The 842,425-nt window shown below is 38.9% G+C and overlaps 2 protein-coding genes and 2195 non-coding genes across 2197 annotated transcripts; 2195 read left to right on the plus strand and 2 right to left on the minus strand.

Annotated features, from left to right (window-relative positions):
* The first annotated feature begins 37,497 nt into the window (after nucleotides 1–37,497).
* On the plus strand, nucleotides 37,498–37,570 carry TRNAK-UUU (transfer RNA lysine (anticodon UUU)). Its single transcript has one exon. It is a non-coding gene; the product is annotated as a tRNA-Lys (tRNA).
* A 107-nt stretch (nucleotides 37,571–37,677) lies between these two features.
* Nucleotides 37,678–37,750, plus strand: TRNAK-UUU (transfer RNA lysine (anticodon UUU)). Its single transcript has one exon. It is a non-coding gene; the product is annotated as a tRNA-Lys (tRNA).
* Nucleotides 37,751–37,856: 106 nt separating this feature from the next.
* TRNAK-UUU (transfer RNA lysine (anticodon UUU)) lies at nucleotides 37,857–37,929 on the plus strand. The gene has a single exon. It is a non-coding gene; the product is annotated as a tRNA-Lys (tRNA).
* A 286-nt stretch (nucleotides 37,930–38,215) lies between these two features.
* Nucleotides 38,216–38,288, plus strand: TRNAE-UUC (transfer RNA glutamic acid (anticodon UUC)). Its single transcript has one exon. It is a non-coding gene; the product is annotated as a tRNA-Glu (tRNA).
* A 286-nt stretch (nucleotides 38,289–38,574) lies between these two features.
* Nucleotides 38,575–38,647, plus strand: TRNAK-UUU (transfer RNA lysine (anticodon UUU)). The gene has a single exon. It is a non-coding gene; the product is annotated as a tRNA-Lys (tRNA).
* Nucleotides 38,648–39,114: 467 nt separating this feature from the next.
* On the plus strand, nucleotides 39,115–39,187 carry TRNAE-UUC (transfer RNA glutamic acid (anticodon UUC)). The gene has a single exon. It is a non-coding gene; the product is annotated as a tRNA-Glu (tRNA).
* A 107-nt stretch (nucleotides 39,188–39,294) lies between these two features.
* TRNAK-UUU (transfer RNA lysine (anticodon UUU)) lies at nucleotides 39,295–39,367 on the plus strand. The gene has a single exon. It is a non-coding gene; the product is annotated as a tRNA-Lys (tRNA).
* A 106-nt stretch (nucleotides 39,368–39,473) lies between these two features.
* Nucleotides 39,474–39,546, plus strand: TRNAK-UUU (transfer RNA lysine (anticodon UUU)). The gene has a single exon. It is a non-coding gene; the product is annotated as a tRNA-Lys (tRNA).
* A 467-nt stretch (nucleotides 39,547–40,013) lies between these two features.
* Nucleotides 40,014–40,086, plus strand: TRNAK-UUU (transfer RNA lysine (anticodon UUU)). Its single transcript has one exon. It is a non-coding gene; the product is annotated as a tRNA-Lys (tRNA).
* Nucleotides 40,087–40,552: 466 nt separating this feature from the next.
* Nucleotides 40,553–40,625, plus strand: TRNAK-UUU (transfer RNA lysine (anticodon UUU)). The gene has a single exon. It is a non-coding gene; the product is annotated as a tRNA-Lys (tRNA).
* A 107-nt stretch (nucleotides 40,626–40,732) lies between these two features.
* TRNAE-UUC (transfer RNA glutamic acid (anticodon UUC)) lies at nucleotides 40,733–40,805 on the plus strand. Its single transcript has one exon. It is a non-coding gene; the product is annotated as a tRNA-Glu (tRNA).
* Nucleotides 40,806–40,912: 107 nt separating this feature from the next.
* Nucleotides 40,913–40,985, plus strand: TRNAE-UUC (transfer RNA glutamic acid (anticodon UUC)). The gene has a single exon. It is a non-coding gene; the product is annotated as a tRNA-Glu (tRNA).
* Nucleotides 40,986–41,092: 107 nt separating this feature from the next.
* TRNAK-UUU (transfer RNA lysine (anticodon UUU)) lies at nucleotides 41,093–41,165 on the plus strand. Its single transcript has one exon. It is a non-coding gene; the product is annotated as a tRNA-Lys (tRNA).
* Nucleotides 41,166–41,271: 106 nt separating this feature from the next.
* TRNAK-UUU (transfer RNA lysine (anticodon UUU)) lies at nucleotides 41,272–41,344 on the plus strand. Its single transcript has one exon. It is a non-coding gene; the product is annotated as a tRNA-Lys (tRNA).
* A 286-nt stretch (nucleotides 41,345–41,630) lies between these two features.
* TRNAK-UUU (transfer RNA lysine (anticodon UUU)) lies at nucleotides 41,631–41,703 on the plus strand. Its single transcript has one exon. It is a non-coding gene; the product is annotated as a tRNA-Lys (tRNA).
* Nucleotides 41,704–41,816: 113 nt separating this feature from the next.
* TRNAK-UUU (transfer RNA lysine (anticodon UUU)) lies at nucleotides 41,817–41,889 on the plus strand. Its single transcript has one exon. It is a non-coding gene; the product is annotated as a tRNA-Lys (tRNA).
* Nucleotides 41,890–41,996: 107 nt separating this feature from the next.
* On the plus strand, nucleotides 41,997–42,069 carry TRNAE-UUC (transfer RNA glutamic acid (anticodon UUC)). Its single transcript has one exon. It is a non-coding gene; the product is annotated as a tRNA-Glu (tRNA).
* A 107-nt stretch (nucleotides 42,070–42,176) lies between these two features.
* Nucleotides 42,177–42,249, plus strand: TRNAE-UUC (transfer RNA glutamic acid (anticodon UUC)). The gene has a single exon. It is a non-coding gene; the product is annotated as a tRNA-Glu (tRNA).
* A 107-nt stretch (nucleotides 42,250–42,356) lies between these two features.
* On the plus strand, nucleotides 42,357–42,429 carry TRNAK-UUU (transfer RNA lysine (anticodon UUU)). The gene has a single exon. It is a non-coding gene; the product is annotated as a tRNA-Lys (tRNA).
* A 107-nt stretch (nucleotides 42,430–42,536) lies between these two features.
* TRNAK-UUU (transfer RNA lysine (anticodon UUU)) lies at nucleotides 42,537–42,609 on the plus strand. Its single transcript has one exon. It is a non-coding gene; the product is annotated as a tRNA-Lys (tRNA).
* A 286-nt stretch (nucleotides 42,610–42,895) lies between these two features.
* TRNAK-UUU (transfer RNA lysine (anticodon UUU)) lies at nucleotides 42,896–42,968 on the plus strand. Its single transcript has one exon. It is a non-coding gene; the product is annotated as a tRNA-Lys (tRNA).
* Nucleotides 42,969–43,075: 107 nt separating this feature from the next.
* TRNAK-UUU (transfer RNA lysine (anticodon UUU)) lies at nucleotides 43,076–43,148 on the plus strand. The gene has a single exon. It is a non-coding gene; the product is annotated as a tRNA-Lys (tRNA).
* A 107-nt stretch (nucleotides 43,149–43,255) lies between these two features.
* On the plus strand, nucleotides 43,256–43,328 carry TRNAE-UUC (transfer RNA glutamic acid (anticodon UUC)). Its single transcript has one exon. It is a non-coding gene; the product is annotated as a tRNA-Glu (tRNA).
* A 107-nt stretch (nucleotides 43,329–43,435) lies between these two features.
* TRNAE-UUC (transfer RNA glutamic acid (anticodon UUC)) lies at nucleotides 43,436–43,508 on the plus strand. The gene has a single exon. It is a non-coding gene; the product is annotated as a tRNA-Glu (tRNA).
* A 107-nt stretch (nucleotides 43,509–43,615) lies between these two features.
* Nucleotides 43,616–43,688, plus strand: TRNAK-UUU (transfer RNA lysine (anticodon UUU)). Its single transcript has one exon. It is a non-coding gene; the product is annotated as a tRNA-Lys (tRNA).
* A 107-nt stretch (nucleotides 43,689–43,795) lies between these two features.
* On the plus strand, nucleotides 43,796–43,868 carry TRNAK-UUU (transfer RNA lysine (anticodon UUU)). The gene has a single exon. It is a non-coding gene; the product is annotated as a tRNA-Lys (tRNA).
* A 286-nt stretch (nucleotides 43,869–44,154) lies between these two features.
* TRNAK-UUU (transfer RNA lysine (anticodon UUU)) lies at nucleotides 44,155–44,227 on the plus strand. Its single transcript has one exon. It is a non-coding gene; the product is annotated as a tRNA-Lys (tRNA).
* A 107-nt stretch (nucleotides 44,228–44,334) lies between these two features.
* On the plus strand, nucleotides 44,335–44,407 carry TRNAK-UUU (transfer RNA lysine (anticodon UUU)). The gene has a single exon. It is a non-coding gene; the product is annotated as a tRNA-Lys (tRNA).
* A 107-nt stretch (nucleotides 44,408–44,514) lies between these two features.
* On the plus strand, nucleotides 44,515–44,587 carry TRNAE-UUC (transfer RNA glutamic acid (anticodon UUC)). Its single transcript has one exon. It is a non-coding gene; the product is annotated as a tRNA-Glu (tRNA).
* Nucleotides 44,588–44,694: 107 nt separating this feature from the next.
* TRNAE-UUC (transfer RNA glutamic acid (anticodon UUC)) lies at nucleotides 44,695–44,767 on the plus strand. Its single transcript has one exon. It is a non-coding gene; the product is annotated as a tRNA-Glu (tRNA).
* Nucleotides 44,768–44,874: 107 nt separating this feature from the next.
* Nucleotides 44,875–44,947, plus strand: TRNAK-UUU (transfer RNA lysine (anticodon UUU)). The gene has a single exon. It is a non-coding gene; the product is annotated as a tRNA-Lys (tRNA).
* A 107-nt stretch (nucleotides 44,948–45,054) lies between these two features.
* On the plus strand, nucleotides 45,055–45,127 carry TRNAK-UUU (transfer RNA lysine (anticodon UUU)). Its single transcript has one exon. It is a non-coding gene; the product is annotated as a tRNA-Lys (tRNA).
* Nucleotides 45,128–45,413: 286 nt separating this feature from the next.
* Nucleotides 45,414–45,486, plus strand: TRNAK-UUU (transfer RNA lysine (anticodon UUU)). Its single transcript has one exon. It is a non-coding gene; the product is annotated as a tRNA-Lys (tRNA).
* Nucleotides 45,487–45,593: 107 nt separating this feature from the next.
* On the plus strand, nucleotides 45,594–45,666 carry TRNAK-UUU (transfer RNA lysine (anticodon UUU)). Its single transcript has one exon. It is a non-coding gene; the product is annotated as a tRNA-Lys (tRNA).
* A 107-nt stretch (nucleotides 45,667–45,773) lies between these two features.
* TRNAE-UUC (transfer RNA glutamic acid (anticodon UUC)) lies at nucleotides 45,774–45,846 on the plus strand. Its single transcript has one exon. It is a non-coding gene; the product is annotated as a tRNA-Glu (tRNA).
* Nucleotides 45,847–45,953: 107 nt separating this feature from the next.
* TRNAE-UUC (transfer RNA glutamic acid (anticodon UUC)) lies at nucleotides 45,954–46,026 on the plus strand. Its single transcript has one exon. It is a non-coding gene; the product is annotated as a tRNA-Glu (tRNA).
* A 107-nt stretch (nucleotides 46,027–46,133) lies between these two features.
* On the plus strand, nucleotides 46,134–46,206 carry TRNAK-UUU (transfer RNA lysine (anticodon UUU)). The gene has a single exon. It is a non-coding gene; the product is annotated as a tRNA-Lys (tRNA).
* Nucleotides 46,207–46,313: 107 nt separating this feature from the next.
* TRNAK-UUU (transfer RNA lysine (anticodon UUU)) lies at nucleotides 46,314–46,386 on the plus strand. The gene has a single exon. It is a non-coding gene; the product is annotated as a tRNA-Lys (tRNA).
* A 286-nt stretch (nucleotides 46,387–46,672) lies between these two features.
* TRNAK-UUU (transfer RNA lysine (anticodon UUU)) lies at nucleotides 46,673–46,745 on the plus strand. The gene has a single exon. It is a non-coding gene; the product is annotated as a tRNA-Lys (tRNA).
* Nucleotides 46,746–46,852: 107 nt separating this feature from the next.
* Nucleotides 46,853–46,925, plus strand: TRNAK-UUU (transfer RNA lysine (anticodon UUU)). Its single transcript has one exon. It is a non-coding gene; the product is annotated as a tRNA-Lys (tRNA).
* Nucleotides 46,926–47,032: 107 nt separating this feature from the next.
* Nucleotides 47,033–47,105, plus strand: TRNAE-UUC (transfer RNA glutamic acid (anticodon UUC)). The gene has a single exon. It is a non-coding gene; the product is annotated as a tRNA-Glu (tRNA).
* A 107-nt stretch (nucleotides 47,106–47,212) lies between these two features.
* Nucleotides 47,213–47,285, plus strand: TRNAE-UUC (transfer RNA glutamic acid (anticodon UUC)). Its single transcript has one exon. It is a non-coding gene; the product is annotated as a tRNA-Glu (tRNA).
* Nucleotides 47,286–47,392: 107 nt separating this feature from the next.
* On the plus strand, nucleotides 47,393–47,465 carry TRNAK-UUU (transfer RNA lysine (anticodon UUU)). Its single transcript has one exon. It is a non-coding gene; the product is annotated as a tRNA-Lys (tRNA).
* A 107-nt stretch (nucleotides 47,466–47,572) lies between these two features.
* On the plus strand, nucleotides 47,573–47,645 carry TRNAK-UUU (transfer RNA lysine (anticodon UUU)). Its single transcript has one exon. It is a non-coding gene; the product is annotated as a tRNA-Lys (tRNA).
* Nucleotides 47,646–47,931: 286 nt separating this feature from the next.
* TRNAK-UUU (transfer RNA lysine (anticodon UUU)) lies at nucleotides 47,932–48,004 on the plus strand. Its single transcript has one exon. It is a non-coding gene; the product is annotated as a tRNA-Lys (tRNA).
* A 107-nt stretch (nucleotides 48,005–48,111) lies between these two features.
* Nucleotides 48,112–48,184, plus strand: TRNAK-UUU (transfer RNA lysine (anticodon UUU)). The gene has a single exon. It is a non-coding gene; the product is annotated as a tRNA-Lys (tRNA).
* Nucleotides 48,185–48,291: 107 nt separating this feature from the next.
* On the plus strand, nucleotides 48,292–48,364 carry TRNAE-UUC (transfer RNA glutamic acid (anticodon UUC)). Its single transcript has one exon. It is a non-coding gene; the product is annotated as a tRNA-Glu (tRNA).
* Nucleotides 48,365–48,471: 107 nt separating this feature from the next.
* TRNAE-UUC (transfer RNA glutamic acid (anticodon UUC)) lies at nucleotides 48,472–48,544 on the plus strand. The gene has a single exon. It is a non-coding gene; the product is annotated as a tRNA-Glu (tRNA).
* A 107-nt stretch (nucleotides 48,545–48,651) lies between these two features.
* On the plus strand, nucleotides 48,652–48,724 carry TRNAK-UUU (transfer RNA lysine (anticodon UUU)). Its single transcript has one exon. It is a non-coding gene; the product is annotated as a tRNA-Lys (tRNA).
* Nucleotides 48,725–48,831: 107 nt separating this feature from the next.
* Nucleotides 48,832–48,904, plus strand: TRNAK-UUU (transfer RNA lysine (anticodon UUU)). The gene has a single exon. It is a non-coding gene; the product is annotated as a tRNA-Lys (tRNA).
* A 286-nt stretch (nucleotides 48,905–49,190) lies between these two features.
* On the plus strand, nucleotides 49,191–49,263 carry TRNAK-UUU (transfer RNA lysine (anticodon UUU)). The gene has a single exon. It is a non-coding gene; the product is annotated as a tRNA-Lys (tRNA).
* A 107-nt stretch (nucleotides 49,264–49,370) lies between these two features.
* Nucleotides 49,371–49,443, plus strand: TRNAK-UUU (transfer RNA lysine (anticodon UUU)). Its single transcript has one exon. It is a non-coding gene; the product is annotated as a tRNA-Lys (tRNA).
* Nucleotides 49,444–49,550: 107 nt separating this feature from the next.
* On the plus strand, nucleotides 49,551–49,623 carry TRNAE-UUC (transfer RNA glutamic acid (anticodon UUC)). The gene has a single exon. It is a non-coding gene; the product is annotated as a tRNA-Glu (tRNA).
* Nucleotides 49,624–49,730: 107 nt separating this feature from the next.
* TRNAE-UUC (transfer RNA glutamic acid (anticodon UUC)) lies at nucleotides 49,731–49,803 on the plus strand. Its single transcript has one exon. It is a non-coding gene; the product is annotated as a tRNA-Glu (tRNA).
* Nucleotides 49,804–49,910: 107 nt separating this feature from the next.
* TRNAK-UUU (transfer RNA lysine (anticodon UUU)) lies at nucleotides 49,911–49,983 on the plus strand. Its single transcript has one exon. It is a non-coding gene; the product is annotated as a tRNA-Lys (tRNA).
* A 106-nt stretch (nucleotides 49,984–50,089) lies between these two features.
* Nucleotides 50,090–50,162, plus strand: TRNAK-UUU (transfer RNA lysine (anticodon UUU)). The gene has a single exon. It is a non-coding gene; the product is annotated as a tRNA-Lys (tRNA).
* Nucleotides 50,163–50,448: 286 nt separating this feature from the next.
* Nucleotides 50,449–50,521, plus strand: TRNAK-UUU (transfer RNA lysine (anticodon UUU)). The gene has a single exon. It is a non-coding gene; the product is annotated as a tRNA-Lys (tRNA).
* A 287-nt stretch (nucleotides 50,522–50,808) lies between these two features.
* TRNAE-UUC (transfer RNA glutamic acid (anticodon UUC)) lies at nucleotides 50,809–50,881 on the plus strand. Its single transcript has one exon. It is a non-coding gene; the product is annotated as a tRNA-Glu (tRNA).
* A 452-nt stretch (nucleotides 50,882–51,333) lies between these two features.
* On the plus strand, nucleotides 51,334–51,406 carry TRNAK-UUU (transfer RNA lysine (anticodon UUU)). The gene has a single exon. It is a non-coding gene; the product is annotated as a tRNA-Lys (tRNA).
* Nucleotides 51,407–51,692: 286 nt separating this feature from the next.
* TRNAE-UUC (transfer RNA glutamic acid (anticodon UUC)) lies at nucleotides 51,693–51,765 on the plus strand. Its single transcript has one exon. It is a non-coding gene; the product is annotated as a tRNA-Glu (tRNA).
* A 107-nt stretch (nucleotides 51,766–51,872) lies between these two features.
* TRNAK-UUU (transfer RNA lysine (anticodon UUU)) lies at nucleotides 51,873–51,945 on the plus strand. Its single transcript has one exon. It is a non-coding gene; the product is annotated as a tRNA-Lys (tRNA).
* A 287-nt stretch (nucleotides 51,946–52,232) lies between these two features.
* Nucleotides 52,233–52,305, plus strand: TRNAE-UUC (transfer RNA glutamic acid (anticodon UUC)). Its single transcript has one exon. It is a non-coding gene; the product is annotated as a tRNA-Glu (tRNA).
* A 107-nt stretch (nucleotides 52,306–52,412) lies between these two features.
* On the plus strand, nucleotides 52,413–52,485 carry TRNAK-UUU (transfer RNA lysine (anticodon UUU)). Its single transcript has one exon. It is a non-coding gene; the product is annotated as a tRNA-Lys (tRNA).
* A 466-nt stretch (nucleotides 52,486–52,951) lies between these two features.
* TRNAK-UUU (transfer RNA lysine (anticodon UUU)) lies at nucleotides 52,952–53,024 on the plus strand. Its single transcript has one exon. It is a non-coding gene; the product is annotated as a tRNA-Lys (tRNA).
* A 466-nt stretch (nucleotides 53,025–53,490) lies between these two features.
* TRNAE-UUC (transfer RNA glutamic acid (anticodon UUC)) lies at nucleotides 53,491–53,563 on the plus strand. The gene has a single exon. It is a non-coding gene; the product is annotated as a tRNA-Glu (tRNA).
* Nucleotides 53,564–53,670: 107 nt separating this feature from the next.
* On the plus strand, nucleotides 53,671–53,743 carry TRNAK-UUU (transfer RNA lysine (anticodon UUU)). The gene has a single exon. It is a non-coding gene; the product is annotated as a tRNA-Lys (tRNA).
* A 287-nt stretch (nucleotides 53,744–54,030) lies between these two features.
* On the plus strand, nucleotides 54,031–54,103 carry TRNAE-UUC (transfer RNA glutamic acid (anticodon UUC)). Its single transcript has one exon. It is a non-coding gene; the product is annotated as a tRNA-Glu (tRNA).
* Nucleotides 54,104–54,210: 107 nt separating this feature from the next.
* TRNAK-UUU (transfer RNA lysine (anticodon UUU)) lies at nucleotides 54,211–54,283 on the plus strand. The gene has a single exon. It is a non-coding gene; the product is annotated as a tRNA-Lys (tRNA).
* Nucleotides 54,284–54,749: 466 nt separating this feature from the next.
* On the plus strand, nucleotides 54,750–54,822 carry TRNAK-UUU (transfer RNA lysine (anticodon UUU)). Its single transcript has one exon. It is a non-coding gene; the product is annotated as a tRNA-Lys (tRNA).
* An 826-nt stretch (nucleotides 54,823–55,648) lies between these two features.
* On the plus strand, nucleotides 55,649–55,721 carry TRNAK-UUU (transfer RNA lysine (anticodon UUU)). Its single transcript has one exon. It is a non-coding gene; the product is annotated as a tRNA-Lys (tRNA).
* Nucleotides 55,722–56,187: 466 nt separating this feature from the next.
* TRNAK-UUU (transfer RNA lysine (anticodon UUU)) lies at nucleotides 56,188–56,260 on the plus strand. The gene has a single exon. It is a non-coding gene; the product is annotated as a tRNA-Lys (tRNA).
* A 106-nt stretch (nucleotides 56,261–56,366) lies between these two features.
* TRNAK-UUU (transfer RNA lysine (anticodon UUU)) lies at nucleotides 56,367–56,439 on the plus strand. The gene has a single exon. It is a non-coding gene; the product is annotated as a tRNA-Lys (tRNA).
* A 107-nt stretch (nucleotides 56,440–56,546) lies between these two features.
* Nucleotides 56,547–56,619, plus strand: TRNAK-UUU (transfer RNA lysine (anticodon UUU)). The gene has a single exon. It is a non-coding gene; the product is annotated as a tRNA-Lys (tRNA).
* Nucleotides 56,620–56,725: 106 nt separating this feature from the next.
* Nucleotides 56,726–56,798, plus strand: TRNAK-UUU (transfer RNA lysine (anticodon UUU)). Its single transcript has one exon. It is a non-coding gene; the product is annotated as a tRNA-Lys (tRNA).
* Nucleotides 56,799–57,084: 286 nt separating this feature from the next.
* TRNAK-UUU (transfer RNA lysine (anticodon UUU)) lies at nucleotides 57,085–57,157 on the plus strand. Its single transcript has one exon. It is a non-coding gene; the product is annotated as a tRNA-Lys (tRNA).
* A 466-nt stretch (nucleotides 57,158–57,623) lies between these two features.
* Nucleotides 57,624–57,696, plus strand: TRNAK-UUU (transfer RNA lysine (anticodon UUU)). Its single transcript has one exon. It is a non-coding gene; the product is annotated as a tRNA-Lys (tRNA).
* Nucleotides 57,697–57,982: 286 nt separating this feature from the next.
* Nucleotides 57,983–58,055, plus strand: TRNAK-UUU (transfer RNA lysine (anticodon UUU)). Its single transcript has one exon. It is a non-coding gene; the product is annotated as a tRNA-Lys (tRNA).
* A 107-nt stretch (nucleotides 58,056–58,162) lies between these two features.
* Nucleotides 58,163–58,235, plus strand: TRNAK-UUU (transfer RNA lysine (anticodon UUU)). The gene has a single exon. It is a non-coding gene; the product is annotated as a tRNA-Lys (tRNA).
* A 287-nt stretch (nucleotides 58,236–58,522) lies between these two features.
* On the plus strand, nucleotides 58,523–58,595 carry TRNAE-UUC (transfer RNA glutamic acid (anticodon UUC)). The gene has a single exon. It is a non-coding gene; the product is annotated as a tRNA-Glu (tRNA).
* A 287-nt stretch (nucleotides 58,596–58,882) lies between these two features.
* Nucleotides 58,883–58,955, plus strand: TRNAE-UUC (transfer RNA glutamic acid (anticodon UUC)). The gene has a single exon. It is a non-coding gene; the product is annotated as a tRNA-Glu (tRNA).
* Nucleotides 58,956–59,062: 107 nt separating this feature from the next.
* On the plus strand, nucleotides 59,063–59,135 carry TRNAK-UUU (transfer RNA lysine (anticodon UUU)). Its single transcript has one exon. It is a non-coding gene; the product is annotated as a tRNA-Lys (tRNA).
* A 106-nt stretch (nucleotides 59,136–59,241) lies between these two features.
* On the plus strand, nucleotides 59,242–59,314 carry TRNAK-UUU (transfer RNA lysine (anticodon UUU)). The gene has a single exon. It is a non-coding gene; the product is annotated as a tRNA-Lys (tRNA).
* Nucleotides 59,315–59,421: 107 nt separating this feature from the next.
* Nucleotides 59,422–59,494, plus strand: TRNAK-UUU (transfer RNA lysine (anticodon UUU)). Its single transcript has one exon. It is a non-coding gene; the product is annotated as a tRNA-Lys (tRNA).
* Nucleotides 59,495–59,780: 286 nt separating this feature from the next.
* TRNAK-UUU (transfer RNA lysine (anticodon UUU)) lies at nucleotides 59,781–59,853 on the plus strand. The gene has a single exon. It is a non-coding gene; the product is annotated as a tRNA-Lys (tRNA).
* A 287-nt stretch (nucleotides 59,854–60,140) lies between these two features.
* TRNAE-UUC (transfer RNA glutamic acid (anticodon UUC)) lies at nucleotides 60,141–60,213 on the plus strand. The gene has a single exon. It is a non-coding gene; the product is annotated as a tRNA-Glu (tRNA).
* Nucleotides 60,214–60,319: 106 nt separating this feature from the next.
* Nucleotides 60,320–60,392, plus strand: TRNAK-UUU (transfer RNA lysine (anticodon UUU)). Its single transcript has one exon. It is a non-coding gene; the product is annotated as a tRNA-Lys (tRNA).
* An 824-nt stretch (nucleotides 60,393–61,216) lies between these two features.
* Nucleotides 61,217–61,289, plus strand: TRNAK-UUU (transfer RNA lysine (anticodon UUU)). Its single transcript has one exon. It is a non-coding gene; the product is annotated as a tRNA-Lys (tRNA).
* A 107-nt stretch (nucleotides 61,290–61,396) lies between these two features.
* Nucleotides 61,397–61,469, plus strand: TRNAK-UUU (transfer RNA lysine (anticodon UUU)). The gene has a single exon. It is a non-coding gene; the product is annotated as a tRNA-Lys (tRNA).
* A 287-nt stretch (nucleotides 61,470–61,756) lies between these two features.
* TRNAE-UUC (transfer RNA glutamic acid (anticodon UUC)) lies at nucleotides 61,757–61,829 on the plus strand. Its single transcript has one exon. It is a non-coding gene; the product is annotated as a tRNA-Glu (tRNA).
* A 646-nt stretch (nucleotides 61,830–62,475) lies between these two features.
* Nucleotides 62,476–62,548, plus strand: TRNAE-UUC (transfer RNA glutamic acid (anticodon UUC)). Its single transcript has one exon. It is a non-coding gene; the product is annotated as a tRNA-Glu (tRNA).
* A 287-nt stretch (nucleotides 62,549–62,835) lies between these two features.
* TRNAK-UUU (transfer RNA lysine (anticodon UUU)) lies at nucleotides 62,836–62,908 on the plus strand. The gene has a single exon. It is a non-coding gene; the product is annotated as a tRNA-Lys (tRNA).
* Nucleotides 62,909–63,195: 287 nt separating this feature from the next.
* TRNAE-UUC (transfer RNA glutamic acid (anticodon UUC)) lies at nucleotides 63,196–63,268 on the plus strand. Its single transcript has one exon. It is a non-coding gene; the product is annotated as a tRNA-Glu (tRNA).
* A 466-nt stretch (nucleotides 63,269–63,734) lies between these two features.
* On the plus strand, nucleotides 63,735–63,807 carry TRNAK-UUU (transfer RNA lysine (anticodon UUU)). Its single transcript has one exon. It is a non-coding gene; the product is annotated as a tRNA-Lys (tRNA).
* Nucleotides 63,808–64,094: 287 nt separating this feature from the next.
* On the plus strand, nucleotides 64,095–64,167 carry TRNAE-UUC (transfer RNA glutamic acid (anticodon UUC)). Its single transcript has one exon. It is a non-coding gene; the product is annotated as a tRNA-Glu (tRNA).
* Nucleotides 64,168–64,454: 287 nt separating this feature from the next.
* On the plus strand, nucleotides 64,455–64,527 carry TRNAK-UUU (transfer RNA lysine (anticodon UUU)). The gene has a single exon. It is a non-coding gene; the product is annotated as a tRNA-Lys (tRNA).
* Nucleotides 64,528–64,814: 287 nt separating this feature from the next.
* TRNAE-UUC (transfer RNA glutamic acid (anticodon UUC)) lies at nucleotides 64,815–64,887 on the plus strand. Its single transcript has one exon. It is a non-coding gene; the product is annotated as a tRNA-Glu (tRNA).
* A 466-nt stretch (nucleotides 64,888–65,353) lies between these two features.
* Nucleotides 65,354–65,426, plus strand: TRNAK-UUU (transfer RNA lysine (anticodon UUU)). Its single transcript has one exon. It is a non-coding gene; the product is annotated as a tRNA-Lys (tRNA).
* Nucleotides 65,427–65,713: 287 nt separating this feature from the next.
* Nucleotides 65,714–65,786, plus strand: TRNAE-UUC (transfer RNA glutamic acid (anticodon UUC)). Its single transcript has one exon. It is a non-coding gene; the product is annotated as a tRNA-Glu (tRNA).
* An 826-nt stretch (nucleotides 65,787–66,612) lies between these two features.
* Nucleotides 66,613–66,685, plus strand: TRNAK-UUU (transfer RNA lysine (anticodon UUU)). The gene has a single exon. It is a non-coding gene; the product is annotated as a tRNA-Lys (tRNA).
* A 286-nt stretch (nucleotides 66,686–66,971) lies between these two features.
* Nucleotides 66,972–67,044, plus strand: TRNAK-UUU (transfer RNA lysine (anticodon UUU)). The gene has a single exon. It is a non-coding gene; the product is annotated as a tRNA-Lys (tRNA).
* An 823-nt stretch (nucleotides 67,045–67,867) lies between these two features.
* Nucleotides 67,868–67,940, plus strand: TRNAT-UGU (transfer RNA threonine (anticodon UGU)). The gene has a single exon. It is a non-coding gene; the product is annotated as a tRNA-Thr (tRNA).
* Nucleotides 67,941–68,045: 105 nt separating this feature from the next.
* Nucleotides 68,046–68,118, plus strand: TRNAK-UUU (transfer RNA lysine (anticodon UUU)). Its single transcript has one exon. It is a non-coding gene; the product is annotated as a tRNA-Lys (tRNA).
* Nucleotides 68,119–68,405: 287 nt separating this feature from the next.
* Nucleotides 68,406–68,478, plus strand: TRNAE-UUC (transfer RNA glutamic acid (anticodon UUC)). The gene has a single exon. It is a non-coding gene; the product is annotated as a tRNA-Glu (tRNA).
* A 1,006-nt stretch (nucleotides 68,479–69,484) lies between these two features.
* On the plus strand, nucleotides 69,485–69,557 carry TRNAT-UGU (transfer RNA threonine (anticodon UGU)). Its single transcript has one exon. It is a non-coding gene; the product is annotated as a tRNA-Thr (tRNA).
* A 107-nt stretch (nucleotides 69,558–69,664) lies between these two features.
* On the plus strand, nucleotides 69,665–69,737 carry TRNAK-UUU (transfer RNA lysine (anticodon UUU)). The gene has a single exon. It is a non-coding gene; the product is annotated as a tRNA-Lys (tRNA).
* Nucleotides 69,738–70,024: 287 nt separating this feature from the next.
* On the plus strand, nucleotides 70,025–70,097 carry TRNAE-UUC (transfer RNA glutamic acid (anticodon UUC)). Its single transcript has one exon. It is a non-coding gene; the product is annotated as a tRNA-Glu (tRNA).
* Nucleotides 70,098–70,204: 107 nt separating this feature from the next.
* Nucleotides 70,205–70,277, plus strand: TRNAK-UUU (transfer RNA lysine (anticodon UUU)). Its single transcript has one exon. It is a non-coding gene; the product is annotated as a tRNA-Lys (tRNA).
* Nucleotides 70,278–70,564: 287 nt separating this feature from the next.
* Nucleotides 70,565–70,637, plus strand: TRNAT-UGU (transfer RNA threonine (anticodon UGU)). Its single transcript has one exon. It is a non-coding gene; the product is annotated as a tRNA-Thr (tRNA).
* A 107-nt stretch (nucleotides 70,638–70,744) lies between these two features.
* TRNAK-UUU (transfer RNA lysine (anticodon UUU)) lies at nucleotides 70,745–70,817 on the plus strand. Its single transcript has one exon. It is a non-coding gene; the product is annotated as a tRNA-Lys (tRNA).
* A 287-nt stretch (nucleotides 70,818–71,104) lies between these two features.
* On the plus strand, nucleotides 71,105–71,177 carry TRNAE-UUC (transfer RNA glutamic acid (anticodon UUC)). Its single transcript has one exon. It is a non-coding gene; the product is annotated as a tRNA-Glu (tRNA).
* A 107-nt stretch (nucleotides 71,178–71,284) lies between these two features.
* TRNAK-UUU (transfer RNA lysine (anticodon UUU)) lies at nucleotides 71,285–71,357 on the plus strand. The gene has a single exon. It is a non-coding gene; the product is annotated as a tRNA-Lys (tRNA).
* Nucleotides 71,358–71,644: 287 nt separating this feature from the next.
* On the plus strand, nucleotides 71,645–71,717 carry TRNAT-UGU (transfer RNA threonine (anticodon UGU)). The gene has a single exon. It is a non-coding gene; the product is annotated as a tRNA-Thr (tRNA).
* A 107-nt stretch (nucleotides 71,718–71,824) lies between these two features.
* Nucleotides 71,825–71,897, plus strand: TRNAK-UUU (transfer RNA lysine (anticodon UUU)). Its single transcript has one exon. It is a non-coding gene; the product is annotated as a tRNA-Lys (tRNA).
* Nucleotides 71,898–72,184: 287 nt separating this feature from the next.
* Nucleotides 72,185–72,257, plus strand: TRNAE-UUC (transfer RNA glutamic acid (anticodon UUC)). The gene has a single exon. It is a non-coding gene; the product is annotated as a tRNA-Glu (tRNA).
* Nucleotides 72,258–73,083: 826 nt separating this feature from the next.
* On the plus strand, nucleotides 73,084–73,156 carry TRNAE-UUC (transfer RNA glutamic acid (anticodon UUC)). Its single transcript has one exon. It is a non-coding gene; the product is annotated as a tRNA-Glu (tRNA).
* Nucleotides 73,157–73,623: 467 nt separating this feature from the next.
* TRNAK-UUU (transfer RNA lysine (anticodon UUU)) lies at nucleotides 73,624–73,696 on the plus strand. The gene has a single exon. It is a non-coding gene; the product is annotated as a tRNA-Lys (tRNA).
* A 287-nt stretch (nucleotides 73,697–73,983) lies between these two features.
* On the plus strand, nucleotides 73,984–74,056 carry TRNAE-UUC (transfer RNA glutamic acid (anticodon UUC)). The gene has a single exon. It is a non-coding gene; the product is annotated as a tRNA-Glu (tRNA).
* A 286-nt stretch (nucleotides 74,057–74,342) lies between these two features.
* On the plus strand, nucleotides 74,343–74,415 carry TRNAK-UUU (transfer RNA lysine (anticodon UUU)). Its single transcript has one exon. It is a non-coding gene; the product is annotated as a tRNA-Lys (tRNA).
* A 1,006-nt stretch (nucleotides 74,416–75,421) lies between these two features.
* On the plus strand, nucleotides 75,422–75,494 carry TRNAE-UUC (transfer RNA glutamic acid (anticodon UUC)). The gene has a single exon. It is a non-coding gene; the product is annotated as a tRNA-Glu (tRNA).
* A 467-nt stretch (nucleotides 75,495–75,961) lies between these two features.
* TRNAK-UUU (transfer RNA lysine (anticodon UUU)) lies at nucleotides 75,962–76,034 on the plus strand. Its single transcript has one exon. It is a non-coding gene; the product is annotated as a tRNA-Lys (tRNA).
* Nucleotides 76,035–76,321: 287 nt separating this feature from the next.
* On the plus strand, nucleotides 76,322–76,394 carry TRNAE-UUC (transfer RNA glutamic acid (anticodon UUC)). The gene has a single exon. It is a non-coding gene; the product is annotated as a tRNA-Glu (tRNA).
* A 286-nt stretch (nucleotides 76,395–76,680) lies between these two features.
* TRNAK-UUU (transfer RNA lysine (anticodon UUU)) lies at nucleotides 76,681–76,753 on the plus strand. The gene has a single exon. It is a non-coding gene; the product is annotated as a tRNA-Lys (tRNA).
* Nucleotides 76,754–77,400: 647 nt separating this feature from the next.
* Nucleotides 77,401–77,473, plus strand: TRNAE-UUC (transfer RNA glutamic acid (anticodon UUC)). Its single transcript has one exon. It is a non-coding gene; the product is annotated as a tRNA-Glu (tRNA).
* Nucleotides 77,474–78,299: 826 nt separating this feature from the next.
* TRNAE-UUC (transfer RNA glutamic acid (anticodon UUC)) lies at nucleotides 78,300–78,372 on the plus strand. Its single transcript has one exon. It is a non-coding gene; the product is annotated as a tRNA-Glu (tRNA).
* A 467-nt stretch (nucleotides 78,373–78,839) lies between these two features.
* On the plus strand, nucleotides 78,840–78,912 carry TRNAK-UUU (transfer RNA lysine (anticodon UUU)). The gene has a single exon. It is a non-coding gene; the product is annotated as a tRNA-Lys (tRNA).
* A 287-nt stretch (nucleotides 78,913–79,199) lies between these two features.
* Nucleotides 79,200–79,272, plus strand: TRNAE-UUC (transfer RNA glutamic acid (anticodon UUC)). Its single transcript has one exon. It is a non-coding gene; the product is annotated as a tRNA-Glu (tRNA).
* A 286-nt stretch (nucleotides 79,273–79,558) lies between these two features.
* On the plus strand, nucleotides 79,559–79,631 carry TRNAK-UUU (transfer RNA lysine (anticodon UUU)). Its single transcript has one exon. It is a non-coding gene; the product is annotated as a tRNA-Lys (tRNA).
* A 287-nt stretch (nucleotides 79,632–79,918) lies between these two features.
* Nucleotides 79,919–79,991, plus strand: TRNAK-UUU (transfer RNA lysine (anticodon UUU)). The gene has a single exon. It is a non-coding gene; the product is annotated as a tRNA-Lys (tRNA).
* A 287-nt stretch (nucleotides 79,992–80,278) lies between these two features.
* Nucleotides 80,279–80,351, plus strand: TRNAE-UUC (transfer RNA glutamic acid (anticodon UUC)). The gene has a single exon. It is a non-coding gene; the product is annotated as a tRNA-Glu (tRNA).
* An 826-nt stretch (nucleotides 80,352–81,177) lies between these two features.
* TRNAE-UUC (transfer RNA glutamic acid (anticodon UUC)) lies at nucleotides 81,178–81,250 on the plus strand. Its single transcript has one exon. It is a non-coding gene; the product is annotated as a tRNA-Glu (tRNA).
* Nucleotides 81,251–81,717: 467 nt separating this feature from the next.
* TRNAK-UUU (transfer RNA lysine (anticodon UUU)) lies at nucleotides 81,718–81,790 on the plus strand. The gene has a single exon. It is a non-coding gene; the product is annotated as a tRNA-Lys (tRNA).
* A 287-nt stretch (nucleotides 81,791–82,077) lies between these two features.
* TRNAE-UUC (transfer RNA glutamic acid (anticodon UUC)) lies at nucleotides 82,078–82,150 on the plus strand. The gene has a single exon. It is a non-coding gene; the product is annotated as a tRNA-Glu (tRNA).
* A 467-nt stretch (nucleotides 82,151–82,617) lies between these two features.
* On the plus strand, nucleotides 82,618–82,690 carry TRNAK-UUU (transfer RNA lysine (anticodon UUU)). Its single transcript has one exon. It is a non-coding gene; the product is annotated as a tRNA-Lys (tRNA).
* Nucleotides 82,691–82,977: 287 nt separating this feature from the next.
* Nucleotides 82,978–83,050, plus strand: TRNAE-UUC (transfer RNA glutamic acid (anticodon UUC)). Its single transcript has one exon. It is a non-coding gene; the product is annotated as a tRNA-Glu (tRNA).
* Nucleotides 83,051–84,236: 1,186 nt separating this feature from the next.
* Nucleotides 84,237–84,309, plus strand: TRNAT-UGU (transfer RNA threonine (anticodon UGU)). Its single transcript has one exon. It is a non-coding gene; the product is annotated as a tRNA-Thr (tRNA).
* A 466-nt stretch (nucleotides 84,310–84,775) lies between these two features.
* TRNAK-UUU (transfer RNA lysine (anticodon UUU)) lies at nucleotides 84,776–84,848 on the plus strand. Its single transcript has one exon. It is a non-coding gene; the product is annotated as a tRNA-Lys (tRNA).
* Nucleotides 84,849–84,955: 107 nt separating this feature from the next.
* Nucleotides 84,956–85,028, plus strand: TRNAK-UUU (transfer RNA lysine (anticodon UUU)). The gene has a single exon. It is a non-coding gene; the product is annotated as a tRNA-Lys (tRNA).
* A 288-nt stretch (nucleotides 85,029–85,316) lies between these two features.
* On the plus strand, nucleotides 85,317–85,389 carry TRNAE-UUC (transfer RNA glutamic acid (anticodon UUC)). Its single transcript has one exon. It is a non-coding gene; the product is annotated as a tRNA-Glu (tRNA).
* Nucleotides 85,390–85,675: 286 nt separating this feature from the next.
* Nucleotides 85,676–85,748, plus strand: TRNAT-UGU (transfer RNA threonine (anticodon UGU)). Its single transcript has one exon. It is a non-coding gene; the product is annotated as a tRNA-Thr (tRNA).
* Nucleotides 85,749–85,854: 106 nt separating this feature from the next.
* On the plus strand, nucleotides 85,855–85,927 carry TRNAK-UUU (transfer RNA lysine (anticodon UUU)). The gene has a single exon. It is a non-coding gene; the product is annotated as a tRNA-Lys (tRNA).
* Nucleotides 85,928–86,214: 287 nt separating this feature from the next.
* TRNAE-UUC (transfer RNA glutamic acid (anticodon UUC)) lies at nucleotides 86,215–86,287 on the plus strand. Its single transcript has one exon. It is a non-coding gene; the product is annotated as a tRNA-Glu (tRNA).
* Nucleotides 86,288–86,573: 286 nt separating this feature from the next.
* TRNAK-UUU (transfer RNA lysine (anticodon UUU)) lies at nucleotides 86,574–86,646 on the plus strand. The gene has a single exon. It is a non-coding gene; the product is annotated as a tRNA-Lys (tRNA).
* A 287-nt stretch (nucleotides 86,647–86,933) lies between these two features.
* On the plus strand, nucleotides 86,934–87,006 carry TRNAE-UUC (transfer RNA glutamic acid (anticodon UUC)). Its single transcript has one exon. It is a non-coding gene; the product is annotated as a tRNA-Glu (tRNA).
* Nucleotides 87,007–87,472: 466 nt separating this feature from the next.
* TRNAK-UUU (transfer RNA lysine (anticodon UUU)) lies at nucleotides 87,473–87,545 on the plus strand. Its single transcript has one exon. It is a non-coding gene; the product is annotated as a tRNA-Lys (tRNA).
* Nucleotides 87,546–88,011: 466 nt separating this feature from the next.
* Nucleotides 88,012–88,084, plus strand: TRNAT-UGU (transfer RNA threonine (anticodon UGU)). The gene has a single exon. It is a non-coding gene; the product is annotated as a tRNA-Thr (tRNA).
* A 466-nt stretch (nucleotides 88,085–88,550) lies between these two features.
* Nucleotides 88,551–88,623, plus strand: TRNAK-UUU (transfer RNA lysine (anticodon UUU)). Its single transcript has one exon. It is a non-coding gene; the product is annotated as a tRNA-Lys (tRNA).
* A 1,005-nt stretch (nucleotides 88,624–89,628) lies between these two features.
* On the plus strand, nucleotides 89,629–89,701 carry TRNAE-UUC (transfer RNA glutamic acid (anticodon UUC)). The gene has a single exon. It is a non-coding gene; the product is annotated as a tRNA-Glu (tRNA).
* A 287-nt stretch (nucleotides 89,702–89,988) lies between these two features.
* Nucleotides 89,989–90,061, plus strand: TRNAK-UUU (transfer RNA lysine (anticodon UUU)). The gene has a single exon. It is a non-coding gene; the product is annotated as a tRNA-Lys (tRNA).
* Nucleotides 90,062–90,528: 467 nt separating this feature from the next.
* Nucleotides 90,529–90,601, plus strand: TRNAK-UUU (transfer RNA lysine (anticodon UUU)). The gene has a single exon. It is a non-coding gene; the product is annotated as a tRNA-Lys (tRNA).
* Nucleotides 90,602–90,708: 107 nt separating this feature from the next.
* TRNAK-UUU (transfer RNA lysine (anticodon UUU)) lies at nucleotides 90,709–90,781 on the plus strand. Its single transcript has one exon. It is a non-coding gene; the product is annotated as a tRNA-Lys (tRNA).
* Nucleotides 90,782–91,247: 466 nt separating this feature from the next.
* On the plus strand, nucleotides 91,248–91,320 carry TRNAK-UUU (transfer RNA lysine (anticodon UUU)). Its single transcript has one exon. It is a non-coding gene; the product is annotated as a tRNA-Lys (tRNA).
* Nucleotides 91,321–91,607: 287 nt separating this feature from the next.
* Nucleotides 91,608–91,680, plus strand: TRNAK-UUU (transfer RNA lysine (anticodon UUU)). Its single transcript has one exon. It is a non-coding gene; the product is annotated as a tRNA-Lys (tRNA).
* A 106-nt stretch (nucleotides 91,681–91,786) lies between these two features.
* On the plus strand, nucleotides 91,787–91,859 carry TRNAK-UUU (transfer RNA lysine (anticodon UUU)). Its single transcript has one exon. It is a non-coding gene; the product is annotated as a tRNA-Lys (tRNA).
* A 287-nt stretch (nucleotides 91,860–92,146) lies between these two features.
* TRNAE-UUC (transfer RNA glutamic acid (anticodon UUC)) lies at nucleotides 92,147–92,219 on the plus strand. Its single transcript has one exon. It is a non-coding gene; the product is annotated as a tRNA-Glu (tRNA).
* A 287-nt stretch (nucleotides 92,220–92,506) lies between these two features.
* Nucleotides 92,507–92,579, plus strand: TRNAK-UUU (transfer RNA lysine (anticodon UUU)). The gene has a single exon. It is a non-coding gene; the product is annotated as a tRNA-Lys (tRNA).
* Nucleotides 92,580–93,045: 466 nt separating this feature from the next.
* Nucleotides 93,046–93,118, plus strand: TRNAK-UUU (transfer RNA lysine (anticodon UUU)). Its single transcript has one exon. It is a non-coding gene; the product is annotated as a tRNA-Lys (tRNA).
* A 287-nt stretch (nucleotides 93,119–93,405) lies between these two features.
* TRNAK-UUU (transfer RNA lysine (anticodon UUU)) lies at nucleotides 93,406–93,478 on the plus strand. Its single transcript has one exon. It is a non-coding gene; the product is annotated as a tRNA-Lys (tRNA).
* Nucleotides 93,479–93,584: 106 nt separating this feature from the next.
* On the plus strand, nucleotides 93,585–93,657 carry TRNAK-UUU (transfer RNA lysine (anticodon UUU)). Its single transcript has one exon. It is a non-coding gene; the product is annotated as a tRNA-Lys (tRNA).
* Nucleotides 93,658–93,944: 287 nt separating this feature from the next.
* On the plus strand, nucleotides 93,945–94,017 carry TRNAA-UGC (transfer RNA alanine (anticodon UGC)). Its single transcript has one exon. It is a non-coding gene; the product is annotated as a tRNA-Ala (tRNA).
* Nucleotides 94,018–94,304: 287 nt separating this feature from the next.
* TRNAE-UUC (transfer RNA glutamic acid (anticodon UUC)) lies at nucleotides 94,305–94,377 on the plus strand. Its single transcript has one exon. It is a non-coding gene; the product is annotated as a tRNA-Glu (tRNA).
* A 287-nt stretch (nucleotides 94,378–94,664) lies between these two features.
* Nucleotides 94,665–94,737, plus strand: TRNAK-UUU (transfer RNA lysine (anticodon UUU)). The gene has a single exon. It is a non-coding gene; the product is annotated as a tRNA-Lys (tRNA).
* Nucleotides 94,738–94,843: 106 nt separating this feature from the next.
* On the plus strand, nucleotides 94,844–94,916 carry TRNAK-UUU (transfer RNA lysine (anticodon UUU)). The gene has a single exon. It is a non-coding gene; the product is annotated as a tRNA-Lys (tRNA).
* Nucleotides 94,917–95,203: 287 nt separating this feature from the next.
* On the plus strand, nucleotides 95,204–95,276 carry TRNAE-UUC (transfer RNA glutamic acid (anticodon UUC)). Its single transcript has one exon. It is a non-coding gene; the product is annotated as a tRNA-Glu (tRNA).
* Nucleotides 95,277–95,563: 287 nt separating this feature from the next.
* TRNAK-UUU (transfer RNA lysine (anticodon UUU)) lies at nucleotides 95,564–95,636 on the plus strand. Its single transcript has one exon. It is a non-coding gene; the product is annotated as a tRNA-Lys (tRNA).
* Nucleotides 95,637–96,102: 466 nt separating this feature from the next.
* Nucleotides 96,103–96,175, plus strand: TRNAK-UUU (transfer RNA lysine (anticodon UUU)). The gene has a single exon. It is a non-coding gene; the product is annotated as a tRNA-Lys (tRNA).
* A 287-nt stretch (nucleotides 96,176–96,462) lies between these two features.
* On the plus strand, nucleotides 96,463–96,535 carry TRNAK-UUU (transfer RNA lysine (anticodon UUU)). The gene has a single exon. It is a non-coding gene; the product is annotated as a tRNA-Lys (tRNA).
* Nucleotides 96,536–96,641: 106 nt separating this feature from the next.
* On the plus strand, nucleotides 96,642–96,714 carry TRNAK-UUU (transfer RNA lysine (anticodon UUU)). The gene has a single exon. It is a non-coding gene; the product is annotated as a tRNA-Lys (tRNA).
* A 287-nt stretch (nucleotides 96,715–97,001) lies between these two features.
* Nucleotides 97,002–97,074, plus strand: TRNAA-UGC (transfer RNA alanine (anticodon UGC)). The gene has a single exon. It is a non-coding gene; the product is annotated as a tRNA-Ala (tRNA).
* A 287-nt stretch (nucleotides 97,075–97,361) lies between these two features.
* On the plus strand, nucleotides 97,362–97,434 carry TRNAE-UUC (transfer RNA glutamic acid (anticodon UUC)). The gene has a single exon. It is a non-coding gene; the product is annotated as a tRNA-Glu (tRNA).
* A 1,186-nt stretch (nucleotides 97,435–98,620) lies between these two features.
* TRNAK-UUU (transfer RNA lysine (anticodon UUU)) lies at nucleotides 98,621–98,693 on the plus strand. Its single transcript has one exon. It is a non-coding gene; the product is annotated as a tRNA-Lys (tRNA).
* Nucleotides 98,694–98,980: 287 nt separating this feature from the next.
* Nucleotides 98,981–99,053, plus strand: TRNAE-UUC (transfer RNA glutamic acid (anticodon UUC)). Its single transcript has one exon. It is a non-coding gene; the product is annotated as a tRNA-Glu (tRNA).
* A 646-nt stretch (nucleotides 99,054–99,699) lies between these two features.
* TRNAK-UUU (transfer RNA lysine (anticodon UUU)) lies at nucleotides 99,700–99,772 on the plus strand. The gene has a single exon. It is a non-coding gene; the product is annotated as a tRNA-Lys (tRNA).
* A 287-nt stretch (nucleotides 99,773–100,059) lies between these two features.
* On the plus strand, nucleotides 100,060–100,132 carry TRNAE-UUC (transfer RNA glutamic acid (anticodon UUC)). Its single transcript has one exon. It is a non-coding gene; the product is annotated as a tRNA-Glu (tRNA).
* A 1,185-nt stretch (nucleotides 100,133–101,317) lies between these two features.
* On the plus strand, nucleotides 101,318–101,390 carry TRNAK-UUU (transfer RNA lysine (anticodon UUU)). Its single transcript has one exon. It is a non-coding gene; the product is annotated as a tRNA-Lys (tRNA).
* A 287-nt stretch (nucleotides 101,391–101,677) lies between these two features.
* On the plus strand, nucleotides 101,678–101,750 carry TRNAE-UUC (transfer RNA glutamic acid (anticodon UUC)). The gene has a single exon. It is a non-coding gene; the product is annotated as a tRNA-Glu (tRNA).
* Nucleotides 101,751–102,037: 287 nt separating this feature from the next.
* On the plus strand, nucleotides 102,038–102,110 carry TRNAK-UUU (transfer RNA lysine (anticodon UUU)). Its single transcript has one exon. It is a non-coding gene; the product is annotated as a tRNA-Lys (tRNA).
* A 466-nt stretch (nucleotides 102,111–102,576) lies between these two features.
* Nucleotides 102,577–102,649, plus strand: TRNAK-UUU (transfer RNA lysine (anticodon UUU)). Its single transcript has one exon. It is a non-coding gene; the product is annotated as a tRNA-Lys (tRNA).
* A 1,005-nt stretch (nucleotides 102,650–103,654) lies between these two features.
* On the plus strand, nucleotides 103,655–103,727 carry TRNAK-UUU (transfer RNA lysine (anticodon UUU)). Its single transcript has one exon. It is a non-coding gene; the product is annotated as a tRNA-Lys (tRNA).
* An 824-nt stretch (nucleotides 103,728–104,551) lies between these two features.
* TRNAK-UUU (transfer RNA lysine (anticodon UUU)) lies at nucleotides 104,552–104,624 on the plus strand. The gene has a single exon. It is a non-coding gene; the product is annotated as a tRNA-Lys (tRNA).
* A 643-nt stretch (nucleotides 104,625–105,267) lies between these two features.
* On the plus strand, nucleotides 105,268–105,340 carry TRNAK-UUU (transfer RNA lysine (anticodon UUU)). Its single transcript has one exon. It is a non-coding gene; the product is annotated as a tRNA-Lys (tRNA).
* A 107-nt stretch (nucleotides 105,341–105,447) lies between these two features.
* On the plus strand, nucleotides 105,448–105,520 carry TRNAK-UUU (transfer RNA lysine (anticodon UUU)). Its single transcript has one exon. It is a non-coding gene; the product is annotated as a tRNA-Lys (tRNA).
* Nucleotides 105,521–105,627: 107 nt separating this feature from the next.
* Nucleotides 105,628–105,700, plus strand: TRNAI-UAU (transfer RNA isoleucine (anticodon UAU)). The gene has a single exon. It is a non-coding gene; the product is annotated as a tRNA-Ile (tRNA).
* Nucleotides 105,701–105,806: 106 nt separating this feature from the next.
* TRNAK-UUU (transfer RNA lysine (anticodon UUU)) lies at nucleotides 105,807–105,879 on the plus strand. The gene has a single exon. It is a non-coding gene; the product is annotated as a tRNA-Lys (tRNA).
* Nucleotides 105,880–105,986: 107 nt separating this feature from the next.
* On the plus strand, nucleotides 105,987–106,059 carry TRNAK-UUU (transfer RNA lysine (anticodon UUU)). The gene has a single exon. It is a non-coding gene; the product is annotated as a tRNA-Lys (tRNA).
* Nucleotides 106,060–106,344: 285 nt separating this feature from the next.
* On the plus strand, nucleotides 106,345–106,417 carry TRNAK-UUU (transfer RNA lysine (anticodon UUU)). The gene has a single exon. It is a non-coding gene; the product is annotated as a tRNA-Lys (tRNA).
* A 643-nt stretch (nucleotides 106,418–107,060) lies between these two features.
* TRNAK-UUU (transfer RNA lysine (anticodon UUU)) lies at nucleotides 107,061–107,133 on the plus strand. Its single transcript has one exon. It is a non-coding gene; the product is annotated as a tRNA-Lys (tRNA).
* Nucleotides 107,134–107,240: 107 nt separating this feature from the next.
* Nucleotides 107,241–107,313, plus strand: TRNAK-UUU (transfer RNA lysine (anticodon UUU)). Its single transcript has one exon. It is a non-coding gene; the product is annotated as a tRNA-Lys (tRNA).
* A 286-nt stretch (nucleotides 107,314–107,599) lies between these two features.
* On the plus strand, nucleotides 107,600–107,672 carry TRNAK-UUU (transfer RNA lysine (anticodon UUU)). The gene has a single exon. It is a non-coding gene; the product is annotated as a tRNA-Lys (tRNA).
* Nucleotides 107,673–107,779: 107 nt separating this feature from the next.
* On the plus strand, nucleotides 107,780–107,852 carry TRNAK-UUU (transfer RNA lysine (anticodon UUU)). The gene has a single exon. It is a non-coding gene; the product is annotated as a tRNA-Lys (tRNA).
* Nucleotides 107,853–108,137: 285 nt separating this feature from the next.
* Nucleotides 108,138–108,210, plus strand: TRNAK-UUU (transfer RNA lysine (anticodon UUU)). The gene has a single exon. It is a non-coding gene; the product is annotated as a tRNA-Lys (tRNA).
* Nucleotides 108,211–108,853: 643 nt separating this feature from the next.
* TRNAK-UUU (transfer RNA lysine (anticodon UUU)) lies at nucleotides 108,854–108,926 on the plus strand. The gene has a single exon. It is a non-coding gene; the product is annotated as a tRNA-Lys (tRNA).
* Nucleotides 108,927–109,033: 107 nt separating this feature from the next.
* Nucleotides 109,034–109,106, plus strand: TRNAK-UUU (transfer RNA lysine (anticodon UUU)). Its single transcript has one exon. It is a non-coding gene; the product is annotated as a tRNA-Lys (tRNA).
* A 286-nt stretch (nucleotides 109,107–109,392) lies between these two features.
* On the plus strand, nucleotides 109,393–109,465 carry TRNAK-UUU (transfer RNA lysine (anticodon UUU)). The gene has a single exon. It is a non-coding gene; the product is annotated as a tRNA-Lys (tRNA).
* Nucleotides 109,466–109,931: 466 nt separating this feature from the next.
* Nucleotides 109,932–110,004, plus strand: TRNAK-UUU (transfer RNA lysine (anticodon UUU)). Its single transcript has one exon. It is a non-coding gene; the product is annotated as a tRNA-Lys (tRNA).
* A 286-nt stretch (nucleotides 110,005–110,290) lies between these two features.
* TRNAK-UUU (transfer RNA lysine (anticodon UUU)) lies at nucleotides 110,291–110,363 on the plus strand. Its single transcript has one exon. It is a non-coding gene; the product is annotated as a tRNA-Lys (tRNA).
* A 1,005-nt stretch (nucleotides 110,364–111,368) lies between these two features.
* On the plus strand, nucleotides 111,369–111,441 carry TRNAK-UUU (transfer RNA lysine (anticodon UUU)). The gene has a single exon. It is a non-coding gene; the product is annotated as a tRNA-Lys (tRNA).
* Nucleotides 111,442–111,728: 287 nt separating this feature from the next.
* On the plus strand, nucleotides 111,729–111,801 carry TRNAE-UUC (transfer RNA glutamic acid (anticodon UUC)). Its single transcript has one exon. It is a non-coding gene; the product is annotated as a tRNA-Glu (tRNA).
* Nucleotides 111,802–112,088: 287 nt separating this feature from the next.
* On the plus strand, nucleotides 112,089–112,161 carry TRNAK-UUU (transfer RNA lysine (anticodon UUU)). Its single transcript has one exon. It is a non-coding gene; the product is annotated as a tRNA-Lys (tRNA).
* Nucleotides 112,162–112,627: 466 nt separating this feature from the next.
* On the plus strand, nucleotides 112,628–112,700 carry TRNAK-UUU (transfer RNA lysine (anticodon UUU)). The gene has a single exon. It is a non-coding gene; the product is annotated as a tRNA-Lys (tRNA).
* A 1,005-nt stretch (nucleotides 112,701–113,705) lies between these two features.
* TRNAK-UUU (transfer RNA lysine (anticodon UUU)) lies at nucleotides 113,706–113,778 on the plus strand. Its single transcript has one exon. It is a non-coding gene; the product is annotated as a tRNA-Lys (tRNA).
* An 824-nt stretch (nucleotides 113,779–114,602) lies between these two features.
* On the plus strand, nucleotides 114,603–114,675 carry TRNAK-UUU (transfer RNA lysine (anticodon UUU)). The gene has a single exon. It is a non-coding gene; the product is annotated as a tRNA-Lys (tRNA).
* Nucleotides 114,676–115,318: 643 nt separating this feature from the next.
* TRNAK-UUU (transfer RNA lysine (anticodon UUU)) lies at nucleotides 115,319–115,391 on the plus strand. The gene has a single exon. It is a non-coding gene; the product is annotated as a tRNA-Lys (tRNA).
* A 107-nt stretch (nucleotides 115,392–115,498) lies between these two features.
* Nucleotides 115,499–115,571, plus strand: TRNAK-UUU (transfer RNA lysine (anticodon UUU)). The gene has a single exon. It is a non-coding gene; the product is annotated as a tRNA-Lys (tRNA).
* Nucleotides 115,572–115,678: 107 nt separating this feature from the next.
* On the plus strand, nucleotides 115,679–115,751 carry TRNAI-UAU (transfer RNA isoleucine (anticodon UAU)). The gene has a single exon. It is a non-coding gene; the product is annotated as a tRNA-Ile (tRNA).
* A 106-nt stretch (nucleotides 115,752–115,857) lies between these two features.
* TRNAK-UUU (transfer RNA lysine (anticodon UUU)) lies at nucleotides 115,858–115,930 on the plus strand. Its single transcript has one exon. It is a non-coding gene; the product is annotated as a tRNA-Lys (tRNA).
* A 107-nt stretch (nucleotides 115,931–116,037) lies between these two features.
* TRNAK-UUU (transfer RNA lysine (anticodon UUU)) lies at nucleotides 116,038–116,110 on the plus strand. The gene has a single exon. It is a non-coding gene; the product is annotated as a tRNA-Lys (tRNA).
* Nucleotides 116,111–116,395: 285 nt separating this feature from the next.
* Nucleotides 116,396–116,468, plus strand: TRNAK-UUU (transfer RNA lysine (anticodon UUU)). The gene has a single exon. It is a non-coding gene; the product is annotated as a tRNA-Lys (tRNA).
* A 643-nt stretch (nucleotides 116,469–117,111) lies between these two features.
* TRNAK-UUU (transfer RNA lysine (anticodon UUU)) lies at nucleotides 117,112–117,184 on the plus strand. Its single transcript has one exon. It is a non-coding gene; the product is annotated as a tRNA-Lys (tRNA).
* A 107-nt stretch (nucleotides 117,185–117,291) lies between these two features.
* TRNAK-UUU (transfer RNA lysine (anticodon UUU)) lies at nucleotides 117,292–117,364 on the plus strand. Its single transcript has one exon. It is a non-coding gene; the product is annotated as a tRNA-Lys (tRNA).
* A 286-nt stretch (nucleotides 117,365–117,650) lies between these two features.
* Nucleotides 117,651–117,723, plus strand: TRNAK-UUU (transfer RNA lysine (anticodon UUU)). The gene has a single exon. It is a non-coding gene; the product is annotated as a tRNA-Lys (tRNA).
* Nucleotides 117,724–118,009: 286 nt separating this feature from the next.
* TRNAK-UUU (transfer RNA lysine (anticodon UUU)) lies at nucleotides 118,010–118,082 on the plus strand. Its single transcript has one exon. It is a non-coding gene; the product is annotated as a tRNA-Lys (tRNA).
* A 107-nt stretch (nucleotides 118,083–118,189) lies between these two features.
* On the plus strand, nucleotides 118,190–118,262 carry TRNAK-UUU (transfer RNA lysine (anticodon UUU)). Its single transcript has one exon. It is a non-coding gene; the product is annotated as a tRNA-Lys (tRNA).
* Nucleotides 118,263–118,548: 286 nt separating this feature from the next.
* TRNAK-UUU (transfer RNA lysine (anticodon UUU)) lies at nucleotides 118,549–118,621 on the plus strand. Its single transcript has one exon. It is a non-coding gene; the product is annotated as a tRNA-Lys (tRNA).
* A 1,006-nt stretch (nucleotides 118,622–119,627) lies between these two features.
* On the plus strand, nucleotides 119,628–119,700 carry TRNAK-UUU (transfer RNA lysine (anticodon UUU)). The gene has a single exon. It is a non-coding gene; the product is annotated as a tRNA-Lys (tRNA).
* A 287-nt stretch (nucleotides 119,701–119,987) lies between these two features.
* On the plus strand, nucleotides 119,988–120,060 carry TRNAE-UUC (transfer RNA glutamic acid (anticodon UUC)). Its single transcript has one exon. It is a non-coding gene; the product is annotated as a tRNA-Glu (tRNA).
* Nucleotides 120,061–120,886: 826 nt separating this feature from the next.
* Nucleotides 120,887–120,959, plus strand: TRNAK-UUU (transfer RNA lysine (anticodon UUU)). The gene has a single exon. It is a non-coding gene; the product is annotated as a tRNA-Lys (tRNA).
* A 1,005-nt stretch (nucleotides 120,960–121,964) lies between these two features.
* Nucleotides 121,965–122,037, plus strand: TRNAK-UUU (transfer RNA lysine (anticodon UUU)). The gene has a single exon. It is a non-coding gene; the product is annotated as a tRNA-Lys (tRNA).
* Nucleotides 122,038–122,861: 824 nt separating this feature from the next.
* TRNAK-UUU (transfer RNA lysine (anticodon UUU)) lies at nucleotides 122,862–122,934 on the plus strand. The gene has a single exon. It is a non-coding gene; the product is annotated as a tRNA-Lys (tRNA).
* Nucleotides 122,935–123,577: 643 nt separating this feature from the next.
* On the plus strand, nucleotides 123,578–123,650 carry TRNAK-UUU (transfer RNA lysine (anticodon UUU)). The gene has a single exon. It is a non-coding gene; the product is annotated as a tRNA-Lys (tRNA).
* Nucleotides 123,651–123,757: 107 nt separating this feature from the next.
* TRNAK-UUU (transfer RNA lysine (anticodon UUU)) lies at nucleotides 123,758–123,830 on the plus strand. The gene has a single exon. It is a non-coding gene; the product is annotated as a tRNA-Lys (tRNA).
* Nucleotides 123,831–123,937: 107 nt separating this feature from the next.
* On the plus strand, nucleotides 123,938–124,010 carry TRNAI-UAU (transfer RNA isoleucine (anticodon UAU)). Its single transcript has one exon. It is a non-coding gene; the product is annotated as a tRNA-Ile (tRNA).
* A 106-nt stretch (nucleotides 124,011–124,116) lies between these two features.
* TRNAK-UUU (transfer RNA lysine (anticodon UUU)) lies at nucleotides 124,117–124,189 on the plus strand. The gene has a single exon. It is a non-coding gene; the product is annotated as a tRNA-Lys (tRNA).
* Nucleotides 124,190–124,654: 465 nt separating this feature from the next.
* Nucleotides 124,655–124,727, plus strand: TRNAK-UUU (transfer RNA lysine (anticodon UUU)). The gene has a single exon. It is a non-coding gene; the product is annotated as a tRNA-Lys (tRNA).
* Nucleotides 124,728–125,370: 643 nt separating this feature from the next.
* Nucleotides 125,371–125,443, plus strand: TRNAK-UUU (transfer RNA lysine (anticodon UUU)). Its single transcript has one exon. It is a non-coding gene; the product is annotated as a tRNA-Lys (tRNA).
* A 107-nt stretch (nucleotides 125,444–125,550) lies between these two features.
* On the plus strand, nucleotides 125,551–125,623 carry TRNAK-UUU (transfer RNA lysine (anticodon UUU)). Its single transcript has one exon. It is a non-coding gene; the product is annotated as a tRNA-Lys (tRNA).
* A 286-nt stretch (nucleotides 125,624–125,909) lies between these two features.
* TRNAK-UUU (transfer RNA lysine (anticodon UUU)) lies at nucleotides 125,910–125,982 on the plus strand. The gene has a single exon. It is a non-coding gene; the product is annotated as a tRNA-Lys (tRNA).
* Nucleotides 125,983–126,089: 107 nt separating this feature from the next.
* TRNAK-UUU (transfer RNA lysine (anticodon UUU)) lies at nucleotides 126,090–126,162 on the plus strand. Its single transcript has one exon. It is a non-coding gene; the product is annotated as a tRNA-Lys (tRNA).
* Nucleotides 126,163–126,447: 285 nt separating this feature from the next.
* Nucleotides 126,448–126,520, plus strand: TRNAK-UUU (transfer RNA lysine (anticodon UUU)). Its single transcript has one exon. It is a non-coding gene; the product is annotated as a tRNA-Lys (tRNA).
* Nucleotides 126,521–127,162: 642 nt separating this feature from the next.
* TRNAK-UUU (transfer RNA lysine (anticodon UUU)) lies at nucleotides 127,163–127,235 on the plus strand. Its single transcript has one exon. It is a non-coding gene; the product is annotated as a tRNA-Lys (tRNA).
* A 643-nt stretch (nucleotides 127,236–127,878) lies between these two features.
* On the plus strand, nucleotides 127,879–127,951 carry TRNAK-UUU (transfer RNA lysine (anticodon UUU)). Its single transcript has one exon. It is a non-coding gene; the product is annotated as a tRNA-Lys (tRNA).
* A 107-nt stretch (nucleotides 127,952–128,058) lies between these two features.
* Nucleotides 128,059–128,131, plus strand: TRNAK-UUU (transfer RNA lysine (anticodon UUU)). Its single transcript has one exon. It is a non-coding gene; the product is annotated as a tRNA-Lys (tRNA).
* A 286-nt stretch (nucleotides 128,132–128,417) lies between these two features.
* TRNAK-UUU (transfer RNA lysine (anticodon UUU)) lies at nucleotides 128,418–128,490 on the plus strand. Its single transcript has one exon. It is a non-coding gene; the product is annotated as a tRNA-Lys (tRNA).
* A 286-nt stretch (nucleotides 128,491–128,776) lies between these two features.
* On the plus strand, nucleotides 128,777–128,849 carry TRNAK-UUU (transfer RNA lysine (anticodon UUU)). The gene has a single exon. It is a non-coding gene; the product is annotated as a tRNA-Lys (tRNA).
* Nucleotides 128,850–128,956: 107 nt separating this feature from the next.
* On the plus strand, nucleotides 128,957–129,029 carry TRNAK-UUU (transfer RNA lysine (anticodon UUU)). Its single transcript has one exon. It is a non-coding gene; the product is annotated as a tRNA-Lys (tRNA).
* A 107-nt stretch (nucleotides 129,030–129,136) lies between these two features.
* TRNAK-UUU (transfer RNA lysine (anticodon UUU)) lies at nucleotides 129,137–129,209 on the plus strand. The gene has a single exon. It is a non-coding gene; the product is annotated as a tRNA-Lys (tRNA).
* Nucleotides 129,210–130,035: 826 nt separating this feature from the next.
* TRNAK-UUU (transfer RNA lysine (anticodon UUU)) lies at nucleotides 130,036–130,108 on the plus strand. The gene has a single exon. It is a non-coding gene; the product is annotated as a tRNA-Lys (tRNA).
* An 815-nt stretch (nucleotides 130,109–130,923) lies between these two features.
* TRNAK-UUU (transfer RNA lysine (anticodon UUU)) lies at nucleotides 130,924–130,996 on the plus strand. Its single transcript has one exon. It is a non-coding gene; the product is annotated as a tRNA-Lys (tRNA).
* A 107-nt stretch (nucleotides 130,997–131,103) lies between these two features.
* On the plus strand, nucleotides 131,104–131,176 carry TRNAE-UUC (transfer RNA glutamic acid (anticodon UUC)). The gene has a single exon. It is a non-coding gene; the product is annotated as a tRNA-Glu (tRNA).
* Nucleotides 131,177–131,284: 108 nt separating this feature from the next.
* Nucleotides 131,285–131,357, plus strand: TRNAE-UUC (transfer RNA glutamic acid (anticodon UUC)). The gene has a single exon. It is a non-coding gene; the product is annotated as a tRNA-Glu (tRNA).
* Nucleotides 131,358–131,643: 286 nt separating this feature from the next.
* Nucleotides 131,644–131,716, plus strand: TRNAT-UGU (transfer RNA threonine (anticodon UGU)). Its single transcript has one exon. It is a non-coding gene; the product is annotated as a tRNA-Thr (tRNA).
* A 106-nt stretch (nucleotides 131,717–131,822) lies between these two features.
* Nucleotides 131,823–131,895, plus strand: TRNAK-UUU (transfer RNA lysine (anticodon UUU)). The gene has a single exon. It is a non-coding gene; the product is annotated as a tRNA-Lys (tRNA).
* Nucleotides 131,896–132,182: 287 nt separating this feature from the next.
* TRNAE-UUC (transfer RNA glutamic acid (anticodon UUC)) lies at nucleotides 132,183–132,255 on the plus strand. Its single transcript has one exon. It is a non-coding gene; the product is annotated as a tRNA-Glu (tRNA).
* A 286-nt stretch (nucleotides 132,256–132,541) lies between these two features.
* Nucleotides 132,542–132,614, plus strand: TRNAK-UUU (transfer RNA lysine (anticodon UUU)). Its single transcript has one exon. It is a non-coding gene; the product is annotated as a tRNA-Lys (tRNA).
* A 287-nt stretch (nucleotides 132,615–132,901) lies between these two features.
* On the plus strand, nucleotides 132,902–132,974 carry TRNAE-UUC (transfer RNA glutamic acid (anticodon UUC)). Its single transcript has one exon. It is a non-coding gene; the product is annotated as a tRNA-Glu (tRNA).
* Nucleotides 132,975–133,261: 287 nt separating this feature from the next.
* TRNAK-UUU (transfer RNA lysine (anticodon UUU)) lies at nucleotides 133,262–133,334 on the plus strand. The gene has a single exon. It is a non-coding gene; the product is annotated as a tRNA-Lys (tRNA).
* A 466-nt stretch (nucleotides 133,335–133,800) lies between these two features.
* Nucleotides 133,801–133,873, plus strand: TRNAE-UUC (transfer RNA glutamic acid (anticodon UUC)). The gene has a single exon. It is a non-coding gene; the product is annotated as a tRNA-Glu (tRNA).
* Nucleotides 133,874–134,159: 286 nt separating this feature from the next.
* TRNAK-UUU (transfer RNA lysine (anticodon UUU)) lies at nucleotides 134,160–134,232 on the plus strand. The gene has a single exon. It is a non-coding gene; the product is annotated as a tRNA-Lys (tRNA).
* A 287-nt stretch (nucleotides 134,233–134,519) lies between these two features.
* TRNAE-UUC (transfer RNA glutamic acid (anticodon UUC)) lies at nucleotides 134,520–134,592 on the plus strand. Its single transcript has one exon. It is a non-coding gene; the product is annotated as a tRNA-Glu (tRNA).
* Nucleotides 134,593–134,879: 287 nt separating this feature from the next.
* TRNAK-UUU (transfer RNA lysine (anticodon UUU)) lies at nucleotides 134,880–134,952 on the plus strand. Its single transcript has one exon. It is a non-coding gene; the product is annotated as a tRNA-Lys (tRNA).
* A 466-nt stretch (nucleotides 134,953–135,418) lies between these two features.
* On the plus strand, nucleotides 135,419–135,491 carry TRNAE-UUC (transfer RNA glutamic acid (anticodon UUC)). The gene has a single exon. It is a non-coding gene; the product is annotated as a tRNA-Glu (tRNA).
* A 286-nt stretch (nucleotides 135,492–135,777) lies between these two features.
* TRNAK-UUU (transfer RNA lysine (anticodon UUU)) lies at nucleotides 135,778–135,850 on the plus strand. The gene has a single exon. It is a non-coding gene; the product is annotated as a tRNA-Lys (tRNA).
* Nucleotides 135,851–136,137: 287 nt separating this feature from the next.
* Nucleotides 136,138–136,210, plus strand: TRNAE-UUC (transfer RNA glutamic acid (anticodon UUC)). The gene has a single exon. It is a non-coding gene; the product is annotated as a tRNA-Glu (tRNA).
* Nucleotides 136,211–136,497: 287 nt separating this feature from the next.
* TRNAK-UUU (transfer RNA lysine (anticodon UUU)) lies at nucleotides 136,498–136,570 on the plus strand. Its single transcript has one exon. It is a non-coding gene; the product is annotated as a tRNA-Lys (tRNA).
* A 466-nt stretch (nucleotides 136,571–137,036) lies between these two features.
* Nucleotides 137,037–137,109, plus strand: TRNAE-UUC (transfer RNA glutamic acid (anticodon UUC)). The gene has a single exon. It is a non-coding gene; the product is annotated as a tRNA-Glu (tRNA).
* Nucleotides 137,110–137,216: 107 nt separating this feature from the next.
* On the plus strand, nucleotides 137,217–137,289 carry TRNAK-UUU (transfer RNA lysine (anticodon UUU)). Its single transcript has one exon. It is a non-coding gene; the product is annotated as a tRNA-Lys (tRNA).
* Nucleotides 137,290–137,756: 467 nt separating this feature from the next.
* On the plus strand, nucleotides 137,757–137,829 carry TRNAK-UUU (transfer RNA lysine (anticodon UUU)). Its single transcript has one exon. It is a non-coding gene; the product is annotated as a tRNA-Lys (tRNA).
* An 826-nt stretch (nucleotides 137,830–138,655) lies between these two features.
* TRNAE-UUC (transfer RNA glutamic acid (anticodon UUC)) lies at nucleotides 138,656–138,728 on the plus strand. Its single transcript has one exon. It is a non-coding gene; the product is annotated as a tRNA-Glu (tRNA).
* Nucleotides 138,729–139,015: 287 nt separating this feature from the next.
* TRNAK-UUU (transfer RNA lysine (anticodon UUU)) lies at nucleotides 139,016–139,088 on the plus strand. The gene has a single exon. It is a non-coding gene; the product is annotated as a tRNA-Lys (tRNA).
* A 1,725-nt stretch (nucleotides 139,089–140,813) lies between these two features.
* TRNAE-UUC (transfer RNA glutamic acid (anticodon UUC)) lies at nucleotides 140,814–140,886 on the plus strand. Its single transcript has one exon. It is a non-coding gene; the product is annotated as a tRNA-Glu (tRNA).
* Nucleotides 140,887–142,252: 1,366 nt separating this feature from the next.
* TRNAK-UUU (transfer RNA lysine (anticodon UUU)) lies at nucleotides 142,253–142,325 on the plus strand. The gene has a single exon. It is a non-coding gene; the product is annotated as a tRNA-Lys (tRNA).
* Nucleotides 142,326–142,791: 466 nt separating this feature from the next.
* On the plus strand, nucleotides 142,792–142,864 carry TRNAK-UUU (transfer RNA lysine (anticodon UUU)). The gene has a single exon. It is a non-coding gene; the product is annotated as a tRNA-Lys (tRNA).
* A 287-nt stretch (nucleotides 142,865–143,151) lies between these two features.
* On the plus strand, nucleotides 143,152–143,224 carry TRNAK-UUU (transfer RNA lysine (anticodon UUU)). Its single transcript has one exon. It is a non-coding gene; the product is annotated as a tRNA-Lys (tRNA).
* Nucleotides 143,225–143,330: 106 nt separating this feature from the next.
* On the plus strand, nucleotides 143,331–143,403 carry TRNAK-UUU (transfer RNA lysine (anticodon UUU)). Its single transcript has one exon. It is a non-coding gene; the product is annotated as a tRNA-Lys (tRNA).
* A 287-nt stretch (nucleotides 143,404–143,690) lies between these two features.
* TRNAE-UUC (transfer RNA glutamic acid (anticodon UUC)) lies at nucleotides 143,691–143,763 on the plus strand. The gene has a single exon. It is a non-coding gene; the product is annotated as a tRNA-Glu (tRNA).
* Nucleotides 143,764–144,050: 287 nt separating this feature from the next.
* Nucleotides 144,051–144,123, plus strand: TRNAE-UUC (transfer RNA glutamic acid (anticodon UUC)). The gene has a single exon. It is a non-coding gene; the product is annotated as a tRNA-Glu (tRNA).
* Nucleotides 144,124–145,129: 1,006 nt separating this feature from the next.
* Nucleotides 145,130–145,202, plus strand: TRNAK-UUU (transfer RNA lysine (anticodon UUU)). Its single transcript has one exon. It is a non-coding gene; the product is annotated as a tRNA-Lys (tRNA).
* A 466-nt stretch (nucleotides 145,203–145,668) lies between these two features.
* TRNAK-UUU (transfer RNA lysine (anticodon UUU)) lies at nucleotides 145,669–145,741 on the plus strand. Its single transcript has one exon. It is a non-coding gene; the product is annotated as a tRNA-Lys (tRNA).
* Nucleotides 145,742–146,387: 646 nt separating this feature from the next.
* On the plus strand, nucleotides 146,388–146,460 carry TRNAK-UUU (transfer RNA lysine (anticodon UUU)). The gene has a single exon. It is a non-coding gene; the product is annotated as a tRNA-Lys (tRNA).
* A 287-nt stretch (nucleotides 146,461–146,747) lies between these two features.
* Nucleotides 146,748–146,820, plus strand: TRNAK-UUU (transfer RNA lysine (anticodon UUU)). Its single transcript has one exon. It is a non-coding gene; the product is annotated as a tRNA-Lys (tRNA).
* A 1,003-nt stretch (nucleotides 146,821–147,823) lies between these two features.
* Nucleotides 147,824–147,896, plus strand: TRNAK-UUU (transfer RNA lysine (anticodon UUU)). Its single transcript has one exon. It is a non-coding gene; the product is annotated as a tRNA-Lys (tRNA).
* Nucleotides 147,897–148,539: 643 nt separating this feature from the next.
* Nucleotides 148,540–148,612, plus strand: TRNAK-UUU (transfer RNA lysine (anticodon UUU)). Its single transcript has one exon. It is a non-coding gene; the product is annotated as a tRNA-Lys (tRNA).
* Nucleotides 148,613–148,719: 107 nt separating this feature from the next.
* Nucleotides 148,720–148,792, plus strand: TRNAK-UUU (transfer RNA lysine (anticodon UUU)). The gene has a single exon. It is a non-coding gene; the product is annotated as a tRNA-Lys (tRNA).
* Nucleotides 148,793–149,078: 286 nt separating this feature from the next.
* TRNAK-UUU (transfer RNA lysine (anticodon UUU)) lies at nucleotides 149,079–149,151 on the plus strand. The gene has a single exon. It is a non-coding gene; the product is annotated as a tRNA-Lys (tRNA).
* Nucleotides 149,152–149,258: 107 nt separating this feature from the next.
* Nucleotides 149,259–149,331, plus strand: TRNAK-UUU (transfer RNA lysine (anticodon UUU)). The gene has a single exon. It is a non-coding gene; the product is annotated as a tRNA-Lys (tRNA).
* A 286-nt stretch (nucleotides 149,332–149,617) lies between these two features.
* On the plus strand, nucleotides 149,618–149,690 carry TRNAK-UUU (transfer RNA lysine (anticodon UUU)). The gene has a single exon. It is a non-coding gene; the product is annotated as a tRNA-Lys (tRNA).
* A 286-nt stretch (nucleotides 149,691–149,976) lies between these two features.
* On the plus strand, nucleotides 149,977–150,049 carry TRNAK-UUU (transfer RNA lysine (anticodon UUU)). The gene has a single exon. It is a non-coding gene; the product is annotated as a tRNA-Lys (tRNA).
* A 107-nt stretch (nucleotides 150,050–150,156) lies between these two features.
* Nucleotides 150,157–150,229, plus strand: TRNAK-UUU (transfer RNA lysine (anticodon UUU)). The gene has a single exon. It is a non-coding gene; the product is annotated as a tRNA-Lys (tRNA).
* Nucleotides 150,230–150,515: 286 nt separating this feature from the next.
* Nucleotides 150,516–150,588, plus strand: TRNAK-UUU (transfer RNA lysine (anticodon UUU)). Its single transcript has one exon. It is a non-coding gene; the product is annotated as a tRNA-Lys (tRNA).
* A 107-nt stretch (nucleotides 150,589–150,695) lies between these two features.
* Nucleotides 150,696–150,768, plus strand: TRNAK-UUU (transfer RNA lysine (anticodon UUU)). The gene has a single exon. It is a non-coding gene; the product is annotated as a tRNA-Lys (tRNA).
* A 286-nt stretch (nucleotides 150,769–151,054) lies between these two features.
* Nucleotides 151,055–151,127, plus strand: TRNAK-UUU (transfer RNA lysine (anticodon UUU)). Its single transcript has one exon. It is a non-coding gene; the product is annotated as a tRNA-Lys (tRNA).
* Nucleotides 151,128–151,413: 286 nt separating this feature from the next.
* On the plus strand, nucleotides 151,414–151,486 carry TRNAK-UUU (transfer RNA lysine (anticodon UUU)). The gene has a single exon. It is a non-coding gene; the product is annotated as a tRNA-Lys (tRNA).
* A 107-nt stretch (nucleotides 151,487–151,593) lies between these two features.
* Nucleotides 151,594–151,666, plus strand: TRNAK-UUU (transfer RNA lysine (anticodon UUU)). The gene has a single exon. It is a non-coding gene; the product is annotated as a tRNA-Lys (tRNA).
* Nucleotides 151,667–151,952: 286 nt separating this feature from the next.
* On the plus strand, nucleotides 151,953–152,025 carry TRNAK-UUU (transfer RNA lysine (anticodon UUU)). Its single transcript has one exon. It is a non-coding gene; the product is annotated as a tRNA-Lys (tRNA).
* Nucleotides 152,026–152,132: 107 nt separating this feature from the next.
* Nucleotides 152,133–152,205, plus strand: TRNAK-UUU (transfer RNA lysine (anticodon UUU)). Its single transcript has one exon. It is a non-coding gene; the product is annotated as a tRNA-Lys (tRNA).
* A 286-nt stretch (nucleotides 152,206–152,491) lies between these two features.
* On the plus strand, nucleotides 152,492–152,564 carry TRNAK-UUU (transfer RNA lysine (anticodon UUU)). The gene has a single exon. It is a non-coding gene; the product is annotated as a tRNA-Lys (tRNA).
* Nucleotides 152,565–152,850: 286 nt separating this feature from the next.
* TRNAK-UUU (transfer RNA lysine (anticodon UUU)) lies at nucleotides 152,851–152,923 on the plus strand. Its single transcript has one exon. It is a non-coding gene; the product is annotated as a tRNA-Lys (tRNA).
* A 107-nt stretch (nucleotides 152,924–153,030) lies between these two features.
* On the plus strand, nucleotides 153,031–153,103 carry TRNAK-UUU (transfer RNA lysine (anticodon UUU)). The gene has a single exon. It is a non-coding gene; the product is annotated as a tRNA-Lys (tRNA).
* Nucleotides 153,104–153,389: 286 nt separating this feature from the next.
* TRNAK-UUU (transfer RNA lysine (anticodon UUU)) lies at nucleotides 153,390–153,462 on the plus strand. Its single transcript has one exon. It is a non-coding gene; the product is annotated as a tRNA-Lys (tRNA).
* Nucleotides 153,463–153,569: 107 nt separating this feature from the next.
* Nucleotides 153,570–153,642, plus strand: TRNAK-UUU (transfer RNA lysine (anticodon UUU)). The gene has a single exon. It is a non-coding gene; the product is annotated as a tRNA-Lys (tRNA).
* Nucleotides 153,643–153,928: 286 nt separating this feature from the next.
* On the plus strand, nucleotides 153,929–154,001 carry TRNAK-UUU (transfer RNA lysine (anticodon UUU)). The gene has a single exon. It is a non-coding gene; the product is annotated as a tRNA-Lys (tRNA).
* Nucleotides 154,002–154,287: 286 nt separating this feature from the next.
* On the plus strand, nucleotides 154,288–154,360 carry TRNAK-UUU (transfer RNA lysine (anticodon UUU)). Its single transcript has one exon. It is a non-coding gene; the product is annotated as a tRNA-Lys (tRNA).
* Nucleotides 154,361–154,467: 107 nt separating this feature from the next.
* TRNAK-UUU (transfer RNA lysine (anticodon UUU)) lies at nucleotides 154,468–154,540 on the plus strand. The gene has a single exon. It is a non-coding gene; the product is annotated as a tRNA-Lys (tRNA).
* A 286-nt stretch (nucleotides 154,541–154,826) lies between these two features.
* On the plus strand, nucleotides 154,827–154,899 carry TRNAK-UUU (transfer RNA lysine (anticodon UUU)). The gene has a single exon. It is a non-coding gene; the product is annotated as a tRNA-Lys (tRNA).
* Nucleotides 154,900–155,006: 107 nt separating this feature from the next.
* Nucleotides 155,007–155,079, plus strand: TRNAK-UUU (transfer RNA lysine (anticodon UUU)). Its single transcript has one exon. It is a non-coding gene; the product is annotated as a tRNA-Lys (tRNA).
* Nucleotides 155,080–155,365: 286 nt separating this feature from the next.
* Nucleotides 155,366–155,438, plus strand: TRNAK-UUU (transfer RNA lysine (anticodon UUU)). The gene has a single exon. It is a non-coding gene; the product is annotated as a tRNA-Lys (tRNA).
* A 286-nt stretch (nucleotides 155,439–155,724) lies between these two features.
* Nucleotides 155,725–155,797, plus strand: TRNAK-UUU (transfer RNA lysine (anticodon UUU)). The gene has a single exon. It is a non-coding gene; the product is annotated as a tRNA-Lys (tRNA).
* A 107-nt stretch (nucleotides 155,798–155,904) lies between these two features.
* On the plus strand, nucleotides 155,905–155,977 carry TRNAK-UUU (transfer RNA lysine (anticodon UUU)). Its single transcript has one exon. It is a non-coding gene; the product is annotated as a tRNA-Lys (tRNA).
* A 466-nt stretch (nucleotides 155,978–156,443) lies between these two features.
* TRNAK-UUU (transfer RNA lysine (anticodon UUU)) lies at nucleotides 156,444–156,516 on the plus strand. The gene has a single exon. It is a non-coding gene; the product is annotated as a tRNA-Lys (tRNA).
* Nucleotides 156,517–157,162: 646 nt separating this feature from the next.
* Nucleotides 157,163–157,235, plus strand: TRNAK-UUU (transfer RNA lysine (anticodon UUU)). Its single transcript has one exon. It is a non-coding gene; the product is annotated as a tRNA-Lys (tRNA).
* Nucleotides 157,236–157,520: 285 nt separating this feature from the next.
* Nucleotides 157,521–157,593, plus strand: TRNAK-UUU (transfer RNA lysine (anticodon UUU)). Its single transcript has one exon. It is a non-coding gene; the product is annotated as a tRNA-Lys (tRNA).
* A 643-nt stretch (nucleotides 157,594–158,236) lies between these two features.
* TRNAK-UUU (transfer RNA lysine (anticodon UUU)) lies at nucleotides 158,237–158,309 on the plus strand. Its single transcript has one exon. It is a non-coding gene; the product is annotated as a tRNA-Lys (tRNA).
* Nucleotides 158,310–158,416: 107 nt separating this feature from the next.
* TRNAK-UUU (transfer RNA lysine (anticodon UUU)) lies at nucleotides 158,417–158,489 on the plus strand. Its single transcript has one exon. It is a non-coding gene; the product is annotated as a tRNA-Lys (tRNA).
* A 286-nt stretch (nucleotides 158,490–158,775) lies between these two features.
* Nucleotides 158,776–158,848, plus strand: TRNAK-UUU (transfer RNA lysine (anticodon UUU)). Its single transcript has one exon. It is a non-coding gene; the product is annotated as a tRNA-Lys (tRNA).
* Nucleotides 158,849–159,134: 286 nt separating this feature from the next.
* Nucleotides 159,135–159,207, plus strand: TRNAK-UUU (transfer RNA lysine (anticodon UUU)). The gene has a single exon. It is a non-coding gene; the product is annotated as a tRNA-Lys (tRNA).
* Nucleotides 159,208–159,314: 107 nt separating this feature from the next.
* Nucleotides 159,315–159,387, plus strand: TRNAK-UUU (transfer RNA lysine (anticodon UUU)). The gene has a single exon. It is a non-coding gene; the product is annotated as a tRNA-Lys (tRNA).
* Nucleotides 159,388–159,673: 286 nt separating this feature from the next.
* TRNAK-UUU (transfer RNA lysine (anticodon UUU)) lies at nucleotides 159,674–159,746 on the plus strand. The gene has a single exon. It is a non-coding gene; the product is annotated as a tRNA-Lys (tRNA).
* A 286-nt stretch (nucleotides 159,747–160,032) lies between these two features.
* Nucleotides 160,033–160,105, plus strand: TRNAK-UUU (transfer RNA lysine (anticodon UUU)). The gene has a single exon. It is a non-coding gene; the product is annotated as a tRNA-Lys (tRNA).
* A 107-nt stretch (nucleotides 160,106–160,212) lies between these two features.
* TRNAK-UUU (transfer RNA lysine (anticodon UUU)) lies at nucleotides 160,213–160,285 on the plus strand. Its single transcript has one exon. It is a non-coding gene; the product is annotated as a tRNA-Lys (tRNA).
* A 286-nt stretch (nucleotides 160,286–160,571) lies between these two features.
* Nucleotides 160,572–160,644, plus strand: TRNAK-UUU (transfer RNA lysine (anticodon UUU)). Its single transcript has one exon. It is a non-coding gene; the product is annotated as a tRNA-Lys (tRNA).
* Nucleotides 160,645–160,930: 286 nt separating this feature from the next.
* On the plus strand, nucleotides 160,931–161,003 carry TRNAK-UUU (transfer RNA lysine (anticodon UUU)). The gene has a single exon. It is a non-coding gene; the product is annotated as a tRNA-Lys (tRNA).
* Nucleotides 161,004–161,110: 107 nt separating this feature from the next.
* Nucleotides 161,111–161,183, plus strand: TRNAK-UUU (transfer RNA lysine (anticodon UUU)). Its single transcript has one exon. It is a non-coding gene; the product is annotated as a tRNA-Lys (tRNA).
* Nucleotides 161,184–161,468: 285 nt separating this feature from the next.
* On the plus strand, nucleotides 161,469–161,541 carry TRNAK-UUU (transfer RNA lysine (anticodon UUU)). Its single transcript has one exon. It is a non-coding gene; the product is annotated as a tRNA-Lys (tRNA).
* Nucleotides 161,542–162,184: 643 nt separating this feature from the next.
* Nucleotides 162,185–162,257, plus strand: TRNAK-UUU (transfer RNA lysine (anticodon UUU)). Its single transcript has one exon. It is a non-coding gene; the product is annotated as a tRNA-Lys (tRNA).
* Nucleotides 162,258–163,492: 1,235 nt separating this feature from the next.
* TRNAK-UUU (transfer RNA lysine (anticodon UUU)) lies at nucleotides 163,493–163,565 on the plus strand. The gene has a single exon. It is a non-coding gene; the product is annotated as a tRNA-Lys (tRNA).
* Nucleotides 163,566–163,851: 286 nt separating this feature from the next.
* On the plus strand, nucleotides 163,852–163,924 carry TRNAK-UUU (transfer RNA lysine (anticodon UUU)). The gene has a single exon. It is a non-coding gene; the product is annotated as a tRNA-Lys (tRNA).
* Nucleotides 163,925–164,390: 466 nt separating this feature from the next.
* TRNAK-UUU (transfer RNA lysine (anticodon UUU)) lies at nucleotides 164,391–164,463 on the plus strand. The gene has a single exon. It is a non-coding gene; the product is annotated as a tRNA-Lys (tRNA).
* Nucleotides 164,464–164,570: 107 nt separating this feature from the next.
* TRNAK-UUU (transfer RNA lysine (anticodon UUU)) lies at nucleotides 164,571–164,643 on the plus strand. Its single transcript has one exon. It is a non-coding gene; the product is annotated as a tRNA-Lys (tRNA).
* A 285-nt stretch (nucleotides 164,644–164,928) lies between these two features.
* On the plus strand, nucleotides 164,929–165,001 carry TRNAK-UUU (transfer RNA lysine (anticodon UUU)). The gene has a single exon. It is a non-coding gene; the product is annotated as a tRNA-Lys (tRNA).
* Nucleotides 165,002–165,644: 643 nt separating this feature from the next.
* Nucleotides 165,645–165,717, plus strand: TRNAK-UUU (transfer RNA lysine (anticodon UUU)). The gene has a single exon. It is a non-coding gene; the product is annotated as a tRNA-Lys (tRNA).
* A 107-nt stretch (nucleotides 165,718–165,824) lies between these two features.
* On the plus strand, nucleotides 165,825–165,897 carry TRNAK-UUU (transfer RNA lysine (anticodon UUU)). The gene has a single exon. It is a non-coding gene; the product is annotated as a tRNA-Lys (tRNA).
* Nucleotides 165,898–166,183: 286 nt separating this feature from the next.
* On the plus strand, nucleotides 166,184–166,256 carry TRNAK-UUU (transfer RNA lysine (anticodon UUU)). The gene has a single exon. It is a non-coding gene; the product is annotated as a tRNA-Lys (tRNA).
* Nucleotides 166,257–166,542: 286 nt separating this feature from the next.
* TRNAK-UUU (transfer RNA lysine (anticodon UUU)) lies at nucleotides 166,543–166,615 on the plus strand. The gene has a single exon. It is a non-coding gene; the product is annotated as a tRNA-Lys (tRNA).
* A 466-nt stretch (nucleotides 166,616–167,081) lies between these two features.
* On the plus strand, nucleotides 167,082–167,154 carry TRNAK-UUU (transfer RNA lysine (anticodon UUU)). Its single transcript has one exon. It is a non-coding gene; the product is annotated as a tRNA-Lys (tRNA).
* Nucleotides 167,155–167,440: 286 nt separating this feature from the next.
* On the plus strand, nucleotides 167,441–167,513 carry TRNAK-UUU (transfer RNA lysine (anticodon UUU)). Its single transcript has one exon. It is a non-coding gene; the product is annotated as a tRNA-Lys (tRNA).
* Nucleotides 167,514–167,799: 286 nt separating this feature from the next.
* Nucleotides 167,800–167,872, plus strand: TRNAK-UUU (transfer RNA lysine (anticodon UUU)). Its single transcript has one exon. It is a non-coding gene; the product is annotated as a tRNA-Lys (tRNA).
* A 466-nt stretch (nucleotides 167,873–168,338) lies between these two features.
* On the plus strand, nucleotides 168,339–168,411 carry TRNAK-UUU (transfer RNA lysine (anticodon UUU)). The gene has a single exon. It is a non-coding gene; the product is annotated as a tRNA-Lys (tRNA).
* Nucleotides 168,412–168,518: 107 nt separating this feature from the next.
* TRNAK-UUU (transfer RNA lysine (anticodon UUU)) lies at nucleotides 168,519–168,591 on the plus strand. The gene has a single exon. It is a non-coding gene; the product is annotated as a tRNA-Lys (tRNA).
* Nucleotides 168,592–168,877: 286 nt separating this feature from the next.
* TRNAK-UUU (transfer RNA lysine (anticodon UUU)) lies at nucleotides 168,878–168,950 on the plus strand. The gene has a single exon. It is a non-coding gene; the product is annotated as a tRNA-Lys (tRNA).
* Nucleotides 168,951–169,415: 465 nt separating this feature from the next.
* TRNAK-UUU (transfer RNA lysine (anticodon UUU)) lies at nucleotides 169,416–169,488 on the plus strand. Its single transcript has one exon. It is a non-coding gene; the product is annotated as a tRNA-Lys (tRNA).
* A 286-nt stretch (nucleotides 169,489–169,774) lies between these two features.
* Nucleotides 169,775–169,847, plus strand: TRNAK-UUU (transfer RNA lysine (anticodon UUU)). The gene has a single exon. It is a non-coding gene; the product is annotated as a tRNA-Lys (tRNA).
* Nucleotides 169,848–169,954: 107 nt separating this feature from the next.
* On the plus strand, nucleotides 169,955–170,027 carry TRNAK-UUU (transfer RNA lysine (anticodon UUU)). The gene has a single exon. It is a non-coding gene; the product is annotated as a tRNA-Lys (tRNA).
* A 466-nt stretch (nucleotides 170,028–170,493) lies between these two features.
* On the plus strand, nucleotides 170,494–170,566 carry TRNAK-UUU (transfer RNA lysine (anticodon UUU)). Its single transcript has one exon. It is a non-coding gene; the product is annotated as a tRNA-Lys (tRNA).
* Nucleotides 170,567–171,212: 646 nt separating this feature from the next.
* On the plus strand, nucleotides 171,213–171,285 carry TRNAK-UUU (transfer RNA lysine (anticodon UUU)). The gene has a single exon. It is a non-coding gene; the product is annotated as a tRNA-Lys (tRNA).
* A 285-nt stretch (nucleotides 171,286–171,570) lies between these two features.
* TRNAK-UUU (transfer RNA lysine (anticodon UUU)) lies at nucleotides 171,571–171,643 on the plus strand. Its single transcript has one exon. It is a non-coding gene; the product is annotated as a tRNA-Lys (tRNA).
* An 823-nt stretch (nucleotides 171,644–172,466) lies between these two features.
* TRNAK-UUU (transfer RNA lysine (anticodon UUU)) lies at nucleotides 172,467–172,539 on the plus strand. The gene has a single exon. It is a non-coding gene; the product is annotated as a tRNA-Lys (tRNA).
* A 286-nt stretch (nucleotides 172,540–172,825) lies between these two features.
* On the plus strand, nucleotides 172,826–172,898 carry TRNAK-UUU (transfer RNA lysine (anticodon UUU)). The gene has a single exon. It is a non-coding gene; the product is annotated as a tRNA-Lys (tRNA).
* Nucleotides 172,899–173,005: 107 nt separating this feature from the next.
* TRNAK-UUU (transfer RNA lysine (anticodon UUU)) lies at nucleotides 173,006–173,078 on the plus strand. Its single transcript has one exon. It is a non-coding gene; the product is annotated as a tRNA-Lys (tRNA).
* A 286-nt stretch (nucleotides 173,079–173,364) lies between these two features.
* Nucleotides 173,365–173,437, plus strand: TRNAK-UUU (transfer RNA lysine (anticodon UUU)). Its single transcript has one exon. It is a non-coding gene; the product is annotated as a tRNA-Lys (tRNA).
* Nucleotides 173,438–173,904: 467 nt separating this feature from the next.
* TRNAE-UUC (transfer RNA glutamic acid (anticodon UUC)) lies at nucleotides 173,905–173,977 on the plus strand. The gene has a single exon. It is a non-coding gene; the product is annotated as a tRNA-Glu (tRNA).
* Nucleotides 173,978–174,443: 466 nt separating this feature from the next.
* On the plus strand, nucleotides 174,444–174,516 carry TRNAK-UUU (transfer RNA lysine (anticodon UUU)). The gene has a single exon. It is a non-coding gene; the product is annotated as a tRNA-Lys (tRNA).
* A 4,997-nt stretch (nucleotides 174,517–179,513) lies between these two features.
* On the plus strand, nucleotides 179,514–179,586 carry TRNAE-UUC (transfer RNA glutamic acid (anticodon UUC)). Its single transcript has one exon. It is a non-coding gene; the product is annotated as a tRNA-Glu (tRNA).
* Nucleotides 179,587–179,693: 107 nt separating this feature from the next.
* On the plus strand, nucleotides 179,694–179,766 carry TRNAT-UGU (transfer RNA threonine (anticodon UGU)). The gene has a single exon. It is a non-coding gene; the product is annotated as a tRNA-Thr (tRNA).
* Nucleotides 179,767–180,231: 465 nt separating this feature from the next.
* On the plus strand, nucleotides 180,232–180,304 carry TRNAK-UUU (transfer RNA lysine (anticodon UUU)). The gene has a single exon. It is a non-coding gene; the product is annotated as a tRNA-Lys (tRNA).
* Nucleotides 180,305–180,591: 287 nt separating this feature from the next.
* TRNAE-UUC (transfer RNA glutamic acid (anticodon UUC)) lies at nucleotides 180,592–180,664 on the plus strand. Its single transcript has one exon. It is a non-coding gene; the product is annotated as a tRNA-Glu (tRNA).
* Nucleotides 180,665–181,130: 466 nt separating this feature from the next.
* Nucleotides 181,131–181,203, plus strand: TRNAK-UUU (transfer RNA lysine (anticodon UUU)). Its single transcript has one exon. It is a non-coding gene; the product is annotated as a tRNA-Lys (tRNA).
* Nucleotides 181,204–181,490: 287 nt separating this feature from the next.
* Nucleotides 181,491–181,563, plus strand: TRNAE-UUC (transfer RNA glutamic acid (anticodon UUC)). Its single transcript has one exon. It is a non-coding gene; the product is annotated as a tRNA-Glu (tRNA).
* A 107-nt stretch (nucleotides 181,564–181,670) lies between these two features.
* On the plus strand, nucleotides 181,671–181,743 carry TRNAT-UGU (transfer RNA threonine (anticodon UGU)). The gene has a single exon. It is a non-coding gene; the product is annotated as a tRNA-Thr (tRNA).
* Nucleotides 181,744–182,208: 465 nt separating this feature from the next.
* On the plus strand, nucleotides 182,209–182,281 carry TRNAK-UUU (transfer RNA lysine (anticodon UUU)). The gene has a single exon. It is a non-coding gene; the product is annotated as a tRNA-Lys (tRNA).
* A 466-nt stretch (nucleotides 182,282–182,747) lies between these two features.
* Nucleotides 182,748–182,820, plus strand: TRNAK-UUU (transfer RNA lysine (anticodon UUU)). The gene has a single exon. It is a non-coding gene; the product is annotated as a tRNA-Lys (tRNA).
* Nucleotides 182,821–183,825: 1,005 nt separating this feature from the next.
* On the plus strand, nucleotides 183,826–183,898 carry TRNAK-UUU (transfer RNA lysine (anticodon UUU)). Its single transcript has one exon. It is a non-coding gene; the product is annotated as a tRNA-Lys (tRNA).
* A 286-nt stretch (nucleotides 183,899–184,184) lies between these two features.
* TRNAK-UUU (transfer RNA lysine (anticodon UUU)) lies at nucleotides 184,185–184,257 on the plus strand. The gene has a single exon. It is a non-coding gene; the product is annotated as a tRNA-Lys (tRNA).
* Nucleotides 184,258–184,724: 467 nt separating this feature from the next.
* Nucleotides 184,725–184,797, plus strand: TRNAE-UUC (transfer RNA glutamic acid (anticodon UUC)). Its single transcript has one exon. It is a non-coding gene; the product is annotated as a tRNA-Glu (tRNA).
* A 466-nt stretch (nucleotides 184,798–185,263) lies between these two features.
* TRNAK-UUU (transfer RNA lysine (anticodon UUU)) lies at nucleotides 185,264–185,336 on the plus strand. The gene has a single exon. It is a non-coding gene; the product is annotated as a tRNA-Lys (tRNA).
* Nucleotides 185,337–185,803: 467 nt separating this feature from the next.
* TRNAT-UGU (transfer RNA threonine (anticodon UGU)) lies at nucleotides 185,804–185,876 on the plus strand. The gene has a single exon. It is a non-coding gene; the product is annotated as a tRNA-Thr (tRNA).
* A 1,004-nt stretch (nucleotides 185,877–186,880) lies between these two features.
* Nucleotides 186,881–186,953, plus strand: TRNAK-UUU (transfer RNA lysine (anticodon UUU)). The gene has a single exon. It is a non-coding gene; the product is annotated as a tRNA-Lys (tRNA).
* A 287-nt stretch (nucleotides 186,954–187,240) lies between these two features.
* On the plus strand, nucleotides 187,241–187,313 carry TRNAE-UUC (transfer RNA glutamic acid (anticodon UUC)). The gene has a single exon. It is a non-coding gene; the product is annotated as a tRNA-Glu (tRNA).
* Nucleotides 187,314–187,420: 107 nt separating this feature from the next.
* On the plus strand, nucleotides 187,421–187,493 carry TRNAT-UGU (transfer RNA threonine (anticodon UGU)). Its single transcript has one exon. It is a non-coding gene; the product is annotated as a tRNA-Thr (tRNA).
* Nucleotides 187,494–187,599: 106 nt separating this feature from the next.
* Nucleotides 187,600–187,672, plus strand: TRNAK-UUU (transfer RNA lysine (anticodon UUU)). Its single transcript has one exon. It is a non-coding gene; the product is annotated as a tRNA-Lys (tRNA).
* Nucleotides 187,673–187,959: 287 nt separating this feature from the next.
* Nucleotides 187,960–188,032, plus strand: TRNAT-UGU (transfer RNA threonine (anticodon UGU)). Its single transcript has one exon. It is a non-coding gene; the product is annotated as a tRNA-Thr (tRNA).
* A 645-nt stretch (nucleotides 188,033–188,677) lies between these two features.
* On the plus strand, nucleotides 188,678–188,750 carry TRNAK-UUU (transfer RNA lysine (anticodon UUU)). Its single transcript has one exon. It is a non-coding gene; the product is annotated as a tRNA-Lys (tRNA).
* An 825-nt stretch (nucleotides 188,751–189,575) lies between these two features.
* Nucleotides 189,576–189,648, plus strand: TRNAK-UUU (transfer RNA lysine (anticodon UUU)). Its single transcript has one exon. It is a non-coding gene; the product is annotated as a tRNA-Lys (tRNA).
* A 287-nt stretch (nucleotides 189,649–189,935) lies between these two features.
* On the plus strand, nucleotides 189,936–190,008 carry TRNAT-UGU (transfer RNA threonine (anticodon UGU)). Its single transcript has one exon. It is a non-coding gene; the product is annotated as a tRNA-Thr (tRNA).
* A 465-nt stretch (nucleotides 190,009–190,473) lies between these two features.
* On the plus strand, nucleotides 190,474–190,546 carry TRNAK-UUU (transfer RNA lysine (anticodon UUU)). Its single transcript has one exon. It is a non-coding gene; the product is annotated as a tRNA-Lys (tRNA).
* Nucleotides 190,547–190,654: 108 nt separating this feature from the next.
* On the plus strand, nucleotides 190,655–190,727 carry TRNAK-UUU (transfer RNA lysine (anticodon UUU)). Its single transcript has one exon. It is a non-coding gene; the product is annotated as a tRNA-Lys (tRNA).
* A 1,005-nt stretch (nucleotides 190,728–191,732) lies between these two features.
* Nucleotides 191,733–191,805, plus strand: TRNAK-UUU (transfer RNA lysine (anticodon UUU)). Its single transcript has one exon. It is a non-coding gene; the product is annotated as a tRNA-Lys (tRNA).
* A 286-nt stretch (nucleotides 191,806–192,091) lies between these two features.
* Nucleotides 192,092–192,164, plus strand: TRNAK-UUU (transfer RNA lysine (anticodon UUU)). Its single transcript has one exon. It is a non-coding gene; the product is annotated as a tRNA-Lys (tRNA).
* Nucleotides 192,165–192,631: 467 nt separating this feature from the next.
* On the plus strand, nucleotides 192,632–192,704 carry TRNAE-UUC (transfer RNA glutamic acid (anticodon UUC)). The gene has a single exon. It is a non-coding gene; the product is annotated as a tRNA-Glu (tRNA).
* Nucleotides 192,705–193,170: 466 nt separating this feature from the next.
* Nucleotides 193,171–193,243, plus strand: TRNAK-UUU (transfer RNA lysine (anticodon UUU)). Its single transcript has one exon. It is a non-coding gene; the product is annotated as a tRNA-Lys (tRNA).
* A 287-nt stretch (nucleotides 193,244–193,530) lies between these two features.
* TRNAE-UUC (transfer RNA glutamic acid (anticodon UUC)) lies at nucleotides 193,531–193,603 on the plus strand. Its single transcript has one exon. It is a non-coding gene; the product is annotated as a tRNA-Glu (tRNA).
* A 107-nt stretch (nucleotides 193,604–193,710) lies between these two features.
* On the plus strand, nucleotides 193,711–193,783 carry TRNAT-UGU (transfer RNA threonine (anticodon UGU)). Its single transcript has one exon. It is a non-coding gene; the product is annotated as a tRNA-Thr (tRNA).
* A 465-nt stretch (nucleotides 193,784–194,248) lies between these two features.
* Nucleotides 194,249–194,321, plus strand: TRNAK-UUU (transfer RNA lysine (anticodon UUU)). Its single transcript has one exon. It is a non-coding gene; the product is annotated as a tRNA-Lys (tRNA).
* Nucleotides 194,322–194,787: 466 nt separating this feature from the next.
* Nucleotides 194,788–194,860, plus strand: TRNAK-UUU (transfer RNA lysine (anticodon UUU)). The gene has a single exon. It is a non-coding gene; the product is annotated as a tRNA-Lys (tRNA).
* Nucleotides 194,861–195,146: 286 nt separating this feature from the next.
* TRNAK-UUU (transfer RNA lysine (anticodon UUU)) lies at nucleotides 195,147–195,219 on the plus strand. Its single transcript has one exon. It is a non-coding gene; the product is annotated as a tRNA-Lys (tRNA).
* A 466-nt stretch (nucleotides 195,220–195,685) lies between these two features.
* On the plus strand, nucleotides 195,686–195,758 carry TRNAK-UUU (transfer RNA lysine (anticodon UUU)). The gene has a single exon. It is a non-coding gene; the product is annotated as a tRNA-Lys (tRNA).
* Nucleotides 195,759–196,045: 287 nt separating this feature from the next.
* TRNAE-UUC (transfer RNA glutamic acid (anticodon UUC)) lies at nucleotides 196,046–196,118 on the plus strand. Its single transcript has one exon. It is a non-coding gene; the product is annotated as a tRNA-Glu (tRNA).
* A 107-nt stretch (nucleotides 196,119–196,225) lies between these two features.
* TRNAT-UGU (transfer RNA threonine (anticodon UGU)) lies at nucleotides 196,226–196,298 on the plus strand. Its single transcript has one exon. It is a non-coding gene; the product is annotated as a tRNA-Thr (tRNA).
* A 646-nt stretch (nucleotides 196,299–196,944) lies between these two features.
* Nucleotides 196,945–197,017, plus strand: TRNAK-UUU (transfer RNA lysine (anticodon UUU)). The gene has a single exon. It is a non-coding gene; the product is annotated as a tRNA-Lys (tRNA).
* A 107-nt stretch (nucleotides 197,018–197,124) lies between these two features.
* TRNAE-UUC (transfer RNA glutamic acid (anticodon UUC)) lies at nucleotides 197,125–197,197 on the plus strand. The gene has a single exon. It is a non-coding gene; the product is annotated as a tRNA-Glu (tRNA).
* Nucleotides 197,198–197,844: 647 nt separating this feature from the next.
* Nucleotides 197,845–197,917, plus strand: TRNAE-UUC (transfer RNA glutamic acid (anticodon UUC)). Its single transcript has one exon. It is a non-coding gene; the product is annotated as a tRNA-Glu (tRNA).
* A 107-nt stretch (nucleotides 197,918–198,024) lies between these two features.
* TRNAT-UGU (transfer RNA threonine (anticodon UGU)) lies at nucleotides 198,025–198,097 on the plus strand. The gene has a single exon. It is a non-coding gene; the product is annotated as a tRNA-Thr (tRNA).
* A 646-nt stretch (nucleotides 198,098–198,743) lies between these two features.
* Nucleotides 198,744–198,816, plus strand: TRNAK-UUU (transfer RNA lysine (anticodon UUU)). The gene has a single exon. It is a non-coding gene; the product is annotated as a tRNA-Lys (tRNA).
* A 287-nt stretch (nucleotides 198,817–199,103) lies between these two features.
* TRNAE-UUC (transfer RNA glutamic acid (anticodon UUC)) lies at nucleotides 199,104–199,176 on the plus strand. The gene has a single exon. It is a non-coding gene; the product is annotated as a tRNA-Glu (tRNA).
* A 286-nt stretch (nucleotides 199,177–199,462) lies between these two features.
* Nucleotides 199,463–199,535, plus strand: TRNAK-UUU (transfer RNA lysine (anticodon UUU)). The gene has a single exon. It is a non-coding gene; the product is annotated as a tRNA-Lys (tRNA).
* A 107-nt stretch (nucleotides 199,536–199,642) lies between these two features.
* On the plus strand, nucleotides 199,643–199,715 carry TRNAK-UUU (transfer RNA lysine (anticodon UUU)). The gene has a single exon. It is a non-coding gene; the product is annotated as a tRNA-Lys (tRNA).
* Nucleotides 199,716–199,822: 107 nt separating this feature from the next.
* Nucleotides 199,823–199,895, plus strand: TRNAE-UUC (transfer RNA glutamic acid (anticodon UUC)). The gene has a single exon. It is a non-coding gene; the product is annotated as a tRNA-Glu (tRNA).
* An 825-nt stretch (nucleotides 199,896–200,720) lies between these two features.
* TRNAK-UUU (transfer RNA lysine (anticodon UUU)) lies at nucleotides 200,721–200,793 on the plus strand. Its single transcript has one exon. It is a non-coding gene; the product is annotated as a tRNA-Lys (tRNA).
* A 107-nt stretch (nucleotides 200,794–200,900) lies between these two features.
* TRNAE-UUC (transfer RNA glutamic acid (anticodon UUC)) lies at nucleotides 200,901–200,973 on the plus strand. Its single transcript has one exon. It is a non-coding gene; the product is annotated as a tRNA-Glu (tRNA).
* A 286-nt stretch (nucleotides 200,974–201,259) lies between these two features.
* TRNAK-UUU (transfer RNA lysine (anticodon UUU)) lies at nucleotides 201,260–201,332 on the plus strand. The gene has a single exon. It is a non-coding gene; the product is annotated as a tRNA-Lys (tRNA).
* A 124-nt stretch (nucleotides 201,333–201,456) lies between these two features.
* Nucleotides 201,457–207,195, minus strand: LOC149585117 (uncharacterized). The gene is made up of 3 exons (XM_089863502.1): nucleotides 205,447–207,195; nucleotides 203,109–203,489; nucleotides 201,457–203,043 (listed from the first exon to the last, which is right to left on the minus strand). The coding sequence occupies exons 1-3, from the start codon at nucleotides 207,193–207,195 to the stop codon at nucleotides 201,457–201,459; spliced, it is 3,717 nt and encodes a 1,238-aa protein (XP_089719628.1).
* Nucleotides 207,196–208,953: 1,758 nt separating this feature from the next.
* Nucleotides 208,954–209,026, plus strand: TRNAE-UUC (transfer RNA glutamic acid (anticodon UUC)). Its single transcript has one exon. It is a non-coding gene; the product is annotated as a tRNA-Glu (tRNA).
* A 1,807-nt stretch (nucleotides 209,027–210,833) lies between these two features.
* TRNAK-UUU (transfer RNA lysine (anticodon UUU)) lies at nucleotides 210,834–210,906 on the plus strand. Its single transcript has one exon. It is a non-coding gene; the product is annotated as a tRNA-Lys (tRNA).
* A 105-nt stretch (nucleotides 210,907–211,011) lies between these two features.
* Nucleotides 211,012–211,084, plus strand: TRNAK-UUU (transfer RNA lysine (anticodon UUU)). Its single transcript has one exon. It is a non-coding gene; the product is annotated as a tRNA-Lys (tRNA).
* Nucleotides 211,085–211,191: 107 nt separating this feature from the next.
* Nucleotides 211,192–211,264, plus strand: TRNAK-UUU (transfer RNA lysine (anticodon UUU)). Its single transcript has one exon. It is a non-coding gene; the product is annotated as a tRNA-Lys (tRNA).
* Nucleotides 211,265–211,475: 211 nt separating this feature from the next.
* On the plus strand, nucleotides 211,476–211,548 carry TRNAR-UCU (transfer RNA arginine (anticodon UCU)). Its single transcript has one exon. It is a non-coding gene; the product is annotated as a tRNA-Arg (tRNA).
* A 101-nt stretch (nucleotides 211,549–211,649) lies between these two features.
* On the plus strand, nucleotides 211,650–211,728 carry TRNAN-AUU (transfer RNA asparagine (anticodon AUU)). Its single transcript has one exon. It is a non-coding gene; the product is annotated as a tRNA-Asn (tRNA).
* A 107-nt stretch (nucleotides 211,729–211,835) lies between these two features.
* Nucleotides 211,836–211,908, plus strand: TRNAK-UUU (transfer RNA lysine (anticodon UUU)). The gene has a single exon. It is a non-coding gene; the product is annotated as a tRNA-Lys (tRNA).
* Nucleotides 211,909–212,187: 279 nt separating this feature from the next.
* TRNAK-UUU (transfer RNA lysine (anticodon UUU)) lies at nucleotides 212,188–212,260 on the plus strand. Its single transcript has one exon. It is a non-coding gene; the product is annotated as a tRNA-Lys (tRNA).
* A 287-nt stretch (nucleotides 212,261–212,547) lies between these two features.
* On the plus strand, nucleotides 212,548–212,620 carry TRNAK-UUU (transfer RNA lysine (anticodon UUU)). Its single transcript has one exon. It is a non-coding gene; the product is annotated as a tRNA-Lys (tRNA).
* Nucleotides 212,621–212,727: 107 nt separating this feature from the next.
* TRNAK-UUU (transfer RNA lysine (anticodon UUU)) lies at nucleotides 212,728–212,800 on the plus strand. Its single transcript has one exon. It is a non-coding gene; the product is annotated as a tRNA-Lys (tRNA).
* A 211-nt stretch (nucleotides 212,801–213,011) lies between these two features.
* On the plus strand, nucleotides 213,012–213,084 carry TRNAR-UCU (transfer RNA arginine (anticodon UCU)). Its single transcript has one exon. It is a non-coding gene; the product is annotated as a tRNA-Arg (tRNA).
* A 101-nt stretch (nucleotides 213,085–213,185) lies between these two features.
* TRNAN-AUU (transfer RNA asparagine (anticodon AUU)) lies at nucleotides 213,186–213,264 on the plus strand. Its single transcript has one exon. It is a non-coding gene; the product is annotated as a tRNA-Asn (tRNA).
* Nucleotides 213,265–213,371: 107 nt separating this feature from the next.
* On the plus strand, nucleotides 213,372–213,444 carry TRNAK-UUU (transfer RNA lysine (anticodon UUU)). Its single transcript has one exon. It is a non-coding gene; the product is annotated as a tRNA-Lys (tRNA).
* A 279-nt stretch (nucleotides 213,445–213,723) lies between these two features.
* On the plus strand, nucleotides 213,724–213,796 carry TRNAK-UUU (transfer RNA lysine (anticodon UUU)). The gene has a single exon. It is a non-coding gene; the product is annotated as a tRNA-Lys (tRNA).
* A 287-nt stretch (nucleotides 213,797–214,083) lies between these two features.
* On the plus strand, nucleotides 214,084–214,156 carry TRNAK-UUU (transfer RNA lysine (anticodon UUU)). Its single transcript has one exon. It is a non-coding gene; the product is annotated as a tRNA-Lys (tRNA).
* A 107-nt stretch (nucleotides 214,157–214,263) lies between these two features.
* Nucleotides 214,264–214,336, plus strand: TRNAK-UUU (transfer RNA lysine (anticodon UUU)). The gene has a single exon. It is a non-coding gene; the product is annotated as a tRNA-Lys (tRNA).
* A 211-nt stretch (nucleotides 214,337–214,547) lies between these two features.
* On the plus strand, nucleotides 214,548–214,620 carry TRNAR-UCU (transfer RNA arginine (anticodon UCU)). The gene has a single exon. It is a non-coding gene; the product is annotated as a tRNA-Arg (tRNA).
* A 107-nt stretch (nucleotides 214,621–214,727) lies between these two features.
* On the plus strand, nucleotides 214,728–214,800 carry TRNAN-AUU (transfer RNA asparagine (anticodon AUU)). The gene has a single exon. It is a non-coding gene; the product is annotated as a tRNA-Asn (tRNA).
* Nucleotides 214,801–214,907: 107 nt separating this feature from the next.
* TRNAK-UUU (transfer RNA lysine (anticodon UUU)) lies at nucleotides 214,908–214,980 on the plus strand. The gene has a single exon. It is a non-coding gene; the product is annotated as a tRNA-Lys (tRNA).
* Nucleotides 214,981–215,265: 285 nt separating this feature from the next.
* TRNAK-UUU (transfer RNA lysine (anticodon UUU)) lies at nucleotides 215,266–215,338 on the plus strand. Its single transcript has one exon. It is a non-coding gene; the product is annotated as a tRNA-Lys (tRNA).
* A 285-nt stretch (nucleotides 215,339–215,623) lies between these two features.
* On the plus strand, nucleotides 215,624–215,696 carry TRNAK-UUU (transfer RNA lysine (anticodon UUU)). Its single transcript has one exon. It is a non-coding gene; the product is annotated as a tRNA-Lys (tRNA).
* A 107-nt stretch (nucleotides 215,697–215,803) lies between these two features.
* TRNAK-UUU (transfer RNA lysine (anticodon UUU)) lies at nucleotides 215,804–215,876 on the plus strand. The gene has a single exon. It is a non-coding gene; the product is annotated as a tRNA-Lys (tRNA).
* A 107-nt stretch (nucleotides 215,877–215,983) lies between these two features.
* TRNAK-UUU (transfer RNA lysine (anticodon UUU)) lies at nucleotides 215,984–216,056 on the plus strand. The gene has a single exon. It is a non-coding gene; the product is annotated as a tRNA-Lys (tRNA).
* A 107-nt stretch (nucleotides 216,057–216,163) lies between these two features.
* Nucleotides 216,164–216,236, plus strand: TRNAK-UUU (transfer RNA lysine (anticodon UUU)). Its single transcript has one exon. It is a non-coding gene; the product is annotated as a tRNA-Lys (tRNA).
* A 286-nt stretch (nucleotides 216,237–216,522) lies between these two features.
* Nucleotides 216,523–216,595, plus strand: TRNAK-UUU (transfer RNA lysine (anticodon UUU)). The gene has a single exon. It is a non-coding gene; the product is annotated as a tRNA-Lys (tRNA).
* Nucleotides 216,596–216,882: 287 nt separating this feature from the next.
* Nucleotides 216,883–216,955, plus strand: TRNAK-UUU (transfer RNA lysine (anticodon UUU)). Its single transcript has one exon. It is a non-coding gene; the product is annotated as a tRNA-Lys (tRNA).
* A 107-nt stretch (nucleotides 216,956–217,062) lies between these two features.
* On the plus strand, nucleotides 217,063–217,135 carry TRNAK-UUU (transfer RNA lysine (anticodon UUU)). The gene has a single exon. It is a non-coding gene; the product is annotated as a tRNA-Lys (tRNA).
* Nucleotides 217,136–217,591: 456 nt separating this feature from the next.
* Nucleotides 217,592–217,664, plus strand: TRNAK-UUU (transfer RNA lysine (anticodon UUU)). The gene has a single exon. It is a non-coding gene; the product is annotated as a tRNA-Lys (tRNA).
* A 107-nt stretch (nucleotides 217,665–217,771) lies between these two features.
* TRNAK-UUU (transfer RNA lysine (anticodon UUU)) lies at nucleotides 217,772–217,844 on the plus strand. The gene has a single exon. It is a non-coding gene; the product is annotated as a tRNA-Lys (tRNA).
* A 107-nt stretch (nucleotides 217,845–217,951) lies between these two features.
* TRNAK-UUU (transfer RNA lysine (anticodon UUU)) lies at nucleotides 217,952–218,024 on the plus strand. Its single transcript has one exon. It is a non-coding gene; the product is annotated as a tRNA-Lys (tRNA).
* A 276-nt stretch (nucleotides 218,025–218,300) lies between these two features.
* Nucleotides 218,301–218,373, plus strand: TRNAK-UUU (transfer RNA lysine (anticodon UUU)). Its single transcript has one exon. It is a non-coding gene; the product is annotated as a tRNA-Lys (tRNA).
* Nucleotides 218,374–218,658: 285 nt separating this feature from the next.
* TRNAK-UUU (transfer RNA lysine (anticodon UUU)) lies at nucleotides 218,659–218,731 on the plus strand. The gene has a single exon. It is a non-coding gene; the product is annotated as a tRNA-Lys (tRNA).
* A 287-nt stretch (nucleotides 218,732–219,018) lies between these two features.
* TRNAN-AUU (transfer RNA asparagine (anticodon AUU)) lies at nucleotides 219,019–219,091 on the plus strand. The gene has a single exon. It is a non-coding gene; the product is annotated as a tRNA-Asn (tRNA).
* A 287-nt stretch (nucleotides 219,092–219,378) lies between these two features.
* TRNAK-UUU (transfer RNA lysine (anticodon UUU)) lies at nucleotides 219,379–219,451 on the plus strand. Its single transcript has one exon. It is a non-coding gene; the product is annotated as a tRNA-Lys (tRNA).
* A 391-nt stretch (nucleotides 219,452–219,842) lies between these two features.
* On the plus strand, nucleotides 219,843–219,915 carry TRNAK-UUU (transfer RNA lysine (anticodon UUU)). The gene has a single exon. It is a non-coding gene; the product is annotated as a tRNA-Lys (tRNA).
* A 287-nt stretch (nucleotides 219,916–220,202) lies between these two features.
* Nucleotides 220,203–220,275, plus strand: TRNAN-AUU (transfer RNA asparagine (anticodon AUU)). The gene has a single exon. It is a non-coding gene; the product is annotated as a tRNA-Asn (tRNA).
* A 107-nt stretch (nucleotides 220,276–220,382) lies between these two features.
* On the plus strand, nucleotides 220,383–220,456 carry TRNAK-UUU (transfer RNA lysine (anticodon UUU)). The gene has a single exon. It is a non-coding gene; the product is annotated as a tRNA-Lys (tRNA).
* Nucleotides 220,457–220,562: 106 nt separating this feature from the next.
* Nucleotides 220,563–220,635, plus strand: TRNAN-AUU (transfer RNA asparagine (anticodon AUU)). The gene has a single exon. It is a non-coding gene; the product is annotated as a tRNA-Asn (tRNA).
* A 107-nt stretch (nucleotides 220,636–220,742) lies between these two features.
* On the plus strand, nucleotides 220,743–220,816 carry TRNAK-UUU (transfer RNA lysine (anticodon UUU)). Its single transcript has one exon. It is a non-coding gene; the product is annotated as a tRNA-Lys (tRNA).
* A 284-nt stretch (nucleotides 220,817–221,100) lies between these two features.
* On the plus strand, nucleotides 221,101–221,173 carry TRNAK-UUU (transfer RNA lysine (anticodon UUU)). Its single transcript has one exon. It is a non-coding gene; the product is annotated as a tRNA-Lys (tRNA).
* A 285-nt stretch (nucleotides 221,174–221,458) lies between these two features.
* TRNAK-UUU (transfer RNA lysine (anticodon UUU)) lies at nucleotides 221,459–221,531 on the plus strand. The gene has a single exon. It is a non-coding gene; the product is annotated as a tRNA-Lys (tRNA).
* Nucleotides 221,532–221,638: 107 nt separating this feature from the next.
* Nucleotides 221,639–221,711, plus strand: TRNAK-UUU (transfer RNA lysine (anticodon UUU)). Its single transcript has one exon. It is a non-coding gene; the product is annotated as a tRNA-Lys (tRNA).
* A 107-nt stretch (nucleotides 221,712–221,818) lies between these two features.
* On the plus strand, nucleotides 221,819–221,891 carry TRNAK-UUU (transfer RNA lysine (anticodon UUU)). The gene has a single exon. It is a non-coding gene; the product is annotated as a tRNA-Lys (tRNA).
* A 107-nt stretch (nucleotides 221,892–221,998) lies between these two features.
* On the plus strand, nucleotides 221,999–222,071 carry TRNAK-UUU (transfer RNA lysine (anticodon UUU)). The gene has a single exon. It is a non-coding gene; the product is annotated as a tRNA-Lys (tRNA).
* A 286-nt stretch (nucleotides 222,072–222,357) lies between these two features.
* Nucleotides 222,358–222,430, plus strand: TRNAK-UUU (transfer RNA lysine (anticodon UUU)). The gene has a single exon. It is a non-coding gene; the product is annotated as a tRNA-Lys (tRNA).
* A 287-nt stretch (nucleotides 222,431–222,717) lies between these two features.
* TRNAK-UUU (transfer RNA lysine (anticodon UUU)) lies at nucleotides 222,718–222,790 on the plus strand. Its single transcript has one exon. It is a non-coding gene; the product is annotated as a tRNA-Lys (tRNA).
* A 107-nt stretch (nucleotides 222,791–222,897) lies between these two features.
* On the plus strand, nucleotides 222,898–222,970 carry TRNAK-UUU (transfer RNA lysine (anticodon UUU)). The gene has a single exon. It is a non-coding gene; the product is annotated as a tRNA-Lys (tRNA).
* A 276-nt stretch (nucleotides 222,971–223,246) lies between these two features.
* On the plus strand, nucleotides 223,247–223,319 carry TRNAK-UUU (transfer RNA lysine (anticodon UUU)). Its single transcript has one exon. It is a non-coding gene; the product is annotated as a tRNA-Lys (tRNA).
* Nucleotides 223,320–223,426: 107 nt separating this feature from the next.
* TRNAK-UUU (transfer RNA lysine (anticodon UUU)) lies at nucleotides 223,427–223,499 on the plus strand. Its single transcript has one exon. It is a non-coding gene; the product is annotated as a tRNA-Lys (tRNA).
* A 107-nt stretch (nucleotides 223,500–223,606) lies between these two features.
* Nucleotides 223,607–223,679, plus strand: TRNAK-UUU (transfer RNA lysine (anticodon UUU)). Its single transcript has one exon. It is a non-coding gene; the product is annotated as a tRNA-Lys (tRNA).
* Nucleotides 223,680–223,955: 276 nt separating this feature from the next.
* On the plus strand, nucleotides 223,956–224,028 carry TRNAK-UUU (transfer RNA lysine (anticodon UUU)). The gene has a single exon. It is a non-coding gene; the product is annotated as a tRNA-Lys (tRNA).
* A 285-nt stretch (nucleotides 224,029–224,313) lies between these two features.
* TRNAK-UUU (transfer RNA lysine (anticodon UUU)) lies at nucleotides 224,314–224,386 on the plus strand. Its single transcript has one exon. It is a non-coding gene; the product is annotated as a tRNA-Lys (tRNA).
* An 824-nt stretch (nucleotides 224,387–225,210) lies between these two features.
* On the plus strand, nucleotides 225,211–225,283 carry TRNAK-UUU (transfer RNA lysine (anticodon UUU)). The gene has a single exon. It is a non-coding gene; the product is annotated as a tRNA-Lys (tRNA).
* Nucleotides 225,284–225,390: 107 nt separating this feature from the next.
* TRNAK-UUU (transfer RNA lysine (anticodon UUU)) lies at nucleotides 225,391–225,463 on the plus strand. The gene has a single exon. It is a non-coding gene; the product is annotated as a tRNA-Lys (tRNA).
* Nucleotides 225,464–225,739: 276 nt separating this feature from the next.
* TRNAK-UUU (transfer RNA lysine (anticodon UUU)) lies at nucleotides 225,740–225,812 on the plus strand. The gene has a single exon. It is a non-coding gene; the product is annotated as a tRNA-Lys (tRNA).
* Nucleotides 225,813–226,097: 285 nt separating this feature from the next.
* On the plus strand, nucleotides 226,098–226,170 carry TRNAK-UUU (transfer RNA lysine (anticodon UUU)). Its single transcript has one exon. It is a non-coding gene; the product is annotated as a tRNA-Lys (tRNA).
* Nucleotides 226,171–226,637: 467 nt separating this feature from the next.
* Nucleotides 226,638–226,710, plus strand: TRNAK-UUU (transfer RNA lysine (anticodon UUU)). The gene has a single exon. It is a non-coding gene; the product is annotated as a tRNA-Lys (tRNA).
* Nucleotides 226,711–227,177: 467 nt separating this feature from the next.
* Nucleotides 227,178–227,250, plus strand: TRNAK-UUU (transfer RNA lysine (anticodon UUU)). Its single transcript has one exon. It is a non-coding gene; the product is annotated as a tRNA-Lys (tRNA).
* A 285-nt stretch (nucleotides 227,251–227,535) lies between these two features.
* On the plus strand, nucleotides 227,536–227,608 carry TRNAK-UUU (transfer RNA lysine (anticodon UUU)). Its single transcript has one exon. It is a non-coding gene; the product is annotated as a tRNA-Lys (tRNA).
* Nucleotides 227,609–227,715: 107 nt separating this feature from the next.
* TRNAK-UUU (transfer RNA lysine (anticodon UUU)) lies at nucleotides 227,716–227,788 on the plus strand. Its single transcript has one exon. It is a non-coding gene; the product is annotated as a tRNA-Lys (tRNA).
* A 107-nt stretch (nucleotides 227,789–227,895) lies between these two features.
* On the plus strand, nucleotides 227,896–227,968 carry TRNAK-UUU (transfer RNA lysine (anticodon UUU)). The gene has a single exon. It is a non-coding gene; the product is annotated as a tRNA-Lys (tRNA).
* A 211-nt stretch (nucleotides 227,969–228,179) lies between these two features.
* Nucleotides 228,180–228,252, plus strand: TRNAR-UCU (transfer RNA arginine (anticodon UCU)). Its single transcript has one exon. It is a non-coding gene; the product is annotated as a tRNA-Arg (tRNA).
* A 107-nt stretch (nucleotides 228,253–228,359) lies between these two features.
* On the plus strand, nucleotides 228,360–228,432 carry TRNAN-AUU (transfer RNA asparagine (anticodon AUU)). Its single transcript has one exon. It is a non-coding gene; the product is annotated as a tRNA-Asn (tRNA).
* Nucleotides 228,433–228,539: 107 nt separating this feature from the next.
* TRNAK-UUU (transfer RNA lysine (anticodon UUU)) lies at nucleotides 228,540–228,612 on the plus strand. Its single transcript has one exon. It is a non-coding gene; the product is annotated as a tRNA-Lys (tRNA).
* Nucleotides 228,613–228,897: 285 nt separating this feature from the next.
* TRNAK-UUU (transfer RNA lysine (anticodon UUU)) lies at nucleotides 228,898–228,970 on the plus strand. The gene has a single exon. It is a non-coding gene; the product is annotated as a tRNA-Lys (tRNA).
* A 285-nt stretch (nucleotides 228,971–229,255) lies between these two features.
* Nucleotides 229,256–229,328, plus strand: TRNAK-UUU (transfer RNA lysine (anticodon UUU)). Its single transcript has one exon. It is a non-coding gene; the product is annotated as a tRNA-Lys (tRNA).
* Nucleotides 229,329–229,435: 107 nt separating this feature from the next.
* On the plus strand, nucleotides 229,436–229,508 carry TRNAK-UUU (transfer RNA lysine (anticodon UUU)). Its single transcript has one exon. It is a non-coding gene; the product is annotated as a tRNA-Lys (tRNA).
* A 107-nt stretch (nucleotides 229,509–229,615) lies between these two features.
* On the plus strand, nucleotides 229,616–229,688 carry TRNAK-UUU (transfer RNA lysine (anticodon UUU)). The gene has a single exon. It is a non-coding gene; the product is annotated as a tRNA-Lys (tRNA).
* A 107-nt stretch (nucleotides 229,689–229,795) lies between these two features.
* On the plus strand, nucleotides 229,796–229,868 carry TRNAK-UUU (transfer RNA lysine (anticodon UUU)). Its single transcript has one exon. It is a non-coding gene; the product is annotated as a tRNA-Lys (tRNA).
* Nucleotides 229,869–230,154: 286 nt separating this feature from the next.
* TRNAK-UUU (transfer RNA lysine (anticodon UUU)) lies at nucleotides 230,155–230,227 on the plus strand. Its single transcript has one exon. It is a non-coding gene; the product is annotated as a tRNA-Lys (tRNA).
* A 287-nt stretch (nucleotides 230,228–230,514) lies between these two features.
* On the plus strand, nucleotides 230,515–230,587 carry TRNAK-UUU (transfer RNA lysine (anticodon UUU)). Its single transcript has one exon. It is a non-coding gene; the product is annotated as a tRNA-Lys (tRNA).
* A 107-nt stretch (nucleotides 230,588–230,694) lies between these two features.
* TRNAK-UUU (transfer RNA lysine (anticodon UUU)) lies at nucleotides 230,695–230,767 on the plus strand. Its single transcript has one exon. It is a non-coding gene; the product is annotated as a tRNA-Lys (tRNA).
* A 456-nt stretch (nucleotides 230,768–231,223) lies between these two features.
* On the plus strand, nucleotides 231,224–231,296 carry TRNAK-UUU (transfer RNA lysine (anticodon UUU)). Its single transcript has one exon. It is a non-coding gene; the product is annotated as a tRNA-Lys (tRNA).
* A 107-nt stretch (nucleotides 231,297–231,403) lies between these two features.
* Nucleotides 231,404–231,476, plus strand: TRNAK-UUU (transfer RNA lysine (anticodon UUU)). Its single transcript has one exon. It is a non-coding gene; the product is annotated as a tRNA-Lys (tRNA).
* A 107-nt stretch (nucleotides 231,477–231,583) lies between these two features.
* Nucleotides 231,584–231,656, plus strand: TRNAK-UUU (transfer RNA lysine (anticodon UUU)). The gene has a single exon. It is a non-coding gene; the product is annotated as a tRNA-Lys (tRNA).
* Nucleotides 231,657–231,932: 276 nt separating this feature from the next.
* TRNAK-UUU (transfer RNA lysine (anticodon UUU)) lies at nucleotides 231,933–232,005 on the plus strand. Its single transcript has one exon. It is a non-coding gene; the product is annotated as a tRNA-Lys (tRNA).
* A 285-nt stretch (nucleotides 232,006–232,290) lies between these two features.
* TRNAK-UUU (transfer RNA lysine (anticodon UUU)) lies at nucleotides 232,291–232,363 on the plus strand. Its single transcript has one exon. It is a non-coding gene; the product is annotated as a tRNA-Lys (tRNA).
* A 571-nt stretch (nucleotides 232,364–232,934) lies between these two features.
* On the plus strand, nucleotides 232,935–233,007 carry TRNAK-UUU (transfer RNA lysine (anticodon UUU)). The gene has a single exon. It is a non-coding gene; the product is annotated as a tRNA-Lys (tRNA).
* Nucleotides 233,008–233,294: 287 nt separating this feature from the next.
* TRNAN-AUU (transfer RNA asparagine (anticodon AUU)) lies at nucleotides 233,295–233,367 on the plus strand. Its single transcript has one exon. It is a non-coding gene; the product is annotated as a tRNA-Asn (tRNA).
* A 107-nt stretch (nucleotides 233,368–233,474) lies between these two features.
* On the plus strand, nucleotides 233,475–233,548 carry TRNAK-UUU (transfer RNA lysine (anticodon UUU)). The gene has a single exon. It is a non-coding gene; the product is annotated as a tRNA-Lys (tRNA).
* A 106-nt stretch (nucleotides 233,549–233,654) lies between these two features.
* On the plus strand, nucleotides 233,655–233,727 carry TRNAK-UUU (transfer RNA lysine (anticodon UUU)). The gene has a single exon. It is a non-coding gene; the product is annotated as a tRNA-Lys (tRNA).
* Nucleotides 233,728–233,834: 107 nt separating this feature from the next.
* TRNAK-UUU (transfer RNA lysine (anticodon UUU)) lies at nucleotides 233,835–233,907 on the plus strand. The gene has a single exon. It is a non-coding gene; the product is annotated as a tRNA-Lys (tRNA).
* Nucleotides 233,908–234,014: 107 nt separating this feature from the next.
* TRNAK-UUU (transfer RNA lysine (anticodon UUU)) lies at nucleotides 234,015–234,087 on the plus strand. The gene has a single exon. It is a non-coding gene; the product is annotated as a tRNA-Lys (tRNA).
* A 107-nt stretch (nucleotides 234,088–234,194) lies between these two features.
* TRNAK-UUU (transfer RNA lysine (anticodon UUU)) lies at nucleotides 234,195–234,267 on the plus strand. Its single transcript has one exon. It is a non-coding gene; the product is annotated as a tRNA-Lys (tRNA).
* Nucleotides 234,268–234,374: 107 nt separating this feature from the next.
* On the plus strand, nucleotides 234,375–234,447 carry TRNAK-UUU (transfer RNA lysine (anticodon UUU)). The gene has a single exon. It is a non-coding gene; the product is annotated as a tRNA-Lys (tRNA).
* Nucleotides 234,448–234,554: 107 nt separating this feature from the next.
* On the plus strand, nucleotides 234,555–234,627 carry TRNAK-UUU (transfer RNA lysine (anticodon UUU)). The gene has a single exon. It is a non-coding gene; the product is annotated as a tRNA-Lys (tRNA).
* A 107-nt stretch (nucleotides 234,628–234,734) lies between these two features.
* On the plus strand, nucleotides 234,735–234,807 carry TRNAK-UUU (transfer RNA lysine (anticodon UUU)). The gene has a single exon. It is a non-coding gene; the product is annotated as a tRNA-Lys (tRNA).
* A 286-nt stretch (nucleotides 234,808–235,093) lies between these two features.
* TRNAK-UUU (transfer RNA lysine (anticodon UUU)) lies at nucleotides 235,094–235,166 on the plus strand. Its single transcript has one exon. It is a non-coding gene; the product is annotated as a tRNA-Lys (tRNA).
* A 276-nt stretch (nucleotides 235,167–235,442) lies between these two features.
* Nucleotides 235,443–235,515, plus strand: TRNAK-UUU (transfer RNA lysine (anticodon UUU)). Its single transcript has one exon. It is a non-coding gene; the product is annotated as a tRNA-Lys (tRNA).
* A 107-nt stretch (nucleotides 235,516–235,622) lies between these two features.
* Nucleotides 235,623–235,695, plus strand: TRNAK-UUU (transfer RNA lysine (anticodon UUU)). Its single transcript has one exon. It is a non-coding gene; the product is annotated as a tRNA-Lys (tRNA).
* A 107-nt stretch (nucleotides 235,696–235,802) lies between these two features.
* TRNAK-UUU (transfer RNA lysine (anticodon UUU)) lies at nucleotides 235,803–235,875 on the plus strand. Its single transcript has one exon. It is a non-coding gene; the product is annotated as a tRNA-Lys (tRNA).
* A 107-nt stretch (nucleotides 235,876–235,982) lies between these two features.
* TRNAK-UUU (transfer RNA lysine (anticodon UUU)) lies at nucleotides 235,983–236,055 on the plus strand. The gene has a single exon. It is a non-coding gene; the product is annotated as a tRNA-Lys (tRNA).
* Nucleotides 236,056–236,340: 285 nt separating this feature from the next.
* Nucleotides 236,341–236,413, plus strand: TRNAK-UUU (transfer RNA lysine (anticodon UUU)). Its single transcript has one exon. It is a non-coding gene; the product is annotated as a tRNA-Lys (tRNA).
* Nucleotides 236,414–237,237: 824 nt separating this feature from the next.
* On the plus strand, nucleotides 237,238–237,310 carry TRNAK-UUU (transfer RNA lysine (anticodon UUU)). Its single transcript has one exon. It is a non-coding gene; the product is annotated as a tRNA-Lys (tRNA).
* Nucleotides 237,311–237,417: 107 nt separating this feature from the next.
* Nucleotides 237,418–237,490, plus strand: TRNAK-UUU (transfer RNA lysine (anticodon UUU)). The gene has a single exon. It is a non-coding gene; the product is annotated as a tRNA-Lys (tRNA).
* A 276-nt stretch (nucleotides 237,491–237,766) lies between these two features.
* On the plus strand, nucleotides 237,767–237,839 carry TRNAK-UUU (transfer RNA lysine (anticodon UUU)). The gene has a single exon. It is a non-coding gene; the product is annotated as a tRNA-Lys (tRNA).
* Nucleotides 237,840–238,124: 285 nt separating this feature from the next.
* Nucleotides 238,125–238,197, plus strand: TRNAK-UUU (transfer RNA lysine (anticodon UUU)). Its single transcript has one exon. It is a non-coding gene; the product is annotated as a tRNA-Lys (tRNA).
* An 824-nt stretch (nucleotides 238,198–239,021) lies between these two features.
* TRNAK-UUU (transfer RNA lysine (anticodon UUU)) lies at nucleotides 239,022–239,094 on the plus strand. The gene has a single exon. It is a non-coding gene; the product is annotated as a tRNA-Lys (tRNA).
* A 107-nt stretch (nucleotides 239,095–239,201) lies between these two features.
* On the plus strand, nucleotides 239,202–239,274 carry TRNAK-UUU (transfer RNA lysine (anticodon UUU)). The gene has a single exon. It is a non-coding gene; the product is annotated as a tRNA-Lys (tRNA).
* A 276-nt stretch (nucleotides 239,275–239,550) lies between these two features.
* Nucleotides 239,551–239,623, plus strand: TRNAK-UUU (transfer RNA lysine (anticodon UUU)). The gene has a single exon. It is a non-coding gene; the product is annotated as a tRNA-Lys (tRNA).
* A 285-nt stretch (nucleotides 239,624–239,908) lies between these two features.
* TRNAK-UUU (transfer RNA lysine (anticodon UUU)) lies at nucleotides 239,909–239,981 on the plus strand. Its single transcript has one exon. It is a non-coding gene; the product is annotated as a tRNA-Lys (tRNA).
* Nucleotides 239,982–240,448: 467 nt separating this feature from the next.
* Nucleotides 240,449–240,521, plus strand: TRNAK-UUU (transfer RNA lysine (anticodon UUU)). The gene has a single exon. It is a non-coding gene; the product is annotated as a tRNA-Lys (tRNA).
* Nucleotides 240,522–240,628: 107 nt separating this feature from the next.
* Nucleotides 240,629–240,701, plus strand: TRNAK-UUU (transfer RNA lysine (anticodon UUU)). Its single transcript has one exon. It is a non-coding gene; the product is annotated as a tRNA-Lys (tRNA).
* Nucleotides 240,702–240,988: 287 nt separating this feature from the next.
* On the plus strand, nucleotides 240,989–241,061 carry TRNAK-UUU (transfer RNA lysine (anticodon UUU)). The gene has a single exon. It is a non-coding gene; the product is annotated as a tRNA-Lys (tRNA).
* Nucleotides 241,062–241,347: 286 nt separating this feature from the next.
* Nucleotides 241,348–241,420, plus strand: TRNAK-UUU (transfer RNA lysine (anticodon UUU)). The gene has a single exon. It is a non-coding gene; the product is annotated as a tRNA-Lys (tRNA).
* Nucleotides 241,421–241,707: 287 nt separating this feature from the next.
* TRNAK-UUU (transfer RNA lysine (anticodon UUU)) lies at nucleotides 241,708–241,780 on the plus strand. The gene has a single exon. It is a non-coding gene; the product is annotated as a tRNA-Lys (tRNA).
* A 107-nt stretch (nucleotides 241,781–241,887) lies between these two features.
* Nucleotides 241,888–241,960, plus strand: TRNAK-UUU (transfer RNA lysine (anticodon UUU)). Its single transcript has one exon. It is a non-coding gene; the product is annotated as a tRNA-Lys (tRNA).
* Nucleotides 241,961–242,236: 276 nt separating this feature from the next.
* On the plus strand, nucleotides 242,237–242,309 carry TRNAK-UUU (transfer RNA lysine (anticodon UUU)). The gene has a single exon. It is a non-coding gene; the product is annotated as a tRNA-Lys (tRNA).
* Nucleotides 242,310–242,416: 107 nt separating this feature from the next.
* Nucleotides 242,417–242,489, plus strand: TRNAK-UUU (transfer RNA lysine (anticodon UUU)). The gene has a single exon. It is a non-coding gene; the product is annotated as a tRNA-Lys (tRNA).
* Nucleotides 242,490–242,776: 287 nt separating this feature from the next.
* Nucleotides 242,777–242,849, plus strand: TRNAK-UUU (transfer RNA lysine (anticodon UUU)). The gene has a single exon. It is a non-coding gene; the product is annotated as a tRNA-Lys (tRNA).
* A 276-nt stretch (nucleotides 242,850–243,125) lies between these two features.
* Nucleotides 243,126–243,198, plus strand: TRNAK-UUU (transfer RNA lysine (anticodon UUU)). The gene has a single exon. It is a non-coding gene; the product is annotated as a tRNA-Lys (tRNA).
* Nucleotides 243,199–244,380: 1,182 nt separating this feature from the next.
* Nucleotides 244,381–244,453, plus strand: TRNAK-UUU (transfer RNA lysine (anticodon UUU)). The gene has a single exon. It is a non-coding gene; the product is annotated as a tRNA-Lys (tRNA).
* A 107-nt stretch (nucleotides 244,454–244,560) lies between these two features.
* On the plus strand, nucleotides 244,561–244,633 carry TRNAK-UUU (transfer RNA lysine (anticodon UUU)). Its single transcript has one exon. It is a non-coding gene; the product is annotated as a tRNA-Lys (tRNA).
* A 276-nt stretch (nucleotides 244,634–244,909) lies between these two features.
* On the plus strand, nucleotides 244,910–244,982 carry TRNAK-UUU (transfer RNA lysine (anticodon UUU)). The gene has a single exon. It is a non-coding gene; the product is annotated as a tRNA-Lys (tRNA).
* A 1,361-nt stretch (nucleotides 244,983–246,343) lies between these two features.
* Nucleotides 246,344–246,416, plus strand: TRNAK-UUU (transfer RNA lysine (anticodon UUU)). The gene has a single exon. It is a non-coding gene; the product is annotated as a tRNA-Lys (tRNA).
* A 465-nt stretch (nucleotides 246,417–246,881) lies between these two features.
* Nucleotides 246,882–246,954, plus strand: TRNAK-UUU (transfer RNA lysine (anticodon UUU)). Its single transcript has one exon. It is a non-coding gene; the product is annotated as a tRNA-Lys (tRNA).
* A 467-nt stretch (nucleotides 246,955–247,421) lies between these two features.
* On the plus strand, nucleotides 247,422–247,494 carry TRNAK-UUU (transfer RNA lysine (anticodon UUU)). Its single transcript has one exon. It is a non-coding gene; the product is annotated as a tRNA-Lys (tRNA).
* Nucleotides 247,495–247,601: 107 nt separating this feature from the next.
* On the plus strand, nucleotides 247,602–247,674 carry TRNAK-UUU (transfer RNA lysine (anticodon UUU)). Its single transcript has one exon. It is a non-coding gene; the product is annotated as a tRNA-Lys (tRNA).
* A 287-nt stretch (nucleotides 247,675–247,961) lies between these two features.
* TRNAK-UUU (transfer RNA lysine (anticodon UUU)) lies at nucleotides 247,962–248,034 on the plus strand. The gene has a single exon. It is a non-coding gene; the product is annotated as a tRNA-Lys (tRNA).
* Nucleotides 248,035–248,319: 285 nt separating this feature from the next.
* Nucleotides 248,320–248,392, plus strand: TRNAK-UUU (transfer RNA lysine (anticodon UUU)). Its single transcript has one exon. It is a non-coding gene; the product is annotated as a tRNA-Lys (tRNA).
* Nucleotides 248,393–248,499: 107 nt separating this feature from the next.
* On the plus strand, nucleotides 248,500–248,572 carry TRNAK-UUU (transfer RNA lysine (anticodon UUU)). Its single transcript has one exon. It is a non-coding gene; the product is annotated as a tRNA-Lys (tRNA).
* Nucleotides 248,573–248,859: 287 nt separating this feature from the next.
* TRNAK-UUU (transfer RNA lysine (anticodon UUU)) lies at nucleotides 248,860–248,932 on the plus strand. Its single transcript has one exon. It is a non-coding gene; the product is annotated as a tRNA-Lys (tRNA).
* A 285-nt stretch (nucleotides 248,933–249,217) lies between these two features.
* On the plus strand, nucleotides 249,218–249,290 carry TRNAK-UUU (transfer RNA lysine (anticodon UUU)). The gene has a single exon. It is a non-coding gene; the product is annotated as a tRNA-Lys (tRNA).
* Nucleotides 249,291–249,397: 107 nt separating this feature from the next.
* TRNAK-UUU (transfer RNA lysine (anticodon UUU)) lies at nucleotides 249,398–249,470 on the plus strand. The gene has a single exon. It is a non-coding gene; the product is annotated as a tRNA-Lys (tRNA).
* Nucleotides 249,471–249,757: 287 nt separating this feature from the next.
* Nucleotides 249,758–249,830, plus strand: TRNAK-UUU (transfer RNA lysine (anticodon UUU)). Its single transcript has one exon. It is a non-coding gene; the product is annotated as a tRNA-Lys (tRNA).
* Nucleotides 249,831–250,115: 285 nt separating this feature from the next.
* TRNAK-UUU (transfer RNA lysine (anticodon UUU)) lies at nucleotides 250,116–250,188 on the plus strand. Its single transcript has one exon. It is a non-coding gene; the product is annotated as a tRNA-Lys (tRNA).
* A 107-nt stretch (nucleotides 250,189–250,295) lies between these two features.
* TRNAK-UUU (transfer RNA lysine (anticodon UUU)) lies at nucleotides 250,296–250,368 on the plus strand. Its single transcript has one exon. It is a non-coding gene; the product is annotated as a tRNA-Lys (tRNA).
* A 287-nt stretch (nucleotides 250,369–250,655) lies between these two features.
* Nucleotides 250,656–250,728, plus strand: TRNAK-UUU (transfer RNA lysine (anticodon UUU)). Its single transcript has one exon. It is a non-coding gene; the product is annotated as a tRNA-Lys (tRNA).
* A 285-nt stretch (nucleotides 250,729–251,013) lies between these two features.
* Nucleotides 251,014–251,086, plus strand: TRNAK-UUU (transfer RNA lysine (anticodon UUU)). Its single transcript has one exon. It is a non-coding gene; the product is annotated as a tRNA-Lys (tRNA).
* A 107-nt stretch (nucleotides 251,087–251,193) lies between these two features.
* On the plus strand, nucleotides 251,194–251,266 carry TRNAK-UUU (transfer RNA lysine (anticodon UUU)). Its single transcript has one exon. It is a non-coding gene; the product is annotated as a tRNA-Lys (tRNA).
* Nucleotides 251,267–251,553: 287 nt separating this feature from the next.
* On the plus strand, nucleotides 251,554–251,626 carry TRNAK-UUU (transfer RNA lysine (anticodon UUU)). The gene has a single exon. It is a non-coding gene; the product is annotated as a tRNA-Lys (tRNA).
* A 285-nt stretch (nucleotides 251,627–251,911) lies between these two features.
* Nucleotides 251,912–251,984, plus strand: TRNAK-UUU (transfer RNA lysine (anticodon UUU)). Its single transcript has one exon. It is a non-coding gene; the product is annotated as a tRNA-Lys (tRNA).
* A 107-nt stretch (nucleotides 251,985–252,091) lies between these two features.
* TRNAK-UUU (transfer RNA lysine (anticodon UUU)) lies at nucleotides 252,092–252,164 on the plus strand. The gene has a single exon. It is a non-coding gene; the product is annotated as a tRNA-Lys (tRNA).
* A 287-nt stretch (nucleotides 252,165–252,451) lies between these two features.
* On the plus strand, nucleotides 252,452–252,524 carry TRNAK-UUU (transfer RNA lysine (anticodon UUU)). Its single transcript has one exon. It is a non-coding gene; the product is annotated as a tRNA-Lys (tRNA).
* A 285-nt stretch (nucleotides 252,525–252,809) lies between these two features.
* On the plus strand, nucleotides 252,810–252,882 carry TRNAK-UUU (transfer RNA lysine (anticodon UUU)). Its single transcript has one exon. It is a non-coding gene; the product is annotated as a tRNA-Lys (tRNA).
* Nucleotides 252,883–252,989: 107 nt separating this feature from the next.
* Nucleotides 252,990–253,062, plus strand: TRNAK-UUU (transfer RNA lysine (anticodon UUU)). Its single transcript has one exon. It is a non-coding gene; the product is annotated as a tRNA-Lys (tRNA).
* Nucleotides 253,063–253,349: 287 nt separating this feature from the next.
* TRNAK-UUU (transfer RNA lysine (anticodon UUU)) lies at nucleotides 253,350–253,422 on the plus strand. Its single transcript has one exon. It is a non-coding gene; the product is annotated as a tRNA-Lys (tRNA).
* Nucleotides 253,423–253,707: 285 nt separating this feature from the next.
* TRNAK-UUU (transfer RNA lysine (anticodon UUU)) lies at nucleotides 253,708–253,780 on the plus strand. Its single transcript has one exon. It is a non-coding gene; the product is annotated as a tRNA-Lys (tRNA).
* A 107-nt stretch (nucleotides 253,781–253,887) lies between these two features.
* Nucleotides 253,888–253,960, plus strand: TRNAK-UUU (transfer RNA lysine (anticodon UUU)). Its single transcript has one exon. It is a non-coding gene; the product is annotated as a tRNA-Lys (tRNA).
* A 107-nt stretch (nucleotides 253,961–254,067) lies between these two features.
* Nucleotides 254,068–254,140, plus strand: TRNAK-UUU (transfer RNA lysine (anticodon UUU)). The gene has a single exon. It is a non-coding gene; the product is annotated as a tRNA-Lys (tRNA).
* A 456-nt stretch (nucleotides 254,141–254,596) lies between these two features.
* Nucleotides 254,597–254,669, plus strand: TRNAK-UUU (transfer RNA lysine (anticodon UUU)). Its single transcript has one exon. It is a non-coding gene; the product is annotated as a tRNA-Lys (tRNA).
* A 285-nt stretch (nucleotides 254,670–254,954) lies between these two features.
* TRNAK-UUU (transfer RNA lysine (anticodon UUU)) lies at nucleotides 254,955–255,027 on the plus strand. Its single transcript has one exon. It is a non-coding gene; the product is annotated as a tRNA-Lys (tRNA).
* A 467-nt stretch (nucleotides 255,028–255,494) lies between these two features.
* On the plus strand, nucleotides 255,495–255,567 carry TRNAK-UUU (transfer RNA lysine (anticodon UUU)). The gene has a single exon. It is a non-coding gene; the product is annotated as a tRNA-Lys (tRNA).
* Nucleotides 255,568–255,674: 107 nt separating this feature from the next.
* Nucleotides 255,675–255,747, plus strand: TRNAK-UUU (transfer RNA lysine (anticodon UUU)). The gene has a single exon. It is a non-coding gene; the product is annotated as a tRNA-Lys (tRNA).
* Nucleotides 255,748–256,214: 467 nt separating this feature from the next.
* TRNAK-UUU (transfer RNA lysine (anticodon UUU)) lies at nucleotides 256,215–256,287 on the plus strand. The gene has a single exon. It is a non-coding gene; the product is annotated as a tRNA-Lys (tRNA).
* Nucleotides 256,288–256,394: 107 nt separating this feature from the next.
* TRNAK-UUU (transfer RNA lysine (anticodon UUU)) lies at nucleotides 256,395–256,467 on the plus strand. The gene has a single exon. It is a non-coding gene; the product is annotated as a tRNA-Lys (tRNA).
* A 107-nt stretch (nucleotides 256,468–256,574) lies between these two features.
* TRNAK-UUU (transfer RNA lysine (anticodon UUU)) lies at nucleotides 256,575–256,647 on the plus strand. Its single transcript has one exon. It is a non-coding gene; the product is annotated as a tRNA-Lys (tRNA).
* A 285-nt stretch (nucleotides 256,648–256,932) lies between these two features.
* Nucleotides 256,933–257,005, plus strand: TRNAK-UUU (transfer RNA lysine (anticodon UUU)). Its single transcript has one exon. It is a non-coding gene; the product is annotated as a tRNA-Lys (tRNA).
* Nucleotides 257,006–257,290: 285 nt separating this feature from the next.
* On the plus strand, nucleotides 257,291–257,363 carry TRNAK-UUU (transfer RNA lysine (anticodon UUU)). The gene has a single exon. It is a non-coding gene; the product is annotated as a tRNA-Lys (tRNA).
* Nucleotides 257,364–257,470: 107 nt separating this feature from the next.
* TRNAK-UUU (transfer RNA lysine (anticodon UUU)) lies at nucleotides 257,471–257,543 on the plus strand. The gene has a single exon. It is a non-coding gene; the product is annotated as a tRNA-Lys (tRNA).
* A 276-nt stretch (nucleotides 257,544–257,819) lies between these two features.
* Nucleotides 257,820–257,892, plus strand: TRNAK-UUU (transfer RNA lysine (anticodon UUU)). The gene has a single exon. It is a non-coding gene; the product is annotated as a tRNA-Lys (tRNA).
* A 284-nt stretch (nucleotides 257,893–258,176) lies between these two features.
* TRNAK-UUU (transfer RNA lysine (anticodon UUU)) lies at nucleotides 258,177–258,249 on the plus strand. Its single transcript has one exon. It is a non-coding gene; the product is annotated as a tRNA-Lys (tRNA).
* A 467-nt stretch (nucleotides 258,250–258,716) lies between these two features.
* TRNAK-UUU (transfer RNA lysine (anticodon UUU)) lies at nucleotides 258,717–258,789 on the plus strand. The gene has a single exon. It is a non-coding gene; the product is annotated as a tRNA-Lys (tRNA).
* Nucleotides 258,790–258,896: 107 nt separating this feature from the next.
* TRNAK-UUU (transfer RNA lysine (anticodon UUU)) lies at nucleotides 258,897–258,969 on the plus strand. Its single transcript has one exon. It is a non-coding gene; the product is annotated as a tRNA-Lys (tRNA).
* A 467-nt stretch (nucleotides 258,970–259,436) lies between these two features.
* TRNAK-UUU (transfer RNA lysine (anticodon UUU)) lies at nucleotides 259,437–259,509 on the plus strand. The gene has a single exon. It is a non-coding gene; the product is annotated as a tRNA-Lys (tRNA).
* Nucleotides 259,510–259,616: 107 nt separating this feature from the next.
* TRNAK-UUU (transfer RNA lysine (anticodon UUU)) lies at nucleotides 259,617–259,689 on the plus strand. Its single transcript has one exon. It is a non-coding gene; the product is annotated as a tRNA-Lys (tRNA).
* A 285-nt stretch (nucleotides 259,690–259,974) lies between these two features.
* Nucleotides 259,975–260,047, plus strand: TRNAK-UUU (transfer RNA lysine (anticodon UUU)). The gene has a single exon. It is a non-coding gene; the product is annotated as a tRNA-Lys (tRNA).
* A 107-nt stretch (nucleotides 260,048–260,154) lies between these two features.
* TRNAK-UUU (transfer RNA lysine (anticodon UUU)) lies at nucleotides 260,155–260,227 on the plus strand. The gene has a single exon. It is a non-coding gene; the product is annotated as a tRNA-Lys (tRNA).
* Nucleotides 260,228–260,323: 96 nt separating this feature from the next.
* On the plus strand, nucleotides 260,324–260,396 carry TRNAK-UUU (transfer RNA lysine (anticodon UUU)). Its single transcript has one exon. It is a non-coding gene; the product is annotated as a tRNA-Lys (tRNA).
* Nucleotides 260,397–260,681: 285 nt separating this feature from the next.
* Nucleotides 260,682–260,754, plus strand: TRNAK-UUU (transfer RNA lysine (anticodon UUU)). Its single transcript has one exon. It is a non-coding gene; the product is annotated as a tRNA-Lys (tRNA).
* A 467-nt stretch (nucleotides 260,755–261,221) lies between these two features.
* TRNAK-UUU (transfer RNA lysine (anticodon UUU)) lies at nucleotides 261,222–261,294 on the plus strand. The gene has a single exon. It is a non-coding gene; the product is annotated as a tRNA-Lys (tRNA).
* A 107-nt stretch (nucleotides 261,295–261,401) lies between these two features.
* TRNAK-UUU (transfer RNA lysine (anticodon UUU)) lies at nucleotides 261,402–261,474 on the plus strand. The gene has a single exon. It is a non-coding gene; the product is annotated as a tRNA-Lys (tRNA).
* A 645-nt stretch (nucleotides 261,475–262,119) lies between these two features.
* TRNAK-UUU (transfer RNA lysine (anticodon UUU)) lies at nucleotides 262,120–262,192 on the plus strand. Its single transcript has one exon. It is a non-coding gene; the product is annotated as a tRNA-Lys (tRNA).
* A 107-nt stretch (nucleotides 262,193–262,299) lies between these two features.
* On the plus strand, nucleotides 262,300–262,372 carry TRNAK-UUU (transfer RNA lysine (anticodon UUU)). The gene has a single exon. It is a non-coding gene; the product is annotated as a tRNA-Lys (tRNA).
* A 284-nt stretch (nucleotides 262,373–262,656) lies between these two features.
* On the plus strand, nucleotides 262,657–262,729 carry TRNAK-UUU (transfer RNA lysine (anticodon UUU)). Its single transcript has one exon. It is a non-coding gene; the product is annotated as a tRNA-Lys (tRNA).
* A 107-nt stretch (nucleotides 262,730–262,836) lies between these two features.
* TRNAK-UUU (transfer RNA lysine (anticodon UUU)) lies at nucleotides 262,837–262,909 on the plus strand. The gene has a single exon. It is a non-coding gene; the product is annotated as a tRNA-Lys (tRNA).
* A 285-nt stretch (nucleotides 262,910–263,194) lies between these two features.
* TRNAK-UUU (transfer RNA lysine (anticodon UUU)) lies at nucleotides 263,195–263,267 on the plus strand. The gene has a single exon. It is a non-coding gene; the product is annotated as a tRNA-Lys (tRNA).
* Nucleotides 263,268–263,374: 107 nt separating this feature from the next.
* Nucleotides 263,375–263,447, plus strand: TRNAK-UUU (transfer RNA lysine (anticodon UUU)). The gene has a single exon. It is a non-coding gene; the product is annotated as a tRNA-Lys (tRNA).
* Nucleotides 263,448–263,554: 107 nt separating this feature from the next.
* On the plus strand, nucleotides 263,555–263,627 carry TRNAK-UUU (transfer RNA lysine (anticodon UUU)). The gene has a single exon. It is a non-coding gene; the product is annotated as a tRNA-Lys (tRNA).
* Nucleotides 263,628–263,914: 287 nt separating this feature from the next.
* Nucleotides 263,915–263,987, plus strand: TRNAK-UUU (transfer RNA lysine (anticodon UUU)). Its single transcript has one exon. It is a non-coding gene; the product is annotated as a tRNA-Lys (tRNA).
* Nucleotides 263,988–264,094: 107 nt separating this feature from the next.
* TRNAK-UUU (transfer RNA lysine (anticodon UUU)) lies at nucleotides 264,095–264,167 on the plus strand. Its single transcript has one exon. It is a non-coding gene; the product is annotated as a tRNA-Lys (tRNA).
* Nucleotides 264,168–264,274: 107 nt separating this feature from the next.
* Nucleotides 264,275–264,347, plus strand: TRNAK-UUU (transfer RNA lysine (anticodon UUU)). The gene has a single exon. It is a non-coding gene; the product is annotated as a tRNA-Lys (tRNA).
* A 287-nt stretch (nucleotides 264,348–264,634) lies between these two features.
* On the plus strand, nucleotides 264,635–264,707 carry TRNAK-UUU (transfer RNA lysine (anticodon UUU)). Its single transcript has one exon. It is a non-coding gene; the product is annotated as a tRNA-Lys (tRNA).
* A 107-nt stretch (nucleotides 264,708–264,814) lies between these two features.
* On the plus strand, nucleotides 264,815–264,887 carry TRNAK-UUU (transfer RNA lysine (anticodon UUU)). The gene has a single exon. It is a non-coding gene; the product is annotated as a tRNA-Lys (tRNA).
* A 107-nt stretch (nucleotides 264,888–264,994) lies between these two features.
* Nucleotides 264,995–265,067, plus strand: TRNAK-UUU (transfer RNA lysine (anticodon UUU)). Its single transcript has one exon. It is a non-coding gene; the product is annotated as a tRNA-Lys (tRNA).
* A 107-nt stretch (nucleotides 265,068–265,174) lies between these two features.
* On the plus strand, nucleotides 265,175–265,247 carry TRNAK-UUU (transfer RNA lysine (anticodon UUU)). Its single transcript has one exon. It is a non-coding gene; the product is annotated as a tRNA-Lys (tRNA).
* Nucleotides 265,248–265,354: 107 nt separating this feature from the next.
* On the plus strand, nucleotides 265,355–265,427 carry TRNAK-UUU (transfer RNA lysine (anticodon UUU)). The gene has a single exon. It is a non-coding gene; the product is annotated as a tRNA-Lys (tRNA).
* A 285-nt stretch (nucleotides 265,428–265,712) lies between these two features.
* TRNAK-UUU (transfer RNA lysine (anticodon UUU)) lies at nucleotides 265,713–265,785 on the plus strand. The gene has a single exon. It is a non-coding gene; the product is annotated as a tRNA-Lys (tRNA).
* Nucleotides 265,786–265,892: 107 nt separating this feature from the next.
* On the plus strand, nucleotides 265,893–265,965 carry TRNAK-UUU (transfer RNA lysine (anticodon UUU)). Its single transcript has one exon. It is a non-coding gene; the product is annotated as a tRNA-Lys (tRNA).
* Nucleotides 265,966–266,072: 107 nt separating this feature from the next.
* TRNAK-UUU (transfer RNA lysine (anticodon UUU)) lies at nucleotides 266,073–266,145 on the plus strand. The gene has a single exon. It is a non-coding gene; the product is annotated as a tRNA-Lys (tRNA).
* Nucleotides 266,146–266,430: 285 nt separating this feature from the next.
* TRNAK-UUU (transfer RNA lysine (anticodon UUU)) lies at nucleotides 266,431–266,503 on the plus strand. The gene has a single exon. It is a non-coding gene; the product is annotated as a tRNA-Lys (tRNA).
* A 104-nt stretch (nucleotides 266,504–266,607) lies between these two features.
* TRNAK-UUU (transfer RNA lysine (anticodon UUU)) lies at nucleotides 266,608–266,680 on the plus strand. The gene has a single exon. It is a non-coding gene; the product is annotated as a tRNA-Lys (tRNA).
* A 107-nt stretch (nucleotides 266,681–266,787) lies between these two features.
* On the plus strand, nucleotides 266,788–266,860 carry TRNAK-UUU (transfer RNA lysine (anticodon UUU)). The gene has a single exon. It is a non-coding gene; the product is annotated as a tRNA-Lys (tRNA).
* Nucleotides 266,861–267,145: 285 nt separating this feature from the next.
* Nucleotides 267,146–267,218, plus strand: TRNAK-UUU (transfer RNA lysine (anticodon UUU)). Its single transcript has one exon. It is a non-coding gene; the product is annotated as a tRNA-Lys (tRNA).
* Nucleotides 267,219–267,325: 107 nt separating this feature from the next.
* Nucleotides 267,326–267,398, plus strand: TRNAK-UUU (transfer RNA lysine (anticodon UUU)). The gene has a single exon. It is a non-coding gene; the product is annotated as a tRNA-Lys (tRNA).
* A 285-nt stretch (nucleotides 267,399–267,683) lies between these two features.
* Nucleotides 267,684–267,756, plus strand: TRNAK-UUU (transfer RNA lysine (anticodon UUU)). The gene has a single exon. It is a non-coding gene; the product is annotated as a tRNA-Lys (tRNA).
* A 107-nt stretch (nucleotides 267,757–267,863) lies between these two features.
* On the plus strand, nucleotides 267,864–267,936 carry TRNAK-UUU (transfer RNA lysine (anticodon UUU)). The gene has a single exon. It is a non-coding gene; the product is annotated as a tRNA-Lys (tRNA).
* Nucleotides 267,937–268,043: 107 nt separating this feature from the next.
* Nucleotides 268,044–268,116, plus strand: TRNAK-UUU (transfer RNA lysine (anticodon UUU)). The gene has a single exon. It is a non-coding gene; the product is annotated as a tRNA-Lys (tRNA).
* A 285-nt stretch (nucleotides 268,117–268,401) lies between these two features.
* On the plus strand, nucleotides 268,402–268,474 carry TRNAK-UUU (transfer RNA lysine (anticodon UUU)). The gene has a single exon. It is a non-coding gene; the product is annotated as a tRNA-Lys (tRNA).
* Nucleotides 268,475–268,581: 107 nt separating this feature from the next.
* On the plus strand, nucleotides 268,582–268,654 carry TRNAK-UUU (transfer RNA lysine (anticodon UUU)). The gene has a single exon. It is a non-coding gene; the product is annotated as a tRNA-Lys (tRNA).
* Nucleotides 268,655–268,761: 107 nt separating this feature from the next.
* On the plus strand, nucleotides 268,762–268,834 carry TRNAK-UUU (transfer RNA lysine (anticodon UUU)). Its single transcript has one exon. It is a non-coding gene; the product is annotated as a tRNA-Lys (tRNA).
* Nucleotides 268,835–269,119: 285 nt separating this feature from the next.
* TRNAK-UUU (transfer RNA lysine (anticodon UUU)) lies at nucleotides 269,120–269,192 on the plus strand. The gene has a single exon. It is a non-coding gene; the product is annotated as a tRNA-Lys (tRNA).
* A 107-nt stretch (nucleotides 269,193–269,299) lies between these two features.
* On the plus strand, nucleotides 269,300–269,372 carry TRNAK-UUU (transfer RNA lysine (anticodon UUU)). Its single transcript has one exon. It is a non-coding gene; the product is annotated as a tRNA-Lys (tRNA).
* Nucleotides 269,373–269,657: 285 nt separating this feature from the next.
* Nucleotides 269,658–269,730, plus strand: TRNAK-UUU (transfer RNA lysine (anticodon UUU)). Its single transcript has one exon. It is a non-coding gene; the product is annotated as a tRNA-Lys (tRNA).
* A 107-nt stretch (nucleotides 269,731–269,837) lies between these two features.
* On the plus strand, nucleotides 269,838–269,910 carry TRNAK-UUU (transfer RNA lysine (anticodon UUU)). The gene has a single exon. It is a non-coding gene; the product is annotated as a tRNA-Lys (tRNA).
* A 107-nt stretch (nucleotides 269,911–270,017) lies between these two features.
* TRNAK-UUU (transfer RNA lysine (anticodon UUU)) lies at nucleotides 270,018–270,090 on the plus strand. The gene has a single exon. It is a non-coding gene; the product is annotated as a tRNA-Lys (tRNA).
* A 285-nt stretch (nucleotides 270,091–270,375) lies between these two features.
* TRNAK-UUU (transfer RNA lysine (anticodon UUU)) lies at nucleotides 270,376–270,448 on the plus strand. The gene has a single exon. It is a non-coding gene; the product is annotated as a tRNA-Lys (tRNA).
* A 107-nt stretch (nucleotides 270,449–270,555) lies between these two features.
* On the plus strand, nucleotides 270,556–270,628 carry TRNAK-UUU (transfer RNA lysine (anticodon UUU)). The gene has a single exon. It is a non-coding gene; the product is annotated as a tRNA-Lys (tRNA).
* A 107-nt stretch (nucleotides 270,629–270,735) lies between these two features.
* Nucleotides 270,736–270,808, plus strand: TRNAK-UUU (transfer RNA lysine (anticodon UUU)). Its single transcript has one exon. It is a non-coding gene; the product is annotated as a tRNA-Lys (tRNA).
* A 285-nt stretch (nucleotides 270,809–271,093) lies between these two features.
* On the plus strand, nucleotides 271,094–271,166 carry TRNAK-UUU (transfer RNA lysine (anticodon UUU)). The gene has a single exon. It is a non-coding gene; the product is annotated as a tRNA-Lys (tRNA).
* A 646-nt stretch (nucleotides 271,167–271,812) lies between these two features.
* On the plus strand, nucleotides 271,813–271,885 carry TRNAK-UUU (transfer RNA lysine (anticodon UUU)). Its single transcript has one exon. It is a non-coding gene; the product is annotated as a tRNA-Lys (tRNA).
* A 107-nt stretch (nucleotides 271,886–271,992) lies between these two features.
* Nucleotides 271,993–272,065, plus strand: TRNAK-UUU (transfer RNA lysine (anticodon UUU)). Its single transcript has one exon. It is a non-coding gene; the product is annotated as a tRNA-Lys (tRNA).
* Nucleotides 272,066–272,350: 285 nt separating this feature from the next.
* TRNAK-UUU (transfer RNA lysine (anticodon UUU)) lies at nucleotides 272,351–272,423 on the plus strand. Its single transcript has one exon. It is a non-coding gene; the product is annotated as a tRNA-Lys (tRNA).
* Nucleotides 272,424–272,530: 107 nt separating this feature from the next.
* TRNAR-UCU (transfer RNA arginine (anticodon UCU)) lies at nucleotides 272,531–272,603 on the plus strand. The gene has a single exon. It is a non-coding gene; the product is annotated as a tRNA-Arg (tRNA).
* A 285-nt stretch (nucleotides 272,604–272,888) lies between these two features.
* TRNAK-UUU (transfer RNA lysine (anticodon UUU)) lies at nucleotides 272,889–272,961 on the plus strand. Its single transcript has one exon. It is a non-coding gene; the product is annotated as a tRNA-Lys (tRNA).
* Nucleotides 272,962–273,068: 107 nt separating this feature from the next.
* Nucleotides 273,069–273,141, plus strand: TRNAK-UUU (transfer RNA lysine (anticodon UUU)). The gene has a single exon. It is a non-coding gene; the product is annotated as a tRNA-Lys (tRNA).
* Nucleotides 273,142–273,248: 107 nt separating this feature from the next.
* TRNAK-UUU (transfer RNA lysine (anticodon UUU)) lies at nucleotides 273,249–273,321 on the plus strand. Its single transcript has one exon. It is a non-coding gene; the product is annotated as a tRNA-Lys (tRNA).
* Nucleotides 273,322–273,606: 285 nt separating this feature from the next.
* Nucleotides 273,607–273,679, plus strand: TRNAK-UUU (transfer RNA lysine (anticodon UUU)). Its single transcript has one exon. It is a non-coding gene; the product is annotated as a tRNA-Lys (tRNA).
* Nucleotides 273,680–274,324: 645 nt separating this feature from the next.
* On the plus strand, nucleotides 274,325–274,397 carry TRNAK-UUU (transfer RNA lysine (anticodon UUU)). Its single transcript has one exon. It is a non-coding gene; the product is annotated as a tRNA-Lys (tRNA).
* A 107-nt stretch (nucleotides 274,398–274,504) lies between these two features.
* Nucleotides 274,505–274,577, plus strand: TRNAK-UUU (transfer RNA lysine (anticodon UUU)). Its single transcript has one exon. It is a non-coding gene; the product is annotated as a tRNA-Lys (tRNA).
* A 285-nt stretch (nucleotides 274,578–274,862) lies between these two features.
* On the plus strand, nucleotides 274,863–274,935 carry TRNAK-UUU (transfer RNA lysine (anticodon UUU)). The gene has a single exon. It is a non-coding gene; the product is annotated as a tRNA-Lys (tRNA).
* Nucleotides 274,936–275,042: 107 nt separating this feature from the next.
* Nucleotides 275,043–275,115, plus strand: TRNAR-UCU (transfer RNA arginine (anticodon UCU)). Its single transcript has one exon. It is a non-coding gene; the product is annotated as a tRNA-Arg (tRNA).
* Nucleotides 275,116–275,222: 107 nt separating this feature from the next.
* Nucleotides 275,223–275,295, plus strand: TRNAK-UUU (transfer RNA lysine (anticodon UUU)). Its single transcript has one exon. It is a non-coding gene; the product is annotated as a tRNA-Lys (tRNA).
* A 645-nt stretch (nucleotides 275,296–275,940) lies between these two features.
* TRNAK-UUU (transfer RNA lysine (anticodon UUU)) lies at nucleotides 275,941–276,013 on the plus strand. Its single transcript has one exon. It is a non-coding gene; the product is annotated as a tRNA-Lys (tRNA).
* A 107-nt stretch (nucleotides 276,014–276,120) lies between these two features.
* TRNAK-UUU (transfer RNA lysine (anticodon UUU)) lies at nucleotides 276,121–276,193 on the plus strand. Its single transcript has one exon. It is a non-coding gene; the product is annotated as a tRNA-Lys (tRNA).
* A 287-nt stretch (nucleotides 276,194–276,480) lies between these two features.
* On the plus strand, nucleotides 276,481–276,553 carry TRNAK-UUU (transfer RNA lysine (anticodon UUU)). The gene has a single exon. It is a non-coding gene; the product is annotated as a tRNA-Lys (tRNA).
* A 285-nt stretch (nucleotides 276,554–276,838) lies between these two features.
* Nucleotides 276,839–276,911, plus strand: TRNAK-UUU (transfer RNA lysine (anticodon UUU)). The gene has a single exon. It is a non-coding gene; the product is annotated as a tRNA-Lys (tRNA).
* A 107-nt stretch (nucleotides 276,912–277,018) lies between these two features.
* TRNAK-UUU (transfer RNA lysine (anticodon UUU)) lies at nucleotides 277,019–277,091 on the plus strand. The gene has a single exon. It is a non-coding gene; the product is annotated as a tRNA-Lys (tRNA).
* An 827-nt stretch (nucleotides 277,092–277,918) lies between these two features.
* Nucleotides 277,919–277,991, plus strand: TRNAK-UUU (transfer RNA lysine (anticodon UUU)). The gene has a single exon. It is a non-coding gene; the product is annotated as a tRNA-Lys (tRNA).
* A 285-nt stretch (nucleotides 277,992–278,276) lies between these two features.
* TRNAK-UUU (transfer RNA lysine (anticodon UUU)) lies at nucleotides 278,277–278,349 on the plus strand. The gene has a single exon. It is a non-coding gene; the product is annotated as a tRNA-Lys (tRNA).
* A 107-nt stretch (nucleotides 278,350–278,456) lies between these two features.
* On the plus strand, nucleotides 278,457–278,529 carry TRNAK-UUU (transfer RNA lysine (anticodon UUU)). Its single transcript has one exon. It is a non-coding gene; the product is annotated as a tRNA-Lys (tRNA).
* Nucleotides 278,530–279,176: 647 nt separating this feature from the next.
* Nucleotides 279,177–279,249, plus strand: TRNAK-UUU (transfer RNA lysine (anticodon UUU)). The gene has a single exon. It is a non-coding gene; the product is annotated as a tRNA-Lys (tRNA).
* Nucleotides 279,250–279,356: 107 nt separating this feature from the next.
* TRNAK-UUU (transfer RNA lysine (anticodon UUU)) lies at nucleotides 279,357–279,429 on the plus strand. The gene has a single exon. It is a non-coding gene; the product is annotated as a tRNA-Lys (tRNA).
* Nucleotides 279,430–279,715: 286 nt separating this feature from the next.
* On the plus strand, nucleotides 279,716–279,788 carry TRNAK-UUU (transfer RNA lysine (anticodon UUU)). The gene has a single exon. It is a non-coding gene; the product is annotated as a tRNA-Lys (tRNA).
* A 107-nt stretch (nucleotides 279,789–279,895) lies between these two features.
* On the plus strand, nucleotides 279,896–279,968 carry TRNAK-UUU (transfer RNA lysine (anticodon UUU)). The gene has a single exon. It is a non-coding gene; the product is annotated as a tRNA-Lys (tRNA).
* A 107-nt stretch (nucleotides 279,969–280,075) lies between these two features.
* Nucleotides 280,076–280,148, plus strand: TRNAK-UUU (transfer RNA lysine (anticodon UUU)). Its single transcript has one exon. It is a non-coding gene; the product is annotated as a tRNA-Lys (tRNA).
* A 287-nt stretch (nucleotides 280,149–280,435) lies between these two features.
* Nucleotides 280,436–280,508, plus strand: TRNAK-UUU (transfer RNA lysine (anticodon UUU)). The gene has a single exon. It is a non-coding gene; the product is annotated as a tRNA-Lys (tRNA).
* A 285-nt stretch (nucleotides 280,509–280,793) lies between these two features.
* On the plus strand, nucleotides 280,794–280,866 carry TRNAK-UUU (transfer RNA lysine (anticodon UUU)). Its single transcript has one exon. It is a non-coding gene; the product is annotated as a tRNA-Lys (tRNA).
* Nucleotides 280,867–280,973: 107 nt separating this feature from the next.
* On the plus strand, nucleotides 280,974–281,046 carry TRNAK-UUU (transfer RNA lysine (anticodon UUU)). The gene has a single exon. It is a non-coding gene; the product is annotated as a tRNA-Lys (tRNA).
* Nucleotides 281,047–281,691: 645 nt separating this feature from the next.
* TRNAK-UUU (transfer RNA lysine (anticodon UUU)) lies at nucleotides 281,692–281,764 on the plus strand. Its single transcript has one exon. It is a non-coding gene; the product is annotated as a tRNA-Lys (tRNA).
* Nucleotides 281,765–282,898: 1,134 nt separating this feature from the next.
* Nucleotides 282,899–282,971, plus strand: TRNAK-UUU (transfer RNA lysine (anticodon UUU)). The gene has a single exon. It is a non-coding gene; the product is annotated as a tRNA-Lys (tRNA).
* A 107-nt stretch (nucleotides 282,972–283,078) lies between these two features.
* TRNAE-UUC (transfer RNA glutamic acid (anticodon UUC)) lies at nucleotides 283,079–283,151 on the plus strand. Its single transcript has one exon. It is a non-coding gene; the product is annotated as a tRNA-Glu (tRNA).
* A 107-nt stretch (nucleotides 283,152–283,258) lies between these two features.
* On the plus strand, nucleotides 283,259–283,331 carry TRNAK-UUU (transfer RNA lysine (anticodon UUU)). The gene has a single exon. It is a non-coding gene; the product is annotated as a tRNA-Lys (tRNA).
* A 285-nt stretch (nucleotides 283,332–283,616) lies between these two features.
* TRNAK-UUU (transfer RNA lysine (anticodon UUU)) lies at nucleotides 283,617–283,689 on the plus strand. Its single transcript has one exon. It is a non-coding gene; the product is annotated as a tRNA-Lys (tRNA).
* Nucleotides 283,690–284,823: 1,134 nt separating this feature from the next.
* Nucleotides 284,824–284,896, plus strand: TRNAK-UUU (transfer RNA lysine (anticodon UUU)). The gene has a single exon. It is a non-coding gene; the product is annotated as a tRNA-Lys (tRNA).
* A 107-nt stretch (nucleotides 284,897–285,003) lies between these two features.
* On the plus strand, nucleotides 285,004–285,076 carry TRNAE-UUC (transfer RNA glutamic acid (anticodon UUC)). Its single transcript has one exon. It is a non-coding gene; the product is annotated as a tRNA-Glu (tRNA).
* A 107-nt stretch (nucleotides 285,077–285,183) lies between these two features.
* Nucleotides 285,184–285,256, plus strand: TRNAK-UUU (transfer RNA lysine (anticodon UUU)). Its single transcript has one exon. It is a non-coding gene; the product is annotated as a tRNA-Lys (tRNA).
* Nucleotides 285,257–285,541: 285 nt separating this feature from the next.
* Nucleotides 285,542–285,614, plus strand: TRNAK-UUU (transfer RNA lysine (anticodon UUU)). Its single transcript has one exon. It is a non-coding gene; the product is annotated as a tRNA-Lys (tRNA).
* A 107-nt stretch (nucleotides 285,615–285,721) lies between these two features.
* Nucleotides 285,722–285,794, plus strand: TRNAK-UUU (transfer RNA lysine (anticodon UUU)). Its single transcript has one exon. It is a non-coding gene; the product is annotated as a tRNA-Lys (tRNA).
* Nucleotides 285,795–285,901: 107 nt separating this feature from the next.
* On the plus strand, nucleotides 285,902–285,974 carry TRNAK-UUU (transfer RNA lysine (anticodon UUU)). Its single transcript has one exon. It is a non-coding gene; the product is annotated as a tRNA-Lys (tRNA).
* Nucleotides 285,975–286,259: 285 nt separating this feature from the next.
* On the plus strand, nucleotides 286,260–286,332 carry TRNAK-UUU (transfer RNA lysine (anticodon UUU)). Its single transcript has one exon. It is a non-coding gene; the product is annotated as a tRNA-Lys (tRNA).
* Nucleotides 286,333–286,619: 287 nt separating this feature from the next.
* On the plus strand, nucleotides 286,620–286,692 carry TRNAK-UUU (transfer RNA lysine (anticodon UUU)). The gene has a single exon. It is a non-coding gene; the product is annotated as a tRNA-Lys (tRNA).
* Nucleotides 286,693–286,977: 285 nt separating this feature from the next.
* On the plus strand, nucleotides 286,978–287,050 carry TRNAK-UUU (transfer RNA lysine (anticodon UUU)). Its single transcript has one exon. It is a non-coding gene; the product is annotated as a tRNA-Lys (tRNA).
* Nucleotides 287,051–287,695: 645 nt separating this feature from the next.
* TRNAK-UUU (transfer RNA lysine (anticodon UUU)) lies at nucleotides 287,696–287,768 on the plus strand. Its single transcript has one exon. It is a non-coding gene; the product is annotated as a tRNA-Lys (tRNA).
* Nucleotides 287,769–287,875: 107 nt separating this feature from the next.
* Nucleotides 287,876–287,948, plus strand: TRNAK-UUU (transfer RNA lysine (anticodon UUU)). The gene has a single exon. It is a non-coding gene; the product is annotated as a tRNA-Lys (tRNA).
* A 107-nt stretch (nucleotides 287,949–288,055) lies between these two features.
* Nucleotides 288,056–288,128, plus strand: TRNAE-UUC (transfer RNA glutamic acid (anticodon UUC)). The gene has a single exon. It is a non-coding gene; the product is annotated as a tRNA-Glu (tRNA).
* A 107-nt stretch (nucleotides 288,129–288,235) lies between these two features.
* On the plus strand, nucleotides 288,236–288,308 carry TRNAK-UUU (transfer RNA lysine (anticodon UUU)). The gene has a single exon. It is a non-coding gene; the product is annotated as a tRNA-Lys (tRNA).
* Nucleotides 288,309–288,415: 107 nt separating this feature from the next.
* On the plus strand, nucleotides 288,416–288,488 carry TRNAK-UUU (transfer RNA lysine (anticodon UUU)). Its single transcript has one exon. It is a non-coding gene; the product is annotated as a tRNA-Lys (tRNA).
* Nucleotides 288,489–288,954: 466 nt separating this feature from the next.
* On the plus strand, nucleotides 288,955–289,027 carry TRNAK-UUU (transfer RNA lysine (anticodon UUU)). The gene has a single exon. It is a non-coding gene; the product is annotated as a tRNA-Lys (tRNA).
* Nucleotides 289,028–289,134: 107 nt separating this feature from the next.
* TRNAK-UUU (transfer RNA lysine (anticodon UUU)) lies at nucleotides 289,135–289,207 on the plus strand. The gene has a single exon. It is a non-coding gene; the product is annotated as a tRNA-Lys (tRNA).
* A 285-nt stretch (nucleotides 289,208–289,492) lies between these two features.
* Nucleotides 289,493–289,565, plus strand: TRNAK-UUU (transfer RNA lysine (anticodon UUU)). The gene has a single exon. It is a non-coding gene; the product is annotated as a tRNA-Lys (tRNA).
* A 287-nt stretch (nucleotides 289,566–289,852) lies between these two features.
* TRNAK-UUU (transfer RNA lysine (anticodon UUU)) lies at nucleotides 289,853–289,925 on the plus strand. Its single transcript has one exon. It is a non-coding gene; the product is annotated as a tRNA-Lys (tRNA).
* A 1,310-nt stretch (nucleotides 289,926–291,235) lies between these two features.
* Nucleotides 291,236–291,308, plus strand: TRNAE-UUC (transfer RNA glutamic acid (anticodon UUC)). The gene has a single exon. It is a non-coding gene; the product is annotated as a tRNA-Glu (tRNA).
* Nucleotides 291,309–291,415: 107 nt separating this feature from the next.
* TRNAK-UUU (transfer RNA lysine (anticodon UUU)) lies at nucleotides 291,416–291,488 on the plus strand. The gene has a single exon. It is a non-coding gene; the product is annotated as a tRNA-Lys (tRNA).
* Nucleotides 291,489–291,773: 285 nt separating this feature from the next.
* Nucleotides 291,774–291,846, plus strand: TRNAK-UUU (transfer RNA lysine (anticodon UUU)). Its single transcript has one exon. It is a non-coding gene; the product is annotated as a tRNA-Lys (tRNA).
* Nucleotides 291,847–291,953: 107 nt separating this feature from the next.
* TRNAK-UUU (transfer RNA lysine (anticodon UUU)) lies at nucleotides 291,954–292,026 on the plus strand. Its single transcript has one exon. It is a non-coding gene; the product is annotated as a tRNA-Lys (tRNA).
* Nucleotides 292,027–292,133: 107 nt separating this feature from the next.
* TRNAK-UUU (transfer RNA lysine (anticodon UUU)) lies at nucleotides 292,134–292,206 on the plus strand. Its single transcript has one exon. It is a non-coding gene; the product is annotated as a tRNA-Lys (tRNA).
* Nucleotides 292,207–292,493: 287 nt separating this feature from the next.
* Nucleotides 292,494–292,566, plus strand: TRNAK-UUU (transfer RNA lysine (anticodon UUU)). The gene has a single exon. It is a non-coding gene; the product is annotated as a tRNA-Lys (tRNA).
* A 285-nt stretch (nucleotides 292,567–292,851) lies between these two features.
* Nucleotides 292,852–292,924, plus strand: TRNAK-UUU (transfer RNA lysine (anticodon UUU)). The gene has a single exon. It is a non-coding gene; the product is annotated as a tRNA-Lys (tRNA).
* A 467-nt stretch (nucleotides 292,925–293,391) lies between these two features.
* Nucleotides 293,392–293,464, plus strand: TRNAK-UUU (transfer RNA lysine (anticodon UUU)). The gene has a single exon. It is a non-coding gene; the product is annotated as a tRNA-Lys (tRNA).
* A 287-nt stretch (nucleotides 293,465–293,751) lies between these two features.
* Nucleotides 293,752–293,824, plus strand: TRNAK-UUU (transfer RNA lysine (anticodon UUU)). The gene has a single exon. It is a non-coding gene; the product is annotated as a tRNA-Lys (tRNA).
* Nucleotides 293,825–294,109: 285 nt separating this feature from the next.
* TRNAK-UUU (transfer RNA lysine (anticodon UUU)) lies at nucleotides 294,110–294,182 on the plus strand. Its single transcript has one exon. It is a non-coding gene; the product is annotated as a tRNA-Lys (tRNA).
* A 107-nt stretch (nucleotides 294,183–294,289) lies between these two features.
* Nucleotides 294,290–294,362, plus strand: TRNAE-UUC (transfer RNA glutamic acid (anticodon UUC)). Its single transcript has one exon. It is a non-coding gene; the product is annotated as a tRNA-Glu (tRNA).
* Nucleotides 294,363–294,469: 107 nt separating this feature from the next.
* On the plus strand, nucleotides 294,470–294,542 carry TRNAK-UUU (transfer RNA lysine (anticodon UUU)). Its single transcript has one exon. It is a non-coding gene; the product is annotated as a tRNA-Lys (tRNA).
* A 285-nt stretch (nucleotides 294,543–294,827) lies between these two features.
* Nucleotides 294,828–294,900, plus strand: TRNAK-UUU (transfer RNA lysine (anticodon UUU)). Its single transcript has one exon. It is a non-coding gene; the product is annotated as a tRNA-Lys (tRNA).
* A 107-nt stretch (nucleotides 294,901–295,007) lies between these two features.
* Nucleotides 295,008–295,080, plus strand: TRNAK-UUU (transfer RNA lysine (anticodon UUU)). Its single transcript has one exon. It is a non-coding gene; the product is annotated as a tRNA-Lys (tRNA).
* Nucleotides 295,081–295,187: 107 nt separating this feature from the next.
* Nucleotides 295,188–295,260, plus strand: TRNAK-UUU (transfer RNA lysine (anticodon UUU)). The gene has a single exon. It is a non-coding gene; the product is annotated as a tRNA-Lys (tRNA).
* Nucleotides 295,261–295,547: 287 nt separating this feature from the next.
* On the plus strand, nucleotides 295,548–295,620 carry TRNAK-UUU (transfer RNA lysine (anticodon UUU)). The gene has a single exon. It is a non-coding gene; the product is annotated as a tRNA-Lys (tRNA).
* A 285-nt stretch (nucleotides 295,621–295,905) lies between these two features.
* Nucleotides 295,906–295,978, plus strand: TRNAK-UUU (transfer RNA lysine (anticodon UUU)). The gene has a single exon. It is a non-coding gene; the product is annotated as a tRNA-Lys (tRNA).
* A 467-nt stretch (nucleotides 295,979–296,445) lies between these two features.
* Nucleotides 296,446–296,518, plus strand: TRNAK-UUU (transfer RNA lysine (anticodon UUU)). Its single transcript has one exon. It is a non-coding gene; the product is annotated as a tRNA-Lys (tRNA).
* Nucleotides 296,519–296,805: 287 nt separating this feature from the next.
* On the plus strand, nucleotides 296,806–296,878 carry TRNAK-UUU (transfer RNA lysine (anticodon UUU)). The gene has a single exon. It is a non-coding gene; the product is annotated as a tRNA-Lys (tRNA).
* Nucleotides 296,879–297,163: 285 nt separating this feature from the next.
* On the plus strand, nucleotides 297,164–297,236 carry TRNAK-UUU (transfer RNA lysine (anticodon UUU)). The gene has a single exon. It is a non-coding gene; the product is annotated as a tRNA-Lys (tRNA).
* Nucleotides 297,237–297,883: 647 nt separating this feature from the next.
* TRNAK-UUU (transfer RNA lysine (anticodon UUU)) lies at nucleotides 297,884–297,956 on the plus strand. Its single transcript has one exon. It is a non-coding gene; the product is annotated as a tRNA-Lys (tRNA).
* A 107-nt stretch (nucleotides 297,957–298,063) lies between these two features.
* TRNAK-UUU (transfer RNA lysine (anticodon UUU)) lies at nucleotides 298,064–298,136 on the plus strand. The gene has a single exon. It is a non-coding gene; the product is annotated as a tRNA-Lys (tRNA).
* Nucleotides 298,137–298,243: 107 nt separating this feature from the next.
* Nucleotides 298,244–298,316, plus strand: TRNAK-UUU (transfer RNA lysine (anticodon UUU)). Its single transcript has one exon. It is a non-coding gene; the product is annotated as a tRNA-Lys (tRNA).
* Nucleotides 298,317–298,779: 463 nt separating this feature from the next.
* On the plus strand, nucleotides 298,780–298,852 carry TRNAK-UUU (transfer RNA lysine (anticodon UUU)). The gene has a single exon. It is a non-coding gene; the product is annotated as a tRNA-Lys (tRNA).
* A 287-nt stretch (nucleotides 298,853–299,139) lies between these two features.
* TRNAE-UUC (transfer RNA glutamic acid (anticodon UUC)) lies at nucleotides 299,140–299,212 on the plus strand. The gene has a single exon. It is a non-coding gene; the product is annotated as a tRNA-Glu (tRNA).
* Nucleotides 299,213–299,497: 285 nt separating this feature from the next.
* Nucleotides 299,498–299,570, plus strand: TRNAK-UUU (transfer RNA lysine (anticodon UUU)). Its single transcript has one exon. It is a non-coding gene; the product is annotated as a tRNA-Lys (tRNA).
* Nucleotides 299,571–299,677: 107 nt separating this feature from the next.
* On the plus strand, nucleotides 299,678–299,750 carry TRNAK-UUU (transfer RNA lysine (anticodon UUU)). Its single transcript has one exon. It is a non-coding gene; the product is annotated as a tRNA-Lys (tRNA).
* Nucleotides 299,751–300,037: 287 nt separating this feature from the next.
* Nucleotides 300,038–300,110, plus strand: TRNAK-UUU (transfer RNA lysine (anticodon UUU)). Its single transcript has one exon. It is a non-coding gene; the product is annotated as a tRNA-Lys (tRNA).
* Nucleotides 300,111–300,217: 107 nt separating this feature from the next.
* Nucleotides 300,218–300,290, plus strand: TRNAK-UUU (transfer RNA lysine (anticodon UUU)). Its single transcript has one exon. It is a non-coding gene; the product is annotated as a tRNA-Lys (tRNA).
* A 107-nt stretch (nucleotides 300,291–300,397) lies between these two features.
* On the plus strand, nucleotides 300,398–300,470 carry TRNAK-UUU (transfer RNA lysine (anticodon UUU)). The gene has a single exon. It is a non-coding gene; the product is annotated as a tRNA-Lys (tRNA).
* Nucleotides 300,471–300,577: 107 nt separating this feature from the next.
* TRNAK-UUU (transfer RNA lysine (anticodon UUU)) lies at nucleotides 300,578–300,650 on the plus strand. Its single transcript has one exon. It is a non-coding gene; the product is annotated as a tRNA-Lys (tRNA).
* Nucleotides 300,651–300,757: 107 nt separating this feature from the next.
* TRNAK-UUU (transfer RNA lysine (anticodon UUU)) lies at nucleotides 300,758–300,830 on the plus strand. The gene has a single exon. It is a non-coding gene; the product is annotated as a tRNA-Lys (tRNA).
* A 646-nt stretch (nucleotides 300,831–301,476) lies between these two features.
* On the plus strand, nucleotides 301,477–301,549 carry TRNAK-UUU (transfer RNA lysine (anticodon UUU)). The gene has a single exon. It is a non-coding gene; the product is annotated as a tRNA-Lys (tRNA).
* A 286-nt stretch (nucleotides 301,550–301,835) lies between these two features.
* TRNAK-UUU (transfer RNA lysine (anticodon UUU)) lies at nucleotides 301,836–301,908 on the plus strand. The gene has a single exon. It is a non-coding gene; the product is annotated as a tRNA-Lys (tRNA).
* A 107-nt stretch (nucleotides 301,909–302,015) lies between these two features.
* On the plus strand, nucleotides 302,016–302,088 carry TRNAK-UUU (transfer RNA lysine (anticodon UUU)). Its single transcript has one exon. It is a non-coding gene; the product is annotated as a tRNA-Lys (tRNA).
* A 287-nt stretch (nucleotides 302,089–302,375) lies between these two features.
* Nucleotides 302,376–302,448, plus strand: TRNAK-UUU (transfer RNA lysine (anticodon UUU)). Its single transcript has one exon. It is a non-coding gene; the product is annotated as a tRNA-Lys (tRNA).
* Nucleotides 302,449–302,913: 465 nt separating this feature from the next.
* On the plus strand, nucleotides 302,914–302,986 carry TRNAK-UUU (transfer RNA lysine (anticodon UUU)). The gene has a single exon. It is a non-coding gene; the product is annotated as a tRNA-Lys (tRNA).
* A 285-nt stretch (nucleotides 302,987–303,271) lies between these two features.
* Nucleotides 303,272–303,344, plus strand: TRNAK-UUU (transfer RNA lysine (anticodon UUU)). Its single transcript has one exon. It is a non-coding gene; the product is annotated as a tRNA-Lys (tRNA).
* A 107-nt stretch (nucleotides 303,345–303,451) lies between these two features.
* On the plus strand, nucleotides 303,452–303,524 carry TRNAK-UUU (transfer RNA lysine (anticodon UUU)). The gene has a single exon. It is a non-coding gene; the product is annotated as a tRNA-Lys (tRNA).
* A 107-nt stretch (nucleotides 303,525–303,631) lies between these two features.
* TRNAK-UUU (transfer RNA lysine (anticodon UUU)) lies at nucleotides 303,632–303,704 on the plus strand. The gene has a single exon. It is a non-coding gene; the product is annotated as a tRNA-Lys (tRNA).
* Nucleotides 303,705–303,989: 285 nt separating this feature from the next.
* On the plus strand, nucleotides 303,990–304,062 carry TRNAK-UUU (transfer RNA lysine (anticodon UUU)). The gene has a single exon. It is a non-coding gene; the product is annotated as a tRNA-Lys (tRNA).
* A 467-nt stretch (nucleotides 304,063–304,529) lies between these two features.
* TRNAK-UUU (transfer RNA lysine (anticodon UUU)) lies at nucleotides 304,530–304,602 on the plus strand. The gene has a single exon. It is a non-coding gene; the product is annotated as a tRNA-Lys (tRNA).
* A 107-nt stretch (nucleotides 304,603–304,709) lies between these two features.
* TRNAK-UUU (transfer RNA lysine (anticodon UUU)) lies at nucleotides 304,710–304,782 on the plus strand. Its single transcript has one exon. It is a non-coding gene; the product is annotated as a tRNA-Lys (tRNA).
* Nucleotides 304,783–305,249: 467 nt separating this feature from the next.
* Nucleotides 305,250–305,322, plus strand: TRNAK-UUU (transfer RNA lysine (anticodon UUU)). Its single transcript has one exon. It is a non-coding gene; the product is annotated as a tRNA-Lys (tRNA).
* A 107-nt stretch (nucleotides 305,323–305,429) lies between these two features.
* TRNAK-UUU (transfer RNA lysine (anticodon UUU)) lies at nucleotides 305,430–305,502 on the plus strand. Its single transcript has one exon. It is a non-coding gene; the product is annotated as a tRNA-Lys (tRNA).
* A 107-nt stretch (nucleotides 305,503–305,609) lies between these two features.
* On the plus strand, nucleotides 305,610–305,682 carry TRNAK-UUU (transfer RNA lysine (anticodon UUU)). The gene has a single exon. It is a non-coding gene; the product is annotated as a tRNA-Lys (tRNA).
* Nucleotides 305,683–305,789: 107 nt separating this feature from the next.
* Nucleotides 305,790–305,862, plus strand: TRNAK-UUU (transfer RNA lysine (anticodon UUU)). Its single transcript has one exon. It is a non-coding gene; the product is annotated as a tRNA-Lys (tRNA).
* A 285-nt stretch (nucleotides 305,863–306,147) lies between these two features.
* TRNAK-UUU (transfer RNA lysine (anticodon UUU)) lies at nucleotides 306,148–306,220 on the plus strand. Its single transcript has one exon. It is a non-coding gene; the product is annotated as a tRNA-Lys (tRNA).
* A 107-nt stretch (nucleotides 306,221–306,327) lies between these two features.
* On the plus strand, nucleotides 306,328–306,400 carry TRNAK-UUU (transfer RNA lysine (anticodon UUU)). Its single transcript has one exon. It is a non-coding gene; the product is annotated as a tRNA-Lys (tRNA).
* Nucleotides 306,401–306,507: 107 nt separating this feature from the next.
* TRNAK-UUU (transfer RNA lysine (anticodon UUU)) lies at nucleotides 306,508–306,580 on the plus strand. The gene has a single exon. It is a non-coding gene; the product is annotated as a tRNA-Lys (tRNA).
* A 107-nt stretch (nucleotides 306,581–306,687) lies between these two features.
* Nucleotides 306,688–306,760, plus strand: TRNAK-UUU (transfer RNA lysine (anticodon UUU)). The gene has a single exon. It is a non-coding gene; the product is annotated as a tRNA-Lys (tRNA).
* Nucleotides 306,761–306,867: 107 nt separating this feature from the next.
* Nucleotides 306,868–306,940, plus strand: TRNAK-UUU (transfer RNA lysine (anticodon UUU)). Its single transcript has one exon. It is a non-coding gene; the product is annotated as a tRNA-Lys (tRNA).
* Nucleotides 306,941–307,225: 285 nt separating this feature from the next.
* On the plus strand, nucleotides 307,226–307,298 carry TRNAK-UUU (transfer RNA lysine (anticodon UUU)). Its single transcript has one exon. It is a non-coding gene; the product is annotated as a tRNA-Lys (tRNA).
* A 285-nt stretch (nucleotides 307,299–307,583) lies between these two features.
* Nucleotides 307,584–307,656, plus strand: TRNAK-UUU (transfer RNA lysine (anticodon UUU)). Its single transcript has one exon. It is a non-coding gene; the product is annotated as a tRNA-Lys (tRNA).
* A 107-nt stretch (nucleotides 307,657–307,763) lies between these two features.
* On the plus strand, nucleotides 307,764–307,836 carry TRNAK-UUU (transfer RNA lysine (anticodon UUU)). The gene has a single exon. It is a non-coding gene; the product is annotated as a tRNA-Lys (tRNA).
* Nucleotides 307,837–307,943: 107 nt separating this feature from the next.
* On the plus strand, nucleotides 307,944–308,016 carry TRNAK-UUU (transfer RNA lysine (anticodon UUU)). The gene has a single exon. It is a non-coding gene; the product is annotated as a tRNA-Lys (tRNA).
* A 285-nt stretch (nucleotides 308,017–308,301) lies between these two features.
* On the plus strand, nucleotides 308,302–308,374 carry TRNAK-UUU (transfer RNA lysine (anticodon UUU)). Its single transcript has one exon. It is a non-coding gene; the product is annotated as a tRNA-Lys (tRNA).
* A 107-nt stretch (nucleotides 308,375–308,481) lies between these two features.
* TRNAK-UUU (transfer RNA lysine (anticodon UUU)) lies at nucleotides 308,482–308,554 on the plus strand. Its single transcript has one exon. It is a non-coding gene; the product is annotated as a tRNA-Lys (tRNA).
* A 107-nt stretch (nucleotides 308,555–308,661) lies between these two features.
* On the plus strand, nucleotides 308,662–308,734 carry TRNAK-UUU (transfer RNA lysine (anticodon UUU)). Its single transcript has one exon. It is a non-coding gene; the product is annotated as a tRNA-Lys (tRNA).
* A 107-nt stretch (nucleotides 308,735–308,841) lies between these two features.
* Nucleotides 308,842–308,914, plus strand: TRNAK-UUU (transfer RNA lysine (anticodon UUU)). Its single transcript has one exon. It is a non-coding gene; the product is annotated as a tRNA-Lys (tRNA).
* A 287-nt stretch (nucleotides 308,915–309,201) lies between these two features.
* On the plus strand, nucleotides 309,202–309,274 carry TRNAK-UUU (transfer RNA lysine (anticodon UUU)). Its single transcript has one exon. It is a non-coding gene; the product is annotated as a tRNA-Lys (tRNA).
* Nucleotides 309,275–309,381: 107 nt separating this feature from the next.
* TRNAK-UUU (transfer RNA lysine (anticodon UUU)) lies at nucleotides 309,382–309,454 on the plus strand. The gene has a single exon. It is a non-coding gene; the product is annotated as a tRNA-Lys (tRNA).
* A 107-nt stretch (nucleotides 309,455–309,561) lies between these two features.
* On the plus strand, nucleotides 309,562–309,634 carry TRNAK-UUU (transfer RNA lysine (anticodon UUU)). Its single transcript has one exon. It is a non-coding gene; the product is annotated as a tRNA-Lys (tRNA).
* Nucleotides 309,635–309,921: 287 nt separating this feature from the next.
* TRNAK-UUU (transfer RNA lysine (anticodon UUU)) lies at nucleotides 309,922–309,994 on the plus strand. Its single transcript has one exon. It is a non-coding gene; the product is annotated as a tRNA-Lys (tRNA).
* Nucleotides 309,995–310,278: 284 nt separating this feature from the next.
* On the plus strand, nucleotides 310,279–310,351 carry TRNAK-UUU (transfer RNA lysine (anticodon UUU)). Its single transcript has one exon. It is a non-coding gene; the product is annotated as a tRNA-Lys (tRNA).
* Nucleotides 310,352–310,458: 107 nt separating this feature from the next.
* Nucleotides 310,459–310,531, plus strand: TRNAK-UUU (transfer RNA lysine (anticodon UUU)). The gene has a single exon. It is a non-coding gene; the product is annotated as a tRNA-Lys (tRNA).
* Nucleotides 310,532–310,638: 107 nt separating this feature from the next.
* On the plus strand, nucleotides 310,639–310,711 carry TRNAK-UUU (transfer RNA lysine (anticodon UUU)). The gene has a single exon. It is a non-coding gene; the product is annotated as a tRNA-Lys (tRNA).
* A 287-nt stretch (nucleotides 310,712–310,998) lies between these two features.
* TRNAK-UUU (transfer RNA lysine (anticodon UUU)) lies at nucleotides 310,999–311,071 on the plus strand. The gene has a single exon. It is a non-coding gene; the product is annotated as a tRNA-Lys (tRNA).
* A 285-nt stretch (nucleotides 311,072–311,356) lies between these two features.
* TRNAK-UUU (transfer RNA lysine (anticodon UUU)) lies at nucleotides 311,357–311,429 on the plus strand. The gene has a single exon. It is a non-coding gene; the product is annotated as a tRNA-Lys (tRNA).
* Nucleotides 311,430–311,536: 107 nt separating this feature from the next.
* On the plus strand, nucleotides 311,537–311,609 carry TRNAK-UUU (transfer RNA lysine (anticodon UUU)). The gene has a single exon. It is a non-coding gene; the product is annotated as a tRNA-Lys (tRNA).
* A 467-nt stretch (nucleotides 311,610–312,076) lies between these two features.
* TRNAK-UUU (transfer RNA lysine (anticodon UUU)) lies at nucleotides 312,077–312,149 on the plus strand. Its single transcript has one exon. It is a non-coding gene; the product is annotated as a tRNA-Lys (tRNA).
* Nucleotides 312,150–312,435: 286 nt separating this feature from the next.
* Nucleotides 312,436–312,508, plus strand: TRNAK-UUU (transfer RNA lysine (anticodon UUU)). The gene has a single exon. It is a non-coding gene; the product is annotated as a tRNA-Lys (tRNA).
* A 107-nt stretch (nucleotides 312,509–312,615) lies between these two features.
* TRNAK-UUU (transfer RNA lysine (anticodon UUU)) lies at nucleotides 312,616–312,688 on the plus strand. The gene has a single exon. It is a non-coding gene; the product is annotated as a tRNA-Lys (tRNA).
* Nucleotides 312,689–312,795: 107 nt separating this feature from the next.
* Nucleotides 312,796–312,868, plus strand: TRNAK-UUU (transfer RNA lysine (anticodon UUU)). Its single transcript has one exon. It is a non-coding gene; the product is annotated as a tRNA-Lys (tRNA).
* Nucleotides 312,869–313,333: 465 nt separating this feature from the next.
* Nucleotides 313,334–313,406, plus strand: TRNAK-UUU (transfer RNA lysine (anticodon UUU)). The gene has a single exon. It is a non-coding gene; the product is annotated as a tRNA-Lys (tRNA).
* Nucleotides 313,407–313,691: 285 nt separating this feature from the next.
* TRNAK-UUU (transfer RNA lysine (anticodon UUU)) lies at nucleotides 313,692–313,764 on the plus strand. The gene has a single exon. It is a non-coding gene; the product is annotated as a tRNA-Lys (tRNA).
* A 107-nt stretch (nucleotides 313,765–313,871) lies between these two features.
* On the plus strand, nucleotides 313,872–313,944 carry TRNAK-UUU (transfer RNA lysine (anticodon UUU)). The gene has a single exon. It is a non-coding gene; the product is annotated as a tRNA-Lys (tRNA).
* A 107-nt stretch (nucleotides 313,945–314,051) lies between these two features.
* Nucleotides 314,052–314,124, plus strand: TRNAK-UUU (transfer RNA lysine (anticodon UUU)). The gene has a single exon. It is a non-coding gene; the product is annotated as a tRNA-Lys (tRNA).
* Nucleotides 314,125–314,409: 285 nt separating this feature from the next.
* Nucleotides 314,410–314,482, plus strand: TRNAK-UUU (transfer RNA lysine (anticodon UUU)). The gene has a single exon. It is a non-coding gene; the product is annotated as a tRNA-Lys (tRNA).
* Nucleotides 314,483–314,589: 107 nt separating this feature from the next.
* TRNAK-UUU (transfer RNA lysine (anticodon UUU)) lies at nucleotides 314,590–314,662 on the plus strand. Its single transcript has one exon. It is a non-coding gene; the product is annotated as a tRNA-Lys (tRNA).
* A 107-nt stretch (nucleotides 314,663–314,769) lies between these two features.
* TRNAK-UUU (transfer RNA lysine (anticodon UUU)) lies at nucleotides 314,770–314,842 on the plus strand. Its single transcript has one exon. It is a non-coding gene; the product is annotated as a tRNA-Lys (tRNA).
* A 285-nt stretch (nucleotides 314,843–315,127) lies between these two features.
* Nucleotides 315,128–315,200, plus strand: TRNAK-UUU (transfer RNA lysine (anticodon UUU)). The gene has a single exon. It is a non-coding gene; the product is annotated as a tRNA-Lys (tRNA).
* Nucleotides 315,201–315,663: 463 nt separating this feature from the next.
* Nucleotides 315,664–315,736, plus strand: TRNAK-UUU (transfer RNA lysine (anticodon UUU)). The gene has a single exon. It is a non-coding gene; the product is annotated as a tRNA-Lys (tRNA).
* A 285-nt stretch (nucleotides 315,737–316,021) lies between these two features.
* TRNAK-UUU (transfer RNA lysine (anticodon UUU)) lies at nucleotides 316,022–316,094 on the plus strand. The gene has a single exon. It is a non-coding gene; the product is annotated as a tRNA-Lys (tRNA).
* Nucleotides 316,095–316,201: 107 nt separating this feature from the next.
* On the plus strand, nucleotides 316,202–316,274 carry TRNAK-UUU (transfer RNA lysine (anticodon UUU)). Its single transcript has one exon. It is a non-coding gene; the product is annotated as a tRNA-Lys (tRNA).
* A 285-nt stretch (nucleotides 316,275–316,559) lies between these two features.
* Nucleotides 316,560–316,632, plus strand: TRNAK-UUU (transfer RNA lysine (anticodon UUU)). Its single transcript has one exon. It is a non-coding gene; the product is annotated as a tRNA-Lys (tRNA).
* A 107-nt stretch (nucleotides 316,633–316,739) lies between these two features.
* Nucleotides 316,740–316,812, plus strand: TRNAK-UUU (transfer RNA lysine (anticodon UUU)). Its single transcript has one exon. It is a non-coding gene; the product is annotated as a tRNA-Lys (tRNA).
* A 107-nt stretch (nucleotides 316,813–316,919) lies between these two features.
* Nucleotides 316,920–316,992, plus strand: TRNAK-UUU (transfer RNA lysine (anticodon UUU)). The gene has a single exon. It is a non-coding gene; the product is annotated as a tRNA-Lys (tRNA).
* Nucleotides 316,993–317,099: 107 nt separating this feature from the next.
* On the plus strand, nucleotides 317,100–317,172 carry TRNAK-UUU (transfer RNA lysine (anticodon UUU)). The gene has a single exon. It is a non-coding gene; the product is annotated as a tRNA-Lys (tRNA).
* A 107-nt stretch (nucleotides 317,173–317,279) lies between these two features.
* TRNAK-UUU (transfer RNA lysine (anticodon UUU)) lies at nucleotides 317,280–317,352 on the plus strand. The gene has a single exon. It is a non-coding gene; the product is annotated as a tRNA-Lys (tRNA).
* Nucleotides 317,353–317,997: 645 nt separating this feature from the next.
* Nucleotides 317,998–318,070, plus strand: TRNAK-UUU (transfer RNA lysine (anticodon UUU)). The gene has a single exon. It is a non-coding gene; the product is annotated as a tRNA-Lys (tRNA).
* A 107-nt stretch (nucleotides 318,071–318,177) lies between these two features.
* TRNAK-UUU (transfer RNA lysine (anticodon UUU)) lies at nucleotides 318,178–318,250 on the plus strand. The gene has a single exon. It is a non-coding gene; the product is annotated as a tRNA-Lys (tRNA).
* A 107-nt stretch (nucleotides 318,251–318,357) lies between these two features.
* Nucleotides 318,358–318,430, plus strand: TRNAK-UUU (transfer RNA lysine (anticodon UUU)). Its single transcript has one exon. It is a non-coding gene; the product is annotated as a tRNA-Lys (tRNA).
* Nucleotides 318,431–318,714: 284 nt separating this feature from the next.
* On the plus strand, nucleotides 318,715–318,787 carry TRNAK-UUU (transfer RNA lysine (anticodon UUU)). Its single transcript has one exon. It is a non-coding gene; the product is annotated as a tRNA-Lys (tRNA).
* A 285-nt stretch (nucleotides 318,788–319,072) lies between these two features.
* Nucleotides 319,073–319,145, plus strand: TRNAK-UUU (transfer RNA lysine (anticodon UUU)). Its single transcript has one exon. It is a non-coding gene; the product is annotated as a tRNA-Lys (tRNA).
* A 107-nt stretch (nucleotides 319,146–319,252) lies between these two features.
* TRNAK-UUU (transfer RNA lysine (anticodon UUU)) lies at nucleotides 319,253–319,325 on the plus strand. The gene has a single exon. It is a non-coding gene; the product is annotated as a tRNA-Lys (tRNA).
* A 284-nt stretch (nucleotides 319,326–319,609) lies between these two features.
* Nucleotides 319,610–319,682, plus strand: TRNAK-UUU (transfer RNA lysine (anticodon UUU)). Its single transcript has one exon. It is a non-coding gene; the product is annotated as a tRNA-Lys (tRNA).
* A 285-nt stretch (nucleotides 319,683–319,967) lies between these two features.
* On the plus strand, nucleotides 319,968–320,040 carry TRNAK-UUU (transfer RNA lysine (anticodon UUU)). Its single transcript has one exon. It is a non-coding gene; the product is annotated as a tRNA-Lys (tRNA).
* A 645-nt stretch (nucleotides 320,041–320,685) lies between these two features.
* TRNAK-UUU (transfer RNA lysine (anticodon UUU)) lies at nucleotides 320,686–320,758 on the plus strand. Its single transcript has one exon. It is a non-coding gene; the product is annotated as a tRNA-Lys (tRNA).
* Nucleotides 320,759–321,045: 287 nt separating this feature from the next.
* On the plus strand, nucleotides 321,046–321,118 carry TRNAK-UUU (transfer RNA lysine (anticodon UUU)). The gene has a single exon. It is a non-coding gene; the product is annotated as a tRNA-Lys (tRNA).
* Nucleotides 321,119–321,403: 285 nt separating this feature from the next.
* Nucleotides 321,404–321,476, plus strand: TRNAK-UUU (transfer RNA lysine (anticodon UUU)). Its single transcript has one exon. It is a non-coding gene; the product is annotated as a tRNA-Lys (tRNA).
* Nucleotides 321,477–321,761: 285 nt separating this feature from the next.
* TRNAK-UUU (transfer RNA lysine (anticodon UUU)) lies at nucleotides 321,762–321,834 on the plus strand. The gene has a single exon. It is a non-coding gene; the product is annotated as a tRNA-Lys (tRNA).
* Nucleotides 321,835–322,121: 287 nt separating this feature from the next.
* On the plus strand, nucleotides 322,122–322,194 carry TRNAK-UUU (transfer RNA lysine (anticodon UUU)). The gene has a single exon. It is a non-coding gene; the product is annotated as a tRNA-Lys (tRNA).
* A 285-nt stretch (nucleotides 322,195–322,479) lies between these two features.
* On the plus strand, nucleotides 322,480–322,552 carry TRNAK-UUU (transfer RNA lysine (anticodon UUU)). Its single transcript has one exon. It is a non-coding gene; the product is annotated as a tRNA-Lys (tRNA).
* A 647-nt stretch (nucleotides 322,553–323,199) lies between these two features.
* TRNAK-UUU (transfer RNA lysine (anticodon UUU)) lies at nucleotides 323,200–323,272 on the plus strand. The gene has a single exon. It is a non-coding gene; the product is annotated as a tRNA-Lys (tRNA).
* A 285-nt stretch (nucleotides 323,273–323,557) lies between these two features.
* TRNAK-UUU (transfer RNA lysine (anticodon UUU)) lies at nucleotides 323,558–323,630 on the plus strand. Its single transcript has one exon. It is a non-coding gene; the product is annotated as a tRNA-Lys (tRNA).
* Nucleotides 323,631–323,915: 285 nt separating this feature from the next.
* TRNAK-UUU (transfer RNA lysine (anticodon UUU)) lies at nucleotides 323,916–323,988 on the plus strand. The gene has a single exon. It is a non-coding gene; the product is annotated as a tRNA-Lys (tRNA).
* A 107-nt stretch (nucleotides 323,989–324,095) lies between these two features.
* On the plus strand, nucleotides 324,096–324,168 carry TRNAK-UUU (transfer RNA lysine (anticodon UUU)). The gene has a single exon. It is a non-coding gene; the product is annotated as a tRNA-Lys (tRNA).
* Nucleotides 324,169–324,275: 107 nt separating this feature from the next.
* TRNAK-UUU (transfer RNA lysine (anticodon UUU)) lies at nucleotides 324,276–324,348 on the plus strand. The gene has a single exon. It is a non-coding gene; the product is annotated as a tRNA-Lys (tRNA).
* A 107-nt stretch (nucleotides 324,349–324,455) lies between these two features.
* On the plus strand, nucleotides 324,456–324,528 carry TRNAK-UUU (transfer RNA lysine (anticodon UUU)). Its single transcript has one exon. It is a non-coding gene; the product is annotated as a tRNA-Lys (tRNA).
* A 287-nt stretch (nucleotides 324,529–324,815) lies between these two features.
* On the plus strand, nucleotides 324,816–324,888 carry TRNAK-UUU (transfer RNA lysine (anticodon UUU)). Its single transcript has one exon. It is a non-coding gene; the product is annotated as a tRNA-Lys (tRNA).
* A 285-nt stretch (nucleotides 324,889–325,173) lies between these two features.
* On the plus strand, nucleotides 325,174–325,246 carry TRNAK-UUU (transfer RNA lysine (anticodon UUU)). Its single transcript has one exon. It is a non-coding gene; the product is annotated as a tRNA-Lys (tRNA).
* A 285-nt stretch (nucleotides 325,247–325,531) lies between these two features.
* Nucleotides 325,532–325,604, plus strand: TRNAK-UUU (transfer RNA lysine (anticodon UUU)). Its single transcript has one exon. It is a non-coding gene; the product is annotated as a tRNA-Lys (tRNA).
* A 287-nt stretch (nucleotides 325,605–325,891) lies between these two features.
* On the plus strand, nucleotides 325,892–325,964 carry TRNAK-UUU (transfer RNA lysine (anticodon UUU)). The gene has a single exon. It is a non-coding gene; the product is annotated as a tRNA-Lys (tRNA).
* Nucleotides 325,965–326,249: 285 nt separating this feature from the next.
* Nucleotides 326,250–326,322, plus strand: TRNAK-UUU (transfer RNA lysine (anticodon UUU)). The gene has a single exon. It is a non-coding gene; the product is annotated as a tRNA-Lys (tRNA).
* A 285-nt stretch (nucleotides 326,323–326,607) lies between these two features.
* On the plus strand, nucleotides 326,608–326,680 carry TRNAK-UUU (transfer RNA lysine (anticodon UUU)). Its single transcript has one exon. It is a non-coding gene; the product is annotated as a tRNA-Lys (tRNA).
* A 107-nt stretch (nucleotides 326,681–326,787) lies between these two features.
* Nucleotides 326,788–326,860, plus strand: TRNAK-UUU (transfer RNA lysine (anticodon UUU)). Its single transcript has one exon. It is a non-coding gene; the product is annotated as a tRNA-Lys (tRNA).
* Nucleotides 326,861–326,967: 107 nt separating this feature from the next.
* TRNAK-UUU (transfer RNA lysine (anticodon UUU)) lies at nucleotides 326,968–327,040 on the plus strand. The gene has a single exon. It is a non-coding gene; the product is annotated as a tRNA-Lys (tRNA).
* A 107-nt stretch (nucleotides 327,041–327,147) lies between these two features.
* On the plus strand, nucleotides 327,148–327,220 carry TRNAK-UUU (transfer RNA lysine (anticodon UUU)). Its single transcript has one exon. It is a non-coding gene; the product is annotated as a tRNA-Lys (tRNA).
* A 107-nt stretch (nucleotides 327,221–327,327) lies between these two features.
* On the plus strand, nucleotides 327,328–327,400 carry TRNAK-UUU (transfer RNA lysine (anticodon UUU)). Its single transcript has one exon. It is a non-coding gene; the product is annotated as a tRNA-Lys (tRNA).
* A 107-nt stretch (nucleotides 327,401–327,507) lies between these two features.
* Nucleotides 327,508–327,580, plus strand: TRNAK-UUU (transfer RNA lysine (anticodon UUU)). Its single transcript has one exon. It is a non-coding gene; the product is annotated as a tRNA-Lys (tRNA).
* A 107-nt stretch (nucleotides 327,581–327,687) lies between these two features.
* TRNAK-UUU (transfer RNA lysine (anticodon UUU)) lies at nucleotides 327,688–327,760 on the plus strand. The gene has a single exon. It is a non-coding gene; the product is annotated as a tRNA-Lys (tRNA).
* A 107-nt stretch (nucleotides 327,761–327,867) lies between these two features.
* On the plus strand, nucleotides 327,868–327,940 carry TRNAK-UUU (transfer RNA lysine (anticodon UUU)). Its single transcript has one exon. It is a non-coding gene; the product is annotated as a tRNA-Lys (tRNA).
* Nucleotides 327,941–328,225: 285 nt separating this feature from the next.
* TRNAK-UUU (transfer RNA lysine (anticodon UUU)) lies at nucleotides 328,226–328,298 on the plus strand. Its single transcript has one exon. It is a non-coding gene; the product is annotated as a tRNA-Lys (tRNA).
* Nucleotides 328,299–328,405: 107 nt separating this feature from the next.
* Nucleotides 328,406–328,478, plus strand: TRNAK-UUU (transfer RNA lysine (anticodon UUU)). The gene has a single exon. It is a non-coding gene; the product is annotated as a tRNA-Lys (tRNA).
* Nucleotides 328,479–328,585: 107 nt separating this feature from the next.
* TRNAK-UUU (transfer RNA lysine (anticodon UUU)) lies at nucleotides 328,586–328,658 on the plus strand. The gene has a single exon. It is a non-coding gene; the product is annotated as a tRNA-Lys (tRNA).
* A 107-nt stretch (nucleotides 328,659–328,765) lies between these two features.
* Nucleotides 328,766–328,838, plus strand: TRNAK-UUU (transfer RNA lysine (anticodon UUU)). Its single transcript has one exon. It is a non-coding gene; the product is annotated as a tRNA-Lys (tRNA).
* Nucleotides 328,839–328,945: 107 nt separating this feature from the next.
* On the plus strand, nucleotides 328,946–329,018 carry TRNAK-UUU (transfer RNA lysine (anticodon UUU)). The gene has a single exon. It is a non-coding gene; the product is annotated as a tRNA-Lys (tRNA).
* Nucleotides 329,019–329,125: 107 nt separating this feature from the next.
* On the plus strand, nucleotides 329,126–329,198 carry TRNAK-UUU (transfer RNA lysine (anticodon UUU)). The gene has a single exon. It is a non-coding gene; the product is annotated as a tRNA-Lys (tRNA).
* Nucleotides 329,199–329,483: 285 nt separating this feature from the next.
* TRNAK-UUU (transfer RNA lysine (anticodon UUU)) lies at nucleotides 329,484–329,556 on the plus strand. Its single transcript has one exon. It is a non-coding gene; the product is annotated as a tRNA-Lys (tRNA).
* Nucleotides 329,557–329,663: 107 nt separating this feature from the next.
* On the plus strand, nucleotides 329,664–329,736 carry TRNAK-UUU (transfer RNA lysine (anticodon UUU)). The gene has a single exon. It is a non-coding gene; the product is annotated as a tRNA-Lys (tRNA).
* A 107-nt stretch (nucleotides 329,737–329,843) lies between these two features.
* On the plus strand, nucleotides 329,844–329,916 carry TRNAK-UUU (transfer RNA lysine (anticodon UUU)). The gene has a single exon. It is a non-coding gene; the product is annotated as a tRNA-Lys (tRNA).
* A 107-nt stretch (nucleotides 329,917–330,023) lies between these two features.
* Nucleotides 330,024–330,096, plus strand: TRNAK-UUU (transfer RNA lysine (anticodon UUU)). Its single transcript has one exon. It is a non-coding gene; the product is annotated as a tRNA-Lys (tRNA).
* A 107-nt stretch (nucleotides 330,097–330,203) lies between these two features.
* TRNAK-UUU (transfer RNA lysine (anticodon UUU)) lies at nucleotides 330,204–330,276 on the plus strand. The gene has a single exon. It is a non-coding gene; the product is annotated as a tRNA-Lys (tRNA).
* Nucleotides 330,277–330,561: 285 nt separating this feature from the next.
* On the plus strand, nucleotides 330,562–330,634 carry TRNAK-UUU (transfer RNA lysine (anticodon UUU)). The gene has a single exon. It is a non-coding gene; the product is annotated as a tRNA-Lys (tRNA).
* A 285-nt stretch (nucleotides 330,635–330,919) lies between these two features.
* TRNAK-UUU (transfer RNA lysine (anticodon UUU)) lies at nucleotides 330,920–330,992 on the plus strand. The gene has a single exon. It is a non-coding gene; the product is annotated as a tRNA-Lys (tRNA).
* Nucleotides 330,993–331,099: 107 nt separating this feature from the next.
* TRNAK-UUU (transfer RNA lysine (anticodon UUU)) lies at nucleotides 331,100–331,172 on the plus strand. Its single transcript has one exon. It is a non-coding gene; the product is annotated as a tRNA-Lys (tRNA).
* Nucleotides 331,173–331,459: 287 nt separating this feature from the next.
* TRNAK-UUU (transfer RNA lysine (anticodon UUU)) lies at nucleotides 331,460–331,532 on the plus strand. The gene has a single exon. It is a non-coding gene; the product is annotated as a tRNA-Lys (tRNA).
* Nucleotides 331,533–331,639: 107 nt separating this feature from the next.
* TRNAK-UUU (transfer RNA lysine (anticodon UUU)) lies at nucleotides 331,640–331,712 on the plus strand. Its single transcript has one exon. It is a non-coding gene; the product is annotated as a tRNA-Lys (tRNA).
* A 107-nt stretch (nucleotides 331,713–331,819) lies between these two features.
* On the plus strand, nucleotides 331,820–331,892 carry TRNAK-UUU (transfer RNA lysine (anticodon UUU)). The gene has a single exon. It is a non-coding gene; the product is annotated as a tRNA-Lys (tRNA).
* Nucleotides 331,893–332,177: 285 nt separating this feature from the next.
* Nucleotides 332,178–332,250, plus strand: TRNAK-UUU (transfer RNA lysine (anticodon UUU)). Its single transcript has one exon. It is a non-coding gene; the product is annotated as a tRNA-Lys (tRNA).
* A 285-nt stretch (nucleotides 332,251–332,535) lies between these two features.
* TRNAK-UUU (transfer RNA lysine (anticodon UUU)) lies at nucleotides 332,536–332,608 on the plus strand. Its single transcript has one exon. It is a non-coding gene; the product is annotated as a tRNA-Lys (tRNA).
* A 107-nt stretch (nucleotides 332,609–332,715) lies between these two features.
* On the plus strand, nucleotides 332,716–332,788 carry TRNAK-UUU (transfer RNA lysine (anticodon UUU)). Its single transcript has one exon. It is a non-coding gene; the product is annotated as a tRNA-Lys (tRNA).
* Nucleotides 332,789–333,075: 287 nt separating this feature from the next.
* TRNAK-UUU (transfer RNA lysine (anticodon UUU)) lies at nucleotides 333,076–333,148 on the plus strand. The gene has a single exon. It is a non-coding gene; the product is annotated as a tRNA-Lys (tRNA).
* Nucleotides 333,149–333,255: 107 nt separating this feature from the next.
* Nucleotides 333,256–333,328, plus strand: TRNAK-UUU (transfer RNA lysine (anticodon UUU)). Its single transcript has one exon. It is a non-coding gene; the product is annotated as a tRNA-Lys (tRNA).
* A 107-nt stretch (nucleotides 333,329–333,435) lies between these two features.
* Nucleotides 333,436–333,508, plus strand: TRNAK-UUU (transfer RNA lysine (anticodon UUU)). Its single transcript has one exon. It is a non-coding gene; the product is annotated as a tRNA-Lys (tRNA).
* A 285-nt stretch (nucleotides 333,509–333,793) lies between these two features.
* Nucleotides 333,794–333,866, plus strand: TRNAK-UUU (transfer RNA lysine (anticodon UUU)). The gene has a single exon. It is a non-coding gene; the product is annotated as a tRNA-Lys (tRNA).
* Nucleotides 333,867–334,151: 285 nt separating this feature from the next.
* Nucleotides 334,152–334,224, plus strand: TRNAK-UUU (transfer RNA lysine (anticodon UUU)). Its single transcript has one exon. It is a non-coding gene; the product is annotated as a tRNA-Lys (tRNA).
* A 107-nt stretch (nucleotides 334,225–334,331) lies between these two features.
* On the plus strand, nucleotides 334,332–334,404 carry TRNAK-UUU (transfer RNA lysine (anticodon UUU)). The gene has a single exon. It is a non-coding gene; the product is annotated as a tRNA-Lys (tRNA).
* Nucleotides 334,405–334,869: 465 nt separating this feature from the next.
* Nucleotides 334,870–334,942, plus strand: TRNAK-UUU (transfer RNA lysine (anticodon UUU)). The gene has a single exon. It is a non-coding gene; the product is annotated as a tRNA-Lys (tRNA).
* A 107-nt stretch (nucleotides 334,943–335,049) lies between these two features.
* On the plus strand, nucleotides 335,050–335,122 carry TRNAK-UUU (transfer RNA lysine (anticodon UUU)). The gene has a single exon. It is a non-coding gene; the product is annotated as a tRNA-Lys (tRNA).
* Nucleotides 335,123–335,409: 287 nt separating this feature from the next.
* TRNAK-UUU (transfer RNA lysine (anticodon UUU)) lies at nucleotides 335,410–335,482 on the plus strand. The gene has a single exon. It is a non-coding gene; the product is annotated as a tRNA-Lys (tRNA).
* A 107-nt stretch (nucleotides 335,483–335,589) lies between these two features.
* On the plus strand, nucleotides 335,590–335,662 carry TRNAK-UUU (transfer RNA lysine (anticodon UUU)). Its single transcript has one exon. It is a non-coding gene; the product is annotated as a tRNA-Lys (tRNA).
* Nucleotides 335,663–335,769: 107 nt separating this feature from the next.
* TRNAK-UUU (transfer RNA lysine (anticodon UUU)) lies at nucleotides 335,770–335,842 on the plus strand. The gene has a single exon. It is a non-coding gene; the product is annotated as a tRNA-Lys (tRNA).
* A 467-nt stretch (nucleotides 335,843–336,309) lies between these two features.
* TRNAK-UUU (transfer RNA lysine (anticodon UUU)) lies at nucleotides 336,310–336,382 on the plus strand. The gene has a single exon. It is a non-coding gene; the product is annotated as a tRNA-Lys (tRNA).
* Nucleotides 336,383–336,667: 285 nt separating this feature from the next.
* TRNAR-UCU (transfer RNA arginine (anticodon UCU)) lies at nucleotides 336,668–336,740 on the plus strand. Its single transcript has one exon. It is a non-coding gene; the product is annotated as a tRNA-Arg (tRNA).
* Nucleotides 336,741–336,847: 107 nt separating this feature from the next.
* TRNAK-UUU (transfer RNA lysine (anticodon UUU)) lies at nucleotides 336,848–336,920 on the plus strand. The gene has a single exon. It is a non-coding gene; the product is annotated as a tRNA-Lys (tRNA).
* A 287-nt stretch (nucleotides 336,921–337,207) lies between these two features.
* TRNAK-UUU (transfer RNA lysine (anticodon UUU)) lies at nucleotides 337,208–337,280 on the plus strand. Its single transcript has one exon. It is a non-coding gene; the product is annotated as a tRNA-Lys (tRNA).
* A 107-nt stretch (nucleotides 337,281–337,387) lies between these two features.
* Nucleotides 337,388–337,460, plus strand: TRNAK-UUU (transfer RNA lysine (anticodon UUU)). Its single transcript has one exon. It is a non-coding gene; the product is annotated as a tRNA-Lys (tRNA).
* Nucleotides 337,461–337,747: 287 nt separating this feature from the next.
* TRNAK-UUU (transfer RNA lysine (anticodon UUU)) lies at nucleotides 337,748–337,820 on the plus strand. Its single transcript has one exon. It is a non-coding gene; the product is annotated as a tRNA-Lys (tRNA).
* Nucleotides 337,821–338,105: 285 nt separating this feature from the next.
* TRNAK-UUU (transfer RNA lysine (anticodon UUU)) lies at nucleotides 338,106–338,178 on the plus strand. Its single transcript has one exon. It is a non-coding gene; the product is annotated as a tRNA-Lys (tRNA).
* A 107-nt stretch (nucleotides 338,179–338,285) lies between these two features.
* On the plus strand, nucleotides 338,286–338,358 carry TRNAK-UUU (transfer RNA lysine (anticodon UUU)). Its single transcript has one exon. It is a non-coding gene; the product is annotated as a tRNA-Lys (tRNA).
* A 107-nt stretch (nucleotides 338,359–338,465) lies between these two features.
* TRNAK-UUU (transfer RNA lysine (anticodon UUU)) lies at nucleotides 338,466–338,538 on the plus strand. Its single transcript has one exon. It is a non-coding gene; the product is annotated as a tRNA-Lys (tRNA).
* A 107-nt stretch (nucleotides 338,539–338,645) lies between these two features.
* TRNAK-UUU (transfer RNA lysine (anticodon UUU)) lies at nucleotides 338,646–338,718 on the plus strand. Its single transcript has one exon. It is a non-coding gene; the product is annotated as a tRNA-Lys (tRNA).
* A 107-nt stretch (nucleotides 338,719–338,825) lies between these two features.
* TRNAK-UUU (transfer RNA lysine (anticodon UUU)) lies at nucleotides 338,826–338,898 on the plus strand. The gene has a single exon. It is a non-coding gene; the product is annotated as a tRNA-Lys (tRNA).
* A 107-nt stretch (nucleotides 338,899–339,005) lies between these two features.
* Nucleotides 339,006–339,078, plus strand: TRNAK-UUU (transfer RNA lysine (anticodon UUU)). Its single transcript has one exon. It is a non-coding gene; the product is annotated as a tRNA-Lys (tRNA).
* A 285-nt stretch (nucleotides 339,079–339,363) lies between these two features.
* On the plus strand, nucleotides 339,364–339,436 carry TRNAK-UUU (transfer RNA lysine (anticodon UUU)). Its single transcript has one exon. It is a non-coding gene; the product is annotated as a tRNA-Lys (tRNA).
* Nucleotides 339,437–339,721: 285 nt separating this feature from the next.
* On the plus strand, nucleotides 339,722–339,794 carry TRNAK-UUU (transfer RNA lysine (anticodon UUU)). Its single transcript has one exon. It is a non-coding gene; the product is annotated as a tRNA-Lys (tRNA).
* Nucleotides 339,795–339,901: 107 nt separating this feature from the next.
* On the plus strand, nucleotides 339,902–339,974 carry TRNAK-UUU (transfer RNA lysine (anticodon UUU)). The gene has a single exon. It is a non-coding gene; the product is annotated as a tRNA-Lys (tRNA).
* A 464-nt stretch (nucleotides 339,975–340,438) lies between these two features.
* On the plus strand, nucleotides 340,439–340,511 carry TRNAK-UUU (transfer RNA lysine (anticodon UUU)). Its single transcript has one exon. It is a non-coding gene; the product is annotated as a tRNA-Lys (tRNA).
* A 107-nt stretch (nucleotides 340,512–340,618) lies between these two features.
* On the plus strand, nucleotides 340,619–340,691 carry TRNAK-UUU (transfer RNA lysine (anticodon UUU)). Its single transcript has one exon. It is a non-coding gene; the product is annotated as a tRNA-Lys (tRNA).
* A 287-nt stretch (nucleotides 340,692–340,978) lies between these two features.
* TRNAK-UUU (transfer RNA lysine (anticodon UUU)) lies at nucleotides 340,979–341,051 on the plus strand. The gene has a single exon. It is a non-coding gene; the product is annotated as a tRNA-Lys (tRNA).
* A 107-nt stretch (nucleotides 341,052–341,158) lies between these two features.
* TRNAK-UUU (transfer RNA lysine (anticodon UUU)) lies at nucleotides 341,159–341,231 on the plus strand. Its single transcript has one exon. It is a non-coding gene; the product is annotated as a tRNA-Lys (tRNA).
* Nucleotides 341,232–341,338: 107 nt separating this feature from the next.
* TRNAK-UUU (transfer RNA lysine (anticodon UUU)) lies at nucleotides 341,339–341,411 on the plus strand. The gene has a single exon. It is a non-coding gene; the product is annotated as a tRNA-Lys (tRNA).
* A 287-nt stretch (nucleotides 341,412–341,698) lies between these two features.
* On the plus strand, nucleotides 341,699–341,771 carry TRNAK-UUU (transfer RNA lysine (anticodon UUU)). Its single transcript has one exon. It is a non-coding gene; the product is annotated as a tRNA-Lys (tRNA).
* A 107-nt stretch (nucleotides 341,772–341,878) lies between these two features.
* TRNAK-UUU (transfer RNA lysine (anticodon UUU)) lies at nucleotides 341,879–341,951 on the plus strand. The gene has a single exon. It is a non-coding gene; the product is annotated as a tRNA-Lys (tRNA).
* Nucleotides 341,952–342,058: 107 nt separating this feature from the next.
* TRNAK-UUU (transfer RNA lysine (anticodon UUU)) lies at nucleotides 342,059–342,131 on the plus strand. The gene has a single exon. It is a non-coding gene; the product is annotated as a tRNA-Lys (tRNA).
* Nucleotides 342,132–342,238: 107 nt separating this feature from the next.
* Nucleotides 342,239–342,311, plus strand: TRNAK-UUU (transfer RNA lysine (anticodon UUU)). Its single transcript has one exon. It is a non-coding gene; the product is annotated as a tRNA-Lys (tRNA).
* Nucleotides 342,312–342,596: 285 nt separating this feature from the next.
* TRNAK-UUU (transfer RNA lysine (anticodon UUU)) lies at nucleotides 342,597–342,669 on the plus strand. Its single transcript has one exon. It is a non-coding gene; the product is annotated as a tRNA-Lys (tRNA).
* A 107-nt stretch (nucleotides 342,670–342,776) lies between these two features.
* Nucleotides 342,777–342,849, plus strand: TRNAK-UUU (transfer RNA lysine (anticodon UUU)). The gene has a single exon. It is a non-coding gene; the product is annotated as a tRNA-Lys (tRNA).
* A 467-nt stretch (nucleotides 342,850–343,316) lies between these two features.
* On the plus strand, nucleotides 343,317–343,389 carry TRNAK-UUU (transfer RNA lysine (anticodon UUU)). The gene has a single exon. It is a non-coding gene; the product is annotated as a tRNA-Lys (tRNA).
* A 107-nt stretch (nucleotides 343,390–343,496) lies between these two features.
* On the plus strand, nucleotides 343,497–343,569 carry TRNAK-UUU (transfer RNA lysine (anticodon UUU)). The gene has a single exon. It is a non-coding gene; the product is annotated as a tRNA-Lys (tRNA).
* A 467-nt stretch (nucleotides 343,570–344,036) lies between these two features.
* On the plus strand, nucleotides 344,037–344,109 carry TRNAK-UUU (transfer RNA lysine (anticodon UUU)). The gene has a single exon. It is a non-coding gene; the product is annotated as a tRNA-Lys (tRNA).
* A 285-nt stretch (nucleotides 344,110–344,394) lies between these two features.
* TRNAR-UCU (transfer RNA arginine (anticodon UCU)) lies at nucleotides 344,395–344,467 on the plus strand. Its single transcript has one exon. It is a non-coding gene; the product is annotated as a tRNA-Arg (tRNA).
* Nucleotides 344,468–344,574: 107 nt separating this feature from the next.
* On the plus strand, nucleotides 344,575–344,647 carry TRNAK-UUU (transfer RNA lysine (anticodon UUU)). Its single transcript has one exon. It is a non-coding gene; the product is annotated as a tRNA-Lys (tRNA).
* A 287-nt stretch (nucleotides 344,648–344,934) lies between these two features.
* On the plus strand, nucleotides 344,935–345,007 carry TRNAK-UUU (transfer RNA lysine (anticodon UUU)). Its single transcript has one exon. It is a non-coding gene; the product is annotated as a tRNA-Lys (tRNA).
* Nucleotides 345,008–345,114: 107 nt separating this feature from the next.
* On the plus strand, nucleotides 345,115–345,187 carry TRNAK-UUU (transfer RNA lysine (anticodon UUU)). Its single transcript has one exon. It is a non-coding gene; the product is annotated as a tRNA-Lys (tRNA).
* A 287-nt stretch (nucleotides 345,188–345,474) lies between these two features.
* On the plus strand, nucleotides 345,475–345,547 carry TRNAK-UUU (transfer RNA lysine (anticodon UUU)). The gene has a single exon. It is a non-coding gene; the product is annotated as a tRNA-Lys (tRNA).
* A 107-nt stretch (nucleotides 345,548–345,654) lies between these two features.
* Nucleotides 345,655–345,727, plus strand: TRNAK-UUU (transfer RNA lysine (anticodon UUU)). The gene has a single exon. It is a non-coding gene; the product is annotated as a tRNA-Lys (tRNA).
* A 285-nt stretch (nucleotides 345,728–346,012) lies between these two features.
* TRNAK-UUU (transfer RNA lysine (anticodon UUU)) lies at nucleotides 346,013–346,085 on the plus strand. Its single transcript has one exon. It is a non-coding gene; the product is annotated as a tRNA-Lys (tRNA).
* A 107-nt stretch (nucleotides 346,086–346,192) lies between these two features.
* Nucleotides 346,193–346,265, plus strand: TRNAK-UUU (transfer RNA lysine (anticodon UUU)). The gene has a single exon. It is a non-coding gene; the product is annotated as a tRNA-Lys (tRNA).
* A 287-nt stretch (nucleotides 346,266–346,552) lies between these two features.
* Nucleotides 346,553–346,625, plus strand: TRNAK-UUU (transfer RNA lysine (anticodon UUU)). The gene has a single exon. It is a non-coding gene; the product is annotated as a tRNA-Lys (tRNA).
* Nucleotides 346,626–346,732: 107 nt separating this feature from the next.
* On the plus strand, nucleotides 346,733–346,805 carry TRNAK-UUU (transfer RNA lysine (anticodon UUU)). Its single transcript has one exon. It is a non-coding gene; the product is annotated as a tRNA-Lys (tRNA).
* Nucleotides 346,806–347,090: 285 nt separating this feature from the next.
* On the plus strand, nucleotides 347,091–347,163 carry TRNAK-UUU (transfer RNA lysine (anticodon UUU)). Its single transcript has one exon. It is a non-coding gene; the product is annotated as a tRNA-Lys (tRNA).
* Nucleotides 347,164–347,270: 107 nt separating this feature from the next.
* Nucleotides 347,271–347,343, plus strand: TRNAK-UUU (transfer RNA lysine (anticodon UUU)). Its single transcript has one exon. It is a non-coding gene; the product is annotated as a tRNA-Lys (tRNA).
* Nucleotides 347,344–347,630: 287 nt separating this feature from the next.
* Nucleotides 347,631–347,703, plus strand: TRNAK-UUU (transfer RNA lysine (anticodon UUU)). The gene has a single exon. It is a non-coding gene; the product is annotated as a tRNA-Lys (tRNA).
* Nucleotides 347,704–347,810: 107 nt separating this feature from the next.
* On the plus strand, nucleotides 347,811–347,883 carry TRNAK-UUU (transfer RNA lysine (anticodon UUU)). The gene has a single exon. It is a non-coding gene; the product is annotated as a tRNA-Lys (tRNA).
* Nucleotides 347,884–347,990: 107 nt separating this feature from the next.
* TRNAK-UUU (transfer RNA lysine (anticodon UUU)) lies at nucleotides 347,991–348,063 on the plus strand. Its single transcript has one exon. It is a non-coding gene; the product is annotated as a tRNA-Lys (tRNA).
* Nucleotides 348,064–348,170: 107 nt separating this feature from the next.
* Nucleotides 348,171–348,243, plus strand: TRNAK-UUU (transfer RNA lysine (anticodon UUU)). Its single transcript has one exon. It is a non-coding gene; the product is annotated as a tRNA-Lys (tRNA).
* A 285-nt stretch (nucleotides 348,244–348,528) lies between these two features.
* TRNAK-UUU (transfer RNA lysine (anticodon UUU)) lies at nucleotides 348,529–348,601 on the plus strand. Its single transcript has one exon. It is a non-coding gene; the product is annotated as a tRNA-Lys (tRNA).
* Nucleotides 348,602–348,708: 107 nt separating this feature from the next.
* On the plus strand, nucleotides 348,709–348,781 carry TRNAK-UUU (transfer RNA lysine (anticodon UUU)). The gene has a single exon. It is a non-coding gene; the product is annotated as a tRNA-Lys (tRNA).
* A 285-nt stretch (nucleotides 348,782–349,066) lies between these two features.
* TRNAK-UUU (transfer RNA lysine (anticodon UUU)) lies at nucleotides 349,067–349,139 on the plus strand. The gene has a single exon. It is a non-coding gene; the product is annotated as a tRNA-Lys (tRNA).
* Nucleotides 349,140–349,246: 107 nt separating this feature from the next.
* Nucleotides 349,247–349,319, plus strand: TRNAK-UUU (transfer RNA lysine (anticodon UUU)). The gene has a single exon. It is a non-coding gene; the product is annotated as a tRNA-Lys (tRNA).
* A 287-nt stretch (nucleotides 349,320–349,606) lies between these two features.
* On the plus strand, nucleotides 349,607–349,679 carry TRNAK-UUU (transfer RNA lysine (anticodon UUU)). Its single transcript has one exon. It is a non-coding gene; the product is annotated as a tRNA-Lys (tRNA).
* A 106-nt stretch (nucleotides 349,680–349,785) lies between these two features.
* TRNAK-UUU (transfer RNA lysine (anticodon UUU)) lies at nucleotides 349,786–349,858 on the plus strand. Its single transcript has one exon. It is a non-coding gene; the product is annotated as a tRNA-Lys (tRNA).
* Nucleotides 349,859–350,143: 285 nt separating this feature from the next.
* TRNAK-UUU (transfer RNA lysine (anticodon UUU)) lies at nucleotides 350,144–350,216 on the plus strand. The gene has a single exon. It is a non-coding gene; the product is annotated as a tRNA-Lys (tRNA).
* Nucleotides 350,217–350,323: 107 nt separating this feature from the next.
* Nucleotides 350,324–350,396, plus strand: TRNAK-UUU (transfer RNA lysine (anticodon UUU)). The gene has a single exon. It is a non-coding gene; the product is annotated as a tRNA-Lys (tRNA).
* Nucleotides 350,397–350,683: 287 nt separating this feature from the next.
* On the plus strand, nucleotides 350,684–350,755 carry TRNAK-UUU (transfer RNA lysine (anticodon UUU)). The gene has a single exon. It is a non-coding gene; the product is annotated as a tRNA-Lys (tRNA).
* Nucleotides 350,756–350,862: 107 nt separating this feature from the next.
* On the plus strand, nucleotides 350,863–350,935 carry TRNAK-UUU (transfer RNA lysine (anticodon UUU)). The gene has a single exon. It is a non-coding gene; the product is annotated as a tRNA-Lys (tRNA).
* A 107-nt stretch (nucleotides 350,936–351,042) lies between these two features.
* On the plus strand, nucleotides 351,043–351,115 carry TRNAK-UUU (transfer RNA lysine (anticodon UUU)). Its single transcript has one exon. It is a non-coding gene; the product is annotated as a tRNA-Lys (tRNA).
* A 287-nt stretch (nucleotides 351,116–351,402) lies between these two features.
* On the plus strand, nucleotides 351,403–351,474 carry TRNAK-UUU (transfer RNA lysine (anticodon UUU)). The gene has a single exon. It is a non-coding gene; the product is annotated as a tRNA-Lys (tRNA).
* Nucleotides 351,475–351,581: 107 nt separating this feature from the next.
* Nucleotides 351,582–351,654, plus strand: TRNAK-UUU (transfer RNA lysine (anticodon UUU)). Its single transcript has one exon. It is a non-coding gene; the product is annotated as a tRNA-Lys (tRNA).
* A 107-nt stretch (nucleotides 351,655–351,761) lies between these two features.
* Nucleotides 351,762–351,834, plus strand: TRNAK-UUU (transfer RNA lysine (anticodon UUU)). The gene has a single exon. It is a non-coding gene; the product is annotated as a tRNA-Lys (tRNA).
* Nucleotides 351,835–351,941: 107 nt separating this feature from the next.
* On the plus strand, nucleotides 351,942–352,013 carry TRNAK-UUU (transfer RNA lysine (anticodon UUU)). Its single transcript has one exon. It is a non-coding gene; the product is annotated as a tRNA-Lys (tRNA).
* A 285-nt stretch (nucleotides 352,014–352,298) lies between these two features.
* Nucleotides 352,299–352,371, plus strand: TRNAK-UUU (transfer RNA lysine (anticodon UUU)). Its single transcript has one exon. It is a non-coding gene; the product is annotated as a tRNA-Lys (tRNA).
* Nucleotides 352,372–352,838: 467 nt separating this feature from the next.
* On the plus strand, nucleotides 352,839–352,911 carry TRNAK-UUU (transfer RNA lysine (anticodon UUU)). Its single transcript has one exon. It is a non-coding gene; the product is annotated as a tRNA-Lys (tRNA).
* An 828-nt stretch (nucleotides 352,912–353,739) lies between these two features.
* TRNAK-UUU (transfer RNA lysine (anticodon UUU)) lies at nucleotides 353,740–353,812 on the plus strand. Its single transcript has one exon. It is a non-coding gene; the product is annotated as a tRNA-Lys (tRNA).
* Nucleotides 353,813–353,919: 107 nt separating this feature from the next.
* TRNAK-UUU (transfer RNA lysine (anticodon UUU)) lies at nucleotides 353,920–353,992 on the plus strand. Its single transcript has one exon. It is a non-coding gene; the product is annotated as a tRNA-Lys (tRNA).
* A 287-nt stretch (nucleotides 353,993–354,279) lies between these two features.
* On the plus strand, nucleotides 354,280–354,352 carry TRNAK-UUU (transfer RNA lysine (anticodon UUU)). The gene has a single exon. It is a non-coding gene; the product is annotated as a tRNA-Lys (tRNA).
* Nucleotides 354,353–354,637: 285 nt separating this feature from the next.
* TRNAK-UUU (transfer RNA lysine (anticodon UUU)) lies at nucleotides 354,638–354,710 on the plus strand. The gene has a single exon. It is a non-coding gene; the product is annotated as a tRNA-Lys (tRNA).
* Nucleotides 354,711–355,177: 467 nt separating this feature from the next.
* Nucleotides 355,178–355,250, plus strand: TRNAK-UUU (transfer RNA lysine (anticodon UUU)). Its single transcript has one exon. It is a non-coding gene; the product is annotated as a tRNA-Lys (tRNA).
* A 285-nt stretch (nucleotides 355,251–355,535) lies between these two features.
* Nucleotides 355,536–355,608, plus strand: TRNAK-UUU (transfer RNA lysine (anticodon UUU)). The gene has a single exon. It is a non-coding gene; the product is annotated as a tRNA-Lys (tRNA).
* Nucleotides 355,609–356,078: 470 nt separating this feature from the next.
* On the plus strand, nucleotides 356,079–356,151 carry TRNAK-UUU (transfer RNA lysine (anticodon UUU)). The gene has a single exon. It is a non-coding gene; the product is annotated as a tRNA-Lys (tRNA).
* Nucleotides 356,152–356,258: 107 nt separating this feature from the next.
* On the plus strand, nucleotides 356,259–356,331 carry TRNAK-UUU (transfer RNA lysine (anticodon UUU)). The gene has a single exon. It is a non-coding gene; the product is annotated as a tRNA-Lys (tRNA).
* Nucleotides 356,332–356,618: 287 nt separating this feature from the next.
* On the plus strand, nucleotides 356,619–356,691 carry TRNAK-UUU (transfer RNA lysine (anticodon UUU)). The gene has a single exon. It is a non-coding gene; the product is annotated as a tRNA-Lys (tRNA).
* A 285-nt stretch (nucleotides 356,692–356,976) lies between these two features.
* On the plus strand, nucleotides 356,977–357,049 carry TRNAK-UUU (transfer RNA lysine (anticodon UUU)). The gene has a single exon. It is a non-coding gene; the product is annotated as a tRNA-Lys (tRNA).
* Nucleotides 357,050–357,156: 107 nt separating this feature from the next.
* On the plus strand, nucleotides 357,157–357,229 carry TRNAK-UUU (transfer RNA lysine (anticodon UUU)). Its single transcript has one exon. It is a non-coding gene; the product is annotated as a tRNA-Lys (tRNA).
* A 107-nt stretch (nucleotides 357,230–357,336) lies between these two features.
* TRNAK-UUU (transfer RNA lysine (anticodon UUU)) lies at nucleotides 357,337–357,409 on the plus strand. Its single transcript has one exon. It is a non-coding gene; the product is annotated as a tRNA-Lys (tRNA).
* A 107-nt stretch (nucleotides 357,410–357,516) lies between these two features.
* TRNAK-UUU (transfer RNA lysine (anticodon UUU)) lies at nucleotides 357,517–357,589 on the plus strand. The gene has a single exon. It is a non-coding gene; the product is annotated as a tRNA-Lys (tRNA).
* A 467-nt stretch (nucleotides 357,590–358,056) lies between these two features.
* On the plus strand, nucleotides 358,057–358,129 carry TRNAK-UUU (transfer RNA lysine (anticodon UUU)). Its single transcript has one exon. It is a non-coding gene; the product is annotated as a tRNA-Lys (tRNA).
* A 107-nt stretch (nucleotides 358,130–358,236) lies between these two features.
* Nucleotides 358,237–358,309, plus strand: TRNAK-UUU (transfer RNA lysine (anticodon UUU)). The gene has a single exon. It is a non-coding gene; the product is annotated as a tRNA-Lys (tRNA).
* A 287-nt stretch (nucleotides 358,310–358,596) lies between these two features.
* On the plus strand, nucleotides 358,597–358,669 carry TRNAK-UUU (transfer RNA lysine (anticodon UUU)). Its single transcript has one exon. It is a non-coding gene; the product is annotated as a tRNA-Lys (tRNA).
* Nucleotides 358,670–358,954: 285 nt separating this feature from the next.
* Nucleotides 358,955–359,027, plus strand: TRNAK-UUU (transfer RNA lysine (anticodon UUU)). The gene has a single exon. It is a non-coding gene; the product is annotated as a tRNA-Lys (tRNA).
* Nucleotides 359,028–359,134: 107 nt separating this feature from the next.
* On the plus strand, nucleotides 359,135–359,207 carry TRNAK-UUU (transfer RNA lysine (anticodon UUU)). Its single transcript has one exon. It is a non-coding gene; the product is annotated as a tRNA-Lys (tRNA).
* Nucleotides 359,208–359,314: 107 nt separating this feature from the next.
* Nucleotides 359,315–359,387, plus strand: TRNAK-UUU (transfer RNA lysine (anticodon UUU)). The gene has a single exon. It is a non-coding gene; the product is annotated as a tRNA-Lys (tRNA).
* A 107-nt stretch (nucleotides 359,388–359,494) lies between these two features.
* Nucleotides 359,495–359,567, plus strand: TRNAK-UUU (transfer RNA lysine (anticodon UUU)). Its single transcript has one exon. It is a non-coding gene; the product is annotated as a tRNA-Lys (tRNA).
* A 467-nt stretch (nucleotides 359,568–360,034) lies between these two features.
* On the plus strand, nucleotides 360,035–360,107 carry TRNAK-UUU (transfer RNA lysine (anticodon UUU)). Its single transcript has one exon. It is a non-coding gene; the product is annotated as a tRNA-Lys (tRNA).
* A 463-nt stretch (nucleotides 360,108–360,570) lies between these two features.
* Nucleotides 360,571–360,643, plus strand: TRNAK-UUU (transfer RNA lysine (anticodon UUU)). Its single transcript has one exon. It is a non-coding gene; the product is annotated as a tRNA-Lys (tRNA).
* Nucleotides 360,644–360,750: 107 nt separating this feature from the next.
* TRNAK-UUU (transfer RNA lysine (anticodon UUU)) lies at nucleotides 360,751–360,823 on the plus strand. Its single transcript has one exon. It is a non-coding gene; the product is annotated as a tRNA-Lys (tRNA).
* Nucleotides 360,824–361,110: 287 nt separating this feature from the next.
* TRNAK-UUU (transfer RNA lysine (anticodon UUU)) lies at nucleotides 361,111–361,183 on the plus strand. Its single transcript has one exon. It is a non-coding gene; the product is annotated as a tRNA-Lys (tRNA).
* A 107-nt stretch (nucleotides 361,184–361,290) lies between these two features.
* TRNAK-UUU (transfer RNA lysine (anticodon UUU)) lies at nucleotides 361,291–361,363 on the plus strand. Its single transcript has one exon. It is a non-coding gene; the product is annotated as a tRNA-Lys (tRNA).
* Nucleotides 361,364–361,470: 107 nt separating this feature from the next.
* Nucleotides 361,471–361,543, plus strand: TRNAK-UUU (transfer RNA lysine (anticodon UUU)). Its single transcript has one exon. It is a non-coding gene; the product is annotated as a tRNA-Lys (tRNA).
* Nucleotides 361,544–362,008: 465 nt separating this feature from the next.
* TRNAK-UUU (transfer RNA lysine (anticodon UUU)) lies at nucleotides 362,009–362,081 on the plus strand. Its single transcript has one exon. It is a non-coding gene; the product is annotated as a tRNA-Lys (tRNA).
* Nucleotides 362,082–362,548: 467 nt separating this feature from the next.
* Nucleotides 362,549–362,621, plus strand: TRNAK-UUU (transfer RNA lysine (anticodon UUU)). The gene has a single exon. It is a non-coding gene; the product is annotated as a tRNA-Lys (tRNA).
* Nucleotides 362,622–363,084: 463 nt separating this feature from the next.
* TRNAK-UUU (transfer RNA lysine (anticodon UUU)) lies at nucleotides 363,085–363,157 on the plus strand. Its single transcript has one exon. It is a non-coding gene; the product is annotated as a tRNA-Lys (tRNA).
* A 107-nt stretch (nucleotides 363,158–363,264) lies between these two features.
* TRNAK-UUU (transfer RNA lysine (anticodon UUU)) lies at nucleotides 363,265–363,337 on the plus strand. Its single transcript has one exon. It is a non-coding gene; the product is annotated as a tRNA-Lys (tRNA).
* Nucleotides 363,338–363,624: 287 nt separating this feature from the next.
* TRNAK-UUU (transfer RNA lysine (anticodon UUU)) lies at nucleotides 363,625–363,697 on the plus strand. Its single transcript has one exon. It is a non-coding gene; the product is annotated as a tRNA-Lys (tRNA).
* Nucleotides 363,698–363,804: 107 nt separating this feature from the next.
* Nucleotides 363,805–363,877, plus strand: TRNAK-UUU (transfer RNA lysine (anticodon UUU)). The gene has a single exon. It is a non-coding gene; the product is annotated as a tRNA-Lys (tRNA).
* A 107-nt stretch (nucleotides 363,878–363,984) lies between these two features.
* Nucleotides 363,985–364,057, plus strand: TRNAK-UUU (transfer RNA lysine (anticodon UUU)). Its single transcript has one exon. It is a non-coding gene; the product is annotated as a tRNA-Lys (tRNA).
* A 465-nt stretch (nucleotides 364,058–364,522) lies between these two features.
* TRNAK-UUU (transfer RNA lysine (anticodon UUU)) lies at nucleotides 364,523–364,595 on the plus strand. The gene has a single exon. It is a non-coding gene; the product is annotated as a tRNA-Lys (tRNA).
* A 285-nt stretch (nucleotides 364,596–364,880) lies between these two features.
* On the plus strand, nucleotides 364,881–364,953 carry TRNAK-UUU (transfer RNA lysine (anticodon UUU)). Its single transcript has one exon. It is a non-coding gene; the product is annotated as a tRNA-Lys (tRNA).
* A 285-nt stretch (nucleotides 364,954–365,238) lies between these two features.
* TRNAK-UUU (transfer RNA lysine (anticodon UUU)) lies at nucleotides 365,239–365,311 on the plus strand. Its single transcript has one exon. It is a non-coding gene; the product is annotated as a tRNA-Lys (tRNA).
* A 285-nt stretch (nucleotides 365,312–365,596) lies between these two features.
* Nucleotides 365,597–365,669, plus strand: TRNAK-UUU (transfer RNA lysine (anticodon UUU)). Its single transcript has one exon. It is a non-coding gene; the product is annotated as a tRNA-Lys (tRNA).
* Nucleotides 365,670–365,776: 107 nt separating this feature from the next.
* On the plus strand, nucleotides 365,777–365,849 carry TRNAK-UUU (transfer RNA lysine (anticodon UUU)). The gene has a single exon. It is a non-coding gene; the product is annotated as a tRNA-Lys (tRNA).
* Nucleotides 365,850–365,956: 107 nt separating this feature from the next.
* Nucleotides 365,957–366,029, plus strand: TRNAK-UUU (transfer RNA lysine (anticodon UUU)). The gene has a single exon. It is a non-coding gene; the product is annotated as a tRNA-Lys (tRNA).
* Nucleotides 366,030–366,136: 107 nt separating this feature from the next.
* Nucleotides 366,137–366,209, plus strand: TRNAK-UUU (transfer RNA lysine (anticodon UUU)). Its single transcript has one exon. It is a non-coding gene; the product is annotated as a tRNA-Lys (tRNA).
* A 465-nt stretch (nucleotides 366,210–366,674) lies between these two features.
* Nucleotides 366,675–366,747, plus strand: TRNAK-UUU (transfer RNA lysine (anticodon UUU)). Its single transcript has one exon. It is a non-coding gene; the product is annotated as a tRNA-Lys (tRNA).
* A 285-nt stretch (nucleotides 366,748–367,032) lies between these two features.
* TRNAK-UUU (transfer RNA lysine (anticodon UUU)) lies at nucleotides 367,033–367,105 on the plus strand. The gene has a single exon. It is a non-coding gene; the product is annotated as a tRNA-Lys (tRNA).
* Nucleotides 367,106–367,390: 285 nt separating this feature from the next.
* TRNAK-UUU (transfer RNA lysine (anticodon UUU)) lies at nucleotides 367,391–367,463 on the plus strand. Its single transcript has one exon. It is a non-coding gene; the product is annotated as a tRNA-Lys (tRNA).
* Nucleotides 367,464–367,748: 285 nt separating this feature from the next.
* TRNAK-UUU (transfer RNA lysine (anticodon UUU)) lies at nucleotides 367,749–367,821 on the plus strand. Its single transcript has one exon. It is a non-coding gene; the product is annotated as a tRNA-Lys (tRNA).
* A 107-nt stretch (nucleotides 367,822–367,928) lies between these two features.
* On the plus strand, nucleotides 367,929–368,001 carry TRNAK-UUU (transfer RNA lysine (anticodon UUU)). Its single transcript has one exon. It is a non-coding gene; the product is annotated as a tRNA-Lys (tRNA).
* A 107-nt stretch (nucleotides 368,002–368,108) lies between these two features.
* On the plus strand, nucleotides 368,109–368,181 carry TRNAK-UUU (transfer RNA lysine (anticodon UUU)). Its single transcript has one exon. It is a non-coding gene; the product is annotated as a tRNA-Lys (tRNA).
* A 285-nt stretch (nucleotides 368,182–368,466) lies between these two features.
* On the plus strand, nucleotides 368,467–368,539 carry TRNAK-UUU (transfer RNA lysine (anticodon UUU)). Its single transcript has one exon. It is a non-coding gene; the product is annotated as a tRNA-Lys (tRNA).
* A 285-nt stretch (nucleotides 368,540–368,824) lies between these two features.
* On the plus strand, nucleotides 368,825–368,897 carry TRNAK-UUU (transfer RNA lysine (anticodon UUU)). Its single transcript has one exon. It is a non-coding gene; the product is annotated as a tRNA-Lys (tRNA).
* A 107-nt stretch (nucleotides 368,898–369,004) lies between these two features.
* On the plus strand, nucleotides 369,005–369,077 carry TRNAK-UUU (transfer RNA lysine (anticodon UUU)). The gene has a single exon. It is a non-coding gene; the product is annotated as a tRNA-Lys (tRNA).
* Nucleotides 369,078–369,184: 107 nt separating this feature from the next.
* On the plus strand, nucleotides 369,185–369,257 carry TRNAK-UUU (transfer RNA lysine (anticodon UUU)). The gene has a single exon. It is a non-coding gene; the product is annotated as a tRNA-Lys (tRNA).
* A 285-nt stretch (nucleotides 369,258–369,542) lies between these two features.
* Nucleotides 369,543–369,615, plus strand: TRNAK-UUU (transfer RNA lysine (anticodon UUU)). The gene has a single exon. It is a non-coding gene; the product is annotated as a tRNA-Lys (tRNA).
* A 285-nt stretch (nucleotides 369,616–369,900) lies between these two features.
* TRNAK-UUU (transfer RNA lysine (anticodon UUU)) lies at nucleotides 369,901–369,973 on the plus strand. Its single transcript has one exon. It is a non-coding gene; the product is annotated as a tRNA-Lys (tRNA).
* Nucleotides 369,974–370,080: 107 nt separating this feature from the next.
* Nucleotides 370,081–370,153, plus strand: TRNAK-UUU (transfer RNA lysine (anticodon UUU)). Its single transcript has one exon. It is a non-coding gene; the product is annotated as a tRNA-Lys (tRNA).
* A 107-nt stretch (nucleotides 370,154–370,260) lies between these two features.
* On the plus strand, nucleotides 370,261–370,333 carry TRNAK-UUU (transfer RNA lysine (anticodon UUU)). Its single transcript has one exon. It is a non-coding gene; the product is annotated as a tRNA-Lys (tRNA).
* A 107-nt stretch (nucleotides 370,334–370,440) lies between these two features.
* Nucleotides 370,441–370,513, plus strand: TRNAK-UUU (transfer RNA lysine (anticodon UUU)). Its single transcript has one exon. It is a non-coding gene; the product is annotated as a tRNA-Lys (tRNA).
* A 107-nt stretch (nucleotides 370,514–370,620) lies between these two features.
* On the plus strand, nucleotides 370,621–370,693 carry TRNAK-UUU (transfer RNA lysine (anticodon UUU)). Its single transcript has one exon. It is a non-coding gene; the product is annotated as a tRNA-Lys (tRNA).
* Nucleotides 370,694–370,800: 107 nt separating this feature from the next.
* Nucleotides 370,801–370,873, plus strand: TRNAK-UUU (transfer RNA lysine (anticodon UUU)). Its single transcript has one exon. It is a non-coding gene; the product is annotated as a tRNA-Lys (tRNA).
* Nucleotides 370,874–371,158: 285 nt separating this feature from the next.
* TRNAK-UUU (transfer RNA lysine (anticodon UUU)) lies at nucleotides 371,159–371,231 on the plus strand. The gene has a single exon. It is a non-coding gene; the product is annotated as a tRNA-Lys (tRNA).
* A 107-nt stretch (nucleotides 371,232–371,338) lies between these two features.
* TRNAK-UUU (transfer RNA lysine (anticodon UUU)) lies at nucleotides 371,339–371,411 on the plus strand. The gene has a single exon. It is a non-coding gene; the product is annotated as a tRNA-Lys (tRNA).
* Nucleotides 371,412–371,518: 107 nt separating this feature from the next.
* TRNAK-UUU (transfer RNA lysine (anticodon UUU)) lies at nucleotides 371,519–371,591 on the plus strand. Its single transcript has one exon. It is a non-coding gene; the product is annotated as a tRNA-Lys (tRNA).
* Nucleotides 371,592–371,878: 287 nt separating this feature from the next.
* TRNAK-UUU (transfer RNA lysine (anticodon UUU)) lies at nucleotides 371,879–371,951 on the plus strand. The gene has a single exon. It is a non-coding gene; the product is annotated as a tRNA-Lys (tRNA).
* A 107-nt stretch (nucleotides 371,952–372,058) lies between these two features.
* Nucleotides 372,059–372,131, plus strand: TRNAK-UUU (transfer RNA lysine (anticodon UUU)). Its single transcript has one exon. It is a non-coding gene; the product is annotated as a tRNA-Lys (tRNA).
* Nucleotides 372,132–373,993: 1,862 nt separating this feature from the next.
* On the plus strand, nucleotides 373,994–374,066 carry TRNAK-UUU (transfer RNA lysine (anticodon UUU)). The gene has a single exon. It is a non-coding gene; the product is annotated as a tRNA-Lys (tRNA).
* Nucleotides 374,067–374,173: 107 nt separating this feature from the next.
* On the plus strand, nucleotides 374,174–374,246 carry TRNAK-UUU (transfer RNA lysine (anticodon UUU)). The gene has a single exon. It is a non-coding gene; the product is annotated as a tRNA-Lys (tRNA).
* Nucleotides 374,247–374,353: 107 nt separating this feature from the next.
* On the plus strand, nucleotides 374,354–374,426 carry TRNAK-UUU (transfer RNA lysine (anticodon UUU)). The gene has a single exon. It is a non-coding gene; the product is annotated as a tRNA-Lys (tRNA).
* Nucleotides 374,427–375,071: 645 nt separating this feature from the next.
* Nucleotides 375,072–375,144, plus strand: TRNAK-UUU (transfer RNA lysine (anticodon UUU)). Its single transcript has one exon. It is a non-coding gene; the product is annotated as a tRNA-Lys (tRNA).
* A 285-nt stretch (nucleotides 375,145–375,429) lies between these two features.
* Nucleotides 375,430–375,502, plus strand: TRNAK-UUU (transfer RNA lysine (anticodon UUU)). The gene has a single exon. It is a non-coding gene; the product is annotated as a tRNA-Lys (tRNA).
* A 467-nt stretch (nucleotides 375,503–375,969) lies between these two features.
* TRNAK-UUU (transfer RNA lysine (anticodon UUU)) lies at nucleotides 375,970–376,042 on the plus strand. The gene has a single exon. It is a non-coding gene; the product is annotated as a tRNA-Lys (tRNA).
* A 285-nt stretch (nucleotides 376,043–376,327) lies between these two features.
* Nucleotides 376,328–376,400, plus strand: TRNAK-UUU (transfer RNA lysine (anticodon UUU)). Its single transcript has one exon. It is a non-coding gene; the product is annotated as a tRNA-Lys (tRNA).
* Nucleotides 376,401–376,866: 466 nt separating this feature from the next.
* TRNAK-UUU (transfer RNA lysine (anticodon UUU)) lies at nucleotides 376,867–376,939 on the plus strand. Its single transcript has one exon. It is a non-coding gene; the product is annotated as a tRNA-Lys (tRNA).
* Nucleotides 376,940–377,046: 107 nt separating this feature from the next.
* On the plus strand, nucleotides 377,047–377,119 carry TRNAK-UUU (transfer RNA lysine (anticodon UUU)). The gene has a single exon. It is a non-coding gene; the product is annotated as a tRNA-Lys (tRNA).
* Nucleotides 377,120–377,406: 287 nt separating this feature from the next.
* Nucleotides 377,407–377,479, plus strand: TRNAK-UUU (transfer RNA lysine (anticodon UUU)). Its single transcript has one exon. It is a non-coding gene; the product is annotated as a tRNA-Lys (tRNA).
* Nucleotides 377,480–377,945: 466 nt separating this feature from the next.
* TRNAK-UUU (transfer RNA lysine (anticodon UUU)) lies at nucleotides 377,946–378,018 on the plus strand. Its single transcript has one exon. It is a non-coding gene; the product is annotated as a tRNA-Lys (tRNA).
* Nucleotides 378,019–378,125: 107 nt separating this feature from the next.
* TRNAK-UUU (transfer RNA lysine (anticodon UUU)) lies at nucleotides 378,126–378,198 on the plus strand. The gene has a single exon. It is a non-coding gene; the product is annotated as a tRNA-Lys (tRNA).
* An 825-nt stretch (nucleotides 378,199–379,023) lies between these two features.
* TRNAK-UUU (transfer RNA lysine (anticodon UUU)) lies at nucleotides 379,024–379,096 on the plus strand. The gene has a single exon. It is a non-coding gene; the product is annotated as a tRNA-Lys (tRNA).
* Nucleotides 379,097–379,203: 107 nt separating this feature from the next.
* On the plus strand, nucleotides 379,204–379,276 carry TRNAK-UUU (transfer RNA lysine (anticodon UUU)). The gene has a single exon. It is a non-coding gene; the product is annotated as a tRNA-Lys (tRNA).
* Nucleotides 379,277–379,383: 107 nt separating this feature from the next.
* TRNAK-UUU (transfer RNA lysine (anticodon UUU)) lies at nucleotides 379,384–379,456 on the plus strand. Its single transcript has one exon. It is a non-coding gene; the product is annotated as a tRNA-Lys (tRNA).
* Nucleotides 379,457–379,563: 107 nt separating this feature from the next.
* On the plus strand, nucleotides 379,564–379,636 carry TRNAK-UUU (transfer RNA lysine (anticodon UUU)). Its single transcript has one exon. It is a non-coding gene; the product is annotated as a tRNA-Lys (tRNA).
* A 467-nt stretch (nucleotides 379,637–380,103) lies between these two features.
* Nucleotides 380,104–380,176, plus strand: TRNAK-UUU (transfer RNA lysine (anticodon UUU)). Its single transcript has one exon. It is a non-coding gene; the product is annotated as a tRNA-Lys (tRNA).
* Nucleotides 380,177–380,461: 285 nt separating this feature from the next.
* TRNAK-UUU (transfer RNA lysine (anticodon UUU)) lies at nucleotides 380,462–380,534 on the plus strand. Its single transcript has one exon. It is a non-coding gene; the product is annotated as a tRNA-Lys (tRNA).
* Nucleotides 380,535–381,001: 467 nt separating this feature from the next.
* TRNAK-UUU (transfer RNA lysine (anticodon UUU)) lies at nucleotides 381,002–381,074 on the plus strand. The gene has a single exon. It is a non-coding gene; the product is annotated as a tRNA-Lys (tRNA).
* A 107-nt stretch (nucleotides 381,075–381,181) lies between these two features.
* TRNAK-UUU (transfer RNA lysine (anticodon UUU)) lies at nucleotides 381,182–381,254 on the plus strand. The gene has a single exon. It is a non-coding gene; the product is annotated as a tRNA-Lys (tRNA).
* A 467-nt stretch (nucleotides 381,255–381,721) lies between these two features.
* On the plus strand, nucleotides 381,722–381,794 carry TRNAK-UUU (transfer RNA lysine (anticodon UUU)). Its single transcript has one exon. It is a non-coding gene; the product is annotated as a tRNA-Lys (tRNA).
* A 285-nt stretch (nucleotides 381,795–382,079) lies between these two features.
* TRNAK-UUU (transfer RNA lysine (anticodon UUU)) lies at nucleotides 382,080–382,152 on the plus strand. The gene has a single exon. It is a non-coding gene; the product is annotated as a tRNA-Lys (tRNA).
* A 467-nt stretch (nucleotides 382,153–382,619) lies between these two features.
* Nucleotides 382,620–382,692, plus strand: TRNAK-UUU (transfer RNA lysine (anticodon UUU)). The gene has a single exon. It is a non-coding gene; the product is annotated as a tRNA-Lys (tRNA).
* Nucleotides 382,693–382,799: 107 nt separating this feature from the next.
* On the plus strand, nucleotides 382,800–382,872 carry TRNAK-UUU (transfer RNA lysine (anticodon UUU)). Its single transcript has one exon. It is a non-coding gene; the product is annotated as a tRNA-Lys (tRNA).
* A 285-nt stretch (nucleotides 382,873–383,157) lies between these two features.
* Nucleotides 383,158–383,230, plus strand: TRNAK-UUU (transfer RNA lysine (anticodon UUU)). Its single transcript has one exon. It is a non-coding gene; the product is annotated as a tRNA-Lys (tRNA).
* A 467-nt stretch (nucleotides 383,231–383,697) lies between these two features.
* TRNAK-UUU (transfer RNA lysine (anticodon UUU)) lies at nucleotides 383,698–383,770 on the plus strand. The gene has a single exon. It is a non-coding gene; the product is annotated as a tRNA-Lys (tRNA).
* A 285-nt stretch (nucleotides 383,771–384,055) lies between these two features.
* TRNAK-UUU (transfer RNA lysine (anticodon UUU)) lies at nucleotides 384,056–384,128 on the plus strand. Its single transcript has one exon. It is a non-coding gene; the product is annotated as a tRNA-Lys (tRNA).
* Nucleotides 384,129–384,595: 467 nt separating this feature from the next.
* TRNAK-UUU (transfer RNA lysine (anticodon UUU)) lies at nucleotides 384,596–384,668 on the plus strand. Its single transcript has one exon. It is a non-coding gene; the product is annotated as a tRNA-Lys (tRNA).
* A 467-nt stretch (nucleotides 384,669–385,135) lies between these two features.
* Nucleotides 385,136–385,208, plus strand: TRNAK-UUU (transfer RNA lysine (anticodon UUU)). Its single transcript has one exon. It is a non-coding gene; the product is annotated as a tRNA-Lys (tRNA).
* Nucleotides 385,209–385,495: 287 nt separating this feature from the next.
* Nucleotides 385,496–385,568, plus strand: TRNAK-UUU (transfer RNA lysine (anticodon UUU)). The gene has a single exon. It is a non-coding gene; the product is annotated as a tRNA-Lys (tRNA).
* Nucleotides 385,569–385,853: 285 nt separating this feature from the next.
* Nucleotides 385,854–385,926, plus strand: TRNAK-UUU (transfer RNA lysine (anticodon UUU)). Its single transcript has one exon. It is a non-coding gene; the product is annotated as a tRNA-Lys (tRNA).
* A 467-nt stretch (nucleotides 385,927–386,393) lies between these two features.
* On the plus strand, nucleotides 386,394–386,466 carry TRNAK-UUU (transfer RNA lysine (anticodon UUU)). Its single transcript has one exon. It is a non-coding gene; the product is annotated as a tRNA-Lys (tRNA).
* A 647-nt stretch (nucleotides 386,467–387,113) lies between these two features.
* On the plus strand, nucleotides 387,114–387,186 carry TRNAK-UUU (transfer RNA lysine (anticodon UUU)). The gene has a single exon. It is a non-coding gene; the product is annotated as a tRNA-Lys (tRNA).
* Nucleotides 387,187–387,293: 107 nt separating this feature from the next.
* TRNAK-UUU (transfer RNA lysine (anticodon UUU)) lies at nucleotides 387,294–387,366 on the plus strand. The gene has a single exon. It is a non-coding gene; the product is annotated as a tRNA-Lys (tRNA).
* Nucleotides 387,367–387,473: 107 nt separating this feature from the next.
* Nucleotides 387,474–387,546, plus strand: TRNAK-UUU (transfer RNA lysine (anticodon UUU)). Its single transcript has one exon. It is a non-coding gene; the product is annotated as a tRNA-Lys (tRNA).
* Nucleotides 387,547–387,831: 285 nt separating this feature from the next.
* TRNAK-UUU (transfer RNA lysine (anticodon UUU)) lies at nucleotides 387,832–387,904 on the plus strand. Its single transcript has one exon. It is a non-coding gene; the product is annotated as a tRNA-Lys (tRNA).
* A 107-nt stretch (nucleotides 387,905–388,011) lies between these two features.
* TRNAK-UUU (transfer RNA lysine (anticodon UUU)) lies at nucleotides 388,012–388,084 on the plus strand. The gene has a single exon. It is a non-coding gene; the product is annotated as a tRNA-Lys (tRNA).
* Nucleotides 388,085–388,191: 107 nt separating this feature from the next.
* Nucleotides 388,192–388,264, plus strand: TRNAK-UUU (transfer RNA lysine (anticodon UUU)). The gene has a single exon. It is a non-coding gene; the product is annotated as a tRNA-Lys (tRNA).
* A 107-nt stretch (nucleotides 388,265–388,371) lies between these two features.
* Nucleotides 388,372–388,444, plus strand: TRNAK-UUU (transfer RNA lysine (anticodon UUU)). The gene has a single exon. It is a non-coding gene; the product is annotated as a tRNA-Lys (tRNA).
* Nucleotides 388,445–388,729: 285 nt separating this feature from the next.
* Nucleotides 388,730–388,802, plus strand: TRNAK-UUU (transfer RNA lysine (anticodon UUU)). Its single transcript has one exon. It is a non-coding gene; the product is annotated as a tRNA-Lys (tRNA).
* A 107-nt stretch (nucleotides 388,803–388,909) lies between these two features.
* On the plus strand, nucleotides 388,910–388,982 carry TRNAK-UUU (transfer RNA lysine (anticodon UUU)). Its single transcript has one exon. It is a non-coding gene; the product is annotated as a tRNA-Lys (tRNA).
* A 107-nt stretch (nucleotides 388,983–389,089) lies between these two features.
* Nucleotides 389,090–389,162, plus strand: TRNAK-UUU (transfer RNA lysine (anticodon UUU)). The gene has a single exon. It is a non-coding gene; the product is annotated as a tRNA-Lys (tRNA).
* A 107-nt stretch (nucleotides 389,163–389,269) lies between these two features.
* Nucleotides 389,270–389,342, plus strand: TRNAK-UUU (transfer RNA lysine (anticodon UUU)). The gene has a single exon. It is a non-coding gene; the product is annotated as a tRNA-Lys (tRNA).
* Nucleotides 389,343–389,449: 107 nt separating this feature from the next.
* On the plus strand, nucleotides 389,450–389,522 carry TRNAK-UUU (transfer RNA lysine (anticodon UUU)). The gene has a single exon. It is a non-coding gene; the product is annotated as a tRNA-Lys (tRNA).
* A 107-nt stretch (nucleotides 389,523–389,629) lies between these two features.
* TRNAK-UUU (transfer RNA lysine (anticodon UUU)) lies at nucleotides 389,630–389,702 on the plus strand. The gene has a single exon. It is a non-coding gene; the product is annotated as a tRNA-Lys (tRNA).
* Nucleotides 389,703–389,809: 107 nt separating this feature from the next.
* On the plus strand, nucleotides 389,810–389,882 carry TRNAK-UUU (transfer RNA lysine (anticodon UUU)). The gene has a single exon. It is a non-coding gene; the product is annotated as a tRNA-Lys (tRNA).
* A 287-nt stretch (nucleotides 389,883–390,169) lies between these two features.
* On the plus strand, nucleotides 390,170–390,242 carry TRNAK-UUU (transfer RNA lysine (anticodon UUU)). The gene has a single exon. It is a non-coding gene; the product is annotated as a tRNA-Lys (tRNA).
* Nucleotides 390,243–390,349: 107 nt separating this feature from the next.
* Nucleotides 390,350–390,422, plus strand: TRNAK-UUU (transfer RNA lysine (anticodon UUU)). The gene has a single exon. It is a non-coding gene; the product is annotated as a tRNA-Lys (tRNA).
* A 107-nt stretch (nucleotides 390,423–390,529) lies between these two features.
* Nucleotides 390,530–390,602, plus strand: TRNAK-UUU (transfer RNA lysine (anticodon UUU)). The gene has a single exon. It is a non-coding gene; the product is annotated as a tRNA-Lys (tRNA).
* Nucleotides 390,603–390,709: 107 nt separating this feature from the next.
* TRNAK-UUU (transfer RNA lysine (anticodon UUU)) lies at nucleotides 390,710–390,782 on the plus strand. The gene has a single exon. It is a non-coding gene; the product is annotated as a tRNA-Lys (tRNA).
* Nucleotides 390,783–391,067: 285 nt separating this feature from the next.
* On the plus strand, nucleotides 391,068–391,140 carry TRNAK-UUU (transfer RNA lysine (anticodon UUU)). Its single transcript has one exon. It is a non-coding gene; the product is annotated as a tRNA-Lys (tRNA).
* Nucleotides 391,141–391,247: 107 nt separating this feature from the next.
* Nucleotides 391,248–391,320, plus strand: TRNAK-UUU (transfer RNA lysine (anticodon UUU)). Its single transcript has one exon. It is a non-coding gene; the product is annotated as a tRNA-Lys (tRNA).
* Nucleotides 391,321–391,607: 287 nt separating this feature from the next.
* On the plus strand, nucleotides 391,608–391,680 carry TRNAK-UUU (transfer RNA lysine (anticodon UUU)). Its single transcript has one exon. It is a non-coding gene; the product is annotated as a tRNA-Lys (tRNA).
* Nucleotides 391,681–391,787: 107 nt separating this feature from the next.
* On the plus strand, nucleotides 391,788–391,860 carry TRNAK-UUU (transfer RNA lysine (anticodon UUU)). The gene has a single exon. It is a non-coding gene; the product is annotated as a tRNA-Lys (tRNA).
* A 107-nt stretch (nucleotides 391,861–391,967) lies between these two features.
* On the plus strand, nucleotides 391,968–392,040 carry TRNAK-UUU (transfer RNA lysine (anticodon UUU)). The gene has a single exon. It is a non-coding gene; the product is annotated as a tRNA-Lys (tRNA).
* Nucleotides 392,041–392,325: 285 nt separating this feature from the next.
* On the plus strand, nucleotides 392,326–392,398 carry TRNAK-UUU (transfer RNA lysine (anticodon UUU)). The gene has a single exon. It is a non-coding gene; the product is annotated as a tRNA-Lys (tRNA).
* Nucleotides 392,399–392,505: 107 nt separating this feature from the next.
* TRNAK-UUU (transfer RNA lysine (anticodon UUU)) lies at nucleotides 392,506–392,578 on the plus strand. Its single transcript has one exon. It is a non-coding gene; the product is annotated as a tRNA-Lys (tRNA).
* A 287-nt stretch (nucleotides 392,579–392,865) lies between these two features.
* On the plus strand, nucleotides 392,866–392,938 carry TRNAK-UUU (transfer RNA lysine (anticodon UUU)). Its single transcript has one exon. It is a non-coding gene; the product is annotated as a tRNA-Lys (tRNA).
* A 285-nt stretch (nucleotides 392,939–393,223) lies between these two features.
* TRNAK-UUU (transfer RNA lysine (anticodon UUU)) lies at nucleotides 393,224–393,296 on the plus strand. Its single transcript has one exon. It is a non-coding gene; the product is annotated as a tRNA-Lys (tRNA).
* A 107-nt stretch (nucleotides 393,297–393,403) lies between these two features.
* On the plus strand, nucleotides 393,404–393,476 carry TRNAK-UUU (transfer RNA lysine (anticodon UUU)). Its single transcript has one exon. It is a non-coding gene; the product is annotated as a tRNA-Lys (tRNA).
* A 287-nt stretch (nucleotides 393,477–393,763) lies between these two features.
* On the plus strand, nucleotides 393,764–393,836 carry TRNAK-UUU (transfer RNA lysine (anticodon UUU)). The gene has a single exon. It is a non-coding gene; the product is annotated as a tRNA-Lys (tRNA).
* Nucleotides 393,837–394,124: 288 nt separating this feature from the next.
* Nucleotides 394,125–394,197, plus strand: TRNAK-UUU (transfer RNA lysine (anticodon UUU)). The gene has a single exon. It is a non-coding gene; the product is annotated as a tRNA-Lys (tRNA).
* Nucleotides 394,198–394,304: 107 nt separating this feature from the next.
* TRNAK-UUU (transfer RNA lysine (anticodon UUU)) lies at nucleotides 394,305–394,377 on the plus strand. Its single transcript has one exon. It is a non-coding gene; the product is annotated as a tRNA-Lys (tRNA).
* A 107-nt stretch (nucleotides 394,378–394,484) lies between these two features.
* TRNAK-UUU (transfer RNA lysine (anticodon UUU)) lies at nucleotides 394,485–394,557 on the plus strand. Its single transcript has one exon. It is a non-coding gene; the product is annotated as a tRNA-Lys (tRNA).
* Nucleotides 394,558–394,664: 107 nt separating this feature from the next.
* TRNAK-UUU (transfer RNA lysine (anticodon UUU)) lies at nucleotides 394,665–394,737 on the plus strand. Its single transcript has one exon. It is a non-coding gene; the product is annotated as a tRNA-Lys (tRNA).
* A 467-nt stretch (nucleotides 394,738–395,204) lies between these two features.
* On the plus strand, nucleotides 395,205–395,277 carry TRNAK-UUU (transfer RNA lysine (anticodon UUU)). Its single transcript has one exon. It is a non-coding gene; the product is annotated as a tRNA-Lys (tRNA).
* Nucleotides 395,278–395,744: 467 nt separating this feature from the next.
* Nucleotides 395,745–395,817, plus strand: TRNAK-UUU (transfer RNA lysine (anticodon UUU)). The gene has a single exon. It is a non-coding gene; the product is annotated as a tRNA-Lys (tRNA).
* Nucleotides 395,818–396,284: 467 nt separating this feature from the next.
* Nucleotides 396,285–396,357, plus strand: TRNAK-UUU (transfer RNA lysine (anticodon UUU)). Its single transcript has one exon. It is a non-coding gene; the product is annotated as a tRNA-Lys (tRNA).
* A 107-nt stretch (nucleotides 396,358–396,464) lies between these two features.
* TRNAK-UUU (transfer RNA lysine (anticodon UUU)) lies at nucleotides 396,465–396,537 on the plus strand. The gene has a single exon. It is a non-coding gene; the product is annotated as a tRNA-Lys (tRNA).
* Nucleotides 396,538–397,004: 467 nt separating this feature from the next.
* On the plus strand, nucleotides 397,005–397,077 carry TRNAK-UUU (transfer RNA lysine (anticodon UUU)). The gene has a single exon. It is a non-coding gene; the product is annotated as a tRNA-Lys (tRNA).
* A 107-nt stretch (nucleotides 397,078–397,184) lies between these two features.
* On the plus strand, nucleotides 397,185–397,257 carry TRNAK-UUU (transfer RNA lysine (anticodon UUU)). The gene has a single exon. It is a non-coding gene; the product is annotated as a tRNA-Lys (tRNA).
* Nucleotides 397,258–397,364: 107 nt separating this feature from the next.
* Nucleotides 397,365–397,437, plus strand: TRNAK-UUU (transfer RNA lysine (anticodon UUU)). Its single transcript has one exon. It is a non-coding gene; the product is annotated as a tRNA-Lys (tRNA).
* A 107-nt stretch (nucleotides 397,438–397,544) lies between these two features.
* Nucleotides 397,545–397,617, plus strand: TRNAK-UUU (transfer RNA lysine (anticodon UUU)). Its single transcript has one exon. It is a non-coding gene; the product is annotated as a tRNA-Lys (tRNA).
* Nucleotides 397,618–398,082: 465 nt separating this feature from the next.
* On the plus strand, nucleotides 398,083–398,155 carry TRNAK-UUU (transfer RNA lysine (anticodon UUU)). Its single transcript has one exon. It is a non-coding gene; the product is annotated as a tRNA-Lys (tRNA).
* Nucleotides 398,156–398,262: 107 nt separating this feature from the next.
* TRNAK-UUU (transfer RNA lysine (anticodon UUU)) lies at nucleotides 398,263–398,335 on the plus strand. The gene has a single exon. It is a non-coding gene; the product is annotated as a tRNA-Lys (tRNA).
* Nucleotides 398,336–398,442: 107 nt separating this feature from the next.
* On the plus strand, nucleotides 398,443–398,515 carry TRNAK-UUU (transfer RNA lysine (anticodon UUU)). The gene has a single exon. It is a non-coding gene; the product is annotated as a tRNA-Lys (tRNA).
* Nucleotides 398,516–398,622: 107 nt separating this feature from the next.
* Nucleotides 398,623–398,695, plus strand: TRNAK-UUU (transfer RNA lysine (anticodon UUU)). The gene has a single exon. It is a non-coding gene; the product is annotated as a tRNA-Lys (tRNA).
* Nucleotides 398,696–399,520: 825 nt separating this feature from the next.
* TRNAK-UUU (transfer RNA lysine (anticodon UUU)) lies at nucleotides 399,521–399,593 on the plus strand. Its single transcript has one exon. It is a non-coding gene; the product is annotated as a tRNA-Lys (tRNA).
* Nucleotides 399,594–400,862: 1,269 nt separating this feature from the next.
* On the plus strand, nucleotides 400,863–400,935 carry TRNAK-UUU (transfer RNA lysine (anticodon UUU)). The gene has a single exon. It is a non-coding gene; the product is annotated as a tRNA-Lys (tRNA).
* A 107-nt stretch (nucleotides 400,936–401,042) lies between these two features.
* TRNAK-UUU (transfer RNA lysine (anticodon UUU)) lies at nucleotides 401,043–401,115 on the plus strand. The gene has a single exon. It is a non-coding gene; the product is annotated as a tRNA-Lys (tRNA).
* A 107-nt stretch (nucleotides 401,116–401,222) lies between these two features.
* Nucleotides 401,223–401,295, plus strand: TRNAK-UUU (transfer RNA lysine (anticodon UUU)). The gene has a single exon. It is a non-coding gene; the product is annotated as a tRNA-Lys (tRNA).
* A 285-nt stretch (nucleotides 401,296–401,580) lies between these two features.
* On the plus strand, nucleotides 401,581–401,653 carry TRNAK-UUU (transfer RNA lysine (anticodon UUU)). Its single transcript has one exon. It is a non-coding gene; the product is annotated as a tRNA-Lys (tRNA).
* A 287-nt stretch (nucleotides 401,654–401,940) lies between these two features.
* TRNAK-UUU (transfer RNA lysine (anticodon UUU)) lies at nucleotides 401,941–402,013 on the plus strand. The gene has a single exon. It is a non-coding gene; the product is annotated as a tRNA-Lys (tRNA).
* A 1,269-nt stretch (nucleotides 402,014–403,282) lies between these two features.
* On the plus strand, nucleotides 403,283–403,355 carry TRNAK-UUU (transfer RNA lysine (anticodon UUU)). The gene has a single exon. It is a non-coding gene; the product is annotated as a tRNA-Lys (tRNA).
* Nucleotides 403,356–403,462: 107 nt separating this feature from the next.
* On the plus strand, nucleotides 403,463–403,535 carry TRNAK-UUU (transfer RNA lysine (anticodon UUU)). The gene has a single exon. It is a non-coding gene; the product is annotated as a tRNA-Lys (tRNA).
* A 107-nt stretch (nucleotides 403,536–403,642) lies between these two features.
* TRNAK-UUU (transfer RNA lysine (anticodon UUU)) lies at nucleotides 403,643–403,715 on the plus strand. The gene has a single exon. It is a non-coding gene; the product is annotated as a tRNA-Lys (tRNA).
* An 825-nt stretch (nucleotides 403,716–404,540) lies between these two features.
* Nucleotides 404,541–404,613, plus strand: TRNAK-UUU (transfer RNA lysine (anticodon UUU)). The gene has a single exon. It is a non-coding gene; the product is annotated as a tRNA-Lys (tRNA).
* A 463-nt stretch (nucleotides 404,614–405,076) lies between these two features.
* TRNAK-UUU (transfer RNA lysine (anticodon UUU)) lies at nucleotides 405,077–405,149 on the plus strand. Its single transcript has one exon. It is a non-coding gene; the product is annotated as a tRNA-Lys (tRNA).
* Nucleotides 405,150–405,256: 107 nt separating this feature from the next.
* Nucleotides 405,257–405,329, plus strand: TRNAK-UUU (transfer RNA lysine (anticodon UUU)). Its single transcript has one exon. It is a non-coding gene; the product is annotated as a tRNA-Lys (tRNA).
* A 107-nt stretch (nucleotides 405,330–405,436) lies between these two features.
* Nucleotides 405,437–405,509, plus strand: TRNAK-UUU (transfer RNA lysine (anticodon UUU)). The gene has a single exon. It is a non-coding gene; the product is annotated as a tRNA-Lys (tRNA).
* Nucleotides 405,510–405,616: 107 nt separating this feature from the next.
* On the plus strand, nucleotides 405,617–405,689 carry TRNAK-UUU (transfer RNA lysine (anticodon UUU)). Its single transcript has one exon. It is a non-coding gene; the product is annotated as a tRNA-Lys (tRNA).
* A 107-nt stretch (nucleotides 405,690–405,796) lies between these two features.
* Nucleotides 405,797–405,869, plus strand: TRNAK-UUU (transfer RNA lysine (anticodon UUU)). Its single transcript has one exon. It is a non-coding gene; the product is annotated as a tRNA-Lys (tRNA).
* A 287-nt stretch (nucleotides 405,870–406,156) lies between these two features.
* On the plus strand, nucleotides 406,157–406,229 carry TRNAK-UUU (transfer RNA lysine (anticodon UUU)). Its single transcript has one exon. It is a non-coding gene; the product is annotated as a tRNA-Lys (tRNA).
* Nucleotides 406,230–406,514: 285 nt separating this feature from the next.
* Nucleotides 406,515–406,587, plus strand: TRNAK-CUU (transfer RNA lysine (anticodon CUU)). The gene has a single exon. It is a non-coding gene; the product is annotated as a tRNA-Lys (tRNA).
* A 107-nt stretch (nucleotides 406,588–406,694) lies between these two features.
* Nucleotides 406,695–406,767, plus strand: TRNAK-UUU (transfer RNA lysine (anticodon UUU)). Its single transcript has one exon. It is a non-coding gene; the product is annotated as a tRNA-Lys (tRNA).
* A 287-nt stretch (nucleotides 406,768–407,054) lies between these two features.
* Nucleotides 407,055–407,127, plus strand: TRNAK-UUU (transfer RNA lysine (anticodon UUU)). The gene has a single exon. It is a non-coding gene; the product is annotated as a tRNA-Lys (tRNA).
* Nucleotides 407,128–407,234: 107 nt separating this feature from the next.
* TRNAK-UUU (transfer RNA lysine (anticodon UUU)) lies at nucleotides 407,235–407,307 on the plus strand. The gene has a single exon. It is a non-coding gene; the product is annotated as a tRNA-Lys (tRNA).
* A 107-nt stretch (nucleotides 407,308–407,414) lies between these two features.
* TRNAK-UUU (transfer RNA lysine (anticodon UUU)) lies at nucleotides 407,415–407,487 on the plus strand. Its single transcript has one exon. It is a non-coding gene; the product is annotated as a tRNA-Lys (tRNA).
* A 287-nt stretch (nucleotides 407,488–407,774) lies between these two features.
* TRNAK-UUU (transfer RNA lysine (anticodon UUU)) lies at nucleotides 407,775–407,847 on the plus strand. The gene has a single exon. It is a non-coding gene; the product is annotated as a tRNA-Lys (tRNA).
* A 285-nt stretch (nucleotides 407,848–408,132) lies between these two features.
* TRNAK-UUU (transfer RNA lysine (anticodon UUU)) lies at nucleotides 408,133–408,205 on the plus strand. The gene has a single exon. It is a non-coding gene; the product is annotated as a tRNA-Lys (tRNA).
* A 466-nt stretch (nucleotides 408,206–408,671) lies between these two features.
* TRNAK-UUU (transfer RNA lysine (anticodon UUU)) lies at nucleotides 408,672–408,744 on the plus strand. Its single transcript has one exon. It is a non-coding gene; the product is annotated as a tRNA-Lys (tRNA).
* Nucleotides 408,745–409,029: 285 nt separating this feature from the next.
* TRNAK-UUU (transfer RNA lysine (anticodon UUU)) lies at nucleotides 409,030–409,102 on the plus strand. Its single transcript has one exon. It is a non-coding gene; the product is annotated as a tRNA-Lys (tRNA).
* A 466-nt stretch (nucleotides 409,103–409,568) lies between these two features.
* Nucleotides 409,569–409,641, plus strand: TRNAK-UUU (transfer RNA lysine (anticodon UUU)). Its single transcript has one exon. It is a non-coding gene; the product is annotated as a tRNA-Lys (tRNA).
* Nucleotides 409,642–409,748: 107 nt separating this feature from the next.
* TRNAK-UUU (transfer RNA lysine (anticodon UUU)) lies at nucleotides 409,749–409,821 on the plus strand. Its single transcript has one exon. It is a non-coding gene; the product is annotated as a tRNA-Lys (tRNA).
* Nucleotides 409,822–410,288: 467 nt separating this feature from the next.
* Nucleotides 410,289–410,361, plus strand: TRNAK-UUU (transfer RNA lysine (anticodon UUU)). The gene has a single exon. It is a non-coding gene; the product is annotated as a tRNA-Lys (tRNA).
* A 107-nt stretch (nucleotides 410,362–410,468) lies between these two features.
* On the plus strand, nucleotides 410,469–410,541 carry TRNAK-UUU (transfer RNA lysine (anticodon UUU)). Its single transcript has one exon. It is a non-coding gene; the product is annotated as a tRNA-Lys (tRNA).
* A 645-nt stretch (nucleotides 410,542–411,186) lies between these two features.
* TRNAK-UUU (transfer RNA lysine (anticodon UUU)) lies at nucleotides 411,187–411,259 on the plus strand. The gene has a single exon. It is a non-coding gene; the product is annotated as a tRNA-Lys (tRNA).
* A 107-nt stretch (nucleotides 411,260–411,366) lies between these two features.
* On the plus strand, nucleotides 411,367–411,439 carry TRNAK-UUU (transfer RNA lysine (anticodon UUU)). The gene has a single exon. It is a non-coding gene; the product is annotated as a tRNA-Lys (tRNA).
* A 107-nt stretch (nucleotides 411,440–411,546) lies between these two features.
* TRNAK-UUU (transfer RNA lysine (anticodon UUU)) lies at nucleotides 411,547–411,619 on the plus strand. Its single transcript has one exon. It is a non-coding gene; the product is annotated as a tRNA-Lys (tRNA).
* Nucleotides 411,620–411,904: 285 nt separating this feature from the next.
* On the plus strand, nucleotides 411,905–411,977 carry TRNAK-UUU (transfer RNA lysine (anticodon UUU)). The gene has a single exon. It is a non-coding gene; the product is annotated as a tRNA-Lys (tRNA).
* A 647-nt stretch (nucleotides 411,978–412,624) lies between these two features.
* On the plus strand, nucleotides 412,625–412,697 carry TRNAK-UUU (transfer RNA lysine (anticodon UUU)). Its single transcript has one exon. It is a non-coding gene; the product is annotated as a tRNA-Lys (tRNA).
* A 287-nt stretch (nucleotides 412,698–412,984) lies between these two features.
* Nucleotides 412,985–413,057, plus strand: TRNAK-UUU (transfer RNA lysine (anticodon UUU)). The gene has a single exon. It is a non-coding gene; the product is annotated as a tRNA-Lys (tRNA).
* Nucleotides 413,058–413,344: 287 nt separating this feature from the next.
* TRNAK-UUU (transfer RNA lysine (anticodon UUU)) lies at nucleotides 413,345–413,417 on the plus strand. Its single transcript has one exon. It is a non-coding gene; the product is annotated as a tRNA-Lys (tRNA).
* A 107-nt stretch (nucleotides 413,418–413,524) lies between these two features.
* TRNAK-UUU (transfer RNA lysine (anticodon UUU)) lies at nucleotides 413,525–413,597 on the plus strand. Its single transcript has one exon. It is a non-coding gene; the product is annotated as a tRNA-Lys (tRNA).
* Nucleotides 413,598–413,704: 107 nt separating this feature from the next.
* Nucleotides 413,705–413,777, plus strand: TRNAK-UUU (transfer RNA lysine (anticodon UUU)). Its single transcript has one exon. It is a non-coding gene; the product is annotated as a tRNA-Lys (tRNA).
* A 287-nt stretch (nucleotides 413,778–414,064) lies between these two features.
* On the plus strand, nucleotides 414,065–414,137 carry TRNAK-UUU (transfer RNA lysine (anticodon UUU)). Its single transcript has one exon. It is a non-coding gene; the product is annotated as a tRNA-Lys (tRNA).
* Nucleotides 414,138–414,244: 107 nt separating this feature from the next.
* Nucleotides 414,245–414,317, plus strand: TRNAK-UUU (transfer RNA lysine (anticodon UUU)). Its single transcript has one exon. It is a non-coding gene; the product is annotated as a tRNA-Lys (tRNA).
* A 107-nt stretch (nucleotides 414,318–414,424) lies between these two features.
* Nucleotides 414,425–414,497, plus strand: TRNAK-UUU (transfer RNA lysine (anticodon UUU)). The gene has a single exon. It is a non-coding gene; the product is annotated as a tRNA-Lys (tRNA).
* A 287-nt stretch (nucleotides 414,498–414,784) lies between these two features.
* Nucleotides 414,785–414,857, plus strand: TRNAK-UUU (transfer RNA lysine (anticodon UUU)). The gene has a single exon. It is a non-coding gene; the product is annotated as a tRNA-Lys (tRNA).
* A 107-nt stretch (nucleotides 414,858–414,964) lies between these two features.
* TRNAK-UUU (transfer RNA lysine (anticodon UUU)) lies at nucleotides 414,965–415,037 on the plus strand. The gene has a single exon. It is a non-coding gene; the product is annotated as a tRNA-Lys (tRNA).
* A 107-nt stretch (nucleotides 415,038–415,144) lies between these two features.
* On the plus strand, nucleotides 415,145–415,217 carry TRNAK-UUU (transfer RNA lysine (anticodon UUU)). Its single transcript has one exon. It is a non-coding gene; the product is annotated as a tRNA-Lys (tRNA).
* Nucleotides 415,218–415,324: 107 nt separating this feature from the next.
* TRNAK-UUU (transfer RNA lysine (anticodon UUU)) lies at nucleotides 415,325–415,397 on the plus strand. Its single transcript has one exon. It is a non-coding gene; the product is annotated as a tRNA-Lys (tRNA).
* Nucleotides 415,398–415,504: 107 nt separating this feature from the next.
* On the plus strand, nucleotides 415,505–415,577 carry TRNAK-UUU (transfer RNA lysine (anticodon UUU)). Its single transcript has one exon. It is a non-coding gene; the product is annotated as a tRNA-Lys (tRNA).
* A 467-nt stretch (nucleotides 415,578–416,044) lies between these two features.
* On the plus strand, nucleotides 416,045–416,117 carry TRNAK-UUU (transfer RNA lysine (anticodon UUU)). Its single transcript has one exon. It is a non-coding gene; the product is annotated as a tRNA-Lys (tRNA).
* A 107-nt stretch (nucleotides 416,118–416,224) lies between these two features.
* On the plus strand, nucleotides 416,225–416,297 carry TRNAK-UUU (transfer RNA lysine (anticodon UUU)). Its single transcript has one exon. It is a non-coding gene; the product is annotated as a tRNA-Lys (tRNA).
* Nucleotides 416,298–416,764: 467 nt separating this feature from the next.
* TRNAK-UUU (transfer RNA lysine (anticodon UUU)) lies at nucleotides 416,765–416,837 on the plus strand. Its single transcript has one exon. It is a non-coding gene; the product is annotated as a tRNA-Lys (tRNA).
* Nucleotides 416,838–416,944: 107 nt separating this feature from the next.
* Nucleotides 416,945–417,017, plus strand: TRNAK-UUU (transfer RNA lysine (anticodon UUU)). Its single transcript has one exon. It is a non-coding gene; the product is annotated as a tRNA-Lys (tRNA).
* A 287-nt stretch (nucleotides 417,018–417,304) lies between these two features.
* TRNAK-UUU (transfer RNA lysine (anticodon UUU)) lies at nucleotides 417,305–417,377 on the plus strand. Its single transcript has one exon. It is a non-coding gene; the product is annotated as a tRNA-Lys (tRNA).
* A 107-nt stretch (nucleotides 417,378–417,484) lies between these two features.
* TRNAK-UUU (transfer RNA lysine (anticodon UUU)) lies at nucleotides 417,485–417,557 on the plus strand. The gene has a single exon. It is a non-coding gene; the product is annotated as a tRNA-Lys (tRNA).
* A 467-nt stretch (nucleotides 417,558–418,024) lies between these two features.
* TRNAK-UUU (transfer RNA lysine (anticodon UUU)) lies at nucleotides 418,025–418,097 on the plus strand. Its single transcript has one exon. It is a non-coding gene; the product is annotated as a tRNA-Lys (tRNA).
* A 107-nt stretch (nucleotides 418,098–418,204) lies between these two features.
* Nucleotides 418,205–418,277, plus strand: TRNAK-UUU (transfer RNA lysine (anticodon UUU)). Its single transcript has one exon. It is a non-coding gene; the product is annotated as a tRNA-Lys (tRNA).
* Nucleotides 418,278–418,744: 467 nt separating this feature from the next.
* Nucleotides 418,745–418,817, plus strand: TRNAK-UUU (transfer RNA lysine (anticodon UUU)). Its single transcript has one exon. It is a non-coding gene; the product is annotated as a tRNA-Lys (tRNA).
* Nucleotides 418,818–419,282: 465 nt separating this feature from the next.
* TRNAK-UUU (transfer RNA lysine (anticodon UUU)) lies at nucleotides 419,283–419,355 on the plus strand. Its single transcript has one exon. It is a non-coding gene; the product is annotated as a tRNA-Lys (tRNA).
* A 107-nt stretch (nucleotides 419,356–419,462) lies between these two features.
* TRNAK-UUU (transfer RNA lysine (anticodon UUU)) lies at nucleotides 419,463–419,535 on the plus strand. Its single transcript has one exon. It is a non-coding gene; the product is annotated as a tRNA-Lys (tRNA).
* Nucleotides 419,536–420,002: 467 nt separating this feature from the next.
* Nucleotides 420,003–420,075, plus strand: TRNAK-UUU (transfer RNA lysine (anticodon UUU)). Its single transcript has one exon. It is a non-coding gene; the product is annotated as a tRNA-Lys (tRNA).
* A 467-nt stretch (nucleotides 420,076–420,542) lies between these two features.
* On the plus strand, nucleotides 420,543–420,615 carry TRNAK-UUU (transfer RNA lysine (anticodon UUU)). Its single transcript has one exon. It is a non-coding gene; the product is annotated as a tRNA-Lys (tRNA).
* Nucleotides 420,616–420,722: 107 nt separating this feature from the next.
* TRNAK-UUU (transfer RNA lysine (anticodon UUU)) lies at nucleotides 420,723–420,795 on the plus strand. The gene has a single exon. It is a non-coding gene; the product is annotated as a tRNA-Lys (tRNA).
* A 285-nt stretch (nucleotides 420,796–421,080) lies between these two features.
* Nucleotides 421,081–421,153, plus strand: TRNAK-UUU (transfer RNA lysine (anticodon UUU)). Its single transcript has one exon. It is a non-coding gene; the product is annotated as a tRNA-Lys (tRNA).
* Nucleotides 421,154–421,260: 107 nt separating this feature from the next.
* On the plus strand, nucleotides 421,261–421,333 carry TRNAK-UUU (transfer RNA lysine (anticodon UUU)). Its single transcript has one exon. It is a non-coding gene; the product is annotated as a tRNA-Lys (tRNA).
* Nucleotides 421,334–421,440: 107 nt separating this feature from the next.
* TRNAK-UUU (transfer RNA lysine (anticodon UUU)) lies at nucleotides 421,441–421,513 on the plus strand. The gene has a single exon. It is a non-coding gene; the product is annotated as a tRNA-Lys (tRNA).
* Nucleotides 421,514–421,620: 107 nt separating this feature from the next.
* TRNAK-UUU (transfer RNA lysine (anticodon UUU)) lies at nucleotides 421,621–421,693 on the plus strand. The gene has a single exon. It is a non-coding gene; the product is annotated as a tRNA-Lys (tRNA).
* Nucleotides 421,694–422,518: 825 nt separating this feature from the next.
* TRNAK-UUU (transfer RNA lysine (anticodon UUU)) lies at nucleotides 422,519–422,591 on the plus strand. Its single transcript has one exon. It is a non-coding gene; the product is annotated as a tRNA-Lys (tRNA).
* A 107-nt stretch (nucleotides 422,592–422,698) lies between these two features.
* On the plus strand, nucleotides 422,699–422,771 carry TRNAK-UUU (transfer RNA lysine (anticodon UUU)). Its single transcript has one exon. It is a non-coding gene; the product is annotated as a tRNA-Lys (tRNA).
* Nucleotides 422,772–423,238: 467 nt separating this feature from the next.
* TRNAK-UUU (transfer RNA lysine (anticodon UUU)) lies at nucleotides 423,239–423,311 on the plus strand. The gene has a single exon. It is a non-coding gene; the product is annotated as a tRNA-Lys (tRNA).
* A 107-nt stretch (nucleotides 423,312–423,418) lies between these two features.
* On the plus strand, nucleotides 423,419–423,491 carry TRNAK-UUU (transfer RNA lysine (anticodon UUU)). The gene has a single exon. It is a non-coding gene; the product is annotated as a tRNA-Lys (tRNA).
* Nucleotides 423,492–423,598: 107 nt separating this feature from the next.
* TRNAK-UUU (transfer RNA lysine (anticodon UUU)) lies at nucleotides 423,599–423,671 on the plus strand. Its single transcript has one exon. It is a non-coding gene; the product is annotated as a tRNA-Lys (tRNA).
* A 467-nt stretch (nucleotides 423,672–424,138) lies between these two features.
* TRNAK-UUU (transfer RNA lysine (anticodon UUU)) lies at nucleotides 424,139–424,211 on the plus strand. Its single transcript has one exon. It is a non-coding gene; the product is annotated as a tRNA-Lys (tRNA).
* A 285-nt stretch (nucleotides 424,212–424,496) lies between these two features.
* On the plus strand, nucleotides 424,497–424,569 carry TRNAK-UUU (transfer RNA lysine (anticodon UUU)). Its single transcript has one exon. It is a non-coding gene; the product is annotated as a tRNA-Lys (tRNA).
* A 107-nt stretch (nucleotides 424,570–424,676) lies between these two features.
* TRNAK-UUU (transfer RNA lysine (anticodon UUU)) lies at nucleotides 424,677–424,749 on the plus strand. Its single transcript has one exon. It is a non-coding gene; the product is annotated as a tRNA-Lys (tRNA).
* Nucleotides 424,750–425,216: 467 nt separating this feature from the next.
* On the plus strand, nucleotides 425,217–425,289 carry TRNAK-UUU (transfer RNA lysine (anticodon UUU)). Its single transcript has one exon. It is a non-coding gene; the product is annotated as a tRNA-Lys (tRNA).
* A 465-nt stretch (nucleotides 425,290–425,754) lies between these two features.
* Nucleotides 425,755–425,827, plus strand: TRNAK-UUU (transfer RNA lysine (anticodon UUU)). The gene has a single exon. It is a non-coding gene; the product is annotated as a tRNA-Lys (tRNA).
* A 287-nt stretch (nucleotides 425,828–426,114) lies between these two features.
* Nucleotides 426,115–426,187, plus strand: TRNAK-UUU (transfer RNA lysine (anticodon UUU)). Its single transcript has one exon. It is a non-coding gene; the product is annotated as a tRNA-Lys (tRNA).
* Nucleotides 426,188–426,294: 107 nt separating this feature from the next.
* TRNAK-UUU (transfer RNA lysine (anticodon UUU)) lies at nucleotides 426,295–426,367 on the plus strand. The gene has a single exon. It is a non-coding gene; the product is annotated as a tRNA-Lys (tRNA).
* Nucleotides 426,368–426,474: 107 nt separating this feature from the next.
* Nucleotides 426,475–426,547, plus strand: TRNAK-UUU (transfer RNA lysine (anticodon UUU)). The gene has a single exon. It is a non-coding gene; the product is annotated as a tRNA-Lys (tRNA).
* A 5,843-nt stretch (nucleotides 426,548–432,390) lies between these two features.
* On the plus strand, nucleotides 432,391–432,463 carry TRNAK-UUU (transfer RNA lysine (anticodon UUU)). Its single transcript has one exon. It is a non-coding gene; the product is annotated as a tRNA-Lys (tRNA).
* A 285-nt stretch (nucleotides 432,464–432,748) lies between these two features.
* Nucleotides 432,749–432,821, plus strand: TRNAK-UUU (transfer RNA lysine (anticodon UUU)). The gene has a single exon. It is a non-coding gene; the product is annotated as a tRNA-Lys (tRNA).
* Nucleotides 432,822–432,928: 107 nt separating this feature from the next.
* TRNAK-UUU (transfer RNA lysine (anticodon UUU)) lies at nucleotides 432,929–433,001 on the plus strand. Its single transcript has one exon. It is a non-coding gene; the product is annotated as a tRNA-Lys (tRNA).
* Nucleotides 433,002–433,108: 107 nt separating this feature from the next.
* TRNAK-UUU (transfer RNA lysine (anticodon UUU)) lies at nucleotides 433,109–433,181 on the plus strand. Its single transcript has one exon. It is a non-coding gene; the product is annotated as a tRNA-Lys (tRNA).
* Nucleotides 433,182–434,544: 1,363 nt separating this feature from the next.
* TRNAK-UUU (transfer RNA lysine (anticodon UUU)) lies at nucleotides 434,545–434,617 on the plus strand. Its single transcript has one exon. It is a non-coding gene; the product is annotated as a tRNA-Lys (tRNA).
* Nucleotides 434,618–434,904: 287 nt separating this feature from the next.
* Nucleotides 434,905–434,977, plus strand: TRNAK-UUU (transfer RNA lysine (anticodon UUU)). Its single transcript has one exon. It is a non-coding gene; the product is annotated as a tRNA-Lys (tRNA).
* A 107-nt stretch (nucleotides 434,978–435,084) lies between these two features.
* On the plus strand, nucleotides 435,085–435,157 carry TRNAK-UUU (transfer RNA lysine (anticodon UUU)). The gene has a single exon. It is a non-coding gene; the product is annotated as a tRNA-Lys (tRNA).
* A 287-nt stretch (nucleotides 435,158–435,444) lies between these two features.
* On the plus strand, nucleotides 435,445–435,517 carry TRNAK-UUU (transfer RNA lysine (anticodon UUU)). The gene has a single exon. It is a non-coding gene; the product is annotated as a tRNA-Lys (tRNA).
* Nucleotides 435,518–435,802: 285 nt separating this feature from the next.
* TRNAK-UUU (transfer RNA lysine (anticodon UUU)) lies at nucleotides 435,803–435,875 on the plus strand. Its single transcript has one exon. It is a non-coding gene; the product is annotated as a tRNA-Lys (tRNA).
* Nucleotides 435,876–435,982: 107 nt separating this feature from the next.
* TRNAK-UUU (transfer RNA lysine (anticodon UUU)) lies at nucleotides 435,983–436,055 on the plus strand. Its single transcript has one exon. It is a non-coding gene; the product is annotated as a tRNA-Lys (tRNA).
* Nucleotides 436,056–436,340: 285 nt separating this feature from the next.
* TRNAK-UUU (transfer RNA lysine (anticodon UUU)) lies at nucleotides 436,341–436,413 on the plus strand. Its single transcript has one exon. It is a non-coding gene; the product is annotated as a tRNA-Lys (tRNA).
* Nucleotides 436,414–436,520: 107 nt separating this feature from the next.
* TRNAK-UUU (transfer RNA lysine (anticodon UUU)) lies at nucleotides 436,521–436,593 on the plus strand. Its single transcript has one exon. It is a non-coding gene; the product is annotated as a tRNA-Lys (tRNA).
* A 107-nt stretch (nucleotides 436,594–436,700) lies between these two features.
* On the plus strand, nucleotides 436,701–436,773 carry TRNAK-UUU (transfer RNA lysine (anticodon UUU)). Its single transcript has one exon. It is a non-coding gene; the product is annotated as a tRNA-Lys (tRNA).
* An 824-nt stretch (nucleotides 436,774–437,597) lies between these two features.
* On the plus strand, nucleotides 437,598–437,670 carry TRNAK-UUU (transfer RNA lysine (anticodon UUU)). The gene has a single exon. It is a non-coding gene; the product is annotated as a tRNA-Lys (tRNA).
* A 287-nt stretch (nucleotides 437,671–437,957) lies between these two features.
* Nucleotides 437,958–438,030, plus strand: TRNAK-UUU (transfer RNA lysine (anticodon UUU)). The gene has a single exon. It is a non-coding gene; the product is annotated as a tRNA-Lys (tRNA).
* A 107-nt stretch (nucleotides 438,031–438,137) lies between these two features.
* On the plus strand, nucleotides 438,138–438,210 carry TRNAK-UUU (transfer RNA lysine (anticodon UUU)). Its single transcript has one exon. It is a non-coding gene; the product is annotated as a tRNA-Lys (tRNA).
* Nucleotides 438,211–438,675: 465 nt separating this feature from the next.
* TRNAK-UUU (transfer RNA lysine (anticodon UUU)) lies at nucleotides 438,676–438,748 on the plus strand. The gene has a single exon. It is a non-coding gene; the product is annotated as a tRNA-Lys (tRNA).
* Nucleotides 438,749–439,035: 287 nt separating this feature from the next.
* On the plus strand, nucleotides 439,036–439,108 carry TRNAK-UUU (transfer RNA lysine (anticodon UUU)). The gene has a single exon. It is a non-coding gene; the product is annotated as a tRNA-Lys (tRNA).
* Nucleotides 439,109–439,215: 107 nt separating this feature from the next.
* TRNAK-UUU (transfer RNA lysine (anticodon UUU)) lies at nucleotides 439,216–439,288 on the plus strand. The gene has a single exon. It is a non-coding gene; the product is annotated as a tRNA-Lys (tRNA).
* A 107-nt stretch (nucleotides 439,289–439,395) lies between these two features.
* On the plus strand, nucleotides 439,396–439,468 carry TRNAK-UUU (transfer RNA lysine (anticodon UUU)). Its single transcript has one exon. It is a non-coding gene; the product is annotated as a tRNA-Lys (tRNA).
* A 287-nt stretch (nucleotides 439,469–439,755) lies between these two features.
* TRNAK-UUU (transfer RNA lysine (anticodon UUU)) lies at nucleotides 439,756–439,828 on the plus strand. Its single transcript has one exon. It is a non-coding gene; the product is annotated as a tRNA-Lys (tRNA).
* Nucleotides 439,829–439,935: 107 nt separating this feature from the next.
* Nucleotides 439,936–440,008, plus strand: TRNAK-UUU (transfer RNA lysine (anticodon UUU)). Its single transcript has one exon. It is a non-coding gene; the product is annotated as a tRNA-Lys (tRNA).
* Nucleotides 440,009–440,475: 467 nt separating this feature from the next.
* On the plus strand, nucleotides 440,476–440,548 carry TRNAK-UUU (transfer RNA lysine (anticodon UUU)). Its single transcript has one exon. It is a non-coding gene; the product is annotated as a tRNA-Lys (tRNA).
* A 107-nt stretch (nucleotides 440,549–440,655) lies between these two features.
* TRNAK-UUU (transfer RNA lysine (anticodon UUU)) lies at nucleotides 440,656–440,728 on the plus strand. Its single transcript has one exon. It is a non-coding gene; the product is annotated as a tRNA-Lys (tRNA).
* Nucleotides 440,729–441,195: 467 nt separating this feature from the next.
* Nucleotides 441,196–441,268, plus strand: TRNAK-UUU (transfer RNA lysine (anticodon UUU)). The gene has a single exon. It is a non-coding gene; the product is annotated as a tRNA-Lys (tRNA).
* Nucleotides 441,269–441,731: 463 nt separating this feature from the next.
* On the plus strand, nucleotides 441,732–441,804 carry TRNAK-UUU (transfer RNA lysine (anticodon UUU)). The gene has a single exon. It is a non-coding gene; the product is annotated as a tRNA-Lys (tRNA).
* A 467-nt stretch (nucleotides 441,805–442,271) lies between these two features.
* TRNAK-UUU (transfer RNA lysine (anticodon UUU)) lies at nucleotides 442,272–442,344 on the plus strand. Its single transcript has one exon. It is a non-coding gene; the product is annotated as a tRNA-Lys (tRNA).
* Nucleotides 442,345–442,451: 107 nt separating this feature from the next.
* TRNAK-UUU (transfer RNA lysine (anticodon UUU)) lies at nucleotides 442,452–442,524 on the plus strand. Its single transcript has one exon. It is a non-coding gene; the product is annotated as a tRNA-Lys (tRNA).
* Nucleotides 442,525–442,631: 107 nt separating this feature from the next.
* TRNAK-UUU (transfer RNA lysine (anticodon UUU)) lies at nucleotides 442,632–442,704 on the plus strand. Its single transcript has one exon. It is a non-coding gene; the product is annotated as a tRNA-Lys (tRNA).
* Nucleotides 442,705–442,811: 107 nt separating this feature from the next.
* On the plus strand, nucleotides 442,812–442,884 carry TRNAK-UUU (transfer RNA lysine (anticodon UUU)). Its single transcript has one exon. It is a non-coding gene; the product is annotated as a tRNA-Lys (tRNA).
* An 825-nt stretch (nucleotides 442,885–443,709) lies between these two features.
* On the plus strand, nucleotides 443,710–443,782 carry TRNAK-UUU (transfer RNA lysine (anticodon UUU)). The gene has a single exon. It is a non-coding gene; the product is annotated as a tRNA-Lys (tRNA).
* A 107-nt stretch (nucleotides 443,783–443,889) lies between these two features.
* TRNAK-UUU (transfer RNA lysine (anticodon UUU)) lies at nucleotides 443,890–443,962 on the plus strand. Its single transcript has one exon. It is a non-coding gene; the product is annotated as a tRNA-Lys (tRNA).
* A 467-nt stretch (nucleotides 443,963–444,429) lies between these two features.
* TRNAK-UUU (transfer RNA lysine (anticodon UUU)) lies at nucleotides 444,430–444,502 on the plus strand. The gene has a single exon. It is a non-coding gene; the product is annotated as a tRNA-Lys (tRNA).
* A 107-nt stretch (nucleotides 444,503–444,609) lies between these two features.
* On the plus strand, nucleotides 444,610–444,682 carry TRNAK-UUU (transfer RNA lysine (anticodon UUU)). The gene has a single exon. It is a non-coding gene; the product is annotated as a tRNA-Lys (tRNA).
* Nucleotides 444,683–445,149: 467 nt separating this feature from the next.
* On the plus strand, nucleotides 445,150–445,222 carry TRNAK-UUU (transfer RNA lysine (anticodon UUU)). The gene has a single exon. It is a non-coding gene; the product is annotated as a tRNA-Lys (tRNA).
* A 285-nt stretch (nucleotides 445,223–445,507) lies between these two features.
* TRNAK-UUU (transfer RNA lysine (anticodon UUU)) lies at nucleotides 445,508–445,580 on the plus strand. Its single transcript has one exon. It is a non-coding gene; the product is annotated as a tRNA-Lys (tRNA).
* Nucleotides 445,581–445,687: 107 nt separating this feature from the next.
* TRNAK-UUU (transfer RNA lysine (anticodon UUU)) lies at nucleotides 445,688–445,760 on the plus strand. Its single transcript has one exon. It is a non-coding gene; the product is annotated as a tRNA-Lys (tRNA).
* A 107-nt stretch (nucleotides 445,761–445,867) lies between these two features.
* TRNAK-UUU (transfer RNA lysine (anticodon UUU)) lies at nucleotides 445,868–445,940 on the plus strand. Its single transcript has one exon. It is a non-coding gene; the product is annotated as a tRNA-Lys (tRNA).
* A 1,003-nt stretch (nucleotides 445,941–446,943) lies between these two features.
* TRNAK-UUU (transfer RNA lysine (anticodon UUU)) lies at nucleotides 446,944–447,016 on the plus strand. The gene has a single exon. It is a non-coding gene; the product is annotated as a tRNA-Lys (tRNA).
* A 287-nt stretch (nucleotides 447,017–447,303) lies between these two features.
* On the plus strand, nucleotides 447,304–447,376 carry TRNAK-UUU (transfer RNA lysine (anticodon UUU)). The gene has a single exon. It is a non-coding gene; the product is annotated as a tRNA-Lys (tRNA).
* A 107-nt stretch (nucleotides 447,377–447,483) lies between these two features.
* Nucleotides 447,484–447,556, plus strand: TRNAK-UUU (transfer RNA lysine (anticodon UUU)). Its single transcript has one exon. It is a non-coding gene; the product is annotated as a tRNA-Lys (tRNA).
* A 287-nt stretch (nucleotides 447,557–447,843) lies between these two features.
* On the plus strand, nucleotides 447,844–447,916 carry TRNAK-UUU (transfer RNA lysine (anticodon UUU)). Its single transcript has one exon. It is a non-coding gene; the product is annotated as a tRNA-Lys (tRNA).
* Nucleotides 447,917–448,201: 285 nt separating this feature from the next.
* On the plus strand, nucleotides 448,202–448,274 carry TRNAK-UUU (transfer RNA lysine (anticodon UUU)). The gene has a single exon. It is a non-coding gene; the product is annotated as a tRNA-Lys (tRNA).
* A 107-nt stretch (nucleotides 448,275–448,381) lies between these two features.
* TRNAK-UUU (transfer RNA lysine (anticodon UUU)) lies at nucleotides 448,382–448,454 on the plus strand. Its single transcript has one exon. It is a non-coding gene; the product is annotated as a tRNA-Lys (tRNA).
* Nucleotides 448,455–448,739: 285 nt separating this feature from the next.
* On the plus strand, nucleotides 448,740–448,812 carry TRNAK-UUU (transfer RNA lysine (anticodon UUU)). The gene has a single exon. It is a non-coding gene; the product is annotated as a tRNA-Lys (tRNA).
* Nucleotides 448,813–448,919: 107 nt separating this feature from the next.
* TRNAK-UUU (transfer RNA lysine (anticodon UUU)) lies at nucleotides 448,920–448,992 on the plus strand. The gene has a single exon. It is a non-coding gene; the product is annotated as a tRNA-Lys (tRNA).
* A 107-nt stretch (nucleotides 448,993–449,099) lies between these two features.
* Nucleotides 449,100–449,172, plus strand: TRNAK-UUU (transfer RNA lysine (anticodon UUU)). The gene has a single exon. It is a non-coding gene; the product is annotated as a tRNA-Lys (tRNA).
* An 824-nt stretch (nucleotides 449,173–449,996) lies between these two features.
* On the plus strand, nucleotides 449,997–450,069 carry TRNAK-UUU (transfer RNA lysine (anticodon UUU)). Its single transcript has one exon. It is a non-coding gene; the product is annotated as a tRNA-Lys (tRNA).
* Nucleotides 450,070–450,356: 287 nt separating this feature from the next.
* TRNAK-UUU (transfer RNA lysine (anticodon UUU)) lies at nucleotides 450,357–450,429 on the plus strand. The gene has a single exon. It is a non-coding gene; the product is annotated as a tRNA-Lys (tRNA).
* Nucleotides 450,430–450,536: 107 nt separating this feature from the next.
* TRNAK-UUU (transfer RNA lysine (anticodon UUU)) lies at nucleotides 450,537–450,609 on the plus strand. The gene has a single exon. It is a non-coding gene; the product is annotated as a tRNA-Lys (tRNA).
* Nucleotides 450,610–450,896: 287 nt separating this feature from the next.
* TRNAK-UUU (transfer RNA lysine (anticodon UUU)) lies at nucleotides 450,897–450,969 on the plus strand. The gene has a single exon. It is a non-coding gene; the product is annotated as a tRNA-Lys (tRNA).
* A 285-nt stretch (nucleotides 450,970–451,254) lies between these two features.
* Nucleotides 451,255–451,327, plus strand: TRNAK-UUU (transfer RNA lysine (anticodon UUU)). The gene has a single exon. It is a non-coding gene; the product is annotated as a tRNA-Lys (tRNA).
* Nucleotides 451,328–451,792: 465 nt separating this feature from the next.
* Nucleotides 451,793–451,865, plus strand: TRNAK-UUU (transfer RNA lysine (anticodon UUU)). Its single transcript has one exon. It is a non-coding gene; the product is annotated as a tRNA-Lys (tRNA).
* Nucleotides 451,866–451,972: 107 nt separating this feature from the next.
* Nucleotides 451,973–452,045, plus strand: TRNAK-UUU (transfer RNA lysine (anticodon UUU)). Its single transcript has one exon. It is a non-coding gene; the product is annotated as a tRNA-Lys (tRNA).
* Nucleotides 452,046–452,330: 285 nt separating this feature from the next.
* TRNAK-UUU (transfer RNA lysine (anticodon UUU)) lies at nucleotides 452,331–452,403 on the plus strand. The gene has a single exon. It is a non-coding gene; the product is annotated as a tRNA-Lys (tRNA).
* A 286-nt stretch (nucleotides 452,404–452,689) lies between these two features.
* On the plus strand, nucleotides 452,690–452,762 carry TRNAK-UUU (transfer RNA lysine (anticodon UUU)). Its single transcript has one exon. It is a non-coding gene; the product is annotated as a tRNA-Lys (tRNA).
* A 285-nt stretch (nucleotides 452,763–453,047) lies between these two features.
* TRNAK-UUU (transfer RNA lysine (anticodon UUU)) lies at nucleotides 453,048–453,120 on the plus strand. Its single transcript has one exon. It is a non-coding gene; the product is annotated as a tRNA-Lys (tRNA).
* Nucleotides 453,121–453,587: 467 nt separating this feature from the next.
* Nucleotides 453,588–453,660, plus strand: TRNAK-UUU (transfer RNA lysine (anticodon UUU)). The gene has a single exon. It is a non-coding gene; the product is annotated as a tRNA-Lys (tRNA).
* Nucleotides 453,661–453,945: 285 nt separating this feature from the next.
* TRNAK-UUU (transfer RNA lysine (anticodon UUU)) lies at nucleotides 453,946–454,018 on the plus strand. The gene has a single exon. It is a non-coding gene; the product is annotated as a tRNA-Lys (tRNA).
* A 1,365-nt stretch (nucleotides 454,019–455,383) lies between these two features.
* TRNAK-UUU (transfer RNA lysine (anticodon UUU)) lies at nucleotides 455,384–455,456 on the plus strand. The gene has a single exon. It is a non-coding gene; the product is annotated as a tRNA-Lys (tRNA).
* Nucleotides 455,457–456,281: 825 nt separating this feature from the next.
* Nucleotides 456,282–456,354, plus strand: TRNAK-UUU (transfer RNA lysine (anticodon UUU)). Its single transcript has one exon. It is a non-coding gene; the product is annotated as a tRNA-Lys (tRNA).
* Nucleotides 456,355–456,639: 285 nt separating this feature from the next.
* On the plus strand, nucleotides 456,640–456,712 carry TRNAE-UUC (transfer RNA glutamic acid (anticodon UUC)). Its single transcript has one exon. It is a non-coding gene; the product is annotated as a tRNA-Glu (tRNA).
* Nucleotides 456,713–458,077: 1,365 nt separating this feature from the next.
* Nucleotides 458,078–458,150, plus strand: TRNAK-UUU (transfer RNA lysine (anticodon UUU)). Its single transcript has one exon. It is a non-coding gene; the product is annotated as a tRNA-Lys (tRNA).
* Nucleotides 458,151–458,257: 107 nt separating this feature from the next.
* TRNAK-UUU (transfer RNA lysine (anticodon UUU)) lies at nucleotides 458,258–458,330 on the plus strand. Its single transcript has one exon. It is a non-coding gene; the product is annotated as a tRNA-Lys (tRNA).
* Nucleotides 458,331–459,515: 1,185 nt separating this feature from the next.
* TRNAK-UUU (transfer RNA lysine (anticodon UUU)) lies at nucleotides 459,516–459,588 on the plus strand. Its single transcript has one exon. It is a non-coding gene; the product is annotated as a tRNA-Lys (tRNA).
* A 285-nt stretch (nucleotides 459,589–459,873) lies between these two features.
* Nucleotides 459,874–459,946, plus strand: TRNAE-UUC (transfer RNA glutamic acid (anticodon UUC)). The gene has a single exon. It is a non-coding gene; the product is annotated as a tRNA-Glu (tRNA).
* Nucleotides 459,947–460,413: 467 nt separating this feature from the next.
* On the plus strand, nucleotides 460,414–460,486 carry TRNAK-UUU (transfer RNA lysine (anticodon UUU)). The gene has a single exon. It is a non-coding gene; the product is annotated as a tRNA-Lys (tRNA).
* Nucleotides 460,487–461,313: 827 nt separating this feature from the next.
* Nucleotides 461,314–461,386, plus strand: TRNAK-UUU (transfer RNA lysine (anticodon UUU)). Its single transcript has one exon. It is a non-coding gene; the product is annotated as a tRNA-Lys (tRNA).
* Nucleotides 461,387–461,853: 467 nt separating this feature from the next.
* On the plus strand, nucleotides 461,854–461,926 carry TRNAK-UUU (transfer RNA lysine (anticodon UUU)). Its single transcript has one exon. It is a non-coding gene; the product is annotated as a tRNA-Lys (tRNA).
* Nucleotides 461,927–462,211: 285 nt separating this feature from the next.
* TRNAK-UUU (transfer RNA lysine (anticodon UUU)) lies at nucleotides 462,212–462,284 on the plus strand. Its single transcript has one exon. It is a non-coding gene; the product is annotated as a tRNA-Lys (tRNA).
* A 467-nt stretch (nucleotides 462,285–462,751) lies between these two features.
* Nucleotides 462,752–462,824, plus strand: TRNAK-UUU (transfer RNA lysine (anticodon UUU)). The gene has a single exon. It is a non-coding gene; the product is annotated as a tRNA-Lys (tRNA).
* Nucleotides 462,825–462,931: 107 nt separating this feature from the next.
* TRNAK-UUU (transfer RNA lysine (anticodon UUU)) lies at nucleotides 462,932–463,004 on the plus strand. The gene has a single exon. It is a non-coding gene; the product is annotated as a tRNA-Lys (tRNA).
* Nucleotides 463,005–463,649: 645 nt separating this feature from the next.
* TRNAK-UUU (transfer RNA lysine (anticodon UUU)) lies at nucleotides 463,650–463,722 on the plus strand. Its single transcript has one exon. It is a non-coding gene; the product is annotated as a tRNA-Lys (tRNA).
* Nucleotides 463,723–464,009: 287 nt separating this feature from the next.
* TRNAK-UUU (transfer RNA lysine (anticodon UUU)) lies at nucleotides 464,010–464,082 on the plus strand. Its single transcript has one exon. It is a non-coding gene; the product is annotated as a tRNA-Lys (tRNA).
* Nucleotides 464,083–464,189: 107 nt separating this feature from the next.
* Nucleotides 464,190–464,262, plus strand: TRNAK-UUU (transfer RNA lysine (anticodon UUU)). The gene has a single exon. It is a non-coding gene; the product is annotated as a tRNA-Lys (tRNA).
* A 287-nt stretch (nucleotides 464,263–464,549) lies between these two features.
* On the plus strand, nucleotides 464,550–464,627 carry TRNAQ-UUG (transfer RNA glutamine (anticodon UUG)). The gene has a single exon. It is a non-coding gene; the product is annotated as a tRNA-Gln (tRNA).
* A 102-nt stretch (nucleotides 464,628–464,729) lies between these two features.
* TRNAK-UUU (transfer RNA lysine (anticodon UUU)) lies at nucleotides 464,730–464,802 on the plus strand. Its single transcript has one exon. It is a non-coding gene; the product is annotated as a tRNA-Lys (tRNA).
* A 107-nt stretch (nucleotides 464,803–464,909) lies between these two features.
* TRNAK-UUU (transfer RNA lysine (anticodon UUU)) lies at nucleotides 464,910–464,982 on the plus strand. Its single transcript has one exon. It is a non-coding gene; the product is annotated as a tRNA-Lys (tRNA).
* Nucleotides 464,983–465,449: 467 nt separating this feature from the next.
* On the plus strand, nucleotides 465,450–465,522 carry TRNAK-UUU (transfer RNA lysine (anticodon UUU)). The gene has a single exon. It is a non-coding gene; the product is annotated as a tRNA-Lys (tRNA).
* A 107-nt stretch (nucleotides 465,523–465,629) lies between these two features.
* On the plus strand, nucleotides 465,630–465,702 carry TRNAK-UUU (transfer RNA lysine (anticodon UUU)). The gene has a single exon. It is a non-coding gene; the product is annotated as a tRNA-Lys (tRNA).
* A 465-nt stretch (nucleotides 465,703–466,167) lies between these two features.
* On the plus strand, nucleotides 466,168–466,240 carry TRNAK-UUU (transfer RNA lysine (anticodon UUU)). Its single transcript has one exon. It is a non-coding gene; the product is annotated as a tRNA-Lys (tRNA).
* Nucleotides 466,241–466,347: 107 nt separating this feature from the next.
* Nucleotides 466,348–466,420, plus strand: TRNAK-UUU (transfer RNA lysine (anticodon UUU)). The gene has a single exon. It is a non-coding gene; the product is annotated as a tRNA-Lys (tRNA).
* Nucleotides 466,421–466,527: 107 nt separating this feature from the next.
* On the plus strand, nucleotides 466,528–466,600 carry TRNAK-UUU (transfer RNA lysine (anticodon UUU)). Its single transcript has one exon. It is a non-coding gene; the product is annotated as a tRNA-Lys (tRNA).
* Nucleotides 466,601–466,707: 107 nt separating this feature from the next.
* Nucleotides 466,708–466,780, plus strand: TRNAK-UUU (transfer RNA lysine (anticodon UUU)). Its single transcript has one exon. It is a non-coding gene; the product is annotated as a tRNA-Lys (tRNA).
* Nucleotides 466,781–467,067: 287 nt separating this feature from the next.
* TRNAQ-UUG (transfer RNA glutamine (anticodon UUG)) lies at nucleotides 467,068–467,145 on the plus strand. The gene has a single exon. It is a non-coding gene; the product is annotated as a tRNA-Gln (tRNA).
* Nucleotides 467,146–467,247: 102 nt separating this feature from the next.
* On the plus strand, nucleotides 467,248–467,320 carry TRNAK-UUU (transfer RNA lysine (anticodon UUU)). Its single transcript has one exon. It is a non-coding gene; the product is annotated as a tRNA-Lys (tRNA).
* A 463-nt stretch (nucleotides 467,321–467,783) lies between these two features.
* Nucleotides 467,784–467,856, plus strand: TRNAK-UUU (transfer RNA lysine (anticodon UUU)). The gene has a single exon. It is a non-coding gene; the product is annotated as a tRNA-Lys (tRNA).
* A 467-nt stretch (nucleotides 467,857–468,323) lies between these two features.
* TRNAK-UUU (transfer RNA lysine (anticodon UUU)) lies at nucleotides 468,324–468,396 on the plus strand. Its single transcript has one exon. It is a non-coding gene; the product is annotated as a tRNA-Lys (tRNA).
* A 107-nt stretch (nucleotides 468,397–468,503) lies between these two features.
* TRNAK-UUU (transfer RNA lysine (anticodon UUU)) lies at nucleotides 468,504–468,576 on the plus strand. The gene has a single exon. It is a non-coding gene; the product is annotated as a tRNA-Lys (tRNA).
* A 647-nt stretch (nucleotides 468,577–469,223) lies between these two features.
* Nucleotides 469,224–469,296, plus strand: TRNAK-UUU (transfer RNA lysine (anticodon UUU)). The gene has a single exon. It is a non-coding gene; the product is annotated as a tRNA-Lys (tRNA).
* A 287-nt stretch (nucleotides 469,297–469,583) lies between these two features.
* TRNAK-UUU (transfer RNA lysine (anticodon UUU)) lies at nucleotides 469,584–469,656 on the plus strand. Its single transcript has one exon. It is a non-coding gene; the product is annotated as a tRNA-Lys (tRNA).
* Nucleotides 469,657–470,123: 467 nt separating this feature from the next.
* Nucleotides 470,124–470,196, plus strand: TRNAK-UUU (transfer RNA lysine (anticodon UUU)). The gene has a single exon. It is a non-coding gene; the product is annotated as a tRNA-Lys (tRNA).
* A 107-nt stretch (nucleotides 470,197–470,303) lies between these two features.
* TRNAK-UUU (transfer RNA lysine (anticodon UUU)) lies at nucleotides 470,304–470,376 on the plus strand. Its single transcript has one exon. It is a non-coding gene; the product is annotated as a tRNA-Lys (tRNA).
* Nucleotides 470,377–471,023: 647 nt separating this feature from the next.
* On the plus strand, nucleotides 471,024–471,096 carry TRNAK-UUU (transfer RNA lysine (anticodon UUU)). Its single transcript has one exon. It is a non-coding gene; the product is annotated as a tRNA-Lys (tRNA).
* Nucleotides 471,097–471,383: 287 nt separating this feature from the next.
* On the plus strand, nucleotides 471,384–471,456 carry TRNAK-UUU (transfer RNA lysine (anticodon UUU)). Its single transcript has one exon. It is a non-coding gene; the product is annotated as a tRNA-Lys (tRNA).
* Nucleotides 471,457–471,923: 467 nt separating this feature from the next.
* Nucleotides 471,924–471,996, plus strand: TRNAK-UUU (transfer RNA lysine (anticodon UUU)). The gene has a single exon. It is a non-coding gene; the product is annotated as a tRNA-Lys (tRNA).
* Nucleotides 471,997–472,823: 827 nt separating this feature from the next.
* TRNAK-UUU (transfer RNA lysine (anticodon UUU)) lies at nucleotides 472,824–472,896 on the plus strand. Its single transcript has one exon. It is a non-coding gene; the product is annotated as a tRNA-Lys (tRNA).
* A 107-nt stretch (nucleotides 472,897–473,003) lies between these two features.
* On the plus strand, nucleotides 473,004–473,076 carry TRNAK-UUU (transfer RNA lysine (anticodon UUU)). Its single transcript has one exon. It is a non-coding gene; the product is annotated as a tRNA-Lys (tRNA).
* A 107-nt stretch (nucleotides 473,077–473,183) lies between these two features.
* On the plus strand, nucleotides 473,184–473,256 carry TRNAK-UUU (transfer RNA lysine (anticodon UUU)). Its single transcript has one exon. It is a non-coding gene; the product is annotated as a tRNA-Lys (tRNA).
* A 647-nt stretch (nucleotides 473,257–473,903) lies between these two features.
* TRNAK-UUU (transfer RNA lysine (anticodon UUU)) lies at nucleotides 473,904–473,976 on the plus strand. Its single transcript has one exon. It is a non-coding gene; the product is annotated as a tRNA-Lys (tRNA).
* Nucleotides 473,977–474,261: 285 nt separating this feature from the next.
* Nucleotides 474,262–474,334, plus strand: TRNAK-UUU (transfer RNA lysine (anticodon UUU)). The gene has a single exon. It is a non-coding gene; the product is annotated as a tRNA-Lys (tRNA).
* A 107-nt stretch (nucleotides 474,335–474,441) lies between these two features.
* Nucleotides 474,442–474,514, plus strand: TRNAK-UUU (transfer RNA lysine (anticodon UUU)). The gene has a single exon. It is a non-coding gene; the product is annotated as a tRNA-Lys (tRNA).
* Nucleotides 474,515–474,621: 107 nt separating this feature from the next.
* TRNAK-UUU (transfer RNA lysine (anticodon UUU)) lies at nucleotides 474,622–474,694 on the plus strand. Its single transcript has one exon. It is a non-coding gene; the product is annotated as a tRNA-Lys (tRNA).
* A 287-nt stretch (nucleotides 474,695–474,981) lies between these two features.
* TRNAK-UUU (transfer RNA lysine (anticodon UUU)) lies at nucleotides 474,982–475,054 on the plus strand. Its single transcript has one exon. It is a non-coding gene; the product is annotated as a tRNA-Lys (tRNA).
* Nucleotides 475,055–475,339: 285 nt separating this feature from the next.
* TRNAK-UUU (transfer RNA lysine (anticodon UUU)) lies at nucleotides 475,340–475,412 on the plus strand. The gene has a single exon. It is a non-coding gene; the product is annotated as a tRNA-Lys (tRNA).
* Nucleotides 475,413–475,519: 107 nt separating this feature from the next.
* On the plus strand, nucleotides 475,520–475,592 carry TRNAK-UUU (transfer RNA lysine (anticodon UUU)). The gene has a single exon. It is a non-coding gene; the product is annotated as a tRNA-Lys (tRNA).
* A 107-nt stretch (nucleotides 475,593–475,699) lies between these two features.
* TRNAK-UUU (transfer RNA lysine (anticodon UUU)) lies at nucleotides 475,700–475,772 on the plus strand. Its single transcript has one exon. It is a non-coding gene; the product is annotated as a tRNA-Lys (tRNA).
* A 287-nt stretch (nucleotides 475,773–476,059) lies between these two features.
* Nucleotides 476,060–476,132, plus strand: TRNAK-UUU (transfer RNA lysine (anticodon UUU)). The gene has a single exon. It is a non-coding gene; the product is annotated as a tRNA-Lys (tRNA).
* A 285-nt stretch (nucleotides 476,133–476,417) lies between these two features.
* TRNAK-UUU (transfer RNA lysine (anticodon UUU)) lies at nucleotides 476,418–476,490 on the plus strand. The gene has a single exon. It is a non-coding gene; the product is annotated as a tRNA-Lys (tRNA).
* A 107-nt stretch (nucleotides 476,491–476,597) lies between these two features.
* TRNAK-UUU (transfer RNA lysine (anticodon UUU)) lies at nucleotides 476,598–476,670 on the plus strand. Its single transcript has one exon. It is a non-coding gene; the product is annotated as a tRNA-Lys (tRNA).
* Nucleotides 476,671–476,777: 107 nt separating this feature from the next.
* On the plus strand, nucleotides 476,778–476,850 carry TRNAK-UUU (transfer RNA lysine (anticodon UUU)). The gene has a single exon. It is a non-coding gene; the product is annotated as a tRNA-Lys (tRNA).
* A 287-nt stretch (nucleotides 476,851–477,137) lies between these two features.
* Nucleotides 477,138–477,210, plus strand: TRNAK-UUU (transfer RNA lysine (anticodon UUU)). The gene has a single exon. It is a non-coding gene; the product is annotated as a tRNA-Lys (tRNA).
* Nucleotides 477,211–477,495: 285 nt separating this feature from the next.
* On the plus strand, nucleotides 477,496–477,568 carry TRNAK-UUU (transfer RNA lysine (anticodon UUU)). The gene has a single exon. It is a non-coding gene; the product is annotated as a tRNA-Lys (tRNA).
* Nucleotides 477,569–477,675: 107 nt separating this feature from the next.
* Nucleotides 477,676–477,748, plus strand: TRNAK-UUU (transfer RNA lysine (anticodon UUU)). Its single transcript has one exon. It is a non-coding gene; the product is annotated as a tRNA-Lys (tRNA).
* A 107-nt stretch (nucleotides 477,749–477,855) lies between these two features.
* Nucleotides 477,856–477,928, plus strand: TRNAK-UUU (transfer RNA lysine (anticodon UUU)). Its single transcript has one exon. It is a non-coding gene; the product is annotated as a tRNA-Lys (tRNA).
* Nucleotides 477,929–478,393: 465 nt separating this feature from the next.
* On the plus strand, nucleotides 478,394–478,466 carry TRNAK-UUU (transfer RNA lysine (anticodon UUU)). Its single transcript has one exon. It is a non-coding gene; the product is annotated as a tRNA-Lys (tRNA).
* Nucleotides 478,467–478,573: 107 nt separating this feature from the next.
* TRNAK-UUU (transfer RNA lysine (anticodon UUU)) lies at nucleotides 478,574–478,646 on the plus strand. Its single transcript has one exon. It is a non-coding gene; the product is annotated as a tRNA-Lys (tRNA).
* Nucleotides 478,647–479,113: 467 nt separating this feature from the next.
* TRNAK-UUU (transfer RNA lysine (anticodon UUU)) lies at nucleotides 479,114–479,186 on the plus strand. Its single transcript has one exon. It is a non-coding gene; the product is annotated as a tRNA-Lys (tRNA).
* A 645-nt stretch (nucleotides 479,187–479,831) lies between these two features.
* Nucleotides 479,832–479,904, plus strand: TRNAK-UUU (transfer RNA lysine (anticodon UUU)). The gene has a single exon. It is a non-coding gene; the product is annotated as a tRNA-Lys (tRNA).
* Nucleotides 479,905–480,011: 107 nt separating this feature from the next.
* Nucleotides 480,012–480,084, plus strand: TRNAK-UUU (transfer RNA lysine (anticodon UUU)). Its single transcript has one exon. It is a non-coding gene; the product is annotated as a tRNA-Lys (tRNA).
* A 285-nt stretch (nucleotides 480,085–480,369) lies between these two features.
* TRNAK-UUU (transfer RNA lysine (anticodon UUU)) lies at nucleotides 480,370–480,442 on the plus strand. Its single transcript has one exon. It is a non-coding gene; the product is annotated as a tRNA-Lys (tRNA).
* A 465-nt stretch (nucleotides 480,443–480,907) lies between these two features.
* Nucleotides 480,908–480,980, plus strand: TRNAK-UUU (transfer RNA lysine (anticodon UUU)). The gene has a single exon. It is a non-coding gene; the product is annotated as a tRNA-Lys (tRNA).
* A 463-nt stretch (nucleotides 480,981–481,443) lies between these two features.
* TRNAK-UUU (transfer RNA lysine (anticodon UUU)) lies at nucleotides 481,444–481,516 on the plus strand. Its single transcript has one exon. It is a non-coding gene; the product is annotated as a tRNA-Lys (tRNA).
* A 107-nt stretch (nucleotides 481,517–481,623) lies between these two features.
* TRNAK-UUU (transfer RNA lysine (anticodon UUU)) lies at nucleotides 481,624–481,696 on the plus strand. The gene has a single exon. It is a non-coding gene; the product is annotated as a tRNA-Lys (tRNA).
* A 285-nt stretch (nucleotides 481,697–481,981) lies between these two features.
* On the plus strand, nucleotides 481,982–482,054 carry TRNAK-UUU (transfer RNA lysine (anticodon UUU)). The gene has a single exon. It is a non-coding gene; the product is annotated as a tRNA-Lys (tRNA).
* A 107-nt stretch (nucleotides 482,055–482,161) lies between these two features.
* On the plus strand, nucleotides 482,162–482,234 carry TRNAK-UUU (transfer RNA lysine (anticodon UUU)). The gene has a single exon. It is a non-coding gene; the product is annotated as a tRNA-Lys (tRNA).
* Nucleotides 482,235–482,519: 285 nt separating this feature from the next.
* TRNAK-UUU (transfer RNA lysine (anticodon UUU)) lies at nucleotides 482,520–482,592 on the plus strand. Its single transcript has one exon. It is a non-coding gene; the product is annotated as a tRNA-Lys (tRNA).
* Nucleotides 482,593–482,877: 285 nt separating this feature from the next.
* Nucleotides 482,878–482,950, plus strand: TRNAK-UUU (transfer RNA lysine (anticodon UUU)). Its single transcript has one exon. It is a non-coding gene; the product is annotated as a tRNA-Lys (tRNA).
* A 107-nt stretch (nucleotides 482,951–483,057) lies between these two features.
* TRNAK-UUU (transfer RNA lysine (anticodon UUU)) lies at nucleotides 483,058–483,130 on the plus strand. The gene has a single exon. It is a non-coding gene; the product is annotated as a tRNA-Lys (tRNA).
* A 107-nt stretch (nucleotides 483,131–483,237) lies between these two features.
* Nucleotides 483,238–483,310, plus strand: TRNAK-UUU (transfer RNA lysine (anticodon UUU)). Its single transcript has one exon. It is a non-coding gene; the product is annotated as a tRNA-Lys (tRNA).
* A 107-nt stretch (nucleotides 483,311–483,417) lies between these two features.
* On the plus strand, nucleotides 483,418–483,490 carry TRNAK-UUU (transfer RNA lysine (anticodon UUU)). The gene has a single exon. It is a non-coding gene; the product is annotated as a tRNA-Lys (tRNA).
* A 285-nt stretch (nucleotides 483,491–483,775) lies between these two features.
* Nucleotides 483,776–483,848, plus strand: TRNAK-UUU (transfer RNA lysine (anticodon UUU)). The gene has a single exon. It is a non-coding gene; the product is annotated as a tRNA-Lys (tRNA).
* A 107-nt stretch (nucleotides 483,849–483,955) lies between these two features.
* On the plus strand, nucleotides 483,956–484,028 carry TRNAK-UUU (transfer RNA lysine (anticodon UUU)). The gene has a single exon. It is a non-coding gene; the product is annotated as a tRNA-Lys (tRNA).
* Nucleotides 484,029–484,313: 285 nt separating this feature from the next.
* TRNAK-UUU (transfer RNA lysine (anticodon UUU)) lies at nucleotides 484,314–484,386 on the plus strand. The gene has a single exon. It is a non-coding gene; the product is annotated as a tRNA-Lys (tRNA).
* A 285-nt stretch (nucleotides 484,387–484,671) lies between these two features.
* Nucleotides 484,672–484,744, plus strand: TRNAK-UUU (transfer RNA lysine (anticodon UUU)). Its single transcript has one exon. It is a non-coding gene; the product is annotated as a tRNA-Lys (tRNA).
* A 107-nt stretch (nucleotides 484,745–484,851) lies between these two features.
* Nucleotides 484,852–484,924, plus strand: TRNAK-UUU (transfer RNA lysine (anticodon UUU)). The gene has a single exon. It is a non-coding gene; the product is annotated as a tRNA-Lys (tRNA).
* A 107-nt stretch (nucleotides 484,925–485,031) lies between these two features.
* TRNAK-UUU (transfer RNA lysine (anticodon UUU)) lies at nucleotides 485,032–485,104 on the plus strand. The gene has a single exon. It is a non-coding gene; the product is annotated as a tRNA-Lys (tRNA).
* Nucleotides 485,105–485,211: 107 nt separating this feature from the next.
* Nucleotides 485,212–485,284, plus strand: TRNAK-UUU (transfer RNA lysine (anticodon UUU)). Its single transcript has one exon. It is a non-coding gene; the product is annotated as a tRNA-Lys (tRNA).
* A 107-nt stretch (nucleotides 485,285–485,391) lies between these two features.
* On the plus strand, nucleotides 485,392–485,464 carry TRNAK-UUU (transfer RNA lysine (anticodon UUU)). The gene has a single exon. It is a non-coding gene; the product is annotated as a tRNA-Lys (tRNA).
* Nucleotides 485,465–485,571: 107 nt separating this feature from the next.
* On the plus strand, nucleotides 485,572–485,644 carry TRNAK-UUU (transfer RNA lysine (anticodon UUU)). The gene has a single exon. It is a non-coding gene; the product is annotated as a tRNA-Lys (tRNA).
* Nucleotides 485,645–485,929: 285 nt separating this feature from the next.
* On the plus strand, nucleotides 485,930–486,002 carry TRNAK-UUU (transfer RNA lysine (anticodon UUU)). The gene has a single exon. It is a non-coding gene; the product is annotated as a tRNA-Lys (tRNA).
* Nucleotides 486,003–486,109: 107 nt separating this feature from the next.
* Nucleotides 486,110–486,182, plus strand: TRNAK-UUU (transfer RNA lysine (anticodon UUU)). The gene has a single exon. It is a non-coding gene; the product is annotated as a tRNA-Lys (tRNA).
* A 107-nt stretch (nucleotides 486,183–486,289) lies between these two features.
* TRNAK-UUU (transfer RNA lysine (anticodon UUU)) lies at nucleotides 486,290–486,362 on the plus strand. Its single transcript has one exon. It is a non-coding gene; the product is annotated as a tRNA-Lys (tRNA).
* A 107-nt stretch (nucleotides 486,363–486,469) lies between these two features.
* On the plus strand, nucleotides 486,470–486,542 carry TRNAK-UUU (transfer RNA lysine (anticodon UUU)). Its single transcript has one exon. It is a non-coding gene; the product is annotated as a tRNA-Lys (tRNA).
* A 107-nt stretch (nucleotides 486,543–486,649) lies between these two features.
* Nucleotides 486,650–486,722, plus strand: TRNAK-UUU (transfer RNA lysine (anticodon UUU)). The gene has a single exon. It is a non-coding gene; the product is annotated as a tRNA-Lys (tRNA).
* Nucleotides 486,723–486,829: 107 nt separating this feature from the next.
* TRNAK-UUU (transfer RNA lysine (anticodon UUU)) lies at nucleotides 486,830–486,902 on the plus strand. The gene has a single exon. It is a non-coding gene; the product is annotated as a tRNA-Lys (tRNA).
* Nucleotides 486,903–487,009: 107 nt separating this feature from the next.
* On the plus strand, nucleotides 487,010–487,082 carry TRNAK-UUU (transfer RNA lysine (anticodon UUU)). The gene has a single exon. It is a non-coding gene; the product is annotated as a tRNA-Lys (tRNA).
* Nucleotides 487,083–487,189: 107 nt separating this feature from the next.
* TRNAK-UUU (transfer RNA lysine (anticodon UUU)) lies at nucleotides 487,190–487,262 on the plus strand. Its single transcript has one exon. It is a non-coding gene; the product is annotated as a tRNA-Lys (tRNA).
* Nucleotides 487,263–487,369: 107 nt separating this feature from the next.
* TRNAK-UUU (transfer RNA lysine (anticodon UUU)) lies at nucleotides 487,370–487,442 on the plus strand. The gene has a single exon. It is a non-coding gene; the product is annotated as a tRNA-Lys (tRNA).
* Nucleotides 487,443–487,549: 107 nt separating this feature from the next.
* Nucleotides 487,550–487,622, plus strand: TRNAK-UUU (transfer RNA lysine (anticodon UUU)). The gene has a single exon. It is a non-coding gene; the product is annotated as a tRNA-Lys (tRNA).
* Nucleotides 487,623–487,907: 285 nt separating this feature from the next.
* Nucleotides 487,908–487,980, plus strand: TRNAK-UUU (transfer RNA lysine (anticodon UUU)). The gene has a single exon. It is a non-coding gene; the product is annotated as a tRNA-Lys (tRNA).
* Nucleotides 487,981–488,265: 285 nt separating this feature from the next.
* Nucleotides 488,266–488,338, plus strand: TRNAK-UUU (transfer RNA lysine (anticodon UUU)). Its single transcript has one exon. It is a non-coding gene; the product is annotated as a tRNA-Lys (tRNA).
* Nucleotides 488,339–488,445: 107 nt separating this feature from the next.
* TRNAK-UUU (transfer RNA lysine (anticodon UUU)) lies at nucleotides 488,446–488,518 on the plus strand. Its single transcript has one exon. It is a non-coding gene; the product is annotated as a tRNA-Lys (tRNA).
* Nucleotides 488,519–488,625: 107 nt separating this feature from the next.
* Nucleotides 488,626–488,698, plus strand: TRNAK-UUU (transfer RNA lysine (anticodon UUU)). Its single transcript has one exon. It is a non-coding gene; the product is annotated as a tRNA-Lys (tRNA).
* A 107-nt stretch (nucleotides 488,699–488,805) lies between these two features.
* TRNAK-UUU (transfer RNA lysine (anticodon UUU)) lies at nucleotides 488,806–488,878 on the plus strand. Its single transcript has one exon. It is a non-coding gene; the product is annotated as a tRNA-Lys (tRNA).
* A 285-nt stretch (nucleotides 488,879–489,163) lies between these two features.
* TRNAK-UUU (transfer RNA lysine (anticodon UUU)) lies at nucleotides 489,164–489,236 on the plus strand. The gene has a single exon. It is a non-coding gene; the product is annotated as a tRNA-Lys (tRNA).
* Nucleotides 489,237–489,343: 107 nt separating this feature from the next.
* TRNAK-UUU (transfer RNA lysine (anticodon UUU)) lies at nucleotides 489,344–489,416 on the plus strand. The gene has a single exon. It is a non-coding gene; the product is annotated as a tRNA-Lys (tRNA).
* A 107-nt stretch (nucleotides 489,417–489,523) lies between these two features.
* Nucleotides 489,524–489,596, plus strand: TRNAK-UUU (transfer RNA lysine (anticodon UUU)). Its single transcript has one exon. It is a non-coding gene; the product is annotated as a tRNA-Lys (tRNA).
* Nucleotides 489,597–489,703: 107 nt separating this feature from the next.
* TRNAK-UUU (transfer RNA lysine (anticodon UUU)) lies at nucleotides 489,704–489,776 on the plus strand. Its single transcript has one exon. It is a non-coding gene; the product is annotated as a tRNA-Lys (tRNA).
* A 107-nt stretch (nucleotides 489,777–489,883) lies between these two features.
* Nucleotides 489,884–489,956, plus strand: TRNAK-UUU (transfer RNA lysine (anticodon UUU)). Its single transcript has one exon. It is a non-coding gene; the product is annotated as a tRNA-Lys (tRNA).
* Nucleotides 489,957–490,063: 107 nt separating this feature from the next.
* Nucleotides 490,064–490,136, plus strand: TRNAK-UUU (transfer RNA lysine (anticodon UUU)). Its single transcript has one exon. It is a non-coding gene; the product is annotated as a tRNA-Lys (tRNA).
* Nucleotides 490,137–490,243: 107 nt separating this feature from the next.
* TRNAK-UUU (transfer RNA lysine (anticodon UUU)) lies at nucleotides 490,244–490,316 on the plus strand. Its single transcript has one exon. It is a non-coding gene; the product is annotated as a tRNA-Lys (tRNA).
* Nucleotides 490,317–490,423: 107 nt separating this feature from the next.
* On the plus strand, nucleotides 490,424–490,496 carry TRNAK-UUU (transfer RNA lysine (anticodon UUU)). Its single transcript has one exon. It is a non-coding gene; the product is annotated as a tRNA-Lys (tRNA).
* Nucleotides 490,497–490,603: 107 nt separating this feature from the next.
* On the plus strand, nucleotides 490,604–490,676 carry TRNAK-UUU (transfer RNA lysine (anticodon UUU)). The gene has a single exon. It is a non-coding gene; the product is annotated as a tRNA-Lys (tRNA).
* A 285-nt stretch (nucleotides 490,677–490,961) lies between these two features.
* On the plus strand, nucleotides 490,962–491,034 carry TRNAK-UUU (transfer RNA lysine (anticodon UUU)). Its single transcript has one exon. It is a non-coding gene; the product is annotated as a tRNA-Lys (tRNA).
* Nucleotides 491,035–491,141: 107 nt separating this feature from the next.
* Nucleotides 491,142–491,214, plus strand: TRNAK-UUU (transfer RNA lysine (anticodon UUU)). The gene has a single exon. It is a non-coding gene; the product is annotated as a tRNA-Lys (tRNA).
* A 107-nt stretch (nucleotides 491,215–491,321) lies between these two features.
* Nucleotides 491,322–491,394, plus strand: TRNAK-UUU (transfer RNA lysine (anticodon UUU)). The gene has a single exon. It is a non-coding gene; the product is annotated as a tRNA-Lys (tRNA).
* Nucleotides 491,395–491,501: 107 nt separating this feature from the next.
* TRNAK-UUU (transfer RNA lysine (anticodon UUU)) lies at nucleotides 491,502–491,574 on the plus strand. Its single transcript has one exon. It is a non-coding gene; the product is annotated as a tRNA-Lys (tRNA).
* A 107-nt stretch (nucleotides 491,575–491,681) lies between these two features.
* On the plus strand, nucleotides 491,682–491,754 carry TRNAK-UUU (transfer RNA lysine (anticodon UUU)). The gene has a single exon. It is a non-coding gene; the product is annotated as a tRNA-Lys (tRNA).
* Nucleotides 491,755–491,861: 107 nt separating this feature from the next.
* Nucleotides 491,862–491,934, plus strand: TRNAK-UUU (transfer RNA lysine (anticodon UUU)). Its single transcript has one exon. It is a non-coding gene; the product is annotated as a tRNA-Lys (tRNA).
* A 463-nt stretch (nucleotides 491,935–492,397) lies between these two features.
* TRNAK-UUU (transfer RNA lysine (anticodon UUU)) lies at nucleotides 492,398–492,470 on the plus strand. Its single transcript has one exon. It is a non-coding gene; the product is annotated as a tRNA-Lys (tRNA).
* A 287-nt stretch (nucleotides 492,471–492,757) lies between these two features.
* On the plus strand, nucleotides 492,758–492,830 carry TRNAK-UUU (transfer RNA lysine (anticodon UUU)). The gene has a single exon. It is a non-coding gene; the product is annotated as a tRNA-Lys (tRNA).
* A 107-nt stretch (nucleotides 492,831–492,937) lies between these two features.
* On the plus strand, nucleotides 492,938–493,010 carry TRNAK-UUU (transfer RNA lysine (anticodon UUU)). The gene has a single exon. It is a non-coding gene; the product is annotated as a tRNA-Lys (tRNA).
* A 465-nt stretch (nucleotides 493,011–493,475) lies between these two features.
* Nucleotides 493,476–493,548, plus strand: TRNAK-UUU (transfer RNA lysine (anticodon UUU)). Its single transcript has one exon. It is a non-coding gene; the product is annotated as a tRNA-Lys (tRNA).
* A 107-nt stretch (nucleotides 493,549–493,655) lies between these two features.
* On the plus strand, nucleotides 493,656–493,728 carry TRNAK-UUU (transfer RNA lysine (anticodon UUU)). Its single transcript has one exon. It is a non-coding gene; the product is annotated as a tRNA-Lys (tRNA).
* A 287-nt stretch (nucleotides 493,729–494,015) lies between these two features.
* Nucleotides 494,016–494,088, plus strand: TRNAK-UUU (transfer RNA lysine (anticodon UUU)). Its single transcript has one exon. It is a non-coding gene; the product is annotated as a tRNA-Lys (tRNA).
* Nucleotides 494,089–494,373: 285 nt separating this feature from the next.
* On the plus strand, nucleotides 494,374–494,446 carry TRNAK-UUU (transfer RNA lysine (anticodon UUU)). The gene has a single exon. It is a non-coding gene; the product is annotated as a tRNA-Lys (tRNA).
* Nucleotides 494,447–494,731: 285 nt separating this feature from the next.
* TRNAK-UUU (transfer RNA lysine (anticodon UUU)) lies at nucleotides 494,732–494,804 on the plus strand. The gene has a single exon. It is a non-coding gene; the product is annotated as a tRNA-Lys (tRNA).
* A 287-nt stretch (nucleotides 494,805–495,091) lies between these two features.
* TRNAK-UUU (transfer RNA lysine (anticodon UUU)) lies at nucleotides 495,092–495,164 on the plus strand. The gene has a single exon. It is a non-coding gene; the product is annotated as a tRNA-Lys (tRNA).
* Nucleotides 495,165–495,449: 285 nt separating this feature from the next.
* Nucleotides 495,450–495,522, plus strand: TRNAK-CUU (transfer RNA lysine (anticodon CUU)). The gene has a single exon. It is a non-coding gene; the product is annotated as a tRNA-Lys (tRNA).
* A 643-nt stretch (nucleotides 495,523–496,165) lies between these two features.
* TRNAK-CUU (transfer RNA lysine (anticodon CUU)) lies at nucleotides 496,166–496,238 on the plus strand. Its single transcript has one exon. It is a non-coding gene; the product is annotated as a tRNA-Lys (tRNA).
* A 643-nt stretch (nucleotides 496,239–496,881) lies between these two features.
* TRNAK-UUU (transfer RNA lysine (anticodon UUU)) lies at nucleotides 496,882–496,954 on the plus strand. Its single transcript has one exon. It is a non-coding gene; the product is annotated as a tRNA-Lys (tRNA).
* A 107-nt stretch (nucleotides 496,955–497,061) lies between these two features.
* On the plus strand, nucleotides 497,062–497,134 carry TRNAK-UUU (transfer RNA lysine (anticodon UUU)). The gene has a single exon. It is a non-coding gene; the product is annotated as a tRNA-Lys (tRNA).
* Nucleotides 497,135–497,241: 107 nt separating this feature from the next.
* On the plus strand, nucleotides 497,242–497,314 carry TRNAK-UUU (transfer RNA lysine (anticodon UUU)). The gene has a single exon. It is a non-coding gene; the product is annotated as a tRNA-Lys (tRNA).
* Nucleotides 497,315–497,599: 285 nt separating this feature from the next.
* Nucleotides 497,600–497,672, plus strand: TRNAK-CUU (transfer RNA lysine (anticodon CUU)). Its single transcript has one exon. It is a non-coding gene; the product is annotated as a tRNA-Lys (tRNA).
* Nucleotides 497,673–498,315: 643 nt separating this feature from the next.
* Nucleotides 498,316–498,388, plus strand: TRNAK-UUU (transfer RNA lysine (anticodon UUU)). The gene has a single exon. It is a non-coding gene; the product is annotated as a tRNA-Lys (tRNA).
* A 643-nt stretch (nucleotides 498,389–499,031) lies between these two features.
* TRNAK-UUU (transfer RNA lysine (anticodon UUU)) lies at nucleotides 499,032–499,104 on the plus strand. The gene has a single exon. It is a non-coding gene; the product is annotated as a tRNA-Lys (tRNA).
* A 107-nt stretch (nucleotides 499,105–499,211) lies between these two features.
* On the plus strand, nucleotides 499,212–499,284 carry TRNAK-UUU (transfer RNA lysine (anticodon UUU)). Its single transcript has one exon. It is a non-coding gene; the product is annotated as a tRNA-Lys (tRNA).
* A 107-nt stretch (nucleotides 499,285–499,391) lies between these two features.
* Nucleotides 499,392–499,464, plus strand: TRNAK-UUU (transfer RNA lysine (anticodon UUU)). Its single transcript has one exon. It is a non-coding gene; the product is annotated as a tRNA-Lys (tRNA).
* A 285-nt stretch (nucleotides 499,465–499,749) lies between these two features.
* TRNAK-CUU (transfer RNA lysine (anticodon CUU)) lies at nucleotides 499,750–499,822 on the plus strand. The gene has a single exon. It is a non-coding gene; the product is annotated as a tRNA-Lys (tRNA).
* A 643-nt stretch (nucleotides 499,823–500,465) lies between these two features.
* TRNAK-UUU (transfer RNA lysine (anticodon UUU)) lies at nucleotides 500,466–500,538 on the plus strand. Its single transcript has one exon. It is a non-coding gene; the product is annotated as a tRNA-Lys (tRNA).
* Nucleotides 500,539–501,179: 641 nt separating this feature from the next.
* On the plus strand, nucleotides 501,180–501,252 carry TRNAK-UUU (transfer RNA lysine (anticodon UUU)). Its single transcript has one exon. It is a non-coding gene; the product is annotated as a tRNA-Lys (tRNA).
* A 287-nt stretch (nucleotides 501,253–501,539) lies between these two features.
* On the plus strand, nucleotides 501,540–501,612 carry TRNAK-UUU (transfer RNA lysine (anticodon UUU)). Its single transcript has one exon. It is a non-coding gene; the product is annotated as a tRNA-Lys (tRNA).
* Nucleotides 501,613–501,719: 107 nt separating this feature from the next.
* On the plus strand, nucleotides 501,720–501,792 carry TRNAK-UUU (transfer RNA lysine (anticodon UUU)). Its single transcript has one exon. It is a non-coding gene; the product is annotated as a tRNA-Lys (tRNA).
* A 107-nt stretch (nucleotides 501,793–501,899) lies between these two features.
* TRNAK-CUU (transfer RNA lysine (anticodon CUU)) lies at nucleotides 501,900–501,972 on the plus strand. Its single transcript has one exon. It is a non-coding gene; the product is annotated as a tRNA-Lys (tRNA).
* A 643-nt stretch (nucleotides 501,973–502,615) lies between these two features.
* TRNAK-UUU (transfer RNA lysine (anticodon UUU)) lies at nucleotides 502,616–502,688 on the plus strand. The gene has a single exon. It is a non-coding gene; the product is annotated as a tRNA-Lys (tRNA).
* Nucleotides 502,689–502,795: 107 nt separating this feature from the next.
* TRNAK-UUU (transfer RNA lysine (anticodon UUU)) lies at nucleotides 502,796–502,868 on the plus strand. Its single transcript has one exon. It is a non-coding gene; the product is annotated as a tRNA-Lys (tRNA).
* A 107-nt stretch (nucleotides 502,869–502,975) lies between these two features.
* Nucleotides 502,976–503,048, plus strand: TRNAK-UUU (transfer RNA lysine (anticodon UUU)). Its single transcript has one exon. It is a non-coding gene; the product is annotated as a tRNA-Lys (tRNA).
* A 285-nt stretch (nucleotides 503,049–503,333) lies between these two features.
* TRNAK-CUU (transfer RNA lysine (anticodon CUU)) lies at nucleotides 503,334–503,406 on the plus strand. The gene has a single exon. It is a non-coding gene; the product is annotated as a tRNA-Lys (tRNA).
* A 643-nt stretch (nucleotides 503,407–504,049) lies between these two features.
* On the plus strand, nucleotides 504,050–504,122 carry TRNAK-UUU (transfer RNA lysine (anticodon UUU)). The gene has a single exon. It is a non-coding gene; the product is annotated as a tRNA-Lys (tRNA).
* Nucleotides 504,123–504,765: 643 nt separating this feature from the next.
* TRNAK-UUU (transfer RNA lysine (anticodon UUU)) lies at nucleotides 504,766–504,838 on the plus strand. Its single transcript has one exon. It is a non-coding gene; the product is annotated as a tRNA-Lys (tRNA).
* A 287-nt stretch (nucleotides 504,839–505,125) lies between these two features.
* Nucleotides 505,126–505,198, plus strand: TRNAK-UUU (transfer RNA lysine (anticodon UUU)). The gene has a single exon. It is a non-coding gene; the product is annotated as a tRNA-Lys (tRNA).
* Nucleotides 505,199–505,305: 107 nt separating this feature from the next.
* TRNAK-UUU (transfer RNA lysine (anticodon UUU)) lies at nucleotides 505,306–505,378 on the plus strand. Its single transcript has one exon. It is a non-coding gene; the product is annotated as a tRNA-Lys (tRNA).
* Nucleotides 505,379–506,203: 825 nt separating this feature from the next.
* On the plus strand, nucleotides 506,204–506,276 carry TRNAK-UUU (transfer RNA lysine (anticodon UUU)). The gene has a single exon. It is a non-coding gene; the product is annotated as a tRNA-Lys (tRNA).
* Nucleotides 506,277–506,383: 107 nt separating this feature from the next.
* TRNAK-UUU (transfer RNA lysine (anticodon UUU)) lies at nucleotides 506,384–506,456 on the plus strand. Its single transcript has one exon. It is a non-coding gene; the product is annotated as a tRNA-Lys (tRNA).
* Nucleotides 506,457–506,741: 285 nt separating this feature from the next.
* Nucleotides 506,742–506,814, plus strand: TRNAK-UUU (transfer RNA lysine (anticodon UUU)). The gene has a single exon. It is a non-coding gene; the product is annotated as a tRNA-Lys (tRNA).
* A 287-nt stretch (nucleotides 506,815–507,101) lies between these two features.
* Nucleotides 507,102–507,174, plus strand: TRNAK-UUU (transfer RNA lysine (anticodon UUU)). The gene has a single exon. It is a non-coding gene; the product is annotated as a tRNA-Lys (tRNA).
* A 285-nt stretch (nucleotides 507,175–507,459) lies between these two features.
* TRNAK-UUU (transfer RNA lysine (anticodon UUU)) lies at nucleotides 507,460–507,532 on the plus strand. Its single transcript has one exon. It is a non-coding gene; the product is annotated as a tRNA-Lys (tRNA).
* Nucleotides 507,533–507,639: 107 nt separating this feature from the next.
* TRNAK-UUU (transfer RNA lysine (anticodon UUU)) lies at nucleotides 507,640–507,712 on the plus strand. The gene has a single exon. It is a non-coding gene; the product is annotated as a tRNA-Lys (tRNA).
* Nucleotides 507,713–507,819: 107 nt separating this feature from the next.
* TRNAK-UUU (transfer RNA lysine (anticodon UUU)) lies at nucleotides 507,820–507,892 on the plus strand. Its single transcript has one exon. It is a non-coding gene; the product is annotated as a tRNA-Lys (tRNA).
* A 285-nt stretch (nucleotides 507,893–508,177) lies between these two features.
* On the plus strand, nucleotides 508,178–508,250 carry TRNAK-UUU (transfer RNA lysine (anticodon UUU)). The gene has a single exon. It is a non-coding gene; the product is annotated as a tRNA-Lys (tRNA).
* Nucleotides 508,251–508,537: 287 nt separating this feature from the next.
* Nucleotides 508,538–508,610, plus strand: TRNAK-UUU (transfer RNA lysine (anticodon UUU)). The gene has a single exon. It is a non-coding gene; the product is annotated as a tRNA-Lys (tRNA).
* A 107-nt stretch (nucleotides 508,611–508,717) lies between these two features.
* TRNAK-UUU (transfer RNA lysine (anticodon UUU)) lies at nucleotides 508,718–508,790 on the plus strand. The gene has a single exon. It is a non-coding gene; the product is annotated as a tRNA-Lys (tRNA).
* A 107-nt stretch (nucleotides 508,791–508,897) lies between these two features.
* Nucleotides 508,898–508,970, plus strand: TRNAK-UUU (transfer RNA lysine (anticodon UUU)). Its single transcript has one exon. It is a non-coding gene; the product is annotated as a tRNA-Lys (tRNA).
* A 107-nt stretch (nucleotides 508,971–509,077) lies between these two features.
* Nucleotides 509,078–509,150, plus strand: TRNAK-UUU (transfer RNA lysine (anticodon UUU)). The gene has a single exon. It is a non-coding gene; the product is annotated as a tRNA-Lys (tRNA).
* Nucleotides 509,151–509,433: 283 nt separating this feature from the next.
* Nucleotides 509,434–509,506, plus strand: TRNAK-UUU (transfer RNA lysine (anticodon UUU)). Its single transcript has one exon. It is a non-coding gene; the product is annotated as a tRNA-Lys (tRNA).
* A 107-nt stretch (nucleotides 509,507–509,613) lies between these two features.
* TRNAK-UUU (transfer RNA lysine (anticodon UUU)) lies at nucleotides 509,614–509,686 on the plus strand. The gene has a single exon. It is a non-coding gene; the product is annotated as a tRNA-Lys (tRNA).
* Nucleotides 509,687–509,973: 287 nt separating this feature from the next.
* Nucleotides 509,974–510,046, plus strand: TRNAN-AUU (transfer RNA asparagine (anticodon AUU)). The gene has a single exon. It is a non-coding gene; the product is annotated as a tRNA-Asn (tRNA).
* Nucleotides 510,047–510,333: 287 nt separating this feature from the next.
* On the plus strand, nucleotides 510,334–510,406 carry TRNAK-UUU (transfer RNA lysine (anticodon UUU)). The gene has a single exon. It is a non-coding gene; the product is annotated as a tRNA-Lys (tRNA).
* Nucleotides 510,407–511,053: 647 nt separating this feature from the next.
* Nucleotides 511,054–511,126, plus strand: TRNAK-UUU (transfer RNA lysine (anticodon UUU)). The gene has a single exon. It is a non-coding gene; the product is annotated as a tRNA-Lys (tRNA).
* A 647-nt stretch (nucleotides 511,127–511,773) lies between these two features.
* On the plus strand, nucleotides 511,774–511,846 carry TRNAK-UUU (transfer RNA lysine (anticodon UUU)). Its single transcript has one exon. It is a non-coding gene; the product is annotated as a tRNA-Lys (tRNA).
* Nucleotides 511,847–512,493: 647 nt separating this feature from the next.
* On the plus strand, nucleotides 512,494–512,566 carry TRNAK-UUU (transfer RNA lysine (anticodon UUU)). The gene has a single exon. It is a non-coding gene; the product is annotated as a tRNA-Lys (tRNA).
* Nucleotides 512,567–513,213: 647 nt separating this feature from the next.
* Nucleotides 513,214–513,286, plus strand: TRNAK-UUU (transfer RNA lysine (anticodon UUU)). Its single transcript has one exon. It is a non-coding gene; the product is annotated as a tRNA-Lys (tRNA).
* Nucleotides 513,287–513,933: 647 nt separating this feature from the next.
* Nucleotides 513,934–514,006, plus strand: TRNAK-UUU (transfer RNA lysine (anticodon UUU)). Its single transcript has one exon. It is a non-coding gene; the product is annotated as a tRNA-Lys (tRNA).
* Nucleotides 514,007–514,653: 647 nt separating this feature from the next.
* TRNAK-UUU (transfer RNA lysine (anticodon UUU)) lies at nucleotides 514,654–514,726 on the plus strand. The gene has a single exon. It is a non-coding gene; the product is annotated as a tRNA-Lys (tRNA).
* Nucleotides 514,727–515,373: 647 nt separating this feature from the next.
* Nucleotides 515,374–515,446, plus strand: TRNAK-UUU (transfer RNA lysine (anticodon UUU)). The gene has a single exon. It is a non-coding gene; the product is annotated as a tRNA-Lys (tRNA).
* Nucleotides 515,447–516,093: 647 nt separating this feature from the next.
* Nucleotides 516,094–516,166, plus strand: TRNAK-UUU (transfer RNA lysine (anticodon UUU)). Its single transcript has one exon. It is a non-coding gene; the product is annotated as a tRNA-Lys (tRNA).
* Nucleotides 516,167–516,273: 107 nt separating this feature from the next.
* Nucleotides 516,274–516,346, plus strand: TRNAK-UUU (transfer RNA lysine (anticodon UUU)). The gene has a single exon. It is a non-coding gene; the product is annotated as a tRNA-Lys (tRNA).
* Nucleotides 516,347–516,633: 287 nt separating this feature from the next.
* On the plus strand, nucleotides 516,634–516,706 carry TRNAK-UUU (transfer RNA lysine (anticodon UUU)). The gene has a single exon. It is a non-coding gene; the product is annotated as a tRNA-Lys (tRNA).
* Nucleotides 516,707–517,353: 647 nt separating this feature from the next.
* Nucleotides 517,354–517,426, plus strand: TRNAK-UUU (transfer RNA lysine (anticodon UUU)). The gene has a single exon. It is a non-coding gene; the product is annotated as a tRNA-Lys (tRNA).
* A 467-nt stretch (nucleotides 517,427–517,893) lies between these two features.
* TRNAK-UUU (transfer RNA lysine (anticodon UUU)) lies at nucleotides 517,894–517,966 on the plus strand. Its single transcript has one exon. It is a non-coding gene; the product is annotated as a tRNA-Lys (tRNA).
* A 467-nt stretch (nucleotides 517,967–518,433) lies between these two features.
* TRNAK-UUU (transfer RNA lysine (anticodon UUU)) lies at nucleotides 518,434–518,506 on the plus strand. Its single transcript has one exon. It is a non-coding gene; the product is annotated as a tRNA-Lys (tRNA).
* A 107-nt stretch (nucleotides 518,507–518,613) lies between these two features.
* On the plus strand, nucleotides 518,614–518,686 carry TRNAK-UUU (transfer RNA lysine (anticodon UUU)). The gene has a single exon. It is a non-coding gene; the product is annotated as a tRNA-Lys (tRNA).
* A 107-nt stretch (nucleotides 518,687–518,793) lies between these two features.
* On the plus strand, nucleotides 518,794–518,866 carry TRNAK-UUU (transfer RNA lysine (anticodon UUU)). Its single transcript has one exon. It is a non-coding gene; the product is annotated as a tRNA-Lys (tRNA).
* Nucleotides 518,867–519,153: 287 nt separating this feature from the next.
* Nucleotides 519,154–519,226, plus strand: TRNAK-UUU (transfer RNA lysine (anticodon UUU)). The gene has a single exon. It is a non-coding gene; the product is annotated as a tRNA-Lys (tRNA).
* A 647-nt stretch (nucleotides 519,227–519,873) lies between these two features.
* On the plus strand, nucleotides 519,874–519,946 carry TRNAK-UUU (transfer RNA lysine (anticodon UUU)). The gene has a single exon. It is a non-coding gene; the product is annotated as a tRNA-Lys (tRNA).
* Nucleotides 519,947–520,593: 647 nt separating this feature from the next.
* On the plus strand, nucleotides 520,594–520,666 carry TRNAK-UUU (transfer RNA lysine (anticodon UUU)). The gene has a single exon. It is a non-coding gene; the product is annotated as a tRNA-Lys (tRNA).
* Nucleotides 520,667–521,313: 647 nt separating this feature from the next.
* Nucleotides 521,314–521,386, plus strand: TRNAK-UUU (transfer RNA lysine (anticodon UUU)). The gene has a single exon. It is a non-coding gene; the product is annotated as a tRNA-Lys (tRNA).
* A 107-nt stretch (nucleotides 521,387–521,493) lies between these two features.
* On the plus strand, nucleotides 521,494–521,566 carry TRNAK-UUU (transfer RNA lysine (anticodon UUU)). Its single transcript has one exon. It is a non-coding gene; the product is annotated as a tRNA-Lys (tRNA).
* A 107-nt stretch (nucleotides 521,567–521,673) lies between these two features.
* On the plus strand, nucleotides 521,674–521,746 carry TRNAK-UUU (transfer RNA lysine (anticodon UUU)). The gene has a single exon. It is a non-coding gene; the product is annotated as a tRNA-Lys (tRNA).
* A 287-nt stretch (nucleotides 521,747–522,033) lies between these two features.
* Nucleotides 522,034–522,106, plus strand: TRNAK-UUU (transfer RNA lysine (anticodon UUU)). The gene has a single exon. It is a non-coding gene; the product is annotated as a tRNA-Lys (tRNA).
* An 827-nt stretch (nucleotides 522,107–522,933) lies between these two features.
* Nucleotides 522,934–523,006, plus strand: TRNAK-UUU (transfer RNA lysine (anticodon UUU)). The gene has a single exon. It is a non-coding gene; the product is annotated as a tRNA-Lys (tRNA).
* A 467-nt stretch (nucleotides 523,007–523,473) lies between these two features.
* Nucleotides 523,474–523,546, plus strand: TRNAK-UUU (transfer RNA lysine (anticodon UUU)). Its single transcript has one exon. It is a non-coding gene; the product is annotated as a tRNA-Lys (tRNA).
* Nucleotides 523,547–523,831: 285 nt separating this feature from the next.
* On the plus strand, nucleotides 523,832–523,904 carry TRNAK-UUU (transfer RNA lysine (anticodon UUU)). Its single transcript has one exon. It is a non-coding gene; the product is annotated as a tRNA-Lys (tRNA).
* A 107-nt stretch (nucleotides 523,905–524,011) lies between these two features.
* On the plus strand, nucleotides 524,012–524,084 carry TRNAK-UUU (transfer RNA lysine (anticodon UUU)). The gene has a single exon. It is a non-coding gene; the product is annotated as a tRNA-Lys (tRNA).
* A 106-nt stretch (nucleotides 524,085–524,190) lies between these two features.
* Nucleotides 524,191–524,263, plus strand: TRNAK-UUU (transfer RNA lysine (anticodon UUU)). Its single transcript has one exon. It is a non-coding gene; the product is annotated as a tRNA-Lys (tRNA).
* Nucleotides 524,264–524,549: 286 nt separating this feature from the next.
* TRNAK-UUU (transfer RNA lysine (anticodon UUU)) lies at nucleotides 524,550–524,622 on the plus strand. The gene has a single exon. It is a non-coding gene; the product is annotated as a tRNA-Lys (tRNA).
* Nucleotides 524,623–525,081: 459 nt separating this feature from the next.
* TRNAK-UUU (transfer RNA lysine (anticodon UUU)) lies at nucleotides 525,082–525,160 on the plus strand. The gene has a single exon. It is a non-coding gene; the product is annotated as a tRNA-Lys (tRNA).
* A 463-nt stretch (nucleotides 525,161–525,623) lies between these two features.
* Nucleotides 525,624–525,696, plus strand: TRNAK-UUU (transfer RNA lysine (anticodon UUU)). Its single transcript has one exon. It is a non-coding gene; the product is annotated as a tRNA-Lys (tRNA).
* Nucleotides 525,697–525,803: 107 nt separating this feature from the next.
* On the plus strand, nucleotides 525,804–525,876 carry TRNAK-UUU (transfer RNA lysine (anticodon UUU)). Its single transcript has one exon. It is a non-coding gene; the product is annotated as a tRNA-Lys (tRNA).
* A 285-nt stretch (nucleotides 525,877–526,161) lies between these two features.
* TRNAK-UUU (transfer RNA lysine (anticodon UUU)) lies at nucleotides 526,162–526,234 on the plus strand. Its single transcript has one exon. It is a non-coding gene; the product is annotated as a tRNA-Lys (tRNA).
* Nucleotides 526,235–526,341: 107 nt separating this feature from the next.
* TRNAK-UUU (transfer RNA lysine (anticodon UUU)) lies at nucleotides 526,342–526,414 on the plus strand. Its single transcript has one exon. It is a non-coding gene; the product is annotated as a tRNA-Lys (tRNA).
* Nucleotides 526,415–527,057: 643 nt separating this feature from the next.
* Nucleotides 527,058–527,130, plus strand: TRNAK-UUU (transfer RNA lysine (anticodon UUU)). The gene has a single exon. It is a non-coding gene; the product is annotated as a tRNA-Lys (tRNA).
* A 107-nt stretch (nucleotides 527,131–527,237) lies between these two features.
* On the plus strand, nucleotides 527,238–527,310 carry TRNAK-UUU (transfer RNA lysine (anticodon UUU)). Its single transcript has one exon. It is a non-coding gene; the product is annotated as a tRNA-Lys (tRNA).
* Nucleotides 527,311–527,417: 107 nt separating this feature from the next.
* On the plus strand, nucleotides 527,418–527,490 carry TRNAK-UUU (transfer RNA lysine (anticodon UUU)). Its single transcript has one exon. It is a non-coding gene; the product is annotated as a tRNA-Lys (tRNA).
* Nucleotides 527,491–527,597: 107 nt separating this feature from the next.
* On the plus strand, nucleotides 527,598–527,670 carry TRNAK-UUU (transfer RNA lysine (anticodon UUU)). The gene has a single exon. It is a non-coding gene; the product is annotated as a tRNA-Lys (tRNA).
* Nucleotides 527,671–527,777: 107 nt separating this feature from the next.
* TRNAK-UUU (transfer RNA lysine (anticodon UUU)) lies at nucleotides 527,778–527,850 on the plus strand. Its single transcript has one exon. It is a non-coding gene; the product is annotated as a tRNA-Lys (tRNA).
* Nucleotides 527,851–528,135: 285 nt separating this feature from the next.
* TRNAK-UUU (transfer RNA lysine (anticodon UUU)) lies at nucleotides 528,136–528,208 on the plus strand. The gene has a single exon. It is a non-coding gene; the product is annotated as a tRNA-Lys (tRNA).
* Nucleotides 528,209–528,315: 107 nt separating this feature from the next.
* Nucleotides 528,316–528,388, plus strand: TRNAK-UUU (transfer RNA lysine (anticodon UUU)). The gene has a single exon. It is a non-coding gene; the product is annotated as a tRNA-Lys (tRNA).
* Nucleotides 528,389–528,495: 107 nt separating this feature from the next.
* TRNAK-UUU (transfer RNA lysine (anticodon UUU)) lies at nucleotides 528,496–528,568 on the plus strand. The gene has a single exon. It is a non-coding gene; the product is annotated as a tRNA-Lys (tRNA).
* Nucleotides 528,569–528,675: 107 nt separating this feature from the next.
* On the plus strand, nucleotides 528,676–528,748 carry TRNAK-UUU (transfer RNA lysine (anticodon UUU)). Its single transcript has one exon. It is a non-coding gene; the product is annotated as a tRNA-Lys (tRNA).
* A 107-nt stretch (nucleotides 528,749–528,855) lies between these two features.
* TRNAK-UUU (transfer RNA lysine (anticodon UUU)) lies at nucleotides 528,856–528,928 on the plus strand. Its single transcript has one exon. It is a non-coding gene; the product is annotated as a tRNA-Lys (tRNA).
* A 107-nt stretch (nucleotides 528,929–529,035) lies between these two features.
* Nucleotides 529,036–529,108, plus strand: TRNAK-UUU (transfer RNA lysine (anticodon UUU)). The gene has a single exon. It is a non-coding gene; the product is annotated as a tRNA-Lys (tRNA).
* A 107-nt stretch (nucleotides 529,109–529,215) lies between these two features.
* On the plus strand, nucleotides 529,216–529,288 carry TRNAK-UUU (transfer RNA lysine (anticodon UUU)). The gene has a single exon. It is a non-coding gene; the product is annotated as a tRNA-Lys (tRNA).
* Nucleotides 529,289–529,751: 463 nt separating this feature from the next.
* Nucleotides 529,752–529,824, plus strand: TRNAK-UUU (transfer RNA lysine (anticodon UUU)). Its single transcript has one exon. It is a non-coding gene; the product is annotated as a tRNA-Lys (tRNA).
* Nucleotides 529,825–529,931: 107 nt separating this feature from the next.
* Nucleotides 529,932–530,004, plus strand: TRNAK-UUU (transfer RNA lysine (anticodon UUU)). The gene has a single exon. It is a non-coding gene; the product is annotated as a tRNA-Lys (tRNA).
* Nucleotides 530,005–530,111: 107 nt separating this feature from the next.
* TRNAK-UUU (transfer RNA lysine (anticodon UUU)) lies at nucleotides 530,112–530,184 on the plus strand. The gene has a single exon. It is a non-coding gene; the product is annotated as a tRNA-Lys (tRNA).
* Nucleotides 530,185–530,291: 107 nt separating this feature from the next.
* TRNAK-UUU (transfer RNA lysine (anticodon UUU)) lies at nucleotides 530,292–530,364 on the plus strand. The gene has a single exon. It is a non-coding gene; the product is annotated as a tRNA-Lys (tRNA).
* Nucleotides 530,365–530,649: 285 nt separating this feature from the next.
* Nucleotides 530,650–530,722, plus strand: TRNAK-UUU (transfer RNA lysine (anticodon UUU)). Its single transcript has one exon. It is a non-coding gene; the product is annotated as a tRNA-Lys (tRNA).
* Nucleotides 530,723–530,829: 107 nt separating this feature from the next.
* Nucleotides 530,830–530,902, plus strand: TRNAK-UUU (transfer RNA lysine (anticodon UUU)). The gene has a single exon. It is a non-coding gene; the product is annotated as a tRNA-Lys (tRNA).
* A 107-nt stretch (nucleotides 530,903–531,009) lies between these two features.
* Nucleotides 531,010–531,082, plus strand: TRNAK-UUU (transfer RNA lysine (anticodon UUU)). The gene has a single exon. It is a non-coding gene; the product is annotated as a tRNA-Lys (tRNA).
* Nucleotides 531,083–531,189: 107 nt separating this feature from the next.
* TRNAK-UUU (transfer RNA lysine (anticodon UUU)) lies at nucleotides 531,190–531,262 on the plus strand. The gene has a single exon. It is a non-coding gene; the product is annotated as a tRNA-Lys (tRNA).
* A 107-nt stretch (nucleotides 531,263–531,369) lies between these two features.
* Nucleotides 531,370–531,442, plus strand: TRNAK-UUU (transfer RNA lysine (anticodon UUU)). Its single transcript has one exon. It is a non-coding gene; the product is annotated as a tRNA-Lys (tRNA).
* A 107-nt stretch (nucleotides 531,443–531,549) lies between these two features.
* On the plus strand, nucleotides 531,550–531,622 carry TRNAK-UUU (transfer RNA lysine (anticodon UUU)). The gene has a single exon. It is a non-coding gene; the product is annotated as a tRNA-Lys (tRNA).
* Nucleotides 531,623–531,729: 107 nt separating this feature from the next.
* On the plus strand, nucleotides 531,730–531,802 carry TRNAK-UUU (transfer RNA lysine (anticodon UUU)). Its single transcript has one exon. It is a non-coding gene; the product is annotated as a tRNA-Lys (tRNA).
* A 463-nt stretch (nucleotides 531,803–532,265) lies between these two features.
* On the plus strand, nucleotides 532,266–532,338 carry TRNAK-UUU (transfer RNA lysine (anticodon UUU)). Its single transcript has one exon. It is a non-coding gene; the product is annotated as a tRNA-Lys (tRNA).
* Nucleotides 532,339–532,623: 285 nt separating this feature from the next.
* On the plus strand, nucleotides 532,624–532,696 carry TRNAK-UUU (transfer RNA lysine (anticodon UUU)). The gene has a single exon. It is a non-coding gene; the product is annotated as a tRNA-Lys (tRNA).
* Nucleotides 532,697–533,161: 465 nt separating this feature from the next.
* TRNAK-UUU (transfer RNA lysine (anticodon UUU)) lies at nucleotides 533,162–533,234 on the plus strand. The gene has a single exon. It is a non-coding gene; the product is annotated as a tRNA-Lys (tRNA).
* A 643-nt stretch (nucleotides 533,235–533,877) lies between these two features.
* Nucleotides 533,878–533,950, plus strand: TRNAK-UUU (transfer RNA lysine (anticodon UUU)). The gene has a single exon. It is a non-coding gene; the product is annotated as a tRNA-Lys (tRNA).
* A 287-nt stretch (nucleotides 533,951–534,237) lies between these two features.
* TRNAK-UUU (transfer RNA lysine (anticodon UUU)) lies at nucleotides 534,238–534,310 on the plus strand. Its single transcript has one exon. It is a non-coding gene; the product is annotated as a tRNA-Lys (tRNA).
* A 285-nt stretch (nucleotides 534,311–534,595) lies between these two features.
* On the plus strand, nucleotides 534,596–534,668 carry TRNAK-UUU (transfer RNA lysine (anticodon UUU)). The gene has a single exon. It is a non-coding gene; the product is annotated as a tRNA-Lys (tRNA).
* Nucleotides 534,669–534,953: 285 nt separating this feature from the next.
* Nucleotides 534,954–535,026, plus strand: TRNAK-UUU (transfer RNA lysine (anticodon UUU)). The gene has a single exon. It is a non-coding gene; the product is annotated as a tRNA-Lys (tRNA).
* Nucleotides 535,027–535,133: 107 nt separating this feature from the next.
* On the plus strand, nucleotides 535,134–535,206 carry TRNAK-UUU (transfer RNA lysine (anticodon UUU)). The gene has a single exon. It is a non-coding gene; the product is annotated as a tRNA-Lys (tRNA).
* Nucleotides 535,207–535,312: 106 nt separating this feature from the next.
* TRNAK-UUU (transfer RNA lysine (anticodon UUU)) lies at nucleotides 535,313–535,385 on the plus strand. Its single transcript has one exon. It is a non-coding gene; the product is annotated as a tRNA-Lys (tRNA).
* A 641-nt stretch (nucleotides 535,386–536,026) lies between these two features.
* Nucleotides 536,027–536,099, plus strand: TRNAK-UUU (transfer RNA lysine (anticodon UUU)). Its single transcript has one exon. It is a non-coding gene; the product is annotated as a tRNA-Lys (tRNA).
* A 463-nt stretch (nucleotides 536,100–536,562) lies between these two features.
* Nucleotides 536,563–536,635, plus strand: TRNAK-UUU (transfer RNA lysine (anticodon UUU)). The gene has a single exon. It is a non-coding gene; the product is annotated as a tRNA-Lys (tRNA).
* Nucleotides 536,636–536,742: 107 nt separating this feature from the next.
* TRNAK-UUU (transfer RNA lysine (anticodon UUU)) lies at nucleotides 536,743–536,815 on the plus strand. Its single transcript has one exon. It is a non-coding gene; the product is annotated as a tRNA-Lys (tRNA).
* A 285-nt stretch (nucleotides 536,816–537,100) lies between these two features.
* TRNAK-CUU (transfer RNA lysine (anticodon CUU)) lies at nucleotides 537,101–537,173 on the plus strand. Its single transcript has one exon. It is a non-coding gene; the product is annotated as a tRNA-Lys (tRNA).
* Nucleotides 537,174–538,532: 1,359 nt separating this feature from the next.
* On the plus strand, nucleotides 538,533–538,605 carry TRNAK-UUU (transfer RNA lysine (anticodon UUU)). Its single transcript has one exon. It is a non-coding gene; the product is annotated as a tRNA-Lys (tRNA).
* A 285-nt stretch (nucleotides 538,606–538,890) lies between these two features.
* On the plus strand, nucleotides 538,891–538,963 carry TRNAK-UUU (transfer RNA lysine (anticodon UUU)). Its single transcript has one exon. It is a non-coding gene; the product is annotated as a tRNA-Lys (tRNA).
* Nucleotides 538,964–539,428: 465 nt separating this feature from the next.
* TRNAK-UUU (transfer RNA lysine (anticodon UUU)) lies at nucleotides 539,429–539,501 on the plus strand. Its single transcript has one exon. It is a non-coding gene; the product is annotated as a tRNA-Lys (tRNA).
* Nucleotides 539,502–540,144: 643 nt separating this feature from the next.
* On the plus strand, nucleotides 540,145–540,217 carry TRNAK-UUU (transfer RNA lysine (anticodon UUU)). Its single transcript has one exon. It is a non-coding gene; the product is annotated as a tRNA-Lys (tRNA).
* Nucleotides 540,218–540,504: 287 nt separating this feature from the next.
* Nucleotides 540,505–540,577, plus strand: TRNAK-UUU (transfer RNA lysine (anticodon UUU)). Its single transcript has one exon. It is a non-coding gene; the product is annotated as a tRNA-Lys (tRNA).
* A 285-nt stretch (nucleotides 540,578–540,862) lies between these two features.
* Nucleotides 540,863–540,935, plus strand: TRNAK-UUU (transfer RNA lysine (anticodon UUU)). The gene has a single exon. It is a non-coding gene; the product is annotated as a tRNA-Lys (tRNA).
* Nucleotides 540,936–541,042: 107 nt separating this feature from the next.
* TRNAK-UUU (transfer RNA lysine (anticodon UUU)) lies at nucleotides 541,043–541,115 on the plus strand. Its single transcript has one exon. It is a non-coding gene; the product is annotated as a tRNA-Lys (tRNA).
* A 645-nt stretch (nucleotides 541,116–541,760) lies between these two features.
* TRNAK-UUU (transfer RNA lysine (anticodon UUU)) lies at nucleotides 541,761–541,833 on the plus strand. Its single transcript has one exon. It is a non-coding gene; the product is annotated as a tRNA-Lys (tRNA).
* A 285-nt stretch (nucleotides 541,834–542,118) lies between these two features.
* TRNAK-UUU (transfer RNA lysine (anticodon UUU)) lies at nucleotides 542,119–542,191 on the plus strand. The gene has a single exon. It is a non-coding gene; the product is annotated as a tRNA-Lys (tRNA).
* Nucleotides 542,192–542,298: 107 nt separating this feature from the next.
* On the plus strand, nucleotides 542,299–542,371 carry TRNAK-UUU (transfer RNA lysine (anticodon UUU)). The gene has a single exon. It is a non-coding gene; the product is annotated as a tRNA-Lys (tRNA).
* A 106-nt stretch (nucleotides 542,372–542,477) lies between these two features.
* Nucleotides 542,478–542,550, plus strand: TRNAK-UUU (transfer RNA lysine (anticodon UUU)). Its single transcript has one exon. It is a non-coding gene; the product is annotated as a tRNA-Lys (tRNA).
* A 641-nt stretch (nucleotides 542,551–543,191) lies between these two features.
* On the plus strand, nucleotides 543,192–543,264 carry TRNAK-UUU (transfer RNA lysine (anticodon UUU)). Its single transcript has one exon. It is a non-coding gene; the product is annotated as a tRNA-Lys (tRNA).
* Nucleotides 543,265–543,371: 107 nt separating this feature from the next.
* TRNAK-UUU (transfer RNA lysine (anticodon UUU)) lies at nucleotides 543,372–543,444 on the plus strand. The gene has a single exon. It is a non-coding gene; the product is annotated as a tRNA-Lys (tRNA).
* A 463-nt stretch (nucleotides 543,445–543,907) lies between these two features.
* TRNAK-UUU (transfer RNA lysine (anticodon UUU)) lies at nucleotides 543,908–543,980 on the plus strand. The gene has a single exon. It is a non-coding gene; the product is annotated as a tRNA-Lys (tRNA).
* Nucleotides 543,981–544,087: 107 nt separating this feature from the next.
* TRNAK-UUU (transfer RNA lysine (anticodon UUU)) lies at nucleotides 544,088–544,160 on the plus strand. Its single transcript has one exon. It is a non-coding gene; the product is annotated as a tRNA-Lys (tRNA).
* A 285-nt stretch (nucleotides 544,161–544,445) lies between these two features.
* TRNAK-UUU (transfer RNA lysine (anticodon UUU)) lies at nucleotides 544,446–544,518 on the plus strand. The gene has a single exon. It is a non-coding gene; the product is annotated as a tRNA-Lys (tRNA).
* A 107-nt stretch (nucleotides 544,519–544,625) lies between these two features.
* Nucleotides 544,626–544,698, plus strand: TRNAK-UUU (transfer RNA lysine (anticodon UUU)). Its single transcript has one exon. It is a non-coding gene; the product is annotated as a tRNA-Lys (tRNA).
* A 106-nt stretch (nucleotides 544,699–544,804) lies between these two features.
* TRNAK-UUU (transfer RNA lysine (anticodon UUU)) lies at nucleotides 544,805–544,877 on the plus strand. The gene has a single exon. It is a non-coding gene; the product is annotated as a tRNA-Lys (tRNA).
* Nucleotides 544,878–545,518: 641 nt separating this feature from the next.
* On the plus strand, nucleotides 545,519–545,591 carry TRNAK-UUU (transfer RNA lysine (anticodon UUU)). Its single transcript has one exon. It is a non-coding gene; the product is annotated as a tRNA-Lys (tRNA).
* A 107-nt stretch (nucleotides 545,592–545,698) lies between these two features.
* Nucleotides 545,699–545,771, plus strand: TRNAK-UUU (transfer RNA lysine (anticodon UUU)). The gene has a single exon. It is a non-coding gene; the product is annotated as a tRNA-Lys (tRNA).
* A 463-nt stretch (nucleotides 545,772–546,234) lies between these two features.
* TRNAK-UUU (transfer RNA lysine (anticodon UUU)) lies at nucleotides 546,235–546,307 on the plus strand. The gene has a single exon. It is a non-coding gene; the product is annotated as a tRNA-Lys (tRNA).
* A 107-nt stretch (nucleotides 546,308–546,414) lies between these two features.
* On the plus strand, nucleotides 546,415–546,487 carry TRNAK-UUU (transfer RNA lysine (anticodon UUU)). Its single transcript has one exon. It is a non-coding gene; the product is annotated as a tRNA-Lys (tRNA).
* Nucleotides 546,488–546,772: 285 nt separating this feature from the next.
* On the plus strand, nucleotides 546,773–546,845 carry TRNAK-CUU (transfer RNA lysine (anticodon CUU)). The gene has a single exon. It is a non-coding gene; the product is annotated as a tRNA-Lys (tRNA).
* A 1,359-nt stretch (nucleotides 546,846–548,204) lies between these two features.
* On the plus strand, nucleotides 548,205–548,277 carry TRNAK-UUU (transfer RNA lysine (anticodon UUU)). Its single transcript has one exon. It is a non-coding gene; the product is annotated as a tRNA-Lys (tRNA).
* Nucleotides 548,278–548,564: 287 nt separating this feature from the next.
* On the plus strand, nucleotides 548,565–548,637 carry TRNAK-UUU (transfer RNA lysine (anticodon UUU)). Its single transcript has one exon. It is a non-coding gene; the product is annotated as a tRNA-Lys (tRNA).
* A 107-nt stretch (nucleotides 548,638–548,744) lies between these two features.
* On the plus strand, nucleotides 548,745–548,817 carry TRNAK-UUU (transfer RNA lysine (anticodon UUU)). Its single transcript has one exon. It is a non-coding gene; the product is annotated as a tRNA-Lys (tRNA).
* A 284-nt stretch (nucleotides 548,818–549,101) lies between these two features.
* On the plus strand, nucleotides 549,102–549,174 carry TRNAK-UUU (transfer RNA lysine (anticodon UUU)). Its single transcript has one exon. It is a non-coding gene; the product is annotated as a tRNA-Lys (tRNA).
* Nucleotides 549,175–549,459: 285 nt separating this feature from the next.
* Nucleotides 549,460–549,532, plus strand: TRNAK-UUU (transfer RNA lysine (anticodon UUU)). The gene has a single exon. It is a non-coding gene; the product is annotated as a tRNA-Lys (tRNA).
* Nucleotides 549,533–549,639: 107 nt separating this feature from the next.
* TRNAK-UUU (transfer RNA lysine (anticodon UUU)) lies at nucleotides 549,640–549,712 on the plus strand. The gene has a single exon. It is a non-coding gene; the product is annotated as a tRNA-Lys (tRNA).
* Nucleotides 549,713–550,891: 1,179 nt separating this feature from the next.
* On the plus strand, nucleotides 550,892–550,964 carry TRNAK-UUU (transfer RNA lysine (anticodon UUU)). Its single transcript has one exon. It is a non-coding gene; the product is annotated as a tRNA-Lys (tRNA).
* Nucleotides 550,965–551,251: 287 nt separating this feature from the next.
* On the plus strand, nucleotides 551,252–551,324 carry TRNAK-UUU (transfer RNA lysine (anticodon UUU)). Its single transcript has one exon. It is a non-coding gene; the product is annotated as a tRNA-Lys (tRNA).
* A 107-nt stretch (nucleotides 551,325–551,431) lies between these two features.
* On the plus strand, nucleotides 551,432–551,504 carry TRNAK-UUU (transfer RNA lysine (anticodon UUU)). Its single transcript has one exon. It is a non-coding gene; the product is annotated as a tRNA-Lys (tRNA).
* A 1,188-nt stretch (nucleotides 551,505–552,692) lies between these two features.
* Nucleotides 552,693–552,765, plus strand: TRNAK-UUU (transfer RNA lysine (anticodon UUU)). Its single transcript has one exon. It is a non-coding gene; the product is annotated as a tRNA-Lys (tRNA).
* Nucleotides 552,766–553,052: 287 nt separating this feature from the next.
* On the plus strand, nucleotides 553,053–553,125 carry TRNAK-UUU (transfer RNA lysine (anticodon UUU)). The gene has a single exon. It is a non-coding gene; the product is annotated as a tRNA-Lys (tRNA).
* Nucleotides 553,126–553,232: 107 nt separating this feature from the next.
* On the plus strand, nucleotides 553,233–553,305 carry TRNAK-UUU (transfer RNA lysine (anticodon UUU)). The gene has a single exon. It is a non-coding gene; the product is annotated as a tRNA-Lys (tRNA).
* A 652-nt stretch (nucleotides 553,306–553,957) lies between these two features.
* On the plus strand, nucleotides 553,958–554,030 carry TRNAK-UUU (transfer RNA lysine (anticodon UUU)). The gene has a single exon. It is a non-coding gene; the product is annotated as a tRNA-Lys (tRNA).
* A 287-nt stretch (nucleotides 554,031–554,317) lies between these two features.
* Nucleotides 554,318–554,390, plus strand: TRNAK-UUU (transfer RNA lysine (anticodon UUU)). The gene has a single exon. It is a non-coding gene; the product is annotated as a tRNA-Lys (tRNA).
* A 107-nt stretch (nucleotides 554,391–554,497) lies between these two features.
* Nucleotides 554,498–554,570, plus strand: TRNAK-UUU (transfer RNA lysine (anticodon UUU)). Its single transcript has one exon. It is a non-coding gene; the product is annotated as a tRNA-Lys (tRNA).
* Nucleotides 554,571–555,758: 1,188 nt separating this feature from the next.
* On the plus strand, nucleotides 555,759–555,831 carry TRNAK-UUU (transfer RNA lysine (anticodon UUU)). The gene has a single exon. It is a non-coding gene; the product is annotated as a tRNA-Lys (tRNA).
* A 287-nt stretch (nucleotides 555,832–556,118) lies between these two features.
* Nucleotides 556,119–556,191, plus strand: TRNAK-UUU (transfer RNA lysine (anticodon UUU)). Its single transcript has one exon. It is a non-coding gene; the product is annotated as a tRNA-Lys (tRNA).
* A 107-nt stretch (nucleotides 556,192–556,298) lies between these two features.
* On the plus strand, nucleotides 556,299–556,371 carry TRNAK-UUU (transfer RNA lysine (anticodon UUU)). The gene has a single exon. It is a non-coding gene; the product is annotated as a tRNA-Lys (tRNA).
* A 284-nt stretch (nucleotides 556,372–556,655) lies between these two features.
* TRNAK-UUU (transfer RNA lysine (anticodon UUU)) lies at nucleotides 556,656–556,728 on the plus strand. The gene has a single exon. It is a non-coding gene; the product is annotated as a tRNA-Lys (tRNA).
* A 1,726-nt stretch (nucleotides 556,729–558,454) lies between these two features.
* Nucleotides 558,455–558,527, plus strand: TRNAK-UUU (transfer RNA lysine (anticodon UUU)). The gene has a single exon. It is a non-coding gene; the product is annotated as a tRNA-Lys (tRNA).
* A 287-nt stretch (nucleotides 558,528–558,814) lies between these two features.
* TRNAK-UUU (transfer RNA lysine (anticodon UUU)) lies at nucleotides 558,815–558,887 on the plus strand. The gene has a single exon. It is a non-coding gene; the product is annotated as a tRNA-Lys (tRNA).
* Nucleotides 558,888–558,994: 107 nt separating this feature from the next.
* Nucleotides 558,995–559,067, plus strand: TRNAK-UUU (transfer RNA lysine (anticodon UUU)). The gene has a single exon. It is a non-coding gene; the product is annotated as a tRNA-Lys (tRNA).
* A 284-nt stretch (nucleotides 559,068–559,351) lies between these two features.
* On the plus strand, nucleotides 559,352–559,424 carry TRNAK-UUU (transfer RNA lysine (anticodon UUU)). Its single transcript has one exon. It is a non-coding gene; the product is annotated as a tRNA-Lys (tRNA).
* Nucleotides 559,425–559,709: 285 nt separating this feature from the next.
* TRNAK-UUU (transfer RNA lysine (anticodon UUU)) lies at nucleotides 559,710–559,782 on the plus strand. The gene has a single exon. It is a non-coding gene; the product is annotated as a tRNA-Lys (tRNA).
* Nucleotides 559,783–559,889: 107 nt separating this feature from the next.
* On the plus strand, nucleotides 559,890–559,962 carry TRNAK-UUU (transfer RNA lysine (anticodon UUU)). Its single transcript has one exon. It is a non-coding gene; the product is annotated as a tRNA-Lys (tRNA).
* A 107-nt stretch (nucleotides 559,963–560,069) lies between these two features.
* Nucleotides 560,070–560,142, plus strand: TRNAK-UUU (transfer RNA lysine (anticodon UUU)). Its single transcript has one exon. It is a non-coding gene; the product is annotated as a tRNA-Lys (tRNA).
* A 107-nt stretch (nucleotides 560,143–560,249) lies between these two features.
* Nucleotides 560,250–560,322, plus strand: TRNAK-UUU (transfer RNA lysine (anticodon UUU)). Its single transcript has one exon. It is a non-coding gene; the product is annotated as a tRNA-Lys (tRNA).
* Nucleotides 560,323–561,321: 999 nt separating this feature from the next.
* On the plus strand, nucleotides 561,322–561,394 carry TRNAK-UUU (transfer RNA lysine (anticodon UUU)). The gene has a single exon. It is a non-coding gene; the product is annotated as a tRNA-Lys (tRNA).
* Nucleotides 561,395–561,681: 287 nt separating this feature from the next.
* TRNAK-UUU (transfer RNA lysine (anticodon UUU)) lies at nucleotides 561,682–561,754 on the plus strand. The gene has a single exon. It is a non-coding gene; the product is annotated as a tRNA-Lys (tRNA).
* Nucleotides 561,755–561,861: 107 nt separating this feature from the next.
* On the plus strand, nucleotides 561,862–561,934 carry TRNAK-UUU (transfer RNA lysine (anticodon UUU)). The gene has a single exon. It is a non-coding gene; the product is annotated as a tRNA-Lys (tRNA).
* A 1,188-nt stretch (nucleotides 561,935–563,122) lies between these two features.
* TRNAK-UUU (transfer RNA lysine (anticodon UUU)) lies at nucleotides 563,123–563,195 on the plus strand. The gene has a single exon. It is a non-coding gene; the product is annotated as a tRNA-Lys (tRNA).
* Nucleotides 563,196–563,482: 287 nt separating this feature from the next.
* On the plus strand, nucleotides 563,483–563,555 carry TRNAK-UUU (transfer RNA lysine (anticodon UUU)). The gene has a single exon. It is a non-coding gene; the product is annotated as a tRNA-Lys (tRNA).
* Nucleotides 563,556–563,662: 107 nt separating this feature from the next.
* TRNAK-UUU (transfer RNA lysine (anticodon UUU)) lies at nucleotides 563,663–563,735 on the plus strand. Its single transcript has one exon. It is a non-coding gene; the product is annotated as a tRNA-Lys (tRNA).
* A 284-nt stretch (nucleotides 563,736–564,019) lies between these two features.
* TRNAK-UUU (transfer RNA lysine (anticodon UUU)) lies at nucleotides 564,020–564,092 on the plus strand. The gene has a single exon. It is a non-coding gene; the product is annotated as a tRNA-Lys (tRNA).
* Nucleotides 564,093–565,645: 1,553 nt separating this feature from the next.
* TRNAK-UUU (transfer RNA lysine (anticodon UUU)) lies at nucleotides 565,646–565,718 on the plus strand. Its single transcript has one exon. It is a non-coding gene; the product is annotated as a tRNA-Lys (tRNA).
* Nucleotides 565,719–566,005: 287 nt separating this feature from the next.
* Nucleotides 566,006–566,078, plus strand: TRNAK-UUU (transfer RNA lysine (anticodon UUU)). The gene has a single exon. It is a non-coding gene; the product is annotated as a tRNA-Lys (tRNA).
* Nucleotides 566,079–566,185: 107 nt separating this feature from the next.
* Nucleotides 566,186–566,258, plus strand: TRNAK-UUU (transfer RNA lysine (anticodon UUU)). The gene has a single exon. It is a non-coding gene; the product is annotated as a tRNA-Lys (tRNA).
* Nucleotides 566,259–566,542: 284 nt separating this feature from the next.
* Nucleotides 566,543–566,615, plus strand: TRNAK-UUU (transfer RNA lysine (anticodon UUU)). The gene has a single exon. It is a non-coding gene; the product is annotated as a tRNA-Lys (tRNA).
* Nucleotides 566,616–568,341: 1,726 nt separating this feature from the next.
* Nucleotides 568,342–568,414, plus strand: TRNAK-UUU (transfer RNA lysine (anticodon UUU)). The gene has a single exon. It is a non-coding gene; the product is annotated as a tRNA-Lys (tRNA).
* Nucleotides 568,415–568,701: 287 nt separating this feature from the next.
* Nucleotides 568,702–568,774, plus strand: TRNAK-UUU (transfer RNA lysine (anticodon UUU)). Its single transcript has one exon. It is a non-coding gene; the product is annotated as a tRNA-Lys (tRNA).
* Nucleotides 568,775–568,881: 107 nt separating this feature from the next.
* Nucleotides 568,882–568,954, plus strand: TRNAK-UUU (transfer RNA lysine (anticodon UUU)). Its single transcript has one exon. It is a non-coding gene; the product is annotated as a tRNA-Lys (tRNA).
* Nucleotides 568,955–569,238: 284 nt separating this feature from the next.
* TRNAK-UUU (transfer RNA lysine (anticodon UUU)) lies at nucleotides 569,239–569,311 on the plus strand. Its single transcript has one exon. It is a non-coding gene; the product is annotated as a tRNA-Lys (tRNA).
* Nucleotides 569,312–569,596: 285 nt separating this feature from the next.
* Nucleotides 569,597–569,669, plus strand: TRNAK-UUU (transfer RNA lysine (anticodon UUU)). Its single transcript has one exon. It is a non-coding gene; the product is annotated as a tRNA-Lys (tRNA).
* Nucleotides 569,670–570,850: 1,181 nt separating this feature from the next.
* On the plus strand, nucleotides 570,851–570,923 carry TRNAK-UUU (transfer RNA lysine (anticodon UUU)). The gene has a single exon. It is a non-coding gene; the product is annotated as a tRNA-Lys (tRNA).
* A 287-nt stretch (nucleotides 570,924–571,210) lies between these two features.
* On the plus strand, nucleotides 571,211–571,283 carry TRNAK-UUU (transfer RNA lysine (anticodon UUU)). The gene has a single exon. It is a non-coding gene; the product is annotated as a tRNA-Lys (tRNA).
* Nucleotides 571,284–571,390: 107 nt separating this feature from the next.
* TRNAK-UUU (transfer RNA lysine (anticodon UUU)) lies at nucleotides 571,391–571,463 on the plus strand. Its single transcript has one exon. It is a non-coding gene; the product is annotated as a tRNA-Lys (tRNA).
* Nucleotides 571,464–571,747: 284 nt separating this feature from the next.
* Nucleotides 571,748–571,820, plus strand: TRNAK-UUU (transfer RNA lysine (anticodon UUU)). Its single transcript has one exon. It is a non-coding gene; the product is annotated as a tRNA-Lys (tRNA).
* Nucleotides 571,821–572,105: 285 nt separating this feature from the next.
* TRNAK-UUU (transfer RNA lysine (anticodon UUU)) lies at nucleotides 572,106–572,178 on the plus strand. Its single transcript has one exon. It is a non-coding gene; the product is annotated as a tRNA-Lys (tRNA).
* Nucleotides 572,179–572,285: 107 nt separating this feature from the next.
* On the plus strand, nucleotides 572,286–572,358 carry TRNAK-UUU (transfer RNA lysine (anticodon UUU)). Its single transcript has one exon. It is a non-coding gene; the product is annotated as a tRNA-Lys (tRNA).
* A 107-nt stretch (nucleotides 572,359–572,465) lies between these two features.
* Nucleotides 572,466–572,538, plus strand: TRNAK-UUU (transfer RNA lysine (anticodon UUU)). The gene has a single exon. It is a non-coding gene; the product is annotated as a tRNA-Lys (tRNA).
* A 107-nt stretch (nucleotides 572,539–572,645) lies between these two features.
* On the plus strand, nucleotides 572,646–572,718 carry TRNAK-UUU (transfer RNA lysine (anticodon UUU)). The gene has a single exon. It is a non-coding gene; the product is annotated as a tRNA-Lys (tRNA).
* A 463-nt stretch (nucleotides 572,719–573,181) lies between these two features.
* On the plus strand, nucleotides 573,182–573,254 carry TRNAK-UUU (transfer RNA lysine (anticodon UUU)). The gene has a single exon. It is a non-coding gene; the product is annotated as a tRNA-Lys (tRNA).
* Nucleotides 573,255–573,361: 107 nt separating this feature from the next.
* Nucleotides 573,362–573,434, plus strand: TRNAK-UUU (transfer RNA lysine (anticodon UUU)). The gene has a single exon. It is a non-coding gene; the product is annotated as a tRNA-Lys (tRNA).
* Nucleotides 573,435–573,541: 107 nt separating this feature from the next.
* On the plus strand, nucleotides 573,542–573,614 carry TRNAK-UUU (transfer RNA lysine (anticodon UUU)). The gene has a single exon. It is a non-coding gene; the product is annotated as a tRNA-Lys (tRNA).
* Nucleotides 573,615–573,721: 107 nt separating this feature from the next.
* TRNAK-UUU (transfer RNA lysine (anticodon UUU)) lies at nucleotides 573,722–573,794 on the plus strand. The gene has a single exon. It is a non-coding gene; the product is annotated as a tRNA-Lys (tRNA).
* A 107-nt stretch (nucleotides 573,795–573,901) lies between these two features.
* TRNAK-UUU (transfer RNA lysine (anticodon UUU)) lies at nucleotides 573,902–573,974 on the plus strand. Its single transcript has one exon. It is a non-coding gene; the product is annotated as a tRNA-Lys (tRNA).
* Nucleotides 573,975–574,081: 107 nt separating this feature from the next.
* Nucleotides 574,082–574,154, plus strand: TRNAK-UUU (transfer RNA lysine (anticodon UUU)). Its single transcript has one exon. It is a non-coding gene; the product is annotated as a tRNA-Lys (tRNA).
* A 107-nt stretch (nucleotides 574,155–574,261) lies between these two features.
* TRNAK-UUU (transfer RNA lysine (anticodon UUU)) lies at nucleotides 574,262–574,334 on the plus strand. Its single transcript has one exon. It is a non-coding gene; the product is annotated as a tRNA-Lys (tRNA).
* A 107-nt stretch (nucleotides 574,335–574,441) lies between these two features.
* Nucleotides 574,442–574,514, plus strand: TRNAK-UUU (transfer RNA lysine (anticodon UUU)). Its single transcript has one exon. It is a non-coding gene; the product is annotated as a tRNA-Lys (tRNA).
* A 107-nt stretch (nucleotides 574,515–574,621) lies between these two features.
* On the plus strand, nucleotides 574,622–574,694 carry TRNAK-UUU (transfer RNA lysine (anticodon UUU)). The gene has a single exon. It is a non-coding gene; the product is annotated as a tRNA-Lys (tRNA).
* Nucleotides 574,695–574,801: 107 nt separating this feature from the next.
* On the plus strand, nucleotides 574,802–574,874 carry TRNAK-UUU (transfer RNA lysine (anticodon UUU)). The gene has a single exon. It is a non-coding gene; the product is annotated as a tRNA-Lys (tRNA).
* Nucleotides 574,875–574,981: 107 nt separating this feature from the next.
* Nucleotides 574,982–575,054, plus strand: TRNAK-UUU (transfer RNA lysine (anticodon UUU)). Its single transcript has one exon. It is a non-coding gene; the product is annotated as a tRNA-Lys (tRNA).
* A 107-nt stretch (nucleotides 575,055–575,161) lies between these two features.
* TRNAK-UUU (transfer RNA lysine (anticodon UUU)) lies at nucleotides 575,162–575,234 on the plus strand. The gene has a single exon. It is a non-coding gene; the product is annotated as a tRNA-Lys (tRNA).
* A 107-nt stretch (nucleotides 575,235–575,341) lies between these two features.
* TRNAK-UUU (transfer RNA lysine (anticodon UUU)) lies at nucleotides 575,342–575,414 on the plus strand. The gene has a single exon. It is a non-coding gene; the product is annotated as a tRNA-Lys (tRNA).
* A 107-nt stretch (nucleotides 575,415–575,521) lies between these two features.
* TRNAK-UUU (transfer RNA lysine (anticodon UUU)) lies at nucleotides 575,522–575,594 on the plus strand. Its single transcript has one exon. It is a non-coding gene; the product is annotated as a tRNA-Lys (tRNA).
* Nucleotides 575,595–575,701: 107 nt separating this feature from the next.
* TRNAK-UUU (transfer RNA lysine (anticodon UUU)) lies at nucleotides 575,702–575,774 on the plus strand. Its single transcript has one exon. It is a non-coding gene; the product is annotated as a tRNA-Lys (tRNA).
* Nucleotides 575,775–575,881: 107 nt separating this feature from the next.
* TRNAK-UUU (transfer RNA lysine (anticodon UUU)) lies at nucleotides 575,882–575,954 on the plus strand. Its single transcript has one exon. It is a non-coding gene; the product is annotated as a tRNA-Lys (tRNA).
* Nucleotides 575,955–576,061: 107 nt separating this feature from the next.
* Nucleotides 576,062–576,134, plus strand: TRNAK-UUU (transfer RNA lysine (anticodon UUU)). Its single transcript has one exon. It is a non-coding gene; the product is annotated as a tRNA-Lys (tRNA).
* Nucleotides 576,135–576,241: 107 nt separating this feature from the next.
* On the plus strand, nucleotides 576,242–576,314 carry TRNAK-UUU (transfer RNA lysine (anticodon UUU)). The gene has a single exon. It is a non-coding gene; the product is annotated as a tRNA-Lys (tRNA).
* A 107-nt stretch (nucleotides 576,315–576,421) lies between these two features.
* Nucleotides 576,422–576,494, plus strand: TRNAK-UUU (transfer RNA lysine (anticodon UUU)). Its single transcript has one exon. It is a non-coding gene; the product is annotated as a tRNA-Lys (tRNA).
* A 107-nt stretch (nucleotides 576,495–576,601) lies between these two features.
* TRNAK-UUU (transfer RNA lysine (anticodon UUU)) lies at nucleotides 576,602–576,674 on the plus strand. Its single transcript has one exon. It is a non-coding gene; the product is annotated as a tRNA-Lys (tRNA).
* Nucleotides 576,675–576,781: 107 nt separating this feature from the next.
* TRNAK-UUU (transfer RNA lysine (anticodon UUU)) lies at nucleotides 576,782–576,854 on the plus strand. Its single transcript has one exon. It is a non-coding gene; the product is annotated as a tRNA-Lys (tRNA).
* Nucleotides 576,855–576,961: 107 nt separating this feature from the next.
* On the plus strand, nucleotides 576,962–577,034 carry TRNAK-UUU (transfer RNA lysine (anticodon UUU)). The gene has a single exon. It is a non-coding gene; the product is annotated as a tRNA-Lys (tRNA).
* A 285-nt stretch (nucleotides 577,035–577,319) lies between these two features.
* Nucleotides 577,320–577,392, plus strand: TRNAK-UUU (transfer RNA lysine (anticodon UUU)). Its single transcript has one exon. It is a non-coding gene; the product is annotated as a tRNA-Lys (tRNA).
* A 107-nt stretch (nucleotides 577,393–577,499) lies between these two features.
* On the plus strand, nucleotides 577,500–577,572 carry TRNAK-UUU (transfer RNA lysine (anticodon UUU)). The gene has a single exon. It is a non-coding gene; the product is annotated as a tRNA-Lys (tRNA).
* Nucleotides 577,573–577,679: 107 nt separating this feature from the next.
* TRNAK-UUU (transfer RNA lysine (anticodon UUU)) lies at nucleotides 577,680–577,752 on the plus strand. The gene has a single exon. It is a non-coding gene; the product is annotated as a tRNA-Lys (tRNA).
* Nucleotides 577,753–577,859: 107 nt separating this feature from the next.
* Nucleotides 577,860–577,932, plus strand: TRNAK-UUU (transfer RNA lysine (anticodon UUU)). Its single transcript has one exon. It is a non-coding gene; the product is annotated as a tRNA-Lys (tRNA).
* Nucleotides 577,933–578,039: 107 nt separating this feature from the next.
* On the plus strand, nucleotides 578,040–578,112 carry TRNAK-UUU (transfer RNA lysine (anticodon UUU)). The gene has a single exon. It is a non-coding gene; the product is annotated as a tRNA-Lys (tRNA).
* Nucleotides 578,113–578,219: 107 nt separating this feature from the next.
* On the plus strand, nucleotides 578,220–578,292 carry TRNAK-UUU (transfer RNA lysine (anticodon UUU)). Its single transcript has one exon. It is a non-coding gene; the product is annotated as a tRNA-Lys (tRNA).
* A 107-nt stretch (nucleotides 578,293–578,399) lies between these two features.
* Nucleotides 578,400–578,472, plus strand: TRNAK-UUU (transfer RNA lysine (anticodon UUU)). The gene has a single exon. It is a non-coding gene; the product is annotated as a tRNA-Lys (tRNA).
* A 287-nt stretch (nucleotides 578,473–578,759) lies between these two features.
* On the plus strand, nucleotides 578,760–578,832 carry TRNAK-UUU (transfer RNA lysine (anticodon UUU)). Its single transcript has one exon. It is a non-coding gene; the product is annotated as a tRNA-Lys (tRNA).
* Nucleotides 578,833–578,939: 107 nt separating this feature from the next.
* Nucleotides 578,940–579,012, plus strand: TRNAK-UUU (transfer RNA lysine (anticodon UUU)). The gene has a single exon. It is a non-coding gene; the product is annotated as a tRNA-Lys (tRNA).
* A 107-nt stretch (nucleotides 579,013–579,119) lies between these two features.
* On the plus strand, nucleotides 579,120–579,192 carry TRNAK-UUU (transfer RNA lysine (anticodon UUU)). Its single transcript has one exon. It is a non-coding gene; the product is annotated as a tRNA-Lys (tRNA).
* A 287-nt stretch (nucleotides 579,193–579,479) lies between these two features.
* TRNAK-UUU (transfer RNA lysine (anticodon UUU)) lies at nucleotides 579,480–579,552 on the plus strand. The gene has a single exon. It is a non-coding gene; the product is annotated as a tRNA-Lys (tRNA).
* A 107-nt stretch (nucleotides 579,553–579,659) lies between these two features.
* Nucleotides 579,660–579,732, plus strand: TRNAK-UUU (transfer RNA lysine (anticodon UUU)). The gene has a single exon. It is a non-coding gene; the product is annotated as a tRNA-Lys (tRNA).
* Nucleotides 579,733–579,839: 107 nt separating this feature from the next.
* On the plus strand, nucleotides 579,840–579,912 carry TRNAK-UUU (transfer RNA lysine (anticodon UUU)). Its single transcript has one exon. It is a non-coding gene; the product is annotated as a tRNA-Lys (tRNA).
* Nucleotides 579,913–580,019: 107 nt separating this feature from the next.
* TRNAK-UUU (transfer RNA lysine (anticodon UUU)) lies at nucleotides 580,020–580,092 on the plus strand. Its single transcript has one exon. It is a non-coding gene; the product is annotated as a tRNA-Lys (tRNA).
* Nucleotides 580,093–580,379: 287 nt separating this feature from the next.
* TRNAK-UUU (transfer RNA lysine (anticodon UUU)) lies at nucleotides 580,380–580,452 on the plus strand. The gene has a single exon. It is a non-coding gene; the product is annotated as a tRNA-Lys (tRNA).
* A 107-nt stretch (nucleotides 580,453–580,559) lies between these two features.
* Nucleotides 580,560–580,632, plus strand: TRNAK-UUU (transfer RNA lysine (anticodon UUU)). Its single transcript has one exon. It is a non-coding gene; the product is annotated as a tRNA-Lys (tRNA).
* Nucleotides 580,633–580,739: 107 nt separating this feature from the next.
* TRNAK-UUU (transfer RNA lysine (anticodon UUU)) lies at nucleotides 580,740–580,812 on the plus strand. Its single transcript has one exon. It is a non-coding gene; the product is annotated as a tRNA-Lys (tRNA).
* A 287-nt stretch (nucleotides 580,813–581,099) lies between these two features.
* Nucleotides 581,100–581,172, plus strand: TRNAK-UUU (transfer RNA lysine (anticodon UUU)). Its single transcript has one exon. It is a non-coding gene; the product is annotated as a tRNA-Lys (tRNA).
* A 107-nt stretch (nucleotides 581,173–581,279) lies between these two features.
* TRNAK-UUU (transfer RNA lysine (anticodon UUU)) lies at nucleotides 581,280–581,352 on the plus strand. Its single transcript has one exon. It is a non-coding gene; the product is annotated as a tRNA-Lys (tRNA).
* A 107-nt stretch (nucleotides 581,353–581,459) lies between these two features.
* TRNAK-UUU (transfer RNA lysine (anticodon UUU)) lies at nucleotides 581,460–581,532 on the plus strand. The gene has a single exon. It is a non-coding gene; the product is annotated as a tRNA-Lys (tRNA).
* Nucleotides 581,533–581,819: 287 nt separating this feature from the next.
* TRNAK-UUU (transfer RNA lysine (anticodon UUU)) lies at nucleotides 581,820–581,892 on the plus strand. Its single transcript has one exon. It is a non-coding gene; the product is annotated as a tRNA-Lys (tRNA).
* Nucleotides 581,893–581,999: 107 nt separating this feature from the next.
* Nucleotides 582,000–582,072, plus strand: TRNAK-UUU (transfer RNA lysine (anticodon UUU)). Its single transcript has one exon. It is a non-coding gene; the product is annotated as a tRNA-Lys (tRNA).
* A 107-nt stretch (nucleotides 582,073–582,179) lies between these two features.
* On the plus strand, nucleotides 582,180–582,252 carry TRNAK-UUU (transfer RNA lysine (anticodon UUU)). Its single transcript has one exon. It is a non-coding gene; the product is annotated as a tRNA-Lys (tRNA).
* Nucleotides 582,253–582,359: 107 nt separating this feature from the next.
* TRNAK-UUU (transfer RNA lysine (anticodon UUU)) lies at nucleotides 582,360–582,432 on the plus strand. Its single transcript has one exon. It is a non-coding gene; the product is annotated as a tRNA-Lys (tRNA).
* Nucleotides 582,433–582,539: 107 nt separating this feature from the next.
* On the plus strand, nucleotides 582,540–582,612 carry TRNAK-UUU (transfer RNA lysine (anticodon UUU)). Its single transcript has one exon. It is a non-coding gene; the product is annotated as a tRNA-Lys (tRNA).
* A 287-nt stretch (nucleotides 582,613–582,899) lies between these two features.
* On the plus strand, nucleotides 582,900–582,972 carry TRNAK-UUU (transfer RNA lysine (anticodon UUU)). Its single transcript has one exon. It is a non-coding gene; the product is annotated as a tRNA-Lys (tRNA).
* An 827-nt stretch (nucleotides 582,973–583,799) lies between these two features.
* Nucleotides 583,800–583,872, plus strand: TRNAK-UUU (transfer RNA lysine (anticodon UUU)). Its single transcript has one exon. It is a non-coding gene; the product is annotated as a tRNA-Lys (tRNA).
* Nucleotides 583,873–584,339: 467 nt separating this feature from the next.
* TRNAK-UUU (transfer RNA lysine (anticodon UUU)) lies at nucleotides 584,340–584,412 on the plus strand. The gene has a single exon. It is a non-coding gene; the product is annotated as a tRNA-Lys (tRNA).
* Nucleotides 584,413–584,697: 285 nt separating this feature from the next.
* On the plus strand, nucleotides 584,698–584,770 carry TRNAK-UUU (transfer RNA lysine (anticodon UUU)). The gene has a single exon. It is a non-coding gene; the product is annotated as a tRNA-Lys (tRNA).
* A 107-nt stretch (nucleotides 584,771–584,877) lies between these two features.
* On the plus strand, nucleotides 584,878–584,950 carry TRNAK-UUU (transfer RNA lysine (anticodon UUU)). The gene has a single exon. It is a non-coding gene; the product is annotated as a tRNA-Lys (tRNA).
* A 106-nt stretch (nucleotides 584,951–585,056) lies between these two features.
* Nucleotides 585,057–585,129, plus strand: TRNAK-UUU (transfer RNA lysine (anticodon UUU)). Its single transcript has one exon. It is a non-coding gene; the product is annotated as a tRNA-Lys (tRNA).
* A 286-nt stretch (nucleotides 585,130–585,415) lies between these two features.
* TRNAK-UUU (transfer RNA lysine (anticodon UUU)) lies at nucleotides 585,416–585,488 on the plus strand. The gene has a single exon. It is a non-coding gene; the product is annotated as a tRNA-Lys (tRNA).
* A 459-nt stretch (nucleotides 585,489–585,947) lies between these two features.
* On the plus strand, nucleotides 585,948–586,026 carry TRNAK-UUU (transfer RNA lysine (anticodon UUU)). Its single transcript has one exon. It is a non-coding gene; the product is annotated as a tRNA-Lys (tRNA).
* A 463-nt stretch (nucleotides 586,027–586,489) lies between these two features.
* TRNAK-UUU (transfer RNA lysine (anticodon UUU)) lies at nucleotides 586,490–586,562 on the plus strand. Its single transcript has one exon. It is a non-coding gene; the product is annotated as a tRNA-Lys (tRNA).
* A 107-nt stretch (nucleotides 586,563–586,669) lies between these two features.
* Nucleotides 586,670–586,742, plus strand: TRNAK-UUU (transfer RNA lysine (anticodon UUU)). The gene has a single exon. It is a non-coding gene; the product is annotated as a tRNA-Lys (tRNA).
* A 285-nt stretch (nucleotides 586,743–587,027) lies between these two features.
* On the plus strand, nucleotides 587,028–587,100 carry TRNAK-UUU (transfer RNA lysine (anticodon UUU)). The gene has a single exon. It is a non-coding gene; the product is annotated as a tRNA-Lys (tRNA).
* Nucleotides 587,101–587,207: 107 nt separating this feature from the next.
* TRNAK-UUU (transfer RNA lysine (anticodon UUU)) lies at nucleotides 587,208–587,280 on the plus strand. The gene has a single exon. It is a non-coding gene; the product is annotated as a tRNA-Lys (tRNA).
* Nucleotides 587,281–587,923: 643 nt separating this feature from the next.
* On the plus strand, nucleotides 587,924–587,996 carry TRNAK-UUU (transfer RNA lysine (anticodon UUU)). Its single transcript has one exon. It is a non-coding gene; the product is annotated as a tRNA-Lys (tRNA).
* A 107-nt stretch (nucleotides 587,997–588,103) lies between these two features.
* Nucleotides 588,104–588,176, plus strand: TRNAK-UUU (transfer RNA lysine (anticodon UUU)). The gene has a single exon. It is a non-coding gene; the product is annotated as a tRNA-Lys (tRNA).
* A 107-nt stretch (nucleotides 588,177–588,283) lies between these two features.
* TRNAK-UUU (transfer RNA lysine (anticodon UUU)) lies at nucleotides 588,284–588,356 on the plus strand. The gene has a single exon. It is a non-coding gene; the product is annotated as a tRNA-Lys (tRNA).
* Nucleotides 588,357–588,463: 107 nt separating this feature from the next.
* TRNAK-UUU (transfer RNA lysine (anticodon UUU)) lies at nucleotides 588,464–588,536 on the plus strand. Its single transcript has one exon. It is a non-coding gene; the product is annotated as a tRNA-Lys (tRNA).
* A 107-nt stretch (nucleotides 588,537–588,643) lies between these two features.
* TRNAK-UUU (transfer RNA lysine (anticodon UUU)) lies at nucleotides 588,644–588,716 on the plus strand. Its single transcript has one exon. It is a non-coding gene; the product is annotated as a tRNA-Lys (tRNA).
* Nucleotides 588,717–588,823: 107 nt separating this feature from the next.
* On the plus strand, nucleotides 588,824–588,896 carry TRNAK-UUU (transfer RNA lysine (anticodon UUU)). Its single transcript has one exon. It is a non-coding gene; the product is annotated as a tRNA-Lys (tRNA).
* Nucleotides 588,897–589,181: 285 nt separating this feature from the next.
* On the plus strand, nucleotides 589,182–589,254 carry TRNAK-UUU (transfer RNA lysine (anticodon UUU)). Its single transcript has one exon. It is a non-coding gene; the product is annotated as a tRNA-Lys (tRNA).
* Nucleotides 589,255–589,361: 107 nt separating this feature from the next.
* Nucleotides 589,362–589,434, plus strand: TRNAK-UUU (transfer RNA lysine (anticodon UUU)). The gene has a single exon. It is a non-coding gene; the product is annotated as a tRNA-Lys (tRNA).
* A 107-nt stretch (nucleotides 589,435–589,541) lies between these two features.
* Nucleotides 589,542–589,614, plus strand: TRNAK-UUU (transfer RNA lysine (anticodon UUU)). Its single transcript has one exon. It is a non-coding gene; the product is annotated as a tRNA-Lys (tRNA).
* Nucleotides 589,615–589,721: 107 nt separating this feature from the next.
* TRNAK-UUU (transfer RNA lysine (anticodon UUU)) lies at nucleotides 589,722–589,794 on the plus strand. Its single transcript has one exon. It is a non-coding gene; the product is annotated as a tRNA-Lys (tRNA).
* A 107-nt stretch (nucleotides 589,795–589,901) lies between these two features.
* TRNAK-UUU (transfer RNA lysine (anticodon UUU)) lies at nucleotides 589,902–589,974 on the plus strand. The gene has a single exon. It is a non-coding gene; the product is annotated as a tRNA-Lys (tRNA).
* A 107-nt stretch (nucleotides 589,975–590,081) lies between these two features.
* Nucleotides 590,082–590,154, plus strand: TRNAK-UUU (transfer RNA lysine (anticodon UUU)). Its single transcript has one exon. It is a non-coding gene; the product is annotated as a tRNA-Lys (tRNA).
* Nucleotides 590,155–590,261: 107 nt separating this feature from the next.
* Nucleotides 590,262–590,334, plus strand: TRNAK-UUU (transfer RNA lysine (anticodon UUU)). Its single transcript has one exon. It is a non-coding gene; the product is annotated as a tRNA-Lys (tRNA).
* Nucleotides 590,335–590,797: 463 nt separating this feature from the next.
* Nucleotides 590,798–590,870, plus strand: TRNAK-UUU (transfer RNA lysine (anticodon UUU)). Its single transcript has one exon. It is a non-coding gene; the product is annotated as a tRNA-Lys (tRNA).
* A 285-nt stretch (nucleotides 590,871–591,155) lies between these two features.
* On the plus strand, nucleotides 591,156–591,228 carry TRNAK-UUU (transfer RNA lysine (anticodon UUU)). The gene has a single exon. It is a non-coding gene; the product is annotated as a tRNA-Lys (tRNA).
* A 465-nt stretch (nucleotides 591,229–591,693) lies between these two features.
* TRNAK-UUU (transfer RNA lysine (anticodon UUU)) lies at nucleotides 591,694–591,766 on the plus strand. The gene has a single exon. It is a non-coding gene; the product is annotated as a tRNA-Lys (tRNA).
* Nucleotides 591,767–592,409: 643 nt separating this feature from the next.
* On the plus strand, nucleotides 592,410–592,482 carry TRNAK-UUU (transfer RNA lysine (anticodon UUU)). The gene has a single exon. It is a non-coding gene; the product is annotated as a tRNA-Lys (tRNA).
* Nucleotides 592,483–592,769: 287 nt separating this feature from the next.
* On the plus strand, nucleotides 592,770–592,842 carry TRNAK-UUU (transfer RNA lysine (anticodon UUU)). The gene has a single exon. It is a non-coding gene; the product is annotated as a tRNA-Lys (tRNA).
* A 643-nt stretch (nucleotides 592,843–593,485) lies between these two features.
* On the plus strand, nucleotides 593,486–593,558 carry TRNAK-UUU (transfer RNA lysine (anticodon UUU)). The gene has a single exon. It is a non-coding gene; the product is annotated as a tRNA-Lys (tRNA).
* A 107-nt stretch (nucleotides 593,559–593,665) lies between these two features.
* On the plus strand, nucleotides 593,666–593,738 carry TRNAK-UUU (transfer RNA lysine (anticodon UUU)). The gene has a single exon. It is a non-coding gene; the product is annotated as a tRNA-Lys (tRNA).
* Nucleotides 593,739–593,844: 106 nt separating this feature from the next.
* TRNAK-UUU (transfer RNA lysine (anticodon UUU)) lies at nucleotides 593,845–593,917 on the plus strand. Its single transcript has one exon. It is a non-coding gene; the product is annotated as a tRNA-Lys (tRNA).
* A 641-nt stretch (nucleotides 593,918–594,558) lies between these two features.
* On the plus strand, nucleotides 594,559–594,631 carry TRNAK-UUU (transfer RNA lysine (anticodon UUU)). The gene has a single exon. It is a non-coding gene; the product is annotated as a tRNA-Lys (tRNA).
* Nucleotides 594,632–595,094: 463 nt separating this feature from the next.
* TRNAK-UUU (transfer RNA lysine (anticodon UUU)) lies at nucleotides 595,095–595,167 on the plus strand. Its single transcript has one exon. It is a non-coding gene; the product is annotated as a tRNA-Lys (tRNA).
* A 108-nt stretch (nucleotides 595,168–595,275) lies between these two features.
* Nucleotides 595,276–595,348, plus strand: TRNAK-UUU (transfer RNA lysine (anticodon UUU)). Its single transcript has one exon. It is a non-coding gene; the product is annotated as a tRNA-Lys (tRNA).
* Nucleotides 595,349–595,633: 285 nt separating this feature from the next.
* Nucleotides 595,634–595,706, plus strand: TRNAK-CUU (transfer RNA lysine (anticodon CUU)). The gene has a single exon. It is a non-coding gene; the product is annotated as a tRNA-Lys (tRNA).
* Nucleotides 595,707–597,065: 1,359 nt separating this feature from the next.
* Nucleotides 597,066–597,138, plus strand: TRNAK-UUU (transfer RNA lysine (anticodon UUU)). The gene has a single exon. It is a non-coding gene; the product is annotated as a tRNA-Lys (tRNA).
* A 285-nt stretch (nucleotides 597,139–597,423) lies between these two features.
* On the plus strand, nucleotides 597,424–597,496 carry TRNAK-UUU (transfer RNA lysine (anticodon UUU)). Its single transcript has one exon. It is a non-coding gene; the product is annotated as a tRNA-Lys (tRNA).
* Nucleotides 597,497–597,961: 465 nt separating this feature from the next.
* On the plus strand, nucleotides 597,962–598,034 carry TRNAK-UUU (transfer RNA lysine (anticodon UUU)). Its single transcript has one exon. It is a non-coding gene; the product is annotated as a tRNA-Lys (tRNA).
* Nucleotides 598,035–598,677: 643 nt separating this feature from the next.
* Nucleotides 598,678–598,750, plus strand: TRNAK-UUU (transfer RNA lysine (anticodon UUU)). Its single transcript has one exon. It is a non-coding gene; the product is annotated as a tRNA-Lys (tRNA).
* A 287-nt stretch (nucleotides 598,751–599,037) lies between these two features.
* On the plus strand, nucleotides 599,038–599,110 carry TRNAK-UUU (transfer RNA lysine (anticodon UUU)). The gene has a single exon. It is a non-coding gene; the product is annotated as a tRNA-Lys (tRNA).
* A 285-nt stretch (nucleotides 599,111–599,395) lies between these two features.
* Nucleotides 599,396–599,468, plus strand: TRNAK-UUU (transfer RNA lysine (anticodon UUU)). The gene has a single exon. It is a non-coding gene; the product is annotated as a tRNA-Lys (tRNA).
* Nucleotides 599,469–599,575: 107 nt separating this feature from the next.
* Nucleotides 599,576–599,648, plus strand: TRNAK-UUU (transfer RNA lysine (anticodon UUU)). The gene has a single exon. It is a non-coding gene; the product is annotated as a tRNA-Lys (tRNA).
* Nucleotides 599,649–600,293: 645 nt separating this feature from the next.
* On the plus strand, nucleotides 600,294–600,366 carry TRNAK-UUU (transfer RNA lysine (anticodon UUU)). The gene has a single exon. It is a non-coding gene; the product is annotated as a tRNA-Lys (tRNA).
* Nucleotides 600,367–600,651: 285 nt separating this feature from the next.
* TRNAK-UUU (transfer RNA lysine (anticodon UUU)) lies at nucleotides 600,652–600,724 on the plus strand. The gene has a single exon. It is a non-coding gene; the product is annotated as a tRNA-Lys (tRNA).
* A 107-nt stretch (nucleotides 600,725–600,831) lies between these two features.
* TRNAK-UUU (transfer RNA lysine (anticodon UUU)) lies at nucleotides 600,832–600,904 on the plus strand. Its single transcript has one exon. It is a non-coding gene; the product is annotated as a tRNA-Lys (tRNA).
* A 106-nt stretch (nucleotides 600,905–601,010) lies between these two features.
* On the plus strand, nucleotides 601,011–601,083 carry TRNAK-UUU (transfer RNA lysine (anticodon UUU)). The gene has a single exon. It is a non-coding gene; the product is annotated as a tRNA-Lys (tRNA).
* A 641-nt stretch (nucleotides 601,084–601,724) lies between these two features.
* On the plus strand, nucleotides 601,725–601,797 carry TRNAK-UUU (transfer RNA lysine (anticodon UUU)). The gene has a single exon. It is a non-coding gene; the product is annotated as a tRNA-Lys (tRNA).
* A 107-nt stretch (nucleotides 601,798–601,904) lies between these two features.
* Nucleotides 601,905–601,977, plus strand: TRNAK-UUU (transfer RNA lysine (anticodon UUU)). The gene has a single exon. It is a non-coding gene; the product is annotated as a tRNA-Lys (tRNA).
* Nucleotides 601,978–602,440: 463 nt separating this feature from the next.
* Nucleotides 602,441–602,513, plus strand: TRNAK-UUU (transfer RNA lysine (anticodon UUU)). The gene has a single exon. It is a non-coding gene; the product is annotated as a tRNA-Lys (tRNA).
* A 107-nt stretch (nucleotides 602,514–602,620) lies between these two features.
* TRNAK-UUU (transfer RNA lysine (anticodon UUU)) lies at nucleotides 602,621–602,693 on the plus strand. Its single transcript has one exon. It is a non-coding gene; the product is annotated as a tRNA-Lys (tRNA).
* A 285-nt stretch (nucleotides 602,694–602,978) lies between these two features.
* TRNAK-UUU (transfer RNA lysine (anticodon UUU)) lies at nucleotides 602,979–603,051 on the plus strand. Its single transcript has one exon. It is a non-coding gene; the product is annotated as a tRNA-Lys (tRNA).
* A 107-nt stretch (nucleotides 603,052–603,158) lies between these two features.
* Nucleotides 603,159–603,231, plus strand: TRNAK-UUU (transfer RNA lysine (anticodon UUU)). The gene has a single exon. It is a non-coding gene; the product is annotated as a tRNA-Lys (tRNA).
* Nucleotides 603,232–603,337: 106 nt separating this feature from the next.
* On the plus strand, nucleotides 603,338–603,410 carry TRNAK-UUU (transfer RNA lysine (anticodon UUU)). Its single transcript has one exon. It is a non-coding gene; the product is annotated as a tRNA-Lys (tRNA).
* Nucleotides 603,411–604,051: 641 nt separating this feature from the next.
* On the plus strand, nucleotides 604,052–604,124 carry TRNAK-UUU (transfer RNA lysine (anticodon UUU)). Its single transcript has one exon. It is a non-coding gene; the product is annotated as a tRNA-Lys (tRNA).
* Nucleotides 604,125–604,231: 107 nt separating this feature from the next.
* TRNAK-UUU (transfer RNA lysine (anticodon UUU)) lies at nucleotides 604,232–604,304 on the plus strand. The gene has a single exon. It is a non-coding gene; the product is annotated as a tRNA-Lys (tRNA).
* Nucleotides 604,305–604,767: 463 nt separating this feature from the next.
* TRNAK-UUU (transfer RNA lysine (anticodon UUU)) lies at nucleotides 604,768–604,840 on the plus strand. The gene has a single exon. It is a non-coding gene; the product is annotated as a tRNA-Lys (tRNA).
* Nucleotides 604,841–604,947: 107 nt separating this feature from the next.
* TRNAK-UUU (transfer RNA lysine (anticodon UUU)) lies at nucleotides 604,948–605,020 on the plus strand. Its single transcript has one exon. It is a non-coding gene; the product is annotated as a tRNA-Lys (tRNA).
* Nucleotides 605,021–605,305: 285 nt separating this feature from the next.
* On the plus strand, nucleotides 605,306–605,378 carry TRNAK-CUU (transfer RNA lysine (anticodon CUU)). Its single transcript has one exon. It is a non-coding gene; the product is annotated as a tRNA-Lys (tRNA).
* Nucleotides 605,379–606,737: 1,359 nt separating this feature from the next.
* On the plus strand, nucleotides 606,738–606,810 carry TRNAK-UUU (transfer RNA lysine (anticodon UUU)). The gene has a single exon. It is a non-coding gene; the product is annotated as a tRNA-Lys (tRNA).
* A 287-nt stretch (nucleotides 606,811–607,097) lies between these two features.
* Nucleotides 607,098–607,170, plus strand: TRNAK-UUU (transfer RNA lysine (anticodon UUU)). The gene has a single exon. It is a non-coding gene; the product is annotated as a tRNA-Lys (tRNA).
* A 107-nt stretch (nucleotides 607,171–607,277) lies between these two features.
* Nucleotides 607,278–607,350, plus strand: TRNAK-UUU (transfer RNA lysine (anticodon UUU)). Its single transcript has one exon. It is a non-coding gene; the product is annotated as a tRNA-Lys (tRNA).
* A 284-nt stretch (nucleotides 607,351–607,634) lies between these two features.
* Nucleotides 607,635–607,707, plus strand: TRNAK-UUU (transfer RNA lysine (anticodon UUU)). Its single transcript has one exon. It is a non-coding gene; the product is annotated as a tRNA-Lys (tRNA).
* A 285-nt stretch (nucleotides 607,708–607,992) lies between these two features.
* Nucleotides 607,993–608,065, plus strand: TRNAK-UUU (transfer RNA lysine (anticodon UUU)). Its single transcript has one exon. It is a non-coding gene; the product is annotated as a tRNA-Lys (tRNA).
* Nucleotides 608,066–608,172: 107 nt separating this feature from the next.
* TRNAK-UUU (transfer RNA lysine (anticodon UUU)) lies at nucleotides 608,173–608,245 on the plus strand. Its single transcript has one exon. It is a non-coding gene; the product is annotated as a tRNA-Lys (tRNA).
* A 1,179-nt stretch (nucleotides 608,246–609,424) lies between these two features.
* On the plus strand, nucleotides 609,425–609,497 carry TRNAK-UUU (transfer RNA lysine (anticodon UUU)). Its single transcript has one exon. It is a non-coding gene; the product is annotated as a tRNA-Lys (tRNA).
* A 287-nt stretch (nucleotides 609,498–609,784) lies between these two features.
* Nucleotides 609,785–609,857, plus strand: TRNAK-UUU (transfer RNA lysine (anticodon UUU)). The gene has a single exon. It is a non-coding gene; the product is annotated as a tRNA-Lys (tRNA).
* Nucleotides 609,858–609,964: 107 nt separating this feature from the next.
* On the plus strand, nucleotides 609,965–610,037 carry TRNAK-UUU (transfer RNA lysine (anticodon UUU)). The gene has a single exon. It is a non-coding gene; the product is annotated as a tRNA-Lys (tRNA).
* A 1,188-nt stretch (nucleotides 610,038–611,225) lies between these two features.
* On the plus strand, nucleotides 611,226–611,298 carry TRNAK-UUU (transfer RNA lysine (anticodon UUU)). The gene has a single exon. It is a non-coding gene; the product is annotated as a tRNA-Lys (tRNA).
* A 287-nt stretch (nucleotides 611,299–611,585) lies between these two features.
* Nucleotides 611,586–611,658, plus strand: TRNAK-UUU (transfer RNA lysine (anticodon UUU)). The gene has a single exon. It is a non-coding gene; the product is annotated as a tRNA-Lys (tRNA).
* A 107-nt stretch (nucleotides 611,659–611,765) lies between these two features.
* On the plus strand, nucleotides 611,766–611,838 carry TRNAK-UUU (transfer RNA lysine (anticodon UUU)). The gene has a single exon. It is a non-coding gene; the product is annotated as a tRNA-Lys (tRNA).
* Nucleotides 611,839–612,490: 652 nt separating this feature from the next.
* On the plus strand, nucleotides 612,491–612,563 carry TRNAK-UUU (transfer RNA lysine (anticodon UUU)). Its single transcript has one exon. It is a non-coding gene; the product is annotated as a tRNA-Lys (tRNA).
* A 287-nt stretch (nucleotides 612,564–612,850) lies between these two features.
* On the plus strand, nucleotides 612,851–612,923 carry TRNAK-UUU (transfer RNA lysine (anticodon UUU)). Its single transcript has one exon. It is a non-coding gene; the product is annotated as a tRNA-Lys (tRNA).
* Nucleotides 612,924–613,030: 107 nt separating this feature from the next.
* On the plus strand, nucleotides 613,031–613,103 carry TRNAK-UUU (transfer RNA lysine (anticodon UUU)). Its single transcript has one exon. It is a non-coding gene; the product is annotated as a tRNA-Lys (tRNA).
* A 1,188-nt stretch (nucleotides 613,104–614,291) lies between these two features.
* TRNAK-UUU (transfer RNA lysine (anticodon UUU)) lies at nucleotides 614,292–614,364 on the plus strand. Its single transcript has one exon. It is a non-coding gene; the product is annotated as a tRNA-Lys (tRNA).
* A 287-nt stretch (nucleotides 614,365–614,651) lies between these two features.
* On the plus strand, nucleotides 614,652–614,724 carry TRNAK-UUU (transfer RNA lysine (anticodon UUU)). Its single transcript has one exon. It is a non-coding gene; the product is annotated as a tRNA-Lys (tRNA).
* Nucleotides 614,725–614,831: 107 nt separating this feature from the next.
* TRNAK-UUU (transfer RNA lysine (anticodon UUU)) lies at nucleotides 614,832–614,904 on the plus strand. The gene has a single exon. It is a non-coding gene; the product is annotated as a tRNA-Lys (tRNA).
* Nucleotides 614,905–615,188: 284 nt separating this feature from the next.
* Nucleotides 615,189–615,261, plus strand: TRNAK-UUU (transfer RNA lysine (anticodon UUU)). Its single transcript has one exon. It is a non-coding gene; the product is annotated as a tRNA-Lys (tRNA).
* A 1,726-nt stretch (nucleotides 615,262–616,987) lies between these two features.
* TRNAK-UUU (transfer RNA lysine (anticodon UUU)) lies at nucleotides 616,988–617,060 on the plus strand. The gene has a single exon. It is a non-coding gene; the product is annotated as a tRNA-Lys (tRNA).
* Nucleotides 617,061–617,347: 287 nt separating this feature from the next.
* Nucleotides 617,348–617,420, plus strand: TRNAK-UUU (transfer RNA lysine (anticodon UUU)). Its single transcript has one exon. It is a non-coding gene; the product is annotated as a tRNA-Lys (tRNA).
* Nucleotides 617,421–617,527: 107 nt separating this feature from the next.
* On the plus strand, nucleotides 617,528–617,600 carry TRNAK-UUU (transfer RNA lysine (anticodon UUU)). The gene has a single exon. It is a non-coding gene; the product is annotated as a tRNA-Lys (tRNA).
* Nucleotides 617,601–617,884: 284 nt separating this feature from the next.
* On the plus strand, nucleotides 617,885–617,957 carry TRNAK-UUU (transfer RNA lysine (anticodon UUU)). Its single transcript has one exon. It is a non-coding gene; the product is annotated as a tRNA-Lys (tRNA).
* A 285-nt stretch (nucleotides 617,958–618,242) lies between these two features.
* Nucleotides 618,243–618,315, plus strand: TRNAK-UUU (transfer RNA lysine (anticodon UUU)). The gene has a single exon. It is a non-coding gene; the product is annotated as a tRNA-Lys (tRNA).
* Nucleotides 618,316–618,422: 107 nt separating this feature from the next.
* On the plus strand, nucleotides 618,423–618,495 carry TRNAK-UUU (transfer RNA lysine (anticodon UUU)). Its single transcript has one exon. It is a non-coding gene; the product is annotated as a tRNA-Lys (tRNA).
* A 107-nt stretch (nucleotides 618,496–618,602) lies between these two features.
* On the plus strand, nucleotides 618,603–618,675 carry TRNAK-UUU (transfer RNA lysine (anticodon UUU)). The gene has a single exon. It is a non-coding gene; the product is annotated as a tRNA-Lys (tRNA).
* A 107-nt stretch (nucleotides 618,676–618,782) lies between these two features.
* Nucleotides 618,783–618,855, plus strand: TRNAK-UUU (transfer RNA lysine (anticodon UUU)). Its single transcript has one exon. It is a non-coding gene; the product is annotated as a tRNA-Lys (tRNA).
* A 999-nt stretch (nucleotides 618,856–619,854) lies between these two features.
* Nucleotides 619,855–619,927, plus strand: TRNAK-UUU (transfer RNA lysine (anticodon UUU)). Its single transcript has one exon. It is a non-coding gene; the product is annotated as a tRNA-Lys (tRNA).
* Nucleotides 619,928–620,214: 287 nt separating this feature from the next.
* Nucleotides 620,215–620,287, plus strand: TRNAK-UUU (transfer RNA lysine (anticodon UUU)). The gene has a single exon. It is a non-coding gene; the product is annotated as a tRNA-Lys (tRNA).
* Nucleotides 620,288–620,394: 107 nt separating this feature from the next.
* Nucleotides 620,395–620,467, plus strand: TRNAK-UUU (transfer RNA lysine (anticodon UUU)). Its single transcript has one exon. It is a non-coding gene; the product is annotated as a tRNA-Lys (tRNA).
* Nucleotides 620,468–621,655: 1,188 nt separating this feature from the next.
* TRNAK-UUU (transfer RNA lysine (anticodon UUU)) lies at nucleotides 621,656–621,728 on the plus strand. Its single transcript has one exon. It is a non-coding gene; the product is annotated as a tRNA-Lys (tRNA).
* A 287-nt stretch (nucleotides 621,729–622,015) lies between these two features.
* TRNAK-UUU (transfer RNA lysine (anticodon UUU)) lies at nucleotides 622,016–622,088 on the plus strand. The gene has a single exon. It is a non-coding gene; the product is annotated as a tRNA-Lys (tRNA).
* A 107-nt stretch (nucleotides 622,089–622,195) lies between these two features.
* TRNAK-UUU (transfer RNA lysine (anticodon UUU)) lies at nucleotides 622,196–622,268 on the plus strand. The gene has a single exon. It is a non-coding gene; the product is annotated as a tRNA-Lys (tRNA).
* Nucleotides 622,269–622,552: 284 nt separating this feature from the next.
* TRNAK-UUU (transfer RNA lysine (anticodon UUU)) lies at nucleotides 622,553–622,625 on the plus strand. Its single transcript has one exon. It is a non-coding gene; the product is annotated as a tRNA-Lys (tRNA).
* Nucleotides 622,626–624,351: 1,726 nt separating this feature from the next.
* On the plus strand, nucleotides 624,352–624,424 carry TRNAK-UUU (transfer RNA lysine (anticodon UUU)). Its single transcript has one exon. It is a non-coding gene; the product is annotated as a tRNA-Lys (tRNA).
* A 287-nt stretch (nucleotides 624,425–624,711) lies between these two features.
* TRNAK-UUU (transfer RNA lysine (anticodon UUU)) lies at nucleotides 624,712–624,784 on the plus strand. Its single transcript has one exon. It is a non-coding gene; the product is annotated as a tRNA-Lys (tRNA).
* A 107-nt stretch (nucleotides 624,785–624,891) lies between these two features.
* On the plus strand, nucleotides 624,892–624,964 carry TRNAK-UUU (transfer RNA lysine (anticodon UUU)). The gene has a single exon. It is a non-coding gene; the product is annotated as a tRNA-Lys (tRNA).
* A 284-nt stretch (nucleotides 624,965–625,248) lies between these two features.
* TRNAK-UUU (transfer RNA lysine (anticodon UUU)) lies at nucleotides 625,249–625,321 on the plus strand. The gene has a single exon. It is a non-coding gene; the product is annotated as a tRNA-Lys (tRNA).
* Nucleotides 625,322–625,606: 285 nt separating this feature from the next.
* On the plus strand, nucleotides 625,607–625,679 carry TRNAK-UUU (transfer RNA lysine (anticodon UUU)). The gene has a single exon. It is a non-coding gene; the product is annotated as a tRNA-Lys (tRNA).
* A 107-nt stretch (nucleotides 625,680–625,786) lies between these two features.
* On the plus strand, nucleotides 625,787–625,859 carry TRNAK-UUU (transfer RNA lysine (anticodon UUU)). The gene has a single exon. It is a non-coding gene; the product is annotated as a tRNA-Lys (tRNA).
* A 107-nt stretch (nucleotides 625,860–625,966) lies between these two features.
* TRNAK-UUU (transfer RNA lysine (anticodon UUU)) lies at nucleotides 625,967–626,039 on the plus strand. The gene has a single exon. It is a non-coding gene; the product is annotated as a tRNA-Lys (tRNA).
* A 107-nt stretch (nucleotides 626,040–626,146) lies between these two features.
* Nucleotides 626,147–626,219, plus strand: TRNAK-UUU (transfer RNA lysine (anticodon UUU)). The gene has a single exon. It is a non-coding gene; the product is annotated as a tRNA-Lys (tRNA).
* An 819-nt stretch (nucleotides 626,220–627,038) lies between these two features.
* On the plus strand, nucleotides 627,039–627,111 carry TRNAK-UUU (transfer RNA lysine (anticodon UUU)). Its single transcript has one exon. It is a non-coding gene; the product is annotated as a tRNA-Lys (tRNA).
* A 107-nt stretch (nucleotides 627,112–627,218) lies between these two features.
* On the plus strand, nucleotides 627,219–627,291 carry TRNAK-UUU (transfer RNA lysine (anticodon UUU)). Its single transcript has one exon. It is a non-coding gene; the product is annotated as a tRNA-Lys (tRNA).
* A 107-nt stretch (nucleotides 627,292–627,398) lies between these two features.
* On the plus strand, nucleotides 627,399–627,471 carry TRNAK-UUU (transfer RNA lysine (anticodon UUU)). Its single transcript has one exon. It is a non-coding gene; the product is annotated as a tRNA-Lys (tRNA).
* A 107-nt stretch (nucleotides 627,472–627,578) lies between these two features.
* TRNAK-UUU (transfer RNA lysine (anticodon UUU)) lies at nucleotides 627,579–627,651 on the plus strand. Its single transcript has one exon. It is a non-coding gene; the product is annotated as a tRNA-Lys (tRNA).
* Nucleotides 627,652–628,650: 999 nt separating this feature from the next.
* Nucleotides 628,651–628,723, plus strand: TRNAK-UUU (transfer RNA lysine (anticodon UUU)). The gene has a single exon. It is a non-coding gene; the product is annotated as a tRNA-Lys (tRNA).
* Nucleotides 628,724–629,010: 287 nt separating this feature from the next.
* On the plus strand, nucleotides 629,011–629,083 carry TRNAK-UUU (transfer RNA lysine (anticodon UUU)). Its single transcript has one exon. It is a non-coding gene; the product is annotated as a tRNA-Lys (tRNA).
* Nucleotides 629,084–629,190: 107 nt separating this feature from the next.
* TRNAK-UUU (transfer RNA lysine (anticodon UUU)) lies at nucleotides 629,191–629,263 on the plus strand. The gene has a single exon. It is a non-coding gene; the product is annotated as a tRNA-Lys (tRNA).
* Nucleotides 629,264–630,451: 1,188 nt separating this feature from the next.
* Nucleotides 630,452–630,524, plus strand: TRNAK-UUU (transfer RNA lysine (anticodon UUU)). Its single transcript has one exon. It is a non-coding gene; the product is annotated as a tRNA-Lys (tRNA).
* Nucleotides 630,525–630,811: 287 nt separating this feature from the next.
* TRNAK-UUU (transfer RNA lysine (anticodon UUU)) lies at nucleotides 630,812–630,884 on the plus strand. The gene has a single exon. It is a non-coding gene; the product is annotated as a tRNA-Lys (tRNA).
* A 107-nt stretch (nucleotides 630,885–630,991) lies between these two features.
* Nucleotides 630,992–631,064, plus strand: TRNAK-UUU (transfer RNA lysine (anticodon UUU)). The gene has a single exon. It is a non-coding gene; the product is annotated as a tRNA-Lys (tRNA).
* A 284-nt stretch (nucleotides 631,065–631,348) lies between these two features.
* Nucleotides 631,349–631,421, plus strand: TRNAK-UUU (transfer RNA lysine (anticodon UUU)). Its single transcript has one exon. It is a non-coding gene; the product is annotated as a tRNA-Lys (tRNA).
* A 1,726-nt stretch (nucleotides 631,422–633,147) lies between these two features.
* On the plus strand, nucleotides 633,148–633,220 carry TRNAK-UUU (transfer RNA lysine (anticodon UUU)). The gene has a single exon. It is a non-coding gene; the product is annotated as a tRNA-Lys (tRNA).
* Nucleotides 633,221–633,507: 287 nt separating this feature from the next.
* On the plus strand, nucleotides 633,508–633,580 carry TRNAK-UUU (transfer RNA lysine (anticodon UUU)). Its single transcript has one exon. It is a non-coding gene; the product is annotated as a tRNA-Lys (tRNA).
* A 107-nt stretch (nucleotides 633,581–633,687) lies between these two features.
* On the plus strand, nucleotides 633,688–633,760 carry TRNAK-UUU (transfer RNA lysine (anticodon UUU)). The gene has a single exon. It is a non-coding gene; the product is annotated as a tRNA-Lys (tRNA).
* A 284-nt stretch (nucleotides 633,761–634,044) lies between these two features.
* TRNAK-UUU (transfer RNA lysine (anticodon UUU)) lies at nucleotides 634,045–634,117 on the plus strand. The gene has a single exon. It is a non-coding gene; the product is annotated as a tRNA-Lys (tRNA).
* Nucleotides 634,118–634,402: 285 nt separating this feature from the next.
* Nucleotides 634,403–634,475, plus strand: TRNAK-UUU (transfer RNA lysine (anticodon UUU)). Its single transcript has one exon. It is a non-coding gene; the product is annotated as a tRNA-Lys (tRNA).
* A 1,181-nt stretch (nucleotides 634,476–635,656) lies between these two features.
* Nucleotides 635,657–635,729, plus strand: TRNAK-UUU (transfer RNA lysine (anticodon UUU)). Its single transcript has one exon. It is a non-coding gene; the product is annotated as a tRNA-Lys (tRNA).
* Nucleotides 635,730–636,016: 287 nt separating this feature from the next.
* On the plus strand, nucleotides 636,017–636,089 carry TRNAK-UUU (transfer RNA lysine (anticodon UUU)). Its single transcript has one exon. It is a non-coding gene; the product is annotated as a tRNA-Lys (tRNA).
* A 107-nt stretch (nucleotides 636,090–636,196) lies between these two features.
* TRNAK-UUU (transfer RNA lysine (anticodon UUU)) lies at nucleotides 636,197–636,269 on the plus strand. The gene has a single exon. It is a non-coding gene; the product is annotated as a tRNA-Lys (tRNA).
* Nucleotides 636,270–636,553: 284 nt separating this feature from the next.
* On the plus strand, nucleotides 636,554–636,626 carry TRNAK-UUU (transfer RNA lysine (anticodon UUU)). The gene has a single exon. It is a non-coding gene; the product is annotated as a tRNA-Lys (tRNA).
* A 285-nt stretch (nucleotides 636,627–636,911) lies between these two features.
* TRNAK-UUU (transfer RNA lysine (anticodon UUU)) lies at nucleotides 636,912–636,984 on the plus strand. Its single transcript has one exon. It is a non-coding gene; the product is annotated as a tRNA-Lys (tRNA).
* A 287-nt stretch (nucleotides 636,985–637,271) lies between these two features.
* TRNAK-UUU (transfer RNA lysine (anticodon UUU)) lies at nucleotides 637,272–637,344 on the plus strand. Its single transcript has one exon. It is a non-coding gene; the product is annotated as a tRNA-Lys (tRNA).
* Nucleotides 637,345–637,451: 107 nt separating this feature from the next.
* On the plus strand, nucleotides 637,452–637,524 carry TRNAK-UUU (transfer RNA lysine (anticodon UUU)). Its single transcript has one exon. It is a non-coding gene; the product is annotated as a tRNA-Lys (tRNA).
* Nucleotides 637,525–637,987: 463 nt separating this feature from the next.
* Nucleotides 637,988–638,060, plus strand: TRNAK-UUU (transfer RNA lysine (anticodon UUU)). Its single transcript has one exon. It is a non-coding gene; the product is annotated as a tRNA-Lys (tRNA).
* Nucleotides 638,061–638,167: 107 nt separating this feature from the next.
* TRNAK-UUU (transfer RNA lysine (anticodon UUU)) lies at nucleotides 638,168–638,240 on the plus strand. Its single transcript has one exon. It is a non-coding gene; the product is annotated as a tRNA-Lys (tRNA).
* A 107-nt stretch (nucleotides 638,241–638,347) lies between these two features.
* On the plus strand, nucleotides 638,348–638,420 carry TRNAK-UUU (transfer RNA lysine (anticodon UUU)). Its single transcript has one exon. It is a non-coding gene; the product is annotated as a tRNA-Lys (tRNA).
* A 107-nt stretch (nucleotides 638,421–638,527) lies between these two features.
* Nucleotides 638,528–638,600, plus strand: TRNAK-UUU (transfer RNA lysine (anticodon UUU)). Its single transcript has one exon. It is a non-coding gene; the product is annotated as a tRNA-Lys (tRNA).
* Nucleotides 638,601–638,707: 107 nt separating this feature from the next.
* On the plus strand, nucleotides 638,708–638,780 carry TRNAK-UUU (transfer RNA lysine (anticodon UUU)). Its single transcript has one exon. It is a non-coding gene; the product is annotated as a tRNA-Lys (tRNA).
* Nucleotides 638,781–638,887: 107 nt separating this feature from the next.
* TRNAK-UUU (transfer RNA lysine (anticodon UUU)) lies at nucleotides 638,888–638,960 on the plus strand. The gene has a single exon. It is a non-coding gene; the product is annotated as a tRNA-Lys (tRNA).
* Nucleotides 638,961–639,067: 107 nt separating this feature from the next.
* On the plus strand, nucleotides 639,068–639,140 carry TRNAK-UUU (transfer RNA lysine (anticodon UUU)). The gene has a single exon. It is a non-coding gene; the product is annotated as a tRNA-Lys (tRNA).
* A 107-nt stretch (nucleotides 639,141–639,247) lies between these two features.
* On the plus strand, nucleotides 639,248–639,320 carry TRNAK-UUU (transfer RNA lysine (anticodon UUU)). The gene has a single exon. It is a non-coding gene; the product is annotated as a tRNA-Lys (tRNA).
* A 107-nt stretch (nucleotides 639,321–639,427) lies between these two features.
* On the plus strand, nucleotides 639,428–639,500 carry TRNAK-UUU (transfer RNA lysine (anticodon UUU)). The gene has a single exon. It is a non-coding gene; the product is annotated as a tRNA-Lys (tRNA).
* A 107-nt stretch (nucleotides 639,501–639,607) lies between these two features.
* TRNAK-UUU (transfer RNA lysine (anticodon UUU)) lies at nucleotides 639,608–639,680 on the plus strand. Its single transcript has one exon. It is a non-coding gene; the product is annotated as a tRNA-Lys (tRNA).
* A 285-nt stretch (nucleotides 639,681–639,965) lies between these two features.
* TRNAK-UUU (transfer RNA lysine (anticodon UUU)) lies at nucleotides 639,966–640,038 on the plus strand. The gene has a single exon. It is a non-coding gene; the product is annotated as a tRNA-Lys (tRNA).
* A 107-nt stretch (nucleotides 640,039–640,145) lies between these two features.
* Nucleotides 640,146–640,218, plus strand: TRNAK-UUU (transfer RNA lysine (anticodon UUU)). The gene has a single exon. It is a non-coding gene; the product is annotated as a tRNA-Lys (tRNA).
* A 107-nt stretch (nucleotides 640,219–640,325) lies between these two features.
* On the plus strand, nucleotides 640,326–640,398 carry TRNAK-UUU (transfer RNA lysine (anticodon UUU)). The gene has a single exon. It is a non-coding gene; the product is annotated as a tRNA-Lys (tRNA).
* A 107-nt stretch (nucleotides 640,399–640,505) lies between these two features.
* On the plus strand, nucleotides 640,506–640,578 carry TRNAK-UUU (transfer RNA lysine (anticodon UUU)). The gene has a single exon. It is a non-coding gene; the product is annotated as a tRNA-Lys (tRNA).
* Nucleotides 640,579–640,685: 107 nt separating this feature from the next.
* Nucleotides 640,686–640,758, plus strand: TRNAK-UUU (transfer RNA lysine (anticodon UUU)). The gene has a single exon. It is a non-coding gene; the product is annotated as a tRNA-Lys (tRNA).
* A 107-nt stretch (nucleotides 640,759–640,865) lies between these two features.
* TRNAK-UUU (transfer RNA lysine (anticodon UUU)) lies at nucleotides 640,866–640,938 on the plus strand. Its single transcript has one exon. It is a non-coding gene; the product is annotated as a tRNA-Lys (tRNA).
* Nucleotides 640,939–641,045: 107 nt separating this feature from the next.
* On the plus strand, nucleotides 641,046–641,118 carry TRNAK-UUU (transfer RNA lysine (anticodon UUU)). Its single transcript has one exon. It is a non-coding gene; the product is annotated as a tRNA-Lys (tRNA).
* A 287-nt stretch (nucleotides 641,119–641,405) lies between these two features.
* TRNAK-UUU (transfer RNA lysine (anticodon UUU)) lies at nucleotides 641,406–641,478 on the plus strand. Its single transcript has one exon. It is a non-coding gene; the product is annotated as a tRNA-Lys (tRNA).
* Nucleotides 641,479–641,585: 107 nt separating this feature from the next.
* Nucleotides 641,586–641,658, plus strand: TRNAK-UUU (transfer RNA lysine (anticodon UUU)). The gene has a single exon. It is a non-coding gene; the product is annotated as a tRNA-Lys (tRNA).
* A 107-nt stretch (nucleotides 641,659–641,765) lies between these two features.
* Nucleotides 641,766–641,838, plus strand: TRNAK-UUU (transfer RNA lysine (anticodon UUU)). Its single transcript has one exon. It is a non-coding gene; the product is annotated as a tRNA-Lys (tRNA).
* Nucleotides 641,839–642,125: 287 nt separating this feature from the next.
* TRNAK-UUU (transfer RNA lysine (anticodon UUU)) lies at nucleotides 642,126–642,198 on the plus strand. The gene has a single exon. It is a non-coding gene; the product is annotated as a tRNA-Lys (tRNA).
* A 107-nt stretch (nucleotides 642,199–642,305) lies between these two features.
* On the plus strand, nucleotides 642,306–642,378 carry TRNAK-UUU (transfer RNA lysine (anticodon UUU)). Its single transcript has one exon. It is a non-coding gene; the product is annotated as a tRNA-Lys (tRNA).
* A 107-nt stretch (nucleotides 642,379–642,485) lies between these two features.
* Nucleotides 642,486–642,558, plus strand: TRNAK-UUU (transfer RNA lysine (anticodon UUU)). The gene has a single exon. It is a non-coding gene; the product is annotated as a tRNA-Lys (tRNA).
* A 107-nt stretch (nucleotides 642,559–642,665) lies between these two features.
* On the plus strand, nucleotides 642,666–642,738 carry TRNAK-UUU (transfer RNA lysine (anticodon UUU)). Its single transcript has one exon. It is a non-coding gene; the product is annotated as a tRNA-Lys (tRNA).
* Nucleotides 642,739–642,845: 107 nt separating this feature from the next.
* TRNAK-UUU (transfer RNA lysine (anticodon UUU)) lies at nucleotides 642,846–642,918 on the plus strand. Its single transcript has one exon. It is a non-coding gene; the product is annotated as a tRNA-Lys (tRNA).
* A 107-nt stretch (nucleotides 642,919–643,025) lies between these two features.
* TRNAK-UUU (transfer RNA lysine (anticodon UUU)) lies at nucleotides 643,026–643,098 on the plus strand. The gene has a single exon. It is a non-coding gene; the product is annotated as a tRNA-Lys (tRNA).
* Nucleotides 643,099–643,205: 107 nt separating this feature from the next.
* Nucleotides 643,206–643,278, plus strand: TRNAK-UUU (transfer RNA lysine (anticodon UUU)). Its single transcript has one exon. It is a non-coding gene; the product is annotated as a tRNA-Lys (tRNA).
* Nucleotides 643,279–643,385: 107 nt separating this feature from the next.
* Nucleotides 643,386–643,458, plus strand: TRNAK-UUU (transfer RNA lysine (anticodon UUU)). The gene has a single exon. It is a non-coding gene; the product is annotated as a tRNA-Lys (tRNA).
* Nucleotides 643,459–643,565: 107 nt separating this feature from the next.
* TRNAK-UUU (transfer RNA lysine (anticodon UUU)) lies at nucleotides 643,566–643,638 on the plus strand. The gene has a single exon. It is a non-coding gene; the product is annotated as a tRNA-Lys (tRNA).
* Nucleotides 643,639–643,745: 107 nt separating this feature from the next.
* TRNAK-UUU (transfer RNA lysine (anticodon UUU)) lies at nucleotides 643,746–643,818 on the plus strand. The gene has a single exon. It is a non-coding gene; the product is annotated as a tRNA-Lys (tRNA).
* Nucleotides 643,819–643,925: 107 nt separating this feature from the next.
* TRNAK-UUU (transfer RNA lysine (anticodon UUU)) lies at nucleotides 643,926–643,998 on the plus strand. Its single transcript has one exon. It is a non-coding gene; the product is annotated as a tRNA-Lys (tRNA).
* A 107-nt stretch (nucleotides 643,999–644,105) lies between these two features.
* TRNAK-UUU (transfer RNA lysine (anticodon UUU)) lies at nucleotides 644,106–644,178 on the plus strand. Its single transcript has one exon. It is a non-coding gene; the product is annotated as a tRNA-Lys (tRNA).
* Nucleotides 644,179–644,285: 107 nt separating this feature from the next.
* On the plus strand, nucleotides 644,286–644,358 carry TRNAK-UUU (transfer RNA lysine (anticodon UUU)). Its single transcript has one exon. It is a non-coding gene; the product is annotated as a tRNA-Lys (tRNA).
* A 107-nt stretch (nucleotides 644,359–644,465) lies between these two features.
* TRNAK-UUU (transfer RNA lysine (anticodon UUU)) lies at nucleotides 644,466–644,538 on the plus strand. Its single transcript has one exon. It is a non-coding gene; the product is annotated as a tRNA-Lys (tRNA).
* Nucleotides 644,539–644,645: 107 nt separating this feature from the next.
* TRNAK-UUU (transfer RNA lysine (anticodon UUU)) lies at nucleotides 644,646–644,718 on the plus strand. Its single transcript has one exon. It is a non-coding gene; the product is annotated as a tRNA-Lys (tRNA).
* A 107-nt stretch (nucleotides 644,719–644,825) lies between these two features.
* Nucleotides 644,826–644,898, plus strand: TRNAK-UUU (transfer RNA lysine (anticodon UUU)). Its single transcript has one exon. It is a non-coding gene; the product is annotated as a tRNA-Lys (tRNA).
* Nucleotides 644,899–645,005: 107 nt separating this feature from the next.
* TRNAK-UUU (transfer RNA lysine (anticodon UUU)) lies at nucleotides 645,006–645,078 on the plus strand. The gene has a single exon. It is a non-coding gene; the product is annotated as a tRNA-Lys (tRNA).
* A 107-nt stretch (nucleotides 645,079–645,185) lies between these two features.
* On the plus strand, nucleotides 645,186–645,258 carry TRNAK-UUU (transfer RNA lysine (anticodon UUU)). The gene has a single exon. It is a non-coding gene; the product is annotated as a tRNA-Lys (tRNA).
* Nucleotides 645,259–645,365: 107 nt separating this feature from the next.
* On the plus strand, nucleotides 645,366–645,438 carry TRNAK-UUU (transfer RNA lysine (anticodon UUU)). Its single transcript has one exon. It is a non-coding gene; the product is annotated as a tRNA-Lys (tRNA).
* Nucleotides 645,439–646,649: 1,211 nt separating this feature from the next.
* On the plus strand, nucleotides 646,650–646,722 carry TRNAK-UUU (transfer RNA lysine (anticodon UUU)). Its single transcript has one exon. It is a non-coding gene; the product is annotated as a tRNA-Lys (tRNA).
* A 107-nt stretch (nucleotides 646,723–646,829) lies between these two features.
* TRNAK-UUU (transfer RNA lysine (anticodon UUU)) lies at nucleotides 646,830–646,902 on the plus strand. The gene has a single exon. It is a non-coding gene; the product is annotated as a tRNA-Lys (tRNA).
* A 107-nt stretch (nucleotides 646,903–647,009) lies between these two features.
* On the plus strand, nucleotides 647,010–647,082 carry TRNAK-UUU (transfer RNA lysine (anticodon UUU)). The gene has a single exon. It is a non-coding gene; the product is annotated as a tRNA-Lys (tRNA).
* Nucleotides 647,083–647,189: 107 nt separating this feature from the next.
* On the plus strand, nucleotides 647,190–647,262 carry TRNAK-UUU (transfer RNA lysine (anticodon UUU)). The gene has a single exon. It is a non-coding gene; the product is annotated as a tRNA-Lys (tRNA).
* A 107-nt stretch (nucleotides 647,263–647,369) lies between these two features.
* Nucleotides 647,370–647,442, plus strand: TRNAK-UUU (transfer RNA lysine (anticodon UUU)). The gene has a single exon. It is a non-coding gene; the product is annotated as a tRNA-Lys (tRNA).
* A 285-nt stretch (nucleotides 647,443–647,727) lies between these two features.
* Nucleotides 647,728–647,800, plus strand: TRNAK-UUU (transfer RNA lysine (anticodon UUU)). Its single transcript has one exon. It is a non-coding gene; the product is annotated as a tRNA-Lys (tRNA).
* A 107-nt stretch (nucleotides 647,801–647,907) lies between these two features.
* Nucleotides 647,908–647,980, plus strand: TRNAK-UUU (transfer RNA lysine (anticodon UUU)). Its single transcript has one exon. It is a non-coding gene; the product is annotated as a tRNA-Lys (tRNA).
* Nucleotides 647,981–648,087: 107 nt separating this feature from the next.
* Nucleotides 648,088–648,160, plus strand: TRNAK-UUU (transfer RNA lysine (anticodon UUU)). The gene has a single exon. It is a non-coding gene; the product is annotated as a tRNA-Lys (tRNA).
* A 107-nt stretch (nucleotides 648,161–648,267) lies between these two features.
* TRNAK-UUU (transfer RNA lysine (anticodon UUU)) lies at nucleotides 648,268–648,340 on the plus strand. Its single transcript has one exon. It is a non-coding gene; the product is annotated as a tRNA-Lys (tRNA).
* Nucleotides 648,341–648,447: 107 nt separating this feature from the next.
* Nucleotides 648,448–648,520, plus strand: TRNAK-UUU (transfer RNA lysine (anticodon UUU)). The gene has a single exon. It is a non-coding gene; the product is annotated as a tRNA-Lys (tRNA).
* Nucleotides 648,521–648,627: 107 nt separating this feature from the next.
* On the plus strand, nucleotides 648,628–648,700 carry TRNAK-UUU (transfer RNA lysine (anticodon UUU)). Its single transcript has one exon. It is a non-coding gene; the product is annotated as a tRNA-Lys (tRNA).
* Nucleotides 648,701–648,807: 107 nt separating this feature from the next.
* On the plus strand, nucleotides 648,808–648,880 carry TRNAK-UUU (transfer RNA lysine (anticodon UUU)). Its single transcript has one exon. It is a non-coding gene; the product is annotated as a tRNA-Lys (tRNA).
* A 107-nt stretch (nucleotides 648,881–648,987) lies between these two features.
* On the plus strand, nucleotides 648,988–649,060 carry TRNAK-UUU (transfer RNA lysine (anticodon UUU)). The gene has a single exon. It is a non-coding gene; the product is annotated as a tRNA-Lys (tRNA).
* Nucleotides 649,061–649,346: 286 nt separating this feature from the next.
* TRNAK-UUU (transfer RNA lysine (anticodon UUU)) lies at nucleotides 649,347–649,419 on the plus strand. Its single transcript has one exon. It is a non-coding gene; the product is annotated as a tRNA-Lys (tRNA).
* Nucleotides 649,420–649,526: 107 nt separating this feature from the next.
* On the plus strand, nucleotides 649,527–649,599 carry TRNAK-UUU (transfer RNA lysine (anticodon UUU)). The gene has a single exon. It is a non-coding gene; the product is annotated as a tRNA-Lys (tRNA).
* Nucleotides 649,600–649,886: 287 nt separating this feature from the next.
* On the plus strand, nucleotides 649,887–649,959 carry TRNAK-UUU (transfer RNA lysine (anticodon UUU)). Its single transcript has one exon. It is a non-coding gene; the product is annotated as a tRNA-Lys (tRNA).
* A 107-nt stretch (nucleotides 649,960–650,066) lies between these two features.
* TRNAK-UUU (transfer RNA lysine (anticodon UUU)) lies at nucleotides 650,067–650,139 on the plus strand. Its single transcript has one exon. It is a non-coding gene; the product is annotated as a tRNA-Lys (tRNA).
* Nucleotides 650,140–650,246: 107 nt separating this feature from the next.
* On the plus strand, nucleotides 650,247–650,319 carry TRNAK-UUU (transfer RNA lysine (anticodon UUU)). Its single transcript has one exon. It is a non-coding gene; the product is annotated as a tRNA-Lys (tRNA).
* A 107-nt stretch (nucleotides 650,320–650,426) lies between these two features.
* TRNAK-UUU (transfer RNA lysine (anticodon UUU)) lies at nucleotides 650,427–650,499 on the plus strand. The gene has a single exon. It is a non-coding gene; the product is annotated as a tRNA-Lys (tRNA).
* Nucleotides 650,500–650,606: 107 nt separating this feature from the next.
* On the plus strand, nucleotides 650,607–650,679 carry TRNAK-UUU (transfer RNA lysine (anticodon UUU)). The gene has a single exon. It is a non-coding gene; the product is annotated as a tRNA-Lys (tRNA).
* A 107-nt stretch (nucleotides 650,680–650,786) lies between these two features.
* On the plus strand, nucleotides 650,787–650,859 carry TRNAK-UUU (transfer RNA lysine (anticodon UUU)). Its single transcript has one exon. It is a non-coding gene; the product is annotated as a tRNA-Lys (tRNA).
* Nucleotides 650,860–650,966: 107 nt separating this feature from the next.
* Nucleotides 650,967–651,039, plus strand: TRNAK-UUU (transfer RNA lysine (anticodon UUU)). The gene has a single exon. It is a non-coding gene; the product is annotated as a tRNA-Lys (tRNA).
* A 107-nt stretch (nucleotides 651,040–651,146) lies between these two features.
* Nucleotides 651,147–651,219, plus strand: TRNAK-UUU (transfer RNA lysine (anticodon UUU)). Its single transcript has one exon. It is a non-coding gene; the product is annotated as a tRNA-Lys (tRNA).
* A 285-nt stretch (nucleotides 651,220–651,504) lies between these two features.
* TRNAK-UUU (transfer RNA lysine (anticodon UUU)) lies at nucleotides 651,505–651,577 on the plus strand. Its single transcript has one exon. It is a non-coding gene; the product is annotated as a tRNA-Lys (tRNA).
* Nucleotides 651,578–651,684: 107 nt separating this feature from the next.
* On the plus strand, nucleotides 651,685–651,757 carry TRNAK-UUU (transfer RNA lysine (anticodon UUU)). Its single transcript has one exon. It is a non-coding gene; the product is annotated as a tRNA-Lys (tRNA).
* A 107-nt stretch (nucleotides 651,758–651,864) lies between these two features.
* On the plus strand, nucleotides 651,865–651,937 carry TRNAK-UUU (transfer RNA lysine (anticodon UUU)). The gene has a single exon. It is a non-coding gene; the product is annotated as a tRNA-Lys (tRNA).
* Nucleotides 651,938–652,044: 107 nt separating this feature from the next.
* On the plus strand, nucleotides 652,045–652,117 carry TRNAK-UUU (transfer RNA lysine (anticodon UUU)). Its single transcript has one exon. It is a non-coding gene; the product is annotated as a tRNA-Lys (tRNA).
* A 107-nt stretch (nucleotides 652,118–652,224) lies between these two features.
* On the plus strand, nucleotides 652,225–652,297 carry TRNAK-UUU (transfer RNA lysine (anticodon UUU)). The gene has a single exon. It is a non-coding gene; the product is annotated as a tRNA-Lys (tRNA).
* A 107-nt stretch (nucleotides 652,298–652,404) lies between these two features.
* On the plus strand, nucleotides 652,405–652,477 carry TRNAK-UUU (transfer RNA lysine (anticodon UUU)). The gene has a single exon. It is a non-coding gene; the product is annotated as a tRNA-Lys (tRNA).
* A 107-nt stretch (nucleotides 652,478–652,584) lies between these two features.
* On the plus strand, nucleotides 652,585–652,657 carry TRNAK-UUU (transfer RNA lysine (anticodon UUU)). Its single transcript has one exon. It is a non-coding gene; the product is annotated as a tRNA-Lys (tRNA).
* Nucleotides 652,658–652,764: 107 nt separating this feature from the next.
* Nucleotides 652,765–652,837, plus strand: TRNAK-UUU (transfer RNA lysine (anticodon UUU)). Its single transcript has one exon. It is a non-coding gene; the product is annotated as a tRNA-Lys (tRNA).
* Nucleotides 652,838–653,123: 286 nt separating this feature from the next.
* TRNAK-UUU (transfer RNA lysine (anticodon UUU)) lies at nucleotides 653,124–653,196 on the plus strand. The gene has a single exon. It is a non-coding gene; the product is annotated as a tRNA-Lys (tRNA).
* A 107-nt stretch (nucleotides 653,197–653,303) lies between these two features.
* Nucleotides 653,304–653,376, plus strand: TRNAK-UUU (transfer RNA lysine (anticodon UUU)). The gene has a single exon. It is a non-coding gene; the product is annotated as a tRNA-Lys (tRNA).
* Nucleotides 653,377–653,663: 287 nt separating this feature from the next.
* Nucleotides 653,664–653,736, plus strand: TRNAK-UUU (transfer RNA lysine (anticodon UUU)). The gene has a single exon. It is a non-coding gene; the product is annotated as a tRNA-Lys (tRNA).
* A 107-nt stretch (nucleotides 653,737–653,843) lies between these two features.
* Nucleotides 653,844–653,916, plus strand: TRNAK-UUU (transfer RNA lysine (anticodon UUU)). The gene has a single exon. It is a non-coding gene; the product is annotated as a tRNA-Lys (tRNA).
* Nucleotides 653,917–654,023: 107 nt separating this feature from the next.
* TRNAK-UUU (transfer RNA lysine (anticodon UUU)) lies at nucleotides 654,024–654,096 on the plus strand. The gene has a single exon. It is a non-coding gene; the product is annotated as a tRNA-Lys (tRNA).
* Nucleotides 654,097–654,203: 107 nt separating this feature from the next.
* Nucleotides 654,204–654,276, plus strand: TRNAK-UUU (transfer RNA lysine (anticodon UUU)). The gene has a single exon. It is a non-coding gene; the product is annotated as a tRNA-Lys (tRNA).
* Nucleotides 654,277–654,383: 107 nt separating this feature from the next.
* TRNAK-UUU (transfer RNA lysine (anticodon UUU)) lies at nucleotides 654,384–654,456 on the plus strand. The gene has a single exon. It is a non-coding gene; the product is annotated as a tRNA-Lys (tRNA).
* A 107-nt stretch (nucleotides 654,457–654,563) lies between these two features.
* Nucleotides 654,564–654,636, plus strand: TRNAK-UUU (transfer RNA lysine (anticodon UUU)). Its single transcript has one exon. It is a non-coding gene; the product is annotated as a tRNA-Lys (tRNA).
* A 107-nt stretch (nucleotides 654,637–654,743) lies between these two features.
* TRNAK-UUU (transfer RNA lysine (anticodon UUU)) lies at nucleotides 654,744–654,816 on the plus strand. The gene has a single exon. It is a non-coding gene; the product is annotated as a tRNA-Lys (tRNA).
* Nucleotides 654,817–655,101: 285 nt separating this feature from the next.
* Nucleotides 655,102–655,174, plus strand: TRNAK-UUU (transfer RNA lysine (anticodon UUU)). The gene has a single exon. It is a non-coding gene; the product is annotated as a tRNA-Lys (tRNA).
* A 107-nt stretch (nucleotides 655,175–655,281) lies between these two features.
* On the plus strand, nucleotides 655,282–655,354 carry TRNAK-UUU (transfer RNA lysine (anticodon UUU)). The gene has a single exon. It is a non-coding gene; the product is annotated as a tRNA-Lys (tRNA).
* A 107-nt stretch (nucleotides 655,355–655,461) lies between these two features.
* On the plus strand, nucleotides 655,462–655,534 carry TRNAK-UUU (transfer RNA lysine (anticodon UUU)). Its single transcript has one exon. It is a non-coding gene; the product is annotated as a tRNA-Lys (tRNA).
* Nucleotides 655,535–655,641: 107 nt separating this feature from the next.
* Nucleotides 655,642–655,714, plus strand: TRNAK-UUU (transfer RNA lysine (anticodon UUU)). The gene has a single exon. It is a non-coding gene; the product is annotated as a tRNA-Lys (tRNA).
* A 107-nt stretch (nucleotides 655,715–655,821) lies between these two features.
* On the plus strand, nucleotides 655,822–655,894 carry TRNAK-UUU (transfer RNA lysine (anticodon UUU)). The gene has a single exon. It is a non-coding gene; the product is annotated as a tRNA-Lys (tRNA).
* A 107-nt stretch (nucleotides 655,895–656,001) lies between these two features.
* On the plus strand, nucleotides 656,002–656,074 carry TRNAK-UUU (transfer RNA lysine (anticodon UUU)). Its single transcript has one exon. It is a non-coding gene; the product is annotated as a tRNA-Lys (tRNA).
* A 107-nt stretch (nucleotides 656,075–656,181) lies between these two features.
* TRNAK-UUU (transfer RNA lysine (anticodon UUU)) lies at nucleotides 656,182–656,254 on the plus strand. The gene has a single exon. It is a non-coding gene; the product is annotated as a tRNA-Lys (tRNA).
* A 107-nt stretch (nucleotides 656,255–656,361) lies between these two features.
* TRNAK-UUU (transfer RNA lysine (anticodon UUU)) lies at nucleotides 656,362–656,434 on the plus strand. Its single transcript has one exon. It is a non-coding gene; the product is annotated as a tRNA-Lys (tRNA).
* Nucleotides 656,435–656,541: 107 nt separating this feature from the next.
* On the plus strand, nucleotides 656,542–656,614 carry TRNAK-UUU (transfer RNA lysine (anticodon UUU)). Its single transcript has one exon. It is a non-coding gene; the product is annotated as a tRNA-Lys (tRNA).
* A 285-nt stretch (nucleotides 656,615–656,899) lies between these two features.
* On the plus strand, nucleotides 656,900–656,972 carry TRNAK-UUU (transfer RNA lysine (anticodon UUU)). The gene has a single exon. It is a non-coding gene; the product is annotated as a tRNA-Lys (tRNA).
* A 107-nt stretch (nucleotides 656,973–657,079) lies between these two features.
* Nucleotides 657,080–657,152, plus strand: TRNAK-UUU (transfer RNA lysine (anticodon UUU)). Its single transcript has one exon. It is a non-coding gene; the product is annotated as a tRNA-Lys (tRNA).
* Nucleotides 657,153–657,259: 107 nt separating this feature from the next.
* TRNAK-UUU (transfer RNA lysine (anticodon UUU)) lies at nucleotides 657,260–657,332 on the plus strand. The gene has a single exon. It is a non-coding gene; the product is annotated as a tRNA-Lys (tRNA).
* A 107-nt stretch (nucleotides 657,333–657,439) lies between these two features.
* TRNAK-UUU (transfer RNA lysine (anticodon UUU)) lies at nucleotides 657,440–657,512 on the plus strand. The gene has a single exon. It is a non-coding gene; the product is annotated as a tRNA-Lys (tRNA).
* Nucleotides 657,513–657,619: 107 nt separating this feature from the next.
* On the plus strand, nucleotides 657,620–657,692 carry TRNAK-UUU (transfer RNA lysine (anticodon UUU)). Its single transcript has one exon. It is a non-coding gene; the product is annotated as a tRNA-Lys (tRNA).
* A 107-nt stretch (nucleotides 657,693–657,799) lies between these two features.
* Nucleotides 657,800–657,872, plus strand: TRNAK-UUU (transfer RNA lysine (anticodon UUU)). Its single transcript has one exon. It is a non-coding gene; the product is annotated as a tRNA-Lys (tRNA).
* Nucleotides 657,873–657,979: 107 nt separating this feature from the next.
* Nucleotides 657,980–658,052, plus strand: TRNAK-UUU (transfer RNA lysine (anticodon UUU)). Its single transcript has one exon. It is a non-coding gene; the product is annotated as a tRNA-Lys (tRNA).
* A 107-nt stretch (nucleotides 658,053–658,159) lies between these two features.
* Nucleotides 658,160–658,232, plus strand: TRNAK-UUU (transfer RNA lysine (anticodon UUU)). The gene has a single exon. It is a non-coding gene; the product is annotated as a tRNA-Lys (tRNA).
* Nucleotides 658,233–658,339: 107 nt separating this feature from the next.
* On the plus strand, nucleotides 658,340–658,412 carry TRNAK-UUU (transfer RNA lysine (anticodon UUU)). Its single transcript has one exon. It is a non-coding gene; the product is annotated as a tRNA-Lys (tRNA).
* A 285-nt stretch (nucleotides 658,413–658,697) lies between these two features.
* Nucleotides 658,698–658,770, plus strand: TRNAK-UUU (transfer RNA lysine (anticodon UUU)). The gene has a single exon. It is a non-coding gene; the product is annotated as a tRNA-Lys (tRNA).
* A 107-nt stretch (nucleotides 658,771–658,877) lies between these two features.
* Nucleotides 658,878–658,950, plus strand: TRNAK-UUU (transfer RNA lysine (anticodon UUU)). The gene has a single exon. It is a non-coding gene; the product is annotated as a tRNA-Lys (tRNA).
* A 107-nt stretch (nucleotides 658,951–659,057) lies between these two features.
* On the plus strand, nucleotides 659,058–659,130 carry TRNAK-UUU (transfer RNA lysine (anticodon UUU)). The gene has a single exon. It is a non-coding gene; the product is annotated as a tRNA-Lys (tRNA).
* A 107-nt stretch (nucleotides 659,131–659,237) lies between these two features.
* TRNAK-UUU (transfer RNA lysine (anticodon UUU)) lies at nucleotides 659,238–659,310 on the plus strand. The gene has a single exon. It is a non-coding gene; the product is annotated as a tRNA-Lys (tRNA).
* A 107-nt stretch (nucleotides 659,311–659,417) lies between these two features.
* TRNAK-UUU (transfer RNA lysine (anticodon UUU)) lies at nucleotides 659,418–659,490 on the plus strand. Its single transcript has one exon. It is a non-coding gene; the product is annotated as a tRNA-Lys (tRNA).
* A 107-nt stretch (nucleotides 659,491–659,597) lies between these two features.
* Nucleotides 659,598–659,670, plus strand: TRNAK-UUU (transfer RNA lysine (anticodon UUU)). The gene has a single exon. It is a non-coding gene; the product is annotated as a tRNA-Lys (tRNA).
* A 107-nt stretch (nucleotides 659,671–659,777) lies between these two features.
* On the plus strand, nucleotides 659,778–659,850 carry TRNAK-UUU (transfer RNA lysine (anticodon UUU)). Its single transcript has one exon. It is a non-coding gene; the product is annotated as a tRNA-Lys (tRNA).
* Nucleotides 659,851–660,137: 287 nt separating this feature from the next.
* On the plus strand, nucleotides 660,138–660,210 carry TRNAK-UUU (transfer RNA lysine (anticodon UUU)). Its single transcript has one exon. It is a non-coding gene; the product is annotated as a tRNA-Lys (tRNA).
* Nucleotides 660,211–660,317: 107 nt separating this feature from the next.
* TRNAK-UUU (transfer RNA lysine (anticodon UUU)) lies at nucleotides 660,318–660,390 on the plus strand. The gene has a single exon. It is a non-coding gene; the product is annotated as a tRNA-Lys (tRNA).
* Nucleotides 660,391–661,037: 647 nt separating this feature from the next.
* Nucleotides 661,038–661,110, plus strand: TRNAK-UUU (transfer RNA lysine (anticodon UUU)). The gene has a single exon. It is a non-coding gene; the product is annotated as a tRNA-Lys (tRNA).
* A 107-nt stretch (nucleotides 661,111–661,217) lies between these two features.
* On the plus strand, nucleotides 661,218–661,290 carry TRNAK-UUU (transfer RNA lysine (anticodon UUU)). The gene has a single exon. It is a non-coding gene; the product is annotated as a tRNA-Lys (tRNA).
* Nucleotides 661,291–661,577: 287 nt separating this feature from the next.
* Nucleotides 661,578–661,650, plus strand: TRNAK-UUU (transfer RNA lysine (anticodon UUU)). Its single transcript has one exon. It is a non-coding gene; the product is annotated as a tRNA-Lys (tRNA).
* A 287-nt stretch (nucleotides 661,651–661,937) lies between these two features.
* Nucleotides 661,938–662,010, plus strand: TRNAK-UUU (transfer RNA lysine (anticodon UUU)). The gene has a single exon. It is a non-coding gene; the product is annotated as a tRNA-Lys (tRNA).
* Nucleotides 662,011–662,117: 107 nt separating this feature from the next.
* TRNAK-UUU (transfer RNA lysine (anticodon UUU)) lies at nucleotides 662,118–662,190 on the plus strand. Its single transcript has one exon. It is a non-coding gene; the product is annotated as a tRNA-Lys (tRNA).
* A 287-nt stretch (nucleotides 662,191–662,477) lies between these two features.
* TRNAK-UUU (transfer RNA lysine (anticodon UUU)) lies at nucleotides 662,478–662,550 on the plus strand. Its single transcript has one exon. It is a non-coding gene; the product is annotated as a tRNA-Lys (tRNA).
* A 287-nt stretch (nucleotides 662,551–662,837) lies between these two features.
* Nucleotides 662,838–662,910, plus strand: TRNAK-UUU (transfer RNA lysine (anticodon UUU)). Its single transcript has one exon. It is a non-coding gene; the product is annotated as a tRNA-Lys (tRNA).
* Nucleotides 662,911–663,017: 107 nt separating this feature from the next.
* Nucleotides 663,018–663,090, plus strand: TRNAK-UUU (transfer RNA lysine (anticodon UUU)). Its single transcript has one exon. It is a non-coding gene; the product is annotated as a tRNA-Lys (tRNA).
* A 107-nt stretch (nucleotides 663,091–663,197) lies between these two features.
* On the plus strand, nucleotides 663,198–663,270 carry TRNAK-UUU (transfer RNA lysine (anticodon UUU)). Its single transcript has one exon. It is a non-coding gene; the product is annotated as a tRNA-Lys (tRNA).
* Nucleotides 663,271–663,377: 107 nt separating this feature from the next.
* Nucleotides 663,378–663,450, plus strand: TRNAK-UUU (transfer RNA lysine (anticodon UUU)). Its single transcript has one exon. It is a non-coding gene; the product is annotated as a tRNA-Lys (tRNA).
* A 107-nt stretch (nucleotides 663,451–663,557) lies between these two features.
* On the plus strand, nucleotides 663,558–663,630 carry TRNAK-UUU (transfer RNA lysine (anticodon UUU)). Its single transcript has one exon. It is a non-coding gene; the product is annotated as a tRNA-Lys (tRNA).
* Nucleotides 663,631–663,737: 107 nt separating this feature from the next.
* TRNAK-UUU (transfer RNA lysine (anticodon UUU)) lies at nucleotides 663,738–663,810 on the plus strand. The gene has a single exon. It is a non-coding gene; the product is annotated as a tRNA-Lys (tRNA).
* A 287-nt stretch (nucleotides 663,811–664,097) lies between these two features.
* On the plus strand, nucleotides 664,098–664,170 carry TRNAK-UUU (transfer RNA lysine (anticodon UUU)). Its single transcript has one exon. It is a non-coding gene; the product is annotated as a tRNA-Lys (tRNA).
* Nucleotides 664,171–664,277: 107 nt separating this feature from the next.
* On the plus strand, nucleotides 664,278–664,350 carry TRNAK-UUU (transfer RNA lysine (anticodon UUU)). Its single transcript has one exon. It is a non-coding gene; the product is annotated as a tRNA-Lys (tRNA).
* Nucleotides 664,351–664,997: 647 nt separating this feature from the next.
* On the plus strand, nucleotides 664,998–665,070 carry TRNAK-UUU (transfer RNA lysine (anticodon UUU)). Its single transcript has one exon. It is a non-coding gene; the product is annotated as a tRNA-Lys (tRNA).
* A 107-nt stretch (nucleotides 665,071–665,177) lies between these two features.
* TRNAK-UUU (transfer RNA lysine (anticodon UUU)) lies at nucleotides 665,178–665,250 on the plus strand. Its single transcript has one exon. It is a non-coding gene; the product is annotated as a tRNA-Lys (tRNA).
* A 287-nt stretch (nucleotides 665,251–665,537) lies between these two features.
* Nucleotides 665,538–665,610, plus strand: TRNAK-UUU (transfer RNA lysine (anticodon UUU)). The gene has a single exon. It is a non-coding gene; the product is annotated as a tRNA-Lys (tRNA).
* A 287-nt stretch (nucleotides 665,611–665,897) lies between these two features.
* On the plus strand, nucleotides 665,898–665,970 carry TRNAK-UUU (transfer RNA lysine (anticodon UUU)). Its single transcript has one exon. It is a non-coding gene; the product is annotated as a tRNA-Lys (tRNA).
* Nucleotides 665,971–666,077: 107 nt separating this feature from the next.
* On the plus strand, nucleotides 666,078–666,150 carry TRNAK-UUU (transfer RNA lysine (anticodon UUU)). The gene has a single exon. It is a non-coding gene; the product is annotated as a tRNA-Lys (tRNA).
* Nucleotides 666,151–666,437: 287 nt separating this feature from the next.
* Nucleotides 666,438–666,510, plus strand: TRNAK-UUU (transfer RNA lysine (anticodon UUU)). Its single transcript has one exon. It is a non-coding gene; the product is annotated as a tRNA-Lys (tRNA).
* Nucleotides 666,511–666,797: 287 nt separating this feature from the next.
* TRNAK-UUU (transfer RNA lysine (anticodon UUU)) lies at nucleotides 666,798–666,870 on the plus strand. The gene has a single exon. It is a non-coding gene; the product is annotated as a tRNA-Lys (tRNA).
* Nucleotides 666,871–666,977: 107 nt separating this feature from the next.
* TRNAK-UUU (transfer RNA lysine (anticodon UUU)) lies at nucleotides 666,978–667,050 on the plus strand. The gene has a single exon. It is a non-coding gene; the product is annotated as a tRNA-Lys (tRNA).
* A 107-nt stretch (nucleotides 667,051–667,157) lies between these two features.
* On the plus strand, nucleotides 667,158–667,230 carry TRNAK-UUU (transfer RNA lysine (anticodon UUU)). The gene has a single exon. It is a non-coding gene; the product is annotated as a tRNA-Lys (tRNA).
* Nucleotides 667,231–667,337: 107 nt separating this feature from the next.
* Nucleotides 667,338–667,410, plus strand: TRNAK-UUU (transfer RNA lysine (anticodon UUU)). Its single transcript has one exon. It is a non-coding gene; the product is annotated as a tRNA-Lys (tRNA).
* Nucleotides 667,411–667,517: 107 nt separating this feature from the next.
* TRNAK-UUU (transfer RNA lysine (anticodon UUU)) lies at nucleotides 667,518–667,590 on the plus strand. Its single transcript has one exon. It is a non-coding gene; the product is annotated as a tRNA-Lys (tRNA).
* Nucleotides 667,591–667,697: 107 nt separating this feature from the next.
* On the plus strand, nucleotides 667,698–667,770 carry TRNAK-UUU (transfer RNA lysine (anticodon UUU)). Its single transcript has one exon. It is a non-coding gene; the product is annotated as a tRNA-Lys (tRNA).
* Nucleotides 667,771–667,877: 107 nt separating this feature from the next.
* On the plus strand, nucleotides 667,878–667,950 carry TRNAK-UUU (transfer RNA lysine (anticodon UUU)). Its single transcript has one exon. It is a non-coding gene; the product is annotated as a tRNA-Lys (tRNA).
* Nucleotides 667,951–668,057: 107 nt separating this feature from the next.
* On the plus strand, nucleotides 668,058–668,130 carry TRNAK-UUU (transfer RNA lysine (anticodon UUU)). The gene has a single exon. It is a non-coding gene; the product is annotated as a tRNA-Lys (tRNA).
* A 107-nt stretch (nucleotides 668,131–668,237) lies between these two features.
* TRNAK-UUU (transfer RNA lysine (anticodon UUU)) lies at nucleotides 668,238–668,310 on the plus strand. Its single transcript has one exon. It is a non-coding gene; the product is annotated as a tRNA-Lys (tRNA).
* Nucleotides 668,311–668,417: 107 nt separating this feature from the next.
* On the plus strand, nucleotides 668,418–668,490 carry TRNAK-UUU (transfer RNA lysine (anticodon UUU)). Its single transcript has one exon. It is a non-coding gene; the product is annotated as a tRNA-Lys (tRNA).
* A 107-nt stretch (nucleotides 668,491–668,597) lies between these two features.
* On the plus strand, nucleotides 668,598–668,670 carry TRNAK-UUU (transfer RNA lysine (anticodon UUU)). The gene has a single exon. It is a non-coding gene; the product is annotated as a tRNA-Lys (tRNA).
* A 287-nt stretch (nucleotides 668,671–668,957) lies between these two features.
* TRNAK-UUU (transfer RNA lysine (anticodon UUU)) lies at nucleotides 668,958–669,030 on the plus strand. Its single transcript has one exon. It is a non-coding gene; the product is annotated as a tRNA-Lys (tRNA).
* A 107-nt stretch (nucleotides 669,031–669,137) lies between these two features.
* Nucleotides 669,138–669,210, plus strand: TRNAK-UUU (transfer RNA lysine (anticodon UUU)). The gene has a single exon. It is a non-coding gene; the product is annotated as a tRNA-Lys (tRNA).
* A 287-nt stretch (nucleotides 669,211–669,497) lies between these two features.
* On the plus strand, nucleotides 669,498–669,570 carry TRNAK-UUU (transfer RNA lysine (anticodon UUU)). The gene has a single exon. It is a non-coding gene; the product is annotated as a tRNA-Lys (tRNA).
* A 107-nt stretch (nucleotides 669,571–669,677) lies between these two features.
* TRNAK-UUU (transfer RNA lysine (anticodon UUU)) lies at nucleotides 669,678–669,750 on the plus strand. Its single transcript has one exon. It is a non-coding gene; the product is annotated as a tRNA-Lys (tRNA).
* A 107-nt stretch (nucleotides 669,751–669,857) lies between these two features.
* TRNAK-UUU (transfer RNA lysine (anticodon UUU)) lies at nucleotides 669,858–669,930 on the plus strand. Its single transcript has one exon. It is a non-coding gene; the product is annotated as a tRNA-Lys (tRNA).
* A 107-nt stretch (nucleotides 669,931–670,037) lies between these two features.
* Nucleotides 670,038–670,110, plus strand: TRNAK-UUU (transfer RNA lysine (anticodon UUU)). Its single transcript has one exon. It is a non-coding gene; the product is annotated as a tRNA-Lys (tRNA).
* A 107-nt stretch (nucleotides 670,111–670,217) lies between these two features.
* On the plus strand, nucleotides 670,218–670,290 carry TRNAK-UUU (transfer RNA lysine (anticodon UUU)). Its single transcript has one exon. It is a non-coding gene; the product is annotated as a tRNA-Lys (tRNA).
* A 107-nt stretch (nucleotides 670,291–670,397) lies between these two features.
* Nucleotides 670,398–670,470, plus strand: TRNAK-UUU (transfer RNA lysine (anticodon UUU)). Its single transcript has one exon. It is a non-coding gene; the product is annotated as a tRNA-Lys (tRNA).
* Nucleotides 670,471–670,577: 107 nt separating this feature from the next.
* On the plus strand, nucleotides 670,578–670,650 carry TRNAK-UUU (transfer RNA lysine (anticodon UUU)). Its single transcript has one exon. It is a non-coding gene; the product is annotated as a tRNA-Lys (tRNA).
* A 107-nt stretch (nucleotides 670,651–670,757) lies between these two features.
* Nucleotides 670,758–670,830, plus strand: TRNAK-UUU (transfer RNA lysine (anticodon UUU)). The gene has a single exon. It is a non-coding gene; the product is annotated as a tRNA-Lys (tRNA).
* A 285-nt stretch (nucleotides 670,831–671,115) lies between these two features.
* Nucleotides 671,116–671,188, plus strand: TRNAK-UUU (transfer RNA lysine (anticodon UUU)). The gene has a single exon. It is a non-coding gene; the product is annotated as a tRNA-Lys (tRNA).
* Nucleotides 671,189–671,295: 107 nt separating this feature from the next.
* On the plus strand, nucleotides 671,296–671,368 carry TRNAK-UUU (transfer RNA lysine (anticodon UUU)). Its single transcript has one exon. It is a non-coding gene; the product is annotated as a tRNA-Lys (tRNA).
* A 107-nt stretch (nucleotides 671,369–671,475) lies between these two features.
* On the plus strand, nucleotides 671,476–671,548 carry TRNAK-UUU (transfer RNA lysine (anticodon UUU)). The gene has a single exon. It is a non-coding gene; the product is annotated as a tRNA-Lys (tRNA).
* A 107-nt stretch (nucleotides 671,549–671,655) lies between these two features.
* Nucleotides 671,656–671,728, plus strand: TRNAK-UUU (transfer RNA lysine (anticodon UUU)). The gene has a single exon. It is a non-coding gene; the product is annotated as a tRNA-Lys (tRNA).
* A 107-nt stretch (nucleotides 671,729–671,835) lies between these two features.
* Nucleotides 671,836–671,908, plus strand: TRNAK-UUU (transfer RNA lysine (anticodon UUU)). Its single transcript has one exon. It is a non-coding gene; the product is annotated as a tRNA-Lys (tRNA).
* Nucleotides 671,909–672,015: 107 nt separating this feature from the next.
* On the plus strand, nucleotides 672,016–672,088 carry TRNAK-UUU (transfer RNA lysine (anticodon UUU)). Its single transcript has one exon. It is a non-coding gene; the product is annotated as a tRNA-Lys (tRNA).
* Nucleotides 672,089–672,195: 107 nt separating this feature from the next.
* On the plus strand, nucleotides 672,196–672,268 carry TRNAK-UUU (transfer RNA lysine (anticodon UUU)). The gene has a single exon. It is a non-coding gene; the product is annotated as a tRNA-Lys (tRNA).
* Nucleotides 672,269–672,553: 285 nt separating this feature from the next.
* TRNAK-UUU (transfer RNA lysine (anticodon UUU)) lies at nucleotides 672,554–672,626 on the plus strand. The gene has a single exon. It is a non-coding gene; the product is annotated as a tRNA-Lys (tRNA).
* Nucleotides 672,627–672,913: 287 nt separating this feature from the next.
* TRNAK-UUU (transfer RNA lysine (anticodon UUU)) lies at nucleotides 672,914–672,986 on the plus strand. The gene has a single exon. It is a non-coding gene; the product is annotated as a tRNA-Lys (tRNA).
* A 287-nt stretch (nucleotides 672,987–673,273) lies between these two features.
* On the plus strand, nucleotides 673,274–673,346 carry TRNAK-UUU (transfer RNA lysine (anticodon UUU)). Its single transcript has one exon. It is a non-coding gene; the product is annotated as a tRNA-Lys (tRNA).
* A 107-nt stretch (nucleotides 673,347–673,453) lies between these two features.
* Nucleotides 673,454–673,526, plus strand: TRNAK-UUU (transfer RNA lysine (anticodon UUU)). The gene has a single exon. It is a non-coding gene; the product is annotated as a tRNA-Lys (tRNA).
* A 107-nt stretch (nucleotides 673,527–673,633) lies between these two features.
* TRNAK-UUU (transfer RNA lysine (anticodon UUU)) lies at nucleotides 673,634–673,706 on the plus strand. The gene has a single exon. It is a non-coding gene; the product is annotated as a tRNA-Lys (tRNA).
* Nucleotides 673,707–674,170: 464 nt separating this feature from the next.
* Nucleotides 674,171–674,243, plus strand: TRNAK-UUU (transfer RNA lysine (anticodon UUU)). Its single transcript has one exon. It is a non-coding gene; the product is annotated as a tRNA-Lys (tRNA).
* A 107-nt stretch (nucleotides 674,244–674,350) lies between these two features.
* TRNAK-UUU (transfer RNA lysine (anticodon UUU)) lies at nucleotides 674,351–674,423 on the plus strand. Its single transcript has one exon. It is a non-coding gene; the product is annotated as a tRNA-Lys (tRNA).
* Nucleotides 674,424–674,530: 107 nt separating this feature from the next.
* Nucleotides 674,531–674,603, plus strand: TRNAK-UUU (transfer RNA lysine (anticodon UUU)). The gene has a single exon. It is a non-coding gene; the product is annotated as a tRNA-Lys (tRNA).
* A 107-nt stretch (nucleotides 674,604–674,710) lies between these two features.
* TRNAK-UUU (transfer RNA lysine (anticodon UUU)) lies at nucleotides 674,711–674,783 on the plus strand. The gene has a single exon. It is a non-coding gene; the product is annotated as a tRNA-Lys (tRNA).
* A 107-nt stretch (nucleotides 674,784–674,890) lies between these two features.
* TRNAK-UUU (transfer RNA lysine (anticodon UUU)) lies at nucleotides 674,891–674,963 on the plus strand. Its single transcript has one exon. It is a non-coding gene; the product is annotated as a tRNA-Lys (tRNA).
* Nucleotides 674,964–675,070: 107 nt separating this feature from the next.
* Nucleotides 675,071–675,143, plus strand: TRNAK-UUU (transfer RNA lysine (anticodon UUU)). The gene has a single exon. It is a non-coding gene; the product is annotated as a tRNA-Lys (tRNA).
* Nucleotides 675,144–675,250: 107 nt separating this feature from the next.
* On the plus strand, nucleotides 675,251–675,323 carry TRNAK-UUU (transfer RNA lysine (anticodon UUU)). Its single transcript has one exon. It is a non-coding gene; the product is annotated as a tRNA-Lys (tRNA).
* Nucleotides 675,324–675,788: 465 nt separating this feature from the next.
* Nucleotides 675,789–675,861, plus strand: TRNAK-UUU (transfer RNA lysine (anticodon UUU)). Its single transcript has one exon. It is a non-coding gene; the product is annotated as a tRNA-Lys (tRNA).
* A 107-nt stretch (nucleotides 675,862–675,968) lies between these two features.
* Nucleotides 675,969–676,041, plus strand: TRNAK-UUU (transfer RNA lysine (anticodon UUU)). The gene has a single exon. It is a non-coding gene; the product is annotated as a tRNA-Lys (tRNA).
* A 107-nt stretch (nucleotides 676,042–676,148) lies between these two features.
* On the plus strand, nucleotides 676,149–676,221 carry TRNAK-UUU (transfer RNA lysine (anticodon UUU)). Its single transcript has one exon. It is a non-coding gene; the product is annotated as a tRNA-Lys (tRNA).
* Nucleotides 676,222–676,866: 645 nt separating this feature from the next.
* TRNAK-UUU (transfer RNA lysine (anticodon UUU)) lies at nucleotides 676,867–676,939 on the plus strand. Its single transcript has one exon. It is a non-coding gene; the product is annotated as a tRNA-Lys (tRNA).
* A 287-nt stretch (nucleotides 676,940–677,226) lies between these two features.
* On the plus strand, nucleotides 677,227–677,299 carry TRNAK-UUU (transfer RNA lysine (anticodon UUU)). The gene has a single exon. It is a non-coding gene; the product is annotated as a tRNA-Lys (tRNA).
* A 287-nt stretch (nucleotides 677,300–677,586) lies between these two features.
* On the plus strand, nucleotides 677,587–677,659 carry TRNAK-UUU (transfer RNA lysine (anticodon UUU)). The gene has a single exon. It is a non-coding gene; the product is annotated as a tRNA-Lys (tRNA).
* Nucleotides 677,660–677,944: 285 nt separating this feature from the next.
* On the plus strand, nucleotides 677,945–678,017 carry TRNAK-UUU (transfer RNA lysine (anticodon UUU)). The gene has a single exon. It is a non-coding gene; the product is annotated as a tRNA-Lys (tRNA).
* Nucleotides 678,018–678,302: 285 nt separating this feature from the next.
* TRNAK-UUU (transfer RNA lysine (anticodon UUU)) lies at nucleotides 678,303–678,375 on the plus strand. The gene has a single exon. It is a non-coding gene; the product is annotated as a tRNA-Lys (tRNA).
* A 107-nt stretch (nucleotides 678,376–678,482) lies between these two features.
* Nucleotides 678,483–678,555, plus strand: TRNAK-UUU (transfer RNA lysine (anticodon UUU)). The gene has a single exon. It is a non-coding gene; the product is annotated as a tRNA-Lys (tRNA).
* Nucleotides 678,556–678,842: 287 nt separating this feature from the next.
* On the plus strand, nucleotides 678,843–678,915 carry TRNAK-UUU (transfer RNA lysine (anticodon UUU)). The gene has a single exon. It is a non-coding gene; the product is annotated as a tRNA-Lys (tRNA).
* A 287-nt stretch (nucleotides 678,916–679,202) lies between these two features.
* TRNAK-UUU (transfer RNA lysine (anticodon UUU)) lies at nucleotides 679,203–679,275 on the plus strand. The gene has a single exon. It is a non-coding gene; the product is annotated as a tRNA-Lys (tRNA).
* Nucleotides 679,276–679,560: 285 nt separating this feature from the next.
* TRNAK-UUU (transfer RNA lysine (anticodon UUU)) lies at nucleotides 679,561–679,633 on the plus strand. The gene has a single exon. It is a non-coding gene; the product is annotated as a tRNA-Lys (tRNA).
* A 107-nt stretch (nucleotides 679,634–679,740) lies between these two features.
* TRNAK-UUU (transfer RNA lysine (anticodon UUU)) lies at nucleotides 679,741–679,813 on the plus strand. Its single transcript has one exon. It is a non-coding gene; the product is annotated as a tRNA-Lys (tRNA).
* A 107-nt stretch (nucleotides 679,814–679,920) lies between these two features.
* On the plus strand, nucleotides 679,921–679,993 carry TRNAK-UUU (transfer RNA lysine (anticodon UUU)). Its single transcript has one exon. It is a non-coding gene; the product is annotated as a tRNA-Lys (tRNA).
* Nucleotides 679,994–680,100: 107 nt separating this feature from the next.
* Nucleotides 680,101–680,173, plus strand: TRNAK-UUU (transfer RNA lysine (anticodon UUU)). Its single transcript has one exon. It is a non-coding gene; the product is annotated as a tRNA-Lys (tRNA).
* Nucleotides 680,174–680,460: 287 nt separating this feature from the next.
* On the plus strand, nucleotides 680,461–680,533 carry TRNAK-UUU (transfer RNA lysine (anticodon UUU)). Its single transcript has one exon. It is a non-coding gene; the product is annotated as a tRNA-Lys (tRNA).
* Nucleotides 680,534–680,640: 107 nt separating this feature from the next.
* On the plus strand, nucleotides 680,641–680,713 carry TRNAK-UUU (transfer RNA lysine (anticodon UUU)). Its single transcript has one exon. It is a non-coding gene; the product is annotated as a tRNA-Lys (tRNA).
* Nucleotides 680,714–680,998: 285 nt separating this feature from the next.
* Nucleotides 680,999–681,071, plus strand: TRNAK-UUU (transfer RNA lysine (anticodon UUU)). Its single transcript has one exon. It is a non-coding gene; the product is annotated as a tRNA-Lys (tRNA).
* A 106-nt stretch (nucleotides 681,072–681,177) lies between these two features.
* On the plus strand, nucleotides 681,178–681,250 carry TRNAK-UUU (transfer RNA lysine (anticodon UUU)). The gene has a single exon. It is a non-coding gene; the product is annotated as a tRNA-Lys (tRNA).
* Nucleotides 681,251–681,357: 107 nt separating this feature from the next.
* TRNAK-UUU (transfer RNA lysine (anticodon UUU)) lies at nucleotides 681,358–681,430 on the plus strand. Its single transcript has one exon. It is a non-coding gene; the product is annotated as a tRNA-Lys (tRNA).
* Nucleotides 681,431–681,715: 285 nt separating this feature from the next.
* On the plus strand, nucleotides 681,716–681,788 carry TRNAK-UUU (transfer RNA lysine (anticodon UUU)). The gene has a single exon. It is a non-coding gene; the product is annotated as a tRNA-Lys (tRNA).
* Nucleotides 681,789–682,075: 287 nt separating this feature from the next.
* On the plus strand, nucleotides 682,076–682,148 carry TRNAK-UUU (transfer RNA lysine (anticodon UUU)). The gene has a single exon. It is a non-coding gene; the product is annotated as a tRNA-Lys (tRNA).
* A 285-nt stretch (nucleotides 682,149–682,433) lies between these two features.
* TRNAK-UUU (transfer RNA lysine (anticodon UUU)) lies at nucleotides 682,434–682,506 on the plus strand. Its single transcript has one exon. It is a non-coding gene; the product is annotated as a tRNA-Lys (tRNA).
* Nucleotides 682,507–682,613: 107 nt separating this feature from the next.
* TRNAK-UUU (transfer RNA lysine (anticodon UUU)) lies at nucleotides 682,614–682,686 on the plus strand. Its single transcript has one exon. It is a non-coding gene; the product is annotated as a tRNA-Lys (tRNA).
* A 107-nt stretch (nucleotides 682,687–682,793) lies between these two features.
* TRNAK-UUU (transfer RNA lysine (anticodon UUU)) lies at nucleotides 682,794–682,866 on the plus strand. Its single transcript has one exon. It is a non-coding gene; the product is annotated as a tRNA-Lys (tRNA).
* Nucleotides 682,867–682,973: 107 nt separating this feature from the next.
* On the plus strand, nucleotides 682,974–683,046 carry TRNAK-UUU (transfer RNA lysine (anticodon UUU)). The gene has a single exon. It is a non-coding gene; the product is annotated as a tRNA-Lys (tRNA).
* Nucleotides 683,047–683,333: 287 nt separating this feature from the next.
* On the plus strand, nucleotides 683,334–683,406 carry TRNAK-UUU (transfer RNA lysine (anticodon UUU)). The gene has a single exon. It is a non-coding gene; the product is annotated as a tRNA-Lys (tRNA).
* Nucleotides 683,407–683,513: 107 nt separating this feature from the next.
* On the plus strand, nucleotides 683,514–683,586 carry TRNAK-UUU (transfer RNA lysine (anticodon UUU)). The gene has a single exon. It is a non-coding gene; the product is annotated as a tRNA-Lys (tRNA).
* Nucleotides 683,587–683,871: 285 nt separating this feature from the next.
* TRNAK-UUU (transfer RNA lysine (anticodon UUU)) lies at nucleotides 683,872–683,944 on the plus strand. The gene has a single exon. It is a non-coding gene; the product is annotated as a tRNA-Lys (tRNA).
* Nucleotides 683,945–684,050: 106 nt separating this feature from the next.
* On the plus strand, nucleotides 684,051–684,123 carry TRNAK-UUU (transfer RNA lysine (anticodon UUU)). The gene has a single exon. It is a non-coding gene; the product is annotated as a tRNA-Lys (tRNA).
* Nucleotides 684,124–684,770: 647 nt separating this feature from the next.
* On the plus strand, nucleotides 684,771–684,843 carry TRNAK-UUU (transfer RNA lysine (anticodon UUU)). Its single transcript has one exon. It is a non-coding gene; the product is annotated as a tRNA-Lys (tRNA).
* A 628-nt stretch (nucleotides 684,844–685,471) lies between these two features.
* TRNAK-UUU (transfer RNA lysine (anticodon UUU)) lies at nucleotides 685,472–685,544 on the plus strand. The gene has a single exon. It is a non-coding gene; the product is annotated as a tRNA-Lys (tRNA).
* Nucleotides 685,545–686,011: 467 nt separating this feature from the next.
* TRNAK-UUU (transfer RNA lysine (anticodon UUU)) lies at nucleotides 686,012–686,084 on the plus strand. The gene has a single exon. It is a non-coding gene; the product is annotated as a tRNA-Lys (tRNA).
* A 272-nt stretch (nucleotides 686,085–686,356) lies between these two features.
* TRNAK-UUU (transfer RNA lysine (anticodon UUU)) lies at nucleotides 686,357–686,429 on the plus strand. The gene has a single exon. It is a non-coding gene; the product is annotated as a tRNA-Lys (tRNA).
* Nucleotides 686,430–686,896: 467 nt separating this feature from the next.
* TRNAK-UUU (transfer RNA lysine (anticodon UUU)) lies at nucleotides 686,897–686,969 on the plus strand. The gene has a single exon. It is a non-coding gene; the product is annotated as a tRNA-Lys (tRNA).
* A 107-nt stretch (nucleotides 686,970–687,076) lies between these two features.
* TRNAK-UUU (transfer RNA lysine (anticodon UUU)) lies at nucleotides 687,077–687,149 on the plus strand. Its single transcript has one exon. It is a non-coding gene; the product is annotated as a tRNA-Lys (tRNA).
* A 465-nt stretch (nucleotides 687,150–687,614) lies between these two features.
* TRNAK-UUU (transfer RNA lysine (anticodon UUU)) lies at nucleotides 687,615–687,687 on the plus strand. The gene has a single exon. It is a non-coding gene; the product is annotated as a tRNA-Lys (tRNA).
* A 287-nt stretch (nucleotides 687,688–687,974) lies between these two features.
* On the plus strand, nucleotides 687,975–688,047 carry TRNAK-UUU (transfer RNA lysine (anticodon UUU)). The gene has a single exon. It is a non-coding gene; the product is annotated as a tRNA-Lys (tRNA).
* A 107-nt stretch (nucleotides 688,048–688,154) lies between these two features.
* On the plus strand, nucleotides 688,155–688,227 carry TRNAK-UUU (transfer RNA lysine (anticodon UUU)). Its single transcript has one exon. It is a non-coding gene; the product is annotated as a tRNA-Lys (tRNA).
* Nucleotides 688,228–688,692: 465 nt separating this feature from the next.
* Nucleotides 688,693–688,765, plus strand: TRNAK-UUU (transfer RNA lysine (anticodon UUU)). Its single transcript has one exon. It is a non-coding gene; the product is annotated as a tRNA-Lys (tRNA).
* Nucleotides 688,766–688,872: 107 nt separating this feature from the next.
* On the plus strand, nucleotides 688,873–688,945 carry TRNAK-UUU (transfer RNA lysine (anticodon UUU)). Its single transcript has one exon. It is a non-coding gene; the product is annotated as a tRNA-Lys (tRNA).
* Nucleotides 688,946–689,052: 107 nt separating this feature from the next.
* On the plus strand, nucleotides 689,053–689,125 carry TRNAK-UUU (transfer RNA lysine (anticodon UUU)). Its single transcript has one exon. It is a non-coding gene; the product is annotated as a tRNA-Lys (tRNA).
* A 285-nt stretch (nucleotides 689,126–689,410) lies between these two features.
* TRNAK-UUU (transfer RNA lysine (anticodon UUU)) lies at nucleotides 689,411–689,483 on the plus strand. Its single transcript has one exon. It is a non-coding gene; the product is annotated as a tRNA-Lys (tRNA).
* Nucleotides 689,484–689,768: 285 nt separating this feature from the next.
* TRNAK-UUU (transfer RNA lysine (anticodon UUU)) lies at nucleotides 689,769–689,841 on the plus strand. The gene has a single exon. It is a non-coding gene; the product is annotated as a tRNA-Lys (tRNA).
* Nucleotides 689,842–689,948: 107 nt separating this feature from the next.
* On the plus strand, nucleotides 689,949–690,021 carry TRNAK-UUU (transfer RNA lysine (anticodon UUU)). Its single transcript has one exon. It is a non-coding gene; the product is annotated as a tRNA-Lys (tRNA).
* A 107-nt stretch (nucleotides 690,022–690,128) lies between these two features.
* On the plus strand, nucleotides 690,129–690,201 carry TRNAK-UUU (transfer RNA lysine (anticodon UUU)). The gene has a single exon. It is a non-coding gene; the product is annotated as a tRNA-Lys (tRNA).
* Nucleotides 690,202–690,666: 465 nt separating this feature from the next.
* Nucleotides 690,667–690,739, plus strand: TRNAK-UUU (transfer RNA lysine (anticodon UUU)). Its single transcript has one exon. It is a non-coding gene; the product is annotated as a tRNA-Lys (tRNA).
* A 285-nt stretch (nucleotides 690,740–691,024) lies between these two features.
* TRNAK-UUU (transfer RNA lysine (anticodon UUU)) lies at nucleotides 691,025–691,097 on the plus strand. The gene has a single exon. It is a non-coding gene; the product is annotated as a tRNA-Lys (tRNA).
* Nucleotides 691,098–691,384: 287 nt separating this feature from the next.
* On the plus strand, nucleotides 691,385–691,457 carry TRNAK-UUU (transfer RNA lysine (anticodon UUU)). The gene has a single exon. It is a non-coding gene; the product is annotated as a tRNA-Lys (tRNA).
* Nucleotides 691,458–691,922: 465 nt separating this feature from the next.
* On the plus strand, nucleotides 691,923–691,995 carry TRNAK-UUU (transfer RNA lysine (anticodon UUU)). The gene has a single exon. It is a non-coding gene; the product is annotated as a tRNA-Lys (tRNA).
* Nucleotides 691,996–692,462: 467 nt separating this feature from the next.
* TRNAK-UUU (transfer RNA lysine (anticodon UUU)) lies at nucleotides 692,463–692,535 on the plus strand. Its single transcript has one exon. It is a non-coding gene; the product is annotated as a tRNA-Lys (tRNA).
* A 107-nt stretch (nucleotides 692,536–692,642) lies between these two features.
* On the plus strand, nucleotides 692,643–692,715 carry TRNAK-UUU (transfer RNA lysine (anticodon UUU)). The gene has a single exon. It is a non-coding gene; the product is annotated as a tRNA-Lys (tRNA).
* Nucleotides 692,716–693,000: 285 nt separating this feature from the next.
* On the plus strand, nucleotides 693,001–693,073 carry TRNAK-UUU (transfer RNA lysine (anticodon UUU)). The gene has a single exon. It is a non-coding gene; the product is annotated as a tRNA-Lys (tRNA).
* Nucleotides 693,074–693,180: 107 nt separating this feature from the next.
* On the plus strand, nucleotides 693,181–693,253 carry TRNAK-UUU (transfer RNA lysine (anticodon UUU)). The gene has a single exon. It is a non-coding gene; the product is annotated as a tRNA-Lys (tRNA).
* A 107-nt stretch (nucleotides 693,254–693,360) lies between these two features.
* TRNAK-UUU (transfer RNA lysine (anticodon UUU)) lies at nucleotides 693,361–693,433 on the plus strand. The gene has a single exon. It is a non-coding gene; the product is annotated as a tRNA-Lys (tRNA).
* Nucleotides 693,434–693,540: 107 nt separating this feature from the next.
* On the plus strand, nucleotides 693,541–693,613 carry TRNAK-UUU (transfer RNA lysine (anticodon UUU)). The gene has a single exon. It is a non-coding gene; the product is annotated as a tRNA-Lys (tRNA).
* A 647-nt stretch (nucleotides 693,614–694,260) lies between these two features.
* Nucleotides 694,261–694,333, plus strand: TRNAK-UUU (transfer RNA lysine (anticodon UUU)). The gene has a single exon. It is a non-coding gene; the product is annotated as a tRNA-Lys (tRNA).
* A 285-nt stretch (nucleotides 694,334–694,618) lies between these two features.
* Nucleotides 694,619–694,691, plus strand: TRNAK-UUU (transfer RNA lysine (anticodon UUU)). Its single transcript has one exon. It is a non-coding gene; the product is annotated as a tRNA-Lys (tRNA).
* A 107-nt stretch (nucleotides 694,692–694,798) lies between these two features.
* Nucleotides 694,799–694,871, plus strand: TRNAK-UUU (transfer RNA lysine (anticodon UUU)). Its single transcript has one exon. It is a non-coding gene; the product is annotated as a tRNA-Lys (tRNA).
* A 647-nt stretch (nucleotides 694,872–695,518) lies between these two features.
* Nucleotides 695,519–695,591, plus strand: TRNAK-UUU (transfer RNA lysine (anticodon UUU)). Its single transcript has one exon. It is a non-coding gene; the product is annotated as a tRNA-Lys (tRNA).
* A 107-nt stretch (nucleotides 695,592–695,698) lies between these two features.
* TRNAK-UUU (transfer RNA lysine (anticodon UUU)) lies at nucleotides 695,699–695,771 on the plus strand. Its single transcript has one exon. It is a non-coding gene; the product is annotated as a tRNA-Lys (tRNA).
* Nucleotides 695,772–696,056: 285 nt separating this feature from the next.
* On the plus strand, nucleotides 696,057–696,129 carry TRNAK-UUU (transfer RNA lysine (anticodon UUU)). The gene has a single exon. It is a non-coding gene; the product is annotated as a tRNA-Lys (tRNA).
* A 285-nt stretch (nucleotides 696,130–696,414) lies between these two features.
* TRNAK-UUU (transfer RNA lysine (anticodon UUU)) lies at nucleotides 696,415–696,487 on the plus strand. Its single transcript has one exon. It is a non-coding gene; the product is annotated as a tRNA-Lys (tRNA).
* A 285-nt stretch (nucleotides 696,488–696,772) lies between these two features.
* Nucleotides 696,773–696,845, plus strand: TRNAK-UUU (transfer RNA lysine (anticodon UUU)). Its single transcript has one exon. It is a non-coding gene; the product is annotated as a tRNA-Lys (tRNA).
* A 285-nt stretch (nucleotides 696,846–697,130) lies between these two features.
* Nucleotides 697,131–697,203, plus strand: TRNAK-UUU (transfer RNA lysine (anticodon UUU)). Its single transcript has one exon. It is a non-coding gene; the product is annotated as a tRNA-Lys (tRNA).
* Nucleotides 697,204–697,488: 285 nt separating this feature from the next.
* TRNAK-UUU (transfer RNA lysine (anticodon UUU)) lies at nucleotides 697,489–697,561 on the plus strand. Its single transcript has one exon. It is a non-coding gene; the product is annotated as a tRNA-Lys (tRNA).
* A 107-nt stretch (nucleotides 697,562–697,668) lies between these two features.
* Nucleotides 697,669–697,741, plus strand: TRNAK-UUU (transfer RNA lysine (anticodon UUU)). The gene has a single exon. It is a non-coding gene; the product is annotated as a tRNA-Lys (tRNA).
* Nucleotides 697,742–698,028: 287 nt separating this feature from the next.
* Nucleotides 698,029–698,101, plus strand: TRNAK-UUU (transfer RNA lysine (anticodon UUU)). The gene has a single exon. It is a non-coding gene; the product is annotated as a tRNA-Lys (tRNA).
* Nucleotides 698,102–698,208: 107 nt separating this feature from the next.
* Nucleotides 698,209–698,281, plus strand: TRNAK-UUU (transfer RNA lysine (anticodon UUU)). Its single transcript has one exon. It is a non-coding gene; the product is annotated as a tRNA-Lys (tRNA).
* A 465-nt stretch (nucleotides 698,282–698,746) lies between these two features.
* TRNAK-UUU (transfer RNA lysine (anticodon UUU)) lies at nucleotides 698,747–698,819 on the plus strand. Its single transcript has one exon. It is a non-coding gene; the product is annotated as a tRNA-Lys (tRNA).
* Nucleotides 698,820–699,104: 285 nt separating this feature from the next.
* TRNAK-UUU (transfer RNA lysine (anticodon UUU)) lies at nucleotides 699,105–699,177 on the plus strand. Its single transcript has one exon. It is a non-coding gene; the product is annotated as a tRNA-Lys (tRNA).
* Nucleotides 699,178–699,284: 107 nt separating this feature from the next.
* TRNAK-UUU (transfer RNA lysine (anticodon UUU)) lies at nucleotides 699,285–699,357 on the plus strand. The gene has a single exon. It is a non-coding gene; the product is annotated as a tRNA-Lys (tRNA).
* A 287-nt stretch (nucleotides 699,358–699,644) lies between these two features.
* Nucleotides 699,645–699,717, plus strand: TRNAK-UUU (transfer RNA lysine (anticodon UUU)). Its single transcript has one exon. It is a non-coding gene; the product is annotated as a tRNA-Lys (tRNA).
* A 285-nt stretch (nucleotides 699,718–700,002) lies between these two features.
* Nucleotides 700,003–700,075, plus strand: TRNAK-UUU (transfer RNA lysine (anticodon UUU)). Its single transcript has one exon. It is a non-coding gene; the product is annotated as a tRNA-Lys (tRNA).
* Nucleotides 700,076–700,360: 285 nt separating this feature from the next.
* TRNAK-UUU (transfer RNA lysine (anticodon UUU)) lies at nucleotides 700,361–700,433 on the plus strand. Its single transcript has one exon. It is a non-coding gene; the product is annotated as a tRNA-Lys (tRNA).
* Nucleotides 700,434–700,718: 285 nt separating this feature from the next.
* Nucleotides 700,719–700,791, plus strand: TRNAK-UUU (transfer RNA lysine (anticodon UUU)). The gene has a single exon. It is a non-coding gene; the product is annotated as a tRNA-Lys (tRNA).
* A 107-nt stretch (nucleotides 700,792–700,898) lies between these two features.
* TRNAK-UUU (transfer RNA lysine (anticodon UUU)) lies at nucleotides 700,899–700,971 on the plus strand. Its single transcript has one exon. It is a non-coding gene; the product is annotated as a tRNA-Lys (tRNA).
* Nucleotides 700,972–701,258: 287 nt separating this feature from the next.
* Nucleotides 701,259–701,331, plus strand: TRNAK-UUU (transfer RNA lysine (anticodon UUU)). The gene has a single exon. It is a non-coding gene; the product is annotated as a tRNA-Lys (tRNA).
* Nucleotides 701,332–701,616: 285 nt separating this feature from the next.
* Nucleotides 701,617–701,689, plus strand: TRNAK-UUU (transfer RNA lysine (anticodon UUU)). Its single transcript has one exon. It is a non-coding gene; the product is annotated as a tRNA-Lys (tRNA).
* Nucleotides 701,690–701,974: 285 nt separating this feature from the next.
* On the plus strand, nucleotides 701,975–702,047 carry TRNAK-UUU (transfer RNA lysine (anticodon UUU)). Its single transcript has one exon. It is a non-coding gene; the product is annotated as a tRNA-Lys (tRNA).
* A 285-nt stretch (nucleotides 702,048–702,332) lies between these two features.
* On the plus strand, nucleotides 702,333–702,405 carry TRNAK-UUU (transfer RNA lysine (anticodon UUU)). Its single transcript has one exon. It is a non-coding gene; the product is annotated as a tRNA-Lys (tRNA).
* Nucleotides 702,406–702,512: 107 nt separating this feature from the next.
* Nucleotides 702,513–702,585, plus strand: TRNAK-UUU (transfer RNA lysine (anticodon UUU)). Its single transcript has one exon. It is a non-coding gene; the product is annotated as a tRNA-Lys (tRNA).
* Nucleotides 702,586–702,872: 287 nt separating this feature from the next.
* Nucleotides 702,873–702,945, plus strand: TRNAK-UUU (transfer RNA lysine (anticodon UUU)). Its single transcript has one exon. It is a non-coding gene; the product is annotated as a tRNA-Lys (tRNA).
* Nucleotides 702,946–703,277: 332 nt separating this feature from the next.
* LOC149586585 (uncharacterized) lies at nucleotides 703,278–707,312 on the minus strand. The gene is made up of 2 exons (XM_089863750.1): nucleotides 705,934–707,312; nucleotides 703,278–705,636 (listed from the first exon to the last, which is right to left on the minus strand). Exons 1-2 carry the CDS (start codon nucleotides 706,871–706,873, stop codon nucleotides 703,736–703,738), a joined length of 2,841 nt encoding a protein of 946 aa, XP_089719876.1. The 5' UTR covers nucleotides 706,874–707,312; the 3' UTR covers nucleotides 703,278–703,735.
* A 43-nt stretch (nucleotides 707,313–707,355) lies between these two features.
* TRNAK-UUU (transfer RNA lysine (anticodon UUU)) lies at nucleotides 707,356–707,428 on the plus strand. The gene has a single exon. It is a non-coding gene; the product is annotated as a tRNA-Lys (tRNA).
* A 285-nt stretch (nucleotides 707,429–707,713) lies between these two features.
* On the plus strand, nucleotides 707,714–707,786 carry TRNAK-UUU (transfer RNA lysine (anticodon UUU)). The gene has a single exon. It is a non-coding gene; the product is annotated as a tRNA-Lys (tRNA).
* A 107-nt stretch (nucleotides 707,787–707,893) lies between these two features.
* On the plus strand, nucleotides 707,894–707,966 carry TRNAK-UUU (transfer RNA lysine (anticodon UUU)). Its single transcript has one exon. It is a non-coding gene; the product is annotated as a tRNA-Lys (tRNA).
* A 287-nt stretch (nucleotides 707,967–708,253) lies between these two features.
* On the plus strand, nucleotides 708,254–708,326 carry TRNAK-UUU (transfer RNA lysine (anticodon UUU)). The gene has a single exon. It is a non-coding gene; the product is annotated as a tRNA-Lys (tRNA).
* Nucleotides 708,327–708,613: 287 nt separating this feature from the next.
* Nucleotides 708,614–708,686, plus strand: TRNAK-UUU (transfer RNA lysine (anticodon UUU)). Its single transcript has one exon. It is a non-coding gene; the product is annotated as a tRNA-Lys (tRNA).
* A 107-nt stretch (nucleotides 708,687–708,793) lies between these two features.
* TRNAK-UUU (transfer RNA lysine (anticodon UUU)) lies at nucleotides 708,794–708,866 on the plus strand. The gene has a single exon. It is a non-coding gene; the product is annotated as a tRNA-Lys (tRNA).
* Nucleotides 708,867–709,151: 285 nt separating this feature from the next.
* Nucleotides 709,152–709,224, plus strand: TRNAK-UUU (transfer RNA lysine (anticodon UUU)). The gene has a single exon. It is a non-coding gene; the product is annotated as a tRNA-Lys (tRNA).
* A 107-nt stretch (nucleotides 709,225–709,331) lies between these two features.
* TRNAK-UUU (transfer RNA lysine (anticodon UUU)) lies at nucleotides 709,332–709,404 on the plus strand. The gene has a single exon. It is a non-coding gene; the product is annotated as a tRNA-Lys (tRNA).
* Nucleotides 709,405–709,691: 287 nt separating this feature from the next.
* On the plus strand, nucleotides 709,692–709,764 carry TRNAK-UUU (transfer RNA lysine (anticodon UUU)). The gene has a single exon. It is a non-coding gene; the product is annotated as a tRNA-Lys (tRNA).
* A 287-nt stretch (nucleotides 709,765–710,051) lies between these two features.
* Nucleotides 710,052–710,124, plus strand: TRNAK-UUU (transfer RNA lysine (anticodon UUU)). Its single transcript has one exon. It is a non-coding gene; the product is annotated as a tRNA-Lys (tRNA).
* Nucleotides 710,125–710,231: 107 nt separating this feature from the next.
* TRNAK-UUU (transfer RNA lysine (anticodon UUU)) lies at nucleotides 710,232–710,304 on the plus strand. The gene has a single exon. It is a non-coding gene; the product is annotated as a tRNA-Lys (tRNA).
* A 287-nt stretch (nucleotides 710,305–710,591) lies between these two features.
* On the plus strand, nucleotides 710,592–710,664 carry TRNAK-UUU (transfer RNA lysine (anticodon UUU)). The gene has a single exon. It is a non-coding gene; the product is annotated as a tRNA-Lys (tRNA).
* Nucleotides 710,665–710,771: 107 nt separating this feature from the next.
* On the plus strand, nucleotides 710,772–710,844 carry TRNAK-UUU (transfer RNA lysine (anticodon UUU)). The gene has a single exon. It is a non-coding gene; the product is annotated as a tRNA-Lys (tRNA).
* Nucleotides 710,845–711,129: 285 nt separating this feature from the next.
* On the plus strand, nucleotides 711,130–711,202 carry TRNAK-UUU (transfer RNA lysine (anticodon UUU)). Its single transcript has one exon. It is a non-coding gene; the product is annotated as a tRNA-Lys (tRNA).
* Nucleotides 711,203–711,309: 107 nt separating this feature from the next.
* On the plus strand, nucleotides 711,310–711,382 carry TRNAK-UUU (transfer RNA lysine (anticodon UUU)). Its single transcript has one exon. It is a non-coding gene; the product is annotated as a tRNA-Lys (tRNA).
* Nucleotides 711,383–711,669: 287 nt separating this feature from the next.
* On the plus strand, nucleotides 711,670–711,742 carry TRNAK-UUU (transfer RNA lysine (anticodon UUU)). Its single transcript has one exon. It is a non-coding gene; the product is annotated as a tRNA-Lys (tRNA).
* Nucleotides 711,743–712,029: 287 nt separating this feature from the next.
* TRNAK-UUU (transfer RNA lysine (anticodon UUU)) lies at nucleotides 712,030–712,102 on the plus strand. The gene has a single exon. It is a non-coding gene; the product is annotated as a tRNA-Lys (tRNA).
* A 107-nt stretch (nucleotides 712,103–712,209) lies between these two features.
* Nucleotides 712,210–712,282, plus strand: TRNAK-UUU (transfer RNA lysine (anticodon UUU)). The gene has a single exon. It is a non-coding gene; the product is annotated as a tRNA-Lys (tRNA).
* Nucleotides 712,283–712,569: 287 nt separating this feature from the next.
* TRNAK-UUU (transfer RNA lysine (anticodon UUU)) lies at nucleotides 712,570–712,642 on the plus strand. The gene has a single exon. It is a non-coding gene; the product is annotated as a tRNA-Lys (tRNA).
* A 107-nt stretch (nucleotides 712,643–712,749) lies between these two features.
* TRNAK-UUU (transfer RNA lysine (anticodon UUU)) lies at nucleotides 712,750–712,822 on the plus strand. Its single transcript has one exon. It is a non-coding gene; the product is annotated as a tRNA-Lys (tRNA).
* A 285-nt stretch (nucleotides 712,823–713,107) lies between these two features.
* Nucleotides 713,108–713,180, plus strand: TRNAK-UUU (transfer RNA lysine (anticodon UUU)). Its single transcript has one exon. It is a non-coding gene; the product is annotated as a tRNA-Lys (tRNA).
* Nucleotides 713,181–715,611: 2,431 nt separating this feature from the next.
* TRNAK-UUU (transfer RNA lysine (anticodon UUU)) lies at nucleotides 715,612–715,684 on the plus strand. Its single transcript has one exon. It is a non-coding gene; the product is annotated as a tRNA-Lys (tRNA).
* A 285-nt stretch (nucleotides 715,685–715,969) lies between these two features.
* Nucleotides 715,970–716,042, plus strand: TRNAK-UUU (transfer RNA lysine (anticodon UUU)). The gene has a single exon. It is a non-coding gene; the product is annotated as a tRNA-Lys (tRNA).
* Nucleotides 716,043–716,149: 107 nt separating this feature from the next.
* Nucleotides 716,150–716,222, plus strand: TRNAK-UUU (transfer RNA lysine (anticodon UUU)). Its single transcript has one exon. It is a non-coding gene; the product is annotated as a tRNA-Lys (tRNA).
* Nucleotides 716,223–716,509: 287 nt separating this feature from the next.
* Nucleotides 716,510–716,582, plus strand: TRNAK-UUU (transfer RNA lysine (anticodon UUU)). Its single transcript has one exon. It is a non-coding gene; the product is annotated as a tRNA-Lys (tRNA).
* A 287-nt stretch (nucleotides 716,583–716,869) lies between these two features.
* TRNAK-UUU (transfer RNA lysine (anticodon UUU)) lies at nucleotides 716,870–716,942 on the plus strand. Its single transcript has one exon. It is a non-coding gene; the product is annotated as a tRNA-Lys (tRNA).
* A 107-nt stretch (nucleotides 716,943–717,049) lies between these two features.
* On the plus strand, nucleotides 717,050–717,122 carry TRNAK-UUU (transfer RNA lysine (anticodon UUU)). The gene has a single exon. It is a non-coding gene; the product is annotated as a tRNA-Lys (tRNA).
* A 285-nt stretch (nucleotides 717,123–717,407) lies between these two features.
* Nucleotides 717,408–717,480, plus strand: TRNAK-UUU (transfer RNA lysine (anticodon UUU)). Its single transcript has one exon. It is a non-coding gene; the product is annotated as a tRNA-Lys (tRNA).
* Nucleotides 717,481–717,765: 285 nt separating this feature from the next.
* Nucleotides 717,766–717,838, plus strand: TRNAK-UUU (transfer RNA lysine (anticodon UUU)). The gene has a single exon. It is a non-coding gene; the product is annotated as a tRNA-Lys (tRNA).
* A 287-nt stretch (nucleotides 717,839–718,125) lies between these two features.
* On the plus strand, nucleotides 718,126–718,198 carry TRNAK-UUU (transfer RNA lysine (anticodon UUU)). The gene has a single exon. It is a non-coding gene; the product is annotated as a tRNA-Lys (tRNA).
* Nucleotides 718,199–718,305: 107 nt separating this feature from the next.
* Nucleotides 718,306–718,378, plus strand: TRNAK-UUU (transfer RNA lysine (anticodon UUU)). Its single transcript has one exon. It is a non-coding gene; the product is annotated as a tRNA-Lys (tRNA).
* Nucleotides 718,379–719,021: 643 nt separating this feature from the next.
* On the plus strand, nucleotides 719,022–719,094 carry TRNAK-UUU (transfer RNA lysine (anticodon UUU)). Its single transcript has one exon. It is a non-coding gene; the product is annotated as a tRNA-Lys (tRNA).
* A 107-nt stretch (nucleotides 719,095–719,201) lies between these two features.
* TRNAK-UUU (transfer RNA lysine (anticodon UUU)) lies at nucleotides 719,202–719,274 on the plus strand. The gene has a single exon. It is a non-coding gene; the product is annotated as a tRNA-Lys (tRNA).
* Nucleotides 719,275–719,921: 647 nt separating this feature from the next.
* Nucleotides 719,922–719,994, plus strand: TRNAK-UUU (transfer RNA lysine (anticodon UUU)). The gene has a single exon. It is a non-coding gene; the product is annotated as a tRNA-Lys (tRNA).
* A 107-nt stretch (nucleotides 719,995–720,101) lies between these two features.
* TRNAK-UUU (transfer RNA lysine (anticodon UUU)) lies at nucleotides 720,102–720,174 on the plus strand. Its single transcript has one exon. It is a non-coding gene; the product is annotated as a tRNA-Lys (tRNA).
* Nucleotides 720,175–720,459: 285 nt separating this feature from the next.
* Nucleotides 720,460–720,532, plus strand: TRNAK-UUU (transfer RNA lysine (anticodon UUU)). Its single transcript has one exon. It is a non-coding gene; the product is annotated as a tRNA-Lys (tRNA).
* A 285-nt stretch (nucleotides 720,533–720,817) lies between these two features.
* TRNAK-UUU (transfer RNA lysine (anticodon UUU)) lies at nucleotides 720,818–720,890 on the plus strand. Its single transcript has one exon. It is a non-coding gene; the product is annotated as a tRNA-Lys (tRNA).
* Nucleotides 720,891–721,177: 287 nt separating this feature from the next.
* On the plus strand, nucleotides 721,178–721,250 carry TRNAK-UUU (transfer RNA lysine (anticodon UUU)). The gene has a single exon. It is a non-coding gene; the product is annotated as a tRNA-Lys (tRNA).
* Nucleotides 721,251–721,357: 107 nt separating this feature from the next.
* Nucleotides 721,358–721,430, plus strand: TRNAK-UUU (transfer RNA lysine (anticodon UUU)). The gene has a single exon. It is a non-coding gene; the product is annotated as a tRNA-Lys (tRNA).
* Nucleotides 721,431–722,073: 643 nt separating this feature from the next.
* Nucleotides 722,074–722,146, plus strand: TRNAK-UUU (transfer RNA lysine (anticodon UUU)). The gene has a single exon. It is a non-coding gene; the product is annotated as a tRNA-Lys (tRNA).
* A 285-nt stretch (nucleotides 722,147–722,431) lies between these two features.
* Nucleotides 722,432–722,504, plus strand: TRNAK-UUU (transfer RNA lysine (anticodon UUU)). The gene has a single exon. It is a non-coding gene; the product is annotated as a tRNA-Lys (tRNA).
* Nucleotides 722,505–724,193: 1,689 nt separating this feature from the next.
* Nucleotides 724,194–724,266, plus strand: TRNAK-UUU (transfer RNA lysine (anticodon UUU)). The gene has a single exon. It is a non-coding gene; the product is annotated as a tRNA-Lys (tRNA).
* A 285-nt stretch (nucleotides 724,267–724,551) lies between these two features.
* TRNAK-UUU (transfer RNA lysine (anticodon UUU)) lies at nucleotides 724,552–724,624 on the plus strand. The gene has a single exon. It is a non-coding gene; the product is annotated as a tRNA-Lys (tRNA).
* A 107-nt stretch (nucleotides 724,625–724,731) lies between these two features.
* On the plus strand, nucleotides 724,732–724,804 carry TRNAK-UUU (transfer RNA lysine (anticodon UUU)). Its single transcript has one exon. It is a non-coding gene; the product is annotated as a tRNA-Lys (tRNA).
* A 107-nt stretch (nucleotides 724,805–724,911) lies between these two features.
* On the plus strand, nucleotides 724,912–724,984 carry TRNAK-UUU (transfer RNA lysine (anticodon UUU)). Its single transcript has one exon. It is a non-coding gene; the product is annotated as a tRNA-Lys (tRNA).
* A 285-nt stretch (nucleotides 724,985–725,269) lies between these two features.
* Nucleotides 725,270–725,342, plus strand: TRNAK-UUU (transfer RNA lysine (anticodon UUU)). The gene has a single exon. It is a non-coding gene; the product is annotated as a tRNA-Lys (tRNA).
* Nucleotides 725,343–725,625: 283 nt separating this feature from the next.
* Nucleotides 725,626–725,698, plus strand: TRNAK-UUU (transfer RNA lysine (anticodon UUU)). Its single transcript has one exon. It is a non-coding gene; the product is annotated as a tRNA-Lys (tRNA).
* Nucleotides 725,699–725,985: 287 nt separating this feature from the next.
* Nucleotides 725,986–726,058, plus strand: TRNAK-UUU (transfer RNA lysine (anticodon UUU)). The gene has a single exon. It is a non-coding gene; the product is annotated as a tRNA-Lys (tRNA).
* A 107-nt stretch (nucleotides 726,059–726,165) lies between these two features.
* Nucleotides 726,166–726,238, plus strand: TRNAK-CUU (transfer RNA lysine (anticodon CUU)). Its single transcript has one exon. It is a non-coding gene; the product is annotated as a tRNA-Lys (tRNA).
* Nucleotides 726,239–726,523: 285 nt separating this feature from the next.
* TRNAK-UUU (transfer RNA lysine (anticodon UUU)) lies at nucleotides 726,524–726,596 on the plus strand. The gene has a single exon. It is a non-coding gene; the product is annotated as a tRNA-Lys (tRNA).
* A 467-nt stretch (nucleotides 726,597–727,063) lies between these two features.
* On the plus strand, nucleotides 727,064–727,136 carry TRNAK-UUU (transfer RNA lysine (anticodon UUU)). Its single transcript has one exon. It is a non-coding gene; the product is annotated as a tRNA-Lys (tRNA).
* A 285-nt stretch (nucleotides 727,137–727,421) lies between these two features.
* Nucleotides 727,422–727,494, plus strand: TRNAK-UUU (transfer RNA lysine (anticodon UUU)). Its single transcript has one exon. It is a non-coding gene; the product is annotated as a tRNA-Lys (tRNA).
* Nucleotides 727,495–728,139: 645 nt separating this feature from the next.
* On the plus strand, nucleotides 728,140–728,212 carry TRNAK-UUU (transfer RNA lysine (anticodon UUU)). The gene has a single exon. It is a non-coding gene; the product is annotated as a tRNA-Lys (tRNA).
* A 1,185-nt stretch (nucleotides 728,213–729,397) lies between these two features.
* TRNAK-UUU (transfer RNA lysine (anticodon UUU)) lies at nucleotides 729,398–729,470 on the plus strand. Its single transcript has one exon. It is a non-coding gene; the product is annotated as a tRNA-Lys (tRNA).
* A 285-nt stretch (nucleotides 729,471–729,755) lies between these two features.
* On the plus strand, nucleotides 729,756–729,828 carry TRNAK-UUU (transfer RNA lysine (anticodon UUU)). Its single transcript has one exon. It is a non-coding gene; the product is annotated as a tRNA-Lys (tRNA).
* A 283-nt stretch (nucleotides 729,829–730,111) lies between these two features.
* Nucleotides 730,112–730,184, plus strand: TRNAK-UUU (transfer RNA lysine (anticodon UUU)). The gene has a single exon. It is a non-coding gene; the product is annotated as a tRNA-Lys (tRNA).
* A 107-nt stretch (nucleotides 730,185–730,291) lies between these two features.
* On the plus strand, nucleotides 730,292–730,364 carry TRNAK-CUU (transfer RNA lysine (anticodon CUU)). The gene has a single exon. It is a non-coding gene; the product is annotated as a tRNA-Lys (tRNA).
* Nucleotides 730,365–730,649: 285 nt separating this feature from the next.
* On the plus strand, nucleotides 730,650–730,722 carry TRNAK-UUU (transfer RNA lysine (anticodon UUU)). The gene has a single exon. It is a non-coding gene; the product is annotated as a tRNA-Lys (tRNA).
* Nucleotides 730,723–730,829: 107 nt separating this feature from the next.
* Nucleotides 730,830–730,902, plus strand: TRNAK-UUU (transfer RNA lysine (anticodon UUU)). Its single transcript has one exon. It is a non-coding gene; the product is annotated as a tRNA-Lys (tRNA).
* Nucleotides 730,903–731,369: 467 nt separating this feature from the next.
* On the plus strand, nucleotides 731,370–731,442 carry TRNAK-UUU (transfer RNA lysine (anticodon UUU)). The gene has a single exon. It is a non-coding gene; the product is annotated as a tRNA-Lys (tRNA).
* Nucleotides 731,443–731,727: 285 nt separating this feature from the next.
* On the plus strand, nucleotides 731,728–731,800 carry TRNAK-UUU (transfer RNA lysine (anticodon UUU)). Its single transcript has one exon. It is a non-coding gene; the product is annotated as a tRNA-Lys (tRNA).
* Nucleotides 731,801–732,085: 285 nt separating this feature from the next.
* On the plus strand, nucleotides 732,086–732,158 carry TRNAK-UUU (transfer RNA lysine (anticodon UUU)). Its single transcript has one exon. It is a non-coding gene; the product is annotated as a tRNA-Lys (tRNA).
* Nucleotides 732,159–732,445: 287 nt separating this feature from the next.
* Nucleotides 732,446–732,518, plus strand: TRNAN-AUU (transfer RNA asparagine (anticodon AUU)). Its single transcript has one exon. It is a non-coding gene; the product is annotated as a tRNA-Asn (tRNA).
* A 285-nt stretch (nucleotides 732,519–732,803) lies between these two features.
* TRNAK-UUU (transfer RNA lysine (anticodon UUU)) lies at nucleotides 732,804–732,876 on the plus strand. Its single transcript has one exon. It is a non-coding gene; the product is annotated as a tRNA-Lys (tRNA).
* Nucleotides 732,877–732,983: 107 nt separating this feature from the next.
* Nucleotides 732,984–733,056, plus strand: TRNAK-UUU (transfer RNA lysine (anticodon UUU)). Its single transcript has one exon. It is a non-coding gene; the product is annotated as a tRNA-Lys (tRNA).
* A 107-nt stretch (nucleotides 733,057–733,163) lies between these two features.
* TRNAN-AUU (transfer RNA asparagine (anticodon AUU)) lies at nucleotides 733,164–733,236 on the plus strand. Its single transcript has one exon. It is a non-coding gene; the product is annotated as a tRNA-Asn (tRNA).
* Nucleotides 733,237–733,521: 285 nt separating this feature from the next.
* Nucleotides 733,522–733,594, plus strand: TRNAK-UUU (transfer RNA lysine (anticodon UUU)). Its single transcript has one exon. It is a non-coding gene; the product is annotated as a tRNA-Lys (tRNA).
* A 285-nt stretch (nucleotides 733,595–733,879) lies between these two features.
* On the plus strand, nucleotides 733,880–733,952 carry TRNAK-UUU (transfer RNA lysine (anticodon UUU)). The gene has a single exon. It is a non-coding gene; the product is annotated as a tRNA-Lys (tRNA).
* A 628-nt stretch (nucleotides 733,953–734,580) lies between these two features.
* Nucleotides 734,581–734,653, plus strand: TRNAK-UUU (transfer RNA lysine (anticodon UUU)). Its single transcript has one exon. It is a non-coding gene; the product is annotated as a tRNA-Lys (tRNA).
* A 464-nt stretch (nucleotides 734,654–735,117) lies between these two features.
* Nucleotides 735,118–735,190, plus strand: TRNAK-UUU (transfer RNA lysine (anticodon UUU)). Its single transcript has one exon. It is a non-coding gene; the product is annotated as a tRNA-Lys (tRNA).
* A 986-nt stretch (nucleotides 735,191–736,176) lies between these two features.
* On the plus strand, nucleotides 736,177–736,249 carry TRNAK-UUU (transfer RNA lysine (anticodon UUU)). Its single transcript has one exon. It is a non-coding gene; the product is annotated as a tRNA-Lys (tRNA).
* Nucleotides 736,250–736,713: 464 nt separating this feature from the next.
* Nucleotides 736,714–736,786, plus strand: TRNAK-UUU (transfer RNA lysine (anticodon UUU)). The gene has a single exon. It is a non-coding gene; the product is annotated as a tRNA-Lys (tRNA).
* A 465-nt stretch (nucleotides 736,787–737,251) lies between these two features.
* Nucleotides 737,252–737,324, plus strand: TRNAK-UUU (transfer RNA lysine (anticodon UUU)). The gene has a single exon. It is a non-coding gene; the product is annotated as a tRNA-Lys (tRNA).
* A 281-nt stretch (nucleotides 737,325–737,605) lies between these two features.
* TRNAN-AUU (transfer RNA asparagine (anticodon AUU)) lies at nucleotides 737,606–737,684 on the plus strand. The gene has a single exon. It is a non-coding gene; the product is annotated as a tRNA-Asn (tRNA).
* Nucleotides 737,685–738,148: 464 nt separating this feature from the next.
* Nucleotides 738,149–738,221, plus strand: TRNAK-UUU (transfer RNA lysine (anticodon UUU)). The gene has a single exon. It is a non-coding gene; the product is annotated as a tRNA-Lys (tRNA).
* A 107-nt stretch (nucleotides 738,222–738,328) lies between these two features.
* TRNAK-UUU (transfer RNA lysine (anticodon UUU)) lies at nucleotides 738,329–738,401 on the plus strand. The gene has a single exon. It is a non-coding gene; the product is annotated as a tRNA-Lys (tRNA).
* Nucleotides 738,402–738,686: 285 nt separating this feature from the next.
* Nucleotides 738,687–738,759, plus strand: TRNAK-UUU (transfer RNA lysine (anticodon UUU)). The gene has a single exon. It is a non-coding gene; the product is annotated as a tRNA-Lys (tRNA).
* Nucleotides 738,760–739,387: 628 nt separating this feature from the next.
* Nucleotides 739,388–739,460, plus strand: TRNAK-UUU (transfer RNA lysine (anticodon UUU)). The gene has a single exon. It is a non-coding gene; the product is annotated as a tRNA-Lys (tRNA).
* A 467-nt stretch (nucleotides 739,461–739,927) lies between these two features.
* TRNAK-UUU (transfer RNA lysine (anticodon UUU)) lies at nucleotides 739,928–740,000 on the plus strand. Its single transcript has one exon. It is a non-coding gene; the product is annotated as a tRNA-Lys (tRNA).
* Nucleotides 740,001–740,285: 285 nt separating this feature from the next.
* Nucleotides 740,286–740,358, plus strand: TRNAK-UUU (transfer RNA lysine (anticodon UUU)). The gene has a single exon. It is a non-coding gene; the product is annotated as a tRNA-Lys (tRNA).
* Nucleotides 740,359–740,645: 287 nt separating this feature from the next.
* On the plus strand, nucleotides 740,646–740,718 carry TRNAN-AUU (transfer RNA asparagine (anticodon AUU)). Its single transcript has one exon. It is a non-coding gene; the product is annotated as a tRNA-Asn (tRNA).
* A 285-nt stretch (nucleotides 740,719–741,003) lies between these two features.
* On the plus strand, nucleotides 741,004–741,076 carry TRNAK-UUU (transfer RNA lysine (anticodon UUU)). The gene has a single exon. It is a non-coding gene; the product is annotated as a tRNA-Lys (tRNA).
* A 467-nt stretch (nucleotides 741,077–741,543) lies between these two features.
* On the plus strand, nucleotides 741,544–741,616 carry TRNAK-UUU (transfer RNA lysine (anticodon UUU)). Its single transcript has one exon. It is a non-coding gene; the product is annotated as a tRNA-Lys (tRNA).
* Nucleotides 741,617–741,903: 287 nt separating this feature from the next.
* Nucleotides 741,904–741,976, plus strand: TRNAN-AUU (transfer RNA asparagine (anticodon AUU)). The gene has a single exon. It is a non-coding gene; the product is annotated as a tRNA-Asn (tRNA).
* A 285-nt stretch (nucleotides 741,977–742,261) lies between these two features.
* TRNAK-UUU (transfer RNA lysine (anticodon UUU)) lies at nucleotides 742,262–742,334 on the plus strand. The gene has a single exon. It is a non-coding gene; the product is annotated as a tRNA-Lys (tRNA).
* Nucleotides 742,335–742,621: 287 nt separating this feature from the next.
* On the plus strand, nucleotides 742,622–742,694 carry TRNAN-AUU (transfer RNA asparagine (anticodon AUU)). Its single transcript has one exon. It is a non-coding gene; the product is annotated as a tRNA-Asn (tRNA).
* Nucleotides 742,695–743,339: 645 nt separating this feature from the next.
* On the plus strand, nucleotides 743,340–743,412 carry TRNAK-UUU (transfer RNA lysine (anticodon UUU)). The gene has a single exon. It is a non-coding gene; the product is annotated as a tRNA-Lys (tRNA).
* A 107-nt stretch (nucleotides 743,413–743,519) lies between these two features.
* Nucleotides 743,520–743,592, plus strand: TRNAN-AUU (transfer RNA asparagine (anticodon AUU)). The gene has a single exon. It is a non-coding gene; the product is annotated as a tRNA-Asn (tRNA).
* Nucleotides 743,593–744,220: 628 nt separating this feature from the next.
* TRNAK-CUU (transfer RNA lysine (anticodon CUU)) lies at nucleotides 744,221–744,293 on the plus strand. Its single transcript has one exon. It is a non-coding gene; the product is annotated as a tRNA-Lys (tRNA).
* A 647-nt stretch (nucleotides 744,294–744,940) lies between these two features.
* TRNAK-UUU (transfer RNA lysine (anticodon UUU)) lies at nucleotides 744,941–745,013 on the plus strand. Its single transcript has one exon. It is a non-coding gene; the product is annotated as a tRNA-Lys (tRNA).
* Nucleotides 745,014–745,120: 107 nt separating this feature from the next.
* TRNAN-AUU (transfer RNA asparagine (anticodon AUU)) lies at nucleotides 745,121–745,193 on the plus strand. Its single transcript has one exon. It is a non-coding gene; the product is annotated as a tRNA-Asn (tRNA).
* A 285-nt stretch (nucleotides 745,194–745,478) lies between these two features.
* On the plus strand, nucleotides 745,479–745,551 carry TRNAK-UUU (transfer RNA lysine (anticodon UUU)). Its single transcript has one exon. It is a non-coding gene; the product is annotated as a tRNA-Lys (tRNA).
* Nucleotides 745,552–745,838: 287 nt separating this feature from the next.
* On the plus strand, nucleotides 745,839–745,911 carry TRNAN-AUU (transfer RNA asparagine (anticodon AUU)). The gene has a single exon. It is a non-coding gene; the product is annotated as a tRNA-Asn (tRNA).
* Nucleotides 745,912–746,556: 645 nt separating this feature from the next.
* On the plus strand, nucleotides 746,557–746,629 carry TRNAK-UUU (transfer RNA lysine (anticodon UUU)). The gene has a single exon. It is a non-coding gene; the product is annotated as a tRNA-Lys (tRNA).
* A 107-nt stretch (nucleotides 746,630–746,736) lies between these two features.
* Nucleotides 746,737–746,809, plus strand: TRNAN-AUU (transfer RNA asparagine (anticodon AUU)). Its single transcript has one exon. It is a non-coding gene; the product is annotated as a tRNA-Asn (tRNA).
* A 628-nt stretch (nucleotides 746,810–747,437) lies between these two features.
* TRNAK-CUU (transfer RNA lysine (anticodon CUU)) lies at nucleotides 747,438–747,510 on the plus strand. The gene has a single exon. It is a non-coding gene; the product is annotated as a tRNA-Lys (tRNA).
* Nucleotides 747,511–747,977: 467 nt separating this feature from the next.
* TRNAK-UUU (transfer RNA lysine (anticodon UUU)) lies at nucleotides 747,978–748,050 on the plus strand. Its single transcript has one exon. It is a non-coding gene; the product is annotated as a tRNA-Lys (tRNA).
* A 287-nt stretch (nucleotides 748,051–748,337) lies between these two features.
* On the plus strand, nucleotides 748,338–748,410 carry TRNAK-UUU (transfer RNA lysine (anticodon UUU)). The gene has a single exon. It is a non-coding gene; the product is annotated as a tRNA-Lys (tRNA).
* Nucleotides 748,411–748,517: 107 nt separating this feature from the next.
* On the plus strand, nucleotides 748,518–748,590 carry TRNAN-AUU (transfer RNA asparagine (anticodon AUU)). Its single transcript has one exon. It is a non-coding gene; the product is annotated as a tRNA-Asn (tRNA).
* Nucleotides 748,591–748,875: 285 nt separating this feature from the next.
* On the plus strand, nucleotides 748,876–748,948 carry TRNAK-UUU (transfer RNA lysine (anticodon UUU)). The gene has a single exon. It is a non-coding gene; the product is annotated as a tRNA-Lys (tRNA).
* Nucleotides 748,949–749,589: 641 nt separating this feature from the next.
* Nucleotides 749,590–749,662, plus strand: TRNAK-UUU (transfer RNA lysine (anticodon UUU)). The gene has a single exon. It is a non-coding gene; the product is annotated as a tRNA-Lys (tRNA).
* A 627-nt stretch (nucleotides 749,663–750,289) lies between these two features.
* TRNAK-UUU (transfer RNA lysine (anticodon UUU)) lies at nucleotides 750,290–750,362 on the plus strand. The gene has a single exon. It is a non-coding gene; the product is annotated as a tRNA-Lys (tRNA).
* A 467-nt stretch (nucleotides 750,363–750,829) lies between these two features.
* Nucleotides 750,830–750,902, plus strand: TRNAK-UUU (transfer RNA lysine (anticodon UUU)). Its single transcript has one exon. It is a non-coding gene; the product is annotated as a tRNA-Lys (tRNA).
* A 272-nt stretch (nucleotides 750,903–751,174) lies between these two features.
* On the plus strand, nucleotides 751,175–751,247 carry TRNAK-UUU (transfer RNA lysine (anticodon UUU)). The gene has a single exon. It is a non-coding gene; the product is annotated as a tRNA-Lys (tRNA).
* A 467-nt stretch (nucleotides 751,248–751,714) lies between these two features.
* TRNAK-UUU (transfer RNA lysine (anticodon UUU)) lies at nucleotides 751,715–751,787 on the plus strand. Its single transcript has one exon. It is a non-coding gene; the product is annotated as a tRNA-Lys (tRNA).
* A 272-nt stretch (nucleotides 751,788–752,059) lies between these two features.
* Nucleotides 752,060–752,132, plus strand: TRNAK-UUU (transfer RNA lysine (anticodon UUU)). The gene has a single exon. It is a non-coding gene; the product is annotated as a tRNA-Lys (tRNA).
* A 467-nt stretch (nucleotides 752,133–752,599) lies between these two features.
* TRNAK-UUU (transfer RNA lysine (anticodon UUU)) lies at nucleotides 752,600–752,672 on the plus strand. The gene has a single exon. It is a non-coding gene; the product is annotated as a tRNA-Lys (tRNA).
* Nucleotides 752,673–752,957: 285 nt separating this feature from the next.
* Nucleotides 752,958–753,030, plus strand: TRNAK-UUU (transfer RNA lysine (anticodon UUU)). The gene has a single exon. It is a non-coding gene; the product is annotated as a tRNA-Lys (tRNA).
* A 107-nt stretch (nucleotides 753,031–753,137) lies between these two features.
* TRNAK-UUU (transfer RNA lysine (anticodon UUU)) lies at nucleotides 753,138–753,210 on the plus strand. The gene has a single exon. It is a non-coding gene; the product is annotated as a tRNA-Lys (tRNA).
* A 467-nt stretch (nucleotides 753,211–753,677) lies between these two features.
* TRNAK-UUU (transfer RNA lysine (anticodon UUU)) lies at nucleotides 753,678–753,750 on the plus strand. Its single transcript has one exon. It is a non-coding gene; the product is annotated as a tRNA-Lys (tRNA).
* A 272-nt stretch (nucleotides 753,751–754,022) lies between these two features.
* TRNAK-UUU (transfer RNA lysine (anticodon UUU)) lies at nucleotides 754,023–754,095 on the plus strand. The gene has a single exon. It is a non-coding gene; the product is annotated as a tRNA-Lys (tRNA).
* A 467-nt stretch (nucleotides 754,096–754,562) lies between these two features.
* TRNAK-UUU (transfer RNA lysine (anticodon UUU)) lies at nucleotides 754,563–754,635 on the plus strand. The gene has a single exon. It is a non-coding gene; the product is annotated as a tRNA-Lys (tRNA).
* A 285-nt stretch (nucleotides 754,636–754,920) lies between these two features.
* Nucleotides 754,921–754,993, plus strand: TRNAK-UUU (transfer RNA lysine (anticodon UUU)). The gene has a single exon. It is a non-coding gene; the product is annotated as a tRNA-Lys (tRNA).
* Nucleotides 754,994–755,100: 107 nt separating this feature from the next.
* On the plus strand, nucleotides 755,101–755,173 carry TRNAK-UUU (transfer RNA lysine (anticodon UUU)). Its single transcript has one exon. It is a non-coding gene; the product is annotated as a tRNA-Lys (tRNA).
* Nucleotides 755,174–755,280: 107 nt separating this feature from the next.
* TRNAK-UUU (transfer RNA lysine (anticodon UUU)) lies at nucleotides 755,281–755,353 on the plus strand. The gene has a single exon. It is a non-coding gene; the product is annotated as a tRNA-Lys (tRNA).
* Nucleotides 755,354–755,818: 465 nt separating this feature from the next.
* Nucleotides 755,819–755,891, plus strand: TRNAK-UUU (transfer RNA lysine (anticodon UUU)). The gene has a single exon. It is a non-coding gene; the product is annotated as a tRNA-Lys (tRNA).
* Nucleotides 755,892–756,538: 647 nt separating this feature from the next.
* Nucleotides 756,539–756,611, plus strand: TRNAK-UUU (transfer RNA lysine (anticodon UUU)). Its single transcript has one exon. It is a non-coding gene; the product is annotated as a tRNA-Lys (tRNA).
* Nucleotides 756,612–756,896: 285 nt separating this feature from the next.
* Nucleotides 756,897–756,969, plus strand: TRNAK-UUU (transfer RNA lysine (anticodon UUU)). Its single transcript has one exon. It is a non-coding gene; the product is annotated as a tRNA-Lys (tRNA).
* Nucleotides 756,970–757,076: 107 nt separating this feature from the next.
* On the plus strand, nucleotides 757,077–757,149 carry TRNAK-UUU (transfer RNA lysine (anticodon UUU)). The gene has a single exon. It is a non-coding gene; the product is annotated as a tRNA-Lys (tRNA).
* Nucleotides 757,150–757,256: 107 nt separating this feature from the next.
* On the plus strand, nucleotides 757,257–757,329 carry TRNAK-UUU (transfer RNA lysine (anticodon UUU)). The gene has a single exon. It is a non-coding gene; the product is annotated as a tRNA-Lys (tRNA).
* Nucleotides 757,330–757,794: 465 nt separating this feature from the next.
* Nucleotides 757,795–757,867, plus strand: TRNAK-UUU (transfer RNA lysine (anticodon UUU)). The gene has a single exon. It is a non-coding gene; the product is annotated as a tRNA-Lys (tRNA).
* An 825-nt stretch (nucleotides 757,868–758,692) lies between these two features.
* Nucleotides 758,693–758,765, plus strand: TRNAK-UUU (transfer RNA lysine (anticodon UUU)). The gene has a single exon. It is a non-coding gene; the product is annotated as a tRNA-Lys (tRNA).
* A 467-nt stretch (nucleotides 758,766–759,232) lies between these two features.
* On the plus strand, nucleotides 759,233–759,305 carry TRNAK-UUU (transfer RNA lysine (anticodon UUU)). Its single transcript has one exon. It is a non-coding gene; the product is annotated as a tRNA-Lys (tRNA).
* A 2,581-nt stretch (nucleotides 759,306–761,886) lies between these two features.
* Nucleotides 761,887–761,959, plus strand: TRNAK-UUU (transfer RNA lysine (anticodon UUU)). The gene has a single exon. It is a non-coding gene; the product is annotated as a tRNA-Lys (tRNA).
* Nucleotides 761,960–762,421: 462 nt separating this feature from the next.
* TRNAK-UUU (transfer RNA lysine (anticodon UUU)) lies at nucleotides 762,422–762,494 on the plus strand. The gene has a single exon. It is a non-coding gene; the product is annotated as a tRNA-Lys (tRNA).
* Nucleotides 762,495–762,781: 287 nt separating this feature from the next.
* TRNAK-UUU (transfer RNA lysine (anticodon UUU)) lies at nucleotides 762,782–762,854 on the plus strand. The gene has a single exon. It is a non-coding gene; the product is annotated as a tRNA-Lys (tRNA).
* A 1,543-nt stretch (nucleotides 762,855–764,397) lies between these two features.
* On the plus strand, nucleotides 764,398–764,470 carry TRNAK-UUU (transfer RNA lysine (anticodon UUU)). Its single transcript has one exon. It is a non-coding gene; the product is annotated as a tRNA-Lys (tRNA).
* Nucleotides 764,471–766,373: 1,903 nt separating this feature from the next.
* TRNAK-UUU (transfer RNA lysine (anticodon UUU)) lies at nucleotides 766,374–766,446 on the plus strand. The gene has a single exon. It is a non-coding gene; the product is annotated as a tRNA-Lys (tRNA).
* A 285-nt stretch (nucleotides 766,447–766,731) lies between these two features.
* TRNAK-UUU (transfer RNA lysine (anticodon UUU)) lies at nucleotides 766,732–766,804 on the plus strand. Its single transcript has one exon. It is a non-coding gene; the product is annotated as a tRNA-Lys (tRNA).
* A 285-nt stretch (nucleotides 766,805–767,089) lies between these two features.
* Nucleotides 767,090–767,162, plus strand: TRNAK-UUU (transfer RNA lysine (anticodon UUU)). Its single transcript has one exon. It is a non-coding gene; the product is annotated as a tRNA-Lys (tRNA).
* A 107-nt stretch (nucleotides 767,163–767,269) lies between these two features.
* TRNAK-UUU (transfer RNA lysine (anticodon UUU)) lies at nucleotides 767,270–767,342 on the plus strand. The gene has a single exon. It is a non-coding gene; the product is annotated as a tRNA-Lys (tRNA).
* A 107-nt stretch (nucleotides 767,343–767,449) lies between these two features.
* Nucleotides 767,450–767,522, plus strand: TRNAN-AUU (transfer RNA asparagine (anticodon AUU)). Its single transcript has one exon. It is a non-coding gene; the product is annotated as a tRNA-Asn (tRNA).
* Nucleotides 767,523–767,987: 465 nt separating this feature from the next.
* Nucleotides 767,988–768,060, plus strand: TRNAK-UUU (transfer RNA lysine (anticodon UUU)). The gene has a single exon. It is a non-coding gene; the product is annotated as a tRNA-Lys (tRNA).
* Nucleotides 768,061–768,525: 465 nt separating this feature from the next.
* TRNAK-UUU (transfer RNA lysine (anticodon UUU)) lies at nucleotides 768,526–768,598 on the plus strand. The gene has a single exon. It is a non-coding gene; the product is annotated as a tRNA-Lys (tRNA).
* Nucleotides 768,599–769,061: 463 nt separating this feature from the next.
* Nucleotides 769,062–769,134, plus strand: TRNAK-UUU (transfer RNA lysine (anticodon UUU)). The gene has a single exon. It is a non-coding gene; the product is annotated as a tRNA-Lys (tRNA).
* Nucleotides 769,135–769,241: 107 nt separating this feature from the next.
* On the plus strand, nucleotides 769,242–769,314 carry TRNAK-UUU (transfer RNA lysine (anticodon UUU)). Its single transcript has one exon. It is a non-coding gene; the product is annotated as a tRNA-Lys (tRNA).
* A 107-nt stretch (nucleotides 769,315–769,421) lies between these two features.
* Nucleotides 769,422–769,494, plus strand: TRNAN-AUU (transfer RNA asparagine (anticodon AUU)). Its single transcript has one exon. It is a non-coding gene; the product is annotated as a tRNA-Asn (tRNA).
* Nucleotides 769,495–769,959: 465 nt separating this feature from the next.
* TRNAK-UUU (transfer RNA lysine (anticodon UUU)) lies at nucleotides 769,960–770,032 on the plus strand. Its single transcript has one exon. It is a non-coding gene; the product is annotated as a tRNA-Lys (tRNA).
* A 107-nt stretch (nucleotides 770,033–770,139) lies between these two features.
* On the plus strand, nucleotides 770,140–770,212 carry TRNAK-UUU (transfer RNA lysine (anticodon UUU)). The gene has a single exon. It is a non-coding gene; the product is annotated as a tRNA-Lys (tRNA).
* A 628-nt stretch (nucleotides 770,213–770,840) lies between these two features.
* On the plus strand, nucleotides 770,841–770,913 carry TRNAK-UUU (transfer RNA lysine (anticodon UUU)). Its single transcript has one exon. It is a non-coding gene; the product is annotated as a tRNA-Lys (tRNA).
* A 467-nt stretch (nucleotides 770,914–771,380) lies between these two features.
* TRNAK-UUU (transfer RNA lysine (anticodon UUU)) lies at nucleotides 771,381–771,453 on the plus strand. Its single transcript has one exon. It is a non-coding gene; the product is annotated as a tRNA-Lys (tRNA).
* A 285-nt stretch (nucleotides 771,454–771,738) lies between these two features.
* Nucleotides 771,739–771,811, plus strand: TRNAK-UUU (transfer RNA lysine (anticodon UUU)). The gene has a single exon. It is a non-coding gene; the product is annotated as a tRNA-Lys (tRNA).
* Nucleotides 771,812–772,096: 285 nt separating this feature from the next.
* TRNAK-UUU (transfer RNA lysine (anticodon UUU)) lies at nucleotides 772,097–772,169 on the plus strand. Its single transcript has one exon. It is a non-coding gene; the product is annotated as a tRNA-Lys (tRNA).
* A 107-nt stretch (nucleotides 772,170–772,276) lies between these two features.
* On the plus strand, nucleotides 772,277–772,349 carry TRNAK-UUU (transfer RNA lysine (anticodon UUU)). The gene has a single exon. It is a non-coding gene; the product is annotated as a tRNA-Lys (tRNA).
* A 107-nt stretch (nucleotides 772,350–772,456) lies between these two features.
* Nucleotides 772,457–772,529, plus strand: TRNAK-UUU (transfer RNA lysine (anticodon UUU)). Its single transcript has one exon. It is a non-coding gene; the product is annotated as a tRNA-Lys (tRNA).
* A 287-nt stretch (nucleotides 772,530–772,816) lies between these two features.
* Nucleotides 772,817–772,889, plus strand: TRNAK-UUU (transfer RNA lysine (anticodon UUU)). Its single transcript has one exon. It is a non-coding gene; the product is annotated as a tRNA-Lys (tRNA).
* Nucleotides 772,890–772,996: 107 nt separating this feature from the next.
* Nucleotides 772,997–773,069, plus strand: TRNAK-UUU (transfer RNA lysine (anticodon UUU)). The gene has a single exon. It is a non-coding gene; the product is annotated as a tRNA-Lys (tRNA).
* Nucleotides 773,070–773,176: 107 nt separating this feature from the next.
* Nucleotides 773,177–773,249, plus strand: TRNAK-UUU (transfer RNA lysine (anticodon UUU)). The gene has a single exon. It is a non-coding gene; the product is annotated as a tRNA-Lys (tRNA).
* A 465-nt stretch (nucleotides 773,250–773,714) lies between these two features.
* Nucleotides 773,715–773,787, plus strand: TRNAK-UUU (transfer RNA lysine (anticodon UUU)). Its single transcript has one exon. It is a non-coding gene; the product is annotated as a tRNA-Lys (tRNA).
* A 107-nt stretch (nucleotides 773,788–773,894) lies between these two features.
* On the plus strand, nucleotides 773,895–773,967 carry TRNAK-UUU (transfer RNA lysine (anticodon UUU)). The gene has a single exon. It is a non-coding gene; the product is annotated as a tRNA-Lys (tRNA).
* Nucleotides 773,968–774,074: 107 nt separating this feature from the next.
* TRNAK-UUU (transfer RNA lysine (anticodon UUU)) lies at nucleotides 774,075–774,147 on the plus strand. Its single transcript has one exon. It is a non-coding gene; the product is annotated as a tRNA-Lys (tRNA).
* Nucleotides 774,148–774,612: 465 nt separating this feature from the next.
* On the plus strand, nucleotides 774,613–774,685 carry TRNAK-UUU (transfer RNA lysine (anticodon UUU)). Its single transcript has one exon. It is a non-coding gene; the product is annotated as a tRNA-Lys (tRNA).
* Nucleotides 774,686–774,792: 107 nt separating this feature from the next.
* TRNAI-UAU (transfer RNA isoleucine (anticodon UAU)) lies at nucleotides 774,793–774,865 on the plus strand. Its single transcript has one exon. It is a non-coding gene; the product is annotated as a tRNA-Ile (tRNA).
* A 107-nt stretch (nucleotides 774,866–774,972) lies between these two features.
* Nucleotides 774,973–775,045, plus strand: TRNAK-UUU (transfer RNA lysine (anticodon UUU)). The gene has a single exon. It is a non-coding gene; the product is annotated as a tRNA-Lys (tRNA).
* Nucleotides 775,046–775,152: 107 nt separating this feature from the next.
* Nucleotides 775,153–775,225, plus strand: TRNAK-UUU (transfer RNA lysine (anticodon UUU)). Its single transcript has one exon. It is a non-coding gene; the product is annotated as a tRNA-Lys (tRNA).
* A 465-nt stretch (nucleotides 775,226–775,690) lies between these two features.
* On the plus strand, nucleotides 775,691–775,763 carry TRNAK-UUU (transfer RNA lysine (anticodon UUU)). The gene has a single exon. It is a non-coding gene; the product is annotated as a tRNA-Lys (tRNA).
* A 107-nt stretch (nucleotides 775,764–775,870) lies between these two features.
* Nucleotides 775,871–775,943, plus strand: TRNAK-UUU (transfer RNA lysine (anticodon UUU)). Its single transcript has one exon. It is a non-coding gene; the product is annotated as a tRNA-Lys (tRNA).
* A 107-nt stretch (nucleotides 775,944–776,050) lies between these two features.
* TRNAK-UUU (transfer RNA lysine (anticodon UUU)) lies at nucleotides 776,051–776,123 on the plus strand. The gene has a single exon. It is a non-coding gene; the product is annotated as a tRNA-Lys (tRNA).
* A 465-nt stretch (nucleotides 776,124–776,588) lies between these two features.
* Nucleotides 776,589–776,661, plus strand: TRNAK-UUU (transfer RNA lysine (anticodon UUU)). The gene has a single exon. It is a non-coding gene; the product is annotated as a tRNA-Lys (tRNA).
* A 107-nt stretch (nucleotides 776,662–776,768) lies between these two features.
* On the plus strand, nucleotides 776,769–776,841 carry TRNAI-UAU (transfer RNA isoleucine (anticodon UAU)). Its single transcript has one exon. It is a non-coding gene; the product is annotated as a tRNA-Ile (tRNA).
* A 287-nt stretch (nucleotides 776,842–777,128) lies between these two features.
* TRNAK-UUU (transfer RNA lysine (anticodon UUU)) lies at nucleotides 777,129–777,201 on the plus strand. The gene has a single exon. It is a non-coding gene; the product is annotated as a tRNA-Lys (tRNA).
* Nucleotides 777,202–777,308: 107 nt separating this feature from the next.
* Nucleotides 777,309–777,381, plus strand: TRNAK-UUU (transfer RNA lysine (anticodon UUU)). The gene has a single exon. It is a non-coding gene; the product is annotated as a tRNA-Lys (tRNA).
* Nucleotides 777,382–777,848: 467 nt separating this feature from the next.
* Nucleotides 777,849–777,921, plus strand: TRNAK-UUU (transfer RNA lysine (anticodon UUU)). The gene has a single exon. It is a non-coding gene; the product is annotated as a tRNA-Lys (tRNA).
* Nucleotides 777,922–778,028: 107 nt separating this feature from the next.
* On the plus strand, nucleotides 778,029–778,101 carry TRNAK-UUU (transfer RNA lysine (anticodon UUU)). Its single transcript has one exon. It is a non-coding gene; the product is annotated as a tRNA-Lys (tRNA).
* Nucleotides 778,102–778,746: 645 nt separating this feature from the next.
* Nucleotides 778,747–778,819, plus strand: TRNAK-UUU (transfer RNA lysine (anticodon UUU)). Its single transcript has one exon. It is a non-coding gene; the product is annotated as a tRNA-Lys (tRNA).
* A 107-nt stretch (nucleotides 778,820–778,926) lies between these two features.
* On the plus strand, nucleotides 778,927–778,999 carry TRNAK-UUU (transfer RNA lysine (anticodon UUU)). The gene has a single exon. It is a non-coding gene; the product is annotated as a tRNA-Lys (tRNA).
* A 645-nt stretch (nucleotides 779,000–779,644) lies between these two features.
* On the plus strand, nucleotides 779,645–779,717 carry TRNAK-UUU (transfer RNA lysine (anticodon UUU)). Its single transcript has one exon. It is a non-coding gene; the product is annotated as a tRNA-Lys (tRNA).
* A 107-nt stretch (nucleotides 779,718–779,824) lies between these two features.
* On the plus strand, nucleotides 779,825–779,897 carry TRNAI-UAU (transfer RNA isoleucine (anticodon UAU)). Its single transcript has one exon. It is a non-coding gene; the product is annotated as a tRNA-Ile (tRNA).
* A 645-nt stretch (nucleotides 779,898–780,542) lies between these two features.
* TRNAK-UUU (transfer RNA lysine (anticodon UUU)) lies at nucleotides 780,543–780,615 on the plus strand. Its single transcript has one exon. It is a non-coding gene; the product is annotated as a tRNA-Lys (tRNA).
* Nucleotides 780,616–781,261: 646 nt separating this feature from the next.
* Nucleotides 781,262–781,334, plus strand: TRNAK-UUU (transfer RNA lysine (anticodon UUU)). Its single transcript has one exon. It is a non-coding gene; the product is annotated as a tRNA-Lys (tRNA).
* Nucleotides 781,335–781,441: 107 nt separating this feature from the next.
* On the plus strand, nucleotides 781,442–781,514 carry TRNAK-UUU (transfer RNA lysine (anticodon UUU)). The gene has a single exon. It is a non-coding gene; the product is annotated as a tRNA-Lys (tRNA).
* Nucleotides 781,515–782,159: 645 nt separating this feature from the next.
* TRNAK-UUU (transfer RNA lysine (anticodon UUU)) lies at nucleotides 782,160–782,232 on the plus strand. Its single transcript has one exon. It is a non-coding gene; the product is annotated as a tRNA-Lys (tRNA).
* A 107-nt stretch (nucleotides 782,233–782,339) lies between these two features.
* TRNAK-UUU (transfer RNA lysine (anticodon UUU)) lies at nucleotides 782,340–782,412 on the plus strand. Its single transcript has one exon. It is a non-coding gene; the product is annotated as a tRNA-Lys (tRNA).
* Nucleotides 782,413–782,519: 107 nt separating this feature from the next.
* Nucleotides 782,520–782,592, plus strand: TRNAK-UUU (transfer RNA lysine (anticodon UUU)). Its single transcript has one exon. It is a non-coding gene; the product is annotated as a tRNA-Lys (tRNA).
* A 465-nt stretch (nucleotides 782,593–783,057) lies between these two features.
* TRNAI-UAU (transfer RNA isoleucine (anticodon UAU)) lies at nucleotides 783,058–783,130 on the plus strand. The gene has a single exon. It is a non-coding gene; the product is annotated as a tRNA-Ile (tRNA).
* Nucleotides 783,131–783,775: 645 nt separating this feature from the next.
* Nucleotides 783,776–783,848, plus strand: TRNAK-UUU (transfer RNA lysine (anticodon UUU)). The gene has a single exon. It is a non-coding gene; the product is annotated as a tRNA-Lys (tRNA).
* Nucleotides 783,849–784,315: 467 nt separating this feature from the next.
* Nucleotides 784,316–784,388, plus strand: TRNAK-UUU (transfer RNA lysine (anticodon UUU)). The gene has a single exon. It is a non-coding gene; the product is annotated as a tRNA-Lys (tRNA).
* A 107-nt stretch (nucleotides 784,389–784,495) lies between these two features.
* Nucleotides 784,496–784,568, plus strand: TRNAK-UUU (transfer RNA lysine (anticodon UUU)). The gene has a single exon. It is a non-coding gene; the product is annotated as a tRNA-Lys (tRNA).
* A 107-nt stretch (nucleotides 784,569–784,675) lies between these two features.
* Nucleotides 784,676–784,748, plus strand: TRNAK-UUU (transfer RNA lysine (anticodon UUU)). The gene has a single exon. It is a non-coding gene; the product is annotated as a tRNA-Lys (tRNA).
* A 285-nt stretch (nucleotides 784,749–785,033) lies between these two features.
* Nucleotides 785,034–785,106, plus strand: TRNAK-UUU (transfer RNA lysine (anticodon UUU)). The gene has a single exon. It is a non-coding gene; the product is annotated as a tRNA-Lys (tRNA).
* Nucleotides 785,107–785,213: 107 nt separating this feature from the next.
* Nucleotides 785,214–785,286, plus strand: TRNAI-UAU (transfer RNA isoleucine (anticodon UAU)). Its single transcript has one exon. It is a non-coding gene; the product is annotated as a tRNA-Ile (tRNA).
* Nucleotides 785,287–785,393: 107 nt separating this feature from the next.
* TRNAK-UUU (transfer RNA lysine (anticodon UUU)) lies at nucleotides 785,394–785,466 on the plus strand. The gene has a single exon. It is a non-coding gene; the product is annotated as a tRNA-Lys (tRNA).
* Nucleotides 785,467–785,573: 107 nt separating this feature from the next.
* TRNAK-UUU (transfer RNA lysine (anticodon UUU)) lies at nucleotides 785,574–785,646 on the plus strand. Its single transcript has one exon. It is a non-coding gene; the product is annotated as a tRNA-Lys (tRNA).
* Nucleotides 785,647–786,471: 825 nt separating this feature from the next.
* TRNAK-UUU (transfer RNA lysine (anticodon UUU)) lies at nucleotides 786,472–786,544 on the plus strand. Its single transcript has one exon. It is a non-coding gene; the product is annotated as a tRNA-Lys (tRNA).
* Nucleotides 786,545–786,651: 107 nt separating this feature from the next.
* On the plus strand, nucleotides 786,652–786,724 carry TRNAN-AUU (transfer RNA asparagine (anticodon AUU)). The gene has a single exon. It is a non-coding gene; the product is annotated as a tRNA-Asn (tRNA).
* A 107-nt stretch (nucleotides 786,725–786,831) lies between these two features.
* TRNAK-UUU (transfer RNA lysine (anticodon UUU)) lies at nucleotides 786,832–786,904 on the plus strand. The gene has a single exon. It is a non-coding gene; the product is annotated as a tRNA-Lys (tRNA).
* A 285-nt stretch (nucleotides 786,905–787,189) lies between these two features.
* On the plus strand, nucleotides 787,190–787,262 carry TRNAK-UUU (transfer RNA lysine (anticodon UUU)). The gene has a single exon. It is a non-coding gene; the product is annotated as a tRNA-Lys (tRNA).
* A 107-nt stretch (nucleotides 787,263–787,369) lies between these two features.
* TRNAK-UUU (transfer RNA lysine (anticodon UUU)) lies at nucleotides 787,370–787,442 on the plus strand. The gene has a single exon. It is a non-coding gene; the product is annotated as a tRNA-Lys (tRNA).
* A 107-nt stretch (nucleotides 787,443–787,549) lies between these two features.
* Nucleotides 787,550–787,622, plus strand: TRNAN-AUU (transfer RNA asparagine (anticodon AUU)). Its single transcript has one exon. It is a non-coding gene; the product is annotated as a tRNA-Asn (tRNA).
* Nucleotides 787,623–788,077: 455 nt separating this feature from the next.
* TRNAK-UUU (transfer RNA lysine (anticodon UUU)) lies at nucleotides 788,078–788,150 on the plus strand. Its single transcript has one exon. It is a non-coding gene; the product is annotated as a tRNA-Lys (tRNA).
* A 107-nt stretch (nucleotides 788,151–788,257) lies between these two features.
* Nucleotides 788,258–788,330, plus strand: TRNAK-UUU (transfer RNA lysine (anticodon UUU)). The gene has a single exon. It is a non-coding gene; the product is annotated as a tRNA-Lys (tRNA).
* A 465-nt stretch (nucleotides 788,331–788,795) lies between these two features.
* TRNAK-UUU (transfer RNA lysine (anticodon UUU)) lies at nucleotides 788,796–788,868 on the plus strand. The gene has a single exon. It is a non-coding gene; the product is annotated as a tRNA-Lys (tRNA).
* Nucleotides 788,869–789,153: 285 nt separating this feature from the next.
* Nucleotides 789,154–789,226, plus strand: TRNAK-UUU (transfer RNA lysine (anticodon UUU)). Its single transcript has one exon. It is a non-coding gene; the product is annotated as a tRNA-Lys (tRNA).
* Nucleotides 789,227–789,333: 107 nt separating this feature from the next.
* Nucleotides 789,334–789,406, plus strand: TRNAK-UUU (transfer RNA lysine (anticodon UUU)). Its single transcript has one exon. It is a non-coding gene; the product is annotated as a tRNA-Lys (tRNA).
* A 284-nt stretch (nucleotides 789,407–789,690) lies between these two features.
* Nucleotides 789,691–789,763, plus strand: TRNAK-UUU (transfer RNA lysine (anticodon UUU)). The gene has a single exon. It is a non-coding gene; the product is annotated as a tRNA-Lys (tRNA).
* A 285-nt stretch (nucleotides 789,764–790,048) lies between these two features.
* On the plus strand, nucleotides 790,049–790,121 carry TRNAK-UUU (transfer RNA lysine (anticodon UUU)). The gene has a single exon. It is a non-coding gene; the product is annotated as a tRNA-Lys (tRNA).
* Nucleotides 790,122–790,584: 463 nt separating this feature from the next.
* TRNAK-UUU (transfer RNA lysine (anticodon UUU)) lies at nucleotides 790,585–790,657 on the plus strand. The gene has a single exon. It is a non-coding gene; the product is annotated as a tRNA-Lys (tRNA).
* A 464-nt stretch (nucleotides 790,658–791,121) lies between these two features.
* TRNAK-UUU (transfer RNA lysine (anticodon UUU)) lies at nucleotides 791,122–791,194 on the plus strand. The gene has a single exon. It is a non-coding gene; the product is annotated as a tRNA-Lys (tRNA).
* Nucleotides 791,195–791,479: 285 nt separating this feature from the next.
* TRNAK-UUU (transfer RNA lysine (anticodon UUU)) lies at nucleotides 791,480–791,552 on the plus strand. Its single transcript has one exon. It is a non-coding gene; the product is annotated as a tRNA-Lys (tRNA).
* A 467-nt stretch (nucleotides 791,553–792,019) lies between these two features.
* TRNAK-UUU (transfer RNA lysine (anticodon UUU)) lies at nucleotides 792,020–792,092 on the plus strand. The gene has a single exon. It is a non-coding gene; the product is annotated as a tRNA-Lys (tRNA).
* A 285-nt stretch (nucleotides 792,093–792,377) lies between these two features.
* TRNAN-AUU (transfer RNA asparagine (anticodon AUU)) lies at nucleotides 792,378–792,450 on the plus strand. The gene has a single exon. It is a non-coding gene; the product is annotated as a tRNA-Asn (tRNA).
* A 107-nt stretch (nucleotides 792,451–792,557) lies between these two features.
* TRNAK-UUU (transfer RNA lysine (anticodon UUU)) lies at nucleotides 792,558–792,630 on the plus strand. The gene has a single exon. It is a non-coding gene; the product is annotated as a tRNA-Lys (tRNA).
* Nucleotides 792,631–792,915: 285 nt separating this feature from the next.
* TRNAK-UUU (transfer RNA lysine (anticodon UUU)) lies at nucleotides 792,916–792,988 on the plus strand. The gene has a single exon. It is a non-coding gene; the product is annotated as a tRNA-Lys (tRNA).
* Nucleotides 792,989–793,275: 287 nt separating this feature from the next.
* Nucleotides 793,276–793,348, plus strand: TRNAK-UUU (transfer RNA lysine (anticodon UUU)). Its single transcript has one exon. It is a non-coding gene; the product is annotated as a tRNA-Lys (tRNA).
* Nucleotides 793,349–793,634: 286 nt separating this feature from the next.
* Nucleotides 793,635–793,707, plus strand: TRNAK-UUU (transfer RNA lysine (anticodon UUU)). The gene has a single exon. It is a non-coding gene; the product is annotated as a tRNA-Lys (tRNA).
* A 107-nt stretch (nucleotides 793,708–793,814) lies between these two features.
* TRNAK-UUU (transfer RNA lysine (anticodon UUU)) lies at nucleotides 793,815–793,887 on the plus strand. The gene has a single exon. It is a non-coding gene; the product is annotated as a tRNA-Lys (tRNA).
* Nucleotides 793,888–794,532: 645 nt separating this feature from the next.
* Nucleotides 794,533–794,605, plus strand: TRNAK-UUU (transfer RNA lysine (anticodon UUU)). The gene has a single exon. It is a non-coding gene; the product is annotated as a tRNA-Lys (tRNA).
* Nucleotides 794,606–794,712: 107 nt separating this feature from the next.
* On the plus strand, nucleotides 794,713–794,785 carry TRNAK-UUU (transfer RNA lysine (anticodon UUU)). Its single transcript has one exon. It is a non-coding gene; the product is annotated as a tRNA-Lys (tRNA).
* Nucleotides 794,786–795,072: 287 nt separating this feature from the next.
* On the plus strand, nucleotides 795,073–795,145 carry TRNAK-UUU (transfer RNA lysine (anticodon UUU)). Its single transcript has one exon. It is a non-coding gene; the product is annotated as a tRNA-Lys (tRNA).
* Nucleotides 795,146–795,430: 285 nt separating this feature from the next.
* Nucleotides 795,431–795,503, plus strand: TRNAK-UUU (transfer RNA lysine (anticodon UUU)). Its single transcript has one exon. It is a non-coding gene; the product is annotated as a tRNA-Lys (tRNA).
* Nucleotides 795,504–795,787: 284 nt separating this feature from the next.
* On the plus strand, nucleotides 795,788–795,860 carry TRNAK-UUU (transfer RNA lysine (anticodon UUU)). The gene has a single exon. It is a non-coding gene; the product is annotated as a tRNA-Lys (tRNA).
* A 285-nt stretch (nucleotides 795,861–796,145) lies between these two features.
* Nucleotides 796,146–796,218, plus strand: TRNAI-UAU (transfer RNA isoleucine (anticodon UAU)). The gene has a single exon. It is a non-coding gene; the product is annotated as a tRNA-Ile (tRNA).
* A 287-nt stretch (nucleotides 796,219–796,505) lies between these two features.
* TRNAK-UUU (transfer RNA lysine (anticodon UUU)) lies at nucleotides 796,506–796,578 on the plus strand. Its single transcript has one exon. It is a non-coding gene; the product is annotated as a tRNA-Lys (tRNA).
* A 645-nt stretch (nucleotides 796,579–797,223) lies between these two features.
* TRNAK-UUU (transfer RNA lysine (anticodon UUU)) lies at nucleotides 797,224–797,296 on the plus strand. Its single transcript has one exon. It is a non-coding gene; the product is annotated as a tRNA-Lys (tRNA).
* A 107-nt stretch (nucleotides 797,297–797,403) lies between these two features.
* On the plus strand, nucleotides 797,404–797,476 carry TRNAK-UUU (transfer RNA lysine (anticodon UUU)). Its single transcript has one exon. It is a non-coding gene; the product is annotated as a tRNA-Lys (tRNA).
* Nucleotides 797,477–797,761: 285 nt separating this feature from the next.
* On the plus strand, nucleotides 797,762–797,834 carry TRNAK-UUU (transfer RNA lysine (anticodon UUU)). The gene has a single exon. It is a non-coding gene; the product is annotated as a tRNA-Lys (tRNA).
* Nucleotides 797,835–798,119: 285 nt separating this feature from the next.
* Nucleotides 798,120–798,192, plus strand: TRNAK-UUU (transfer RNA lysine (anticodon UUU)). Its single transcript has one exon. It is a non-coding gene; the product is annotated as a tRNA-Lys (tRNA).
* Nucleotides 798,193–798,299: 107 nt separating this feature from the next.
* TRNAK-UUU (transfer RNA lysine (anticodon UUU)) lies at nucleotides 798,300–798,372 on the plus strand. Its single transcript has one exon. It is a non-coding gene; the product is annotated as a tRNA-Lys (tRNA).
* A 467-nt stretch (nucleotides 798,373–798,839) lies between these two features.
* Nucleotides 798,840–798,912, plus strand: TRNAK-UUU (transfer RNA lysine (anticodon UUU)). The gene has a single exon. It is a non-coding gene; the product is annotated as a tRNA-Lys (tRNA).
* A 285-nt stretch (nucleotides 798,913–799,197) lies between these two features.
* TRNAK-UUU (transfer RNA lysine (anticodon UUU)) lies at nucleotides 799,198–799,270 on the plus strand. The gene has a single exon. It is a non-coding gene; the product is annotated as a tRNA-Lys (tRNA).
* Nucleotides 799,271–799,557: 287 nt separating this feature from the next.
* On the plus strand, nucleotides 799,558–799,630 carry TRNAN-AUU (transfer RNA asparagine (anticodon AUU)). The gene has a single exon. It is a non-coding gene; the product is annotated as a tRNA-Asn (tRNA).
* Nucleotides 799,631–799,737: 107 nt separating this feature from the next.
* Nucleotides 799,738–799,810, plus strand: TRNAK-UUU (transfer RNA lysine (anticodon UUU)). Its single transcript has one exon. It is a non-coding gene; the product is annotated as a tRNA-Lys (tRNA).
* A 284-nt stretch (nucleotides 799,811–800,094) lies between these two features.
* On the plus strand, nucleotides 800,095–800,167 carry TRNAK-UUU (transfer RNA lysine (anticodon UUU)). The gene has a single exon. It is a non-coding gene; the product is annotated as a tRNA-Lys (tRNA).
* Nucleotides 800,168–800,454: 287 nt separating this feature from the next.
* On the plus strand, nucleotides 800,455–800,527 carry TRNAK-UUU (transfer RNA lysine (anticodon UUU)). Its single transcript has one exon. It is a non-coding gene; the product is annotated as a tRNA-Lys (tRNA).
* Nucleotides 800,528–800,994: 467 nt separating this feature from the next.
* On the plus strand, nucleotides 800,995–801,067 carry TRNAK-UUU (transfer RNA lysine (anticodon UUU)). The gene has a single exon. It is a non-coding gene; the product is annotated as a tRNA-Lys (tRNA).
* Nucleotides 801,068–801,532: 465 nt separating this feature from the next.
* Nucleotides 801,533–801,605, plus strand: TRNAK-UUU (transfer RNA lysine (anticodon UUU)). Its single transcript has one exon. It is a non-coding gene; the product is annotated as a tRNA-Lys (tRNA).
* A 107-nt stretch (nucleotides 801,606–801,712) lies between these two features.
* TRNAK-UUU (transfer RNA lysine (anticodon UUU)) lies at nucleotides 801,713–801,785 on the plus strand. Its single transcript has one exon. It is a non-coding gene; the product is annotated as a tRNA-Lys (tRNA).
* Nucleotides 801,786–802,248: 463 nt separating this feature from the next.
* Nucleotides 802,249–802,321, plus strand: TRNAK-UUU (transfer RNA lysine (anticodon UUU)). The gene has a single exon. It is a non-coding gene; the product is annotated as a tRNA-Lys (tRNA).
* Nucleotides 802,322–802,606: 285 nt separating this feature from the next.
* On the plus strand, nucleotides 802,607–802,679 carry TRNAK-UUU (transfer RNA lysine (anticodon UUU)). Its single transcript has one exon. It is a non-coding gene; the product is annotated as a tRNA-Lys (tRNA).
* Nucleotides 802,680–802,786: 107 nt separating this feature from the next.
* Nucleotides 802,787–802,859, plus strand: TRNAK-UUU (transfer RNA lysine (anticodon UUU)). Its single transcript has one exon. It is a non-coding gene; the product is annotated as a tRNA-Lys (tRNA).
* A 287-nt stretch (nucleotides 802,860–803,146) lies between these two features.
* On the plus strand, nucleotides 803,147–803,219 carry TRNAK-UUU (transfer RNA lysine (anticodon UUU)). Its single transcript has one exon. It is a non-coding gene; the product is annotated as a tRNA-Lys (tRNA).
* A 107-nt stretch (nucleotides 803,220–803,326) lies between these two features.
* On the plus strand, nucleotides 803,327–803,399 carry TRNAK-UUU (transfer RNA lysine (anticodon UUU)). The gene has a single exon. It is a non-coding gene; the product is annotated as a tRNA-Lys (tRNA).
* Nucleotides 803,400–803,684: 285 nt separating this feature from the next.
* On the plus strand, nucleotides 803,685–803,757 carry TRNAK-UUU (transfer RNA lysine (anticodon UUU)). Its single transcript has one exon. It is a non-coding gene; the product is annotated as a tRNA-Lys (tRNA).
* Nucleotides 803,758–803,864: 107 nt separating this feature from the next.
* Nucleotides 803,865–803,937, plus strand: TRNAK-UUU (transfer RNA lysine (anticodon UUU)). The gene has a single exon. It is a non-coding gene; the product is annotated as a tRNA-Lys (tRNA).
* Nucleotides 803,938–804,404: 467 nt separating this feature from the next.
* Nucleotides 804,405–804,477, plus strand: TRNAK-UUU (transfer RNA lysine (anticodon UUU)). Its single transcript has one exon. It is a non-coding gene; the product is annotated as a tRNA-Lys (tRNA).
* A 285-nt stretch (nucleotides 804,478–804,762) lies between these two features.
* Nucleotides 804,763–804,835, plus strand: TRNAK-UUU (transfer RNA lysine (anticodon UUU)). The gene has a single exon. It is a non-coding gene; the product is annotated as a tRNA-Lys (tRNA).
* A 285-nt stretch (nucleotides 804,836–805,120) lies between these two features.
* TRNAK-UUU (transfer RNA lysine (anticodon UUU)) lies at nucleotides 805,121–805,193 on the plus strand. The gene has a single exon. It is a non-coding gene; the product is annotated as a tRNA-Lys (tRNA).
* Nucleotides 805,194–805,480: 287 nt separating this feature from the next.
* On the plus strand, nucleotides 805,481–805,553 carry TRNAK-UUU (transfer RNA lysine (anticodon UUU)). The gene has a single exon. It is a non-coding gene; the product is annotated as a tRNA-Lys (tRNA).
* Nucleotides 805,554–805,838: 285 nt separating this feature from the next.
* On the plus strand, nucleotides 805,839–805,911 carry TRNAK-UUU (transfer RNA lysine (anticodon UUU)). The gene has a single exon. It is a non-coding gene; the product is annotated as a tRNA-Lys (tRNA).
* Nucleotides 805,912–806,198: 287 nt separating this feature from the next.
* On the plus strand, nucleotides 806,199–806,271 carry TRNAK-UUU (transfer RNA lysine (anticodon UUU)). Its single transcript has one exon. It is a non-coding gene; the product is annotated as a tRNA-Lys (tRNA).
* Nucleotides 806,272–806,556: 285 nt separating this feature from the next.
* On the plus strand, nucleotides 806,557–806,629 carry TRNAK-UUU (transfer RNA lysine (anticodon UUU)). The gene has a single exon. It is a non-coding gene; the product is annotated as a tRNA-Lys (tRNA).
* Nucleotides 806,630–806,736: 107 nt separating this feature from the next.
* Nucleotides 806,737–806,809, plus strand: TRNAK-UUU (transfer RNA lysine (anticodon UUU)). Its single transcript has one exon. It is a non-coding gene; the product is annotated as a tRNA-Lys (tRNA).
* A 645-nt stretch (nucleotides 806,810–807,454) lies between these two features.
* TRNAK-UUU (transfer RNA lysine (anticodon UUU)) lies at nucleotides 807,455–807,527 on the plus strand. Its single transcript has one exon. It is a non-coding gene; the product is annotated as a tRNA-Lys (tRNA).
* Nucleotides 807,528–807,812: 285 nt separating this feature from the next.
* TRNAK-UUU (transfer RNA lysine (anticodon UUU)) lies at nucleotides 807,813–807,885 on the plus strand. The gene has a single exon. It is a non-coding gene; the product is annotated as a tRNA-Lys (tRNA).
* Nucleotides 807,886–808,708: 823 nt separating this feature from the next.
* Nucleotides 808,709–808,781, plus strand: TRNAK-UUU (transfer RNA lysine (anticodon UUU)). Its single transcript has one exon. It is a non-coding gene; the product is annotated as a tRNA-Lys (tRNA).
* Nucleotides 808,782–809,068: 287 nt separating this feature from the next.
* Nucleotides 809,069–809,141, plus strand: TRNAK-UUU (transfer RNA lysine (anticodon UUU)). Its single transcript has one exon. It is a non-coding gene; the product is annotated as a tRNA-Lys (tRNA).
* A 285-nt stretch (nucleotides 809,142–809,426) lies between these two features.
* Nucleotides 809,427–809,499, plus strand: TRNAK-UUU (transfer RNA lysine (anticodon UUU)). The gene has a single exon. It is a non-coding gene; the product is annotated as a tRNA-Lys (tRNA).
* Nucleotides 809,500–809,786: 287 nt separating this feature from the next.
* Nucleotides 809,787–809,859, plus strand: TRNAK-UUU (transfer RNA lysine (anticodon UUU)). Its single transcript has one exon. It is a non-coding gene; the product is annotated as a tRNA-Lys (tRNA).
* A 285-nt stretch (nucleotides 809,860–810,144) lies between these two features.
* On the plus strand, nucleotides 810,145–810,217 carry TRNAK-UUU (transfer RNA lysine (anticodon UUU)). The gene has a single exon. It is a non-coding gene; the product is annotated as a tRNA-Lys (tRNA).
* A 107-nt stretch (nucleotides 810,218–810,324) lies between these two features.
* TRNAK-UUU (transfer RNA lysine (anticodon UUU)) lies at nucleotides 810,325–810,397 on the plus strand. Its single transcript has one exon. It is a non-coding gene; the product is annotated as a tRNA-Lys (tRNA).
* A 465-nt stretch (nucleotides 810,398–810,862) lies between these two features.
* On the plus strand, nucleotides 810,863–810,935 carry TRNAK-UUU (transfer RNA lysine (anticodon UUU)). Its single transcript has one exon. It is a non-coding gene; the product is annotated as a tRNA-Lys (tRNA).
* A 287-nt stretch (nucleotides 810,936–811,222) lies between these two features.
* Nucleotides 811,223–811,295, plus strand: TRNAK-UUU (transfer RNA lysine (anticodon UUU)). Its single transcript has one exon. It is a non-coding gene; the product is annotated as a tRNA-Lys (tRNA).
* Nucleotides 811,296–811,582: 287 nt separating this feature from the next.
* On the plus strand, nucleotides 811,583–811,655 carry TRNAK-UUU (transfer RNA lysine (anticodon UUU)). The gene has a single exon. It is a non-coding gene; the product is annotated as a tRNA-Lys (tRNA).
* A 643-nt stretch (nucleotides 811,656–812,298) lies between these two features.
* TRNAC-ACA (transfer RNA cysteine (anticodon ACA)) lies at nucleotides 812,299–812,369 on the plus strand. The gene has a single exon. It is a non-coding gene; the product is annotated as a tRNA-Cys (tRNA).
* Nucleotides 812,370–812,476: 107 nt separating this feature from the next.
* TRNAK-UUU (transfer RNA lysine (anticodon UUU)) lies at nucleotides 812,477–812,549 on the plus strand. The gene has a single exon. It is a non-coding gene; the product is annotated as a tRNA-Lys (tRNA).
* Nucleotides 812,550–812,834: 285 nt separating this feature from the next.
* On the plus strand, nucleotides 812,835–812,907 carry TRNAK-UUU (transfer RNA lysine (anticodon UUU)). Its single transcript has one exon. It is a non-coding gene; the product is annotated as a tRNA-Lys (tRNA).
* A 285-nt stretch (nucleotides 812,908–813,192) lies between these two features.
* On the plus strand, nucleotides 813,193–813,265 carry TRNAK-UUU (transfer RNA lysine (anticodon UUU)). The gene has a single exon. It is a non-coding gene; the product is annotated as a tRNA-Lys (tRNA).
* Nucleotides 813,266–813,552: 287 nt separating this feature from the next.
* On the plus strand, nucleotides 813,553–813,625 carry TRNAN-AUU (transfer RNA asparagine (anticodon AUU)). Its single transcript has one exon. It is a non-coding gene; the product is annotated as a tRNA-Asn (tRNA).
* A 285-nt stretch (nucleotides 813,626–813,910) lies between these two features.
* TRNAK-UUU (transfer RNA lysine (anticodon UUU)) lies at nucleotides 813,911–813,983 on the plus strand. Its single transcript has one exon. It is a non-coding gene; the product is annotated as a tRNA-Lys (tRNA).
* A 285-nt stretch (nucleotides 813,984–814,268) lies between these two features.
* TRNAK-UUU (transfer RNA lysine (anticodon UUU)) lies at nucleotides 814,269–814,341 on the plus strand. The gene has a single exon. It is a non-coding gene; the product is annotated as a tRNA-Lys (tRNA).
* A 107-nt stretch (nucleotides 814,342–814,448) lies between these two features.
* On the plus strand, nucleotides 814,449–814,521 carry TRNAK-UUU (transfer RNA lysine (anticodon UUU)). The gene has a single exon. It is a non-coding gene; the product is annotated as a tRNA-Lys (tRNA).
* A 467-nt stretch (nucleotides 814,522–814,988) lies between these two features.
* TRNAK-UUU (transfer RNA lysine (anticodon UUU)) lies at nucleotides 814,989–815,061 on the plus strand. Its single transcript has one exon. It is a non-coding gene; the product is annotated as a tRNA-Lys (tRNA).
* Nucleotides 815,062–815,346: 285 nt separating this feature from the next.
* TRNAK-UUU (transfer RNA lysine (anticodon UUU)) lies at nucleotides 815,347–815,419 on the plus strand. The gene has a single exon. It is a non-coding gene; the product is annotated as a tRNA-Lys (tRNA).
* A 107-nt stretch (nucleotides 815,420–815,526) lies between these two features.
* Nucleotides 815,527–815,599, plus strand: TRNAK-UUU (transfer RNA lysine (anticodon UUU)). The gene has a single exon. It is a non-coding gene; the product is annotated as a tRNA-Lys (tRNA).
* Nucleotides 815,600–816,065: 466 nt separating this feature from the next.
* Nucleotides 816,066–816,138, plus strand: TRNAK-UUU (transfer RNA lysine (anticodon UUU)). The gene has a single exon. It is a non-coding gene; the product is annotated as a tRNA-Lys (tRNA).
* Nucleotides 816,139–816,245: 107 nt separating this feature from the next.
* Nucleotides 816,246–816,318, plus strand: TRNAK-UUU (transfer RNA lysine (anticodon UUU)). Its single transcript has one exon. It is a non-coding gene; the product is annotated as a tRNA-Lys (tRNA).
* A 287-nt stretch (nucleotides 816,319–816,605) lies between these two features.
* Nucleotides 816,606–816,678, plus strand: TRNAK-UUU (transfer RNA lysine (anticodon UUU)). The gene has a single exon. It is a non-coding gene; the product is annotated as a tRNA-Lys (tRNA).
* Nucleotides 816,679–816,965: 287 nt separating this feature from the next.
* On the plus strand, nucleotides 816,966–817,038 carry TRNAK-UUU (transfer RNA lysine (anticodon UUU)). The gene has a single exon. It is a non-coding gene; the product is annotated as a tRNA-Lys (tRNA).
* A 465-nt stretch (nucleotides 817,039–817,503) lies between these two features.
* TRNAK-UUU (transfer RNA lysine (anticodon UUU)) lies at nucleotides 817,504–817,576 on the plus strand. The gene has a single exon. It is a non-coding gene; the product is annotated as a tRNA-Lys (tRNA).
* A 285-nt stretch (nucleotides 817,577–817,861) lies between these two features.
* Nucleotides 817,862–817,934, plus strand: TRNAK-UUU (transfer RNA lysine (anticodon UUU)). The gene has a single exon. It is a non-coding gene; the product is annotated as a tRNA-Lys (tRNA).
* Nucleotides 817,935–818,219: 285 nt separating this feature from the next.
* TRNAK-UUU (transfer RNA lysine (anticodon UUU)) lies at nucleotides 818,220–818,292 on the plus strand. The gene has a single exon. It is a non-coding gene; the product is annotated as a tRNA-Lys (tRNA).
* Nucleotides 818,293–818,579: 287 nt separating this feature from the next.
* TRNAN-AUU (transfer RNA asparagine (anticodon AUU)) lies at nucleotides 818,580–818,652 on the plus strand. Its single transcript has one exon. It is a non-coding gene; the product is annotated as a tRNA-Asn (tRNA).
* Nucleotides 818,653–818,759: 107 nt separating this feature from the next.
* On the plus strand, nucleotides 818,760–818,832 carry TRNAK-UUU (transfer RNA lysine (anticodon UUU)). Its single transcript has one exon. It is a non-coding gene; the product is annotated as a tRNA-Lys (tRNA).
* A 285-nt stretch (nucleotides 818,833–819,117) lies between these two features.
* TRNAK-UUU (transfer RNA lysine (anticodon UUU)) lies at nucleotides 819,118–819,190 on the plus strand. The gene has a single exon. It is a non-coding gene; the product is annotated as a tRNA-Lys (tRNA).
* Nucleotides 819,191–819,475: 285 nt separating this feature from the next.
* On the plus strand, nucleotides 819,476–819,548 carry TRNAK-UUU (transfer RNA lysine (anticodon UUU)). The gene has a single exon. It is a non-coding gene; the product is annotated as a tRNA-Lys (tRNA).
* Nucleotides 819,549–819,835: 287 nt separating this feature from the next.
* TRNAN-AUU (transfer RNA asparagine (anticodon AUU)) lies at nucleotides 819,836–819,908 on the plus strand. Its single transcript has one exon. It is a non-coding gene; the product is annotated as a tRNA-Asn (tRNA).
* A 107-nt stretch (nucleotides 819,909–820,015) lies between these two features.
* On the plus strand, nucleotides 820,016–820,088 carry TRNAK-UUU (transfer RNA lysine (anticodon UUU)). The gene has a single exon. It is a non-coding gene; the product is annotated as a tRNA-Lys (tRNA).
* Nucleotides 820,089–820,731: 643 nt separating this feature from the next.
* Nucleotides 820,732–820,804, plus strand: TRNAK-UUU (transfer RNA lysine (anticodon UUU)). The gene has a single exon. It is a non-coding gene; the product is annotated as a tRNA-Lys (tRNA).
* Nucleotides 820,805–820,911: 107 nt separating this feature from the next.
* TRNAK-UUU (transfer RNA lysine (anticodon UUU)) lies at nucleotides 820,912–820,984 on the plus strand. The gene has a single exon. It is a non-coding gene; the product is annotated as a tRNA-Lys (tRNA).
* Nucleotides 820,985–821,091: 107 nt separating this feature from the next.
* On the plus strand, nucleotides 821,092–821,164 carry TRNAK-UUU (transfer RNA lysine (anticodon UUU)). Its single transcript has one exon. It is a non-coding gene; the product is annotated as a tRNA-Lys (tRNA).
* A 107-nt stretch (nucleotides 821,165–821,271) lies between these two features.
* TRNAK-UUU (transfer RNA lysine (anticodon UUU)) lies at nucleotides 821,272–821,344 on the plus strand. Its single transcript has one exon. It is a non-coding gene; the product is annotated as a tRNA-Lys (tRNA).
* A 107-nt stretch (nucleotides 821,345–821,451) lies between these two features.
* TRNAN-AUU (transfer RNA asparagine (anticodon AUU)) lies at nucleotides 821,452–821,524 on the plus strand. The gene has a single exon. It is a non-coding gene; the product is annotated as a tRNA-Asn (tRNA).
* A 107-nt stretch (nucleotides 821,525–821,631) lies between these two features.
* On the plus strand, nucleotides 821,632–821,704 carry TRNAK-UUU (transfer RNA lysine (anticodon UUU)). Its single transcript has one exon. It is a non-coding gene; the product is annotated as a tRNA-Lys (tRNA).
* Nucleotides 821,705–822,171: 467 nt separating this feature from the next.
* TRNAK-UUU (transfer RNA lysine (anticodon UUU)) lies at nucleotides 822,172–822,244 on the plus strand. The gene has a single exon. It is a non-coding gene; the product is annotated as a tRNA-Lys (tRNA).
* An 825-nt stretch (nucleotides 822,245–823,069) lies between these two features.
* Nucleotides 823,070–823,142, plus strand: TRNAK-UUU (transfer RNA lysine (anticodon UUU)). The gene has a single exon. It is a non-coding gene; the product is annotated as a tRNA-Lys (tRNA).
* Nucleotides 823,143–823,249: 107 nt separating this feature from the next.
* TRNAK-UUU (transfer RNA lysine (anticodon UUU)) lies at nucleotides 823,250–823,322 on the plus strand. Its single transcript has one exon. It is a non-coding gene; the product is annotated as a tRNA-Lys (tRNA).
* A 107-nt stretch (nucleotides 823,323–823,429) lies between these two features.
* On the plus strand, nucleotides 823,430–823,502 carry TRNAN-AUU (transfer RNA asparagine (anticodon AUU)). Its single transcript has one exon. It is a non-coding gene; the product is annotated as a tRNA-Asn (tRNA).
* Nucleotides 823,503–823,609: 107 nt separating this feature from the next.
* Nucleotides 823,610–823,682, plus strand: TRNAK-UUU (transfer RNA lysine (anticodon UUU)). The gene has a single exon. It is a non-coding gene; the product is annotated as a tRNA-Lys (tRNA).
* Nucleotides 823,683–824,149: 467 nt separating this feature from the next.
* Nucleotides 824,150–824,222, plus strand: TRNAK-UUU (transfer RNA lysine (anticodon UUU)). Its single transcript has one exon. It is a non-coding gene; the product is annotated as a tRNA-Lys (tRNA).
* A 107-nt stretch (nucleotides 824,223–824,329) lies between these two features.
* Nucleotides 824,330–824,402, plus strand: TRNAK-UUU (transfer RNA lysine (anticodon UUU)). Its single transcript has one exon. It is a non-coding gene; the product is annotated as a tRNA-Lys (tRNA).
* Nucleotides 824,403–824,509: 107 nt separating this feature from the next.
* Nucleotides 824,510–824,582, plus strand: TRNAK-UUU (transfer RNA lysine (anticodon UUU)). Its single transcript has one exon. It is a non-coding gene; the product is annotated as a tRNA-Lys (tRNA).
* Nucleotides 824,583–824,689: 107 nt separating this feature from the next.
* TRNAN-AUU (transfer RNA asparagine (anticodon AUU)) lies at nucleotides 824,690–824,762 on the plus strand. Its single transcript has one exon. It is a non-coding gene; the product is annotated as a tRNA-Asn (tRNA).
* Nucleotides 824,763–824,869: 107 nt separating this feature from the next.
* On the plus strand, nucleotides 824,870–824,942 carry TRNAK-UUU (transfer RNA lysine (anticodon UUU)). Its single transcript has one exon. It is a non-coding gene; the product is annotated as a tRNA-Lys (tRNA).
* A 467-nt stretch (nucleotides 824,943–825,409) lies between these two features.
* On the plus strand, nucleotides 825,410–825,482 carry TRNAK-UUU (transfer RNA lysine (anticodon UUU)). The gene has a single exon. It is a non-coding gene; the product is annotated as a tRNA-Lys (tRNA).
* Nucleotides 825,483–825,589: 107 nt separating this feature from the next.
* Nucleotides 825,590–825,662, plus strand: TRNAK-UUU (transfer RNA lysine (anticodon UUU)). Its single transcript has one exon. It is a non-coding gene; the product is annotated as a tRNA-Lys (tRNA).
* A 107-nt stretch (nucleotides 825,663–825,769) lies between these two features.
* On the plus strand, nucleotides 825,770–825,842 carry TRNAN-AUU (transfer RNA asparagine (anticodon AUU)). Its single transcript has one exon. It is a non-coding gene; the product is annotated as a tRNA-Asn (tRNA).
* Nucleotides 825,843–826,120: 278 nt separating this feature from the next.
* On the plus strand, nucleotides 826,121–826,193 carry TRNAK-UUU (transfer RNA lysine (anticodon UUU)). Its single transcript has one exon. It is a non-coding gene; the product is annotated as a tRNA-Lys (tRNA).
* Nucleotides 826,194–826,660: 467 nt separating this feature from the next.
* TRNAK-UUU (transfer RNA lysine (anticodon UUU)) lies at nucleotides 826,661–826,733 on the plus strand. Its single transcript has one exon. It is a non-coding gene; the product is annotated as a tRNA-Lys (tRNA).
* A 107-nt stretch (nucleotides 826,734–826,840) lies between these two features.
* On the plus strand, nucleotides 826,841–826,913 carry TRNAK-UUU (transfer RNA lysine (anticodon UUU)). Its single transcript has one exon. It is a non-coding gene; the product is annotated as a tRNA-Lys (tRNA).
* Nucleotides 826,914–827,200: 287 nt separating this feature from the next.
* TRNAK-UUU (transfer RNA lysine (anticodon UUU)) lies at nucleotides 827,201–827,273 on the plus strand. The gene has a single exon. It is a non-coding gene; the product is annotated as a tRNA-Lys (tRNA).
* A 287-nt stretch (nucleotides 827,274–827,560) lies between these two features.
* Nucleotides 827,561–827,633, plus strand: TRNAK-UUU (transfer RNA lysine (anticodon UUU)). Its single transcript has one exon. It is a non-coding gene; the product is annotated as a tRNA-Lys (tRNA).
* A 107-nt stretch (nucleotides 827,634–827,740) lies between these two features.
* Nucleotides 827,741–827,813, plus strand: TRNAK-UUU (transfer RNA lysine (anticodon UUU)). The gene has a single exon. It is a non-coding gene; the product is annotated as a tRNA-Lys (tRNA).
* Nucleotides 827,814–827,920: 107 nt separating this feature from the next.
* On the plus strand, nucleotides 827,921–827,993 carry TRNAK-UUU (transfer RNA lysine (anticodon UUU)). Its single transcript has one exon. It is a non-coding gene; the product is annotated as a tRNA-Lys (tRNA).
* Nucleotides 827,994–828,099: 106 nt separating this feature from the next.
* Nucleotides 828,100–828,172, plus strand: TRNAK-UUU (transfer RNA lysine (anticodon UUU)). The gene has a single exon. It is a non-coding gene; the product is annotated as a tRNA-Lys (tRNA).
* Nucleotides 828,173–828,628: 456 nt separating this feature from the next.
* Nucleotides 828,629–828,701, plus strand: TRNAK-UUU (transfer RNA lysine (anticodon UUU)). The gene has a single exon. It is a non-coding gene; the product is annotated as a tRNA-Lys (tRNA).
* A 287-nt stretch (nucleotides 828,702–828,988) lies between these two features.
* Nucleotides 828,989–829,061, plus strand: TRNAK-UUU (transfer RNA lysine (anticodon UUU)). Its single transcript has one exon. It is a non-coding gene; the product is annotated as a tRNA-Lys (tRNA).
* A 107-nt stretch (nucleotides 829,062–829,168) lies between these two features.
* Nucleotides 829,169–829,241, plus strand: TRNAK-UUU (transfer RNA lysine (anticodon UUU)). Its single transcript has one exon. It is a non-coding gene; the product is annotated as a tRNA-Lys (tRNA).
* Nucleotides 829,242–829,886: 645 nt separating this feature from the next.
* On the plus strand, nucleotides 829,887–829,959 carry TRNAK-UUU (transfer RNA lysine (anticodon UUU)). Its single transcript has one exon. It is a non-coding gene; the product is annotated as a tRNA-Lys (tRNA).
* A 287-nt stretch (nucleotides 829,960–830,246) lies between these two features.
* On the plus strand, nucleotides 830,247–830,319 carry TRNAK-UUU (transfer RNA lysine (anticodon UUU)). Its single transcript has one exon. It is a non-coding gene; the product is annotated as a tRNA-Lys (tRNA).
* Nucleotides 830,320–830,426: 107 nt separating this feature from the next.
* TRNAK-UUU (transfer RNA lysine (anticodon UUU)) lies at nucleotides 830,427–830,499 on the plus strand. The gene has a single exon. It is a non-coding gene; the product is annotated as a tRNA-Lys (tRNA).
* A 107-nt stretch (nucleotides 830,500–830,606) lies between these two features.
* TRNAK-UUU (transfer RNA lysine (anticodon UUU)) lies at nucleotides 830,607–830,679 on the plus strand. The gene has a single exon. It is a non-coding gene; the product is annotated as a tRNA-Lys (tRNA).
* A 107-nt stretch (nucleotides 830,680–830,786) lies between these two features.
* TRNAK-UUU (transfer RNA lysine (anticodon UUU)) lies at nucleotides 830,787–830,859 on the plus strand. The gene has a single exon. It is a non-coding gene; the product is annotated as a tRNA-Lys (tRNA).
* Nucleotides 830,860–831,315: 456 nt separating this feature from the next.
* Nucleotides 831,316–831,388, plus strand: TRNAK-UUU (transfer RNA lysine (anticodon UUU)). Its single transcript has one exon. It is a non-coding gene; the product is annotated as a tRNA-Lys (tRNA).
* A 287-nt stretch (nucleotides 831,389–831,675) lies between these two features.
* TRNAK-UUU (transfer RNA lysine (anticodon UUU)) lies at nucleotides 831,676–831,748 on the plus strand. Its single transcript has one exon. It is a non-coding gene; the product is annotated as a tRNA-Lys (tRNA).
* Nucleotides 831,749–831,855: 107 nt separating this feature from the next.
* Nucleotides 831,856–831,928, plus strand: TRNAK-UUU (transfer RNA lysine (anticodon UUU)). The gene has a single exon. It is a non-coding gene; the product is annotated as a tRNA-Lys (tRNA).
* Nucleotides 831,929–832,213: 285 nt separating this feature from the next.
* Nucleotides 832,214–832,286, plus strand: TRNAK-UUU (transfer RNA lysine (anticodon UUU)). Its single transcript has one exon. It is a non-coding gene; the product is annotated as a tRNA-Lys (tRNA).
* Nucleotides 832,287–832,573: 287 nt separating this feature from the next.
* Nucleotides 832,574–832,646, plus strand: TRNAK-UUU (transfer RNA lysine (anticodon UUU)). The gene has a single exon. It is a non-coding gene; the product is annotated as a tRNA-Lys (tRNA).
* Nucleotides 832,647–832,753: 107 nt separating this feature from the next.
* On the plus strand, nucleotides 832,754–832,826 carry TRNAK-UUU (transfer RNA lysine (anticodon UUU)). Its single transcript has one exon. It is a non-coding gene; the product is annotated as a tRNA-Lys (tRNA).
* A 645-nt stretch (nucleotides 832,827–833,471) lies between these two features.
* Nucleotides 833,472–833,544, plus strand: TRNAK-UUU (transfer RNA lysine (anticodon UUU)). The gene has a single exon. It is a non-coding gene; the product is annotated as a tRNA-Lys (tRNA).
* Nucleotides 833,545–834,720: 1,176 nt separating this feature from the next.
* TRNAK-UUU (transfer RNA lysine (anticodon UUU)) lies at nucleotides 834,721–834,793 on the plus strand. The gene has a single exon. It is a non-coding gene; the product is annotated as a tRNA-Lys (tRNA).
* Nucleotides 834,794–834,900: 107 nt separating this feature from the next.
* On the plus strand, nucleotides 834,901–834,973 carry TRNAK-UUU (transfer RNA lysine (anticodon UUU)). The gene has a single exon. It is a non-coding gene; the product is annotated as a tRNA-Lys (tRNA).
* Nucleotides 834,974–835,618: 645 nt separating this feature from the next.
* Nucleotides 835,619–835,691, plus strand: TRNAK-UUU (transfer RNA lysine (anticodon UUU)). Its single transcript has one exon. It is a non-coding gene; the product is annotated as a tRNA-Lys (tRNA).
* A 287-nt stretch (nucleotides 835,692–835,978) lies between these two features.
* TRNAK-UUU (transfer RNA lysine (anticodon UUU)) lies at nucleotides 835,979–836,051 on the plus strand. The gene has a single exon. It is a non-coding gene; the product is annotated as a tRNA-Lys (tRNA).
* Nucleotides 836,052–836,338: 287 nt separating this feature from the next.
* TRNAK-UUU (transfer RNA lysine (anticodon UUU)) lies at nucleotides 836,339–836,411 on the plus strand. Its single transcript has one exon. It is a non-coding gene; the product is annotated as a tRNA-Lys (tRNA).
* Nucleotides 836,412–837,047: 636 nt separating this feature from the next.
* Nucleotides 837,048–837,120, plus strand: TRNAK-UUU (transfer RNA lysine (anticodon UUU)). The gene has a single exon. It is a non-coding gene; the product is annotated as a tRNA-Lys (tRNA).
* Nucleotides 837,121–838,125: 1,005 nt separating this feature from the next.
* Nucleotides 838,126–838,198, plus strand: TRNAK-UUU (transfer RNA lysine (anticodon UUU)). The gene has a single exon. It is a non-coding gene; the product is annotated as a tRNA-Lys (tRNA).
* A 465-nt stretch (nucleotides 838,199–838,663) lies between these two features.
* TRNAK-UUU (transfer RNA lysine (anticodon UUU)) lies at nucleotides 838,664–838,736 on the plus strand. Its single transcript has one exon. It is a non-coding gene; the product is annotated as a tRNA-Lys (tRNA).
* A 107-nt stretch (nucleotides 838,737–838,843) lies between these two features.
* Nucleotides 838,844–838,916, plus strand: TRNAN-AUU (transfer RNA asparagine (anticodon AUU)). Its single transcript has one exon. It is a non-coding gene; the product is annotated as a tRNA-Asn (tRNA).
* Nucleotides 838,917–839,023: 107 nt separating this feature from the next.
* Nucleotides 839,024–839,096, plus strand: TRNAK-UUU (transfer RNA lysine (anticodon UUU)). Its single transcript has one exon. It is a non-coding gene; the product is annotated as a tRNA-Lys (tRNA).
* A 467-nt stretch (nucleotides 839,097–839,563) lies between these two features.
* Nucleotides 839,564–839,636, plus strand: TRNAK-UUU (transfer RNA lysine (anticodon UUU)). Its single transcript has one exon. It is a non-coding gene; the product is annotated as a tRNA-Lys (tRNA).
* Nucleotides 839,637–839,914: 278 nt separating this feature from the next.
* TRNAK-UUU (transfer RNA lysine (anticodon UUU)) lies at nucleotides 839,915–839,987 on the plus strand. Its single transcript has one exon. It is a non-coding gene; the product is annotated as a tRNA-Lys (tRNA).
* Nucleotides 839,988–840,094: 107 nt separating this feature from the next.
* Nucleotides 840,095–840,167, plus strand: TRNAK-UUU (transfer RNA lysine (anticodon UUU)). Its single transcript has one exon. It is a non-coding gene; the product is annotated as a tRNA-Lys (tRNA).
* Nucleotides 840,168–840,454: 287 nt separating this feature from the next.
* On the plus strand, nucleotides 840,455–840,527 carry TRNAK-UUU (transfer RNA lysine (anticodon UUU)). Its single transcript has one exon. It is a non-coding gene; the product is annotated as a tRNA-Lys (tRNA).
* A 107-nt stretch (nucleotides 840,528–840,634) lies between these two features.
* TRNAK-UUU (transfer RNA lysine (anticodon UUU)) lies at nucleotides 840,635–840,707 on the plus strand. Its single transcript has one exon. It is a non-coding gene; the product is annotated as a tRNA-Lys (tRNA).
* Nucleotides 840,708–840,994: 287 nt separating this feature from the next.
* On the plus strand, nucleotides 840,995–841,067 carry TRNAK-UUU (transfer RNA lysine (anticodon UUU)). The gene has a single exon. It is a non-coding gene; the product is annotated as a tRNA-Lys (tRNA).
* Nucleotides 841,068–841,354: 287 nt separating this feature from the next.
* On the plus strand, nucleotides 841,355–841,427 carry TRNAK-UUU (transfer RNA lysine (anticodon UUU)). Its single transcript has one exon. It is a non-coding gene; the product is annotated as a tRNA-Lys (tRNA).
* A 107-nt stretch (nucleotides 841,428–841,534) lies between these two features.
* TRNAK-UUU (transfer RNA lysine (anticodon UUU)) lies at nucleotides 841,535–841,607 on the plus strand. The gene has a single exon. It is a non-coding gene; the product is annotated as a tRNA-Lys (tRNA).
* A 107-nt stretch (nucleotides 841,608–841,714) lies between these two features.
* On the plus strand, nucleotides 841,715–841,787 carry TRNAK-UUU (transfer RNA lysine (anticodon UUU)). Its single transcript has one exon. It is a non-coding gene; the product is annotated as a tRNA-Lys (tRNA).
* A 285-nt stretch (nucleotides 841,788–842,072) lies between these two features.
* On the plus strand, nucleotides 842,073–842,145 carry TRNAK-UUU (transfer RNA lysine (anticodon UUU)). The gene has a single exon. It is a non-coding gene; the product is annotated as a tRNA-Lys (tRNA).
* A 107-nt stretch (nucleotides 842,146–842,252) lies between these two features.
* Nucleotides 842,253–842,325, plus strand: TRNAN-AUU (transfer RNA asparagine (anticodon AUU)). The gene has a single exon. It is a non-coding gene; the product is annotated as a tRNA-Asn (tRNA).
* Nucleotides 842,326–842,425: the final 100 nt, after the last annotated feature.

The raw sequence follows: 842,425 nt of genomic DNA on the forward strand, positions 1-842,425 counted from the left end.
CTTTTGAAGAATAATTATCTTGAGTAAAGGTTCTTGTACAATGTCATTATGTAATATGTGAAGAGTAATTATATTTTTAGCCTTTGGCGGACTATGTATCAACGAGAAGTATCTTCTAAGCATCCGAGAGAAATCAATTACTAATCCGCAGGCTTTTTTCTCTCTGTTTTGCAAGCTGCATTTTCAAGAACACTATTGGCGTGAAAACGTCGAAGAGAATAATTGCACAAGAACTTTTATTACATATTTTCACGCCAACGATAATTTCGAGTCAAATGCGAGAATGAGCCATCGATTTTGATGTTAGCATCGCTGGTGTCTACTTTATTTTGACTTGTTTTTCTCGATTCTTTAATTTTATATTTATTCCTCTACGTCATGCTATGCTTGAAATTTTTACATCAAATACCCACAAGAAAATATTTCGCCGCAATGAGCTTATGTTTCTAAACGGTATTTAAAAGCTGTTGAAAAAAAATGACTTCAAAGTAGGCCTACTAACCCAAAGCACCAGGTATAAAACCAGTCGAATAAAACACTGAAGCAACATCTGCGGGTTAAAGTTCGCAACGTTGTCATATTTCATCTTATCGTGCCTATTTGTATACACGTGATCATAAAAACTTGCTCTTCTCAATCAAATTGCTTCGAATTTCGCTTTCATGGTAACGGCGCTTCATGATAGAGCGTGAGATAAATTTCGCGCGGTTGATTATGAAAACCTTCCTGAGGGTACAGTGAATTCATAATGGGAAAAATTTCACTTTCGGTTGCCTTACTTATGATATTATGCGAAAAGATTTCTCTGATGTAATAATTCTCGAGTTTAAAAGTTTTGTTTTTTACTTCCCCGAGTGACGACGGCGTCACGGAGAGGTATTACACTGGACGTTTCTGTGTGTCTGTCACCGCGTTCGCAGTTGGAAAATCGGAGCAAACGTGTTTGCAATTTCCGAACCGCGTTCGCAGTACCCAGATAATCGTAACATTTTTCTTCTTTGCTTTATCTATCTTACTTAACACCAATCATTAGCTAGCCGTTACACTTTCATCTGCTTACTAACCGCCAATTCTTTTACCCAATACCAATCGGTACTTATAGGCTTCTATCAACAACACCATGCACTAGTCTCTTTCAAGTATTCCACATACACACCAATCTGTACTTATTTTCTTCTAACACCTCCATCTACTAGTAATTCTAGGAGAGCGGTCGCTCTCTTAGATAAGACTTGATACTGCCTCTAATGCTAAAGGAGGGTTCTTTGATTGGCCGTAACTTTTTTCGTGTTGTGTTTGCAGCTTTGAAATTTTGCCAGTGAACTAAAATTTGGGCCCTAATTATGTGGATAAAATTTCATAGAGATCCAACTAATAGTTAATTCTATATAAAGAAAAAAGTTGTTAAGGGTGGTTTTAGAATCCATAAAATTAATCCGACATTTGGTGCAAGATACAATATTCTTCCATAGAGATAACATGGGATTTTTTTGAAATATGACCTTAATTGGGATCGTGTATAAAGAAAACTATTCATTCGTTACGTTTGGGAACCATCTTAAATGAAAGATAAAAATACATAGATGTGCCTTTTCTTAGTTTCATTAAGATCAATTAAATTTAAGTATTGATTTTTATCATTATTAACACATACTTTGACTTACGTTGTTTTGGGTATTGGAATTACGGCGTTTTACCACTGTTAGAGACACGCATTTTAGCCTTAATTTTATATTGGACTTACGGCGTTTTTGTCGTGATTCACGCCGTTAGAGGGATATTAAGCAAGAAAAACATGGCGTTTGAGCTCTTGTAGGTGCTTTGCCTGGGTGCTTGTAGGTGCTTTGCCAGGGTTCTTGTGGGTACTTGTGGGTGCTTGTAGGTACTTGTGGGTGCTTGTAGGTACTTGTGGGTGCTTGTAGGTACTTGTGGGTGCTTGTGGGTACTTGTGGGTGCTTGTGGGTGCTTGTGGGTACTTGTGGGTGCTAGTGGGTTCTTGTGGGTTCTTGTGGGTACTTGTGGGTACTTGTAGGTACTTGTGGGTACTTGTAGGTACTTGTGGGTTCTTGTGGGTGCTTGTAGGTACTTGTGGGTGCTTGTAGGTACTTGTGCGTTCTTGTGGGTACTCGTGGGTTCTTGTGGGTACTTGTAGGTACTTGTGGGTACTTTTAGGTACTTGTGGGTTCTTGTGGGTACTTGTGGGTTCTTGTGGGTACTTGTAGGTGCTTGTGGGTACTTTTAGGTACTTGTGGGTTCTTGTGGGAACTTGTGGGTTCTTGTGGGTACTTGTGGGTTCTTGTGGGTACTTGTGGGAGCTTGTAGGTACTTGTGGGTTCTTGTGGGTACTTGTGGGTGCTTGTAGGTGCTTGTGGATACTTGTAGGTGCTTGTGGGTGCCTGTGGGTGCTTGTAGGTATTTGTGGGTGCTTGTGGGTGCTTGTAGGTACTTGTGGGTGCTTGTAGGTACTTGTGGGTGCTTGTAGGTACTTGTGGGTGCTTATAGGTATTTGTGGGTGCTTGTAGGTACTTGTGGGTGCTTGTAGGTACTTGTGGGTGCTTGTAGGTACTTGTGGGTGCTTGTGGGTACTTGTGGGTGCTAGTGGGTTCTTGTGGGTGCTTGTAGGTATTTGTGCGTTCTTGTGGGAACTTGTGGGTACTTGTAGGTACTTGTGGGTACTTTTAGGTACTTGTGGGTTCTTGTGGGTACTTGTAGGTACTTGTGGGTTCTTGTGGGTACTTGTAGGTACTTGTGGGTACTTTTAGGTAATTGTGGGTTCTTGTGGGTACTTGTGGGTTCTTGTGGGTACTTGTGGGTTCTTGTGGGTACTTGTGGGTTCTTGTGGGTACTTGTGGGAGCTTGTAGGTACTTGTGGGTTCTTGTGGGTACTTGTGGGTGCTTGTGGATACTTGTAGGTGCTTGTGGGTGCTTGTAGGTATTTGTGGGTGCTTGTGGGTGCTTGTAGGTACTTGTGGGTACTTGTGGGTGTTAGTGGGTTCTTGTGGGTTCTTGTGGGTACTTGTGGGTACTTGTAGGTACTTGTGGGTACTGGTAGGTACTTGTGGGTTCTTGTGGGTACTTGTGGGTGCTTGTAGGTACTTGTGGGTGCTTGTGGGTACTTGTGGGTGCTTGTGGGTGCTTGTGGGTACTTGTGGGTGCTAGTGGGTTCTTGTGGGTTCTTGTGGGTACTTGTGGGTACTTGTAGGTACTTGTGGGTACTTGTAGGTACTTGTGGGTTCTTGTGGGTACTTGTGGGTGCTTGTAGGTACTTGTGGGTGCTTGTAGGTACTTGTGCGTTCTTGTGGGTACTTGTGGGTTCTTGTGGGTACTTGTAGGTACTTGTGGGTACTTTTAGGTACTTGTGGGTTCTTGTGGGTTCTTGTGGGTACTTGTGGGTTCTTGTGGGTACTTGTAGGTGCTTGTGGGTACTTTTAGGTACTTGTGGGTTCTTGTGGGAACTTGTGGGTTCTTGTGGGTACTTGTGGGTTCTTGTGGGTACTTGAGGGAGCTTGTAGGTACTTGTGGGTTCTTGTGGGTACTTGTGGGTGCTTGTAGGTGCTTGTGGATACTTGTAGGTGCTTGTGGGTGCTTGTAGGTATTTGTGGGTGCTTGTGGGTGCTTGTAGGTACTTGTGGGTGCTTGTAGGTACTTGTGGGTGCTTATAGGTACTTGTGGGTGCTTGTAGGTACTTGTGGGTGCTTGTAGGTACTTTTGGGTGCTTGTAGGTACTTGTGGGTGCTTGTGGGTACTTGTGGGTGCTTGTGGGTACTGGTAGGTACTTGTGGGTTCTTGTGGGTACTTGTGGGTGCTTGTAGGTACTTGTGGGTGCTTGTAGGTATTTGTGCGTTCTTGTGGGAACTTGTAGGTACTTGTGGGTACTTTTAGGTACTTGTGGGTTCTTGTGGGTACTTGTGGGTTCTTGTGGGTACTTGTAGGTACTTGTGGGTTCTTGTGGGTACTTGTAGGTACTTGTGGGTACTTTTAGGTACTTGTGGGTTCTTGTGGGTACTTGTGGGTACTTGTGGGTTCTTGTGGGTACTTGTGGGTTCTTGTGGGTACTTGTGGGTTCTTGTGGGTACTTGTGGGAGCTTGTAGGTACTTGTGGGTTCTTGTGGGTACTTGTGGGTGCTTGTGGGTGCTTGTGGATACTTGTAGGTGCTTGTGGGTGCTTGTAGGTATTTGTGGGTGCTTGTGGGTGCTTGTGGGTGCTTGTAGGTACTTGTGGGTGCTTGTGGGTGCTAGTGGGTTCTTGTGGGTTCTTGTGGGTACTTGTGGGTACTTGTAGGTACTTGTGGGTACTGGTAGGTACTTGTGGGTTCTTGTGGGTACTTGTGGGTGCTTGTAGGTACTTGTGGGTGCTTGTGGGAACTTGTGGGTACTTGTAGGTACTTGTGGGTACTTTTAGGTACTTGTGGGTTCTTGTGGGTACTTGTGGGTTCTTGTGGGTACTTGTAGGTACTTGTGGGTACTTTTAGGTACTTGTGGGTTCTTGTGGGTACTTGTGGGTTCTTGTGGGTTCTTGTGGGTACTTGTGGGTACTTGTAGGTACTTGTGGGTACTGGTAGGTACTTGTGGGTTCTTGTGGGTACTTGTGGGTGCTTGTGGGAACTTGTGGGTACTTGTAGGTACTTGTGGGTACTTTTAGGTACTTGTGGGTTCTTGTGGGTACTTGTGGGTTCTTGTGGGTACTTGTAGGTACTTGTGGGTACTTTTAGGTACTTGTGGGTTCTTGTGGGTTCTTGCGGGTTCTTGTGGGTACTTGTGGGTGCTTGTAGGTACTTGTGGGTGCTTGTAGGTACTTGTGCGTTCTTGTGGGAACTTGTGGGTACTTGTAGGTACTTGTGGGTACTTTTAGGTACTTGTGGGTTCTTGTGGGTACTTGTGGGTTCTTGTGGGTACTTGTGGGTTCTTGTGGGTACTTGTAGGTACTTGTGGGTACTTTTAGGTACTTGTGGGTTCTTGTGGGTACTTGTGGGTTCTTGTGGGTACTTGTGGGTTCTTGTGGGTACTTGTGGGAGCTTGTAGGTACTTGTGGGTTCTTGTGGGTACTTGTGGGTGCTTGTGGGTGCTTGTAGGTATTTGTGGGTGCTTGTGGGTGCTTGTAGGTATTTGTGGGTGCTTGTGGGTGCTTGTAGGTACTTGTAGGTACTTGTGGGTGCTTGTAGGTACTTGTGGGTTCTTGTGGGTACTTGTGGGTTCTTGTGGGTGCTTGTGGGTACTTGTGGGTTCTTGTGGGTGCTTGAAGGTGCTTGTGGGTGCTTGTAGGTGCTTGTAGGTGCTTGTGGGTGCTTGTAGGTGCTTGTAGGTACTTTTAGGTACTTGTGGGTACTTGTAGGTACTTGTGGGTGCTTGTAGGTACTTATGGGTACTTTTAGGTACTTGTGGGTGCTTATGGGTGCTTGTAGGTATTTGTAGGTACTTGTGGGTGCTTGTAGGTACTTGTGGGTGCTTGTAGGTATTTGTAGGTACTTGTGGGTGCTTGTAGGTACTTGTGGGTGCTTGTAGGTGCTTGTAGGTACTTGTGCGTTCTTGTGGGAACTTGTGGGTTCTTGTGGGTACTTGTAGGTACTTGTGGGTACTTTTAGGTACTTGTGGGTTCTTGTGGGTTCTTGTGGGTACTTGTGGGTTCTTGTGGGTACTTGTAGGTACTTGTGGGTACTTTTAGGTACTTGTGGGTTCTTGTGGGCTCTTGTGGGTTCTTGTGGGTACTTGTGGGTTCTTGTAGGTTCTTGTGGGTACTTGTGGGAGCTTGTAGGTACTTGTGGGTTCTTGTGGGTGCTTGTAAGTGCTTGTGGATACTTGTAGGTGCTTGTGGGTGCTTGTAGGTACTTGTGGGTGCTTGTTGGTGCTTGTAGGTACTTGTGGGTGCTTGTAGGTACTTGTGGGTGCTTGTAGGTGCTTGTAGGTACTTTTAGGTACTTAAGGGTACTTGTGGGTACTTGTAGGTACTTGTGGGTACTTGTAGGTACTTGTGGGGGCTTGTAGGTACTTATGGGTACTTTTAGGTACTTGTGGGTGCTTATGGGTGCTTGTAGGTACTTGTAAGTTCTTGTGGGTGCTTATGGGTGCTTGTAGGTACTTGTAGGTACTTGTGGGTGCTTGTAGGTTCTTGTGGGTACTTGTGGGTTCTTGTAGGTTCTTGTGGGTACTTGTGGGAGCTTGTAGGTACTTGTGGGTTCTTGTGGGTGCTTGTAGGTGCTTGTGGATACTTGTAGGTGCTTGTGGGTGCTTGTAGGTACTTGTGGGTGCTTGTAGGTACTTGTGGGTGCTTGTAGGTACTTGTGGGTGCTTGTAGGTGCTTGTAGGTGCTTGTAGGTACTTTTAGGTACTTAAGGGTACTTGTGGGTACTTGTGGGTTCTTGTGGGTACTTGTAGGTACTTGTGGGTACTTTTAGGTACTTGTGGGTTCTTGTGGGTTCTTGTGGGTACTTGTGGGTTCTTGTGGGTACTTGTAGGTACTTGTGGGTACTTTTAGGTACTTGTGGGTTCTTGTGGGCTCTTGTGGGTTCTTGTGGGTACTTGTGGGTTCTTGTAGGTTCTTGTGGGTACTTGTGGGAGCTTGTAGGTACTTGTGGGTTCTTGTGGGTGCTTGTAAGTGCTTGTGGATACTTGTAGGTGCTTGTGGGTGCTTGTAGGTACTTGTGGGTGCTTGTTGGTGCTTGTAGGTACTTGTGGGTGCTTGTAGGTACTTGTGGGTGCTTGTAGGTGCTTGTAGGTACTTTTAGGTACTTAAGGGTACTTGTGGGTACTTGTAGGTACTTGTGGGTACTTGTAGGTACTTGTGGGGGCTTGTAGGTACTTATGGGTACTTTTAGGTACTTGTGGGTGCTTATGGGTGCTTGTAGGTACTTGTAAGTTCTTGTGGGTGCTTATGGGTGCTTGTAGGTACTTGTAGGTACTTGTGGGTGCTTGTAGGTTCTTGTGGGTACTTGTGGGTTCTTGTAGGTTCTTGTGGGTACTTGTGGGAGCTTGTAGGTACTTGTGGGTTCTTGTGGGTGCTTGTAGGTGCTTGTGGATACTTGTAGGTGCTTGTGGGTGCTTGTAGGTACTTGTGGGTGCTTTTTGGTGCTTGTAGGTACTTGTGGGTGCTTGTAGGTACTTGTGGGTGCTTGTAGGTGCTTGTAGGTGCTTGTAGGTACTTTTAGGTACTTAAGGGTACTTGTGGGTACTTGTAGGTACTTGTGGGTACTTGTAGGTACTTGTGGGTGCTTGTAGGTACTTATGGGTACTTTTAGGTACTTGTGGGTGCTTATGGGTGCTTGTAGGTACTTGTAGGTACTTGTGGGTGCTTATGGGTGCTTGTAGGTACTTGTAGGTACTTGTGGGTGCTTGTAGGTACTTGTAGGTACTTGTGGGTGCTTGTAGGTACTTATGGGTACTTGTAGGTACTTGTGGGTGCTTGTAGGTACTTGTGGGTACTTTTAGGTACTTGTGGGTACTTGTGGGTACTTGTAGGTACTTGTGGGTGCTTTTAGGTACTTGTGGGTACTTTTAGGTACTTGTGGGTACTTTTAGATACTTGTGGGGGCTTGTAGGTACTTGTGAGTACTTTAAGGTACTTGTGGGTGCTTGTAGGTACTTGTGGGTGCTTGTAGGTACTTGTGGGTACTTTAAGGTACTTGTGGGTGCTTTTAGGTACTTGTCGGTGCTTGTCGGTACTTGTGGGTACTTGTAGGTACTTGTGGGTACTTGTAGGTACTTGTGGGTACTTGTGGGTGCTTGTGGGTGCTTGTGGGTACTTGTGGGTACTTGTAGGTACTTGTGGGTGCTTGTAGGTACTTGTGGGTGCTTGTAGGTACTTGTGGGTAATTTTAGGTACTTGTGGGTGCTTGTAGGTACTTGTGGGTGCTTGTAGGTACTTATGGGTACTTGTAGGTACTTGTGGGTACTTGTAGGTACTTGTTGGTGCTTGTAGGTACTTGTGGGTACTTTTAGGTACTTGTGGATGCTTGTAGGTACTTGTGGGTGCTTTTAGGTACTTGTGGGTGCTCTTAGGTACTTGTGGGTACTTTTAGGTACTTGTGGGTAATTTTAGGTACTTGTGGGTGCTTGTAGGTACTTGTGGGTGCTTGTAGGTACTTGTGGATGCTTGTAGGTACTTGTGGGTACTTTTAGGTACTTGTGGGTACTTTTAGGTGCTTGTAGGTACTTGTGGGTACTTTTAGGTACTTGTGCGTACTTTTAGGTACTTCCCCAGTAACACGAGTGTTCCGCGTTCGAGTCGGTTCGAGGTAGATTCGTCGGTTTATGGTCTAGTCGGTAGTTACGACTAAATTCCGACTCTTACCCAACTTCAGTTGCCAACTCCGCTTTGCAGTCGGCCGTGAGAACAATAAAAAGTGTTGGCTGATAGTTGTATCAAAGAGGAGGGAAATAGGGAGAGATAATCGCTAGGGCAGCCGTGATCCATCTAGAGGGGAAAATTTGTGATACGCGGCGGCTCTTAACGCGCAACTTATTCGCGCACAGTTGATGTTATTGGTTCTCCTCTCTCTGGCTACTACGTCACCAAAATTGCTCGGAAAGGTTTAAAGGTTGTTAAAACGTACGCTTTAAAAATAAAAAGCCGAGGCTTAAGTGAAATGTTCAGTCAAGTTTATTTATCAGAGGTAATTTAAAATGGTTTACCACAAAAAATGCTGCTACTTGAATTGTAGTAGCAATACGCGATATTCAAGTAATCCAAAAATGAACGGGATAACTTTTAAACCATTTCCAAAACCTATAACCAAACCAACAATGTGTGAAATGGATAAATAACTGTGGCAGGTCAGACCTTACTCCGGATTTAATTAAAAAACATCATTTCGTATGCTCAAGCCATTTTTCTAATGGTGATAATGATCCATTAGCAGGATTTGGTGTTATATGTTTACAAGTAAGATATTTTGAATATTTTCCTAAAACATTACACGGCTCTAATCTTATACTATCTATCGTTAGGATTATACTGAAAAATTAAAAGTGAAAACTCCTCTGATAAATAAATAACTCTTTGCTTAAAAAAGCCCACTTGGCTCTAAGTTGGCTGATCATTTCACTTAAGCCTCGGCTTTTTATTTTTAAAGCGTACGTTTTAACAACCTTTAAACCTTTCCGAGCAATTTTGGTGACGTAGTAGCCAGAGAGAGGAGAACCAATAATATCAACTGTGCGCGAATAAGTTGCGCGTTAAGAGCCGCCGCGTATCACAAATTTTCCCCTCTCCTCAATACGGATGGATCACGGCTGCCCTAACGATTATCTCTCCCTATTTCCCTCCTCTTTGGTTGTATTTTAAGTCGGTTAATGTCATGAAGGATTAGGTCGGCTGCTCGACTCCTTACCAACTAACATGCGTTTCTATCAAATAAAAGATAACAATAAGGGTCTAAAGGTCGACATATCCGACGGCCTACTGATCACACTGAACATTTCAGATTTCGTTGTAATGAAGCTTCTTCCGCGTTTGAGTCGGTTCGAGGTAGATTCTTCGCTTTATGGCCTAGTCAGCACTTACGACTAAAGTCCGACTCTTATCCAACTTCAGATACCAGCTCCGCTTTGAAGTCGGACGTGAGAACAAACAAATAGAGTTGGCTGATAGTTACATTTTATGTCGGTTGGTGTAAGAAAGGATTAGGTCGGCTGCTCAACTCCTTACCAACTAACATTGGTTTTTATCAAAATAACAACAAGGGACGAGAGGTCGGCATATCCGACTACCTACCGATCATACTAAAGATTTCAGATTTAGTTATAATGAAGCTTCTTCCGCGTTTGAGTCGGTTCGAGGTAGATTCGTCGGTTTGTGGTCTAATCGGCACTTACAACTAAAGTCCGACTCTTAACCAATTTCAGTTACTAGCTCCGCTTTGAAATCGGACTTGAAAACAAACAAATAGAGTTGGCTGATAGTTACATTTTAAGTCGGTTGGTGTATGGAAGGATTAGGTCGGCTGCTCAACGCCTTACCAACTAATATGGGTTTTTATCAAATTTACAACAAGGGTCGAGAGGTCGACATATCCGACTACCTACCGATCAATACTAAAAATTTCAAATTTCGTTATTTTAAGCATAAGAAAATAATATATAGCTCCCTATAAGTATGAAACTCTCCATTTAAGCCACGTAAACAGCATTTTCTTCCATTGCAATTTGTAAAAAGTTTCTAATGCCACCTATTAAGAGCTTTTGGCTTTAAAAATTTGAAATATTTGTTTAGAAAATTTTCAAATTTTATATCGTAATTAAAAAGTTAAAAGTCTTGAAATTATGATTATGATAATTATAACTGATTAAGTACATTGCAAAATTATCATAATAAATTAATAGATGGCGCGAGATTTTGACGAGCGAGGCTAGCGCCTACACTGGTACGAGGTAAGGAGTATCTTGTGTCTCTACTTGCGCGGCGATATTTCCCCGGCCCATCGTGCCTTTCGCGGGCACTTTAGGTGCCGGCGATGGTTTCGCCCCCCTTTTACTCGTAGTACCGAAACTTCTCCCACGGGGCGTAAAAGCGTAAGCGCGCCAAATTTGGGAGCAAATGCTGTAGTATGAAAATGTACTACGTTTCAAACTTATAGGGAGCTATATATTATTTTCTTATGTTTTAAGACAAATCAAAGATACTTGGATTTGTATTACAAACAAAACATAAAATATAATTTTAGAATCAACAATATAGTGTAATATGTTTATTCACCTTGATATAAATACAAATCCCTCGTTTTAAGTATCATTTTAAAGTAACATTAAAGAAAATTTTACGGTTTACGGCCTATTTTAGTTTTCCCTTAAATTTACATAAGCCTTTAAAACCGTTTCCACGGTTAACTCATTGCTACTTCGTTGTTATCGGAGATAACTGCAGTGTACACTAACGTTAAATGCAGTCATTCATGGCTATCTCCACTTTTCGTAAACCGCCCAAGGTGCGGAATTCGGTCCAATGGGACCTACCTTCTTTGGTTACGGTAGAATGGGATTTCGGTCCAATGGGAGGGAATCATCAGAGACACTTCGCATTACCTACAGTAAAAGATCTCTAAACCGACCTTTAAAAAATTCTACAGCCGACCATTAACAATCCATCAAGCCGACCATAAACAATCCATAAAGCCGACCATAAACAATCCATAAAGCCGACCATAAACAAGTCGTAAAGCCGACCATAAACAAGCCATAAAGCCGACAAATAACAGTCGATAAAGCCGACCGCAATTAGATTAATAATCCGACCATAACCAGATAACAAAACCGACTTCTTGTTTGATCATGTAAGAGCTGGCCACGCTTACTTTTTAGAGTTGGTTAAAGTGCTGGCAAAATTTCTATCCCGACCTCATTTTGGAAATCCCGAGAATTTTCCGTGCACGTTTGAAAAGGTTGGAAAACCGCCGGACCGACCCATTTTCGGGTAGGACATTTCGACTGTCAAAAGGAAAGTCTACCGACCATTTTGCGGCAGTATAGGGCAGTGTCGGTTGAATCTCGAGCCGACTCCGTTGGCCCAACGTCGATTTTGCTACTGGGGCTTGTGGGTGCTTTTTCTAGTTTATTAGGGAGAAGGTATAAGATGCCTAAGTATTCGCGCGCCATAGTCCCAGTCCTACTTTCAAAATACAAGGGGGGACGTAAAAGGAGGCCGGGTTATTTCGCCTCTGCTCAGTCGGAAGATACGTAGTTTTCGTCATTCGCGTCGCGTTTACGTGAGTTTTCTGGTCCGTGACCAAATAAGCATTTTTCAAACTGGACATTAGGCCAGCGAATTTCCTGACTTGGAATAAATAAACTGGCCCGTGACCACTGACCAGAGCACGTCGTCTGCTAAACTAAAGAAGTGGATAATTAAAATATTAGAATTTTAATGTGTGGAGTCTGATTCCCTTGAACTTTCTTAGTATTCTCGTGGACCACTGAACCCCCCCCCCTCCGATTTAATTTTTGAACTGGACCAGGCAATTATTAAACTGGTCATTTGCCCTGTGTCACCGCCTTATTTCATACGCTGGCGCGAGTTGCTTTGCGTTGTCGAGTGCGTGATGGAGTTGGCTATGCCTGGAGTCCCAACCTTGAAGGAGAGAGGAATGGAGTGGAAACCCCCATATCTATAGCGTTGCCTGTGTACCCCCACCTACGGCAACCTAGTCCTCCCAGCATTCTTCAAAATAGAAGCTAGTTCTCACACATATAAAATGGCGGTACGCGGCAGCACTTAGCAATCGCCTACCGAAGGGTAGGGGCGTGCGCGAGGTAAATTGGAAGAGATACGGTGCCGCAGGTCGCCCATCATCATTTCCAATCCATTTCAACTCCCTTATCCCTGTCCCAAACCCCGCGACTTCCAACCACTAGCATAGCCCACTCGATCGCGCTCTCTTTTCCCCGGCTACATATTTTGAAGATGGCACTTTTTTGGGCGTATTAACAATCTTGGATCATCATTGTGAACTTTTAGGGTAGCCCTGACCATTTTTTGTTTAAGGTTTTAAGCTTAATATCAAACAGACGTTAGTTTATGCTACAAAAAGTTGAAATTGACAATTTCGGATCGTCTTTGTGAAGTTTTAAGGATATCCGAAATTGAATTAGGTTAATTACAATAAGAATACAAACTTTTATTGATTTACGTTTTTTTTGAAGTATCATTATAAATAAACGTCTGTTTGAGCTAAAGTTATGGTCCCCTTTATATATATTTCTGCTTAGCGCAGATTTTGAAAATGTAAAACAGTTTCTTAACATTCTCAATTAAAATGAAGACTGAAGGAACAGATATTAATCAAAAATGTCTTGATTAGAATCAAGACCTAAAAAGTATCGATAAGACTGAGGTTATCACTTGTCTGAAGGATCAGATATTGTTTTTTCTTTTTAATTGAAACTTAAATGCATGCTTAAGAAAAAACAACGTTCTATTACCGTTTTCCGTTGAAATAAATTATTTTACTGGTAATCAATTTCAAAAATTTACTTATCTCGGCTTTTCGACCACAATTCCATTCCCCGAAAACATTTTATCATTACATTCATTACTTTTGGGAGATAACGTGTCAAAATAACCCATAAAACAATAAAACTCTAATAGCGGTCTGTTTAGCACTGACAACAACCTTTTAAAAGTTACAAGGACTATATAACCCTTTCGAGACTAACAGGACCTGAGCAAACTATAGCTTAACCAGCTACTAGTACGACCAGGGAGAATTGATGTAAACTGTAGTTGAAATTTCATCATGTGCGACCTGCGGCCCAGAAACTCTGCCATAGTCCCAGTGTGTGTAGAACATAATTTTTTCGCTGTTATCTGCCAAAATCAATCTTTCTAGGTATTGCCGCCTCCTCACTTGAATTTTTCATGATATATTAAGGTTTGAACGAACAAAATTCTAGATTACTTTTTTCACTACCATGTCCCTCTGCTACCTTGAAGCAAACTTTCCTCTCCTTTTGCTGCTCATTACCGGTGCCATTCCCTTGACTTTCTGTTCGTTATAACTACTATCATGAGTTTATTTATTTGAAACCAAAATATAAAAAAATGGATTCTTTTTACTTTTGTGCTACTTAGAATTTACAAATGTATATAACGTTGTGCCGTGCCCTATCAAATAGGCTCTAACCATTGTTAGAAACTAGATAGAGAAATTGGTCAGTAACACTGATCATGCCCTGAACTATGAGAAAGAACAATACGACGGTTCACTAAAGTACACTTGATATTACATCATTTTGCAAAACCGCGAGTAAAAATGTTACTGTCCCTTTTGAATTTGGCGCCATTGATTTTAGGATAATTAAAATGTTCCACTGCGAAGCGTGCCGGTCACGAATGGGGATGAAACGTCTTTAGGAACCTTTTAAAACGAAAACCATACACGTACTCTCCCAAAAGTAATTAATGTAATGATAAAATGTTTTCGGGGAATGGAATTGTGGTCGAAAAGCCGAGATAAGTAAATTTTTGAAATTGATTACCAGTAAAATAATTTATTTCAACGGAAAACGGTAATAGAACGTTGTTTTTTCTTAAGCATGCATTTAAGTTTCAATTTAAAAAAAAAATAATATCTGGTCCTTCAGACAAGTGATAACCTCAGTCTTATCGATACTTTTTAGGTCTTGATTCAAATCAAGACATTTTTGATTAATTTTGGTTTGAAATAAATAAACTCATGATAGTAGTTATACCGAACAGAAAGTCAAGGGAATGGCACCGGTAATGAGCAGCAAAAAGAGAGGAAAGTTTCCTTCAAGTTAGAAGAGGGACATGGTAATGAAAATAGTAATCTAGAATTTTGTTCGTTCAAACCTTAATATATCATGAAAAATTCAAATTAGGAGGCGACACTACCTAGAAAGATTGATTTTGACAGATAACAGTGAAAAAATTATGTTCTACACACACTGGCACTATGGGAGAGTTTCAGGGCCGCAGGTCGCACATGATGAAATTTCAACTCCAGTTTACATCAATTCTCCCTGGTCGTACTAGTAGCAGGTTAAGCTATAGTTTGCTCAGGTCCTGTTAGTTTCGAAAGGGTTATATAGTGCTTGTAACTTTTAAAAGGTTGTTGTCATGGCTAAACAGACCGCTATTACAGTTTTTTATGTTTTATAGGTTTTTTTGACTCGTTATCTCCCAAAAGTAATTAATGTAATGATAAAATGTTTTCGGGGAATGGAATTGAGGTCGAAAAGCCGAGATAAGTAAATTTTTGAAATTGATTACCAGTAAAATAATTTATTTCAACGGAAAACGGTGATGGAATGTTGTTTTTTCTTAAGCATGCAATTAAGTTTCAATTAAGAAGAAAAATTAATATCTGATCCTTCAGACATGTGATAACCTCAGTCTTATCGATACTTTTTAGGTCTTGATTCTAATCAAGTCATTTTTGATTAATATCACATAGACACCAATCTGCAACATTGGCTCTTAACACCACTATCTACTGCTTTCTCGTCTATACCGCATAGACACCAATCTGCAACATTGGCTTCTACTCCATCATCGTCGTTAGGTTTAAAGGGATAGAATCGATGTTTTCCGACTAGTACAAGATGAGGGCAGTTTTAGGTAAAAAAATGTGCCTAAAATTATGTGTGCCAAAAAAAAATCGAATTAAAACGTTTAAAATTAAGAAAAGTACGTTAGATATTTTGAAATTCAAACTAACCGCGAAATACCGCCCAACTTGTTTTTCACACTATGACGTTGCAAATGCCTCTTGATTCATTGGTTGTTTGAAAATAGGAGAATGAATGGAGCTCTAGACCACTGTGTATAGTAGCTTTTCACCGTCACTATCACTGGGGAAGCAGCACATATTTGAGAAGACCTTTGTAAACATAATTCTGATTTTTCATGTTTATTATCCTTTGTTCTCTTAACTCTCGGTTACGTTGTATAGTAAGGATGATAGAGATTTGTCAAAATTGTTACAGGTAATGTCCAAAACACCACATTTTTGCGCTATTTTGGCAAAGGCTTAGCTTCCATGTATAATAATGGTATGGTCATATTTTAGCCTAATGGCCCTAATCTAAGCTTTAACATATTTTTAATTGTAATTAAACATAGTAAAACTATTACTATTTTTAATTGTAATTAAACATAGTAAAACTATTACTATTTTTAATTGTAATTAAACATAGTAAAACTATTACTATTTTTAATTGTAATTAAACATAGTAAAACTATTACTATTTTTAATTGTAATTAAACATAGTAAAACTATTACTTTGAACACCAAAATTACAGTGAAACTATTTACCTTCCTTTATAACTTTCAAAGCATCCCCGTATCGAAATGAGTTTTATTAATTTGGCGAAAATCCAGAATAGTATGAAAACTGCTTTTAGGAGTAAATCTACTGTACCTCCCAGCGAGAGGAAAGTCGCGGGAGTAATTTAGTTTTATCGCTCGTGTTTTTGTAAACGCCTGTAGAGGGGGCAGTGATCGGAGCGGCCCCGAAAACTAATACTTTTTAAAATTAATTAGAAATAGTTAAGTTATTAAAACTATCAATATCTATATATTTTTGAAAACGTAATTTTAGGTTCTATCTGATTAAAAAAAATTAAAGCTTTTCATTAGTAGTCAAAAGAATGATTCTATCCCTTTAAGATGTACGCGGCGAGCGGCTAGGGTTACGAGAAACGTCTAGCTTGTAGCTTCCACCAAAGTTTCACGCATATGCGCATTTTCTTATCCCTTACTGTGAATCGATCGCCTTATATACCCTAAATTTACAAAAAGTTGTGAAATAGGTGTTCGCTAGTAGTCAAAACTTAACAATAGCTATTATTGAAATTATTTTAGGAATGAAGTTTCTTAAATAGACTTAACTATAATTAATGTAAAATACTGACGATTAAAACAACTAATATCAATTATATTAATTTAATTATTTAAGATAAACTTCTTTCTTTGGAATGACACAAGTGAGAGTTTATATAGAACGAGTAATGAAGATTTCATCTGAATCGAAACACTAAGCATATCAAAGTTAATATAGAACGAGTAAAGAAGATTGCATCTGAATTTAAACACTATATACCCATATCAAACTTATTATAAAGCGAGGAGGATGAAAATATCTCTTACAAAACGATAACATTTTCATTTTTCAGAATATTAAATGAAGCTATTTTAAATATGTTTCGGCATTACGATTCTTCTAGTAGTTGTGCAACTATAAATCTCTGTTTCATCTATTATAATCACATTATATTGAAAAGACTAGAAAAATTTAGGGTTTAAAGAAGAGATTTAAAAATATATACAGTACTTACGTTAAACCAAAATCGTAGAATAGACGTTTAGCTCAAAAACGCTTTAAATCAAACGCTTTTCAGACGCTTCTTCGTTTATACTGTACGCGTCTCAATTCTTCTGGCACTAAATTTTTAAAGCAGGGATATCAAGGACTGGTTCTTAGAGCCGCGAGGCTTATCGAAAGACCTAGAGAAAAGAATTAAAAGAAAAAACAAGACGGTCCAAGGGCTGGGCCTTAATAATAGCCCCATCGTTATCTATTTAATTATCACAAAAGTAAAAAGAAAATAAACTGAAAGACCCCAAAGATACAAATTCAGAAGAATCAGACCCTACTGATAAAAATTCGAATGTATCCGACCCTACAGATAGAGAGCTTTTTAAGCTAAAATCTGACGATAACGAAGCGAAAACTCCGGCCACTACTACTACGGCTCGGGTTAAACTAACAGCCTCATCGTATACTACGATGTGGAAATAAAACCAAGATCGTTCGTTTAGCTCTAGTTAAAAGTATATTTTACTACTAAACTATTCATTCGATATATGTACAACCTACTTGTAAAGAAAAATCTTAACCTAACTACCAAATTCAAACTAACTATGCCCAAGGACTTCTATTAGACTCATAGCGTAGACTCCTACCCGGACAATATATGTAATATATTTTATTATTTTAACACAGATTGAACCCATTCACAATGAATTGAACTTATTATCACAATATAATTAAAAACAGTTAAAACTCAACTCCTGTACACGTCCAAATCATCCAATTCATAAAGCTGAGACTTACTATCATAATCCTAGTCACAATTTTAAAACATAATTCTTGCAGATGTTCAAATCACCCAATTCAAAATTCTTAATATCACAATGCAGTTCACATTACCAAAACTACCTCAATTTTGCCTTACTACCGCAATCTAACTCATCCAACTTACAATGCTAAATATTATTACCACAATGCTCTCCCTTTTCTAACTCCATTTAAAAAAACAAATATTGTTTTATTGCTGCATGGAACTCGCCAATCCCGTTTTGAACTATACATATATTAATAACATTTCAGCATTACGATGATTGTAATTTTCAAATATGATATTTGTAATTATAAAATTCCAAGAAACTCGAAAGAGTTAAAGATTGTTTTTGCTGGCTTCGCATCTTATAGCTGTCACTAAAATATTAATAAGTGGATTGGTTCGTGGTTTGAAAAGAGTAAAGAAGGTTTAGGCGTGGCCAAAGGAGGAAAATGTGTCCTGAAATTTCGCCTTTACATTACTCTGGTTTTAAAATGGTAGAGAATGATTTATAAAGTATTGAAGAAAAGGGTTTCAGCGTGCAAAATTGACATATTATAGAATTGTTTACGTTTTATCGCGCACAAATTAACTCGGACTTAGATACAAAATAAATATTAGGCTATATATTCCGCTTAAAGTAAATGGTAGCCTGCTTCGCTTTAGCATTGGTGAAACTTCTCCTATATCCCCCATACCTTTGAAATGAAAAACCAGCATTCTAAAATAAAAGAAGATTAGCTACCCGGTGTTGCACAGGTGTTTTAAAGGATTGGAAAACGAAAAGAGATTTCAGCCTATGTAGACAATAAAAACACTGACTATTCCTTGAACGTACCCGTTTAAAATACTTACATGAAGTTTTCATGAAAGTAACTTTTATTTACGACTTTCATTTTCAAAATTAAAATTCTTCTTTACAATGCTACAATGTAATAGTATTTTCTTAAAAAGATTTAATGGCTGGAGGTTCGCGTATCGAGCCATGAGAATGGCAACTAATCCACATCTAAATTCTAAACCTTACTCTATTATTACAGATATCAACGAAACAGTTTGGTCAAATTCGATAACAAACTGAGATAGTGCATACCAAACAAACAATAACAATACGACCCAACGGGGCTCGTAATAGTAGCCACATAGTACCGTTATTAACATGCGTACAGAAAAAAAATTGAGTGAATAGCCCCTCGATGCGCTACCTTTTTTTTTTTTTGGTCCGTTTATTTGTTGTCGAGCTAGGGCCATGAAAGGCCATTCAGCTCCAAAAAAATAAATAAATGTACAAGTAAATGAGATACAAAAATTACATTATGGACATTAAAAACTATGAATAAATGACTAGGGGAGATATTTTTGTGTTCCTTAAGGGATTAAAGGCGAAGATGGGATTTTAATTTAAATTTAAATTGACTAACTGAGGGGGCTGATACTATCTAGGATGAGAATTCCACAGAGGGACAGTGCGTCGGAAAAAGGAGTCGCGCAATAAGTTAGTGCGAGAAGGACGGGGGAAAAGCATTCGACTCTACTATGAGTGTGAAAAGTAAAATAGGGTTGGGTGGGCAGGCTTAAAATTTTGAAAAGGCTAATCAGATCTAAGTAAGAACGACGAAGGGAAAGGGGGGACCAACCTAATGCTGACAGTCTTAGTTCCCGTTCGCAAAGAATGGGGAATACGGGAAGCCCTTCCCAGGACCTTATCGAGCGCAGATACATCCCGATTAGCATGATGATTCCAAATCTGGCTGCCAAATTCAACGACAGGACGGACATAACATTGAAATAGTCGTGTTAACGTGGCAGGGGAAATACCAGGGAAGTTTGCCTTTATAACAGATAAAAGACCATTTGCGTGCCCACAGGTTCTCAAAATATGAGAGCGAAAGGAAAGATTATGGGAAATGATTAGATCTAGATCTCGACATTCATGGACTCTTGTAATGTTGATACCGTTAAGGTAATAAGGTGAGGGAGAATTAGTGTCAACGGGGTGACGCTGCAGAACTAGGACCCGAGATTTATCGCTATTGAAATTAAGCCCGTTAAGAGCTGACCAAACTTCAAGAGACCGAAGGTCTTGTTTGACAGTTTGAAGAAGGGCCACATCATCGTACGAGTTAATCACTCGGTCATGTTTAAGATCATCCGCATAAAGCCAAGGGGAGGAGGACAAGGAATTAGGTAAGTCATTGATATATAGAACAAAAAGTAAAGGGCCTAAAACACTGCCTTGCGGAACCCCACTAAGGACCGGGAGATAGTCGCTCAAGGTCTGGCCAACCCTAACAACCTGAGTCCTACCAAGTAGATAACTTTCTACCCAACTGATAATATTATGATGGAGGCCATAGGACTTAAGTTTGGATAGGAGACGGGAGTGTGGGACGGAGTCGAATGCTTTCGTAATGTCCAAGTAAACAATGTCAACCCGTTTTCCAGCGTCAAGGGCGTGTAGCCACGCGTGCATAGCTGATAAGAGATTTGTTTCAACTGATCTATTATTAAGAAAGCCGTGTTGTTAGTCGCTAAGATAGGGGTTGACGTGGCGCAATATAGCCAGTCTAATACACTTCTCGAGTACTTTACAAATCGAGGAGGTTAAACTAATTGGACGATAACTAACTGGATCAGATTTATCGCCTTTGCACTTATAAATTAGGGGTGACATGAGCGACACGCCATTCAGCAGGAACAGAGTTCCCCGTGAGTGACAGTTAAAGGAGTTTTAATAAAGGGAGAGTTAATGCCGAACTACAGTTCTTAAGGAGTCTGTTAGGTATACCGTCTGGGCCAGAGGCACTTTTGACATCTAAGAGTTTGAGGGTTTGACGGAGTTCAAGAAAAGTGTGTAAGTACTCCTCCATCACTGGGGCCTGGGGAAGACTTGACGGGCATGGAGACCGACTTGGACGGAGTTAAAGTTCTTCACTAGGGAGTTATTTAAGCATTGCGCCATTTCAAAGTCTGAATCAATTTTTGAACCGTTAGGGAGCCGGATTCCGAGTCGAGAGGGAAGAGACCTAATTCGAGTGCGCACGAATCGGTAGAGTGCACGAGGATTATGTTTAATGTTAGAGAGTTGCCGGTGCTGCATCCGTAACCGAAAATATGAAATGGAGCTACGAACTCGTCTAACTTGCGCTTTGTATTGATCCTTGAGCAGGGAGTACTTGGGCATATCGCCGATACGCAAGTCTTTCTTGAGTTTTCTCCAGAGCCGCTCCTTGTTTCGAAGGGCCCTTTTGGTCGCTTGTGAAACCCAAGGCCGGGATTTGTGAGGCTGCGTAGTGTAGAGAGGAACACTGAGGGCAATGCAACGAAAAAGCTGTGCTTTGAAATATTGCCAAGCTTGCTCAATGGGTATCCAGAGGTGCCCAATTAATTGCCATTAGCTGGCTGGTTAAGGCTCGGAAGTCGGCACGGGAATAATCAAAATCATGACGAAAGAGACGAGCGACGTTAGTGCGAGGTAGGGGATACGAGACGGAGAGAATTAAGTGGTCACTACCTCCAAGCGGTGGAAGGTCAGTAATTTGTGGAATAACAGTGGCATGTGTAAGCACGAGATCAAGAATGTTTGAGCTTGTAACGTGTAATTTCAGGATTATTCAAAACTTAAACTATTCACATCCATTTATTAACTTCTACCAAGCAATACCTAAAAATTCCTCGTTACACTAAATTTTAAATTCTTAAACCTCACCCTTGACCTCCTTTGTGGAGACACGAAAACATTCACTCTATAGTATTGTCCGTAGGACCTAAAGTACATAGAGCTGTGCAGGTGTTGACCGTGGGTACCGCTAAGCTTACATTGTTAACCAGTTTAAAAATGAAAAGTAACCGTCCATTCCCCTCACGAACTTTAACAACCCTATCGGGGGAAAACCAAAAAGGCGAGGATTTGAACGTTGCCATGTTTTTGAAAAATAAGTCTTTTGTTATATGTTTTTGTAAATATCCATGAACTTTTATAAACCTTGTAAACTAAAAAGCTATATACGAGTGCAACGCGTCAATATGATTGGTGCGCGAGATGAGATTTGGGTGATTTTGATTGGCAGTGACCAATTGTGGTTTCAAGTACCTTAAAATCTATAAATAGGACCGAACAGGTCCTAGAAAGACAGAGACGTGTCAGATTCGAAGAACGGGACAACTCTTTTTCCGAGAAATAGCGCGAGAAGGTGAATTACGGACGAGAAACGAGAAGGCGAATTATGGACAAAGGATGCCCGTCTTCCCTTAACCAGCAGCCGCGCTAATTGGGAACACGTCTATGGACAAATCGGCCACGTTTACGAGGCCCAAGTCGCCTATCCAACGTACGAGCTTGTCTTTCCGGACCTAGAAGGGTCCCGCGTACGCGTTAACGCTTCACGATATAAAAGTTACTTATCACGAATTCGCGTGTACGCCATAAACAAAGGTCCGCAAGCGGATCCGGAACGATTCCCTCCGCCGTACGCATCTCGATGTTCCCGCCCACAGCAGAGTGAACCGTACCCCATTGTGCCGCGTCACCGGAACGAACTTATACACAGTGCTCTAACAACGGACCTCGATGAAACCCAACCACTTAAGTACCATTCAAAACTCTATTTTAATAACGACGGCCTAAAATGGTCCATTGTTCTGTTTACCTTATTACCACATCTGTTAGTCATAAGTTTAATTGTTAGTTGATTAGTTTTTAGTATTTCCGTACGTACGTAGTGTTAGCTAGTGTTTATCAATATTTACTTGCTTAATTGATAGAATAAATATGTTAAATTCTGATATGGCAATATTCAATTTCCCACCCTTTATCGTTAATTATACTTAAATCTAAATAAGCCCCTAGACAACGATCTCTATATTTACCGCAAGCCCAAATAGTGCCAGCTTAGCGGACGCCCGGACCACCATTATACTCTAAATGAATCATTTGTAGCGTAGCAGGAAAATAGCGTTACAAACTAGCAAGACGCGATTGGCTAAATCGTGTGGGAAACCGAACATGTTAGGTCAGTGCCGAATTCGTTAGACATTGTAAAAATTTATTATGTTCAGTGGATGATTTTTGATGGATGGTAAGGGTACACTGTAAAACATTACTGTTGAAATTACGGCAATTTTACTGGCAGAAAATTACCAGGAAAGTTACCGTTAAATTACAGGTTTTTTTTACCGTTAACATCAACATTAATTTTATCGTGAAACTTGCAATTAAAAACCTGATATATGTTCAATTATAGTTTAGTTAGTTTAACAGAAACGTTACTGTGGTGTTAACAGTAAATTGTACCGGATTTCTACTTTTATTTTAAAATAAAATGACGGTAAAAAAACACAACGCTATTTTTCACGTAAATCTTGCAATTAAGAACTTGCTCCATGCAGAAGTGAAGTAAGGTTAGTTTTACTGGAACGTTACTGGTGTGCCAACGTGAAATTCTGCCTCCCTTCCTACTATTTTTTAACAGGAAATAAAAAGCACAAATCTGGCGAGATCTTGCCTAGTTCATTTGTAAAGGTTAAAGTGGCTAATCCTTTACTATATATCCTCATTATTTCTATTAAAGGCCTAATATATATCATTTAAATGTGTATTTAACTTTCAGCTCACTCTGAACCGTAAAGACCTCCTCAAGGAGAAGATGAATCAAGGCTAATTTTGCTTTAGCCCAAGGAATTCTTAATTCATGGATCCACTTCGAACAACAGTTACTACAATAATAAGCGCTAACATCCATTGAAACTATGAAAATTAAATTTTACGTTTACCCTATATATAAATGCATTAAAGCTGAATTAAAAAGTAAACACAAAATTTGAAATATTAATATCAAGAGATGTTCTTGGAATATTGAAATGAAACAGAGCTTTATAGCTTCACAACTACTAAAAGAATCTAAATGTCGAAACATATTTAATAGAGTTTCATTTAATATTCTGCAAAAAGAAAATGTTTATGGTTTTGTAAGAGATCTTTTCATCCTACTCGCTTTATATTAACTTTGATACAAGTATAGTGTTTCGATTCAGATGCAATCGCCATTACTCGTTCTATATAAACAATCGTGTCGTTCCCAAGAAAGAAGTTTATCTTAAATAATTTAATAAATATATCTTATTTTAATTATTTTAATGGTCTGTATTTTAGTTTAATTATAGTTAAGTCGATGCAAGAAACATCATTCCTAAAACTATTTTAAACATAGCTATTGTTTACGTTTGACTTCTAGGGAACACCTTTTTCAGAATTTTCGTGAATTTAGGGTATATAAGGTGATCGATTCACAATGAGGTATAAGAAAATGAGCATATGCGTGAACCTATAGTGGAAGCACTGCCATTGGGAGGCTAGACTTTTCTCGTAACCCTAGCCGCTCGCCGCGTACATCTTAAACCTAAGGACGTAGAAGCTAATGTTGCAGATTGGTGTCTATGTGGTATAGACGAAAGACTAGAGCATGGTGTTGTTGTTAGAATCCAATGAATATTTATTGGTATTGGGTGAAAGAGTTCGCCAGCAGTTGAAGTTATAACGGCTAGTTAACGATTGACGTTAAGTAAGATAAATATAGCGATGAAGTAAAGTTTTCCGAATTTCTGTGTACTGCGAATGCGGTCCGGAAATTGGGAACACGTTTGCTCCGATTTGCCAACTGCTAACGCGGTGACAGACTGACGGACGCAGAGACACGTCCAGTATAATACCTCTCCGTGACGTCATCGTCACTCGGAGAGGTAAAAATAAATTTCTAGAAAAAGTTTTAGGAAAATGAAATTCTTGTTGAAAAATCTGAGATAAGTAATTTTTTATTTCAATGAATTTATAGGAAATAAATCCAATACCAGTAAAATAAATTTCCCTAGATATGGGAAATTTCCCTCAATCTGGCATCACTGAATTACGCGGAAGAATGCTGGTTAATCGGATTTGTTACGCTTAGTTGTTGTCCAATGTCGTAAATTGTAATAATAAATAAATAATAGTAAATAATATCCTAACAGAGAAAAAAGGTGAACTTATTTGAATTTATTTCATTTGGGGTAGTACGAAACCCAATGCAAAGAATACCGTTGTCGATATACTATTATTCCTAACCTAACAGCATCCTCACAGTTGATCACTGATAATTTTTTGTTGATGTTACGATATTTCTAAACGACAATGTTTCTACTATTACTTAGTGTTGATTATACAGTATTTTTAATCGACAGAATTTTTACTATTACTTTATTGTTGATGGTGCGGTATATTAAGATAACAGTAACTTTCTTGTTATTTATTGAACATTTACTGCTAAATGTACAGTTACTAAAATTATTACATTTTTACTGATGCTTATAGTAAATATCCTGTTAATCCAACGGTAATATCTGGTATTGGATGTTACTTGTTGAAATTTTACGGTAATTCAACAGGAAGAAACGGTTATTTTTAACAGTGTATCCCAGTTAATGAGCGGAAGGTTGAAGTCACTCGTGTTAATTAATTCTGGTTTGGTTAAGGAGATTTCTTGAATATTGATAAATAATTTAGCGGTCTGTTCCCGAGGGGTATTTGGTGCGCGGTAGATACAGCCCAGTGTAATCCATTGTTTGCTTGTAGGTGGTTTAATTTCAAGCCAAAAAGATTCAGCAAACTGATCAGGTAGTGTTAGTCTATGAACTGTAAATTATTTTTTGATATATATTATCAGGGGTAAATAACGAAAGGAGTTAGAGACGCTAGCTTCCGTAGTGTAGAATACAGTGGGACCTTGAAACGTCATAGAATTTGTAACTAACGTAGTGCCCTCTTTGGAACTGTATTGTAAATAAGACCAGAATCTTAAAAGTTTTGCCTTAAAATCTCGCGCCGCAAGGTATTCTGGGTAAAGTAAAATGGCGGGTGTCGATGTTGTGAAGTCGTCTCATAAATCAACCCAATATAATTATTATATTCAATCGCGAGTAAACAGCGATTTAAAAAAGAAAGATAAGTCAACAATTTGCAATTTGAAGCCGGGGAAATCCTCAAAATGTGTTCAAACTTGTTCTGCCGTAAGTGCGCGGTTACAGAGTCAGCCCAGTGAGCCAAGGCTTAGTGATTTTTCTGAGTCAGTGCCAGTGGGAACTGTGGGATCAGGATCATCGACTGTATCTGTGACTAAAGAAATTAAAACAACTAAAACTGTATTGAAGGATGCAAAAACGACATTTAATTCCATTTCAATATCGAATAAGGAATTTACCAACTTTAAAGTTGCATGTTTCTAATTCAAGTGCACCTTAATGAATAAACTTTACTCTAAGCCTAATTGTCACTTAGTCGTAAGCAGACGAACACTAGCAGACGAAAACTAGCAGACAGGAGAAAATCGATATCCCAGCAAGACTTTCGAAACTTTGCTACCACGCTATTGGTTGGAAAATATCATACTTATTTTGAATTAAAGACGGCGCGACCGAGGCGTTTTCTCTTTTCTGTGTCTACGTTTGAAAGTCCCACTGTATTCTACACTACGGAAGCTAGCGTCTCTAACTCCTTTCGTTATTTACCCCTGATATTATAATACCACCTCCTTGGCTGAGGTCCAGGTTTCACAAATACAAAGGCAGTGCGCATCACAGGCGGAGGCAATGGTTAAGAGTTCATCACGTTTCCCATAAAGTCTTTGGGCATTGGGCGAGAGGCCCTTTCTCAACACAAACCGGGCATAGAAACAAACAATTACTGCAATCACAAGTGGTGTGAAAAGTAAAGAGCTCGTCAGAAACATTGACGCAGGCAATGTGACACCACGCGAGACACAAGGTACATTGAAAAGCCTTATGAGATGCATCGACGTTAAGTTGACAGGAGGGACAGGGACTCTTTGATAACTTTTTGGCACAGTTGTGGTGGTTTTGCGAATGCGGGTTTTTAATTTAGTTCGAAGTCCAGTGCGCTTGGAGCGGGGTCTTGAAGCTTTAGTTTTGCATGGATTGTCAGGAGCTCCATCAATACCGAGCGTTGATGAAGACAGGTTTAAGGATTGGCAGTTAATCTGAGTTTGGCGTACAGTGTCTGACTTGAGTATAGAAAATGAAGGCAGCCGTTTCAATCATTTAGTCGTACCAGGAGAAGAATACGGCTCAGAAGCGACCCCGTCAGAGTTTAACAGTTGTATATGAGTGGGGGAATGAGTTGCCTCATCAATTAAGTTTGAAGGTAAATCATTAATGTGAACTAAAGATGAAGTTGAGAACGTGCCTGGTGAACGCGTGACAACCAACTACTAAAAGGCGCTTAAGAAAGTTCACAACACAACATATTTACGAACCATACGCGAAAAAAAACCATAAGATCGCGAAAAGGCCCCAACAGGCTTATTATTTAGTCACATAATGCAAGCGAACTAGAAAAATAGCCATTGAAATTAAATTAAAAAGAATCAGGAACTATCGCAACTGTTGTAACATTATTACTTTAATTTTTTTACTTCTGTTATAATTATAATAGTGTGACACGAACGGAAAACGTGAGTGATGCGTATCCTTTAACATTGGTAAAACGATGTACCCGAAAACACCCATTAAAATAAGTACTGAAGATCAGAGTGAATGGCCCCTTGATGTCCTAACAGAAAATTATAACCCTTAATCCTTACTTCAATAAATTTACTTACGTTATAATTGAAATAACTAGTAGGCCCAAGCTAGTACTTTCTTTTAAAACTCTTCTCGATTTATGGAGAAATAGACGAAACTTCTAATTCTAAACACCACCCTAAAACCATTCTAAATATAACGTCGGTATATACACTCTAAGAAAAAAAGATTCTACTTTGCCGAGAAAAGGGTTCTTAACGCTTGTCCCCTATTTTAAACCCTTTTTTGATCAACATAGAACCCTTTGAGATGAGTTCTCTATAAATCCCTAAGGAGTTCATCTACGATCCGAGCTGGGATTTTTCTTTGAACCAAGCTAGTTTCTTTTGGAACCGTATTAGGCTCCTCCCTGAATCATGTGGCGTGTGCTTCAAAACCTTGTTCAGTTGTAATCGGAACCATGTGTAGTTTGACGGAGAACCGTGTTGAGTTTGACGGAGAACCGTGTTGAGTTCGACTCTGAACCTGGTTTAGTTCGACTCTGAACCCCACTTCGTACGGCTAAGAACCGTATTGCGTTAAACCCAGAACCCTGTTTAGTTATAATCCGAACGCTGTGTAGTTTGACTCTGAACCCTGTGGAGTTAGCCTAAGAACCCTGTTTCGTACGGCTAAGAACCGTATTGAGTTAGACCCAGAACTCCATGTAGTTTGACTCTGAACCGTGTTGAGATCGCCTAAGAACCGTGTTGCAATCAACCCAGAACCCGTGTTGCAATCAACCCAGAACCCGTGTTGCAATCAACCCAGAACCCGTGTAGCTCGACTCTGAACCCGGTTTAGTTCAAATCGAGCCTGATTTATTTTGACTCAGAGCCCTCGTTTGTTTCAACTCCGTTGGAATTATATTATATCATATCATATGACCTCCTTATAGAGGTTCTTATTTTAACAGTGTTAGGTCGCAATCATAACAATGATATTAAATTTTTCTCTCTTGGTGACGTTTTTAAAACACTTCACCATGAAGTATAAGTTTACACTATATAAATGTAGTAAAGCTGAATTAAAGAGTAAACACCAAATTTGAAATTTTAATATAAAAACCATTTCTTGGAATATTGAAATGAAACAGAGCTTTGCAGCTACAAAACTTAAAAGGAATCGTAATGCCGAAACATATTTAACATATTTTCATTTAATATTCAGCAATAAAAAATGTTATGATTTTGTAAGAGATCATTTCATCCTACTCGCTTTATATTAACTATGTGTTTCTATTCATATGCAAACTTCATTACTCGTTCTATACAAACTTGCACTTGTGTCGTTCCGTAGAAACGAAGACTATCTTGAATAATTAAACAAATATAACTAATATTATTTTTTTTATCGTCAGTATTTTTCCTTAATTCTAGTTAAGCCGTTTTAAGAAATTATTCTTAAAATGAATTTAAACATAGCTATTTTTGACGTTTGACTTCTAGCCTACACCGTTTTCACAATTTTTGAAAATTTAGGGTATATAAGGCGATTCATTCACAAATGATAAGAATAAGCGCAGTTGCGTGAGCATTTGGTGGAACCCCTGTCATTGGGAGGCTAAACGTTTCTCGTAACCATAGCCGATCGCGCGTGCATCTTAACCCCAACGATGATAATAGGGTAGAAGCCAATGTTGCAGATTGGCGTGTATGTGGTATATAACATATGAAATACAAGTGTGGAGATAGCGTAATGAAGTAGAATTTTCCTAATTTCTGTTAACTGCGAACGCGGTCCGGGAATTGTGAACACGGTTGCTCCGATTTGCCAACTGCGAACGTGGTGACAAACAGACACACACACAGACACGTCCAGTGTTATAGCTCTTCGTGACGTCATCGTCACTCGGAGAATTAAGGGAAAATTCAAGTGATTTTTATGAATTCCCCTAATTCCAAGACATTCCAGCATATTGAACTCTCCGATTATTATTTCCCAATGATTGAAAAATCAAAATAAGTATGAATCCCCGTAGAATTATAAATTGTTTTTTGATTTTTAAAAGCTTGGGATTTTTTTAGGATATGTTTCACTATGCAGGGAGAATTAGTAGATGATTTCTCTCTTCACCCTTCACGCTCTAGCTCATATCAAAAAAACCTTTAACTTAAAAATACACCATATGAGGTAAAAAAGTGTTAAGTAAAGCCCAAAGGTGTTTATCCGCACCATTCAAACAGTTTTATATTAAACAACAATGCGATTCGCAATTGGTTCGATTATAAACGGTTGTGTTTACACGTGGTTTCAAATCATTTCCAATGCGTTTGGCAACGGTTCGTGCAAGCTCGTGCAAACGCGGCTTGTATTTCCGTTCAAAAACATTTCAATAAGGGTCAATTAACAACCAGCCGTTTTCCTAACCACCCATTGATAGAACACCTTCAACTGAAACAAAAACACCCTTTAGATTAAAGCACACCTGGAAGAGTTGATAAAACCTAAAGGTGTTTCTACGTACCAGTGAATCACCATTTCCTTTAAAAATACCTAAAAAGAGTCAACTAGCACCTTTTACGAAAAAAACACCATTTCTGTTACAAAACACTCTAAAAAGAAAATATAAACACCTCAAGGTATTTCCAAACACCCACAAAACATCTTTTTTTCCAACAGTGTTCTTTCACGAACCTTTAAGGATCTTTCAAGAACCCGTATTTTTTTCATGAAGCCTCAAGGATCTATCGAGAACTTGAATGTTCTTTCACGAACCGTGAAGGCTCTCGCAAGAACCCAAATGTTCTTTCAAGAACGTTCAAAGATCTTTCAAAAACCCGAATGTTTTTTCAAGAACCTTCAAGGATCTATTAAAACCCCACACGTTGTTACAAGAACCCTTTAATTAGATACGATCTGCTAAGAACCTTCCTGTTCTACTGTGAACCTTCATCCACATCTGGGAATCTTTAGCGTTCCAACAAGAACGTAAGAGTTCTATTGAAAACCCTCGAAGAACCCTTTTTTTACCGTGTACTTCCTTTTGCTTTTTAAATATTCCCCTCGATTTCTTTGAATTTTGAATTAGGGGAGCGGGATAAAAGCGTGCTACCCATATTGCCGACGCGTGACAGGAATTTTAAAGGGAGTATTAAACCTCCAATTTAATTTAAGGCAATACCACAATACCTTCTCTCGCTTTAAATATATCGAGCAAACGTAAAACACAATTTACAATGCTTAACTTTACTAGTACAATTAAATCATAAGTGAATTAAATGCAATGCTTAACTTTTTCCTTTTAAAATACACAAACGAAAAATATCACCTCAACACAATTTTCTGCCATTCACTCTCTCCTTTCAATGACGAGCGAAAAATTTTGTATTTCCTAATGCGGTTCTCTTTCACGACGCCATCACCACCACAACCACCACCACAACCACCATCATAACCACCACCACCAACAACAGGCCAGGTCAAACTAAGACCTACATTGTAGATGTTCATCATACGATGTGGCTAAAAAAGGTTAAAAAATAGTAGATATGATCTCTAAGTCATTCTTCGTCTAAGAGATTTGATATTTAAGATAAGAATGAAGTTCAAAATTATCCAGCATTTCTGCCTCCTAACCCTTTAATCTCGTATTAGACCAAAACATCAAATGCTATTACGGATACATCACAAACTGGATAAGGATTAACCGCTCTCGCCAAATAATGCTCCGCATGTACAGTATAATACCGTATTTGTATATAGGTTACCCTTGGAAATGTGAAGCCCACTTCCAATAAATGAAAAAGTTTGACAAAATAAGCTTGTATGATTTATTAACTCAGGCACGACAAGTAAGTAAACTTTAATTGCATATCTATCATATGACAGCCGCTGTAATGCGAAACCTGCCAACGATTAAAACTTGTCCTTGAAGATCGTCCAGCCTTTTTAGCCCGCAGGGAAAGTCGAAACTGTTAAAATTTTGTAACATATATAGTTCTAGTATTTTATTGCTATATGGCTGAATGAAAACGTAAGCCTATTAGCTAAAAGTAAAGCATTTTCAGTATCTAGCATACAATAAACCCCAAATCCCCAATGTTGGTTTAATCATCGGTTTAATCGTAAATTTGGAAGTGATCTCATACGCTCGTGATTTTTTAAATAGGTTGAGGCAAGATGAAGACTACCTACCAACTTAATTGCTCGAAAACGCTACTGTTGCTATTTAATGATAAACAAGTAGAGGCTTCAATCTTTTAAGTAATGAATTGTTCTATTGACAACTCGACTGGTCAAAAATATTCTTAGCTATCCTACATGATTTTCAACACAAAATATAAATTATCTCAAGCCGCACAAAAAGAGAAAATACACCAAAGAATGGAAGCTATTGCCCGATCAGACCTATAACCACCGCGATCTAATTGCGGTCATGACTATTGGTTCTATCAAAGGACCTAATATTATTAATTTCAAGGCCATTTCAGGTAACATAACATATACCTTCAAAGAAGGCGTTTTTCTAAATATGAAACAAAAGATAATAAAAAAAATTATCTCTTATTAGAAAATAATCAGCATTTAATTTGTCTTTAAAACAAAGAATACTGTGCCGCCAATGGTTTAGTAGCGTCTGCTAAACCAAACCTCTTACCCTTATCTCCCTCAGTCTGTGAGAAATTGAGAAACCAATCCCTTAGGGTTAAGAGGCTCGGTTTAGTAGACGCCACTAAACCAATGGCGGCAATGTAGTCCTCGATTTTAAGACCAGTTAAGTGCTAATTATTTCGTTAAAAGAAATAATAATTTTTTTTAATACATTTCCATTTATATTTAGAAAAATGCCTTTATTTTAAGGTATAATCATTTACAAGGCCCTTCGCCTAGCGCGTTTGAAGTGGAAGAGTCTTTAAAGCTTAGGAATCGCAATCCTAAAACCGTAGAGAGAATATGTCTACGGTTTTAGGGTTGCCATCTGTCGAGAAAAATCAGAAGTACTTTTTACGTCATGATTCTTATGGGCAATTATGTTTTAACTCAAATGCTTTTGGGCGTATACTTTACAAGACTAGGCCCCGTTTCTCAAACTTTTTTGGTCGCAAATTCACGTGAAATGATGTTAGTTTTTTAATTCCGCCAAAAGTGCGGCTAATACACTCTAAGAAAGGGAAGTATTAAAAACGTTTACAACGTAAAAACACCCAAAAGAGAGTTTTATTACCTTGAGTTTTTCCGGCCAATTTAAGGTGTAGATTCTGTGTAAAATAACACTTTTAAAACACCGTTTGAAATTAAACATGGAAAATCATAATACTTCGGGTTTCTTAAATAAGGTCTTTCATTTTCATTAATGTTTTAATATTAAAGTCAATCCAAACAGTTAAAAAATATTGAAAAACGTAATTGTTAAACATTTTTTATAGATGATATTCATGAAAGAAAATATTTTTTTCCTTTAAATAAAATTAACAAAGAAATTGGTATTCAGGCAGTATTGTACCTTCATAAAACACTGCTAAACGTGTTATGCGACACTCTAGCCTTGTTCACACTTACATGAGAAATCGATTCGAAGCGATTCATGGAGAACTAAACCCCTTAAAGCGTGGGTAGCTCTCGCATGCTATTTGAAACTGCATATAAAGTTGACCACTTGATCGACGTGTTAGGCGACACTCTTAAAAGTGTAATGCGACACTCTTAAAAAACGAGAATATGTTAACTAATGGCATCTCAGTAGGGCGACTATAGAAGCCTGCATGAGAGTCCAACATGTGGGTCACTTGCTTTTGTGACATGTTTTATCATTATTTTGAGAAAAATTAGAGTACAGAATGCTTTTTTTTGTAAGCATTGTAGAGTAAATTAGGTTTAAAGCGCTTCTGATGCTCGAAAAACTCTTAGTGAATAGATACTATTAAATTTAACAAGAACGTTAATATCTTCTGCTTGAATATTATGAATGTAGGACATAATCCCCCCTGGACATAAACCCCCGGACATAATCCCCCATTAGAGAAGAAAAGGACATAATCCCCTCAGGTAGGAGACAAAATCCGCCGGACAATTTCCCCCCCGAATGGATGCCGAAGACAAAATACAGCCTGCCCTAGGACAAATTCCCCCCCCCCCCAATAAATGTAAAAAATAATATTTTGGAAAAGGCGTACCTTTGTTGGTCGCTATAATTTCCATGGTTTAGTTAGCAAATGCTAAAATATGCATTGTCTTTTATAGAAATCTTAAAAATATTAAGCCTATAACTATAACTATAAGCGCTATAGGCCAGTCTCTAAAGGGAAGGAAATCTCAATATTTTAAAAAGTAATGTTGCTTCGGAAGAAAATAAATGTAAAAAATAATATTTTGGAAAAGGCGTACCATTGTTACAATATTTCCAAAATATTACTAACCGAACCCAATCCTACCTAACCGAACCTAACCCAACCCAACCCAACCAAACCTAACCTAACCTAACCTAACCCAACCCAACCTAACCCCACTGAACCCGAATAAAATCAAAAGGCGTACCTTTGTTGGTCGCTATAATTTCCATGGTTTAGTTAGCAAATGCTAAAATATGCATTGTCTTTTATAGAAATCTTAAAAATATTAAGCCTATAACTATAACTATAAGCGCTATAGGCCAGTCTCTAAAGGGAAGGAAATCTCAATATTTTAAAAAGTAATGTTGCTTCGGAAGAAAATAAATGTAAAAAATAATATTTTGGAAAAGGCGTACCATTGTTACAATATTTCCAAAATATTACTAACCGAACCCAATCCTACCTAACCGAACCTAACCCAACCCAACCCAACCAAACCTAACCTAACCTAACCTAACCCAACCCAACCTAACACCACTGAACCCGAATAAAATCAAAAGGCGTACCTTTGTTGGTCGCTATAATTTCCATGGTTTAGTTAGCAAATGCTAAAATATGCATTGTCTTTTATAGAAATCTTAAAAATATTAAGCCTATAACTATAACTATAAGCGCTATAGGCCAGTCTCTAAAGGGAAGGAAATCTCAATATTTTAAAAAGTAATGTTGCTTCGGAAGAAAATAAATGTAAAAAATAATATTTTGGAAAAGGCGTACCATTGTTACAATATTTCCAAAATATTTCTAACCGAACCCAACCCTACCTAACCGAACCTAACCCAACCCAACCCAACCAAACCTAACCTAACCTAACCTAACCCAACCCAACCTAACCCAACTGAACCCGAATAAAATCAAAAAATTTTCAAACTGAATGTCAATATTGAATGTCAGTGACACAACCAATTAACAATTCGAAAGCAAAAATTGTTTCGTATTTCCAATTTTTCTCCATTATTCACGCTAATAACTAATTAATAATACGTAAACCTATTTCTACCCTAGAAAAGAATGAAACTGAACGAAATAATTAGAAATAATTAAAATTATATCTTGATAATACTCACGTACCTTCGAGGAATCGAACCCACCATTCTTCTCTCCGCTGGTCAACGCCTTATCTACTATGCCACCAGATCGCTGAGGCTTCCAGTGTTTTAGATAATATTGATATTGTATTTTTTATTGTCGGGGAATTTTGTCTAGAGCGTGGGGGGATTTTGTCTAGAGGGTGGGGGGATTTTGACTACAGAGTGGGGAGATTTTGTACTCTTAACTAGGATGGGGGAAAATGACCGGGGGATTTTGTCTTGAGAGAAGGGGGATTTTGTACATTTTTAAAAATGGGGGATTATCACCGGGGGTCTGTTGTCTTGGGGGTATTTAGTCCGTATACCGAATAGAATGGCCTCAAAAGCAATTTAATATCCCATGCATTTGTAGAAATTGAAAATTTTCTGCCTTTTCTGAAGATTTTAAGTCGATCAAGTGGTCAACTTTATATGCAGTTTCAAATAGCATGCGAGAGCTACCCACGCTTTAAGGGGTTTAGTTCTCCATGAATCGCTTCGAATCGATTTCTCATGTAAGTGTGAACAAGGCTAGAGTGTCGCATAACACGTTTAGCAGTGCTTTATGAAGGTACAATACCGCCTGATTACCAATTTCTTTGTTATTTTTATTTAAAGGAAAAAAATGTTATCTTTCATGAATATCATCTAAAAAAAATGTTTAACAATTAAGCTTTTCAATAATTTTTTACTGTTTGGATTGACTTAAAACATTAATGAAAATGAAAGACCATATTTAAGATACCCGAAGTATTATAATTTTCCATGTTTCATTTCAAAAGGTGTTTTTACCTCTCCGTGTGACGTAGTCCAGGAGAGGTTCTGTAACGGCCGTGTCTGTGTGTGTGTGTGCCTGTCTGTGTGTCTGTATGTCTGTCTGTCCGTTGTTACACCCACGTGACCGCGTTCGCAGTTTGCGTATCGGAGCAAACGTGTTCCCAATTTCCGGACCGCATTGACAGTTCACAGAAATTTGGAAAAATGGCGAGCCAAAGCGGACAAAATTCGAAATTCGCTCTCCCTCCTTAGATATTTCGTGCTCTCCCTCTTTTTAATACCCTCGCTCCCTCTCTTTAAACCTCGCTCCCTCTCTTCAAAACCTTCCCTCTCTTTCAAAACCTCGCTCTCCCTCCTTATAATACCCTCGCTCCCTCTTTTAAACCTCTCTCTCTCCCTGCAAAACCTTCCCTCTCTTTCTAAACCTCGCTCTCCCTCCTTATAATACCCTCGCTCCCTCTCTTTAAACCTCTCTCCCTCTCTTTAAACCTCGCTCCCTCTCTTTAAACCTCGCTCCCTCTCCTTATAAAAACCTCGCTCCCTCTCCTTATAAAAACCTCGCTCTCCTTCCTTATAATACCCTCGCTCCCTCTTCATATAAAAGCCTCGCTCCCTCTCCTTATAAAAGCCTCGCTCTCCCTCCTTACAATACCCTTGCTCTCTCCCCTCAGGAAAAGGTCGCTCTCTCCCCTCAAGATAGCGTCCGGGCTTGCTTGTTTTTTATCGTTGCCTTCCACAGTACATTTTTGTTGGATGCGCTATTTTGCAAAGCCATACAGTTGCGGTGAAGATATTCAAACAGCTCGTGCTACTTTGCAGACCGTAGTTCAGGAGACTCATACTGCAGACTCTGTATAGGTTGGAATTATATACAAATTATTACGGATAATTACAGATAATTATAAAATAAAGTGCAAAATAAACTAAAATCTTATTATCCATATTTTTTTCATGTAATACCATGCCAATTTTCTGGGTAATTTTAAAATAAAGTGACGTAGCTTATGGTTAAAAAGACAAAGCTCTGGTGCTTAACTATGCAAACGTTAGCTCACACGATTGTCAGATATTGAAGAGGTAATTTCGGAATTTACTCGGGTACAAGCATGCTTGTTGTAGTGTTTTTCGACAGTCATTTAGGCGGTCCAAAACAGTCCGAAAATTAGTGAGTGCACTTTTCGGCAAATTGCAAAATGAATTTATTAATCTTCATTAACAAATTAATTCTAATATCAATTTTGTCTGTAAGTTGTACTCAAGCATTTATTGTGCAACTTTAGAAATAATTGCTTTTGTGTTATGAATTTAATTCACTTTAAGGTATGTTTCCATTTCTCCCCATCTCAGATTGGTGGTTGCCCATTTCCGCACAGTTTTATTTTTCACACCTTAAAAACCCATAGCCCGTTTCCGCACAGTTTTTCATAACCTATTTCCGCACAGTTTAATAAAAAAAAATAAAACCATTTTTACTTTCTTTTAGAAACCTTAAGCTTGGGCTGCTGACTCATTGGAACGAAAATAGGAAAAATATGAGGTTTTATGATTATAAAATTTTCGATACTATTTAACGATAGATTTAATTTTGATACAGATTTTACAAACGGGATTTAAAAAATGCTCCTTTTACTTCTATTTTTTTAACAAAAACACACTTAATTTAATGCTAACGTCTATCAATACACTTTTCTTTATAGATATTGATATTGCAAGGTCAAATCACTTTCAATAAATTTATGTAAATTCTAATTCCAATTTTTACGGGAGTTCACCTCGCTTGAGCCCGGAAAGCTCAGTCGGTAGAGCGTTAGGCTTTTAACCTAACGGTTAAGGGTTCGAGTCCTTGTTTGGGCGACTCTGTTTTTAAAGAATCATCAATAATTTAAAATTCAGATCATTTAATTTCCAGTAAAATTATTGAAATTCTAATCCCAATTATTACGGGAGTTCACCTCGCTTGAGCCCGGATCGCTCAGTCGGTAGAGCGTTAGGGCTTTAACCTAACGGTCCAGAGTTCGAGTCCCTGTTCGGGCCATTCACTTTTTGAACATTCATAAAAATTTAAACTTCATATCATTTCTCTTGGAGTAAAATTATGAAAATTCTAACCCCAATTATTACGGGAGTTCACCTCGATTGAGCCCGGATAGCTCAGTCGGTAGAGCGTTAGGCTTTTAACCTAACGGCCCAGGGTTCGAGTCCCTGTTCGGACGATTATGTTTTTAAAGAATCATCACTAATTTGAACTTCAGATCACTTAATTTCCAGTAAAATTATTTAAATTCTAATCCCAATTATTACGGGAGTTCACCTCGCTTGAGCCCGGATAGCTCAGTCGGTAGAGCGTTAGGCTTTTAACCTAACGGTCCAGGGTTCGAGTCCCTGTTCGGGCGATTCGTTTTTTGAACATTCATAAACATTTGAACTTCAGATCATTTCACTTTCAATAAATTTATGTAAATTCTAATTCCAATTTTTACGGGAGTTCACCTCGCTTGAGCCCGGATAGCTCAGTCGGTAGAGCGTTAGGCTTTTAACCTAACGGTTGAGGGTTCGAGTCCCTGTTTGGGCGACTCTGTTTTTAAAGAATCATCAATAATTTAAAATTCAGATCATTTAATTTCCAGTAAAATTATTGAAATTCTAATCCCAATTAATACGGGAGTTCACCTCGCTTGAGCCCGGATAGCTCAGTCGGTAGAGCGTTAGGCTTTAAACCTAACGGTCCAGGGTTCGAGTCCCTGTTCGGGCTACTCTGTTTTGAAGAATCATCAGTAATTTAAACTTCACATCATTTTACTTTCAATAAATTTATGTAAATTCTAATTCCAATTATTACGGGAGTTCACCTCGCTTGAGCCCGGATAGCTCAGTCGGTAGAGCGTTAGGCTTTCAACCTAACGGTCCAGGGTTCGAGTCCCTGTTCGGGCGACTTTGTTTTTAAAGAATCATCAATAATTTAAAATTCAGATCATTTAATTTGCAGTAAAATTATTGAAATTCTAATCCCAATTATTACGGTAGTTCATTTCGTTTCAGGCCGGATAGCTCAGTCGGTAGAGTGTTAGGCTTTTAACCTAACGGTTCAGGGTTCGAGTACCTGTTCGGGCGATTCAATTTTTGAACATTCATAAAAATTTGAACTTCATATCATTTCTCTTAGAGTAAAATTATGAAAATTCTAATCCCAATTATTAAGGGAGTTCACCTCGCTTGAGCCCGGATAGCTCAGTTGGTAGAGCGTTAGGCTTTTAACCTAACGGCCCAGGGTTCGAGTCCCTGATCGGACGATTCTGTTTTTAAAGAATCATCAATAATTTAAACTTCAGATCGTTTCACTTTCAATAAATTTATGTAAATTCTAATTCCAATTTTTACAGGAGTTCACCTCGCTTGAGCCCGGATAGCTCAGTCGGTAGAGCGTTAGGCTTTTAACCTAACGGTTAAGGGTTCGAGTCCCTGTATGGGCGACTCTGTTTTTAAAGAATCATCAATAATTTAAACTTCAGATCACTTAATTTCCAGTAAAATTATTTAAATTCTAATCCCAATTATTACGGGAGTTCATGTCGTTTCAGCCCGGATCGCTCAGTCGGTAGAGCGTTAAGCCTTCAACCTAACGGTCCAGGGTTCGCGTCCCTGTTCGGGCGACTCTGTTTTTGAAGAATCATCAATAATTTAAACTTCAGATCATTTAATTTCCAGTAAAATAATTTAAATTCTAATCCTAATTATTACGGGAGTTCATTTCGTTTCAGCCCGGATAGCTCAGTCGGTAGAGCGTTAAGCCTTCAACCTAACGGTCCAGGGTTCGAGTCCCTGTTCTGGCGACTCTGTTTTTGAAGAATCATCAATAATTTAAACTTCAGATCATTTCACTTTCAATAAATTTATGTAAATTCTAATTCCAATTATTACGGGAGTTCACCTCGCTTGAGCCCGGATAGCTCAGTCGGTAGAGCGTTAGGCTTTTAACCTAACGGTCCAGGGTTCGAGTCCCTGTTCGGGCGATTCGTTTTTTGAACATTCATAAACATTTGAACTTCAGATCATTTCACTTTCAATAAATTTATGTAAATTCTAATTCCAATTTTTACGGGAGTTCACCTCGCTTGAGCCCGGATAGCTCAGTCGGTAGAGCGTTAGGCTTTTAACCTAACGGTTAAGGGTTCGAGTCCCTGTTTGGGCGACTCTGTTTTTAAAGAATCATCAATAATTTAAAATTCAGATCATATAATTTCCAGTAAAATTATTGAAATTCTAATCCCAATTAATACGGGAGTTCACCTCGCTTGAGCCCGGATCGCTCAGTCGGTAGAGCGTTAGGCTTTTAACCTAACGGTTAAGGGTTCGAGTCCCTGTATGGGCGACTCTGTTTTTAAAGAATCATCAATAATTTAAACTTCAGATCACTTAATTTCCAGTAAAATTATTTAAATTCTAATCCCAATTATTACGGGAGTTCATGTCGTTTCAGCCCGGATCGCTCAGTCGGTAGAGCGTTAAGCCTTCAACCTAACGGTCCAGGGTTCGCGTCCCTGTTCGGGCGACTCTGTTTTTAAAGAATCATCAATAATTTAAAATTCAGATCATTTAATTTCCAGTAAAATTATTGAAATTCTAATCCCAATTAATACGGGAGTTCACCTCCCTTGAGCCCGGATAGCTCAGTCGGTAGAGCGTTAGGCTTTTAACCTAACGGTCCAGGGTTCGAGTCCCTGTTCGGGCGACTTTGTTTTTAAAGAATCATCAATAATTTAAAATTCAGATCATTTAATTTGCAATAAAATTATTGAAATTCTAATCCCAATTATTACGGTAGTTCATTTCGTTTCAGGCCGGATAGCTCAGTCGGTAGAGTGTTAGGCTTTTAACCTAACGGTCCAGGGTTCGAGTACCTGTTCGGGCGATTCAATTTTTGAACATTCATAAAAATTTGAACTTCATATCATTTCTCTTAGAGTAAAATTATGAAAATTCTAATCCCAATTATTAAGGGAGTTCACCTCGCTTGAGCACGGATAGCTCAGTCGGTAGAGCGTTAGGCTTTTAACCTAACGGCCCAGGGTTCGAGTCCCTGATCGGACGATTCTGTTTTTAAAGAATCATCAATAATTTAAACTTCAGATCGTTTCACTTTCAATAAATTTATGTAAATTCTAATTCCAATTTTTACGGTAGTTCACCTGGCTTGAGCCCGGATAGCTCAGTCGGTAGAGTGTTAGGCTTTTAACCTAACGGTTAAGGGTTCGAGTCCCTGTTTGGGCGACTCTGTTTTTAAAGAATCATCAATAATTTAAACTTCAGATCATTTAATTTCCAGTAAAATAATTTAAATTCTAATCCTAATTATTACGGGAGTTCATTTCGTTTCAGCCCGGATAGCTCAGTCGGTAGAGCGTTAAGCCTTCAACCTAACGGTCCAGGGTTCGCGTCCCTGTTCGGGCGACTCTGTTTTTGAAGAATCATCAATAATTTAAACTTCAGATCATTTAATTTCCAGTAAAATAATTTAAATTCTAATCCTAATTATTACGGGAGTTCATTTCGTTTCAGCCCGGATAGCTCAGTCGGTAGAGCGTTAAGCCTTCAACCTAACGGTCCAGGGTTCGAGTCCCTGTTCTGGCGACTCTGTTTTTGAAGAATCATCAATAATTTAAACTTCAGATCATTTCACTTTCAATAAATTTATGTAAATTCTAATTCCAATTATTACGGGAGTTCACCTCGCTTGAGCCCGGATAGCTCAGTCGGTAGAGCGTTAGGCTTTTAACCTAACGGTCCAGGGTTCGAGTCCCTGTTCGGGCGACTCTGTTTTGAAGAATCATCAGTAATTTAAACTTCAGATCATTTCACTTTCAATAAATTTATGTAAATTCTAATTCCAATTATTACGGGAGTTCACCTCGCTTGAGCCCGGATAGCTCAGTCGGTAGAGCGTTAGGCTTTTAACCTAACGGTCCAGGGTTCGAGTCCCTGTTCGGGCGACTTTGTTTTTAAAGAATCATCAATAATTTAAAATTCAGATCATTTAATTTGCAGTAAAATTATTGAAATTCTAATCCCAATTATTACCGTAGTTCATTTCGTTTCAGGCCGGATAGCTCAGTCGGTAGAGTGTTAGGCTTTTAACCTAACGGTCCAGGGTTCGAGTACCTGTTCGGGCGATTCAATTTTTGAACATTCATAAAAATTTGAACTTCATATCATTTCTCTTAGAGTAAAATTATGAAAATTCTACTCCCAATTATTAAGGGAGTTCACCTCGCTTGAGCCCGGATAGCTCAGTCGGTAGAGCGTTAGGCTTTTAACCTAACGGCCCAGGGTTCGAGTCCCTGATCGGACGAGTCTGTTTTTAAAGAATCACTCGAATCAATAATTTAAACTTCAGATCGTTTCACTTTCAATAAATTTATGTAAATTCTAATTCCAATTTTTACGGGAGTTCACCTGGCTTGAGCCCGGATAGCTCAGTCGGTAGAGTGTTAGGCTTTTAACCTAACGGTTAAGGGTTCGAGTCCCTGTTTGGGCGACTCTGTTTTTAAAGAATCATCAATAATTTAAACTTCAGATCATTTAATTTCCAGTAAAATAATTTAAATTCTAATCCTAATTATTACGGGAGTTCATTTCGTTTCAGCCCGGATAGCTCAGTCGGTAGAGCGTTAAGCCTTCAACCTAACGGTCCAGGGTTCGCGTCCCTGTTCGGGCGACTCTGTTTTTGAAGAATCATCAATAATTTAAACTTCAGATCATTTAATTTCCAGTAAAATAATTTAAATTCTAATCCTAATTATTACGGGAGTTCATTTCGTTTCAGCCCGGATAGCTCAGTCGGTAGAGCGTTAAGCCTTCAACCTAACGGTCCAGGGTTCGAGTCCCTGTTCTGGCGACTCTGTTTTTGAAGAATCATCAATAATTTAAACTTCAGATCATTTCACTTTCAATAAATTTATGTAAATTCTAATTCCTATTATTACGGGAGTTCACCTCGCTTGAGCCCGGATAGCTCAGTCGGTAGAGCGTTAGGCTTTTAACCTAACGGTCCAGGGTTCGAGTCCCTGTTCGGGCGACTTTGTTTTTAAAGAATCATCAATAATTTAAAATTCAGATCATTTAATTTGCAGTAAAATTATTGAAATTCTAATCCCAATTATTACGGTAGTTCATTTCGTTTCAGGCCGGATAGCTCAGTCGGTAGAGTGTTAGGCTTTTAACCTAACGGTCCAGGGTTCGAGTCCCTGTTCGGGCGACTTTGTTTTTAAAGAATCATCAATAATTTAAAATTCAGATCATTTAATTTGCAGTAAAATTATTGAAATTCTAATCCCAATTATTACGGTAGTTCATTTCGTTTCAGGCCGGATAGCTCAGTCGGTAGAGTGTTAGGCTTTTAACCTAACGGTCCAGGGTTCGAGTACCTGTTCGGGCGATTCAACTTTTGAACATTCATAAAAATTTGAACTTCATATCATTTCTCTTAGAGTAAAATTATGAAAATTCTAATCCCAATTATTAAGGGAGTTCACCTCGCTTGAGCCCGGATAGCTCAGTCGGTAGAGCGTTAGGCTTTTAACCTAACGGCCCAGGGTTCGAGTCCCTGATCGGACGAGTCTGTTTTTAAAGAATCATCAATAATTTAAACTTCAGATTGTTTCACTTTCAATAAATTTATGTAAATTCTAATTCCAATTTTTACGGGAGTTCACCTGGCTTGAGCCCGGATAGCTCAGTCGGTAGAGTGTTAGGCTTTTAACCTAACGGTTAAGGGTTCGAGTCCCTGTTTGGGCGACTCTGTTTTTAAAGAATCATCAATAATTTAAACTTCAGATCATTTAATTTCCAGTAAAATAATTTAAATTCTAATCCTAATTATTACGGGAGTTCATTTCGTTTCAGCCCGGATAGCTCAGTCGGTAGAGCGTTAAGCCTTCAACCTAACGGTCCAGGGTTCGCGTCCCTGTTCGGGCGACTCTGTTTTTGAAGAATCATCAATAATTTAAACTTCAGATCATTTAATTTCCAGTAAAATAATTTAAATTCTAATCCTAATTATTACGGGAGTTCATTTCGTTTCAGCCCGGATAGCTCAGTCGGTAGAGCGTTAAGCCTTCAACCTAACGGTCCAGGGTTCGAGTCCCTGTTCTGGCGACTCTGTTTTTGAAGAATCATCAATAATTTAAACTTCAGATCATTTCACTTTCAATAAATTTATGTAAATTCTAATTCCTATTATTACGGGAGTTCACCTCGCTTGAGCCCGGATAGCTCAGTCGGTAGAGCGTTAGGCTTTTAATCTAACGGTCCAGGGTTCGAGTCCCTGTTCGGGCGACTTTGTTTTTAAAGAATCATCAATAATTTAAAATTCAGATCATTTAATTTGCAGTAAAATTATTGAAATTCTAATCCCAATTATTACGGTAGTTCATTTCGTTTCAGGCCGGATAGCTCAGTCGGTAGAGTGTTAGGCTTTTAACCTAACGGTCCAGGGTTCGAGTCCCTGTTCGGGCGACTTTGTTTTTAAAGAATCATCAATAATTTAAAATTCAGATCATTTAATTTGCAGTAAAATTATTGAAATTCTAATCCCAATTATTACGGTAGTTCATTTCGTTTCAGGCCGGATAGCTCAGTCGGTAGAGTGTTAGGCTTTTAACCTAACGGTCCAGGGTTCGAGTACCTGTTCGGGCGATTCAACTTTTGAACATTCATAAAAATTTGAACTTCATATCATTTCTCTTAGAGTAAAATTATGAAAATTCTAATCCCAATTATTAAGGGAGTTCACCTCGCTTGAGCCCGGATAGCTCAGTCGGTAGAGCGTTAGGCTTTTAACCTAACGGCCCAGGGTTCGAGTCCCTGATCGGACGAGTCTGTTTTTAAAGAATCATCAATAATTTAAACTTCAGATCGTTTCACTTTCAATAAATTTATGTAAATTCTAATTCCAATTTTTACGGGAGTTCACCTGGCTTGAGCCCGGATAGCTCAGTCGGTAGAGTGTTAGGCTTTTAACCTAACGGTTAAGGGTTCGAGTCCCTGTTTGGGCGACTCTGTTTTTAAAGAATCATCAATAATTTAAACTTCAGATCATTTAATTTCCAGTAAAATAATTTAAATTCTAATCCTAATTATTACGGGAGTTCATTTCGTTTCAGCCCGGATAGCTCAGTCGGTAGAGCGTTAAGCCTTCAACCTAACGGTCCAGGGTTCGCGTCCCTGTTCGGGCGACTCTGTTTTTGAAGAATCATCAATAATTTAAACTTCAGATCATTTAATTTCCAGTAAAATAATTTAAATTCTAATCCTAATTATTACGGGAGTTCATTTCGTTTCAGCCCGGATAGCTCAGTCGGTAGAGCGTTAAGCCTTCAACCTAACGGTCCAGGGTTCGAGTCCCTGTTCTGGCGACTCTGTTTTTGAAGAATCATCAATAATTTAAACTTCAGATCATTTCACTTTCAATAAATTTATGTAAATTCTAATTCCAATTATTACGGGAGTTCACCTCGCTTGAGCCCGGATAGCTCAGTCGGTAGAGCGTTAGGCTTTTAACCTAACGGTCCAGGGTTCGAGTCCCTGTTCGGGCGACTTTGTTTTTAAAGAATCATCAATAATTTAAAATTCAGATCATTTAATTTGCAGTAAAATTATTGAAATTCTAATCCCAATTATTACGGTAGTTCATTTCGTTTCAGGCCGGATAGCTCAGTCGGTAGAGTGTTAGGCTTTTAACCTAACGGTCCAGGGTTCGAGTCCCTGTTCGGGCGACTTTGTTTTTAAAGAATCATCAATAATTTAAAATTCAGATCATTTAATTTGCAGTAAAATTATTGAAATTCTAATCCCAATTATTACGGTAGTTCATTTCGTTTCAGGCCGGATAGCTCAGTCGGTAGAGTGTTAGGCTTTTAACCTAACGGTCCAGGGTTCGAGTACCTGTTCGGGCGATTCAACTTTTGAACATTCATAAAAATTTGAACTTCATATCATTTCTCTTAGAGTAAAATTATGAAAATTCTAATCCCAATTATTAAGGGAGTTCACCTCGCTTGAGCCCGGATAGCTCAGTCGGTAGAGCGTTAGGCTTTTAACCTAACGGCCCAGGGTTCGAGTCCCTGATCGGACGAGTCTGTTTTTAAAGAATCATCAATAATTTAAACTTCAGATCGTTTCACTTTCAATAAATTTATGTAAATTCTAATTCCAATTTTTACGGGAGTTCACCTGGCTTGAGCCCGGATAGCTCAGTCGGTAGAGTGTTAGGCTTTTAACCTAACGGTTAAGGGTTCGAGTCCCTGTTTGGGCGACTCTGTTTTTAAAGAATCATCAATAATTTAAACTTCAGATCATTTAATTTCCAGTAAAATAATTTAAATTCTAATCCTAATTATTACGGGAGTTCATTTCGTTTCAGCCCGGATAGCTCAGTCGGTAGAGCGTTAAGCCTTCAACCTAACGGTCCAGGGTTCGCGTCCCTGTTCGGGCGACTCTGTTTTTGAAGAATCATCAATAATTTAAACTTCAGATCATTTAATTTCCAGTAAAATAATTTAAATTCTAATCCTAATTATTACGGGAGTTCATTTCGTTTCAGCCCGGATAGCTCAGTCGGTAGAGCGTTAAGCCTTCAACCTAACGGTCCAGGGTTCGAGTCCCTGTTCTGGCGACTCTGTTTTTGAAGAATCATCAATAATTTAAACTTCAGATCATTTCACTTTCAATAAATTTATGTAAATTCTAATTCCAATTATTACGGGAGTTCACCTCGCTTGAGCCCGGATAGCTCAGTCGGTAGAGCGTTAGGCTTTTAACCTAACGGTCCAGGGTTCGAGTCCCTGTTCGGGCGACTTTGTTTTTAAAGAATCATCAATAATTTAAAATTCAGATCATTTAATTTGCAGTAAAATTATTGAAATTCTAATCCCAATTATTACGGTAGTTCATTTCGTTTCAGGCCGGATAGCTCAGTCGGTAGAGTGTTAGGCTTTTAACCTAACGGTCCAGGGTTCGAGTCCCTGTTCGGGCGACTTTGTTTTTAAAGAATCATCAATAATTTAAAATTCAGATCATTTAATTTGCAGTAAAATTATTGAAATTCTAATCCCAATTATTACGGTAGTTCATTTCGTTTCAGGCCGGATAGCTCAGTCGGTAGAGTGTTAGGCTTTTAACCTAACGGTCCAGGGTTCGAGTACCTGTTCGGGCGATTCAACTTTTGAACATTCATAAAAATTTGAACTTCATATCATTTCTCTTAGAGTAAAATTATGAAAATTCTAATCCCAATTATTAAGGGAGTTCACCTCGCTTGAGCCCGGATAGCTCAGTCGGTAGAGCGTTAGGCTTTTAACCTAACGGCCCAGGGTTCGAGTCCCTGATCGGACGAGTCTGTTTTTAAAGAATCATCAATAATTTAAACTTCAGATCGTTTCACTTTCAATAAATTTATGTAAATTCTAATTCCAATTTTTACGGGAGTTCACCTGGCTTGAGCCCGGATAGCTCAGTCGGTAGAGTGTTAGGCTTTTAACCTAACGGTTAAGGGTTCGAGTCCCTGTTTGGGCGACTCTGTTTTTAAAGAATCATCAATAATTTAAACTTCAGATCATTTAATTTCCAGTAAAATAATTTAAATTCTAATCCTAATTATTACGGGAGTTCATTTCGTTTCAGCCCGGATAGCTCAGTCGGTAGAGCGTTAAGCCTTCAACCTAACGGTCCAGGGTTCGCGTCCCTGTTCGGGCGACTCTGTTTTTGAAGAATCATCAATAATTTAAACTTCAGATCATTTAATTTCCAGTAAAATAATTTAAATTCTAATCCTAATTATTACGGGAGTTCATTTCGTTTCAGCCCGGATAGCTCAGTCGGTAGAGCGTTAAGCCTTCAACCTAACGGTCCAGGGTTCGAGTCCCTGTTCTGGCGACTCTGTTTTTGAAGAATCATCAATAATTTAAACTTCAGATCATTTCACTTTCAATAAATTTATGTAAATTCTAATTCCTATTATTACGGGAGTTCACCTCGCTTGAGCCCGGATAGCTCAGTCGGTAGAGCGTTAGGCTTTTAACCTAACGGTCCAGGGTTCGAGTCCCTGTTCGGGCGACTTTGTTTTTAAAGAATCATCAATAATTTAAAATTCAGATCATTTAATTTGCAGTAAAATTATTGAAATTCAAATCCCAATTATTACGGTAGTTCATTTCGTTTCAGGCCGGATAGCTCAGTCGGTAGAGTGTTAGGCTTTTAACCTAACGGTCCAGGGTTCGAGTCCCTGTTCGGGCGACTTTGTTTTTAAAGAATCATCAATAATTTAAAATTCAGATCATTTAATTTGCAGTAAAATTATTGAAATTCTAATCCCAATTATTACGGTAGTTCATTTCGTTTCAGGCCGGATAGCTCAGTCGGTAGAGTGTTAGGCTTTTAACCTAACGGTCCAGGGTTCGAGTACCTGTTCGGGCGATTCAACTTTTGAACATTCATAAAAATTTGAACTTCATATCATTTCTCTTAGAGTAAAATTATGAAAATTCTAATCCCAATTATTAAGGGAGTTCACCTCGCTTGAGCCCGGATAGCTCAGTCGGTAGAGCGTTAGGCTTTTAACCTAACGGCCCAGGGTTCGAGTCCCTGATCGGACGAGTCTGTTTTTAAAGAATCATCAATAATTTAAACTTCAGATCGTTTCACTTTCAATAAATTTATGTAAATTCTAATTCCAATTTTTACGGGAGTTCACCTGGCTTGAGCCCGGATAGCTCAGTCGGTAGAGTGTTAGGCTTTTAACCTAACGGTTAAGGGTTCGAGTCCCTGTTTGGGCGACTCTGTTTTTAAAGAATCATCAATAATTTAAACTTCAGATCATTTAATTTCCAGTAAAATAATTTAAATTCTAATCCTAATTATTACGGGAGTTCATTTCGTTTCAGCCCGGATAGCTCAGTCGGTAGAGCGTTAAGCCTTCAACCTAACGGTCCAGGGTTCGCGTCCCTGTTCGGGCGACTCTGTTTTTGAAGAATCATCAATAATTTAAACTTCAGATCATTTAATTTCCAGTAAAATAATTTAAATTCTAATCCTAATTATTACGGGAGTTCATTTCGTTTCAGCCCGGATAGCTCAGTCGGTAGAGCGTTAAGCCTTCAACCTAACGGTCCAGGGTTCGAGTCCCTGTTCTGGCGACTCTGTTTTTGAAGAATCATCAATAATTTAAACTTCAGATCATTTCACTTTCAATAAATTTATGTAAATTCTAATTCCTATTATTACGGGAGTTCACCTCGCTAGAGCCCGGATAGCTCAGTCGGTAGAGCGTTAGGCTTTTAACCTAACGGTCCAGGGTTCGAGTCCCTGTTCGGGCGACTTTGTTTTTAAAGAATCATCAATAATTTAAAATTCAGATCATTTAATTTGCAGTAAAATTATTGAAATTCTAATCCCAATTATTACGGTAGTTCATTTCGTTTCAGGCCGGATAGCTCAGTCGGTAGAGTGTTAGGCTTTTAACCTAACGGTCCAGGGTTCGAGTCCCTGTTCGGGCGACTTTGTTTTTAAAGAATCATCAATAATTTAAAATTCAGATCATTTAATTTGCAGTAAAATTATTGAAATTCTAATCCCAATTATTACGGTAGTTCATTTCGTTTCAGGCCGGATAGCTCAGTCGGTAGAGTGTTAGGCTTTTAACCTAACGGTCCAGGGTTCGAGTACCTGTTCGGGCGATTCAACTTTTGAACATTCATAAAAATTTGAACTTCATATCATTTCTCTTAGAGTAAAATTATGAAAATTCTAATCCCAATTATTAAGGGAGTTCTCCTCGCTTGAGCCCGGATAGCTCAGTCGGTAGAGCGTTAGGCTTTTAACCTAACGGCCCAGGGTTCGAGTCCCTGATCGGACGAGTCTGTTTTTAAAGAATCATCAATAATTTAAACTTCAGATCGTTTCACTTTCAATAAATTTATGTAAATTCTAATTCCAATTTTTACGGGAGTTCACCTGGCTTGAGCCCGGATAGCTCAGTCGGTAGAGTGTTAGGCTTTTAACCTAACGGTTAAGGGTTCGAGTCCCTGTTTGGGCGACTCTGTTTTTAAAGAATCATCAATAATTTAAACTTCAGATCATTTAATTTCCAGTAAAATAATTTAAATTCTAATCCTAATTATTACGGGAGTTCATTTCGTTTCAGCCCGGATAGCTCAGTCGGTAGAGCGTTAAGCCTTCAACCTAACGGTCCAGGGTTCGCGTCCCTGTTCGGGCGACTCTGTTTTTGAAGAATCATCAATAATTTAAACTTCAGATCATTTAATTTCCAGTAAAATAATTTAAATTCTAATCCTAATTATTACGGGAGTTCATTTCGTTTCAGCCCGGATAGCTCAGTCGGTAGAGCGTTAAGCCTTCAACCTAACGGTCCAGGGTTCGAGTCCCTGTTCTGGCGACTCTGTTTTTGAAGAATCATCAATAATTTAAACTTCAGATCATTTCACTTTCAATAAATTTATGTAAATTCTAATTCCAATTATTACGGGAGTTCACCTCGCTTGAGCCCGGATAGCTCAGTCGGTAGAGCGTTAGGCTTTTAACCTAACGGTCCAGGGTTCGAGTCCCTGTTCGGGCGACTCTGTTTTGAAGAATCATCAGTAATTTAAACTTCAGATCATTTCACTTTCAATAAATTTATGTAAATTCTAATTCCAATTATTACGGGAGTTCACCGCGCTTGAGCCCGGATAGCTCAGTCGGTAGAGCGTTAGGCTTTTAACCTAACGGTCCAGGGTTCGGGTCCCTGTTCGGGCGACTTTGTTTTTAAAGAATCATCAATAATTTAAAATTCAGATCATTTAATTTGCAGTAAAATTATTGAAATTCTAATCCCAATTATTACGGTAGTTCATTTCGTTTCAGGCCGGATAGCTCAGTCGGTAGAGTGTTAGGCTTTTAACCTAACGGTCCAGGGTTCGAGTACCTGTTCGGGCGATTCAACTTTTGAACATTCATAAAAATTTGAACTTCATATCATTTCTCTTAGAGTAAAATTATGAAAATTCTAATCCCAATTATTAAGGGAGTTCACCTCGCTTGAGCCCGGATAGCTCAGTCGGTAGAGCGTTAGGCTTTTAACCTAAAGGCCCAGGGTTCGAGTCCCTGATCGGACGATTCTGTTTTTAAAGAATCATCAATAATTTAAACTTCAGATCGTTTCACTTTCAATAAATTTATGTAAATTCTAATTCCAATTTTTACGGGAGTTCACCTCGCTTGAGCCCGGATAGCTCAGTCGGTAGAGTGTTAGGCTTTTAACCTAACGGTTGAGGGTTCAGGTCACTGTTTGGGCGACTCTGTTTTTAAAGAATCATCAATAATTTAAACTTCAGATCATTTCATTTCCAGTAAAATAATTTAAATTCTAATCCTAATTATTACGGGAGTTCATTTCGTTTCAGCCCGGATAGCTCAGTCGGTAGAGCGTTAAGCCTTCAACCTAACGGTCCAGGGTTCGCGTCCCTGTTCGGGCGACTCTGTTTTTGAAGAATCATCAATAATTTAAACTTCAGATCATTTAATTTCCAGTAAAATAATTTAAATTCTAATCCTAATTATTACGGGAGTTCATTTCGTTTCAGCCTGGTTAGCTCAGTCGGTAGAGCGTTAAGCCTTCAACCTAACGGTCCAGGGTTCGAGTCCCTGTTCTGGCGACTCTGTTTTTGAAGAATCATCAATAATTTAAACTTCAGATCATTTCACTTTCAATAAATTTATGTAAATTCTAATTCCAATTATTACGGGAGTTCACCTCGCTTGAGCCCGGATAGCGTTAGGCTTTTAACCTAACGGTCTTGGGTTCGAGTCCCTGTTCGGGCGACTCTGTTTTGAAGAATCATCAGTAATTTAAACTTCAGATCATTTCACTTTCAATAAATTTATGTAAATTCTAATTCCAATTATTACGGGAGTTCACCTCGCTTGAGCCCGGATAGCTCAGTCGGTAAAGCGTTAGGCTTTTAACCTAACGGTCCAGGGTTCGAGTCCCTGTTCGGGCGACTTTGTTTTTAAAGCATCATCAATAATTTAAAATTCAGATCATTTAATTTGCAGTAAAATTATTGAAATTCTAATCCCAATTATTACGGTAGTTCATTTCGTTTCAGGCCGGATAGCTCAGTCGGTAGAGTGTTAGGCTTTTAACCTAACGGTCCAGGGTTCGAGTACCTGTTCGGGCGATTCAATTTTTGAACATTCATAAAAATTTGAACTTCATATCATTTCTCTTAGAGTAAAATTATGAAAATTCTAATCCCAATTATTAAGGGAGCTCACCTCGCTTGAGCCCGGATAGCTCAGTCGGTAGAGCGTTAGGCTTTCAACCTAACGGCCCAGGGTTCGAGTCCCTGATCGGACGATTCTGTTTTTAAAGAATCATCAATAATTTAAACTTCAGATCGTTTCACTTTCAATAAATTTATGTAAATTCTAATTCCAATTTTTACGGGAGTTCACCTCGCTTGAGCCCGGATAGCTCAGTCGGTAGAGTGTTAGGCTTTTAACCTAACGGTTAAGGGTTCGAGTCCCTGTTTGGGCGACTCTGTTTTTAAAGAATCATCAATAATTTAAACTTCAGATCACTTAATTTCCAGTAAAATTATTTAAATTCTAATCCCAATTATTACGGGAGTTCATGTCGTTTCAGCCCGGATCGCTCAGTCGGTAGAGCGTTAAGCCTTCAACCTAACGGTCCAGGGTTCGCGTCCCTGTTCGGGCGACTCTGTTTTTGAAGAATCATCAATAATTTAAACTTCAGATCATTTAATTTCCAGTAAAATAATTTAAATTCTAATCCTAATTATTACGGGAGTTAATTTCGTTTCAGCCCGGATAGCTCAGTAGGTAGAGCGTTAAGCCTTCAACCTAACGGTCCAGGGTTCGAGTCCCTGTTCTGGCGACTCTGTTTTTGAAGAATCATCAATAATTTAAACTTCAGATCATTTCACTTTCAATAAATTTATGTAAATTCTAATTCCAATTATTACGGGAGTTCACCTCGCTTGAGCCCGGATAGCTCAGTCGGTAGAGCGTTAGGCTTTTAACCTAACGGTCCAGGGTTCGAGTCCCTGTTCGGGCGACTTTGTTTTTAAAGAATCATCAATAATTTAAAATTCAGATCATTTAATTTGCAGTAAAATTATTGAAATTCTAATCCCAATTATTACGGTAGTTCATTTCGTTTCAGGCCGGATAGCTCAGTCGGTAGAGTGTTAGGCTTTTAACCTAACGGTCCAGGGTTCGAGTACCTGTTCGGGCGATTCAATTTTTGAAAATTCATAAAAATTTGAACTTCATATCATTTCTCTTAGAGTAAAATTATGAAAATTCTAATCCCAATTATTAAGGGAGTTCACCTCGCTTGAGCCCGGATAGCTCAGTCGGTAGAGCGTTAGGCTTTAAACCTAACGGCCCAGGGTTCGAGTCCCTGATCGGACGATTCTGTTTTTAAAGAATCATCAATAATTTAAACTTCAGATCGTTTCACTTTCAATAAATTTATGTAAATTCTAAATCCAATTTTTACGGGAGTTCACCTCGCTTGAGCCCGGATAGCTCAGTCGGTAGAGCGTTAGGCTTTTAACCTAAAGGTTAAGGGTTCGAGTCCCTGTTTGGGCGACTCTGTTTTTAAAGAATCATCAATAATTTAAAATTCAGATCATTTAATTTCCAGTAAAATTATTGAAATTCTAATCCCAATTAATACGGGAGTTCACGTCGCTTGAGCCCGGATAGCTCAGTCGGTAGAGCGTTAGGCTTTAAACCTAACGGTCCAGGGTTCGAGTCCCTGTTCGGGCGACTCTGTTTTGAAGAATCATCAGTAATTTAAACTTCAGATCATTTCACTTTCAATAAATTTATGTAAATTCTAATTCCAATTATTACGGGAGTTCACCTCGCTTGAGCCCTGATAGCTCAGTCGGTAGAGCGTTAGGCTTTTAACCTAACGGTCCAGGGTTCGAGTTCCTGTTCGGGCGACTTTGTTTTTAAAGAATCATCAATAATTTAAACTTCAGATCATTTAATTTCCAGTAAAATAATTTAAATTCTAATCCTAATTATTACGGGAGTTCATTTCGTTTCAGCCCGGATAGCTCAGTCGGTAGAGCGTTAAGCCTTCAACCTAACGGTCCAGGGTTCGAGTCCCTGTTCTGGCGACTCTGTTTTTGAAGAATCATCAATAATTTGAACTTCAGATCATTTCACTTTCAATAAATTTATGTAAATTCTAATTCCAATTATTACGGGAGTTCACCTCGCTTGAGCCCGGATAGCTCAGTCGGTAGAGTGTTAGGCTTTTAACCTAACGGTTAAGGGTTCGAGTCCCTGTTTGGGCGACTCTGTTTTTAAAGAATCATCAATAATTTAAACTTCAGATCACTTAATTTCCAGTAAAATTATTTAAATTCTAATCCCAATTATTACGGGAGTTCATGTCGTTTCAGCCCGGATCGCTCAGTCGGTAGAGCGTTAAGCCTTCAACCTAACGGTCCAGGGTTCGCGTCCCTGTTCGGGCGACTCTGTTTTTGAAGAATCATCAATAATTTAAACTTCAGATCATTTAATTTCCAGTAAAATAATTTAAATTCTAATCCTAATTATTACGGGAGTTAATTTCGTTTCAGCCCGGATAGCTCAGTAGGTAGAGCGTTAAGCCTTCAACCTAACGGTCCAGGGTTCGAGTCCCTGTTCTGGCGACTCTGTTTTTGAAGAATCATCAATAATTTAAACTTCAGATCATTTCACTTTCAATAAATTTATGTAAATTCTAATTCCAATTATTACGGGAGTTCACCTCGCTTGAGCCCGGATAGCTCAGTCGGTAGAGCGTTAGGCTTTTAACCTAACGGTCCAGGGTTCGAGTCCCTGTTCGGGCGACTTTGTTTTTAAAGAATCATCAATAATTTAAAATTCAGATCATTTAATTTGCAGTAAAATTATTGAAATTCTAATCCCAATTATTACGGTAGTTCATTTCGTTTCAGGCCGGATAGCTAAGTCGGTAGAGTGTTAGGCTTTTAACCTAACGGTCCAGGGTTCGAGTACCTGTTCGGGCGATTCAATTTTTGAAAATTCATAAAAATTTGAACTTCATATCATTTCTCTTAGAGTAAAATTATGAAAATTCTAATCCCAATTATTAAGGGAGTTCACCTCGCTTGAGCCCGGATAGCTCAGTCGGTAGAGCGTTAGGCTTTAAACCTAACGGCCCAGGGTTCGAGTCCCTGATCGGACGATTCTGTTTTTAAAGAATCATCAATAATTTAAACTTCAGATCGTTTCACTTTCAATAAATTTATGTAAATTCTAAATCCAATTTTTACGGGAGTTCACCTCGCTTGAGCCCGGATAGCTCAGTCGGTAGAGCGTTAGGCTTTTAACCTAAAGGTTAAGGGTTCGAGTCCCTGTTTGGGCGACTCTGTTTTTAAAGAATCATCAATAATTTAAAATTCAGATCATTTAATTTCCAGTAAAATTATTGAAATTCTAATCCCAATTAATACGGGAGTTCACGTCGCTTGAGCCCGGATAGCTCAGTCGGTAGAGCGTTAGGCTTTAAACCTAACGGTCCAGGGTTCGAGTCCCTGTTCGGGCGACTCTGTTTTGAAGAATCATCAGTAATTTAAACTTCAGATCATTTCACTTTCAATAAATTTATGTAAATTCTAATTCCAATTATTACGGGAGTTCACCTCGCTTGAGCCCTGATAGCTCAGTCGGTAGAGCGTTAGGCTTTTAACCTAACGGTCCAGGGTTCGAGTTCCTGTTCGGGCGACTTTGTTTTTAAAGAATCATCAATAATTTAAAATTCAGATCATTTAATTTGCAGTAAAATTATTGAAATTCTAATCCCAATTATTACGGTAGTTCATTTCGTTTCAGGCCGGATAGCTCAGTCGGTAGAGTGTTAAGCCTTCAACCTAACGGTCCAGGGTTCGCGTCCCTGTTCGGGCGACTCTGTTTTTGAAGAATCATCAATAATTTAAACTTCAGATCATTTAATTTCCAGTAAAATAATTTAAATTCTAATCCTAATTATTACGGGAGTTCATTGCGTTTCAGCCCGGATAGCTCAGTCGGTAGAGCGTTAAGCCTTCAACCTAACGGTCCAGTGTTCAAGTCCCTGTTCTGGCGACTCTGTTTTTGAAGAATCATCAATAATTTAAACTTCAGATCACTTAATTTCCAGTAAAATTATTTAAATTCTATTCCCAATTATTACGGGAGTTCATATCGTTTCAGCCCGGATAGCTCAGTCGGTAGAGCGTTAGGCTTTTAAGCTAACGGTCCAGGGTTCGAGTCCCTGTTCGGGCGATTCGTTTTTTGAACATTCATAAACATTTGAACTTCAGATCATTTCACTTTCAATAAATTTATGTAAATTCTAATTCCAATTTTTACGGGAGTTCACCGCGCTTGAGCCCGGAAAGCTCAGTCGGTAGAGCGTTAGGCTTTTAACCTAACGGTTAAGGGTTCGAGTCCCTGTTTGGGCGACTCTGTTTTTAAAGAATCATCAATAATTTAAAATTCAGATCATTTAATTTCCAGTAAAATTATTGAAATTCTAATCCCAATTATTACGGGAGTTCACCTCGCTTGAGCCCGGATAGCTCAGTCGGTAGAGCGTTAGGGCTTTAACCTAACGGTCCAGGGTTCGAGTCCCTGTTCGGACGATTCTGTTTTTAAAGAATCATCACTAATTTGAACTTCAGATCACTTAATTTCCAGTAAAATTATTTAAATTCTAATCCCAATTATTACGGGAGTTCACCTCGCTTGAGCCCGGATAGCTCAGTCGGTAGAGCGTTAGGCTTTTAACCTAACGGTCCAGGGTTTGAGTCCCTGTTCGGGCGATTCGTTTTTTGAACATTCATAAACATTTGAACTTCAGATCATTTCACTTTCAATAAATTTATGTAAATTTTAATTCCTATTTTTACGGGAGTTCACCTCGCTTGGGCCCGGATAGCTCAGTCGGTAGAGCGTTAGGCTTTTAACCTAACGGCCCAGGGTTCGAGTCCCTGTTCGGACGATTCTGTTTTTAAAGAATCATCACTAATTTGAACTTCAGATCACTTAATTTCCAGTAAAATTATTTAAATTCTAATCCCAATTATTACGGGAGTTCACCTCGCTTGAGCCCGGATAGCTCAGTCGGTAGAGCGTTAGGCTTTTAACCTAACGGTCCAGGGTTTGAGTCCCTGTTCGGGCGATTCGTTTTTTGAACATTCATAAACATTTGAACTTCAGATCATTTCACTTTCAATAAATTTATGTAAATTTTAATTCCAATTTTTACGGGAGTTCACCTCGCTTGGGCCCGAATAGCTCAGTCGGTAGAGTGTTAGGCTTTTAACCTAACGGTTAAGGGTTCGAGTCCCTGTTTGGGCGACTCTGTTTTTAAAGAATCATCAATAATTTAAAATTCAGATCATTTAATTTCCAGTAAAATTATTGAAATTCTAATCCCAATTAATACGGGAGTTCACCTCGCTTGAGCCCGGATAGCTCAGTCGGTAGAGCGTTAGGCTTTAAACCTAACGGTCCAGGGTTCGAGTCCCTGTTCGGGCGACTCTGTTTTGAAGAATCATCAGTAATTTAAACTTCAGATCATTTCACTTTCAATAAATTTATGTAAATTCTAATTCCAATTATTACGGGAGTTCACCTCGCTTGAGCCCGGATAGCTCAGTCGGTAGAGCGTTAGGCTTTTAAGCTAACGGTCCAGGGTTCGAGTCCCTGTTTGGGCGACTTTGTTTTTAAAGAATCATCAATAATTTAAAATTCAGATCATTTAATTTGCAGTAAAATTATTGAAATTCTAATCCCAATTATTACGGTAGTTCATTTCGTTTCAGGCCGGATAGCTCAGTCGGTAGAGTGTTAGGCTTTTAACCTAACGGTCCAGGGTTCGAGTACCTGTTCGGGCGATTCAATTTTTGAACATTCATAAAAATTTGAACTTCATATCATTTCTCTTAGAGTAAAATTATGAAAATTCTAATCCCAATTATTAAGGGAGTTCACCTCGTTTGAGCCCGGATAGCTCAGTCGGTAGAGCGTTAGGCTTTTAACCTAACGGCCCAGGGTTTGAGTCCCTGATCGGACGATTCTGTTTTTAAAGAATCATCAATAATTTAAACTTCAGATCGTTTCACTTTCAATAAATTTATGTAAATTCTAATTCCAATTTTTACGGGAGTTCACCTCGCTTGAGCCCGGATAGCTCAGTCGGTAGAGCGTTAGGCTTTTAACCTAACGGTTAAGGGTTCGAGTCCCTGTTTGGGCGACTCTGTTTTTAAAGAATCATCAATAATTTAAACTTCAGATCACTTAATTTCCAGTAAAATTATTTAAATTCTAATCCCAATTATTACGGGAGTTCATTTCGTTTCAGGCCGGATAGCTCAGTCGGTAGAGTGTTAGGCTTTTAACCTAACGGTCCAGGGTTCGAGTACCTGTTCGGGGGATTCACTTTTTGAACATTCATAAAAATTTGAACTTCATATCATTTCTCTTGGAGTAAAATTATGAAAATTCTAATCCCAATTATTACGGGAGTTCACCTCGCTTGAGCCCGGATAGCTCAGTCGGTAGAGCGTTAGGCTTTTAACCTAATGGCCCAGGGTTCGAGTCCCTGATCGGACGATTCTGTTTTTAAAGAATCATCAATAATTTAAACTTCAGATCGTTTCACTTTCAATAAATTTATGTAAATTCTAATTCCAATTTTTACAGGAGTTCACCTCGCTTGAGCCCGGATAGCTCAGTCGGTAGAGCGTTAGGCTTTTAACCTAACGGTTAAGGGTTCGAGTCCCTGTTTGGGCGACTCTGTTTTTAAAGAATCATCAATAATTTAAACTTCAGATCACTTAATTTCCAGTAAAATTATTTAAATTCTAATCCCAATTATAACGGGAGTTCATGTCGTTTCAGCCCGGATCGCTCAGTCGGTAGAGCGTTAAGCCTTCAACCTAACGGTCCAGGGTTCGCGTCCCTGTTCGGGCGACTCTGTTTTTGAAGAATCATCAATAATTTAAACTTCAGATCATTTAATTTCCAGTAATATAATTTAAATTCTAATCCTAATTATTACGGGAGTTCATTTCGTTTCAGCCCGGATAGCTCAGTCGGTAGAGCGTTAAGCCTTCAACCTAACGGTCCAGGGTTCGAGTCCCTATTCGGGCGACTCTGTTTTTGAAGAATCATCAATAATTTAAACTTCAGATCACTTAATTTCCAGTAAAATTATTTAAATTCTAATCCCAATTATTACGGGAGTTCATGTCGTTTCAGCCCGGATCGCTAAGTCGGTAGAGCGTTAAGCCTTCAACCTAACGGTCCAGGGTTCGCGTCCCTGTTCGGGCGACTCTGTTTTTGAAGAATCATCAATAATTTAAACTTCAGATCATTTAATTTCCAGTAAAATAATTTAAATTCTAATCCTAATTATTACGGGAGTTCATTTCGTTTCAGCCCGGATAGCTCAGTCGGTAGAGCGTTAAGCCTTCAACCTAACGGTCCAGGGTTCGAGTCCTTGTTCGGGCGACTCTGTTTTTGAAGAATCATCAATAATTTAAACTTCAGATCACTTAATTTCCAGTAAAATGATTTAAATTCTAATCCCAATTATTACGGGAGTTCATATCGTTTCAGCCCGGATAGCTCAGTCGGTAGAGCGTTAGGCTTTTAAGCTAACGGTCCAGGGTTCGAGTCCCTGTTTGGGCGATTCGTTTTTTGAACATTCATAAACATTTGAACTTCAGATCATTTCACTTTCAATAAATTTATGTAAATTCTAATTCCAATTATTACGGGAGTTCACATCGCTTGAGCCCGGATAGCTCAGTCGGTAGAGCGTTAGGCTTTTAACCTAACGGTCCAGGGTTCGAGTCCCTGTTCGGGCGACTTTGTTTTTAAAGAATCATCAATAATTTAAAATTCAGATCATTTAATTTGCAGTAAAATTATTGAAATTCTAATCCCAATTATTACGGGAGTTCACCTCGCTTGAGCCCGGATAGCTCAGTCGGTAGAGCGTTAGGCTTTTAACCTAACGGTTAAGGGTTCGAGTCCCTGTTTGGGCGACTCTGTTTTTAAAGAATCATCAATAATTTAAACTTCAGATCACTTAATTTCCAGTAAAATTATTTAAATTCTAATCCCAATTATTACGGGAGTTCATTTCGTTTAAGGCCGGATAGCTCAGTCGGTAGAGTGTTAGGCTTTTAACCTAACGGTCCAGGGTTCGAGTACCTGTTCGGGCGATTCACTTTTTGAACATTCATAAAAATTTGAACTTCATATCATTTCTCTTGGAGTAAAATTATGAAAATTCTAATCCCAATTATTACGGGAGTTCACCTCGCTTGAGCCCGGATAGCTCAGTCGGTAGAGCGTTAGGCTTTTAACCTAACGGTTAAGGGTTCGAGTCCCTGTTTGGGCGACTCTGTTTTTAAAGAATCATCAATAATTTAAACTTCAGATCACTTAATTTCCAGTAAAATTATTTAAATTCTAATCCCAATTATTACGGGAGTTCATGTCGTTTCAGCCCGGATCGCTCAGTCGGTAGAGCGTTAAGCCTTCAACCTAACGGTCCAGGGTTCGCGCCCCTGTTCGAGCGACTCTGTTTTTGAAGAATCATCAATAATTTAAACTTCAGATCATTTAATTTCTAGTAAAATAATTTAAATTCTAATCCTAATTATTACGGGAGTTCATTTCGTTTCAGCCCGGATAGCTCAGTCGGTAGAGCGTTAAGCCTTCAACCTAACGGTCCAGGGTTCGAGTCCCTGTTCGGGCGACTCTGTTTTTGAAGAATCATCAATAATTTAAACTTCAGATCACTTAATTTCCAGTAAAATTATTTAAATTTAATCCCAATTATTACGGGAGTTCATATCGTTTCAGCCCGGATAGCTCAGTCGGTAGAGCGTTAGGCTTTTAAGCTAACGGTCCAGGGTTCGAGTCCCTGTTCGGGCGATTCGTTTTTTGAACATTCATAAACATTTGAACTTCAGATCATTTCACTTTCAATAAATTTATGTAAATTCTAATTCCAATTTTTACGGGAGTTCACCTCGCTTGAGCCCGGATAGCCCAGTCGGTAGAGCGTTAGGCTTTTAACCTAACGGTTAAGGGTTCGAGTCCCTGTTTGGGCGACTCGGTTTTTAAAGAATCATCAATAATTTAAACTTCAGATCACTTAATTTCCAGTAAAATTATTTAAATTCTAATCCCAATTATTACGGGAGTTCATTTCGTTTAAGGCCGGATAGCTCAGTCGGTAGAGTGTTAGGCTTTTAACCTAACGGTCCAGGGTTCGAGTACCTGTTCGGGCGATTCACTTTTTGAACATTCATAAAAATTTGAACTTCATATCATTTCTCTTGGAGTAAAATTATGAAAATTCTAATCCCAATTATTACGGGAGTTCACCTCGCTTGAGCCCGGATAGCTCAGTCGGTGGAGCGTTAGGCTTTTAACCTAACGGTTAAGGGTTCGAGTCCCTGTTTGGGCGACTCTGTTTTTAAAGAATCATCAATAATTTAAACTTCAGATCACTTAATTTCCAGTAAAATTATTTAAATTCTAATCCCAATTATTACGGGAGTTCATTTCGTTTAAGGCCGGATAGCTCAGTCCGTAGAGTGTTAGGCTTTTAACCTAACGGTCCAGGGTTCGAGTACCTGTTCGGGCGATTCACTTTTTGAACATTCATAAAAATTTGAACTTCATATCATTTCTCTTGGAGTAAAATTATGAAAATTCTAATCCCAATTATTACGGGAGTTCACCTCGCTTGAGCCCGGATAGCTCAGTCGGTAGAGCGTTAGGCTTTTAACCTAACGGCCCAGGGTTCGAGTCCCTGATCGGACGATTCTGTTTTTAAAGAATCATCAATAATTTAAACTTCAGATCGTTTACCTTTCAATAAATTTATGTAAATTCTAATTCCAATTTTTACGGGAGTTCACCTCGCTTGAGCCCGGATAGCTCAGTCGGTAGAGCGTTAGGCTTTTAACCTAACGGTTAAGGGTTCGAGTCCCTGTTTGGGCAACTCTGTTTTTAAAGAATCATCAATAATTTAAACTTCAGATCACTTAATTTCCAGTAAAATTATTTAAATTCTAAACCCAATTATTACGGGAGTTCATGTCGTTTCAGCCCGGATCGCTCAGTCGGTAGAGCGTTAAGCCTTCAACCTAACGGTCCAGGGTTCGCGCCCCTGTTCGAGCGACTCTGTTTTTGAAGAATCATCAATAATTTAAACTTCAGATCATTTAATTTCCAGTAAAATAATTTAAATTCTAATCCTAATTATTACGGGAGTTCATTTCGTTTCAGCCCGGATAGCTCAGTCGGTAGAGCGTTAAGCCTTCAACCTAACGGTCCAGGGTTCGAGTCCCTGTTCGGGCGACTCTGTTTTTGAAGAATCATCAATAATTTAAACTTCAGATCACTTAATTTCCAGTAAAATTATTTAAATTCTAATCCCAATTATTACGGGAGTTCATATCGTTTCAGCCCGGATAGCTCAGTCGGTAGAGCGTTAGGCTTTTAAGTAAACGGTCCAGGGTTCGAGTCCCTGTTCGGGCGATTCGTTTTTTGAACATTCATAAACATTTGAACTTCAGATCATTTCACTTTCAATAAATTTATGTAAATTCTAATTATAATTTTTACGGGAGTTCACCTCGCTTGAGCCCGGATAGCTCAGTCGGTAGAGCGTTAGGCTTTTAAATTAACGGTTAAGGGTTCGAGTCCCTGTTTGGGCGACTCTATTTTTAAAGAATCATCAATAATTTAAACTTCAGATCACTTAATTTCCAGTAAAATTATTTAAATTCTAATCCCAATTATTACGGGAGTTCATGTCGTTTCAGCCCGGATCGCTCAGTCGGTAGAGCGTTAAGCCTTCAACCTAACGGTCCAGGGTTCGCGGCCCTGTTCGGGCGACTCTGTTTTTGAAGAATCATCAATAATTTAAACTTCAGATCATTTAATTTCCAGTAAAATAATTTAAATTCTAATCCTAATTATTGAGGGAGTTCATTTCGTTTCAGCCCGGATAGCTCAGTCGGTAGAGCGTTAAGCCTTCAACCTAACGGTCCAGGGTTCGAGTCCTTGTTCGGGCGACTCTGTTTTTGAAGAATCATCAATAATTTAAACTTCAGATCACTTAATTTCCAGTAAAATTATTTAAATTCTAATCCCAATTATTACGGGAGTTCATGTCGTTTCAGCCCGGATCGCTCAGTCGGTAGAGCGTTAGGCTTTTAACCTAACGGTTAAGGGTTCGAGTCCCTGTTTGGGCGACTCTCTTTTTAAAGAATTATCAATAATTTAAACTTCAGATCACTTAATTTCCAGTAAAATTATTTAAATTCTAATCCCAATTATTACGGGAGTTCACCTCGCTTGAGCCCGGATAGCTCAGTCGGTAGAGCGTTAGGCTTTTAACCTAACGGTTAAGGGTTCGAGTCCCTGTTTGGGCGACTCTGTTTTTAAAGAATCATCAGTAATTTAAACTTCAGATCACTTAATTTCCAGTAAAATTATTTAAATTCTAATCCCAATTATTACGGGAGTTCATGTCGTTTCAGCCCGGATCGCTCAGTCGGTAGAGCGTTAAGCCTTCAACCTAACGGTCCAGGGTTCGCGTCCCTTTTCGGGCGACTCTGTTTTCTAAGAATCATCAATAATTTAAACCTCAGATCATTTAATTTCCAGTAAAATAATTTAAATTCTAATCCTAATTATTACGGGAGTTCATTTCGTTTCAGCCCGGATAGCGCAGTCGGTAGAGCGTTAAGCCTTCAACCTAACGGTCCAGGGTTCGAGTCCCTGTTCGGGCGACTCTGTTTTTGAAGAATCATCAATAATTTAAACTTCAGATCGTTTCACTTTCAATAAATTTATGTAAATTCTAATTCCAATTATTACGGGAGTTCACCTCGCTTGAGCGCGGATAGCTCACTCGGTAGAGCGTTAGGCTTTTAACCTAACGGTTAAGGGTTCGAGTCGCTGTTTGGGCGACTCTGTTTTTAAAGAATCATCAATATTTTAAACTTTAGATCACTTAATTTCCAGTAAAATTATTTAAATTCTAATCCCAATTATTACGGGAGTTCATATCGTTTCAGCCCGGTTGGCTCAATCGGTAGAGCGTTAGGCTTTTAAGCTAACGGTCCAGGGTTCGAGTCCCTGTTCGGGCGATTCGTTTTTTGAACATTCATAAACATTTGAACTTCAGATCATTTCACTTTCAATAAATTTATGTAAATTCTAATTCCAATTTTTACGGGAGTTCACCTCGCTTGAGCCCGGATAGCTCAGTCGGTAGAGCGTTAGGCTTTTAACCTAACGGTTAAGGGTTCGAGTCCCTGTTTGGGCGACTCTGTTTTTAAAGAATCATCAGTAATTTAAACTTCAGATCACTTAATTTCCAGTAAAATTATTTAAATTCTAATCCCAATTATTACGGGAGTTCATGTCGTTTCAGCCCGGATCGCTCAGTCGGTAGAGCGTTAAGCCTTCAACCTAACGGTCCAGGGTTCGCGTCCCTGTTCGGGCGACTCTGTTTTTGAAGAATCATCAATAATTTAAACTTCAGATCATTTAATTTCCAGTAAAATAATTTAAATTCTAATCCTAATTATTACGGGAGTTCATTTCGTTTCAGCCCGGATAGCTCAGTCGGTAGAGCGTTAAGCCTTCAACCTAACGGTCCAGGGTTCGAGTCCCTGTTCGGGCGACTCTGTTTTTGAAGAATCATCAATAATTTAAACTTCAGATCACTTAATTTCCAGTAAAATTATTTAAATTCTAATCCCAATTATTACGGGAGTTCATGTCGTTTCAGCCCGGATCGCTCAGTCGGTAGAGCGTTAGGCTTTTAACCTAACGGTTAAGGGTTCGAGTCCCTGTTTGGGCGACTCTCTTTTTAAAGAATTATCAATAATTTAAACTTCAGATCACTTAATTTCCAGTAAAATTATTTAAATTCTAATCCCAATTATTACGGGAGTTCACCTCGCTTGAGCCCGGATAGCTCAGTCGGTAGAGCGTTAGGCTTTTAACCTAACGGTTAAGGGTTCGAGTCCCTGTTTGGGCGACTCTGTTTTTAAAGAATCATCAGTAATTTAAACTTCAGATCACTTAATTTCCAGTAAAATTATTTAAATTCTAATCCCAATTATTACGGGAGTTCATGTCGTTTCAGCCCGGATCGCTCAGTCGGTAGAGCGTTAAGCCTTCAACCTAACGGTCCAGGGTTCGCGTCCCTTTTCGGGCGACTCTGTTTTCTAAGAATCATCAATAATTTAAACCTCAGATCATTTAATTTCCAGTAAAATAATTTAAATTCTAATCCTAATTATTACGGGAGTTCATTTCGTTTCAGCCCGGATAGCGCAGTCGGTAGAGCGTTAAGCCTTCAACCTAACGGTCCAGGGTTCGAGTCCCTGTTCGGGCGACTCTGTTTTTGAAGAATCATCAATAATTTAAACTTCAGATCGTTTCACTTTCAATAAATTTATGTAAATTCTAATTCCAATTATTACGGGAGTTCACCTCGCTTGAGCGCGGATAGCTCACTCGGTAGAGCGTTAGGCTTTTAACCTAACGGTTAAGGGTTCGAGTCGCTGTTTGGGCGACTCTGTTTTTAAAGAATCATCAATATTTTAAACTTTAGATCACTTAATTTCCAGTAAAATTATTTAAATTCTAATCCCAATTATTACGGGAGTTCATATCGTTTCAGCCCGGTTGGCTCAATTGGTAGAGCGTTAGGCTTTTAAGCTAACGGTCCAGGGTTCGAGTCCCTGTTAGGGCGATTCGTTTTTTGAACATTCATAAACATTTGAACTTCAGATCATTTCACTTTCAATAAATTTATGTAAATTCTAATTCCAATTTTTACGGGAGTTCACCTCGCTTGAGCCCGGATAGCTCAGTCGGTAGAGCGTTAGGCTTTTAACCTAACGGTTAAGGGTTCGAGTCCCTGTTTGGGCGACTCTGTTTTTAAAGAATCATCAGTAATTTAAACTTCAGATCACTTAATTTCCAGTAAAATTATTTAAATTCTAATCCCAATTATTACGGGTGTTCATGTCGTTTCAGCCCGGATCGCTCAGTCGATAGAGCGTTAAGCCTTCAACCTAACGGTCCAGGGTTCGCGTCCCTGTTCGGGCGACTCTGTTTTTGAAGAATCATCAATAATTTAAACTTCAGATCATTTAATTTCCAGTAAAATAATTTAAATTCTAATCCTAATTATTACGGGAGTTCATTTCGTTTCAGCCCGGATAGCTCAGTCGGTAGAGCGTTAAGCCTTCAACCTAACGGTCCAGGGTTCGAGTCCCTGTTCGGGCGACTCTGTTTTTGAAGAATCATCAATAATTTAAACTTCAGATCACTTAATTTCCAGTAAAATTATTTAAATTCTAATCCCAATTATTACGGGAGTTCATGTCGTTTCAGCCCGGATCGCTCAGTCGGTAGAGCGTTAAGCCTTCAACCTAACGGTCCAGGGTTCGCGCCCCTGTTCGGGCGACTCTGTTTTTGAAGAATCATCAATAATTTAAACTTCAGATCATTTAATTTCCAGTAAAATAATTTAAATTCTAATCCTAATTATTACGGGAGTTCATTTCGTTTCAGCCCCGATAGCTCAGTCGGTAGAGCGTTAAGCCTTCAACCTAACGGTCCAGGGTTCCAGTCCCTGTTCGGGCGACTCTGTTTTTGAGGAATCGTCAATAATTTAAACTTCAGATCACTTAATTTCCAGTAAAATTATTTAAATTCTAATCCTAATTATTACGGGAGTTCATTTTGTTTCAGGCCGGATAGCTCAGTCGGTAGAGTGTTAGGCTTTTAACCTAACGGTCCAGGGTTCGAGTACCTGTTCGGGCGATTCACTTTTTGAACATTCATAAAAATTTGAACTTCATATCATTTCTCTTGGAGTAAAATTATGTAAATTCTAATTCCAATTATTACGGGAGTTCACCTCGCTTGAGCCCGGATAGCTCAGTCGGTAGAGCGTTAGGCTTGTAACCTAACGGTCCAGGCCTCGAGTCCCTGATCGGACGATTCTGTTTTTAAAGAATCATCAATAATTTAAACTTCAGATCGTTTACCTTTCAATAAATTTATGTAAATTCTAATTCCAATTTTTACGGGAGTTCACCTCGCTTGAGCCCGGATAGCTCAGTCGGTAGAGCGTTAGGCTTTTAACCTAACGGTTAAGGGTTCGAGTCCCTGTTTGGGCGACTCTGTTTTTAAAGAATCATCAATAATTTAAACTTCAGATCACTTAATTTCCAGTAAAATTATTTAAATTCTAATCCCAATTATTACGGGAGTTCATTTCGTTTCAGGCCGGATAGCTCAGTCGGTAGATTGTTAGGCTTTTAACCTAACGGTCCAGGGTTCGAGTACCTGTTCGGGCGATTCACTTTTTGAACATTCATAAAAATTTGAACTTCATATCATTTCTCTTGGAGTAAAATTATGAAAATTCTAATCCCAATTATTACGGGAGTTCACCTCGCTTGAGCCCGGATAGCTCAGTCGGTAGAGCGTTAGGCTTTTAACCTAACGGCCCAGGGTTCGAGTCCCTGATCGGACGATTCTGTTTTTAAAGAATCATCAATAATTTAAACTTCAGATCGTTTACCTTTCAATAAATTTATGTAAATTCTAATTCCAATTTTTACGGGAGTTCACCTCGCTTGAGCCCGGATAGCTCAGTCGGTAGAGCGTTAGGCTTTTAACCTACCGGTTAAGGGTTCGAGTCCCTGTTTGGGCGACTGTTTTTAAAGAATCATCAATAATTTAAACTTCAGATCACTTAATTTCCAGTAAAATTATTTAAATTCTAATCCCAATTATTACGGGAGTTCATGTCGTTTCAGCCCGGATCGCTCAGTCGGTAGAGCGTTAAGCCTTCAACCTAACGGTCCAGGGTTCGCGCCCCTGTTCGGGCGACTCTGTTTTTGAAGAATCATCAATAATTTAAACTTCAGATCATTTAATTTCCAGTAAAATAATTTAAATTCTAATCCTAATTATTACGGGAGTTCATTTCGTTTCAGCCCGATAGCTCAGTCGGTAGAGCGTTAAGCCTTCAACCTAACGGTCCAGGGTTCCAGTCCCTGTTCGGGCGACTCTGTTTTTGAAGAATCGTCAATAATTTAAACTTCAGATCACTTAATTTCCAGTAAAATTATTTAAATTCTAATCCCAATTATTACGGGAGTTCATTTCGTTTCAGGCCGGATAGCTCAGTCGGTAGAGTGTTAGGCTTTTAACCTAACGGTCCAGGGTTCGAGTACCTGTTCGGGCGATTCACTTTTTGAACATTCATAAAAATTTGAACTTCATATCATTTCTCTTGGAGTAAAATTATGTAAATTCTAATTCCAATTATTACGGGAGTTCACCTCGCTTGAGCCCGGATAGCTCAGTCGGTAGAGCGTTAGGCTTGTAACCTAACGGTCCAGAGTTCTAGTCCCTTTTCGGGCGATCGTTTTTTGAACATTCATAAACATTTGAACTTCAGATCATTTCACTTTCAATAAATTTATGTAAATTCTAATTCCAATTTTTACGGGAGTTCACCTCGCTTGAGCCCGGATAGCTCAGTCGGTAGAGCGTTAGGCTTTTAACCTAACGGTTAAGGGTTCGAGTCCCTGTTTGGGCGACTCTGTTTTTAAAGAATCATCAATAATTTAAACTTCAGATCACTTAATTTCCAGTAAAATTATTTAAATTCTAATCCCAATTATTACGGGAGTTCATGTCGTTTCAGCCCGGATCGCTCAGTCGGTAGAGCGTTAAGCCTTCAACCTAACGGTCCAGGGTTCGCGTCCCTGTTCGGGCGACTCTGTTTTTGAAGAATCATCAATAATTTAAACCTCACATCATTTAATTTCCAGTAAAATAATTTAAATTCTAATCCTAATTATTACGGGAGTTCATTTCGTTTCAGCCCAGATCGCTCAGTCGGTAGAGCGTTAAGCCTTCAACCTAACGGTCCAGGGTTCGAGTCCCTGTTCGGGCGACTCTGTTTTTGAAGAATCATCAATAATTTAAACTTCAGATCGTTTCACTTTCAATAAATTTATGTAAATTCTAATTCCAATTATTACGGGAGTTCACCTCGCTTGAGCGCGGATAGCTCAGTCGGTAGAGCGTTAGGCTTTTAACCTAACGGTTAAGGGTTCGAGTCCCTGTTTGGGCGACTCTGTTTTTAAAGAATCATCAATATTTTAAACTTTAGATCACTTAATTTCCAGTAAAATTATTTAAATTCTAATCCCAATTATTACGGGAGTTCATATCGTTTCAGACCGAATAGCTCAGTCGGTAGAGCGTTAGGCTTTTAAGCTAACGGTCCAGGGTTCGAGTCCCTGTTCGGGCGATTCGTTTTTTGAACATTCATAAACATTTGAACTTCAGATCATTTCACTTTCAATAAATTTATGTAAATTCTAATTCCAATTTTTACGGGAGTTCACCTCGCTTGAGCCCGGATAGCTCAGTCTGTAGAGCGTTAGGCTTTTAACCTAACGGTTAAGGGTTCGAGTCCCTGTTTGGGCGACTCTGTTTTTAAAGAATCATCAGTAATTTAAACTTCAGATCACTTAATTTCCAGTAAAATTATTTAAATTCTAATCCCAATTATTACGGGAGTTCATGTCGTTTCAGCCCGGATCGCTCAGTCGGTAGAGCGTTAGGCTTTTAACCTAACGGTTAAAGGTTCGAGTCCCTGTTTGGGCGACTCTGTTTTTAAAGAATCATCAATAATTTAAACTTCAGATCACTTAATTTCCAGTAAAATTATTTAAATTCTAATCCCAATTATTACGGGAGTTCATGTCGTTTCAGCCCGGATCGCTCAGTCGGTAGAGCGTTAAGCCTTCAACCTAACGGTCCAGGGTTCGCGCCCCTGTTCGGGCGACTCTGTTTTTAAAGAATCATCAATAATTTAAACTTCAGATCGTTTACCTTTCAATAAATTTATGTAAATTCTAATTCCAATTTTTACGGGAGTTCACCTCGCTTGAGCCCGGATAGCTCAGTCGGTAGAGCGTTAGGCTTGTAACCTAACGGTCCAGGGTTCGAGTCCCTGATCGGACGATTCTGTTTTTAAAGAATCATCAATAATTTAAACTTCAGATCGTTTACCTTTCAATAAATTTATGTAAATTCTAATTCCAATTTTTACGGGAGTTCACCTCGCTTGAGCCCGGATAGCTCAGTCGGTAGAGCGTTAGGCTTTTAACCTAACGGTTAAGGGTTCGAGTCCCTGTTTGGGCGACTCTGTTTTTAAAGAATTATCAATAATTTAAACTTCAGATCACTTAATTTCCAGTAAAATTATTTAAATTCTAATCCCAATTATTACGGGAGTTCATGTCGTTTCAGCCCGGATCGCTCAGTCGGTAGAGCGTTAAGCCTTCAACCTAACTGTCCAGGGTTCGCGTCCCTGTTCGGGCGACTCTGTTTTTGAAGAATCATCAATAATTTAAACCTCAGATCATTTAATTTCCAGTAAAATAATTTAAATTCTAATCCTAATTATTACGGGAGTTCATTTCGTTTCAGCCCGGATAGCGCAGTCGGTAGAGCGTTAAGCCTTCAACCTAACGGTCCAGGGTTCGAGTCCCTGTTCGGGCGACTCTGTTTTTGAAGAATCATCAATAATTTAAACTTCAGATCGTTTCACTTTCAAAAAATTTATGTAAATTCTAATTCCAATTTTTACGGGAGTTCACCTCGCTTGAGCCCGGATAGCTCAGTCGGTAGAGCGTTAGGCTTTTAACCTAACGGTTAAGGGTTCGAGTCCCTGTTTGGGCGACTCTGTTTTTAAAGAATCATCAATAATTTAAACTTCAGATCACTTAATTTCCAGTAAAATTATTTAAATTCTAATCCCAATTATTACGGGAGTTCATGTCGTTTCAGCCCGGATCGCTCAGTCGGTAGAGCGTTAAGCCTTCAACCTAACGGTCCAGGGTTCGCGCCCCTGTTCGGGCGACTCTGTTTTTAAAGAATCATCAATAATTTAAACTTCAGATCGTTTACCTTTCAATAAATTTATGTAAATTCTAATTCCAATTTTTACGGGAGTTCACCTCGCTTGAGCCCGGATAGCTCAGTCGGTAGAGCGTTAGGCTTGTAACCTAACGGTCCAGGGTTCGAGTCCCTGATCGGACGATTCTGTTTTTAAAGAATCATCAATAATTTAAACTTCAGATCGTTTACCTTTCAATAAATTTATGTAAATTCTAATTCCAATTTTTACGGGAGTTCACCTCGTTTGAGCCCGGATAGCTCAGTCGGTAGAGCGTTAGGCTTTTAACCTAACGGTTAAGGGTTCGAGTCCCTGTTTGGGCGACTCTGTTTTTAAAGAATTATCAATAATTTAAACTTCAGATCACTTAATTTCCAGTAAAATTATTTAAATTCTAATCCCAATTATTACGGGAGTTCATGTCGTTTCAGCCCGGATCGCTCAGTCGGTAGAGCGTTAAGCCTTCAACCTAACTGTCCAGGGTTCGCGTCCCTGTTCGGGCGACTCTGTTTTTGAAGAATCATCAATAATTTAAACCTCAGATCATTTAATTTCCAGTAAAATAATTTAAATTCTAATCCTAATTATTTCGGGAGTTCATTTCGTTTCAGCCCGGATAGCGCAGTCGGTAGAGCGTTAAGCCTTCAACCTAACGGTCCAGGGTTCGAGTCCCTGTTCGGGCGACTCTGTTTTTGAAGAATCATCAATAATTTAAACTTCAGATCGTTTCACTTTCAAAAAATTTATGTAAATTCTAATTCTAATTTTTACGGGAGTTCACCTCGCTTGAGCCCGGATAGCTCAGTCGGTAGAGCGTTAGGCTTTTAACCTAACGGTTAAGGGTTCGAGTCCCTGTTTGGGCGACTCTGTTTTTAAAGAATCATCAATAATTTAAACTTCAGATCACTTAATTTCCAGTAAAATTATTTAAATTCTAATCCCAATTATTACGGGAGTTCATGTCGTTTCAGCCCGGATCGCTCAGTCGGTAGAGCGTTAAGCCTTCAACCTAACGGTCCAGGGTTCGCGCCCCTGTTCGGGCGACTCTGTTTTTAAAGAATCATCAATAATTTAAACTTCAGATCGTTTACCTTTCAATAAATTTATGTAAATTCTAATTCCAATTTTTACGGGAGTTCACCTCGCTTGAGCCCGGATAGCTCAGTCGGTAGAGCGTTAGGCTTGTAACCTAACGGTCCAGGGTTCGAGTCCCTGATCGGACGATTCTGTTTTTAAAGAATCATCAATAATTTAAACTTCAGATCGTTTACCTTTCAATAAATTTATGTAAATTCTAATTCCAATTTTTACGTTAGTTCACCTCGCTTGAGCCCGGATAGCTCAGTCGGTAGAGCGTTAGGCTTTTAACCTAACGGTTAAGGGTTCGAGTCCCTGTTTGGGCGACTCTGTTTTTAAAGAATTATCAATAATTTAAACTTCAGATCACTTAATTTCCAGAAAAATTATTTAAATTCTAATCCCAATTATTACGGGAGTTCATGTCGTTTCAGCCCGGATCGCTCAGTCGGTAGAGCGTTAAGCCTTCAACCTAACGGTCCAGGGTTCGCGTCCCTGTTCGGGCGACTCTGTTTTTGAAGAATCATCAATAATTTAAACCTCAGATCATTTAATTTCCAGTAAAATAATTTAAATTCTAATCCTAATTATTACGGGAGTTCATTTCGTTTCAGCCCGGATAGCGCAGTCGGTAGAGCGTTAAGCCTTCAACCTAACGGTCCAGGGTTCGAGTCCCTGTTCGGGCGACTCTGTTTTTGAAGAATCATCAATAATTTAAACTTCAGATCGTTTCACTTTCAATAAATTTATGTAAATTCTCATTCCAATTATTACGGGAGTTCACCTCGCTTGAGCGCGGATAGTTCAGTCGGTAGAGCGTTAGGCTTTTAACCTAACGGTTAAGGGTTCAAGTCCCTGTTTGGGCGACTCTGTTTTTAAAGAATCATCAATATTTTAAACTTTAGATCACTTAATTTCCAGTAAAATTATTTAAATTCTAATCCCAATTATTACGGGAGTTCATATCGTTTCAGACCGGATAGCTCAGTCGGTAGAGCGTTAGGCTTTTAAGCTAGGGGTCCAGGGTTCGAGTCCCTGTTCGGGCGATTCGTTTTTTGAACATTCATAAACATTTGAACTTCAGATCATTTCACTTTCAATAAATTTATGTAAATTCTATTTCCAATTTTTACGGGAGTTCACCTCGCTTGAGCCCGGATAGCTCAGTCTGTAGAGCGTTAGGCTTTTAACCTAACGGTTAAGGGTTCGAGTCCCTGTTTGGGCGACTCTGTTTTTAAAGAATCATCAGTAATTTAAACTTCAGATCACTTAATTTCCAGTAAAATTATTTAAATTCTAATCCCAATTATTACGGGAGTTCATGTCGTTTCAGCCCGGATCGCTCAGTCGGTAGAGCGTTAGGCTTTTAACCTAACGGTTAAAGGTTCGAGTCCCTGTTTGGGCGACTCTGTTTTTAAAGAATCATCAATAATTTAAACTTCAGATCACTTAATTTCCAGTAAAATTATTTAAATTCTAATCCCAATTATTACGGGAGTTCATGTCGTTTCAGCCCGGATCGCTCAGTCGGTAGAGCGTTAAGCCTTCAACCTAACGGTCCAGGGTTCGAGTCCCTGTTCGGGCGACTCTGTTTTTGAAGAATCATCAATAATTTAAACTTCAGATCGTTTCACTTTCAAAAAATTTATGTAAATTCTAATTCCAATTTTTACGGGAGTTCACCTCGCTTGAGCCCGGATAGCTCAGTCGGTTGAGCGTTAGGCTTTTAACCTATCGGTTAAGGGTTCGAGTCCCTGTTTGGGCGACTCTCTTTTTAAAGAATTATCAATAATTTAAACTTCAGATCACTTAATTTCCAGTAAAATTATTTAAATTCTAATCCCAATTATTACGGGAGTTCATGTCGTTTCAGCCCGGATCGCTCTGTCGGTAGAGCGTTAAGCCTTCAACCTAACGGTCCAGGGTTCGCGTCCCTGTTCGGGCGACTCTGTTTTTGAAGAATCATCAATAATTTAAACCTCAGATCATTTAATTTCCAGTAAAATAATTTAAATTCTAATCCTAAATATTACGGGAGTTCACCTCGCTTGAGCCCGGATAGCTCAGTCGGTAGAGCGTTAGGCTTTTAACCTAACGGTTAAGGGTTCGAGTCCCTGTTTGGGCGACTCTGCTTTTAAAGAATCATCAATAACTTAAACTTCAGATCACTTAATTTCCAGTAAAATTATTTAAATTCTAATCCCAATTATTACGGGAGTTCATGTCGTTTCAGCCCAGATCGCTCAGTCGGTAGAGCGTTAAGCCTTCAACGTAACGGTCCAGGGTTAGCTTCCCTGTTCGGGCGACTCTGTTTTTGAAGAATCATCAATAATTTAAACTTCAGATCATTTAATTTCCAGTAAAATAATTTAAATTCTAATCCTAATTATTACGGGAGTTCATTTCGTTTCAGCCCGGATAGCTCAGTCGGTAGAGCGTTAAGCCTTCAACCTAACGGTCCAGGATTCGAGTCCCTGTTCGGGCGACTCTGTTTTTGAAGAATCATCAATAATTTAAACTTCAGATCACTTAATTTCCAGTAAAATTATTTAAATTCTAATCCCAATTATTACGGGAGTTCATATCGTTTCATCCCGGATAGCTCAGTCGGTAGAGCGTTAGGCTTTTAAGTAAACGGTCCAGGGTTCGAGTCCCTGTTCGGGCGATTCGTTTTTTGAACATTCATAAACATTTGAACTTCAGATAATTTCACTTTCAATAAATTTATGTAAATTCTAATTCCAATTTTTACGGGAGTTCACCTCGCTTGAGCCCGGATAGCTCAGTCGGTAGAGCGTTAGGCTTTTAACCTAACGGTTAAGGGTTCGAGTCCCTGTTTGGGCGACTCTCTTTTTAAAGAATTATCAATAATTTAAACTTCAGATCACTTAATTTCCAGTAAAATTATTTAAATTCTAATCCCAATTATTACGGGAGTTCATGTCGTTTCAGCCCGGATCGCTCTGTCGGTAGAGCGTTAAGCCTTCAACCTAACGGTCCAGGGTTCGCGTCCCTGTTCGGGCGACTCTGTTTTTGAAGAATCATCAATAATTTAAACTTCAGATCGTTTCACTTTCAATAAATTTATGTAAATTCTCATTCCAATTATTACGGGAGTTCACCTCGCTTGAGCGCGGATAGTTCAGTCGGTAGAGCGTTAGGCTTTTAACCTAACGGTTAAGGGTTCGAGTCCCTGTTTGGGCGACTCTGTTTTTAAAGAATCATCAATATTTTAAACTTTAGATCACTTAATTTCCAGTAAAATTATTTAAATTCTAATCCCAATTATTACGGGAGTTCATATCGTTTCAGACCGGATAGCTCAGTCGGTAGAGCGTTAGGCTTTTAAGCTAGGGGTCCAGGGTTCGAGTCCCTGTTCGGGCGATTCGTTTTTTGAACATTCATAAACATTTGAACTTCAGATCATTTCACTTTCAATAAATTTATGTAAATTCTATTTCCAATTTTTACGGGAGTTCACCTCGCTTGAGCCCGGATAGCTCAGTCTGTAGAGCGTTAGGCTTTTAACCAAACGGTTAAGGGTTCGAGTCCCTGTGTGGGCGACTCTGTTTTTAAAGAATCATCAGTAATTTAAACTTCAGATCACTTAATTTCCAGTAAAATTATTTAAATTCTAATCCCAATTATTACGGGAGTTCATGTCGTTTCAGCCCGGATCGCTCAGTCGGTAGAGCGTTAGGCTTTTAACCTAACGGTTAAAGGTTCGAGTCCCTGTTTGGGCGACTCTGTTTTTAAAGAATCATCAATAATTTAAACTTCAGATCACTTAATTTCCAGTAAAATTATTTAAATTCTAATCCCAATTATTACGGGAGTTCATGTCGTTTCAGCCCGGATCGCTCAGTCGGTAGAGCGTTAAGCCTTCAACCTAACGGTCCAGGGTTCGAGTCCCTGTTCGGGCGACTCTGTTTTTGAAGAATCATCAATAATTTAAACTTCAGATCGTTTCACTTTCAAAAAATTTATGTAAATTCTAATTCCAATTTTTACGGGAGTTCACCTCGCTTGAGCCCGGATAGCTCAGTCGGTTGAGCGTTAGGCTTTTAACCTATCGGTTAAGGGTTCGAGTCCCTGTTTGGGCGACTCTCTTTTTAAAGAATTATCAATAATTTAAACTTCAGATCACTTAATTTCCAGTAAAATTATTTAAATTCTAATCCCAATTATTACGGGAGTTCATGTCGTTTCAGCCCGGATCGCTCTGTCGGTAGAGCGTTAAGCCTTCAACCTAACGGTCCAGGGTTCGCGTCCCTGTTCGGGCGACTCTGTTTTTGAAGAATCATCAATAATTTAAACCTCAGATCATTTAATTTCCAGTAAAATAATTTAAATTCTAATCCTAATTATTACGGGAGTTCACCTCGCTTGAGCCCGGATAGCTCAGTCGGTAGAGCGTTAGGCTTTTAACCTAACGGTTAAGGGTTCGAGTCCCTGTTTGGGCGACTCTGCTTTTAAAGAATCATCAATAACTTAAACTTCAGATCACTTAATTTCCAGTAAAATTATTTAAATTCTAATCCCAATTATTACGGGAGTTCATGTCGTTTCAGCCCAGATCGCTCAGTCGGTAGAGCGTTAAGCCTTCAACGTAACGGTCCAGGGTTAGCTTCCCTGTTCGGGCGACTCTGTTTTTGAAGAATCATCAATAATTTAAACTTCAGATCATTTAATTTCCAGTAAAATAATTTAAATTCTAATCCTAATTATTACGGGAGTTCATTTCGTTTCAGCCCGGATAGCTCAGTCGGTAGAGCGTTAAGCCTTCAACCTAACGGTCCAGGATTCGAGTCCCTGTTCGGGCGACTCTGTTTTTGAAGAATCATCAATAATTTAAACTTCAGATCACTTAATTTCCAGTAAAATTATTTAAATTCTAATCCCAATTATTACGGGAGTTCATATCGTTTCATCCCGGATAGCTCAGTCGGTAGAGCGTTAGGCTTTTAAGTAAACGGTCCAGGGTTCGAGTCCCTGTTCGGGCGATTCGTTTTTTGAACATTCATAAACATTTGAACTTCAGATAATTTCACTTTCAATAAATTTATGTATATTCTAATTCCAATTTTTACGGGAGTTCACCTCGCTTGAGCCCGGATAGCTCAGTCGGTAGAGCGTTAGGCTTTTAACCTAACGGTTAAGGGTTCGAGTCCCTGTTTGGGCGACTCTCTTTTTAAAGAATTATCAATAATTTAAACTTCAGATCACTTAATTTCCAGTAAAATTATTTAAATTCTAATCCCAATTATTACGGGAGTTCATGTCGTTTCAGCCCGGATCGCTCTGTCGGTAGAGCGTTAAGCCTTCAACCTAACGGTCCAGGGTTCGCGTCCCTGTTCGGGCGACTCTGTTTTTGAAGAATCATCAATAATTTAAACCTCAGATCATTTAATTTCCAGTAAAATAATTTAAATTCTAATCCTAATTATTACGGGAGTTCACCTAGCTTGAGAACGGATAGCTCAGTCGGTAGAGCGTTAGGCTTTTAACCTAACGGTTAAGGGTTCGAGTCCCTGTTTGGGCGACTCTGTTTTTAAAGAATTATCAATAATTTAAACTTCAGATCACTTAATTTCCAGTAAAATTATTTAAATTCTAATCCCAATTATTACGGGAGTTCATGTCGTTTCAGCCCGGATCGCTCAGTCGGTAGAGCGTTAAGCCTTCAACCTAACGGTCCAGGGTTCGCGTCCCTGTTCGGGCGACTCTGTTTTTGAAGAATCATCAATAATTTAAACCTCAGATCATTTAATTTCCAGTAAAATTATTTAAATTCTAATCCTAATTATTACGGGAGTTCATTTCGTTTCAGCCCGGATAGCGCAGTCGGTAGAGCGTTAAGCCTTCAACCTAACGGTCCAGGGTTCGAGTCCCTGTTCGGGCGACTCTGTTTTTGAAGAATCATCAATAATTTAAACTTCAGATCGTTTCACTTTCAATAAATTTATGTAAATTCTCATTCCAATTATTACGGGAGTTCACCTCGCTTGAGCGCGGATAGTTCAGTCGGTAGAGCGTTAGGCTTTTAACCTAACGGTTAAGGGTTCGAGTCCCTGTTTGGGCGACTCTGTTTTTAAAGAATCAACAATATTTTAAACTTTAGATCACTTAATTTCCAGTAAAATTATTTAAATTCTAATCCCAATTATTACGGGAGTTCATATCGTTTCAGACCGGATAGCTCAGTCGGTAGAGCGTTAGGCTTTTAAGCTAGGGGTCCAGGGTTCGAGTCCCTGTTCGGGCGATTCGTTTTTTGAACATTCATAAACATTTGAACTTCAGATCATTTCACTTTCAATAAATTTATGTAAATTCTATTTCCAATTTTTACGGGAGTTCACCTCGCTTGAGCCCGGATAGCTCAGTCTGTAGAGCGTTAGGCTTTTAACCTAACGGTTAAGGGTTCGAGTCCCTGTTTGGGCGACTCTGTTTTTAAAGAATCATCAGTAATTTAAACTTCAGATCACTTAATTTCCAGTAAAATTATTTAAATTCTAATCCCAATTATTACGGGAGTTCATGTCGTTTCAGCCCGGATCGCTCAGTCGGTAGAGCGTTAGGCTTTTAACCTAACGGTTAAAGGTTCGAGTCCCTGTTTGGGCTACTCTGTTTTTAAAGAATCATCAATAATTTAAACTTCAGATCACTTAATTTCCAGTAAAATTATTTAAATTCTAATCCCAATTATTACGGGAATTCATGTCGTTTCAGCCCGGATCGCTCAGTCGGTAGAGCGTTAAGCCTTCAACCTAACGGTCCAGGGTTCGAGTCCCTGTTCGGGCGACTCTGTTTTTGAAGAATCATCAATAATTTAAACTTCAGATCGTTTCACTTTCAAAAAATTTATGTAAATTCTAATTCCAATTTTTACGGGAGTTCACCTCGCTTGAGCCCGGATAGCTCAGTCGGTTGAGCGTTAGGCTTTTAACCTATCGGTTAAGGGTTCGAGTCCCTGTTTGGGCGACTCTCTTTTTAAAGAATTATCAATAATTTAAACTTCAGATCACTTAATTTCCAGTAAAATTATTTAAATTCTAATCCCAATTATTACGGGAGTTCGTGTCGTTTCAGCCCGGATCGCTCTGTCGGTAGAGCGTTAAGCCTTCAACCTAACGGTCCAGGGTTCGCGTCCCTGTTCGGGCGACTCTGTTTTTGAAGAATCATCAATAATTTAAACCTCAGATCATTTAATTTCCAGTAAAATAATTTAAATTCTAATCCTAATTATTACGGGAGTTCACCTCGCTTGAGCCCGGATAGCTCAGTCGGTAGAGCGTTAGGCTTTTAACCTAACGGTTAAGGGTTCGAGTCCCTGTTTGGGCGACTCTGCTTTTAAAGAATCATCAATAACTTAAACTTCAGATCACTTAATTTCCAGTAAAATTATTTAAATTCTAATCCCAATTATTACGGGAGTTCATGTCGTTTCAGCCCAGATCGCTCAGTCGGTAGAGCGTTAAGCCTTCAACGTAACGGTCCAGGGTTAGCTTCCCTGTTCGGGCGACTCTGTTTTTGAAGAATCATCAATAATTTAAACTTCAGATCATTTAATTTCCAGTAAAATAATTTAAATTCTAATCCTAATTATTACGGGAGTTCATTTCGTTTCAGCCTGGATAGCTCAGTCGGTAGAGCGTTAAGCCTTCAACCTAACGGTCCAGGATTCGAGTCCCTGTTCGGGCGACTCTGTTTTTGAAGAATCATCAATAATTTAAACTTCAGATCACTTAATTTCCAGTAAAATTATTTAAATTCTAATCCCAATTATTACGGGAGTTCATATCGTTTCATCCCGGATAGCTCAGTCGGTAGAGCGTTAGGCTTTTAAGTAAACGGTCCAGGGTTCGAGTCCCTGTTCGGGCGATTCGTTTTTTGAACATTCATAAACATTTGAACTTCAGATAATTTCACTTTCAATAAATTTATGTAAATTCTAATTCCAATTTTTACGGGAGTTCACCTCGCTTGAGCCCGGATAGCTCAGTCGGTAGAGCGTTAGGCTTTTAACCTAACGGTTAAGGGTTCGAGTCCCTGTTTGGGCGACTCTCTTTTTAAAGAATTATCAATAATTTAAACTTCAGATCACTTAATTTCCAGTAAAATTATTTAAATTCTAATCCCAATTATTACGGGAGTTCATGTCGTTTCAGCCCGGATCGCTCTGTCGGTAGAGCGTTAAGCCTTCAACCTAACGGTCCAGGGTTCGCGTCAATGTTCGGGCGACTCTGTTTTTGAAGAATCATCAATAATTTAAACCTCAGATCATTTAATTTCCAGTAAAATAATTTAAATTCTAATCCTAATTATTACGGGAGTTCACCTAGCTTGAGCCCGGATAGCTCAGTCGGTAGAGCGTTAGGCTTTTAACCTAACGGTTAAGGGTTCGAGTCCCTGTTTGGGCGACTCTGTTTTTAAAGAATTATCAATAATTTAAACTTCAGATCACTTAATTTCCAGTAAAATTATTTAAATTCTAATCCCAATTATTACGGGAGTTCATGTCGTTTCAGCCCGGATCGCTCAGTCGGTAGAGCGTTAAGCCTTCAACCTAACGGTCCAGGGTTCGCGTCCCTGTTCGGGCGACTCTGTTTTTGAAGAATCATCAATAATTTAAACCTCAGATCATTTAATTTCCAGTAAAATAATTTAAATTCTAATCCTAATTATTACGGGAGTTCATTTCGTTTCAGCCCGGATAGCGCAGTCGGTAGAGCGTTAAGCCTTCAACCTAACGGTCCAGGGTTCGAGTCCCTGTTCGGGCGACTCTGTTTTTGAAGAATCATCAATAATTTAAACTTCAGATCGTTTCACTTTCAATAAATTTATGTAAATTCTCATTCCAATTATTACGGGAGTTCACCTCGCTTGAGCGCGGATAGTTCAGTCGGTAGAGCGTTAGGCTTTTAACCTAACGGTTAAGGGTTCGAGTCCCTGTTTGGGCGACTCTGTTTTTAAAGAATCATCAATATTTTAAACTTTAGATCACTTAATTTCCAGTAAAATTATTTAAATTCTAATCCCAATTATTACGGGAGTTCATATCGTTTCAGACCGGATAGCTCAGTCGGTAGAGCGTTAGGCTTTTAAGCTAGGGGTCCAGGGTTCGAGTCCCTGTTCGGGCGATTCGTTTTTTGAACATTCATAAACATTTGAACTTCAGATCATTTCACTTTCAATAAATTTATGTAAATTCTATTTCCAATTTTTACGGGAGTTCACCTCGCTTGAGCCCGGATAGCTCAGTCTGTAGAGCGTTAGGCTTTTAACCTAACGGTTAAGGGTTCGAGTCCCTGTTTGGGCGACTCTGTTTTTAAAGAATCATCAGTAATTTAAACTTCAGATCACTTAATTTCCAGTAAAATTATTTAAATTCTAATCCCAATTATTACGGGAGTTCATGTCGTTTCAGCCCGGATCGCTCAGTCGGTAGAGCGTTAGGCTTTTAACCTAACGGTTAAAGGTTCGAGTCCCTGTTTGGGCTACTCTGTTTTTAAAGAATCATCAATAATTTAAACTTCAGATCACTTAATTTCCAGTAAAATTATTTAAATTCTAATCCCAATTATTACGGGAGTTCATGTCGTTTCAGCCCGGATCGCTCAGTCGGTAGAGCGTTAAGCCTTCAACCTAACGGTCCAGGGTTCGAGTCCCTGTTCGGGCGACTCTGTTTTTGAAGAATCATCAATAATTTAAACTTCAGATCGTTTCACTTTCAAAAAATTTATGTAAATTCTAATTCCAATTTTTACGGGAGTTCACCTCGCTTGAGCCCGGATAGCTCAGTCGGTAGAGCGTTAGGCTTTTAACCTATCGGTTAAGGGTTCGAGTCCCTGTTTGGGCGACTCTCTTTTTAAAGAATTATCAATAATTTAAACTTCAGATCACTTAATTTCCAGTAAAATTATTTAAATTCTAATCCCAATTATTACGGGAGTTCATGTCGTTTCAGCCCGGATCGCTCTGTCGGTAGAGCGTTAAGCCTTCAACCTAACGGTCCAGGGTTCGCGTCCCTGTTCGGGCGACTCTGTTTTTGAAGAATCATCAATAATTTAAACCTCAGATCATTTAATTTCCAGTAAAATAATTTAAATTCTAATCCTAATTATTACGGGAGTTCACCTAGCTTGAGCCCGGATAGCTCAGTCGGTAGAGCGTTAGGCTTTTAACCTAACGGTTAAGGGTTCGAGTCCCTGTTTGGGCGACTCTGTTTTTAAAGAATTATCAATAATTTAAACTTCAGATCACTTAATTTCCAGTAAAATTATTTAAATTCTAATCCCAATTATTACGGGAGTTCATGTCGTTTCAGCCCGGATCGCTCAGTCGGTAGAGCGTTAAGCCTTCAACCTAACGGTCCAGGGTTCGCGTCCCTGTTCGGGCGACTCTGTTTTTGAAGAATCATCAATAATTTAAACCTCAGATCATTTAATTTCCAGTAAAATAATTTAAATTCTAATCCTAATTATTACGGGAGTTCATTTCGTTTCAGCCCGGATAGCGCAGTCGGTAGAGCGTTAAGCCTTCAACCTAACGGTCCAGGGTTCGAGTCCCTGTTCGGGCGACTCTGTTTTTGAAGAATCATCAATAATTTAAACTTCAGATCGTTTCACTTTCAATAAATTTATGTAAATTCTCATTCCAATTATTACGGGAGTTCACCTCGCTTGAGCGCGGATAGTTCAGTCGGTAGAGCGTTAGGCTTTTAACCTAACGGTTAAGGGTTCGAGTCCCTGTTTGGGCGACTCTGTTTTTAAAGAATCATCAATATTTTAAACTTTAGATCACTTAATTTCCAGTAAAATTATTTAAATTCTAATCCCAATTATTACGGGAGTTCATGTCGTTTCAGCCCAGATCGCTCAGTCGGTAGAGCGTTAAGCCTTCAACGTAACGGTCCAGGGTTAGCTTCCCTGTTCGGGCGACTCTGTTTTTGAAGAATCATCAATAATTTAAACCTCAGATCATTTAATTTCCAGTAAAATAATTTAAATTCTAATCCTAATTATTACGGGAGTTCACCTAGCTTGAGCCCGGATAGCTCAGTCGGTAGAGCGTTAGGCTTTTAACCTAACGGTTAAGGGTTCGAGTCCCTGTTTGGGCGACTCTGTTTTTAAAGAATTATCAATAATTTAAACTTCAGATCACTTAATTTCCAGTAAAATTATTTAAATTCTAATCCCAATTATTACGGGAGTTCATGTCGTTTCAGCCCAGATCGCTCAGTCGGTAGAGCGTTAAGCCTTCAACGTAACGGTCCAGGGTTAGCTTCCCTGTTCGGGCGACTCTGTTTTTGAAGAATCATCAATAATTTAAACTTCAGATCATTTAATTTCCAGTAAAATAATTTAAATTCTAATCCTAATTATTACGGGAGTTCATTTCGTTTCAGCCCGGATAGCTCAGTCGGTAGAGCGTTAAGCCTTCAACCTAACGGTCCAGGATTCGAGTCCCTGTTCGGGCGACTCTGTTTTTGAAGAATCATCAATAATTTAAACTTCAGATCACTTAATTTCCAGTAAAATTATTTAAATTCTAATCCCAATTATTACGGGAGTTCATATCGTTTCATCGCGGATAGCTCAGTCGGTAGAGCGTTAGGCTTTTAAGTAAACGGTCCAGGGTTCGAGTCCCTGTTCGGGCGATTCGTTTTTTGAACATTCATAAACATTTGAACTTCAGATAATTTCACTTTCAATAAATTTATGTAAATTCTAATTCCAATTTTTACGGGAGTTCACCTCGCTTGAGCCCGGATAGCTCAGTCGGTAGAGCGTTATTCTTTTAACCTAACGGTTAAGGGTTCGAGTCCCTGTTTGGGCGACTCTCTTTTTAAAGAATTATCAATAATTTAAACTTCAGATCACTTAATTTCCAGTAAAATTATTTAAATTCTAATCCCAATTATTACGGGAGTTCATGTCGTTTCAGCCCGGATCGCTCTGTCGGTAGAGCGTTAAGCCTTCAACCTAACGGTCCAGGGTTCGCGTCCCTGTTCGGGCGACTCTGTTTTTGAAGAATCATCAATAATTTAAACCTCAGATCATTTAATTTCCAGTAAAATAATTTAAATTCTAATCCTAATTATTACGGGAGTTCACCTAGCTTGAGCCCGGATAGCTCAGTCGGTAGAGCGTTAGGCTTTTAACCTAACGGTTAAGGGTTCGAGTCCCAGTTTGGGCGACTCTCTTTTTAAAGAATTATCAATAATTTAAACTTCAGATCACTTAATTTCCAGTAAAATTATTTAAATTCTAATCCCAATTATTACGGGAGTTCATGTCGTTTCAGCCCGGATCGCTCAGTCGGTAGAGCGTTAAGCCTTCAACCTAACGGTCCAGGGTTCGCGTCCCTGTTCGTGCGACTCTGTTTTTGAAGAATCATCAATAATTTAAACCTCAGATCATTTAATTTCCAGTAAAATAATTTAAATTCTAATCCTAATTATTACGGGAGTTCATTTCGTTTCAGCCCGGATAGCGCAGTCGGTAGAGTGTTAAGCCTTCAACCTAACGGTCCAGGGTTCGAGTCCCTGTTCGGGCGACTCTGTTTTTGAAGAATCATCAATAATTTAAACTTCAGATCGTTTCACTTTCAATAAATTTATGAAAATTCTAATCCCAATAATTACGGGAGTTCACCTCGCTTGAGCCCGGATAGGTCAGTCGGTAGAGCGTTAGGCTTGTAACCTAACGGTCCAGGGTTCGAGTCCCTGATCGGACAATTCTGTTTTTAAAGAATCATCAATAATTTAAACTTCAGATCGTTTACCTTTCAATAAATTTATGAAAATTCTAATTCCAATTTTTACGGGAGTTCACCTCGCTTGAGCCCGGATAGCTCAGTCGGTAGAGCGTTAGGCTTTTAACGTAACGGTTAAGGGTTCGAATCCCTGTTTGGGCGACTCTGTTTTTAAAGAATCATCAATAATTTAAACTTCAGATCACTTAATTTGCAGTAAAATTATTTAAATTCTAATCCCAATTATTACGGGAGTTCATTTCGTTTAAGGCCGGATAGCTCAGTCGGTAGAGTGTTAGGCTTTTAACCTAACGGTCCAGGGTTCGAGTACCTGTTCGGGCGATTCACTTTTTGAACATTCATAAAAATTTGAACTTCATATCATTTCTCTTGGAGTAAAATTATGTAAATTCTAATTCCAATTATTACGGGAGTTCACCTCGCTTTAGCCCGGATAGCTCAGTCGGTAGAGCGTTAGGCTTTTAACCTAACGGCCCAGGGTTCGAGTCCCTGATCGGACGATTCTGTTTTTAAAGAATCATCAATAATTTAAACTTCAGATCGTTTACCTTTCAATAAATTTATGTAAATTCTAATTCCAATTTTTACGGGAGTTCACCTCGCTTGAGCCCGGATAGCTCAGTCGGTAGAGCGTTAGGCTTTTAACCTAACGGTTAAGGGTTCGAGTCCCTGTTTGGGCGACTCTGTTTTTAAAGAATCATCAATAATTTAAACTTCAGATCACTTAATTTCCAGTTAAATTATTTAAATTCTAATCCCAATTATTACGGGAGTTCATGTCGTTTCAGCCCGGATCGCTCAGTCGGTAGAGCGTTAAGCCTTCAACCTAACGGTCCAGGGTTCGCGCCCCTGTTCGGGCGACTCTGTTTTTGAAGAATCATCAATAATTTAAACTTCAGATCATTTAATTTCCAGTAAAAATAATTAAAATTCTAATCCTAATTATTACGGGAGTTCATTTCGTTTCAGCCCGGATAGCTCAGTCGGTAGAGCGTTAAGCCTTCAACCTAACGGTCCAGGGTTCCAGTCCCTGTTCGGGCGACTCTGTTTTTGAAGAATCGTCAATAATTTAAACTTCAGATCACTTAATTTCCAGTAAAATTATTTAAATTCTAATCCCAATTATTACGGGAGTTCATTTCGTTTCAGGCCGGATAGCTCAGTCGGTAGAGTGTTAGGCTTTTAACCTAACGGTCCAGGGTTCGAGTACCTGTTCGGGCGATTCACTTTTTGAACATTCATAAAAATTTGAACTTCATATCATTTCTCTTGGAGTAAAATTATGTAAATTCTAATTCCAATTATTACGGGAGTTCACCTCGCTTGAGCCCGGATAGCTCAGTCGGTAGAGCGTTAGGCTTGTAACCTAACGGTCCAGAGTTCTAGTCCCTGTTCGGGCGATTCGTTTTTTGAACATTCATAAACATTTAAACTTCAGATCATTTCACTTTCAATAAATTTATGTAAATTCTAATTCCAATTTTTACGGGAGTTCACCTCGCTTGAGCCCGGATAGCTCAGTCGGTAGAGCGTTAGGCTTTTAACCTAACGGTTAAGGGTTCGAGTCCCTGTTTGGGCGACTCTGTTTTTAAAGAATCATCAATAACTTAAACTTCAGATCACTTAATTTCCAGTAAAACTATTTAAATTCTAATCCCAATTATTACGGGAGTTCATGTCGTTTCAGCCCAGATCGCTCAGTCGGTAGAGCGTTAAGCCTTCAACGTAACGGTCCAGGGTTCGCTTCCCTGTTCGGGCGACTCTGTTTTTGAAGAATCATCAATAATTTAAACTTCAGATCATTTAATTTCCAGTAAAATAATTTAAATTCTAATCCTAATTATTACGGGAGTTCATTTCGTTTCAGCCCGGATAGCTCAGTCGGTAGAGCGTTAAGCCTTCAACCTAACGGTCCAGGGTTCGAGTCCCTGTTCGGGCGACTCTGTTTTTGAAGAATCATCAATAATTTAAACTTCAGATCACTTAATTTCCAGTAAAATTATTTAAATTCTAATCCCAATTATTACGGGAGTTCATATCGTTTCAGCCCGGATAGCTCAGTCGGTAGAGCGTTAGGCTTTTAAGTAAACGGTCCAGGGTTCGAGTCCCTGTTCGGGCGATTCGTTTTTTGAACATTCATAAACATTTGAACTTCAGATCATTTCACTTTCAATAAATTTATGTAAATTCTAATTCCAATTTTTACGGGAGTTCAACTCGCTTGAGCCCGGATAGCTCAGTCGGTAGAGCGTTAGGCTTTTAACCTAACGGTTAAGGGTTCGAGTCCCTGTTTGGGCGACTCTCTCTTTAAAGAATTATCAATAATTTAAACTTCAGATCACTTAATTTCCAGTAAATTTATTTTAATTCTAATCCCAATTATTACGGGAGTTCATGTCGTTTCAGCCCGGATCGCTCAGTCGGTAGAGCGTTAAGCCTTCAACGTAACGGTCCAGGGTTCGCGTCCCTGTTCGGGCGACTCTGTTTTTGAAGAATCATCAATAATTTAAACCTCAGATCATTTAATTTCCAGTAAAATAATTTAAATTCTAATCCTAATTATTACGGGAGTTCATTTCGTTCCAGCCCGGATAGCGCAGTCGGTAGAGCGTTAAGCCTTCAACCTAACGGTCCAGGGTTCGAGTCCCTGTTCGGGCGACTCTGTTTTTGAAGAATCATCAATAATTTAAACTTCAGATCGTTTCACTTTCAATAAATTTATGTAAATTCTAATTCCAATTATTACGGGAGTTCACCTCGCTTGAGCGCGGATAGCTCAGTCGGTAGAGCGTTAGGCTTTTAACCTAAGGGTTAAGGGTTCGAGTCCCTGTTTGGGCGACTCTGTTTTTAAAGAATCATCAATAATTTAAACTTCAGATCACTTAATTTGCAGTAAAATTATTTAAATTCTAATCCCAATTATTACGGGAGTTCATTTCGTTTAAGGCCGGATAGCTCAGTCGGTAGAGTGTTAGGCTTTTAACCTAACGGTCCAGGGTTCGAGTACCTGTTCGGGCGATTCACTTTTTGAACATTCATAAAAATTTGAACTTCATATCATTTCTCTTGGAGTAAAATTATGTAAATTCTAATTCCAATTATTACGGGAGTTCACCTCGCTTTAGCCCGGATAGCTCAGTCGGTAGAGCGTTAGGCTTTTAACCTAACGGCCCAGGGTTCGAGTCCCTGATCGGACGATTCTGTTTTTAAAGAATCATCAATAATTTAAACTTCAGATCGTTTCACTTTCAATAAATTTATGTAAATTTAATTCCAATTATTACGGGAGTTCACCTCGCTTGAGCGCGGATAGCTCAGTCGGTAGAGCGTTAGGCTTTTAACCTAACGGTTAAGGGTTCGCGTCCCTGTTCGTGCGACTCTGTTTTTGAAGAATCATCAATAATTTAAACCTCAGATCATTTAATTTCCAGTAAAATAATTTAAATTCTAATCCTAATTATTACGGGAGTTCATTTCGTTTCAGCCCGGATAGCGCAGTCGGTAGAGTGTTAAGCCTTCAACCTAACGGTCCAGGGTTCGAGTCCCTGTTCGGGCGACTCTGTTTTTGAAGAATCATCAATAATTTAAACTTCAGATCGTTTCACTTTCAATAAATTTATGAAAATTCTAATCCCAATAATTACGGGAGTTCACCTCGCTTGAGCCCGGATAGGTCAGTCGGTAGAGCGTTAGGCTTGTAACCTAACGGTCCAGGGTTCGAGTCCCTGATCGGACAATTCTGTTTTTAAAGAATCATCAATAATTTAAACTTCAGATCGTTTACCTTTCAATAAATTTATGAAAATTCTAATTCCAATTTTTACGGGAGTTCACCTCGCTTGAGCCCGGATAGCTCAGTCGGTAGAGCGTTAGGCTTTTAACGTAACGGTTAAGGGTTCGAATCCCTGTTTGGGCGACTCTGTTTTTAAAGAATCATCAATAATTTAAACTTCAGATCACTTAATTTGCAGTAAAATTATTTAAATTCTAATCCCAATTATTACGGGAGTTCATTTCGTTTAAGGCCGGATAGCTCAGTCGGTAGAGTGTTAGGCTTTTAACCTAACGGTCCAGGGTTCGAGTACCTGTTCGGGCGATTCACTTTTTGAACATTCATAAAAATTTGAACTTCATATCATTTCTCTTGGAGTAAAATTATGTAAATTCTAATTCCAATTATTACGGGAGTTCACCTCGCTTTAGCCCGGATAGCTCAGTCGGTAGAGCGTTAGGCTTTTAACCTAACGGCCCAGGGTTCGAGTCCCTGATCGGACGATTCTGTTTTTAAAGAATCATCAATAATTTAAACTTCAGATCGTTTCACTTTCAATAAATTTATGTAAATTTAATTCCAATTATTACGGGAGTTCACCTCGCTTGAGCGCGGATAGCTCAGTCGGTAGAGCGTTAGGCTTTTAACCTAACGGTTAAGGGTTCGAGTCCCTGTTCGGGCGACTCTGTTTTTGAAGAATCGTCAATAATTTAAACTTCAGATCGTTTCACTTTCAATAAATTTATGTAAATTCTAATTCCAATTATTACGGGAGTTCACCTCGCTTGAGCGCGGATAGCTCAGTCGGTAGAGCGTTAGGCTTTTAACCTAACGGTTAAGAGTTCGAGTCCCTGTTTGGGCGACTCTGTTTTTAAAGAATCATCAATATTTTAAACTTTAGATCACTTAATTTCCAGTAAAATTATTTAAATTCTAATCCCAATTATTACGGGAGTTCATATCGTTTCAGCCCGGATATCTCAGTCGGTAGAGCGTTAGGCTTTTAAGCTAACGGTCCAGGGTTCGAGTCCCTGTTCGGGCGATTCGTTTTTTGAACATTCATAAACATTTGAACTTCAGATCATTTCACTTTCAATAAATTTATGTAAATTCTAATTCCAATTTTTACGGGAATTCACCTCGCTTGAGCCCGGATAGCTCAGTCGGTAGAGCGTTAGGCTTTTAACCTAACGGTTAAGGGTTCCAGTCCCTGTTTGGGCGACTCTGTTTTTAAAGAATCATCAGTAATTTAAACTTCAGATCACTTAATTTCCAGTAAAATTATTTAAATTCTAATCCCAATTATTACGGGAGTTCATATCGTTTCAGCCCGGATCGCTCAGTCGGTAGAGCGTTAAGCCTTCAACCTAACGGTCCAGGGTTCGCGTCCCTGTTCGGGCGACTCTGTTTTTGAAGAATCATCAATAATTTAAACTTCAGATCATTTAATTTCCAGTAAAATAATTTAAATTCTAATCCTAATTATTACGGGAGTTCATTTCGTTTCAGCCCGGATAGCTCAGTCGGTAGAGCGTTAAGCCTTCAACCTAACGGTCCAGGGTTCGAGTCCCTGTTCGGGCGACTCTGTTTTTGAAGAATCGTCAATAATTTAAACTTCAGATCGTTTCACTTTCAATAAATTTATGTAAATTCTAATTCCAATTATTACGGGAGTTCACATCGCTTGAGCGCGGATAGCTCAGTCGGTAGAGCGTTAGGCTTTTAACCTAACGGTTAAGGGTTCGAGTCCCTGTTTGGGCGACTCTGTTTTTAAAGAATCATCAATATTTTAAACTTTAGATCACTTAATTTCCACTAAAATTATTTAAATTCTAATCCCAATTATTACGGGAGTTCACCACGCTTGAGCCCGGATAGCTCAGTCGGTAGAGCGTTAGGCTTTTAACCTAACGGTTAAGGGTTCGAGTCCCTGTTTGGGCGACTCTGTTTTTAAAGAATCATCAATAATTTAAACTTCAGATCACTTAATTTCCAGTAAAATTATTTAAATTCTAATCCCAATTATTACGGGAGTTCATGTCGTTTCAGCCCGGATCGCTCAGTCGGTAGAGCGTTAAGCCTTCAACCTAACGGTCCAGGGTTCGAGTCCCTGATCGGGCGACTCTGTTTTTGAAGAATCATCAATAATTTAAACTTCAGATCGTTTCACTTTCAATAAATTTATGTAAATTCTAATTCCAATTATTACGGGAGTTCACCTCGCTTGAGCGCGGATAGCTCAGTCGGTAGAGAGTTAGGCTTTTAACCTAACGGTTAAGGGTTCGAGTCCCTGTTTGGGCGACTCTGTTTTTAAAGAATCATCAATATTTTAAACTTTAGATCACTTAATTTCCACTAAAATTATTTAAATTCTAATCCCAATTATTACGGGAGTTCACCTCGCTTGAGCCCGGATAGCTCAGTCGGTAGAGCGTTAGGCTTTTAACCTAACGGTTAAGGGTTCGAGTCCCTGTTTGGGCGACTCTGTTTTTAAATAATCATCAATATTTTAAACTTTAGATCACTTAATTTCCAGGAAAATTATTTAAATTCTAATCCCAATTATTACGGGAGTTCACCTCGCTTGAGCCCGGATAGCTCAGTCGGTAGAGCGTTAGGCTTTTAACCTAACGGTTAAGGGTTCGAGTCCCTGTTTGGGCGACTCTGTTTTTAAAGAATCATCAATAATTTAAACTTCAGATCACTTTATTTCCAGTAAAATTATTTAAATTCTAATCCCAATTATTACGGGAGTTCATGTCGTTCCAGCCCGGATCGCTCAGTCGGTAGAGCGTTAGGCTTTTAACCTAACGGCCCAATGTTCGAGTCCCTGTTCGGGCGACTCTGTTTTTGAAGAATCGTCAATAATTTAAACTTCAGATCGTTTCACTTTCAATAAATTTATGTAAATTCTAATTCCAATTATTACGGGAGTTCACCTCGCTTGAGCGCGGATAGCTCAGTCGGTAGAGCGTTAGGCTTTTAAGTAAACGGTCCAGGGTTCGAGTCCCTGTTCGGGCGATTCGTTTTTTGAACATTCATAAACATTTGAACTTCAGATCATTTCACTTTCAATAAATTTATGTAAATTCTAATTCCAATTTTTACGGGAGTTCACCTCGCTTGAGCCCGGATAGCTCAGTCGGTAGAGCGTTAGGCTTTTAACCTAACGGTTAAGGGTTCGAGTCCCTGTTCGGGCGACTCTGTTTTTGAAGAATCATCAATAATTTAAACTTCAGATCGTTTCACTTTCAATAAATTTATGTAAATTCTAATTCCAATTATTACGGGAGTTCACCTCGCTTGAGCGCGGATAGCTCAGTCGGTAGAGCGTTAGGCTTTTAACCTAAGGGTTAAGGGTTCGAGTCCCTGTTTGGGCGACTCTGTTTTTAAAGAATCATCAATATTTTAAACTTTAGATCACTTAATTTCCAGTAAAATTATTTAAATTCTAATCCCAATTATTACGGGAGTTCATATCGTTTCAGCCCGGATAGCTCAGTCGGTAGAGCGTTAGGCTTTTAAGCTAACGGTCCAGGGTTCGAGTCCCTGTTCGGGCGATTCGTTTTTTGAACATTCTTAAACATTTGAACTTCAGATCATTTCACTTTCAATAAATTTATGTAAATTCTAATTCCAATTTTTACGGGAATTCACCTCGCTTGAGCCCGGATAGCTCAGTCGGTAGAGCGTTAGGCTTTTAACCTAACGGTTAAGGGTTCGAGTCCCTGTTTGGGCGACTCTGTTTTTAAAGAATCATCAGTAATTTAAACTTCAGATCACTTAATTTCCAGTAAAATTATTTAAATTCTAATCCCAATTATTACGGGAGTTCATGCCGTTTCAGCCCGGATCGCTCAGTAGGTAGAGCGTTAAGCCTTCAACCTAACGGTCCAGGGTTCGCGTCCCTGTTCGGGCGACTCTGTTTTTGAAGAATCATCAATAATTTAAACTTCAGATCATTTAATTTCCAGTAAAATAATTTAAATTCTAATCCTAATTATTACGGGAGTTCATTTCGTTTCAGCCCGGATAGCTCAGTCGGTAGAGCGTTAAGCCTTCAACCTAACGGTCCAGGGTTCGAGTCCCTGTTCGGGCGACTCTGTTTTTGAAGAATCGTCAATAATTTAAACTTCAGATCGTTTCACTTTCAATAAATTTATGTAAATTCTAATTCCAATTATTACGGGAGTTCACCTCGCTTGAGCGCGGATAGCTCAGTCGGTAGAGCGTTAGGCTTTTAACCTAACGGTTAAGGGTTCGAGTCCCTGTTTGGGCGACTCTGTTTTTAAAGAATCATCAATATTTTAAACTTTAGATCACTTAATTTCCACTAAAATTATTTAAATTCTAATCCCAATTATTACGGGAGTTCACCACGCTTGAGCCCGGATAGCTCAGTCGGTAGAGCGTTAGGCTTTTAACCTAACGGTTAAGGGTTCGAGTCCCTGTTTGGGCGACTCTGTTTTTAAAGAATCATCAATAATTTAAACTTCAGATCACTTAATTTCCAGTAAAATTATTTAAATTCTAATCCCAATTATTACGGGAGTTCATGTCGTTTCAGCCCGGATCGCTCAGTCGGTAGAGCGTTAGGCTTTTAACCTAACGGCCCAATGTTCGAGTCCCTGTTCGGGCGACTCTGTTTTTGAAGAATCGTCAATAATTTAAACTTCAGATCGTTTCACTTTCAATAAATTTATGTAAATTCTAATTCCAATTATTACGGGAGTTCACCTCGCTTGAGCGCGGATAGCTCAGTCGGTAGAGCGTTAGGCTTTTAAGTAAACGGTCCAGGGTTCGAGTCCCTGTTCGGGCGATTCGTTTTTTGAACATTCATAAACATTTGAACTTCAGATCATTTCACTTTCAATAAATTTATGTAAATTCTAATTCCAATTTTTACGGGAGTTCACCTCGCTTGAGCCCGGATAGCTCAGTCGGTAGAGCGTTAGGCTTTTAACCTAACGGTTAAGGGTTCGAGTCCCTGTTCGGGCGACTCTGTTTTTGAAGAATCATCAATAATTTAAACTTCAGATCGTTTCACTTTCAATAAATTTATGTAAATTCTAATTCCAATTATTACGGGAGTTCACCTCGCTTGAGCGCGGATAGCTCAGTCGGTAGAGCGTTAGGCTTTTAACCTAAGGGTTAAGGGTTCGAGTCCCTGTTTGGGCGACTCTGTTTTTAAAGAATCATCAATATTTTAAACTTTAGATCACTTAATTTCCAGTAAAATTATTTAAATTCTAATCCCAATTATTACGGGAGTTCATATCGTTTCAGCCCGGATAGCTCAGTCGGTAGAGCGTTAGGCTTTTAAGCTAACGGTCCAGGGTTCGAGTCCCTGTTCGGGCGATTCGTTTTTTGAACATTCATAAACATTTGAACTTCAGATCATTTCACTTTCAATAAATTTATGTAAATTCTAATTCCAATTTTTACGGGAATTCACCTCGCTTGAGCCCGGATAGCTCAGTCGGTAGAGCGTTAGGCTTTTAACCTAACGGTTAAGGGTTCGAGTCCCTGTTTGGGCGACTCTGTTTTTAAAGAATCATCAGTAATTTAAACTTCAGATCACTTAATTTCCAGTAAAATTATTTAAATTCTAATCCCAATTATTACGGGAGTTCATGCCGTTTCAGCCCGGATCGCTCAGTAGGTAGAGCGTTAAGCCTTCAACCTAACGGTCCAGGGTTCGCGTCCCTGTTCGGGCGACTCTGTTTTTGAAGAATCATCAATAATTTAAACTTCAGATCATTTAATTTCCAGTAAAATAATTTAAATTCTAATCCTAATTATTACGGGAGTTCATTTCGTTTCAGCCCGGATAGCTCAGTCGGTAGAGCGTTAAGCCTGCAACCTAACGGTCCAGGGTTCGAGTCCCTGTTCGGGCGACTCTGTTTTTGAAGAATCGTCAATAATTTAAACTTCAGATCGTTTCACTTTCAATAAATTTATGTAAATTCTAATTCCAATTATTACGGGAGTTCACCTCGCTTGAGCCCGGATAGCTCAGTCGGTAGAGCGTTAGGCTTTTAACCTAACGGTTAAGGATTCGAGTCCCTGTTTGGGCGACTCTGTTTTTAAAGAATCATCAATAATTTAAACTTCAGATCACTTAATTTCCAGTAAAATTATTTAAATTCTAATCCCAATTATTACGGGAGTTCATGTCGTTTCAGCCCGGATCGCTCAGTCGGTAGAGCGTTAAGCCTTCAACCTAACGGTCCAGGGTTCGAGTCCCTGTTCGGGCGACTCTGTTTTTGAAGAATCATCAATAATTTAAACTTCAGATCGTTTCACTTTCAATAAATTTATGTAAATTCTAATTCCAATTATTACGGGAGTTCACCTCGCTTTAGCGCGGATAGCTCAGTCGGTAGAGCGTTAGGCTTTTAACCTAACGGTTAAGGGTTCGAGTCCCTGTTTGGGCGACTCTGTTTTTAAAGAATCATCAATATTTTAAACTTTAGATCACTTAATTTCCAGTAAAATTATTTAAATTCTAATCCCAATTATTACGGGAGTTCATATCGTTTCAGCCCGGATAGCTCAGTCGGTAGAGCGTTAGGCTTTTAAGCTAACGGTCCAGGGTTCGAGTCCCTGTTCGGGCGATTCGTTTTTTGAACATTCTTAAACATTTGAACTTCAGATCATTTCACTTTCAATAAATTTATGTAAATTCTAATTCCAATTTTTACGGGAATTCACCTCGCTTGAGCCCGGATAGCTCAGTCGGTAGAGCGTTAGGCTTTTAACCTAACGGTTAAGGGTTCGAGTCCCTGTTTGGGCGACTCTGTTTTTAAAGAATCATCAGTAATTTAAACTTCAGATCACTTAATTTCCAGTAAAATTATTTAAATTCTAATCCCAATTATTACGGGAGTTCATGCCGTTTCAGCCCGGATCGCTCAGTAGGTAGAGCGTTAAGCCTTCAACCTAACGGTCCAGGGTTCGCGTCCCTGTTCGGGCGACTCTGTTTTTGAAGAATCATCAATAATTTAAACTTCAGATCATTTAATTTCCAGTAAAATAATTTAAATTCTAATCCTAATTATTACGGGAGTTCATTTCGTTTCAGCCCGGATAGCTCAGTCGGTAGAGCGTTAAGCCTTCAACCTAACGGTCCAGGGTTCGAGTCCCTGTTCGGGCGACTCTGTTTTTGAAGAATCGTCAATAATTTAAACTTCAGATCGTTTCACTTTCAATAAATTTATGTAAATTCTAATTCCAATTATTACGGGAGTTCACCTCGCTTGAGCGCGGATAGCTCAGTCGGTAGAGCGTTAGGCTTTTAACCTAACGGTTAAGGGTTCGAGTCCCTGTTTGGGCGACTCTGTTTTTAAAGAATCATCAATATTTTAAACTTTAGATCACTTAATTTCCACTAAAATTATTTAAATTCTAATCCCAATTATTACGGGAGTTCACCACGCTTGAGCCCGGATAGCTCAGTCGGTAGAGCGTTAGGCTTTTAACCTAACGGTTAAGGGTTCGAGTCCCTGTTTGGGCGACTCTGTTTTTAAAGAATCATCAATAATTTAAACTTCAGATCACTTAATTTCCAGTAAAATTATTTAAATTCTAATCCCAATTATTACGGGAGTTCATGTCGTTTCAGCCCGGATCGCTCAGTCGGTAGAGCGTTAGGCTTTTAACCTAACGGCCCAATGTTCGAGTCCCTGTTCGGGCGACTCTGTTTTTGAAGAATCGTCAATAATTTAAACTTCAGATCGTTTCACTTTCAATAAATTTATGTAAATTCTAATTCCAATTATTACGGGAGTTCACCTCGCTTGAGCGCGGATAGCTCAGTCGGTAGAGCGTTAGGCTTTTAAGTAAACGGTCCAGGGTTCGAGTCCCTGTTCGGGCGATTCGTTTTTTGAACATTCATAAACATTTGAACTTCAGATCATTTCACTTTCAATAAATTTATGTAAATTCTAATTCCAATTTTTACGGGAGTTCACCTCGCTTGAGCCCGGATAGCTCAGTCGGTAGAGCGTTAGGCTTTTAACCTAACGGTTAAGGGTTCGAGTCCCTGTTCGGGCGACTCTGTTTTTGAAGAATCATCAATAATTTAAACTTCAGATCGTTTCACTTTCAATAAATTTATGTAAATTCTAATTCCAATTATTACGGGAGTTCACCTCGCTTGAGCGCGGATAGCTCAGTCGGTAGAGCGTTAGGCTTTTAACCTAAGGGTTAAGGGTTCGAGTCCCTGTTTGGGCGACTCTGTTTTTAAAGAATCATCAATATTTTAAACTTTAGATCACTTAATTTCCAGTAAAATTATTTAAATTCTAATCCCAATTATTACGGGAGTTCATATCGTTTCAGCCCGGATAGCTCAGTCGGTAGAGCGTTAGGCTTTTAAGCTAACGGTCCAGGGTTCGAGTCCCTGTTCGGGCGATTCGTTTTTTGAACATTCATAAACATTTGAACTTCAGATCATTTCACTTTCAATAAATTTATGTAAATTCTAATTCCAATTTTTACGGGAATTCACCTCGCTTGAGCCCGGATAGCTCAGTCGGTAGAGCGTTAGGCTTTTAACCTAACGGTTAAGGGTTCGAGTCCCTGTTTGGGCGACTCTGTTTTTAAAGAATCATCAGTAATTTAAACTTCAGATCACTTAATTTCCAGTAAAATTATTTAAATTCTAATCCCAATTATTACGGGAGTTCATGCCGTTTCAGCCCGGATCGCTCAGTAGGTAGAGCGTTAAGCCTTCAACCTAACGGTCCAGGGTTCGCGTCCCTGTTCGGGCGACTCTGTTTTTGAAGAATCATCAATAATTTAAACTTCAGATCATTTAATTTCCAGTAAAATAATTTAAATTCTAATCCTAATTATTACGGGAGTTCATTTCGTTTCAGCCCGGATAGCTCAGTCGGTAGAGCGTTAAGCCTGCAACCTAACGGTCCAGGGTTCGAGTCCCTGTTCGGGCGACTCTGTTTTTGAAGAATCGTCAATAATTTAAACTTCAGATCGTTTCACTTTCAATAAATTTATGTAAATTCTAATTCCAATTATTACGGGAGTTCACCTCGCTTGAGCCCGGATAGCTCAGTCGGTAGAGCGTTAGGCTTTTAACCTAACGGTTAAGGATTCGAGTCCTTGTTTGGGCGACTCTGTTTTTAAAGAATCATCAATAATTTAAACTTCAGATCACTTAATTTCCAGTAAAATTATTTAAATTCTAATCCCAATTATTACGGGAGTTCATGTCGTTTCAGCCCGGATCGCTCAGTCGGTAGAGCGTTAAGCCTTCAACCTAACGGTCCAGGGTTCGAGTCCCTGTTCGGGCGACTCTGTTTTTGAAGAATCATCAATAATTTAAACTTCAGATCGTTTCACTTTCAATAAATTTATGTAAATTCTAATTCCAATTATTACGGGAGTTCACCTCGCTTTAGCGCGGATAGCTCAGTCGGTAGAGCGTTAGGCTTTTAACCTAACGGTTAAGGGTTCGAGTCCCTGTTTGGGCGACTCTGTTTTTAAATAATCGTCAATATTTTAAACTTTAGATCACTTAATTTCCAGGAAAATTATTTAAATTCTAATCCCAATTATTACGGGAGTTCACCTCGCTTGAGCCCGGATAGCTCAGTCGGTAGAGCGTTAGGCTTTTAACCTAACGGTTAAGGGTTCGAGTCACTGTTTGGGCGACTCTGTTTTTAAAGAATCATCAATAATTTAAACTTCAGATCACTTTATTTCCAGTAAAATTATTTAAATTCTAATCCCAATTATTACGGGAGTTCATGTCGTTTCAGCCCGGATCGCTCAGTCGGTAGAGCGTTAAGCCTTCAACGTAACGGTCCAGGGTTCGCGTCCCTGTTCGGGCGACTCTGTTTTTGAAGAATCATCAATAATTTAAACTTCAGATCATTTAATTTCCAGTAAAATAATTTAAATTCTAATCCTAATTATTACGGGAGTTCATTTCGTTTCAGCCCGGATAGCTCAGTCGGTAGAGCGTAAAGCCTTCAACCTAACGGTCCAGGGTTCGAGTCCTTGTTCGGGCGACTCTCGTTTTGAAGAATCATCAATAATTTAAACTTCAGATCACTTAATTTCCAGTAAAATTATTTAAATTCTAATCCCAATTATTACGGGAGTTCATATCGTTTCAGCCCGGATAGCTCAGTCGGTAGAGCGTTAGGCTTTTAAGTAAACGGTCCAGGGTTCGAGTCCCTGTTCGGGCGATTCGTTTTTTGAACATTCATAAACATTTGAACTTCAGATCATTTCACTTTCAATAAATTTATGTAAATTCTAATTCCAATTTTTACGGGAGTTCACCTCGCTTGAGCCCGGATAGCGCAGTCGGTAGAGCGTTAGGCTTTTAACCTAACGGTTAAGGGTTCGAGTCCCTGTTTGGGCGACTCTGTTTTTAAATAATCATCAATATTTTAAACTTTAGATCACTTAATTTCCAGGAAAATTATTTAAATTCTAATCCCAATTATTACGGGAGTTCACCTCGCTTGAGCCCGGATAGCTCAGTCGGTAGAGCGTTAGGCTTTTAACCTAACGGTTAAGGGTTCGAGTCCCTGTTTGGGCGACTCTGTTTTTAAAGAATCATCAGTAATTTAAACTTCAGATCACTTAATTTCCAGTAAAATTATTTAAATTCTAATCCCAATTATTACGGGAGTTCATGCCGTTTCAGCCCGGATCGCTCAGTCGGTAGAGCGTTAAGCCTTCAACCTAACGGTCCAGGGTTCGCGTCCCTGTTCGGGCGACTCTGTTTTTGAAGAATCATCAATAATTTAAACTTCAGATCATTTAATTTCCAGTAAAATAATTTAAATTCTAATCCTAATTATTACGGGAGTTCATTTCGTTTCAGCCCGGATAGCTCAGTCGGTAGAGCGTTAAGCCTTCAACCTAACGGTCCAGGGTTCGAGTCCCTGTTCGGGCGACTCTGTTTTTGAAGAATCATCAATAATTTAAACTTCAGATCATTTAATTTCCAGTAAAATAATTTAAATTCTAATCCTAATTATTACGGGAGTTCATTTCGTTTCAGCCCGGATAGCTCAGTCGGTAGAGCGTAAAGCCTTCAACCTAACGGTCCAGGGTTCGAGTCCTTGTTCGGGCGACTCTCGTTTTGAAGAATCATCAATAATTTAAACTTCAGATCACTTAATTTCCAGTAAAATTATTTAAATTCTAATCCCAATTATTACGGGAGTTCATATCGTTTCAGCCCGGATAGCTCAGTCGGTAGAGCGTTAGGCTTTTAAGTAAACGGTCCAGGGTTCGAGTCCCTGTTCGGGCGATTCGTTTTTTGAACATTCATAAACATTTGAACTTCAGATCATTTCACTTTCAATAAATTTATGTAAATTCTAATTCCAATTTTTACGGGAGTTCACCTCGCTTGAGCCCGGATAGCGCAGTCGGTAGAGCGTTAGGCTTTTAACCTAACGGTTAAGGGTTCGAGTCCCTGTTTGGGCGACTCTGTTTTTAAATAATCATCAATATTTTAAACTTTAGATCACTTAATTTCCAGGAAAATTATTTAAATTCTAATCCCAATTATTACGGGAGTTCACCTCGCTTGAGCCCGGATAGCTCAGTCGGTAGAGCGTTAGGCTTTTAACCTAACGGTTAAGGGTTCGAGTCCCTGTTTGGGCGACTCTGTTTTTAAAGAATCATCAGTAATTTAAACTTCAGATCACTTAATTTCCAGTAAAATTATTTAAATTCTAATCCCAATTATTACGGGAGTTCATGCCGTTTCAGCCCGGATCGCTCAGTCGGTAGAGCGTTAAGCCTTCAACCTAACGGTCCAGGGTTCGCGTCCCTGTTCGGGCGACTCTGTTTTTGAAGAATCATCAATAATTTAAACTTCAGATCATTTAATTTCCAGTAAAATAATTTAAATTCTAATCCTAATTATTACGGGAGTTCATTTCGTTTCAGCCCGGATAGCTCAGTCGGTAGAGCGTTAAGCCTTCAACCTAACGGTCCAGGGTTCGAGTCCCTGTTCGGGCGACTCTGTTTTTGAAGAATAATCAATAATTTAAACTTCAGATCGTTTCACTTTCAATAAATTTATGTAAATTCTAATTCCAATTATTACGGGAGTTCACCTCGCTTTAGCGCGGATAGCTCAGTCGGTAGAGCGTTAGGCTTTTAACCTAACGATAAGGGTTCGAGTCCCTGTTTGGGCGACTCTGTTTTTAAATAATCATCAATATTTTAAACTTTAGATCACTTAATTTCCAGGAAAATTATTTAAATTCTAATCCCAATTATTACGGGAGTTCACCTCGCTTGAGCCCGGATAGCTCAGTCGGTAGAGCGTTAGGCTTTTAACCTAACGGTTAAGGGTTCGAGTCACTGTTTGGGCGACTCTGTTTTTAAAGAATCATCAATAATTTAAACTTCAGATCACTTTATTTCCAGTAAAATTATTTAAATTCTAATCCCAATTATTACGGGAGTTCATGTCGTTTCAGCCCGGATCGCTCAGTCGGTAGAGCGTTAAGCCTTCAACGTAACGGTCCAGGGTTCGCGTCCCTGTTCGGGCGACTCTGTTTTTGAAGAATCATCAATAATTTAAACTTCAGATCATTTAATTTCCAGTAAAATAATTTAAATTCTAATCCTAATTATTACGGGAGTTCATTTCGTTTCAGCCCGGATAGCTCAGTCGGTAGAGCGTAAAGCCTTCAACCTAACGGTCCAGGGTTCGAGTCCTTGTTCGGGCGACTCTCGTTTTGAAGAATCATCAATAATTTAAACTTCAGATCACTTAATTTCCAGTAAAATTATTTAAATTCTAATCCCAATTATTACGGGAGTTCATATCGTTTCAGCCCGGATAGCTCAGTCGGTAGAGCGTTAGGCTTTTAAGTAAACGGTCCAGGGTTCGAGTCCCTGTTCGGGCGATTCGTTTTTTGAACATTCATAAACATTTGAACTTCAGATCATTTCACTTTCAATAAATTTATGTAAATTCTAATTCCAATTTTTACGGGAGTTCACCTCGCTTGAGCCCGGATAGCGCAGTCGGTAGAGCGTTAGGCTTTTAACCTAACGGTTAAGGGTTCGAGTCCCTGTTTGGGCGACTCTGTTTTTAAATAATCATCAATATTTTAAACTTTAGATCACTTAATTTCCAGGAAAATTATTTAAATTCTAATCCCAATTATTACGGGAGTTCACCTCGCTTGAGCCCGGATAGCTCAGTCGGTAGAGCGTTAGGCTTTTAACCTAACGGTTAAGGGTTCGAGTCCCTGTTTGGGCGACTCTGTTTTTAAAGAATCATCAGTAATTTAAACTTCAGATCACTTAATTTCCAGTAAAATTATTTAAATTCTAATCCCAATTATTACGGGAGTTCATGCCGTTTCAGCCCGGATCGCTCAGTCGGTAGAGCGTTAAGCCTTCAACCTAACGGTCCAGGGTTCGCGTCCCTGTTCGGGCGACTCTGTTTTTGAAGAATCATCAATAATTTAAACTTCAGATCATTTAATTTCCAGTAAAATAATTTAAATTCTAATCCTAATTATTACGGGAGTTCATTTCGTTTCAGCCCGGATAGCTCAGTCGGTAGAGCGTTAAGCCTTCAACCTAACGGTCCAGGGTTCGAGTCCCTGTTCGGGCGACTCTGTTTTTGAAGAATCGTCAATAATTTAAACTTCAGATCGTTTCACTTTCAATAAATTTATGTAAATTCTAATTCCAATTATTACGGGAGTTCACCTCGCTTGAGCGCGGATAGCTCAGTCGGTAGAGCGTTAGGCTTTTAACCTAACGGTTAAGGGTTCGAGTCCCTGTTTGGGCGACTCTGTTTTTAAAGAATCATCAATATTTTAAACTTTAGATCACTTAATTTCCACTAAAATTATTTAAATTCTAATCCCAATTATTACGGGAGTTCACCTCGCTTGAGCCCGGATAGCTCAGTCGGTAGAGCGTTAGGCTTTTAACCTAACGGTTAAGGGTTCGAGTCCCTGTTTGGGCGACTCTGTTTTTAAAGAATCATCAATAATTTAAACTTCAGATCACTTAATTTCCAGTAAAATTATTTAAATTCTAATCCCAATTATTACGGGAGTTCATGTCGTTTCAGCCCGGATCGCTCAGTCGGTAGAGCGTTAAGCCTTCAACGTAACGGTCCAGGGTTCGCGTCCCTGTTCGGGCGACTCTGTTTTTGAAGAATCATCAATAATTTAAACTTCAGATCACTTAATTTCCAGTAAAATTATTTAAATTCTAATCCCAATTATTACGGGAGTTCATATCGTTTCAGCCCGGATAGCTCAGTCGGTAGAGCGTTAGGCTTTTAAGTAAACGGTCCAGGGTTCGAGTCCCTGTTCGGGCGATTCGTTTTTTGAACATTCATAAACATTTGAACTTCAGATCATTTCACTTTCAATAAATTTATGTAAATTCTAATTCCAATTTTTACGGGAGTTCACCTCGCTTGAGCCCGGATAGCTCAGTCGGTAGAGCGTTAGGCTTTTAACCTAACGGTTAAGGGTTCGAGTCCCTGTTTGGGCGACTCTGTTTTTAAAGGGTCATCAATAATTTAAACTTCAGATCACTTAATTTCCAGTAAAATTATTTAAATTCTAATCCCAATTATTACGGGAGTTCATATCGTTTCAGCCCGGATAGCTCAGTCGGTAGAGCGTTAGGCTTTTAAGCTAACGGTCCAGGGTTCGAGTACCTGTTCGGGCGATTCACTTTTTGAACATTCATAAAAATTTGAACTTCATATCATTTCTCTTGGAGTAAAATTATGAAAATTCTAATCCCAATTATTACGGGAGTTCACCTCGCTTGAGCCCGGATAGCTTAGTCGGTAGAGCGTTAGGCTTTTAACCTAACGGCCCAATGTTCGAGTCCCTGATCGGACGATTCTGTTTTTAAAGAATCATCAATAATTTAAACTTCAGATCGTTTACCTTTCAATAAATTTATGTAAATTCTAATTCCAATTATTACGGGAGTTCATGTCGTTTCAGCTCGGATCGCTCAGTCGGTAGAGCGTTAAGCCTTCAACCTAACGGTCCAGGGTTCGCGCCCCTGTTCGGGCGACTCTGTTTTTGAAGAATAATCAATAATTTAAACTTCAGATCATTTAATTTCCAAAAAAATAATTTAAATTCTAATCCTAATTATTACGGGAGTTCATTTCGTTTAAGCCCGGATAGCTCAGTCTGTAGAGCGTTAAGCCTTCAACCTAACGGTCCAGGGTTCCAGTCCCTGTTCGGGCGACTCTGTTTTTGAAGAATCGTCAATAATTTAAACTTCAGATCGTTTCACTTTCAATAAATTTATGTAAATTCTAATTCCAATTATTACGGGAGTTCACCTCGCTTGAGCGCGGATAGCTCAGTCGGTAGAGCGTTAGGCTTTTAAGTAAACGGTCCAGGGTTCGAGTCCCTGTTCGGGCGATTCGTTTTTTGAACATTCATAAACATTTGAACTTCAGATCATTTCACTTTCAATAAATTTATGTAAATTCTAATTCCAATTTTTACGGGAGTTCACCTCGCTTGAGCCCGGATAGCTCAGTCGGTAGAGCGTTAGGCTTTTAACCTAACGGTTAAGGGTTCGAGTCCCTGTTTGGGCGACTCTGTTTTTAAAGAATCATCAGTAATTTAAACTTCAGATCACTTAATTTCCAGTAAAATTATTTAAATTCTAATCCCAATTATTACGGGAGTTCATGCCGTTTCAGCCCGGATCGCTCAGTCGGTAGAGCGTTAAGCCTTCAACCTAACGGTCCAGGGTTCGCGTCCCTGTTCGGGCGACTCTGTTTTTGAAGAATCATCAATAATTTAAACTTCAGATCATTTAATTTCCAGTAAAATAATTTAAATTCTAATCCTAATTATTACGGGAGTTCATTTCGTTTCAGCCCGGATAGCTCAGTCGGTAGAGCGTAAAGCCTTCAACCTAACGGTCCAGGGTTCGAGTCCTTGTTCGGGCGACTCTGTTTTTGAAGAATCATCAATAATTTAAACTTCAGATCACTTAATTTCCAGTAAAATTATTTAAATTCTAATCCCAATTAATACGGGAGTTCATATCGTTTCAGCCCGGATAGCTCAGTCGGTAGAGCGTTAGGCTTTTAAGTAAACGGTCCAGGGTTCGAGTCCCTGTTCGGGCGATTCGTTTTTTGAACATTCATAAACATTTGAACTTCAGATCATTTCACTTTCAATAAATTTATGTAAATTCTAATCCCAATTATTACGGGAGTTCATTTCGTTTCAGGCCGGATAGCTCAGTCGGTAGAGTGTTAGGCTTTTAACCTAACGGTCCAGGGTTCGAGTACCTGTTCGGGCGATTCACTTTTTGAACATTCATAAAAATTTGAACTTCATATCATTTCTCTTGGAGTAAAATTATGAAAATTCTAATCCCAATTATTACTGGGTTCACCTCGCTTGAGCCCGGATAGCTCAGTCGGTAGAGTGTTAGGCTTTTAACCTAACGGTCCAGGGTTCGAGTACCTGTTCGGGCGATTCACTTTTTGAACATTCATAAAAATATGAACTTCATATCATTTCTCTTGGAGTAAAATTATGAAAATTCTAATCCCAATTATTACGGGAGTTCACCTCGCTTGAACCCGGATAGCTCAGTCGGAAGAGCGTTAGGCTTAAACCTAACGGTCCAGGGTTCGAGTCCCTGTTCGGGCGACTCTGTTTTGAAGAATCATCAATAATTTAAACTTCAGATCATTTCACTTTCAATAAATTTATGTAAATTCTAATTCCAATTATTACGGGAGTTCACCTCGATAGAGCCCGGATAGCTCAGTCGGTAGAGCGTTAGACTTTTAACCTAACGGTCCAAGGTTCGAGTCCCTGTTCGGTCCACTTTGTTTTTAAAGAATCATCAATAATTTAAAATTCAGATCATTTAATTTGCAGTAAAATTATTGAAATTCTAATCCCAATTATTACGGTAGTTCATTTCGTTTCAGGCCGGATATCTCAGTCGGTAGAGTGTTAGGCTTTTAACCTAACGGTCCAGGGTTCGAGTACCTGTTCGGGCGATTCAATTTTTGAACATTCATAAAAATTTGAACTGCATATCATTTCTCTTAGAGTAAAATTATGAAAATTCTAATCCCAATTATTAAGGGAGTTCACCTCGCTTGAGCCCGGATAGCTCAGTCGGTAGAGCGTTAGGCTTTTAACCTAACGGCCCAGGGTTCGAGTCCCTGATCGGACTATTCTGTTTTTAAAGAATCATCAATAATTTAAACTTCAGATCGTTTCACTTTCAATAAATTTATGTTAATTCTAATTCCAATTTTTACGGGAGTTCACCTCGCTTGAGCCCGGATAGCTCAGTCGGTAGAGCGTTAGGTTTTTAACCTAACGGTTAAGGGTTCGAGTCCCTGTTTGGGCGACTCTGTTTTTAAAGAATCATCAATAATTTAAACTTCAGATCACTTAATTTCCAGTAAAATTATTTAAATTCTAATCCCAATTATTACGGGAGTTCATTTCGTTTCAGGCCGGATAGCTCAGTCGGTAGAGTGTTAGGCTTATAACCTAACGGTCCAGGGTTCGAGTACCTGTTCGGGCGATTCACTTTTTGAACATTCATAATAATTTGAACTGCATATCATTTCTCTTAGAGTAAAATTATGAAAATTCTAATCCCAATTATTAAGGGAGTTCACCTCGCTTGAGCCCGGATAGCTCAGTCGGTAGAGCGTTAGGCTTTTAACCTAACGGCCCAGGGTTCGAGTCCCTGATCGGACGATTCTGTTTTTAAAGAATCATCAATAATTTAAACTTCAGATCGTTTCACTTTCAATAAATTTATGTTAATTCTAATTCCAATTTTTACGGGAGTTCACCTCGCTTGAGCCCGGATAGCTCAGTCGGTAGAGCGTTAGGTTTTTAACCTAACGGTTAAGGGTTCGAGTCCCTGTTTGGGCGACTCTGTTTTTAAACAGTCATCAATAATTTAAACTTCAGATCACTTAATTTCCAGTAAAATTATTTAAATTCTAATCCCAATTATTACGGGAGTTCATTTTGTTTCAGGCCGGATAGCTCAGTCGGTAGAGTGTTAGGCTTTTAACCTAACGGTCCAGGGTTCGAGTACCTGTTCGGGCGATTCACTTTTTGAACATTCATAAAAATTTGAACTTCATATCATTTCTCTTGGAGTAAAATTATGAAAATTCTAATCCCAATTATTACTGGGTTCACCTCGCTTGAGCCCGGATAGCTCAGTCGGTAGAGTGTTAGGCTTTTAACCTAACGGTCCAGGGTTCGAGTACCTGTTCGGGCGATTCACTTTTTGAACATTCATAAAAATTTGAACTTCATATCATTTCTCTTGGAGTAAAATTATGAAAATTCTAATCCCAATTATTACAGGAGTTCACCTCGCTTGAACCCGGATAGCTCAGTCGGAAGAGCGTTAGGCTTAAACCTAACGGTCCAGGGTTCGAGTCCCTGTTCGGGCGACTCTGTTTTGAAGAATCATCAATAATTTAAACTTCAGATCATTTAACTTTCAATAAATTTATGTAAATTCTAATTCCAATTATTACGGGAGTTCACCTCGATTGAGCCCGGATAGCTCAGTCGGTAGAGCGTTAGACTTTTAACCTAACATTCCAAGGTTCGAGTCCCTGTTCGGTCGACTTTGTTTTTAAAGAATCATCAATAATTTAAAATTCAGATCATTTAATTTGCAGTAAAATTATTGAAATTCTAATCCCAATTATTACGGTAGTTCATTTCGTTTCAGGCCGGATATCTCAGTCGGTAGAGTGTTAGGCTTTTAACCTAACGGTCCAGGGTTCGAGTACCTGTTCGGGCGATTCAATTTTTGAACATTCATAAAAATTTGAACTGCATATCATTTCTCTTAGAGTAAAATTATGAAAATTCTAATCCCAATTATTAAGGGAGTTCACCTCGCTTGAGCCCGGATAGCTCAGTCGGTAGAGCGTTAGGCTTTTAACCTAACGGCCCAGGGTTCGAGTCCCTGATCGGACTATTCTGTTTTTAAAGAATCATCAATAATTTAAACTTCAGATCGTTTCACTTTCAATAAATTTATGTTAATTCTAATTCCAATTTTTACGGGAGTTCACCTCGCTTGAGCCCGGATAGCTCAGTCGGTAGAGCGTTAGGTTTTTAACCTAACGGTTAAGGGTTCGAGTCCCTGTTTGGGCGACTCTGTTTTTAAAGAATCATCAATAATTTAAACTTCAGATCACTTAATTTCCAGTAAAATTATTTAAATTCTAATCCCAATTATTACGGGAGTTCATTTCGTTTCAGGCCGGATAGCTCAGTCGGTAGAGTGTTAGGCTTTTAACCTAACGGTCCAGGGTTCGGGTACCTGTTTGGGCGATTCACTTTTTGAACATTCATAAAAATTTGAACTGCATATCATTTCTCTTAGAGTAAAATTATGAAAATTCTAATCCCAATTATTAAGGGAGTTCACCTCGCTTGAGCCCGGATAGCTCAGTCGGTAGAGCGTTAGGCTTTTAACCTAACGGCCCAGGGTTCGAGTCCCTGATCGGACGATTCTGTTTTTAAAGAATCATCAATAATTTAAACTTCAGATCGTTTCACTTTCAATAAATTTATGTTAATTCTAATTCCAATTTTTACGGGAGTTCACCTCGCTTGAGCCCGGATAGCTCAGTCGGTAGAGCGTTAGGTTTTTAACCTAACGGTTAAGGGTTCGAGTCCCTGTTTGGGCGACTCTGTTTTTAAACAGTCATCAATAATTTAAACTTCAGATCACTTAATTTCCAGTAAAATTATTTAAATTCTAATCCCAATTATTACGGGAGTTCATTTCGTTTCAGGCCGGATAGCTCAGTCGGTAGAGTGTTAGGCTTTTAACCTAACGGTCCAGGGTTCGAGTACCTGTTCGGGCGATTCACTTTTTGAACATTCATAAAAATTTGAACTTCATATCATTTCTCTTGGAGTAAAATTATGAAAATTCTAATCCCAATTATTACTGGGTTCACCTCGCTTGAGCCCGGATAGCTCAGTCGGTAGAGTGTTAGGCTTTTAACCTAACGGTCCAGGGTTCGAGTACCTGTTCGGGCGATTCACTTTTTGAACATTCATAAAAATTTGAACTTCATATCATTTCTCTTGGAGTAAAATTATGAAAATTCTAATCCCAATTATTACAGGAGTTCACCTCGCTTGAACCCGGATAGCTCAGTCGGAAGAGCGTTAGGCTTAAACCTAACGGTCCAGGGTTCGAGTCCCTGTTCGGGCGACTCTGTTTTGAAGAATCATCAATAATTTAAACTTCAGATCATTTAACTTTCAATAAATTTATGTAAATTCTAATTCCAATTATTACGGGAGTTCACCTCGATTGAGCCCGGATAGCTCAGTCGGTAGAGCGTTAGACTTTTAACCTAACATTCCAAGGTTCGAGTCCCTGTTCGGTCGACTTTGTTTTTAAAGAATCATCAATAATTTAAAATTCAGATCATTTAATTTGCAGTAAAATTATTGAAATTCTAATCCCAATTATTACGGGAGTTCATTTCGTTTCAGGCCGGATATCTCAGTCGGTAGAGTGTTAGGCTTTTAACCTAACGGTCCAGGGTTCGAGTACCTGTTCGGGCGATTCACTTTTTGAACATTCATAAAAATTTGAACTGCATATCATTTCTCTTAGAGTAAAATTATGAAAATTCTAATCCCAATTATTAAGGGAGTTCACCTCGCTTGAGCCCGGATAGCTCAGTCGGTAGAGCGTTAGGCTTTTAACCTAACGGCCCAGGGTTCGAGTCCCTGATCGGACGATTCTGTTTTTAAAGAATCATCAATAATTTAAACTTCAGATCGTTTCACTTTCAATAAATTTATGTTAATTCTAATTCCAATTTTTACGGGAGTTCACCTCGCTTGAGCCCGGATAGCTCAGTCGGTAGAGCGTTAGGTTTTTAACCTAACGGTTAAGGGTTCGAGTCCCTGTTTGGGCGACTCTGTTTTTAAAGAATCATCAATAATTTAAACTTCAGATCACTTAATTTCCATTAAAATTATTTAAATTCTAATCCCAATTATTACGGGAGTTCATTTCGTTTCAGGCCGGATAGCTCAGTCGGTAGAGTGTTAGGCTTTTAACCTAACGGTCCAGGGTTCGAGTACCTGTTCGGGCGATTCACTTTTTGAACATTCATAAAAATTTGAACTTCATATCATTTCTCTTGGAGTAAAATTATGAAAATTCTAATCCCAATAATTACGGGAGTTCACTTCGCTTGAGCCCGGATAGCTCAGTCGGTAGAGCGTTAGGCTTTTAACCTAATGGCCCAGGGTTCGAGTCCCTGATCGGACGATTCCGTTTTTAAAGAATCATCAATAATTTAAACTTCAGATCATTTAATTTGCAGTAAAATTATTGAAATTCTAATCCCAATTATTACGGTAGTTCATTTCGTTTCAGGCCGGATATCTCAGTCGGTAGAGTGTTAGGCTTTTAACCTAACGGTCCAGGGTTCGAGTACCTGTTCGGGCGATTCAATTTTTGAACATTCATAAAAATTTGAACTGCATATCATTTCTCTTAGAGTAAAATTATGAAAATTCTAATCCCAATTATTAAGGGAGTTCACCTCGCTTGAGCCCGGATAGCTCAGTCGGTAGAGCGTTAGGCTTTTAACCTAACGGCCCAGCGTTCGAGTCCCTGATCGGACGATTCTGTTTTTAAAGAATCATCAATAATTTAAACTTCAGATCGTTTCACTTTCAATAAATTTATGTTAATTCTAATTCCAATTTTTACGGGAGTTCACCTCGCTTGAGCCCGGATAGCTCAGTCGGTAGAGCGTTAGGTTTTTAACCTAACGGTTAAGGGTTCGAGTCCCTGTTTGGGCGACTCTGTTTTTAAAGAATCATCAATAATTTAAACTTCAGATCACTTAATTTCCAGTAAAATTATTTAAATTCTAATCCCAATTATTACGGGAGTTCATTTCGTTTCAGGCCGGATAGCTCAGTCGGTAGAGTGTTAGGCTTTTAACCTAACGGTCCAGGGTTCGAGTACCTGTTCGGGCGATTCACTTTTTGAACATTCATAAAAATTTGAACTTCATATCATTTCTCTTCGAGTAAAATTATGAAAATTCTAATCCCAATAATTACGGGAGTTCACTTCGCTTGAGCCCGGATAGCTCAGTCGGTAGAGCGTTAGGCTTTTAACCTAATGGCCCAGGGTTCGAGTCCCTGATCGGACGATTCTGTTTTTAAAGAATCATCAATAATTTAAACTTCAGATCGTTTCACTTTCAATAAATGTATGTAAATTCTAATTCCAATTTTTACGGGAGTTCACCTCGCTTGAGCCCGGATAGCTCAGTCGGTAGAGCGTTAGGCTTTTAACCTAACGGTTAAGGGTTCGAGTCCCTGTTTGGGGGACTCTGTTTTTAAAGAATCATCAGTAATTTAAACTTCAGATCACTTAATTTCCAGTAAAATTATTTAAATTCTAATCCCAATTATTACGGGAGTTCATGCCGTTTCAGCCCGGATCGCTCAGTCGGTAGAGCGTTAAGCCTTCAACCTAACGGTCCAGGGTTCGCGTCCCTGTTCGGGCGACTCTGTTTTTGAAGAATCATCAATAATTTAAACTTCAGATCATTTAATTTCCAGTAAAATAATTTAAATTCTAATCCTAATTATTACGGGAGTTCATTTCGTTTCAGCCCGGATAGCTCAGTCGGTAGAGCGTAAAGCCTTCAACCTAACGGTCCAGGGTTCGAGTCCTTGTTCGGGCGACTCTCGTTTTGAAGAATCATCAATAATTTAAACTTCAGATCACTTAATTTCCAGTAAAATTATATAATTCTAATCCCAATTATTACGGGAGTTCATATCGTTTCAGCCCGGATAGCTCAGTCGGTAGAGCGTTAGGCTTTTAAGTAAACGGTCCAGGGTTCGAGTCCCTGTTCGGGCCATTCGTTTTTTGAACATTCATAAACATTTGAACTTCAGATCATTTCACTTTCAATAAATTTATGTAAATTCTAATTCCAATTTTTACGGGAGTTCACCTCGCTTGAGCCCGGATAGCGCAGTCGGTAGAGCGTTAGGCTTTTAACCTAACGGTTAAGGGTTCGAGTCCCTGTTTGGGCGACTCTGTTTTTAAATAATCATCAATATTTTAAACTTTAGATCACTTAATTTCCAGGAAAATTATTTAAATTCTAATCCCAATTATTACGGGAGTTCACCTCGCTTGAGCCCGGATAGCTCAGTCGGTAGAGCGTTAGGCTTTTAACCTAACGGTTAAGGGTTCGAGTCCCTGTTTGGGCGACTCTGTTTTTAAAGAATCATCAGTAATTTAAACTTCAGATCACTTAATTTCCAGTAAAATTATTTAAATTCTAATCCCAATTATTACGGGAGTTCATGCCGTTTCAGCCCGGATCGCTCAGTCGGTAGAGCGTTAAGCCTTCAACCTAACGGTCCAGGGTTCGCGTCCCTGTTCGGGCGACTCTGTTTTTGAAGAATCATCAATAATTTAAACTTCAGATCATTTAATTTCCAGTAAAATAATTTAAATTCTAATCCTAATTATTACGGGAGTTCATTTCGTTTCAGCCCGGATAGCTCAGTCGGTAGAGCGTTAAGCCTTCAACCTAACGGTCCAGGGTTCGAGTCCCTGTTCGGGCGACTCTGTTTTTGAAGAATCGTCAATAATTTAAACTTCAGATCGTTTCACTTTCAATAAATTTATGTAAATTCTAATTCCAATTATTACGGGAGTTCACCTCGCTTGAGCGCGGATAGCTCAGTCGGTAGAGCGTTAGGCTTTTAACCTAACGGTTAAGGGTTCGAGTCCCTGTTTGGGCGACTCTGTTTTTAAAGAATCATCAATATTTTAAACTTTAGATCACTTAATTTCCACTAAAATTATTTAAATTCTAATCCCAATTATTACGGGAGTTCACCTCGCTTGAGCCCGGATAGCTCAGTCGGTAGAGCGTTAGGCTTTTAACCTAACGGTTAAGGGTTCGAGTCCCTGTTTGGGCGACTCTGTTTTTAAAGGGTCATCAATAATTTAAACTTCAGATCACTTAATTTCCAGTAAAATTATTTAAATTCTAATCCCAATTATTACGGGAGTTCATATCGTTTCAGCCCGGATAGCTCAGTCGGTAGAGCGTTAAGCCTTCAACGTAACGGTCCAGGGTTCGCGTCCCTGTTCGGGCGACTCTGTTTTTGAAGAATCATCAATAATTTAAACTTCAGATCACTTAATTTCCAGTAAAATTATTTAAATTCTAATCCCAATTATTACGGGAGTTCATATCGTTTCAGCCCGGATAGCTCAGTCGGTAGAGCGTTAGGCTTTTAAGTAAACGGTCCAGGGTTCGAGTCCCTGTTCGGGCGATTCGTTTTTTGAACATTCATAAACATTTGAACTTCAGATCATTTCACTTTCAATAAATTTATGTAAATTCTAATTCCAATTTTTACGGGAGTTCACCTCGCTTGAGCCCGGATAGCTCAGTCGGTAGAGCGTTAGGCTTTTAACCTAACGGTTAAGGGTTCGAGTCCCTGTTTGGGCGACTCTGTTTTTAAAGGGTCATCAATAATTTAAACTTCAGATCACTTAATTTCCAGTAAAATTATTTAAATTCTAATCCCAATTATTACGGGAGTTCATATCGTTTCAGCCCGGATAGCTCAGTCGGTAGAGCGTTAGGCTTTTAAGCTAACGGTCCAGGGTTCGAGTACCTGTTCGGGCGATTCACTTTTTGAACATTCATAAAAATTTGAACTTCATATCATTTCTCTTGGAGTAAAATTATGAAAATTCTAATCCCAATTATTACGGGAGTTCACCTCGCTTGAGCCCGGATAGCTTAGTCGGTAGAGCGTTAGGCTTTTAACCTAACGGCCCAATGTTCGAGTCCCTGATCGGACGATTCTGTTTTTAAAGAATCATCAATAATTTAAACTTCAGATCGTTTACCTTTCAATAAATTTATGTAAATTCTAATTCCAATTATTACGGGAGTTCATGTCGTTTCAGCTCGGATCGCTCAGTCGGTAGAGCGTTAAGCCTTCAACCTAACGGTCCAGGGTTCGCGCCCCTGTTCGGGCGACTCTGTTTTTGAAGAATAATCAATAATTTAAACTTCAGATCATTTAATTTCCAAAAAAATAATTTAAATTCTAATCCTAATTATTACGGGAGTTCATTTCGTTTAAGCCCGGATAGCTCAGTCTGTAGAGCGTTAAGCCTTCAACCTAACGGTCCAGGGTTCCAGTCCCTGTTCGGGCGACTCTGTTTTTGAAGAATCGTCAATAATTTAAACTTCAGATCGTTTCACTTTCAATAAATTTATGTAAATTCTAATTCCAATTATTACGGGAGTTCACCTCGCTTGAGCGCGGATAGCTCAGTCGGTAGAGCGTTAGGCTTTTAAGTAAACGGTCCAGGGTTCGAGTCCCTGTTCGGGCGATTCGTTTTTTGAACATTCATAAACATTTGAACTTCAGATCATTTCACTTTCAATAAATTTATGTAAATTCTAATTCCAATTTTTACGGGAGTTCACCTCGCTTGAGCCCGGATAGCTCAGTCGGTAGAGCGTTAGGCTTTTAACCTAACGGTTAAGGGTTCGAGTCCCTGTTTGGGCGACTCTGTTTTTAAAGAATCATCAGTAATTTAAACTTCAGATCACTTAATTTCCAGTAAAATTATTTAAATTCTAATCCCAATTATTACGGGAGTTCATGCCGTTTCAGCCCGGATCGCTCAGTCGGTAGAGCGTTAAGCCTTCAACCTAACGGTCCAGGGTTCGCGTCCCTGTTCGGGCGACTCTGTTTTTGAAGAATCATCAATAATTTAAACTTCAGATCATTTAATTTCCAGTAAAATAATTTAAATTCTAATCCTAATTATTACGGGAGTTCATTTCGTTTCAGCCCGGATAGCTCAGTCGGTAGAGCGTAAAGCCTTCAACCTAACGGTCCAGGGTTCGAGTCCTTGTTCGGGCGACTCTGTTTTTGAAGAATCATCAATAATTTAAACTTCAGATCACTTAATTTCCAGTAAAATTATTTAAATTCTAATCCCAATTAATACGGGAGTTCATATCGTTTCAGCCCGGATAGCTCAGTCGGTAGAGCGTTAGGCTTTTAAGTAAACGGTCCAGGGTTCGAGTCCCTGTTCGGGCGATTCGTTTTTTGAACATTCATAAACATTTGAACTTCAGATCATTTCACTTTCAATAAATTTATGTAAATTCTAATCCCAATTATTACGGGAGTTCATTTCGTTTCAGGCCGGATAGCTCAGTCGGTAGAGTGTTAGGCTTTTAACCTAACGGTCCAGGGTTCGAGTACCTGTTCGGGCGATTCACTTTTTGAACATTCATAAAAATTTGAACTTCATATCATTTCTCTTGGAGTAAAATTATGAAAATTCTAATCCCAATTATTACTGGGTTCACCTCGCTTGAGCCCGGATAGCTCAGTCGGTAGAGTGTTAGGCTTTTAACCTAACGGTCCAGGGTTCGAGTACCTGTTCGGGCGATTCACTTTTTGAACATTCATAAAAATATGAACTTCATATCATTTCTCTTGGAGTAAAATTATGAAAATTCTAATCCCAATTATTACGGGAGTTCACCTCGCTTGAACCCGGATAGCTCAGTCGGAAGAGCGTTAGGCTTAAACCTAACGGTCCAGGGTTCGAGTCCCTGTTCGGGCGACTCTGTTTTGAAGAATCATCAATAATTTAAACTTCAGATCATTTCACTTTCAATAAATTTATGTAAATTCTAATTCCAATTATTACGGGAGTTCACCTCGATAGAGCCCGGATAGCTCAGTCGGTAGAGCGTTAGACTTTTAACCTAACGGTCCAAGGTTCGAGTCCCTGTTCGGTCCACTTTGTTTTTAAAGAATCATCAATAATTTAAAATTCAGATCATTTAATTTGCAGTAAAATTATTGAAATTCTAATCCCAATTATTACGGTAGTTCATTTCGTTTCAGGCCGGATATCTCAGTCGGTAGAGTGTTAGGCTTTTAACCTAACGGTCCAGGGTTCGAGTACCTGTTCGGGCGATTCAATTTTTGAACATTCATAAAAATTTGAACTGCATATCATTTCTCTTAGAGTAAAATTATGAAAATTCTAATCCCAATTATTAAGGGAGTTCACCTCGCTTGAGCCCGGATAGCTCAGTCGGTAGAGCGTTAGGCTTTTAACCTAACGGCCCAGGGTTCGAGTCCCTGATCGGACTATTCTGTTTTTAAAGAATCATCAATAATTTAAACTTCAGATCGTTTCACTTTCAATAAATTTATGTTAATTCTAATTCCAATTTTTACGGGAGTTCACCTCGCTTGAGCCCGGATAGCTCAGTCGGTAGAGCGTTAGGTTTTTAACCTAACGGTTAAGGGTTCGAGTCCCTGTTTGGGCGACTCTGTTTTTAAAGAATCATCAATAATTTAAACTTCAGATCACTTAATTTCCAGTAAAATTATTTAAATTCTAATCCCAATTATTACGGGAGTTCATTTCGTTTCAGGCCGGATAGCTCAGTCGGTAGAGTGTTAGGCTTATAACCTAACGGTCCAGGGTTCGAGTACCTGTTCGGGCGATTCACTTTTTGAACATTCATAAAAATTTGAACTGCATATCATTTCTCTTAGAGTAAAATTATGAAAATTCTAATCCCAATTATTAAGGGAGTTCACCTCGCTTGAGCCCGGATAGCTCAGTCGGTAGAGCGTTAGGCTTTTAACCTAACGGCCCAGGGTTCGAGTCCCTGATCGGACGATTCTGTTTTTAAAGAATCATCAATAATTTAAACTTCAGATCGTTTCACTTTCAATAAATTTATGTTAATTCTAATTCCAATTTTTACGGGAGTTCACCTCGCTTGAGCCCGGATAGCTCAGTCGGTAGAGCGTTAGGTTTTTAACCTAACGGTTAAGGGTTCGAGTCCCTGTTTGGGCGACTCTGTTTTTAAACAGTCATCAATAATTTAAACTTCAGATCACTTAATTTCCAGTAAAATTATTTAAATTCTAATCCCAATTATTACGGGAGTTCATTTCGTTTCAGGCCGGATAGCTCAGTCGGTAGAGTGTTAGGCTTTTAACCTAACGGTCCAGGGTTCGAGTACCTGTTCGGGCGATTCACTTTTTGAACATTCATAAAAATTTGAACTTCATATCATTTCTCTTGGAGTAAAATTATGAAAATTCTAATCCCAATTATTACTGGGTTCACCTCGCTTGAGCCCGGATAGCTCAGTCGGTAGAGTGTTAGGCTTTTAACCTAACGGTCCAGGGTTCGAGTACCTGTTCGGGCGATTCACTTTTTGAACATTCATAAAAATTTGAACTTCATATCATTTCTCTTGGAGTAAAATTATGAAAATTCTAATCCCAATTATTACAGGAGTTCACCTCGCTTGAACCCGGATAGCTCAGTCGGAAGAGCGTTAGGCTTAAACCTAACGGTCCAGGGTTCGAGTCCCTGTTCGGGCGACTCTGTTTTGAAGAATCATCAATAATTTAAACTTCAGATCATTTAACTTTCAATAAATTTATGTAAATTCTAATTCCAATTATTACGGGAGTTCACCTCGATTGAGCCCGGATAGCTCAGTCGGTAGAGCGTTAGACTTTTAACCTAACATTCCAAGGTTCGAGTCCCTGTTCGGTCGACTTTGTTTTTAAAGAATCATCAATAATTTAAAATTCAGATCATTTAATTTGCAGTAAAATTATTGAAATTCTAATCCCAATTATTACGGTAGTTCATTTCGTTTCAGGCCGGATATCTCAGTCGGTAGAGTGTTAGGCTTTTAACCTAACGGTCCAGGGTTCGAGTACCTGTTCGGGCGATTCACTTTTTGAACATTCATAAAAATTTGAACTGCATATCATTTCTCTTAGAGTAAAATTATGAAAATTCTATTCCCAATTATTAAGGGAGTTCACCTCGCTTGAGCCCGGATAGCTCAGTCGGTAGAGCGTTAGGCTTTTAACCTAACGGCCCAGGGTTCGAGTCCCTGATCGGACGATTCTGTTTTTAAAGAATCATCAATAATTTAAACTTCAGATCGTTTCACTTTCAATAAATTTATGTTAATTCTAATTCCAATTTTTACGGGAGTTCACCTCGCTTGAGCCCGGATAGCTCAGTCGGTAGAGCGTTAGGTTTTTAACCTAACGGTTAAGGGTTCGAGTCCCTGTTTGGGCGACTCTGTTTTTAAAGAATCATCAATAATTTAAACTTCAGATCACTTAATTTCCATTAAAATTATTTAAATTCTAATCCCAATTATTACGGGAGTTCATTTCGTTTCAGGCCGGATAGCTCAGTCGGTAGAGTGTTAGGCTTTTAACCTAACGGTCCAGGGTTCGAGTACCTGTTCGGGCGATTCACTTTTTGAACATTCATAAAAATTTGAACTTCATATCATTTCTCTTGGAGTAAAATTATGAAAATTCTAATCCCAATAATTACGGGAGTTCACTTCGCTTGAGCCCGGATAGCTCAGTCGGTAGAGCGTTAGGCTTTTAACCTAATGGCCCAGGGTTCGAGTCCCTGATCGGACGATTCCGTTTTTAAAGAATCATCAATAATTTAAACTTCAGATCATTTAATTTGCAGTAAAATTATTGAAATTCTAATCCCAATTATTACGGTAGTTCATTTCGTTTCAGGCCGGATATCTCAGTCGGTAGAGTGTTAGGCTTTTAACCTAACGGTCCAGGGTTCGAGTACCTGTTCGGGCGATTCAATTTTTGAACATTCATAAAAATTTGAACTGCATATCATTTCTCTTAGAGTAAAATTATGAAAATTCTAATCCCAATTATTAAGGGAGTTCACCTCGCTTGAGCCCGGATAGCTCAGTCGGTAGAGCGTTAGGCTTTTAACCTAACGGCCCAGGGTTCGAGTCCCTGATCGGACGATTCTGTTTTTAAAGAATCATCAATAATTTAAACTTCAGATCGTTTCACTTTCAATAAATTTATGTTAATTCTAATTCCAATTTTTACGGGAGTTCACCTCGCTTGAGCCCGGATAGCTCAGTCGGTAGAGCGTTAGGTTTTTAACCTAACGGTTAAGGGTTCGAGTCCCTGTTTGGGCGACTCTGTTTTTAAAGAATCATCAATAATTTAAACTTCAGATCACTTAATTTCCAGTAAAATTATTTAAATTCTAATCCCAATTATTACGGGAGTTCATTTCGTTTCAGGCCGGATAGCTCAGTCGGTAGAGTGTTAGGCTTTTAACCTAACGGTCCAGGGTTCGAGTACCTGTTCGGGCGATTCACTTTTTGAACATTCATAAAAATTTGAACTTCATATCATTTCTCTTCGAGTAAAATTATGAAAATTCTAATCCCAATAATTACGGGAGTTCACTTCGCTTGAGCCCGGATAGCTCAGTCGGTAGAGCGTTAGGCTTTTAACCTAATGGCCCAGGGTTCGAGTCCCTGATCGGACGATTCTGTTTTTAAAGAATCATCAATAATTTAAACTTCAGATCGTTTCACTTTCAATAAATGTATGTAAATTCTAATTCCAATTTTTACGGGAGTTCACCTCGCTTGAGCCCGGATAGCTCAGTCGGTAGAGCGTTAGGCTTTTAACCTAACGGTTAAGGGTTCGAGTCCCTGTTTGGGGGACTCTGTTTTTAAAGAATCATCAGTAATTTAAACTTCAGATCACTTAATTTCCAGTAAAATTATTTAAATTCTAATCCCAATTATTACGGGAGTTCATGCCGTTTCAGCCCGGATCGCTCAGTCGGTAGAGCGTTAAGCCTTCAACCTAACGGTCCAGGGTTCGCGTCCCTGTTCGGGCGACTCTGTTTTTGAAGAATCATCAATAATTTAAACTTCAGATCATTTAATTTCCAGTAAAATAATTTAAATTCTAATCCTAATTATTACGGGAGTTCATTTCGTTTCAGCCCGGATAGCTCAGTCGGTAGAGCGTAAAGCCTTCAACCTAACGGTCCAGGGTTCGAGTCCTTGTTCGGGCGACTCTCGTTTTGAAGAATCATCAATAATTTAAACTTCAGATCACTTAATTTCCAGTAAAATTATTTAAATTCTAATCCCAATTATTACGGGAGTTCATATCGTTTCAGCCCGGATAGCTCAGTCGGTAGAGCGTTAGGCTTTTAAGTAAACGGTCCAGGGTTCGAGTCCCTGTTCGGGCCATTCGTTTTTTGAACATTCATAAACATTTGAACTTCAGATCATTTCACTTTCAATAAATTTATGTAAATTCTTATTCCAATTTTTACGGGAGTTCACCTCGCTTGAGCCCGGATAGCGCAGTCGGTAGAGCGTTAGGCTTTTAACCTAACGGTTAAGGGTTCGAGTCCCTGTTTGGGCGACTCTGTTTTTAAATAATCATCAATATTTTAAACTTTAGATCACTTAATTTCCAGGAAAATTATTTAAATTCTAATCCCAATTATTACGGGAGTTCACCTCGCTTGAGCCCGGATAGCTCAGTCGGTAGAGCGTTAGGCTTTTAACCTAACGGTTAAGGGTTCGAGTCCCTGTTTGGGCGACTCTGTTTTTAAAGAATCATCAGTAATTTAAACTTCAGATCACTTAATTTCCAGTAAAATTATTTAAATTCTAATCCCAATTATTACGGGAGTTCATGCCGTTTCAGCCCGGATCGCTCAGTCGGTAGAGCGTTAAGCCTTCAACCTAACGGTCCAGGGTTCGCGTCCCTGTTCGGGCGACTCTGTTTTTGAAGAATCATCAATAATTTAAACTTCAGATCATTTAATTTCCAGTAAAATAATTTAAATTCTAATCCTAATTATTACGGGAGTTCATTTCGTTTCAGCCCGGATAGCTCAGTCGGTAGAGCGTTAAGCCTTCAACCTAACGGTCCAGGGTTCGAGTCCCTGTTCGGGCGACTCTGTTTTTGAAGAATCGTCAATAATTTAAACTTCAGATCGTTTCACTTTCAATAAATTTATGTAAATTCTAATTCCAATTATTACGGGAGTTCACCTCGCTTGAGCGCGGATAGCTCAGTCGGTAGAGCGTTAGGCTTTTAACCTAACGGTTAAGGGTTCGAGTCCCTGTTTGGGCGACTCTGTTTTTAAAGAATCATCAATATTTTAAACTTTAGATCACTTAATTTCCACTAAAATTATTTAAATTCTAATCCCAATTATTACGGGAGTTCACCTCGCTTGAACCCGGATAGCTCAGTCGGTAGAGCGTTAGGCTTTTAACCTAACGGTTAAGGGTTCGAGTCCCTGTTTGGGCGACTCTGTTTTTAAAGAATCATCAATAATTTAAACTTCAGATCACTTAATTTCCAGTAAAATTATTTAAATTCTAATCCCAATTATTACGGGAGTTCATGTCGTTTCAGCCCGGATCGCTCAGTCGGTAGAGCGTTAAGCCTTCAACGTAACGGTCCAGGGTTCGCGTCCCTGTTCGGGCGACTCTGTTTTTGAAGAATCATCAATAATTTAAACTTCAGATCACTTAATTTCCAGTAAAATTATTTAAATTCTAATCCCAATTATTACGGGAGTTCATATCGTTTCAGCCCGGATAGCTCAGTCGGTAGAGCGTTAGGCTTTTAAGTAAACGGTCCAGGGTTCGAGTCCCTGTTCGGGCGATTCGTTTTTTGAACATTCATAAACATTTGAACTTCAGATCATTTCACTTTCAATAAATTTATGTAAATTCTAATTCCAATTTTTACGGGAGTTCACCTCGCTTGAGCCCGGATAGCTCAGTCGGTAGAGCGTTAGGCTTTTAACCTAACGGTTAAGGGTTCGAGTCCCTGTTTGGGCGACTCTGTTTTTAAAGGGTCATCAATAATTTAAACTTCAGATCACTTAATTTCCAGTAAAATTATTTAAATTCTAATCCCAATTATTACGGGAGTTCATATCGTTTCAGCCCGGATAGCTCAGTCGGTAGAGCGTTAGGCTTTTAAGCTAACGGTCCAGGGTTCGAGTACCTGTTCGGGCGATTCACTTTTTGAACATTCATAAAAATTTGAACTTCATATCATTTCTCTTGGAGTAAAATTATGAAAATTCTAATCCCAATTATTACGGGAGTTCACCTCGCTTGAGCCCGGATAGCTTAGTCGGTAGAGCGTTAGGCTTTTAACCTAACGGCCCAATGTTCGAGTCCCTGATCGGACGATTCTGTTTTTAAAGAATCATCAATAATTTAAACTTCAGATCGTTTACCTTTCAATAAATTTATGTAAATTCTAATTCCAATTATTACGGGAGTTCATGTCGTTTCAGCTCGGATCGCTCAGTCGGTAGAGCGTTAAGCCTTCAACCTAACGGTCCAGGGTTCGCGCCCCTGTTCGGGCGACTCTGTTTTTGAAGAATAATCAATAATTTAAACTTCAGATCATTTAATTTCCAAAAAAATAATTTAAATTCTAATCCTAATTATTACGGGAGTTCATTTCGTTTAAGCCCGGATAGCTCAGTCTGTAGAGCGTTAAGCCTTCAACCTAACGGTCCAGGGTTCCAGTCCCTGTTCGGGCGACTCTGTTTTTGAAGAATCGTCAATAATTTAAACTTCAGATCGTTTCACTTTCAATAAATTTATGTAAATTCTAATTCCAATTATTACGGGAGTTCACCTCGCTTGAGCGCGGATAGCTCAGTCGGTAGAGCGTTAGGCTTTTAAGTAAACGGTCCAGGGTTCGAGTCCCTGTTCGGGCGATTCGTTTTTTGAACATTCATAAACATTTGAACTTCAGATCATTTCACTTTCAATAAATTTATGTAAATTCTAATTCCAATTTTTACGGGAGTTCACCTCGCTTGAGCCCGGATAGCTCAGTCGGTAGAGCGTTAGGCTTTTAACCTAACGGTTAAGGGTTCGAGTCCCTGTTTGGGCGACTCTGTTTTTAAAGAATCATCAGTAATTTAAACTTCAGATCACTTAATTTCCAGTAAAATTATTTAAATTCTAATCCCAATTATTACGGGAGTTCATGCCGTTTCAGCCCGGATCGCTCAGTCGGTAGAGCGTTAAGCCTTCAACCTAACGGTCCAGGGTTCGCGTCCCTGTTCGGGCGACTCTGTTTTTGAAGAATCATCAATAATTTAAACTTCAGATCATTTAATTTCCAGTAAAATAATTTAAATTCTAATCCTAATTATTACGGGAGTTCATTTCGTTTCAGCCCGGATAGCTCAGTCGGTAGAGCGTAAAGCCTTCAACCTAACGGTCCAGGGTTCGAGTCCTTGTTCGGGCGACTCTGTTTTTGAAGAATCATCAATAATTTAAACTTCAGATCACTTAATTTCCAGTAAAATTATTTAAATTCTAATCCCAATTAATACGGGAGTTCATATCGTTTCAGCCCGGATAGCTCAGTCGGTAGAGCGTTAGGCTTTTAAGTAAACGGTCCAGGGTTCGAGTCCCTGTTCGGGCGATTCGTTTTTTGAACATTCATAAACATTTGAACTTCAGATCATTTCACTTTCAATAAATTTATGTAAATTCTAATCCCAATTATTACGGGAGTTCATTTCGTTTCATTCCGGATAGCTCAGTCGGTAGAGTGTTAGGCTTTTAACCTAACGGTCCAGGGTTCGAGTACCTGTTCGGGCGATTCACTTTTTGAACATTCATAAAAATTTGAACTTCATATCATTTCTCTTGGAGTAAAATTATGAAAATTCTAATCCCAATTATTACTGGGTTCACCTCGCTTGAGCCCGGATAGCTCAGTCGGTAGAGTGTTAGGCTTTTAACCTAACGGTCCAGGGTTCGAGTACCTGTTCGGGCGATTCACTTTTTGAACATTCATAAAAATATGAACTTCATATCATTTCTCTTGGAGTAAAATTATGAAAATTCTAATCCCAATTATTACGGGAGTTCACCTCGCTTGAACCCGGATAGCTCAGTCGGAAGAGCGTTAGGCTTAAACCTAACGGTCCAGGGTTCGAGTCCCTGTTCGGGCGACTCTGTTTTGAAGAATCATCAATAATTTAAACTTCAGATCATTTCACTTTCAATAAATTTATGTAAATTCTAATTCCAATTATTACGGGAGTTCACCTCGATAGAGCCCGGATAGCTCAGTCGGTAGAGCGTTAGACTTTTAACCTAACGGTCCAAGGTTCGAGTCCCTGTTCGGTCCACTTTGTTTTTAAAGAATCATCAATAATTTAAAATTCAGATCATTTAATTTGCAGTAAAATTATTGAAATTCTAATCCCAATTATTACGGTAGTTCATTTCGTTTCAGGCCGGATATCTCAGTCGGTAGAGTGTTAGGCTTTTAACCTAACGGTCCAGGGTTCGAGTACCTGTTCGGGCGATTCAATTTTTGAACATTCATAAAAATTTGAACTGCATATCATTTCTCTTAGAGTAAAATTATGAAAATTCTAATCCCAATTATTAAGGGAGTTCACCTCGCTTGAGCCCGGATAGCTCAGTCGGTAGAGCGTTAGGCTTTTAACCTAACGGCCCAGGGTTCGAGTCCCTGATCGGACTATTCTGTTTTTAAAGAATCATCAATAATTTAAACTTCAGATCGTTTCACTTTCAATAAATTTATGTTAATTCTAATTCCAATTTTTACGGGAGTTCACCTCGCTTGAGCCCGGATAGCTCAGTCGGTAGAGCGTTAGGTTTTTAACCTAACGGTTAAGGGTTCGAGTCCCTGTTTGGGCGACTCTGTTTTTAAAGAATCATCAATAATTTAAACTTCAGATCACTTAATTTCCAGTAAAATTATTTAAATTCTAATCCCAATTATTACGGGAGTTCATTTCGTTTCAGGCCGGATAGCTCAGTCGGTAGAGTGTTAGGCTTATAACCTAACGGTCCAGGGTTCGAGTACCTGTTCGGGCGATTCACTTTTTGAACATTCATAAAAATTTGAACTGCATATCATTTCTCTTAGAGTAAAATTATGAAAATTCTAATCCCAATTATTAAGGGAGTTCACCTCGCTTGAGCCCGGATAGCTCAGTCGGTAGAGCGTTAGGCTTTTAACCTAACGGCCCAGGGTTCGAGTCCCTGATCGGACGATTCTGTTTTTAAAGAATCATCAATAATTTAAACTTCAGATCGTTTCACTTTCAATAAATTTATGTTAATTCTAATTCCAATTTTTACGGGAGTTCACCTCGCTTGAGCCCGGATAGCTCAGGCGGTAGAGCGTTAGGTTTTTAACCTAACGGTTAAGGGTTCGAGTCCCTGTTTGGGCGACTCTGTTTTTAAACAGTCATCAATAATTTAAACTTCAGATCACTTAATTTCCAGTAAAATTATTTAAATTCTAATCCCAATTATTACGGGAGTTCATTTCGTTTCAGGCCGGATAGCTCAGTCGGTAGAGTGTTAGGCTTTTAACCTAACGGTCCAGGGTTCGAGTACCTGTTCGGGCGATTCACTTTTTGAACATTCATAAAAATTTGAACTTCATATCATTTCTCTTGGAGTAAAATTATGAAAATTCTAATCCCAATTATTACTGGGTTCACCTCGCTTGAGCCCGGATAGCTCAGTCGGTAGAGTGTTAGGCTTTTAACCTAACGGTCCAGGGTTCGAGTACCTGTTCGGGCGATTCACTTTTTGAACATTCATAAAAATTTGAACTTCATATCATTTCTCTTGGAGTAAAATTATGAAAATTCTAATCCCAATTATTACAGGAGTTCACCTCGCTTGAACCCGGATAGCTCAGTCGGAAGAGCGTTAGGCTTAAACCTAACGGTCCAGGGTTCGAGTCCCTGTTCGGGCGACTCTGTTTTGAAGAATCATCAATAATTTAAACTTCAGATCATTTAACTTTCAATAAATTTATGTAAATTCTAATTCCAATTATTACGGGAGTTCACCTCGATTGAGCCCGGATAGCTCAGTCGGTAGAGCGTTAGACTTTTAACCTAACATTCCAAGGTTCGAGTCCCTGTTCGGTCGACTTTGTTTTTAAAGAATCATCAATAATTTAAAATTCAGATCATTTAATTTGCAGTAAAATTATTGAAATTCTAATCCCAATTATTACGGTAGTTCATTTCGTTTCAGGCCGGATATCTCAGTCGGTAGAGTGTTAGGCTTTTAACCTAACGGTCCAGGGTTCGAGTACCTGTTCGGGCGATTCAATTTTTGAACATTCATAAAAATTTGAACTGCATATCATTTCTCTTAGAGTAAAATTATGAAAATTCTAATCCCAATTATTAAGGGAGTTCACCTCGCTTGAGCCCGGATAGCTCAGTCGGTAGAGCGTTAGGCTTTTAACCTAACGGCCCAGGGTTCGAGTCCCTGATCGGACTATTCTGTTTTTAAAGAATCATCAATAATTTAAACTTCAGATCGTTTCACTTTCAATAAATTTATGTTAATTCTAATTCCAATTTTTACGGGAGTTCACCTCGCTTGAGCCCGGATAGCTCAGTCGGTAGAGCGTTAGGTTTTTAACCTAACGGTTAAGGGTTCGAGTCCCTGTTTGGGCGACTCTGTTTTTAAAGAATCATCAATAATTTAAACTTCAGATCACTTAATTTCCAGTAAAATTATTTAAATTCTAATCCCAATTATTACGGGAGTTCATTTCGTTTCAGGCCGGATAGCTCAGTCGGTAGAGTGTTAGGCTTTTAACCTAACGGTCCAGGGTTCGAGTACCTGTTCGGGCGATTCACTTTTTGAACATTCATAAAAATTTGAACTGCATATCATTTCTCTTAGAGTAAAATTATGAAAATTCTAATCCCAATTATTAAGGGAGTTCACCTCGCTTGAGCCCGGATAGCTCAGTCGGTAGAGCGTTAGGCTTTTAACCTAACGGCCCAGGGTTCGAGTCCCTGATCGGACGATTCTGTTTTTAAAGAATCATCAATAATTTAAACTTCAGATCGTTTCACTTTCAATAAATTTATGTTAATTCTAATTCCAATTTTTACGGGAGTTCACCTCGCTTGAGCCCGGATAGCTCAGTCGGTAGAGCGTTAGGTTTTTAACCTAACGGTTAAGGGTTCGAGTCCCTGTTTGGGCGACTCTGTTTTTAAACAGTCATCAATAATTTAAACTTCAGATCACTTAATTTCCAGTAAAATTATTTAAATTCTAATCCCAATTATTACGGGAGTTCATTTCGTTTCAGGCCGGATAGCTCAGTCGGTAGAGTGTTAGGCTTTTAACCTAACGGTCCAGGGTTCGAGTACCTGTTCGGGCGATTCACTTTTTGAACATTCATAAAAATTTGAACTTCATATCATTTCTCTTGGAGTAAAATTATGAAAATTCTAATCCCAATTATTACTGGGTTCACCTCGCTTGAGCCCGGATAGCTCAGTCGGTAGAGTGTTAGGCTTTTAACCTAACGGTCCAGGGTTCGAGTACCTGTTCGGGCGATTCACTTTTTGAACATTCATAAAAATTTGAACTTCATATCATTTCTCTTGGAGTAAAATTATGAAAATTCTAATCCCAATTATTACAGGAGTTCACCTCGCTTGAACCCGGATAGCTCAGTCGGAAGAGCGTTAGGCTTAAACCTAACGGTCCAGGGTTCGAGTCCCTGTTCGGGCGACTCTGTTTTGAAGAATCATCAATAATTTAAACTTCAGATCATTTAACTTTCAATAAATTTATGTAAATTCTAATTCCAATTATTACGGGAGTTCACCTCGATTGAGCCCGGATAGCTCAGTCGGTAGAGCGTTAGACTTTTAACCTAACATTCCAAGGTTCGAGTCCCTGTTCGGTCGACTTTGTTTTTAAAGAATCATCAATAATTTAAACTTCAGATCACTTAATTTCCAGTAAAATTATTTAAATTCTAATCCCAATTATTACGGGAGTTCATTTCGTTTCAGGCCGGATAGCTCAGTCGGTAGAGTGTTAGGCTTTTAACCTAACGGTCCAGGGTTCGAGTACCTGTTCGGGCGATTCACTTTTTGAACATTCATAAAAATTTGAACTTCATATCATTTCTCTTGGAGTAAAATTATGAAAATTCTAATCCCAATTATTACTGGGTTCACCTCGCTTGAGCCCGGATAGCTCAGTCGGTAGAGTGTTAGGCTTTTAACCTAACGGTCCAGGGTTCGAGTACCTGTTCGGGCGATTCACTTTTTGAACATTCATAAAAATTTGAACTTCATATCATTTCTCTTGGAGTAAAATTATGAAAATTCTAATCCCAATTATTACAGGAGTTCACCTCGCTTGAACCCGGATAGCTCAGTCGGAAGAGCGTTAGGCTTAAACCTAACGGTCCAGGGTTCGAGTCCCTGTTCGGGCGACTCTGTTTTGAAGAATCATCAATAATTTAAACTTCAGATCATTTAACTTTCAATAAATTTATGTAAATTCTAATTCCAATTATTACGGGAGTTCACCTCGATTGAGCCCGGATAGCTCAGTCGGTAGAGCGTTAGACTTTTAACCTAACATTCCAAGGTTCGAGTCCCTGTTCGGTCGACTTTGTTTTTAAAGAATCATCAATAATTTAAAATTCAGATCATTTAATTTGCAGTAAAATTATTGAAATTCTAATCCCAATTATTACGGTAGTTCATTTCGTTTCAGGCCGGATATCTCAGTCGGTAGAGTGTTAGGCTTTTAACCTAACGGTCCAGGGTTCGAGTACCTGTTCGGGCGATTCACTTTTTGAACATTCATAAAAATTTGAACTGCATATCATTTCTCTTAGAGTAAAATTATGAAAATTCTAATCCCAATTATTAAGGGAGTTCACCTCGCTTGAGCCCGGATAGCTCAGTCGGTAGAGCGTTAGGCTTTTAACCTAACGGCCCAGGGTTCGAGTCCCTGATCGGACGATTCTGTTTTTAAAGAATCATCAATAATTTAAACTTCAGATCGTTTCACTTTCAATAAATTTATGTTAATTCTAATTCCAATTTTTACGGGAGTTCACCTCGCTTGAGCCCGGATAGCTCAGTCGGTAGAGCGTTAGGTTTTTAACCTAACGGTTAAGGGTTCGAGTCCCTGTTTGGGCGACTCTGTTTTTAAAGAATCATCAATAATTTAAACTTCAGATCACTTAATTTCCATTAAAATTATTTAAATTCTAATCCCAATTATTACGGGAGTTCATTTCGTTTCAGGCCGGATAGCTCAGTCGGTAGAGTGTTAGGCTTTTAACCTAACGGTCCAGGGTTCGAGTACCTGTTCGGGCGATTCACTTTTTGAACATTCATAAAAATTTGAACTTCATATCATTTCTCTTGGAGTAAAATTATGAAAATTCTAATCCCAATAATTACGGGAGTTCACTTCGCTTGAGCCCGGATAGCTCAGTCGGTAGAGCGTTAGGCTTTTAACCTAATGGCCCAGGGTTCGAGTCCCTGATCGGACGATTCCGTTTTTAAAGAATCATCAATAATTTAAACTTCAGATCATTTAATTTGCAGTAAAATTATTGAAATTCTAATCCCAATTATTACGGTAGTTCATTTCGTTTCAGGCCGGATATCTCAGTCGGTAGAGTGTTAGGCTTTTAACCTAACGGTCCAGGGTTCGAGTACCTGTTCGGGCGATTCAATTTTTGAACATTCATAAAAATTTGAACTGCATATCATTTCTCTTAGAGTAAAATTATGAAAATTCTAATCCCAATTATTAAGGGAGTTCACCTCGCTTGAGCCCGGATAGCTCAGTCGGTAGAGCGTTAGGCTTTTAACCTAACGGCCCAGGGTTCGAGTCCCTGATCGGACGATTCTGTTTTTAAAGAATCATCAATAATTTAAACTTCAGATCGTTTCACTTTCAATAAATTTATGTTAATTCTAATTCCAATTTTTACGGGAGTTCACCTCGCTTGAGCCCGGATAGCTCAGTCGGTAGAGCGTTAGGTTTTTAACCTAACGGTTAAGGGTTCGAGTCCCTGTTTGGGCGACTCTGTTTTTAAAGAATCATCAATAATTTAAACTTCAGATCACTTAATTTCCAGTAAAATTATTTAAATTCTAATCCCAATTATTACGGGAGTTCATTTCGTTTCAGGCCGGATAGCTCAGTCGGTAGAGCGTTAGGCTTTTAACCTAATGGCCCAGGGTTCGAGTCCCTGATCGGACGATTCTGTTTTTAAAGAATCATCAATAATTTAAACTTCAGATCGTTTCACTTTCAATAAATGTATGTAAATTCTAATTCCAATTTTTACGGGAGTTCACCTCGCTTGAGCCCGGATAGCTCAGTCGGTAGAGCGTTAGGCTTTTAACCTAACGGTTAAGGGTTCGAGTCCCTGTTTGGGGGACTCTGTTTTTAAAGAATCATCAGTAATTTAAACTTCAGATCACTTAATTTCCAGTAAAATTATTTAAATTCTAATCCCAATTATTACGGGAGTTCATGCCGTTTCAGCCCGGATCGCTCAGTCGGTAGAGCGTTAAGCCTTCAACCTAACGGTCCAGGGTTCGCGTCCCTGTTCGGGCGACTCTGTTTTTGAAGAATCATCAATAATTTAAACTTCAGATCATTTAATTTCCAGTAAAATAATTTAAATTCTAATCCTAATTATTACGGGAGTTCATTTCGTTTCAGCCCGGATAGCTCAGTCGGTAGAGCGTAAAGCCTTCAACCTAACGGTCCAGGGTTCGAGTCCTTGTTCGGGCGACTCTGTTTTTGAAGAATCATCAATAATTTAAACTTCAGATCACTTAATTTCCAGTAAAATTATTTAAATTCTAATCCCAATTATTACGGGAGTTCATATCGTTTCAGCCCGGATAGCTCAGTCGGTAGAGCGTTAGGCTTTTAAGTAAACGGTCCAGGGTTCGAGTCCCTGTTCGGGCGATTCGTTTTTTGAACATTCATAAACATTTGAACTTCAGATCATTTCACTTTCAATAAATTTATGTAAATTCTAATTCCAATTTTTACGGGAGTTCACCTCGCTTGAGCCCGGATAGCTCAGTCGGTAGAGCGTTAGGCTTTTAACCTAACGGTTAAGGGTTCGAGTCCCTGTTTGGGCGACTCTGTTTTTAAAGAGTCATCAATAATTTAAACTTCAGATCACTTAATTTCCAGTAAAATTATTTAAATTCTAATCCCAATTATTACGGGAGTTCATTTCGTTTCAGGCCGGATAGCTCAGTCCGTAGAGTGTTAGGCTTTTAACCTAACGGTCCAGGGTTCGAGTACCTGTTCGGGCGATTCACTTTCTGAACATTCATAAAAATTTGAACTTCATATCATTTCTCTTGGAGTAAAATTATGAAAATTCTAATCCCAATTATTACGGGAGTTCACCTCGCTTGAACCCGGATAGCTCAGTCGGAAGAGCGTTAGGCTTAAACCTAACGGTCCAGGGTTCGAGTCCCTGTTCGGGCGACTCTGTTTTGAAGAATCATCAATAATTTAAACTTCAGATCATTTCACTTTCAATAAATTTATGTAAATTCTAATTCCAATTATTACGGGAGTTCACCTCGATTGAGCCCGGATAGCTCAGTCGGTAGAGCGTTAGACTTTTAACCTAACGGTCCAAGGTTCGAGTCCCTGTTCGGTCGACTTTGTTTTTAAAGAATCATCAATAATTTAAAATTCAGATCATTTAATTTGCAGTAAAATTATTGAAATTCTAATCCCAATTATTACGGTAGTTCATTTCGTTTCAGGCCGGATATCTCAGTCGGTAGAGTGTTAGGCTTTTAACCTAGGGTTCGAGTACCTGTTCGGGCGATTCAATTTTTGAACATTCATAAAAATTTGAACTGCATATCATTTCTCTTAGAGTAAAATTATGAAAATTCTAATCCCAATTATTAAGGGAGTTCACCTCGCTTGAGCCCGGATAGCTCAGTCGGTAGAGCGTTAGGCTTTTAACCTAACGGCCCAGGGTTCGAGTCCCTGATCGGACGATTCTGTTTTTAAAGAATCATCAATAATTTAAACTTCAGATCGTTTCACTTTCAATAAATTTATGTTAGTTCTAATTCCAATTTTTACGGGAGTTCACCTCGCTTGAGCCCGGATAGCTCAGTTGGTAGAGCGTTAAGCCTTCAACCTAACGGTCCAGGGTTCGCGCCCCTGTTCGGGCGACTCTGTTTTTGAAGAATCATCAATAATTTAAACTTCAGATCATTTAATTTCCAGTAAAAATAATTTAAATTCTAATCCTAATTATTACGGGAGTTCATTTCGTTTCAGCCCGGATAGCTCAGTCGGTAGAGCGTTAAGCCTTCAACCTAACGGTCCAGGGTTCCAGTCCCTGTTCGGGCGACTCTGTTTTTGAAGAATCGTCAATAATTTAAACTTCAGATCACTTAATTTCCAGTAAAATTATTTAAATTCTAATCCCAATTATTACGGGAGTTCATTTCGTTTCAGGCCGGATAGCTCAGTCGGTAGAGTGTTAGGCTTTTAACCTAACGGTCCAGGGTTCGAGTACCTGTTCGGGCGATTCACTTTTTGAACATTCATAAAAATTTGAACTTCATATCATTTCTCTTGGAGTAAAATTATGTAAATTCTAATTCCAATTATTACGGGAGTTCACCTCGCTTGAGCCCGGATAGCTCAGTCGGTAGAGCGTTAGGCTTGTAACCTAACGGTCCAGAGTTCTAGTCCCTGTTCGGGCGATTCGTTTTTTGAACATTCATAAACATTTAAACTTCAGATCATTTCACTTTCAATAAATTTATGTAAATTCTAATTCCAATTTTTACGGGAGTTCACTTCGCTTGAGCCCGGATAGCTCAGTCGGTAGAGCGTTAGGCTTTTAACCTAACGGTTAAGGGTTCGAGTCCCTGTTTGGGCGACTCTGTTTTTAAAGAATCATCAATAACTTAAACTTCAGATCACTTAATTTCCAGTAAAACTGTTTTAATTCTCATCCCAATTATTACGGGAGTTCATGTCGTTTCAGCCCAGATCGCTCAGTCGGTAGAGCGTTAAGCCTTCAACGTAACGGTCCAGGGTTCGCTTCCCTGTTCGGGCGACTCTGTTTTTGAAGAATCATCAATAATTTAAACTTCAGATCATTTAATTTCCAGTAAAATAATTTAAATTCTAATCCTAATTATTACGGGAGTTCATTTCGTTTCAGCCCGGATAGCTCAGTCGGTAGAGCGTTAAGCCTTCAACCTAACGGTCCAGGGTTCGAGTCCCTGTTCGGGCGACTCTGTTTTTGAAGAATCATCAATAATTTAAACTTCAGATCACTTAATTTCCAGTAAAATTATTTAAATTCTAATCCCAATTATTACGGGAGTTCATATAGTTTCAGCCCGGATAGCTCAGTCGGTAGAGCGTTAGGCTTTTAAGTAAACGGTCCAGGGTTCTAGTCCCTGTTCGGGCGATTCGTTTTTTGAACATTCATAAACATTTGAACTTCAGATCATTTCACTTTCAATAAATTTATGTAAATTCTAATTCCAATTTTTACGGGAGTTCAACTCGCTTGAGCCCGGATAGCTCAGTCGGTAGAGCGTTAGGCTTTTAACCTAACGGTTAAGGGTTCGAGTCCCTGTTTGGGCGACTCTCTTTTTAAAGAATTATCAATAATTTAAACTTCAGATCACTTAATTTCCAGTAAATTTATTTAAATTCTAATCCCAATTATTACGGGAGTTCATGTCGTTTCAGCCCGGATCGCTCAGTCGGTAGAGCGTTAAGCCTTCAACGTAACGGTCCAGGGTTCGCGTCCCTGTTCGGGCGACTCTGTTTTTGAAGAATCATCAATAATTTAAACCTCAGATCATTTAATTTCCAGTAAAATAATTTAAATTCTAATCCTAATTATTACGGGAGTTCATTTCGTTTCAGCCCGGATAGCGCAGTCGGTAGAGCGTTAAGCCTTCAACCTAACGGTCCAGGGTTCGAGTCCCTGTTCGGGCGACTCTGTTTTTGAAGAATCATCAATAATTTAAACTTCAGATCGTTTCACTTTCAATAAATTTATGTAAATTCTAATTCCAATTATTACGGGAGTTCACCTCGCTTGAGCGCGGATAGCTCAGTCGGTAGAGCGTTAGGCTTTTAACCTAAGGGTTAAGGGTTCGAGTCCCTGTTTGGGCGACTCTGTTTTTAAAGAATCATCAATATTTTAAACTTTAGATCACTTAATTTCCAGTAAAATTATTTAAATTCTAATCCCAATTATTACGGGAGTTCATATCGTTTCAGCCCGGATAGCTCAGTCGGTAGAGCGTTAGGCTTTTAAGCTAACGGTCCAGGGTTCGAGTCCCTGTTCGGGCGATTCGTTTTTTGAACATTCATAAACATTTGAACTTCAGATCATTTCACTTTCAATAAATTTATGTAAATTCTAATTCCAATTTTTACGGGAATTCACCTCGCTTGAGCCCGGATAGCTCAGTAAGTAGAGCGTTAGGCTTTTAACCTAACGGTTAAGGGTTCCAGTCCCTGTTTGGGCGACTCTGTTTTTAAAGAATCATCAGTAATTTAAACTTCAGATCACTTAATTTCCAGTAAAATTATTTAAATTCTAATCCCAATTATTACGGGAGTTCATGTCGTTTCAGCCCGGATCGCTCAGTCGGTAGAGCGTTAAGCCTTCAACCTAACGGTCCAGGGTTCGCGTCCCTGTTCGGGCGACTCTGTTTTTGAAGAATCATCAATAATTTAAACTTCAGATCATTTAATTTCCAGTAAAATAATTTAAATTCTAATCCTAATTATTACGGGAGTTCATTTCGTTTCAGCCCGGATAGCTCAGTCGGTAGAGCGTTAAGCCTTCAACCTAACGGTCCAGGGTTCGAGTCCCTGTTCGGGCGACTCTGTTTTTGAAGAATCATCAATAATTTAAACTTCAGATCACTTAATTTCCAGTAAAATTATTTAAATTCTAATCCCAATTATTACGGGAGTTCATATCGTTTCAGCCCGGATAGCTCAGTCGGTAGAGCGTTAGGCTTTTAAGTAAACGGTCCAGGGTTCTAGTCCCTGTTCGGGCGATTCGTTTTTTGAACATTCATAAACATTTGAACTTCAGATCATTTCACTTTCAATAAATTTATGTAAATTCTAATTCCAATTTTTACGGGAGTTCAACTCGCTTGAGCCCGGATAGCTCAGTCGGTAGAGCGTTAGGCTTTTAACCTAACGGTTAAGGGTTCGAGTCCCTGTTTGGGCGACTCTCTTTTTAAAGAATTATCAATAATTTAAACTTCAGATCACTTAATTTCCAGTAAATTTATTTAAATTCTAATCCCAATTATTACGGGAGTTCTTGTCGTTTCAGCCCGGATCGCTCAGTCGGTAGAGCGTTAAGCCTTCAACGTAACGGTCCAGGGTTCGCGTCCCTGTTCGGGCGACTCTGTTTTTGAAGAATCATCAATAATTTAAACCTCAGATCATTTAATTTCCAGTAAAATAATTTAAATTCTAATCCTAATTATTACGGGAGTTCATTTCGTTTCAGCCCGGATAGCGCAGTCGGTAGAGCGTTAAGCCTTCAACCTAACGGTCCAGGGTTCGAGTCCCTGTTCGGGCGACTCTGTTTTTGAAGAATCATCAATAATTTAAACTTCAGATCGTTTCACTTTCAATAAATTTATGTAAATTCTAATTCCAATTATTACGGGAGTTCACCTCGCTTGAGCGCGGATAGCTCAGTCGGTAGAGCGTTAGGCTTTTAACCTAAGGGTTAAGGGTTCGAGTCCCTGTTTGGGCGACTCTGTTTTTAAAGAATCATCAATATTTTAAACTTTAGATCACTTAATTTCCAGTAAAATTATTTAAATTCTAATCCCAATTATTACGGGAGTTCATATCGTTTCAGCCCGGATAGCTCAGTCGGTAGAGCGTTAGGCTTTTAAGCTAACGGTCCAGGGTTCGAGTCCCTGTTCGGGCGATTCGTTTTTTGAACATTCATAAACATTTGAACTTCAGATCATTTCACTTTCAATAAATTTATGTAAATTCTAATTAAAATTTTTACGGGAATTCACCTCGCTTGAGCCCGGATAGCTCAGTCGGTAGAGCGTTAGGCTTTTAACCTAACGGTTAAGGGTTCCAGTCCCTGTTTGGGCGACTCTGTTTTTAAAGAATCATCAGTAATTTAAACTTCAGATCACTTAATTTCCAGTAAAATTATTTAAATTCTAATCCCAATTATTACGGGAGTTCATGTCGTTTCAGCCCGGATCGCTCAGTCGGTAGAGCGTTAAGCCTTCAACCTAACGGTCCAGGGTTCGCGTCCCTGTTCGGGCGACTCTGTTTTTGAAGAATCATCAATAATTTAAACTTCAGATCATTTAATTTCCAGTAAAATAATTTAAATTCTAATCCTAATTATTACGGGAGTTCATTTCGTTTCAGCCCGGATAGCTCAGTCGGTAGAGCGTTAAGCCTTCAACCTAACGGTCCAGGGTTCGAGTCCCTGTTCGGGCGACTCTGTTTTTGAAGAATCATCAATAATTTAAACTTCAGATCACTTAATTTCCAGTAAAATTATTTAAATTCTAATCCCAATTATTACGGGAGTTCATATCGTTTCAGCCCGGATAGCTCAGTCGGTAGAGCGTTAGGCTTTTAAGTAAACGGTCCAGGGTTCTAGTCCCTGTTCGGGCGATTCGTTTTTTGAACATTCATAAACATTTGAACTTCAGATCATTTCACTTTCAATAAATTTATGTAAATTCTAATTCCAATTTTTACGGGAGTTCAACTCGCTTGAGCCCGGATAGCTCAGTCGGTAGAGCGTTAGGCTTTTAACCTAACGGTTAAGGGTTCGAGTCCCTGTTTGGGCGACTCTCTTTTTAAAGAATTATCAATAATTTAAACTTCAGATCACTTAATTTCCAGTAAATTTATTTAAATTCTAATCCCAATTATTACGGGAGTTCTTGTCGTTTCAGCCCGGATCGCTCAGTCGGTAGAGCGTTAAGCCTTCAACGTAACGGTCCAGGGTTCGCGTCCCTGTTCGGGCGACTCTGTTTTTGAAGAATCATCAATAATTTAAACCTCAGATCATTTAATTTCCAGTAAAATAATTTAAATTCTAATCCTAATTATTACGGGAGTTCATTTCGTTTCAGCCCGGATAGCGCAGTCGGTAGAGCGTTAAGCCTTCAACCTAACGGTCCAGGGTTCGAGTCCCTGTTCGGGCGACTCTGTTTTTGAAGAATCATCAATAATTTAAACTTCAGATCGTTTCACTTTCAATAAATTTATGTAAATTCTAATTCCAATTATTACGGGAGTTCACCTCGCTTGAGCGCGGATAGCTCAGTCGGTAGAGCGTTAGGCTTTTAACCTAAGGGTTAAGGGTTCGAGTCCCTGTTTGGGCGACTCTGTTTTTAAAGAATCATCAATATTTTAAACTTTAGATCACTTAATTTCCAGTAAAATTATTTAAATTCTAATCCCAATTATTACGGGAGTTCATATCGTTTCAGCCCGGATAGCTCAGTCGGTAGAGCGTTAGGCTTTTAAGCTAACGGTCCAGGGTTCGAGTCCCTGTTCGGGCGATTCGTTTTTTGAACATTCATAAACATTTGAACTTCAGATCATTTCACTTTCAATAAATTTATGTAAATTCTAATTCCAATTTTTACGGGAATTCACCTCGCTTGAGCCCGGATAGCTCAGTCGGTAGAGCGTTAGGCTTTTAACCTAACGGTTAAGGGTTCCAGTCCCTGTTTGGGCGACTCTGTTTTTAAAGAATCATCAGTAATTTAAACTTCAGATCACTTAATTTCCAGTAAAATTATTTAAATTCTAATCCCAATTATTACGGGAGTTCATGTCGTTTCAGCCCGGATCGCTCAGTCGGTAGAGCGTTAAGCCTTCAACCTAACGGTCCAGGGTTCGCGTCCCTGTTCGGGCGACTCTGTTTTTGAAGAATCATCAATAATTTAAACTTCAGATCATTTAATTTCCAGTAAAATAATTTAAATTCTAATCCTAATTATTACGGGAGTTCATTTCGTTTCAGCCCGGATAGCTCAGTCGGTAGAGCGTTAAGCCTTCAACCTAACGGTCCAGGGTTCGAGTCCCTGTTCGGGCGACTCTGTTTTTGAAGAATCGTCAATAATTTAAACTTCAGATCACTTAATTTCCACTAAAATTATTTAAATTCTAATCCCAATTATTACGGGAGTTCACCACGCTTGAGCCCGGATAGCTCAGTCGGTAGAGCGTTAGGCTTTTAACCTAACGGTTAAGGGTTCGAGTCCCTGTTTGGGCGACTCTGTTTTTAAAGAATCATCAATATTTTAAACTTTAGATCACTTAATTTCCAGTAAAATTATTTAAATTCTAATCCCAATTATTACGGGAGTTCATGTCGTTTCAGCCCGGATCGCTCAGTTGGTAGAGCGTTAAGCCTTCAACCTAACGGTCCAGGGTTCGAGTCCCTGATCGGGCGACTCTGTTTTTGAAGAATCATCAATAATTTAAACTTCAGATCGTTTCACTTTCAAGAAATTTATGTAAATTCTAATTCCAATTATTACGGGAGTTCACCTCGCTTGAGCGCGGATAGCTCAGTCGGTAGAGCGTTAGGCTTTTAACCTAACGGTTAAGGGTTCGAGTCCCTGTTTGGGCGACTCTGTTTTTAAATAATCATCAATATTTTAAACTTTAGATCACTTAATTTCCAGGAAAATTATTTAAATTCTAATCCCAATTATTACGGGAGTTCACCTCGCTTGAGCCCGGATAGCTCAGTCGGTAGAGCGTTAGGCTTTTAACCTAACGGTTAAGGGTTCGAGTCCCTGTTTGGGCGACTCTGTTTTTAAAGAATCATCAATAATTTAAACTTCAGATCACTTTATTTCCAGTAAAATTATTTAAATTCTAATCCCAATTATTACGGGAGTTCATGTCGTTTCAGCCCGGATCGCTCAGTCGGTAGAGCGTTAGGCTTTTAACCTAACGGCCCAATGTTCGAGTCCCTGTTCGGGCGACTCTGTTTTTGAAGAATCGTCAATAATTTAAACTTCAGATCGTTTCACTTTCAATAAATTTATGTAAATTCTAATTCCAATTATTACGGGAGTTCACCTCGCTTGAGCGCGGATAGCTCAGTCGGTAGAGCGTTAGGCTTTTAAGTAAACGGTCCAGGGTTCGAGTCCCTGTTCGGGCGATTCGTTTTTTGAACATTCATAAACATTTGAACTTCAGATCATTTCACTTTCAATAAATTTATGTAAATTCTAATTCCAATTTTTACGGGAATTCACCTCGCTTGAGCCCGGATAGCTCAGTCGGTAGAGCGTTAGGCTTTTAACCTAACAGTTAAGGGTTCCAGTCCCTGTTTGGGCGACTCTGTTTTTAAAGAATCATCAGTAATTTAAACTTCAGATCACTTAATTTCCAGTAAAATTATTTAAATTCTAATCCCAATTATTACGGGAGTTCATGTCGTTTCAGCCCGGATCGCTCAGTCGGTAGAGCGTTAAGCCTTCAACCTAACGGTCCAGGGTTCGCGTCCCTGTTCGGGCGACTCTGTTTTTGAAGAATCATCAATAATTTAAACTTCAGATCATTTAATTTCCAGTAAAATAATTTAAATTCTAATCCTAATTATTACGGGAGTTCATTTCGTTTCAGCCCGGATAGCTCAGTCGGTAGAGCGTTAAGCCTTCAACCTAACGGTCCAGGGTTCGAGTCCCTGTTCGGGCGACTCTGTTTTTGAAGAATCGTCAATAATTTAAACTTCAGATCGTTTCACTTTCAATAAATTTATGTAAATTCTAATTCCAATTATTACGGGAGTTCACCTCGCTTGAGCGCGGATAGCTCAGTCGGTAGAGCGTTAGGCTTTTAACCTAACGGTTAAGGGTTCGAGTCCCTGTTTGGGCGACTCTGTTTTTAAAGAATCATCAATATTTTAAACTTTAGATCACTTAATTTCCACTAAAATTATTTAAATTCTAATCCCAATTATTACGGGAGTTCACCACGCTTGAGCCCGGATAGCTCAGTCGGTAGAGCGTTAGGCTTTTAACCTAACGGTTAAGGGTTCGAGTCCCTGTTTGGGCGACTCTGTTTTTAAAGAATCATCAATAATTTAAACTTCAGATCACTTAATTTCCAGTAAAATTATTTAAATTCTAATCCCAATTATTACGGGAGTTCATGTCGTTTCAGCCCGGATCGCTCAGTCGGTAGAGCGTTAAGCCTTCAACCTAACGGTCCAGGGTTCGAGTCTTTGATCGGGCGACTCTGTTTTTGAAGAATCATCAATAATTTAAACTTCAGATCGTTTCACTTTCAATAAATTTATGTAAATTCTAATTCCAATTATTACGGGAGTTCACCTCGCTTGAGCGCGGATAGCTCAGTCGGTAGAGCGTTAGGCTTTTAACCTAACGGTTAAGGGTTCGAGTCCCTGTTCGGGCGACTCTGTTTTTGAAGAATCGTCAATAATTTAAACTTCAGATCGTTTCACTTTCAATAAATTTATGTAAATTCTAATTCCAATTATTACGGGAGTTCACCTCGCTTGAGCGCGGATAGCTCAGTCGGTAGAGCGTTAGGCTTTTAACCTAACGGTTAAGAGTTCGAGTCCCTGTTTGGGCGACTCTGTTTTTAAAGAATCATCAATATTTTAAACTTTAGATCACTTAATTTCCAGTAAAATTATTTAAATTCTAATCCCAATTATTACGGGAGTTCATATCGTTTCAGCCCGGATATCTCAGTCGGTAGAGCGTTAGGCTTTTAAGCTAACGGTCCAGGGTTCGAGTCCCTGTTCGGGCGATTCGTTTTTTGAACATTCATAAACATTTGAACTTCAGATCATTTCACTTTCAATAAATTTATGTAAATTCTAATTCCAATTTTTACGGGAATTCACCTCGCTTGCGCCCGGATAGCTCAGTCGGTAGAGCGTTAGGCTTTTAACCTAACGGTTAAGGGTTCCAGTCCCTGTTTGGGCGACTCTGTTTTTAAAGAATCATCAGTAATTTAAACTTCAGATCACTTAATTTCCAGTAAAATTATTTAAATTCTAATCCCAATTATTACGGGAGTTCATGTCGTTTCAGCCCGGATCGCTCAGTCGGTAGAGCGTTAGGCTTTTAACCTAACGGCCCAATGTTCGAGTCCCTGTTCGGGCGACTCTGTTTTTGAAGAATCGTCAATAATTTAAACTTCAGATCGTTTCACTTTCAATAAATTTATGTAAATTCTAATTCCAATTATTACGGGAGTTCACCTCGCTTGAGCGCGGATAGCTCAGTCGGTAGAGCGTTAGGCTTTTAAGTAAACGGTCCAGGGTTCGAGTCCCTGTTCGGGCGATTCGTTTTTTGAACATTCATAAACATTTGAACTTCAGATCATTTCACTTTCAATAAATTTATGTAAATTCTAATTCCAATTTTTACGGGAATTCACCTCGCTTGAGCCCGGATAGCTCAGTCGGTAGAGCGTTAGGCTTTTAACCTAACGGTTAAGGGTTCCAGTCCCTGTTTGGGCGACTCTGTTTTTAAAGAATCATCAGTAATTTAAACTTCAGATCACTTAATTTCCAGTAAAATTATTTAAATTCTAATCCCAATTATTACGGGAGTTCATGTCGTTTCAGCCCGGATCGCTCAGTCGGTAGAGCGTTAAGCCTTCAACCTAACGGTCCAGGGTTCGCGTCCCTGTTCGGGCGACTCTGTTTTTGAAGAATCATCAATAATTTAAACTTCAGATCATTTAATTTCCAGTAAAATAATTTAAATTCTAATCCTAATTATTACGGGAGTTCATTTCGTTTCAGCCCGGATAGCTCAGTCGGTAGAGCGTTAAGCCTTCAACCTAACGGTCCAGGGTTCGAGTCCCTGTTCGGGCGACTCTGTTTTTGAAGAATCGTCAATAATTTAAACTTCAGATCGTTTCACTTTCAATAAATTTATGTAAATTCTAATTCCAATTATTACGGGAGTTCACCTCGCTTGAGCGCGGATAGCTCAGTCGGTAGAGCGTTAGGCTTTTAACCTAACGGTTAAGGGTTCGAGTCCCTGTTCGGGCGACTCTGTTTTTGAAGAATCGTCAATAATTTAAACTTCAGATCGTTTCACTTTCAATAAATTTATGTAAATTCTAATTCCAATTATTACGGGAGTTCACCTCGCTTGAGCGCGGATAGCTCAGTCGGTAGAGCGTTAGGCTTTTAACCTAACGGTTCAGAGTTCGAGTCCCTGTTTGGGCGACTCTGTTTTTAAAGAATCATCAATATTTTAAACTTTAGATCACTTAATTTCCAGTAAAATTATTTAAATTCTAATCCCAATTATTACGGGAGTTCATATCGTTTCAGCCCGGATATCTCAGTCGGTAGAGCGTTAGGCTTTTAAGCTAACGGTCCAGGGTTCGAGTCCCTGTTCGGGCGATTCGTTTTTTGAACATTCATAAACATTTGAACTTCAGATCATTTCACTTTCAATAAATTTATGTAAATTCTAATTCCAATTTTTACGGGAATTCACCTCGCTTGAGCCCGGATAGCTCAGTCGGTAGAGCGTTAGGCTTTTAACCTAACGGTTAAGGGTTCCAGTCCATGTTTGGGCGACTCTGTTTTTAAAGAATCATCAGTAATTTAAACTTCAGATCACTTAATTTCCAGTAAAATTATTTAAATTCTAATCCCAATTATTACGGGAGTTCATATCGTTTCAGCCCGGATCGCTCAGTCGGTAGAGCGTTAAGCCTTCAACCTAACGGTCCAGGGTTCGCGTCCCTGTTCGGGCGACTCTGTTTTTGAAGAATCATCAATAATTTAAACTTCAGATCATTTAATTTCCAGTAAAATAATTTAAATTCTAATCCTAATTATTACGGGAGTTCATTTCGTTTCAGCCCGGATAGCTCAGTCGGTAGAGCGTTAAGCCTTCAACCTAACGGTCCAGGGTTCGAGTCCCTGTTCTTGCGACTCTGTTTTTGAAGAATCGTCAATAATTTAAACTTCAGATCGTTTCACTTTCAATAAATTTATGTAAATTCTAATTCCAATTATTACGGGAGTTCACCTCGCTTGAGCGCGGATAGCTCAGTCGGTAGAGCGTTAGGCTTTTAACCTAACGGTTAAGGGTTCGAGTCCCTGTTTGGGCGACTCTGTTTTTAAATAATCATCAATATTTTAAACTTTAGATCACTTAATTTCCAGGAAAATTATTTAAATTCTAATCCCAATTATTACGGGAGTTCACCTCGCTTGAGCCCGGATAGCTCAGTCGGTAGAGCGTTAGGCTTTTAACCTAACGGTTAAGGGTTCGAGTCCCTGTTTGGGCGACTCTGTTTTTAAAGAATCATCAATAATTTAAACTTCAGATCACTTTATTTCCAGTAAAATTATTTAAATTCTAATCCCAATTATTACGGGAGTTCATGTCGTTTCAGCCCGGATCGCTCAGTCGGTAGAGCGTTAGGCTTTTAACCTAACGGCCCAATGTTCGAGTCCCTGTTCGGGCGACTCTGTTTTTGAAGAATCGTCAATAATTTAAACTTCAGATCGTTTCACTTTCAATAAATTTATGTAAATTCTAATTCCAATTATTACGGGAGTTCACCTCGCTTGAGCGCGGATAGCTCAGTCGGTAGAGCGTTAGGCTTTTAAGTAAACGGTCCAGGGTTCGAGTCCCTGTTCGGGCGATTCGTTTTTTGAACATTCATAAACATTTGAACTTCAGATCATTTCACTTTCAATAAATTTATGTAAATTCTAATTCCAATTTTTACGGGAGTTCACCTCGCTTGAGCCCGGATAGCTCAGTCGGTAGAGCGTTAGGCTTTTAACCTAACGGTTAAGGGTTCGAGTCCCTGTTCGGGCGACTCTGTTTTTGAAGAATCATCAATAATTTAAACTTCAGATCGTTTCACTTTCAATAAATTTATGTAAATTCTAATTCCAATTATTACGGGAGTTCACCTCGCTTGAGCGCGGATAGCTCAGTCGGTAGAGCGTTAGGCTTTTAACCTAAGGGTTAAGGGTTCGAGTCCCTGTTTGGGCGACTCTGTTTTTAAAGAATCATCAATATTTTAAACTTTAGATCACTTAATTTCCAGTAAAATTATTTAAATTCTAATCCCAATTATTACGAGAGTTCATATCGTTTCAGCCCGGATAGCTCAGTCGGTAGAGCGTTAGGCTTTTAAGCTAACGGTCCAGGGTTCGAGTCCCTGTTCGGGCGATTCGTTTTTTGAACATTCATAAACATTTGAACTTCAGATCATTTCACTTTCAATAAATTTATGTAAATTCTAATTCCAATTTTTACGGGAATTCACCTCGCTTGAGCCCGGATAGCTCAGTCGGTAGAGCGTTAGGCTTTTAACCTAACGGTTAAGGGTTCGAGTCCCTGTTTGGGCGACTCTGTTTTTAAAGAATCATCAGTAATTTAAACTTCAGATCACTTAATTTCCAGTAAAATTATTTAAATTCTAATCCCAATTATTACGGGAGTTCATGCCGTTTCAGCCCGGATCGCTCAGTAGGTAGAGCGTTAAGCCTTCAACCTAACGGTCCAGGGTTCGCGTCCCTGTTCGGGCGACTCTGTTTTTGAAGAATCATCAATAATTTAAACTTCAGATCATTTAATTTCCAGTAAAATAATTTAAATTCTAATCCTAATTATTACGGGAGTTCATTTCGTTTCAGCCCGGATAGCTCAGTCGGTAGAGCGTTAAGCCTTCAACCTAACGGTCCAGGGTTCGAGTCCCTGTTCGGGCGACTCTGTTTTTGAAGAATCGTCAATAATTTAAACTTCAGATCGTTTCACTTTCAATAAATTTATGTAAATTCTAATTCCAATTATTACGGGAGTTCACCTCGCTTGAGCCCGGATAGCTCAGTCGGTAGAGCGTTAGGCTTTTAACCTAACGGTTAAGGATTCGAGTCCCTGTTTGGGCGACTCTGTTTTTAAAGAATCATCAATAATTTAAACTTCAGATCACTTAATTTCCAGTAAAATTATTTAAATTCTAATCCCAATTATTACGGGAGTTCATGTCGTTTCAGCCCGGATCGCTCAGTCGGTAGAGCGTTAAGCCTTCAACCTAACGGTCCAGGGTTCGAGTCCCTGTTCGGGCGACTCTGTTTTTGAAGAATCATCAATAATTTAAACTTCAGATCGTTTCACTTTCAATAAATTTATGTAAATTCTAATTCCAATTATTACGGGAGTTCACCTCGCTTTAGCGCGGATAGCTCAGTCGGTAGAGCGTTAGGCTTTTAACCTAACGGTTAAGGGTTCGAGTCCCTGTTTGGGCGACTCTGTTTTTAAATAATCATCAATATTTTAAACTTTAGATCACTTAATTTCCAGGAAAATTATTTAAATTCTAATCCCAATTATTACGGGAGTTCACCTCGCTTGAGCCCGGATAGCTCAGTCGGTAGAGCGTTAGGCTTTTAACCTAACGGTTAAGGGTTCGAGTCACTGTTTGGGCGACTCTGTTTTTAAAGAATCATCAATAATTTAAACTTCAGATCACTTTATTTCCAGTAAAATTATTTAAATTCTAATCCCAATTATTACGGGAGTTCATGTCGTTTCAGCCCGGATCGCTCAGTCGGTAGAGCGTTAAGCCTTCAACGTAACGGTCCAGGGTTCGCGTCCCTGTTCGGGCGACTCTGTTTTTGAAGAATCATCAATAATTTAAACTTCAGATCATTTAATTTCCAGTAAAATAATTTAAATTCTAATCCTAATTATTACGGGAGTTCATTTCGTTTCAGCCCGGATAGCTCAGTCGGTAGAGCGTAAAGCCTTCAACCTAACGGTCCAGGGTTCGAGTCCTTGTTCGGGCGACTCTCTTTTTGAAGAATCATCAATAATTTAAACTTCAGATCACTTAATTTCCAGTAAAATTATTTAAATTCAAATCCCAATTATTACGGGAGTTCATATCGTTTCAGCCCGGATAGCTCAGTCGGTAGAGCGTTAGGCTTTTAAGTAAACGGTCCAGGGTTCGAGTCCCTGTTCGGGCGATTCGTTTTTTGAACATTCATAAACATTTGAACTTCAGATCATTTCACTTTCAATAAATTTATGTAAATTCTAATTCCAATTTTTACGGGAGTTCACCTTGCTTGAGCCCGGATAGCTCAGTCGGTAGAGCGTTAGGCTTTTAACCTAACGGTTAAGGGTTCGAGTCCCTGTTTGGGCGACTCTGTTTTTAAAGGGTCATCAATAATTTAAACTTCAGATCACTTAATTTCCAGTAAAATTATTTAAATTCTAATCCCAATTATTACGGGAGTTCATATCGTTTCAGCCCGGATAGCTCAGTCGGTAGAGCGTTAGGCTTTTAAGCTAACGGTCCAGGGTTCGAGTACCTGTTCGGGCGATTCACTTTTTGAACATTCATAAAAATTTGAACTTCATATCATTTCTCTTGGAGTAAAATTATGAAAATTCTAATCCCAATTATTACGGGAGTTCACCTCGCTTGAGCCCGGATAGCTTAGTCGGTAGAGCGTTAGGCTTTTAACCTAACGGCCCAATGTTCGAGTCCCTGATCGGACGATTCTGTTTTTAAAGAATCATCAATAATTTAAACTTCAGATCGTTTACCTTTCAATAAATTTATGTAAATTCTAATTCCAATTTTTACGGGAGTTCACCTCGCTTGAGCCCGGATAGCTCAGTCGGTAGAGCGTTAGGCTTTTAACCTAACGGTTAAGGGTTCGAGTCCCTGTTTGGGCGACTCTGTTTTTAAAGAATCATCAATAATTTAAACTTCAGATCACTTAATTTCCAGTAAAATTATTTAAATTCTAATCCCAATTATTACGGGAGTTCATGTCGTTTCAGCTCGGATCACTCAGTCGGTAGAGCGTTAAGCCTTCAACCTAACGGTCCAGGGTTCGCGCCCCTGTTCGGGCGACTCTGTTTTTGAAGAATCATCAATAATTTAAACTTCAGATCATTTAATTTCCAAAAAAATAATTTAAATTCTAATCCTAATTATTACGGGAGTTCATTTCGTTTAAGCCCGAATAGCTCAGTCTGTAGAGCGTTAAGCCTTCAACCTAACGGTCCAGGGTTCCAGTCCCTGTTCGGGCGACTCTGTTTTTGAAGAATAGTCAATAATTTAAACTTCAGATCGTTTCACTTTCAATAAATTTATGTAAATTCTAATTCCAATTATTACGGGAGTTCACCTCGCTTGAGCGCGGATAGCTCAGTCGGTAGAGCGTTAGGCTTTTAAGTAAACGGTCCAGGGTTCGAGTCGCTGTTCGGGCGATTCGTTTTTTGAACATTCATAAACATTTGAACTTCAGATCATTTCATTTTCAATAAATTTATGTAAATTCTAATTCCAATTTTTACGGGAGTTCACCTCGCTTGAGCCCGGATAGCTCAGTCGGTAGAGCGTTAGGCTTTTAACCTAACGGTTAAGGGTTCGAGTCCCTGTTCGGGCGACTCTGTTTTTGAAGAATCATCAATAATTTAAACTTCAGATCGTTTCACTTTCAATAAATTTATGTAAATTCTAATTCCAATTATTACGGGAGTTCACCTCGCTTGAGCGCGGATAGCTCAGTCGGTAGAGCGTTAGGCTTTTAACCTAAGGGTTAAGGGTTCGAGTCCCTGTTTGGGCGACTCTGTTTTTAAAGAATCATCAATATTTTAAACTTTAGATCACTTAATTTCCAGTAAAATTATTTAAATTCTAATCCCAATTATTACGGGAGTTCATATCGTTTCAGCCCGGATAGCTCAGTCGGTAGAGCGTTAGGCTTTTAAGCTAACGGTCCAGGGTTCGAGTCCCTGTTCGGGCGATTCGTTTTTTGAACATTCATAAACATTTGAACTTCAGATCATTTCACTTTCAATAAATTTATGTAAATTCTAATTCCAATTTTTACGGGAATTCACCTCGCTTGAGCACGGATAGCTCAGTCGGTAGAGCGTTAGGCTTTTAACCTAACGGTTAAGGGTTCGAGTCCCTGTTTGGGCGACTCTTTTTTTAAAGAATCATCAGTAATTTAAACTTCAGATCACTTAATTTCCAGTAAAATTATTTAAATTCTAATCCCAATTATTACGGGAGTTCATGCCGTTTCAGCCCGGATCGCTCAGTCGGTAGAGCGTTAAGCCTTCAACCTAACGGTCCAGGGTTCGCGTCCCTGTTCGGGCGACTCTGTTTTTGAAGAATCATCAATAATTTAAACTTCAGATCATTTAATTTCCAGTAAAATAATTTAAATTCTAATCCTAATTATTACGGGAGTTCATTTCGTTTCAGCCCGGATAGCTCAGTCGGTAGAGCGTAAAGCCTTCAACCTAACGGTCCAGGGTTCGAGTTCTTGTTCGGGCGACTCTGTTTTTGAAGAATCATCAATAATTTAAACTTCAGATAACTTAATTTCCAGTAAAATTATTTAAATTCTAATCCCAATTAATACGGGAGTTCATATCGTTTCAGCCCGGATAGCTCAGTCGGTAGAGCGTTAGGCTTTTAAGTAAACGGTCCAGGGTTCGAGTCCCTGTTCGGGCGATTCGTTTTTTGAACATTCATAAACATTTGAACTTCAGATCATTTCACTTTCAATAAATTTATGTAAATTCTAATCCCAATTATTACGGGAGTTCATTTCGTTTCAGGCCGGATAGCTCAGTCGGTAGAGTGTTAGGCTTTTAACCTAACGGTCCAGGGTTCGAGTACCTGTTCGGGCGATTCACTTTTTGAACATTCATAAAAATTTGAACTTCATATCATTTCTCTTGGAGTAAAATTATGAAAATTCTAATCCCAATTATTACTGGGTTCAACTCGCTTGAGCCCGGATAGCTCAGTCGGTAGAGTGTTAGGCTTTTAACCTAACGGTCCAGGGTTCGAGTACCTGTTCGGGCGATTCACTTTTTGAACATTCATAAAAATATGAACTTCATATCATTTCTCTTGGAGTAAAATTATGAAAATTCTAATCCCAATTATTACGGGAGTTCACCTCGCTTGAACCCGGATAGCTCAGTCGGAAGAGCGTTAGGCTTAAACCTAACGGTCCAGGGTTCGAGTCCCTGTTCGGGCGACTCTGTTTTGAAGAATCATCAATAATTTAAACTTCAGATCATTTCACTTTCAATAAATTTATGTAAATTCTAATTCCAATTATTACGGGAGTTCACCTCGATTGAGCCCGGATAGCTCAGTCGGTAGAGCGTTAGACTTTTAACCTAACGGTCCAAGGTTCGAGTCCCTGTTCGGTCCACTTTGTTTTTAAAGAATCATCAATAATTTAAAATTCAGATCATTTAATTTGCAGTAAAATTATTGAAATTCTAATCCCAATTATTACGGTAGTTCATTTCGTTTCAGGCCGGATATCTCAGTCGGTAGAGTGTTAGGCTTTTAACCTAACGGTCCAGGGTTCGAGTACCTGTTCGGGCGATTCAATTTTTGAACATTCATAAAAATTTGAACTGCATATCATTTCTCTTAGAGTAAAATTATGAAAATTCTAATCCCAATTATTAAGGGAGTTCACCTCGCTTGAGCCCGGATAGCTCAGTCGGTAGAGCGTTAGGCTTTTAACCTAACGGCCCAGGGTTCGAGTCCCTGATCGGACTATTCTGTTTTTAAAGAATCATCAATAATTTAAACTTCAGATCGTTTCACTTTCAATAAATTTATGTTAATTCTAATTCCAATTTTTACGGGAGTTCACCTCGCTTGAGCCCGGATAGCTCAGTCGGTAGAGCGTTAGGTTTTTAACCTAACGGTTAAGGGTTCGAGTCCCTGTTTGGGCGACTCTGTTTTTAAAGAATCATCAATAATTTAAACTTCAGATCACTTAATTTCCAGTAAAATTATTTAAATTCTAATCCCAATTATTACGGGAGTTCATTTCGTTTCAGGCCGGATAGCTCAGTCGGTAGAGTGTTAGGCTTTTAACCTAACGGTCCAGGGTTCGAGTACCTGTTCGGGCGATTCACTTTTTGAACATTCATAAAAATTTGAACTGCATATCATTTCTCTTAGAGTAAAATTATGAAAATTCTAATCCCAATTATTAAGGGAGTTCACCTCGCTTGAGCCCGGATAGCTCAGTCGGTAGAGCGTTAGGCTTTTAACCTAACGGCCCAGGGTTCGAGTCCCTGATCGGACGATTCTGTTTTTAAAGAATCATCAATAATTTAAACTTCAGATCGTTTCACTTTCAATAAATTTATGTTAATTCTAATTCCAATTTTTACGGGAGTTCACCTCGCTTGAGCCCGGATAGCTCAGTCGGTAGAGCGTTAGGTTTTTAACCTAACGGTTAAGGGTTCGAGTCCCTGTTTGGGCGACTCTGTTTTTAAAGAGTCATCAATAATTTAAACTTCAGATCACTTAATTTCCAGTAAAATTATTTAAATTCTAATCCCAATTATTACGGGAGTTCATTTCGTTTCAGGCCGGATAGCTCAGTCGGTAGAGTGTTAGGCTTTTAACCTAACGGTCCAGGGTTCGAGTACCTGTTCGGGCGATTCACTTTTTGAACATTCATAAAAATTTGAACTTCATATCATTTCTCTTGGAGTAAAATTATGAAAATTCTAATCCCAATAATTACGGGAGTTCACTTCGCTTGAGCCCGGATAGCTCAGTCGGTAGAGCGTTAGGCTTTTAACCTAATGGCCCAGGGTTCGAGTCCCTGATCGGACGATTCCGTTTTTAAAGAATCATCAATAATTTAAACTTCAGATCATTTAATTTGCAGTAAAATTATTGAAATTCTAATCCCAATTATTACGGTAGTTCATTTCGTTTCAGGCCGGATATCTCAGTCGGTAGAGTGTTAGGCTTTTAACCTAACGGTCCAGGGTTCGAGTACCTGTTCGGGCGATTCAATTTTTGAACATTCATAAAAATTTGAACTGCATATCATTTCTCTTAGAGTAAAATTATGAAAATTCTAATCCCAATTATTAAGGGAGTTCACCTCGCTTGAGCCCGGATAGCTCAGTCGGTAGAGCGTTAGGCTTTTAACCTAACGGCCCAGGGTTCGAGTCCCTGATCGGACGATTCTGTTTTTAAAGAATCATCAATAATTTAAACTTCAGATCGTTTCACTTTCAATAAATTTATGTTAATTCTAATTCCAATTTTTACGGGAGTTCACCTCGCTTGAGCCCGGATAGCTCAGTCGGTAGAGCGTTAGGTTTTTAACCTAACGGTTAAGGGTTCGAGTCCCTGTTTGGGCGACTCTGTTTTTAAAGAATCATCAATAATTTAAACTTCAGATCACTTAATTTCCAGTAAAAGTATTTAAATTCTAATCCCAATTATTACGGGAGTTCATTTCGTTTCAGGCCGGATAGCTCAGTCGGTAGAGTGTTAGGCTTTTAACCTAACGGTCCAGGGTTCGAGTACCTGTTCGGGCGATTCACTTTTTGAACATTCATAAAAATTTGAACTGCATATCATTTCTCTTAGAGTAAAATTATGAAAATTCTAATCCCAATTATTAAGGGAGTTCACCTCGCTTGAGCCCGGATAGCTCAGTCGGTAGAGCGTTAGGCTTTTAACCTAACGGCCCAGGGTTCGAGTCCCTGATCGGACGATTCTGTTTTTAAAGAATCATCAATAATTTAAACTTCAGATCGTTTCACTTTCAATAAATTTATGTTAATTCTAATTCCAATTTTTACGGGAGTTCACCTCGCTTGAGCCCGGATAGCTCAGTCGGTAGAGCGTTAGGTTTTTAACCTAACGGTTAAGGGTTCGAGTCCCTGTTTGGGCGACTCTGTTTTTAAAGAATCATCAATAATTTAAACTTCAGATCACTTAATTTCCATTAAAATTATTTAAATTCTAATCCCAATTATTACGGGAGTTCATTTCGTTTCAGGCCGGATAGCTCAGTCGGTAGAGTGTTAGGCTTTTAACCTAACGGTCCAGGGTTCGAGTACCTGTTCGGGCGATTCACTTTTTGAACATTCATAAAAATTTGAACTTCATATCATTTCTCTTGGAGTAAAATTATGAAAATTCTAATCCCAATAATTACGGGAGTTCACTTCGCTTGAGCCCGGATAGCTCAGTCGGTAGAGCGTTAGGCTTTTAACCTAATGGCCCAGGGTTCGAGTCCCTGATCGGACGATTCCGTTTTTAAAGAATCATCAATAATTTAAACTTCAGATCATTTAATTTGCAGTAAAATTATTGAAATTCTAATCCCAATTATTACGGTAGTTCATTTCGTTTCAGGCCGGATATCTCAGTCGGTAGAGTGTTAGGCTTTTAACCTAACGGTCCAGGGTTCGAGTACCTGTTCGGGCGATTCAATTTTTGAACATTCATAAAAATTTGAACTGCATATCATTTCTCTTAGAGTAAAATTATGAAAATTCTAATCCCAATTATTAAGGGAGTTCACCTCGCTTGAGCCCGGATAGCTCAGTCGGTAGAGCGTTAGGCTTTTAACCTAACGGCCCAGGGTTCGAGTCCCTGATCGGACGATTCTGTTTTTAAAGAATCATCAATAATTTAAACTTCAGATCGTTTCACTTTCAATAAATTTATGTTAATTCTAATTCCAATTTTTACGGGAGTTCACCTCGCTTGAGCCCGGATAGCTCAGTCGGTAGAGCGTTAGGTTTTTAACCTAACGGTTAAGGGTTCGAGTCCCTGTTTGGGCGACTCTGTTTTTAAAGAATCATCAATAATTTAAACTTCAGATCACTTAATTTCCAGTAAAAGTATTTAAATTCTAATCCCAATTATTACGGGAGTTCATTTCGTTTCAGGCCGGATAGCTCAGTCGGTAGAGTGTTAGGCTTTTAACCTAACGGTCCAGGGTTCGAGTACCTGTTCGGGCGATTCACTTTTTGAACATTCATAAAAATTTGAACTGCATATCATTTCTCTTAGAGTAAAATTATGAAAATTCTAATCCCAATTATTAAGGGAGTTCACCTCGCTTGAGCCCGGATAGCTCAGTCGGTAGAGCGTTAGGCTTTTAACCTAACGGCCCAGGGTTCGAGTCCCTGATCGGACGATTCTGTTTTTAAAGAATCATCAATAATTTAAACTTCAGATCGTTTCACTTTCAATAAATTTATGTTAATTCTAATTCCAATTTTTACGGGAGTTCACCTCGCTTGAGCCCGGATAGCTCAGTCGGTAGAGCGTTAGGTTTTTAACCTAACGGTTAAGGGTTCGAGTCCCTGTTTGGGCGACTCTGTTTTTAAAGAATCATCAATAATTTAAACTTCAGATCACTTAATTTCCATTAAAATTATTTAAATTCTAATCCCAATTATTACGGGAGTTCATTTCGTTTCAGGCCGGATAGCTCAGTCGGTAGAGTGTTAGGCTTTTAACCTAACGGTCCAGGGTTCGAGTACCTGTTCGGGCGATTCACTTTTTGAACATTCATAAAAATTTGAACTTCATATCATTTCTCTTGGAGTAAAATTATGAAAATTCTAATCCCAATAATTACGGGAGTTCACTTCGCTTGAGCCCGGATAGCTCAGTCGGTAGAGCGTTAGGCTTTTAACCTAATGGCCCAGGGTTCGAGTCCCTGATCGGACGATTCCGTTTTTAAAGAATCATCAATAATTTAAACTTCAGATCATTTAATTTGCAGTAAAATTATTGAAATTCTAATCCCAATTATTACGGTAGTTCATTTCGTTTCAGGCCGGATATCTCAGTCGGTAGAGTGTTAGGCTTTTAACCTAACGGTCCAGGGTTCGAGTACCTGTTCGGGCGATTCAATTTTTGAACATTCATAAAAATTTGAACTGCATATCATTTCTCTTAGAGTAAAATTATGAAAATTCTAATCCCAATTATTAAGGGAGTTCACCTCGCTTGAGCCCGGATAGCTCAGTCGGTAGAGCGTTAGGCTTTTAACCTAACGGCCCAGGGTTCGAGTCCCTGATCGGACGATTCTGTTTTTAAAGAATCATCAATAATTTAAACTTCAGATCGTTTCACTTTCAATAAATTTATGTTAATTCTAATTCCAATTTTTACGGGAGTTCACCTCGCTTGAGCCCGGATAGCTCAGTCGGTAGAGCGTTAGGTTTTTAACCTAACGGTTAAGGGTTCGAGTCCCTGTTTGGGCGACTCTGTTTTTAAAGAATCATCAATAATTTAAACTTCAGATCACTTAATTTCCAGTAAAAGTATTTAAATTCTAATCCCAATTATTACGGGAGTTCATTTCGTTTCAGGCCGGATAGCTCAGTCGGTAGAGTGTTAGGCTTTTAACCTAACGGTCCAGGGTTCGAGTACCTGTTCGGGCGATTCACTTTTTGAACATTCATAAAAATTTGAACTGCATATCATTTCTCTTAGAGTAAAATTATGAAAATTCTAATCCCAATTATTAAGGGAGTTCACCTCGCTTGAGCCCGGATAGCTCAGTCGGTAGAGCGTTAGGCTTTTAACCTAACGGCCCAGGGTTCGAGTCCCTGATCGGACGATTCTGTTTTTAAAGAATCATCAATAATTTAAACTTCAGATCGTTTCACTTTCAATAAATTTATGTTAATTCTAATTCCAATTTTTACGGGAGTTCACCTCGCTTGAGCCCGGATAGCTCAGTCGGTAGAGCGTTAGGTTTTTAACCTAACGGTTAAGGGTTCGAGTCCCTGTTTGGGCGACTCTGTTTTTAAAGAATCATCAATAATTTAAACTTCAGATCACTTAATTTCCATTAAAATTATTTAAATTCTAATCCCAATTATTACGGGAGTTCATTTCGTTTCAGGCCGGATAGCTCAGTCGGTAGAGTGTTAGGCTTTTAACCTAACGGTCCAGGGTTCGAGTACCTGTTCGGGCGATTCACTTTTTGAACATTCATAAAAATTTGAACTTCATATCATTTCTCTTGGAGTAAAATTATGAAAATTCTAATCCCAATAATTACGGGAGTTCACTTCGCTTGAGCCCGGATAGCTCAGTCGGTAGAGCGTTAGGCTTTTAACCTAATGGCCCAGGGTTCGAGTCCCTGATCGGACGATTCCGTTTTTAAAGAATCATCAATAATTTAAACTTCAGATCATTTAATTTGCAGTAAAATTATTGAAATTCTAATCCCAATTATTACGGTAGTTCATTTCGTTTCAGGCCGGATATCTCAGTCGGTAGAGTGTTAGGCTTTTAACCTAACGGTCCAGGGTTCGAGTACCTGTTCGGGCGATTCAATTTTTGAACATTCATAAAAATTTGAACTGCATATCATTTCTCTTAGAGTAAAATTATGAAAATTCTAATCCCAATTATTAAGGGAGTTCACCTCGCTTGAGCCCGGATAGCTCAGTCGGTAGAGCGTTAGGCTTTTAACCTAACGGCCCAGGGTTCGAGTCCCTGATCGGACGATTCTGTTTTTAAAGAATCATCAATAATTTAAACTTCAGATCGTTTCACTTTCAATAAATTTATGTTAATTCTAATTCCAATTTTTACGGGAGTTCACCTCGCTTGAGCCCGGATAGCTCAGTCGGTAGAGCGTTAGGTTTTTAACCTAACGGTTAAGGGTTCGAGTCCCTGTTTGGGCGACTCTGTTTTTAAAGAATCATCAATAATTTAAACTTCAGATCACTTAATTTCCAGTAAAAGTATTTAAATTCTAATCCCAATTATTACGGGAGTTCATTTCGTTTCAGGCCGGATAGCTCAGTCGGTAGAGTGTTAGGCTTTTAACCTAACGGTCCAGGGTTCGAGTACCTGTTCGGGCGATTCACTTTTTGAACATTCATAAAAATTTGAACTGCATATCATTTCTCTTAGAGTAAAATTATGAAAATTCTAATCCCAATTATTAAGGGAGTTCACCTCGCTTGAGCCCGGATAGCTCAGTCGGTAGAGCGTTAGGCTTTTAACCTAACGGCCCAGGGTTCGAGTCCCTGATCGGACGATTCTGTTTTTAAAGAATCATCAATAATTTAAACTTCAGATCGTTTCACTTTCAATAAATTTATGTTAATTCTAATTCCAATTTTTACGGGAGTTCACCTCGCTTGAGCCCGGATAGCTCAGTCGGTAGAGCGTTAGGTTTTTAACCTAACGGTTAAGGGTTCGATTCCCTGTTTGGGCGACTCTGTTTTTAAAGAATCATCAATAATTTAAACTTCAGATCACTTAATTTCCATTAAAATTATTTAAATTCTAATCCCAATTATTACGGGAGTTCATTTCGTTTCAGGCCGGATAGCTCAGTCGGTAGAGTGTTAGGCTTTTAACCTAACGGTCCAGGGTTCGAGTACCTGTTCGGGCGATTCACTTTTTGAACATTCATAAAAATTTGAACTTCATATCATTTCTCTTGGAGTAAAATTATGAAAATTCTAATCCCAATAATTACGGGAGTTCACTTCGCTTGAGCCCGGATAGCTCAGTCGGTAGAGCGTTAGGCTTTTAACCTAATGGCCCAGGGTTCGAGTCCCTGATCGGACGATTCCGTTTTTAAAGAATCATCAATAATTTAAACTTCAGATCATTTAATTTGCAGTAAAATTATTGAAATTCTAATCCCAATTATTACGGTAGTTCATTTCGTTTCAGGCCGGATATCTCAGTCGGTAGAGTGTTAGGCTTTTAACCTAACGGTCCAGGGTTCGAGTACCTGTTCGGGCGATTCAATTTTTGAACATTCATAAAAATTTGAACTGCATATCATTTCTCTTAGAGTAAAATTATGAAAATTCTATTCCCAATTATTAAGGGAGTTCACCTCGCTTGAGCCCGGATAGCTCAGTCGGTAGAGCGTTAGGCTTTTAACCTAACGGCCCAGGGTTCGAGTCCCTGATCGGACGATTCTGTTTTTAAAGAATCATCAATAATTTAAACTTCAGATCGTTTCACTTTCAATAAATTTATGTTAATTCTAATTCCAATTTTTACGGGAGTTCACCTCGCTTGAGCCCGGATAGCTCAGTCGGTAGAGCGTTAGGTTTTTAACCTAACGGTTAAGGGTTCGAGTCCCTGTTTGGGCGACTCTGTTTTTAAAGAATCATCAATAATTTAAACTTCAGATCACTTAATTTCCAGTAAAATTATTTAAATTCTAATCCCAATTATTACGGGAGTTCATTTCGTTTCAGGCCGGATAGCTCAGTCGGTAGAGTGTTAGGCTTTTAACCTAACGGTCCAGGGTTCGAGTACCTGTTCGGGCGATTCACTTTTTGAACATTCATAAAAATTTGAACTTCATATCATTTCTCTTGGAGTAAAATTATGAAAATTCTAATCCCAATAATTACGGGAGTTCACTTCGCTTGAGCCCGGATAGCTCAGTCGGTAGAGCGTTAGGCTTTTAACCTAATGGCCCAGGTTTCGAGTCCCTGATCGGACGATTCTGTTTTTAAAGAATCATCAATAATTTAAACTTCAGATCGTTTCACTTTCAATAAATTTATGTAAATTCTAATTCCAATTTTTACGGGAGTTCACCTCGCTTGAGCCCGGATAGCTCAGTCGGTAGAGCGTTAGGCTTTTAACCTAACGGTTAAGGGTTCGAGTCCCTGTTTGGGCGACTCTGTTTTTAAAGAATCATCAGTAATTTAAACTTCAGATCACTTAATTTCCAGTAAAATTATTTAAATTCTAATCCCAATTATTACGGGAGTTCATGCCGTTTCAGCCCGGATCGCTCAGTCGGTAGAGCGTTAAGCATTCAACCTAACGGTCCAGGGTTCGCGTCCCTGTTCGGGCGACTCTGTTTTTGAAGAATCATCAATAATTTAAACTTCAGATCATTTAATTTCCAGTAAAATAATTTAAATTCTAATCCTAATTATTACGGGAGTTCATTTCGTTTCAGCCCGGATAGCTCAGTCGGTAGAGCGTAAAGCCTTCAACCTAACGGTCCAGGGTTCGAGTCCTTGTTCGGGCGACTCTGTTTTTGAAGAATCATCAATAATTTAAACTTCAGATCACTTAATTTCCAGTAAAATTATTTAAATTCTAATCCCAATTATTACGGGAGTTCATATCGTTTCAGCCCGGATAGCTCAGTCGGTAGAGCGTTAGGCTTTTAAGTAAACGGTCCAGGGTTCGAGTCCCTGTTCGGGCGATTCGTTTTTTGAACATTCATAAACATTTGAACTTCAAATCATTTCACTTTCAATAAATTTATGTAAATTCTAATTCCAATTTTTACGGGAGTTCACCTCGCTTGAGCCCGGATAGCTCAGTCGGTAGAGCGTTAGGCTTTTAACCTAACGGTTAAGGGTTCGAGTCCCTGTTTGGGCGACTCTGTTTTTAAAGAGTCATCAATAATTTAAACTTCAGATCACTTAATTTCCAGTAAAATTATTTAAATTCTAATCCCAATTATTACGGGAGTTCATTTCGTTTCAGGCCGGATAGCTCAGTCGGTAGAGTGTTAGGCTTTTAACCTAACGGTCCAGGGTTCGAGTACCTGTTCGGGCGATTCACTTTTTGAACATTCATAAAAATTTGAACTTCATATCATTTCTCTTGGAGTAAAATTATGAAAATTCTAATCCCAATTATTACTGGGTTCACCTCGCTTGAGCCCGGATAGCTCAGTCGGTAGAGTGTTAGGCTTTTAACCTAACGGTCCAGGGTTCGAGTACCTGTTCGGGCGATTCACTTTTTGAACATTCATAAAAATTTGAACTTCATATCATTTCTCTTGGAGTAAAATTATGAAAATTCTAATCCCAATTATTACGGGAGTTCACCTCGCTTGAACCCGGATAGCTCAGTCGGAAGAGCGTTAGGCTTAAACCTAACGGTCCAGGGTTCGAGTCCCTGTTCGGGCGACTCTGTTTTGAAGAATCATCAATAATTTAAACTTCAGATCATTTCACTTTCAATAAATTTATGTAAATTCTAATTCCAATTATTACGGGAGTTCACCTCGATTGAGCCCGGATAGCTCAGTCGGTAGAGCGTTAGACTTTTAACCTAACGGTCCAAGGTTCGAGTCCCTGTTCCGTCGACTTTGTTTTTAAAGAATCATCAATAATTTAAAATTCAGATCATTTAATTTGCAGTAAAATTATTGAAATTCTAATCCCAATTATTACGGTAGTTCATTTCGTTTCAGGCCGGATAGCTCAGTCGGTAGAGTGTTAGGCTTTTAACCTAACGGTCCAGGGTTCGAGTACCTGTTCGGGCGATTCACTTTTTGAACATTCATAAAAATTTGAACTGCATATCATTTCTCTTAGAGTAAAATTATGAAAATTCTAATCCCAATTATTAAGGGAGTTCACCTCGCTTGAGCCCGGATAGCTCAGTCGGTAGAGCGTTAGGCTTTTAACCTAACGGCCCAGGGTTCGAGTCCCTGATCGGACGATTCTGTTTTTAAAGAATCATCAATAATTTAAACTTCAGATCGTTTCACTTTCAATAAATTTATGTTAATTCTAATTCCAATTTTTACGGGAGTTCACCTCGCTTGAGCCCGGATAGCTCAGTCGGTAGAGCGTTAGGTTTTTAACCTAACGGTTAAGGGTTCGAGTCCCTGTTTGGGCGACTCTGTTTTTAAAGAATCATCAATAATTTAAACTTCAGATCACTTAATTTCCATTAAAATTATTTAAATTCTAATCCCAATTATTACGGGAGTTCATTTCGTTTCAGGCCGGATAGCTCAGTCGGTAGAGTGTTAGGCTTTTAACCTAACGGTCCAGGGTTCGAGTACCTGTTCGGGCGATTCACTTTTTGAACATTCATAAAAATTTGAACTTCATATCATTTCTCTTGGAGTAAAATTATGAAAATTCTAATCCCAATAATTACGGGAGTTCACTTCGCTTGAGCCCGGATAGCTCAGTCGGTAGAGCGTTAGGCTTTTAACCTAATGGCCCAGGGTTCGAGTCCCTGATCGGACGATTCCGTTTTTAAAGAATCATCAATAATTTAAACTTCAGATCATTTAATTTGCAGTAAAATTATTGAAATTCTAATCCCAATTATTACGGGAGTTCATTTCGTTTCAGGCCGGATAGCTCAGTCGGTAGAGTGTTAGGCTTTTAACCTAACGGTCCAGGGTTCGAGTACCTGTTCGGGCGATTCAATTTTTGAACATTCATAAAAATTTGAACTGCATATCATTTCTCTTAGAGTAAAATTATGAAAATTCTAATCCCAATTATTAAGGGAGTTCACCTCGCTTGAGCCCGGATAGCTCAGTCGGTAGAGCGTTAGGCTTTTAACCTAACGGCCCAGGGTTCGAGTCCCTGATCGGACGATTCTGTTTTTAAAGAATCATCAATAATTTAAACTTCAGATCGTTTCACTTTCAATAAATTTATGTTAATTCTAATTCCAATTTTTACGGGAGTTCACCTCGCTTGAGCCCGGATAGCTCAGTCGGTAGAGCGTTAGGTTTTTAACCTAACGGTTAAGGGTTCGAGTCCCTGTTTGGGCGACTCTGTTTTTAAAGAATCATCAATAATTTAAACTTCAGATCACTTAATTTCCATTAAAATTATTTAAATTCTAATCCCAATTATTACGGGAGTTCATTTCGTTTCAGGCCGGATAGCTCAGTCGGTAGAGTGTTAGGCTTTTAACCTAACGGTCCAGGGTTCGAGTACCTGTTCGGGCGATTCACTTTTTGAACATTCATAAAAATTTGAACTTCATATCATTTCTCTTGGAGTAAAATTATGAAAATTCTAATCCCAATAATTACGGGAGTTCACTTCGCTTGAGCCCGGATAGCTCAGTCGGTAGAGCGTTAGGCTTTTAACCTAATGGCCCAGGGTTCGAGTCCCTGATCGGACGATTCCGTTTTTAAAGAATCATCAATAATTTAAACTTCAGATCATTTAATTTGCAGTAAAATTATTGAAATTCTAATCCCAATTATTACGGGAGTTCATTTCGTTTCAGGCCGGATAGCTCAGTCGGTAGAGTGTTAGGCTTTTAACCTAACGGTCCAGGGTTCGAGTACCTGTTCGGGCGATTCAATTTTTGAACATTCATAAAAATTTGAACTGCATATCATTTCTCTTAGAGTAAAATTATGAAAATTCTAATCCCAATTATTAAGGGAGTTCACCTCGCTTGAGCCCGGATAGCTCAGTCGGTAGAGCGTTAGGCTTTTAACCTAACGGCCCAGGGTTCGAGTCCCTGATCGGACGATTCTGTTTTTAAAGAATCATCAATAATTTAAACTTCAGATCGTTTCACTTTCAATAAATTTATGTTAATTCTAATTCCAATTTTTACGGGAGTTCACCTCGCTTGAGCCCGGATAGCTCAGTCGGTAGAGCGTTAGGTTTTTAACCTAACGGTTAAGGGTTCGAGTCCCTGTTTGGGCGACTCTGTTTTTAAAGAATCATCAATAATTTAAACTTCAGATCACTTAATTTCCATTAAAATTATTTAAATTCTAATCCCAATTATTACGGGAGTTCATTTCGTTTCAGGCCGGATAGCTCAGTCGGTAGAGTGTTAGGCTTTTAACCTAACGGTCCAGGGTTCGAGTACCTGTTCGGGCGATTCACTTTTTGAACATTCATAAAAATTTGAACTTCATATCATTTCTCTTGGAGTAAAATTATGAAAATTCTAATCCCAATAATTACGGGAGTTCACTTCGCTTGAGCCCGGATAGCTCAGTCGGTAGAGCGTTAGGCTTTTAACCTAATGGCCCAGGGTTCGAGTCCCTGATCGGACGATTCCGTTTTTAAAGAATCATCAATAATTTAAACTTCAGATCATTTAATTTGCAGTAAAATTATTGAAATTCTAATCCCAATTATTACGGTAGTTCATTTCGTTTCAGGCCGGATATCTCAGTCGGTAGAGTGTTAGGCTTTTAACCTAACGGTCCAGGGTTCGAGTACCTGTTCGGGCGATTCAATTTTTGAACATTCATAAAAATTTGAACTGCATATCATTTCTCTTAGAGTAAAATTATGAAAATTCTAATCCCAATTATTAAGGGAGTTCACCTCGCTTGAGCCCGGATAGCTCAGTCGGTAGAGCGTTAGGCTTTTAACCTAACGGCCCAGGGTTCGAGTCCCTGATCGGACGATTCTGTTTTTAAAGAATCATCAATAATTTAAACTTCAGATCGTTTCACTTTCAATAAATTTATGTTAATTCTAATTCCAATTTTTACGGGAGTTCACCTCGCTTGAGCCCGGATAGCTCAGTCGGTAGAGCTTTAGGTTTTTAACCTAACGGTTAAGGGTTCGAGTCCCTGTTTGGGCGACTCTGTTTTTAAAGAGTCATCAATAATTTAAACTTCAGATCACTTAATTTCCAGTAAAATTATTTAAATTCTAATCCCAATTATTACGGGAGTTCATTTCGTTTCAGGCCGGATAGCTCAGTCGGTAGAGTGTTAGGCTTTTAACCTAACGGTCCAGGGTTCGAGTACCTGTTCGGGCGATTCACTTTTTGAACATTCATAAAAATTTGAACTTCATATCATTTCTCTTGGAGTAAAATTATGAAAATTCTAATCCCAATTATTACTGGGTTCACCTCGCTTGAGCCCGGATAGCTCAGTCGGTAGAGTGTTAGGCTTTTAACCTAACGGTCCAGGGTTCGAGTACCTGTTCGGGCGATTCACTTTTTGAACATTCATAAAAATTTGAACTTCATATCATTTCTCTTGGAGTAAAATTATGAAAATTCTAATCCCAATTATTACGGGAGTTCACCTCGCTTGAACCCGGATAGCTCAGTCGGAAGAGCGTTAGGCTTAAACCTAACGGTCCAGGGTTCGAGTCCCTGTTCGGGCGACTCTGTTTTGAAGAATCATCAATAATTTAAACTTCAGATCATTTCACTTTCAATAAATTTATGTAAATTCTAATTCCAATTATTACGGGAGTTCACCTCGATTGAGCCCGGATAGCTCAGTCGGTAGAGCGTTAGACTTTTAACCTAACGGTCCAAGGTTCGAGTCCCTGTTCGGTCGACTTTGTTTTTAAAGAATCATCAATAATTTAAAATTCAGATCATTTAATTTGCAGTAAAATTATTGAAATTCTAATCCCAATTATTACGGTAGTTCATTTCGTTTCAGGCCGGATAGCTCAGTCGGTAGAGTGTTAGGCTTTTAACCTAACGGTCCAGGGTTCGAGTACCTGTTCGGGCGATTCACTTTTTGAACATTCATAAAAATTTGAACTGCATATCATTTCTCTTAGAGTAAAATTATGAAAATTCTAATCCCAATTATTAAGGGAGTTCACCTCGCTTGAGCCCGGATAGCTCAGTCGGTAGAGCGTTAGGCTTTTAACCTAACGGCCCAGGGTTCGAGTCCCTGATCGGACGATTCTGTTTTTAAAGAATCATCAATAATTTAAACTTCAGATCGTTTCACTTTCAATAAATTTATGTTAATTCTAATTCCAATTTTTACGGGAGTTCACCTCGCTTGAGCCCGGATAGCTCAGTCGGTAGAGCGTTAAGGCGCGTTTATAAGCGAGCGAGAAAAGGTGCTTTCGCTTGTGTATGATGCCGAAACTTCATCGTCGTGATCGGAAAAAGCTTGCGACGTCAGCGTACTCTAGGTAGTTCATGTTTATAAAGGCGCTGGCACCCGCGACTCGAGAACTGATATTTTTAGAACGAGAGAGTAATTAAAATGGCGACGATGATTGAGCAACGCATAATCGTTTTAACAGCAATGAAAGGTATATTACTAACCAAAAAGAAAGTATTGCTGTTAAAAAAGAAAAAACAGTTGGAAAAGAAAAAGGAACGAAAAGCACGTAGGTGGGGAACTCATCCCATTTTGTTGAAGAGGAGGGATATTTTCATACGTTCATTGATTAACATTTCTTTAACTTCATGGTCTTTTTTCCTTTCTATTTCTTTTCTCGCTTTATTGCTTAAGCGACATTTAAAAAAAAAAAACACAACCACCTCGATCGCAGCAATCTCGCAATGTCTGAAACTGTAGCAGAATACCAGACGACATATCTATTTGGCGTTTTAGTGGATAAAATTAAACACGTGACCCCAACCGAGAGCTGAAACCTAAAATACACGGGCGAGAAGATCAAAGTTTCTTTGAAGCGCTCAGCTTGCGCCATAAGTTAGCGCCGTTTGCGTCTGCTTATGGAAAATCAGCTCTGGCATGTTTATAAACGGTCGCGCGGAAGCCGACGCCGAGTAAAAATTTGAAGCTTCAACTATCAGCTTCAGGTTTTTGCTCGCTTATAAACGCGCCTTTAGGTTTTTAACCTAACGGTTAAGGGTTCGAGTCCCTGTTTGGGCGACTCTGTTTTTAAAGAATCATCAATAATTTAAACTTCAGATCACTTAATTTCCATTAAAATTATTTAAATTCTAATCCCAATTATTACGGGAGTTCATTTCGTTTCAGGCCGGATAGCTCAGTCGGTAGAGTGTTAGGCTTTTAACCTAACGGTCCAGGGTTCGAGTACCTGTTCGGGCGATTCACTTTTTGAACATTCATAAAAATTTGAACTTCATATCATTTCTCTTGGAGTAAAATTATGAAAATTCTAATCCCAATAATTACGGGAGTTCACTTCGCTTGAGCCCGGATAGCTCAGTCGGTAGAGCGTTAGGCTTTTAACCTAATGGCCCAGGGTTCGAGTCCCTGATCGGACGATTCCGTTTTTAAAGAATCATCAATAATTTAAACTTCAGATCATTTAATTTGCAGTAAAATTATTGAAATTCTAATCCCAATTATTACGGTAGTTCATTTCGTTTCAGGCCGGATATCTCAGTCGGTAGAGTGTTAGGCTTTTAACCTAACGGTCCAGGGTTCGAGTACCTGTTCGGGCGATTCAATTTTTGAACATTCATAAAAATTTGAACTGCATATCATTTCTCTTAGAGTAAAATTATGAAAATTCTAATCCCAATTATTAAGGGAGTTCACCTCGCTTGAGCCCGGATAGCTCAGTCGGTAGAGCGTTAGGCTTTTAACCTAACGGCCCAGGGTTCGAGTCCCTGATCGGACGATTCTGTTTTTAAAGAATCATCAATAATTTAAACTTCAGATCGTTTCACTTTCAATAAATTTATGTTAATTCTAATTCCAATTTTTACGGGAGTTCACCTCGCTTGAGCCCGGATAGCTCAGTCGGTAGAGCGTTAGGTTTTTAACCTAACGGTTAAGGGTACGAGTCCCTGTTTGGGCGACTCTGTTTTTAAAGAATCATCAATAATTTAAACTTCAGATCACTTAATTTCCAGTAAAAGTATTTAAATTCTAATCCCAATTATTACGGGAGTTCATTTCGTTTCAGGCCGGATAGCTCAGTCGGTAGAGTGTTAGGCTTTTAACCTAACGGTCCAGGGTTCGAGTACCTGTTCGGGCGATTCACTTTTTGAACATTCATAAAAATTTGAACTGCATATCATTTCTCTTAGAGTAAAATTATGAAAATTCTAATCCCAATTATTAAGGGAGTTCACCTCGCTTGAGCCCGGATAGCTCAGTCGGTAGAGCGTTAGGCTTTTAACCTAACGGCCCAGGGTTCGAGTCCCTGATCGGACGATTCTGTTTTTAAAGAATCATCAATAATTTAAACTTCAGATCGTTTCACTTTCAATAAATTTATGTTAATTCTAATTCCAATTTTTACGGGAGTTCACCTCGCTTGAGCCCGGATAGCTCAGTCGGTAGAGCGTTAGGTTTTTAACCTAACGGTTAAGGGTTCGAGTCCCTGTTTGGGCGACTCTGTTTTTAAAGAATCATCAATAATTTAAACTTCAGATCACTTAATTTCCATTAAAATTATTTAAATTCTAATCCCAATTATTACGGGAGTTCATTTCGTTTCAGGCCGGATAGCTCAGTCGGTAGAGTGTTAGGCTTTTAACCTAACGGTCCAGGGTTCGAGTACCTGTTCGGGCGATTCACTTTTTGAACATTCATAAAAATTTGAACTTCATATCATTTCTCTTGGAGTAAAATTATGAAAATTCTAATCCCAATTATTACTGGGTTCACCTCGCTTGAGCCCGGATAGCTCAGTCGGTAGAGTGTTAGGCTTTTAACCTAACGGTCCAGGGTTCGAGTACCTGTTCGGGCGATTCACTTTTTGAACATTCATAAAAATTTGAACTTCATATCATTTCTCTTGGAGTAAAATTATGAAAATTCTAATCCCAATTATTACGGGAGTTCACCTCGCTTGAACCCGGATAGCTCAGTCGGAAGAGCGTTAGGCTTAAACCTAACGGTCCAGGGTTCGAGTCCCTGTTCGGGCGACTCTGTTTTGAAGAATCATCAATAATTTAAACTTCAGATCATTTCACTTTCAATAAATTTATGTAAATTCTAATTCCAATTATTACGGGAGTTCACCTCGATTGAGCCCGGATAGCTCAGTCGGTAGAGCGTTAGACTTTTAACCTAACGGTCCAAGGTTCGAGTCCCTGTTCGGTCGACTTTGTTTTTAAAGAATCATCAATAATTTAAAATTCAGATCATTTAATTTGCAGTAAAATTATTGAAATTCTAATCCCAATTATTACGGTAGTTCATTTCGTTTCAGGCCGGATAGCTCAGTCGGTAGAGTGTTAGGCTTTTAACCTAACGGTCCAGGGTTCGAGTACCTGTTCGGGCGATTCACTTTTTGAACATTCATAAAAATTTGAACTGCATATCATTTCTCTTAGAGTAAAATTATGAAAATTCTAATCCCAATTATTAAGGGAGTTCACCTCGCTTGAGCCCGGATAGCTCAGTCGGTAGAGCGTTAGGCTTTTAACCTAACGGCCCAGGGTTCGAGTCCCTGATCGGACGATTCTGTTTTTAAAGAATCATCAATAATTTAAACTTCAGATCGTTTCACTTTCAATAAATTTATGTTAATTCTAATTCCAATTTTTACGGGAGTTCACCTCGCTTGAGCCCGGATAGCTCAGTCGGTAGAGCGTTAGGTTTTTAACCTAACGGTTAAGGGTTCGAGTCCCTGTTTGGGCGACTCTGTTTTTAAAGAATCATCAATAATTTAAACTTCAGATCACTTAATTTCCATTAAAATTATTTAAATTCTAATCCCAATTATTACGGGAGTTCATTTCGTTTCAGGCCGGATAGCTCAGTCGGTAGAGTGTTAGGCTTTTAACCTAACGGTCCAGGGTTCGAGTACCTGTTCGGGCGATTCACTTTTTGAACATTCATAAAAATTTGAACTTCATATCATTTCTCTTGGAGTAAAATTATGAAAATTCTAATCCCAATAATTACGGGAGTTCACTTCGCTTGAGCCCGGATAGCTCAGTCGGTAGAGCGTTAGGCTTTTAACCTAATGGCCCAGGGTTCGAGTCCCTGATCGGACGATTCCGTTTTTAAAGAATCATCAATAATTTAAACTTCAGATCATTTAATTTGCAGTAAAATTATTGAAATTCTAATCCCAATTATTACGGTAGTTCATTTCGTTTCAGGCCGGATATCTCAGTCGGTAGAGTGTTAGGCTTTTAACCTAACGGTCCAGGGTTCGAGTACCTGTTCGGGCGATTCAATTTTTGAACATTCATAAAAATTTGAACTGCATATCATTTCTCTTAGAGTAAAATTATGAAAATTCTAATCCCAATTATTAAGGGAGTTCACCTCGCTTGAGCCCGGATAGCTCAGTCGGTAGAGCGTTAGGCTTTTAACCTAACGGCCCAGGGTTCGAGTCCCTGATCGGACGATTCTGTTTTTAAAGAATCATCAATAATTTAAACTTCAGATCGTTTCACTTTCAATAAATTTATGTTAATTCTAATTCCAATTTTTACGGGAGTTCACCTCGCTTGAGCCCGGATAGCTCAGTCGGTAGAGCGTTAGGTTTTTAACCTAACGGTTAAGGGTACGAGTCCCTGTTTGGGCGACTCTGTTTTTAAAGAATCATCAATAATTTAAACTTCAGATCACTTAATTTCCAGTAAAAGTATTTAAATTCTAATCCCAATTATTACGGGAGTTCATTTCGTTTCAGGCCGGATAGCTCAGTCGGTAGAGTGTTAGGCTTTTAACCTAACGGTCCAGGGTTCGAGTACCTGTTCGGGCGATTCACTTTTTGAACATTCATAAAAATTTGAACTGCATATCATTTCTCTTAGAGTAAAATTATGAAAATTCTAATCCCAATTATTAAGGGAGTTCACCTCGCTTGAGCCCGGATAGCTCAGTCGGTAGAGCGTTAGGCTTTTAACCTAACGGCCCAGGGTTCGAGTCCCTGATCGGACGATTCTGTTTTTAAAGAATCATCAATAATTTAAACTTCAGATCACTTAATTTCCATTAAAATTATTTAAATTCTAATCCCAATTATTACGGGAGTTCATTTCGTTTCAGGCCGGATAGCTCAGTCGGTAGAGTGTTAGGCTTTTAACCTAACGGTCCAGGGTTCGAGTACCTGTTCGGGCGATTCACTTTTTGAACATTCATAAAAATTTGAACTTCATATCATTTCTCTTGGAGTAAAATTATGAAAATTCTAATCCCAATAATTACGGGAGTTCACTTCGCTTGAGCCCGGATAGCTCAGTCGGTAGAGCGTTAGGCTTTTAACCTAATGGCCCAGGGTTCGAGTCCCTGATCGGACGATTCCGTTTTTAAAGAATCATCAATAATTTAAACTTCAGATCATTTAATTTGCAGTAAAATTATTGAAATTCTAATCCCAATTATTACGGTAGTTCATTTCGTTTCAGGCCGGATATCTCAGTCGGTAGAGTGTTAGGCTTTTAACCTAACGGTCCAGGGTTCGAGTACCTGTTCGGGCGATTCAATTTTTGAACATTCATAAAAATTTGAACTGCATATCATTTCTCTTAGAGTAAAATTATGAAAATTCTAATCCCAATTATTAAGGGAGTTCACCTCGCTTGAGCCCGGATAGCTCAGTCGGTAGAGCGTTAGGCTTTTAACCTAACGGCCCAGGGTTCGAGTCCCTGATCGGACGATTCTGTTTTTAAAGAATCATCAATAATTTAAACTTCAGATCGTTTCACTTTCAATAAATTTATGTTAATTCTAATTCCAATTTTTACGGGAGTTCACCTCGCTTGAGCCCGGATAGCTCAGTCGGTAGAGCGTTAGGTTTTTAACCTAACGGTTAAGGGTACGAGTCCCTGTTTGGGCGACTCTGTTTTTAAAGAATCATCAATAATTTAAACTTCAGATCACTTAATTTCCAGTAAAAGTATTTAAATTCTAATCCCAATTATTACGGGAGTTCATTTCGTTTCAGGCCGGATAGCTCAGTCGGTAGAGTGTTAGGCTTTTAACCTAACGGTCCAGGGTTCGAGTACCTGTTCGGGCGATTCACTTTTTGAACATTCATAAAAATTTGAACTGCATATCATTTCTCTTAGAGTAAAATTATGAAAATTCTAATCCCAATTATTAAGGGAGTTCACCTCGCTTGAGCCCGGATAGCTCAGTCGGTAGAGCGTTAGGCTTTTAACCTAACGGCCCAGGGTTCGAGTCCCTGATCGGACGATTCTGTTTTTAAAGAATCATCAATAATTTAAACTTCAGATCGTTTCACTTTCAATAAATTTATGTTAATTCTAATTCCAATTTTTACGGGAGTTCACCTCGCTTGAGCCCGGATAGCTCAGTCGGTAGAGCGTTAGGTTTTTAACCTAACGGTTAAGGGTTCGAGTCCCTGTTTGGGCGACTCTGTTTTTAAAGAATCATCAATAATTTAAACTTCAGATCACTTAATTTCCATTAAAATTATTTAAATTCTAATCCCAATTATTACGGGAGTTCATTTCGTTTCAGGCCGGATAGCTCAGTCGGTAGAGTGTTAGGCTTTTAACCTAACGGTCCAGGGTTCGAGTACCTGTTCGGGCGATTCACTTTTTGAACATTCATAAAAATTTGAACTTCATATCATTTCTCTTGGAGTAAAATTATGAAAATTCTAATCCCAATAATTACGGGAGTTCACTTCGCTTGAGCCCGGATAGCTCAGTCGGTAGAGCGTTAGGCTTTTAACCTAATGGCCCAGGGTTCGAGTCCCTGATCGGACGATTCCGTTTTTAAAGAATCATCAATAATTTAAACTTCAGATCATTTAATTTGCAGTAAAATTATTGAAATTCTAATCCCAATTATTACGGTAGTTCATTTCGTTTCAGGCCGGATATCTCAGTCGGTAGAGTGTTAGGCTTTTAACCTAACGGTCCAGGGTTCGAGTACCTGTTCGGGCGATTCAATTTTTGAACATTCATAAAAATTTGAACTGCATATCATTTCTCTTAGAGTAAAATTATGAAAATTCTAATCCCAATTATTACGGGAGTTCATTTCGTTTCAGGCCGGATAGCTCAGTCGGTAGAGTGTTAGGCTTTTAACCTAACGGTCCAGGGTTCGAGTACCTGTTCGGGCGATTCACTTTTTGAACATTCATAAAAATTTGAACTTCATATCATTTCTCTTGGAGTAAAATTATGAAAATTCTAATCCCAATAATTACGGGAGTTCACTTCGCTTGAGCCCGGATAGCTCAGTCGGTAGAGCGTTAGGCTTTTAACCTAATGGCCCAGGGTTCGAGTCCCTGATCGGACGATTCCGTTTTTAAAGAATCATCAATAATTTAAACTTCAGATCATTTAATTTGCAGTAAAATTATTGAAATTCTAATCCCAATTATTACGGTAGTTCATTTCGTTTCAGGCCGGATATCTCAGTCGGTAGAGTGTTAGGCTTTTAACCTAACGGTCCAGGGTTCGAGTACCTGTTCGGGCGATTCAATTTTTGAACATTCATAAAAATTTGAACTGCATATCATTTCTCTTAGAGTAAAATTATGAAAATTCTAATCCCAATTATTAAGGGAGTTCACCTCGCTTGAGCCCGGATAGCTCAGTCGGTAGAGCGTTAGGCTTTTAACCTAACGGCCCAGGGTTCGAGTCCCTGATCGGACGATTCTGTTTTTAAAGAATCATCAATAATTTAAACTTCAGATCGTTTCACTTTCAATAAATTTATGTTAATTCTAATTCCAATTTTTACGGGAGTTCACCTCGCTTGAGCCCGGATAGCTCAGTCGGTAGAGCGTTAGGTTTTTAACCTAACGGTTAAGGGTTCGAGTCCCTGTTTGGGCGACTCTGTTTTTAAAGAATCATCAATAATTTAAACTTCAGATCACTTAATTTCCAGTAAAATTATTTAAATTCTAATCCCAATTATTACGGGAGTTCATTTCGTTTCAGGCCGGATAGCTCAGTCGGTAGAGTGTTAGGCTTTTAACCTAACGGTCCAGGGTTCGAGTACCTGTTCGGGCGATTCACTTTTTGAACATTCATAAAAATTTGAACTTCATATCATTTCTCTTGGAGTAAAATTATGAAAATTCTAATCCCAATAATTACGGGAGTTCACTTCGCTTGAGCCCGGATAGCTCAGTCGGTAGAGCGTTAGGCTTTTAACCTAATGGCCCAGGTTTCGAGTCCCTGATCGGACGATTCTGTTTTTAAAGAATCATCAATAATTTAAACTTCAGATCGTTTCACTTTCAATAAATTTATGTAAATTCTAATTCCAATTTTTACGGGAGTTCACCTCGCTTGAGCCCGGATAGCTCAGTCGGTAGAGCGTTAGGCTTTTAACCTAACGGTTAAGGGTTCGAGTCCCTGTTTGGGCGACTCTGTTTTTAAAGAATCATCAGTAATTTAAACTTCAGATCACTTAATTTCCAGTAAAATTATTTAAATTCTAATCCCAATTATTACGGGAGTTCATGCCGTTTCAGCCCGGATCGCTCAGTCGGTAGAGCGTTAAGCATTCAACCTAACGGTCCAGGGTTCGCGTCCCTGTTCGGGCGACTCTGTTTTTGAAGAATCATCAATAATTTAAACTTCAGATCATTTAATTTCCAGTAAAATAATTTAAATTCTAATCCTAATTATTACGGGAGTTCATTTCGTTTCAGCCCGGATAGCTCAGTCGGTAGAGCGTAAAGCCTTCAACCTAACGGTCCAGGGTTCGAGTCCTTGTTCGGGCGACTCTGTTTTTGAAGAATCATCAATAATTTAAACTTCAGATCACTTAATTTCCAGTAAAATTATTTAAATTCTAATCCCAATTATTACGGGAGTTCATATCGTTTCAGCCCGGATAGCTCAGTCGGTAGAGCGTTAGGCTTTTAAGTAAACGGTCCAGGGTTCGAGTCCCTGTTCGGGCGATTCGTTTTTTGAACATTCATAAACATTTGAACTTCAAATCATTTCACTTTCAATAAATTTATGTAAATTCTAATTCCAATTTTTACGGGAGTTCACCTCGCTTGAGCCCGGATAGCTCAGTCGGTAGAGCGTTAGGCTTTTAACCTAACGGTTAAGGGTTCGAGTCCCTGTTTGGGCGACTCTGTTTTTAAAGAGTCATCAATAATTTAAACTTCAGATCACTTAATTTCCAGTAAAATTATTTAAATTCTAATCCCAATTATTACGGGAGTTCATTTCGTTTCAGGCCGGATAGCTCAGTCGGTAGAGTGTTAGGCTTTTAACCTAACGGTCCAGGGTTCGAGTACCTGTTCGGGCGATTCACTTTTTGAACATTCATAAAAATTTGAACTTCATATCATTTCTCTTGGAGTAAAATTATGAAAATTCTAATCCCAATTATTACTGGGTTCACCTCGCTTGAGCCCGGATAGCTCAGTCGGTAGAGTGTTAGGCTTTTAACCTAACGGTCCAGGGTTCGAGTACCTGTTCGGGCGATTCACTTTTTGAACATTCATAAAAATTTGAACTTCATATCATTTCTCTTGGAGTAAAATTATGAAAATTCTAATCCCAATTATTACGGGAGTTCACCTCGCTTGAACCCGGATAGCTCAGTCGGAAGAGCGTTAGGCTTAAACCTAACGGTCCAGGGTTCGAGTCCCTGTTCGGGCGACTCTGTTTTGAAGAATCATCAATAATTTAAACTTCAGATCATTTCACTTTCAATAAATTTATGTAAATTCTAATTCCAATTATTACGGGAGTTCACCTCGATTGAGCCCGGATAGCTCAGTCGGTAGAGCGTTAGACTTTTAACCTAACGGTCCAAGGTTCGAGTCCCTGTTCGGTCGACTTTGTTTTTAAAGAATCATCAATAATTTAAAATTCAGATCATTTAATTTGCAGTAAAATTATTGAAATTCTAATCCCAATTATTACGGTAGTTCATTTCGTTTCAGGCCGGATATCTCAGTCGGTAGAGTGTTAGGCTTTTAACCTAACGGTCCAGGGTTCGAGTACCTGTTCGGGCGATTCAATTTTTGAACATTCATAAAAATTTGAACTGCATATCATTTCTCTTAGAGTAAAATTATGAAAATTCTAATCCCAATTATTAAGGGAGTTCACCTCGCTTGAGCCCGGATAGCTCAGTCGGTGGAGCGTTAGGCTTTTAACCTAACGGCCCAGGGTTCGAGTCCCTGATCGGACGATTCTGTTTTTAAAGAATCATCAATAATTTAAACTTCAGATCGTTTCACTTTCAATAAATTTATGTTAGTTCTAATTCCAATTTTTACGGGAGTTCACCTCGCTTGAGCCCGGATAGCTCAGTTGGTAGAGCGTTAGGTTTTTAACCTAACGGTTAAGGGTTCGAGTCCCTGTTTGGGCGACTCTGTTTTTAAAGAATCATCAATAATTTAAACTTCAGATCACTTAATTTCCAGTAAAATTATTTAAATTCTAATCCCAATTATTACGGGAGTTCATTTCGTTTCAGGCCGGATAGCTCAGTCGGTAGAGTGTTAGGCTTTTAACCTAACGGTCCAGGGTTCGAGTACCTGTTCGGGCGATTCACTTTTTGAACATTCATAAAAATTTGAACTGCATATCATTTCTCTTAGAGTAAAATTATGAAAATTCTAATCCCAATTATTAAGGGAGTTCACCTCGCTTGAGCCCGGATAGCTCAGTCGGTAGAGCGTTAGGCTTTTAACCTAACGGCCCAGGGTTCAAGTCCCTGATCGGACGATTATGTTTTTAAAGAATCATCAATAATTTAAACTTCAGATCGTTTCACTTTCAATAAATTTATGTTAATTCTAATTCCAATTTTTACGGGAGTTCACCTCGCTTGAGCCCGGATAGCTCAGTCGGTAGAGCGTTAGGTTTTTAACCTAACGGTTAAGGGTTCGAGTCCCTGTTTGGGCGACTCTGTTTTTAAAGAATCATCAATAATTTAAACTTCAGATCACTTAATTTCCAGTAAAATTATTTAAATTCTAATCCCAATTATTACGGGAGTTCATTTCGTTTCAGGCCGGATAGCTCAGTCGGTAGAGTGTTAGGCTTTTGACCTAACGGTCCAGGGTTCGAGTACCTGTTCGGGCGATTCACTTTTTGAACATTAATAAAAATTTGAACTTCATATCATTTCTCTTGGAGTAAAATTATGAAAATTCTAATCCCAATAATTACGGGAGTTCACTTCGCTTGAGCCCGGATAGCTCAGTCGGTAGAGCGTTAGGCTTTTAACCTAATGGCCCAGGGTTCGAGTCCCTGATCGGACGATTCTGTTTTTAAAGAATCATCAATAATTTAAACTTCAGATCGTTTCACTTTCAATAAATTTATGTAAATTCTAATTCCAATTTTTACGGGAGTTCACCTCGCTTGAGCCCGGATAGCTCAGTCGGTAGAGCGTTAGGCTTTTAACCTAACGGTTAAGGGGTCGAGTCCCTGTTTGGGCGACTCTGTTTTTAAAGAATCATCAATAATTTAAACTTCAGATCACTTAATTTCCAGTAAAATTATTTAAATTCTAATCCCAATTATTACGGGAGTTCATGTCGTTTCAGCCCCGATCGCTCAGTCGGTAGAGCGTTAAGCCTTCAACCTAACGGTCCAGGGTTCGCGTCCCTGTTCGGGCGACTCTGTTTTTGAAGAATCATCAATAATTTAAACTTCAGATCATTTAATTTCCAGTAAAATAATTTAAATTCTAATCCTAATTATTACGGGAGTTCATTTCGTTTCAGCCCGGATAGCTCAGTCGGTAGAGCGATAAGCCTTCAACCTAACGGTCCAGGGTTCGAGTCCCTGTTCGGGCGACTCTGTTTTTGAAGAATCATCAATAATTTAAACTTCAGATCACTTAATTTCCAGTAAAATTATTTAAATTCTAATCCCAATTATTACGGGAGTTCATATCGTTTCAGCCCGGATAGCTCAGTCGGTAGAGCGTTAGGCTTTTAAGCTAACGGTCCAGGGTTCGAGTACCTGTTCGGGCGATTCACTTTTTGAACATTCATAAAAATTTGAACTTCATATCATTTCTCTTGGAGTAAAATTATGAAAATTCTAATCCCAATTATTACGGGAGTTCACCTCGCTTGAGCCCGGATAGCTCAGTCGGTAGAGCGTTAGGCTTTTAACCTAACGGCCCAATGTTCGAGTCCCTGATCGAACGATTCTGTTTTTAAAGAATCATCAATAATTTAAACTTCAGATCGTTTACCTTTCAATAAATTTATGTAAATTCTAATTCCAATTTTTACGGGAGTTCACCTCGCTTGAGCCCGGATAGCTCAGTCGGTAGAGCGTTAGGCTTTTAACCTAACGGTTAAGGGTTCGAGTCCCTGTTTGGGCGACTCTGTTTTTAAAGAATCATCAATAATTTAAACTTCAGATTGTTAGAAAAGACAGACATATATAGAAAACACAGAATGCCGAATAGATTGAAGTTATTAACTTTATTAAATATAGTATAGATGGCACCTATGTCGCGTACTTTATAACTTTCAACTGTATGTATGCGTCATAAATAAAAGCCAGTTCTCTTTTTGTTCTTATATGAAAGACTGCGTAGTTTTTTGCCTCCCGTTAATAAACAACAGGTTATGGGCCCAGAACACGCAAATTTCACAGTTTGGAGGCTGAAGTAAATCCAACGACGCGCAAAAACGTGCTATCCTTTGAAGCGAAGAAAATTAACTAAATAAAGACGTACGTAGTTAATTTGAAGACAAAGGACCGCAACGGTTTAGCAACATGGCAGTAGCCTCGGACGAATTCAGAATCCCGAAACTTTCGGACGCTAATTATCACGCGTGGTCCATCAGAGCGAAGTCAGCACTCATTCAAAAGAATGTTTGGGATGCAGTAGATCCTGGTTATGGACCAGCTATGAGCGACGCGGAGAGAAGAAGTAATGATAAAGCTATAAGTTTAATATTTCTGATCGTCGAAGACAGCTACCTAGACGACATCGGTGAGTGTATAAGAGCTTCAACAGCATGGGTAACATTACGTGACCTACATACTAAGCATGGCCTGTTGCACATACTACATATCATGCGAGAATTTCTAAACGTGAGACTGAAGAATGGGGAACTCATGAAAGACTACTTAGGACGTATCATGGACTTTCATAGAAAATTAGAAGCATGTGGCTATGGTTTTAACGATAAAGAGTTGGCGATGATAATGCTCTTGGGCTTACCTGAGTCGTACGAAGCCTTAATTCAAAGTATCGAGCATGATCCAGCTGCTCTAACAACGACGCTGTTAAAATCCAAGCTATTAGTCGAAGAGAAGCGAAAGAACCACCAAGCTAAATGCAAAGACGAAGAATCGACAAGAGAAAATCAACAAGCCTTATTTATCAAAAATCAGAAGATGACGTCAAAATCAAAACAATATCAGCATACTCAAGCAGATCACAGAAGATCGGGATATACCCATAGACGACCACAACGAGACGTAATTTGCTATTCATGCGGCAAATTGGGACACATCGCTAAAGAATGTGAAACTGTTGAAGAACTGAAGAGAGAAGAGAAAAATCGAAAAGAAAGCGAAAGTCGATCCAAAGCTAAAGTTGCTCAAGAAAGTCAACCAGTAACAGTAAATCGAGCTCTATTAGCCAAGAAAAATGATAAAGAAGAATCTATAACATGGATTCTAGACAGTGGGGCGACAGATCATATGACTCCATATAAAGAAAAATTGCGAGATTTAACGACTATTTCATCATTAGTAGAAACGGCAAATAAGGCGCAGATGAAGGCTATCGGAAAGGGGAAAGTAGAGTTCAAAGTCCGCCAAGAAAACAAAGAAACGAATATCACCCTAGGGCAAGTTTTACTAGTACCCGAGCTAGACTGTAATCTGTTGTCAGTAAGCCGAATGCTAGAGAAGGGCCTTATCGTCACCTTTGATGAGGACGAGGCGAAAGTGTTCGACAAAAACGCCTCCCACCCGTTTTTAAAAGCTAAACGACGAGACGGACTTTTTATGATAGAGGAGGGTCAATTTATTAACAACGGAACCGATTCAAACCCGAAGGCTATGAAAACGAAACAAGACGAAACATCACTATGGCACAAAAGACTAGGTCACCTTCATTTAACAGCTGTAAAAGATTTAACAAATGAGAAGAAACTTTTTGTGAAGTCCGAAGAAGATAAAAATGAAATAGCAATCGAAGAAGCATGCTCCACCTGTATACGTGGCAAAATGAAACGTAAACCTTTTCCAACTATAAGCTTTAAGAAAACGGAAAAAGCTCTTGAATTAATTCATTCTGACGTAGTGGGTCCCATAAATCCTATGTCAAAAGGAGGGTCAAGGTATTTCGTGACATTTGTGGACGATTGGTCGAGATATATTCGAATCTATCCTATGAGACGCAAAAGCGAAACCTTCGAAAAATTCAGAGAATATAAGGAAGAAGTAGAGCGATTTCACGAAGGAAAAATAAAAACATTAAGAAGCGACAATGGCGGAGAATATTGCAGCACCGAGTTTGACCAATATTTAGTGGAAAACGGAATTAAACATCAGCTAACCGTACCAAGAACCCCGCAACAAAACGGTATAGCTGAGCGATTCAATCAAACATTGCTCGATATGACAAGGTGTCTATTAATAGAGTCAGGAATTCCGAATACCTTATGGGCTGACGCGGCTGCAACTGCGGCATACTTACGAAACAAATGTCCATCAAAGGGAGCTAATGGGTCAATTCCGGAAGAACTGTGGACCGGGCAACCTCTTAACGTTGAACACTTAAGAATTTTTGGTTGCCGAGCTTGGGCTAGAGTAAACGACGCCTTAAGAACAAAACTAGAGCCCAAAGCTATCGAATGCATCTTTATTGGCTATCCTCCTGGCGTAAAGGGGTACAAACTTTGGAATAAAGAGGAAAATAAATTCTTCGTAAGTCGAGATGTTGAATTTGAAGAGACTGCATTCCCTTTCAAGAAGAAAGCGAAAAACGACGAGAGCAAACAGTCACCTGATGATTCCAAAGATGTTCCCTTTATTACAACTGAAGATGAAGATCAAATCGATAATCAGTCGATAATTGATGAAGAAATAGAAGAAGGTGAACAGCATGATGAACCTGAAGAAATTATGAACATAGAATTGTTTGACGAAGATAATACACGATATGACGAAGATCGTACATTAATTTCACTCCCGGAACTAGCGCAAAATGAAACTTCCAGAAGATCCGAGAGACAAGCCAAGAAGCGAGAATATAGATTACCTAATTGTAAAGTCGCTTATTCTCACGGTGACGCTGAACCGCAAACCGTAACTGAAGCTCTCTCTATGCCTGACGCCAACCTATGGAAGAGCGCGATGATAGAAGAAATCGACAATCTCAAACGCAACGACACGTGGGATCTCGTCAAAAAACCAGTTGATACGAATATTGTTGGAAATAGATGGATCTTTAAAAGAAAGTTTGATGAAAATGGGGATTTAAAAAGATACCGCGCTCGCCTAGTTGCACGGGGCTATACGCAAACACCAGGAATAGATTATGAAGATACTTTCAGCCCTGTACTCAAGGTCAAATCTGTACGAATCCTTCTTGCACTGAAAGTAATTCTAGGATGGAAGGACAGACACTACGATCTAGTAGCCGCTTACTTGAATGGATCCCTACAACACGATGTATATATGGATCAACCTTATCCCTTTATAGAAGAAAACAAAGCTGAGTACGTGTGCAAACTGAAGAAGGGCCTATATGGCTTACACCAATCAGGCCGAGAATGGAATTTTACTTTGGATAAGTTCTTGAAAGAAATAGGATTTAAACGCTCGACAGCCGATCCGTGCATTTATTTCAACAGCGTAAAGAACATCATTGTCGGAGTGTACGTGGATGATTTACCAGTAGTTGCAAAATCGGATGCAGTGCTAAACGAATTTGGAGATCAATTGAAAGCACATTTCGACGTTCGTGAGTTGGGAAAGATCGTTCATATTCTCTCACTCGGAGTATCGCATCACGAAGATGGGTCAATTAGTCTTAATCAGCACAATTACATTACAACCATTCTTAAAACTTACAACATGAGCGAAGCGAAGTCAAACGTAACAGTTTTGGACATTGGTATGAAATATAAGAAAACCTCGGACGAAGAATGGCAAAATAGCGAAAATAGGACTAATTTCCCATACAGACAAGCGATTGGTCATCTTCTATATTTGGCAGGAGGAACGAGACCAGACCTTTCATTCGCCACTTCATTCATGAGCCAATTCAATGAAAGACCAACTAACGAACATGTAAATGGCATAAAGCACATATTGAAGTATCTGATAGGTACCAGAGAATACAAATTAATCTACAAACAAACGGAAGAGCAAAGCGTGCTTGGGTTCGCAGATTCTGACTGGGGCTCGGATTCTACAGACAGAAAATCTTTCAACGGATACATCTTCACTCTGGGTCAATCAGCCATCAGTTGGAGTACAAAGAAGCAAAGCATGGTAGCCTTATCAACCGTCGAGGCTGAATACATTTCGATGTGTTACGCCTCAAAAGAAGCCATTTGGATGAAGAACTTTATGACGGAAATCGGACAAGAACAATTTGTCGAAGACCCTATTAAAATTTCCGTGGATAACCAAGGAGCGATTTGCATCGCCAAAAATCACATCACGTCGGAAAGGAATAAACATATAGACTTGAAGAAATTCTTTTTGCGGGATCTAGTCGAAGCAGGGAGAGTTAAGTTTCAATATTTGGAAACAGCGAAAAATCCAGCCGATTTGTTGACGAAAACATTGAATGGAAGGAAGACTAAACAGCACTGTGCTTCGATTGGAATCGAGTGAACTATTTTCAATTTGGTTACGAAGTGTATTAATCTATTCGACAAGGGAGAGTGTTAGAAAAGACAGACATATATAGAAAACACAGAATGCCGAATAGATTGAAGTTATTAACTTTATTAAATATAGTATAGATGGCACCTATGTCGCGTACTTTATAACTTTCAACTGTATGTATGCGTCATAAATAAAAGCCAGTTCTCTTTTTGTTCTTATATGAAAGACTGCGTAGTTTTTTGCCTCCCGTTAATAAACAACACAGATCACTTAATTTCCAGTAAAATTATTTAAATTCTAATCCCAATTATTACGGGAGTTCATGTCGTTTCAGCTCGGATCGCTCAGTCGGTAGAGCGTTAAGCCTTCAACCTAACGGTCCAGGGTTCGCGCCCCTGTTCGGGCGACTCTGTTTTTGAAGAATCATCAATAATTTAAACTTCAGATCATTTAATTTCCAAAAAAATAATTTAAATTCTAATCCTAATTATTACGGGAGTTCATTTCGTTTAAGCCCGGATAGCTCAGTCGGTAGAGCGTTAAGCCTTCAACCTAACGGTCCAGGGTTCCAGTCCCTGTTCGGGCGACTCTGTTTTTGAAGAATCGTCAATAATTTAAACTTCAGATCGTTTCACTTTCAATAAATTTATGTAAATTCTAATTCCAATTATTACGGGAGTTCACCTCGCTTGAGCCCGGATAGCTCAGTCGGTAGAGCGTTAGGCTTGTAACCTAACGGTCCAGGGTTCTAGTCCCTGTTCGGGCGATTCGTTTTTTGAACATTCATAAATATTTAAACTTCAGATCATTTCACTTTCAATAAATTTATGTAAATTCTAATTCCAATTTTTACGGGAGTTCACCTCGCTTGAGCCCGGATAGCTCAGTCGGTAGAGCGTTAGGCTTTTAACCTAACGGTTAAGGGTTCGAGTCCCCGTTTTGGCGACTCTGTTTTTAAAGAATCATCAATAATTTAAACTTCAGATCACTTAATTTCCAGTAAAATTATTTAAATTCTAATCCCAATTATTACGGGAGTTCATTTCGTTTAAGGCCGGATAGCTCAGTCGGTAGAGTGTTAGGTTTTTAACCTAACGGTCCAGGGTTCGAGTACCTGTTCGGGCGATTCACTTTTTGAACATTCATAAAAATTTGAACTTCATATCATTTCTCTTGGAGTAAAATTATGAAAATTCTAATCCCAATTATTACGGGAGTTCACTTCGCTTGAGCCCGGATAGCTCAGTCGGTAGAGCGTTAGGCTTTTAACCTAATGGCCCAGGGTTCGAGTCCCTGATCGGACGATTCTGTTTTTAAAGAATCATCAATAATTGAAACTTCAGATCACTTAATTTCCAGTAAAATTATTTAAATTCTAATCCCAATTATTACGGGAGTTCATGTCGTTTCAGCCCCGATCGCTCAGTCGGTAGAGCGTTAAGCCTTCAACCTAACGGTCCAGGGTTCGCGTCCCTGTTCGGGCGACTCTGTTTTTGAAGAATCATCAATAATTTAAACTTCAGATCATTTAATTTCCAGTAAAATAATTTAAATTCTAATCCTAATTATTACGGGAGTTCATTTCGTTTCAGCCCGGATAGCTCAGTCGGTAGAGCGATAAGCCTTCAACCTAACGGTCCAGGGTTCGAGTCCCTGTTCGGGCGACTCTGTTTTTGAAGAATCATCAATAATTTAAACTTCAGATCACTTAATTTCCAGTAAAATTATTTAAATTCTAATCCCAATTATTACGGGAGTTCATATCGTTTCAGCCCGGATAGCTCAGTCGGTAGAGCGTTAGGCTTTTAAGCTAACGGTCCAGGGTTCGAGTACCTGTTCGGGCGATTCACTTTTTGAACATTCATAAAAATTTGAACTTCATATCATTTCTCTTGGAGTAAAATTATGAAAATTCTAATCCCAATTATTACGGGAGTTCACCTCGCTTGAGCCCGGATAGCTCAGTCGGTAGAGCGTTAGGCTTTTAACCTAACGGCCCAATGTTCGAGTCCCTGATCGAACGATTCTGTTTTTAAAGAATCATCAATAATTTAAACTTCAGATCGTTTACCTTTCAATAAATTTATGTAAATTCTAATTCCAATTTTTACGGGAGTTCACCTCGCTTGAGCCCGGATAGCTCAGTCGGTAGAGCGTTAGGCTTTTAACCTAACGGTTAAGGGTTCGAGTCCCTGTTTGGGCGACTCTGTTTTTAAAGAATCATCAATAATTTAAACTTCAGATCACTTAATTTCCAGTAAAATTATTTAAATTCTAATCCCAATTATTACGGGAGTTCATGTCGTTTCAGCTCGGATCGCTCAGTCGGTAGAGCGTTAAGCCTTCAACCTAACGGTCCAGGGTTCGCGCCCCTGTTCGGGCGACTCTGTTTTTGAAGAATCATCAATAATTTAAACTTCAGATCATTTAATTTCCAAAAAAATAATTTAAATTCTAATCCTAATTATTACGGGAGTTCATTTCGTTTAAGCCCGGATAGCTCAGTCGGTAGAGCGTTAAGCCTTCAACCTAACGGTCCAGGGTTCCAGTCCCTGTTCGGGCGACTCTGTTTTTGAAGAATCGTCAATAATTTAAACTTCAGATCGTTTCACTTTCAATAAATTTATGTAAATTCTAATTCCAATTATTACGGGAGTTCACCTCGCTTGAGCCCGGATAGCTCAGTCGGTAGAGCGTTAGGCTTGTAACCTAACGGTCCAGGGTTCTAGTCCCTGTTCGGGCGATTCGTTTTTTGAACATTCATAAATATTTAAACTTCAGATCATTTCACTTTCAATAAATTTATGTAAATTCTAATTCCAATTTTTACGGGAGTTCACCTCGCTTGAGCCCGGATAGCTCAGTCGGTAGAGCGTTAGGCTTTTAACCTAACGGTTAAGGGTTCGAGTCCCCGTTTTGGCGACTCTGTTTTTAAAGAATCATCAATAATTTAAACTTCAGATCACTTAATTTCCAGTAAAATTATTTAAATTCTAATCCCAATTATTACGGGAGTTCATTTCGTTTAAGGCCGGATAGCTCAGTCGGTAGAGTGTTAGGTTTTTAACCTAACGGTCCAGGGTTCGAGTACCTGTTCGGGCGATTCACTTTTTGAACATTCATAAAAATTTGAACTTCATATCATTTCTCTTGGAGTAAAATTATGAAAATTCTAATCCCAATTATTACGGGAGTTCACTTCGCTTGAGCCCGGATAGCTCAGTCGGTAGAGCGTTAGGCTTTTAACCTAATGGCCCAGGGTTCGAGTCCCTGATCGGACGATTCTGTTTTTAAAGAATCATCAATAATTTAAACTTCAGATCACTTAATTTCCAGTAAAATTATTTAAATTCTAATCCCAATTATTACGGGAGTTCATATCGTCTCAGCCCGGATAGCTCAGTCGGTAGAGCGTTAGGCTTTTAAGCTAACGGTCCAGGGTTCGAGTACCTGTTCGGGCGATTCACTTTTTGAACATTCATAAAAATTTGAACTTCATATCATTTCTCTTGGAGTAAAATTATGAAAATTCTAATCCCAATTATTACGGGAGTTCACCTCGCTTGAGCCCGGATAGCTCAGTCGGTAGAGCGTTAGGCTTTTAACCTAACGGCCCAATGTTCGAGTCCCTGATCGGACGATTCTGTTTTTAAAAAATCATCAATAATTTAAACTTCAGATCGTTTACCTTTCAATAAATTTATGTAAATTCTAATTCCAATTTTTACGGGAGTTCACCTCGCTTGAGCCCGGATAGCTCAGTCGGTAGAGCGTTAGGCTTTTAACCTAACGGTTAAGGGTTCGAGTCCCTGTTTGGGCGACTCTGTTTTTAAAGAATCATCAATAATTTAAACTTCAGATCACTTAATTTCCAGTAAAATTATTTAAATTCTAATCCCAATTATTACGGGAGTTCATGTCGTTTCAGCTCGGATCGCTCAGTCGGTAGAGCGTTAAGCCTTCAACCTAACGGTCCAGGGTTCGCGCCCCTGTTCGGGCGACTCTGTTTTTGAAGAATCATCAATAATTTAAACTTCAGATCATTTAATTTCCAAAAAAATAATTTAAATTCTAATCCTAATTATTACGGGAGTTCATTTCGTTTAAGCCCGGATAGCTCAGTCGCTAGAGCGTTAAGCCTTCAACCTAACGGTCCAGGGTTCCAGTCCCTGTTTGGGCGACTCTGTTTTTAAAGAATCATCAATAATTTAAACTTCAGATCACTTTATTTCCAGTAAAATTATTTAAATTCTAATCCCAATTATTACGGGAGTTCATGTCGTTTCAGCTCGGATCGCTCAGTCGGTAGAGCGTTAAGCCTTCAACGTAACGGTCCAGGGTTCGCGTCCCTGTTCGGGCGACTCTGTTTTTGAAGAATCATCAATAATTTAAACTTCAGATCATTTAATTTCCAGTAAAATAATTTAAATTCTAATCCTACTTATTACGGGAGTTCATTTCGTTTCAGCCCGGATAGCTCAGTCGGTAGAGCGTAAAGCCTTCAACCTAACGGTCCAGGGTTCGAGTCCTTGTTCGGGCGACTCTGTTTTTGAAGAATCATCAATAATTTAAACTTCAGATCACTTAATTTCCAGTAAAATTATTTAAATTCTAATCCCAATTTTTACGGGAGTTCATATCGTTTCAGCCCGGATAGCTCAGTCGGTAGAGCGTTAGGCTTTTAAGTAAACGGTCCAGGGTTCGAGTCCCTGTTCGGGCGATTCGTTTTTTAACATTCATAAACATTTGAACTTCAGATCATTTCACTTTCAATAAATTTATGTAAATTCTAATTCCAATTTTTACGGGAGTTCACCTCGCTTGAGCCCGGATAGCTCAGTCGGTAGAGCGTTAGGCTTTTAACCTAACGGTTAAGGGTTCGAGTCCCTGTTTGGGCGACTCTGTTTTTAAAGAGTCATCAATAATTTAAACTTCAGATCACTTAATTTCCAGTAAAATTATTTAAATTCTAATACCAATTATTACGGGAGTTCATTTCGTTTCAGGCCGGATAGCTCAGTCGGTAGAGTGTTAGGCTTTTAACCTAACGGTCCAGGGTTCGAGTACCTGTTCGGGCGATTCACTTTTTGAACATTCATAAAAATTTGAACTTCATATCATTTCTCTTGGAGTAAAATTATGAAAATTCTAATCCCAATAATTACGGGAGTTCACTTCGCTTGAGCCCGGATAGCTCAGTCGGTAGAGCGTTAGGCTTTTAACCTAATGGCCCAGGGTTCGAGTCCCTGATCGGACGATTCTGTTTTTAAAGAATCATCAATAATTTAAACTTCAGATCGTTTCACTTTCAATAAATTTATGTAAATTCTAATTCCAATTTTTACGGGAGTTCACCTCGCTTGAGCCCGGATAGCTCCGTCGGTAGAGCGTTAGGCTTTTAACCTAACGGTTAAGGGGTCGAGTCCCTGTTTGGGCGACTCTGTTTTTAAAGAATCATCAATAATTTAAACTTCAGATCACTTAATTTCCAGTAAAATTATTTAAATTCTAATCCCAATTATTACGGGAGTTCATGTCGTTTCAGCCCCGATCGCTCAGTCGGTAGAGCGTTAAGCCTTCAACCTAACGGTCCAGGGTTCGCGTCCCTGTTCGGGCGACTCTGTTTTTGAAGAATCATCAATAATTTAAACTTCAGATCATTTAATTTCCAGTAAAATAATTTAAATTCTAATCCTAATTATTACGGGAGTTCATTTCGTTTCAGCCCGGATAGCTCAGTCGGTAGAGCGATAAGCCTTCAACCTAACGGTCCAGGGTTCGAGTCCCTGTTCGGGCGACTCTGTTTTTGAAGAATCATCAATAATTTAAACTTCAGATCACTTAATTTCCAGTAAAATTATTTAAATTCTAATCCCAATTATTACGGGAGTTCATATCGTTTCAGCCCGGATAGCTCAGTCGGTAGAGCGTTAGGCTTTTAAGCTAACGGTCCAGGGTTCGAGTACCTGTTCGGGCGATTCACTTTTTGAACATTCATAAAAATTTGAACTTCATATCATTTCTCTTGGAGTAAAATTATGAAAATTCTAATCCCAATTATTACGGGAGTTCACCTCGCTTGAGCCCGGATAGCTCAGTCGGTAGAGCGTTAGGCTTTTAACCTAACGGCCCAATGTTCGAGTCCCTGATCGAACGATTCTGTTTTTAAAGAATCATCAATAATTTAAACTTCAGATCGTTTACCTTTCAATAAATTTATGTAAATTCTAATTCCAATTTTTACGGGAGTTCACCTCGCTTGAGCCCGGATAGCTCAGTCGGTAGAGCGTTAGGCTTTTAACCTAACGGTTAAGGGTTCGAGTCCCTGTTTGGGCGACTCTGTTTTTAAAGAATCATCAATAATTTAAACTTCAGATCACTTAATTTCCAGTAAAATTATTTAAATTCTAATCCCAATTATTACGGGAGTTCATGTCGTTTCAGCTCGGATCGCTCAGTCGGTAGAGCGTTAAGCCTTCAACCTAACGGTCCAGGGTTCGCGCCCCTGTTCGGGCGACTCTGTTTTTGAAGAATCATCAATAATTTAAACTTCAGATCATTTAATTTCCAAAAAAATAATTTAAATTCTAATCCTAATTATTACGGGAGTTCATTTCGTTTAAGCCCGGATAGCTCAGTCGGTAGAGCGTTAAGCCTTCAACCTAACGGTCCAGGGTTCCAGTCCCTCTTCGGGCGACTCTGTTTTTGAAGAATCGTCAATAATTTAAACTTCAGATCGTTTCACTTTCAATAAATTTATGTAAATTCTAATTCCAATTATTACGGGAGTTCACCTCGCTTGAGCCCGGATAGCTCAGTCGGTAGAGCGTTAGGCTTGTAACCTAACGGTCCAGGGTTCTAGTCCCTGTTCGGGCGATTCGTTTTTTGAACATTCATAAATATTTAAACTTCAGATCATTTCACTTTCAATAAATTTATGTAAATTCTAATTCCAATTTTTACGGGAGTTCACCTCGCTTGAGCCCGGATAGCTCAGTCGGTAGAGCGTTAGGCTTTTAACCTAACGGTTAAGGGTTCGAGTCCCTGTTTTGGCGACTCTGTTTTTAAAGAATCATCAATAATTTAAACTTCAGATCACTTAATTTCCAGTAAAATTATTTAAATTCTAATCCCAATTATTACGGGAGTTCATTTCGTTTAAGGCCGGATAGCTCAGTCGGTAGAGTGTTAGGTTTTTAACCTAACGGTCCAGGGTTCGAGTACCTGTTCGGGCGATTCACTTTTTGAACATTCATAAAAATTTGAACTTCATATCATTTCTCTTGGAGTAAAATTATGAAAATTCTAATCCCAATTATTACGGGAGTTCACTTCGCTTGAACCCGGATAGCTCAGTCGGTAGAGCGTTAGGCTTTTAACCTAATGGCCCAGGGTTCGAGTCCCTGATCGGACGATTCTGTTTTTAAAGAATCATCAATAATTTAAACTTCAGATCACTTAATTTCCAGTAAAATTATTTAAATTCTAATCCCAATTATTACGGGAGTTCATATCGTCTCAGCCCGGATAGCTCAGTCGGTAGAGCGTTAGGCTTTTAAGCTAACGGTCCAGGGTTCGAGTACCTGTTCGGGCGATTCACTTTTTGAACATTCATAAAAATTTGAACTTCATATCATTTCTCTTGGAGTAAAATTATGAAAATTCTAATCCCAATTTTTACGGGAGTTCACCTCGCTTGAGCCCGGATAGCTCAGTCGGTAGAGCGTTAGGCTTTTAACCTAACGGCCCAATGTTCGAGTCCCTGATCGGACGATTCTGTTTTTAAAGAATCATCAATAATTTAAACTTCAGATCGTTTACCTTTCAATAAATTTATGTAAATTCTAATTCCAATTTTTACGGGAGTTCACCTCGCTTGAGCCCGGATAGCTCAGTCGGTAGAGCGTTAGGCTTTTAACCTAACGGTTAAGGGTTCGAGTCCCTTTTTGGGCGACTCTGTTTTTAAAGAATCATCAATAATTTAAACTTCAGATCACTTAATTTCCAGTAAAATTATTTAAATTCTAATCCCAATTATTACGGGAGTTCATGTCGTTTCAGCTCGGATCGCTCAGTCGGTAGAGCGTTAAGCCTTCAACCTAACGGTCCAGGGTTCGCGCCCCTGTTCGGGCGACTCTGTTTTTGAAGAATCATCAATAATTTAAACTTCAGATCATTTAATTTCCAAAAAAATAATTTAAATTCTAATCCTAATTATTACGGGAGTTCATTTCGTTTAAGCCCGGATAGCTCAGTCGGTAGAGCGTTAAGCCTTCAACCTAACGGTCCAGGGTTCCAGTCCCTGTTCGGGCGACTCTGTTTTTGAAGAATCGTCAATAATTTAAACTTCAGATCGTTTCACTTTCAATAAATTTATGTAAATTCTAATTCCAATTATTACGGGAGTTCACCTCGCTTGAGCCCGGATAGCTCAGTCGGTAGAGCGTTAGGCTTGTAACCTAACGGTCCAGGGTTCTAGTCCCTGTTCGGGCGATTCGTTTTTTGAACATTCATAAACATTTAAACTTCAGATCATTTCACTTTCAATAAATTTATGTAAATTCTAATTCCAATTTTTACGGGAGTTCACCTCGCTTGAGCCCGGATAGCTCAGTCGGTAGAGCGTTAGGCTTTTAACCTAACGGTTAAGGGTTCGAGTCCCTGTTTGGGCGACTCTGTTTTTAAAGAATCATCAATAATTTAAACTTCAGATCACTTAATTTCCAGTAAAATTATTTAAATTCTAATCCCAATTATTACGGGAGTTCATGTCGTTTCAGCTCGGATCGCTCAGTCGGTAGAGCGTTAAGCCTTCAACCTAACGGTCCAGGGTTCGCGCCCCTGTTCGGGCGACTCTGTTTTTGAAGAATCATCAATAATTTAAACTTCAGATCATTTAATTTCCAAAAAAATAATTTAAATTCTAATCCTAATTATTACGGGAGTTCACCTCGCTTGAGCCCGGATAGCTCAGTCGGTAGAGCGTTAGGCTTGTAACCTAACGGTCCAGGGTTCTAGTCCCTGTTCGGGCGATTCGTTTTTTGAACATTCATAAATATTTAAACTTCAGATCATTTCACTTTCAATAAATTTATGTAAATTCTAATTCCAATTTTTACGGGAGTTCACCTCGCTTGAGCCCGGATAGCTCAGTCGGTAGAGCGTTAGGCTTTTAACCTAACGGTTAAGGGTTCGAGTCCCTGTTTTGGCGACTCTGTTTTTAAAGAATCATCAATAATTTAAACTTCAGATCACTTAATTTCCAGTAAAATTATTTAAATTCTAATCCCAATTATTACGGGAGTTCATTTCGTTTAAGGCCGGATAGCTCAGTCGGTAGAGTGTTAGGTTTTTAACCTAACGGTCCAGGGTTCGAGTACCTGTTCGGGCGATTCACTTTTTGAACATTCATAAAAATTTGAACTTCATATCATTTCTCTTGGAGTAAAATTATGAAAATTCTAATCCCAATTTTTACGGGAGTTCACCTCGCTTGAGCCCGGATAGCTCAGTCGGTAGAGCGTTAGGCTTTTAACCTAACGGCCCAATGTTCGAGTCCCTGATCGGACGATTCTGTTTTTAAAGAATCATCAATAATTTAAACTTCAGATCGTTTACCTTTCAATAAATTTATGTAAATTCTAATTCCAATTTTTACGGGAGTTCACCTCGCTTGAGCCCGGATAGCTCAGTCGGTAGAGCGTTAGGCTTTTAACCTAACGGTTAAGGGTTCGAGTCCCTTTTTGGGCGACTCTGTTTTTAAAGAATCATCAATAATTTAAACTTCAGATCACTTAATTTCCAGTAAAATTATTTAAATTCTAATCCCAATTATTACGGGAGTTCATTTCGTTTAAGGCCGGATAGCTCAGTCGGTAGAGTGTTAGGTTTTTAACCTAACGGTCCAGGGTTCGAGTACCTGTTCGGGCGATTCACTTTTTGAACATTCATAAAAATTTGAACTTCATATCATTTCTCTTGGAGTAAAATTATGAAAATTCTAATCCCAATTATTACGGGAGTTCACTTCGCTTGAACCCGGATAGCTCAGTCGGTAGAGCGTTAGGCTTTTAACCTAATGGCCCAGGGTTCGAGTCCCTGATCGGACGATTCTGTTTTTAAAGAATCATCAATAATTTAAACTTCAGATCACTTAATTTCCAGTAAAATTATTTAAATTCTAATCCCAATTATTACGGGAGTTCATATCGTCTCAGCCCGGATAGCTCAGTCGGTAGAGCGTTAGGCTTTTAAGCTAACGGTCCAGGGTTCGAGTACCTGTTCGGGCGATTCACTTTTTGAACATTCATAAAAATTTGAACTTCATATCATTTCTCTTGGAGTAAAATTATGAAAATTCTAATCCCAATTTTTACGGGAGTTCACCTCGCTTGAGCCCGGATAGCTCAGTCGGTAGAGCGTTAGGCTTTTAACCTAACGGCCCAATGTTCGAGTCCCTGATCGGACGATTCTGTTTTTAAAGAATCATCAATAATTTAAACTTCAGATCGTTTACCTTTCAATAAATTTATGTAAATTCTAATTCCAATTTTTACGGGAGTTCACCTCGCTTGAGCCCGGATAGCTCAGTCGGTAGAGCGTTAGGCTTTTAACCTAACGGTTAAGGGTTCGAGTCCCTTTTTGGGCGACTCTGTTTTTAAAGAATCATCAATAATTTAAACTTCAGATCACTTAATTTCCAGTAAAATTATTTAAATTCTAATCCCAATTATTACGGGAGTTCATGTCGTTTCAGCTCGGATCGCTCAGTCGGTAGAGCGTTAAGCCTTCAACCTAACGGTCCAGGGTTCCAGTCCCTGTTCGGGCGACTCTGTTTTTGAAGAATCGTCAATAATTTAAACTTCAGATCGTTTCACTTTCAATAAATTTATGTAAATTCTAATTCCAATTATTACGGGAGTTCACCTCGCTTGAGCCCGGATAGCTCAGTCGGTAGAGCGTTAGGCTTGTAACCTAACGGTCCAGGGTTCTAGTCCCTGTTCGGGCGATTCGTTTTTTGAACATTCATAAACATTTAAACTTCAGATCATTTCACTTTCAATAAATTTATGTAAATTCTAATTCCAATTTTTACGGGAGTTCACCTCGCTTGAGCCCGGATAGCTCAGTCGGTAGAGCGTTAGGCTTTTAACCTAACGGTTAAGGGTTCGAGTCCCTGTTTTGGCGACTCTGTTTTTAAAGAATCATCAATAATTTAAACTTCAGATCACTTAATTTCCAGTAAAATTATTTAAATTCTAATCCCAATTATTACGGGAGTTCATTTCGTTTAAGGCCGGATAGCTCAGTCGGTAGAGTGTTAGGCTTTTAACCTAACGGTCCAGGGTTCGAGTACCTGTTCGGGCGATTTACTTTTTGAACATTCATAAAAATTTGAACTTCATATCATTTCTCTTGGAGTAAAATTATGAAAATTCTAATCCCAATTATTACGGGAGTTCACCTCGCTTGAGCCCGGATAGCTCAGTCGGTAGAGCGTTAGGCTTTTAACCTAACGGCCCAGGGTTCGAGTCCCTGATCGGACGATTCTGTTTTTAAAGAATCATCAATAATTTAAACTTCAGATCGTTTACCTTTCAATAAATTTATGTAAATTCTAATTCCAATTTTTTACGGGAGTTCACCTCGCTTGAGCCCGGATAGCTCAGTCGGTAGAGCGTTAGGCTTTTAACCTAACGGTTAAGGGTTCGAGTCCCTGTTTGGGCGACTCTGTTTTTAAAGAATCATCAATAATTTAAACTTCAGATCACTTAATTTCCAGTAAAATTATTTAAATTCTAATCCCAATTATTACGGGAGTTCATGTCGTTTCAGCTCGGATCGCTCAGTCGGTAGAGCGTTAAGCCTTCAACCTAACGGTCCAGGGTTCGCGCCCCTGTTCGGGCGACTCTGTTTTTGAAGAATCATCAATAATTTAAACTTCAGATCATTTAATTTCCAAAAAAATAATTTAAATTCTAATCCTAATTATTACGGGAGTTCATTTCGTTTAAGCCCGGATAGCTCAGTCGCTAGAGCGTTAAGCCTTCAACCTAACGGTCCAGGGTTCCAGTCCCTGTTTGGGCGACTCTGTTTTTAAAGAATCATCAATAATTTAAACTTCAGATCACTTTATTTCCAGTAAAATTATTTAAATTCTAATCCCAATTATTACGGGAGTTCATGTCGTTTCAGCTCGGATCGCTCAGTCGGTAGAGCGTTAAGCCTTCAACGTAACGGTCCAGGGTTCGCGTCCCTGTTCGGGCGACTCTGTTTTTGAAGAATCATCAATAATTTAAACTTCAGATCATTTAATTTCCAGTAAAATAATTTAAATTCTAATCCTAATTATTACGGGAGTTCATTTCGTTTCAGCCCGGATAGCTCAGTCGGTAGAGCGTAAAGTCTTCAACCTAACGGTCCAGGGTTCGAGTCCTTGTTCGGGCGACTCTGTTTTTGAAGAATCATCAATAATTTAAACTTCAGATCACTTAATTTCCAGTAAAATTATTTAAATTCTAATCCCAATTATTACGGGAGTTCATATCGTTTCAGCCCGGATAGCTCAGTCGGTAGAGCGTTAGGCTTTTAAGTAAACGGTCCAGGGTTCGAGTCCCTGTTCGGGCGATTCGTTTTTTAACATTCATAAACATTTGAACTTCAGATCATTTCACTTTCAATAAATTTATGTAAATTCTAATTCCAATTTTTACGGGAGTTCACCTCGCTTGAGCCCGGATAGCTCAGTCGGTAGAGCGTTAGGCTTTTAACCTAACGGTTAAGGGTTCGAGTCCCTGTTTGGGCGACTCTGTTTTTAAAGAGTCATCAATAATTTAAACTTCAGATCACTTAATTTCCAGTAAAATTATTTAAATTCTAATACCAATTATTACGGGAGTTCATTTCGTTTCAGGCCGGATAGCTCAGTCGGTAGAGTGTTAGGCTTTTAACCTAACGGTCCAGGGTTCGAGTACCTGTTCGGGCGATTCACTTTTTGAACATTCATAAAAATTTGAACTTCATATCATTTCTCTTGGAGTAAAATTATGAAAATTCTAATCCCAATAATTACGGGAGTTCACTTCGCTTGAGCCCGGATAGCTCAGTCGGTAGAGCGTTAGGCTTTTAACCTAATGGCCCAGGGTTCGAGTCCCTGATCGGACGATTCTGTTTTTAAAGAATCATCAATAATTTAAACTTCAGATCGTTTCACTTTCAATAAATTTATGTAAATTCTAATTCCAATTTTTACGGGAGTTCACCTCGCTTGAGCCCGGATAGCTCAGTCGGTAGAGCGTTAGGCTTTTAACCTAACGGTTAAGGGGTCGAGTCCCTGTTTGGGCGACTCTGTTTTTAAAGAATCATCAATAATTTAAACTTCAGATCACTTAATTTCCAGTAAAATTATTTAAATTCTAATCCCAATTATTACGGGAGTTCATGTCGTTTCAGCCCCGATCGCTCAGTCGGTAGAGCGTTAAGCCTTCAACCTAACGGTCCAGGGTTCGCGTCCCTGTTCGGGCGACTCTGTTTTTGAAGAATCATCAATAATTTAAACTTCAGATCATTTAATTTCCAGTAAAATAATTTAAATTCTAATCCTAATTATTACGGGAGTTCATTTCGTTTCAGCCCGGATAGCTCAGTCGGTAGAGCGATAAGCCTTCAACCTAACGGTCCAGGGTTCGAGTCCCTGTTCGGGCGACTCTGTTTTTGAAGAATCATCAATAATTTAAACTTCAGATCACTTAATTTCCAGTAAAATTATTTAAATTCTAATCCCAATTATTACGGGAGTTCATATCGTTTCAGCCCGGATAGCTCAGTCGGTAGAGCGTTAGGCTTTTAAGCTAACGGTCCAGGGTTCGAGTACCTGTTCGGGCGATTCACTTTTTGAACATTCATAAAAATTTGAACTTCATATCATTTCTCTTGGAGTAAAATTATGAAAATTCTAATCCCAATTATTACGGGAGTTCACCTCGCTTGAGCCCGGATAGCTCAGTCGGTAGAGCGTTAGGCTTTTAACCTAACGGCCCAATGTTCGAGTCCCTGATCGAACGATTCTGTTTTTAAAGAATCATCAATAATTTAAACTTCAGATCGTTTACCTTTCAATAAATTTATGTAAATTCTAATTCCAATTTTTACGGGAGTTCACCTCGCTTGAGCCCGGATAGCTCAGTCGGTAGAGCGTTAGGCTTTTAACCTAACGGTTAAGGGTTCGAGTCCCTGTTTGGGCGACTCTGTTTTTAAAGAATCATCAATAATTTAAACTTCAGATCACTTAATTTCCAGTAAAATTATTTAAATTCTAATCCCAATTATTACGGGAGTTCATGTCGTTTCAGCTCGGATCGCTCAGTCGGTAGAGCGTTAAGCCTTCAACCTAACGGTCCAGGGTTCGCGCCCCTGTTCGGGCGACTCTGTTTTTGAAGAATCATCAATAATTTAAACTTCAGATCATTTAATTTCCAAAAAAATAATTTAAATTCTAATCCTAATTATTACGGGAGTTCATTTCGTTTAAGCCCGGATAGCTCAGTCGGTAGAGCGTTAAGCCTTCAACCTAACGGTCCAGGGTTCCAGTCCCTGTTCGGGCGACTCTGTTTTTGAAGAATCGTCAATAATTTAAACTTCAGATCGTTTCACTTTCAATAAATTTATGTAAATTCTAATTCCAATTATTACGGGAGTTCACCTCGCTTGAGCCCGGATAGCTCAGTCGGTAGAGCGTTAGGCTTGTAACCTAACGGTCCAGGGTTCTAGTCCCTGTTCGGGCGATTCGTTTTTTGAACATTCATAAATATTTAAACTTCAGATCATTTCACTTTCAATAAATTTATGTAAATTCTAATTCCAATTTTTACGGGAGTTCACCTCGCTTGAGCCCGGATAGCTCAGTCGGTAGAGCGTTAGGCTTTTAACCTAACGGTTAAGGGTTCGAGTCCCTGTTTTGGCGACTCTGTTTTTAAAGAATCATCAATAATTTAAACTTCAGATCACTTAATTTCCAGTAAAATTATTTAAATTCTAATCCCAATTATTACGGGAGTTAATTTCGTTTAAGGCCGGATAGCTCAGTCGGTAGAGTGTTAGGTTTTTAACCTAACGGTCCAGGGTTCGAGTACCTGTTCGGGCGATTCACTTTTTGAACATTCATAAAAATTTGAACTTCATATCATTTCTCTTGGAGTAAAATTATGAAAATTCTAATCCCAATTATTACGGGAGTTCACTTCGCTTGAGCCCGGATAGCTCAGTCGGTAGAGCGTTAGGCTTTTAACCTAATGGCCCAGGGTTCGAGTCCCTGATCGGACGATTCTGTTTTTAAAGAATCATCAATAATTTAAACTTCAGATCACTTAATTTCCAGTAAAATTATTTAAATTCTAATCCCAATTATTACGGGAGTTCATATCGTCTCAGCCCGGATAGCTCAGTCGGTAGAGCGTTAGGCTTTTAAGCTAACGGTCCAGGGTTCGAGTACCTGTTCGGGCGATTCACTTTTTGAACATTCATAAAAATTTGAACTTCATATCATTTCTCTTGGAGTAAAATTATGAAAATTCTAATCCCAATTTTTACGGGAGTTCACCTCGCTTGAGCCCGGATAGCTCAGTCGGTAGAGCGTTAGGCTTTTAACCTAACGGCCCAATGTTCGAGTCCCTGATCGGACGATTCTGTTTTTAAAGAATCATCAATAATTTAAACTTCAGATCGTTTACCTTTCAATAAATTTATGTAAATTCTAATTCCAATTTTTACGGGAGTTCACCTCGCTTGAGCCCGGATAGCTCAGTCGGTAGAGCGTTAGGCTTTTAACCTAACGGTTAAGGGTTCGAGTCCCTTTTTGGGCGACTCTGTTTTTAAAGAATCATCAATAATTTAAACTTCAGATCACTTAATTTCCAGTAAAATTATTTAAATTCTAATCCCAATTATTACGGGAGTTCATTTCGTTTAAGGCCGGATAGCTCAGTCGGTAGAGTGTTAGGTTTTTAACCTAACGGTCCAGGGTTCAAGTACCTGTTCGGGCGATTCACTTTTTGAACATTCATAAAAATTTGAACTTCATATCATTTCTCTTGGAGTAAAATTATGAAAATTCTAATCCCAATTATTACGGGAGTTCACTTCGCTTGAGCCCGGATAGCTCAGTCGGTAGAGCGTTAGGCTTTTAACCTAATGGCCCAGGGTTCGAGTCCCTGATCGGACGATTCTGTTTTTAAAGAATCATCAATAATTTAAACTTCAGATCACTTAATTTCCAGTAAAATTATTTAAATTCTAATCCCAATTATTACGGGAGTTCATATCGTCTCAGCCCGGATAGCTCAGTCGGTAGAGCGTTAGGCTTTTAAGCTAACGGTCCAGGGTTCGAGTACCTGTTCGGGCGATTCACTTTTTGAACATTGATAAAAATTTGAACTTCATATCATTTCTCTTGGAGTAAAATTATGAAAATTCTAATCCCAATTTTTACGGGAGTTCACCTCGCTTGAGCCCGGATAGCTCAGTCGGTAGAGCGTTAGGCTTTTAACCTAACGGCCCAATGTTCGAGTCCCTGATCGGACGATTCTGTTTTTAAAGAATCATCAATAATTTAAACTTCAGATCGTTTACCTTTCAATAAATTTATGTAAATTCTAATTCCAATTTTTACGGGAGTTCACCTCGCTTGAGCCCGGATAGCTCAGTCGGTAGAGCGTTAGGCTTTTAACCTAACGGTTAAGGGTTCGAGTCCCTGTTTGGGCGACTCTGTTTTTAAAGAATCATCAATAATTTAAACTTCAGATCACTTAATTTCCAGTAAAATTATTTAAATTCTAATCCCAATTATTACGGGAGTTCATGTCGTTTCAGCTCGGATCGCTCAGTCGGTAGAGCGTTAAGCCTTCAACCTAACGGTCCAGGGTTCGCGCCCCTGTTCGGGCGACTCTGTTTTTGAAGAATCATCAATAATTTAAACTTCAGATCATTTAATTTCCAAAAAAATAATTTAAATTCTAATCCTAATTATTACGGGAGTTCATTTCGTTTAAGCCCGGATAGCTCAGTCGGTAGAGCGTTAAGCCTTCAACCTAACGGTCCAGGGTTCCAGTCCCTGTTCGGGCGACTCTGTTTTTGAAGAATCGTCAATAATTTAAACTTCAGATCGTTTCACTTTCAATAAATTTATGTAAATTCTAATTCCAATTATTACGGGAGTTCACCTCGCTTGAGCCCGGATAGCTCAGTCGGTAGAGCGTTAGGCTTGTAACCTAACGGTCCAGGGTTCTAGTCCCTGTTCGGGCGATTCGTTTTTTGAACATTCATAAACATTTAAACTTCAGATCATTTCACTTTCAATAAATTTATGTAAATTCTAATTCCAATTTTTACGGGAGTTCACCTCGCTTGAGCCCGGATAGCTCAGTCGGTAGAGCGTTAGGCTTTTAACCTAACGGTTAAGGGTTCGAGTCCCTGTTTTGGCGACTCTGTTTTTAAAGAATCATCAATAATTTAAACTTCAGATCACTTAATTTCCAGTAAAATTATTTAAATTCTAATCCCAATTATTACGGGAGTTCATTTCGTTTAAGGCCGGATAGCTCAGTCAGTAGAGTGTTAGGCTTTTAACCTAACGGTCCAGGGTTCGAGTACCTGTTCGGGCGATTTACTTTTTGAACATTCATAAAAATTTGAACTTCATATCATTTCTCTTGGAGTAAAATTATGAAAATTCTAATCCCAATTATTACGGGAGTTCACCTCGCTTGAGCCCGGATAGCTCAGTCTTTAGAGCGTTAGGCTTTTAACCTAACGGCCCAGGGTTCGTGTCCCTGATCGGACGATTCTGTTTTTAAAGAATCATCAATAATTTAAACTTCAGATCGTTTACCTTTCAATAAATTTATGTAAATTCTAATTCCAATTTTTTACGGGAGTTCACCTCGCTTGAGCCCGGATAGCTCAGTCGGTAGAGCGTTAGGCTTTTAACCTAACGGTTAAGGGTTCGAGTCCCTGTTTGGGCGACTCTGTTTTTAAAGAATCATCAATAATTTAAACTTCAGATCACTTAATTTCCTGTAAAATTATTTAAATTCTAATCCCAATTATTACGGGAGTTCATGTCGTTTCAGCCCGGATCGCTCAGTCGGTAGAGCGTTAAGCCTTCAACGTAACGGTCCAGGGTTCGAGTCCCTGTTCGGGCGACTCTGTTTTTGAAGAATCATCAATAATTTAAACTTCAGATCACTTAATTTCCAGTAAAATTATTTAAATTCTAATCCCAATTATTACGGGAGTTCATATCGTTTCAGCCCGGATAGCTCAGTCGGTAGAGCGTTAGGCTTTTAAGTAAACGGTCCAGGGTTCGAGTCCCTGTTCGGGCGATTCGTTTTTTGAACATTCATAAACATTTGAACTTCAGATCATTTCACTTTCAATAAATTTATGTAAATTCTAATTCCAATTTTTTACGGGAGTTCACCTCGCTTGAGCCCGGATAGCTCAGTCGGTAGAGCGTTAGGCTGTTAACCTAACGGTTAAGGGTTCGAGTCCCTGTTTGGGCGACTCTCTTTTTAAAGAATCATCAATAATTTAAACTTCAGATCACTTAATTTCCAGTAAAATTATTTAAATTCTAATCCCAATTATTACGGGAGTTCATGTCGTTTCAGCCCGGATCGCTCAGTCGGTAGAGCGTTAAGCCTTCAACCTAACGGTCCAGGGTTCGCGCCCCTGTTCGGGCGACTCTGTTTTTGAAGAATCATCAATAATTTAAACTTCAGATCATTTAATTTCCAGTAAAATAATTTAAATTCTAATCCTAATTATTACGGGAGTTCATTTCGTTTCAGCCCGGATAGCTCAGTCGGTAGAGCGTTAAGCCTTCAACCTAACGGTCCAGGGTTCCAGTCCCTGTTCGGGCGACTCTGTCTTTGAAGAATCGTCAATAATTTAAACTTCAGATCGTTTCACTTTCAATAAATTTATGTAAATTCTAATTCCAATTATTACGGGAGTTCACCTCGCTTGAGCCCGGATAGCTCAGTCGGTAGAGCGTTAGGCTTGTAACCTAACGGTCCAGGGTTCGAATCCCTGTTCGGGCGATTCGTTTTTTGAACATTCATAAACATTTAAACTTCAGATCATTTCACTTTCAATAAATTTATGTAAATTCTAATTCCAATTTTTACGGGAGTTCACCTCGCTTGAGCCCGGATAGCTCAGTCGGTAGAGCGTTAGGCTTTTAACCTAACGGTTAAGGGTTCGAGTCCCTGTTTGAACGACTCTGTTTTTAAAGAATCATCAGTAATTTAAACTTCAGATCACTTAATTTCCAGTAAAATTATTTAAATTCTAATCCCAATTATTACGGGAGTTCATGTCGTTTCAGCCCGGATCGCTCAGTCGGTAGAGCGTTAAGCCTTCAACCTAACGGTCCAGGGTTCGCGTCCCTGTTCGGGCGACTCTGTTTTTGAAGAATCGTCAATAATTTAAACTTCAGATCGTTTCACTTTCAATAAATTTATGTAAATTCTAATTCCAATTATTACGGGAGTTCACCTCGCTTGAGCGCGGATAGCTCAGTCGGAAGAGCGTTAGGCTTTTAACCTAACGGTTAAGGGTTCGAGTCCCTGTTTGGGCGACTCTGTTTTTAAAGAATCATCAATATTTTAAACTTTAGATCACTTAATTTCCAGTAAAATTATTTAAATTCTAATCCCAATTATTACGGGAGTTCACCTCGCTTGAGCCCGGATAGCTCAGTCGGTAGAGCGTTAGGCTTTTAACCTAACGGTTAAGGGTTCGAGTCCCTGTTTGGGCGACTCTGTTTTTAAAGAATCATCAATAATTTAAACTTCAGATCACTTTATTTCCAGTAAAATTATTTAAATTCTAATCCCAATTAATACGGGAGTTCATGTCGTTTCAGCCCGGATCGCTCAGTCGGTAGAGCGTTAAGCCTTCAACGTAACGGTCCAGGGTTCGCGCCCCTGTTCGGGCGACTCTGTTTTTGAAGAATCATCAATAATTTAAACTTCAGATCATTTAATTTCCAGTAAAATAATTTAAATTCTAATCCTAATTATTACGGGAGTTCATTTCGTTTCAGCCCGGATAGCTCAGTCGGTAGAGCGTTAAGCCTTCAACCTAACGGTCCAGGGTTCCAGTCCCTGTTCGGGCGACTCTGTTTTTAAAGAATCATCAATATTTTAAACTTTAGATCACTTAATTTCCAGTAAAATTATTTAAATTCTAATCCCAATTATTACGGGAGTTCACCTCGCTTGAGCCCGGATAGCTCAGTCGGTAGAGTGTTAGGCTTTTAACCTAACGGTCCAGCGTTCGAGTACCTGTTCGGGCGATTTACTTTTTGAACATTCATAAAAATTTGAACTTCATATAATTTCTCTTGGAGTAAAATTATGAAAATTCTAATCCCAATTATTACGGGAGTTCACCTCGCTTGAGCCCGGATAGCTCAGTCGGTAGAGCGTTAGGCTTTTAACCTAACGGCCCAGGGTTCGAGTCCCTGATCGGACGATTCTGTTTTTAAAGAATCATCAATAATTTAAACTTCAGATCGTTTACCTTTCAATAAATTTATGTAAATTCTAATTCCAATTTTTACGGGAGTTCACCTCGCTTGAGCCCGAATAGCTCAGTCGGTAGAGCGTTAGGCTTTTAACCTAACGGTTAAGGGTTCGAGTCCCTGTTTGGGCGACTCTGTTTTTGAAGAATCATCAATAATTTAAACTTCAGATCATTTAATTTCCAGTAAAATAATTTAAATTCTAATCCTAATTATTACGGGAGTTCATTTCGTTTCAGCCCGGATAGCTCAGTCGGTAGAGCGTTAAGCCTTCAACCTAACGGTCCAGGGTTCGAGTCCCTGTTCGGGCGACTCTGTTTTTGAAGAATCATCAATAATTTAAACTTCAGATCACTTAATTTCCAGTAAATTTATTTAAATTCTAATCCCAATTATTACGGGAGTTCATATCGTTTCAGCCCGGATAGCTCAGTCGGTAGAGCGTTAGGCTTTTAAGTAAACGGTCCAGGGTTCGAGTCCCTGTTCGGGCGATTCGTTTTTTCAACATTCATAAACATTTGAACTTCAGATCATTTCACTTTCAATAAATTTATGTAAATTATAATTCCAATTTTTACGGGAGTTCACCTCGCTTGAGCCCGGATAGCTCAGTCGGTAGAGCGTTAGGCTTTTAACCTAACGGTTAAGGGTTCGAGTCCCTGTTTTGGCGACTCTGTTTTTAAAGAATCATCAATAATTTAAACTTCAGATCACTTAATTTCCAGTAAAATTATTTAAATTCTAATCCCAATTATTACGGGAGTTCATTTCGTTTAAGGCCGGATAGCTCAGTCGGTAGAGTGTTAGGCTTTTAACCTAACGGTTCAGGGTTCGAGTACCTGTTCGGGCGATTTACTTTTTGAACATTCATAAAAATTTGAACTTCATATCATTTCTCTTGGAGTAAAATTATGAAAATTCTAATCCCAATTATTACTGGAGTTCACCTCGCTTGAGCCCGGATAGCTCATTCGGTAGAGCGTTAGGCTTTTAACCTAACGGCCCAGGGTTCGAGTCCCTGATCGGACGATTCTGTTTTTAAAGAATCATCAATAATTTAAACTTCAGATCGTTTACCTTTCAATAAATTTATGTAAATTCTAATTCCAATTTTTACGGGAGTTCACCTCGCTTGAGCCCGAATAGCTCAGTCGGTAGAGCGTTAGGCTTTTAACCTAACGGTTAAGGGTTCGAGTCCCTGTTTGGGCGACTCAGTTTTTGAAGAATCATCAATAATTTAAACTTCAGATCATTTAATTTCCAGTAAAATAATTTAAATTCTAATCCTAATTATTACGGGAGTTCATTTCGTTTCAGCCCGGATAGCTCAGTCGGTAGAGCGTTAAGCCTTCAACCTAACGGTCCAGGGTTCGAGTCCCTGTTCGGGCGACTCTGTTTTTGAAGAATCATCAATAATTTAAACTTCAGATCACTTAATTTCCAGTAAAATTATTTAAATTCTAATCCCAATTATTACGGGAGTTCATATCGTTTCAGCCCGGATAGCTCAGTCGGTAGAGCGTTAGGCTTTTAAGTAAACGGTCCAGGGTTCGAGTCCCTGTTCGGGCGATTCGTTTTTTCAACATTCATAAACATTTGAACTTCAGATCATTTCACTTTCAATAAATTTATGTAAATTATAATTCCAATTTTTACGGGAGTTCACCTCGCTTGAGCCCGGATAGCTCAGTCGGTAGAGCGTTAGGCTTTTAACCTAACGGTTAAGGGTTCGAGTCCCTGTTTGGGCGACTCTGTTTTTAAAGAATCATCAATAATTTAAACTTCAGATCACTTAATTTCCTGTAAAATTATTTAAATTCTAATCCCAATTATTACGGGAGTTGTCATAGACATGACTTAAGTTTATTAAAGCTACTTATAAGTTTTCTTTAATTGTTTTCTTTCGTTGGCTGTTCTTAATTGTAGAAGATACTCATTTCTCCAACGGTTCCATATTTGATCAAGTAAAGACTGACGATACTTTAATCTCTTATTAAGCTCTTGGTTTGTTGCGGATGTGGGTTCTGTTGTTTCAAATTTTCGAGAGGGTAGTGAAGTTGTTCTTGTTCCCAATAGGAAATTGTTCGGAGTTAATGGGGAGGGTTCATCAGCGTCATTGTAAACAAAGGTTATCGGTCTTGAGTTTAAAATAGACTCCGTTTCAATGAGTAGCGTTTCTAATTCTTCATATTTCAATGAAGCTCGACCCAGTACTTTTTTGAGCGCTAACTTGGTTGACTGTATGAGACGCTCGTAAAAGCCACCATGCCATGGTGCCTTTTCTACTATTGGTTTCCACGTAACTCCGCGATTACCGAAATAATCTAAGACTTCTGGGTGTTTTAAATTTTTGTAAATTTCTTTTAAATCTGATTCTGCTCTTTTGAACGTTTTAGCGTTATCGGAGTAGATTACACGTGGCATGCCACGACGCGCTATGAAACGCCTAAACGCCAATAAAAATTTCTCTGTAGTTAAATCACTAACTAGTTCTAAATGTACTGACCGAGTAACCGCGCACGTTAGAAGCGCGATATAGCACTTTATTGTAGTTCTTTTGCCCGTTTGTAGGTAAAGTGGTCCTCCAAAATCTACTCCTGTTATTTCGAAACTTTGTGCTTGGGTTATTCGGTCTTCTGGCAAAGGTGCTACAGTCATCTGTGCTGGTTTTGATGAAAACCGCTTACAAGTTCCGCAACGCTGAATTATTCTTTTGGCCATTTGACGACCTCGCGTTATCCAATACTTTTCGCGTATGGACGTTAATATGTCGCTTACGCCAGCATGCATCTTTGACTTATGGTGGTACCACGCTATTAGTTCAGAGAGACGACTTTTTTCGGGTAAGATCCAAGGGTGTTTTTGGCGATACGCAAATTGACTTTTGTCAAGACGACCTCTCAATTGCAAAAGTCCGTCCTTGTCTAATTGAGGTCCTAAGTTCAGAATTTTTGAATTATTTGCCAACGGTTGATTACTTGTCAATCTGCTAATTTCATCAGCGAAGTATTCACTCTGTTCTTGTTTAATAAGCGTTTTCTCGCCTTTTGCAATTTCCTCCGCATTCAGTGGACCTTTTATTTTGTCTTTTGGTTTTCGACAATTTTCAATAAATCTCCAAATCCAAGCAACCGTCCTAAGAACCCTAAGAAAGTTACTAAATCTTGATAAATCAATTAACAAGTCCTTTGGTTTGCAGATTAGAGGAGCTTGAAAACTTGACAACATTTCTTCTTTGACGTCTTCTGAACTTGGTTCTTCAAAGCTTGACATAGGCCATTGTTCTTCTTCTAATTTTAGCCAGTTAGGTCCTTCGAACCACAATTGGTTTTCTATTAATTCCATAGCCCTTTTTCCTCTGGTAGGCATGTCCGCAGGGTTCTCTGATCCTTTTACGTGATTCCATTGGCTAATTTCTGTCAAACTGTGAATCTCTGCCACTCTTTTTGCACGAAAGGCCTATAAATTCTAGAAGAGCCCCTGATCCAATATAAGGCGATTGACGAGTCCAACCAAAAGCATACTTTATCTATCTTCATATTTAGATTTGTTTGCAAATAATTCGCCAGCCGAGCTCCTATTAAAGCTCCCATTAGTTCAAGTCTTGGAATTTTCATCTCCTTTATTGGGGCAACGTATGATTTGGAAGATATAAATGCTATATTTATTTCTTCGTTTGTTGTTACGAATCGCAGATAAGCCGCTGCCGCGTATGCCCTTTCACTCGCATCGCAAAACACGTGAAGCGATATTTCTTTAATTAAGCATTCTTCAGTTCCATTAAAATAATGCCTGCCAATTGATATCGAGGATATATCTAGTAGCTCTCGGCACCACTTGTCAAACGTGTGTGCAAATCTTGGATTCAGTTCTTCGTCCCATTTTTTATCTTCCTTCCACAAGTCCTGAATAAGCAACTTTAGCCTTATTACATAAGGAGACAAAAATCCAATTGGATCAAAAATCCTGGCTACACTGTTAAAAAATGTTGTCCAAAATTGGATGTAAATGGATCCAAACGGCTGACTCTGAGACAGCACAGTTTTTCGTCTATTTTTGGATAACATAATTTGTGTCCAAAAAGGGACGATCAAATGATAAGCCAGATTTGGAGTCTCATCCAAAATTGGATCCAGAATCATCTATTAAGGGATCAATTATTACCCAGAAATGGTCAGGATGTTATCCAATTTTTACGCAAGTGGGCAAAAATGTACTAGTATCCTCCCAATATTGGACTAACATCAAGCCAATATTGGACTAATATCAAGCCGATATTGGACTATTATCTAGCCAATATTGGACTAATATCAAGCCAATATTGGACTAATATCAAGCCAATATTGGACTAATATCGAGCTCATATTGGACTAATATCGAGCCCATATTGGACTAATATCGAGCCCATATTGGACTAGTATCGAGCCCATATTTGACTAATATCGAGCCCATATTGGACTAATATCGAGCCCATATTGGACTAATATCGAGCCCATATTGGACTAATATCGAGCCCATGTTGGACTAATATCGAGCCCATGTTGGACTAATATCGAGCCCATGTTGGACTAATATCGAGCCCATATTGGTGTAATACCTAACCAACATTGGACAAATGTCGAAAAATATTGGGCTCATATGAAGCCAATATGGATGCTAGATTCTTTACTTCACCGAGTGATGTATGCTATGGAGAGGTTCAGTTCTCGACGTATCCATCTGTCTTTGTGTGTGTCTGTCTGTTGTTACACCCCAAGAGATAGCTTTCGCAGATTCCTAATCTGAACAAAAGTGTTCTCAATTTCACTGTTCAAGTGATCAAAATTCACAGTTAACGGAATTGTAGAATATTGGAAAACTGTACAACCGCAGGTATGTACATTGACCACTATTCTCTTTTCTGTTAACCCCAATCTAACTACACCATTTTATGGTGATTTAGACACTCGCGAAAGAGGCATATTCTAGGAGTCAAACGTCAATAATAGCTAGGTTCAAATGATAATAGGGAAAACCTCTCTTAAAACGTTACAACTAAAAGTATGATAAGTAACTCTCGAATAAAATAAATAATATCAAATAATTTTAATAAAATATTTGAGAAAAACCTATCTTAACCAAAAAATCTGTAGTCAAAGTTTATACAGGACGAGTAATGAAGATTAGGTCACTAAATACATTTCATAGTTTATATAAAGCGAGTAATTAAGACATGAAGCTCTTTCCAAAGTTAATGTATGACGAGTATTGATATCGTTAGTTAATAAAAACGGAATAAAGAAGTCTTTGAGGTAAATGACCAAAAGATTTTTCAAGCGTGACTCTCTGAAATATTGTAGGGGAATGGATTTTTACCTCTCTGGGGAAAGGCTTTCGTGTCTGTGTTTTGATTTAACTTCTGCAATTGCTTATCAATAAAGAGAAATGATTGATGAGAAATAGGTAAATATTTATGTAGGCGATCCTCAAATATCATTTCGCTCCCCTTTTTACATCAACCCTTTTATATACCTTAACCCCTCTTTGTTCGAGTTTTGGGTGTATATGTTGAGATATGGATCCGTTTCGCACCAAGAATCGAAGGCATGCATTTTTGGATTAAAGCTACCATTTTTGGACCTTTACACCACTTCCCATCCAAATTTGGACTATTCGTGCAAATTTGGATAGTTTTAGCACCAAGAATCGAAAGCATCCATTTTTGGATTAAAGCTTCCATTTTTGGACCCTTAGATCACTTGCCATCCAAATTTGGATTACTTTGTGCAAAATTGGACAGTCATTGGACTCACTTTTCTAACAGTGTACGGTTTGCAATACACCTCGCTTGGTTCTGGGTACATTGCTTATAAATTCCTTTACCGACGAAAGATCAAAAATAAATTCATCGTTTCTCGAGTCCCATTTGAGTCCCAAAACCTTCTGTACTTTTTCCGTTGACTGATTAAAATCGATGGTTGAATTTTCCACGTAGTCCTGTCCTTCTTCACGCCATTTATCTTCTAATTCCTTTGAATTTGTGGTCCATTTTCTAATATTCATTCTTGCTTCTCTTAAGATTAGCTTCACCTCTCTTGCAATTATTGCAGCTTGTTCCACATCTGCAGCGCCAGAGACCAAATCATCCACATAAAGTCCATCTTTTAATTTCTTGCATATCTCTGGTTTACTTTCTTCATACTTTGCAATGTGATGTCGGAGAGTTGCCGCAAGAAGAAACGGACTCGATTTTGCTCCAAAGGGAACGCGTGCTATTCTCATCGTTTGAAATTCAATTGATTGCAGGTCATTCATCCAAAGAAAAAGTACAGCATTACGATCTTTCGGGTTCAGCGAGATTTGGAGAAAAGCTTTCTCAATGTCTGCTGTAAAGGCTATCTTGTTTTCGCGAAACTGTAACAATACCTTCAATAAATCTGGGTTGAGATTTGGGCCTGAAGAGAGGCAGTCGTTTAAACTGGGCGCTCCCTGTGCGCATGACGATCCATCGTGTACGATACGTAACTTTGTGGTATCATGATCGGGCCTTATTACGGGTTGGTGAGGTAAGTAAAACCTAGGTCCATCTAGATTTGTTTCTTCATTAACTACCTCTATAATTCCTTGATTCAATTGTTCCTGAATTACTGCCCGGTAATTTTCATATAATCCAGGGTCCGATCGAAAGCGTTTACGTAATTTTTCTGTGCGCCGTACCGCAATGTCGTAGTTGTCCTTTAAATACTCCAAATTTTCGTTCCATGGCAAACATACTTCGTAGCGTCCTTCGTCATCTTGTTTAATGGTATTGTTGAAATTGTGCAATACTTCGTCATCCAAAATTTTCTTAGGCTCAATTTCTCGTATGCCTAACGAGTCCAGCTCCCAAAAGGCTTTAATTTGACAGGATGCCTTTTGTGCTTCCGTTATGATTAAGGCCGTTGTTACAACGTTTTCTGCGATACAAAGAGAGGGTGCGGGACCCCTCCCTTGAATTGTCCACCCAAAAATAGTTTCAACCGCTGCTAATCCCTTTTGCAATGACTGAACGTTTCCAGTGTTTATTTCCCAAAGAAAATCCGACGCGAGAAGTAAATCTAACTCTCCTGGTTCCTTTCCTACATCCTTGGGTTCTTCAGCTAGCTGATATCCTAGTTCTGTTAACTTGTTAACTTGTCCCTCATCTGGTAACGTAATTACACCACTACAAATGTAGGGTATTTCGCAAGCTTGTACTGTTATTTGTAAGGATGGGTCTTTTGTATTTTGAAGGTTCACTTCTACTATACGCGTTACTTTTGTAGTCGGGTTAGGATCTCCAAATCGATAAGAAGTCAAATTTTCTTCACCCACCTTTTTCAAATTCAATCGTTTAGAAACGTCTTCTTTAATGAAGGTTCTCTGAGCCCCGCCATCAATTAGAATTCTAGCTCTTAAAGAAGGGCCTCTTGTTCCATTGCTAAGGTTCACTTGCGCTGTTTGTAAATATATTTTTCTTCCGGAAATACTTGGGACTAAGTTAGTCAGTGCAGCTGACTTTTCAGATGTAGCGTGCGTTTTTAATTCAGTTGAAGACGCGGTACTTTCTCGTTCGATTTCTCTGTTAGACGCATGAACCTCTTTCTCCCTCATTTCTTCCCTTTTTTCACAAAGAGTAAAATGATGCCTGCGACCGCAGTATTTACAAGTTCTACGCCAATTTTTGCATCTTCTTGAAAAGTGATTATTTCCGAGACAAATAAAACACCGTTTCTTTTAATATATTTTACTCGCTCGTTCTTTCGGGGTGAGTTCTTCGCAGGTATTTTCCCCGTGTTCTTTACTCTCACAGTATAGACAGGCGCGTTTTTCTGTTATCACGTTCAAATTTGCCGCGGTTGGAATTTTATTTTTGATGCCGCTAAACACTTTTGCCTTTACTCCCGTCGTTTTCATCCCAGTTTGATCGTGGCTGCCCGCCGTTTCTAGTGACTTTCCTAGTGCATAAGCCATTTCTCTGCTCTCTACTTCTCGTTCTATAAATTTTAGCAGTTCCTCGCCGTCCATTGTTAGCTTTGCTGCCTTTCTTTGACGGGTGTAATCTAAAGCTATATCGCTAGGAATCCGTTCTAATAAGATATTCCATAAAAATCCGCTGAACTATTTTATATCTTCTCCTAGTGCTTTAAGGCTTCTTACTTCAATCTCGCATATATCATACAATTTTCTTAATGCCACGACATCCGATGAGCGTTTTACCGATGGTAAATTAAGAAGATTGCGCCTATGGTTCTGGATTATAGTATCTGTTTGACCAAAGCGATTTTTCAAAGTGATAATGGCTTCATCGTAATTAGCGTCCGTTAAATCATACCCCTTATAGCGTTTAAAGGTGGTCCCTCGAGATAAGATTTTAAATACGTCAATTTAATTGACTTAGCAATATCTGTCCTATCATGCACTGCAGTACTATACTGATTCCAAAACTTTGGCCAAAGGGATATGTCCCCATTAAATTTCGTCATATATATTTTTGGTAACTTAACTGTGGTATTGCTGCTGACTTGCTGTTGCGCACTACCGCTGGCTCCAGGGTTTGAAGGAGCCTTGCTACACAGTTCTAGTGCGTGTTTCACTTCCGTAGCTATGTCCGCTATTTTTTCACTATACTTGTAAGCCGTTTCTAGTTCCGATTCAGCTTCTTCAGCGTCCGTTATTTGGTCGTAAATTGCATTGTCCAAATCAGATATCATCTCTTCTTTTTTCTTTACCACACTAAACTGAGATTCAACAAACTTTAAGTCCGCGTTTTCACCGCTATCAAGTTCTTCCTTGATATGATTTATTGTACGAGTGACTAATGCTTTAATCGTCCCGCGCTTTCTTCGCAACGATTCTAAAGTAGCCATATTAATTCAGTTCCGATTAAGTCCACTTAAGTTGCAGAGCAATTTCACGTATCTAAAGTCCACTAATTGTCCCGGGTTTCGGCACCATAAATTGTCATAGATATGACTTAAGTTTATTAAAGCTACTTATAATAATTGAAGATCCAACTTAGAAAAAATCAACAAGTTTTATTTCAAGAAAAAAACGTTCATCCTTATCCATGTAAAGCAAGAAGTCAACTGCTCCTTTAAAATATTTCTTACTTTTTCAATACACAAGTACAATAAAAAAAAGGGGGGAGGGAAACCCCCAGCTAGGGGGTTCCAAAATGTTTCCATCTTCTATTCATACGGCCCGGTGTTTGCCGATATACCCTTGCACCTGAGCAGTCCAACAATACAAAAACTCTTGAAAGCGAAGAAACATTTCTCCCGAAATAGATTAAGCAAAAGTTATTTTTCCAATTTCCCAAAAGCATATTAACTGCTACGCTAAGTTGCGACAGGAGTTCATTTCGTTTCAGCCCGGATAGCTCAGTCGGTAGAGCGTTAAGCCTTCAACCTAACGGTCCAGGGTTCGAGTCCCTGTTCGGGCGACTCTGTTTTTGAAGAATCATCAATAATTTAAACTTCAGATCACTTAATTTCCAGTAAAATTATTTAAATTCTAATCCCAATTATTACGGGAGTTCATATCGTTTCAGCCCGGATAGCTCAGTCGGTAGAGCGTTAGGCTTTTAAGTAAACGGTCCAGGGTTCGAGTCCCTGTTCGGGCGACTCTGTTTTTGAAGAATCATCAATAATTTAAACTTCAGATCATTTAATTTCCAGTAAAATAATTTAAATTCTAATCCTAATTATTACAGGAGTTCACCTCGCTTGAGCCCGGATAGCTCAGTCGGTAGAGCGTAAAGGCTCGTTTACATGTGCGCGAGAAATGGAAAAAGTCGAAGCGTAAAGCTGAGAGATGAAACGTATTGGGGTTTGAGTTCCCTAGGCGTACCGTTTACAAACATGCGAGAACTTTTCAAGTCGCGCTTGTTGCTCATAGATGAAGCGGGTGTTCCGAATAAGCTCCGATCTGCCGCAGTAGAATCTTCAGCTCGTGTTTGCTTCTCGCAAAGAGTCACGTGATTTTCCAAGCCAATAATATCCAAGGACCGAATATCGTTTGATATTTTTGCGTTTGTTTATCTCGCGAAATAGGCCTAGGCACCACCATTGAGAATGTCTTTAAAAGAACAAGAAAACTTTTTTGAAATACGTGTAAATCAAAATTATTCTCAAGCTCAAGTAGAGAAAATATACGCACCTTGACAAATTATATCAAGTAACGTTCCAAAAGGCGAAAATAGCCATCTTTGTTTCAATTTCTCCATATAGGATGTACCCAACAACGACGTTCCGTTCTAATTTTCTGTTGTTTATTTGTTATAAATGTCGAATGTTTTTCAAAAGCAATAGTTTCTTTTTAAGCAGAAGTAAACTAACGACAGTCGACGCCATTTTAGTTGTTTACTTTCGACTGAAAGACAACTCTGCAATCTAGGCTCATGCAACCGCCCAGCTCGTATGTAAACGAAGGAGCGGGTGGAGCAGCGGGAACAAACGCTTTTGGCAGACGCGAATGTTTTTAGGCGCGAGAAAAAGATTCGACTTTCAACTTCTACTCTCCGCTTTAAGCTTTTTCTCGCTCACATGTAAACGAGCCTTTAGGCTTGTAACCTAACGGTCCAGGGTTCGAGTCCCTGTTCGGGCGATTCGTTTTTTGAACATTCATAAACATTTAAACTTCAGATCATTTCACTTTCAATAAATTTATGTAAATTCTAATTCCAATTTTTACGGGAGTTCACCTCGCTTGAGCCCGGATAGCTCAGTCGGTAGAGCGTTAGGCTTTTAACCTAACGGTTAAGGGTTCGAGTCCCTGTTTGAACGACTCTGTTTTTAAAGAATCATCAGTAATTTAAACTTCAGATCACTTAATTTCCAGTAAAATTATTTAAATTCTAATCCCAATTATTACGGGAGTTCATGTCGTTTCAGCCCGGATCGCTCAGTCGGTAGAGCGTTAAGCCTTCAACCTAACCGTCCAGGGTTCGCGTCCCTGTTCGGGCGACTCTGTTTTTGAAGAATCGTCAATAATTTAAACTTCAGATCGTTTCACTTTCAATAAATTTATGTAAATTCTAATTCCAATTATTACGGGAGTTCACCTCGCTTGAGCGCGGATAGCTCAGTCGGTAGAGCGTTAGGCTTCAAACCACGGTCCAGGGTTCGACTCCTTGTTCGGGCGACTGTGTTTTTGAAGAATCATCAATAATTTAAACTTCAGATCATTTAATTTCCAGTAAAATTATTGAAATTCTTATTCCAATAATTACGGGAGTTCACCTCGCTTGAGCCCGGATAGCTCAGTCGGTAGAGCGTTAGGCTTTTAACCTAACGGTCCAGGGTTCGAGTCCCTGTTCGGGCGACTGTTTTTGAAGAATCATCAATAATTTAAACTTCAAATCATTTAATTTCCAGTAAAATTATTGAAATTCTAATCCCAATTATTACGGGAGTTCATTTCGTTTCAGCCCGGATAGCTCAGTCGGTAGAGCGTTAGGCTTTTAACCTAACGGTCCAGGGTTCGAGTCCCTGTTCGGGCGACTCTGTTTTTAAAGAATCGTCAATAATTTAAACTTCAGATCATTTCACTTTCAATAAATTTATGTAAATTCTAATTCCAATTATTACGTGAGTTCACCTCGCTTGAGCCCGGATAGCTCAGTCGGTAGAGCGTTAGGCTTTTAACCTAACGGTCCAGGGTTCGAGTCCCTGTTCGGGCGACTCTGTTTTTGAAGAATCATCAATAATTTAAACTTCAGATCATTTCACTTTCAATAAATTTATGTAAATTCTAATTCCAATTATTACGGGATTTAACTTCGTTTGAGACAGGATAGCTCAGTCGGTAGAGCGTTAGGCTTTTAACCTAACGGTCCAGGGTTCGAGTCCCTGTTCGGGCGACTGTGTTTTTAGGGAGTTCACCTCGCTCGAGCCCGGATAGCTCAGTTGGTATAGCGTTAGGCTTCTAACCTAACGGTCCAGGGTTCGAGTACCTGTTCGGGCCATTCTGTTTTTGAAGAATCATCAATAATTTAAACTTCAGATCATTTAATTTCCAGTAAAATTATTGAAATTCTTATTCCAATTATTACGGGAGTTCACATCGCTTGAGCCATTATAGCTCAGTCGGTAGAGCGTTAGGCTATTAACCTAACGGTCCAGGGTTCGAGTCCCTGTTCGGGCGACTGTGTTTTTGAAGAATCATCAATAATTTAAACTTCAGATCATTTCACTTTCAATAAATTTATGTAAATTCTAATTCCAATTATTACGTGAGTTCACCTCGCTTGAGCCCGGATAGCTCAGTCGGTAGAGCGTTAGGCTTTTAACCTAACGGTCCAGGGTTCGAGTACCTGTTCGGGCCATTCTGTTTTTGAAGAATCATCAATAATTTAAACTTCAGATCATTTAATTTCCAGTAAAATTATTGAAATTCCAATTATTACGGGAGTTCATTTCGTTTCAGCTCGGATAGCTCAGTCGGTAGAGCGTTAGGCTTCAAACCACGGTCCAGGGTTCGACTCCTTGTTCGGGCGACTGTGTTTTTGAAGAATCATCAATAATTTAAACTTCAGATCATTTAATTTCCAGTAAAATTATTGAAATTCTTATTCCAATAATTACGGGAGTTCACCTCGCTTGAGCCCGGATAGCTCAGTCGGTAGAGCGTTAGGCTTTTAACCTAACGGTCCAGGGTTCGAGTCCCTGTTCGGGCGACTGTGTTTTTGAAGAATCATCAATAATTTAAACTTCAAATCATTTAATTTCCAGTAAAATTATTGAAATTCTAATCCCAATTATTACGGGAGTTCATTTCGTTTCAGCCCGGATAGCTCAGTCGGTAGAGCGTTAGGCTTTAAACCTAACGGTCCAGGGTTCGAGTCCCTGTTCGGGCGACTCTGTTTTTAAAGAATCGTCAATAATTTAAACTTCAGATCATTTCACTTTCAATAAATTTATGTAAATTCTAATTCCAATTATTACGTGAGTTCATCTCGCTTGAGCCCGGATAGCTCAGTCGGTAGAGCGTTAGGCTTTTAACCTAACGGTCCAGGGTTCGAGTCCCTGTTCGGGCGACTGTGTTTTTGAAGAATCATCAATAATTTAAACTTCAGATCATTTAATTTCCAGTAAAATTATTGAAATTCTAATCCCAATTATTACGGGAGTTCATTTCGTTTCAGCCCGGATAGCTCAGTCGGTAGAGCGTTAGGCTTTTAACCTAACGGTCCAGGGTTCGAGTCCCTGTTCGGGCGACTCTGTTTTTGAAGAATCATCAATAATTTAAACTTCAGATCATTTCACTTTCAATAAATTTATGTAAATTCTAATTCCAATTATTACGGGATTTAACTTCGTTTGAGACAGGATAGCTCAGTCGGTAGAGCGTTAGGCTTTTAACCTAACGGTCCAGGGTTCGAGTCCCTGTTCGGGCGACTGTGTTTTTAGGGAGTTCACCTCGCTTGAGCCCGGATAGCTCAGTTGGTATAGCGTTAGGCTTCTAACCTAACGGTCCAGGGTTCGAGTACCTGTTCGGGCCATTCTGTTTTTGAAGAATCATCAATAATTTAAACTTCAGATCATTTAATTTCCAGTAAAATTATTGAAATTCTTATTCCAATTATTACGGGAGTTCACATCGCTTGAGCCATTATAGCTCAGTCGGTAGAGCGTTAGGCTATTAACCTAACGGTCCAGGGTTCGAGTCCCTGTTCGGGCGACTGTGTTTTTGAAGAATCATCAATAATTTAAACTTCAGATCATTTCACTTTCAATAAATTTATGTAAATTCTAATTCCAATTATTACGTGAGTTCACCTCGCTTGAGCCCGGATAGCTCAGTCGGTAGAGCGTTAGGCTTTTAACCTAACGGTCCAGGGTTCGAGTACCTGTTCGGGCCATTCTGTTTTTGAAGAATCATCAATAATTTAAACTTCAGATCATTTAATTTCCAGTAAAATTATTGAAATTCCAATTATTACGGGAGTTCATTTCGTTTCAGCTCGGATAGCTCAGTCGGTAGAGCGTTAGGCTTCAAACCACGGTCCAGGGTTCGACTCCTTGTTCGGGCGACTGTGTTTTTGAAGAATCATCAATAATTTAAACTTCAGATCATTTAATTTCCAGTAAAATTATTGAAATTCTTATTCCAATAATTACGGGAGTTCACCTCGCTTGAGCCCGGATAGCTCAGTCGGTAGAGCGTTAGGCTTTTAACCTAACGGTCCAGGGTTCGAGTCCCTGTTCGGGCGACTGTGTTTTTGAAGAATCATCAATAATTTAAACTTCAAATCATTTAATTTCCAGTAAAATTATTGAAATTCTAATCCCAATTATTACGGGAGTTCATTTCGTTTCAGCCCGGATAGCTCAGTCGGTAGAGCGTTAGGCTTTAAACCTAACGGTCCAGGGTTCGAGTCCCTGTTCGGGCGACTCTGTTTTTAAAGAATCGTCAATAATTTAAACTTCAGATCATTTCACTTTCAATAAATTTATGTAAATTCTAATTCCAATTATTACGTGAGTTCATCTCGCTTGAGCCCGGATAGCTCAGTCGGTAGAGCGTTAGGCTTTTAACCTAACGGTCCAGGGTTCGAGTCCCTGTTCGGGCGACTGTGTTTTTGAAGAATCATCAATAATTTAAACTTCAGATCATTTAATTTCCAGTAAAATTATTGAAATTCTAATCCCAATTATTACGGGAGTTCATTTCGTTTCAGCCCGGATAGCTCAGTCGGTAGAGCGTTAGGCTTTTAACCTAACGGTCCAGGGTTCGAGTCCCTGTTCGGGCGACTCTGTTTTTGAAGAATCATCAATAATTTAAACTTCAGATCATTTCACTTTCAATAAATTTATGTAAATTCTAATTCCAATTATTACGGGATTTAACTTCGTTTGAGACAGGATAGCTCAGTCGGTAGAGCGTTAGGCTTTTAACCTAACGGTCCAGGGTTCGAGTCCCTGTTCGGGCGACTGTGTTTTTAGGGAGTTCACCTCGCTTGAGCCCGGATAGCTCAGTTGGTATAGCGTTAGGCTTCTAACCTAACGGTCCAGGGTTCGAGTACCTGTTCGGGCCATTCTGTTTTTGAAGAATCATCAATAATTTAAACTTCAGATCATTTAATTTCCAGTAAAATGATTGAAATTCTTATTCCAATTATTACGGGAGTTCACATCGCTTGAGCCCGGATAGCTCAGTCGGTAGAGCGTTAGGCTATTAACCTAACGGTCCAGGGTTCGAGTCCCTGTTCGGGCGACTGTGTTTTTGAAGAATCATCAATAATTTAAACTTCAGATCATTTCACTTTCAATAAATTTATGTAAATTTTAATTCCAATTATTACGTGAGTTCACCTCGCTTGAGCCCGGATAGCTCAGTCGGTAGAGCGTTAGGCTTTTAACCTAACGGTCCAGGGTTCGAGTACCTGTTCGGGCCATTCTGTTTTTGAAGAATCATCAATAATTTAAACTTCAGATCATTTAATTTCCAGTAAAATTATTGAAATTCTAATTCCAATTATTACGGGAGTTCATTTCGTTTCAGCTCGGATAGCTCAGTCGGTAGAGCGTTAGGCTTCAAACCACGGTCCAGGGTTCGACTCCTTGTTCGGGCGACTGTGTTTTTGAAGAATCATCAATAATTTAAACTTCAGATCATTTAATTTCCAGTAAAATTATTGAAATTCTAATCCCAATTATTACGGGAGTTCATTTCGTTTCAGCCCTCATAGCTCAGTCGGTAGAGCGTTAGGCTTTTAACCTAACGGTCCAGGGTTCGAGTCCCTGTTCGGGCGACTCTGTTTTTAAAGAATCGTCAATAATTTAAACTTCAGATCATTTAATTTCCAGTAAAATTATTGAAATTCTAATCCCAAGAATTACTGGAGTTCATTTCGTTTCAGCTCGGATAGCTCAGTCGGTAGAGCGTTAGGCTTCAAACCACGGTCCAGGGTTCGACTCATTGTTCGGGCGACTCTTTTTTTAAAGAATCATCAATAATTTAAACTTCAGGTCATTTAATTTCCAGTAAAATTATTGAAATTCTTATCCCAATTATTACGGGAGTTCACTTCGCTTGAGCCCGGATAGCTCAGTCGGTAGAGCGTTAGGCTTTTAACCTAACGGTCCAGGGTTCGAGTCCCTGTTCGGGCGACTGTGTTTTTGAAGAATCATCAATAATTTAAACTTCAAATCATTTAATTTCCAGTAAAATTATTGAAATTCTAATCCCAATTATTACGGGAGTTCATTTCGTTTCAGCCCGGATAGCTCAGTCGGTAGAGCGTTAGGCTTTTAACCTAACGGTCCAGGGTTCGAGTCCCTGTTCGGGCGACTCTGTTTTTAAAGAATCGTCAATAATTTAAACTTCAGATCATTTCACTTTCAATAAATTTATGTAAATTCTAATTCCAATTATTACGTGAGTTCACCTCGCTTGAGCCCGGATAGCTCAGTCGGTAGAGCGTTAGGCTTTTAACCTAACGGTCCAGGGTTCGAGTCCCTGTTTGGGCGACTGTGTTTTTGAAGAATCATCAATAATTTAAACTTCAGATCATTCAATTTCCAGTAAAATTATTGAAATTCTAATCCCAATTATTACGGGAGTTCATTTTGTTTCAGCCCGGATAGCTCAGTCGGTAGAGCGTTAGGCTTTTAACCTAACGGTCCAGGGTTCGAGTACCTGTTCGGGCCATTCTGTTTTGAAGAATCATCAATAATTTAAACTTCAGATCATTTCACTTTCAATAAATTTATGTAAATTCTAATTCCAATTATTGCGGGATTTAACTTCGTTTGAGACAGGATAGCTCAATCTGTAGAGCGTTAGGCTTTTAACCTAATGGTCCTGGATTCGAGTCCCTGTTCGGGAGACTCTGTTTTTGAAGAATCATCAATAATTTAAACTTCAGATCATAACACTTTCAATAAATTTATGTAAATTCTAATCCCAATTATTACGGGAGTTCATTTCGTTTCAGCCCAGATAGCTCAGTCGGTAGAGCGCTAGGCTTTTAACCTAACGGTCCAGGGTTCGAGTCCCTGTTCGGGCGACTCTGTTTTTAAAGAATCATCAATAATTTAAACTTCAGATCATTTCACTTTCAATAAATTTATGTAAATTGTAATTCCAATTATTACGGGATTTAACTTCGTTTGAGACAGGATAGCTCAGTCGGTAGAGCGTTAGGCTTTTAACCTAACGGTCCAGGGTTCGAGTCCCTGTTCGGGCGACTGTGTTTTTGAAGAATCATCAATAATTTAAACTTCAGATCATTTAATTTCCAGTAAAATTATTGAAATTCTAATCCCAATTATTACGGGAGTTCATTTCGTTTCAGCCCGGATAGCTCAGTCGGTAGAGCGTTAGGCTTTTAACCTAACGGTCCAGGGTTCGAGTTCCTGTTCGGGCGACTCTGTTTTTAAAGAATCGTCAATAATTTAAACTTCAGATCATTTAATTTCCAGTAAAATTATTGAAATTCTAATCCCAATTATTACGGGAGTTCATTTCGTTTCAGCCCGGATAGCTCAGTCGGTAGAGCGTTAAGCTTTTAACCTAACGGTCCAGGGTTCGAGTCCCTGTTCGGGCGACTCTGTTTTTAAAGAATCGTCAATAATTTAAACTTCAGATCATTTCACTTTCAATAAATTTATGTAAATTCTAATTCCAATTATTACGTGAGTTCACCTCGCTTGAGCCCGGATAGCTTAGTCGGTAGAGCGTTAGGCTTTTAACCTAACGGTCAAGGGTTTGAGTACCTGTTCGGGCCATTCTGTTTTTGAAGAATCATCAATAATTTAAACTTCAGAACATTAAATTTACGTAAATTCTAATTCCAATTATTACGTGAGTTCACCTCGCTTGAGCCCGGATAGCTCACTCGGTAGAGCGTTATGCTTTTAACCTAACGGTCCAGGGTTCGAGTCCCCGTTCGGGCGACTGTGTTTTTGAAGAATCATCAATAATTTAAACTTCAGATCATTTAATTTCCAGTAAAATTATTGAAATTCTAATCCCAATTATTACGGGAGTTCATTTCGTTTCAGCCCGGATAGCTCAGTCGGTAGAGCGTTAGGCTTTTAACCTAACGGTCCAGGGTTCGAGTCCCTGTTCGGGCGACTCTGTTTTTAAAGAATCGTCAATAATTTAAACTTCAGATCATTTAATTTCCAGTAAAATTATTGAAATTCTAATCCCAATTATTACGGGAGTTCATTTCGTTTCAGCCCGGATAGCTCAGTCGGTAGAGCGTTAAGCTTTTAACCTAACGGTCCAGGGTTCGAGTCCCTGTTCGGGCGACTCTGTTTTTAAAGAATCGTCAATAATTTAAACTTCAGATCATTTAATTTCCAGTAAAATTATTGAAATTCTAATCCCAATTATTACGGGAGTTCATTTCGTTTCAGCCCGGATAGCTCAGTCGGTAGAGCGTTAAGCTTTTAACCTAACGGTCCAGGGTTCGAGTCCCTGTTCGGGCGACTCTGTTTTTAAAGAATCGTCAATAATTTAAACTTCAGATCATTTCACTTTCAATAAATTTATGTAAATTCTAATTCCAATTATTACGTGAGTTCACCTCGCTTGAGCCCGGATAGCTCAGTCGGTAGAGCGTTAGGCTTTTAACCTAACGGTCAAGGGTTTGAGTACCTGTTCGGGCCATTCTGTTTTTGAAGAATCATCAATAATTTAAACTTCAGATCATTAAATTTACGTAAATTCTAATTCCAATTATTACGTGAGTTCACCTCGCTTGAGCCCGGATAGCTCAGTCGGTAGAGCGTTAGGCTTTTAACCTAACGGTCCAGGGTTCGAGTCCCTGTTCGGGCGACTGTGTTTTTGAAGAATCATCAATAATTTAAACTTCAGATCATTTAATTTCCAGTAAAATTTTTGAAATTCTAATCCCAATTATTACGGGAGTTCATTTCGTTTCGGCTCGGATAGCGCAGTCGGTTGAGCGTTAGGCTTCAAACCACGGTCCAGGGTTCGACTCCTTGTTCGGGCGACTGTGTTTTTGAAGAATCATCAATAATTTAAACTTCAGATCATTTAATTTCCAGTAAAATTATTGAAATTCTAATCCCAATTATTACTTGAGTTCACCTCGCTTGAGCCCGGATAGCTCAGTCGGTAGAGCGTTAGGCTTTTAACCTAACGGTCCAGGGTTCGAGTCCCTGTTTGGGGAATTCTGTTTTTGAAGAATCATCAATAATTAAAACTTCAGATCATTTCACTTTCAATAAATTTATGTAAATTCTAATTCCAATTATTACGGGATTTAACTTCGTTTGAGACAGGATAGCTCAGTCGGTAGAGCGTTAGGCTTTTAACCTAACGGTCCAGGGTTCGAGTCTCTGTTCGGGCGACTCTGTTTTTGAAGAATCATCAATAATTTAAACTTCAGATCATTACACTTTCAATAAATTTATGTAAATTCTAATTCCAATTATTACGGGATTTAACTTCGTTTGAGACAGGATAGCTCAGTCGGTAGAGCGTTAGGCTATTAACCTAACGGTCCAGGGTTCGAGTCCCTGTTCGGGCGAGTGTGTTTTTGAAGAATCATCAATAATTTAAACTTCAGATCATTTCACTTTCAATAAATTTATGTAAATTCTAATTCCAATTATTACGTGAGTTCACCTCGCTTGAGTACGGATAGCTCAGTCGGTAGAGCGTTAGGCTTTTAACCTAACGGTCCAGGGTTCGAGTACCTGTTCGGGGCATTCTGTTTTTGAAGAATCATCAATAATTTAAACTTCAGATCATTTAATTTCCAGTAAAATTATTGAAATTCTAATTCCAATTATTACGGGAGTTCATTTCGTTTCAGCTCGGATAGCTCAGTCGGTAGAGCGTTAGGCTTTTAACCTAACGGTCCAGGGTTCGAGTCCCTGTTCAGGCGACTCTGTTTTTAAAGAATCGTCAATAATTTAAACTTCAGATCATTCAATTTCCAGTAAAATTATTGAAATTCTAATCCCAATTATTACGGGAGTTCATTTTGTTTCAGCCCGGATAGCTCACTCGGTAGAGCGTTAGGCTTCAAACCTAACGGTCCAGGGTTCGACTCCTTGTTCGGGCGACTCTGTTTTTAGGGAGTTCAAATCGCTTGAGCCCGGATAGCTCAGTCGGTAGAGCGTTATGCTTTTAACCTAACGGTCCAGGGTTCGAGTCCCTCTTCGGGCGACTGTGTTTTTGAAGAATCATCAATAATTTAAACTTCAGATCATTTAATTTCCAGTAAAATTATTGAAATTCTAATCCCAATTATTACGGGAGTTCATTTCGTTTCAGCCCGGATAGCTCAGTCGGTAGAGCGTTAGGCTTTTAACCTAACGGTCCAGGGTTCGAGTCCCTGTTCGGGAGACTCTGTTTTTGAAGAATCATCAATAATTTAAACTTCAGATCATTTCACTTTCAATAAATTTATGTAAATTCTAATTCCAATTATTACGGGATTTAACTTCGTTTGAGACAGGATAGCTCAGTCGGTAGAGCGTTAGGATTTTAACCTAACGGTCCAGGGTTCGAGTCCCTGTTCGGGCCATTCTGTTTTTGAAGAATCATCAATAATTTAAACTTCAGATCATTTAATTTCCAGTAAAATTATTGAAATTCTTATTCCAATTATTACGGGAGTTCACATCGCTTGAGCCCGGATAGCTCAGTCGGTAGAGCGTTAGGCTATTAACCTAACGGTCCAGGGTTCGAGTCCCTGTTCGGGCGACTGTGTTTTTGAAGAATCATCAATAATTTAAACTTCAGATCATTTCACTTTCAATAAATTTATGTAAATTCTAATTCCAATTATTACGTGAGTTCACCTCGCTTGAGCCCGGATAGCTCAGTCGGTAGAGCGTTAGGCTTTTAACCTAACGGTCCAGGGTTCGAGTACCTGTTCGGGGCATTCTGTTTTTGAAGAATCATCAATAATTTAAACTTCAGATCATTTAATTTCCAGTAAAATTATTGAAATTCTAATTCCAATTATTACGGGAGTTCATTTCGTTTCAGCTCGGATAGCTCAGTCGGTAGAGCGTTAGGCTATTAACCTAACGGTCCAGGGTTCGAGTCCCTGTTCGGGCGACTGTGTTTTTGAAGAATCATCAATAATTTAAACTTCAGATCATTTCACTTTCAATAAATTTATGTAAATTCTAATTCCAATTATTACGTGAGTTCACCTCGCTTGAGCCCGGATAGCTCAGTCGGTAGAGCGTTAGGCTTTTAACCTAACGGTCCAGGGTTCGAGTACCTGTTCGGGGCATTCTGTTTTTGAAGAATCATCAATAATTTAAACTTCAGATCATTTAATTTCCAGTAAAATTATTGAAATTCTAATTCCAATTATTACGGGAGTTCATTTCGTTTCAGCTCGGATAGCTCAGTCGGTAGAGCGTTAGGCTTCAAACCACGGTCCAGGGTTCGACTCCTTGTTCGGGCGACTGTGTTTTTGAAGAATCATCAATAATTTAAACTTCAGATCATTTAATTTCCAGTAAAATTATTGAAATTCTAATCCCAATTATTACGGGAGTTCATTTCGTTTCAGCCCGGATAGCTCAGTCGGTAGAGCGTTAGGCTTTTAACCTAACGGTCCAGGGTTCGAGTCCCTGTTCGGGCGACTCTGTTTTTAAAGAATCGTCAATAATTTAAACTTCAGATCATTTAATTTCCAGTAAAATTATTGAAATTCTAATCCCAAGAATTACGGGAGTTCATTTCGTTTCAGCTCGGATAGCTCAGTCGGTAGAGCGTTAGGCTTCAAACCACGGTCCAGGGTTCGACTCCTTGTTCGGGCGACTCTTTTTTTAAAGAATCATCAATAATTTAAACTTCAGGTCATTTAATTTCCAGTAAAATTATTGAAATTCTTATCCCAAATATTACGGGAGTTCACCTCGCTTGAGCCCGGATAGCTCAGTCGGTAGAGCGTTAGGCTTTTAACCTAACGGTCCAGGGTTCGAGTCCCTGTTCGGGCGACTGTGTTTTTGAAGAATCATCAATAATTTAAACTTCAAATCATTTAATTTCCAGTAAAATTATTGAAATTCTAATCCCAATTATTACGGGAGTTCATTTCGTTTCAGCCCGGATAGCTCAGTCGGTAGAGCGTTAGGCTTTTAACCTAACGGTCCAGGGTTCGAGTCCCTGTTCGGGCGACTCTGTTTTTAAAGAATCGTCAATAATTTAAACTTCAGATCATTTCACTTTCAATAAATTTATGTAAATTCTAATTCCAATTATTACGTGAGTTCACCTCGCTTGAGCCCGGATAGCTCAGTCGGTAGAGCGTTAGGCTTTTAACCTAACGGTCCAGGGTTCGAGTCCCTGTTTGGGCGACTGTGTTTTTGAAGAATCATCAATAATTTAAACTTCAGATCATTCAATTTCCAGTAAAATTATTGAAATTCTAATCCCAATTATTACGGGAGTTCATTTTGTTTCAGCCCGGATAGCTCAGTCGGTAGAGCGTTAGGCTTTTAACCTAACGGTCCAGGGTTCGAGTACCTGTTCGGGCCATTCTGTTTTGAAGAATCATCAATAAATTAAACTTCAGATCATTTCACTTTCAATAAATTTATGTAAATTCTAATTCCAATTATTGCGGGATTTAACTTCGTTTGAGACAGGATAGCTCAATCTGTAGAGCGTTAGGCTTTTAACCTAATGGTCCTGGATTCGAGTCCCTGTTCGGGAGACTCTGTTTTTGAAGAATCATCAATAATTTAAACTTCAGATCATAACACTTTCAATAAATTTATGTAAATTCTAATCCCAATTATTACGGGAGTTCATTTCGTTTCAGCCCAGATAGCTCAGTCGGTAGAGCGCTAGGCTTTTAACCTAACGGTCCAGGGTTCGAGTCCCTGTTCGGGCGACTCTGTTTTTAAAGAATCATCAACAATTTAAACTTCAGATCATTTCACTTTCAATAAATTTATGTAAATTCTAATTCCAATTATTACGGGATTTAACTTCGTTTGAGACAGGATAGCTCAGTCGGTAGAGCGTTAGGCTTTTAACCTAACGGTCCAGGGTTCGAGTCCCTGTTCGGGCGACTGTGTTTTTGAAGAATCATCAATAATTTAAACTTCAGATCATTTAATTTCCAGTAAAATTATTGAAATTCTAATCCCAATTATTACGGGAGTTCATTTCGTTTCAGCCCGGATAGCTCAGTCGGTAGAGCGTTAGGCTTTTAACCTAACGGTCCAGGGTTCGAGTTCCTGTTCGGGCGACTCTGTTTTTAAAGAATCGTCAATAATTTAAACTTCAGATCATTTAATTTCCAGTAAAATTATTGAAATTCTAATCCCAATTATTACGGGAGTTCATTTCGTTTCAGCCCGGATAGCTCAGTCGGTAGAGCGTTAAGCTTTTAACCTAACGGTCCAGGGTTCGAGTCCCTGTTCGGGCGACTCTGTTTTTAAAGAATCGTCAATAATTTAAACTTCAGATCATTTCACTTTCAATAAATTTATGTAAATTCTAATTCCAATTATTACGTGAGTTCACCTCGCTTGAGCCCGGATAGCTCAGTCGGTAGAGCGTTAGGCTTTTAACCTAACGGTCAAGGGTTTGAGTACCTGTTCGGGCCATTCTGTTTTTGAAGAATCATCAATAATTTAAACTTCAGAACATTAAATTTACGTAAATTCTAATTCCAATTATTACGTGAGTTCACCTCGCTTGAGCCCGGATAGCTCAGTCGGTAGAGCGTTATGCTTTTAACCTAACGGTCCAGGGTTCGAGTCCCTGTTCGGGCGACTGTGTTTTTGAAGAATCATCAATAATTTAAACTTCAGATCATTTAATTTCCAGTAAAATTATTGAAATTCTAATCCCAATTATTACGGGAGTTCATTTCGTTTCAGCCCGGATAGCTCAGTCGGTAGAGCGTTAGGCTTTTAACCTAACGGTCCAGGGTTCGAGTCCCTGTTCGGGCGACTCTGTTTTTAAAGAATCGTCAATAATTTAAACTTCAGATCATTTAATTTCCAGTAAAATTATTGAAATTCTAATCCCAATTATTACGGGAGTTCATTTCGTTTCAGCCCGGATAGCTCAGTCGGTAGAGCGTTAAGCTTTTAACCTAACGGTCCAGGGTTCGAGTCCCTGTTCGGGCGACTCTGTTTTTAAAGAATCGTCAATAATTTAAACTTCAGATCATTTCACTTTCAATAAATTTATGTAAATTCTAATTCCAATTATTACGTGAGTTCACCTCGCTTGAGCCCGGATAGCTCAGTCGGTAGAGCGTTAGGCTTTTAACCTAACGGTCAAGGGTTTGAGTACCTGTTCGGGCCATTCTGTTTTTGAAGAATCATCAATAATTTAAACTTCAGATCATTAAATTTACGTAAATTCTAATTCCAATTATTACGTGAGTTCACCTCGCTTGAGCCCGGATAGCTCAGTCGGTAGAGCGTTAGGGTTTTAACCTAACGGTCCAGGGTTCGAGTCCCTGTTCGGGCGACTGTGTTTTTGAAGAATCATCAATAATTTAAACTTCAGATCATTTAATTTCCAGTAAAATTTGTGAAATTCTAATCCCTATTATTACGGGAGTTCATTTCGTTTCGGCTCGGATAGCGCAGTCGGTTGAGCGTTAGGCTTCAAACCACGGTCCAGGGTTCGACTCCTTGTTCGGGCGACTGTGTTTTTGAAGAATCATCAATAATTTAAACTTCAGATCATTTAATTTCCAGTAAAATTATTGAAATTCTAATCCCAATTATTACTTGAGTTCACCTCGCTTGAGCCCGGATAGCTCAGTCGGTAGAGCATTAGGCTTTTAACCTAACGGTCCAGGGTTCGAGTCCCTGTTTGGGGAATTCTGTTTTTGAAGAATCATCAATAATTAAAACTTCAGATCATTTCACTTTCAATAAATTTATGTAAATTCTAATTCCAATTATTACGGGATTTAACTTCGTTTGAGACAGGATAGCTCAGTCGGTAGAGCGTTAGGCTTTTAACCTAACGGTCCAGGGTTCGAGTCTCTGTTCGGGCGACTCTGTTTTTGAAGAATCATCAATAATTTAAACTTCAGATCATTACACTTTCAATAAATTTATGTAAATTCTAATTCCAATTATTACGGGATTTAACTTCGTTTGAGACAGGATAGCTCAGTCGGTAGAGCGTTAGGCTTTTAACCTAACGGTCCAGGGTTCGAGTCTCTGTTCGGGCGACTCTGTTTTTGAAGAATCATCAATAATTTAAACTTCAGATCATTTAATTTCCAGTAAAATTATTGAAATTCTTATTCCAATTATTACGGGAGTTCACCTCGCTTGAGCCCAGACAGCTCAGTCGGTAGAGCGTTAGGCTTTTAACCTAACGGTCCAGGGTCGAGTCCCTGTTCAGGCGACTGTGTTTTTGAAGAATCATCAATAATTTAAACTTCAGATCATTTAATTTCCAGTAAAATTATTGAAATTCTAATCCCAATTATTACGGGAGTTCATTTCGTTTCAGCTCGGATAGCTCAGTCGGTAGAGCGTTAGGCTTCAAAACACGGTCCATGGTTCGACTCCTTGTTCGGGCCATTCTGTTTTTGAAGAATCATCAATAGTTTAAACTTCAGATCATTTAATTTCCAGTAAAATTATTGAAATTCTTATCCCAATTATTACGGGAGTTTACCTCGCTTGAGCCCGGATAGCTCAGTCGGTAGAGCGTTAGGCTTTTAACCTAACGGTCCAGGGTTCGAGTCCCTGTTCGGGCGACTCTGTTTTTAAAGAATCGTCAATAATTTAAACTTCAGATCATTTAATTTCCAGTAAAATTATTGAAATTCTAATCCCAATTATTACGGGAGTTCATTTCGTTCCAGCCCGGATAGCTCAGTCGGTAGAGCGTTAAACTTTTAACCTAACGGTCCAGGGTTCGAGTCCCTGTTCGGGCGACTCTGTTTTTAAAGAATCGTCAATAATTTAAACTTCAGATCATTTCACTTTCAATAAATTTATGTAAATTCTAATTCCAATTATTACGTGAGTTCACCTCGCTTGAGCCCGGATAGCTCAGTCGGTAGAGCGTTAGGCTTTTAACCTAACGGTCAAGGGTTTGAGTACCTGTTCGGGCCATTCTGTTTTTGAAGAATCATCAATAATTTAAACTTCAGATCATTAAATTTACGTAAATTCTAATTCCAATTATTACGTGAGTTCACCTCGCTTGAGCCCGGATAGCTCAGTCGGTAGAGCGTTAGGCTTTTAACCTAACGGTCCAGGGTTCGAGTCCCTGTTCGGGCGACTGTGTTTTTGAAGAATCATCAATAATTTAAACTTCAGATCATTTAATTTCCAGTAAAATTTTTGAAATTCTAATCCCAATTATTACGGGAGTTCATTTCGTTTCGGCTCGGATAGCGCAGTCGGTTGAGCGTTAGGCTTCAAACCACGGTCCAGGGTTCGACTCCTTGTTCGGGCGACTGTGTTTTTGAAGAATCATCAATAATTTAAACTTCAGATCATTTAATTTCCAGTAAAATTATTGAAATTCTAATCCCAATTATTACTTGAGTTCACCTCGCTTGAGCCCGGATAGCTCAGTCGGTAGAGCGTTAGGCTTTTAACCTAACGGTCCAGGGTTCGAGTCCCTGTTAGGGGAATTCTGTTTTTGAAGAATCATCAATAATTAAAACTTCAGATCATTTCACTTTCAATAAATTTATGTAAATTCTAATTCCAATTATTACGGGATTTAACTTCGTTCGAGACAGGATAGCTCAGTCGGTAAAGCGTTAGGCTTTTAACCTAACGGTCCTGGATTCGAGTCCCTGTTCGGGTGACTCTGTTTTTGAAGAATCATCAATAAATTAAACTTCAGATCATTACACTTTCAATAAATTTATGTAAATTCTAATTCCAATTATTACGGGATTTAACTTCGTTTGAGACAGGATAGCTCAGTCGGTAGAGCGTTAGGCTTTTAACCTAACGGTCCAGGGTTCGAGTCTCTGTTCGGGCGACTCTGTTTTTGAAGAATCATCAATAATTTAAACTTCAGATCATTTAATTTCCAGAAAAATTATTGAAATTCTTATCCCAATTATTACGGGAGTTCATTTCGTTTCAGCCCGGATAGCTCAGTCGGTAGAGCGTTAGGCTTTTAACCTAACGGTCCAGGGTTCGAGTCCCTGTTCGGGCGACTCTGTTTTTAAAGAATCGTCAATAATTTAAACTTCAGATCATTTCACTTTCAATAAATTTATGTAAATTCTAATTCCAATTATTACGGGATTTAACTTCGTTCGAGACAGGATAGCTCAGTCGGTAAAGCGTTAGGCTTTTAACCTAACGGTCCTGGATTCGAGTCCCTGTTCGGGTGACTCTGTTTTTGAAGAATCATCAATAAATTAAACTTCAGATCATTACACTTTCAATAAATTTATGTAAATTCTAATTCCAATTATTACGGGATTTAACTTCGTTTGAGACAGGATAGCTCAGTCGGTAGAGCGTTAGGCTTTTAACCTAACGGTCCAGGGTTCGAGTCTCTGTTCGGGCGACTCTGTTTTTGAAGAATCATCAATAATTTAAACTTCAGATCATTTAATTTCCAGAAAAATTATTGAAATTCTTATCCCAATTATTACGGGAGTTCATTTCGTTTCAGCCCGGATAGCTCAGTCGGTAGAGCGTTAGGCTTTTAACCTAACGGTCCAGGGTTCGAGTCCCTGTTCGGGCGACTCTGTTTTTAAAGAATCGTCAATAATTTAAACTTCAGATCATTTCACTTTCAATAAATTTATGTAAATTCTAATTCCAATTATTACGTGAGTTCATCTCGCTTGAGCCCGGATAGCTCAGTCGGTAGAGCGTTAGGCTTCAAACCACGGTCCAGGGTTCGACTCCTTGTTCGGGCGACTGTGTTTTTGAAGAATCATCAATAATTTAAACTTCAGATCATTTAATTTCCAGTAAAATTATTGAAATTCTAATCCCAATTATTACGGGAGTTCATTTCGTTTCAGCCCGGATAGCTCAGTCGGTAGAGCGTTAGGCTTTTAACCTAACGGTCCAGGGTTCGAGTCCCTGTTCGGGCGACTCTGTTTTTAAAGAATCGTCAATAATTTAAACTTCAGATCATTTCACTTTCAATAAATTTATGTAAATTCTAATTCCAATTATTACGTGAGTTCATCTCGCTTGAGCCCGGATAGCTCAGTCGGTAGAGCGTTAGGCTTTTAACCTAACGGTCCAGGGTTCGAGTCCCTGTTCGGGCGACTGTGTTTTTGAAGAATCATCAATAATTTAAACTTCAGATCATTTAATTTCCAGTAAAATTATTGAAATTCTAATCCCAATTATTACGGGAGTTCATTTCGTTTCAGCCCGGATAGCTCAGTCGGTAGAGCGTTAGGCTTTTAACCTAACGGTCCAGGGTTCGAGTCCCTGTTCGGGCGACTCTGTTTTTGAAGAATCATCAATAATTTAAACTTCAGATCATTTCACTTTCAATAAATTTATGTAAATTCTAATTCCAATTATTACGGGATTTAACTTCGTTTGAGACAGGATAGCTCAGTCGGTAGAGCGTTAGGCTTTTAACCTAACGGTCCAGGGTTCGAGTCCCTGTTCGGGCGACTGTGTTTTTAGGGAGTTCACCTCGCTTGAGCCCGGATAGCTCAGTTGGTATAGCGTTAGGCTTCTAACCTAACGGTCCAGGGTTCGAGTACCTGTTCGGGCCATTCTGTTTTTGAAGAATCATCAATAATTTAAACTTCAGATCATTTAATTTCCAGTAAAATGATTGAAATTCTTATTCCAATTATTACGGGAGTTCACATCGCTTGAGCCCGGATAGCTCAGTCGGTAGAGCGTTAGGCTATTAACCTAACGGTCCAGGGTTCGAGTCCCTGTTCGGGCGACTGTGTTTTTGAAGAATCATCAATAATTTAAACTTCAGATCATTTCACTTTCAATAAATTTATGTAAATTCTAATTCCAATTATTACGTGAGTTCACCTCGCTTGAGCCCGGATAGCTCAGTCGGTAGAGCGTTAGGCTTTTAACCTAACGGTCCAGGGTTCGAGTACCTGTTCGGGCCATTCTGTTTTTGAAGAATCATCAATAATTTAAACTTCAGATCATTTAATTTCCAGTAAAATTATTGAAATTCTAATTCCAATTATTACGGGAGTTCATTTCGTTTCAGCTCGGATAGCTCAGTCGGTAGAGCGTTAGGCTTCAAACCACGGTCCAGGGTTCGACTCCTTGTTCGGGCGACTGTGTTTTTGAAGAATCATCAATAATTTAAACTTCAGATCATTTAATTTCCAGTAAAATTATTGAAATTCTAATCCCAATTATTACGGGAGTTCATTTCGTTTCAGCCCTCATAGCTCAGTCGGTAGAGCGTTAGGCTTTTAACCTAACGGTCCAGGGTTCGAGTCCCTGTTCGGGCGACTCTGTTTTTAAAGAATCGTCAATAATTTAAACTTCAGATCATTTAATTTCCAGTAAAATTATTGAAATTCTAATCCCAAGAATTACGGGAGTTCATTTCGTTTCAGCTCGGATAGCTCAGTCGGTAGAGCGTTAGGCTTCAAACCACGGTCCAGGGTTCGACTCCTTGTTCGGGCGACTCTTTTTTTAAAGAATCATCAATAATTTAAACTTCAGGTCATTTAATTTCCAGTAAAATTATTGAAATTCTTATCCCAATTATTACGGGAGTTCACTTCGCTTGAGCCCGGATAGCTCAGTCGGTAGAGCGTTAGGCTTTTAACCTAACGGTCCAGGGTTCGAGTCCCTGTTCGGGCGACTGTGTTTTTGAAGAATCATCAATAATTTAAACTTCAAATCATTTAATTTCCAGTAAAATTATTGAAATTCTAATCCCAATTATTACGGGAGTTCATTTCGTTTCAGCCCGGATAGCTCAGTCGGTAGAGCGTTAGGCTTTTAACCTAACGGTCCAGGGTTCGAGTCCCTGTTCGGGCGACTCTGTTTTTAAAGAATCGTCAATAATTTAAACTTCAGATCATTTCACTTTCAATAAATTTATGTAAATTCTAATTCCAATTATTACGTGAGTTCACCTCGCTTGAGCCCGGATAGCTCAGTCGGTAGAGCGTTAGGCTTTTAACCTAACGGTCCAGGGTTCGAGTCCCTGTTTGGGCGACTGTGTTTTTGAAGAATCATCAATAATTTAAACTTCAGATCATTCAATTTCCAGTAAAATTATTGAAATTCTAATCCCAATTATTACGAGAGTTCATTTTGTTTCAGCCCGGATAGCTCAGTCGGTAGAGCGTTAGGCTTTTAACCTAACGGTCCAGGGTTCGAGTACCTGTTCGGGCCATTCTGTTTTGAAGAATCATCAATAATTTAAACTTCAGATCATTTCACTTTCAATAAATTTATGTAAATTCTAATTCCAATTATTGCGGGATTTAACTTCGTTTGAGACAGGATAGCTCAATCTGTAGAGCGTTAGGCTTTTAACCTAATGGTCCTGGATTCGAGTCCCTGTTCGGGAGACTCTGTTTTTGAAGAATCATCAATAATTTAAACTTCAGATCATAACACTTTCAATAAATTTATGTAAATTCTAATCCCAATTATTACGGGAGTTCATTTCGTTTCAGCCCAGATAGCTCAGTCGGTAGAGCGCTAGGCTTTTAACCTAACGGTCCAGGGTTCGAGTCCCTGTTCGGGCGACTCTGTTTTTAAAGAATCATCAATAATTTAAACTTCAGATCATTTCACTTTCAATAAATTTATGTAAATTGTAATTCCAATTATTACGGGATTTAACTTCGTTTGAGACAGGATAGCTCAGTCGGTAGAGCGTTAGGCTTTTAACCTAACGGTCCAGGGTTCGAGTCCCTGTTCGGGCGACTGTGTTTTTGAAGAATCATCAATAATTTAAACTTCAGATCATTTAATTTCCAGTAAAATTATTGAAATTCTAATCCCAATTATTACGGGAGTTCATTTCGTTTCAGCCCGGATAGCTCAGTCGGTAGAGCGTTAGGCTTTTAACCTAACGGTCCAGGGTTCGAGTTCCTGTTCGGGCGACTCTGTTTTTAAAGAATCGTCAATAATTTAAACTTCAGATCATTTAATTTCCAGTAAAATTATTGAAATTCTAATCCCAATTATTACGGGAGTTCATTTCGTTTCAGCCCGGATAGCTCAGTCGGTAGAGCGTTAAGCTTTTAACCTAACGGTCCAGGGTTCGAGTCCCTGTTCGGGCGACTCTGTTTTTAAAGAATCGTCAATAATTTAAACTTCAGATCATTTCACTTTCAATAAATTTATGTAAATTCTAATTCCAATTATTACGTGAGTTCACCTCGCTTGAGCCCGGATAGCTTAGTCGGTAGAGCGTTAGGCTTTTAACCTAACGGTCAAGGGTTTGAGTACCTGTTCGGGCCATTCTGTTTTTGAAGAATCATCAATAATTTAAACTTCAGAACATTAAATTTACGTAAATTCTAATTCCAATTATTACGTGAGTTCACCTCGCTTGAGCCCGGATAGCTCACTCGGTAGAGCGTTATGCTTTTAACCTAACGGTCCAGGGTTCGAGTCCCCGTTCGGGCGACTGTGTTTTTGAAAAATCATCAATAATTTAAACTTCAGATCATTTAATTTCCAGTAAAATTATTGAAATTCTAATCCCAATTATTACGGGAGTTCATTTCGTTTCAGCCCGGATAGCTCAGTCGGTAGAGCGTTAGGCTTTTAACCTAACGGTCCAGGGTTCGAGTCCCTGTTCGGGCGACTCTGTTTTTAAAGAATCGTCAATAATTTAAACTTCAGATCATTTAATTTCCAGTAAAATTATTGAAATTCTAATCCCAATTATTACGGGAGTTCATTTCGTTTCAGCCCGGATAGCTCAGTCGGTAGAGCGTTAAGCTTTTAACCTAACGGTCCAGGGTTCGAGTCCCTGTTCGGGCGACTCTGTTTTTAAAGAATCGTCAATAATTTAAACTTCAGATCATTTAATTTCCAGTAAAATTATTGAAATTCTAATCCCAATTATTACGGGAGTTCATTTCGTTTCAGCCCGGATAGCTCAGTCGGTAGAGCGTTAAGCTTTTAACCTAACGGTCCAGGGTTCGAGTCCCTGTTCGGGCGACTCTGTTTTTAAAGAATCGTCAATAATTTAAACTTCAGATCATTTCACTTTCAATAAATTTATGTAAATTCTAATTCCAATTATTACGTGAGTTCACCTCGCTTGAGCCCGGATAGCTCAGTCGGTAGAGCGTTAGGCTTTTAACCTAACGGTCAAGGGTTTGAGTACCTGTTCGGGCCATTCTGTTTTTGAAGAATCATCAATAATTTAAACTTCAGATCATTAAATTTACGTAAATTCTAATTCCAATTATTACGTGAGTTCACCTCGCTTGAGCCCGGATAGCTCAGTCGGTAGAGCGTTAGGCTTTTAACCTTACGGTCCAGGGTTCGAGTCCCTGTTCGGGCGACTGTGTTTTTGAAGAATCATCAATAATTTAAACTTCAGATCATTTAATTTCCAGTAAAATTTTTGAAATTCTAATCCCAATTATTACGGGAGTTCATTTCGTTTCGGCTCGGATAGCGCAGTCGGTTGAGCGTTAGGCTTCAAACCACGGTCCAGGGTTCGACTCCTTGTTCGGGCGACTGTGTTTTTGAAGAATCATCAATAATTTAAACTTCAGATCATTTAATTTCCAGTAAAATTATTGAAATTCTAATCCCAATTATTACTTGAGTTCACCTCGCTTGAGCCCGGATAGCTCAGTCGGTAGAGCGTTAGGCTTTTAACCTAACGGTCCAGGGTTCGAGTCCCTGTTTGGGGAATTCTGTTTTTGAAGAATCATCAATAATTAAAACTTCAGATCATTTCACTTTCAATAAATTTATGTAAATTCTAATTCCAATTATTACGGGATTTAACTTCGTTTGAGACAGGATAGCTCAGTCGGTAGAGCGTTAGGCTTTTAACCTAACGGTCCAGGGTTCGAGTCTCTGTTCGGGCGACTCTGTTTTTGAAGAATCATCAATAATTTAAACTTCAGATCATTACACTTTCAATAAATTTATGTAAATTCTAATTCCAATTATTACGGGATTTAACTTCGTTTGAGACAGGATAGCTCACTCGGTAGAGCGTTAGGCTTCAAACCTAACGGTCCAGGGTTCGACTCCTTGTTCGGGCGACTCTGTTTTTAGGGAGTTCACCTCGCTTGAGCCCGGATAGCTCAGTCGGTAGAGCGTTATGCTTTTAACCTAACGGTCCAGGGTTCGAGTCCCTCTTCGGGCGACTGTGTTTTTGAAGAATCATCAATAATTTAAACTTCAGATCATTTAATTTCCAGTAAAATTATTGAAATTCTAATCCCAATTATTACGGGAGTTCATTTCGTTTCAGCCCGGATAGCTCAGTCGGTAGAGCGTTAGGCTTTTAACCTAACGGTCCAGGGTTCGAGTCCCTGTTCGGGAGACTCTGTTTTTGAAGAATCATCAATAATTTAAACTTCAGATCATTTCACTTTCAATAAATTTATGTAAATTCTAATTCCAATTATTACGGGATTTAACTTCGTTTGAGACAGGATAGCTCAGTCGGTAGAGCGTTAGGATTTTAACCTAACGGTCCAGGGTTCGAGTCCCTGTTCGGGCCATTCTGTTTTTGAAGAATCATCAATAATTTAAACTTCAGATCATTTAATTTCCAGTAAAATTATTGAAATTCTTATTCCAATTATTACGGGAGTTCACATCGCTTGAGCCCGGATAGCTCAGTCGGTAGAGCGTTAGGCTATTAACCTAACGGTCCAGGGTTCGAGTCCCTGTTCGGGCGACTGTGTTTTTGAAGAATCATCAATAATTTAAACTTCAGATCATTTCACTTTCAATAAATTTATGTAAATTCTAATTCCAATTATTACGTGAGTTCACCTCGCTTGAGCCCGGATAGCTCAGTCGGTAGAGCGTTAGGCTTTTAACCTAACGGTCCAGGGTTCGAGTACCTGTTCGGGGCATTCTGTTTTTGAAGAATCATCAATAATTTAAACTTCAGATCATTTAATTTCCAGTAAACTTATTGAAATTCTAATCATAATTATTACGGGAGTTCATTTCGTTTCAGCCCGGATAGCTCAGTCGGTAGAGCGTTAGGCTTTTAACCTAACGGTCCAGGGTTCGAGTCCCTGTTCGGGCGACTCTTTTTTTAAAGAATCATCAATAATTTAAACTTCAGGTCATTTAATTTCCAGTAAAATTATTGAAATTCTTATCCCAAATATTACGGGAGTTCACCTCGCTTGAGCCCGGATAGCTCAGTCGGTAGAGCGTTAGGCTTTTAACCTAACGGTCCAGGGTTCGAGTCCCTGTTCGGGCGACTGTGTTTTTGAAGAATCATCAATAATTTAAACTTCAAATCATTTAATTTCCAGTAAAATTATTGAAATTCTAATCCCAATTATTACGGGAGTTCATTTCGTTTCAGCCCGGATAGCTCAGTCGGTAGAGCGTTAGGCTTTTAACCTAACGGTCCAGGGTTCGAGTCCCTGTTCGGGCGACTCTTTTTTTAAAGAATCATCAATAATTTAAACTTCAGGTCATTTAATTTCCAGTAAAATTATTGAAATTCTTATCCCAAATATTACGGGAGTTCACCTCGCTTGAGCCCGGATAGCTCAGTCGGTAGAGCGTTAGGCTTTTAACCTAACGGTCCAGGGTTCGAGTCCCTGTTCGGGCGACTGTGTTTTTGAAGAATCATCAATAATTTAAACTTCAAATCATTTAATTTCCAGTAAAATTATTGAAATTCTAATCCCAATTATTACGGGAGTTCATTTCGTTTCAGCCCGGATAGCTCAGTCGGTAGAGCGTTAGGCTTTTAACCTAACGGTCCAGGGTTCGAGTCCCTGTTCGGGCGACTCTGTTTTTAAAGAATCGTCAATAATTTAAACTTCAGATCATTTCACTTTCAATAAATTTATGTAAATTCTAATTCCAATTATTACGTGAGTTCACCTCGCTTGAGCCCGGATAGCTCAGTCGGTAGAGCGTTAGGCTTTTAACCTAACGGTCCAGGGTTCGAGTCCCTGTTTGGGTGACTGTGTTTTTGAAGAATCATCAATAATTTAAACTTCAGATCATTCAATTTCCAGTAAAATTATTGAAATTCTAATCCCAATTATTACGGGAGTTCATTTTGTTTCAGCCCGGATAGCTCAGTCGGTAGAGCGTTAGGCTTTTAACCTAACGGTCCAGGGTTCGAGTACCTGTTCGGGCCATTCTGTTTTGAAGAATCATCAATAAATTAAACTTCAGATCATTTCACTTTCAATAAATTTATGTAAATTCTAATTCCAATTATTACGGGATTTAACTTCGTTTGAGACAGGATAGCTCAATCTGTAGAGCGTTAGGCTTTTAACCTAATGGTCCTGGATTCGAGTCCCTGTTCGGGAGACTCTGTTTTTGAAGAATCATCAATAATTTAAACTTCAGATCATAACACTTTCAATAAATTTATGTAAATTCTAATCCCAATTATTACGGGAGTTCATTTCGTTTCAGCCCAGATAGCTCAGTCGGTAGAGCGCTAGGCTTTTAACCTAACGGTCCAGGGTTCGAGTCCCTGTTCGGGCGACTCTGTTTTTAAAGAATCATCAACAATTTAAACTTCAGATCATTTCACTTTCAATAAATTTATGTAAATTCTAATTCCAATTATTACGGGATTTAACTTCGTTTGAGACAGGATAGCTCAGTCGGTAGAGCGTTAGGCTTTTAACCTAACGGTCCAGGGTTCGAGTCCCTGTTCGGGCGACTGTGTTTTTGAAGAATCATCAATAATTTAAACTTCAGATCATTTAATTTACGTAAATTCTAATTCCAATTATTACGTGAGTTCACCTCGCTTGAGCCCGGATAGCTCAGTCGGTAGAGCGTTATGCTTTTAACCTAACGGTCCAGGGTTCGAGTCCCTGTTCGGGCGACTGTGTTTTTGAAGAATCATCAATAATTTAAACTTCAGATCATTTAATTTCCAGTAAAATTATTGAAATTCTAATCCCAATTATTACGGGAGTTCATTTCGTTTCAGCCCGGATAGCTCAGTCGGTAGAGCGTTAGGCTTTTAACCTAACGGTCCAGGGTTCGAGTCCCTGTTCGGGCGACTCTGTTTTTAAAGAATCGTCAATAATTTAAACTTCAGATCATTTAATTTCCAGTAAAATTATTGAAATTCTAATCCCAATTATTACGGGAGTTCATTTCGTTTCAGCCCGGATAGCTCAGTCGGTAGAGCGTTAAGCTTTTAACCTAACGGTCCAGGGTTCGAGTCCCTGTTCGGGCGACTCTGTTTTTAAAGAATCGTCAATAATTTAAACTTCAGATCATTTCACTTTCAATAAATTTATGTAAATTCTAATTCCAATTATTACGTGAGTTCACCTCGCTTGAGCCCGGATAGCTCAGTCGGTAGAGCGTTAGGCTTTTAACCTAACGGTCCAGGGTTCGAGTCCCTGTTCGGGCGACTGTGTTTTTGAAGAATCATCAATAATTTAAACTTCAGATCATTTAATTTCCAGTAAAATTTTTGAAATTCTAATCCCAATTATTACGGGAGTTCATTTCGTTTCGGCTCGGATAGCGCAGTCGGTTGAGCGTTAGGCTTCAAACCACGGTCCAGGGTTCGACTCCTTGTTCGGGCGACTGTGTTTTTGAAGAATCATCAATAATTTAAACTTCAGATCATTTAATTTCCAGTAAAATTATTGAAATTCTAATCCCAATTATTACTTGAGTTCACCTCGCTTGAGCCCGGATAGCTCAGTCGGTAGAGCGTTAGGCTTTTAACCTAACGGTCCAGGGTTCGAGTCCCTGTTTGGGGAATTCTGTTTTTGAAGAATCATCAATAATTAAAACTTCAGATCATTTCACTTTCAATAAATTTATGTAAATTCTAATTCCAATTATTACGGGATTTAACTTCGTTTGAGACAGGATAGCTCAGTCGGTAGAGCGTTAGGCTTTTAACCTAACGGTCCAGGGTTCGAGTCTCTGTTCGGGCGACTCTGTTTTTGAAGAATCATCAATAATTTAAACTTCAGATCATTACACTTTCAATAAATTTATGTAAATTCTAATTCCAATTATTACGGGATTTAACTTCGTTTGAGACAGGATAGCTCAGTCGGTAGAGCGTTAGGCTTTTAACCTAACGGTCCAGGGTTCGAGTCTCTGTTCGGGCGACTCTGTTTTTGAAGAATCATCAATAATTTAAACTTCAGATCATTTAATTTCCAGTAAAATTATTGAAATTCTTATTCCAATTATTACGGGAGTTCACCTCGCTTGAGCCCAGATAGCTCAGTCGGTAGAGCGTTAGGCTTTTAACCTAACGGTCCAGGGTCGAGTCCCTGTTCGGGCGACTGTGTTTTTGAAGAATCATCAATAATTTAAACTTCAGATCATTTAATTTCCAGTAAAATTATTGAAATTCTAATCCCAATTATTACGGGAGTTCATTTCGTTTCAGCTCGGATAGCTCAGTCGGTAGAGCGTTAGGCTTCAAAACACGGTCCAGGGTTCGACTCCTTGTTCGGGCCATTCTGTTTTTGAAGAATCATCAATAGTTTAAACTTCAGATCATTTAATTTCCAGTAAAATTATTGAAATTCTTATCCCAATTATTACGGGAGTTTACCTCGCTTGAGCCCGGATAGCTCAGTCGGTAGAGCGTTAGGCTTTTAACCTAACGGTCCAGGGTTCGAGTCCCTGTTCGGGCGACTCTGTTTTTAAAGAATCGTCAATAATTTAAACTTCAGATCATTTAATTTCCAGTAAAATTATTGAAATTCTAATCCCAATTATTACGGGAGTTCATTTCGTTCCAGCCCGGATAGCTCAGTCGGTAGAGCGTTAAACTTTTAACCTAACGGTCCAGGGTTCGAGTCCCTGTTCGGGCGACTCTGTTTTTAAAGAATCGTCAATAATTTAAACTTCAGATCATTTCACTTTCAATAAATTTATGTAAATTCTAATTCCAATTATTACGTGAGTTCACCTCGCTTGAGCCCGGATAGCTCAGTCGGTAGAGCGTTAGGCTTTTAACCTAACGGTCAAGGGTTTGAGTACCTGTTCGGGCCATTCTGTTTTTGAAGAATCATCAATAATTTAAACTTCAGATCATTAAATTTACGTAAATTCTAATTCCAATTATTACGTGAGTTCACCTCGCTTGAGCCCGGATAGCTCAGTCGGTAGAGCGTTAGGCTTTTAACCTAACGGTCCAGGGTTCGAGTCCCTGTTCGGGCGACTGTGTTTTTGAAGAATCATCAATAATTTAAACTTCAGATCATTTAATTTCCAGTAAAATTTTTGAAATTCTAATCCCAATTATTACGGGAGTTCATTTCGTTTCGGCTCGGATAGCGCAGTCGGTTGAGCGTTAGGCTTCAAACCACGGTCCAGGGTTCGACTCCTTGTTCGGGCGACTGTGTTTTTGAAGAATCATCAATAATTTAAACTTCAGATCATTTAATTTCCAGTAAAATTATTGAAATTCTAATCCCAATTATTACTTGAGTTCACCTCGCTTGAGCCCGGATAGCTCAGTCGGTAGAGCGTTAGGCTTTTAACCTAACGGTCCAGGGTTCGAGTCCCTGTTTGGGGAATTCTGTTTTTGAAGAATCATCAATAATTAAAACTTCAGATCATTTCACTTTCAATAAATTTATGTAAATTCTAATTCCAATTATTACGGGATTTAACTTCGTTTGAGACAGGATAGCTCAGTCGGTAGAGCGTTAGGCTTTTAACCTAACGGTCCAGGGTTCGAGTCTCTGTTCGGGCGACTCTGTTTTTGAAGAATCATCAATAATTTAAACTTCAGATCATTACACTTTCAATAAATTTATGTAAATTCTAATTCCAATTATTACGGGATTTAACTTCGTTTGAGACAGGATAGCTCAGTCGGTAGAGCGTTAGGCTTTTAACCTAACGGTCCAGGGTTCGAGTCTCTGTTCGGGCGACTCTGTTTTTGAAGAATCATCAATAATTTAAACTTCAGATCATTTAATTTCCAGTAAAATTATTGAAATTCTTATTCCAATTATTACGGGAGTTCACCTCGCTTGAGCCCAGATAGCTCAGTCGGTAGAGCGTTAGGCTTTTAACCTAACGGTCCAGGGTCGAGTCCCTGTTCGGGCGACTGTGTTTTTGAAGAATCATCAATAATTTAAACTTCAGATCATTTAATTTCCAGTAAAATTATTGAAATTCTAATCCCAATTATTACGGGAGTTCATTTCGTTTCAGCTCGGATAGCTCAGTCGGTAGAGCGTTAGGCTTCAAAACACGGTCCAGGGTTCGACTCCTTGTTCGGGCCATTCTGTTTTTGAAGAATCATCAATAGTTTAAACTTCAGATCATTTAATTTCCAGTAAAATTATTGAAATTCTTATCCCAATTATTACGGGAGTTTACCTCGCTTGAGCCCGGATAGCTCAGTCGGTAGAGCGTTAGGCTTTTAACCTAACGGTCCAGGGTTCGAGTCCCTGTTCGGGCGACTCTGTTTTTAAAGAATCGTCAATAATTTAAACTTCAGATCATTTAATTTCCAGTAAAATTATTGAAATTCTAATCCCAATTATTACGGGAGTTCATTTCGTTCCAGCCCGGATAGCTCAGTCGGTAGAGCGTTAAACTTTTAACCTAACGGTCCAGGGTTCGAGTCCCTGTTCGGGCGACTCTGTTTTTAAAGAATCGTCAATAATTTAAACTTCAGATCATTTCACTTTCAATAAATTTATGTAAATTCTAATTCCAATTATTACGTGAGTTCACCTCGCTTGAGCCCGGATAGCTCAGTCGGTAGAGCGTTAGGCTTTTAACCTAACGGTCAAGGGTTTGAGTACCTGTTCGGGCCATTCTGTTTTTGAAGAATCATCAATAATTTAAACTTCAGATCATTAAATTTACGTAAATTCTAATTCCAATTATTACGTGAGTTCACCTCGCTTGAGCCCGGATAGCTCAGTCGGTAGAGCGTTAGGCTTTTAACCTAACGGTCCAGGGTTCGAGTCCCTGTTCGGGCGACTGTGTTTTTGAAGAATCATCAATAATTTAAACATCAGATCATTTAATTTCCAGTAAAATTTTTGAAATTCTAATCCCAATTATTACGGGAGTTCATTTCGTTTCGGCTCGGATAGCGCAGTCGGTTGAGCGTTAGGCTTCAAACCACGGTCCAGGGTTCGACTCCTTGTTCGGGCGACTGTGTTTTTGAAGAATCATCAATAATTTAAACTTCAGATCATTTAATTTCCAGTAAAATTATTGAAATTCTAATCCCAATTATTACTTGAGTTCACCTCGCTTGAGCCCGGATAGCTCAGTCGGTAGAGCGTTAGGCTTTTAACCTAACGGTCCAGGGTTCGAGTCCCTGTTTGGGGAATTCTGTTTTTGAAGAATCATCAATAATTAAAACTTCAGATCATTTCACTTTCAATAAATTTATGTAAATTCTAATTCCAATTATTACGGGATTTAACTTCGTTCGAGACAGGATAGCTCAGTCGGTAAAGCGTTAGGCTTTTAACCTAACGGTCCTGGATTCGAGTCCCTGTTCGGGTGACTCTGTTTTTGAAGAATCATCAATAATTTAAACTTCAGATCATTACACTTTCAATAAATTTATGTAAATTCTAATTCCAATTATTACGGGATTTAACTTCGTTTGAGACAGGATAGCTCAGTCGGTAGAGCGTTAGGCTTTTAACCTAACGGTCCAGGGTTCGAGTCTCTGTTCGGGCGACTCTGTTTTTGAAGAATCATCAATAATTTAAACTTCAGATCATTTAATTTCCAGAAAAATTATTGAAATTCTTATCCCAATTATTACGGGAGTTCACCTCGCTTGATCCCGGATAGCTCAGTCGGTAGAGCGTTAGGCTTTTAACCTAACGGTCCAGGGTTCGAGTCCCTGTTCGGGCGACTGTGTTTTTGAAGAATCATCAATAATTTAAACTTCAGATCATTTAATTTCCAGTAAAAGTATTGAAATTCTAATCCCAATTATTACGGGACTTCATTTCGTTTCAGCCCGGATAGCTCAGTCGGTAGAGCGTTAGGCTTTTAACCTAACGGTCCAGGGTTCGAGTCCCTGTTCGCGCGACTCTGTTTTTAAAGAATCGTCAATAATTTAAACTTCAGATCATTTCACTTTCAATAAATTTATGTAAATTCTAATTCCAATTATTACGGGATTTAACTTCGTTTGAGACAGGATAGCTCAGTCGGTAGAGCGTTAGGCTTTTAACCTAACGGTCCAGGGTACGAGTCCCTGTTCGGGCGACTCTGTTTTTGAAGAATCATCAATAATTTAAACTTCAGATCATTCAATTTCCAGTAAAATTATGGAAATTCTAATCCCAATTATTACGGGAGTTCATTTTGTTTCAGCCCGGATAGCTCAGTCGGTAGAGCGTTAGGCTTTTAACCTAACGGTCCAGGGTTCGAGTACCTGTTCGGGCCATTCTGTTTTGAAGAATCATCAATAAATTAAACTTCAGATCATTTCACTTTCAATAAATTTATGTAAATTCTAATTCCAATTATTGCGGGATTTAACTTCGTTTGAGACAGGATAGCTCAATCTGTAGAGCGTTAGGCTTTTAACCTAATGGTCCTGGATTCGAGTCCCTGTTCGGGAGACTCTGTTTTTGAAGAATCATCAATAATTTAAACTTCAGATCATAACACTTTCAATAAATTTATGTAAATTCTAATCCCAATTATTACGGGAGTTCATTTCGTTTCAGCCCAGATAGCTCAGTCGGTAGAGCGCTAGGCTTTTAACCTAACGGTCCAGGGTTCGAGTCCCTGTTCGGGCGACTCTGTTTTTAAAGAATCATCAATAATTTAAACTTCAGATCATTTCACTTTCAATAAATTTATGTAAATTCTAATTCCAATTATTACGGGATTTAACTTCGTTTGAGACAGGATAGCTCAGTCGGTAGAGCGTTAGGCTTTTAACCTAACGGTCCAGGGTTCGAGTCCCTGTTCGGGCGACTGTGTTTTTGAAGAATCATCAATAATTTAAACTTCAGATCATTTAATTTCCAGTAAAATTTTTGAAATTCTAATCCCAATTATTACGGGAGTTCATTTCGTTTCAGCCCGGATAGCTCAGTCGGTAGAGCGTTAGGCTTTTAACCTAACGGTCCAGGGTTCGAGTTCCTGTTCGGGCGACTCTGTTTTTAAAGAATCGTCAATAATTTAAACTTCAGATCATTTTATTTCCAGTAAAATTATTGAAATTCTAATCCCAATTATTACGGGAGTTCATTTCGTTTCAGCCCGGATAGCTCAGTCGGTAGAGCGTTAAGCTTTTAACCTAACGGTCCAGGGTTCGAGTCCCTGTTCGGGCGACTCTGTTTTTAAAGAATCGTCAATAATTTAAACTTCAGATCATTTCACTTTCAATAAATTTATGTAAATTCTAATTCCAATTATTACGTGAGTTCACCTCGCTTGAGCCCGGATAGCTCAGTCGGTAGAGCGTTAGGCTTTTAACCTAACGGTCAAGGGTTTGAGTACCTGTTCGGGCCATTCTGTTTTTGAAGAATCATCAATAATTTAAACTTCAGAACATTAAATTTACGTAAATTCTAATTCCAATTATTACGTGAGTTCACCTCGCTTGAGCCCGGATAGCTCAGTCGGTAGAGCGTTATGCTTTTAACCTAACGGTCCAGGGTTCGAGTCCCTGTTCGGGCGACTGTGTTTTTGAAGAATCATCAATAATTTAAACTTCAGATCATTTAATTTCCAGTAAAATTATTGAAATTCTAATCCCAATTATTACGGGAGTTCATTTCGTTTCAGCCCGGATAGCTCAGTCGGTAGAGCGTTAGGCTTTTAACCTAACGGTCCAGGGTTCGAGTCCCTGTTCGGGCGACTCTGTTTTTAAAGAATCGTCAATAATTTAAACTTCAGATCATTTAATTTCCAGTAAAATTATTGAAATTCTAATCCCAATTATTACGGGAGTTCATTTCGTTTCAGCCCGGATAGCTCAGTCGGTAGAGCGTTAAGCTTTTAACCTAACGGTAAAGGGTTCGAGTCCCTGTTCGGGCGACTCTGTTTTTAAAGAATCGTCAATAATTTAAACTTCAGATCATTTAATTTCCAGTAAAATTATTGAAATTCTAATCCCAATTATTACGGGAGTTCATTTCGTTTCAGCCCGGATAGCTCAGTCGGTAGAGCGTTAAGCTTTTAACCTAACGGTCCAGGGTTCGAGTCCCTGTTCGGGCGACTCTGTTTTTAAAGAATCGTCAATAATTTAAACTTCAGATCATTTCACTTTCAATAAATTTATGTAAATTCTAATTCCAATTATTACGTGAGTTCACCTCGCTTGAGCCCGGATAGCTCAGTCGGTAGAGCGTTAGGCTTTTAACCTAACGGTCAAGGGTTTGAGTACCTGTTCGGGCCATTCTGTTTTTGAAGAATCATCAATAATTTAAACTTCAGATCATTAAATTTACGTAAATTCTAATTCCAATTATTACGTGAGTTCACCTCGCTTGAGCCCGGATAGCTCAGTCGGTAGAGCGTTAGGCTTTTAACCTAACGGTCCAGGGTTCGAGTCCCTGTTCGGGCGACTGTGTTTTTGAAGAATCATCAATAATTTAAACTTCAGATCATTTAATTTCCAGTAAAATTTTTGAAATTCTAATCCCAATTATTACGGGAGTTCATTTCGTTTCGGCTCGGATAGCGCAGTCGGTTGAGCGTTAGGCTTCAAACCACGGTCCAGGGTTCGACTCCTTGTTCGGGCGACTGTGTTTTTGAAGAATCATCAATAATTTAAACTTCAGATCATTTAATTTCCAGTAAAATTATTGAAATTCTAATCCCAATTATTACTTGAGTTCACCTCGCTTGAGCCCGGATAGCTCAGTCGGTAGAGCGTTAGGCTTTTAACCTAACGGTCCAGGGTTCGAGTCCCTGTTTGTGGAATTCTGTTTTTGAAGAATCATCAATAATTAAAACTTCAGATCATTTCACTTTCAATAAATTTATGTAAATTCTAATTCCAATTATTACGGGATTTAACTTCGTTTGAGACAGGATAGCTCAGTCGGTAGAGCGTTAGGCTTTTAACCTAACGGTCCAGGGTTCGAGTCTCTGTTCGGGCGACTCTGTTTTTGAAGAATCATCAATAATTTAAACTTCAGATCATTACACTTTCAATAAATTTATGTAAATTCTAATTCCAATTATTACGGGATTTAACTTCGTTTGAGACAGGATAGCTCAGTCGGTAGAGCGTTAGGCTTTTAACCTAACGGTCCAGGGTTCGAGTCTCTGTTCGGGCGACTCTGTTTTTGAAGAATCATCAATAATTTAAACTTCAGATCATTTAATTTCCAGTAAAATTATTGAAATTCTTATTCCAATTATTACGGGAGTTCACCTCGCTTGAGCCCAGATAGCTCAGTCGGTACAGCGTTAGGCTTTTAACCTAACGGTCCAGGGTCGAGTCCCTGTTCGGGCGACTGTGTTTTTGAAGAATCATCAATAATTTAAACTTCAGATCATTTAATTTCCAGTAAAATTATTGAAATTCTAATCCCAATTATTACGGGAGTTCATTTCGTTTCAGCTCGGATAGCTCAGTCGGTAGAGCGTTAGGCTTCAAAACACGGTCCAGGATTCGACTCCTTGTTCGGGCCATTCTGTTTTTGAAGAATCATCAATAGTTTAAACTTCAGATCATTTAATTTCCAGTAAAATTATTGAAATTCTTATCCCAATTATTACGGGAGTTCACCTCGCTTGAGCCCGGATAGCTCAGTCGGTAGAGCGTTAAGCTTTTAACCTAACGGTCCAGGGTTCGAGTCCCTGTTCGGGCGACTCTGTTTTTAAAGAATCGTCAATAATTTAAACTTCAGATCATTTAATTTCCAGTAAATTTATTGAAATTCTAATCCCAATTATTACGGGAGTTCATTTCGTTCCAGCCCGGATAGCTCAGTCGGTAGAGCGTTAAACTTTTAACCTAACGGTCCAGGGTTCGAGTCCCTGTTCGGGCGACTCTGTTTTTAAAGAATCGTCAATAATTTAAACTTCAGATCATTTCACTTTCAATAAATTTATGTAAATTCTAATTCCAATTATTACGTGAGTTCACCTCGCTTGAGCCCGGATAGCTCAGTCGGTAGAGCGTTAGGCTTTTAACCTAACGGTCAAGGGTTTGAGTACCTGTTCGGGCCATTCTGTTTTTGAAGAATCATCAATAATTTAAACTTCAGATCATTAAATTTACGTAAATTCTAATTCCAATTATTACGTGAGTTCACCTCGCTTGAGCCCGGATAGCTCAGTCGGTAGAGCGTTAGGCTTTTAACCTAACGGTCCAGGGTTCGAGTCCCTGTTCGGGCGACTGTGTTTTTGAAGAATCATCAATAATTTAAACTTCAGATCATTTAATTTCCAGTAAAATTTTTGAAATTCTAATCCCAATTATTACGGGAGTTCATTTCGTTTCGGCTCGGATAGCGCAGTCGGTTGAGCGTTAGGCTTCAAACCACGGTCCAGGGTTCGACTCCTTGTTCGGGCGACTGTGTTTTTGAAGAATCATCAATAATTTAAACTTCAGATCATTACACTTTCAATAAATTTATGTAAATTCTAATTCCAATTATTACGGGATTTAACTTCGTTTGAGACAGGATAGCTCAGTCGGTAGAGCGTTAGGCTTTTAACCTAACGGTCCAGGGTTCGAGTCTCTGTTCGGGCGACTCTGTTTTTGAAGAATCATCAATAATTTAAACTTCAGATCATTTAATTTCCAGTAAAATTATTGAAATTCTTATTCCAATTATTACGGGAGTTCACCTCGCTTGAGCCCAGATAGCTCAGTCGGTAGAGCGTTAGGCTTTTAACCTAACGGTCCAGGGTCGAGTCCCTGTTCGGGCGACTGTGTTTTTGAAGAATCATCAATAATTTAAACTTCAGATCATTTCACTTTCAATAAATTTATGTAAATTCTAATTCCAATTATTACGGGATTTAACTTCGTTCGAGACAGGATAGCTCAGTCGGTAAAGCGTTAGGCTTTTAACCTAACGGTCCTGGATTCGAGTCCCTGTTCGGGTGACTCTGTTTTTGAAGAATCATCAATAATTTAAACTTCAGATCATTACACTTTCAATAAATTTATGTAAATTCTAATTCCAATTATTACGGGATTTAACTTCGTTTGAGACAGGATAGCTCAGTCGGTAGAGCGTTAGGCTTTTAACCTAACGGTCCAGGGTTCGAGTCTCTGTTCGGGCGACTCTGTTTTTGAAGAATCATCAATAATTTAAACTTCAGATCATTTAATTTCCAGTAAAATTATTGAAATTCTTATTCCAATTATTACGGGAGTTCACCTCGCTTGAGCCCAGATAGCTCAGTCGGTAGAGCGTTAGGCTTTTAACCTAACGGTCCAGGGTCGAGTCCCTGTTCGGGCGACTGTGTTTTTGAAGAATCATCAATAATTTAAACTTCAGATCATTTAATTTCCAGTAAAATTATTGAAATTCTAATCCCAATTATTACGGGAGTTCATTTCGTTTCAGCTCGGATAGCTCAGTCGGTAGAGCGTAAGGCTTCAAAACACGGTCCAGGATTCGACTCCTTGTTCGGGCCATTCTGTTTTTGAAGAATCATCAATAGTTTAAACTTCAGATCATTTAATTTCCAGTAAAATTATTGAAATTCTTATCCCAATTATTACGGGAGTTCACCTCGCTTGAGCCCGGATAGCTCAGTCGGTAGAGCGTTAGGCTTTTAACCTAACGGTCCAGGGTTCGAGTCCCTGTTCGGGCGACTCTGTTTTTAAAGAATCGTCAATAATTTAAACTTCAGATCATTTCACTTTCAATAAATTTATGTAAATTCTAATTCCAATTATTACGTGAGTTCACCTCGCTTGAGCCCGGATAGCTCAGTCGGTAGAGCGTTAGGCTTTTAACCTAACGGTCAAGGGTTTGAGTACCTGTTCGGGCGACTGTGTTTTTGAAGAATCATCAATAATTTAAACTTCAGATCATTTAATTTCCAGTAAAATTTTTGAAATTCTAATCCCAATTATTACGGGAGTTCATTTCGTTTCGGCTCGGATAGCGCAGTCGGTTGAGCGTTAGGCTTCAAACCACGGTCCAGGGTTCGACTCCTTGTTCGGGCGACTGTGTTTTTGAAGAATCATCAATAATTTAAACTTCAGATCATTTAATTTCCAGTAAAATTATTGAAATTCTAATCCCAATTATTACTTGAGTTCACCTCGCTTGAGCCCGGATAGCTCAGTCGGTAGAGCGTTAGGCTTTTAACCTAACGGTCCAGGGTTCGAGTCCCTGTTTGGGGAATTCTGTTTTTGAAGAATCATCAATAATTAAAACTTCAGATCATTTCACTTTCAATAAATTTATGTAAATTCTAATTCCAATTATTACGGGATTTAACTTCGTTCGAGACAGGATAGCTCAGTCGGTAAAGCGTTAGGCTTTTAACCTAACGGTCCTGGATTCGAGTCCCTGTTCGGGTGACTCTGTTTTTGAAGAATCATCAATAATTTAAACTTCAGATCATTACACTTTCAATAAATTTATGTAAATTCTAATTCCAATTATTACGGGATTTAACTTCGTTTGAGACAGGATAGCTCAGTCGGTAGAGCGTTAGGCTTTTAACCTAACGGTCCAGGGTTCGAGTCTCTGTTCGGGCGACTCTGTTTTTGAAGAATCATCAATAATTTAAACTTCAGATCATTTAATTTCCAGAAAAATTATTGAAATTCTTATCCCAATTATTACGGGAGTTCACCTCGCTTGATCCCGGATAGCTCAGTCGGTAGAGCGTTAGGCTTTTAACCTAACGGTCCAGGGTTCGAGTCCCTGTTCGGGCGACTGTGTTTTTGAAGAATCATCAATAATTTAAACTTCAGATCATTTAATTTCCAGTAAAAGTATTGAAATTCCAATCCCAATTATTACGGGACTTCATTTCGTTTCAGCCCGGATAGCTCAGTCGGTAGAGCGTTAGGCTTTTAACCTAACGGTCCAGGGTTCGAGTCCCTGTTCGCGCGACTCTGTTTTTAAAGAATCGTCAATAATTTAAACTTCAGATCATTTCACTTTCAATAAATTTATGTAAATTCTAATTCCAATTATTACGGGATTTAACTTCGTTTGAGACAGGATAGCTCAGTCGGTAGAGCGTTAGGCTTTTAACCTAACGGTCCAGGGTACGAGTCCCTGTTCGGGCGACTCTGTTTTTGAAGAATCATCAATAATTTAAACTTCAGATCATTTAATTTCCAGTAAAATTATTGAAATTCTTATTCCAATTATTACGGGAGTTCACCTCGCTTGAGCCCGGATAGCTCAGTCGGTAGAGCGTTAGGCTTTTAACCTAACGGTCCAGGGTTCGAGTCCCTGTTCGGGCGACTGTGTTTTTGAAGAATCATCAATAATTTAAACTTCAGATCATTTAATTTCCAGTAAAATTATTGAAATTCTAATCCCAATTATTACGGGAGTTCATTTCGCTTCAGCTCGGATAGCTCAGTCGGTAGAGCGTTAGGCTTCAAGACACGGTCCAGGGTTCGACTCATTGTTCGGGCGACTCTTTTTTTAAAGAATCATCAATAATTTAAACTTCAGATCATTTAATTTCCAGTAAAATTATTAAAATTCTTATCCCAATTATTACGGGAATTCATCTCGCTTGAGCCCGGATAGCTCAGTCGGTAGAGCGTTAGGCTTTTAACCTAACGGTCCAGGGTTAGAGTCCCTGTTCGGGCGACTGTGTTTTTGAAGAATCATCAATAATTTAAACTTCAGATCATTTAATTTCCAGTAAAATTATTGAAATTCTAATCCCAATTATTACGGGACTTCATTTCGTTTCAGCCCGGATAGCTCAGTCGGTAGAGCGTTAGGCTTTTAACCTAACGGTCCAGGGTTCGAGTCCCTGTTCGGGCGACTCTGTTTTTAAAGAATCGTCAATAATTTAAACTTCAGATCATTTCACTTTCAATAACTTTATGTAAATTCTAATTCCAATTATTACGGGATTTAACTTCGTTTGAGACAGGATAGCTCAGTCGGTAGAGCGTTAGGCTTTTAACCTAACGGTCCAGGGTACGAGTCCCTGTTCGGGCGACTCTGTTTTTGAAGAATCATCAATAATTTAAACTTCAGATCATTTAATTTCCAGTAAAATTATTGAAATTCTTATTCCAATTATTACGGGAGTTCACCTCGCTTGAGCCCGGATAGCTCAGTCGGTAGAGCGTTAGGCTTTTAACCTAACGGTCCAGGGTTCGAGTCCCTGTTCGGGCGACTGTGTTTTTGAAGAATCATCAATAATTTAAACTTCAGATCATTTAATTTCCAGTAAAATTATTGAAATTCTAATCCCAATTATTACGGGAGTTCATTTCGCTTCAGCTCGGATAGCTCAGTCGGTAGAGCGTTAGGCTTCAAGACACGGTCCAGGGTTCGACTCATTGTTCGGGCGACTCTTTTTTTAAAGAATCATCAATAATTTAAACTTCAGATCATTTAATTTCCAGTAAAATTATTGAAATTCTTATCCCAATTATTACGGGAATTCATCTCGCTTGAGCCCGGATAGCTCAGTCGGTAGAGCGTTAGGCTTTTAACCTAACGGTCCAGGGTTAGAGTCCCTGTTCGGGCGACTGTGTTTTTGAAGAATCATCAATAATTTAAACTTCAGATCATTTAATTTCCAGTAAAATTATTGAAATTCTAATCCCAATTATTACGGGAGTTCATTTCGTTTCAGCCCGGATAGCTCAGTCGGTAGAGCGTTAGGCTTTTAACCTAACGGTCCAGGGTTCGAGTCCCTGTTCGGGCGACTCTGTTTTTAAAGAATCTTCAATAATTTAAACTTCAGATCATTTCACTTTCAATAACTTTATGTAAATTCTAATTCCAATTATTACGGGATTTAACTTCGTTTGAGACAGGATAGCTCAGTCGGTAGAGCGTTAGGCTTTTGACCTAACGGTCCAGGGTTCGAGTCCCTGTTCGGGCGACTCTGTTTTTGAAGAATCATCAATAATTTAAACTTCAGATCATTTAATTTCCAGTAAAATTATTGAAATTCTTATTCCAATTATTACGGGAGTTCACCTCGCTGGAGCCCGGATAGCTCAGTCGGTAGAGCGTTAGGCTTTTAACCTAACGGTCCAGGGTTCGAGTCCCTGTTCGGGCGACTGTGTTTTTGAAGAATCATCAATAATTTAAACTTCAGATCATTTTATTTCCAGTAAAATTATTGAAATTCTAATCCCAATTATTACGGGAGTTCATTTCGCTTCAGCTCGGATAGCTCAGTCGGTAGAGCGTTAGGCTTCAAACCACGGTCCAGGGTTCGACTCCTTGTTCGGGCGACTCTTTTTTTAAAGAATGATCAATAATTTAAACTTCAGATCATTTAATTTCCAGTAAAATTATTGAAATTCTTATCCCAATTATTACGGGAGTTCACCTCGCTTGAGCCCGGATAGCTCAGTCGGTAGAGCGTTAGGCTTTTAACCTAACGGTCCAGGGTTCGAGTCCCTGTTCGGGCGACTGTGTTTTTGAAGAATCATCAATAATTTAAACTTCAGATCATTTAATTTCCAGTAAAAGTATTGAAATTCTAATCCCAATTATTACGGGACTTCATTTCGTTTCAGCCCGTATAGCTCAGTCGGTAGAGCGTTAGGCTTTTAACCTAACGGTCCAGGGTTCGAGTCCCTGTTCGCGCGACTCTGTTTTTAAAGAATCGTCAATAATTTAAACTTCAGATCATTTCACTTTCAATAAATTTATGTAAATTCTAATTCCAATTATTACGGGATTTAACTTCGTTTGAGACAGGATAGCTCAGTCGGTAGAGCGTTAGGCTTTTAACCTAACGGTCCAGGGTACGAGTCCCTGTTCGGGCGACTCTGTTTTTGAAGAATCATCAATAATTTAAACTTCAGATCATTTAATTTCCAGTAAAATTATTGAAATTCTTATTCCAATTATTACGGGAGTTCACCTCGCTTGAGCCCGGATAGCTCAGTCGGTAGAGCGTTAGGCTTTTAACCTAACGGTCCAGGGTTCGAGTCCCTGTTCGGGCGACTGTGTTTTTGAAGAATCATCAATAATTTAAACTTCAGATCATTTAATTTCCAGTAAAATTATTGAAATTCTAATCCCAATTATTACGGGAGTTCATTTCGCTTCAGCTCGGATAGCTCAGTCGGTAGAGCGTTAGGCTTCAAGACACGGTCCAGGGTTCGACTCATTGTTCGGGCGACTCTTTTTTTAAAGAATCATCAATAATTTAAACTTCAGATCATTTAATTTCCAGTAAAATTATTGAAATTCTTATCCCAATTATTACGGGAATTCATCTCGCTTGAGCCCGGATAGCTCAGTCGGTAGAGCGTTAGGCTTTTAACCTAACGGTCCAGGGTTAGAGTCCCTGTTCGGGCGACTGTGTTTTTGAAGAATCATCAATAATTTAAACTTCAGATCATTTAATTTCCAGTAAAATTATTGAAATTCTAATCCCAATTATTACGGGAGTTCATTTCGTTTCAGCCCGGATAGCTCAGTCGGTAGAGCGTTAGGCTTTTAACCTAACGGTCCAGGGTTCGAGTCCCTGTTCGGGCGACTCTGTTTTTAAAGAATCTTCAATAATTTAAACTTCAGATCATTTCACTTTCAATAACTTTATGTAAATTCTAATTCCAATTATTACGGGATTTAACTTCGTTTGAGACAGGATAGCTCAGTCGGTAGAGCGTTAGGCTTTTGACCTAACGGTCCAGGGTTCGAGTCCCTGTTCGGGCGACTCTGTTTTTGAAGAATCATCAATAATTTAAACTTCAGATCATTTAATTTCCAGTAAAATTATTGAAATTCTTATTCCAATTATTACGGGAGTTCACCTCGCTGGAGCCCGGATAGCTCAGTCGGTAGAGCGTTAGGCTTTTAACCTAACGGTCCAGGGTTCGAGTCCCTGTTCGGGCGACTGTGTTTTTGAAGAATCATCAATAATTTAAACTTCAGATCATTTTATTTCCAGTAAAATTATTGAAATTCTAATCCCAATTATTACGGGAGTTCATTTCGCTTCAGCTCGGATAGCTCAGTCGGTAGAGCGTTAGGCTTCAAACCACGGTCCAGGGTTCGACTCCTTGTTCGGGCGACTCTTTTTTTAAAGAATGATCAATAATTTAAACTTCAGATCATTTAATTTCCAGTAAAATTATTGAAATTCTTATCCCAATTATTACGGGAGTTCACCTCGCTTGAGCCCGGATAGCTCAGTCGGTAGAGCGTTAGGCTTTTAACCTAACGGTCCAGGGTTCGAGTCCCTGTTCGGGCGACTGTGTTTTTGAAGAATCATCAATAATTTAAACTTCAGATCATTTAATTTCCAGTAAAAGTATTGAAATTCTAATCCCAATTATTACGGGACTTCATTTCGTTTCAGCCCGTATAGCTCAGTCGGTAGAGCGTTAGGCTTTTAACCTAACGGTCCAGGGTTCGAGTCCCTGTTCGCGCGACTCTGTTTTTAAAGAATCGTCAATAATTTAAACTTCAGATCATTTCACTTTCAATAAATTTATGTAAATTCTAATTCCAATTATTACGGGATTTAACTTCGTTTGAGACAGGATAGCTCAGTCGGTAGAGCGTTAGGCTTTTAACCTAACGGTCCAGGGTACGAGTCCCTGTTCGGGCGACTCTGTTTTTGAAGAATCATCAATAATTTAAACTTCAGATCATTTAATTTCCAGTAAAATTATTGAAATTCTTATTCCAATTATTACGGGAGTTCACCTCGCTTGAGCCCGGATAGCTCAGTCGGTAGAGCGTTAGGCTTTTAACCTAACGGTCCAGGGTTCGAGTCCCTGTTCGGGCGACTGTGTTTTTGAAGAATCATCAATAATTTAAACTTCAGATCATTTAATTTCCAGTAAAATTATTGAAATTCTAATCCCAATTATTACGGGAGTTCATTTCGCTTCAGCTCGGATAGCTCAGTCGGTAGAGCGTTAGGCTTCAAGACACGGTCCAGGGTTCGACTCATTGTTCGGGCGACTCTTTTTTTAAAGAATCATCAATAATTTAAACTTCAGATCATTTAATTTCCAGTAAAATTATTGAAATTCTTATCCCAATTATTACGGGAATTCATCTCGCTTGAGCCCGGATAGCTCAGTCGGTAGAGCGTTAGGCTTTTAACCTAACGGTCCAGGGTTAGAGTCCCTGTTCGGGCGACTGTGTTTTTGAAGAATCATCAATAATTTAAACTTCAGATCATTTAATTTCCAGTAAAATTATTGAAATTCTAATCCCAATTATTACGGGAGTTCATTTCGTTTCAGCCCGGATAGCTCAGTCGGTAGAGCGTTAGGCTTTTAACCTAACGGTCCAGGGTTCGAGTCCCTGTTCGGGCGACTCTGTTTTTAAAGAATCGTCAATAATTTAAACTTCAGATCATTTCACTTTCAATAACTTTATGTAAATTCTAATTCCAATTATTACGGGATTTAACTTCGTTTGAGACAGGATAGCTCAGTCGGTAGAGCGTTAGGCTTTTGACCTAACGGTCCAGGGTTCGAGTCCCTGTTCGGGCGACTCTGTTTTTGAAGAATCATCAATAATTTAAACTTCAGATCATTTAATTTCCAGTAAAATTATTGAAATTCTTATTCCAATTATTACGGGAGTTCACCTCGCTTGAGCCCGGATAGCTCAGTCGGTAGAGCGTTAGGCTTTTAACCTAACGGTCCAGGGTTCGAGTCCCTGTTCGGGCGACTGTGTTTTTGAAGAATCATCAATAATTTAAACTTCAGATCATTTTATTTCCAGTAAAATTATTGAAATTCTAATCCCAATTATTACGGGAGTTCATTTCGCTTCAGCTCGGATAGCTCAGTCGGTAGAGCGTTAGGCTTCAAACCACGGTCCAGGGTTCGACTCCTTGTTCGGGCGACTCTTTTTTTAAAGAATGATCAATAATTTAAACTTCAGATCATTTAATTTCCAGTAAAATTATTGAAATTCTTATCCCAATTATTACGGGAGTTCACCTCGCTTGAGCCCGGATAGCTCAGTCGGTAGAGCGTTAGGCTTTTAACCTAACGGTCCAGGGTTCGAGTCCCTGTTCGGGCGACTGTGTTTTTGAAGAATCATCAATAATTTAAACTTCAGATCATTTTATTTCCAGTAAAATTATTGAAATTCTAATCCCAATTATTACGGGAGTTCATTTCGTTTCAGCCCGGATAGCTCAGTCGGTAGAGCGTTAAGCTTTTAACCTAACGGTCCAGGGTTCGAGTCCCTGTTCGGGCGACTCTGTTTTCAAAGAATCGTCAATAATTTAAACTTCAGATCATTTCACTTTCAATAAATTTATGTAAATTCTAATTCCAATTATTACGTGAGTTCACCTCGCTTGAGCCCGGATAGCTCAGTCGGTAGAGCGTTAGGCTTTTAACCTAACGGTCCAGGGTTCGAGTCCCTGTTTGGGGAATTCTGTTTTTGAAGAATCATCAATAATTAAAACTTCAGATCATTTCACTTTCAATAAATTTATGTAAATTCTAATTCCAATTATTACGGGATTTAACTTCGTTCGAGACAGGATAGCTCAGTCGGTAGAGCGTTAGGCTTTTAACCTAACGGTCCTAGATTCGAGTCCCTGTTCGGGTGACTCTGTTTTTGAAGAATCATCAATAATTTAAACTTCAGATCATTACACTTTCAATAAATTTATGTAAATTCTAATTCCAATTATTACGGGATTTAACTTCGTTTGAGACAGGATAGCTCAGTCGGTAGAGCGTTAGGCTTTTAACCTAACGGTCAAGGGTTTGAGTACCTGTTCGGGCCATTCTGTTTTTGAAGAATCATCAATAATTTAAACTTCAGATCATTAAATTTACGTAAATTCTAATTCCAATTATTACGTGAGTTCACCTCGCTTGAGCCCGGATAGCTCAGTCGGTAGAGCGTTAGGCTTTTAACCTAACGGTCCAGGGTTCGAGTCCCTGTTCGGGCGACTGTGTTTTTGAAGAATCATCAATAATTTAAACTTCAGATTATTTAATTTCCAGTAAAATTTTTGAAATTCTAATCCCAATTATTACGGGAGTTCATTTCGTTTCGGCTCGGATAGCGCAGTCGATTGAGCGTTAGGCTTCAAACCACGGTCCAGGGTTCGACTCCTTGTTCGGGCGACTGTGTTTTTGAAGAATCATCAATAATTTAAACTTCAGATCATTTAATTTCCAGTAAAATTATTGAAATTCTAATCCCAATTATTACTTGAGTTCACCTCGCTTGAGCCCGGATAGCTCAGTCGGTAGAGCGTTAGGCTTTTAACCTAACGGTCCAGGGTTCGAGTCCCTGTTTGGGGAATTCTGTTTTTGAAGAATCATCAATAATTAAAACTTCAGATCATTTCACTTTCAATAAATTTATGTAAATTCTAATTCCAATTATTACGGGATTTAACTTCGTTCGAGACAGGATAGCTCAGTCGGTAGAGCGTTAGGCTTTTAACCTAACGGTCCTGGATTCGAGTCCCTGTTCGGGTGACTCTGTTTTTGAAGAATCATCAATAATTTAAACTTCAGATCATTACACTTTCAATAAATTTATGTAAATTGTAATTCCAATTATTACGGGATTTAACTTCGTTTGAGACAGGATAGCTCAGTCGGTAGAGCGTTAGGCTTTTAACCTAACGGTCCAGGGTTCGATTCTCTGTTCGGGCGACTCTGTTTTTGAAGAATCATCAATAATTTAAACTTCAGATCATTTAATTTCCAGTAAAATTATTGAAATTCTTAATCCAATTATTACGGGAGTTCTCCTCGCTTGAGCCCAGATAGCTCAGTCGGTAGAGCGTTAGGCTTTTAACCTAACGGTCCAGGGTTCGAGTCCCTGTTCGGGCGACTCTGTTTTCAAAGAATCGTCAATAATTTAAACTTCAGATCATTTCACTTTCAATAAATTTATGTAAATTCTAATTCCAATTATTACGTGAGTTCACCTCGCTTGAGCCCGGATAGCTCAGTCGGTAGAGCGTTAGGCTTTTAACCTAACGGTCCAGGGTTCAAGTCCCTGTTTGGGGAATTCTGTTTTTGAAGAATCATCAATAATTAAAACTTCAGATCATTTCACTTTCAATAAATTTATGTAAATTCTAATTCCAATTATTACGGGATTTAACTTCGTTCGAGACAGGATAGCTCAGTCGGTAGAGCGTTAGGCTTTTAACCTAACGGTCCTGGATTCGAGTCCCTGTTCGGGTGACTCTGTTTTTGAAGAATCATCAATAATTTAAACTTCAGATCATTACACTTTCAATAAATTTATGTAAATTCTAATTCCAATTATTACGGGATTTAACTTCGTTTGAGACAGGATAGCTCAGTCGGTAGAGCGTTAGGCTTTTAACCTAACGGTCCAGGGTTCGAGTCTCTGTTCGGGCGACTCTGTTTTTGAAGAATCATCAATAATTTAAACTTCAGATCATTTAATTTCCAGTAAAATTATTGAAATTCTTAATCCAATTATTACGGGAGTTCTCCTCGCTTGAGCCCAGATAGCTCAGTCGGTAGAGCGTTAGGCTTTTAACCTAACGGTCCAGGGTTCGAGTCCCTGTTCGGGCGACTCTGTTTTCAAAGAATCGTCAATAATTTAAACTTCAGATCATTTCACTTTCAATAAATTTATGTAAATTCTAATTCCAATTATTACGTGAGTTCACCTCGCTTGAGCCCGGATAGCTCAGTCGGTAGAGCGTTAGGCTTTTAACCTAACGGTCCAGGGTTCGAGTACCTGTTCGGGCCATTCTGTTTTTGAAGAATCATCAATAATTTAAACTTCAGATCATTTAATTTCCAGTAAAATTATTGAAATTCTTATTCCAATTATTACGGGAGTTCACCTCTCTTGAGCCCGAATAGCTCAGTCGGTATAGCGTTAGGCTTTTAACCTAACGGTCCAGGGTTCGAGTCCCTGTTCAGGCGACTGTGTTTTTGAAGAATCATCAATAATTTAAACTTCAGATCATTTAATTTCCAGTAAAATTATTGAAATTCTAATCCCAATTATTACGGGAGTTTCTTTCGTTTCAGCTCGGATAGCTCAGTCGGTAGAGCGTTAGGCTTCAAACCACGGTCCAGGGTTCGACTCCTTGTTCGGGCGACTGTGTTTTTAAAGAATCGTCAATAATTTAAACTTCAGATCATTTCACTTTCAATAAATTTATGTAAATACTAATTCCAATTATTACGCGAGTTCACCTCGCTTGAGCCCGGATAGCTCAGTCGGTAGAGCGTTAGGCTTTTAACCTAACAGTCCAGGGTTCGAGTCCCTGTTCGGGCGACTGTGTTTTTGAAGAATCATCAATAATTTAAACTTCAGATCATTTTATTTCCAGTAAAATTATTGAAATTCTAATCCCAATTATTACGGGAGTTCATTTCGCTTCAGCTCGGATAGCTCAGTCGGTAGAGCGTTAGGCTTCAAACCACGGTCCAGGGTTCGACTCCTTGTTCGGGCGACTCTTTTTTTAAAGAATGATCAATAATTTAAACTTCAGATCATTTAATTTCCAGTAAAATTATTGAAATTCTTATCCCAATTATTACGGGAGTTCACCTCGCTTGAGCCCGGATAGCTCAGTCGGTAGAGCGTTAGGCTTTTAACCTAACGGTCCAGGGTTCGAGTACCTGTTCGGGCGACTGTGTTTTTGAAGAATCATCAATAATTTAAACTTCAGATCATTTAATTTCCAGTAAAATTATTGAAATTCTAATCCCAATTATTACGGGAGTTCATTTCGTTTCAGCCCGGATAGCTCAGTCGGTAGAGCGTTAAGCTTTTAACCTAACGGTCCAGGGTTCGAGTCCCTGTTCGGGTGACTCTGTTTTTGAAGAATCATCAATAATTTAAACTTCAGATCATTACACTTTCAATAAATTTATGTAAATTCTAATTCCAATTATTACGGGATTTAACTTCGTTTGAGACAGGATAGCTCAGTCGGTAGAGCGTTAGGCTTTTAACCTAACGGTCAAGGGTTTGAGTACCTGTTCGGGAAATTCTGTTTTTGAAGAATCATCAATAATTTAAACTTCAGATCATTAAATTTACGTAAATTCTAATTCCAATTATTACGTGAGTTCACCTCGCTTGAGCCCGGATAGCTCAGTCGGTAGAGCGTTAGGCTTTTAACCTAACGGTCCAGGGTTCGAGTCCCTGTTCGGGCGACTGTGTTTTTGAAGAATCATCAATAATTTAAACTTCAGATCATTTAATTTCCAGTAAAATTTTTGAAATTCTAATCCCAATTATTACGGGAGTTCATTTCGTTTCGGCTCGGATAGCGCAGTCGATTGAGCGTTAGGCTTCAAAAACGGTCCAGGGTTCGACTCCTTGTTCGGGCGACTGTGTTTTTGAAGAATCATCAATAATTTAAACTTCAGATCATTTAATTTCCAGTAAAATTATTGAAATTCTAATCCCAATTATTACTTGAGTTCACCTCGCTTGAGCCCGGATAGCTCAGTCGGTAGAGCGTTAGGCTTTTAACCTAACGGTCCAGGGTTCGAGTCCCTGTTTGGGGAATTCTGTTTTTGAAGAATCATCAATAATTAAAACTTCAGATCATTTCACTTTCAATAAACTTATGTAAATTCTAATTCCAATTATTACGGGATTTAACTTCGTTCGAGACAGGATAGCTCAGTCGGTAGAGCGTTAGGCTTTTAACCTAACGGTCCTGGATTCGAGTCCCTGTTCGGGTGACTCTGTTTTTGAAGAATCATCAATAATTTAAACTTCAGATCATTACACTTTCAATAAATTTATGTAAATTGTAATTCCAATTATTACGGGATTTAACTTCGTTTGAGACAGGATAGCTCAGTCGGTAGAGCGTTAGGCTTTTAACCTAACGGTCCAGGGTTCGAGTCTCTGTTCGGGCGACTCTGTTTTTGAAGAATCATCAATAATTTAAACTTCAGATCATTTAATTTCCAGTAAAATTATTGAAATTCTTAATCCAATTATTACGGGAGTTCTCCTCGCTTGAGCCCAGATAGCTCAGTCGGTAGAGCGTTAGGCTTTTAACATAACGGTCCAGGGTTCGAGTCCCTGTTCGGGCGACTCTGTTTTCAAAGAATCGTCAATAATTTAAACTTCAGATCATTTCACTTTCAATAAATTTATGTAAATTCTAATTCCAATTATTACGTGAGTTCACCTCGCTTGAGCCCGGATAGCTCAGTCGGTAGAGCGTTAGGCTTTTAACCTAACGGTCCAGGGTTCGAGTCCCTGTTTGGGGAATTCTGTTTTTGAAGAATCATCAATAATTAAAACTTCAGATCATTTCACTTTCAATAAATTTATGTAAATTCTAATTCCAATTATTACGGGATTTAACTTCGTTCGAGACAGGATAGCTCAGTCGGTAGAGCGTTAGGCTTTTAACCTAACGGTCCTGGATTCGAGTCCCTGTTCGGGTGACTCTGTTTTTGAAGAATCATCAATAATTTAAACTTCAGATCATTACACTTTCAATAAATTTATGTAAATTCTAATTCCAATTATTACGGGATTTAACTTCGTTTGAGACAGGATAGCTCAGTCGGTAGAGCGTTAGGCTTTTAACCTAACGGTCCAGGGTTCGAGTCTCTGTTCGGGCGACTCTGTTTTTGAAGAATCATCAATAATTTAAACTTCAGATCATTTAATTTCCAGTAAAATTATTTAAATTCTTAATCCAATTATTACGGGAGTTCTCCTCGCTTGAGCCCAGATAGCTCAGTCGGTAGAGCGTTAGGCTTTTAACCTAACGGTCCAGGGTTCGAGTCCCTGTTCGGGCGACTCTGTTTTCAAAGAATCGTCAATAATTTAAACTTCAGATCATTTCACTTTCAATAAATTTATGTAAATTCTAATTCCAATTATTACGTGAGTTCACCTCGCTTGAGCCCGGATAGCTCAGTCGGTAGAGCGTTAGGCTTTTAACCTAACGGTCCAGGGTTCGAGTACCTGTTCGGGCGACTGTGTTTTTGAAGAATCATCAATAATTTAAACTTCAGATCATTTAATTTCCAGTAAAATTATTGAAATTCTAATCCCAATTATTACGGGAGTTTCTTTCGTTTCAGCTCGGATAGCTCAGTCGGTAGAGCGTTAGGCTTCAAACCACGGTCCAGGGTTCGACTCCTTGTTCGGGCGACTGTGTTTTTGAAGAATCATCAATAATTTAAACGTCAGATCATTTAATTTCCAGTAAAATTATTGAAATTCTAATCCCAATTATTACGGGAGTTCATTTCGTTTCAGCCCGGATAGCTCAGTCGGTAGAGCGTTAAGCTTTTAACCTAACGGTCCAGGGTTCGAGTCCCTGTTCGGGCGACTCTGTTTTTAAAGAATCGTCAATAATTTAAACTTCAGATCATTTCACTTTCAATAAATTTATGTAAATACTAATTCCAATTATTACGCGAGTTCACCTCGCTTGAGCCCGGATAGCTCAGTCGGTAGAGCGTTAGGCTTTTAACCTAACGGTCCAGGGTTCGAGTACCTGTTCGGGCCATTCTGTTTTTGAAGAATCATCAATAATTTAAACTTCAGATCATTAAATTTACGTAAATTCTAATTCCAATTATTACGTGAGTTCACCTCGCTTGAGCCCGGATAGCTCAGTCGGTAGAGCGTTAGGCTTTTAACCTAACGGTCCAGGGTTCGAGTCCCTGTTCGGGCGACTGTGTTTTTGAAGAATCATCAATAATTTAAACTTCAGATCATTTAATTTCCAGTAAAATTTTTGAAATTCTAATCCCAATTATTACGGGAGTTCATTTCGTTTCGGCTCGGATAGCGCAGTCGATTGAGCGTTAGGCTTCAAACCACGGTCCAGGGTTCGACTCCTTGTTCGGGCGACTGTGTTTTTGAAGAATCATCAATAATTTAAACTTCAGATCATTTAATTTCCAGTAAAATTATTGAAATTCTAATCCCAATTATTACTTGAGTTCACCTCGCTTGAGCCCGGATAGCTCAGTCGGTAGAGCGTTAGGCTTTTAACCTAACGGTCCAGGGTTCAAGTCCCTGTTTGGGGAATTCTGTTTTTGAAGAATCATCAATAATTAAAACTTCAGATCATTTCACTTTCAATAAATTTATGTAAATTCTAATTCCAATTATTACGGGATTTAACTTCGTTCGAGACAGGATAGCTCAGTCGGTAGAGCGTTAGGCTTTTAACCTAACGGTCCTGGATTCGAGTCCCTGTTCGGGTGACTCTGTTTTTGAAGAATCATCAATAATTTAAACTTCAGATCATTACACTTTCAATAAATTTATGTAAATTGTAATTCCAATTATTACGGGATTTAACTTCGTTTGAGACAGGATAGCTCAGTCGGTAGAGCGTTAGGCTTTTAACCTAACGGTCCAGGGTTCGAGTCTCTGTTCGGGCGACTCTGTTTTTGAAGAATCATCAATAATTTAAACTTCAGATCATTTAATTTCCAGTAAAATTATTGAAATTCTTAATCCAATTATTACGGGAGTTCTCCTCGCTTGAGCCCAGATAGCTCAGTCGGTAGAGCGTTAGGCTTTTAACCTAACGGTCCAGGGTTCGAGTCCCTGTTCGGGCGACTCTGTTTTCAAAGAATCGTCAATAATTTAAACTTCAGATCATTTCACTTTCAATAAATTTATGTAAATTCTAATTCCAATTATTACGTGAGTTCACCTCGCTTGAGCCCGGATAGCTCAGTCGGTAGAGCGTTAGGCTTTTAACCTAACGGTCCAGGGTTCGAGTCCCTGTTTGGGGAATTCTGTTTTTGAAGAATCATCAATAATTAAAACTTCAGATCATTTCACTTTCAATAAATTTATGTAAATTCTAATTCCAATTATTACGGGATTTAACTTCGTTCGAGACAGGATAGCTCAGTCGGTAGAGCGTTAGGCTTTTAACCTAACGGTCCTGGATTCGAGTCCCTGTTCGGGTGACTCTGTTTTTGAAGAATCATCAATAATTTAAACTTCAGATCATTACACTTTCAATAAATTTATGTAAATTCTAATTCCAATTATTACGGGATTTAACTTCGTTTGAGACAGGATAGCTCAGTCGGTAGAGCGTTAGGCTTTTAACCTAACGGTCCAGGGTTCGAGTCTCTGTTCGGGCGACTCTGTTTTTGAAGAATCATCAATAATTTAAACTTCAGATCATTTAATTTCCAGTAAAATTATTGAAATTCTAATCCCAATTATTACGGGAGTTTATTTCGTTTCAGCTCGGATAGCTCAGTCGGTAAAGCGTTAGGCTTCAAACCACGGTCCAGGGTTCGACTCCTTGTTCGGGCAACTGTGTTTTTGAAGAATCATCAATAATTTAAACTTCAGATCATTTAATTTCCAGTAAATTTATTGAAATTCTAATCCCAATTATTACGGGAGTTCATTTCGTTTCAGCCCGGATAGCTCAGTCGGTAGAGCGTTAAGCTTTTAACCTAACGGTCCAGGGTTCGAGTCCCTGTTCGGGCCATTCTGTTTTTGAAGAATCATCAATAATTTAAACTTCAGATCATTTCACTTTCAATAAATTTATGTAAATTCTAATTCCAGTTATTGCGTGAGTTCACCTCGCTTGAGCCCGGATAGCTCAGTCGGTAGAGCGTTAGGCTTTTAACCTAACGGTCCAGGGTTCGAGTCCCTGTTCGGGCGACTGTGTTTTTGAAGAATCATCAATAATTTAAAGTTCAGATCATTTAATTTCCAGTAAAATTATTGAAATTCTAATCCCAACTATTACGGGAGTTCATTTCGTTTCAGCTTGGATAGCTCAGTCGGTAGAGCGTTAGGCTTCAAACCACGGTCCAGGGTTCGACTCCTTGTTTGGGCGACTGTGTTTTTGAAGAATCATCAATAATTTAAACTTCAGATCATTTAATTTCCAGAAAATTATTGAAATTCTAATCCCAATTATTACGGGAGTTCATTTCGTTTCAGCCCGGATAGCTCAGTCGGTAGAGCGTTAGGCTTTTAACCTAACGGTCCAGGGTTCGAGTGCCTGTTCGGGCGACTCTGTTTTTAAAGAATCGTCAATAATTTAAACTTCAGATCATTTCACTTTCAATAAATTTATGTAAATTCTAATTCCAATTATTACGTGAGTTCACCTCGCTTGAGCCCGGATAGCTCAGTCGGTAGAGCGTTAGGCTTTTAACCTAACGGTCCAGGGTTCGAGTACCTGTTCGGGCCATTCTTTTTTGAAGAATCATCAATAATTTAAACTTCAGATCATTTCACTTTCAATAAATTTATGTAAATTCTAATTCCAATTATTACGGGATTTAACTTCGTTTGAGACAGGATAGCTCAGTCGGTAGAGCGTTAGGCTTTAACCTAACGGTCCAGGGTTCGAGTCCCTGTTCGGGCGACTCTGTTTTCAAAGAATCGTCAATAATTTAAACTTCAGATCATTTCAATTTCAATAAATTTATGTAAATTCTAATTCCAATTATTACGTGAGTTCACCTCGCTTGAGCCCGGATAGCTCAGTCGGTAGAGCGTTAGGCTTTTAACCTAACGGTCCAGGGTTCGAGTCCCTGTTCGGGCGACTGTGTTTTTGAAGAATCATCAATAATTTAAACTTCAGATCATTTAATTTCCAGTAAAATTATTGAAATTCTAATCCCAATTATTACGGGAGTTCATTTCGTTTCAGCCCGGATAGCTCAGTCGGTAGAGCGTTAAGCTTTTAACCTAACGGTCCAGGGTTCGAGTCCCTGTTCGGGCGACTCTGTTTTTAAAGAATCGTCAATAATTTAAACTTCAGATCATTTCACTTTCAATAAATTTATGTAAATTCTAATTCCAATTATTACGTGAGTTCACCTCGCTTGAGCCCGGATAGCTCAATCGGTAGAGCGTTAGGCTTTTAACCTAACGGTCCAGGGTTCGAGTACCTGTTCGGGCCATTCTTTTTTTGAAGAATCATCAATAATTTAAACTTCAGATCATTTCACTTTCAATAAATTTATGTAAATTCTAATTCCAATTATTACGGGATTTAACTTCGTTTGAGACAGGATAGCTCAGTCGGTAGAGCGTTAGGCTTTTAACCTAACGGTCCAGGGTTCGAGTCCCTGTTCGGGCGACTCTGTTTTTGAAGAATCATCAAAAATTTAAACTTTAGATCATTTAATTTCCAGTAAAATTATTGAAATTCTTATTCCAATTATTACGGGAGTTCACCTCGCTTGAGCCCGGATAGCTCAGTCGGTAGAGCGTTAGGCTTTTAACCTAACGGTCCAGGGTTCGAGTCCCTGTTCGGGCGACTGTGTTTTTGAAGAATCATCAATAATTTAAACTTCAGATCATTTAATTTCCAGTAACATTATTGAAATTCTAATCCCAATTATTACGGGAGTTCATTTCGCTTCAGCCCGGATAGCTCAGTCGGTAGAGCGTTAAGCTTTTAACCTAACGGTCCAGGGTTCGAGTCCCTGTTCGGGCGACTCTGTTTTTAAAGAATCGTCAATAATTTAAACTTCAGATCATTTCACTTTCAATAAATTTATGTAAATTCTAATTCCAATTATTACGTGAGTTCACCTCGCTTGAGCCCGGATAGCTCAATCGGTAGAGCGTTAGGCTTTTAACCTAACGGTCCAGGGTTCGAGTACCTGTTCGGGCCATTCTTTTTTTGAAGAATCTTCAATAATTTAAACTTCAGATCATTTCACTTTCAATAAATTTATGTAAATTCTAATTCCAATTATTACGGGATTTAACTTCGTTTGAGACAGGATAGCTCAGTCGGTAGAGCGTTAGGCTTTTAACCTAACGGTCCAGGGTTCGAGTCCCTGTTCGGGCGACTCTGTTTTTGAAGAATCATCAAAAATTTAAACTTTAGATCATTTAATTTCCAGTAAAATTATTGAAATTCTTATTCCAATTATTACGGGAGTTCACCTCGCTTGAGCCCGGATAGCTCAGTCGGTAGAGCGTTAGGCTTTTAACCTAACGGTCCAGGGTTCGAGTCCCTGTTCGGGCGACTGTGTTTTTGAAGAATCATCAATAATTTAAACTTCAGATCATTTAATTTCCAGTAAAATTATTGAAATTCTAATCCCAATTATTACGGGAGTTCACCTCGCTTGAGCCCGGATAGCTCAGTCGGTAGAGCGTTAGGCTTTTAACCTAACGGTCCAGGGTTCGAGTCCCTGTTCGGGCGACTGTGTTTTTGAAGAATCATCAATAATTTAAACTTCAGATCATTTAATTTCCAGTAAAATTATTGAAATTCTAATCCCAATTATTACGGGAGTTCTTTTCGTTTCAGCCCGGATAGCTCAGTCGGTAGAGCGTTAAGCTTTTAACCTAACGGTCCAGGGTTCGAGTCCCTGTTCGGGCGACTCTGTTTTCAAAGAATCGTCAATAATTTAAACTTCAGATCATTTCACTTTCAATAAATTTATGTAAATTCTAATTCCAATTATTACGTGAGTTCACCTCGCTTAAGCCCGGATAGCTCAGTCGGTAGAGCGTTAGGCTTTTAACCTAACGGTCCAGGGTTCGAGTACCTGTTCGGGCCATTCTGTTTTTGAAGAATCATCAATAATTTAAACTTCAGATCATTTAATTTCCAGTAAAATTATTGAAATTCTTATTCCAATTATTACGGGAGTTCACCTCTCTTGAGCCCGAATAGCTCAGTCGGTAGAGCGTTAGGCTTTTAACCTAACGGTCCAGGGTTCGAGTCCCTGTTCGGGCGACTGTGTTTTTGAAGAATCATCAATAATTTAAACTTCAGATCATTTAATTTCCAGTAAAATTATTGAAATCCTAATCCCAATTATTACGGGAGTTTCTTTCGTTTCAGCTCGGATAGCCCAGTCGGTAGAGCGTTAGGCTTCAAACCACGGTCCAGGGTTCGACTCCTTGTTCGGGCGACTGTGTTTTTGAAGAATCATCAATAATTTAAACTTCAGATCATTTAATTTCCAGTAAAATTATTGAAATTCTAATCCCAATTATTACGGGAGTTCATTTCGTTTCAGCCCGGATAGCTCAGTCGGTAGAGCGTTAAGCTTTTAACCTAACGGTCCAGGGTTCGAGTCCCTGTTCGGGCGACTCTGTTTTTAAAGAATCGTCAATAATTTAAACTTCAGATCATTTCACTTTCAATAAATTTATGTAAATACTAATTCCAATTATTACGCGAGTTCACCTCGCTTGAGCCCGGATAGCTCAGTCGGTAGAGCGTTAGGCTTTTAACCTAACGGTCCAGGGTTCGAGTACCTGTTCGGGCCATTCTGTTTTTGAAGAATCATCAATAATTTAAACTTCAGATCATTTAATTTCCAGTAAAATTATTGAAATTCTTATTCCAATTATTACGGGAGTTCACCTCTCTTGAGCCCGAATAGCTCAGTCGGTAGAGCGTTAGGCTTTTAACCTAACGGTCCAGGGTTCGAGTCCCTGTTCGGGCGACTGTGTTTTTGAAGAATCATCAATAATTTAAACTTCAGATCATTTAATTTCCAGTAAAATTATTGAAATCCTAATCCCAATTATTACGGGAGTTTCTTTCGTTTCAGCTCGGATAGCTCAGTCGGTAGAGCGTTAGGCTTCAAACCACGGTCCAGGGTTCGACTCCTTGTTCGGGCGACTGTGTTTTTGAAGAATCATCAATAATTTAAACTTCAGATCATTTAATTTCCAGTAAAATTATTGAAATTCTAATCCCAATTATTACGGGAGTTCATTTCGTTTCAGCCCGGATAGCTCAGTCGGTAGAGCGTTAAGCTTTTAACCTAACGGTCCAGGGTTCGAGTCCCTGTTCGGGCGACTCTGTTTTTAAAGAATCGTCAATTTAAACTTCAGATCATTTCACTTTCAATAAATTTATGTAAATACTAATTCCAATTATTACGCGAGTTCACCTCGCTTGAGCCCGGATAGCTCAGTCGGTAGAGCGTTAGGCTTTTAACCTAACGGTCCAGGGTTCGAGTACCTGTTCGGGCCATTCTGTTTTTGAAGAATCATCAATAATTTAAACTTCAGATCATTTAATTTCCAGTAAAATTATTGAAATTCTTATTCCAATTATTACGGGAGTTCACCTCTCTTGAGCCCGAATAGCTCAGTCGGTAGAGCGTTAGGCTTTTAACCTAACGGTCCAGGGTTCGAGTCCCTGTTCGGGCGATTGTGTTTTTGAAGAATCATCAATAATTTAAACTTCAGATCATTTAATTTCCAGTAAAATTATTGAAATTCTAATCCCAATTATTACGGGAGTTTATTTCGTTTAAGCTCGGATAGCTCAGTCGGTAAAGCGTTAGGCTTCAAACCAAGGTCCAGGGTTCGACTCCTCTTTCGGGCGACTGTGTTTTTGAAGAATCATCAATAATTTAAATTTCAGATCATTTCACTTTCAATAAATTTATGTAAATACTAATTCCAATTATTACGCGAGTTCACCTCGCTTGAGCCCGGATAGCTCAGTCGGTAGAGCGTTAGGCTTTTAACCTAACGGTCCAGGGTTCGAGTACCTGTTCGGGCCATTCTGTTTTTGAAGAATCATCAATAATTTAAACTTCAGATCATTTAATTTCCAGTAAAATTATTGAAATTCTTATTCCAATTATTACGGGAGTTTACCTCTCTTGAGCCCGAATAGCTCAGTCGGTAGAGCGTTAGGCTTTTAACCTAACGGTCCAGGGTTCGAGTCCCTGTTCGGGCGACTGTGTTTTTGAAGAATCATCAATAATTTAAACTTCAGATCATTTAATTTCCAGTAAAATTATTGAAATCCTAATCCCAATTATTACGGGAGTTTCTTTCGTTTCAGCTCGGATAGCCCAGTCGGTAGAGCGTTAGGCTTCAAACCACGGTCCAGGGTTCGACTCCTTGTTCGGGCGACTGTGTTTTTGAAGAATCATCAATAATTTAAACTTCAGATCATTTGATTTCCAGTAAAATTATTGAAATTCTAATCCCAATTATTACGGGAGTTCATTTCGTTTCAGCCCGGATAGCTCAGTCGGTAGAGCGTTAAGCTTTTAACCTAACGGTCCAGGGTTCGAGTCCCTGTTCGGGCGACTCTGTTTTCAAAGAATCGTCAATAATTTAAACTTCAGATCATTTCACTTTCAATAAATTTATGTAAATTCTAATTCCAATTATTACGTGAGTTCACCTCGCTTGAGCCCGGATAGCTCAGTCGGTAGAGCGTTAGGCTTTTAACCTAACGGTCCAGGGTTCGAGTACCTGTTCGGGCCATTCTGTTTTTGAAGAATCATCAATAATTTAAACTTCAGATCATTTAATTTCCAGTAAAATTATTGAAATTCTTATTCCAATTATTACGGGAGTTCACCTCTCTTGAGCCCGAATAGCTCAGTCGGTAGAGCGTTAGGCTTTTAACCTAACGGTCCAGGGTTCGAGTCCCTGTTCGGGCGACTGTGTTTTTGAAGAATCATCAATAATTTAAACTTCAGATCATTTAATTTCCAGTAAAATTATTGAAATCCTAATCCCAATTATTACGGGAGTTTCTTTCGTTTCAGCTCGGATAGCCCAGTCGGTAGAGCGTTAGGCTTCAAACCACGGTCCAGGGTTCGACTCCTTGTTCGGGCGACTGTGTTTTTGAAGAATCATCAATAATTTAAACTTCAGATCATTTAATTTCCAGTAAAATTATTGAAATTCTAATCCCAATTATTACGGGAGTTCATTTCGTTTCAGCCCGGATAGCTCAGTCGGTAGAGCGTTAAGCTTTTAACCTAACGGTCCAGGGTTCGAGTCCCTGTTCGGGCGACTCTGTTTTTAAAGAATCGTCAATAATTTAAACTTCAGATCATTTCACTTTCAATAAATTTATGTAAATACTAATTCCAATTATTACGCGAGTTCACCTCGCTTGAGCCCGGATAGCTCAGTCGGTAGAGCGTTAGGCTTTTAACCTAACGGTCCAGGGTTCGAGTACCTGTTCGGGCCATTCTGTTTTTGAAGAATCATCAATAATTTAAACTTCAGATCATTTAATTTCCAGTAAAATTATTGAAATTCTTATTCCAATTATTACGGGAGTTCACCTCTCTTGAGCCCGAATAGCTCAGTCGGTAGAGCGTTAGGCTTTTAACCTAACGGTCCAGGGTTCGAGTCCCTGTTCGGGCGATTGTGTTTTTGAAGAATCATCAATAATTTAAACTTCAGATCATTTAATTTCCAGTAAAATTATTGAAATTCTAATCCCAATTATTACGGGAGTTTATTTCGTTTAAGCTCGGATAGCTCAGTCGGTAAAGCGTTAGGCTTCAAACCAAGGTCCAGGGTTCGACTCCTCTTTCGGGCGACTGTGTTTTTGAAGAATCATCAATAATTTAAATTTCAGATCATTTCACTTTCAATAAATTTATGTAAATACTAATTCCAATTATTACGCGAGTTCACCTCGCTTGAGCCCGGATAGCTCAGTCGGTAGAGCGTTAGGCTTTTAACCTAACGGTCCAGGGTTCGAGTACCTGTTCGGGCCATTCTGTTTTTGAAGAATCATCAATAATTTAAACTTCAGATCATTTAATTTCCAGTAAAATTATTGAAATTCTTATTCCAATTATTACGGGAGTTTACCTCTCTTGAGCCCGAATAGCTCAGTCGGTAGAGCGTTAGGCTTTTAACCTAACGGTCCAGGGTTCGAGTCCCTGTTCGGGCGACTGTGTTTTTGAAGAATCATCAATAATTTAAACTTCAGATCATTTAATTTCCAGTAAAATTATTGAAATCCTAATCCCAATTATTACGGGAGTTTCTTTCGTTTCAGCTCGGATAGCCCAGTCGGTAGAGCGTTAGGCTTCAAACCACGGTCCAGGGTTCGACTCCTTGTTCGGGCGACTGTGTTTTTGAAGAATCATCAATAATTTAAACTTCAGATCATTTGATTTCCAGTAAAATTATTGAAATTCTAATCCCAATTATTACGGGAGTTCATTTCGTTTCAGCCCGGATAGCTCAGTCGGTAGAGCGTTAAGCTTTTAACCTAACGGTCCAGGGTTCGAGCCCCTGTTCGGGCGACTCTGTTTTCAAAGAATCGTCAATAATTTAAACTTCAGATCATTTCACTTTCAATAAATTTATGTAAATTCTAATTCCAATTATTACGTGAGTTCACCTCGCTTGAGCCCGGATAGCTCAGTCGGTAGAGCGTTAGGCTTTTAACCTAACGGTCCAGGGTTCGAGTACCTGTTCGGGCCATTCTGTTTTTGAAGAATCATCAATAATTTAAACTTCAGATCATTTAATTTCCAGTAAAATTATTGAAATTCTTATTCCAATTATTACGGGAGTTCACCTCTCTTGAGCCCGAATAGCTCAGTCGGTAGAGCGTTAGGCTTTTAACCTAACGGTCCAGGGTTCGAGTCCTTGTTCGGGCGACTGTGTTTTTGAAGAATCATCAATAATTTAAACTTCAGATCATTTAATTTCCAGTAAAATTATTGAAATCCTAATCCCAATTATTACGGGAGTTTCTTTCGTTTCAGCTCGGATAGCTCAGTCGGTAGAGCGTTAGGCTTCAAACCACGGTCCAGGGTTCGACTCCTTGTTCGGGCGACTGTGTTTTTGAAGAATCATCAATAATTTAAACTTCAGATCATTTAATTTCCAGTAAAATTATTGAAATTCTAATCCCAATTATTACGGGAGTTCATTTCGTTTCAGCCCGGATAGCTCAGTCGGTAGAGCGTTAAGCTTTTAACCTAACGGTCCAGGGTTCGAGTCCCTGTTCGGGCGACTCTGTTTTTAAAGAATCGTCAATAATTTAAACTTCAGATCATTTCACTTTCAATAAATTTATGTAAATACTAATTCCAATTATTACGCGAGTTCACCTCGCTTGAGCCCGGATAGCTCAGTCGGTAGAGCGTTAGGCTTTTAACCTAACGGTCCAGGGTTCGAGTACCTGTTCGGGCCATTCTGTTTTTGAAGAATCATCAATAATTTAAACTTCAGATCATTTAATTTCCAGTAAAATTATTGAAATTCTTATTCCAATTATTACGGGAGTTCACCTCTCTTGAGCCCGAATAGCTCAGTCGGTAGAGCGTTAGGCTTTTAACCTAACGGTCCAGGGTTCGAGTCCCTGTTCGGGCGACTGTGTTTTTGAAGAATCATCAATAATTTAAACTTCAGATCATTTAATTTCCAGTAAAATTATTGAAATTCTAATCCCAATTATTACGGGAGTTTATTTCGTTTAAGCTCGGATAGCTCAGTCGGTAAAGCGTTAGGCTTCAAACCACGGTCCAGGGTTCGACTCCTCTTTCGGGCGACTGTGTTTTTGAAGAATCATCAATAATTTAAATTTCAGATCATTTCACTTTCAATAAATTTATGTAAATACTAATTCCAATTATTACGCGAGTTCACCTCGCTTGAGCCCGGATAGCTCAGTCGGTAGAGCGTTAGGCTTTTAACCTAACGGTCCAGGGTTCGAGTACCTGTTCGGGCCATTCTGTTTTTGAAGAATCATCAATAATTTAAACTTCAGATCAATTCACTTTCAATAAATTTATGTAAATTCTAATTCCAATTATTACGGGATTTAACTTCGTTTGAGACAGGATAGCTCAGTCGGTAGAGCGTTAGGCTTTAACCTAACGATCCAGGGTTCGAGTCCCTGTTCGGGCGACTCTGTTTTTAAAGAATCGTCAATAATTTAAACTTCAGATCATTTCACTTTCAATAAATTTATGTAAATTCTAATTCCAATTATTACGTGAGTTCACCTCGCTTGAGCCCTGATAGCTCAGTCGGTAGAGCGTTAGGCTTTTAACCTAACGGTCCAGGGTTCGAGTACCTGTTCGGGAAATTCTGTTTTTGAAGAATCATCAATAATTTAAACTTCAGATCATTTCACTTTCAATAAATTTATGTAAATTCTAATTCCAATTATTACGGGATTTAACTTCGTTTGAGACAGGATAGCTCATTCGGTAGAACGTTAGGCTTTAACCTAACGGTCCAGGGTTCGAGTCCCTGTTCGGGCGACTCTGTTTTTCAAAGAATCGTCAATAATTTAAACTTCAGATCATTTCACTTTCAATAAATTTATGTAAATTCTAATTCCAATTATTACGTGAGTTCACCTCGCTTTAGCCTGGATAGCTCAGTCGGTAGAGCGTTAGGCTTTTAACCTAACGGTCCAGGGTTCGAGTACCTGTTCGGGCCATTCTGTTTTTGAAGAATCATCAATAATTTAAACTTCAGATCATTTAATTTCCAGTAAAATTATTGAAATTCTTATTCCAATTATTACGGGAGTTCACCTCGCTTGAGCCCGGATAGCTCAGTCGGTAGAGCGTTAGGCTTTTAACCTAACGGTCCAGGGTTCGAGTCCCTGTTCGGGCGACTGTGTTTTTGAAGAATCATCAATAATTTACACTTCAGATCATTTAATTTCCAGTAATATTATTGAAATTCTAATCCCAATTATTACGGGAGTTCATTTCGTTTCAGCTCGGATAGCTCAGTCGGTAGAGCGTTAGGCTTCAAACCACGGTCCAGGGTTCGAACTCTTGTTCGGGCGACTGTGTTTTTGAAGAATCATCAATAATTTAAACTTCAGATCATTTAATTTCCAGTAAAATTATTGAAATTCTAATCCCAATTATTACGGGAGTTCATTTCGTTTCAGCCCGGATAGCTCAGTCGGTAGAGCGTTAAGCTTTTAACGTAACGGTCCAGGGTTCGAGTCCCTGTTCGGGCGACTCTGTTTTTAAAGAATCGTCAATAATTTAAACTTCAGATCATTTCACTTTCAATAAATTTATGTAAATTCTAATTCCAATTATTACGGGATTTAACTTCGTTTGAGACAGGATAGCTCAGTCGGTAGAGCGTTAGGCTTCTAACCTAACGGTCCAGGGTTCGAGTCCCTGTTCGGGCGACTCTGTTTTTGAAGAATCATCAAAAATTTAAACTTTAGATCATTTAATTTCCAGTAAAATTATTGAAATTCTTATTCCAATTATTACGGGAGTTTCTTTCGTTTCAGCTCGGATAGCTCAGTCGGTAGAGCGTTAGGCTTCAAACCACGGTCCAGGGTTCGACTCCTTGTTCGGGCGACTGTGTTTTTGAAGAATCATCAATAATTTAAACTTCAGATCATTTAATTTCCAGTAAAATTATTGAAATTCTAATCCCAATTATTACGGGAGTTCATTTCGTTTCAGCCCGGATAGCTCAGTCGGTAGAGCGTTAAGCTTTTAACCTAACGGTCCAGGGTTCGAGTCCCTGTTCGGGCGACTCTGTTTTTAAAGAATCGTCAATAATTTAAACTTCAGATCATTTCACTTTCAATAAATTTATGTAAATACTAATTCCAATTATTACGCGAGTTCACCTCGCTTGAGCCCGGATAGCTCAGTCGGTAGAGCGTTAGGCTTTTAACCTAACGGTCCAGGGTTCGAGTACCTGTTCGGGCCATTCTGTTTTTGAAGAATCATCAATAATTTAAACTTCAGATCATTTAATTTCCAGTAAAATTATTGAAATTCTTATTCCAATTATTACGGGAGTTCACCTCTCTTGAGCCCGAATAGCTCAGTCGGTAGAGCGTTAGGCTTTTAACCTAACGGTCCAGGGTTCGAGTCCTTGTTCGGGCGACTGTGTTTTTGAAGAATCATCAATAATTTAAACTTCAGATCATTTAATTTCCAGTAAAATTATTGAAATTCTAATCCCAATTATTACGGGAGTTTATTTCGTTTAAGCTCGGATAGCTCAGTCGGTAAAGCGTTAGGCTTCAAACCACGGTCCAGGGTTCGACTCCTCTTTCGGGCGACTGTGTTTTTGAAGAATCATCAATAATTTAAATTTCAGATCATTTCACTTTCAATAAATTTATGTAAATACTAATTCCAATTATTACGCGAGTTCACCTCGCTTGAGCCCGGATAGCTCAGTCGGTAGAGCGTTAGGCTTTTAACCTAACGGTCCAGGGTTCGAGTACCTGTTCGGGCCATTCTGTTTTTGAAGAATCATCAATAATTTAAACTTCAGATCATTTCACTTTCAATAAATTTATGTAAATTCTAATTCCAATTATTACGGGATTTAACTTCGTTTGAGACAGGATAGCTCAGTCGGTAGAGCGTTAGGCTTTAACCTAACGATCCAGGGTTCGAGTCCCTGTTCGGGCGACTCTGTTTTTAAAGAATCGTCAATAATTTAAACTTCAGATCATTTCACTTTCAATAAATTTATGTAAATTCTAATTCCAATTATTACGTGAGTTCACCTCGCTTGAGCCCGGATAGCTCAGTCGGTAGAGCGTTAGGCTTTTAACCTAACGGTCCAGGGTTCGAGTACCTGTTCGGGAAATTCTGTTTTTGAAGAATCATCAATAATTTAAACTTCAGATCATTTCACTTTCAATAAATTTATGTAAATTCTAATTCCAATTATTACGGGATTTAACTTCGTTTGAGACAGGATAGCTCATTCGGTAGAACGTTAGGCTTTAACCTAACGGTCCAGGGTTCGAGTCCCTGTTCGGGCGACTCTGTTTTCAAAGAATCGTCAATAATTTAAACTTCAGATCATTTCACTTTCAATAAATTTATGTAAATTCTAATTCCAATTATTACGTGAGTTCACCTCGCTTTAGCCCGGATAGCTCAGTCGGTAGAGCGTTAGGCTTTTAACCTAACGGTCCAGGGTTCGAGTACCTGTTCGGGCCATTCTGTTTTTGAAGAATCATCAATAATTTAAACTTCAGATCATTTAATTTCCAGTAAAATTATTGAAATTCTTATTCCAATTATTACGGGAGTTCACCTCGCTTGAGCCCGGATAGCTCAGTCGGTAGAGCGTTAGGCTTTTAACCTAACGGTCCAGGGTTCGAGTCCCTGTTCGGGCGACTGTGTTTTTGAAGAATCATCAATAATTTAAACTTCAGATCATTTAATTTCCAGTAATATTATTGAAATTCTAATCCCAATTATTACGGGAGTTCATTTCGTTTCAGCTCGGATAGCTCAGTCGGTAGAGCGTTAGGCTTCAAACCACGGTCCAGGGTTCGAACTCTTGTTCGGGCGACTGTGTTTTTGAAGAATCATCAATAATTTAAACTTCAGATCATTTAATTTCCAGTAAAATTATTGAAATTCTAATCCCAATTATTACGGGAGTTCATTTCGTTTCAGCCCGGATAGCTCAGTCGGTAGAGCGTTAAGCTTTTAACGTAACGGTCCAGGGTTCGAGTCCCTGTTCGGGCGACTCTGTTTTTAAAGAATCGTCAATAATTTAAACTTCAGATCATTTCACTTTCAATAAATTTATGTAAATTCTAATTCCAATTATTACGGGATTTAACTTCGTTTGAGACAGGATAGCTCAGTCGGTAGAGCGTTAGGCTTCTAACCTAACGGTCCAGGGTTCGAGTCCCTGTTCGGGCGACTCTGTTTTTGAAGAATCATCAAAAATTTAAACTTTAGATCATTTAATTTCCAGTAAAATTATTGAAATTCTTATTCCAATTATTACGGGAGTTCACCTCGCTTGAGCCCGGATAGCTCAGTCGGTAGAGCGTTAGGCTTTTAACCTAACGGTCCAGGGTTCGAGTCCCTGTTCGGGCGACTGTGTTTTTGAAGAATCATCAATAATTTAAACTTCAGATCATTTAATTTCCAGTAAAATTATTGAAATTCTAATCCCAATTATTACGGGAGTTCATTTCGCTTCAGCTCGGATAGCTCAGTCGGTAGAGCGTTAGGCTTCAAACCACGGTCCAGGGTTCGACTCCTTGTTCGGGCGACTGTGTTTTTGAAGAATCATCAATAATTTAAACTTCAGATCATTTAATTTCCAGTAAAATTATTGAAATTCTAATCCCAATTATTACGGGAGTTCATTTCGTTTCATCCCGGATAGCTCAGTCGGTAGAGCGTTAGGCTTTTAACCTAACGGTCCAGGGTTCGAGTACCTGTTCGGGCCATTCTGTTTTTGAAGAATCATCAATAATTTAAACTTCAGATCATTTCACTTTCAATAAATTTATGTAAATTCTAATTCCAATTATTACGGGATTTAACTTCGTTTGAGACAGGATAGCTCAGTCGGTAGAGCGTTAGGCTTTTAACCTAAGGGTCCAGGGTTCGAGTCCCTGTTCGGGCGACTCTGTTTTTGAAGAATCATCAAAAATTTAAACTTTAGATCATTTAATTTCCAGTAAAATTATTGAAATTCTTATTCCAATTATTACGGGAGTTCACCTCGCTTGATCCCGGATAGCTCAGTCGGTAGAGCGTTAGGCTTTTAACCTAAAGGTCCAGGGTTCGAGTCCCTGTTCGGGCGACTGTGTTTTTGAAGAATCATCAATAATTTAAACTTCAAATCATTTAATTTCCAGTAAAATTATTGAAATTCTTATCCCAATTATTACGGGAGTTCACCTGGCTTGAGCCCGGATAGCTCAGTCGGTAGAGCGTTAGGCTTTTAACCTAACGGTCCAGGGTTCTAGTCCCTGTTCGGGCGACTGTGTTTTTGAAGAATCATCAATAATTTAAACTTCAGATCATTTCACTTTCAATAAATTTATGTAAATTCTAATTCCAATTATTACGGGATTTAACTTCGTTTGAGACAGGATAGCTCAGTCGGTAGAGCGTTAGGCTTTTAACCTAACGGTCCAGGGTTCGAGTCCCTGTTCGGGCGACTCTGTTTTTGAAGAATCATCAAAAATTTAAACTTTAGATCATTTAATTTCCAGTAAAATTATTGAAATTCTTATTCCAATTATTACGGGAGTTCACCTCGCTTGAGCCCGGATAGCTCAGTCGGTAGAGCGTTAGGCTTTTAACCTAACGGTCCAGGGTTCGAGTCCCTGTTCGGGCGACTGTGTTTTTGAAGAATCATCAATAATTTAAACTTCAGATCATTTAATTTCCAGTAAAATTATTGAAATTCTAATTACAATTATTACGGGAGTTCATTTCGCTTCAGCTCTGATTGCTCAGTCGGTAGAGCGTTAGGCTTCAAACCACGGTCCAGGGTTCGACTCCTTGTTCGGGCGACTGTGTTTTTGAAGAATCATCAATAATTTAAACTTCAGATCATTTAATTTCCAGTAAAATTATTGAAATTCTAATCCCAATTATTACGGGAGTTCATTTCGTTTCAGCCCGGATAGCTCAGTCGGTAGAGCGTTAGGCTTTTAACATAACGGTCCAGGGTTCGAGTCCCTGTTCGGGCGACTCTGTTTTTAAAGAATCGTCAATAATTTAAACTTCAGATCATTTCACTTTCAATAAATTTATGTAAATTCTAATTCCAATTATTACGTGAGTTCACCTCGCTTGAGCCCGGATAGCTCAGTCGGTAGAGCGTTAGGCTTTTAACCTAACGGTCCAGGGTTCGAGTACCTGTTCGGGCCATTCTGTTTTTGAAGAATCATCAATAATTTAAACTTCAGATCATTTCACTTTCAATAAATGTATGTAAATTCTAATTCCAATTATTACGGGATTTAACTTCGTTTGAGACAGGATAGCTCAGTCGGTAGAGCGTTAGGCTTTTAACCTAACGGTCCAGGGTTCGAGTACCTGTTCGGGACATTCTGTTTTTGAAGAATCATCAATAATTTAAACTTCAGATCATTTCACTTTCAATAAATTTATGTAAATTCTAATTCCAATTATTACGGGATTTAACTTCGTTTGAGACAGGATAGCTCAGTCGGTAGAGCGTTAGGCTTTTAACCTAAGGGTCCAGGGTTCGAGTCCCTGTTCGGGCGACTCTGTTTTTGAAGAATCATCAAAAATTTAAACTTCAGATCATTTAATTTCCAGTAAAATTATAGAAATTCTTATTCCAATTATTACGGGAGTTCACCTCGCTTGATCCCGGATAGCTCAGTCGGTAGAGCGTTAGGCTTTTAACCTAACGGTCCAGGGTTCTAGTCCCTGTTCGGGCGACTGTGTTTTTGAAGAATCATCAATAATTTAAACTTCAGATCATTTCACTTTCAATAAATTTATGTAAATTCTAATTCCAATTATTACGGGATTTAACTTCGTTTGAGACAGGATAGCTCAGTCGGTAGAGCGTTAGGCTTTTAACCTAACGGTCCAGGGTTCGAGTCCCTGTTCGGGCGACTCTGTTTTTGAAGAATCATCAAAAATTTAAACTTTAGATCATTTAATTTCCAGTAAAATTATTGAAATTCTTATTCCAATTATTACGGGAGTTCACCTCGCTTGAGCCCGGATAGCTCAGTCGGTAGAGCGTTAGGCTTTTAACCTAACGGTCCAGGGTTCGAGTCCCTGTTCGGGCGACTGTGTTTTTGAAGAATCATCAATAATTTAAACTTAAGATCATTTAATTTCCAGTAAAATTATTGAAATTCTAATCCCAATTATTACGGGAGTTCATTTCGCTTCAGCTCGGATAGCTCAGTCGGTAGAGCGTTAGGCTTCAAACCACGGTCCAGGGTTCGACTCCTTGTTCGGGCGACTGTGTTTTTGAAGAATCATCAATAATTTAAACTTCAGATCATTTAATTTCCAGTAAAATTATTGAAATTCTAATCCCAATTATTACGGGAGTTCATTTCGTTTCAGCCCGGATAGCTCAGTCGGTAGAGCGTTAGGCTTTTAACATAACGGTCCAGGGTTCGAGTCCCTGTTCGGGCGACTCTGTTTTTAAAGAATCGTCAATAATTTAAACTTCAGATCATTTCACTTTCAATAAATTTATGTAAATTCTAATTCCAATTATTACGTGAGTTCACCTCGCTTGAGCCCGGATAGCTCAGTCGGTAGAGCGTTAGGCTTTTAACCTAACGGTCCAGGGTTCGAGTACCTGTTCGGGCCATTCTGTTTTTGAAGAATCATCAATAATTTAAACTTCAGATCATTTCACTTTCAATAAATGTATGTAAATTCTAATTCCAATTATTACGGGATTTAACTTCGTTTGAGACAGGATAGCTCAGTCGGTAGAGCGTTAGGCTTTTAACCTAACGGTCCAGGGTTCGAGTACCTGTTCGGGACATTCTGTTTTTGAAGAATCATCAATAATTTAAACTTCAGATCATTTCACTTTCAATAAATTTATGTAAATTCTAATTCCAATTATTACGGGATTTAACTTCGTTTGAGACAGGATAGCTCAGTCGGTAGAGCGTTAGGCTTTTAACCTAAGGGTCCAGGGTTCGAGTCCCTGTTCGGGCGACTCTGTTTTCGAAGAATCATCAAAAATTTAAACTTCAGATCATTTCACTTTCAATAAATTTATGTAAATTCTAATTCCAATTATTACGGGATTTAACTTCGTTTGAGACAGGATAGCTCAGTCGGTAGAGCGTTAGGCTTTTAACCTAAGGGTCCAGGGTTCGAGTCCCTGTTCGGGCGACTCTGTTTTTGAAGAATCATCAAAAATTTAAACTTCAGATCATTTAATTTCCAGTAAAATTATAGAAATTCTTATTCCAATTATTACGGGAGTTCACCTCGCTTGATCCCGGATAGCTCAGTCGGTAGAGCGTTAGGCTTTTAACCTAACGGTCCAGGGTTCGAGTCCCTGTTCGGGCGACTGTGTTTTTGAAGAATCATCAATAATTTAAACTTCAAATCATTTAATTTCCAGTAAAATTATTGAAATTCTTATCCCAATTATTACGGGAGTTCACCTGGCTTGAGCCCGGATAGCTCAGTCGGTAGAGCGTTAGGCTTTTAACCTAACGGTCCAGGGTTCTAGTCCCTGTTCGGGCGACTGTGTTTTTGAAGAATCATCAATAATTTAAACTTCAGATCATTTCACTTTCAATAAATTTATGTAAATTCTAATTCCAATTATTACGGGATTTAACTTCGTTTGAGACAGGATAGCTCAGTCGGTAGAGCGTTAGGCTTTTAACCTAACGGTCCAGGGTTCGAGTCCCTGTTCGGGCGACTCTGTTTTTGAAGAATCATCAAAATTTAAACTTTAGATCATTTAATTTCCAGTAAAATTATTGAAATTCTTATTCCAGTAATTACGGGAGTTCACCTCGCTTGAGCCCGGATAGCTCAGTCGGTAGAGCGTTAGGCTTTTAACCTAACGGTCCAGGGTTCGAGTCCCTGTTCGGGCGACTGTGTTTTTGTAGAATCATCAATAATTTAAACTTCAGATCATTTAATTTCCAGTAAAATTATTGAAATTCTAATCCCAATTATTACGGGAGTTCATTTCGTTTCAGCCCGGATAGCTCAGTCGGTAGAGCGTTAGGCTTTTAACATAACGGTCCAGGGTTCGAGTCCCTGTTCGGGCGACTCTGTTTTTAAAGAATCGTCAATAATTTAAACTTCAGATCATTTCACTTTCAATAAATTTATGTAAATTCTAATTCCAATTATTACGTGAGTTCACCTCGCTTGAGCCCGGATAGCTCAGTCGGTAGAGCGTTAGGCTTTTAACCTAACGGTCCAGGGTTCGAGTACCTGTTCGGGCCATTCTGTTTTTGAAGAATCATCAATAATTTAAACTTCAGATCATTTCACTTTCAATAAATGTATGTAAATTCTAATTCCAATTATTACGGGATTTAACTTCGTTTGAGACAGGATAGCTCAGTCGGTAGAGCGTTAGGCTTTTAACCTAAGGGTCCAGGGTTCGAGTCCCTGTTCGGGCGACTCTGTTTTTGAAGAATCATCAAAAATTTAAACTTCAGATCATTTAATTTCCAGTAAAATTATAGAAATTCTTATTCCAATTATTACGGGAGTTCACCTCGCTTGATCCCGGATAGCTCAGTCGGTAGAGCGTTAGGCTTTTAACCTAACGGTCCAGGGTTCGAGTCCCTGTTCGGGCGACTGTGTTTTTGAAGAATCATCAATAATTTACACTTCAGATCATTTAATTTCCAGTAAAATTATTGAAATTCTAATCCCAATTATTACGGGAGTTCATTTCGTTTCAGCTCGGATAGCTCAGTCGGTAGAGCGTTAGGCTTCAAACCACGGTCCAGGGTTCGACTCCTTGTTCGGGCGACTCTGTTTTTAAAGAATCATCAATAATTTAAACTTCAAATCATTTAATTTCCAGTAAAATTATTGAAATTCTTATACCAATTATTAAGGGAGTTCACCTGGCTTGAGCCCGGATAGCTCAGTCGGTAGAGCGTTAGGCTTTTAACCTAACGGTGCAGGGTTCTAGTCCCTGTTCGGGCGACTGTGTTTTTGAAGAATCATCAATAATTTAAACTTCAGATCATTTAATTTCCAGTAAAATTATTGAAATTCTAATCCCAATTATTACGGGAGTTCATATCGTTTCAGCCCGGATAGCTCAGTCGGTAGAGCGTTAGGCTTTTAACCTAACGGTCCAGGGTTCGAGTCCCTGTTCGGGCGACTCGGTTTTTAAAGAATCGTCAATAATTTAAACTTCAGATCATTTCACTTTCAATAAATTTATGTAAATTCTAATTCCAATTATTACGTGAGTTCACCTCGCTTGAGCCCGGATAGCTCAGGCGGTAGAGCGTTAGGCTTTTAACCTAACGGTCCAGGGTTCGAGTACCTGTTCGGGCCATTCTGTTTTTGAAGAATCATCAATAATTTAAACTTCAGATCATTTCACTTTCAATAAATTTATGTAAATTCTAATTCCAATTATTACGGGATTTAACTTCGTTTGAGACAGGATAGCTCAGTCGGTAGAGCGTTCGGCTTTTAACCTAACGGTCCAGGGTTCGAGTACCTGGTCGGGCCATTCTGTTTTTGAAGAATCATCAATAATTTAAACTTCAGATCATTTAATTTCCAGTAAAATTATTGAAATTCTTATTCCAATTATTACGGGAGTTCACCTCGCTTGAGCCCGGATAGCTACGTCGGTAGAGCGTTAGGCTTCAAACCACGTTCCAGGGTTCGACTCCTTGTTCGGGCGACTCTGTTTTTAAAGAATCGTCAATAATTTAAACTTCAGATCATTTCACTTTCAATAAATTTATGTAAATTCTAATTCCAATTATTACGTGAGTTCACCTCGCTTGAGCCCGGATAGCTCAGTCGGTAGAGCGTTAGGCTTTTAACCTAACGGTCCAGGGTTCGAGTACCTGTTCGGGCCATTCTGTTTTTGAAGAATCATCAATAATTTAAACTTCAGATCATTTAATTTCCAGTAAAATTATTGAAATTCTTATTCCAATTATTACGGGAGTTCACCTCGCTTGAGCCCGGAAATCTCAGTCGGTAGAGCGTTGGGCTTTTAACCTAACGGTCCAGGGTTCGAGTCCCTGTTCGGGCGACTGTGTTTTTTTAGAATCATCAATAATTTAAACTTCAGATCATTTAATTTCCAGTAAAATCAGGAGCAGATGACAAAGGAGTCTCGGACGCTAGCTTCAACAATATAGAGGGCAATGGGACCCGCGTACGTCAAAGCTGTAGCGGTATCGTTTTCCATAGAGGCGCTATCAGACATTATAGCAGACGATGCTTTTGGTGGATTATATCTGGCACCAAAGTCTGCTGGGAATTTTCTTTGTAATAACGGACTAACGCGTACGGTGGCTACTGAGGTTCGTCTTACCCGATCGCGACATAAATATACACAATATAATTACTTTATTCAAACAGCTGTAAACGTTGGTATTAAGATAAAAGATAAGACTACATTTTGTGACCTTAAAGGTAGGAATTAATTGACTGCTACAAGCGGTTGGAAACGAAATCACTGTCTCTTACTTTTTGGGTTTTAAAAGATCGTGAGGGATTTCTTTTCCCAACCTCTTGTAGCTATCATTTAATTCAAGATGAAATTTAGAAAAATTTGGCACTGAAACACATTTTAGTTTTTTAATAGTGTACATACGTTACTCGCTGAGCTTTTCATTATCAATTTTAGTCTAAAAAAAAGATTAATAAGCCGTTGAAATCCATTTTTTTAACTCGTTACGCCTAGGCTAATTATAAGCAGACGACACGTTATAAGCAGACGATTTTTAAAGAGAGGCTCCAGACGCGATTTCCCAGATCTCCTTTCGAGACTTTGCAGCCACGCTATTGGTTGGAAAATAAAGCTCAAATTTCCTAGGAGAGGTGGCACTGGCGTAATGATTTTGGTTAATAACCGTGACGTTCGCGGATCCCATTGCCCTCTACGTTATGGAAGCTAGCGTCCGAGACTCCTTTGTCATCTGCTCCTGGTAAAATTATTGAAATTCTAATCCCAATTATTACGGGAGTTCATTTCGTTTCAGCCCGGATAGCTCAGTCGGTAGAGCGTTAGGCTTTTAACCTAACGGTCCAGGGTTCGAGTCCCTGTTCGGGCGACTCTGTTTTTAAAGAATCGTCAATAATTTAAACTTCAGATCATTTCACTTTCAATAACTTTATGTAAATTCTAATTCCAATTATTACGGGATTTAACTTCGTTTGAGACAGGATAGCTCAGTCGGTAGAGCGTTAGGCTTTCGACCTAACGGTCCAGGGTTCGAGTCCCTGTTCGGGCGACTCTGTTTTTGAAGAATCATCAATAATTTAAACTTCAGATCATTTAATTTCCAGTAAAATTATTGAAATTCTTATTCCAATTATTACGGGAGTTCACCTCGCTTGAGCCCGGATAGCTCAGTCGGTAGAGCGTTAGGCTTTTAACCTAACGGTCCAGGGTTCGAGTCCCTGTTCGGGCGACTGTGTTTTTGAAGAATCATCAATAATTTAAACTTCAGATCATTTAATTTCCAGTAAAATTATTGAAATTCTAATCCCAATTATTACGGGAGTTCATTTCGCTTCAGCTCGGATAGCTCAGTCGGTAGAGCGTTAGGCTTCAAACCACGGTCCAGGGTTCGACTCCTTGTTCGGGCGACTCTGTTTTTAAAGAATCGTCAATAATTTAAACTTCAGATCATTTCACTTTCAATAAATTTATGTAAATTCTAATTCCAATTATTACGTGAGTTCACCTCGTTTGAGCCCGGATAGCTCAGTCGGTAGAGCGTTAGGCTTTTAACCTAACGGTCCAGGGTTCGAGTACCTGTTCGGGCCATTCTGTTTTTGAAGAATCATCAATAATTTAAACTTCAGATCATTTAATTTCCAGTAAAATTATTGAAATTCTTATTCCAATTATTACGGGAGTTCACCTCGCTTGAGCCCGGAAATCTCAGTCGGTAGAGCGTTGGGCTTTTAACCTAACGGTCCAGGGTTCGAGTCCCTGTTCGGGCGACTGTGTTTTTTTAGAATCATCAATAATTTAAACTTCAGATCATTTAATTTCCAGTAAAATCAGGAGCAGATGACAAAGGAGTCTCGGACGCTAGCTTCAACAATATAGAGGGCAATGGGACCCGCGTACGTCAAAGCTGTAGCGGTATCGTTTTCCATAGAGGCGCTATCAGACATTATAGCAGACGATGCTTTTGGTGGATTATATCTGGCACCAAAGTCTGCTGGGAATTTTCTTTGTAATAACGGACTAACGCGTACGGTGGCTACTGAGGTTCGTCTTACCCGATCGCGACATAAATATACACAATATAATTACTTTATTCAAACAGCTGTAAACGTTGGTATTAAGATAAAAGATAAGACTACATTTTGTGACCTTAAAGGTAGGAATTAATTGACTGCTACAAGCGGTTGGAAACGAAATCACTGTCTCTTACTTTTTGGGTTTTAAAAGATCGTGAGGGATTTCTTTTCCCAACCTCTTGTAGCTATCATTTAATTCAAGATGAAATTTAGAAAAATTTGGCACTGAAACACATTTTAGTTTTTTAATAGTGTACATACGTTACTCGCTGAGCTTTTCATTATCAATTTTAGTCTAAAAAAAAGATTAATAAGCCGTTGAAATCCATTTTTTTAACTCGTTACGCCTAGGCTAATTATAAGCAGACGACACGTTATAAGCAGACGATTTTTAAAGAGAGGCTCCAGACGCGATTTCCCAGATCTCCTTTCGAGACTTTGCAGCCACGCTATTGGTTGGAAAATAAAGCTCAAATTTCCTAGGAGAGGTGGCACTGGCGTAATGATTTTGGTTAATAACCGTGACGTTCGCGGATCCCATTGCCCTCTACGTTATGGAAGCTAGCGTCCGAGACTCCTTTGTCATCTGCTCCTGGTAAAATTATTGAAATTCTAATCCCAATTATTACGGGAGTTCATTTCGTTTCAGCCCGGATAGCTCAGTCGGTAGAGCGTTAGGCTTTTAACCTAACGGTCCAGGGTTCGAGTCCCTGTTCGGGCGACTCTGTTTTTAAAGAATCGTCAATAATTTAAACTTCAGATCATTTCACTTTCAATAACTTTATGTAAATTCTAATTCCAATTATTACGGGATTTAACTTCGTTTGAGACAGGATAGCTCAGTCGGTAGAGCGTTAGGCTTTCGACCTAACGGTCCAGGGTTCGAGTCCCTGTTCGGGCGACTCTGTTTTTGAAGAATCATCAATAATTTAAACTTCAGATCATTTAATTTCCAGTAAAATTATTGAAATTCTTATTCCAATTATTACGGGAGTTCACCTCGCTTGAGCCCGGATAGCTCAGTCGGTAGAGCGTTAGGCTTTTAACCTAACGGTCCAGGGTTCGAGTCCCTGTTCGGGCGACTGTGTTTTTGAAGAATCATCAATAATTTAAACTTCAGATCATTTAATTTCCAGTAAAATTATTGAAATTCTAATCCCAATTATTACGGGAGTTCATTTCGCTTCAGCTCGGATAGCTCAGTCGGTAGAGCGTTAGGCTTCAAACCACGGTCCAGGGTTCGACTCCTTGTTCGGGCGACTCTTTTTTTAAAGAATCATCAATAATTTAAACTTCAGATCATTTAATTTCCAGTAAAATTATTGAAATTCTTATCCCAATTATTACGGGAGTTCACCTCGCTTGAGCCCGGATAGCTCAGTCGGTAGAGCGTTAGGCTTTTAACCTAACGGTCCAGGGTTCGAGTCCCTGTTCGGGCGACTGTGTTTTTGAAGAATCATCAATAATTTAAACTTCAGATCATTTAATTTCCAGTAAAATTATTGAAATTCTAATCCCAATTATTACGGGAGTTCTTTTCGTTTCAGCCCGGATAGCTCAGTCGGTAGAGCGTTAAGCTTTTAACCTAACGGTCCAGGGTTCGAGTCCCTGTTCGGGCGACTCTGTTTTCAAAGAATCGTCAATAATTTAAACTTCAGATCATTTCACTTTCAATAAATTTATGTTAATTCTAATTCCAATTATTACGTGAGTTCACCTCGCTTGAGCCCGGATAGCTCAGTCGGTAGAGCGTTAGGCTTTTAACCTAACGGTCCAGGGTTCGAGTACCTGTTCGGGCCATTCTGTTTTTGAAGAATCATCAATAATTTAAACTTCAGATCATTTAATTTCCAGTAAAATTATTGAAATCCTAATCCCAATTATTACGGGAGTTTCTTTCGTTTCAGCTCGGATAGCTCAGTCGGTAGAGCGTTAGGCTTCAAACCACGGTCCAGGGTTCGACTCCTTGTTCGGGCGACTGTGTTTTTGAAGAATCATCAATAATTTAAACTTCAGATCATTTAATTTCCAGTAAAATTATTGAAATTCTAATCCCAATTATTACGGGAGTTCATTTCGTTTCAGCCCGGATAGCTCAGTCGGTAGAGCGTTAAGCTTTTAACCTAACGGTCCAGGGTTCGAGTCCCTGTTCGGGCGACTCTGTTTTTAAAGAATCGTCAATAATTTAAACTTCAGATCATTTCACTTTCAATAAATTTATGTAAATACTAATTCCAATTATTACGCGAGTTCACCTCGCTTGAGCTCGGATAGCTCAGTCGGTAGAGCGTTAGGCTTTTAACCTAACGGTCCAGGGTTCGAGTACCTGTTCGGGCCATTCTGTTTTTGAAGAATCATCAATAATTTAAACTTCAGATCATTTAATTTCCAGTAAAATTATTGAAATTCTTATTCCAATTATTACGGGAGTTCACCTCTCTTGAGCCCGAATAGCTCAGTCGGTAGAGCGTTAGGCTTTTAACCTAACGGTCCAGGGTTCGAGTCCCTGTTCGGGCGACTGTGTTTTTGAAGAATCATCAATAATTTAAACTTCAGATCATTTAATATCCAGTAAAATTATTGAAATTCTAATCCCAATTATTACGGGAGTTTATTTCGTTTCAGCTCGGATAGCTCAGTCGGTAAAGCGTTAGGCTTCAAACCACGGTCCAGGGTTCGACTCCTTGTTCGGGCGACTGTGTTTTTGAAGAATCATCAATAATTTAAATTTCAGATCATTTCACTTTCAATAAATTTATGTAAATACTAATTCCAATTATTACGCGAGTTCACCTCGCTTGAGCCCGGATAGCTCAGTCGGTAGAGCGTTAGGCTTTTAACCTAACGGTCCAGGGTTCGAGTACCTGTTCGGGCCATTCTGTTTTTGAAGAATCATCAATAATTTAAACTTCAGATCATTTCACTTTCAATAAATTTATGTAAATTCTAATTCCAATTATTACGGGATTTAACTTCGTTTGAGACAGGATAGCTCAGTCGGTAGAGTGTTAGGCTTTAACCTAACGATCCAGGGTTCGAGTCCCTGTTCGGGCGACTCTGTTTTTAAAGAATCGTCAATAATTTAAACTTCAGATCATTTCACTTTCAATAAATTTATGTAAATTCTAATTCCAATTATTACGTGAGTTCACCTCGCTTGAGCCCGGATAGCTCAGTCGGTAGAGCGTTAGGCTTTTAACCTAACGGTCCAGGGTTCGAGTACCTGTTCGGGAAATTCTGTTTTTGAAGAATCATCAATAATTTAAACTTCAGATCATTTCACTTTCAATAAATTTATGTAAATTCTAATTCCAATTATTACGGGATTTAACTTCGTTTGAGACAGGATAGCTCATTCGGTAGAGCGTTAGGCTTTAACCTAACGGTCCAGGGTTCGAGTCCCTGTTCGGGCGACTCTGTTTTCAAAGAATCGTCAATAATTTAAACTTCAGATCATTTCACTTTCAATAAATTTATGTAAATTCTAATTCCAATTATTACGTGAGTTCACCTCGCTTTAGCCCGGATAGCTCAGTCGGTAGAGCGTTAGGCTTTTAACCTAACGGTCCAGGGTTCGAGTACCTGTTCGGGCCATTCTGTTTTTGAAGAATCATCAATAATTTAAACTTCAGATCATTTAATTTCCAGTAAAATTATTGAAATTCTAATCCCAATTATTACGGGAGTTCATTTCGTTTCAGCCCGGATAGCTCAGTCGGTAGAGCGTTAGGCTTTTAACCTAACGGTCCAGGGTTCGAGTCCCTGTTCGGGCGACTCTGTTTTTAAAGAATCGTCAATAATTTAAACTTCAGATCATTTCACTTTCAATAACTTTATGTAAATTCTAATTCCAATTATTACGGGATTTAACTTCGTTTGAGACAGGATAGCTCAGTCGGTAGAGCGTTAGGCTTTCGACCTAACGGTCCAGGGTTCGAGTCCCTGTTCGGGCGACTCTGTTTTTGAAGAATCATCAATAATTTAAACTTCAGATCATTTAATTTCCAGTAAAATTATTGAAATTCTAATCCCAATTATTACGGGAGTTCATTTCGTTTCAGCCCGGATAGCTCAGTCGGTAGAGCGTTAAGCTTTTAACGTAACGGTCCAGGGTTCGAGTCCCTGTTCGGGCGACTCTGTTTTTAAAGAATCGTCAATAATTTAAACTTCAGATCATTTCACTTTCAATAAATTTATGTAAATTCTAATTCCAATTATTACGTGAGTTCACCTCGCTTGAGCCCGGATAGCTCAGTCGGTAGAGCGTTAGGCTTTTAACCTAACGGTCCAGGGTTCGAGTACCTGTTCGGGCCATTCTTTTTTTGAAGAATCATCAATAATTTAAACTTCAGATCATTTCACTTTCAATAAATTTATGTAAATTCTAATTCCAATTATTACGTGAGTTCACCTCGCTTGAGCCCGGATAGCTCAGTCGGTAGAGCGTTAGGCTTTTAACCTAACGGTCCAGGGTTCGAGTACCTGTTCGGGAAATTCTGTTTTTGAAGAATCATCAATAATTTAAACTTCAGATCATTTCACTTTCAATAAATTTATGTAAATTCTAATTCCAATTATTACGGGATTTAACTTCGTTTGAGACAGGATAGCTCATTCGGTAGAGCGTTAGGCTTTAACCTAACGGTCCAGGGTTCGAGTCCCTGTTCGGGCTACTCTGTTTTCAAAGAATCGTCAATAATTTAAACTTCAGATCATTTCACTTTCAATAAATTTATGTAAATTCTAATTCCAATTATTACGTGAGTTCATTTCGCTTTAGCCCGGATAGCTCAGTCGGTAGAGCGTTAGGCTTTTAACCTAACGGTCCAGGGTTCGAGTACCTGTTCGGGCCATTCTGTTTTTGAAGAATCATCAATAATCTAAACTTCAGATCATTTAATTTCCAGTAAAATTATTGAAATTCTTATTCCAATTATTACGGGATTTCACCTCGCTTGAGCCCGGATAGCTCAGTCGGTAGAGCGTTAGGCTTTTAACCTAACGGTCCAGGGTTCGAATCCCTTTTCGGGCGACTGTGTTTTTGAAGAATCATCAATAATTTACACTTCATATCATTTAATTTCCAGTAAAATTATTGAAATTCTAATCCCAATTATTACGGGAGTTCATTTCGTTTCAGCTCGGATAGCTCAGTCGGTAGAGCGTTAGGCTTCAAACCACGGTCCAGGGTTCGAACTCTTGTTCGGGCGACTGTGTTTTTGAAGAATCATCAATAATTTAAACTTCAGATCATTTAATTTCCAGTAAAATTATTGAAATTCTAATCCCAATTATTACGGGAGTTCATTTCGTTTCAGCCCGGATAGCTCAGTCGGTAGAGCGTTAAGCTTTTAACCTAACGGTCCAGGGTTCGAGTCCCTGTTCGGGCGACTCTGTTTTTAAAGAATCGTCAATAATTTAAACTTCAGATCATTTCACTTTCAATAAATTTATGTAAATTCTAATTCCAATTATTACGGGATTTAACTTCGTTTGAGACAGGATAGCTCAGTCGGTAGAGCGTTAGGCTTTTAACCTAACGGTCCAGGGTTCGAGTCCCTGTTCGGGCGACTCTGTTTTTGAAGAATCATCAATAATTTAAACTTCAGATCATTTAATTTCCAGTAAAATTATTGAAATTCTTATTCCAATTATTACGGGAGTTCACCTCGCTTGAGCCCGGAAAGCTCAGTCGGTAGAGCGTTAGGCTTTTAACCTAACGGTCCAGGGTTCGAGTCCCTGTTCGGGCGACTGTGTTTTTTTAGAATCATCAATAATTTAAACTTCAGATCATTTAATTTCCAGTAAAATCAGGAGCAGATGACAAAGGAGTCTCGGACGCTAGCTTCAACAATATAGAGGGCAATGGGACCCGCGTACGTCAAAGCTGTAGCGGTATCGTTTTCCATAGAGGCGCTATCAGACATTATAGCAGACGATGCTTTTGGTGGATTATATCTGGCACCAAAGTCTGCTGGGAATTTTCTTTGTAATAACGGACTAACGCGTACGGTGGCTACTGAGGTTCGTCTTACCCGATCGCGACATAAATATACACAATATAATTACTTTATTCAAACAGCTGTAAACGTTGGTATTAAGATAAAAGATAAGACTACATTTTGTGACCTTAAAGGTAGGAATTAATTGACTGCTACAAGCGGTTGGAAACGAAATCACTGTCTCTTACTTTTTGGGTTTTAAAAGATCGTGAGGGATTTCTTTTCCCAACCTCTTGTAGCTATCATTTAATTCAAGATGAAATTTAGAAAAATTTGGCACTGAAACACATTTTAGTTTTTTAATAGTGTACATACGTTACTCGCTGAGCTTTTCATTATCAATTTTAGTCTAAAAAAAAGATTAATAAGCCGTTGAAATCCATTTTTTTAACTCGTTACGCCTAGGCTAATTATAAGCAGACGACACGTTATAAGCAGACGATTTTTAAAGAGAGGCTCCAGACGCGATTTCCCAGATCTCCTTTCGAGACTTTGCAGCCACGCTATTGGTTGGAAAATAAAGCTCAAATTTCCTAGGAGAGGTGGCACTGGCGTAATGATTTTGGTTAATAACCGTGACGTTCGCGGATCCCATTGCCCTCTACGTTATGGAAGCTAGCGTCCGAGACTCCTTTGTCATCTGCTCCTGGTAAAATTATTGAAATTCTAATCCCAATTATTACGGGAGTTCATTTCGTTTCAGCTCGGATAGCTCAGTCGGTAGAGCGTTAGGCTTCAAACCACGGTCCAGGGTTCGACTCCTTGTTCGGGCGACTGTGTTTTTGAAGAATCATCAATAATTTAAACTTCAGATCATTTAATTTCCAGTAAAATTATTGAAATTCTAATCCCAATTATTACGGGAGTTCATTTCGTTTCAGCTCGGATAGCTCAGTCGGTAGAGCGTTAGGCTTCAAACCACGGTCCAGGGTTCGAGTCCCTGTTCGGGCGACTCTGTTTTTTAAGAATCGTCAATAATTTAAACTTCAGATCATTTCACTTTCAATAACTTTATGTAAATTCTAATTCCAATTATTACGGGATTTAACTTCGTTTGAGACAGGATAGCTCAGTCGGTAGAGCGTTAGGCTTTCGACCTAACGGTCCAGGGTTCGAGTCCCTGTTCGGGCGACTCTGTTTTTGAAGAATCATCAATAATTTAAACTTCAGATCATTTAATTTCCAGTAAAATTATTGAAATTCTTATTCCAATTATTACGGGAGTTCACCTCGCTTGAGCCCGGATAGCTCAGTCGGTAGAGCGTTAGGCTTTTAACCTAACGGTCCAGGGTTCGAATCCCTTTTCGGGCGACTGTGTTTTTGAAGAATCATCAATAATTTACACTTCATATCATTTAATTTCCAGTAAAATTATTGAAATTCTAATCCCAATTATTACGGGAGTTCATTTCGCTTCAGCTCGGATAGCTCAGTCGGTAGAGCGTTAGGCTTCAAACCACGGTCCAGGGTTCGACTCCTTGTTCGGGCGACTCTTTTTTTAAAGAATCATCAATAATTTAAACTTCAGATCATTTAATTTCCAGTAAAATTATTGAAATTCTTATCCCAATTATTACGGGAGTTTACCTCGCTTGAGCCCGGATAGCTCAGTCGGTAGAGCGTTAGGCTTTTAACCTAACGGTCCAGGGTTCGAGTCCCTGTTCGGGCGACTGTGTTTTTGAAGAATCATCAATAATTTAAACTTCAGATCATTTAATTTCCAGTAAAATTATTGAAATTCTAATCCCAATTATTACGGGAGTTCTTTTCGTTTCAGCCCGGATAGCTCAGTCGGTAGAGCGTTAAGCTTTTAACCTAACGGTCCAGGGTTCGAGTCCCTGTTCGGGCGACTCTGTTTTTAAAGAATCGTCAATAATTTAAACTTCAGATCATTTCACTTTCAATAAATTTATGTAAATTCTAATTCCAATTATTACGTGAGTTCACCTCGCTTGAGCCCGGATAGCTCAGTCGGTAGAGCGTTAGGCTTTTAACCTAACGGTCCAGGGTTCGAGTACCTGTTCGGGCCATTCTGTTTTTGAAGAATCATCAATAATTTAAACTTCAGATCATTTCACTTTCAATAAATTTATGTAAATTCTAATTCGAATTATTACGGGATTTAACTTCGTTTGAGACAGGATAGCTCAGTCGGTAGAGCGTTAGGCTTTTAACCTAAGGGTCCAGGGTTCGAGTCCCTGTTCGGGCGACTCTGTTTTTGAAGAATCATCAAAAATTTAAACTTCAGATCATTTAATTTCCAGTAAAATTATAGAAATTCTTATTCCAATTATTACGGGAGTTCACCTCGCTTGATCCCGGATAGCTCAGTCGGTAGAGCGTTAGGCTTTTAACCTAACGGTCCAGGGTTCGAGTCCCTGTTCGGGCGACTGTGTTTTTGAAGAATCATCAATAATTTACACTTCAGATCATTTAATTTCCAGTAAAATTATTGAAATTCTAATCCCAATTATTACGGGAGTTTATTTCGTTTCAGCTCGGATAGCTCAGTCGGTAGAGCGTTAGGCTTCAAACCACGGTCCAGGGTTCGAACTCTTGTTCGGGCGACTGTGTTTTTGAAGAATCATCAATAATTTAAACTTCAGATCATTTAATTTCCAGTAAAATTATTGAAATTCTAATCCCAATTATTACGGGAGTTCATTTCGTTTCAGCCCGGATAGCTCAGTCGGTAGAGCGTTAAGCTTTTAACGTAACGGTCCAGGGTTCGAGTCCCTGTTCGGGCGACTCTGTTTTTAAAGAATCGTCAATAATTTAAACTTCAGATCATTTCACTTTCAATAAATTTATGTAAATTCTAATTCCAATTATTACGTGAGTTCACCTCGCTTGAGCCCGGAGAGCTCAGTCGGTAGAGCGTTAGGCTTTTAACCTAACGGTCCAGGGTTCGAGTACCTGTTCGGGCCATTCTTTTTTTGAAGAATCATCAATAATTTAAACTTCAGATCATTTCACTTTCAATAAATTTATGTAAATTCTAATTCCAATTATTACGGGATTTAACTTCGTTTGAGACAGGATAGCTCAGTCGGTAGAGCGTTAGGCTTTTAACCTAACGGTCCAGGGTTCGAGTCCCTGTTCGGGCGACTCTGTTTTTGAAGAATCATCAAAAATTTAAACTTTAGATCATTTAATTTCCAGTAAAATTATTGAAATTCTTATTCCAATTATTACGGGAGTTCACCTCGCTTGAGCCCGGATAGCTCAGTCGGTAGAGCGTTAGGCTTTTAACCTAACGGTCCAGGGTTCGAGTCCCTGTTCGGGCGACTGTGTTTTTGAAGAATCATCAATAATTTAAACTTCAGATCATTTCACTTTCAATAAATTTATGTAAATTCTAATTCCAATTATTACGGGATTTAACTTCGTTTGAGACAGGATAGCTCAGTCGGTAGAGCGTTAGGCTTTTAACCTAAGGGTCCAGGGTTCGAGTCCCTGTTCGGGCGACTCTGTTTTTGAAGAATCATCAAAAATTTAAACTTCAGATCATTTAATTTCCAGTAAAATTATAGAAATTCTTATTCCAATTATTACGGGAGTTCACCTCGCTTGATCCCGGATAGCTCAGTCGGTAGAGCGTTAGGCTTTTAACCTAACGGTCCAGGGTTCGAGTCCCTGTTCGGGCGACTGTGTTTTTGAAGAATCATCAATAATTTACACTTCAGATCATTTAATTTCCAGTAAAATTATTGAAATTCTAATCCCAATTATTACGAGAGTTAATTTCGTTTCAGCTCGGATAGCTCAGTCGGTAGAGCGTTAGGCTTCAAACCACGGTCCAGGGTTCGACTCCTTGTTCGGGCGACTCTGTTTTTAAAGAATCATCAATAATTTAAACTTCAAATCATTTAATTTCCAGTAAAATTATTGAAATTCTTATCCCAATTATTAAGGGAGTTCACCTGGCTTGAGCCCGGATAGCTCAGTCGGTAGAGCGATAGGCTTTTAACCTAACGGTCCAGGGTTCGAGTCCCTGTTCGGGCGACTCTGTTTTTAAAGAATCGTCAATAATTTAAACTTCAGATCATTTCACTTTCAATAACTTTATGTAAATTCTAATTCCAATTATTACGGGATTTAACTTCGTTTGAGACAGGATAGCTCAGTCGGTAGAGCGTTAGGCTTTCGACCTAACGGTCCAGGGTTCGAGTCCCTGTTCGGGCGACTCTGTTTTTGAAGAATCATCAATAATTTAAACTTCAGATCATTTAATTTCCAGTAAAATTATTGAAATTCTTATTCCAATTATTACGGGAGTTCACCTCGCTTGAGCCCGGATAGCTCAGTCGGTAGAGCGTTAGGCTTTTAACCTAACGGTCCAGGGTTCGAATCCCTTTTCGGGCGACTGTGTTTTTGAAGAATCATCAATAATTTACACTTCATATCATTTAATTTCCAGTAAAATTATTGAAATTCTAATCCCAATTATTACGGGAGTTCATTTCGCTTCAGCTCGGATAGCTCAGTCGGTAGAGCGTTAGGCTTCAAACCACGGTCCAGGGTTCGACTCCTTGTTCGGGCGACTCTTTTTTTAAAGAATCATCAATAATTTAAACTTCAGATCATTTAATTTCCAGTAAAATTATTGAAATTCTTATCCCAATTATTACGGGAGTTTACCTCGCTTGAGCCCGGATAGCTCAGTCGGTAGAGCGTTAGGCTTTTAACCTAACGGTCCAGGGTTCGAGTCCCTGTTCGGGCGACTGTGTTTTTGAAGAATCATCAATAATTTAAACTTCAGATCATTTAATTTCCAGTAAAATTATTGAAATTCTAATCCCAATTATTACGGGAGTTCTTTTCGTTTCAGCCCGGATAGCTCAGTCGGTAGAGCGTTAAGCTTTTAACCTAACGGTCCAGGGTTCGAGTCCCTGTTCGGGCGACTCTGTTTTTAAAGAATCGTCAATAATTTAAACTTCAGATCATTTCACTTTCAATAAATTTATGTAAATTCTAATTCCAATTATTACGTGAGTTCACCTCGCTTGAGCCCGGATAGCTCAGTCGGTAGAGCGTTAGGCTTTTAACCTAACGGTCCAGGGTTCGAGTACCTGTTCGGGCCATTCTGTTTTTGAAGAATCATCAATAATTTAAACTTCAGATCATTTCACTTTCAATAAATTTATGTAAATTCTAATTCGAATTATTACGGGATTTAACTTCGTTTGAGACAGGATAGCTCAGTCGGTAGAGCGTTAGGCTTTTAACCTAAGGGTCCAGGGTTCGAGTCCCTGTTCGGGCGACTCTGTTTTTGAAGAATCATCAAAAATTTAAACTTCAGATCATTTAATTTCCAGTAAAATTATAGAAATTCTTATTCCAATTATTACGGGAGTTCACCTCGCTTGATCCCGGATAGCTCAGTCGGTAGAGCGTTAGGCTTTTAACCTAACGGTCCAGGGTTCGAGTCCCTGTTCGGGCGACTGTGTTTTTGAAGAATCATCAATAATTTACACTTCAGATCATTTAATTTCCAGTAAAATTATTGAAATTCTAATCCCAATTATTACGGGAGTTTATTTCGTTTCAGCTCGGATAGCTCAGTCGGTAGAGCGTTAGGCTTCAAACCACGGTCCAGGGTTCGAACTCTTGTTCGGGCGACTGTGTTTTTGAAGAATCATCAATAATTTAAACTTCAGATCATTTAATTTCCAGTAAAATTATTGAAATTCTAATCCCAATTATTACGGGAGTTCATTTCGTTTCAGCCCGGATAGCTCAGTCGGTAGAGCGTTAAGCTTTTAACGTAACGGTCCAGGGTTCGAGTCCCTGTTCGGGCGACTCTGTTTTTAAAGAATCGTCAATAATTTAAACTTCAGATCATTTCACTTTCAATAAATTTATGTAAATTCTAATTCCAATTATTACGTGAGTTCACCTCGCTTGAGCCCGGAGAGCTCAGTCGGTAGAGCGTTAGGCTTTTAACCTAACGGTCCAGGGTTCGAGTACCTGTTCGGGCCATTCTTTTTTTGAAGAATCATCAATAATTTAAACTTCAGATCATTTCACTTTCAATAAATTTATGTAAATTCTAATTCCAATTATTACGGGATTTAACTTCGTTTGAGACAGGATAGCTCAGTCGGTAGAGCGTTAGGCTTTTAACCTAACGGTCCAGGGTTCGAGTCCCTGTTCGGGCGACTCTGTTTTTGAAGAATCATCAAAAATTTAAACTTTAGATCATTTAATTTCCAGTAAAATTATTGAAATTCTTATTCCAATTATTACGGGAGTTCACCTCGCTTGAGCCCGGATAGCTCAGTCGGTAGAGCGTTAGGCTTTTAACCTAACGGTCCAGGGTTCGAGTCCCTGTTCGGGCGACTGTGTTTTTGAAGAATCATCAATAATTTAAACTTCAGATCATTTCACTTTCAATAAATTTATGTAAATTCTAATTCCAATTATTACGGGATTTAACTTCGTTTGAGACAGGATAGCTCAGTCGGTAGAGCGTTAGGCTTTTAACCTAACGGTCCAGGGTTCGAGTCCCTGTTCGGGCGACTCTGTTTTTGAAGAATCATCAAAAATTTAAACTTCAGATCATTTAATTTCCAGTAAAATTATAGAAATTCTTATTCCAATTATTACGGGAGTTCACCTCGCTTGATCCCGGATAGCTCAGTCGGTAGAGCGTTAGGCTTTTAACCTAACGGTCCAGGGTTCGAGTCCCTGTTCGGGCGACTGTGTTTTTGAAGAATCATCAATAATTTACACTTCAGATCATTTAATTTCCAGTAAAATTATTGAAATTCTAATCCCAATTATTACGAGAGTTAATTTCGTTTCAGCTCGGATAGCTCAGTCGGTAGAGCGTTAGGCTTCAAACCACGGTCCAGGGTTCGACTCCTTGTTCGGGCGACTCTGTTTTTAAAGAATCATCAATAATTTAAACTTCAAATCATTTAATTTCCAGTAAAATTATTGAAATTCTTATCCCAATTATTAAGGGAGTTCACCTGGCTTGAGCCCGGATAGCTCAGTCGGTAGAGCGATAGGCTTTTAACCTAACGGTCCAGGGTTCGAGTCCCTGTTCGGGCGACTCTGTTTTTAAAGAATCGTCAATAATTTAAACTTCAGATCATTTCACTTTCAATAAATTTATGTAAATTCTAATTCCAATTATTACGTGAGTTCACCTCGCTTGAGCCCGGATAGCTCAGGCGGTAGAGCGTTAGGCTTTTAACCTAACGGTCCAGGGTTCGAGTACCTGTTCGGGCCATTCTGTTTTTGAAGAATCATCAATAATTTAAACTTCAGATCATTTCACTTTCAATAAATTTATGTAAATTCTAATTCCAATTATTACGGGATTTAACTTCGTTTGAGACAGGATAGCTCAGTCGGTAGAGCGTTAGGCTTTTAACCTAACGGTCCAGGGTTCGTGTCCCTGTTCGGGCGACTCTGTTTTTGAAGAATCATCAATAATTTAAACTTCAGATCATTTAATTTCCAGTAAAATTATTGAAATTCTTATCCCAATTATTACGGGAGTTCACCTCGCTTGAGCCCGGATAGCTCAGTCGGTAGAGCGTTAGGCTTTTAACCTAACGGTCCAGGGTTCGAGTCCCTGTTCGATCGACTGTGTTTTTGAAGAATCATCAATAATTTAAACTTCAGATCATTTAATTTCCAGTAAAATTATTGAAATTCTAATCCCAATTATTACGGGAGTTCTTTTCGTTTCAGCCCGGATAGCTCAGTCGGTAGAGCGTTAAGCTTTTAACCTAACGGTCCAGGGTTCGAGTCCCTGTTCGGGCGACTCTGTTTTCAAAGAATCGTCAATAATTTAAACTTCAGATCATTTCACTTTCAATAAATTTATGTAAATTCTAATTCCAATTATTACGTGAGTTCACCTCGCTTGAGCCCGGATAGCTCAGTCGGTAGAGCGTTAGGCTTTTAACCTAACGGTCCAGGGTTCGAGTACCTGTTCGGGCCATTCTGTTTTTGAAGAATCATCAATAATTTAAACTTCAGATCATTTAATTTCCAGTAAAATTATTGAAATTCTTATTCCAATTATTACGGGAGTTCACCTCGCTTGAGCCCGGATAGCTCAGTCGGTAGAGCGTTAGGCTTTTAACCTAACGGTCCAGGGTTTGAGTCCCTGTTCGGGCGACTGTGTTTTTGAAGAATCATCAATAATTTAAACTTCAGATCATTTAATTTCCAGTAAAATTATTGAAATTCTAATCCCAATTATTACGGGAGTTCATTTCGTTTCAGCCCGGATAGCTCAGTCGGTAGAGCGTTAGGCTTCAAACCACGGTCCAGGGTTCGACTCCTTGTTCGGGCGACTGTGTTTTTGAAGAATCATCAATAATTTAAACTTCAGATCATTTAATTTCCAGTAAAATTATTGAAATTCTAATCCCAATTATTACGGGAGTTCATTTCGTTTCAGCCCGGATAGCTCAGTCGGTAGAGCGTTAGGCTTCAAACCACGGTCCAGGGTTCGACTCCTTGTTCGGGCGACTGTGTTTTTGAAGAATCATCAATAATTTAAACTTCAGATCATTTAATTTCCAGTAAAATTATTGAAATTCTAATCCCAATTATTACGTGAGTTAACCTCGCTTGAGCCCGGATAGCTCAGTCGGTAGAGCGTTAGGCTTTTAACCTAACGGTCCAGGGTTCGAACACCTGTTCGGGCCATTCTGTTTTTGAAGAATCATCAATAATTTAAACTTCAGATCATTTCACTTTCAATAAATTTATGTAAATTCTAATTCCAATTATTACGGGATTTAACTTCGTTTGAGACAGGATAGCTCAGTCGGTAGAGCGTTAGGCTTTTAACCTAAGGGTCCAGGGTTCGAGTCCCTGTTCGGGCGACTCTGTTTTTGAAGAATCATCAAAAATTTAAACTTCAGATCATTTACTTTCCAGTAAAATTATAGAAATTCTTATTCCAATTATTACGGGAGTTCACCTCGCTTGATCCCGGATAGCTCAGTCGGTAGAGCGTTAGGCTTTCAACCTAACGGTCCAGGGTTCGAGTCCCTGTTCGGGCGACTGTGTTTTTGAAGAATCATCAATAATTTACACTTCAGATCATTTAATTTCCAGTAAAATTATTGAAATTCTAATCCCAATTATTACGGGAGTTCATTTCGTTTCAGCTCGGATAGCTCAGTCGGTAGAGCGTTAGGCTTCAAACCACGGTCCAGGGTTCTAGGCCCTGTTCGGGCGACTGTGTTTTTGAAGAATCATCAATAATTTAAACTTCAGATCATTTAATTTCCAGTAAAATTATTGAAATTCTAATCACAATTATTACGGGAGTTCATATCGTTTCAGCCCGGATAGCTCAGTCGGTAGAGCGTTAGGCTTTTAACCTAACGGTCCAGGGTTCGAGTCCCTGTTCGGGCGACTCTGTTTTTAAAGAATCGTCAATAATTTAAACTTCAGATCATTTCACTTTTAATAAATTTATGTAAATTCTAATTCCAATTATTACGTGAGTTCACCTCGCTTGAGCCCGGATAGCTCAGGCGGTAGAGCGTTAGGCTTTTAACCTAACGGTCCAGGGTTCGAGTACCTGTTCGGGCGACTCTGTTTTTGAAGAATCATCAATAATTTAAACTTCAGATCATTTAATTTCCAGTAAAATTATTGAAATTCTTATCCCAATTATTACGGGAGTTCACCTCGCTTGAGCCCGGATAGCTCAGTCGGTAGAGCGTTAGGCTTTTAACCTAACGGTCCAGGGTTCGAGTCCCTGTTCGATCGACTGTGTTTTTGAAGAATCATCAATAATTTCAACTTCAGATCATTTAATTTCCAGTAAAATTATTGAAATTCTAATCCCAATTATTACGGGAGTTCTTTTCGTTTCAGCCCGGATAGCTCAGTCGGTAGAGCGTTAAGCTTTTAACCTAACGGTCCAGGGTTCGAGTCCCTGTTCGGGCGACTCTGTCTTCAAAGAATCGTCAATAATTTAAACTTCAGATCATTTCACTTTCAATAAATTTATGTAAATTCTAATTCCAATTATTACGTGAGTTCACCTCGCTAGAGCCCGGATAGCTCAGTCGGTAGAGCGTTAGGCTTTTAACCTAACGGTCCAGGGTTCGAGTACCTGTTCGGGCCATTCTGTTTTTGAAGAATCATCAATAATTTAAACTTCAGATCATTTAATTTCCAGTAAAATTTTTGAAATTCTTATTCCAATTATTACGGGAGTTCACCTCTCTTGAGCCCAAATAGCTCAGTCGGTAGAGCGTTAGGCTTTTAACCTAACGGTCCAGGGTTCGAGTCCCTGTTCGGGCGACTGTGTTTTTGAAGAATCATCAATAATTTAAACTTCAGATCATTTAATTTCCAGTAAAATTATTGAAATTCTAATCCCAATTATTACGGGAGTTCATTTCGTTTCAGCCCGGATAGCTCAGTCGGTAGAGCGTTAAGCTTTTAACCTAACGGTCCAGGGTTCGAGTCCCTGTTCGGGCGACTCTGTTTTCAAAGAATCGTCAATAATTTAAACTTCAGATCATTTCACTTTCAATAAATTTATGTAAATTCTAATTCCAATTATTACGTGAGTTCACCTCGCTTGAGCCCGGATAGCTCAGTCGGTAGAGCGTTAGGCTTTTAACCTAACGGTCCAGGGTTCGAGTACCTGTTCGGGCCATAATGTTTTTGAAGAATCATCAATAATTTAAACTTCAGATCATTTAATTTCCAGTATAATTATAGAAATTCTTATTCCAATTATTACGGGAGTTCACCTCGATTGATCCCGGATAGCTCAGTCGGTAGAGCGTTAGGCTTTTAACCTAACGGTCCAGGGTTCGAGTCCCTGTTCGAACGACTGTGTTTTTTAAAGAATCATCAATAATTTACACTTCAGATCATTTAATTTCCAGTAAAATTATTGAAATTCTAATCCCAATTATTACGGGAGTTCATTTCGTTTCAGCTCGGATAGCTCAGTCGGTAGAGCGTTAGGCTTCAAACCACGGTCCAGGGTTCGACTCCTTGTTCGGGCGACTCTGTTTTTAAAGAATCATCAATAATTTAAACTTCAAATCATTTAATTTCCAGTAAAATTATTGAAATTCTTATCCCAATTATTATGGGAGTTCACCTGGCTTGAGCCCGGATAGCTCAGTCGGTAAGGCGTTAGGCTTTTAACCTAACGGTCCAGGGTTCGAGTACCTGTTCGGGCCATAATGTTTTTGAAGAATCATCAATAATTTAAACTTCAGATCATTTAATTTCCAGTATAATTATAGAAATTCTTATTCCAATTATTACGGGAGTTCACCTCGATTGATCCCGGATAGCTCAGTCGGTAGAGCGTTAGGCTTTTAACCTAACGGTCCAGGGTTCGAGTCCCTGTTCGGGCGACTGTGTTTTTTAAAGAATCATCAATAATTTACACTTCAGATCATTTAATTTCCAGTAAAATTATTGAAATTCTAATCCCAATTATTACGGGAGTTCATTTCGTTTCAGCTCGGATAGCTCAGTCGGTAGAGCGTTAGGCTTCAAACCACGGTCCAGGGTTCGACTCCTTGTTCGGGCGACTCTGTTTTTAAAGAATCATCAATAATTTAAACTTCAAATCATTTAATTTCCAGTAAAATTATTGAAATTCTTATCCCAATTATTATGGGAGTTCACCTGGCTTGAGCCCGGATAGCTCAGTCGGTAGAGCGTTAGGCTTTTAACCTAACGGTCCAGGGTTCTAGTCCCTGTTCGGGCGACTGTGTTTTTGAAGAATCATCAATAATTTAAACCTCAGATCATTTAATTTCCAGTAAAATTATTGAAATTCTAATCCCAATTATTACGGGAGTTCATATCGTTTCAGCCCGGATAGCTCAGTCGGTAGAGCGTTAGGCTTTTAACCTAACGGTCCAGGGTTCGAGTCCCTGTTCGGGCGACTCTGTTTTTAAAGAATCTTCAATAATTTAAACTTCAGATCATTTCACTTTCAATAAATTTATGTAAATTCTAATTCCAATTATTACGTGAGTTCACCTCGCTTGAGCCCGGATAGCTCAGGCGGTAGAGCGTTAGGCTTTTAACCTAACGGTCCAGGGTTCGAGTACCTGTTCGGGCCATTCTGTTTTTGAAGAATCATCAATAATTTAAACTTCAGATCATTTAATTTCCAGTAAAATTATTGAAATTCTTATTACAATTATTACGGGAGTTCACCTCTCTTGAGCCCGAATAGCTCAGTCGGTAGAGCGTTAGGCTTTTAACCTAACGGTCCAGGGTTCGAGTCCCTGTTCGGGCGACTGTGTTTTTGAAGAATCATCAATAATTTAAACTTCAGATCATTTAATTTCCAGTAAAATTATTGAAATTCTAATCCCAATTATTACGGGAGTTTCTTTCGTTTCAGCTCGGATAGCTCAGTCGGTAGAGCGTTAGGCTTCAAACCACGGTCCAGGGTTCGACTCCTTGTTTGGGCGACTGTGTTTTTGAAGAATCATCAATAATTTAAACTTCAGATCATTTAATTTCCAGTAAAATTATTGAAATTCTAATCCCAATTATTACGGGAGTTCATTTCGTTTCAGCCCGGATAGCTCAGTCGGTAGAGCGTTAAGCTTTTAACCTAACGGTCCAGGGTTCGAGTACCTGTTCGGGCCATTCTGTTTTTGAAGAATCATCAATAATTTAAACTTCAGATCATTTAATTTCCAGTAAAATTATTGAAATTCTTATTCTAATTATTACGGGAGTTCACCTCTCTTGAGCCCGAATAGCTCAGTCGGTAGAGCGTTAGGCTTTTAACCTAATGGTCCAGGGTTCGAGTCCCTGTTCGGGTGACTGTGTTTTTGAAGAATCATCAATAATTTAAACTTCAGATCATTTAATTTCCAGTAAAATTATTGAAATTCTAATCCCAATTATTACGGGAGTTTCTTTCGTTTCAGCTCGGATAGCTCAGTCGGTAGAGCGTTAGGCTTCAAACCACGGTCCAGGGTTCGACTCCTTGTTCGGGCGACTGTGTTTTTGAAGAATCATCAATAATTTAATCTTCAGATCATTTAATTTCCAGTAAAATTATTGAAATTCTAATCCCAATTATTACGGGAGTTCATTTCGTTTCAGCCCGGATAGCTCAGTCGGTAGAGCGTTAAGCTTTTAACCTAACGGTCCAGGGTTCTAGTCCCTGTTCGGGCGACTCTGTTTTTAAAGAATCGTCAATAATTTAAACTTCAGATCATTTCACTTTCAATAAATTTATGTAAATACTAATTCCAATTATTACGCGAGTTCACCTCGCTTGAGCCCGGATAGCTCAGTCGGTAGAGCGTTAGGCTTTTAACCTAACGGTCCAGGGTTCGAGTACCTGTTCGGGCCATTATGTTTTTGAAGAATCATCAATAATTTAAACTTCAGATCATTTAATTTCCAGTAAAATTATTGAAATTCTTATTCCAATTATTACGGGAGTTCACCTCTCTTGAGCCCGAATAGCTCAGTCGGTAGAGCGTTAGGCTTTTAACCTAACGGTCCAGGGTTCGAGTCCCTGTTCGGGCGACTGTGTTTTTGAAGAATCATCAATAATTTAAACTTCAGATCATTTAATTTCCAGTAAAATATTTGAAATTCTAATCCCAATTATTACGGGAGTTTTTTTCGTTTCAGCTCGGATAGCTCAGTCGGTAAAGCGTTAGGCTTCAAACCACGGTCCAGGGTTCGACTCCTTGTTCGGGCGACTGTGTTTTTGAAGAATCATCAATAATTTAAACTTCAGATCATTTAATTTCCAGTAAAATTATTGAAATTCTAATTCCAATTATTACGTGAGTTCACCTCGCTTTAGCCCGGATAGCTCAGTCGGTAGAGCGTTAGGCTTTTAACCTAACGGTCCAGGGTTCGAGTACCTGTTCGGGCCATTCTGTTTTTGAAGAATCATCAATAATTTAAACTTCAGATCATTTAATTTCCAGTAAAATTATTGAAATTCTTATTCCAATTATTACGAGAGTTCACTTCGCTTGAGAACGGATAGCTCAGTCGGTAGAGCGTTAGGCTTTTAACCTAACGGTCCAGGGTTCGAGTACCTGTTCGGGCCATTCTGTTTTTGAAGAATCATCAATAATTTAAACTTCAGATCGTTTCACTTTCAATAAATTTATGTAAATTCTAATTCCAATTATTACGGGATTTAACTTCGTTTGAGACAGGATAGCTCAGTCGGTAGAGCGTTAGGCTTTTAACCTAAGGGTCCAGGGTTCGAGTCCCTGTTCGGGCGACTCTGTTTTTAAAGAATCGTCAATAATTTAAACTTCAGATCATTTCACTTTCAATAAATTTATGTAAATTCTAATTCCAATTATTACGTGAGTTCCCCTCGCTTGAGCCCGGATAGCTCAGTCGGTAGAGCGTTAGGCTTTTAACATAACGGTCCAGGGTTCGAGTCCCTGTTCGGGCGACTCTGTTTTTAAAGAATCGTCAATAATTTAAACTTCAGATCATTTCACTTTCAATAAATTTATGTAAATTCTAATTCCAATTATTACGTGAGTTCACCTCGCTTGAGCCCGGATAGCTCAGTCGGTAGAGCGTTAGGCTTTTAACCTAACGGTCCAGGGTTCGAGTACCTGTTCGGGCCATTCTGTTTTTGAAGAATCATCAATAATTTAAACTTCAGATCATTTCACTTTCAATAAATTTATGTAAATTCTAATTCCAATTATTACGGGATTTAACTTCGTTTGAGACAGGATAGCTCAGTCGGTAGAGCGTTAGGCTTTTAACCTAAGGGTCCAGGGTTCGAGTCCCTGTTCGGGCGACTCTGTTTTTGAAGAATCATCAAAAATTTAAACTTCAGATCATTTCACTTTCAATAAATTTATGTAAATTCTAATTCCAATTATTACGGGATTTAACTTCGTTTGAGACAGGATAGCTCAGTCGGTAGAGCGTTAGGCTTTTAACCTAACGGTCCAGGGTTCGTGTCCCTGTTCGGGCGACTCTGTTTTTGAAGAGTCATCAATAATTTAAACTTCAGATCATTTAATTTCCAGTAAAATTATTGAAATTCTAATCCCAATTATTACGGGAGTTCATTTCGTTTCAGCTCGGATAGCTCAGTCGGTAGAGCGTTAGGCTTTTAACCTAACGGTCCAGGGTTCGAGTCCCTGTTCGGGCGACTCTGTTTTTAAAGAATCGTCAATAATTTAAACTTCAGATCATTTCACTTTCAATAAATTTATGTAAATTCTAATTCCAATTATTACGTGAGTTCACCTCGCTTGAGCCCGGATAGCTCAGTCGGTAGAGCGTTAGGCTTTTAACCTAACGGTCCAGGGTTCGAGTACCTGTTCGGGCCATTCTGTTTTTGAAGAATCATCAATAATTTAAACTTCAGATCATTTCACTTTCAATAAATTTATGTAAATTCTAATTCCAATTATTACGGGAGTTCATTTCGTTTCAGCCCGGATAGCTCAGTCGGTAGAGCGTTAGGCTTTTAACCTAACGGTCCAGGGTTCGAGTCCCTGTTCGGGCGACTCTGTTTTTAAAGAATCGTCAATAATTTAAACTTCAGATCATTTCACTTTCAATAAATTTATGTAAATTCTAATTCCAATTATTACGTGAGTTCACCTCGCTTGAGCCCGGATAGCTCAGTCGGTAGAGCGTTAGGCTTTTAACCTAACGGTCCAGGGTTCGAGTACCTGTTCGGGCCATTCTGTTTTTGAAGAATCATCAATAATTTAAACTTCAGATCATTTAATTTCCAGTAAAATTATTGAAATTCTAATCCCAATTATTACGGGAGTTCATTTCGTTTCAGCTCGGATAGCTCAGTCGGTAGAGCGTTAGGTTTCAAACCGCGGTCCAGGGTTCGACTCCTTGTTTGGGCCATTCTGTTTTTGAAGAATCATCAATAATTTAAACTTCAGATCATTTAATTTCCAGTAAAATTATTGAAATTCTTATTCCAATTATTACGGGAGTTCACCTCGCTTGAGCCCGGATAGCTCAGTCGGTAGAGCGTTAGGCTTTTAACCTAACGGTCCAGGGTTCGAGTCCCTGTTCGGGCGACTGTGTTTTTGAAGAATCATCAATAATTTAAACTTCAGATCATTTAATTTCCAGTAAAATTATTGAAATTCTAATCCCAATTATTACGGGAGTTCATTTCGTTTCAGCCCGGATAGCTCAGTCAGTAGAGCGTTAGGCTTTTAACCTAACGGTCCAGGGTTCGAGTCCCTGTTCGGGCGACTCTGTTTTTAAAGAATCGTCAATAATTTAAACTTCAGATCATTTCACTTTCAATAAATTTATGTAAATTCTAATTCCAATTATTACGTGAGTTCACCTCGCTTGAGCCCGGATAGCTCAGTCGGTAGAGCGTTAGGCTTTTAACCTAACGGTCCAGGGTTCGAGTACCTGTTCGGGCCATTCTGTTTTTGAAGAATCATCAATAATTTAAACTTCAGATCATTTCACTTTCAATAAATTTATGTAAATTCTAATTCCAATTATTACGGGAGTTCATTTCGTTTCAGCCCGGATAGCTCAGTCGGTAGAGCGTTAGGCTTTTAACCTAACGGTCCAGGGTTCGAGTCCCTGTTCGGGCGACTCTGTTTTTAAAGAATCGTCAATAATTTAAACTTCAGATCATTTCACTTTCAATAAATTTATGTAAATTCTAATTCCAATTATTACGTGAGTTCACCTCGCTTGAGCCCGGATAGCTCAGTCGGTAGAGCGTTAGGCTTTTAACCTAACGGTCCAGGGTTCGAGTACCTGTTCGGGCCATTCTGTTTTTGAAGAATCATCAATAATTTAAACTTCAGATCATTTAATTTCCAGTAAAATTATTGAAATTCTAATCCCAATTATTACGGGAGTTCATTTCGTTTCAGCTCGGATAGCTCAGTCGGTAGAGCGTTAGGTTTCAAACCGCGGTCCAGGGTTCGACTCCTTGTTTGGGCCATTCTGTTTTTGAAGAATCATCAATAATTTAAACTTCAGATCATTTAATTTCCAGTAAAATTATTGAAATTCTTATTCCAATTATTACGGGAGTTCACCTCGCTTGAGCCCGGATAGCTCAGTCGGTAGAGCGTTAGGCTTTTAACCTAACGGTCCAGGGTTCGAGTCCCTGTTCGGGCGACTGTGTTTTTGAAGAATCATCAATAATTTAAACTTCAGATCATTTAATTTCCAGTAAAATTATTGAAATTCTAATCCCAATTATTACGGGAGTTCATTTCTTTTCAGGTCGGATAGCTCAGTCGGTAGAGCGTTAGGCTTCAAACCACTGTCCAGGGTTCGACTCCTTGTTCGGGCGACTGTGTTTTTGAAGAATCATCAATAATTTAAACTTCAGATCATTTAATTTCCAGTAAAATTATTGAAATTCTAATCCCAATTATTACGGGAGTTCATTTCGTTTCAGCCCGGATAGCTCAGTCGGTAAAGCGTTAGGCTTTTAACCTAACGGTCCAGGGTTCGAGTCCCTGTTCGGGCGACTCTGTTTTTAAAGAATCGTCAATAATTTAAACTTCAGATCATTTCACTTTCAATAAATTTATGTAAATTCTAATTCCAATTATTACGTGAGTTCACCTCGCTTGAGCCCGGATAGCTCAGTCGGTAGAGCGTTAGGCTTTTAACCTAACGGTCCAGGGTTCGAGTCCCTGTTCGGGCGACTCTGTTCTTGAAGAATCATCAATAATTTAAACTTCAGATCATTTAATTTCCAGTAAAATTATTGAAATTCTTATTCCAATTATTACGGGAGTTCACCTCGCTTGAGCCCGGATAGCTCAGTCGGTAGAGCGTTAGGCTTTTAACCTAACAGTCCAGGGTTCGAGTCCCTGTTCGGGCGACTGTGTTTTTGAAGAATCATCAATAATTTAAACTTCAGATCATTTATTTTCCAGTAAAATTATTGAAATTCTAATCCCAATTATTACGGGAGTTCATTTCGTTTCAGCTCGGATAGCTCAGTCGGTAGAGCGGTAGGCTGCAAACCACGGTCCAGGGTTCGACTCCTTGTTCGGGCGACTCTTTTTTTAAAAAAACATCAATAATTTAAACTTCAGATCATTTAATTTCCAGTAAAATTATTGAAATTCTTATCCCAATTATTACGGGAGTTCACCTCGCTTGAGCCCGGATAGCTCAGTCGGTAGAGCGTTAGGCTTTTAACCTAACGGTCCAGGGTTCGAGTCCCTGTTCGGGCGACTGTGTTTTTGAAGAATCATCAATAATTTAAACTTCAGATCATTTAATTTCCAGTAAAATTATTGAAATTCTAATCCCAATTATTACGGGAGTTCATTTCGTTTCAGCCCGGATAGCTCAGTCGGTAGAGCGTTAGGCTTTTAACCTAACGGTCCAGGGTTCGAGTCCCTGTTCGGGCGACTCTGTTTTTAAAGAATCGTCAATAATTTAAACTTCAGATCATTTCACTTTCAATAAATTTATGTAAATTCTAATTCCAATTATTACGTGAGTTCACCTCGCTTGAGCCCGGATAGCTCAGTCGGTAGAGCGTTAGGCTTTTAACCTAACGGTCCAGGGTTCGAGTACCTGTTTGGGCCATTCTGTTTTTGAAGAATCATCAATAATTTAAACTTCAGATCATTTAATTTCCAGTAAAATTATTGAAATTCTTATCCCAATTATTACGGGAGTTCACCTCGCTTGAGCCCGGATAGCTCAGTCGGTAGAGCGTTAGGCTTTTAACCTAACGGTCCAGGGTTCGAGTACCTGTTCGGGCCATTCTGTTTTTGAAGAATCATCAATAATTTAAACTTCAGATCATTTCACTTTCAATAAATTTATGTAAATTCTAATTCCAATTATTACGGGATTTAACTTCGTTTGAGACGGGATAGCTCAGTCGGTAGAGCGTTAGGCGTTTAACCTAACGGTCCAGGGTTCGAGTCCCTGTTCGGGCGACTCTGTTCTTGAAGAATCATCAATAATTTAAACTTCAGATCATTTAATTTCCAGTAAAATTATTGAAATTCTAATCCCAATTATTACGGGAGTTCATTTCGTTTCAGCCCGGATAGCTCAGTCGGTAGAGCGTTAGGCTTTTAACCTAACGGTCCAGGGTTCGAGTCCCTGTTCGGGCGACTCTGTTTTTAAAGAATCGTCAATAATTTAAACTTCAGATCATTTCACTTTCAATAAATTTATGTACATTCTAATTCCAATTATTACGTGAGTTCACCTCGCTTGAGCCCGGATAGCTCAGTCGGTAGAGCGTTAGGCTTTTAACCTAACGGTCCAGGGTTCGAGTACCTGTTTGGGCCATTCTGTTTTTGAAGAATCATCAATAATTTAAACTTCAGATCATTTAATTTCCAGTAAAATTATTGAAATTCTTATCCCAATTATTACGGGAGTTCACCTCGCTTGAGCCCGGATAGCTCAGTCGGTAGAGCGTTAGGCTTTTAACCTAACGGTCCAGGGTTCGAGTACCTGTTCGGGCCATTCTGTTTTTGAAGAATCATCAATAATTTAAACTTCAGATCATTTCACTTTCAATAAATTTATGTAAATTCTAATTCCAATTATTACGGGATTTAACTTCGTTTGAGACAGGATAGCTCAGTCGGTAGAGCGTTAGGCGTTTAACCTAACGGTCCAGGGTTCGAGTCCCTGTTCGGGCGACTCTGTTTTTGAAGAATCATCAATAATTTAAACTTCAGATCATTTAATTTCCAGTAAAATTATTGAAATTCTTATTCCAATTATTACGGGAGTTCACCTCGCTTGAGCCCGGATAGCTCAGTCGGTAGAGCGTTAGGCTTTTAACCTAACGGTCCAGGGTTCGAGTCCCTGTTCGGGCGAATGTGTTTTTGAAGAATCATCAATAATTTAAACTTCAGATCATTTAATTTCCAGTAAAATTATTGAAATTCTAATCCCAATTATTACGGGAGTTCATTTCGTTTCAGCTCGGAAAGCTCAGTCGGTAGAGCGTTAGGCTTCAAACCACGGTCCAGGGTTCGACTCCTTGTTCGGGCGACTCTTTTTTAAAGAATCATCAATAATTTAAACTTCAGATCATTTAATTTCCAGTAAAATTATTGAAATTCTTATCCCAATTATTACGGGAGTTCACCTCGCTTGAGCCCGGATAGCTCAGTCGGTAGAGCGTTAGGCTTTTAACCTAACGGTCCAGGGTTCGAGTCCCTGTTCGGGCGACTGTGTTTTTGAAGAATCATCAATAATTTAAACTTCAGATTATTTAATTTCCAGTAAAATTATTGAAATTCTAATCCCAATTATTACGGGAGTTCATTTCGTTTCAGCCCGGATAGCTCAGTCGGTAGAGCGTTAGGCTTTTAACCTAACAGTCCAGGGTTCGAGTCCATGTTCGGGCGACTCTGTTTTTAAAGAATCGTCAATAATTTAAACTTCAGATCATTTCACTTTCAATAAATTTATGTAAATTCTAATTCCAATTATTACGTGAGTTCACCTCGCTTGAGCCCGGATAGCTCAGTCGGTAGAGCGTTAGGCTTTTAACCTAACGGTCCAGGGTTCGAGTACCTGTTCGGGCCATTCTGTTTTTGAAGAATCAACAATAATTTAAACTTCAGATCATTTCACTTTCAATAAATTTATGTAAATTCTAATTCCAATTATTACGGGATTTAACTTCGTTTGAGACAGGATAGCTCAGTCGGTAGAGCGTTAGGCTTTTAACCTAACGGTCCAGGGTTCGAGTCCCTGTTCGGGCGACTCTGTTTTTGAAGAATCATCAATAATTTAAACTTCAGATCATTTAATTTCCAGTAAAATTATTGAAATTCTTATTCCAATTATTACGGGAGTTCACCTCGCTTGAGCCCGGATAGCTCAGTCGGTAGAGCGTTAGGCTTTTAACCTAACGGTCCAGGGTTCGAGTCCCTGTTCGGGCGACTGTGTTTTTGAAGAATCATCAATAATTTAAACTTCAGATCATTTAATTTCCAGTAAAATTATTGAAATTCTAATCCCAATTATTACGGGAGTTTATTTCGTTTCAGCTCGGATAGCTCAGTCGGTAGAGCGTTAGGCTTCAAACCACGGTCCAGGGTTCGACTCCTTGTTCGGGCGACTCTTTTTTTAAAGAATCATCAATAATTTAAACTTCAGATCATTTAATTTCCAGTAAAATTATTGAAATTCTTATCCCAATTATTACGGGAGTTCACCTCGCTTGAGCCCGGATAGCTCAGTCGGTAGAGCGTTAGGCTTTTAACCTAACGGTCCAGGGTTCGAGTCCCTGTTCGGGCGACTGTGTTTTTGAAGAATCATCAATAATTTAAACTTCAGATTATTTAATTTCCAGTAAAATTATTGAAATTCTAATCCCAATTATTACGGGAGTTCATTTCGTTTCAGCCCGGATAGCTCAGTCGGTAGAGCGTTAGGCTTTTAACCTAACAGTCCAGGGTTCGAGTCCCTGTTCGGGCGACTCTGTTTTTAAAGAATCGTCAATAATTTAAACTTCAGATCATTTCACTTTCAATAAATTTATGTAAATTCTAATTCCAATTATTACGTGAGTTCACCTCGCTTGAGCCCGGATAGCTCAGTCGGTAGAGCGTTAGGCTTTTAACCTAACGGTCCAGGGTTCGAGTACCTGTTCGGACCATTCTGTTTTTGAAGAATCAACAATAATTTAAACTTCAGATCATTTCACTTTCAATAAATTTATGTAAATTCTAATTCCAATTTTTACGGGATTTAACTTCGTTTGAGACAGGATAGCTCAGTCGGTAGAGCGTTAGGCTTTTAACCTAACGGTCCAGGGTTCGAGTCCCTGTTCGGGCGACTCTGTTTTTGAAGAATCATCAATAATTTAAACTTCAGATCATTTAATTTCCAGTAAAATTATTGAAATTCTTATTCCAATTATTACGGGAGTTCACCTCGCTTGAGCCCGGATAGCTCAGTCGGTAGAGCGTTAGGCTTTTAACCTAACGGTTCAGGGTTCGAGTCCCTGTTCGGGCGACTGTGTTTTTGAAGAATCATCAATAATTTAAACTTCAGATCATTTAATTTCCAGTAAAATTATTGAAATTCTAATCCCAATTATTACGGGAGTTCATTTCGTTTCAGCTCGGATAGCTCAGTCGGTAGAGCGTTAGGCTTCAAACCACGGTCCAGGGTTCGACTCCTTGTTCGGGCGACTCTTTTTTTTAAAGAATCATCAATAATTTAAACTTCAGATCATTTAATTTCCAGTAAAATTATTGAAATTCTTATCCCAATTATTACGGGAGTTCACCTCGCTTGAGCCCGGATAGCTCAGTCGGTAGAGCGTTAGGCTTTTAACCTAACGGTCCAGGGTTCGAGTCCCTGTTCGGGCGACTGTGTTTTTGAAGAATCATCAATAATTTAAACTTCAGATTATTTAATTTCCAGTAAAATTATTGAAATTCTAATCCCAATTATTACGGGAGTTCATTTCGTTTCAACCCGGATAGCTCAGTCGGTAGAGCGTTAGGCTTTTAACCTAACAGTCCAGGGTTCGAGTCCCTGTTCGGGCGACTCTGTTTTTAAAGAATCGTCAATAATTCAAACTTCAGATCATTTCACTTTCAATAAATTTATGTAAATTCTAATTCCAATTATTACGTGAGTTCACCTCGCTTGAGCCCGGATAGCTCAGTCGGTAGAGCGTTAGGCTTTTAACCTAACGGTCCAGGGTTCGAGTACCTGTTCGGGCCATTCTGTTTTTGAAGAATCATCAATAATTTAAACTTCAGATCATTTCACTTTCAATAAATTTATGTAAATTCTAATTCCAATTATTACGGGATTTAACTTCGTTTGAGACAGGATAGCTCAGTCGGTAGAGCGTTAGGCTTTTAACCTAACGGTCCAGGGTTCGAGTACCTGTTCGGGCCATTCTGTTTTTGAAGAATCATCAATAATTTAAACTTCAGATCATTTAATTTCCAGTAAAATTATTGAAATTCTAATCCCAATTATTACGGGAGTTCATTTCGTTTCAGCTCGGATAGCTCAGTTGGTAGAGCGTTAGGCTTCAAACCACGGTCCAGGGTTCGACTCCTTGTTCGGGCCATTCTGTTTTTGAAGAATCATCAATAATTTAAACTTCAGATTATTTAATTTCCAGTAAAATTATTGAAATTCTTATTCCAATTATTACGGGAGTTCACCTAGCTTGAGCCCGGATAGCTCAGTCGGTAGAGCGTTAGGCTTTTAACCTAACGGTCAAGGGTTCGAGTCCCTGTTCGGGCGACTGTGTTTTTGAAGAATCATCAATAATTTAAACTTCAGATCATTTAATTTCCAGTAAAATTATTGAAATTCTAATCCCAATTATTACGGGAGTTCATTTCTTTTCAGCTCGGATAGCTCAGTCGGTAGAGCGTTAGGCTTCAAACCACGGTCCAGGGTTCGACTCCTTGTTCGGGCGACTGTGTTTTTGAAGAATCATCAATAATTTAAACTTCAGATCATTTAATTTCCAGTAAAATTATTGAAATTCTAATCCCAATTATTACGGGAGTTCATTTCGTTTCAGCCCGGATAGCTCAGTCGGTAGAGCGTTAGGCTTTTAACCTAACAGTCCAGGGTTCGAGTCCCTGTTCGGGCGACTCTGTTTTTAAAGAATCGTCAATAATTTAAACTTCAGATCATTTCACTTTCAATAAATTTATGTAAATTCTAATTCCAATTATTACGTGAGTTCACCTCGCTTGAGCCCGGATAGCTCAGTCGGTAGAGCGTTAGGCTTTTAACCTAACGGTCCAGGGTTCGAGTACCTGTTCGGGCCATTCCGTTTTTGAAGAATCATCAATAATTTAAACTTCAGATCATTTCACTTTCAATAAATTTATGTAAATTCTAATTCCAATTATTACGTGAGTTCACCTCGCTTGAGCCCGGATAGCTCAGTCGGTAGAGCGTTAGGCTTTTAACCTAACGGTCCAGGGTTCGAGTACCTGTTCGGGCCATTCTGTTTTTGAAGAATCATCAATAATTTAAACTTCAGATCATTTAATTTCCAGTAAAATTATTGAAATTCTAATCCCAATTATTACGGGAGTTCATTTCTTTTCAGCTCGGATAGCTCAGTCGGTAGAGCGTTAGGCTTCAAACCACGGTCCAGGGTTCGACTCCTTGTTCGGGCGACTGTGTTTTTGAAGAATCATCAATAATTTAAACTTCAGATCATTTAATTTCCAGTAAAATTATTGAAATTCTAATCCCAATTATTACGGGAGTTCATTTCGTTTCAGCCCGGATAGCTCAGTCGGTAGAGCGTTAGGCTTTTAACCTAACAGTCCAGGGTTCGAGTCCCTGTTCGGGCGACTATGTTTTTAAAGAATCGTCAATAATTTAAACTTCAGATCATTTCACTTTCAATAAATTTATGTAAATTCTAATTCCAATTATTACGTGAGTTCACCTCGCTTGAGCCCGGATAGCTCAGTCGGTAGAGCGTTAGGCTTTTAACCTAACGGTCCAGGGTTCGAGTACCTGTTCGGGCCATTCCGTTTTTGAAGAATCATCAATAATTTAAACTTCAGATCATTTCACTTTCAATAAATTTATGTAAATTCTAATTCCAATTATTACGTGAGTTCACCTCGCTTGAGCCCGGATAGCTCAGTCGGTAGAGCGTTAGGCTTTTAACCTAACGGTCCAGGGTTCGAGTACCTGTTCGGGCCATTCTGTTTTTGAAGAATCATCAATAATTTAAACTTCAGATCATTTAATTTCCAGTAAAATTATTGAAATTCTAATCCCAATTATTACGGGAGTTCATTTCGTTTCAGCTCGGATAGCTCAGTCGGTAGAGCGTTAGGCTTCAAACCACGGTCCAGGGTTCGACTCCTTGTTCGGGCCATTCTGTTTTTGAAGAATCATCAATAATTTAAACTTCAGATTATTTAATTTCCAGTAAAATTATTGAAATTCTTATTCCAATTATTACGGGAGTTCACCTAGCTTGAGCCCGGATAGCTCAGTCGGTAGAGCGTTAGGCTTTTAACCTAACGGTCCAGGGTTCGAGTCCCTGTTCGGGCGACTGTGTTTTTGAAGAATCATCAATAATTTAAACTTCAGATCATTTAATTTCCAGTAAAATTATTGAAATTCTAATCCCAATTATTACGGGAGTTCATTTCTTTTCAGCTCGGATAGCTCAGTCGGTAGAGCGTTAGGCTTCAAACCACGGTCCAGGGTTCGACTCCTTGTTCGGGCGACTGTGTTTTTGAAGAATCATCAATAATTTAAACTTCAGATCATTTAATTTCCAGTAAAATTATTGAAATTCTAATCCCAATTATTACGGGAGTTCATTTCGTTTCAGCTCGGATAGCTCAGTCGGTAGAGCGTTAGGCTTCAAACCACGGTCCAGGGTTCGACTCCTTGTTCGGGCGACTCTTTTTTTGAAGAATCATCAATAATTTAAACTTCAGATCATTTAATTTCCAGTAAAATTATTGAAATTCTTATTCCAATTATTACGGGAGTTCACCTCGCTTGAGCCCGGATAGCTCAGTCGGTAGAGCGTTAGGCTTTTAACCTAACGGTCCAGGGTTCGAGTCCCTGTTCGGGCGACTGTGTTTTTGAAGAATCATCAATAATTTAAACTTCAGATCATTTAATTTCCAGTAAAATTATTGAAATTCTAATCCCAATTATTACGGGAGTTCTTTTCGTTTCAGCTCGGATAGCTCAGTCGGTAGAGCGTTAGGCTTCAAACCACGGTCCAGGGTTCGACTCCTTGTTCGGGCGACTCTTTTTTTAAAGAATCATCAATAATTTAAACTTCAGATCATTTAATTTCCAGTAAAATTATTGAAATTCTTATCCCAATTATTACGGGAGTTCACCTCGCTTGAGCCCGGATAGCTCAGTCGGTAGAGCGTTAGGCTTTTAATCTAACGGTCCAGGGTTCGAGTCCCTGTTCGGGCGACTGTGTTTTTGAAGAATCATCAATAATTTAAACTTCAGATCATTTAATTTCCAGTAAAATTATTGAAATTCTTATTCCAATTATTACGGGAGTTCACCTAGCTAGAGCCCGGATAGCTTAGTCGGTAGAGCGTTAGGCTTTTAACCTAACGGTCCAGGGTTCGAGTCCCTGTTCGGGCGACTGTGTTTTTGAAGAATCATCAATAATTTAAACTTCAGATCATTTAATTTCCAGTAAAATTATTGAAATTCTAATCCCAATTATTACGGGAGTTCATTTCTTTTCAGCTCGGATAGCTCAGTCGGTAGAGCGTTAGGCTTCAAACCACGGTCCAGGGTTCGACTCTTTGTTCGGGCGACTGTGTTTTTGAAGAATCATCAATAATTTAAACTTCAGATCATTTAATTTCCAGTAAAATTATTGAAATTCTAATCCCAATTATTACGGGAGTTCATTTCGTTTCAGCCCGGATAGCTCAGCCGGTAGAGCGTTAGGCTTTTAACCTAACGGTCCAGGGTTCGAGTCCCTGTTCGGGCGACTCTGTTTTTGAAGAATCATCAATAATTTAAACTTCAGATCATTTAATTTCCAGTAAAATTATTGAAATTCTTATTCCAATTATTACGGGAGTTCACCTCGCTTGAGCCCGGATAGCTCAGTCGGTAGAGCGTTAGGCTTTTAACCTAACAGTCCAGGGTTCGAGTCCCTGTTCGGGCGACTGTGTTTTTGAAGAATCATCAATAATTTAAACTTCAGATCATTTAATTTCCAGTAAAATTATTGAAATTCTAATCCCAATTATTACGGGAGTTCATTTCGTTTCAGCCCGGATAGCTCAGTCGGTAGAGCGTTAGGCTTTTAACCTAACGGTCCAAGGTTCGAGTCCCTGTTCGGGCGACTCTGTTTTTAAAGAATCGTCAATAATTTAAACTTCAGATCATTTCACTTTCAATAAATTTATGTAAATTCTAATTCCAATTATTACGTGAGTTCACCTCGCTTGAGCCCGGATAGCTCAGTCGGTAGAGCGTTAGGCTTTTAACCTAACGGTCCAGGGTTCGAGTACCTGTTCGGGCCATTCTGTTTTTGAAGAATCATCAATAATTTAAACTTCAGATCATTTAATTTCCAGTAAAATTATTGAAATTCTTATCCCAATTATTACGGGAGTTCACCTCGCTTGAGCCCGGATAGCTCAGTCGGTAGAGCGTTAGGCTTTTAACCTAACGGTCCAGGGTTCGAGTCCCTGTTCGGGCGACTCTGTTTTTAAAGAATCGTCAATAATTTAAACTTCAGATCATTTCAGTTTCAATAAATTTATGTAAATTCTAATTCCAATTATTACGTGAGTTCACCTCGCTTGAGCCCGGATAGCTCAGTCGGTAGAGCCTTAGGCTTTTAACCTAACGGTCCAGGGTTCGAGTACCTGTTCGGGTCATTCTGTTTTTGAAGAATCATCAATAATTTAAACTTCAGATCATTTCACTTTCAATAAATTTATGTAAATTCTAATTCCAAGTATTACGGGATTTAACTTCGTTTGAGACAGGATAGCTCAGTCGGTAGAGCGTTGGGCTTTTAACCTAACGGTCCAGGGTTCGAGTCCCTGTTCGGGCGACTCTGTTTTTGAAGAATCATCAATAATTTAAACTTCAGATCATTTAATTTCCAGTAAAATTATTGAAATTCTAATCCCAATTATTACGGGAGTTCATTTCGATTCAGCTCGGATAGCTCAGTCGGTAGAGCGTTAGGCTTCAAACCACGGTCCAGGGTTCGATTCCTTGTTCGGGCTACTCTTCTTTTAAAGAATCATCAATAATTTAAACTTCAGATCATTTAATTTCCAGTAAAATTATTGAAATTCTTATCCCAATTATTACGGGAGTTCACCTCGCTTGAGCCCGGATAGCTCAGTCGGTAGAGCGTAAGGCTTTTAACCTAACGGTCCAGGGTTCGAGTCCCTGTTCGGGCGACTGTGTTTTTGAAGAATCATCAATAATTTAAACTTCAGATCATTTAATTTCCAGTAAAATTATTGAAATTCTAATCCCAATTATTACGGGAGTTCATTTCGTTTCAGCCCGGATAGCTCAGTCGGTAGAGCGTTAGGCTTTTAACCTAACGGTCCAGGGTTCGAGTCTCTGTTCGGGCGACTCTGTTTTTAAAGAATCGTCAATAATTTAAACTTCAGATCATTTCACTTTCAATAAATTTATGTAAATTCTAATTCCAATTATTACGTGAGTTCACCTCGCTTGAGCCCGGATAGCTCAGTCGGTAGAGCGTTAGGCTTTTAACCTAACGGTCCAGGGTTCGAGTACCTGTTCGGGCCATTCTGTTTTTGAAGAATCATCAATAATTTAAACTTCAGATCATTTAATTTCCAGTAAAATGATTGAAATTCTAATCCCAATTATTACGGGAGTTCATTTCGTTTCAGCTCGGATAGCTCAGTCGGTAGAGCGTTAGGCTTCAAACCACGGTCCAGGGTTCGACTCCTTGTTCGGGCTACTCTTTTTTAAAGAATCATCAATAATTTAAACTTCAGATCATTTAATTTCCAGTAAAATTATTGAAATTCTTATCCCAATTATTACGGGAGTTCACCTCGCTTGAGCCCGGATAGCTCAGTCGGTAGAGCGTTAGGCTTTTAACCTAACGGTCCAGGGTTCGAGTACCTGTTCGGGCCATTCTGTTTTTGAAGAATCATCAATAATTTAAACTTCAGATCATTTAATTTCCAGTAAAATTATTGAAATTCTAATCCCAATTATTACGGGAGTTCATTTCGTTTCAGCTCGGATAGCTCAGTCGGTAGAGCGTTAGGCTTCAAACCACGGTCCAGGGTTCGACTCCTTGTTCGGGCGACTGTGTTTTTGAAGAATCATCAATAATTTAAACTTCAGATCATTTAATTTCCAGTAAAATTATTGGAATTCTTATTCCAATTATTACGGGAGTTCATTTCGTTTCAGCCCGGATAGCTCAGTCGGTAGAGCGTTAGGCTTTTAACCTAACGGTCCAGGGTTCGAGTCCCTGTTCGGGCGACTCTGTTTTTAAAGAATCGTCAATAATTTAAACTTCAGATCATTTCACTTTCAATAAATTTATGTAAATTCTAATTCCAATTATTACGTGAGTTCACCTCGCTTGAGCCCGGATAGCTCAGTCGGTAGAGCGTTAGGCTTTTAACCTAACGGTCCAGGGTTCGAGTACCTGTTCGGGCCATTCTGTTTTTGAAGAATCATCAATAATTTAAACTTCAGATCATTTAATTTCCAGTAAAATGATTGAAATTCTAATCCCAATTATTACGGGAGTTCATTTCGTTTCAGCTCGGATAGCTCAGTCGGTAGAGCGTTAGGCTTCAAACCACGGTCCAGGGTTCGACTCCTTGTTCGGGCTACTCTTTTTTAAAGAATCATCAATAATTTAAACTTCAGATCATTTAATTTCCAGTAAAATTATTGAAATTCTTATCCCAATTATTACGGGAGTTCACCTCGCTTGAGCCCGGATAGCTCAGTCGGTAGAGCGTTAGGCTTTTAACCTAACGGTCCAGGGTTCGAGTACCTGTTCGGGCCATTCTGTTTTTGAAGAATCATCAATAATTTAAACTTCAGATCATTTAATTTCCAGTAAAATTATTGAAATTCTAATCCCAATTATTACGGGAGTTCATTTCGTTTCAGCTCGGATAGCTCAGTCGGTAGAGCGTTAGGCTTCAAACCACGGTCCAGGGTTCGACTCCTTGTTCGGGCGACTGTGTTTTTGAAGAATCATCAATAATTTAAACTTCAGATCATTTAATTTCCAGTAAAATTATTGGAATTCTTATTCCAATTATTACGGGAGTTCATTTCGTTTCAGCCCGGATAGCTCAGTCGGTAGAGCGTTAGGCTTTTAACCTAACGGTCCAGGGTTCGAGTCCCTGTTCGGGCGACTCTGTTTTTAAAGAATCGTCAATAATTTAAACTTCAGATCATTTCACTTTCAATAAATTTATGTAAATTCTAATTCCAATTATTACGTGAGTTCACCTCGCTTGAGCCCGGATAGCTCAGTCGGTAGAGCGTTAGGCTTTTAACCTAACGGTCCAGGGTTAGAGTACCTGTTCGGGCCATTCTGTTTTTGAAGAATCATCAATAATTTAAACTTCAGATCATTTCACTTTCAATAAATTTATGTAAATTCTAATTCCAATTATTACGGGATTTAACTTCGTTTGAGACAGGATAGCTCAGTCGGTAGAGCGTTAGGCTTTTAACCTAACGGTCCAGGGTTCGAGTCCCTGTTCGGGCGACTGTGTTTTTGAAGAATCATCAATAATTTAAACTTCAGATCATTTAATTTCCAGTAAAATTATTGAAATTCTAATCCCAATTATTACGGGAGTTCATTTCGTTTCAGCTCGGATAGCTCAGTCGGTAGAGCGTTAGGCTTCAAACCACGGTCCAGGGTTCGACTCCTTGTTCGGGCGACTCTTTTTTTAAAGAATCATCAATAATTTAAACTTCAGATCATTTAATTTCCAGTAAAATTATTGAAATTCTTATCCCAATTATTACGGGAGTTCACCACGCTTGAGCCCGGATAGCTCAGTCGGTAGAGCGTTAGGCTTTTAACCTAACGGTCCAGGGTTCGAGTCCCTGTTCGGGCGACTGTGTTTTTGAAGAATCATCAATAATTTAAACTTCAGATTATTTAATTTCCAGTAAAATTATTGAAATTCTAATCCCAATTATTACGGTAGTTCATTTCGTTTCAGCCCGGATAGCTCAGTCGGTAGATTGTTAGGCTTTTAACCTAACAGTCCAGGGTTCGAGTCCCTGTTCGGGCGACTCTGTTTTTAAAGAATCGTCAATAATTTAAACTTCAGATCATTTCACTTTCAATAAATTTATGTAAATTCTAATTCCAATTATTACGTGAGTTCACCTCGCTTGAGCCCGGATAGCTCAGTCGGTAGAGCGTTAGGCTTTTAACCTAACGGTCCAGGGTTCGAGTACCTGTTCGGGCCATTCTGTTTTTGAAGAATCATCAATAATTTAAACTTCAGATCATTTAATTTCCAGTAAAATTATTGAAATTCTAATCCCAATTATTACGGGTGTTCATTTCGTTTCAGCTCGGATAGCTCAGTCGGTAGAGCGTTAGGCTTCAAACCACGTTCCAGGGTTCGACTCCTTGTTCGGGCCATTCTGTTTTTGAAGAATCATCAATAATTTAAACTTCAGATCATTTAATTTCCAGTAAAATTATTGAAATTCTTATTCCAATTATTACGGGAGTTCACCTCGCTTGAGCCCGGATAGCTCAGTCGGTAGAGCGTTAGGCTTTTAACCTAACGGTTCAGGGTTCGAGTCCCTGTTCGGGCGACTGTGTTTTTGAAGAATCATCAATAATTTAAACTTCAGATCATTTAATTTCCAGTAAAATTATTGAAATTCTAATCCCAATTATTACGGGAGTTCATTTCTTTTCAGCTCGGATAGCTCAGTCGGTAGAGCGTTAGGCTTCAAACCACGGTCCAGGGTTCGACTCCTTGTTCGGGCCATTCTGTTTTTGAAGAATCATCAATAATTTAAACTTCAGATCATTTAATTTCCAGTAAAATTATTGAAATTCTTATTCCAATTATTACGGGAGTTCACCTCGCTTGAGCCCGGATAGCTCAGTCGGTAGAGCGTTACGCTTTTAACCTAACGGTCCAGGGTTCGAGTCCCTGTTCGGGCGACTGTGTTTTTGAAGAATCATCAATAATTTAAACTTCAGATTATTTAATTTCCAGTAAAATTATTGAAATTCTAATCCCAATTATTACGGTAGTTCATTTCGTTTCAGCCCGGATAGCTCAGTCGGTAGATTGTTAGGCTTTTAACCTAACAGTCCAGGGTTCGAGTCCCTGTTTGGGCGACTCTGTTTTTAAAGAATCGTCAATAATTTAAACTTCAGATCATTTCACTTTCAATAAATTTATGTAAATTCTAATTCCAATTATTACGTGAGTTCACCTCGCTTGAGCCCGGATAGCTCAGTCGGTAGAGCGTTAGGCTTTTAACCTAACGGTCCAGGGTTCGAGTACCTGTTCGGGCCATTCTGTTTTTGAAGAATCATCAATAATTTAAACTTCAGATCATTTAATTTCCAGTAAAATTATTGAAATTCTAATCCCAATTATTACGGGTGTTCATTTCGTTTCAGCTCGGATAGCTCAGTCGGTAGAGCGCTAGGCTTCAAACCACGGTCCAGGGTTCGACTCCTTGTTCGGGCCATTCTGTTTTTGAAGAATCATCAATAATTTAAACTTCAGATCATTTAATTTCCAGTAAAATTATTGAAATTCTTATTCCAATTATTACGGGAGTTCACCTCGCTTGAGCCCGGATAGCTCAGTCGGTAGAGCGTTAGGCTTTTAACCTAACGGTCCAGGGTTCGAGTCCCTGTTCGGGCGACTGTGTTTTTGAAGAATCATCAATAATTTAAACTTCAGATCATTTAATTTCCAGTAAAATTATTGAAATTCTAATCCCAAATATTACGGGAGTTCATTTCGTTTCAGCCCGGATAGCTCAGCCGGTAGAGCGTTAGGCTTTTAACCTAACGGTCCCGGGTTCGACTCCTTGTTCGGGCGACTGTGTTTTTGAAGAATCATCAATAATTTAAACTTCAGATCATTTAATTTCCAGTAAAATTATTGAAATTCTAATCCCAATTATTACGGGAGTTCATTTCGTTTCAGCCCGGATAGCTCAGCCGGTAGAGCGTTAGGCTTTTAACCTAACGGTCCCGGGTTCGACTCCTTGTTCGGGCGACTGTGTTTTTGAAGAATCATCAATAATTTAAACTTCAGATCATTTAATTTCCAGTAAAATTATTGAAATTCTAATCCCAATTATTACGGGAGTTCATTTCGTTTCAGCCCGGATAGCTCAGCCGGTAGAGCGTTAGGCTTTTAACCTAACGGTCCCGGGTTCGAGTACCTGTTCGGGCGACTCTGTTTTTGAACAATCATCAATAATTTAAACTTCAGATCATTTAATTTCCAGTAAAATTTTTGAAATTCTTATTCCAATTATTACGGGAGTTCACCTCGCTTGAGCCCGGATAGCTCAGTCGGTAGAGCGTTAGGCTTTTAACCTAACGGTCCAGGGTTCGAGTACCTGTTCGGGCCATTCTGTTTTTGAAGAATCATCAATAATTTAAACTTCAGATCATTTAATTTCCAGTAAAATTATTGAAATTCTAATCCCAATTATTACGGGTGTTCATTTCGTTTCAGCTCGGATAGCTCAGTCGGTAGAGCGCTAGGCTTCAAACCACGGTCCAGGGTTCGACTCCTTGTTCGGGCCATTCTGTTTTTGAAGAATCATCAATAATTTAAACTTCAGATCATTTAATTTCCAGTAAAATTATTGAAATTCTTATTCCAATTATTACGGGAGTTCACCTCGCTTGAGCCCGGATAGCTCAGTCGGTAGAGCGTTAGGCTTTTAACCTAACGGTCCAGGGTTCGAGTCCCTGTTCGGGCGACTGTGTTTTTGAAGAATCATCAATAATTTAAACTTCAGATCATTTAATTTCCAGTAAAATTATTGAAATTCTAATCCCAAATATTACGGGAGTTCATTTCTTTTCAGCTCGGATAGCTCAGTCGGTAGAGCGTTAGGCATCAAACCACGGTCCAGGGTTCGACTCCTTGTTCGGGCGACTGTGTTTTTGAAGAATCATCAATAATTTAAACTTCAGATCATTTAATTTCCAGTAAAATTATTGAAATTCTAATCCCAATTATTACGGGAGTTCATTTCGTTTCAGCCCGGATAGCTCAGCCGGTAGAGCGTTAGGCTTTTAACCTAACGGTCCCGGGTTCGAGTCCCTGTTCGGGCGACTCTGTTTTTGAACAATCATCAATAATTTAAACTTCAGATCATTTAATTTCCAGTAAAATTTTTGAAATTCTTATTCCAATTATTACGGGAGTTCACCTCGCTTGAGCCCGGATAGCTCAGTCGGTAGAGCGTTAGGCTTTTAACCTAACGGTCCAGGGTTCGAGTCCCTGTTCGGGCGACTGTGTTTTTGAAGAATCATCAATAATTTAAACTTCAGATCATTTAATTTCCAGTAAAATTATTGAAATTCTAATCCCAATTATTACGGGAGTTCATTTCGTTTCAGCCCGGATAGCTCAGCCGGTAGAGCGTTAGGCTTTTAACCTAACGGTCCAGGGTTCGACTCCTTGTTCGGGCGACTCTTTTTTTAAAGAATCATCAATAATTTAAACTTCAGATCATTTAATTTCCAGTAAAATTATTGAAATTCTTATCCCAATTATTACGGGAGTTCACCTCGCTTGAGCCCGGATAGCTCAGTCGGTAGAGCGTTAGGCTTTTAACCTAACGGTCCAGGGTTCGAGTCCCTGTTCGGGCGACTGTGTTTTTGAAGAATCATCAATAATTTAAACTTCAGATTATTTAATTTCCAGTAAAATTATTGAAATTCTAATCCCAATTATTACGGTAGTTCATTTCGTTTCAGCCCGGATAGCTCAGTCGGTAGATTGTTAGGCTTTTAACCTAACAGTCCAGGGTTCGAGTCCCTGTTCGGGCGACTTTGTTTTTAAAGAATCGTCAATAATTTAAACTTCAGATCATTTCACTTTCAATAAATTTATGTAAATTCTAATTCCAATTATTACGTGAGTTCACCTCGCTTGAGCCCGGATAGCTCAGTCGGTAGAGCGTTAGGCTTTTAACCTAACGGTCCAGGGTTCGAGTACCTGTTCGGGCCATTCTGTTTTTGAAGAATCATCAATAATTTAAACTTCAGATCATTTAATTTCCAGTAAAATTATTGAAATTCTAATCCCAATTATTACGGGTGTTCATTTCGTTTCAGCTCGGATAGCTCAGTCGGTAGAGCGTTAGGCTTCAAACCACGTTCCAGGGTTCGACTCCTTGTTCGGGCCATTCTGTTTTTGAAGAATCATCAATAATTTAAACTTCAGATCATTTAATTTCCAGTAAAATTATTGAAATTCTTATTCCAATTATTACGGGAGTTCACCTCGCTTGAGCCCGGATAGCTCAGTCGGTAGAGCGTTAGGCTTTTAACCTAACGGTTCAGGGTTCGAGTCCCTGTTCGGGCGACTGTGTTTTTGAAGAATCATCAATAATTTAAACTTCAGATCATTTAATTTCCAGTAAAATTATTGAAATTCTAATCCCAATTATTACGGGAGTTCATTTCTTTTCAGCTCGGATAGCTCAGTCGGTAGAGCGTTAGGCTTCAAACCACGGTCCAGGGTTCGACTCCTTGTTCGGGCCATTCAGTTTTTGAAGAATCATCAATAATTTAAACTTCAGATCATTTAATTTCCAGTAAAATTATTGAAATTCTTATTCCAATTATTACGGGAGTTCACCTCGCTTGAGCCCGGATAGCTCAGTCGGTAGAGCGTTACGCTTTTAACCTAACGGTCCAGGGTTCGAGTCCCTGTTCGGGCGACTGTGTTTTTGAAGAATCATCAATAATTTAAACTTCAGATTATTTAATTTCCAGTAAAATTATTGAAATTCTAATCCCAATTATTACGGTAGTTCATTTCGTTTCAGCCCGGATAGCTCAGTCGGTAGATTGTTAGGCTTTTAACCTAACAGTCCAGGGTTCGAGTCCCTGTTTGGGCGACTCTGTTTTTAAAGAATCGTCAATAATTTAAACTTCAGATCATTTCACTTTCAATAAATTTATGTAAATTCTAATTCCAATTATTACGTGAGTTCACCTCGCTTGAGCCCGGATAGCTCAGTCGGTAGAGCGTTAGGCTTTTAACCTAACGGTCCAGGGTTCGAGTACCTGTTCGGGCCATTCTGTTTTTGAAGAATCATCAATAATTTAAACTTCAGATCATTTAATTTCCAGTAAAATTATTGAAATTCTAATCCCAATTATTACGGGTGTTCATTTCGTTTCAGCTCGGATAGCTCAGTCGGTAGAGCGCTAGGCTTCAAACCACGGTCCAGGGTTCGACTCCTTGTTCGGGCCATTCTGTTTTTGAAGAATCATCAATAATTTAAACTTCAGATCATTTAATTTCCAGTAAAATTATTGAAATTCTTATTCCAATTATTACGGGAGTTCACCTCGCTTGAGCCCGGATAGCTCAGTCGGTAGAGCGTTAGGCTTTTAACCTAACGGTCCAGGGTTCGAGTCCCTGTTCGGGCGACTGTGTTTTTGAAGAATCATCAATAATTTAAACTTCAGATCATTTAATTTCCAGTAAAATTATTGAAATTCTAATCCCAAATATTACGGGAGTTCATTTCTTTTCAGCTCGGATAGCTCAGTCGGTAGAGCGTTAGGCATCAAACCACGGTCCAGGGTTCGACTCCTTGTTCGGGCGACTGTGTTTTTGAAGAATCATCAATAATTTAAACTTCAGATCATTTAATTTCCAGTAAAATTATTGAAATTCTAATCCCAATTATTACGGGAGTTCATTTCGTTTCAGCCCGGATAGCTCAGCCGGTAGAGCGTTAGGCTTTTAACCTAACGGTCCCGGGTTCGAGTCCCTGTTCGGGCGACTCTGTTTTTGAACAATCATCAATAATTTAAACTTCAGATCTTTTAATTTCCAGTAAAATTATTGAAATTCTTATTCCAATTATTACGGGAGTTCACCTCGCTTGAGCCCGGATAGCTCAGTCGGTAGAGCGTTAGGCTTTTAACCTAACGGTCCAGGGTTCGAGTCCCTGTTCGGGCGACTGTGTTTTTGAAGAATCATCAATAATTTAAACTTCAGATCATTTAATTTCCAGTAAAATTATTGAAATTCTAATCCCAATTATTACGGGAGTTCATTTCGTTTCAGCCCGGATAGCTCAGCCGGTAGAGCGTTAGGCTTTTAACCTAACGGTCCAGGGTTCGACTCCTTGTTCGGGCGACTCTTTTTTTAAAGAATCATCAATAATTTAAACTTCAGATCATTTAATTTCCAGTAAAATTATTGAAATTCTTATCCCAATTATTACGGGAGTTCACCTCGCTTGAGCCCGGATAGCTCAGTCGGTAGAGCGTTAGGCTTTTAACCTAACGGTCCAGGGTTCGAGTCCCTGTTCGGGCGACTGTGTTTTTGAAGAATCATCAATAATTTAAACTTCAGATTATTTAATTTCCAGTAAAATTATTGAAATTCTAATCCCAATTATTACGGGAGTTCATTTCGTTTCAGCCCGGATAGCTCAGTCGGTAGAGCGTTAGGCATTTAACCTAACAGTCCAGGGTTCGAGTCCCTGTTCGGGCGACTCTGTTTTTAAAGAATCGTCAATAATTTAAACTTCAGATCATTTCACTTTCAATAAATTTATGTAAATTCTAATTCCAATTATTACGTGAGTTCACCTCGCTTGAGCCCGGATAGCTCAGTCGGTAGAGCGTTAGGCTTTTAACCTAACGGTCCAGGGTTCGAGTACCTGTTCGGGCCATTCTGTTTTTGAAGAATCATCAATAATTTAAACTTCAGATCATTTAATTTCCAGTAAAATTATTGAAATTCTAATCCCAATTATTACGGGAGTTCATTTCGTTTCAGCCCGGATAGCTCAGCCGGTAGAGCGTTAGGCTTTTAACCTAACGGTCCAGGGTTCGACTCCTTGTTCGGGCGACTCTTTTTTTAAAGAATCATCAATAATTTAAACTTCAGATCATTTAATTTCCAGTAAAATTATTGAAATTCTTATCCCAATTATTACGGGAGTTCACCTCGCTTGAGCCCGGATAGCTCAGTCGGTAGAGCGTTAGGCTTTTAACCTAACGGTCCAGGGTTCGAGTCCCTGTTCGGGCGACTGTGTTTTTGAAGAATCATCAATAATTTAAACTTCAGATCATTTAATTTCCAGTAAAATTATTGAAATTCTAATCCCAAATATTACGGGAGTTCATTTCTTTTCAGCTCGGATAGCTCAGTCGGTAGAGCGTTAGGCATCAAACCACGGTCCAGGGTTCGACTCCTTGTTCGGGCGACTGTGTTTTTGAAGAATCATCAATAATTTAAACTTCAGATCATTTAATTTCCAGTAAAATTATTGAAATTCTAATCCCAATTATTACGGGAGTTCATTTCGTTTCAGCCCGGATAGCTCAGCCGGTAGAGCGTTAGGCTTTTAACCTAACGGTCCCGGGTTCGAGTCCCTGTTCGGGCGACTCTGTTTTTGAACAATCATCAATAATTTAAACTTCAGATCTTTTAATTTCCAGTAAAATTATTGAAATTCTTATTCCAATTATTACGGGAGTTCACCTCGCTTGAGCCCGGATAGCTCAGTCGGTAGAGCGTTAGGCTTTTAACCTAACGGTCCAGGGTTCGAGTCCCTGTTCGGGCGACTGTGTTTTTGAAGAATCATCAATAATTTAAACTTCAGATCATTTAATTTCCAGTAAAATTATTGAAATTCTAATCCCAATTATTACGGGAGTTCATTTCGTTTCAGCCCGGATAGCTCAGCCGGTAGAGCGTTAGGCTTTTAACCTAACGGTCCAGGGTTCGACTCCTTGTTCGGGCGACTCTTTTTTTAAAGAATCATCAATAATTTAAACTTCAGATCATTTAATTTCCAGTAAAATTATTGAAATTCTTATCCCAATTATTACGGGAGTTCACCTCGCTTGAGCCCGGATAGCTCAGTCGGTAGAGCGTTAGGCTTTTAACCTAACGGTCCAGGGTTCGAGTCCCTGTTCGGGCGACTGTGTTTTTGAAGAATCATCAATAATTTAAACTTCAGATTATTTAATTTCCAGTAAAATTATTGAAATTCTAATCCAAATTATTACGGGAGTTCATTTCGTTTCAGCCCGGATAGCTCAGTCGGTAGAGCGTTAGGCATTTAACCTAACAGTCCAGGGTTCGAGTCCCTGTTCGGGCGACTCTGTTTTTAAAGAATCGTCAATAATTTAAACTTCAGATCATTTCACTTTCAATAAATTTATGTAAATTCTAATTCCAATTATTACGTGAGTTCACCTCGCTTGAGCCCGGATAGCTCAGTCGGTAGAGCGTTAGGCTTTTAACCTAACGGTCCAGGGTTCGAGTACCTGTTCGGGCCATTCTGTTTTTGAAGAATCATCAATAATTTAAACTTCAGATCATTTAATTTCCAGTAAAATTATTGAAATTCTAATCCCAATTATTACGGGTGTTCATTTCGTTTCAGCTCGGATAGCTCAGTCGGTAGAGCGTTAGGCTTCAAACCACGGTCCAGGGTTCGACTCCTTATTCGGGCCATTCTGTTTATGAAGAATCATCAATAATTTAAACTTCAGATCATTTACTTTCCAGTAAAATTATTGAAATTCTTATTCCAATTATTACGGGAGTTCACCTCGCTTGAGCCCGGATAGCTCAGTCGGTAGAGCGTTAGGCTTTTAACCTAACGGTCCAGGGTTCGAGTCCCTGTTCGGGCGACTGTGTTTTTGAAGAATCATCAATAATTTAAACTTCAGATCATTTAATTTCCAGTAAAATTATTGAAATTCTAATCCCAATTATTACGGGAGTTCATTTCGTTTCAGCCCGGATAGCTCAGCCGGTAGAGCGTTAGGCTTTTAACCTAACGGTCCAGGGTTCGACTCCTTGTTCGGGCGACTCTTTTTTTAAAGAATCATCAATAATTTAAACTTCAGATCATTTAATTTCCAGTAAAATTATTGAAATTCTTATCCCAATTATTACGGGAGTTCACCTCGCTTGAGCCCGGATAGCTCAGTCGGTAGAGCGTTAGGCTTTTAACCTAACGGTCCAGGGTTCGAGTCCCTGTTCGGGCGACTGTGTTTTTGAAGAATCATCAATAATTTAAACTTCAGATTATTTAATTTCCAGTAAAATTATTGAAATTCTAATCCCAATTATTACGGGAGTTCATTTCGTTTCAGCCCGGATAGCTCAGTCGGTAGAGCGTTAGGCATTTAACCTAACAGTCCAGGGTTCGAGTCCCTGTTCGGGCGACTCTGTTTTTAAAGAATCGTCAATAATTTAAACTTCAGATCATTTCACTTTCAATAAATTTATGTAAATTCTAATTCCAATTATTACGTGAGTTCACCTCGCTTGAGCCCGGATAGCTCAGTCGGTAGAGCGTTAGGCTTTTAACCTAACGGTCCAGGGTTCGAGTACCTGTTCGGGCCATTCTGTTTTTGAAGAATCATCAATAATTTAAACTTCAGATCATTTAATTTCCAGTAAAATTTTTGAAATTCTAATCCCAATTATTACGGGTGTTCATTTCGTTTCAGCTCGGATAGCTCAGTCGGTAGAGCGTTAGGCTTCAAACCACGGTCCAGGGTTCGACTCCTTATTCGGGCCATTCTGTTTATGAAGAATCATCAATAATTTAAACTTCAGATCATTTACTTTCCAGTAAAGTTATTGAAATTCTTATTCCAATTATTACGGGAGTTCACCTCGCTTGAGCCCGGATAGCTCAGTCGGTAGAGCGTTAGGCTTTTAACCTAACGGTCCAGGGTTCGAGTCCCTGTTCGGGCGACTGTGTTTTTGAAGAATCATCAATAATTTAAACTTCAGATCATTTAATTTCCAGTAAAATTATTGAAATTCTAATCCCAATTATTACGGGAGTTCATTTCTTTTCAGCTCGGATAGCTCAGTCGGTAGAGCGTTAGGCTTCAAACCACGGTCCAGGGTTCGACTCCTTGTTCGGGCGACTCTTTTTTTAAAGAATCATCAATAATTTAAACTTCAGATCATTTAATTTCCAGTAAAATTATTGAAATTCTTATCCCAATTATTACGGGAGTTCACCTCGCTTGAGCCCGGATAGCTCAGTCGGTAGAGCGTTAGGCTTTTAACCTAACGGTCCAGGGTTCGAGTCCCTGTTCGGGCGACTGTGTTTTTGAAGAATCATCAATAATTTAAAGTTCAGATCATTTAATTTCCAGTAAAATTATTGAAATTCTAATCCAAATTATTACGGGAGTTCATTTCGTTTCAGCCCGGATAGCTCAGTCGGTAGAGCGTTAGGCTTTTAACCTAACAGTCCAGGGTTCGAGTCCCTGTTCGGGCGACTCTGTTTTTAAAGAATCGTCAATAATTTAAACTTCAGATCATTCCACTTTCAATAAATTTATGTAAATTCTAATTCCAATTATTACGTGAGTTCTCCTCGCTTGAGCCCGGATAGCTCAGTCGGTAGAGAGTTAGGCTTTTAACCTAACGGGCCATGGTTCGAGTACCTGTTCGGGCCATTCTGTTTTTGAAGAATCATCAATAATTTAAACTTCAGATCATTTAATTTCCAGTAAAATTATTGAAATTCTTATCCCAATTATTACGGGAGTTCACCTCGCTTGAGCCCGGATAGCTCAGTCGGTAGAGCGTTAGGCTTTTAACCTAACGGTCCAGGGTTCGAGTCCCTGTTCGGGCGACTGTGTTTTTGAAGAATCATCAATAATTTAAACTTCAGATTATTTAATTTCCAGTAAAATTATTGAAATTCTAATCCCAATTATTACGGGAGTTCATTTCGTTTCAGCCCGGATAGCTCAGTCGGTAGAGCGTTAGGCTTTTAACCTAACAGTCCAGGGTTCGAGTCCCTGTTCGGGCGACTCTGTTTTTAAAGAATCGTCAATAATTTAAACTTCAGATCATTTCACTTTCAATAAATTTATGTAAATTCTAATTCCAATTATTACGTGAGTTCACCTCGCTTGAGCCCGGATAGCTCAGTCGGTAGAGCGTTAGGCTTTTAACCTAACGGTCCAGGGTTCGAGTACCTGTTCGGGCCATTCTGTTTTTGAAGAATCATCAATAATTTAAACTTCAGATCATTTAATTTCCAGTAAAATTATTGAAATTCTAATCCCAATTATTACGGGTGTTCATTTCGTTTCAGCTCGGATAGCTCAGTCGGTAGAGCGTTAGGCTTCAAACCACGGTCCAGGGTTCGACTCCTTATTCGGGCCATTCTGTTTATGAAGAATCATCAATAATTTAAACTTCAGATCATTTACTTTCCAGTAAAATTATTGAAATTCTTATTCCAATTATTACGGGAGTTCACCTCGCTTGAGCCCGGATAGCTCAGTCGGTAGAGCGTTAGGCTTTTAACCTAACGGTCCAGGGTTCGAGTCCCTGTTCGGGCGACTGTGTTTTTGAAGAATCATCAATAATTTAAACTTCAGATCATTTAATTTCCAGTAAAATTATTGAAATTCTAATCCCAATTATTACGGGAGTTCATTTCTTTTCAGCTCGGATAGCTCAGTCGGTAGAGCGTTAGGCTTCAAACCACGGTCCAGGGTTCGACTCCTTGTTCGGGCGACTCTTTTTTTAAAGAATCATCAATAATTTAAACTTCAGATCATTTAATTTCCAGTAAAATTATTGAAATTCTTATCCCAATTATTACGGGAGTTCACCTCGCTTGAGCCCGGATAGCTCAGTCGGTAGAGCGTTAGGCTTTTAACCTAACGGTCCAGGGTTCGAGTCCCTGTTCGGGCGACTGTTTTTTTGAAGAATCATCAATAATTTAAAGTTCAGATCATTTAATTTCCAGTAAAATTATTGAAATTCTAATCCAAATTATTACGGGAGTTCATTTCGTTTCAGCCCGGATAGCTCAGTCGGTAGAGCGTTAGGCTTTTAACCTAACAGTCCAGGGTTCGAGTCCCTGTTCGGGCGACTCTGTTTTTAAAGAATCGTCAATAATTTAAACTTCAGATCATTCCACTTTCAATAAATTTATGTAAATTCTAATTCCAATTATTACGTGAGTTCTCCTCGCTTGAGCCCGGATAGCTCAGTCGGTAGAGCGTTAGGCTTTTAACCTAACGGGCCATGGTTCGAGTACCTGTTCGGGCCATTCTGTTTTTGAAGAATCATCAATAATTTAAACTTCAGATCATTTAATTTCCAGTAAAATTATTGAAATTCTTATCCCAATTATTACGGGAGTTCACCTCGCTTGAGCCCGGATAGCTCAGTCGGTAGAGCGTTAGGCTTTTAACCTAACGGTCCAGGGTTCGAGTCCCTGTTCGGGCGACTGTGTTTTTGAAGAATCATCAATAATTTAAAGTTCAGATCATTTAATTTCCAGTAAAATTATTGAAATTCTAATCCAAATTATTACGGGAGTTCATTTCGTTTCAGCCCGGATAGCTCAGTCGGTAGAGCGTTAGGCTTTTAACCTAACAGTCCAGGGTTCGAGTCCCTGTTCGGGCGACTCTGTTTTTAAAGAATCGTCAATAATTTAAACTTCAGATCATTTCACTTTCAATAAATTTATGTAAATTCTAATTCCAATTATTACGTGAGTTCACCTCGCTTGAGCCCGGATAGCTCAGTCGGTAGAGCGTTAGGCTTTTAACCTAACGGTCCAGGGTTCGAGTACCTGTTCGGGCCATTCTGTTTTTGAAGAATCATCAATAATTTAAACTTCAGATCATTTAATTTCCAGTAAAATTATTGAAATTCTAATCCCAATTATTACGGGTGTTCATTTCGTTTCAGCTCGGATAGCTCAGTCGGTAGAGCGTTAGGCTTCAAACCACGATCCAGGGTTCGACTCCTTATTCGGGCCATTCTGTTTATGAAGAATCATCAATAATTTAAACTTCAGATCATTTACTTTCCAGTAAAATTATTGAAATTCTTATTCCAATTATTACGGGAGTTCACCTCGCTTGAGCCCGGATAGCTCAGTCGGTAGAGCGTTAGGCTTTTAACCTAACGGTCCAGGGTTCGAGTCCCTGTTCGGGCGACTGTGTTTTTGAAGAATCATCAATAATTTAAACTTCAGATCATTTAATTTCCAGTAAAATTATTGAAATTCTAATCCCAATTATTACGGGAGTTCATTTCTTTTCAGCTCGGATAGCTCAGTCGGTAGAGCGTTAGGCTTCAAACCACGGTCCAGGGTTCGACTCCTTGTTCGGGCGACTCTTTTTTTAAAGAATCATCAATAATTTAAACTTCAGATCATTTAATTTCCAGTAAAATTATTGAAATTCTTATCCCAATTATTACGGGAGTTCACCTCGCTTGAGCCCGGATAGCTCAGTCGGTAGAGCGTTAGGCTTTTAACCTAACGGTCCAGGGTTCGAGTCCCTGTTCGGGCGACTGTGTTTTTGAAGAATCATCAATAATTTAAAGTTCAGATCATTTAATTTCCAGTAAAATTATTGAAATTCTAATCCAAATTATTACGGGAGTTCATTTCGTTTCAGCCCGGATAGCTCAGTCGGTAGAGCGTTAGGCTTTTAACCTAACAGTCCAGGGTTCGAGTCCCTGTTCGGGCGACTCTGTTTTTAAAGAATCGTCAATAATTTAAACTTCAGATCATTCCACTTTCAATAAATTTATGTAAATTCTAATTCCAATTATTACGTGAGTTCTCCTCGCTTGAGCCCGGATAGCTCAGTCGGTAGAGCGTTAGGCTTTTAACCTAACGGGCCATGGTTCGAGTACCTGTTCGGGCCATTCTGTTTTTGAAGAATCATCAATAATTTAAACTTCAGATCATTTAATTTCCAGTAAAATTATTGAAATTCTTATCCCAATTATTACGGGAGTTCACCTCGCTTGAGCCCGGATAGCTCAGTCGGTAGAGCGTTAGGCTTCAAACCACGGTCCAGGGTTCGACTCCTTGTTCGGGCGACTCTTTTTTTAAAGAATCATCAATAATTTAAACTTCAGATCATTTAATTTCCAGTAAAATTATTGAAATTCTTATCCCAATTATTACGGGAGTTCACCTCGCTTGAGCCCGGATAGCTCAGTCGGTAGAGCGTTAGGCTTTTAACCTAACGGTCCAGGGTTCGAGTCCCTGTTCGGGCGACTGTGTTTTTGAAGAATCATCAATAATTTAAAGTTCAGATCATTTAATTTCCAGTAAAATTATTGAAATTCTAATCCAAATTATTACGGGAGTTCATTTCGTTTCAGCCCGGATAGCTCAGTCGGTAGAGCGTTAGGCTTTTAACCTAACAGTCCAGGGTTCGAGTCCCTGTTCGGGCGACTCTGCTTTTAAAGAATCGTCAATAATTTAAACTTCAGATCATTCCACTTTCAATAAATTTATGTAAATTCTAATTCCAATTATTACGTGAGTTCTCCTCGCTTGAGCCCGGATAGCTCAGTCGGTAGAGCGTTAGGCTTTTAACCTAACGGTCCATGGTTCGAGTACCTGTTCGGGCCATTCTGTTTTTGAAGAATCATCAATAATTTAAACTTCAGATCATTTAATTTCCAGTAAAATTATTGAAATTCTTATCCCAATTATTACGGGAGTTCACCTCGCTTGAGCCCGGATAGCTCAGTCGGTAGAGCGTTAGGCTTTTAACCTAACGGTCCAGGGTTCGAGTCCCTGTTCGGGCGACTGTGTTTTTGAAGAATCATCAATAATTTAAACTTCAGATCATTTAATTTCCAGTAAAATTATTGAAATTCTTATCCCAATTATTACGGGAGTTCACCTCGCTTGAGCCCGGATAGCTCAGTCGGTAGAGCGTTAGGCTTTTAACCTAACGGTCCAGGGTTCGAGTCCCTGTTCGGGCGACTGTGTTTTTGAAGAATCATCAATAATTTAAAGTTCAGATCATTTAATTTCCAGTAAAATTATTGAAATTCTAATCCAAATTATTACGGGAGTTCATTTCGTTTCAGCCCGGATAGCTCAGTCGGTAGAGCGTTAGGCTTTTAACCTAACAGTCCAGGGTTCGAGTCCCTGTTCGGGCGACTCTGTTTTTAAAGAATTGTCAATAATTTAAACTTCAGATCATTCCACTTTCAATAAATTTATGTAAATTCTAATTCCAATTATTACGTGAGTTCTCCTCGCTTGAGCCCGGATAGCTCAGTCGGTAGAGCGTTAGGCTTTTAACCTAACGGTCCATGGTTCGAGTACCTGTTCGGGCCGTTCTGTTTTTGAAGAATCATCAATAATTTAAACTTCAGATCATTTAATTTCCAGTAAAATTATTGAAATTCTTATCCCAATTATTACGGGAGTTCACCTCGCTTGAGCCCGGATAGCTCAGTCGGTAGAGCGTTAGGCTTTTAACTTAACGGTCCATGGTTCGAGTACCTGTTCGGGCCATTCTGTTTTTGAAGAATCATCAATAATTTAAACTTCAGATCATTTAATTTCCAGTAAAATTATTGAAATTCTTATCCCAATTATTACGGGAGTTCACCTCGCTTGAGCCCGGATAGCTCAGTCGGTAAAGCGTTAGGCTTTTAACCTAACGGTCCAGGGTTCGAGTCCCTGTTCGGGCGACTGTGTTTTTGAAGAATCATCAATAATTTAAACTTCAGATCATTTAATTTCCAGTAAAATTATTGAAATTCTAATCCCAATTATTACGGGAGTTCATTTCTTTTCAGCTCGGATAGCTCAGTCGGTAGAGCGTTAGGCTTCAAACCACGGTCCAGGGTTCGACTCCTTGTTCGGGCGACTCTTTTTTTAAAGAATCATCAATAATTTAAACTTCAGATCATTTAATTTCCAGTAAAATTATTGAAATTCTTATCCCAATTATTACGGGAGTTCACCTCGCTTGAGCCCGGATAGCTCAGTCGGTAGAGCGTTAGGCTTCTAACCTAACGGTCCAGGGTTCGAGTCCCTGTTCGAGCGACTGTGTTTTTGAAGAATCATCAATAATTTAAAGTTCAGATCATTTAATTTCCAGTAAAATTATTGAAATTCTAATCCAAATTATTACGGGAGTTCATTTCGTTTTAGCCCGGATAGCTCAGCCGGTAGAGCGTTAGGCTTTTAACCTAACGGTCCAGGGTTCGAGTCCCTGTTCGGGCGACTCTGTTTTTAAAGAATCATCAATAACTTAAACTTCAGATCATTTAATTTCCAGTAAAATTATTGAAATTCTAATTCCAATTATTACGTGAGTTCACCTCGCTTTAGCCCGGATAGCTCAGTCGGTAGAGCGTTAGGCTTTTAACCTAACGGTCCAGGGTTCGAGTACCTGTGCGGGCCATTCTGTTTTTGAAGAATCATCAATAATTTAAACTTCAGATCATTTAATTTCCAGTAAAATTATTGAAATTCTTATTCTAATTATTACGGGAGTTCATTTCGTTTTAGCCCGGATAGCTCAGTCGGTGGAGCGTTAGGCTTTTAACCTAACGGTCCAGGGTTCGAGTCCCTGTTCGGGCGACTCTGTTTTTAAAGAATCGTCAATAATTTAAACTTCAGATCATTTCACTTTCAATAAATTTATGTAAATTCTAATTCCAATTATTACGTGAGTTCACCTCACTTGAGCCCGGATAGCTCAGTCGGTAGAGCGTTAGGCTTTTAACCTAACAGTCCAGGGTTCGAGTCCCTGTTCGGGCGACTCTGTTTTTAAAGAATCGTCAATAATTTAAACTTCAGATCATTCCACTTTCAATAAATTTATGTAAATTCTAATTCCAATTATTACGTGAGTTCTCCTCGCTTGAGCCCGGATAGCTCAGTCGGTAGAGCGTTAGGCTTTTAACCTAACGGTCCATGGTTCGAGTACCTGTTCGGGCCATTCTGTTTTTGAAGAATCATCAATAATTTAAACTTCAGATCATTTAATTTCCAGTAAAATTATTGAAATTCTTATCCCAATTATTACGGGAGTTCACCTCGCTTGAGCCCGGATAGCTCAGTCGGTAGAGCGTTAGGCTTTTAACCTAACGGTCCAGGGTTCGAGTCCCTGTTCGGGCGACTGTGTTTTTGAAGAATCATCAATAATTTAAACTTCAGATCATTTAATTTCCAGTAAAATTATTGAAATTCTAATCCCAAATATTACGGGAGTTCATTTCTTTTCAGCTCGGATAGCTCAGTCGGTAGAGCGTTAGGCTTCAAACCACGGTCCAGGGTTCGACTCCTTGTTCGGGCGACTGTGTTTTTGAAGAATCATCAATAATTTAAACTTCAGATCATTTAATTTCCAGTAAAATTATTGAAATTCTAATCCCAATTATTACGGGAGTTCATTTCGTTTCAGCCCGGATAGCTCAGCCGGTAGAGCGTTAGGCTTTTAACCTAACGGTCCCGGGTTCGAGTCCCTGTTCGGGCGACTCTGTTTTTGAACAATCATCAATAATTTAAACTTCAGATCATTTAATTTCCAGTAAAATTATTGAAATTCTTATTCCAATTATTACGGGAGTTCACCTCGCTTGAGCCCGGATAGCTCAGTCGGTAGAGCGTTAGGCTTTTAACCTAACGGTCCAGGGTTCGAGTCCCTGTTCGGGCGACTGTGTTTTTGAAGAATCATCAATAATTTAAACTTCAGATCATTTAATTTCCAGTAAAATTATTGAAATTCTAATCCCAATTATTACGGGAGTTCATTTCGTTTCAGCCCGGATAGCTCAGCCGGTAGAGCGTTAGGCTTTTAACCTAACGGTCCAGGGTTCGACTCCTTGTTCGGGCGACTCTTTTTTTAAAGAATCATCAATAATTTAAACTTCAGATCATTTAATTTCCAGTAAAATTATTGAAATTCTTATCCCAATTATTACGGGAGTTCACCTCGCTTGAGCCCGGATAGCTCAGTCGGTAGAGCGTTAGGCTTTTAACCTAACGGTCCAGGGTTCGAGTCCCTGTTCGGGCGACTGTGTTTTTGAAGAATCATCAATAATTTAAACTTCAGATTATTTAATTTCCAGTAAAATTATTGAAATTCTAATCCCAATTATTACGGGAGTTCATTTCGTTTCAGCCCGGATAGCTCAGTCGGTAGAGCGTTAGGCTTTTAACCTAACAGTCCAGGGTTCGAGTCCCTGTTCGGGCGACTCTGTTTTTAAAGAATCGTCAATAATTTAAACTTCAGATCATTTCACTTTCAATAAATTTATGTAAATTCTAATTCCAATTATTACGTGAGTTCACCTCGCTTGAGCCCGGATAGCTCAGTCGGTAGAGCGTTAGGCTTTTAACCTAACGGTCCAGGGTTCGAGTACCTGTTCGGGCCATTCTGTTTTTGAAGAATCATCAATAATTTAAACTTCAGATCATTTAATTTCCAGTAAAATTATTGAAATTCTAATCCCAATTATTACGGGTGTTCATTTCGTTTCAGCTCGGATAGCTCAGTCGGTAGAGCGTTAGGCTTCAAACCACGGTCCAGGGTTCGACTCCTTATTCGGGCCATTCTGTTTATGAAGAATCATCAATAATTTAAACTTCAGATCATTTACTTTCCAGTAAAATTATTGAAATTCTTATTCCAATTATTACGGGAGTTCACCTCGCTTGAGCCCGGATAGCTCAGTCGGTAGAGCGTTAGGCTTTTAACCTAACGGTCCAGGGTTCGAGTCCCTGTTCGGGCGACTGTGTTTTTGAAGAATCATCAATAATTTAAACTTCAGATCATTTAATTTCCAGTAAAATTATTGAAATTCTAATCCCAATTATTACGGGAGTTCATTTCTTTTCAGCTCGGATAGCTCAGTCGGTAGAGCGTTAGGCTTCAAACCACGGTCCAGGGTTCGACTCCTTGTTCGGGCGACTCTTTTTTTAAAGAATCATCAATAATTTAAACTTCAGATCATTTAATTTCCAGTAAAATTATTGAAATTCTTATCCCAATTATTACGGGAGTTCACCTCGCTTGAGCCCGGATAGCTCAGTCGGTAGAGCGTTAGGCTTTTAACCTAACGGTCCAGGGTTCGAGTCCCTGTTCGGGCGACTGTGTTTTTGAAGAATCATCAATAATTTAAAGTTCAGATCATTTAATTTCCAGTAAAATTATTGAAATTCTAATCCAAATTATTACGGGAGTTCATTTCGTTTCAGCCCGGATAGCTCAGTCGGTAGAGCGTTAGGCTTTTAACCTAACAGTCCAGGGTTCGAGTCCCTGTTCGGGCGACTCTGTTTTTAAAGAATCGTCAATAATTTAAACTTCAGATCATCCACTTTCAATAAATTTATGTAAATTCTAATTCCAATTATTACGTGAGTTCTCCTCGCTTGAGCCCGGATAGCTCAGTCGGTAGAGCGTTAGGCTTTTAACCTAACGGGCCATGGTTCGAGTACCTGTTCGGGCCATTCTGTTTTTGAAGAATCATCAATAATTTAAACTTCAGATCATTTAATTTCCAGTAAAATTATTGAAATTCTAATCCCAATTATTACGGGAGTTCATTTCTTTTCAGCTCGGATAGCTCAGTCGGTAGAGCGTTAGGCTTCAAACCACGGTCCAGGGTTCGACTCCTTGTTCGGGCGACTCTTTTTTTAAAGAATCATCAATAATTTAAACTTCAGATCATTTAATTTCCAGTAAAATTATTGAAATTCTTATCCCAATTATTACGGGAGTTCACCTCGCTTGAGCCCGGATAGCTCAGTCGGTAGAGCGTTAGGCTTTTAACCTAACGGTACAGGGTTCGAGTCCCTGTTCGGGCGACTGTGTTTTTGAAGAATCATCAATAATTTAAAGTTCAGATCATTTAATTTCCAGTAAAATTATTGAAATTCTAATCCAAATTATTACGGGAGTTCATTTCGTTTCAGCCCGGATAGCTCAGTCGGTAGAGCGTTAGGCTTTTAACCTAACAGTCCAGGGTTCGAGTCCCTGTTCGGGCAACTCTGTTTTTAAAGAATCGTCAATAATTTAAACTTCAGATCATTCCACTTTCAATAAATTTATGTAAATTCTAATTCCAATTATTACGTGAGTTCTCCTCGCTTGAGCCCGGATAGCTCAGTCGGTAGAGCGTTAGGCTTTTAACCTAACGGTCCATGGTTCGAGTACCTGTTCGGGCCATTCTGTTTTTGAAGAATCATCAATAATTTAAACTTCAGATCATTTAATTTCCAGTAAAATTATTGAAATTCTTATCCCAATTATTACGGGAGTTCACCTCGCTTGAGCCCGGATAGCTCAGTCGGTAGAGCGTTAGGCTTTTAACCTAACGGTCCAGGGTTCGAGTCCCTGTTCGGGCGACTGTGTTTTTGAAGAATCATCAATAATTTAAACTTCAGATCATTTAATTTCCAGTAAAATTATTGAAATTCTTATCCCAATTATTACGGGAGTTCACCTCGCTTGAGCCCGGATAGCTCAGTCGGTAGAGCGTTAGGCTTTTAACCTAACGGTCCAGGGTTCGAGTCCCTGTTCGGGCGACTGTGTTTTTGAAGAATCATCAATAATTTAAAGTTCAGATCATTTAATTTCCAGTAATATTATTGAAATTCTAATCCAAATTATTACGGGAGTTCATTTCGTTTCAGCCCGGATAGCTCAGTCGGTAGAGCGTTAGGCTTTTAACCTAACAGTCCAGGGTTCGAGTCCCTGTTCGGGCAACTCTGTTTTTAAAGAATCGTCAATAATTTAAACTTCAGATCATTCCACTTTCAATAAATTTATGTAAATTCTAATTCCAATTATTACGTGAGTTCTCCTCGCTTGAGCCCGGATAGCTCAGTCGGTAGAGCGTTAGGCTTTTAACCTAACGGTCCATGGTTCGAGTACCTGTTCGGGCCATTCTGTTTTTGAAGAATCATCAATAATTTAAACTTCAGATCATTTAATTTCCAGTAAAATTATTGAAATTCTTATCCCAATTATTACGGGAGTTCACCTCGCTTGAGCCCGGATAGCTCAGTCGGTAGAGCGTTAGGCTTTTAACCTAACGGTCCAGGGTTCGAGTCCCTGTTCGGGCGACTGTGTTTTTGAAGAATCATCAATAATTTAAAGTTCAGATCATTTAATTTCCAGTAAAATTATTGAAATTCTAATCCAAATTATTACGGGAGTTCATTTCGTTTCAGCCCGGATAGCTCAGTCGGTAGAGCGTTAGGCTTTTAACCTAACAGTCCAGGGTTCGAGTCCCTGTTCGGGCGACTCTGTTTTTAAAGAATTGTCAATAATTTAAACTTCAGATCATTCCACTTTCAATAAATTTATGTAAATTCTAATTCCAATTATTACGGGAGTTCACCTCGCTTGAGCCCGGATAGCTCAGTCGGTAGAGCGTTAGGCTTTTAACCTAACGGTCCAGGGTTCGAGTCCCTGTTCGGGCGACTGTGTTTTTGAAGAATCATCAATAATTTAAACTTCAGATCATTTAATTTCCAGTAAAATTATTGAAATTCTTATCCCAATTATTACGGGAGTTCACCTCGCTTGAGCCCGGATAGCTCAGTCGGTAGAGCGTTAGGCTTTTAACCTAACGGTCCAGGGTTCGAGTCCCTGTTCGGGCGACTGTGTTTTTGAAGAATCATCAATAATTTAAACTTCAGATCATTTAATTTCCAGTAAAATTATTGAAATTCTAATCCCAATTATTACGGGAGTTCATTTCTTTTCAGCTCGGATAGCTCAGTCGGTAGAGCGTTAGGCTTCAAACCACGGTCCAGGGTTCGACTCCTTGTTCGGGCGACTCTTTTTTTAAAGAATCATCAATAATTTAAACTTCAGATCATTTAATTTCCAGTAAAATTATTGAAATTCTTATCCCAATTATTACGGGAGTTCACCTCGCTTGAGCCCGGATAGCTCAGTCGGTAGAGCGTTAGGCTTTTAACCTAACGGTCCAGGGTTCGAGTCCCTGTTCGGGCGACTGTGTTTTTGAAGAATCATCAATAATTTAAAGTTCAGATCATTTAATTTCCAGTAAAATTATTGAAATTCTAATCCAAATTATTACGGGAGTTCATTTCGTTTCAGCCCGGATAGCTCAGTCGGTAGAGCGTTAGGCTTTTAACCTAACAGTCCAGGGTTCGAGTCCCTGTTCGGGCAACTCTGTTTTTAAAGAATCGTCAATAATTTAAACTTCAGATCATTCCACTTTCAATAAATTTATGTAAATTCTAATTCCAATTATTACGTGAGTTCTCCTCGCTTGAGCCCGGATAGCTCAGTCGGTAGAGCGTTAGGCTTTTAACCTAACGGTCCATGGTTCGAGTACCTGTTCGGGCCATTCTGTTTTTGAAGAATCATCAATAATTTAAACTTCAGATCATTTAATTTCCAGTAAAATTATTGAAATTCTTATCCCAATTATTACGGGAGTTCACCTCGCTTGAGCCCGGATAGCTCAGTCGGTAGAGCGTTAGGCTTTTAACCTAACGGTCCAGGGTTCGAGTCAATGTTCGGGCGACTGTGTTTTTGAAGAATCATCAATAATTTAAACTTCAGATCATTTAATTTCCAGTAAAATTATTGAAATTCTTATCCCAATTATTACGGGAGTTCACCTCGCTTGAGCCCGGATAGCTCAGTCGGTAGAGCGTTAGGCTTTTAACCTAACGGTCCAGGGTTCGAGTCCCTGTTCGGGCGACTGTGTTTTTGAAGAATCATCAATAATTTAAAGTTCAGATCATTTAATTTCCAGTAAAATTATTGAAATTCTAATCCAAATTATTACGGGAGTTCATTTCGTTTCAGCACGGATAGCTCAGTCGGTAGAGCGTTAGGCTTTTAACCTAACAGTCCAGGGTTCGAGTCCCTGTTCGGGCGACTCTGTTTTTAAAGAATTGTCAATAATTTAAACTTCAGATCATTCCACTTTCAATAAATTTATGTAAATTCTAATTCCAATTATTACGTGAGTTCTCCTCGCTTGAGCCCGGATAGCTCAGTCGGTAGAGCGTTAGGCTTTTAACCTAACGGTCCATGGTTCGAGTACCTGTTCGGGCCATTCTGTTTTTGAAGAATCATCAATAATTTAAACTTCAGATCATTTAATTTCCAGTAAAATTATTGAAATTCTTATCCCAATTATTACGGGAGTTCACCTCGCTTGAGCCCGGATAGCTCAGTCGGTAGAGCGTTAGGCTTTTAACCTAACGGTCCATGGTTCGAGTACCTGTTCGGGCCATTCTGTTTTTGAAGAATCATCAATAATTTAAACTTCAGATCATTTAATTTCCAGTAAAATTATTGAAATTCTTATCCCAATTATTACGGGAGTTCACCTCGCTTGAGCCCGGATAGCTCAGTCGGTAGAGCGTTAGGCTTTTAACCTAACGGTCCAGGGTTCGAGTCCCTGTTCGGGCGACTGTGTTTTTGAAGAATCATCAATAATTTAAACTTCAGATCATTTAATTTCCAGTAAAATTATTGAAATTCTAATCCCAATTATTACGGGAGTTCATTTCTTTTCAGCTCGGATAGCTCAGTCGGTAGAGCGTTAGGCTTCAAACCACGGTCCAGGGTTCGACTCCTTGTTCGGGCGACTCTTTTTTTAAAGAATCATCAATAATTTAAACTTCAGATCATTTAATTTCCAGTAAAATTATTGAAATTCTTATCCTAATTATTACGGGAGTTCACCTCGCTTGAGCCCGGATAGCTCAGTCGGTAGAGCGTTAGGCTTCTAACCTAACGGTCCAGGGTTCGAGTCCCTGTTCGGGCGACTGTGTTTTTGAAGAATCATCAATAATTTAAAGTTCAGATCATTTAATTTCCAGTAAAATTATTGAAATTCTAATCCAAATTATTACGGGAGTTCATTTCGTTTTAGCCCGGATAGCTCAGTCGGTAGAGCGTTAGGCTTTTAACCTAACGGTCCAGGGTTCGAGTCCCTGTTCGGGCGACTCTGTTTTTAAAGAATCATCAATAATTTAAACTTCAGATCATTTAATTTCCAGTAAAATTATTGAAATTCTAATTCCAATTATTACGTGAGTTCACCTCGCTTTAGCCCGGATAGCTCAGTCGGTAGAGCGTTAGGCTTTTAACCTAACGGTCCAGGGTTCGAGTACCTGTGCGGGCCATTCTGTTTTTGAAGAATCATCAATAATTTAAACTTCAGATCATTTAATTTCCAGTAAAATTATTGAAATTCTTATTCTAATTATTACGGGAGTTCATTTCGTTTTAGCCCGGATAGCTCAGTCGGTGGAGCGTTAGGCTTTTAACCTAACGGTCCAGGGTTCGAGTCCCTGTTCGGGCGACTCTGTTTTTAAAGAATCGTCAATAATTTAAACTTCAGATCATTTCACTTTCAATAAATTTATGTAAATTCTAATTCCAATTATTACGTGAGTTCACCTCACTTGAGCCCGGATAGCTCAGTCGGTAGAGCGTTAGGCTTTTAACCTAACAGTCCAGGGTTCGAGTCCCTGTTCGGGCGACTCTGTTTTTAAAGAATCGTCAATAATTTAAACTTCAGATCATTCCACTTTCAATAAATTTATGTAAATTCTAATTCCAATTATTACGTGAGTTCTCCTCGCTTGAGCCCGGATAGCTCAGTCGGTAGAGCGTTAGGCTTTTAACCTAACGGTCCATGGTTCGAGTACCTGTTCGGGCCATTCTGTTTTTGAAGAATCATCAATAATTTAAACTTCAGATCATTTAATTTCCAGTAAAATTATTGAAATTCTTATCCCAATTATTACGGGAGTTCACCTCGCTTGAGCCCGGATAGCTCAGTCGGTAGAGCGTTAGGCTTTTAACCTAACGGTCCAGGGTTCGAGTCCCTGTTCGGGCGACTGTGTTTTTGAAGAATCATCAATAATTTAAACTTCAGATAATTTAATTTCCAGTAAAATTATTGAAATTCTTATCCCAATTATTACGGGAGTTCACCTCGCTTGAGCCCGGATAGCTCAGTCGGTAGAGCGTTAGGCTTTTAACCTAACGGTCCAGGGTTCGAGTCCCTGTTCGGGCGACTGTGTTTTTGAAGAATCATCAATAATTTAAACTTCAGATCATTTAATTTCCAGTAAAATTATTGAAATTCTAATCCCAATTATTACGGGAGTTCATTTCTTTTCAGCTCGGATAGCTCAGTCGGTAGAGCGTTAGGCTTCAAACCACGGTCCAGGGTTCGACTCCTTGTTCGGGCGACTCTTTTTTTAAAGAATCATCAATAATTTAAACTTCAGATCATTTAATTTCCAGTAAAATTATTGAAATTCTTATCCCAATTATTACGGGAGTTCACCTCGCTTGAGCCCGGATAGCTCAGTCGGTAGAGCGTTAGGCTTTTAACCTAACGGTCCAGGGTTCGAGTCCCTGTTCGGGCGACTGTGTTTTTGAAGAATCATCAATAATTTAAAGTTCAGATCATTTAATTTCCAGTAAAATTATTGAAATTCTAATCCAAATTATTAAGGGAGTTCATTTCGTTTCAGCCCGGATAGCTCAGTCGGTAGAGCGTTAGGCTTTTAACCTAACAGTCCAGGGTTCGAGTCCCTGTTCGGGCGACTCTGTTTTTAAAGAATCGTCAATAATTTAAACTTCAGATCATTCCACTTTCAATAAATTTATGTAAATTCTAATTCCAATTATTACGTGAGTTCTCCTCGCTTGAGCCCGGATAGCTCAGTCGGTAGAGCGTTAGGCTTTTAACCTAACGGTCCATGGTTCGAGTACCTGTTCGGGCCATTCTGTTTTTGAAGAATCATCAATAATTTAAACTTCAGATCATTTAATTTCCAGTAAAATTATTGAAATTCTTATCCCAATTATTACGGGAGTTCACCTCGCTTGAGCCCGGATAGCTCAGTCGGTAGAGCGTTAGGCTTTTAACCTAACGGTCCAGGGTTCGAGTCCCTGTTCGGGCGACTGTGTTTTTGAAGAATCATCAATAATTTAAACTTCAGATCATTTAATTTCCAGTAAAATTATTGAAATTCTTATCCCAATTATTACGGGAGTTCACCTCGCTTGAGCCCGGATAGCTCAGTCGGTAGAGCGTTAGGCTTTTAACCTAACGGTCCAGGGTTCGAGTCCCTGTTCGGGCGACTGTGTTTTTGAAGAATCATCAATAATTTAAACTTCAGATCATTTAATTTCCAGTAAAATTATTGAAATTCTAATCCCAATTATTACGGGAGTTCATTTCTTTTCAGCTCGGATAGCTCAGTCGGTAGAGCGTTAGGCTTCAAACCACGGTCCAGGGTTCGACTCCTTGTTCGGGCGACTCTTTTTTTAAAGAATCATCAATAATTTAAACTTCAGATCATTTAATTTCCAGTAAAATTATTGAAATTCTTATCCCAATTATTACGGGAGTTCACCTCGCTTGAGCCCGGATAGCTCAGTCGGTAGAGCGTTAGGCTTTTAACCTAACGGTCCAGGGTTCGAGTCCCTGTTCGGGCGACTGTGTTTTTGAAGAATCATCAATAATTTAAAGTTCAGATCATTTAATTTCCAGTAAAATTATTGAAATTCTAATCCAAATTATTACGGGAGTTCATTTCGTTTCAGCCCGGATAGCTCAGTCGGTAGAGCGTTAGGCTTTTAACCTAACAGTCCAGGGTTCGAGTCCCTGTTCGGGCGACTCTGTTTTTAAAGAATCGTCAATAATTTAAACTTCAGATCATTCCACTTTCAATAAATTTATGTAAATTCTAATTCCAATTATTACGTGAGTTCTCCTCGCTTGAGCCCGGATAGCTCAGTCGGTAGAGCGTTAGGCTTTTAACCTAACGGTCCATGGTTCGAGTACCTGTTCGGGCCATTCTGTTTTTGAAGAATCATCAATAATTTAAACTTCAGATCATTTAATTTCCAGTAAAATTATTGAAATTCTTATCCCAATTATTACGGGAGTTCACCTCGCTTGAGCCCGGATAGCTCAGTCGGTAGAGCGTTAGGCTTTTAACCTAACGGTCCAGGGTTCGAGTCCCTGTTCGGGCGACTGTGTTTTTGAAGAATCATCAATAATTTAAACTTCAGATCATTTAATTTCCAGTAAAATTATTGAAATTCTTATCCCAATTATTACGGGAGTTCACCTCGCTTGAGCCCGGATAGCTCAGTCGGTAGAGCGTTAGGCTTTTAACCTAACGGTCCAGGGTTCGAGTCCCTGTTCGGGCGACTGTGTTTTTGAAGAATCATCAATAATTTAATGTTCAGATCATTTAATTTCCAGTAAAATTATTGAAATTCTAATCCAAATTATTACGGGAGTTCATTTCGTTTCAGCCCCGATAGCTCAGTCGGTAGAGCGTTAGGCTTTTAACCTAACAGTCCAGGGTTCGAGTCCCTGTTCGGGCGACTCTGTTTTTAAAGAATCGTCAATAATTTAAACTTCAGATCATTCCACTTTCAATAAATTTATGTAAATTCTAATTCCAATTATTACGTGAGTTCTCCTCGCTTGAGCCCGGGTAGCTCAGTCGGTAGAGCGTTAGGCTTTTAACCTAACGGTCCAGGGTTCGAGTCCCTGTTCGGGCGACTGTGTTTTTGAAGAATCATCAATAATTTAAACTTCAGATCATTTAATTTCCAGTAAAATTATTGAAATTCTAATCCCAATTATTACGGGAGTTCATTTCGTTTCAGCTCGGATAGCTCAGTCGGTAGAGCGTTAGGCTTCAAACCACGGTCTAGGGTTCGACTCCTTGTTCGGGCGACTGTGTTTTTAAAGAATCATCAATAATTTAAACTTCAGATCATTTAATTTCCAGTAAAATTATTGAAATTCTAGTCCCAATTATTACGGGAGTTCATTTCGTTTTAGCCCGGATAGCTCAGTCGGTAGAGCGTTAGGCTTTTAACCTAACGGTCCAGGGTTCGAGTCCCTGTTCGGGCGACTGTGTTTTTGAAGAATCATCAATAATTTAAACTTCAGATCATTTAATTTCCAGTAAAATTATTGAAATTCTTATCCCAATTATTACGGGAGTTCACCTCGCTTGAGCCCGGATAGCTCAGTCGGTAGAGCGTTAGGCTTTTAACCTAACGGTCCAGGGTTCGAGTCCCTGTTCGGGCGACTGTGTTTTTGAAGAATCATCAATAATTTAAACTTCAGATCATTTAATTTCCAGTAAAATTATTGAAATTCTAATCCCAATTATTACGGGAGTTCATTTCTTTTCAGCTCGGATAGCTCAGTCGGTAGAGCGTTAGGCTTCAAACCACGGTCCAGGGTTCGACTCCTTGTTCGGGCGACTCTTTTTTTAAAGAATCATCAATAATTTAAACTTCAGATCATTTAATTTCCAGTAAAATTATTGAAATTCTTATCCCAATTATTACGGGAGTTCACCTCGCTTGAGCCCGGATAGCTCAGTCGGTAGAGCGTTAGGCTTTTAACCTAACGGTCCAGGGTTCGAGTCCCTGTTCGGGCGACTGTGTTTTTGAAGAATCATCAATAATTTAAAGTTCAGATCATTTAATTTCCAGTAAAATTATTGAAATTCTAATCCAAATTATTAAGGGAGTTCATTTCGTTTCAGCCCGGATAGCTCAGTCGGTAGAGCGTTAGGCTTTTAACCTAACAGTCCAGGGTTCGAGTCCCTGTTCGGGCGACTCTGTTTTTAAAGAATCGTCAATAATTTAAACTTCAGATCATTCCACTTTCAATAAATTTATGTAAATTCTAATTCCAATTATTACGTGAGTTCTCCTCGCTTGAGCCCGGATAGCTCAGTCGGTAGAGCGTTAGGCTTTTAACCTAACGGTCCATGGTTCGAGTACCTGTTCGGGCCATTCTGTTTTTGAAGAATCATCAATAATTTAAACTTCAGATCATTTAATTTCCAGTAAAATTATTGAAATTCTTATCCCAATTATTACGGGAGTTCACCTCGCTTGAGCCCGGATAGCTCAGTCGGTAGAGCGTTAGGCTTTTAACCTAACGGTCCAGGGTTCGAGTCCCTGTTCGGGGACTGTGTTTTTGAAGAATCATCAATAATTTAAACTTCAGATCATTTAATTTCCAGTAAAATTATTGAAATTCTTATCCCAATTATTACGGGAGTTCACCTCGCTTGAGCCCGGATAGCTCAGTCGGTAGAGCGTTAGGCTTTTAACCTAACGGTCCAGGGTTCGAGTCCCTGTTCGGGCGACTGTGTTTTTGAAGAATCATCAATAATTTAAACTTCAGATCATTTAATTTCCAGTAAAATTATTGAAATTCTAATCCCAATTATTACGGGAGTTCATTTCTTTTCAGCTCGGATAGCTCAGTCGGTAGAGCGTTAGGCTTCAAACCACGGTCCAGGGTTCGACTCCTTGTTCGGGCGACTCTTTTTTTAAAGAATCATCAATAATTTAAACTTCAGATCATTTAATTTCCAGTAAAATTATTGAAATTCTTATCCCAATTATTACGGGAGTTCACCTCGCTTGAGCCCGGATAGCTCAGTCGGTAGAGCGTTAGGCTTTTAACCTAACGGTCCAGGGTTCGAGTCCCTGTTCGGGCGACTGTGTTTTTGAAGAATCATCAATAATTTAAAGTTCAGATCATTTAATTTCCAGTAAAATTATTGAAATTCTAATCCAAATTATTACGGGAGTTCATTTCGTTTCAGCCCGGATAGCTCAGTCGGTAGAGCGTTAGGCTTTTAACCTAACAGTCCAGGGTTCGAGTCCCTGTTCGGGCGACTCTGTTTTTAAAGAATCGTCAATAATTTAAACTTCAGATCATTCCACTTTCAATAAATTTATGTAAATTCTAATTCCAATTATTACGTGAGTTCTCCTCGCTTGAGCCCGGATAGCTCAGTCGGTAGAGCGTTAGGCTTTTAACCTAACGGTCCATGGTTCGAGTACCTGTTCGGGCCATTCTGTTTTTGAAGAATCATCAATAATTTAAACTTCAGATCATTTAATTTCCAGTAAAATTATTGAAATTCTTATCCCAATTATTACGGGAGTTCACCTCGCTTGAGCCCGGATAGCTCAGTCGGTAGAGCGTTAGGCTTTTAACCTAACGGTCCAGGGTTCAATCCCTGTTCGGGCGACTGTGTTTTTGAAGAATCATCAATAATTTAAACTTCAGATCATTTAATTTCCAGTAAAATTATTGAAATTCTTATCCCAATTATTACGGGAGTTCACCTCGCTTGAGCCCGGATAGCTCAGTCGGTAGAGCGTTAGGCTTTTAACCTAACGGTCCAGGGTTCGAGTCCCTGTTCGGGCGACTGTGTTTTTGAAGAATCATCAATAATTTAAAGTTCAGATCATTTAATTTCCAGTAAAATTATTGAAATTCTAATCCAAATTATTACGGGAGTTCATTTCGTTTCAGCCCGGATAGCTCAGTCGGTAGAGCGTTAGGCTTTTAACCTAACAGTCCAGGGTTCGAGTCCCTGTTCGGGCGACTCTGTTTTTAAAGAATCGTCAATAATTTAAACTTCAGATCATTCCACTTTCAATAAATTTATGTAAATTCTAATTCCAATTATTACGTGAGTTCTCCTCGCTTGAGCCCGGATAGCTCAGTCGGTAGAGCGTTAGGCTTTTAACCTAACGGTCCATGGTTCGAGTACCTGTTCGGGCCATTCTGTTTTTGAAGAATCATCAATAATTTAAACTTCAGATCATTTAATTTCCAGTAAAATTATTGAAATTCTTATCCCAATTATTACGGGAGTTCACCTCGCTTGAGCCCGGATAGCTCAGTCGGTAGAGCGTTAGGCTTTTAACCTAACGGTCCAGGGTTCAATCCCTGTTCGGGCGACTGTGTTTTTGAAGAATCATCAATAATTTAAACTTCAGATCATTTAATTTCCAGTAAAATTATTGAAATTCTTATCCCAATTATTACGGGAGTTCACCTCGCTTGAGCCCGGATAGCTCAGTCGGTAGAGCGTTAGGCTTTTAACCTAACGGTCCAGGGTTCGAGTCCCTGTTCGGGCGACTGTGTTTTTGAAGAATCATCAATAATTTAAAGTTCAGATCATTTAATTTCCAGTAAAATTATTGAAATTCTAATCCAAATTATTACGGGAGTTCATTTCGTTTCAGCCCCGATAGCTCAGTCGGTAGAGCGTTAGGCTTTTAACCTAACAGTCCAGGGTTCGAGTCCCTGTTCGGGCGACTCTGTTTTTAAAGAATCGTCAATAATTTAAACTTCAGATCATTCCACTTTCAATAAATTTATGTAAATTCTAATTCCAATTATTACGTGAGTTCTCCTCGCTTGAGCCCGGGTAGCTCAGTCGTAGAGCGTTAGGCTTTTAACCTAACGGTCCAGGGTTCGAGTCCCTGTTCGGGCGACTGTGTTTTTGAAGAATCATCAATAATTTAAACTTCAGATCATTTAATTTCCAGTAAAATTATTGAAATTCTAATCCCAATTATTACGGGAGTTCATTTCGTTTCAGCTCGGATAGCTCAGTCGGTAGAGCGTTAGGCTTCAAACCACGGTCTAGGGTTCGACTCTTTGTTCGGGCGACTGGGTTTTTAAAGAATCATCAATAATTTAAACTTCAGATCATTTAATTTCCAGTAAAATTATTGAAATTCTAGTCCCAATTATTACGGGAGTTCATTTCGTTTTAGCCCGGATAGCTCAGTCGGTAGAGCGTTAGGCTTTTAACCTAACGGTCCAGGGTTCGAGTCCCTGTTCGGGCGACTCTGTTTTTAAAGAATCGTCAATAATTTAAACTTCAGATCATTTCACTTTCAATAAATTTATGTAAATTCTAATTCCAATTATTACGTGAGTTCACCTCGCTTGAGCCCGGATAGCTCAGTCGGTAGAGCGTTAGGCTTTTAACTTAACGGTCCAGGGTTAGAGTACCTGTTCGGGCCATAATGTTTTTGAAGAATCATCAATAATTTAAACTTCAGATCATTTCACTTTCAATAAATTTATGTAAATTCTAATTCCAATTATTACGGGATTTAACTTCGTTTGAGACAGGATAGCTCAGTCGGTAGAGCGTTGGGCTTTTAACCTAACGGTCCAGGGTTCGAGTCCCTGTTCGGGCGACTCTGTTTTTGAAGAATCATCAAAAATTTAAACATGGGATCATTTAATTTCCAGTAAAATTATTGAAATTCTTATTCCAATTATTACGGGAGTTCACCTCGCTTGAGCCCGGATAGCTCAGTCGGTAGAGCGTTAGGCTTTTAACCTAACGGTCCAGGGTTCGAGTCCCTGTTCGGGCGACTGTGTTTTTGAAGAATCATCACTAATTTAAACTTCAGATCATTTAATTTCCAGTAAAATTATTGAAATTCTAATCCCAATTATTACGGGAGTTCATTTCGTTTCAGCTCGGATAGCTTAGTCGGTAGAGCGTTAGGCTTCAAACCACGGTCCAGGGTTCGACTCCTTGTTCAGGCGACTGTGTTTTTGAAGAATCATCAATAATTTAAACTTCAGATCATTTAATTTCCAGTAAAATTATTGAAATTCTAATCCCAATTATTACGGGAGTTCATTTCGTTTCAACCCGGATAGCTCAGTCGGTAGAGCGTTAGGCTTTAAACCTAACGGCCCAGGGTTCGAGTCCCTGTTCGGGCGACTCTGTTTTTAAAGAATTGTCAATAATTTAAACTTCAGATCATTTCACTTTCAATAAATTATGTAAATTCTAATTCCAATTATTACGTGAGTTCACCTCGCTTGAGCCCGGATAGCTCAGTCGGTAGGTAGAGCGTTAGGCTTTTAACCTAACGGTCCAGGGTTCGAGTACCTGTTCGGGCCATTCTGTTTTTGAAGAATCATCAATAATTTAAACTTCAGATCATTTCACTTTCAATAAATTTATGTAAACTCTAATTCCAATTATTACGGGATTTAACTTCGTTTGAGACAGGATAGCTCAGTCGGTAGAGCGTTAGGCTTTTAACCTAACGGTCCAGGGTTCGAGTACCTGTTCGGGCCATTCTGTTTTTGAAGAATCATCAATAATTTAAACTTCAGATCATTTAATTTCCAGTAAAATTATTGAAATTCTTATTCCAATTATTACGGGAGTTCACTTCGCTTGAGCCCGGGTAGCTCAGTCGGTAAAGCGTTAGGCTTTTAACCTAACGGTCCAGGGTTCGAGTCCCTGTTCGGGCGACTGTGTTTTTAAAGAATCATCAATAATTTAAACTTCAGATCATTTAATTTCCAGTAAAATTATTGAAATTCTAGTCCCAATTATTACGGGAGTTCATTTCGTTTTAGCCCGGATAGCTCAGTCGGTAGAGCGTTAGGCTTTTAACCTAACGGTCCAGGGTTCGAGTCCCTGTTCGGGCGACTCTGTTTTTAAAGAATCGTCAATAATTTAAACTTCAGATCATTTCACTTTCAATAAATTTATGTAAATTCTATTTCCAATTTTTACGGGATTTAACTTCGTTTGAGACAGGATAGCTCAGTCGGTAGAGCGTTAGGCTTTTAACCTAACGGTCCAGGGTTCGAGTCCCTATTCGGGCGACTCTGTTTTTGAATAATCATCAAAAATTTAAACTTAAGATCATTTAATTTCCAGTAAAATTATTGAAATTCTTATCCCAATTATTACGGGAGTTCACCTGGCTTGAGCCCGGATAGCTCAGTCGGTAGAGCGTTAGGCTTTTACCTTAACGGTCCAGGGTTCGAGTCCCAGTTCGGGCGACTGTGTTTTTGAAGAGTCATCAATAATTTAAACTTCAGATCATTTAATTTCCAGTAAAATTATTGAAATTCTAATCCCAATTATTACGGGAGTTCATTTCGTTTCAGCTCGGATAGCTCAGTCGGTAGAGCGTTAGGCTTCAAACCACGGTCTAGGGTTCGACTCCTTGTTCGGGCGACTGTGTTTTTAAAGAATCATCAATAATTTAAACTTCAGATCATTTAATTTCCAGTAAAATTATTGAAATTCTAGTCCCAATTATTACGGGAGTTCATTTCGTTTTAGCCCGGATAGCTCAGTCGGTAGAGCGTTAGGCTTTTAACCTAACGGTCCAGGGTTCGAGTCCCTGTTCGGGCGACTCTGTTTTTAAAGAATCGTCAATAATTTAAACTTCAGATCATTTCACTTTCAATAAATTTATGTAAATTCTAATTCCAATTATTTCGTGAGTTCACCTCGCTTGAGCCCGGATAGCTCAGTCGGTAGAGCGTTAGGCTTTTAACTTAACGGTCCAGGGTTAGAGTACCTGTTCGGGCCATAATGTTTTTGAAGAATCATCAATAATTTAAACTTCAGATCATTTCACTTTCAATAAATTTATGTAAATTCTAATTCCAATTATTACGGGATTTAACTTCGTTTGAGACAGGATAGCTCAGTCGGTAGAGCGTTGGGCTTTTAACCTAACGGTCCAGGGTTCGAGTCCCTGTTCGGGCGACTCTGTTTTTGAAGAATCATCAAAAATTTAAACTTGGGATCATTTAATTTCCAGTAAAATTATTGAAATTCTTATTCCAATTATTACGGGAGTTCACCTCGCTTGAGCCCGGATAGCTCAGTCGGTAGAGCGTTAGGCTTTTAACCTAACGGTCCAGGGTTCGAGTCCCTGTTCGGGCGACTGTGTTTTTGAAGAATCATCAATAATTTAAACTTCAGATCATTTAATTTCCAGTAAAATTATTGAAATTCTAATCCCAATTATTACGGGAGTTCATTTCGTTTCAGCTCGGATAGCTTAGTCGGTAGAGCGTTAGGCTTCAAACCACGGTCCAGGGTTCGACTCCTTGTTCAGGCGACTGTGTTTTTGAAGAATCATCAATAATTTAAACTTCAGATCATTTAATTTCCAGTAAAATTATTGAAATTCTAATCCCAATTATTACGGGAGTTCATTTCGTTTCAACCCGGATAGCTCAGTCGGTAGAGCGTTAGGCTTTTAACCTAACGGCCCAGGGTTCGAGTCCCTGTTCGGGCGACTCTGTTTTTAAAGAATTGTCAATAATTTAAACTTCAGATCATTTCACTTTCAATAAATTATGTAAATTCTAATTCCAATTATTACGTGAGTTCACCTCGCTTGAGCCCGGATAGCTCAGTCGGTAGGTAGAGCGTTAGGCTTTTAACCTAACGGTCCAGGGTTCGAGTACCTGTTCGGGCCATTCTGTTTTTGAAGAATCATCAATAATTTAAACTTCAGATCATTTCACTTTCAATAAATTTATGTAAACTCTAATTCCAATTATTACGGGATTTAACTTCGTTTGAGACAGGATAGCTCAGTCGGTAGAGCGTTAGGCTTTTAACCTAACGGTCCAGGGTTCGAGTACCTGTTCGGGCCATTCTGTTTTTGAAGAATCATCAATAATTTAAACTTCAGATCATTTAATTTCCAGTAAAATTATTGAAATTCTTATTCCAATTATTACGGGAGTTCACTTCGATTGAGCCCGGGTAGCTCAGTCGGTAAAGCGTTAGGCTTTTAACCTAACGGTCCAGGGTTCGAGTCCCTGTTCGGGCGACTGTGTTTTTAAAGAATCATCAATAATTTAAACTTCAGATCATTTAATTTCCAGTAAAATTATTGAAATTCTAGTCCCAATTATTACGGGAGTTCATTTCGTTTTAGCCCGGATAGCTCAGTCGGTAGAGCGTTAGGCTTTTAACCTAACGGTCCAGGGTTCGAGTCCCTGTTCGGGCGACTCTGTTTTTAAAGAATCGTCAATAATTTAAACTTCAGATCATTTCACTTTCAATAAATTTATGTAAATTCTATTTCCAATTTTTACGGGATTTAACTTCGTTTGAGACAGGATAGCTCAGTCGGTAGAGCGTTAGGCTTTTAACCTAACGGTCCAGGGTTCGAGTCCCTATTCGGGCGACTCTGTTTTTGAAAAATCATCAAAAATTTAAACTTAAGATCATTTAATTTCCAGTAAAATTATTGAAATTCTTATCCCAATTATTACGGGAGTTCACCTGGCTTGAGCCCGGATAGCTCAGTCGGTAGAGCGTTAGGCTTTTACCTTAACGGTCCAGGGTTCGAGTCCCTGTTCGGGCGACTGTGTTTTTGAAGAGTCATCAATAATTTAAACTTCAGATCATTTAATTTCCAGTAAAATTATTGAAATTCTAATCCCAATTATTACGGGAGTTCATTTCGTTTCAGCTCGGATAGCTCAGTCGGTAGAGCGTTAGGCTTCAAACCACGGTCCAGGGTTCGACTCCTTCTTCGGGCGACTGTGTTTTTAAAGAATCATCAATAATTTAAACTTCAGATCATTTAATTTCCAGTAAAATTATTGAAATTCTAGTTCCAATTATTACGGGAGTTCATTTCGTTTTAGCCCGGATAGCTCAATCGGTAGAGCGTTAGGCTTTTAACCTAACGGTCCAGGGTTCGAGTCCCTGTTCGGGCGACTCTGTTTTTAAAGAATCGTCAATAATTTAAACTTCAGATCATTTCACTTTCAATAAATTTATGTAAATTCTAATTCCAATTATTACGTGAGTTCACCTCGCTTGAGCCCGGATAGCTCAGTCGGTAGAGCGTTAGGCTTTTAACGTAACGGTCCAGGGTTCGAGTCCCTGTTCGGGCGACTGTGTTTTTGAAGAATCATCAATAATTTAAACTTCAGATCATTTAATTTCCAGTAAAATTATTGAAATTCTTATTCCAATTATTACGGGAGTTCACCTCGCTTGAGCCCGGGTAGCTCAGTCAGTAAAGCGTTAGGCTTTTAACCTAACGGTCCAGGGTTCGAGTCCCTGTTCGGGCGACTGTGTTTTTAAAGAATCATCAATAATTTAAACTTCAGATCATTTAATTTCCAGTAAAATTATTGAAATTCTAGTCCCAATTATTACGGGAGTTCATTTCGTTTTAGCCCGGATAGCTCAGTCGGTAGAGCGTTAGGCTTTTAACCTAACGGTCCAGGGTTCGAGTCCCTGTTCGGGCGACTCTGTTTTTAAAGAATCGTCAATAATTTAAACTTCAGATCATTTCACTTTCAATAAATTTATGTAAATTCTAATTCCAATTATTACGTGAGTTCACCTCGCTTGAGCCCGGATAACTCAGTCGGTAGAGCGTTAGGCTTTTAACTTAACGGTCCAGGGTTAGAGTACCTGTTCGGGCCATAATGTTTTTGAAGAAGCATCAATAATTTAAACTTCAGATCATTTCACTTTCAATAAATTTATGTAAATTCTAATTCCAATTTTTACGGGATTTAACATCGTTTGAGACAGGATAGCTCAGTCGGTAGAGCGTTAGGCTTTTAACCTAACGGTCCAGGGTTCGAGTACCTGTTCGGGCCATTCTGTTTTTGAAGAATCATCAATAATTTAAACTTCAGATCATTTAATTTCCAGTAAAATTATTGAAATTCTTATTCCAATTATTACGGGAGTTCACTTCGATTGAGCCCGGGTAGCTCAGTCGGTAAAGCGTTAGGCTTTTAACCTAACGGTCCAGGGTTCGAGTCCCTGTTCGGGCGACTGTGTTTTTAAAGAATCATCAATAATTTAAACTTCAGATCATTTAATTTCCAGTAAAATTATTGAAATTCTAGTCCCAATTATTACGGGAGTTCATTTCGTTTTAGCCCGGATAGCTCAGTCGGTAGAGCGTTAGGCTTTTAACCTAACGGTCCAGGGTTCGAGTCCCTGTTCGGGCGACTCTGTTTTTAAAGAATCGTCAATAATTTAAACTTCAGATCATTTCACTTTCAATAAATTTATGTAAATTCTATTTCCAATTTTTACGGGATTTAACTTCGTTTGAGACAGGATAGCTCAGTCGGTAGAGCGTTAGGCTTTTAACCTAACGGTCCAGGGTTCGAGTCCCTATTCGGGCGACTCTGTTTTTGAAAAATCATCAAAAATTTAAACTTAAGATCATTTAATTTCCAGTAAAATTATTGAAATTCTTATCCCAATTATTACGGGAGTTCACCTGGCTTGAGCCCGGATAGCTCAGTCGGTAGAGCGTTAGGCTTTTACCTTAACGGTCCAGGGTTCGAGTCCCTGTTCGGGCGACTGTGTTTTTGAAGAGTCATCAATAATTTAAACTTCAGATCATTTAATTTCCAGTAAAATTATTGAAATTCTAATCCCAATTATTACGGGAGTTCATTTCGTTTCAGCTCGGATAGCTCAGTCGGTAGAGCGTTAGGCTTCAAACCACGGTCCAGGGTTCGACTCCTTCTTCGGGCGACTGTGTTTTTAAAGAATCATCAATAATTTAAACTTCAGATCATTTAATTTCCAGTAAAATTATTGAAATTCTAGTTCCAATTATTACGGGAGTTCATTTCGTTTTAGCCCGGATAGCTCAATCGGTAGAGCGTTAGGCTTTTAACCTAACGGTCCAGGGTTCGAGTCCCTGTTCGGGCGACTCTGTTTTTAAAGAATCGTCAATAATTTAAACTTCAGATCATTTCACTTTCAATAAATTTATGTAAATTCTAATTCCAATTATTACGTGAGTTCACCTCGCTTGAGCCCGGATAGCTCAGTCGGTAGAGCGTTAGGCTTTTAACGTAACGGTCCAGGGTTCGAGTCCCTGTTCGGGCGACTGTGTTTTTGAAGAATCATCAATAATTTAAATTTCAGATCATTTAATTTCCAGTAAAATTATTGAAATTCTTATTCCAATTATTACGGGAGTTCACCTCGCTTGAGCCCGGGTAGCTCAGTCAGTAAAGCGTTAGGCTTTTAACCTAACGGTCCAGGGTTCGAGTCCCTGTTCGGGCGACTGTGTTTTTAAAGAATCATCAATAATTTAAACTTCAGATCATTTAATTTCCAGTAAAATTATTGAAATTCTAGTCCCAATTATTACGGGAGTTCATTTCGTTTTAGCCCGGATAGCTCAGTCGGTAGAGCGTTAGGCTTTTAACCTAACGGTCCAGGGTTCGAGTCCCTGTTCGGGCGACTCTGTTTTTAAAGAATCGTCAATAATTTAAACTTCAGATCATTTCACTTTCAATAAATTTATGTAAATTCTAATTCCAATTATTACGTGAGTTCACCTCGCTTGAGCCCGGATAACTCAGTCGGTAGAGCGTTAGGCTTTTAACTTAACGGTCCAGGGTTAGAGTACCTGTTCGGGCCATAATGTTTTTGAAGAAGCATCAATAATTTAAACTTCAGATCATTTCACTTTCAATAAATTTATGTAAATTCTAATTCCAATTTTTACGGGATTTAACATCGTTTGAGACAGGATAGCTCAGTCGGTAGAGCGTTAGGCTTTTAACCTAACGGTCCAGGGTTCGAGTCCCTGTTCGGGCGACTCTGTTTTTGAAGAATCATCAAAAATTTAAACTTAAGATCATTTAATTTCCAGTAAAATTATTGAAATTCTTATCCCAATTATTACGGGAGTTCACCTGGCTTGAGCCCGGATAGCTCAGTCGGTAGAGCGTTAGGCTTTTAACCTAACGGTCCAGGGTTCGAGTCCCTGTTCGGGCGACTGTGTTTTTGAAGTGTCATCAATAATTTAAACTTCAGATCATTTAATTTCCAGTAAAATTATTGAAATTCTAATCCCAATTATTAAGGGAGTTCATTTCGTTTCAGCTCGGATAGCTCAGTCGGTAGAGCGTTAGGCTTCAAACCACGGTCCAGGGTTCGACTCCTTGTTCGGGCGACTGTGTTTTTGAAGAATCATCAATAATTTAAACTTCAGATCATTTAATTTCCAGTAAAATTATTGAAATTCTAATCCCAATTTTTACGGGAGTTCATTTCTTTTCAGCTCGGATAGCTCAGTCGGTAGAGCGTTAGGCTTCAAACCACGGTCCAGGGTTCGACTCCTTGTTCGGGCGACTCTTTTTTTAAAGAATCATCAATAATTTAAACTTCAGATCATTTAATTTCCAGTAAAATTATTGAAATTCTTATCCCAATTATTACGGGAGTTCACCTCGCTTGAGCCCGGATAGCTCAGTCGGTAGAGCGTTAGGCTTTTAACCTAACGGTCCAGGGTCCGAGTCCCTGTTCGGGCGACTGTGTTTTTGAAGAATCATCAATAATTTAAAGTTCAGATCATTTAATTTCCAGTAAAATTATTGAAATTCTAATCCAAATTATTACGGGAGTTCATTTCGTTTCAGCCCGGATAGCTCAGTCGGTAGAGCGTTAGGCTTTTAACCTAACAGTCCAGGGTTCGAGTCTCTGTTCGGGCGACTCTGTTTTTAAAGAATCGTCAATAATTTAAACTTCAGATCATTCCACTTTCAATAAATTTATGTAAATTCTAATTCCAATTATTACGTGAGTTCTCCTCGCTTGAGCCCGGATAGCTCAGTCGGTAGAGCGTTAGGCTTTTAACCTAACGGTCCATGGTTCGAGTACCTGTTCGGGCCATTCTGTTTTTGAAGAATCATCAATAATTGAAACTTCAGATCATTTAATTTCCAGTAAAATTATTGAAATTCTTATCCCAATTATTACGGGAGTTCACCTCGCTTGAGCCCGGATAGCTCAGTCGGTAGAGCGTTAGGCTTTTAACCTAACGGTCCAGTGTTCGAGTCCCTGTTCGGGCGACTGTGTTTTTGAAGAATCATCAATAATTTAAACTTCAGATCATTTAATTTCCAGTAAAATTATTGAAATTCTTATCCCAATTATTACGGTAGTTCACCTCGCTTGAGCCCGGATAGCTCAGTCGGTAGAGCGTTAGGCTTTTAACCTAACGGTCCAGGGTTCGAGTCCCTGTTCGGGCGACTGTGTTTTTGAAGAATCATCAATAATTTAAAGTTCAGATCATTTAATTTCCAGTAAAATTATTGAAATTCTAATCCAAATTATTACGGGAGTTCATTTCGTTTCAGCCCGGATAGCTCAGTCGGTAGAGCGTTAGGCTTTTAACCTAACAGTCCAGGGTTCGAGTCCCTGTTCGGGCGACTCTGTTTTTAAAGAATCGTCAATAATTTAAACTTCAGATCATTCCACTTTCAATAAATTTATGTAAATTCTAATTCCAATTATTACGTGAGTTCTCCTCGCTTGAGCCCGGATAGCTCAGTCGGTAGAGCGTTAGGCTTTTAACCTAACGGTCCATGGTTCGAGTACCTGTTCGGGCCACTCTGTTTTTGAAGAATCATCAATAATTTAAACTTCAGATCATTTAATTTCCAGTAAAATTATTGAAATTCTAATCCCAATTATTACGGGAGTTCATTTCGTTTCAGCTCGGATAGCTCATTCGATAGAGCGTTAGGCTTCAAACCACGGTCCAGGGTTCGACTCCTTGTTCGGGCCATTCTGTTTTTGAAAAATCATCAATAATTTAAACTTCAGATCATTTAATTTCCAGTAAAATTATTGAAATTCTTATCCCAATTATTACGGGAGTTCACCTCGCTTGCGCCCGGATAGCTCAGTCGGTAGAGCGTTAGGCTTTTAACCTAACGGTCCAGGGTTCGAGTCCCTGTTCGGGCGACTGTGTTTTTGAAGAATCATCAATAATTTAAACTTCAGATCATTTAATTTCCAGTAAAATTATTGAAATTCTAATTCCAATTATTACGTGAGTTCACCTCGCTTGAGCCCGGATAACTCAGTCGGTAGAGCGTTAGGCTTTTAACTTAACGGTCCAGGGTTAGAGTACCTGTTCGGGCCATAATGTTTTTGAAGAAGCATCAATAATTTAAACTTCAGATCATTTCACTTTCAATAAATTTATGTAAATTCTAATTCCAATTTTTACGGGATTTAACATCGTTTGAGACAGGATAGCTCAGTCGGTAGAGCGTTAGGCTTTTAACCTAACGGTCCAGGGTTCGAGTCCCTGTTCGGGCGACTCTGTTTTTGAAGAATCATCAAAAATTTAAACTTAAGATCATTTAATTTCCAGTAAAATTATTGAAATTCTTATCCCAATTATTACGGGAGTTCACCTGGCTTGAGCCCGGATAGCTCAGTCGGTAGAGCGTTAGGCTTTTAACCTAACGGTCCAGGGTTCGAGTCCCTGTTCGGGCGACTGTGTTTTTGAAGTGTCATCAATAATTTAAACTTCAGATCATTTAATTTCCAGTAAAATTATTGAAATTCTAATCCCAATTATTAAGGGAGTTCATTTCGTTTCAGCTCGGATAGCTCAGTCGGTAGAGCGTTAGGCTTCAAACCACGGTCCAGGGTTCGACTCCTTGTTCGGGCGACTGTGTTTTTGAAGAATCATCAATAATTTAAACTTCAGATCATTTAATTTCCAGTAAAATTATTGAAATTCTAATCCCAATTTTTACGGGAGTTCATTTCTTTTCAGCTCGGATAGCTCAGTCGGTAGAGCGTTAGGCTTCAAACCACGGTCCAGGGTTCGACTCCTTGTTCGGGCGACTCTTTTTTTAAAGAATCATCAATAATTTAAACTTCAGATCATTTAATTTCCAGTAAAATTATTGAAATTCTTATCCCAATTATTACGGGAGTTCACCTCGCTTGAGCCCGGATAGCTCAGTCGGTAGAGCGTTAGGCTTTTAACCTAACGGTCCAGGGTCCGAGTCCCTGTTCGGGCGACTGTGTTTTTGAAGAATCATCAATAATTTAAAGTTCAGATCATTTAATTTCCAGTAAAATTATTGAAATTCTAATCCAAATTATTACGGGAGTTCATTTCGTTTCAGCCCGGATAGCTCAGTCGGTAGAGCGTTAGGCTTTTAACCTAACAGTCCAGGGTTCGAGTCTCTGTTCGGGCGACTCTGTTTTTAAAGAATCGTCAATAATTTAAACTTCAGATCATTCCACTTTCAATAAATTTATGTAAATTCTAATTCCAATTATTACGTGAGTTCTCCTCGCTTGAGCCCGGATAGCTCAGTCGGTAGAGCGTTAGGCTTTTAACCTAACGGTCCATGGTTCGAGTACCTGTTCGGGCCATTCTGTTTTTGAAGAATCATCAATAATTGAAACTTCAGATCATTTAATTTCCAGTAAAATTATTGAAATTCTTATCCCAATTATTACGGGAGTTCACCTCGCTTGAGCCCGGATAGCTCAGTCGGTAGAGCGTTAGGCTTTTAACCTAACGGTCCAGTGTTCGAGTCCCTGTTCGGGCGACTGTGTTTTTGAAGAATCATCAATAATTTAAACTTCAGATCATTTAATTTCCAGTAAAATTATTGAAATTCTTATCCCAATTATTACGGTAGTTCACCTCGCTTGAGCCCGGATAGCTCAGTCGGTAGAGCGTTAGGCTTTTAACCTAACGGTCCAGGGTTCGAGTCCCTGTTCGGGCGACTGTGTTTTTGAAGAATCATCAATAATTTAAAGTTCAGATCATTTAATTTCCAGTAAAATTATTGAAATTCTAATCCAAATTATTACGGGAGTTCATTTCGTTTCAGCCCGGATAGCTCAGTCGGTAGAGCGTTAGGCTTTTAACCTAACAGTCCAGGGTTCGAGTCCCTGTTCGGGCGACTCTGTTTTTAAAGAATCGTCAATAATTTAAACTTCAGATCATTCCACTTTCAATAAATTTATGTAAATTCTAATTCCAATTATTACGTGAGTTCTCCTCGCTTGAGCCCGGATAGCTCAGTCGGTAGAGCGTTAGGCTTTTAACCTAACGGTCCATGGTTCGAGTACCTGTTCGGGCCACTCTGTTTTTGAAGAATCATCAATAATTTAAACTTCAGATCATTTAATTTCCAGTAAAATTATTGAAATTCTAATCCCAATTATTACGGGAGTTCATTTCGTTTCAGCTCGGATAGCTCATTCGATAGAGCGTTAGGCTTCAAACCACGGTCCAGGGTTCGACTCCTTGTTCGGGCCATTCTGTTTTTGAAAAATCATCAATAATTTAAACTTCAGATCATTTAATTTCCAGTAAAATTATTGAAATTCTTATCCCAATTATTACGGGAGTTCACCTCGCTTGCGCCCGGATAGCTCAGTCGGTAGAGCGTTAGGCTTTTAACCTAACGGTCCAGGGTTCGAGTCCCTGTTCGGGCGACTGTGTTTTTGAAGAATCATCAATAATTTAAACTTCAGATCATTTAATTTCCAGTAAAATTATTGAAATTCTAATCCCAATTATTACGGGAGTTCATTTCGTTTCAGCTCGGATAGCTCAGTCGGTAGAGCGTTAGGCTTCAAACCACGGTCCAGGGTTCGACTCCTTGTTCGGGCGACTCTGTTTTTAAAGAATCGTCAATAATTTAAACTTCAGATCATTTCACTTTCAATAAATTTATGTAAATTCTAATTCCAATTATTACGTGAATTCTCCTCGCTTGAGCCCGGATAGCTCAGTCGGTAGAGCGTTAGGCTTTTAACCTAACGGTCCAGGGTTCGAGTACCTGTTCGGGCCATTCTGTTTTTGAAGAATCATCAATAATTTAAACTTCAGATCATTTAATTTCCAGTAAAATTATTGAAATTCTAATCCCAATTATTACGGGAGTTCATTTCGTTTCAGCTCGGACAGCTCAGTCGGTAGAGCGTTAGGCTTCAAACCACGGTCCAGGGTTCGACTTCTCTTTCGGGCCATTCTGTTTTTGAAAAATCATCAATAATTTAAGCTTCAGATCATTTAATTTCCAGTAAAATTATTGAAATTCTTATTCCAATTATTACGGGAGTTCACCTCGCTTGAGCCCGGATAGCTCAGTCAGTAGAGCGTTAGGCTTTTAACCTAACGGTCCAGGGTTCGAGTTCCTGTTCGGGCGACTGTGTTTTTGAAGAATCATCAATAATTTAAACTTCAGATCATTTAATTTCCAGTAAAATTATTGAAATTCTAATCCCAATTATTACGGGAGTTCATTTCGTTTCAGCTCGGATAGCTCAGTCGGTAGAGCGTTAGGCTTCAAACCACGGTCCAGGGTTCGACTCCTTGTTCGGGCTATTTTGTTTTTGAAGAATCATCAATAATTTAAACTTCAGATCATTTAATTTCCAGTAAAATTATTGAAATTCTTATCCCAATTATTACGGGAGTTCACCTCGCTTGAGCCCGGATAGCTCAGTCGGTAGAGCGTTAGGCTTTTAACCTAACGGTCCAGGGTTCGAGTCCCTGTTCGGGCGACTGTGTTTTTGAAGAATCATCAATAATTTAAACTTCAGATCATTTAATTTCCAGTAAAATTATTGAAATTCTAATCCCAATTATTACGGGAGTTCATTTCGTTTCAGCCCGGATAGCTCAGTCGGTAGAGCGTTAGGCTTTTAACCTAACGGTCCAGGGTTCGAGTCCCTGTTCGGGCGACTCTGTTTTTAAAGAATCGTCAATAATTTAAACTTCAGATCATTTCACTTTCAATAAATTTATGGAAATTCTAATTCCAATTATTACGTGAGTTCACCTCGCTTGAGCCCGGATAGCTCAGTCGGTAGAGCGTTAGGCTTTTAACCTAACGGTCCAGGGTTCGAGTCCCTGTTCGGGCGACTGTGTTTTTGAAGAATCATCAATAATTTAAAGTTCAGATCATTTAATTTCCAGTAAAATTATTGAAATTCTAATCCAAATTATTACGGGAGTTCATTTCGTTTCAGCCCGGATAGCTCAGTCGGTAGAGCGTTAGGCTTTTAACCTAACAGTCCAGGGTTCGAGTCCCTGTTCGGGCGACTCTGTTTTTAAAGAATCGTCAATAATTTAAACTTCAGATCATTCCACTTTCAATAAATTTATGTAAATTCTAATTCCAATTATTACGTGAGTTCTCCTCGCTTGAGCCCGGATAGCTCAGTCGGTAGAGCGTTAGGCTTTTAACCTAACGGTCCATGGTTCGAGTACCTGTTCGGGCCACTCTGTTTTTGAAGAATCATCAATAATTTAAACTTCAGATCATTTAATTTCCAGTAAAATTATTGAAATTCTAATCCCAATTATTACGGGAGTTCATTTCGTTTCAGCTCGGATAGCTCATTCGGTAGAGCGTTAGGCTTCAAACCACGGTCCAGGGTTCGACTCCTTGTTCGGGCCATTCTGTTTTTGAAAAATCATCAATAATTTAAACTTCAGATCATTTAATTTCCAGTAAAATTATTGAAATTCTTATCCCAATTATTACGGGAGTTCACCTCGCTTGCGCCCGGATAGCTCATTCGGTAGAGCGTTAGGCTTTTAACCTAACGGTCCAGGGTTCGAGTCCCTGTTCGGGCGACTGTGTTTTTGAAGAATCATCAATAATTTAAACTTCAGATCATTTAATTTCCAGTAAAATTATTGAAATTCTAATCCCAATTATTACGGGAGTTCATTTCGTTTCAGCTCGGATAGCTCAGTCGGTAGAGCGTTAGGCTTCAAACCACGGTCCAGGGTTCGACTCCTTGTTCGGGCGACTCTGTTTTTAAAGAATCGTCAATAATTTAAACTTCAGATCATTTCACTTTCAATAAATTTATGTAAATTCTAATTCCAATTATTACGTGAATTCTCCTCGCTTGAGCCCGGATAGCTCAGTCGGTAGAGCGTTAGGCTTTTAACCTAACGGTCCAGGGTTCGAGTACCTGTTCGGGCCATTCTGTTTTTGAAGAATCATCAATAATTTAAACTTCAGATCATTTAATTTCCAGTAAAATTATTGAAATTCTAATCCCAATTATTACGGGAGTTCATTTCGTTTCAGCTCGGATAGCTCAGTCGGTAGAGCGTTAGGCTTCAAACCACGGTCCAGGGTTCGACTTCTCTTTCGGGCCATTCTGTTTTTGAAAAATCATCAATAATTTAAGCTTCAGATCATTTAATTTCCAGTAAAATTATTGAAATTCTTATTCCAATTATTACGGGAGTTCACCTCGCTTGAGCCCGGATAGCTCAGTCAGTAGAGCGTTAGGCTTTTAACCTAACGGTCCAGGGTTCGAGTTCCTGTTCGGGCGACTGTGTTTTTGAAGAATCATCAATAATTTAAACTTCAGATCATTTAATTTCCAGTAAAATTATTGAAATTCTAATCCCAATTATTACGGGAGTTCATTTCGTTTCAGCTCGGATAGCTCAGTCGGTAGAGCGTTAGGCTTCAAACCACGGTCCAGGGTTCGACTCCTTGTTCGGGCTATTCTGTTTTTGAAGAATCATCAATAATTTAAACTTCAGATCATTTAATTTCCAGTAAAATTATTGAAATTCTTATCCCAATTATTACGGGAGTTCACCTCGCTTGAGCCCGGATAGCTCAGTCGGTAGAGCGTTAGGCTTTTAACCTAACGGTCCAGGGTTCGAGTCCCTGTTCGGGCGACTGTGTTTTTGAAGAATCATCAATAATTTAAACTTCAGATCATTTAATTTCCAGTAAAATTATTGAAATTCTAATCCCAATTATTACGGGAGTTCATTTCGTTTCAGCCCGGATAGCTCAGTCGGTAGAGCGTTAGGCTTTTAACCTAACGGTCCAGGGTTCGAGTCCCTGTTCGGGCGACTCTGTTTTTAAAGAATCGTCAATAATTTAAACTTCAGATCATTTCACTTTCAATAAATTTATGGAAATTCTAATTCCAATTATTACGTGAGTTCACCTCGCTTGAGCCCGGATAGCTCAGTCGGTAGAGCGTTAGGCTTTTAACCTAACGGTCCAGGGTTCGAGTGCCTGTTCGGGCGAATGTGTTTTTGAAGAATCATCAATAATCTAAACTTCAGATCATTTAATTTCCAGTAAAATTATTGAAATTCTAATCCCAATTATTACGGGAGTTCATTTCGTTTCAGCCCGGATAGCTCAGTCGGTAGAGCGTTAGGCTTCAAACCACGGTCCAGGGTTCGACTTCTCTTTCGGGCCATTCTGTTTTTGAAAAATCATCAATAATTTAAGCTTCAGATCATTTAATTTCCAGTAAAATTATTGAAATTCTTATTCCAATTATTACGGGAGTTCACCTCGCTTGAGCCCGGATAGCTCAGTCAGTAGAGCGTTAGGCTTTTAACCTAACGGTCCAGGGTTCGAGTTCCTGTTCGGGCGACTGTGTTTTTGAAGAATCATCAATAATTTAAACTTCAGATCATTTAATTTCCAGTAAAATTATTGAAATTCTAATCCCAATTATTACGGGAGTTCATTTCGTTTCAGCTCGGATAGCTCAGTCGGTAGAGCGTTAGGCTTCAAACCACGGTCCAGGGTTCGACTCCTTGTTCGGGCTATTCTGTTTTTGAAGAATCATCAATAATTTAAACTTCAGATCATTTAATTTCCAGTAAAATTATTGAAATTCTTATCCCAATTATTACGGGAGTTCACCTCGCTTGAGCCCGGATAGCTCAGTCGGTAGAGCGTTAGGCTTTTAACCTAACGGTCCAGGGTTCGAGTCCCTGTTCGGGCGACTGTGTTTTTGAAGAATCATCAATAATTTAAACTTCAGATCATTTAATTTCCAGTAAAATTATTGAAATTCTAATCCCAATTATTACGGGAGTTCATTTCGTTTCAGCCCGGATAGCTCAGTCGGTAGAGCGTTAGGCTTTTAACCTAACGGTCCAGGGTTCGAGTCCCTGTTCGGGCGACTCTGTTTTTAAAGAATCGTCAATAATTTAAACTTCAGATCATTTCACTTTCAATAAATTTATGTAAATTCTAATTCCAATTATTACGTGAATTCTCCTCGCTTGAGCCCGGATAGCTCAGTCGGTAGAGCGTTAGGCTTTTAACCTAACGGTCCAGGGTTCGAGTACCTGTTCGGGCCATTCTGTTTTTGAAGAATCATCAATAATTTAAACTTCAGATCATTTAATTTCCAGTAAAATTATTGAAATTCTAATCCCAATTATTACGGGAGTTCATTTCGTTTCAGCTCGGATAGCTCAGTCGGTAGAGCGTTAGGCTTCAAACCACGGTCCAGGGTTCGACTTCTCTTTCGGGCCATTCTGTTTTTGAAAAATCATCAATAATTTAAGCTTCAGATCATTTAATTTCCAGTAAAATTATTGAAATTCTTATTCCAATTATTACGGGAGTTCACCTCGCTTGAGCCCGGATAGCTCAGTCAGTAGAGCGTTAGGCTTTTAACCTAACGGTCCAGGGTTCGAGTTCCTGTTCGGGCGACTGTGTTTTTGAAGAATCATCAATAATTTAAACTTCAGATCATTTAATTTCCAGTAAAATTATTGAAATTCTAATCCCAATTATTACGGGAGTTCATTTCGTTTCAGCTCGGATAGCTCAGTCGGTAGAGCGTTAGGCTTCAAACCACGGTCCAGGGTTCGACTCCTTGTTCGGGCTATTCTGTTTTTGAAGAATCATCAATAATTTAAACTTCAGATCATTTAATTTCCAGTAAAATTATTGAAATTCTTATCCCAATTATTACGGGAGTTCACCTCGCTTGAGCCCGGATAGCTCAGTCGGTAGAGCGTTAGGCTTTTAACCTAACGGTCCAGGGTTCGAGTCCCTGTTCGGGCGACTGTGTTTTTGAAGAATCATCAATAATTTAAACTTCAGATCATTTAATTTCCAGTAAAATTATTGAAATTCTAATCCCAATTATTACGGGAGTTCATTTCGTTTCAGCCCGGATAGCTCAGTCGGTAGAGCGTTAGGCTTTTAACCTAACGGTCCAGGGTTCGAGTCCCTGTTCGGGCGACTCTGTTTTTAAAGAATCGTCAATAATTTAAACTTCAGATCATTTCACTTTCAATAAATTTATGGAAATTCTAATTCCAATTATTACGTGAGTTCACCTCGCTTGAGCCCGGATAGCTCAGTCGGTAGAGCGTTAGGCTTTTAACCTAACGGTCCAGGGTTCGAGTCCCTGTTCGGGCGAATGTGTTTTTGAAGAATCATCAATAATCTAAACTTCAGATCATTTAATTTCCAGTAAAATTATTGAAATTCTAATCCCAATTATTACGGGAGTTCATTTCGTTTCAGCCCGGATAGCTCAGTCGGTAGAGCGTTAGGCTTTTAACCTAACGGTCCAGGGTTCGAGTCCCTGTTCGGGCGACTGTGTTATTGAAGAATCATCAATAATTTAAACTTCAGATCATTTAATTTCCAGTAAAATTATTGAAATTCTAATCCCAATTATTACGGGAGTTCATTTCGTTTCAGCCCGGATAGCTCAGTCGGTAGAGCGTTAGGCTTTTAACCTAACGGTCCAGGGTTCGAGTCCCTGTTCGGGCGACTCTGTTTTTAAAGAATCGTCAATAATTTAAACTTCAGATCATTTCACTTTCAATAAATTTATGTAAATTCTAATTCCAATTATTACGTGAGTTCACCTCGCTTGAGCCCGGATAGCTCAGTCGGTAGAGCGTTAGGCTTTTAACCTAACGGTCCAGGGTTCGAGTACCTGTTCGGGCCATTCTGTTTTTGAAGAATCATCAATAATTTAAACTTCAGATCATTTAATTTCCAGTAAAATTATTGAAATTCTAATCCCAATTATTACGGGAGTTCATTTCGTTTCAGCTCGGATAGCTCAGTCGGTAGAGCGTTAGGCTTCAAACCACGGTCCAGGGTTCGACTCCTTGTTCGGGCTATTCTGTTTTTGAAGAATCATCAATAATTTAAACTTCAGATCATTTAATTTCCAGTAAAATTATTGAAATTCTTATCCCAATTATTACGGGAGTTCACCTCGCTTGAGCCCGGATAGCTCAGTCGGTAGAGCGTTAGGCTTTTAACCTAACGGTCCAGGGTTCGAGTCCCTGTTCGGGCGACTGTGTTTTTGAAGAATCATCAATAATTGAAATTTCAGATCATTTAATTTCCAGTAAAATTATTGAAATTCTAATCCCAATTATTACGGGAGTTCATTTCGTTTCAGCCCGGATAGCTCAGTCGGTAGAGCGTTAGGCTTTTAACCTAACGGTCCAGGGTTCGAGTCCCTGTTCGGGCGACTCTGTTTTTAAAGAATCGTCAATAATTTAAACTTCAGATCATTTCACTTTCAATAAATTTATGGAAATTCTAATTCCAATTATTACGTGAGTTCACCTCGCTTGAGCCCGGATAGCTCAGTCGGTAGAGCGTTAGGCTTTTAACCTAAGGGTCCAGGGTTCGAGTCCCTGTTCGGGCGACTCTGTTTTTGAAGAATCATCAAAAATTTAAACTTCAGATCATTTCACTTTCAATAAATTTATGTAAATTCTAATTCCAATTATTACGGGATTTAACTTCGTTTGAGACAGGATAGCTCAGTCGGTAGAGCGTTAGGCTTTTAACCTAACGGTCCAGGGTTCTTGTCCCTGTTCGGGCGACTCTGTTTTTGAAGAGTCATCAATAATTTAAACTTCAGATCATTTAATTTCAAGTAAAATTATTGAAATTCTTATCCCAATTATTACCGGAGTTCACCTCGCTTGAGCCCGGATAGCTCAGTCGGTAGAGCGTTAGGCTTTTAACCTAACGGTCCAGGGTTCGAGTCCCTGTTCGGGCGACTGTGTTTTTGAAGAATCATCAATAATTGAAACTTCAGATCATTTAATTTCCAGTAAAATTATTGAAATTCTAATCCCAATTATTACGGGAGTTCATTTCGTTTCAGCTTGGATAGCTCAGTCGGTAGAGCGTTAGGCTTTTAACCTAACGGTCCAGGGTTCGAGTCCCTGTTCGGGCGACTCTGTTTTTAAAGAATCGTCAATAATTTAAACTTCAATAAATTTATGTAAATTCTAATTCCAATTATATAAAAAAGGACTTGGTTTGCCCAAGCCTAAAAATCAAAACGATAAGAGTTTTTTCCAGTTGACTGAAGCGCGGATATTTTATTTTTCTATATAATTTTAAAGACAATCTCTATTTTACTACTCTTTAATTCAATCTCCTGATTTTACTGGTAATGGATTTATTTCCTATAAATTAATTGAAATAAAAAATCTTATCTCAGATTTTTCAACAACAATTTCCATTTTCGTAAAAATTTTATCATGAAAAATCTGAAATAAGTAATATTTTATTTCAATTAATTTATAGGAAATAAATCCATTACCAGTAAAATCAGGAGATTGAATTAAAGAGTAGTAAAATACAGATTGTCTTTAAAATTATATAGAAAAATAAAATATCCGCGCTTCAGTCAACTGGAAAAAACTCTTATCGTTTTGATTTTTAGGCTTGGGCAAACCAAGTCCTTTTTTATATAATATCTGTTCCTTCAGTCTGCATTTGTATTAATCTATTATAAAACCATTTTTTGCCTGAAATGCGAAATTTTTCGCTTCTAGGACGAGGTTAAAAATGGTTCTACACTTCTACTAATTCTTAAAAGATACGGCTCACAATTCGTTTTAGAACCCGAGCTTTATAGTCAACTTCAAAACCAACATCCTGCCACGATTTTTAAACTATCAAATCCGTATCTTTTACAGTCCACTCTACGATTACAATTATCCATGACATTGCGTTCACTGCCCTTGTACGTTTACAGTGAGTGGCAACGTGGCCAGTTATTTTAATTAAAATACCTAGGCCACAGGTCCAGTTTAAAAAAATCCTTATTTCCAACACTGATCCATCTATCCTTCCAGCTTTTACAATCACCCATTGCATAGACTCACTCAATAGTCTGCCTAAGCATGGATTTATAATAGAAGCTTACGCTTCCTGGATATTTCACTCACCTTAAAACGCGCGCAACATTTATTCCTCGTCTGAAATAGTACCAGCCTGGCACGCGCGTTTGTGACGTAGAATTTGAGGCAAATTCAGAGGGGGGTTGAAGTTTTTCACGTGATCGAGTTCTAATTTTGAATAGCGCGCGCGCACGCGCGCCAAAAGTAAAAAGTTTGCCTCAATTTCTACGTCATCAGCCCCCCAGTCCCCACCCGCGCGAATTTTTGTGCCATAAATGTGTTTAAAATCAAAATGCCTTACTGAAGGCTACAGGGAAATATCCATGATGCGTAAGCTTCTATTATAAATCCATGGCCCAAGTAAGGCAACTTAAGCCTTGGTCGAAACTAACATCTAAAATATAAATTAAAAAGGTATCTTAAGTATAGAATTTCAACCGAGACACATAATTAAATGAAAATTAGACCCGCCAGAGAAGTTTTTAATAAATATAGTGTTATATTTATTGAAAAATATTAAGTTAAAGTTTCAAGGCGGTGAAATGGCAAATAAGCGTCGTCTACTGTAGAGTAACGAACAATTAGCGTCGTCTGCTGTAGAATAATCTTTTGAGGTACTTACATTTTTAAATTAAATTAACATACTTAGACTTAATTAAATTTGATGAAACTTGAAAAAGGCACACCTTGAATAGTTACTTGTTAATTTAAAAGTATTCCGAAAGCTAACGGCTATGTAGTTTTTAAATGATTCGATGTACAGGAGCACCAAAAACCCCATGTCATTCCTATGGGAAAATCGGCGAAAATCTGTGAATTTTCATTTAACATAACGGGAGGGTGTGGAATCTTATCTAGAAGGGCCTACCGGCCCTCTAGAATTATTACGTGAGTTCACCTCGTTTGAGCCCGGATAGCTCAGTCGGTAGAGCGTTAGGCTTTTAACCTAACGGTCCAGGGTTCGAGTCCCTGTTCGGGCGACTGTGTTTTTGAAGAATCATCAATAATTGAAACTTCAGATCATTTAATTTCCAGTAAAATTATTGAAATTCTAATCCCAATTATTACGGGAGTTCATTTCGTTTCAGCTTGGATAGCTCAGTCGGTAGAGCGTTAGGCTTTTAACCTAACGGTCCAGGGTTCGAGTCCCTGTTCGGGCGACTCTGTTTTTAAAGAATCGTCAATAATTTAAACTTCAGATCATTTCACTTTCAATAAATTTATGTAAATTCTAATTCCAATTATTACGTGAGTTCACCTCGTTTGAGCCCGGATAGCTCAGTCGGTAGAGCGTTAGGCTTTTAACCTAACGGTCCAGGGTTCGAGTACCTGTTCGGGCCATAATGTTTTTGAAGAATCATCAATAATTTAAACTTCAGATCATTTAATTTCCAGTAAAATTATTGAAATTCTAATCCCAATTATTACGGGAGTTCATTTCGTTTCAGCTCGGATAGCTCAGTCGGTAGAGCGTTAGGCTTCAAACCACGGTCCAGGGTTCGACTCCTTGTTCGGGCCATTCTGTTTTTGAAGAATCATCAATAATTTAAACTTCAGATCATTTAATTTCCAGTAAAATTATTGAAATTCTTATTCCAATTATTACGGGAGTTCACCTCGCTTGAGCCCGGGAAGCTCAGTCGGTAGAGCGTTAGGCTTTTAACCTAACGGTCCAGGGTTCGAGTACCTGTTCGGGCCATTCTGTTTTTGAAGAATCATCAATAATTTAAACTTCAGATCATTTCACTTTCAATAAATTTATGTAAACTCTAATTCCAATTATTACGGGATTTAACTTCGTTTGAGACAGTATAGCTCAGTCGGTAGAGCGTTAGGCTTTTAACCTAACGGTCCAGGGTTCGAGTACCTGTTCGGGCCATTCTGTTTTTGAAGAATCATCAATAATTTAAACTTCAGATCATTTAATTTCCAGTAAAATTATTGAAATTCTTATTCCAATTATTACGGGAGTTCACCTCGCTTGAGCCCGGGTAGCTCAGTCGGTAGAGCGTTAGGCTTTTAACCTAACGGTCCAGGGTTCGAGTCCCTGTTCGGGCGACTATGTTTTTGAAGAATCATCAATAATTTAAACTTCAGATCATTTAATTTCCAGTAAAATTATTGAAATTCTAATCCCAATTATTACGGGAGTTCATTTCGTTTCAGCTCGGATAGCTCAGTCGGTAGAGCGTTAGGCTTCAAACCACGGTCTAGGGTTCGACTCCTTGTTCGGGCGACTGTGTTTTTAAAGAATCATCAATAATTTAAACTTCAGATCATTTAATTTCCAGTAAAATTATTGAAATTCTAGTCCCAATTATTACGGGAGTTCATTTCGTTTTAGCCCGGATAGCTCAGTCGGTAGAGCGTTAGGCTTTTAACCTAACGGTCCAGGGTTCGAGTCCCTGTTCGGGCGACTCTGTTTTTAAAGAATCGTCAATAATTTAAACTTCAGATCATTTCATTTTCAATAAATTTATGTAAATTCTAATTCCAATTATTACGTGAGTTCACCTCGCTTGAGCCCGGATAGCTCAGTCGGTAGAGCGTTAGGCTTTTAACTTAACGGTCCAGGGTTAGAGTACCTGTTCGGGCCATAATGTTTTTGAAGAATCATCAATAATTTAAACTTCAGATCATTTCACTTTCAATAAATTTATGTAAATTCTAATTCCAATTATTACGGGATTTAACTTCGTTTGAGACAGGATAGCTCAGTCGGTAGAGCGTTAGGCTTTTAACCTAACGGTCCAGGGTTCGAGTCCCTTTTCGGGCGACTCTGTTTTTGAAGAATCATCAAAAATTTAAACTTGAGATCATTTAATTTCCAGTAAAATTATTGAAAATCTTATTCCAATTATTACGGGAGTTCACCTCGCTTGAGCCCGGATAGCTCAGTCGGTAGAGCGTTAGGCTTTTAACCTAACGGTCCAGGGTTCGAGTCCCTGTTCGGGCGACTGTGTTTTTGAAGAATCATCAATAATTTAAACTTCAGATCATTTAATTTCCAGTAAAATTATTGAAATTCTAATCCCAATTATTACGGGAGTTCATTTCGTTTCAGCTCGGATAGCTTAGTCGGTAGAGCGTTAGGCTTCAAACCACGGTCCAGGGTTCGACTCCTTGTTCAGGCGACTGTGTTTTTGAAGAATCATCAATAATTTAAACTTCAGATCATTTAATTTCCAGTAAAATTATTGAAATTCTAATCCCAATTATTACGGGAGTTCATTTCGTTTCAGCCCGGATAGCTCAGTCGGTAGAGCGTTAGGCTTTTAACCTAACGGCCCAGGGTTCGAGTCCCTGTTCGGGCGACTCTGTTTTTAAAGAATTGTCAATAATTTAAACTTCAGATCATTTCACTTTCAATAAATTATGTAAATTCTAATTCCAATTATTACGTGAGTTCACCTCGCTTGAGCCCGGATAGCTCATTCGGTAGAGCGTTAGTCTTTTAACCTAACGGTCCAGGGTTCGAGTACCTGTTCGGGCCATTCTGTTTTTGAAGAATCATCAATAATTTAAACTTCAGATCATTTCACTTTCAATAAATTTATGTAAACTCTAATTCCAATTATTACGGGATTTAACTTCGTTTGAGACAGGATAGCTCAGTCGGTAGAGCGTTAGGCTTTTAACCTAACGGTCCAGGGTTCGAGTACCTGTTCGGGCCATTCTGTTTTTGAAGAATCATCAATAATTTAAACTTCAGATCATTTAATTTCCAGTTAAATTATTGAAATTCTTATTCCAATTATTACGGGAGTTCACCTCGCTTGAGCCCGGGTAGCTCAGTCGGTAAAGCGTTAGGCTTTTAACCTAACGGTCCAGGGTTCGAGTCCCTGTTCGGGCGACTGTGTTTTTAAAGAATCATCAATAATTTAAACTTCAGATCATTTAATTTCCAGTAAAATTATTGAAATTCTAGTCCCAATTATTACGGGAGTTCATTTCTTTTTAGCCCGGATAGCTCAGTCGGTAGAGCGTTAGGCTTTTAACCTAACGGTCCAGGGTTCGAGTCCCTGTTCGGGCGACTCTGTTTTTAAAGAATCGTCAATAATTTAAACTTCAGATCATTTCACTTTCAATAAATTTATGTAAATTCTAATTCCAATTATTACGTGAGTTCACCTCGCTTGAGCCCGGATAGCTCAGTCGGTAGAGCGTTAGGCTTTTAACTTAACGGTCCAGGGTTAGAGTACCTGTTCGGGCCATAATGTTTTTGAAGAATCATCAATAATTTAAACTTCAGATCATTTAATTTCCAGTAAAATTATTGAAATTCTAATCCCAATTATTACGGGAGTTCATTTCGTTTCAGCCCGGATAGCTCAGTCGGTAGAGCGTTAGGCTTTTAACCTAACGGCCCAGGGTTCGAGTCCCTGTTCGGGCGACTCTGTTTTTAAAGAATTGTCAATAATTTAAACTTCAGATCATTTCACTTTCAATAAATTATGTAAATTCTAATTCCAATTATTACGTGAGTTCACCTCGCTTGAGCCCGGATAGCTCAGTCGGTAGAGCGTTAGTCTTTTAACCTAACGGTCCAGGGTTCGAGTACCTGTTCGGGCCATTCTGTTTTTGAAGAATCATCAATAATTTAAACTTCAGATCATTTCACTTTCAATAAATTTATGTAAACTCTAATTCCAATTATTACGGGATTTAACTTCGTTTGAGACAGGATAGCTCAGTCGGTAGAGCGTTAGGCTTTTAACCTAACGGTCCAGGGTTCGAGTACCTGTTCGGGCCATTCTGTTTTTGAAGAATCATCAATAATTTAAACTTCAGATCATTTAATTTCCAGTTAAATTATTGAAATTCTTATTCCAATTATTACGGGAGTTCACCTCGCTTGAGCCCGGGTAGCTCAGTCGGTAAAGCGTTAGGCTTTTAACCTAACGGTCCAGGGTTCGAGTCCCTGTTCGGGCGACTGTGTTTTTAAAGAATCATCAATAATTTAAACTTCAGATCATTTAATTTCCAGTAAAATTATTGAAATTCTAGTCCCAATTATTACGGGAGTTCATTTCTTTTTAGCCCGGATAGCTCAGTCGGTAGAGCGTTAGGCTTTTAACCTAACGGTCCAGGGTTCGAGTCCCTGTTCGGGCGACTCTGTTTTTAAAGAATCGTCAATAATTTAAACTTCAGATCATTTCACTTTCAATAAATTTATGTAAATTCTAATTCCAATTATTACGTGAGTTCACCTCGCTTGAGCCCGGATAGCTCAGTCGGTAGAGCGTTAGGCTTTTAACTTAACGGTCCAGGGTTAGAGTACCTGTTCGGGCCATAATGTTTTTGAAGAATCATCAATAATTTAAACTTCAGATCATTTCACTTTCAATAAATTTATGTAAATTCTATTTCCAATTTTTACGGGATTTAACTTCGTTTGAGACAGGATAGCTCAGTCGGTAGAGCGTTAGGCTTTTAACCTAACGGTCCAGGGTTCGAGTCCCTATTCGGGCGACTCTGTTTTTGAAGAATCATCAAAAATTTAAACTTAAGATCATTTAATTTCCAGTAAAATTATTGAAATTCTTATCCCAATTATTACGGGAGTTCACCTGGCTTGAGCCCGGATAGCTCAGTCGGTAGAGCGTTAGGCTTTTACCCTAACGGTCCAGGAATCGAGTCCCTGTTCGGGCGACTGTGTTTCTGAAGAGTCATCAATAATTTAAACTTCAGATCATTTAATTTCCAGTAAAATTATTGAAATTCTAATCCCAATTATTACGGGAGTTCATTTCGTTTCAGCTCGGATAGCTCAGTCGGTAGAGCGTTAGGCTTCAAACCACGGTCCAGGGTTCGACTCCTTCTTCGGGCGACTGTGTTTTTAAAGAATCATCAATAATTTAAACTTCAGATCATTTAATTTCCAGTAAAATTATTGAAATTCTAGTTCCAATTATTACGGGAGTTCATTTCGTTTTAGCCCGGATAGCTCAGTCGGTAGAGCGTTAGGCTTTTAACCTAACGGTCCAGGGTTCGAGTCCCTGTTCGGGCGACTCTGTTTTTAAAGAATCGTCAATAATTTAAACTTCTGATCATTTCACTTTCAATAAATTTATGTAAATTCTAATTCCAATTATTACGTGAGTTCACCTCGCTTGAGCCCGGATAGCTCAGTCGGTAGAGCGTTAGGCTTTTAACGTAACGGTCCAGGGTTCGAGTCCCTGTTCGGGCGACTGTGTTTTTGAAGAATCATCAATAATTTAAACTTCAGATCATTTAATTTCCAGTAAAATTATTGAAATTCTTATTCCAATTATTACGGGAGTTCACCTCGCTTGAGCCCGGGTAGCTCAGTCAGTAAAGCGTTAGGCTTTTAACCTAACGGTCCAGGGTTCGAGTCCCTGTTCGGGCGACTGTGTTTTTAAAGAATCATCAATAATTTAAACTTCAGATCATTTAATTTCCAGTAAAATTATTGAAATTCTAGTCCCAATTATTACGGGAGTTCATTTCGTTTTAGCCCGGATAGCTCAGTCGGTAGAGCGTTAGGCTTTTAACCTAACGGTCCAGGGTTCGAGTCCCTGTTCGGGCGACTCTGTTTTTAAAGAATCGTCAATAATTTAAACTTCAGATCATTTCACTTTCAATAAATTTATGTAAATTCTAATTCCAATTATTACGTGAGTTCACCTCGCTTGAGCCCGGATAACTCAGTCGGTAGAGCGTTAGGCTTTTAACTTAACGGTCCAGGGTTAGAGTACCTGTTCGGGCCATAATGTTTTTGAAGAATCATCAATAATTTAAACTTCAGATCATTTCACTTTCAATAAATTTATGTAAATTCTAATTCCAATTTTTACGGGATTTAACTTCGTTTGAGACAGGATAGCTCAGTCGGTAGAGCGTTAGGCTTTTAACCTAACGGTCCAGGGTTCGAGTCCCTGTTCGGGCGACTCTGTTTTTGAAGAATCATCAAAAATTTAAACTTAAGATCATTTAATTTCCAGTAAAATTATTGAAATTCTTATCCCAATTATTACGGGAGTTCACCTGGCTTGAGCCCGGATAGCTCAGTCGGTAGAGCGTTAGGCTTTTAACCTAACGGTCCAGGGTTCGAGTCCCTGTTCGGGCGACTGTGTTTTTGAAGTGTCATCAATAATTTAAACTTCAGATCATTTAATTTCCAGTAAAATTATTGAAATTCTAATCCCAATTATTAAGGGAGTTCATTTCGTTTCAGCTCGGATAGCTCAGTCGGTAGAGCGTTAGGCTTCAAACCACGGTCCAGGGTTCGGCTCCTTGTTCGGGCGACTGTGTTTTTGAAGAATCATCAATAATTTAAACTTCAGATCATTTAATTTCCAGTAAAATTTTTGAAATTCTAATCCCAATTATTACGGGAGTTCATTTCGTTTTAGCCCGGATAGCTCAGTCGGTAGAGCGTTAGGCTTTTAACCTAACGGTCCAGGGTTCGAGTCCCTGTTCGGGCGACTCTGTTTTTAAAGAATCGTCAATAATTTAAACTTCAGATCATTTCACTTTCAATAAATTTATGTAAATTCTAATTCCAATTATTACGTGAGTTCACCTCGCTTGAGCCCGGATAACTCAGTCGGTAGAGCGTTAGGCTTTTAACTTAACGGTCCAGGGTTAGAGTACCTGTTCGGGCCATAATGTTTTTGAAGAATCATCAATAATTTAAACTTCAGATCATTTCACTTTCAATAAATTTATGTAAATTCTAATTCCAATTATTACGGGATTTAACTTCGTTTCGGACAGGATAGCTCAGTCGGTAGAGCGTTAGGCTTTTAACCTAACGGTCCAGGGTTGGAGTACCTGTTCGGACCATTCTGTTTTTGAAGAATCATTAATAATTTAAACTTCAGATCATTTAATTTCCAGTAAAATTATTGAAATTCTTATTCCAATTATTACGGGAGTTCACCTCGCTTGAGCCCGGGTAGCTCAGTCGGTAAAGCGTTAGGCTTTTAACCTAACGGTCCAGGGTTCGAGTCCCTGTTCGGGCGACTGTGTTTTTAAAGATTTATCAATAATTTAAACTTCAGATCATTTAATTTCCAGTAAAATTATTGAAATTCTAGTCCCAATTATTACGGGAGTTCATTTCGTTTTAGCCCGGATAGCTCAGTCGGTAGAGCGTTAGGCTTTTAACCTAACGGTCCAGGGTTCGAGTCCCTGTTCGGGCGACTCTGTTTTTAAAGAATCGTCAATAATTTAAACTTCAGATCATTTCACTTTCAATAAATTTATGTAAATTCTAATTCCAATTATTACGTGAGTTCACCTCGCTTGAGCCCGGATAGCTCAGTCGGTAGAGCGTTAGGCTTTTAACTTAATGGTCCAGGGTTAGAGTACCTGTTCGGGCCATAATGTTTTTGAAGAATCATCAATAATTTAAACTTCAGATCATTTCACTTTCAATAAATTTATGTAAATTCTAATTCCAATTTTTACGGGATTTAACTTCGTTTGAGACAGGATAGCTCAGTCGGTAGAGCGTTAGGCTTTTAACCTAACGGTCCAGGGTTCGAGTCCCTGTTCGGGCGACTCTGTTTTTGAAGAATCATCAAAAATTTAAACTTAAGATCATTTAATTTCCAGTAAAATTATTGAAATTCTTATCCCAATTTTTGCGGGAGTTCACCTGGCTTGGGCCCGGATAGCTCAGTCGGTAGAGCGTTAGGCTTTTAACCTAACGGTCCAGGGTTCGAGTCCCTGTTCGGGCGACTGTGTTTTTGAAGAGTCATCAATAAATTAAACTTCAGATCATTTAATTTCCAGTAAAATTATTGAAATTCTAATCCCAATTATTAAGGGAGTTCATTTCGTTTCAGCTCGGATAGCTCAGTCGGTAGAGCGTTAGGCTTCAAACCACGGTTCAGGGTTCGACTCCTTGTTCGGGCGACTCTGTTTTTGAAGAATCATCAATAATTTAAACTTCAGATCATTTAATTTCCAGTAAAATTATTGAAATTCTAATCCCAATTATTACGGGAGTTCATTTCGTTTTAGCCCGGATAGCTCAGTCGGTAGAGCGTTAGGCTTTTAACCAAACGGTCCAGGGTTCGAGTCCCTGTTCGGGCGACTCTGTTTTTAAAGAATCGTCAATAATTTAAACTTCAGATCATTTCACTTTCAATAAATTTATGTAAATTCTAATTCCAATTATTACGTGAGTTCACCTCGCTTGAGCCCGGATAACTCAGTCGGTAGAGCGTTAGGCTTTTAACTTAACGGTCCAGGGTTAGAGTACCTGTTCGGGCCATAATGTTTTTGAAGAATCATCAATAATTTAAACTTCAGATCATTTCACTTTCAATAAATTTATGTAAATTCTAATTCCAATTATTACGGGATTTAGCTTCGTTTGAGACAGGATAGCTCAGTCGGTAGAGCGTTAGGCTTTTAACCTAACGGTCCAGGGTTCGAGTCCCTGTTCGGGCGACTCTGTTTTTGAAGAATCATCAAAAATTTAAACTTAAGATCATTTAATTTCCAGTAAAATTATTGAAATTCTTATCCCAATTATTGCGGGAGTTCACCTGGCTTGAGCCCGGATAGCTCAGTCGGTAGAGCGTTAGGCTTTTAACCTAACGGTCCAGGGTTCGAGTCCCTGTTCGGGCGACTCTGTTTTTGAAGAATCATCAAAAATTTAAACTTAAGATCATTTAATTTCCAGTAAAATTATTGAAATTCTTATCCCAATTATTGCGGGAGTTCACCTGGCTTGAGCCCGGATAGCTCAGTCGGTAGAGCGTTATGCTTTTAACCTAACGGTCCAGGGTTCGAGTCCCTGTTCGGGCGACTGTGTTTTTGAAGAGTCATCAATAATTTATACTTCAGATCATTTAATTTCCAGTAAAATTATTGAAATTCTAATCCCAATTATTAAGGGAGTTCATTTCGTTTCAGCTCGGATAGCTCAGTCGGTAGAGAGTTAGGCTTCAAACCACGGTCCAGGGTTCGACTCCTTGTTCGGGCGACTGTGTTTTTGAAGAATCATCAATAATTTAAACTTCAGATCATTTAATTTCCAGTAAAATTATTGAAATTCTAATCCCAATTATTACGGGAGTTCATTTCGTTTTAGCCCGGATAGCTCAGTCGGTAGAGCGTTAGGCTTTTAACCAAACGGTCCAGGGTTCGAGTCCCTGTTCGGGCGACTCTGTTTTTAAAGAATCGTCAATAATTTAAACTTCAGATCATTTCACTTTCAATAAATTTATGTAAATTCTAATTCCAATTATTACGTGAGTTCACCTCGCTTGAGCCCGGATAACTCAGTCGGTAGAGCGTTAGGCTTTTAACTTAACGGTCCAGGGTTAGAGTACCTGTTCGGGCCATAATGTTTTTGAAGAATCATCAATAATTTAAACTTCAGATCATTTCACTTTCAATAAATTTATGTAAATTCTAATTCCAATTATTACGGGATTTAACTTCGTTTGAGACAGGATAGCTCAGTCGGTAGAGCGTTAGGCTTTTAACCTAACGGTCCAGGGTTCGAGTCCCTGTTCGGGCGGCTCTGTTTTTGAAGAATCATCAAAAATTTAAACTTAAGATCATTTAATTTCCAGTAAAATTATTGAAATTCTTATCCCAATTATTACGGGAGTTCACCTGGCTTGAGCCCGGATAGCTCAGTCGGTAGAGCGTTAGGCTTTTAACATAACGGTCCAGGGTTCGAGTCCCTGTTCGGGCGACTGTGTTTTTGAAGAGTCATCAATAATTTAAACTTCAGATCATTTAATTTCCAGTAAAATTATTGAAATTCTAATCCCAATTATTAAGGGAGTTCATTTCGTTTCAGCTCGGATAGCTCAGTCGGTAGAGCGTTAGGCTTCAAACCACGGTCCAGGGTTCGACTCCTTGTTCGGGCGACTGTGTTTTTGAAGAATCATCAATAATTTAAACTTCAGATCATTTAATTTCCAGTAAAATTATTGAAATTCTAATCCCAATTATTACGGGAGTTCATTTCGTTTCAGCCCGGATAGCTCAGTCGGTAGAGCGTTAGGCTTTTAACCTAACGGCCCAGGGTTCGAGTCCCTGTTCGGGCGACTCTGTTTTTAAAGAATCGTCAATAATTTAAACTTCAGATCATTTCACTTTCAATAAATTTATGTAAACTCTAATTCCAATTATTACGGGATTTAACTTCGTTTGAGACAGGATAGCTCAGTCGGTAGAGCGTTAGGCTTTTAACCTAACGGTCCAGGGTTGGAGTACCTGTTCGGGCCATTCTGTTTTTGAAGAATCATCAATAATTTAAACTTCAGATCATTTAATTTCCAGTAAAATTATTGAAATTCTTATTCCAATTATTACGGGAGTTCACCTCGCTTGAGCCCGGGTAGCTCAGTCGGTAAAGCGTTACGCTTTTAACCTAACGGTCCAGGGTTCGAGTCCCTGTTCGGGCGACTGTGTTTTTAAAGAATCATCAATAATTTAAACTTCAGATCATTTAATTTCCAGTAAAATTATTGAAATTCTAATCCCAATTATTACGGGAGTTCATTTCGTTTAAGCCCGGATAGCTCAGTCGGTAGAGCGTTAGGCTTTTAACCTAACGGTCCAGGGTTCGAGTCCCTGTTCGGGCGACTCTGTTTTTAAAGAATCGTCAATAATTTAAACTTCAGATCATTTCACTTTCAATAAATTTATGTAAATTCTAATTCCAATTATTACGTGAGTTCACCTCGCTTGAGCCCGGATAGCTCAGTCGGTAGAGAGTTAGGCTTTTAACCTAACGGTCCAGGGTTCGAGTACCTGTTCGGGCCATTCTGTTTTTGAAGAATCATCAATAATTTAAACTTCAGATCATTTCACTTTCAATAAATTTATGTAAATTCTAATTCCAATTATTACGGGATTTAACTTCGTTTGAGACAGGATAGCTCAGTCGGTAGAGCGTTAGGCTTTTAACCTAACGGTCCAGGGTTGGAGTACCTGTTCGGGCCATTCTGTTTTTGAAGAATCATCAATAATTTAAACTTCAGATCATTTAATTTCCAGTAAAATTATTGAAATTCTTATCCCAATTATTACGGGAGTTCACCTGGCTTGAGCCCGGATAGCTCAGTCGGTAGAGCGTTAGGCTTTTAACATAACGGTCCAGGGTTCGAGTCCCTGTTCGGGCGACTGTGTTTTTGAAGAGTCATCAATAATTTAAACTTCAGATCATTTAATTTCCAGTAAAATTATTGAAATTCTAATCCCAATTATTACGGGAGTTCATTTCGTTTCAACCCGGATAGCTCAGTCGGTAGAGCGTTAAGCTTTTAACCTAACGGTCCAGGGTTCGAGTCCCTGTTCGGGCCATTCTGTTTTTGAAGAATCATCAATAATTTAAACATCAGATCATTTAATTTCCAGTAAAATTATTGAAATTCTTATTCCAATTATTACGGGAGTTCACCTCGCTTGAGCCCGGATAGCTCAGTCGGTAGAGCGTTAGGCTTTTAACCTAACGGGCCAGGGTTCGAGTCCCTGTTCGGGCGAATGTGTTTTTGAAGAATCATCAATAATTTAAACTTCAGATCATTTAATTTCCAGTAAAATTATTGAAATTCTAATCCCAATTATTAAGGGAGTTCATTTCGTTTCAGCCCGGATAGCTCAGTCGGTAGAGCGTTAGGCTTCAAACCACGGTCCAGGGTTCGACTCCTTGTTCGGGCGACTGTGTTTTTGAAGAATCATAAATAATTTAAACTTCAGATCATTTAATTTCCAGTAAAATTATTGAAATTCTAATCCCAATTATTACGGGAGTTCATTTCGTTTCAACCCGGATAGCTCAGTCGGTAGAGCGTTAAGCTTTTAACCTAACGGTCCAGGGTTCGAGTCCCTGTTCGGGCGACTCTGTTTTTAAAGAATCGTCAATAATTTAAACTTCAGATCATTTCACTTTCAATAAATTTATGTAAATTCTAATTCCAATTATTACGTGAGTTCACCTCGCTTGAGCCCGGATAACTCAGTCGGTAGAGCGTTAGGCTTTTAACTTAACGGTCCAGGGTTAGAGTACCTGTTCGGGCCATAATGTTTTTGAAGAATCATCAATAATTTAAACTTCAGATCATTTCACTTTCAATAAATTTATGTAAATTCTAATTCCAATTTTTACGGGATTTAACTTCGTTTGAGACAGGATAGCTCAGTCGGTAGAGCGTTAGGCTTTTAACCTAACGGTCCAGGGTTCGGGTCCCTGTTCGGGCGACTCTGTTTTTGAAGAATCATCAAAAATTTAAACTTAAGATCATTTAATTTCCAGTAAAATTATTGAAATTCTTATCCCAATTATTACGGGAGTTCACCTGGCTTGAGCCCGGATAGCTCAGTTGGTAGAGCGTTAGGCTTTTAACATAACGGTCCAGGGTTCGAGTCCCTGTTCGGGCGACTGTGTTTTTGAAGAGTCATCAATAATTTAAACTTCAGATCATTTAATTTCCAGTAAAATTATTGAAATTCTAATCCCAATTATTACGGGAGTTCATTTCGTTTCAACCCGGATAGCTCAGTCGGTAGAGCGTTAAGCTTTTAACCTAACGGTCCAGGGGTCGAGTCCCTGTTCGGGCGACTCTGTTTTTAAAGAATCGTCAATAATTTAAACTTCAGATCATTTCACTTTCAATAAATTTATGTAAATTCTAATTCCAATTATTACGTGAGTTCACCTCGCTTGAGCCCGGATAGCTCAGTCGGTAGAGAGTTAGGCTTTTAACCTAACGGTCCAGGGTTCGAGTACCTGTTCGGGCCATTCTGTTTTTGAAGAATCATCAATAATTTAAACTTCAGATCATTTCACTTTCAATAAATTTATGTAAATTCTAATTCCAATTATTACGGGATTTAACTTCGTTTGAGACAGGATAGCTCAGTCGGTAGAGCGTTAGGCTTTTAACCTAACGGTCCAGGGTTGGAGTACCTGTTCGGGCCATTCTGTTTTTGAAGAATCATCAATAATTTAAACTTCAGATCATTTAATTTCCAGTAAAATTATTGAAATTCTTATCCCAATTATTACGGGAGTTCACCTGGCTTGAGCCCGGATAGCTCAGTCGGTAGAGCGTTAGGCTTTTAACATAACGGTCCAGGGTTCGAGTCCCTGTTCGGGCGACTGTGTTTTTGAAGAGTCATCAATAATTTAAACTTCAGATCATTTAATTTCCAGTAAAATTATTGAAATTCTAATCCCAATTATTACGGGAGTTCATTTCGTTTCAACCCGGATAGCTCAGTCGGTAGAGCGTTAAGCTTTTAACCTAACGGTCCAGGGTTCGAGTCCCTGTTCGGGCCATTCTGTTTTTGAAGAATCATCAATAATTTAAACATCAGATCATTTAATTTCCAGTAAAATTATTGAAATTCTTATTCCAATTATTACGGGAGTTCACCTCGCTTGAGCCCGGATAGCTCAGTCGGTAGAGCGTTAGGCTTTTAACCTAACGGGCCAGGGTTCGAGTCCCTGTTCGGGCGAATGTGTTTTTGAAGAATCATCAATAATTTAAACTTCAGATCATTTAATTTCCAGTAAAATTATTGAAATTCTAATCCCAATTATTAAGGGAGTTCATTTCGTTTCAGCCCGGATAGCTCAGTCGGTAGAGCGTTAGGCTTCAAACCACGGTCCAGGGTTCGACTCCTTGTTCGGGCGACTGTGTTTTTGAAGAATCATAAATAATTTAAACTTCAGATCATTTAATTTCCAGTAAAATTATTGAAATTCTAATCCCAATTATTACGGGAGTTCATTTCGTTTCAACCCGGATAGCTCAGTCGGTAGAGCGTTAAGCTTTTAACCTAACGGTCCAGGGTTCGAGTCCCTGTTCGGGCGACTCTGTTTTTAAAGAATCGTCAATAATTTAAACTTCAGATCATTTCACTTTCAATAAATTTATGTAAATTCTAATTCCAATTATTACGTGAGTTCACCTCGCTTGAGCCCGGATAGCTCAGTCGGTAGAGCGTTAGGCTTTTAACCTAACGGTCCAGGGTTCGAGTCCCTGTTCGGGCGACTCTGTTTTTGAAAAATCATCAAAAATTTAAACTTAAGATCATTTAATTTCCAGTAAAATTATTGAAATTCTTATCCCAATTATTACGGGAGTTCACCTGGCTTGAGCCCGGATAGCTCAGTCGGTAGAGCGTTAGGCTTTTAACCTAACGGTCCAGGGTTCGAGTCCCTGTTCGGGCGACTGTGTTTTTGAAGAGTCATCAATAATTTAAACTTCAGATCATTTAATTTCCAGTAAAATTATTGAAATTCTAATCCCAAATATTAATCGAGTTCATTTCGTTTCAGCTCGGATAGCTCAGTCGGTAGAGCGTTAGGCTTTTAACCTAACGGTCCAAGGTTCGAGTCCCTGTTCGGGCGACTGTGTTTTTGAAGAATCATCAATAATTTAAACTTCAGATCATTTAATTTCCAGTAAAATTATTGAAATTCTAATCCCAATTATTAAGGGAGTTCATTTCGTTTCAGCTCGGATAGCTCAGTCGGTAGAGCGTTAGGCTTCAAACCACGGTCCAGGGTTCGACTCCTTGTTCGGGCGACTGTGTTTTTGAAGAATCATCAATAATTTAAACTTCAGATCATTTAATTTCCAGTAAAATTATTGAAATTCTAATCCCAATTATTACGGGAGTTCATTTCGTTTCGACCCGGATAGCTCAGTCGGTAGAGCGTTAAGCTTTTAACCTAACGGTCCAGGGTTCGAGTCCCTGTTCGGGCGACTCTGTTTTTAAAGAATCGTCAATAATTTAAACTTCAGATCATTACACTTTCAATAAATTTATGTAAATTCTAATTCCAATTATTACGTGAGTTCACCTCGCTTGAGCCCGGATAGCTCAGTCGGTAGAGCGTTAGGCTTTTAACCTAACGGTCCAGGGTTCGAGTACCTGTTCGGGCCATTCTGTTTTTGAAGAATCATCAATAATTTAAACTTCAGATCATTTAATTTCCAGTAAAATTATTGAAATTCTTATCCCAATTATTACGGGAGTTCACCTGGCTTGAGCCCGGATAGCTCAGTCGGTAGAGCGTTAGGCTTTTAACATAACGGTCCAGGGTTCGAGTCCCTGTTCGGGCGACTGTGTTTTTGAAGAGTCATCAATAATTTAAACTTCAGATCATTTAATATCCAGTAAAATTATTGAAATTCTAATCCCAATTATTACGGGAGTTCATTTCGTTTCAACCCGGATAGCTCAGTCGGTAGAGCGTTAAGCTTTTAACCTAACGGTCCAGGGTTCGAGTCCCTGTTCGGGCGACTCTGTTTTTAAAGAATCGTCAATAATTTAAACTTCAGATCATTTCACTTTCAATAAATTTATGTAAATTCTAATTCCAATTATTACGTGAGTTCACCTCGCTTGAGCCCGGATAGCTCAGTCGGTAGAGCGTTAGGCTTTTAACCTAACGGTCCAGGGTTCGAGTACCTGTTCGGGCCATTCTGTTTTTGAAGAATCATCAATAATTTAAACTTCAGATCATTTAATTTCCAGTAAAATTATTGAAATTCTTATCCCAATTATTACGGGAGTTCACCTGGCTTGAGCCCGGATAGCTCAGTCGGTAGAGCGTTAGGCTTTTAACATAACGGTCCAGGGTTCGAGTCCCTGTTCGGGCGACTGTGTTTTTGAAGAGTCATCAATAATTTAAACTTCAGATCATTTAATTTAAAGTAAAATTATTGAAATTCTAATCCCAATTATTACGGGAGTTCATTTCGTTTCAACCCGGATAGCTCAGTCGGTAGAGCGTTAAGCTTTTAACCTAACGGTCCAGGGTTCGAGTCCCTGTTCGGGCGACTCTGTTTTTAAAGAATGGTCAATAATTTAAACTTCAGATCATTTCACTTTCAATAAATTTATGTAAATTCTAATTCCAATTATTACGTGAGTTCACCTCGCTTGAGCCCGGATAGCTCAGTCGGTAGAGCGTTAGGCTTTTAACCTAACGGTCCAGGGTTCGAGTACCTGTTCGGGTCATTCTGTTTTTGAAGAATCATCAATAATTTAAACTTCAGATCATTTAATTTCCAGTAAAATTATTGAAATTCTTATCCCAATTATTACGGGAGTTCACCTGGCTTGAGCCCGGATAGCTCAGTCGGTAGAGCGTTAGGCTTTTAACATAACGGTCCAGGGTTCGAGTCCCTGTTCGGGCGACTGTGTTTTTGAAGAGTCATCAATAATTTAAACTTCAGATCATTTAATTTCCAGTAAAATTATTGAAATTCTAATCCCAATTATTACGGGAGTTCATTTCGTTTCAACCCGGATAGCTCAGTCGGTAGAGCGTTAAGCTTTTAACCTAACGGTCCAGGGTTCGAGTCCCTGTTCGGGCGACTCTGTTTTTAAAGAATGGTCAATAATTTAAACTTCAGATCATTTCACTTTCAATAAATTTATGTAAATTCTAATTCCAATTATTACGTGAGTTCACCTCGCTTGAGCCCGGATAGCTCAGTCGGTAGAGCGTTAGGCTTTTAACCTAACGGTCCAGGGTTCGAGTACCTGTTCGGGCCATTCTGTTTTTGAAGAATCATCAATAATTTAAACTTCAGATCATTTAATTTCCAGTAAAATTATTGAAATTCTTATTCCAATTATTACGGGAGTTCACCTCGCTTGAGCCCGGATAGCTCAGTCGGTAGAGCGTTAGGCTTTTAACCTAACGGTCCAGGGTTCGAGTCCCTGTTCGGGCGAATGTGTTTTTGAAGAATCATCAATAATTTAAACTTCAGATCATTTAATTTCCAGTAAAATTATTGAAATTCTAATCCCAATTATTAAGGGAGTTCATTTCGTTTCAGCCCGGATAGCTCAGTCGGTAGAGCGTTAGGCTTCAAACCACGGTCCAGGGTTCGACTCCTTGTTCGGGCGACTGTGTTTTTGAAGAATCATAAATAATTTAAACTTCAGATCATTTAATTTCCAGTAAAATTATTGAAATTCTAATCCCAATTATTACGGGAGTTCATTTCGTTTCAACCCGGATAGCTCAGTCGGTAGAGCGTTAAGCTTTTAACCTAACGGTCCAGGGTTCGAGTCCCTGTTCGGGCGACTCTGTTTTTAAAGAATCGTCAATAATTTAAACTTCAGATCATTACACTTTCAATAAATTTATGTAAATTCTAATTCCAATTATTACGTGAGTTCACCTCGCTTGAGCCCGGATAGCTCAGTCGGTAGAGCGTTAGGCTTTTAACCTAACGGTCCAGGGTTCGAGTACCTGTTCGGGCCATTCTGTTTTTGAAGAATCATCAATAATTTAAACTTCAGATCATTTAATTTCCAGTAAAATTATTGAAATTCTTATTCCAATTATTACGGGATTTAACTTCGTTTGAGACAGGATAGCTCAGTCGGTAGAGCGTTAGGCTTTTAACCTAACGGTCCAGGGTTCGAGTCCCTGTTCGGGCGACTCTGTTTTTGAAAAATCATCAAAAATTTAAACTTAAGATCATTTAATTTCCAGTAAAATTATTGAAATTCTTATCCCAATTATTACGGGAGTTCACCTTGCTTGAGGCCGGATAGCTCAGTCGGTAGAGCGTTAGGCTTTTAACCTAACGGTCCAGGGTTCGAGTCCCTGTTCGGGCGACTGTGTTTTTGAAGAGTCATCAATAATTTAAACTTCAGATCATTTAATTTCCAGTAAAATTATTGAAATTCTAATCCCAATTATTAAGGGAGTTCATTTCGTTTCAGCTCGGATAGCTCAGTCGGTAGAGCGTTAGGCTTTTAACCTAACGGTCCAAGGTTCGAGTCCCTGTTCGGGCGACTATGTTTTTGAAGAATCATCAATAATTTAAACTTCAGATCATTTAATTTCCAGTAAAATTATTGAAATTCTAATCCCAATTATTACGGGAGTTCATTTCGTTTTAGCCCGGATAGCTCAGTCGGTAGAGCGTTAGGCTTTTAACCTAACGGTCCAGGGTTCGAGTCCCTGTTCGGGCGAATGTGTTTTTGAAGAATCATCAATAATTTAAACTTCAGATCATTTAATTTCCAGTAAAATTATTGAAATTCTAATCCCAATTATTAAGGGAGTTCATTTCGTTTCAGCCCGGATAGCTCAGTCGGTAGAGCGTTAGGCTTCAAACCACGGTCCAGGGTTCGACTCCTTGTTCGGGCGACTGTGTTTTTGAAGAATCATCAATAATTTAAACATCAGATCATTTAATTTCCAGTAAAATTATTGAAATTCTAATCCCAATTATTACGGGAGTTCATTTCGTTTCAACCCGGATAGCTCAGTCGGTAGAGCGTTAAGCTTTTAACCTAACGGTCCAGGGTTCGAGTCCCTGTTCGGGCGACTCTGTTTTTAAAGAATCGTCAATAATTTAAAATTCAGATCATTACACTTTCAATAAATTTATGTAAATTCTAATTCCAATTATTACGTGAGTTCACCTCGCTTGAGCCCGGATAGCTCAGTCGGTAGAGCGTTAGGCTTTTAACCTAACGGTCCAGGGTTCGAGTACCTGTTCGGGCCATTCTGTTTTTGAAGAATCATCAATAATTTAAACTTCAGATCATTTAATTTCCAGTAAAATTATTGAAATTCTTATTCCAATTATTACGGGATTTAACTTCGTTTGAGACAGGATAGCTCAGTCGGTAGAGCGTTAGGCTTTTAACCTAACGGTCCAGGGTTCGAGTCCCTGTTCGGGCGACTATGTTTTTGAAGAATCATCAATAATTTAAACTTCAGATCATTTAATTTCCAGTAAAATTATTGAAATTCTAATCCCAATTATTACGGGAGTTCATTTCGTTTTAGCCCGGATAGCTCAGTCGGTAGAGCGTTAGGCTTTTAACCTAACGGTCCAGGGTTCGAGTCCCTGTTCGGGCGAATGTGTTTTTGAAGAATCATCAATAATTTAAACTTCAGATCATTTAATTTCCAGTAAAATTATTGAAATTCTAATCCCAATTATTAAGGGAGTTCATTTCGTTTCAGCCCGGATAGCTCAGTCGGTAGAGCGTTAGGCTTCAAACCACGGTCCAGGGTTCGACTCCTTGTTCGGGCGACTGTGTTTTTGAAGAATCATCAATAATTTAAACTTCAGATCATTTAATTTCCAGTAAAATTATTGAAATTCTAATCCCAATTATTACGGGAGTTCATTTCGTTTCAACCCGGATAGCTCAGTCGGTAGAGCGTTAAGCTTTTAACCTAACGGTCCAGGGTTCGAGTCCCTGTTCGGGCGACTCTGTTTTTAAAGAATCGTCAATAATTTAAAATTCAGATCATTACACTTTCAATAAATTTATGTAAATTCTAATTCCAATTATTACGTGAGTTCACCTCGCTTGAGCCCGGATAGCTCAGTCGGTAGAGCGTTAGGCTTTTAACCTAACGGTCCAGGGTTCGAGTACCTGTTCGGGCCATTCTGTTTTTGAAGAATCATCAATAATTTAAACTTCAGATCATTTAATTTCCAGTAAAATTATTGAAATTCTTATTCCAATTATTACGGGATTTAACTTCGTTTGAGACAGGATAGCTCAGTCGGTAGAGCGTTAGGCTTTTAACCTAACGGTCCAGGGTTCAAGTCCCTGTTCGGGCGACTCTGTTTTTGAAAAATCATCAAAAATTTAAACTTAAGATCATTTAATTTCCAGTAAAATTATTGAAATTCTTATCCCAATTATTACGGGAGTTCACCTGGCTTGAGGCCGGATAGCTCAGTCGGTAGAGCGTTAGGCTTTTAACCTAACGGTCCAGGGTTCGAGTCCCTGTTCGGGCGACTGTGTTTTTGAAGAGTCAACAATAATTTAAACTTCAGATCATTTAATTTCCAGTAAAATTATTGAAATTCTAATCCCAATTATTAAGGGAGTTCATTTCGTTTCAGCTCGGATAGCTCAGTCGGTAGAGCGTACAGGCTTTTAACCTAACGGTCCAAGGTTCGAGTCCCTGTTCGGGCGACTATGTTTTTGAAGAATCATCAATAATTTAAACTTCAGATCATTTAATTTCCAGTAAAATTATTGAAATTCTAATCCCAATTATTACGGGAGTTCATTTCGTTTTAGCCCGGATAGCTCAGTCGGTAGAGCGTTAGGCTTTTAACCTAACGGTCCAGGGTTCGAGTCCCTGTTCGGGCGACTCTGTTTTTAAAGAATCGTCAATAATTTAAACTTCAGATCATTACACTTTCAATAAATTTATGTAAATTCTAATTCCAATTATTACGTGAGTTCACCTCGCTTGAGCCCGGATAGCTCAGTCGGTAGAGCGTTAGGCTTTTAACCTAACGGTCCAGGGTTCGAGTCCCTGTTCGGGCGACTCTGTTTTTGAAGAATCATCAAAAATTTTAACTTAAGATCATTTAATTTCCAGTAAAATTATTGAAATTCTTATCCCATTTATTACGGGAGTTCACCTGGCTTGAGCCCGGATAGCTCAGTCGGTAGAGCGTTAGGCTTTTAACCTAACGGTCCAGGGTTCGAGTCCCTGTTCGGGCGACTGTGTTTTTGAAGAGTCATCAATAATTTAAACTTCAGATCATTTAATTTCCAGTAAAATTATTGAAATTCTAATCCCAATTATTACGGGAGTTCATTTCGTTTTAGCCCGGATAGCTCAGTCGGTAGAGCGTTAGGCTTTTAACCTAACGGTCCAGGTTTCGAGTCCCTGTTCGGGCGACTCTGTTTTTAAAGAATCGTCAATAATTTAAACTTCAGATCATTTCACTTTGAATAAATTTATGTAAATTCTAATTCCAATTATTACGTGAGTTCACCTCGCTTGAGCCCGGATAACTCAGTCGGTAGAGCGTTAGGCTTTTAACTTAACGGTCCAGGGTTAGAGTACCTGTTCGGGCCATAATGTTTTTGAAGAATCATCAATAATTTAAACTTCAGATCATTTCACTTTCAATAAATTTATGTAAATTCTAATTCCAATTATTACGGGATTTAACTTCGTTTGAGACAGGATAGCTCAGTCGGTAGAGCGTTAGGCTTTTAACCTAACGGTCCAGGGTTCGACTCCTTGTTCGGGCGACTGTGTTTTTGAAGAATCATCAATAATTTAAACTTCAGATCATTCAATTTCCAGTAAAATTATTGAAATTCTAATCCCAATTATTACGGGAGTTCATTTCGTTTTAGCCCGGATAGCTCAGTCGGTAGAGCGTTAGGCTTTTAACCTAACGGTCCAGGGTTCGAGTCCCTGTTCGGGCGACTCTGTTTTTAAAGAATCGTCAATAATTTAAACTTCAGATCATTTCACTTTGAATAAATTTATGTAAATTCTAATTCCAATTATTACGTGAGTTCACCTCGCTTGAGCCCGGATAACTCAGTCGGTAGAGCGTTAGGCTTTTAACTTAACGGTCCAGGGTTAGAGTACCTGTTCGGGCCATAATGTTTTTGAAGAATCATCAATAATTTAAACTTCAGATCATTTCACTTTCAATAAATTTATGTAAATTCTAATTCCAATTATTACGGGGTTTAACTTCGTTTGAGACAGGATAGCTCAGTCGGTAGAGCGTTAGGCTTTTAAACTAACGGTCCAGGGTTCGAGTCCCTGTTCGGGCGACTCTGTTTTTGAAGAATCATCAAAAATTTAAACTTAAGATCATTTAATTTCCAGTAAAATTATTGAAATTCTTATCCCAATTATTACGGGAGTTCAACTGGCTTGAGCCCGGATAGCTCAGTCGGTAGAGCGTTAGGCTTTTAACATAACGGTCCAGGGTTCGAGTCCCTGTTCGGGCGACTGTGTTTTTGAAGAGTCATCAATAATTTAAACTTCAGATCATTTAATTTCCAGTAAAATTATTGAAATTCTAATCCCAATTATTAAGGGAGTTCATTTCGTTTCAGCTCGGATAGCTCAGTCGGTAGAGCGTTAGGCATTTAACCAAACGGTCCAGGGTTCGAGTCCCTGTTCGGGAGACTCTGTTTTTAAAGAATCGTCAATAATTTAAACTTCAGATCATTTCACTTTCAATAAATTTATGTAAATTCTAATTCCAATTATTACGTGAGTTCACCTCGCTTGAGCCCGGATAGCTCAGTCGGTAGAGCGTTAGGCTTTTAACCTAACGGTCTAGGGTTCGAGTACCTGTTCGGGCCATTCTGTTTTTGAAGAATCATCAATAATTTAAACTTCAGATCATTTAATTTCCAGTAAAATTATTGAAATTCTTATTCCAATTATTACGGGAGTTCACCTCGCTTGAGCCCGGATAGCTCAGTCGGTAGAGCGTTAGGCTTTTAACCTAACGGTCCAGGGTTCGAGTCCCTGTTCGGGCGAATGTGTTTTTGAAGAATCATCAATAATTTAAACTTCAGATCATTTAATTTCCAGTAAAATTATTGAAATTCTAATCCCAATTATTACGGGAGTTCATTTCGTTTTAGCCCGGATAGCTCAGTCGGTAGAGCGTTAGGCTTTTAACCTAACGGTCCAGGGTTCGAGTCCCTGTTCGGGCGACTCTGTTTTTAAAGAATCGTCAATAATTTGAACTTCAGATCATTTCACTTTCAATAAATTTATGTAAATTCTAATTCCAATTATTACGTGAGTTCACCTCGCTTGAGCCCGGATAGCTCAGTCGGTAGAGCGTTAGGCTTTTAACTTAACGGTCCAGGGTTAGAGTACCTGTTCGGGCCATAATGTTTTTGAAGAATCATCAATAATTTAAACTTCAGATCATTTCACTTTCAATAAATTTATGTAAATTCTAATTCCAATTATTACGGGATTTAACTTCGTTTGAGACAGGATAGCTCAGTCGGTGGAGCGTTAGGCTTTTAACCTAACGGTCCAGGGTTCGAGTCCCTGTTCGGGCGACTCTGTTTTTGAAAAATCATCAAAAATTTAAACTTAAGATCATTTAATTTCCAGTAAAATTATTGAAATTCTTATCCCTATTATTACGGGAGTTCACCTGGCTTGAGCCCGGATAGCTCCGTCGGTAGAGCGTTAGGCTTTTAACCTAACGGTCCAGGGTTCGAGTCCCTGTTCGGGCGACTGTGTTTTTGAAGAGTCATCAATAATTTAAACTTCAGATCATTTAATTTCCAGTAAAATTATTGAAATTCTAATCCCAATTATTAAGGGAGTTCATTTCGTTTCGGCTCGGATAGCTCAGTCGGTAGAGCGTTAGGCTTTTAACCTAACGGTCCAAGGTTCGAGTCCCTGTTCGGGCGACTGTGTTTTTAAAGAATCATCAATAATTTAAACTTCAGATCATTTAATTTCCAGTAAAATTATTGAAATTCTAATCCCAATTATTACGGGAGTTCATTTCGTTTTAGCCCGGATAGCTCAGTCGGTAGAGCGTTAGGCTTTTAACCTAACGGTCCAGGGTTCGAGTCCCTGTTCGGGCGACTCTGTTTTTAAAGAATCGTCCATAATTTAAACTTCAGATCATTTCACTTTCAATAAATTTATGTAAATTCTAATTCCAATTATTACGTGAGTTCACCTCGCTTGAGCCCGGATAGCTCAGTCGGTAGAGCGTTAGGCTTTTAACCTAACGGTCCAGGGTTCGAGTACCTGTTCGGGCCATTCTGTTTTTGAAGAATCATCAATAATTTAAACTTCAGATCATTTCACTTTCAATAAATTTATGTAAATTCTAATTCCAATTATTACGGGATTTAACTTCGTTTGAGACAGGATAGCTCAGTCGGTAGAGCGTTAGGCTTTTAACCTAACGGTCCAGGGTTCGAGTCCCTGTTCGGGCGACTGTGTTTTTGAAGAATCATCAATAATTTAAACTTCAGATCATTTAATTTCCAGTAAAATTATTGAAATTCTAATCCCAATTATTACGGGAGTTCATTTCGTTTCAGCTCGGATAGCTCAGTCGGCAGAGCGTTAGGCTTCAAACCACGGTCCAGGGTTCGACTCCTTGTTCGGGCGACTGTGTTTTTGAAGAATCATCAATAATTTAAACTTCAGATCATTTAATTTCCAGTAAAATTATTGAAATTCTAATCCCAATTATTACGGGAGTTCAATTCGTTTCAGCCCGGATAGCTCAGTCGGTAGAGCGTTAGGCTTTTAACCTAACGGTCCAGGGTTCGAGTCCCTGTTCGGGCGACTCTGTTTTTAAAGAATCGTCAATAATTTAAACTTCAGATCATTTCACTTTCAATAAATTTATGTAAATTCTAATTCCAATTATTACGTGAGTTCACCACGCTTGAGCCCGGATAGCTCAGTCGGTAGAGCGTTAGGCTTTTAACCTAACGGTCCAGGGTTCGACTCCTTGTTCAGGCGACTGGGTTTTTGAAGAATCATCAATAATTTAAACTTCAGATCATTTAATTTCCAGTAAAATTATTGAAATTCTAATCCCATTTATTACGGGAGTTCATTTCGTTTCAGCCCGGATAGCTCAGTCGGTAGAGCGTTAGGCTTTTAACCTAACGGTCCAGGGTTCGAGTCCCTGTTCGGGCGACTCTGTTTTTAAAGAATCGTCCATAATTTAAACTTCAGATCATTTCACTTTCAATAAATTTATGTAAATTCTAATTCCAATTATTACGTGAGTTCACCTCGCTCGAGCCCGGATAGCTCAGTCGGTAGAGCGTTAGGCTTTTAACCTAACGGTCCAGGGTTCGAGTACCTGTTCGGGCCATTCTGTTTTTGAAGAATCATCAATAATTTAAACTTCAGATTTTTTCACTTTCAATAAATTTATGTAAATTCTAATTCCAATTATTACGGGATTTAACTTCGTTTGAGACAGGATAGCTCAGTCGGTAGAGCGTTAGGCTTTTAACCTAACGGTCCAGGGTTCGAGTCCCTGTTCGGGCGACTGTGTTTTTGAAGAATCATCAATAATTTAAACTTCAGATCATTTAATTTCCAGTAAAATTATTGAAATTCTAATCCCAATTATTACGGGAGTTCATTTAGTTTCAGCTCGGATAGCTCAGTCGGCAGAGCGTTAGGCTTCAAACCACGGTCCAGGGTTCGACTCCTTGTTCGGGCGACTGTGTTTTTGAAGAATCATCAATAATTTAAACTTCAGATCATTTAATTTCCAGTAAAATTATTGAAATTCTAATCCCAATTATTACGGGAGTTCATTTCGTTTCAGCCCGGATAGCTCAGTCGGTAGAGCGTTAGGCTTTTAACCTAACGGTCCAGGGTTAGAGTACCTGTTCGGGCCATTCTGTTTTTGAAGAATCATCAATAATTTAAACTTCAGATCATTTCACTTTCAATAAATTTATGTAAACTCTAATTCCAATTATTACGGGATTTAACTTCGTTTGAGACAGGATAGCTCAGTCGGTAGAGCGTTAGGCTTTTAACCTAACGGTCCAGGTTTCGAGTACCTGTTCGGGCCATTCTGTTTTTGAAGAATCATCAATAATTTAAACTTCAGATCATTTAATTTTCAGTAAAATTATTGAAATTCTTATTCCAATTATTACGGGAGTTCACCTCGCTTGAGCCCGGATAGCTCAGTCGGTAGAGCGTTAGGCTTTTAACCTAACGGTCCAGGGTTCTAGTCCCTGTTCGGGCGACTGTGTTTTTGAAGAATCATCAATAATTTAAACTTCAGATCATTTAATTTAAAGTAAAATTATTGAAATTCTAATCCCAATTATTACGGGAGTTCATTTCGTTTCAGCTCGGATAGCTCAGTCGGTAGAGCGTTAAGGCCCGTTCGCAAAGGCGCTTTTAGCGCATGCTGATTGCTGAGAGAGTAGGCGGAGTTCGCTCTCGGCGTCTTCCATGACTGTTCTCAAAAGAGCTTAGGCGGGCTTCATACGGGCGTACGCTGGTAGCAGCGGCTGATTGTCGGAGTCAGCCTCGATCTATCGCTGCTAGATATATAGCTGATCAGCGTTATTTTTTGTCGTCTGCTAAAATTTACAGAAGCGAACTTTTCGTGCTTATGCGAGTGACATGTCTCTAAAATAAAAAATAAGCCGAAAAGGCTTTAAAAGCTGTACAGATAGCGAAATATATTGATAATTTTGGTTTAGCTCTTTTTCCTTTTCAACAATAAAAGCAAAACTTAAAATCGATTTCTATCTTCTCACAATTCTGATTTAAATCTTATATTTTTGGTCATGCCCTATATTATCCTATAATTTCATGAAAGAATCTAAAATATCCGATATTTTTGACTATGTCGAAGTTTTCCTATGATGTAGCATCAAATTTATCAATATTTAACTCTTTTACGCGATCACATTTGACTAGACACCGAAATTGCGGAGCTTTCTTTGCTTGCTCAGATTTAAATTATATTTTATTTAGGTTCCTCTTATCAAAGTATAGTATTTTTTCTTATGAGATTTTTCTACATGATTTAGGCCTAAATAAAGCTATATAAAATCATTTTTATTCCAATATTTGCCTATAAAAACACAGTTTTTCTCCTATAAAATTCTATTTGTCATGAAAGGAATTTGAAGTTTTAACTGGGCTCCCTGTGTCCGTCCTCTATATTTTTGACGCCAGTGATTAGATTCAGAAATCAGTGCGACCAAACCAGCGTTTCTGTGAACGAATTCGCTGAAACTGAAGCTGATGGCGTAAAGCAGACGCTTATCGAGTAAATTGCAAGCTGGAACTGCACTCTGTTCTATCAGCAATCAGCTTGCGCTAAAAGCGCCTTTGCGAACGGGCCTTTGGGATTCAAACCACGGTCCATGGTTCGACTCCTTGTTCAGGCGACTGTGTTTTTGAAGAATCATCAATAATTTAAACTTCAGATCGTTTAATTTCCAGTAAAATTTTTGAAATTCTAATCCCATTTATTACGGGAGTTCATTTCGTTTCAGCCCGGATAGCTCAGTCGGTAGAGCGTTAAGCTTTTAACCTAACGGTCCAGGGTTCGAGTCCCTGTTCGGGCGACTCTGTTTTTAAAGAATCGTCAATAATTTAAACTTCAGATCATTTCACTTTCAATAAATTTATGTAAATTCTAATTCCAATTATTACGTGAGTTCACCTCGCTTGAGCCCGGATAGCTCAGTCGGTAGAGCGTTAGGCTTTTAACCTAACGGTCCAGGGTTCGAGTACCTGTTCGGGCCATTCTGTTTTTGAAGAATCATCAATAATTTAAACTTCAGATCATTTAATTTCGAGAAAAATTATTGAAATTCTTATTCCAATTATTACGGGAGTTCACCTCGCTTGAGCCCGGATAGCTCAGTCGGTAGAGCGTTAGACTTTTAACCTAACGGTCCAGGGTTCGAGTCCCTGTTCGGGCGACTGTGTTTTTGAAGAATCATCAATAATTTAAACTTCAGATCATTTAATTTCCAGTAAAATTATTGAAATTCTAATCCCAATTATTACGGGAGTTCATTTCGTATCAGCTCGGATCGCTCAGTCGGTAGAGCGTTAGGCTTCAAACCACGGTCCAGGGTTCGACTCCTTGTTCGGGCGACTGTGTTTTTGAAGAATCATCAATAATTTAAACTTCAGATCATTTGATTTCCAGTAAAATTATTGAAATTCTAATCCCAATTATTACTGGAGTTCATTTCGTTTCAGCCCGGATAGCTCAGTCGGTAGAGCGTTAGGCTTTTAACCTAACGGTCCAGGGTTCGAGTCCCTGTTCGGGCGACACTGTTTTTAAAGAATCGTCAATAATTTAAACTTCAGATCATTTCACTTTCAATAAATTTATGTAAATTCTAATTCCAATTATTACGTGAGTTCACCACGCTTGAGCCCGGATAGCTCAGTCGGTAGAGCGTTAGGCTTTTAAACTAACGGTCCAGGGTTCGAGTACCTGTTCGGGCCATTCTGTTTTTGAAGAATCATCAATAATTTAAACTTCAGATCATTTAATTTCCAGTAAAATTATTGAAATTCTTATTCCAATTATTACGGGAGTTCACCTCGCTTGAGCTCGGGTAGCTCAGTCGGTAGAGCGTTAGGCTTTTAACCTAACGGTCCAGGGTTCGAGTCCCTGTTCGGGCGACTGTGTTTTTGAAGAATCATCAATAATTTAAACTTCAGATCATTTAATTTCCAGTAAAATTATTGAAATTCTAATCCCAATTATTACGGGAGTTCATTTCGTTTCAGCTCGGATAGCTCAGTCGGTAGAGCGTTAAGGCCCGTTCGCAAAGGCGCTTTTAGCGCATGCTGATTGCTGAGAGAGTAGGCGGAGTTCGCTCTCGGCGTCTTCCATGACTGTTCTCAAAAGAGCTTAGGCGGGCTTCATACGGGCGTACGCTGGTAGCAGCGGCTGATTGTCGGAGTCAGCCTCGATCTATCGCTGCTAGATATATAGCTGATCAGCGTTATTTTTTGTCGTCTGCTAAAATTTACAGAAGCGAACTTTTCGTGCTTATGCGAGTGACATGTCTCTAAAATAAAAAATAAGCCGAAAAGGCTTTAAAAGCTGTACAGATAGCGAAATATATTGATAATTTTGGTTTAGCTCTTTTTCCTTTTCAACAATAAAAGCAAAACTTAAAATCGATTTCTATCTTCTCACAATTCTGATTTAAATCTTATATTTTTGATCATGCCCTATATTATCCTATAATTTCATGAAAGAATCTAAAATATCCGATATTTTTGACTATGTCGAAGTTTTCCTATGATGTAGCATCAAATTTATCAATATTTAACTCTTTTACGCGATCACATTTGACTAGACACCGAAATTGCGGAGCTTTCTTTGCTTGCTCAGATTTAAATTATATTTTATTTAGGTTCCTCTTATCAAAGTATAGTATTTTTTCTTATGAGATTTTTCTACATGATTTAGGCCTAAATAAAGCTATATAAAATCATTTTTATTCCAATATTTGCCTATAAAAACACAGTTTTTCTCCTATAAAATTCTATTTGTCATGAAAGGAATTTGAAGTTTTAACTGGGCTCCCTGTGTCCGTCCTCTATATTTTTGACGCCAGTGATTAGATTCAGAAATCAGTGCGACCAAACCAGCGTTTCTGTGAACGAATTCGCTGAAACTGAAGCTGATGGCGTAAAGCAGACGCTTATCGAGTAAATTGCAAGCTGGAACTGCACTCTGTTCTATCAGCAATCAGCTTGCGCTAAAAGCGCCTTTGCGAACGGGCCTTTAGGATTCAAACCACGGTCCATGGTTCGACTCCTTGTTCAGGCGACTGTGTTTTTGAAGAATCATCAATAATTTAAACTTCAGATCGTTTAATTTCCAGTAAAATTTTTGAAATTCTAATCCCATTTATTACGGGAGTTCATTTCGTTTCAGCCCGGATAGCTCAGTCGGTAGAGCGTTAAGCTTTTAACCTAACGGTCCAGGGTTCGAGTCCCTGTTCGGGCGACTCTGTTTTTAAAGAATCGTCAATAATTTAAACTTCAGATCATTTCACTTTCAATAAATTTATGTAAATTCTAATTCCAATTATTACGTGAGTTCACCTCGCTTGAGCCCGGATAGCTCAGTCGGTAGAGCGTTAGGCTTTTAACCTAACGGTCCAGGGTTCGAGTACCTGTTCGGGCCATTCTGTTTTTGAAGAATCATCAATAATTTAAACTTCAGATCATTTAATTTCGAGAAAAATTATTGAAATTCTTATTCCAATTATTACGGGAGTTCACCTCGCTTGAGCCCGGATAGCTCAGTCGGTAGAGCGTTAGACTTTTAACCTAACGGTCCAGGGTTCGAGTCCCTGTTCGGGCGACTGTGTTTTTGAAGAATCATCAATAATTTAAACTTCAGATCATTTAATTTCCAGTAAAATTATTGAAATTCTAATCCCAATTATTACGGGAGTTCATTTCGTATCAGCTCGGATCGCTCAGTCGGTAGAGCGTTAGGCTTCAAACCACGGTCCAGGGTTCGACTCCTTGTTCGGGCGACTGTGTTTTTGAAGAATCATCAATAATTTAAACTTCAGATCATTTGATTTCCAGTAAAATTATTGAAATTCTAATCCCAATTATTACTGGAGTTCATTTCGTTTCAGCCCGGATAGCTCAGTCGGTAGAGCGTTAGGCTTTTAACCTAACGGTCCAGGGTTCGAGTGTCTGTTCGGGCGACTCTGTTTTTAAAGAATCGTCAATAATTTAAACTTCAGATCATTTCACTTTCAATAAATTTATGTAAATTCTAATTCCAATTATTACGTGAGTTCACCACGCTTGAGCCCGGATAGCTCAGTCGGTAGAGCGTTAGGCTTTTAAACTAACGGTCCAGGGTTCGAGTACCTGTTCGGGCCATTCTGTTTTTGAAGAATCATCAATAATTTAAACTTCAGATCATTTCACTATCAATAAATTTATGTAAACTCTAATTCCAATTATTACGGGATTTAACTTCGTTTGAGACAGGATAGCTCAGTCGGTAGAGCGTTAGGCTTTTAACCTAACGGTCCAGGGTTCGAGTACCTGTTCGGGCCATTCTGTTTTTGAAGAATCATCAATAATTTAAACTTCAGATCATTTAATTTCCAGTAAAATTATTGAAATTCTTATTCCAATTATTACGGGAGTTCACCTCGCTTGAGCTCGGGTAGCTCAGTCGGTAGAGCGTTAGGCTTTTAACCTAACGGTCCAGGGTTCGAGTCCCTGTTCGGGCGACTGTGTTTTTGAAGAATCATCAATAATTTAAACTTCAGATTATTTAATTTCCAGTAAAATTATTGAAATTCTAATCCCAATTATTACGGGAGTTCAATTCGTTTCAGCTCGGATAGCTCAGTCGGTAGAGCGTTAGGCTTCAAACCACGGTCCAGGGTTCGACTCCTTGTTCGGGCGACTGTGTTTTTGAAGAATCATCAATAATTTAAACTTCAGATCATTTAATTTCCAGTAAAATTATTGAAATTCTAATCCCAATTATTACGGGAGTTCATTTCGTTTCAGCTCGGATAGCTCAGTCGGTAGAGCGTTAGGCTTCAAACCACGGTCCAGGGTTCGACTCCTTGTTCGGGCGACTGTGTTTTTGAAGAATCATCAATAATTTAAACTTCAGATCATTTAATTTCCAGTAAAATTATTGAAATTCTAATCACAATTATTACGGGAGTTCATTTCGTTTCAGCCCGGATAGCTCAGTCGGTAGAGCGTTAAGCTTTTAACCTAACGGTCCAGGGTTCGAGTCCCTGTTCGGGCGACTCTGTTTTTAAAGAATCGTCAATAATTTAAACTTCAGATCATTTCACTTTCAATAAATTTATGTAAATTCTAATTCCAATTATTACGTGAGTTCACCTCGCTTGAGCCCGGATAGCTCAGTCGGTAGAGCGTTAGGTTTTTAACCTAACGGTCCAGGGTTCGAGTACCTGTTCGGGCCATTCTGTTTTTGAAGAATCATCAATAATTTAAACTTCAGATCATTTAATTTCCAGTAAAATTATTGAAATTCTTATTCCAATTATTACGGGAGTTCACCTCGCTTGAGCCCGGATAGCTCAGTCGGTAGAGCGTTAGGCTTTTAACCTAACGGTCCAGGGTTCGAGTCCCTGTTCGGGCGACTGTGTTTTTGAAGAATCATCAATAATTTAAACTTCAGATCATTTAATTTCCAGTAAAATTATTGAAATTCTAATCCCAATTATTACGGGAGTTCATTTCGTTTCAGCCCGGATAGCTCAGTCGGTAAAGCGTTAGGCCTTTAACCTAACGGTCCAGGGTTCGAGTCCCTGTTCGGGCGACTCTGTTTTTAAAGAATCGTCAATAATTTAAACTTCAGATCATTTCACTTTCAATAAATTTATGTAAATTCTAATTCCAATTATTACGTGAGTTCACCTCGCTTGAGCCCGGATAGCTCAGTCGGTAGAGCGTTAGGCTTTTAACCTAACGGTCCAGGGTTCGAGTACCTGTTCGGGCCATTCTGTTTTTGAAGAATCATCAATAATTTAAACTTCAGATCATTTCACTTTCAATAAATTTATGTAAACTCTAATTCCAATTATTACGGGATTTAACTTCGTTTGAGACAGGATAGCACAGTCGGTAGAGCGTTAGGCTTTTAACCTAACGGTCCAGGGTTCGAGTACCTGTTCGGGCCATTCTGTTTTTGAAGAATCATCAATAATTTAAACTTCAGATCATTTAATTTCCAGTAAAATTATTGAAATTCTTATTCCAATTATTACGGGAGTTCACGTCGCTTGAGCCCGAATAGCTCAGTCGGTAGAGCGTTAGGCTTTTAACCTAACGGTCCAGGGTTCGAGTCCTTGTTCGGGCGACTGTGTTTTTGAAGAACCATCAATAATTTAAACTTCAGATCATTTAATTTCCAGTAAAATTATTGAAATTCCAATCCCAATTATTACGGGAGTTCATTTCGTTTCAGCTCGGATAGCTCAGTCGGTAGAGCGTTAGGCTTCAAACCACGGTCCAGGGTTCGACTCCTTGTTCGGGCGACTGTGTTTTTAAAGAATCATCAATAATTTAAACTTCAGATCATTTAATTTCCAGTAAAATTATTGAAATTCTAATCCCAATTATTACGGGAGTTCATTTCGTTTCAGCCCGGATAGCTCAGTCGGTAGAGCGTTAAGCTCTTAACCTAACGGTCCAGGGTTCGAGTCCCTGTTCGGGCGACTCTGTTTTTAAAGAATCGTCAATAATTTAAACTTCAGATCATTTCACTTTCAATAAATTTATGTAAATTCTAATTCCAATTATTACGTGAGTTCACCTCGCTTGAGCCCGGATAGCTCAGTCGGTAGAGCGTTAGGCTTTTAACCTAACGGTCCAGGGTTCGAGTACCTGTTCGGGCCATTCTGTTTTTGAAGAATCATCAATAATTTAAACTTCAGATCATTTCACTTTCAATAAATTTATGTAAACTCTAATTCCAATTATTACGGGATTTAACTTCGTTTGAGACAGGATAGCACAGTCGGTAGAGCGTTAGGCTTTTAACCTAACGGTCCAGGGTTCGAGTACCTGTTCGGGCCATTCTGTTTTTGAAGAATCATCAATAATTTAAACTTCAGATCATTTAATTTCCAGTAAAATTATTGAAATTCTTATTCCAATTATTACGGGAGTTCACGTCGCTTGAGCCCGAATAGCTCAGTCGGTAGAGCGTTAGGCTTTTAACCTAACGGTCCAGGGTTCGAGTCCCTGTTCGGGCGACTGTGTTTTTGAAGAATCATCAATAATTTAAACTTCAGATCATTTAATTTCCAGTAAAATTATTGAAATTCTAATCCCAATTATTACGGGAGTTCATTTCGTTTCAGCCCGGATAGCTCAGTCGGTAAAGCGTTAGGCCTTTAACCTAACGGTCCAGGGTTCGAGTCCCTGTTCGGGCGACTCTGTTTTTAAAGAATCGTCAATAATTTAAACTTCAGATCATTTCACTTTCAATAAATTTATGTAAATTCTAATTCCAATTATTACGTGAGTTCACCTCGCTTGAGCCCGGATAGCTCAGTCGGTAGAGCGTTAGGCTTTTAACCTAACGGTCCAGGGTTCGAGTACCTGTTCGGGCCATTCTGTTTTTGAAGAATCATCAATAATTTAAACTTCAGATCATTTCACTTTCAATAAATTTATGTAAACTCTAATTCCAATTATTACGGGATTTAACTTCGTTTGAGACAGGATAGCACAGTCGGTAGAGCGTTAGGCTTTTAACCTAACGGTCCAGGGTTCGAGTACCTGTTCGGGCCATTCTGTTTTTGAAGAATCATCAATAATTTAAACTTCAGATCATTTAATTTCCAGTAAAATTATTGAAATTCTTATTCCAATTATTACGGGAGTTCACGTCGCTTGAGCCCGAATAGCTCAGTCGGTAGAGCGTTAGGCTTTTAACCTAACGGTCCAGGGTTCGAGTCCTTGTTCGGGCGACTGTGTTTTTGAAGAACCATCAATAATTTAAACTTCAGATCATTTAATTTCCAGTAAAATTATTGAAATTCCAATCCCAATTATTACGGGAGTTCATTTCGTTTCAGCTCGGATAGCTCAGTCGGTAGAGCGTTAGGCTTCAAACCACGGTCCAGGGTTCGACTCCTTGTTCGGGCGACTGTGTTTTTAAAGAATCATCAATAATTTAAACTTCAGATCATTTAATTTCCAGTAAAATTATTGAAATTCTAATCCCAATTATTACGGGAGTTCATTTCGTTTCAGCCCGGATAGCTCAGTCGGTAGAGCGTTAAGCTTTTAACCTAACGGTCCAGGGTTCGAGTCCCTGTTCGGGCGACTCTGTTTTTAAAGAATCGTCAATAATTTAAACTTCAGATCATTTCACTTTCAATAAATTTATGTAAATTCTAATTCCAATTATTACGTGAGTTCACCTCGCTTGAGCCCGGAAAGCTCAGTCGGTAGAGCGTTAGGCTTTTAACCTAACGGTCCAGGGTTCGAGTACCTGTTCGGGCCATTCTGTTTTTGAAGAATAATAAATAATTTAAACTTCAGATCATTTCACTTTCAATAAATTATGTAAACTCTAATTCCAATTATTACGGGATTTAACTTCGTTTGAGACAGGATAGCACAGTCGGTAGAGCGTTAGGCTTTTAACCTAACGGTCCAGGGTTCGAGTACCTGTTCGGGACATTCTGTTTTTGAAGAATCATCAATAATTTAAACTTCAGATCATTTGATTTCCAGTAAAATTATTGAAATTCTTATTCCAATTATTACGGGAGTTCACCTCGCTTGAGCCCGGATAGCTCAGTCGGTAGAGCGTTAGGCTTTTAACCTAACGGTCCAGGGTTCGAGTCCCTGTTCGGGCGACTGTGTTTTTGAAGAATCATCAATAATTTAAAATTCAGATCATTTAATTTCCAGTAAAATTATTGAAATTCTAATCCCAATTATTACGGGAGTTCATTTCGTTTCAGCTCGGATAGCTCAGTCGGTAGAGCGTTAGGCTTCAAACCACGGTCCAGGGTTCGACTCCTTGTTCGGGCGACTGTGTTTTTAAAGAATCATCAATAAATTAAACTTCAGATCATTTAATTTCCAGTAAAATTATTGAAATTCTAATCCCAATTATTACGGGAGTTCATTTCGTTTTAGCCCGGATAGCTCAGTCGGTAGAGCGTTAGGCTTTTAACCTAACGGTCCAGGGTTCGAGTCCCTGTTCGGGCGACTCTCTTTTTAAAGAATCGTCAATAATTTAAACTTCAGATCATTTCACTTTCAATAAATTTATGTAAATTCTAATTCCAATTATTACGTGAGTTCACCTCGCTTGAGCCCGGATAGCTCAGTCGGTAGAGCGTTAGGCTTTTAACCTAACGGTCCAGGGTTATAGTACCTGTTCGGGCCATTCTTTTTTGAAGAATCATCAATAATTTAAACTTCAGATCATTTCACTTTCAATAAATTTATGTAAATTCTAATTCCAATTATTACGGGATTTAACTTCGTTTGAGACAGGATAGCTCAGTCGGTAGAGCGTTAGGCTTTTAACCTAACGGTCCAGGGTTCGAGTCCCTGTTTGGGCGACTCTGTTTTTGAAGAATCATCAAAAATTTAAACTTCAGATCATTTAATTTCCAGTAAAATTATTGAAATTCTTATCCCAATTATTACGGGAGTTCACCTGGCTTGAGCCCGTATAGCTCAGTCGGTAGAGCGTTAGGCTTTTAACCTAACGGTCCAGGGTTCTAGTCCCTGTTCGGGCGACTGTGTTTTTGAAGAATCATCAATAATTTAAACTTCAGATCATTTAATTTCCAGTAAAATTATTGAAATTCTAATCCCAATTATTACGGGAGTTCATTTCGTTTCAGCCCGGATAGCTCAGTCGGTAGAGCGTTAGGCTTTTAACCTAACGGTCCAGGGTTCGAGTCCCTGTTCGGGCGACTCTGTTTTTAAAGAATCGTCAATAATTTAAACTTCTGATCATTTCACTTTCAATAAATTTATGTAAATTCTAATTCCAATTATTACGTGAGTTCACCGCGCTTGAGCCCGGATAGCTCAGTCGGTAGAGCGTTAGGCTTTTAACCTAACGGTCCAGGGTTAGAGTACCTGTTCGGGCTATTCTGTTTTTGAAGAATCATCAATAATTTAAACTTCAGATCATTTCACTTTCAATAAATTTATGTAAATTCTAATTCCAATTATTACGGGATTTAACTTCGTTTGAGACAGGATAGCTCAGTCGGTAGAGCGTTAGGCTTTTAACCTAACGGTCCAGGGTTCGAGTCCCTGTTCGGGCGACTCTGTTTTTGAAGAATCATCAAAAATTTAAACTTCAGATCATTTAATTTCCAGTAAAATTATTGAAATTCTTATCCCAATTATTACGGGAGTTCACCTGGCTTGAGCCCGGATAGCTCAGTCGGTAGAGCGTTAGGCTTTTAACCTAACGGTCCAGGGTTCTAGTCCCTGTTCGGGCGACTGTGTTTTTGAAGAATCATCAATAATTTAAACTTCAGATCATTTAATTTCCAGTAAAATTATTGAAATTCTAATCCCAATTATTACGGGAGTTCATTTCGTTTCAGCCCGGATAGCTCAGTCGGTAGAGCGTTAGGCGTTTAACCTAACGGTCCAGGGTTCGAGTCCCTGTTCGGGCGACTCTGTTTTTAAAGAATCGTCAATAATTTAAACTTCTGATCGTTTCACTTTCAATAAATTTATGTAAATTCTAATTCCAATTATTACGTGAGTTCACCTCGCTTGAGCCCGAATAGCTCAGTCGGTGGAGCGTTAGGCTTTTAACCTAACGGTCCAGGGTTAGAGTACCTGTTCGGGCCATTCTGTTTTTGAAGAATCATCAATAATTTAAACTTCAGATCATTTCACTTTCAATAAATTTATGTAAATTCTAATTCCAATTATTACGGGATTTAACTACGTTTGAGACAGGATAGCTCAGTCGGTAGAGCGTTAGGGTTTTAACCTAACGGTCCAGGGTTCGAGTCCCTGTTCGGGCGACTCTGTTTTTGAAGAATCATCAATAATTTAAACTTCAGATCATTTAATTTCCAGTAAAATTATTGAAATTCTAATCCCAATTATTATGGGAGTTCATTTCGTTTCAGCTCGGATAGCTCAGTCGGTAGAGCATTAGGATTCAAACCACGGTCCAGGGTTCGACTCCTTGTTCGGGCGACTGTGTTTTTGAAGAATCATCAATAATTTAAACTTCAGATCATTTAATTTCCAGTAAAATTATTGAAATTCTAATCCCAATTATTACGGGAGTTCATTTCGTTTCAGCCCGGATAGCTCAATCGGTAGAGCGTTAAGCTTTTAACCTAACGGTCCAGGGTTCGAGTCCCTGTTCGGGCGACTCTGTTTTTAAAGAATCGTCAATAATTTAAACTTCAGATCATTTCACTTTCAATAAATTTATGTAAATTCTAATTCCAATTATTACGTGAGTTCACCTCGCATGAGCCCGGATAGCTCAGTCGGTAGAGCGTTAGGCTTTTAACCTAACGGTCCAGGGTTCTAGTCCCTGTTCGGGCGACTGTGTTTTTGAAGAATCATCAATAATTTAAACTTCAGATCATTTAATTTTCAGTAAAATTATTGAAATTCTAATCCCAATTATTACGGGAGTTCATTTCGTTTCAGCCCGGATAGCTCAGTCGGTAGAGCGTTAGGCTTTTAACCTAACGGTCCAGGGTTCGAGTCCCTGTTCGGGCGACTGTGTTTTTGAAGAATCATCAATAATTTAAACTTCAGATCATTTAATTTCCAGTAAAATTATTGAAATTCTAATCCCAATTATTACGGGAGTTCATTTCGTTTCAGCTCGGATAGCTCAGTCGGTAGAGCGTTAGGCTTCAAACCACGGTCCAGGGTTCGACTCCTTGTTCGGGCGACTGTGTTTTTAAAGAATCATCAATAATTTAAACTTCAGATCATTTAATTTCCAGTAAAATTATTGAAATTCTAATCCCAATTATTACGGGAGTTCATTTCGTTTTAGCCCGGATAGCTCAGTCGGTAGAGCGTTAGGCTTTTAACCTAACGGTCCAGGGTTCGAGTCCCTGTTCGGGCGACTCTCCTTTTAAAGAATCGTCAATAATTTAAACTTCAGATCATTTCACTTTCAATAAATTTATGTAAATTCTAATTCCAATTATTACGCGAGTTCACCTCGCTTGAGCCCGGATAGCTCAGTCGGTAGAGCGTTAGGCTTTTAACCTAACGGTCCAGGGTTAGAGTACCTGTTCGGGCCATTCTGTTTTTGTTGAATCATCAATAATTTAAACTTCAGATCATTTCACTTTCAATAAATTTATGTAAATTCTAATTCCAATTATTACGGGATTTAACTTCGTTTGAGACAGGATAGCTCAGTCGGTAGAGCGTTAGGCTTTTAACCTAACGGTCCAGGGTTCGAGTACCTGTTCGGGCCATTCTGTTTTTGAAGAATCATCAATAATTTAAACTTCAGATCATTTCACTTTCAATAAATTTATGTAAATTCTAATTCCAATTATTACGTGAGTTCACCTCGCTTGAGCCCGGATAGCTCAGTCGGTAGAGCGTTAGGCTTTTAACCTAACGGTCCAGGGTTAGAGTACCTGTTCGGGCCATTCTGTTTTTGAAGAATCATCAATAATTTAAACTTCAGATCATTTCACTTTCAATAAATTTATGTAAATTCTAATTCCAATTATTTCGTGAGTTCACCTCGCTTGAGCCCGGATAGCTCAGTCGGTAGAGCGTTAGGCTTTTAACCTAACGGTCCAGGGTTCGAGTACCTGTTCGGGCCATTCTGTTTTTGAAGAATCATCAATAATTTAAACTTCAGATCTTTTAATTTCCAGTAAAATTATTGAAATTCTTATTCCAATTATTACGGGAGTTCATCTCGCTTGAGCCCGGATAGCTCAGTCGGTAGAGCGTTAGGCTTTTAACCTAACGGTCCAGGATTCTAGTCCCTGTTCGGGCGACTGTGTTTTTGAAGAATCATCAATAATTTAAACTTCAGATCATTTAATTTCCAGTAAAATTATTGAAATTCTAATCCCAATTATTACGGGAGTTCATTTCGTTTCAGCCCGGATAGCTCAGTCGGTAGAGCGTTAGGCTTTTAACCTAACGGTCCAGGGTTCGAGTCCCTGTTCGGGCAACTCTGTTTTTAAAGAATCGTCAATAATTTAAACTTCTGATCATTTCACTTTCAATAAATTTATGTAAATTCTAATTCCAATTATTACGTGAGTTCACCTCGCTTGAGCCCGGATAGCTCAGTCGGTAGAGCGTTAGGCTTTTAACCTAACGGTCCAGGGTTAGAGTACCTGTTCGGGCCATTCTGTTTTTGAAGAATCATCAATAATTTAAACTTCAGATCATTTCACTTTCAATAAATTTATGTAAATTCTAAATCCAATTATTTCGTGAGTTCACCTCGCTTGAGCCCGGATAGCTCAGTCGGTAGAGCGTTAGGCTTTTAACCTAACGGTCCAGGGTTCTAGTCCCTGTTCGGGCGACTGTGTTTTTGAAGAATCATCAATAATTTAAACTTCACATCTTTTAATTTCCAGTAAAATTATTGAAATTCTTATTCCAATTATTACGGGAGTTCATCTCGCTCGAGCCCGGATAGCTCAGTCGGTAGAGCGTTAGGCTTTTAACCTAACGGTCCAGGGTTCTAGTCCCTGTTCGGGCGACTGTGTTTTTGAAGAATCATCAATAATTTAAACTTCAGATCATTTAATTTTCAGTAAAATTATTGAAATTCTAATCCCAATTATTACGGGAGTTCATTTCGTTTCAGCCCGGATAGCTCAGTCGGTAGAGCGTTAGGCTTTTAACCTAACGGTCCAGGGTTCGAGTACCTGTTCGGGCCATTCTGTTTTTGAAGAATCATCAATAATTTAAACTTCAGATCATTTAATTTCCAGTAAAATTATTGAAATTCTTATTCCAATTATTACGGGAGTTCACCTCGCTTGAGCCCGGATAGCTCAGTCGGTAGAGCGTTAGGCTTTTAACCTAACGGTCCAGGGTTAGAGTACCTGTTCGGGCCATTCTGTTTTTGAAGAATCATCAATAATTTAAACTTCAGATCATTTCACTTTCAATAAATTTATGTAAATTCTAATTCCAATTATTTCGTGAGTTCACCTCGCTTGAGCCCGGATAGCTCAGTCGGTAGAGCGTTAGGCTTTTAACCTAACGGTCCAGGGTTCGAGTACCTGTTCGGGCCATTCTGTTTTTGAAGAATCATCAATAATTTAAACTTCAGATCTTTTAATTTCCAGTAAAATTATTGAAATTCTTATTCCAATTATTACGGGAGTTCATCTCGCTTGAGCCCGGATAGCTCAGTCGGTAGAGCGTTAGGCTTTTAACCTAACGGTCCAGGGTTCTAGTCCCTGTTCGGGCGACTGTGTTTTTGAAGAATCATCAATAATTTAAACTTCAGATCATTTAATTTCCAGTAAAATTATTGAAATTCTAATCCCAATTATTACGGGAGTTCATTTCGTTTCAGCCCGGCTAGCTCAGTCGGTAGAGCGTTAGGCTTTTAACCTAACGGTCCAGGGTTCGAGTCCCTGTTCGGGCAACTCTGTTTTTAAAGAATCGTCAATAATTTAAACTTCTGATCATTTCACTTTCAATAAATTTATGTAAATTCTAATTCCAATTATTACGTGAGTTCACCTCGCTTGAGCCCGGATAGCTCAGTCGGTAGAGCGTTAGGCTTTTAACCTAACGGTCCAGGGTTAGAGTACCTGTTCGGGCCATTCTGTTTTTGAAGAATCATCAATAATTTAAACTTCAGATCATTTCACTTTCAATAAATTTATGTAAATTCTAAATCCAATTATTTCGTGAGTTCACCTCGCTTGAGCCCGGATAGCTCAGTCGGTAGAGCGTTAGGCTTTTAACCTAACGGTCCAGGGTTCTAGTCCCTGTTCGGGCGACTGTGTTTTTGAAGAATCATCAATAATTTAAACTTCACATCTTTTAATTTCCAGTAAAATTATTGAAATTCTTATTCCAATTATTACGGGAGTTCATCTCGCTTGAGCCCGGATAGCTCAGTCGGTAGAGCGTTAGGCTTTTAACCTAACGGTCCAGGGTTCTAGTCCCTGTTCGGGCGACTGTGTTTTTGAAGAATCATCAATAATTTAAACTTCAGATCATTTAATTTTCAGTAAAATTATTGAAATTCTAATCCCAATTATTACGGGAGTTCATTTCGTTTCAGCCCGGATAGCTCAGTCGGTAGAGCGTTAGGCTTTTAACCTAACGGTCCAGGGTTCGAGTACCTGTTCGGGCCATTCTGTTTTTGAAGAATCATCAATAATTTAAACTTCAGATCATTTAATTTCCAGTAAAATTATTGAAATTCTTATTCCAATTATTACGGGAGTTCACCTCGCTTGAGCCCGGGTAGCTCAGTCGGTAGAGCGTTAGGCTTTTAACCTAACGGTCCAGGGTTCGAGTCCCTGTTCGGGCGACTGTGTTTTTGAAGAATCATCAATAATTTAAACTTCAGATCATTTAATTTCCAGTAAAATTATTGAAATTCTAATCCCAATTATTACGGGAGTTCATTTCGTTTTAGCCCGGATAGCTCAGTCGGTAGAGCGTTAGGCTTTTAACCTAACGGTCCAGGGTTCGAGTACTTGTTCGGGCGACTCTCTTTTTAAAGAATCGTCAATAATTTAAACTTCAGATCATTTCACTTTCAATAAATTTATGTAAATTCTAATTCCAATTATTACGTGAGTTCACCTCGCTTGAGCCCGGATAGCTCAGTCGGTACAGCGTTAGGCTTTTAACCTAACGGTCCAGGGTTAGAGTACCTGTTCGGGCCATTCTGTTTTTGAAGAATCATCAATAATTTAAACTTCAGATCATTTCACTTTCAATAAATTTATGTAAATTCTAATTCCAATTATTACGGGATTTAACTTCGTTTGAGACAGGATAGCTCAGTCGGTAGAGCGTTAGGCTTTTAACCTAACGGTCCAGGGTTCGAGTCCCTGTTCGGGCGACTCTGTTTTTGAAGAATCATCAAAAATTTAAACTTCAGATCATTTAATTTCCAGTAAAATTATTGAAATTCTTATCCCAATTATTACGGGAGTTCACCTGGCTTGAGCCCGGATAGCTCAGTCGGTAGAGCGTTAGGCTTTTAACCTAACGGTCCAGGGTTCTAGTCCCTGTTCGGGCGACTGTGTTTTTGAAGAATCATCAATAATTTAAACTTCAGATCATTTAATTTCCAGTAAAATTATTGAAATTCTAATCCCAATTATTACGGGAGTTCATTTCGTTTCAGCCCGGATAGCTCAGTCGGTAGAGCGTTAGGCTTTTAACCTAACGGTCCAGGGTTCGAGTCCCTGTTCGGGCGACTCTGTTTTTAAAGAATCGTCAATAATTTAAACTTCTGATCATTTCACTTTCAATAAATTTATGTAAATTCTAATTCCAATTATTACGTGAGTTCACCTCGCTTGAGCCCGGATAGCTCAGTCGGTAGAGCGTTAGGCTTTTAACCTAACGGTCCAGGGTTAGAGTACCTGTTCGGGCCATTCTGTTTTTGAAGAATCATCAATAATTTAAACTTCAGATCATTTCACTTTCAATAAATTTATGTAAATTCTAATTCCAATTATTACGGGATTTATCTTCGTTTGAGACAGGATAGCTCAGTCGGTAGAGCGTTAGGCTTTTAACCTAACGGTCCAGGGTTCGAGTACCTGTTCGGGCCATTCTGTTTTTGAAGAATCATCAATAATTTAAACTTCAGATCATTTAATTTCCAGTAAAATTATTGAAATTCTAATCCCAATTATTACGGGAGTTCATTTCATTTCAGCCCGGATAGCTCAGTCGGTAGAGCGTTAGGCTTTTAACCTAACGGTCCAGGATTCGAGTCCCTGTTCGGGCGACTCTGTTTTTAAAGAATCGTCAATAATTTAAACTTCTGATCATTTCACTTTCAATAAATTTATGTAAATTCTAATTCCAATTATTACGTGAGTTCACCTCGCTTGAGCCCGGATAGCTCAGTCGGTAGAGTGTTAGGCTTTTAACCTAACGGTCCAGGGTTCGAGTACCTGTTCGGGCCATTCTGTTTTTGAAGAATCATCAATAATTTAAACTTCAGATCATTTCACTTTCAATAAATTTATGTAAATTCTAATTCCAATTATTACGGGATTTAACTTCGTTTGAGACAGGATAGCTCAGTCGGTAGAGCGTTAGGCTTTTAACCTAACGGTCCAGGGTTCGAGTACCTGTTCGGGCCATTCTGTTTTTGAAGAATCATCAATAATTTAAACTTCAGATCATTTAATTTCCAGTAAAATTATTGAAATTCTTATTCCAATTATTACCGGAGTTCACCTCGCTTGAGCCCGGGTAGCTCAGTCGGTAGAGCGTTAGGCTTTTAACCTAACGGTCCAGGGTTCGAGTCCCTGTTCGGGCGACTGTGTTTTTGAAGAATCATCAATAATTTAAACTTCAGATCATTTAATTTCCAGTAAAATTATTGAAATTCTAATCCCAATAATTACGGGAGTTCATTTCGATTCAGCCCGGATAGCTCAGTCGGTAGAGCGTTAGGCTTTTAACCTAACGGTCCAGGGTTCGAGTCCCTGTTCGGGCGACTCTGTTTTTAAAGAATCGTCAATAATTTAAACTTCAGATCATTTCACTTTCAATAAATTTATGTAAATTCTAATTCCAATTATTACGTGAGTTCACCTCGCTTGAGCCCGGATAGCTCAGTCGGTAGAGCGTTAGGCTTTTAACCTAACGGTCCAGGGTTAGAGTACCTGTTCGGGCCATTCTGTTTTTGAAGAATCGTCAATAATTTAAACTTCAGATCATTTCACTTTCAATAAATTTATGTAAATTCTAATTCCAATTATTACGGGATTTAACTTCGCTTGAGACAGGATAGCTCAGTCGGTAGAGCGTTAGGCTTTTAACCTAACGGTCCAGGGTTCGAGTACCTGTTCGGGCCATTCTGTTTTTGAAGAATCATCAATAATTTAAACTTCAGATCATTTAATTTCCAGTAAAATTATTGAAATTCTTATTCCAATTATTACCGGAGTTCACCTCGCTTGAGCCCGGGTAGCTCAGTCGGTAGAGCGTTAGGCTTTTAACCTAACGGTCCAGGGTTCGAGTCCCTGTTCGGGCGACTGTGTTTTTGAAGAATCATCAATAATTTAAACTTCAGATCATTTAATTTCCAGTAAAATTATTGAAATTCTAATCCCAATAATTACGGGAGTTCATTTCGATTCAGCCCGGATAGCTCAGTCGGTAGAGCGTTAGGCTTTTAACCTAACGGTCCAGGGTTCGAGTCCCTGTTCGGGCGACTCTGTTTTTAAAGAATCGTCAATAATTTAAACTTCAGATCATTTCACTTTCAATAAATTTATGTAAATTCTAATTCCAATTATTACGTGAGTTCACCTCGCTTGAGCCCGGATAGCTCAGTCGGTAGAGCGTTAGGCTTTTAACCTAACGGTCCAGGGTTAGAGTACCTGTTCGGGCCATTCTGTTTTTGAAGAATCGTCAATAATTTAAACTTCAGATCATTTCACTTTCAATAAATTTATGTAAATTCTAATTCCAATTATTACGGGATTTAACTTCGCTTGAGACAGGATAGCTCAGTCGGTAGAGCGTTAGGCTTTTAACCTAACGGTCCAGGGTTCGAGTACCTGTTCGGGCCATTCTGTTTTTGAAGAATCATCAATAATTTAAACTTCAGATCATTTAATTTCCAGTAAAATTATTGAAATTCTTATTCCAATTATTACGGGAGTTCACCTCGCTTGAGCCCGGGTAGCTCAGTCGGTAGAGCGTTAGGCTTTTAACCTAACGGTCCAGGGTTCGAGTCCCTGTTCGGGCGACTGTGTTTTTGAAGAATCATCAATAATTTAAACTTCAGATCATTTAATTTCCAGTAAAATTATTGAAATTCTAATCCCAATTATTACGGGAGTTCATTTCGTTTCAGCTCGGATAGCTCAGTCGGTAGAGCATTAGGATTCAAACCACGGTCCAGGGTTCGACTCCTTGTTCGGGCGACTGTGTTTTTGAAGAATCATCAATAATTTAAACTTCAGATCATTTAATTTCCAGTAAAATTATTGAAATTCTAATCCCAATAATTACGGGAGTTCATTTCGTTTCAGCCCTGATAGCTCAGTCGGTAGAGCGTTAGGCTTTTAACCTAACGGTCCAGGGTTCGAGTTCCTGTTCGGGCGACTCTGTTTTTAAAAAATCGTCAATAATTTAAACTTCAGATCATTTCACTTTCAATAAATTTATGTAAATTCTAATTCCAATTATTACGTGAGTTCACCTCGCTTGAGCCCGGATAGCTCAGTCGGTAGAGCGTTAGGCTTTTAACCTAACGGTCCAGGGTTCGAGTACCTGTTCGGGCCATTCTGTTTTTGAAGAATCATCAATAATTTAAACTTCAGATCTTTTAATTTCCAGTAAAATTATTGAAATTCTTATTCCAATTATTACGGGAGTTCATCTCGCTTGAGCCCGGATAGCTCAGTCGGTAGAGCGTTAGGCTTTTAACCTAACGGTCCAGGGTTCGAGTACCTGTTTGGGCGACTCTGTTTTTAAAGAATCGTCAATAATTTAAACTTCAGATCATTTCACTTTCAATAAATTTATGTAAATTCTAATTCCAATTATTACGTGAGTTCACCTCGCTTGAGCCCGGATAGCTCAGTCGGTAGAGCGTTAGGCTTTTAACCTAACGGTCCAGGGTTAGAGAACCTGTTCGGGCCATTCTGTTTTTGAAGAATAATCAATAATTTAAACTTCAGATCATTTCACTTTCAATAAATTTATGTAAATTCTAATTCCAATTATTACGGGATTTAACTTCGTTTGAGACAGGATAGCTCAGTCGGTAGAGCGTTAGGCTTTTAACCTAACGGTCCAGGGTTCGAGTCCCTGTTCGGGCGACTCGGTTTTTGAAGAATCATCAAAAATTTAAACTTCAGATCATTTAATTTCCAGTAAAATTATTGAAATTCTTATCCCAATTATTACGGGAGTTCACCTGGCTTGAGCCCGGATAGCTCAGTCGGTAGAGCGTTAGGCTTTTAACCTAACGGTCCAGGGTTCTAGTCCCTGTTCGGGCGACTATGTTTTTAAAGAATCGTCAATAATTTAAACTTCAGATCATTTCACTTTCAATAAATTTATGTAAATTCTAATTCCAATTATTACGTGAGTTCACCTCGCTTGAGCCCGGATAGCTCAGTCGGTAGAGCGTTAGGCTTTTAACCTAACGCTCCAGGGTTAGAGTAACTGTTCGGGCCATTCTGTTTTTGAAGAATCATCAATAATTTAAACTTCAGATCAATTCACTTTCAATAAATTTATGTAAATTCTAATTCCAATTATTACGTTATTTAACTTCGTTTGAGACAGGAAAGCTCAGTCGGTAGAGGGTTAGGCTTTTAACCTAACGGTCCAGGGTTCGAGTACCTGTTCGGGCCATTCTGTTTTTGAAGAATCATCAATAATTTAAACTTCAGATCATTTAATTTCCAGTAAAATTATTGAAATTCTTATTCCAATTATTACGGGAGTTCACCTCGCTTGAGCCCTTATAGCTCAGTCGGTAGAGCGTTAGGCTTTTAACCTAACGGTCCAGGGTTCGAGTCCCTGTTCGGGCGACTCTGTTTTTGAAGAATCATCAATAATTTAAACTTCAGATCATTTAATTTCCAGTAAAATTATTGAAATTCTAATTCCAATTATTACGGGAGTTCATTTCGTTTCAGCTCGGATAGCTCAGTCGGTAGAGCGTTAAGCTTTTAACCTAACGGTCCAGGGTTCGAGTCCCTGTTCGGGCGACTGTGTTTTTAAAGAATCATCAATAATTTAAACTTCAGATCATTTAATTTCCAGTAAAATTATTGAAATTCTAATCCCAATTATTACGGGAGTTCATTTCGTTTTAGCCCGGATAGCTCAGTCGGTAGAGCGTTAGGCTTCAAACCACGGTCCAGGGTTCGACTCCTTGTTCGGGCGACTGTGTTTTTAAAGAATCATCAATAATTTAAACTTCAGATCATTTAATTTCCAGTAAAATTATTGAAATTCTTATCCCAATTATTACGGGAGTTCACCTGGCTTGAGCGCGGATAGCTCAGTCGGTAGAGCGTTAGGCTTTTAACCTAACGGTCCAGGGTTCAAGTCCCTGTTCGGGCGACTGTGTTTTTGAAGAATCATCAATAATTTAAACTTCAGATCATTTAATTTCCAGTAAAATTATTGAAATTCTAATCCCAATTATTACGGGAGTTCATTTCGTTTCAGCCCGGATAGCTCAGTCGGTAGAGCGTTAGGCTTTTAACCTAACGGTCCAGGGTTCGAGTCCCAGTTCGGGCGACTCTGTTTTTAAAGAATCGTCAATAATTTAAACTTCAGATCATTTCACTTTCAATAAATTTATGTAAATTCTAATTCCAATTATTACGTGAGTTCACCTCGCTTGAGCCCGGATAGCTCAGTCGGTAGAGCGTTAGGCTTTTAACCTAACGGTCCAGGGTTCGAGTACCTGTTCGGGCCATTCTGTTTTTGAAGAATCATCAATAATTTAAACTTCAGATCATTTAATTTCCAGTAAAATTATTGAAATTCTTATTCCAATTATTACGGGAGTTCACCTAGCTTGAGCCCGGATAGCTCAGTCGGTAGAGCGTTAGGCTTTTAACCTAACGGTCCAGGGTTCGAGTCCCTGTTCGGGCGACTGTGTTTTTGAAGAATCATCAATAATTTAAACTTCAGATCATTTAATTTCCAGTAAAATTATTGAAATTCTAATCCCAATTATTACGGGAGTTCATTTCGTTTCAGCTCGGATAGCTCAGTCGGTAGAGCGTTAGGCTTCAAACCACGGTCCAGGGTTCGAGTCCCTGTTCGGGCGACTGTGTTTTTAAAGAATCATCAATAATTTAAACTTCAGATCATTTAATTTCCAGTAAAATTATTTAAATTCTAATCCCAATTATTACGGGAGTTCATTTCGTTTTAGCCCGGATAGCTCAGTCGGTAGAGCGTTAGGCTTTTAACCTAACGGTCCAGGGTTAGAGTACCTGTTCGGGCCATTCTGTTTTTGAAGAATCATCAATAATTTAAACTTCAGATCATTTCACTTTCAATAAATTTATGTAAATTCTAATTCCAATTATTACGGGATTTAACTTCGTTTGAGACAGGATAGCTCAGTCGGTAGAGCGTTAGGCTTTTAACCTAACGGTCCAGGGTTTGAGTCCCTGTTCGGGCGACTCTGTTTTTGAAGAATCATCAAAAATTTAAACTTCAGATCATTTAATTTCCAGTAAAATTATTGAAATTCTTATCCCAATTATTACGGGAGTTCACCTTGTTTGAGCGCGGATAGCTCAGTCGGTAGAGCGTTAGGCTTTTAACCTAACGGTCCAGGGTTCTAGTCCCTGTTCGGGCGACTCTGTTTTTGAAGAATCATCAATAATTTAAACTTCAGATCATTTAATTTCCAGTAAAATTATTGAAATTCTAATCCCAATTATTACGGGAGTTCATTTCGTTTCAGCCCGGATAGCTCAGTCGGTAGAGCGTTAGGCTTTTAACCTAACGGTCCAGGGTTCGAGTCCCTGTTCGGGCGACTCTGTTTTTAAAGAATCGTCAATAATTTAAACTTCAGATCATTTCACTTTCAATAAATTTATGTAAATTCTAATTCCAATTATTACGTGAGTTCACCTCGCTTGAGCCCGGATAGCTCAGTCGGTAGAGCGTTAGGCTTTTAACCTAACGGTTCAGGGTTCGAGTCCCTGTTCGGGCGACTATGTTTTTAAAGAATCGTCAATAATTTAAACTTCAGATCATTTCACTTTCAATAAATTTATGTAAATTCTAATTCCAATTATTACGTGAGTTCACCTCGCTTGAGCCCGGATAGCTCAGTCGGTAGAGCGTTAGGCTTTTAACCTAACGCTCCAGGGTTAGAGTACCTGTTCGGGCCATTCTGTTTTTGAAGAATCATCAATAATTTAAACTTCAGATCAATTCACTTTCAATAAATTTATGTAAATTCTAATTCCAATTATTACGGGATTTAACTTCGTTTGAGACAGGATAGCTCAGTCGGTAGAGCGTTAGGCTTTTAACCTAACGGTCCAGGGTTCGAGTTCCTGTTCGGGCGACTCTGTTTTTGAAGAATCATCAAAAATTTAAACTTCAGATCATTTAATTTCCAGTAAAATTATTGAAATTCTTATCCCAATTATTACGGGAGTTCACCTGGCTTGAGCGCGGATAGCTCAGTCGGTAGAGCGTTAGGCTTTTAACCTAACGGTCCAGGGTTCAAGTCCCTGTTCGGGCGACTGTGTTTTTGAAGAATCATCAATAATTTAAACTTCAGATCATTTAATTTCCAGTAAAATTATTGAAATTCTAATCCCAATTATTACGGGAGTTCATTTCGTTTCAGCCCGGATAGCTCAGTCGGTAGAGCGTTAGGCTTTTAACCTAACGGTCCAGGGTTCGAGTCCCTGTTCGGGCGACTCTGTTTTTAAAGAATCGTCAATAATTTAAACTTCAGATCATTTCACTTTCAATAAATATATGTAAATTCTAATTCCAATTATTACGTGAGTTCACCTCGCTTGAGCCCGGATAGCTCAGTCGGTAGAGCGTTAGGCTTTTAACCTAACGGTCCAGGGTTCGAGTCCCTGTTCGGGCGACTATGTTTTTAAAGAATCGTCAATAATTTAAACTTCAGATCATTTCACTTTCAATAAATTTATGTAAATTCTAATTCCAATTATTACGTGAGTTCACCTCGCTTGAGCCCGGATAGCTCAGTCGGTAGAGCGTTAGGCTTTTAACCTAACGCTCCAGGGTTAGAGTACCTGTTCGGGCCATTCTGTTTTTGAAGAATCATCAATAATTTAAACTTCAGATCAATTCACTTTCAATAAATTTATGTAAATTCTAATTCCAATTATTACGGGATTTAACTTCGTTTGAGACAGGAAAGCTCAGTCGGTAGAGGGTTAGGCTTTTAACCTAACGGTCCAGGGTTCGAGTACCTGTTCGGGCCATTCTGTTTTTGAAGAATCATCAATAATTTAAACTTCAGATCATTTAATTTCCAGTAAAATTATTGAAATTCTTATTCCAATTATTACGGGAGTTCACCTCGCTTGAGCCCGGGTAGCTCAGTCGGTAGAGCGTTAGGGTTTTAACCTAACGGTCCAGGGTTCGAGTCCCTGTTCGGGCGACTGTGTTTTTGAAGAATCATCAATAATTTAAACTTCAGATCATTTAATTTCCAGTAAAATTATTGAAATTCTAATCCCAATTATTACGGGAGTTCATTTCGTTTCAGCTCGGATAGCTCAGTCGGTAGAGCGTTAGGCTTCAAACCACGGTCCAGGGTTCGACTCCTTGTTCGGGCGACTGTGTTTTTGAAGAATCAACAATAATTTAAACTTCAGATCATTTAATTTCCAGTAAAATTATTGAAATTCTAATCCCAATTATTACGGGAGTTCATTTCGTTTCAGCCCGGATAGCTCAGTCGGTAGAGCGTTAAGCTTTTAACCTAACGGTCCAGGGTTCGAGTCCCTGTTCGGGCGACTCTGTTTTTAAAGAATCGTCAATAATTTAAACTTCAGATCATTTCACTTTCAATAAATTTATGTAAATTCTAATTCCAATTATTACGTGAGTTCACCTCGCTTGAGCCCGGATAGCTCAGTCGGTAGAGCGTTAGGCTTTTAACCTAACGGTCCAGGGTTCGAGTCCCTGTTCGGGCGACTATGTTTTTAAAGAATCGTCAATAATTTAAACTTCAGATCATTTCACTTTCAATAAATTTATGTAAATTCTAATTCCAATTATTACGTGAGTTCACCTCGCTTGAGCCCGGATAGCTCAGTCGGTAGAGCGTTAGGCTTTTAACCTAACGCTCCAGGGTTAGAGTACCTGTTCGGGCCATTCTGTTTTTGAAGAATCATCAATAATTTAAACTTCAGATCAATTCACTTTCAATAAATTTATGTAAATTCTAATTCCAATTATTACGGGATTTAACTTCGTTTGAGACAGGAAAGCTCAGTCGGTAGAGGGTTAGGCTTTTAACCTAACGGTCCAGGGTTCGAGTAGCTGTTCTGGCCATTCTGTTTTTGAAGAATCATCAATAATTTAAACTTCAGATCATTTAATTTCCAGTAAAATTATTGAAATTCTTATTCCAATTATTACGGGAGTTCACCTCGCTTGAGCCCGGGTAGCTCAGTCGGTAGAGCGTTAGGGTTTTAACCTAACGGTCCAGGGTTCGAGTCCCTGTTCGGGCGACTGTGTTTTTGAAGAATCATCAATAATTTAAACTTCAGATCATTTAATTTCCAGTAAAATTATTGAAATTCTAATCCCAATTATTACGGGAGTTCATTTCGTTTCAGCTCGGATAGCTCAGTCGGTAGAGCGTTAGGCTTCAAACCACGGTCCAGGGTTCGACTCCTTGTTCGGGCGACTGTGTTTTTGAAGAATCAACAATAATTTAAACTTCAGATCATTTAATTTCCAGTAAAATTATTGAAATTCTAATCCCAATTATTACGGGAGTTCATTTCGTTTCAGCCCGGATAGCTCTGTCGGTAGAGCGTTAGGCTGTTAACCTAACGGTCCAGGGTTCGAGTCCCTGTTCGGGCGACTCTGTTTTTAAAGAATCGTCAATAATTTATACTTCAGATCATTTCACTTTCAATAAATTTATGTAAATTCTAATTCCAATTATTACGTGGGTTCACCTCGCTTGAGCCCGGATAGCTCAGTCGGTAGAGCGTTAGGCTTTTAACCTAACGGTCCAGGGTTCGAGTACCTGTTCGGGCCATTCTGTTTTAGAAGAATCATCAATAATTTAAACTGCAGATCATTTCACTTTCAATAAATTTATGTAAATTCTAATTCCAATTATTTCGGGATTTAACTTCATTTGAGACAGGATAGCTCAGTCGGTAGAGCGTTAGGCTTTTAACCTAACGGTCCAGGGTTCGAGTCCCTGTTCGGGCGACTCTGTTTTTGATGAATCATCAAAAATTTAAACTTCAGATCATTTAATTTCCAGTAAAATTATTGAAATTCTTATCCCAATTATTACGGGAGTTCACCTGGCTTGAGCGCGGATAGCTCAGTCGGTAGAGCGTTAGGCTTTTAACCTAACGGTCCAGGGTTCAAGTCCCTGTTCGGGCGACTGTGTTTTTGAAGAATCATCAATAATTTAAACTTCAGATCATTTAATTTCCAGTAAAATTATTGAAATTCTAATCCCAATTATTACGGGAGTTCATTTCGTTTCAGCCCGGATAGCTCAGTCGGTAGAGCGTTAGGCTTTTAACCTAACGGTCCAGGGTTCGAGTCCCTGTTCGGGCGACTCTGTTTTTAAAGAATCGTCAATAATTTAAACTTCAGATCATTTCACTTTCAATAAATTTATGTAAATTCTAATTCCAATTATTACGTGAGTTCACCTCGCTTGAGCCCGGATAGCTCAGTCGGTAGAGCGTTAGGCTTTTAACCTAACGGTCCAGGGTTCGAGTCCCTGTTCGGGCGACTATGTTTTTAAAGAATCGTCAATAATTTAAACTTCAGATCATTTCACTTTCAATAAATTTATGTAAATTCTAATTCCAATTAATCAAAAATGTCTTGATTAGAATCAAGTCCTAAAAAGTATCGATAAGACTGAGGTTATCACTTGACTGAAGGATCAGATATTAATTTTTCTTTTTAATTGAAACTTAAAGGCATGCTTAAGAAAAAACAACGTTCCATTACCGTTTTCCGTTGAAATAACTTATTTTACAGGTAATCAATTTCAAAAATTTACTTATCTCGGGTTTTCGGGCACAATTCCATTCCCCCAAAACATTTTATCATTACATTAATTACTTTTGAGAGAGTACGTGTATGACATTGAGTTTTAAAAGGTTCCTCATTTGTGCCCGGCATGCTTCGCATTGGATACGTTTTAAAACAATGGCGGAAAATTAAGTAGGGACAGTTAGATTTTTACTCGTGGTTATGCAAAATGATGTAATGTCTAGTGTACTTCAGTCAACAGTCATACTGTTCATTCTCATAGCTCAGGACATGATTAATGCTGCTCACTATTTCTCTCTCTAGTTTCCAACAATGGTTAGAGACCATTCAGTGCCGCAGGTCGCACATGAATATATTTCAACTACAGTTTACATCAATTCTCCGTGGTCGTACTATTAGCGGGTTAAGCACTAATTTGTTCAGAACATGTCTCGAAAGTGTGCTTGTTGTAAGTTTTTAAAGCAGTGTTGCCAATGTGTGGGTAATTTCCCACATCGTGGGAGATTTAGGTTTGGTTTTAGGCTCTGTGGGGAAAAAGCAATATTTTTCCGAAATTAATCAAATGTCGGAATTTTCCTGTTCAAGGGTTAATAGTGCAAAATTTTCAAAAATGCATTTTCTAAAATTTTATCCGGTTTAATAATTTCAAGCGACATTTTGAAATAAATTCGGTGATTTTAAGTTTGGCACTGAAAAAATAAAGAAAGCATATTTTGAGAATTTTAAAGCTTTATAGCATTTGTACATATTGTCAAAGCCATGCGGAGTGATATTCCATATTAAACTTAGTATGATAAAATAGTCCAGATAAATATGACTGTAAAAAAGGGGCTGTGGGAAATGCGGCAAATTTTTAAAATGGAAGTGGGAACATCCACTTTCTAACATTAGCAACACTGATTTGAAGGTTTTGGTCATGGCTAAACAGACCGCTCATTCAGTTTTTTATTGTTTTAAAGCTTATTTTGACACGTTATCTCTCAAAAGTAATTAATGTAATGATAAAATGTTTTGGGGGAATGGAATTGTGCCCGAAAACCCGAGATAAGTAAATTTTTGAAATTGATTACCTGTAAAATAAGTTATTTCAACGGAAAACGGTAATGGAACGTTGTTTTTTCTTAAGCATGCCTTTAAGTTTCAATTAAAAAGAAAAATTAATATCTGATCCTTCAGTCAAGTGATAACCTCAGTCTTATCGATACTTTTTAGGACTTGATTCTAATCAAGACATTTTTGATTAATATCTGTTCCTTCAGTCTTCATTTTAATTAAGATTGTTAAGAAACTGTTTTACATTTTCAAAATCTACACTAAGCAGAAACATATAAAAAGGGGACCGTAACTTTAGCTCAATCAGTCATTTATTTATAATGATACTCCAAAAAATAAAAACGTAACTCATTGTATTCTTATTGTAATTAACATAATACAATTTTTACAACCCTTTATTGAAACGCGAGGCGCTCCCCTAAAAATTCCACAAATAGGACCAAATTGACAGTTTTACACAATTTTTTAAAACGCTGATTTATGTCTGTTTAACCTTTAGCTCAAACTTTTCATAAGCCCAATATGAAATTAGGATATTCTTAAAACTTCTCAAAGACCATCCGAGATTATCAATTTCGAACTTTTTTGTAGCATTAACTAACGTCTGTTTGATATTAAGCTTATAAACCTTAAACACAATATAGTCAGGGCAATGCCGACTCAATTTATAAGGGCTACCCTAAAAGTCCACAAAGGTGATCCAAGATTGTTAATACGCCTAAAAAGTGCCCTCTTCTGAGGCTCTTCAAAATATGTAGCCGGGGAAAAGAGAGCGTGATCGAGTGGGCTATGCTAGTCGGTATTTAGGTAGTAAGTAACGGGGGTTGGGACTCCAGGCATAGCCCGCTCCATCACGCACTCGACAAAGCAAAGCAACTCGCGCCAGCGTGGGAAATAAGGCGGTAACACAGGGCAAATGACGAGTTTAAAAATTAAACCGGAGGGGGGTCAGTGGTCCACGAGACTTCTAATAAAATTCAAGGGTAACCAGAGTCCACACATTAAAATTCTAATATTTTAATTATCCACTTCTTTAGCTTAGCAGACGACGTGCTCTGGCCAATGGTCACTGACCAGTTTATTTATTCCAAGTCAGGAGGGTCTCTGGCCTAATGTCCAGTTTAAAAAAATCCTTATTTCCCACCCTGACTCGCGCTATAGCGCAAGCAGCTTGCGACGTGTTGCGCGTGATCGAGTAGGCTATGGTCCGGTCAAAAGAAATCTTCAGTTCAGCGTTGTAAATAAGGCGGTGGCACAGGGAAAATAACCAGTTTAAAAATTAAATCGGAGGGGGAGCAGTGGTCCACAGGACCACTAAGGAAATTCTAGGGTAACCAGGGTCCAGACATTATCTCAACTATTTTAATTACCCACTTCTTTAGTTTAGTAGACGCCGCGCCCTGGTCAATGGTCATGGACCAGTTCATTTATTCCAGGGCAGGGGGGTCGCTGGCCCAATGTCTAGTTTTAAAAAAATCCCTATTTCCCACCCTGCTTCAGTTGGGAGTCTGGAGCTCCTAAAGTCCAGAGATGCATATGACAAGGATTCATTTCTCATAAGCGAGAATGACCAACTCTGTTGTGTTAGAGACAGCCTGGCAGCCTGGTATTTTTTTACTTAAATTACTTCTAAGTCAGCTGGGTTTTCACCTTTGAAAGTTAATACAGCCCTTTGAATTTAAATAATTAGAAATGAGAAATGTTATTAAATGAATAAATCTATACAGTTGCAGTTGTGTTGAAATGAGAGCAATTAAATATGTGTCTTTGATATTTAGCTCTGATAATTTCAGAAACTTAATAAAAAGTAGTGTTATGTATTTAACCAGAATTTATTTTATTGAAATTTATTAATAATTATTTAATTAAAAAAATTTTAATACCATTTTATGTTTTAAATTTTACAAATAAAATTCAAAACAGTAAACATAGGGCAAAGGTTATATTGTATTATAAATAGCCAGTGGGATTGATTTTAGCTACATCGCAATTAGAGCTCGACATTTTCTATCCATTATCCACAAATTAGTAATTAATTTGAATGAAAATAGGTGGATATCTTTTATTAATTGGGAAATAATGCACACACTTTACATTTAAATTTTAGAAGTTAATTTATTATTTACTTTTTGTATGTAATATTCAGCATTAATTTCACTAAGACAATAAACTAATTACCTACGAGGAATTAACTAGTATATATGTTTAAAATTATAATTTAATCGTTTCAAAACTAATATGGTTTTGAACCGGTTTTTGTAATTTAGTTATTAAAATTTGTGATTATCAATTGGTCAATATTGAAAATTAACCAATGGTGAACTAATTTTTTTTAAACTCAATGAAACTGAAATATCAATGAATCATCTACTGAAATAGGTATCAACCCATTATTTTTTTTTTTTCAAAAGAAGGTAAATAAGGATTAGATGGCTTGCTGCTTCAAACAAGATTCTTAACCATGAATAGAATATTTTGTTAATTTTGGTCAAATTTAGATATTCGGCAATCGAGTTGATATTTATAAAGCCCTTTTTGCTCATGTCTATTTTAAACTTTAATCACAGATTTCGCTTACCATTTCACAAGCATAATAAACACTACTGAAGGGCGCAAATCTATCTGTGATCGGTAATGGTGACCAATATAGCAATTTGCCCAATTAATCGGTTTGAACTTCATTTGCACATTTCTATTCGTTAATTTGAAATGTTGCGAGAAATTTGAATGGAATATAAGTAGATATCTCTTTCAGAAGATAATTTTTGATGTTGATATTGAAGATTCATTGAGTTAAAAAAATTGGTATTGGTATTTCAAGTAAGCTTTGATATCAACATCGTTTAATTTACGATATGGGCTTATGATGTTAGTCTGTTTATAAGATTAAATCGTTACTTTAAGTGTCACTACACAGTATCTACCTCCAAAATCGAGGGTTAGTAACTTTGTAAGCATCTCCTAGTCACTCAGAGGATATCCGAGGGTCAATTTCTTATATCATTGACATGCGATAATCCAAGATCTGACTTTTGGCAAGGCCTGGCGCCCAAATTCCTTTTAAAGCATAGATCATATAGTATCCACCCTTGATTTTCATTTCGCAACACACATTGGATTCGTAAACCTCGACACGCATCACGATTAGAAGCATTAAAAGGCAAAAACAACACACTGACCGCATACATTTTTAGTAAATAACATGTCTCACTACAGCTGTTTTCGCCTTTCGGCGCTGAAGCGACCAAGGCTTAGCGCAATTTCACGGGTTTCACCGCCTTAAAAAAAGTGGCAAGTTTAGGAATAGATTGTGGGACAATAAAAAGGTGGAAAATTAAGAAATTAGGCTTATATTAAAGCTTGAAACCTACTTTATATTATATTTAAAATCCATCCATCAGCAAATCCTCAAAAAATATGAAAATGACAACGAAAAAGGACCCACTCTCAAATTTTTTCCCCTTAAAAAAATGGCGGCCGCCACAAACTGGGTAATATTGTCACGGCGGCAATATTAAAGCAGTTTTATCTCACTACCGATAGGCCATTTCAACCAAAAGGCATTAAGAAAAAACAATCGGATTAATATGACGCAACTAAACGCAAAAAAAGGCCAATTTTGGTCGCGCTGATATTTTCTAGTAAATCAGTCTATCCATGCTTAAATAACGCAGATTGGGGTAATTTTGAAAATTTAAAATTAAACATACTTAAACTTAAAATTAATCAATGAAAGCTGGAAAGCACAAATACTAAATATGAGGCTTTCGTTTAAAACCGTTTTCAAATCAAACAAACCTATAGTTATATCATGACGGCTACAACAAGATGGTTATCTGTAAAATATTTTCCCATGTTATTTCTATGGGAAAATTTCGAGGTTTTCGTCAAAATCTATGATTATTTTTATGGAAATGAAAACCACCCTTAGCAACTTTATTTTTTATAAGAAAAACTAATGGATGGATCTTTTTGAAATTTTAACCACATATTTAGGGCCCGAATTGTAGTTCTGTGGAATTTTTTCAAAGCAGTTAATACGATACAAAAAAAGTTATAACCAATCAAAAAACCATCCTTATACATTAAAGTCGGTATGAGGTCTTATCTAAGAGAGCTATCGCTCTCCTAGAATTATTACGTGAGTTCACCTCGCTTGAGCCCGGATAGCTCAGTCGGTAGAGCGTTAGGCTTTTAACCTAACGCTCCAGGGTTAGAGTACCTGTTCGGGCCATTCTGTTTTTGAAGAATCATCAATAATTTAAACTTCAGATCAATTCACTTTCAATAAATTTATGTAAATTCTAATTCCAATTATTACGGGATTTAACTTCGTTTGAGACAGGAAAGCTCAGTCGGTAGAGGGTTAGGCTTTTAACCTAACGGTCCAGGGTTCGAGTACCTGTTCGGGCCATTCTGTTTTTGAAGAATCATCAATAATTTAAACTTCAGATCATTTAATTTCCAGTAAAATTATTGAAATTCTTATTCCAATTATTACGGGAGTTCACCTCGCTTGAGCCCGGGTAGCTCAGTCGGTAGAGCGTTAGGGTTTTAACCTAACGGTCCAGGGTTCGAGTCCCTGTTCGGGCGACTGTGTTTTTGAAGAATCATCAATAATTTAAACTTCAGATCATTTAATTTCCAGTAAAATTATTGAAATTCTAATCCCAATTATTACGGGAGTTCATTTCGTTTCAGCTCGGATAGCTCAGTCGGTAGAGCGTTAGGCTTCAAACCACGGTCCAGGGTTCGACTCCTTGTTCGGGCGACTGTGTTTTTGAAGAATCAACAATAATTTAAACTTCAGATCATTTAATTTCCAGTAAAATTATTGAAATTCTAATCCCAATTATTACGGGAGTTCATTTCGTTTCAGCCCGGATAGCTCAGTCGGTAGAGCGTTAAGCTTTTAACCTAACGGTCCAGGGTTCGAGTCCCTGTTCGGGCGACTCTGTTTTTAAAGAATCGTCAATAATTTAAACTTCAGATCATTTCACTTTCAATAAATTTATGTAAATTCTAATTCCAATTATTACGTGAGTTCACCTCGCTTGAGCCCGGATAGCTCAGTCGGTAGAGCGTTAGGCTTTTAACCTAACGGTCCAGGGTTCGAGTACCTGTTCGGGCCATTCTGTTTTTGAAGAATCATCAATAATTTAAACTTCAGATCATTTAATTTCCAGTAAAATTATTGAAATTCTTATTCCAATTATTACGGGAGTTCACCTCGCTTGAGCCCGGATAGCTCAGTCGGTAGAGCGTTAGGCTTTTAACCTAACGGTCCAGGGTTCGAGTCCCTGTTCGGGCGACTCTGTTTTTGAAGAATCATCAATAATTTAAACTTCAGATCATTTAATTTCCAGTAAAATTATTGAAATTCTAATTCCAATTATTACGGGAGTTCATTTCGTTTCAGCTCGGATAGCTCAGTCGGTAGAGCGTTAGGCTTCAAACCACGGTCCAGGGTTCGACTCCTTGTTCGGGCGACTGTGTTTTTAAAGAATCATCAATAATTTAAACTTCAGATCATTTAATTTCCAGTAAAATTATTGAAATTCTAATCCCAATTATTACGGGAGTTCATTTCGTTTTAGCCCGGATAGCTCAGTCGGTAGAGCGTTAGGCTTCAAACCACGGTCCAGGGTTCGTCTCCTTGTTCGGGCGACTGTGTTTTTGAAGAATCATCAATAATTTAAACTTCAGATCATTTAATTTCCAGTAAAATTATTGAAATTCTAATCCCAATTATTACGGAAGTTCATTTCGTTTCAGCCCGGATAGCTCAGTCGGTAGAGCGTTAAGCTTTTAACCTAACGGTCCAAGGTTAGAGTACCTGTTCGGGCCATTCTGTTTTTGAAGAATCATCAATAATTTAAACTTCAGATCATTTCACTTTCAATAAATTTATGTAAATTCTAATTCCAATTATTACGGGATTTAACTTCGTTTGAGACAGGATAGCTCAGTCGGTAGAGCGTTAGGCTTTTAACCTAACGGTCCAGGGTTCGAGTTCCTGTTCGGGCGACTCTGTTTTTGAAGAATCATCAAAAATTTAAACTTCAGATCATTTAATTTCCAGTAAAATTATTGAAATTCTTATCCCAATTATTACGGGAGTTCACCTGGCTTGATCGCGGATAGCTCAGTCGGTAGAGCGTTAGGCTTTTAACCTAACGGTCCAGGGTTCAAGTCCCTGTTCGGGCGACTGTGTTTTTGAAGAATCATCAATAATTTAAACTTCAGATCATTTCACTTTCAATAAATTTATGTAAATTCTAATTCCAATTATTACGGGATTTAACTTCGTTTGAGACAGGATAGCTCAGTCGGTAGAGCGTTAGGCTTTTAACCTAACGGTCCAGGGTTCGAGTCCCTGTTCGGGCGACTCTGTTTTTGAAGAATCATCAAAAATTTAAACTTCAGATCATTTAATTTCCAGTAAAATTATTGAAATTCTTATCCCAATTATTACGGGAGTTCACCTGGTTTGAGCGCGGATAGCTCAGTCGGTAGAGCGTTAGGCTTTTAACCTAACGGTCCAGGGTTCTAGTCCCTGTTCGGGCGACTGTGTTTTTGAAGAATCATCAATAATTTAAACTTCAGATCATTTAATTTCCAGTAAAATTATTGAAATTCTAATCCCAATTATTACGGGAGTTCATTTCGTTTCAGCCCGGATAGCTCAGTCGGTAGAGCGTTAGGCTTTTAACCTAACGGTCCAGGGTTCGAGTCCCTGTTCGGGCGACTCTGTTTTTAAAGAATCGTCAATAATTTAAACTTCAGATCATTTCACTTTCAATAAATTTATGTAAATTCTAATTCCAATTATTACGTGAGTTCACCTCGCTTGAGCCCGGATAGCTCAGTCGGTAGAGCGTTAGGCTTTTAACCTAACGGTCCAGGGCTAGAGTACCTGTTCGGGCCATTCTGTTTTTGAAGAATCATCAATAATTTAAACTTCAGATCATTTAATTTCCAGTAAAATTATTGAAATTCTTATTCCAATTATTACGGGAGTTCACCTCGCTTGAGCCCGGATAGCTCAGTCGGTAGAGCGTTAGGCTTTTAACCTAACGGTCCAGGGTTCGAGTCCCTGTTCGAGCGACTGTGTTTTTGAAGAATCATCAATAATTTAAACTTCAGATCATTTAATTTCCAGTAAAATTATTGAAATTCTAATCCCAAATATTACGGAAGTTCATTTCGTTTCAGCCCGGATAGCTCAGTCGGTAGAGCGTTAAGCTTTTAACCTAACGGTCCAGGGTTCGAGTCCCTGTTCGGGCGACTCTGTTTTTAAAGAATCGTCAATAATTTAAACTTCAGATCATTTCACTTTCAATAAATTTATGTAAATTCTAATTCCAATTATTACGTGAGTTCACCTCGCTTGAGCCCGGATAGCTCAGTCGGTAGAGCGTTAGGCTTTTAACCTAACGGTCCAGAGTTCGAGTACCTGTTCGGGCCATTCTGTTTTTGAAGAATCATCAATAATTTAAACTTCAGATCATTTAATTTCCAATAAAATTATTGAAATTCTTATTCCAATTATTACGGGAGTTCACATCGCTTGAGCCCGGATAGCTCAGTCGGTAGAGCGTTAGGCTTTTAACCTAACGGTCCAGGGTTCGAGTCCCTGTTCGGGCGACTGTGTTTTTGAAGAATCATCAATAATTTAAACTTCAGATCATTTAATTTCCAGTAAAATTATTGAAATTCTAATCCCAATTATTACGGGAGTTCATTTCGTTTCAGCTCGGATAGCTCAGTCGGTAGAGCGTTAGGCTTCAAACCACGGTCCAGGGTTCGACTCCTTGTTCGGGCGACTGTGTTTTTGAAGAATCATCAATAATTTAAACTTCAGATCATTTCACTTTCAATAAATTTATGTAAATTCTAATTCCAATTATTACGTGAGTTCACCTCGCTTGAGCCCGGATAGCTCAGTCGGTAGAGCGTTAGGCTTTTAACCTAACGGTCCAGGGTTCGAGTCCCTGTTCGGGCGACTCTGTTTTTAAAGAATCGTCAATAATTTAAATTTCAGATCATTTCACTTTCAATAAATTTATGTAAATTCTAATTCCAATTATTACGTGAGTTCACCTCGCTTGAGCCCGGATAGCTCAGTCGGTAGAGCGTTAGGCTTTTAACCTAACGGTCCAGGGTTCGAGTACCTGTTCGGGCCATTCTGTTTTTGAAGAATCATCAATAATTTAAACTTCAGATCATTTAATTTCCAGTAAAATTATTGAAATTCTAATCCCAATTATTACGGGAGTTCATTTCGTTTCAGCTCGGATAGCTCAGTCGGTAGAGCGTTAGGCTTCAAACCACGGTCCAGGGTTCGACTCCTTGTTCGGGCGACTGTGTTTTTGAAGAATCATCAATAATTTAAACTTCAGATCATTTAATTTCCAGTAAAATTATTGAAATTCTCATCCCAATTATTACGGGAGTTCATTTCGTTTCAGCCCGGATAGCTCAGTCGGTAGAGCGTTAGGCTTTTAACCTAACGGTCCAGGGTTCGAGTCCCTGTTCGGGCGACTCTGTTTTTAAAGAATCGTCAATAATTTAAACTTCAGATCATTTCACTTTCAATAAATTTATGTAAATTCTAATTCCAATTATTACGTGAGTTTACCTCGCTTGAGCCCGGATAGCTCAGTCGGTAGAGCGTTAGGCTTTTAACCTAACGGTCCAGGGTTCGAGTACCTGTTCGGGCCATTCTGTTTTTGAAGAATCATCAATAATTTAAACTTCAGATCATTTAATTTCCAGTAAAATTATTGAAATTCTTATTCCAATTATTACGGGAGTTCACGTAGCTTGAGCCCGGATAGCTCAGTCGGTAGAGCGTTAGGCTTTTAACCTAACGGTCCAGGGTTCGAGTCCCTGTTCGGGCGACTGTGTTTTTGAAGAATCATCAATAATTTAAACTTCAGATCATTTAATTTCCAGTAAAATTATTGAAATTCTAACCCCAATTATTACGGGAGTTCATTTGTTTCAGCTCGGATAGCTCAGTCGGTAGAGCGTTAGGCTTCAAACCACGGTCCAGGGTTCGACTCCTTGTTCGGGCGACTGTGTTTTTAAAGAATCATCAATAATTTAAACTTCAGATCATTTAATTTCCAGTAAAATTATTTAAATTCTAATCCCAATTATTACGGGAGTTCATTTCGTTTTAGCCCGGATAGCTCAGTCGGTAGAGCGTTAGGCTTTTAACCTAACGGTCCAGGGTTAGAGTACCTGTTCGGGCCATTCTGTTTTTGAAGAATCATCAATAATTTAAACTTCAGATCATTTCACTTTCAATAAATTTATGTAAATTCTAATTCCAATTATTACGGGATTTAACTTCGTTTGAGACAGGATAGCTCAGTCGGTAGAGCGTTAGGCTTTTAACCTAACGGTCCAGGGTTCGAGTCCCTGTTCGGGCGACTCTGTTTTTGAAGAATCATCAAAAATTTAAACTTCAGATCATTTAATTTCCAGTAAAATTATTGAAATTCTTATCCCAATTATTACGGGAGTTCACCTGGTTTGAGCGCGGATAGCTCAGTCGGTAGAGCGTTAGGCTTTTAACCTAACGGTCCAGGGTTCTAGTCCCTGTTCGGGCGACTGTGTTTTTGAAGAATCATCAATAATTTAAACTTCAGATCATTTAATTTCCAGTAAAATTATTGAAATTCTAATCCCAATTATTACGGGAGTTCATTTCGTTTCAGCCCGGATAGCTCAGTCGGTAGAGCGTTAGGCTTTTAACCTAACGGTCCAGGGTTCGAGTCCCTGTTCGGGCGACTCTGTTTTTAAAGAATCGTCAATAATTTAAACTTCAGATCATTTCACTTTCAATAAATTTATGTAAATTCTAATTCCAATTATTACGTGAGTTCACCTCGCTTGAGCCCGGATAGCTCAGTCGGTAGAGCGTTAGGCTTTTAACCTAACGGTCCAGGGCTAGAGTACCTGTTCGGGCCATTCTGTTTTTGAAGAATCATCAATAATTTAAACTTCAGATCATTTAATTTCCAGTAAAATTATTGAAATTCTTATTCCAATTATTACGGGAGTTCACCTCGCTTGAGCCCGGATAGCTCAGTCGGTAGAGCGTTAGGCTTTTAACCTAACGGTCCAGGGTTCGAGTCCCTGTTCGAGCGACTGTGTTTTTGAAGAATCATCAATAATTTAAACTTCAGATCATTTAATTTCCAGTAAAATTATTGAAATTCTAATCCCAAATATTACGGAAGTTCATTTCGTTTCAGCCCGGATAGCTCAGTCGGTAGAGCGTTAAGCTTTTAACCTAACGGTCCAGGGTTCGAGTCCCTGTTCGGGCGACTCTGTTTTTAAAGAATCGTCAATAATTTAAACTTCAGATCATTTCACTTTCAATAAATTTATGTAAATTCTAATTCCAATTATTACGTGAGTTCACCTCGCTTGAGCCCGGATAGCTCAGTCGGTAGAGCGTTAGGCTTTTAACCTAACGGTCCAGAGTTCAAGTACCTGTTCGGGCCATTCTGTTTTTGAAGAATCATCAATAATTTAAACTTCAGATCATTTAATTTCCAGTAAAATTATTGAAATTCTAATCCCAATTATTACGGGAGTTCATTTCGTTTCAGCTCGGATAGCTCAGTCGGTAGAGCATTAGGATTCAAACCACGGTCCAGGGTTCGACTCCTTGTTCGGGCGACTGTGTTTTTGAAGAATCATCAATAATTTAAACTTCAGATCATTTAATTTCCAGTAAAATTATTGAAATTCTAATCCCAATAATTACGGGAGTTCATTTCGTTTCAGCCCGGATAGCTCAGTCGGTAGAGCGTTAGGCTTTTAACATAACGGTCCAGGGTTCGAGTCCCTGTTCGGGCGACTCTGTTTTTAAAGAATCGTCAATAATTTAAACTTCAGATCATTTCACTTTCAATAAATTTATGTAAATTCTTATTCCAATTGTTACGTGAGTTCACCTCGCTTGAGCCCGGATAGCTCAGTCGGTAGAGCGTTAGGCTTTTAAGCTAACGGTCCAGGGTTCGAGTACCTGTTCGGGCTATTCTGTTTTTGAAGAATCATCAATAATTTGAACTTCAGATCATTTAATTTCCAGTAAAATTATTGAAATTCTTATTCCAATTATTACGGGAGTTCACCTCGCTTGAGCCCGGATAGCTCAGTCGGTAGAGCGTTAGGCTTTTAACCTAACGGTCCAGGGTTCGAGTCCCTGTTCGGGCGACTGTGTTTTTGAAGAATCATCAATAATTTAAACTTCACATCATTTAATTTCCAGTAAAATTATTGAAATTCTAATCCCAATTATTACGGGAGTTCATTTCGTTTCAGCCCGGATAGCTCAGTCGGTAAAGCGTTAGGCCTTTAATCTAACGGTCCAGGGTTCGAGTCCCTGTTCGGGCGACTCTGTTTTTAAAGAATCGTCAATAATTTAAACTTCAGATCATTTCACTTTCAATAAATTTATGTAAATTCTAATTCCAATTATTACGTGAGTTCACCTCGCTTGAGCCCGGATAGCTCAGTCGGTAGAGCGTTAGGCTTTTAACCTAACGGTCCAGGGTTCGAGTACCTGTTCGGGCCATTCTGTTTTTGAAGAATCATCAATAATTTAAACTTCAGATCATTTCACTTTCAATAAATTTATGTAAACTCTAATTCCAATTATTACGGGATTTAGCTTCGTTTGAGACAGGATAGCACAGTCGGTAGAGCGTTAGGCTTTTAACCTAACGGTCCAGGTTTCGAGTACCTGTTCGGGCCATTCTGTTTTTGAAGAATCATCAATAATTTAAACTTCAGATCATTTAATTTCCAGTAAAATTATTGAAATTCTTATTCCAATTATTACGGGAGTTCATCTCGCTTGAGCCCGGATAGCTCAGTCGGTAGAGCGTTAGGCTTTTAACCTAACGGTCCAGGGTTCTAGTCCCTGTTCGGGCGTCTGTGTTTTTGAAGAATCATCAATAATTTAAACTTCAGATCATTTAATTTTCAGTAAAATTATTGAAATTCTAATCCCAATTATTACGGGAGTTCATTTCGTTTCAGCCCGGATAGCTCAGTCGGTAGAGCGTTAGGCTTTTAACCTAACGGTCCAGGGTTCGAGTACCTGTTTGGGCGACTCTGTTTTTAAAGAATCGTCAATAATTTAAACTTCAGATCATTTCACTTTCAATAAATTTATGTAAATTCTAATTCCAATTATTACGTGAGTTCACCTCGCTTGAGCCCGGATAGCTCAGTCGGTAGAGCGTTAGGCTTTTAACCTAACGGTCCAGGGTTAGAGAACCTGTTCGGGCCATTCTGTTTTTGAAGAATCATCAATAATTAAAACTTCAGATCATTTCACTTTCAATAAATTTATGTAAATTCTAATTCCAATTATTACGGGATTTAACTTCGTTTGAGACAGGATAGCTCAGTCGGTAGAGCGTTAGGCTTTTAACCTAACGGTCCAGGGTTCGAGTCCCTGTTCGGGCGACTCGGTTTTTGAAGAATCATCAAAAATTTAAACTTCAGATCATTTAATTTCCAGTAAAATTATTGAAATTCTTATCCCAATTATTACGGGAGTTCACCTGGCTTGAGCTCGGATAGCTCAGTCGGTAGAGCGTTAGGCTTTTAACCTAACGGTCCAGGGTTCTAGTCCCTGTTCGGGCGACTGTGTTTTTGAAGAATCATCAATAATTTAAACTTCAGATCATTTAATTTCTAGTAAAATTATTGAAATTCTAATCCCAATTATTACGGGAGTTCATTTCGTTTCAGCCCGGATAGCTCAGTCGGTAGTGCGTTAGGCTTTTAACCTAACGGTCCAGGGTTCGAGTCCCTGTTCGGGCGACTATGTTTTTAAAGAATCGTCAATAATTTAAACTTCAGATCATTTCACTTTCAATAAATTTATGTAAATTCTAATTCCAATTATTACGTGAGTTCACCTCGCTTGAGCCCGGATAGCTCAGACGGTAGAGCGTTAGGCTTTTAACCTAACGCTCCAGGGTTAGAGTAACTGTTCGGGCCATTCTGTTTTTGAAGAATCATCAATAATTTAAACTTCAGATCAATTCACTTTCAATAAATTTATGTAAATTCTAATTCCAATTATTACGGGATTTAACTTCGTTTGAGACAGGAAAGCTCAGTCGGTAGAGGGTTAGGCTTTTAACCTAACGGTCCAGGGTTCGAGTACCTATTCGGGCCATTCTGTTTTTGAAGAATCATCAATAATTTAAACTTCAGATCATTTAATTTCCAGTAAAATTATTGAAATTCTTATTCCAATTATTACGGGAGTTCACCTCGCTTGAGCCCGGATAGCTCAGTCGGTAGAGCGTTAGGCTTTTAACCTAACGGTCCAGGGTTCGAGTCCCTGTTCGGGCGACTCTGTTTTTGAAGAATCATCAATAATTTAAACTTCAGATCATTTAATTTCCAGTAAAATTATTGAAATTCTAATTCCAATTATTACGGGAGTTCATTTCGTTTCAGCTCGGATAGCTCAGTCGGTAGAGCGTTAGGCTTCAAACCACGGTCCAGGGTTCGACTCCTTGTTCGGGCGACTGTGTTTTTAAAGAATCATCAATAATTTAAACTTCAGATCATTTAATTTCCAGTAAAATTATTGAAATTCTAATCCCAATTATTACGGGAGTTCATTTCGTTTTAGCCCGGATAGCTCAGTCGGTAGAGCGTTAGGCTTCAAACCACGGTCCAGGGTTCGTCTCCTTGTTCGGGCGACTGTGTTTTTGAAGAATCATCAATACTTTAAACTTCAGATCATTTAATTTCCAGTAAAATTATTGAAATTCTAATCCCAATTATTACGGAAGTTCATTTCGTTTCAGCCCGGATAGCTCAGTCGGTAGAGCGTTAAGCTTTTAACCTAACGGTCCAGGGTTCGAGTCCCTGTTCGGGCGACTCTGTTTTTAAAGAATCGTCAATAATTTAAACTTCAGATCATTTCACTTTCAATAAATTTATGTAAATTCTAATTCCAATTATTACGTGAGTTCACCTCGCTTGAGCCCGGATAGCTCAGTCGGTAGAGCGTTAGGCTTTTAACCTAACGGTCCAGGGTTAGAGTACCTGTTCGGGCCATTCTGTTTTTGAAGAATCATCAATAATTTAAACTTCAGATCATTTCACTTTCAATAAATTTATGTAAATTCTAATTCCAATTATTACGGGATTTAACTTCGTTTGAGACAGGATAGCTCAGTCGGTAGAGCGTTAGGCTTTTAACCTAACGGTCCAGGGTTCGAGTTCCTGTTCGGGCGACTCTGTTTTTGAAGAATCATCAAAAATTTAAACTTCAGATCATTTAATTTCCAGTAAAATTATTGAAATTCTTATCCCAATTATTACGGGAGTTCACCTGGCTTGAGCGCGGATAGCTCAGTCGGTAGAGCGTTAGGCTTTTAACCTAACGGTCCAGGGTTCAAGTCCCTGTTCGGGCGACTGTGTTTTTGAAGAATCATCAATAATTTAAACTTCAGATCATTTAATTTCCAGTAAAATTATTGAAATTCTAATCCCAATTATTACGGGAGTTCATTTCGTTTCAGCCCGGATAGCTCAGTCGGTAGAGCGTTAGGCTTTTAACCTAACGGTCCAGGGTTCGAGTCCCTGTTCGGGCGACTCTGTTTTTAAAGAATCGTCAATAATTTAAACTTCAGATCATTTCACTTTCAATAAATTTATGTAAATTCTAATTCCAATTATTACGTGAGTTCACCTCGCTTGAGCCCGGATAGCTCAGTCGGTAGAGCGTTAGGCTTTTAACCTAACGGTCCAGGGTTCGAGTACCTGTTCGGGCCATTCTGTTTTTGAAGAATCATCAATAATTTAAACTTCAGATCATTTAATTTCCAGTAAAATTATTGAAATTCTTATTCCAATTATTTCGGGAGTTCACCTAGCTTGAGCCCGGATAGCTCAGTCGGTAGAGCGTTAGGCTTTTAACCTAACGGTCCAGGGTTCGAGTCCCTGTTCGGGCGACTGTGTTTTTGAAGAATCATCAATAATTTAAACTTCAGATCATTTAATTTCCAGTAAAATTATTGAAATTCTAATCCCAATTATTACGGGAGTTCATTTCGTTTCAGCTCGGATAGCTCAGTCGGTAGAGCGTTAGGCTTCAAACCACGGTCCAGGGTTCGACTCCTTGTTCGGGCGACTGTGTTTTTAAAGAATCATCAATAATTTAAACTTCAGATCATTTAATTTCCAGTAAAATTATTTAAATTCTAATCCCAATTATTACGGGAGTTCATTTCGTTTTAGCCCGGATAGCTCAGTCGGTAGAGCGTTAGGCTTTTAACCTAACGGTCCAGGGTTAGAGTACCTGTTCGGGCCATTCTGTTTTTGAAGAATCATCAATAATTTAAACTTCAGATCATTTCACTTTCAATAAATTTATGTAAATTCTAATTCCAATTATTACGGGATTTAACTTCGTTTGAGACAGGATAGCTCAGTCGGTAGAGCGTTAGGCTTTTAACCTAACGGTCCAGGGTTTGAGTCCCTGTTCGGGCGACTCTGTTTTTGAAGAATCATCAAAAATTTAAACTTCAGATCATTTAATTTCCAGTAAAATTATTGAAATTCTTATCCCAATTATTACGGGAGTTCACCTTGTTTGAGCGCGGATAGCTCAGTCGGTAGAGCGTTAGGCTTTTAACCTAACGGTCCAGGGTTCTAGTCCCTGTTCGGGCGACTGTGTTTTTGAAGAATCATCAATAATTTAAACTTCAGATCATTTAATTTCCAGTAAAATTATTGAAATTCTAATCCCAATTATTACGGGAGTTCATTTCGTTTCAGCCCGGATAGCTCAGTCGGTAGAGCGTTAGGCTTTTAACCTAACGGTCCAGGGTTCGAGTCCCTGTTCGGGCGACTCTGTTTTTAAAGAATCGTCAATAATTTAAACTTCAGATCATTTCACTTTCAATAAATTTATGTAAATTCTAATTCCAATTATTACGTGAGTTCACCTCGCTTGAGCCCGGATAGCTCAGTCGGTAGAGCGTTAGGCTTTTAACCTAACGGTTCAGGGTTCGAGTCCCTGTTCGGGCGACTATGTTTTTAAAGAATCGTCAATAATTTAAACTTCAGATCATTTCACTTTCAATAAATTTATGTAAATTCTAATTCCAATTATTACGTGAGTTCACCTCGCTTGAGCCCGGATAGCTCAGTCGGTAGAGCGTTAGGCTTTTAACCTAACGCTCCAGGGTTAGAGTACCTGTTCGGGCCATTCTGTTTTTGAAGAATCATCAATAATTTAAACTTCAGATCAATTCACTTTCAATAAATTTATGTAAATTCTAATTCCAATTATTACGGGATTTAACTTCGTTTGAGACAGGATAGCTCAGTCGGTAGAGCGTTAGGCTTTTAACCTAACGGTCCAGGGTTCGAGTTCCTGTTCGGGCGACTCTGTTTTTGAAGAATCATCAATAATTTAAACTTCAGATCATTTAATTTCCAGTAAAATTATTGAAATTCTAATCCCAATTATTACGGGAGTTCATTTCGTTTCAGCCCGGATAGCTCAGTCGGTAGAGCGTTAGGCTTTTAACCTAACGGTCCAGGGTTCGAGTCCCTGTTCGGGCGACTCTGTTTTTAAAGAATCGTCAATAATTTAAACTTCAGATCATTTCACTTTCAATAAATTTATGTAAATTCTAATTCCAATTATTACGTGAGTTCACCTCGCTTGAGCCCGGATAGCTCAGTCGGTAGAGCGTTAGGCTTTTAACCTAACGGTCCAGGGTTCGAGTCCCTGTTCGGGCGACTATGTTTTTAAAGAATCGTCAATAATTTAAACTTCAGATCATTTCACTTTCAATAAATTTATGTAAATTCTAATTCCAATTATTACGTGAGTTCACCTCGCTTGAGCCCGGATAGCTCAGTCGGTAGAGCGTTAGGCTTTTAACCTAACGCTCCAGGGTTAGAGTACCTGTTCGGGCCATTCTGTTTTTGAAGAATCATCAATAATTTAAACTTCAGATCAATATACTTTCAATAAATTTATGTAAATTCTAATTCCAATTATTACGGGATTTAACTTCGTTTGAGACAGGAAAGCTCAGTCGGTAGAGGGTTAGGCTTTTAACCTAACGGTCCAGGGTTCGAGTACCTGTTCGGGCCATTCTGTTTTTGAAGAATCATCAATAATTTAAACTTCAGATCATTTAATTTCCAGTAAAATTATTGAAATTCTTATTCCAATTATTACGGGAGTTCACCTCGCTTGAGCCCGGGTAGCTCAGTCGGTAGAGCGTTAGGGTTTTAACCTAACGGTCCAGGGTTCGAGTCCCTGTTCGGGCGACTGTGTTTTTGAAGAATCATCAATAATTTAAACTTCAGATCATTTAATTTCCAGTAAAATTATTGAAATTCTAATCCCAATTATTACGGGAGTTCATTTCGTTTCAGCTCGGATAGCTCAGTCGGTAGAGCGTTAGGCTTCAAACCACGGTCCAGGGTTCGACTCCTTGTTCGGGCGACTGTGTTTTTGAAGAATCAACAATAATTTAAACTTCAGATCATTTAATTTCCAGTAAAATTATTGAAATTCTAATCCCAATTATTACGGGAGTTCATTTCGTTTCAGCCCGGATAGCTCAGTCGGTAGAGCGTTAAGCTTTTAACCTAACGGTCCAGGGTTCGAGTCCCTGTTCGGGCGACTCTGTTTTTAAAGAATCGTCAATAATTTAAACTTCAGATCATTTCACTTTCAATAAATTTATGTAAATTCTAATTCCAATTATTACGTGAGTTCACCTCGCTTGAGCCCGGATAGCTCAGTCGGTAGAGCGTTAGGCTTTTAACCTAACGGTCCAGGGTTCGAGTACCTGTTCGGGCCATTCTGTTTTTGAAGAATCATCAATAATTTAAACTTCAGATCATTTAATTTCCAGTAAAATTATTGAAATTCTTATTCCAATTATTACGGGAGTTCACCTCGCTTGAGCCCGGATAGCTCAGTCGGTAGAGCGTTAGGCTTTTAACCTAACGGTCCAGGGTTCGAGTCCCTGTTCGGGCGACTCTGTTTTTGAAGAATCATCAATAATTTAAACTTCAGATCATTTAATTTCCAGTAAAATTATTGAAATTCTAATTCCAATTATTACGGGAGTTCATTTCGTTTCAGCTCGGATAGCTCAGTCGGTAGAGCGTTAGGCTTCAAACCACGGTCCAGGGTTCGACTCCTTGTTCGGGCGACTGTGTTTTTAAAGAATCATCAATAATTTAAACTTCAGATCATTTAATTTCCAGTAAAATTATTGAAATTCTAATCCCAATTATTACGGGAGTTCATTTCGTTTTAGCCCGGATAGCTCAGTCGGTAGAGCGTTAGGCTTCAAACCACGGTCCAGGGTTCGTCTCCTTGTTCGGGCGACTGTGTTTTTGAAGAATCATCAATAATTTAAACTTCAGATCATTTAATTTCCAGTAAAATTATTGAAATTCTAATCCCAATTATTACGGAAGTTCATTTCGTTTCAGCCCGGATAGCTCAGTCGGTAGAGCGTTAAGCTTTTAACCTAACGGTCCAAGGTTAGAGTACCTGTTCGGGCCATTCTGTTTTTGAAGAATCATCAATAATTTAAACTTCAGATCATTTCACTTTCAATAAATTTATGTAAATTCTAATTCCAATTATTACGGGATTTAACTTCGTTTGAGACAGGATAGCTCAGTCGGTAGAGCGTTAGGCTTTTAACCTAACGGTCCAGGGTTCGAGTTCCTGTTCGGGCGACTCTGTTTTTGAAGAATCATCAAAAATTTAAACTTCAGATCATTTAATTTCCAGTAAAATTATTGAAATTCTTATCCCAATTATTACGGGAGTTCACCTGGCTTGATCGCGGATAGCTCAGTCGGTAGAGCGTTAGGCTTTTAACCTAACGGTCCAGGGTTCAAGTCCCTGTTCGGGCGACTGTGTTTTTGAAGAATCATCAATAATTTAAACTTCAGATCATTTAATTTCCAGTAAAATTATTGAAATTCTCATCCCAATTATTACGGGAGTTCATTTCGTTTCAGCCCGGATAGCTCAGTCGGTAGAGCGTTAGGCTTTTAACCTAACGGTCCAGGGTTCGAGTCCCTGTTCGGGCGACTCTGTTTTTAAAGAATCGTCAATAATTTAAACTTCAGATCATTTCACTTTCAATAAATTTATGTAAATTCTAATTCCAATTATTACGTGAGTTCACCTCGCTTGAGCCCGGATAGCTCAGTCGGTAGAGCGTTAGGCTTTTAACCTAACGGTCCAGGGCTAGAGTACCTGTTCGGGCCATTCTGTTTTTGAAGAATCATCAATAATTTAAACTTCAGATCATTTAATTTCCAGTAAAATTATTGAAATTCTTATTCCAATTATTACGGGAGTTCACCTCGCTTGAGCCCGGATAGCTCAGTCGGTAGAGCGTTAGGCTTTTAACCTAACGGTCCAGGGTTCGAGTCCCTGTTCGAGCGACTGTGTTTTTGAAGAATCATCAATAATTTAAACTTCAGATCATTTAATTTCCAGTAAAATTATTGAAATTCTAATCCCAAATATTACGGAAGTTCATTTCGTTTCAGCCCGGATAGCTCAGTCGGTAGAGCGTTAAGCTTTTAACCTAACGGTCCAGGGTTCGAGTCCCTGTTCGGGCGACTCTGTTTTTAAAGAATCGTCAATAATTTAAACTTCAGATCATTTCACTTTCAATAAATTTATGTAAATTCTAATTCCAATTATTACGTGAGTTCACCTCGCTTGAGCCCGGATAGCTCAGTCGGTAGAGCGTTAGGCTTTTAACCTAACGGTCCAGAGTTCGAGTACCTGTTCGGGCCATTCTGTTTTTGAAGAATCATCAATAATTTAAACTTCAGATCATTTAATTTCCAATAAAATTATTGAAATTCTTATTCCAATTATTACGGGAGTTCACATCGCTTGAACCCGGATAGCTCAGTCGGTAGAGCGTTAGGCTTTTAACCTAACGGTCCAGGGTTCGAGTCCCTGTTCGGGCGACTGTGTTTTTGAAGAATCATCAATAATTTAAACTTCAGATCATTTAATTTCCAGTAAAATTATTGAAATTCTAATCCCAATTATTACGGGAGTTCATTTCGTTTCAGCTCGGATAGCTCAGTCGGTAGAGCGTTAGGCTTCAAACCACGGTCCAGGGTTCGACTCCTTGTTCGGGCGACTGTGTTTTTGAAGAATCATCAATAATTTAAACTTCAGATCATTTCACTTTCAATAAATTTATGTAAATTCTAATTCCAATTATTACGTGAGTTCACCTCGCTTGAGCCCGGATAGCTCAGTCGGTAGAGCGTTAGGCTTTTAACCTAACGGTCCAGGGTTCGAGTCCCTGTTCGGGCGACTCTGTTTTTAAAGAATCGTCAATAATTTAAACTTCAGATCATTTCACTTTCAATAAATTTATGTAAATTCTAATTCCAATTATTACGTGAGTTCACCTCGCTTGAGCCCGGATAGCTCAGTCGGTAGAGCGTTAGGCTTTTAACCTAACGGTCCAGGGTTCGAGTACCTGTTCGGGCCATTCTGTTTTTGAAGAATCATCAATAATTTAAACTTCAGATCATTTAATTTCCAGTAAAATTATTGAAATTCTAATCCCAATTATTACGGGAGTTCATTTCGTTTCAGCTCGGATAGCTCGTTCGTGTTAGCGTTATTCTTCAAACCACGGTCCAGGGTTCGACTCCTTGTTCGGGCGACTGTGTTTTTGAAGAATCATCAATAATTTAAACTTCAGATCATTTAATTTCCAGTAAAATTATTGAAATTCTCATCCCAATTATTACGGGAGTTCATTTCGTTTCAGCCCGGATAGCTCAGTCGGTAGAGCGTTAGGCTTTTAACCTAACGGTCCAGGGTTCGAGTCCCTGTTCGGGCGACTCTGTTTTTAAAGAATCGTCAATAATTTAAACTTCAGATCATTTCACTTTCAATAAATTTATGTAAATTCTAATTCCAATTATTACGTGAGTTTACCTCGCTTGAGCCCGGATAGCTCAGTCGGTAGAGCGTTAGGCTTTTAACCTAACGGTCCAGGGTTCGAGTACCTGTTCGGGCCATTCTGTTTTTGAAGAATCATCAATAATTTAAACTTCAGATCATTTAATTTCCAGTAAAATTATTGAAATTCTTATTCCAATTATTACGGGAGTTCACCTAGCTTGAGCCCGGATAGCTCAGTCGGTAGAGCGTTAGGCTTTTAACCTAACGGTCCAGGGTTCGAGTCCCTGTTCGGGCGACTGTGTTTTTGAAGAATCATCAATAATTTAAACTTCAGATCATTTAATTTCCAGTAAAATTATTGAAATTCTAACCCCAATTATTACGGGAGTTCATTTGTTTCAGCTCGGATAGCTCAGTCGGTAGAGCGTTAGGCTTCAAACCACGGTCCAGGGTTCGACTCCTTGTTCGGGCGACTGTGTTTTTAAAGAATCATCAATAATTTAAACTTCAGATCATTTAATTTCCAGTAAAATTATTTAAATTCTAATCCCAATTATTACGGGAGTTCATTTCGTTTTAGCCCGGATAGCTCAGTCGGTAGAGCGTTAGGCTTTTAACCTAACGGTCCAGGGTTAGAGTACCTGTTCGGGCCATTCTGTTTTTGAAGAATCATCAATAATTTAAACTTCAGATCATTTCACTTTCAATAAATTTATGTAAATTCTAATTCCAATTATTACGGGATTTAACTTCGTTTGAGACAGGATAGCTCAGTCGGTAGAGCGTTAGGCTTTTAACCTAACGGTCCAGGGTTCGAGTCCCTGTTCGGGCGACTCTGTTTTTGAAGAATCATCAAAAATTTAAACTTCAGATCATTTAATTTCCAGTAAAATTATTGAAATTCTTATCCCAATTATTACGGGAGTTCACCTGGTTTGAGCGCGGATAGCTCAGTCGGTAGAGCGTTAGGCTTTTAACCTAACGGTCCAGGGTTCTAGTCCCTGTTCGGGCGACTGTGTTTTTGAAGAATCATCAATAATTTAAACTTCAGATCATTTAATTTCCAGTAAAATTATTGAAATTCTAATCCCAATTATTACGGGAGTTCATTTCGTTTCAGCCCGGATAGCTCAGTCGGTAGAGCGTTAGGCTTTTAACCTAACGGTCCAGGGTTCGAGTCCCTGTTCGGGCGACTCTGTTTTTAAAGAATCGTCAATAATTTAAACTTCAGATCATTTCACTTTCAATAAATTTATGTAAATTCTAATTCCAATTATTACGTGAGTTCACCTCGCTTGAGCCCGGATAGCTCAGTCGGTAGAGCGTTAGGCTTTTAACCTAACGGTCCAGGGCTAGAGTACCTGTTCGGGCCATTCTGTTTTTGAAGAATCATCAATAATTTAAACTTCAGATCATTTAATTTCCAGTAAAATTATTGAAATTCTTATTCCAATTATTACGGGAGTTCACCTCGCTTGAGCCCGGATAGCTCAGTCGGTAGAGCGTTAGGCTTTTAACCTAACGGTCCAGGGTTCGAGTCCCTGTTCGAGCGACTGTGTTTTTGAAGAATCATCAATAATTTAAACTTCAGATCATTTAATTTCCAGTAAAATTATTGAAATTCTAATCCCAAATATTACGGAAGTTCATTTCGTTTCAGCCCGGATAGCTCAGTCGGTAGAGCGTTAAGCTTTTAACCTAACGGTCCAGGGTTCGAGTCCCTGTTCGGGCGACTCTGTTTTTAAAGAATCGTCAATAATTTAAACTTCAGATCATTTCACTTTCAATAAATTTATGTAAATTCTAATTCCAATTATTACGTGAGTTCACCTCGCTTGAGCCCGGATAGCTCAGTCGGTAGAGCGTTAGGCTTTTAACCTAACGGTCCAGAGTTCGAGTACCTGTTCGGGCCATTCTGTTTTTGAAGAATCATCAATAATTTAAACTTCAGATCATTTAATTTCCAATAAAATTATTGAAATTCTTATTCCAATTATTACGGGAGTTCACATCGCTTGAGCCCGGATAGCTCAGTCGGTAGAGCGTTAGGCTTTTAACCTAACGGTCCAGGGTTCGAGTCCCTGTTCGGGCGACTGTGTTTTTGAAGAATCATCAATAATTTAAACTTCAGATCATTTAATTTCCAGTAAAATTATTGAAATTCTAATCCCAATTATTACGGGAGTTCATTTCGTTTCAGCTCGGATAGCTCAGTCGGTAGAGCGTTAGGCTTCAAACCACGGTCCAGGGTTCGACTCCTTGTTCGGGCGACTGTGTTTTTGAAGAATCATCAATAATTTAAACTTCAGATCATTTAATTTCCAGTAAAATTATTGAAATTCTAATCCCAAATATTACGGAAGTTCATTTCGTTTCAGCCCGGATAGCTCAGTCGGTAGAGCGTTAAGCTTTTAACCTAACGGTCCAGGGTTCGAGTCCCTGTTCGGGCGACTCTGTTTTTAAAGAATCGTCAATAATTTAAACTTCAGATCATTTCACTTTCAATAAATTTATGTAAATTCTAGTTTCAATTATTACGTGAGTTCACCTCGCTTGAGCCCGGATAGCTCAGTCGGTAGAGCGTTAGGCTTTTAACCTAACGGTCCAGGGTTCGAGTACCTCTTCGGGCCATTCTGTTTTTGAAGAATCATCAATAATTTAAACTTCAGATCATTTAATTTCCAGTAAAATTATTGAAATTCTAATCCCAATTATTACGGGAGTTCATTTCGTTTCAGCTCGGATAGCTCAGTCGGTAGAGCGTTAGGCTTCAAACCACGGTCCAGGGTTCGACTCCTTGTTCGGGCGACTGTGTTTTTGAAGAATCATCAATAATTTAAACTTCAGATCATTTAATTTCCAGTAAAATTATTTAAATTCTAATCCCAAATATTACGGAAGTTCATTTCGTTTCAGCCCGGATAGCTCAGTCGGTAGAGCGTTAAGCTTTTAACCTAACGGTCCAGGGTTCGAGTCCCTGTTCGGGCGACTCTGTTTTTAAAGAATCGTCAATAATTTAAACTTCAGATCATTTCACTTTCAATAAATTTATGTAAATTCTAATTCCAATTATTACGTGAGTTCACCTCGCTTGAGCCCGGATAGCTCAGTCGGTAGAGCGTTAGGCTTTTAACCTAACGGTCCAGGGTTCGAGTCCCTGTTCGGGCGACTGTGTTTTTGAAGAATCATCAATAATTTAAACTTCAGATCATTTAATTTCCAGTAAAATTATTGAAATTCTAATCCCAATTACTACGGGAGTTCATTTCGTTTCAGCTCGGATAGCTCAGTCGGTAGAGCGTTAGGCTTCAAACCACGGTCCAGGGTTCGACTCCTTGTTCGGGCGACTGTGTTTTTGAAGAATCATCAATAATTTAAACTTCAGATCATTTAATTTCCAGTAAAATTATTGAAATTCTAATCCCAAATATTACGGAAGTTCATTTCGTTTCAGCCCGGATAGCTCAGTCGGTAGAGCGTTAAGCTTTTAACCTAACGGTCCAGGGTTCGAGTCCCTGTTCGGGCGACTCTGTTTTTAAAGAATCGTCAATAATTTAAACTTCAGATCATTTCACTTTCAATAAATTTATGTAAATTCTAATTCCAATTATTACGTGAGTTCACCTCGCTTGAGCCCGGATAGCTCAGTCGGTAGAGCGTTTGGCTTTAACCTAACGGTCCAGGGTTCGAGTACCTGTTCGGGCCATTCTGTTTTTGAAGAATCATCAATAATTTAAACTTCAGATCATTTAATTTCCAGTAAAATTATTGAAATTCTTATTCCAATTATTACGGGAGTTCACCTCGCTTGAGCCCGGATAGCTCAGTCGGTAGAGCGTTAGGCTTTTAACCTAACGGTCCAGGGTTCGAGTCCCTGTTCGGGCGACTGTGTTTTTGAAGAATCATCAATAATTTAAACTTCAGATCATTTAATTTCCAGTAAAATTATTGAAATTCTAATCCCAATTATTACGGGAGTTCATTTCGTTTCAGCTCGGATAGCTCAGTCGGTAGAGCGTTAGGCTTCAAACCACGGTCCAGGGTTCGACTCCTTGTTCGGGCGACTGTGTTTTTAAAGAATCATCAATAATTTAAACTTCAGATCATTTAATTTCCAGTAAAATTATTTAAATTCTAATCCCAATTATTACGGGAATTCATTTCGTTTTAGCCCGGATAGCTCAGTCGGTAGAGCGTTAGGCTTTTAACCTAACGGTCCAGGGTTCGAGTCCCTGTTCGGGCGACTCTGTTTTTAAAGAATCGTCAATAATTTAAACTTCAGATCATTTCACTTTCAATAAATTTATGTAAATTCTAATTCCAATTATTACGTGAGTTCACCTCGCTTGAGCCCGGATAGCTCAGTCGGTAGAGCGTTAGGCTTTTAACCTAACGGTCCAGGGTTAGAGTACCTGTTCGGGCCATTCTGTTTTTGAAGAATCATCAATAATTTAAACTTCAGATCATTTCACTTTCAATAAATTTATGTAAATTCTAATTCCAATTATTACGGGATTTAACTTCGTTTGAGACAGGATAGCTCAGTCGGTAGAGCGTTTGGCTTTTAACCTAACGGTCCAGGGTTCGAGTACCTGTTCGGGCCATTCTGTTTTTGAAGAATCATCAATAATTTAAACTTCAGATCATTTAATTTCCAGTAAAATTATTGAAATTCTTATTCCAATTATTACGGGAGTTCACCTCGCTTGAGCCCGGATAGCTCAGTCGGTAGAGCGTTAGGCTTTTAACCTAACGGTCCAGGGTTCAAGTCCCTGTTCGGGCGACTGTGTTTTTGAAGAATCATCAATAATTTAAACTTCAGATCATTTAATTTCCAGTAAAATTATTGAAATTCTAATCCCAATTATTACGGGAGTTCATTTCGTTTCAGCTCGGATAGCTCAGTCGGTAGAGCGTTAGGCTTCAAACCACGGTCCAGGGTTCGACTCCTTGTTCGGGCGACTGTGTTTTTAAAGAATCATCAATAATTTAAACTTCAGATCATTTAATTTCCAGTAAAATTATTTAAATTCTAATCCCAATTATTACGGGAATTCATTTCGTTTTAGCCCGGATAGCTCAGTCGGTAGAGCGTTAGGCTTTTAACCTAACGGTCCAGGGTTCGAGTCCCTGTTCGGGCGACTCTGTTTTTAAAGAATCGTCAATAATTTAAACTTCAGATCATTTCACTTTCAATAAATTTATGTAAATTCTAATTCCAATTATTACGTGAGTTCACCTCGCTTGAGCCCGGATAGCTCAGTCGGTAGAGCGTTAGGCTTTTAACCTAACGGTCCAGGGTTAGAGTACCTGTTCGGGCCATTCTGTTTTTGAAGAATCATCAATAATTTAAACTTCAGATCATTTCACTTTCAATAAATTTATGTAAATTCTAATTCCAATTATTACGGGATTTAACTTCGTTTGAGACAGGATAGCTCAGTCGGTAGAGCGTTAGGCTTTTAACCTAACGGTCCAGGGTTCGAGTCCCTGTTCGGGCGACTCTGTTTTTGAAGAATCATCAAAAATTTAAACTTCAGATCATTTAATTTCCAGTAAAATTATTGAAATTCTAATCCCAATTATTACGGGAGTTCATTTCGTTTCAGCTCGGATAGCTCAGTCGGTAGAGCATTAGGATTCAAAAAACGGTCCAGGGTTCGACTCCTTGTTCGGGCGACTGTGTTTTTGAAGAATCATCAATAATTTTAACTTCAGATCATTTAATTTCCAGTAAAATTATTTAAATTCTAATCCCAATTATTACGGGAGTTCATTTCGTTTCAGCCCGGATAGCTCAGTCGGTAGAGCGTTAAGCTTTTAAATTAACGGTCCAGGGTTCGAGTCCCTGTTCGGGCGACTCTGTTTTTAAAGAATCGTCAATAATTTAAACTTCAGATCATTTCACTTTCAATAAATTTATGTAAATTCTAATTCCAATTATTACGTGAGTTCACCTCGCTTGAGCCCGGATAGCTCAGTCGGTAGAGCGTTAGGCTTTTAACCTAACGGTCCAGGGTTAGAGTTCATGTTCGGGCCATTCTGTTTTTGAAGAATCATCAATAATTTAAACTTCAGATCATTTCACTTTCAATAAATTTATGTAAATTCTAATTCCAATTATTACGGGATTTAACTTCGTTTGAGACAGGATAGCTCAGTCGGTAGAGCGTTAGGCTTTTAACCTAACGGTCCAGGGTTCGAGTCCCTGTTCGGGCGACTCTGTTTTTAAAGAATCGTCAATAATTTAAACTTCAGATCATTTCACTTTCAATAAATTTATGTAAATTCTAATTCCAATTATTACGTGAGTTCACCTCGCTTGAGCCCGGATAGCTCAGTCGGTAGAGCGTTTGGCTTTTAACCTAACGGTCCAGGGTTCGAGTACCTGTTCGGGCCATTCTGTTTTTGAAGAATCATCAATAATTTAAACTTCAGATCATTTAATTTCCAGTAAAATTATTGAAATTCTTATTCCAATTATTACGGGAGTTCACCTCGCTTGAGCCCGGATAGCTCAGTCGGTAGAGCGTTAGGCTTTTAACCTAACGGTCCAGGGTTCGAGTCCCTGTTCGGGCGACTCTGTTTTTGAAGAATCATCAAAAATTTAAACTTCAGATCATTTAATTTCCAGTAAAATTATTGAAATTCTAATCCCAATTATTACGGGAGTTCATTTCGTTTCAGCTCGGATAGCTCAGTCGGTAGAGCATTAGGATTCAAAAAACGGTCCAGGGTTCGACTCCTTGTTCGGGCGACTGTGTTTTTGAAGAATCATCAATAATTTTAACTTCAGATCATTTAATTTCCAGTAAAATTATTTAAATTCTAATCCCAATTATTACGGGAGTTCATTTCGTTTCAGCCCGGATAGCTCAGTCGGTAGAGCGTTAAGCTTTTAAATTAACGGTCCAGGGTTCGAGTCCCTGTTCGGGCGACTCTGTTTTTAAAGAATCGTCAATAATTTAAACTTCAGATCATTTCACTTTCAATAAATTTATGTAAATTCTAATTCCAATTATTACGTGAGTTCACCTCGCTTGAGCCCGGATAGCTCAGTCGGTAGAGCGTTAGGCTTTTAACCTAACGGTCCAGGGTTAGAGTACCTGTTCGGGCCATTCTGTTTTTGAAGAATCATCAATAATTTAAACTTCAGATCATTTCACTTTCAATAAATTTATGTAAATTCTAATTCCAATTATTACGGGATTTAACTTCGTTTGAGACAGGATAGCTCAGTCGGTAGAGCGTTTGGCTTTTAACCTAACGGTCCAGGGTTCGAGTACCTGTTCGGGCCATTCTGTTTTTGAAGAATCATCAATAATTTAAACTTCAGATCATTTAATTTCCAGTAAAGTTATTGAAATTCTTATTCCAATTATTACGGGAGTTCACCTCGCTTGAGCCCGGATAGCTCAGTCGGTAGAGCGTTACGCTTTTAACCTAACGGTCCAGGGTTCGAGTCCCTGTTCGGGCGACTGTGTTTTTGAAGAATCATCAATAATTTAAACTTCAGATCATTTAATTTCCAGTAAAATTATTGAAATTCTAATCCCAATTATTACGGGAGTTCATTTCGTTTCAGCTCGGATAGCTCAGTCGGTAGAGCGTTAGGCTTCAAACCACGGTCCAGGGTTCGACTCCTTGTTCGGGCGACTGTGTTTTTAAAGAATCATCAATAATTTAAACTTCAGATCATTTAATTTCCAGTAAAATTATTTAAATTCTAATCCCAATTATTACGGGAATTCATTTCGTTTTAGCCCGGATAGCTCAGTCGGTAGAGCGTTAGGCTTTCAACCTAACGGTCCAGGGTTCGAGTCCCTGTTCGGGCGACTCTGTTTTTAAAGAATCGTCAATAATTTAAACTTCAGATCATTTCACTTTCAATAAATTTATGTAAATTCTAATTCCAATTATTACGTGAGTTCACCTCGCTTGAGCCCGGATAGCTCAGTCGGTAGAGCGTTAGGCTTTTAACCTAACGGTCCAGGGTTAGAGTACCTGTTCGGGCCATTCTGTTTTTGAAGAATCATCAATAATTTAAACTTCAGATCATTTCACTTTCAATAAATTTATGTAAATTCTAATTCCAATTATTACGGGATTTAACTTCGTTTGAGACAGGATAGCTCAGTCGGTAGAGCGTTAGGCTTTTAACCTAACGGTCCAGGGTTCGAGTCCCTGTTCGGGCGACTCTGTTTTTGAAGAATCATCAAAAATTTAAACTTCAGATCATTTAATTTCCAGTAAAATTATTGAAATTCTAATCCCAATTATTACGGGAGTTCATTTCGTTTCAGCTCGGATAGCTCAGTCGGTAGAGCATTAGGATTCAAAAAACGGTCCAGGGTTCGACTCCTTGTTCGGGCGACTGTGTTTTTGAAGAATCATCAATAATTTTAACTTCAGATCATTTAATTTCCAGTAAAATTATTTAAATTCTAATCCCAATTATTACGGGAGTTCATTTCGTTTCAGCCCGGATAGCTCAGTCGGTAGAGCGTTAAGCTTTTAAATTAACGGTCCAGGGTTCGAGTCCCTGTTCGGGCGACTCTGTTTTTAAAGAATCGTCAATAATTTAAACTTCAGATCATTTCACTTTCAATAAATTTATGTAAATTCTAATTCCAATTATTACGTGAGTTCACCTCGCTTGAGCCCGGATAGCTCAGTCGGTAGAGCGTTAGGCTTTTAACCTAACGGTCCAGGGTTAGAGTACCTGTTCGGGCCATTCTGTTTTTGAAGAATCATCAATAATTTAAACTTCAGATCATTTCACTTTCAATAAATTTATGTAAATTCTAATTCCAATTATTACGGGATTTAACTTCGTTTGAGACAGGATAGCTCAGTCGGTAGAGCGTTAGGCTTTTAACCTAACGGTCCAGGGTTCGAGTCCGTGTTCGGGCGACTCTGTTTTTGAAGAAACATCAAAAATTTAAACTTCAGATCATTTAATTTCCAGTAAAATTATTGAAATTCTTATCCCAATTATTACGGGAGTTCACCTGGCTTGAGCCCGGATAGCTCAGTCGGTAGAGCGTTAGGCTTTTAACCTAACGGTCCAGGGTTCTAGTCCCTGTTCGTGCGACTGTGTTTTTGAAGAATCATCAATAATTTAAACTTCAGATCATTTAATTTCCAGTAAAATTATTGAAATTCTAATCCGAATTATTACCGGAGTTCATTTCGTTTCAGCCCGGATAGCTCAGTCGGTAGAGCGTTAGGCTTTTAACCTAACGGTCCAGGGTTCGAGTCCCTGTTCGGGCGACTCTGTTTTTAAAGAATCGTCAATAATTTAAACTTCAGATCATTTCACTTTCAATAAATTTATGTAAATTCTAATTCCAATTATTACGTGAGTTCACCTCGCTTGAGCCCGGATAGCTCAGTCGGTAGAGCGTTAGGCTTTTAACCTTACGGTCCAGGGTTCGAGTCCCTGTTCGGGCGACTCTGTTTTTAAAGAATCGTCAATAATTTAAACTTCAGATCATTTCACTTTCAATAAATTTATGTAAATTCTAATTCCAATTATTACGTGAGTTCACCTCGCTTGAGCCCGGATAGCTCAGTCGGTAGAGCGTTAGGCTTTTAACCTAACGGTCCAGGGTTAGAGTACCTGTTCGGGCCATTCTGTTTTTGAAGAATCATCAATAATTTAAACTTCAGATCATTTCACTTTCAATAAATTTATGTAAATTCTAATTCCAATTATTACGGGATTTAACTTCGTTTGAGACAGGATAGCTCAGTCGGTAGAGCGTTAGGCTTTTAACCTAACGGTCCAGGGTTCGAGTCCCTGTTCGGGCGACTCTGTTTTTGAAGAATCATCAAAAATTTAAACTTCAGATCATTTAATTTCCAGTAAAATTATTGAAATTCTAATCCCAATTATTACGGGAGTTCATTTCGTTTCAGCTCGGATAGCTCAGTCGGTAGAGCATTAGGATTCAAAAAACGGTCCAGGGTTCGACTCCTTGTTCGGGCGACTGTGTTTTTGAAGAATCATCAATAATTTTAACTTCAGATCATTTAATTTCCAGTAAAATTATTTAAATTCTAATCCCAATTATTACGGGAGTTCATTTCGTTTCAGCCCGGATAGCTCAGTCGGTAGAGCGTTAAGCTTTTAAATTAACGTTCCAGGGTTCGAGTCCCTGTTCGGGCGACTCTGTTTTTAAAGAATCGTCAATAATTTAAACTTCAGATCATTTCACTTTCAATAAATTTATGTAAATTCTAATTCCAATTATTACGTGAGTTCACCTCGCTTGAGCCCGGATAGCTCAGTCGGTAGAGCGTTAGGCTTTTAACCTAACGGTCCAGGGTTAGAGTACCTGTTCGGGCCATTCTGTTTTTGAAGAATCATCAATAATTTAAACTTCAGATCATTTCACTTTCAATAAATTTATGTAAATTCTAATTCCAATTATTACGGGATTTAACTTCGTTTGAGACAGGATAGCTCAGTCGGTAGAGCGTTTGGCTTTTAACCTAACGGTCCAGGGTTCGAGTACCTGTTCGGGCCATTCTGTTTTTGAAGAATCATCAATAATTTAAACTTCAGATCATTTAATTTCCAGTAAAATTATTGAAATTCTTATTCCAATTATTACGGGAGTTCACCTCGCTTGAGCCCGGATAGCTCAGTCGGTAGAGCGTTACGCTTTTAACCTAACGGTCCAGGGTTCGAGTCCCTGTTCGGGCGACTGTGTTTTTGAAGAATCATCAATAATTTAAACTTCAGATCATTTAATTTCCAGTAAAATTATTGAAATTCTAATCCCAATTATTACGGGAGTTCATTTCGTTTCAGCTCGGATAGCTCAGTCGGTAGAGCGTTAGGCTTCAAACCACGGTCCAGGGTTCGACTCCTTGTTCGGGCGACTGTGTTTTTAAAGAATCATCAATAATTTAAACTTCAGATCATTTAATTTCCAGTAAAATTATTTAAATTCTAATCCCAATTATTACGGGAATTCATTTCGTTTTAGCCCGGATAGCTCAGTCGGTAGAGCGTTAGGCTTTCAACCTAACGGTCCAGGGTTCGAGTCCCTGTTCGGGCGACTCTGTTTTTAAAGAATCGTCAATAATTTAAACTTCAGATCATTTCACTTTCAATAAATTTATGTAAATTCTAATTCCAATTATTACGTGAGTTCACCTCGCTTGAGCACGGATAGCTCAGTCGGTAGAGCGTTAGGCTTTTAACCTAACGGTCCAGGGTTAGAGTACCTGTTCGGGCCATTCTGTTTTTGAAGAATCATCAATAATTTAAACTTCAGATCATTTCACTTTCAATAAATTTATGTAAATTCTAATTCCAATTATTACGGGATTTAACTTCGTTTGAGACAGGATAGCTCAGTCTGTAGAGCGTTAGGCTTTTAACCTAACGGTCCAGGGTTCGAGTCCCTGTTCGGGCGACTCTGTTTTTGAAGAATCATCAAAAATTTAAACTTCAGATCATTTAATTTCCAGTAAAATTATTGAAATTCTATTCCCAATTATTACGGGAGTTCATTTCGTTTCAGCTCGGATAGCTCAGTCGGTAGAGCGTTACGCTTTTAACCTAACGGTCCAGGGTTCGAGTCCCTGTTCGGGCGACTGTGTTTTTGAAGAATCATCAATAATTTAAACTTCAGATCATTTAATTTCCAGTAAAATTATTTAAATTCTAATCCCAATTATTACGGGAGTTCATTTCGTTTCAGCCCGGATAGCTCAGTCGGTAGAGCGTTAAGCTTTTAAATTAACGGTCCAGGGTTCGAGTCCCTGTTCGGGCGACTCTGTTTTTAAAGAATCGTCAATAATTTAAACTTCAGATCATTTCACTTTCAATAAATTTATGTAAATTCTAATTCCAATTATTACGTGAGTTCACCTCGCTTGAGCCCGGATAGCTCAGTCGGTAGAGCGTTAGGCTTTTAACCTAACGGTCCAGGGTTAGAGTACCTGTTCGGGCCATTCTGTTTTTGAAGAATCATCAATAATTTAAACTTCAGATCATTTCACTTTCAATAAATTTATGTAAATTCTAATTCCAATTATTACGGGATTTAACTTCGTTTGAGACAGGATAGCTCAGTCGGTAGAGCGTTAGGCTTTTAACCTAACGGTCCAGGGTTCGAGTCCGTGTTCGGGCGACTCTGTTTTTGAAGAAACATCAAAAATTTAAACTTCAGATCATTTAATTTCCAGTAAAATTATTGAAATTCTTATCCCAATTATTACGGGAGTTCACCTGGCTTGAGCCCGGATAGCTCAGTCGGTAGAGCGTTAGGCTTTTAACCTAACGGTCCAGGGTTCTAGTCCCTGTTCGTGCGACTGTGTTTTTGAAGAATCATCAATAATTTAAACTTCAGATCATCTAATTTCCAGTAAAATTATTGAAATTCTAATCCGAATTATTACCGGAGTTCATTTCGTTTCAGCCCGGATAGCTCAGTCGGTAGAGCGTTAGGCTTTTAACCTAACGGTCCAGGGTTCGAGTCCCTGTTCGGGCGACTCTGTTTTTAAAGAATCGTCAATAATTTAAACTTCAGATCATTTCACTTTCAATAAATTTATGTAAATTCTAATTCCAATTATTACGTGAGTTCACCTCGCTTGAGCCCGGATAGCTCAGTCGGTAGAGCGTTAGGCTTTTAACCTAACGGTCCAGGGTTAGAGTACCTGTTCGGGCCATTCTGTTTTTGAAGAATCATCAATAATTTAAACTTCAGATCATTTCACTTTCAATAAATTTATGTAAATTCTAATTCCAATTATTACGGGATTTAACTTCGTTTGAGACAGGATAGCTCAGTCGGTAGAGCGTTAGGCTTTTAACCTAACGGTCCAGGGTTCGAGTCCCTGTTCGGGCGACTCGGTTTTTGAAGAATCATCAAAAATTTAAACTTCAGATCATTTAATTTCCAGTAAAATTATTGAAATTCTTATCCCAATTATTACGGGAGTTCACCTGGCTTGAGCCCGGATAGCTCAGTCGGTAGAGCGTTAGGCTTTTAACCTAACGGTCCAGGGTTCTAGTCCCTGTTCGGGCGACTGTGTTTTTGAAGAATCATCAATAATTTAAACTTCAGATCATTTAATTTCCAGTAAAATTATTGAAATTCTAATCCCAATTATTACGGGAGTTCATTTCGTATCAGCTCGGATAGCTCAGTCGGTAGAGCGTTAGGCTTCAAACCACGGTCCAGGGTTCGACTCCTTGTTCGGGCGACTGTGTTTTTAAAGAATCATCAATAATTTAAACTTCAGATCATTTAATTTCCAGTAAAATTATTTAAATTCTAATCCCAATTATTACGGGAGATCATTTCGTTTTAGCCCGGATAGCTCAGTCGGTAGAGCGTTAGGCTTTTAACCTAACGGTCCAGGGTTCGAGTCCCTGTTCGGGCGACTCTGTTTTTAAAGAATCGTCAATAATTTAAACTTCAGATCATTTCACTTTCAATAAATTTATGTAAATTCTAATTCCAATTATTACGTGAGTTCACCTCGCTTGAGCCCGGATAGCTCAGTCGGTAGAGCGTTAGGCTTTTAACCTAACGGTCCAGGGTTAGAGTACCTGTTCGGGCCATTCTGTTTTTGAAGAATCATCAATAATTTAAACTTCAGATCATTTCACTTTCAATAAATTTATGTAAATTCTAATTCCAATTATTACGGGATTTAACTTCGTTTGAGACAGGATAGCTCAGTCGGTAGAGCGTTAGGCTTTTAACCTAACGGTCCAGGGTTCGAGTCCCTGTTCGGGCGACTCTGTTTTTGAAGAGTCATCAAAAATTTAAACTTCAGATCATTTAATTTCCAGTAAAATTATGGAAATTCTTATCCCAATTATTACGGGAGTTCACCTGGCTTGAGCCCGGATAGCTCAGTCGGTAGAGCGTTAGGCTTTTAACCTAACGGTCCAGGGTTCTAGTCCCTGTTCGGGCGACTGTGTTTTTGAAGAATCATCAATAATTTAAACTTCAGATCATTTAATTTCCAGTAAAATTATTGAAATTCTAATCCGAATTATTACGGGAGTTCATTTCGTTTCAGCCCGGATAGCTCAGTCGGTAGAGCGTTAGGCTTTTAACCTAACGGTCCAGGGTTCGAGTCCCTGTTCGGGCGACTCTGTTTTTAAAGAATCGTCAATAATTTAAACTTCAGATCATTTCACTTTCAATAAATTTATGTAAATTCTAATTCCAATTATTACGTGAGTTCACCTCGCTTGAGCCCGGATAGCTCAGTCGGTAGAGCGTTAGGCTTTTAAAATAACGGTCCAGGGTTAGAGTACCTGTTCGGGCCATTCTGTTTTTGAAGAATCATCAATAATTTAAACTTCAGATCATTTCACTTTCAATAAATTTATGTAAATTCTAATTCCAATTATTACGGGATTTAACTTCGTTTGAGACAGGATAGCTCAGTCGGTAGAGCGTTAGGCTTTTAACCTAACGGTCCAGGGTTCGAGAACCTGTTCGGGCCATTCTGTTTTTGAAGAATCATCAATAATTTAAACTTCAGATCATTTAATTTCCAGTAAAATTATTGAAATTCTAATCCCAATTATTACGGGAGTTCATTTCGTTTCAGCTCGGATAGCTCAGTCGGTAGAGCATTAGGATTCAAACCACGGTCCAGGGTTCGACTCCTTGTTCGGGCGACTGTGTTTTTGAAGAATCATCAATAATTTTAACTTCAGATCATTTAATTTCCAGTGAAATTATTGAAATTCTAATCCCAATTATTACGGGAGTTCATTTCGTTTCAGCCCGGATAGCTCAGTCGGTAGAGCGTAAAGCTTTTAACCTAACGGTCCAGGGTTCGAGTCCCTGTTCGGGCGACTCTGTTTTTAAAGAATCGTCAATAATTTAAACTTCAGATCATTTCACTTTCAATAAATTTATGTAAATTCTAATTCCAATTATTACGTGAGTTCACCTCGCTTGAGCCCGGATAGCTCAGTCGGTAGAGCGTTAGGCTTTTAACCTAACGGTCCAGGGTTCGAGTACCTGTTCGGACCATTCTGTTTTTGAAGAATCATCAATAATTTAAACTTCAGATCATTTAATTTCCAGTAAAATTATTGAAATTCTTATTCCAATTTTTACGGGAGTTCATCTCGCTTGAGCCCGGATAGCTCAGTCGGTAGAGCGTTAGGCTTTTAACCTAACGGTCCAGGGTTCTAGTCCCTGTTCGGGCGACTGTGTTTTTGAAGAATCATCAATAATTTAAACTTCAGATCATTTAATTTCCAGTAAAATAATTGAAATTCTAATCCCAATTATTACGGGAGTTCATTTCGTTTCAGCTCGGATAGCTCAGTCGGTAGAGCGTTAGGCTTTTAACCTAACGGTCCAGGGTTCGAGTCCCTGTTCGGGCGACTCTGTTTTTAAAGAATCGTCAATAATTTAAACTTCAGACCATTTCACTTTCAATAAATTTATGTAAATTCTAATTCCAATTATTACGTGAGTTCACCTCGCTTGAGCCCGGATAGCTCAGTCGGTAGAGCGTTAAGCTTTTAACCTAACGGTCCAGGGTTAGAGTACCTGTTCGTGCCATTATGTTTTTGAAGAATCATCAATAATTTAAACTTCAGATCATTTCACTTTCAATAAATTTATGTAAATTCTAATTCCAATTATTACGGGATTTAACTTCGTTTGAGACAGGATAGCTCAGTCGGTAGAGCGTTAGGCTTTGAACCTAACGGTCCAGGGTTCGAGTCCCTGTTCGGGCGACTCGGTTTTTGAAGAATCATCAAAAATTTAAACTTCAGATCATTTAATTTCCAGTAAAATTATTGAAATTCTTATCCCAATTATTACGGGAGTTCACCTGGCTTGAGCCCGGATAGCTCAGTCGGTAGAGCGTTAGGCTTTTAACCTAACGGTCCAGGGTTCTAGTCCCTGTTCGGGCGACTGTGTTTTTGAAGAATCATCAATAATTTAAACTTCAGATCATTTAATTTCCAGTAAAATTATTGAAATTCTAATCCCAATTATTACGGGAGTTCATTTCGTTTCAGCCCGGATAGCTCAGTCGGTAGAGCGTTAGGCTTTTAACCTAACGGTCCAGGGTTCGAGTCCCTGTTCGGGCGACTCTGTTTTTAAAGAATCGTCAATAATTTAAACTTCAGATCATTTCACTTTCAATAAATTTATGTAAATTCTAATTCCAATTATTACGTGAGTTCACCTCCCTTGAGCACGGATAGCTCAGTCGGTAGAGCGTTAGGCTTTTAACCTAACGGTCCAGGGTTAGAGTACCTGTTCGGGCCATTCTGTTTTTGAAGAATCATCAATAATTTAAACTTCAGATCATTTCACTTTCAATAAATTTATGTAAATTCTAATTCCAATTATTACGGGATTTAACTTCGTTTGAGACAGGATAGCTCAGTCGGTAGAGCGTTAGGCTTTTAACCTAACGGTCCAGGGTTCGAGTCCCTGTTCGGGCGACTCGGTTTTTGAAGAATCATCAAAAATTTAAACTTCAGATCATTTAATTTCCAGTAAAATTATTGAAATTCTTATCCCAATTATTACGGGAGTTCACCTGGCTTGAGCCCGGATAGCTCAGTCGGTAGAGCGTTAGGCTTTTAACCTAACGGTCCAGGGTTCTAGTCCCTGTTCGGGCGACTGTGTTTTTGAAGAATCATCAATAATTTAAACTTCAGATCATTTAATTTCCAGTAAAATTATTGAAATTCTAATCCCAATTATTACTGGAGTTCATTTCGTTTCAGCCCGGATAGCTCAGTCGGTAGAGCGTTAGGCTTTTTACCCAACGGTCCAGGGTTCGAGTCCCTGTTCGGGCGACTCTGTTTTTAAAGAATCGTCAATAATTTAAACTTCAGATCATTTCACTTTCAATAAATTTATGTAAATTCTAATTCCAACTATTACGTGAGTTCACTTCGCTTGAGCCCGGATAGCTCAGTCGGTAGAGCGTTAGGCTTTTAACCTAACGGTCCAGGGTTCGAGAACCTGTTCGGGCCATTCTGTTTTTGAAGAATCATCAATAATTTAAACTTCAGATCATTTAATTTCCAGTAAAATTATTGAAATTCTAATCCCAATTATTACGGGAGTTCATTTCGTTTCAGCTCGGATAGCTCAGTCGGTAGAGCATTAGGATTCAAACCACGGTCCAGGGTTCGACTCCTTGTTCGGGCGACTGTGTTTTTGAAGAATCATCAATAATTTTAACTTCAGATCATTTAATTTCCAGTGAAATTATTGAAATTCTAATCCCAATTATTACGGGAGTTCATTTCGTTTCAGCCCGGATAGCTCAGTCGGTAGAGCGTAAAGCTTTTAACCTAACGGTCCAGGGTTCGAGTCCCTGTTCGGGCGACTCTGTTTTTAAAGAATCGTCAATAATTTAAACTTCAGATCATTTCACTTTCAATAAATTTATGTAAATTCTAATTCCAATTATTACGTGAGTTCACCTCGCTTGAGCCCGGATAGCTCAGTCGGTAGAGCGTTAGGCTTTTAACCTAACGGTCCGGGGTTCGAGTACCTGTTCGGGCCATTCTGTTTTTGAAGAATCATCAATAATTTAAACTTCAGATCATTTAATTTCCAGTAAAATTATTGAAATTCTTATTCCAATTTTTACGGGAGTTCATCTCGCTTGAGCCCGGATAGCTCAGTCGGTAGAGCGTTAGGCTTTTAACCTAACGGTCCAGGGTTCTAGTCCCTGTTCGGGCGACTGTGTTTTTGAAGAATCATCAATAATTTAAACTTCAGATCATTTAATTTCCAGTAAAATAATTGAAATTCTAATCCCAATTATTACGGGAGTTCATTTCGTTTCAGCTCGGATAGCTCAGTCGGTAGAGCGTTAGGCTTTTAACCTAACGGTCCAGGGTTCGAGTCCCTGTTCGGGCGACTCTGTTTTTAAAGAATCGTCAATAATTTAAACTTCAGACCATTTCACTTTCAATAAATTTATGTAAATTCTAATTCCAATTATTACGTGAGTTCACCTCGCTTGAGCCCGGATAGCTCAGTCGGTAGAGCGTTAAGCTTTTAACCTAACGGTCCAGGGTTAGAGTACCTGTTCGGGCCATTATGTTTTTGAAGAATCATCAATAATTTAAACTTCAGATCATTTCACTTTCAATAAATTTATGTAAATTCTAATTCCAATTATTACGGGATTTAACTTCGTTTGAGACAGGATAGCTCAGTCGGTAGAGCGTTAGGCTTTGAACCTAACGGTCCAGGGTTCGAGTCCCTGTTCGGGCGACTCGGTTTTTGAAGAATCATCAAAAATTTAAACTTCAGATCATTTAATTTCCAGTAAAATTATTGAAATTCTAATCCCAATTATTACTGGAGTTCATTTCGTTTCAGCCCGGATAGCTCAGTCGGTAGAGCGTTAGGCTTTTAACTTAACGGTCCAGGGTTCGAGTCCCTGTTCGGGCGACTGTGTTTTTGAAGAATCATAAATAATTTAAACTTCACATCATTTAATTTCCAGTAAAATTATTGAAATTCTAATCCCAATTATTACGGGAGTTCATTTCGCTTCAGCTCGGATAGCTCAGTCGGTAGAGCGTTAGGCTTCAAACCACGGTCCAGGGTTCGACTCCTTGTTCGGGCGACTGTGTTTTTGAAGAATCATCAATAATTTAAACTTCAGATCATTTAATTTCCAGTAAAATTATTGAAATTCTAATCCCAATTATTACGGGAGTTCTTCTCGTTTCAGCTCGGATAGCTCAGTCGGTAGAGCATTAGGATTCAAACCACGGTCCAGGGTTCGACTCCTTGTTCGGGCGACTGTGTTTTTGAAGAATCATCAATAATTTAAACTTCAGATCATTTAATTTCCAGTAAAATTATTGAAATTCTAATCCCAATTATTACGGGAGTTCATTTCGTTTCAGCCCGGATAGCTCAGTCGGTAGAGCGTTAGGCTTTTAACCTAACGGTCCAGGGTTCGAGTCCCTGTTCGGGCGACTCTGTTTTTAAAGAATCGTCAATAATTTAAACTTCAGATCATTTCACTTTCAATAAATTTATGTAAATTCTAATTCCAATTATTACGTGAGTTCACCTCCCTTGAGCACGGATAGCTCAGTCGGTAGAGCGTTAGGCTTTTAACCTAACGGTCCAGGGTTAGAGTACCTGTTCGGGCCATTCTGTTTTTGAAGAATCATCAATAATTTAAACTTCAGATCATTTCACTTTCAATAAATTTATGTAAATTCTAATTCCAATTATTACGGGATTTAACTTCGTTTGAGACAGGATAGCTCAGTCGGTAGAGCGTTAGGCTTTTAACCTAACGGTCCAGGGTTCGAGTCCCTGTTCGGGCGACTCGGTTTTTGAAGAATCATCAAAAATTTAAACTTCAGATCATTTAATTTCCAGTAAAATTATTGAAATTCTTATCCCAATTATTACGGGAGTTCACCTGGCTTGAGCCCGGATAGCTCAGTCGGTAGAGCGTTAGGCTTTTAACCTAACGGTCCAGGGTTCTAGTCCCTGTTCGGGCGACTGTGTTTTTGAAGAATCATCAATAATTTAAACTTCAGATCATTTAATTTCCAGTAAAATTATTGAAATTCTAATCCCAATTATTACTGGAGTTCATTTCGTTTCAGCCCGGATAGCTCAGTCGGTAGAGCGTTAGGCTTTTAACCCAACGGTCCAGGGTTCGAGTCCCTGTTCGGGCGACTCTGTTTTTAAAGAATCGTCAATAATTTAAACTTCAGATCATTTCACTTTCAATAAATTTATGTAAATTCTAATTCCAACTATTACGTGAGTTCACCTCGCTTGAGCCCGGATAGCTCAGTCGGTAGAGCGTTAGGCTTTTAACCTAACGGTCCAGGGTTAGAGTACCTGTTCGGGCCATTCTGTTTTTGAAGAATCATCAATAATTTAAACTTCAGATCATTTCACTTTCAATAAATTTATGTAAATTCTAATTCCAATTATTACGGGATTTAACTTCGTTTGAGACAGGATAGCTCAGTCGGTAGAGCGTTAGGCTTTTAACCTAACGGTCCAGGGTTCGAGTACCTGTTCGGGCGATTCTGTTTTTGAAGAATCATCAATAATTTAAACTTCAGATCATTTAATTTCCAGTAAAATTATTGAAATTCTTATTCCAATTATTACGGGAGTTCACCTCGCTTGAGCCCGGGTAGCTCAGTCGGTTGAGCGTTAGGCTTTTAACCTAACGGTCCAGGGTTCCACTCCTTGTTCGGGCGACTCTGTTTTTGAAGAATCATCAATAATTTAAACTTCAGATCATTTAATTTCCAGAAAAATTATTGAAATTCTAATCCCAATTATTACGGGAGTTCATTTCGTTTCAGCCCGGATAGCTCAGTCGGTAGAGCGTTAAGCTTTTAACCTAACGGTCCAGGGTTCGAGTCCCTGTTCGGGCGACTCTGTTTTTAAAGAATCGTCAATAATTTAAACTTCAGATCATTTCACTTTCAATAAATTTATGTAAATTCTAATTCCAATTATTACGTGAGTTCACCTCGCTTGAGCCCGGATAGCTCAGTCGGTAGACCGTTAGGCTTTTAACCTAACGGTCCAGGGTTCGAGTACCTGTTCGGGCCATTCTGTTTTTGAAGAATCATCAATAATTTAAACTTCAGATCATTTTATTTCCAGTAAAATTATTGAAATTCTTATTCCAATTATTACGGGAGTTCACCTCGCTTGAGCCCGGATAGCTCAGTCGGTAGAGCGTTAGGCTTTTAACCTAACGGTCCAGGGTTCTAGTCCCTGTTCGGGCGACTGTGTTTTTGAAGAATCATCAATAATTTAAACTTCAGATCATTTCACTTTCAATAAATTTATGTAAATTCTAATTCCAATTATTACGTGAGTTCACCTCGCTTGAGCCCGGATAGCTCAGTCGGTAGAGCGTTAGGCTTTTAACCTAACGGTCCAGGGTTAGAGTACCTGTTCGGGCCATTCTGTTTTTGAAGAATCATCAATAATTTAAACTTCAGATCATTTCACTTTCAATAAATTTATGTAAATTCTAATTCCAATTATTACGGGATTTAACTTCGTTTGAGACAGGATAGCTCAGTCGGTAGAGCGTTAGGCTTTTATTCTAACGGTCCAGGGTTCGAGTCCCTGTTCGGGCGACTCGGTTTTTGAAGAATCATCAAAAATTTAAACTTCAGATCATTTAATTTCCAGTAAAATTATTGAAATTCTTATCCCAATTATTACGGGAGTTCACCTGGCTTGAGCCCGGATAGCTCAGTCGGTAGAGCGTTAGGCTTTTAACCTAACGGTCCAGGGTTCTAGTCCCTGTTCGGGCGACTGTGTTTTTGAAGAATCATCAATAATTTAAACTTCAGATCATTTAATTTCCAGTAAAATTATTGAAATTCTAATCCCAATTATTACTGGAGTTCATTTCGTTTCAGCCCGGATAGCTCAGTCGGTAGAGCGTTAGGCTTTTAACCCAACGGTCCAGGGTTCGAGTCCCTGTTCGGGCGACTCTGTTTTTAAAGAATCGTCAATAATTTAAACTTCAGATCATTTCACTTTCAATAAATTTATGTAAATTCTAATTCCAACTATTACGTGAGTTCACCTCGCTTGAGCCCGGATAGCTCAGTCGGTAGAGCGTTAGGCTTTTAACCTAACGGTCCAGGGTTAGAGTACCTGTTCGGGCCATTCTGTTTTTGAAGAATCATCAATAATTTAAACTTCAGATCATTTCACTTTCAATAAATTTATGTAAATTCTAATTCCAATTATTACGGGATTTAACTTCGTTTGAGACAGGATAGCTCAGTCGGTAGAGCGTTAGGCTTTTAACCTAACGGTCCAGGGTTCGAGTACCTGTTCGGGCGATTCTGTTTTTGAAGAATCATCAATAATTTAAACTTCAGATCATTTAATTTCCAGTAAAATTATTGAAATTCTTATTCCAATTATTACGGGAGTTCACCTCGCTTGAGCCCGGGTAGCTCAGTCGGTTGAGCGTTAGGCTTTTAACCTAACGGTCCAGGGTTCCACTCCTTGTTCGGGCGACTGTGTTTTTGAAGAATCATCAATAATTTAAACTTCAGATCATTTAATTTCCAGAAAAATTATTGAAATTCTAATCCCAATTATTACGGGAGTTCATTTCGTTTCAGCCCGGATAGCTCAGTCGGTAGAGCGTTAAGCTTTTAACCTAACGGTCCAGGGTTCGAGTCCCTGTTCGGGCGACTCTGTTTTTAAAGAATCGTCAATAATTTAAACTTCAGATCATTTCACTTTCAATAAATTTATGTAAATTCTAATTCCAATTATTACGTGAGTTCACCTCGCTTGAGCCCGGATAGCTCAGTCGGTAGACCGTTAGGCTTTTAACCTAACGGTCCAGGGTTCGAGTACCTGTTCGGGCCATTCTGTTTTTGAAGAATCATCAATAATTTAAACTTCAGATCATTTTATTTCCAGTAAAATTATTGAAATTCTTATTCCAATTATTACGGGAGTTCACCTCGCTTGAGCCCGGATAGCTCAGTCGGTAGAGCGTTAGGCTTTTAACCTAACGGTCCAGGGTTCTAGTCCCTGTTCGGGCGACTGTGTTTTTGAAGAATCATCAATAATTTAAACTTCAGATCATTTCACTTTCAATAAATTTATGTAAATTCTAATTCCAATTATTACGTGAGTTCACCTCGCTTGAGCCCGGATAGCTCAGTCGGTAGAGCGTTAGGCTTTTAACCTAACGGTCCAGGGTTAGAGTACCTGTTCGGGCCATTCTGTTTTTGAAGAATCATCAATAATTTAAACTTCAGATCATTTCACTTTCAATAAATTTATGTAAATTCTAATTCCAATTATTACGGGATTTAACTTCGTTTGAGACAGGATAGCTCAGACGGTAGAGCGTTAGGCTTTTAACCTAACGGTCCAGGGTTCGAGTCCCTGTTCGGGCGACTCGGTTTTTGAAGAATCATCAAAAATTTAAACTTCAGATCATTTAATTTCCAGTAAAATTATTGAAATTCTTATCCCAATTATTTCGGGAGTTCACCTGGCTTGAGCCCGGATAGCTCAGTCGGTAGAGCGTTAGGCTTTTAACCTAACGGTCCAGGGTTCTAGTCCCTGTTCGGGCGACTGTGTTTTTGAAGAATCATCAATAATTTAAACTTCAGATCATTTAATTTCCAGTAAAATTATTGAAATTCTAATCCCAATTATTACTGGAGTTCATTTCGTTTCAGCCCGGATAGCTCAGTCGGTAGAGCGTTAGGCTTTTAACCTAACGGTCCAGGGTTAGAGTACCTGTTCGGGCCATTATGTTTTTGAAGAATCATCAATAATTTAAACTTCAGATCATTTCACTTTCAATAAATTTATGTAAATTCTAATTCCAATTATTACGTGAGTTCACCTCGCTTGAGCCCGGATAGCTCAGTCGGTAGAGCGTTAGGCTTTTAACCTAACGGTCCAGGGTTAGAGTACCTGTTCGGGCCATTCTGTTTTTGAAGAATCATCAATAATTTAAACTTCAGATCATTTCACTTTCAATAAATTTATGTAAATTCTAATTCCAATTATTACGGGATTTAACTTCGTTTGAGACAGGATAGCTCAGTCGGTAGAGCGTTAGGCTTTTAACCTAACGGTCCAGGGTTCGAGTCCCTGTTCGGGCGACTCGGTTTTTGAAGAATCATCAAAAATTTAAACTTCAGATCATTTAATTTCCAGTAAAATTATTGAAATTCTTATCCCAATTATTACGGGAGTTCACCTGGCTTGAGCCCGGATAGCTCAGTCGGTAGAGCGTTAGGCTTTTAACCTAACGGTCCAGGTTTCTAGTCCCTGTTCGGGCGACTGTGTTTGTGAAGAATCATCAATAATTTAAACTTCAGATCATTTAATTTCCAGTAAAATTATTGAAATTCTAATCCCAATTATTACGGGAGTTCATTTCGTTTCAGCCCGGATAGCTCAGTCGGTAGAGCGTTAGGCTTTTAACCTAACGGTCCAGGGTTCGAGTCCCTGTTCGGGCGACTCTGTTTTTAAAGAATCGTCAATAATTTAAACTTCAGATCATTTCACTTTCAATAAATTTATGTAAATTCTAATTCCAATTATTACGTGAGTTCACCTCGCTTGAGCCCGGATAGCTCAGTCGGTAGAGCGTTAGGCTTTTAACCTAACGGTCCAGGGTTCGAGTACCTGTTCGGGCCATTCTGTTTTTGAAGAATCATCAATAATTTAAACTTCAGATCATTTTATTTCCAGTAAAATTATTGAAATTCTTATTCCAATTATTACGGGAGTTCACCTCGCTTGAGCCCGGATAGCTCAGTCGGTAGAGCGTTAGGCTTTTAACCTAACGGTCCAGGGTTCTAGTCCCTGTTCGGGCGACTGTGTTTTTGAAGAATCATCAATAATTTAAACTTCAGATCATTTCACTTTCAATAAATTTGTGTAAATTCTAATTCCAATTATTACGTGAGTTCACCTCGCTTGAGCCCGGATAGCTCAGTCGGTAGAGCGTTAGGCTTTTAACCTAACGGTCCAGGGTTAGAGTACCTGTTCGGGCCATTCTGTTTTTAAAGAATCGTCAATAATTTAAACTTCAGATCATTTCACTTTCAATAAATTTATGTAAATTCTAATTCCAACTATTACGTGAGATCACCTCGCTTGAGCCCGGATAGCTCAGTCGGTAGAGCGTTAGGCTTTTAACCTAACGGTCCAGGGTTAGAGTACCTGTTCAGGCCATTCTGTTTTTGAAGAATCATCAATAATTTAAACTTCAGATCATTTCACTTTCAATAAATTTATGTAAATTCTAATTCCAATTATTACGGGATTTAACTTCGTTTGAGACAGGATAGCTCAGTCGGTAGAGCGTTAGGCTTTTAACCTAACGGTCCAGGGTTCGAGTACCTGTTCGGGCGATTCTGTTTTTGAAGAATCATCAATAATTTAAACTTCGGATCATTTAATTTCCAGTAAAATTATTGAAATTCTTATTCCAATTATTACGGGAGTTCACCTCGCTTGAGCCCGGGTAGCTCAGTCGGTAGAGCGTTAGGCTTTTAACCTAACGGTCCAGGGTTCGAGTCCCTGTTCGGGCGACTGTGTTTTTGAAGAATCATCAATAATTTAAACTTCAGATCATTTAATTTCCAGTAAAATTATTGAAATTCTAATCCCAATTATTACGGGAGTTCATTTCGTTTCAGCTCGGATAGCTCAGTCGGTAGAGCATTAGGATTCAAACCACGGTCCAGGGTTCGACTCCTTGTTCGGGCGACTGTGTTTTTGAAGAATCATCAATAATTTAAACTTCAGATCATTTAATTTCCAGTAAAATTATTGAAATTCTAATCCCAATTATTACGGGAGTTCATTTCGTTTCAGCCCGGATAGCTCAGTCGGTAGAGCTTTAAGCTTTTAACCTAACAGTCCAGGGTTCGAGTCCCTGTTCGGGCGATTCTGTTTTTGAAGAATCATCAATAATTTAAACTTCAGATCATTTAATTTCCAGTAAAATTATTGAAATTCTTATTCCAATTATTACGGGAGTTCACCTCGCTTGAGCCCGGGTAGCTCAGTCGGTAGAGCGTTAGGCTTTTAACCTAACGGTCCAGGGTTCGAGTCCCTGTTCGGGCGACTCTGTTTTTAAAGAATCGTCAATAATTTAAACTTCAGATCATTTCACTTTCAATAAATTTATGTAAATTCTAATTCCATTTATTACGTGAGTTCACCTCGCTTGAGCCCGGATAGCTCAGTCGGTAGAGCGTTAGGCTTTTAACCTAACGGTTCAGGGTTCGAGTACCTGTTCGGGCCATTCTGTTTTTGAAGAATCATCAATAATTTAAACTTCAGATCATTTCACTTTCAATAAATTTATGTAAATTCTAATTCCAATTATTACGGGATTTAACTTCGTTTGAGACAGGATAGCTCAGTCGGTAGAGCGTTAGGCTTTTAACCTAACGGTCCAGGGTTCGAGTACCTGTTCGGGCGATTCTGTTTTTGAAGAATCATCAATAATTTAAACTTCGGATCATTTAATTTCCAGTAAAATTATTGAAATTCTTATTCCAATTATTACGGGAGTTCACCTCGCTTGAGCCCGGGTAGCTCAGTCGGTAGAGCGTTAGGCTTTTAACCTAACGGTCCAGGGTTCGAGTCCCTGTTCGGGCGACTGTGTTTTTGAAGAATCATCAATAATTTAAACTTCAGATCATTTAATTTCCAGTAAAATTATTGAAATTCTAATCCCAATTATTACGGGAGTTCATTTCGTTTCAGCTCGGATAGCTCAGTCGGTAGAGCATTAGGATTCAAACCACGGTCCAGGGTTCGACTCCTTGTTCGGGCGACTGTGTTTTTGAAGAATCATCAATAATTTAAACTTCAGATCATTTAATTTCCAGTAAAATTATTGAAATTCTAATCCCAATTATTACGGGAGTTCATTTCGTTTCAGCCCGGATAGCTCAGTCGGTAGAGCTTTAAGCTTTTAACCTAACAGTCCAGGGTTCGAGTCCCTGTTCGGGCGATTCTGTTTTTGAAGAATCATCAATAATTTAAACTTCAGATCATTTAATTTCCAGTAAAATTATTGAAATTCTTATTCCAATTATTACGGGAGTTCACCTCGCTTGAGCCCGGGTAGCTCAGTCGGTAGAGCGTTAGGCTTTTAACCTAACGGTCCAGGGTTCGAGTCCCTGTTCGGGCGACTCTGTTTTTAAAGAATCGTCAATAATTTAAACTTCAGATCATTTCACTTTCAATAAATTTATGTAAATTCTAATTCCATTTATTACGTGAGTTCACCTCGCTTGAGCCCGGATAGCTCAGTCGGTAGAGCGTTAGGCTTTTAACCTAACGGTTCAGGGTTCGAGTACCTGTTCGGGCCATTCTGTTTTTGAAGAATCATCAATAATTTAAACTTCAGATCATTTCACTTTCAATAAATTTATGTAAATTCTAATTCCAATTATTACGGGATTTAACTTCGTTTGAGACAGGATAGCTCAGTCGGTAGAGCGTTAGGCTTTTAACCTAACGGTCCAGGGTTCGAGTACCTGTTCGGGCGATTCTGTTTTTGAAGAATCATCAATAATTTAAACTTCGGATCATTTAATTTCCAGTAAAATTATTGAAATTCTTATTCCAATTATTACGGGAGTTCACCTCGCTTGAGCCCGGGTAGCTCAGTCGGTAGAGCGTTAGGCTTTTAACCTAACGGTCCAGGGTTCGAGTCCCTGTTCGGGCGACTGTGTTTTTGAAGAATCATCAATAATTTAAACTTCAGATCATTTAATTTCCAGTAAAATTATTGAAATTCTAATCCCAATTATTACGGGAGTTCATTTCGTTTCAGCTCGGATAGCTCAGTCGGTAGAGCATTATTATTCAAACCACGGTCCAGGGTTCGACTCCTTGTTCGGGCGACTGTGTTTTTGAAGAATCATCAATAATTTAAACTTCAGATCATTTAATTTCCAGTAAAATTATTGAAATTCTAATCCCAATTATTACGGGAGTTCATTACGTTTCAGCCCGGATAGCTCAGTCGGTAGAGCTTTAAGCTTTTAACCTAACGGTCCAGGGTTCGAGTCCCTGTTCGGGCGATTCTGTTTTTGAAGAATCATCAATAATTTAAACTTCAGATCATTTAATTTCCAGTAAAATTATTGAAATTCTTATTCCAATTATTACGGGAGTTCACCTCGCTTGAGCCCGGGTAGCTCAGTCGGTAGAGCGTTAGGCTTTTAACCTAACGGTCCAGGGTTCGAGTCCCTGTTCGGGCGACTCTGTTTTTAAAGAATCGTCAATAATTTAAACTTCAGATCATTTCACTTTCAATAAATTTATGTAAATTCTAATTCCAATTATTACGTGAGTTCACCTCGCTTGAGCCCGGATAGCTCAGTCGGTAGAGCGTTAGGCTTTTAACCTAACGGTTCAGGGTTCGAGTACCTGTTCGGGCCATTCTGTTTTTGAAGAATCATCAATAATTTAAACTTCAGATCATTTCACTTTCAATAAATTTATGTAAATTCTAATTCCAATTATTACGGGATTTAACTTCGTTTGAGACAGGATAGCTCAGTCGGTAGAGCGTTACGGTTTTAACCTAACGGTCCAGGGTTCGAGTACCTGTTCGGGCGACTGTGTTTTTGAAGAATCATCAATAATTTAAACTTCAGATCATTTAATTTCCAGTAAAATTATTGAAATTCTTATTCCAATTATTACGGGAGTTCACCTCGCTTGAGCCCGGGTAGCTCAGTCGGTAGAGCGTTAGGCTTTTAACCTAACGGTCCAGGGTTCGAGTCCCTGTTCGGGCGACTGTGTTTTTGAAGAATCATCAATAATTTAAACTTCAGATCATTTAATTTCCAGTAAAATTATTGAAATTCTAATCCCAATTATTACGGGAGTTCATTTCGTTTCAGCTCGGATAGCTCAGTCGGTAGAGCATTAGGATTCAAACCACGGTCCAGGGTTCGACTCCTTGTTCGGGCGACTGTGTTTTTGAAGAATCATCAATAATTTAAACTTCAGATCATTTAATTTCCAGTAAAATTATTGAAATTCTAATCCCAATTATTACGGGAGTTCATTTCGTTTCAGCCCGGATAGCTCAGTCGGTAGAGCTTTAAGCTTTTAACCTAACGGTCCAGGGTTCGAGTCCCTGTTCGGGCGATTCTGTTTTTGAAGAATCATCAATAATTTAAACTTCAGATCATTTAATTTCCAGTAAAATTATTGAAATTCTTATTCCAATTATTACGGGAGTTCACCTCGCTTGAGCCCGGGTAGCTCAGTCGGTAGAGCGTTAGGCTTTTAACCTAACGGTCCAGGGTTCGAGTCCCTGTTCGGGCGACTCTGTTTTTAAAGAATCGTCAATAATTTAAACTTCAGATCATTTCACTTTCAATAAATTTATGTAAATTCTAATTCCAATTATTACGTGAGTTCACCTCGCTTGAGCCCGGATAGCTCAGTCGGTAGAGCGTTAGGCTTTTAACCTAACGGTTCAGGGTTCGAGTACCTGTTCGGGCCATTCTGTTTTTGAAGAATCATCAATAATTTAAACTTCAGATCATTTCACTTTCAATAAATTTATGTAAATTCTAATTCCAATTATTACGGGATTTAACTTCGTTTGAGACAGGATAGCTCAGTCGGTAGAGCGTTACGGTTTTAACCTAACGGTCCAGGGTTCGAGTACCTGTTCGGGCGACTGTGTTTTTGAAGAATCATCAATAATTTAAACTTCAGATCATTTAATTTCCAGTAAAATTATTGAAATTCTAATCCCAATTATTACGGGAGTTCATTTCGTTTCAGCTCGGATAGCTCAGTCGGTAGAGCGTTAGGCTTCAAACCACGGTCCAGGGTTCGACTCCTTGTTCGGGCGACTGTGTTTTTGAAGAATCATCAATAATTTAAACTTCAGATCATTTAATTTCCAGTAAAATTATTGAAATTCTAATCCCAATTATTACGGGAGTTCATTTCGTTTCAGCCCGGATAGCTCATTCGGTAGAGCGTTAAGCTTTTAACCTAACGGTCCAGGGTTCGAGTCCCTGTTCGGGCGACTCTGTTTTTAAAGAATCGTCAATAATTTAAACTTCAGATCATTTCACTTTCAATAAATTTATGTAAATTCTAATTCCAGTTATTACGTGAGTTCACCTCGCTTGAGCCCGGATAGCTCAGTCGGTAGAGCGTTAGGCTTTTAACCTAACGGTCCAGGGTTCGAGTACCTGTTCGGGCCATTCTGTTTTTGAAGAATCATCAATAATTTAAACTTCAGATCATTTCACTTTCAATAAATTTATGTAAATTCTAATTCCAATTATTACGGGATTTAACTTCGTTTGAGACAGGATAGCTCAGTCGGTAGAGCGTTAGGCTTTTAACCTAACGGTCCAGGGTTCGAGTCCCTGTTCGGGCGACTCTGTTTTTGAAGAATCATCAAAAATTTAAACTTCAGATCATTTAATTTCCAGTAAAATTATTGAAATTCTTATCCCAATTATTACGGGAGTTCACCTGGCTTGAGCCCGGATAGCTCAGTCGGTAGAGCGTTAGGCTTTTAACCTAACGGTCCAGGTTTCTAAATCCTGTTCGGGCGACTGTGTTTTTGAAGAATCATCAATAATTTAAACTTCAGATAATTTAATTTCAAGTAATATTATTGAAATTCTAATCCCAATTATTACGGGAGTTCATTTCGTTTCAGCCCGGATAGCTCAGTCGGTAGAGCATTAGGCTTTTAACCTAACGGTCCAGGGTTCGAGTCCCTGTTCGGGCGACTCTGTTTTTAAAGAATCGTCAATAATTTAAACTTCAGATCATTTCACTTTCAATAAATTTATGTAAATTCTAATTCCAATTATTACGGGATTTAACTTCGTTTGAGACAGGATAGCTCAGTCGGTAGAGCGTTAGGCTGTTTAACCTAACGGTCCAGGGTTCGAGTCCCTGTTCGGGCGACTCTGTTTTTGAAGAATCATCAATAATTTAAACTTCAGATCATTTAATTTCCAGTAAATTATTGAAATTCTTATTCCAATTATTTCGGGAGTTCACCTCGCTTGAGCCCAGATAGCTCAGTCGGTAGAGCGTTAGGCTTTTAACCTTACGGTAAAGGGTTCGAGTCCCTGTTCGGGCGACTGTGTTTTTGAAGAATCATCAATAATTTAAACTTCAGATCATTTAATTTCCAGTAAAATTATCGAAATTCTAATCCCAATTATTACGGGAGTTCATTTCGTTTCAGCTCGGATAGCTCAGTCGGTAGAGCGTTAGGCTTCAAACCACGGTCCAGGGTTCGATTCCTTGTTCGGGCGACTCTTTTTTTAAAGAATCATCAATAATTTAAATTTCAGATCATTTAATTTCCAGTAAAATTATTGAAATTCTTATCCCAATTATTACGGGAGTTCACCTCGCTTGAGCCCGGATAGCTCAGTCGGTAGAGCGTTAGGCTTTTAACCTAACGGTCCAGGGTTCGAGTCCCTGTTCGGGCGACTGTGTTTTTGAAGAATCATCAATAATTTAAACTTCAGATCATTTAATTTCCAGTAAAATTATTGAAATTCTTATCCCAATTATTACGGGAGTTCACCTCGCTTGAGCCCGGATAGCTCAGTCGGTAGAGCGTTAGGCTTTTAACCTAACGGTCCAGAGTTCGAGTCCCTGTTCGGGCGACTGTGTTTTTGAAGAATCATCAATAATTTAAACTTCAGATCATTTAATTTCCAGTAAAATTATTGAAATTCTAATCCCAATTATTACGGGAGTTCATTTCGCTTCAGCTCGGATAGCTCAGTCGGTAGAGCGTTAGGCTTCAAACCACGGTCCAGGGTTCGACTCCTTGTTCGGGCGACTGTGTTTTTGAAGAATCATCAATAATTTAAACTTCAGATCATTTAATTTCCAGTAAAATTATTGAAATTCTAATCCCAATTATTACGGGAGTTCATTTCGTTTCAGCCCGGATAGCTCAGTCGGTAGAGCGTTAAGCTTTTAACCTAACGGTCCAGGGTTCGAGTCCCTGTTCGGGCGACTCTGTTTTTGAAGAATCATCAATAATTTAAACTTCAGATCATTTAATTTCCAGTAAAATTATTGAAATTCTTATTCCAATTATTACGGGAGTTCACTTCGCTTGAGCCCAGATAGCTCAGTCGGTAGAGCGTTAGGCTTTTAACCTAACGGTAAAGGGTTCGAGTCCCTGTTCGGGCGACTGTGTTTTTGAAGAATCATCAATAATTTAAACTTCAGATCATTTAATTTCCAGTAAAATTATTGAAATTCTAATCCCAATTATTACGGGAGTTCATTTCGTTTCAGCTCGGATAGCTCAGTCGGTAGAGCGTTAGGCTTCAAACCACGGTCCAGGGTTCGACTCCTTTTTCGGGCGACTCTTTTTTTAAAGAATCATCAATAATTTAAACTTCAGATCATTTAATTTCCAGTAAAATTATTGAAATTCTTATCCCAATTATTACGGGAGTTCACCTCGCTTGAGCCAGGATAGCTCAGTCGGTAGAGCGTTAGGCTTTTAACCTAACGGTCCAGGGTTCGAGTCCCTGTTCGGGCGACTGTGTTTTTGAAGAATCATCAATAATTTAAACTTCAGATCATTTAATTTCCAGTAAAATTATTGAAATTCTAATCCCAATTATTACGGGAGTTCATTTCGTTTCAGCTCGGATAGCTCAGTCGGTAGAGCGTTAGGCTTCAAACCACGGTCCAGGGTTCGACTCCTTGTTCGGGCGACTGTGTTTTTGAAGAATCATCAATAATTTAAACTTCAGATCATTTAATTTCCAGTAAAATTATTGAAATTCTAATCCCAATTATTACGGGAGTTCATTTCGTTTCAGCTCGGATAGCTCAGTCGGTAGAACATTAGGATTCAAACCACGGTCCAGGGTTCGACTCCTTGTTCGGGCGACTGTGTTTTTGAAGAATCATCAATAATTTAAACTTCAGATCATTTAATTTCCAGTAAAATTATTGAAATTCTAATCCCAATTATTACGGGAGTTCATTTCGTTTCAGCCCGGATAGCTCAGTCGGTAGAGCGTTAAGCTTTTAACTTAACGGTCCAGGGTTCGATTCCCTGTTCGGGCGACTCTGTTTTTAAAGAATCGTCAATAATTTAAACTTCAGATCATTTCACTTTCAATAAATTTATGTAAATTCTAATTCCAATTATTACGTGAGTTCACCTCGCTTGAGCCCGGATAGCTCAGTCGGTAGAGCGTTAGGCTTTTAACCTAACGGTCCAGGGTTCGACTCCTTGTTCGGGCGACTGTGTTTTTGAAGAATCATCAATAATTTAAACTTCAGATCATTTAATTTCCAGTAAAATTATTGAAATTCTAATCCCAATTATTACGGGAGTTCATTTCGTTTCAGCTCGGATAGCTCAGTCGGTAGAGCATTAGGATTCAAACCACGATCCAGGGTTCGACTCCTTGTTCGGGCGACTGTGTTTTTGAAGAATCATCAATAATTTAAACTTCAGATCATTTAATTTCCAGTAAAATTATTGAAATTCTAATCCCAATTATTACGGGAGTTCATTTCGTTTCAGCCCGGATAGCTCAGTCGGTAGAGCGTTAAGCTTTTAACCTAACGGTCCAGGGTTCGAGTCCCTGTTCGGGCGACTCTGTTTTTAAAGAATCGTCAATAATTTAAACTTCAGATCATTTCACTTTCAATAAATTTATGTAAATTCTAATTCCAATTATTACGTGAGTTCACCTCGCTTGAGCCCGGATAGCTCAGTCGGTAGAGCGTTAGGCTTTTAACCTAACGGTCCAGGGTTCGACTCCTTGTTCAGGCGACTGTGTTTTTGAAGAATCATCAATAATTTAAACTTCAGATCATTTAATTTCCAGTACAATTATTGAAATTCTAATCCCAATTATTACGGGAGTTCATTTCGTTTCAGCTCGGATAGCTCAGTCGGTAGAGCATTAGGATTCAAACCACGGTCCAGGGTTCGACTCCTTGTTCGGGCGACTGTGTTTTTGAAGAATCATCAATAATTTAAACTTCAGATCATTTAATTTCCAGTAAAATTATTGAAATTCTAATCCCAATTATTACGGGAGTTCATTTCGTTTCAGCCCGGATAGCTCAGTCGGTAGAGCGTTAAGCTTTTAACCTAACGGTCCAGGGTTCGAGTCCCTGTTCGGGCGACTGTGTTTTTGAAGAATCATCAATAATTTAAACTTCAGATCATTTAATTTCCAGTAAAATTATTGAAATTCTAATCCCAATTATTACGGGAGTTCATTTCGTTTCAGCTCGGATAGCTCAGTCGGTAGAGCATTAGGATTCAAACCACGGTCCAGGGTTCGACTCCTTGTTCGGGCGACTGTGTTTTTGAAGAATCATCAATAATTTAAACTTCAGATCATTTAATTTCCAGTAAAATTATTGAAATTCTAATCCCAATTATTACGGGAGTTCATTTCGTTTCAGCCCGGATAGCTCAGTCGGTAGAGCGTTAAGCTTTTAACTTAACGGTCCAGGGTTCGAGTCCCTGTTCGGGCGACTCTGTTTTTAAAGAATCGTCAATAATTTAAACTTCAGATCATTTCACTTTCAATAAATTTATGTAAATTCTAATTCCAATTATTACGTGAGTTCACCTCGCTTGAGCCCGGATAGCTCAGTCGGTAGAGCGTTAGGCTTTTAACCTAACGGTCCAGGGTTCGAGTCCCTGTTCGGGCGACTGTGTTTTTGAAGAATCATCAATAATTTAAACTTCAGATCATTTAATTTCCAGTAAAATTATTGAAATTCTTATCCCAATTATTACGGGAGTTCACCTCGCTTGAGCCCGGATAGCTCAGTCGGTAGAGCGTTAAGCTTTTAACCTAACGGTCCAGGGTTCGAGTCCCTGTTCGGGCGACTCTGTTTTTAAAGAATCGTCAATAATTTAAACTTCAGATCATTTCACTTTCAATAAATTTATGTAAATTCTAATTCCAATTATTACGTGAGTTCACCTCGCTTGAGCCCGGATAGCTCAGTCGGTAGAGCGTTAGGCTTTTAACCTAACGGTCCAGGGTTCGACTCCTTGTTCGGGCGACTGTGTTTTTGAAGAATCATCAATAATTTAAACTTCAGATCATTTAATTTCCAGTAAAATTATTGAAATTCTAATCCCAATTATTACGGGAGTTCATTTCGTTTCAGCTCGGATAGCTCAGTCGGTAGAGCATTAGGATTCAAACCACGGTCCAGGGTTCGACTCCTTGTTCGGGCGACTGTGTTTTTGAAGAATCATCAATAATTTAAACTTCAGATCATTTAATTTCCAGTAAAATTATTGAAATTCTAATCCCAATTATTACGGGAGTTCACTTCGTTTCAGCCCGGATAGCTCAGTCGGTAGAGCGTTAAGCTTTTAACCTAACGGTCCAGGGTTCGAGTCCCTGTTCGGGCGACTCTGTTTTTAAAGAATCGTCAATAATTTAAACTTCAGATCATTTCACTTTCAATAAATTTATGTAAATTCTAATTCCAATTATTACGTGAGTTCACCTCGCTTGAGCCCGGATAGCTCAGTCGGTAGAGCGTTAGGCTTTTAACCTAACGGTCCAGGGTTCGACTCCTTGTTCAGGCGACTGTGTTTTTGAAGAATCATCAATAATTTAAACTTCAGATCATTTAATTTCCAGTACAATTATTGAAATTCTAATCCCAATTATTACGGGAGTTCATTTCGTTTCAGCTCGGATAGCTCAGTCGGTAGAGCATTAGGATTCAAACCACGGTCCAGGGTTCGACTCCTTGTTCGGGCGACTGTGTTTTTGAAGAATCATCAGTAATTTAAACTTCAGATCATTTAATTTCCAGTAAAATTATTGAAATTCTAATCCCAATTATTACGGGAGTTCATTTCGTTTCAGCCCGGATAGCTCAGTCGGTAGAGCGTTAAGCTTTTAACCTAACGGTCCAGGGTTCGAGTCCCTGTTCGGGCGACTGTGTTTTTGAAGAATCATCAATAATTTAAACTTCAGATCATTTAATTTCCAGTAAAATTATTGAAATTCTAATCCCAATTATTACGGGAGTTCATTTCGTTTCAGCTCGGATAGCTCAGTCGGTAGAGCATTAGGATTCAAACCACGGTCCAGGGTTCGACTCCTTGTTCGGGCGACTGTGTTTTTGAAGAATCATCAATAATTTAAACTTCAGATCATTTAATTTCCAGTAAAATTATTGAAATTCTAATCCCAATTATTACGGGAGTTCATTTCGTTTCAGCCCGGATAGCTCAGTCGGTAGAGCGTTAAGCTTTTAACTTAACGGTCCAGGGTTCGAGTCCCTGTTCGGGCGACTCTGTTTTTAAAGAATCGTCAATAATTTAAACTTCAGATCATTTCACTTTCAATAAATTTATGTAAATTCTAATTCCAATTATTACGTGAGTTCACCTCGCTTGAGCCCGGATAGCTCAGTCGGTAGAGCGTTAGGCTTTTAACCTAACGGTCCAGGGTTCGAGTCCCTGTTCGGGCGACTGTGTTTTTGAAGAATCATCAATAATTTAATCTTCAGATCATTTAATTTCCAGTAAAATTATTGAAATTCTTATCCCAATTATTACGGGAGTTCACCTCGCTTGAGCCCGGATAGCTCAGTCGGTAGAGCGTTAAGCTTTTAACCTAACGGTCCAGGGTTCGAGTCCCTGTTCGGGCGACTCTGTTTTTAAAGAATCGTCAATAATTTAAACTTCAGATCATTTCACTTTCAATAAATTTATGTAAATTCTAATTCCAATTATTACGTGAGTTCACCTCGCTTGAGCCCGGATAGCTCAGTCGGTAGAGCGTTAGGCTTTTAACCTAACGGTCCAGGGTTCGACTCCTTGTTCGGGCGACTGTGTTTTTGAAGAATCATCAATAATTTAAACTTCAGATCATTTAATTTCCAGTAAAATTATTGAAATTCTAATCCCAATTATTACGGGAGTTCACTTCGTTTCAGCCCGGATAGCTCAGTCGGTAGAGCGTTAAGCTTTTAACCTAACGGTCCAGGGTTCGAGTCCCTGTTCGGGCGACTCTGTTTTTAAAGAATCGTCAATAATTTAAACTTCAGATCATTTCACTTTCAATAAATTTATGTAAATTCTAATTCCAATTATTACGTGAGTTCACCTCGCTTGAGCCCGGATAGCTCAGTCGGTAGAGCGTTAGGCTTTTAACCTAACGGTCCAGGGTTCGAGTCCCTGTTCGGGCGACTGTGTTTTTGAAGAATCATCAATAATTTAAACTTCAGATCATTTAATTTCCAGTAAAATTATTGAAATTCTAATCCCAATTATTACGGGAGTTCATTTCGTTTCAGCTCGGATAGCTCAGTCGGTAGAGCATTAGGATTCAAACCACGGTCCAGGGTTCGACTCCTTGTTCGGGCGACTGTGTTTTTGAAGAATCATCAATAATTTAAACTTCAGATCATTTAATTTCCAGTAAAATTATTGAAATTCTAATCCCAATTATTACGGGAGTTCATTTCGTTTCAGCCCGGATAGCTCAGTCGGTAGAGCGTTAAGCTTTTAACTTAACGGTCCAGGGTTCGAGTCCCTGTTCGGGCGACTCTGTTTTTAAAGAATCGTCAATAATTTAAACTTCAGATCATTTCACTTTCAATAAATTTATGTAAATTCTAATTCCAATTATTACGTGAGTTCACCTCGCTTGAGCCCGGATAGCTCAGTCGGTAGAGCGTTAGGCTTTTAACCTAACGGTCCAGGGTTCGAGTCCCTGTTCGGGCGACTGTGTTTTTGAAGAATCATCAATAATTTAAACTTCAGATCATTTAATTTCCAGTAAAATTATTGAAATTCTTATCCCAATTATTACGGGAGTTCACCTCGCTTGAGCCCGGATAGCTCAGTCGGTAGAGCGTTAAGCTTTTAACCTAACGGTCCAGGGTTCGAGTCCCTGTTCGGGCGACTCTGTTTTTAAAGAATCGTCAATAATTTAAACTTCAGATCATTTCACTTTCAATAAATTTATGTAAATTCTAATTCCAATTATTACGTGAGTTCACCTCGCTTGAGCCCGGATAGCTCAGTCGGTAGAGCGTTAGGCTTTTAACCTAACGGTCCAGGGTTCGACTCCTTGTTCGGGCGACTGTGTTTTTGAAGAATCATCAATAATTTAAACTTCAGATCATTTAATTTCCAGTAAAATTATTGAAATTCTAATCCCAATTATTACGGGAGTTCACTTCGTTTCAGCCCGGATAGCTCAGTCGGTAGAGCGTTAAGCTTTTAACCTAACGGTCCAGGGTTCGAGTCCCTGTTCGGGCGACTCTGTTTTTAAAGAATCGTCAATAATTTAAACTTCAGATCATTTCACTTTCAATAAATTTATGTAAATTCTAATTCCAATTATTACGTGAGTTCACCTCGCTTGAGCCCGGATAGCTCAGTCGGTAGAGCGTTAGGCTTTTAACCTAACGGTCCAGGGTTCGAGTCCCTGTTCGGGCGACTGTGTTTTTGAAGAATCATCAATAATTTAAACTTCAGATCATTTAATTTCCAGTAAAATTATTGAAATTCTTATCCCAATTATTACGGGAGTTCACCTCGCTTGAGCCCGGATAGCTCAGTCGGTAGAGCGTTAAGCTTTTAACCTAACGGTCCAGGGTTCGAGTCCCTGTTCGGGCGACTCTGTTTTTAAAGAATCGTCAGTAATTTAAACTTTAGATCATTTCACTTTCAATAAATTTATGTAAATTCTAATTCCAATTATTACGTGAGTTCACCTCGCTTGAGCCCGGATAGCTCAGTCGGTAGAGCGTTAGGCTTTTAACCTAACGGTCCAGGGTTCGAGTCCCTGTTCGGGCGACTGTGTTTTTGAAGAATCATCAATAATTTAAACTTCAGATCATTTAATTTCCAGTAAAATTATTGAAATTCTTATCCCAATTATTACGGGAGTTCACCTCGCTTGAGCCCGGATAGCTCAGTCGGTAGAGCGTTAGGCTTTTAACCTAACGGTCCAGGGTTCGAGTCCCTGTTCGGGCGACTGTGTTTTTGAAGAATCATCAATAATTTAAACTTCAGATCATTTAATTTCCAGTAAAATTATTGAAATTCTTATCCCAATTATTACGTGAGTTCACCTCGCTTGAGCCCGGATAGCTCAGTCGGTAGAGCGTTAGGCTTTTAACCTAACGGTCCAGGGTTCGACTCCTTGTTCAGGCGACTGTGTTTTTGAAGAATCATCAATAATTTAAACTTCAGATCATTTAATTTCCAGTACAATTATTGAAATTCTAATCCCAATTATTACGGGAGTTCATTTCGTTTCAGCTCGGATAGCTCAGTCGGTAGAGCATTAGGATTCAAACCACGGTCCAGGGTTCGACTCCTTGTTCGGGCGACTGTGTTTTTGAAGAATCATCAGTAATTTAAACTTCAGATCATTTAATTTCCAGTAAAATTATTGAAATTCTAATCCCAATTATTACGGGAGTTCATTTCGTTTCAGCCCGGATAGCTCAGTCGGTAGAGCGTTAAGCTTTTAACCTAACGGTCCAGGGTTCGAGTCCCTGTTCGGGCGACTGTGTTTTTGAAGAATCATCAATAATTTAAACTTCAGATCATTTAATTTCCAGTAAAATTATTGAAATTCTAATCCCAATTATTACGGGAGTTCATTTCGTTTCAGCTCGGATAGCTCAGTCGGTAGAGCATTAGGATTCAAACCACGGTCCAGGGTTCGACTCCTTGTTCGGGCGACTGTGTTTTTGAAGAATCATCAATAATTTAAACTTCAGATCATTTAATTTCCAGTAAAATTATTGAAATTCTAATCCCAATTATTACGGGAGTTCATTTCGTTTCAGCCCGGATAGCTCAGTCGGTAGAGCGTTAAGCTTTTAACTTAACGGTCCAGGGTTCGAGTCCCTGTTCGGGCGACTCTGTTTTTAAAGAATCGTCAATAATTTAAACTTCAGATCATTTCACTTTCAATAAATTTATGTAAATTCTAATTCCAATTATTACGTGAGTTCACCTCGCTTGAGCCCGGATAGCTCAGTCGGTAGAGCGTTAGGCTTTTAACCTAACGGTCCAGGGTTCGAGTCCCTGTTCGGGCGACTGTGTTTTTGAAGAATCATCAATAATTTAAACTTCAGATCATTTAATTTCCAGTAAAATTATTGAAATTCTTATCCCAATTATTACGGGAGTTCACCTCGCTTGAGCCCGGATAGCTCAGTCGGTAGAGCGTTAAGCTTTTAACCTAACGGTCCAGGGTTCGAGTCCCTGTTCGGGCGACTCTGTTTTTAAAGAATCGTCAATAATTTAAACTTCAGATCATTTCACTTTCAATAAATTTATGTAAATTCTAATTCCAATTATTACGTGAGTTCACCTCGCTTGAGCCCGGATAGCTCAGTCGGTAGAGCGTTAGGCTTTTAACCTAACGGTCCAGGGTTCGACTCCTTGTTCGGGCGACTGTGTTTTTGAAGAATCATCAATAATTTAAACTTCAGATCATTTAATTTCCAGTAAAATTATTGAAATTCTAATCCCAATTATTACGGGAGTTCATTTCGTTTCAGCTCGGATAGCTCAGTCGGTAGAGCATTAGGATTCAAACCACGGTCCAGGGTTCGACTCCTTGTTCGGGCGACTGTGTTTTTGAAGAATCATCAATAATTTAAACTTCAGATCATTTAATTTCCAGTAAAATTATTGAAATTCTAATCCCAATTATTACGGGAGTTCACTTCGTTTCAGCCCGGATAGCTCAGTCGGTAGAGCGTTAAGCTTTTAACCTAACGGTCCAGGGTTCGAGTCCCTGTTCGGGCGACTCTGTTTTTAAAGAATCGTCAATAATTTAAACTTCAGATCATTTCACTTTCAATAAATTTATGTAAATTCTAATTCCAATTATTACGTGAGTTCACCTCGCTTGAGCCCGGATAGCTCAGTCGGTAGAGCGTTAGGCTTTTAACCTAACGGTCCAGGGTTCGAGTCCCTGTTCGGGCGACTGTGTTTTTGAAGAATCATCAATAATTTAAACTTCAGATCATTTAATTTCCAGTAAAATTATTGAAATTCTTATCCCAATTATTACGGGAGTTCACCTCGCTTGAGCCCGGATAGCTCAGTCGGTAGAGCGTTAAGCTTTTAACCTAACGGTCCAGGGTTCGAGTCCCTGTTCGGGCGACTGTGTTTTTGAAGAATCATCAATAATTTAAACTTCAGATCATTTAATTTCCAGTAAAATTATTGAAATTCTTATCCCAATTATTACGGGAGTTCACCTCGCTTGAGCCCGGATAGCTTAGTCGGTAGAGCGTTAGGCTTTTAACCTAACGGTCCAGGGTTCGAGTCCCTGTTCGGGCGACTGTGTTTTTGAAGAATCATCAATAATTTAAACTTCAGATCATTTAATTTCCAGTAAAATTATTGAAATTCTTATCCCAATTATTACGGGAGTTCACCTCGCTTGAGCCCGGATAGCTCAGTCGGTAGAGCGTTAGGCTTTTAACCTAACGGTCCAGGGTTCGAGTCCCTGTTCGGGCGACTGTGTTTTTGAAGAATCATCAATAATTTAAACTTCAGATCATTTAATTTCCAGTAAAATTATTGAAATTCTAATCCCAATTATTACGGGAGTTCATTTCGTTTCAGCCCGGATAGCTCAGTCGGTAGAGCGTTAAGCTTTTAACTTAACGGTCCAGGGTTCGAGTCCCTGTTCGGGCGACTCTGTTTTTAAAGAATCGTCAATAATTTAAACTTCAGATCATTTCACTTTCAATAAATTTATGTAAATTCTAATTCCAATTATTACGTGAGTTCACCTCGCTTGAGCCCGGATAGCTCAGTCGGTAGAGCGTTAGGCTTTTAACCTAACGGTCCAGGGTTCGAGTCCCTGTTCGGGCGACTGTGTTTTTGAAGAATCATCAATAATTTAAACTTCAGATCATTTAATTTCCAGTAAAATTATTGAAATTCTTATCCCAATTATTACGGGAGTTCACCTCGCTTGAGCCCGGATAGCTCAGTCGGTAGAGCGTTAAGCTTTTAACCTAACGGTCCAGGGTTCGAGTCCCTGTTCGGGCGACTCTGTTTTTAAAGAATCGTCAATAATTTAAACTTCAGATCATTTCACTTTCAATAAATTTATGTAAATTCTAATTCCAATTATTACGTGAGTTCACCTCGCTTGAGCCCGGATAGCTCAGTCGGTAGAGCGTTAGGCTTTTAACCTAACGGTCCAGGGTTCGACTCCTTGTTCGGGCGACTGTGTTTTTGAAGAATCATCAATAATTTAAACTTCAGATCATTTAATTTCCAGTAAAATTATTGAAATTCTAATCCCAATTATTACGGGAGTTCATTTCGTTTCAGCTCGGATAGCTCAGTCGGTAGAGCATTAGGATTCAAACCACGGTCCAGGGTTCGACTCCTTGTTCGGGCGACTGTGTTTTTGAAGAATCATCAATAATTTAAACTTCAGATCATTTAATTTCCAGTAAAATTATTGAAATTCTAATCCCAATTATTACGGGAGTTCACTTCGTTTCAGCCCGGATAGCTCAGTCGGTAGAGCGTTAAGCTTTTAACCTAACGGTCCAGGGTTCGAGTCCCTGTTCGGGCGACTCTGTTTTTAAAGAATCGTCAATAATTTAAACTTCAGATCATTTCACTTTCAATAAATTTATGTAAATTCTAATTCCAATTATTACGTGAGTTCACCTCGCTTGAGCCCGGATAGCTCAGTCGGTAGAGCGTTAGGCTTTTAACCTAACGGTCCAGGGTTCGAGTCCCTGTTCGGGCGACTGTGTTTTTGAAGAATCATCAATAATTTAAACTTCAGATCATTTAATTTCCAGTAAAATTATTGAAATTCTTATCCCAATTATTACGGGAGTTCACCTCGCTTGAGCCCGGATAGCTCAGTCGGTAGAGCGTTAAGCTTTTAACCTAACGGTCCAGGGTTCGAGTCCCTGTTCGGGCGACTGTGTTTTTGAAGAATCATCAATAATTTAAACTTCAGATCATTTAATTTCCAGTAAAATTATTGAAATTCTTATCCCAATTATTACGGGAGTTCACCTCGCTTGAGCCCGGATAGCTTAGTCGGTAGAGCGTTAGGCTTTTAACCTAACGGTCCAGGGTTCGAGTCCCTGTTCGGGCGACTGTGTTTTTGAAGAATCATCAATAATTTAAACTTCAGATCATTTAATTTCCAGTAAAATTATTGAAATTCTTATCCCAATTATTACGGGAGTTCACCTCGCTTGAGCCCGGATAGCTCAGTCGGTAGAGCGTTAGGCTTTTAACCTAACGGTCCAGGGTTCGAGTCCCTGTTCGGGCGACTGTGTTTTTGAAGAATCATCAATAATTTAAACTTCAGATCATTTAATTTCCAGTAAAATTATTGAAATTCTTATCCCAATTATTACGGGAGTTCACCTCGCTTGAGCCCGGATAGCTCAGTCGGTAGAGCGTTAGGCTTTTAACCTAACGGTCCAGGGTTCGAGTCCCTGTTCGGGCGACTGTGTTTTTGAAGAATCATAAATAATTTAAACTTCACATCATTTAATTTCCAGTAAAATTATTGAAATTCTAATCCCAATTATTACGGGAGTTCATTTCGCTTCAGCTCGGATAGCTCAGTCGGTAGAGCGTTAGGCTTCAAACCACGGTCCAGGGTTCGACTCCTTGTTCGGGCGACTGTGTTTTTGAAGAATCATCAATAATTTAAACTTCAGATCATTTAATTTCCAGTAAAATTATTGAAATTCTAATCCCAATTATTACGGGAGTTCTTCTCGTTTCAGCTCGGATAGCTCAGTCGGTAGAGCATTAGGATTCAAACCACGGTCCAGGGTTCGACTCCTTGTTCGGGCGACTGTGTTTTTGAAGAATCATCAATAATTTAAACTTCAGATCATTTAATTTCCAGTAAAATTATTGAAATTCTAATCCCAATTATTACGGGAGTTCATTTCGTTTCAGCCCGGATAGCTCAGTCGGTAGAGCGTTAAGCTTTTAACCTAACGGTCCAGGGTTCGAGTCCCTGTTCGGGCGACTCTGTTTTTGAAGAATCATCAATAATTTAAACTTCAGATCATTTAATTTCCAGTAAAATTATTGAAATTCTTATTCGAATTATTACGGGAGTTCACTTCGCTTGAGCCCAGATAGCTCAGTCGGTAGAGCGTTAGGCTTTTAACCTAACGGTAAAGGGTTCGAGTCCCTGTTCGGGCGACTGTGTTTTTGAAGAATCATCAATAATTTAAACTTCAGATCATTTAATTTCCAGTAAAATTATTGAAATTCTAATCCCAATTATTACGGGAGTTCATTTCGTTTCAGCCCGGATAGCTCAGTCGGTAGAGCGTTAAGCTTTTAACCTAACGGTCCAGGGTTCGAGTCCCTGTTCGGGCGACTCTGTTTTTAAAGAATCGTCAATAATTTAAACTTCAGATCATTTCACTTTCAATAAATTTATGTAAATTCCAATTCCAATTATTACGTGAGTTCACCTCGTTTCAGCCCGGATAGCTCAGTCGGTAGAGCGTTAAGCTTTTAACCTAACGGTCCAGGGTTCGAGTCCCTGTTCGGGCGACTCTGTTTTTGAAGAATCATCAATAATTTAAACTTCAGATCATTTAATTTCCAGTAAAATTATTGAAATTCTTATTCGAATTATTACGGGAGTTCACTTCGCTTGAGCCCAGATAGCTCAGTCGGTAGAGCGTTAGGCTTTTAACCTAACGGTAAAGGGTTCGAGTCCCTGTTCGGGCGACTGTGTTTTTGAAGAATCATCAATAATTTAAACTTCAGATCATTTAATTTCCAGTAAAATTATTGAAATTCTAATCCCAATTATTACGGGAGTTCATTTCGTTTCAGATCGGATAGCTCAGTCGGTAGAGCGTTAGGCTTCAAACCACGGTCCAGGGTTCGACTCCTTGTTCGGGCGACTGTGTTTTTGAAGAATCATCAATAATTTAAACTTCAGATCATTTAATTTCCAGTAAAATTATTGAAATTCTAATCCCAATTATTACGGGAGTTCATTTCGTTTCAGCCCGGATAGCTCAGTCGGTAGAGCGTTAAGCTTTTAACCTAACGGTCCAGGGTTCGAGTCCCTGTTCGGGCGACTCTGTTTTTAAAGAATCGTCAATAATTTAAACTTCAGATCATTTCACTTTCAATAAATTTATGTAAATTCCAATTCCAATTATTACGTGAGTTCACCTCGTTTCAGCCCGGATAGCTCAGTCGGTAGAGCGTTAGGCTTTTAACCTAACGGTCCAGGGTTCGAGTCCCTGTTCGGGCGACTCTGATTTTAAAGAATCGTCAATAATTTAAACTTCAGATCATTTCACTTTCAATAAATTTATGTAAATTCTAATTCCAATTATTACGGGATTTAACTTCGTTTGAGACAGGATAGCTCAGTCGGTAGAGCGTTAGGCTTTTAACCTAACGGTCCAGGGTTCGAGTCCCTGTTCGGGCGACTCTGTTTTTGAAGAATCATCAATAATTTAAACTTCAGATCATTTAATTTCCAGTAAAATTATTGAAATTCTTATTCCAATCATTACGGGAGTTCACCTCGCTTGAGCCCAGATAGCTTAGTCGGTAGAGCGTTAGGCTTTTAACCTAACGGTCCAGGGTTCGAGTCCCTGTTCGGGCGACTGTGTTTTTGAAGAATCATCAATAATTTAAACTTCAGATCATTTAATTTCCAGTAAAATTATTGAAATTCTAATCCCAATTATTACGGGAGTTCATTTCGTTTCAGCTCGGATAGCTCAGTCGGTAGAGCGTTAGGCTTCAAACCACGGTCCAGGGTTCGACTCCTTTTTCGGGCGACTCTTTTTTTAAAGAATCATCAATAATTTAAACTTCAGATCATTTAATTTCCAGTAAAATTATTGAAATTCTTATCCCAATTATTACGGGAGTTCACCTCGCTTGAGCCAGGATAGCTCAGTCGGTAGAGCGTTAGGCTTTTAACCTAACGGTCCAGGGTTCGAGTCCCTGTTCGGGCGACTGTGTTTTTGAAGAATCATCAATAATTTAAACTTGAGATCATTTAATTTCCAGTAAAATTATTGAAATTCTAATCTCAATTATTACGGGAGTTCATTTCGTTTCAGCTCGGATAGCTCAGTCGGTAGAGCGTTAGGCTTCAAACCACGGTCCAGGGTTCGACTCCTTGTTCGGGCGACTGTGTTTTTGAAGAATCATCAATAATTTAAACTTCAGATCATTTAATTTCCAGTAAAATTATTGAAATTCTAATCCCAATTATTACGGGAGTTCATTTCGTTTCAGCCCGGATAGCTCAGTCGGTAGAGCGTTAAGCTTTTAACCTAACGGTCCAGGGTTCGAGTCCCTGTTCGGGCGATTCTGTTTTTAAAGAATCGTCAATAATTTAAACTTCAGATCATTTCACTTTCAATAAATTTATGTAAATTCTAATTCCAATTATTACGTGAGTTCACCTCGCTTGAGCCCGGATAGCTCAGTCGGTAGAGCGTTAGGCTTTTAACCTAACGGTCTAGGGTTCGAGTACCTGTTCGGGCCATTATGTTTTTGAAGAATCATCAATAATTTAAACTTAAGATCATTTCACTTTCAATAAATTTATGTAAATTCTAATTCCAATTATTACGTGAGTTCACCTCGCTTGAGCCCGGATAGCTCAGTCGGTAGAGCGTTAGGCTTTTAACCTAACGGTCCAGGGTTCGAGTCCCTGTTCGGGCGACTCTGTTTTTGAAGAATCATCAATAATTTAAACTTCAGATCATTTAATTTCCAGTAAAATTATTGAAATTCTAATCCCAATTATTACGGGAGTTCATTTCGTTTCAGCTCGGATAGCTCAGTCGGTAGAGCGTTAGGCTTCAAACCACGGTCCAGGGTTCGACTCCTTGTTCGGGCGACTGTGTTTTTGAAGAATCATCAATAATTTAAACTTCAGATCATTTAATTTCCAGTAAAATTATTGAAATTCTAATCCCAATTATTACGGGAGTTCATTTCGTTTCAGCCCGGATAGCTCAGTCGGTAGAGCGTTAGGCTCTTAACCTAACGGTCCAGGGTTCGAGTCCCTGTTCTGGCGACTCTGTTTTTAAAGAATCGTCAATAATTTAAACTTCAGATCATTTCACTTTCAATAAATTTATGTAAACTCTAATTCCAAATATTACGGTATTTAACTTCGTTTGAGACAGGATAGGTCAGTCGGTAGAGCGTTAGGCTTTTAACCTAACGGTCCAGGGTTCGAGTCCCTGTTCGGGCGACTCTGTTTTTGAAGAATCATCAATAATTTAAACTTCTGATCATTTTATTTCCAGTAAAATTATTGAAATTCTAATCCCAATTATTACGGGAGTTCATTTCGTTTCAGCTCGTATAGCTCAGTCGGTAGAGCGTTAGGCTTCAAACCACGGTCCAGGGTTCGACTCCTTGTTCGGGCGACTCTGTTTTTATAGAATCATCAATAATTTAAACTTCAGATCATTTAATTTCCAGTAAAATTATTGAAATTCTTATCCCATTTATTACGGGAGTTCACCTCGCTTGAGCCCGGATAGCTCAGTCGGTAGAGCGTTAGGCTTCAAACCACGGTCCAGGGTTCGACTCCTTGTTCGGGTGACTGTGTTTTTGAAGAATCATCAATAATTTAAACTTCAGATCATTTAATTTCCAGTAAAATTATTGAAATTCTAATCCCAATTATTACGGGAGTTCATTTTGTTTCAGCCCGGATAGCTCAGTCGGTAGAGCGTTAGGCTCTTAACCTAACGGTCCAGGGTTCGAGTCCCTGTTCTGGCGACTCTGTTTTTAAAGAATCGTCAATAATTTAAACTTCAGATCATTTCACTTTCAATAAATTTATGTAAACTCTAATTCCAATTATTACGGGATTTACCTTCGTTTGAGACAGGATAGCTCAGTCGGTAGAGCGTTAGGCTTTTAACCTAACGGTCCAGGGTTCGAGTCCCTGTTCGGGCGACTCTGTTTTTGAAGAATCATCAATAATTTAAACTTCAGATCATTTAATTTCCAGTAAAATTATTGAAATTCTAATCCCAATTATTACGGGAGTTCATTTCGTTTCAGCTCGGATAGCTCAGACGGTAGAGCGTTAGGCTTCAAACCACGCTGCAGGGTTTGACTCCTTGTTCGAGCGACTCTGTTTTTAAAGAATCATCAATAATTTAAACTTGAGATCATTTAATTTCCAGTAAAATTATTGAAATTCTAATCTCAATTATTACGGGAGTTCATTTCGTTTCAGCTCGGATAGCTCAGTCGGTAGAGCGTTAGGCTTCAAACCACGGTCCAGGGTTCGACTCCTTGTTCGGGCGACTCTTTTTTTAAAGAATCATCAATAATTTAAACTTCAGATCATTAAATTTCCAGTTAAATTATTGAAATTCTAATCCCAATTATTACGGGAGTTCATTTCGTTTCAGCCCGGATAGCTCAGTCGGTAGAGCGTTAGGCTTTTAACCTAACGGTCCAGGGTTCGAGTCCCTCTTCGGGCGACTCTGTTTTTAAAGAATCGTCAATAATTTAAACTTCAGATCATTTCACTTTCAATAAATTTATGTAAATTCTAATTCCAATTATTACGTGAGTTCACCTCGCTTGAGCCCGGATAGCTCAGTCGGTAGAGCGTTAGGCTTTTAACCTAACGGTCCAGGGTTCGAGTACCTGTTCGGGCCATTATGTTTTTGAAGAATCATCAATAATTTAAACTTAAGATCATTTCACTTTCAATAAATTTATGTAAATTCTAATTCCAATTATTACGTGAGTTCACCTCGCTTGAGCCCGGATAGCTCAGTCGGTAGAGCGTTAGGCTTTTAACCTAACGGTCCAGGGTTCGAGTCCCTGTTCGGGCGACTCTGTTTTTGAAGAATCATCAATAATTTAAACTTCAGATCATTTAATTTCCAGTAAAATTATTGAAATTCTAATCCCAATTATTACGGGAGTTCATTTCGTTTCAGCTCGGATAGCTCAGTCGGTAGAGCGTTAGGCTTCAAACCACGGTCCAGGGTTCGACTCCTTGTTCGGGCGACTGTGTTTTTGAAGAATCATCAATAATTTAAACTTCAGATCATTTAATTTCCAGTAAAATTATTGAAATTCTAATCCCAATTATTACGGGAGTTCATTTCGTTTCAGCCCGGATAGCTCAGTCGGTAGAGCGTTAGGCTCTTAACCTAACGGTCCAGGGTTCGAGTCCCTGTTCTGGCGACTCTGTTTTTAAAGAATCGTCAATAATTTAAACTTCAGATCATTTCACTTTCAATAAATTTATGTAAACTCTAATTCCAAATATTACGGGATTTAACTTCGTTTGAGACAGGATAGGTCAGTCGGTAGAGCGTTAGGCTTTTAACCTAACGGTCCAGGGTTCGAGTCCCTGTTCGGGCGACTCTGTTTTTGAAGAATCATCAATAATTTAAACTTCAGATCATTTAATTTCCAGTAAAATTATTGAAATTCTAATCCCAATTATTACGGGAGTTCATTTCGTTTCAGCTCGTATAGCTCAGTCGGTAGAGCGTTAGGCTTCAAACCACGGTCCAGGGTTCGACTCCTTGTTCGGGCGACTCTGTTTTTATAGAATCATCAATAATTTAAACTTCAGATCATTTAATTTCCAGTAAAATTATTGAAATTCTTATCCCATTTATTACGGGAGTTCACCTCGCTTGAGCCCGGATAGCTCAGTCGGTAGAGCGTTAGGCTTCAAACCACGGTCCAGGGTTCGACTCCTTGTTCGGGTGACTGTGTTTTTGAAGAATCATCAATAATTTAAACTTCAGATCATTTAATTTCCAGTAAAATTATTGAAATTCTAATCCCAATTATTACGGGAGTTCAATTCGTTTCAGCCCGGATAGCTCAGTCGGTAGAGCGTTAGGCTTTTAACCTAACGGTCCAGGGTTCGAGTACCTGTTCGGGCCATTCTGTTTTTGAAGAATCATCAAAAATTTAAACTTCAGATCATTTCACTTTCAATAAATTTATGTAAACTCTAATTCCAATTATTACGGGATTTACCTTCGTTTGAGACAGGATAGCTCAGTCGGTAGAGCGTTAGGCTTTTAACCTAACGGTCCAGGGTTCGAGTCCCTGTTCGGGCGACTCTGTTTTTGAAGAATCATCAATAATTTAAACTTCAGATCATTTAATTTCCAGTAAAATTATTGAAATTCTAATCCCAATTATTACGGGAGTTCATTTCGTTTCAGCTCGGATAGCTCAGACGGTAGAGCGTTAGGCTTCAAACCACGCTGCAGGGTTTGACTCCTTGTTCGAGCGACTCTGTTTTTAAAGAATCATCAATAATTTAAACTTGAGATCATTTAATTTCCAGTAAAATTATTGAAATTCTAATCTCAATTATTACGGGAGTTCATTTCGTTTCAGCTCGGATAGCTCAGTCGGTAGAGCGTTAGGCTTCAAACCACGGTCCAGGGTTCGACTCCTTGTTCGGGCGACTCTTTTTTTAAAGAATCATCAATAATTTAAACTTCAGATCATTAAATTTCCAGTTAAATTATTGAAATTCTAATCCCAATTATTACGGGAGTTCATTTCGTTTCAGCCCGGATAGCTCAGTCGGTAGAGCGTTAGGCTTTTAACCTAACGGTCCAGGGTTCGAGTCCCTCTTCGGGCGACTCTGTTTTTAAAGAATCGTCAATAATTTAAACTTCAGATCATTTCACTTTCAATAAATTTATGTAAATTCTAATTCCAATTATTACGTGAGTTCACCTCGCTTGAGCCCGGATAGCTCAGTCGGTAGAGCGTTAGGCTTTTAACCTAACGGTCCAGGGTTCGAGTACCTGTTCGGGCCATTATGTTTTTGAAGAATCATCAATAATTTAAACTTAAGATCATTTCACTTTCAATAAATTTATGTAAATTCTAATTCCAATTATTACGTGAGTTCACCTCGCTTGAGCCCGGATAGCTCAGTCGGTAGAGCGTTAGGCTTTTAACCTAACGGTCCAGGGTTCGAGTCCCTGTTCGGGCGACTCTGTTTTTGAAGAATCATCAATAATTTAAACTTCAGATCATTTAATTTCCAGTAAAATTATTGAAATTCTAATCCCAATTATTACGGGAGTTCATTTCGTTTCAGCTCGGATAGCTCAGTCGGTAGAGCGTTAGGCTTCAAACCACGGTCCAGGGTTCGACTCCTTGTTCGGGCGACTGTGTTTTTGAAGAATCATCAATAATTTAAACTTCAGATCATTTAATTTCCAGTAAAATTATTGAAATTCTAATCCCAATTATTACGGGAGTTCATTTCGTTTCAGCCCGGATAGCTCAGTCGGTAGAGCGTTAGGCTCTTAACCTAACGGTCCAGGGTTCGAGTCCCTGTTCTGGCGACTCTGTTTTTAAAGAATCGTCAATAATTTAAACTTCAGATCATTTCACTTTCAATAAATTTATGTAAACTCTAATTCCAAATATTACGGGATTTAACTTCGTTTGAGACAGGATAGGTCAGTCGGTAGAGCGTTAGGCTTTTAACCTAACGGTCCAGGGTTCGAGTCCCTGTTCGGGCGACTCTGTTTTTGAAGAATCATCAATAATTTAAACTTCAGATCATTTAATTTCCAGTAAAATTATTGAAATTCTAATCCCAATTATTACGGGAGTTCATTTCGTTTCAGCTCGTATAGCTCAGTCGGTAGAGCGTTAGGCTTCAAACCACGGTCCAGGGTTCGACTCCTTGTTCGGGCGACTCTGTTTTTATAGAATCATCAATAATTTAAACTTCAGATCATTTAATTTCCAGTAAAATTATTGAAATTCTTATCCCATTTATTACGGGAGTTCACCTCGCTTGAGCCCGGATAGCTCAGTCGGTAGAGCGTTAGGCTTCAAACCACGGTCCAGGGTTCGACTCCTTGTTCGGGTGACTGTGTTTTTGAAGAATCATCAATAATTTAAACTTCAGATCATTTAATTTCCAGTAAAATTATTGAAATTCTAATCCCAATTATTACGGGAGTTCAATTCGTTTCAGCCCGGATAGCTCAGTCGGTAGAGCGTTAGGCTTTTAACCTAACGGTCCAGGGTTCGAGTACCTGTTCGGGCCATTCTGTTTTTGAAGAATCATCAAAAATTTAAACTTCAGATCATTTCACTTTCAATAAATTTATGTAAACTCTAATTCCAATTATTACGGGATTTACCTTCGTTTGAGACAGGATAGCTCAGTCGGTAGAGCGTTAGGCTTTTAACCTAACGTTCCAGGGTTCGAGTCCCTGTTCGGGCGACTCTGTTTTTGAAGAATCATCAATAATTTAAACTTCAGATCATTTAATTTCCAGTAAAATTATTGAAATTCTAATCCCAATTATTACGGGAGTTCATTTCGTTTCAGCTCGGATAGCTCAGACGGTAGAGCGTTAGGCTTCAAACCACGCTCCAGGGTTCGACTCCTTGTTCGGGCGACTCTGTTTTTAAAGAATCATCAATAATTTAAACTTCAGATCATTTAATTTCCAGTAAAATTATTGAAATTCTAATCCCAGTTATTACGGGAGTTCATTTCGTTTCAGCTCGGATAGCTCAGTCGGTAGAGCGTTAGGCTTCAAACCACGGTCCAGGGTTCGACTCCTTGTTCGGGCGACTTTTTTTAAAGAATCATCAATAATTTAAACTTCAGATCATTTAATTTCCAGTAAAATTATTGAAATTCTAATCCCAATTATTACGGGAGTTCATTTCGTTTCAGCCCGGATAGCTCAGTCGGTAGAGCGTTAGGCTTTTAACCTAACGGTCCAGGGTTCGAGTCCCTCTTCGGGCGTCTCTGTTTTTAACGAATCGTCAATAATTTAAACTTCAGATCATTTCACTTTCAATAAATTTATGTAAATTCTAATTCCAATTATTACGTGAGTTCACCTCGCTTGAGCCCGGATAGCTCAGTCGGTAGAGCGTTAGGCTTTTAACCTAACGGTCCAGGGTTCGAGTACCAGTTCGGGCCATTATGTTTTTGAAGAATCATCAATAATTTAAACTTAAGATCATTTCACTTTCAATAAATTTATGTAAATTCTAATTCCAATTATTAAGTGAGTTCACCTCGCTTGAGCCCGGATAGCTCAGTCGGTAGAGCGTTAGGCTTTTAACCTAACGGTCCAGGGTTCGAGTCCCTGTTCGGGCGACTCTGTTTTTGAAGAATCATCAATAATTTAAACTTCAGATCATTTAATTTCCAGTAAAATTATTGAAATTCTTATTCCAATTATTACGGGAGTTCACCTAGCTTGAGCCCGGATAGCTCAGTCGGTAGAGCGTTAGACTTTTAACCTAACGGTCCAGGGTTCGAGTCCCTGTTCGGGCGACTGTGTTTTTGAAGAATCATCAATAATTTAAACTTCAGATCATTTAATTTCCAGTAAAATTATTGAAATTCTAATCCGAATTATTACGGGAGTTCATTTCGTTTCAGCCCGGATAGCTCAGTCGGTAGAGCGTTAGGCTCTTAACCTAACGGTCCAGGGTTCGAGTCCCTGTTCTGTCGACTCTGTTTTTAAAGAATCGTCAATAATTTAAACTTCAGATCATTTCACTTTCAATAAATTTATGTAAACTCTAATTCCAATTATTACGGGATTTACCTTCGTTTGAGACAGGATAGCTCAGTCGGTAGAGCGTTAGGCTTTTAACCTAACGGTCCAGGGTTCGAGTCCCTGTTCGGGCGACTCTGTTTTTGAAGAATCATCAATAATTTAAACTTCAGATCATTTAATTTCCAGTAAAATTATTGAAATTCTAATCCCAATTATTACGGGAGTTCATTTCGTTTCAGCTCGGATAGCTCAGACGGTAGAGCGTTAGGCTTCAAACCACGCTCCAGGGTTCGACTCCTTGTTCGAGCGACTCTGTTTTTAAAGAATCATCAATAATTTAAACTTGAGATCATTTAATTTCCAGTAAAATTATTGAAATTCTAATCTCAATTATTACGGGAGTTCATTTCGTTTCAGCTCGGATAGCTCAGTCGGTAGAGCGTTAGGCTTCAAACCACGGTCCAGGGTTCGACTCCTTGTTCGGGCGACTCTTTTTTTAAAGAATCATCAATAATTTAAACTTCAGATCATTAAATTTCCAGTTAAATTATTGAAATTCTAATCCCAATTATTACGGGAGTTCATTTCGTTTCAGCCCGGATAGCTCAGTCGGTAGAGCGTTAGGCTTTTAACCTAACGGTCCAGGGTTCGAGTCCCTCTTCGGGCGACTCTGTTTTTAAAGAATCGTCAATAATTTAAACTTCAGATCATTTCACTTTCAATAAATTTATGTAAATTCTAATTCCAATTATTACGTGAGTTCACCTCGCTTGAGCCCGGATAGCTCAGTCGGTAGAGCGTTAGGCTTTTAACCTAACGGTCCAGGGTTCGAGTACCTGTTCGGGCCATTATGTTTTTGAAGAATCATCAATAATTTAAACTTAAGATCATTTCACTTTCAATAAATTTATGTAAATTCTAATTCCAATTATTACGTGAGTTCACCTCGCTTGAGCCCGGATAGCTCAGTCGGTAGAGCGTTAGGCTTTTAACCTAACGGTCCAGGGTTCGAGTCCCTGTTCGGGCGACTCTGTTTTTGAAGAATCATCAATAATTTAAACTTCAGATCATTTAATTTCCAGTAAAATTATTGAAATTCTAATCCCAATTATTACGGGAGTTCATTTCGTTTCAGCTCGGATAGCTCAGTCGGTAGAGCGTTAGGCTTCAAACCACGGTCCAGGGTTCGACTCCTTGTTCGGGCGACTGTGTTTTTGAAGAATCATCAATAATTTAAACTTCAGATCATTTAATTTCCAGTAAAATTATTGAAATTCTAATCCCAATTATTACGGGAGTTCATTTCGTTTCAGCCCGGATAGCTCAGTCGGTAGAGCGTTAGGCTCTTAACCTAACGGTCCAGGGTTCGAGTCACTGTTCTGGCGACTCTGTTTTTAAAGAATCGTCAATAATTTAAACTTCAGATCATTTCACTTTCAATAAATTTATGTAAACTCTAATTCCAAATATTACGGGATTTAACTTCGTTTGAGACAGGATAGGTCAGTCGGTAGAGCGTTAGGCTTTTAACCTAACGGTCCAGGGTTCGAGTCCCTGTTCGGGCGACTCTGTTTTTGAAGAATCATCAATAATTTAAACTTCAGATCATTTAATTTCCAGTAAAATTATTGAAATTCTAATCCCAATTATTACGGGAGTTCATTTCGTTTCAGCTCGTATAGCTCAGTCGGTAGAGCGTTAGGCTTCAAACCACGGTCCAGGGTTCGACTCCTTGTTCGGGCGACTCTGTTTTTATAGAATCATCAATAATTTAAACTTCAGATCATTTAATTTCCAGTAAAATTATTGAAATTCTTATCCCATTTATTACGGGAGTTCACCTCGCTTGAGCCCGGATAGCTCAGTCGGTAGAGCGTTAGGCTTCAAACCACGGTCCAGGGTTCGACTCCTTGTTCGGGTGACTGTGTTTTTGAAGAATCATCAATAATTTAAACTTCAGATCATTTAATTTCCAGTAAAATTATTGAAATTCTAATCCCAATTATTACGGGAGTTCAATTCGTTTCAGCCCGGATAGCTCAGTCGGTAGAGCGTTAGGCTTTTAACCTAACGGTCCAGGGTTCGAGTACCTGTTCGGGCCATTCTGTTTTTGAAGAATCATCAAAAATTTAAACTTCAGATCATTTCACTTTCAATAAATTTATGTAAACTCTAATTCCAATTATTACGGGATTTACCTTCGTTTGAGACAGGATAGCTCAGTCGGTAGAGCGTTAGGCTTTTAACCTAACGTTCCAGGGTTCGAGTCCCTGTTCGGGCGACTCTGTTTTTGAAGAATCATCAATAATTTAAACTTCAGATCATTTAATTTCCAGTAAAATTATTGAAATTCTAATCCCAATTATTACGGGAGTTCATTTCGTTTCAGCTCGGATAGCTCAGACGGTAGAGCGTTAGGCTTCAAACCACGCTCCAGGGTTCGACTCCTTGTTCGGGCGACTCTGTTTTTAAAGAATCATCAATAATTTAAACTTCAGATCATTTAATTTCCAGTAAAATTATTGAAATTCTAATCCCAATTATTACGGGAGTTCATTTCGTTTCAGCTCGGATAGCTCAGTCGGTAGAGCGTTAGGCTTCAAACCACGGTCCAGGGTTCGACTCCTTGTTCGGGCGACTCTTTTTTTAAAGAATCATCAATAATTTAAACTTCAGATCATTTAATTTCCAGTAAAATTATTGAAATTCTAATCCCAATTATTACGGGAGTTCATTTCGTTTCAGCCCGGATAGCTCAGTCGGTAGAGCGTTAGGCTTTTAACCTAACGGTCCAGGGTTCGAGTCCCTCTTCGGGCGACTCTGTTTTTAACGAATCGTCAATAATTTAAACTTCAGATCATTTCACTTTCAATAAATTTATGTAAATTCTAATTCCAATTATTACGTGAGTTCACCTCGCTTGAGCCCGGATAGCTCAGTCGGTAGAGCGTTAGGCTTTTAACCTAACGGTCCAGGGTTCGAGTACCAGTTCGGGCCATTATGTTTTTGAAGAATCATCAATAATTTAAACTTAAGATCATTTCACTTTCAATAAATTTATGTAAATTCTAATTCCAATTATTAAGTGAGTTCACCTCGCTTGAGCCCGGATAGCTCAGTCGGTAGAGCGTTAGGCTTTTAACCTAACGGTCCAGGGTTCGAGTCCCTGTTCGGGCGACTCTGTTTTTGAAGAATCATCAATAATTTAAACTTCAGATCATTTAATTTCCAGTAAAATTATTGAAATTCTTATTCCAATTATTACGGGAGTTCACCTAGCTTGAGCCCGGATAGCTCAGTCGGTAGAGCGTTAGGCTTTTAACCTAACGGTCCAGGGTTCGAGTCCCTGTTCGGGCGACTGTGTTTTTGAAGAATCATCAATAATTTAAACTTCAGATCATTTAATTTCCAGTAAAATTATTGAAATTCTAATCCCAATTATTACGGGAGTTCATTTCGTTTCAGCTCGGATAGCTCAGTCGGTAGAGCGTTAGGCTTCAAACCACGGTCCAGGGTTCGACTCCTTGTTCGGGCGACTGTGTTTTTAAAGAATCATCAATAATTTAAACTTCAGATCATTTAATTTTCAGTAAAATTATTTAAATTCTAATCCCAATTATTACGGGAGTTCATTTCGTTTTAGCCCGGATAGCTCAGTCGGTAGAGCGTTAGGCTTTTAACCTATAGGTCCAGGGTTAGAGTACCTGTTCGGGCCATTCTGTTTTTGAAGAATCATCAATAATTTAAACTTCAGATCATTTCACTTTCAATAAATTTATGTAAATTCTAATTCCAATTATTACGGGATTTAACTTCGTTTGAGACAGGATAGCTCAGTCGGTAGAGCGTTAGGCATTTAACCTAACGGTCCAGGGTTCGAGTCCCTGTTCGGGCGACTCTGTTTTTGAAGAATCATCAAAAATTTAAACTTCAGATCATTTAATTTCCAGTAAAATTATTGAAATTCTTATCCCAATTATTACGGGAGTTCACCTGGTTTTAGCGCGGATAGCTCAGTCGGTAGAGCGTTAGGCTTTTAACCTAACGGTCCAGGGTTCTAGTCCCTGTTCGGGCGACTGTGTTTTTGAAGAATCATCAATAATTTAAACTTCAGATCATTTAATTTCCAGTAAAATTATTGAAATTCTAATCCCAATTATTACGGGAGTTCATTTCGTTTCAGCCCGGATAGCTCAGTCGGTAGAGCGTTAGGCTTTTAACCTAACGGTCCAGGGTTCGAGTCCCTGTTCGGGCGACTCTGTTTTTAAAGAATCGTCAATAATTTAAACTTCAGATCATTTCACTTTCAATAAATTTATGTAAATTCTAATTCCAATTATTACGTGAGTTCACCTCGCTTGAGCCCGGATAGCTCAGTCGGTAGAGCGTTAGGCTTTTAACCTAACGGTCCAGGGTTCGAGTCCCTGTTCGAGCGACTGTGTTTTTGAAGAATCATCAATAATTTAAACTTCAGATCATTTAATTTCCAGTAAAATTATTGAAATTCTAATCCCAATTATTACGGGAGTTCATTTCGTTTTAGCCCGGATAGCTCAGTCGGTAGAGCGTTAGGCTTCAAACCACGGTCCAGGGTTCGACTCCTTGTTCGGGCGACTGTGTTTTTGAAGAATCATCAATAATTTAAACTTCAGATCATTTAATTTCCAGTAAAATTATTGAAATTCTAATCCCAAATATTACGGAAGTTCATTTCGTTTCAGCCCGGATAGCTCAGTCGGTAGAGCGTTAAGCTTTTAACCTAACGGTCCAGGGTTCGAGTCCCTGTTCGGGCGACTCTGTTTTTAAAGAATCGTCAATAATTTAAACTTCAGATCATTTCACTTTCAATAAATTTATGTAAATTCTAATTCCAATTATTACGTGAGTTCACCTCGCTTGAGCCCGGATAGCTCAGTCGGTAGAGCGTTAGGCTTTTAACCTAACGGTCCAGAGTTCGAGTACCTGTTCGGGCCATTCTGTTTTTGAAGAATCATCAATAATTTAAACTTCAGATCATTTAATTTCCAGTAAAATTATTGAAATTCTTATTCCAATTATTACGGGAGTTCACATCGCTTGAGCCCGGATAGCTCAGTCGGTAGAGCGTTAGGCTTTTAACCTAACGGTCCAGGGTTCGAGTCCCTGTTCGGGCGACTGTGTTTTTGAAGAATCATCAATAATTTAAACTTCAGATCATTTAATTTCCAGTAAAATTATTGAAATTCTAATCCCAATTATTACGGGAGTTCATTTCGTTTCAGCTCGGATAGCTCAGTCGGTAGAGCGTTAGGCTTCAAACCACGGTCCAGGGTTCGACTCCTTGTTCGGGCGACTGTGTTTTTGAAGAATCATCAATAATTTAAACTTCAGATCATTTAATTTCCAGTAAAATTATTGAAATTCTAATCCCAAATATTACGGAAGTTCATTTCGTTTCAGCCCGGATAGCTCAGTCGGTAGAGCGTTAAGCTTTTAACCTAACGGTCCAGGGTTCGAGTCCCTGTTCGGGCGACTCTGTTTTTAAAGAATAGTCAATAATTTAAACTTCAGATCATTTCACTTTCAATAAATTTATGTAAATTCTAATTCCAATTATTACGTGAGTTCACCTCGCTTGAGCCCGGATAGCTCAGTCGGTAGAGCGTTAGGCTTTTAACCTAACGGTCCAGGGTTCGAGTACCTGTTCGGGCCATTCTGTTTTTGAAGAATCATCAATAATTTAAACTTCAGATCATTTAATTTCCAGTAAAATTATTGAAATTCTTATTCCAATTATTACGGGAGTTCACCTCGCTTGAGCCCGGATAGCTCAGTCGGTAGAGCGTTAGGCTTTTAACCTAACGGTCCAGGGTTCGAGTCCCTGTTCGGGCGACTGTGTTTTTGAAGAATCATCAATAATTTAAACTTCAGATCATTTAATTTCCAGTAAAATTATTGAAATTCTAATCCCAATTATTACGGGAGTTCATTTCGTTTCAGCTCGGATAGCTCAGTCGGTAGAGCGTTAGGCTTCAAACCACTTTCCAGGGTTCGACTCCTTGTTCGGGCGACTGTGTTTTTGAAGAGTCATCAATAATTTAAACTTCAGATCATTTAATTTCCAGTAAAATTATTGAAATTCTAATCCCAAATATTACGGAAGTTCATTTCGTTTCAGCCCGGATAGCTCAGTCGGTAGAGCGTTAAGCTTTTAACCTAACGGTCCAGGGTTCGAGTCCCTGTTCGGGCGACTCTGTTTTTAAAGAATCGTCAATAATTTAAACTTCAGATCATTTCACTTTCAATAAATTTATGTAAATTCTAATTCCAATTATTACGTGAGTTCACCTCGCTTGAGCCCGGATAGCTCAGTCGGTAGAGCGTTTGGCTTTTAACCTAACGGTCCAGGGTTCGAGTACCTGTTCGGGCCATTCTGTTTTTGAAGAATCATCAATAATTTAAACTTCAGATCATTTAATTTCCAGTAAAATTATTGAAATTCTTATTCCAATTATTACGGGAGTTCACCTCGCTTGAGCCCGGATAGCTCAGTCGGTAGAGCGTTAGGCTTTTAACCTAACGGTCCAGGGTTCGAGTACCTGTTCGGGCCATTCTGTTTTTGAAGAATCATCAATAATTTAAACTTCAGATCATTTAATTTCCAGTAAAATTATTGAAATTCTTATTCCAATTTTTACGGGAGTTCATCTCGCTTGAGCCCGGATAGCTCAGTCGGTAGAGCGTTAGGCTTTTAACCTAACGGTCCAGGGTTCTAGTCCCTGTTCGGGCGACTGTGTTTTTGAAGAATCATCAATAATTTAAACTTCAGATCATTTAATTTCCAGTAAAATTATTGAAATTCTAATCCCAATTATTACGGGAGTTCATTTCGTTTCAGCCCGGATAGCTCAGTCGGTAGAGCGTTAGGCTTTTAACCTAACGGTCCAGGGTTCGAGTCCCTGTTCGGGCGACTCTGTTTTTAAAGAATCATCAATAATTTAAACTTCAGATCATTTAATTTCCAGTAAAATTATTGAAATTCTAATCCCAATTATTACGGGAGTTCATTTCGTTTCAGCCCGGATAGCTCAGTCGGTAGAGCGTTAGGCTTTTAACCTAACGGTCCAGGGTTCGAGTCCCTGTTCGGGCGACTGTGTTTGAAGAATCATCAATAATTTAAACTTCAGATCATTTAATTTCCAGTAAAATTATTGAAATTCTTATTCCAATTATTACGGGAGTTCATTTCGCTTCAGCTCGGATAGCTCAGTCGGTAGAGCGTTAGGCTTCAAACCACGGTCCAGGGTTCGACTCCTTGTTCGGGCGACTGTGTTTTTGAAGAATCATCAAAAATTTAAACTTCAGATCATTTAATTTCCAGTAAAATTATTGAAATTCTAATCCCAATTATTACGGGAGTTCGTTTCGTTTCAGCCCGGATAGCTCAGTCGGTAGAGCGTTAGGCTTTTAACCTAACGGTCCAGGGTTCGAGTCCCTGTTCGGGCGACTCTGTTTTTAAAGAATCGTCAATAATTTAAACTTCAGATCATTTCACTTTCAATAAATTTATGTAAATTCTAATTCCAATTATTACGTGAGTTCACCTCGCTTGAGCCCGGATAGCTCAGTCGGTAGAGCGTTAGGCTTTTAACCTAACGGTCCAGGGTTCGAGTCCCTGTTCGGGCGACTGTGTTTGAAGAATCATCAATAATTTAAACTTCAGATCATTTAATTTCCAGTAAAATTATTGAAATTCTAATCCCAATTATTACGGGAGTTCATTTCGTTTCAGCTCGGATAGCTCAGTCGGTAGAGCGTTAGGCTTCAAACCACGGTCCAGGGTTCGACTCCTTGTTCGGGCGACTGACTGTGTTTTTAAAGAATCATCAATAATTTAAACTTCAGATCATTTCACTTTCAATAAATTTATGTAAATTCTAATTCCAATTATTACGTGAGTTCACCTCGCTTGAGCCCGGATAGCTCAGTCGGTAGAGCGTTAGGCTATTAACCTAACGGTCCAGGGTTCGAGTCCCTGTTCGGGCGACTGTGTTTTTGAAGAATCATCAAAAATTTAAACTTCAGATCATTTAATTTCCAGTAAAATTATTGAAATTCTTATCCCAATTATTACGGGAGTTCACCTGGCTTGAGCCCGGATAGCTCAGTCGGTAGAGCGCTAGGCTTTTAACCTAACGGTCCAGGGTTCTAGTCCCTGTTCGTGCGACTGTGTTTTTGAAGAATCATCAATAATTTAAACTTCAGATCATTTAATTTCCAGTAAAATTATTGAAATTCTAATCCGAATTATTACCGGAGTTCATTTCGTTTCAGCCCGGATAGCTCAGTCGGTAGAGCGTTAGGCTTTTAACCTAACGGTCCAGGGTTCGAGTCCCTGTTCGGGCGACTCTGTTTTTAAAGAATCGTCAATAATTTAAACTTCAGATCATTTCACTTTCAATAAATTTATGTAAATTCTAATTCCAATTATTACGTGAGTTCACCTCGCTTGAGCCCGGATAGCTCAGTCGGTAGAGCGTTAGGCTTTTAACCTAACGGTCCAGGGTTAGAGTACCTGTTCGGGCCATTCTGTTTTTGAAGAATCATCAATAATTTAAACTTCAGATCATTTCACTTTCAATAAATTTATGTAAATTCTAATTCCAATTATTACGGGATTTAACTTCGTTTGAGACAGGATAGCTCAGTCGGTAGAGCGTTAGGCTTTTAACCTAACGGTCCAGGGTTCGAGTCCCTGTTCGGGCGACTGTGTTTTTGAAGAATCATCAAAAATTTAAACTTCAGATCATTTAATTTCCAGTAAAATTATTGAAATTCTTATCCCAATTATTACGGGAGTTCACCTGGCTTGAGCCCGGATAGCTCAGTCGGTAGAGCGCTAGGCTTTTAACCTAACGGTCCAGGGTTCTAGTCCCTGTTCGTGCGACTGTGTTTTTGAAGAATCATCAATAATTTAAACTTCAGATCATTTAATTTCCAGTAAAATTATTGAAATTCTAATCCGAATTATTACCGGAGTTCATTTCGTTTCAGCCCGGATAGCTCAGTCGGTAGAGCGTTAGGCTTTTAACCTAACGGTCCAGGGTTCGAGTCCCTGTTCGGGCGACTCTGTTTTTAAAGAATCGTCAATAATTTAAACTTCAGATCATTTCACTTTCAATAAATTTATGTAAATTCTAATTCCAATTATTACGTGAGTTCACCTCGCTTGAGCCCGGATAGCTCAGTAAGTAGAGCGTTAGGCTTTTAACCTAACGGTCCAGGGTTAGAGTACCTGTTCGGGCCATTCTGTTTTTGAAGAATCATCAATAATTTAAACTTCAGATCATTTCACTTTCAATAAATTTATGTAAATTCTAATTCCAATTATTACGGGATTTAACTTCGTTTGAGACAGGATAGCTCAGTCGGTAGAGCGTTAGGCTTTTAACCTAACGGTCCAGGGTTCGAGTCCCTGTTCGGGCGACTGTGTTTTTGAAGAATCATCAAAAATTTAAACTTCAGATCATTTAATTTCCAGTAAAATTATTGAAATTCTTATCCCAATTATTACGGGAGTTCACCTGGCTTGAGCCCGGATAGCTCAGTCGGTAGAGCGCTAGGCTTTTAACCTAACGGTCCAGGGTTCTAGTCCCTGTTCGTGCGACTGTGTTTTTGAAGAATCATCAATAATTTAAACTTCAGATCATTTAATTTCCAGTAAAATTATTGAAATTCTAATCCGAATTATTACCGGAGTTCATTTCGTTTCAGCCCGGATAGCTCAGTCGGTAGAGCGTTAGGCTTTTAACCTAACGGTCCAGGGTTCGAGTCCCTGTTCGGGCGACTCTGTTTTTAAAGAATCGTCAATAATTTAAACTTCAGATCATTTCACTTTCAATAAATTTATGTAAATTCTAATTCCAATTATTACGTGAGTTCACCTCGCTTGAGCCCGGATAGCTCAGTCGGTAGAGCGTTAGGCTTTTAACCTAACGGTCCAGGGTTAGAGTACCTGTTCGGGCCATTCTGTTTTTGAAGAATCATCAATAATTTAAACTTCAGATCATTTCACTTTCAATAAATTTATGTAAATTCTAATTCCAATTATTACGGGATTTAACTTCGTTTGAGACAGGATAGGTCAGTCGGTAGAGCGTTAGGCTTTTAACCTAACGGTCCAGGGTTCGAGTCCCTGTTCGGGCGACTGTGTTTTTGAAGAATCATCAAAAATTTAAACTTCAGATCATTTAATTTCCAGTAAAATTATTGAAATTCTTATCCCAATTATTACGGGAGTTCACCTGGCTTGAGCCCGGATAGCTCAGTCGGTAGAGCGCTAGGCTTTTAACCTAACGGTCCAGGGTTCTAGTCCCTGTTCGTGCGACTGTGTTTTTGAAGAATCATCAATAATTTAAACTTCAGATCATTTAATTTCTAGTAAAATTATTGAAATTCTAATCCGAATTATTACCGGAGTTCATTTCGTTTCAGCCCGGATAGCTCAGTCGGTAGAGCGTTAGGCTTTTAACCTAACGGTCCAGGGTTCGAGTCCCTGTTCGGGCGACTCTGTTTTTAAAGAATCGTCAATAATTTAAACTTCAGATCATTTCACTTTCAATAAATTTATGTAAATTCTAATTCCAATTATTACGTGAGTTCACCTCGCTTGAGCCCGGATAGCTCAGTCGGTAGAGCGTTAGGCTTTTAATCTAACGGTCCAGGGTTAGAGTACCTGTTCGGGCCATTCTGTTTTTGAAGAATCATCAATAATTTAAACTTCAGATCATTTCACTTTCAATAAATTTATGTAAATTCTAATTCCAATTATTACGGGATTTAACTTCGTTTGAGACAGGATAGCTCAGTCGGTAGAGCGTTAGGCTTTTAACCTAACGGTCCAGGGTTCGAGTCCCTGTTCGGGCGACTGTGTTTTTGAAGAATCATCAAAAATTTAAACTTCAGATCATTTAATTTCCAGTAAAATTATTGAAATTCTTATCCCAATTATTACGGGAGTTCACCTGGCTTGAGCCCGGATAGCTCAGTCGGTAGAGCGCTAGGCTTTTAACCTAACGGTCCAGGGTTCTAGTCCCTGTTCGTGCGACTGTGTTTTTGAAGAATCATCAATAATTTAAACTTCAGATCATTTAATTTCCAGTAAAATTATTGAAATTCTAATCCGAATTATTACCGGAGTTCATTTCGTTTCAGCCCGGATAGCTCAGTCGGTAGAGCGTTAGGCTTTTAACCTAACGGTCCAGGGTTCGAGTCCCTGTTCGGGCGACTCTGTTTTTAAAGAATCGTCAATAATTTAAACTTCAGATCATTTCACTTTCAATAAATTTATGTAAATTCTAATTCCAATTATTACGTGAGTTCACCTCGCTTGAGCCCGGATAGCTCAGTAAGTAGAGCGTTAGGCTTTTAACCTAACGGTCCAGGGTTAGAGTACCTGTTCGGGCCATTCTGTTTTTGAAGAATCATCAATAATTTAAACTTCAGATCATTTCACTTTCAATAAATTTATGTAAATTCTAATTCCAATTATTACGGGATTTAACTTCGTTTGAGACAGGATAGCTCAGTCGGTAGAGCGTTAGGCTTTTAACCTAACGGTCCAGGGTTCGAGTCCCTGTTCGGGCGACTGTGTTTTTGAAGAATCATCAAAAATTTAAACTTCAGATCATTTAATTTCCAGTAAAATTATTGAAATTCTTATCCCAATTATTACGGGAGTTCACCTGGCTTGAGCCCGGATAGCTCAGTCGGTAGAGCGCTAGGCTTTTAACCTAACGGTCCAGGGTTCTAGTCCCTGTTCGTGCGACTGTGTTTTTGAAGAATCATCAATAATTTAAACTTCAGATCATTTAATTTCCAGTAAAATTATTGAAATTCTAATCCGAATTATTACCGGAGTTCATTTCGTTTCAGCCCGGATAGCTCAGTCGGTAGAGCGTTAGGCTTTTAACCTAACGGTCCAGGGTTCGAGTCCCTGTTCGGGCGACTCTGTTTTTAAAGAATCGTCAATAATTTAAACTTCAGATCATTTCACTTTCAATAAATTTATGTAAATTCTAATTCCAATTATTACGTGAGTTCACCTCGCTTGAGCTCGGATAGCTCAGTCGGTAGAGCGTTAGGCTTTTAACCTAACGGTCCAGGGTTAGAGTACCTGTTCGGGCCATTCTGTTTTTGAAGAATCATCAATAATTTAAACTTCAGATCATTTCACTTTCAATAAATTTATGTAAATTCTAATTCCAATTATTACGGGATTTAACTTCGTTTGAGACAGGATAGCTCAGTCGGTAGAGCGTTAGGCTTTTAACCTAACGGTCCAGGGTTCGAGTCCCTGTTCGGGCGACTGTGTTTTTGAAGAATCATCAAAAATTTAAACTTCAGATCATTTAATTTCCAGTAAAATTATTGAAATTCTTATCCCAATTATTACGGGAGTTCACCTGGCTTGAGCCCGGATAGCTCAGTCGGTAGAGCGCTAGGCTTTTAACCTAACGGTCCAGGGTTCTAGTCCCTGTTCGTGCGACTGTGTTTTTGAAGAATCATCAATAATTTAAAATTCAGATCATTTAATTTCCAGTAAAATTATTGAAATTCTAATCCGAATTATTACCGGAGTTCATTTCGTTTCAGCCCGGATAGCTCAGTCGGTAGAGCGTTAGGCTTTTAACCTAACGGTCCAGGGTTCGAGTCCCTGTTCGGGCGACTCTGTTTTTAAAGAATCGTCAATAATTTAAACTTCAGATCATTTCACTTTCAATAAATTTATGTAAATTCTAATTCCAATTATTACGTGAGTTCACCTCGCTTGAGCCCGGATAGCTCAGTAAGTAGAGCGTTAGGCTTTTAACCTAACGGTCCAGGGTTAGAGTACCTGTTCGGGCCATTCTGTTTTTGAAGAATCATCAATAATTTAAACTTCAGATCATTTCACTTTCAATAAATTTATGTAAATTCTAATTCCAATTATTACGGGATTTAACTTCGTTTGAGACAGGATAGCTCAGTCGGTAGAGCGTTAGGCTTTTAACCTAACGGTCCAGGGTTCGAGTCCCTGTTCGGGCGACTGTGTTTTTGAAGAATCATCAAAAATTTAAACTTCAGATCATTTAATTTCCAGTAAAATTATTGAAATTCTTATCCCAATAATTACGGGAGTTCACCTGGCTTGAGCCCGGATAGCTCAGTCGGTAGAGCGCTAGGCTTTTAACCTAACGGTCCAGGGTTCTAGTCCCTGTTCGTGCGACTGTGTTTTTGAAGAATCATCAATAATTTAAACTTCAGATCATTTAATTTCCAGTAAAATTATTGAAATTCTAATCCGATTTATTACCGGAGTTCATTTCGTTTCAGCCCGGATAGCTCAGTCGGTAGAGCGTTAGGCTTTTAACCTAACGGTCCAGGGTTCGAGTCCCTGTTCGGGCGACTCTGTTTTTAAAGAATCGTCAATAATTTAAACTTCAGATCATTTCACTTTCAATAAATTTATGTAAATTCTAATTCCAATTATTACGTGAGTTCACCTCGCTTGAGCCCGGATAGCTCAGTAAGTAGAGCGTTAGGCTTTTAACCTAACGGTCCAGGGTTAGAGTACCTGTTCGGGCCATTCTGTTTTTGAAGAATCATCAATAATTTAAACTTCAGATCATTTCACTTTCAATAAATTTATGTAAATTCTAATTCCAATTATTACGGGATTTAACTTCGTTTGAGACAGGATAGCTCAGTCGGTAGAGCGTTAGGCTTTTAACCTAACGGTCCAGGGTTCGAGTCCCTGTTCGGGCGACTCTGTTTTTGAAGAGTCATCAAAAATTTAAACTTCAGATCATTTAATTTCCAGTAAAATTATGTAAATTCTTATCCCAATTATTACGGGAGTTCACCTGGCTTGAGCCCGGATAGCTCAGTCCGTAGAGCGTTAGGCTTTTAACCTAACGGTCCAGGGTTCTAGTCCCTGTTCGGGCGACTGTGTTTTTGAAGAATCATCAATAATTTAAACTTCAGATCATTTAATTTCCAGTGAAATTATTGAAATTCTAATCCCAATTATTACGGGAGTTCATTTCGTTTCAGCCCGGATAGCTCAGTCGGTAGAGCGTAAAGCTTTTAACCTAACGGTCCAGGGTTCGAGTCCCTGTTCGGGCGACTCTGTTTTTAAAGAATCGTCAATAATTTAAACTTCAGATCATTTCACTTTCAATAAATTTATGTAAATTCTAATTCCAATTATTACGTGAGTTCACCTCGCTTGAGCCCGGATAGCTCAGTCGGTAGAGCGTTAGGCTTTTAACCTAACGGTCCAGGGTTCGAGTACCTGTTCGGGCCATTCTGTTTTTGAAGAATCATCAATAATTTAAACTTCAGATCATTTAATTTCCAGTAAAATTATTGAAATTCTTATTCCAATTTTTACGGGAGTTCATCTCGCTTGAGCCAGGATAGCTCAGTCGGTAGAGCGTTAGGCTTTTAACCTAACGGTCCAGGGTTCTAGTCCCTGTTCGGGCGACTGTGTTTTTGAAGAATCATCAATAATTTAAACTTCAGATCATTTAATTTCCAGTAAAATTATTGAAATTCTAATCCCAATTATTACGGGAGTTCATTTCGTTTCAGCTCGGATAGCTCAGTCGGTAGAGCGTTAGGCTTTTAACCTAACGGTCCAGGGTTCGAGTCCCTGTTCGGGCGACTCTGTTTTTAAAGAATCGTCAATAATTTAAACTTCAGACCATTTCACTTTCAATAAATTTATGTAAATTCTAATTCCAATTATTACGTGAGTTCACCTCGCTTGAGCCCGGATAGCTCAGTCGGTAGAGCGTTAAGCTTTTAACCTAACGGTCCAGGGTTAGAGTACCTGTTCGGGCCATTATGTTTTTGAAGAATCATCAATAATTTAAACTTCAGATCATTTCACTTTCAATAAATTTATGTAAATTCTAATTCCAATTATTACGGGATTTAACTTCGTTTGAGACAGGATAGCTCAGTCGGTAGAGCGTTAGGCTTTTAACCTAACGGTCCAGGGTTCGAGTCCCTGTTCGGGCGATTCGGTTTTTGAAGAATCATCAAAAATTTAAACTTCAGATCATTTAATTTCCAGTAAAATTATTGAAATTCTTATCCCAATTATTACGGGAGTTCACCTGGCTTGAGCCCGGATAGCTCAGTCGGTAGAGCGTTATGCTTTTAACCTAACGGTCCAGGGTTCTAGTCCCTGTTCGGGCGACTGTGTTTTTGAAGAATCATCAATAATTTAAACTTCAGATCATTTAATTTCCAGTAAAATTATTGAAATTCTAATCCCAATTATTACGGGAGTTCATTTCGTTTCAGCCCGGATAGCTCAGTCGGTAGAGCGTTAGGCTTTTAACCTAACGGTCCAGGGTTCGAGTCCCTGTTCGGGCGACTCTGTTTTTAAAGAATCGTCAATAATTTAAACTTCAGATCATTTCACTTTCAATAAATTTATGTAAATTCTAATTCCAATTATTACGTGAGTTCACCTCCCTTGAGCCCGGATAGCTCAGTCGGTAGAGCGTTAGGCTTTTAACCTAACGGTCCAGGGTTAGAGTACCTGTTCGGGCCATTCTGTTTTTGAAGAATCATCAATAATTTAAACTTCAGATCATTTCACTTTCAATAAATTTATGTAAATTCTAATTCCAATTATTACGGGATTTAACTTCGTTTGAGACAGGATAGCTCAGTCGGTAGAGCGTTAGGCTTTTAACCTAACGGTCCAGGGTTCGAGTCCCTGTTCGGGCGACTCGGTTTTTGAAGAATCATCAAAAATTTAAACTTCAGATCATTTAATTTCCAGTAAAATTATTGAAATTCTTATCCCAATTATTACGGGAGTTCACCTGGCTTGAGCCCGGATAGCTCAGTCGGTAGAGCGTTAGGCTTTTAACCTAACGGTCCAGGGTTCTAGTCCCTGTTCGGGCGACTGTGTTTTTGAAGAATCATCAATAATTTAAACTTCAGATCATTTCACTTTCAATAAATTTATGTAAATTCTAATTCCAATTATTACGTGAGTTCACCTCGCTTGAGCCCGGATAGCTCAGTAAGTAGAGCGTTAGGCTTTTAACCTAACGGTCCAGGGTTAGAGTACCTGTTCGGGCCATTCTGTTTTTGAAGAATCATCAATAATTTAAACTTCAGATCATTTCACTTTCAATAAATTTATGTAAATTCTAATTCCAATTATTACGGGATTTAACTTCGTTTGAGACAGGATAGCTCAGTCGGTAGAGCGTTAGGCTTTTAACCTAACGGTCCAGGGTTCGAGTCCCTGTTCGGGCGACTCTGTTTTTGAAGAGTCATCAAAAATTTAAACTTCAGATCATTTAATTTCCAGTAAAATTATGTAAATTCTTATCCCAATTATTACGGGAGTTCACCTGGCTTGAGCCCGGATAGCTCAGTCGGTAGAGCGTTAGGCTTTTAACCTAACGGTCCAGGGTTCTAGTCCCTGTTCGGGCGACTGTGTTTTTGAAGAATCATCAATAATTTAAACTTCAGATCATTTAATTTCCAGTGAAATTATTGAAATTCTAATCCCAATTATTACGGGAGTTCATTTCGTTTCAGCCCGGATAGCTCAGTCGGTAGAGCGTAAAGCTTTTAACCTAACGGTCCAGGGTTCGAGTCCCTGTTCGGGCGACTCTGTTTTTAAAGAATCGTCAATAATTTAAACTTCAGATCATTTCACTTTCAATAAATTTATGTAAATTCTAATTCCAATTATTACGTGAGTTCACCTCGCTTGAGCCCGGATAGCTCAGTCGGTAGAGCGTTAGGCTTTTAACCTAACGGTCCAGGGTTCGAGTACCTGTTCGGGCCATTCTGTTTTTGAAGAATCATCAATAATTTAAACTTCAGATCATTTAATTTCCAGTAAAATTATTGAAATTCTTATTCCAATTTTTACGGGAGTTCATCTCGCTTGAGCCAGGATAGCTCAGTCGGTAGAGCGTTAGGCTTTTAACCTAACGGTCCAGGGTTCTAGTCCCTGTTCGGGCGACTGTGTTTTTGAAGAATCATCAATAATTTAAACTTCAGATCATTTAATTTCCAGTAAAATTATTGAAATTCTAATCAAAATTATTACGGGAGTTCATTTCGTTTCAGCTCGGATAGCTCAGTCGGTAGAGCGTTAGGCTTTTAACCTAACGGTCCAGGGTTCGAGTCCCTGTTCGGGCGACTCTGTTTTTAAAGAATCGTCAATAATTTAAACTTCAGACCATTTCACTTTCAATAAATTTATGTAAATTCTAATTCCAATTATTACGTGAGTTCACCTCGCTTGAGCCCGGATAGCTCAGTCGGTAGAGCGTTAAGCTTTTAACCTAACGGTCCAGGGTTAGAGTACCTGTTCGGGCCATTATGTTTTTGAAGAATCATCAATAATTTAAACTTCAGATCATTTCACTTTCAATAAATTTATGTAAATTCTAATTCCAATTATTACGGGATTTAACTTCGTTTGAGACAGGATAGCTCAGTCGGTAGAGCGTTAGGCTTTTAACCTAACGGTCCAGGGTTCGAGTCCCTGTTCGGGCGATTCGGTTTTTGAAGAATCATCAAAAATTTAAACTTCAGATCATTTAATTTCCAGTAAAATTATTGAAATTCTTATCCCAATTATTACGGGAGTTCACCTGGCTTGAGCCCGGATAGCTCAGTCGGTAGAGCGTTATGCTTTTAACCTAACGGTCCAGGGTTCTAGTCCCTGTTCGGGCGACTGTGTTTTTGAAGAATCATCAATAATTTAAACTTCAGATCATTTAATTTCCAGTAAAATTATTGAAATTCTAATCCCAATTATTACGGGAGTTCATTTCGTTTCAGCCCGGATAGCTCAGTCGGTAGAGCGTTAGGCTTTTAACCTAACGGTCCAGGGTTCGAGTCCCTGTTCGGGCGACTCTGTTTTTAAAGAATCGTCAATAATTTAAACTTCAGATCATTTCACTTTCAATAAATTTATGTAAATTCTAATTCCAATTATTACGTGAGTTCACCTCCCTTGAGCCCGGATAGCTCAGTCGGTAGAGCGTTAGGCTTTTAACCTAACGGTCCAGGGTTAGAGTACCTGTTCGGGCCATTCTGTTTTTGAAGAATCATCAATAATTTAAACTTCAGATCATTTCACTTTCAATAAATTTATGTAAATTCTAATTCCAATTATTACGGGATTTAACTTCGTTTGAGACAGGATAGCTCAGTCGGTAGAGCGTTAGGCTTTTAACCTAACGGTCCAGGGTTCGAGTCCCTGTTCGGGCGACTCGGTTTTTGAAGAATCATCAAAAATTTAAACTTCAGATCATTTAATTTCCAGTAAAATTATTGAAATTCTTATCCCAATTATTACGGGAGTTCACCTGGCTTGAGCCCGGATAGCTCAGTCGGTAGAGCGTTGGGCTTTTAACCTAACGGTCCAGGGTTCTAGACCCTGTTCGGGCGACTGTGTTTTTGAAGAATCATCAATAATTTAAACTTCAGATCATTTAATTTCCAGTAAAATTATTGAAATTCTAATCCCAATTATTACTGGAGTTCATTTCGTTTCAGCCCGGATAGCTCAGTCGGTAGAGCGTTAGGCTTTTAACCCAACGGTCCAGGGTTCGAGTCCCTGTTCGGGCGACTCTGTTTTTAAAGAATCGTCAATAATTTAAACTTCAGATCATTTCACTTTCAATAAATTTATGTAAATTCTAATTCCAACTATTACGTGAGTTCACCTCGCTTGAGCCCGGATAGCTCAGTCGGTAGAGCGTTAGGCTTTTAACCTAACGGTCCAGGGTTAGAGTACCTGTTCGGGCCATTCTGTTTTTGAAGAATCATCAATAATTTAAACTTCAGATCATTTCACTTTCAATAAATTTATGTAAATTCTAATTCCAATTATTACGGGATTTAACTTCGTTTGAGACAGGATAGCTCAGTCGGTAGAGCGTTAGGCTTTTAACCTAACGGTCCAGGGTTCGAGTACCTGTTCGGGCGATTCTGTTTTTGAAGAATCATCAATAATTTAAACTTCAGATCATTTAATTTCCAGTAAAATCATTGAAATTCTTATTCCAATTATTACGGGAGTTCACCTCGCTTGAGCCCGGGTAGCTCAGTCGGTTGAGCGTTAGGCTTTTAACCTAACGGTCCAGGGTTCCACTCCTTGTTCGGGCGACTGTGTTTTTGAAGAATCATCAATAATTTAAACTTCAGATCATTTAATTTCCAGAAAAATTATTGAAATTCTAATCCCAATTATTACGGGAGTTCATTTCGTTTCAGCCCGGATAGCTCAGTCGGTAGAGCGTTAAGCTTTTAACCTAACGGTCCAGGGTTCGAGTCCCTGTTCGGGCGACTCTGTTTTTAAAGAATCGTCAATAATTTAAACTTCAGATCATTTCACTTTCAATAAATTTATGTAAATTCTAATTCCAATTATTACGTGAGTTCACCTCGCTTGAGCCCGGATAGCTCAGTCGGTAGAGCGTTAGGCTTTTAACCTAACGGTCCAGGGTTCGAGTACCTGTTCGGGCCATTCTGTTTTTGAAGAATCATCAATAATTTAAACTTCAGATCATTTTATTTCCAGTAAAATTATTGAAATTCTTATTCCAATTATTACGGGAGTTCACCTCGCTTGAGCCCGGATAGCTCAGTCGGTAGAGCGTTAGGCTTTTAACCTAACGGTCCAGGGTTCTAGTCCCTGTTCGGGCGACTGTGTTTTTGAAGAATCATCAATAATTTAAACTTCAGATCATTTCACTTTCAATAAATTTATGTAAATTCTAATTCCAATTATTACGGGATTTAACTTCGTTTGAGACAGGATAGCTCAGTCGGTAGAGCGTTAGGCTTTTAACCCAACGGTCCAGGGTTCGAGTCCCTGTTCGGGCGACTCGGTTTTTGAAGAATCATCAAAAATTTAAACTTCAGATCATTTAATTTCCAGTAAAATTATTGAAATTCTTATCCCAATTATTTCGGGAGTTCACCTGGCTTGAGCCCGGATAGCTCAGTCGGTAGAGCGTTAGGCTTTTAACCTAACGGTCCAGGGTTCTAGTCCCTGTTCGGGCGACTGTGTTTTTGAAGAATCATCAATAATTTAAACTTCAGATCATTTAATTTCCAGTAAAATTATTGAAATTCTAATCCCAATTATTACTGGAGTTCATTTCGTTTCAGCCCGGATAGCTCAGTCGGTAGAGCGTTAGGCTTTTAACCTAACGGTCCAGGGTTAGAGTACCTGTTCGGGCCATTATGTTTTTGAAGAATCATCAATAATTTAAACTTCAGATCATTTCACTTTCAATAAATTTATGTAAATTCTAATTCCAATTATTACGTGAGTTCACCTCGCTTGAGCCCGGATAGCTCAGTCGGTAGAGCGTTAGGCTTTTAACCTAACGGTCCAGGGTTAGAGTACCTGTTCGGGCCATTCTGTTTTTGAAGAATCATCAATAATTTAAACTTCAGATCATTTCACTTTCAATAAATTTATGTAAATTCTAATTCCAATTATTACGGGATTTAACTTCGTTTGAGACAGGATAGCTCAGTCGGTAGAGCGTTAGGCTTTTAACCTAACGGTCCAGGGTTCGAGTCCCTGTTCGGGCGACTCGGTTTTTGAAGAATCATCAAAAATTTAAACTTCAGATCATTTAATTTCCAGTAAAATTATTGAAATTCTTATCCCAATTATTACGGGAGTTCACCTGGCTTGAGCCCGGATAGCTCAGTCGGTAGAGCGTTAGGCTTTTAACCTAACGGTCCAGGTTTCTAGTCCCTGTTCGGGCGACTGTGTTTGTGAAGAATCATCAATAATTTAAACTTCAGATCATTTAATTTCCAGTAAAATTATTGAAATTCTAATCCCAATTATTACGGGAGTTCATTTCGTTTCAGCCCGGATAGCTCAGTCGGTAGAGCGTTAGGCTTTTAACCTAACGGTCCAGGGTTCGAGTCCCTGTTCGGGCGACTCTGTTTTTAAAGAATCGTCAATAATTTAAACTTCAGATCATTTCACTTTCAATAAATTTATGTAAATTCTAATTCCAATTATTACGTGAGTTCACCTCGCTTGAGCCCGGATAGCTCAGTCGGTAGAGCGTTAGGCTTTTAACCTAACGGTCCAGGGTTAGAGTACCTGTTCGGGCCATTCTGTTTTTGAAGAATCATCAATAATTTAAACTTCAGATCATTTCACTTTCAATAAATTTATGTAAATTCTAATTCCAATTATTACGGGATTTAACTTCGTTTGAGACAGGATAGCTCAGTCGGTAGAGCGTTAGGCTTTTAACCTAACGGTCCAGGGTTCGAGTACCTGTTCGGGCGATTCTGTTTTTGAAGAATCATCAATAATTTAAACTTCAGATCATTTAATTTCCAGTAAAATTATTGAAATTCTTATTCCAATTATTACGGGAGTTCACCTCGCTTGAGCCCGGGTAGCTCAGTCGGTAGAGCGTTAGGCTTTTAACCTAACGGTCCAGGGTTCGAGTCCCTGTTCGGGCGACTGTGTTTTTGAAGAATCATCAATAATTTAAACTTCAGATCATTTAATTTCCAGTAAAATTATTGAAATTCTAATCCCAATTATTACGGGAGTTCATTTCGTTTCAGCTCGGATAGCTCAGTCGGTAGAGCATTAGGATTCAAACCACGGTCCAGGGTTCGACTCCTTGTTCGGGCGACTGTGTTTTTGAAGAATCATCAATAATTTAAACTTCAGATCATTTAATTTCCAGTAAAATTATTGAAATTCTAATCCCAATTATTACGGGAGTTCATTTCGTTTCAGCCCGGATAGCTCAGTCGGTAGAGCGTTAAGCTTTTAACCTAACGGTTCAGGGTTCGAGTCCCTGTTCGGGCGACTCTGTTTTTAAAGAATCGTCAATAATTTAAACTTCAGATCATTTCACTTTCATTAAATTTATGTAAATTCTAATTCCAATTATTACGTGAGTTCACCTCGCTTGAGCCCGGATAGCTCAGTCGGTAGAGCGTTAGGCTTTTAACCTAACGGTCCAGGGTTCTAGTCCCTGTTCGGGCGACTCTGTTTTTGAAGAATCATCAATAATTTAAACTTCAGATCATTTAATTTCCAGTAAATTATTGAAATTCTTATTCCAATTATTACGGGAGTTCACCTCGCTTGAGCCCGGATAGCTCAGTCGGTAGAGCGTTAGGCTTTTAACCTAACGGTCCAGGGTTCTAGTCCCTGTTCGGGCGACTCTGTTTTTGAAGAATCATCAATAATTTAAACTTCAGATCATTTAATTTCCAGTAAATTATTGAAATTCTTATTCCAATTATTACGGGAGTTCACCTCGCTTGAGCCCAGATAGCTCAGTCGGTAGAGCGTTAGGCTTTTAACCTTACGGTAAAGGGTTCGAGTCCCTGTTCGGGCGACTGTGTTTTTGAAGAATCATCAATAATTTAAACTTCAGATCATTTAATTTCCAGTAAAATTATTGAAATTCTAATCCCAATTATTACGGGAGTTCATTTCGTTTCAGCCCTGATAGCTCAGTCGGTAGAGCGTTAAGCTTTTAACCTAACGGTCCAGGGTTCGAGTCCCTGTTCGGGCGACTCTGTTTTTGAAGAATCATCAATAATTTAAACTTCAGATCATTTAATTTCCAGTAAAATTATTGAAATTCTTATTCCAATTATTACGGGAGTTCACTTCGCTTGAGCCCAGATAGCTCAGTCGCTAGAGCGTTAGGCTTTTAACCTAACGGTAAAGGGTTCGAGTCCCTGTTCGGGCGACTGTGTTTTTGAAGAATCATCAATAATTTAAACTTCAGATCATTTAATTTCCAGTAAAATTATTGAAATTCTAATCCCAATTATTACGGGAGTTCATTTCGTTTCAGCTCGGATAGCTCAGTCGGTAGAGCGTTAGGCTTCAAACCACGGTCCAGGGTTCGACTCCTTTTTCGGGCGACTCTTTTTTTAAAGAATCATCAATAATTTAAACTTCAGATCATTTAATTTCCAGTAAAATTATTGAAATTCTTATCCCAATTATTACGGGAGTTCACCTCGCTTGAGCCAGGATAGCTCAGTCGGTAGAGCGTTAGGCTTTTAACCTAACGGTCCAGGGTTCGAGTCCCTGTTCGAGCGACTGTGTTTTTGAAGAATCATCAATAATTTAAACTTCAGATCATTTAATTTCCAGTAAAATTATTGAAATTCTAATCCCAATTATTACGGGAGTTCATTTCGTTTCAGCTCGGATAGCTCAGTCGGTAGAGCGTTAGGCTTCAAACCACGGTCCAGGGTTCGACTCCTTGTTCGGGCGACTGTGTTTTTGAAGAATCATCAATAATTTAAACTTCAGATCATTTAATTTCCAGTAAAATTATTGAAATTCTAATAACAATTATTACGGGAGTTCATTTCGTTTCAGCTCGGATAGCTCAGTCGGTAGAACATTAGGATTCAAACCACGGTCCAGGGTTCGACTCCTTGTTCGGGCGACTGTGTTTTTGAAGAATCATCAATAATTTAAACTTCAGATCATTTAATTTCCAGTAAAATTATTGAAATTCTAATCCCAATTATTACGGGAGTTCATTTCGTTTCAGCCCGGATAGCTCAGTCGGTAGAGCGTTAAGCTTTTAACTTAACGGTCCAGGGTTCGAGTCCCTGTTCGGGCGACTCTGTTTTTAAAGAATCGTCAATAATTTAAACTTCAGATCATTTCACTTTCAATAAATTTATGTAAATTCTAATTCCAATTATTACGTGAGTTCACCTCGCTTGAGCCCGGATAGCTCAGTCGGTAGAGCGTTAGGCTTTTAACCTAACGGTCCAGGGTTCGACTCCTTGTTCGGGCGACTGTGTTTTTGAAGAATCATCAATAATTTAAACTTCAGATCATTTAATTTCCAGTAAAATTATTGAAATTCTAATCCCAATTATTACGGGAGTTCATTTCGTTTCAGCTCGGATAGCTCAGTCGGTAGAGCATTAGGATTCAAACCACGGTCCAGGGTTCGACTCCTTGTTCGGGCGACTGTGTTTTTGAAGAATCATCAATAATTTAAACTTCAGATCATTTAATTTCCAGTAAAATTATTGAAATTCTAATCCCAATTATTACGGGAGTTCATTTCGTTTCAGCCCGGATAGCTCAGTCGGTAGAGCGTTAAGCTTTTAACCTAACGGTCCAGGGTTCGAGTCCCTGTTCGGGCGACTCTGTTTTTAAAGAATCGTCAATAATTTAAACTTCAGATCATTTCACTTTCAATAAATTTATGTAAATTCTAATTCCAATTATTACGTGAGTTCACCTCGCTTGAGCCCGGATAGCTCAGTCGGTAGAGCGTTAGGCTTTTAACCTAACGGTCCAGGGTTCGACTCCTTGTTCAGGCGACTGTGTTTTTGAAGAATCATCAATAATTTAAACTTCAGATCATTTAATTTCCAGTAAAATTATTGAAATTCTAATCCCAATTATAACGGGAGTTCATTTCGTTTCAGCCCGGATAGCTCAGTCGGTAGAGCGTTAAGCTTTTAACCTACCGGTCCAGGGTTCGAGTCCCTGTTCGGGCGACTGTGTTTTTGAAGAATCATCAATAATTTAAACTTCAGATCATTTAATTTCCAGTAAAATTATGGAAATTCTAATCCCAATTATTACGGGAGTTCATTTCGTTTCAGCTCGGATAGCTCAGTCGGTAGAGCGTTAGGCTTCAAACCACGGTTCAGGGTTCGACTCCTTGTTCGGGCGACTGTGTTTTTGAAGAATCATCAATAATTTAAACTTCAGATCATTTAATTTCCAGTAAAATTATTGAAATTCTAATCCCAATTATTACGGGAGTTCATTTCGTTTCAGCTCGGATAGCTCAGTCGGTAGAGCATTAGGATTCAAACCACGGTCCAGGGTTCGACTCCTTGTTCGGGCGACTGTGTTTTTGAAGAATCATCAATAATTTAAACTTCAGATCATTTAATTTCCAGTAAAATTATTGAAATTCTAATCCCAATTATTACGGGAGTTCATTTCGTTTCAGCCCGGATAGCTCAGTCGGTAGAGCGTTAAGCTTTTAACTTAACGGTCCAGGGTTCGAGTCCCTGTTCGGGCGACTGTGTTTTTGAAGAATCATCAATAATTTAAACTTCAGATCATTTAATTTCCAGTAAAATTATTGAAATTCTTATCCCAATTATTACGGGAGTTCACCTCGCTTGAGCCCGGATAGCTCAGTCGGTAGAGCGTTAAGCTTTTAACCTAACGGTCCAGGGTTCGAGTCCCTGTTCGGGCGACTCTGTTTTTAAAGAATCGTCAATAATTTAAACTTTAGATCATTTCACTTTCAATAAATTTATGTAAATTCTAATTCCAATTATTACGTGAGTTCACCTCGCTTGAGCCCGGATAGCTCAGTCGGTAGAGCGTTAGGCTTTTAACCTAACGGTCCAGGGTTCGAGTCCGTGTTCGGGCGACTGTGTTTTTGAAGAATCATCAATAATTTAAACTTCAGATCATTTAATTTCCAGTAAAATTATTGAAATTCTTATCCCAATTATTACGGGAGTTCACCTCGCTTGAGCCCGGATAGCTCAGTCGGTAGAGCGTTAGGCTTTTAACCTAACGGTCCAGGGTTCGAGTCCCTGTTCGGGCGACTGTGTTTTTGAAGAATCATCAATAATTTAAACTTCAGATCATTTAATTTCCAGTAAAATTATTGAAATTCTTATCCCAATTATTACGGGAGTTCACCTCGCTTGAGCCCGGATAGCTCAGTCGGTAGAGCGTTAGGCTTTTAACCTAACGGTCCAGGGTTCGAGTCCCTGTTCGGGCGACTGTGTTTTTGAAGAATCATAAATAATTTAAACTTCACATCAATTAATTTCCAGTAAAATTATTGAAATTCTAATCCCAATTATTACGGGAGTTCATTTCGCTTCAGCTCGGATAGCTCAGTCGGTAGAGCGTTAGGCTTCAAACCACGGTCCAGGGTTCGACTCCTTGTTCGGGCGACTGTGTTTTTGAAGAATCATCAATAATTTAAACTTCAGATCATTTAATTTCCAGTAAAATTATTGAAATTCTAATCCCAATTATTACGGGAGTTCACTTCGTTTCAGCCCGGATAGCTCAGTCGGTAGAGCGTTAAGCTTTTAACCTAACGGTCCAGGGTTCGAGTCCCTGTTCGGGCGACTCTGTTTTTAAAGAATCGTCAATAATTTAAACTTCAGATCATTTCACTTTCAATAAATTTATGTAAATTCTAATTCCAACTATTACGTGAGTTCACCTCGCTTGAGCCCGGATAGCTCAGTCGGTAGAGCGTTAGGCTTTTAACCTAACGGTCCAGGGTTCGAGTCCCTGTTCGGGCGACTGTGTTTTTGAAGAATCATCAATAATTTAAACTTCAGATCATTTAATTTCCAGTAAAATTATTGAAATTCTAATCCCAATTATTACGGGAGTTCATTTCGTTTCAGCCCGGATAGCTCAGTCGGTAGAGCGTTAAGCTTTTAACCTAACGGTCCAGGGTTCGAGTCCCTGTTCGGGCGACTCTGTTTTTAAAGAATCGTCAATAATTTAAACTTCAGATCATTTCACTTTCAATAAATTTATGTAAATTCTAATTCCAATTATTACGTGAGTTCACCTCGCTTGAGCCCGGATAGCTCAGTCGGTAGAGCGTTAGGCTTTTAACCTAACGGTCCAGGGTTCGAGTACCTGTTCGGGCCATTCTGTTTTTGAAGAATCATCAATAATTTAAACTTCAGATCATTTCACTTTCAATAAATTTATGTAAATTCTAATTCCAATTATTACGTGAGTTCACCTCGCTTGAGCCCGGATAGCTCAGTCGGTAGAGCGTTAGGCTTTTAACCTAACGGTCCAGGGTTCGAGTCCGTGTTCGGGCGACTGTGTTTTTGAAGAATCATCAATAATTTAAACTTCAGATCATTTAATTTCCAGTAAAATTATTGAAATTCTTATCCCAATTATTACGGGAGTTCACCTCGCTTGAGCCCGGATAGCTCAGTCGGTAGAGCGTTAGGCTTTTAACCTAACGGTCCAGGGTTCGAGTCCCTGTTCGGGCGACTGTGTTTTTGAAGAATCATCAATAATTTAAACTTCAGATCATTTAATTTCCAGTAAAATTATTGAAATTCTTATCCCAATTATTACGGGAGTTCACCTCGCTTGAGCCCGGATAGCTCAGTCGGTAGAGCGTTAGGCTTTTAACCTAACGGTCCAGGGTTCGAGTCCCTGTTCGGGCGACTGTGTTTTTGAAGAATCATAAATAATTTAAACTTCACATCATTTAATTTCCAGTAAAATTATTGAAATTCTAATCCCAATTATTACGGGAGTTCATTTCGCTTCAGCTCGGATAGCTCAGTCGGTAGAGCGTTAGGCTTCAAACCACGGTCCAGGGTTCGACTCCTTGTTCGGGCGACTGTGTTTTTGAAGAATCATCAATAATTTAAACTTCAGATCATTTAATTTCCAGTAAAATTATTGAAATTCTAATCCCAATTATTACGGGAGTTCTTCTCGTTTCAGCTCGGATAGCTCAGTCGGTAGAGCATTAGGATTCAAACCACGGTCCAGGGTTCGACTCCTTGTTCGGGCGACTGTGTTTTTTAAGAATAATCAATAATTTAAACTTCAGATCATTTAATTTCCAGTAAAATTATTGAAATTCTAATCCCAATTATTACGGGAGTTCATTTCGTTTCAGCCCGGATAGCTCAGTCGGTAGAGCGTTAAGCTTTTAACCTAACGGTCCAGGGTTCGAGTCCCTGTTCGGGCGACTCTGTTTTTGAAGAATCATCAATAATTTAAACTTCAGATCATTTAATTTCCAGTAAAATTATTGAAATTCTTATCCCAATTATTACGTGAGTTCACCTCGCTTGAGCCCGGATAGCTCAGTCGGTAGAGCGTTAGGCTTTTAACCTAACGGTCCAGGGTTCGAGTCCGTGTTCGGGCGACTGTGTTTTTGAAGAATCATCAATAATTTAAACTTCAGATCATTTAATTTCCAGTAAAATTATTGAAATTCTTATCCCAATTATTACGGGAGTTCACCTCGCTTGAGCCCGGATAGCTCAGTCGGTAGAGCGTTAGGCTTTTAACCTAACGGTCCAGGGTTCGAGTCCCTGTTCGGGCGACTGTGTTTTTGAAGAATCATCAATAATTTAAACTTCAGATCATTTAATTTCCAGTAAAATTATTGAAATTCTTATCCCAATTATTACGGGAGTTCACCTCGCTTGAGCCCGGATAGCTCAGTCGGTAGAGCGTTAGGCTTTTAACCTAACGGTCCAGGGTTCGAGTCCCTGTTCGGGCGACTGTGTTTTTGAAGAATCATAAATAATTTAAACTTCACATCAATTAATTTCCAGTAAAATTATTGAAATTCTAATCCCAATTATTACGGGAGTTCATTTCGCTTCAGCTCGGATAGCTCAGTCGGTAGAGCGTTAGGCTTCAAACCACGGTCCAGGGTTCGACTCCTTGTTCGGGCGACTGTGTTTTTGAAGAATCATCAATAATTTAAACTTCAGATCATTTAATTTCCAGTAAAATTATTGAAATTCTAATCCCAATTATTACGGGAGTTCACTTCGTTTCAGCCCGGATAGCTCAGTCGGTAGAGCGTTAAGCTTTTAACCTAACGGTCCAGGGTTCGAGTCCCTGTTCGGGCGACTCTGTTTTTAAAGAATCGTCAATAATTTAAACTTCAGATCATTTCACTTTCAATAAATTTATGTAAATTCTAATTCCAACTATTACGTGAGTTCACCTCGCTTGAGCCCGGATAGCTCAGTCGGTAGAGCGTTAGGCTTTTAACCTAACGGTCCAGGGTTCGAGTCCCTGTTCGGGCGACTGTGTTTTTGAAGAATCATCAATAATTTAAACTTCAGATCATTTAATTTCCAGTAAAATTATTGAAATTCTAATCCCAATTATTACGGGAGTTCATTTCGTTTCAGCCCGGATAGCTCAGTCGGTAGAGCGTTAAGCTTTTAACCTAACGGTCCAGGGTTCGAGTCCCTGTTCGGGCGACTCTGTTTTTAAAGAATCGTCAATAATTTAAACTTCAGATCATTTCACTTTCAATAAATTTATGTAAATTCTAATTCCAATTATTACGTGAGTTCACCTCGCTTGAGCCCGGATAGCTCAGTCGGTAGAGCGTTAGGCTTTTAACCTAACGGTCCAGGGTTCGAGTACCTGTTCGGGCCATTCTGTTTTTGAAGAATCATCAATAATTTAAACTTCAGATCATTTCACTTTCAATAAATTTATGTAAATTCTAATTCCAATTATTACGTGAGTTCACCTCGCTTGAGCCCGGATAGCTCAGTCGGTAGAGCGTTAGGCTTTTAACCTAACGGTCCAGGGTTCGAGTCCGTGTTCGGGCGACTGTGTTTTTGAAGAATCATCAATAATTTAAACTTCAGATCATTTAATTTCCAGTAAAATTATTGAAATTCTTATCCCAATTATTACGGGAGTTCACCTCGCTTGAGCCCGGATAGCTCAGTCGGTAGAGCGTTAGGCTTTTAACCTAACGGTCCAGGGTTCGAGTCCCTGTTCGGGCGACTGTGTTTTTGAAGAATCATCAATAATTTAAACTTCAGATCATTTAATTTCCAGTAAAATTATTGAAATTCTTATCCCAATTATTACGGGAGTTCACCTCGCTTGAGCCCGGATAGCTCAGTCGGTAGAGCGTTAGGCTTTTAACCTAACGGTCCAGGGTTCGAGTCCCTGTTCGGGCGACTGTGTTTTTGAAGAATCATAAATAATTTAAACTTCACATCATTTAATTTCCAGTAAAATTATTGAAATTCTAATCCCAATTATTACGGGAGTTCATTTCGCTTCAGCTCGGATAGCTCAGTCGGTAGAGCGTTAGGCTTCAAACCACGGTCCAGGGTTCGACTCCTTGTTCGGGCGACTGTGTTTTTGAAGAATCATCAATAATTTAAACTTCAGATCATTTAATTTCCAGTAAAATTATTGAAATTCTAATCCCAATTATTACGGGAGTTCTTCTCGTTTCAGCTCGGATAGCTCAGTCGGTAGAGCATTAGGATTCAAACCACGGTCCAGGGTTCGACTCCTTGTTCGGGCGACTGTGTTTTTTAAGAATAATCAATAATTTAAACTTCAGATCATTTAATTTCCAGTAAAATTATTGAAATTCTAATCCCAATTATTACGGGAGTTCATTTCGTTTCAGCCCGGATAGCTCAGTCGGTAGAGCGTTAAGCTTTTAACCTAACGGTCCAGGGTTCGAGTCCCTGTTCGGGCGACTCTGTTTTTGAAGAATCATCAATAATTTAAACTTCAGATCATTTAATTTCCAGTAAAATTATTGAAATTCTAATCCCAATTATTACGGGAGTTCGTTTCGTTTCAGCTCGGATAGCTCAGTCGGTAGAGCATTAGGATTTAAACCACGGTCCAGGGTTCGACTCCTTGTTCGGGCGACTGTGTTTTTTAAGAATAATCAATAATTTAAACTTCAGATCATTTAATTTCCAGTAAAATTATTGAAATTCTAATCCCAATTATTACGGGAGTTCATTTCGTTTCAGTCCGGATAGCTCAGTCGGTAGAGCGTTAAGCTTTTAACCTAACGGTCCAGGGTTCGAGTCCCTGTTCGGGCGACTCTGTTTTTGAAGAATCATCAATAATTTAAACTTCAGATCATTTAATTTCCAGTAAAATTATTGAAATTCTTATTCGAATTATTACGGGAGTTCACTTCGCTTGAGCCCAGATAGCTCAGTCGGTAGAGCGTTAGGCTTTTAACCTAACGGTAAAGGGTTCGAGTCCCTGTTCGGGCGACTGTGTTTTTGAAGAATCATCAATAATTTAAACTTCAGATCATTTAATTTCCAGTAAAATTATTGAAATTCTAATCCCAATTATTACGGGAGTTCATTTCGTTTCAGATCGGATAGCTCAGTCGGTAGAGCGTTAGGCTTCAAACCACGGTCCAGGGTTCGACTCCTTTTTCGGGCGACTCTTTTTTTAAAGAATCATCAATAATTTAAACTTCAGATCATTTAATTTCCAGTAAAATTATTGAAATTCTTATCCCAATTATTACGGGAGTTCACCTCGCTTGAGCCAGGATAGCTCAGTCGGTAGAGCGTTAGGCTTTTAACCTAACGGTCCAGGGTTCGAGTCCCTGTTCGGGCGACTGTGTTTTTGAAGAATCATCAATAATTTAAACTTCAGATCATTTAATTTCCAGTAAAATTATTGAAATTCTAATCCCAATTATTACGGGAGTTCATTTCGTTTCAGCTCGGATAGCTCAGTCGGTAGAGCGTTAGGCTTCAAACCACGGTCCAGGGTTCGACTCCTTGTTCGGGCGACTGTGTTTTTGAAGAATCATCAATAATTTAAACTTCAGATCATTTAATTTCCAGTAAAATTATTGAAATTCTAATCCCAATTATTACGGGAGTTCATTTCGTTTCAGCTCGGATAGCTCAGTCGGTAGAGCATTAGGATTCAAACCACGGTCCAGGGTTCGACTCCTTGTTCGGGCGACTGTGTTTTTGAAGAATCATCAATAATTTAAACTTCAGATCATTTAATTTCCAGTAAAATTATTGAAATTCTAATCCCAATTATTACGGGAGTTCATTTCGTTTCAGCCCGGATAGCTCAGTCGGTAGAGCGTTAAGCTTTTAACCTAACGGTCCAGGGTTCGAGTACCTGTTCGGGCGACTCTGTTTTTAAAGAATCGTCAATAGTTTAAACTTCAGATCATTTCACTTTCAATAAATATATGTAAATTCCAATTCCAATTATTACGTGAGTTCACCTCGTTTCAGCCCGGATAGCTCAGTCGGTAGAGCGTTAGGCTTTTAACCTAACGGTCCAGGGTTCGAGTCCCTGTTCGGGCGACTCTGATTTTAAAGAATCGTCAATAATTTAAACTTCAGATCATTTCACTTTCAATAAATTTATGTAAATTCTAATTCCAATTATTACGGGATTTAACTTCGTTTGAGACAGGATAGCTCAGTCGGTAGAGCGTTAGGCTTTTAACCTAACGGTCCAGGGTTCGAGTCCCTGTTCGGGCGACTCTGTTTTTGAAGAATCATCAATAATTTAAACTTCAGATCATTTAATTTCCAGTAAAATTATTGAAATTCTTATTCCAATTATTACGGGAGTTCACCTCGCTTGAGCCCAGATAGCTTAGTCGGTAGAGCGTTAGGCTTTTAACCTAACGGTCCAGGGTTCGAGTCCCTGTTCGGGCGACTGTGTTTTTGAAGAATCATCAATAATTTAAACTTCAGATCATTTAATTTCCAGTAAAATTATTGAAATTCTAATCCCAATTATTACGGGAGTTCATTTCGTTTCAGCTCGGATAGCTCAGTCGGTAGAGCGTTAGGCTTCAAACCACGGTCCAGGGTTCGACTCCTTTTTCGGGCGACTCTTTTTTTAAAGAATCATCAATAATTTAAACTTCAGATCATTTAATTTCCAGTAAAATTATTGAAATTCTTATCCCAATTATTACGGGAGTTCACCTCGCTTGAGCCAGGATAGCTCAGTCGGTAGAGCGTTAGGCTTTTAACCTAACGGTCCAGGGTTCGAGTCCCTGTTCGGGCGACTGTGTTTTTGAAGAATCATCAATAATTTAAACTTCAGATCATTTAATTTCCAGTAAAATTATTGAAATTCTAATCCCAATTATTACGGGAGTTCATTTCGTTTCAGCTCGGATAGCTCAGTCGGTAGAGCGTTAGGCTTCAAACCACGGTCCAGGGTTCGACTCCTTGTTCGGGCGACTGTGTTTTTGAAGAATCATCAATAATTTAAACTTCAGATCATTTAATTTCCAGTAAAATTATTGAAATTCTAATCCCAATTATTACGGGAGTTCATTTCGTTTCAGCCCGGATAGCTCAGTCGGTAGAGCGTTAAGCTTTTAACCTAACGGTCCAGGGTTCGAGTCCCTGTTCGGGCGACTCTGTTTTTAAAGAATCGTCAATAATTTAAACTTCAGATCATTTCACTTTCAATAAATTTATGTAAATTCTAATTCCAATTATTACGTGAGTTCACCTCGCTTGAGCCCGGATAGCTCAGTCGGTAGAGCGTTAGGCTTTTAACCTAACGGTCCAGGGTTCGAGTACCTGTTCGGGCCATTATTTTTTGAAGAATCATCAATAATTTAAACTTAAGATCATTTCACTTTCAATAAATTTATGTAAATTCTAATTCCAATTATTACGTGAGTTCACCTCGCTTGAGCCCGGATAGCTCAGTCGGTAGAGCGTTAGGCTTTTAACCTAACGGTCCAGGGTTCGAGTCCCTGTTCGGGCGACTCTGTTTTTGAAGAATCATCAATAATTTAAACTTCAGATCATTTAATTTCCAGTAAAATTATTGAAATTCTAATCCCAATTATTACGGGAGTTCATTTCGTTTCAGCTCGTATAGCTCAGTCGGTAGAGCGTTAGGCTTCAAACCACGGTCCAGGGTTCGACTCCTTGTTCGGGCGACTCTGTTTTTATAGAATCATCAATAATTTAAACTTCAGATCATTTAATTTCCAGTAAAATTATTGAAATTCTTATCCCATTTATTACGGGAGTTCACCTCGCTTGAGCCCGGATAGCTCAGTCGGTAGAGCGTTAGGCTTCAAACCACGGTCCAGGGTTCGACTCCTTGTTCGGGTGACTGTGTTTTTGAAGAATCATCAATAATTTAAACTTCAGATAATTTAATTTCCAGTAAAATTATTGAAATTCTAATCCCAATTATTACGGGAGTTCATTTCGTTTCAGCTCGGATAGCTCAGTCGGTAGAGCGTTAGGCTTCAAACCACGGTCCAGGGTTCGACTCCTTGTTCGGGCCATTCTGTTTTTGAAGAATCATCAATAATTTAAACTTCAGATCATTTAATTTCCAGTAAAATTATTGAAATTCTTATTCCATTTATTACGGGAGTTCACCTCGCTTGAGCCCGGATAGCTCAGTCGGTAGAGCGTTAGGCTTTTAACCTAACGGTCCAGGGTTCGAGTACCTGTTCGGGCCATTATGTTTTTGAAGAATCATCAATAATTTAAACTTAAGATCATTTCACTTTCAATAAATTTATGTAAATTCTAATTCCAATTATTACGTGAGTTCACCTCGCTTGAGCCCGGATAGCTCAGTCGGTAGAGCGTTAGGCTTCAAACCACGGTCCAGGGTTCGACTCCTTGTTCGGGTGACTGTGTTTTTGAAGAATCATCAATAATTTAAACTTCAGATCATTTAATTTCCAGTAAAATTATTGAAATTCTAATCCCAATTATTACGGGAGTTCATTTCGTTTCAGCTCGGATAGCTCAGTCGGTAGAGCGTTAGGCTTCAAACCACGGTCCAGGGTTCGACTCCTTGTTCGGGCCATTCTGTTTTTGAAGAATCATCAATAATTTAAACTTCAGATCATTTAATTTCCAGTAAAATTATTGAAATTCTTATTCCATTTATTACGGGAGTTCACCTCGCTTGAGCCCGGATAGCTCAGTCGGTAGAGCGTTAGGCTTTTAACCTAACGGTCCAGGGTTCGAGTACCTGTTCGGGCCATTATGTTTTTGAAGAATCATCAATAATTTAAACTTAAGATCATTTCACTTTCAATAAATTTATGTAAATTCTAATTCCAATTATTACGTGAGTTCACCTCGCTTGAGCCCGGATAGCTCAGTCGGTAGAGCGTTAGGCTTTTAACCTAACGGTCCAGGGTTCGAGTCCCTGTTCGGGCGACTCTGTTTTTGAAGAATCATCAATAATTTAAACTTCAGATCATTTAATTTCCAGTAAAATTATTGAAATTCTAATCCCAATTATTACGGGAGTTCATTTCGTTTCAGCTCGGATAGCTCAGTCGGTAGAGCGTTAGGCTTCAAACCACGGTCCAGGGTTCGACTCCTTGTTCGGGCGACTGTGTTTTTGAAGAATCATCAATAATTTAAACTTCAGATCATTTAATTTCCAGTAAAATTATTGAAATTCTAATCCCAATTATTACGGGAGTTCATTTCGTTTCAGCCCGGATAGCTCAGTCGGTAGAGCGTTAGGCTCTTAACCTAACGGTCCAGGGTTCGAGTCCCTGTTCTGGCGAATCTGTTTTTAAAGAATCGTCAATAATTTAAACTTCAGATCATTTCACTTTCAATAAATTTATGTAAACTCTAATTCCAAATATTACGGGATTTAACTTCGTTTGAGACAGGATAGGTCAGTCGGTAGAGCGTTAGGCTTTTAACCTAACGGTCCAGGGTTCGAGTCCCTGTTCGGGCGACTCTGTTTTTGAAGAATCATCAATAATTTAAACTTCAGATCATTTAATTTCCAGTAAAATTATTGAAATTCTAATCCCAATTATTACGGGAGTTCATTTCGTTTCAGCTCGTATAGCTCAGTCGGTAGAGCGTTAGGCTTCAAACCACGGTCCAGGGTTCGACTCCTTGTTCGGGCGACTCTGTTTTTATAGAATCATCAATAATTTAAACTTCAGATCATTTAATTTCCAGTAAAATTATTGAAATTCTTATCCCATTTATTACGGGAGTTCACCTCGCTTGAGCCCGGATAGCTCAGTCGGTAGAGCGTTAGGCTTCAAACCACGGTCCAGGGTTCGACTCCTTGTTCGGGTGACTGTGTTTTTGAAGAATCATCAATAATTTAAACTTCAGATCATTTAATTTCCAGTAAAATTATTGAAATTCTAATCCCAATTATTACGGGAGTTCAATTCGTTTCAGCCCGGATAGCTCAGTCGGTAGAGCGTTAAGCTTTTAACCTAACGGTCCAGGGTTCGAGTACCTGTTCGGGCCATTCTGTTTTTGAAGAATCATCAAAAATTTAAACTTCAGATCATTTCACTTTCAATAAATTTATGTAAACTCTAATTCCAATTATTACGGGATTTACCTTCGTTTGAGACAGGATAGCTCAGTCGGTAGAGCGTTAGGCTTTTAACCTAACGTTCCAGAGTTCGAGTCCCTGTTCGGGCGACTCTGTTTTTGAAGAATCATCAATAATTTAAACTTCAGATCATTTAATTTCCAGTAAAATTATTGAAATTCTAATCCCAATTATTACGGGAGTTCATTTCGCTTCAGCTCGGATAGCTCAGTCGGTAGAGCGTTAGGCTTCAAACCACGGTCCAGGGTTCGACTCCTTGTTCGGGCGACTGTGTTTTTGAAGAATCATCAATAATTTAAACTTCAGATCATTTAATTTCCAGTAAAATTATTGAAATTCTAATCCCAATTATTACGGGAGTTCTTCTCGTTTCAGCTCGGATAGCTCAGTCGGTAGAGCATTAGGATTCAAACCACGGTCCAGGGTTCGACTCCTTGTTCGGGCGACTGTGTTTTTTAAGAATAATCAATAATTTAAACTTCAGATCATTTAATTTCCAGTAAAATTATTGAAATTCTAATCCCAATTATTACGGGAGTTCATTTCGTTTCAGCCCGGATAGCTCAGTCGGTAGAGCGTTAAGCTTTTAACCTAACGGTCCAGGGTTCGAGTCCCTGTTCGGGCGACTCTGTTTTTGAAGAATCATCAATAATTTAAACTTCAGATCATTTAATTTCCAGTAAAATTATTGAAATTCTAATCCCAATTATTACGGGAGTTCGTTTCGTTTCAGCTCGGATAGCTCAGTCGGTAGAGCATTAGGATTCAAACCACGGTCCAGGGTTCGACTCCTTGTTCTTGCGACTGTGTTTTTTAAGAATAATCAATAATTTAAACTTCAGATCATTTAATTTCCAGTAAAATTATTGAAATTCTAATCCCAATTATTACGGGAGTTCATTTCGTTTCAGCCCGGATAGCTCAGTCGGTAGAGCGTTAAGCTTTTAACCTAACGGTCCAGGGTTCGAGTCCCTGTTCGGGCGACTCTGTTTTTGAAGAATCATCAATAATTTAAACTTCAGATCATTTAATTTCCAGTAAAATTATTGAAATTCTTATTCGAATTATTACGGGAGTTCACTTCGCTTGAGCCCAGATAGCTCAGTCGGTAGAGCGTTAGGCTTTTAACCTAACGGTAAAGGGTTCGAGTCCCTGTTCGGGCGACTGTGTTTTTGAAGAATCATCAATAATTTAAACTTCAGATCATTTAATTTCCAGTAAAATTATTGAAATTCTAATCCCAATTATTACGGGAGTTCATTTCGTTTCAGATCGGATAGCTCAGTCGGTAGAGCGTTAGGCTTCAAACCACGGTCCAGGGTTCGACTCCTTTTTCGGGCGACTCTTTTTTTAAAGAATCATCAATAATTTAAACTTCAGATCATTTAATTTCCAGTAAAATTATTGAAATTCTTATCCCAATTATTACGGGAGTTCACCTCGCTTGAGCCAGGATAGCTCAGTCGGTAGAGCGTTAGGCTTTTAACCTAACGGTCCAGGGTTCGAGTCCCTGTTCGGGCGACTGTGTTTTTGAAGAATCATCAATAATTTAAACTTCAGATCATTTAATTTCCAGTAAAATTATTGAAATTCTAATCCCAATTATTACGGGAGTTCATTTCGTTTCAGCTCGGATAGCTCAGTCGGTAGAGCGTTAGGCTTCAAACCACGGTCCAGGGTTCGACTCCTTGTTCGGGCGACTGTGTTTTTGAAGAATCATCAATAATTTAAACTTCAGATCATTTAATTTCCAGTAAAATTATTGAAATTCTAATCCCAATTATTACGGGAGTTCATTTCGTTTCAGCTCGGATAGCTCAGTCGGTAGAGCATTAGGATTCAAACCACGGTCCAGGGTTCGACTCCTTGTTCGGGCGACTGTGTTTTTGAAGAATCATCAATAATTTAAACTTCAGATCATTAAATTTCCAGTAAAATTATTGAAATTCTAATCCCAATTATTACGGGAGTTCATTTCGTTTCAGCCCGGATAGCTCAGTCGGTAGAGCGTTAAGCTTTTAACCTAACGGTCCAGGGTTCGAGTACCTGTTCGGGCGACTCTGTTTTTAAAGAATCGTCAATAATTTAAACTTCAGATCATTTCACTTTCAATAAATATATGTAAATTCCAATTCCAATTATTACGTGAGTTCACCTCGTTTCAGCCCGGATAGCTCAGTCGGTAGAGCGTTAGGCTTTTAACCTAACGGTCCAGGGTTCGAGTCCCTGTTCGGGCGACTCTGATTTTAAAGAATCGTCAATAATTTAAACTTCAGATCATTTCACTTTCAATAAATTTATGTAAATTCTAATTCCAATTATTACGGGATTTAACTTCGTTTGAGACAGGATAGCTCAGTCGGTAGAGCGTTAGGCTTTTAACCTAACGGTCCAGGGTTCGAGTCCCTGTTCGGGCGACTCTGTTTTTGAAGAATCATCAATAATTTAAACTTCAGATCATTTAATTTCCAGTAAAATTATTGAAATTCTTATTCCAATTATTACGGGAGTTCACCTCGCTTGAGCCCAGATAGCTTAGTCGGTAGAGCGTTAGGCTTTTAACCTAACGGTCCAGGGTTCGAGTCCCTGTTCGGGCGACTGTGTTTTTGAAGAATCATCAATAATTTAAACTTCAGATCATTTAATTTCCAGTAAAATTATTGAAATTCTAATCCCAATTATTACGGGAGTTCATTTCGTTTCAGCTCGGATAGCTCAGTCGGTAGAGCGTTAGGCTTCAAACCACGGTCCAGGGTTCGACTCCTTTTTCGGGCGACTCTTTTTTTAAAGAATCATCAATAATTTAAACTTCAGATCATTTAATTTCCAGTAAAATTATTGAAATTCTAATCCCAATTATTACGGGAGTTCATTTCGTTTCAGCCCGGATAGCTCAGTCGGTAGAGCGTTAGGCTTTTAACCTAACGGTCCAGGGTTCGAGTCCCTCTTCGGGCGACTCTGTTTTTAAAGAATCGTCAATAATTTAAACTTCAGATCATTTCACTTTCAATAAATATATGTAAATTCCAATTCCAATTATTACGTGAGTTCACCTCGTTTCAGCCCGGATAGCTCAGTCGGTAGAGCGTTAGGCTTTTAACCTAACGGTCCAGGGTTCGAGTCCCTGTTCGGGCGACTCTGATTTTAAAGAATCGTCAATAATTTAAACTTCAGATCATTTCACTTTCAATAAATTTATGTAAATTCTAATTCCAATTATTACGGGATTTAACTTCGTTTGAGACAGGATAGCTCAGTCGGTAGAGCGTTAGGCTTTTAACCTAACGGTCCAGGGTTCGAGTCCCTGTTCGGGCGACTCTGTTTTTGAAGAATCATCAATAATTTAAACTTCAGATCATTTAATTTCCAGTAAAATTATTGAAATTCTTATTCCAATTATTACGGGAGTTCACCTCGCTTGAGCCCAGATAGCTTAGTCTTTAGAGCGTTAGGCTTTTAACCTAACGGTCCAGGGTTCGAGTCCCTGTTCGGGCGACTGTGTTTTTGAAGAATCATCAATAATTTAAACTTCAGATCATTTAATTTCCAGTAAAATTATTGAAATTCTAATCCCAATTATTACGGGAGTTCATTTCGTTTCAGCTCGGATAGCTCAGTCGGTAGAGCGTTAGGCTTCAAACCACGGTCCAGGGTTCGACTCCTTTTTCGGGCGACTCTTTTTTTAAAGAATCATCAATAATTTAAACTTCAGATCATTTAATTTCCAGTAAAATTATTGAAATTCTTATCCCAATTATTACGGGAGTTCACCTCGCTTGAGCCAGGATAGCTCAGTCGGTAGAGCGTTAGGCTTTTAACCTAACGGTCCAGGGTTCGAGTCCCTGTTCGGGCGACTGTGTTTTTGAAGAATCATCAATAATTTAAACTTCAGATCATTTAATTTCCAGTAAAATTATTGAAATTCTAATCCCAATTATTACGGGAGTTCATTTCGTTTCAGCTCGGATAGCTCAGTCGGTAGAGCGTTAGGCTTCAAACCACGGTCCAGGGTTCGACTCCTTGTTCGGGCGACTGTGTTTTTGAAGAATCATCAATAATTTAAACTTCAGATCATTTAATTTCCAGTAAAATTATTGAAATTCTAATCCCAATTATTACGGGAGTTCATTTCGTTTCAGCCCGGATAGCTCAGTCGGTAGAGCGTTAAGCTTTTAACCTAACGGTCCAGGGTTCGAGTCCCTGTTCGGGCGACTCTGTTTTTAAAGAATCGTCAATAATTTAAACTTCAGATCATTTCACTTTCAATAAATTTATGTAAATTCTAATTCCAATTATTACGTGAGTTCACCTCGCTTGAGCCCGGATAGCTCAGTCGGTAGAGCGTTAGGCTTTTAACCTAACGGTCCAGGGTTCGAGTACCTGTTCGGGCCATTATTTTTTGAAGAATCATCAATAATTTAAACTTAAGATCATTTCACTTTCAATAAATTTATGTAAATTCTAATTCCAATTATTACGTGAGTTCACCTCGCTTGAGCCCGGATAGCTCAGTCGGTAGAGCCTTAGGCTTTTAACCTAACGGTCCAGGGTTCGAGTCCCTGTTCGGGCGACTCTGTTTTTGAAGAATCATCAATAATTTAAACTTCAGATCATTTAATTTCCAGTAAAATTATTGAAATTCTAATCCCAATTATTACGGGAGTTCATTTCGTTTCAGCTCGTATAGCTCAGTCGGTAGAGCGTTAGGCTTCAAACCACGGTCCAGGGTTCGACTCCTTGTTCGGGCGACTCTGTTTTTATAGAATCATCAATAATTTAAACTTCAGATCATTTAATTTCCAGTAAAATTATTGAAATTCTTATCCCATTTATTACGGGAGTTCACCTCGCTTGAGCCCGGATAGCTCAGTCGGTAGAGCGTTAGGCTTCAAACCACGGTCCAGGGTTCGACTCCTTGTTCGGGTGACTGTGTTTTTGAAGAATCATCAATAATTTAAACTTCAGATAATTTAATTTCCAGTAAAATTATTGAAATTCTAATCCCAATTATTACGGGAGTTCATTTCGTTTCAGCTCGGATAGCTCAGTCGGTAGAGCGTTAGGCTTCAAACCACGGTCCAGGGTTCGACTCCTTGTTCGGGCCATTCTGTTTTTGAAGAATCATCAATAATTTAAACTTCAGATCATTTAATTTCCAGTAAAATTATTGAAATTCTTATTCCATTTATTACGGGAGTTCACCTCGCTTGAGCCCGGATAGCTCAGTCGGTAGAGCGTTAGGCTTTTAACCTAACGGTCCAGGGTTCGAGTACCTGTTCGGGCCATTATGTTTTTGAAGAATCATCAATAATTTAAACTTAAGATCATTTCACTTTCAATAAATTTATGTAAATTCTAATTCCAATTATTACGTGAGTTCACCTCGCTTGAGCCCGGATAGCTCAGTCGGTAGAGCGTTAGGCTTTTAACCTAACGGTCCAGGGTTCGAGTCCCTGTTCGGGCGACTCTGTTTTTGAAGAATCATCAATAATTTAAACTTCAGATCATTTAATTTCCAGTAAAATTATTGAAATTCTAATCCCAATTATTACGGGAGTTCATTTCGTTTCAGCTCGGATAGCTCAGTCGGTAGAGCGTTAGGCTTCAAACCACGGTCCAGGGTTCGACTCCTTGTTCGGGTGACTGTGTTTTTGAAGAATCATCAATAATTTAAACTTCAGATCATTTAATTTCCAGTAAAATTATTGAAATTCTAATCCCAATTATTACGGGAGTTCATTTCGTTTCAGCTCGGATAGCTCAGTCGGTAGAGCGTTAGGCTTCAAACCACGGTCCAGGGTTCGACTCCTTGTTCGGGCCATTCTGTTTTTGAAGAATCATCAATAATTTAAACTTCAGATCATTTAATTTCCAGTAAAATTATTGAAATTCTTATTCCATTTATTACGGGAGTTCACCTCGCTTGAGCCCGGATAGCTCAGTCGGTAGAGCGTTAGGCTTTTAACCTAACGGTCCAGGGTTCGAGTACCTGTTCGGGCCATTATGTTTTTGAAGAATCATCAATAATTTAAACTTAAGATCATTTCACTTTCAATAAATTTATGTAAATTCTAATTCCAATTATTACGTGAGTTCACCTCGCTTGAGCCCGGATAGCTCAGTCGGTAGAGCGTTAGGCTTTTAACCTAACGGTCCAGGGTTCGAGTCCCTGTTCGGGCGACTGTGTTTTTGAAGAATCATCAATAATTTAAACTTCAGATCATTTAATTTCCAGTAAAATTATTGAAATTCTAATCCCAATTATTACGGGAGTTCATTTCGTTTCAGCTCGGATAGCTCAGTCGGTAGAGCGTTAGGCTTCAAACCACGGTCCAGGGTTCGACTCCTTGTTCGGGCGACTGTGTTTTTGAAGAATCATCAATAATTTAAACTTCAGATCATTTAATTTCCAGTAAAATTATTGAAATTCTAATCCCAATTATTACGGGAGTTCATTTCGTTTCAGCCCGGATAGCTCAGTCGGTAGAGCGTTAAGCTTTTAACCTAACGGTCCAGGGTTCGAGTCCCTGTTCGGGCGACTCTGTTTTTAAAGAATCGTCAATAATTTAAACTTCAGATCATTTCACTTTCAATAAATTTATGTAAATTCTAATTCCAATTATTACGTGAGTTCACCTCGCTTGAGCCCGGATAGCTCAGTCGGTAGAGCGTTAGGCTTTTAACCTAACGGTCCAGGGTTCGAGTACCTGTTCGGGCCATTATTTTTTGAAGAATCATCAATAATTTAAACTTAAGATCATTTCACTTTCAATAAATTTATGTAAATTCTAATTCCAATTATTACGTGAGTTCACCTCGCTTGAGCCCGGATAGCTCAGTCGGTAGAGCGTTAGGCTTTTAACCTAACGGTCCAGGGTTCGAGTCCCTGTTCGGGCGACTCTGTTTTTGAAGAATCATCAATAATTTAAACTTCAGATCATTTAATTTCCAGTAAAATTATTGAAATTCTAATCCCAATTATTACGGGAGTTCATTTCGTTTCAGCTCGTATAGCTCAGTCGGTAGAGCGTTAGGCTTCAAACCACGGTCCAGGGTTCGACTCCTTGTTCGGGCGACTCTGTTTTTATAGAATCATCAATAATTTAAACTTCAGATCATTTAATTTCCAGTAAAATTATTGAAATTCTTATCCCATTTATTACGGGAGTTCACCTCGCTTGAGCCCGGATAGCTCAGTCGGTAGAGCGTTAGGCTTCAAACCACGGTCCAGGGTTCGACTCCTTGTTCGGGTGACTGTGTTTTTGAAGAATCATCAATAATTTAAACTTCAGATAATTTAATTTCCAGTAAAATTATTGAAATTCTAATCCCAATTATTACGGGAGTTCATTTCGTTTCAGCTCGGATAGCTCAGTCGGTAGAGCGTTAGGCTTCAAACCACGGTCCAGGGTTCGACTCCTTGTTCGGGCCATTCTGTTTTTGAAGAATCATCAATAATTTAAACTTCAGATCATTTAATTTCCAGTAAAATTATTGAAATTCTTATTCCATTTATTACGGGAGTTCACCTCGCTTGAGCCCGGATAGCTCAGTCGGTAGAGCGTTAGGCTTTTAACCTAACGGTCCAGGGTTCGAGTACCTGTTCGGGCCATTATGTTTTTGAAGAATCATCAATAATTTAAACTTAAGATCATTTCACTTTCAATAAATTTATGTAAATTCTAATTCCAATTATTACGTGAGTTCACCTCGCTTGAGCCCGGATAGCTCAGTCGGTAGAGCGTTAGGCTTTTAACCTAACGGTCCAGGGTTCGAGTCCCTGTTCGGGCGACTCTGTTTTTGAAGAATCATCAATAATTTAAACTTCAGATCATTTAATTTCCAGTAAAATTATTGAAATTCTAATCCCAATTATTACGGGAGTTCATTTCGTTTCAGCTCGGATAGCTCAGTCGGTAGAGCGTTAGGCTTCAAACCACGGTCCAGGGTTCGACTCCTTGTTCGGGTGACTGTGTTTTTGAAGAATCATCAATAATTTAAACTTCAGATCATTTAATTTCCAGTAAAATTATTGAAATTCTAATCCCAATTATTACGGGAGTTCATTTCGTTTCAGCTCGGATAGCTCAGTCGGTAGAGCGTTAGGCTTCAAACCACGGTCCAGGGTTCGACTCCTTGTTCGGGCCATTCTGTTTTTGAAGAATCATCAATAATTTAAACTTCAGATCATTTAATTTCCAGTAAAATTATTGAAATTCTTATTCCATTTATTACGGGAGTTCACCTCGCTTGAGCCCGGATAGCTCAGTCGGTAGAGCGTTAGGCTTTTAACCTAACGGTCCAGGGTTCGAGTACCTGTTCGGGCCATTATGTTTTTGAAGAATCATCAATAATTTAAACTTAAGATCATTTCACTTTCAATAAATTTATGTAAATTCTAATTCCAATTATTACGTGAGTTCACCTCGCTTGAGCCCGGATAGCTCAGTCGGTAGAGCGTTAGGCTTTTAACCTAACGGTCCAGGGTTCGAGTCCCTGTTCGGGCGACTCTGTTTTTGAAGAATCATCAATAATTTAAACTTCAGATCATTTAATTTCCAGTAAAATTATTGAAATTCTAATCCCAATTATTACGGGAGTTCATTTCGTTTCAGCTCGGATAGCTCAGTCGGTAGAGCGTTAGGCTTCAAACCACGGTCCAGGGTTCGACTCCTTGTTCGGGCCATTCTGTTTTTGAAGAATCATCAATAATTTAAACTTCAGATCATTTAATTTCCAGTAAAATTATTGAAATTCTAATCCCAATTATTACGGGAGTTCATTTCGTTTCAGCCCGGATAGCTCAGTCGGTAGAGCGTTAGGCTCTTAACCTAACGGTCCAGGGTTCGAGTCCCTGTTCTGGCGAATCTGTTTTTAAAGAATCGTCAATAATTTAAACTTCAGATCATTTCACTTTCAATAAATTTATGTAAACTCTAATTCCAAATATTACGGGATTTAACTTCGTTTGAGACAGGATAGGTCAGTCGGTAGAGCGTTAGGCTTTTAACCTAACGGTCCAGGGTTCGAGTCCCTGTTCGGGCGACTCTGTTTTTGAAGAATCATCAATAATTTAAACTTCAGATCATTTAATTTCCAGTAAAATTATTGAAATTCTAATCCCAATTATTACGGGAGTTCATTTCGTTTCAGCTCGTATAGCTCAGTCGGTAGAGCGTTAGGCTTCAAACCACGGTCCAGGGTTCGACTCCTTGTTCGGGCGACTCTGTTTTTATAGAATCATCAATAATTTAAACTTCAGATCATTTAATTTCCAGTAAAATTATTGAAATTCTTATCCCATTTATTACGGGAGTTCACCTCGCTTGAGCCCGGATAGCTCAGTCGGTAGAGCGTTAGGCTTCAAACCACGGTCCAGGGTTCGACTCCTTGTTCGGGTGACTGTGTTTTTGAAGAATCATCAATAATTTAAACTTCAGATCATTTAATTTCCAGTAAAATTATTGAAATTCTAATCCCAATTATTACGGGAGTTCAATTCGTTTCAGCCCGGATAGCTCAGTCGGTAGAGCGTTAAGCTTTTAACCTAACGGTCCAGGGTTCGAGTACCTGTTCGGGCCATTCTGTTTTTGAAGAATCATCAAAAATTTAAACTTCAGATCATTTCACTTTCAATAAATTTATGTAAACTCTAATTCCAATTATTACGGGATTTACCTTCGTTTGAGACAGGATAGCTCAGTCGGTAGAGCGTTAGGCTTTTAACCTAACGTTCCAGAGTTCGAGTCCCTGTTCGGGCGACTCTGTTTTTGAAGAATCATCAATAATTTAAACTTCAGATCATTTAATTTCCAGTAAAATTATTGAAATTCTAATCCCAATTATTACGGGAGTTCATTTCGTTTCAGCTCGGATAGCTCAGACGGTAGAGCGTTAGGCTTCAAACCACGCTCCAGGGTTCGACTCCTTGTTCGGGCGACTCTGTTTTTAAAGAATCATCAATAATTTAAACTTCAGATCATTTAATTCCCAGTAAAATTATTGAAATTCTAATCCCAATTATTACGGGAGTTCATTTCGTTTCAGCTCGGATAGCTCAGTCGGTAGAGCGTTAGGCTTCAAACCACGGTCCAGGGTTCGACTCCTTGTTCGGGCGACTCTTTTTTTAAAGAATCATCAATAATTTAAACTTCAGATCATTTAATTTCCAGTAAAATTATTGAAATTCTAATCCCAATTATTACGGGAGTTCATTTCGTTTCAGCCCGGATAGCTCAGTCGGTAGAGCGTTAGGCTTTTAACCTAACGGTCCAGGGTTCGAGTCCCTCTTCGGGCGACTCTGTTTTTAAAGAATCGTCAATAATTTAAACTTCAGATCATTTCACTTTCAATAAATTTATGTAAATTCTAATTCCAATTATTACGTGAGTTCACCTCGCTGGAGCCCGGATAGCTCAGTCGGTAGAGCGTTAAGCTTTTAACCTAACGGTCCAGGGTTCGAGTACCAGTTCGGGCCATTATGTTTTTGAAGAATCATCAATAATTTAAACTTAAGATCATTTCACTTTCAATAAATTTATGTAAATTCTAATTCCAATTATTAAGTGAGTTCACCTCGCTTGAGCCCGGATAGCTCAGTCGGTAGAGCGTTAGGCTTTTAACCTAACGGTCCAGGGTTCGAGTCCCTGTTCGGGCGACTCTGTTTTTGAAGAATCATCAATAATTTAAACTTCAGATCATTTAATTTCCAGTAAAATTATTGAAATTCTTATTCCAATTATTACGGGAGTTCACCTCGCTTGAGCCCGGATAGCTCAGTCGGTAGAGCGTTAGACTTTTAACCTAACGGTCCAGGGTTCGAGTCCCTGTTCGGGCGACTGTGTTTTTGAAGAATCATCAATAATTTAAACTTCAGATCATTTAATTTCCAGTAAAATTATTGAAATTCTAATCCCAATTATTACGGGAGTTCATTTCGTTTCAGCTCGGATAGCTCAGTCGGTAGAGCGTTAGGCTTCAAACCACGGTCCAGGGTTCGACTCCTTGTTCGGGCCATTCTGTTTTTGAAGAATCATCAATAATTTAATTTTCAGATAATTTAATTTCCAGTAAAATATTGAAATTCTTATTCCATTTATTACGGGAGTTCACCTCGGTTGAGCCCGGATAGCTCAGTCGGTAGAGCGTTAGGCTTTTAACCTAACGGTCCAGGGTTCGAGTCCCTGTTCGGGCGACTGTGTTTTTGAAGAATCATCAATAATTTAAACTTCAGATCATTTAATTTCCAGTAAAATTATTGAAATTCTAATCCCAATTATTACGGGAGTTCATTTCGTTTCAACTCGGATAGCTCAGTCGGTAGAGCGTTAGGCTTCAAACCACGGTCCAGGGTTCGACTCCTTGTTCGGGCCATTCTGTTTTTGAAGAATCATCAATAATTTAAACTTCAGATCATTTAATTTCCAGTAAAATTATTGAAATTCTTATTCCATTTATTACGGGAGTTCACCTCGCTTGAGCCCGGATAGCTCAGTCGGTAGAGCGTTAGGCTTTTAACCTAACGGTCCAGGGTTCGAGTACCTGTTCGGGCCATTATGTTTTTGAAGAATCATCAATAATTTAAACTTAAGATCATTTCACTTTCAATAAATTTATGTAAATTCTAATTCCAATTATTACGTGAGTTCACCTCGCTTGAGCCCGAATAGGTCAGTCGGTAGAGCGTTAGGCTTTTAACCTAACGGTCCAGGGTTCGAGTCCCTGTTCGGGCGACTCTGTTTTTGAAGAATCATCAATAATTTAAACTTCAGATCATTTAATTTCCAGTAAAATTATTGAAATTCTAATCCCAATTATTACGGGAGTTCATTTCGTTTCAGCTCGTATAGCTCAGTCGGTAGAGCGTTAGGCTTCAAACCACGGTCCAGGGTTCGACTCCTTGTTCGGGCGACTCTGTTTTTATAGAATCATCAATAATTTAAACTTCAGATCATTTAATTTCCAGTAAAATTATTGAAATTCTTATCCCATTTATTACGGGAGTTCACCTCGCTTGAGCCCGGATAGCTCAGTCGGTAGAGCGTTAGGCTTCAAACCACGGTCCAGGGTTCGACTCCTTGTTCGGGTGACTGTGTTTTTGAAGAATCATCAATAATTTGAACTTCAGATCATTTAATTTCCAGTAAAATTATTGAAATTCTAATCCCAATTATTACGGGAGTTCAATTCGTTTCAGCCCGGATAGCTCAGTCGGTAGAGCGTTAAGCTTTTAACCTAACGGTCCAGGGTTCGAGTACCTGTTCGGGCCATTCTGTTTTTGAAGAATCATCAAAAATTTAAACTTCAGATCATTTCACTTTCAATAAATTTATGTAAACTCTAATTCCAATTATTACGGGATTTACCTTCGTTTGAGACAGGATAGCTCAGTCGGTAGAGCGTTAGGCTTTTAACCTAACGTTCCAGAGTTCGAGTCCCTGTTCGGGCGACTCTGTTTTTGAAGAATCATCAATAATTTAAACTTCAGATCATTTAATTTCCAGTAAAATTATTGAAATTCTAATCCCAATTATTACGGGAGTTCATTTCGTTTCAGCTCGGATAGCTCAGACGGTAGAGCGTTAGGCTTCAAACCACGCTCCAGGGTTCGACTCCTTGTTCGGGCGACTCTGTTTTTAAAGAATCATCAATAATTTAAACTTCAGATCATTTAATTTCCAGTAAAATTATTGAAATTCTAATCCCAATTATTACGGGAGTTCATTTCGTTTCAGCTCGGATAGCTCAGTCGGTAGAGCGTTAGGCTTCAAACCACGGTCCAGGGTTCGACTCCTTGTTCGGGCGACTCTTTTTTTAAAGAATCATCAATAATTTAAACTTCAGATCATTTAATTTCCAGTAAAATTATTGAAATTCTAATCCCAATTATTACGGGAGTTCATTTCGTTTCAGCCCGGATAGCTCAGTCGGTAGAGCGTTAGGCTTTTAACCTAACGGTCCAGGGTTCGAGTCCCTCTTCGGGCGACTCTGTTTTTAAAGAATCGTCAATAATTTAAACTTCAGATCATTTCACTTTCAATAAATTTATGTAAATTCTAATTCCAATTATTACGTGAGTTCACCTCGCTTGAGCCCGGATAGCTCAGTCGGTAGAGCGTTAAGCTTTTAACCTAACGGTCCAGGGTTCGAGTACCAGTTCGGGCCATTATGTTTTTGAAGAATCATCAATAATTTAAACTTAAGATCATTTCACTTTCAATAAATTTATGTAAATTCTAATTCCAATTATTAAGTGAGTTCACCTCGCTTGAGCCCGGATAGCTCAGTCGGTAGAGCGTTAGGCTTTTAACCTAACGGTCCAGGGTTCGAGTCCCTGTTCGGGCGACTCTGTTTTTGAAGAATCATCAATAATTTAAACTTCAGATCATTTAATTTCCAGTAAAATTATTGAAATTCTTATTCCAATAATTACGGGAGTTCACCTCGCTTGAGCCCGGATAGCTCAGTCGGTAGAGCGTTAGACTTTTAACCTAACGGTCCAGGGTTCGAGTCCCTGTTCGGGCGACTGTGTTTTTGAAGAATCATCAATAATTTAAACTTCAGATCATTTAATTTCCAGTAAAATTATTGAAATTCTAATCCCAATTATTACGGGAGTTCATTTCGTTTCATTCGTTTCAGCTCGTATAGCTCAGTCGGTAGAGCGTTAGGCTTCAAACCACGGTCCAGGGTTCGACTCCTTGTTCGGGCGACTCTGTTTTTATAGAATCATCAATAATTTAAACTTCAGATCATTTAATTTCCAGTAAAATTATTGAAATTCTTATCCCATTTATTACGGGAGTTCACCTCGCTTGAGCCCGGATAGCTCAGTCGGTAGAGCGTTAGGCTTCAAACCACGGTCCAGGGTTCGACTCCTTGTTCGGGTGACTGTGTTTTTGAAGAATCATCAATAATTTAAACTTCAGATCATTTAATTTCCAGTAAAATTATTGAAATTCTAATCCCAATTATTACGGGAGTTCAATTCGTTTCAGCCCGGATAGCTCAGTCGGTAGAGCGTTAAGCTTTTAACCTAACGGTCCAGGGTTCGAGTACCTGTTCGGGCCATTCTGTTTTTGAAGAATCATCAAAAATTTAAACTTCAGATCATTTCACTTTCAATAAATTTATGTAAACTCTAATTCCAATTATTACGGGATTTACCTTCGTTTGAGACAGGATAGCTCAGTCGGTAGAGCGTTAGGCTTTTAACCTAACGTTCCAGAGTTCGAGTCCCTGTTCGGGCGACTCTGTTTTTGAAGAATCATCAATAATTTAAACTTCAGATCATTTAATTTCCAGTAAAATTATTGAAATTCTAATCCCAATTATTACGGGAGTTCATTTCGTTTCAGCTCGGATAGCTCAGACGGTAGAGCGTTAGGCTTCAAACCACGCTCCAGGGTTCGACTCCTTGTTCGGGCGACTCTGTTTTTAAAGAATCATCAATAATTTAAACTTCAGATCATTTAATTTCCAGTAAAATTATTGAAATTCTAATCCCAATTATTACGGGAGTTCATTTCGTTTCAGCTCGGATAGCTCAGTCGGTAGAGCGTTAGGCTTCAAACCACGGTCCAGGGTTCGACTCCTTGTTCGGGCGACTCTTTTTTTAAAGAATCATCAATAATTTAAACTTCAGATCATTTAATTTCCAGTAAAATTATTGAAATTCTAATCCCAATTATTACGGGAGTTCATTTCGTTTCAGCCCGGATAGCTCAGTCGGTAGAGCGTTAGGCTTTTAACCTAACGGTCCAGGGTTCGAGTCCCTCTTCGGGCGACTCTGTTTTTAAAGAATCGTCAATAATTTAAACTTCAGATCATTTCACTTTCAATAAATTTATGTAAATTCTAATTCCAATTATTACGTGAGTTCACCTCGCTTGAGCCCGGATAGCTCAGTCGGTAGAGCGTTAAGCTTTTAACCTAACGGTCCAGGGTTCGAGTACCAGTTCGGGCCATTATGTTTTTGAAGAATCATCAATAATTTAAACTTAAGATCATTTCACTTTCAATAAATTTATGTAAATTCTAATTCCAATTATTAAGTGAGTTCACCTCGCTTGAGCCCGGATAGCTCAGTCGGTAGAGCGTTAGGCTTTTAACCTAACGGTCCAGGGTTCGAGTCCCTGTTCGGGCGACTCTGTTTTTGAAGAATCATCAATAATTTAAACTTCAGATCATTTAATTTCCAGTAAAATTATTGAAATTCTTATTCCAATTATTACGGGAGTTCACCTCGCTTGAGCCCGGATAGCTCAGTCGGTAGAGCGTTAGACTTTTAACCTAACGGTCCAGGGTTCGAGTCCCTGTTCGGGCGACTGTGTTTTTGAAGAATCATCAATAATTTAAACTTCAGATCATTTAATTTCCAGTAAAATTATTGAAATTCTAATCCCAATTATTACGGGAGTTCATTTCGTTTCATTCGTTTCAGCTCGTATAGCTCAGTCGGTAGAGCGTTAGGCTTCAAACCACGGTCCAGGGTTCGACTCCTTGTTCGGGCGACTCTGTTTTTATAGAATCATCAATAATTTAAACTTCAGATCATTTAATTTCCAGTAAAATTATTGAAATTCTTATCCCATTTATTACGGGAGTTCACCTCGCTTGAGCCCGGATAGCTCAGTCGGTAGAGCGTTAGGCTTCAAACCACGGTCCAGGGTTCGACTCCTTGTTCGGGTGACTGTGTTTTTGAAGAATCATCAATAATTTAAACTTCAGATCATTTAATTTCCAGTAAAATTATTGAAATTCTAATCCCAATTATTACGGGAGTTCAATTCGTTTCAGCCCGGATAGCTCAGTCGGTAGAGCGTTAAGCTTTTAACCTAACGGTCCAGGGTTCGAGTACCTGTTCGGGCCATTCTGTTTTTGAAGAATCATCAATAATTTAAACTTCAGATCATTTAATTTCCAGTAAAATTATTGAAATTCTAATCCCAATTATTACGGGAGTTCATTTCGTTTCAGCCCGGATAGCTCAGTCGGTAGAGCGTTAGGCTTTTAACCTAACGGTCCAGGGTTCGAGTCCCTCTTCGGGCGACTCTGTTTTTAAAGAATCGTCAATAATTTAAACTTCAGATCATTTCACTTTCAATAAATTTATGTAAATTCTAATTCCAATTATTACGTGAGTTCACCTCGCTTGAGCCCGGATAGCTCAGTCGGTAGAGCGTTAAGCTTTTAACCTAACGGTCCAGGGTTCGAGTACCAGTTCGGGCCATTATGTTTTTGAAGAATCATCAATAATTTAAACTTAAGATCATTTCACTTTCAATAAATTTATGTAAATTCTAATTCCAATTATTAAGTGAGTTCACCTCGCTTGAGCCCGGATAGCTCAGTCGGTAGAGCGTTAGGCTTTTAACCTAACGGTCCAGGGTTCGAGTCCCTGTTCGGGCGACTCTGTTTTTGAAGAATCATCAATAATTTAAACTTCAGATCATTTAATTTCCAGTAAAATTATTGAAATTCTTATTCCAATTATTACGGGAGTTCACCTCGCTTGAGCCCGGATAGCTCAGTCGGTAGAGCGTTAGACTTTTAACCTAACGGTCCAGGGTTCGAGTCCCTGTTCGGGCGACTGTGTTTTTTAAGAATCATCAATAATTTAAACTTCAGATCATTTAATTTCCAGTAAAATTATTGAAATTCTAATCCCAATTATTACGGGAGTTCATTTCGTTTCATTCGTTTCAGCTCGTATAGCTCAGTCGGTAGAGCGTTAGGCTTCAAACCACGGTCCAGGGTTCGACTCCTTGTTCGGGCGACTCTGTTTTTATAGAATCATCAATAATTTAAACTTCAGATCATTTAATTTCCAGTAAAATTATTGAAATTCTTATCCCATTTATTACGGGAGTTCACCTCGCTTGAGCCCGGATAGCTCAGTCGGTAGAGCGTTAGGCTTCAAACCACGGTCCAGGGTTCGACTCCTTGTTCGGGTGACTGTGTTTTTGAAGAATCATCAATAATTTAAACTTCAGATCATTTAATTTCCAGTAAAATTATTGAAATTCTAATCCCAATTATTACGGGAGTTCAATTCGTTTCAGCCCGGATAGCTCAGTCGGTAGAGCGTTAAGCTTTTAACCTAACGGTCCAGGGTTCGAGTACCTGTTCGGGCCATTCTGTTTTTGAAGAATCATCAAAAATTTAAACTTCAGATCATTTCACTTTCAATAAATTTATGTAAACTCTAATTCCAATTATTACGGGATTTACCTTCGTTTGAGACAGGATAGCTCAGTCGGTAGAGCGTTAGGCTTTTAACCTAACGTTCCAGAGTTCGAGTCCCTGTTCGGGAGACTCTGTTTTTGAAGAATCATCAATAATTTAAACTTCAGATCATTTAATTTCCAGTAAAATTATTGAAATTCTAATCCCAATTATTACGGGAGTTCATTTCGTTTCAGCTCGGATAGCTCAGACGGTAGAGCGTTAGGCTTCAAACCACGCTCCAGGGTTCGACTCCTTGTTCGGGCGACTCTGTTTTTAAAGAATCATCAATAATTTGAACTTCAGATCATTTAATTTCCAGTAAAATTATTGAAATTCTAATCCCAATTATTACGGGAGTTCATTTCGTTTCAGCTCGGATAGCTCAGTCGGTAGAGCGTTAGGCTTCAAACCACGGTCCAGGGTTCGACTCCTTGTTCGGGCGACTCTTTTTTTAAAGAATCATCAATAATTTAAACTTCAGATCATTTAATTTCCAGTAAAATTATTGAAATTCTAATCCCAATTATTACGGGAGTTCATTTCGTTTCAGCCCGGATAGCTCAGTCGGTAGAGCGTTAGGCTTTTAACCTAACGGTCCAGGGTTCGAGTCCCTCTTCGGGCGACTCTGTTTTTAAAGAATCGTCAATAATTTAAACTTCAGATCATTTCACTTTCAATAAATTTATGTAAATTCTAATTCCAATTATTACGTGAGTTCACCTCGCTTGAGCCCGGATAGCTCAGTCGGTAGAGCGTTAAGCTTTTAACCTAACGGTCCAGGGTTCGAGTACCAGTTCGGGCCATTATGTTTTTGAAGAATCATCAATAATTTAAACTTAAGATCATTTCACTTTCAATAAATTTATGTAAATTCTAATTCCAATTATTAAGTGAGTTCACCTCGCTTGAGCCCGGATAGCTCAGTCGGTAGAGCGTTAGGCTTTTAACCTAACGGTCCAGGGTTCGAGTCCCTGTTCGGGCGACTCTGTTTTTGAAGAATCATCAATAATTTAAACTTCAGATCATTTAATTTCCAGTAAAATTATTGAAATTCTTATTCCAATTATTACGGGAGTTCACCTCGCTTGAGCCCGGATAGCTCAGTCGGTAGAGCGTTAGACTTTTAACCTAACGGTCCAGGGTTCGAGTCCCTGTTCGGGCGACTGTGTTTTTGAAGAATCATCAATAATTTAAACTTCAGATCATTTAATTTCCAGTAAAATTATTGAAATTCTAATCCCAATTATTACGGGAGTTCATTTCGTTTCAGCTCGGATAGCTCAGTCGGTAGAGCGTTAGGCTTCAAACCACGGTCCAGGGTTCGACTCCTTGTTCGGGCCATTCTGTTTTTGAAGAATCATCAATAATTTAAACTTCAGATAATTTAATTTCCAGTAAAATATTGAAATTCTTATTCCATTTATTACGGGAGTTCACCTCGCTTGAGCCCGGATAGCTCAGTCGGTAGAGCGTTAGGCTTTTAACCTAACGGTCCAGGGTTCGAGTCCCTGTTCGGGCGACTGTGTTTTTGAAGAATCATCAATAATTTAAACTTCAGATCATTTAATTTCCAGTAAAATTATTGAAATTCTAATCCCAATTATTACGGGAGTTCATTTCGTTTCATTCGTTTCAGCTCTTATAGCTCAGTCGGTAGAGCGTTAGGCTTCAAACCACGGTCCAGGGTTCGACTCCTTGTTCGGGCGACTCTGTTTTTATAGAATCATCAATAATTTAAACTTCAGATCATTTAATTTCCAGTAAAATTATTGAAATTCTTATCCCATTTATTACGGGAGTTCACCTCGCTTGAGCCCGGATAGCTCAGTCGGTAGAGCGTTAGGCTTCAAACCACGGTCCAGGGTTCGACTCCTTGTTCGGGTGACTGTGTTTTTGAAGAATCATCAATAATTTAAACTTCAGATCATTTAATTTCCAGTAAAATTATTGAAATTCTAATCCCAATTATTACGGGAGTTCAATTCGTTTCAGCCCGGATAGCTCAGTCGGTAGAGCGTTAAGCTTTTAACCTAACGGTCCAGGGTTCGAGTACCTGTTCGGGCCATTCTGTTTTTGAAGAATCATCAAAAATTTAAACTTCAGATCATTTCACTTTCAATAAATTTATGTAAACTCTAATTCCAATTATTACGGGATTTACCTTCGTTTGAGACAGGATAGCTCAGTCGGTAGAGCGTTAGGCTTTTAACCTAACGTTCCAGAGTTCGAGTCCCTGTTCGGGAGACTCTGTTTTTGAAGAATCATCAATAATTTAAACTTCAGATCATTTAATTTCCAGTAAAATTATTGAAATTCTAATCCCAATTATTACGGGAGTTCATTTCGTTTCAGCTCGGATAGCTCAGACGGTAGAGCGTTAGGCTTCAAACCACGCTCCAGGGTTCGACTCCTTGTTCGGGCGACTCTGTTTTTAAAGAATCATCAATAATTTAAACTTCAGATCATTTAATTTCCAGTAAAATTATTGAAATTCTAATCCCAATTATTACGGGAGTTCAATTCGTTTCAGCCCGGATAGCTCAGTCGGTAGAGCGTTAAGCTTTTAACCTAACGGTCCAGGGTTCGAGTACCTGTTCGGGCCATTCTGTTTTTGAAGAATCATCAAAAATTTAAACTTCAGATCATTTCACTTTCAATAAATTTATGTAAACTCTAATTCCAATTATTACGGGATTTACCTTCGTTTGAGACAGGATAGCTCAGTCGGTAGAGCGTTAGGCTTTTAACCTAACGTTCCAGAGTTCGAGTCCCTGTTCGGGAGACTCTGTTTTTGAAGAATCATCAATAATTTAAACTTCAGATCATTTAATTTCCAGTAAAATTATTGAAATTCTAATCCCAATTATTACGGGAGTTCATTTCGTTTCAGCTCGGATAGCTCAGACGGTAGAGCGTTAGGCTTCAAACCACGCTCCAGGGTTCGACTCCTTGTTCGGGCGACTCTGTTTTTAAAGAATCATCAATAATTTAAACTTCAGATCATTTAATTTCCAGTAAAATTATTGAAATTCTAATCCCAATTATTACGGGAGTTCATTTCGTTTCAGCTCGGATAGCTCAGTCGGTAGAGCGTTAGGCTTCAAACCACGGTCCAGGGTTCGACTCCTTGTTCGGGCGACTCTTTTTTTAAAGAATCATCAATAATTTAAACTTCAGATCATTTAATTTCCAGTAAAATTATTGAAATTCTAATCCCAATTATTACGGGAGTTCATTTCGTTTCAGCCCGGATAGCTCAGTCGGTAGAGCGTTAGGCTTTTAACCTAACGGTCCAGGGTTCGAGTCCCTCTTCGGGCGACTCTGTTTTTAAAGAATCGTCAATAATTTAAACTTCAGATCATTTCACTTTCAATAAATTTATGTAAATTCTAATTCCAATTATTACGTGAGTTCACCTCGCTTGAGCCCGGATAGCTCAGTCGGTAGAGCGTTAAGCTTTTAACCTAACGGTCCAGGGTTCGAGTACCAGTTCGGGCCATTATGTTTTTGAAGAATCATCAATAATTTAAACTTAAGATCATTTCACTTTCAATAAATTTATGTAAATTCTAATTCCAATTATTAAGTGAGTTCACCTCGCTTGAGCCCGGATAGCTCAGTCGGTAGAGCGTTAGGCTTTTAACCTAACGGTCCAGGGTTCGAGTCCCTGTTCGGGCGACTCTGTTTTTGAAGAATCATCAATAATTTAAACTTCAGATCATTTAATTTCCAGTAAAATTATTGAAATTCTTATTCCAATTATTACGGGAGTTCACCTCGCTTGAGCCCGGATAGCTCAGTCGGTAGAGCGTTAGACTTTTAACCTAACGGTCCAGGGTTCGAGTCCCTGTTCGGGCGACTGTGTTTTTGAAGAATCATCAATAATTTAAACTTCAGATCATTCAATTTCCAGTAAAATTATTGAAATTCTAATCCCAATTATTACGGGAGTTCATTTCGTTTCAGCTCGGATAGCTCAGTCGGTAGAGCGTTAGGCTTCAAACCACGGTCCAGGGTTCGACTCCTTGTTCGGGCCATTCTGTTTTTGAAGAATCATCAATAATTTAAACTTCAGATAATTTAATTTCCAGTAAAATATTGAAATTCTTATTCCATTTATTACGGGAGTTCACCTCGCTTGAGCCCGGATAGCTCAGTCGGTAGAGCGTTAGGCTTTTAACCTAACGGTCCAGGGTTCGAGTCCCTGTTCGGGCGACTGTGTTTTTGAAGAATCATCAATAATTTAAACTTCAGATCATTTAATTTCCAGTAAAATTATTGAAATTCTAATCCCAATTATTACGGGAGTTCATTTCGTTTCAACTCGGATAGCTCAGACGGTAGAGCGTTAGGCTTCAAACCACGCTCCAGGGTTCGACTCCTTGTTCGGGCGACTCTTTTTTTAAAGAATCATCAATAATTTAAACTTCAGATCATTTAATTTCCAGTAAAATCATTGAAATTCTAATCCCAATTATTACGGGAGTTCATTTCGTTTCAGCCCGGATAGCTCAGTCGGTAGAGCGTTAGGCTTTTAACCTAACGGTCCAGGGTTCGAGTCCCTCTTCGGGCGACTCTGTTTTTAAAGAATCGTCAATAATTTAAACTTCAGATCATTTCACTTTCAATAAATTTATGTAAATTCTAATTCCAATTATTACGTGAGTTCACCTCGCTTGAGCCCGGATAGCTCAGTCGGTAGAGCGTTAGGCTTTTAACCTAACGGTCCAGGGTTCGAGTACCTGTTCGGGCCATTATGTTTTTGAAGAATCATCAATAATTTAAACTTAAGATCATTTCACTTTCAATAAATTTATGTAAATTCTAATTCCAATTATTAAGTGAGTTCACCTCGCTTGAGCCCGGATAGCTCAGTCGGTAGAGCGTTAGGCTTTTAACCTAACGGTCCAGGGTTCGAGTCCCTGTTCGGGCGACTCTGTTTTTGAAGAATCATCAATAATTTAAACTTCAGATCATTTAATTTCCAGTAAAATTATTGAAATTCTTATTCCATTTATTACGGGAGTTCACCTCGCTTGAGCCCGGATAGCTCAGTCGGTAGAGCGTTAGGCTTTTAACCTAACGGTCCAGGGTTCGAGTCCCTGTTCGGGCGACTGTGTTTTTGAAGAATCATAAATAATTTAAACTTCAGATCATTTAATTTCCAGTAAAATTATTGAAATTCTAATCCCAATTATTACGGGAGTTCATTTCGTTTCAGCTCGGATAGCTCAGACGGTAGAGCGTTAGGCTTCAAACCACGCTCCAGGGTTCGACTCCTTGTTCGGGCAACTCTTTTTTTAAAGAATCATCAATAATTTAAACTTCAGATCATTTAATTTCCAGTAAAATTATTGAAATTCTAATCCCAATTAATACGGGAGTTCATTTCGTTTCAGCTCGGATAGCTCAGTCGGTAGAGCGTTAGGCTTCAAACCACGGTCCAGGGTTCGACTCCTTGTTCGGGCGACTCTTTTTTTAAAAAACCATCAATAATTTAAACTTCAGATCATTTAATTTCCAGTAAAATTATTGAAATTCTAATCCCAATTATTACGGGAGTTCATTTCGTTTCAGCTCGTATAGCTCAGTCGGTAGAGCGTTAGGCTTCAAACCACGGTCCAGGGTTCGACTCCTTGTTCGGGCGACTCTGTTTTTATAGAATCATCAATAATTTAAACTTCAGATCATTTAATTTCCAGTAAAATTATTGAAATTCTTATCCCATTTATTACGGGAGTTCACCTCGCTTGAGCCCGGATAGCTCAGTCGGTAGAGCGTTAGGCTTCAAACCACGGTCCAGGGTTCGACTCCTTGTTCGGGTGACTGTGTTTTTGAAGAATCATCAATAATTTAAACTTCAGATCATTTAATTTCCAGTAAAATTATTGAAATTCTAATCCCAATTATTACGGGAGTTCAATTCGTTTCAGCCCGGATAGCTCAGTCGGTAGAGCGTTAAGCTTTTAACCTAACGGTCCAGGGTTCGAGTACCTGTTCGGGCCATTCTGTTTTTGAAGAATCATCAATAATTTAAACTTCAGATCATTTAATTTCCAGTAAAATTATTGAAATTCTAATCCCAATTATTACGGGAGTTCATTTCGTTTCAGCCCGGATAGCTCAGTCGGTAGAGCGTTAGGCTTTTAACCTAACGGTCCAGGGTTCGAGTCCCTCTTCGGGCGACTCTGTTTTTAAAGAATCGTCAATAATTTAAACTTCAGATCATTTCACTTTCAATAAATTTATGTAAATTCTAATTCCAATTATTACGTGAGTTCACCTCGCTTGAGCCCGGATAGCTCAGTCGGTAGAGCGTTAAGCTTTTAACCTAACGGTCCAGGGTTCGAGTACCAGTTCGGGCCATTATGTTTTTGAAGAATCATCAATAATTTAAACTTAAGATCATTTCACTTTCAATAAATTTATGTAAATTCTAATTCCAATTATTAAGTGAGTTCACCTCGCTTGAGCCCGGATAGCTCAGTCGGTAGAGCGTTAGGCTTTTAACCTAACGGTCCAGGGTTCGAGTCCCTGTTCGGGCGACTCTGTTTTTGAAGAATCATCAATAATTTAAACTTCAGATCATTTAATTTCCAGTAAAATTATTGAAATTCTTATTCCAATTATTACGGGAGTTCACCTCGCTTGAGCCCGGATAGCTCAGTCGGTAGAGCGTTAGACTTTTAACCTAACGGTCCAGGGTTCGAGTCCCTGTTCGGGCGACTGTGTTTTTTAAGAATCATCAATAATTTAAACTTCAGATCATTTAATTTCCAGTAAAATTATTGAAATTCTAATCCCAATTATTACGGGAGTTCATTTCGTTTCATTCGTTTCAGCTCGTATAGCTCAGTCGGTAGAGCGTTAGGCTTCAAACCACGGTCCAGGGTTCGACTCCTTGTTCGGGCGACTCTGTTTTTATAGAATCATCAATAATTTAAACTTCAGATCATTTAATTTCCAGTAAAATTATTGAAATTCTTATCCCATTTATTACGGGAGTTCACCTCGCTTGAGCCCGGATAGCTCAGTCGGTAGAGCGTTAGGCTTCAAACCACGGTCCAGGGTTCGACTCCTTGTTCGGGTGACTGTGTTTTTGAAGAATCATCAATAATTTAAACTTCAGATCATTTAATTTCCAGTAAAATTATTGAAATTCTAATCCCAATTATTACGGGAGTTCAATTCGTTTCAGCCCGGATAGCTCAGTCGGTAGAGCGTTAAGCTTTTAACCTAACGGTCCAGGGTTCGAGTACCTGTTCGGGCCATTCTGTTTTTGAAGAATCATCAAAAATTTAAACTTCAGATCATTTCACTTTCAATAAATTTATGTAAACTCTAATTCCAATTATTACGGGATTTACCTTCGTTTGAGACAGGATAGCTCAGTCGGTAGAGCGTTAGGCTTTTAACCTAACGTTCCAGAGTTCGAGTCCCTGTTCGGGAGACTCTGTTTTTGAAGAATCATCAATAATTTAAACTTCAGATCATTTAATTTCCAGTAAAATTATTGAAATTCTAATCCCAATTATTACGGGAGTTCATTTCGTTTCAGCTCGGATAGCTCAGACGGTAGAGCGTTAGGCTTCAAACCACGCTCCAGGGTTCGACTCCTTGTTCGGGCGACTCTGTTTTTAAAGAATCATCAATAATTTAAACTTCAGATCATTTAATTTCCAGTAAAATTATTGAAATTCTAATCCCAATTATTACGGGAGTTCATTTCGTTTCAGCTCGGATAGCTCAGTCGGTAGAGCGTTAGGCTTCAAACCACGGTCCAGGGTTCGACTCCTTGTTCGGGCGACTCTTTTTTTAAAGAATCATCAATAATTTAAACTTCAGATCATTTAATTTCCAGTAAAATTATTGAAATTCTAATCCCAATTATTACGGGAGTTCATTTCGTTTCAGCCCGGATAGCTCAGTCGGTAGAGCGTTAGGCTTTTAACCTAACGGTCCAGGGTTCGAGTCCCTCTTCGGGCGACTCTGTTTTTAAAGAATCGTCAATAATTTAAACTTCAGATCATTTCACTTTCAATAAATTTATGTAAATTCTAATTCCAATTATTACGTGAGTTCACCTCGCTTGAGCCCGGATAGCTCAGTCGGTAGAGCGTTAAGCTTTTAACCTAACGGTCCAGGGTTCGAGTACCAGTTCGGGCCATTATGTTTTTGAAGAATCATCAATAATTTAAACTTAAGATCATTTCACTTTCAATAAATTTATGTAAATTCTAATTCCAATTATTAAGTGAGTTCACCTCGCTTGAGCCCGGATAGCTCAGTCGGTAGAGCGTTAGGCTTTTAACCTAACGGTCCAGGGTTCGAGTCCCTGTTCGGGCGACTCTGTTTTTGAAGAATCATCAATAATTTAAACTTCAGATCATTTAATTTCCAGTAAAATTATTGAAATTCTTATTCCAATTATTACGGGAGTTCACCTCGCTTGAGCCCGGATAGCTCAGTCGGTAGAGCGTTAGACTTTTAACCTAACGGTCCAGGGTTCGAGTCCCTGTTCGGGCGACTGTGTTTTTGAAGAATCATCAATAATTTAAACTTCAGATCATTTAATTTCCAGTAAAATTATTGAAATTCTAATCCCAATTATTACGGGAGTTCATTTCGTTTCAGCTCGGATAGCTCAGTCGGTAGAGCGTTAGGCTTCAAACCACGGTCCAGGGTTCGACTCCTTGTTCGGGCCATTCTGTTTTTGAAGAATCATCAATAATTTAAACTTCAGATAATTTAATTTCCAGTAAAATATTGAAATTCTTATTCCATTTATTACGGGAGTTCACCTCGCTTGAGCCCGGATAGCTCAGTCGGTAGAGCGTTAGGCTTTTAACCTAACGGTGCAGGGTTCGAGTCCCTGTTCGGGCGACTGTGTTTTTGAAGAATCATCAATAATTTAAACTTCAGATCATTTAATTTCCAGTAAAATTATTGAAATTCTAATCCCAATTATTACGGGAGTTCATTTCGTTTCATTCGTTTCAGCTCGTATAGCTCAGTCGGTAGAGCGTTAGGCTTCAAACCACGGTCCAGGGTTCGACTCCTTGTTCGGGCGACTCTGTTTTTATAGAATCATCAATAATTTAAACTTCAGATCATTTAATTTCCAGTAAAATTATTGAAATTCTTATCCCATTTATTACGGGAGTTCACCTCGCTTGAGCCCGGATAGCTCAGTCGGTAGAGCGTTAGGCTTCAAACCACGGTCCAGGGTTCGACTCCTTGTTCTGGTGACTGTGTTTTTGAAGAATCATCAATAATTTAAACTTCATATCATTTAATTTCCAGTAAAATTATTGAAATTCTAATCCCAATTATTACGGGAGTTCATTTCGTTTCATTCGTTTCAGCTCGTATAGCTCAGTCGGTAGAGCGTTAGGCTTCAAACCACGGTCCAGGGTTCGACTCCTTGTTCGGGCGACTCTGTTTTTATAGAATCATCAATAATTTAAACTTCAGATCATTTAATTTCCAGTAAAATTATTGAAATTCTTATCCCATTTATTACGGGAGTTCACCTCGCTTGAGCCCGGATAGCTCAGTCGGTAGAGCGTTAGGCTTCAAACCACGGTCCAGGGTTCGACTCCTTGTTCGGGTGACTGTGTTTTTGAAGAATCATCAATAATTTAAACTTCAGATCATTTAATTTCCAGTAAAATTATTGAAATTCTAATCCCAATTATTACGGGAGTTCAATTCGTTTCAGCCCGGATAGCTCAGTCGGTAGAGCGTTAAGCTTTTAACCTAACGGTCCAGGGTTCGAGTACCTGTTCGGGCCATTCTGTTTTTGAAGAATCATCAAAAATTTAAACTTCAGATCATTTCACTTTCAATAAATTTATGTAAACTCTAATTCCAATTATTACGGGATTTACCTTCGTTTGAGACAGGATAGCTCAGTCGGTAGAGCGTTAGGCTTTTAACCTAACGTTCCAGAGTTCGAGTCCCTGTTCGGGAGACTCTGTTTTTGAAGAATCATCAATAATTTAAACTTCAGATCATTTAATTTCCAGTAAAATTATTGAAATTCTAATCCCAATTATTACGGGAGTTCATTTCGTTTCAGCTCGGATAGCTCAGACGGTAGAGCGTTAGGCTTCAAACCACGCTCCAGGGTTCGACTCCTTGTTCGGGCGACTCTGTTTTTAAAGAATCATCAATAATTTAAACTTCAGATCATTTAATTTCCAGTAAAATTATTGAAATTCTAATCCCAATTATTACGGGAGTTCATTTCGTTTCAGCTCGGATAGCTCAGTCGGTAGAGCGTTAGGCTTCAAACCACGGTCCAGGGTTCGACTCCTTGTTCGGGCGACTCTTTTTTTAAAGAATCATCAATAATTTAAACTTCAGATCATTTAATTTCCAGTAAAATTATTGAAATTCTAATCCCAATTATTACGGGAGTTCATTTCGTTTCAGCCCGGATAGCTCAGTCGGTAGAGCGTTAGGCTTTTAACCTAACGGTCCAGGGTTCGAGTCCCTCTTCGGGCGACTCTGTTTTTAAAGAATCGTCAATAATTTAAACTTCAGATCATTTCACTTTCAATAAATTTATGTAAATTCTAATTCCAATTATTACGTGAGTTCACCTCGCTTGAGCCCGGATAGCTCAGTCGGTAGAGCGTTAAGCTTTTAACCTAACGGTCCAGGGTTCGAGTACCAGTTCGGGCCATTATGTTTTTGAAGAATCATCAATAATTTAAACTTAAGATCATTTCACTTTCAATAAATTTATGTAAATTCTAATTCCAATTATTAAGTGAGTTCACCTCGCTTGAGCCCGGATAGCTCAGTCGGTAGAGCGTTAGGCTTTTAACCTAACGGTCCAGGGTTCGAGTCCCTGTTCGGGCGACTCTGTTTTTGAAGAATCATCAATAATTTAAACTTCAGATCATTTAATTTCCAGTAAAATTATTGAAATTCTTATTCCAATTATTACGGGAGTTCACCTCGCTTGAGCCCGGATAGCTCAGTCGGTAGAGCGTTAGACTTTTAACCTAACGGTCCAGGGTTCGAGTCCCTGTTCGGGCGACTGTGTTTTTGAAGAATCATCAATAATTTAAACTTCAGATCATTTAATTTCCAGTAAAATTATTGAAATTCTAATCCCAATTATTACGGGAGTTCATTTCGTTTCAGCTCGGATAGCTCAGTCGGTAGAGCGTTAGGCTTCAAACCACGGTCCAGGGTTCGACTCCTTGTTCGGGCCATTCTGTTTTTGAAGAATCATCAATAATTTAAACTTCAGATAATTTAATTTCCAGTAAAATATTGAAATTCTTATTCCATTTATTACGGGAGTTCACCTCGCTTGAGCCCGGATAGCTCAGTCGGTAGAGCGTTAGGCTTTTAACCTAACGGTGCAGGGTTCGAGTCCCTGTTCGGGCGACTGTGTTTTTGAAGAATCATCAATAATTTAAACTTCAGATCATTTAATTTCCAGTAAAATTATTGAAATTCTAATCCCAATTATTACGGGAGTTCATTTCGTTTCATTCGTTTCAGCTCGTATAGCTCAGTCGGTAGAGCGTTAGGCTTCAAACCACGGTCCAGGGTTCGACTCCTTGTTCGGGCGACTCTGTTTTTATAGAATCATCAATAATTTAAACTTCAGATCATTTAATTTCCAGTAAAATTATTGAAATTCTTATCCCATTTATTACGGGAGTTCACCTCGCTTGAGCCCGGATAGCTCAGTCGGTAGAGCGTTAGGCTTCAAACCACGGTCCAGGGTTCGACTCCTTGTTCGGGTGACTGTGTTTTTGAAGAATCATCAATAATTTAAACTTCAGATCATTTAATTTCCAGTAAAATTATTGAAATTCTAATCCCAATTATTACGGGAGTTCAATTCGTTTCAGCCCGGATAGCTCAGTCGGTAGAGCGTTAAGCTTTTAACCTAACGGTCCAGGGTTCGAGTACCTGTTCGGGCCATTCTGTTTTTGAAGAATCATCAAAAATTTAAACTTCAGATCATTTCACTTTCAATAAATTTATGTAAACTCTAATTCCAATTATTACGGGATTTACCTTCGTTTGAGACAGGATAGCTCAGTCGGTAGAGCGTTAGGCTTTTAACCTAACGTTCCAGAGTTCGAGTCCCTGTTCGGGAGACTCTGTTTTTGAAGAATCATCAATAATTTAAACTTCAGATCATTTAATTTCCAGTAAAATTATTGAAATTCTAATCCCAATTATTACTGGAGTTCATTTCGTTTCAGCTCGGATAGCTCAGACGGTAGAGCGTTAGGCTTCAAACCACGCTCCAGGGTTCGACTCCTTGTTCGGGCGACTCTGTTTTTAAAGAATCATCAATAATTTAAACTTCAGATCATTTAATTTCCAGTAAAATTATTGAAATTCTAATCCCAATTATTACGGGAGTTCAATTCGTTTCAGCCCGGATAGCTCAGTCGGTAGAGCGTTAAGCTTTTAACCTAACGGTCCAGGGTTCGAGTACCTGTTCGGGCCATTCTGTTTTTGAAGAATCATCAAAAATTTAAACTTCAGATCATTTCACTTTCAATAAATTTATGTAAACTCTAATTCCAATTATTACGGGATTTACCTTCGTTTGAGACAGGATAGCTCAGTCGGTAGAGCGTTAGGCTTTTAACCTAACGTTCCAGAGTTCGAGTCCCTGTTCGGGAGACTCTGTTTTTGAAGAATCATCAATAATTTAAACTTCAGATCATTTAATTTCCAGTAAAATTATTGAAATTCTAATCCCAATTATTACGGGAGTTCATTTCGTTTCAGCTCGGATAGCTCAGACGGTAGAGCGTTAGGCTTCAAACCACGCTCCAGGGTTCGACTCCTTGTTCGGGCGACTCTGTTTTTAAAGAATCATCAATAATTTAAACTTCAGATCATTTAATTTCCAGTAAAATTATTGAAATTCTAATCCCAATTATTACGGGAGTTCATTTCGTTTCAGCTCGGATAGCTCAGTCGGTAGAGCGTTAGGCTTCAAACCACGGTCCAGGGTTCGACTCCTTGTTCGGGCGACTCTTTTTTTAAAGAATCATCAATAATTTAAACTTCAGATCATTTAATTTCCAGTAAAATTATTGAAATTCTAATCCCAATTATTACGGGAGTTCATTTCGTTTCAGCCCGGATAGCTCAGTCGGTAGAGCGTTAGGCTTTTAACCTAACGGTCCAGGGTTCGAGTCCCTCTTCGGGCGACTCTGTTTTTAAAGAATCGTCAATAATTTAAACTTCAGATCATTTCACTTTCAATAAATTTATGTAAATTCTAATTCCAATTATTACGTGAGTTCACCTCGCTTGAGCCCGGATAGCTCAGTCGGTAGAGCGTTAAGCTTTTAACCTAACGGTCCAGGGTTCGAGTACCAGTTCGGGCCATTATGTTTTTGAAGAATCATCAATAATTTAAACTTAAGATCATTTCACTTTCAATAAATTTATGTAAATTCTAATTCCAATTATTAAGTGAGTTCACCTCGCTTGAGCCCGGATAGCTCAGTCGGTAGAGCGTTAGGCTTTTAACCTAACGGTCCAGGGTTCGAGTCCCTGTTCGGGCGACTCTGTTTTTGAAGAATCATCAATAATTTAAACTTCAGATCATTTAATTTCCAGTAAAATTATTGAAATTCTTATTCCAATTATTACGGGAGTTCACCTCGCTTGAGCCCGGATAGCTCAGTCGGTAGAGCGTTAGACTTTTAACCTAACGGTCCAGGGTTCGAGTCCCTGTTCGGGCGACTGTGTTTTTGAAGAATCATCAATAATTTAAACTTCAGATCATTTAATTTCCAGTAAAATTATTGAAATTCTAATCCCAATTATTACGGGAGTTCATTTCGTTTCAGCTCGGATAGCTCAGTCGGTAGAGCGTTAGGCTTCAAACCACGGTCCAGGGTTCGACTCCTTGTTCGGGCCATTCTGTTTTTGAAGAACAATCAATAATTTAAACTTCAGATAATTTAATTTCCAGTAAAATATTGAAATTCTTATTCCATTTATTACGGGAGTTCACCTCGCTTGAGCCCGGATAGCTCAGTCGGTAGAGCGTTAGGCTTTTAACCTAACGGTCCAGGGTTCGAGTCCCTGTTCGGGCGACTGTGTTTTTGAAGAATCATCAATAATTTAAACTTCAGATCATTTAATTTCCAGTAAAATTATTGAAATTCTAATCCCAATTATTACGGGAGTTCATTTCGTTTCAACTCGGATAGCTCAGACGGTAGAGCGTTAGGCTTCAAACCACGCTCCAGGGTTCGACTCCTTGTTCGGGCGACTCTTTTTTTAAAGAATCATCAATAATTTAAACTTCAGATCATTTAATTTCCAGTAAAATCATTGAAATTCTAATCCCAATTATTACGGGAGTTCATTTCGTTTCAGCCCGGATAGCTCAGTCGGTAGAGCGTTAGGCTTTTAACCTAACGGTCCAGGGTTCGAGTCCCTCTTCGGGCGACTCTGTTTTTAAAGAATCGTCAATAATTTAAACTTCAGATCATTTCACTTTCAATAAATTTATGTAAACTCTAATTCCAATTATTACGGGATTTACCTTCGTTTGAGACAGGATAGCTCAGTCGGTAGAGCGTTAGGCTTTTAACCTAACGTTCCAGAGTTCGAGTCCCTGTTCGGGAGACTCTGTTTTTGAAGAATCATCAATAATTTAAACTTCAGATCATTTAATTTCCAGTAAAATTATTGAAATTCTAATCCCAATTATTACGGGAGTTCATTTCGTTTCAGCTCGGATAGCTCAGACGGTAGAGCGTTAGGCTTCAAACCACGCTCCAGGGTTCGACTCCTTGTTCGGGCGACTCTGTTTTTAAAGAATCATCAATAATTTAAACTTCAGATCATTTAATTTCCAGTAAAATTATTGAAATTCTAATCCCAATTATTACGGGAGTTCAATTCGTTTCAGCCCGGATAGCTCAGTCGGTAGAGCGTTAAGTTTTTAACCTAACGGTCCAGGGTTCGAGTACCTGTTCGGGCCATTCTGTTTTTGAAGAATCATCAAAAATTTAAACTTCAGATCATTTCACTTTCAATAAATTTATGTAAACTCTAATTCCAATTATTACGGGATTTACCTTCGTTTGAGACAGGATAGCTCAGTCGGTAGAGCGTTAGGCTTTTAACCTAACGTTCCAGAGTTCGAGTCCCTGTTCGGGAGACTCTGTTTTTGAAGAATCATCAATAATTTAAACTTCAGATCATTTAATTTCCAGTAAAATTATTGAAATTCTAATCCCAATTATTACGGGAGTTCATTTCGTTTCAGCTCGGATAGCTCAGACGGTAGAGCGTTAGGCTTCAAACCACGCTCCAGGGTTCGACTCCTTGTTCGGGCGACTCTGTTTTTAAAGAATCATCAATAATTTAAACTTCAGATCATTTAATTTCCAGTAAAATTATTGAAATTCTAATCCCAATTATTACGGGAGTTCGTTTCGTTTCAGCTCGGATAGCTCAGTCGGTAGAGCGTTAGGCTTCAAACCACGGTCCAGGGTTCGACTCCTTGTTCGGGCGACTCTTTTTTTAAAGAATCATCAATAATTTAAACTTCAGATCATTTAATTTCCAGTAAAATTATTGAAATTCTAATCCCAATTATTACGGGAGTTCATTTCGTTTCAGCCCGGATAGCTCAGTCGGTAGAGCGTTAGGCTTTTAACCTAACGGTCCAGGGTTCGAGTACCTCTTCGGGCGACTCTGTTTTTAAAGAATCGTCAATAATTTAAACTTCAGATCATTTCACTTTCAATAAATTTATGTAAATTCTAATTCCAATTATTACGTGAGTTCACCTCGCTTGAGCCCGGATAGCTCAGTCGGTAGAGCGTTAAGCTTTTAACCTAACGGTCCAGGGTTCGAGTACCAGTTCGGGCCATTATGTTTTTGAAGAATCATCAATAATTTAAACTTAAGATCATTTCACTTTCAATAAATTTATGTAAATTCTAATTCCAATTATTAAGTGAGTTCACCTCGCTTGAGCCCGGATAGCTCAGTCGGTAGAGCGTTAGGCTTTTAACCTAACGGTCCAGGGTTCGAGTCCCTGTTCGGGCGACTCTGTTTTTGAAGAATCATCAATAATTTAAACTTCAGATCATTTAATTTCCAGTAAAATTATTGAAATTCTTATTCCAATTATTACGGGAGTTCACCTCGCTTGAGCCCGGATAGCTCAGTCGGTAGAGCGTTAGACTTTTAACCTAACGGTCCAGGGTTCGAGTCCCTGTTCGGGCGACTGTGTTTTTGAAGAATCATCAATAATTTAAACTTCAGATCATTTAATTTCCAGTAAAATTATTGAAATTCTAATCCCAATTATTACGGGAGTTCATTTCGTTTCAGCTCGGATAGCTCAGTCGGTAGAGCGTTAGGCTTCAAACCACGGTCCAGGGTTCGACTCCTTGTTCGGGCCATTCTGTTTTTGAAGAATCATCAATAATTTAAACTTCAGATAATTTAATTTCCAGTAAAATATTGAAATTCTTATTCCATTTATTACGGGAGTTCACCTCGCTTGAGCCCGGATAGCTCAGTCGGTAGAGCGTTAGGCTTTTAACCTAACGGTCCAGGGTTCGAGTCCCTGTTCGGGCGACTGTGTTTTTGAAGAATCATCAATAATTTAAACTTCAGATCATTTAATTTCCAGTAAAATTATTGAAATTCTAATCCCAATTATTACGGGAGTTCATTTCGTTTCAACTCGGATAGCTCAGACGGTAGAGCGTTAGGCTTCAAAACACGCTCCAGGGTTCGACTCCTTGTTCGGGCGACTCTTTTTTTAAAGAATCATCAATAATTTAAACTTCAGATCATTTAATTTCCAGTAAAATCATTGAAATTCTAATCCCAATTATTACGGGAGTTCATTTCGTTTCAGCCCGGATAGCTCAGTCGGTAGAGCGTTAGGCTTTTAACCTAACGGTCCAGGGTTCGAGTCCCTCTTCGGGCGACTCTGTTTTTAAAGAATCGTCAATAATTTAAACTTCAGATCATTTCACTTTCAATAAATTTATGTAAATTCTAATTCCAATTATTACGTGAGTTCACCTCGCTTGAGCCCGGATAGCTCAGTCGGTAGAGCGTTAGGCTTTTAACCTAACGGTCCAGGGTTCGAGTACCTGTTCGGGCCATTATGTTTTTGAAGAATCATCAATAATTTAAACTTAAGATCATTTCACTTTCAATAAATTTATGTAAATTCTAATTCCAATTATTAAGTGAGTTCACCTCGCTTGAGCCCGGATAGCTCAGTCGGTAGAGCGTTAGGCTTTTAACCTAACGGTCCAGGGTTCGAGTCCCTGTTCGGGCGACTCTGTTTTTGAAGAATCATCAATAATTTAAACTTCAGATCATTTAATTTCCAGTAAAATTATTGAAATTCTTATTCCATTTATTACGGGAGTTCACCTCGCTTGAGCCCGGATAGCTCAGTCGGTAGAGCGTTAGGCTTTTAACCTAACGGTCCAGGGTTCGAGTCCCTGTTCGGGCGACTGTGTTTTTGAAGAATCATAAATAATTTAAACTTCAGATCATTTAATTTCCAGTAAAATTATTGAAATTCTAATCCCAATTATTACGGGAGTTCATTTCGTTTCAGCTCGGATAGCTCAGACGGTAGAGCGTTAGGCTTCAAACCACGCTCCAGGGTTCGACTCCTTGTTCGGGCAACTCTTTTTTTAAAGAATCATCAATAATTTAAACTTCAGATCATTTAATTTCCAGTAAAATTATTGAAATTCTAATCCCAATTAATACGGGAGTTCATTTCGTTTCAGCTCGGATAGCTCAGTCGGTAGAGCGTTAGGCTTCAAACCACGGTCCAGGGTTCGACTCCTTGTTCGGGCGACTCTTTTTTTAAAAAACCATCAATAATTTAAACTTCAGATCATTTAATTTCCAGTAAAATTATTGAAATTCTAATCCCAATTATTACGGGAGTTCATTTCGTTTCAGCCCGGATAGCTCAGTCGGTAGAGCGTTAGGCTTTTAACCTAACGGTCCAGGGTTCGAGTCCCTCTTCGGGCGACTCTGTTTTTAAAGAATCGTCAATAATTTAAACTTCAGATCATTTCACTTTCAATAAATTTATGTAAATTCTAATTCCAATTATTAAGTGAGTTCACCTCGCTTGAGCCCGGATAGCTCAGTCGGTAGAGCGTTAGGCTTTTAACCTAACGGTCCAGGGTTCGAGTACCTGTTCGGGCCATTATGTTTTTGAAGAATCATCAATAATTTAAACTTAAGATTTATTCACTTTCAATAAATTTATGTAAATTCTAATTCCAATTATTAAATGAGTTCACCTCGCTTGAGCCCGGATAGCTCAGTCGGTAGAGCGTTTGGCTTTTAACCTAACGGTCCAGGGTTCGAGTCCCTGTTCGGGTGACTATATTTTTGAAGAATCATCAATAATTTAAACTTCAGATCATTTAATTTCCAGTAAAATTATTGAAATTCTTATTCCAATTATTACGGGAGTTCACCTTGCTTGAGCCCGGATAGCTCAGTCGGTAGAGCGTTAGGCTTTTAACCTAACGGTCCAGGGTTCGAGTCCCTGTTCGGGCGACTGTGTTTTTGAAGAATCATCAATAATTTAAACTTCAGATCATTTAATTTCCAGTAAAATTATTGAAATTCTAATCCCAATTATTACGGGAGTTCATTTCGTTTCAGCCCGGATAGCTCAGTCGGTAGAGCGTTAGGCTTTTAACCTAACGGTCCAGGGTTCGAGTACCTGTTCGGGCCATTATGTTTTTGAAGAATCATCAATAATTTAAACTTAAGATCATTTCACTTTCAATAAATTTATGTAAATTCTAATTCCAATTATTAAGTGAGTTCACCTCGCTTGAGCCCGGATAGCTCAGTCGGTAGAGCGTTAGGCTTTTAACCTAACGGTCCAGGGTTCGAGTACCTGTTCGGGCCATTATGTTTTTGAAGAATCATCAATAATTTAAACTTAAGATCATTTCACTTTCAATAAATTTATGTAAATTCTAATTCCAATTATTAAGTGAGTTCACCTCGCTTGAGCCCGGATAGCTCAGTCGGTAGAGCGTTAGGCTTTTAACCTAACGGTCCAGGGTTCGAGTCCCTGTTCGGGCGACTATGTTTTTGAAGAATAATCAATAATTTAAACTTCAGATCATTTAATTTCCAGTAAAATTATTGAAATTCTTATTCCAATTATTACGGGAGTTCACCTCGCTTGAGCCCGGTTAGCTCAGTCGGTAGAGCGTTAGGCTTTTAACCTAACGGTCCAGGGTTCGAGTCCCTGTTCGGGCGACTGTGTTTTTGAAGAATCATCAATAATTTAAACTTCAGATCATTTAATTTCCAGTAAAATTATTGAAATTCTAATCCCAATTATTACGGGAGTTCATTTCGTTTCAGCCCGGATAGCTCAGTCGGTAGAGCGTTAGGCTTTTAACCTAACGGTCCAGGGTTCGAGTCCCTGTTCGGGCGACTGTGTTTTTGAAGAATCATCAATAATTTAAACTTCAGATCATTTAATTTCCAGTAAAATTATTGAAATTCTAATTCCAATTATTAAGTGAGTTCACCTCGCTTGAGCCCGGATAGCTCAGTCGGTAGAGCGTTAGGCTTTTAACCTAACGGTCCAGGGTTCGAGTACCTGTTCGGGCCATTATGTTTTTGAAGAATCATCAATAATTTAAACTTAAGATCATTTCACTTTCAATAAATTTATGTAAATTCTAATTCCAATTATTAAGTGAGTTCACCTCGCTTGAGCCCGGATAGCTCAGTCGGTAGAGCGTTAGGCTTTTAACCTAACGGTCCAGGGTTCGAGTCCCTGTTCGGGCGACTATGTTTTTGAAGAATAATCAATAATTTAAACTTCAGATCATTTAATTTCCAGTAAAATTATTGAAATTCTTATTCCAATTATTACGGGAGTTCACCTCGCTTGAGCCCGGTTAGCTCAGTCGGTAGAGCGTTAGGCTTTTAACCTAACGGTCCAGGGTTCGAGTCCCTGTTCGGGCGACTGTGTTTTTGAAGAATCATCAATAATTTAAACTTCAGATCATTTAATTTCCAGTAAAATTATTGAAATTCTAATCCCAATTATTACGGGAGTTCATTTCGTTTCAGCCCGGATAGCTCAGTCGGTAGAGCGTTAGGCTTTTAACCTAACGGTCCAGGGTTCGAGTACCTGTTCGGGCCATTATGTTTTTGAAGAATCATCAATAATTTAAACTTAAGATCATTTCACTTTCAATAAATTTATGTAAATTCTAATTCCAATTATTAAGTGAGTTCACCTCGCTTGAGCCCGGATAGCTCAGTCGGTAGAGCGTTAGGCTTTTAACCTAACGGTCCAGGGTTCGAGTACCTGTTCGGGCCATTATGTTTTTGAAGAATCATCAATAATTTAAACTTAAGATTTATTCACTTTCAATAAATTTATGTAAATTCTAATTCCAATTATTAAATGAGTTCACCTCGCTTGAGCCCGGATAGCTCAGTCGGTAGAGCGTTAGGCTTTTAACCTAACGGTCCAGGGTTCGAGTCCCTGTTCGGGTGACTATATTTTTGAAGAATCATCAATAATTTAAACTTCAGATCATTTAATTTCCAGTAAAATTATTGAAATTCTTATTCCAATTATTACGGGAGTTCACCTTGCTTGAGCCCGGATAGCTCAGTCGGTAGAGCGTTAGGCTTTTAACCTAACGGTCCAGGGTTCGAGTCCCTGTTCGGGCGACTGTGTTTTTGAAGAATCATCAATAATTTAAACTTCAGATCATTTAATTTCCAGTAAAATTATTGAAATTCTAATCCCAATTATTACGGGAGTTCATTTCGTTTCAGCCCGGATAGCTCAGTCGGTAGAGCGTTAGGCTTTTAACCTAACGGTCCAGGGTTCGAGTACCTGTTCGGGCCATTATGTTTTTGAAGAATCATCAATAATTTAAACTTAAGATCATTTCACTTTCAATAAATTTATGTAAATTCTAATTCCAATTATTAAGTGAGTTCACCTCGCTTGAGCCCGGATAGCTCAGTCGGTAGAGCGTTAGGCTTTTAACCTAACGGTCCAGGGTTCGAGTACCTGTTCGGGCCATTATGTTTTTGAAGAATCATCAATAATTTAAACTTAAGATCATTTCACTTTCAATAAATTTATGTAAATTCTAATTCCAATTATTAAGTGAGTTCACCTCGCTTGAGCCCGGATAGCTCAGTCGGTAGAGCGTTAGGCTTTTAACCTAACGGTCCAGGGTTCGAGTCCCTGTTCGGGCGACTATGTTTTTGAAGAATAATCAATAATTTAAACTTCAGATCATTTAATTTCCAGTAAAATTATTGAAATTCTTATTCCAATTATTACGGGAGTTCACCTCGCTTGAGCCCGGTTAGCTCAGTCGGTAGAGCGTTAGGCTTTTAACCTAACGGTCCAGGGTTCGAGTCCCTGTTCGGGCGACTGTGTTTTTGAAGAATCATCAATAATTTAAACTTCAGATCATTTAATTTCCAGTAAAATTATTGAAATTCTAATCCCAATTATTACGGGAGTTCATTTCGTTTCAGCCCGGATAGCTCAGTCGGTAGAGCGTTAGACTTTTAACCTAACGGTCCAGGGTTCGAGTCCCTCTTCGGGCGACTCTGTTTTTAAAGAATCGTCAATAATTTAAACTTCAGATCATTTCACTTTCAATAAATTTATGTAAATTCTAATTCCAATTATTACGTGAGTTCACCTCGCTTGAGCCCGGATAGCTCAGTCGGTAGAGCGTTAGGCTTTTAACCTAACGGTCCAGGGTTCGATTCCCTGTTCGGGCGACTGTGTTTTTGAAGAATCATCAATAATTTGAACTTCAGATCATTTAATTTCCAGTAAAATTATTGAAATTCTAATCCCAATTATTACGGGAGTTCATTTCGTTTCAGCTCGGATAGCTCAGTCGGTAGAGCGTTAGGCTTCAAACCACGGTCCAGGGTTCGACTCCTTGTTCGGGCGACTGTGTTTTTGAAGAATCATCAATAATTTAAACTTCAGATCATTTAATTTCCAGTAAAATTATTGAAATTCTAATCCCAATTATTACGGGAGTTCATTTCGTTTCAGCCCGGATAGCTCAGTCGGTAGAGCGTTAGGCTTTTAACCTAACGGTCCAGGGTTCGAGTCCCTGTTCGGGCGACTCTGTTTTTAAAGAATCGTCAATAATTTAAACTTCAGATCATTTCACTTTCAGTAAATTTATGTAAATTCTAATTCCAATTATTACGTGAGTTCACCTCGCTTGAGCCCGGATAGCTCAGTCGGTAGAGCGTTAGGCTTTTAACCTAACGGTCCAGGGTTCGAGTACCTGTTCGGGCCATTATGTTTTTGAAGAATCATCAATAATTTAAACTTAAGATCATTTCACTTTCAATAAATTTATGTAAATTCTAATTCCAATTATTAAGTGAGTTCACCTCGCTTGAGCCCGGATAGCTCAGTCGGTAGAGCGTTAGGCTTTTAACCTAACGGTCCAGGGTTCGAGTACCTGTTCGGGCCATTATGTTTTTGAAGAATCATCAATAATTTAAACTTAAGATCATTTCACTTTCAATAAATTTATGTAAATTCTAATTCCAATTATTAAGTGAGTTCACCTCGCTTGAGCCCGGATAGCTCAGTCGGTAGAGCGTTAGGCTTTTAACCTAACGGTCCAGGGTTCGAGTCCCTGTTCGGGCGACTATGTTTTTGAAGAATAATCAATAATTTAAACTTCAGATCATTTAATTTCCAGTAAAATTATTGAAATTCTTATTCCAATTATTACGGGAGTTCACCTCGCTTGAGCCCGGATAGCTCAGTCGGTAGAGCGTTAGGCTTTTAACCTAACGGTCCAGGGTTCGAGTCCCTGTTCGGGCGACTGTGTTTTTGAAGAATCATCAATAATTTAAACTTCAGATCATTTAATTTCCAGTAAAATTATTGAAATTCTAATCCCAATTATTACGGGAGTTCATTTCGTTTCAGCCCGGATAGCTCAGTCGGTAGAGCGTTAGGCTTTTAACCTAACGGTCCAGGGTTCGAGTCCCTGTTCGGGCGACTCTGTTTTTAAAGAATCGTCAATAATTTAAACTTCAGATCATTTCACTTTCAGTAAATTTATGTAAATTCTAATTCCAATTATTACGTGAATTCACCTCGCTTGAGCCCGGATAGCTCAGTCGGTAGAGCGTTAGGCTTTTAACCTAACGGTCCAGGGTTCGAGTACCTGTTCGGGCCATTCTGTTTTTGAAGAATCATCAATAATTTAAAATTCAGATCATTTCACTTTCAATAAATTTATGTAAACTCTAATTCCAATTATTACGGGATTTAACTTCGTTTGAGGCAGGATAGCTCAGTCGGTAGAGCGTTAGGCTTTTAACTTAACGGTCCAGGGTTCGAGTCCCTGTTCGGGCGACTCTGTTTTTGAAGAATCATCAATAATTTAAACTTCAGATCATTTAATTTCCAGTAAAATTATTGAAATTCTTATTCCAATTATTACGGGAGTTCACCTCGCTTGAGCCCGGATAGCTCAGTCGGTAGAGCGTTAGGCTTTTAACCTAACGGTCCAGGGTTCGAGTCCCTGTTCGGGCGACTGTGTTTTTGAAGAATCATCAATAATTTAAACTTCAGATCATTTAATTTCCAGTAAAATTATTGAAATTCTAATCCCAATTATTACGGGAGTTCATTTCGTTTCAGCCCGGATAGCTCAGTCGGTAGAGCGTTAGGCTTTTAACCTAACGGTCCAGGGTTCGAGTCCCTGTTCGGGCGACTCTGTTTTTAAAGAATCGTCAATAATTTAAACTTCAGATCATTTCACTTTCAGTAAATTTATGTAAATTCTAATTCCAATTATTACGTGAATTCACCTCGCTTGAGCCCGGATAGCTCAGTCGGTAGAGCGTTAGGCTTTTAACCTAACGGTCCAGGGTTCGAGTACCTGTTCGGGCCATTCTGTTTTTGAAGAATCATCAATAATTTAAAATTCAGATCATTTCACTTTCAATAAATTTATGTAAACTCTAATTCCAATTATTACGGGATTTAACTTCGTTTGAGGCAGGATAGCTCAGTCGGTAGAGCGTTAGGCTTTTAACTTAACGGTCCAGGGTTCGAGTCCCTGTTCGGGCGACTCTGTTTTTGAAGAATCATCAATAATTTAAACTTCAGATCATTTAATTTCCAGTAAAATTATTGAAATTCTAATCCCAATTATTACGGGAGTTCATTTCGTTTCAGCCCGGATAGCTCAGTCGGTAGAGCGTTAGGCTTTTAACCTAAAGGTCCAGGGTTCGAGTCCCTGTTCGGGCGACTCTTTTTTTAAAAAACCATCAATAATTTTATCTTCAGATCATTTAATTTCCAGTAAAATTATTGAAATTCTAATCCCAATTATTACGGGAGTTCATTTCGTTTCAGCCCGGATAGCTCAGTCGGTAGAGCGTTAGGCTTTTAACCTAACGGTCCAGGGTTCGAGTCCCTCTTCGGGCGACTCTGTTTTTAAAGAATCGTCAATAATTTAAACTTCAGATCATTTCACTTTCAATAAATTTATGTAAATTCTAATTCCAATTATTAAATGAGTTCACCTCGCTTGAGCCCGGATAGCTCAGTCGGTAGAGCGTTAGGCTTTTAACCTAACGGTCCAGGGTTCGAGTCCCTGTTCGGGCGAGTATATTTTTGAAGAATCATCAATAATTTAAACTTCAGATCATTTAATTTCCAGTAAAATTATTGAAATTCTTATTCCAATTATTACGGGAGTTCACCTTGCTTGAGCCCGGATAGCTCAGTCGGTAGAGCGTTATGCTTTTAACCTAACGGTCCAGGGTTCGAGTCCCTGTTCGGGCGACTATGTTTTTGAAGAATAATCAATAATTTAAACTTCAGATCATTTCACTTTCAATAAATTTATGTAAATTCTAATTCCAATTATTACGGGATTTAACTTCGTTTGAGACAGGATAGCTCAGTCGGTAGAGCGTTAGGCTTTTAACCTAACGGTCCAGGGTTCGAGTCCCTGTTCGGGCGACTATGTTTTTGAAGAATAATCAATAATTTAAACTTCAGATCATTTAATTTCCAGTAAAATTATTGAAATTCTTATTCCAATTATTACGGGAGTTCACCTCGCTTGAGCCCGGATAGCTCAGTCGGTAGAGCGTTAGGCTTTTAACCTAACGGTCCAGGGTTCGAGTCCCTGTTCGGGCGACTGTGTTTTTGAAGAATCATCAATAATTTAAACTTCAGATCATTTAATTTCCAGTAAAATTATTGAAATTCTAATCCCAATTATTACGGGAGTTCATTTCGTTTCAGCCCGGATAGCTCAGTCGGTAGAGCGTTAGGCTTTTAACCTAACGGTCCAGGGTTCGAGTCCCTGTTCGGGCGACTCTGTTTTTAAAGAATCGTCAATAATTTAAACTTCAGATCATTTCACTTTCAGTAAATTTATGTAAATTCTAATTCCAATTATTACGTGAATTCACCTCGCTTGAGCCCGGATAGCTCAGTCGGTAGAGCGTTAGGCTTTTAACCTAACGGTCCAGGGTTCGAGTACCTGTTCGGGCCATTCTGTTTTTGAAGAATCATCAATAATTTAAAATTCAGATCATTTCACTTTCAATAAATTTATGTAAACTCTAATTCCAATTATTACGGGATTTAACTTCGTTTGAGGCAGGATAGCTCAGTCGGTAGAGCGTTAGGCTTTTAACTTAACGGTCCAGGGTTCGAGTCCCTGTTCGGGCGACTCTGTTTTTGAAGAATCATCAATAATTTAAACTTCAGATCATTTAATTTCCAGTAAAATTATTGAAATTCTTATTCCAATTATTACGGGAGTTCACCTCGCTTGAGCCCGGATAGCTCAGTCGGTAGAGCGTTAGGCTTTTAACCTAACGGTCCAGGGTTCGAGTCCCTGTTCGGGCGACTGTGTTTTTGAAGAATCATCAATAATTTAAACTTCAGATCATTTAATTTCCAGTAAAATTATTGAAATTCTAATCCCAATTATTACGGGAGTTCATTTCGTTTCAGCCCGGATAGCTCAGTCGGTAGAGCGTTAGGCTTTTAACCTAACGGTCCAGGGTTCGAGTCCCTGTTCGGGCGACTCTGTTTTTAAAGAATCGTCAATAATTTAAACTTCAGATCATTTCACTTTCAGTAAATTTATGTAAATTCTAATTCCAATTATTACGTGAATTCACCTCGCTTGAGCCCGGATAGCTCAGTCGGTAGAGCGTTAGGCTTTTAACCTAACGGTCCAGGGTTCGAGTACCTGTTCGGGCCATTCTGTTTTTGAAGAATCATCAATAATTTAAAATTCAGATCATTTCACTTTCAATAAATTTATGTAAACTCTAATTCCAATTATTACGGGATTTAACTTCGTTTGAGGCAGGATAGCTCAGTCGGTAGAGCGTTAGGCTTTTAACTTAACGGTCCAGGGTTCGAGTCCCTGTTCGGGCGACTCTGTTTTTGAAGAATCATCAATAATTTAAACTTCAGATCATTTAATTTCCAGTAAAATTATTGAAATTCTAATCCCAATTATTACGGGAGTTCATTTCGTTTCAGCCCGGATAGCTCAGTCGGTAGAGCGTTAGGCTTTTAACCTAAAGGTCCAGGGTTCGAGTCCCTGTTCGGGCGACTCTTTTTTTAAAAAACCATCAATAATTTTATCTTCAGATCATTTAATTTCCAGTAAAATTATTGAAATTCTAATCCCAATTATTACGGGAGTTCATTTCGTTTCAGCCCGGATAGCTCAGTCGGTAGAGCGTTAGGCTTTTAACCTAACGGTCCAGGGTTCGAGTCCCTCTTCGGGCGACTCTGTTTTTAAAGAATCGTCAATAATTTAAACTTCAGATCATTTCACTTTCAATAAATTTATGTAAATTCTAATTCCAATTATTAAATGAGTTCACCTCGCTTGAGCCCGGATAGCTCAGTCGGTAGAGCGTTAGGCTTTTAACCTAACGGTCCAGGGTTCGAGTCCCTGTTCGGGCGAGTATATTTTTGAAGAATCATCAATAATTTAAACTTCAGATCATTTAATTTCCAGTAAAATTATTGAAATTCTTATTCCAATTATTACGGGAGTTCACCTTGCTTGAGCCCGGATAGCTCAGTCGGTAGAGCGTTAGGCTTTTAACCTAACGGTCCAGGGTTCGAGTACCTGTTCGGGCCATTCTGTTTTTGAAGAATCATCAATAATTTAAACTTCAGATCATTTTATTTCCAGTAAAATTATTGAAATTCTTATTCCAATTATTACGGGAGTTCACCTCGCTTGAGCCCGGATAGCTCAGTCGGTAGAGCGTTAGGCTTTTAACCTAACGGTCCAGGGTTCTAGTCCCTGTTCGGGCGACTGTGTTTTTGAAGAATCATCAATAATTTAAACTTCAGATCATTTCACTTTCAATAAATTTATGTAAATTCTAATTCCAATTATTACGGGATTTAACTTCGTTTGAGACAGGATAGCTCAGTCGGTAGAGCGTTAGGCTTTTAACCCAACGGTCCAGGGTTCGAGTCCCTGTTCGGGCGACTCGGTTTTTGAAGAATCATCAAAAATTTAAACTTCAGATCATTTAATTTCCAGTAAAATTATTGAAATTCTTATCCCAATTATTTCGGGAGTTCACCTGGCTTGAGCCCGGATAGCTCAGTCGGTAGAGCGTTAGGCTTTTAACCTAACGGTCCAGGGTTCTAGTCCCTGTTCGGGCGACTGTGTTTTTGAAGAATCATCAATAATTTAAACTTCAGATCATTTAATTTCCAGTAAAATTATTGAAATTCTAATCCCAATTATTACTGGAGTTCATTTCGTTTCAGCCCGGATAGCTCAGTCGGTAGAGCGTTAGGCTTTTAACCTAACGGTCCAGGGTTAGAGTACCTGTTCGGGCCATTATGTTTTTGAAGAATCATCAATAATTTAAACTTCAGATCATTTCACTTTCAATAAATTTATGTAAATTCTAATTCCAATTATTACGTGAGTTCACCTCGCTTGAGCCCGGATAGCTCAGTCGGTAGAGCGTTAGGCTTTTAACCTAACGGTCCAGGGTTAGAGTACCTGTTCGGGCCATTCTGTTTTTGAAGAATCATCAATAATTTAAACTTCAGATCATTTCACTTTCAATAAATTTATGTAAATTCTAATTCCAATTATTACGGGATTTAACTTCGTTTGAGACAGGATAGCTCAGTCGGTAGAGCGTTAGGCTTTTAACCTAACGGTCCAGGGTTCGAGTCCCTGTTCGGGCGACTCGGTTTTTGAAGAATCATCAAAAATTTAAACTTCAGATCATTTAATTTCCAGTAAAATTATTGAAATTCTTATCCCAATTATTACGGGAGTTCACCTGGCTTGAGCCCGGATAGCTCAGTCGGTAGAGCGTTAGGCTTTTAACCTAACGGTCCAGGTTTCTAGTCCCTGTTCGGGCGACTGTGTTTGTGAAGAATCATCAATAATTTAAACTTCAGATCATTTAATTTCCAGTAAAATTATTGAAATTCTAATCCCAATTATTACGGGAGTTCATTTCGTTTCAGCCCGGATAGCTCAGTCGGTAGAGCGTTAGGCTTTTAACCTAACGGTCCAGGGTTCGAGTCCCTGTTCGGGCGACTCTGTTTTTAAAGAATCGTCAATAATTTAAACTTCAGATCATTTCACTTTCAATAAATTTATGTAAATTCTAATTCCAATTATTACGTGAGTTCACCTCGCTTGAGCCCGGATAGCTCAGTCGGTAGAGCGTTAGGCTTTTAACCTAACGGTCCAGGGTTAGAGTACCTGTTCGGGCCATTCTGTTTTTGAAGAATCATCAATAATTTAAACTTCAGATCATTTCACTTTCAATAAATTTATGTAAATTCTAATTCCAATTATTACGGGATTTAACTTCGTTTGAGACAGGATAGCTCAGTCGGTAGAGCGTTAGGCTTTTAACCTAACGGTCCAGGGTTCGAGTACCTGTTCGGGCGATTCTGTTTTTGAAGAATCATCAATAATTTAAACTTCAGATCATTTAATTTCCAGTAAAATTATTGAAATTCTTATTCCAATTATTACGGGAGTTCACCTCGCTTGAGCCCGGGTAGCTCAGTCGGTAGAGCGTTAGGCTTTTAACCTAACGGTCCAGGGTTCGAGTCCCTGTTCGGGCGACTGTGTTTTTGAAGAATCATCAATAATTTAAACTTCAGATCATTTAATTTCCAGTAAAATTATTGAAATTCTAATCCCAATTATTACGGGAGTTCATTTCGTTTCAGCTCGGATAGCTCAGTCGGTAGAGCATTAGGATTCAAACCACGGTCCAGGGTTCGACTCCTTGTTCGGGCGACTGTGTTTTTGAAGAATCATCAATAATTTAAACTTCAGATCATTTAATTTCCAGTAAAATTATTGAAATTCTAATCCCAATTATTACGGGAGTTCATTTCGTTTCAGCCCGGATAGCTCAGTCGGTAGAGCGTTAAGCTTTTAACCTAACGGTTCAGGGTTCGAGTCCCTGTTCGGGCGACTCTGTTTTTAAAGAATCGTCAATAATTTAAACTTCAGATCATTTCACTTTCATTAAATTTATGTAAATTCTAATTCCAATTATTACGTGAGTTCACCTCGCTTGAGCCCGGATAGCTCAGTCGGTAGAGCGTTAGGCTTTTAACCTAACGGTCCAGGGTTCTAGTCCCTGTTCGGGCGACTCTGTTTTTGAAGAATCATCAATAATTTAAACTTCAGATCATTTAATTTCCAGTAAATTATTGAAATTCTTATTCCAATTATTACGGGAGTTCACCTCGCTTGAGCCCGGATAGCTCAGTCGGTAGAGCGTTAGGCTTTTAACCTAACGGTCCAGGGTTCTAGTCCCTGTTCGGGCGACTCTGTTTTTGAAGAATCATCAATAATTTAAACTTCAGATCATTTAATTTCCAGTAAATTATTGAAATTCTTATTCCAATTATTACGGGAGTTCACCTCGCTTGAGCCCAGATAGCTCAGTCGGTAGAGCGTTAGGCTTTTAACCTTACGGTAAAGGGTTCGAGTCCCTGTTCGGGCGACTGTGTTTTTGAAGAATCATCAATAATTTAAACTTCAGATCATTTAATTTCCAGTAAAATTATTGAAATTCTAATCCCAATTATTACGGGAGTTCATTTCGTTTCAGCCCTGATAGCTCAGTCGGTAGAGCGTTAAGCTTTTAACCTAACGGTCCAGGGTTCGAGTCCCTGTTCGGGCGACTCTGTTTTTGAAGAATCATCAATAATTTAAACTTCAGATCATTTAATTTCCAGTAAAATTATTGAAATTCTTATTCCAATTATTACGGGAGTTCACTTCGCTTGAGCCCAGATAGCTCAGTCGCTAGAGCGTTAGGCTTTTAACCTAACGGTAAAGGGTTCGAGTCCCTGTTCGGGCGACTGTGTTTTTGAAGAATCATCAATAATTTAAACTTCAGATCATTTAATTTCCAGTAAAATTATTGAAATTCTAATCCCAATTATTACGGGAGTTCATTTCGTTTCAGCTCGGATAGCTCAGTCGGTAGAGCGTTAGGCTTCAAACCACGGTCCAGGGTTCGACTCCTTTTTCGGGCGACTCTTTTTTTAAAGAATCATCAATAATTTAAACTTCAGATCATTTAATTTCCAGTAAAATTATTGAAATTCTTATCCCAATTATTACGGGAGTTCACCTCGCTTGAGCCAGGATAGCTCAGTCGGTAGAGCGTTAGGCTTTTAACCTAACGGTCCAGGGTTCGAGTCCCTGTTCGAGCGACTGTGTTTTTGAAGAATCATCAATAATTTAAACTTCAGATCATTTAATTTCCAGTAAAATTATTGAAATTCTAATCCCAATTATTACGGGAGTTCATTTCGTTTCAGCTCGGATAGCTCAGTCGGTAGAGCGTTAGGCTTCAAACCACGGTCCAGGGTTCGACTCCTTGTTCGGGCGACTGTGTTTTTGAAGAATCATCAATAATTTAAACTTCAGATCATTTAATTTCCAGTAAAATTATTGAAATTCTAATAACAATTATTACGGGAGTTCATTTCGTTTCAGCTCGGATAGCTCAGTCGGTAGAACATTAGGATTCAAACCACGGTCCAGGGTTCGACTCCTTGTTCGGGCGACTGTGTTTTTGAAGAATCATCAATAATTTAAACTTCAGATCATTTAATTTCCAGTAAAATTATTGAAATTCTAATCCCAATTATTACGGGAGTTCATTTCGTTTCAGCCCGGATAGCTCAGTCGGTAGAGCGTTAAGCTTTTAACTTAACGGTCCAGGGTTCGAGTCCCTGTTCGGGCGACTCTGTTTTTAAAGAATCGTCAATAATTTAAACTTCAGATCATTTCACTTTCAATAAATTTATGTAAATTCTAATTCCAATTATTACGTGAGTTCACCTCGCTTGAGCCCGGATAGCTCAGTCGGTAGAGCGTTAGGCTTTTAACCTAACGGTCCAGGGTTCGACTCCTTGTTCGGGCGACTGTGTTTTTGAAGAATCATCAATAATTTAAACTTCAGATCATTTAATTTCCAGTAAAATTATTGAAATTCTAATCCCAATTATTACGGGAGTTCATTTCGTTTCAGCTCGGATAGCTCAGTCGGTAGAGCATTAGGATTCAAACCACGGTCCAGGGTTCGACTCCTTGTTCGGGCGACTGTGTTTTTGAAGAATCATCAATAATTTAAACTTCAGATCATTTAATTTCCAGTAAAATTATTGAAATTCTAATCCCAATTATTACGGGAGTTCATTTCGTTTCAGCCCGGATAGCTCAGTCGGTAGAGCGTTAAGCTTTTAACCTAACGGTCCAGGGTTCGAGTCCCTGTTCGGGCGACTCTGTTTTTAAAGAATCGTCAATAATTTAAACTTCAGATCATTTCACTTTCAATAAATTTATGTAAATTCTAATTCCAATTATTACGTGAGTTCACCTCGCTTGAGCCCGGATAGCTCAGTCGGTAGAGCGTTAGGCTTTTAACCTAACGGTCCAGGGTTCGACTCCTTGTTCAGGCGACTGTGTTTTTGAAGAATCATCAATAATTTAAACTTCAGATCATTTAATTTCCAGTAAAATTATTGAAATTCTAATCCCAATTATAACGGGAGTTCATTTCGTTTCAGCCCGGATAGCTCAGTCGGTAGAGCGTTAAGCTTTTAACCTACCGGTCCAGGGTTCGAGTCCCTGTTCGGGCGACTGTGTTTTTGAAGAATCATCAATAATTTAAACTTCAGATCATTTAATTTCCAGTAAAATTATGGAAATTCTAATCCCAATTATTACGGGAGTTCATTTCGTTTCAGCTCGGATAGCTCAGTCGGTAGAGCGTTAGGCTTCAAACCACGGTTCAGGGTTCGACTCCTTGTTCGGGCGACTGTGTTTTTGAAGAATCATCAATAATTTAAACTTCAGATCATTTAATTTCCAGTAAAATTATTGAAATTCTAATCCCAATTATTACGGGAGTTCATTTCGTTTCAGCTCGGATAGCTCAGTCGGTAGAGCATTAGGATTCAAACCACGGTCCAGGGTTCGACTCCTTGTTCGGGCGACTGTGTTTTTGAAGAATCATCAATAATTTAAACTTCAGATCATTTAATTTCCAGTAAAATTATTGAAATTCTAATCCCAATTATTACGGGAGTTCATTTCGTTTCAGCCCGGATAGCTCAGTCGGTAGAGCGTTAAGCTTTTAACTTAACGGTCCAGGGTTCGAGTCCCTGTTCGGGCGACTCTGTTTTTAAAGAATCGTCAATAATTTAAACTTCAGATCATTTCACTTTCAATAAATTTATGTAAATTCTAATTCCAACTATTACGTGAGTTCACCTCGCTTGAGCCCGGAAAGCTCAGTCGGTAGAGCGTTAGGCTTTTAACCTAACGGTCCAGGGTTCGAGTCCCTGTTCGGGCGACTGTGTTTTTGAAGAATCATCAATAATTTAAACTTCAGATCATTTAATTTCCAGTAAAATTATTGAAATTCTTATCCCAATTATTACGGGAGTTCACCTCGCTTGAGCCCGGATAGCTCAGTCGGTAGAGCGTTAAGCTTTTAACCTAACGGTCCAGGGTTCGAGTCCCTGTTCGGGCGACTCTGTTTTTAAAGAATCGTCAATAATTTAAACTTTAGATCATTTCACTTTCAATAAATTTATGTAAATTCTAATTCCAATTATTACGTGAGTTCACCTCGCTTGAGCCCGGATAGCTCAGTCGGTAGAGCGTTAGGCTTTTAACCTAACGGTCCAGGGTTCGAGTCCGTGTTCGGGCGACTGTGTTTTTGAAGAATCATCAATAATTTAAACTTCAGATCATTTAATTTCCAGTAAAATTATTGAAATTCTTATCCCAATTATTACGGGAGTTCACCTCGCTTGAGCCCGGATAGCTCAGTCGGTAGAGCGTTAGGCTTTTAACCTAACGGCCCAGGGTTCGAGTCCCTGTTCGGGCGACTGTGTTTTTGAAGAATCATCAATAATTTAAACTTCAGATCATTTAATTTCCAGTAAAATTATTGAAATTCTTATCCCAATTATTACGGGAGTTCACCTCGCTTGAGCCCGGATAGCTCAGTCGGTAGAGCGTTAGGCTTTTAACCTAACGGTCCAGGGTTCGAGTCCCTGTTCGGGCGACTGTGTTTTTGAAGAATCATAAATAATTTAAACTTCACATCAATTAATTTCCAGTAAAATTATTGAAATTCTAATCCCAATTATTACGGGAGTTCATTTCGCTTCAGCTCGGATAGCTCAGTCGGTAGAGCGTTAGGCTTCAAACCACGGTCCAGGGTTCGACTCCTTGTTCGGGCGACTGTGTTTTTGAAGAATCATCAATAATTTAAACTTCAGATCATTTAATTTCCAGTAAAATTATTGAAATTCTAATCCCAATTATTACGGGAGTTCACTTCGTTTCAGCCCGGATAGCTCAGTCGGTAGAGCGTTAAGCTTTTAACCTAACGGTCCAGGGTTCGAGTCCCTGTTCGGGCGACTCTGTTTTTAAAGAATCGTCAATAATTTAAACTTCAGATCATTTCACTTTCAATAAATTTATGTAAATTCTAATTCCAACTATTACGTGAGTTCACCTCGCTTGAGCCCGGATAGCTCAGTCGGTAGAGCGTTAGGCTTTTAACCTAACGGTCCAGGGTTCGAGTCCCTGTTCGGGCGACTGTGTTTTTGAAGAATCATCAATAATTTAAACTTCAGATCATTTAATTTCCAGTAAAATTATTGAAATTCTAATCCCAATTATTACGGGAGTTCATTTCGTTTCAGCCCGGATAGCTCAGTCGGTAGAGCGTTAAGCTTTTAACCTAACGGTCCAGGGTTCGAGTCCCTGTTCGGGCGACTCTGTTTTTAAAGAATCGTCAATAATTTAAACTTCAGATCATTTCACTTTCAATAAATTTATGTAAATTCTAATTCCAATTATTACGTGAGTTCACCTCGCTTGAGCCCGGATAGCTCAGTCGGTAGAGCGTTAGGCTTTTAACCTAACGGTCCAGGGTTCGAGTACCTGTTCGGGCCATTCTGTTTTTGAAGAATCATCAATAATTTAAACTTCAGATCATTTCACTTTCAATAAATTTATGTAAATTCTAATTCCAATTATTACGTGAGTTCACCTCGCTTGAGCCCGGATAGCTCAGTCGGTAGAGCGTTAGGCTTTTAACCTAACGGTCCAGGGTTCGAGTCCGTGTTCGGGCGACTGTGTTTTTGAAGAATCATCAATAATTTAAACTTCAGATCATTTAATTTCCAGTAAAATTATTGAAATTCTTATCCCAATTATTACGGGAGTTCACCTCGCTTGAGCCCGGATAGCTCAGTCGGTAGAGCGTTAGGCTTTTAACCTAACGGTCCAGGGTTCGAGTCCCTGTTCGGGCGACTGTGTTTTTGAAGAATCATCAATAATTTAAACTTCAGATCATTTAATTTCCAGTAAAATTATTGAAATTCTTATCCCAATTATTACGGGAGTTCACCTCGCTTGAGCCCGGATAGCTCAGTCGGTAGAGCGTTAGGCTTTTAACCTAACGGTCCAGGGTTCGAGTCCCTGTTCGGGCGACTGTGTTTTTGAAGAATCATAAATAATTTAAACTTCACATCATTTAATTTCCAGTAAAATTATTGAAATTCTAATCCCAATTATTACGGGAGTTCATTTCGCTTCAGCTCGGATAGCTCAGTCGGTAGAGCGTTAGGCTTCAAACCACGGTCCAGGGTTCGACTCCTTGTTCGGGCGACTGTGTTTTTGAAGAATCATCAATAATTTAAACTTCAGATCATTTAATTTCCAGTAAAATTATTGAAATTCTAATCCCAATTATTACGGGAGTTCTTCTCGTTTCAGCTCGGATAGCTCAGTCGGTAGAGCATTAGGATTCAAACCACGGTCCAGGGTTCGACTCCTTGTTCGGGCGACTGTGTTTTTTAAGAATAATCAATAATTTAAACTTCAGATCATTTAATTTCCAGTAAAATTATTGAAATTCTAATCCCAATTATTACGGGAGTTCATTTCGTTTCAGCCCGGATAGCTCAGTCGGTAGAGCGTTAAGCTTTTAACCTAACGGTCCAGGGTTCGAGTCCCTGTTCGGGCGACTCTGTTTTTGAAGAATCATCAATAATTTAAACTTCAGATCATTTAATTTCCAGTAAAATTATTGAAATTCTAATCCCAATTATTACGGGAGTTCGTTTCGTTTCAGCTCGGATAGCTCAGTCGGTAGAGCATTAGGATTTAAACCACGGTCCAGGGTTCGACTCCTTGTTCGGGCGACTGTGTTTTTTAAGAATAATCAATAATTTAAACTTCAGATCATTTAATTTCCAGTAAAATTATTGAAATTCTAATCCCAATTATTACGGGAGTTCATTTCGTTTCAGCCCGGATAGCTCAGTCGGTAGAGCGTTAAGCTTTTAACCTAACGGTCCAGGGTTCGAGTCCCTGTTCGGGCGACTCTGTTTTTGAAGAATCATCAATAATTTAAACTTCAGATCATTTAATTTCCAGTAAAATTATTGAAATTCTTATTCGAATTATTACGGGAGTTCACTTCGCTTGAGCCCAGATAGCTCAGTCGGTAGAGCGTTAGGCTTTTAACCTAACGGTAAAGGGTTCGAGTCCCTGTTCGGGCGACTGTGTTTTTGAAGAATCATCAATAATTTAAACTTCAGATCATTTAATTTCCAGTAAAATTATTGAAATTCTAATCCCAATTATTACGGGAGTTCATTTCGTTTCAGATCGGATAGCTCAGTCGGTAGAGCGTTAGGCTTCAAACCACGGTCCAGGGTTCGACTCCTTTTTCGGGCGACTCTTTTTTTAAAGAATCATCAATAATTTAAACTTCAGATCATTTAATTTCCAGTAAAATTATTGAAATTCTTATCCCAATTATTACGGGAGTTCACCTCGCTTGAGCCAGGATAGCTCAGTCGGTAGAGCGTTAGGCTTTTAACCTAACGGTCCAGGGTTCGAGTCCCTGTTCGGGCGACTGTGTTTTTGAAGAATCATCAATAATTTAAACTTCAGATCATTTAATTTCCAGTAAAATTATTGAAATTCTAATCCCAATTATTACGGGAGTTCATTTCGTTTCAGCTCGGATAGCTCAGTCGGTAGAGCGTTAGGCTTCAAACCACGGTCCAGGGTTCGACTCCTTGTTCGGGCGACTGTGTTTTTGAAGAATCATCAATAATTTAAACTTCAGATCATTTAATTTCCAGTAAAATTATTGAAATTCTAATCCCAATTATTACGGGAGTTCATTTCGTTTCAGCTCGGATAGCTCAGTCGGTAGAGCATTAGGATTCAAACCACGGTCCAGGGTTCGACTCCTTGTTCGGGCGACTGTGTTTTTGAAGAATCATCAATAATTTAAACTTCAGATCATTTAATTTCCAGTAAAATTATTGAAATTCTAATCCCAATTATTACGGGAGTTCATTTCGTTTCAGCCCGGATAGCTCAGTCGGTAGAGCGTTAAGCTTTTAACCTAACGGTCCAGGGTTCGAGTACCTGTTCGGGCGACTCTGTTTTTAAAGAATCGTCAATAGTTTAAACTTCAGATCATTTCACTTTCAATAAATATATGTAAATTCCAATTCCAATTATTACGTGAGTTCACCTCGTTTCAGCCCGGATAGCTCAGTCGGTAGAGCGTTAGGCTTTTAACCTAACGGTCCAGGGTTCGAGTCCCTGTTCGGGCGACTCTGATTTTAAAGAATCGTCAATAATTTAAACTTCAGATCATTTCACTTTCAATAAATTTATGTAAATTCTAATTCCAATTATTACGGGATTTAACTTCGTTTGAGACAGGATAGCTCAGTCGGTAGAGCGTTAGGCTTTTAACCTAACGGTCCAGGGTTCGAGTCCCTGTTCGGGCGACTCTGTTTTTGAAGAATCATCAATAATTTAAACTTCAGATCATTTAATTTCCAGTAAAATTATTGAAATTCTTATTCCAATTATTACGGGAGTTCACCTCGCTTGAGCCCAGATAGCTTAGTCGGTAGAGCGTTAGGCTTTTAACCTAACGGTCCAGGGTTCGAGTCCCTGTTCGGGCGACTGTGTTTTTGAAGAATCATCAATAATTTAAACTTCAGATCATTTAATTTCCAGTAAAATTATTGAAATTCTAATCCCAATTATTACGGGAGTTCATTTCGTTTCAGCTCGGATAGCTCAGTCGGTAGAGCGTTAGGCTTCAAACCACGGTCCAGGGTTCGACTCCTTTTTCGGGCGACTCTTTTTTTAAAGAATCATCAATAATTTAAACTTCAGATCATTTAATTTCCAGTAAAATTATTGAAATTCTTATCCCAATTATTACGGGAGTTCACCTCGCTTGAGCCAGGATAGCTCAGTCGGTAGAGCGTTATTCTTTTAACCTAACGGTCCAGGGTTCGAGTCCCTGTTCGGGCGACTGTGTTTTTGAAGAATCATCAATAATTTAAACTTCAGATCATTTAATTTCCAGTAAAATTATTGAAATTCTAATCCCAATTATTACGGGAGTTCATTTCGTTTCAGCTCGGATAGCTCAGTCGGTAGAGCGTTAGGCTTCAAACCACGGTCCAGGGTTCGACTCCTTGTTCGGGCGACTGTGTTTTTGAAGAATCATCAATAATTTAAACTTCAGATCATTTAATTTCCAGTAAAATTATTGAAATTCTAATCCCAATTATTACGGGAGTTCATTTCGTTTCAGCCCGGATAGCTCAGTCGGTAGAGCGTTAAGCTTTTAACCTAACGGTCCAGGGTTCGAGTCCCTGTTCGGGCGACTCTGTTTTTAAAGAATCGTCAATAATTTAAACTTCAGATCATTTCACTTTCAATAAATTTATGTAAATTCTAATTCCAATTATTACGTGAGTTCACCTCGCTTGAGCCCGGATAGCTCAGTCGGTAGAGCGTTAGGCTTTTAACCTAACGGTCCAGGGTTCGAGTACCTGTTCGGGCCATTATTTTTTGAAGAATCATCAATAATTTAAACTTAAGATCATTTCACTTTCAATAAATTTATGTAAATTCTAATTCCAATTATTACGTGAGTTCACCTCGCTTGAGCCCGGATAGCTCAGTCGGTAGAGCGTTAGGCTTTTAACCTAACGGTCCAGGGTTCGAGTCCCTGTTCGGGCGACTCTGTTTTTGAAGAATCATCAATAATTTAAACTTCAGATCATTTAATTTCCAGTAAAATTATTGAAATTCTAATCCCAATTATTACGGGAGTTCATTTCGTTTCAGCTCGTATAGCTCAGTCGGTAGAGCGTTAGGCTTCAAACCACGGTCCAGGGTTCGACTCCTTGTTCGGGCGACTCTGTTTTTATAGAATCATCAATAATTTAAACTTCAGATCATTTAATTTCCAGTAAAATTATTGAAATTCTTATCCCATTTATTACGGGAGTTCACCTCGCTTGAGCCCGGATAGCTCAGTCGGTAGAGCGTTAGGCTTCAAACCACGGTCCAGGGTTCGACTCCTTGTTCGGGTGACTGTGTTTTTGAAGAATCATCAATAATTTAAACTTCAGATAATTTAATTTCCAGTAAAATTATTGAAATTCTAATCCCAATTATTACGGGAGTTCATTTCGTTTCAGCTCGGATAGCTCAGTCGGTAGAGCGTTAGGCTTCAAACCACGGTCCAGGGTTCGACTCCTTGTTCGGGCCATTCTGTTTTTGAAGAATCATCAATAATTTAAACTTCAGATCATTTAATTTCCAGTAAAATTATTGAAATTCTTATTCCATTTATTACGGGAGTTCACCTCGCTTGAGCCCGGATAGCTCAGTCGGTAGAGCGTTAGGCTTTTAACCTAACGGTCCAGGGTTCGAGTACCTGTTCGGGCCATTATGTTTTTGAAGAATCATCAATAATTTAAACTTAAGATCATTTCACTTTCAATAAATTTATGTAAATTCTAATTCCAATTATTACGTGAGTTCACCTCGCTTGAGCCCGGATAGCTCAGTCGGTAGAGCGTTAGGCTTCAAACCACGGTCCAGGGTTCGACTCCTTGTTCGGGTGACTGTGTTTTTGAAGAATCATCAATAATTTAAACTTCAGATCATTTAATTTCCAGTAAAATTATTGAAATTCTAATCCCAATTATTACGGGAGTTCATTTCGTTTCAGCTCGGATAGCTCAGTCGGTAGAGCGTTAGGCTTCAAACCACGGTCCAGGGTTCGACTCCTTGTTCGGGCCATTCTGTTTTTGAAGAATCATCAATAATTTAAACTTCAGATCATTTAATTTCCAGTAAAATTATTGAAATTCTTATTCCATTTATTACGGGAGTTCACCTCGCTTGAGCCCGGATAGCTCAGTCGGTAGAGCGTTAGGCTTTTAACCTAACGGTCCAGGGTTCGAGTACCTGTTCGGGCCATTATGTTTTTGAAGAATCATCAATAATTTAAAACTTAAGATCATTTCACTTTCAATAAATTTATGTAAATTCTAATTCCAATTATTACGTGAGTTCACCTCGCTTGAGCCCGGATAGCTCAGTCGGTAGAGCGTTAGGCTTTTAACCTAACGGTCCAGGGTTCGAGTCCCTGTTCGGGCGACTCTGTTTTTGAAGAATCATCAATAATTTAAACTTCAGATCATTTAATTTCCAGTAAAATTATTGAAATTCTAATCCCAATTATTACGGGAGTTCATTTCGTTTCAGCTCGGATAGCTCAGTCGGTAGAGCGTTAGGCTTCAAACCACGGTCCAGGGTTCGACTCCTTGTTCGGGCGACTGTGTTTTTGAAGAATCATCAATAATTTAAACTTCAGATCATTTAATTTCCAGTAAAATTATTGAAATTCTAATCCCAATTATTACGGGAGTTCATTTCGTTTCAGCCCGGATAGCTCAGTCGGTAGAGCGTTAGGCTCTTAACCTAACGGTCCAGGGTTCGAGTCCCTGTTCTGGCGAATCTGTTTTTAAAGAATCGTCAATAATTTAAACTTCAGATCATTTCACTTTCAATAAATTTATGTAAACTCTAATTCCAAATATTACGGGATTTAACTTCGTTTGAGACAGGATAGGTCAGTCGGTAGAGCGTTAGGCTTTTAACCTAACGGTCCAGGGTTCGAGTCCCTGTTCGGGCGACTCTGTTTTTGAAGAATCATCAATAATTTAAACTTCAGATCATTTAATTTCCAGTAAAATTATTGAAATTCTAATCCCAATTATTACGGGAGTTCATTTCGTTTCAGCTCGTATAGCTCAGTCGGTAGAGCGTTAGGCTTCAAACCACGGTCCAGGGTTCGACTCCTTGTTCGGGCGACTCTGTTTTTATAGAATCATCAATAATTTAAACTTCAGATCATTTAATTTCCAGTAAAATTATTGAAATTCTTATCCCATTTATTACGGGAGTTCACCTCGCTTGAGCCCGGATAGCTCAGTCGGTAGAGCGTTAGGCTTCAAACCACGGTCCAGGGTTCGACTCCTTGTACGGGTGACTGTGTTTTTGAAGAATCATCAATAATTTAAACTTCAGATCATTTAATTTCCAGTAAAATTATTGAAATTCTAATCCCAATTATTACGGGAGTTCAATTCGTTTCAGCCCGGATAGCTCAGTCGGTAGAGCGTTAAGCTTTTAACCTAACGGTCCAGGGTTCGAGTACCTGTTCGGGCCATTCTGTTTTTGAAGAATCATCAAAAATTTAAACTTCAGATCATTTCACTTTCAATAAATTTATGTAAACTCTAATTCCAATTATTACGGGATTTACCTTCGTTTGAGACAGGATAGCTCAGTCGGTAGAGCGTTAGGCTTTTAACCTAACGTTCCAGAGTTCGAGTCCCTGTTCGGGCGACTCTGTTTTTGAAGAATCATCAATAATTTAAACTTCAGATCATTTAATTTCCAGTAAAATTATTGAAATTCTAATCCCAATTATTACGGGAGTTCATTTCGCTTCAGCTCGGATAGCTCAGTCGGTAGAGCGTTAGGCTTCAAACCACGGTCCAGGGTTCGACTCCTTGTTCGGGCGACTGTGTTTTTGAAGAATCATCAATAATTTAAACTTCAGATCATTTAATTTCCAGTAAAATTATTGAAATTCTAATCCCAATTATTACGGGAGTTCTTCTCGTTTCAGCTCGGATAGCTCAGTCGGTAGAGCATTAGGATTCAAACCACGGTCCAGGGTTCGACTCCTTGTTCGGGCGACTGTGTTTTTTAAGAATAATCAATAATTTAAACTTCAGATCATTTAATTTCCAGTAAAATTATTGAAATTCTAATCCCAATTATTACGGGAGTTCATTTCGTTTCAGCCCGGATAGCTCAGTCGGTAGAGCGTTAAGCTTTTAACCTAACGGTCCAGGGTTCGAGTCCCTGTTCGGGCGACTCTGTTTTTGAAGAATCATCAATAATTTAAACTTCAGATCATTTAATTTCCAGTAAAATTATTGAAATTCTAATCCCAATTATTACGGGAGTTCGTTTCGTTTCAGCTCGGATAGCTCAGTCGGTAGAGCATTAGGATTCAAACCACGGTCCAGGGTTCGACTCCTTGTTCTTGCGACTGTGTTTTTTAAGAATAATCAATAATTTAAACTTCAGATCATTTAATTTCCAGTAAAATTATTGAAATTCTAATCCCAATTATTACGGGAGTTCATTTCGTTTCAGCCCGGATAGCTCAGTCGGTAGAGCGTTAAGCTTTTAACCTAACGGTCCAGGGTTCGAGTCCCTGTTCGGGCGACTCTGTTTTTGAAGAATCATCAATAATTTAAACTTCAGATCATTTAATTTCCAGTAAAATTATTGAAATTCTTATTCGAATTATTACGGGAGTTCACTTCGCTTGAGCCCAGATAGCTCAGTCGGTAGAGCGTTAGGCTTTTAACCTAACGGTAAAGGGTTCGAGTCCCTGTTCGGGCGACTGTGTTTTTGAAGAATCATCAATAATTTAAACTTCAGATCATTTAATTTCCAGTAAAATTATTGAAATTCTAATCCCAATTATTACGGGAGTTCATTTCGTTTCAGATCGGATAGCTCAGTCGGTAGAGCGTTAGGCTTCAAACCACGGTCCAGGGTTCGACTCCTTTTTCGGGCGACTCTTTTTTTAAAGAATCATCAATAATTTAAACTTCAGATCATTTAATTTCCAGTAAAATTATTGAAATTCTTATCCCAATTATTACGGGAGTTCACCTCGCTTGAGCCAGGATAGCTCAGTCGGTAGAGCGTTAGGCTTTTAACCTAACGGTCCAGGGTTCGAGTCCCTGTTCGGGCGACTGTGTTTTTGAAGAATCATCAATAATTTAAACTTCAGATCATTTAATTTCCAGTAAAATTATTGAAATTCTAATCCCAATTATTACGGGAGTTCATTTCGTTTCAGCTCGGATAGCTCAGTCGGTAGAGCGTTAGGCTTCAAACCACGGTCCAGGGTTCGACTCCTTGTTCGGGCGACTGTGTTTTTGAAGAATCATCAATAATTTAAACTTCAGATCATTTAATTTCCAGTAAAATTATTGAAATTCTAATCCCAATTATTACGGGAGTTCATTTCGTTTCAGCTCGGATAGCTCAGTCGGTAGAGCATTAGGATTCAAACCACGGTCCAGGGTTCGACTCCTTGTTCGGGCGACTGTGTTTTTGAAGAATCATCAATAATTTAAACTTCAGATCATTTAATTTCCAGTAAAATTATTGAAATTCTAATCCCAATTATTACGGGAGTTCATTTCGTTTCAGCCCGGATAGCTCAGTCGGTAGAGCGTTAAGCTTTTAACCTAACGGTCCAGGGTTCGAGTACCTGTTCGGGCGACTCTGTTTTTAAAGAATCGTCAATAATTTAAACTTCAGATCATTTCACTTTCAATAAATATATGTAAATTCCAATTCCAATTATTACGTGAGTTCACCTCGTTTCAGCCCGGATAGCTCAGTCGGTAGAGCGTTAGGCTTTTAACCTAACGGTCCAGGGTTCGAGTCCCTGTTCGGGCGACTCTGATTTTAAAGAATCGTCAATAATTTAAACTTCAGATCATTTCACTTTCAATAAATTTATGTAAATTCTAATTCCAATTATTACGGGATTTAACTTCGTTTGAGACAGGATAGCTCAGTCGGTAGAGCGTTAGGCTTTTAACCTAACGGTCCAGGGTTCGAGTCCCTGTTCGGGCGACTCTGTTTTTGAAGAATCATCAATAATTTAAACTTCAGATCATTTAATTTCCAGTAAAATTATTGAAATTCTTATTCCAATTATTACGGGAGTTCACCTCGCTTGAGCCCAGATAGCTTAGTCGGTAGAGCGTTAGGCTTTTAACCTAACGGTCCAGGGTTCGAGTCCCTGTTCGGGCGACTGTGTTTTTGAAGAATCATCAATAATTTAAACTTCAGATCATTTAATTTCCAGTAAAATTATTGAAATTCTAATCCCAATTATTACGGGAGTTCATTTCGTTTCAGCTCGGATAGCTCAGTCGGTAGAGCGTTAGGCTTCAAACCACGGTCCAGGGTTCGACTCCTTTTTCGGGCGACTCTTTTTTTAAAGAATCATCAATAATTTAAACTTCAGATCATTTAATTTCCAGTAAAATTATTGAAATTCTAATCCCAATTATTACGGGAGTTCATTTCGTTTCAGCCCGGATAGCTCAGTCGGTAGAGCGTTAGGCTTTTAACCTAACGGTCCAGGGTTCGAGTCCCTCTTCGGGCGACTCTGTTTTTAAAGAATCGTCAATAATTTAAACTTCAGATCATTTCACTTTCAATAAATATATGTAAATTCCAATTCCAATTATTACGTGAGTTCACCTCGTTTCAGCCCGGATAGCTCAGTCGGTAGAGCGTTAGGCTTTTAACCTAACGGTCCAGGGTTCGAGTCCCTGTTCGGGCGACTCTGATTTTAAAGAATCGTCAATAATTTAAACTTCAGATCATTTCACTTTCAATAAATTTATGTAAATTCTAATTCCAATTATTACGGGATTTAACTTCGTTTGAGACAGGATAGCTCAGTCGGTAGAGCGTTAGGCTTTTAACCTAACGGTCCAGGGTTCGAGTCCCTGTTCGGGCGACTCTGTTTTTGAAGAATCATCAATAATTTAAACTTCAGATCATTTAATTTCCAGTAAAATTATTGAAATTCTTATTCCAATTATTACGGGAGTTCACCTCGCTTGAGCCCAGATAGCTTAGTCTTTAGAGCGTTAGGCTTTTAACCTAACGGTCCAGGGTTCGAGTCCCTGTTCGGGCGACTGTGTTTTTGAAGAATCATCAATAATTTAAACTTCAGATCATTTAATTTCCAGTAAAATTATTGAAATTCTAATCCCAATTATTACGGGAGTTCATTTCGTTTCAGCTCGGATAGCTCAGTCGGTAGAGCGTTAGGCTTCAAACCACGGTCCAGGGTTCGACTCCTTTTTCGGGCGACTCTTTTTTTAAAGAATCATCAATAATTTAAACTTCAGATCATTTAATTTCCAGTAAAATTATTGAAATTCTTATCCCAATTATTACGGGAGTTCACCTCGCTTGAGCCAGGATAGCTCAGTCGGTAGAGCGTTAGGCTTTTAACCTAACGGTCCAGGGTTCGAGTCCCTGTTCGGGCGACTGTGTTTTTGAAGAATCATCAATAATTTAAACTTCAGATCATTTAATTTCCAGTAAAATTATTGAAATTCTAATCCCAATTATTACGGGAGTTCATTTCGTTTCAGCTCGGATAGCTCAGTCGGTAGAGCGTTAGGCTTCAAACCACGGTCCAGGGTTCGACTCCTTGTTCGGGCGACTGTGTTTTTGAAGAATCATCAATAATTTAAACTTCAGATCATTTAATTTCCAGTAAAATTATTGAAATTCTAATCCCAATTATTACGGGAGTTCATTTCGTTTCAGCCCGGATAGCTCAGTCGGTAGAGCGTTAAGCTTTTAACCTAACGGTCCAGGGTTCGAGTCCCTGTTCGGGCGACTCTGTTTTTAAAGAATCGTCAATAATTTAAACTTCAGATCATTTCACTTTCAATAAATTTATGTAAATTCTAATTCCAATTATTACGTGAGTTCACCTCGCTTGAGCCCGGATAGCTCAGTCGGTAGAGCGTTAGGCTTTTAACCTAACGGTCCAGGGTTCGAGTACCTGTTCGGGCCATTATTTTTTGAAGAATCATCAATAATTTAAACTTAAGATCATTTCACTTTCAATAAATTTATGTAAATTCTAATTCCAATTATTACGTGAGTTCACCTCGCTTGAGCCCGGATAGCTCAGTCGGTAGAGCGTTAGGCTTTTAACCTAACGGTCCAGGGTTCGAGTCCCTGTTCGGGCGACTCTGTTTTTGAAGAATCATCAATAATTTAAACTTCAGATCATTTAATTTCCAGTAAAATTATTGAAATTCTAATCCCAATTATTACGGGAGTTCATTTCGTTTCAGCTCGTATAGCTCAGTCGGTAGAGCGTTAGGCTTCAAACCACGGTCCAGGGTTCGACTCCTTGTTCGGGCGACTCTGTTTTTATAGAATCATCAATAATTTAAACTTCAGATCATTTAATTTCCAGTAAAATTATTGAAATTCTTATCCCATTTATTACGGGAGTTCACCTCGCTTGAGCCCGGATAGCTCAGTCGGTAGAGCGTTAGGCTTCAAACCACGGTCCAGGGTTCGACTCCTTGTTCGGGTGACTGTGTTTTTGAAGAATCATCAATAATTTAAACTTCAGATAATTTAATTTCCAGTAAAATTATTGAAATTCTAATCCCAATTATTACGGGAGTTCATTTCGTTTCAGCTCGGATAGCTCAGTCGGTAGAGCGTTAGGCTTCAAACCACGGTCCAGGGTTCGACTCCTTGTTCGGGCCATTCTGTTTTTGAAGAATCATCAATAATTTAAACTTCAGATCATTTAATTTCCAGTAAAATTATTGAAATTCTTATTCCATTTATTACGGGAGTTCACCTCGCTTGAGCCCGGATAGCTCAGTCGGTAGAGCGTTAGGCTTTTAACCTAACGGTCCAGGGTTCGAGTACCTGTTCGGGCCATTATGTTTTTGAAGAATCATCAATAATTTAAACTTAAGATCATTTCACTTTCAATAAATTTATGTAAATTCTAATTCCAATTATTACGTGAGTTCACCTCGCTTGAGCCCGGATAGCTCAGTCGGTAGAGCGTTAGGCTTTTAACCTAACGGTCCAGGGTTCGAGTCCCTGTTCGGGCGACTCTGTTTTTGAAGAATCATCAATAATTTAAACTTCAGATCATTTAATTTCCAGTAAAATTATTGAAATTCTAATCCCAATTATTACGGGAGTTCATTTCGTTTCAGCTCGGATAGCTCAGTCGGTAGAGCGTTAGGCTTCAAACCACGGTCCAGGGTTCGACTCCTTGTTCGGGTGACTGTGTTTTTGAAGAATCATCAATAATTTAAACTTCAGATCATTTAATTTCCAGTAAAATTATTGAAATTCTAATCCCAATTATTACGGGAGTTCATTTCGTTTCAGCTCGGATAGCTCAGTCGGTAGAGCGTTAGGCTTCAAACCACGGTCCAGGGTTCGACTCCTTGTTCGGGCCATTCTGTTTTTGAAGAATCATCAATAATTTAAACTTCAGATCATTTAATTTCCAGTAAAATTATTGAAATTCTTATTCCATTTATTACGGGAGTTCACCTCGCTTGAGCCCGGATAGCTCAGTCGGTAGAGCGTTAGGCTTTTAACCTAACGGTCCAGGGTTCGAGTACCTGTTCGGGCCATTATGTTTTTGAAGAATCATCAATAATTTAAACTTAAGATCATTTCACTTTCAATAAATTTATGTAAATTCTAATTCCAATTATTACGTGAGTTCACCTCGCTTGAGCCCGGATAGCTCAGTCGGTAGAGCGTTAGGCTTTTAACCTAACGGTCCAGGGTTCGAGTCCCTGTTCGGGCGACTGTGTTTTTGAAGAATCATCAATAATTTAAACTTCAGATCATTTAATTTCCAGTAAAATTATTGAAATTCTAATCCCAATTATTACGGGAGTTCATTTCGTTTCAGCTCGGATAGCTCAGTCGGTAGAGCGTTAGGCTTCAAACCACGGTCCAGGGTTCGACTCCTTGTTCGGGCGACTGTGTTTTTGAAGAATCATCAATAATTTAAACTTCAGATCATTTAATTTCCAGTAAAATTATTGAAATTCTAATCCCAATTATTACGGGAGTTCATTTCGTTTCAGCCCGGATAGCTCAGTCGGTAGAGCGTTAAGCTTTTAACCTAACGGTCCAGGGTTCGAGTCCCTGTTCGGGCGACTCTGTTTTTAAAGAATCGTCAATAATTTAAACTTCAGATCATTTCACTTTCAATAAATTTATGTAAATTCTAATTCCAATTATTACGTGAGTTCACCTCGCTTGAGCCCGGATAGCTCAGTCGGTAGAGCGTTAGGCTTTTAACCTAACGGTCCAGGGTTCGAGTACCTGTTCGGGCCATTATTTTTTGAAGAATCATCAATAATTTAAACTTAAGATCATTTCACTTTCAATAAATTTATGTAAATTCTAATTCCAATTATTACGTGAGTTCACCTCGCTTGAGCCCGGATAGCTCAGTCGGTAGAGCGTTAGGCTTTTAACCTAACGGTCCAGGGTTCGAGTCCCTGTTCGGGCGACTCTGTTTTTGAAGAATCATCAATAATTTAAACTTCAGATCATTTAATTTCCAGTAAAATTATTGAAATTCTAATCCCAATTATTACGGGAGTTCATTTCGTTTCAGCTCGTATAGCTCAGTCGGTAGAGCGTTAGGCTTCAAACCACGGTCCAGGGTTCGACTCCTTGTTCGGGCGACTCTGTTTTTATAGAATCATCAATAATTTAAACTTCAGATCATTTAATTTCCAGTAAAATTATTGAAATTCTTATCCCATTTATTACGGGAGTTCACCTCGCTTGAGCCCGGATAGCTCAGTCGGTAGAGCGTTAGGCTTCAAACCACGGTCCAGGGTTCGACTCCTTGTTCGGGTGACTGTGTTTTTGAAGAATCATCAATAATTTAAACTTCAGATAATTTAATTTCCAGTAAAATTATTGAAATTCTAATCCCAATTATTACGGGAGTTCATTTCGTTTCAGCTCGGATAGCTCAGTCGGTAGAGCGTTAGGCTTCAAACCACGGTCCAGGGTTCGACTCCTTGTTCGGGCCATTCTGTTTTTGAAGAATCATCAATAATTTAAACTTCAGATCATTTAATTTCCAGTAAAATTATTGAAATTCTTATTCCATTTATTACGGGAGTTCACCTCGCTTGAGCCCGGATAGCTCAGTCGGTAGAGCGTTAGGCTTTTAACCTAACGGTCCAGGGTTCGAGTACCTGTTCGGGCCATTATGTTTTTGAAGAATCATCAATAATTTAAACTTAAGATCATTTCACTTTCAATAAATTTATGTAAATTCTAATTCCAATTATTACGTGAGTTCACCTCGCTTGAGCCCGGATAGCTCAGTCGGTAGAGCGTTAGGCTTTTAACCTAACGGTCCAGGGTTCGAGTCCCTGTTCGGGCGACTCTGTTTTTGAAGAATCATCAATAATTTAAACTTCAGATCATTTAATTTCCAGTAAAATTATTGAAATTCTAATCCCAATTATTACGGGAGTTCATTTCGTTTCAGCTCGGATAGCTCAGTCGGTAGAGCGTTAGGCTTCAAACCACGGTCCAGGGTTCGACTCCTTGTTCGGGTGACTGTGTTTTTGAAGAATCATCAATAATTTAAACTTCAGATCATTTAATTTCCAGTAAAATTATTGAAATTCTAATCCCAATTATTACGGGAGTTCATTTCGTTTCAGCTCGGATAGCTCAGTCGGTAGAGCGTTAGGCTTCAAACCACGGTCCAGGGTTCGACTCCTTGTTCGGGCCATTCTGTTTTTGAAGAATCATCAATAATTTAAACTTCAGATCATTTAATTTCCAGTAAAATTATTGAAATTCTTATTCCATTTATTACGGGAGTTCACCTCGCTTGAGCCCGGATAGCTCAGTCGGTAGAGCGTTAGGCTTTTAACCTAACGGTCCAGGGTTCGAGTACCTGTTCGGGCCATTATGTTTTTGAAGAATCATCAATAATTTAAACTTAAGATCATTTCACTTTCAATAAATTTATGTAAATTCTAATTCCAATTATTACGTGAGTTCACCTCGCTTGAGCCCGGATAGCTCAGTCGGTAGAGCGTTAGGCTTTTAACCTAACGGTCCAGGGTTCGAGTCCCTGTTCGGGCGACTCTGTTTTTGAAGAATCATCAATAATTTAAACTTCAGATCATTTAATTTCCAGTAAAATTATTGAAATTCTAATCCCAATTATTACGGGAGTTCATTTCGTTTCAGCTCGGATAGCTCAGTCGGTAGAGCGTTAGGCTTCAAACCACGGTCCAGGGTTCGACTCCTTGTTCGGGCGACTGTGTTTTTGAAGAATCATCAATAATTTAAACTTCAGATCATTTAATTTCCAGTAAAATTATTGAAATTCTAATCCCAATTATTACGGGAGTTCATTTCGTTTCAGCCCGGATAGCTCAGTCGGTAGAGCGTTAGGCTCTTAACCTAACGGTCCAGGGTTCGAGTCCCTGTTCTGGCGAATCTGTTTTTAAAGAATCGTCAATAATTTAAACTTCAGATCATTTCACTTTCAATAAATTTATGTAAACTCTAATTCCAAATATTACGGGATTTAACTTCGTTTGAGACAGGATAGGTCAGTCGGTAGAGCGTTAGGCTTTTAACCTAACGGTCCAGGGTTCGAGTCCCTGTTCGGGCGACTCTGTTTTTGAAGAATCATCAATAATTTAAACTTCAGATCATTTAATTTCCAGTAAAATTATTGAAATTCTAATCCCAATTATTACGGGAGTTCATTTCGTTTCAGCTCGGATAGCTCAGTCGGTAGAGCGTTAGGCTTCAAACCACGGTCCAGGGTTCGACTCCTTGTTCGGGCGACTCTGTTTTTATAGAATCATCAATAATTTAAACTTCAGATCATTTAATTTCCAGTAAAATTATTGAAATTCTTATCCCATTTATTACGGGAGTTCACCTCGCTTGAGCCCGGATAGCTCAGTCGGTAGAGCGTTAGGCTTCAAACCACGGTCCAGGGTTCGACTCCTTGTTCGGGTGACTGTGTTTTTGAAGAATCATCAATAATTTAAACTTCAGATCATTTAATTTCCAGTAAAATTATTGAAATTCTAATCCCAATTATTACGGGAGTTCAATTCGTTTCAGCCCGGATAGCTCAGTCGGTAGAGCGTTAAGCTTTTAACCTAACGGTCCAGGGTTCGAGTACCTGTTCGGGCCATTCTGTTTTTGAAGAATCATCAAAAATTTAAACTTCAGATCATTTCACTTTCAATAAATTTATGTAAACTCTAATTCCAATTATTACGGGATTTACCTTCGTTTGAGACAGGATAGCTCAGTCGGTAGAGCGTTAGGCTTTTAACCTAACGTTCCAGAGTTCGAGTCCCTGTTCGGGCGACTCTGTTTTTGAAGAATCATCAATAATTTAAACTTCAGATCATTTAATTTCCAGTAAAATTATTGAAATTCTAATCCCAATTATTACGGGAGTTCATTTCGTTTCAGCTCGGATAGCTCAGACGGTAGAGCGTTAGGCTTCAAACCACGCTCCAGGGTTCGACTCCTTGTTCGGGCGACTCTGTTTTTAAAGAATCATCAATAATTTAAACTTCAGATCATTTAATTCCCAGTAAAATTATTGAAATTCTAATCCCAATTATTACGGGAGTTCATTTCGTTTCAGCTCGGATAGCTCAGTCGGTAGAGCGTTAGGCTTCAAACCACGGTCCAGGGTTCGACTCCTTGTTCGGGCGACTCTTTTTTTAAAGAATCATCAATAATTTAAACTTCAGATCATTTAATTTCCAGTAAAATTATTGAAATTCTAATCCCAATTATTACGGGAGTTCATTTCGTTTCAGCCCGGATAGCTCAGTCGGTAGAGCGTTAGGCTTTTAACCTAACGGTCCAGGGTTCGAGTCCCTCTTCGGGCGACTCTGTTTTTAAAGAATCGTCAATAATTTAAACTTCAGATCATTTCACTTTCAATAAATTTATGTAAATTCTAATTCCAATTATTACGTGAGTTCACCTCGCTGGAGCCCGGATAGCTCAGTCGGTAGAGCGTTAAGCTTTTAACCTAACGGTCCAGGGTTCGAGTACCAGTTCGGGCCATTATGTTTTTGAAGAATCATCAATAATTTAAACTTAAGATCATTTCACTTTCAATAAATTTATGTAAATTCTAATTCCAATTATTAAGTGAGTTCACCTCGCTTGAGCCCGGATAGCTCAGTCGGTAGAGCGTTAGGCTTTTAACCTAACGGTCCAGGGTTCGAGTCCCTGTTCGGGCGACTCTGTTTTTGAAGAATCATCAATAATTTAAACTTCAGATCATTTAATTTCCAGTAAAATTATTGAAATTCTTATTCCAATTATTACGGGAGTTCACCTCGCTTGAGCCCGGATAGCTCAGTCGGTAGAGCGTTAGACTTTTAACCTAACGGTCCAGGGTTCGAGTCCCTGTTCGGGCGACTGTGTTTTTGAAGAATCATCAATAATTTAAACTTCAGATCATTTAATTTCCAGTAAAATTATTGAAATTCTAATCCCAATTATTACGGGAGTTCATTTCGTTTCAGCTCGGATAGCTCAGTCGGTAGAGCGTTAGGCTTCAAACCACGGTCCAGGGTTCGACTCCTTGTTCGGGCCATTCTGTTTTTGAAGAATCATCAATAATTTAATTTTCAGATAATTTAATTTCCAGTAAAATATTGAAATTCTTATTCCATTTATTACGGGAGTTCACCTCGGTTGAGCCCGGATAGCTCAGTCGGTAGAGCGTTAGGCTTTTAACCTAACGGTCCAGGGTTCGAGTCCCTGTTCGGGCGACTGTGTTTTTGAAGAATCATCAATAATTTAAACTTCAGATCATTTAATTTCCAGTAAAATTATTGAAATTCTAATCCCAATTATTACGGGAGTTCATTTCGTTTCAACTCGGATAGCTCAGTCGGTAGAGCGTTAGGCTTCAAACCACGGTCCAGGGTTCGACTCCTTGTTCGGGCCATTCTGTTTTTGAAGAATCATCAATAATTTAAACTTCAGATCATTTAATTTCCAGTAAAATTATTGAAATTCTTATTCCATTTATTACGGGAGTTCACCTCGCTTGAGCCCGGATAGCTCAGTCGGTAGAGCGTTAGGCTTTTAACCTAACGGTCCAGGGTTCGAGTACCTGTTCGGGCCATTATGTTTTTGAAGAATCATCAATAATTTAAACTTAAGATCATTTCACTTTCAATAAATTTATGTAAATTCTAATTCCAATTATTACGTGAGTTCACCTCGCTTGAGCCCGGATAGGTCAGTCGGTAGAGCGTTAGGCTTTTAACCTAACGGTCCAGGGTTCGAGTCCCTGTTCGGGCGACTCTGTTTTTGAAGAATCATCAATAATTTAAACTTCAGATCATTTAATTTCCAGTAAAATTATTGAAATTCTAATCCCAATTATTACGGGAGTTCATTTCGTTTCAGCTCGTATAGCTCAGTCGGTAGAGCGTTAGGCTTCAAACCACGGTCCAGGGTTCGACTCCTTGTTCGGGCGACTCTGTTTTTATAGAATCATCAATAATTTAAACTTCAGATCATTTAATTTCCAGTAAAATTATTGAAATTCTTATCCCATTTATTACGGGAGTTCACCTCGCTTGAGCCCGGATAGCTCAGTCGGTAGAGCGTTAGGCTTCAAACCACGGTCCAGGGTTCGACTCCTTGTTCGGGTGACTGTGTTTTTGAAGAATCATCAATAATTTGAACTTCAGATCATTTAATTTCCAGTAAAATTATTGAAATTCTAATCCCAATTATTACGGGAGTTCAATTCGTTTCAGCCCGGATAGCTCAGTCGGTAGAGCGTTAAGCTTTTAACCTAACGGTCCAGGGTTCGAGTACCTGTTCGGGCCATTCTGTTTTTGAAGAATCATCAAAAATTTAAACTTCAGATCATTTCACTTTCAATAAATTTATGTAAACTCTAATTCCAATTATTACGGGATTTACCTTCGTTTGAGACAGGATAGCTCAGTCGGTAGAGCGTTAGGCTTTTAACCTAACGTTCCAGAGTTCGAGTCCCTGTTCGGGCGACTCTGTTTTTGAAGAATCATCAATAATTTAAACTTCAGATCATTTAATTTCCAGTAAAATTATTGAAATTCTAATCCCAATTATTACGGGAGTTCATTTCGTTTCAGCTCGGATAGCTCAGACGGTAGAGCGTTAGGCTTCAAACCACGCTCCAGGGTTCGACTCCTTGTTCGGGCGACTCTGTTTTTAAAGAATCATCAATAATTTAAACTTCAGATCATTTAATTTCCAGTAAAATTATTGAAATTCTAATCCCAATTATTACGGGAGTTCATTTCGTTTCAGCTCGGATAGCTCAGTCGGTAGAGCGTTAGGCTTCAAACCACGGTCCAGGGTTCGACTCCTTGTTCGGGCGACTCTTTTTTTAAAGAATCATCAATAATTTAAACTTCAGATCATTTAATTTCCAGTAAAATTATTGAAATTCTAATCCCAATTATTACGGGAGTTCATTTCGTTTCAGCCCGGATAGCTCAGTCGGTAGAGCGTTAGGCTTTTAACCTAACGGTCCAGGGTTCGAGTCCCTCTTCGGGCGACTCTGTTTTTAAAGAATCGTCAATAATTTAAACTTCAGATCATTTCACTTTCAATAAATTTATGTAAATTCTAATTCCAATTATTACGTGAGTTCACCTCGCTTGAGCCCGGATAGCTCAGTCGGTAGAGCGTTAAGCTTTTAACCTAACGGTCCAGGGTTCGAGTACCAGTTCGGGCCATTATGTTTTTGAAGAATCATCAATAATTTAAACTTAAGATCATTTCACTTTCAATAAATTTATGTAAATTCTAATTCCAATTATTAAGTGAGTTCACCTCGCTTGAGCCCGGATAGCTCAGTCGGTAGAGCGTTAGGCTTTTAACCTAACGGTCCAGGGTTCGAGTCCCTGTTCGGGCGACTCTGTTTTTGAAGAATCATCAATAATTTAAACTTCAGATCATTTAATTTCCAGTAAAATTATTGAAATTCTTATTCCAATTATTACGGGAGTTCACCTCGCTTGAGCCCGGATAGCTCAGTCGGTAGAGCGTTAGACTTTTAACCTAACGGTCCAGGGTTCGAGTCCCTGTTCGGGCGACTGTGTTTTTGAAGAATCATCAATAATTTAAACTTCAGATCATTTAATTTCCAGTAAAATTATTGAAATTCTAATCCCAATTATTACGGGAGTTCATTTCGTTTCATTCGTTTCAGCTCGTATAGCTCAGTCGGTAGAGCGTTAGGCTTCAAACCACGGTCCAGGGTTCGACTCCTTGTTCGGGCGACTCTGTTTTTATAGAATCATCAATAATTTAAACTTCAGATCATTTAATTTCCAGTAAAATTATTGAAATTCTTATCCCATTTATTACGGGAGTTCACCTCGCTTGAGCCCGGATAGCTCAGTCGGTAGAGCGTTAGGCTTCAAACCACGGTCCAGGGTTCGACTCCTTGTTCGGGTGACTGTGTTTTTGAAGAATCATCAATAATTTAAACTTCAGATCATTTAATTTCCAGTAAAATTATTGAAATTCTAATCCCAATTATTACGGGAGTTCAATTCGTTTCAGCCCGGATAGCTCAGTCGGTAGAGCGTTAAGCTTTTAACCTAACGGTCCAGGGTTCGAGTACCTGTTCGGGCCATTCTGTTTTTGAAGAATCATCAAAAATTTAAACTTCAGATCATTTCACTTTCAATAAATTTATGTAAACTCTAATTCCAATTATTACGGGATTTACCTTCGTTTGAGACAGGATAGCTCAGTCGGTAGAGCGTTAGGCTTTTAACCTAACGTTCCAGAGTTCGAGTCCCTGTTCGGGCGACTCTGTTTTTGAAGAATCATCAATAATTTAAACTTCAGATCATTTAATTTCCAGTAAAATTATTGAAATTCTAATCCCAATTATTACGGGAGTTCATTTCGTTTCAGCTCGGATAGCTCAGACGGTAGAGCGTTAGGCTTCAAACCACGCTCCAGGGTTCGACTCCTTGTTCGGGCGACTCTGTTTTTAAAGAATCATCAATAATTTAAACTTCAGATCATTTAATTTCCAGTAAAATTATTGAAATTCTAATCCCAATTATTACGGGAGTTCATTTCGTTTCAGCTCGGATAGCTCAGTCGGTAGAGCGTTAGGCTTCAAACCACGGTCCAGGGTTCGACTCCTTGTTCGGGCGACTCTTTTTTTAAAGAATCATCAATAATTTAAACTTCAGATCATTTAATTTCCAGTAAAATTATTGAAATTCTAATCCCAATTATTACGGGAGTTCATTTCGTTTCAGCCCGGATAGCTCAGTCGGTAGAGCGTTAGGCTTTTAACCTAACGGTCCAGGGTTCGAGTCCCTCTTCGGGCGACTCTGTTTTTAAAGAATCGTCAATAATTTAAACTTCAGATCATTTCACTTTCAATAAATTTATGTAAATTCTAATTCCAATTATTACGTGAGTTCACCTCGCTTGAGCCCGGATAGCTCAGTCGGTAGAGCGTTAAGCTTTTAACCTAACGGTCCAGGGTTCGAGTACCAGTTCGGGCCATTATGTTTTTGAAGAATCATCAATAATTTAAACTTAAGATCATTTCACTTTCAATAAATTTATGTAAATTCTAATTCCAATTATTAAGTGAGTTCACCTCGCTTGAGCCCGGATAGCTCAGTCGGTAGAGCGTTAGGCTTTTAACCTAACGGTCCAGGGTTCGAGTCCCTGTTCGGGCGACTCTGTTTTTGAAGAATCATCAATAATTTAAACTTCAGATCATTTAATTTCCAGTAAAATTATTGAAATTCTTATTCCAATTATTACGGGAGTTCACCTCGCTTGAGCCCGGATAGCTCAGTCGGTAGAGCGTTAGACTTTTAACCTAACGGTCCAGGGTTCGAGTCCCTGTTCGGGCGACTGTGTTTTTGAAGAATCATCAATAATTTAAACTTCAGATCATTTAATTTCCAGTAAAATTATTGAAATTCTAATCCCAATTATTACGGGAGTTCATTTCGTTTCATTCGTTTCAGCTCGTATAGCTCAGTCGGTAGAGCGTTAGGCTTCAAACCACGGTCCAGGGTTCGACTCCTTGTTCGGGCGACTCTGTTTTTATAGAATCATCAATAATTTAAACTTCAGATCATTTAATTTCCAGTAAAATTATTGAAATTCTTATCCCATTTATTACGGGAGTTCACCTCGCTTGAGCCCGGATAGCTCAGTCGGTAGAGCGTTAGGCTTCAAACCACGGTCCAGGGTTCGACTCCTTGTTCGGGTGACTGTGTTTTTGAAGAATCATCAATAATTTAAACTTCAGATCATTTAATTTCCAGTAAAATTATTGAAATTCTAATCCCAATTATTACGGGAGTTCAATTCGTTTCAGCCCGGATAGCTCAGTCGGTAGAGCGTTAAGCTTTTAACCTAACGGTCCAGGGTTCGAGTACCTGTTCGGGCCATTCTGTTTTTGAAGAATCATCAATAATTTAAACTTCAGATCATTTAATTTCCAGTAAAATTATTGAAATTCTAATCCCAATTATTACGGGAGTTCATTTCGTTTCAGCCCGGATAGCTCAGTCGGTAGAGCGTTAGGCTTTTAACCTAACGGTCCAGGGTTCGAGTCCCTCTTCGGGCGACTCTGTTTTTAAAGAATCGTCAATAATTTAAACTTCAGATCATTTCACTTTCAATAAATTTATGTAAATTCTAATTCCAATTATTACGTGAGTTCACCTCGCTTGAGCCCGGATAGCTCAGTCGGTAGAGCGTTAAGCTTTTAACCTAACGGTCCAGGGTTCGAGTACCAGTTCGGGCCATTATGTTTTTGAAGAATCATCAATAATTTAAACTTAAGATCATTTCACTTTCAATAAATTTATGTAAATTCTAATTCCAATTATTAAGTGAGTTCACCTCGCTTGAGCCCGGATAGCTCAGTCGGTAGAGCGTTAGGCTTTTAACCTAACGGTCCAGGGTTCGAGTCCCTGTTCTGGCGACTCTGTTTTTGAAGAATCATCAATAATTTAAACTTCAGATCATTTAATTTCCAGTAAAATTATTGAAATTCTTATTCCAATTATTACGGGAGTTCACCTCGCTTGAGCCCGGATAGCTCAGTCGGTAGAGCGTTAGACTTTTAACCTAACGGTCCAGGGTTCGAGTCCCTGTTCGGGCGACTGTGTTTTTTAAGAATCATCAATAATTTAAACTTCAGATCATTTAATTTCCAGTAAAATTATTGAAATTCTAATCCCAATTATTACGGGAGTTCATTTCGTTTCATTCGTTTCAGCTCGTATAGCTCAGTCGGTAGAGCGTTAGGCTTCAAACCACGGTCCAGGGTTCGACTCCTTGTTCGGGCGACTCTGTTTTTATAGAATCATCAATAATTTAAACTTCAGATCATTTAATTTCCAGTAAAATTATTGAAATTCTTATCCCATTTATTACGGGAGTTCACCTCGCTTGAGCCCGGATAGCTCAGTCGGTAGAGCGTTAGGCTTCAAACCACGGTCCAGGGTTCGACTCCTTGTTCGGGTGACTGTGTTTTTGAAGAATCATCAATAATTTAAACTTCAGATCATTTAATTTCCAGTAAAATTATTGAAATTCTAATCCCAATTATTACGGGAGTTCAATTCGTTTCAGCCCGGATAGCTCAGTCGGTAGAGCGTTAAGCTTTTAACCTAACGGTCCAGGGTTCGAGTACCTGTTCGGGCCATTCTGTTTTTGAAGAATCATCAAAAATTTAAACTTCAGATCATTTCACTTTCAATAAATTTATGTAAACTCTAATTCCAATTATTACGGGATTTACCTTCGTTTGAGACAGGATAGCTCAGTCGGTAGAGCGTTAGGCTTTTAACCTAACGTTCCAGAGTTCGAGTCCCTGTTCGGGAGACTCTGTTTTTGAAGAATCATCAATAATTTAAACTTCAGATCATTTAATTTCCAGTAAAATTATTGAAATTCTAATCCCAATTATTACGGGAGTTCATTTCGTTTCAGCTCGGATAGCTCAGACGGTAGAGCGTTAGGCTTCAAACCACGCTCCAGGGTTCGACTCCTTGTTCGGGCGACTCTGTTTTTAAAGAATCATCAATAATTTAAACTTCAGATCATTTAATTTCCAGTAAAATTATTGAAATTCTAATCCCAATTATTACGGGAGTTCATTTCGTTTCAGCTCGGATAGCTCAGTCGGTAGAGCGTTAGGCTTCAAACCACGGTCCAGGGTTCGACTCCTTGTTCGGGCGACTCTTTTTTTAAAGAATCATCAATAATTTAAACTTCAGATCATTTAATTTCCAGTAAAATTATTGAAATTCTAATCCCAATTATTACGGGAGTTCATTTCGTTTCAGCCCGGATAGCTCAGTCGGTAGAGCGTTAGGCTTTTAACCTAACGGTCCAGGGTTCGAGTCCCTCTTCGGGCGACTCTGTTTTTAAAGAATCGTCAATAATTTAAACTTCAGATCATTTCACTTTCAATAAATTTATGTAAATTCTAATTCCAATTATTACGTGAGTTCACCTCGCTTGAGCCCGGATAGCTCAGTCGGTAGAGCGTTAAGCTTTTAACCTAACGGTCCAGGGTTCGAGTACCAGTTCGGGCCATTATGTTTTTGAAGAATCATCAATAATTTAAACTTAAGATCATTTCACTTTCAATAAATTTATGTAAATTCTAATTCCAATTATTAAGTGAGTTCACCTCGCTTGAGCCCGGATAGCTCAGTCGGTAGAGCGTTAGGCTTTTAACCTAACGGTCCAGGGTTCGAGTCCCTGTTCGGGCGACTCTGTTTTTGAAGAATCATCAATAATTTAAACTTCAGATCATTTAATTTCCAGTAAAATTATTGAAATTCTTATTCCAATTATTACGGGAGTTCACCTCGCTTGAGCCCGGATAGCTCAGTCGGTAGAGCGTTAGACTTTTAACCTAACGGTCCAGGGTTCGAGTCCCTGTTCGGGCGACTGTGTTTTTGAAGAATCATCAATAATTTAAACTTCAGATCATTTAATTTCCAGTAAAATTATTGAAATTCTAATCCCAATTATTACGGGAGTTCATTTCGTTTCAGCTCGGATAGCTCAGTCGGTAGAGCGTTAGGCTTCAAACCACGGTCCAGGGTTCGACTCCTTGTTCGGGCCATTCTGTTTTTGAAGAATCATCAATAATTTAAACTTCAGATAATTTAATTTCCAGTAAAATATTGAAATTCTTATTCCATTTATTACGGGAGTTCACCTCGCTTGAGCCCGGATAGCTCAGTCGGTAGAGCGTTAGGCTTTTAACCTAACGGTCCAGGGTTCGAGTCCCTGTTCGGGCGACTGTGTTTTTGAAGAATCATCAATAATTTAAACTTCAGATCATTTAATTTCCAGTAAAATTATTGAAATTCTAATCCCAATTATTACGGGAGTTCATTTCGTTTCATTCGTTTCAGCTCGTATAGCTCAGTCGGTAGAGCGTTAGGCTTCAAACCACGGTCCAGGGTTCGACTCCTTGTTCGGGCGACTCTGTTTTTATAGAATCATCAATAATTTAAACTTCAGATCATTTAATTTCCAGTAAAATTATTGAAATTCTTATCCCATTTATTACGGGAGTTCACCTCGCTTGAGCCCGGATAGCTCAGTCGGTAGAGCGTTAGGCTTCAAACCACGGTCCAGGGTTCGACTCCTTGTTCGGGTGACTGTGTTTTTGAAGAATCATCAATAATTTAAACTTCAGATCATTTAATTTCCAGTAAAATTATTGAAATTCTAATCCCAATTATTACGGGAGTTCAATTCGTTTCAGCCCGGATAGCTCAGTCGGTAGAGCGTTAAGCTTTTAACCTAACGGTCCAGGGTTCGAGTACCTGTTCGGGCCATTCTGTTTTTGAAGAATCATCAAAAATTTAAACTTCAGATCTTTTCACTTTCAATAAATTTATGTAAACTCTAATTCCAATTATTACGGGATTTACCTTCGTTTGAGACAGGATAGCTCAGTCGGTAGAGCGTTAGGCTTTTAACCTAACGTTCCAGAGTTCGAGTCCCTGTTCGGGAGACTCTGTTTTTGAAGAATCATCAATAATTTAAACTTCAGATCATTTAATTTCCAGTAAAATTATTGAAATTCTAATCCCAATTATTACGGGAGTTCATTTCGTTTCAGCTCGGATAGCTCAGACGGTAGAGCGTTAGGCTTCAAACCACGCTCCAGGGTTCGACTCCTTGTTCGGGCGACTCTGTTTTTAAAGAATCATCAATAATTTAAACTTCAGATCATTTAATTTCCAGTAAAATTATTGAAATTCTAATCCCAATTATTACGGGAGTTCAATTCGTTTCAGCCCGGATAGCTCAGTCGGTAGAGCGTTAAGCTTTTAACCTAACGGTCCAGGGTTCGAGTACCTGTTCGGGCCATTCTGTTTTTGAAGAATCATCAAAAATTTAAACTTCAGATCATTTCACTTTCAATAAATTTATGTAAACTCTAATTCCAATTATTACGGGATTTACCTTCGTTTGAGACAGGATAGCTCAGTCGGTAGAGCGTTAGGCTTTTAACCTAACGTTCCAGAGTTCGAGTCCCTGTTCGGGAGACTCTGTTTTTGAAGAATCATCAATAATTTAAACTTCAGATCATTTAATTTCCAGTAAAATTATTGAAATTCTAATCCCAATTATTACGGGAGTTCATTTCGTTTCAGCTCGGATAGCTCAGACGGTAGAGCGTTAGGCTTCAAACCACGCTCCAGGGTTCGACTCCTTGTTCGGGCGACTCTGTTTTTAAAGAATCATCAATAATTTAAACTTCAGATCATTTAATTTCCAGTAAAATTATTGAAATTCTAATCCCAATTATTACGGGAGTTCATTTCGTTTCAGCTCGGATAGCTCAGTCGGTAGAGCGTTAGGCTTCAAACCACGGTCCAGGGTTCGACTCCTTGTTCGGGCGACTCTTTTTTTAAAGAATCATCAATAATTTAAACTTCAGATCATTTAATTTCCAGTAAAATTATTGAAATTCTAATCCCAATTATTACGGGAGTTCATTTCGTTTCAGCCCGGATAGCTCAGTCGGTAGAGCGTTAGGCTTTTAACCTAACGGTCCAGGGTTCGAGTCCCTCTTCGGGCGACTCTGTTTTTAAAGAATCGTCAATAATTTAAACTTCAGATCATTTCACTTTCAATAAATTTATGTAAATTCTAATTCCAATTATTACGTGAGTTCACCTCGCTTGAGCCCGGATAGCTCAGTCGGTAGAGCGTTAAGCTTTTAACCTAACGGTCCAGGGTTCGAGTACCAGTTCGGGCCATTATGTTTTTGAAGAATCATCAATAATTTAAACTTAAGATCATTTCACTTTCAATAAATTTATGTAAATTCTAATTCCAATTATTAAGTGAGTTCACCTCGCTTGAGCCCGGATAGCTCAGTCGGTAGAGCGTTAGGCTTTTAACCTAACGGTCCAGGGTTCGAGTCCCTGTTCGGGCGACTCTGTTTTTGAAGAATCATCAATAATTTAAACTTCAGATCATTTAATTTCCAGTAAAATTATTGAAATTCTTATTCCAATTATTACGGGAGTTCACCTCGCTTGAGCCCGGATAGCTCAGTCGGTAGAGCGTTAGACTTTTAACCTAACGGTCCAGGGTTCGAGTCCCTGTTCGGGCGACTGTGTTTTTGAAGAATCATCAATAATTTAAACTTCAGATCATTTAATTTCCAGTAAAATTATTGAAATTCTAATCCCAATTATTACGGGAGTTCATTTCGTTTCAGCTCGGATAGCTCAGTCGGTAGAGCGTTAGGCTTCAAACCACGGTCCAGGGTTCGACTCCTTGTTCGGGCCATTCTGTTTTTGAAGAATCATCAATAATTTAAACTTCAGATAATTTAATTTCCAGTAAAATATTGAAATTCTTATTCCATTTATTACGGGAGTTCACCTCGCTTGAGCCCGGATAGCTCAGTCGGTAGAGCGTTAGGCTTTTAACCTAACGGTCCAGGGTTCGAGTCCCTGTTCGGGCGACTGTGTTTTTGAAGAATCATCAATAATTTAAACTTCAGATCATTTAATTTCCAGTAAAATTATTGAAATTCTAATCCCAATTATTACGGGAGTTCATTTCGTTTCAACTCGGATAGCTCAGACGGTAGAGCGTTAGGCTTCAAACCACGCTCCAGGGTTCGACTCCTTGTTCGGGCGACTCTTTTTTTAAAGAATCATCAATAATTTAAACTTCAGATCATTTAATTTCCAGTAAAATCATTGAAATTCTAATCCCAATTATTACGGGAGTTCATTTCGTTTCAGCCCGGATAGCTCAGTCGGTAGAGCGTTAGGCTTTTAACCTAACGGTCCAGGGTTCGAGTCCCTCTTCGGGCGACTCTGTTTTTAAAGAATCGTCAATAATTTAAACTTCAGATCATTTCACTTTCAATAAATTTATGTAAATTCTAATTCCAATTATTACGTGAGTTCACCTCGCTTGAGCCCGGATAGCTCAGTCGGTAGAGCGTTAGGCTTTTAACCTAACGGTCCAGGGTTCGAGTACCTGTTCGGGCCATTATGTTTTTGAAGAATCATCAATAATTTAAACTTAAGATCATTTCACTTTCAATAAATTTATGTAAATTCTAATTCCAATTATTAAGTGAGTTCACCTCGCTTGAGCCCGGATAGCTCAGTCGGTAGAGCGTTAGGCTTTTAACCTAACGGTCCAGGGTTCGAGTCCCTGTTCGGGCGACTCTGTTTTTGAAGAATCATCAATAATTTAAACTTCAGATCATTTAATTTCCAGTAAAATTATTGAAATTCTTATTCCATTTATTACGGGAGTTCACCTCGCTTGAGCCCGGATAGCTCAGTCGGTAGAGCGTTAGGCTTTTAACCTAACGGTCCAGGGTTCGAGTCCCTGTTCGGGCGACTGTGTTTTTGAAGAATCATAAATAATTTAAACTTCAGATCATTTAATTTCCAGTAAAATTATTGAAATTCTAATCCCAATTATTACGGGAGTTCATTTCGTTTCAGCTCGGATAGCTCAGACGGTAGAGCGTTAGGCTTCAAACCACGCTCCAGGGTTCGACTCCTTGTTCGGGCAACTCTTTTTTTAAAGAATCATCAATAATTTAAACTTCAGATCATTTAATTTCCAGTAAAATTATTGAAATTCTAATCCCAATTAATACGGGAGTTCATTTCGTTTCAGCTCGGATAGCTCAGTCGGTAGAGCGTTAGGCTTCAAACCACGGTCCAGGGTTCGACTCCTTGTTCGGGCGACTCTTTTTTTAAAAAACCATCAATAATTTAAACTTCAGATCATTTAATTTCCAGTAAAATTATTGAAATTCTAATCCCAATTATTACGGGAGTTCATTTCGTTTCAGCTCGTATAGCTCAGTCGGTAGAGCGTTAGGCTTCAAACCACGGTCCAGGGTTCGACTCCTTGTTCGGGCGACTCTGTTTTTATAGAATCATCAATAATTTAAACTTCAGATCATTTAATTTCCAGTAAAATTATTGAAATTCTTATCCCATTTATTACGGGAGTTCACCTCGCTTGAGCCCGGATAGCTCAGTCGGTAGAGCGTTAGGCTTCAAACCACGGTCCAGGGTTCGACTCCTTGTTCGGGTGACTGTGTTTTTGAAGAATCATCAATAATTTAAACTTCAGATCATTTAATTTCCAGTAAAATTATTGAAATTCTAATCCCAATTATTACGGGAGTTCAATTCGTTTCAGCCCGGATAGCTCAGTCGGTAGAGCGTTAAGCTTTTAACCTAACGGTCCAGGGTTCGAGTACCTGTTCGGGCCATTCTGTTTTTGAAGAATCATCAATAATTTAAACTTCAGATCATTTAATTTCCAGTAAAATTATTGAAATTCTAATCCCAATTATTACGGGAGTTCATTTCGTTTCAGCCCGGATAGCTCAGTCGGTAGAGCGTTAGGCTTTTAACCTAACGGTCCAGGGTTCGAGTCCCTCTTCGGGCGACTCTGTTTTTAAAGAATCGTCAATAATTTAAACTTCAGATCATTTCACTTTCAATAAATTTATGTAAATTCTAATTCCAATTATTACGTGAGTTCACCTCGCTTGAGCCCGGATAGCTCAGTCGGTAGAGCGTTAAGCTTTTAACCTAACGGTCCAGGGTTCGAGTACCAGTTCGGGCCATTATGTTTTTGAAGAATCATCAATAATTTAAACTTAAGATCATTTCACTTTCAATAAATTTATGTAAATTCTAATTCCAATTATTAAGTGAGTTCACCTCGCTTGAGCCCGGATAGCTCAGTCGGTAGAGCGTTAGGCTTTTAACCTAACGGTCCAGGGTTCGAGTCCCTGTTCGGGCGACTCTGTTTTTGAAGAATCATCAATAATTTAAACTTCAGATCATTTAATTTCCAGTAAAATTATTGAAATTCTTATTCCAATTATTACGGGAGTTCACCTCGCTTGAGCCCGGATAGCTCAGTCGGTAGAGCGTTAGACTTTTAACCTAACGGTCCAGGGTTCGAGTCCCTGTTCGGGCGACTGTGTTTTTTAAGAATCATCAATAATTTAAACTTCAGATCATTTAATTTCCAGTAAAATTATTGAAATTCTAATCCCAATTATTACGGGAGTTCATTTCGTTTCATTCGTTTCAGCTCGTATAGCTCAGTCGGTAGAGCGTTAGGCTTCAAACCACGGTCCAGGGTTCGACTCCTTGTTCGGGCGACTCTGTTTTTATAGAATCATCAATAATTTAAACTTCAGATCATTTAATTTCCAGTAAAATTATTGAAATTCTTATCCCATTTATTACGGGAGTTCACCTCGCTTGAGCCCGGATAGCTCAGTCGGTAGAGCGTTAGGCTTCAAACCACGGTCCAGGGTTCGACTCCTTGTTCGGGTGACTGTGTTTTTGAAGAATCATCAATAATTTAAACTTCAGATCATTTAATTTCCAGTAAAATTATTGAAATTCTAATCCCAATTATTACGGGAGTTCAATTCGTTTCAGCCCGGATAGCTCAGTCGGTAGAGCGTTAAGCTTTTAACCTAACGGTCCAGGGTTCGAGTACCTGTTCGGGCCATTCTGTTTTTGAAGAATCATCAAAAATTTAAACTTCAGATCATTTCACTTTCAATAAATTTATGTAAACTCTAATTCCAATTATTACGGGATTTACCTTCGTTTGAGACAGGATAGCTCAGTCGGTAGAGCGTTAGGCTTTTAACCTAACGTTCCAGAGTTCGAGTCCCTGTTCGGGAGACTCTGTTTTTGAAGAATCATCAATAATTTAAACTTCAGATCATTTAATTTCCAGTAAAATTATTGAAATTCTAATCCCAATTATTACGGGAGTTCATTTCGTTTCAGCTCGGATAGCTCAGACGGTAGAGCGTTAGGCTTCAAACCACGCTCCAGGGTTCGACTCCTTGTTCGGGCGACTCTGTTTTTAAAGAATCATCAATAATTTAAACTTCAGATCATTTAATTTCCAGTAAAATTATTGAAATTCTAATCCCAATTATTACGGGAGTTCATTTCGTTTCAGCTCGGATAGCTCAGTCGGTAGAGCGTTAGGCTTCAAACCACGGTCCAGGGTTCGACTCCTTGTTCGGGCGACTCTTTTTTTAAAGAATCATCAATAATTTAAACTTCAGATCATTTAATTTCCAGTAAAATTATTGAAATTCTAATCCCAATTATTACGGGAGTTCATTTCGTTTCAGCCCGGATAGCTCAGTCGGTAGAGCGTTAGGCTTTTAACCTAACGGTCCAGGGTTCGAGTCCCTCTTCGGGCGACTCTGTTTTTAAAGAATCGTCAATAATTTAAACTTCAGATCATTTCACTTTCAATAAATTTATGTAAATTCTAATTCCAATTATTACGTGAGTTCACCTCGCTTGAGCCCGGATAGCTCAGTCGGTAGAGCGTTAAGCTTTTAACCTAACGGTCCAGGGTTCGAGTACCAGTTCGGGCCATTATGTTTTTGAAGAATCATCAATAATTTAAACTTAAGATCATTTCACTTTCAATAAATTTATGTAAATTCTAATTCCAATTATTAAGTGAGTTCACCTCGCTTGAGCCCGGATAGCTCAGTCGGTAGAGCGTTAGGCTTTTAACCTAACGGTCCAGGGTTCGAGTCCCTGTTCGGGCGACTCTGTTTTTGAAGAATCATCAATAATTTAAACTTCAGATCATTTAATTTCCAGTAAAATTATTGAAATTCTTATTCCAATTATTACGGGAGTTCACCTCGCTTGAGCCCGGATAGCTCAGTCGGTAGAGCGTTAGACTTTTAACCTAACGGTCCAGGGTTCGAGTCCCTGTTCGGGCGACTGTGTTTTTGAAGAATCATCAATAATTTAAACTTCAGATCATTTAATTTCCAGTAAAATTATTGAAATTCTAATCCCAATTATTACGGGAGTTCATTTCGTTTCAGCTCGGATAGCTCAGTCGGTAGAGCGTTAGGCTTCAAACCACGGTCCAGGGTTCGACTCCTTGTTCGGGCCATTCTGTTTTTGAAGAATCATCAATAATTTAAACTTCAGATAATTTAATTTCCAGTAAAATATTGAAATTCTTATTCCATTTATTACGGGAGTTCACCTCGCTTGAGCCCGGATAGCTCAGTCGGTAGAGCGTTAGGCTTTTAACCTAACGGTGCAGGGTTCGAGTCCCTGTTCGGGCGACTGTGTTTTTGAAGAATCATCAATAATTTAAACTTCAGATCATTTAATTTCCAGTAAAATTATTGAAATTCTAATCCCAATTATTACGGGAGTTCATTTCGTTTCATTCGTTTCAGCTCGTATAGCTCAGTCGGTAGAGCGTTAGGCTTCAAACCACGGTCCAGGGTTCGACTCCTTGTTCGGGCGACTCTGTTTTTATAGAATCATCAATAATTTAAACTTCAGATCATTTAATTTCCAGTAAAATTATTGAAATTCTTATCCCATTTATTACGGGAGTTCACCTCGCTTGAGCCCGGATAGCTCAGTCGGTAGAGCGTTAGGCTTCAAACCACGGTCCAGGGTTCGACTCCTTGTTCGGGTGACTGTGTTTTTGAAGAATCATCAATAATTTAAACTTCAGATCATTTAATTTCCAGTAAAATTATTGAAATTCTAATCCCAATTATTACGGGAGTTCAATTCGTTTCAGCCCGGATAGCTCAGTCGGTAGAGCGTTAAGCTTTTAACCTAACGGTCCAGGGTTCGAGTACCTGTTCGGGCCATTCTGTTTTTGAAGAATCATCAAAAATTTAAACTTCAGATCATTTCACTTTCAATAAATTTATGTAAACTCTAATTCCAATTATTACGGGATTTACCTTCGTTTGAGACAGGATAGCTCAGTCGGTAGAGCGTTAGGCTTTTAACCTAACGTTCCAGAGTTCGAGTCCCTGTTCGGGAGACTCTGTTTTTGAAGAATCATCAATAATTTAAACTTCAGATCATTTAATTTCCAGTAAAATTATTGAAATTCTAATCCCAATTATTACGGGAGTTCATTTCGTTTCAGCTCGGATAGCTCAGACGGTAGAGCGTTAGGCTTCAAACCACGCTCCAGGGTTCGACTCCTTGTTCGGGCGACTCTGTTTTTAAAGAATCATCAATAATTTAAACTTCAGATCATTTAATTTCCAGTAAAATTATTGAAATTCTAATCCCAATTATTACGGGAGTTCAATTCGTTTCAGCCCGGATAGCTCAGTCGGTAGAGCGTTAAGCTTTTAACCTAACGGTCCAGGGTTCGAGTACCTGTTCGGGCCATTCTGTTTTTGAAGAATCATCAAAAATTTAAACTTCAGATCATTTCACTTTCAATAAATTTATGTAAACTCTAATTCCAATTATTACGGGATTTACCTTCGTTTGAGACAGGATAGCTCAGTCGGTAGAGCGTTAGGCTTTTAACCTAACGTTCCAGAGTTCGAGTCCCTGTTCGGGAGACTCTGTTTTTGAAGAATCATCAATAATTTAAACTTCAGATCATTTAATTTCCAGTAAAATTATTGAAATTCTAATCCCAATTATTACGGGAGTTCATTTCGTTTCAGCTCGGATAGCTCAGACGGTAGAGCGTTAGGCTTCAAACCACGCTCCAGGGTTCGACTCCTTGTTCGGGCGACTCTGTTTTTAAAGAATCATCAATAATTTAAACTTCAGATCATTTAATTTCCAGTAAAATTATTGAAATTCTAATCCCAATTATTACGGGAGTTCATTTCGTTTCAGCTCGGATAGCTCAGTCGGTAGAGCGTTAGGCTTCAAACCACGGTCCAGGGTTCGACTCCTTGTTCGGGCGACTCTTTTTTTAAAGAATCATCAATAATTTAAACTTCAGATCATTTAATTTCCAGTAAAATTATTGAAATTCTAATCCCAATTATTACGGGAGTTCATTTCGTTTCAGCCCGGATAGCTCAGTCGGTAGAGCGTTAGGCTTTTAACCTAACGGTCCAGGGTTCGAGTCCCTCTTCGGGCGACTCTGTTTTTAAAGAATCGTCAATAATTTAAACTTCAGATCATTTCACTTTCAATAAATTTATGTAAATTCTAATTCCGATTATTACGTGAGTTCACCTCGCTTGAGCCCGGATAGCTCAGTCGGTAGAGCGTTAAGCTTTTAACCTAACGGTCCAGGGTTCGAGTACCAGTTCGGGCCATTATGTTTTTGAAGAATCATCAATAATTTAAACTTAAGATCATTTCACTTTCAATAAATTTATGTAAATTCTAATTCCAATTATTAAGTGAGTTCACCTCGCTTGAGCCCGGATAGCTCAGTCGGTAGAGCGTTAGGCTTTTAACCTAACGGTCCAGGGTTCGAGTCCCTGTTCGGGCGACTCTGTTTTTGAAGAATCATCAATAATTTAAACTTCAGATCATTTAATTTCCAGTAAAATTATTGAAATTCTTATTCCAATTATTACGGGAGTTCACCTCGCTTGAGCCCGGATAGCTCAGTCGGTAGAGCGTTAGACTTTTAACCTAACGGTCCAGGGTTCGAGTCCCTGTTCGGGCGACTGTGTTTTTGAAGAATCATCAATAATTTAAACTTCAGATCATTTAATTTCCAGTAAAATTATTGAAATTCTAATCCCAATTATTACGGGAGTTCATTTCGTTTCAGCTCGGATAGCTCAGTCGGTAGAGCGTTAGGCTTCAAACCACGGTCCAGGGTTCGACTCCTTGTTCGGGCCATTCTGTTTTTGAAGAATCATCAATAATTTAAACTTCAGATAATTTAATTTCCAGTAAAATATTGAAATTCTTATTCCATTTATTACGGGAGTTCACCTCGCTTGAGCCCGGATAGCTCAGTCGGTAGAGCGTTAGGCTTTTAACCTAACGGTCCAGGGTTCGAGTCCCTGTTCGGGCGACTGTGTTTTTGAAGAATCATCAATAATTTAAACTTCAGATCATTTAATTTCCAGTAAAATTATTGAAATTCTAATCCCAATTATTACGGGAGTTCATTTCGTTTCAACTCGGATAGCTCAGACGGTAGAGCGTTAGGCTTCAAACCACGCTCCAGGGTTCGACTCCTTGTTCGGGCGACTCTTTTTTTAAAGAATCATCAATAATTTAAACTTCAGATCATTTAATTTCCAGTAAAATCATTGAAATTCTAATCCCAATTATTACGGGAGTTCATTTCGTTTCAGCCCGGATAGCTCAGTCGGTAGAGCGTTAGGCTTTTAACCTAACGGTCCAGGGTTCGAGTCCCTCTTCGGGCGACTCTGTTTTTAAAGAATCGTCAATAATTTAAACTTCAGATCATTTCACTTTCAATAAATTTATGTAAATTCTAATTCCAATTATTACGTGAGTTCACCTCGCTTGAGCCCGGATAGCTCAGTCGGTAGAGCGTTAGGCTTTTAACCTAACGGTCCAGGGTTCGAGTACCTGTTCGGGCCATTATGTTTTTGAAGAATCATCAATAATTTAAACTTAAGATCATTTCACTTTCAATAAATTTATGTAAATTCTAATTCCAATTATTAAGTGAGTTCACCTCGCTTGAGCCCGGATAGCTCAGTCGGTAGAGCGTTAGGCTTTTAACCTAACGGTCCAGGGTTCGAGTCCCTGTTCGGGCGACTCTGTTTTTGAAGAATCATCAATAATTTAAACTTCAGATCATTTAATTTCCAGTAAAATTATTGAAATTCTTATTCCATTTATTACGGGAGTTCACCTCGCTTGAGCCCGGATAGCTCAGTCGGTAGAGCGTTAGGCTTTTAACCTAACGGTCCAGGGTTCGAGTCCCTGTTCGGGCGACTGTGTTTTTGAAGAATCATAAATAATTTAAACTTCAGATCATTTAATTTCCAGTAAAATTATTGAAATTCTAATCCCAATTATTACGGGAGTTCATTTCGTTTCAGCTCGGATAGCTCAGACGGTAGAGCGTTAGGCTTCAAACCACGCTCCAGGGTTCGACTCCTTGTTCGGGCAACTCTTTTTTTAAAGAATCATCAATAATTTAAACTTCAGATCATTTAATTTCCAGTAAAATTATTGAAATTCTAATCCCAATTAATACGGGAGTTCATTTCGTTTCAGCTCGGATAGCTCAGTCGGTAGAGCGTTAGGCTTCAAACCACGGTCCAGGGTTCGACTCCTTGTTCGGGCGACTCTTTTTTTAAAAAACCATCAATAATTTAAACTTCAGATCATTTAATTTCCAGTAAAATTATTGAAATTCTAATCCCAATTATTACGGGAGTTCATTTCGTTTCAGCTCGTATAGCTCAGTCGGTAGAGCGTTAGGCTTCAAACCACGGTCCAGGGTTCGACTCCTTGATCGGGCGACTCTGTTTTTATAGAATCATCAATAATTTAAACTTCAGATCATTTAATTTCCAGTAAAATTATTGAAATTCTAATCCCAATTATTACGGGAGTTCATTTCGTTTCAACTCGGATAGCTCAGACGGTAGAGCGTTAGGCTTCAAACCACGCTCCAGGGTTCGACTCCTTGTTCGGGCGACTCTTTTTTTAAAGAATCATCAATAATTTAAACTTCAGATCATTTAATTTCCAGTAAAATCATTGAAATTCTAATCCCAATTATTACGGGAGTTCATTTCGTTTCAGCCCGGATAGCTCAGTCGGTAGAGCGTTAGGCTTTTAACCTAACGGTCCAGGGTTCGAGTCCCTCTTCGGGCGACTCTGTTTTTAAAGAATCGTCAATAATTTAAACTTCAGATCATTTCACTTTCAATAAATTTATGTAAATTCTAATTCCAATTATTACGTGAGTTCACCTCGCTTGAGCCCGGATAGCTCAGTCGGTAGAGCGTTAGGCTTTTAACCTAACGGTCCAGGGTTCGAGTACCTGTTCGGGCCATTATGTTTTTGAAGAATCATCAATAATTTAAACTTAAGATCATTTCACTTTCAATAAATTTATGTAAATTCTAATTCCAATTATTAAGTGAGTTCACCTCGCTTGAGCCCGGATAGCTCAGTCGGTAGAGCGTTAGGCTTTTAACCTAACGGTCCAGGGTTCGAGTCCCTGTTCGGGCGACTCTGTTTTTGAAGAATCATCAATAATTTAAACTTCAGATCATTTAATTTCCAGTAAAATTATTGAAATTCTTATTCCATTTATTACGGGAGTTCACCTCGCTTGAGCCCGGATAGCTCAGTCGGTAGAGCGTTAGGCTTTTAACCTAACGGTCCAGGGTTCGAGTCCCTGTTCGGGCGACTGTGTTTTTGAAGAATCATAAATAATTTAAACTTCAGATCATTTAATTTCCAGTAAAATTATTGAAATTCTAATCCCAATTATTACGGGAGTTCATTTCGTTTCAGCTCGGATAGCTCAGACGGTAGAGCGTTAGGCTTCAAACCACGCTCCAGGGTTCGACTCCTTGTTCGGGCAACTCTTTTTTTAAAGAATCATCAATAATTTAAACTTCAGATCATTTAATTTCCAGTAAAATTATTGAAATTCTAATCCCAATTAATACGGGAGTTCATTTCGTTTCAGCTCGGATAGCTCAGTCGGTAGAGCGTTAGGCTTCAAACCACGGTCCAGGGTTCGACTCCTTGTTCGGGCGACTCTTTTTTTAAAAAACCATCAATAATTTAAACTTCAGATCATTTAATTTCCAGTAAAATTATTGAAATTCTAATCCCAATTATTACGGGAGTTCATTTCGTTTCAGCTCGTATAGCTCAGTCGGTAGAGCGTTAGGCTTCAAACCACGGTCCAGGGTTCGACTCCTTGATCGGGCGACTCTGTTTTTATAGAATCATCAATAATTTAAACTTCAGATCATTTAATTTCCAGTAAAATTATTGAAATTCTTATCCCATTTATTACGGGAGTTCACCTCGCTTGAGCCCGGATAGCTCAGTCGGTAGAGCGTTAGGCTTCAAACCACGGTCCAGGGTTCGACTCCTTGTTCGGGTGACTGTGTTTTTGAAGAATCATCAATAATTTAAACTTCAGATCATTTAATTTCCAGTAAAATTATTGAAATTCTAATCCCAATTATTACGGGAGTTCAATTCGTTTCAGCCCGGATAGCTCAGTCGGTAGAGCGTTAAGCTTTTAACCTAACGGTCCAGGGTTCGAGTACCTGTTCGGGCCATTCTGTTTTTGAAGAATCATCAATAATTTAAACTTCAGATCATTTAATTTCCAGTAAAATTATTGAAATTCTAATCCCAATTATTACGGGAGTTCATTTCGTTTCAGCCCGGATAGCTCAGTCGGTAGAGCGTTAGGCTTTTAACCTAACGGTCCAGGGTTCGAGTCCCTCTTCGGGCGACTCTGTTTTTAAAGAATCGTCAATAATTTAAACTTCAGATCATTTCACTTTCAATAAATTTATGTAAATTCTAATTCCAATTATTACGTGAGTTCACCTCGCTTGAGCCCGGATAGCTCAGTCGGTAGAGCGTTAAGCTTTTAACCTAACGGTCCAGGGTTCGAGTACCAGTTCGGGCCATTATGTTTTTGAAGAATCATCAATAATTTAAACTTAAGATCATTTCACTTTCAATAAATTTATGTAAATTCTAATTCCAATTATTAAGTGAGTTCACCTCGCTTGAGCCCGGATAGCTCAGTCGGTAGAGCGTTAGGCTTTTAACCTAACGGTCCAGGGTTCGAGTCCCTGTTCGGGCGACTCTGTTTTTGAAGAATCATCAATAATTTAAACTTCAGATCATTTAATTTCCAGTAAAATTATTGAAATTCTTATTCCAATTATTACGGGAGTTCACCTCGCTTGAGCCCGGATAGCTCAGTCGGTAGAGCGTTAGACTTTTAACCTAACGGTCCAGGGTTCGAGTCCCTGTTCGGGCGACTGTGTTTTTTAAGAATCATCAATAATTTAAACTTCAGATCATTTAATTTCCAGTAAAATTATTGAAATTCTAATCCCAATTATTACGGGAGTTCATTTCGTTTCATTCGTTTCAGCTCGTATAGCTCAGTCGGTAGAGCGTTAGGCTTCAAACCACGGTCCAGGGTTCGACTCCTTGTTCGGGCGACTCTGTTTTTATAGAATCATCAATAATTTAAACTTCAGATCATTTAATTTCCAGTAAAATTATTGAAATTCTTATCCCATTTATTACGGGAGTTCACCTCGCTTGAGCCCGGATAGCTCAGTCGGTAGAGCGTTAGGCTTCAAACCACGGTCCAGGGTTCGACTCCTTGTTCGGGTGACTGTGTTTTTGAAGAATCATCAATAATTTAAACTTCAGATCATTTAATTTCCAGTAAAATTATTGAAATTCTAATCCCAATTATTACGGGAGTTCAATTCGTTTCAGCCCGGATAGCTCAGTCGGTAGAGCGTTAAGCTTTTAACCTAACGGTCCAGGGTTCGAGTACCTGTTCGGGCCATTCTGTTTTTGAAGAATCATCAAAAATTTAAACTTCAGATCATTTCACTTTCAATAAATTTATGTAAACTCTAATTCCAATTATTACGGGATTTACCTTCGTTTGAGACAGGATAGCTCAGTCGGTAGAGCGTTAGGCTTTTAACCTAACGTTCCAGAGTTCGAGTCCCTGTTCGGGAGACTCTGTTTTTGAAGAATCATCAATAATTTAAACTTCAGATCATTTAATTTCCAGTAAAATTATTGAAATTCTAATCCCAATTATTACGGGAGTTCATTTCGTTTCAGCTCGGATAGCTCAGACGGTAGAGCGTTAGGCTTCAAACCACGCTCCAGGGTTCGACTCCTTGTTCGGGCGACTCTGTTTTTAAAGAATCATCAATAATTTAAACTTCAGATCATTTAATTTCCAGTAAAATTATTGAAATTCTAATCCCAATTATTACGGGAGTTCATTTCGTTTCAGCTCGGATAGCTCAGTCGGTAGAGCGTTAGGCTTCAAACCACGGTCCAGGGTTCGACTCCTTGTTCGGGCGACTCTTTTTTTAAAGAATCATCAATAATTTAAACTTCAGATCATTTAATTTCCAGTAAAATTATTGAAATTCTAATCCCAATTATTACGGGAGTTCATTTCGTTTCAGCCCGGATAGCTCAGTCGGTAGAGCGTTAGGCTTTTAACCTAACGGTCCAGGGTTCGAGTCCCTCTTCGGGCGACTCTGTTTTTAAAGAATCGTCAATAATTTAAACTTCAGATCATTTCACTTTCAATAAATTTATGTAAATTCTAATTCCAATTATTACGTGAGTTCACCTCGCTTGAGCCCGGATAGCTCAGTCGGTAGAGCGTTAAGCTTTTAACCTAACGGTCCAGGGTTCGAGTACCAGTTCGGGCCATTATGTTTTTGAAGAATCATCAATAATTTAAACTTAAGATCATTTCACTTTCAATAAATTTATGTAAATTCTAATTCCAATTATTAAGTGAGTTCACCTCGCTTGAGCCCGGATAGCTCAGTCGGTAGAGCGTTAGGCTTTTAACCTAACGGTCCAGGGTTCGAGTCCCTGTTCGGGCGACTCTGTTTTTGAAGAATCATCAATAATTTAAACTTCAGATCATTTAATTTCCAGTAAAATTATTGAAATTCTTATTCCAATTATTACGGGAGTTCACCTCGCTTGAGCCCGGATAGCTCAGTCGGTAGAGCGTTAGACTTTTAACCTAACGGTCCAGGGTTCGAGTCCCTGTTCGGGCGACTGTGTTTTTGAAGAATCATCAATAATTTAAACTTCAGATCATTTAATTTCCAGTAAAATTATTGAAATTCTAATCCCAATTATTACGGGAGTTCATTTCGTTTCAGCTCGGATAGCTCAGTCGGTAGAGCGTTAGGCTTCAAACCACGGTCCAGGGTTCGACTCCTTGTTCGGGCCATTCTGTTTTTGAAGAATCATCAATAATTTAAACTTCAGATAATTTAATTTCCAGTAAAATATTGAAATTCTTATTCCATTTATTACGGGAGTTCACCTCGCTTGAGCCCGGATAGCTCAGTCGGTAGAGCGTTAGGCTTTTAACCTAACGGTGCAGGGTTCGAGTCCCTGTTCGGGCGACTGTGTTTTTGAAGAATCATCAATAATTTAAACTTCAGATCATTTAATTTCCAGTAAAATTATTGAAATTCTAATCCCAATTATTACGGGAGTTCATTTCGTTTCATTCGTTTCAGCTCGTATAGCTCAGTCGGTAGAGCGTTAGGCTTCAAACCACGGTCCAGGGTTCGACTCCTTGTTCGGGCGACTCTGTTTTTATAGAATCATCAATAATTTAAACTTCAGATCATTTAATTTCCAGTAAAATTATTGAAATTCTTATCCCATTTATTACGGGAGTTCACCTCGCTTGAGCCCGGATAGCTCAGTCGGTAGAGCGTTAGGCTTCAAACCACGGTCCAGGGTTCGACTCCTTGTTCGGGTGACTGTGTTTTTGAAGAATCATCAATAATTTAAACTTCAGATCATTTAATTTCCAGTAAAATTATTGAAATTCTAATCCCAATTATTACGGGAGTTCAATTCGTTTCAGCCCGGATAGCTCAGTCGGTAGAGCGTTAAGCTTTTAACCTAACGGTCCAGGGTTCGAGTACCTGTTCGGGCCATTCTGTTTTTGAAGAATCATCAAAAATTTAAACTTCAGATCATTTCACTTTCAATAAATTTATGTAAACTCTAATTCCAATTATTACGGGATTTACCTTCGTTTGAGACAGGATAGCTCAGTCGGTAGAGCGTTAGGCTTTTAACCTAACGTTCCAGAGTTCGAGTCCCTGTTCGGGAGACTCTGTTTTTGAAGAATCATCAATAATTTAAACTTCAGATCATTTAATTTCCAGTAAAATTATTGAAATTCTAATCCCAATTATTACGGGAGTTCATTTCGTTTCAGCTCGGATAGCTCAGACGGTAGAGCGTTAGGCTTCAAACCACGCTCCAGGGTTCGACTCCTTGTTCGGGCGACTCTGTTTTTAAAGAATCATCAATAATTTAAACTTCAGATCATTTAATTTCCAGTAAAATTATTGAAATTCTAATCCCAATTATTACGGGAGTTCAATTCGTTTCAGCCCGGATAGCTCAGTCGGTAGAGCGTTAAGCTTTTAACCTAACGGTCCAGGGTTCGAGTACCTGTTCGGGCCATTCTGTTTTTGAAGAATCATCAAAAATTTAAACTTCAGATCATTTCACTTTCAATAAATTTATGTAAACTCTAATTCCAATTATTACGGGATTTACCTTCGTTTGAGACAGGATAGCTCAGTCGGTAGAGCGTTAGGCTTTTAACCTAACGTTCCAGAGTTCGAGTCCCTGTTCGGGAGACTCTGTTTTTGAAGAATCATCAATAATTTAAACTTCAGATCATTTAATTTCCAGTAAAATTATTGAAATTCTAATCCCAATTATTACGGGAGTTCATTTCGTTTCAGCTCGGATAGCTCAGACGGTAGAGCGTTAGGCTTCAAACCACGCTCCAGGGTTCGACTCCTTGTTCGGGCGACTCTGTTTTTAAAGAATCATCAATAATTTAAACTTCAGATCATTTAATTTCCAGTAAAATTATTGAAATTCTAATCCCAATTATTACGGGAGTTCATTTCGTTTCAGCTCGGATAGCTCAGTCGGTAGAGCGTTAGGCTTCAAACCACGGTCCAGGGTTCGACTCCTTGTTCGGGCGACTCTTTTTTTAAAGAATCATCAATAATTTAAACTTCAGATCATTTAATTTCCAGTAAAATTATTGAAATTCTAATCCCAATTATTACGGGAGTTCATTTCGTTTCAGCCCGGATAGCTCAGTCGGTAGAGCGTTAGGCTTTTAACCTAACGGTCCAGGGTTCGAGTCCCTCTTCGGGCGACTCTGTTTTTAAAGAATCGTCAATAATTTAAACTTCAGATCATTTCACTTTCAATAAATTTATGTAAATTCTAATTCCAATTATTACGTGAGTTCACCTCGCTTGAGCCCGGATAGCTCAGTCGGTAGAGCGTTAAGCTTTTAACCTAACGGTCCAGGGTTCGAGTACCAGTTCGGGCCATTATGTTTTTGAAGAATCATCAATAATTTAAACTTAAGATCATTTCACTTTCAATAAATTTATGTAAATTCTAATTCCAATTATTAAGTGAGTTCACCTCGCTTGAGCCCGGATAGCTCAGTCGGTAGAGCGTTAGGCTTTTAACCTAACGGTCCAGGGTTCGAGTCCCTGTTCGGGCGACTCTGTTTTTGAAGAATCATCAATAATTTAAACTTCAGATCATTTAATTTCCAGTAAAATTATTGAAATTCTTATTCCAATTATTACGGGAGTTCACCTCGCTTGAGCCCGGATAGCTCAGTCGGTAGAGCGTTAGACTTTTAACCTAACGGTCCAGGGTTCGAGTCCCTGTTCGGGCGACTGTGTTTTTGAAGAATCATCAATAATTTAAACTTCAGATCATTTAATTTCCAGTAAAATTATTGAAATTCTAATCCCAATTATTACGGGAGTTCATTTCGTTTCAGCTCGGATAGCTCAGTCGGTAGAGCGTTAGGCTTCAAACCACGGTCCAGGGTTCGACTCCTTGTTCGGGCCATTCTGTTTTTGAAGAATCATCAATAATTTAAACTTCAGATAATTTAATTTCCAGTAAAATATTGAAATTCTTATTCCATTTATTACGGGAGTTCACCTCGCTTGAGCCCGGATAGCTCAGTCGGTAGAGCGTTAGGCTTTTAACCTAACGGTCCAGGGTTCGAGTCCCTGTTCGGGCGACTGTGTTTTTGAAGAATCATCAATAATTTAAACTTCAGATCATTTAATTTCCAGTAAAATTATTGAAATTCTAATCCCAATTATTACGGGAGTTCATTTCGTTTCAACTCGGATAGCTCAGACGGTAGAGCGTTAGGCTTCAAACCACGCTCCAGGGTTCGACTCCTTGTTCGGGCGACTCTTTTTTTAAAGAATCATCAATAATTTAAACTTCAGATCATTTAATTTCCAGTAAAATCATTGAAATTCTAATCCCAATTATTACGGGAGTTCATTTCGTTTCAGCCCGGATAGCTCAGTCGGTAGAGCGTTAGGCTTTTAACCTAACGGTCCAGGGTTCGAGTCCCTCTTCGGGCGACTCTGTTTTTAAAGAATCGTCAATAATTTAAACTTCAGATCATTTCACTTTCAATAAATTTATGTAAACTCTAATTCCAATTATTACGGGATTTACCTTCGTTTGAGACAGGATAGCTCAGTCGGTAGAGCGTTAGGCTTTTAACCTAACGTTCCAGAGTTCGAGTCCCTGTTCGGGAGACTCTGTTTTTGAAGAATCATCAATAATTTAAACTTCAGATCATTTAATTTCCAGTAAAATTATTGAAATTCTAATCCCAATTATTACGGGAGTTCATTTCGTTTCAGCTCGGATAGCTCAGACGGTAGAGCGTTAGGCTTCAAACCACGCTCCAGGGTTCGACTCCTTGTTCGGGCGACTCTGTTTTTAAAGAATCATCAATAATTTAAACTTCAGATCATTTAATTTCCAGTAAAATTATTGAAATTCTAATCCCAATTATTACGGGAGTTCAATTCGTTTCAGCCCGGATAGCTCAGTCGGTAGAGCGTTAAGTTTTTAACCTAACGGTCCAGGGTTCGAGTACCTGTTCGGGCCATTCTGTTTTTGAAGAATCATCAAAAATTTAAACTTCAGATCATTTCACTTTCAATAAATTTATGTAAACTCTAATTCCAATTATTACGGGATTTACCTTCGTTTGAGACAGGATAGCTCAGTCGGTAGAGCGTTAGGCTTTTAACCTAACGTTCCAGAGTTCGAGTCCCTGTTCGGGAGACTCTGTTTTTGAAGAATCATCAATAATTTAAACTTCAGATCATTTAATTTCCAGTAAAATTATTGAAATTCTAATCCCAATTATTACGGGAGTTCATTTCGTTTCAGCTCGGATAGCTCAGACGGTAGAGCGTTAGGCTTCAAACCACGCTCCAGGGTTCGACTCCTTGTTCGGGCGACTCTGTTTTTAAAGAATCATCAATAATTTAAACTTCAGATCATTTAATTTCCAGTAAAATTATTGAAATTCTAATCCCAATTATTACGGGAGTTCGTTTCGTTTCAGCTCGGATAGCTCAGTCGGTAGAGCGTTAGGCTTCAAACCACGGTCCAGGGTTCGACTCCTTGTTCGGGCGACTCTTTTTTTAAAGAATCATCAATAATTTAAACTTCAGATCATTTAATTTCCAGTAAAATTATTGAAATTCTAATCCCAATTATTACGGGAGTTCATTTCGTTTCAGCCCGGATAGCTCAGTCGGTAGAGCGTTAGGCTTTTAACCTAACGGTCCAGGGTTCGAGTACCTCTTCGGGCGACTCTGTTTTTAAAGAATCGTCAATAATTTAAACTTCAGATCATTTCACTTTCAATAAATTTATGTAAATTCTAATTCCAATTATTACGTGAGTTCACCTCGCTTGAGCCCGGATAGCTCAGTCGGTAGAGCGTTAAGCTTTTAACCTAACGGTCCAGGGTTCGAGTACCAGTTCGGGCCATTATGTTTTTGAAGAATCATCAATAATTTAAACTTAAGATCATTTCACTTTCAATAAATTTATGTAAATTCTAATTCCAATTATTAAGTGAGTTCACCTCGCTTGAGCCCGGATAGCTCAGTCGGTAGAGCGTTAGGCTTTTAACCTAACGGTCCAGGGTTCGAGTCCCTGTTCGGGCGACTCTGTTTTTGAAGAATCATCAATAATTTAAACTTCAGATCATTTAATTTCCAGTAAAATTATTGAAATTCTTATTCCAATTATTACGGGAGTTCACCTCGCTTGAGCCCGGATAGCTCAGTCGGTAGAGCGTTAGACTTTTAACCTAACGGTCCAGGGTTCGAGTCCCTGTTCGGGCGACTGTGTTTTTGAAGAATCATCAATAATTTAAACTTCAGATCATTTAATTTCCAGTAAAATTATTGAAATTCTAATCCCAATTATTACGGGAGTTCATTTCGTTTCAGCTCGGATAGCTCAGTCGGTAGAGCGTTAGGCTTCAAACCACGGTCCAGGGTTCGACTCCTTGTTCGGGCCATTCTGTTTTTGAAGAATCATCAATAATTTAAACTTCAGATAATTTAATTTCCAGTAAAATATTGAAATTCTTATTCCATTTATTACGGGAGTTCACCTCGCTTGAGCCCGGATAGCTCAGTCGGTAGAGCGTTAGGCTTTTAACCTAACGGTCCAGGGTTCGAGTCCCTGTTCGGGCGACTGTGTTTTTGAAGAATCATCAATAATTTAAACTTCAGATCATTTAATTTCCAGTAAAATTATTGAAATTCTAATCCCAATTATTACGGGAGTTCATTTCGTTTCAACTCGGATAGCTCAGACGGTAGAGCGTTAGGCTTCAAAACACGCTCCAGGGTTCGACTCCTTGTTCGGGCGACTCTTTTTTTAAAGAATCATCAATAATTTAAACTTCAGATCATTTAATTTCCAGTAAAATCATTGAAATTCTAATCCCAATTATTACGGGAGTTCATTTCGTTTCAGCCCGGATAGCTCAGTCGGTAGAGCGTTAGGCTTTTAACCTAACGGTCCAGGGTTCGAGTCCCTCTTCGGGCGACTCTGTTTTTAAAGAATCGTCAATAATTTAAACTTCAGATCATTTCACTTTCAATAAATTTATGTAAATTCTAATTCCAATTATTACGTGAGTTCACCTCGCTTGAGCCCGGATAGCTCAGTCGGTAGAGCGTTAGGCTTTTAACGTAACGGTCCAGGGTTCGAGTACCTGTTCGGGCCATTATGTTTTTGAAGAATCATCAATAATTTAAACTTAAGATCATTTCACTTTCAATAAATTTATGTAAATTCTAATTCCAATTATTAAGTGAGTTCACCTCGCTTGAGCCCGGATAGCTCAGTCGGTAGAGCGTTAGGCTTTTAACCTAACGGTCCAGGGTTCGAGTCCCTGTTCGGGCGACTCTGTTTTTGAAGAATCATCAATAATTTAAACTTCAGATCATTTAATTTCCAGTAAAATTATTGAAATTCTTATTCCATTTATTACGGGAGTTCACCTCGCTTGAGCCCGGATAGCTCAGTCGGTAGAGCGTTAGGCTTTTAACCTAACGGTCCAGGGTTCGAGTCCCTGTTCGGGCGACTGTGTTTTTGAAGAATCATAAATAATTTAAACTTCAGATCATTTAATTTCCAGTAAAATTATTGAAATTCTAATCCCAATTATTACGGGAGTTCATTTCGTTTCAGCTCGGATAGCTCAGACGGTAGAGCGTTAGGCTTCAAACCACGCTCCAGGGTTCGACTCCTTGTTCGGGCAACTCTTTTTTTAAAGAATCATCAATAATTTAAACTTCAGATCATTTAATTTCCAGTAAAATTATTGAAATTCTAATCCCAATTAATACGGGAGTTCATTTCGTTTCAGCTCGGATAGCTCAGTCGGTAGAGCGTTAGGCTTCAAACCACGGTCCAGGGTTCGACTCCTTGTTCGGGCGACTCTTTTTTTAAAAAACCATCAATAATTTAAACTTCAGATCATTTAATTTCCAGTAAAATTATTGAAATTCTAATCCCAATTATTACGGGAGTTCATTTCGTTTCAGCCCGGATAGCTCAGTCGGTAGAGCGTTAGGCTTTTAACCTAACGGTCCAGGGTTCGAGTCCCTCTTCGGGCGACTCTGTTTTTAAAGAATCGTCAATAATTTAAACTTCAGATCATTTCACTTTCAATAAATTTATGTAAATTCTAATTCCAATTATTAAGTGAGTTCACCTCGCTTGAGCCCGGATAGCTCAGTCGGTAGAGCGTTAGGCTTTTAACCTAACGGTCCAGGGTTCGAGTACCTGTTCGGGCCATTATGTTTTTGAAGAATCATCAATAATTTAAACTTAAGATTTATTCACTTTCAATAAATTTATGTAAATTCTAATTCCAATTATTAAATGAGTTCACCTCGCTTGAGCCCGGATAGCTCAGTCGGTAGAGCGTTAGGCTTTTAACCTAACGGTCCAGGGTTCGAGTCCCTGTTCGGGTGACTATATTTTTGAAGAATCATCAATAATTTAAACTTCAGATCATTTAATTTCCAGTAAAATTATTGAAATTCTTATTCCAATTATTACGGGAGTTCACCTTGCTTGAGCCCGGATAGCTCAGTCGGTAGAGCGTTAGGCTTTTAACCTAACGGTCCAGGGTTCGAGTCCCTGTTCGGGCGACTGTGTTTTTGAAGAATCATCAATAATTTAAACTTCAGATCATTTAATTTCCAGTAAAATTATTGAAATTCTAATCCCAATTATTACGGGAGTTCATTTCGTTTCAGCCCGGATAGCTCAGTCGGTAGAGCGTTAGGCTTTTAACCTAACGGTCCAGGGTTCGAGTACCTGTTCGGGCCATTATGTTTTTGAAGAATCATCAATAATTTAAACTTAAGATCATTTCACTTTCAATAAATTTATGTAAATTCTAATTCCAATTATTAAGTGAGTTCACCTCGCTTGAGCCCGGATAGCTCAGTCGGTAGAGCGTTAGGCTTTTAACCTAACGGTCCAGGGTTCGAGTACCTGTTCGGGCCATTATGTTTTTGAAGAATCATCAATAATTTAAACTTAAGATCATTTCACTTTCAATAAATTTATGTAAATTCTAATTCCAATTATTAAGTGAGTTCACCTCGCTTGAGCCCGGATAGCTCAGTCGGTAGAGCGTTAGGCTTTTAACCTAACGGTCCAGGGTTCGAGTCCCTGTTCGGGCGACTATGTTTTTGAAGAATAATCAATAATTTAAACTTCAGATCATTTAATTTCCAGTAAAATTATTGAAATTCTTATTCCAATTATTACGGGAGTTCACCTCGCTTGAGCCCGGTTAGCTCAGTCGGTAGAGCGTTAGGCTTTTAACCTAACGGTCCAGGGTTCGAGTCCCTGTTCGGGCGACTGTGTTTTTGAAGAATCATCAATAATTTAAACTTCAGATCATTTAATTTCCAGTAAAATTATTGAAATTCTAATCCCAATTATTACGGGAGTTCATTTCGTTTCAGCCCGGATAGCTCAGTCGGTAGAGCGTTAGACTTTTAACCTAACGGTCCAGGGTTCGAGTCCCTCTTCGGGCGACTCTGTTTTTAAAGAATCGTCAATAATTTAAACTTCAGATCATTTCACTTTCAATAAATTTATGTAAATTCTAATTCCAATTATTACGTGAGTTCACCTCGCTTGAGCCCGGATAGCTCAGTCGGTAGAGCGTTAGGCTTTTAACCTAACGGTCCAGGGTTCGATTCCCTGTTCGGGCGACTGTGTTTTTGAAGAATCATCAATAATTTGAACTTCAGATCATTTAATTTCCAGTAAAATTATTGAAATTCTAATCCCAATTATTACGGGAGTTCATTTCGTTTCAGCTCGGATAGCTCAGTCGGTAGAGCGTTAGGCTTCAAACCACGGTCCAGGGTTCGACTCCTTGTTCGGGCGACTGTGTTTTTGAAGAATCATCAATAATTTAAACTTCAGATCATTTAATTTCCAGTAAAATTATTGAAATTCTAATCCCAATTATTACGGGAGTTCATTTCGTTTCAGCCCGGATAGCTCAGTCGGTAGAGCGTTAGGCTTTTAACCTAACGGTCCAGGGTTCGAGTCCCTGTTCGGGCGACTCTGTTTTTAAAGAATCGTCAATAATTTAAACTTCAGATCATTTCACTTTCAGTAAATTTATGTAAATTCTAATTCCAATTATTACGTGAGTTCACCTCGCTTGAGCCCGGATAGCTCAGTCGGTAGAGCGTTAGGCTTTTAACCTAACGGTCCAGGGTTCGAGTACCTGTTCGGGCCATTATGTTTTTGAAGAATCATCAATAATTTAAACTTAAGATCATTTCACTTTCAATAAATTTATGTAAATTCTAATTCCAATTATTAAGTGAGTTCACCTCGCTTGAGCCCGGATAGCTCAGTCGGTAGAGCGTTAGGCTTTTAACCTAACGGTCCAGGGTTCGAGTACCTGTTCGGGCCATTATGTTTTTGAAGAATCATCAATAATTTAAACTTAAGATCATTTCACTTTCAATAAATTTATGTAAATTCTAATTCCAATTATTAAGTGAGTTCACCTCGCTTGAGCCCGGATAGCTCAGTCGGTAGAGCGTTAGGCTTTTAACCTAACGGTCCAGGGTTCGAGTCCCTGTTCGGGCGACTATGTTTTTGAAGAATAATCAATAATTTAAACTTCAGATCATTTAATTTCCAGTAAAATTATTGAAATTCTTATTCCAATTATTACGGGAGTTCACCTCGCTTGAGCCCGGATAGCTCAGTCGGTAGAGCGTTAGGCTTTTAACCTAACGGTCCAGGGTTCGAGTCCCTGTTCGGGCGACTGTGTTTTTGAAGAATCATCAATAATTTAAACTTCAGATCATTTAATTTCCAGTAAAATTATTGAAATTCTAATCCCAATTATTACGGGAGTTCATTTCGTTTCAGCCCGGATAGCTCAGTCGGTAGAGCGTTAGGCTTTTAACCTAACGGTCCAGGGTTCGAGTCCCTGTTCGGGCGACTCTGTTTTTAAAGAATCGTCAATAATTTAAACTTCAGATCATTTCACTTTCAGTAAATTTATGTAAATTCTAATTCCAATTATTACGTGAATTCACCTCGCTTGAGCCCGGATAGCTCAGTCGGTAGAGCGTTAGGCTTTTAACCTAACGGTCCAGGGTTCGAGTACCTGTTCGGGCCATTCTGTTTTTGAAGAATCATCAATAATTTAAAATTCAGATCATTTCACTTTCAATAAATTTATGTAAACTCTAATTCCAATTATTACGGGATTTAACTTCGTTTGAGGCAGGATAGCTCAGTCGGTAGAGCGTTAGGCTTTTAACTTAACGGTCCAGGGTTCGAGTCCCTGTTCGGGCGACTCTGTTTTTGAAGAATCATCAATAATTTAAACTTCAGATCATTTAATTTCCAGTAAAATTATTGAAATTCTTATTCCAATTATTACGGGAGTTCACCTCGCTTGAGCCCGGATAGCTCAGTCGGTAGAGCGTTAGGCTTTTAACCTAACGGTCCAGGGTTCGAGTCCCTGTTCGGGCGACTGTGTTTTTGAAGAATCATCAATAATTTAAACTTCAGATCATTTAATTTCCAGTAAAATTATTGAAATTCTAATCCCAATTATTACGGGAGTTCATTTCGTTTCAGCCCGGATAGCTCAGTCGGTAGAGCGTTAGGCTTTTAACCTAACGGTCCAGGGTTCGAGTCCCTGTTCGGGCGACTCTGTTTTTAAAGAATCGTCAATAATTTAAACTTCAGATCATTTCACTTTCAGTAAATTTATGTAAATTCTAATTCCAATTATTACGTGAATTCACCTCGCTTGAGCCCGGATAGCTCAGTCGGTAGAGCGTTAGGCTTTTAACCTAACGGTCCAGGGTTCGAGTACCTGTTCGGGCCATTCTGTTTTTGAAGAATCATCAATAATTTAAAATTCAGATCATTTCACTTTCAATAAATTTATGTAAACTCTAATTCCAATTATTACGGGATTTAACTTCGTTTGAGGCAGGATAGCTCAGTCGGTAGAGCGTTAGGCTTTTAACTTAACGGTCCAGGGTTCGAGTCCCTGTTCGGGCGACTCTGTTTTTGAAGAATCATCAATAATTTAAACTTCAGATCATTTAATTTCCAGTAAAATTATTGAAATTCTAATCCCAATTATTACGGGAGTTCATTTCGTTTCAGCCCGGATAGCTCAGTCGGTAGAGCGTTAGGCTTTTAACCTAAAGGTCCAGGGTTCGAGTCCCTGTTCGGGCGACTCTTTTTTTAAAAAACCATCAATAATTTTATCTTCAGATCATTTAATTTCCAGTAAAATTATTGAAATTCTAATCCCAATTATTACGGGAGTTCATTTCGTTTCAGCCCGGATAGCTCAGTCGGTAGAGCGTTAGGCTTTTAACCTAACGGTCCAGGGTTCGAGTCCCTCTTCGGGCGACTCTGTTTTTAAAGAATCGTCAATAATTTAAACTTCAGATCATTTCACTTTCAATAAATTTATGTAAATTCTAATTCCAATTATTAAATGAGTTCACCTCGCTTGAGCCCGGATAGCTCAGTCGGTAGAGCGTTAGGCTTTTAACCTAACGGTCCAGGGTTCGAGTCCCTGTTCGGGCGAGTATATTTTTGAAGAATCATCAATAATTTAAACTTCAGATCATTTAATTTCCAGTAAAATTATTGAAATTCTTATTCCAATTATTACGGGAGTTCACCTTGCTTGAGCCCGGATAGCTCAGTCGGTAGAGCGTTAGGCTTTTAACCTAACGGTCCAGGGTTCGAGTCCCTGTTCGGGCGACTGTGTTTTTGAAGAATCATCAATAATTTAAACTTCAGATCATTTAATTTCCAGTAAAATTATTGAAATTCTAATCCCAATTATTACGGGAGTTCATTTCGTTTCAGCCCGGATAGCTCAGTCGGTAGAGCGTTAGGCTTTTAACCTAACGGTCCAGGGTTCGAGTACCTGTTCGGGCCATTATGTTTTTGAAGAATCATCAATAATTTAAACTTAAGATCATTTCACTTTCAATAAATTTATGTAAATTCTAATTCCAATTATTAAGTGAGTTCACCTCGCTTGAGCCCGGATAGCTCAGTCGGTAGAGCGTTAGGCTTTTAACCTAACGGTCCAGGGTTCGAGTACCTGTTCGGGCCATTATGTTTTTGAAGAATCATCAATAATTTAAACTTAAGATCATTTCACTTTCAATAAATTTATGTAAATTCTAATTCCAATTATTAAGTGAGTTCACCTCGCTTGAGCCCGGATAGCTCAGTCGGTAGAGCGTTAGGCTTTTAACCTAACGGTCCAGGGTTCGAGTCCCTGTTCGGGCGACTATGTTTTTGAAGAATAATCAATAATTTAAACTTCAGATCATTTAATTTCCAGTAAAATTATTGAAATTATTATTCCAATTATTACGGGAGTTCACCTCGCTTGAGCCCGGTTAGCTCAGTCGGTAGAGCGTTAGGCTTTTAACCTAACGGTCCAGGGTTCGAGTCCCTGTTCGGGCGACTGTGTTTTTGAAGAATCATCAATAATTTAAACTTCAGATCATTTAATTTCCAGTAAAATTATTGAAATTCTAATCCCAATTATTACGGGAGTTCATTTCGTTTCAGCCCGGATAGCTCAGTCGGTAGAGCGTTAGACTTTTAACCTAACGGTCCAGGGTTCGAGTCCCTGTTCGGGCGACTCTGTTTTTAAAGAATCGTCAATAATTTAAACTTCAGATCATTTCACTTTCAGTAAATTTATGTAAATTCTAATTCCAATTATTACGTGAATTCACCTCGCTTGAGCCCGGATAGCTCAGTCGGTAGAGCGTTAGGCTTTTAACCTAACGGTCCAGGGTTCGAGTACCTGTTCGGGCCATTATGTTTTTGAAGAATCATCAATAATTTAAACTTAAGATTTATTCACTTTCAATAAATTTATGTAAATTCTAATTCCAATTATTAAATGAGTTCACCTCGCTTGAGCCCGGATAGCTCAGTCGGTAGAGCGTTAGGCTTTTAACCTAACGGTCCAGGGTTCGAGTCCCTGTTCGGGCGACTATATTTTTGAAGAATCATCAATAATTTAAACTTCAGATCATTTAATTTCCAGTAAAATTTTTGAAATTCTTATTCCAATTATTACGGGAGTTCACCTTGCTTGAGCCCGGATAGCTCAGTCGGTAGAGCGTTAGGCTTTTAACCTAACGGTCCAGGGTTCGAGTCCCTGTTCGGGCGACTGTGTTTTTGAAGAATCATCAATAATTTAAACTTCAGATCATTTAATTTCCAGTAAAATTATTGAAATTCTAATCCCAATTATTACGGGAGTTCATTTCGTTTCAGCCCGGATAGCTCAGTCGGTAGAGCGTTAGGCTTTTAACCTAACGGTCCAGGGTTCGAGTCCCTCTTCGGGCGACTCTGTTTTTAAAGAATCGTCAATAATTTAAACTTCAGATCATTTCACTTTCAATAAATTTATGTAAATTCTAATTCCAATTATTAAGTGAGTTCACCGCGCTTGAGCCCGGATAGCTCAGTCGGTAGAGCGTTAGGCTTTTAACCTAACGGTCCAGGGTTCGAGTACCTGTTCGGGCCATTATGTTTTTGAAGAATCATCAATAATTTAAACTTAAGATTTATTCACTTTCAATAAATTTATGTAAATTCTAATTCCAATTATTAAATGAGTTCACCTCGCTTGAGCCCGGATAGCTCAGTCGGTAGAGCGTTAGGCTTTTAACCTAACGGTCCAGGGTTCGAGTCCCTGTTCGGGCGACTATATTTTTGAAGAATCATCAATAATTTAAACTTCAGATCATTTAATTTCCAGTAAAATTATTGAAATTCTTATTCCAATTATTACGGGAGTTCACCTTGCTTGAGCCCGGATAGCTCAGTCGGTAGAGCGTTAGGCTTTTAACCTAACGGTCCAGGGTTCGAGTACCTGTTCGGGCCATTATGTTTTTGAAGAATCATCAATAATTTAAACTTAAGATCATTTCACTTTCAATAAATTTATGAAAATTCTAATTCCAATTATTAAGTGAGTTCACCTCGCTTGAGCCCGGATAGCTCAGTCGGTAGAGCGTTAGGCTTTTAACCTAACGGTCCAGGGTTCGAGTCCCTGTTCGGGCGACTATGTTTTTGAAGAATAATCAATAATTTAAACTTCAGATCATTTAATTTCCAGTAAAATTATTGAAATTCTTATTCCAATTATTACGGGAGTTCACCTCGCTTGAGCCCGGATAGCTCAGTCGGTAGAGCGTTAGGCTTTTAACCTAACGGTCCAGGGTTCGAGTCCCTGTTCGGGCGACTATATTTTTGAAGAATCATCAATAATTTAAACTTCAGATCATTTAATTTCCAGTAAAATTATTGAAATTCTAATCCCAATTATTACGGGAGTTCATTTCGTTTCAGCCCGGATAGCTCAGTCGGTAGAGCGTTAGGCTTTTAACCTAACGGTCCAGGGTTCGAGTACCTGTTCGGGCCATTATGTTTTTGAAGAATCATCAATAATTTAAACTTAAGATCATTTCACTTTCAATAAATTTATGTAGGGTTAGTCCCCCTATTATCGGACACATTTTAAAAAATTATGGTTAAATGTAAGGAAATCACAGAAAACCTTTGAAAAGTTTATGAAATGTATATTTTGAACGTTTCTGCACCTAATGGTATAGAAATAATTCCAAAAGAACGATGTAATGTTGTCCCAATCATGGATTTTATTCGGCAAGTATCGTACCCTATTATCGGCTATTTGTATCTTGATTCGGACACCCATGTTCCATTTATCGGACGCCTATACATCCAACTCGGACACTGGGATCTCAGAATCGGATAGTGGGTCTTTGTAGCCCGGACACTGGGATCTCAGTATCGGACAGTGGGTCTTTGTAGCCCGGACACTGGGATCTCAGTATCGGACAGTGGGTCTTCGCTATCGGACACTGGGATCTCAGATTCGGACAGTGGGTCTTTGCTATCGGACACTGGGATCTCAGAATCGGACAGTGGGTCTTCGTTATCGGACATTTGGATCTCTGTATCGGACAATGGTTCCTCAATTGGAATACCAATTTTTTTTAACAATGAAAGACCCGTGAAAATTGTTACTTCTCTGACACTTCTGGATCCATTCTGAACATCACTAACCGCTTTAAGCATTAAATATTTACAATCCCTCTCTTATTGTAAGCCTACGTTAAATATTTGTCTTTAAAACGTGTTTGAAAGCTGTCCGATAATAGGTTTTCTACATTAGATACAATTCGCGTTTTATTTTCATGTAAAGAAACCTAGAACTAACTGTTAAAGTAGCAATTTATAGAAAAAGATTCGGGCTTTACAGCCATACACATAACTTATAGTTGGCTTCTATTTATATACCTCAAAACACGATTTAAAAATCGGGGGAAGAATTTTTCCGGCCCCTCAATTAGTTTTAATTAATCAAAAAAATTGGATATCTGGTTCGTTCGCGCTTTCCTCCTCTGACATCGCGCCCCTTCTCTGTTTTTACATGCAACATACAGATTTCGACACCCTCTTTAAAACTAGGTAACTTACAGTGTTCCTTTTTTCCCCGGCAGTTTTATAAACAACTTTTTAAAAATGTGTCCGATAATAGGAGCGTCCGATAATAGGGGGACTAACCCTAAATTCTAATTCCAATTATTAAGTGAGTTCACCTCGCTTGAGCCCGGATAGCTCAGTCGGTAGAGCGTTAGGCTTTTAACCTAACGGTCCAGGGTTCGAGTACCTGTTCGGGCCATTATGTTTTTGAAGAATCATCAATAATTTAAACTTAAGATCATTTCACTTTCAATAAATTTATGTAAATTCTAATTCCAATTATTAAGTGAGTTCACCTCGCTTGAGCCCGGATAGCTCAGTCGGTAGAGCGTTAGGCTTTTAACCTAACGGTCCAGGGTTCGAGTCCCTGTTCGGGCGACTATGTTTTTGAAGAATAATCAATAATTTAAACTTCAGATCATTTAATTTCCAGTAAAATTATTGAAATTCTTATTCCAATTATTACGGGAGTTCACCTCGCTTGAGCCCGGTTAGCTCAGTCGGTAGAGCGTTAGGCTTTTAACCTAACGGTCCAGGGTTCGAGTCCCTGTTCGGGCGACTGTGTTTTTGAAGAATCATCAATAATTTAAACTTCAGATCATTTAATTTCCAGTAAAATTATTGAAATTCTAATCCCAATTATTACGGGAGTTCATTTCGTTTCAGCCCGGATAGCTCAGTCGGTAGAGCGTTAGACTTTTAACCTAACGGTCCAGGGTTCGAGTCCCTCTTCGGGCGACTCTGTTTTTAAAGAATCGTCAATAATTTAAACTTCAGATCATTTCACTTTCAATAAATTTATGTAAATTCTAATTCCAATTATTACGTGAGTTCACCTCGCTTGAGCCCGGATAGCTCAGTCGGTAGAGCGTTAGGCTTTTAACCTAACGGTCCAGGGTTCGATTCCCTGTTCGGGCGACTGTGTTTTTGAAGAATCATCAATAATTTGAACTTCAGATCATTTAATTTCCAGTAAAATTATTGAAATTCTAATCCCAATTATTACGGGAGTTCATTTCGTTTCAGCTCGGATAGCTCAGTCGGTAGAGCGTTAGGCTTCAAACCACGGTCCAGGGTTCGACTCCTTGTTCGGGCGACTGTGTTTTTGAAGAATCATCAATAATTTAAACTTCAGATCATTTAATTTCCAGTAAAATTATTGAAATTCTAATCCCAATTATTACGGGAGTTCATTTCGTTTCAGCCCGGATAGCTCAGTCGGTAGAGCGTTAGGCTTTTAACCTAACGGTCCAGGGTTCGAGTCCCTGTTCGGGCGACTCTGTTTTTAAAGAATCGTCAATAATTTAAACTTCAGATCATTTCACTTTCAGTAAATTTATGTAAATTCTAATTCCAATTATTACGTGAGTTCACCTCGCTTGAGCCCGGATAGCTCAGTCGGTAGAGCGTTAGGCTTTTAACCTAACGGTCCAGGGTTCGAGTACCTGTTCGGGCCATTATGTTTTTGAAGAATCATCAATAATTTAAACTTAAGATCATTTCACTTTCAATAAATTTATGTAAATTCTAATTCCAATTATTAAGTGAGTTCACCTCGCTTGAGCCCGGATAGCTCAGTCGGTAGAGCGTTAGGCTTTTAACCTAACGGTCCAGGGTTCGAGTACCTGTTCGGGCCATTATGTTTTTGAAGAATCATCAATAATTTAAACTTAAGATCATTTCACTTTCAATAAATTTATGTAAATTCTAATTCCAATTATTAAGTGAGTTCACCTCGCTTGAGCCCGGATAGCTCAGTCGGTAGAGCGTTAGGCTTTTAACCTAACGGTCCAGGGTTCGAGTCCCTGTTCGGGCGACTATGTTTTTGAAGAATAATCAATAATTTAAACTTCAGATCATTTAATTTCCAGTAAAATTATTGAAATTCTTATTCCAATTATTACGGGAGTTCACCTCGCTTGAGCCCGGATAGCTCAGTCGGTAGAGCGTTAGGCTTTTAACCTAACGGTCCAGGGTTCGAGTCCCTGTTCGGGCGACTGTGTTTTTGAAGAATCATCAATAATTTAAACTTCAGATCATTTAATTTCCAGTAAAATTATTGAAATTCTAATCCCAATTATTACGGGAGTTCACCTCGCTTGAGCCCGGATAGCTCAGTCGGTAGAGCGTTAGGCTTTTAACCTAACGGTCCAGGGTTCGAGTCCCTGTTCGGGCGACTGTGTTTTTGAAGAATCATCAATAATTTAAACTTCAGATCATTTAATTTCCAGTAAAATTATTGAAATTCTAATCCCAATTATTACGGGAGTTCATTTCGTTTCAGCCCGGATAGCTCAGTCGGTAGAGCGTTAGGCTTTTAACCTAACGGTCCAGGGTTCGAGTCCCTGTTCGGGCGACTCTGTTTTTAAAGAATCGTCAATAATTTAAACTTCAGATCATTTCACTTTCAGTAAATTTATGTAAATTCTAATTCCAATTATTACGTGAATTCACCTCGCTTGAGCCCGGATAGCTCAGTCGGTAGAGCGTTAGGCTTTTAACCTAACGGTCCAGGGTTCGAGTACCTGTTCGGGCCATTCTGTTTTTGAAGAATCATCAATAATTTAAAATTCAGATCATTTCACTTTCAATAAATTTATGTAAACTCTAATTCCAATTATTACGGGATTTAACTTCGTTTGAGGCAGGATAGCTCAGTCGGTAGAGCGTTAGGCTTTTAACTTAACGGTCCAGGGTTCGAGTCCCTGTTCGGCGACTCTGTTTTTGAAGAATCATCAATAATTTAAACTTCAGATCATTTAATTTCCAGTAAAATTATTGAAATTCTAATCCCAATTATTACGGGAGTTCATTTCGTTTCAGCCCGGATAGCTCAGTCGGTAGAGCGTTAGGCTTTTAACCTAAAGGTCCAGGGTTCGAGTCCCTGTTCGGGCGACTCTGTTTTTAAAGAATCGTCAATAATTTAAACTTCAGATCATTTCACTTTCAATAAATTTATGTAAATTCTAATTCCAATTATTACGTGAGTTCACCTCGCTTGAGCCCGGATAGCTCAGTCGGTAGAGCGTTAGGCTTTTAACCTAACGGTCCAGGGTTCGAGTACCTGTTCGGGCCATTCTGTTTTTGAAGAATCATCAATAATTTAAACTTCAGATCATTTCACTTTCAATAAATTTATGTAAACTCTAATTCCAATTATTACGGGATTTACCTTCGTTTGAGACAGGATAGCTCAGTCGGTAGAGCGTTAGGCTTTTAACCTAACGGTCCAGGGTTCGAGTACCTGTTCGGGCCATTATGTTTTTGAAGAATCATCAATAATTTAAACTTAAGATCATTTCACTTTCAATAAATTTATGTAAATTCTAATTCCAATTATTAAGTGAGTTCACCTCGCTTGAGCCCGGATAGCTCAGTCGGTAGAGCGTTAGGCTTTTAACCTAACGGTCCAGGGTTCGAGTCCCTGTTCGGGCGACTATGTTTTTGAAGAATAATCAATAATTTAAACTTCAGATCATTTAATTTCCAGTAAAATTATTGAAATTCTTATTCCAATTATTACGGGAGTTCACCTCGCTTGAGCCCGGATAGCTCAGTCGGTAGAGCGTTAGGCTTTTAACCTAACGGTCCAGGGTTCGAGTCCCTGTTCGGGCGACTATATTTTTGAAGAATCATCAATAATTTAAACTTCAGATCATTTAATTTCCAGTAAAATTATTGAAATTCTAATCCCAATTATTACGGGAGTTCATTTCGTTTCAGCCCGGATAGCTCAGTCGGTAGAGCGTTAGGCTTTTAACCTAACGGTCCAGGGTTCGAGTACCTGTTCGGGCCATTATGTTTTTGAAGAATCATCAATAATTTAAACTTAAGATCATTTCACTTTCAATAAATTTATGTAAATTCTAATTCCAATTATTAAGTGAGTTCACCTCGCTTGAGCCCGGATAGCTCAGTCGGTAGAGCGTTAGGCTTTTAACCTAACGGTCCAGGGTTCGAGTACCTGTTCGGGCCATTATGTTTTTGAAGAATCATCAATAATTTAAACTTAAGATCATTTCACTTTCAATAAATTTATGTAAATTCTAATTCCAATTATTAAGTGAGTTCACCTCGCTTGAGCCCGGATAGCTCAGTCGGTAGAGCGTTAGGCTTTTAACCTAACGGTCCAGGGTTCGAGTCCCTGTTCGGGCGACTATGTTTTTGAAGAATAATCAATAATTTAAACTTCAGATCATTTAATTTCCAGTAAAATTATTGAAATTCTTATTCCAATTATTACGGGAGTTCACCTCGCTTGAGCCCGGTTAGCTCAGTCGGTAGAGCGTTAGGCTTTTAACCTAACGGTCCAGGGTTCGAGTCCCTGTTCGGGCGACTGTGTTTTTGAAGAATCATCAATAATTTAAACTTCAGATCATTTAATTTCCAGTAAAATTATTGAAATTCTAATCCCAATTATTACGGGAGTTCATTTCGTTTCAGCCCGGATAGCTCAGTCGGTAGAGCGTTAGACTTTTAACCTAACGGTCCAGGGTTCGAGTCCCTCTTCGGGCGACTCTGTTTTTAAAGAATCGTCAATAATTTAAACTTCAGATCATTTCACTTTCAATAAATTTATGTAAATTCTAATTCCAATTATTACGTGAGTTCACCTCGCTTGAGCCCGGATAGCTCAGTCGGTAGAGCGTTAGGCTTTTAACCTAACGGTCCAGGGTTCGATTCCCTGTTCGGGCGACTGTGTTTTTGAAGAATCATCAATAATTTGAACTTCAGATCATTTAATTTCCAGTAAAATTATTGAAATTCTAATCCCAATTATTACGGGAGTTCATTTCGTTTCAGCTCGGATAGCTCAGTCGGTAGAGCGTTAGGCTTCAAACCACGGTCCAGGGTTCGACTCCTTGTTCGGGCGACTGTGTTTTTGAAGAATCATCAATAATTTAAACTTCAGATCATTTAATTTCCAGTAAAATTATTGAAATTCTAATCCCAATTATTACGGGAGTTCATTTCGTTTCAGCCCGGATAGATCAGTCGGTAGAGCGTTAGGCTTTTAACCTAACGGTCCAGGGTTCGAGTCCCTGTTCGGGCGACTCTGTTTTTAAAGAATCGTCAATAATTTAAACTTCAGATCATTTCACTTTCAGTAAATTTATGTAAATTCTAATTCCAATTATTACGTGAGTTCACCTCGCTTGAGCCCGGATAGCTCAGTCGGTAGAGCGTTAGGCTTTTAACCTAACGGTCCAGGGTTCGAGTACCTGTTCGGGCCATTATGTTTTTGAAGAATCATCAATAATTTAAACTTAAGATCATTTCACTTTCAATAAATTTATGTAAATTCTAATTCCAATTATTAAGTGAGTTCACCTCGCTTGAGCCCGGATAGCTCAGTCGGTAGAGCGTTAGGCTTTTAACCTAACGGTCCAGGGTTCGAGTACCTGTTCGGGCCATTATGTTTTTGAAGAATCATCAATAATTTAAACTTAAGATCATTTCACTTTCAATAAATTTATGTAAATTCTAATTCCAATTATTAAGTGAGTTCACCTCGCTTGAGCCCGGATAGCTCAGTCGGTAGAGCGTTAGGCTTTTAACCTAACGGTCCAGGGTTCGAGTCCCTGTTCGGGCGACTATGTTTTTGAAGAATAATCAATAATTTAAACTTCAGATCATTTAATTTCCAGTAAAATTATTGAAATTCTTATTCCAATTATTACGGGAGTTCACCTCGCTTGAGCCCGGATAGCTCAGTCGGTAGAGCGTTAGGCTTTTAACCTAACGGTCCAGGGTTCGAGTCCCTGTTCGGGCGACTGTGTTTTTGAAGAATCATCAATAATTTAAACTTCAGATCATTTAATTTCCAGTAAAATTATTGAAATTCTAATCCCAATTATTACGGGAGTTCACCTCGCTTGAGCCCGGATAGCTCAGTCGGTAGAGCGTTAGGCTTTTAACCTAACGGTCCAGGGTTCGAGTCCCTGTTCGGGCGACTGTGTTTTTGAAGAATCATCAATAATTTAAACTTCAGATCATTTAATTTCCAGTAAAATTATTGAAATTCTAATCCCAATTATTACGGGAGTTCATTTCGTTTCAGCCCGGATAGCTCAGTCGGTAGAGCGTTAGGCTTTTAACCTAACGGTCCAGGGTTCGAGTCCCTGTTCGGGCGACTCTGTTTTTAAAGAATCGTCAATAATTTAAACTTCAGATCATTTCACTTTCAGTAAATTTATGTAAATTCTAATTCCAATTATTACGTGAATTCACCTCGCTTGAGCCCGGATAGCTCAGTCGGTAGAGCGTTAGGCTTTTAACCTAACGGTCCAGGGTTCGAGTACCTGTTCGGGCCATTCTGTTTTTGAAGAATCATCAATAATTTAAAATTCAGATCATTTCACTTTCAATAAATTTATGTAAACTCTAATTCCAATTATTACGGGATTTAACTTCGTTTGAGGCAGGATAGCTCAGTCGGTAGAGCGTTAGGCTTTTAACTTAACGGTCCAGGGTTCGAGTCCCTGTTCGGCGACTCTGTTTTTGAAGAATCATCAATAATTTAAACTTCAGATCATTTAATTTCCAGTAAAATTATTGAAATTCTAATCCCAATTATTACGGGAGTTCATTTCGTTTCAGCCCGGATAGCTCAGTCGGTAGAGCGTTAGGCTTTTAACCTAAAGGTCCAGGGTTCGAGTCCCTGTTCGGGCGACTCTGTTTTTAAAGAATCGTCAATAATTTAAACTTCAGATCATTTCACTTTCAATAAATTTATGTAAATTCTAATTCCAATTATTACGTGAGTTCACCTCGCTTGAGCCCGGATAGCTCAGTCGGTAGAGCGTTAGGCTTTTAACCTAACGGTCCAGGGTTCGAGTACCTGTTCGGGCCATTCTGTTTTTGAAGAATCATCAATAATTTAAACTTCAGATCATTTCACTTTCAATAAATTTATGTAAACTCTAATTCCAATTATTACGGGATTTACCTTCGTTTGAGACAGGATAGCTCAGTCGGTAGAGCGTTAGGCTTTTAACCTAACGGTCCAGGGTTCGAGTACCTGTTCGGGCCATTATGTTTTTGAAGAATCATCAATAATTTAAACTTAAGATTTATTCACTTTCAATAAATTTATGTAAATTCTATTTCCAATTATTAAATGAGTTCACCTCGCTTGAGCCCGGATAGCTCAGTCGGTAGAGCGTTAGGCTTTTAACCTAACGGTCCAGGGTTCGAGTCCCTGTTCGGGCGACTATATTTTTGAAGAATCATCAATAATTTAAACTTCAGATCATTTAATTTCCAGTAAAATTATTGAAATTCTTATTCCAATTATTACGGGAGTTCACCTCGCTTGAGCCCGGATAGCTCAGTCGGTAGAGCGTTAGGCTTTTAACCTAACGGTCCAGGGTTCGAGTCCCTGTTCGGACGACTGTGTTTTTGAAGAATCATCAATAATTTAAACTTCAGATCATTTAATTTCCAGTAAAATTATTGAAATTCTAATCCCAATTATTACGGGAGTTCATTTCGTTTCAGCCCGGATAGCTCAGTCGGTAGAGCGTTAGGCTTTTAACCTAACGGTCCAGGGTTCGAGTACCTGTTCGGGCCATTATGTTTTTGAAGAATCATCAATAATTTAAACTTAAGATCATTTCACTTTCAATAAATTTATGTAAATTCTAATTCCAATTATTAAGTGAATTCACCTCGCTTGAGCCCGGATAGCTCAGTCGGTAGAGCGTTAGGCTTTTAACCTAACGGTCCAGGGTTCGAGTCCCTGTTCGGGCGACTATGTTTTTGAAGAATAATCAATAATTTAAACTTCAGATCATTTAATTTCCAGTAAAATTATTGAAATTCTTATTCCAATTATTACGGGAGTTCACCTCGCTTGAGCCCGGTTAGCTCAGTCGGTAGAGCGTTAGGCTTTTAACCTAACGGTCCAGGGTTCGAGTCCCTGTTCGGGCGACTGTGTTTTTGAAGAATCATCAATAATTTAAACTTCAGATCATTTAATTTCCAGTAAAATTATTGAAATTCTAATCCCAATTATTACGGGAGTTCATTTCGTTTCAGCCCGGATAGCTCAGTCGGTAGAGCGTTAGACTTTTAACCTAACGGTCCAGGGTTCGAGTCCCTCTTCGGGCGACTCTGTTTTTAAAGAATCGTCAATAATTTAAACTTCAGATCATTTCACTTTCAATAAATTTATGTAAATTCTAATTCCAATTATTACGTGAGTTCACCTCGCTTGAGCCCGGATAGCTCAGTCGGTAGAGCGTTAGGCTTTTAACCTAACGGTCCAGGGTTCGATTCCCTGTTCGGGCGACTGTGTTTTTGAAGAATCATCAATAATTTGAACTTCAGATCATTTAATTTAAAGTAAAATTATTGAAATTCTAATCCCAATTATTACGGGAGTTCATTTCGTTTCAGCTCGGATAGCTCAGTCGGTAGAGCGTTAGGCTTCAAACCACGGTCCAGGGTTCGACTCCTTGTTCGGGCGACTGTGTTTTTGAAGAATCATCAATAATTTAAACTTCAGATCATTTAATTTCCAGTAAAATTATTGAAATTCTAATCCCAATTATTACGGGAGTTCATTCCGTTTCAGCCCGGATAGCTCAGTCGGTAGAGCGTTAGGCTTTTAACCTAACGGTCCAGGGTTCGAGTACCTGTTCGGGCCATTATGTTTTTGAAGAATCATCAATAATTTAAACTTAAGATTTATTCACTTTCAATAAATTTATGTAAATTCTAATTCCAATTATTAAATGAGTTCACCTCGCTTGAGCCCGGATAGCTCAGTCGGTAGAGCGTTAGGCTTTTAACCTAACGGTCCAGGGTTCGAGTCCCTGTTCGGGCGACTATATTTTTGAAGAATCATCAATAATTTAAACTTCAGATCATTTAATTTCCAGTAAAATTATTGAAATTCTTATTCCAATTATTACGGGAGTTCACCTCGCTTGAGCCCGGATAGCTCAGTCGGTAGAGCGTTAGGCTTTTAACCTAACGGTCCAGGGTTCGAGTCCCTGTTCGGACGACTGTGTTTTTGAAGAATCATCAATAATTTAAACTTCAGATCATTTAATTTCCAGTAAAATTATTGAAATTCTAATCCCAATTATTACGGGAGTTCATTTCGTTTCAGCCCGGATAGCTCAGTCGGTAGAGCGTTAGGCTTTTAACCTAACGGTCCAGGGTTCGAGTACCTGTTCGGGCCATTATGTTTTTGAAGAATCATCAATAATTTAAACTTAAGATCATTTCACTTTCAATAAATTTATGTAAATTCTAATTCCAATTATTAAGTGAGTTCACCTCGCTTGAGCCCGGATAGCTCAGTCGGTAGAGCGTTAGGCTTTTAACCTAACGGTCCAGGGTTCGAGTACCTGTTCGGGCCATTATGTTTTTGAAGAATCATCAATAATTTAAACTTAAGATCATTTCACTTTCAATAAATTTATGTAAATTCTAATTCCAATTATTAAGTGAATTCACCTCGCTTGAGCCCGGATAGCTCAGTCGGTAGAGCGTTAGGCTTTTAACCTAACGGTCCAGGGTTCGAGTCCCTGTTCGGGCGACTATGTTTTTGAAGAATAATCAATAATTTAAACTTCAGATCATTTAATTTCCAGTAAAATTATTGAAATTCTTATTCCAATTATTACGGGAGTTCACCTCGCTTGAGCCCGGTTAGCTCAGTCGGTAGAGCGTTAGGCTTTTAACCTAACGGTCCAGGGTTCGAGTCCCTGTTCGGGCGACTGTGTTTTTGAAAAATCATCAATAATTTAAACTTCAGATCATTTAATTTCCAGTAAAATTATTGAAATTCTAATCCCAATTATTACGGGAGTTCATTTCGTTTCAGCCCGGATAGCTCAGTCGGTAGAGCGTTAGACTTTTAACCTAACGGTCCAGGGTTCGAGTCCCTCTTCGGGCGACTCTGTTTTTAAAGAATCGTCAATAATTTAAACTTCAGATCATTTCACTTTCAATAAATTTATGTAAATTCTAATTCCAATTATTACGTGAGTTCACCTCGCTTGAGCCCGGATAGCTCAGTCGGTAGAGCGTTAGGCTTTTAACCTAACGGTCCAGGGTTCGATTCCCTGTTCGGGCGACTGTGTTTTTGAAGAATCATCAATAATTTGAACTTCAGATCATTTAATTTCCAGTAAAATTATTGAAATTCTAATCCCAATTATTACGGGAGTTCATTTCGTTTCAGCTCGGATAGCTCAGTCGGTAGAGCGTTAGGCTTCAAACCACGGTCCAGGGTTCGACTCCTTGTTCGGGCGAATGTGTTTTTGAAGAATCATCAATAATTTAAACTTCAGATCATTTAATTTCCAGTAAAATTATTGAAATTCTAATCCCAATTATTACGGGAGTTCATTTCGTTTCAGCCCGGATAGCTCAGTCGGTAGAGCGTTAGGCTTTTAACCTAACGGTCCAGGGTTCGAGTCCCTGTTCGGGCGACTCTGTTTTTAAAGAATCGTCAATAATTTAAACTTCAGATCATTTCACTTTCAGTAAATTTATGTAAATTCTAATTCCAATTATTACGTGAGTTCACCTCGCTTGAGCCCGGATAGCTCAGTCGGTAGAGCGTTAGGCTTTTAACCTAACGGTCCAGGGTTCGAGTCCCTGTTCGGGCGACTATATTTTTGAAGAATCATCAATAATTTAAACTTCAGATCATTTAATTTCCAGTAAAATTATTGAAATTCTTATTCCAATTATTACGGGAGTTCACCTCGCTTGAGCCCGGATAGCTCAGTCGGTAGAGCGTTAGGCTTTTAACCTAACGGTCCAGGGTTCGAGTCCCTGTTCGGACGACTGTGTTTTTGAAGAATCATCAATAATTTAAACTTCAGATCATTTAATTTCCAGTAAAATTATTGAAATTCTAATCCCAATTATTACGGGAGTTCATTTCGTTTCAGCCCGGATAGCTCAGTCGGTAGAGCGTTAGGCTTTTAACCTAACGGTCCAGGGTTCGAGTACCTGTTCGGGCCATTATGTTTTTGAAGAATCATCAATAATTTAAACTTAAGATCATTTCACTTTCAATAAATTTATGTAAATTCTAATTCCAATTATTAAGTGAGTTCACCTCGCTTGAGCCCGGATAGCTCAGTCGGTAGAGCGTTAGGCTTTTAACCTAACGGTCCAGGGTTCGAGTACCTGTTCGGGCCATTATGTTTTTGAAGAATCATCAATAATTTAAACTTAAGATCATTTCACTTTCAATAAATTTATGTAAATTCTAATTCCAATTATTAAGTGAATTCACCTCGCTTGAGCCCGGATAGCTCAGTCGGTAGAGCGTTAGGCTTTTAACCTAACGGTCCAGGGTTCGAGTCCCTGTTCGGGCGACTATATTTTTGAAGAATCATCAATAATTTAAACTTCAGATCATTTAATTTCCAGTAAAATTATTGAAATTCTTATTCCAATTATTACGGGAGTTCACCTCGCTTGAGCCCGGATAGCTCAGTCGGTAGAGCGTTAGGCTTTTAACCTAACGGTCCAGGGTTCGAGTCCCTGTTCGGGCGACTGTGTTTTTGAAAAATCATCAATAATTTAAACTTCAGATCATTTAATTTCCAGTAAAATTATTGAAATTCTAATCCCAATTATTACGGGAGTTCATTTCGTTTCAGCCCGGATAGCTCAGTCGGTAGAGCGTTAGACTTTTAACCTAACGGTCCAGGGTTCGAGTCCCTCTTCGGGCGACTCTGTTTTTAAAGAATCGTCAATAATTTAAACTTCAGATCATTTCACTTTCAATAAATTTATGTAAATTCTAATTCCAATTATTACGTGAGTTCACCTCGCTTGAGCCCGGATAGCTCAGTCGGTAGAGCGTTAGGCTTTTAACCTAACGGTCCAGGGTTCGATTCCCTGTTCGGGCGACTGTGTTTTTGAAGAATCATCAATAATTTGAACTTCAGATCATTTAATTTCCAGTAAAATTATTGAAATTCTAATCCCAATTATTACGGGAGTTCATTTCGTTTCAGCTCGGATAGCTCAGTCGGTAGAGCGTTAGGCTTCAAACCACGGTCCAGGGTTCGACTCCTTGTTCGGGCGAATGTGTTTTTGAAGAATCATCAATAATTTAAACTTCAGATCATTTAATTTCCAGTAAAATTATTGAAATTCTAATCCCAATTATTACGGGAGTTCATTTCGTTTCAGCCCGGATAGCTCAGTCGGTAGAGCGTTAGGCTTTTAACCTAACGGTCCAGGGTTCGAGTCCCTGTTCGGGCGACTCTGTTTTTAAAGAATCGTCAATAATTTAAACTTCAGATCATTTCACTTTCAGTAAATTTATGTAAATTCTAATTCCAATTATTACGTGAGTTCACCTCGCTTGAGCCCGGATAGCTCAGTCGGTAGAGCGTTAGGCTTTTAACCTAACGGTCCAGGGTTCGAGTACCTGTTCGGGCCATTATGTTTTTGAAGAATCATCAATAATTTAAACTTAAGATCATTTCACTTTCAATAAATTTATGTAAATTCTAATTCCAATTATTAAGTGAGTTCACCTCGCTTGAGCCCGGATAGCTCAGTCGGTAGAGCGTTAGGCTTTTAACCTAACGGTCCAGGGTTCGAGTACCTGTTCGGGCCATTATGTTTTTGAAGAATCATCAATAATTTAAACTTAAGATCATTTCACTTTCAATAAATTTATGTAAATTCTAATTCCAATTATTAAGTGAGTTCACCTCGCTTGAGCCCGGATAGCTCAGTCGGTAGAGCGTTAGGCTTTTAACCTAACGGTCCAGGGTTCGAGTCCCTGTTCGGGCGACTATGTTTTTGAAGAATAATCAATAATTTAAACTTCAGATCATTTAATTTCCAGTAAAATTATTGAAATTCTTATTCCAATTATTACGGGAGTTCACCTCGCTTGAGCCCGGATAGCTCAGTCGGTAGAGCGTTAGGCTTTTAACCTAACGGTCCAGGGTTCGAGTCCCTGTTCGGGCGACTGTGTTTTTGAAGAATCATCAATAATTTAAACTTCAGATCATTTAATTTCCAGTAAAATTATTGAAATTCTAATCCCAATTATTACGGGAGTTCATTTCGTTTCAGCCCGGATAGCTCAGTCGGTAGAGCGTTAGGCTTTTAACCTAACGGTCCAGGGTTCGAGTCCCTGTTCGGGCGACTCTGTTTTTAAAGAATCGTCAATAATTTAAACTTCAGATCATTTCACTTTCAGTAAATTTATGTAAATTCTAATTCCAATTATTACGTGAATTCACCTCGCTTGAGCCCGGATAGCTCAGTCGGTAGAGCGTTAGGCTTTTAACCTAACGGTCCAGGGTTCGAGTACCTGTTCGGGCCATTCTGTTTTTGAAGAATCATCAATAATTTAAAATTCAGATCATTTCACTTTCAATAAATTTATGTAAACTCTAATTCCAATTATTACGGGATTTAACTTCGTTTGAGGCAGGATAGCTCAGTCGGTAGAGCGTTAGGCTTTTAACTTAACGGTCCAGGGTTCGAGTCCCTGTTCGGGCGACTCTGTTTTTGAAGAATCATCAATAATTTAAACTTCAGATCATTTAATTTCCAGTAAAATTATTGAAATTCTAATCCCAATTATTACGGGAGTTCATTTCGTTTCAGCCCGGATAGCTCAGTCGGTAGAGCGTTAGGCTTTTAACCTAAAGGTCCAGGGTTCGAGTCCCTGTTCGGGCGACTCTGTTTTTAAAGAATCGTCAATAATTTAAACTTCAGATCATTTCACTTTCAATAAATTTATGTAAATTCTAATTCCAATTATTACGTGAGTTCACCTCGCTTGAGCCCGGATAGCTCAGTCGGTAGAGCGTTAGGCTTTTAACCTAACGGTCCAGGGTTCGAGTACCTGTTCGGGCCATTCTGTTTTTGAAGAATCATCAATAATTTAAACTTCAGATCATTTCACTTTCAATAAATTTATGTAAACTCTAATTCCAATTATTACGGGATTTACCTTCGTTTGAGACAGGATAGCTCAGTCGGTAGAGCGTTAGGCTTTTAACCTAACGGTCCAGGGTTCGAGTACCTGTTCGGGCCATTATGTTTTTGAAGAATCATCAATAATTTAAACTTAAGATTTATTCACTTTCAATAAATTTATGTAAATTCTAATTCCAATTATTAAATTAGTTCACCTCGCTTGAGCCCGGTTAGCTCAGTCGGTAGAGCGTTAGGCTTTTAACCTAACGGTCCAGGGTTCGAGTACCTGTTCGGGCCATTCTGTTTTTGAAGAATCATCAATAATTTAAAATTCAGATCATTTCACTTTCAATAAATTTATGTAAACTCTAATTCCAATTATTACGGGATTTAACTTCGTTTGAGGCAGGATAGCTCAGTCGGTAGAGCGTTAGGCTTTTAACTTAACGGTCCAGGGTTCGAGTCCCTGTTCGGGCGACTCTGTTTTTGAAGAATCATCAATAATTTAAACTTCAGATCATTTAATTTCCAGTAAAATTATTGAAATTCTAATCCCAATTATTACGGGAGTTCATTTCGCTTCAGCCCGGATAGCTCAGTCGGTAGAGCGTTAGGCTTTTAACCTAAAGGTCCAGGGTTCGAGTCCCTGTTCGGGCGACTCTGTTTTTAAAGAATCGTCAATAATTTAAACTTCAGATCATTTCACTTTCAATAAATTTATGTAAATTCTAATTCCAATTATTACGTGAGTTCACCTCGCTTGAGCCCGGATAGCTCAGTCGGTAGAGCGTTAGGCTTTTAACCTAACGGTCCAGGGTTCGAGTACCTGTTCGGGCCATTCTGTTTTTGAAGAATCATCAATAATTTAAACTTCAGATCATTTCACTTTCAATAAATTTATGTAAACTCTAATTCCAATTATTACGGGATTTACCTTCGTTTGAGACAGGATAGCTCAGTCGGTAGAGCGTTAGGCTTTTAACCTAACGGTCCAGGGTTCGAGTACCTGTTCGGGCCATTATGTTTTTGAAGATTCATCAATAATTTAAACTTAAGATTTATTCACTTTCAATAAATTTATGTAAATTCTAATTCCAATTATTAAATGAGTTCACCTCGCTTGAGCCCGGATAGCTCAGTCGGTAGAGCGTTAGGCTTTTAACCTAACGGTCCAGGGTTCGAGTACCTGTTCGGGCCATTCTGTTTTTGAAGAATCATCAATAATTTAAAATTCAGATCATTTCACTTTCAATAAATTTATGTAAACTCTAATTCCAATTATTACGGGATTTAACTTCGTTTGAGGCAGGATAGCTCAGTCGGTAGAGCGTTAGGCTTTTAACTTAACGGTCCAGGGTTCGAGTCCCTGTTCGGGCGACTCTGTTTTTGAAGAATCATCAATAATTTAAACTTCAGATCATTTAATTTCCAGTAAAATTATTGAAATTCTAATCCCAATTATTTCGGGAGTTCATTTCGTTTCAGCCCGGATAGCTCAGTCGGTAGAGCGTTAGGCTTTTAACCTAAAGGTCCAGGGTTCGAGTCCCTGTTCGGGCGACTCTGTTTTTAAAGAATCGTCAATAATTTAAACTTCAGATCATTTCACTTTCAATAAATTTATGTAAATTCTAATTCCAATTACTACGTGAGTTCACCTCGCTTGAGCCCGGATAGCTCAGTCGGTAGAGCGTTAGGCTTTTAACCTAACGGTCCAGGGTTCGAGTACCTGTTCGGGCCATTCTGTTTTTGAAGAATCATCAATAATTTAAACTTCAGATCATTTCACTTTCAATAAATTTATGTAAACTCTAATTCCAATTATTACGGGATTTACCTTCGTTTGAGACAGGATAGCTCAGTCGGTAGAGCGTTAGGCTTTTAACCTAACGGTCCAGGGTTCGAGTACCTGTTCGGGCCATTATGTTTTTGAAGAATCATCAATAATTTAAACTTAAGATTTATTCACTTTCAATAAATTTATGTAAATTCTAATTCCAATTATTAAATGAGTTCACCTCGCTTGAGCCCGGATAGCTCAGTCGGTAGAGCGTTAGGCTTTTAACCTAACGGTCCAGGGTTCGAGTACCTGTTCGGGCCATTCTGTTTTTGAAGAATCATCAATAATTTAAAATTCAGATCATTTCACTTTCAATAAATTTATGTAAACTCTAATTCCAATTATTACGGGATTTAACTTCGTTTGAGGCAGGATAGCTCAGTCGGTAGAGCGTTAGGCTTTTAACTTAACGGTCCAGGGTTCGAGTCCCTGTTCGGGCGACTCTGTTTTTGAAGAATCATCAATAATTTAAACTTCAGATCATTTAATTTCCAGTAAAATTATTGAAATTCTAATCCCAATTATTACGGGAGTTCATTTCGTTTCAGCCCGGATAGCTCAGTCGGTAGAGCGTTAGGCTTTTAACCTAAAGGTCCAGGGTTCGAGTCCCTGTTCGGGCGACTCTGTTTTTAAAGAATCGTCAATAATTTAAACTTCAGATCATTTCACTTTCAATAAATTTATGTAAATTCTAATTCCAATTATTACGTGAGTTCACCTCGCTTGAGCCCGGATAGCTCAGTCGGTAGAGCGTTAGGCTTTTAACCTAACGGTCCAGGGTTCGAGTACCTGTTCGGGCCATTATGTTTTTGAAGAATCATCAATAATTTAAACTTAAGATCATTTCACTTTCAATAAATTTATGTAAATTCTAATTCCAATTATTAAGTGAGTTCACCTCGCTTGAGCCCGGATAGCTCAGTCGGTAGAGCGTTAGGCTTTTAACCTAACGGTCCAGGGTTCGAGTCCCTGTTCGGGCGACTATGTTTTTGAAGAATAATCAATAATTTAAACTTCAGATCATTTAATTTCCAGTAAAATTATTGAAATTCTTATTCCAATTATTACGGGAGTTCACCTCGCTTGAGCCCGGATAGCTCAGTCGGTAGAGCGTTAGGCTTTTAACCTAACGGTCCAGGGTTCGAGTCCCTGTTCGGGCGACTGTGTTTTTGAAGAATCATCAATAATTTAAACTTCAGATCATTTAATTTCCAGTAAAATTATTGAAATTCTAATCCCAATTATTACGGGAGTTCATTTCGTTTCAGCCCGGATAGCTCAGTCGGTAGAGCGTTAGGCTTTTAACCTAACGGTCCAGGGTTCGAGTCCCTGTTCGGGCGACTCTGTTTTTAAAGAATCGTCAATAATTTAAACTTCAGATCATTTCACTTTCAGTAAATTTATGTAAATTCTAATTCCAATTATTACGTGAATTCACCTCGCTTGAGCCCGGATAGCTCAGTCGGTAGAGCGTTAGGCTTTTAACCTAACGGTCCAGGGTTCGAGTACCTGTTCGGGCCATTCTGTTTTTGAAGAATCATCAATAATTTAAAATTCAGATCATTTCACTTTCAATAAATTTATGTAAACTCTAATTCCAATTATTACGGGATTTAACTTCGTTTGAGGCAGGATAGCTCAGTCGGTAGAGCGTTAGGCTTTTAACTTAACGGTCCAGGGTTCGAGTCCCTGTTCGGGCGACTCTGTTTTTGAAGAATCATCAATAATTTAAACTTCAGATCATTTAATTTCCAGTAAAATTATTGAAATTCTAATCCCAATTATTACGGGAGTTCATTTCGTTTCAGCCCGGATAGCTCAGTCGGTAGAGCGTTAGGCTTTTAACCTAAAGGTCCAGGGTTCGAGTCCCTGTTCGGGCGACTCTGTTTTTAAAGAATCGTCAATAATTTAAACTTCAGATCATTTCACTTTCAATAAATTTATGTAAATTCTAATTCCAATTATTACGTGAGTTCACCTCGCTTGAGCCCGGATAGCTCAGTCGGTAGAGCGTTAGGCTTTTAACCTAACGGTCCAGGGTTCGAGTACCTGTTCGGGCCATTCTGTTTTTGAAGAATCATCAATAATTTAAACTTCAGATCATTTCACTTTCAATAAATTTATGTAAACTCTAATTCCAATTATTACGGGATTTACCTTCGTTTGAGACAGGATAGCTCAGTCGGTAGAGCGTTAGGCTTTTAACCTAACGGTCCAGGGTTCGAGTACCTGTTCGGGCCATTATGTTTTTGAAGAATCATCAATAATTTAAACTTAAGATTTATTCACTTTCAATAAATTTATGTAAATTCTAATTCCAATTATTAAATTAGTTCACCTCGCTTGAGCCCGGTTAGCTCAGTCGGTAGAGCGTTAGGCTTTTAACCTAACGGTCCAGGGTTCGAGTACCTGTTCGGGCCATTCTGTTTTTGAAGAATCATCAATAATTTAAAATTCAGATCATTTCACTTTCAATAAATTTATGTAAACTCTAATTCCAATTATTACGGGATTTAACTTCGTTTGAGGCAGGATAGCTCAGTCGGTAGAGCGTTAGGCTTTTAACTTAACGGTCCAGGGTTCGAGTCCCTGTTCGGGCGACTCTGTTTTTGAAGAATCATCAATAATTTAAACTTCAGATCATTTAATTTCCAGTAAAATTATTGAAATTCTAATCCCAATTATTACGGGAGTTCATTTCGCTTCAGCCCGGATAGCTCAGTCGGTAGAGCGTTAGGCTTTTAACCTAAAGGTCCAGGGTTCGAGTCCCTGTTCGGGCGACTCTGTTTTTAAAGAATCGTCAATAATTTAAACTTCAGATCATTTCACTTTCAATAAATTTATGTAAATTCTAATTCCAATTATTACGTGAGTTCACCTCGCTTGAGCCCGGATAGCTCAGTCGGTAGAGCGTTAGGCTTTTAACCTAACGGTCCAGGGTTCGAGTACCTGTTCGGGCCATTCTGTTTTTGAAGAATCATCAATAATTTAAACTTCAGATCATTTCACTTTCAATAAATTTATGTAAACTCTAATTCCAATTATTACGGGATTTACCTTCGTTTGAGACAGGATAGCTCAGTCGGTAGAGCGTTAGGCTTTTAACCTAACGGTCCAGGGTTCGAGTACCTGTTCGGGCCATTATGTTTTTGAAGATTCATCAATAATTTAAACTTAAGATTTATTCACTTTCAATAAATTTATGTAAATTCTAATTCCAATTATTAAATGAGTTCACCTCGCTTGAGCCCGGATAGCTCAGTCGGTAGAGCGTTAGGCTTTTAACCTAACGGTCCAGGGTTCGAGTACCTGTTCGGGCCATTCTGTTTTTGAAGAATCATCAATAATTTAAAATTCAGATCATTTCACTTTCAATAAATTTATGTAAACTCTAATTCCAATTATTACGGGATTTAACTTCGTTTGAGGCAGGATAGCTCAGTCGGTAGAGCGTTAGGCTTTTAACTTAACGGTCCAGGGTTCGAGTCCCTGTTCGGGCGACTCTGTTTTTGAAGAATCATCAATAATTTAAACTTCAGATCATTTAATTTCCAGTAAAATTATTGAAATTCTAATCCCAATTATTTCGGGAGTTCATTTCGTTTCAGCCCGGATAGCTCAGTCGGTAGAGCGTTAGGCTTTTAACCTAAAGGTCCAGGGTTCGAGTCCCTGTTCGGGCGACTCTGTTTTTAAAGAATCGTCAATAATTTAAACTTCAGATCATTTCACTTTCAATAAATTTATGTAAATTCTAATTCCAATTACTACGTGAGTTCACCTCGCTTGAGCCCGGATAGCTCAGTCGGTAGAGCGTTAGGCTTTTAACCTAACGGTCCAGGGTTCGAGTACCTGTTCGGGCCATTCTGTTTTTGAAGAATCATCAATAATTTAAACTTCAGATCATTTCACTTTCAATAAATTTATGTAAACTCTAATTCCAATTATTACGGGATTTACCTTCGTTTGAGACAGGATAGCTCAGTCGGTAGAGCGTTAGGCTTTTAACCTAACGGTCCAGGGTTCGAGTACCTGTTCGGGCCATTATGTTTTTGAAGAATCATCAATAATTTAAACTTAAGATTTATTCACTTTCAATAAATTTATGTAAATTCTAATTCCAATTATTAAATGAGTTCACCTCGCTTGAGCCCGGATAGCTCAGTCGGTAGAGCGTTAGGCTTTTAACCTAACGGTCCAGGGTTCGAGTACCTGTTCGGGCCATTCTGTTTTTGAAGAATCATCAATAATTTAAAATTCAGATCATTTCACTTTCAATAAATTTATGTAAACTCTAATTCCAATTATTACGGGATTTAACTTCGTTTGAGGCAGGATAGCTCAGTCGGTAGAGCGTTAGGCTTTTAACTTAACGGTCCAGGGTTCGAGTCCCTGTTCGGGCGACTCTGTTTTTGAAGAATCATCAATAATTTAAACTTCAGATCATTTAATTTCCAGTAAAATTATTGAAATTCTAATCCCAATTATTACGGGAGTTCATTTCGTTTCAGCCCGGATAGCTCAGTCGGTAGAGCGTTAGGCTTTTAACCTAAAGGTCCAGGGTTCGAGTCCCTGTTCGGGCGACTCTGTTTTTAAAGAATCGTCAATAATTTAAACTTCAGATCATTTCACTTTCAATAAATTTATGTAAATTCTAATTCCAATTATTACGTGAGTTCACCTCGCTTGAGCCCGGATAGCTCAGTCGGTAGAGCGTTAGGCTTTTAACCTAACGGTCCAGGGTTCGAGTACCTGTTCGGGCCATTATGTTTTTGAAGAATCATCAATAATTTAAACTTAAGATCATTTCACTTTCAATAAATTTATGTAAATTCTAATTCCAATTATTAAGTGAGTTCACCTCGCTTGAGCCCGGATAGCTCAGTCGGTAGAGCGTTAGGCTTTTAACCTAACGGTCCAGGGTTCGAGTCCCTGTTCGGGCGACTATGTTTTTGAAGAATAATCAATAATTTAAACTTCAGATCATTTAATTTCCAGTAAAATTATTGAAATTCTTATTCCAATTATTACGGGAGTTCACCTCGCTTGAGCCCGGTTAGCTCAGTCGGTAGAGCGTTAGGCTTTTAACCTAACGGTCCAGGGTTCGAGACCCTGTTCGGGCGACTGTGTTTTTGAAGAATCATCAATAATTTAAACTTCAGATCATTTAATTTCCAGTAAAATTATTGAAATTCTAATCCCAATTATTACGGGAGTTCATTTCGTTTCAGCCCGGATAGCTCAGTCGGTAGAGCGTTAGGCTTTTAACCTAACGGTCCAGGGTTCGAGTCCCTGTTCGGGCGACTCTGTTTTTAAAGAATCGTCAATAATTTAAACTTCAGATCATTTCACTTTCAGTAAATTTATGTAAATTCTAATTCCAATTATTACGTGAGTTCACCTCGCTTGAGCCCGGATAGCTCAGTCGGTAGAGCGTTAGGCTTTTAACCTAACGGTCCAGGGTTCGAGTACCTGTTCGGGCCATTATGTTTTTGAAGAATAATCAATAATTTAAACTTAAGATCATTTCACTTTCAATAAATTTATGTAAATTCTAATTCCAATTATTAAGTGAGTTCACCTCGCTTGAGCCCGGATAGCTCAGTCGGTAGAGCGTTAGGCTTTTAACCTAACGGTCCAGGGTTCGAGTACCTGTTCGGGCCATTATGTTTTTGAAGAATCATCAATAATTTAAACTTAAGATCATTTCACTTTCAATAAATTTATGTAAATTCTAATTCCAATTATTAAGTGAGTTCACCTCGCTTGAGCCCGGATAGCTCAGTCGGTAGAGCGTTAGGCTTTTAACCTAACGGTCCAGGGTTCGAGTCCCTGTTCGGGCGACTATGTTTTTGAAGAATAATCAATAATTTAAACTTCAGATCATTTAATTTCCAGTAAAATGATTGAAATTCTTATTCCAATTATTACGGGAGTTCACCTCGCTTGAGCCCGGATAGCTCAGTCGGTAGAGCGTTAGGCTTTTAACCTAACGGTCCAGGGTTCGAGTCCCTGTTCGGGCGACTGTGTTTTTGAAGAATCATCAATAATTTAAACTTCAGATCATTTAATTTCCAGTAAAATTATTGAAATTCTAATCCCAATTATTACGGGAGTTCATTTCGTTTCAGCCCGGATAGCTCAGTCGGTAGAGCGTTAGGCTTTTAACCTAACGGTCCAGGGTTCGAGTCCCTGTTCGGGCGACTCTGTTTTTAAAGAATCGTCAATAATTTAAACTTCAGATCATTTCACTTTCAGTAAATTTATGTAAATTCTAATTCCAATTATTACGTGAATTCACCTCGCTTGAGCCCGGATAGCTCAGTCGGTAGAGCGTTAGGCTTTTAACCTAACGGTCCAGGGTTCGAGTACCTGTTCGGGCCATTCTGTTTTTGAAGAATCATCAATAATTTAAAATTCAGATCATTTCACTTTCAATAAATTTATGTAAACTCTAATTCCAATTATTACGGGATTTAACTTCGTTTGAGGCAGGATAGCTCAGTCGGTAGAGCGTTAGGCTTTTAACTTAACGGTCCAGGGTTCGAGTCCCTGTTCGGGCGACTCTGTTTTTGAAGAATCATCAATAATTTAAACTTCAGATCATTTAATTTCCAGTAAAATTATTGAAATTCTAATCCCAATTATTACGGGAGTTCATTTCGTTTCAGCCCGGATAGCTCAGTCGGTAGAGCGTTAGGCTTTTAACCTAAAGGTCCAGGGTTCGAGTCCCTGTTCGGGCGACTCTGTTTTTAAAGAATCGTCAATAATTTAAACTTCAGATCATTTCACTTTCAATAAATTTATGTAAATTCTAATTCCAATTATTACGTGAGTTCACCTCGCTTGAGCCCGGATAGCTCAGTCGGTAGAGCGTTAGGCTTTTAACCTAACGGTCCAGGGTTCGAGTACCTGTTCGGGCCATTCTGTTTTTGAAGAATCATCAATAATTTAAACTTCAGATCATTTCACTTTCAATAAATTTATGTAAACTCTAATTCCAATTATTACGGGATTTACCTTCGTTTGAGACAGGATAGCTCAGTCGGTAGAGCGTTAGGCTTTTAACCTAACGGTCCAGGGTTCGAGTACCTGTTCGGGCCATTATGTTTTTGAAGAATCATCAATAATTTAAAATTAAGATTTATTCACTTTCAATAAATTTATGTAAATTCTAATTCCAATTATTAAATGAGTTCACCTCGCTTGAGCCCGGATAGCTCAGTCGGTAGAGCGTTAGGCTTTTAACCTAACGGTCCAGGGTTCGAGTCCCTGTTCGGGCGACTATATTTTTGAAGAATCATCAATAATTTAAACTTCAGATCATTTAATTTCCAGTAAAATTATTGAAATTCTTATTCCAATTATTACGGGAGTTCACCTCGCTTGAGCCCGGATAGCTCAGTCGGTAGAGCGTTAGGCTTTTAACCTAACGGTCCAGGGTTCGAGTCCCTGTTCGGGCGACTGTGTTTTTGAAGAATCATCAATAATTTAAACTTCAGATCATTTAATTTCCAGTAAAATTATTGAAATTCTAATCCCAATTATTACGGGAGTTCATTTCGTTTCAGCCCGGATAGCTCAGTCGGTAGAGCGTTAGGCTTTTAACCTAACGGTCCAGGGTTCGAGTACCTGTTCGGGCCATTATGTTTTTGAAGAATCATCAATAATTTAAACTTAAGATCATTTCACTTTCAATAAATTTATGTAAATTCTAATTCCAATTATTAAGTGAGTTCACCTCGCTTGAGCCCGGATAGCTCAGTCGGTAGAGCGTTAGGCTTTTAACCTAACGGTCCAGGGTTCGAGTACCTGTTCGGGCCATTATGTTTTTGAAGAATCATCAATAATTTAAACTTAAGATCATTTCACTTTCAATAAATTTATGTAAATTCTAATTCCAATTATTAAGTGAGTTCACCTCGCTTGAGCCCGGATAGCTCAGTCGGTAGAGCGTTAGGCTTTTAACCTAACGGTCCAGGGTTCGAGTCCCTGTTCGGGCGACTATGTTTTTGAAGAATAATCAATAATTTAAACTTCAGATCATTTAATTTCCAGTAAAATTATTGAAATTCTTATTCCAATTATTACGGGAGTTCACCTCGCTTGAGCCCGGTTAGCTCAGTCGGTAGAGCGTTAGGCTTTTAACCTAACGGTCCAGGGTTCGAGTCCCTGTTCGGGCGACTGTGTTTTTGAAGAATTATCAATAATTTAAACTTCAGATCATTTAATTTCCAGTAAAATTATTGAAATTCTAATCCCAATTATTACGGGAGTTCATTTCGTTTCAGCCCGGATAGCTCAGTCGGTAGAGCGTTAGACTTTTAACCTAACGGTCCAGGGTTCGAGTCCCTCTTCGGGCGACTCTGTTTTTAAAGAATCGTCAATAATTTAAACTTCAGATCATTTCACTTTCAATAAATTTATGTAAATTCTAATTCCAATTATTACGTGAGTTCACCTCGCTTGAGCCCGGATAGCTCAGTCGGTAGAGCGTTAGGCTTTTAACCTAACGGTCCAGGGTTCGATTCCCTGTTCGGGCGACTGTGTTTTTGAAGAATCATCAATAATTTGAACTTCAGATCATTTAATTTCCAGTAAAATTATTGAAATTCTAATCCCAATTATTACGGGAGTTCATTTCGTTTCAGCTCGGATAGCTCAGTCGGTAGAGCGTTAGGCTTCAAACCACGGTCCAGGGTTCGACTCCTTGTTCGGGCGACTGTGTTTTTGAAGAATCATCAATAATTTAAACTTCAGATCATTTAATTTCCAGTAAAATTATTGAAATTCTAATCCCAATTATTACGGGAGTTCATTTCGTTTCAGCCCGGATAGCTCAGTCGGTAGAGCGTTAGGCTTTTAACCTAACGGTCCAGGGTTCGAGTCCCTGTTCGGGCGACTCTGTTTTTAAAGAATCGTCAATAATTTAAACTTCAGATCATTTCACTTTCAGTAAATTTATGTAAATTCTAATTCCAATTATTAAGTGAGTTCACCTCGCTTGAGCCCGGATAGCTCAGTCGGTAGAGCGTTAGGCTTTTAACCTAACGGTCCAGGGTTCGAGTACCTGTTCGGGCCATTATGTTTTTGAAGAATCATCAATAATTTAAACTTAAGATCATTTCACTTTCAATAAATTTATGTAAATTCTAATTCCAATTATTAAGTGAGTTCACCTCGCTTGAGCCCGGATAGCTCAGTCGGTAGAGCGTTAGGCTTTTAACCTAACGGTCCAGGGTTCGAGTACCTGTTCGGGCCATTATGTTTTTGAAGAATCATCAATAATTTAAACTTAAGATCATTTCACTTTCAATAAATTTATGTAAATTCTAATTCCAATTATTAAGTGAGTTCACCTCGCTTGAGCCCGGATAGCTCAGTCGGTAGAGCGTTAGGCTTTTAACCTAACGGTCCAGGGTTCGAGTCCCTGTTCGGGCGACTATGTTTTTGAAGAATAATCAATAATTTAAACTTCAGATCATTTAATTTCCAGTAAAATTATTGAAATTCTTATTCCAATTATTACGGGAGTTCACCTCGCTTGAGCCCGGATAGCTCAGTCGGTAGAGCGCTAGGCTTTTAACCTAACGGTCCAGGGTTCGAGTCCCTGTTCGGGCGACTGTGTTTTTGAAGAATCATCAATAATTTAAACTTCAGATCATTTAATTTCCAGTAAAATTATTGAAATTCTAATCCCAATTATTACGGGAGTTCATTTCGTTTCAGCCCGGATAGCTCAGTCGGTAGAGCGTTAGGCTTTTAACCTAAAGGTCCAGGGTTCGAGTCCCTGTTCGGGCGACTCTGTTTTTAAAGAATCGTCAATAATTTAAACTTCAGATCATTTCACTTTCAATAAATTTATGTAAATTCTAATTCCAATTATTACGTGAGTTCACCTCGCTTGAGCCCGGATAGCTCAGTCGGTAGAGCGTTAGGCTTTTAACCTAACGTTCCAGGGTTCGAGTCCCTGTTCGGGCGACTCTGTTTTTGAAGAATCATCAATAATTTTAACTTCAGATCATTTAATTTCCAGTAAAATTATTGAAATTCTAATCCCAATTATTACGGGAGTTCATTTCGTTTCAGCTCGGATAGCTCAGTCGGTAGAGCGTTAGGCTTCAAACCACGGTCCAGGGTTCGACTCCTTGTTCGGGCGACTCTTTTTTTAAAGAATCATCAATAATTTAAACTTCAGATCATTTAATTTCCAGTAAAATTATTGAAATTCTTATTCCAATTATTACGGGAGTTCACCTCGCTTGAGCCCGGATAGCTCAGTCGGTAGAGCGTTAGGCTTTTAACCTAACGGTCCAGGGTTCGAGTCCCTGTTCGGGCGACTGTGTTTTTGAAGAATCATCAATAATTTAAACTTCAGATCATTTAATTTCCAGTAAAATTATTGAAATTCTAATCCCAATTATTACGGGAGTTCATTTCGTTTCAGCCCGGATAGCTCCGTCGGTAGAGCGTTAGGCTTTTAACCTAACGGTCCAGGGTTCGAGTACCTGTTCGGGCCATTATGTTTTTGAAGAATCATCAATAATTTAAACTTAAGATCATTTCACTTTCAATAAATTTATGTAAATTCTAATTCCAATTATTAAGTGAGTTCACCTCGCTTGAGCCCGGATAGCTCAGTCGGTAGAGCGTTAGGCTTTTAACCTAACGGTCCAGGGTTCGAGTACCTGTTCGGGCCATTCTGTTTTTGAAGAATCATCAATAATTTAAACTTCAGATCATTTCACTTTCAATAAATTTATGTAAACTCTAATTCCAATTATTACGGGATTTACCTTCGTTTGAGACAGGATAGCTCAGTCGGTAGAGCGTTAGGCTTTTAACCTAACGGTCCAGGGTTCGAGTACCTGTTCGGGCCATTATGTTTTTGAAGAATCATCAATAATTTAAACTTAAGATTTATTCACTTTCAATAAATTTATGTAAATTCTAATTCCAATTATTAAATGAGTTCACCTCGCTTGAGCCCGGATAGCTCAGTCGGTAGAGCGTTAGGCTTTTAACCTAACGGTCCAGGGTTCGAGTCCCTGTTCGGGCGACTATATTTTTGAAGAATCATCAATAATTTAAACTTCAGATCATTTAATTTCCAGTAAAATTATTGAAATTCTTATTCCAATTATTACGGGAGTTCACCTCGCTTGAGCCCGGATAGCTCAGTCGGTAGAGCGTTAGGCTTTTAACCTAACGGTCCAGGGTTCGAGTCCCTGTTCGGGCGACTGTGTTTTTGAAGAATCATCAATAATTTAAACTTCAGATCATTTAATTTCCAGTAAAATTATTGAAATTCTAATCCCAATTATTACGGGAGTTCATTTCGTTTCAGCCCGGATAGCTCAGTCGGTAGAGCGTTAGGCTTTTAACCTAACGGTCCAGGGTTCGAGTACCTGTTCGGGCCATTATGTTTTTGAAGAATCATCAATAATTTAAACTTCAGATCATTTCACTTTCAATAAATTTATGTAAACTCTAATTCCAATTATTACGGGATTTACCTTCGTTTGAGACAGGATAGCTCAGTCGGTAGAGCGTTAGGCTTTTAACCTAACGTTCCAGGGTTCGAGTCCCTGTTCGGGCGACTCTGTTTTTGAAGAATCATCAATAATTTAAACTTCAGATCATTTAATTTCCAGTAAAATTATTGAAATTCTAATCCCAATTATTACGGGAGTTCATTTCGTTTCAGCTCGGATAGCTCAGTCGGTAGAGCGTTAGGCTTCAAACCACGGTCCAGGGTTCGACTCCTTGTTCGGGCGACTCTTTTTTAAAGAATCATCAATAATTTAAACTTCAGATCATTTAATTTCCAGTAAAATTATTGAAATTCTTATTCCAATTATTACGGGAGTTCACCTCGCTTGAGCCCGGATAGCTCAGTCGGTAGAGCGTTAGGCTTTTAACCTAACGGTCCAGGGTTCGAGTCCCTGTTCGGGCGACTGTGTTTTTGAAGAATCATCAATAATTTAAACTTCAGATCATTTAATTTCCAGTAAAATTATTGAAATTCTAATCCCAATTATTACGGGAGTTCATTTCGTTTCAGCCCGGATAGCTCAGTCGGTAGAGCGTTAGGCTTTTAACCTAACGGTCCAGGGTTCGAGTACCTGTTCGGGCCATTATGTTTTTGAAGAATCATCAATAATTTAAACTTAAGATCATTTCACTTTCAATAAATTTATGTAAATTCTAATTCCAATTATTAAGTGAGTTCACCTCGCTTGAGCCCGGATAGCTCAGTCGGTAGAGCGTTAGGCTTTTAACCTAACGGTCCAGGGTTCGAGTACCTGTTCGGGCCATTATGTTTTTGAAGAATCATCAATAATTTAAACTTAAGATCATTTCACTTTCAATAAATTTATGTAAATTCTAATTCCAATTATTAAGTGAGTTCACCTCGCTTGAGCCCGGATAGCTCAGTCGGTAGAGCGTTAGGCTTTTAACCTAACGGTCCAGGGTTCGAGTCCCTGTTCGGGCGACTATGTTTTTGAAGAATAATCAATAATTTAAACTTCAGATCATTTAATTTCCAGTAAAATTATTGAAATTCTTATTCCAATTATTACGGGAGTTCACCTCGCTTGAGCCCGGTTAGCTCAGTCGGTAGAGCGTTAGGCTTTTAACCTAACGGTCCAGGGTTCGAATCCCTGTTCGGGCGACTGTGTTTTTGAAGAATCATCAATAATTTAAACTTCAGATCATTTAATTTCCAGTAAAATTATTGAAATTCTAATCCCAATTATTACGGGAGTTCATTTCGTTTCAGCCCGGATAGCTCAGTCGGTAGAGCGTTAGACTTTTAACCTAACGGTCCAGGGTTCGAGTCCCTCTTCGGGCGACTCTGTTTTTAAAGAATCGTCAATAATTTAAACTTCAGATCATTTCACTTTCAATAAATTTATGTAAATTCTAATTCCAATTATTACGTGAGTTCACCTCGCTTGAGCCCGGATAGCTCAGTCGGTAGAGCGTTAGGCTTTTAACCTAACGGTCCAGGGTTCGATTCCCTGTTCGGGCGACTGTGTTTTTGAAGAATCATCAATAATTTGAACTTCAGATCATTTAATTTCCAGTAAAATTATTGAAATTCTAATCCCAATTATTACGGGAGTTCATTTCGTTTCAGCTCGGATAGCTCAGTCGGTAGAGCGTTAGGCTTCAAACCACGGTCCAGGGTTCGACTCCTTGTTCGGGCGACTGTGTTTTTGAAGAATCATCAATAATTTAAACTTCAGATCATTTAATTTCCAGTAAAATTATTGAAATTCTAATCCCAATTATTACGTGAGTTCACCTCGCTTGAGCCCGGATAGCTCAGTCGGTAGAGCGTTAGGCTTTTAAGCTAACGGTCCAGGGTTCGAGTACCAGTTCGGGCCATTATGTTTTTGAAGAATCATCAATAATTTAAACTTAAGATCATTTCACTTTCAATAAATTTATGTAAATTCTAATTCCAATTATTAAGTGAGTTCACCTCGCTTGAGCCCGGATAGCTCAGTCGGTAGAGCGTTAGGCTTTTAACCTAACGGTCCAGGGTTCGAGTCCCTGTTCGGGCGACTATGTTTTTGAAGAATAATCAATAATTTAAACTTCAGATCATTTAATTTCCAGTAAAATTATTGAAATTCTTATTCCAATTATTACGGGAGTTCACCTCGCTTGAGCCCGGATAGCTCAGTCGGTAGAGCGTTAGGCTTTTAACCTAACGGTCCAGGGTTCGAGTCCCTGTTCGGGCGACTGTGTTTTTGAAGAATCATCAATAATTTAAACTTCAGATCATTTAATTTCCAGTAAAATTATTGAAATTCTAATCCCAATTATTACGGGAGTTCATTTCGTTTCAGCCCGGATAGCTCAGTCGGTAGAGCGTTAGGCTTTTAACCTAACGGTCCAGGGTTCGAGTCCCTGTTCGGGCGACTCTGTTTTTAAAGAATCGTCAATAATTTAAACTTCAGATCATTTCACTTTCAGTAAATTTATGTAAATTCTAATTCCAATTATTACGTGAATTCACCTCGCTTGAGCCCGGATAGCTCAGTCGGTAGAGCGTTAGGCTTTTAACCTAACGGTCCAGGGTTCGAGTATCTGTTCGGGCCATTCTGTTTTTGAAGAATCATCAATAATTTAAAATTCAGATCATTTCACTTTCAATAAATTTATGTAAACTCTAATTCCAATTATTACGGGATTTAACTTCGTTTGAGGCAGGATAGCTCAGTCGGTAGAGCGTTAGGCTTTTAACTTAACGGTCCAGGGTTCGAGTCCCTGTTCGGGCGACTCTGTTTTTGAAGAATCATCAATAATTTAAACTTCAGATCATTTAATTTCCAGTAAAATTATTGAAATTCTAATCCCAATTATTACGGGAGTTCATTTCGTTTCAGATCGGATAGCTCAGTCGGTAGAGCGTTAGGCTTCAAACCACGGTCCAGGGTTCGACTCCTTGTTCGGGCGACTCTTTTTTTAAAGAATCATCAATAATTTAAACTTCAGATCATTTAATTTCCAGTAAAATTATTGAAATTCTAATCCCAATTATTACGGGAGTTCATTTCGTTTCAGCCCGGATAGCTCAGTCGGTAGAGCGTTAGGCTTTTAACCTAACGGTCCAGGGTTCGAGTCCCTCTTCGGGCGACTCTGTTTTTAAAGAATCGTCAATAATTTAAACTTCAGATCATTTCACTTTCAATAAATTTATGTAAATTCTAATTCCAATTATTACGTGAGTTCACCTCGCTTGAGCCCGGATAGCTCAGTCGGTAGATCGTTAGGCTTTTAACCTAACGGTCCAGGGTTCGAGTACCTGTTCGGGCCAATATGTTTTTGAAGAATCATCAATAATTTAAACTTAAGATCATATCACTTTCAATAAATTTATGTAAATTCTAATTCCAATTATTAAGTGAGTTCACCTCGCTTGAGCCCGGATAGCTCAGTCGGTAGAGCGTTAGGCTTTTAACCTAACGGTCCAGGGTTCGAGTACCTGTTCGGGCCATTATGTTTTTGAAGAATCATCAATAATTTAAACTTAAGATTAATTCACTTTCAATAAATTTATGTAAATTCTAATTCCAATTATTAAGTGAGTTCACCTCGCTTGAGCCCGGATAGCTCAGTCGGTAGAGCGTTAGGCTTTTAACCTAACGGTCCAGGGTTCGAGTACCAGTTCGGGCCGTTATGTTTTTGAAGAATCATCAATAATTTAAACTTAAGATCATTTCACTTTCAATAAATTTATGTAAATTCTAATTCCAATTATTAAGTGAGTTCACCTCGCTTGAGCCCGGATAGCTCAGTCGGTAGAGCGTTAGGCTTTTAACCTAACGGTCCAGGGTTCGAGTCCCTGTTCGGGCGACTCTGTTTTTGAAGAATCAACAATAATTTAAACTTCAGATCATTTAATTTCCAGTAAAATTATTGAAATTCTAATCCCAATTATTACGGGAGTTCATTTCGTTTCAGCTCGGATAGCTCAGTCGGTAGAGCGTTAGGCTTCAAACCACGGTCCAGGGTTCGACTCCTTGTTCGGGCCATTCTGTTTTTGAAGAATCATCAATAATTTAAACTTCAGATCATTTAATTTCCAGTAAAATTATTGAAATTCTTATTCCATTTATTACGGGAGTTCACCTCGCTTGAGCCCGGATAGCTCAGTCGGTAGAGCGTTAGGCTTTTAACCTAACGGTCCAGGGTTCGAGTCCCTGTTCGGGCGACTGTGTTTTTGAAGAATCATCAATAATTTAAACTTCAGATCATTTAATTTCCAGTAAAATTATTGAAATTCTAATCCCAATTATTACGGGAGTTCACTTCGTTTCAGCTCGGATAGCTCAGTCGGTAGAGCGTTAGGCTTCAAACCACGGTCCAGGGTTTGACTCCTTGTTCGGGCGACTGTGTTTTTGAAGAATCATCAATAATTTAAACTTCAGATCATTTAATTTCCAGTAAAATTATTGAAATTCTAATCCCAATTATTACGGGAGTTCATTTCGTTTCAGCCCGGATAGCTCAGTCGGTAGAGCGTTAGGCTTTTAACCTAACGGTCCAGGGTTCGAGTCCCTGTTCGGGCGACTCTGTTTTTAAAGAATCGTCAATAATTTAAACTTCACATCATTTCACTTTCAATAAATTTATGTAAATTCTAATTCCAATTATTACGTGAGTTCACCTCGCTTGAGCCCGGATAGCTCAGTCGGTAGAGCGTTAGGCTTTTAACCTAACGGTCCAGGGTTCGAGTACCTGTTCGGGCCATTCTGTTTTTGAAGAATCATCAATAATTTAAACTTCAGATCATTTCACTTTCAATAAATTTATGTAAACTCTAATTCCAATTATTACGGGATTTACCTTCGTTTGAGACAGGATAGCTCAGTCGGTAGAGCTTTAGGCTTTTATCCTAACGTTCCAGGGTTCGAGTCCCTGTTCGGGCGACTCTGTTTTTAAAGAATCATCAATAATTTAAACTTCAGATCATTTAATTTCCAGTAAAATTATTGAAATTCTAATCCCAATTATTACGGGAGTTCATTTCGTTTCAGCCCGGATAGCTCAGTCGGTAGAGCGTTAGGCTTTTAACCTAACGGTCCAGGGTTCGAGTCCCTCTTCGGGCGACTCTGTTTTTAAAGAATCGTCAATAATTTAAACTTCAGATCATTTCACTTTCAATAAATTTATGTAAATTCTAATTCCAATTATTACGTGAGTTCACCTCGCTTGAGCCCGGATAGCTCAGTCGGTAGAGCGTTAGGCTTTTAAGCTAACGGTCCAGGGTTCGAGTACCAGTTCGGGCCATTATGTTTATGAAGAATCATCAATAATTTAAACTTAAGATCATTTCACTTTCAATAAATTTATGTAAATTCTAATTCCAATTATTAAGTGAGTTCACCTCGCTTGAGCCCGGATAGCTCAGTCGGTAGAGCGTTAGGCTTTTAACCTAACGGTCCAGGGTTCGAGTCCCTGTTCGGGCGACTGTGTTTTTGAAGAATCATCAATAATTTAAACTTCAGATCATTTAATTTCCAGTAAAATTATTGAAATTCTAATCCCAATTATTACGGGAGTTCATTTCGTTTCAGCTCGGATAGCTCAGTCGGTAGAGCGTTAGGCTTCAAACCACGGTCCAGGGTTTGACTCCTTGTTCGGGCGACTGTGTTTTTGAAGAATCATCAATAATTTAAACTTCAGATCATTTAATTTCCAGTAAAATTATTGAAATTCTAATCCCAATTATTACGGGAGTTCATTTCGTTTCAGCCCGGATAGCTCAGTCGGTAGAGCGTTAGGCTTTTAACCTAACGGTCCAGGGTTCGAGTCCCTGTTCGGGCGACTCTGTTTTTAAAGAATCGTCAATAATTTAAACTTCAGATCATTTCACTTTCAATAAATTTATGTAAATTCTAATTCCAATTATTACGTGAGTTCACCTCGCTTGAGCCCGGATAGCTCAGTCGGTAGAGCGTTAGGCTTTTAACCTAACGGTCCAGGGTTCGAGTACCTGTTCGGGCCATTCTGTTTTTGAAGAATCATCAATAATTTAAACTTCAGATCATTTCACTTTCAATAAATTTATGTAAACTCTAATTCCAATAATTACGGGAGTTCACCTCGCTTGAGCCCGGATAGCTCAGTCGGTAGAGCGTTAGGCTTTTAACCTAACGGTCCAGGGTTCGAGTACCTGTTCGGGCCATTCTGTTTTTGAAGAATCATCAATAATTTAAACTTCAGATCATTTAATTTCCAGTAAAATTATTGAAATTCTAATCCCAATTATTACGGGAGTTCATTTCGTTTCAGCCCGGATAGCTCAGTCGGTAGAGCGTTAGGCTTTTAACCTAACGGTCCAGGGTTCGAGTCCCTCTTCGGGCGACTCTGTTTTTAAAGAATCGTCAATAATTTAAACTTCAGATCATTTCACTTTCAATAAATTTATGTAAATTCTAATTCCAATTATTACGTGAGTTCACCTCGCTTGAGCCCGGATAGCTCAGTCGGTAGAGCGTTAGACTTTTAAGCTAACGGTCCAGGGTTCAAGTACCAGTTCGGGCCATTATGTTTTTGAAGAATCATCAATAATTTAAACTTAAGATCATTTCACTTTCAATAAATTTATGTAAATTCTAATTCCAATTATTAAGTGAGTTCACCTCGCTTGAGCCCGGATAGCTCAGTCGGTAGAGCGTTAGGCTTTTAACCTAACGGTCCAGGGTTCGAGTCCCTGTTCGGGCGACTCTGTTTTTGAAGAATCATCAATAATTTAATTTTCAGATCATTTAATTTCCAGTAAAATTATTGAAATTCTTATTCCAATTATTACGGGAGTTCACCTCGCTTGAGCCCGGATAGCTCAGTCGGTAGAGCGTTAGGCTTTTAACCTAACGGTCCAGGGTTCGAGTCCCTGTTCGGGCGACTGTGTTTTTGAAGAATCATCAATAATTTAAACTTCAGATCATTTAATTTCCAGTAAAATTATTGAAATTCTAATCCCAATTATTACGGGAGTTCATTTTGTTTCAGCTCGGATAGCTCAGTCGGTAGAGCGTTAGGCTTCAAACCACGGTCCAGGGTTTGACTCCTTGTTCGGGCGACTGTGTTTTTGAAGAATCATCAATAATTTAAACTTCAGATCATTTAATTTCCAGTAAAATTATTGAAATTCTAATCCCAATTATTACGGGAGTTCATTTCGTTTCAGCCCGGATAGCTCAGTCGGTAGAGCGTTAGGCTTTTAACCTAACGGTCCAGGGTTCGAGTCCCTGTTCGGGTGACTCTGTTTTAAAGAATCGTCAATAATTTAAACTTCAGATCATTTCACTTTCAATAAATTTATGTAAATTCTAATTCCAATTATTACGTGAGTTCACCTCGCTTGAGCCCGGATAGCTCAGTCGGTAGAGCGTTAGGCTTTTAACCTAACGGTCCAGGGTTCGAGTACCTGTTCGGGCCATTCTGTTTTTGAAGAATCATCAATAATTTAAACTTCAGATCATTTCACTTTCAATAAATTTATGTAAATTCTAATTCCAATTATTAAGTGAGTTCACCTCGCTTGAGCCCGGATAGCTCAGTCGGTAGAGCGTTAGGCTTTTAACCTAACGGTCCAGGGTTCGAGTCCCTGTTCGGGCGACTGTGTTTTTGAAGAATCATCAATAATTTAAACTTCAGATCATTTAATTTCCAGTAAAATTATTGAAATTCTAATCCCAATTATTACGGGAGTTCATTTTGTTTCAGCTCGGATAGCTCAGTCGGTAGAGCGTTAGGCTTCAAACCACGGTCCAGGGTTTGACTCCTTGTTCGGGCGACTGTGTTTTTGAAGAATCATCAATAATTTAAACTTCAGATCATTTAATTTCCAGTAAAATTATTGAAATTCTAATCCCAATTATTACGGGAGTTCATTTCGTTTCAGCCCGGATAGCTCAGTCGGTAGAGCGTTAGGCTTTTAACCTAACGGTCCAGGGTTCGAGTCCCTCTTCGGGCGACTCTGTTTTTAAAGAATCGTCAATAATTTAAACTTCAGATCATTTCACTTTCAATAAATTTATGTAAATTCTAATTCCAATTATTACGTGAGTTCACCTCGCTTGAGCCCGGATAGCTCAGTCGGTAGAGCGTTAGGCTTTTAAGCTAACGGTCCAGGGTTCGAGTACCAGTTCGGGCCATTATGTTTATGAAGAATCATCAATAATTTAAACTTAAGATCATTTCACTTTCAATAAATTTATGTAAATTCTAATTCCAATTATTAAGTGAGTTCACCTCGCTTGAGCCCGGATAGCTCAGTCGGTAGAGCGTTAGGCTTTTAACCTAACGGTCCAGGGTTCGAGTCCCTGTTCGGGCGACTGTGTTTTTGAAGAATCATCAATAATTTAAACTTCAGATCATTTAATTTCCAGTAAAATTATTGAAATTCTAATCCCAATTATTACGGGAGTTCATTTCGTTTCAGCTCGGATAGCTCAGTCGGTAGAGCGTTAGGCTTCAAACCACGGTCCAGGGTTTGACTCCTTGTTCGGGCGACTGTGTTTTTGAAGAATCATCAATAATTTAAACTTCAGATCATTTAATTTCCAGTAAAATTATTGAAATTCTAATCCCAATTATTACGGGAGTTCATTTCGTTTCAGCCCGGATAGCTCAGTCGGTAGAGCGTTAGGCTTTTAACCTAACGGTCCAGGGTTCGAGTCCCTGTTCGGGCGACTCTGTTTTTAAAGAATCGTCAATAATTTAAACTTCAGATCATTTCACTTTCAATAAATTTATGTAAATTCTAATTCCAATTATTACGTGAGTTCACCTCGCTTGAGCCCGGATAGCTCAGTCGGTAGAGCGTTAGGCTTTTAACCTAACGGTCCAGGGTTCGAGTACCTGTTCGGGCCATTCTGTTTTTGAAGAATCATCAATAATTTAAACTTCAGATCATTTCACTTTCAATAAATTTATGTAAACTCTAATTCCAATAATTACGGGAGTTCACCTCGCTTGAGCCCGGATAGCTCAGTCGGTAGAGCGTTAGGCTTTTAACCTAACGGTCCAGGGTTCGAGTACCTGTTCGGGCCATTCTGTTTTTGAAGAATCATCAATAATTTAAACTTCAGATCATTTAATTTCCAGTAAAATTATTGAAATTCTAATCCCAATTATTACGGGAGTTCATTTCGTTTCAGCCCGGATAGCTCAGTCGGTAGAGCGTTAGGCTTTTAACCTAACGTTCCAGGGTTCGAGTCCCTCTTCGGGCGACTCTGTTTTTAAAGAATCGTCAATAATTTAAACTTCAGATCATTTCACTTTCAATAAATTTATGTAAATTCTAATTCCAATTATTACGTGAGTTCACCTCGCTTGAGCCCGGATAGCTCAGTCGGTAGAGCGTTAGACTTTTAAGCTAACGGTCCAGGGTTCAAGTACCAGTTCGGGCCATTATGTTTTTGAAGAATCATCAATAATTTAAACTTAAGATCATTTCACTTTCAATAAATTTATGTAAATTCTAATTCCAATTATTAAGTGAGTTCACCTCGCTTGAGCCCGGATAGCTCAGTCGGTAGAGCGTTAGGCTTTTAACCTAACGGTCCAGGGTTCGAGTCCCTGTTCGGGCGACTCTGTTTTTGAAGAATCATCAATAATTTAATTTTCAGATCATTTAATTTCCAGTAAAATTATTGAAATTCTTATTCCAATTATTACGGGAGTTCACCTCGCTTGAGCCCGGATAGCTCAGTCGGTAGAGCGTTAGGCTTTTAACCTAACGGTCCAGGGTTCGAGTCCCTGTTCGGGCGACTGTGTTTTTGAAGAATCATCAATAATTTAAACTTCAGATCATTTAATTTCCAGTAAAATTATTGAAATTCTAATCCCAATTATTACGGGAGTTCATTTTGTTTCAGCTCGGATAGCTCAGTCGGTAGAGCGTTAGGCTTCAAACCACGGTCCAGGGTTTGACTCCTTGTTCGGGCGACTGTGTTTTTGAAGAATCATCAATAATTTAAACTTCAGATCATTTAATTTCCAGTAAAATTATTGAAATTCTAATCCCAATTATTACGGGAGTTCATTTCGTTTCAGCCCGGATAGCTCAGTCGGTAGAGCGTTAGGCTTTTAACCTAACGGTCCAGGGTTCGAGTCCCTGTTCGGGTGACTCTGTTTTAAAGAATCGTCAATAATTTAAACTTCAGATCATTTCACTTTCAATAAATTTATGTAAATTCTAATTCCAATTATTACGTGAGTTCACCTCGCTTGAGCCCGGATAGCTCAGTCGGTAGAGCGTTAGGCTTTTAACCTAACGGTCCAGGGTTCGAGTACCTGTTCGGGCCATTCTGTTTTTGAAGAATCATCAATAATTTAAACTTCAGATCATTTCACTTTCAATAAATTTATGTAAACTCTAATTCCAATTATTACGGGATTTACCTTCGTTTGAGACAGGATAGCTCAGTCGGTAGAGCTTTAGGCTTTTAACCTAACGTTCCAGGGTTCGAGTCCCTGTTCGGGCGACTCTGTTTTTAAAGAACCATCAATAATTTAAACTTCAGATCATTTAATTTCCAGTAAAATTATTGAAATTCTAATCCCAATTATTACGGGAGTTCATTTCGTTTCAGCCCGGATAGCTCAGTCGGTAGAGCGTTAGGCTTTTAAACTAACGGTCCAGGGTTCGAGTCCCTCTTCGGGCGACTCTGTTTTTAAAGAATCGTCAATAATTTAAACTTCAGATCATTTCACTTTCAATAAATTTATGTAAATTCTAATTCCAATTATTACGTGAGTTCACCTCGCTTGAGCCCGGATAGCGCAGTCGGTAGAGCGTTAGGCTTTTAAGCTAACGGTCCAGGGTTCGAGTCCCTGTTCGGGCGACTCTGTTTTTGAAGAATCATCAATAATTTAAACTTCAGATCATTTAATTTCCAGTAAAATTATTGAAATTCTTATTCCAATTATTACGGGAGTTCACCTCGCTTGAGCCCGGATAGCTCAGTCGGTAGAGCGTTAGGCTTTTAACCTAACGGTCCAGGGTTCGAGTCCCTGTTCGGGCGACTGTGTTTTTGAAGAATCATCAATAATTTAAACTTCAGATCATTTAATTTCCAGTAAAATTATTGAAATTCTAATCCCAATTATTACGGGAGTTCATTTCGTTTCAGCTCGGATAGCTCAGTCGGTAGAGCGTTAGGCTTCAAACCACGGTCCAGGGTTCGACTCCTTGTTCGGGCCATTCTGTTTTTGAAGAATCATCAATAATTTAAACTTCAGATCATTTAATTTCCAGTAAAATTATTGAAATTCTTATCCCAATTATTACGGGAGTTCATTTCGTTTCAGCTCGGATAGCTCAGTCTGTAGAGCGTTAGGCTTCAAACCACGGTCCAGGGTTCGACTCCTTGTTCGGGCGACTGTGTTTTTGAAGAATCATCAATAATTTAAACTTCAGATCATTTAATTTCCAGTAAAATTATTGAAATTCTAATCCCAATTATTACGGGAGTTCATTACGTTTCAGCCCGGATAGCTCAGTTGGTAGAGCGTTAGGCTTTTAACCTAACGGTCCAGGGTTCGAGTCCTGTTTTTAAAGAATCGTCAATAATTTAAACTTCAGATCATTTCACTTTCAATAAATTTATGTAAATTCTAATTCCAATTATTACGTGAGTTCACCTCGTTTGAGCCCGGATAGCTCAGTCGGTAGAGCGTTAGGCTTTTAACCTAACGGTCCAGGGTTCGAGTACCTGTTCGGGCCATTCTGTTTTTGAAGAATCATCAATAATTTAAACTTCAGATCATTTCACTTTCAATAAATTTATGTAAATTCTAATTCCAATTATTACGGGATTTAACTTCGTTTGAGACAGGATAGCTCAGTCGGTAGAGCGTTAGGCTTTTAACCTAACGGTCCAGGGTTCGAGTCCCTGTTCGGGCCATTCTGTTTTTGAAGAATCATCAATAATTTAAACTTCAGATCATTTCACTTTCAATAAATTTATGTAAATTCTAATTCCAATTATTACGGGATTTAACTTCGTTTGAGACAGGATAGCTCAGTCGGTAGAGCGTTAGGCTTTTAACCTAACGGTCCAGGGTTCGAGTCCCTGTTCGGGCGACTCTGTTTTTGAAGAATCATCAATAATTTAAACTTCAGATCATTTAATTTCCAGTAAAATTATTGAAATTCTTATTCCAATTATTACGGGAGTTCACCTCGCTTGAGCCCGGATAGCTCAGTCGGTAGAGCGTTAGGCTTTTAACCTAACGGTCCAGGGTTCGAGTACCTGTTCGGGCCATTCTGTTTTTAAAGAATCGTCAATTAAATAAACTTCAGATCATTTCACTTTCAATAAATTTATGTAAATTCTAATTCCAATTATTACGTGAGTTCACCTCGCTTGAGCCCGGATAGCTCAGTTGGTAGAGCGTTAGGCTTTTAACCTAACGGTCCAGGGTTCGAGTCCTGTTTTTAAAGAATCGTCAATAATTTAAACTTCAGATCATTTCACTTTCAATAAATTTATGTAAATTCTAATTCCAATTATTACGTGAGTTCACCTCGTTTGAGCCCGGATAGCTCAGTCGGTAGAGCGTTAGGCTTTTAACCTAACGGTCCAGGGTTCGAGTACCTGTTCGGGCCATTCTGTTTTTGAAGAATCAACAATAATTTAAACTTCAGATCATTTCACTTTCAATAAATTTATGTAAATTCTAATTCCAATTATTACGGGATTTAACTTCGTTTGAGACAGTATAGCTCAGTCGGTAGAGCGTTAGGCTTTTAACCTAACGGTCCAGGGTTCGAGTCCCTGTTCGGGCCATTCTGTTTTTGAAGAATCATCAATAATTTAAACTTCAGATCATTTCACTTTCAATAAATTTATGTAAATTCTAATTCCAATTATTACGGGATTTAACTTCGTTTGAGACAGGATAGCTCAGTCGGTAGAGCGTTAGGCTTTTAACCTAACGGTCCAGGGTTCGAGTCCCTGTTCGGGCGACTCTGTTTTTGAAGAATCATCAATAATTTAAACTTCAGATCATTTAATTTCCAGTAAAATTATTGAAATTCTTATTCCAATTATTACGGGAGTTCACCTCGCTTGAGCCCGGATAGCTCAGTCGGTAGAGCGTTAGGCTTTTAACCTAACGGTCCAGGGTTCGAGTACCTGTTCGGGCCATTCTGTTTTTAAAGAATCGTCAATTAAATAAACTTCAGATCATTTCACTTTCAATAAATTTATGTAAATTCTAATTCCAATTATTACGTGAGTTCACCTCGCTTGAGCCCGGATAGCTCAGTCGGTAGAGCGTTAGGCTTTTAACCTAACGGACCAGGGTTCGAGTACCTGTTCGGGCCATTCTGTTTTTGAAGAATCATCAATAATTTAAACTTCAGATCATTTCACTTTCAATAAATTTATGTAAACTCTAATTCCAATTATTACGGGATTTAACTTCGTTTGAGACAGGATAGCTCAGTCGGTAGAGCGTTAGGCTTTTAACCTAATGGTCCAGGGTTCGAGTCCCTGTTCGGGCGACTCTGTTTTTGAAGAATCATCAATAATTTAAACTTCAGATCATTTAATTTCCAGTAAAATTATTGAAATTCTAATCCCAATTATTACGGGAGTTCATTTCGTTTCAGCTCGGATAGCTCAGTCGGTAGAGCGTTAGGCTTCAAACCACGGTCCAGGGTTCGACCCCTTGTTCGGGCGACTGTGTTTTTGAAGAATCATCAATAATTTAAACTTCAGATCATTTAATTTCCAGTAAAATTATTGAAATTCTAATCCCAATTATTACGGGAGTTCATTACGTTTCAGCCCGGATAGCTCAGTTGGTAGAGCGTTAGGCTTTTAACCTAACGGTCCAGGGTTCGAGTCCCTGTTCGGGCGACTCTGTTTTTAAAGAATCGTCAATAATTTAAACTTCAGATCATTTCACTTTCAATAAATTTATGTAAATTCTAATTCCAATTATTACGGGATTTAACTTCGTTTGAGACAGGATAGCTCAGTCGGTAGAGCGTTAGGCTTTTAACCTAACGGTCCAGGGTTCGAGTCCCTGTTCGGGCGACTCTGTTTTTGAAGAATCATCAATAATTTAAACTTCAGATCATTTAATTTCCAGTAAAATTATTGAAATTCTTATTCCAATTATTACGGGAGTTCACCTCGCTTGAGCCCGGATAGCTCAGTCGGTAGAGCGTTAGGCTTTTAACCTAACGGTCCAGGGTTCGAGTACCTGTTCGGGCCATTCTGTTTTTAAAGAATCGTCAATTAAATAAACTTCAGATCATTTCACTTTCAATAAATTTATGTAAATTCTAATTCCAATTATTACGTGAGTTCACCTCGCTTGAGCCCGGATAGCTCAGTCGGTAGAGCGTTAGGCTTTTAACCTAACGGACCAGGGTTCGAGTACCTGTTCGGGCCATTCTGTTTTTGAAGAATCATCAATAATTTAAACTTCAGATCATTTCACTTTCAATAAATTTATGTAAACTCTAATTCCAATTATTACGGGATTTAACTTCGTTTGAGACAGGATAGCTCAGTCGGTAGAGCGTTAGGCTTTTAACCTAATGGTCCAGGGTTCGAGTCCCTGTTCGGGCGACTCTGTTTTTGAAGAATCATCAATAATTTAAACTTCAGATCATTTAATTTCCAGTAAAATTATTGAAATTCTAATCCCAATTATTACGGGAGTTCATTTCGTTTCAGCTCGGATAGCTCAGTCGGTAGAGCGTTAGGCTTCAAACCACGGTCCAGGGTTCGACCCCTTGTTCGGGCGACTGTGTTTTTGAAGAATCATCAATAATTTAAACTTCAGATCATTTAATTTCCAGTAAAATTATTGAAATTCTAATCCCAATTATTACGGGAGTTCATTACGTTTCAGCCCGGATAGCTCAGTTGGTAGAGCGTTAGGCTTTTAACCTAACGGTCCAGGGTTCGAGTCCCTGTTCGGGCGACTCTGTTTTTAAAGAATCGTCAATAATTTAAACTTCAGATCATTTCACTTTCAATAAATTTATGTAAATTCTAATTCCAATTATTACGTGAGTTCACCTCGCTTGAGCCCGGATAGCTCAGTCGGTAGAGCGTTAGGCTTTTAACCTAACGGTCCAGGGTTCGAGTACCTGTTCGGGCCATTCTGTTTTTAAAGAATCGTCAATAAAATAAACTTCAGATCATTTCACTTTCAATAAATTTATGTAAATTCTAATTCCAATTATTACGTGAGCTCACCTCGCTTGAGCCCGGATAGCTCAGTCGGTAGAGCGTTAGGCTTTTAACCTAATGGTCCAGGGTTCGAGTCCCTGTTCGGGCGACTCTGTTTTTGAAGAATCATCAATAATTTAAACTTCAGATCATTTAATTTCCAGTAAAATTATTGAAATTCTTATTCCAATTATTACGGGAGTTCACCTCGCTTGAGCCCGGATAGCTCAGTCGGTAGAGCGTTAGGCTTCAAACCACGGTCCAGGGTTCGACTCCTTGTTCGGGCGACTGTGTTTTTGAAGAATCATCAATAATTTAAACTTCAGATCATTTAATTTCCAGTAAAATTATTGAAATTCTTATTCCATTTATTACGGGAGTTCACCTCGCTTGAGCCCGGATAGCTCAGTCGGTAGAGCGTAAGGCTTTTAACCTAACGGTCCAGGGTTCGAGTCCCTGTTCGGGCGACTGTGTTTTTGAAGAATCATCAATAATTTAAACTTCAGATCATTTAATTTCCAGTAAAATTATTGAAATTCTTATCCCAATTATTACGGGAGTTCATTTCGTTTCAGCTCGGATAGCTCAGTCGGTAGAGCGTTAGGCTTCAAACCACGGTCCAGGGTTCGACTCCTTGTTCGGGCGACTCTGTTTTTAAAGAATCATCAATAATTTAAACTTCAGATCATTTAATTTCCAGTAAAATTATTGAAATTCTTATTCCAATTATTACGGGAGTTCACCTCCCTTGAGCCCGGATAGCTCAGTCGGTAGAGCGTTAGGCTTTTAACCTAACGGTCCAGAGTTCGAGTCCCTGTTCGGGCGACTGTGTTTTTGAAGAATCATCAATAATTTAAACTTCAGATCATTTAATTTCCAGTAAAATTATTGAAATTCTAATCCCAATTATTACGGGAGTTCATTTCGTTTCAGCCCGGATAGCTCAGTCGGTAGAGCGTTAGGCTTTTAACCTAACGGTCCAGGGTTCGAGTCCCTCTTCGGGCGACTCTGTTTTTAAAGAATCGTCAATAATAGAAACTTCAGATCATTTCACTTTCCATAAATTTATGTAAATTCTAATTCCAATTATTACGTGAGTTCACCTCGCTTGAGCCCGGATAGCTCAGTCGGTAGAGCGTTAGGCTTTTAACCTAACGGTCCAGGGTTCGAGTACCTGTTCGGGCCATTCTGTTTTTGAAGAATCATCAATAATTTAAACTTCAGATCATTTCACTTTCAATAAATTTATGTAAACTCTAATTCCAATTATTACGGGATTTAACTTCGTTTGAGACAGGATAGCTCAGTCGGTAGAGCGTTAGGCTTTTAACCTAATGGTCCAGGGTTCGAGTCCCTGTTCGGGCGACTCTGTTTTTGAAGAATCATCAATAATTTAAACTTCAGATCATTTAATTTCCAGTAAAATTATTGAAATTCTTATTCCAATTATTACGGGAGTTCACCTCGCTTGAGCCCGGATAGCTCAGTCGGTAGAGCGTTAGGCTTCAAACCACGGTCCAGGGTTCGACTCCTTGTTCGGGCGACTGTGTTTTTGAAGAATCATCAATAATTTAAACTTCAGATCATTTAATTTCCAGTAAAATTATTGAAATTCTTATTCCATTTATTACGGGAGTTCACCTCGCTTGAGCCCGGATAGCTCAGTCGGTAGAGCGTAAGGCTTTTAACCTAACGGTCCAGGGTTCGAGTCCCTGTTCGGGCGACTGTGTTTTTGAAGAATCATCAATAATTTAAACTTCAGATCATTTAATTTCCAGTAAAATTATTGAAATTCTTATCCCAATTATTACGGGAGTTCATTTCGTTTCAGCTCGGATAGCTCAGTCGGTAGAGCGTTAGGCTTCAAACCACGGTCCAGGGTTCGACTCCTTGTTCGGGCGACTGTGTTTTTGAAGAATCATCAATAATTAAAACTTCAGATCATTTAATTTCCAGTAAAATTATTGAAATTCTAATCCCAATTATTACGGGAGTTCATCACGTTTCAGCCCGGATAGCTCAGTTGGTAGAGCGTTAGGCTTTTAACCTAACGGTCCAGGGTTCGAGTCCCTGTTCGGGCGACTCTGTTTTTAAAGAATCGTCAATAATTTAAACTTCAGATCATTTCACTTTCAACAAATTTATGTAAATTCTAATTCCAATTATTACGTGAGTTCACCTCGCTAGAGCCCGGATAGCTCAGTCGGTAGAGCGTTAGGCTTTTAACCTAACGGTCCAGGGTTCGAGTACCTGTTCGAGCCATTCTGTTTTTAAAGAATCGTCAATTAAATAAACTTCAGATCATTTCACTTTCAATAAATTTATGTAAATTCTAATTCCAATTATTACGTGAGTTCACCTCGCTTGAGCCCGGATAGCTCAGTCGGTAGAGCGTTAGGCTTTTAACCTAACGGTCCAGGGTTCGAGTACCTGTTCGGGCCATTCTGTTTTTGAAGAATCATCAATAATTTAAACTTCAGATCATTTCACTTTCAATAAATTTATGTAAACTCTAATTCCAATTATTACGGGATTTAACTTCGTTTGAGACAGGATAGCTCAGTCGGTAGAGCGTTAGGCTTTTAACCTAATGGTCCAGGGTTCGAGTCCCTGTTCGGGCGACTCTGTTTTTGAAGAATCATCAATAATTTAAACTTCAGATCATTTAATTTCCAGTAAAATTATTGAAATTCTAATCCCAATTATTACGGGAGTTCATTTCGTTTCAGCTCGGATAGCTCAGTCGGTAGAGCGTTAGGCTTCAAACCACGGTCCAGGGTTCGACCCCTTGTTCGGGCGACTGTGTTTTTGAAGAATCATCAATAATTTAAACTTCAGATCATTTAATTTCCAGTAAAATTATTGAAATTCTAATCCCAATTATTACGGGAGTTCATTACGTTTCAGCCCGGATAGCTCAGTTGGTAGAGCGTTAGGCTTTTAACCTAACGGTCCAGGGTTCGAGTCCCTGTTCGGGCGACTCTGTTTTTAAAGAATCGTCAATAATTTAAACTTCAGATCATTTCACTTTCAATAAATTTATGTAAATTCTAATTCCAATTATTACGTGAGTTAACCTCGCTTGAGCCCGGATAGCTCAGTCGGTAGAGCGTTAGGCTTTTAACCAAACGGTCCAGGGTTCGAGTACCTGTTCGGGCCATTCTGTTTTTGAAGAATCATCAATAATTTAAACTTCAGATCATTTCACTTTCAATAAATTTATGTAAACTCTAATTCCAATTATTACGGGATTTAACTTCGTTTGAGACAGGATAGCTCAGTCGGTAGAGCGTTAGGCTTTTAACCTAATGGTCCAGGGTTCGAGTCCCTGTTCGGGCGACTCTGTTTTTGAAGAATCATCAATAATTTAAACTTCAGATCATTTAATTTCCAGTAAAATTATTGAAATTCTTATTCCATTTATTACGGGAGTTCACCTCGCTTGAGCCCGGATAGCTCAGTCGGTAGAGCGTAAGGCTTTTAACCTAACGGTCCAGGGTTCGAGTCCCTGTTCGGGCGACTGTGTTTTTGAAGAATCATCAATAATTTAAACTTCAGATCATTTAATTTCCAGTAAAATTATTGAAATTCTTATTCCATTTATTACGGGAGTTCACCTCGCTTGAGCCCGGATAGCTCAGTCGGTAGAGCGTAAGGCTTTTAACCTAACGGTCCAGGGTTCGAGTCCCTGTTCGGGCGACTGTGTTTTTGAAGAATCATCAATAATTTAAACTTCAGATCATTTAATTTCCAGTAAAATTATTGAAATTCTTATCCCAATTATTACGGGAGTTCATTTCGTTTCAGCTCGGATAGCTCAGTCGGTAGAGCGTTAGGCTTCAAACCACGGTCCAGGGTTCGACTCCTTGTTCGGGCGACTCTGTTTTTAAAGAATCATCAATAATTTAAACTTCAGATCATTTAATTTCCAGTAAAATTATTGAAATTCTTATTCCAATTATTACGGGAGTTCACCTCCCTTGAGCCCGGATAGCTCAGTCGGTAGAGCGTTAGGCTTTTAACCTAACGGTCCAGGGTTCGAGTCCCTGTTCGGGCGACTGTGTTTTTGAAGAATCATCAATAATTTAAACTTCAGATCATTTAATTTCCAGTAAAATTATTGAAATTCTAATCCCAATTATTACGGGAGTTCATTTCGTTTCAGCCCGGATAGCTCAGTCGGTAGAGCGTTAGGCTTTTAACCTAACGGTCCAGGGTTCGAGTCCCTCTTCGGGCGACTCTGTTTTTAAAGAATCGTCAATAATAGAAACTTCAGATCATTTAATTTCCAGTAAAATTATTGAAATTCTTATTCCAATTATTACGGGAGTTCACCTCGCTTGAGCCCGGATAGCTCAGTCGGTAGAGCGTTAGGCTTTTAACCTAACGGTCCAGGGTTCGAGTCCCTGTTCGGGCGACTGTGTTTTTGAAGAATCATCAATAATTTAAACTTCAGATCATTTAATTTCCAGTAAAATTATTGAAATTCTAATCCCAATTATTACGGGAGTTCATTTCGTTTCAGCCCGGATAGCTCAGTCGGTAGAGCGTTAGGCTTTTAACCTAACGGTCCAGGGTTCGAGTCCCTCTTCGGGCGACTCTGTTTTTAAAGAATCGTCAATAATAGAAACTTCAGATCATTTCACTTTCAATAAATTTATGTAAATTCTAATTCCAATTATTACGTGAGTTCACCTCGCTTGAGCCCGGATAGCTCAGTCGGTAGAGCGTTAGGCTTTTAACCTAACGGTCCAGGGTTCGAGTACCAGTTCGGGCCATTATGTTTTTGAAGAATCATCAATAATTTAAACTTAAGATCATTTCACTTTCAATAAATTTATGTAAATTCTAATTCCAATTATTAAGTGAGTTCACCTCGCTTGAGCCCGGATAGCTCAGTCGGTAGAGCGTTAGGCTTTTAACCTAACGGTCCAGGGTTCGAGTACCAGTTCGGGCCATTATGTTTTTGAAGAACCATCAATAATTTAAACTTAAGATCATTTCACTTTCAATAAATTTATGTAAATTCTAATTCCAATTATTAAGTGAGTTCACCTCGCTTGAGCCCGGATAGCTCAGTCGGTAGAGCGTTAGGCTTTTAAGCTAACGGTCCAGGGTTCGAGTACCAGTTCGGGCCATTATGTTTTTGAAGAATCATCAATAATTTAAACTTAAGATCATTTCACTTTCAATAAATTTATGTAAATTCTAATTCCAATTATTAAGTGAGTTCACCTCGCTTGAGCCCGGATAGCTCAGTCGGTAGAGCGTAAGGCTTTTAACCTAACGGTCCAGGGTTCGAGTCCCTGTTCGGGCGACTGTGTTTTTGAAGAATCATCAATAATTTAAACTTCAGATCATTTAATTTCCAGTAAAATTATTGAAATTCTTATCCCAATTATTACGGGAGTTCATTTCGATTCAGCTCGGATAGCTCAGTCGGTAGAGCGTTAGGCTTCAAACCACGGTCCAGGGTTCGACTCCTTGTTCGGGCGACTCTGTTTTTAAAGAATCATCAATAATTTAAACTTCAGATCATTTAATTTCCAGTAAAATTATTGAAATTCTTATTCCAATTATTACGGGAGTTCACCTCGCTTGAGCCCGGATAGCTCAGTCGGTAGAGCGTTAGGCTTTTAACCTAACGGTCCAGAGTTCGAGTCCCTGTTCGGGCGACTGTGTTTTTGAAGAATCATCAATAATTTAAACTTCAGATCATTTAATTTCCAGTAAAATTATTGAAATTCTAATCCCAATTATTACGGGAGTTCATTTCGTTTCAGCTCGGATAGCTCAGTCGGTAGAGCGTTAGGCTTTTAACCTAACGGTCCAGGGTTCGAGTCCCTCTTCGGGCGACTCTGTTTTTAAAGAATCGTCAATAATAGAAACTTCAGATCATTTCACTTTCAATAAATTTATGTAAATTCTAATTCCAATTATTACGTGAGTTCACCTCGCTTGAGCCCGGATAGCTCAGTCGGTAGAGCGTTAGGCTTTTAACCTAACGGTCCAGGGTTCGAGTACCAGTTCGGGCCATTATGTTTTTGAAGAATCATCAATAATTTAAACTTAAGATCATTTCACTTTCAATAAATTTATGTAAATTCTAATTCCAATTATTAAGTGAGTTCACCTCGCTTGAGCCCGGATAGCTCAGTCGGTAGAGCGTTAGGCTTTTAACCTAACGGTCCAGGGTTCGAATACCAGTTCGGGCCATTATGTTTTTGAAGAACCATCAATAATTTAAACTTAAGATCATTTCACTTTCAATAAATTTATGTAAATTCTAATTCCAATTATTAAGTGAGTTCACCTCGCTTGAGCCCGGATAGCTCAGTCGGTAGAGCGTTAGGCTTTTAAGCTAACGGTCCAGGGTTCGAGTACCAGTTCGGGCCATTATGTTTTTGAAGAATCATCAATAATTTAAACTTAAGATCATTTCACTTTCAATAAATTTATGTAAATTCTAATTCCAATTATTAAGTGAGTTCACCTCGCTTGAGCCCGGATAGCTCAGTCGGTAGAGCGTTAGGCTTTTAACCTAACGGTCCAGGGTTCGAGTCCCTGTTCGGGCGACTCTGTTTTTGAAGAATCATCAATAATTTAAACTTCAGATCATTTAATTTCCAGTAAAATTATTGAAATTCTTATTCCAATTATTACGGGAGTTCACCTCGCTTGAGCCCGGATAGCTCAGTCGGTAGAGCGTTAGGCTTTTAACCTAACGGTCCAGGGTTCGAGTCCCTGTTCGGGCGACTGTGTTTTTGAAGAATCATCAATAATTTAAACTTCAGATCATTTAATTTCCAGTAAAATTATTGAAATTCTAATCCCAATTATTACGGGAGTTCATTTCGTTTCAGCTCGGATAGCTCAGTCGGTAGAGCGTTAGGCTTCAAACCACGGTCCAGGGTTCGACTCCTTGTTCGGGCCATTCTGTTTTTGAAGAATCATCAATAATTTAAACTTCAGATCATTTAATTTCCAGTAAAATTATTGAAATTCTTATTCCATTTATTACGGGAGTTCACCTCGCCTGAGCCCGGATAGCTCAGTCGGTAGAGCGTAAGGCTTTTAACCTAACGGTCCAGGGTTCGAGTCCCTGTTCGGGCGACTGTGTTTTTGAAGAATCATCAATAATTTAAACTTCAGATCATTTAATTTCCAGTAAAATTATTGAAATTCTTATTCCAATTATTACGGGAGTTCACCTCGCTTGAGCCCGGATAGCTCAGTCGGTAGAGCGTTAGGCTTCAAACCACGGTCCAGGGTTCGACTCCTTGTTCGGGCGACTGTGTTTTTGAAGAATCATCAATAATTTAAACTTCAGATCATTTAATTTCCAGTAAAATTATTGAAATTCTTATTCCATTTATTACGGGAGTTCACCTCGCTTGAGCCCGGATAGCTCAGTCGGTAGAGCGTAAGGCTTTTAACCTAACGGTCCAGGGTTCGAGTCCCTGTTCGGGCGACTGTGTTTTTGAAGAATCATCAATAATTTAAACTTCAGATCATTTAATTTCCAGTAAAATTATTGAAATTCTTATCCCAATTATTACGGGAGTTCATTTCGTTTCAGCTCGGATAGCTCAGTCGGTAGAGCGTTAGGCTTCAAACCACGGTCCAGGGTTCGACTCCTTGTTCGGGCCATTCTGTTTTTGAAGAATCATCAATAATTTAAACTTCAGATCATTTAATTTCCAGTAAAATTATTGAAATTCTTATTCCATTTATTACGGGAGTTCACCTCGCCTGAGCCCGGATAGCTCAGTCGGTAGAGCGTAAGGCTTTTAACCTAACGGTCCAGGGTTCGAGCCCCTGTTCGGGCGACTGTGTTTTTGAAGAATCATCAATAATTTAAACTTCAGATCATTTAATTTCCAGTAAAATTATTGAAATTCTTATTCCAATTATTACGGGAGTTCACCTCGCTTGAGCCCGGATAGCTCAGTCGGTAGAGCGTTAGGCTTCAAACCACGGTCCAGGGTTCGACTCCTTGTTCGGGCGACTGTGTTTTTGAAGAATCATCAATAATTTAAACTTCAGATCATTTAATTTCCAGTAAAATTATTGAAATTCTTATTCCATTTATTACGGGAGTTCACCTCGCTTGAGCCCGGATAGCTCAGTCGGTAGAGCGTAAGGCTTTTAACCTAACGGTCCAGGGTTCGAGTCCCTGTTCGGGCGACTGTGTTTTTGAAGAATCATCAATAATTTAAACTTCAGATCATTTAATTTCCAGTAAAATTATTGAAATTCTAATCCCAATTATTACGGGAGTTCATTTCGTTTCAGCTCGGATAGCTCAGTCGGTAGAGCGTTAGGCTTCAAACCACGGTCCAGGGTTCGACTCCTTGTTCGGGCCATTCTGTTTTTGAAGAATCATCAATAATTTAAACTTCAGATCATTTAATTTCCAGTAAAATTATTGAAATTCTTATTCCAATTATTACGGGAGTTCACCTCGCTTGAGCCCGGATAGCTCAGTCGGTAGAGCGTTAGGCTTTTAACCTAACGGTCCAGGGTTCGAGTCCCTGTTCGGGCGACTGTGTTTTTGAAGAATCATCAATAATTTAAACTTCAGATCATTTAATTTCCAGTAAAATTATTGAAATTCTAATCCCAATTATTACGGGAGTTCATTTCGTTTCAGCCCGGATAGCTCAGTCGGTAGAGCGTTAGGCTTTTAACCTAACGGTCCAGGGTTCGAGTCCCTCTTCGGGCGACTCTGTTTTTAAAGAATCGTCAATAATAGAAACTTCAGATCATTTCACTTTCAATAAATTTATGTAAATTCTAATTCCAATTATTACGTGAGTTCACCTCGCTTGAGCCCGGATAGCTCAGTCGGTAGAGCGTTAGGCTTTTAACCTAACGGTCCAGGGTTCGAGTACCAGTTCGGGCCATTATGTTTTTGAAGAATCATCAATAATTTAAACTTAAGATCATTTCACTTTCAATAAATTTATGTAAATTCTAATTCCAATTATTAAGTGAGTTCACCTCGCTTGAGCCCGGATAGCTCAGTCGGTAGAGCGTTAGGCTTTTAACCTAACGGTCCAGGGTTCGAGTCCCTGTTCGGGCGACTGTGTTTTTGAAGAATCATCAATAATTTAAACTTCAGATCATTTAATTTCCAGTAAAATTATTGAAATTCTTATTCCATTTATTACGGGAGTTCACCTCGCTTGAGCCCGGATAGCTCAGTCGGTAGAGCGTAAGGCTTTTAACCTAACGGTCCAGGGTTCGAGTCCCTGTTCGGGCGACTGTGTTTTTGAAGAATCATCAATAATTTAAACTTCAGATCATTTAATTTCCAGTAAAATTATTGAAATTCTTATCCCAATTATTACGGGAGTTCATTTCGTTTCAGCTCGGATAGCTCAGTCGGTAGAGCGTTAGGCTTCAAACCACGGTCCAGGGTTCGACTCCTTGTTCGGGCGACTCTGTTTTTAAAGAATCATCAATAATAGAAACTTCAGATCATTTCACTTTCAATAAATTTATGTAAATTCTAATTCCAATTATTACGTGAGTTCACCTCGCTTGAGCCCGGATATTTCAGTCGGTAGAGCGTTAGGCTTTTAACCTAACGGTCCAGGGTTCGAGTACCAGTTCGGGCCATTATGTTTTTGAAGAATCATCAATAATTTAAACTTAAGATCATTTCACTTTCAATAAATTTATGTAAATTCTAATTCCAATTATTAAGTGAGTTCACCTCGCTTGAGCCCGGATAGCTCAGTCGGTAGAGCGTTAGGCTTTTAACCTAACGGTCCAGGGTTCGAGTCCCTGTTCGGGCGACTCTGTTTTTGAATAATCATCAATAATTTAAACTTCAGATCATTTAATTTCCAGTAAAATTATTGAAATTCTAATCCCAATTATTACGGGAGTTCATTTCGTTTCAGCTCGGATAGCTCAGTCGGTAGAGCGTTAGGCTTCAAACCACGGTCCAGGGTTCGACTCCTTGTTCGAGCCATTCTGTTTTTGAAGAATCATCAATAATTTAAACTTCAGATCATTTAATTTCCAGTAAAATTATTGAAATTCTTATTCCAATTATTACGGGAGTTCACCTCGCTTGAGCCCGGATAGCTCAGTCGGTAGAGCGTTAGGCTTTTAACCTAACGGTCCAGGGTTCGAGTCCCTGTTCGGGCGACTGTGTTTTTGAAGAATCATCAATAATTTAAACTTCAGATCATTTAATTTCCAGTAAAATTATTGAAATTCTAATCCCAATTATTACGGGAGTTCATTTCGTTTCAGCCCGGATAGCTCAGTCGGTAGAGCGTTAGGCTTTTAACCTAACGGTCCAGGGTTCGAGTCCCTCTTCGGGCGACTCTGTTTTTAAAGAATCGTCAATAATAGAAACTTCAGATCATTTCACTTTCAATAAATTTATGTAAATTCTAATTCCAATTATTACGTGAGTTCACCTCGCTTGAGCCCGGATAGCTCAGTCGGTAGAGCGTTAGGCTTTTAACCTAACGGTCCAGGGTTCGAGTACCAGTTCGGGCCATTATGTTTTTGAAGAATCATCAATAATTTAAACTTAAGATCATTTCACTTTCAATAAATTTATGTAAATTCTAATTCCAATTATTAAGTGAGTTCACCTCGCTTGAGCCCGGATAGCTCAGTCGGTAGAGCGTTAGGCTTTTAACCTAACGGTCCAGGGTTCGAGTCCCTGTTCGGGCGACTGTGTTTTTGAAGAATCATCAATAATTTAAACTTCAGATCATTTAATTTCCAGTAAAATTATTGAAATTCTAATCCCAATTATTACGGGAGTTCATTTCGTTTCAGCTCGGATATCTCAGTCGGTAGAGCGTTAGGCTTCAAACCACGGTCCAGGGTTCGACTCCTTGTTCGGGCCATTCTGTTTTTGAAGAATCATCAATAATTTAAACTTCAGATCATTTAATTTCCAGTAAAATTATTGAAATTCTTATTCCATTTATTACGGGAGTTCACCTCGCCTGAGCCCGGATAGCTCAGTCGGTAGAGCGTAAGGCTTTTAACCTAACGGTCCAGGGTTCGAGTCCCTGTTCGGGCGACTGTGTTTTTGAAGAATCATCAATAATTTAAACTTCAGATCATTTAATTTCCAGTAAAATTATTGAAATTCTTATTCCAATTATTACGGGAGTTCACCTCGCTTGAGCCCGGATAGCTCAGTCGGTAGAGCGTTAGGCTTCAAACCACGGTCCAGGGTTCGACTCCTTGTTCGGGCGACTGTGTTTTTGAAGAATCATCAATAATTTAAACTTCAGATCATTTAATTTCCAGTAAAATTATTGAAATTCTTATTCCATTTATTACGGGAGTTCACCTCGCTTGAGCCCGGATAGCTCAGTCGGTAGAGCGTAAGGCTTTTAACCTAACGGTCCAGGGTTCGAGTCCCTGTTCGGGCGACTGTGTTTTTGAAGAATCATCAATAATTTAAACTTCAGATCATTTAATTTCCAGTAAAATTATTGAAATTCTTATCCCAATTATTACGGGAGTTCATTTCGTTTCAGCTCGGATAGCTCAGTCGGTAGAGCGTTAGGCTTCAAACCACGGTCCAGGGTTCGACTCCTTGTTCGGGCGACTCTGTTTTTAAAGAATCATCAATAATTTAAACTTCAGATCATTTAATTTCCAGTAAAATTATTGAAATTCTTATTCCAATTATTACGGGAGTTCACCTCGCTTGAGCCCGGATAGCTCAGTCGGTAGAGCGTTAGGCTTTTAACCTAACGGTCCAGGGTTCGAGTCCCTGTTCGGGCGACTGTGTTTTTGAAGAATCATCAATAATTTAAACTTCAGATCATTTAATTTCCAGTAAAATTATTGAAATTCTAATCCCAATTATTACGGGAGTTCATTTCGTTTCAGCCCGGATAGCTCAGTCGGTAGAGCGTTAGGCTTTTAACCTAACGGTCCAGGGTTCGAGTCCCTCTTCGGGCGACTCTGTTTTTAAAGAATCGTCAATAATAGAAACTTCAGATCATTTCACTTTCAATAAATTTATGTAAATTCTAATTCCAATTATTACGTGAGTTCACCTCGCTTGAGCCCGGATAGCTCAGTCGGTAGAGCGTTAGGCTTTTAACCTAACGGTCCAGGGTTCGAGTACCAGTTCGGGCCATTATGTTTTTGAAGAATCATCAATAATTTAAACTTAAGATCATTTCACTTTCAATAAATTTATGTAAATTCTAATTCCAATTATTAAGTGAGTTCACCTCGCTTGAGCCCGGATAGCTCAGTCGGTAGAGCGTTAGGCTTTTAACCTAACGGTCCAGGGTTCGAGTCCCTGTTCGGGCGACTGTGTTTTTGAAGAATCATCAATAATTTAAACTTCAGATCATTTAATTTCCAGTAAAATTATTGAAATTCTAATCCCAATTATTACGGGAGTTCATTTCGTTTCAGCTCGGATATCTCAGTCGGTAGAGCGTTAGGCTTCAAACCACGGTCCAGGGTTCGACTCCTTGTTCGGGCCATTCTGTTTTTGAAGAATCATCAATAATTTAAACTTCAGATCATTTAATTTCCAGTAAAATTATTGAAATTCTTATTCCATTTATTACGGGAGTTCACCTCGCCTGAGCCCGGATAGCTCAGTCGGTAGAGCGTAAGGCTTTTAACCTAACGGTCCAGGGTTCGAGTCCCTGTTCGGGCGACTGTGTTTTTGAAGAATCATCAATAATTTAAACTTCAGATCATTTAATTTCCAGTAAAATTATTGAAATTCTTATTCCAATTATTACGGGAGTTCACCTCGCTTGAGCCCGGATAGCTCAGTCGGTAGAGCGTTAGGCTTCAAACCACGGTCCAGGGTTCGACTCCTTGTTCGGGCGACTGTGTTTTTGAAGAATCATCAATAATTTAAACTTCAGATCATTTAATTTCCAGTAAAATTATTGAAATTCTTATTCCATTTATTACGGGAGTTCACCTCGCTTGAGCCCGGATAGCTCAGTCGGTAGAGCGTAAGGCTTTTAACCTAACGGTCCAGGGTTCGAGTCCCTGTTCGGGCGACTGTGTTTTTGAAGAATCATCAATAATTTAAACTTCAGATCATTTAATTTCCAGTAAAATTATTGAAATTCTTATCCCAATTATTACGGGAGTTCATTTCGTTTCAGCTCGGATAGCTCAGTCGGTAGAGCGTTAGGCTTCAAACCACGGTCCAGGGTTCGACTCCTTGTTCGGGCGACTCTGTTTTTAAAGAATCATCAATAATTTAAACTTCAGATCATTTAATTTCCAGTAAAATTATTGAAATTCTTATTCCAATTATTACGGGAGTTCACCTCGCTTGAGCCCGGATAGCTCAGTCGGTAGAGCGTTAGGCTTTTAACCTAACGGTCCAGGGTTCGAGTCCCTGTTCGGGCGACTGTGTTTTTGAAGAATCATCAATAATTTAAACTTCAGATCATTTAATTTCCAGTAAAATTATTGAAATTCTAATCCCAATTATTACGGGAGTTCATTTCGTTTCAGCCCGGATAGCTCAGTCGGTAGAGCGTTAGGCTTTTAACCTAACGGTCCAGGGTTCGAGTCCCTCTTCGGGCGACTCTGTTTTTAAAGAATCGTCAATAATAGAAACTTCAGATCATTTCACTTTCAATAAATTTATGTAAATTCTAATTCCAATTATTACGTGAGTTCACCTCGCTTGAGCCCGGATAGCTCAGTCGGTAGAGCGTTAGGCTTTTAACCTAACGGTCCAGGGTTCGAGTACCAGTTCGGGCCATTATGTTTTTGAAGAATCATCAATAATTTAAACTTAAGATCATTTCACTTTCAATAAATTTATGTAAATTCTAATTCCAATTATTAAGTGAGTTCACCTCGCTTGAGCCCGGATAGCTCAGTCGGTAGAGCGTTAGGCTTTTAACCTAACGGTCCAGGGTTAGAGTCCCTGTTCGGGCGACTCTGTTTTTGAATAATCATCAATAATTTAAACTTCAGATCATTTAATTTCCAGTAAAATTATTGAAATTCTAATCCCAATTATTACGGGAGTTCATTTCGTTTCAGCTCGGATAGCTCAGTCGGTAGAGCGTTAGGCTTCAAACCACGGTCCAGGGTTCGACTCCTTGTTCGGGCCATTCTGTTTTTGAAGAATCATCAATAATTTAAACTTCAGATCATTTAATTTCCAGTAAAATTATTGAAATTCTTATTCCATTTGTTATTACGTTTTTGTCAAGATAGTCTTAAGGCGAGTTAGTTACGAATAAATACAAAATAAGCGATTAAAGTAAAAATGAAAAGGTGTTTATTGTAACATGACTTTACATGGCGACCGCGTACCAGAGAATGCCCGTAACCCGCGTAGGCGCCCCTTCCCTCTCGCACGAGGCGACTCGATGATCGATCCTTCTCAACATACATGGCTGTGCTGCCACCTGTTAGCGTTCGTGGTTCACTAAAAAGGGCGCGAAATATGAACGGCGCTAACATTCGGCCAATCCTGACAACATAATAATCGCCTGATTATGGCGGGCATTCGAATGGAAAACGTTAAAAATAATGATACAACAGCAAATATATATATAAAAAAAACATAAGTTACAAACAAAAAGAAACGTGCGTTATTAACAAAAGGGAAACAAGTAAAATCGCGGCATTTGGACGTAAGAAGAAGTTTCTAGGAACATTATTTTTTTTTTGTTGTTGTTCTTGTTCGTTTTTGGATTTTTGAAAACTTAAAATGTTTTTAAACTAAACTATAATCGTTCAAATATGACGGTCGCTTGGGTTTTCGTGCAGAACGTCTATTCGTGATCTCGTCTTCGTTATCCCTGGTGTCTGGAGTACTTGACTGGTCCAAAATCTGGGGTCTTGATTTGGGTGGGGTGACCCTTCTTCTAGCCTCGTTCGCATCGGCGTCTGATACAGGAGTCTCTGGCTCGTCGTGAGGAGATTCTGATCCATTCTCGTCTGAAGCATCGTCAGTTTCGTCAGCGTTGTCAATGATAGGAAATCGTTTCAGCTTATCAATAGGGGCCGTATTTCGATAGAAGCGATTATTTCTTTGGTTTTCGGGAACGTCTTCAATGGCGTACCTGTCGTACTTCAATTTGTTGGTGATAATATACGGACCCTTGTATTGCGCTGCAGTTTTCTGGGGTACACCTGTGCTTTGTGGTTCGCGTTCAACGATCACCAGATCTCCAGGATCGAACGTTGTGGCTTTGGCGCGTTTTTCGTTATATCGTATTCGTTGTTTTGCTTGATCGTTCCGTATATTTTCTATTGCGTCCTCCCGTCGTTTGAAAATTCGTTCGTGTCGTAAGACGTAATCGTCTCTAACCTTCCTCTCGTGATTCGTTAATTTACCGCCTTTCTTCAATACTTCTTTGATTTCTCTTAGTTTGGGATCGGAAAATTGCGCAGCTACTTCGGTTCGTTCCTCGCGTGATGGCATGAAATCTTCGGTTCTGACAATTTTCTCCCCTTTACTGATGATAACTTCATTTCCAGATACATTAACGACTGGGACTCGTGTAAATCCTTCTCTGTCTATATGATATAAACCCCTCGGGATGCAATGCTCTTTTCCTGGTACAAATCTCATTTGCCCTTCTATGTAGATATCCTTTTCCATTTCAGTTTGACAAGATAATAGATCTACAAAACCAACATAGTTCGCTGGTATGACCGTCGCTTCTTTTGCCCATAAGGTTAGGGTGGGTGGTGGTAAGTCTGGTATCTCTACTCTTTTCAGACAATTATCTTCATAGTCTGGTTCCTTCGTCTCTGTGAAGAGTCGTACAACATTACCCCTCTTGATGATCGTGATGTGTGGTTGTTCCGTTAGTGGTTGTCCAATAAGTAATGGAATCGTTTGAATATCGTCTCGGACAACGTGGACATCTGTCTTTGCCGTGGCTTGATCTATCGTGATCTGAGCTTGTTTAACGATTCCAACAGGTTTTGTACTTCCGTTACCTGCATACCCTCCGATAGCACAACCATTTTCGACTGTTTCTATTTCTAGTTCCATTTCTCTAGCCGTACTTTCTCGGATTATTACACATTTACTCCCTTGATCCACATACGATTTTATTGCGTGACCATTTATGGTAGCGTCCATAAAATATTTCTGATTGTCTTCGTTTATCTGCGTGCTATTTTCAACAAGGAGATTCTCTTTGACTGGTTGTTTATCTTTACAGTCTTTGGCTTCGTGGCCCGTTCGTTTACATTTGTCGCATCTTGTTTTCCTTTGAGGTTGTTGGCAGTCCCGTGAAATATGACCGTAGGTGTTGCAGTTGAAACAAAGAGGCTGACCTTGAGCGTTGTACATCGGTTGAAACATCGGTTGAGGCTGAGTGTATACCGTTCTGTGGTATTTATACCTCCCATCTGTGCTTGTATGGTTTTGATAATTAGTTGCGTCGTTTTGGTAACTATTTTCCTTTCCGTGTTCGTAATGTTGGTTTTGGTAACTATTGGCCTTTCCGTGTTCGTAATTTTGGTGATAGGTATTTCGGCGATAGTTGTTTCTATCCGTCCCGTACTTCTCATTGGTGAAAGTCTTTTTGATCCCGTTTTCTCTAAGTGTAGTTGTTAACTTCAGTCTCCCTTCCAATTGATGGATACGTTGCAGCAGTTCTGGGGGCGAATTAAAGTCTTTCATTGTTAACGCGGTTATGAGTTCATTATCATTTAGTCCGGTGATAATATATTCAATCATATCTGGTTCCGCTACTCCACACTGTCTTAACTTTGCTACTTTGTCGTGGTAGTACGTAGTGAAGCTTTCTTCTGGTCTTCGTATCCTAGCCTCCATTTCTCGGTGTAACTTCATGACGCTTTTCGTCTCGGGAAACCATTTCATCAGTAAGTCTTTCCATTCAATCCACGTTGATACCATACAGTCTAGAGATTCAAACCAAAATTGTGAGCTACCTTTAAGTCGTGGGAGAGCATTGGCTATTATCATGCGTTCTGGCCAATTATACGTTCTGGCCATATCGTCTATCTTCTTAATCCACATCTTCATGGTTTGATGGGGAGCGCTTTCTGGGTTGAATTCTGGAATAGCCTTACTAGTTTCACCCCAATGGTGGTGTTCTACGTTCTGATTGGAGGTTCCGTTAGTAGCAGGTGGTTGGTTACTCGTGTTTACCCCTTGATTCGTATTGTTTGCTAGTGCTGCTTGTACGCTAGCCTGTATCGTAGCTTGCATGTTAGCCTGATTTCCAATCGTAGCCGCAAGTGTTTGTTGTACCGTCGCTGCAATCGCATCTTGGATTGATTTTTGAAAAACAGCCATAGAAACAAACCCTGGAGGAGTACTTGCCGTTGCATTACCACTGCCTGTTTGGTTGGTATTGTCCCCTGCCATGACGTTGAGTTGTTCGAGAGTCGTGTTATCGTTTGATACCGTTTCAAGATAAGTGTTTGTTACCGTTTCAAAATTATTGTTCGTTACCGTTTCAGAATGATTGTTCGTTACCGTTGCAAAGTTGTCGTCCGTTACCGTTTCAAAATTATTGTTCGTTACCGTTTCAAAATTGTCGTTCGTTGTTTCGCGTTCGTAGGATAGTTCAAAATTATTGTTCGTTACCGTTTCAAAGTTGTCGTTCGTTGTTTCGCGTTCGTAAGATAGTTCAAATTCGTCGTTCGTTTCTGGGGCTAAGTCGAACTCGTCCGGCGATTCATAAGAGACCGTTTCGTTTCGTTGTGTGTTCGCTATGTCGTTTGCTGTACCACACCGGTTGTCTTTTGATCCCGAATTATCGTCGACTCTCCGTTTCCCAGTATTATGTAAGGATTTATAATCTATTCTCGTTCTACACCTACTACTTTTTCGTATTTGCGTTCGTTCGTTTGATTCTCCGGACATTAATCTTCTAAGCCTTGGCGTTAAAAATCGTCGTCAATGTGTTTCGTACGTTTTCGTCTACGCGGCGCCTCGTTTTCATCGTCGTTCGTGTAGAGGTTTTCCGTGGTGATTCTTAATCGAATTTAATCTAACTCATTTGTACAAATATCCCATAACTATTGGTTTATCCCACTTCTGAGATGTTATTACGTTTTTGTCAAGATAGTCTTAAGGCGAGTTAGTTACGAATAAATACAAAATAAGCGATTAAAGTAAAAATGAAAAGGTGTTTATTGTAACATGACTTTACATGGCGACCGCGTACCAGAGAATGCCCGTAACCCGCGTAGGCGCCCCTTCCCTCTCGCACGAGGCGACTCGATGATCGATCCTTCTCAACATACATGGCTGTGCTGCCACCTGTTAGCGTTCGTGGTTAACTAAAAAGGGCGCGAAATATGAACGGCGCTAACACATTTATTACGGGAGTTCACCTCGCTTGAGCCCGGATAGCTCAGTCGGTAGAGCGTGAGGCTTTTAACCTAACGGTCCAGGGTTCGAGTCCCTGTTCGGGCGACTGTGTTTTTGAAGAATCATCAATAATTTAAACTTCAGATCATTTAATTTCCAGTAAAATTATTGAAATTCTAATCCCAATTATTACGGGAGTTCATTTCGTTTCAGCTCGGATAGCTCAGTCGGTAGAGCGTTAGGCTTCAAACCACGGTCCAGGGTTTGACTCCTTGTTCGGGCGACTGTGTTTTTGAAGAATCATCAATAATTTAAACTTCAGATCATTTAATTTCCAGTAAAATTATTGAAATTCTAATCCCAATTATTACGGGAGTTCATTTCGTTTCAGCCCGGATAGCTCAGTCGGTAGAGCGTTAGGCTTTTAACCTAACGGTCCAGGGTTCGAGTCCCTGTTCGGGCGACTCTGTTTTTAAAGAATCGTCAATAATTTAAACTTCAGATCATTTCACTTTCAATAAATTTATGTCAATTCTAATTCCAATTATTACGTGAGTTCACCTCGCTTGAGCCCGGATAGCTCAGTCGGTAGAGCGTTAGGCTTTTAACCTAACGGTCCAGGGTTCGAGTACCTGTTCGGGCCATTCTGTTTTTGAAGAAACATCAATAATTTAAACTTCAGATCATTTCACTTTCAATAAATTTATGTAAACTCTAATTCCAATTATTACGGGATTTACCTTCGTTTGAGACAGGATAGCTCAGTCGGTAGAGCTTTAGGCTTTTAACCTAACGTTCCAGGGTTCGAGTCCCTGTTCGGGCGACTCTGTTTTTAAAGAATCATCAATAATTTAAACTTCAGATCATTTAATTTCCAGTAAAATTATTGAAATTCTAATCCCAATTATTACGGGAGTTCATTTCGTTTCAGCCCGGATAGCTCAGTCGGTAGAGCGTTAGGCTTTTAACCTAACGGTCCAGGGTTCGAGTCCCTCTTCGGGCGACTCTGTTTTTAAAGAGTCGTCAATAATTTAAACTTCAGATCATTTCACTTTCAATAAATTTATGTAAATTCTAATTCCAATTATTACGTGAGTTCACCTCGCTTGAGTCCGGATAGCTCAGTCGGTAGAGCGTTAGGCTTTTAAGCTAACGGTCCAGGGTTCGAGTACCAGTTCGGGCCATTATGTTTTTGAAGAATCATCAATAATTTAAACTTAAGATCATTTCACTTTCAATAAATTTATGTAAATTCTAATTCCAATTATTAAGTGAGTTCACCTCGCTTGAGCCCGGATAGCTCAGTCGGTAGAGCGTTAGGCTTTTAACCTTACGGACCAGGGTTCGAGTCCCTGTTCGGGCGACTCTGTTTTTGAAGAATCATCAATAATTTAAACTTCAGATCATTTAATTTCCAGTAAAATTATTGAAATTCTTATTCCAATTATTACGGGAGTTCACCTCGCTTGAGCCCGGATAGCTCAGTCGGTAGAGCGTTAGGCTTTTAACCTAACGGTCCAGGGTTCGAGTCCCTGTTCGGGCGACTCTGTTTTTGAAGAATCATCAATAATTTAAACTTCAGATCATTTAATTTCCAGTAAAATTATTGAAATTCTAATCCCAATTATTACGGGAGTTCATTTCGTTTCAGCTCGGATAGCTCAGTCGGTAGAGCGTTAGGCTTCAAACCACGGTCCAGGGTTTGACTCCTTGTTCGGGCGACTGTGTTTTTGAAGAATCATCAATAATTTAAACTTCAGATCATTTAATTTCCAGTAAAATTATTGAAATTCTAATCCCAATTATTACGGGAGTTCATTTCGTTTCAGCCCGGATAGCTCAGTCGGTAGAGCGTTAGGCTTTTAACCTAACGGTCCAGGGTTCGAGTCCCTGTTCGGGCGACTCTGTTTTTAAAGAATCGTCAATAATTTAAACTTCAGATCATTTCACTTTCAATAAATTTATGTAAATTCTAATTCCAATTATTACGTGAGTTCACCTCGCTTGAGCCCGGATAGCTCAGTCGGTAGAGCGTTAGGCTTTTAACCTAACGGTCCAGGGTTCGAGTACCTGTTCGGGCCATTCTGTTTTTGAAGAATCATCAATAATTTAAACTTCAGATCATTTCACTTTCAATAAATTTATGTAAACTCTAATTCCAATTATTACGGGATTTACCTTCGTTTGAGACAGGATAGCTCAGTCGGTAGAGCTTTAGGCTTTTAACCTAACGTTCCAGGGTTCGAGTCCCTGTTCGGGCGACTCTGTTTTTAAAGAATCATCAATAATTTAAACTTCAGATCATTTAATTTCCAGTAAAATTATTGAAATTCTAATCCCAATTATTACGGGAGTTCATTTCGTTTCAGCCCGGATAGCTCAGTCGGTAGAGCGTTAGGCTTTTAACCTAACGGTCCAGGGTTCGAGTCCCTCTTCGGGCGACTCTGTTTTTAAAGAATCGTCAATAATTTAAACTTCAGATCATTTCACTTTCAATAAATTTATGTAAATTCTAATTCCAATTATTACGTGAGTTCACCTCGCTTGAGCCCGGATAGCTCAGTCGGTAGAGCGTTAGGCTTTTAAGCTAACGGTCCAGGGTTCGAGTACCAGTTCGGGCCATTATGTTTTTGAAGAATCATCAATAATTTAAACTTAAGATCATTTCACTTTCAATAAATTTATGTAAATTCTAATTCCAATTATTAAGTGAGTTCACCTCGCTTGAGCCCGGATAGCTCAGTCGGTAGAGCGTTAGGCTTTTAACCTAACGGTCCAGGGTTCGAGTCCCTGTTCGGGCGACTCTGTTTTTGAAGAATCATCAATAATTTAAACTTCAGATCATTTAATTTCCAGTAAAATTATTGAAATTCTAATCCCAATTATTACGGGAGTTCATTTCGTTTCAGCCCGGATAGCTCAGTCGGTAGAGCGTTAGGCTTTTAACCTAACGGTCCAGGGTTCGAGTCCCTCTTCGGGCGACTCTGTTTTTAAAGAATCGTCAATAATTTAAACTTCAGATCATTTCACTTTCAATAAATTTATGTAAATTCTAATTCCAATTATTACGTGAGTTCACCTCGCTTGAGCCCGGATAGCTCAGTCGGTAGAGCGTTAGGCTTTTAAGCTAACGGTCCAGGGTTCGAGTACCAGTTCGGGCCATTATGTTTTTGAAGAATCATCAATAATTTAAACTTAAGATCATTTCACTTTCAATAAATTTATGTAAATTCTAATTCCAATTATTAAGTGAGTTCACCTCGCTTGAGCCCGGATAGCTCAGTCGGTAGAGCGTTAGGCTTTTAACCTAACGGTCCAGGGTTCGAGTCCCTGTTCGGGCGACTCTGTTTTTGAAGAATCATCAATAATTTAAACTTCAGATCATTTAATTTCCAGTAAAATTATTGAAATTCTTATTCCAATTATTACGGGAGTTCACCTCGCTTGAGCCCGGATAGCTCAGTCGGTAGAGCGTTAGGCTTTTAACCTAACGGTCCAGGGTTCGAGTCCCTGTTCGGGCGACTCTGTTTTTGAAGAATCATCAATAATTTAAACTTCAGATCATTTAATTTCCAGTAAAATTATTGAAATTCTAATCCCAATTATTACGGGAGTTCATTTCGTTTCAGCTCGGATAGCTCAGTCGGTAGAGCGTTAGGCTTCAAACCACGGTCCAGGGTTTGACTCCTTGTTCGGGCGACTGTGTTTTTGAAGAATCATCAATAATTTAAACTTCAGATCATTTAATTTCCAGTAAAATTATTGAAATTCTAATCCCAATTATTACGGGAGTTCATTTCGTTTCAGCCCGGATAGCTCAGTCGGTAGAGCGTTAGGCTTTTAACCTAACGGTCCAGGGTTCGAGTCCCTGTTCGGGCGACTCTGTTTTTAAAGAATCGTCAATAATTTAAACTTCAGATCATTTCACTTTCAATAAATTTATGTAAATTCTAATTCCAATTATTACGTGAGTTCACCTCGCTTGAGCCCGGATAGCTCAGTCGGTAGAGCGTTAGGCTTTTAACCTAACGGTCCAGGGTTCGAGTACCTGTTCGGGCCATTCTGTTTTTGAAGAATCATCAATAATTTAAACTTCAGATCATTTCACTTTCAATAAATTTATGTAAACTCTAATTCCAATTATTACGGGATTTACCTTCGTTTGAGACAGGATAGCTCAGTCGGTAGAGCTTTAGGCTTTTAACCTAACGTTCCAGGGTTCGAGTCCCTGTTCGGGCGACTCTGTTTTTAAAGAATCATCAATAATTTAAACTTCAGATCATTTAATTTCCAGTAAAATTATTGAAATTCTAATCCCAATTATTACGGGAGTTCATTTCGTTTCAGCCCGGATAGCTCAGTCGGTAGAGCGTTAGGCTTTTAACCTAACGGTCCAGGGTTCGAGTCCCTCTTCGGGCGACTCTGTTTTTAAAGAATCGTCAATAATTTAAACTTCAGATCATTTCACTTTCAATAAATTTATGTAAATTCTAATTCCAATTATTACGTGAGTTCACCTCGCTTGAGCCCGGATAGCTCAGTCGGTAGAGCGTTAGGCTTTTAAGCTAACGGTCCAGGGTTCGAGTACCAGTTCGGGCCATTATGTTTTTGAAGAATCATCAATAATTTAAACTTAAGATCATTTCACTTTCAATAAATTTATGTAAATTCTAATTCCAATTATTAAGTGAGTTCACCTCGCTTGAGCCCGGATAGCTCAGTCGGTAGAGCGTTAGGCTTTTAACCTAACGGTCCAGGGTTCGAGTCCCTGTTCGGGCGACTCTGTTTTTGAAGAATCATCAATAATTTAAACTTCAGATCATTTAATTTCCAGTAAAATTATTGAAATTCTAATCCCAATTATTACGGGAGTTCATTTCGTTTCAGCCCGGATAGCTCAGTCGGTAGAGCGTTAGGCTTTTAACCTAACGGTCCAGGGTTCGAGTCCCTCTTCGGGCGACTCTGTTTTTAAAGAATCGTCAATAATTTAAACTTCAGATCATTTCACTTTCAATAAATTTATGTAAATTCTAATTCCAATTATTACGTGAGTTCACCTCGCTTGAGCCCGGATAGCTCAGTCGGTAGAGCGTTAGGCTTTTAAGCTAACGGTCCAGGGTTCGAGTACCAGTTCGGGCCATTATGTTTTTGAAGAATCAACAATAATTTAAACTTAAGATCATTTCACTTTCAATAAATTTATGTAAATTCTAATTCCAATTATTAAGTGAGTTCACCTCGCTTGAGCCCGGATAGCTCAGTCGGTAGAGCGTTAGGCTTTTAACCTAACGGTCCAGGGTTCGAGTCCCTGTTCGGGCGACTCTGTTTTTGAAGAATCATCAATAATTTAAACTTCAGATCATTTAATTTCCAGTAAAATTATTGAAATTCTTATTCCAATTATTACGGGAGTTCACCTCGCTTGAGCCCGGATAGCTCAGTCGGTAGAGCGTTAGGCTTTTAACCTAACGGTCCAGGGTTCGAGTCTCTGTTCGGGCGACTGTGTTTTTGAAGAATCATCAATAATTTAAACTTCAGATCATTTAATTTCCAGTAAAATTATTGAAATTCTAATCCCAATTATTACGGGAGTTCATTTCGTTTCAGCTCGGATAGCTCAGTCGGTAGAGCGTTAGGCTTCAAACCACGGTCCAGGGTTCGACTCCTTGTTCGGGCCATTCTGTTTTTGAAGAATCATCAATAATTTAAACTTCAGATCATTTAATTTCCAGTAAAATTATTGAAATTCTTATTCCATTTATTACGGGAGTTCACCTCGCTTGAGCCCGGATAGCTCAGTCGGTAGAGCGTAAGGCTTTTAACCTAACGGTCCAGGGTTCGAGTCCCTGTTCGGGCGACTGTGTTTTTGAAGAATCATCAATAATTTAAACTTCAGATCATTTAATTTCCAGTAAAATTATTGAAATTCTTATCCCAATTATTACGGGAGTTCATTTCGTTTCAGCTCGGATAGCTCAGTCGGTAGAGCGTTAGGCTTCAAACCACGGTCCAGGGTTCGACTCCTTGTTCGGGCCATTCTGTTTTTGAAGAATCATCAATAATTTAAACTTCAGATCATTTAATTTCCAGTAAAATTATTGAAATTCTTATTCCATTTATTACGGGAGTTCACCTCGCTTGAGCCCGGATAGCTCAGTCGGTAGAGCGTAAGGCTTTTAACCTAACGGTCCAGGGTTCGAGTCGCTGTTCGGGCGACTGTGTTTTTGAAGAATCATCAATAATTTAAACTTCAGATCATTTAATTTCCAGTAAAATTATTGAAATTCTAATCCCAATTATTACGGGAGTTCATTTCGTTTCAGCTCGGATAGCTCAGTCGGTAGAGCGTTAGGCTTCAAACCACGGTCCAGGGTTCGACTCCTTGTTCGGGCCATTCTGTTTTTGAAGAATCATCAATAATTTAAACTTCAGATCATTTAATTTCCAGTAAAATTATTGAAATTCTTATTCCATTTATTACGGGAGTTCACCTCGCTTGAGCCCGGATAGCTCAGTCGGTAGAGCGTAAGGCTTTTAACCTAACGGTCCAGGGTTCGAGTCGCTGTTCGGGCGACTGTGTTTTTGAAGAATCATCAATAATTTAAACTTCAGATCATTTAATTTCCAGTAAAATTATTGAAATTCTTATCCCAATTATTACGGGAGTTCATTTCGTTTCAGCTCGGATAGCTCAGTCGGTAGAGCGTTAGGCTTCAAACCACGGTCCAGGGTTCGACTCCTTGTTCGGGCCATTCTGTTTTTGAAGAATCATCAATAATTTAAACTTCAGATCATTTAATTTCCAGTAAAATTATTGAAATTCTTATTCCATTTATTACGGGAGTTCACCTCGCTTGAGCCCGGATAGCTCAGTCGGTAGAGCGTAAGGCTTTTAACCTAACGGTCCAGGGTTCGAGTCGCTGTTCGGGCGACTGTGTTTTTGAAGAATCATCAATAATTTAAACTTCAGATCATTTAATTTCCAGTAAAATTATTGAAATTCTAATCCCAATTATTACGGGAGTTCATTTCGTTTCAGCTCGGATAGCTCAGTCGGTAGAGCGTTAGGCTTCAAACCACGGTCCAGGGTTCGACTCCTTGTTCGGGCCATTCTGTTTTTGAAGAATCATCAATAATTTAAACTTCAGATCATTTAATTTCCAGTAAAATTATTGAAATTCTTATTCCATTTATTACGGGAGTTCACCTCGCTTGAGCCCGGATAGCTCAGTCGGTAGAGCGTAAGGCTTTTAACCTAACGGTCCAGGGTTCGAGTCGCTGTTCGGGCGACTGTGTTTTTGAAGAATCATCAATAATTTAAACTTCAGATCATTTAATTTCCAGTAAAATTATTGAAATTCTTATCCCAATTATTACGGGAGTTCATTTCGTTTCAGCTCGGATAGCTCAGTCGGTAGAGCGTTAGGCTTCAAACCACGGTCCAGGGTTCGACCCCTTGTTCGGGCGACTGTGTTTTTGAAGAATCATCAATAATTTAAACTTCAGATCATTTAATTTCCAGTAAAATTATTGAAATTCTAATCCCAATTATTACGGGAGTTCATTTCGTTTCAGCTCGGATAGCTCAGTCGGTAGAGCGTTAGGCTTCAAACCACGGTCCAGGGTTCGACTCCTTGTTCGGGCCATTCTGTTTTTGAAGAATCATCAATAATTTAAACTTCAGATCATTTAATTTCCAGTAAAATTATTGAAATTCTTATCCCAATTATTACGGGAGTTCATTTCGTTTCAGCTCGGATAGCTCAGTCGGTAGAGCGTTAGGCTTCAAACCACGGTCCAGGGTTCGACTCCTTGTTCGGGCCATTCTGTTTTTGAAGAATCATCAATAATTTAAACTTCAGATCATTTAATTTCCAGTAAAATTATTGAAATTCTTATTCCATTTATTACGGGAGTTCACCTCGCTTGAGCCCGGATAGCTCAGTCGGTAGAGCGTAAGGCTTTTAACCTAACGGTCCAGGGTTCGAGTCGCTGTTCGGGCGACTGTGTTTTTGAAGAATCATCAATAATTTAAACTTCAGATCATTTAATTTCCAGTAAAATTATTGAAATTCTTATCCCAATTATTACGGGAGTTCATTTCGTTTCAGCTCGGATAGCTCAGTCGGTAGAGCGTTAGGCTTCAAACCACGGTCCAGGGTTCGACTCCTTGTTCGGGCGACTCTGTTTTTAAAGAATCATCAATAATTTAAACTTCAGATCATTTAATTTCCAGTAAAATTATTGAAATTCTTATTCCAATTATTACGGGAGTTCACCTCGCTTGAGCCCGGATAGCTCAGTCGGTAGAGCGTTAGGCTTTTAACCTAACGGTCCAGGGTTCGAGTCCCTGTTCGGGCGACTGTGTTTTTGAAGAATCATCAATAATTTAAACTTCAGATCATTTAATTTCCAGTAACATTATTGAAATTCTAATCCCAATTATTACGGGAGTTCATTTCGTTTCAGCTCGGATAGCTCAGTCGGTAGAGCGTTAGGCTTCAAACCACGGTCCAGGGTTTGACTCCTTGTTCGGGCGACTGTGTTTTTGAAGAATCATCAATAATTTAAACTTCAGATCTTTTAATTTCCAGTAAAATTATTGAAATTCTAATCCCAATTATTACGGGAGTTCATTTCGTTTCAGCCCGGATAGCTCAGTCGGTAGAGCGTTAGGCTTTTAACCTAACGGTCCAGGGTTCGAGTCCCTGTTCGGGCGACTCTGTTTTTAAAGAATCGTCAATAATTTAAACTTCAGATCATTTCACTTTCAATAAATTTATGTAAATTCTAATTCCAATTATTACGTGAGTTCACCTCGCTTGAGCCCGGATAGCTCAGTCGGTAGAGCGTTAGGCTTTTAACCTAACGGTCCAGGGTTCGAGTACCTGTTCGGGCCATTCTGTTTTTGAAGAATCATCAATAATTTAAACTTCAGATCATTTCACTTTCAATAAATTTATGTAAACTCTAATTCCAATTATTACGGGATTTACCTTCGTTTGAGACAGGATAGCTCAGTCGGTAGAGCTTTAGGCTTTTAACCTAACGTTCCAGGGTTCGAGTCCCTGTTCGGGCGACTCTGTTTTTAAAGAATCGTCAATAATTTAAACTTCAGATCATTTCACTTTCAATAAATTTATGTAAATTCTAATTCCAATTATTACGTGAGTTCACCTCGCTTGAGCCCGGATAGCTCAGTCGGTAGAGCGTTAGGCTTTTAACCTAACGGTCCAGGGTTCGAGTACCTGTTCGGGCCATTCTGTTTTTGAAGAATCATCAATAATTTAAACTTCAGATCATTTCACTTTCAATAAATTTATGTAAATTCTAATTCCAATTATTACGTGAGTTCACCTCGCTTGAGCCCGGATAGCTCAGTCGGTAGAGCGTTAGGCTTTTAAGCTAACGGTCCAGGGTTCGAGTACCAGTTCGGGCCATTATGTTTTTGAAGAATCATCAATAATTTAAACTTAAGATCATTTCACTTTCAATAAATTTATGTAAATTCTAATTCCAATTATTAAGTGAGTTCACCTCGCTTGAGCCCGGATAGCTCAGTCGGTAGAGCGTTAGGCTTTTAACCTAACGGTCCAGGGTTCGAGTCCCTGTTCGGGCGACTCTGTTTTTGAAGAATCATCAATAATTTAAACTTCAGATCATTTAATTTCCAGTAAAATTATAGAAATTCTTATTCCAATTATTACGGGAGTTCACCTCGCTTGAGCCCGGATAGCTCAGTCGGTAGAGCGTTAGGCTTTTAACCTAACGGTCCAGGGTTCGAGTCCCTGTTCGGGCGACTGTGTTTTTGAAGAATCATCAATAATTTAAACTTCAGATCATTTAATTTCCAGTAAAATTATTGAAATTCTAATCCCAATTATTACGGGAGTTCATTTCGTTTCAGCTCGGATAGCTCAGTCGGTTGAGCGTTAGGCTTCAAACCACGGTCCAGGGTTCGACTCCTTGTTCGGGCGACTCTGTTTTTAAAGAATCATCAATAATTTAAACTTCAGATCATTTAATTTCCAGCAAAATTATTGAAATTCTTATCCCAATTATTACGGGAGTTCACCTCGCTTGAGACCGGATAGCTCAGTCGGTAGAGCGTTAGGCTTTTAACCTAACGGTCCAGGGTTCGAGTCCCTGTTCGGGCGACTGTGTTTTTGAAGAATCATCAATAATTTAAACTTCAGATCATTTAATTTCCAGTAAAATTATTGAAATTCTAATCCCAATTATTACGGGAGTTCATTTCGTTTCAGCTCGGATAGCTCAGTCGGTAGAGCGTTAGGCTTCAAACCACGGTCCAGGGTTCGACTCCTTGTTCGGGCGACTGTGTTTTTGAAGAATCATCAATAATTTAAACTTCAGATCATTTAATTTCCAGTAAAATTATTGAAATTCTAATCCCAATTATTACGGGAGTTCATTACGTTTCAGCCCGGATAGCTCAGTTGGTAGAGCGTTAGGCTTTTAACCTAACGGTCCAGGGTTCGAGTCCCTCTTCGGGCGACTCTGTTTTTAAAGAATCGTCAATAATTTAAACTTCAGATCATTTCACTTTCAATAAATTTATGTAAATTCTAATTCCAATTATTACGTGAGTTCACCTCGCTTGAGCCCGGATAGCTCAGTCGGTAGAGCGTTAGGCTTTTAAGCTAACGGTCCAGGGTTCGAGTACCAGTTCGGGCCATTATGTTTTTGAAGAATCGTCAATAATTTAAACTTAAGATCATTTCACTTTCAATAAATTTATGTAAATTCTAATTCCAATTATTAAGTGAGTTCACCTCGCTTGAGCCCGGATAGCTCAGTCGGTAGAGCGTTAGGCTTTTAACCTAACGGTCCAGGGTTCGAGTCCCTGTTCGGGCGACTCTGTTTTTGAAGAATCATCAATAATTTAAACTTCAGATCATTTAATTTCCAGTAAAATTATTGAAATTCTTATTCCAATTATTACGGGAGTTCACCTCGCTTGAGCCCGGATAGCTCAGTCGGTAGAGCGTTAGGCTTTTAACCTAACGGTCCAGGGTTCGAGTCCCTGTTCGGGCGACTGTGTTTTTGAAGAATCATCAATAATTTAAACTTCAGATCATTTAATTTCCAGTAAAATTATTGAAATTCTAATCCCAATTATTACGGGAGTTCATTTCGTTTCAGCTCGGATAGCTCAGTCGGTAGAGCGTTAGGCTTCAAACCACGGTCCAGGGTTCGACTCCTTGTTCGGGCCATTCTGTTTTTGAAGAATCATCAATAATTTAAACTTCAGATCATTTAATTTCCAGTAAAATTATTGAAATTCTAATTCCTATTATTACGGGAGTTCACCTCGCTTGAGCCCGGATAGCTCAGTCGGTAGAGCGAAAGGCTTTTAACCTAACGGTCCAGGGTTCGAGTCCCTGTTCGGGCGACTGTGTTTTTGAAGAATCATCAATAATTTAAATTTCAGATCATTTAATTTCCAGTAAAATTATTGAAATTCTTATCCCAATTATTACGGGAGTTCATTTCGTTTCAGCTCGGATAGCTCAGTCGGTAGAGCGTTAGGCTTCAAACCACGGTCCAGGGTTTGACTCCTTGTTCGGGCGACTGGGTTTTTGAAGAATCATCAATAATTTAAACTTCAGATCTTTTAATTTCCAGTAAAATTATTGAAATTCTAATCCCAATTATTACGGGAGTTCATTTCGTTTCAGCCCGGATAGCTCAGTCGGTAGAGCGTTAGGCTTTTAACCTAACGGTCCAGGGTTCGAGTCCCTGTTCGGGCGACTCTGTTTTTAAAGAATCGTCAATAATTTAAACTTCAGATCATTTCACTTTCAATAAATTTATGTAAATTCTAATTCCAATTATTACGTGAGTTCACCTCGCTTGAGCCCGGATAGCTCAGTCGGTAGAGCGTTAGGCTTTTAACCTAACGGTCCAGGGTTCGAGTACCTGTTCGGGCCATTCTGTTTTTGAAGAATCATCAATAATTTAAACTTCAGATCATTTCACTTTCAATAAATTTATGTAAACTCTAATTCCAATTATTACGGGATTTACCTTCGTTTGAGACAGGATAGCTCAGTCGGTAGAGCTTTAGGCTTTTAACCTAACGTTCCAGGGTTCGAGTCCCTGTTCGGGCGACTCTGTTTTTAAAGAATCGTCAATAATTTAAACTTCAGATCATTTCACTTTCAATAAATTTATGTAAATTCTAATTCCAATTATTACGTGAGTTCACCTCGCTTGAGCCCGGATAGCTCAGTCGGTAGAGCGTTAGGCTTTTAACCTAACGGTCCACGGTTCGAGTACCTGTTCGGGCCATTCTGTTTTTGAAGAATCATCAATAATTTAAACTTCAGATCATTTCACTTTCAATAAATTTATGTAAATTCTAATTCCAATTATTACGTGAGTTCACCTCGCTTGAGCCCGGATAGCTCAGTCGGTAGAGCGTTAGGCTTTTAAGCTAACGGTCCAGGGTTCGAGTACCAGTTCGGGCCATTATGTTTTTGAAGAATCATCAATAATTTAAACTTAAGATCATTTCACTTTCAATAAATTTATGTAAATTCTAATTCCAATTATTAAGTGAGTTCACCTCGCTTGAGCCCGGATAGCTCAGTCGGTAGAGCGTTAGGCTTTTAACCTAACGGTCCAGGGTTCGAGTCCCTGTTCGGGCGACTCTGTTTTTGAAGAATCATCAATAATTTAAACTTCAGATCATTTAATTTCCAGTAAAATTATAGAAATTCTTATTCCAATTATTACGGGAGTTCACCTCGCTTGAGCCCGGATAGCTCAGTCGGTAGAGCGTTAGGCTTTTAACCTAACGGTCCAGGGTTCGAGTCCCTGTTCGGGCGACTGTGTTTTTGAAGAATCATCAATAATTTAAACTTCAGATCATTTAATTTCCAGTAAAATTATTGAAATTCTAATCCCAATTATTACGGGAGTTCATTTCGTTTCAGCTCGGATAGCTCAGTCGGTTGAGCGTTAGGCTTCAAACCACGGTCCAGGGTTCGACTCCTTGTTCGGGCGACTCTGTTTTTAAAGAATCATCAATAATTTAAACTTCAGATCATTTAATTTCCAGCAAAATTATTGAAATTCTTATCCCAATTATTACGGGAGTTCACCTCGCTTGAGACCGGATAGCTCAGTCGGTAGAGCGTTAGGCTTTTAACCTAACGGTCCAGGGTTCGAGTCCCTGTTCGGGCGACTGTGTTTTTGAAGAATCATCAATAATTTAAACTTCAGATCATTTAATTTCCAGTAAAATTATTGAAATTCTAATCCCAATTATTACGGGAGTTCATTTCGTTTCAGCTCGGATAGCTCAGTCGGTAGAGCGTTAGGCTTCAAACCACGGTCCAGGGTTCGACTCCTTGTTCGGGCGACTGTGTTTTTGAAGAATCATCAATAATTTAAACTTCAGATCATTTAATTTCCAGTAAAATTATTGAAATTCTAATCCCAATTATTACGGGAGTTCATTACGTTTCAGCCCGGATAGCTCAGTTGGTAGAGCGTTAGGCTTTTAACCTAACGGTCCAGGGTTCGAGTCCCTCTTCGGGCGACTCTGTTTTTAAAGAATCGTCAATAATTTAAACTTCAGATCATTTCACTTTCAATAAATTTATGTAAATTCTAATTCCAATTATTACGTGAGTTCACCTCGCTTGAGCCCGGATAGCTCAGTCGGTAGAGCGTTAGGCTTTTAAGCTAACGGTCCAGGGTTCGAGTACCAGTTCGGGCCATTATGTTTTTGAAGAATCGTCAATAATTTAAACTTAAGATCATTTCACTTTCAATAAATTTATGTAAATTCTAATTCCAATTATTAAGTGAGTTCACCTCGCTTGAGCCCGGATAGCTCAGTCGGTAGAGCGTTAGGCTTTTAACCTAACGGTCCAGGGTTCGAGTCCCTGTTCGGGCGACTCTGTTTTTGAAGAATCATCAATAATTTAAACTTCAGATCATTTAATTTCCAGTAAAATTATTGAAATTCTTATTCCAATTATTACGGGAGTTCACCTCGCTTGAGCCCGGATAGCTCAGTCGGTAGAGCGTTAGGCTTTTAACCTAACGGTCCAGGGTTCGAGTCCCTGTTCGGGCGACTGTGTTTTTGAAGAATCATCAATAATTTAAACTTCAGATCATTTAATTTCCAGTAAAATTATTGAAATTCTAATCCCAATTATTACGGGAGTTCATTTCGTTTCAGCTCGGATAGCTCAGTCGGTAGAGCGTTAGGCTTCAAACCACGGTCCAGGGTTCGACTCCTTGTTCGGGCCATTCTGTTTTTGAAGAATCATCAATAATTTAAACTTCAGATCATTTAATTTCCAGTAAAATTATTGAAATTCTAATTCCTATTATTACGGGAGTTCACCTCGCTTGAGCCCGGATAGCTCAGTCGGTAGAGCGAAAGGCTTTTAACCTAACGGTCCAGGGTTCGAGTCCCTGTTCGGGCGACTGTGTTTTTGAAGAATCATCAATAATTTAAACTTCAGATCATTTAATTTCCAGTAAAATTATTGAAATTCTTATCCCAATTATTACGGGAGTTCATTTCGTTTCAGCTCGGATAGCTCAGTCGGTAGAGCGTTAGGCTTCAAACCACGGTCCAGGGTTCGACTCCTTGTTCGGGCGACTCTGTTTTTAAAGAATCATCAATAATTTAAACTTCAGATCATTTAATTTCCAGTAAAATTATTGAAATTCTTATTCCAATTATTACGGGAGTTCACCTCGCTTGAGCCCGGATAGCTCAGTCGGTAGAGCGTAAGGCTTTTAACCTAACGGTCCAGGGTTCGAGTCCCTGTTCGGGCGACTGTGTTTTTGAAGAATCATCAATAATTTAAACTTCAGATCATTTAATTTCCAGTAAAATTATTAAAATTCTAATCCCAATTATTACGGGAGTTCATTTCGTTTCAGCTCGGATAGCTCAGTCGGTAGAGCGTTAGGCTTCAAACCACGGTCCAGGGTTCGACTCCTTGTTCGGGCCATTCTGTTTTTGAAGAATCATCAATAATTTAAACTTCAGATCATTTAATTTCCAGTTAAATTATTGAAATTCTTATTCCATTTATTACGGGAGTTCACCTCGCTTGAGCCCGGATAGCTCAGTCGGTAGAGCGTAAGGCTTTTAACCTAACGGTCCAGGGTTCGAGTCCCTGTTCGGGCGACTGTGTTTTTGAAGAATCATCAATAATTTAAACTTCAGATCATTTAATTTCCAGTAAAATTATTGAAATCCTTATCCCAATTATTACGGGAGTTCATTTCGTTTCAGCTCGGATAGCTCAGTCGGTAGAGCGTTAGGCTTCAAACCACGGTCCAGGGTTCGACTCCTTGTTCGGGCGACTATGTTTTTAAAGAATCATCAATAATTTAAACTTCAGATCATTTAATTTCCAGTAAAATTATTGAAATTCTTATTCCAATTAATACGGGAGTTCACCTCGCTTGAGCCCGGATAGCTCAGTCGGTAGAGCGTTAGGCTTCAAACCACGGTCCAGGGTTCGACTCCTTGTTCGGGCGACTGTGTTTTTGAAGAATCATCAATAATTTAAACTTCAGATCATTTAATTTCCAGTAAAATTATTGAAATTCTAATCCCAATTATTACGGGAGTTCATTTCGTTTCAGCCCGGATAGCTCTGTCGGTAGAGCGTTAGGCTTTTAACCTAACGGTCCAGGGTTCGAGTCCTGTTTTTAAAGAATCGTCAATAATTTAAACTTCAGATCATTTCACTTTCAATAAATTTATGTAAATTCTAATTCCAATTATTACGTGAGTTCACCTCGTTTGAGCCCGGATAGCTCAGTCGGTAGAGAGTTAGGCTTTTAACCTAACGGTCCAGGGTTCGAGTACCTGTTCGGGCCATTCTGTTTTTGAAGAATCATCAATAATTTAAACTTCAGATCATTTAATTTCCAGTAAAATTATTGAAATCCTTATCCCAATTATTACGGGAGTTCATTTCGTTTCAGCTCGGATAGCTCAGTCGGTAGAGCGTTAGGCTTCAAACCACGGTCCAGGGTTCGACTCCTTGTTCGGGCGACTATGTTTTTAAAGAATCATCAATAATTTAAACTTCAGATCATTTAATTTCCAGTAAAAATATTGAAATTCTTATTCCAATTATTACGGGAGTTCACCTCGCTTGAGCCCGGATAGCTCAGTCGGTAGAGCGTTAGGCTTCAAACCACGGTCCAGGGTTCGACTCCTTGTTCGGGCGACTGTGTTTTTGAAGAATCATCAATAATTTAAACTTCAGATCATTTAATTTCCAGTAAAATTATTGAAATTCTAATCCCAATTATTACGGGAGTTCATTTCGTTTCAGCCGGGATAGCTCTGTCGGTAGAGCGTTAGGCTTTTAACCTAACGGTCCAGGGTTCGAGTCCTGTTTTTAAAGAATCGTCAATAATTTAAACTTCAGATCATTTCACTTTCAATAAATTTATGTAAATTCTAATTCCAATTATTACGGGATTTAACTTCGTTTGAGACAGGATAGCTCAGTCGGTAGAGCGTTAGGCTTTTAACCTAACGGTCCAGGGTTCGAGTCCCTGTTCGGGCCATTCTGTTTTTGAAGAATCATCAATAATTTAAACTTCAGATCATTTCACTTTCAATAAATTTATGTAAATTCTAATTCCAATTATTACGGGATTTAACTTCGTTTGAGACAGGATAGCTCAGTCGGTAGAGCGTTAGGCTTTTAACCTAACGGTCCAGGGTTCGAGTCCCTGTTCGGGCGACTCTGTTTTTAAAGAATCATCAATAATTTAAACTTCAGATCATTTAATTTCCAGCAAAATTATTGAAATTCTTATCCCAATTATTACGGGAGTTCACCTCGCTTGAGACCGGATAGCTCAGTCGGTAGAGCGTTAGGCTTTTAACCTAACGGTCCAGGGTTCGAGTCCCTGTTCGGGCGACTGTGTTTTTGAAGAATCATCAATAATTTAAACTTCAGATCATTTAATTTCCAGTAAAATTATTGAAATTCTAATCCCAATTATTACGGGAGTACATTTCGTTTCAGCTCGGATAGCTCAGTCGGTAGAGCGTTAGGCTTCAAACCACGGTCCAGGGTTCGACTCCTTGTTCGGGCGACTGTGTTTTTGAAGAATCATCAATAATTTAAACTTCAGATCATTTAATTTCCAGTAAAATTATTGAAATTCTAATCCCAATTATTACGGGAGTTCATTACGTTTCAGCCCGGATAGCTCAGTTGGTAGAGCGTTAGGCTTTTAACCTAACGGTCCAGGGTTCGAGTCCCTCTTCGGGCGACTCTGTTTTTAAAGAATCGTCAATAATTTAAACTTCAGATCATTTCACTTTCAATAAATTTATGTAAATTCTAATTCCAATTATTAAGTGAGTTCACCACGCTTGAGCCCGGATAGCTCAGTCGGTAGAGCGTTAGGCTTTTAACCTAACGGTCCAGGGTTCGAGTCCCTGTTCGGGCGACTCTGTTTTTGAAGAATCATCAATAATTTAAACTTCAGATCATTTAAATTCCAGTAAAATTATTGAAATTCTTATTCCAATTATTACGGGAGTTCACCTCGCTTGAGCCCGGATAGCTCAGTCGGTAGAGCGTTAGGCTTTTAACCTAACGGTCCAGGGTTCGAGTCCCTGTTCGGGCGACTGTGTTTTTGAAGAATCATCAATAATTTAAACTTCAGATCATTTAATTTCCAGTAAAATTATTGAAATTCTAATCCCAATTATTACGGGAGTTCATTTCGTTTCAGCTCGGATAGCTCAGTCGGTTGAGCGTTAGGCTTCAAACCACGGTCCAGGGTTCGACTCCTTGTTCGGGCGACTCTGTTTTTAAAGAATCATCAATAATTTAAACTTCAGATCATTTAATTTCCAGCAAAATTATTGAAATTCTTATCCCAATTATTACGGGAGTTCACCTCGCTTGAGCCCGGATAGCTCAGTCGGTAGAGCGTTAGGCTTTTAACCTAACGGTCCAGGGTTCGAGTCCCTGTTCGGGCGACTGTGTTTTTGAAGAATCATCAATAATTTAAACTTCAGATCATTTAATTTCCAGTAAAATTATTGAAATTCTAATCCCAATTATTACGGGAGTTCATTTCGTTTCAGCTCGGATAGCTCAGTCGGTAGAGCGTTAGGCTTCAAACCACGGTCCAGGGTTCGACTCCTTGTTCGGGCGACTGTGTTTTGAAGAATCATCAATAATTTAAACTTCAGATCATTTAATTTCCAGAAAATTATTGAAATTCTAATCCCAATTATTACGGGAGTTCATGACGTTTCAGCCCGGATAGCTCAGTTGGTAGAGCGTTAGGCTTTTAACCTAACGGTCCAGGGTTCGAGTCCCTGTTCGGGCGACTCTGTTTTTAAAGAATCGTCAATAATTTAAACTTCAGATCATTTCACTTTCAATAAATTTATGTAAATTCTAATTCCAATTATTACGCGAGTTCACCTCGCTTGAGCCCGGATAGCTCAGTCGGTAGAGCGTAAGGCTTTTAACCAAACGGTCCAGGGTTCGAGTACCTGTTCGGGCCATTCTGTTTTTGAAGAATCATCAATAATTTAAACTTCAGATCATTTAATTTCCAGTAAAATTATTGAAATTCTGATCTCAATTATTACGGGAGTTCATTTCGTTTCAGCTCGTATAGCTCAGTTGGTAGAGCGTTAGGCTTTTAACCTAACGGTCCAGGGTTCGAGTCCCTGTTCGGGCGACTCTGTTTTTAAAGAATCGTCAATAATTTAAACTTCAGATCATTTCACTTTCAATAAATTTATGTAAACTCTAATTCCAATTATTACGGGATTTAACTTCGTTTGAGACAGGATAGCTCGGTCGGTAGAGCGTTAGGCTCTTAACCTAATGGTCCAGGGTTCGAGTCCCTGTTCGGGCGACTCTGTTTTTGAAGAATCATCAATAATTTAAACTTCAGATCATTTAATTTCCAGTAAAATGATTGAAATTCTAATCTCAATTATTACGGGAGTTCATTTCGTTTCAGCTCGTATAGCTCAGTCGGTAGAGCGTTAGGCTTCAAACCGCGGTCCAGGGTTCGACTCCTTGTTCGGGCGACTCTGTTTTTAAAGAATCATCAATAATTTAAACTTCAGATCATTTAATTTCCAGTAAAATTATTGAAATTCTTATCCCAATTATTACGGGAGTTCACCTCGCTTGAGCCCGGATAGCTCAGTCGGTAGAGCGTTAGGCTTTTAACCTAACGGTCCAGGGTTCGAGTACCTGTTCGGGCCATTCTGTTTTTGAAGAATCATCAATAATTTAAACTGCAGATCATTTCACTTTCAATAAATTTATGTAAATTCTAATTCCAATTATTACGGGATTTAACTTCGTTTGAGACAGGATAGCTCAGTCGGTAGAGCGTTAGGCTTTTAACCTAACGGTCCAGGGTTCGAGTCCCTGTTCGGGCCATTCTGTTTTTGAAGAATCATCAATAATTTAAACTTCAGATCATTTCACTTTCAATAAATTTATGTAAATTCTAATTCCAATTATTACGGGATTTAACTTCGTTTGAGACAGGATAGCTCAGTCGGTAGAGCGTTAGGCTTTTAACCTAACGGTCCAGGGTTCGAGTCCCTGTTCGGGCGACTCTGTTTTTGAAGAATCATCAATAATTTAAACTTCAGATCATTTAATTTCCAGTAAAATTATTGAAATTCTTATCCCAATTATTACGGGAGTTCACCTCGCTTGAGACCGGATAGCTCAGTCGGTAGAGCGTTAGGCTTTTAACCTAACGGTCCAGGGTTCGAGTCCCTGTTCGGGCGACTGTGTTTTTGAAGAATCATCAATAATTTAAACTTCAGATCATTTAATTTCCAGTAAAATTATTGAAATTCTAATCCCAATTATTACGGGAGTTCATTTCGTTTCAGCTTGGATAGCTCAGTCGGTAGAGCGTTAGGCTTCAAACCACGGTCCAGGGTTCGACTCCTTGTTCGGGCGACTGTGTTTTTGAAGAATCATCAATAATTTAAACTTCAGATCATTTAATTTCCAGTAAAATTATTGAAATTCTAATCCCAATTATTACGGGAGTTCATTACGTTTCAGCCCGGATAGCTCAGTTGGTAGAGCGTTAGGCTTTTAACCTAACGGTCCAGGGTTCGAGTCCCTGTTCGGGCGACTCTGTTTTTAAAGAATCGTCAATAATTTAAACTTCAGATCATTTCACTTTCAATAAATTTATGTAAATTCTAATTCCAATTATTACGTGAGTTCACCTCGCTTGAGCCCGGATAGCTCAGTCGGTAGAGCGTTAGGCTTTTAACCAAACGGTCCAGGGTTCGAGTACCTGTTCGGGCCATTCTGTTTTTGAAGAATCATCAATAATTTAAACTTCAGATCATTTCACTTTCAATAAATTTATGTAAACTCTAATTCCAATTATTACGGGATTTAACTTCGTTTGAGACAGGATAGCTCAGTCGGTAGAGCGTTAGGCTTTTAACCTAATGGTCCAGGGTTCGAGTCCCTGTTCGGGCGACTGTGTTTTTGAAGAATCATCAATAATTTAAACTTCAGATCATTTAATTTCCAGTAAAATTATTGAAATTCTAATCCCAATTATTACGGGAGTTCATTTCGTTTCAGCTCGGATAGCTCAGTCGGTTGAGCGTTAGGCTTCAAACCACGGTCCAGGGTTCGACTCCTTGTTCGGGCGACTCTGTTTTTAAAGAATCATCAATAATTTAAACTTCAGATCATTTAATTTCCAGCAAAATTATTGAAATTCTAATCCCAATTATTACGGGAGTTCATTACGTTTCAGCCCGGATAGCTCAGTTGGTAGAGCGTTAGGCTTTTAACCTAACGGTCCAGGGTTCGAGTCCCTGTTCGGGCGACTCTGTTTTTAAAGAATCGTCAATAATTTAAACTTCAGATCATTTCACTTTCAATAAATTTATGTAAACTCTAATTCCAATTATTACGGGATTTAACTTCGTTTGAGACAGGATAGCTCAGTCGGTAGAGCGTTAGGCTTTTAACCTAATGGTCCAGGGTTCGAGTCCCTGTTCGGGCGACTCTGTTTTTGAAGAATCATCAATAATTTAAACTTCAGATCATTTAATTTCCAGTAAAATTATTGAAATTCTAATCTCAATTATTACGGGAGTTCATTTCGTTTCAGCTAGTATAGCTCAGTCGGTAGAGCGTTAGGCTTCAAACCGCGGTCCAGGGTTCGACTCCTTGTTCGGGCGACTCTGTTTTTAAAGAATCATCAATAATTTAAACTTCTGATCATTTAATTTCCAGTAAAATTATTGAAATTCTTATCCCAATTATTACGGGAGTTCACCTCGCTTGAGCCCGGATAGCTCAGTCGGTAGAGCGTTAGGCTTTTAACCTAACGGTCCAGGGTTCTAGTCCTTGTTCGAGCGACTGTGTTTTTGAAGAATCATCAATAATTTAAACTTCAGATCATTTAATTTCCAGTAAAATTATTGAAATTCTAATCCCAATTATTACGGGAGTTCATTTCGTTTCAGCCCGGATAGCTCTGTCGGTAGAGCGTTAGGCTTTTAACCTAACGGTCCAGGTTTCGAGTCCCTGTTCGGGCGACTCTGTTTTTAAAGAATCGTCAATAATTTAAACTTCAGATCATTTCACTTTCAATAAATTTATGTAAATTCTAATTCCAATTATTACGTGGGTTCACCTCGCTTGAGCCCGGAAAGCTCAGTCGGTAGAGCGTTAGGCTTTTAACCTAACGGTCCAGGGTTCGAGTACCTGTTCGGGCCATTCTGTTTTAGAAGAATCATCAATAATTTAAACTGCAGATCATTTCACTTTCAATAAATTTATGTAAATTCTAATTCCAATTATTTCGGGATTTAACTTCATTTGAGACAGGATAGCTCAGTCGGTAGAGCGTTAGGCGTTTAACCTAACGGTCCAGGGTTCGAGTCCCTGTTCGGGCGACTCTGTTTTTGAAGAATCATCAATAATTTAAACTTCAGATCATTTAAATTCCAGTAAAATTATTGAAATTCTTATTCCAATTATTACGGGAGTTCACCTCGCTTGAGCCCGGATAGCTCAGTCGGTAGAGCGTTAGGCTTTTAACCTAACGGTCCAGGGTTCGAGTCCCTGTTCGGGCGACTGTGTTTTTGAAGAATCATCAATAATTTAAACTTCAGATCATTTAATTTCCAGTAAAATTATTGAAATTCTAATCCCAATTATTACGGGAGTTCATTTCGTTTCAGCTCGGATAGCTCAGTCGGTTGAGCGTTAGGCTTCAAACCACGGTCCAGGGTTCGACTCCTTGTTCGGGCGACTCTGTTTTTAAAGAATCATCAATAATTTAAACTTCAGATCATTTAATTTCCAGCAAAATTATTGAAATTCTTATCCCAATTATTACGGGAGTTCACCTCGCTTTAGCCCGGATAGCTCACTCGGTAGAGCGTTAGGCTTTTAACCTAACGGTCCAGGGTTCGAGTCCCTGTTCGGGCGACTGTGTTTTTGAAGAATCATCAATAATTTAAACTTCAGATCATTTAATTTCCAGTAAAATTATTGAAATTCTAATCCCAATTATTACGGGAGTTCATTTCGTTTCAGCTCGGATAGCTCAGTCGGTAGAGCGTTAGGCTTCAAACCACGGTCCAGGGTTCGACTCCTTGTTCGGGCGACTGTGTTTTGAAGAATCATCAATAATTTAAACTTCAGATCATTTAATTTCCTGAAAATTATTGAAATTCTAATCTCAATTATTACGGGAGTTCATTTCGTTTCAGCTCGTATAGCTCAGTTGGTAGAGCGTTAGGCTTTTAACCTAACGGTCCAGGGTTCGAGTCCCTGTTCGGGCGACTCTGTTTTTAAAGAATCGTCAATAATTTAAACTTCAGATCATTTCACTTTCAATAAATTTATGTAAACTCTAATTCCAATTATTACGGGATTTAACTTCGTTTGAGACAGGATAGCTCGGTCGGTAGAGCGTTAGGCTCTTAACCTAATGGTCCAGGGTTCGAGTCCCTGTTCGGGCGACTCTGTTTTTGAAGAATCATCAATAATTTAAACTTCAGATCATTTAATTTCCAGTAAAATGATTGAAATTCTAATCTCAATTATTACGGGAGTTCATTTCGTTTCAGCTCGTATAGCTCAGTCGGTAGAGCGTTAGGCTTCAAACCGCGGTCCAGGGTTCGACTCCTTGTTCGGGCGACTCTGTTTTTAAAGAATCATCAATAATTTAAACTTCAGATCATTTAATTTCCAGTAAAATTATTGAAATTCTTATCCCAATTATTACGGGAGTTCACCTCGCTTGAGCCCGGATAGCTCAGTCGGTAGAGCGTTAGGCTTTTAACCTAACGGTCCAGGGTTCAAGTCCTTGTTCGAGCGACTGTGTTTTTGAAGAATCATCAATAATTTAAACTTCAGATCATTTAATTTCCAGTAAAATTATTGAAATTCTAATCCCAATTATTACGGGAGTTCATTTCGTTTCAGCCCGGATAGCTCTGTCGGTAGAGCGTTAGGCTTTTAACCTAACGGTCCAGGGTTCGAGTCCCTGTTCGGGCGACTCTGCTTTTAAAGAATCGTCAATAATTTAAACTTCAGATCATTTCACTTTCGATAAATTTATGTAAATTCTAATTCCAATTATTACGTGGGTTCACCTCGCTTGAGCCCGGATAGCTCAGTCGGTAGAGCGTTAGGCTTTTAACCTAACGGTCCAGGGTTCGAGTAACTGTTCGGGCCATTCTGTTTTAGAAGAATCATCAATAATTTAAACTGTAGATCATTTCACTTTCAATAAATTTATGTAAATTCTAATTCCAATTATTACGGGATTTAACTTCGTTTGAGACAGGATAGCTCAGTCGGTAGAGCGTTAGGCTTTTAACCTAACGGTCCAGGGTTCTAGTCCCTGTTCGGGCGACTGTGTTTTTGAAGAATGATCAATAATTTAAACTTCAGATCATTTAATTTCCAGTAAAATTATTGAAATTCTTATTCCAATTATTACGGGAGTTCACCTCGCTTGAGCCCGGATAGCTCAGTCGGTAGAGCGTTAGGCTTTTAACCTAACGGTCCAGGGTTCGAGTCCCTGTTCGGGCGACTGTGTTTTTGAAGAAACATCAATAATTTAAACTTCAGATCATTTAATTTCCAGTAAAATTATTGAAATTCTAATCCCAATTATTACGGCAGTTCATTTCGTTTCAGCTCGGATAGCTCAATCGGTAGAGCGTTAGGCTTCAAACCACGGTCCAAGGTTCGACTCCTTGTTCGGGCGACTCTGTTTGTAAAGAATCATCAATAATTTAAACTTCAGATCATTTAATTTCCAGTAAAATTATTGAAATTCTTATCCCAATTATTACGGGAGTTCACCTCGCTTGAGCCCGGATAGCTCAGTCGGTAGAGCGTTAGGCTTTTAACCTAACGGTCCAGGGTTCGAGTCCCTGTTCGGGCGACTGTGTTTTTGAAGAATCATCAATAATTTAAACTTCAGATCATTTAATTTCCAGTAAAATTATTGAAATTCTAATCCCAATTATTACGGGAGTTCATTTCGTTTCAGCTCGGATAGCTCAGTCGGTAGAGCGTTAGGCTTCAAACCACGGTCCAGGGTTCGACTCCTTGTTCGGGCCATTCTGTTTTTGAAGAATCATCAATAATTTAAACTTCAGATCAATTAATTTCCAGTAAAATTATTGAAATTCTAATCCCAACTATTACAGGAGTTCATTTCGTTTCAGCTCGGATAGCTCAGTCGGTAGAGCGTTAGGCTTTTAACCTAACGGTCCAGGGTTCGAGTCCCTGTTCGGGCGACTCTGTTTTTAAAGAATCGTCAATAATTTAAACTTCAGATCATTTCACTTTCAATAAATTTATGTAAATTCTAATTCCAATTATTACGTGAGTTCACCTCGCTTGAGCCCGGATAGCTCAGTCGGTAGAGCGTTAGGATTTTAACCAAACGGTCCAGGGTTCGAGTCCCCGTTCGGGCCATTCTGTTTTTGAAGAATCATCAATAATTTAAACTTCAGATCATTTCACTTTCAATAAATTTATGTAAATTCTAATTCCAATTATTACGTTATTTAACTTCGTTTGAGACAGGATAGCTCAGTCGGTAGAGCGTCAGGCTATTAACCTAACGGTCCAGGGTTCGAGTCCCTGTTCGGGCGACTCTGTTTTTGAAGAATCATCAATAATTTAAACTTCAGATCATTTAATTTCCAGTAAAATTATTGAAATTCTAATCTCAATTATTACGGGAGTTCATTTCGTTTCAGCTCGTATAGCTCAGTCGGTAGAGCGTTAGGCTTCAAACCACGGTCCAGGGTTCGACTACTTGTTCGGGCGACTCTGTTTTTAAAGAATCATCAATAATTTAAACTTCAGATCATTTAATTTCCAGTAAAATTATTGAAATTCTTATCCCAATTATTACGGGAGTTCACCTCGCTTGAGCCCGGATAGCTCAGTCGGTAGAGCGTTAGGCTTTTAACCTAACGGTCCAGGGTTCGAGTCCCTGTTCGGGCGACTCTGTTTTTAAAGAATCGTCAATAATTTAAACTTCAGATCATTTCACTTTCAATAAATTTATGTAAATTCTAATTCCAATTATTACGTGAGTTCACCTCGCTTGAGCCCGGATAGCTCAGTCGGTAGAGCGTTAGGCTTTTAACCTAACGGTCCAGGGTTCGAGTCCCTGTTCGGGCCATTCTGTTTTTGAAGAATCATCAATAATTTAAACTTCAGATCATTTCACTTTCAATAAATTTATGTAAATTCTAATTCCAATTATTACGGGATTTAACTTCGTTTGAGACAGGATAGCTCAGTCGGTAGAGCGTCAGGCTATTAACCTAACGGTCCAGGGTTCGAGTCCCTGTTCGGGCGACTCTGTTTTTGAAGAATCATCAATAATTTAAACTTCAGATCATTTAATTTCCAGTAAAATTATTGAAATTCTAATCCCAATTATTACGGGAGTTCATTTCGTTTCAGCTCGGATAGCTCAGTCGGTAGAGCGTTAGGCTTCAAACCACGGTCCAGGGTTCGTCTCCTTGTTCGGGCCATTCTGTTTTTGAAGAATCATCAATAATTTAAACTTCAGATCATTTAATTTCCAGTAAAATTATTGAAATTCTTATTCCATTTATTACGGGAGTTCACCTCGCTTGAGCCCGGATAGCTCAGTCGGTAGAGCGTAAGGCTTTTAACCTAACGGTCCAGGGTTCGAGTCCCTGTTCGGGCGACTGTGTTTTTGAAGAATCATCAATAAATTAAACTTCAGATCATTTAATTTCCAGTAAAATTATTGAAATTCTTATCCCAATTATTACGGGAGTTCATTTCGTTTCAGCTCGGATAGCTCAGTCGGTAGAGCGTTAGGCTTCAAACCACGGTCCAGGGTTCGACTCCTTGTTCGGGCCATTCTGTTTTAGAAGAATCATCAATAATTTAAACTTCAGATCATTTAATTTCCAGTAAAATTATTGAAATTCTTATTCCATTTATTACGGGAGTTCACCTCGCTTGAGCCCGGATAGCTCAGTCGGTAGAGCGTAAGGCTTTTAACCTAACGGTCCAGGGTTCGAGTCCCTGTTCGGGCGACTGTGTTTTTGAAGAATCATCAATAAATTAAACTTCAGATCATTTAATTTCCAGTAAAATTATTGAAATTCTTATCCCAATTATTACGGGAGTTCATTTCGTTTCAGCTCGGATAGCTCAGTCGGTAGAGCGTTAGGCTTCAAACCACGGTCCAGGGTTCGACTCCTTGTTCGGGCGACTCTGTTTTTAAAGAATCATCAATAATTTAAACTTCAGATCATTTAATTTCCAGTAAAATTATTGAAATTCTTATTCCAATTATTACGGGAGTTCACCTCGCTTGAGCCCGGATAGCTCAGTCGGTAGAGCGTTAGGCTTCAAACCACGGTCCAGGGTTCGACTTCTTGTTCGGGCGACTGTGTTTTTGAAGAATCATCAATAATTTAAACTTCAGATCATTTAATTTCCAGTAAAATTATTGAAATTCTAATCCCAATTATTACGGGAGTTCATTTCGTTTCAGCCCGGATAGCTCTGTCGGTAGAGCGTTAGGCTTTTAACCTAACGGTCCAGGGTTCGAGTCATGTTTTTAAAGAACCGTCAATAATTTAAACTTCAGATCATTTCACTTTCAATAAATTTATGTAAATTCTAATTCCAATTATTACGTGAGTTCACCTCGTTTGAGCCCGGATAGCTCAGTCGGTAGAGCGTTAGGCTTTTAACCTAACGGTCCAGGGTTCGAGTACCTGTTCGGGCCATTCTGTTTTTGAAGAATCATCAATAATTTAAACTGCAGATCATTTCACTTTCAATAAATTTATGTAAATTCTAATTCCAATTATTACGGGATTTAACTTCGTTTGAGACAGGATAGCTCAGTCGGTAGAGCGTTAGGCTTTTAACCTAACGGTCGAGGGTTCGAGTCCCTGTTCGGGCCATTCTGTTTTTGAAGAATCATCAATAATTTAAACTTCAGATCATTTCACTTTCAATAAATTTATGTAAATTCTAATTCCAATTATTACGGGATTTAACTTCGTTTGAGACAGGATAGCTCAGTCGGTAGAGCGTTAGGCTTTTAACCTAACGGTCCAGGGTTCGAGTCCCTGTTCGGGCGACTCTGTTTTTGAAGAATCATCAATAATTTAAACTTCAGATTTAATTTCCAGTAAAATTATTGAAATTCTTATTCCAATTATTACGGGAGTTCACCTTGCTTGAGCCCGGATAGCTCAGTCGGTAGAGCGTTAGGCTTTTAACCTAACGGTCCAGGGTTCGAGTACCTGTTCGGGCCATTCTGTTTTTGAAGAATCATCAATAATTTAAACTTCAGATCATTTCACTTTCAATAAATTTATGTAAACTCTAATTCCAATTATTACGGGATTTAACTTCGTTTGAGACAGGATAGCTCAGTCGGTAGAGCGTTAGGCTTTTAACCTAATGGTCCAGGGTTCGAGTCCCTGTTCGGGCGACTCTGTTTTTGAAGAATCATCAATAATTTAAACTTCAGATCATTTAATTTCCAGTAAAATTATTGAAATTCTAATCCCAATTATTACGGGAGTTCATTTCGTTTCAGCTCGGATAGCTCAGTCGGTAGAGCGTTAGGCTTCAAACCACGGTCCAGGGTTCGACCCCTTGTTCGGGCGACTGTGTTTTTGAAGAATCATCAATAATTTAAACTTCAGATCATTTAATTTCCAGTAAAATTATTGAAATTCTTATCCCAATTATTACGGGAGTTCATTTCGTTTCAGCTCGGATAGCTCAGTCGGTAGAGCGTTAGGCTTCAAACCACGGTCCAGGGTTCGATTCCTTGTTCGGGCGACTCTGTTTTTAAAGAATCATCAATAATTTAAACTTCAGATCATTTAATTTCCAGTAAAATTATTGAAATTCTTATTCCAATTATTACGGGAGTTCACCTCGCTTGAGCCCGGATAGCTCAGTCGGTAGAGCGTTAGGCTTCAAACCACGGTCCAGGGTTCGACTTCTTGTTCGGGCGACTGTGTTTTTGAAGAATCATCAATAATTTAAACTTCAGATCATTTAATTTCCAGTAAAATTATTGAAATTCTAATCCCAATTATTACGGGAGTTCATTTCGTTTCAGCCCGGATAGCTCTGTCGGTAGAGCGTTAGGCTTTTAACCTAACGGTCCAGGGTTCGAGTCATGTTTTTAAAGAACCGTCAATAATTTAAACTTCAGATCATTTCACTTTCAATAAATTTATGTAAATTCTAATTCCAATTATTACGTGAGTTCACCTCGTTTGAGCCCGGATAGCTCAGTCGGTAGAGCGTTAGGCTTTTAACCTAACGGTCCAGGGTTCGAGTACCTGTTCGGGCCATTCTGTTTTTGAAGAATCATCAATAATTTAAACTGCAGATCATTTCACTTTCAATAAATTTATGTAAATTCTAATTCCAATTATTACGGGATTTAACTTCGTTTGAGACAGGATAGCTCAGTCGGTAGAGCGTTAGGCTTTTAACCTAACGGTCGAGGGTTCGAGTCCCTGTTCGGGCCATTCTGTTTTTGAAGAATCATCAATAATTTAAACTTCAGATCATTTCACTTTCAATAAATTTATGTAAATTCTAATTCCAATTATTACGGGATTTAACTTCGTTTGAGACAGGATAGCTCAGTCGGTAGAGCGTTAGGCTTTTAACCTAACGGTCCAGGGTTCGAGTCCCTGTTCGGGCGACTCTGTTTTTGAAGAATCATCAATAATTTAAACTTCAGATTTAATTTCCAGTAAAATTATTGAAATTCTTATTCCAATTATTACGGGAGTTCACCTTGCTTGAGCCCGGATAGCTCAGTCGGTAGAGCGTTAGGCTTTTAACCTAACGGTCCAGGGTTCGAGTACCTGTTCGGGCCATTCTGTTTTTGAAGAATCATCAATAATTTAAACTTCAGATCATTTCACTTTCAATAAATTTATGTAAACTCTAATTCCAATTATTACGGGATTTAACTTCGTTTGAGACAGGATAGCTCAGTCGGTAGAGCGTTAGGCTTTTAACCTAATGGTCCAGGGTTCGAGTCCCTGTTCGGGCGACTCTGTTTTTGAAGAATCATCAATAATTTAAACTTCAGATCATTTAATTTCCAGTAAAATTATTGAAATTCTAATCCCAATTATTACGGGAGTTCATTTCGTTTCAGCTCGGATAGCTCAGTCGGTAGAGCGTTAGGCTTCAAACCACGGTCCAGGGTTCGACCCCTTGTTCGGGCGACTGTGTTTTTGAAGAATCATCAATAATTTAAACTTCAGATCATTTAATTTCCAGTAAAATTATTGAAATTCTAATCCCAATTATTACGGGAGTTCATTACGTTTCAGCCCGGATAGCTAAGTTGGTAGAGCGTTAGGCTTTTAACCTAACGGTCCAGGGTTCGAGTCCCTGTTCGGGCGACTCTGTTTTTAAAGAATCGTCAATAATTTAAACTTCAAATCATTTCACTTTCAATAAATTTATGTAAATTCTAATTCCAATTATTACGTGAGTTCACCTCGCTTGAGCCCGGATAGCTCAGTCGGTAGAGCGTTAGGATTTTAACCAAACGGTCCAGGGTTCGAGTCCCTGTTCGGGCCATTCTGTTTTTGAAGAATCATCAATAATTTAAACTTCAGATCATTTCACTTTCAATAAATTTATGTAAATTCTAATTCCAATTATTACGGGATTTAACTTCGTTTGAGACAGGATAGCTCAGTCGGTAGAGCATCAGGCTATTAACCTAACGGTCCAGGGTTCGAGTCCCTGTTCGGACGACTCTGTTTTTGAAGAATCATCAATAATTTAAACTTCAGATCATTTAATTTCCAGTAAAATTATTGAAATTCTAATCTCAATTATTACGGGAGTTCATTTCGTTTCAGCTCGTATAGCTCAGTCGGTAGAGCGTTAGGCTTCAAACCACGGTCCAGGGTTCGACTACTTGTTCGGGCGACTCTGTTTTTAAAGAATCATCAATAATTTAAACTTCCGATCATTTAATTTCCAGTAAAATTATTGAAATTCTTATCCCAATTATTACGGGAGTTCACCTCGCTTGAGCCCGGATAGCTCAGTCGGTAGAGCGTTAGGCTTTTAACCTAACGGTCCAGGGTTCTAGTCCCTGTTCGAGCGAATGTGTTTTTGAAGAATCATCAATAATTTAAACTTCAGATATTTAATTTCCAGTAAAATTATTGAAATTCTAATCCCAATTATTACGGGAGTTCATTTTGTTTCAGCCCGGATAGCTCTGTCGGTAGAGCGTTAGGCTTTTAACCTAACGGTCCAGGGTTCGAGTCCCTGTTCGGGCGACTCTGTTTTTAAAGAATCGTCAATAATTTAAACTTCAGATCATTTCACTTTCAATAAATTTATGTAAATTCTAATTCCAATTATTACGTGAGTTCACTTCGCTTGAGCCCGGATAGCTCAGTCGGTAGAGCGTTAGGCTTTTAACCTAACGGTCCAGAGTTCGAGTCCCTGTTCGGGCCATTCTGTTTTTGAAGAATCATCAATAATTTAAACTTCAGATCATTTCACTTTCAATAAATTTATGTAAATTCTAATTCCAATTATTACGGGATTTAACTTCGTTTGAGACAGGATAGCTCAGTCGGTAGAGCGTTAGGCTTCAAACCACGGTCCAGGGTTCGACTCCTTGTTCGGGCCATTTTGTTTTTGAAGAATCATCAATAATTTAAACTTCAGATCATTTAATTTCCAGTAAAATTATTGAAATTCTTATTCCATTTATTACGGGAGTTAACCTCGCTTGAGCCCGGATAGCTCAGTCGGTAGAGCGTAAGGCTTTTAACCTAACGGTCCAGGGTTCGAGTCCCTGTTCGGGTGACTGTGTTTTTGAAGAATCATCAATAATTTAAACTTCAGATCATTAAATTTCCAGTAAAATTATTGAAATTCTTATCCCAATTATTACGGGAGTTCATTTCGTTTCAGCTCGGATAGCTCAGTCGGTAGAGCGTTAGGCTTCAAACCACGGTCCAGGGTTCGACTCCTTGTTCGGGCGACTCTATTTTTAAAGAATCATCAATAATTTAAACTTCAGATCATTTAATTTCCAGTAAAATTATTGAAATTCTTATTCCAATTATTACGGGAGTTCACCTCGCTTGAGCCCGGATAGCTCAGTCGGTAGAGCGTTAGGCTTCAAACCACGGTCCAGGGTTCGACTCCTTGTTCGGGCGACTGTGTTTTTGAAGAATCATCAATAATTTAAACTTCAGATCATTTAATTTCCAGTAAAATTATTGAAATTCTAATCCCAATTATTACGGGAGTTCATTTCCTTTCAGCCCGGATAGCTCTGTCGGTAGAGCGTTAGGCTTTTAACCTAACGGTCCAGGGTTCGAGTCCTGTTTTTAAAGAACCGTCAATAATTTAAACTTCAGATCATTTCACTTTCAATAAATTTATGTAAATTCTAATTCCAATTATTACGTGAGTTCACCTCGTTTGAGCCCGGATAGCTCAGTCGGTAGAGCGTTAGGCTTTTAACCTAACGGTCCAGGGTTCGAGTACCTGTTCGGGCCATTCTGTTTTTGAAGAATCATCAATAATTTAAACTGCAGATCATTTCACTTTCAATAAATTTATGTAAATTCTAATTCCAATTATTACGGGATTTAACTTCGTTTGAGACAGGATAGCTCAGTCGGTAGAGCGTTAGGCTTTTAACCTAACGGTCCAGGGTTCGAGTCCCTGTTCGGGCCATTCTGTTTTTGAAGAATCATCAATAATTTAAACTTCAGATCATTTCACTTTCAATAAATTTATGTAAATTCAAATTCCAATTATTACGGGATTTAACTTCGTTTGAGACAGGATAGCTCAGTCGGTAGAGCGTTAGGCTTTTAACCTAACGGTCCAGGGTTCGAGTCCCTGTTCGGGCGACTCTGTTTTTGAAGAATCATCAATAATTTAAACTTCAGATCATTTAATTTCCAGTAAAATTATTGAAATTCTTATTCCAATTATTACGGGAGTTCACCTCGCTTGAGCCCGGATAGCTCAGTCGGTAGAGCGTTAGGCTTTTAACCTAACGGTCCAGGGTTCGAGTCCCTGTTCGAGCGACTGTGTTTTTGAAGAATCATCAATAATTTAAACTTCAGATCATTTAATTTCCAGTAAAATTATTGAAATTCTAATCCCAATTATTACGGGAGTTCATTTCGTTTCAGCTCGGATAGCTCAGTCGGTTGAGCGTTAGGCTTCAAACCACGGTCCAGGGTTCGACTCCTTGTTCGGGCGACTCTGTTTTTAAAGAATCATCAATAATTTAAACTTCAGATCATTTAATTTCCAGCAAAATTATTGAAATTCTTATCCCAATTATTACTGGAGTTCACCTCGCTTGAGACCGGATAGCTCAGTCGGTAGAGCGTTAGGCTTTTAACCTAACGGTCCAGGGTTCGAGTCCCTGTTCGGGCGACTCTGTTTTTAAAGAATCGTCAATAATTTAAACTTCAGATCATTTCACTTTCAATAAATTTATGTAAATTCTAATTCCAATTATTACGTGAGTTCACCTCGCTTGAGCCCGGATAGCTCAGTCGGTAGAGCGTTAGGATTTTAACCAAACGGTCCAGGGTTCTAGTCCCTGTTCGGGCCATTCTGTTTTTGAAGAATCATCAATAATTTAAACTTCAGATCATTTCACTTTCAATAAATTTATGTAAATTCTAATTCCAATTATTACGGGATTTAACTTCGTTTGAGACAGGATAGCTCAGTAGGTAGAGCATCAGGCTATTAACCTAACGGTCCAGGGTTCGAGTCCCTGTTCGGGCGACTCTGTTTTTGAAGAATCATCAATAATTTAAACTTCAGATCATTTAATTTCCAGTAAAATTATTGAAATTCTAATCCCAATTATTACGGGAGTTCATTTCGTTTCAGCTCGGATAGCTCAGTCGGTAGAGCGTTAGGCTTCAAACCACGGTCCAGGGTTCGACCCCTTGTTCGGGCGACTGTGTTTTTGAAGAATCATCAATAATTTAAACTTCAGATCATTTAATTTCCAGTAAAATTATTGAAAATCTAATCCCAATTATTACGGGAGTTCATTACGTTTCAGCCCGGATAGCTCAGTTGGTAGAGCGTTAGGCTTTTAACCTAACGGTCCAGGGTTCGAGTCCCTGTTCGGGCGACTCTGTTTTTAAAGAATCGTCAATAATTTAAACTTCAGATCATTTCACTTTCAATAAATTTATGTAAATTCTAATTCCAATTATTACGTGAGTTCACCTCGCTTGAGCCCTGATAGCTCAGTCGGTAGAGCGTTAGGATTTTAACCAAACGGTCCAGGGTTCGAGTCCCTGTTCGGGCCATTCTGTTTTTGAAGAATCATCAATAATTTAAACTTCAGATCATTTCACTTTCAATAAATTTATGTAAATTCTAATTCCAATTATTACGGGATTTAACTTCGTTTGAGACAGGATAGCTCAGTCGGTAGAGCGTTAGGCTTTTAACCTAACGGTCCAGGGTTCGAGTCCCTGTTCGGGCGACTCTGTTTTTAAAGAATCATCAATAATTTAAACTTCAGATCATTTAATTTCCAGCAAAATTATTGAAATTCTTATCCCAATTATTACTGGAGTTCACCTCGCTTGAGACCGGATAGCTCAGTCGGTAGAGCGTTAGGCTTTTAACCTAACGGTCCAGGGTTCGAGTCCCTGTTCGGGCGACTCTGTTTTTAAAGAATCGTCAATAATTTAAACTTCAGATCATTTCACTTTCAATAAATTTATGTAAATTCTAATTCCAATTATTACGTGAGTTCACCTCGCTTGAGCCCGGATAGCTCAGTCGGTAGAGCGTTAGGATTTTAACCAAACGGTCCAGGGTTCGAGTCCCTGTTCGGGCCATTCTGTTTTTGAAGAATCATCAATAATTTAAACTTCAGATCATTTCACTTTCAATAAATTTATGTAAATTCTAATTCCAATTATTACGGGATTTAACTTCGTTTGAGACAGGATAGCTCAGTCGGTAGAGCATCAGGCTATTAACCTAACGGTCCAGGGTTCGAGTCCCTGTTCGGGCGACTCTGTTTTTGAAGAATCATCAATAATTTAAACTTCAGATCATTTAATTTCCAGTAAAATTATTGAAATTCTAATCTCAATTATTACGGGAGTTCATTTCGTTTCAGCTCGTATAGCTCAGTCGGTAGAGCGTTAGGCTTCAAACCACGGTCCAGGGTTCGACTACTTGTTCGGGCGACTCTGTTTTTAAAGAATCATCAATAATTTAAACTTCAGATCATTTAATTTCCAGTAAAATTATTGAAATTCTTATCCCAAATATTACGGGAGTTCACCTCGCTTGAGACCGGATAGCTCAGTCGGTAGAGCGTTAGGCTTTTAACCTAACGGTCCAGGGTTCGAGTCCCTGTTCGGGCGACTCTGTTTTTAAAGAATCGTCAATAATTTAAACTTCAGATCATTTCACTTTCAATAAATTTATGTAAATTCTAATTCCAATTATTACGTGAGTTCACCTCGCTTGAGCCCGGATAGCTCAGTCGGTAGAGCGTTAGGATTTTAACCAAACGGGCCAGGGTTCGAGTCCCTGTTCGGGCCATTCTGTTTTTGAAGAATCATCAATAATTTAAACTTCAGATCATTTCACTTTCAATAAATTTATGTAAATTCTAATTCCAATTATTACGGGATTTAACTTCGTTTGAGACAGGATAGCTCAGTAGGTAGAGCATCAGGCTATTAACCTAACGGTCCAGGGTTCGAGTCCCTGTTCGGGCGACTCTGTTTTTGAAGAATCATCAATAATTTAAACTTCAGATCATTTAATTTCCAGTAAAATTATTGAAATTCTAATCTCAATTATTACGCGAGTTCATTTCGTTTCAGCTCGTATAGCTCAGTCGGTAGAGCGTTAGGCTTCAAACCACGGTCCAGGGTTCGACTACTTGTTCGGGCGACTCTGTTTTTAAAGAATCATCAATAATTTAAACTTCAGATCATTTAATTTCCAGTAAAATTATTGAAATTCTTATCCCAATTATTACGGGAGTTCACCTCGCTTGAGCCCGGATAGCTCAGTCGGTAGAGCGTTAGGCTTTTAACCTAACGGTCCAGGGTTCTAGTCCCTGTTCGAGCGACTGTGTTTTTGAAGAATCATCAATAATTTAAACTTCAGATCATTTAATTTCCAGTAAAATTATTGAAATTCTAATCCCAATTATTACGGGAGTTCATTTTGTTTCAGCCCGGATAGCTCTGTCGGTAGAGCGTTAGGCTTTTAACCTAACGGTCCAGGGTTCGAGTCCCTGATCGGGCGACTCTGTTTTTAAAGAATCGTCAATAATTTAAACTTCAGATCATTTCACTTTCAATAAATTTATGTAAATTCTAATTCCAATTATTACGTGAGTTCACCTCGCTTGAGCCCGGATAGCTCAGTCGGTAGAGCGTTAGGCTTTTAACCTAACGGTCCAGGGTTCGAGTCCCTGTTCGGCCCATTCTGTTTTTGAAGAATCATCAATAATTTAAACTTCAGATCATTTCACTTTCAATAAATTTATGTAAATTCTAATTCCAATTATTACGGGATTTAACTTCGTTTGAGACAGGATAGCTCAGTCGGTAGAGCGTCAGGCTATTAACCTAACGGTCCAGGGTTCGAGTCCCTGTTCGGGCGACTCTGTTTTTGAAGAATCATCAATAATTTTAACTTCAGATCATTTAATTTCCAGTAAAATTATTGAAATTCTAATCCCAATTATTACGGGAGTTCATTTCGTTTCAGCTCGGATAGCTCAGTCGGTAGAGCGTTAGGCTTCAAACCACGGTCCAGGGTTCGACTCCTTGTTCGGGCGACTCTGTTTTTAAAGAATCATCAATAATTTAAACTTCAGATCATTTAATTTCCAGTAAAATTATTGAAATTCTTATTCCAATTATTACGGGAGTTCACCTCGCTTGAGCCCGGATAGCTCAGTCGGTAGAGCGTTAGGCTTCAAACCACGGTCCAGGGTTCGACTCCTTGTTCGGGCGACTGTGTTTTTGAAGAATCATCAATAATTTAAACTTCAGATCATTTAATTTCCAGTAAAATTATTGAAATTCTAATCCCAATTATTACGGGAGTTCATTTCGTTTCAGCCCGGATAGCTCTGTCGGTAGAGCGTTAGGCTTTTAACCTAACGGTCCAGGGTTCGAGTCCTGTTTTTAAAGAACCGTCAATAATTTAAACTTCAGATCATTTCACTTTCAATAAATTTATGTAAATTCTAATTCCAATTATTACGTGAGTTCACCTCGTTTGAGCCCGGATAGCTCAGTCGGTAGAGCGTTAGGCTCTTAACCTAACGGTCCAGGGTTCGAGTACCTGTTCGGGCCATTCTGTTTTTGAAGAATCATCAATAATTTAAACTGCAGATCATTTCACTTTCAATAAATTTATGTAAATTCTAATTCCAATTATTACGGGATTTAACTTCGTTTGAGACAGGATAGCTCAGTCGGTAGAGCGTTAGGCTTTTAACCTAACGGTCTAGGGTTCGAGTCCCTGTTCGGGCCATTCTGTTTTTGAAGAATCATCAATAATTTAAACTTCAGATCATTTCACTTTCAATAAATTTATGTAAATTCTAATTCCAATTATTACGGGATTTAACTTCGTTTGAGACAGGATAGCTCAGTCGGTAGAGCGTTAGGCTTTTAACCTAACGGTCCAGGGTTCGAGTCCCTGTTCGGGCGACTCTGTTTTTGAAGAATCATCAATAATTTAAACTTCAGATCATTTAATTTCCAGTAAAATTACTGAAATTCTAATCCCAATTATTACGGGAGTTCATTTCGTTTCAGCCCGGATAGCTCTGTCGGTAGAGCGTTAGGCTTTTAACCTAACGGTCCAGGGTTCGAGTCCCTGATCGGGCGACTCTGTTTTTAAAGAATCGTCAATAATTTAAACTTCAGATCATTTCACTTTCAATAAATTTATGTAAATTCTAATTCCAATTATTACGTGAGTTCACCTCGCTTGAGCCCGGATAGCTCAGTCGGTAGAGCGTTAGGCTTTTAACCTAACGGTCCAGGGTTCGAGTCCCTGTTCGGGCCATTCTGTTTTTGAAGAATCATCAATAATTTAAACTTCAGATCATTTCACTTTCAATAAATTTATGTAAATTCTAATTCCAATTATTACGGGATTTAACTTCGTTTGAGACAGGATAGCTCAGTCGGTAGAGCGTCAGGCTATTAACCTAACGGTCCAGGGTTCGAGTCCCTGTTCGGGCGACTCTGTTTTTGAAGAATCATCAATAATTTAAACTTCAGATCATTTAATTTCCAGTAAAATTATTGAAATTCTAATCCCAATTATTACGGGAGTTCATTTCGTTTCAGCTCGGATAGCTCAGTCGGTAGAGCGTTAGGCTTCAAACCACGGTCCAGGGTTCGAGTCCCTGTTCGGGCGACTCTGTTTTTAAAGAATCATCAATAATTTAAACTTCAGATCATTTAATTTCCAGCAAAATTATTGAAATTCTTATCCCAATTATTACTGGAGTTCACCTCGCTTGAGACCGGATAGCTCAGTCGGTAGAGCGTTAGGCTTTTAACCTAACGGTCCAGGGTTCGAGTCCCTGTTCGGGCGACTCTGTTTTTAAAGAATCGTCAATAATTTAAACTTCAGATCATTTCACTTTCAATAAATTTATGTAAATTCTAATTCCAATTATTACGTGAGTTCACCTCGCTTGAGCCCGGATAGCTCAGTCGGTAGAGCGTTAGGATTTTAACCAAACGGTCCAGGGTTCGAGTCCCTGTTCGGGCCATTCTGTTTTTGAAGAATCATCAATAATTTAAACTTCAGATCATTTCACTTTCAATAAATTTATGTAAATTCTAATTCCAATTATTACGGGATTTAACTTCGTTTGAGACAGGATAGCTCAGTAGGTAGAGCATCAGGCTATTAACCTAACGGTCCAGGGTTCGAGTCCCTGTTCGGGCGACTCTGTTTTTGAAGAATCATCAATAATTTAAACTTCAGATCATTTAATTTCCAGTAAAATTATTGAAATTCTAATCTCAATTATTACGGGAGTTCATTTCGTTTCAGCTCGTATAGCTCAGTCGGTAGAGCGTTAGGCTTCAAACCACGGTCCAGGGTTCGACTACTTGTTCGGGCGACTCTGTTTTTAAAGAATCATCAATAATTTAAACTTCAGATCATTTAATTTCCAGTAAAATTATTGAAATTCTTATCCCAATTATTACGGGAGTTCACCTCGCTTGAGCCCGGATAGCTCAGTCGGTAGAGCGTTAGGCTTTTAACCTAACGGTCCAGGGTTCTAGTCCCTGTTCGAGCGACTGTGTTTTTGAAGAATCATCAATAATTTAAACTTCAGATCATTTAATTTCCAGTAAAATTATTGAAATTCTAATCCCAATTATTACGGGAGTTCATTTTGTTTCAGCCCGGATAGCTCTGTCGGTAGAGCGTTAGGCTTTTAACCTAACGGTCCAGGGTTCGAGTCCCTGATCGGGCGACTCTGTTTTTAAAGAATCGTCAATAATTTAAACTTCAGATCATTTCACTTTCAATAAATTTATGTAAATTCTAATTCCAATTATTACGTGAGTTCACCTCGCTTGAGCCCGGATAGCTCAGTCGGTAGAGCGTTAGGCTTTTAACCTAACGGTCCAGGGTTCGAGTCCCTGTTCGGCCCATTCTGTTTTTGAAGAATCATCAATAATTTAAACTTCAGATCATTTCACTTTCAATAAATTTATGTAAATTCTAATTCCAATTATTACGGGATTTAACTTCGTTTGAGACAGGATAGCTCAGTCGGTAGAGCGTCAGGCTATTAACCTAACGGTCCAGGGTTCGAGTCCCTGTTCGGGCGACTCTGTTTTTGAAGAATCATCAATAATTTAAACTTCAGATCATTTAATTTCCAGTAAAATTATTGAAATTCTAATCCCAATTATTACGGGAGTTCATTTCGTTTCAGCTCGGATAGCTCAGTCGGTAGAGCGTTAGGCTTCAAACCACGGTCCAGGGTTCGACTCCTTGTTCGGGCGACTCTGTTTTTAAAGAATCATCAATAATTTAAACTTCAGATCATTTAATTTCCAGTAAAATTATTGAAATTCTTATTCCAATTATTACGGGAGTTCACCTCGCTTGAGCCCGGATAGCTCAGTCGGTAGAGCGTTAGGCTTCAAACCACGGTCCAGGGTTCGACTCCTTGTTCGGGCGACTGTGTTTTTGAAGAATCATCAATAATTTAAACTTCAGATCATTTAATTTCCAGTAAAATTATTGAAATTCTAATCCCAATTATTACGGGAGTTCATTTCGTTTCAGCCCGGATAGCTCTGTCGGTAGAGCGTTAGGCTTTTAACCTAACGGTCCAGGGTTCGAGTCCTGTTTTTAAAGAACCGTCAATAATTTAAACTTCAGATCATTTCACTTTCAATAAATTTATGTAAATTCTAATTCCAATTATTACGTGAGTTCACCTCGTTTGAGCCCGGATAGCTCAGTCGGTAGAGCGTTAGGCTCTTAACCTAACGGTCCAGGGTTCGAGTACCTGTTCGGGCCATTCTGTTTTTGAAGAATCATCAATAATTTAAACTGCAGATCATTTCACTTTCAATAAATTTATGTAAATTCTAATTCCAATTATTACGGGATTTAACTTCGTTTGAGACAGGATAGCTCAGTCGGTAGAGCGTTAGGCTTTTAACCTAACGGTCTAGGGTTCGAGTCCCTGTTCGGGCCATTCTGTTTTTGAAGAATCATCAATAATTTAAACTTCAGATCATTTCACTTTCAATAAATTTATGTAAATTCTAATTCCAATTATTACGGGATTTAACTTCGTTTGAGACAGGATAGCTCAGTCGGTAGAGCGTTAGGCTTTTAACCTAACGGTCCAGGGTTCGAGTCCCTGTTCGGGCGACTCTGTTTTTGAAGAATCATCAATAATTTAAACTTCAGATCATTTAATTTCCAGTAAAATTATTGAAATTCTTATTCCAATTATTACGGGAGTTCACCTCGCTTGAGCCCGGATAGCTCAGTCGGTAGAGCGTTAGGCTTTTAACCTAACGGTCCAGGGTTCGAGTCCCTGTTCGAGCGACTGTGTTTTTGAAGAATCATCAATAATTTAAACTTCAGATCATTTAATTTCCAGTAAAATTACTGAAATTCTAATCCCAATTATTACGGGAGTTCATTTCGTTTCAGCCCGGATAGCTCTGTCGGTAGAGCGTTAGGCTTTTAACCTAACGGTCCAGGGTTCGAGTCCCTGATCGGGCGACTCTGTTTTTAAAGAATCGTCAATAATTTAAACTTCAGATCATTTCACTTTCAATAAATTTATGTAAATTCTAATTCCAATTATTACGTGAGTTCACCTCGCTTGAGCCCGGATAGCTCAGTCGGTAGAGCGTTAGGCTTTTAACCTAACGGTCCAGGGTTCGAGTCCCTGTTCGGGCCATTCTGTTTTTGAAGAATCATCAATAATTTAAACTTCAGATCATTTCACTTTCAATAAATTTATGTAAATTCTAATTCCAATTATTACGGGATTTAACTTCGTTTGAGACAGGATAGCTCAGTCGGTAGAGCGTCAGGCTATTAACCTAACGGTCCAGGGTTCGAGTCCCTGTTCGGGCGACTCTGTTTTTGAAGAATCATCAATAATTTAAACTTCAGATCATTTAATTTCCAGTAAAATTATTGAAATTCTAATCCCAATTATTACGGGAGTTCATTTCGTTTCAGCTCGGATAGCTCAGTCGGTAGAGCGTTAGGCTTCAAACCACGGTCCAGGGTTCGACTCCTTGTTCGGGCCATTCTGTTTTTGAAGAATCATCAATAATTTAAACTTCAGATCATTTAATTTCCAGTAAAATTATTGAAATTCTTATTCCATTTATTACGGGAGTTAACCTCGCTTGAGCCCGGATAGCTCAGTCGGTAGAGCGTAAGGCTTTTAACCTAATGGTCCAGGGTTCGAGTCCCTGTTCGGGCGACTGTGTTTTTGAAGAATCATCAATAATTTAAACTTCAGATCATTTAATTTCCAGTAAAATTATTGAAATTCTTATCCCAATTATTACGGGAGTTCATTTCGTTTCAGCTCGGATAGCTCAGTCGGTAGAGCGTTAGGCTTCAAACCACGGTCCAGGGTTCGACTCCTTGTTCGGGCGACTCTGTTTTTAAAGAATCATCAATAATTTAAACTTCAGATCATTTAATTTCCAGTAAAATTATTGAAATTCTTATTCCAATTATTACGGGAGTTCACCTCGCTTGAGCCCGGATAGCTCAGTCGGTAGAGCGTTAGGCTTCAAACCACGGTCCAGGGTTCGACTCCTTGTTCGGGCGACTGTGTTTTTGAAGAATCATCAATAATTTAAACTTCAGATCATTTAATTTCCAGTAAAATTATTGAAATTCTTATTCCAATTATTACGGGAGTTCACCTCGTTTCAGCTCGGATAGCTCAGTCGGTAGAGCGTTAGGCTTCAAACCACGGTCCAGGGTTCGACTCCTTGTTCGGGCCATTCTGTTTTTGAAGAATCATCAATAATTTAAACTTCAGATCATTTAATTTCCAGTAAAATTATTGAAATTCTTATTCCATTTATTACGGGAGTTAACCTCGCTTGAGCCCGGATAGCTCAGTCGGTAGAGCGTAAGGCTTTTAACCTAACGGTCCAGGGTTCGAGTCCCTGTTCGGGCGACTGTGTTTTTGAAGAATCATCAATAATTTAAACTTCAGATCATTTAATTTCCAGTAAAATTATTGAAATTCTTATCCCAATTATTACGGGAGTTCATTTCGTTTCAGCTCGGATAGCTCAGTCGGTAGAGCGTTAGGCTTCAAACCACGGTCCAGGGTTCGACTCCTTGTTCGGGCGACTCTGTTTTTAAAGAATCATCAATAATTTAAACTTCAGATCATTTAATTTCCAGTAAAATTATTGAAATTCTTATTCCAATTATTACGGGAGTTCACCTCGCTTGAGCCCGGATAGCTCAGTCGGTAGAGCGTTAGGCTTCAAACCACGGTCCAGGGTTCGACTCCTTGTTCGGGCGACTGTGTTTTTGAAGAATCATCAATAATTTAAACTTCAGATCATTTAATTTCCAGTAAAATTATTGAAATTCTAATCCCATTATTACGGGAGTTCATTTCGTTTCAGCCCGGATAGCTCTGTCGGTAGAGCGTTAGGCTTTTAACCTAACGGTCCAGGGTTCGAGTCCTGTTTTTAAAGAACCGTCAATAATTTAAACTTCAGATCATTTCACTTTCAATAAATTTATGTAAATTCTAATTCCAATTATTACGTGAGTTCACCTCGTTTGAGCCCGGATAGCTCAGTCGGTAGAGCGTTAGGCTTTTAACCTAACGGTCCAGGGTTCGAGTACCTGTTCGGGCCATTCTGTTTTTGAAGAATCATCAATAATTTAAACTGCAGATCATTTCACTTTCAATAAATTTATGTAAATTCTAATTCCAATTATTACGGGATTTAACTTCGTTTGAGACAGGATAGCTCAGTCGGTAGAGCGTTAGGCTTTTAACCTAACGGTCCAGGGTTCGAGTCCCTGTTCGGGCCATTCTGTTTTTGAAGAATCATCAATAATTTAAACTTCAGATCATTTCACTTTCAATAAATTTATGTAAATTCTAATTCCAATTATTACGGGATTTAACTTCGTTTGAGACAGGATAGCTCAGTCGGTAGAGCGTTAGGCTTTTAACCTAACGGTCCAGGGTTCGAGTCCCTGTTCGGGCGACTCTGTTTTTGAAGAATCATCAATAATTTAAACTTCAGATCATTTAATTTCCAGTAAAATTATTGAAATTCTTATTCCAATTATTACGGGAGTTCACCTCGCTTGAGCCCGGATAGCTCAGTCGGTAGAGCGTTAGGCTTTTAACCTAACGGTCCAGGGTTCGAGTTCCTGTTCGAGCGACTGTGTTTTTGAAGAATCATCAATAATTTAAACTTCAGATCATTTAATTTCCAGTAAAATTATTGAAATTCTAATCCCAATTATTACGGGAGTTCATTTCGTTTCAGCCCGGATAGCTCTGTCGGTAGAGCGTTAGGCTTTTAACCTAACGGTCCAGGGTTCGAGTCCTGTTTTTAAAGAACCGTCAATAATTTAAACTTCAGATCATTTCACTTTCAATAAATTTATGTAAATTCTAATTCCAATTATTACGTGAGTTCACCTCGTTTGAGCCCGGATAGCTCAGTCGGTAGAGCGTTAGGCTTTTAACCTAACGGTCCAGGGTTCGAGTACCTGTTCGGGCCATTCTGTTTTTGAAGAATCATCAATAATTTAAACTGCAGATCATTTCACTTTCAATAAATTTATGTAAATTCTAATTCCAATTATTACGGGATTTAACTTCGTTTGAGACAGGATAGCTCAGTCGGTAGAGCGTTAGGCTTTTAACCTAACGGTCCAGGGTTCGAGTCCCTGTTCGGGCCATTCTGTTTTTGAAGAATCATCAATAATTTAAACTTCAGATCATTTCACTTTCAATAAATTTATGTAAATTCTAATTCCAATTATTACGGGATTTAACTTCGTTTGAGACAGGATAGCTCAGTCGGTAGAGCGTTAGGCTTTTAACCTAACGGTCCAGGGTTCGAGTCCCTGTTCGGGCGACTCTGTTTTTGAAGAATCATCAATAATTTAAACTTCAGATCATTTAATTTCCAGTAAAATTATTGAAATTCTTATTCCAATTATTACGGGAGTTCACCTCGCTTGAGCCCGGATAGCTCAGTCGGTAGAGCGTTAGGCTTTTAACCTAACGGTCCAGGGTTCGAGTCCCTGTTCGAGCGACTGTGTTTTTGAAGAATCATCAATAATTTAAACTTCAGATCATTTAATTTCCAGTAAAATTATTGAAATTCTAATCCCAATTATTACGGGAGTTCATTTCGTTTCAGCCCGGATAGCTCTGTCGGTAGAGCGTTAGGCTTTTAACCTAACGGTCCAGGGTTCGAGTCCTGTTTTTAAAGAACCGTCAATAATTTAAACTTCAGATCATTTCACTTTCAATAAATTTATGTAAATTCTAATTCCAATTATTACGTGAGTTCACCTCGTTTGAGCCCGGATAGCTCAGTCGGTAGAGCGTTAGGCTTTTAACCTAACGGTCCAGGGTTCGAGTACCTGTTCGGGCCATTCTGTTTTTGAAGAATCATCAATAATTTAAACTGCAGATCATTTCACTTTCAATAAATTTATGTAAATTCTAATTCCAATTATTACGGGATTTAACTTCGTTTGAGACAGGATAGCTCAGTCGGTAGAGCGTTAGGCTTTTAACCTAACGGTCCAGGGTTCGAGTCCCTGTTCGGGGGATTCTGTTTTTGAAGAATCATCAATAATTTAAACTTCAGATCATTTCACTTTCAATAAATTTATGTAAATTCTAATTCCAATTATTACGGGATTTAACTTCGTTTGAGACAGGATAGCTCAGTCGGTAGAGCGTTAGGCTTTTAACCTAACGGTCCAGGGTTCGAGTCCCTGTTCGGGCGACTCTGTTTTTGAAGAATCATCAATAATTTAAACTTCAGATCATTTAATTTCCAGTAAAATTATTGAAATTCTTATTCCAATTATTACGGGAGTTCACCTCGCTTGAGCCCGGATAGCTCAGTCGGTAGAGCGTTAGGCTTTTAACCTAACGGTCCAGGGTTCGAGTCCCTGTTCGAGCGACTGTGTTTTTGAAGAATCATCAATAATTTAAACTTCAGATCATTTAATTTCCAGTAAAATTATTGAAATTCTAATCCCAATTATTACGGGAGTTCATTTCGTTTCAGCTCGGATAGCTCAGTCGGTTGAGCGTTAGGCTTCAAACCACGGTCCAGGGTTCGACTCCTTGTTCGGGCGACTGTGTTTTTGAAGAATCATCAATAATTTAAACTTCAGATCATTTAATTTCCAGTAAAATTATTGAAATTCTAATCCCAATTATTACGGGAGTTCATTACGTTTCAGCCCGGATAGCTCAGTTGGTAGAGCGTTAGGCTTTTAACCTAACGGTCCAGGGTTCGAGTCCCTGTTCGGGCGACTCTGTTTTTAAAGAATCGTCAATAATTTAAACTTCAGATCATTTCACTTTCAATAAATTTATGTAAATTCTAATTCCAATTATTACGTGAGTTCACCTCGTTTGAGCCCGGATAGCTCAGTCGGTAGAGCGTTAGGCTTTTAACCTAACGGTCCAGGGTTCGAGTACCTGTTCGGGCCATTCTGTTTTTGAAGAATCATCAATAATTTAAACTGCAGATCATTTCACTTTCAATAAATTTATGTAAATTCTAATTCCAATTATTACGGGATTTAACTTCGTTTGAGACAGGATAGCTCAGTCGGTAGAGCGTTAGGCTTTTAACCTAACGGTCTAGGGTTCGAGTCCCTGTTCGGGCCATTCTGTTTTTGAAGAATCATCAATAATTTAAACTTCAGATCATTTCACTTTCAATAAATTTATGTAAATTCTAATTCCAATTATTACGGGATTTAACTTCGTTTGAGACAGGATAGCTCAGTCGGTAGAGCGTTAGGCTTTTAACCTAACGGTCCAGGGTTCGAGTCCCTGTTCGGGCGACTCTGTTTTTGAAGAATCATCAATAATTTAAACTTCAGATCATTTAATTTCCAGTAAAATTATTGAAATTCTTATTCCAATTATTACGGGAGTTCACCTCGCTTGAGCCCGGATAGCTCAGTCGGTAGAGCGTTAGGCTTTTAACCTAACGGTCCAGGGTTCGAGTCCCTGTTCGAGCGACTGTGTTTTTGAAGAATCATCAATAATTTAAACTTCAGATCATTTAATTTCCAGTAAAATTATTGAAATTCTAATCCCAATTATTACGGGAGTTCATTTCGTTTCAGCCCGGATAGCTCTGTCGGTAGAGCGTTAGGCTTTTAACCTAACGGTCCAGGGTTCGAGTCCTGTTTTTAAAGAACCGTCAATAATTTAAACTTCAGATCATTTCACTTTCAATAAATTTATGTAAATTCTAATTCCAATTATTACGTGAGTTCACCTCGTTTGAGCCCGGATAGCTCAGTCGGTAGAGCGTTAGGCTTTTAACCTAACGGTCCAGGGTTCGAGTACCTGTTCGGGCCATTCTGTTTTTGAAGAATCATCAATAATTTAAACTGCAGATCATTTCACTTTCAATAAATTTATGTAAATTCTAATTCCAATTATTACGGGATTTAACTTCGTTTGAGACAGGATAGCTCAGTCGGTAGAGCGTTAGGCTTTTAACCTAACGGTCCAGGGTTCGAGTCCCTGTTCGGGCCATTCTGTTTTTGAAGAATCATCAATAATTTAAACTTCAGATCATTTCACTTTCAATAAATTTATGTAAATTCTAATTCCAATTATTACGGGATTTAACTTCGTTTGAGACAGGATAGCTCAGTCGGTAGAGCGTTAGGCTTTTAACCTAACGGTCCAGGGTTCGAGTCCCTGTTCGGGCGACTCTGTTTTTGAAGAATCATCAATAATTTAAACTTCAGATCATTTAATTTCCAGTAAAATTATTGAAATTCTTATTCCAATTATTACGGGAGTTCACCTCGCTTGAGCCCGGATAGCTCAGTCGGTAGAGCGTTAGGCTTTTAACCTAACGGTCCAGGGTTCGAGTCCCTGTTCGAGCGACTGTGTTTTTGAAGAATCATCAATAATTTAAACTTCAGATCATTTAATTTCCAGTAAAATTATTGAAATTCTAATCCCAATTATTACGGGAGTTCATTTCGTTTCAGCTCGGATAGCTCAGTCGGTTGAGCGTTAGGCTTCAAACCACGGTCCAGGGTTCGACTCCTTGTTCGGGCGACTGTGTTTTTGAAGAATCATCAATAATTTAAACTTCAGATCATTTAATTTCCAGTAAAATTATTGAAATTCTAATCCCAATTATTACGGGAGTTCATTACGTTTCAGCCCGGATAGCTCAGTTGGTAGAGCGTTAGGCTTTTAACCTAACGGTCCAGGGTTCGAGTCCCTGTTCGGGCGACTCTGTTTTTAAAGAATCGTCAATAATTTAAACTTCAGATCATTTCACTTTCAATAAATTTATGTAAATTCTAATTCCAATTATTACGTGAGTTCACCTCGCTTGAGCCCGGATAGCTCAGTCGGTAGAGCGTTAGGCTTTTAACCTAACGGTCCAGGGTTCGAGTACCTGTTCGGGCCATTCTGTTTTTAAAGAATCGTCAATAAAATAAACTTCAGATCATTTCACTTTCAATAAATTTATGTAAATTCTAATTCCAATTATTACGTGAGCTCACCTCGCTTGAGCCCGGATAGCTCAGTCGGTAGAGCGTTAGGCTTTTAACCTAACGGTCCAGGGTTCGAGTACCTGTTCGGGCCATTCTGTTTTTGAAGAATCATCAATAATTTAAACTTCAGATCATTTCACTTTCAATAAATTTATGTAAACTCCAATTCCAATTATTACGGGATTTAACTTCGTTTGAGACAGGATAGCTCAGTCGGTAGAGCGTTAGGCTTTTAACCTAATGGTCCAGGGTTCGAGTCCCTGTTCGGGCGACTCTGTTTTTGAAGAATCATCAATAATTTAAACTTCAGATCATTTAATTTCCAGTAAAATTATTGAAATTCTAATCCCAATTATTACGGGAGTTCATTTCGTTTCAGCTCGGATAGCTCAGTCGGTAGAGCGTTAGGCTTCAAACCACGGTCCAGGGTTCGACCCCTTGTTCGGGCGACTGTGTTTTTGAAGAATCATCAATAATTTAAACTTCAGATCATTTAATTTCCAGTAAAATTATTGAAATTCTAATCCCAATTATTACGGGAGTTCATTACGTTTCAGCCCGGATAGCTCAGTTGGTAGAGCGTTAGGCTTTTAACGTAACGGTCCAGGGTTCGAGTCCCTGTTCGGGCGACTCTGTTTTTAAAGAATCGTCAATAATTTAAACTTCAGATCATTTCACTTTCAATAAATTTATGTAAATTCTAATTCCAATTATTACGTGAGTTCACCTCGCTTGAGCCCGGATAGTTCAGTCGCTAGAGCGTTAGGCTTTTAACCAAACGGTCCAGGGTTCGAGTACCTGTTCGGGCCATTCTGTTTTTGAAGAATCATCAATAATTTAAACTGCAGATCATTTCACTTTCAATAAATTTATGTAAATTCTAATTCCAATTATTACGGGATTTAACTTCGTTTGAGACAGGATAGCTCAGTCGGTAGAGCGTTAGGCTTTTAACCTAACGGTCCAGGGTTCGAGTCCCTGTTCGGGCCATTCTGTTTTTGAAGAATCATCAATAATTTAAACTTCAGATCATTTCACTTTCAATAAATTTATGTAAATTCTAATTCCAATTATTACGGGATTTAACTTCGTTTGAGACAGGATAGCTCAGTCGGTAGAGCGTTAGGCTTTTAACCTAACGGTCCAGGGTTCGAGTCCCTGTTCGGGCGACTCTGTTTTTGAAGAATCATCAATAATTTAAACTTCAGATCATTTAATTTCCAGTAAAATTATTGAAATTCTTATTCCAATTATTACGGGAGTTCACCTCGCTTGAGCCCGGATAGCTCAGTCGGTAGAGCGTTAGGCTTTTAACCTAACGGTCCAGGGTTCGAGTCCCTGTTCGAGCGACTGTGTTTTTGAAGAATCATCAATAATTTAAACTTCAGATCATTTAATTTCCAGTAAAATTATTGAAATTCTAATCCCAATTATTACGGGAGTTCATTTCGTTTCAGCTCGGATAGCTCAGTCGGTTGAGCGTTAGGCTTCAAACCACGGTCCAGGGTTCGACTCCTTGTTCGGGCGACTGTGTTTTTGAAGAATCATCAATAATTTAAACTTCAGATCATTTAATTTCCAGTAAAATTATTGAAATTCTAATCCCAATTATTACGGGAGTTCATTACGTTTCAGCCCGGATAGCTCAGTTGGTAGAGCGTTAGGCTTTTAACCTAACGGTCCAGGGTTCGAGTCCCTGTTCGGGCGACTCTGTTTTTAAAGAATCGTCAATAATTTAAACTTCAGATCATTTCACTTTCAATAAATTTATGTAAATTCTAATTCCAATTATTACGTGAGTTCACCTCGCTTGAGCCCGGATAGCTCAGTCGGTAGAGCGTTAGGCTTTTAACCTAACGGTCCAGGGTTCGAGTACCTGTTCGGGCCATTCTGTTTTTAAAGAATCGTCAATAAAATAAACTTCAGATCATTTCACTTTCAATAAATTTATGTAAATTCTAATTCCAATTATTACGTGAGCTCACCTCGCTTGAGCCCGGATAGCTCAGTCGGTAGAGCGTTAGGCTTTTAACCTAACGGTCCAGGGTTCGAGTACCTGTTCGGGCCATTCTGTTTTTGAAGAATCATCAATAATTTAAACTTCAGATCATTTCACTTTCAATAAATTTATGTAAACTCTAATTCCAATTATTACGGGATTTAACTTCGTTTGAGACAGGATAGCTCAGTCGGTAGAGCGTTAGGCTTTTAACCTAATTTTCCAGGGTTCGAGTCCCTGTTCGGGCGACTCTGTTTTTGAAGAATCATCAATAATTTAAACTTCAGATCATTTAATTTCCAGTAAAATTATTGAAATTCTAATCCCAATTATTACGGGAGTTCATTTCGTTTCAGCTCGGATAGCTCAGTCGGTAGAGCGTTAGGCTTCAAACCACGGTCCAGGGTTCGACCCCTTGTTCGGGCGACTGTGTTTTTGAAGAATCATCAATAATTTAAACTTCAGATCATTTAATTTCCAGTAAAATTATTGAAATTCTAATCCCAATTATTACGGGAGTTCATTACGTTTCAGCCCGGATAGCTCAGTTGGTAGAGCGTTAGGCTTTTAACGTAACGGTCCAGGGTTCGAGTCCCTGTTCGGGCGACTCTGTTTTTAAAGAATCGTCAATAATTTAAACTTCAGATCATTTCACTTTCAATAAATTTATGTAAATTCTAATTCCAATTATTACGTGAGTTCACCTCGCTTGAGCCCGGATAGTTCAGTCGCTAGAGCGTTAGGCTTTTAACCAAACGGTCCAGGGTTCGAGTACCTGTTCGGGCAATTCTGTTTTTGAAGAATCATCAATAATTTAAACTTCAGATCATTTCACTTTCAATAAATTTATGTAAACTCTAATTCCAATTTTTACGGGATTTAACTTCGTTTGAGACAGGATAGCTCAGTCGGTAGAGCGTTAGGCTTTTAACCTAATGGTCCAGGGTTCGAGTCCCTGTTCGGGCGACTCTGTTTTTGAAGAATCATCAATAATTTAAACTTCAGATCATTTAATTTCCAGTAAAATTATTGAAATTCTAATCTCAATTATTACGGGAGTTCATTTCGTTTCAGCTCGTATAGCTCAGTCGGTAGGGCGTTAGGCTTCAAACCGCAGTCCAGGGTTCGACTCCTTGTTCGGGCGACTCTGTTGTTAAAGAATCATCAATAATTTAAACTTCAGATCATTAAATTTCCAGTAAAATTATTGAAATTCTTATCCCAATTATTACGGGAGTTCACCTCGCTTGAGCCCGGATAGCTCAGTCGGTAGAGCGTTAGGCTTTTAACCTAACGGTCCAGGGTTCTAGTCCCTGTTCGAGCGACTGTGTTTTTGAAGAATCATCAATAATTTAAACTTCAGATCATTTAATTTCCAGTAAAATTATTGAAATTCTAATCCCAATTATTACGTGAGTTCACCTCGCTTGAGCCCGGATAGCTCAGTCGGTAGAGCGTTAGGCTTTTAACCTAACGGTCCAGGGTTCGAGTCCCTGTTCGGGCGACTGTGTTTTTGAAGAATCATCAATAATTTAAACTGCAGATCATTTCACTTTCAATAAATTTATGTAAATTCTAATTCCAATTATTACGGGATTTAACTTCGTTTGAGACAGGATTGCTCAGTCGGTAGAGCGTTAGGCTTTTAACCTAACGGTCCAGGGTTCGAGTCCCTGTTCGGGCCATTCTGTTTTTGAAGAATCATCAATAATTTAAACTTCAGATCATTTCACTTTCAATAAATTTATGTAAATTCTAATTCCAATTATTACGGGATTTAACTTCGTTTGAGACAGGATAGCTCAGTCGGTAGAGGGTTAGGCTTTTAACCTAACGGTCCAGGGTTCGAGTCCCTGTTCGGGCGACTCTGTTTTTGAAGAATCATCAATAATTTAAACTTCAGATCATTTAATTTCCAGTAAAATTATTGAAATTCTTATTCCAATTATTACGGGAGTTCACCTCGCTTGAGCCCGGATAGCTCAGTCGGTAGAGCGTTAGGCTTTTAACCTAACGGTCCAGGGTTCGAGTCCCTGTTCGGGCGACTGTGTTTTTGAAGAATCATCAATAATTTAAACTTCAGATCATTTAATTTCCAGTAAAATTATTGAAATTCTAATCCCAATTATTACGGGAGTTCATTTCGTTTCAGCTCGGATAGCTCAGTCGGTTGAGCGTTAGGCTTCAAACCACGGTCCAGGGTTCGACTCCTTGTTCGGGCGACTCTGTTTTTAAAGAATCATCAATAATTACCTCTCCGAGTGACGTATGTCACGGAGAGGTTCTAATTTCGACGTGTGTGTGTGTCTGTGTGTGTGTCTGTGTGTGTGTCTGTTGTTACACCCACGTGACCGCGTTCGCAGTTTCCAAATCGGAGCAAACGTGTTCGCCATTTCCGAACTGCTTTCACAGTCACGGAAAAGGCTCCTTTACTTGAGTTCTCACACTACCATTTTCTGGTCTTTGTCCATCCCACTTGGTCACCAGTCTGTACTTACTGGCTTCTAATCACCACCATCTTTTGATCTTCGTCCATCCCACATGGAAACCAGTCTGTATTCATTGGCTTCTAATCACCACCATCTTCTGGTCTTCGTCCATTCCACTTGGACACCAGTCTGTACATACTGGCTTCTAATCACCACCATCTTTTGGTCTTCGTCCATCCCACATGGATACCAGTCTGTACATACTGGCTTCTAATCACCACCATCTTTTGGTCTTCGTCCATCCCACATGGACACCAGTCTGTACATACTGGCTTCTAATCACCACCATCCTCTGGTCTTCGTCCATTCCACTTGGACACCAGTCTGCGCACCTGACTTCTACTCCATCGTCATCGTTGGGTTTAAGACATTCGCGGCGATCAGCTAGGGTTACGAGAAACGTCTAGCCTCCCTAGGGTAGGTTGTCCACCAAAGGTTTTCGCAATTGCGGTTGTTCTTGCTTTAAGCTGTAGTTCGACACCCTTATATACTACCTATTTGAGTAAGGTAATGCAACCGGCGTATGCTTCATTTCAAACGCCAATATTAGTCAAGTCTCTCAAGAATGTCTAATTGTTCTTTATAAACGCGATGTAACGCTCAATAAGGCGAACAACTAACGAAGAAAATATTTAATATTAATTATATTTATTTTAATATTTAAGATAATCTAGTTTCTCAACTCAAAATTAAAACGTAAAGAGTTAAAAAGCAGCCTATGTTTTAGTCTGTGTGTGTCCGTCCGTTAGTGCACCGCGTTAGCAGTTCGCTTTGTTTTGTGGAAATAAATCCTACAAAACCTTAAAATTTGGTTTTCTCATAATGTGTAATTAATATTTGGAAATATTTTTCGTAATTTCGATGCCTTTAGTGATTTTGTAGCTATAAAGCTCTGTTTCATTTTGATATCCCAAGAATATTTTTAATTATTATTATTTGAAATCGATGTTTATATATTACTTAAGCTATACTACATCTGTTTATAGCATAATTCTTTCTAAAGTGATTTCAAGAAGAACGCAACTATATTGGTCAAATGAATTTTTGTTTGTCAATAGGCAGCGCTGTTAGCAGTGACCTACAGAACGGGATTTTGTTATTGAATTTTGACGTCACGGTGCTCAGCGCTGAGCCAGCGCGTACTTCAAGGAAAATAGTCGGGTTTTTGGATAACGTGACGTAAAACGCGTAGTTCTCAGCTTGGCGAAAAAAGCATGGAGGAATTAATACAAATAGCTCTTGCTGATTCTGATGGGACTATAGCTATTTAATTGGCGTGAAACAAGTTGATCACGCGAGAAGTTTAAGAGACATGTTAGTTTCTAATTTAAATTATAAAAGTTGTTGTTATCTATCTCTTAAAATATGTTATCATACAATTTTTGTTAAGCCTTGGTACCTTGCACGCTTTATTGCGCTAGCGTTATTCTTAAAACACCAATGACCGGAGAAAAGCTATGACGACAGAGCTCACAGGTAAACGTTTTCCAAAATCCGCTGTCTTTTTTGGTGAGCTCTGCTGAACGCAGCCCAGATCAGAGAAAGGTCTGATCGTAATCGGATTATAGCTTCGTGTTTTTATGCTTTTTATGGTGCGCATTTACCTTCAGTGTGTGTAGCCACAAATTAGCTTTGGTGTTATGTAACGATAAAAGTCATGTTGACAAAGTAAGAAAATCGTTGAGGTGAAACGAGAGGATAGTGTTTACATGGCAACCCTGTTGTGAATATGGCTTTGAACATAGAGGGTATACAGTTGAGGAGTAGAAAATTTGGCCTTTACAAACACGTAAAGGTAATATCCCTCCAAAGTTTTATCTTTTCATTTCCCGTTTTCCCCCCATCGGATGATTTTAATGTGTACAAGTATATCCTTATTGGATGTAAAATGTCGTCTGATTTACAGTATATTTGCTATGCTTTGTATACTGCTTCATAAATTTTAACTTCAGTATTTGTTCATAAAAAAAAGAAACATTTCCATATCTGGGAAAATAAGTTTGTAAGTAGTCCTCCTCTAGACTCGGAGAGGTAATATTTTGGTTTTCCCAACTTGTTTAAACTTCAGATCATTTAATTTCCAGCAAAATCATTGAAATTCTTATCCCAATTATTACGGGAGTTCACCTCGCTTGAGCCCGGATAGCTCAGTCGGTAGAGCGTAAGGCTTTTAACCTAACGGTCCAGGGTTCGAGTCCCTGTTCGGGCGACTGTGTTTTTGAAGAATCATCAATAATTAAACATCAGATCATTTAATTTCCAGTAAAATTATTGAAATTCTAATCCCAATTATTACGGGAGTTCATTTCGTTTCAGCTCGGATAGCTCAGTCGGTAGAGCGTTAGGCTTCAAACCACGGTCCAGGGTTCGACTACTTGTTCGGGCGACTGTGTTTTTGAAGAATCATCAATAATTTAAACTTCAGATCATTTAATTTCCAGTAAAATTATTGAAATTCTAATCCCAATTATTACGGGAGTTCATTTCGTTTCAGCTCGGATAGCTCAGTCGGTTGAGCGTTAGGCTTCAAACCACGGTCCAGGGTTCGACTCCTTGTTCGGGCGACTCTGTTTTTAAAGAATCATCAATAATTTAAACTTCAGATCATTTAATTTCCAGCAAAATTATTGAAATTCTTATCCCAATTATTACGGGAGTTCACCTCGCTTGAGCCCGGATAGCTCAGTCGGTAGAGCGTAAGGCTTTTAACCTAACGGTCCAGGGTTCGAGTCCCTGTTCGGGCGACTGTGTTTTTGAAGAATCATCAATAATTTAAACTTCAGATCATTTAATTTCCAGTAAAATTATTGAAATTCTAATTCCAATTATTACGGGAGTTCATTTCGTTTCAGCCCGGATAGCTCTGTCGGTAGAGCGTTAGGCTGTTAACCTAACGGTCCAGGGTTCGAGTCCCTGTTCGGGCGACTCTGTTTTTAAAGAATCGTCAATAATTTATACTTCAGATCATTTCACTTTCAATAAATTTATGTAAATTCTAATTCCAATTATTACGTGGGTTCACCTCGCTTGAGCCCGGATAGCTCAGTCGGTAGAGCGTTAGGCTTTTAACCTAACGGTCCAGGGTTCGAGTACCTGTTCGGGCCATTCTGTTTTAGAAGAATCATCAATAATTTAAACTGCAGATCATTTCACTTTCAATAAATTTATGTAAATTCTAATTCCAATTATTTCGGGATTTAACTTCATTTGAGACAGGATAGCTCAGTCGGTAGAGCGTTAGGCTTTTAACCTAACGGTCCAGGGTTCGAGTCCCTGTTCGGGCGACTCTGTTTTTGAAGAATCATCAATAATTTAAACTTCAGATCATTTAATTTCCAGTAAAATTATTGAAATTCTTATTCCAATTATTACGGGAGTTCACCTCGCTTGAGCCCGGATAGCTCAGTCGGTTGAGCGTTAGGCTTCAAACCACGGTCCAGGGTTCGACTCCTTGTTCGGGCGACTCTGTTTTTAAAGAATCGTCAATAATTTAAACTTCAGATCATTTCACTTTCAATAAATTTATGTAAACTCTAATTCCAATTATTACGGGATTTAACTTCGTTTGAGACAGGATAGCTCAGTCGGTAGAGCATTAGGCTTTTAACCTAATGGTCCAGGGTTCGAGTCCCTGTTCGGGCGACTCTGTTTTTGAAGAATCATCAATAATTTAAACTTCAGATCATTTAATTTCCAGTAAAATTATTGAAATTCTAATCTCAATTATTACGGGAGTTCATTTCGTTTCAGCTCGTATAGCTCAGTCGGTAGAGCGTTAGGCTTCAAACCGCGGTCCAGGGTTCGACTCCTTGTTCGGGCGACTCTGTTTTTAAAGAATCATCAATAATTTAAAATTCTGATCATTTAATTTCCAGTAAAATTATTGAAATTCTTATCCCAATTATTACGGGAGTTCACCTCGCTTGAGCCCGGATAGCTCAGTCGGTAGAGCGTTAGGCTTTTAACCTAACGGTCCAGGGTTCTAGTCCTTGTTCGAGCGACTGTGTTTTTGAAGAATCATCAATAATTTAAACTTCAGATCATTTAATTTCCAGTAAAATTATTGAAATTCTAATCCCAATTATTACGGGAGTTCATTTCGTTTCAGCCCGGATAGCTCTGTCGGTAGAGCGTTAGGCTGTTAACCTAACGGTCCAGGGTTCGAGTCCCTGTTCGGGCGACTCTGTTTTTAAAGAATCGTCAATAATTTATACTTCAGATCATTTCACTTTCAATAAATTTATGTAAATTCTAATTCCAATTATTACGTGGGTTCACCTCGCTTGAGCCCGGATAGCTCAGTCGGTAGAACGTTAGGCTTTTAACCTAACGGTCCAGGGTTCGAGTACCTGTTCGGGCCATTCTGTTTTAGAAGAATCATCAATAATTTAAACTGCAGATCATTTCACTTTCAATAAATTTATGTAAATTCTAATTCCAATTATTTCGGGATTTAACTTCATTTGAGACAGGATAGCTCAGTCGGTAGAGCGTTAGGCTTTTAACCTAACGGTCCAGGGTTCGAGTCCCTGTTCGGGCGACTCTGTTTTTGAAGAATCATCAATAATTTAAACTTCAGATCATTTAATTTCCAGTAAAATTATTGAAATTCTTATTCCAATTATTACGGGAGTTCACCTCGCTTGAGCCCGGATAGCTCAGTCGGTAGAGCGTTAGGCTTTTAACCTAACGGTCCAGGGTTCGAGTCCCTGTTCGGGCGACTCTGTTTTTAAAGAATCGTCAATAATTTAAACTTCAGATCATTTCACTTTCAATAAATTTATGTAAATTCTAATTCCAATTATTACGCGAGTTCACCTCGCTTGAGCCCGGATAGCTCAGTCGGTAGAGCGTTAGGCTTTTAACCAAACGGTCCAGGGTTCGAGTACCTGTTCGGGCCATTCTGTTTTTGAAGAATCATCAATAATTTAAACTGCAGATCATTTCACTTTCAATAAATTTATGTAAACTCTAATTCCAATTATAACGGGATTTAACTTCGTTTGAGACAGGATAGCTCGGTCGGTAGAGCGTTAGGCTTTTAACCTAATGGTCCAGGGTTCGAGTCCCTGTTCGGGCGACTCTGTTTTTGAAGAATCATCAATAATTTAAACTTCAGATCATTTAATTTCCAGTAAAATGATTGAAATTCTAATCTCAATTATTACGGGAGTTCATTTCGTTTCAGCTCGTATAGCTCAGTCGGTAGAGCGTTAGGCTTCAAACCGCGGTCCAGGGTTCGACTCCTTGTTCGGGCGACTCTGTTTTTAAAGAATCATCAATAATTTAAACTTCAGATCATTTAATTTCCAGTAAAATTATTGAAATTCTTATTCCAATTATTACGGGAGTTCACCTCGGTTGAGCCCGGATAGCTCAGTCGGTAGAGCGTTAGGCTTTTAACCTAACGGTCCAGGGTTCTAGTCCCTGTTCGAGCGACTGTGTTTTTGAAGAATAATCAATAATTTAAACTTCAGATCATTTAATTTACAGTAAAATTATTGAAATTCTAATCCCAATTATTACGGGAGTTCATTTCGTTTCAGCCCGGATAGCTCTGTCGGTAGAGCGTTAGGCTTTTAACCTAACGGTCCAGGGTTCGAGTCCCTGTTCGAGCGACTCTGCTTTTAAAGAATCGTCAATAATTTAAACTTCAGATCATTTCACTTTCGATAAATTTATGTAAATTCTAATTCCAATTATTACGTGGGTTCACCTCGCTTGAGCCCGGATAGCTCAGTCGGTAGAGCGTTAGGCTTTTAACCAAACGGTCCAGGGTTCGAGTACCTGTTCGGGCCATTCTGTTTTTGAAGAATCATCAATAATTTAAACTGCAGATCATTTCACTTTCAATAAATTTATGTAAACTCTAATTCCAATTATTACGGGATTTAACTTCGTTTGAGACAGGATAGCTCGGTCGGTAGAGCGTTAGGCTTTTAACCTAATGGTCCAGGGTTCGAGTCCCTGTTCGGGCGACTCTGTTTTTGAAGAATCATCAATAATTTAAACTTCAGATCATTTAATTTCCAGTAAAATGATTGAAATTCTAATCTCAATTATTACGGGAGTTCATTTCGTTTCAGCTCGTATAGCTCAGTCGGTAGAGCGTTAGGCTTCAAACCGCGGTCCAGGGTTCGACTCCTTGTTCGGGCGACTCTGTTTTTAAAGAATCATCAATAATTTAAACTTCAGATCATTTAATTTCCAGTAAAATTATTGAAATTCTTATTCCAATTATTACGGGAGTTCATTTCGTTTCAGCCCGGATAGCTCTGTCGGTAGAGCGTTAGGCTTTTAACCTAACGGTCCAGGGTTCGAGTACCTGTTCGGGCCATTCTGTTTTAGAAGAATCATCAATAATTTAAACTGTAGATCATTTCACTTTCAATAAATTTATGTAAATTCTAATTCCAATTATTACGGGATTTAACTTCGTTTGAGACAGGATAGCTCAGTCGGTAGAGCGTTAGGCTTTTAACCTAACGGTCCAGGGTTCTAGTCCCTGTTCGGGCGACTGTGCTTTTGAAGAATCATCAATAATTTAAACTTCAGATCATTTAATTTCCAGTAAAATTATTGAAATTCTTATTCCAATTATTACGGGAGTTCACCTCGCTTGAGCCCGGATAGCTCAGTCGGTAGAGCGTTAGGCTTTTAACCTAACGGTCCAGGGTTCGAGTCCCTGTTCGGGCGACTGTGTTTTTGAAGAATCATCAATAATTTAAACTTCAGATCATTTAATTTCCAGTAAAATTATTGAAATTCTAATCCCAATTATTACGGGAGCTCATTTCGTTTCAGCTCGGATAGCTCAATCGTTAGAGCGTTAGGCTTCAAACCACGGTCCAAGGTTCGACTCCTTGTTCGGGCGACTCTGTTTTTAAAGAATCATCAATAATTTAAACTTCAGATCATTTAATTTCCAGTAAAATTATTGAAATTCTTATCCCAATTATTACGGGAGTTCACCTCGCTTGAGCCCGGATAGCTCAGTCGGTAGAGCGTTAGGCTTTTAACCTAACGGTCCAGGGTTCGAGTCCCTGTTCGGGCGACTGTGTTTTTGAAGAATCATCAATAATTTAAACTTCAGATCATTTAATTTCCAGTAAAATTATTGAAATTCTAATCCCAATTATTACGGGAGTTCATTTCGTTTCAGCTCGGATAGCTCAGTCGGTAGAGCGTTAGGCTTCAAACCACGGTCCAGGGTTCGACTCCTTGTTCGGGCCATTCTGTTTTTGAAGAATCATCAATAATTTAAACTTCAGATCATTTAATTTCCAGTAAAATTATTGAAATTCTTATTCCATTTATTACGGGAGTTCACCTCGCTTGAGCCCGGATAGCTCAGTCGGTAGAGCGTTAGGCTTTTAACCTAACGTTCCAGGGTTCGAGTCCCTGTTCGGGCGACTGTGTTTTTGAAGAATCATCAATAATTTAAACTTCAGATCATTTAATTTCCAGTAAAATTATTGAAATTCTAATCCCAATTATTACGGGAGTTCATTTCGTTTCAGCCCGGATAGCTCAGTCGGTAGAGCGTTAGGCTTTTAACCTAACGGTCCAGGGTTCGAGTCCCTTTTCGGGCGACTCTGTTTTTAAAGAATCGTCAATAATTTAAACTTCAGATCATTTCACTTTCAATAAATTGATGTAAATTCTAATTCCAATTATTACGGGATTTAACTTCGTTTGAGACAGGATAGCTCAGTCGGTAGAGCGTCAGGCTATTAACCTAACGGTCCAGGGTTCGAGTCCCTGTTCGGGCGACTCTGTTTTTGAAGAATCATCAATAATTTAAACTTCAGATCATTTAATTTCCAGTAAAATTATTGAAATTCTAATCTCAATTATTACGGGAGTTCATTTCGTTTCAGCTCGTATAGCTCAGTCGGTAGAGCGTTAGGCTTCAAACCACGGTCCAGGGTTCGACTACTTGTTCGGGCGACTCTGTTTTTAAAGAATCATCAATAATTTAAACTTCAGATCATTTAATTTCCAGTAAAATTATTGAAATTCTTATCCCAATTATTACGGGAGTTCACCTCGCTTGAGCCCGGATAGCTCAGTCGGTAGAGCGTTAGGCTTTTAACCTAACGGTCCAGGGTTCTAGTCCCTGTTCGAGCGACTGTGTTTTTGAAGAATCATCAATAATTTAAACTTCAGATCGTTTAATTTCCAGTAAAATTATTGAAATTCTAATCCCAATTATTACGGGAGTTCATTTTGTTTCAGCCCGGATAGCTCTGTCGGTAGAGCGTTAGGCTTTTAACCTAACGGTCCAGGGTTCGAGTCCCTGTTCGGGCCATTCTGTTTTTGAAGAATCATCAATAATTTAAACTTCAGATCATTTCATTTTCAATAAATTTATGTAAATTCTAATTCCAATTATTACGGGATTTAACTTCGTTTGAGACAGGATAGCTCAGTCGGTAGAGCGTCAGGCTATTAACCTAACGGTCCAGGGTGCGAGTCCCTGTTCGGGCGACTCTGTTTTTGAAGAATCATCAATAATTTAAACTTCAGATCATTTAATTTCCAGTAAAATTATTGAAATTCTAATCCCAATTATTACGGGAGTTCATTTCGTTTCAGCTCGGATAGCTCAGTCGGTAGAGCGTTAGGCTTCAAACCACGGTCCAGGGTTCGACTCCTTGTTCGGGCCATTTTGTTTTTGAAGAATCATCAATAATTTAAACTTCAGATCATTTAATTTCCAGTAAAATTATTGAAATTCTTATTCCATTTATTACGGGAGTTAACCTCGCTTGAGCCCGGATAGCTCAGTCGGTAGAGCGTAAGGCTTTTAACCTAACGGTCCAGGGTTCGAGTCCCTGTTCGGGTGACTGTGTTTTTGAAGAATCATCAATAATTTAAACTTCAGATCATTAAATTTCCAGTAAAATTATTGAAATTCTTATCCCAATTATTACGGGAGTTCATTTCGTTTCAGCTCGGATAGCTCAGTCGGTAGAGCGTTAGGCTTCAAACCACGGTCCAGGGTTCGACTCCTTGTTCGGGCGACTCTATTTTTAAAGAATCATCAATAATTTAAACTTCAGATCATTTAATTTCCAGTAAAATTATTGAAATTCTTATTCCAATTATTACGGGAGTTCACCTCGCTTGAGCCCGGATAGCTCAGTCGGTAGAGCGTTAGGCTTCAAACCACGGTCCAGGGTTCGACTCCTTGTTCGGGCCATTCTGTTTTTGAAGAATCATCAATAATTTAAACTTCAGATCATTTAATTTCCAGTAAAATTATTGAAATTCTTATTCCATTTATTACGGGAGTTCACCTCGCTTGAGCCCGGATAGCTCAGTCGGTAGAGCGTTAGGCTTTTAACCTAACGTTCCAGGGTTCGAGTCCCTGTTCGGGCGACTGTGTTTTTGAAGAATCATCAATAATTTAAACTTCAGATCATTTAATTTCCAGTAAAATTATTGAAATTCTAATCCCAATTATTACGGGAGTTCATTTCGTTTCAGCCCGGATAGCTCAGTCGGTAGAGCGTTAGGCTTTTAACCTAACGGTCCAGGGTTCGAGTCCCTTTTCGGGCGACTCTGTTTTTAAAGAATCGTCAATAATTTAAACTTCAGATCATTTCACTTTCAATAAATTTATGTAAATTCTAATTCCAATTATTACGGGATTTAACTTCGTTTGAGACAGGATAGCTCAGTCGGTAGAGCGTCAGGCTATTAACCTAACGGTCCAGGGTTCGAGTCCCTGTTCGGGCGACTCTGTTTTTGAAGAATCATCAATAATTTAAACTTCAGATCATTTAATTTCCAGTAAAATTATTGAAATTCTAATCTCAATTATTACGGGAGTTCATTTCGTTTCAGCTCGTATAGCTCAGTCGGTAGAGCGTTAGGCTTCAAACCACGGTCCAGGGTTCGACTACTTGTTCGGGCGACTCTGTTTTTAAAGAATCATCAATAATTTAAACTTCAGATCATTTAATTTCCAGTAAAATTATTGAAATTCTTATCCCAATTATTACGGGAGTTCACCTCGCTTGAGCCCGGATAGCTCAGTCGGTAGAGCGTTAGGCTTTTAACCTAACGGTCCAGGGTTCTAGTCCCTGTTCGAGCCACTGTGTTTTTGAAGAATCATCAATAATTTAAACTTCAGATCATTTAATTTCCAGTAAAATTATTGAAATTCTAATCCCAATTATTACGGGAGTTCATTTTGTTTCAGCCCGGATAGCTCTGTCGGTAGAGCGTTAGGCTTTTAACCTAACGGTCCAGGGTTCGAGTCCCTGTTCGGGCCATTTTGTTTTTGAAGAATCATCAATAATTTAAACTTCAGATCATTTAATTTCCAGTAAAATTATTGAAATTCTTATTCCATTTATTACGGGAGTTAACCTCGCTTGAGCCCGGATAGCTCAGTCGGTAGAGCGTAAGGCTTTTAACCTAACGGTCCAGGGTTCGAGTCCCTGTTCGGGTGACTGTGTTTTTGAAGAATCATCAATAATTTAAACTTCAGATCATTAAATTTCCAGTAAAATTATTGAAATTCTTATCCCAATTATTACGGGAGTTCATTTCGTTTCAGCTCGGATAGCTCAGTCGGTAGAGCGTTAGGCTTCAAACCACGGTCCAGGGTTCGACTCCTTGTTCGGGCGACTCTATTTTTAAAGAATCATCAATAATTTAAACTTCAGATCATTTAATTTCCAGTAAAATTATTGAAATTCTTATTCCAATTATTACGGGAGTTCACCTCGCTTGAGCCCGGATAGCTCAGTCGGTAGAGCGTTAGGCTTCAAACCACGGTCCAGGGTTCGACTCCTTGTTCGGGCGACTGTGTTTTTGAAGAATCATCAATAATTTAAACTTCAGATCATTTAATTTCCAGTAAAATTATTGAAATTCTAATCCCAATTATTACGGGAGTTCATTTCGTTTCAGCCCGGATAGCTCTGTCGGTAGAGCGTTAGGCTTTTAACCTAACGGTCCAGGGTTCGAGTCCTGTTTTTAAAGAACCGTCAATAATTTAAACTTCAGATCATTTCACGTTCAATAAATTTATGTAAATTCTAATTCCAATTATTACGTGAGTTCACCTCGTTTGAGCCCGGATAGCTCAGTCGGTAGAGCGTTAGGCTTTTAACCTAACGGTCCAGGGTTCGAGTACCTGTTCGGGCCATTCTGTTTTTGAAGAATCATCAATAATTTAAACTGCAGATCATTTCACTTTCAATAAATTTATGTAAATTCTAATTCCAATTATTACGGGATTTAACTTCGTTTGAGACAGGATAGCTCAGTCGGTAGAGCGTTAGGCTTTTAACCTAACGGTCCAGGGTTCGAGTCCCTGTTCGGGCCATTCTGTTTTTGAAGAATCATCAATAATTTAAACTTCAGATCATTTCACTTTCAATAAATTTATGTAAATTCTAATTCCAATTATTACGGGATTTAACTTCGTTTGAGACAGGATAGCTCAGTCGGTAGAGCGTTAGGCTTTTAACCTAACGGTCCAGGGTTCGAGTCCCTGTTCGGGCGACTCTGTTTTTGAAGAATCATCAATAATTTAAACTTCAGATCATTTAATTTCCAGTAAAATTATTGAAATTCTTATTCCAATTATTACGGGAGTTCACCTCGCTTGAGCCCGGATAGCTCAGTCGGTAGAGCGTTAGGCTTTTAACCTAACGGTCCAGGGTTCGAGTCCCTGTTCGGGCGACTGTGTTTTTGAAGAATCATCAATAATTTAAACTTCAGATCATTTAATTTCCAGTAAAATTATTGAAATTCTAATCCCAATTATTACGGGAGTTCGTTTCGTTTCAGCTCGGATAGCTCAGTCGGTTGAGCGTTAGGCTTCAAACCACGGTCCAGGGTTCGACTCCTTGTTCGGGCGACTCTGTTTTTAAAGAATCATCAATAATTTAAACTTCAGATCATTTAATTTCCAGCAAAATTATTGAAATTCTTATCCCAATTATTACGGGAGTTCACCTCGCTTGAGACCGGATAGCTCAGTCGGTAGAGCGTTAGGCTTTTAACCTAACGGTCCAGGGTTCGAGTCCCTGTTCGGGCGACTGTGTTTTTGAAGAATCATCAATAATTTAAACTTCAGATCATTTAATTTCCAGTAAAATTATTGAAATTCTAATCCCAATTATTACGGGAGTTCATTTCGTTTCAGCTCGGATAGCTCAGTCGGTAGAGCGTTAGGCTTCAAACCACGGTCCAGGGTTCGACTCCTTGTTCGGGCGACTGTGTTTTTGAAGAATCATCAATAATTTAAACTTCAGATCATTTAATTTCCAGTAAAATTATTGAAATTCTAATCCCAATTATTACGGGAGTTCATTACGTTTCAGCCCGGATAGCTCAGTTGGTAGAGCGTTAGGCTTTTAACCTAACGGTCCAGGGTTCGAGTCCCTGTTCGGGCGACTCTGTTTTTAAAGAATCGTCAATAATTTAAACTTCAGATCATTTCACTTTCAATAAATTTATGTAAATTCTAATTCCAATTATTACGTGAGTTCACCTCGCTTGAGCCCGGATAGCTCAGTCGGTAGAGCGTTAGGCTTTTAACCTAACGGTCCAGGGTTCGAGTACCTGTTCGGGCCATTCTGTTTTTAAAGAATCGTCAATAAAATAAACTTCAGATCATTTCACTTTCAATAAATTTATGTAAATTCTAATTCCAATTATTACGTGAGCTCACCTCGCTTGAGCCCGGATAGCTCAGTCGGTAGAGCGTTAGGCTTTTAACCTAACGGTCCAGGGTTCGAGTACCTGTTCGGGCCATTCTGTTTTTGAAGAATCATCAATAATTTAAACTTCAGATCATTTCACTTTCAATAAATTTATGTAAACTCTAATTCCAATTATTACGGGATTTAACTTCGTTTGAGACAGGATAGCTCAGTCGGTAGAGCGTTAGGCTTTTAACCTAATGGTCCAGGGTTCGAGTCCCTGTTCGGGCGACTCTGTTTTTGAAGAATCATCAATAATTTAAACTTCAGATCATTTAATTTCCAGTAAAATTATTGAAATTCTAATCCCAATTATTACGGGAGTTCATTACGTTTCAGCCCGGATAGCTCAGTTGGTAGAGCGTTAGGCTTTTAACCTAACGGTCCAGGGTTCGAGTCCCTGTTCGGGCGACTCTGTTTTTAAAGAATCGTCAATAATTTAAACTTCAGATCATTTCACTTTCAATAAATTTATGTAAATTCTAATTCCAATTATTACGTGAGTTCACCTCGCTTGAGCCCGGATAGCTCAGTCGGTAGAGCGTTAGGCTTTTAACCTAACGGTCCAGGGTTCGAGTACCTGTTCGGGCCATTCTGTTTTTAAAGAATCGTCAATAAAATAAACTTCAGATCATTTCACTTTCAATAAATTTATGTAAATTCTAATTCCAATTATTACGTGAGCTCACCTCGCTTGAGCCCGGATAGCTCAGTCGGTAGAGCGTTAGGCTTTTAACCTAACGGTCCAGGGTTCGAGTACCTGTTCGGGCCATTCTGTTTTTGAAGAATCATCAATAATTTAAACTTCAGATCATTTCACTTTCAATAAATTTATGTAAACTCTAATTCCAATTATTACGGGATTTAACTTCGTTTGAGACAGGATAGCTCAGTCGGTAGAGCGTTAGGCTTTTAACCTAATGGTCCAGGGTTCGAGTCCCTGTTCGGGCGACTCTGTTTTTGAAGAATCATCAATAATTTAAACTTCAGATCATTTAATTTCCAGTAAAATTATTGAAATTCTAATCCCAATTATTACGGGAGTTCATTTCGTTTCAGCTCGGATAGCTCAGTCGGTAGAGCGTTAGGCTTCAAACCACGGTCCAGGGTTCGACCCCTTGTTCGGGCGACTGTGTTTTTGAAGAATCATCAATAATTTAAACTTCAGATCATTTAATTTCCAGTAAAATTATTGAAATTCTAATCCCAATTATTACGGGAGTTCATTACGTTTCAGCCCGGATAGCTCAGTTGGTAGAGCGTTAGGCTTTTAACCTAACGGTCCAGGGTTCGAGTCCCTGTTCGGGCGACTCTGTTTTTAAAGAATCGTCAATAATTTAAACTTCAGATCATTTCACTTTCAATAAATTTATGTAAATTCTAATTCCAATTATTACGTGAGTTCACCTCGCTTGAGCCCGGATAGCTCAGTCGGTAGAGCGTTAGGCTTTTAACCTAACGGTCCAGGGTTCGAGTACCTGTTCGGGCCATTCTGTTTTTAAAGAATCGTCAATAAAATAAACTTCAGATCATTTCACTTTCAATAAATTTATGTAAATTCTAATTCCAATTATTACGTGAGCTCACCTCGCTTGAGCCCGGATAGCTCAGTCGGTAGAGCGTTAGGCTTTTAACCTAACGGTCCAGGGTTCGAGTACCTGTTCGGGCCATTCTGTTTTTGAAGAATCATCAATAATTTAAACTTCAGATCATTTCACTTTCAATAAATTTATGTAAACTCTAATTCCAATTATTACGGGATTTAACTTCGTTTGAGACAGGATAGCTCAGTCGGTAGAGCGTTAGGCTTTTAACCTAATGGTCCAGGGTTCGAGTCCCTGTTCGGGCGACTCTGTTTTTGAAGAATCATCAATAATTTAAACTTCAGATCATTTAATTTCCAGTAAAATTATTGAAATTCTAATCCCAATTATTACGGGAGTTCATTTCGTTTCAGCTCGGATAGCTCAGTCGGTAGAGCGTTAGGCTTCAAACCACGGTCCAGGGTTCGACCCCTTGTTCGGGCGACTGTGTTTTTGAAGAATCATCAATAATTTAAACTTCAGATCATTTAATTTCCAGTAAAATTATTGAAATTCTAATCCCAATTATTACGGGAGTTCATTACGTTTCAGCCCGGATAGCTCAGTTGGTAGAGCGTTAGGCTTTTAACCTAACGGTCCAGGGTTCGAGTCCCTGTTCGGGCGACTCTGTTTTTAAAGAATCGTCAATAATTTAAACTTCAGATCATTTCACTTTCAATAAATTTATGTAAATTCTAATTCCAATTATTACGTGAGTTCACCTCGCTTGAGCCCGGATAGCTCAGTCGCTAGAGCGTTAGGCTTATAACCAAACGGTCCAGGGTTCGAGTACCTGTTCGGGCAATTCTGTTTTTAAAGAATCGTCAATAATTTAAACTTCAGATCATTTCACTTTCAATAAATTTATGTAAATTCTAATTCCAATTATTACGTGAGTTCACCTCGCTTGAGCCCGGATAGCTCAGTCGGTAGAGCGTTAGGCTTTTAACCTAACGGTCCAGGGTTCGAGTACCTGTTCGGGCCATTCTGTTTTTAAAGAATCGTCAATAAAATAAACTTCAGATCATTTCACTTTCAATAAATTTATGTAAATTCTAATTCCAATTATTACGTGAGCTCACCTCGCTTGAGCCCGGATAGCTCAGTCGGTAGAGCGTTAGGCTTTTAACCTAACGGTCCAGGGTTCGAGTACCTGTTCGGGCCATTCTGTTTTTGAAGAATCATCAATAATTTAAACTTCAGATCATTTCACTTTCAATAAATTTATGTAAACTCTAATTCCAATTATTACGGGATTTAACTTCGTTTGAGACAGGATAGCTCAGTCGGTAGAGCGTTAGGCTTTTAACCTAATGGTCCAGGGTTCGAGTCCCTGTTCGGGCGACTCTGTTTTTGAAGAATCATCAATAATTTAAACTTCAGATCATTTAATTTCCAGTAAAATTATTGAAATTCTAATCCCAATTATTACGGGAGTTCATTTCGTTTCAGCTCGGATAGCTCAGTCGGTAGAGCGTTAGGCTTCAAACCACGGTCCAGGGTTCGACCCCTTGTTCGGGCGACTGTGTTTTTGAAGAATCATCAATAATTTAAACTTCAGATCATTTAATTTCCAGTAAAATTATTGAAATTCTAATCCCAATTATTACGGGAGTTCATTACGTTTCAGCCCGGATAGCTCAGTTGGTAGAGCGTTAGGCTTTTAACCTAACGGTCCAGGGTTCGAGTCCCTGTTCGGGCGACTCTGTTTTTAAAGAATCGTCAATAATTTAAACTTCAGATCATTTCACTTTCAATAAATTTATGTAAATTCTAATTCCAATTATTACGTGAGTTCACCTCGCTTGAGCCCGGATAGCTCAGTCGGTAGAGCGTTAGGCTTTTAACCTAACGGTCCAGGGTTCGAGTACCTGTTCGGGCCATTCTGTTTTTAAAGAATCGTCAATAAAATAAACTTCAGATCATTTCACTTTCAATAAATTTATGTAAATTCTAATTCCAATTATTACGTGAGCTCACCTCGCTTGAGCCCGGATAGCTCAGTCGGTAGAGCGTTAGGCTTTTAACCTAACGGTCCAGGGTTCGAGTACCTGTTCGGGCCATTCTGTTTTTGAAGAATCATCAATAATTTAAACTTCAGATCATTTCACTTTCAATAAATTTATGTAAACTCTAATTCCAATTATTACGGGATTTAACTTCGTTTGAGACAGGATAGCTCAGTCGGTAGAGCGTTAGGCTTTTAACCTAATGGTCCAGGGTTCGAGTCCCTGTTCGGGCGACTCTGTTTTTGAAGAATCATCAATAATTTAAACTTCAGATCATTTAATTTCCAGTAAAATTATTGAAATTCTAATCCCAATTATTACGGGAGTTCATTTCGTTTCAGCTCGGATAGCTCAGTCGGTAGAGCGTTAGGCTTCAAACCACGGTCCAGGGTTCGACCCCTTGTTCGGGCGACTGTGTTTTTGAAGAATCATCAATAATTTAAACTTCAGATCATTTAATTTCCAGTAAAATTATTGAAATTCTAATCCCAATTATTACGGGAGTTCATTACGTTTCAGCCCGGATAGCTCAGTTGGTAGAGCGTTAGGCTTTTAACCTAACGGTCCAGGGTTCGAGTCCCTGTTCGGGCGACTCTGTTTTTAAAGAATCGTCAATAATTTAAACTTCAGATCATTTCACTTTCAATAAATTTATGTAAATTCTAATTCCAATTATTACGTGAGTTCACCTCGCTTGAGCCCGGATAGCTCAGTCGCTAGAGCGTTAGGCTTATAACCAAACGGTCCAGGGTTCGAGTACCTGTTCGGGCAATTCTGTTTTTGAAGAATCATCAATAATTTAAACTTCAGATCATTTCACTTTCAATAAATTTATGTAAACTCTAATTCCAATTTTTACGGGATTTAACTTCGTTTGAGACAGGATAGCTCAGTCGGTAGAGCGTTAGGCTTTTAACCTAATGGTCCAGGGTTCGAGTCCCTGTTCGGGCGACTCTGTTTTTGAAGAATCATCAATAATTTAAACTTCAGATCATTTAATTTCCAGTAAAATTATTGAAATTCTAATCCCAATTATTACGGGAGTTCATTACGTTTCAGCCCGGATAGCTCAGTTGGTAGAGCGTTAGGCTTTTAACCTAACGGTCCAGGGTTCGAGTCCCTGTTCGGGCGACTCTGTTTTTAAAGAATCGTCAATAATTTAAACTTCAGATCATTTCACTTTCAATAAATTTATGTAAATTCTAATTCCAATTATTACGTGAGTTCACCTCGCTTGAGCCCGGATAGCTCAGTCGGTAGAGCGTTAGGCTTTTAACCTAACGGTCCAGGGTTCGAGTACCTGTTCGGGCCATTCTGTTTTTAAAGAATCGTCAATAAAATAAACTTCAGATCATTTCACTTTCAATAAATTTATGTAAATTCTAATTCCAATTATTACGTGAGCTCACCTCGCTTGAGCCCGGATAGCTCAGTCGGTAGAGCGTTATACTTTTAACCTAACGGTCCAGGGTTCGAGTACCTGTTCGGGCCATTCTGTTTTTGAAGAATCATCAATAATTTAAACTTCAGATCATTTCACTTTCAATAAATTTATGTAAACTCTAATTCCAATTATTACGGGATTTAACTTCGTTTGAGACAGGATAGCTCAGTCGGTAGAGCGTTAGGCTTTTAACCTAATGGTCCAGGGTTCGGGTCCCTGTTCGGGCGACTCTGTTTTTGAAGAATCATCAATAATTTAAACTTCAGATCATTTAATTTCCAGTAAAATTATTGAAATTCTAATCCCAATTATTACGGGAGTTCATTACGTTTCAGCCCGGATAGCTCAGTTGGTAGAGCGTTAGGCTTTTAACCTAACGGTCCAGGGTTCGAGTCCCTGTTCGGGCGACTCTGTTTTTAAAGAATCGTCAATAATTTAAACTTCAGATCATTTCACTTTCAATAAATTTATGTAAATTCTAATTCCAATTATTACGTGAGTTCACCTCGCTTGAGCCCGGATAGCTCAGTCGGTAGAGCGTTAGGCTTTTAACCTAACGGTCCAGGGTTCGAGTACCTGTTCGGGCCATTCTGTTTTTAAAGAATCGTCAATAAAATAAACTTCAGATCATTTCACTTTCAATAAATTTATGTAAATTCTAATTCCAATTATTACGTGAGCTCACCTCGCTTGAGCCCGGATAGCTCAGACGGTAGAGCGTTAGGCTTTTAACCTAACGGTCCAGGGTTCGAGTACCTGTTCGGGCCATTCTGTTTTTGAAGAATCATCAATAATTTAAACTTCAGATCATTTCACTTTCAATAAATTTATGTAAACTCTAATTCCAATTATTACGGGATTTAACTTCGTTTGAGACAGGATAGCTCAGTCGGTAGAGCGTTAGGCTTTTAACCTAATGGTCCAGGGTTCGAGTCCCTGTTCGGGCGACTCTGTTTTTGAAGAATCATCAATAATTTAAACTTCAGATCATTTAATTTCCAGTAAAATTATTGAAATTCTAATCCCAATTATTACGGGAGTTCATTTCGTTTCAGCTCGGATAGCTCAGTCGGTAGAGCGTTAGGCTTCAAACCACGGTCCAGGGTTCGACCCCTTGTTCGGGCGACTGTGTTTTTGAAGAATCATCAATAATTTAAACTTCAGATCATTTAATTTCCAGTAAAATTATTGAAATTCTAATCCCAATTATTACGGGAGTTCATTACGTTTCAGCCCGGATAGCTCAGTTGGTAGAGCGTTAGGCTTTTAACCTAACGGTCCAGGGTTCGAGTCCCTGTTCGGGCGACTCTGTTTTTAAAGAATCGTCAATAATTTAAACTTCAGATCATTTCACTTTCAATAAATTTATGTAAATTCTAATTCCAATTATTACGTGAGTTCACCTCGCTTGAGCCCGGATAGCTCAGTCGGTAGAGCGTTAGGCTTTTAACCTAACGGTCCAGGGTTCGAGTACCTGTTCGGGCCATTCTGTTTTTAAAGAATCGTCAATAAAATAAACTTCAGATCATTTCACTTTCAATAAATTTATGTAAATTCTAATTCCAATTATTACGTGAGCTCACCTCGCTTGAGCCCGGATAGCTCAGTCGGTAGAGCGTTAGGCTTTTAACCTAACGGTCCAGGGTTCGAGTATATGTTCGGGCCATTCTGTTTTTGAAGAATCATCAATAATTTAAACTTCAGATCATTTCACTTTCAATAAATTTATGTAAACTCTAATTCCAATTATTACGGGATTTAACTTCGTTTGAGACAGGATAGCTCAGTCGGTAGAGCGTTAGGCTTTTAACCTAATGGTCCAGGGTTCGAGTCCCTGTTCGGGCGACTCTGTTTTTGAAGAATCATCAATAATTTAAACTTCAGATCATTTAATTTCCAGTAAAATTATTGAAATTCTAATCCCAATTATTACGGGAGTTCATTTCGTTTCAGCTCGGATAGCTCAGTCGGTAGAGCGTTAGGCTTCAAACCACGGTCCAGGGTTCGACCCCTTGTTCGGGCGACTGTGTTTTTGAAGAATCATCAATAATTTAAACTTCAGATCATTTAATTTCCAGTAAAATTATTGAAATTCTAATCCCAATTATTACGGGAGTTCATTACGTTTCAGCCCGGATAGCTCAGTTGGTAGAGCGTTAGGCTTTTAACCTAACGGTCCAGGGTTCGAGTCCCTGTTCGGGCGACTCTGTTTTTAAAGAATCGTCAATAATTTAAACTTCAGATCATTTCACTTTCAATAAATTTATGTAAATTCTAATTCCAATTATTACGTGAGTTCACCTCGCTTGAGCCCGGATAGCTCAGTCGCTAGAGCGTTAGGCTTATAACCAAACGGTCCAGGGTTCGAGTACCTGTTCGGGCAATTCTGTTTTTGAAGAATCATCAATAATTTAAACTTCAGATCATTTCACTTTCAATAAATTTATGTAAACTCTAATTCCAATTTTTACGGGATTTAACTTCGTTTGAGACAGGATAGCTCAGTCGGTAGAGCGTTAGGCTTTTAACCTAATGGTCCAGGGTTCGAGTCCCTGTTCGGGCGACTCTGTTTTTGAAGAATCATCAATAATTTAAACTTCAGATCATTTAATTTCCAGTAAAATTATTGAAATTCTAATCTCAATTATTACGGGAGTTCATTTCGTTTCAGCTCGTATAGCTCAGTCGGTAAAGCGTTAGGCTTTTAACCGCAGTCCAGGGTTCGACTCCTTGTTCGGGCGACTCTGTTTTTAAAGAATCATCAATAATTTAAACTTCAGATCATTTAATTTCCAGTAAAATTATTGAAATTCTTATCCCAATTATTACGGGAGTTCACCTCGCTTGAGCCCGGATAGCTCAGTCGGTAGAGCGTTAGGCTTTTAACCTAACGGTCCAGGGTTCTAGTCCCTGTTCGAGCGACTGTGTTTTTGAAGAATCATCAATAATTTAAACTTCAGATCATTTAATTTCCAGTAAAATTATTGAAATTCTAATCCCAATTATTACGTGAGTTCACCTCGCTTGAGCCCGGATAGCTCAGTCGGTAGAGCGTTAGGCTTTTAACCTAACGGTCCAGGGTTCGAGTCCCTGTTCGGGCGACTGTGTTTTTGAAGAATCATCAATAATTTAAACTGCAGATCATTTCACTTTCAATAAATTTATGTAAATTCTAATTCCAATTATTACGGGATTTAACTTCGTTTGAGACAGGATAGCTCAGTCGGTAGAGCGTTAGGCTTTTAACCTAACGGTCCAGGGTTCGAGTCCCTGTTCGGGCCATTCTGTTTTTGAAGAATCATCAATAATTTAAACTTCAGATCATTTCACTTTCAATAAATTTATGTAAATTCTAATTCCAATTATTACGGGATTTAACTTCGTTTGAGACAGGATAGCTCAGTCGGTAGAGGGTTAGGCTTTTAACCTAACGGTCCAGGGTTCGAGTCCCTGTTCGGGCGACTCTGTTTTTGAAGAATCATCAATAATTTAAACTTCAGATCATTTAATTTCCAGTAAAATTATTGAAATTCTTATTCCAATTATTACGGGAGTTCACCTCGCTTGAGCCCGGATAGCTCAGTCGGTAGAGCGTTAGGCTTTTAACCTAACGGTCCAGGGTTCGAGTCCCTTTCGGGCGACTGTGTTTTTGAAGAATCATCAATAATTTAAACTTCAGATCATTTCACTTTCAATAAATTTATGTAAATTCTAATTCCAATTATTACGTGAGTTCACCTCGCTTGAGCCCGGATAGCTCAGTCGGTAGAGCGTTAGGCTTTTAACCTAACGGTCCAGGGTTCGAGTCCCTGTTCGGGCGACTGTGTTTTTGAAGAATCATCAATAATTTAAACTTCAGATCATTTCACTTTCAATAAATTTATGTAAATTCTAATTCCAATTATTACGTGAGTTCACCTCGCTTGAGCCCGGATAGCTCAGTCGGTAGAGCGTTAGGCTTTTAACCTAACGGTCCAGGGTTCGAGTACCTGTTCGGGCCATTCTGTTTTTAAAGAATCGTCAATAAAATAAACTTCAGATCATTTCACTTTCAATAAATTTATGTAAATTCTAATTCCAATTATTACGTGAGCTCACCTCGCTTGAGCCCGGATAGCTCAGACGGTAGAGCGTTAGGCTTTTAACCTAACGGTCCAGGGTTCGAGTACCTGTTCGGGCCATTCTGTTTTTGAAGAATCATCAATAATTTAAACTTCAGATCATTTCACTTTCAATAAATTTATGTAAACTCTAATTCCAATTATTACGGGATTTAACTTCGTTTGAGACAGGATAGCTCAGTCGGTAGAGCGTTAGGCTTTTAACCTAATGGTCCAGGGTTCGAGTCCCTGTTCGGGCGACTCTGTTTTTGAAGAATCATCAATAATTTAAACTTCAGATCATTTAATTTCCAGTAAAATTATTGAAATTCTAATCCCAATTATTACGGGAGTTCATTTCGTTTCAGCTCGGATAGCTCAGTCGGTAGAGCGTTAGGCTTCAAACCACGGTCCAGGGTTCGACCCCTTGTTCGGGCGACTGTGTTTTTGAAGAATCATCAATAATTTAAACTTCAGATCATTTAATTTCCAGAATAATTATTGAAATTCTAATCCCAATTATTACGGGAGTTCATTACGTTTCAGCCCGGATAGCTCAGTTGGTAGAGCGTTAGGCTTTTAACCTAACGGTCCAGGGTTCGAGTCCCTGTTCGGGCGACTCTGTTTTTAAAGAATCGTCAATAATTTAAACTTCAGATCATTTCACTTTCAATAAATTTATGTAAATTCTAATTCCAATTATTACGTGAGTTCACCTCGCTTGAGCCCGGATAGCTCAGTCGGTAGAGCGTTAGGCTTTTAACCTAACGGTCCAGGGTTCGAGTACCTGTTCGGGCCATTCTGTTTTTAAAGAATCGTCAATAAAATAAACTTCAGATCATTTCACTTTCAATAAATTTATGTAAATTCTAATTCCAATTATTACGTGAGCTCACCTCGCTTGAGCCCGGATAGCTCAGTCGGTAGAGCGTTAGGCTTTTAACCTAACGGTCCAGGGTTCGAGTACCTGTTCGGGCCATTCTGTTTTTGAAGAATCATCAATAATTTAAACTTCAGATCATTTCACTTTCAATAAATTTATGTAAACTCTAATTCCAATTATTACGGGATTTAACTTCGTTTGAGACAGGATAGCTCAGTCGGTAGAGCGTTAGGCTTTTAACCTAATGGTCCAGGGTTCGAGTCCCTGTTCGGGCGACTCTGTTTTTGAAGAATCATCAATAATTTAAACTTCAGATCATTTAATTTCCAGTAAAATTATTGAAATTCTAATCCCAATTATTACGGGAGTTCATTTCGTTTCAGCTCGGATAGCTCAGTCGGTAGAGCGTTAGGCTTCAAACCACGGTCCAGGGTTCGAGTCCCTGTTCGGGCGACTCTGTTTTTAAAGAATCGTCAATAATTTAAACTTCAGATCATTTCACTTTCAATAAATTTATGTAAATTCTAATTCCAATTATTACGTGAGTTCACCTCGCTTGAGCCCGGATAGCTCAGTCGCTAGAGCGTTAGGCTTATAACCAAACGGTCCAGGGTTCGAGTACCTGTTCGGGCAATTCTGTTTTTGAAGAATCATCAATAATTTAAACTTCAGATCATTTCACTTTCAATAAATTTATGTAAACTCTAATTCCAATTTTTACGGGATTTAACTTCGTTTGAGACAGGATAGCTCAGTCGGTAGAGCGTTAGGCTTTTAACCTAATGGTCCAGGGTTCGAGTCCCTGTTCGGGCGACTCTGTTTTTGAAGAATCATCCATAATTTAAACTTCAGATCATTTAATTTCCAGTAAAATTATTGAAATTCTAATCTCAATTATTACGGGAGTTCATTTCGTTTCAGCTCGTATAGCTCAGTCGGTAGAGCGTTAGGCTTTAAACCGCAGTCCAGGGTTCGACTACTTGTTCGGGCGACTCTGTTTTTAAAGAATCATCAATAATTTAAACTTCAGATCATTTAATTTCCAGTAAAATTATTGAAATTCTTATCCCAATTATTACGGGAGTTCACCTCGCTTGAGCCCGGATAGCTCAGTCGGTAGAGCGTTAGGCTTTTAACCTAACGGTCCAGGGTTCTAGTCAATGTTCGTGCGACTGTGTTTTTGAAGAATCATCAATAATTTAAACTTCAGATCATTTAATTTCCAGTAAAATTATTGAAATTCTAATCCCAATTATTACGTGAGTTCACCTCGCTTGAGCCCGGATAGCTCAGTCGGTAGAGCGTTAGGCTTTTAACCTAACGGTCCAGGGTTCGAGTCCCTGTTCGGGCGACTGTGTTTTTGAAGAATCATCAATAATTTAAACTGCAGATCATTTCACTTTCAATAAATTTATGTAAATTCTAATTCCAATTATTACGGGATTTAACTTCGTTTGAGACAGGATAGCTCAGTCGGTAGAGCGTTAGGCTTTTAACCTAACAGTCCAGGGTTCGAGTCCCTGTTCGGGCCATTCTGTTTTTGAAGAATCATCAATAATTTAAACTTCAGATCATTTCACTTTCAATAAATTTATGTAAATTCTAATTCCAATTATTACGGGATTTAACTTCGTTTGAGACAGGATAGCTCAGTCGGTAGAGGGTTAGGCTTTTAACCTAACGGTCCAGGGTTCGAGTCCCTTTTCGGGCGACTCTGTTTTTGAAGAATCATCAATAATTTAAACTTCAGATCATTTAATTTCCAGTAAAATTATTGAAATTCTTATTCCAATTATTACGGGAGTTCACCTCGCTTGAGCCCGGATAGCTCAGTCGGTAGAGCGTTAGGCTTTTAACCTAACGGTCCAGGGTTCGAGTCCCTGTTCGGGCGACTGTGTTTTTGAAGAATCATCAATAATTTAAACTTCAGATCATTTCACTTTCAATAAATTTATGTAAATTCTAATTCCAATTATTACGTGAGTTCACCTCGCTTGAGCCCGGATAGCTCAGTCGGTAGAGCGTTAGGCTTTTAACCTAACGGTCCAGGGTTCGAGTCCCTGTTCGGGCGACTGTGTTTTTGAAGAATCATCAATAATTTAAACTTCAGATCATTTCACTTTCAATAAATTTATGTAAATTCTAATTCCAATTATTACGTGAGTTCACCTCGCTTGAGCCCGGATAGCTCAGTCGGTAGAGCGTTAGGCTTTTAACCTAACGGTCCAGGGTTCGAGTACCTGTTCGGGCCATTCTGTTTTTAAAGAATCGTCAATAAAATAAACTTCAGATCATTTCACTTTCAATAAATTTATGTAAACTCTAATTCCAATTATTACGGGATTTAACTTCGTTTGAGACAGGATAGCTCAGTCGGTAGAGCGTTAGGCTTCAAACCACGGTCCAGGGTTCGACCCCTTGTTCGGGCGACTGTGTTTTTGAAGAATCATCAATAATTTAAACTTCAGATCATTTAATTTCCAGTAAAATTATTGAAATTCTAATCCCAATTATTACGGGAGTTCATTACGTTTCAGCCCGGATAGCTCAGTTGGTAGAGCGTTAGGCTTTTAACCTAACGGTCCAGGGTTCGAGTCCCTGTTCGGGCGACTCTGTTTTTAAAGAATCGTCAATAATTTAAACTTCAGATCATTTCACTTTCAATAAATTTATATAAATTCTAATTCCAATTATTACGTGAGTTCACCTCGCTTGAGCCCGGATAGCTCAGTCGCTAGAGCGTTAGGCTTATAACCAAACGGTCCAGGGTTCGAGTACCTGTTCGGGCAATTCTGTTTTTGAAGAATCATCAATAATTTAAACTTCAGATCATTTAATTTCCAGCAAAATTATTGAAATTCTTATCCCAATTATTACGGGAGTTCACCTCGCTTGAGCCCGGATAGCTCAGTCGGTAGAGCGTAAGGCTTTTAACCTAACGGTCCAGGGTTCGAGTCCCTGTTCGGGCGACTGTGTTTTTGAAGAATCATCAATAATTTAAACTTCAGATCATTTAATTTCCAGTAAAATTATTGAAATTCTAATCCCAATTATTACGGGAGTTCATTACGTTTCAGCCCGGATAGCTCAGTTGGTAGAGCGTTAGGCTTTTAACCTAACGGTCCAGGGTTCGAGTCCCTGTTCGGGCGACTCTGTTTTTAAAGAATCGTCAATAATTTAAACTTCAGATCATTTCACTTTCAATAAATTTATGTAAACTCTAATTCCAATTATTACGGGATTTAACTTCGTTTGAGACAGGATAGCTCAGTCGGTAGAGCATTAGGCTTTTAACCAAATGGTCCAGGGTTCGAGTCCCTGTTCGGGCGACTCTGTTTTTGAAGAATCATCAATAATTTAAACTTCAGATCATTTAATTTCCAGTAAAATTATTGAAATTCTAATCTCAATTATTACGGGAGTTCATTTCGTTTCAGCTCGTATAGCTCAGTCGGTAGAGCGTTAGGCTTCAAACCGCGGTCCAGGGTTCGACTCCTTGTTCGGGCGACTCTGTTTTTAAAGAATCATCAATAATTTAAAATTCTGATCATTTAATTTCCAGTAAAATTATTGAAATTCTTATCCTAATTATTACGGGAGTTCACCTCCCTTGAGCCCGGATAGCTCAGTCGGTAGAGCGTTAGGCTTTTAACCTAACGGTCCAGGGTTCTAGTCCTTGTTCGAGCGACTGTGTTTTTGAAGAATCATCAATAATTTAAACTTCAGATCATTTAATTTCCAGTAAAATTATTGAAATTCTAATCCCAATTATTACGGGAGTTCATTTCGTTTCAGCCCGGATAGCTCTGTTGGTAGAGCGTTAGGCTGTTAACCTAACGGTCCAGGGTTCGAGTCCCTGTTCGGGCGACTCTGTTTTTAAAGAATCGTCAATAATTTAAACTTCAGATCATTTCACTTTCAATAAATTTATGTAAATTCTAATTCCAATTATTACGTGAGTTCACCTCGCTTGAGCCCGGATAGCTCAGTCGGTAGAGCGTTAGGCTTTTAACCTAACGGTCCAGGGTTCGAGTCCCTGTTCGGGCCATTCTGTTTTTGAAGAATCATCAATAATTTAAACTTCAGATCATTTCACTTACAATAAATTTATGTAAATTCTAATTCCAATTATTACGGGATTTAACTTCGTTTGAGACAGGATAGCTCAGTCGGTAGAGCGTCAGGCTATTAACCTAACGGTCCAGGGTTCGAGTCCCTGTTCGGGCGACTCTGTTTTTGAAGAATCATCAATAATTTAAACTTCAGATCTTTTAATTTCCAGTAAAATTATTGAAATTCTTATTCCAATTATTACGGAAGTTCACCTCGCTTGAGCCCGGATAGCTCAGTCGGTAGAGTGTTAGGCTTTTAACCTAACGGTCCAGGGTTCGAGTCCCTGTTCGGGCGACTCTGTTTTTGAAGAATCATCAATAATTTAAACTTCAGATCATTTAATTTCCAGTAAAATTATTGAAATTCTAATCCCAATTATTACGGGAGCTCATTTCGTTTCAGCTCGTATAGCTCAGTCGGTAGAGCGTTAGGCTTCAAACCACGGTCCAGGGTTCGACTCCTTGTTCGGGCGACTCTGTTTTTAAAGAATCATCAATAATTTAAACTTCAGATCATTTAATTTCCAGTAAAATTATAGAAATTCTTATTCGAATTATTACGGGAGTTCACCTCGCTTGAGCCCGGATAGCTCAGTCGGTAGAGCGTTAGGCTTTTAACCTAACGGTCCAGGGTTCGAGTCCCTGTTCGGGCGATTCTGTTTTTGAAGAATCATTAATAATTTAAACTTCAGATCATTTAATTTCCAGTAAAATTATTGAAATTCTTATCCCAATTATTACGGGAGTTCACCTCGCTTGAGCCCGGATAGCTCAGTCGGTAGAGCGTTAGGCTTTTAACCTAACGGTCCAGGGTTCGAGTCCCTGTTCGGGCCGTTCTGTTTTTGAAGAATCATCAATAATTTAAACTTCAGATCATTTCACTTTCAATAAATTTATGTAAATTCTAATTCCAATTATTACGGGATTTAACTTCGTTTGAGACAGGATAGCTCAGTCGGTAGAGCGTTAGGCTATTAACCTAACGGTCCAGGGTTCGAGTCCCTGTTCGGGCGACTCTGTTTTTGAAGAATCATTAATAATTTAAACTTCAGATCATTTAATTTCCAGTAAAATTATTGAAATTCTTATCCCAATTATTACGGGAGTTCACCTCTTTGAGCCCGGATAGCTCAGTCGGTAGAGCGTTAGGCTTTTAACCTAACGGTCCAGGGTTCTAGTCCCTGTTCGAGCGACTGTGTTTTTGAAGAATCATCAATAATTTAAACTTCAGATCATTTAATTTCCAGTAAAATTATTATCCCAATTATTACGGGAGTTCATTTCGTTTCAGCTCGGATAGCTCAGTCGGTAGAGCGTTAGGCTTCAAACCACGGTCCAGGGTTCGACTCCTTGTTCGGGCGACTGTGTTTTTGAAGAATCATCAATAATTTAAACTTCAGATCATTTAATTTCCAGTAAAATTATTGAAATTCTTATTCCAATTATAACGGGAGTTCACCTCGCTTGAGCCCGGATAGCTCAGTCGGTAGAGCGTTAGGCTTTTAACCTAACGGTCCAGGGTTCGAGTACCTGTTCGGGCCATTCTGTTTTTGAAGAATCATCAATAATTTAAACTTCAGATCATTTAATTTCCAGTAAAATTATTGAAATTCTTATTCCAATTATTACGGGAGTTCACCTCGCTTGAGCCCGGATATCTCAGTCGGTAGAGCGTTAGGCTTTTAACCTAACGGTCCAGGGTTCGAGTCCCTGTTCGGGCGACTGTGTTTTTGAAGAATCATCAATAATTTAAACTTCAGATCATTTAATTTCCAGTAAAATTATTGAAATTCAAATCCCAATTATTACGGGAGTTCATTTCTTTTCAGCTCGGATAGCTCAGTCGGTAGAGCGTTAGGCTTTTAACCTAACGGTCCAGGGTTCGAGTACCTGTTCGGGCCATTCTGTTTTTGAAGAATCATCAATAATTTAAACTTCAGATCATTTAATTTCCAGTAAAATTATTGAAATTCTAATCCCAATTATTACGGGAGTTCATTTCGTTTCAGCTCGGATAGCTCAGTCGGTAGCGCGTTAGGTTTCAAACCACGGTCCAGGGTTCGACTCCTTGTTTGGGCCATTCTGTTTTTGAAGAATCATCAATAATTTAAACTTCAGATCATTTAATTTCCAGTAAAATTATTGAAATTCTTATTCCAATTATTACGGGAGTTCACCTCGCTTGAGCCCGGATAGCTCAGTCGGTAGAGCGTTAGGCTTTTAACCTAACGGTCCAGGGTTCGTGTCCCTGTTCGGGCGACTGTGTTTTTGAAGAATCATCAATAATTTAAACTTCAGATCATTTAATTTCCAGTAAAATTATTGAAATTCAAATCCCAATTATTACGGGAGTTCATTTCTTTTCAGCTCGGATAGCTCAGTCGGTAGAGCGTTAGGCTTCAAACCACGGTCCAGGGTTCGACTCCTTGTTCGGGCGACTGTGTTTTTGAAGAATCATCAATAATTTAAACTTCAGATCATTTAATTTCCAGTAAAATTATTGAAATTCTAATCCCAATTATTACGGGAGTTCATTTCGTTTCAGCCCGGATAGCTCAGTCGGTAGAGCGTTAGGCTTTTAACCTAACGGTCCAGGGTTCGAGTCCCTGTTCGGGCGACTCTGTTTTTAAAGAATCGTCAATAATTTAAACTTCAGATCATTTCACTTTCAATAAATTTATGTAAATTCTAATTCCAATTATTACGTGAGTTCACCTCGCTTGAGCCCGGATAGCTCAGTCGGTAGAGCGTTAGGCTTTTAACCTAACGGTCCAGGGTTCGAGTACCTGTTCGGGCCATTCTGTTTTTGAAGAATCATCAATAATTTAAACTTCAGATCATTTATTTCCAGTAAAATTATTGAAATTCTAATCCCAATTATTACGGGAGTTCATTTCGTTTCAGCTCGGATAGCTCAGTCGGTAGAGCGTTAGGTTTCAAACCACGGTCCAGGGTTCGACTCCTTGTTTGGGCCATTCTGTTTTTGAAGAATCATCAATAATTTAAACTTCAGATCATTTAATTTCCAGTAAAATTATTGAAATTCTTATTCCAATTATTACGGGAGTTCACCTCGCTTGAGCCCAGATAGCTCAGTCGGTAGAGCGTTAGGCTTTTAACCTAACGGTCCAGGGTTCGAGTCCCTGTTCGGGCGACTGTGTTTTTGAAGAATCATCAATAATTTAAACTTCAGATCATTTAATTTCCAGTAAAATTATTGAAATTCAAATCCCAATTATTACGGGAGTTCATTTCGTTTCAGCTCGGATAGCTCAGTCGGTAGAGCGTTAGGTTTCAAACCACGGTCCAGGGTTCGACTCCTTGTTTGGGCCATTCTGTTTTTGAAGAATCATCAATAATTTAAACTTCAGATCATTTAATTTCCAGTAAAATTATTGAAATTCTTATTCCAATTATTACGGGAGTTCACCTCGCTTGAGCCCAGATAGCTCAGTCGGTAGAGCGTTAGGCTTTTAACCTAACGGTCCAGGGTTCGAGTCCCTGTTCGGGCGACTGTGTTTTTGAAGAATCATCAATAATTTAAACTTCAGATCATTTAATTTCCAGTAAAATTATTGAAATTCAAATCCCAATTATTACGGGAGTTCATTTCTTTTCAGCTCGGATAGCTCAGTCGGTAGAGCGTTAGGCTTCAAACCACGGTCCAGGGTTCGACTCCTTGCTCGGGCGACTGTGTTTTTGAAGAATCATCAATAATTTAAACTTCAGATCATTTAATTTCCAGTAAAATTATTGAAATTCTAATCCCAATTATTACGGGAGTTCATTTCTTTTCAGCTCGGATAGCTCAGTCGGTAGAGCGTTAGGCTGCAAACCACGGTCCAGGGTTTGACTCCTTGTTCGGGCGACTCTTTTTTTAAAGAATCATCAATAATTTAAACTTCAGATCATTTAATTTCCAGTAAAATTATTGAAATTCTAATCCCAATTATTACGGGAGTTCATTTCGTTTCAGCCCGGATAGCTCAGTCGGTAGAGCGTTAGGCTTTTAACCTAACGGTCCAGGGTTCGAGTCCCTGTTCGGGCGACTCTGTTTTTAAAGAATCGTCAATAATTTAAACTTCAGATCATTTCACTTTCAATAAATTTATGTAAATTCTAATTCCAATTATTACGTGAGTTCACCTCGCTTGAGGCCGGATAGCTCAGTCGGTAGAGCGTTAGGCTTTTAACCTAACGGTCCAGGGTTCGAGTACCTGTTCGGGCCATTCTGTTTTTGAAGAATCATCAATAATTTAAACTTCAGATCATTTATTTCCAGTAAAATTATTGAAATTCTAATCCCAATTATTACGGGAGTTCATTTCGTTTCAGCTCGGATAGCTCAGTCGGTAGAGCGTTAGGTTTCAAACCACGGTCCAGGGTTCGACTCCTTGTTTGGGCCATTCTGTTTTTGAAGAATCATCAATAATTTAAACTTCAGATCATTTAATTTCCAGTAAAATTATTGAAATTCTTATTCCAATTATTACGGGAGTTCACCTCGCTTGAGCCCAGATAGCTCAGTCGGTAGAGCGTTAGGCTTTTAACCTAACGGTCAAGGGTTCGAGTCCCTGTTCGGGCGACTGTGTTTTTGAAGAATCATCAATAATTTAAACTTCAGATCATTTAATTTCCAGTAAAATTATTGAAATTCAAATCCCAATTATTACGGGAGTTCATTTCTTTTCAGCTCGGATAGCTCAGTCGATAGAGCGTTAGGCTTCAAACCACGGTCCAGGGTTCGACTCCTTGTTCGGGCGACTGTGTTTTTGAAGAATCATCAATAATTTAAACTTCAGATCATTTAATTTCCAGTAAAATTATTGAAATTCTAATCCCAATTATTACGGGAGTTCATTTCGTTTCAGCCCGGATAGCTCAGTAGGTACAGCGTTAGGCTTTTAACCTAACGGTCCAGGGTTCGAGTCCCTGTTCGGGCGACTCTGTTTTTAAAGAATCGTCAATAATTTAAACTTCAGATCATTTCACTTTCAATAAATTTATGTAAATTCTAATTCCAATTATTACGGGATTTAACTTCGTTTGAGACAGGATAGCTCAGTCGGTAGAGCGTTAGGCTTTTAACCTAACGGTCCAGGGTTCGAGTACCTGTTCGGGCCATTCTGTTTTTGAAGAATTATCAATAATTTAAACTTCAGATCATTTCACTTTCAATAAATTTATGTAAATTCTAATTCCAATTATTACGGGATTTAACTTCGTTTGAGACAGGATAGCTCAGTCGGTAGAGCGTTAGGCTTTTAACCTAACGGTCCAGGGTTCGAGTCCCTGTTCGGGCGACTCTGTTCTTGAAGAATCATCAATAATTTAAACTTCAGATCATTTAATTTCCAGTAAAATTATTGAAATTCTTATTCCAATTATTACGGGAGTTCACCTCGCTTGAGCCCGGATAGCTCAGTCGGTAGAGCGTTAGGCTTTTAACCTAACGGTCCAGGGTTCGAGTCCCTGTTCGGGCGACTGTGTTTTTGAAGAATCATCAATAATTTAAACTTCAGATCATTTAATTTCCAGTAAAATTATTGAAATTCTAATCCCAATTATTACAGGAGTTCATTTCTTTTCAGCTCGGATAGCTCAGTCGGTAGAGCGTTAGGCTGCAAACCACGGTCCAGGGTTTGACTCCTTGTTCGGGCGACTCTTTTTTTAAAGAATCATCAATAATTTAAACTTCAGATCATTTAATTTCCAGTAAAATTATTGAAATTCTTATCCCAATTATTACGGGAGTTCACCTCGCTTGAGCCCGGATAGCTCAGTCGGTAGAGCGTTAGGCTATTAACCTAACGGTCCAGGGTTCGAGTCCCTGTTCGGGCGACTGTGTTTTTGAAGAATCATCAATAATTTAAACTTCAGATCATTTAATTTCCAGTAAAATTATTGAAATTCTTATCCCAATTATTACGGGAGTTCACCTCGCTTGAGCCCGGATAGCTCAGTCGGTAGAGCGTTAGGCTTTTAACCTAACGGTCCAGGGTTCGAGTACCTGTTCGGGCCATTCTGTTTTTGAAGAATCATCAATAATTTAAACTTCAGATCATTTAATTTCCAGTAAAGTTATTGAAATTCTAATCCCAATTATTACGGGAGTTCATTTCGTTTCAGCTCGGATAGCTCAGTCGGTAGAGCGTTAGGCTTCAAACCACGGTCCAGGGTTCGACTCCTTGTTCGGGCCATTCTGTTTTTGAAGAATCATCAATAATTTAAACTTCAGATCATTTAATTTCCAGTAAAATTATTGAAATTCTAATCCCAATTATTACGGGAGTTCATTTCGTTTCAGCACGGATAGCTCAGTCGGTAGAGCGTTAGGCTTTTAACCTAACGGTCCAGGGTTCGAGTCCCTGTTCGGGCGACTCTGTTTTTAAAGAATCGTCAATAATTTAAACTTCAGATCATTTCACTTTCAATAAATTTATGTAAATTCTAATTCCAATTATTACGGGATTTAACTTCGTTTGAGACAGGATAGCTCAGTCGGTAGAGCGTTAGGCTTTTAACCTAACGGTCCAGGGTTCGAGTCCCTGTTCGGGCGACTCTGTTCTTGAAGAATCATCAATAATTTAAACTTCAGATCATTTAATTTCCAGTAAAATTATTGAAATTCTTATTCCAATTATTACGGGAGTTCACCTCGCTTGAGCCCGGATAGCTCAGTCGGTAGAGCGTTAGGCTTTTAACCTAACGGTCCAGGGTTCGAGTCCCTGTTCGGGCGACTGTGTTTTTGAAGAATCATCAATAATTTAAACTTCAGATCATTTAATTTCCAGTAAAATTATTGAAATTCTAATCCCGAATTATTACGGGAGTTCATTTCTTTTCAGCTCGGATAGCTCAGTCGGTAGAGCGTTAGGCTGCAAACCACGGTCCAGGGTTTGACTCCTTGTTCGGGCGACTCTTTTTTTAAAGAATCATCAATAATTTAAACTTCAGATCATTTAATTTCCAGTAAAATTATTGAAATTCTTATCCCAATTATTACGGGAGTTCACCTCGCTTGAGCCCGGATAGCTCAGTCGGTAGAGCGTTAGGCTTTTAACCTAACGGTCCAGGGTTCGAGTCCCTGTTCGGGCGACTGTGTTTTTGAAGAATCATCAATAATTTAAACTTCAGATCATTTAATTTCCAGTAAAATTATTGAAATTCTTATCCCAATTATTACGGGAGTTCTCCTCGCTTGAGCCCGGATAGCTCAGTCGGTAGAGCGTTAGGCTTTTAACCTAACGGTCCAGGGTTCGAGTCCCTTTTCGGGCGACTCTGTTTTTGAAGAATCGTCAATAATTTAAACTTCAGATCATTTCACTTTCAATAAATTTATGTAAACTCTAATTCCAATTATTACGGGATTTAACTTCGTTTGAGACAGGATAGCTCAGTCGGTAGAGCGTTAGGCTTTTATCCTAATGGTCCAGGGTTCGAGTCCCTGTTCGGGCGACTCTGTTTTTGAAGAATCATCAATAATTTAAACTTCAGATCATTTAATTTCCAGTAAAATTATTGAAATTCTAATCTCAATTATTACGGGAGTTCATTTCGTTTCAGCTCGTATAGCTCAGTCGGTGGAGCGTTAGGCTTCAAACCGCGGTCCAGGGTTCGACTCCTTGTTCGGGCGACTCTGTTTTTAAAGAATCATCAATAATTTAAACTTCTGATCATTTAATTTCCAGTAAAATTATTGAAATTCTTATCCCAATTATTACGGGAGTTCACCTCGCTTGAGCCCGGATAGCTCAGTCGGTAGAGCGTTAGGCTTTTAACCTAACGGTCCAGGGTTCTAGTCCTTGTTCGAGCGACTGTGTTTTTGAAGAATCATCAATAATTTAAACTTCAGATCATTTAATTTCCAGTGAAATTATTGAAATTCTAATCCCAATTATTACGGGAGTTCATTTTGTTTCAGCCCGGATAGCTCTGTCGGTAGAGCGTTAGGCTTTTAACCTAACGGTCCAGGGTTCGAGTCCCTGTTCGGGCGACTCTGTTTTTAAAGAATCGTCAATAATTTAAACTTCAGATCATTTCACTTTCAATAAATTTATGTAAATTCTAATTCCAATTATTACGTGGGTTCACCTCGCTTGAGCCCGGATAGCTCAGTCGGTAGAGCGTTAGGCTTTTAACCTAACGGTCCAGGGTTCGAGTACCTGTTCGGGCCATTCTGTTTTAGAAGAATCATCAATAATTTAAACTGCAGATCATTTCACTTTCAATAAATTTATGTAAATTCTAATTCCAATTATTTCGGGATTTAACTTCATTTGAGACAGGATAGCTCAGTCGGTAGAGCGTTAGGCTTTTAACCTAACGGTCCAGGGTTCGAGTCCCTGTTCGGGCGACTCTGTTTTTGAAGAATCATCAATAATTTAAACTTCAGATCATTTAATTTCCAGTAAAATTATTGAAATTCTTATTCCAATTATTACGGGAGTTCACCTCGCTTGAGCCCGGATAGCTCAGTCGGTAGAGCGTTAGGCTTTTAACCTAACGGTCCAGGGTTCGAGTCCCTGTTCGGGCGACTGTGTTTTTGAAGAATCATCAATAATTTAAACTTCAGATCATTTAATTTCCAGTAAAATTATAGAAATTCTAATCCCAATTATTACGGGAGTTCATTTCGTTTCAGCTCGGATAGCTCAGTCGGTTGAGCGTTAGGCTTCAAACCACGGTCCAGGGTTCGACTCCTTGTTCGGGCGACTCTGTTTTTAAAGAATCATCAATAATTTAAACTTCAGATCATTTAATTTCCAGCAAAATTATTGAAATTCTTATCCCAATTATTACGGGAGTTCACCTCGCTTGAGCCCGGATAGCTCAGTCGGTAGAGCGTTAGGCTTTTAACCTAACGGTCCAGGGTTCGAGTCCCTGTTCGGGCGACTGTGTTTTTGAAGAATCATCAATAATTTAAACTTCAGATCATTTAATTTCCAGTAAAATTATTGAAATTCTATTCCCAATTATTACGGGAGTTCATTTCGTTTCAGCTCGGATAGCTCAGTCGGTAGAGCGTTAGGCTTCAAACCACGGTCCAGGGTTCGACTCCTTGTTAGGGCGACTGTGTTTTGAAGAATCATCAATAATTTAAACTTCAGATCATTTAATTTCCAGTAAAATTATTGAAATTCTTATTCCAATTATTACGGGAGTTCACCTCGCTTGAGCCCGGATAGCTCAGTCGGTAGAGCGTTAGGCTTTTAACCTAACGGTCCAGGGTTCGAGTACCTGTTCGGGCCATTCTGTTTTTGAAGAATCATCAATAATTTAAACTTCAGATCATTTAATTTCCAGTAAAGTTATTGAAATTCTAATCCCAATTATTACGGGAGTTCATTTCGTTTCAGCTCGGATAGCTCAGTCGGTAGAGCGTTAGGCTTCAAACCACGGTCCAGGGTTCGACTCCTTGTTCGGGCCATTCTGTTTTTGAAGAATCATCAATAATTTAAACTTCAGATCATTTAATTTCCAGTAAAATTATTGAAATTCTAATCCCAATTATTACGGGAGTTCATTTCGTTTCAGCCCGGATAGCTCAGTCGGTAGAGCGTTAGGCTTATAACCTAACGGTCCAGGGTTCGAGTCCCTGTTCGGGCGACTCTGTTTTTAAAGAATCGTCAATAATTTAAACTTCAGATCATTTCACTTTCAATAAATTTATGTAAATTCTAATTCCAATTATTACGTGAGTTCACCTCGTTTGAGACAGGATAGCTCAGTCGGTAGAGCGTTAGGCTTTTAACCTAACGGTCCAGGGTTCGAGTCCCTGTTCAGGCGACTCTGTTTTTGAAGAATCATCAATAATTTAAACTTCAGATCATTTAATTTCCAGTAAAATTATTGAAATTCTTATTCCAATTATTACGGGAGTTCACCTCGCTTGAGCCCGGATAGCTCAGTCGGTAGAGCGTTAGGCTTTTAACCTAACTGTCCAGGGTTCGAATCCCTGTTCGGGCGACTGTGTTTTTGAAGAATCATCAATAGTTTAAACTTCAGATCATTTAATTTCCAGTAAAATTATTGAAATTCTAATCCCATTTATTACGGGAGTTCATTTCGTTTCAGCTCGGATAGCTCAGTCGGTAGAGCGTTAGGCTTCAAACCACGGTCCAGGGTTCGACTCCTTGTTCGGGCGACTCTTTTTTTAAAGAATCATCAATAATTTAAACTTCAGATCATTTAATTTCCAGTAAAATTATTGAAATTCTTATCCCAATTATTACGGGAGTTCACCTCGCTTGAGCCCGGATAGCTCAGTCGGTAGAGCGTAAGGCTTTTATCCTAACGGTCCAGGGTTCGAGTTCCTGTTCGGGCGACTCTGTTTTTAAAGAATCGTCAATAATTTAAACTTCAGATCATTTCACTTTCAATAAATTTATGTAAATTCTAATTCCAATTATTACGGGATTTAACTTCGTTTGAGACAGGATAGCTCAGTCGGTAGAGCGTTAGGCTTTTAACCTAACGGTCCAGGGTTCAAGTCCCTGTTCGGGCGACTCTGTTCTTGAAGAATCATCAATAATTTAAACTTCAGATCATTTAATTTCCAGTAAAATTATTGAAATTCTTATTCCAATTATTACGGGAGTTCACCTCGCTTGAGCCCGGATAGCTCAGTCGGTAGAGCGTTAGGCTTTTAACCTAACGGTCCAGGGTTCGAGTCCCTGTTCGGGCGACTGTGTTTTTGAAGAATCATCAATAATTTAAACTTCAGATCATTTAATTTCCAGTAAAATTATTGAAATTCTTATCCCAATTATTACGGGAGTTCTCCTCGCTTGAGCCCGGATAGCTCAGTCGGTAGAGCGTTAGGCTTTTAACCTAACGGTCCAGGGTTCGAGTCCCTGTTCGGGCGACTGTGTTTTTGAAGAATCATCAATAATTTAAACTTCAGATCATTTAATTTCCAGTAAAATTATTGAAATTCTAATCCCAATTATTACGGGAGTTCATTTCTTTTCAGCTCGGATAGCTCAGTCGGTAGAGCGTTAGGCTGCAAACCACGGTCCAGGGTTTGACTCCTTGTTCGGGCGACTCTTTTTTTAAAGAATCATCAATAATTTAAACTTCAGATCATTTAATTTCCAGTAAAATTATTGAAATTCTTATTCCAATTATTACGGGAGTTCACCTCGCTTGAGCCCGGATAGCTCAGTCGGTAGAGCGTTAGGCTTTTAACCTAACGGTCCAGGGTTCGAGTCCCTGTTCGGGCGACTGTGTTTTTGAAGAATCATCAATAATTTAAACTTCAGATCATTTAATTTCCAGTAAAATTATTGAAATTCTAATCCCAATTATTACGGGAGTTCATTTCTTTTCAGCTCGGATAGCTCAGTCGGTAGAGCGTTAGGCTGCAAACCACGGTCCAGGGTTTGACTCCTTGTTCGGGCGACTCTTTTTTTAAAGAATCATCAATAATTTAAACTTCAGATCATTTAATTTCCAGTAAAATTATTGAAATTCTTATCCCAATTATTACGGGAGTTCACCTCGCTTGAGCCCGGATAGCTCAGTCGGTAGAGCGTTAGGCTTTTAACCTAACGGTCCAGGGTTCGAGTCCCTGTTCGGGCGACTGTGTTTTTGAAGAATCATCAATAATTTAAACTTCAGATCATTTAATTTCCAGTAAAATTATTGAAATTCTTATCCCAATTATTACGGGAGTTCTCCTCGCTTGAGCCCGGATAGCTCAGTCGGTAGAGCGTTAGGCTTTTAACCTAACGGTCCAGGGTTCGAGTCCCTGTTCGGGCGACTCTGTTTTTAAAGAATCGTCAATAATTTAAACTTCAGATCATTTCACTTTCAATAAATTTATGTAAACTCTAATTCCAATTATTACGGGATTTAACATCGTTTGAGACAGGATAGCTCAGTCGGTAGAGCGTTAGGCTTTTAACCTAATGGTCCAGGGTTCGAGTCCCTGTTCGGGCGACTCTGTTTTTGAAGAATCATCAATAATTTAAACTTCAGATCATTTAATTTCCAGTAAAATTATTGAAATTCTAATCTCAATTATTACGGGAGTTCACCTCGCTTGAGCCCGGATAGCTCAGTCGGTAGAGCGTTAGGCTTTTAACCTAACGGTCCAGGGTTCTAGTCCTTGTTCGAGCGACTGTGTTTTTGAAGAATCATCAATAATTTAAACTTCTGATCATTTAATTTCCAGTAAAATTATTGAAATTCTTATCCCAATTATTACGGGAGTTCACCTCGCTTGAGCCCGGATAGCTCAGTCGGTAGAGCGTTAGGCTTTTAACCTAACGGTCCAGGGTTCGAGTCCCTGTTCGGGCGACTGTGTTTTTGAAGAATCATCAATAATTTAAACTTCAGATCAATTAATTTCCAGTAAAATTATTGAAATTCTAATCCCAACTATTACGGGAGTTCATTTCGTTTCAGCTCGGATAGCTCAGTCGGTAGAGCGTTAGGCTTCAAACCACGGTCCAGGGTTCGATTCCTTGTTCGGGCGACTGTGTTTTTGAAGAATCATCAATAATTTTAACTTCAGATCATTTAATTTCCAGTAAAATTATTGAAATTCTAATCCCAATTATTACGGGAGTTCATTTCGTTTCAGCCCGGATAGCTCAGTCGGTAGAGCGTTAGGCTTTTAACCTAACGGTCCAGGGTTCGAGTCCCTGTTCGGGCGACTCTGTTTTTAAAGAATCGTCAATAATTTAAACTTCAGATCATTTCACTTTCAATAAATTTATGTAAATTCTAACTCCAATTATTACGTGAGTTCACCTCGCTTGAGCCCGGATAGCTCAGTCGGTAGAGCGTTAGGATTTTAACCAAACGGTCCAGGGTTCGAGTCCCTGTTCGGGCCATTCTGTTTTTGAAGAATCATCAATAATTTAAACTTCAGATCATTTCACTTTCAATAAATTTATGTAAATTCTAATTCCAATTATTACGGGATTTAACTTCGTTTGAGACAGGATAGCTCAGTCGGTAGAGCGTCAGGCTATTAACCTAACGGTCCAGGGTTCGAGTCCCTGTTCGGGCGACTCTGTTTTTGAAGAATCATCAATAATTTAAACTTCAGATCATTTAATTTCCAGTAAAATTATTGAAATTCTAATCCCAATTATTACGGGAGTTCACCTCGCTTGAGCCCGGATAGCTCAGTCGGTAGAGCGTTAGGCTTTTAACCTAACGGTCCAGGGTTCGAGTCCCTGTTCGGGCGACTGTGTTTTTGAAGAATCATCAATAATTTAAACTTCAGATCATTTAATTTCCAGTAAAATTATTGAAATTCTTTTCCCAATTATTACGGGAGTTCATTTCGTTTCAGCTCGGATAGCTCAGTCGGTAGAGCGTTAGGCTTCAAACCACGGTCCAGGGTTCGACTCCTTGTTCGGGCGACTGTGTTTTGAAGAATCATCAATAATTTAAACTTCTGATCATTTAATTTCCAGTAAAATTATTGAAATTCTAATCCCAATTATTACGGGAGTTCATTACGTTTCAGCCCGGATAGCTCAGTTGGTAGAGCGTTAGGCTTTTAACCTATCGGTCCAGGGTTCGAGTCCCTGTTCGGGCGACTCTGTTTTTAAAGAATCGTCAATAATTTAAACTTCAGATCATTTCACTTTCAATAAATTTATGTAAATTCTAATTCCAATTATTACGCGAGTTCACATCGCTTGAGCCCGGATAGCTCAGTCGGTAGAGCGTTAGGCTTTTAACCAAACGGTCCAGGGTTCGAGTACCTGTTCGGGCCATTCTGTTTTTGAAGAATCATCAATAATTTAAACTTCAGATCATTTAATTTCCAGTAAAATTATTGAAATTCTAATCTCAATTATTACGGGAGTTCATTTCGTTTCAGCTCGTATAGCTCAGTTGGTAGAGCATTAGGCTTTTAACCTAACGGTCCAGGGTTCGAGTCCCTGTTCGGGCGACTCTGTTTTTAAAGAATCGTCAATAATTTAAACTTCAGATCATTTCACTTTCAATAAATTTATGTAAACTCTAATTCCAATTATTACGGGATTTAACTTCGTTTGAGACAGGATAGCTCGGTCGGTAGAGCGTTAGGCTTTTAACCTAACGGTCCAGGGTTCGAGTCCCTGTTCGGGCGACTCTGTTCTTGAAGAATCATCAATAATTTAAACTTCAGATCATTTAATTTCCAGTAAAATTATTGAAATTCTTATTCCAATTATTACGGGAGTTCACCTCGCTTGAGCCCGGATAGCTCAGTCGGTAGAGCGTTAGGCTTTTAACCAAACGGTCCAGGGTTCGAGTACCTGTTCGGGCCATTCTGTTTTTGAAGAATCATCAATAATTTAAACTTCAGATCATTTAATTTCCAGTAAAATTATTGAAATTCTAATCTCAATTATTACGGGAGTTCATTTCGTTTCAGCTCGTATAGCTCAGTTGGTAGAGCATTAGGCTTTTAACCTAACGGTCCAGGGTTCGAGTCCCTGTTCGGGCGACTCTGTTTTTAAAGAATCGTCAATAATTTAAACTTCAGATCATTTCACTTTCAATAAATTTATGTAAACTCTAATTCCAATTATTACGGGATTTAACTTCGTTTGAGACAGGATAGCTCGGTCGGTAGAGCGTTAGGCTTTTAACCTAACGGTCCAGGGTTCGAGTCCCTGTTCGGGCGACTGTGTTTTTGAAGAATCATCAATAATTTAAACTTCAGATCATTTAATTTCCAGTAAAATTATTGAAATTCTAATCCCAATTATTACGGGAGTTCATTTCTTTTCAGCTCGGATAGCTCAGTCGGTAGAGCGTTAGGCTGCAAACCACGGTCCAGGGTTTGACTCCTTGTTCGGGCGACTCTTTTTTTAAAGAATCATCAATAATTTAAACTTCAGATCATTTAATTTCCAGTAAAATTATTGAAATTCTTATCCCAATTATTACGGGAGTTCACCTCGCTTGAGCCCGGATAGCTCAGTCGGTAGAGCGTTAGGCTTTTAACCTAACGGTCCAGGGTTCGAGTCCCTGTTCGGGCGACTGTGTTTTTGAAGAATCATCAATAATTTAAACTTCAGATCATTTAATTTCCAGTAAAATTATTGAAATTCTTATCCCAATTATTACGGGAGTTCACCTCGCTTGAGCCCGGATAGCTCAGTCGGTAGAGCGTTAGGCTTTTAACCTAACGGTCCAGGGTTCGAGTACCTGTTCGGGCCATTCTGTTTTTGAAGAATCATCAATAATTTAAACTTCAGATCATTTAATTTCCAGTAAAGTTATTGAAATTCTAATCCCAATTATTACGGGAGTTCATTTCGTTTCAGCTCGGATAGCTCAGTCGGTAGAGCGTTAGGCTTCAAACCACGGTCCAGGGTTCGACTCCTTGTTCGGGCCATTCTGTTTTTGAAGAATCATCAATAATTTAAACTTTAGATCATTTAATTTCCAGTAAAATTATTGAAATTCTAATCCCAATTATTACGGGAGTTCATTTCTTTTCAGCTCGGATAGCTCAGTCGGTAGAGCGTTAGGCTGCAAACCACGGTCCAGGGTTTGACTCCTTGTTCGGGCGACTCTTTTTTTAAAGAATCATCAATAATTTAAACTTCAGATCATTTAATTTCCAGTAAAATTATTGAAATTCTTATTCCAATTATTACGGGAGTTCACCTCGCTTGAGCCTGGATAGCTCAGTCGGTAGAGCGTTAGGCTTTTAACCTAACGGTCTAGGGTTCGAGTCCCTGTTCGGGCGACTGTGTTTTTGAAGAATCATCAATAATTTAAACTTCAGATCATTTAATTTCCAGTAAAATTATTGAAATTCTAATCCCAATTATTACGGGAGTTCATTTCTTTTCAGCTCGGATAGCTCAGTCGGTAGAGCGTTAGGCTGCAAACCACGGTCCAGGGTTTGACTCCTTGTTCGGGCGACTCTTTTTTTAAAGAATCATCAATAATTTAAACTTCAGATAATTTAATTTCCAGTAAAATTATTGAAATTCTTATCCCAATTATTACGGGAGTTCACCTCGCTTGAGCCCGGATAGCTCAGTCGGTAGAGCGTTAGGCTTTTAACCTAACGGTCCAGGGTTCGAGTCTCTGTTCGGGCGACTGTGTTTTTGAAGAATCATCAATAATTTAAACTTCAGATCATTTAATTTCCAGTAAAATTATTGAATTTCTTATCCCAATTATTACGGGAGTTCTCCTCGCTTGAGCCCGGATAGCTCAGTCGGTAGAGCGTTAGGCTTTTAACCTAACGGTCCAGGGTTCGAGTCCCTGTTCGGGCGACTCTGTTTTTAAAGAATCGTCAATAATTTAAACTTCAGATCATTTCACTTTCAATAAATTTATGTAAACTCTAATTCCAATTATTACGGGATTTAACTTCGTTTGAGACAGGATAGCTCAGTCGGTAGAGCGTTAGGCTTTTAACCTAATGGTCCAGGGTTCGAGTCCCTGTTCGGGCGACTCTGTTTTTGAAGAATCATCAATAATTTAAACTTCAGATCATTTAATTTCCAGTAAAATTATTGAAATTCTAATCTCAATTATTACGGGAGTTCACCTCGCTTGAGCCCGGATAGCTCAGTCGGTAGAGCGTTAGGCTTTTAACCTAACGGTCCAGGGTTTGACTCCTTGTTCGGGCGACTCTTTTTTTAAAGAATCATCAATAATTTAAACTTCAGATCATTTAATTTCCAGTAAAATTATTGAAATTCTTATTCCAATTATTACGGGAGTTCACCTCGCTTGAGCCTGGATAGCTCAGTCGGTAGAGCGTTAGGCTTTTAACCTAACGGTCTAGGGTTCGAGTCCCTGTTCGGGCGACTGTGTTTTTGAAGAATCATCAATAATTTAAACTTCAGATCATTTAATTTCCAGTAAAATTATTGAAATTCTAATCCCAATTATTACGGGAGTTCATTTCTTTTCAGCTCGGATAGCTCAGTCGGTAGAGCGTTAGGCTGCAAACCACGGTCCAGGGTTTGACTCCTTGTTCGGGCGACTCTTTTTTTAAAGAATCATCAATAATTTAAACTTCAGATAATTTAATTTCCAGTAAAATTATTGAAATTCTTATCCCAATTATTACGGGAGTTCACCTCGCTTGAGCCCGGATAGCTCAGTCGGTAGAGCGTTAGGCTTTTAACCTAACGGTCCAGGGTTCGAGTCTCTGTTCGGGCGACTGTGTTTTTGAAGAATCATCAATAATTTAAACTTCAGATCATTTAATTTCCAGTAAAATTATTGAATTTCTTATCCCAATTATTACGGGAGTTCTCCTCGCTTGAGCCCGGATAGCTCAGTCGGTAGAGCGTTAGGCTTTTAACCTAACGGTCCAGGGTTCGAGTCCCTGTTCGGGCGACTCTGTTTTTAAAGAATCGTCAATAATTTAAACTTCAGATCATTTCACTTTCAATAAATTTATGTAAACTCTAATTCCAATTATTACGGGATTTAACTTCGTTTGAGACAGGATAGCTCAGTCGGTAGAGCGTTAGGCTTTTAACCTAATGGTCCAGGGTTCGAGTCCCTGTTCGGGCGACTCTGTTTTTGAAGAATCATCAATAATTTAAACTTCAGATCATTTAATTTCCAGTAAAATTATTGAAATTCTAATCTCAATTATTACGGGAGTTCACCTCGCTTGAGCCCGGATAGCTCAGTCGGTAGAGCGTTAGGCTTTTAACCTAACGGTCCAGGGTTCTAGTCCTTGTTCGAGCGACTGTGTTTTTGAAGAATCATCAATAATTTAAACTTCTGATCATTTAATTTCCAGTAAAATTATTGAAATTCTTATCCCAATTATTACGGGAGTTCACCTCGCTTGAGCCCGGATAGCTCAGTCGGTAGAGCGTTAGGCTTTTAACCTAACGGTCCAGGGTTCGAGTCCCTGTTCGGGCGACTGTGTTTTTGAAGAATCATCAATAATTTAAACTTCAGATCATTTAATTTCCAGTAAAATTATTGAAATTCTAATCCCAATTATTACGGGAGTTCATTTCTTTTCAGCTCGGATAGCTCAGTCGGTAGAGCGTTAGGCTGCAAACCACGGTCCAGGGTTTGACTCCTTGTTCGGGCGACTCTTTTTTTAAAGAATCATCAATAATTTAAACTTCAGATCATTTAATTTCCAGTAAAATTATTGAAATTCTTATCCCAATTATTACGGGAGTTCACCTCGCTTGAGCCCGGATAGCTCAGTCGGTAGAGCGTTAGGCTTTTAACCTAACGGTCCAGGGTTCGAGTACCTGTTCGGGCCATTCTGTTTTTGAAGAATCATCAATAATTTAAACTTCAGATCATTTAATTTCCAGTAAAGTTATTGAAATTCTAATCCCAATTATTACGGGAGTTCATTTCGTTTCAGCTCGGATAGCTCAGTCGGTAGAGCGTTAGGCTTCAAACCACGGTCCAGGGTTCGACTCCTTGTTCGGGCCATTCTGTTTTTGAAGAATCATCAATAATTTAAACTTCAGATCATTTAATTTCCAGTAAAATTATTGAAATTCTAATCCCAATTATTACGGGAGTTCATTTCGTTTCAGCCCGGATAGCTCAGTCGGTAGAGCGTTAGGCTTTTAACCTAACGGTCCAGGGTTCGAGTCCCTGTTCGGGCGACTCTGTTTTTAAAGAATCGTCAATAATTTAAACTTCAGATCATTTCACTTTCAATAAATTTATGTAAATTCTAATTCCAATTATTACGTGAGTTCACCTCGTTTGAGACAGGATAGCTCAGTCGGTAGAGCGTTAGGCTTTTAACCTAACGGTCCAGGGTTCGAGTCCCTGTTCAGGCGACTCTGTTTTTGAAGAATCATCAATAATTTAAACTTCAGATCATTTAATTTCCAGTAAAATTATTGAAATTCTTATTCCAATTATTACGGGAGTTCACCTCGCTTGAGCCCGGATAGCTCAGTCGGTAGAACGTTAGGCTTTTAACCTAACTGTCCAGGGTTCGAGTCCCTGTTCGGGCGACTGTGTTTTTGAAGAATCATCAATAATTTAAACTTCAGATCATTTAATTTCCAGTAAAATTATTGAAATTCTAATCCCATTTATTACGGGAGTTCATTTCGTTTCAGCTCGGATAGCTCAGTCGGTAGAGCGTTAGGCTTCAAACCAGGGTCCAGGGTTCGACTCCTTGTTCGGGCGACTCTTTTTTTAAAGAATCATCAATAATTTAAACTTCAGATCATTTAATTTCCAGTAAAATTATTGAAATTCTTATCCCAATTATTACGGGAGTTCACCTCGCTTGAGCCCGGATAGCTCAGTCGGTAGAGCGTTAGGCTTTTAACCTAACGGTCCAGGGTTCGAGTTCCTGTTCGGGCGACTCTGTTTTTAAAGAATCGTCAATAATTTAAACTTCAGATCATTTCACTTTCAATAAATTTATGTAAATTCTAATTCCAATTATTACGGGATTTAACTTCGTTTGAGACAGGATAGCTCAGTCGGTAGAGCGTTAGGCTTTTAACCTAACGGTCCAGGGTTCAAGTCCCTGTTCGGGCGACTCTGTTCTTGAAGAATCATCAATAATTTAAACTTCAGATCATTTAATTTCCAGTAAAATTATTGAAATTCTTATTCCAATTATTACGGGAGTTCACCTCGCTTGAGCCCGGATAGCTCAGTCGGTAGAGCGTTAGGCTTTTAACCTAACGGTCCAGGGTTCGAGTCCCTGTTCGGGCGACTGTGTTTTTGAAGAATCATCAATAATTTAAACTTCAGATCATTTAATTTCCAGTAAAATTATTGAAATTCTAATCCCAATTATTACGGGAGTTCATTTCTTTTCAGCTCGGATAGCTCCGTCGGTAGAGCGTTAGGCTGCAAACCACGGTCCAGGGTTTGACTCCTTGTTCGGGCGACTCTTTTTTTAAAGAATCATCAATAATTTAAACTGCAGATCATTTAATTTCCAGTAAAATTATTGAAATTCTTATCCCAATTATTACGGGAGTTCACCTCGCTTGAGCCCGGATAGCTCAGTCGGTAGAGCGTTAGGCTTTTAACCTAACGGTCCAGGGTTCGAGTCCCTGTTCGGGCGACTGTGTTTTTGAAGAATCATCAATAATTTAAACTTCAGATCATTTAATTTCCAGTAAAATTATTGAAATTCTTATCCCAATTATTACGGGAGTTCTCCTCGCTTGAGCCCGGATAGCTCAGTCGGTAGAGCGTTAGGCTTTTAACCTAACGGTCCAGGGTTCGAGTCCCTGTTCGGGCGACTGTGTTTTTGAAGAATCATCAATAATTTAAACTTCAGATCATTTAATTTCCAGTAAAATTATTGAAATTCTAATCCCAATTATTACGGGAGTTCATTTCTTTTCAGCTCGGATAGCTCAGTCGGTAGAGCGTTAGGCTGCAAACCACGGTCCAGGGTTTGACTCCTTGTTCGGGCGACTCTTTTTTTAAAGAATCATCAATAATTTAAACTTCAGATCATTTCACTTTCAATAAATTTATGTAAACTCTAATTCCAATTATTACGGGATTTAACTTCGTTTGAGACAGGATAGCTCAGTCGGTAGAGCGTTAGGCTTTTAACCTAATGGTCCAGGGTTCGAGTCCCTGTTCGGGCGACTCTGTTTTTGAAGAATCATCAATAATTTAAACTTCAGATCATTTAATTTCCAGTAAAATTATTGAAATTCTAATCTCAATTATTACGGGAGTTCACCTCGCTTGAGCCCGGATAGCTCAGTCGGTAGAGCGTTAGGCTTTTAACCTAACGGTCCAGGGTTCTAGTCCTTGTTCGAGCGACTGTGTTTTTGAAGAATCATCAATAATTTAAACTTCTGATCATTTAATTTCCAGTAAAATTATTGAAATTCTTATCCCAATTATTACGGGAGTTCACCTCGCTTGAGCCCGGATAGCTCAGTCGGTAGAGCGTTAGGCTTTTAACCTAACGGTCCAGGGTTCGAGTCCCTGTTCGGGCGACTGTGTTTTTGAAGAATCATCAATAATTTAAACTTCAGATCATTTAATTTCCAGTAAAATTATTGAAATTCTAATCCCAATTATTACGGGAGTTCATTTCGTTTCAGCTCGGATAGCTCAGTCGGTAGAGCGTTAGGCTTCAAACCACGGTCCAGGGTTCGACTCCTTGTTCGGGCCATTCTGTTTTTGAAGAATCATCAATAATTTAAACTTCAGATCATTTAATTTCCAGTAAAATTATTGAAATTCTAATCCCAATTATTACGGGAGTTCATTTCGTTTCAGCCCGGATAGCTCAGTCGGTAGAGCGTTAGGCTTTTAACCTAACGGTCCAGGGTTCGAGTCCCTGTTCGGGCGACTCTGTTTTTAAAGAATCGTCAATAATTTAAACTTCAGATCATTTCACTTTCAATAAATTTATGTAAATTCTAATTCCAATTATTACGTGAGTTCACCTCGTTTGAGACAGGATAGCTCAGTCGGTAGAGCGTTAGGCTTTTAACCTAACGGTCCAGGGTTCGAGTCCCTGTTCGGGCGACTGTGTTTTTGAAGAATCATCAATAATTTAAACTTCAGATCATTTAATTTCCAGTAAAATTATTGAAATTCTAATCCCAATTATTACGGGAGTTCATTTCTTTTCAGCTCGGATAGCTCAGTCGGTAGAGCGTTAGGCTGCAAACCACGGTCCAGGGTTTGACTCCTTGTTCGGGCGACTCTTTTTTTAAAGAATCATCAATAATTTAAACTTCAGATCATTTAATTTCCAGTAAAATTATTGAAATTCTTATCCCAATTATTACGGGAGTTCACCTCGCTTGAGCCCGGATAGCTCAGTCGTTAGAGCGTTAGGCTTTTAACCTAACGGTCCAGGGTTCGAGTACCTGTTCGGGCCATTCTGTTTTTGAAGAATCATCAATAATTTAAACTTCAGATCATTTAATTTCCAGTAAAGTTATTGAAATTCTAATCCCAATTATTACGGGAGTTCATTTCGATTCAGCTCGGATAGCTCAGTCGGTAGAGCGTTAGGCTTCAAACCACGGTCCAGGGTTCGACTCCTTGTTCGGGCCATTCTGTTTTTGAAGAATCATCAATAATTTAAACTTCAGATCATTTAATTTCCAGTAAAATTATTGAAATTCTAATCCCAATTATTACGGGAGTTCATTTCGTTTCAGCCCGGATAGCTCAGTCGGTAGAGCGTTAGGCTTTTAACCTAACGGTCCAGGGTTCGAGTCCCTGTTCGGGCGACTCTGTTTTTAAAGAATCGTCAATAATTTAAACTTCAGATCATTTCACTTTCAATAAATTTATGTAAATTCTAATTCCAATTATTACGTGAGTTCACCTCGTTTGAGACAGGATAGCTCAGTCGGTAGAGCGTTAGGCTTTTAACCTAACGGTCCAGGGTTCGAGTCCCTGTTCAGGCGACTCTGTTTTTGAAGAATCATCAATAATTTAAACTTCAGATCATTTAATTTCCAGTAAAATTATTGAAATTCTTATTCCAATTATTACGGGAGTTCACCTCGCTTGAGCCCGGATAGCTCAGTCGGTAGAACGTTAGGCTTTTAACCTAACTGTCCAGGGTTCGAGTCCCTGTTCGGGCGACTGTGTTTTTGAAGAATCATCAATAATTTAAACTTCAGATCATTTAATTTCCAGTAAAATTATTGAAATTCTAATCCCATTTATTACGGGAGTTCATTTCGTTTCAGCTCGGATAGCTCAGTCAGTAGAGCGTTAGGCTTCAAACCACGGTCCAGGGTTCGACTCCTTGTTCGGGCGACTCTTTTTTTAAAGAATCATCAATAATTTAAACTTCAGATCATTTAATTTCCAGTAAAATTATTGAAATTCTTATCCCAATTATTACGGGAGTTCACCTCGCTTGAGCCCGGATAGCTCAGTCGGTAGAGCGTTAGGCTTTTAACCTAACGGTCCAGGGTTCGAGTTCCTGTTCGGGCGACTCTGTTTTTAAAGAATCGTCAATAATTTAAACTTCAGATCATTTCACTTTCAATAAATTTATGTAAATTCTAATTCCAATTATTACGGGATTTAACTTCGTTTGAGACAGGATAGCTCAGTCGGTAGAGCGTTAGGCTTTTAACCTAACGGTCCAGGGTTCAAGTCCCTGTTCGGGCGACTCTGTTCTTGAAGAATCATCAATAATTTAAACTTCAGATCATTTAATTTCCAGTAAAATTATTGAAATTCTTATTCCAATTATTACGGGAGTTCACCTCGCTTGAGCCCGGATAGCTCAGTCGGTAGAGCGTTAGGCTTTTAACCTAACGGTCCAGGGTTCGAGTCCCTGTTCGGGCGACTGTGTTTTTGAAGAATCATCAATAATTTAAACTTCAGATCATTTAATTTCCAGTAAAATTATTGAAATTCTAATCCCAATTATTACGGGAGTTCATTTCTTTTCAGCTCGGATAGCTCAGTCGGTAGAGCGTTAGGCTGCAAACCACGGTCCAGGGTTTGACTCCTTGTTCGGGCGACTCTTTTTTTAAAGAATCATCAATAATTTAAACTGCAGATCATTTAATTTCCAGTAAAATTATTGAAATTCTTATCCCAATTATTACGGGAGTTCACCTCGCTTGAGCCCGGATAGCTCAGTCGGTAGAGCGTTAGGCTTTTAACCTAACGGTCCAGGGTTCGAGTCCCTGTTCGGGCGACTGTGTTTTTGAAGAATCATCAATAATTTAAACTTCAGATCATTTAATTTCCAGTAAAATTATTGAAATTCTTATCCCAATTATTACGGGAGTTCTCCTCGCTTGAGCCCGGATAGCTCAGTCGGTAGAGCGTTAGGCTTTTAACCTAACGGTCCAGGGTTCGAGTCCCTGTTCGGGCGACTGTGTTTTTGAAGAATCATCAATAATTTAAACTTCAGATCATTTAATTTCCAGTAAAATTATTGAAATTCTAATCCCAATTATTACGGGAGTTCATTTCTTTTCAGCTCGGATAGCTCAGTCGGTAGAGCGTTAGGCTGCAAACCACGGTCCAGGGTTTGACTCCTTGTTCGGGCGACTCTTTTTTTAAAGAATCATCAATAATTTAAACTTCAGATCATTTCACTTTCAATAAATTTATGTAAACTCTAATTCCAATTATTACGGGATTTAACTTCGTTTGAGACAGGATAGCTCAGTCGGTAGAGCGTTAGGCTTTTAACCTAATGGTCCAGGGTTCGAGTCCCTGTTCGGGCGACTCTGTTTTTGAAGAATCATCAATAATTTAAACTTCAGATCATTTAATTTCCAGTAAAATTATTGAAATTCTAATCTCAATTATTACGGGAGTTCACCTCGCTTGAGCCCGGATAGCTCAGTCGGTAGAGCGTTAGGCTTTTAACCTAACGGTCCAGGGTTCGAGTCCCTGTTCGGGCGACTCTGTTTTTAAAGAATCGTCAATAATTTAAACTTCAGATCATTTCACTTTCAATAAATTTATGTAAATTCTAATTCCAATTATTACGCGAGTTCACATCGCTTGAGCCCGGATAGCTCAGTCGGTAGAGCGTTAGGCTTTTAACCAAACGGTCCAGGGTTCGAGTACCTGTTCGGGCCATTCTGTTTTTGAAGAATCATCAATAATTTAAACTTCAGATCATTTAATTTCCAGTAAAATTATTGAAATTCTAATCTCAATTATTACGGGAGTTCATTTCGTTTCAGCTCGTATAGCTCAGTTGGTAGAGCGTTAGGCTTTTAACCTAACGGTCCAGGGTTCGAGTCCCTGTTCGGGCGACTCTGTTTTTAAAGAATCGTCAATAATTTAAACTTCAGATCATTTCACTTTCAATAAATTTATGTAAACTCTAATTCCAATTATTACGGGATTTAACTTCGTTTGAGACAGGATAGCTCGGTCGGTAGAGCGTTAGGCTTTTAACCTAACGGTCCAGGATTCGAGTCCCTGTTCGGGCGACTCTGCTTTTAAAGAATCGTCAATAATTTAAACTTCAGATCATTTCACTTTCGATAAATTTATGTAAATTCTAATTCCAATTATTACGTGGGTTCACCTCGCTTGAGCCCGGATAGCTCAGTCGGTAGAGCGTTAGGCTTTTAACCTAACGGTCCAGGGTTCGAGTACCTGTTCGGGCCATTCTGTTTTAGAAGAATCATCAATAATTTAAACTGTAGATCATTTCACTTTCAATAAATTTATGTAAATTCTAATTCCAATTATTACGGGATTTAACTTCGTTTGAGACAGGATAGCTCAGTCGGTAGAGCGTTAGGCTTTTAACCTAACGGTCCAGGGTTCTAGTCCCTGTTCGGGCGACTGTGTTTTTGAAGAATCATCAATAATTTAAACTTCAGATCATTTAATTTCCAGTAAAATTATTGAAATTCTAATCCCAATTATTACGGGAGTTCATTTCGTTTCAGCTCGGATAGCTCAATCGGTAGAGCGTTAGGCTTCAAACCACGGTCCAAGGTTCGACTCCTTGTTCGGGCGACTCTGTTTTTAAAGAATCATCAATAATTTAAACTTCAGATCATTTAATTTCCAGTAAAATTATTGAAATTCTAATCCCAATTATTACGGGAGTTCATTTCGTTTCAGCTCGGATAGCTCAATCGGTAGAGCGTTAGGCTTCAAACCACGGTCCAGGGTTCTAGTCCCTGTTCGGGCGACTGTGTTTTTGAAGAATCATCAATAATTTAAACTTCAGATCATTTAATTTCCAGTAAAATTATTGAAATTCTAATCCCAATTATTACGGGAGTTCATTTCGTTTCAGCTCGGATAGCTCAATCGGTAGAGCGTTAGGCTACAAACCACGGTCCAAGGTTCGACTCCTTGTTCGGGCGACTCTGTTTTTAAAGAATCATCAATAATTTAAACTTCAGATCATTTAATTTCCAGTAAAATTATTGAAATTCTTATCCCAATTATTACGGGAGTTCACCTCGCTTGAGCCCGGATAGCTCAGTCGGTAGAGCGTTAGGCTTTTAACCTAACGGTCCAGGGTTCGAGTCCCTGTTCGGGCGACTGTGTTTTTGAAGAATCATCAATAATTTAAACTTCAGATCATTTAATTTCCAGTAAAATTATTGAAATTCTAATCCCAATTATTACGGGAGTTCATTTCGTTTCAGCTCGGATAGCTCAGTCGGTAGAGCGTTAGGCTTCAAACCACGGTTCAGGGTTCGACTAATTGTTCGGGCCATTCTGTTTTTGAAGAATCATCAATAATTTAAACTTCAGATCATTTAATTTCCAGTAAAATTATTGAAAGTCTTATTCCATTTATTACGGGAGTTCACCTCGCTTGAGCCCGGATAGCTCAGTCGGTAGAGCGTTAGGCTTTTAACCTAACGTTCCAGGGTTCGAGTCCCTGTTCGGGCGACTGTGTTTTTGAAGAATCATCAATAATTTAAACTTCAGATCAATTAATTTCCAGTAAAATTATTGAAATTCTAATCCCAACTATTACGGGAGTTCATTTCGTTTCAGCTCGGATAGCTCAGTCGGTAGAGCGTTAGGCTTCAAACCACGGTCCAGGGTTCGATTCCTTGTTCGGGCGACTGTGTTTTTGAAGAATCATCAATAATTTAAACTTCAGATCATTTAATTTCCAGTAAAATTATTGAAATTCTAATCCCAATTATTACGGGAGTTCATTTCGTTTCAGCCCGGATAGCTCAGTCGGTAGAGCGTTAGGCTTTTAACCTAACGGTCCAGGGTTCGAGTCCCTGTTCGGGCGACTCTGTTTTTAAAGAATCGTCAATAATTTAAACTTCAGATCATTTCACTTTCAATAAATTTATGTAAATTCTAACTCCAATTATTACGTGAGTTCACCTCGCTTGAGCCCGGATAGCTCAGTCGGTAGAGCGTTAGGATTTTAACCAAACGGTCCAGGGTTCGAGTCCCTGTTCGGGCCATTCTGTTTTTGAAGAATCATCAATAATTTAAACTTCAGATCATTTCACTTTCAATAAATTTATGTAAATTCTAATTCCAATTATTACGGGATTTAACTTCGTTTGAGACAGGATAGCTCAGTCGGTAGAGCGTCAGGCTATTAACCTAACGGTCCAGGGTTCGAGTCCCTGTTCGGGCGACTCTTTTTTTAAAGAATCATCAATAATTTAAACTTCAGATCATTTAATTTCCAGTAAAATTATTGAAATTCTAATCCCAATTATTACGGGAGTTCATTTCTTTTCAGCTCGGATAGCTCAGTCGGTAGAGCGTTAGGCTGCAAACCACGGTCCAGGGTTTGACTCCTTGTTCGGGCGACTCTTTTTTTAAAGAATCATCAATAATTTAAACTTCAGATCATTTAATTTCCAGTAAAATTATTGAAATTCTTATTCCAATTATTACGGGAGTTCACCTCGCTTGAGCCCGGATAGCTCAGTCGGTAGAGCGTTAGGCTTTTAACCTAACGGTCCAGGGTTCGAGTCCCTGTTCGGGCGACTGTGTTTTTGAAGAATCATCAATAATTTAAACTTCAGATCATTTAATTTCCAGTAAAATTATTGAAATTCTAATCCCAATTATTACGGGAGTTCATTTCTTTTCAGCTCGGATAGCTCAGTCGGTAGAGCGTTAGGCTGCAAACCACGGTCCAGGGTTTGACTCCTTGTTCGGGCGACTCTTTTTTTAAAGAATCATCAATAATTTAAACTTCAGATCATTTAATTTCCAGTAAAATTATTGAAATTCTTATCCCAATTATTACGGGAGTTCACCTCGCTTGAGCCCGGATAGCTCAGTCGGTAGAGCGTTAGGCTTTTAACCTAACGGTCCAGGGTTCGAGTCCCTGTTCGGGCGACTGTGTTTTTGAAGAATCATCAATAATTTAAACTTCAGATCATTTAATTTCCAGTAAAATTATTGAAATTCTTATCCCAATTATTACGGGAGTTCTCCTCGCTTGAGCCCGGATAGCTCAGTCGGTAGAGCGTTAGGCTTTTAACCTAACGGTCCAGGGTTCGAGTCCCTGTTCGGGCGACTCTGTTTTTAAAGAATCGTCAATAATTTAAACTTCAGATCATTTCACTTTCAATAAATTTATGTAAACTCTAATTCCAATTATTACGGGATTTATCTTCGTTTGAGACAGGATAGCTCAGTCGGTAGAGCGTTAGGCTTTTAACCTAATGGTCCAGGGTTCGAGTCCCTGTTCGGGCGACTCTGTTTTTGAAGAATCATCAATAATTTAAACTTCAGATCATTTAATTTCCAGTAAAATTATTGAAATTCTAATCTCAATTATTACGGGAGTTCACCTCGCTTGAGCCCGGATAGCTCAGTCGGTAGAGCGTTAGGCTTTTAACCTAACGGTCCAGGGTTCTAGTCCTTGTTCGAGCGACTGTGTTTTTGAAGAATCATCAATAATTTAAACTTCAGATCATTTAATTTCCAGTAAAATTATTGAAATTCTTATTCCAATTATTACGGGAGTTCACCTCGCTTGAGCCCGGATAGCTCAGTCGGTAGATCGTTAGGCTTTTAACCTAACGGTCCAGGGTTCGAGTCCCTGTTCGGGCGACTGTGTTTTTGAAGAATCATCAATAATTTAAACTTCAGATCATTTAATTTCCAGTAAAATTATTGAAATTCTAATCCCAATTATTACGGGAGTTCATTTCTTTTCAGCTCGGATAGCTCAGTCGGTAGAGCGTTAGGCTGCAAACCACGGTCCAGGGTTTGACTCCTTGTTCGGGCGACTCTTTTTTTAAAGAATCATCAATAATTTAAACTTCAGATCATTTAATTTCCAGTAAAATTATTGAAATTCTTATCCCAATTATTACGGGAGTTCACCTCGCTTGAGCCCGGATAGCTCAGTCGGTAGAGCGTTAGGCTTTTAACCTAACGGTCCAGGGTTCGAGTCCCTGTTCGGGCGACTGTGTTTTTGAAGAATCATCAATAATTTAAACTTCAGATCATTTAATTTCCAGTAAAATTATTGAAATTCTTATCCCAATTATTACGGGAGTTCTCCTCGCTTGAGCCCGGATAGCTCAGTCGGTAGAGCGTTAGGCTTTTAACCTAACGGTCCAGGGTTCGAGTCCCTGTTCGGGCGACTCTGTTTTTAAAGAATCGTCAATAATTTAAACTTCAGATCATTTCACTTTCAATAAATTTATGTAAACTCTAATTCCAATTATTACGGGATTTATCTTCGTTTGAGACAGGATAGCTCAGTCGGTAGAGCGTTAGGCTTTTAACCTAATGGTCCAGGGTTCGAGTCCCTGTTCGGGCGACTGTGTTTTTGAAGAATCATCAATAATTTAAACTTCAGATCATTTAATTTCCAGTAAAATTATTGAAATTCTAATCCCAATTATTACGGGAGTTCATTTCGTTTCAGCTCGGATAGCTCAGTCGGTTGAGCGTTAGGCTTCAAACCACGGTCCAGGATTCGACTCCTTGTTTCGGGCGACTCTGTTTTTAAAGAATCATCAATAATTTAAACTTCAGATCATTTAATTTCCAGCAAAATTATTGAAATTCTTATCCCAATTATTACGGGAGTTCACCTCGCTTGAGCCCGGATAGCTCAGTCGGTAGAGCGTTAGGCTTTTAACCTAACGGTCCAGGGTTCGAGTCCCTGTTCGGGCGACTGTGTTTTTGAAGAATCATCAATAATTTAAACTTCTGATCATTTAATTTCCAGTAAAATTATTGAAATTCTAATCCCAATTATTACGGGAGTTCATTACGTTTCAGCCCGGATAGCTCAGTTGGTAGAGCGTTAGGCTTTTAACCTAACGGTCCAGGGTTCGAGTCCCTGTTCGGGCGACTCTGTTTTTAAAGAATCGTCAATAATTTAAACTTCAGATCATTTCACTTTCAATAAATTTATGTAAATTCTAATTCCAATTATTACGCGAGTTCACATCGCTTGAGCCCGGATAGCTCAGTCGGTAGAGCGTTAGGCTTTTAACCAAACGGTCCAGGGTTCGCGTACCTGTTCGGGCCATTCTGTTTTTGAAGAATCATCAATAATTTAAACTTCAGATCATTTAATTTCCAGTAAAATTATTGAAATTCTAATCTCAATTATTACGGGAGTTCATTTCGTTTCAGCTCGTATAGCTCAGTTGGTAGAGCGTTAGGCTTTTAACCTAACGGTCCAGGGTTCGAGTCCCTGTTCGGGCGACTCTGTTTTTAAAGAATCGTCAATAATTTAAACTTCAGATCATTTCACTTTCAATAAATTTATGTAAACTCTAATTCCAATTATTACGGGATTTAACTTCGTTTGAGACAGGATAGCTCGGTCGGTAGAGCGTTAGGCTTTTAACCTAACGGTCCAGGATTCGAGTCCCTGTTCGGGCGACTCTGCTTTTAAAGAATCGTCAATAATTTAAACTTCAGATCATTTCACTTTCGATAAATTTATGTAAATTCTAATTCCAATTATTACGTGGGTTCACCTCGCTTGAGCCCGGATAGCTCAGTCGGTAGAGCGTTAGGCTTTTAACCTAACGGTCCAGGGTTCGAGTACCTGTTCGGGCCATTCTGTTTTAGAAGAATCATCAATAATTTAAACTGTAGATCATTTCACTTTCAATAAATTTATGTAAATTCTAATTCCAATTATTACGGGATTTAACTTCGTTTGAGACAGGATAGCTCAGTCGGTAGAGCGTTAGGCTTTTAACCTAACGGTCCAGGGTTCTAGTCCCTGTTCGGGCGACTGTGTTTTTGAAGAATCATCAATAATTTAAACTTCAGATCATTTAATTTCCAGTAAAATTATTGAAATTCTAATCCCAATTATTACGGGAGTTCATTTCGTTTCAGCTCGGATAGCTCAATCGGTAGAGCGTTAGGCTTCAAACCACGGTCCAAGGTTCGACTCCTTGTTCGGGCGACTCTGTTTTTAAAGAATCATCAATAATTTAAACTTCAGATCATTTAATTTCCAGTAAAATTATTGAAATTCTTATCCCAATTATTACGGGAGTTCACCTCGCTTGAGCCCGGATAGCTCAGTCGGTAGAGCGTTAGGCTTTTAACCTAACGGTCCAGGGTTCGAGTCCCTGTTCGGGCGACTGTGTTTTTGAAGAATCATCAATAATTTAAACTTCAGATCATTTAATTTCCAGTAAAATTATTGAAATTCTAATCCCAATTATTACGGGAGTTCATTTCGTTTCAGCTCGGATAGCTCAGTCGGTAGAGCGTTAGGCTTCAAACCACGGTTCAGGGTTCGACTCCTTGTTCGGGCCATTCTGTTTTTGAAGAATCATCAATAATTTAAACTTCAGATCATTTAATTTCCAGTAAAATTATTGAAAGTCTTATTCCATTTATTACGGGAGTTCACCTCGCTTGAGCCCGGATAGCTCAGTCGGTAGAGCGTTAGGCTTTTAACCTAACGTTCCAGGGTTCGAGTCCCTGTTCGGGCGACTGTGTTTTTGAAGAATCATCAATAATTTAAACTTCAGATCAATTAATTTCCAGTAAAATTATTGAAATTCTAATCCCAACTATTACGGGAGTTCATTTCGTTTCAGCTCGGATAGCTCAGTCGGTAGAGCGTTAGGCTTCAAACCACGGTCCAGGGTTCGATTCCTTGTTCGGGCGACTGTGTTTTTGAAGAATCATCAATAATTTAAACTTCAGATCATTTAATTTCCAGTAAAATTATTGAAATTCTAATCCCAATTATTACGGGAGTTCATTTCGTTTCAGCCCGGAAAGCTCAGTCGGTAGAGCGTTAGGCTTTTAACCTAACGGTCCAGGGTTCGAGTCCCTGTTCGGGCGACTCTGTTTTTAAAGAATCGTCAATAATTTAAACTTCAGATCATTTCACTTTCAATAAATTTATGTAAATTCTAACTCCAATTATTACGTGAGTTCACCTCGCTTGAGCCCGGATAGCTCAGTCGGTAGAGCGTTAGGATTTTAACCAAACGGTCCAGGGTTCGAGTCCCTGTTCGGGCCATTCTGTTTTTGAAGAATCATCAATAATTTAAACTTCAGATCATTTCACTTTCAATAAATTTATGTAAATTCTAATTCCAATTATTACGGGATTTAACTTCGTTTGAGACAGGATAGCTCAGTCGGTAGAGCGTCAGGCTATTAACCTAACGGTCCAGGGTTCGAGTCCCTGTTCGGGCGACTCTGTTTTTGAAGAATCATCAATAATTTAAACTTCAGATCATTTAATTTCCAGTAAAATTATTGAAATTCTAATCTCAATTATTACGGGAGTTCATTTCGTTTCAGCTCGTATAGCTCAGTCGGTAGAGCGTTAGGCTTTTAACCTAACGGTCCAGGGTTCGAGTCCCTGTTCGGGCGACTGTGTTTTTGAAGAATCATCAATAATTTAAACTTCAGATCATTTAATTTCCAGTAAAATTATTGAAATTCTAATCCCAATTATTACGGGAGTTCATTTCGTTTCAGCTCGGATAGCTCAGTCGGTAGAGCGTTAGGCTTCAAACCACGGTTCAGGGTTCGACTCCTTGTTCGGGCCATTCTGTTTTTGAAGAATCATCAATAATTTAAACTTCAGATCATTTAATTTCCAGTAAAATTATTGAAAGTCTTATTCCATTTATTACGGGAGTTCACCTCGCTTGAGCCCGGATAGCTCAGTCGGTAGAGCGTTAGGCTTTTAACCTAACGTTCCAGGGTTCGAGTCCCTGTTCGGGCGACTGTGTTTTTGAAGAATCATCAATAATTTAAACTTCAGATCAATTAATTTCCAGTAAAATTATTGAAATTCTAATCCCAACTATTACGGGAGTTCATTTCGTTTCAGCTCGGATAGCTCAGTCGGTAGAGCGTTAGGCTTCAAACCACGGTCCAGGGTTCGATTCCTTGTTCGGGCGACTGTGTTTTTGAAGAATCATCAATAATTTAAACTTCAGATCATTTAATTTCCAGTAAAATTATTGAAATTCTAATCCCAATTATTACGGGAGTTCATTTCGTTTCAGCCCGGAAAGCTCAGTCGGTAGAGCGTTAGGCTTTTAACCTAACGGTCCAGGGTTCGAGTCCCTGTTCGGGCGACTCTGTTTTTAAAGAATCGTCAATAATTTAAACTTCAGATCATTTCACTTTCAATAAATTTATGTAAATTCTAACTCCAATTATTACGTGAGTTCACCTCGCTTGAGCCCGGATAGCTCAGTCGGTAGAGCGTTAGGATTTTAACCAAACGGTCCAGGGTTCGAGTCCCTGTTCGGGCCATTCTGTTTTTGAAGAATCATCAATAATTTAAACTTCAGATCATTTCACTTTCAATAAATTTATGTAAATTCTAATTCCAATTATTACGGGATTTAACTTCGTTTGAGACAGGATAGCTCAGTCGGTAGAGCGTCAGGCTATTAACCTAACGGTCCAGGGTTCGAGTCCCTGTTCGGGCGACTCTGTTTTTGAAGAATCATCAATAATTTAAACTTCAGATCATTTAATTTCCAGTAAAATTATTGAAATTCTAATCTCAATTATTACGGGAGTTCATTTCGTTTCAGCTCGTATAGCTCAGTCGGTAGAGCGTTAGGCTTTTAACCTAACGGTCCAGGGTTCGAGTCCCTGTTCGGGCGACTGTGTTTTTGAAGAATCATCAATAATTTAAACTTCAGATCATTTAATTTCCAGTAAAATTATTGAAATTCTAATCCCAATTTTTACGGGAGTTCATTTCGTTTCAGCTCGGATAGCTCAATCGGTAGAGCGTTAGGCTTCAAACCACGGTCCAAGGTTCGACTCCTTGTTCGGGCGACTCTGTTTTTAAAGAATCATCAATAATTTAAACTTCAGATCATTTAATTTCCAGTAAAATTATTGAAATTCTTATCCCAATTATTACGGGAGTTCACCTCGCTTGAGCCCGGATAGCTCAGTCGGTAGAACGTTAGGCTTTTAACCTAACGGTCCAGGGTTCGACTACTTGTTCGGGCGCCTGTGTTTTTGAAGAATCATCAATAATTTAAACTTCAGATCATTTAATTTCCAGTAAAATTATTGAAATTCTAATCCCAATTATTACGGGAGTTCATTTCGTTTCAGCTCGGATAGCTCAGTCGGTAGAGCGTTAGGCTTCAAACCACGGTCCAGGGTTCGACTCCTTGTTCGGGCCATTCTGTTTTTGAAGAATCATCAATAATTTAAACTTCAGATCATTTAATTTCCAGTAAAATTATTGAAATTCTTATTCCATTTATTACGGGAGTTGACCTCGTTTGAGCCCGGATAGCTCAGTCGGTAGAGCGTTAGGCTTTTAACCTAACGTTCCAGGGTTCGAGTCCCTGTTCGGGCGACTGTGTTTTTGAAGAATCATCAATAATTTAAACTTCAGATCAATTAATTTCCAGTAAAATTATTGAAATTCTAATCCCAACTATTACGGGAGTTCATTTCGTTTCAGCTCGGATAGCTCAGTCGGTAGAGCGTTAGGCTTTTAACCTAACGGTCCAGGGTTCGAGTCCCTGTTCGGGCGACTGTGTTTTTGAAGAATCATCAACAATTTAAACTTCAGATCATTTAATTTCCAGTAAAATTATTGAAATTCTAATCCCAATTATTACGGGAGTTCATTTTGTTTCAGCCCGGATAGCTCTGTCGGTAGAGCGTTAGGCTTTTAACCTAACGGTCCAGGGTTCGAGTCCCTGTTCGGGCGACTCTGTTTTTAAAGAATCGTCAATAATTTAAACTTCAGATCATTTCACTTTCAATAAATTTATGTAAATTCTTATTCCAATTATTACGTGAGTTCACCTCGCTTGAGCCCGGATAGCTCAGTCGGTAGAGCGTTAGGCTTTTAACCTAACGGTCCAGGGTTCGAGTCCCTGTTCGGGCCATTCTGGTTTTGAAGAATCATCAATAATTTAAACTTCAGATCATTTCACTTTCAATAAATTTATGTAAATTCTAATTCCAATTATTACGGGATTTAACTTCGTTTGAGACAGGATAGCTCAGTCGGTAGAGCGTCAGGCTATTAACCTAACGGTCCAGGGTTCGAGTCCCTGTTCGGGCGACTCTGTTTTTGAAGAATCATCAATAATATAAACTTCAGATCTTTTAATTTCCAGTAAAATTATTGAAATTCTTATTCCAATTATTACGGAAGTTCACCTCGCTTGAGCCCGGATAGCTCAGTCGGTAGAGCGTTAGGCTTTTAACCTAACGGTCCAGGGTTCGAGTCCCTGTTCGGGCGACTCAGTTTTTGAAGAATCATCAATAATTTAAACTGCAGATCATTTCACTTTCAATAAATTTATGTAAATTCTAATTCCAATTATTACGGGATTTAACTTCGTTTGAGACAGGATAGCTCAGTCGGTAGAGCGTTAGGCTTTTAACCTAACGGTCCAGGGTTCTAGTCCCTGTTCGAGCGACTGTGTTTTTGAAGAATCATCAATAATTTAAACTGCAGATCATTTCACTTTCAATAAATTTATGTAAATTCTAATTCCAATTATTACGGGATTTAACTTCGTTTGAGACAGGATAGCTCAGTCGGTAGAGCGTTAGGCTTTTAACCTAACGGTCCAGGGTTCTAGTCCATGTTCGAGCGACTGTGGTTTTGAAGAATCATCAATAATTTAAACTTCAGATCATTTAATTTCCAGTAAAATTATTGAAATTCTAATCCCAATTATTACGGGAGTTCATTTCGTTTCAGCCCGGATAGCTCAGTCGGTAGAGCGTTAGGCTTTTAACCTAACGGTCCAGGGTTCGAGTCCCTGTTCGGGCGACTCTGTTTTTAAAGAATCGTCAATAGTTTAAACTTCAGATCATTTCACTTTCAATAAATTTATGTAAATTCTAATTCCAATTATTACGTGAGTTCACCCCGCTTGAGCCCGGATAGCTCAGTCGGTAGAGCGTTAGGATTTTAACCAAACGGTCCAGGGTTCGAGTCCCTGTTCGGGCCATTCTGTTTTTGAAGAATCATCAATAATTTAAACTTCAGATCATTTCACTTTCAATAAATTTATGTAAATTCTAATTCCAATTATTACGGGATTTAACTTCGTTTGAGACAAGATAGCTCAGTCCGTAGAGCGTCAGGCTATTAACCTAACGGTCTAGGGTTCGAGTCCCTGTTCGGGCGACTCTGTTTTTGAAGAATCATCAATAATTTAAACTTCAGATCATTTAATTTCCAGTAAAATTTTTGAAATTCTAATCTCAATTATTACGGGAGTTCATTTCGTTTCAGCTCGTATAGCTCAGTCGGTAGAGCGTTAGGCTTCAAACCACGGTCCAGGGTTCGACTACTTGTTCGGGCGACTCTGTTTTTAAAGAATCATCAATAATTTAAACTTCAGATCATTTAATTTCCAGTAAAATTATTGAAATTCTTATCCCAATTATTACGGGAGTTCACCTCGCTTGAGCCCGGATAGCTCAGTCGGTAGAGCGTTAGGCTTTTAACCTAACGGTCCAGGGTTCTAGTCCCTGTTCGAGCGACTGTGTTTTTGAAGAATCATCAATAATTTAAACTTCAGATCATTTAATTTCCAGTAAAATTATTGAAATTCTAATCCCAATTATTACGGGAGTTCATTTTGTTTCAGCCCGGATAGCTCTGTCGGTAGAGCGTTAGGCTTTTAACCTAACGGTCCAGGGTTCGAGTCCCTGTTCGGGCGACTCTGTTTTTAAAGAATCGTCAATAATTTAAACTTCAGATCATTTCACTTTCAATAAATTTATGTAAATTCTAATTCCAATTGTTACGTGAGTTCACCTCGCTTGAGCCCGGATAGCTCAGTCGGTAGAGCGTTAGGCTTTTAACCTAACGGTCCAGGGTTCGAGTCCCTGTTCGGGCCATTCTGTTTTTGAAGAATCATCAATAATTTAAACTTCAGATCATTTCACTTTCAATAAATTTATGTAAATTCTAATTCCAATTATTACGGGATTTAACTTCGTTTGAGACAGGATAGCTCAGTCGGTAGAGCGTCAGGCTATTAACCTAACGGTCCAGGGTTCGAGTCCCTGTTCGGGCGACTCTGTTTTTGAAGAATCATCAATAATTTAAACTTCAGATCTTTTAATTTCCAGTAAAATTATTGAAATTCTTATTCCAATTATTACGGAAGTTCACCTCGCTTGAGCCCGGATAGCTCAGTCGGTAGAGCGTTAGGCTTTTAACCTAACGGTCCAGGGTTCGAGTCCCTGTTCGGGCGACTCTGTTTTTGAAGAATCATCAATAATTTAAACTGCAGATCATTTCACTTTCAATAAATTTATGTAAATTCTAATTCCAATTATTACGGGATTTAACTTCGTTTGAGACAGGATAGCTCAGTCGGTAGAGCGTTAGGCTTTTAACCTAACGGTCCAGGGTTCTAGTCCCTGTTCGAGCGACTGTGTTTTTGAAGAATCATCAATAATTTAAACTGCAGATCATTTCACTTTCAATAAATTTATGTAAATTCTAATTCCAATTATTACGGGATTTAACTTCGTTTGAGACAGGATAGCTCAGTCGGTAGAGCGTTAGGCTTTTAACCTAACGGTCCAGGGTTCTAGTCCATGTTCGAGCGACTGTGGTTTTGAAGAATCATCAATAATTTAAACTTCAGATCATTTAATTTCCAGTAAAATTATTGAAATTCTAATCCCAATTATTACGGGAGTTCATTTCGTTTCAGCCCGGATAGCTCTGTCGGTAGAGCGTTAGGCTTTTAACCTAACGGTCCAGGGTTCGAGTCCCTGTTCGGGTGACTCTGTTTTTAAAGAATCGTCAATAATTTAAACTTCAGATCATTTCACTTTCAATAAATTTATGTAAATTCTAATTCCAATTATTACGTGAGTTCACCTCGCTTGAGCCCGGATAGCTCAGTCGGTAGAGCGTTAGGCTTTTAACCTAACGGTCCAGGGTTCGAGTACCTGTTCGGGCCATTCTGTTTTTGAAGAATCATCAATAATTTAAACTTCAGATCATTTCACTTTCAATAAATTTATGTAAATTCTAATTCCAATTATTACGTGAGTTCACCTCGCTTGAGCCCGGATAGCTCAGTCGGTAGAGCGTTAGGCTTTTAACCTAACGGTCCAGGGTTCGAGTCCCTGTTCGGGCCATTCTGTTTTTGAAGAATCATCAATAATTTAAACTTCAGATCATTTCACTTTCAATAAATTTATGTAAATTCTAATTCCAATTATTACGGGATTTAACTTCGTTTGAGACAGGATAGCTCAGTCGGTAGAGCGTAAGGCTATTAACCTAACGGTCCAGGGTTCGAGTCCCTGTTCGGGCGACTCTGTTTTTGAAGAATCATCAATAATTTAAACTTCAGATCTTTTAATTTCCAGTAAAATTATTGAAATTCTTATTTCAATTATTACGGAAGTTCACCTCGCTTGAGCCCGGATAGCTCAGTCGGTAGAGCGTTAGGCTTTTAACCTAACGGTCCAGGGTTCGAGTCCCTGTTCGGGCGACTCTGTTTTTGAAGAATCATCAATAATTTAAACTGCAGATCATTTCACTTTCAATAAATTTATGTAAATTCTAATTCCAATTATTACGGGATTTAACTTCGTTTGAGACAGGATAGCTCAGTCGGTAGAGCGTTAGGCTTTTAACCTAACGGTCCAGGGTTCTAGTCCCTGTTCGAGCGACTGTGTTTTTGAAGAATAATCAATAATTTAAACTGCAGATCATTTCACTTTCAATAAATTTATGTAAATTCTAATTCCAATTATTACGGGATTTAACTTCGTTTGAGACAGGATAGCTCAGTCGGTAGAGCGTTAGGCTTTTAACCTAACGGTCCAGGGTTCTAGTCCATGTTCGAGCGACTGTGGTTTTGAAGAATCATCAATAATTTAAACTTCAGATCATTTAATTTCCAGTAAAATTATTGAAATTCTAATCCCAATTATTACGGGAGTTCATTTCGTTTCAGCCCGGATAGCTCTGTCGGTAGAGCGTTAGGCTTTTAACCTAACGGTCCAGGGTTCGAGTCCCTGTTCGGGTGACTCTGTTTTTAAAGAATCGTCAATAATTTAAACTTCAGATCATTTCACTTTCAATAAATTTATGTAAATTCTAATTCCAATTATTACGTGAGTTCACCTCGCTTGAGCCCGGATAGCTCAGTCGGTAGAGCGTTAGGCTTTTAACCTAACGGTCCAGGGTTCGAGTACCTGTTCGGGCCATTCTGTTTTTGAAGAATCATCAATAATTTAAACTTCAGATCATTTCACTTTCAATAAATTTATGTAAACTCTAATTCCAATTATTACGGGATTTAACTTCGTTTGAGACAGGATAGCTCAGTCGGTAGAGCGTTAGGCTATTAACCTAACGGTCCAGGGTTCGAGTCCCTGTTCGGGCGACTCTGTTTTTGAAGAATCATTAATAATTTAAACTTCAGATCATTTAATTTCCAGTAAAATTATTGAAAATCTTATCCCAATTATTACGGGAGTTCACCTCGCTTGAGCCCGGATAGCTCAGTCGGTAGAGCGTTAGGCTTTTAACCTAACGGTCCAGGGTTCTAGTCCCTGTTCGAGCGACTGCGTTTTTGAAGAATCATCAATAATTTAAACTTCAGATCATTTAATTTCCAGTAAAATTATTATCCCAATTATTACGGGAGTTCATTTCGTTTCAGCCCGGATAGCTCTGTCGGTAGAGCGTTAGGCTTTTAACCTAACGGTCCAGGGTTCGAGTCCCTGTTCGGGCGACTCTGTTTTTAAAGAATCGTCAATAATTTAAACTTCAGATCATTTCACTTTCAATAAATTTATGTAAATTCTAATTCCAATTATTACGTGAGTTCACCTCGCTTGAGCCCGGATAGCTCAGTCGGTAGAGCGTTAGGCTTTTAAACTAACGGTCCAGGGTTTGAGTCCCTGTTCGGGCCATTCTGTTTTTGAAGAATCATCAATAATTTAAACTTCAGGTCATTTCACTTTCAATAAATTTATGTAAATTCTAATTCCAATTATTACGGGATTTAACTTCGTTTGAGTCAGGATAGCTCAGTCGGTTGAGCGTTAGGCTTTTAACCTAACGGTCCAGGGTTCGAGTGCCTGTTCGGACGACACTGTTTTTGAAGAATCATCAATAATTTAAACTTCAGATCATTTAATTTCCAGTAAAATTATTGAAATTCTTATTCCAATTATTACGGGAGTTCACCTCGCTTGAGCCCGGATAGCTCAGTCGAAAGAGCGTTAGGCTTTTAACCTAACGGTCCAGGGTTCGAGTCCCTGTTCGGGCGACTCTGATTTTGAAGAATCATCAATAATTTAAACTTCAGATCATTTAATTTCCAGTAAAATTATTGAAATTCTTATTCCAATTATTACGGGAGTTCACCTCGCTTGAGCCCGGATAGCTCAGTCGGTAGAGCGTTAGGCTTTTAACCTAACGGTTCAGGGTTCGAGTCCCTGTTCGGGCGACTCTGTTTTTGAAGAATCATCAATAATTTAAACTTCAGATCATTTAATTTCCAGTAAAATTATTGAAATTCTAATCCCAATTATTACGGGAGTTCATTTCGTTTCAGCCCGGATAGCTCTGTCGGTAGAGCGTTAGGCTTTTAACCTAACGGTCCAGGGTTCGAGTCCCTGATCGGGCGACTCTGTTTTTAAAGAATCGTCAATAATTTAAACTTCAGATTATTTCACTTTCAATAAATTTATGTAAATTCTAATTCCAATTATTACGTGAGTTCACCTCGCTTGAGCCCGGATAGCTCAGTCGGTAGAGCGTTAGGCTTTTAACCTAACGGTCCAGGGTTCGAGTACCTGTTCGGGCGAATCTGTTTTTGAAGAATCATCAATAATTTAAACTTCAGATCATTTCACTTTCAATAAATTTATGTAAACTCTAATTCCAATTATTACGGGATTTAACTTCGTTTGAGACAGGATAGCTCAGTCGGTAGAGCGTTAGGCTTTTAACCTAACGGTCCAGGGTTCGAGTCCCTGTTCGGGCGACTCTGTTTTTGAAGAATCATCAATAATTTAAACTTCAGATCATTTAATTTCCAGTAAAATTATTGAAATTCTAATCCCAATTATTACGAGAGTTCATTTCGTTTCAGCCCGGATAGCTCTGTCGGTAGAGCGTTAGGCTTTTAACCTAACGGTCCAGGGTTCGAGTCCCTGTTCGGGCTACTCTGTTTTTGAAGAATCATCAATAATTTAAACTTCAGATCATTTAATTTCCAGTAAAATTATTGAAATTCTTATTCCAATTATTACGGGAGTTCACCTCGCTTGAGCCCGGATAGCTCAGTCGGTAGAGCGTTAGGCTTTTAACCTAACGGTCCAGGGTTCGAGTCCCTGTTCGGGCGACTCTGTTTTTGAAGAATCATTAATAATTTAAACTTCAGATCATTTAATTTCCAGTAAAATTATTGAAATTCTTATCCCAATTATTACGGGAGTTCACCTCGCTTGAGCCCGGATAGCTCAGTCGGTAGAGCGTTAGGCTTTTAACCTAACGGTCCAGGGTTCGAGTCCCTGTTCGGGCTACTCTGTTTTTGAAGAATCACAATAATTTAAACTTCAGATCATTTAATTTCCAGTAAAATTATTGAAATTCTTATTCCAATTATTACGGGAGTTCACCTCGCTTGAGCCCGGATAGCTCAGTCGGTAGAGCGTTAGGCTTTTAACCTAACGGTCCAGGGTTCGAGTCCCTGTTCGGGCGACTCTGTTTTTGAAGAATCATTAATAATTTAAACTTCAGATCATTTAATTTCCAGTAAAATTATTGAAATTCTAATCCCAATTATTACGGGAGTTCATTTCGTTTCAGCTCGGATAGCTCAGTCGGTAGAGCGTTAGGCTTCAAACCACGGTCGAGGGTTCTAGTCCCTGTTCGAGCGACTGTGTTTTTGAAGAATCATCAATAATTTAAACTTCAGATCATTTAATTTCCAGTAAAATTATTATCCCAATTATTACGGGAGTTCATTTCGTTTCAGCCCGGATAGCTCTGTCGGTAGAGCGTTAGGCTTTTAACCTAACGGTCCAGGGTTCGAGTCGCTGTTCGGGCGACTCTGTTTTTAAAGAATCGTCAATAATTTAAACTTCAGATCATTTCACTTTCAATAAATTTATGTAAATTCTAATTCCAATTATTACGTGAGTTCACCTCGCTTGAGCCCGGATAGCTCAGTCGGTAGAGCGTTAGGCTTTTAACCTAACGATCCAGGGTTCGAGTCCCTGTTCGGGCCATTCTGTTTTTGAAGAATCATCAATAATTTAAACTTCAGATCATTTCACTTTCAATAAATTTATGTAAATTCTAATTCCAATTATTACGGGATTTAACTTCGTTTGAGACAGGATAGCTCAGTCGGTTGAGCGTTAGGCTTTTAACCTAACGGTCCAGGGTTCGAGTCCCTGTTCGGACGACTCTGTTTTTGAAGAATCATCAATAATTTAAACTTCAGATCATTTAATTTCCAGTAAAATTATTGAAATTCTTATTCCAATTATTACGGGAGTTCACCTCGCTTGAGCCCGGATAGCTCAGTCGGTAGAGCGTTAGGCTTTTAACCTAACGGTCCAGGGTTCGAGTCCCTGTTCGGGCGACTCTGTTTTTGAAGAATCATCAATAATTTAAACTTCAGATCATTTAATTTCCAGTAAAATTATTGAAATTCTTATTCCAACTATTACGGGAGTTCACCTCGCTTGAGCCCGGATAGGTCAGTCGGTAGAGCGTTAGGCTTTTAACCTAACGGTCCAGGGTTCGAGTCCCTGTTCGGGCGACTGTGTTTTTGAAGAATCATCAATAATTTAAACTTCAGATCATTTAATTTCCAGTAAAATTATTGAAATTCTAATCCCAATTATTACGGGAGTTCATTTCGTTTCAGCTCGGATAGCTCAGTCGGTAGAGCGTTAGGCTTCAAACCACGGTCCAGGGTTCGACTCCTTGTTCGGGCGACTCTGTTTTTAAAGAATCATCAATAATTTAAACTTCAGATCATTTAATTTCCAGTAAAATTATTGAAATTCTTATCCCAATTATTACGGGAGTTCAACTCGCTTGAGCCCGGATAGCTCAGTCGGTAGAGCTTTAGGCTTTTAACCTAACGGTCCAGGGTTCTAGTCCCTGTTCGAGCGACTGTGTTTTTGAAGAATCATCAATAATTTAAACTTCAGATCATTTAATTTCCAGTAAAATTATTGAAATTCTAATCCCAATTATTACGGGAGTTCATTTCGTTTCAGCCCGGATAGCTCTGTCGGTAGAGCGTTAGGCTTTTAACCTAACGGTCCAGGGTTCGAGTCCCTGATCGGGCGACTCTGTTTTTAAAGAATCGTCAATAATTTAAACATCAGATCATTTCACTTTCAATAAATTTATGTAAATTCTAATTCCAATTATTACGTGAGTTCACCTCGCTTGAGCCCGGATAGCTCAGTCGGTAGAGCGTTAGGCTTTTAACCTAACGGTCCAGGGTTCGAGTACCTGTTCGGGCGATTCTGTTTTTGAAGAATCATCAATAATTTAAACTTCAGATCATTTCACTTTCAATAAATTTATGTAAACTCTAATTCCAATTATTACGGGATTTAACTTCGTTTGAGACAGGATAGCTCAGTCGGTAGAGCGTTAGGCTTTTAACCTAACGGTCCAGGGTTCGAGTCCCTGTTCGGGCGACTCTGTTTTTGAAGAATAATCAATAATTTAAACTTCAGATCATTTAATTTCCAGTAAAATTATTGAAATTCTAATCCCAATTATTACGAGAGTTCATTTCGTTTCAGCCCGGATAGCTCTGTCGGTAGAGCGTTAGGCTTTTAACCTAACGGTCCAGGGTTCGAGTCCCTGTTCGGGCTACTCTGTTTTTGAAGAATCATCAATAATTTAAACTTCAGATCATTTAATTTCCAGTAAAATTATTGAAATTCTTATTCCAATTATTACGGGAGTTCACCTCGCTTGAGCCCGGATAGCTCAGTCGGTAGAGCGTTAGGCTTTTAACCTAACGGTCCAGGGTTCGAGTCCCTGTTCGGGCGACTCTGTTTTTGAAGAATCATTAATAATTTAAACTTCAGATCATTTAATTTCCAGTAAAATTATTGAAATTCTTATCCCAATTATTACGGGAGTTCACCTCGCTTGAGCCCGGATAGCTCAGTCGGTAGAGCGTTAGGCTTTTAACCTAACGGTCCAGGGTTCGAGTCCCTGTTCGGGCTACTCTGTTTTTGAAGAATCATCAATAATTTAAACTTCAGATCATTTAATTTCCAGTAAAATTATTGAAATTCTTATTCCAATTATTACGGGAGTTCACCTCGCTTGAGCCCGGATAGCTCAGTCGGTAGAGCGTTAGGCTTTTAACCTAACGGTCCAGGGTTCGAGTCCCTGTTCGGGCGACTCTGTTTTTGAAGAATCATTAATAATTTAAACTTCAGATCATTTAATTTCCAGTAAAATTATTGAAATTCTAATCCCAATTATTACGGGAGTTCATTTCGTTTCAGCTCGGATAGCTCAGTCGGTAGAGCGTTAGGCTTCAAACCACGGTCCAGGGTTCTAGTCCCTGTTCGAGCGACTGTGTTTTTGAAGAATCATCAATAATTTAAACTTCAGATCATTTAATTTCCAGTAAAATTATTATCCCAATTATTACGGGAGTTCATTTCGTTTCAGCCCGGATAGCTCTGTCGGTAGAGCGTTAGGCTTTTAACCTAACGGTCCAGGGTTCGAGTCGCTGTTCGGGCGACTCTGTTTTTAAAGAATCGTCAATAATTTAAACTTCAGATCATTTCACTTTCAATAAATTTATGTAAATTCTAATTCCAATTATTACGTGAGTTCACCTCGCTTGAGCCCGGATAGCTCAGTCGGTAGAGCGTTAGGCTTTTAACCTAACGGTCCAGGGTTCGAGTCCCTGTTCGGGCCATTCTGTTTTTGAAGAATCATCAATAATTTAAACTTCAGATCATTTCACTTTCAATAAATTTATGTAAATTCTAATTCCAATTATTACGGGATTTAACTTCGTTTGAGACAGGATAGCTCAGTCGGTTGAGCGTTAGGCTTTTAACCTAACGGTCCAGGGTTCGAGTCCCTGTTCGGACGACTCTGTTTTTGAAGGATCATCAATAATTTAAACTTCAGATCATTTAATTTCCAGTAAAATTATTGAAATTCTTATTCCAATTATTACGGGAGTTCACTTCGCTTGAGCCCGGATAGCTCAGTCGGTAGAGCGTTAGGCTTTTAACCTAACGGTCCAGGGTTCGAGTCCCTGTTCGGGCGACTCTGTTTCTGAAGAATCATCAATAATTTAAACTTCAGATCATTTAATTTCCAGTAAAATTATTGAAATTCTTATTCCAACTATTACGGGAGTTCACCTCGCTTGAGCCCGGATAGGTCAGTCGGTAGAGCGTTAGGCTTTTAACCTAACGGTCCAGGGTTCGAGTCCCTGTTCGGGCGACTGTGTTTTTGAAGAATCATCAATAATTTAAACTTCAGATCATTTAATTTCCAGTAAAATTATTGAAATTCTAATCCCAATTATTACGGGAGTTCATTTCGTTTCAGCTCGGATAGCTCAGTCGGTAGAGCGTTAGGCTTCAAACCACGGTCCAGGGTTCGACTCCTTGTTCGGGCGACTCTGTCTTTAAAGAATCGTCAATAATTTAAACTTCAGATCATTTCACTTTCAATAAATTTATGTAAATTCTAATTCCAATTATTACGTGAGTTCACCTCGCTTGAGCCCGGATAGCTCAGTCGGTAGAGCGTTAGGCTTTTAACCTAACGGTCCAGGGTTCGAGTCCCTGTTCGGGCCATTCTGTTTTTGAAGAATCATCAATAATTTAAACTTCAGATCATTTCACTTTCAATAAATTTATGTAAATTCTAATTCCAATTATTACGGGATTTAACTTCGTTTGAGACAGGATAGCTCAGTCGGTTGAGCGTTAGGCTTTTAACCTAACGGTCCAGGGTTCGAGTCCCTGTTCGGACGACTCTGTTTTTGAAGAATCATCAATAATTTAAACTTCAGATCATTTAATTTCCAGTAAAATTATTGAAATTCTTATTCCAATTATTACGGGAGTTCACTTCGCTTGAGCCCGGATAGCTCAGTCGGTAGAGCGTTAGGCTTTTAACCTAACGGTCCAGGGTTCGAGTCCCTGTTCGGGCGACTCTGTTTCTGAAGAATCATCAATAATTTAAACTTCAGATCATTTAATTTCCAGTAAAATTATTGAAATTCTTATTCCAACTATTACGGGAGTTCACCTCGCTTGAGCCCGGATAGGTCAGTCGGTAGAGCGTTAGGCTTTTAACCTAACGGTCCAGGGTTCGAGTCCCTGTTCGGGCGACTGTGTTTTTGAAGAATCATCAATAATTTAAACTTCAGATCATTTAATTTCCAGTAAAATTATTGAAATTCTAATCCCAATTATTACGGGAGTTCATTTCGTTTCAGCTCGGATAGCTCAGTCGGTAGAGCGTTAGGCTTCAAACCACGGTCCAGGGTTCGACTCCTTGTTCGGGCGACTCTGTTTTTAAAGAATCATCAATAATTTAAACTTCAGATCATTTAATTTCCAGTAAAATTATTGAAATTCTTATCCCAATTATTACGGGAGTTCAACTCGCTTGAGCCCGGATAGCTCAGTCGGTAGAGCGTTAGGCTTTTAACCTAACGGTCCAGGGTTCTAGTCCCTGTTCGAGCGACTGTGTTTTTGAAGAATCATCAATAATTTAAACTTCAGATCATTTAATTTCCAGTAAAATTATTGAAATTCTAATCCCAATTATTACGGGAGTTCATTTCGTTTCAGCCCGGATAGCTCTGTCGGTAGAGCGTTAGGCTTTTAACCTAACGGTCCAGGGTTCGAGTCCCTGATCGGGCGACTCTGTTTTTAAAGAATCGTCAATAATTTAAACTTCAGATCATTTCACTTTCAATAAATTTATGTAAATTCTAATTCCAATTATTACGTGAGTTCACCTCGCTTGAGCCCGGATAGCTCAGTCGGTAGAGCGTTAGGCTTTTAACCTAACGGTCCAGGGTTCGAGTACCTGTTCGGGCGATTCTGTTTTTGAAGAATCATCAATAATTTAAACTTCAGATCATTTCACTTTCAATAAATTTATGTAAACTCTAATTCCAATTATTACGGGATTTAACTTCGTTTGAGACAGGATAGCTCAGTCGGTAGAGCGTTAGGCTTTTAACCTAACGGTCCAGGGTTCGAGTCCCTGTTCGGGCGACTCTGTTTTTGAAGAATAATCAATAATTTAAACTTCAGATCATTTAATTTCCAGTAAAATTATTGAAATTCTTATTCCAATTATTACGGGAGTTCACCTCGCTTGAGCCCGGATAGCTCTGTCGGTAGAGCGTTAGGCTTTTAACCTAACGGTCCAGGGTTCGAGTCCCTTTTAGGGCGACTGTGTTTTTGAAGAATCATCAATAATTTAAACTTCAGATCATTTAATTTCCAGTAAAATTATTGAAATTCTAATCCCAATTATTACGGGAGTACATTTCGTTTCAGCTCGGATAGCTCAGTCGGTAGAGCGTTAGGCTTCAAACCACGGTCCAGGGTTCGACTCCTTGTTCGGGCGACTCTGTTTTTAAAGAATCATTAATAATTTAAACTTCAGATAATTTAATTTCCAGTAAAATTATTGAAATTCTTATCCCAATTATTACGGGAGTTCATCTCGCTTGAGCCCGGATAGCTCAGTCGGTAGAGCGTTAGGCTTTTAACCTAACGGTCCAGGGTTCTAGTCCCTGTTCGAGCGACTGTGTTTTTGAAGAATCAACAATAATTTAAACTTCAGATCATTTAATTTCCAGTAAAATTATTATCCCAATTATTACGGGAGTTCATTTCGTTTCAGCGCGGATAGCTCTGTCGGTAGAGCGTTAGGCTTTTAACGTAACGGTCCAGGGTTCGAGTCCCTGTTCGGGCCATTCTGTTTTTGAAGAATCATCAATAATTTAAACTTCAGATCATTTCACTTTCAATAAATTTATGTAAATTCTAATTCCAATTATTACGGGATTTAACTTCGTTTGAGACAGGATAGCTCAGTCGGTTGAGCGTTAGGCTTTTAACCTAACGGTCCAGGGTTCGAGTCCCTGTTCGGACGACTCTGTTTTTGAAGAATCATCAATAATTTAAACTTAAGATCATTTAATTTCCAGTAAAATTATTGAAATTCTTATTCCAATTATTACGGGAGTTCACCTCGCTTGAGCCCGGATAGCTCAGTCGGTAGAGCGTTAGGCTTTTAACCTAACGGTCCAGGGTTCGAGTCCCTGTTCGGGCGACTCTGTTTTTGAAGAATCATCAATAATTTAAACTTCAGATCATTTAATTTCCAGTAAAATTATTGAAATTCTTATTCCAATTATTACGGGAGTTCACCTCGCTTGAGCCCGGATAGCTCAGTCGGTAGAGCGTTAGGCTTTTAACCTAACGGTCCAGGGTTCGAGTCCCTGTTCGGGCGACTGTGTTTTTGAAGAATCATCAATAATTTAAACTTCAGATCATTTAATTTCCAGTAAAATTATTGAAATTCTAATCCCAATTATTACGGGAGTTCATTTCGTTTCAGCTCGGATAGCTCAGTCGGTAGAGCGTTAGGCTTCAAACCACGGTCCAGGGTTCGACTCCTTGTTCGGGCGACTCTGTTTTTAAAGAATCATCAATAATTTAAACTTCAGATCATTTAATTTCCAGTAAAATTATTGAAATTCTTATCCCAATTATTACGGGAGTTCAACTCGCTTGAGCCCGGATAGCTCAGTCGGTAGAGCGTTAGGCTTTTAACCTAACGGTCCAGGGTTCTAGTCCCTGTTCGAGCGACTGTGTTTTTGAAGAATCATCAATAATTTAAACTTCAGATCATTTAATTTCCAGTAAAATTATTGAAATTCTAATCTTAATTATTACGGGAGTTCATTTCGATTCAGCCCGGATAGCTCTGTCGGTAGAGCGTTAGGCTTTTAACCTAACGGTCCAGGGTTCGAGTCCCTGATCGGGCGACTCTGTTTTTAAAGAATCGTCAATAATTTAAACTTCAGATCATTTCACTTTCAATAAATTTATGTAAATTCTAATTCCAATTATTACGTGAGTTCACCTCGCTTGAGCCCGGATAGCTCAGTCGGTAGAGCGTTAGGCTTTTAACCTAACGGTCCAGGGTTCGAGTACCTGTTCGGGCGATTCTGTTTTTGAAGAATCATCAATAATTTAAACTTCAGATCATTTCACTTTCAATAAATTTATGTAAACTCTAATTCCAATTATTACGGGATTTAACTTCGTTTGAGACAGGATAGCTCAGTCGGAAGAGCGTTAGGCTTTTAACCTAACGGTCCAGGGTTCGAGTCCCTGTTCGAGCGACTCTGTTTTTGAAGAATAATCAATAATTTAAACTTCAGATCATTTAATTTCCAGTAAAATTATTGAAATTCTTATTCCAATTATTACGGGAGTTCACCTCGCTTGAGCCCGGATAGCTCAGTCGGTAGAGCGTTAGGCTTTTAACCTAACGGTCCAGGGTTCGAGTCCCTGTTCGGGCGACTGTGTTTTTGAAGAATCATCAATAATTTAAACTTCAGATCATTTCACTTTCAATAAATTTATGTAAACTCTAATTCCAATTATTACGGGATTTAACTTCGTTTGAGACAGGATAGCTCAGTCGGTAGAGCGTTAGGCTTTTAACCTAACGGTCCAGGGTTCGAGTCCCTGTTCGGGCGACTCTGTTTTTGAAGAATAATCAATAATTTAAAATTCAGATCATTTAATATCCAGTAAAATTATTGAAATTCTTATTCCAATTATTACGGGAGTTCACCTCGCTTGAGCCCGGATAGCTCAGTCGGTAGAGCGTTAGGCTTTTAACCTAACGGTCCAGGGTTCGAGTCCCTGTTAGGGCGACTGTGTTTTTGAAGAATCATCAATAATTTAAACTTCAGACCATTTAATTTCCAGTAAAATTATTGAAATTCTAATCCCAATTATTACGGGAGTTCATTTCGTTTCAGCTCGGATAGCTCAGTCGGTAGAGCGTTAGGCTTCAAACCACGGTCCAAGGTTCGACTCCTTGTTCGGGCGACTCTGTTTTTAAAGAATCATCAATAATTTAAACTTCAGATCATTTAATTTCCAGTAAAATTATTGAAATTCTTATCCCAATTATTACGGGAGTTCAACTCGCTTGAGCCCGGATAGCTCAGTCGGTAGAGCGTTAGGCTTTTAACCTAACGGTCCAGGGTTCTAGTCCCTGTTCGAGCGACTGTGTTTTTGAAGAATCATCAATAATTTAAACTTCAGATCATTTAATTTCCAGTAAAATTATTATCCCAATTATTACGGGAGTTCATTTCGTTTCAGCGCGGATAGCTCTGTCGGTAGAGCGTTAGGCTTTTAACCTAACGGTCCAGGGTTCGAGTCCCTGTTCGGGCCATTCTGTTTTTGAAGAATCATCAATAATTTAAACTTCAGATCATTTCACTTTCAATAAATTTATGTAAATTCTAATTCCAATTATTACGTGAGTTCACCTCGCTTGAGCCCGGATAGCTCAGTCGGTAGAGCGTTAGGCTTTTAACCTAACGGTCCAGGGTTCGAGTACCTGTTCGGGCGATTCTGTTTTTGAAGAATCATCAATAATTTAAACTTCAGATCATTTCACTTTCAATAAATTTATGTAAACTCTAATTCCAATTATTACGGGATTTAACTTCGTTTGAGACAGGATAGCTCAGTCGGTAGAGCGTTAGGCTTTTAACCTAACGGTCCAGGGTTCGAGTCCCTGTTCGGGCGACTCTGTTTTTGAAGAATAATCAATAATTTAAACTTCAGATCATTTAATTTCCAGTAAAATTATTGAAATTCTTATTCCAATTATTACGGGAGTTCACCTCGCTTGAGCCCGGATAGCTCTGTCGGTAGAGCGTTAGGCTTTTAACCTAACGGTCCAGGGTTCGAGTCCCTGTTAGGGCGACTGTGTTTTTGAAGAATCATCAATAATTTAAACTTCAGACCATTTAATTTCCAGTAAAATTATTGAAATTCTAATCCCAATTATTACGGGAGTTCATTTCGTTCCAGCTCGGATAGCTCAGTCGGTAGAGCGTTAGGCTTCAAACCACGGTCCAAGGTTCGTTTCCTTGTTCGGGCGACTCTGTTTTTAAAGAATCATCAATAATTTAAACTTCAGATCATTTAATTTCCAGTAAAATTATTGAAATTCTTATCCCAATTATTACGGGAGTTCAACTCGCTTGAGCCCGGATAGCTCAGTCGGTAGAGCGTTAGGCTTTTAACCTAACGGTCCAGGGTTCTAGTCCCTGTTCGAGCGACTGTGTTTTTGAAGAATCATCAATAATTTAAACTTCAGATCATTTAATTTCCAGTAAAATTATTGAAATTCTAATCCCAATTATTACGGGAGTTCATTTCGTTTCAGCCCGGATAGCTCTGTCGGTAGAGCGCTAGGCTTTTAACCTAACGGTCCAGGGTTCGAGTCCCTGATCGGGCGACTCTGTTTTTAAAGAATCGTCAATAATTTAAACTTCAGATCATTTCACTTTCAATAAATTTATGTAAATTCTAATTCCAATTATTACGTGAGTTCACCTCGCTTGAGCCCGGATAGCTCAGTCGGTAGAGCGTTAGGCTTTTAACCTAACGGTCCAGGGTTCGAGTACCTGTTCGGGCGATTCTGTTTTTGAAGAATCATCAATAATTTAAACTTCAGATCATTTCACTTTCAATAAATTTATGTAAACTCTAATTCCAATTATTACGGGATTTAACTTCGTTTGAGACAGGATAGCTCAGTCGGTAGAGCGTTAGGCTTTTAACCTAACGGTCCAGGGTTCGAGTCCCTTTTAGGGCGACTGTGTTTTTGAAGAATCATCAATAATTTAAACTTCAGATCATTTAATTTCCAGTAAAATTATTGAAATTCTAATCCCAATTATTACGGGAGTTCATTTCGTTTCAGCTCGGATAGCTCAGTCGGTAGAGCGTTAGGCTTCAAACCACGGTCCAGGGTTCGACTCCTTGTTCGGGCGACTCTGTTTTTAAAGAATCATTAATAATTTAAACTTCAGATAATTTAATTTCCAGTAAAATTATTGAAATTCTTATCCCAATTATTACGTGAGTTCACCTCGCTTGAGCCCGGATAGCTCAGTCGGTAGAGCGTTAGGCTTTTAACCTAACGGTCCAGGGTTCGAGTCCCTGTTCGGGCCATTCTGTTTTTGAAGAATCATCAATAATTTAAACTTCAGATCATTTCACTTTCAATAAATTTATGTAAATTCTAATTCCAATTATTACGGGATTTAACTTCGTTTGAGACAGGATAGCTCAGTCGGTAGAGCGTAAGGCTATTAACCTAACGGTCCAGGGTTCGAGTCCCTGTTCGGGCGACTCTGTTTTTGAAGAATCATCAATAATTTAAACTTCAGATCTTTTAATTTCCAGTAAAAGTATTGAAATTCTTATTTCAATTATTACGGAAGTTCACCTCGCTTGAGCCCGGATAGCTCAGTCGGTAGAGCGTTAGGCTTTTAACCTAACGGTCCAGGGTTCGAGTCCCTGTTCGGGCGACTCTGTTTTTGAAGAATCATCAATAATTTAAACTGCAGATCATTTCACTTTCAATAAATTTATGTAAATTCTAATTCCAATTATTACGGGATTTAACTTCGTTTGAGACAGGATAGCTCAGTCGGTAGAGCGTTAGGCTTTTAACCTAACGGTCCAGGGATCTAGTCCCTGTTCGAGCGACTGTGTTTTTGAAGAATAATCAATAATTTAAACTGCAGATCATTTCACTTTCAATAAATTTATGTAAATTCTAATTCCAATTATTACGGGATTTAACTTCGTTTGAGACAGGATAGCTCAGTCGGTAGAGCGTTAGGCTTTTAACCTAACGGTCCAGGGTTCTAGTCCATGTTCGAGCGACTGTGGTTTTGAAGAATCATCAATAATTTAAACTTCAGATCATTTAATTTCCAGTAAAATTATTGAAATTCTAATCCCAATTATTACGGGAGTTCATTTCGTTTCAGCCCGGATAGCTCTGTCGGTAGAGCGTTAGGCTTTTAACCTAACGGTCCAGGGTTCGAGTCCCTGTTCGGGTGACTCTGTTTTTAAAGAATCGTCAATAATTTAAACTTCAGATCATTTCACTTTCAATAAATTTATGTAAATTCTAATTCCAATTATTACGTGAGTTCACCTCGCTTGAGCCCGGATAGCTCAGTCGGTAGAGCGTTAGGCTTTTAACCTAACGGTCCAGGGTTCTAGTCCCTGTTCGAGCTACTGCGTTTTTGAAGAATCATCAATAATTTAAACTTCAGATCATTTAATTTCCAGTAAAATTATTATCCCAATTATTACGGGAGTTCATTTCGTTTCAGCCCGGATAGCTCTGTCGGTAGAGCGTTAGGCTTTTAACCTAACGGTCCAGGGTTCGAGTCCCTGTTCGGGCGACTCTGTTTTTAAAGAATCGTCAATAATTTAAACTTCAGATCATTTCACTTTCAATAAATTTATGTAAATTCTAATTCCAATTATTACGTGAGTTCACCTCGCTTGAGCCCGGATAGCTCAGTCGGTAGAGCGTTAGGCTTTTAACCTAACGGTCCAGGGTTCGAGTCCCTGTTCGGGCCATTCTGTTTTTGAAGAATCATCAATAATTTAAACTTCAGGTCATTTCACTTTCAATAAATTTATGTAAATTCTAATTCCAATTATTACGGGATTTAACTTCGTTTGAGTCAGGATAGCTCAGTCGGTTGAGCGTTAGGCTTTTAACCTAACGGTCCAGGGTTCGAGTGCCTGTTCGGACGACACTGTTTTTGAAGAATCATCAATAATTTAAACTTCAGATCATTTAATTTCCAGTAAAATTATTGAAATTCTTATTCCAATTATTACGGGAGTTCACCTCGCTTGAGCCCGGATAGCTCAGTCGAAAGAGCGTTAGGCTTTTAACCTAACGGTCCAGGGTTCGAGTCCCTGTTCGGGCGACTCTGTTTTTGAAGAATCATCAATAATTTAAACTTCAGATCATTTAATTTCCAGTAAAATTATTGAAATTCTTATTCCAATTATTACGGGAGTTCACCTCGCTTGAGCCCGGATAGCTCAGTCGGTAGAGCGTTAGGCTTTTAACCTAACGGTTCAGGGTTCGAGTCCCTGTTCGGGCGACTCTGTTTTTGAAGAATCATCAATAATTTAAACTTCAGATCATTTAATTTCCAGTAAAATTATTGAAATTCTAATCCCAATTATTACGGGAGTTCATTTCGTTTCAGCCCGGATAGCTCTAACGGTTGAGCGTTAGGCTTTTAACCTAACGGTCCAGGGTTCGAGTCCCTGATCGGGCGACTCTGTTTTTAAAGAATCGTCAATAATTTAAACTTCAGATTATTTCACTTTCAATAAATTTATGTAAATTCTAATTCCAATTATTACGTGAGTTCACCTCGCTTGAGCCCGGATAGCTCAGTCGGTAGAGCGTTAGGCTTTTAACCTAACGGTCCAGGGTTCGAGTACCTGTTCGGGCGAATCTGTTTTTGAAGAATCATCAATAATTTAAACTTCAGATCATTTCACTTTCAATAAATTTATGTAAACTCTAATTCCAATTATTACGGGATTTAACTTCGTTTGAGACAGGATAGCTCAGTCGGTAGAGCGTTAGGCTTTTAACCTAACGGTCCAGGGTTCGAGTCCCTGTTCGGGCGACTCTGTTTTTGAAGAATCATCAATAATTTAAACTTCAGATCATTTAATTTCCAGTAAAATTATTGAAATTCTAATCCCAATTATTACGAGAGTTCATTTCGTTTCAGCCCGGATAGCTCTGTCGGTAGAGCGTTAGGCTTTTAACCTAACGGTCCAGGGTTCGAGTCCCTGTTCGGGCTACTCTGTTTTTGAAGAATCATCAATAATTTAAACTTCAGATCATTTAATTTCCAGTAAAATTATTGAAATTCTTATTCCAATTATTACGGGAGTTCACCTCGCTTGAGCCCGGATAGCTCAGTCGGTAGAGCGTTAGGCTTTTAACCTAACGGTCCAGGGTTCGAGTCCCTGTTCGGGCGACTCTGTTTTTGAAGAATCATTAATAATTTAAACTTCAGATCATTTAATTTCCAGTAAAATTATTGAAATTCTTATCCCAATTATTACGGGAGTTCACCTCGCTTGAGCCCGGATAGCTCAGTCGGTAGAGCGTTAGGCTTTTAACCTAACGGTCCAGGGTTCGAGTCCCTGTTCGGGCGACTCTGTTTTTGAAGAATCATTAATAATTTAAACTTCAGATCATTTAATTTCCAGTAAAATTATTGAAATTCTAATCCCAATTATTACGGGAGTTCATTTCGTTTCAGCTCGGATAGCTCAGTCGGTAGAGCGTTAGGCTTCAAACCACGGTCCAGGGTTCGACTCCTTGTTCGGGCGACTCTGTTTTTAAAGAATCATTAATAATTTAAACTTCAGATAATTTAATTTCCAGTAAAATTATTGAAATTCTTATCCCAATTATTACGTGAGTTCACCTCGCTTGAGCCCGGATAGCTCAGTCGGTAGAGCGTTAGGCTTTTAACCTAACGGTCCAGGGTTCGAGTCCCTGTTCGGGCCATTCTGTTTTTGAAGAATCATCAATAATTTAAACTTCAGATCATTTCACTTTCAATAAATTTATGTAAATTCTAATTCCAATTATTACGGGATTTAACTTCGTTTGAGACAGGATAGCTCAGTCGGTAGAGCGTAAGGCTATTAACCTAACGGTCCAGGGTTCGAGTCCCTGTTCGGGCGACTCTGTTTTTGAAGAATCATCAATAATTTAAACTTCAGATCTTTTAATTTCCAGTAAAATTATTGAAATTCTTATTTCAATTATTACGGAAGTTCACCT

The sequence above is a fragment of the Phalangium opilio genome, unplaced genomic scaffold (assembly GCF_054372755.1).
Source record: "Phalangium opilio isolate 3A_F unplaced genomic scaffold, DU_Popi_V2 ptg001170l_1, whole genome shotgun sequence".
Taxonomy (NCBI): Eukaryota; Metazoa; Arthropoda; class Arachnida; order Opiliones; family Phalangiidae; genus Phalangium; species Phalangium opilio.

Coding starts and splice junctions, on each gene's coding strand:
- LOC149585117 (XM_089863502.1), bottom strand. CDS start 207,195: ATGAGGGAGAAAGAGGTTCATGCGTCTAACAGAGAAATCGAACGAGAA. Junction 203,490..205,446: donor TTATTTTTGATCTTTCGTCG/GTAAAGGAATTT, acceptor TTGCTTATTCAG/GACTTGTGGAAGGAAGATAA. Junction 203,044..203,108: donor TAAATATGAAGATAGATAAA/GTATGCTTTTGG, acceptor TAGAATTTATAG/GCCTTTCGTGCAAAAAGAGT.
- LOC149586585 (XM_089863750.1), bottom strand. CDS start 706,873: ATGTCCGGAGAATCAAACGAACGAACGCAAATACGAAAAAGTAGTAGG. Junction 705,637..705,933: donor TGCTCTCCCACGACTTAAAG/GTAGCTCACAAT, acceptor ATTCGCCCCCAG/AACTGCTGCAACGTATCCAT.